The sequence below is a fragment of the Podarcis tiliguerta genome (assembly GCF_965153285.1).
Source record: "Podarcis tiliguerta genome assembly, chromosome: 6".
NCBI classification, from domain to species: Eukaryota; Metazoa; Chordata; class Lepidosauria; order Squamata; family Lacertidae; genus Podarcis; species Podarcis tiliguerta.
The window spans coordinates 26,663,814-27,720,039 of NC_139539.1; the positions used below are offsets into that span (position 1 = coordinate 26,663,814).

The 1,056,226-nt window shown below is 43.8% G+C and overlaps 11 protein-coding genes and 6 long non-coding RNA genes across 84 annotated transcripts; 5 read left to right on the forward strand and 12 right to left on the reverse strand.

The window, feature by feature from the left end:
• Window positions 1–70,356: 70,356 nt before the first annotated feature.
• On the forward strand, window positions 70,357–409,901 carry LOC310680353 (uncharacterized protein). Of its 9 annotated transcripts, XM_083446976.1 has the most exons (5): window positions 70,462–70,678; window positions 70,879–71,106; window positions 73,315–73,520; window positions 73,832–74,652; window positions 75,346–79,121. In XM_083446976.1, the coding sequence occupies exons 4-5, from the start codon at window positions 73,851–73,853 to the stop codon at window positions 75,954–75,956; spliced, it is 1,413 nt and encodes a 470-aa protein (XP_083303102.1). In that variant the 5' UTR covers window positions 70,462–70,678; window positions 70,879–71,106; window positions 73,315–73,520; window positions 73,832–73,850; the 3' UTR covers window positions 75,957–79,121. The 9 variants fall into 9 exon arrangements, 7 of the variants coding, with proteins under 7 accessions (XP_083303105.1, XP_083303104.1, XP_083303100.1 ...); XM_083446978.1 differs by lacking the exon at window positions 73,315–73,520 and having other exon boundaries at window positions 70,455–70,678; window positions 73,832–74,589; XM_083446974.1 differs by lacking the exon at window positions 73,315–73,520 and having other exon boundaries at window positions 70,461–70,678.
• On the reverse strand, window positions 90,623–113,748 carry MYBL2 (MYB proto-oncogene like 2). 2 transcript variants are annotated; one of them, XM_083446893.1, is made up of 14 exons: window positions 113,495–113,748; window positions 110,865–110,952; window positions 110,015–110,083; window positions 109,728–109,820; window positions 107,992–108,212; window positions 107,527–107,683; window positions 106,631–106,903; window positions 103,921–104,298; window positions 103,144–103,283; window positions 102,668–102,767; window positions 101,599–101,712; window positions 100,251–100,367; window positions 95,454–95,603; window positions 90,623–93,190 (listed from the first exon to the last, which is right to left on the reverse strand). In XM_083446893.1, exons 1-14 carry the CDS (start codon window positions 113,512–113,514, stop codon window positions 93,062–93,064), a joined length of 2,049 nt encoding a protein of 682 aa, XP_083303019.1. In that variant the 5' UTR covers window positions 113,515–113,748; the 3' UTR covers window positions 90,623–93,061. The 2 variants fall into 2 exon arrangements, with proteins under 2 accessions (XP_083303019.1, XP_083303020.1); XM_083446894.1 differs by having other exon boundaries at window positions 95,454–95,582; window positions 113,495–113,738.
• IFT52 (intraflagellar transport 52) lies at window positions 125,636–140,146 on the reverse strand. Of its 2 annotated transcripts, XM_083446165.1 has the most exons (14): window positions 139,938–140,146; window positions 138,088–138,212; window positions 137,235–137,322; window positions 136,031–136,160; window positions 134,962–135,037; window positions 134,781–134,852; window positions 133,819–133,945; window positions 132,524–132,610; window positions 131,682–131,750; window positions 130,710–130,864; window positions 129,413–129,500; window positions 127,325–127,433; window positions 126,701–126,846; window positions 125,636–125,963 (listed from the first exon to the last, which is right to left on the reverse strand). In XM_083446165.1, exons 1-14 carry the CDS (start codon window positions 139,953–139,955, stop codon window positions 125,916–125,918), a joined length of 1,338 nt encoding a protein of 445 aa, XP_083302291.1. In that variant the 5' UTR covers window positions 139,956–140,146; the 3' UTR covers window positions 125,636–125,915. The 2 variants fall into 2 exon arrangements, with proteins under 2 accessions (XP_083302291.1, XP_083302292.1); XM_083446166.1 differs by lacking the exon at window positions 133,819–133,945 and having other exon boundaries at window positions 139,938–140,023.
• On the reverse strand, window positions 142,525–176,456 carry SGK2 (serum/glucocorticoid regulated kinase 2). 15 transcript variants are annotated; one of them, XR_014512734.1, is made up of 16 exons: window positions 176,260–176,419; window positions 169,312–169,533; window positions 159,502–159,571; window positions 158,185–158,239; window positions 157,884–157,933; window positions 155,734–155,791; window positions 154,686–154,769; window positions 153,387–153,518; window positions 152,384–152,496; window positions 151,625–151,661; window positions 151,365–151,451; window positions 149,292–149,387; window positions 147,924–148,079; window positions 146,065–146,154; window positions 144,053–144,652; window positions 142,525–143,975 (listed from the first exon to the last, which is right to left on the reverse strand). XR_014512734.1 is itself a non-coding variant. In XM_083447021.1 (16 exons), exons 5-16 carry the CDS (start codon window positions 158,215–158,217, stop codon window positions 144,500–144,502), a joined length of 1,089 nt encoding a protein of 362 aa, XP_083303147.1. In that variant the 5' UTR covers window positions 158,218–158,239; window positions 159,502–159,571; window positions 166,489–166,528; window positions 169,312–169,533; window positions 176,260–176,414; the 3' UTR covers window positions 142,525–144,499. The 15 variants fall into 15 exon arrangements, 11 of the variants coding, with proteins under 11 accessions (XP_083303147.1, XP_083303151.1, XP_083303145.1 ...); XR_014512735.1 differs by having other exon boundaries at window positions 169,251–169,533; window positions 176,260–176,415; XM_083447021.1 differs by adding an exon at window positions 166,489–166,528 and having other exon boundaries at window positions 142,525–144,652; window positions 176,260–176,414.
• Window positions 186,561–228,067, reverse strand: L3MBTL1 (L3MBTL histone methyl-lysine binding protein 1). 6 transcript variants are annotated; one of them, XM_083446848.1, is made up of 23 exons: window positions 227,619–228,067; window positions 226,959–227,050; window positions 213,797–213,960; window positions 211,489–211,712; window positions 210,586–210,733; window positions 208,818–208,962; window positions 207,569–207,695; window positions 206,892–206,979; window positions 204,624–204,715; window positions 202,955–203,059; window positions 201,120–201,255; window positions 200,119–200,219; window positions 198,519–198,670; window positions 196,255–196,331; window positions 195,575–195,660; window positions 194,488–194,598; window positions 194,128–194,242; window positions 193,374–193,470; window positions 192,744–192,941; window positions 191,363–191,409; window positions 190,159–190,316; window positions 189,655–189,717; window positions 186,561–187,440 (listed from the first exon to the last, which is right to left on the reverse strand). In XM_083446848.1, the coding sequence occupies exons 3-23, from the start codon at window positions 213,930–213,932 to the stop codon at window positions 187,306–187,308; spliced, it is 2,541 nt and encodes an 846-aa protein (XP_083302974.1). In that variant the 5' UTR covers window positions 213,933–213,960; window positions 226,959–227,050; window positions 227,619–228,067; the 3' UTR covers window positions 186,561–187,305. The 6 variants fall into 6 exon arrangements, with proteins under 6 accessions (XP_083302974.1, XP_083302976.1, XP_083302975.1 ...); XM_083446850.1 differs by lacking the exon at window positions 226,959–227,050; XM_083446849.1 differs by lacking the exons at window positions 226,959–227,050; window positions 227,619–228,067 and adding an exon at window positions 226,036–226,182.
• SRSF6 (serine and arginine rich splicing factor 6) lies at window positions 252,420–258,518 on the reverse strand. Its single transcript, XM_083447060.1, has 6 exons — window positions 258,130–258,518; window positions 257,617–257,765; window positions 256,016–256,137; window positions 255,602–255,810; window positions 255,140–255,223; window positions 252,420–254,956 (listed from the first exon to the last, which is right to left on the reverse strand). Exons 1-6 carry the CDS (start codon window positions 258,234–258,236, stop codon window positions 254,593–254,595), a joined length of 1,035 nt encoding a protein of 344 aa, XP_083303186.1. The 5' UTR covers window positions 258,237–258,518; the 3' UTR covers window positions 252,420–254,592.
• Window positions 298,769–320,231, reverse strand: LOC310680447. The gene is made up of 3 exons (XR_014512767.1): window positions 320,171–320,231; window positions 301,835–301,970; window positions 298,769–299,385 (listed from the first exon to the last, which is right to left on the reverse strand). It is a non-coding gene; the product is annotated as an uncharacterized lncRNA (long non-coding RNA).
• LOC310680480 lies at window positions 360,041–368,293 on the reverse strand. Its single transcript, XR_014512807.1, has 2 exons — window positions 368,191–368,293; window positions 360,041–360,184 (listed from the first exon to the last, which is right to left on the reverse strand). It is a non-coding gene; the product is annotated as an uncharacterized lncRNA (long non-coding RNA).
• On the forward strand, window positions 368,602–536,402 carry EPB41L1 (erythrocyte membrane protein band 4.1 like 1). 16 transcript variants are annotated; one of them, XM_083446680.1, is made up of 26 exons: window positions 368,602–368,738; window positions 389,111–389,165; window positions 483,327–483,529; window positions 489,110–489,274; window positions 498,111–498,215; window positions 498,316–498,358; window positions 499,642–499,717; window positions 500,904–501,122; window positions 501,703–501,790; window positions 503,976–504,128; window positions 505,192–505,289; window positions 510,657–510,832; window positions 513,180–513,328; window positions 513,980–514,015; window positions 516,537–516,728; window positions 517,817–517,915; window positions 521,079–523,919; window positions 524,531–524,638; window positions 525,855–526,241; window positions 527,331–527,414; window positions 528,047–528,127; window positions 528,430–528,483; window positions 529,993–530,088; window positions 530,407–530,487; window positions 531,873–531,989; window positions 533,200–536,402. In XM_083446680.1, the coding sequence occupies exons 3-26, from the start codon at window positions 483,341–483,343 to the stop codon at window positions 533,206–533,208; spliced, it is 5,646 nt and encodes a 1,881-aa protein (XP_083302806.1). In that variant the 5' UTR covers window positions 368,602–368,738; window positions 389,111–389,165; window positions 483,327–483,340; the 3' UTR covers window positions 533,209–536,402. The 16 variants fall into 16 exon arrangements, with proteins under 16 accessions (XP_083302806.1, XP_083302816.1, XP_083302819.1 ...); XM_083446690.1 differs by having other exon boundaries at window positions 516,570–516,728; XM_083446688.1 differs by lacking the exon at window positions 368,602–368,738 and adding an exon at window positions 368,832–369,057.
• LOC310680429 lies at window positions 529,603–533,282 on the reverse strand. Its single transcript, XR_014512743.1, has 2 exons — window positions 533,156–533,282; window positions 529,603–532,015 (listed from the first exon to the last, which is right to left on the reverse strand). It is a non-coding gene; the product is annotated as an uncharacterized lncRNA (long non-coding RNA).
• A 6,677-nt stretch (window positions 536,403–543,079) lies between the features above and the next one.
• On the forward strand, window positions 543,080–557,376 carry AAR2 (AAR2 splicing factor). Of its 3 annotated transcripts, none has more exons than XM_083447045.1 (4): window positions 543,080–543,211; window positions 545,208–545,996; window positions 547,960–548,189; window positions 554,964–557,376. In XM_083447045.1, the coding sequence occupies exons 2-4, from the start codon at window positions 545,249–545,251 to the stop codon at window positions 555,129–555,131; spliced, it is 1,146 nt and encodes a 381-aa protein (XP_083303171.1). In that variant the 5' UTR covers window positions 543,080–543,211; window positions 545,208–545,248; the 3' UTR covers window positions 555,132–557,376. The 3 variants fall into 3 exon arrangements, with proteins under 3 accessions (XP_083303171.1, XP_083303173.1, XP_083303172.1); XM_083447047.1 differs by having other exon boundaries at window positions 543,109–543,218; window positions 545,220–545,996; XM_083447046.1 differs by lacking the exon at window positions 543,080–543,211 and adding an exon at window positions 543,236–543,470.
• A 105,504-nt stretch (window positions 557,377–662,880) lies between these two features.
• DLGAP4 (DLG associated protein 4) lies at window positions 662,881–993,325 on the forward strand. Of its 18 annotated transcripts, XM_083446808.1 has the most exons (14): window positions 662,881–663,365; window positions 733,178–733,359; window positions 861,427–861,517; window positions 885,666–886,715; window positions 910,186–910,403; window positions 918,151–918,265; window positions 923,035–923,085; window positions 924,714–924,960; window positions 981,604–981,965; window positions 985,311–985,402; window positions 985,869–986,278; window positions 987,306–987,397; window positions 988,016–988,168; window positions 989,092–993,325. In XM_083446808.1, exons 4-14 carry the CDS (start codon window positions 885,762–885,764, stop codon window positions 989,308–989,310), a joined length of 2,913 nt encoding a protein of 970 aa, XP_083302934.1. In that variant the 5' UTR covers window positions 662,881–663,365; window positions 733,178–733,359; window positions 861,427–861,517; window positions 885,666–885,761; the 3' UTR covers window positions 989,311–993,325. The 18 variants fall into 18 exon arrangements, with proteins under 18 accessions (XP_083302934.1, XP_083302924.1, XP_083302935.1 ...); XM_083446798.1 differs by lacking the exon at window positions 861,427–861,517 and having other exon boundaries at window positions 663,009–663,365; XM_083446809.1 differs by lacking the exon at window positions 861,427–861,517 and having other exon boundaries at window positions 663,243–663,365; window positions 733,187–733,359.
• Window positions 920,184–933,906, reverse strand: LOC310680445. The gene is made up of 3 exons (XR_014512765.1): window positions 933,729–933,906; window positions 923,140–925,913; window positions 920,184–921,451 (listed from the first exon to the last, which is right to left on the reverse strand). It is a non-coding gene; the product is annotated as an uncharacterized lncRNA (long non-coding RNA).
• LOC310680452 lies at window positions 950,330–956,209 on the reverse strand. Its single transcript, XR_014512774.1, has 2 exons — window positions 952,472–956,209; window positions 950,330–950,685 (listed from the first exon to the last, which is right to left on the reverse strand). It is a non-coding gene; the product is annotated as an uncharacterized lncRNA (long non-coding RNA).
• Window positions 981,972–984,945, forward strand: LOC310680435. Its single transcript, XR_014512752.1, has 2 exons — window positions 981,972–984,529; window positions 984,736–984,945. It is a non-coding gene; the product is annotated as an uncharacterized lncRNA (long non-coding RNA).
• A 2,317-nt stretch (window positions 993,326–995,642) lies between the features above and the next one.
• On the reverse strand, window positions 995,643–1,016,327 carry TGIF2 (TGFB induced factor homeobox 2). Of its 5 annotated transcripts, none has more exons than XM_083447093.1 (3): window positions 1,015,935–1,016,327; window positions 1,012,073–1,012,311; window positions 995,643–999,588 (listed from the first exon to the last, which is right to left on the reverse strand). In XM_083447093.1, exons 1-3 carry the CDS (start codon window positions 1,015,951–1,015,953, stop codon window positions 998,992–998,994), a joined length of 855 nt encoding a protein of 284 aa, XP_083303219.1. In that variant the 5' UTR covers window positions 1,015,954–1,016,327; the 3' UTR covers window positions 995,643–998,991. The 5 variants fall into 5 exon arrangements, with proteins under 5 accessions (XP_083303219.1, XP_083303218.1, XP_083303217.1 ...); XM_083447092.1 differs by lacking the exon at window positions 1,015,935–1,016,327 and adding an exon at window positions 1,015,636–1,015,692; XM_083447091.1 differs by lacking the exon at window positions 1,015,935–1,016,327 and adding an exon at window positions 1,015,403–1,015,494.
• A 19,686-nt stretch (window positions 1,016,328–1,036,013) lies between these two features.
• MYL9 (myosin light chain 9) lies at window positions 1,036,014–1,052,413 on the reverse strand. The gene is made up of 4 exons (XM_083447203.1): window positions 1,051,689–1,052,413; window positions 1,042,431–1,042,638; window positions 1,038,463–1,038,624; window positions 1,036,014–1,037,462 (listed from the first exon to the last, which is right to left on the reverse strand). Exons 2-4 carry the CDS (start codon window positions 1,042,612–1,042,614, stop codon window positions 1,037,290–1,037,292), a joined length of 519 nt encoding a protein of 172 aa, XP_083303329.1. The 5' UTR covers window positions 1,042,615–1,042,638; window positions 1,051,689–1,052,413; the 3' UTR covers window positions 1,036,014–1,037,289.
• Between the last annotated feature and the right edge of the window lie 3,813 nt (window positions 1,052,414–1,056,226).

Genomic DNA, 1,056,226 nt, shown 5'->3' on the forward strand with positions numbered 1-1,056,226 from the left:
TCATAGACTCAAAGTAAAGGTGAGACAATCCGCAGGATTGAACCTCATTAATGACCTCCCTTTCCCACGATGATTGGAAATCGTCCCTCAATATCAAGGGGGCAATACCCACTGGTTTAAAACAAAGCTTGAGCCATAGCCAGAGCTTCGTCTTCAAGGCCACGTACCGTAGAGCTTGCCAGCCGACCTCTAATCTCATAACCGCACCCGCTACTGAGGGGGGAATCCTAAGGATGGCTCTAAGGAATCGCGTCTGAATAGAATCTAGTTTCAAAAAATCCCTACGGGAGCCTAAAGAGATGCCCACCAAAAGAAGGGGGAGGACTTTCATTTGAAAGAGTCTCAGAGCTATCTTCACTGATTGAGCCTGATTCTTAGCATATAGAGATCTAATCTGGATGGCTGCTTTAGATGCATTAGTTGTTATATAGTCTCTATGGGCCAGAAAAGACCTATTTTAAAGGAGAACCTACTAAGTTTGCTCTTTCAGAAACAATATGACAACCAAAAATGCAGCTGTTCTTCAAAACATGGACATGTGCCTGGAAAGAGCAGGGCAAAAGGTATGTGTGGGATAATTCCTTAGATTTTGATTCAACCAAGAGATCAGATAGTCCAGTTAGCTGCATTATTTTATTCCTTTGCTTATTTTAGGATATAATCCCACAAGCTCCCAGCGCCTTGCAAAACATTATCATTGCAAAAAAATTATAACAGAAATATCAAAACATCATAATACAGTGGTACCTTGGGTTACAGATGCTTCAGGTTACAGATGCAAAGCAACATTAAAAATCAACATTGTGTTTTATCTAATCTAAACATTGTTTGCTTGAGCACTATGACTGCGCCAGCAAAATGGCTGGAGGGGTGCAATCCCAATGGAAATTCTCTCCCATTGCTGTTTGCCCCAGGAAGTAAATTGCTAGTGAACAGGACAAAATGGTGTTGCTTACTTCTGTGCCTTTGACCAAGATTTGCTGCAGAAGCCAGCAAGCTTTTTTGCAATATTGAGATAGTCTCCTACTACAGATGTAAGTAGACATCATTTTCTGTTCTGCTTTGTATTTGTTGCATGCAATACTGTTTCTGACTTCATTCACACAGCACTTTGTTCCTTTCCCCTAATGTTTCCCTAACAGTTAATTTCTGCATTATATTTAGGCTTTCACCCACCCAAAAAGCCACTTCTGGAAATCTAGTGGAATCTGGTGGAAGTTTAGGGCTAATTTCCATGTCAAACGGAAAAAAATCAGACTGGAATCCTATTAACCCAGAAAATGGTGAGAATAAATTGACAAAATTTCAAGTGGTATACCAGTATACAGTTCTTTCCTGCCATTTTCATGGGTTAAACATGTTGGGGGGGGGGAAGCATACATGTGTGGAAAGGGGGAAGAGTATAGCAACATTGTCCATTGATGTCCATTGTTGTGTCACACCACATACTGTTGTGAATGAAAATTAGCATGATATGCTGGCATATCCATCAAAAAGCCACCATTCCATAAAGCAAAGGATACTGTAGTATGAAAGGAACATTACGAAAAAGTATAGATGTGCCAGCATTGTCATCAGGAAGCCTAACACAATATTCCCCACATCTGAATGCACTTTTTATTTCACTGCAAGGCATTTTCCACCCAAAACTATGTTATTCGTTTTACTGTCCATTGTGGAGGAATTATGTAAAGAACTTCTGTGATGTATGTACCTAATTACATAAATTACATCAGTTATGTCATAATTATGTTATTCCATCCCATTCATTTCACTGCAAAGGAACTGTAAACAAATACAGAGTGGGGGAAATGTAATCCATTCCATGCTATTTGCCGGCGGAGAGCAACAGCAACAATTAATACAAATTGTATTAACTGGATTGATTTCCATGCCAGAGGAATAAGTGAACACTGGCCATTTCTGCTCCCATTTCTGTTCTCACCTGAATTATCCAATATCCCTATCACTTTCTAAGCCTGTGGATGACCAGAACCAGTGATCAGGACATTTGAGAACTTTGCACATGCCAAAGATACATGTGTGCCTCAGAGCTCCTCTTTAAAAAGGTAAACCTGGAACAGGTTGCAGGCTTCAAATACATGCCCGGTACAGGGGGACATATAAAACTGTAAAACAGAGCACTGTAAAACCTTATCTCCAAATCCCAGGCATTTGGGCGTTTGAGGGTGTTTATATTTTCATCTTAAAATTCCTAAAGTTTCTAGCACCATTTTTCTTCTTTTATAGCTACTTATGCTAGTAAGACTTGTTGTTGTTGTTTTTCTACCAAAAGTAATTGATCTATCTTTACAACTTTAACTCTGTTCCTAATAAAGCCATTTGTCTGGAAATAATAATTTATAGCATCAACAGATTGTTTCCAACTCTATCTCCAGATTATAAATGTTCTTCAACAGCTGGCTTTGATCTCAACTTGCTTCAGATTGCAACATATTAACATCAAACAACCGTGATGAAAAACCTATTTCTTCAACTACTTAAAGCCATGTTGAGAAAATGTATTGGTTGGTTACTCCATTAACCCTGAACAGACCAAGAGGAGTTCTCAGGTTCATGTCGCAGCACCAAGGCCGTGATAAGAAAAGGCAAATCCTCAAGTAGACACAGAAACTGGAGACAAAGGATTCTAGGCCCTTCAATGTATCAGAGTGAGGTCTCATCCACACATCTGCTTATGCCATGCCTGCCTAGAAAACATGTGTCTGAGTGCTTTTCCCCTTTCCCTACTCCTTTCTACTGGAAAACCTGCACTTTAGCAATAGATCAGAACAAATGGCAATTCGGTGAAAACCCAAATTGCTGTTTGCTCTGATTGAGCACTGCCACCCAATGAGTGTGCAGCATAAGTACCTCTGTATGCAAGAACAATGATTCACTTGTAGCATTCTATGAGTGTACAGTCTGTGTATACAATAGTTCAGGCTATACAAATCAACAGTTGTAAATTCTTTCACACAAACACTTGTACACATGTAGGGGCAACTTGTACCTGTGTTCAGTGTAACATATGAACAAGCCTATTATCTTCAATATTCCAGGAAACCATTCTTAAATGTTTGCTTCACAGTAAATCTTCATGTTTCCCCTTCACAACCAGAACCTTTACACAGATGTTACACACACATGCTTGTGCCTGCACACATGTGTACACACACACACACACACACACACACACACACACACACACACTTTCCAATCCTCCCTCAACCCCCTCCAGATATGCATTCTGAAAGCATCTCACTGAAGAGAAGCTGTCATGAATGGGATACCATAAATGGGCTATTATCTGGTTCTATTTCACATTCCATTTCCCCGCACAATGAAAAAACTGGTGGGACACCGCAATGGACTGAGCTCCTGTCTTTTTCTTGCTAACCCTTCCATTCCCTTCCTCTTTCCCCATCAGTTGCGTGTTGCACTTGCATTTAGAGCCACTCAGCTCTTTCCATCTCCTCTTTCCCAGCTCTCAGATATGTGAAACTTTCTGTCTGGATTTCCTGGAGTCTCAATCCTTAATATTGTTCAAGCCATTCCACCTCCTTGCCCTTGACTATAGGTTACACATAGGAAGACCACTCTGTCCACACTTACCTCCATGACCATGGTAGTCGGTGAACAGGTTTTCTGATGGACAGAGCAAAAACGTGGACCCACCAAGCTGGTACAGCCCATGAGGCATATACAGTACATAATGACCCACCAGGGTTAATCAAACTCTATGTTTTGCTGCCCACCAGGGCTTGAAAAAGGGATGGTTGTCAAGCTTCTGGCTGACCAGCATACATAGCTGCTGAGCTCTGTTTGATTAGGGATGGGGGAGAAATTTGGTTCACATCAGATTTTAATGGGAACCTACCTTACTTGTGGGTGGCGCTGTGGGTTAAACCACAGAGCCTAGGACTTGCCAATTAGAAGGTTGGCGGTTTGAATCCCCACAACGGGGTGAGCTCCCATTGCTCGGTCCCTGCTCCTGCTCACTCAGCACTTCAAACGCACATCAAAGTGCAAGTAGATAAATAGGCACCGCTCTGGTGGGAAGGTAAATGGCGTTTCCGTGTGCTGCTCTGGTTCGCCAGAAGTGGCTTAGTCATGCTGGCCATATGACCCGGATGCTGTACGCCAGCTCCCTCAGCCAATAAAGTGAGATGAGTACCGCAACCCCAGAGTCGGCCATGACTGGACCTAATGGTCAGGGGTCCCTTTACCTTTACCTTACTCACACATTCTGAAGCAACACACAAACTGAAACACAGTTTGGCTTTAACAGAAAAACTCACTGAGCAAGTACAGACAATAAGAAATCATGTGGAATAAAAACTTTTCTGTTAAATTTTGCTACCTGGGTCATTATGGAAAGACTCCTTAGGTTAAATTGAGGTTATTCACAAGGGAAAACTTTGGAAAACTTTGTATGCAAGAGTTCTTATTGCTCACTGGCTCTTCTTGTTGTTATGGGAATTTCTTTTAGACAACCATTCCTCCTTTCATATATCCTCCTTTTTTGCACAAAGTGGAAATAGCTCCTCCCAAACTTGCAATCTACCATGGGAAAATGTACAAGCAGCATCCTCAGGTGGTTGTTGTTGAAATCTCCATTCAGACAACAATTCCTGCTTTCAGGTGTCCTCCTAAATGTTGTCATCATGAGCAGACTGCTTCCCCTTGTTGTACAACAGGGTTGACTCCAGAAGCTTGTTCTCTCATAATACTGGATCCCATCCAACGAAGCAAAATGTGAGAAGGTGCAGGACAGATAGTACATAGCACACAGTTCAATTGTGGGGTTCATTCCCACAAAAGGCAGTGATTGCCACTAACTTGAATGCCTTTAAAAGAAGATTGCAGGTGAAGAAAGTGCTTTCAAGCTTCCCATGGGCATCTGGTTGGCCACTGTGAGAGCAGGACTTTGGACAGGACAAGCCTTTGGTCTGATGCAGCAGGACTTTTAGTTTGATTGCACGTTTTCATGTTTTTTGCAATGTACCCTCTCCCACATGGTTGCAACCAGATAGTGGCATTATAGATAGAAGCTCAACTTGCAAATTATCCTAAGAAGCTCAACTATCCAAATTACCTGAACAGAGAGGTCCTTTCTGTCTCATGCAAGCCCACCCTTCCAGCCAAATACCCAAGCCATGATAAGATTTCACCTTTAATTCAATTTATTCTATCTGATTTTAAAAAAAAAAAAATGTAATGAAACATGTGTAGTTGGAAAGGCCATTGCAGTAAAAGAGATATATAGAAAGGCAAGGGATCTGGAAAGTTACCTTGAGGCAGTTCCCCGCTGCTGCCGCCCCCCTCTGTTCTGTGTTAAAAAAAGAAAGGGAACAGAGCAATCTCTAGATGAAAACAAAATAATAAGCTACTTAGAGACATTGTCGGTGCTGCTAAGCAAAATGTCCCCATCTATCCTCATCACTGTCACTTATTGGGCAACCTTTAAAGGCTGGAAGCCTTTAAAAATAAGGCCTGATTTCAATGAGAATTTCTGCACATTGCAGAGGCTGCTGGATAGCTTCAATTATGGCCTGCTTGCCACTGCAGACAGCTATTAAAGGGCCAGATATAGAAACACGTTCACAAGAACTGGTGGGGCTTTGGGAAAGGGCACAAGGGAGTCGGCAAACAGGGAAAGCACATGGAGGGTCAGCATCAGAAAAGTCTGCATATTCCTTTGGGTACTTTGTCACAGAGGAGCAGCTTCCCGCAGGGTTTTGTTTTGTTTCTAATCAACAGCTAAGGGTTCTTTTTAAAGATCTAGTGCATTGGTTTTGAAAATGGCAAGGGAAGAAAAGCTGGAACCAGAAATAAGTCGTTACTTGGATGTTCCATCCATGGACATTAAATTACATAGAGGCGACGGTAGGGTGGCCAGACCCAATGCCTCCCACCTACACATTGGGGGAATGACTGTAAAGGGGAAACTGTATGATGGGCAATCAAGGATCCCAATCCCAGGATGAGTCACATGCAAGGAGCCTTTTCCAGGTATCCCCCACTCCAATGTGAAGCACCTTGAGATCTACGGATGAAGGGCTGTATACAAGTTAAATAAATAAATAAAAATTAAATACTAGAGGGAATGTATAAGCAGTGCCTGTGGTTGGCAATCCCAGTGAACCCAGACACTGAGAATGGTGTCTGCTCGCAACAGCACAGGATTCCACCCTGGATTCTGCTTCTTGGACTGTGGACATGCTAGATTAATTCATGACATGGTCCTTGGTCCATCTAGCCTGGTGCAGTCTATTCTGACTGGCAGCTGGATTGGGATGTCAAGAAAGGGGCTTTAGAGCTCTAAGTGGAACTCAAGGCTCCAACAATTTTCTGGAAATATTGTGTCCTTTTATGACTTCCCAATCTAGCAATCCATCAAGTTGGCATCCTCCGCATGGACAATTGCAGTTCAGTGAGAAAGCACATGGGTTCTCCTACCAGGGGGTTGGGTAGGAGACAGCATTGTTTTTGTTTTGTTATAAATATCTAGTGATGTATTAGCATGGAAGCTAACTTTTGTAAAGCTGAATAAAAACGTTCCAAAAGGAAATGAAAGGGGCTTCCCAACACCTGCTGTCCGAAATCCTTTTAACTATAGAAGCCAGGGATTAAAACTAAGACTTTCTGCAAACATGTGCATGTGCTTTAACCAATAAGGTCCCTCCTCGTTGTCAAGCAGAAAGGAGGAGAGAATACCAAATGCTACTAAATTATCCAGGCAGGCCTTAAAGTTAACATGCCTCCTCCCTCTTCCCTGCCACCCCACATCCTCCCCCCACCCCCCAAAAAAACAGGCATTTCCATTCAGCCATCAACCCTTCAATCTGCAAGAGATAAAGCTGCCTTTTGAATTGTAATTTGTTACTCTGTTACAGCCGTTTTCCATATCAGTTTTATATGGCATCAAAAAAGCCCTTTCATATGTTAAACCCTCCAATTCATATGCTAATATCTAATTTACAACAATGTAATTATTTTTAGTGGAATTTATTATTAGGCATCTTTGCAGAAGGGGAGCAGGGAGGGAGAGATGCAATGGCTAATTCTGCCCTGGGGAGGAATAGGAGCCAACCTGCCTGGATCTTTCCACTGCTTAGGTGTGAACATAAAGCGATTATGTTGCCAAGAAACACAAGGGGAAATGAGCAAGCCTCTGGCTGGCTAACCAGATATTTAACCTTTCCCCTCTTACTGTAACAGCCCTTGCCTTCAATCAATAAGCACACACATGCAATTTCTGGCTTTTATTTCAAGTAATGCTTCTGTTGTGGTGGAAGCAACTTCGGCAGCCCCTATCAGGGCCACAGATATGGGTGCAACACAACAAGAGATGTGTATGTTATGTATTCAGTGGTCTGTGTTTGTCTGAGTCCTGAGTCAGGACTAAGGATTCTGAGCCCCTGTGTTCTGATTTGATACATTATATCCAATCACAGAACATTTCAGGATTTGGGCCTCTGCCATTGGCCCTTAAACTCAGAGTCATGATTCGCAGCTTGGAAGTTTAGACAGCCAATCACGTTGGGAGTGGGAGTGGCCCAGGCCTTCAGGAATGTATATAAGCAGTTGCTTTGCCCCTGTTATCCAGAACTATCAATAAAGGTTCTTGCTGTTATCACGGTGTCTTGCCTCGTGGGAACCCACCTACACCAGTGTATGAGTGGAAATTGCCCACAGCTTTATTGACAAACAGGCATCGGTGGGGCAGGCAGGGCACTGGGTTATGGTCTCTTGATCTAAAGGATTTCCAGATCAATAATTACATGTTTCTCTTTTTAGACATGCTTGCCTGACCCTTATCTTGGTTATCTTTTAGGCATCAGGTAAATCCCATCCTCTTCTCCCATGTTTTTAATATAGTTTGCACATTTTACTTTGATTGTGTTGCATCCAATGCTAATCCTGCTCAAAGTAAACCCATTTAAATTAATGAATCTTAAGTTAATGGGCCTTCAATGGGCCTACTCTGAGTAGAACTAGCATCAGGTACCACCCTTTTTTGTTGTTGTTGTCGTGTTTAATTGTTTCTATTGGTTATTGCACATTGCCTTGAGATGCTTCCAAACAATCTCTTCAAGCCAAATAAAAAAGGGACATTAAAATGGCCAATGTAAGCATGGAAAATTTAAACTGATGCACATTCAGGCAAAATAAATAAATAAAAATAACAACAATAATAATCCTAACTTCACATTTACCCTAATGGGGCCAGACCTAGCGGTGCCTTAAAGGTGGGATATAAAGTAACAGGTGAGCTATAAATTCAATAAATAACAACAAAAAAGACACTTTTCTGGAATTATGTGTATCTTCTTTGACATAGATTGAAGCCCTAAATGCTCAGAGAGGCCACACCAATACAGCACGCTGTGTACATACTTGGATGACCTAAAATTAAGTTTTTTTATATCCTGGCTGATCTAATTAGCACCATTAGGCTGCACATCAGCCAGATGGCTGCTTTGTAAAAGGAAAGAGCTGGGAAACAGGAGAGAAAGGAGAATAGACTTAATATTGTTCAATTGTATTTGCTGTATAATGTTCATTGAAACAACGCTATTGTAATCCGAATCATTACGCCCATGTCACTATTACTGTCAAGCAGAGCAATTCAGAAGGAGTAGAGATGGAGGAAGGGGGGAGGCAGGAAAAAGAGAGAAAGAGAAAATAAAATAGTGAAATACAAAGCCCTGCCCAGTTCAAGTCACCAGGCTGAAAGGTACATTGGGAAGGGCAGTTTTTCAGGATGGGGCCAGTCCTCCAATGGCTACATATATAAATGTACACCCAATCCAGGGGGAAAGGGAGAACTAGGGATACAATGACTCTAAAGCCTCTCCTGATCCATCCCAGGTACACTCCTGGAGCACATTCTTTTTACCCTCTCTACCATTAAAACAGGGACGCGGGTGGCGCTGTGAGTTAAACCACAGAGCCTAGGACTTGCCAATCAGAAGGTTGGCGGTTCGAATCCCTGTGACGGGGTGAGCTCCCATTGTTCGGTCCCTGCTCCTGCCTACCTAGCAGTTCGAAAGCACGTCAAAGTGCAAGTAGATAAATAGGTACCGCTCCGGTGGGAAGGTAAACGGCATTTCTGCGCGCTGCTCTGGTTCGCCAGAAGCGGCTTAGTCATGCTGGCCACATGACCCGGACGTTGTACGCCGGCTCCCTCAGCCAATAAAGGGAGATGAGCGCTGCAACCCCAGAGTCGGTCACGACTGGACCTAATGGTCAGGGGTCCCTTTACCTTTACCTTTACCATTAAAACTCTAGTAGCAAAAAATGAAATACAGTGGTACCTCTGGTTACTAACTTAATTCTTTCTGCAGATCCATTCTTAAGCTGAAACCATTCTTATCTTGAGGCATGCTTTCGCTAATGGGGCCTCCTGCACACGATTTCCATTCACATCCTGGGACAAAGTTTGCAACCAGGAGCAGCTACTTCCAGGTTAGCAGAGTTCATAACCTGAAGCGTTCGTAACCAGAGGTACCACTGTAGCTGCAAATGTTTCTGCAGGTGCTTCCTGTCCACCTGCGGAAGGAGAGATCATCACTATTTTACAGCCCCTGTAGACCACGGGATTTCAATCTTAATCTCAGGTCACCTCCAGACTGTCAGTGTTTTGCAGGAGGGAGTCAAGCGCACACAAGAAATTAGGATTTGACAAATTGAAGCAGAATAAGATGCTCCGCTGTGTTGGCACAATAAGGCCACTTTTTAGAAATAGGCCTTTTGTGGTTAGGAAGGTTGTGGGGAAATGCATTTAAAAGTGTGGGATGGGTGAAAGATTAAGGGGAAGATGTATGGCCACTCTGCAAGAAAATCAGGATGAATGCTCATTGTCGTAGAACACAAATCAGGATGAATGCTCAATAAAGACGGACATAGTTTAACCTCCGCAAAAACTCTGCATAAGCAAATCAGGATGAATGGTCAATATACAGGTCATTTGACCTTAGTACTATTAAGCAATAAAAGCCCTTTCATTTTTATCATCAGTGTTTTAGTGTGAAGGAAATTGCAATGGGATTGGTTTTTTTAAAAAAAAAATATTATAATAATACAGTTACTATTTTTAAAAGGCCTATGTTGCAGCATTGGGTACATTATTAGAACAACTTTGGCTGCATATACAATATGTCTTTAAAGCACACTTGAAGCACTGTTTTGCCCTTGAAGAATTCTGGGCACTGTAGCCTGTTAAGGGTTTCTGGGAATTGGAACTTTTTGAGGAATAAACTACTCATGACCCAGTGCCCTTGCAGACAGTTCATAGTGGCAGGGAGATTACATGCACAATTTTACCCTCTTGCATGGGACATACCCTGTCCCACTCTGGAAGGGGGGCGGAGCGTTCCTGGTTGCAGAAACATAAAAGAGGTGAAAAATTGCAGTGCCCTCTTCTTCCAATTATCTCACTCCATGCACAACCACTCCAATTTTTCACACTTTTCAGCTTGTGTATTTTTGCTTCTTTTTCCAAGTTGTTAACTTGGTGCTTTATTATTTTCATGCTGAAGCTTCTGGGTGATTGAAAAGAATAGAATTAGTTTCTTGAGCTCTTTGCTTATTGGGAAAGTTTAACAGAATAAATGAAATCATGCAGCTGTCAACATCTAGCGGCCAAATTCTGGGCATCCAAGGCTCAGTCAGCTGCCTCCAGCTTATTAGTCTAAGACTCTAACAAAATGTTTGTTAACATGTGTAATAACAGTGCAAATCAGAAGGGTGCCCATGCAGCCAGGCTTGGAGACAAGTGTCAAAGGCATGATAGTGTCAGGGAGTGGGCGGGGCTGTGGTCTAAACCACTGATTCTCTTGGGCTTGCTGATCAGAAGTTGGCAGTTCAAGTCCAGGGTGAGCTCTGTCCCAGCTGCTGCCAACCTAGCAGTTTGAAAGCATACCAGCACAAATAGATGAATAGATAAATAAGTATCGCTGTGGCGGGAAGGTAAACGGCATTTCCATGCACTCTGGCACTCATCACAGTGTCCCATTGTGCCAGAAGCAGTTTAGTCATGCTTGCCACATGACCCGGAAATCTGTCTGTGGGCAAATGCCAGCTCCCTCAGCCTGAGACGAGACGAGCGACACACCTCATAGTCAAGTTTGCCTGGACTTGCAGGATCAGGTATCGGGTTCCCATTCCCCAACCCATGCAAATAAGAGACCAATGAGGCTGGTTTTGGGGTAAAAACAGGCCACAACTTTATTGAATACAGATGAAAGAGGTTTGGCTTGGGCATGAGGCAATCAAAATAATAATAATAATAATAATAATAACAATAACAATAATAATAATAAATTTTATTTATATCCCGCCCTCCCCAGCTGAAGCCGGGCACAGGGCGGCTAACAACAATAAAATAGTGCAACATTCTAAAAACATTTCATTATAAAAATTAATTAAAATCAAATGGATGGCAACCATTAAGCTTAAGTTCTGTAAAGATTGCCAAAGGAGGGAGTCAAGATGCACCCTGACCAAAGGCCTGGAGGAACAGCTCTATCTTGCAGGCCCTGCAGAAAGATGTCAAATCCTGCAAATACTACTGGCCTGCCCACCAGAAATGAAATGTGGTAAATCCAGACAGGGGTTCCTAAGACTTGCACCAAATAGGGTGACCCCCGCAGGGACTGCCGTCTGGGGGGAGTGTCTTTGGCCCTGGCCCCTGCCTGGGCACATGGACATGCCCCCCCTATATCCCTTTAACAGGATACCCCAGCATTTGGAGGAGCAGGCGGAGACTACAACCAAGCAGGAACCAAGTGAAGGAACAAATAGATAGTGCCCTAGGTGTGGGCTGCTTAAATGGGCAAGAGGTGGATCTGAGGGAAGCCTACCTGCTCCGTTGGTTCCGCCCTCAGCACAGCCCAAGTCCCCAGCCTGCATCCCCATTAGCCAAAGCTGGGTGCAGGTTAGGATCCAGTTCCTGATAGGCGGTGGGGGCTTAAACCCCTACTGCCTATCAGGAAGTGGCACCAAAAGGGATGAGCTGATTTAACTATCCTGGGGTTCTTTACCTAGTGTGAGTGTGTAACCTCTGCCTGTGTGGGTCCTATGGGGGCATAAGTGGAATAAAATTTGCAAAAAGTTGAAAGCAAACAGAAATACTTTAGCTGGGACAACAATTATATTAAATATTACAGCAGTTGCCTACGGAAAGCCAAACACATCACTAATGTGTTTAGCACACAAGCAATGCTCTGGTCCCTTTAGGTCCAAAGAGAAAATTATACTGGCAAGGTTTATAGTTAGCCAGCCCAAAGTTTTTTAAAAATTCACTAAGGCACTGATTTCCCCCCCCCCCACACACACACACAAAAAATAGTTCCTAAAGGACATGGCAACCACAGCGACAGGAAAATTAATCATTTGCAGCTTGAACAGCATAACACTGAGAGACGGCTGGAATGGGGAATATTGAGGAAGCAGGAGGAAGGGAAAGATAAGAAAGTTGAGATGCCTCCTGATTAAACCATTAGAAGCTGGTAGCTGTCCACAAACCCTCTCCTTATTGCCACATTACCCATACCCCTGCTGATACACAGGAGCAATTCTGCTGCCTGGAGGTTATAGTTGAAGCTCTGCCCTATCAGAACAGCCATACCTGGTCATTAACAAACAAATAAATACAAGTCCCTGCTACAGAATGTCAGGGGTGCCATGTGGTCTTTGGCCACAATAAGGGTGTAAAGTTGCATTAGCTATGGCAAGGACTAATTGGTTTTGCCCCTATGTTGCAGTCCAGCAGCTGCTTTGAGATAATATCCTGCTTCAGCCAACATTGGTCTTTCTTTCTTTGCAATGGCTCTGAGGTCCAGCTGCAAGGGCCGTCTGGCGGTTCCCTCACTGCGAGAAGTGAAGTTACAGGGACCCAGGCAGAGGGCCTTCTCGGTAGTGGCGCCCGCCCTGCGGAGCGCCCTCCCATCAGATGTCAGACAGATAAACAACTATATGACTTTTAGAAGACACCTGAAGGCAGCCCTGTTTAGGGAAGTTTTTAATGTTTGATGTTTTCATATTTTTCTGGAAGCTGCCCAGGGTGGCAGGGGCAACCCAGTCAAATGGGTGGCACATAAATAAAAAAATAAATTATTATTATTATTATTATTATTATTATTATTATTATTACCACTACTACACTTTATAACTCAGAGCAAAGCCAAACTATACATATAGTCCTGGGGCACATACAGAGTCCCAGCTGATCTGTACTTCTCAGTAACAAGTGCACACAGATCCTCCCTGCTTCTCTGCTTTATGAGGAAAGCAGCTGTCAGGCTTCTGAGACAGGTTTGTGTGCAGTGTGTAGTTAGGTCCAAAATGAGGCAGTCAGTAGCTATCGTCTCTAATATGCTGGGGTAAGACGAATGTCTTACAAGGGCCAGGCAGTCAAGTCACAGAGGATTTGGCAAGTCAGCTATCCCAATGGCTTTTGTGAACTGTAACTCTGCATCGTAGGGAAGAAAGGGATGCAGCAGTTGGATGAAAAATTTAACAGGCCCAGCGACACTGAGCAGCCCTACTTTGTTACTCACGATATTCAAAGCAAGCCTTCACGCTGGCATCAATCTTGGCTCAGAGATTCATTTATATTTCACTTCCAAAATGATTTATTGACGAAAAGGTGGATCAAGAGGAGCTTCGGAGACTATGCAAGAGAGGAGAAATGAGATCTTTAACACTTTAACTGGCAAGAGCCCGAATCAATTAAACAAGAGGGCTCCAGACACAGGTTACAAGAGCAAAGAATGAAGACAAATCCTTTGGCAGAGCATGGCCTATCTCTTCGCCAATCTCGAACACGCATACATGGAAAGAGCACCAAAAACTCTAACTAAAGCTTTCTCTGCAAAGCACAATGCTATTTCCTTCCTTCCTTTCTCATTTTCATTTTCATTTCTTACTAACGCAGCTTAACACTGTAATTTGAATCTGCTCTCCAAAACAGATTTCATGGATCCATGCTCCCTCTCTACAGGAGGCACAATAAATACCAGATTAGGGTCAAACCTGTATCTCAGTCAGTAAGCGCCACAATACACGCTGGACCAGAGAATGTGCTTGCATTGTGTATTTCCCAAAGCTGTAAATGGCAGGCCCAAATAGCGCTGCCCAATTAACAAAACTGAAGAAAGGAAAGAAGCACAAAACTCTCCTCCTGTGCCAACACTGTCAACCACACAGCATTTCTGCTGCACATTTCTGTGTAGAAATGGACGGCATGATCACAGCCATGTTCCTTCGCAGTTTCTTTATTATAGGAATACTCCCTCCCCTCTCTCTCACACACACACAATTCAGGTCCTATTGATCTTCAGAGTTCCAACATGTCTTATTTCCAGAGCCCACCTGGTGAGCCCCTCACTCTCTGAGCTCGGATGCTCTTGCCATCATAAGATTTTGTACCTATTTCACCTATTTTGCAATGTGTACGGTCCCTGCCTGCCTGTACCAATGCTCCTAGAGAGCCAGTGTGGTGTGGTGGTCAAGAGCAGTAGACTTGTAATCTGGTGAACCGGGTTCGCTTCCCCGCTCCTCCACATGCAGCTGCTGGATGACCTTGGGCTAGTCACGCTTCTTTGAATTCTCTCAGCCCCACTCACCTCACAGAGTGTTTGTTGTGGGGGAGGAAGGGAAAGGAGAATGTTAGCCGCTTTGAGACTCCTTCGGGTATGATAAAGCAGGATATCAAATCCAAACTACTACTACTACTACTACTACTACTACTACTATTCTTCTTCTTCCTCCTCCTCCTCCTCCTCCTCCTCTCCGTTCTCCTTTGCTCACCACTGGGGATTACCTGTATTATCTCTCAGACAGCTTGTCTCTTCCCAGTCTGGGATAAAGGCTTCCCATCTCCATTCCTTCATGTCTTCCTCTCTTCTTCTCCCTGTTCACTCCTTCCACATCTCTGCCTCTTGCATCACTGCTCAGCCTCCTCCAAACTCATTTCTCCTTTAGTTCTCTGCTTGTTGCTTCCACTCTACCCTGTTCAGGCCCTGTCTGGGATGTGAAGCCAGCCGCTGCTTTACCCACCAGCTATGCATGCAATCAGAAGCTTCACCTGCATTGTCCTACCTTGTCTGTCCAGCTCACCTTCCAGAATGGCTCAATGAGCATCCAGCTGCACCCCCCAGCCTCAAACAGCCACCTTTTGGGGCATAGCCTACATAAGGCAGTTTAACTATCTTAAATTCACAATCAGATTGAAAACAAAACTAGGCAATTTAAATGGCAGCAGCGAAAAATTATTTTAAAAATATAGGCCAGTCAAAAATAAACAAAAGAGCAGAATGGATTCCAGCAGTTTAAAAAGCTGTTAAATAGTATTCTAAATTAAACTTGTAAAAATAAAGGCCTAAATTAGGGGGGAAACAGGCTGAAATAAATAGGTATTTAAAACTTGCTGGAAGATTTCCAGAGCTGAGGTCATCCACACTTCCTTGGAAGGCGAGTTCCAGAATCTGGAGGCCTTGTCTCCCTTGTGCTTTTCCTTAAATAAGGTTCTTAACACCCATCCTAAACTCTTTGTGCAGAAATATGGGCTTTCCTTTTGACTGCTGTGCCAGTGGCAACTTGACACACATAATGGAAATGCACCTGGCATTGCCTTGAATGGGAAAGATGTTACACAGGTGGGTGCTTCATTTACAGTTGCTTGTTTAGGGCCCTGACTTTTTGGCAGATCTTTGTGAGTGGAACAGTTCTTAAAGCTCCTGTTTCAATTGTTTGCATTACATGTGGCCAGCAAAATGTACACTCTCCCTCCAGGACCCTAATCCAAGGGGAAGGGCTGTAGCTCAGTAGTAGGATGCATGTTTTGCATGCAAAAGGTCCCAAGTTCAGTCCCTGCAAGATCTGCACGGGGCTGGAAAAGTGTCTGGAGACTAGGAATGGGGAACCTTTACCAGCCTTTTCCCTCACAGGAAAGCTTCTGGGTGCTACATAATAGCCCATCCTGCAACACAGCACAGCCAAAATTCAGGACACCATCTTCCAGGTCCAAAATCCCAAGCGAGTCACGGACCCAGAAAAATCACCTTTTTTTGTAGGGTGCCCAAAAACGTGTGTTTTAGGCACCACACAAGATCACAGCTCCCCCCACCCCCAATGCTTTTTTCAAGGCAAGATCTTGACACAAAATTGTGCGTCTCATGGGAGAAAACAGGATGTTCTGGTTTTTCTAGGGCAGTTGGTGGGTATACATAATAGTGAAAGGTGGGGTGAAAGGGGATAAATTAAGTGTGACCAGAAGCAAAGACAGGAGTAGCAGAAGATGTGATTCTTATCATTGTACAGTAGATTACATTCCAGCCATGGAAAAATCATGCGTTTCTGAATTTTCACTCACTCACACATCTCCATCCTCCATTCAGGAAAGCAAGGGGCATTATTACAACTCTAAGCAGGTCTCTGCAGAGCTTGTCTGAGGCTTGGAGTGGGAATCCCTGCTCAGCTGGGATGCACAGGGCATTCTTGGCATGACAGCGTAAGTCCAGCAGGTGCCTGGGGTTGCCCCCGGCAGGCTTTGGTCTCTGAGGTCCTGGGCCTCTTCACGGGCCGTGTTCTAAGATATACTTGAAATGTAAGAATTGCAATGCTGGATCAAAACCAAATATCTAGCTGGTCTACCATTCATTCTTCACCACGGTTGAGTGAATGCCCCTGGAAAGCTCACACAAACATGGCACAATGAATCTTGTATCTGCTGGTAAGTGGCAGGGTTTGTTGTTTTTGCTAAAGACAATAGCCCTTGTTAGATCTGCCATCCAAGTCCATATGCCTCTTCTGAGCCCCTGTTAGAACAAAACTCTGAATCACCTTCTTCTGATATAGAAGTGGCATTATTCATTTCAGATCACACTGTGCTGTTCTGAAGGTCTCGCAACAGACATGCGAGAGAAATGGAAGGTGTGGGGGCAGAAGAGTAGGAAGTGAGAGCATATGCTAAACAGAAAAACATGATAGCGGTTTAGTCTTTACCATTTCTCTAACAGTCTATTTTCTGCTTGAAGAGTCAGGTGTTCTTTCTATCCTTCTAGCATCAAACAGCTGACAGGCTGTCGAAGGTGTGATGGCTCCCGGACATTTATATTGCCTTGGATTGCACATTCTTGACACATCTGATAATTATGCCAAATGAGCTCACCTCATCTTTAGACTTCTGAGCTACACATATTAAATTAAGTGAAAGTAGGTACCTGCGCTACAAAGGAAAGGCAGGGTGGAGGGAGACCCAAGCCACGCGTTGACAGGTGCCGGGAGCCAGGTACGCCTCTTGACATTCTGACATGCGGATTACAGTGACAAAAAGATTGATGGTCTGGAGAGGAAAATCTAAAGTGCTTTAATCTGTCATATAGGCCAGTGTCCTATCTACTTGCCAAGAATTTCCTACTGCTTGATGTCAGTGGTTTCTGCTAGCAACATGATCACGAAGGAAAGATTGCGTCGCACCCCTGTCTGAGAAGCCATCACAAGCATCTATGGATGTGCACTTTTTTACTTTTTTTTTTGCAACTACTCCAGTTCCCAGTGCATTTCAAGTGGAGTGCTCTTGTGATGGCCTGGGAATCTGATTCAGAGGCTGAACCTGAGGAATCCCAGCCTGCACAGGAGTCCCCGCCTCCAGGGCTGGCTGAGCTGTATCAGGGGCTTGAACCTGAAGAGCTCTCACCTGTGCCGGGTCCTCAGGAGCAGACACCAGCTGAATCCCCTCTGGCTCCAGAGGTGATCAAGGACCCATTGCCTGCAGGTGCTCCTCTCCCAGCCCTGTCAGGGGAAGGTGAGGATGCCTCTGGGTCCAGTAACCCTCCAGCCTCTCCTGAGCTGCAGAGGCTCAGGGCAGAGAGGCGGAGGGAACTAAGTTCTCGCAGGGGGAGTGCTCGCCTCCAGGCCAGGAGAGGTGAGTCACCTGTGGACCGGGGCCGCCCTATGCCTCAGAAGAGATAAAGGCCAGCCCGCCCAGTCCCAGGTTGCGGGAGCAACATCATTGGTTACCTGTTCCTGCCGGCACCCTGTCCTGCTTTCTGCCAGAGTTCCTGACCATGCCTGACTCCCCTGCCTTGTACCCTGCTTCAGCCTTGGACCGGACACGGGCAATGCCGCATGGTAACACCCCCCCCCCCCAGGACCAGCACAGCTCTTTCATGGGGGTTAAAGACTACCAACAAATTGCTAAAAGAAAGAAAAGGGGAGGGCTGTACTTAATATGAATTTCTATACTGTGGTACCTCGGGTTACATACGCTTCAGGTTACAGACGCTTCAGGTTACAGACTCCACTAACCCAGGAACCTTGGGTTAAGAACTTTGCTTCTGGATGAGAACAGAAATCATGCTCTGGTGGCACGGCAGCAGCTGGAGGCCCTATTAGCTAAAGTGGTGCTTCAGGTTAACAACAGTTTCAGGTTAAGAATGGACCTCCGGAATGAATTAAGTACTTAACCCGAGGTACCACTGTATTGCTGTGGGAAATCAGCAGTCCTCCAGATGTTGCTGGAGTACAACTCTCATCATCATCCCCAACAACTGGCCATGACGGCTGGCTGGGGCAAGTAGAAAGAGTCCAAAAACTTCTACAGGCCTGCTGATTTCCCACCTCAGCTGTACAAGGAAGGGTTCATGTACACCACCTGTGGAGGCTAAGGCCCATTGGGCCTCATTGGGTGAGGAGGAAGACAGAGTCCAGGTGAGGCCAGGATCACCAATGACAGGCAGAGCCAACTAAGAGTTTATCCACACCTCCAATTGCCCTGCTTCAATTTGGACTCATGGCTAGAAAGCATAGGACAAAACCACTTGGATCCTTGCTTTTCAGGCATGGGACTAGTGGAAGTGTAGGGGAGCCCTAATGGGATGGGTTTTGTTCCCATCCACTTCTCTGCTCAGTTCTGTAGGAAGCTGATAGGCAGTGCCACCCCTTGGACTAGATGCAAGTAAGAAGACAGACAGGTGAGAGCTGGTGGAGAGCAGATTGAGGTTAGTGGGGCAGCATCACATTTACCCTCATGGATCAGCCTCCACTGGACACAACGAATAGAACATTTTTGGCCACTGACCTGTGAGTTCAGGGGGTGTGCCTTCTTGCCCTTGTATCTTTTGCAAGATGGATTCAAGTGTGTACTTGCACAATTAAAGTGCCCTGTCACCCTAGCGCAACAAAACCATTTAAAAAAAAAAGAAATGGGCATTTTGCAGCTAGGAAAGTGACAGGGAAATGCATTGAAAAGTCTAGAACGAATGATTACTGGGAAGACGTATAAACACCCCACAAGCAAATCAGAATACATGCAGGATGAATGCTCACTATCATATACCCTCCCCACAAAACCAATCAAAATGCATGCTCAATAAAATCCAAGTAACCTTTCTGTAATAAATGTTCAATAAATGTAATAAATGTTCAAGTAACCTTTCTGTAATAAACGTTCAGGTCATCTGGAGGAACCCTTTGTTGCAATCTTCTCTAAAACATGCTCACATAAGAAGTAAGCAAGAGGTGCAACTGGAACCCCAAGCTCCGGTAGAGAAGTATTTTTGGAACACATCCACACCCTACCATATTGCAGTGGGTTCAAAATCTATGCCAGAAACAGAGTGCAAGGCAGACCTAGTACCACCTGGACACAAACCCAGTCTGTTTTATGCCTGCCTCAAATCCTTTGAGATCTCTGATTAATAATAATAATAATAATAATAATATACACCGCCCTATACCTGCAGGTCTCGTGGCAGTTCACAGATCAGTGCTGGCACTGCACCTTCATGTATTAAAGACCTCAAAGCATGCAAGAATAGACCTACTATAGTCTAAAGACATTCCATGGCCTTCCTAGATCCCATCCTGCATGCCAGAAGGCTTCTAAAGAAGTGAACCTTGCTCAATGTATTTGTCTACACCTTCTCTGCTATTACAAAGTTAAAACAGGTACTCTTCACACACCCTACTGTTTCTTGTTTCCCATAACATGTTCCCCATTTCCATGTTAAAGAAATTTAACAACCAAGTTTTTCTTAATATAATTGAGATCTTTTGCGCTTACAACAAAGCAGTGAAGCTGTAGGGGTGTGGAGGTGTTAGATATGCTTCAACTAGTCTTTGCTTTGTTGTTCTTTGATCACCAGTGGGTTTGGTCTTTCTGTGTGCATCATTGTGTGCATATGTTCACTGATCTCTGCATGTATCTTTTCATATCTGTTTCTGGCCAAGAATTATTTCATCTCTTCATTTGGTCCTTGACTGTGGCTAACAGCAGTGTTACCAGGTGATCTTTCACTCTGCGTCCTCATACTTGAAGGTCTTGGTTGCTTATTATTTATTCCACGGCTGTCTTGATTCTGCCTTCATCTTATTATTACATATACAAGCTATTCACATCATGGGCAATATTTATAGCACAAGTTTTCTTATTGGATTGCAAGCTTTCCCCTTTCTTGGGAAAATTTCACAAATCTTAAGTTGGTCTTGAACATCTCATAGCTATGGCTCACCATGTTTGACTTAACTGGGTGATAACCAACATCAGTCATTATTGGATTGGGTGCATTGGACTCAATAGACTCAAGTACTCTCAGTATGGCTTAGTAGGATATCACCCATTATTCCTAAAAGCTACGCAATAGTTTTATGTGACAAGAATGTAGACAGGTAGTAAGCATTTAATAACCTTGCAAGGAACAAGTGTTTGATGATACAATGACAGAACCAAGAATGCACCACGAATATAGAATACCATAAGTTCTTATGCTTGTTCCTTGCAAGATTATTTAAAAAGTAAAGAGTAAAGAGGCTGAACTATTATTATTATTTAATTCCTGTTCCAAGGTCATTGCTTTTCACAGATCAGGCAAAAGGGGAAGTACGATTATATGTATTGCTTCCAAGGTTAGACAACTGAACAAAATGGAAGATTTCACACCAATATGTGAATTAAAGACTCTAATTAAAGACTGTGCAAGGCCCCATATTAGTTCAGGGCAAGGATCTGGGTTGAGTCACCCCAGATCATCTTTGTATGGATCGAGGTAGGTATGCACGGCCCTAGTCCTCAAGGCAAAATTGGAGAGAAAAGGGTGGAACAAGGGCTGCAACTCCCCCTTGATATTGTCTGCCTGGAATATGTAACTGGGCTACCTCTAGTTCAGGCATATCCAGTGTGGTGCTTTCCAGATATTGTTGGATTCCAATGGTCAGGGATAATGGGAGTCATGCTGACATCCAACAGCATCTGGAAGACACCATGTGCTCATAACAAATGTATTTTATATTGCATTGAACACAGTTCAGTTTCCCCACCAGCTGAACTAGGGAGAGTCATTTCGTTTCGTTTCGTCTGTATCCTGCCTTTCTTCCATCACAGAATTCATACATAGGGTTCCAGAAGGTTCCCAATCCAGGCACTGACAAGACCCAGACTTGCTTAGTTTCAGAAAGGTTGCTGCTTTACGAGCCTTACACCATGCATGGAGACCTTTCTAACAGTTCTAACCTCCGGCTGTGGTTTACAGAGGGGATGCATGTGACACTGGACCATTTTTCCAAGCACAAAACAGAGTATGGCCAACTCGTGATGCAAGAATAGTCTGTGACCCTTTGCTGCAGGACCAGGAGAAGTGTCTCCTCTCGCTGCAACACTATGAGGGATGTGCACCACTGCTGGATATAATGGATTTCTTCCCCCATCTTACTTTTCTAATCAGTGTGTGCTTGTCACATTTATTCCAATGACATTAACAAACCAAAATGAAGCAGTAACTCCCTCTGGCTAAACTCTGCATTCATTCATTTTATAATCCTTAGATAAAAGCTCCGAAGCTAGAATATTCATTACCAAGCCAAGGCTCTCCGATCAGGCTGGGCAGTAATGGAATGGAGCCGATTTGACACGAGGGACGTTGCGACAGAAATTACCCTGTCATAAGATTACAGGGACTAAGTGTTATTGGGTGATAAGGTGTGATGTGTTAATACAAAATTATCTTGCCAGCAAAGGAAGAAAAAAAATGCAACTGATGAAATTCACGTTTATTAAAAGTCTGACTGTGATATTAAAAGATCTCAGATAAGCCAGTTTATTTCTGCTCCGCAGAGCAAATTGAAAGAGTTCTCCAGCAGGAATTTCTTTAAATGAAAGATTACAACAATAAAACAAAAAAGCTTTTCAAGAACGTTAGGTGGCATAAGAAGGCCGAAAAAGCCTCAAACCGCCCTCCCCAGAGGGGGTTAATTATTAACCCCTTGGCACTTTCCTTAGAGCATCAAAACAAGGATTAGCATTGAAAGCTTGAATGCCATAGGATATGCTGCACACACAAAATTCTCCCTATATGTATATATAAAAGGGGGATTAATTATGCCCATCTGTATGACATAAAGTATTAGCAAAGGTTTCTGCCTAAATTATAAACCACCAACATGAAGCTTAAGCGATTTGTCCATGTCACCAGGAGCACCTAGACAACAATAGAGCCCTATAAGGTCTGGTGTTTTTTAACGCTTTTTATTTGTCACCAGTCAGAAGGCTGCAAATAAAATTGACACCTAATGTGCATTTATTTCAAAACTGAGAGTTTACAATACATCATATCTGGGTTAATCCGCTTGGCTGTTGGAGCCAACACGGCAACAAGAAGGAGTGATGGGGTGACATTTCAGCGATGGGAGAATCAGAGTAAACATTACAAAATTGGAAGACTTATTGGCACGCAAAATGAAAAAGACAGGGGGGAGCATGGGCTCAAGCGATAAATCCCCGGGGAACATAGGAAGCTGTCGTGTACCAAAATAGGCCATTGGTCCTTCTGCCTTAGTGCCATCTTCACAGAGTGGCAGTAGCTCCCCAGGGTTTCAGACAGGAGTCTTCCCCATCCCTTGAGATGAACCAGGGACCTTTCGCATGCAGAACAATAGCTCTCCCACTTCTCCAAAAGAGGGAGAGAAGAAGCTGAATTTCTAGCAGCTTCATGGCTCTGGGATTCTTGGTTACTCTGCTTTGAAAACCTACCTGTTTCAGGGGGCTCATTTATGAGCTGCAGACAATGCTGAGGTAGATAGACCAACAGCCTAAGTCAGTGTCAGACTTCCTATGTGCCTATGGCTGTATCCAGAAAGGGACTTCCAGTAACTGAATGCTCTTCTCATCTTGAATATGGAAGTTAATCTATTCTGGGTGGGACTGCTTGAAAGAAATAGGTTCAGAGAATGCTTCGGGACCCATCCTTGCTACTGAATTCTGCAGCCCAGCATTCCTTTTATAATCTCCCTCTGAATCACCAGTCACATCCCTAAATTGGAGAATACCGTCGTGCTTTGCTTTGTTCAGTTCTTGGATTGATTCACTGAGTGCATTCTACATGTGATGGCCTTGAGTCTGTCTGGAAATTACAGCTCTTTGCAAAATTTATCCATCCATTTCCTGGTGCGATGCAGCAGGAAAGGCCATAGAATGCAGATTATCTGTAGTTTTCATGGTATGACTGGAGGTACTGGTTGTGGCCTCTTAACAGCCTGGGTCCCCAGTATATCTTTGGGAGTACTAGTTTTACCCATATGAATACTGCTATATGTTGAGATCTAAAGGGGATACCTAGTCTGATGTCCCCTCTATCCATCAACTGGCAGAATGCAGGATGGGAACTTCTCAGTTTGGTGCCTACCTCTATCTATCCCTCTCTAGAAATCTCTTCTTTTGAGGAGCTGATTTTCAGAACTGGGAGAATCCTAAGTTCACAGACTAAAGGTCATGCTTATTTTTTATTTTTATTTTTTTCTCACAAAAGCTGTTCACTTTGCATGGGCGAAACAAGGAAATGGTAGTCATGTGGCCCACCTTAGATCCAGCCACAGTACTATTTTGCTATTAAACGAGAAAAAAGAAATAATAATAATTGGAGAGAATCGTTAATTAAATCCCCTCAGGGAACAATGAGTAACTAAGACACAACTAAGAGCCTTTTTATCAGTACTACAGCTGCTGCCACATGGAACAGGAAGCAATCCAAGGAGCAGAAGCTTCAAGAAGGAAGCTAATAATTAACATTTGCTGAGCAGGACTTACTTCTGAGTTGACTTTACAGAGCAAACATGCATCACTGGATATTACAGCACCATATTAAGAGTCATATGGAACTTCCATTTTAATTCTACCTCTAGCGATTTGCAGAAAAGCAATGGCTCAGCAGCACTAAAAGGTTCTGATATGGATGAAACCTAGAATTCCCCTAAGGGCTGTGAAGTGATAAGTCATTGCTGTCAATTTCACTTTCTCTTGTTCTGTTGCTTTAAATTGTGCATCGTATTGTGCAGCATTGTACCACAGAAAGGGGGTTGATCCATTGGAAGCAAGTGAATGGAATGTGCAGAACAGCTGCTGCTCTGCAGCTCATGAAGCAGCCTTATTTCGGATCAACCTCTTGCGTGTCTCATTTCAAGTCGCAAAGCAGACAGGCGGCTTTACAAGCTCAGGCAGCCTTGCAAATGCCTTCAAATGAAAGATTTTGTGGCATGCCAATTTACAGATCCTGTGCTCCTTCAAGCCAGAGCAAGTGCCTTCAGGAGGTTGTATTTGGAGGGATATTTATTTCCAGCTCATATGGCTTCTGATGAAAAATAAAAGAAGCTATTAAATAAATGATGCAAATAAACAACTACAGAAAGAGAAGTCCAAAAAAGAAAATTGACTGGGGATACCTGGCATACCCCTCTGTGTTTATGTCTTGTATTTCATTCTGCAATAGGAGGAGGGGGCGTGTCGCTATCCTGCAAAGAAGAAAATTGAATGGGATGAAGAATCTGCATTTTATTTAATGAAAAAAATCCACACACTTACCTTTCATGCTTTGTTGGTTCATCACACAGATTTTTGTCTTTGTTTAACTACCACTGGACACCATTCTGAACCGACGTGGCAGACTTAACCTTTCATAACTGCACTGATTTTTTGGTTTCTTATCATTTCTGAGCAGCGAGGCTGCAAATTGTTTATAAAGTGGAATAAAAAATTGGCTAACCCTAACAATTTTCACATAAATGGATAAAATTTGCAGGCCAAGACATCCCTCCAATTAGTTAAATCTGCCTAATTTCAAGCAGATCCATCCACTCCTTTATTCCCTATAAATGTTTTCCTTTTGTATCTTTTAGATCATAGGTTTGCAAGAAAAGGCTGCCTTATTGGTTACTTGATCTTTTGTATGGCACTCTGGAAGCCTTCTCAGTGGCAGAGCAGGGTAAAAATGCTTTACCGTATTTTTTGCTCTATAAGACTCACTTTTTCCCTCCTAAAAAGTAAGGGGAAATGTGTGTGCGTCTTATGGAGCGAATGCAGGCTGCGCAGCTATCTCAGAAGCCAGAACAGCAAGAGGGATTGCTGCTTTCACTGCACAGCAATCCCTCTTGCTGTTCTGGCTTCTGAGATTCAGAATATTTTTTTTCTTGTTTTCCTCCTCCAAAAACTAGGTGCGTCTTGTGGTCTAGTGCGTCTTATAGAGCGAAAAATACGGTATATAAAATGAAGAAACCATCTAAAATGACTGTTACATGCCTGTGTATGAAACATACATCTTGCTGCTTACAGCAAATGTAGGCTTGCCATTTCTGCTCCTTGACTACCTCCTTATTCTCCCACTATTTATTATTCTCCCACCTGTCCCTACTTCCAACTCCTGTCTTGTACATCTGATGTAGACTGATACCAAGCAACCGTGCACTTCTGTGTTCTGGATAGCATCTTATGCAAAGTTGAGTCCAAATGTGCGTGTAGTAGCAGTTGAAGACAAATACTTTACAGGGCAATGCCATTTTAAACAGTCGTGTCTCCACTCAGAAAATATTTGACATGAACAATTGCAAGTGCGTGGTACCCACAACTGCCCTTTTACATCAGCTTTCCTTGCCCAAACCTCAATATTCTTTAATGTTCATAAGCAGATAAGATACAAAAATTCTATTGCTTATGGACCAGAGGCCAAGGAAGGCCTTTGCGAGATCCAGACTCACAGTGATTGAACATCACACAGAACAGAATCAGAAGCCGTACTGTGAAATGGGTTTGCAGACTCTGTATTATGAAACTGCCTGACCCTGAAGATGATCTATGGAGGCCCCTGCTTCATGTGCTTCCACTGCCACCGGAAGTACTACAGGCCAGCATGATGAGGTCCTTTTCTGTGACATCAAGGAGGCACCAAGCCCAGAGAAACTTTTCTCATCCCATTGCTGCTTGTCTTTCAGTGGATCATTAATACCTCCCTCACCCCCTGGCATGGTCATTTTTAGGTCCTACTGTTTTAGACTTTTTTAAAAAAACAACAACCAATGTTGCTCTTAAAAAAATAAATGGATGCTGCTTTCTGTTATGAACTGTATAGTAATTTGAACTTTATTGTAACTTGACAATTTGGGGTTTCACATTTTTGCTATAACTGTTAGCCAATTGTTATATTTTTATATACGTAGCTTAAAATATTGTAAATATAAATAAAATATTCATGGTTGGCCTAAGAAGGAGAAATTGCAAGAGAGAAGTTGGAACAGAACTTTTGGGACTCAATTGCTTTCTGCTGAATATGTTTCTTAGCATAGGCTGGGTGGAATAAGAACACCACAGTCTTTGGCAATGACTGTCTAAGCTGCTGTCACATTATCTGCCCTGTGCCCTGATCACACATTCCACCCCTGTCTCCAATCCACACTTTTACCGTATTATCCAAGGAGGTCAGTGGGAAATCTATTGCAAATGTTCCGATTATGTCTTAAGAGGAAGCGTCAGCTGACTCTCAGCATGTGTGACCCTGCAGATTTTATCGTCCATCAGATAAGTAATCCCTTTCCGCTGGAGCAGTAACTCTGTATATGAAGAAGAAGAGGAGGTTGGGAGCATCCTGGAAGCCTGATCATAATCTTTGCACTAACAGGCAGGGTTAGCGCCAGCTGCACCCTCCCTTCCCAACATGAGCTGTCAGCACAGCTTTTGTCTCTCCTGCTCAATGTGCTGCTGTTAAAGGATGGGAAAACCTGTGCTGATTTAGATCTTCAGCACCTTCCCAGCATGCTGGAAAAACCAATTTCCTTCCTTCCAGACTCAGTTCTGGGGTATATCTGGGAGAGCAGGATGCACAAGACAGAACCTAAGTAGGTGCAGCTTATCAACACCACTGGAAATATTGTCTTCTAGACCATTATTAAAGGTGCAGGGGACCATCCCTTTTTTTTACATGCTGCCCCACTTTCTCTCTGCAGCTGCATACACATTGTACATTTAAAAGCATGTGACTTCCCCTAAAGAATCCTGGGAAATGTAGTTTTGTTAAGAGTGCTGTCAACTCTAGCACTATCAGTGTTAAAGTGCAGTTCCCATGATTCTTTGGGGGGAGCCCTGTGCCTTAAATGTATGGTATGTAAGCACCCTGTATTTCTCTTCTTTCTTTCCTTTTTTAAAAACAACAACAACAACACAAAAACATTTATTTTGTGGAAATGCCACTGCTATGAGTCACTTTAGGTTGGGGCCTGACCAGCTGAAGACCAAACAAATTGGGTCAGTTTAAGCTTTTCGCTTTAAAACACTAGCGACAGGTCTGAAAACAAAATCTCTATGTCTCACTGGGAGTCCATCTACTCCCCACAGTGCCTTAGGACACAGAAGCACCTCCATAAAGCAAACAGTTCTCTGGATTCCTCCAGTAACCGGCACAAGCAGAAAAAAGAAATGAGTCTTCTGACAGTATCTTTTTTTTTTTTTAATTGTATTTTACTACCAATGGCATTGATTATTTCTGTAATCAACAGCTTGTTTCTAGAACTGAAAATCCTTTATTACAGGGTTTATATAAATAATTCTAGACCCAGAGGACAACAAAAATAAGCTGTAGGTGTAGAAATACTGGAAAGCTGTCCTGGTTTGGGTCTGTCTGTATCATGTTCACACAGTGCCATCTACAGGTAGGAACTGTATAAATGGAAATAAATCTCTCTCACCCCCCCCCCCCGCAAATGCTGATATTCATTAAGAAGCCAAAAAAAGGTGATCATTATATAAGCCTACTTCACATTCTGCATGGGTGATCATGGGTGGAGGGTATAACAGTGTGTATTGCCAGATCCAAAGATGGCACAAGCATATTTATGCCGCACGCTGTCCTGAAGTCAGAGGATCCCGACATAGAATCTAGGAGTAAAGCTGGAAGGGACCACGAGGGTCATCTAGCCCAACCCCCTTTAATGCAGGAATCTTTTGCCTAATGTGAGGCTCAAACCAATGACCCTGAGATTAAGACTCGCATTCTCTACCGAACTACCATATACAGTCGTACCTTGGTTTTCGAATAGTGTAGTTCTCGAATGTTTTGGCTTCCAAAAACCGCAAACCCGGAAGCAAGTGCTCCAGTTTGTGAACTATTTCTGGAAGCCGAACATCTGATGTGGCTTCTGCGGCTTCCAACTGGCTGCAGGAGCTTGGTTTCTGAACGTTTTGGAAGTCGAACAGACTTCCGGAACAGATTCTGTTCGAAAACCAAGGTATAACTGTACAGCAGGGGTCAACAAACTTTTTCATCAGGAAACCGGTCCATTGTCCCTAAGACCTTGTGGGGGGCTGGACTATATTTTGAAAAATATAAATACCCTTCAAGCCAGTCCCACAGCTGACCTCCGGAACTGGAGGAGGAATGCAGTGGCGTAGCGCGCAGGGGGGGCCAGCCGCACTGGGCGCAACATCGGGGGGGGCGCTCACACTCGCAGCTCTCTGCCCCTACTAAAATCCACGGGTTAGGGGGCGCAAATTACTTGCCTTGCCCCGGGTGCTGACAACCCACGCTACGCCACTGGAGGAATGTACTCTGCATGCGCTCAGGAGTGCATCTCGGCGGCGCCCGCTCACCGGCATTGTTGACGAGCAGCAGCCGCTCCATCGGCCCGTCCCCATGGAGCTCACAGGCAGCGTGCACCATGCACTGCGGCCTGTTGTCGGAGGCAAGGTCAGCAGGCAGGCCGCGCACGTGGAGCACTGGGCAGGCAGTGTGCAGCTCACTCTCCAGCTGCTCTAGCACGGCCAACGAGTGCGCCACCAGCAGCAGCGCCGAGCCAGGCGCGGGGGCCAGCAGGTGCACCAAGCTCCAGCTGAAGCGACGCACCCATCATGGTGCCCAGGACATGGCCCAGACATACACACCCCACCGGCCTCTCCATCCATGGCCACACCAGGTTTACCTCAGCTTGCAGACAGCGAGGCTTCAGATTGGCTGCAGGAACTTCCTGCAGCCAATCTGAAGCCACACCAGCGTCGCTGCCCACCCAGAGGAGTCCGCGGCTTCGGATTGGCAGCAGGAGCTTCCTGCAGCCAATCTGAAGCCATGCCAACGTCGCAGAAGTCAGTCCCCATGTGGCGAGGCGTCTGCGGTTTCAAGGAAACGCTGTGCCATGCCAGTTTAGCAGGGACTGACCAAGCAGGCGACAGTGTCTGCGAGATGGATTTATGAGCCTGGTGGGCCACATTCAGCCCCAAAGCCATAGTTTGCCGGCCCCTGCTGTACAGTATATGCACACATCACAGAACACATACACAATCTTTACACATAACAAAGTACACAGGTAGACACTTTCTCCCATGGCCAGAACTAGATTTGCATGTTATCCTCTGCCATACTCAGCATTGCAATGGATGACCCCAACTCCTGTCTCACCCTCCCCCCAATCAGCATCTACTACTGACAGAGCGACTGGTGGGCAAGACCTGCACGCAGCCGCTGGAGGTGGTGGCTGAAACTCCAGTAGCTTTTCCTCAAGCCAGAATTCCCATCTTTGTCACCCACTGACTTATGTATCTCATTCCCTGATCTTCTTCTTTTGACATAGTCAAAATTGCACAAACATTGTCTGTGGTTATACAAAGAGTCATTTTATCATAATCATTTCTCAGAATAACCTGCTTACAAATACCATGCAGAATGTAAGCTACATGGGATAAAAAACATTTCTCAAGTATCAAAATCATTCAACTCACAGGGGGCAAAAATGCCAAGGTTAACATTTGAAATATTTTTGGTACCATTAATTAACCGATAGCTTCTTCCCTTTGAATAAATTCATTGGCTTGCTCTCTTGCCCTCCCCTTGCTGAAACTAACTAAATGAATTAGTCAACCATAAGAAATGTATTCCAGGCTCTCTTAAGCCTGTCATCTATTAGAATTCCAGATCTATTTCATTTACTGGCAATTTCAGTTCTTGCCATAATAATTAGATTAGTCTGATCTGTGTCTATTCATTCTCTTGTGTAAGAACAGCCCTGCTTGGATGATGTAAACTACTGAAGGAGACAGGAATGCATGACCTATATTACAAGTTATTAGGTCATTCCTCATCCTTATACTGCAGGTTACAAGACGCTCTGCACCATCTAGATTAGGGATGGGGAACATGTGGCCCTCCAGATTTCATTGAACTACAACTCCCATCCTCCCTATCCCTTCCTCACACCTCTTTGCCCTCAGAAACAGCACATTCTGTCCTTGGTCTGCACTCTGTTATTCAGCAGCAACCATCCTCCACTTGTTGCCAGGGTTGGGGAATCTGTTTCTGAATTGCAACTTCCATCTTTCCTGACCACTAGCCAGTGTGGCTGGGAGTTGGAGTCCAACCATCTGGGGGGGGGGGGCACAAGCTCTGCAACTGCAACAGGGCACCATGGATTCTGAAGGAATCCTCACATTTTATCCAGAGAACATGCACCATCGCTGTAAATAGAACTTCATACGCAAAGCACACTGCTTTGCAGAATTCTGTGCGATGCTAAGAATTTAAGATCAAAAGCACCATCTTGCTGGACCAGATCAAAATCCATCTGCTCTAGCATTCTGTTCCTAAAGACAGTCATCCAGGTAGCTATGGAAGATAGGGAAGCAAGGCATGAGAATGATAGTGGTGGTCTACTGTATGGTAGACAAAAAACCTTGGGGCATTGCTATGGTCCTATGAAAACCAAGTGCAATCAGGACTGTTGATTCTGTCTTCCTTAACTGATGATCTTGCCAGCAGCCTGCAAGAGAGACAGCTGGACAACTGGAAGTTTGCTGCAAATAACCATCTCTCTGTCCAGGGCTGGTTGTTGTAAGAGAAAAAATTAGCACATCTAAACCCTGCAAATCACACATTTCCTGAGCCAAATCTATTCAGAACTGATGCATAACAAAAGGATATAGAGGACAAGCTAGGCAGCATCATATGCTTGAACAGAGGAGTGGTGTCACTACAAGGTTCTCCTATGTTTTATTATTAAGTAATACAAAATGTTGCAATGTGGAGCATTCCTGTTCCAAGGCTACAGCCCAGCCAGCCAGTCACAACCTCTTCCAAGGTACTCCATCCCATTCCTCCTCTCCTCTTCTCAGTTTTCAATTCACACAACAAGTTGGTCAGCATTCTATTCCCACTGAACATGAACTCAATAGGCTGGTCCCCTGCCCAAATATATTTTGTACTTCTTGTAAACCTTGGGGTTCCCTCGAGCCTGTTGATATCTCCTTCTTGTGGGTAGATGTTTTGGCTGCATTAGGACATGCACTCAGGGAAACAGTTCAGTATCAGTATATAATATTCCTGAGCCCGCTGTGAGAGAACAACCCATGTGGAATTTACCATTGTGGGTCCCTGCAGACATCTTTTTTTATTGTACATGCATGATGATTTGTGTCAATGAAGGTATTGTGGTTGTTATATTAGGCCCCACTTTCAATACTGTTTGTGGCTGCAAATGTTTTGCTGCGGACATAGTGGTTTGTTTCCAGTTGTTTCCTCTCCTGTAGCATTGAGCCGTAAGCCTCTAATGTTTTATACCACAAATGTTCCAGATTTTGTTTTTCTCTTTATCTGTTACATTTGTCAGTCACCCTATACAAAAGAAAAAAATCTCAAAGCAACGAAGCAGTATAAAATGCAGTAGATAAAAGCAACGTGAAACCGGAACAATGTAAAACAATGAACAATGCAAGAGACATTAAATGCTGATGCAATAACATATTAATGCTCATGCAATAACATTAATAAGCACAACTCCTATTTACCCCATTAAACGATGAGTAGCAAGGCTGGAGGCAAATTAATGACCTGAGTGAATAAAATGGTTTCAGCCTGGTGCCTAAAGACTGACAACGATGGTGCCGGGTGCAAACTGGTCCTGCTTTTTACAGTATAAAAGTGCCCCTTCAGATGGCAATAATGAGGTAACATTGGAGAAGAATCTCAAAACAACTAATAAAGTGGAAGTGACAGGAGGAAGGTACTGTATAAATGCACCGCTGATGCACTAATTATTATTTCAATGGCATGTTGCAAAATGCGCCACAAAGAAACCCACCAGCCTTGAAGGGCCCTATATCGAACCTGCCAAAGGAGTAGGAGTACTCACATGGCAATTTCTAGACAAGCAATCAAAGCATGTTCTGCAGCACATTACAAAAATATCTTTATTTGCCACACTCTAAATATTTGAAAGTGGGGTTTTTTGCTGGCAGAATATTCCCTGATGAGACATAGTAATGGAGACTGAGTGGATCAGACTGTCAGCTCACATACATCAGTATAATTCTGGAGAAATATCACAAAAAGACTTCTGCTGCCAATAAAATAAAATAAAAAGCCTATCACTTTTTATGAGCTGGAGAACGACATAATACATGCAGCAGAAGCATCAATTTCACAAAGTGGCAAAGGTCCTTTAAGTTCTGGTTTAAATCTCAAAGGTGAGGAAGATTTTGAGCACCAAAGACTCAGCCAAAATTCATTAGTTACAGGGTCACAATTCAATTGCGCATTTGATCTATACTTGATGCAACTTCCATAAAGACTTCCAAACAGGAGTGTGCTAGGCCATTGCTGAAAGTCATATTGTTTGAAGTTTTAGAATGCAGCAGTTGGGTTAGTGGTGGACTCACCCTATTCCCCTAGAAAACTGTATCGGCCTGTAAGATCATCTGGAAAAATTGTACTTGTGCTGTGACAACCTACAGAATATCTTAGGGCAGTGGCCTCAAAACAGGCATTTTCTGCTATTGTCCCTGTAGTATGGAATGCCCTTTGCCATAGGCAGTGGCGTAGCGTGGGTTGTCAGCACCCGGGGCAAGGCAAGTAATTTGCGCCCCCTAACCCGTGGATTTTAGCACTGATTTTAGCACTGTGAGTGCGAGTCCCCCCCCCCCCAGATGTTGCGCCCGGTGCGGCCGGCCCCCCCTGCACCCCCCACGCTACGCCACTGGCCATAGGTGACACAATAATCATCAGTTGCTTCTTTCTGTCCAAGCTTTCCCCGACACATGAGATCAGACCCTGATTTATGTGTTTGAATCCCCTCATTCCCATTCTGTTTTATATGTTTTTATACTGCTTGGGAGTTTCGTTGTTGTTATTTGGGGCTGCATTTATTTAATGACATTGGGGGGGGGTTAATACTGTACACCGAACAGAGATGTAAAAAATATTAAGCAGTTTAGAAATCCTTTTAAATAAATAAGGGGAAACAGTATGGTACAGGATTCCATGGTTTTATTGTTTTACCTTTTTGTAAACCACTGCGAGGTTTTGTACAGTCAAGTGGTGTGAGAAAATTTTATGAAATAAATGAAACAAAATGAAAACATCAACCCAGCAGTGAGAGGCACAGTCCTACTGATGGATAACAACTCAAGCAACTTTAAAATAGGATCAGACAAATTCATGTGGAAAATCCATGTGACAATTAGTCATCGTGGGTATCTACTGCCTCCAGTGCCTGTGAAAACCAATTGCTGTCATTTTGCACTTCCTGGTGCAGAAAGTATTGATCTGATGTGTAGAGATCTTTCCTATTCTAATTAATTCAAGACGGTTCTGGGAGTTTCTCTGTGTGAAAGAAACAAGCAGGAGGTTCGTGATGTTTGGGTTATTCCTTCAGAGAAGTTGAATACAGCTGGCTTAAACTGGTTCTCTTATCTCTTTCTGTCAAGGTCATGCTGACTATAAAAGTAAGGCCAGGAGGAGCCTGGTTTTCACTTTCTTTTTCTATATCTCTTCCTTCTGGTGTGGTGTTCTGTACATAGTATGGTTAGTGTTAAGGTTTTAGACTTATTATAAGTTACTGTAAGTTTAAGTTAAGTCTGCTGCAACTGGATTTCTTATGGACAGTGCCAATCCTGAATGTATTGGATTTGTGACCATTATGCTCATTTGCCTTCAGTAGCAGTAAAGCTCTGCTGGATGAAATATAATTGCTTCTGATCTATTTTTTGGGAATCCTGCAATGTTTAAGTTTTTACTCTGCTAACTATACATTGGAATCTGCTCTGGATCAATATTGAGTAGAATTTCCAATGGGCTCACGAGTGGAGAGAGTGCTGTTGCACTCATGTCCTGCCTGGGGGCTATTGGCAGCTCTGGTCGTCCGAACTGATAAGGCTCATCTTCCTCCAAGCCCTCCCAGCAGAGCATCAAAACAACAGAGCGGAAGGATGAGATAGGTATGAGCTACATTGCTATGCTTTATTACTAAGTTATGCAGAGAGCAAAGAAATATACATCTTCTCTCTATGAGAGATGAGAGCAACTGAACACAAATGAACAAAGGAAACAGGAAACCAGTAACGTCACATCCCGTCTCCCTTCCCGTGAGACTTCGAACAGTCTCTGGACTCTGTGGAATGTAAACACAGTCCTGTGACTGCAAGCAGCTGCACAGTGAGAAACAGAAACTAACAGGGGCTACCTGGGGGCATCCAATTGACCAGAGTGAGAATACTTAGTACAGTAGGATGGAGTGAACGACCTTCAGGTCTTCACTTCTAGCTCTAAGTTTTTATGTGATCATGACTTTGAGGTTCTCTCCTTCTCCAGATAGGAAGTGTGCTTGAATTATGATTGAAGAACCAAGCTTAAAATGTCTCCATAGGATTTGTGGTGGGGGCTTTTAGTAAAGGAAAAATAGGGATGTGATGAGATTGCATGGGTGGGCATGAACACCTAAAAGCAACCTACAATGTGATAAACATCAATAAGACCAATTAAACATTTATCAAGGACTATGACATGGCAAGAGAATCAATCACGTAAGCCTCAGATTCAAATGACAGCTTGAAGATTTTTCAAGCACTTCAGCAAAGAATCTATCATTTTTACTTCCAACAGATGTCACCTGTAAGTGAGGGAATCACCTCCAGTTCCTGTAAGATAACTAGTGAAACGTAGTATTGCAAAGTGCAGACTCTGGAAATTTTATCATAATTCTCCAATAGTTTATGTTTTCGTAATGCCTCAGGCATTAACTCCAGATGTTCAGGAATTTGATGACTCCATTGGGTCTGGGTTTTCTTTTCCCTCATGTTGTGAAGTTCCCATTTCCTTAACTACTACCGAAGTTGTGAAAATTTGCCACCTAAAATGAAAACTTTATAGCACAAAAGAAAAGAAAAACCTTCTGGGTGCCGTTTAACACCTGAACAATTGGAAAAGCACAGCATGGCTCTGAATGGAATTAACAGCACACACATTGAACACTAGGTACAATTATTTATTTTGGGGGGTTTGCTTTCCTATCACATCACCTGCGTATAGATTGAGTATCACCATTTTCGCTATATAAATCGGATGCTGTTTTACATACTAGCAGGTTGTATCAACTTTGCCACAACTGCCTGAAGGGCTTAAAATGGAATGCATGCAAAATACAAAAACCTGATCAGGCATACATCGCCACAGTGCTACTCATGGGATAAGAAAAAATTCTGTTTAAGCAAATCAGTTTGGCAGGTGATTAAAAGGCTACAAAATGGTGGTCCGTGATGTAGGTGATATGTATATGCTGTTTTGTTGCAGTTTTGCCTAAATGGAGCATGTTTTGACAGCGAATGGAGAAGGAGACCACAGAAAGATAAAGAAGTGCTCCACATGAGGCCTGGGGGCTGGAGCCTGGGAAATGTGGGCTGGAGGAAGAGAGTAAGCCTTCAGCATTTGTTAGAGCAAGATGCTCACTCTCTGTGACTCCTGCCTTGCCCCTGCAGGTACCTGATAAAAAGAGGTCAGAACAGATTGTTGATTAGAAGACCATATTCCTTCCTCATAAAGCCTAGTGATCCAGATGAACATCTATCTCCTCCTACCCAGCCAGCTCTGAAGGAGATCCCCATAATATTGAGAGAGCCTTTCCCTCAATTCTTCTAAATTGTTCTGAGTACAATGCACCCAGTCATTACTCAGAAGAAGAAACCTTACCACGCCTCACACAGAAGCAGCATCTCCATTCCTATCCTGGCCCCCAGCATGCAGTCTACTCATATTCTTTGAGAGAAAACTTAGATGGAGGGGAGTGGCTCATCCCTTGTGTTTAGCATTGATCCTGAGATCATGGCTGAAAGACTGTTTTAGCCTTTTAAGAATCCTGAATGCAGATTGGCCTCATGATTCTCATTTTTGGACAATAAGGTGATTAGGTTCTTTGGGAGGCTGACATTAAAGCATGAACTTGTGCAGTGGAAATTCCAGCTGCGTATTTTCTAAAACAAATTTATTGCCACCGTCTACCTTACATTTAAGTGCTGGTCCCAAGCTTGAGCCAAACCCAAGCAAATAAATCTGAACTATCATAGGAGAGCAGCCTGAGAATGCATTTGTAAAGTGTTCATTGAACTAAGAGCCAGAGTTGAAAGCATTTGTCAAAGCACATTAATGAGGCTTGTGTCACACCTGTGGCTCTGGGATGCAAGTGCACCTGCGGGGCTTTGTCTCAGCAGGAGCTCAACTTTTTTCTCCTCTTTGATATTTTGGTTCCTTGCATCTGGGTCATTTTCACTTAGTGAGCCTCCTGCTCATGATGGAAACTAGAGCACAAAGAAATGCTGTTTATCTTCCCGCCGCAGCGGTACCTATTTATCTACTTGCCCTGGCATGCTTTTGAACTGCTAGGTTGGCAGAAATTGGGACAGAGCAACGGGAGCTCACCCTGTTGTGGGGATTCGAACTGCTGACCTTGCTGTGTTTTTTTTTAAAAAATAGCTTTATTTTTAACAGCTGCATTTACTGTTTCATTGAGTATTTTTATTTTATTTTTCCTTTTATGGTGCTGTGATTTTTTAAAATAGCTTTATGCGAATCACCCCGGAAACATAGTTGAAAGGGGACCTAAACTCCTAATAATAATAGGTGGTATTGCTTTGTAGTGAATGAATATAAAACACATCCCAGTATCTTCCCCCACCACCAACTTTCTGCCTCATAGGCCTCTGAATTTGGCTCCCTAGAGAAAAGAAAATACTGTTACATGCAGTGTACATAGGCCCTGAAAAATGTGGCACATTACATATTAGAAGTGGGTTTTTGATGTGAAAAGTTTAGTGACTACTGCCAATGTGAGACAAATGTCAAAGTTTTAGAAATGAGTTAAATTAAGTTGTTAGGGTATAGAATAGCTGTTGCCCAGCTTGGTATATAAATTAACTCTGCATTTTATTGAGATGTTCAGATCTGTTTTCTAAGCAACCAGAGAGTGCCCTTGTGAATATCTGTTTGCATTATATACAGGGCTTTTTTTCAGCCGGAAATTGCCAGAACTCAGTTCTGGCACCTCTCAGGTGGGTGCCATTGCCATTCTAAGAGAATGAGGGAGGTGTTCCAGAACCTCTTTTTCTAGAAAAATAGCACTGATTATATGTATCACCTCAAAAGGTTCACCCCACTGAAGGTAGAGAAACCTACACACTGTCACCAAATGACATTTTTTTCTGCTCTCTTGCCAGCCATGTGGTCCTGTACTGAGCCACTCTCCATCTGATCTAGCTCCTGGATATATCAGAAAGGCATTTAATGATCCAGCAGGAAGGCAGTTCCTTATCTGGGCAAAGGTTAACAACACACACTTATTGATGCCAGATGGGCTAAGATAAAGCTCTGCCTTTCCCAGGTGAGTAATATGTGGGAAAGGAATGGGTGATCCTGTAATTGGCTGTGCTCTCCACCGTAATAGGCATCCACAACCCTGCTGAAGGGCCAACTGCCTTTTCTGCAAAACTTTTCCAGGCAGTAAGAAATCACCAAGGTCTAGGACTGAATAGCAAACAGGTCAGAAGGGCAGAAAAGGTGCAAGAAATCATGGCTAATACAAAGGGTAACAGACTAGTTACCCTTTCTAATAATGCAAGGCCCAGGGGCCATTGGGAGCCAAGGGGTGATGGGTGCAAAACTACCTGGAGCAATGCATTACCAGCGGCATGCCATGGTAGTCTTTTTGCTCAGAATTCCTTTGGACCACATAGCCTGGCATTTGTAGGATTTGCCAGTGAAGTTAACTCTCTTTAGTCAAAGAAACAAAGCAGACTAGTGACCACAGCAACTTTTCCCAGCAGGTCTTGCCCCATTGAGGTAGTTGTGAACACTGAAGGTCCCTAGCTTCCCTGAGGAAAGAAGGCTCAGAGCCATGGGAGTGGTGGTGGAACAATGATGAGTGGGTAGGAGGGAGCAGACTGGGAGGATAAGGTGTTGGAAGCTGAAGAGACAACAGGGTTTAGTGAGTAGGAAGAGGCTGGGGCAGACAGCAGTCCAGAATCAGAGGCAGAAGTGGAGACTGGAGAGGAGAGGGCCAAGAGGCAGAGATTATGCAGACTGGTAAGGAAGCCAAGCTGTCTCCCCCTCCTGTGATGGGCAGCTCCTCTCCCCCTGGTCTTCCATAACCTGAAGAGGTATGAAGAGGGCGGAACAAAGACAGGCAAGAAGACGATGGAGCCTGAGATTGCTTGAGAAGGAACCAGGGGAGGAGGAGACTTCCGTCCTCGCAACTACCTCATTGGGGCAAGACCTGCTGGAAAGGGTTGCTGTGATCACTAGACCTGAGCTGTTTTGGTGTCTGAATAAAGAGTAGTTCACTGGCACCAGGTGTTTTAATGCTGACCTGCTCTTGACTCCAGCTCCTGACACCTGAAGTTGCTGGGAAATGAATTTGGAACCTTCTGCATACAAGACAAATGCTTTACCACTAAACTACGACAGTCCTTCCATCCTCAGTTTCTGTGCACATAACTTCTCTAGATCAGATCAGACTTAATTTAGATAAATCATCAGCCTAAGGCATATTGGCTAACAAACTTACAATACATTTCTTTCTAAGTTGAATGCATATCATGGCACAGCACAATTTATAACAGCATGCATTTTCCACAGCTGGGGCTCCACAAATATATAAATGTTGCACAGTCGGATTTCTACAGCAATGCCCCTGCAGGTGCTGGGAAGAGATTGCTTGGTGTCTTAATCTCAATGAGGCTTTAGGAGGTATTAAATCATGGAGAAAGCTCTCGAGATACAAGGTAAATACTGTGCAAATGATGACATCTGTAAATACTAAATCTTTGAGAGATTCAGCCTGTTGTTCATATGCTTATGCACCTGAACCCAAGACCCAATTTGTTTTGAACATCAGTATGTTAGGGCCCCTCAAACCACCTGCACAAACCAAGGAACAATCCCTTCCTGGCTTCAAAATGCTACACAGTTCCATGTACTTGCATTTTATTTTTGTGGTGAGACTGTTCTGGACTCTTAATCATGTCCTGCTCCAAAAAACATTTCTTAGGTAGCATATTCTTTTTTAATCCAAGCACTTTAAAACTGTAGAAAAGCTGTCACAAGGATGTTTAATTTTATGGGCGTAAATCCCACTTCTCCTGTAATATATGTTGCTAGTGTTCCTGGTGGAGCACCTAACAAGGATCTTAACATTTTATTTTGTGGGATTTCCAGTGGCTCTCAGTTAAGCCCTAAACCCTTCACCTCATAAATCAGCTCATTATTCCACCTTATTTGATAGAAATATTGTATGCAGCTGCTAAGTGATATCCAGCACACCATCTGACCGGTAATTAGTAAGGTCAGTTTTGTTGCCTTATTAAAAGATTGCTGCTGTAGTGTTTATATCAGTAAGCAATTTGTCAGGATGTCCATCAATGAAGGATGTCCCCCCCAAAAAATCAAGGGAAGCATATTCTTACCCCACACTATAGTACTTCACTAAGGGGTAAGAAGTTCTGACTGAGCACCCAGGTCACCTGAGTCACTTCCAGGTGCATTAATCCTGATTTGTTTGCAGAAAGGTTATACAATGTCAGTTTATTAAGCATTTGTTCTGATCTGCTTGCGGGGAGGTAATACAATTTCCCCATCACTTTCCTTACTGCAAAACATCTTAATTTTTATTTTATTTTTTGTGGTGGAGAGAGCAGATTGGTTGTACATAAGCGACAAATCCGCTTGAATTGTGCAACCTGAATTTGTGAGTAGATGATCAAATCCTACCTACAAAACAGAAACTGCCTGGAAGTGCCCCTGCTCAACCTTCCCCACAACAGTGAGATGCTCTGTGGATGGTATTCAACTAATGTGTCCCAACAGCACAAAAATTTCCACTTGCAGAATGCTCCAGAGGGTTGCAGGAACCCCAAGAGCAGATTTAGGAGGTAGGCAGGTGAAAGATGCACCATGTGCAACCAGATAGCCATGCACTGATGGAACGCTCACACAGCACTATGCTGGACACAACCCTGTGTTTCTATTTACACCATGGGTGGGCAAACTAAGGCCCGGGGGCCAGATCCAGCCCATTGCCTTTTAAATCTGGCCTGCAGACGGTCCAGGAATCAGCGTGTTTTTACATGAGTAGAATCTGTCCTTTTATTTAAAATGCAGCTCTGGGTTATTTGTGGGGCATAGGAATTCATTCAATTTTTTTCTTCAAAATATAGTCTGGCCCCCCACAAGGTCTGAGGGACAATGGAAAGGCCCACTGCTGAAAAAGTTTGCTGACCCCTGATTTACACTATAGCCGTTATTTCTAAATTTACATCTATGCATGTAAACTGGCATTTGCTAATTTTATGTAACTCCGGTTCCTCTTTTGTCTTCATTTAGGAGCAATGCATTTCTCCCTTTTTTTGGCAATATGTTAAATAGCCACTCTGCAGGGACCCTACGGAAGATCCACAGCTCTAAACAAACTTCTCTTAATGGACCACTCTCTATCTATCTATCTTTCATTAAGAGACAATTAAATAGATTTTGCTGAGGCCTTCCAGCAGAGCTTCGAGCCAGACAAAAGCGGGGGGGGGGGGGGGAGAGAGAGTGAGACTGCAAACCCCAAGGATACATATAAAATCAATACAGCAGTCTAACTCAATAGAATGTTCCTGCAATCCATGCAAACCAGGGTCACAAATTCCTCAGGTTTAAAGATGGATTCTCATCAATCCACCAGCCAATGCTTCTGCAAGCAGCAGTTTGTTTCAGCGGTGGTGGGGATAAACAGAGAAGAGCATAGAAATACCAATGCTAGATGCAGATTCGAAGACTCTCCAAATTCAGGGGCCTGTGAGGCAGAAGGAGGGGGGGAGATATTGGGATGTGTTTTACATTCATTCACTACAAAGCAATGCCACCTATTATTATGAGGAGTTTAGGTCCCCTTTCAACCATGTTTCCAGGGTGATTCGCATAAAGCTATTTTAAAAAATCACAGCATCATAAAAGGAAAAAATATAAAGGTACTCAATGAAACAGTAAATGCAGCTGTTAAAACCATTAGAACTTTAGAAGCCTGAGAGATGAGGAAATGGCAGCAGCTCATCAGCAGAACATGTGCATTGTATGCAGAAGGTCCCAGGTTCAGATTCCAGTATCTCCAGGTAGGACTGAGAATGTGCCTGGTCTGAAAATCATGGAAAGCTGTTTCCAGCCAGTGTGGACAATACAGAGCTAGATAGGCCAATGGCCTGGCTCAGTATAAAAATGCCTCCTGTATTCCTCTGCTTATACAGAATCAAAAGTTCACTACTGCAGCCCATGTTTTGTTAGCCCTAAAATGGAAAATGAGCGAGGTTCCAACCAAAGTAGGTAAGGTAAAGGTACCCCTGCCCGTACGGGCCAGTCTTGACAGACTCTAGGGTTGTGCGCCCATCTCACTCAAGAGGCCGGGGGCCAGCGCTGTCCGAAGACACTTCCGGGTCACGTGGCCAGCATGACATCGCTGCTCTGGCGAGCCAGAGCCGCACACGGAAATGCCGTTTACCTTCCCGCTAGTAAGCGGTCCCTATTTATCTACTTGCACCCAAGAGTGCTTTCGAACTGCTAGGTTGGCAGGCGCTGGGACCGAACAACGGGAGCGCACCCCGCCACGGGGATTCGAACCGCCGACCTTTCGATCGGCAAGCCCTAGGTGCTGAGGCTTTTACCCACAGCGCCACCCGTGTCCCACCAAAGTAGAGTGGCAACTTAAATTGACAGAATACGTGCAGCTTGCAGATTTAGCATATAGAATAAGGGAACAAGAAGAGCCTACGTTTAGAGAATATTGGAAAACGTTTATTGAATATATGGGAAATAACTGTGTACAGCTGAAAACACAGGCGTCATTGAGATAAATTCAACAGTGTAAATAAGTTATGATGCATGTAATAACAGAATACTGAATGGTAGCTTCCGTAAAATATGCAGGGATTTATGATATGTAAAATGAACCATGGAAAGAGAAGATGAGAAGTCACTGATATTTTAAGGAGGTAATAATGAGTACTTTAAATTGTAAAACAGAAAAGTTAATAAAATATATATATATACAAAAAGACAAGTTCTCACCTAGCACCAAAATGTGAAACAATTTGGGTGCCAAGTTATATAGATACAGATATATAGTCTTATATAAATGCATTTTGCTTTCCATTGTTCAAGTAGTGAAGTCTACTTCTCTGCCAATCACTGGCGTAATTCCTAATCTTCTGAGAATTTTGTCTGCCAATTTGTCCATTTTTGTTATGCCCAGTGTTTTAAGTAACCATTGTCTGACTGGAGCTGTGTTGTCATTCTCACTGATAAAGGCCCCTTGAGACAAGCATACCTGTCTAAAGAGGAATTCTTGGACTGCTGACACAATTTGACACAGTGCAGACGCTAACAATGCTACTCTGATGGGTTGAGATTATTTGAGAGTCATATAAGGCACCATTCCAGGGTGGATAACCAGTTCCAGAATTCCTTATCTTACAGCTGGGAGTGGACAGAAGGTAGATTGGGATCTACTGACAGATCTCTTGTCATTTGCCACAGACTGGCAAAGATTTCTGACACCCAATTATTTAGCAAGAAAATGACTTTTTTTTCCTCCCACCTAATTTAGGCTGCCGAAATGAAGAAAGCTATCCAAGATTAGACTTTTGTGTGAAAGGATGTGAGCCGAATTCACTTCCAGTACTAGAGAAACACATTTCTAGGCTTTTTCATTTGATCTGTTACACTAAACCTCAAAGTAGATTCAACAAACCTCAAGTTTGCAAACCTATCTCAGCAATATATCAATACACCAGTAATGTTGATAATCCAATGTGGTGTCATTTATGGATTCATTTATCCCAAAGATATCCAATGAGGCTAACAAAGCTAGATTCTTTTTAACTGTAATGATAAACCAAGATATATATTTTTAAGCAATAAAAGATCAAATCTGTGACATTTCAAAAATATAAGATCCAGAAGTTGTGCTTTTTATTTTCATTTAATTGCCTATTTTTCCGAATATTGGGCTCTGGCATGCTGCTTTTTGTGGGTGAAGCAGAGTTCCAGAAGGAAGGAAAATCTCTGAGTAGGAGACCCCATAGCCTCATCAGAATGTCAATCATTAATATATAGACATGCAGCCCAGTCTCCGAGTGATGAGATGCCAGCACATACCTCAGGTTTGCTTTCCTTGGAAGGAAGGTCACTGGTGATGTTGGTGTCTGTACGATATGTAGAACATAGAAAGCTGCCTTATAGTACATCGGATGCATCAGTTCATCTAGCTCAGTACACTGTATGGCAGTGGATCCCCAGGGTTTCAGAGCAAGTATGTTTTCAGTCCTACCAGGAGATGCCGGGTATTGAGCCTGGGACCTCTTGCAGGGAAGGCAGATGCTTAACTAACACAGAGCTACAGACTTTCCCTGTGGTTTTATTTACACATATATACAGGATGAGCATAAGATGGAAGGGCTCATGGCATTAACACTCCCAACAGATCTCACTCCCCCACTAGGGCTGAATCTAGACATATAGTTTAAAAATGCTGTGAAAAATGCTTTTTTAAAAAAAAAAAAGTTTTAAAATATGTATTGAATTTGCCATTAGCTCACCATTGCCATCTAGTGTCAAATTTGTATAATGCACTTAAAAGGTTATATTTGCAGCTGTACAGCTGAGTCCTAGGTTTCCAGCAGCAAGGAATAACAAAACCGCAGCTCTGGATGCAGCACAGAAAGCAAATCGGGCCTCTGTGTTTTCTCAGCTCCAGCTATAGGACTAGGCTCTGGCTTATTGTTCTCCTGTACCCACTATTCATCAACTCCAGCCAGTAGAGTGAAAGAACACCTGCCCCCTTCTTCTGAAAGCATCTCTGGCTATTCATTTCTATGGCAACACACCTGGACCTGGCCAACTCTTTTGTTATGCAGAGAGATGCTTAACAGACTTGGCTGGGGCCAGTAATTTGGGAAAGAGATTGATCTATCCATTTCAGCAGTTCCTTCTTCTACAGAATCCCATCTTAAAGCCACAGGCTTGGAGAGGACCCACAGGTGTAGCTGGGACGGCATTGATCTTCTGTTTTCCAAAAGTTGTGCATCGCTGCTAGTACCAAGAGGAAAAGGCAAGGCATTGGGGAACCCTGCATAGGATTAGCTCCACTGCTGTGCTCACACCATGGACAGCTCCCCACTGACTTACCAATGCAGCCCCATTTGCTCTCTACCACTGGTCACTATGAAGTGCAAGAACCCCTAAAACTCAGTACTGAAGCTGCTCTCAAGCAGCACAAGCTAATCCTCAGCTCTCCCCCCCAGTGGGCCCACATCAAGTGTATTTTGCTTTCTGCACATCCTACTGACTTTTAGAGCACTGGTGTTCATCTGGTGGGCCAAACCCAACAAGTAGGTCATGCCTTGCCCTAAGATGGTTCACATCACATGAATGGCACAGTGTTTGCAGATGTTCAGAGTTTCTTCTTAAAGAGGATGGGAGAGGCAGTGAGAAAAGTGAATAGCAAATGGAATTATCTTCCTTCTCTTTATCTGCAAGAGAAGGAAGATAATTTTGGAAAGTCTATTGCCTCCCTGACAAGCTGTACCTGCAAAAATGCCCTCTTCTATGCAGCTAGGGTTGCCTCCAGACTATCAGCATTTTGTTGAAGGGGTTCAAGTGCTTTGGGTTCACATAGTTACAGTGAATTGAAGTGCTCTATGTCACAGATCCGCTTTTTAAATTAAAGAACCCCCAGTCTCTTTCTGATCAGGCAAGTGATTGGGAAATGCACTGAAAAGTGTGGAATGGGTGGATGATTCTTGGGAAGATGTCGGAAGTGTATCTTGATAAACATTTGTTGTTGTATAACTTCCCCACAAACAAATCAGAACACTTAATGAAGACCAGACATAGTGTGGCCTCCTTGTAAGCTTTGTGCAAGCAAATCTGAAGAGACCCTAGGAAAGTACAGGGGCCCTGCTTTCTGTAGCATATTATCACACTGAAGGGAGGGGGGAAGACACAGGGACATGGGAAATGAGAAGTGGGCCCCATGCTGCAGTTAAGGGTTAAAACTGGGTTCTGGTTCTGAAAAGGTTGAGAACTACTACCTTTGAAGATCGGCTGACCCTCAAGCTGCAAACCCCTTCCCTGCTTTTTCAAATTCAGATTAAACTTTTGTGTTCACTACAGCTATGCTCCCCCGTGTGTTTTGCACATAAAAGGCACACACTCCCTTTCCTCTCATAAAAGTAAAATCCGCACTATCACTTCAAATTTTATATCCCTCTCTTTTCAAAAGAGGTGAAATATAGGCCACAGTTTGCCTATTTCCAGCAGCTGCAAAGTGGTGTTCTGACCGTAATGACATCCTTCTGCCTCCCATGATATGTTTTTGCTTCAACAGCTCAGGGAGTTTGCAGCAGTGATAAAAACCCATCAGCCCTGCAATGGAACGCAACATTTCCGTTTATTGCCATTGTACTTATAGGGTAAAGATATGTTGAAGAGGGAGAATAAGTCACCACGTATTTACGCACTGTCACAGCAGGAGACTTTAAAATTCTCCCTATCTTCTGTTTACCGCCTTGATCTATTTGATTAAATTTATACATATGGTGCTTTTGCAATAGAAAAAGAGACACCCTTATGCTCAAAGAAAGATTTCAAAAGCAAGGTATGTTCCTGGAACATACAAGCTTTTATGCAAGCAAAAGGGTTTGTCACAGTGGGTCATATCTTAACTCATGAATTCTGCCTTCCTGCCTCCAGCAGTGGCCAGTAACTGATGCCTTAAAGAAATATTAGGGAAAGCCCATGATGCATTGAGGCATCTGAATTTTCTGCTATGCATAGGACTGGACAGAGCATCCTGGACTCTAATGAAGTGAGTTCTAAGCCTGGTGTGTGAGATTTAATCACCTTTTTCATAATACTGTACATAGTTCTTGGGTTACTATAAACTGTAAACTTCTTATATCCTTTTAAACTGGAATCCCATTGGGATTAGCTGCATTTAGTAGTTCCCAGTTGGAATATCTCAAGCACAGCTGACCTTTTGAAGAAAGTAGGACTTGCAGCTGGCACTGAATTCAAATTCAACCCCAACTGCAAGCCCTACTTTGGGCAGGGTTTTTCCTCTGCAGACTGAGAAAATTGTCTTTTGCAGGTGGAGTTTGAAGCCACGCCTTCAAAAGAAGAAAGGAAAGCATTTGGAGTACATTTAGAGTGCACTTCCAGTTCTTTCTTTTGAAGTTGGGTCATCTGATGTCATGGTGATATCAGATAACTGACAGGTGGAAGGCCCCACCCACCTGTTAAAATGGTCTGCGGGTTGAGGGACTTCCCAACTCATACTCTTAAAAGAAAAGTTTACCAAGCTTTGTAAGTTCTTTGCATCAGAGAAAAGACTGCTCTCCATATATAACTGGCTGCTAACTTATCCAAATTACTCTAGGAGCTCATCTCATGATGTAACACAAGCAGTTGAATTTTACATTGAAAAGTAAAAGAAGTCAAAAGGGTAGAGGCATTCAAAAGACACTGATTAGCAGATGAGTTCATGGTGTCCAGCTTGTTTTCTTTTGTTCGTGGTGTCACATATTTGTAATACAAAGGCATAGCCTAGAGTGCTTTTCTTGTCAGGAAGAACAAAAATCAAACCATTGAATGGTGCTCAATCGCATATGATAAACCAAGGAAGTGGGGATCATTTCCAGCCAGAAGGCTACATTCCAGTCTGGGCAACCTTCTAGGAACCTCAGACAAGGCCAGAGGCAAAAATGGGCATAGCAATGAATATAAATGTTACCTTCATAAGGTAGGCTAGCTTCTACACACACATCCCTTTCTATCTTCCAAACTAGGCAACCAAGAGTATAAGAACACATTTCAGACAGGCAGAAATGCTCAAGGAGGATAATGAAGCTAGGCTGTGCCTCAGAAAAGAGTTTGTGGCTGTGGAGAGTGTGTGGCTTGGAGAGAGGTCCAGGAGCCAGATTAGAGAGGCCTGGAAGAGGGTGCATTTGGCCGCTGACATTAGCTTCCCTATCCCTGCAATAAATCAAGATCCAGTCCGCACTTGAGTGTCTGAACATGGAGGAAGAGAATTTCTAGTCCTTTATAAAAAGTGGCAAACTAAACACTTGCCTACCCTCAAACTTCAGTTGTGATAGACTGAAGAATAAGCAAGAACAGACACGAGATGTCTGGTGCAAGGAGGGAAACCAGCTGTAATTTAGAGGATTGGACATGCCATTTCAGATCCTTCAGTCCTCCACCGTGTAGAGTGCTTTAGTCCACACAAATTCATCTGTGCTGATTTTTCACTGTGGCACACAGACGACAGTAATTGCCAAGTGCTGAGTAACCTAAATGGCTACTTTTCAACTGCAAGCATGAGTCTGTTCTAGGGGGGAAGGTACCTGCTTTTTCTTGGGGTGTTTACCCCGTTCTCACAGTACACTACAGCGCCAATGCAGGAACTTGGGAAGCATACCGTTGATTGACCTGAAGTCATTTAAGCGAGTTTGAGTCATTGCATCAACTGGGCATGCCATTATCCCAATAAAAGACATGCATGCAGCAGCAGAACCTAAGCCCAAGTGAGGTGAACCCAAATTAACCTGGCCATCCCCAGTTCCCCAGTACAAGTGAGTGAAGTTCTTCAGGGTTACCTAGATGTGCAATAGATGAAAAACTCTCCTCTTTACCTTCCTCATGATCTCACACTTCTGACCATTCCTTATGTCATGTGTTAACACATTTAAAATAAATGCAACATTAAAATGATCCACTGGTTGCCACTGAGCTTAAAACTAGTCAGGGCCTCTCCAGACCAGGGTGTTGCTGTTTTGATTTTTGTTATGGGTGTATATATTCTGCAATATGTCACTGATGTGATAATAGCGCATTAGCAGTAGATTTATACTCGACTGTCCAGACATCATTCTGCTTTATTAGCTGTTCTTCTGTTCTTCCCCAGCGTTCCTGTATTCTTGCTGTATGGAGGGGCACTCTTGCACTATAGCACGACAAAAGTGGGACAAAAAAATAAACCCAAACATTTGTGGTATAAAAAGTTACATGATTTACAGCAGGAAGTTACAGGACCTTCTCTGATTGGAAGCAAAGCAGTATGTCATCCATGAAACTTTTGTAGGCACAAACAGTATTGAAAGAGGGATTGTGTATAACTGCGTCAATACCATAATGAGCACAATCAAAATAAACAGGACTTTGGGGAAGGGGGCGGTCCCTAGGAGATGGAAAAAAAATACCAGGTTGAGCAGGGCTTTCAATGCCAGATCCTTCAGCTATATCTTTGTTTTGAACAGTATTTCTGGAAGCATTTCTTGGCTGTCTTTATGGGATGCTGATTCACTGATGCTTAGTGAAAGCTTTCTGTCATGACTCAGTTTCAGTCAATGGTGTGAAAATGCCTATGTCTTAATCAGATTGCTGAGCGGATTTCTGACATGCTAAACCAGCTCGAGTGCTTTTTATGTGTGCGTATGTGCCTTTCTAAATAATTTCACCAATGTTTTCTTCAAAGTAAGCAATGAGAGCAGCTTGATATAGTGTGGGCCTTTTCATCTGATCCTTTAAAAAAAGAAAGAAACAACCCTATTTTAAAAGATTAAAGGAATAGGAAATTGTGTGCCTTTTCTCCTTGTTGAAAGGATGCATTTATGAAGGGCCTTGTTTACATCAAACTAAATGCATCACAATGGACCACAATTGCTTTGTTTGTAAGGGTGTGTTGTGGTGCCCTCTGGTGGCTCAGTCCACACAAATGTAAAAAAAACAAAAATCCCAAACTGCAGAACAGGAACAGAGGAAGCTGCCTTATACAGAGTCCACGATTGTACAGAAAGGGGCTAAATGCAGTATTCTATATATATATATATATATATATATATATATATATATATATATTACATTTTTATTAATTTTAACATACAAATTATAAAACGTACCACCCAAATTATTACAAATACACTTTTTTTTCGACTTCCATCAGCACCTCCGATGATCTTCCGTCTTAACCTCTTTTTATGCATTACTTAATTTTATATTGTCTTTACCTCTCTTAACTTATCATCTCCCCTTTTCCATTTTTACAATATTTCCAACAATACTCCTCACAGAACTTCTTGCAAACCTGCAAACAACGTCTGATCATCACAAATACTTTTCATATAGTTCGTAAATTTACTCCAGTCTTCGGTAAATTTCTGGTCCCGCCGGTTTTGGATCCTTCCTGTTAATTTGTCTAATTCTGCATAGTCCATCAACTTCATCCTCCATTCTTCAATCGTAGGCAATTCTTCTTGCTTCCATTTCTGGGCTAATAGTATTCTAGCTGCTGTTACTGCATGCAGCATTCACTATAGCACACAATTCAAAACTGCATTTATACAGAGCCCGGCCATTCTAGCTTAGTATTGTCTACACGGACTAGCAACAGGGAACATTCCCAGCCTTACCTGAACTTTCTGGGGATTGAGAACCTGGGACAATCCGAATGCAGAGTAGATCCTTTTCCATTAACCATGGCCAGGCAAATGTCAAGTGTGCTCCACACACCCTAGCAAGTGTGGTTTTAAATGAGGCTCTCCTGTACCACAGTAATCCAGCAACATCAGTAAAACACCTGTTAAAAGCTTGTTCTTTTTAACTGGTGCCAAAGTTTTCCCCTTCTCCCTCCCCATCCTTTTTTCCTTTTGTACTCTGCTGCCTGGTCTCCTCTTCGGGGAAGGGCAGTAACTCTGCAGCACATGCATTGCATCCAATCTCTGGCATCCACTTGCAGGACTAGGAAAGGCCCCTGCCTGAAACCCAGGCAGATTCCTACTCTCCATTGTCAACAATGCTGGTTTTGATGCACCACAGGTCTCCCTTGGTATAAGGCTGCTTCCTATTTTCTCCTTGCCCTCCCTCCTTTGGAAGCCCACTTTGCAAAAGAAATTAATCCGGCAAACTGATAAAGTTTGGCCCGGCTAATTCAATTCCATCACCAAGGAGTGCAAGTAAGCATTAGGTGAATGGCCTGATGAAGGAAAGTTATTTAATTTATTTCAATCAGCAAAGAGCCAGAGATATGCAAAGGTTCCCCCTCCCCTCCTTTCCCCACGAGCTCCAATTTTCCAACAGCCTGTGCTTAATTGGACTTCAACTTTGAACTGCCTCGTGTTTAATAGGGCCTAATCTTCAAACTGAATATATTTAATAAGGCCTGATCTTCATAATGAATGTGTCTGAGGCTCTGAATTTCAAAGGAGCTCCTTCTTACTAGGGTTTGCTTGCAGAGTAGTGCTACTGTATAATCATAGGGCCGGGTTTTAGAGTGTTTTGTAGGATTTGATGTTTAAAGGGTGGGTGGCTAATAGGACCTAATCTATATACACTCTCTCGCCTCCCATCATCTCTTCATTTCCTTTTACTATTCTACATGATTGGGATGTCTTAGCACCTTTCTCTCCCAGCTGCCCATGATGGGCTGGTCCTGTTCTTACTGAAATTAGGGCTGTGCCTTTTTGGTTCCACTGAATTCACACTGAACAGCTGATGCTGCAAAGGAGATGGACAGATACACAAAAAGACAGAGGGGAAGGGACCAGGCTCATGCACCTTCAACTGCTATGGAGAAGCAGGGATTATCAGCAAGTGTAGCTTTCATGGCAAGCTGTAATTTCGTCTTCTAAACACCTGTCAAAGGTGCACAAGCCCTGCCCTTTTTCCACTTGGCCAATCGGGTTGCAGGTAGATTGGGAGGAATTTAACATAGTGCTCAGTTAATCAGCTTTGTAGGGTCATTTCCTTGCACATGTTTGCAGGTGTTGCATGTGGTTTAAGATCATACACAGCATATACACTGGATCCTAAAGGAGGACCAACCTTTTTCAAACTAAGGACCCATCACGACCAATCCTCTAGGAATGGGAGTGCAAACTGGGTGTGGGCAAAGTATGGCAAGAACAGGATTTCTCAATGTTGTCTTCCAAAAGAAGAGCTGTCAGTTAAATAATAAACTGATTTTTAAAAAATTGAATAGATATATTTGGAGTGGCCCTTGGAGGCCATGAGAGTACTTTTGACATCACAGTGGGGTACTCGTGGGAGCAGACATTAAAAAATAAAATATTTAATTATAAGTTTTTTAAGGGGAAAATTGAGAGGGCGGCTTGGGGGACCACAAAAAGCGCTTTAGCCTTCAAAGTACCATAGTGGGAGTAGCCAGTAATTTTCAAAATTGTATTTTCCACATACAAATGTATGTATTGTATTCTAATGGTCACTAAAGCTTACTTCTAAATCACGATCCATTAAAATTGCAGCTTTAATGTAATGTAGAACAAATATAAATATATATTTAAAATATTTATATGAGGTATTGTTTAAAGCTCTATAATATAAATGATTAATTAAGATCATTGATATGAATTCTGAAAGCAGTGGGAAAACTTAAATAGTTCTCTCTTTTTAAAGACAACCTTGGGGTAGCTGAGGGAGCACCTTTTGGCATAATGGCTACACATCAGGAGACCCACAGAACTAGTAAAAGAAAATGAAAAGCCCACCCAGCAGGGCCACAAGTTTCCCAGTCCTGCTTTAGGCATGTAGTTAATATATTTTTTTATTTGACCAGGCATTCTGGTTGTGTGAATGTTCCCCTTGCTGCTTTGGGATGAATTTAGCATTATTCTGCTTTTTTAGCTTTCTATTTCGCTATATTTCTATTGCATGCTTTGCATTTGTTTCTGTTACTCTGTAAGCTGTCTCCGGGGCTCCCATAACTGAAACGTGGGATATAAATTTCTAAAAAATAAAATTCCACAGAGCATTCAGAGCAGCTGTAGACATGCTAGCTGGGAAGCCACAAAATATAGTTGTTTTGAGTGCTGAGGAAATGCTTATTGCCAGAAAGGAAGCACTACCTTGACTAAAGAGAATCTGAATTCTGCAAAACAACAACCATGCCTTTGCTGTACAAAAAACAACAACACCTGGACAAACCTTCATCTTCATCTGCACAGTGTCTGCAAGCCCTTGCAGTTTTTTGAAGTTCCAGAAGGTGGACTCCAATAATCTATTCCCCCATACAAAGGCTGCTTGTAGGCTTTAGAAGAAGCATGGAGAAGCTACACCTTTGGGTCTACTTACTAGGCCCACCTGGCCTCCTCATTTGACCCACAAGGCCATTCAGCCAAGCCACATCCACTTGTCCTACACATGGCATGATGTCAGATGTGGAGCAGGTAAACCTATTTGACAGTTGTGGGCTTTGGCCTTTGCAAACATGACCATGATCACTGGCACTTGCAAAGGCAGAGAGCTTTGCAAGCTGTGACAACCAGCTGATCATCACCAGCACCTGCAATGCCCACTGCCTCTGCCAACACAGTCTGATGTCAACAGGTCACCTGAGGTCATCATGGTGCCCACTGACTGACAGCTGAGAAGCAGGACCAGCCCTATCATTAAGCAGTGTGGGGCATCCTGGAAGGGCAGCAAATGGTCAGCTATTTAATTTGTTATGATACTGTTTTTACTGCCAAGGGAGACAGGTGCTTGTTGGACTGTCTGCCTCAGGTGCCGAAATAACTTGGCTGGACTTGGGTATTATGTGCTTTGATTTGGGGACCAAACAAGGTTGCTTGCCGCTGTTCTGCCTCTGGCAGCAAAATATCTTGGGCCCCTCTGCTTTGCCCTGCTCCACCCTCAAATACAGTGTTCTTAACCTGAGGTACTACTTTAGCTAATGGGGCTTCCTGTTGCCACCACACCGCCGCCACATGATTTCTGTTCTCATCCTGAAGCAAAGTTCTTAACCCGAGGTACTATTTCTGGGTTAGCAGAGTCTGTAACCTGAAGCATCTGTAACCCCAGGTACCACTGTATGGCTATAACATACACATTTGTAACACTGTTATGATAACATGTAGAAGCCTAGCACATGCTCCATTGCAAAGGGGAGAGCATTAATATAGCTAGAAAGACACAGACTCACAGAACATGTACTTTGCAAAGCAGGGCCAGCCCTATTATTAGACAAAGTGAGGCAGCCACCTTGGTCAGCTGATTTGGGGGGTCATGAAAGGGCAGCAAATTGTTAAATTATTTAATTTGTCATTGTTCTATTTTTATCTCAGGGGTGGGGTCCATGCACATTCCAGTTCAGACTGAAGTTTCTCCGTCGCAGCCACCAAGGGGAGGAACCTGCAGCTCCACAGATGTTCTACTACAACAGCCATTATCCCTGACCATTGTTCTTGCTGGCTGGGGATGATGGGAATTGTAGTCCAACAGCATCTGGGGACCCAAAGCTGAAGAAGGCTGTCTTAGGTAAGATAAGCAGTAAATCTGAACACACACAAAAGTCTGCCAACTGGAAAAAGAAGAAATGAGAATCAAACTCTCAATATTCTAGGCGTCTATCTAAGAGATGCTGCAGCTCTTCATCTGTAGTAAAGTTTCCCTGCAGGCATGAAAGCAACCTTACACCCAACCGCCTCTTTAGTGTTCCCCATCAGTCAAGGTATGCTACTGAATTAATTCACCTTCTACTCACTTTTTATTTGCAACAGAATCAAACTCTGGTGCAGCCTTAAGATTTATGTCCCACACATGCCTTATTGACAGACAGACAGGTTAGAAGGGTGAAGCCGCAATATGACTCAAATTTGCATAAAACAAGGGCATTTTATAATTTAGCCGATGCTGATTCAGATAAGATGATACTTGCCGACCGTTTTATAATTAGGTGGATAATCATAAAGTAACCTTTGCTAGTCATCAAAAACCATTATGATACAAATGAATTCCAACTCAGCATCTTAACTTATTTTTCTCTTGTCCTTGGAGGCTGAAAGAAGGTGGGGTGCGGGGAGAGACACAGGAAATTCGCTGGCAGGCTTCACTCCCCAGCCAGCCTCGCGCTGTTACTGTATTTTATAGACCACAAATGTTTAATCGATAAGGCAGTATTTTCAGGCCCAATGCTCTTCCACAGCTCCCTCTGTGGCAAAAATTGATTGGCCAGCTGCTCACAAATCCTTGGACGGGAGCTGGCCATCTTGGATATACCCTTCGTTGAGCTTAAGGGCAAATTTGTCAGCTGAGCTTTGAAGAATAGAAAAGTTTATTGAGACAAAATCATCCCACTGCCTACGAGCAGCCAAAGAATACATGCTACCCTTGGGCTTGCTAACCAACTTGTCTGAGTAATGAATAGCTCCAGGAAACCATCAAATATGCACTGACTGGTAGCTTAGTGCTTCAGCAAATAAACACAAAAGCTGAACTCTTTCCCCTTAACATGCCAGCAACGGCCTGGCCCGCAAAACACAGTCTTCTGTCATAGCAAGCTGACTTTTCTTCCCTGCAGCGAGGCTAGAGGAGCTGAGACTCTGAAGCAAAGATGAAATTGCATTGCTGCAGTCCAACATAATTTAGCCACTCCTGAGCAGTCAAGCATCCTTGCTTACTGCTATCTGGCTGGCAATTGCAGCCCAGGCCTTTCGCACATGCGGCGCTCGAGGGAGATGGGAAGTGTGGGGTTTTGTTAATATGGCAGAGCTATTCAAGTTTAATTAGGAAAAGTCCCAAAAGCAACAGTCTTGCCCAGATCTGGTTTTTCAGTAACATTTAGGAGGATTCAGAATAAATCAGTGAGGATATGTCATGGATTATGAAAACCATTTTCCTCAAAGGCACCCACAGTAGACCAGTGGCAGCAGGGGAGCTTTGTATACATCATATATTTAAAGCATGTGGCTTCCCCCAAGGAATCCTGGGAACTATAGTTTACCCCCTCACCAGCACCCTTGACAAATTACGGTTCCCAGGATTCTTTGGGGAAGGTAATGTGCTTTTGATGTGTGGTGTCATCATAACTCTTCTACCTGCATGATGTGATATGTCCAATGCAGCATGTTAAGAAGGATGAGGCTGTTTGATAGAATCCACTCTTCCACTTTTGGGGAGAAATGTGCATATTTTTTTATCTTTGAATTTTAGGAAGACTAGCCTGGTAGATTTCCAGGGTAGTTTAGCCAGCTGCAAAGGTCCCCTATTTACTAGTGCTCATGATGTCATTGACACACATTCTCCCCATCAACCACCATTCACAAGAATAGCTTTGTGGTTTTCCTTTACATAAATTTATTCATCATGAAGGATAAAGAAGAAGAGGAGGAGGAGGAGCAGGAGTTTGGATTTGATAACCCGCTTTATCACTACCCGAAGGAGTCTCTAGGCGGCTAACATTCTCCTTTCCCTTCCTCCCCCACAACAACACTCTGTGAGTTGAGTGGGTCTGAGAGACTTCAAAGAAGTGTGACTGGCCCAAGGTCACCCAGCAGCTGCATGTGGAGGAGCGGAGACGCGAACCCGGTTCCCCAGATTACGAGTCTATCACTCTTAACCACTACACCACACTGCTCATATATATATATGAAAAACATCTATATGAATGAACATCAGGATGGCAGAATCACGCAACTGCACAATTCTTCTATCCCATGCTTTATGCAGCAATTATCATTGTTCCCACAGTAATCACCCAAAGTGTGATGGACAGGTGCATGCCCTTCAACATGCAGCTGCTGTCATTCCAAATTCCCTGGTGCATGCTCCTGCATGATTAGGGACCCAAATCTGTTAACATTTCCAGTGTTTACTGCAGAGAGCCCCAGTGAAACACCAGCGTTGCTGTTGCTAATACAACTGCTACAGGAAGTGCAATGTGACTCTCTCTCTCTCTCCCTCTCTCTCTCTCTCTCTCTCTCTCTCTCCTATGAAATATATTCCATTTGCTTATCTGTGTTGCTGCTCTTCTTGTGGTACAATATAATTGAGATGGGTTGATAAGTGAAGCCATACAGCAGGGGTTGGGAACCTCAGGCTTGGGGGCTGAATGCAGCACTCCAGGCCTCTCTGTTCAGCTCTCAGGACACCCTTAGGCTACACATGCCATCCCCAGACCATGCCTCTCTCTCTCTGCACCAGCCTTGAGTGCTTTTGCCTGGCTAGAATGTGTCCTTGTGCCGTGAGCGTGCCGCTTTTTGCATGGATGATGGATGAAAAGATGTGGAAGAATTAACACCTCTGCCTTTTGCATGGTGGGAATGTAGCCTACTGTACAAAGGTAGTGCTCATTTCCCTTGTTCTACCCACACTTTGCCTCTGGCCCTGTCAATCACCGGAAAGTTGTCCATGCAAGAATGCAGCCCTCAGGCTGAAAAAGATTCACCACCCATGCTGTACAGAATGATCAAAAATAGGGGGGTGTGGTATAAAGGGACTCTGGGGCATTCCACCTTTCTTTCTGTGTTTTTCCTAACCATTCTGCTTGCAGCCAGTGAAAAAACACTGTTGTTATTATATACGATATGATGTCCCTGTTAAGTCAAAATAACCAAAGTAAAGTTACTGTAGGTGGAAGTGGCCATCATATTCACTGTTACTCGTTCAAGGATACGCAACATGGTGCTCAACTTACTGCTTTCCTGCGCTGTTGCATTCAGTGGATCGCCAAAATCTTCAGCCCAGAGTCAAAATGCCCATCTCTTTTTCTGTTGAGAGAAAAAAGGAAACTTCCTTAGCAATACACCCTTGGGGTGCGGGGTGGGGGGTAGTAACCTAATTCATTCCCACATTATTTAATTTCCTCCTCTCATTAAGCCCACAAATTATCTTGAGCGAGTCAGACTTAATTTGTTGCACAAGTCTACTTAACAAAGTGCATTGACCATTCTTTGGATTTGCCACCTTAACAAATGTTGAATCAGCTCTAAACAGGCATGGTGTGGAAAAAGCAGATAGCAAGAATGTTTTTTCTCACTTTCTTATAATACTAGAACAGGGCCAATGAAGGCGGAAGGCGGAAGATTCAGGGATAGCAACACACAGTTAAACAATGGAATTCGTTCCCACACGATGTGACCACCAGCTTGGATGTCATTAAAAGGTAACTACTGTAAGAGTTAAAAGAGAGAGGCTTTTTGGAAAAAGAGTCAAAGTTTCAAAAAGAAATAGTGAGTAATGAAATTAAAAACCTGTCAAAAATGTATAAATTGTTGCTAGAATGGCATACTAAAGATGAAGAGGTAAAATCAGTAATGATTCAATGGGCCAGGGATTTGGAGTATAATATACAATTTGATGAGTGGAATAAATTATGGAATGAAAGGATAAAATTTACAGCCTGTACTGCACTGAAAGAAAATGTGATGAAGATGGTTTATAGATGGTATATCACTCCAATAAAACTAGCAAAAATGTATAAAGTAAGTAATAAATGTTGGAAATGTAAAGAAAAAGAAGGAATATTTTACCATATGTGGTGGGAGTGTAATAAGGTTAAAGTATTCTGGGAACAGATATATAATGAGTTGAAAAAGATGTTGAAATATACATTTGCTAAAAAACCAGAAGCTTTTTTTGTTAGGAATGGTTGGAAATGAAATAAATAGAAAAGATCAGAAATTATTTCTATATGCAGTGACGGCAGCAAGGATACTACTGGCCCAAAAATGGAAACAGGAGGAACTACCATCTATAGAAGAGTGGAGAATGAAATTAACAGACTACACAGAACTAGATAAATTAACAGGGAAAGTCTGAAACCAACGAGATCACAAGTTCACTGAGGACTGGAGTAAATTTGTGGATTATATGAAAAGCATATGTGATGAACAAATAACATTTGTGGGTTTACAGGAAGCTTTGTGAAGAAATATGTATAGAAACATTGTAAAAAAGGGAAGAGGGGGAGTAGGTGGATATTAAGATAAAAGACAATGACAAATTTTGAACTTGCAATATAAAGATGAGAACATGGAGGATTCACGGATAAACTGATGGAAGTCAAAAATATGTATTTGTGATTGTATTGAAAATGTATGACTAAAAATTCTTTTTTATTGGAAATTAATAAAAAATAATTCAAAAAAAGGTAACTACTGTAGTCAAATTCATGATAGATAAGGCTATTGTATCACCCATAATGCCTATGTTTTATCTCCACTGCCAGAGGCAGAATGCATACCAATGGTTGGGAATCACGATTGGAGAGAGTGTTGTTGCACTCAGGCCCTTATTGCAGGTTTCCCATAGGCATATGGTTTGCAACTATTTAAGGGAAAAGGATGCTGGACTAGATCCAGCAAGACACTTCTTCTTATAAAATGCTAGAGATGCAGTATTATGGACCAATGTGATGTTGGGGTTAAGCACAATAAAAGGTTCATACTTTCAAACTACACGTCTCTCCCACCATACCTGGGGTGTTTCATACCATACATGGGATGATACAAATTCATTCCCCATCTCTTCCTTGATCCCTTGGATTTCCAGAACTGAGGGCCATGGAGGAGTTGCTTCGCAAAGGTGATCAGCAGGCAGCAATGGCGAACATGTATTGCAGTAAGACATCAGGACCCTGGACAGAGCACAGCAACGTTGAAAATTAACAGTGCTGAAGACTTGCATCAGGCAAGTAATATAGCTCAAGCACTGATCAGAACCCTACTGTGGAATGCCCTCCCATCAGATGTCAAGGAAATAAACAACTATCTGACTTTTAGAAGACATCTGAAGGCAGTCCTGTTAAGGGAAGTTTTTGATGTTTGAAGTTTTATTCTGTTTTCAGTGTTCTGTTGGGAGCTGCCCAGAGTGACTGAGGAAACCCAGCCAGATGGACGGGGTATAAATAATAAAATTATTGTTATTATTATTATTACTGATGATAGCTTAAAATATTGTTGCAGGGACAGATGCTGTCTTGGCCACCCCTCACCAGAAATCAATTGTTGACATTTTCATTCTGAAGTATTGATATCTATCAAGAAGGACACTGACAAACTGACAAACTGGAACATATCCAGAGGAGGGCAACCAAAATGGTCAAAGGCCTGGAAACGATGCCTTATGAGGAACGGCTAAGGGAGCTGGGCATGTTTAGCCTGGAGAAGAGGAGGTTAAGGGGTGATATGATAGCCATGTTCAAATATATAAAAGGATGTCACATAGAGGAGGGAGAAAGGTTGTTTTCTGCTGCTCCAGAGAAGCAGACACGGAGCAATGGATCCAAACTACAAGAAAGAACATTCCACCTAAACATTAGGAAGAACTTCCTGACAGAGCTGTTCGACAGTGGAATTTGCTGCCAAGGAGTGTGGTGGAGTCTCCTTCTTTGGAGGTCTTTAAGCAGAGGCTTGACAACCATATGTCAGGAGTGCTCTGATGGTGTTTCCTGCTTGGCAGGGGGTTGGACTCGATGGCCCTTGTGGTCTCTTCCAACTCTATGATTCTATGATTCTATGATCTATCCTGATGGAGGACATGGTTGTTGGGTTTTCTTTCCCTCAACATCTGTAGAGATCCCTGCAGGAGAGGGTTACCTGTGGCTGCTTCCTGAGATAGTTCAGGGTCTCCACCAGACTGGGGCTCTCAGGAGGCCCTCTCCCAAGCAGAGGTTTCTGAGTCTAGCACCAAAGCTATAATATTGATGTTTTTACATTACAAGACAACAAATAGTCTACAAACAATATATCATACTGTATGTTCTAATATTAACTAATTTTATTGTTTGCTTCTAAATAATCACGGGTTTGATGTAATGTAGAATAAATGTAATACTTTCTTTAAAAATATACTACATATTATTCAAATGTTATAATATAAATAATTCATTAATGATGACAGAGGTGAAAAAGCTTTAAATAGATCTAATGGATGTTCTTGTTTCATGTAATAAATTCTCAAATTTTCGTTTTCTACGTCAAGAAGAATTTTCATCAATTTTGTTATTGTGGTAAGATACTAAATGTTACTAAACCATTATTGTTGTATCAGAACTATCAGAGAATTCCTTTTATCTGATATCAATATCTTTGCAGCAGTTCATGAAACACAGGCAGGAAATGTGGGTCCAAAATGGGCAGTTTCAGTGTTCTGGTCTCACCTGTTCTTTAAGATATCCCAGAAGAATTGTTAGAGGGTTGATATGAATGTGAAATCCAATTGTTTCTTGTAATCACACAATAACTTCATCCCAAAAGATAATTGAAACATGGTTCCAAAGCTGACATTTTGTCAGATGTACTATTACGGCAGGATGTGGAGGGCAATTGCCCCAAGCTTTGTTTCAAATGACATGCAATTATTTTCAGGAATAAGTATATCTGTGACCACATCACTGTTTCTGTGCTTTGGCCATTATTAAAAGCACAAACCTCTGTACTTTTACAAGGGGTGTGGGTGGGTAGGTGAAGTCCCTGTTTGAATAACTTCACTATAATGCAACCACAACAAACACTCTTAAAATAGACCTTTTTGCACTTGAACCTGCTGTGAATCTCACAATGATATTTTAGAAATTGCGTTTTAAATTCACCCTTCTTCCAAGGAACTCAAGGTTTTCCCAGCCCCATTTTCTTCTTGCAATAACCCTTCCCAACCCCATTTTCTTCTTGCAATAACCCTGTGTTCTAGGTTAAGTCGAGATGCAATGACTGGTCCAAGATTTCATGGACCACCTGTGGCCTCTAGATATTGTTGAACTACAACTCCCATCATTGGGAATTGGAGCCCAACAATATTTGGAGGACCACAGGTTCCTCACCTCTTCTTTAGCTGCTGCAACCCACTGATTCTCTTCCATTCTTTTCCCCACCCCAGTTAAAATACAGAATTGAGCCCCTGCATTTTGGCTTTCTGAAAGTCTGCAAACTCCATATTACACATTCACCCCTGCATTCTGTAGCTCAAACAAAAGTCGCTTTGCCCCAAGGTAACACAACTATTCATGTGAATAGTTTCTAGAGCTGAACCTCTCTATTTTTATATTACCCCAAACTGAGCCCCATTATTCAAAAATCTGCATTTTAATTTTTTTAAAAAACCACCCTCATGGGCTTTAAAAACCAAAGGGCACCTTAGCCATCAACTATTCTAGAAATGAAATATTAAAGCAGTATGAATAAAGGTCGCCACACTAGCACAGTTTGTACATCCATAACACAAATTGGAAAGTGTGAAAATCCCTATAACAACAGTCTCTCTGACCTCTCAGACATAGTTATCAAGATACCTAATTCTTCAGATCCTGAATTATAGAAAGGCAATTTTAAAAGGCTTAAAACACTGGAGTGATTGCATAAAGTATTCACACAGCTGTAACTGTGTCCCGTAAGCTATATAAACAAAGCTTTTCAAGGTCGATTGCTTGCACATCTCCTAAATGCACAATGCTTACATTTTAATTGTCCTGTCACAGAGAGAATAACCTGTTCTATATGTAATGACAATGTGCAACTGAGGCCTCACAAGGAAGACCATTTACCACCAGTAATAAGAGGGGGAAGGTCACTGGCATGGTATTCCCTACCCCTCAAAGGTTATGTAAACACAATCAGTGTTAATTTTTTCTTTTTCTTCAACTGATGGAAATTAGTGCGATGGAGTTATTGGGGTGAATTACCACCAGCGCGCTATTCCATTAAGTGCTAATAAAGAGGGCTTGCCTTGGGGGCTATTGCAACCTCAACACTCCACGAAAGAGAAAATTAGTGTGTCAGATTTCCTACCATTGTCACAGAAGGTGGCATCTGTGTGGTTTAAAAGTTCAAGGCACAGGGAAGGGCTCAGAATGTTGAAATCAATTTTTGAAATTAATCGATCGAGGTGGGTGGGGTTGCACAGAATGACCAAATTAGAACAGATTTATCTGCTGGTGAGAGAGAGTGTGTTGTAATTAGGGTTGAAGCTCTTGGGCTGAGTTTTCATTTCTTCAGATTTCATATCCCCGGAGTTCGTATCTCTCAAATTTCTTAAGCTACAGGTGAAACATGCAAGTTTTACATTGCCCCTTAACTAAAACTAATGCTGAGGAAATAGTTCCATTTTAATTCACTGCAAGCAATGATTATTTGTATTTATACAGTGCTAATCAGAGTTTCCAGAGCACTTCAAAAAAGTTGTCTTCACAACAATTCGGTATAGTAGATATGTATCATAATTTCTATATGTCCAATGGCAAAACAGATGGAAGATGGAAAAACTAGTGGCTTGGGTAGGGCCACGTTGTCAGTTCATGCCTGAGGTGAGATGCGAGCCAGGACTTCCCAGTCATAGTTTGCCTCTTGAAGTGGTGGAGTTTGGGCTCTCAAATTTCAGTGGCACCCCATGCAACGCTTAAATTCAGTGCCCCCCTCCCCCGCTCTGCTTTGGTGCCCCTTCCAGACTGACTCTCAGTGCGACCTCACCAGTCGTGCTACCCTCAAACCACCTCTGCTATACATTAAAGGTAAAGGTAAAGGTACCCCTGCCCGTACGGGCCAGTCTTGACAGACTCTAGGGTTGTGCGCCCATCTCACTTAAGAGGCCAGGGGCCAGCGCTGTCCGGAGACACTTCCGGGTCACGTGGCCAGCATGACATCGCTGCTCTGGCGAGCCAGAGCCGCACACGGAAACGCCGTTTACCTTCCCGCTAGTAAGCGGCCCCTATTTATCTACTTGCACCCGGGAGTGCTTTCAAACTGCTAGGTTGGCAGGCGCTGGGACCGAACAACGGGAGCGCACCCCGCCGCAGGGATTCGAACCGCCGACCTTTCGATCAGCAAGCCCTAGGCGCTGAGGCTTTTACCCACAGCGCCACCCGCGTCCCTCAAAATACTGGGAAAGTGCAACAGAATACAATATACTGGGAAAGTGCAACTGCTATACATTACACCAGTTCTAAAGCAATATGCTGGAATCGGCTCTTATTTTTAGTACATCTCAAAACACATCACCGTACGGTATGCTTTTAAAACTCCCTTTAGTCTCAAAAGCGATTTGCCATGCAGCATGGATGCCTACCGTTTGCGAAAGCCTAAAGGCCCTTTGGGATTGTGGAGTTAGTTTCACAGTTGTACATATTGCTGACCAGAATCTACTTTAAGCTGGAGTTTGATCAATCACAAAACTATTATTCGTCACAAAAAAAGTCATCTTCTCTTTCTCCTGTGAGATAAAGGAGAAGAATGGGGAGGGCACTAATGCAATATCCCTTGTCTCATTTTAATGCCTCTAAAGAATGAGATTTCTTGAGCAGTCTGCTCTGTCCTCTTCCTTGCGACAATACTCCCACTCAGTGGTAAGATTGGAAACTGTGCACAAACGAGATGGTATCATTTGCTAGAGAAAGTGGTCTCCTCTCATAGCAGTGCAAGACCAAACAAGACCCTCTTCAGGGATTTGAAAAGCACACCATGTTGTCACCATGGGCCTGCCCCCCCCCCCCCTATGACTCTGGCAGAGCAACAGCATTTCATTCAAAACATCTCTAGGTAATCCCATGTTATTTGAACTGGGTCTGAGTTGCTTAGGTCTTGAACTGTGGGGACTTACTGCCCAGCAGCCAGAAGTCTTCTTATTGTGGGACCATAGCTAGGAGGGAAGGGCTGTAGCTGATTGGCAGAGCATCTATCTGCTTTGCATGCAGAAGATTCAAAGTTCAATTCTTGGCAGTTCCAAGTAAGGCTGGAATGTCCCCTGTTTGAAATCCTGGGTAGCCACTGTGAGTCAGTGAGTTTGCCAACATAGTGCCTCTGGAAACCAAAAAGAGAACCAGTAAAGATTATCAATGCATGAGAGACTGTTTGATGTTTCTACAGAATTCCTGTTTGCACCTACATAGCCACATTTCATTGGATACCACAACTGGATGCATATCCTCCTTTTCTGAACAGAGGTTTTTAAAAATAACTTATCTTTGTGAGCAACAGTGTCTGGTGTAGGCCTTTTCCTCCCAAATAATGGGGTGGTCCATTTTGTGGCCCTCTTTTAGATATGACAGCCATTTTGTGTAATGTCACACACCCAACGGCAGCCATTTTGTGCTGGCTCCCACAATACTTTCCCCAAATTCCACATGTGCCCACTGTCTCAAAAGGGTTGGCAACAATACTGAACTGGATAAACCAATGGCCGGACTTGTTGTAAGGCAGCTTCCAATGTTCCTGTGGCTTTATTAGAAAGAATTTATACGCCAGAGGGAAAACAATAGAACCATTCATTTTGGGCTGTGAGGACAGAGAGATGGCAGGCTTAGAATTTATCTACTGCTGTTTGGGCTTAATTCAAAAACCAAATTGATAGAGTCTGGGAAACAGACAAAATGCTTCAGAGGAACTGAATTTATCTAGTCCTTTAGAAGAGCCCTGATGTGGAATTTGAGTATCCAGTACCTGATACATGATCAAATCACAGATTAAAATGCTTAGATTTACAATCCCTGGATTTTTAATACAGGACATTTTTATCGTAATTGTGTAATTTTGTCCTGTCAGTTACTGGAATGAGTGCATGTGGATCCCACACCATTGCCTGATCCAATAGCAACTAAATGCTTGTGCACAGCTGATCTTGCTGAACTGCTCTTTGCCAGGATCCGCAAAAGTGGCAGGCTTGTGCCACAGCCTTCCAGGAAGGAAGGGCTGAGATTGAGAGGACAGGCAGCAGGCCACCTTTCTGCCTTGGCCAAGGCTTTTGCCGATGGCTTCACCTCAGTGAGCACCTTTGCAGCAACCCTTCAGGCAGTTGAGGGCTGCTGAGGAAGAGGCAAGCATGAAAGTGACTGACTGGGAGCCCCGGGAAGAGCACAGAGAGAGGTCCCACCAGGCTGGGATTACAAAGAGGGGGTCAGGCATGGGGGGGGGGATACCTGAAGGTGACAGGAGATGTTAGCCAACTGTGTGGGACCCAGAGAGTACAAACCTTGTCTCTCCCCAGATCTCTGGGAGGAGATGGGTGGGGGAAAGGCTACCCCATCACAAGAACTACTGGAATGCTCCGAAGAGAAGGAGAAACAGGTGTGAGAGAGGACAAGAAGAGAAAGGGACAGATCTTTTAAAGGGCAGTCTGTGCCTTACTCTTCAACTCTTACTGATGAAACCAGCTGGAGCCAAGGGGAAAGTGGGGTGTCCCTGGCAACCCATCAGCTGAGGGTGAGCAGAGCAGTCAGGTGGGCTGCTGGGAAACAGACCTAGGAAGGAAGGAGCCCACTCCTGGCAGAACTTGGGGAAAGTAAGTGACGCACAAACTGCTGACGGAGACTTGCTTGTCTAAGGGTAGAGCAGCTCTCCTGGGATACCCTCTGCTCTGAAGAATGGTGCAGGAGCCACCACCACCCCATGAATTTAAATAAGTTGGGGAGCACAAAAGAAAACCATCATGTGATGTAACAGGTGGAAGAACAGAGTCTACAAAAGCATCACTAGCCAGTGCTTCTCCTGCGTCTTTGTGTGAGGTGTTTGGATCCAATGTTCTTTAACGTATCGCTTTCCCCTGGCTCAGTCACATGCAGGTAGAGAACCTGGGCTTCCTTTGCACACTGGGGATGTGAAGCAGCATCACCAAGAGCCCAGCACAGCTGCTCTGTTAAGCTTCAACTTGGAGTGGATAGTACTCCATTTTTTAATCACTATGTAAATGCTGTTTCATGCTTCCAGACACAAATGAAACAAACTGTGCCAGCTACATATACTTCAAGCCTCTTCCGAGCATTTGATATGTTATTTGACATTGGTGGCGTATGAGTTGAAGCTAATTAGCAATTCATATGGACTAAATTGTCTTAAACTGAGTTGGGTGGAATCTACACGCATATAAAAACCATTCTGAAAATGCTTTTTTAAAATTAAAAAAAGCATTTGTAAAAATATGTTGCATTTTCCATAAGGCTCACCACCGCCATCTAGTGTCACATTGTATATTGCACCTAAAACACACTTAAAACGTTTTATTTGCAGCTGTATAGCTGAAATTTGTGAAACTGGGAGGAAGAATTAAAAACTAAACAAAACATTTAGGTCTGAAGATAAAGCTATTGATGGCTACTATGTGTAGTGGCTATGTGCTCTTCCTCCAAAGATGAAGGCAGCAATGCTTCTGAATACCAGTTGCTGGAAACTGCAGAAAAGGAAAGTCCAGTGGTGCCTCGCAAGACGAAATTAATTCATTCCGCGAGTTTTTTCGTAGAGCGAGTTTTTTTGTCTTGTGAATCACCACGGCGGGGAGGGGTGGGGAGAAGCAGGGCAGCTGCCGCAGCCAGTCCTTGGACTCACCCGCGCCTTGTGGACAACGTGCGACGCGGCTGCTGGAGGGCGGCGGGGCTCAGGAGTGCGACTCCGGCTGCAGCGCTGGCTGCTGGCGGCAACGGCTCCTGAGGGGAGCACGCGAGGGCGGTGGGCAGCGGCGCAAGGCAGCCGGAAGGTCGGAAGGTCGGCCAGAAGGTGGGAGGGAGCCGGAGGAGCGGGGAAGCGAGCATGCGTGCGTGCAGTGACCGTTGCCATGACAGGAGAGGCAGGGCTGTTTCGTCTAGCAAAGCAAGCCCTTAGAAAAATCCATCTTGCGAAGCACCTCAGAAAACGAAAAACCCTTTCGTCTAGCGGGTTTTTCGTCTTCCGAGGCATTCGTCTTGCGGGGTACCACTGTACTCTTGCTTGCAGATTTCCCATAGGCATATCGTTGGCTACTGTAGGAAGCGGATGCTGGACTTAATGGACCATTGTCCTGATCCAGCAGACTCTCCTGATGTTCTTATGTTCAAAAATGGTCAAACCATCTTCTCTCCTGTGATAATATTTAGTTTTGCTCAATACTGGATGTTGTTCTTTCAGTGTCAGTCAGGGGTAACCATCTCCAGATGTTGCTGCTACATTTCCCATCATTCTTGACGATTAACCACATAGGCTGAGCCTGATAAGAGTTAGGAGTCCAGCAGCATTTGGAAAGCACCATATTGCCTTCCTTGGAGGTAAAGAGTTTATAAATAAAGTCATACCCTGGAAGTCAAACAGCTCAATTCCGGAACATTTTGGCTCCCAAACATTGCAAACCCAGAAGTGACAGTTCCGGTTTGCAAACTATTTTTGGAAGCCAAAGTCTGACGGGGCTTCTAATTGGCTGCAGGAGATTCCTGCAGCCAATCAGAAGCTGCACTTTGGTTTTCAAACGTTTTGGAAGTCAAATGGACTTCTGGAATGGATTCTGTTCGACTTCCAAGGTACGACTGTAACAGCGAAACTATGAGATCCCTGATTTGTTATTTGTGAGAATGAAGAGGTCTCGATTTGAAGTGAAATGTGGGTGGGGTGTGAGAACAGAACAGAGAGATGAATGAGGCCATTAGCAACACCACAAATTGCAAATTTCAAAAGATCATAAATCACGCCCTCAAGTAATCCTAAGACTGGATTGAAAAAAAATCAATAGTATTTTAAAAGTTATCGTAACAGTGAGAATACTTTGTATTTGGCTTCTGGCTTCTAAGGGCACCGTCACTTAATGCAGTCAGAATAAAAAACAGAAGCCACACCACAGTTATGTCTGAAAAGCTTTCATTCGTATTCATCTGCAGGATATCATTTCTGCAGATCTGTCATTTCGAAAGCAAACAGATCAAAACTACTTAACACAACACTCTCTGGTTTGAATTCTTTGTTGATCATAGGATTAACGTAAAACTCCAGGGTTGCAATCTTATAAACACTTACTTGGGAGTAAATTTCATTGAACTTAATAGATCTTCTAAGCGGGTATGTGTAGAATTGCACTCTAGGCTTGTTTAAGTTACAGGTTGACGTCATGCATCTTCAAGAATTAGACATTTAAGGACATGTTGTGAAAGTTGTGGGGAATAATTCTGAATTCATGAGATTACTAGCTTGCCATTGCTGTTTAAGATGTATGCAGTCAGAGCTTTATTTTTTTTATTTTTTTTTACAGCTGGAACTCAGTTCCAGCACCTCTCAGGTGGGAGACATTGCCATTATAGGGGAACAAGGGAGGCCTCTGTGGTGACTTTTGGCACCTCTTCTTCTAGAAAAACAGCACTGTATATGGTTTAGTACTTTTGGTGTTTTCCCCCAGTGAGGTTAAAATGCTTAAACTTCAGTGGGGGAGGTTGTTAACATGACAGTGATGAAAGAAGCCACTAGTTAAATACTATCCTTGAGGGCATAGCCAGGACTTCAGAGTGCTAACTTTCTACTGAGATGAGTGGGTGAGCAAAAAAATCTGACTATTGGTCAAGGCTCTTCCAGATGAAATTTGAAGAGCTGCTTTTAAGGAATATGGCATCTTGATTATAAAACTGGGGTAGTTATCCACCGCTTTGAAATTTGCCCATTAGAAAGCTTGACAATGAACCTTTCTGAATTCCCAGCATACTTAGAAGTGGGAAATGAGTAAGACGATACTAGATTGCAAAGGTTGCTTCAATTCACAAGGCCTGAGAATTACAGATACTCCTTTCGGGATGAAGAATCAACAGAGCATGGGCCCCTTGTACCAGGTATGTTGATTGGCCAACCTTTCCAGTGAAGAACACCACCATTTAGGGGATCATAGTAAAAGCCTTGCAGCAACAAAGTCATTGTGCACACAGATACATAATTGCACCTACAGGTACGTATTTCTCTAGGTGTTTCAGCACACACAAGTACAGGCAGCATGCAAGGTGATGGGGAAATAATGGAATGTCTTTCTATTCCATCAGATCTGGGTGGCATCCCTAAATGCTTGTCTGCAATCAGTGAAATACTACATTAAAGTGGGGGGGGGGGACAATTCAGTGCAAAAAAACAGAACTGATGTTACCTGAGGCTCAGTAGAACAGATGGCTGTGAAAATGCCTGTCCTGGGTGGTCAGTCTCTCTAAAAAAGGGATATCGAACCTGTAGCCCTCCAAATGCTGCTGAACTGCAACTCCCAGACAGCATGGCTAATGGCCAGGTATAATGGCAGCTATACTGCAGCAACATCTGGAGAGCTATAGGTTCCCCTTCTGTGAAGTATCAGGGCGATAACTTTGGTGAAACTTCTGGAACACAGATGGGGAGCCTGTAGCCTTCTGGATATTGCTCGATTGCAACTCCCATCACGCCTGACCACCGGCCATCCTGACTGGAGTCCAACAACACCTGGGAGGCCACAGGTTCCTCATCACTCTTCTAAGGCCCAGCTTTCCTTCTAGAATTCTCAGTAGCGGCATGTGACCCAAAAATGTTCCATGTCAGCTTTGGCTGATAAACAATGGATGTAAAGGAGAAGTTGGTCAACATCCTTTGGTTATCCATATTATTCCAAGGACATCAGCGTCTCAGCTGACCTGCATTCCAAGCAAACAGAATCCGGTTGTGTGCGTGCCCCCCTGGAGTCTCTTACTGCTCCTAGACTGGGGTGGCATCCAGTGGCGTAGCGTGGGTTGTCAGCACCCGGGGCAAGGCAAGTAATTTGCGCCCCCTAACCCGTGGAGCCAGGTAGGGGCAGAGAGCTGCGACTGCGAGCGCCCCCCCCAAATGTTGCGCCCGGCCCCCCCTGCACCCCCCACGCTACGCCACTGGTGGCATCTAACAGAATGTAGTTTGAGCAAGCCACTTCCTTGGTGGGGTGCATGGGGCGCCCTAAATTTCTGGAGAACTTTTGAAGACTTGCTTCAAAACGCACAGCACCATACCACCCTGGGAGGAAGCTCCATTGAATTCAATAGGGCGTCCGTCTGAGCAGACAAGGCTGCAATCCCGAGAGTAAATCGCCTCCGAATTCAACAAGGTGTTTTATTAAGAGTCGGGCATATTCTATGACTGCTTCCTTCCCGGGGGAAATGTTTGTGGATGAGAATATGCATTTGGTTTTTGCTTTGTTTTTTTGGCAAAGGCTGTTTGCAAAATACTGGGGGGGGGGGGGAGCTGAGCGCCCTCCCCGCCCTGGCAACCCGGAGCCGCCTATCGCCAGCAGAGCGAGCTCCGCCGAACAAAGCCACGACAAGGGGATTAACTTCCAAATGACCCTCGCCGCGCGGCCGAAAGCGCCGCCGGAGCCCCACCCCTCGGACGGCCGGAGGTCTGGCTGCTGATGGTCACATGGGCCTCTCTCAGCATGGTGGGAAGGGAAAGTTTATTTGAATTGCAAGCGCTGCCCGCCTGCCTGGGGACCATCAAACTTGTGCTGCTCCGCTTCCCGGCCAGCTCTGCTGCTGCTCCTCCTTGAAGTTTGCTGCGCCCTCCGCCCCGCCAGCCCGGCTCCAAATGCTTCACACAGTTTGCAAGGTGATTTTTAAAAAAATAATAATATTGTTTTATATCCATTTCAACCTCTGCTTTTGTTCATGCTCATCCATTTATTGCTTTTGCAACATTTGTGATCGCAGATCCCCTCCTTAACCAGCGTTAAATGCATTTGCTCCTATTTGCGGCTTCTCTTCTTTTGCAACTACTTTTTATTTCTATTTTTTCCTACACCCCCTTAGTTCCCTTTCCCCATTGTCCGCCCTCTGATTCGAGGCTCCGCACGTCAGTCACGGGCTTGACTCTTGCCCCTCCCCGCCTCCCCGATTGAGCGCTGGCTCCCCGCCTTCTTCCTCTGCTTCGTCCTGCCTCCCCAAGGCCGCGTCTGGTTGGGCGGGCGCCGCGCCCGTCACGCGGGGGAGCCAATCGCAGCCGGCCTGCATGCCCACGAGCGAGCCGGGAACTTGCAAGTAAGTGTGCGACTGTGGGTTAGGGGAGCGGCAGAGCTTTTGGGGGAAGGCGGCTGGGAGGGTCGGGATGCTTTGGGAAACCCCTGGCCGGCACCGAAACGCCGGAGAGCACCCCTGGGTGTCCCTGGAAGTGGATGAGGGAGGGGAGGTCTGTTGCTTGGAGGAGGGGCAGGATCAGACACCAGGAAGAGTTAAATGTTGCACCCCAGAGTTGTTGTTTTCCAGTACTTAAAAAAAAACCACAACTCCAGATTTCAAGTTCCCCATGAGATGCAAAATGATGCTCGTCTTCACATACCCTGTGAAAAGTCTGGTGTTCAGTTTGCTGGAGAATCTGCCATCTGCATCTGCTGCTCAGCTAAAAAGGGATTGTGGCTTTTGGAGGGATTCTTATAAATGGGGTTTTGGAGGAAGCCCCTTGGATTTATTCCTGCTTCTTGGAGTCTGGTGGTACTGATCTGCAAACCCAAAGACTCTGTTTCGCTCTGTTGTGTTAGAAATGCCAGAGCTGTGCTGCAGGGGTACCTTAGGAGTACTGCAGGTGGAAATAACTGCAGGCTGAACTTAATGTGGGAAACTGGTAGCATCTTTGCTGGCTAGACAGCTATCTAAGCCTGGTGGGGTTTTTATTTTGCAGAAGTGTTTCCGGAAAGCTGTAGATTCACCCTCAAGGTGTGAGTTCAAGAAGGGAGCTTTCCAGTAATTTTTGCATGCCCAACCTGTCATATATCAGCTGTCTGTACTGGAGACCTGTTCATTCCTGGGTCCTTCTAGCTATATAGGCCTAATTCTCTGTTACTATTATCTTACTAATATAGACAATCATTCAATTATGCAAGCCACCCCCTGTGGCTTCAAGTGGTACGGCTCAGATGCAGGTAAACCTGTGTCTGGGCTGTACCACCTCAAGATACAGATGGAGGCTGGCATAATTGAATGCCCATCCATAAAAGCGAAGTCTAGCTAAGCCTTCTTGCAACTAGTTTTCTATAGGCATGGAAGGTTTTTGAAGGAAGGAGCATTCCACCATGTGATTTTCCCTCCTGTTGTCTGTACATCCTAGATCCAGTTTGCCCACCCCTATAAGAACAGACCACTAGATGTGCCTTACTCTGTTATCCCTGCAGAGACTTTTGGCTAATAGTGAGGCTTATTTGTCATCTTCTTAAGTGTCTACATTAGCTAATGTCTTGCTTTTATGTTCTGCTGACATGGCTGAGTGAGCTCTGACCGGGAAATGAAACATTTGCATGCTTTTGTTTTGTGCTGAATTGCTTACTTGGAAGTACATCTCAATTGCCTGAATGGCACTTGCTTTCCAAATTTGTCTTTAAAATCACAACCTAAAGCTCAGAAAGTCTTTTGTGTGATGCAAATGTTTACTCCCAAATAAAGTGAGATGGTGTTGTTTCAACAAGGCCTGCATCACATGCAGGCTTGCTTCAAGTAAGTACCATTGGACCTGCTGAGATTTACTTCTGAGTAAAGCAACACAGAATGTGGCTTTAGACTTCGACGTCCATAAAATTAATCTAGGCTGCAAAAAATTATACTAGCCTGCTTTGAGTCTCCGTGCTGACCTATCAAGAGAGGAAGCCCTATCTTCCATCACCTGCATGGAAATGCAGGCTTGTGGCTTTTTGGCTGGCTAGTAAAAAAAAAAGATCTACCAAATAGACTGGCAGGGGAGTGATGGAGCAATCCACCCCTCCTTTGGCAGCTGTCTGTATTTCTGTGATAGTTGTAGAGAAAAGGGCATCCCTCTCTTTGTGACTTGCACAGAAAGGAAGTAGACTGTGAATAAATCCTTTCCTCTTCCACCAGCCCCCTTGTTTGCCTGCATGGAATTCCTGGTCACCTGTGGCTGCCACACAAGTTGCTAAAATACAAGCTAACTCCATGCAGTGGTGCAGCTGGAGCTGGACCTGCAGGCAGACTTTTTTGGTAGAGCAAAACCCAAATACGTCAGGTGTGCAGAAGAAAAAACATTAATTGCATTATTCATAAACCCCATGCTTCTCTAAATAGCCCTGTCTCCCAGATAAGTCCAGGATCTAAATTTGTGTGGCTGTTCCACTGACCCCATGTCAGTTCAAAAACCCAGGGACCCACTGGAGGTGTCTGTCCATGTGAGACAAATTAGAACATGAGAAAATCCCTGCTAGATCAAGCCAGAGGTTCATCTAGTCTTGCTTCCTATTTTCACAGTGGCTGACCAAATGTCTATGGAAAATTTACAAGCACTCCCTGCACTTCTGAGTCCTAGCAATTCAGAAGCATACTGCACCCATCTCTGGAAGTAGAGCATCGCCAACGGGGCTAGTAGCTATTGATGGCCTTCTCCATAAATGTTTGCAATCCTCTCTACGTGTTTGTTTGGAAACAAGCCTCACATACATAAATGATGTTTCCAAGTAAGTTGGTATAGTACTGTAGCCTACAATCATTTCCCAAAACACCTGTATTTCTCCTTAGGGAGGAGAACATACAAACAACAATACATATAAACAAACAGTTCAGCAATAGAGGTATGTACATCCTTCTAAAAGGGGCCTGTTGTAACTGGGAGAACGGCACGTTTGTGTTCCTAAGCTAAATTGATAGTTTACGTGATCGGGGCCACTTGCCAAATAACTCTCTGAAGGTCAGAAAACCAATTAAAGGGGAAAGAATAACCTCTGCTATGCCTGTGAGGTTTTAACTGGTGTGGGTTCTTTTTTGGCAGCAGAGGCAGAAAGAAAATAATGGCTGGTAATGACGAACTCTTAAAGAATCTACAGAACAACTTGCAAGAGCTGAACAATCTCCGCTCTAGGTATTACATATCAGCAAAACGTACCTTGTCTGCAGGGGCCAAGTCACTGCTTCGTGACCAGCAACAACTGCCAAGGGAGAATATGAACATCCAGCCGTTTGCTCCTAGAAAGAGCATCCGCCACCGTAACCCCTACTGGCCTGATGAAGAAATCCGGACCTTCATTGAGATCTGGGGCGACGACCAAGTCCAAGCCTCGCTGGCCACCAATTTTCGCAACGAGGCTCAGTATGAGTGGATCTCTGATCGGATGCGGGAATACGGCTATGACAGGGATATGAAGCAGTGCCGTTTGCGTGCCAAAGAGCTTCGGCGAGGGTACAAGGCCATTGTTTGTGGAAACAACTCCTCTGTGAGTGGCCAACGTGCCCTGCCATTCTATGATTCCTTGAATAGTTTCCTGTGCATGCACAAAGGGCTGGTGGTATCCAAAGTCTCCCTCTCCATAGATCGGAGGAATCGAGAGGCACAAAAGCTGGGGCTGGAGCAGGAGAAAAACGAAAAACTAAGCGTCGTCCTCGTTTCCGACGATGACGAAGCCTCCATCCCAGAGCCTGCTGATGACTCAAATGGCTATTTTCAAGACCCGCGGATGGATTCCGACCCCGTGAATGCCCAATCTCCAGATGATGAATGGGAGCAGCACGGAGAAGACGACATCCTGGCAGGTGATGAGGCTTTGCCCCATTTCCCCAGTGCTAGAGGAGAGAGCCATTCGGCTGTCAATTCAGGTGAATTTTGAGAATTCAACTCCTGTTTCAAAGATCATTGCTTTTGAGCAATGTCACCTAGGTGGGTTAAGTTAAGATGGTGGTTTGGGCTGAGCTTGATTTCTTTTTTTAAAAAAAAACCACCTCTGAGATGTGCTGGGAGGACTCCACTTATATACTAGAAGCCTGTCCCTGCAATCTAGGGATTGGGAACCTGTGGTCCTCCAGATGGCAAATTCTACAATGCCAATAACTCCCAGCCACCATAACCCAATAGTCATGGATAATGGGAGTTGTAATAATGTTATAATGACCTGTAATGATGACAGGTTCCCCATCCCTGTTGTAATCCCAAATGTATGAGGTTTGGCTATAGCTACTTAGTGAGGGGGCATGATCCACACAAATGTCAGAGGTTGTCTCCTTAGCATTGTTGGGCATGCTCCAGAGCTAAGCCCTAGTGAACACTGGCTGAAATTAAGAGAACCTAGAGCCATCCAGATGTTCCTGGGACTATAGCTCCCATCAGCCACAGCCAGCATGGTCAGTGATGATGGGTTTTGTAGGCCCAACAGCAGCTGCAAGGCCACAGGTTCCTCTCTGCTTTTAAGTGTAGGCTGCTGCTGCTGTTTTAACTTCTTTTGGCATCTGGTGTGCTGCTGGCCACCTGCAGAACGCCACCGTTTTGTTAACTCCTGCTGTCTTCCATTGCAGGCCCATCCAGCTCCTTCCCCAGGGGGCCTCTGGCCGACACTGACAGAGCGAGCAACCACTGGAGCAGGAAACAGAGGAAGCAACCCGACGCTGCCTCGGACCTCGTGGACGCCATATCGCAAGTGGGCGACAGGCTAGTGTGCGCCCTGTCCGATTTGCACTCGAGGCACAGGGAGACGTCTGAGCTTACGCAGGCCAGGGAGAGCAATGCCCGCAAGGAGGAGCTGAGCATCCTCGCAAGCCATGTGGGCCAGGCCACCAAAAACATGGACAAACTCATCACTCTTATGGAGACGTCGACCAGGCGGATCGCAGATGCCATGGACAGGCAAACAGCTGCCTTGGAGAACCTGGCACGGTTGTTTGCCACCAGGGCGCCACCTCCTCCAGTGCCCTCCACATCCCAAGGGCAGCCTCTGCATTCCTCCCCAAGCACCTCTGTACTGCTCCCATCATCATCATCATCGCCGCCACCGCTGGCGCTGCACCATGCTCCAAACGCTTTGGGGGCCCACCACGCCAGTGCTCCCAAAGCTCCAGAATCACCAGCTCCCAGCGAGGCTGAGGAATGCCAGCCAGAGAAAAAGAAAATAAAAACAGAAGGCAACTAGTGGAATCTCATCATTTGACAATCCCTCAAACATGCTTCTTTGCTCTCATTGGGTAGACACTCATCCTTTAAAAAAAAACAAAACCAACTCCTTTGAGGGGGAAAGTCAGGTTGGTGGAAGCTGTAACAAATCTCTCTTTTTTTTTAATGTAGCCAGAATTTCAGTTTGAAGGTATGTTTGCATAGAAGAGGGAAGGATGAGTTTTGCCTAGGATGACAAAACTGTAGAGTTCACTGGCATTCCACTGTTCTGTCCCTTGCTCCATATTCTGCTGCTTCGTTATGCAATTCGGACTGCAGTCCCGTGCACAGTTGCTAGGGAGTAAAGCCCCACTGAACTGTGTAAGTGTGGTTCAGATCTAGGCTTAGGCCACAGAGAAGGTTGGTTCAAAATCTCTGCAAGCCCTGAAGTTGGTTGGTGGCCTTTGTCAGCTGCTGTTTTTCCTCTCTCCAAATGCGCAATACAAATAATCTGCACTGCTTTGGTGGTTTTGAAGATGAGCAATTTAATGACTGTGAATCATTGTGCACAGCGAAACTGATATAAATGAGTAGAGAACATTCTTTGTTGATATATAACAAGTTGTTGTTAAAATCAGTGAAATGCACGGTGAGCGATGGGCTCTTTTCCCCCCTTGTCTCAATGAAACCATGTCTTTATTGGCAAACAAAAATAGTCTTCAAATACTAAAATAGAACATTTTTAATGTGGTTGCGGTAGCTGCTCTTGCAAGATCAAAGCCCAAGCTTGGTGGTTCTTTCCTTTGCAGGTTATAAGAATGGGGAACCTCTGGCCTTCCAGATGATGTTGAACTACAACTCCCTTCAGCCCTAGCAAGTATGACCAATGGCCAGGGATGATGGGCGTTGTAGTTGAACAACATCTGGAGGGCCAAAGCTCCCCACAGCTGGGCTACAGCTGGAGGAGGGATAGACCTGAGTGCACAGAGCAATGGTCTCCATTTTGTAGCTCATGCAGGACAACATGGGTTATTAAGAGAAGCAAAGCAAACCTTTGGCTTTCAAAGAACTCCTTGCACTTGATAGTTCTATGAAGCTCATCTCCTCCCAACCACTAACCTTGTAGAGGAGATCAAGGACTAAACATCAGGAAGAACTTTTATGACAGTAAGAGTTGTTTGACATTGGAACAGTCTCCCTCAGGACATTGTGGACTCTCCTTCATTGGAGGTTTTTGAGCAGAGGTTGGATGGCCCTTCTGTCATGGATGCTTGAGATTCCTGCATTGCAGGGGGTTGTACTAGATGGCTTTGGCAGATTCCTTCCAACTCTATGATTCTGTGTCTAAGTCAGGGGTGGAGAACCTCCGGGGTTAATCCTGCAGTGGTGGCACACAGCCTGCTCCCTGTCAAAATTGGCCCTTGAGGACAATCATGGAGTCAAAAAGGTTCCTCACCCCTGAACTCAGGATTTGTGTCTTTAGTGTTAGCCTGTCCGTTGTTTCTGGGCAGCACAGAAGGTGGGGGTATGAGTGGGACAGCCAAATCTTGCTTAACCCCAGCATCTGGCACTCAGAGAGCCAGTGTGGTGTAGTGGTTAAGAGCAGTAGTCTTGTAATCTGGGGAACTGGGTTTGCTTCCCCGCTCTTCCACGTGCAGCTGCTGGTTGACCTTGGGCTAGTCACACTTCTCTGAAGTCTCTCAGCCCCACTCATCTCACAGAGTGTTTGTTGTGGGGGAGGAAGGAGAATGTTAGCCGCTTTGAGACTCCTTCGGGTAGTGATAAAGCGGGATATCAAATCCAAACTCCTCCTCCTCTTCTTCAAAGCTTATGTTGTCCCTGACCATTGCTTGTGGAGAAATCAGACTCCATGAATTTGTCTTCAAAGCCTTCAAGCTGGGGGCCAGTACTATTGCTTGTGGTAGCGAGTTCCATAAGTTAATGTTGTGCAGAGTGAAAAGTACTTTTGCTCATAAGCCCCGAGATGTACCGACAATCAACTTTGATTATGATGCCAATGTCTAGATATTGGAAGAGTGAAACGCTCTCGTCTCCCTTCCTAGTTGCCCCTTCCTCTCTTATTCTTCAGGTGGGCAGCTATGACTGCACAGAAAAAAGATTATTAGCCTCACAAACCAATGCAGTTGGCCTGACAGGCTCACTGTGCAGGCTGGAATTTCTCCCGTTACAATTTCCTTTATGGGGAATGTAAATTGTATTAGTTCTCAGCTGCAACTGCAAATACCTGCCTGCAGTCGCTGTGTGGACGTGAGTGGGGAAAGGGATTGACAAGAGTCCCAGTCCCCATGATGGCAAACAGTTCCAACTGACCTAGGTGAGGCTGAGTGTCCTCATTCCTATACAGTGGTACCTCAGGTTACATACGCTTCAGGTTACAGACTCTAACCCAGAAATAGTGCTTCAGGATGAGAACAGAAATCGTGCTCCGGCGGCAGCAGGAGGCTCCATTAGCTAAAGTGGTGTTTCAGGTTAAGAACAGTTTCAGGTTAAGTACAGACCTCCGGAACGAATTAAGTACTTAACCTGAGGTACCACTGTATTTGAAAGCGCTGTGCACCACCACCCCAGGTGAAGGGCACATTGATTCCTAAACAAAGTATGTGGTCGTTTCAGACAAGCAACCCATTTTTTAAAAAATGTGTATTAGGGAACTAGAGGCCTGCATCCAAAGATTGGGCTGGTTATTTCAGCCTTGCAACTAAGGCCCCAATTATTACTAGCCTGTTAAGGGGCTAGCAGCTTCTGTTTCCACGACGGCTACAGAGAAGGAGCCCTACCTCCTCTTTGCATGCTGAGAGAGAGGGAAGAATGCCTTCTACGAAGCAGATTGTGCCAGCCTGCTACATTTTCAGGAAGGCCATGAAGGAAGGAACAAAGTAGACAGCATCAAAATGCCACATATCCTGTAGTGTGGGGCTCACGGAACTTGCGATTAAAAAGTGTGTGTGAGAGTATTGCCAATACATTCATATGCTATTGAAGAGGCACTGCTACTTTTCACTGAAAAGTGCAGAGTGCTCTTGTTTCTCAATGCCTAGTTGTAACTGGGATCTCTACTGTAGAAGATCAGGGTTATGCTTCACCTAAGTAATACTAATTTTGTTTTGTTTGTTTTTTTAAAAAAAGCTCTCGACATTTTTTACATGGCTACCCTACCAATAAAGTAGGATACTAAAAACTCAAAGTGGTGACCATTTATTAACATTTGGTATGTATGTCCAGCATATGGCCTGGCGTGCTCTGGTCCATGACGTCACGAAGAGTCGGACACGACTAAACAACAACAACATGTATGCATATATGTCCAGCAGTTCAGGTGAGGGGGGCGGCAGAGAGACTTAGTATCATTTGAAGTTCTTTTAAACTCAACTATCATTACATTTTAATAAATAGGCTTAGGTTCATTCTGTGAAATGAGTCGCTCAGGCATTTTAATGCAGGAAATAATAAAAAAATCATCTTAAAACAATTCCATCTTAGTGTAGCTATCTTTTGCATTTTGCCTACAGAAGAAATTGAAAATAGTCTAGGGATCTCTATTAAGCCTCACAAAACTACAGTTCCTCAGATGAAGTAATGGTATTTGAGCCAGTTTGTGCTTGGAGCACAGAGGTGATTTTAGATACCTATGATTCCAGTGACTGCAGTACAATTACTTGCATATAATAATCTACATTAAGGGGACACACATTGACACATTCTTAATAAGAGTTTAAATGCCGTTTCATAAGTGTTCATTGGGAAACTGAATCAATTTAATTTCCCATTAAGCAGGGGTATAATGAGGATGCAACGGGTTGAATGCCTAAGCATCTAATCTATGCTCATAGTAATGCAGCCCTTAAACATAATTCAACAGAGGAAATGTTCATCCCCACACACAGGCCCAATTTCGCTTAGTAGTCAGTTGTTTGCTTTGCCTTTTTCCCCCTCCCCAAGTGGTCTAACCTTATGTCAGGTTACAGCGTTATTTACTTATTCCGTTTGTAAATCACCGTGCTGCAAGGCACACCCATGGTGGTTTATAATATTAAAACACTAAAACAAATTAAATGGTACAAAACAAAGAGTGGGAAGCTTTTTCACCCTAGCACCACATTCCCTTATGAGGAAACCTTATGAGGGCCATACGCCAGGGGTGGCTGAGGCCAGAGATGAAAGTGGTCCAAACAATGAACCAGAAATTTAGCACTTCTGCAGTAGGGTAGCTTCTGTACACATTCACACACACCGCTCTCTCCTCCATCCAGACAAACGACATTATCAGAGGTCAAGGACATATTCTAGCAGGGTAATACTCTCAAGGAGAATGTGAAGAAAGGCCAGTGAGGGTGGGGCCTTGGAAGAAATTCAAGGGTTGTGTGATCTGGGGAGAATTCTGAGTCAGAAAGGGCTGAAGGGAGACAGAAATGGAGCAAGAGCTCTTGGGTTGAAAGCCTCTTCAGGAGACAATGAAACATGCTGCCTGGTCTGGGCTTCTCCACTTCTGTCACTAAACTGCTGCATGATGGGAAGAGCCAACATTCTTCATTCATTTCTCAAGCCACAGGCATCATAACACATGCTAACTCACCTCCCATCTCTCCAAACACACCCTTGATGGCCAAAACCGCTATGTGCCTCATGTATTTGTGCAGAGTACCCATGTTTCTGTGCTCATCAGAAATGCACAAGCTGTTGCTGCAGCACCGTAGACACAGGTTTGTGCAATTGGTAGGAGCTTATTCAGGGCATTTGCCCTCTTTTTATGTTGCCCCCTCCCCCTCCCCCCCCCCAAAAAAAATCTGTTCTGTGGCTTCCTCCCAACTCACCAGAGCAGATGAGGATGGTGCTCACAGGAATAAGAGGAAGTCCCATTGTGCAGACAGATAAAACCCTACATATTGTGATGGTATCACAGCAGAAAGGTTTCTCTTTCTTAATTGCTGATTCCAACATAAAGAGAAATATTAGTAGGAAAACCCGACCTTGAATCAATAGGATATTAAGCACTGGTTGAAATGAATATCCCAGTCATTAGCACGGTCGATTTACTTCAGATTTGAGGCTTTCACCTCATCCTGAGCATTGAGCAAATAATCGTATCCATGAAAAATAAAACCATCCATATTTTACACCTGCTGGGGAGTAATTCCGACAGAATGTACACCTTGTAAGTCGCATTGCAATTACTAGGATGTTTAAGCCTAAGATGCTTGCAATCCTGTGCACGTTGAATCAAAGAGTAAATTCTGTTAAATTCATTTGGTCTAACTTAAGTAAACACGTAGGGGCTTCCTTTACATGTAATTTCATTTGATGGAATTTCAACATTTGAGTAAAAGTTTTGAACAAACCTTGTTTCAGAAAGCCTTATGCAAATTATATTTAAAACTGTTTTGATTATCATTATTAAAAAAATTCCCCAGGTATGACTAAGAAATTGATACAGCTCAAAAGAACTGAGTTTAGAATACCAACAGGTCTAGATTCACTGCTTCAGAAAAATAAAATGCAAAGTTATCCCATTAATTCAGTTGCATTAATCTTTACTTAAAATCTCCCAGTGCCAGCTGTCAGTTAATTTCCGCTTAATGGTACCTGCCATTTTAACGTCAAGTGTTGATTGCAAATTATGGAGGAAATATATGCCAAAAGACATGCCCTGTGTACTGAGAAGGGCTTATAATACCCACAATGTCCAAGTTGGGTACTGCAAATTGTCCCATCTTTTTTAAAATTTAAAATTTTATTTTGATAAAGTAATATAAATGAATAAGAATAAAAATGTGCACCCCACCACTGAGACCATTCCATTGTAACTATCCAACCTCCCCAAATTTCAACACCTTTTGCAATGGTTTGACCCCTTTCCGTTTTAACAGTACAAATTCTACAAACACCTTCCTTATCTCCTCAGAATCATTTCTCCTGCATATTCCCTGTGTTACCTTAATGGCGCATGTTAATTTATCATTAATAGCTACGTCCCACACCTCTGTATACCATTCTTCCATTTTATATTCTGCTTGCCCCTTCCACTTCCTAGCTATAATAATTCGTGCAGCTGTCAAGAAATTTGTGAGCAAGTCCTTCATAGCCTGTGAACCTTCCACTGCATCATAAATGGATAATAATGCTACCTCTGGACTTTCAGTCAGCTTTAACCCAGTGCAATTTGTACATCTTACTCAGAATTCTCTACTCTTTTAGTGGTTCTCAGGCAGGAGTCTTTCCCACATCATCTCCCTGGTCTGGAGAGAATATCGCCGCTTGATCCTGCCAATACCAAGGATTAAACCTGGAAACTTCTTCATGTGCTTTCCCACTGATATACAGTCCCTCCCCATTGTTATGGTTGAACCCAGTTCAGTATCCAATATAACAGGCTGAACCAGCTCTTGTTTATTCATATCCCACCTTTCCTCCAAAGAACTCAAACTGGTGTGCATGATTCTCCTTCTCCTCCTTTAATCCCCACAGCAACTCTGAGGTTGGGGAGGCTGAGAGGCAGTGAGTGGCCCAAGGTCACCCAGTGAGCTTCATGGCGGAGTGGGGATTTGAACTCTGGTCTCCCAGGTCCTGGGCCAGCACTTTTAACCACTACACCACACTGGCTCTTGATGGCAGAAGCAGTGTGGAACCCATGCCATTTCTGCTCTGTCACAGTGGGGTCACCCTTTGCAACACCCATTGCCCTTTGTAAGCTCCCAACATCACAGTACCTAAAAATGTGGTTCCATACTAATTTCAGCAGGGCCATGATCTTTGCATGACGTATATTACTTGTGGAACCTTTTTCCAGGCTACATTTCCTTCTAGGGGCCATATGCACGGCGTAGCGTGGGGGGTGCAGGGGGGGCCGGCCGCACCAGGCGCAACATCTGGGGGGGGCACTCGCATTCGCAGCTCTCTGCCCCTACCTGGCTCCACGGGTTAGGGGGCGCAAATTACTTGCCTTGCCCCGGGTGCTGACAACCCACGCTACGCCACTGGCCATATGGCAAGAGCAGACAGGGCCAGAGGCAAAAGTGAACAGAAAAATGAATGTGTATTTTACATAAACCTCTCTGTGTTCTCCATCCAGGGCAGGAAGTGGTATCATTATCAGAGCATTCAAGGCAGGCAAAAACACTCAAAGGTGTGAAGCGGGGACACTGAAGGGTGTGACCTTAGGAGGGTCTTCAGGACCAGGCAGAGGGGGCTAGAGGGCTTCTGTCGTCCTCCAGGGCTGAGGTTCGCTACCTCTGTGTTTAAGCTGCTGCCAGACATCTTGCTGCAGTTTTGTTTATTTTCACCCAGGCAGGGAAATACAGTGTTCATACACGCAAGGAACTAGCATCTGCATCTGACAGGGAAAGACAGGAAGAACAATGAGGTTACGCAAAACAGATTCCTAATTGGTGCAAGCAAGCAGACAATTCTGCCCCGCTGGTTCCACAGAAGGGACAGACAGTGCAGTGGGAGAGATTTATGGCTTTTACATCAGGCTTACCTGAGCAGCTGTCCTGCATGGGGAAATGGAAATTAGCAAATGGTACCAGTTTTCTAAACAAGAGTAGCGAGAAGCCCTGGAACCAACAAAGCAAAAAGCCAAACAAGCAAACAACTCGAGTGTGCCTTTTCAGAGGACTACAATGGCAGCTCTGCTTGAACAACATCCCAAACACAAGCAACAAGACCAGCATGCTAATGTTATTTATACTGCTCAAGGACAGTATTACATCCTGCAAGAATAAAAAAGATGGTCCTGACTTTGGAACATACAGAACATTAAAGGAGTGGGAGCAGAAAGGGCTTAGCCAATAAAGGAGCACAGTGAAGTCCACTAACCTCTGACTCTCCACACCTATGACGAGGTGAGGGAGGAAGAGATGAGCTATGTGGCTGCAGGGGACAGAGGATTCAGCTCAGACTTTTTTACCGGTTCTGAGAAAGTATTGGTGGGAACTGGTAGGAAAGCATTCTTAGGACTAATCAGTGCTTTTTTCTGGGGTGCACAGGGGTACACATACCCCTAAACATTTTGTAAATCTTTGTACTTTTGTACATTTACTGTACAGTGGTACCTCGGGTTACAGACGCTTCAGTTTATAGACGCTTTAGGTTACGGACTCCGCTAACCCAGAAATAGTACCTCAGGTTAAGAACTTTGCCCCAGGATGAGAACAGAAATTACTGTATTTTTTACTCTATAAGACTCACTTTTTCCCTCCTAAAAAGTAAGGGGAAATGTGTGTGCATCTTATGGAGCGAATGCAGGCTGCACAGCTATCCCAGAAGCCAGAACAGCAGTAGGGATCGCTGCTTTCGCTGTGCAGTGATCCCTCTTGTTGTTCTAGCTTCTGAGATTCAGAATATATTTTTTTTCTTGTTTTCCTCCTCCAAAAACTAGGTGCGTCTTATGGTCTGGTGAGTCTTATAGAGCGAAAAATACGGTACGTGGTGGTGGTGCGGTGGCATAGTGGTACCTTAGGTTAAGAACAGTTTCAGGTTAAGAACGGACCTCCAGAACAAATTAAGTTCTTAACCCGAGGTACCACTGTATTTATTTTTCCCAATTTGAACTATAAAATGGTGATTTTCTTGAGTCAAAATGAGAGTACCCCTAAACATTTTTTTTTTAGAAAAAAAGCACTGGGACTGATACCCACCACTAGAGCATGCTCCTACAGAGCTAGCAAATCAAATAACTGGGTCTATACCATAGTAGTGTGCTACAAAGGGACACTCAGAAATCTAAGCAAACCAAGGTGATACTAGCACAGTGCTCCAAATGTTGTTGGACTACAGCTCCCATCATCCCCGACCACTGGCCATGCCAGGCTGGTGCTGATCGGAGCTGAAGTCCCAGTTGGCAATGACCCTGTGGTTCCCCAGTTGTGGAATGCCCTCCTAAATGTCTCCATCATTCTTAACTTTCAGGAAGAATCTGAAAATATTCCTGTTTATGCGGGCATTTGGTGGCTAATGAACAGCGTTTGTGACGATCTCACGATCATTGGATGGAAGAATCTTTTCAACTGTAATTGCTTCTAACTAAAACTGCTTTTAGAGGTTTTGAATTGTAATTGTGTTCAGAATATTTTCCCTGTTTTCGTTTATAATTTGTGTATCTGTTTGCTGCCCTGCGCTCCTTGCGGAGGAAGGGCAGAGTAAGAATTCGGTTTATAATGAGTAACAGCATCTGGAAGGCCACAGGCTTTGCACCCTTGGGCTGGAGTATCAAGTCTGAGATGTTGCAGATGAGGCTCAACACTTCCACCACAGTTAGGAAGGCCACTCGGAGGTGGGCTTGTACAAGCCAGTTTCTCAGCCCAATCTTATTTCACATGGGTTGCTGAGAGGATAATATTGAAGGGGAAACATGCAACAAAAAGTTGAGCAGTGCAACCTCAGAGGGTGCTTGTGGGATACAAGGTAGTGACAGCAGATAGCCCTGCTGCTTCGAAATACGAAGGGTTGGCGTGGCTTGACTTCATTTAAATAATTTTGAAAGGGGAAATTAGGAAATTACTGCAGCACACAGGAGAATAGTCACCGGTATCCTCAAAGCATGTGCATTAAGCTCAGGCCACCCTCACCCACCCTTCCTGTCCTTGGATTTATCACAGAGGGAGCAATGCCAGGCCTAAAGGTGTGGTTAGATCGGGATTATGGAGAACCACTTGCCTTGCATGGTACAAGTGCCAAACTGTAAGCCGTCAAGCAGGTATCATGTAACTCATATTTGTCTACTCTGAATGCGTCTTCTGCTTATTATTGGAGGATAACTCAGTTGATAAGAGCATGAAACTCTTAATCTCAAGGTCATGGGTTCAAGCACCACTTGCGAAGCACCACTGTGCATTGACGGTTTCCCATAGGAATGCATTGACGGTTTTTAAAAAAAGGCACAAGACGTTTTCGTCTTGCGAAGCAAGCCCATAGGGAAATTCGACTTGCGAAGCAACTCAAAAAATGAAAAACTCTTTCGTCCTGCGAGTTTTTCGTCTTGCGAGGTACCACTGTAAATAAAAGAAGGGCCACATACTGGCACTTAGATGCCATGGAATATTTTTTTCTTCCTTTTTTTATTAAAGATTTTCTTGGTTTACAAAAGTATGTGCAATGTCTCTCTATTTTTAAGTAACATTTTTTTACAGATCAGTTTCATTTGTGAAGACATTAAGAAGAAAAGGGGGAATGAGGTGGAGGGGGGAAAGGTGAGTGGGGGTGGGTGGCGATGTTTCTATTTTACTTAATATATGTGGGGTTTTGTGTCAGCGTCGCTTGTGCAGGTTCTCTGCTATTCACTTGTGTCTCTTTGGTGGTGAGAGAGGTTGGGCTTGGCCTAGGATGTGGTTATTCATTTGTGATTGGCTGTAGTGAACTTTGTTTTCATGTGTGAGTGGGGTGGGTGGGTGTTTTGGATCAGGTTAGCCATATTGATTTGTATGTTGTTGGTGGATATTAGTCATTGCCTTGTTGGGCTGTGTATGTGATAAAGGGCAGCCATACCGGGAGATGCCATGGAATTGAATTCTGCCTCACCACGTTGCACAAGCAAACCTCAGCGCTCTCTTCTCCCAAAATTTGCTCAAGGGTGTCTCTCAATCCACTGGGTGGAGAGTGGCAGGAAAAAGGAGGATGTTGAAGCCCTGTTACATACACAGAAGTCCACTCCACACAGCCACTCAACCTTATGGGCAGTATCCAACTAATGGACCCTGTCAGTGCAAAGTTTTACACTTAGGCAGCATAGTGTCTCCCCTCTCCTCCTCCCCACATGGCTCTTAAATCTCTTCTAAGTGTTCCCACTGATTTGGAGAGGTTGGAGGAAGTGCTGAAGAGAGATGGTAAAGCTCCATTGTGGAAGTGTAAATCCTTCTGCTGCTGGGATGTTCATTGGATGCTGCCCTGTATTTTTATTTTAAGAAACCTCTGGGGAGTTATAGATATGCATAGCATTTACCCATCCACTCCTACATCTATCGCACACACCTCAAATGCTCCTATGAATCCACCACGTTGTTCTGACTCTACCCACAGAGCAGCCAACTCCAGGAGGCCAGCTTTAATTCTGCCAGTGTGAATTATTTTAAGCCCCAGACTAAATAAAATGGAAGGGATGCAAGCTGGAAGCTGAGGTCACTGTGGCCTTTCAGAGCCACTCCTACCAGAAACACCTCGTTAATAACATTCAAGAATAACTTCACAATTTAGCTAAAGAAAAAGGCTTTGTAATACTTGAGAGCCGTTCTCTGATATTTTTGGTATCGAAGGCATTTTAAATGTATAACAAGATGTTCATCATGCATCCGAGGTGGGTGGAAGAGGGGAAATGAACTGAAACAGGCATAAATGTGCCAGCATTGGAGTGCCAGCTTTTGGCTTTGGCAACAGAATTATTCCTTTTTCAGTTCATTGAACTGAATCTACTATGAGCAAAGCTCTCGCCCTCCACCCCCCGCCACACATGTTTACAAGCTATTACTAGGTTATAATTCTGTATGTAGCACTTATTATATTGTCTGCCTTCAGCAGAGATGCTGGTGAGCTTTGCACCAATGCTACTACCCAAGGGAGTTTGAACATGGGTACAGTCAACCTGTTCTTAGTGGAGAACCTACAGTCCATGGGTCAAATTAGGGCCATGGGGTTGTGTTCCCCAAGCCTTATCCACCTGTCCTACAACTGATGTCATATATAATGTCAGGTACAGGACAGGTAAAGTCACGGCTACAAAGGAACAATCGGAAGCTCCTGGTTGTTCTTGACAAATCTGTATGTGGCAACTTTCACAAGCCCCACTAGCATGGTGTAGTAGAGTCAATCCCTGCTTAAAGCAGCATCAATCACATCCGATAGCACCGATCAATAGCACTTGTCAGTGATGACATCAAGTCCCACTATGATCAGCTGGACTCTTCCCTTTGCAGCAATTTGAACTCAATCCACTATGCAGAAGAAAAATGTGCCACGTGGTCATTGTGATGCCATGCAATTGGCAGGTGAGCAGCCGCAACCACTTGTCAAGTGGCCTGTCAAGGGTAGGGGAGCTCAGGATCTGGCTGTTCCCCATCCCTGGTATAGTTTGAACGCATATGCATGTGGGTCCTTGGAGCAAAACTCTTGGCTGCTTTACTCCTCCTCCACTACCTGAAGGTAAGCCATGGTTTAGCTTAGTATGAAATCAGAACTCTGGCTTATGGGTTGCCCCCCCCCCCCCTGAACTACAAGCAGTAATCCAGGAACAGACCTTGGCTACAGACCATGGTTTGTCTGAAGCAAGACAAACCAAAAGTTCATGGCTTAGCTCTGGGTAGCTGGAGGATCGGGGAAAGGAATGAAGTGCCACAATTTTTGCTATGAATACAAATATGCCTGCTTATGCCTGCTCACACTAAGCTATGGATTTAGCATTACTTCCAGTCCATGACACTGTATCAATCTTCCTCTCCTATCGACATGAATATGGATGAAAAGGAGCACATTCTTCTCCCCAAAAAGGATGGGAGATCAGTCTTCTCCCAGTCCGTGTCACGTTTGCATGTGATGTGTTCTGTTCTGTTCAGTTCAGTTCAGCATTCAATTGGGATGTTTAAAATTCTGCGTGAAAACTTGCATTTGTGGGCAGTTATTCTTCTTTCCTGTTTGATCAGCACAAGGATTACCACTAGTGCAAAAGCACTCCATCCCACCCCCAAATATGCTCCCTAGAATAGATTTAGAGAACATGCAAGGAGAGGAAGTTCCATTGCAAGCAGACGGAACTTACTTATTACTATGTTGAATACAATCCTATGTTTCAATATGTATTGCTAAATGCATTCTCTCACAACACAAAATTTGGTGTGTTTTTGAAGCTAAAAGCTCATCCGAACATTTAGGAAATGCAAAGGCGGGTATGAGTCATGGCAAATCTGCACATCAGTAGTGGAGGCCCAGATAAGGTGAGTTCGTATAAGAATTCACAAAGATTGAATTCCTTAATTATCCCTACTCCTAAGCCCAGCATTACCGTACTGCTGCTCGACTCTCTCCAAAACAGAAAGGGAAGTTGATCTGCATTCATCAGGATGTTCTGTAACTCCATATTAGAGCATTTGGTTTGCATGCAGAAGGTCCCAGTTTCCATCTCCTGGTAGGGCTGTCTGAAAAATCCTGGAGAGTCAGAGCTAGATAAACCAATCATGTGCTTTAGGATTTTTCTATAATCCTATGTTCTGCATTCTAGAATAGTAGCCCAGATACCTATTTTGAAGCATCATCTCTCTACTGGTTTCTGGCTAGGAAGAAATGTATCTTGCACCTAAAAGAAAATACAAGAGGCAAACACACATGCTTGTTGTACTAAGCTGAGGAGGGAGCACACGGCAGCCAGTAACAATCCTTTAAAAATGTAAGTAGTGCAGTGTCTTCTCGTTGCTTTTTCTTTTCTTAATGGGGACTGGATAAGAATCTGAGGCAGGATAGTCACAGGCAACATTGACAGAGCGGCTACTTTTAAAGATCACAAAATGGCTCCAGGAGGCAGAAGGGATTTGTCAATGAGCACCTGGGATATTTTGCCTGTGATGCTGAAAGGTGCAAGTGCCACACCCCTCACCACTTTATACAAAGCAAGCATTTTAACAAATAACTGTGCCAGGTGGGGGGCATTATCTTCCCCCAGGAACAAGATACAGCACAAACGATGCTGGGGAAACATCGCTGCAACGTTAGCATAACATGCAAGCTTAGAAAGTGGGACTTTGAGAAATATGTGTTTATTGGGAGAGAGGATTAAGGAAGACATCTATCCACACACACCCCTTTTGCAGGCCAAATGTAGTAGCTGAATGAGCCTAGATCATGGATAGGCAAACTAAGGCCTGGGGGCTGGATCCAGCCCAGTCGCCTTCTAAATCTGGCCCGCAGACGGTCCAGGAATCTGTGTGTTTTTACATGAGTAGAATGTGTGCTTTTATTTAAAATGCATCTTTGGGGTATTTGTGGGGCATAGGAATTCGTTCATTCCCCCCCCAAAAAAATATAGTTCTGCCCCCCACAAGGTCTGAGGGACAGTGGACTGGTCCCCTGCTGAAAAAGTTTGCTGACCCCACTTTAGATACACGCAAGAATCTTCACAACGAATGTATGTGGATGAAGGAGCTTCTTATTCTTCCAAGACAGACAATCTGCATTGCTAAGAATAGATTCCTTTCAGGCCATCTTTCTCCTCAGCAGGCTGTGCTGCCTATCAGTTTTCTCTTTTCATAGGCACACTGTTCCCCTTGCACCATGAGCCAACTTTACAGGTCACTCGGGCAGATTCCAGGATGCGATTTAATGTTCAAGTCCCACAGTTTCATTAGCCTGAACACACTTGATAAGCCTGTGATCTTTGACACCTCACAGAACAGGAATAATTTTACAGTACATCCACACCATTTTTTATTTTAACTCACGCCCAGAATACCACAAGGTATATACCAGCCTTCTTCTCTCAACTATTCCTGTGCAACAAGCTAAGAGCCTAGACTCACAATGATATAACCTATTCTACAGGTGTTAGGACTCGGGGATAACATGGCCAGGCATGTGTTTCAGACAGGAAATGTCTGAGCTTTCCAATTAAAAGTTAATTGTCTTTGTCATTAACAGGCTCCCTCTGTTCATTTCCCCTGAAATTTGCTCAGCACTAGATCTTCCTTAATAAGCAATAAACACATAGCAGGGCACGCTGGTAGAATCAGATTTATGGGATTAGAAATGGCTTTTAATACCTTCATCATAATCTTTTAATTTAGAGCGGACTCCAAATCAAATCGGCCTCACTTTCTACAATGAATGATAATTTATTTAGGGGTTTAGCCATGACAGTGGTTCTAAGAAAAATAAATTCTTACAGAAAAAATAATACTAATTATTCACCAAGAAAACCTCACCTGTTTTTTTCCAAACAGGCATTTACATCGGAACGAACTGTGACATCTTCCCACAAAATAGTCTTACTTTCATAACAGTTCCTTCCACAAAAAAATTCAGAGCCACGCTGTTTGTCTTACATCCATCCCATGAGGCAGGTTAGCTGAGAAATGGGGTCTTGCTTGCCCAGAGCGATCCAATAAGCTCTTCAGCACAGATTGACTTAAAGTGCTATTTCAAAGACTGAACGATGGAGAGATAAGAGAAGCATGCCACCCTCCATAAGCACATGTTGCAGAGGCATTGGTCAAATCCATTTTCTTTGTCCAAACATGTGCATTAAAGCACCCACCATAAGGTGCAGGATGTAGATGCACACTTAAAATCTCCAAGCACTTCTGACTGAGCTACAAATCCCATAGCTAAACTATGGGGTTCACCTCCACAAGATGCGAAGATGGCCACCAATTTAGACAACTTTAAAGGGGTTTTAGATCAATTCATGGGAGGTATCGATGGCTACTTATCACGATGGCTATGGTACCTACAAGATCAGAGAAACCATGCCTTTGACCCAGTTGCTCAGAAACAACTATCTTAATCATGGACTCCCCAGAGGCATCTGATTGGCCATTATGGGATACAGGATATTGGACCAGACCGGCCTTTGGTTTGGTCCAGCAGAGCTCTTCTTATACAACTAGACTTCCTACATCCAGATTGTCCTCTAAATCAATGCACTACACTGGTTGCAAGGATTATTTCACATATTATGCAAAGGCAAGCATTGGTTAGTCAATGGAGACCACAGCCAATCACCCCTTCCTGCCTAGTGTACCTGTTTGATGCAGGCATTTGCTAACTTATTTGTCATTCATCTATATAGCTGTAAAAACAAAACTTGTGTGAAGTGGCTGTTAGCATACATCGGATGATTGGGAAGCATGGAAATCTGTGGTATCGTCCACCAATTTGCAATTCATTTTAGGCATCTAGAACCGATTCAGTTAACAATGCAGTTTTCACATTGTCTCCTTCTGCAAGATTCATCTGACAACACAACTCATGATATACCCAGGAAGAATACAAAGCCCCAGACAATGAAGTGCTGTGGAGTATACAACACAGAACCACATTACTCTCTGGCCTCTCTTGTTTCAGCTCAGGCCTGGTTAGTGGAGGCCATTAAAAGGAAAAGGTTGATACACTGGGGAAGATGTGTTTGAATTGCTTTCCCAGGGATTACATCAAACTAATCTGAAGCAAAGTGTAAGAGTGCTTTGAAGAACCTATCTATAACATGACTGAAGACAAGTACTGCAAGACAGAGACGTATCTTATCTAGGACACGCTTTCTCTCAAGGGGTATGGGCCAGACTTTCACTCACATGTGATTTACACAGATCTCTGCAAAAGCTCCTTTTACCATAGCAGTTGTGAAGCGATAAAGCCGATTAACTCTCCCAGCACTGAGCAGACCAGCTCGCTTTAAGCAGCCTGCACCTTTCCTTATATCAGAGCTGGAGTGAAAAGATTGGCATCAGCACCATCTGGTGGACTTGGAAATATAAAATACTCAGAAGCAAATCGCAACATCATATGCAACCTAGCAAGCAATAGCAGATCAGGGTAAGAGGCAATGGTGTGCCTCTTTGGAGGCAGTGATTTTGATATTCTTAAGACTGCAATACATCCCAGTTCACAGAGTTTGTCCAATCTAAAGAGCATATTGCAGACATTTCCAACTGCTAGCAGTTCTTCTTCCTTCCATCTCAATCCCTTTGCCCGTTACCATCCAACAAAAGTTCCAAAAGAGCCAGGTGGAACGGGCAGGGACTTTAAACATAATTACACTTGAAGAAACTCAAAGAAGGCAAAACCAAATCCAGAAGTCCAGGGCTTTCTCTTCCCCATGAATTGATTCACTTCTCTTATGTCCCTCTTTGCAAACCAACTGATTCTTTTTTATCAAAATGAAAAGGGAGGTAGAGAAGGTTTCTCAAGGGAGGTGAGAATGTCTCAGGTTAATTAATGCAGGGCTGTTGCCAAACTTAAAAAAAAAAAATCTCTTCTGAACATTGTTCTCTATATCATGCTTAGAACCCAGAATTTAGAGCAATAAATCAAAACAAGGACATCTATGGTAAAGCTCAGGAGTCACAAAGAAGGAGCTGGTATGAGAATGCCATTCCAGGTTCGGTTCTCTTCCTCTCCCTCCCTCCACCCATGGCTACAAGAGTTTACAAGAGTTCTTCAAGATAAGATTAATGTCCGTGATGTGTGGTTCTGTTTCAACACGCCCAAGACCTGTCGAGCTTTGTCTTGCATGATCAGCTGGTCTTTGGAACCACCACAAGCCACTGTTTTCCAAGCACTGGACATCTAAGGAAGAGAAGAGAAGAGGAAGTAAGCACACTTTGGGGGAAAGCTTCTTGATGCAATTTTGTAAATTAGCCTCTCACTCAGGAGTCAGAATTGGCTCAGGTGAACCCATAGGGAAGCTTTTGTAAAAAGTTGAGAATGAGTCCCTGAACTTCTCATGACCATTGATGTGCTACAAAGAACTTAAATGCATAGAGGACTAGTAATTTTTTGGGGGGGATGGATTTACTTGAAAGGCTTCAGTGGGTTTAAGCCATGTAATGTATATTGTCCCAGGGCTGTATCCAGTTTTGTTAGAGCAGGGTTTCCCAAAGTTGGGTCTCCAGCTGTTGTTGGACTACAACTCCTATCATTCCTAACTACCAGGACCAGTAGTCAGGGATGATGGGAACTGTAGTCCAAAAACAGCCAGAGGCCCAACTTTGGGAAACGCTGCAAGGGCTTTTCATTGCACAATGGAGTTTCCCCTCCATCTCCTCTCCCCGCATGCCCCCTAAATCCTTTAAGAACATAAGAGCCTGCTGGATCAGGCCAGTGGCCCATCTAGTCCAGCATCCTGTTCCCACAGTGGCCAACCAGATGCCTGTGGGAAGCCTGTGAGCAAGGACACTCTGCCCACCTGTGATTTGCAGCAGGTAGCATTCAGAGGCATAGTGCCTCTGGCATCGGAGGCCGAACATAGCCATCAATAGACTTGACCTCTATGAATTTCTCTAATCCTCTTGTAAAGCCATACAATTCCATGGGTATCACTGCCTCCAGTGGGAAGCAATTCCATAGTTTTAACTGTTCTGGGAGTTCCAGCAACCTTGCAGAACAGATCAGGGTAGGACCCCAGGGATGCATAAGTTCTGCTGTGCAAACTGAAATTCTTACGTTAATGGAACTGCTTTGCTGGATACATTGCCCTGTATTGATAGCCCTAATTATGTGTTTCCTGGGAGCCCAAGTCCCAATAGGCACAGCCACATTCACTCGCCCACCCCATCCCCACCCCACCAAAGGCATGATTTTAGACGCCAGTGCTGTATCTCTTCCTTCGCTGTCTCCAAAGCAGGCTCTTTGTTGTTATTAGACTGCATACTTTACGCACACAAACACACACACAATCTGAATTCTGAAAAGCAATCCTGAATTCCGAACAAACTGGACGATTTCTTCAAAGAAGCAAGTTCACTCATTTTGGATCATATTTTCAGAGGCATAGCCTGTCAGGCAAGGAGTTGTACAGCTTACTCAAGTGTTGCACAGGGTGAGAGTTGGGATGGGGAAGCAGGAGGGGGCAAGCAGTGTTCAAGTGCATACTCTTAATAGGCTGAGGTCCCAAATTCAGCCCCAAACATCTCCAGCTAAAAAGGACCCTCAGATAACAGGGCTAAATGGATAAATGGATTGACCAAGTATAAGGTAACTTCCTACATTCCTAAGACCCATTCCCTGAACATTATGCATTAACTGCTGTAGCAATGCCAGGAAAGATTAATGACTGAAAATCTCAAGACCATTAAAAATAAGTCAGTCAGGTGACTGGGCAAAACCACCTTCACAGAATGACAACCACAATTGCAACTGGCAGTGGTCATCTGTGGTTAACCCCAGTGGCACCACTCCAAAAAGCAGGGAACCCAAAGACTCATACTGCTGGAGTCAGTGTCACAATTGGGGCCACAAGTTATCGATTTGCTGTGAAATTTCAGGTGCCTCACCACAAACTTTTAAGCAGCTTCTATGCCCATCAATTCAAGAAAACAACTTTTCAGCAAGGTTAGAAGAAGGCTCACACAAAATACCATGGTAAATAATATTGATGGAACCTGGGACTGGAAGATAATCTCTCTCTCTCTCTCTAACCCCACTTGATTCTTTATCAACAGAATTTTAAAAACTCGGCCCACTTATTTATAACCTAGATTCTGGGCTCAAATTTCAGTGAGTCTACTCTGAGTAAAGGTCCGTTGAACACCACCCTCCATAGGTGATTTTGTTTTAAGCTTGTACACAACGATATGGAAAATACTGACTAAGCAGACTCTAGTCAAATGATGGAAAAATTAACCATCACAACTCTTCATAAACTACAAAATGGACCTTAATTCATTTAAGAAATGCAAAATCATTAACAGGTGTACAACCATGTTGCCTGGCACTTGAGCAAGGCAGAACATTCACAAAGCTCATGGAGATGGCAGGTTCTGGTACTGCAAGTCTCTCAAATCCCCATAACTGTGGCACCTGCAAAGTTTCGCCAACGGACTGTGCTTACCAGAGGAGGTGGTCTGAATTTGCTTTGGATTCTCTTGGAAGACGGGGCCTTCTCTGCCTTCACATGTACAAACCCCCTGTTGAGCAAGCTGCTGTCATTCCTGCTGCTTGACAAAGAGAGGTTTAGGGACTGCGGAAGGAAGTTCACAGACTGCAATCAACCAAAGGGAAAAACGAAAGTTACAACCAATGGCATTGCTGAGATTAACCTGCTTCATTTCCCTCCCAAATCCTCTTTTTAGAAAAAGGAGGAGGCGGCAGCCAAAGAAGCAAATACCGTATTTTTTTGCTCTATAAGACTCATTTTTTCCCTCCTAAAAAGTAAGGGGAAATATGTGTACGTCTTATGGAGCGAATGCAGGCTGCACAGCTATCCCAGAAGCCAGAACAGCAAGAGGGATTGCTGCTTTCACTGCGCAGCAATCCCTCTTGCTGTTCTGGCTTCTGAGATTCAGAATATTTTTTTTTCTTGTTTTCCTCCTCCAAAAACTAGGTGCGACTTGTGGCCTGGTGCGTCTTATAGAGCGAAAAATACAGTATTTGATGTAATCAAATTTCTCTTATCTTTCTGTCACGGTGCAAGCTTCCTAGAGAAAAAGAGGACTTTGTAATCAATCACTGGGGCAGCGATCAGAACAATAAGCCTGATAGCCTAACGCTGTGCAGTCTAGCATCATATTCGGCAGTGGGTCTCCGTGACTAAGAAACTCCATAAGTATTACTGTGGAATAATGGAAAAACTCAGCTTTTGGCGTTACTCCGCAGTTAATTGTCATGGACACCTGCCGGCAAGGAGGTTAGGCAACACGGCTGATGGATAACAGTATCATGCGTATTGTTCCAATCGCTGCACAAATAACAAGGGCAGTTTCCCCCCAAAAAACCCCACAACCATTTACATCATGATGGAAGGGTAAGAGATAGGGTTGCCTGCTGGTCACAGAAACCAGTAGCTTCTACAGACTCCCAATGGTTTCAACTTTCTCGTCACAATGCGTGTGGAGAACATTTTCGGCAGGTTAGAAGCTGGGTATCTTAGCAAATTGTGCTGTCTGTGTTGACTGGACTTGAGCCTGGCTCTTATACAGCCCCTTAGTAAGTCCAGGAGAGGCAGTGTGAACCCTCACAGACTCCTCCCACACCATGTAGTGTGTCATGTGAACAGTGGTGTGAGTAGAAGAGAAATGGTGGCCATAGGAAACTGAAGCTCCAGGATGCTTTCAGAGCAGGAGCAACATCATCTGCCGGAGCACCAGGATAACGGACAAACCTTTCTTGCTCCAGCAAGCGAACAAGGCGAAAAACAAGGTTTTCAAGTTTTACAGTGGAAATCGGGAGGAAAATAATTGAGCAGAATGCTGTCCTTGGAAGGGGTTCCTGAAACGTGCTTGCAATTGAAATGCCAACACTTATTTGCAAGGTTGCTTCCATTTTAATTAAAAGCTAAAGGTTGCAATTCAGCAGGCTAAAGTGCTTTTGTTAAATCTCAGTGTTTTAAGAAGTTTAACTTGTACAATCAGGAGTACCGCGTTCGATGGAGCATATTCCCAGGTAACTCTGCACAGAGCTAAAGTCATGCAACTCCAACATGCTAACCACTACACCTGCCTTTTTCAGCTCACTATCCTATGACTGACAGCTGACCCTAATAAGCTGGGGGGGGGGTGTTTTGGTTTTTTTCAGTATCTCAGGATTCTGTTAACAGGCCTGCTGCCCAAGTCTACCCGGTGAATTCATGAACAAGCTGGAGCAGCCAGGTCTCCCATCCTTCAAGAATCATAAATGTGAAAGTCAACATTTGTGTAAATGTTACACAAATGAGAGGGTGGATTGCACTGTAACACTTCAGAGTTCATCTTATTTTGGGGTGGGGAGAGCCATATTTTTTAAAAAATTCTGACTCACCAACCTAGAAGTTATATGCGAAGTGTTTTCAATGACAAGGGAGCATTCAATATAAAATGTCCTACTTGGTCTTAAGTGGTACAAATCCAAAATTCCAATCCCTGCTTCTATGAAATGTGCAGTATGCTTCTGAAGATGTTTAAACTATAATGCTTAAGCACACAACCAGGATTAAATATAATGGACTCAATGGGATATGTATTTATGAGAAAACACGCATGTATACACAAATCAGAAGCACACAAAAAAAGTTCCACCTAAGGGCACAGTTGGGCAACAATGCATATGGATTCATCAGAGGTAGCCAACACGACACCCTGCAGATGTTGCTGGACTCCAGACTCCTATCAGCCCCAGCCAAAATGGCCAATGATCAGGAATAATGTGAATTGTAGTTCAAAAGACCTGGAAGGTATCGTATTTGTTGTTGTTGTTTAGTTGTGTCTGACTCTTTGTGACCCCATGGACCAGAGCACACCAGGCACTCCTGTCTTCCCCTGCCTCCCGCAGTTTGGTCAAACTCATGCTGGTAGCTTCGAGATCACTGTCTAACCATCTCGTCCTCTGTCGTCCCCTTCTCCTTGTGCCCTCCATCTTTCCCAACATCAGGGTCTTTTCCAGGGAGTCTTCTCTTCTCATGAGGTGGCCAAAGTATTGGAGCCTCAGCTTCACAGTCTGTCCTTCCAGTGAGCACTCAGGGCTGATTTCCTTCAGAATGGATCGGTTTGATCTTCTTGCAGTCCATGGGACTCTCAAGAGTCTCCTCCAGCACCATAAGTCATAAGCATCAATTCTTTGGCGGCATCATATTAGCTGCCCCTTACTATAGATGTTAACGTAATACAGTGGTACCTTGGTTCCCGAACCGCTTAGTTGTGGAACAAATCGGCTCCCAGACGCTGCAAACCCAGAAGTGTATATTCCAGTTTGTGAACGTTTTTCGGAAGCCGAACATCTGACACAGCTTCCGCCTGAGTGCAGGAAGCTCCTGCAACTAATCGGAAGCCGTGCCTTGGTTTTCAAATGGTTTCGGGAGTCGAACGGACACACGGAATGGATTAAGTTCAAGAACCAAGGTTCCACTATAAACATGTCACAAGGAAACGGGTTGGCTTTATCAACTTCCAAAGTGTTCTTTTTTTCAGCACCATTCCTAGACTTGCTTCATCTTATTTTCTCTCTCTCTTGCGTTTTCCCCTATTTCCCCACTTCTTATGCCCAGCAGATTTTTACCACCCTTTTTACCTGCAACAGCCTGAGCCTCTCATCAACAGACTGCCATGGAGCATGGTTGCTAAAAGCATGGGCCAAATGCAGCCTTGCTGTGACTCTACAGAGGTTAACCGCCTTACAACATGCATGAGAAAAGCCGTAGCCTGCAGGTTTGTACTGCTGCACAAGTGCACCCCGTTAGCAAGCAAAACATTGATTATTGTATCATAATTAATGAGGGTCAAACATTCAGCAATTGTTTTTAAAAGCCATATGGGATTTGTCTTGGTTAAGTACAAACCTAGAGTTCCAAGGTAATTCATTAGCGTGGACAGGCAAGTCACTAACATGCCACTTGCAGAAATGAGTGCCACCACGGGTTGCCACACAAGAAAACCATTTATTTAAATTCCCAGATTCTAGTACTGAAGGCACTTGCAATGCACTAAGCAAATATCTCTGAAATGAGTCAGCCTGGCTGCTTCCACCTCTCAGCAAAGTCAAAGCTGCGATTGATAAGCAAGTTGTTTGGTGGTAGAAATCCCTGGAGTCCTAATGAGCTGCTGTTTCCACCTCCCCTTTACTGTACTTTGCTTGCTGCTGGCTGATTTTTTTTAGTAATCATTGGAATCTCCAGTGTTTGCTCTTTCTTTTCCTCTAGCAAGCAGAATTCAGTGTTCCTGTGGTAGTGTCATCTGAGATCAGGTACTCCCTAGAACTTGTTTTCTGTGAATAAGTGTGGGCAAATCTATGTTGTGAAAACTCTGCCATAGACTGTGCAGAAGCTAAAGACCAGGCCCTCTTTAAGAATTCACTTTGGTTTAGGATTCGCATTAGAGAAAACAGGGTTCTTGTGCCTTTCACAATTGTACTCCTTATGCTGGTCTGTGACCGTAATAAAGTTCATTCATTCATTCATTCATTCATTCATTCATTCATTCACAGTTGTACTTTCCAGAATCCAGAAAAGGAGGAGCAATAATGACTGTACTCTCTTAATTCTGTGTTACGTCATGTCCCCAAGGCAGCCATTTTTTGGTTGGCACCCTCACTACTGTCTCGAAATTCAAACTGTGCCCACTGGTCCACACATCTGGGCAATCAAAGCCCAGTACGGCCTACTTTGACTTGAAGCAGCTCTTGAAAATCTCCAACAGATGTTTTTCCTCTGACCGACTGCAAGGAATTCAACTTAAGACATTTTGTATTCAAATGCACTACCACTGAGCTATGGCCTGCCTCAGTGCATATCCATTGCCACAAGAAAAATATGGAGGCATCCGAAAGCCAAACTAGACAAGACACAGCAAAAGTGCCTTGTCTAGTTTGTTCCTCACTGAAATACACCCGAAGGTGGGGGGCAGAATTGATTCAGGTAGCACTGGTGCAGAATGGGGAACTTAACCCTCTTTCCAATCAAAATGGCAATCTCGTATTTTGTGGGAAGGAAGCATCCACTTCTCTGATGAAATCTGCTGTCCACTGTGGTTACATTCTGGCAAAGGTAACACAAACGCCTGTGAGATATTTGTCCCAAGTCTCATAGTTTGGCCTGTTCCAAGCTTTTTTATTCAGAACAATGAGAACCAGATACTTGTGGTTTTTAAAAATGATCTTAAAGAGTTTCTAGTCACTAAATATACTCCCCACTATCACCACCACCGATCTGATTACGGCTCACCTGAGATCTTTTGAAGCAAACAGGTTTGGCCGTGGTGGAAACTGTGAGCTTCAAGTCTTCATCCACAATATCAAGGGCTAAAGATTTCCTGACCTTCTTAATGGGACTCCTGTGCATCTGGAAAGACAAGAAAAGAATATGTAAGTCCCAACAAAAAACAGTAGGCAACAATTTGGGGATGAAGTAGCATTGTATACTAATTTTAGAACAAAGGGAAAGCTTCATGGGGCACCAGTAAGTTATGGAGAACAAATTCATTTGAGCACACTTGACAGCTGTTAGGAAGACTCCATACTACTATCTCTGCAATTACATAGGAACAAAGGAATCTGCCTTCTATAAAGTCAGACAACTGGTTCATCTAATGTAGGACTATCTACACCAGGGGTGAGGAACCTGCCACCCTCCAGATGCTGCTGGACTACAACTCCCATCATCCCTGACTGTTGACCACGCTCATTGAGAATGATGGGAGTTGTAATCTGGCAACATCCGGAGGGCCACAGGTTCCCCAGCCCAGACTGAGTGGCGGTGGCTCTCCAGAGTTTCAGACAGGAGTCTCTTCACGCCTTACGTAGATATGTGAGTGATTAAACGTGGGCCCTTCTGCGTGAAAATCAGTGGTGCTCTACCACTGAGCTACAGCCTTTCACCATAATGATGTACAAACTGACAGACCGCATACATGCATTGGCTGTTATGACTGCAGCACTGGGGAAGTCCAGAGCTAGCTTCAAACCATACCCAATACCGCCAGTGCAAAGCTGGATTTGAGAGCTGCAATGTCTATGGACAAAATATCATGCTTGTGGACAAATACAAATTGAGAAAGAATTGCATCCTTTTAGAGCCTGGGAAAGAGAATCATGATGTGAATGTCTTATTACCAGTTTTTAAAGATGATGCAGCACACTGTATTTTGGGCGGGTGGGGGCAGCCAACACTGTTAGCAAATGCTCAGCATTCTGGATGCATCAAATTCCTGCAGAATCTTATTGGTCCCAATGACCTAGCCTGCTCTTACATACTTGAGCAGTTATCTCACTTATCCAGTACTGGTCCTCATGTAGTCAGAATGGCTCTATGCACACGCAAGAGGGAGCTCTCAGAAGGCTTGGAGCAACTCTGCAGTTTGCAGAAGTACCAAAAGTATTTAGAAACTATATAGTCCTTGAGAGGAACCCACCTACTCCCGGGAAAAACACCTCAATGAGGAGTTAGCCTGCTCAATGGGCACTGAATGCTGACTGAAGGTTTGATGAGCAGGGGATGAAATCCTAAAAGCAAAGCACTCCACGCTGCACCATTTTCCTGCAGATTATACTTGTACAATATACAAGATACTTACACCCTGTTTCCTCTTCTGTCTCTCTGGCTTCACATCATCTTCTATGATCAGCTCAATACCAGCCTCGCTCCGTAGTACTTCTTTCAAATCCTCTTCCAGGTTAGGCGTTTGAGGCTGGCGTTAGGGATGCAGGAGGAAGAGAAAAAGTTGTGCTTCCAGACTTTCCATCATGAACAATATATGCGACCAGTACATGTAGCACAGGCCAAGAACATAAAATTGTTTCGTAGCCACTGTGCAGATCTCCATCATAGATAAAGGCTCTTTCTGGTAGCACACAAAAGTCTGTGTCTCTAAACTGGCTCTTAGCTAACCCGACCTGGAAGGACTCACATGGCACACTTCTCTTAGGACTAATGTTTCCCCAAGAACACTTACATGCTCAAAGACAGCGGCAAAGCCCAGCATGCAGCTTTGAGGGAAGAGCTGTGCGTCTGGAAAACTGCAAGAGCCTTAGAACTATTGGAGCACAATAGCCTCCGGATATTTATCCTCCTTACGAAGAACCACAAAAAGGTGGCAAGATCAAGTCCCCGTAACCTTATTACACAGCTTGACTGATATGGAATCCATAGCCAGTTAGGGGAAAACACATCTAAAAATAAGGAAATCGCATGATTCCTTAATAGAGAAAAATACAATAAAATGCCAGCCTTAAAGTGCTTTTGCTTGCTGAGAGCCGTAATGAAACTGAAAGCTGCTGTTTTGGACCTACTTTGTTAACCTATTAAAAAAAAAAAATCAACATTGTTTAGAATATCAGAACACCATCTCACAGGCCAAAAAACCTGACAGGTTGAATCTAGCCTACAGTCTAGAAATCTGCTAATCTTTTAATTTTCATGTGAAGCATCATTCCATTCTATACTAATGTAAGAGTTTTTCTGCTGAATGCTGGCTTGGTGTTTTTGCTTAAGATGGGGGACTTGGTCCAGAATTACGAATAGCACTGCGGTCCCAGCAGTAGAAGCACAATGGAATGAAATACAGGTAGGACCCACGAAACAGCTATATAGCGCGCACACACACACACACACAGAGAGAGAGAGAGAGAGAGAGAGGGACATACCAAAGGCCTAATTGGTCCGTACTTCTCCAGAGCATTCTTGAAAGGTGTGGGTGTATGAGGTGTATTGTCCGTGATGTACTTCTGATCAGGTGTCACAAATCTGAAAGCACAGAAGAGGAGAGGTTTGCTGCAGGAATTTTTAGGTCTTACAGATTTCGTGACTTGTCGATTAACTGTTGTATTCTAATTCCTCCTTGATTGTAAGCTACCCAGACAACACTGTTACTGGGAAGCATACAAGCAATATAAAAAGATTCCCAAACAATTTAAAAATACCAGTTCACATGCTCTTCCTTGAAGGAAGGTCAGGGCATGGAACGCACAGTGGTCCCTCACGCCCAAGACCGCAACACTGTAGCTTCACTGGTGTCACTGTAGGATTAGGTCTCCCAACACTGAAGACTAGGTCTAGACATATCACAGTGAAGCCTACAGGATACATGCTGGAGTCAGAACGAGAGGAAGAAAATACTTACACTGAGTTTTTCTGAAGCAACGGTGTCTTGTCTCTGTGTAGCGGGGTAGTCACTATCACTTTCTGGCTGCACACAGGAGTGGAAGTTAAAGATGGGTTCTCAAGATCAAGAGTGTCTTGCTTGGTCCAAAAATTCAGGAACTGCCAAAGAAAGGAAATTAGAAGAGTCAACACACATCAGCTAAATTGAATTAATTAACAGATTGGTTTTCAAATCTATTTCAGCTTTGTGTGGCGATTCCTGAGCCCTGGATTTTACATTTTCGGTATAATATGACCAAGGACAGTTTTCCATGTTGTAAACATCTGGCCATAAGGAAGCATGGGAGGCTGTGCCTTCCTCCACCACAAGTGGCTGAATCTGTGGTCAAGTAGGTCCAAGACCTGTAAAATATGTCTGGAGAGTGAGGGTCTAAAGCAGTCTGTGTTATCTCTGACAAAATCATGCGACCAGGACACCCTGATCTTTCTTGGATAAAGGTCTTCCAAGCTGTATACTTAAATATGGAAGTGTAGGAAGAGTATCTAACATGACTTTAAAAAAAAATACTATAAGAAAGCAGGCTCTAAAGCAAATTTTATGTTTCTGTCTGGTTCCCATTGATTTTACCAACTCAAGTGAGCAATCTCCATATAAAAACCATGTGAGCTCCAGTGAACCATTAATAAATGGGAGGACATCACTCAAGAATAAAAGGGTGATTTGCAGAAGATAAAATGTCATGCATGAAGGCGGCCACTGACTCACTCTTGCTGCCCACTCTTTGCACCTCCATACCTGGGAGGGGGAGAATGGCAGCGTCTTGACAGGGGTGCTCTTAGGCGTCATGCTGTTGCAGGAGTCCTGGAAAGAGAGGTTGCCACTGGTCCACCCTTCTGGAACAGGCGAGAGTGCGACTTTCCTCTTCTTCTGCCGCTTCAGCACAGAAGGCGGTGTACCAAAGCTCATGTCTGTGCAAGGGGAGATGGGGATGAGCTCGCCTTTGCTGCCTTTGCTCAGGTCCGAAATGGTGTGGCCATCCAAACGGTACTCTGTCACGTTCTGCGAGGTGGAGGAGGGCTTGAGGGATGTTTGCCTCTCTGGGCTGCTGCTGTTACTTGTAGACAGGTAGTCAGGGAGGTCAAATTGAAACAGATCACACCAACCATCTGGGTCCTGCCAGAATAGGAAAGTTCAGAACGTTTGGGAGGATAAAACTGCAGACAAGAATGTGGCAGGGCAGAATGGGTGGCAGAATAACTTGGCACAAGTAGATTTGAGCAATTTCAATGCAAACCAAGTGCGCGAGCTATCTACTGGAACCTTAGGCCCTGGATATGGAGCATGTTATTTTCACAGAGACCCCATTCAAATCCATGTAGAAAAGCTAACTTAACATCAAACTTACCGTATTTTTGCTCTATTGGACGCACCAGACCATAGGAGGGGGAGAACAGGAAAAAAAAAAATTCTTGTTCTCCCCCTCTAAAACAAGGTGCGTTCTGTGCGTTCAAGGTGCGTTCACCCGAAGCCTCCAGAGCCCAGTGGGAATTCCCACTGGGCTCTGGAGGCTTTGGGTTCCTTTCGACCTGCTCTTTGGGGCTGGCGGGGGGGAGGGGGAGCACTGCTTGCAGATCCCAAGGCTTGCAGATCCCTGCCCGAAGCCCGGGGCGCGCTGCGCACCGACCCCTCTCGCTCTCCAGGCTTCAGCGAAAGCCTGTATTCACTCCATAGGACGCACACACATTTCCCCTTCATTTTTGGAGGGGGAAAAGTGCGCCCTATAGAGCAAAAAATACGGCAAGTCCTCTTGATTTGAAAGGGAACTAAGTGCAAAAAACCTGTGCCACAATCCTCTACAAACTTTGCTTGAAAAATCAATACCCAACACTGGGGGAAAAATGCAGCATAGCTGGGTTTCGTTTTACATATAATGGCAGGACAGTTTTAAATTGTCTCAGTCATAAATACTAAAAACCAATAGTAAACTGGAGGGAGGGAAAGTGCTTCCAATAACCATTCAGTTCCCCACAGTGGCTAATGGAAGGCTTATGGAAGGCCTGCACACAGGACATGAATGCAACACCAACCTCCTGCTCATGTTCCCCAGCCGCTTCTGAGACTGGAAGTAGCCACCATGACTAGTAGACATTGATAGACTTTATCCTCCATGAATTTGCTTAACCCGCCTCTATAGTGGCTATCGCCCCATGCCATGAAGAAAAACTCCATAGTTTAACTATGTGCTGTGTGAAGAAGCCCTCACTTTTGTCTGCCCTGAACCTGCCACCCCATTCAGCATCAATGGATGGCTCCACAATCATGAAAAAGGAAGAAAATTCTCTTTTGCTGCACCAAGCATAGTTTTTTCACACCTCAACTACGACTGCCCTTACTGTGCCAATTCCCTGCCGATAAGGTGGGGAGGGGATTGTTTGTGCTGCTGTTTGGATGCTTTGTATTTAATTGTTAGTCAATGTTGCAGTGATGATTAACTTGAGATGTTTGCTGGCCCTATTGATATTCGTGTTTAAATTGTGTTGTAGCTGTTAGAGCAGTGGTTCCCAATTGGGGGTCTGTGTAACCCACCCAGGGGTTTCACGGCACCATTCACGTAACAAAAACTACCACAGAGATATCAAAATTTTCAAAGTAGGGGTCCAAGGCTTGGCGTTTGCAAAAAAACAGCACTTCGATAATAGGGAACCACTGTTAGAGCATTATCTTGAAACGTTGTTATATTTTATTCTGCATGTTGCTGTGAGCTACTTTGAGCATGGCTTTACCAAGAAGAAGCAGCATACAGTGGTACCTCGGGTTACAAACACCTTGGTTTACAGACTCTGCTAACCCGGAAGTAGTACCTTGGGTTAAGAATTTTACCTCAGGACGAGAACAGAAATCACATGGCGGCGGCAGCAGGAGGCCTCATTAGCTAAAGTGGTGCTTCAGGTTAAGAACAGTTTCAGGTTAAGAACGGACCTCTGGAATGAATTAAGTTCGTAACCAGAGGTAAAGGTACCCCTGCCCGTAGGGGCCAGTCTTGACAGACTCTAGGGTTGTGCGCCCATCTCACTCAAAGAGGCCGGGGGCCAGCGCTGTCCGAAGACACTTCCGGGTCACGTGGCCAGTGTGACATCGCTGCTCTGGCGAGCCAGAGCCGCACACGGAAACGCCGTTTACCTTCCCGCTAATAAGCGGTCCCTATTTATCTACTTGCACCCGGGAGTGCTTTCGAACTGCTAGGTTGGCAGGCGCTGGGACCGAACAACGGGAGCGCACCCCGCCGCGGGGATTCGAACCGCCGACCTTTTGATCGGCAAGTCCTAGGCACTGAGGCTTTAACCCACAGCGCCACCCACGTCCCTGTAACCAGAGGTACCAGTGTACAAATAAACTTGATGGTGATTATGATCATAGCACAAAAGAGCCTATGATGAGCAAAGCCTACATGCAAACTCCTCATCCCTGACCCTACTACGGAAATAGACATCAATCCACTTCTTACAGATTCAATCATGTCCAGAGCTTCTGTAATAGCTGGGGCCGTAGAGGTGCACAAATAACTGCCTGCTTCGACCACCCATGTGTACTGAGATGAGCCTTCCTTCAGGTCACTGTCAGGTGCTGTGTTTTCTGATGCTCCCGCGATACTGTCGTCCGCCAGGCTTTCTGGGAGTTGCTCAGGAGGCAGCTTTGGCAGGCCAACAGATTCTTCATCCATGGCTACCTCCTGCTTTATTTCCAAGGCCTGAACAGGCCAGTCTGTCAACAAGGTTTGCTGTGGAAAGCAAATGAGGATTTGTGTGACTACTACACAACAACAATAAAAGCAAATCAAGTACGCGGCTGCACTCAAAGAGCATCAAGGCTGCAAAATCAGGTACTAAAATCATGAGCCAATGTCCAACACAGTATTCGGTAGTGCTAAATCACACCCTTCACAGTAAAAGCACAAAGTCATGAAACATTTCCGAAGCATCTAAATGAGGCTGCAGTCCTAACCGCATGGACTAGTTCTTGATATAGGAGGATTATGTTGTTAAAGATTTATTTTGAAGCTTCGGTGCCAACTCCTGTTGGATTACAAAATGCAAATGAGAAAAAATTGAGCAGTTATGATGCAAACAGTTCTGCCTTCATTGATTCCAAAACCAGCATCTTGGCTACCAAGAAAACTCCTGCTTTCATCTGCCGTTTGGATCCCTGAATAAAAAATGAGTGGATTTTGCAAGATGCTTTACAAATGTAAAACCAGAGTTTGCAACCTTATTCCAACGTACCAAAAAAAGGCAGATTAATTTAAGGCCGTATAGAATATTGTGACACTATCACCTGGAAGTTTGCCTAAATATATTCTCTGTTTAATAAAGTTTTCAGAGACGTAAAAATGCTTTGCAATACCTGGCTTTCGACTTCTAGTGCAGTTTGGCTTTCCTTTCCTTCCACCTCCACCAGGAGATAGAGGGGCTTAGAGTCTTTTGCTTCGCTAAGAAAGCCTCCTGTCTCCACCTTCCTTTTGATTGTGGAATTCCAGTGGTTTTTCACAGCATTGTCTGTCCTGTAAAGTAGAAAGCACAGACACATCATTGAAAAGTGAATCACAAGAGCAGAAGCATCCTAGAAACAGACGAAGCTGCCTGGGGCCAAGTCAGGCCATTGATTGATCCATCTAGCTTAATAACGTCTACACTGATTGGCAGTGACTCTCCAGAGTGCTAGACAGGGCTTTCTCCCAGCACCAGGGGTTGAACCTAGGATCTTCTGCATGCAAAGCAGATGGCCACCCACCGACCTCCTCCATTTTCTTGTTTGATAGATCCATCCCAGTACGAGACAGAAGAATGCAAAGGTCCGTAAGGAACCTACCTCCCAGGCAGCAACTTCGCAATTTCGGCCCAGCGGTTCCCCAGAACCTTGTGAGCCTCACAAATGATACGGTCTTCTTCCTCTGTCCACGATGACTTTTTCACCTCCGGGTTCAGGTGGTTGTGCCAGCGTTCTCTACACTGCTTGCCCAGCCGGCCTTTCAAGTGCTTGGCTATGAGCGTCCATTGCTTTGTGCCATACTTCTTCACTAATTCAGTGACCTCATAAGGGGGGAAAGGATGAATTGTTATTCATTGTGTGATCACGGTGGCAGACTCCATCCTCACTGCGCATTAAAGGGAAAAGGGAAAGGACCCCTGGATGGTTAAGTCCAGTCAAAGGCGACTATGGGGTTGTGGCGCTCATCTCACTTTCAGGCCGAGGGAGCTGGCATTTGTCCACAAACAATTTTCCAGGTCATGTGGCCAGCATGACTAAACCGCTTCTGGCACAACGAAACACTGTGACGGAAGCCAGTGCACACGGAAACTCCATTTACCTTCCCGCCACAGCGGTGTTGGTTTGCAAGCCCCATCCACAGAGGCTGGCCCCTTTCACTGTCCTCGGAGCTTGCATACCGGTAACCTCCTCTGGCTGACATCCAGATACACCAGGGAGATTTTGATAGGTGACATTTCCCCAAGCGTGGGTAAAATGCACACCCCTCCTCCTGCTTCCGCAGGGGAAAGAAAAGTAGCCAGAAATCTATTTTACATCCTTTTATTTCTGTCTACAGCACTAGAGAAAAACATGACCGTTCAGTTCAGTTCTTCTAGCAAGTCTGACAAACTTCCTGAACATGCGCAAACGGAAGGTTTCAAATTACACTCTTCACAGAGACTTTTCCAGCCTGTGAACTTCCTGGGAAATTCTTCTTTCCCACAGATAGCCGCATCATGTGATGTCAACAATCTGGGTGTCTGCAGCTGTGATGTTTCCATATACTGACAAGCGGTACTTATTTATCTACTTGCACTGGCGTGCTTTTGAACTGCTAGGTTGGCAGGAGCTGGGACAGAGCAACGGGAGCTCACCCCATCGTGGGGATTCGAACCACCAACCTTCTGATCAGCAAGCCCAAGAGGCTCAGTGGTTAAGAACACAGCACCACCTGCATCCCTCTTCACTGTGCATATTTTCAACTCTATCATTCTATGATTCTACCCAGAAGAAAAATTCTTCTGAGTTCAGTGCAAGCGTGTAGGATTTAACTGAATAGCTGTCGGGAGCCTGTACATGTACAAAGGGCTCTCTCAATAAACCTGGGTAGCTTGCAAAAGCAGAGCTCCCGACTGGGTTGAGAATATCCAATGTGTGTAGTTGTGTGTGTAGGCTCCATGCAGCTATTGAATTGCGGGAGGGGGGGTGTAGATCTCACCATCCCACACCGCAGCGCCGCTCAACAGAATTGCATTGAAACAATAATATGAGCTTCTGTGCTTGCTACCTTATTAATACATTGCTATTTCACAATTGCCCAACTTAACAGCCATTAGCGTTAGATAACTCATGTTAGATTTCTACCGAGCAACCTGAGTTACTTTACCCTAAGGACACTGCATGGAGTGTACGAACACACATTACCAAGTTACTAAAAGTGCAAGCCTATTTTGATGAAGAGTGGCAGCCAATACTGCAGGATCTTTCAAACACTGGGATTCTAGAGAGCGATTCTACCTGCAAGATGGAATTCCAATTTCTTCAACTATAAGACACACATGTTGAGAAATAGTTACCTTTTGATCTTCTTGTTTAGTCCAAGGACCTTTAACCAGGACAGGGTTTAGGACCCGAAGCCAGCGATATTGACACTGCTGCTCAGTGCGGTTCTATGAGCAAACGTAAATAAGTACATGCTAAAGTGAAGATTGATAAGGCAGGCATAAAGAGAAACCAAAAGTATCAGGCAGAGAGATATTTCTTTTAACTAGCAGCTTGATCTTTTGCAACCCTGCCATACCCCTCTCTGGTCCAAAACACGCCACCAGCAAAACCTTCCACTCTGTTGAAAAACTCCACTTACAGGAAACTGACTTGCTAGGAACTTCCAGTCATGTCCAAACTGTGTCACCAGTGAATTCAAGAGCTCATCCTGCAAAAAAGCAAAGCCATCAGCTTTGGCACACAAGTAACATATACAGTATGTTGTTTCATTACCTAAGTTATGTATTTCAGGAACAAAATAACATAATTTACCAAAACAGAAGTTGTGACACCATGACATCATGAGATATAGCATGGCAAGGAAAGGAACAGAGGTTTGACCTTCAACACAGCATTCCAGCTACTTCTATGTGCCACCCAGAAAACAGAGCTGCTAGCTAGAAACTAGGTCTTGTGTTGCATTTTGAAGCAGCAGGGTGCTATAGCGGAAAGCAGGATGAACTGGGTAGCTCCATCTTATTTGTCAGGGACAGAATGCCTATTTCGCAGTTGCTCCAGGAGCCTCTCCTCATAGCACAGTAGCTAAGATGGTGATAAAGGCCCAGTCTTTAACAAGATACACACACACACACACACACACACCCATTGGTTCATATTTTTCCCCACTCAGTTTGGCCAATTTGGGACAAGTACTGCTATATGTATTCCAACAATTTGACATGCAATACTTTAAGCACAGAACTTTGGCCTCCGGAGAATGCCTGGGCTTGTTTGCATTTAAAAGCAAGTTTCTAGTCCTCGTGAAAGTAGGGAAAGCAGCAGGAGAGAAGAAGGGAACATGGATGGAATAAGCAAATTATGCATTCCATTTCCCATTTTATTTCTTTATTGGATGCGTATACAAGGACTTCGGTAAGCGTTTTCCATTCAGCTAAGCTCCCCAAGGCCACACACCCTACTTTCCTCAACACAATCTACACATGACATACCTCTTCACGTGACCACTTGACTTTGCATCTGTTATCCCGCCGTTCAGATGCATCTGAATCTTGGTAAAGCATTTGATCTTGCTCTTCACTATTGCAAACAAAATTTAAAAGCAAATGGGAAAAGAGAGCATGTAAGTATCTTGCTTTACAGATTTTTTATTACCCCCCCCCCCAATATTCTACCACCGACTAGAATCTCCAGCCCATACCCACTGAAACAATACAAAGGAGAAAGATAGGTAGGTAGATAAAAACAAATACTTAAACTTCCTTCATTGTGAACACTGTATCTGCTGGTTTGCTACTGGGACAGGTTCAAGGCACTTGTGGTAATTCACAAAGTCCTAAACAACTTGGGGACAAAGTAGTTTAAGGACCGGACTCCTTATGCTCTACCTCGATCTCCAAGATCTTCTGCACCCATGAGGTTCAGCTGAACTTCACTGGGGCTGAGGCTTTAGTGTGGCAGGCCCTGCCCTATAGAACTTGCTACCAGCAGACTCATAGAACTATAGAATTGTAGAGTTGGTCCAACCCCTACAATGCAGGAATCTTTTTGCTCAACATGGGGCTCGAACCCAGTACCCTGAGATTGAGAGTCTGAGCTATCGATCCTTCAGCAGTAACCACCCAGGCCTGCTTTTAGGTGACTTCTGAAAACTGTACTATTGTTTGGACAGGCCACTGCAATATGAATTTCTCTTTTTACCCAATCAGTACTGATGTTTTTGACTGTTTTTACTGTAACTTTTATACCTTTATGGAAAGGACGGATTACAAACACTTCAATAAATTAAATAAAAATAAGTGGCCTTAAGCATGTGCCCTCATAAGACATTTAGTGGGACTTACTAGAAAGTAAGGAGAGTTCAGAATTGCAGCTTTAGATGGAAATAAAAGGTTAAGAAACAGAGAAGAACAAGCAGTGGGGGAGAAGGCTCCATATATACCGTAATTTCATATGTTATTTCAAAACCACTGATTCCATTTGCAAATCCGGCTGCTGTCCTCATCTTTGGAATTGTCTCCCTCTGGAGATTTACCAAAGCGCAAGACATTGTTATTCAATCATATTTTTGGTAGCCAGAGTTTTGGTAGAACAGTCATCGTATGACTCACCAAGTCACCATATGACTCGCCCAAAGTCCTCAAGATCAAGTGGGATATACACCCAACCAAATAAACTAAATTAAAACACCACTGCTAGGGCTAGGTAAAAACGTCATCCAATCTCTCAGCCAGCTGGAATATTCAAAAAGATCCCTGCACAAATATTCCTAGTGGGCAAAGCGGCTTAGGCCAGGGCTGGGAAGCCCAAGACCCTCAGATGTTGTTGGGCTACAACTCCCTCACTCCTGACCGTTGGCCTCGCTAGCTGGGAATTGGAGGCCAACCCATGTCCTTGGGCCACAGGTTCCACATCCCTAGTTTGGCCCAAAGGCAGGCATCTAGGCCACTAAGTGCGCAGTGCTTATTTAGAGTGTTAGACTAGACCAGGGTCCAAATTCCCCCTCAACCATGATGGTTGGTCTCCCAACCTAATGCACCTCACAGGTAACTTGCTGTGCGGCTCAACAGGGAAAGGGGAGACCCATGCACACCATTTTAAACACCTTGGGAAAAATGTGAGCTATAAACGCAACACCAAATAATATAAGTAATGCCATGCTGTCTTTCACACATCATTGTTGTTGTTGTTTAGTCGCGTCCGACTCTTCATGACTCCATGGACCAGAGCACGCCAGGCACTCCTGTCTTCCACTGCCTGCCGCAGTTTGGTCAAACTCACAGCAACCTAAATGGCCAGAACATTCCCAGCAGTCTCCTCACTGATACAGTGTGTCTACTCAGAAGTAAGCCCTATTGAATTCAGTGGGGCCTACCCCGCCCAGTAAAGTGAGTTTAGGATGCAGCCATAAGCCATGATTTTTCACAGCTTTCCCAACTCCCCCCACCTGGTAGCGGGACCTGGCAGTCCTCATAGAACAACCATTAGGTCCACCATCCAGGCAATCCCAATTCAAGTCTTTGCCAGCTCCTTATCAGTTCCTCTCCTTGCTTTAGGCCTCTAAACAAGATCTGGGGGGGGGGGGGGGGTCCCGCTCCAGACTGTGGCCCACGATCACTTTCATAACCGAACTGCTCTTCCTTGCGGAAGGATCAGCTTAATACTAATAATGAAAAAAATACTAATAATGAAAAATAATAAATAATAATGAAAAAAAGGACAAAATAGATCACCAGGGAAAGCAGAGTGACGCTCTTCCTTTCTCCCTCCCGCACCGCTTGGCGCAAAAAAGAGCTAAGTTCCTCTCCCCGCCCTTGCAAATTCACGCGGGCCATTTTAAGCACCTTTAAAGCAGCTTTAAGCAGCTTTCTCCCTTTCAGATCGCGGCAAATAAATCATCCGCGATATAATTTTACAGATCTATCCCTGTGCATGCTCCACTACCGTGGACGGTGGGTCAATCAGTTGGGGGGGGAAGGGCGGGGGGAGAGGAGAGAAAGGAAAGGAAAGGAAAACAGGCGGGGAACCGATTTCCCACCACCTTAACCAACCCATCCTAAACGATGCCTCCAAAACAGCTGCAATATTCTCTTTTCCCGCCCCCGCCTCAAATGCAACTCACCAGCGAGCCCTGCGAGACATCCTGCCTTTTCCCCCTCTGCGTTCAAATCATGCGATGGCCAAAATAATAATAAAATGAAACTTCCAAAAGAACAGAAAAGGCTACCAGAACTTGGAGTGGGGAGTGAGGGGACGGATGCCGCTAAAGGACCCCCTCTGAATAGCGCGCGCGCGCAAGCCAGGCTGCTGCTACTGCTGCAACTGCAGCTCCGTGGCTCGCGCCCGCCCGGGACTCCGAAAAGCACTTTCCTATCTCGCGCCAACTCCGCCCCAGCCAGCCACCTTTTCCGGCGGAGTGACGCTGCGCGCGCGCGAGGCTGACGACACACAGGGTATTCTTGGGAGGGAAAAAGAGGAGGCGGAGGAAGAAGAGGTAGGGAGGACAAAAAAACAAAAAAGTGGCGCGCGCGGGCAAGTTGCAGCTTTGTATATTACAGTACATATTACAGTATCTATCTATTAGCACCCACATAAAGTTTTTATTTTCCTTTTTAAAGGAGAAGTCCGCTCCAAATCTAAGAAAGTGAAATATGGTGTTGCGACACTGCAGCAAGCAATGAAGAAACAAAAGCCAACATGCTTACGTGGGAAATAAGATGGGAGCAATCGGTTTCTCCTTATCATCTCAATAGGCGAAATTATTATTATTATTATTATTATTATTATTATTATTAAGTGATACATTTCTTCAACAGACTGTATTTGTGGATTGCAGGTATTTATATAACCCGCCTGTTTATTTTGGGGTTTTTTTCTCCTATTAAGGAAAATATGTGTTGAGATTGAATGAGCAGCGTCCCTTTTTCCTTTCACTTTTAGAGTTCGCTAATTCGAACTGCTGAAATGTAACTTTTCCCATTAATGAATTCCGACGCGGGGGTGGTGGTTTCTTAGGGTTAGTGGACGGCGCTTCACGCTTTCCCGTTTAGTACTTTTATCCTGCCCTTCCTCCAAGAGGTTAGAGTGGAGGAGTTCGGAGTGTCGATGCTGCGCACAAACTCCGGGCCATTTTGTCCTCCTAACAACCCTTTGAGGTAGGCAAGGGGCTGAGAGAAAGTGACGGGACGCAGCAAAACCCCAGCGAGCTTGACGGAGGAGACTCTTAGGTCCAACAATTAACCCTACACAGCTTCCCTCTGTGCACCCCATATCATTGCGACCCTAGGATTGCAATCCTTGTTTCTAGCAGGGCATCTTCGTCTATCATTATTGCTGCCCAGCAGGCAGAAATTCAAGAGGCGGTGCCTTTTTCCATCCTCCACTAATTCAGTGCTGGGAAAGCTTCACTCATTGGATTTCTGCCATTGAAATGTTAAAAGATGAGAAAGCCCCTGCAAGAGATAAAAAGTGCCCGAAGGACTATTCTGCCTTAACAGGCAGGCGAACACAAAGTCAGTAAGGGGGTAGCAAGCTATCAATATCGAGTGCAGCCGCTATAGGCAGTGGAGTTGCAGTCCAGTCCAACAACATCTGCAGGCAGTGCCGGATTTACATATAGCTATAGCTTAGGGCTCCACTCTCCTGGGGGCCCCCAAAAAATTTAAAGGGGAAAAATTGGATGTACAGTTCCAAAATATAAGATAAAAAAACAAATAAAATAAAAACCTACATACAGCAACAGTGTTTTGTGTTGTGTAGGCTCCTATGATGTAAATCATTGGCCCCGCCTGCTAGCCTGCTCCCTAAAATATCACTGGTTTGCTCATTTCTATATATAGGGTGCCTACATTCTGCATGTGCAAATGGCTTTAGAGACCTATTAGGTCCATAAATTACCATATAGCATATATTCAACACAAAAACAGCAACAATTTGTTGTTGACGAAGGACACCTGGACATATCAAGGGCCCCATTACCTTCAGTAGCTCAGGGCCTCATCAAACCTAAATCCAGCCCTGTCTTCAGGGCAGCTTAGTTGCCTGTTCCTGTTATTTCTTTGCAAAGAACAAATGCTGATTGTATTACAATATCAGGTTTCCTTTTGTTTCATTATCACATGACACAGTTGCGCCATTAAATGTAGATATGTATCGCTTTTCCTCCCCCCTGCTTCCAGTAGGTGGTAGGAAGATAACTACCTCTCCCCATATGAACCAACCTGGACCCAGCAGTCATAATCTGAGGCCCTTCTTCATGTGCCTCTTCTGCGAGAGGTCCAGAGGGTGGCAACACAAGAACGGGCCTTTTCTGCGGTGGCTCCCCATTTGTGAAATCCTCTCCCCAAGGAGGTTTGCCTGGTGGCTAAGTTGCATATCTTTAGGCGCCAGGCAAAAAACATTCCTCTACTTCCAGGCCTTTGGCTAATTAAACAAGCTATGACCTTTTAAAAGTGTGTGTGTGTAATTGATTGTTATTAATTACAGGTAGGTAGCTGTGTTGGTCTGCCGTAGTCGAAACAAAATTAAAAAATTCCTTCCAGTAGCACCTTAGAGACCAACTAAGTTTGTTATTGGTAGGAGCTTTCGTGTACATGCACACTTCTTCAGATATCAATAACAAACTTAGTTGGTCTCCTAAAGTGCAACTTGAAGGATTTTTTTTTATTATTATTGTTACTAAGTTGTGCATTTTTGTGTTTTTATATTGCAAGCTGTCTTGTGATCCTCGGGTGAAGGGCAGTGTAGAAATTTAATAAATAACAAGTAATAATAAAGAATAATAATTTAATAAAAAATCAAGTCTTTTTTTTCCCTCAAAGCACGACTTCTTCACTGTACTAAATGTACAGGTCAGTTACTTGCTCCTGCGGTTGTTAAAAACAATAGCAAAGCTTTCGTTCACATCAGGTGGTTTCTCAAAAGAAAGCAAAACTCAGACATGATGTACTGTCAGTGGCGTAGCGTGGGGGGTGCAGGGGGGCCGGGCGCACCGGGCGCAACATCTGGAGGGGGCTCGCACTCGCAGCTCTCTGCCCCTACCTGGCTCACTCACTCTCTCTCACTGCAGTGCTGGCTGTGCGAATCCGATCCAAGCCGCCGCCCACTGTGGAGGGGGGGTGCCAAGTGTGCGGTGCGGTGCGGTGCAGAGAGAGAGCGAGGGACTATCTGGGTGAGGGACAGTGCAGCGGGGGGGGGGCAAATTACTTGCCTTGCCCCGGGTGCTGACAACCCACGCTACGCCACTGTGTACTGTGCTGAGCTTGTACCTGCTTAGCCTTGAACAAGTCATTTTTTCCCCAAGGACTGTTATGAAAATAAAAATAGGCTAATCTCCCTGCTGCATCCCACATATTTGTGGTGATGTCCAATAGGTGGGATCTTGTGGGTCCTTTTGCTGAGATGACTCCTCCTTGTCATGCCAAAGTCACCCAACCTAGGAGGGCGCCCTTGACATGGAAAGGAGTCGTGGTGGTTGCCTGAGACAGAGAATTCCTCTCATCCTAACAGATGTTCTTGGAACAGCATGTACCATGGTCGTAACAGGAAGAATAGCTTTTATCTGATTTACAACCAGAGTTGGTTACACCCACTCCCACCTGAATCTCAGACTCATTTGCACCATGCATGATAATGCAACACACCCAGTGGAGACTATTGGCCCTTTAATCCCTTTTTTGTTGTTTTTTAAAAAAATTCTAATGTTGGGAAGACCACTTTATGCATCTGATGAGGTGGACTCTAGCCCATGAAAGCTTCTCTCACAATATGTCTGTTAGTCTTTAAGGTGCCACTGAAGTTCTTCCTAAGGGTACAAACTATATTTGGGTATAGGTCTGATGTATTTCAGCAACTAGGGTGCTCCAATTGAAAGATTCTGTACCTGCAAAATGAAGGCAGGCACTAATCAGCAAAGTAAGGGATTTCCAGAAGTCTTATACTGTATCTGGAAATAAGTCCCATTGACCTCAATGGACTTTGCACTGTTAACCATTTTGTCAAGGTTAGACATTTGTTCTCACTGCCGGTAGATGGCGCTGATGTTTCTTATAAACTCAACAAATGAAACCGATTTCTAAAAAAATGTTACATAAAAAAAATACGAGAGAGACATTGCACATACCTTTGCAAATCAAGAAAATCTTTAAGCACCCTGGTTTATTTTAATGCGGCTCTGGTGATTTGAAAGGCAACACTCAGCTATCATATGCATTCTAGGTGCCACCACAAATGCAACTGCAGGATAGGCAATCCATGTGGTTTGTGCTTTCTTAGGAGTTGGGGGTAAGAAAGCATGTGTAAGTTGAAAGTAAGTCCCTTTGAGTTTAATGGGAATTTAGGCTGCAGTCCTTCCTAGGAAGTAAGACCTGTGAATTCAGCAGGCCTTAACAAAGGTGTTGGAGTAAACTGCATCTCAAAGTGCATGGAACAGCAGCCTAAGGCACTGAACTTTTGCGGGATTTACTTTTGAATAAAAATGCATCAGCTAGGGATTTGTAGCACTGTTTTTCAACACATCAACCAGAATGATACACCTTCAACAAGGTGATGGACAGGTTCCATGATTTTAAAAAAGGTAGCTTTATTTTTTTTTTAATGTATTTTTATTAAAGATTTTCTTGATTTACAAAGGTATGTGCAATGTCTCTTATTTTTTTTACATGTAACTTTTTTTACAATTTGGTTTCATTTGTTGAGACAGTAGGAAGAAAATGGGGAAAGAGGTGGAGTGGGGGACAGATGAGTGGGGGTGGGGTAGGGTGGTAATGTTTATATTTTACTTGATATATGTGGGGTTTTGTGTCAGCGTTGCTTGTGCAGGTTCTCTGCTGTTCACTTGTGTTCCTTTGGTGGTGAGAGAGGTTAGGCACAATCAAAAAACAATGGGAGGATGACATTGGCTATGAGATTAACCCCACTCAATGGACCAGAATGTCGTCTAAACCCTAAACCCCCCTTTAAACCCATATCAACAAAAAGAAAAGAACTCACTCTGAAAATCACCTACAGGTGGTACCTAACACCAAGAAAACTAGTGCTAATACGCCCAGGAACCTCACCAAAATGCTGGAGAGGGTGCACCTCCACAGGCACATACCTCCACATGTGGTGGGAGTGTCCCAAAATCCAACTATTCTGGACAACAGCCATACGAGAAATATGTAAAATAACCAAGCAAGTATTAGAAATCACCTCAGAATTGGCCCTACTAAACATCTTCCAAGACAACAATGCCCACTTACAACACAAAGAACTCGTAACCCACCTACTCTCAGCAGCCAGAAACATCAGAACCAGACACTGGAGAGACCTGTTAGTAGCTCACTCCTGTGGAGCACAGGTAGGTAGCCATGTTGGTCTGCCATAGTTGAAACAAAATTTAAAAAATTCCTTCCACACACAAAAGTTCATACCAATAACAAACTTAGTTGGTCTCTAAGCTGCTACTGGAAGGCATTTTTTTCCTTTTGAGCATTTATATAGAATCATCTTGTTTATGGCACCCGTCTTTCTCAGGAGACAATGGAGGAGTGTGCCTTTGGGGGTCAAGCTGTTGGACATGGAATCTCAGAATCATGGAGTTGGAAGGGACCCTGAGGGTTATATAGTCCAACCCCCTGGAATGCAGGATTTATTAGTTTATTAATCTGTCCCTTTGCTTCAGTGTGTGAGAAAGTGCCTATCTCTGTGTGTTGGTTCAGCGAACACTTTGAATACACATTTCACATTCACTTATTTTTTAAAAAATGCACATTGTTCTAATGGCCAGGGTATGCACCATGGCTGCTGTTTACTCAGATGTAAATCCCATTGAGTCCAATGGGTCTTACTCGCAAGCAAACGGGATTCTTCTGTATCACTGAAGCCCATTATGTTTCTCTGCACTGCATTCCTCTCATACTGAAATGCAAAATAGCTCAGAAGATGGAGAGAGCCACCACCTCCCCCGTTGCCTAGGCAACCAGATAAAGAAAGGTGCTAGCTTTCACATGTGCCTTCTGGCAAGTATTCTTTTAACACTCACTCCCTCCCCCCCTTCCAACCAGCAATACAGCAAGGAATTGTCTAGAGAAAACAGAACACGGTTCTATAGAGTCACAGAAACATTTCTACTCAAAGTAGGATCTCTGTTTTGCAAATTTTGGATAGAAACGCTTATTTCTCCCCAGCCTGAGTTTCAAGGCCATCTTTCACCAGCCAGCTGCCCGCCATATCTTTTGGACTGGAACTCCCATCAAGCCCCAGCCAGCACAGAGGGTGTCAGGTTGAGGAGGGCTCACCTAGGCTGTTTAACAGCTTCATAGCATACAACAGGTGTAGCAGTCATCTCATCAATACATCTCCATGCCAAGAGGAACTGCACCCACTGTATTACCGCCTGCTATGCAGCTGATAAAGAAGCAGGAGTAACAGCACTAATTTGACCAAAGGGTTCAATTGTGCCTTCACTAGCTGCAAAATGAATAATACTGGAGAAAATGATAGCTGAAAGCTTGTCACCGTTTTGTGACATCTTGCTTGGTCCTAATAAAAGTATTGCTTTTAAAATAGATTAAAATCCAGGGTTGTGTGTTTGTTTTGTTTGTTTTTTGTTTTGCTTATGGACCAACTCATTTCCCTTTGATTTTTGTGCCCTGGAGAATTTAACAAACCTAGCCATTCCCGGAGGGATCTACATACAGAGGAAGTTTTTATTTCTTTTCTGCCACGTTTTGAGGATTACATCCCCTTAAACCTACAGAATTTGTCTTCCATTGTCTCTTTTCACCCAAATTGATCTCCAGCTATGCTAATATAAAGGCAAACATGTTTCTCTCTACTTCTGCTTAACCAGAAACCTGTGCGTTTTACTCGCGGTGCAGATCTGGGTAACAGACAGGCTTTATGGTGATTTTAAATAGGGAGCCAACATGCCTTCTTTATCCCAAAATCTTTGGTATGTAATCTGATGTCTGTAGCATCTAAAGGAGGCTTTTCCAGACTACAACATCTAGCTTAACACTATTTTGAGCTGCACTATTTTATGACATTTCAGTTTGTCCTAATAAAAGTATTGCCCAGTGGTAGCCAATTCATACAATGGCACCTTACTCACTCATCAATATTATTACGGCATAAGCATTTGTGGACTAGATTGCACATGGTGATAAAGATTGAGCAGTTGTAAGCAGTGAGGCCAGAGAGAATAAAATGTAAGTACTGTAATAATATAATGACAGTTCAGTTACAGCTAAAATGCATGCACAGGGACTCTTGACAGCAGAGGTGAGAGGTGATAAAACAATCAACTTAGTAATGGCCAAATTAATTAACATCTATAGCAGGGAAAAGAATTATGGCTTCTATTCAGACCCAAATGAATAGAGCTGAACTTCTTGATCAATTGCAATTCAGTTGCTTCCGTCCTCAGGAAATAGTTGCAATTAATACTTTTAAGCTCTGCTGTTCAAAGATCCAGGTTATATTCTTAAGGGGAACAAAATTGTTGCAGGGTTGATGGCTAAAACAGTTTCAGGTGGTGTCTTCCAAACGCCCTTGCAAACTAGCTTAATTAGAAAATTAAGAAAGTGTGCCACAATCTGTCATGAGGATTTATAAGAATCAGCTGCAGTGGTGCTACTTAAGAAGATTGCTGTTTATGAGGGGGGAAAGTAAGTAAAACTCTTAGAAGTAGGTTTTGATAAGTAAAGAAACCTCCAGTGTTAAAAATAAGTAATTGCCTTTATTGGTTTCTGTTTAAAGTTTTTTTTTTGGGGGGGGGGTGGAATAAGTATAGCTTAGTAGTAAAGTATTGATATTAAATTAGGAAGCTATCACTTCAGACCTAGGCCAGCAGAACTTCAGTTTTCTAGTTATTAGCCAGATCTCTTCCCTTGACTCGTGAGTTCAGCTGTGAAACTATATTAGCTCTTTCTGAACTAATTTTGGGTTATGATCTTGGGCAGAAGAAATAACTGCTTTTCTTATTCTGGGGAGGTTGAAATATACCCTGTTAAGTTCTTGACTTCTTCTTTTTTTAAAATGTCTTTGTTCCCTTGTCAGCTTCCTCTACTCTAGGCTTTGCAGAGAAACTTGCCTTTGTAGAGGAGAATGCAGATTTCAGGCCAGTGGGGGGCAGTGTGAAGACTTGGCTTTTGGCTTTGCTGTGTTGCAGGGCCAACCCCCTAGCATTCAATGGAGTGAGGCAACTGCCGATAGGCAGTGGCAAGGTGTCGTAAGGCTAGGGCTCTGTGGGCGACACACAGCTTGTCATGCTCCTGTTAAACTAGTTTAGTATAATATTTTCTACATTAGTTGGCAGCGGCTCTCAGGGGTTTCAGACAATAGACTATTCCCAGCCTTACATGGAGGCCATAGGTGCCAACTCCCTGGGATCCTGGGTGCCCAAGCACCCACAAAATTCTCCATGAAGGGTTCAGGCACCCACAAATTTTGATGCCAAGGAGCATACATGCTGTATGGCACCCACAGCCCCTGGCACCTATGGTCGTGGGGCCAAGTTGGCACTCCTGGTGCAGGCAGCAGGGGGTTGAATTAGGAATCTTCCGTTTGCTCCACCTCTGAGCTCCGACTCCCCATTGCCAGTGTTAAAGCAAGATTCTGCTCCCAGTCCAGTAGTTCCCTGCCCACAGAACTGTGTGTGTATGTGTGTGTGTGTCTGTTTTGGGTGAATGCCATATTGTCTTTTATATCAGGCAGCAAAATGTTTTGGGCCATACCTGCAAGGTTGGAACAGCTCTGCCGCTGCCTACAAAAATGGCTGCCCAACATTGTTTCAGACAAGTATTGGAGCAAACTTGATTAATTTAAACCTAAGTCACAGGAGCCAGCTCCTAGGGGCCGACAATAAAATATTTGCTCCCACAATAAAATATTTGAGGGGGCTGCACCCCCAGGTTGATGGGCAGTGCCATTCAAATGGTGTGTGTGTGCCGTGTCATGTGATTATATGGGGCAGGGCTTATCTGCCTCCCCACCCCAATATTTTATTTAAATTGACACCCCTGACCTAAGTCCATTTTAGTGAATGCACATTGTTCCCTAGTGTTAAATTTTAGACTGGAGGCTCTTGATGGCAAAAACCTGCCCTCTTGGACTTTTAAGTGCTAGATACATAATACCTTCACTATACAGTGGTACCTCGGGTTAACTACTTAATTCGTTCCGGAGGTCTGTACTTAACCTGAAACTGTTCTTAACCTGAAGCACCACTTTAGCTAATGGGGCCTCCTGCTGCCGCGCCGCCGGAGCACGATTTCTGTTCTCAACCTGGAGCAAAGTTCTTAACCTGAAGCACTATTTCTGGGTTAGCGGAGTCTGTAACCTGAAGCGTATGTAACCTGAAGCGTATGTAACCCAAGGCACCACTGTAATCCTATACATGCACAAAGCAAAGCATAAATAAGCTTTGGATCACGCTGCATGATGAAATAAAATTATCTGGCATTAGTAGAGAAAAAGCAAGTGTCTAAATCTAGTTTGTAACTTGGGGTGATGGGTCACCGAATAAACAAAACTCCTTTGAATTCCATCTTCAGGTGCCCCTAGGATTCTGAAGACTGACCTCTTTTCCTTGGGAACCAAAAAATGTCTTCTCAAAACTGTTCTAGTTCTCTGTCACTGAAAGACGTATTCGAAAATGGATTTCTGATTGGTGCTTCTGGTTACAGTATCTCTCCGGGTAGCAGCTGTTTCCTAGAAATGAGCAGCATCCCCCAGCCCGATGCATGTGACAGTGCAAGCAAGATGCAGAATGTGACAAAGGGAAGCTCTCTGGCTCTAAAGGCAACAGACTCCTCCATCAGCAGCACAAAGGAGAACCTGCAGGCCTCATCGGATGCTCTTGCATCTTTCTGCAAGACTCCCATGCAGCCATGTGCCTTTGACTTGTCAAGCTCAAGCTCTGCAAATGACAGCAAAACCAATTACACCGAGGGTGTGTTCCACAATACCAAATCTTCTACTCCATGCCGGGAAGATAATCCCTCTAAACCGACAACTGAGAATATGTCGAAGAGCTCTGAAATAAATGATGTTGCAGTCTTCAAGAAGCCGCCACCGCCGCCACCAATATTGGAGATCTCTGGAATACAAGCCACTCTGGGCAATGTACTTTCTCCAGAAGCAAGCTTAGTAGAATTTGGGTCCCTGGGCTCTGTGAAGCTTGATACACCATCTCTGGAGATGTCAAACCTTGCCATGCCTCTGGGTGGTGGTAGTGCTGTGTCTGTTACTATTACAAGACACTAGACTCCTGCACTTTGATCTAATGTTTCACTGGTTGGGCAAAAGCTCCAGGTGGTTTGCACCATCCAGCCCTCTTGCTATGTTTCTTGCATTCTCTTTTCTAGCTAACAAGTGAAGCATAAATGCAAATTTATGGTCACATAAGGCACTTGTGCTATGTGGACAAAGGCACGAAACCATCCAATAAGGAAGCACCTGGACAACTCTGTCCTTTTCTTGCTGTGTGGTCAACCCTAACTGGTAGCTGAACAGCCATACTTCAGAGCTGAACAAGCTTTGGGGGGATGTTTTGCAAGCCCCAACAGCCAAGAGGCAACCGCCGCTCCCCCCTCCAGCTGGTGGTAAATGGTTGTTGCTCTGCTAATAACTTGGAAGTGAGACTTGTGTATGCTGTTCAGCTTGTTGCAAGATTAGGTATTTTATGTAAACAGGCAGTACCATTTCCCTGGACAACATTCATACTGTCTACTGTAAACAGAACGTCACTGATTTCCTAATTATCATGCCTAGTCTACTCTGGTCTAGTTGGTACAGTGCCACATGGTTTTTGATCACGTGTAGTGAGAACCGCATGACTGAAAGCTTATCTTTTTTCCAGTGAGCATTTTTTCACATTTTCATTTGTCATGGCTTCCCCATATAATAATCACTGTAGTACAGGGTAAAATGATTTTACACTTTTGCAGTTCTGCTTTGGGTGACTGCCATCTTAAATACAAAGTTAAGTTTACACATGCTGCAGTGGTTACTCTGTAAACAGAGGCCCGTTCCCACTAGAAGGAGAAGTTAAGAAACATATTGCAGCAGTTGTTCTAAAGCCCATTATTCCAATTGCATATTTTGGAGTGTGATGTCAAGAAATTGTACTCATCTAAAATGTGGGTTGCAACATACTTGCTCCCCCAGCCTACTTCAGCCTCGCTTCACCCTTCACATCTATTTACTAATTCTCAGGGGATTGTAATAATGGCAAGCAGATCATAACCTCTAGAATGAGTCTGTGAAGTGTTCTTCAAATTGGCCATACTCTCAAGATCATAGCCTTAGTAACAGAACACAATTCTTTTCATCTTTTATGTTGTAGGATTCACTACCGTTATATTTTCAATTATCCCTCCAAGCGAGGAGGGACTGAGGCCTGACTGACCAAAATTGCCAAAGCAAAATTCCACATTCAAAGCACCTTTTGAAAGAGGCTTCTTTTTTTTTTTTTAAGAGGATCAGAAATCACCCATACTGGTGAGATGCCATGTATGATTCAAATCTAAAAATGAGTGTTTATAGATGCAGTTTACAACTTTGTAGCTTTCCAAGTCTTAGTATTCGCCCTGCAAACTTATATCATTATGTTGCTAAAATGCAACAGTTGGAATGCGCATCTTTTGATTTCTTAAAATTGTATGCATTTCTCATGGCTTTTGACTGTTACTTTTAAGTATTCTAAACTCTTATAGTTTTGCCAGCTCAGCAATACATGGCAGATGAGTAACATTAATGATCTGAAAAGGAGCAAGTGCCCAGATGAGGTTGGAAAAACCACACACAGTGGGTGGGAAACATACACTTGCCTTTAGAATATACCAGGCATCCCCAACCTTCAGCTGTTTTGGACTACAATTCCCATCATCCCTGATCACTGGTCCTGTTAGCTAGGGATCATGGGAGTTGTAGGCCAAAACATCTGGAAGGCCGAAGGTTGGGGATGCCTGGAATATACTCTCCTAAACATCCACTCCAAGGCAATCCCTAACTTGCAAGAGGATTTACAGTACATGGTTGCAGCAGGGGAGCGACAGTAAAGACCAAACAAGGCCATTAGTCAGAGTGTGCAAAATCTTGAGTAAGAAGGAGCAAGCAAGCTTCTGACAACACCCACCCTACTTATAGGGATATGCTGCTTGTTGTATTGCCATGCTTTTACCTTCTAGAAGATTATCTGCCTCTTCCCCACTGTATATGCATACTGTATTAATCCACACACAGAGACACATTTAAGGGTGACAGCTAGAAACAAGAATTTTAGGTTGTACAAAATGTGATATTTATTTGTTTATAAATAGAAATATTAAATATGGAATGCTTCATACATAAGAAATTATCAAAATTATTGCTGCCTATAAGGCAATCCCTCATTTGGCTTCAGCGTTTTACACTATCTACATATTTGTAAGGTAACATAGGGTACAGAAAATGGCCGGAAGAAGCAAAGCAAGCCAGTTTATTGAAGAAAAAAAAATAAAAATGAGAGAAGCTATTCTATTATCCTTCCCTGTGACATCAAATTTCCTTTCAAATATTCAAAAGCCACCCTGGAATCCAGCTTCACTTGTATCAATATCGTGCTCCTTTAAAGAAAAGAAAAAGGGTATTTGTCAATACATACAAATGACTCTAGGCTCCTTTGCATTTTCAGGGTCCAAAATAAAATTTAAATGGTCTTGAAGGTTTTCAGCTCCTAGACTTTATAGCCCAGGGCCGATACAATGTTCCCAAACTCTTGCCCATGTTTAACAGATTAGGAGCACCCTGAAGGCTCACACACTCTTCTTCCCCACTCTTCTTATGTAAATTCCTCTTCCTATTTGCATAGCTGACTATCAATGTCCGTAAAAATGTTACCACTAACCAGTTTGTAGTCACAGCTAGAAATGGGATTGCAAACTCTGGGTTTAGACAGCCCTGGTTAGCATTAACATTGGTGCACATATAACACGCCTGAGGGTTGCCGCTAAAATGAAGGAGGGAATTTGGCAGTCAAGGAAGGAGGAAGCATAAAGTCTAATATGCTCAACTATCAACTAGGTATTTAATATTGCTTTCTCTAAGGAGCACACAGAATCACAAAAAAGCTAGAAAGCATTCTCTCCACCCATCTTTTTTTTTCTGAAAGAGGAAATAGAATACTCAACTTGAAAAGCAAATTAGATAAAGCTCAAGTCCTGTTTTATTATTAATTTTAATGTGGTGCCTCCTCTATAGATCACTGAGATCAGGGAGGAGTCTGCTTTCCCAGAAACCTGGCTTTCATATCTTTCCCAATGACCATTGGACAGGGCTTCAAGAAAAATGTCCATTAGTTTACCTGATTTAACTTCTTGAACTCCACTACTTGGAAGAAAATGTGCTCCAGGATATGTTTGGCATCTTGCTGCTCCTTTGGTAGTTTGTTAGTTACCCCTAGGATGTCCCCACATTTTCTGACATAGAATTCCAGATCATCTTCAGTGCCTAATAAGGACATAAAAGTAGCATAATACACACAAAATTTGCCAAACCATTTAAAGATATTATATGGGTTTCCACAAGCAGAGAAGGGATGCAGAGCCTATATGCAGCCACACATTACTAGACCACAGGATCCTTCATCCCTGACCACTGGGGCTGGGCTAATGGTAACTGGTGTCCAATAAGATCCAGAGGGCCACATATTATCTATGCTGATCTAGAGTACCTCCATTAGCATGGAGGAAACAGTTTTAAAAGATCTGGTTTTCTTAACAAAATGCAAAGCATTTGGAAAAAAATTAAGGTATGCATAATATGGAGGACTTCAGTAATTTTCAGCTTTCTAAAGTGTGCCCCGGAGATAAAAGTTTGAGAAGCTCTTCTGTAAAATGTTTTTTTAAAAGCATCTCATCTAGAAAGTTCCCCTGCCCATCCCACAAATAGTTTAACAACCCCAAGTTCAAATGTTTGCACTACTTACATTTGTTTGTTATTTGAGCAAGGCGAGCTTTCTCAGAAGAGAAAGTTTCATCCAAATCAAACAGGTCCAGGCTGGGAGGAGGCAGCTCTCTGAAGGCCGGTGGAAAAACCTAGTAAGAGATTAGGCAAAACTTAACATGCTGAGTCTGCCCATACTTGTTCCGAGAAAAAGAGCATTGCTGCAGGCTCTAATTAAACTATTTGCATGCTGTAATCTTGTTTATACTATGTAAGCCTCAGAAAGTAAACCCTTCAAAAACATATACAGGTTTGACATTTCCAATTTCTACTTTGGGAAAATCAGCGACATTCAGCTTAAGCATTTTGGTGAGAAGAAAGTAAGCACCAGATTACTTGTTTCCTAACCATTGGAGGTCAGGTCTTGGAAGGGTTAGAGTGTGTTCAGGGCATAGCCTGAATTGAGAGAAATATGATTAGCTGCAAGGACTGGTCACATAAAATAAGTTAGGCTGTCTATGTAGGGAATTTCTAGCTTTGAAGAATGACGGGCAGAACATAATGTCTGGGTTAAACTTTTCCTCATTTTTACTGCCTTCCTTTAAAAAACAAACTTTTGGTCACCTACAACAGTGTTTCCCAACCGGGGGCCATATGCCCCTTGGGCCCTCCCATTTCAGGCGTCAGGGAAATGGCTTCCTCCCCCCCCCCCCCCTTTGGCTGTGCATCAGAAGAACAAAGCAATTAGAGTCCCTTGCCAGTTTAAGAGTATTGATCACAGACAAAGAACAAAACAGCCATTCTCAAAGTTAAGGTGCTCCCAATTAAGTTTTCCTCCTATTTCCCCCCTGAGCCATACTCGTCACTTCCCCTTCTGGCACCCTGATCTTGCAACCACTGAGCCTTCTGTATTGTAACCTTATCAGCTTTCTTTGCCCTTGGAGAGAGAGGCTGGACAATTTCCAGCAAAGGGGAGTCAGTTATCTCTCTCTCTCTTCCTGTTCTGTTTCTCTGTTCCCCACTCAGCTCTGCCCAGCTTTTGTCTTCTGAACTATGTCCCTCTGCAAACCAATTCTCTAGATCTATACGGCTCTACTGTTCCTGGGCAGCTTCAGGATCCTGGTCAGGAACAGGAAGAGGGAGAGGTTCCCACCATTCCTCATCAGAGCTGTAATCCTCAGTCTGGTCTCTGACAACCCAGGATATTCCAAGGGGGGCACAGGTGAAAAATGCATAAATGGGACGCCATGGCACGAGACAAGGGAGCAACAGAGGGGAAGTGAAAAGTGAAGAAAATAGAAAAGTGACCAAGAAAAGAAAAAAGAAAACAAAGAAGTGAAGAAAATAGAAAACAGAGTAGAGGGAACAGAGAAGTGACCGTGATTCCCAATGGATGGAGTGCCACAGGCACTTTGCAGCGATGTCGCTTCCAGATCCTTCTCCCTCCCACTTCCGCACTCCACCACTGCATGCACTAAGCTGTCCACATGTCGTTTGTCACGCGCAAGATGCGTGGCTGCAGCAGTGTTAGTGTGTGGGGTGCTGTTTCTTCGTGCAAGTATTACTGTGAAAGGAGGCATGTTGCTGCATGCAATTGTTACTCAGCCTCACGCAGAATCGGCTCAACGTAATGGACAGAGGTGATCTTCAGTTATCCCTCGCAGTAAAAGAACCAGATATAAAAAAGCTTGTTTCTGGTCACCAAGCACAAGGGTCACATTGATCAAGAAATACTTAAAATATAATTTTTTATGTATTTTGTATAAATTAAATATATATATATATATATAACATGTTCTGTTTACAAACAAAACATCTGAATAGCTTTCTGCCAGTAGGACAGGGGGGCCACAGGAAGGAAACAAGGTCAGAAGGAGGCAATGGTAGGGAAAAGGTTGAGAAACACTGACCTACAATTCATAGACCTGCTTCAACACACATTGTGACTTTCAGTCATTCTGCCAAGATGACTTGCCTGATCCTCTCTTCCTACCCCGTAAGCCTTGAACTCTCCCTGCACTATATATTGTGTTGCCTCTTCTGTTTCTGAAATCACCCAAGACCCATCTGTCCACCCTACTCATAAATGCTTGTAACCTTATTTCCTTCCTCTCCCAGGACAGTTACTTACAGCTGGCTGAAGTGCAGGCAACGGAGTTTCAAACTGAGGCTGAATTAGTTGGAGCGGTTCGTATTTCACATTCAGCTGCTCGTAAGACCTGCAACGTATAACAGTGTGTAAAGTTTGGAGCACTGGCTAAAGGTTTTTTGCTTTGGAGTTTTGGCATGTGTTAACAACTTTTACTATCACCACGAGTCCAGGATAGATATTAATTTAACTATGCCAAAATTATAACTAGGATTAGAAGTGTACATGGGCAAAACCCCAAATTTAACCACCTTTCTGCTGGTGGTGCATAACATATTGAAATTCAAGTCAAAGTACGATACTGAACCAGACTTTTAGAAGACATCTGAAGGCAGCCCTGTTTAGGGAAGCTTTAAATGTTTGATGTATCACAGTATTTTAATATTCTTTTGGAAGCCGCCCAGAGTGGCTGGGGAAACCCAGCCAGATGGGTGGGGTATAAATAAATAATTATTATTATTATTATTATTATTATTATTATTATTATTATTATTATTATTATTTTATTATTATTAAAAATGCTGAACAGCTTGGGGCCATGTTATATGAAGGACTGCATCTGCCCATATGAACCTTGAAGACAACAGCATCAGAAGCTCTACCTCTGTGCCACCGTTAAGACTGTTAAGATTGGCGAACACCAAGGATAGGGTCTTTGCAGTAGTGGTCCCTGTTCTTTGTAACTCCCAAAGGATACACAGTGGCCCTTTCAGTCCTGGCATTCAAAAAGACTTTAAAAACCCTACCTGTTTCAAGTGGCTTTTACCTGATGCACATTGCTGCTGATTCTATTGCCTTGTTATATTGATGCCTACTGTTATATATTTTAAATTTTTAAGAAGTATTTAACAAAATGTATTTTTTTTGTAATTTAATGTTTGTGTTATTGTTCTCCACCTTGTTCTCCAGCTTGAGAGGACTCTGTCCTCAAAGAGCCTATAAACAATGAAAATAATGCAATGAATAGGCCCTAAAATCTATTAAACTAAAATGAAGAAGAAAAAGACACTGAGTTGGATCCAGACTTTGCTGTCTGCAAATGGAAGATCTCCTTTTGTACACAGGAAACTTTTGATCAGGTGTGTGTGTGTGTGTAGGTGTGTGTGTGCGTGTAATGTGACTTCTGCCGATTCTCCCAGCCCCCAATCCTCTGGAGCAGAGTTTCACAGGGTGCAAAGTGATGGAGAAAACTGGTAAAAGTTGCCTCCTCACTCCTGCTCCTGGCAGCAAAATCTGGATTCAACCCATTGTTTTGGGAAACATGAATGAGGTCACCAACTTGATGATTTTCGGAAGTGCAGTGGTATCCAGCTGGTAAATAGACATGTCAAAAAGTGTTGTGAAGTCTCGTGGATTTTCATCTCCCTCCTGCAGGCAAACTCGCAGTCGCTCTGACAGGGTTGCTATATCTGGAAGCATCGTATAATCAGATATCTGGAGGAAAAGCACACAGAAATTGTTGTGAACAAAGAGACAGCTCACACTAAAAATGGAACCTTTCCAGTGAGCTAAACAACTACATGAGAAAAGAAATGCATCTTGAATCATATATCCAAGAAACAATACACTTAAGAGTGTGGATTTTAATTTAGTTTGGCCAGTTTTCTAACAGTCATAGTTATGAGCACTTATATACATCTCTTGATATAGGAAACGGATTTTAAAAGCTTCTTCAACAGTTAAATAAGTTTGGTCGAAATAAATTTATCTTTTGTACGTACTTCTAAATTCACATATATTATGATACCTCTTTATTTTTCATGATAAAACCTATTTGTTGATGGCAGACATCATAGGAAAGAAAATTAGCTTTACTTTTTCATCTCAGTGTATTCTTCACAACATGACATTACTACAAACTGCTAAGTAATTTCAAAGTTTCGGATAATTGGAAAGTTGAAACAGTGATAGAACTGAATAAACTTTACAGAGCAAGTGTAAAAATCAACAACTCAACTTTTTGTCTTTAAGTTAAGAGTAGTCAATGGGGTCCACTCTAGATGTTATCAAACCCCCAACCCACATCAGGCCCAGCTCCCATGGCCAATGGTCAAGGATAATGGGAGTTGGAGACTGCATCTAGAGGGCACAGCACCAGCTACCCCTGCTTTCAGCTTATCAAGGCTTTCTTCTTGGCAGGGACAAAAAAAAAGTAAAAGAGGCAAAAACAGAAATTCAGCAAACTTGGCAGCTATGCTTTATGATATACAAATCTAATGTTACTAAATAATGTTAAATTAGTTCCCCTTACCTCAGGATCTTCTGCATCAATCTGGTTTAAATGGATGTCGCTTGTTGTAAGCCACTGGAACAGTACATCCTAAGAAACCAAAAAGCCCAGTTATAATTGTGGAATTCTTTGAATTATCAATATTATCAGTGCAAAAAAACCCCAAACCCAACAGAGGTTCCTTGGCATATTCAATCAATCACACTTAGGAGATGACACATATAGGTAAATTGTCTGGAAGCAGGAAACATTATTTAGAGTAAATGATTACAAGAGAGGTGGTGGCTGCATTCTGATGTTACACTAAACCAGTCCTGTCTTGCATCCCTTTCCTAGCCACCACTGGCAACCAGGAATTCTACAGTGAGTGCAGTGGAACTGCTTCCAGGTGAGTGAAAGCAAGAGAGTGCTCTGTTTTGCCAGCCCAATCATCTTCACTACTGGCTGCAGAAGTTTGTCACCTCCTCCATGGCCAGTATGGAATCTCATCTGGCTGATGAAGCAGAGTGCTCTGTTCCATTTCTCTAGCTTGACCAGCTCCTGCAACCAATTGGAAGCCGCGGAAACTCCGTCGTATGTTTGGCTTCCAAAAATAGTTCGCAAACCGGAACAGTTGCAGTGTTCAGGAGCCATAACATTTGAGAACTAGGCTGTTCGAAAACCAAGGTACGACTGTATTGCAAAAAAGACTACATACCATAGCGTCCAAAAGAATCAAGTAGCAAAAACTTCAACTTAATATGGTTGAAAAGACAGCTCACTCTGCTGAATAACTCCTAAGCCTCAAATAAACCTGCTCAACTGATCGTTAGAGGGCATACATTATTAAAGTATTACCAGTGAAGTTGACAACAGAGGCTCACCATAATCTTGCTGTTTTCTTCTTTTTCCAAATATTGGTCACTGAACATATGACAAGATCCTAGTACAGCTAACTTGCCACCTTGATTCTATCAAAGAAAAAATCAGTAGAACACATTCAATAACTTTTACTGTACATCAATGCTTTGTCTTACCAGGTGTACTTTTTATATTACACTCTTTAACATTCTGCATTACTTTATTGCAGGATTGGGGAATCTGGTATGACCAACAGGCCAGATCCCTCTGCCCACTACACCTCACGAGCCAGATGTGACAGGTGACCGTGCTATTTTCCTAGATTGGCTGTGTGGGATAGGTATTGGAGGCACAGTACTACAGTAGCTCTTTGAATTCCACCTCATGTGTCTTGAACATATTTTAGATTTTCCTTCTGATCATTTTCTCTGCCCTAACAGACATTCTACTATTTTCTTCAGAATCCTCTTGCACATGTTCCAAACTGCCAATATCCCTATTATACCACAGTCCCCAGAACTGGACACAGTACTCCTGATCGGGTCTGACCAAGGCAGAACAGAGCAAACTAATACTTCCCTGTATCTAGACAATATATTTCTGTTGACGCAGCCTAGAATTGGCTGGGACACTAAAAATTAATTTGTCCAATAAAAGTCTCAGTTTTGAGGACACCATACACTCATATTACATGTTTCTAAGAAGGCATTAAAAGCTCATACAGATTATGAATGCACAGACACTACTGGGGCAGAATAAAGAAAAGATTACAAGGCATACTTGTTTGGAATGCCTTTAATAACTGGGATAAACTATGTGTACAAATGTCAAGTTATCTTGTTTTTATCCATCTCAGTTGAATTTGTATGGATGCTTAACATGCTGTTCCCTTTTCCAAATATTTTGGGATAAGTTAAGAAAATAAGTAAGTAATTTCAAATGAACATATTTACCATACATTATTTAAAGTTAGTAAATTACACTAAAAATGAAGTAAAAGTATGATAATGTAAATTTACAACAGGGCCTATGTTTAGTTTTATTCACTTTTCAGCATTTTGTCTTAGAAGTGTTTTAGAAATGGTATAATTATTATTACTAATGATTGATAAAACTGGGGAGGAACTGCAATAACAGTTCAATGTGCTTCCCTACCCCTGTTATAGGTCAACTCTTTTCAAAGGTTCCAACATAAAGGAGCTTTTATCTGAATGCTTTCCTGCTAAAGTTGCACAAGATGTGCAAGTAACAGAAATTATGAACGAAGTTACAAAATATCATGTTTTACAAGTATTTGATGGCTCATGCAGTTATGTACCTTAAAGTGATAAAAAGCCAAGATGGGTCTATTAAGAGGAAAGCAGACAGATCCCGTGGACAGAACAGCCACTGCTGGTTTCATCACATTAAGTGTAGCACCAAATGGATACACAAAAGTGAGAGCCCTACAAAATAGTACAAAGACTGTCATAAGCATTTTCTATATTTCACAGAATTGCAATGCTGTCAAACACAATCAACCATTCTCTCTGTCCACACCCCTTCATGCTCTTCTGCTGGTAGGAGCTTTTTTTCTTTAAAAAAAGAAAAAAGATACCATGTCTTTGTAACACTCTAAAATTAATTGTGATGGCTTAGATCCAAAGAACCAAAAGTGGACGAAAAGTGCATTGGTACTGCTCAGCAACCATTCACAGAAGTCTTCTACTTCTCCCGGGGCAGTACCACAATTTAGCAGAGGTTACAATACTGTATAGGCAACAGACTGAATAAGGAAGGGAAAAGGCTGAAGTTTATAGACTCCAGGCCACAAGAAAGTCTTGAGAAGAAACCTGTGCTTCAAAAAGAGCTTGTGACAATGCAATAACTTCTTGGAATTTGGGTGTGTCTTTTTAAAAACAGTGCTCTTCCATTGCATTGTGAGTGGAAGAGGTCTTCCAATAGTGGATACAAATCAGTAATTAAAAGGACTATACTTTACGATGTATTAAAATCCTGTTTTTCTTGCTTTCTGTGGTGACATGTTTAAAGCATGTACAAAAAATGTCCATAAACAGTAAAAAAAAAAAAATCCAGAACACTGTGCAAAACTGTTCCCTTCCTTGGATTTTGTAGCATTACTCCACTTAAGGAGCATTTCAAGAGGCAAAATACAAAATCTTAGGCATTAATTAGAATATTCTACATATTTCAAGAGCACTTCCCACACAATACTTTATTATAACTTTTCAGAATGAACATTGATGGCATTTGTAACATGGCTGCAAAAAAGGTACTTACTGTGAATCATTTCCACTGTTGTCTTCATCTATTATCCCAGACACTGTTTTTCCAGCAGCTCTACTGATTTCCCTTATAGATGGAAACCCAAAAATAACTGATTTGTAGTTGCAAAATATAGCTAAGTTACGCAAGATAAAATGTGAATGCACCCACACACCATCCACTATCAAATACTTACCGATTTAAAACTCCATTGGAGACCAAAGCTTCTTTAGGATGGAAGTATTTATAATACACATTTCTCACCACAGAGTCTTAAGAGAAATGAAAAATAATATTTTTTTTCCAGTAAGATGCAGCGCTGCAAAGTATGGGCTATGGATTCTAGATCCTGGTTCTCTCTAATTGTATGAAGGCTGATGTTGCCAACAAAGCACCTTCTGACTTCATATGACCCGCCCCCCCACCCCACCCTACTAAAATTTGGCTTGAAAGAAGAATAGTAGCCAATTGATTGGCTGCAGTGTGTGCCTGGCTGAGGTGTGCATGTGATGCCCACAACAGTTTCTGTTTGCAAATGTGCCCATGGTCCTTAAAAAGCTGGCAAATCTCTCATATTTTCCTTGCGGCAGCCCATAAGAAGATGCAGATGTACAATCATAGCAAAAGTACAAATGGAACAGTCACAAAGAAAGATAAGAGGTGCAGTGGCTCTTTTGCTGTATCAGAAGCAATTCATCAAGCTATTCACTTTAGGCCAAGGCAGTTCTACATCGCACATGAATCCACCTTCCCCAAGCCCTTGCACTGCTCTGCTCTTGCAACCACTGAATGCAGTCCATGCATTGAGGCCACAAAGAGGAGGGGCTGCTGAATATTCGAATGTGCAGTGCACACAATGGTTTAAAGAAAAATGAAAATCACAGCACAACGGTACGCAGCAAGCAATACAGCAAGAGATGTTCACTTAGAGCCTAACAGCGAGAAACTCTGTGGACCTGGCTCTCTGCTCACACAGAGTTCAGGCCTGCCACCATACCAAATATCCCTCAGACTTGGATGTAATTTATCGTAGTACTGTTCACTTGCTTAGTATTTTCAAAATCAGCAAACATAGAAAAGGGAAGATGGCACAGCTACAATCATACTCTGTCACTAGCTCTTTTGGGACCTAGCAATATCAAATTAATAAAGCACACTCAAATTGCTGTAAATTGGGTCACTTGTTTGTGGTTTCTGACTATATGATATGCAAACATTCTCAAGACTGACCAAAGAAGAAAGCTTGTCCTTAGGTCAGTTATTACCATTATTGACCATGATCCCATATTCTTCCAATAAAAAGTTGATGTTGGTGTCATATCGAGATTCACCACCTTCTCCCAGCATCACCAGGATATCCCCACCACTTTCTAGATACTTCTTCAGAACCTCAAACTGTAAAGGAAAAAAGCAACAAAGTCTTGAGTGCCAGGATGAAAGGTTTTCCTGCTTTTACACAATTTAACCCTTGAAAATTAGAATAGCAACACAACACAGCTTGCACATCCTTACAAAATACTAAGTCCCCTTTGGTAGAGAAACCCCATCTTATTATTCTTACAAGACATAGGGGAAATTAACCTTAAAGATAGTTAAAGGTTAAGCAGTGCAAATAGGCATTTAAGCTAACAAACTACCTGCTGTTTGGCATACGGCAGAACAGGGATAACTTTAGTCTTTCATAGTCCACTTTCTTTTCTTTTCTGTTTTTCATCTGTGAGTCACCAATGTGTTTTAAATTTATCAAGTATAAGTGCATACTCAAGGTCTCTTTACAAGTTATGGCATAATTAATCTGCTCTAAGCAATTCTGAATAGGCATTCATGTTTAGTGCTTTAGTGGATTACATTTAGGCTGTAGTCCTAAAACTACTTACCTGAAAGTAAGTCCCATTGAATCCAACAGGACAGACTTCTGAGTAGAATGGTTAGAATTGTACAGTTAGGGCGGTGTTCAGCTAAATAATTTAGTGATTGTCCCTCTGCACGCTGTCTCCAGATTTGCTGCAGAGGACTGGGGGAATACGTAGAACAGATTTATGGGGTGCACAGGGGAGGAGAGGGGGAGAATGTTCCACTGCATAAAGAAAAATCCTTGCACTGACAGAACATGAACCTTAACGCTGCACTGAATTCTGCCCTATGTCTAGCACTCTTTGCAAAAATCCCAACAAGGCATTAGGTAATCCATTAGTAAACAGTGAACAGCCCACCTAACATACATACAGGGTACAGCACTGTGGCTCAGACACATTTGCAAGGCACCAATCCTGCTCCAGATCATACAAAACAGGACGGCCAGAGTGTGCATCATCCTGCTCCGCTTCTATGAATCCAAAAAGCCTATAAGATGTGATGCAAGAGAACCACTGAATCCTGAAGAAGTTCACAGGATCAAAATACTAGACAAGATCAGCAAGGCAAATAGATCTTTAAACAGTTATTGAGGTATTTAAGACAATTACATACTTCAGCAGCTGTGAACTTTTCCCTAGGTCCTGATGTAATCCAGAGTTTTACTCCGGTCAGCTTCTCTGAAGTTATTTCATCTTTTAAACTATGGACAAATTAATAGAAGACATGTTACCCAATAACGCATATCATTGGCAAACCACAATTCCAGGATTGGACATAACACAAAGACAGTGATTGTGTTTTGTTTTTTCTCAGCAGGGAGAAGGAAAAGAGCCATTTTAGCGGTGTTCAGGGTGAACTATGGCTTACTGTGACATGCATGCTGGGTCAATACCTCAATTGTCTAGGCAGATGTTGCATTATAATGTATTTTTAATTTTCTTCTCTACTTTGAAAATGACTACAAAAATAAGAAGGTATTCAACCCTAAAATAAAGACTGATGTCCTGAACAAGATTACCAAATCTCATTCTATTATCAAAATGTTCAAGGGAAATATATTACAAACCACGAAGACCTAATGCCAAATGCATATAGGTATATTAAGCTAAACGCCTCATTTCACTTGCACAATTATCCCCACAATGAGGTTGAAGGGCTGATAATTAAAGAACAGGGGCTTAGACCCATCTTGAAAAGCTGTGGTTGAGGTAAGGCTTGAATGAAAGACTATGAAACCCACACTCTGCCAATATCCTACACTAGCAAAATAAGCTTGTTTAAAATCTGCAATCAGATATACAGATATTGTACAAGATACGAGGAGAGCAAAAATTTAACTGTTATGGGGCAGCCATTGTCCTGGGTACTTTCAAGCAATTTTATGCCTTCATCAAACTTCAATGCTGGTCTAGAAACAAAAGCTAACACAGATAAGAAAAAAGAAACCAATACATACTCCACTCACCTCTGTATCTTCCAGTTGCTTCGAAGCTTTTTTTGTAGAATCCTATAACCATTGTTCATAGTAAAAATTTCCTTTTTAGAAGCGTTGAAGACGATTATATTACGAAGTTCTCCCTCCATAGTTACCTCAAAAATGAAAAAGCACAGGCAAATAAACAAAAAACAAAGCAAAATGAAAAAGTGCTATCATTATTCAGAAATTCTAAGAACCCTTCCCAGATTAATGTAGAATTAATGAATACCCACAATTAACCAAATAACATTATGTTTTATTGATTGATCTAGCACGGTGGAAAGAAAGAAAATCTGGGTTCTCTGCAAGGATTTTTGACTTCCAACTTTCCAAATGCCCGAACCTGCCAAAAAGAATGCGAGTGAAAATGAAGAAAGCTTGGGGTGACAAGTGTATTTTGGAGTGGTATGTCAGCTTTGTTTGGTTCTTAGCTATGACTTTTGTATCAGGCTACAGCTGGTGGATCTAAGAGTTCTAGAAAGCAAAGCCACCCTGTTCCAGCAATTGGGACAATAAAATAGTAGGCCAGAATCTCTTGTTCTTGAGCTATATTACTACACACTCTCTCCAAGGGCTAGTTCCCAGGACTCTTTTGGGAGAGCTATAGCAGTGAATAAGCTGGCATAAAATCATTACAAGCTTGCAGTGCTGAGATTTCCTAAACATTTGTAGTTCGAAAAATGAGGGTAATTCTATCAGTAAGTCTATGATTTGGCACTGAGGAACAGAAATACAGTAAGTAGATTTGGAAGCAAGTAGGAGTTGCATCTAGTAATTAAAAAAACAATCTGCCTGAAATTGCATTTTTACAAAAGTTTATCTTAATCCCATTATAGAATCTCCCTCTCCAGAGGCTGAAGCATGAAGAATCATGATGTAGCTGGTTTTTTCTGACACAGCCATGGCACAAAAACATGGATCTGAGGCATTGGGCAGATTTTTCACATAGGTTTTATACAGAATGCCACCAAAACCACTATGACGTCTGTTGTCACAGGCACCTCAAAACTCAGCGTAACCAGCACCTCAAAACTCACATTAACAGCATTAACCATTGGATCTAGGCCTAGGGGGCACAGATCCTTACAGATTCTTGAACAGGAGCCTCTCCCTCAAACCACCATCAAATCACATTACATCTGTATCCTCAGACCGTGCCACAATGTTTCTGGTGTTGGCTGACATGTTACAGATGTCATGTTTTTAATAGTAGTTTTTTTTGGGTGGGGGGGATCAGTATAAAAATATTGCAAGTTTGCTGCACCACAAAGTGTGGGATCTATTCCTGCACTGCAGGAGATTGGACTAGATGATCCTCAGGGTTGCTTACAACTCTACAATTCTCTGATTCTGTATAATTCAGTCTGTTAGGCGCAGATATGATCTGTGATTTGATGGTGGTTTCCATGTATCCTATTTTTTAAAAAATCAAATTCAAGAGGACTCTTGGACTGGGGTAATGTTTGTTTGAGGGGGCTTTTGTTGCTGCTACTGAATTTTTTTTGTACATTTGTTTTGGATCTTATTATGATTTATGTGGGAATTTTCCAATATGGTTGCATGCTTTTGGATGTGTTTTATTTACTGCTCCTGCCTGCTTTTGCTGTGTTTGTAATTATGCAATTCCCGCCCCGTCCCCCGTTTGTGAGCCGCCTTTCGGCATGGTTTTTCTGGCTACGGAAAGGCGGCAGGCAACTAAAATTTACCAGCTCGGACTTCTACAAGGTCCCAAGGTGAGGGGAGCCAGGGTCGTGCCTACAAAGTAACCCTCCGCCTCCATAAATGGTCCCGAGGGAGGGGGAAGCACCTCTCCACCGCCACCACAAAAGTTGACTTACCTGCGGGGTCGCCACCATCCTTTCCCCGTCCCCTCCAACCGCGGAGCAGCAGCAACGCGCGGTAACTAAGGGCCTTCTCCCTCCTTAGCAACGCGAGCCCTTTCCGTCTGCGCAGGCGCCCAAAGCGACTTCGCTGGCAAAAGCAGGAGGCGGGGGAGAGCAAGGGAAAGCCGCGTTGCGTCCGACGTGATGACGACACAGGCCCGCCTAGAGTCTCCTTGAGCTCCAGGGAAAAGGCTCATTCAGCGGTGGAATCTTCCATTCTCGATGGTGGAGGGGAGTCCGCCAACGTCGGCAGCGGCAGGAGCAGGGAAAATCTCTCTTGGCAACGTGTGTTGTTGTTTTTTGCTTTGGAACAGTTTTGGAAACAGCAGAGGGCACTGGATGTGGTGTAGTGTGACTTGAAGGGTTAGACCTAAATCCCAGAAATCTCATTCTCCCCCCCCCCACTTTCGTGCTGAGTAGCAGCACGTTCCTAACATTTACTGTTATGCTGTTGGTCATTTTGTCACTGTTTCTTGTGTTGTCGCTTCAGCTCTCTTGGGAACTCGTACCCGTTTATGTTTCATGTTTACTGGCAAGCAATTAATACATAAGCAACAAATAAATAAAAAGGAGTCTCCCTCCTACATAATGCAGCTAATTACATATTGCAAAAAAGAGGAAATGGATCACACCCACCCACCCACCAACACCCACAAAAGGGCAGACATTGGCACATGCTAATTACTATGTACTGTATAGGTACAAATTCAGGAATAGTTGCTGTGGTTAAAAAGAGAAATACAATATATCTCACTACCGTGGGGAGACGATAACCAGTGTTGCTTGGTCGTTCTGTTGTTCGGGTGCTGAAAGCTTTTGGCCCTTGCCCTCCTTCCTTAAAGCTCTTTTATCTTTAAACCGGACAGCTCTTCAAGCAGAGGACTGTCTTTAGTAAACTAGCACACATGGCCATTTTGAGTCCTCACTCTTCCCAACCCCTCCAACACACACACACACACACCCTACACCTGCTTATGTCATGCCTATGGTTTGTTCTTACGTGCTATGGAAGAGAACACTCCAAGAGAGTTTGCAATTGCTTGCAAGACAGAACCAAGGGATGAGAGGCTTTCAGGTCAATGTGCAGAATTGCAGCCCCTCTCTAATGTATTTCAATAATGACCATTTGAAGATGGGTGCATTACTTGGCTATACAGTGGTACCTCAGGTTAAGTACTTAATTCATTCTGGAGGTCCGTTCTTAACCTGAAACTGTTCTTAACCTGAAGCACCACTTTATCTAATAGGGCCTCCCGCTGCCGCCACACCGCCAGAGTACGATTTCTGTTCTCATCCTGAAGCAAAGTTCTTAACCCGAGGTACTATTTCTGGGTTAGCGGAGTCTGTAACCTGAAGCATCTGTAACCTGAAGTGTCTGTAACCCGAGGTACCACTGTATTGCAAAACATGTAGGCTAGGGAACTGAATCCCAACCCATTTCAATTATTCTCCAATACTACTCCAATACTACTATTCTCTCAAGACTACCTTGTTTTTTTTTCAGGTGAGGATAAGAAAAAGCATTGGGTCAGGCCTGTGGCCCATCTAGTCCAATATCCAGGTGCTTGTGGGAAAACTGTGATTTCCATTAACTGGTGTTCAGAAGCATACTGCCTCCACCACCGCTAGTAGACATTGTTAGACAGATTCATGGCGGTCTAATTGTATATGAAAGCCATTATAGCTCCATAGTTTAACTATGCACTGCATGAAATATTTTCTTTCAGCTGTCCTTAATCTCCCGACATTCAATTTCATTGGCTGTACACAATATTATGAAAGAGGAAGAAAAACCTTTCTGTATCCATGCCATGCATAAATTTCTATCATGCCACCTCTTCATTTTTTCTCTAAACTAAAAAGTCCCAAAGGCTGCAAACTTTCCATATAGGGGAGTTCTTCCACCCCCTTGATAATTTTGGTTGCCCTTTTTTGAAACTTTTTGAACTCCAGAATATCCTTTCTGAGGACAGCTTTAGTTTTCATTAGTTGCATTTTGCTGGTTAACGAACCTGTGAAAATGATTATCACTAGTAACAATTCTGCTTCCCTACTTGTATATTTATTTATTGGTAAGTTTGTCAGATGTGTGCTCCTAAGGGTTTCATCGGGTAGCATTAAGAGTGAAAGGGAAGCCATGTTTGCTTCCGTACAATGATGCAAATATTATTTTGCAGCTGTTAAAGAAAAAGCAGATACGTCACATTAGAAAGGCAAGACTATGCTTACTAAAACAAGCAATGTGTTTGTTTATTAAGTTTATTAAGTGCTTAGCTGAGACTCCCAGAAATATTAATTAAGTCTGTGAGCGGGGGTTGGAATTCCAGTGTAGGGAAAGGTAACTTAGCTAGGCTGATGTGTACACAGTTAAATGGTGAGTATTAAGGAACCTTGTTGTTCCCTTTACTGTCTGGTTTGCATTTAGTACTTAAGATCTTGGACAGATATTAAAAAGGACAGAAAAATATGGTTACTTTTTACACAGCCACCTAAACATTACCATAAAAAACACCCACTGTGTTTTTTATCAGTCATGCAACAGTTTGCTTTAAAATATATTATTTTATTTTTTAAACTCTTAAATATTCAACAAAATAAAAACTGGGGTTAGGAAGAGAACATAAGAGAAAATGCAAGGATCTTTCAACATGATTATGGAGTTATATCAGCATATCCACGACACTCAAAGAGGAGCAGTCATGCAAGCACTATTATATTTCCCCCCACCATAGCCTTGACAACAAACGCAAGCAAGCAAGCAAAAAGAAAATCCCACAGCAAGCTTGGACACTAGACACATTTCTTAACACATATCTAAACATCCATAGTGTCTAAAAATTAAAATGCACAGAGATGGTGGATGCTTTTCAAGCTAAACATGGACATAGTGTTTGTTTTTAGAGGCAGGTGTTTAAGAGGTACAAAGGCACCAAAACTGGCAGTTATTTCTGTAGTATATATTATCACTGTTGAATCCTCCACACCCCAAGTTTTCACCTTGATCCTTGTGCTGTTTTAAACAGCAAAATAAAAATTATCATTCTGCATTATTTCAGGTTGGCAATGACATTCACACTTGTGCTTATATGTATACTGGCATTCTAGTCACCTCAACACATCCCACCTTCATAATTCATCAGGGTGGATGTGTTTTACCTTTAGCTGGTAGCAGGGGAAATTTATTTCCAGAATCAGCCTGCTTTGTTACTTAATCCAATACCTTTATATCCATGTTTTGTAGGAAGATCCTTTACCAGCATAAGAAGAATATATAATTTTAAATGATTTTGACTAAGAGATCAATGATTAAAGGGTTCCATAGAAACATCCTGGGACAGGTAACAATTTTGTACAAAATGAGGGTAATGACACTACTCCCTGTGGCAGCTATAGTTGCACCAGCTCTCAGTTCTGTAAATAAAAGATCACACATTGGTACAATTCATCTCTGCTCAGGAGTTCTTAATAGGCAGGTCTTTTTTAAAAAAACAGACCTATATTTTTTCCTTACTTTATCTTCATAAAAAGAAAATCCATTGGCTGTTCTCTATCTATGCAGTAAAGAGGTAGTTATGACCAGATGCTTATCACTACACACCTTCCAGATAAAAGGAGGAAATAAATACAATTACTAAAAATGTAAGCAGTGTGCTATCAACATTTCCAAGTTAAAATCACAAATCACTATATCTAGCACAGGTGTGGTGCGATAGAGCTGCTCCCATCAGTGCCATTTAGCTGGAGAGCAATGCTTTCAGCTGTGAAAAGAAACACTCATGCAAATTGTAGGTGGCATCACCTGTGGTTCATAATACTGAAAGGGAAAAAAAGAAAGAAAGAAAGCTCCAGAGGCAATCAATTTGGAAATACACAGTTCTGTGCAAAAGCTGTAAAAGGACCAGCTACAAGGAATTGGGGAGGGGATTCCTGGATTCTCTGGATAGTTCCAAAGGTCTTTTCTAAGAATCCCCTGTAGCAGCCAATGTTGTTGGACTACAACTCCCATCATCCCCTGCTCGCATGTCCAAAGCTTGGGGATAATGGGAACTGTAGTCCAACAACATATGAACTACATTGGCTAAGAGTATGTAGCCAGAGTAAGAGTATGTAGCCAGAACATGGACCCAATTGAGGTGAACCACAAACTAAGATGACAAAATATCTGAACAGGTTGTGTGCCTACTATAAACCCACTGAGCCCAGAACAGCTGGTTATCCAGAATACCTTGGGTGGCAATTCAAACAGAGGTTAGCCTGCATTCTCATAAGAGGACATCAATTTTGGCACAAGATTGTATCATTAAATGTGTTCAAGTTTGTACAAATAAAATAATTCTAGCTAGAAATAATCAGCATTTTCTCCTTTAGAGGAGCATTCACATTATGAGGTCTTATATGTCATGGAAGGAAAGCTTGGTTCTGTTCCAGTTAGAAGATTAGTCAGAGGGTAGTGGCTTCTTCTCTGTTTAAATGGAGAGCAAAAACTGGGTTTCTCAAGCTTGTTGATATAGGTTGCTTTAATCTTCATCATTTGGTGCATAAGAAAATCCCAAAAAAGCATCTGTTGCACTGCAACTACTGGTAGCAAAGTCGGGGGTACGGATGATGGAGCTGGAGACCGCTTCCTGAGTAAATTCTGGGTCAAAATGCCGTAGATCAGCAGGACCAGCCTTGAAAAGGAACAGCAAGTTATTTTTTCTCTATTCTGCAAGCCTCAGCTTATGACAGCAATACTAATACTGTTTTTTATTATTACCAATGAGAGAGGAGATGGTAACATAGGAAGATCCCTGCTGGATCAGACCAAAGGCCTGTCAAGTCCAGCATTGTATTTTCCACTTTGGCCAACCAGATACCTGCTGAAAGCCCACAGACAGGACACGAGGGCAATTGTTATGTTATGTGAAGCCTGAACTATGGCTCTTCTAAACCAGAACTGGATACTATTTCCAACCCTGGTTGAGGGGCAAATGATATTATGCAACCCCAATGACCAACACGTGGCTATGATGCTTGGACTTGGCCAGCATATTGCAAGCTTAGCTCCGATTCCTGCATCACAACTGGTTGGACTAGATGGCCATCAGAATCCCCTCCAACTCTACAATCCTATGAAGTCAGGAAGCTCCCTGACCAGTTATATCAGGCATGAGGAACCTGTGGCATTCCAGATGTTGTTGCATGCCGGCTCCCCCTGGCCCCAATGAGCATGGCCAATGGACAAAGAGGGTGGGATTTATAGTCCAGCAACACCTGAAGGACCACAAGTTACCGTGCCTTGGATTGTATGATCTTGGGGAGAGGTTCTGCCCCAGAAATCCTAAAAGAAGATGGAGCAGGTGATCTCTTTAAGCATGCGGGTGGCGCTGTGGGTTAAACCACAGAGACTAGGACTTGCCGATCGGAAGGTCGGTGGTTCAAATCCCCGCGACGGGGTGAGCTCCCGTTGCTCGGTCCCTGCTCCTGCCAACCTAGCAGTTCGAAAGCACGTCAAAGTGCAAGTAGATAAATAGCTACCGCTCCAGCGGGAAGGTGAACGGCGTTTTCGTGCGCTGCTCTGGTTCGCCAGAAGCGGCTTAGTCATGCTGGCCACATGACCCGGAAGCTGTACGCCAGCTCCCTCGGTCAATAAAGCGAGATGAGTGCTGCAACCCCAGAGTCGGTCACGACTGGACCTAATGGTCAGGGGTCCCTTTACCTTTACCTTAATGTTCCATCAGGATCCTCCCCCAACTGCGGAATTCCATCAGGCTCTAGGAAAGGGGAAGATGGGACAACAAGGGCTCTCTATTGGCTCCACTGAAAATACTAGCAACTCTTGGCTCATCCTTGACCTAATTTGTTCCATTCCAGTTGGTTATTACAATAAGAAGCAGTGCCTGAACTTGCTACCTTCCCGCCCCATCCATTTTCCTCTTGTGTCTTTTTAGGCTGCAGGCTTGATGGCAAGGACTATCTTACCCCCTTGCTATCTGTAAGCTGCTCTAGAAGCCTTTTCTCCTGAAAAGTGGGATAAAACAGTTTAAATTAAATAATGCCCAGTCTCTATTCATCATCACGAAGTAGAAAACTTTCCACTTACCACTTTAGGGTCAAATGGAGGTGTGATCCTCTTACTGTACAAGTCGTCCCAGTTTATTGGACTGAAGAACACGTGGTTCTTTATCTCAAGCTGTGAAGAAAAGGAATGTCACTCCAGAGTAAGCCATAAATTCTTAGAACTTAGATGTTGGGCACATTCACTTGTATCTACTCACAAAAACCTGTACGTTTAAATTTCCATGCATCCCCCCTCCCCCCACCTCAAAAAAAAAAAAAAAAAAACAGCACCACCATGGCCATCTCTCAGCTCATCTGAGATCTCTTAAGCATTTCCCTTCTGCAGAGCTCAGGTGAACACAACTTTCTGTAAACACAGTCAGCAATATGTATTTGCATGCATATAATTTCCCAAAACAGTACATTAATCAAGAGAAAGCAGCAGCACCGACATACAAAATCAAGCTGCAATGTGGGCAAAGCAAGAAATGCATACGAAAATGTTGACATATTTTCAAGTACCATAGTATGCAAGGAAAGCGATCACTAGCAGCCAATTAAATACTGCTAACTATGAAAGTTAGCAGTAGCCCTCTGTACTGAATGTGTTGCCTACTCTGATCTTATCCCCATACTGCTTCTACTCGTCCTTGGGTTTCCCCAGACATCCTTTTTATGGTGCATTCATGATGATTTGTGCTCATGATGGTATCAGGGCAGTTATACGTGGTCCTGCTTTCAAAAGCTTTGGTGTGTACATACTGGGTGGTATTCAGCTATTTCAGTTTTTACTCAGAGTAAACCCATTGAAATTACTGGGCATAACTTAGCCATGTTCACTCATTTCAGTGAGTCTGCTGTAAGTAAAACTTAGTTGAATACCACTCATTGCTTCATTTTCAATCAGTGCATATCTCATAAATACCTGCTGTGGTATAAAATGTCCCCATGTTTTTGGTCCCACTTTTGTTGCCCCAAAGTGCAATAGTGCCCTTCCAGATAGCAATAATAGGGTAACATTGGAGGAACACTGCGAAACAACTAATATAGCGGAATGATATGTGAACGAGTCTGTATAAATCCACCACTAAAGTACTGTTATTGTGCCCATGGCATGTTGCAGAATACATCCACATTTTTAAAAAATACCAGTCTGGAGGAGTTATTATCCTTGGAGTTATTATCACTGCTGCTAACAGGAATGGGAAAAGGAATGGGAAAAGAATTTCAGTTCAGTTCACATTTAAAGGTGAACCTATTTCATTCACCCTTTCCAATGCACCCAAAGAATTCACACTTCTACAAAATTTGCAGTGCAGTTCTCCAGTCAAAGAATGTGTGCAAAATATGCATATACTAGGGCAAAGCGTGCATAAAAATGCATATATTAAGGAAAACAAGATGCAAAATGCATTTTGGTTTGCAAAAATATTAGGAGAAATTCCATACAAATGTGTTGGGAGAAATTCATGCTAAAATGCCAATTAATTTTCACAATGCCTTTTTTTAATGTAAACTGATGTGAAAGACTGAATTTAATGACGGAAAATGAGAAATTGAGAGAAACCGACAGATTCACCCAGTGCTAGCTGCTAATATGAAACATTGATTACACAGCCGCAGCAGAGTCTCTAGTCCCCTAAAACATAGAAATGACATGGTCACATCTTAGGGGTTTTGCAATCAATGCGAGGCAGAAGGACAAAAATGAAGGATGTGGAGACAACCTGACAAGAGAGCAGCAAAGATGACAGGGGACAGTGCAGATCAGCCAATAACTGACACAGAAAATGGGAGGCTGCAGGTGTTTCAACAGGTGTTAAAATATTGCTCTCTCGGGGAAGGATGAAATTCTTAGTGAAAACAAGGAATGAGTAATGGTGACTAGCGCTCTAAACGTACAAAGTCTGTCTTGGCTCCCAGTCTCTTCTTCTGATCTTTATGGAGAAGTCCTTGCAGGATATCGCAAGCTGCTATGGTCTTGGTTCCTTGAATCTGAAGTGGCTTGTGCAGAATATTATCATACATCTGAGACACATCCCGGCTGTAAAACGGAGGCTGATAGGAGAGAAGTGGGAGGGGAGAAGAAGAAGAAGGAGAAAAGTCAAGTTGCATAAGCATGCATTGCAATATTGCAGAGACATCAAATTCATGCTAGTTGTTTTTTTTCTACAGTTCAACAGGAGAGCTAGGAAATGGAGGGGATAGTGCTTCTTAAATTTTTGTTTCATACACTACTGTGGAATGTTTCAGATAAATCCTCAGTTGCTTAGCAATGACTAAGCATGCAGTCCACAGCTTGCTCTGTTTTATTAACGCAACCTCAGTCTAACCTACACTCAAGCAAAAGGTAGCAAACACAGCTGGGAATCATATAATTACGGTTCATATATGGTGCACCAATTTGTGACACTGTTTGCAACAGATTGCTACAAACACAAATCAACAGTCAGATACAGGGCAGTGTCAGCAGCTGCTGAATGGTCAACTTTTGTCCCCAGAACATAGCTATGCCTGGGCTAATTGAGCTAATTCCACTGGCACAGAGGAGTAAGGAGGAGCCAGGCTCGTGTCAATAGTGTAAGACTAGTGTGAGTTAGCATATGGCAAACTTCTGCTGGATCAAAGTCCAGTGTTCTGTTCCCACAAGTGCCTAAGGGAAGCTTGCAAGCATGACATGATTGCAATAGCCTCTCTCACGTGTGATTCCCAGCAACTGGTAGTTAGAGGCAGGGATATTGCACAAAGAGTCGGACACAACTAAACAACAACAACATATTGCATCTGATACTGGAGGCAATGTAGCCACCATAACCAGTAGCCATCAGAAGCCTGTGAATTTGTCTAAGTCCCTTTTCAAGCTGTCCAAGTTGGTGACCATCGCCACACCTTGTGGTAGCAAATTCCGTATTCAAACTTTGTTGTTTCTGTGCTTCCTGTGTCTCCCCAACATTCAGCTTCATTGAATGTCTCTGGATTATAGCATTATTAAAGAGGCCGGGGGTGGGGTGGAATGGGACTTCTTCCCAGAGAGCTGAAAGTGGCTTGAATGAGGGATCATTGTAAATGGGTATAAACACCTCTGCTTTTTGCATCTGGTTAAACAGGATGACAGCTTTTTCTGTTGCTCCAAAGCACCTGTAAAAGCCGTTTGTCCCACTGTTGCCTGTGGTCTAAATCGGCTTGCCCACAGCTTAGGATTCTCTTTCAAACCACTTTCAGCACTTGAACTGTTGCCTGCAAAAGCAACGACAGTTTTTGAAAGCTCACCAAACCAAACAACATTTCGTAGAGAACAGCTCCAAGGCACCACCAGTCTACAGTTCTGTCATAGGGCTGTTTCTTCAGCACTTCTGGAGCCAAATACTGTGAAAGGACAAGAAGATTTAAAAACAGAGCACACCACCACGAAGTATCCCAGTAACTTTCCAGAAGCCACATAGGTAAGGTGAAAAAGGTAGAGGACCCCTCGATGGTTAAGTTGAGTCAAAGGAGTCTATGGGGTTGCGGCGCTCATCTCGCTTTCAGACCAAAGGAGGCAGTGTTTATCCACAGACAGCTTTTCGGGTCAAGTGGCCAGCAGGACTAAACTGCTTCTGGTGCAATGGGACACCGTGACGGAAGCCAGAGCACACGGAAACGCCGTTTACCTTCCCGCCGCAGCAGTACCTATTTATCTACTTGCACTGAGGTGCTTTTGAACTGCTAAGTTGGCAGGAGCTGGGACAGAGCAACGGGAGCTCACCCCATCACAGGGATTTGAACCGCCGACCTTCCGATCAGCAAGCCCAAGAGGCTCAGTGGTTTAGACCACAGCGTCACATATGTATCCTTGATTGGTAGCCCAGCAACATCTGGAGGATTCAAGCTTCTTTATGTGACAGACTGTTGCCTTCTGTTTTCAAATGAAAACATACAACTCCCACCATCCCTGTCCATTGACCACGCTGGCTGGGTTTGATGGGAGGCCAACAAAATTTGTAGGGCCACAAGTTCCCTACCCCTGTTATAAAGATTAGTGCTTCTAAATTCTTACTGGAGTAGGGGGTCAGGAGGAAAAAGGATAGGAGAAATTCAACCCATCCAGTTTCAAGTTAAGCTGAACAACCCTTTTTTGTTTTTGCTGTGGCTTGTTAAAAGATTACCCAGCATGTTTTAAATGGGAGCATAGCCTCACACCTCCAATTCAGGCCTTAATTAATAGTTTTGACACTTTCAGCTCCTCCTAACAGAATTATAAGTTACTTCAGCTCATGATGTTCACTGTCCCTACAGAGTTCACACAACTGGCAGAGAAGAGAAGGGGACCAATTTGCAGCTTCAGATTCAGTACTTTGACTGTTGTTTGTTTTAGATTTAGAGCAGATGTCCTCTGTTAAGTTGTGGGTGAACAAATCAGACGACACAGCGATTCTTCAAACAGCTCTTGTTTATTCACAGGCCAGAACAGAACTAAACTGAAGGGTTCAGCCAGCCTGCTTATATAGAGCTCCACTACAACAACACAGTAACCACTTTCTGTAACTATCCAATCACTGAACGTCACTTTCAATCCCTTATTTGCATATGTGGACCTGAGTGAAAACTATCTACAGTATCCCCCTGCTGGCCCAGGGTGAAAACTTCAGTACATAACATCTTCAACTTTTGGGGGCCAGGTAGCACATTAAGAAATGTAAGTAAGTGTCATGGGCACCACAGAATACCCATTTCACATATGGAAAAAGGACAAACAATAAGCAAAACATCTACCCACACTCCAAAACAAACACATATTTTTTAAAAAAACAGGCAGCAACCCCCAAACAAAAAGCACCTTCCAACAAACAGCCAATCCCCGAAAAACCAAAGCAGACAAAACATCCTGCAACACCCCCCACAAAAAATCAGGCAAAACAAATGGGCAAGCAGAAAACAGGCAATGCATCTCCATATGGGTCCCATAAGAGCATGGGTATCTGGCTGTTCCTTGCATTTCATTTTCCATCAATCCTACTATCACTTATTCTAAGAAAGGAAAAAAGAACGAACACCTAACCTCAATTAAAAAAATAAATAAATCACAACTTGAGAGGGGCAGAGGGCTTTGGCAGGCACCAAGGGGTGTCTGATAGTACCACAATGCCCATGACCACTAGTTTCGTGATCCCAGATTTAGAGAATTGCATTGTGTGTCATGGCACAACAACATCAGTAGGGGCTACTCCGTGTAAGCCTACAGGACTAAAAAGCCTACTCAGCTGGCACAGTCCATTCTCAGTGGTGGTGCTCAGTTCCTTGGAAAAGTCAAAGCAGAGACAAAATCACCTATTGAAACACATAGACGTGTTTTCATAATCATACCTCTGGGGTGCCGCAGAAAGTAGATGTTGTTTCCTCTGGCTCCATTCCTTCTTTGCAAAGTCCAAAATCAGTCAGTACAACATGGCCCTAAAAGAAAAAGGAGAAATACTGAGCTCCTTAGGAAGCTGTATTCCATATTTTGCCACTTTTGCATTCCTATTTGACTTGGTTGTCCCAGTATAATTACAAAACTTTCCCTACCAACAAATAACAACTGAAGTAGATCACACAGTGATGTGCAAGAGTCCATAAATACATACCTGACAATCCAAGAGAATATTTTCAGGTTTCAAGTCCCTAAAGAAAGGAGGAAAGAGAATAAGGGAGGTGGGAATATGGTGATTAAAATCTGGTGCTTAGATGTATCTGTTAAAAGAATTACATCTTGCAGATTCCAAAAGTCTCCAGAGTTACCTTTCACATACCAATGAAATGGTTCTCTTATACACTTAACTTTATTTTCTGGCGTTCCTAGATCATCTGTTCATTGGCACAATGTTTGGTCATTATGCCACACTTTTTAGTGCAGACATCCTGCCACTTTTCTAACTTTGAAGGAGCTGATAAAAAAAAAGTGATGGAAAATTGCACTGCTGTGTAAGACTCCAGCTCCCATCAGCCCATGCCAACATGGCCAGTTGCCAGGAATAATGGGAGCTGTAGTCCAACAACAGGAGGGGTATAGGTTTCCCACCCCCCAGTTAAGTGGCTCTGGGGTGGGAAAGAAACACATTAGGACAAACAGGGAATGGTTAGTGATATGGAGGATTGCCTCTTGACCGCTACTAATCTAGTTCATCAACTCTTTAGCGGCCGGGGTGGGGGGGAGGTTGACATTCCAAACTCTATTTTTTTTAAAAAAAAGAAGAGTTAAATGTTTATCTTCTTTAAAGGCAACACTATTCTGAAACAAAACCACTCCAACCTGATGCATCAGCATCATTATCGAAATTGCTTCCGATGAAACATGTTAACATATCTTACTAAAGCTACCTGCTGTTATTGCAAAAATACTGTACCGGTAGATGATGTTCAGTGAATGGAGGTAGCCCACTGCACTGGCCATTTCAGCTGCATAGAATCGGGCTCGAGGTTCACAGAAGCAGCGTTCTCTTTGCAAGTGGAAGAAGAGCTATGAACCAAGATGGGGGAGAAAACTTACTCCGTAAGTACTTCTCTGCCTGAATCAAGAGACTTAACAGATTGCTTATAACAGGGTCATCTGGATTTGACACACTTTCCTCAGAAAACAGCTTCATTATTCCACATTCATGGAATACCGAGTATTCAGTATTCAACCCAATGCCCTATTCCTCAGCTATTTCAGGAACACAGCAACCTTGTGCCCTCCAGATCTTTTGAACCTCAACTCTTCCCATCAGAGATGCAGTACAAGACATCTGGATGCACTGGGCTGGGGAAATTACGTAGCTTATATAAATTATGTAATTAATTACATACATTATGTTGTCATTATGTTGTTCTACACCATTCATTTCAATGCAAATTGGGGGGGGGGGAGAGAAAGAATGCAACCAGTGATGTATCATTTGCAAGAACAACAATAAATATCGATCACATTCAGTAGACCAATTTCCATTCCTGATACGGGATGAATAAGTGACCACAAGCAATTTCTTCACCTGTTTCCATTTTCGATGGAATTCTCTAACATCCCTCCCTGTCCCTTTTCCCTTGTCTGTCATGTTTTGTTAAGATTGTAAGCCTGCCAGCAGGGACTGCCTTCTTTTGATTGTTTGTAAGATGCTTTGGGAGATATTTTGGCTGAAGAGTGGTGTACAAATGGTCTAAATGAATGAATAAGTAAGTAGTCCTAAGTTTGAAAAAGTTGAAGACCACAGGGGTACAGCGTATTAAATATGATAACTAGAACTGAACATATGCCGAATCATTCAGAAGACTTTTAATATCGCACCTATTCACGTTGAAGGTAAAGCCCAGAATGATAGCACTGACAGAACCCAATGCTCTGCGTGATGCAAAACACTGACACTCACTCACCTCTCCTCCATTTACATAGTCCAGTACAAAGTATAGTTTCTCTTTGGTCTGGAAGGAATAGTGGAGCCCCACAAGGAAAGGGTGTTTCACATTCTTCAGCAGCACATTGCGTTCTGCCATTATGTGATTTTGCTATGAAGAACCGAGACAGAGAGAGAGAGAAAGAGACAGGGAGGGAGGAAGGGCTAAGTTCACAGATCAAGTTTTGTTTCGTTTCAAAATTAAATTCACTACAGTCACACACATATACATAAATGTCTTTAGCAAAGCCTAACAGCAACTTCAAGGGAAGGAGGAATTTTAAATGGATCTCTGGCATGGGAGGAAATGGTTACCCCCCCTCCCCCCGAGCGAGAGCTGGGGTCCTAATTGGAGCCATGAATGGGATTTTCTGAAAACCTTGATGTTCAGCTTCTATACACCAATTTTATTTTTCTAATTCCCACCTTACTCTTTGATCTCAACAAGAAGAGAGGGGGTTGCTTTGCTGGCTCCAACAAAAATGCAAAATATTCTCGTATATTATTTGCATGATTATACATACATACAACAATGCATACAACTGTATGAAAATGCTTATTATTCTACAAGGGCTGACTCTCATGCATATTACTATAATGTATGTATAATTTTGCATATAATTAGTCAGGCTTTAAAAAGAAAAATAAATGCATGGGTGCTCAGACATAAGCGGAAGCTCAATGAAGCACAGTCAGGTTGTGACTGCCAAATTTCTGTGTATAAACCCATTTGAAATGGATTCTTTTTCCATCCCTGAGACCCCCCCAAGTGCAATTTATAGAGTAAAAGAAAGAAAGAAGAACAATTCACTCATCTACAAGGGACACATTTAGCATTGTGTGCAGTTTGGCCCTCAGACCAATGTGATGCAGTTTACCAATGGCAGACCATGCTTTTTGGTTAGGACAGAGGCTGGATCTAGACACAAGCAAAAAATGTTTCAGGGAAACGTATTGTAAACCTCGTAATGGGAAATAACGTTGCTGAAAGACAGAACTCCACAGCGCCATCTAGTGTCACAGTGTTATAATGCATTTTAAACACTTTTTTTTTTTAAGAATGTAGCTGACTCCAGGGAGATGGCAAGTATAAAATAGCTTTCAAAGCCCAGAAATTATTCACCTGAAGAGCTATTAAGAGTTCTGCTCCTGCAGATATAGACACAGATAGAATCTCTCATGCACACACAGAGAGGGGGGCACGATATACAGAGCAAAGGGAGACTTTCCAACAACTTTCATTTGTTGAAAGTGCAAGTAGATTCCTTTGAAATGATACCTCTTTTTTCTTGAGAATAGATTTCTTCTGCAGAACTTTCACAGCATAGAACCTCCCATCAGATTTGCGTTTTGCCAAAAGGACCTGAAGCGGGATTGAAAAACCGAGGGGGTAAAAGAAGTGTCCAGCTTTCATGTCCTTAACTAATTGGTCAGTGTTTTATGTTCACATTACAGTGGCATGCCAAGTTGGCAGCTGCACAATGTACAGGGCAGGGAGACTTTGCTTCCTCCATTGTGCCAATCAGTAGGCCCCATTCCTAGGAACAATTTGGTGTTGGGGTGAACCGATGCATAACTGAACATATTTTGGATTTCCAATAATCAAGAGCAGCAGCAGCTTATCACTAATTAATCCATTGCACACAGTAACTGCTCCCTACCTTACGCACAAAAGTAAAATTGAAAAGAGAATGGCATTGAAACTTCTTAATACGACTTTCATTATTAAAATGGGCCCTTTAAAGGTACCACTGAGATGCTGTGAGAGAGCATGTCAGGCTAAGACTTAGGGAGTTCTAGTTCAAATGCCTGCCAAGCCATAATGGTCACTTAACAAGATGGTTGAGAAGATAAAGATGGGGACTAGGTTCAGAACCCTGAGTCCCTTGAAGGACCTGTTCTCCAGATTGCATTCTAGCTCCTTACTTTAAGATGGCAAAAGGGAGCGGCAGACTAAAGAGCAGGAAGAGCACCCAAGAGATGACTGCTGACATCCTGACGAAACCCCTACCAAGAGAGAGTTTCCAGAATCTACGTGTCAAGCTGGGACTCTGGGTGGTTGAATAAAGTTGTTTATGTTTTGTATAATGTTGTATTGCCTGAGAAGGGGTATGTGGGATGTAAACACAGGAGCAGTCAATGACAACATTCAGGGGAAGAATCACATTGTGGGTACAAATGCTAGAATTTAGGGCACCAGTTCAAAAGCACCAGAAGCCATGCATATGAAAGCAAAGTGGGAAAAGAAATGGGATGATGGTTGCCACGTGTCATTGACACAGTAATAAAAGTAAATAAATAAAATTCTTGCAAACTAGGCCACTTACTTTTCCAAAGCTACCTTTGCCAATTATCTTTAGGAAGTCAAAATCTGTTGGCTTGGCACTGTTAGAAAAAGGAAACAGAGTAAAACACACAAAGCTCTTTTCTTCAGTCAGCTACATTCTCCCCACCGCAACCTTTCCTCAATTCTGTCACTCTGTCCTGGCAGATAAAGACACTGGATGGTAGTCAGCTAAGGTTTATTCAGAGTGGAGATTAATGGGTCCAATTTAGTCATGTTCATTAATTTCAATAGGTCTATTCTGAGTAAACATCAGCTGACTACCACTACTGTTCTTACAGACATTCACGTCTTCATAACCAGATAACCTGCTATTCTCTTGGGTGATTGCTTGGCTAAGAGTTCAACTAGTGCATTTTTGTGGCTTAAGGTACATATTCAGGAAAACCAAGCAGAAAATAGGAGCAAAAGGTTCAGATACAAACACAGTAAAATAATCTCTCACGTGGAAATGATAGAAAGGATATTTGGGTCAATGGCTATTGTATTAGGGATTATCTGTATACACAAACCTGAAGCTCTCTTTGCTTCCAAACTTGAGTACCAGGGTTGAGGAATCTGTGACCCTCCAGATGTGGTTGGACTCCAACTCGCATCAACCCTGAAAATTTGCCAAGCTGGCTAGCAGCTGGTGGGAGCTGGGAGCTAAACAACAGCTGAAGGGCTGCAGCTACCCCACCTCTGCTGGAAATGCTAATTATTAGGAGCAGATGAGCATGAGGGATCGTAACATGGATTCCAAAGCTGTCCTACTCCACACAAATCTGTTTCAGAGCTCCTAGAACTGTATCAACAACAACAACAACAACATTTCTATCTTGCTCTACCTTCCAAACAAATCCAAAACAACACCAGGGATGGGCAGAATATAGATCTCTGGGTGATCCATAGTAGATCACCAAATATTTTGGATTCCCAATTCTTTTAACAATAGGAGCTTTCCCCTAAATTAGCCCACTATAACAAAGAAATTTGAGGCTGGAGGGGATACCCAGAATGTGTGTGAAGGGCCCATCAGCTCAGCACTGCAAACAAATGTGTAGCCTAAAGTGCACCCAGATGTGCCCTCTTCCTCAATTCTATATGCATCTCTGTTCCTTGTCTCTCAGCCACTGTTTTGTACTTTGGTCCAGCTAGTGGATCTTGGGGTTCTAGGGAAAAAGCAAAGCAGATGTTCTCAAGCTTGATGCCCACCCACCTTTGTAGGAGACAACTGACAGCCAGAGAATGAAGGAGTGACTGGGGATCTCACAAACCCAGGTTTCCCAAAGTATTAAAGCTGACCCACAATCTCTGATCAAAAGTGTAGTTAGAGCTCTTCGTCTCTCCCCAGTAAAAGAAGATTGGCTTGTCTTGATGCTCAGGCTTTATATTTCATTGTTTGAGAGATGTGTATGCTGGGGTTACACAGCTTGTGGGGGTGGGCAACAGGAGGACAAATGCATTTTTAGGAGGATAAATAGATCACATAATTGTTGGGATAAGTGGGGATGTTTCCCTTGAGGCTGTGCTTTTGTTGCAGGAATGTCGTTGCAATAACCAACTGCGTTCGATTTTCTTCACAGAAACACAGATTTTTTCCCTTCACAGTTAGTACATCCCTTGCTGTTGTGTGACTGCCATATAGTATGTCCCAAGCACCTACTGAGATAAGGGTTGTGACAAGAATAGTGAGAACAAGCAACAGAGCTATACCCCATTCGATGCTGTTATGCAACCTTTATGAACAATATTGATTTGTTGCACACAATACAAATGTCTTAATTTGAGGAAGCACTTTTGTTTTAGTGACATTGCATTTTCCCAGCTCTCAAACCGCAATCTATCATTGCTGGAAATACTTGACCCCACCCCCCCACAGCTAACAGTGGCACAGCTACCTGGAGTGCTGGTAGGAGTGGGGTTGCATGTATTTTGACCATATACTGGCTAGTGTCTGTGACGTCACCAACATGGTACGATAAAACTCCCACCACTACCCTGGCTTGCCTACAATCCAACACTTCGCTTTTGCAAACAGAAGTTGTGTTCAGGAGCTCCAGACACCCCAGAAGAGCAAATTAAGGAAAGTGAAGTAGAGTTTCATTGCATTTCTTAACCTTGCAAAATGTGTTGACTTTTGCATGCACTTACTTGGGGTTAGCAGAAGGTCCAAGGTTGATGTTGTCCGTTGGCGATGAAGGCTGAAAAATGACAGAAGTACAGAGCTGATGTTAGCTAAGACCACCAGGGCTGAGCAACAGTGTGAGAGAAGGTGGAGCTTTCTGGTACAGTAAATGCATACCAGCAAAGCCTACTGCAATGGATGAGGCTTTCCAGTCCCCCTCCCCACAGACACCCTTGAACAGGTAAGGAACTGAGCTTCTTAAAATTCTCCACCTTCATATTTGAACCCATCTAAATACATTTAAGAAAGAAGGTACCAGGACCTTACCTGGCTGTCATCTTGGCTTTTGGAACGGTCCATTAAGGTGGCAACCCTTTCAGCACTGTGAAAAACAAGAAAACAGTCAGTTTCGGAGATGTGGAGAGCAGGGCAACTCTAGCCTCTGCCTCAACAGGGAGAGCCCTTAAGTTGCAGATGTTATTCTAACTTGGAGGAATAAGTTGTCAGCCATAGGTGGAAAAATAACACCTGAGGGAGCTGTTTATCAAGTGTGTATGCTATCAAGCCCATAACTGAGATTTTATTATTACTGAATACAGATGATGTAGCCCGCCCATCTGACTGGCAAGACAGTGTGCAGGCAGGTAGGGTCTCAGCCGGCGTACCAGATGGACACAGAATTAACCCCTCTCCTGTCTCCATGCAAGACAGTAAGAAACAAAACCCTCAGCAGCAAAATAGTTCTCTGTCCTCCTTCCTGCTTTTAGCACACAGTGGCTGGTACTGTAGATGCAATGTTTATGCATGCTGTGCTATTTCTGATGCCATATCCCCATTGTACGTGCCTTAATTAGGGGCCAAAGTCCACACAATGCCAGTGTCATTTTCAAAGTTTAAAAGCAGCCCCTGGGAGCTGGCAAAATTGAATCAAGGGGAAGGGTCCAACCCTTCTCCATCTGTAGCATTTTGCTGATCAAAGGCTACCTCCAAGTGGCAATTAGTCCCTCTTATTAGTTGGTGGGAGACAGACATTCATATTGTACATTCCTTTCCCCCCACCCCCAAATAAGGAATATCAGCCAACAAAACCAGGTGACACAAACTGTAGCACATGAATATAAACAAAGTGAATATTCATCCCCCTTACTGATATGCTGATAGGAAGAACACTCTTGCTATTAAAGCCCCAGGGGAAATCCCGACCATCAAGCTTCCCCTTCTACCTAGCAGGAAAGTTACAAGACAAAACCTTTTGACATTTAATACTCTCTCCACCCCTCTCCACAAGAGATTGCGAGGCAGCCCAAACCCCTTCCCTTATTTTGTAAGTCCTACAGTTCCACAGAAGCCCCTTATTTCAAAGCATGCCGTGAATAGACATCACCGCTCAAAAGGATCTCATTTTGAAACATCTCATTTAGCAGCGTTACTTACATCTGCATGAGTAAAAGCCTTCATCCGAAGCAGAGTTGAGCAACAAAGCCATACTGAGCAACAAGTCCCAGTTTGTGCAAGAGATGCTTCCCTCTGCAACACACCCCGTGCCAGCCAGCTCAATTCACTGCTTATTGCTTGTGGGAGATTATGATCAGGCTCAGCTTTAAAGCGACAGTGACCCCCTAATAGAAAGAGCCTTATACTCACTAGGAAGACAGTCTGGAACTGGAGGTCTTGATCGTCTGTTCTAACCTCTCTCGCCCGTGCTTTATGAGATCTACAGGAAAGGGAGGAGGAAAAAGTTAGCAAACTGTTCCACTGGCAGCAATCGCAAGAAATACACACAGAGATACATTTGTTCTGAAGTGACCTTGCCCTTCTCATGCATCCACCCACAAAACAAAATAAGCAAACTTTATTGGAGCTAGGGAAGAGACTCGGTTGCTGCAAAAGGAAGCGTCTAACCTTATTCGGACAGGAGTGCAGAAGCAAAATTCGGAAACCAACGAGTGATGTCCTGTAAACGACAGCCTCCCTTTCCAAAGATACTACCCGGGATTGTCCTGCCTTTCTGTGAGACACAGATCACAAGGCAGAGGAGCTGCCCCTTTGATACATCATACTTGGCACAAGCTCAGTCCCTCTCATTCAAAGCTTTCCAAGCATTTTACGAACATGCATTGCGCATCACAGCACAAGCACTATCCTCCTTTCTCAAAGGAGAATGCTGAAATGATTTGCCCAGGTCAGTGAGACATTCAGTAGACTTGCATAGATTTTGCTGCAATTGTTGTGGTTGTCTATTAAAAAGTGGTGAACAGAACTAGGCTGGATTGTTTCATTTTCGTGCATTAACACAACCTATTCACATTATAGCTGCAGTTATATTGACAATGCTGGATCAAGGCCAATGTCACAGAAGGAGGAAGAGAGAGAGAAAAACATAAAAGCAGGCTTTTAAAAATCCCTCCCCTCCCATGTGCAAATATGCAATGGACAATGAAGAACCTGAATGGTCACCAAACTGGATGACTTTAAAAGTGAATTAGACAAATTCGTGGAGAATAAAGCTACTATTACTGGCCACTAGTCATTTCTTCCAGTATCAAAGGAGCATGCCTCTGGATTCCAGCTGCTGATAAAAATGAGTGAATGAGTGCTACTGCCCTTCTTTATTTTATAAAGTCCTCCCATGTGATATTTGCCTGGTCTTCTATTTTGTCTCTCCCAATAAAAGGACAAACAGCACCTCAGAATATTTAACTAGTGAAACCTACTGTGGAATTTGTTTTGCCCACATTTTGTCATAATAAAGACAGCAATAAAATAAGACTGCTGGCCTGATGCCCTGAGAAAGGAGCATGAAAACAAACTTATTCAGAAGACAGTTTTGCTATGGGAAAAACACAAAGAAACCCATTGCACTTTGACTCAAGAGCTTGAAGAATTAAAAAAAAGGGTTCTTCTACTCCAGCATTCTGCTTGTAGCAATAACCAGCAACATGCCCTGGAACCTCAGGCAAGGCATGATATAGTACCACACTCCCAGCATCAGTACACTGCAGCTAACCATGGAGGTTCTATTTGTCATTGACCATATTCAAGGACAGAACTAGCTTGAACATGAAGTGCGAGAACTTGAAGATATGTCTCCCAACAAATGGAGATAGGGAAATATGACACCTTTAAAAACCTGGTATTGTGTGTGCATCAATTCTCTGATCAATGAAAACTTAAATGGCACACAATGTATTCATGTTCCCTATCCATATGTACAGGCTGAGCATAAGTGAAGACAGGGGTGCCAACTTGAATAAAATATTGGGAGGGGGGCAGGTAAGCCCTGCCATGCATAATCAATCACAAGATGTGGTGCACACACACCATTTGAATGGCAATGTCCATCAACTTGGGGGGTGATGGCCCCCTCAAATATTTTATTGGGGGCCTCAAAGGGACTTCGGCTCCTAGGAGTTGGCTAGGAGTTGCCTCCTATGGGTGAAAAAAGGTCCCTCATCAGATTTCTAGGGGAACTGCCAACACTAGCAAATTCCTTACAAAAAAGCACATACAATTCCCCCTTCTTTTTAATGCAGACTGACATGGAAATGCGAAAATCTGAACTTAAGATTGGTAAATGAGAAGCTGAGAGAAATAAAAACTGACCTATCCATACATCCCTACTTATTTGCAAGGAAGTATTTCAGTAGGAACAGAACATAATCAAGACCAGTTACTTTCGTAACTTTAGCTTTTCACTCTTCAGCTTAAAAATTCATGTTTTGGGCATGGAGCCTGGGATTGCCTCAACCACAACAGATCTACTCTTGAATTTCCACCAGCAAAACTGAAGTTCTATCTAAATCTCAAGCACAGCTCATACATAAGAAAGCAGCTGATCCATCTTCGTCTATTCAAGGCCAGGCTAACTCTACCACCGAGTACGTGCTGTAAATAATGAGCCTCCTCCTCTGCAAGGAAGTGCTGGGTCAAGTGCAGAGAGATTGTTTAGAGAATCAGGATGAGATGTTTTGGAGGTGAAGAGGACAGCTTGACCCAAAGCTGCATCAATCTCTTAAGTTTCCCTCCAGCTGCAACTTTACAGTGAATCATTTCACATGGAGTCCACTAAAGCCTCACTTTCCCAGACTGCTCTGCTCCACATCCATCTTTATTAGGATTCCACCCTGACTTGGATAAACTTCACATTCATCACCAACTGTCCTCCTACAATGTAGCTGGGATCCAGCCCAGGGACAGGCAAATTAGTCAATTTCAGTTTCTCTCAACATCTCATTTCTCTAATCTTAAACTGAGTTATGTACATTTCCACAGAAATTTGCCACGGTTAAAAGAAAATCACAAGAATGCCAACTTTTTTTTTTACTGTGAATCTCCCCTAATAAACACATTTTCACTAATATTAATGCATACTTTTCCATCTCGATCACTGAGATCCTCTGATGGGGAACTATTTGCATTTCCCCACTCTTAATATTGTGGAAAGAACCACAGGTGAGTAAGCAATAGGCAGGAATCATTCTTTAATTGTTTTAGACACCTCCAAAAAAATGCTGTCATTCAGTTGGGACTCTGCAATGAGAATTTCTTTTCGCCAACCAATATTTACTGATGTTTTTATTGCGCTTATTGCAATTTTGTAAGATGCGCACCACCTTGCTGTATCCTCTATCCAGGCAATCTGGAGGCATTATCAGAGTTCAAGGATACATTCCAGTTAGGGGGAAAACCACTCAAGAAGGGTGCATCTCAGGGCCCGTGTGAGAGCTGTGATTTGGGGAGAGTGGGAGTGAGTGAGGAGTGAGAAAGAAGAGTAGCCAAGGGTGAGTCTCCAGGGCAAAAGTGCACCTGTGGGATGTATTTAGCCCCTGGGCTCAAATCTCCCCACCCCTGTTCCCCACTGACTCTCACCATGGTTTGAGAGTTCTACCTGGAGATTCTAGGAACCTGGGATCATTTGCAAGCGACACATGTGCTCTACCCTGAACCACAGAGCCCTGCCTTAGTGATCACGTGGGGTCCCCCAAGCATTTTCAATTGGAAAATCTTCCTATGCAAATTACAGTAATCTGCACCGGAAAATTTACTGAGTGGTCTAATGTTGCAGGTTCGTTTCACGTGCATTCAGTAAACCAAGCTGACAACTTTGAAATTGCCAAGCTTGCCTAATGCAGTGGTACTTTGGGTTACAGATGCTTCAGGTTACAGACGCTTCAGGTTACAGACTCCGCTAACCCAGAAATAGTACCTCGGGTTAAGAATTTTGCTTCAGGGTGAGAACAGAAAATGTGCTCCGGCGGCAGCAGGAGCCTCAATTAGCTAAAGTGGTGCTTCAGGTTAAGAACAGTTTCAGGTTAAGAACGGACCTCCAGAACAAATTAAGTTCTTAACCCGAGGAGGCACTGTATTGCATTTGCAAATGGCATTTGTTCATTGTTCCAAAGAAGAGAAGAAGAGTTTGGATTTGATATCCCGCTTTTTCCAAAGGAGTCTCAAAGCGGCTAACATTCTCCTTTCCCTTCCTCCCCCACAATAAAATTGTTAATGAAATTATGAGACACAAACTTCATAGAATCATATTGGCAGAAAAAATAAACACTGGGGGGGGGGGGGGAGATTCCATTTGGGGGAAATGTCTGTGAGAAATGTTCTACCCCCAAATCCCTGAGCCTCCCTGTAAGTCAACTAAAGTGCCCCAACATTTTAGCTTTTGATCATACGGAAAGTGCTCCCACCTCTTGATGTTGTTTGTCTTTTTCAATTCTACAGCCAAATGCAGCCACCAGATATTTTTCTGCAGACATTACAATACTGGCTGCTTAATTTTTATTCCCCTCCTTACTCATCCCTAGCATGGAATGCATCTTTCCTTTGCTGCCAAACACCTTCTTGACATTTCCTTACTAACCATCATGATGACCCCAACAGCAAATTCCCCAGCAGTTACAGTTCAGATCCAATCAGTGTATACCTAAAGTTGGAAACACTGGTCCCAATAAGCATCACTTTGCAGTTGAAACACCCATGCCATTGTGCTGCCCTTTTCATTGACTGAAAAAAGGGAAGAAATCCCTCCAAGGAACAAGATACACCTTAATTTTTGTATATCAACATGCACAGATCCCATTTTAACAGCCAGTGTTTTCTCAAACCACACTTAAAAGCAGCCCATTGATTCCAAGCTTATAATAAATCAATTGAAAAAAGAATCGGTTTGCAATACAATTCCTACCTTACAAGAAAAAGGCAGCCTCAAAGTCTCATTCTGCAAGCTTCCCCGAACACCCACCCCTCTCTTGCCCGATTATCATCCGCCTTACTGCATCATCTAACCTAGATTGTAAACTTCAAACACAGATCTCATCTGCAGCTTACCCAAGAAGCACTAACTTTCACTTCAAGATGACAAGCACTGAGCTATTTTCTACTGCTACTCCAGAGGGAGAGCCGTGCCTAGTCTGTTACAGCACATGCAAAAGGGTCTCGCAAGTGTGAGCATTAATATATTTAAAAGTCAGAGTTAACTATTATGTCCAAAGCTCATGTTCTTGGAAAGGCATTTTTAAATATTAAGGGGTTGCCCACTGGCACCTAGATGCACACAACCAATGATATTGCTAGTGCTGTTGCCCAGTTTCCAGTAAGAGGATTCATAGCAGATTTTATTTTATTTTTTTACACCAAGGTCACCTTCATAACTTCTAGGCACATATGTAGCCCAATTTCACCCTGGACTTTGTCTTCCATAAACTAATACTGTACAGGCCTGCAGCTTAAGTGAGTCAGAATTGCCTGGTCTATAATAATAATAATAATAATAATAATAATAATAATAATAATAATAATAATTTATTTATTATTTATACCCTACTCATCTGGCTGGGTTTCCGCAGCCACTATGGGCGGCTCCCAACAGAATATTAAAAACATGATAAAACATTAAACATTAAAAACTTCCCTTCAGATGTCTTCTAAAAGTCAGAGAGTTGTTTATTTCCTTGACATCTGATGGGAGGGCGTTCCACAGGGCGGGCACCACTACTGAGAAAGCCCTCTGCCTGCTTCCTTACTACTTACCTTTGCATTAGTCAGGAGGAGGAGGAAGCAGCAGGTGTTGGAAAGAATTATTATTAAATTTGTGTATCACCCTTCATCCAAAGATGAGTGGTTCACAACAGAAAAATACAAAATGAGAAGACAAGCAGACCAAGGCAAGTCAGTACTAGAATTATCACACTTTTTTTCCAGCCATGGGCTCCCAATGCACTTAATAGTTAAAATCTACTGCAACACAATGTAATGTGTTTGTGGGTGCCAGACACCCTAAATTCCTGGGTTCCAGTAGTTGGTTAGAATTTAATTAAGCCAAAATTTAAAATAGAAGCCAAGACAGTTGGTGATGGGACATTAGGAAGACAAAGGTAATAAGCTGTTAGGAGAGCCAGATGGCAAGCAGGTGAGACCTTGGCTCAGATGTAGTGTTGAAGACAAAGCAGAGTTGGAAAGAGAGTTTTAGAGTTCACTGTGATATGACCTGGAGGGAAAAGGTTACACTCTGGTCAGAGCATAATGGCTGATGTCTTGTCTTGAATCCATGGCTGCAGCTATGGGAAAAGAAAGACCTTCTTGGATTGTTGTTGCTGTGAACACCTCCATCGTCGGTTGTACAGTGGTACCTCGGGTTAAGTACTTAATTCGTTCCAGAGGTCCGTTCTTAACCTGAAACTGTTCTTAACCTGAAGCACAGTTTCTGGGTTAGCGGAGTCTGTAACCTGAAGCGTATGTAACCCGAGGTACCACTGTATATAAATGTAAATGAACTATATATCATATATCACTGTGCCTTATTTACAAAAGGAAACACAGACCCTAGGTAAGCACCTAAAATCCCAGGGTCTTGTTTCTCCTGTAGCCACAGCCCTAGATTCAACAGAAGTTAACCATTGTGCTTTGACCCTCTCTGCAACTTGCTGTCGTTACCAGCCTGCAACCTCTTCTACCTCTAGGCCACATCACGGCCAGCTCTTAACTCTGCAACCACACCAACCTGCTCAACACCTGATGTCATATAGAATATGAGATCTGGGGCAGGTACAGTCAGCTGTAAAGAAACAATTGGAAGCTTAACGTATGCCCTAGATTGGTTTTTGAGGAGCAGGGTTTTCTGACAGAGCTGACAGTGAACACCTTTGAAGTTGTCCCTTTGCAGATATGGTTCAAATTTAAACCACACCTGCAAATGCACAAAGTGGGGCTAAAGACAGTTCTACACCCCTGCAGAAAATCATGAACCGTCTGTTTCTACACTCCAATATTTGACTCACTATTCGCCTTATCTTGAGCAAACTGGGATATAGTTAGAAATCCAGCAGTGGCATATTTCCTATCACAATTTCAGTGCCATGCCTTGTTTCACTTGTCGATGTTCCTTTACCACTTGAAGTAGTTCACAAGCACTCGCAGAAAGGTAGCAGCCTACTTATCCTCACCACAGAATTAAGCCTGTAGTGTGATCAGTAATATCTCCCACATCTCAATGCTTTCCTACATCACAGTCCTGCGGACCCTCCTGTCTGAATTATGGAAATAAATGGAATTAAATCTGTGCAGATGGAAACATTGCCAAATTGTAAATTAAATGTAAGAGTAAGGAACAGAGAAATAAGCACACACCTGTCAACCTGTCACAGCTTCTGTCAGGTGAGTGAACATTCTGGTTGAGTAAAGAAAACAAGCAAGTTGCTAGCTGCTTTCAAGTAACCTACAAGCCTTTCTCTGTCATGCTACCCAAAGCAGCTTTTCTAAAGCCACCAGTTGAAATTCCTGCATTGCAAGGGACTTGATGACCCTCAGGTGCTTTCCCAACACTACAATTCTATGAAATAATAAACAAGGGGGTTATTTCACTTCACTTTGATGTGTTTTATCCTCTGGAAGTTTATCTTTCAAGCTTTTCTCCTTAGCAACAAGGGTGTGAGATATGTTGAATATTCGTTTTGATGAAGTAAAATCAATGCAAATATTAATTTCCATTTTGCCTCACTGGAATTCTGCCTGGGCCTCAGCATGCTCAGAGAAACTTGCAGCCTGTGTTGTTCTGCACAGCTCAAGGTCATGGCCTGGGGTGGAGTGAGTGGCAGAACCTGATTAACAACTGCTTCCTGTATCCCCAGGTGTAGAACTCGGCACTCACATCCTCTCTAGTCCCACCACACTGTTTGGCACAGTTGTGTCCATGTTCTGCACAGCATGGGATATAAATCCAATACATGCTCCTTGAAACTACTGGGAGAAGGCAGAAAAGGATTTTCTCATTGCCAGATTTGTGCGCAAGCTAAGTAAGCTACGGCTTATTCAGATTATGAAGGGCCTCTAAATAATAATGGAAGGTGGCGAAATTTCAAGATTTCCACAAAAGAAAGTGTTTTCTGTTATGCGCAGAAAGTGTTTTCTGTTGTGATGCTACTGTGTTGAGGCAGAGGTGTATACCATACCCTCCAACACGATGACGCCCAAATCCAGGACAGCATCTCCCAGGTTTGAAATTCTGCACAAGTCATGTGACCTGCATGAGATTGTGGACCTGGAAAAAGTGCTTTTCCAAAATTCGATGTCCCAATTTTTCTGGGGCAGTTGATGGATGTGGTATACTAGAGGAAGGGATGGGTTTTTAAGATTTCTTTCTGTTCTTGTTTTTATTAGGTATTTTGTCTTCTCATTTTCTATTTCTATGTTGTGAACCGCCCTGTGATCTTCAGATGAAGAGCAGTATACAAATTTAATAAAAAAAATTAATAATAGAAAATAAGTATTCCCATCATTGTGAAACCATGTCTGTGTGGTACATAAAATCAGTTAAAAAGCAACTGCACTGGTTGCCAGCTTGCTTCTGGGCCCAATTCAAGGTACTCACATTAGGAAGCCCTAAACAACTTAGGTCCCAAATATCTGAAAGGCTACCTATGAACCCACACACATTACAATAATGACAAAGCTGAGCTGTGTCAGAAGTGGTAGAGTAGGAACTGATTTGTGGCTTCTTCTGATAATAGACAAAATTAGTAAGGTATTTGGGGAAATGGGCACTCCTATACAATGCAAGAAATTCCAGGGGGGGGGGGAGGGACAAGGCTCCACCACTAAGTAGCAGGAAGATGGGACACCTCAAACTAGGTCAATCATACAATATTTTTGTGTAACAAACTGAGAAAGTTATAGAGTGAGGGACACTGTGCAAATTGCTCCCTCTCTTTGCATGAATATGAGGAAAATTGCTTGTCTGGACCAACCTTATGTGCCTCCTTTCATATATTTTAAGAGCTGCTTGTATTGCACATTCTAGCACCAGTCACCCCCTCCCACTCAAGTCAAGAGTAAACACTGAGGTCCAGCCCCGAGGGCCTTCTGGCGGTTCCCTTTCTGCGAGATGTGAGGGTATAGGGAACCAGGCAGAGGGCCTTCTTGGTAGTGTCACCCACCCTGTGGAACACTGTCTCATCAGATGTCAAGGAAAGAAACAACTATCTGACTTTTAGATAGTTTTATTCTGTTCTTAATCTGTTGGGAGCCACCCAGAGTGGTTGGGGAAACCCAGCCAGATGGGCGGGGTACAAATAAATTATTATTATTATTATTATTATTATTAGCCTGTTATCTGAAATTACTGCACTCAGAGTGGCCTTGCATCAGACACAATAAAACAATTAAATTTGTTACATGAACCGTCAAAGCCAACAACCACAGATGAATACAATACTCAGTTTCTAACTATTATACCAGAACAACTAACACTACTATGATGACAGCATTCACTAGTGAGTTACAGATAGTTACCCAAGCAATTAAAAAAAAAAAACATTCAAGAGAATCCAGCAATAAAAATATAATTAAGCTGAGATAAAAACGTAACAGGTGCAAAGAGGGTATTAAAATAGACTGCAAAAAAACCAAACAAGCTCTAAAAACACACAGAGCAGACAGATATTTTTCAAATGAAAAGGGGTGTGGCAGAGAGGTTGGTTTAGGGCTGCTAACATTTTTAACAGCAGCACAATCTGAAAACATCAGCAGGTGATAATGCCCAACTCCATGCCATAAAAACCTTCTCCTACTGATTTCTTTAATGCTGTTAAAGGCAAAAGAGCTGGCCAGACTGGATTTCTTTTAGTCAGTTGGCAACCTCGCAGATGCCACACACAAACAACACGATTTGCATGCAATGATAATTACCACTCGAACCTCTAAATGTTTATTGCTGCTCCATTTCACCCATAAAAATGAGCTGGAATTGGTGGGAAGAAATCTATATATATATTTTACTACTTTGAAACCGTACTGGGCCAGTGCAATATTATTTAAAGGATGTTAAAAGGCAAGCAATCCATGTTAGTTCTATTAAGAGTACATGCTGTAAGTCTTAGAGTCCAAGAGTTTACCTGACATTAGAGATCAGCTCCTTCGTCTTTTCTGACAGGTGTGGAATAAGCTGGACTTTACCTTTTGCCTTTCCCAGTGTTTCAAAGACGGTTTCTATCCCAGGTGGGTGCATCAAGTCAGCCTGGAAATGTATATGCTGGGGTTTTTTTTTGAGAAATTCTGGGTCAGCTTTCTTGTCCAATTGACCTTATCCAAGCAGTCTAGGCAGCAAGGAATACAGAGAGGTAATTTGAAGGTCTCTGATCTTATGTCCTTCTCCTGCAAATGTTAAGGTCAGCTCTCCTACAGGTAGGAAGTAAAAAGCAAGACGTGATTATGCATTGGCTGGATGCCAGCAATTGAGCCTGAACACAGGTGGAAACTCATTATCATGCTAAGGCCACATTCACACCATACATTTAAAGCGGTATGATACCATTTTAAATAGTCATAGCTTTCCCACAAAGAATTATGGGTGCTGTAGTTTGTTAAGGGTGCTAAGAGTTGTTAGGAAACTCCTGCTCCCCTTGCATAGCTACAGTTTCCAGAGTCACTTAAGAATCCATTCCTCTTCACATGAAATTCTAGGCATCCGTGATTATTCCCATTTCACCTTCAGCAGCAGAACAGGATTCACTGCCCCTGTGGCAGAGGGACACCACCAAATCCAACCCCTCCCCAGCCAAGAAGAAGGGGGAAGAGGTTGGACTGCTCAGTTCTTCTCTTAATTTTTTTTCTGGAAGAGATCTCAAAGTCTCAAAACACAGCACCATTATGACCTCAACAGGTGCCTCTCCCCTTTGGCAGGGCAGCAGTGGTGATGGACCCAAACTTTTTGGCACTCCACCCATCTAACTTACTGGAGCATGTATAGGCACTACCATACAAATTCAGCAGTATTTTAAATGCTGAGAGATCAGAACCAGGGCAGCAAGGAACACAAAGTAAAATGAAATCAAATGAAATATGACAAGAGTGCTGGTCTGGATGCACCATGGCTTGGAATAATTCCCAAGATGCTGTTGACCCTTAGGCTAGTTTCCTGTTGGTCTCTCAAGCTTTCGGGAACAGCTGTTCCAAGAAGACTGCTGAAAATGACTTTGACAGCTCATTGGGGAATCCATAAAGCATCCTTTGAGACAACTAATTTTTTTTTATAAAAACAGAAAAATGGTACAGTTCAATATAATACACAGGAAATGCAACCCAATTGGAGCATGAGCTATTCAGAATTTCTCTTGACCCACAATGTGTCTCTGCTCGTCCTGCCTGGGATGGTGAATCCAAAGAGAGATGTGAGAGACAAATGCATTTCAGATAAGCCAAAGTCCTAGAGAGGTGCATAGTGATACTCGGTTGTGGCCAACACTACTGTTCTTCTTGTGCTGTGGATGTCTGCTTGCTCTCTTCTCCCCTGCAACCTCTATGTGCACCCTCAAAATCTGTTCCAGAAGATTGGGGGACTTTGCTTGCACAGCATTAGACCCAACCCAATAATCCACCCCCCCCCACCAACCACCAATGCTTGAACATATGTTTTGTGAAGGGTCCTGAACCCTGAGTGTATGTAGTCCAAAAAGGAAGCTTTTAAAAGATACAAACTTAACCAAAACATTACGTGGAATCTGCCCCATCTTCTGCCAACATAGGTCTCAAGAGGCTATGATATTATATACCAAAACCATATTTTTTTTTGGCAATAGTTTAAGAACTGCAGCCATATGGTGCACTGTGGAAAGTTTTCCACGCTTGGAGGTGCTCGCATGTCAGGAGCAAAGTCCTGTACTCAAGTAAAGTGTTACTGTATTATCGCGCTGTGTTATTAACTCTGACTAAGCAAAGGGGCATATCCAGTAGCAGAGCTTCTGCTTATCACATGTGGTTGCTGTTGTGCGTCACATGAAGTTACCATTCCCTGGATTTATTCCAGAAGGATACATACAAGCGGCTAAGTATAAACAGAACTGGTGCTGCTCTTCTTTGCCACCCATAGCATTTGGCCTTGAAACAATGAATGAATTGATTAACAGAGAATGGGAAACCTGTGGCCCTCCAGGTCTGCCTGGACTCCAATTCCCATCAGCCTCAGCCAGCAGGACCAACGGTCAAGAATGATGGTAGTTGTGGTGCAGCAACATCTGTTCCCTATTCCTGCTTTAAAAGGATTGGTTGACAAGCATAGCAAGAGCAGTATTTATGCATGCCTTGGATGTTCAACCTTGAAATCTTGTTGTGGTCTCGTTTTGTCTGAGTGTACAGTACTGTGAGCAATTCATAGCTAAGAGCTGCTGCTGCTGTGGGAACCAAAGCATCAGAAATCTTCAGCTAATTGCCGTCTTATGTTTGGACAAATGTCAGCCTTGTAAGCTCTGTTTTCTTCTTCTCCTTTTACTAAGAATCCCTGTGGTCCACTGATATGTCTTAAATGTGCAAAGTAAGGGTGCGCCTTCAGGATCCCTTAGCAGCTGAGGCGTAACTAAATGTGTTAAGTGACCTTGAGCATTCACTCTTGTGTAAGAACACAAGATGTGTCTTGCTGAATTAGACTATGGTTGGTCCTTCTAGTCCAACATTGTTTCCAGGAATCCTAGCAACTAGGAGGCTGTAGGAAGCCCAACAGAAATGGGTCACTGTTTCACCAGCCTACCTTTTGCCCCCCCCCCCAAATGGCAGAATGGAAGAGAAAAGAGGGGCAGGAGGGAACAGGAGGACAAACATGAGTCAACTAAAGAGAGCCGGTATGGTGTAGCACGGTGATCTTTCTTTCTTTCTTTCTTTCTTTCTTTCTTTCTTTCTTTTCCTTCCTTTGGCAGAGGGACATTGGTCTTGTTAGCGCAATAAAAGTTTATGAATGGTGAGTAACAACAGGCTTGAGGCAGTGGTGGTGGGAGAAAGAGCTGTGTTCAAATCCTAACTCAGCCATGAATCTGAAAGGTGACTTGGGTCAGTTTTTGTTTCTATATTTAGCATGTTGTTTGGCAGTGGAATGGACTGCCTTAGAAGGTGGTGGACTCTCTTTCATTGGAGATTTAGAGGTTGGGTGGCCATATGTCAGGGATTCTTTAGCTATGGTCCCTGCATTGCTGGGGGTTGGACTAGATGACCCTTAGGGTACTTTACAACTCTACAATCCTATGATTTTATGCTACAGGCATAGGGACCCAGCGTGGCTATTGAGGTACTCAACAAGTGTACAACCCACATACACAATAGCTGAGCTGTGCAAATCAGCAAATGCACATTATTTCATAAACACTTGGACACGTGTGGAGACAACTTGTACCTGCTTTCAGTGGAACTTGTGAACAAGCCTATTAAGCCCTGCTTTACCAAGGACAGTCATATATTTGAAGCACCATCTGTTCCCAGTTCAGTTCAGGGATAAAGAACCATAAGTAGACCACACACACAAATTATATTTCTAAAATAATTACAAGGATGGAGTCAGGGCAGTTGATGAAGAGGGAGACTAGGTTTGGCACGCTCTCTGCCCAGACAGCTCCTATTTGTTATTCTGATATCAAGACAGTTTTCAGGGTAGTAAAATGCTTAATCAACAGGCACAAGCTGTAAATTATCCTACCTGCACATTTTGTCCTCTGTGCTGATAAACCACAGCGCATGAGACGTGGCAGCAACTGTGGGAGTCCCCACTTGCCATGCCTTCTTCCCTCTTGAGACCAACTTCAAGTCAAAAGAAGAACTAGGCTGCTTAATAATTAAACGCAGAAATTAAATATTAAGCAGCCAAGATCGTTTCAATGCTGACGGAACTCCAGAGACAAAAGGCCAAAATTACAGCTTTGTATGCCTAATATAATTTGGCCCACCCTCAAAACTGATCTAAGGCCTGCTTGCACATTTTTATTTTATTGTTTTTAGATCCCACCTTTTCCTTTGAGGAGCTCAAGGTTCCTCATTTCATTCCCACAACAACCCTGTGAGGTAGGCTAGATTGAGAGGCAGTGACTGGCTCAAGGTCACCCAGTAAGCTTCATGTCTAAGTAAGGATTTGAACCCTGGTCTCCCAGGCCCTAGGGATGCGGGTGGCGCTGTGGGTTAAAGCCTCAGCACCTAGGACTTGCCGATCGAAAGGTCGGCGGTTCGAATCCCCGTGGCGGGGTGCGCTCCCGTCGTTCGGTCCCAGTGCCTGCCAACCTAGCAGTTCGAAAGCACCTTCAGGTGCAAGTAGATAAATAGGGACCGCTTACCAGCGGGAAGGTAAACGGTGTTCCGTGTGCTGCGCTGGCTCGCCAGATGCAGCTTGTCACGCTGGCCATGTGATCCGGAAGTGTCTTCGGACAGCGCTGGCCCCCGGCCTCTTAAGTGAGATGGGCGCACAACCCTAGAGTCTGGCAAGACTGGCCCGAATGGGCAGGGGTACCTTTACCTTTTTTACTCCCAGGCCCTAGTCCAATGCTCTAGCCATTGTACCACATTAGCATTAGGGGTGAGAACCCTGTGGGCGCCATGCTCTATCTATGTATCATTTACCAGCATTGGATATATTTTGACTGGACAACACCCCTAGATGTGTGTTGCTGAGAATGGATGAATAAATTTGGGCTGGGTCCAGTGGTTTGGAGAATGCCTCCTTTCAGTGCCCTTGGCTGCTGCCAGCACTGTTATCTATTATCATCATGTTTACTCTCTCTTTTTGTACATGAAAAGCGGGGAGATCAAATGGTGGCGTGCAATAAGCAACACAGGTCAGCAGCAGGGTAGGGGAACCTCATGCATCATCTGCACCATCAACGTACTTTGCAATCAGGATCAGATGCTTAGCCTGGAGGTCCAAATCAGTCACATCCAAACAAGGCCCACAGCTTAAACCATGCACATAGGCCACTGGTTCATACTTCTACACAAAGGGTAACGCATGGACTCTCACGGGCCCCTGAATAGAAATGCACGAGCTGTTAGCACTAAAAATGAATTGCCGTGCATGGGTTAATATATTTGGGTTCCTTGCAGTTTGGAGATACTGGATGCTGCCTCCTGTACCCGCCACTGTTAAGGATGGGTAGATGTGTCAATGTCACTTTCTCTCAAGTTTCTTATTTGTCTGCTCTTAAAGTTCCATTCTCCTCATTTCCACCTCAGTTTGCAATTTAAAAACAAAACAAGTCATTGTGAAAATTCAGCAGCATTTCAGAGTGCATGTCTTTAAAAAAAAAATCTCTGAAAGAAATTTTGCCTAGTATATGCATTTTTGCAACGCAATTTCCCCTTATATAATGGATTTCTGCATGCTATTTCCACTAATATATGCGTTTTCATACAAATGACTTGGCTGGAGAACTGCATTGCAAAATTCAGAGAATTTCAATGGACGGCTGTGTTTAAGTTGGTGTATTGTTTCAGAAAGTATGGATTAGGTAGGTTCCCCTTTAAATGCAAGCTAAATTGAATTTCGCCTTCATCCCTAACCTCAGTGCAACGATCTTCCTTGCAGTCGTCATGATTATCTATTGCCCTCATGTTTGCTTTTTTTGAACATGCAATGAGCAATAGGGGTCAGCATCAGGGAAGGATGTACAGAACACCATGCAGTTCTCCATCATCATATTCTATTCTATTCTATTCTATTCTATTCTATTCTATTCTATTCTATTCTATTCTATTCTATTATCAGCTTACTTTGTGATCAGATGTTGCTTCCAGACTGTCACTAATTTCAGGTAGGATTCAGTCGCAAAGCAGAAAATTCAAGTTTGTGCAGTTAAAGCTGATTTGGAGCTCTTGTGCAACAAACCTGCTTCCTGCCCAAAACTGGACTTATGCAATAGGAAAAGGGGTGGGGAAATGCACTGAAAAGTGTGGGATAGCATTTGCTTGACCCAACATCATCAAAACTTCCCACAAACAAATCAGAATGAATGCTCATTGAGCAGCTGACATCATCTAACCTAATGTTTGGGCAATAGAATGTACCTCAAATTAATGGAAAAATAACTGTAGGAGACTCTGCAGAGGCTAAACATTTTTCATTTTCATTTTCTGAGTAATTTTAAAAATTATTATGAAATGAACAGTTTCCTCCTTTTTCTTATTGATAGTTTTACTATGTGGCCCACTCCAGAGAAGCAATCTCTTCCTTTCCACAGTCTAGTTCCCAGAGAAATAACAATAAGTGAAGAGAGATTTCCTCAGTTCTCATGCCCCAGATGTTCTCAAACATGCTACTAAGGAAGCCTTTGCCCACCTAGTGATGTTCAGGTGTTCTGGACTACATCAGCCCCAGTAAGCACAGCGATCATTGGTCTGAATTACAATATGATCTGGAAGCCCTGTTTTGCTCTTGCATGGTCTGCCTATATCACTGACTACCTGAAACTATGGGGTCTGTTCTTTCTAATGATCCTGCAACTCCTCCTTCACACAACCACAAACACACACAGAGAAAAGTTGCACCCTTCATCTGTAATACCCAAGCAAGAGCTTTCAGGAGCATAGAATGGAGAAGCCTGTTGCCCACAAAACCTCAAACCCAGTGTGGAAGGATACAGTTGTCCTACTTCAACTGCCTATTAAGGCATAGCACTCTTTTTGAGCCAGGATTTATGCTTGCACGATGGATCCTGTCTCCCTTCTCCTCCCCTCATTCCTCTTAAATCTCTTATAGGACACCCCTCCCCCCGCAATCCCCCTGAGCAGATCTGGGGAGGACACAGGACACGTACAAACGGGGAGAAGAGGGGAGAGACCTGTTCCAGAATTATAAATCCTTGCACTGATGGGACAGTTATTTAACACTCTGTTGGATACAAGCCCAGGTCTTGGGGGCAGAAGTTCAGGGCTTCAGCTCAACAGAATGAGCAGCAGAGCCCCAAACACAGCAGAGCTGTCTTACCATTGCAAATGAAATCATATACAGGTTAGCATCTAAAGACAAGCGCCCCAGAAGACCATGACAGCTGGAGTTTAAAATTACCTAACTGTCCCACTGCCCACTGCCAGCTATATTCTGCATGATTTTAGGATCAGTTTATTCCCAAAAGCACTTCCTCGGTGAGTCTTCAGAAATACCTGAGTAAGTGTGCAGATCCAAAGTTTGCTTATTCGGGGATGGAATTTGAGAAGGCAGGGGTCTCAAGGCCTCCCAGGAAGCTGAAGAATGCCAACCTGTAACTACAGTAGTCCTGCTTGCAAGACTCCCTCTCCCCGGCTCTGACTGTTGTTTTCGTTTTTATGAATTAGTATGAAGGTCACAAGTATATTTTCGAGGAGTGGCTTATGCCGGGAAGTAAATTATTACCCTGCTATTGGCTTGGAGGGGTGGAAATGCTGCTGGTGGTGTTGGTGGAGGAGAGCAGCTTTCCTCACCGGAAGATTAGAGGCCAGCTCAGCCCCTCAGATGAAAATGAAAACTGCTTAAACAAAGTGCACTGTTGTCTGGAAGCGAGTCACATGCTGGGGCCAAACGGAGGTAATTAAAGCTTGCAGTTGCTTTTTAAATGCCGGCAGCAGTGACAGTTTGGGAACTGTGAGTGCTACTTCACCCTGAATACCTTTGACTGTGCCAGCCATGACTATGATCTCAGGAGTTCCACCATTAGCCACGCACCATAACCCGACCAGATTTTTATGTAGTGTGGCTCCTCTTTGTGTTCCATGCACCGTACAGCTCTCTTTTTGGTCACCTCCTGATGCTTCCATTTCCTCAGGCTTGTTTTTTACATTACACTGAGCACAGGGACAAGCCATTTCTGTGCCATGTACAAGCGTTTGGTTGAAGGAATGAGCATTTGTTGATTTGTGCAGCTCAGCTATTGTATATACTGACTGTGCACTTGTTGAACGTCGAGCACAAATAACTGTATGAGTGTGCAGCTGAACTATTGTGTGCACAAGTACACAGACTGTGCATTTGCTGAACGTAATGTATGAGCACCACTCTTGCTAAATGTACATCCTCTGTGAGCATCATATAACGGGTATTCTGCAGAAACTGGGCTACCACAATCCTCACAGTTTAGCTGCTATTAATGCTCTTTGACTTCAACCTTCCCATATGTGTGTTTGGTTATCTGGCCTCCTCCAGACAGCCTCCTCATTGAGCATTCATCCTGATCTGCTTACACAAAGCTGACCCAGAGGTTATATTATTTCTGATCTTTATTTGACCATTCATTTTAATGTGTTTGCAGAGAGGTTATACAACAATGAACATTCCTCCTGATATGCCACGCTTTTTTCAGAGCACTTCCTTGTAACTTTCCTAACAATAAGAAGTTAATTTCTTTTTAAAAACTGCCATAGAGCACTTCCATCCACTGGTATATGCTTGAATCTTTCCTGCAAAATACTGACAGTCATAGATCAGATAAATCAACAAGCAGTTTGATCAAACCGCTTGTTGATTTATCTGATCTATGACATCATGTGGATTTAGCAAAAAATAATTATTCCACAATGAACACCCACCCGGAAATATCCTTAGAAGCTTGCTCAGTGTCTCATTCATCCCATTTAGCCAGTCCTGCCTTTCCAATGCCATTAAACTGTGCCTATTTACTTGGAAGTAAGCCCCACTGTCTTCACGTAAATCCCTTTGTAGCAAGGGTATTTAGAATTGCAGCTTAAGCCTTTCGGAATCTCAATCCTGCATTGCCTAATTTCCTTCATGCTTAAAAGAAGGAAGGATTGGTCTACCAAAAAAATATTATAAGCCTGTCACACAAACCCAGTCCCCGTATCATTTGGGAGCCTGAGCTGTGGATTATGGCAAGCCTCTTGTCCAGAAGGAATTGCCATTGTTTTTGTTTTCTGTAAGTGGCTAACTGTAAGCCTGCCTGTCTTACCAGACAAGTCTGAGTATGTTGACTCAGAAGAAAGGCTGCAATCCTCACCACACTTTCCTGGGAGTACGTCCTAAAGTTGTGTTTTAATTTATAACTTTACTTCTTTAGAGTCTGGTGTTTAAAAAAGTGGCCAACATCAGCACCATTTACTTCCTCCTCCCCAGCCTTGTCTCCTAAACCGACCTTTCTTCAATTTCATTGGACACTATGCATTTCCTATTTAAGGATGTAAAGAGCTTATTATCTCCTGATGTTCTTTTTTAAAAAAATATTTTTCATAGGTACATCTATCCCCTTCTTTTATGTGTGGCAGGACATCACATGACTGACACCAGATTGCCATCAATGCAATAATTGGACTAATTAAAATAATAAAAGCAGTCCCCCCCAAAAAAAGTCTAGAAAGGCCAGTTAAAGAACAGCAGAGAACATTCACCACAAGAACACACATCTAGTCATCAAATCCAGCTCACTTTTCTCAATAAAAAAACAGCATACCTGGCCATTGCCTGTAGCCATGGGCACAAGCAGTTCCAAAATGGCGGCATATATTGTTAAACAACCCAGATTAGTCACTAGCCACAGATGCATGCAAGGGTTAACAAGTGGGATCTTCTATTATCTTGCTCTGTTGTCTTGCCTTAGTGAAAACAGAGACTGCCCTTTTTCTCATAGCTGCTACAAGTTCACATAAACAGTTCTTAATATCAGAAACAAAGAGAAGGGAGGTTTTCTTAAGACTAGCCAGAGCAGGCTATGTCTCACATAACTGGCGTGTGAAAACATGGTTTTGTGTTTAGGACAACAGCAAGGGGTATCAGCTCTTATGAGCAGAACCATCATCACTGCTTAATTACTATAATTACATCGGTATACCGACTTCCTTCCAAGAAGCTCGTGGTGGTGTCCATTTATCCCTCGGCACCTCCAATATCTTTGCAACCCCCCTGTGAGGTAGATTTGGCAGAGAGATGGTGGGGGACCCAAAAGAAGTTCGTGTTTGAGCAAAGCTCTGAATGTGGTTGAAGTCTAAGGTGCCATACTACATTGGCTCTAGAACATTAGTGACTAGAATTCTGGGTCAGTAAACTGAGTTCAGCATAATGATGCAGGCATTTCATGCTCTTTTTTTAACAGCTAGCTACAGATGACTGGAGGGATGCAGGTGGCGCTGTGTGTTAAACCACAGAGCCTAGGACTTGCCGATCAGAAGGTTGGCGGTTCGAATCCCCGCAACGAGGTGAGCTCCCATTGCTCCGTCCCTGCTCCTGCCAACCTAGCAGTTCCAAAGCACGTAAAAGTGCAAGTAGATAAGTAGGTACCCCTCTGGCGGGAAGGTAAATGGTGTTTCCGTGTGCTGCTCTGGTTCACCAGAAGCGGCTTAGTCATGCTGGCCACATGACCCGGAAGCTGTACGCGGCTCCCTCAGCCAATAAAGCGAGATGAGCGCCGCAACCTCAGAGTCGGCCATGACTGGACCTAATAGTCAGGGGTCTCTTTACCTTTACTGATGACTGGGGAGAATGTGCAAGGAACTGGAAAGAGGGACAAAGGAGTCATGTGAACTTGGTGGAGATCAGAAGAAGTTAGGTACTTTTACAGAAGAAAATGATGAGCCCAAGGTGTGCACAGAGAAAATATCCAGGTTGTGTGCATCCGCTATCTCTTTCAGAGGGTATTTCTGCTTGTAAAAAGATTACACCAGGCATAGGCAAACTCGGCCCTCCAGATGTTTTGGGACTACAACTCCCATCATCCCTAGCTAACAGGACCAGTGGTCAGGGATGATGGGAATTGTAGTCCCAAAAAACATCTGGAGGGCTGAGTTTGCCTATGCCTGGATTACATTAACAGTAGGCAGCAATTGCCTCCTGGTTCTTGCTTACATCTGTTCATACTTAGAGGAAAACATATTAGTCACACTCTATAGCATAGAAATGAGTGGTCAAGTATAGTGTAATCATAAGCTGACAGAACATATTAACACTTTGGGATTTCCACAGGCCTCCAAATGTTTCTAAGAGCAGGCGCAGAAGCATTTTCAAAGATTTCATGTGTGTATGTTTGGGGATCCATTACAAAAGGAGACACAGAGATTACCACAGCTGCTTTGGCAGTTAAAGTTCATCTCACAATATTTCCATCCCTAGGTGTAACCCATGCAATCTTCCAAGTGCCTCCATTGCAGATGTTACATTGCTCACACAAGTCCACTTGTGTGAATTCTGGTGATTCGATGGTGTTTATGTTTGTAGCTGTATGTTTAAAACATTCCCACCAACCAAACAGTGCAAAGAATAATAAAGGATAAAAAAACACAAGGGAGAAATATCAGACTGCATTAGTTTTACTCATGGGAAAATGCTTCAGCTTGCAGTTAGCTAAAAAGAATGTTTATTGAGATGCCTCCTGAGACTCCGAAGGGAAACTGAGGGACTGCCAACTTATGACTGTTACCGCTTCTTTCCCTGCCAGCTGGAAGGTAGAGGCACCCCCGAGGCTTCTCTTACCACCTCAACATTCAAGGGATTGGCCCACTGGTTATGACCCTAGAGTGTTCTAAGGAGAAGAAGTAGCAGAACCACTGGACATGTTACTTTCCTAGCCCCATAGCCTTGAGAAAGGGGTTACTGGGTTGCCATAGAAGCTGGGGAGACCCTGTTATCAACCAGCCCAGCACACTGGGATCAGACTGAATTGTAAGGCTTATGGCCAATGGAGCACCAAGTACCTGTCCCACCAGTGCAGGGATTTACACTTGTACAACAGGATTTTCCTGCTTCTCCCTCTCCACATGTGTGCCTGACACCCTCCCCCAAATCTTCTCTGGAGAGGTAAATCCCCAGAACAGATTTAGGGTTAAGAAAGGGGGAAAAGGTTTGTTGCATGAGGGTAAATCCTTGCACTAGTGGGAGGGTTACTTAGTGCTAAATTGGAAATATGCCTCTGGTGAAGACCCCAACATAGAGAAAGGCATGGTGGACATCATTAAGGACAGGCTATTACGCTTGTATTTTGTTGAGGTTCTGGCCTGTATTACTTGAAGGAAGTGAGTGTACTATGTGACAAAGTCTCAATAGAGTTACTACACTCAGGTTTATGTTGTCAGTAGTTTGGGCTCATGGTGGGCATATTCCCCCATTCAATGTGCCATTCCCCCATGATGAGCACTCTCACACACGCCTTTAAAAACACAATGAATTCCAGGTTTTGTTTACTTTGAATATTCATTTCAACTTTATTTTACATACATCATCATAACCATTATTAAATGATTCATAATAAAATCCCTGAAAACAACAAAAACATCAACTCTATATCATTTGTATAATTCCATAATTCACATTTATTGTTATTGTAAAACACTGACGAAACATATCACATCTTGCTTTTTTTATATATTAACCTTCTGTATACTCAGGACACAAAGTTCCAGAATAGCTGCACTGGATACAATTATAGTATTTCCATCATGAAAACACAAAGGTGCAAATATCAAAAGACAAATTAAACAAGTGCAAATGAATGAAAGTGCAAAAAAGCTTCGGTTCCATGAAAATGCTTCTTCTGAAAACTCCGCCTCTGCCCTCTGCGAAAGCTGGTCCCTAAAACAAAGGGCATTTGGGCAGGATTTGTCACACCTACCTGACTTTTCCCTCCCTCCCCATTTAGGGTGAACCCAGCAGTCCCACGGACCATGGGGAAAGGAAGAAGAAAAGATGGAGAGTGATCAAGGGTTTTTGAAGACTTCCTGTCTTCCATTGCACTCAAGCCCCAAATAAGCCCTAAACAGTAAACCTGCCTTATCATTTTGATTTGGACTTTTGCATTTCAAAAGTGCTTGAAGTTGATGTCGAAACTGGATTTCTGGGGTGGGAATAATAAAGGGTAATCAAGGGTGCAGAAGAAGGAATGCACATTCCTGTTCTGGCTGAGACTCAGCAACAGGAACATCCATCTTTGAGCAACATTGTGTCATTTCTGCAGCGCGAAAGGGATCCTTAGCTGGCCCACACATCTGCAATGAGTACTGGATCTCCTGATAAAGAGTTCCTAAAGGAGTATGAGTCTTGGGCTAGCAGTTAAGAAGGCCTTTTAAAGTGAAGAGTTTTCTAGGCAGTAAATTCACATTTGTTCCACGCAGCCTACCCAGATTTCAAGCTAACACAATGACATTTTCTGAGCAATCAAACCAAACTATTTTGTAGCGAAGAAGAAAATGCATCCTCCCCCCCAGATAATACACTCACTGCTAGAGGTCCTGATCCACTTAGGGAGAAATTCATGTGCAGCTCCACAAGGAACTGTGCAAGCAAAAGTTCTCTTGCTTTTGTTTGCTTGTTAGCCTGATACTGCAGTGAGGGCTACTCATGAATAAACCCAATCAGTAACTGAACTATAGCACCAACCAGCTCAGAGCAGTAGACATGGCACCTTTCAAATCCCATCATCCCTTATCACTGGCAATGCTGTCTGGGGTGATGGGAGTTGTAGTCCAACAACAGGTAACTATTTGCTGCATATATACATGACTGGATTGTGGCAATTGTGAGCAATGTGACTGCTTGTGACTAGGGATAGCTTGCATCTTAATTACAGATGAGTAACTACTCTCACACACCCCTCCTGCCATACACACTAGCCTTCACCATATTGTAAACTGATTCTTTATAATGTAAGGTGTTTTTAACAAAAATAAAAATGAAAAACCTTTAGAGGTTATGCGGTCCCTGCTCTATAACTCTCTACGATACAACTCAGCCATGATTCAGTGTGAGATTAGGTGTGCTTCAACCCATGGATTTTCACGGGTTAAGAAGCTAGTGTCCTCAACACAAGGATCCCTCTGCAAACAAGTAATTCTAATGTCTTTCTCCCAGATTTTCTGGCTTGATCTTTTATGAAATCTGATGTTCCATATCACAGAGTGATTCCAGAATTAATGTCAGGGTTTTACTGATTCGCATCAGTTCTTAACAAGAACAGGGATCTAAATCTCTTAATGGGCTACATAAATCATTCAAGCAGCAGCAATGCAAAGAATAATTAGAAGAGCTCTCTGTGCAGCACCCTTGTGAAGTCATTGTAACCTTTACTCTGTATAAGCATCACTCAGTATATTGCCATTAGCAAATCGGGAGGGGGGGGAGTGCTCTTCGGCCCTTGGGATTGGTGCCTGGCTGATTGTCTCGCTTGGTCTTAGAAGAAATGACCTCAAGCCTACTAAGGAGGAATTGACTAGGATACAAGTACAGAACCTGAGGACTGATGGGAGTATTCTGCTCAGGAGACATTTTAGCTGCCATTAGCTCCCCGCAAAAAGGAGCTATTATTTAGATGCTTGAGACAAAATAACTCCTATGGTGTTTCAGCTAATACATAATTCTACTGACAACAGTAGTGCCAGAGCAGGAAATGGCCTACTGAGGTGAAGTTCTGAGAACCAGTCTGGTGCTTCTCTTAGTTCTCCAGTATTCCTAAACATAAGGAAAACAACAGCGGTAAATGGAACTGGACATACAAGCAGTATAAAATGGGCTGCCTTATATACTGCAAGATCCATCTAGGGTTCTGCCATCTGTTCAGATTGGCAGAAGCTCTCTAGGGCCTCTGGCCGAGGTCTTCATCAGCCCTGCCACTTGGAGGTGCCAAAGGTTTCAAGACAGAATCCGATGAGGCCCAGGCTGCCTCCTCTCTCTCTGACACTCGCTGCCTTTCTGAGCAAATGTTTGGCAGCAACATGTGCAGAAATAGCAATGAGCAAACACAGGAAAGGTAGTTTCATTTTAACCCTCCCTCACATACATGTACACATATAAGATTGGGGTTTAACTTTGGTTTCTTTATACCAGGGGTAGCCAATATGATGCCCTCCAGATGTTCTGGGCTCCAGCTCCCATCTTCCCTGAAGGTTGGCCATGCTGTCTAGGACTGATGGTAGTTTGAGTCCAAAACATCTGGACGGCATCATATTGGCTATCCCTGCTTTACACCAAATATAAGGTTCCAACCATATTATAGCAGGAAATATCCCTTAGCCGTGTGTGCAATTGCCTTAGAAGGGCAAGAAGTATGAGGTTCCACACCTACGACAGTAAATGAATGGGAATGGGTTGGAGGGCTGGAGTTACTTAAAAGTGTGCATATTCCTAACAACTAAAATAATTGTTTCTGTCTCCCACACATACATACACAAAAACACAAGCACACAATATTAGATCATGCATTTTACACACTTCCAATTAAGGAGAACTGTCTTTTCTGGAGGAACTTGGGGTCAATGGGAGCAGTGCACTATCTAGACTCCATTCCTGGTGCAAATTGAGTTCAGCTTGCTCAGTAGCCAGTATGACAGAGTGGGGAAGAGAGATTCGGTGTGAAATCTAGGGCAGATTATGTGCCCAACTCCAAAAGCCTACATGAATAACCATTTGGCACCGAGGACCTCAAGAGGCCACCTGTTGCAGTTCAGCGTACAAGACCCATCAGAAAATTACATTTCACCTGAGCCAAACAACAGAGGCTCAAACCTTTGAAGAGGCAGAGAGGCAAACTGGCCCATCACTGTCTCAAAATGGCACAAAGGAAGCCATTTTCTTCATGGCTATAGTTCCAGTAGGACAATAGCAAAGATGGCCTCAACACCATTAAACACTTCCTGTTTCTTTCAGGTGGTGTTAACAGCACCTAAAGACCTCTGCTTAGCAGAGTATGTCCCAAACCAGCCATATTCCTCCTTATCCAGTTTTAAATTCAGAGACAAATGCCTTGCAACTCCCAGCAATCCATCCATTGAGTTGGCAAAGCCCCTGTCTCAAATACAAGAGGAATGTATACATAATTGGAGATTTAAAATTAATGTTAATAAGAACATTCATAATAAGAACGTTAATGATACAAAATCTTGCTTTGCAGGATTGGTTCCTACAAATATGCTGACTGATCTTTATATAAGCAGCTAAAAGAGCAAACTGGACATTTAAAAAAAAAGTGGGAAGTTTTCCTCTTAAAACCCGCCAAGAATCACCTGGGCATGTCAAGTGGTTCTTTCCTTCTTCATCTTTCCTGGTTGACTAAAAAGAGCATCTCTTTGGATATGGGGATAGTTTGGCACCATCCAGCAGCATCTGTTAGAAGGATTTGATTCAAAAATGAAAAATGTCCTTCTTCCCAGTAATCTGCCTTCTAACAAGTAAACAGAAGGGGGAGTCAAAGGAAAGATATTTCGCAATCAGCAGGAAACTTGCTAAAAAAAAGACATGCTTGCCATGACAGAGAGAGAGAGAGAGAGAGAGAGAGAGAGAGAGAGAGAAATCAGGATATAAATTTATCTTGGAACAGCAAGCTGCCAGCAGTAAAAAAAGAGACCTAAATAGTGACCAAGTATTCAATAATATCAGTCAAAATGCTGCATTTCCATGGGAAGCTTAGCATTAGTAGACTTCACAGACCACACTGCTATGAGACAGGTTGCTGGTGTATGTATGGTTAAGAAACTTTAGACTTTCCTTCACAGAATTAAGGGGGACAAAAAACAACAACTTTAAGTTGGTCTTATGGAGGTTCACATACTAAGAAATACACTTCGAATGCTTTGTAGCAAATGGGAAGAGGGTTGGATTTGGGTCTAAGAAACCTAGATCCAAATCAGTGCTTGCGTATGGAAGCCTTCGATCATAATTTATTACGTGGGACCACCGTCAAGCACGAGGACTGAAGGAGAATGGAGTGGAAAATGTCCAAAAATAAATCTAGGACTGCTGAAATTAGAAGGGATTCCCCAACTCTATAGGACCATTCCAAGATATTTTGGCACTGGAGGTGGAAAATTCATATGGCTCTCCAACCTCCATCAAACAAACAATAATACATTAACAGGATAGTAGTTGTCCTTTAACGGCATTCAGAAATCTGCCGCCTGAGGCCAGTTCCTCACTATCTAAGGGTAGAACTGATGTTGCAACCTGAGCCTTTTAGTCACATGGCTGCACTATAGGGAAAGTAGCTCATCAGAACAGCCTCTGTCATTGCTTCATTAGTCAACATCAAGAGGGCACAGGAAAAAACCCCATGTAGTCAACAGCAGAATTATTTTCAAAAGCTTGAAAGCTTAGGCTCACATTGTATCCATACAGTAAAAAACTTCTTTTTTTAAAGCCAGCTTCTCGTTTTCAAGGGACACTGTCAAGCAACTGAATGTAAACATTTGGCACACACTGAACGAAATATGGTTTGATGGGGCACAGCTGATGCGTCCAGAACAAAGAAATTAAGAATTGCTGCATTGTACAGAATCTGTTTTCTTTTTCTCATACAACACAGCACCTGCCAGGCCAGAACGACGTTAGCTGGCTATCCCTAAGAGCAGTCACTCCTCCCATGGATCAGAAGAATGCTTTTGCTTAAAATACTAATGTTGCTAGTTTGCTTGTTTTCTGTGACACTCTGCTCCACACATTTTTTTTATATTAAAAAGAAAAATTGCTTGAAGTGCGCTTTGCAGAAGGAACAGAAGTTAAACCAAGGAACATTATTACATGATCTTCTTTGTTTCTCTCATCCTCCATGAGTAGCATGGCAATATTACAAGTAAGTCTATAAATTCTGAGCACCTTTTTTTTTTTTTTGCAACAGCAGAAATGACTCCAGAATTGTTAGGATGGATTCCTTCATCAATAATGTACTTAGTCCTGTAGCCTGTCTTGGAAGGACCAACACTTACTTAGTGCTTCAGCCAGTCCCAGGATATATTGTAGATACTCTGCCCCTTGTGAAGTTCACGATTGAATCCCTGATTATTAAAGAGACTGACTTTTGCCCTGAAACATCAGAGGTGCTTCCCAGTGCGTGCTGCCATTTGGCGATCACGCCGGTGGTCCATTTGTAGATATTTTCCTCTTCTGCATCATGTGAATCCAGGCACGCTTTATAATGTAAGGACCTGGGCAGCTGAGTAAGTTAAATTCAAGGCAGGTTAAACCCGATAGCAAACCAAATCTCCAAATTCCTGTTGCATGTGCCTTTAAAACCATCAGGAGAACAGGGTCTGTGAAACTGGGCAGGTCAGTGCTGGAGCTCCACTGCTAGACAGGATCAGGGCAGTATTTGGAAAGGCTGGCTGAAGGAAGACAGACAGGGAATGGATTTGGCATGTAAACAAAGACGAAGACTCAAAAGAGAGAGCAAGTTGGCAGGATTTTACAGCTGCAGCAGCCGGGAAGGTCTCTACTCTGCCGAGACAGAGAGTTTGGCAGAAAAGTCAAAGGGTGGTTCACTTCAAGGTATCATCAGCGTTCTTGAACATGAGGATGGCGTTGTAGATTTTAAGCGCTGGTCCAAGTTTGACGCTCATGATCTTCACGATGTCAGTCTGAGTCAGTAGAAGGAATGCCTCACCATCAATCATCTGGGGAGGAAAAGAGAGATGGTTGAAGGTGCCTGTTTCTCTCTCATGCAAGCATACACAAAGCAAAAATGTTCTACAACAGTGTTTTCACTGCTGGATTTTGCCGAGTGATTTTATTGTACTGAACCTTTCAGAATTCTGTCGATATGCCAATAAAAGGTTTGAGATTGAGACTGCAAGCTATCTGCACTCAATGCTTCCTCTGGAATAAAATGCAGTTTTCGTAACAGTGCATCACATCCCAGCATCTGACCAGGCAGCTTCATCCCAATCTGATCCACCAGGCCATGAATACAGCTAATGACTCTAGGACTTGCCTCAGCTGTTTGATAGTTATGGCTGGCATCCAAAACTTGAGAAGGGAATATTGTGGGCAAAGTGTTATCTACTTTTCCAAGAACTGGCCAGTCTATGTTTGCATGCTGGATTTCCCAAAAAAGAGCAGATGTGTGCCAGGAGCCAATGGATACTTTTGAAGCACCAACACTGAGCTAAATTCAATGGGTACATTTGAAAATATTGTCAATGACCTTGAATGGGGAAGAAATTTGATTCAGCTCACATTTAAAGCAGATCCACCTAATCTGCACTTGCCAATACAATACACAGATGCCCTTCAAAATCTGCACCTCTCCAAATTTTGCAGTGCAGTTCTCCAACCACGTAACATGAACAGAAACACATATACTAGGGTAGAGTGTGCACAAAAATGCATATGTTCGTGAAAATAACATAAAAATGCACGATACTCAGGGAAAGTGCTTTGCAAAAATGCATACATGAGGCTGGAACTGTGGACAGTGGATTTTCACGAAGCTGCCTTTTTTAAAAGAAAAATATTGTGAACTGATGTGGGAATGTGTAATGAAAGATTAGAAAAAAATGAGAAAATGAAGCTAACAGATTCACCCATCGCTATTGATGGCCTTTCAGCATTTGAAAAGGTGACTCTGTAGACCTATGCATAATGTGGCTAAGCAACTGCTGATCCCCAATAACGAACCCCTCTTGCTGGGTTTTTGCCAGGTGTCAACCCAATGATGGTACCACTCTTTTTGAAAGCTGAGCCACAATTCCGTTGCCATTCAACCTCTTTTCCCCACTCAGCTAGTTGTACAATGTATAATGATACAGTGGAACCTTGAGTTGCGGAGGTAATCCGTGATGGAGGCACGTCCGCAGCGTTCGTAAGCTGCAGCGCCACATCTGCGCACACGCGTGACACGGTTTGGTGCTTCTGCGCATGCAAAAGCGGTGAAACCCAGAAGTAAACCTTTCCGGTACTTCCGGGTTTTCCACGGTATGCAACCTGAAAAAGCGTAACCCGAAGCGTCTGTAACCCGAGGTACCACTGTACTCTGGATCATGTAAAAATACTTTTATAAATAAGTTAACCCCTAGCAGTCAGAAATGGCCACATTTTCTTGCATGCAGCATCTTTTGCTCTCTAGTTCTAAAAGGCCAGTCATTTCTGTTTAGTTTGTTGTAAATTTACAAAGATCAGTAAGATCAATACGAATTAAATTCATAAAACTCATTGCTTTGTAGCTATACAGTCGTACCTTGTTTTGCGACTGGGATACATTCCGGAGCCCCGGCCACTAGCTGAAAAGAATGCAGGGCAAAACGCCATGTCTGCGCACGCATGGAGCAGTTTGCAAACCCGGAAGTAACCCATTCTGGTACTTCTGGGTTTACCGTGGACATTCACCGGAATGGATGCTAGACGAGGCGGATGTTCACGGAGGTTTTACTGTATAGTGGAAGGAGCCACTGGGCCTCCTGCTATCCTGTCTCTGGACCAGCTTTCCTCTCCTGCTTGCTGTGGGCCAAAACTAAATCACGTTTGATACGAAAGGTAGGGGAGCGGCCTTGTCTCCAGGAAGGTGGTTGCCATGTAACTCTCAGCCAGACCAACAGAAAAAGGCTCCTGGTGGTTTTGCCTGTTTGTACAACTCCTGAGTGTGATCTTCATGGTGCTATTATATACGTTTACACATGACAATATGGAATTCACTTCTCAGACATCAGATATTTAAAATGTTAGCTACACTGAATCAATCCCATCTCTTTTGGTTTTGTCTCTGAGGAAATAGAACAGAGAGGAAACTATAGACCAAACAGGATGCGGTGTTGCCAAGATGGGCTTCCAGGACCAGCCTACAATTGATGGTTCTACTACTGCATTGTTCTCCAAATACCAATGGAATTTACCTCGTCCTTGAAGAGTTTCGCTTGGTCCTCACAACCTGTCAGTGTCTGTACGAAGCTGAAGACCTTTGCAGAAAAGACAGAACATGAAATAACTGAGGGAATGGAAACAAGCACTTCCATTTCTCTGTCTCTCTGCCCCCACTGCCTTTCAGAGAAAACCTATGTATTATTATTACCATCTATTGAATTTGTTAGTCACTGTTTTTTGCCCAGGGCAACCCAGAACAACTTACAACCAAACCAACAGCAAACCCAAACTCCCAAATATTCCAGATGGTTTTATTTAATCTGGCCTTTGTATAAAATTCATGTTATTGTGTGTTCTGGTGATGCTTAAAATTCCTGTTCCGTTTTGTTTGTCTTTTTGGGGGGTGGGGCGCCTGCATTTTTTACTTTGCTTTGTACTACATACTGATGTGAAATAAGGCATCTTGTGTATGTTTTGTTTACAAAGTGGGGTCCAATCAATCAACAGTAATGATAACGACAAGAGGAATGGCTCACCTCATCAATGGTCCACTTGGCTACAGTAGATGCTGTGATCCCAGCCACTCCAGGCAGGAGCTTACAGTGCTGTTCCCAGCAGAGGGAGAGGGAACGGTCTGGGTGCGCTGACAAGGCTGACATAAAGAGAGACTGGTGCATATTGTCTGAAGAAATAGCTGGCAATGACATTCAAAGCATCAAGTCAGGCTAACGTGCAAAGAAAGAGGCTCCTTTTCTACTTCTCTTGGAGCTTAGGATAATAACGTCTGAATGATTTGTGAAGCCTGGAAGAGATTCAGGGCCAAGCAGGACCTAACAGCACAGCAGCAAACCCATGTGTTAAAAGCTAGGCTTGCTGCAAAATAAATCCATGGAAGCGGTGAATGAGTGAAGCTAAATCCTTCCAGTGCCTGTGCTCTGTGTCACAGAATCACTGCATCCCAGCTGGGCTTTCTTTCTTCTTATTTTCCTCCTGGTTCTCCTCCATCCATCCAGGCCGATTTGCAACCCGTCAGGTATCTGCATAGGCACTTATTTAAACTGCAACCTAAATGTGCATGTGGCTGGCTAGAAATGGTTTAACTTTTGCTCCCATAATTCCCAGCCAGTTCAGCTAATGGGCAGGGGTGAAGGAAGTCATCCACCATCATCTGAAGGGCCACAAGTTCCCCAACCCCGGCATAGACAATCATATGAAGTAGGACATAATGAACCTATCAGGAATCACCAGCTGGCTGTTGGGAGAAGCTTTCCTGGAAACTGCCCAGGTTCACAGCTTTTAGCGCTGAAAAGGATGCAGTGCAAAGGGCTAAGGGAGAGGTGGCTTGCAGACATGTGGGTGCAAGCTTCTGGCTTACAGAAGTCCAAGAAGTATCCCAATAGCATCTTAACCCTTCTCACATTCCATTTTAGGAAGATTTTAGTCACTGGTGATACGCACAGAAATCTAAACAGCATAAACATGCATTAATGCGGGAAGCATCTGTCCATATCTTAACAAAGATACTGCTAAAAATATAAAATAAAAATCATATTTAAAATGTATGTCTTAGGTGTGTTGTTTCTAATTTAAACTGCAATTTTTATATATAAAGTACATTTTGTCCATTTGTTTAGAATATAAAAAGAGCCCCTGTTGTATTGTCTGTCCACCTTTTAACACACACTTATAGGAGGAGCTCTTTCTTTGCTTGCTAGAGAAACACAGCCAGAGATAACTTACTTTGGAAGTCTTCCTGCTGGATTTTCCGGTATTTCGGAGGTCGTCCCCTGGAGAAATAAAACAAACTTCATCTTCAAAATCCACAGTGCATGGACTGAAAGATGACAAGTTATGGTAAATCCCATTTACTGAAACCTGGTTCACACATCTTTTTAAGGTCAGGGGAGAATTGTCTGAACCAGGTCTCTGTATGTCCAGGCCAGGCATAGCCAAACTCGGCCCTCCAGATGTTTTCTGGAGGGCCGAGTTTGCCTAAGCCTGGTCCAGGCATTTCCTTAACGCATCTTGTTCACATTGAGGATTATCACGGTAATGGAAGGGAATGGGGGCAAACTTGCTCCTTCAACATGAAAGGACAGTGCGTCTCGCTGCAGATATAGGGCTGGATTCAGTTCCATTAGCAGAAGCTAGTGCAATGGGGCTCCTCCCCATCTTTCCTCCCCAACACCTCCCCCAAATCCACTCTGAAGGGTTGAAAGAACCCACAGAACAGCATTGGGGGGGGGGGGAGAGAAATCTTGTGCTGATGGGAACAAGCCTTTTAGCACTATGTTGAGTTCCACCCTGAAGCAGGGCAGTAGGCTGGTTTCTACACACAATTGCACACCCATCTCTAGCCTCCCAAGAAGCAAGCAACAAGCGTTATAAGAGTTCAAGGACACATTCTACCTGGGGGGGGGGGGCAAGGAGGGTGTAAAACAGGGCTAGTAGGGGGCATGGCCTGGAGAACAACATGGTCCAGACAGAGAAGTGTGGAGTGGGGGCTTGCCTTCAGTTTGTGCACCAGAGGTTCCCCAAACTTGCTATAGATATGGAGGGGTAATATAAAACGGCTAAGCTCTATGGAGCATCCACAGAGCAAAGAAGAGAAAAACTGTAGGAGCACACTCCCCACCCGCAGGCAGCCTCAGCCTGCCTGCCTGCATGACCTTAGGGTGTGGGGCACACTCCCCCCCACAGACAAAGCCACAGCTGTCTGAACATCATGCCCTCTGTCTAACAATTTGCGGTCTCAGTAGTCTGCCGTGCCCTGTCTGTAACCTTTGTCTCTCGAGACCTTTTTGTCTCCTTCGTCATACACTATGCAAGGAGAAAATGACGCGGTGGAAACAGGTGCCAAAATAACTTTGTACCACCCCACGATCTCGGGACTGGAAGATGTATAAAGGTCACAGCCCAAAATGTACCTGCCTGGGTTTGCATATTTGTGTCAATAAAAGGAGGCTCCACAGGGCTGGCCGGCAGCTTGCTTGCAGCTCACCTGCATTATCAACTCCTGCATCATGTCCTTCACTTCAGAAAATGTTTCACTTGGGTGTGATAATATACTAATCTCAGTGTGGAAGTCCAAGTGTATCACCAGGGCCAGCTGCCTTCTTACCTTCCATGGTGCCGTGATTTCTTCCTCTGAGAAAAGCCGATCAAGTTCCTCTTTCGGACGGAGTTTTCTGTATCTGAGAGATCTGCCTTCATTCTTCCCTGGTTCTTCTCTGCCAGGGGGCACCCTGAGATGCAGTAATGTGCTGTAAATCTCCCAGTCACATGACCTGAGCCATCACAACCGGGGGTTGGACACTTCCTGGAGAACAGAGGAAGCAGAAAGGAGTGCTTAGTTCTGAGTATGACTGACAGCTGTCACATATAGGGGCAGATGCCACATAAGGCACAACTGCGTCCAACCTCTGATCTATCAAGCCAAATGCAACCCAACAACCATGTACTGTACCTTGCCAGGGCTTGATAGCCCCACATGCTTTTCCAATCTGTGACAGCCCAGCAACGACAGAAGTTTGTTGATCCACACATAGCTGGTGGATACAGTCTTGGTGAGCCACAAGTTGTGCAGGTACAGCACAATTAACTTACACTGACAACCCATATTCCAGGTAAGCTGCATGGGCCACCACAGTACTTGCTTCCTTGGTTATGGGCAGTGGGAACCTGGGGGAATGCAGCCTACAGCAGTAGACTCAGCAACAAGTTCCCTCTGTACCTTATGGCAAGAGCTCACCTGTGAAAGCTGTATTTGGAACTCTTGGTGGTGGGCAGGGTCTTACAGGCCAAAGTTGGGCAGCTCCCATTGGCAGAAGAGACAGGCTCCTTTGGCCCTGCACAAGAAGGGGAGGAAAATGATCCAGATTAAGATTTCTAGGGGAAGGACATGTGCTTTGCATTCAGAAAGGTCCCTGGTTCAATCCGCAGCATCTCCACATAGGATTAGGAATGCCCAGTCTGAAACCCTGGACAACCACCAAGACGTTCGTAGGCGTCCTTCAAGCACCACTTTAAACCATAGCTCAACTGTGGCTTAAAGGTGAATGCATGCTATGGATTGCATGAAAGAGGAAATGTGCAGTCCGAAAATTACCTCCCACTTTCCCTGCTCCTGACCCACTGCTGGAGCTAAACCATTGGTTTAGCATTATATTCAAAACTGGGTGCATGCTTTGCTTCTCTCCAAACCAAGAGCTATAACCATGGTCTGTTATCGGCTTACCACTCCTAGCTTGTTGGGAAGACACAAACCAAAAGTCTGCCTTTGGATGTAACGCTAAGCCAAACCATGGCTTAACTCCCAGCAGTGCGGCAGCAGTGAGACCAGAGGAGAAGTGCCCACTGTTTTTAACAGTGTGACCAACACACTTTAAACTGTGGTTTAAAATTGATGTGTGAACCAGGCCTTGGGGACCTGAGTTTGCTACTGCTGCTATATGCTAAACAGAGCTGCAGCGAACACTTGCACCATGCACAATATTTGTCCTTACTGAGCGGAGGCTGCAGTGGATGCCCCGTTTTTGAGCACCACCCCACTGGGTGAATGTCTGGGTGGTCCGAGTCTATCCAGAAATCGTAGATATGGCTCCAGCCATCAAAATGGATCTGTAGGGCACAAATCAACAGGTTGCCATTAGATTTAGAAATCCATCTCCTGAGCATTAAACTAGCATGGAGGAAGGCAACAAGCATGTTCTGAGACACACATGTATCCAGGGCTGCTTCTTCAATGTTATATCAGAAGATTTGCTCTTGCTTCCAATGTAGGCCAACCACCCCTATTAACAACTGGCCCTATATTTCAGTGATTCACTAATAAGGTATAAGCACTGAGCAAGAAAGAAACCCACCTTTACCCTGTAGTCTTCTACATCCTCCACACAGGCTGCTCGGATCAGGGAGGGAGTTCTTCGGTCCACTGCCTCCAACCTCATGTTGATCAGGAAGCCGTGGGGCTGCCTCTGGAGAGGGAAGAGAATGGGGTGGTTAGAACAGGTATCTATCCATCCATATCTGCAGAGTGATGGACTTGGAGAGTTTACTAGTTTGGCAAGAGTGTGAAGCCTTGCAGATTGCTAAAATTCAACCTGAATTCAACCCAGCTGGATTAGACTCCCACACTAGCCAATCAAATGCTTATTGGAAACTCACAGGCAAGACATGAGCCCAATAGCACTCTCCTGCTTGGGATCTTTAGCAACTGATATTGAGGCATACTGCTTCCAATACTGGAGGTAACAGACCCATCATGAGTCGTAGTCACTGATAGCCCTATCCTTCATGTAAAGTTGCATTGTGAGCATTTGCACGGGACATGCATCAAGGTCAGATTCCTTGCCTGTACCAATTCACCACCATTGCCACAACCCTTCCTGGAAATGTTTGCTTATACAGTGGTACCCCGCAAGACGAATGCCTCGGAAGACGAAAAACTCGCTAGACGAAAGGGTTTTTCGTTTTCTGAGGTGATTCGCAAGATGGATTTTCCTAAGGGCTTGCTTCGCTAGACAAAACAGCCCTGCCTCTCCTGTCATGGCGACGGTCACTGCATGCACGCACGCACACTCGCTTCCCCGCTCCTCCGGCTCCCTCCCACCTTCCGGCTGCCAGCCAACCTTCCGGCTGCCTCGCGCTGCTGCCCACCGCCCTCGCGCGCTCCTCTCAGAGAGCTGCCAGCAGCCAGCATTGCAGCCAGAGTCGCGCTCCTGAGCCCCGCCGCCCTCCAGCAGCCGCGTCGCGCAGTGGCCACAAGGCGCGGGTGAGTCCGAGCTACCGGCTGCGGCAGCTACCCTGCTTCTCCCCGCCCCTCCCCGCCGTTGTTAGTGTTTAACTGCAGTGGTGCTTCGCAAGACGAAAAAACTCGCTCAACGAAAGAACTCGCAGAACGAATTAATTTCGTCTTGCGAGGCACCACTGTATATGGTAGAGACTACTCACCACCTTAAAGGCCCAAGTTGGCACCGCAGAAGCACCTGTTTCCGCCAAGTATTTTTCCCAGCTGAAGTTCTCAGGATCAGGGTAGTCTGGAAATGAAAGGGTCTGCCAGATGACAGGCTTTTGCTAGAGAGAATCCTTCACTAGTTGCAATAAGCTCTCAGGAACTAAAGATGGTCAGTATCAGCTATGTGCAAATCACTGACCTATAAAGTGGATTCCCCCGCAATGTTTGTCCACCCCGTGACCTTCAGCCCATGCTATACAAAGGTAGGCTTTACAACTGATTTACGGAAGTTCTGCTCTATTTCTAAATGAAATTTTGAAAATAAGCAATACACTGATGGGAACGCAGGCACCAGCCCAAAGGCACCTGCTTCAAAATCTGCCATGAACTGACTAATCATAGGATTTTTGAGAGATTATTCTGACTCTGCTCCAGCAAATCCTGCACTGACATCCATTTCAACAAAGACTTTCAGCTGCTTCACTTTTTCTGATGTGGAGATCATGTCCACATGGATGTGTAGTTTGTGTGAATGCTACTGTGAGTTTCTAGGTGGTCAAAAACTAAAAACTTGCAATTGATAACAGTACCAAGCAATATGGCCCAATGGGCATGTCTTGTGTGGCGTGGAAGCAGCTGCAGTAAGAAGCAGAACAGACAACAATTGTGTATTCACCTTGTGGAGGAGTGAGGGGCTTCCCATGTTCCTGACACCAACCAACTGGGTGGATGTAGGGACTGCTGGGGTCACACCTGCAATACAAATAGTGGCAGGGGAGAAATTTGATTAAATCTGCATTTAAAGGCAAAGATACCAAATGTACTTTCCAAAAGAATATGCAAACTGAAACACAGTCATCCTTCAAAATGCACACTCTTCCAAATTTTGATATGCAGTTCTCAAGCCAAGTAGTGTGTACATAAATGTATCTACTAGGGTAGATGAATGAACTTTATTACGGTCACAGACCAGGATATCTCCTAGGGTAAAGCGTGCATATAAATGCCTATATTGGTGACAATAAGATACAAAAACACATTATAGTGGGGAAATCGCTTTGCAAAATTACACGTGTAATTACACATGTAAAAATACAGAAAAGAGTTGATTCAGAGAAATCTCACTGAAATGGCAGGGAATTTTCATTGTCTTTTTTAAAAAATTGCAAATTGATACAGAAATACGGAGAAATGAACTTAAGATGGGAAAAAGGAGAAAGCGAGAAAGCTGAGAATGACAGATCCATCCATCCAAAAATGCAAATAAGATTAGTTATTTAGCTTGAGCACAACATGCACTTGCTAAAATGGCAATATATTTGGAAAGATGGCAGCTGTTAAAAAAGAGGCCCAAAATATTGACCCTAAAGTGGAACTTTTTAAAAGCCCACTCCCTCACCACCTGCAACAAAACAAGCAAAGAGGATATATGTTAAAGGAGGTTTATTTGCTGATGTTGATTTAACTTGTACTCTTTATAACCTTTAATATATATTTTATTATACTTTCTAGTCATTGGCTGTGTGGCGGGGTGGAATCACAGATCTGCCCTCCCAACAATGGTGCAGCACTCATCTCACTTCAGACCAAGGGAGCTGGCGTTTGTCCACAGACAACTTTCCGGGTCATGTGGCCAGCATGACTAAACCGCTTCTGGCGCAACGGGACACCGTGATGAGTGCCAGGGTGCACAGAAACGCCATTTACCTTCCCATCGCAGCATTTATCTACTTGCACTGATATGCTTTAGAACTGCTAGGTTGGCAGAAGCAGAAGCTGGGACAGAGCAAATGGAGCTCATCCCACTGGGCAGATTCAAACCGCCAACCTTCAAATTGGCAAGCCCAAGAGGTTTAGTGGTTTAGACCACAACGCTGCTTAGGCAGGGTGGCAGTGAGTTTTGGACTATGCTGGTGCACTCATGGCACCCTGACCTCACCTCTATCCACCAAATCTACACGAAAGCTGGGGGCAGAGGGGTAGCTCCATGTCTCTGCGCCACAACCCAGGTTGCATGAATTTGACCAAACTGCGGGAGGCAGTGGAAGACAGGAGTGGCTGGCGTGCTGTGGTCCATGGGGTCACGAAGAGTCGGACACGACTAAACGATTAAACAACAACAGACCACCTCTTTTAAAAGAGTTCATCAGATGCTGCCAAACCATCTTTAATGGCTCCCTCTCTCCTTAATCAACTAATTAATGCCCAAATACCCTAACACAGGATCAATAATGTTTCGGACAGGGAAGTTGCACAGAAATTGAGTAAGTACAAAAAGAAAAAGTTACTGCAAACAGTAACTTTGTACAAGTTACCATGTAACAGCTGAGTATGGAAAAAATGTGACTAATCTTTGTAAATAATAATACTAATAAACTTGGTTCCATTTCTGAACTGTTACAACCAAGATTCCAGTAAAATACAAAATGGTGCTCCAAGACAGTAGACTTGATGGAACAGAGAGCGTGGCTCAATGAGAGGTGTGCAATTATAACTCTCATGACAATTTCATGTTAACGTTCCTTGAAATTTTGAAAGGCTTTTCTCAAGCAAGATACACCTACAGCTCAGCCTAAGACTGCTTTTTCTATGCAATCTTTCTACTCCTCTCTCTCTCTCTCTTTTTAAAAGATATTTATTAAAATTTCAACATATTACAAAAATAAGAAAAAGAATAAAAAGAAAAAGAAAATACAAAGTAAAAACAGTTAAAAACAGATCAGTCTTTCCATATCTTATCTTTCATTTGCTTGTTTCCCTGACCTCCTCACACCTCCCTTTCTTGTATTCCAGTTCAATTAGTTAATTCAGCAAATCCTTTCCCTCTTTGATTTTATCTTAATCTTTTATCTTAATATATTATAGCTTTAGATTATCACTTGTTAACAATCCATTTTTACATATTCCTTTATAACATCTTTCTACTCCTCTCCCACCTACCAGTAGTCATATGTGTCATCCCAGTTGTCAAAGTGCACCAAAAAGCGATTGTCCACCACATCTGTCACTGTGGCAACGCATATCAAAGAAGGATTCATGCGGTCCACTGCTTCAAGCTTCATACCCACTTGGAACCCTGTAGGAGCAGCGTTCTGAGGAAACAGAAGAAAGAAAGAAAATGGGCCCTTTTCATACATGCACCATGTGCTGCAATCCTGAGGTGTAGCGGTGATGTGTGAATCGCACGAACATGTGGGTGGAGCTGATGGTGCGCCTATCTTGCACTTCCTTTGGGGCATCAACTACAAAAACAACAAACAGCTATAATGCAGTATTGGTAATTTATTTAAATTCCATCAAGTAATCAATCTGTGGAAGGCCACAGTATTAATCCAATTCAATTCTTTATTCTGTTGACAGCCTTATTTTTACTATGGGCTCCTCCAGACAACCTGTTTACTGAGCAGTTCTTCTGGTTTCCTTACACAAAACTTTTGTGGAGATCAGATGATATCTAGTGTTTATTGAGTATTTGCTCTAATTTGTTTGTGGGATGCTTATAATGACGATGAGCATTCATCCTCCATTCATCCTGATCTGCATGAGGAGTGTTGACACGTCTTCCTGTTACCCATTCCTGCATTCCACACTTTTCAAGACATATCCCTGTCACTTTCCAAGTGCTGTTGTTTTAAAAGGAGAGGGGACTTGCTGCAATAGGGCCTTAATCTACTTTAACTGCAGAAACCTTAATTTCCAGTATGCTGAAAATACTGACAGTCTGGTGGGATCTTGCACGTGCATCAATACTAAACTTACTCCTCTGAACCTTTCCAATCCTGAGGCCACACTAATGGTGGAGGCTAGGTTCTTTTGTGTGTCGTTGTATGCAGAAATATTTCCCTTGCCACAATTTCCAGCGCACAGAGAATGGGGTTAGTTTGTAGGCGAAGGGTTCAGCTACTGTGATGGCATTGCCAGAGAATGGAGGAGGAGCAGGAACAGGCAGAGGGAGGTGGGCAGGAAGTGGCGATTGAGGAAGGAGGGGAGAACCAGGAGGCGGGACGGCTCTCAGATGTTGAACCAGAGCCTCAGCACCACACAGGAAGTTCTGGCACAGACAGTGAGACAATGCCTATTCCGTCTGCCAGGGAAAGGAGAGCGTTAAAGAGGAGGGGGGGGGAGAAGCATCACGTGAAACTTCCCTGCTTTTTCTGTTGGAGAAGAAGCCAGTGTAAGCCACTCCCAGAATCTGAGCTGGAGGATTCAGATACATGATTGTAATGCGCTGCTTGTACATATGTAAAATAAAGACTGTATATATATATCTCCCCTGGAAAAGACCCTGATGTTGGGAAAGATGGAGGGCACAAGGAGAAGGGGACATCAGAGGACGAGATGGTTGGATACTGTTCTCGAAGCTACCAGCATGAGTTTGACCAAACTGCGGGAGGCAGTGGAAAACAGGAGTGCCTGGCGTGCTCTGGTCCATGGGGTCACAAAGAGTCGGACACAACTAAACAACAATATATCTCTCTCTCTCTGAGTGAGCAGAGGTACTTCTTGCGAAGAGCATTCATAAGCCATCACAGCTACTCACACTGTCTGGAGTGAAAAAGAGGTGCTTTGGAGCAGCCTGAGCTTTGGTTATCCTCAGATAGTTGGCCCAGTTGAAATCTTCTTCCTTGTAACCTAGACACCCTAAAATTAAAAAACGAGGGGAAAAGAAGCATTTCAGTGGGCGGTCACACCTCCTTCTTTGACCTACAAAAACAAGTGAACAGAGGTGGTGCTTCTCAGCTTCCTCAAATGTCAGCTTCTTTTGGGGTGGCACTGAGATACTTTAAGGCCACATTCACACCATACATTTAAAGCGCTGTGGTAGCACTTTAAGCAGTCATGATTCCCACCCCCAAACAATTATGGGAGCTGTAGTTTATTGAGGGTGCCAAGGGTTGTTGGGAGACTCCACGTCACCTCCCAGAGCTACAATTCCCAGAGCATTTTAACAATCAATCCCTTTTCATTCTGCGAATTGTAGCTCTGTAGGGGAAACAGCACCCTTAACAAACTATAGTTCCCAGGATTTTTTAGGGGGAGCCATGCATGTTTAAATTTCTACCATGGTGCTTTAGACGCACAGTGTGAATGTTTCCTTAAGTCACTGATGGGGAACCTGTGGCCCCCCACACATTAATGGACTCTAATCCCCATCAGCCCCAGCCAGCACCATTAATGTTTAACTGGGGTTTTTTCCCCTATGTCTCCAGCTGTTGCTATTTTAGTTTTAAGCCACCTTGAGTCCCTATCAGGGAAAAAGGCTGGATAGAAAGAGCAACCACCATAGCATCTTGAAAGCCACGTTTTCCCCACCCGCACTTTGAAAGCTACTGAGGCCCCTCTCCCAATCCAATTTACCTATGGTGCAATTTACACAACTCGGTTATGCAAATAGGGCTGTGATTCAGGTTCCCACATGCTGGCAGCCACTCTTGCTTGGCTATCTTCACACTTGGGGAGATGCTAAGATTTCTCCTGCAGCAAGGATGGAAGCTCTCCTTGAAAGCTGTGCCTGCAGATGCACCACCCTAATTCACTCACCTTTTGGGGGCTGGAGTTTGTGTCCTGTTTTTTCAAACCAGCCGGCAGGATGAATGTTGGGGGAGTCAGCGTTCAGCCAGAAATCATGGCATTCAGAGTAGCCATCAAAATGAAGGCGCATCCTGTATCCACATACCTGCATGCAGGAAAAGCAACAGAAGGGGACATGCCATCTCAATGAATGAGTTTTCATTCTGCAACTCTTTCTGGATAGGATAAGCCAAACTTACTGGTTGATTCCATCCCTTACTGGGCTGGTGCTGACATGCTGGGTTCAGCAACCAGTTATTTTTCTACCTCCGGAGAGGTAGGAATCTGGCACAGGTAAATGATGCTTACATCATAGTTCATACATTTCCTAGTCTGCGTGTAAAATCTACAATAGTGTGAGCATTTACATTTGATTTCTAACTGGGTCATATCTGCTTTGTATCTCAAATTAACAATGTCTAATGAAATGGGTCCTGCAACATAGGGATGGATACGAAGTTCAGTGGGTCTAGTCTAACCCCTGGCAGGCAGCAATGGGGCTTAACAGAGAAGAGCATCCCAATATATGATTACAGCAGCAAGATTATTATATGCACAAAGATGGAAAGATACAGCCCTACCTACTATGATGGAACGGTTGATAACGTTATTGGACTTAGCCAAGATGGCAAAGTTAACGTGTTTAATTAGAGACAAATCATTACTGACATTTATTAAATATTGGAAACTTTTCCTGGACTTTTTGAGTAAAAGAGAAAATGAACTCGTAATGTCTGAATTCGAAGATTGAAAAAATATTTTATTTTATTTTCCATTTTATTTTCTCTCTCTTTTTTCTTTTCTTTTCCCTTTTCTCTTCTTTTTGCTCCTGTCTTTTCTTTTTTAGATTAGATTTTAAAAGTATATTTTTATTCCGGTGTATTATACAAAGATACTTTGTATTGGGCATGGACTTTTGTATAAGTATCAATAAAAATAGGTATGTCGAAATGAAAAACAGAGCAGAAGAGCTACTGTCACATTCAGAGCCCTGCCAGCTCCAGTTGGCAGGTGGGAATTAAACTCCAGTATTTTTTGCTATGCCAGCTCCAGGCAGGTGCAGCAGAGGTCAGGATCAGACCTGTTGCATCAACCTTCTGGTAGCTGGACCAGCTCAGAATACAGTGGATCCTTGGCTAGCCCAGCTTGAGCATGTTTCAAGGATATATTCCAAACGCCAGCAGCCAGAATACCACTGGCAGTAGCTTCTGCCTACCTGTGGTGGGTGCTCTTGGGAGATCCACAGTGGCCAAAGCCCCAACCAGCAGATCCCAATCCAGCCCAGCAGATTTGACGCAGGGCACCTCTGTCTCATCCAAACCCCCTACAGTACAGCGGTTTGGGGTTCTGAATTGCTCTGCAAGTTTGGCTTGAACCCAGAGCCTTGGAGTGCTCCATGAAGTGAGATTCTACAAGACCCTTTGCAAGGATCTGATAACTCCATTTCAGGGAGATCTGTGACTTATTTAAGCCTTGTACTTCAGCAAACACTCATAAAACAGATCTGATGGTGCTGTGCTCTGGTTGTATTTAGAATAGCCAGAAAGAAACCCAGAGGGAGGCAATGGGTGGTATCCTACTAACATGTCCTGTCAGCACAAGGATTTCAACATGCGCAATGCCCCCTGCCCCCCCCCCCTATGCAGGTCCTCCTAGAACAAATTTAGGGCATATGCAGGGGAAGGAGATGGGAGGGAAGTCCCATTACAGAAGTGGAAATCCATGTGCCGGTGGGTCGCATTACTCAATGCATGGCCTTCAGCAGTTCAGATGCAAGAGAACGCAAATGGACAGACCCATCTCACCTCGGCCACCGTCAGAATGAAGTACATAGAAGGGTGCTGAGGATCGATCCCCTCCAGTTTCATCCCCACCTTGAAACCGTTCTTGTGCTGGGGGGTCGACTGGTGCTAAAAGGAACGAACCACAGGAAAAGGTGAAAAAATGTTTTATTGCCATTGCTGGGCTGCTTGTCTTTTACACCGCTCACCCAATGGAATTCTGCATTATATTAAGGGGGAAACGGTTTGCAAATAAATGTGTGTATTGGGGAAAATAGCATACAAAAATGTGTCTATTAGGAGAACTTATCATTAAAATGCTGTTGGTTTTCATGAGAACTTAAAAACAACAACAAACTGCAAACTGATGAGGACATGTGGAGAACTGAACTTAAGAATGAAAAAATGAGGAACCGAGAGAAACCAAAATTGGCCTATCCATAATAAAGAATTGGCCAATCATGGTTTGTTGGAGTGAAACAAAGCATGAACCCTGGGTTTGGACACAGCACTAAGTCAAGGATCATAGTTAGTTTCCCCCTTGCAGGAATAAGAAGAAGAGTTTGGATTTGATATCTCGCTTTATCACTACCCTAAGGAGTCTCAAAGCGGCTAACATTCTCCTTTCCCTTCCTCCCCCACAACAAACACTCTGTGAGGTGAGTGGGGCTGAGAGACTTCAAAGAAGGGTGACTAGCCCAAGGTCACCCAGCAGCTGCATGTGGAGGAGCAGAGACTTGAACCCGGTTCACCAGATTACGAGTCTACTGCTCTTAACCACTACACCACACTGAGGCCCAAACCAGGCACACACTATTTGCCTAATGCTCCATGCTTTATGTATGAACACAGCCTTTATTAAAACATGTGCAAAGCAGCTCCAGAGAGGTGTATGCCTTGAGTGATGTCACAGGTACTAGTCAATAGACCCCTGCAGCAGCCATACACACAGCTTTTGTTCTCCATCTGGGAAGAGGAATCAGATTCTCTCAGGCTTAGCATGAAGTGTGCTGAAAATGTGGAAAACTGGTTTATCTAGAACACCCAGGAGGATGGGGAAAGTATGAAAATGGGGAGTAAGTGATGAAGCCTCTTCACTGATCCTAAAACACTGCCTACACGGTCAAGTCAGGTTAATCTCAAACAGAGTGCTTCCAATGGATACATTAAACTACTATGGATCACTTAAAAAACATGTAATACTTTGAAAAGAATACACTGTAGATTCATTTTATTCCCTCAACAACTTTTTAGAATTACTCTCCCATGTGATTTTCCACTGGCAGAAAAGCAAAAACTAACAAACAGAAAAACAACAACCTGAAAATAAATGGAAGTGAGAAGAATCACATGAAAGCATGATTAGACTTTTAAGGAAAATAAAGCAGAATCCATGATTAAATTGTTGAGTTGGAAACAATGACAAACGGGTGGAAGGCAGCAGAATATAGAAACTGACTCCTAATGGAATAAGAGGCTTCCTCATACTTGGCCATATTTACATTCCTAATTCACCCAATTTTTATATCAGTCTAACTGCTACAGATTCTCACAAAGGGTCCTGCAAACTGTGGTCAGTAGATGGTGTTAAGAATTCTTTGACAGAGATTCCTCTCATGGAACTGCAGTTCCTAGAATTTGCTGGGATTACGTACACCCACAGATGACAGAAACAGGGACACTGTTAACTCACTTCCTGGAACAGATTTAGAGGGGCAGCAATGGCTTTCTGTTCTTCAAGGTAAGATGCCCAGGTCCAACCTTCTGTCTTTTCCTCGCTGGAAACTGAGAACAGCAAGACACAGACCAAATTTAAATGGTCAAGGCAATAATAGCTTCATTGGCATTTAGACATTTTAGGGGCAAGGTTCAGAAAACAGGAAAATGAGTTCCCCTATCCTGTCCTCTCTTGGTGCTGCCCTCCTGCCACACATACAGTGGTACCTCAGGTTAAGAACTTAATTCATTCTGGAGGTCCTTTCTTAACCTGAAACTGTTCTTAACCTGAGGTACCACTAATGGGGCCTCCCACCGCTGCCCCACCGCTGCCGTGTGATTTCTGTTCTCATCCTGAAGCAAAGTTCTTAACCCGAGGTACTATTTCTGGGTTAGTGGAGTCTATAACCTGAAGCGTCTGTAACCTGAAGCATCTGTAACCCAAGGTACCACTGTATTGCCATTTATGACCCTCAACTACTTCCGCCTTTTGAAGACACAGTAATTGAGGGCAGGACAAGTGATGTATGTTACCCAAAAGCATGATGTTCTGACTTTGATTCAGCAGTTGCCCTCTTGCTGGTTACAGACACTGGGAATATAAGAAAAACAGCTGCTGGATTAGACCAAAGGCCCATCTAGTCCAGCGTCGTTCTTACCATAGGAAGCCCACAAGCAGGGCAAGTGATCTGTAATGTTCTCCCCACCATGTTTACCAATAGCTGTTATTCAGAGGCATACAAGTGGCCATTGATAGCCTTAACCTTCATGAATTTGTCTAGTCCCCTTTTAAAGCTGTCCATCTTGGTGACCATCACTAACTACATCTTGTGGTAGCAAATTTCATAATTAATAGTCATAATCATAATTTTATTATTTGTACCCCACCTGCCCCAGCCACTCTGGGCGGCTTCCAGCATATACAGAAACATAATAAAACATCAAACATTAACTTACTGCATAATTTAACCATGCACTGTGTGTAATTAAAAAAAACCCTTCCTTTTCTCTGCCTTGAATATCCCAGCATCCATCTTCACTGGATGACACCAGGATTCTAGCATTAGGAGAGATTGGAGGGGGGAGACTTCTATCTAGTTTTCCTCCACATTATGCATAATGTTACTCCATCATGTGACAACTCAGTTAATGGGATGTTGGCCAACCCTTTATAATCATGAGTGGATTGCATTTCTGATGCAGTATATAGGAAAAGCACTTCCTATATTGAGCTTCCCCTTTTCCCCAAGGCGGCAGACAGAGGGCAGATGGGTGGACCCCTCCTAGAACGTTTAGTTTTCATTACGTTAATTAAGACTTTGGTCCTCTCTCTACTGAAGCATCAGCAAAAGCACGCAGGCCGTATTCTCCCCACTTGTGCAGTATGAAGTAAACCTCTTCCTGCCTCCCAATGCGCTGGTCAATCAATGCAAAGGGACGGCTTAGGAGACTCAGCACTAACAATGTAACTGCATTACACTGTTGCTTTATTGAAACGATTCAATCGATTAAATAACTTTAAATGTAATAGACTTACCGTATTTTTTGCACCGTAACACTCACTTTTTTCCTCCTAAAAAGTAAGGGGAAATGTCTGTGCGTGTTATGGAGGGAATGCCTACGGGTGGCATGCCTACGGATTTTCCTCCTCTAAAAACTACGTGCGTGTTATGGTTGGGTGCGTGTTATAGAGCGAAAAATACGGTAAGTATTTCATTTCTGCTCTTTTACATTGACTTACAATAGCCTCCAACAGCATCACCACCATCTCTCCTCTGCACCCAAACTACTAATACTTTCTAGCTAAATGCCTCCCGCCTCCAGTTGTAAGCTAATCGCAGGGACTGCCATACAAAAATATTATATGAAGCAAAAAATCCAAGTTGTGTAGACAGATACACGCACTTGCCTGAATGGTTTAACTGCTAGATATAAATGTAGGAAATAAGAACAACGACTACTTCTAGTAATATCTATTCTATGGTTTCAGGTGTTTCTGTGTGTTTTGTAATCTCTGCAGCGTTCTGAAATGCACCACTGGATCATAAGACTCTAGAAGAACTCTTGATTGACTAGCCTAACAGGAACTTTTAAACCAAACCCACTCCATCCCAATACAGTTTAGCCTCCACCTTCCAGAGAACAGGAGTAAATAAGGAGTGCCACACTTTATTTATGCAAGGAATCATCTTAGTAAACAGAAAATCTGAATGGCTTGAGCAAGAGACCTATGGCATGAGCTTACCAGGCTGACTTGTGTTCCATTCTTCATGCCCCATGCTGCCAGCAGGAAGTTCTCCTCCAGAGCCATTTGTCTCCTCTTGCTTCACTTCCTACATCATACAAACAAAAATCAAACCTTCCTACTCTGAATTAATTTACTGCTAACTTCAGACTCCCCTATTTATCCAAGTGAAAGGGAAGTCCTAGGGTAGTTGCTGCATAAAGAAACAATACCGAAATTCTGCATCGTTTTTATGCTACCTGTGAGCTCCTCTAGACACCTTGTTTATTGACCATTCATCCTGATTTGTTTGCACTGAGCTTATACAGAGCTTAGACTATGTCTGGTCTTTATTGAGCATTCCTCCTGATTTGCTTGTGGGGCATTTATATGCCTTCTATTCAGCATTCATTCTCCCCACACTTTTCAGTGCATTTCCCCATCACTTTCCAAACTGCAAAAAACCCCAGCTATTGTCAAGAGTAGATTTGTTGCACTAGGACAGAAGAAAGCTCTAATCCACTTTAACAGTGCATGTACATTTGAATCCCTCACACAAGTTTTGACAATCAAAGTATTTTTAAAAAATCAGTTAGAAACAAGTCAGTCAGGTCAATGAAATGAGGAATTGTATGTATGAAAACAAAATGTTGCTTAGGGACCTCTTGCACATATATGGAAGAACACCCCAGCTGTACCATTTGCTCTGATTCTTCCTCTTCCTCCTCGGAGGGGCTTTGGTAATCTTTCCTCTTCCGCTTCTTCACTGGCTTGAGGATTTCAGTGGAGTTGGTGCTGCCAGCAGAATTCTCCACGATGACAGACCTACAAAGCAAAGCAAATCTTTGCAGACTCAGGACTCCTACCGCCAACCATATTTTCCAAGCAATGGGAACCGCTTGGCCTTGAGCACAAGAATCGGCTCCTGCAACAATATTGTGATCGCTGTAGAAACTGAACGGTGAAGGCAAAGCCTCACTTTGGAGGGGATCTACTTCTTAGGGAAGCAAGACCTATTTGTACCAACCAGATAATATTGCGTTGGGCTAAGAAGATGAGAAGTTCAAGTCCCTGTACAGCTGTGAAGCTGACAGGGAAGCCCATAGTATGTCAGCATATGCTCCGGCCTACCTCACTGGCCTGTTTTAAGGATAAAATGTGATACCCCAGCCCTGTCCCAACAGGCAGCCCTGTTTAGGGAAGCTTTTAATGTTTAATAGGTTATTGTATTTTAGTGTTCTGTTGGAAGCCGCCCAGAGTGGCTGGGGAAACCCAGCCAGATGGGCAGGGTATAAATAATAAATTATTATTATTATTATTATTATTATTATTATTATTATTATTACCACTCATGTAAGTCACTCTGGACTCCCTGGAAGCATGGTGAGACACAAATGCTATAAATATTGCTCTTACAACCCTCCTAGATGTGTTGCCTCACTTTCATCCTACAAATCAAGTCACCAGCAGTCTGTGCTCTGCCCACCTTCTCAGATGCCGACACTTCAGCTAAAAGCCAAGGGGAAGACATCATGAGGTAACTTGTCCCATGGGACCTTTTTCTGATGAGGAAGTGCAGACAGTCATGGAGGTGGCAGAGTGGTGGAGAAACGTTTAATGGAAAGAAGAAACATGCACACTACTCTTGGCCCATTTGTGAGTTCAAAATCCCCCTGAATTCTTGTGACTGAGGCAATAAAAATGGACGTCTCTTCTTCTTGAGAAACTGGGGCAGGGGAGCACATTTCAGCACAGGAGTAGGTTTAATATAACCCACCCAAAGGAAAGAGAGCTTCCAGTCCTGGCAGATACACAGCAGCATTTCTTTCTCTCCATTTCTTCTTTCTCCAAATCAGAAGAATTAGGAATATGCAGAGCTGCAAAATTCCTCCCCTCCTGCTGCCTATCATGCAAGGATTGCGTCTCCCCCCCCCTTCTTTTTTTTACCTTTCTTTGAATTGCCGGTGGCAGTTCTCACTGCAAAACCCTCTTCCTTCCTGGGCTGACCCTGAAACGTTTCTTCGGCCGCAGGTGCTGCAATGGCACAGGCTGTCCACGGTTGGCAGCTTGGGAGCCTCTGGGACATCCGAGTCTAGGGAAACCGAAAGAGAAGCAAAAACTCAAATGGGCCACATTGGTCACAAGCGAACTCAACAGCAGCAGGCCGGCCAGCCGGCCAAGATTCTGGCATGGTTGTCTGAGCACTCATGTCAGAAGCACAATGCTAAGAACCAGCTTTAGGTTGTCTGCACAGTGACACACAAGCTCAAAATTTTGCCTTGTAACAAAGCACTCAGAGACTAGATAGAAAATAAATTCAGGTAACCCGAATAACTAAGATTGCATAGATTAGTGGGTCCCAAACTTTTTCACCCCCACACGGACCACCTGAACATTGCTAGGGGTGAACAACTGAATGATTTTTCCGCCTCTTGCAGCTCCTGTAATGTACCGTGCTACAAGTATCATTTATATTTATATTTTTATTGCTTGTGTTATTTCTTATGAATTGGATTTGTACTGTATTGGAGTCACAGGGCAGTCAGTCCAAAATGTGCATTTTTTCACATGGCCCCTGCCTTTCCCTCTGCCATGCGTGATCTGCCACATTTTATTTCAGACATCATGTGAAGGCATACATATTTGTCCAGGTTTTCCCCAACCCATAAGATTGGATCCTTTCACCTCAGTTTTTATGTTGCTGGTTTAGTGTTTGTGCCCTGCTGAGAGATTTTAACCATTAAGCAATTTAGAAATGTTTTAAAATAAATAAATCAATGATCTTTCATACACACACCGCCGATTGTGCAATTTGACACAGACACCCAGTGCTCTCGAACAACAGTTAGGCCAAATTCACACCATACCTTTAAAGCACTTTAAACCGTCATGGCTTACCCCAAAGAATTCTGGGAGCCGTAGTTTACTTGCTAAGAGTTATTGAAAGACCCCCCTATTCCCCTTACAGAACTACAACATGCAGAGTAGTATAACAATGAATCTCTCTTCACAAGGAACTTGGAAAAGTAACTTTGTGAAGGGAATAAAGGGGGGGACCCCTGACCATTAGGTCCAGTCGTGACCGACTCTGGGGTTGCGGCGCTCATCTCCCTTTACTGGCCAAGGGAGCCGGTGTACAGCTTCTGGGTCATGTGGCCAGCATGACTAAGCCGCTTCTGGCGAACCAGAGCAGCGCACGGAAACGCTGTTTACCTTCCTGCCAGAGCGGTACCTATTTATCTACTTGCACTTTGAGGTGCTTTCGAACTGCTAGGTTGGCAGAAGCAGGGACCGAGCAACGGGAACTCACCCCGTCGCGGGGATTCGAACCGCCAACCTTCTGATCGGCAAGTCCTAGGCTTTGTGGTTTAACCCACAGCGCCACCCGCGTCATGAAGGGAATAGGGGTCTGCTAACAACTCCTTGCATCCTTAACAAATGATGTTTCCCAGGATTCCTTGGAGGAAGACATGCTGGTTTAAAGTGGTATCATAGTGCTTTAAATATCTGGTGTGAATGCGGACTTGCAACAGAAAAAAACATCTGAAGAACCTGTAATTATACATTTAAATTTTTCCACATGTGTGAAGCCAGAGAAGCATTAAGAGGTAGCAATATCACCCCAGCATTCTCATTATCACCATGGCCCAGCTGGTGCTTCTACAAGCGAAATTCCATGCAAAGTTTTGAACCCTCACTGAAGAGCAATCCTCACCTTGAGTGACGGTGGGATTATCCTTGCTGAGAGGTGCTGCTGCCTCATCTTCTCCCTCTCTTTCTGAGTGGCACTCCTTTAGGGGCTCTGTTGGCAAAAGCTTGTCAGCACTGACCACTTTCAGCGTCCCATATTCATTTATCCGAAACTACAGCAATGAGAGAGGGAAGGTTAACAAGTTATAGGAGAGAAAAAAACCAAGAGAAATCTAGGCACAATGGCTGTATTGTGCTGGAATGAAATCAAGGCGGTATCATCAATACACCTGCATCCTGCCTTTGCCCCAACGAGATTAGGGAAAATGAACATGGGACCACTCTATTTCATGCTCACAACAATCCTGTAAGGTAGGATAGATTGGAAAAATAGCTCAAGATCAAGCAGTGAGTTTCGTGCTGTCGCTGAAGATTCCAAAGGGGAAGTTTAAAGTGCCACATTCCAGCAAAAAAAAAACAAAACACAAAAGCTCAGAATGCAAGGACCTAGCCTTCCACTATGTATAACCCTTTGTGTAATGTTAAGAAGCCTCTGGTGCTACCATTATTGCTTTTAGTGTTGCAGCTCCATCCCTCTGGAATCAGTTACCAACTAAAATTAGACAAGCACCCAGTGCCTTACTATTTCAGCATCTATTAAAGATATTTTTGTTCAAGAAGGCGTTCCTGGAAGTGTGACCCCGTCATTTTATGGAATAATAAATCATACAATACTTTTATTATTTTTAAAGAGTTTGTAGTGTCTTTTCTTATTTTTTTCCTTTATTTTACTGTACACTGTTTGAGCAACGTTTGCTTCTAAAGCGATTTATGAATTTGAAACGAAGCAATAAATAAACCCAATGCTCCCTCAGAAAGCTGAGGAGAAAGGGATTTAGGAACAGCAAAGAGACTTTCTTCCGCTTACCCTCAGGTTGCTTCCGGGGAGAGTGGCCACTCCATCCTTCCATTCCAGAACCCGGATGGTGTTGCAGGTCTGAACTCCGCTGATCTGGGGGATGACTGTCGCTGTGATTGGCTCGCTTCCCAGGCCCTCTCTTTGCCTCTCAGACCCCACGCTTTTCTGGGGTTCCCGAGGGAATCGCTGGATTTCTAAGGTGCTTGTTGGAAGGTTTACAGTGGTTGTGTTTGCTTGTGAAGAGGGGAAGGAAAGCAGTTTGTCACCATCATCTACTGGCACATGCACGTGCAAAACATCTCCCACAGCAGAGACAGCCAGAAGATTTCGACACAAAGGAGGGACACAGCATTACAGTCTGGGCAGAGTAGAGGGCTGGAAGAGAACATGGGTAGGGGGGATATGCCCAAATCCTTTACTATAAGGCAGAGGTGGCTGGGGGACCTGTGGCCCTCCAGATGTTGCTGGAGTCCAACTCTAGTAAGCTGGGTCAGGGATGAAGGGAGATGTAGTGCAGCAGCAACATCTGGGGGCTGCAGAGTTCTCATCCCTGCTATACGTGTAGGTGATGTAAGATTAATGACTTCCAGAGGGATAGCTCAGTTGGTAGAGAATCAGACTCTTAATCTCAGGGGCATGGGTTTGAGCCCCACGTTGGGCAAAAGACTCCTGCATTGGATTAGATTGCCCTTGGATTAGGTTGGATTAGATTGCCCTTGGGGTCCCTTCCAACCGTACCACCCTATGAGTCTATGAAGCTTGCCAAGGCTTCCCACTCACTTTGCATAGTTCCACATTACCATTATTTGGTGAGAACAGCTTTAGGTCCCGGCAAAACAAAGACAAACTTGATAGTTAAGCCCACAAGCTTATATTGCTCTCCTTAGTCTCAACATGTTACAGTCTGGATGCATGAAGGAAAAGTTGCTTCTTCCTTTCCTACCCCAAGAATGCCGTGATCAATAGATACAGAGCAAATCCAAGTCCTAAAGGCACATGTCTACTGCAAGTTAGATCATTACATCTTGGTTCTTGTTGCTTTTCTTACAGCACTTATCTACGCCATTAGGTGTTTCTACAACTTTATCTGCTCTCATACCTGATCCGAGTTTTAAATGAATGGGCTGTATCCACAGCAGCACAGAGTAATGCTACTCGTCAGCGCAAGGATTTCTGCTTGCATAATGAGACTTCCCCCTGTTCCCGCCCTTTATTTGTTCTGGGGGTTCCCCCAACCCTCCAGAGATTTGATGGTGCAGGGTGTGTATGGCTGGAGGAGGGGGGGGGGATCATGTTGCACAAATGGAAATCCATGCATACAGTGGCACCTTGGTTCTCAGACTTAATCCGTTCCAGAAGTCCGTTCCGAAACCAAAGTGTCCCAAAACCAAGGTGAGCTCTCCCATAGAAAATAATGCAAAACGAATTAATCTGTTCCAGACTTTTAAAAACAACCCCTAAAACAGCAATTTAACATGAATTTTACTATCTATAGAGACCACTGATCCATAAAATGAAAGCAATAATCAATGTACTGTACTAGAAAATAAATAAGACAGTATTGTAGATGATAAAAATTAAAATTATTATTTTTTCTTACCTGAACTGATGATAGTCATTGTTTGGATGGGGGGCTTTTATCCATTTCCGCAGTCACACAATCAATCAATCAATCAATCAATGAGTAGCTGTACTGGGTTCCACACAGTCACAAAAACAAATTAACCGAAAAAGCCTCAAAAACAAAAACGCAAAACAAATAGCAAAAACAAAAGCGCCAAACTTAATTTGTTCTGGAAGTCTATTTGACTTCCGAAATGTTCGAAAACCAAGGTGCAGCTTCTGATTGGTGCAGGGCCCCTGGAAACAATAGCAGACAGCTGCATCAGACGTTCGGCTTCCGAAAAACGTTCGAAAACCGGAACACTTACTTCTGGGTTTTAGGCGTTTGAGAGCCAAGGGGTTTGAGAACCAAGGTACCACTGTAGATGGGATGTGTTAGCTGGACGCCGCCCTCTACTTTGCTCACAAGCTTCAGAGGTATGCCTGAGTACTTGGCAGGGGTCTGTGGGCGGGGGTGGGTCCTCATTCACCACTGCACACAGGCCAGCTTTGAATAACGTACCCTGAAAATACATTCAACTGCAAACTGAATGACCTAATGGACAGAGAACCCAATGGACAGAGCAGGTGGGTATTAGCTTTGCCTTTTGGGCCATAAACATAAGTTGTTGCCTTTTGGACCAGAAAGAATGGAAGCAATGGCAGCAGGAGACTCTGAAAATACAGCGAGATGCTTCAAGTTCCAAGTACCTACCTGGTATGATGAAGGCAGTTGCTGGTAGGTGGGCATTTTGCACAGTATTCTCATTGGCAACCAAATGGACACTGACTTCCCCTGTTGCGTTGCCTTTTGTGCTTCTTATCACTTCCATCTCTGCTCGTCCATCCATCACCTTGCCTAAGCCACACAGAACAGAACTGGAACACAACCAGGAAGAAGAGATCCCATTTAGCATTTGGGAGGAAGTGTAAGTGAATCACAGGCAACAGAGGCTGAACTTAAGATGTATCACCATTATTTTTCTTTAAAGGGACAGATATAGACAGCAGAGTCCCCTCTCATGCGAGATTTTGCATGCACATCTCTCATTTATTTTTGCACACATGGATGGGATATTGGATGATCAAATTAACTATCCATAATGGTTAATCAATGTCTGTTTTTAAACTTTTTATGGTTTTATTCTTGTAAACTGCTTTGTTATTTTTTATGATATAGCAATATGCAAATACTTTTATAAATAAATAAACTCCTGCGCCAAGGATAACTATGACCATGAAATAGATACTTGTCCTGTTCCTGATGGGGCTGTACTTTCCTAAAGGATCAGGCCCACAACAAAGGGGATGCTATTCGATCCGGCTCAATGAATGGATGCATAAAACAATGACCTCGGTTGCAGAAAGTGCCTTCAATCATCTTGTCCGGTGCACCAGCTGCAATCTTCCTGGAAAAACCCTTCCATCTTCTGATAACATACAGATTACATTACTGGAATGCATTTTGTGTAGCACTGCCTTTAAAGACTGTTTGGAAACTTCAGCTGCCTGCTTCCTGGTGCAGCTAGAAATGAACTTTTCTGATCAGTGCTAACAGAGCTTAATTTGCTGCCAGTTCTAGGCATGAAAGTGTTAATTTTTTATCTCCAAGGCCCTAATGCCTTGAGCCTTTGCATGTTTAAAGGTAAAGGTAAAGGTACCCCTGCCCGTACGGGCCAGTCGTGACCGACTCTGGGGTTGCGCGCCCATCTCGCTTAAGAGGCCGGGGGCCAGCGCTGTCCGGAGACACTTCCGGGTCACGTAGCCAGTGTGACGAAGCTGCTCTGGTGAGCCTGCACCAGCGCAGCACACGGAAACGCCGTTTACCTTCCCGCTATAAAGCGGTCCCTATTTATCTACTTGCACTTAAGAGTGCTTTCGAACTGCTAGGTGGGCAGGAGCTGGGACCGAACGATGGGAGCTCACCCCGCCGCGGGGATTCGAACTGCCGACCATACGATCGGCAAGTCCTAGGCGCTGAGGTTTTACCCACAGCGCCACCCACGTCCCTGTTTACTCCGAAACAAATGATGCTATGTTCAACAGCGCTCGCTCTCAGGTAAGTGTGTACAGGATTGCACCTCAACTATGCAATCCTACACATGTCTACTTGGAAGTTAGTTCCACTGATATGAGTAAGGGAGCTGAGGTTTACTGCTAGGTACAGGGATGAAGAGCTTTTTAGTCCTCAAATGACGTTCATCCCCCACGCACTGTCCTTCCCTTATAAATCACACTGGCCCAGTGCAGGGAGGGCAGCAACATTCAGCAGCGGTTGGAAATTTTGCAGGTGTGGGTGTGTGCAGTTTGGGTACCTGCACAGGCTTCAACGAAAACCCTTGATGGCTGAACACAGTACATAGGATTGCAGTCTCCCAATCCTGTGGTAAACAGGACTGCAGCCCAATCAGTCACCCACTTCTCTATGCGGCCCTTGGGGGCTAAAATGTTCTCCATTCCTGTTAGGTAAAGGTAAAGGGACCCTTGACCATTAGGTCCAGTCATGACCGACTCTGGGGTTGCAGCGCTCATCTCACTTTATTGGCCGAGGGAGCCGGCGTACAGCTTCCAGGTCACGTGGCCAGCATGACTAAGCCACTTCTGGTGAACCAGAGCAGCACACGGAAATGCCGTTTACCTTCCCGCTGGAGCGGTACCTATTTATCTACTTGCACTTTGACGTGCTTTCGAACTGCTAGGTTGGCAGGAGCAGGGACCGAGCAACGGGAGCTCACCCTGTCGCGGGGATTTGAACCGCTGACCTTCTGATCGGCAAGTCCTAGGCTCTGTGGTTTAACCCACAGCACCACCCGCGTCTCACCCATTCCTGTTACACACCCTCAGGTCTCTTACTGAAATCAATGGAACTTACACCTGAGTAGACATGTATAGGAATGCACATATTTGAAGGACCACCTTCTCCCAATACAAACCAGTCTGGTTATTGAGCACCTTCCCGGAGACCCAACTCAGGGCACTTTTACTTCTGCGGTGAGCGGACATCAGAGACAAGAACACATGTGGCACCACACCTGTTGTATGGAGTTTCTTCTCCTTACCACTTCACCTGACGCTGACATTTCGGCAGCAGATAAAAGTGACTGTGTTTTCCGCGGGGGGGGGGGGGTAGATGAATTTTATTTATTGAGTAATTGATCGTGATGAGTTCATGGCTGCTGGAAAACTCTGCTGTTTTATTTGGTAATGGCTGATTCTAAACCTAAGTTGTGAGCTGCCTTGAAAGTATTCAAATGTGGGATAAACATGTTTATATAAAACATAATGAAAGAGGAAAATACTCAAACACGAACTCTCCCAGGCTTCAATAGCACAAGGGAGTGCTGCCATAATTATAACTTTTTTAAAGTCACAAATGGCTTTAAAAATACCACAAATTGGTATGGAGAGGGTTGTGTCACTCATCAATGCTGGCATCATAGCAGTGTCCAATAAGTGCTTGTTCATGCAATCATATTTCACGCAACACTGGTAGGAGTGTGGAAAGCTGAGGAATTTCTGCAAGAAAAATGTAGCATGGAGCTCTGGATCCCCTGCAAAAAAAGGGGAAACAATGCTGCATTTATCATTGCTCCGGAAAGCCTCAAAATCCCTTTGGAAGCTTGGAGTCAAAAGCACAGCTGATCCTCAGTGTTCTTATGGCCACTGGAGGGCAACAGAAGAATACAAATAGATGGTTATCAACTCTGTGGAGTTAAGAGTGCACATGTGTTATCAGTATGTTCTGATGAACATCTGAGCAGAACAGAAAAGAATACCAGAAACTGGGGTGAGAGGGATGTTGTCAGGGATACTGGACCAAAGTAGCATAGGGCAGTCTGGCCTGGTTATAACTTATCTTATGAAACATTTTAAAGAGTGAATTTGTCTGCATCTTTGCTCACATGTCACTGATACTTGAAATTGAGTATGAGGTTTTCCTTTCCACATGAAAGGTGGGCTGTGTCCAAATTGAGAAAATTTGGACATAGCCCACCATGTTCCTCCAGCAAGTAAATGTTGGCATTATAAGCCTGCACATAATGTTTCGTTCGTTTGTTTTTTTATTTAATGTCTGGTACTCCATAATGGAGTACCATAATGTCTGATACTCCATGAGTCTGACCAAACTGCAGGAGGCAGTGGAAGACAGGAGTGCCTGGCGTGCTCTGGTCCATGGGGTCACAAAGAGTCGGACACGACTAAACAACAACAACTCCATAATTCTAATCTTATGGGAGTACAGGAGATCAGAAGAGAAATCTTCGGGTCTGCCTGAGCTAGGGTGAACCTGGTTCTTGTGATAAAAAATTTGTCTGCAGCTAATAGCTGCTGTTATAGGAAGTACTTTTGACTCAGCACCATTGTCTCTACCTGCCATGCCTCTCTTCTGAACTGAGTTTGCAAACTGACAGCTCTCACTGTATCAGATTTTAATGACACCCCTTTATAGATGCTGGCAGGAATTCCACTGAACAGGAATGACCCAGCGCCTACTCAGAGGGCTTAGTACTCCTGGGAAACAGGTTTCGTCTCAAGGTCTCAAACCAATTGCTTCTGGTAAAACAAAACAAAACTCACAACTCCTGAAATCTCTCCACAAATTTCTTTGCAGCTAGCCTAATAAAAGCAGCTGTTTTCATATAAACAAGCTTGTGCTACGTTTAAAACCCATCTGTCAGCAGCACGCAGAGCGTCAGTCTTCAAACCTTGTTCCCTCATCAAAATGCCTTGAAATCCACATACCAGCATTTGTCGGAAAGGCCTGAGAGACACCTCCAACAGCCACAGGCCTGGCTAGCCCCAAATATTATCTATTCAGACAGTCACAACGGGAGGCTACTTGGGGGGTGGGGAGACTTAAGTTCAATTTAACAAGGAGTTAGGTCTGTCACATCCCCACCAAGCCCTTTCTGCTGTACCTTTACGTCTTCCAAGGCTGAAAGAAATCAATTCAGTATTTCTTTCCCTATGGAGAGGATGCAGAGATCAGAGCTCCTTCTCCTTCACCACATGTTATATGTGTTTGCCGATTCTGGATTACACTTCACGTGCCGGATAAAAAGAACTGTGATCCACAATACATCTGCTCATCTCTGAGGTGCCACAAGACGACTCTTTGTTGGTTTTGCTACAATGGACCAACATGGCTACCCTTCTGGAAATTAGCTCCTAATAATACAGTGAGAACTGCCTTGATGAAGCAGAGCAAGGTCCCATATATACCAGCATTATTGTGCCTCCAGCAGCCAGTCAGATGCATTGCAGGACAATGATGGGCTAGCCTATCCCTTATTGTTTGTCCCTGCTATTGCACAGCACCATTCTATTTTGTGGTGCCGTTCTCAAGACACCAGATATAAAAGAAGCACACAGGCAATCATCACAGCCTTTCAGAAGAGAACGAAATAGTTATTCAGTTGCCCCAGTTACAGAAGACAATACTTTAAAAAAACCAAAACCCTATCTGATACAGTAGTTCAATTGTAGCTAAAATTGTGCAAGCACCAAGTTAGTAATTGTAGCATTTATATTCCAATCGCTGTGTAATAGATTTGGTAGCTTGCTACTTGGAGGATATGTTAGCTACTCTAAGAATAAACACGTTTGTGTTTGCGTTTTCTTTTACTTATTCATCAGGGGAGATGCATAGTGATGGAAGGGGGAATGAGTGTAAAGAACTTTTTTTGGGGGGAGCAAAATGTGTGTGAGGTGTGGCAGAGCACTGTCATGCTGGGAGGGCTGGTGTTTGCTGTTTTTAAGACTTATATCAGCCTTGTAAATAAGCCCACAAGAGTTACTAGCCTGAAAAATGGTTTACCAGCCTACTGGGAAGTAGAAGAGAGAGTCCATCCCTCTTGCAGCTTATTTACTGCATTTCTACACTGGGCACAGAGGAGAAACTAAAGAAGTTGTGTTAAACTAGATGCCATGAAACGGGGGGTCATATTACTGACTTATTTATTTACATATATTTAGCAATATTTATATATAATCGAATTGGTTTACATGACATAGTATGTAATGTTCATTCAAAAATGGTAAAAAAGCACACTTTTAAAACAGTCAACATAATAGCATTATCAAACTATAGATAAAATCAACAACTTTAAAAACCAATGCACATCACAAAATGTAAAATCTGAGCAGGCTTCCCTAAACAAACAAAAAACATGTTTGTCAGGCATCAAAAATAGTACAGCAAAGGCATCTCCCTTACAGGCTGTTCCACAGAGTGGCTGCTGACTTGAAATGTATTGGGCCAAATAATTGACTTTCAGTGCGGCTTTGAGGTCTTGCTACCTTTGTCTTCTTCCTAGAGTTGGCCTAATCTGCACACAGCTCAGGTTGCAACCTCAAACATGCTAGCTGAGAAATAAATTTGAACGGAATCACCAGGGCTCACTTTCTAGTGAGGACCAGGTTGTCAGTTTTGCTCCATGTCCAATTGTTTCTCTTTGCCAGAGGCTCAGATCTCTGTGGTTTCAGTGACTGGGAGGAGGAAATGTCACACTTTTGGTTCTAAAGATGCTCTATACATATCCCAAATTGCAGAACTCTCAGATCTAGATTATTTAGTTTTGCTTCTGACAGGAAATAAGCCTGTCTCCTGCTTCTGCTTTTTCTTCTTCAAAAAACAGAGCTGAACGCCATCCCTCCTCTGGCAAATCATTTGTTGTAATCAGTGCTTTTCTTCTAGAAAAAAGGTGCCGGGACTGTGTACCTTTCAGTAGCCCCAGGAAAAAAACCACTGATTGTAACACAAGGTACAAAGAAAGAAAAGTTGCCTTACACTCCACACGTACTGAGCTAAGCATTATGAGCATCGCCATTCTGCCATGGGGCACAGCACACAAAACACTTCATTACCTTGGCGCAAACTGCCGTGTGCACCAAGCATGGAATATACACTGACCACGGAGCCTACGCAAACGCTTGGACGTTATACACAAACGTGCACACACAATGCAGCAATTCTGCACGCACCCACCTGAAAAAAAGGCAAAAGAAGCTGCAGGTTTGCATAAAAAGTGCATAATGATTTACTCTAATTTGTGTTCAAATTGTAGCAAGGAGGTCTGTGAGTAGTGACCTGCTAAGTCTCCTGCCTGTTTGCTAAGTGCTGGTGAGCAGCTTCTGAAGAAGCAAAGCAGTTTTTCAGCTGATATACAAACTAACAAATGAAAGGGGGGTGGGCATTCATTCAATGGGGTTGGAAAGAGTTAAAGCCCTAGGGAGAAGAAAAAAAAACATTTCCTGCATTCCCCTCCCCTGTGGACTTTTGCATCTGAACTTCCCAGTTGTTTTGCCTTCAGCTTCCTGAGATCCCACACATTTGTCTAGCCCTTTTTAAGATCCTAAGAAAGCCCTGCTGAGTCAAGGCAGTGACCCATCCAGTCTACAGAGCATCCTGTTCTCACAGTGACAAGCAGACATGCCCCTATGGGAAGCCAGACGCAGGACCTGAATGCAACAGTATTCTCCCCAGCTGTGATTCACAGCAATACAGAGGCATACAGCCTCCAACAGGGAGGCAAAACAGAACCATGCTGGCTAGCGCCATTGAGAGCCTTGTCTTCCATAAATATTTTCAACAGATGGAGGAACTGATGTGTGGAGCAAGGGAGATGGGTGGTGGTGATGGCAGCTCCTGCCTCCAATTTAAATCCATTCATATCTAATGAAAAGACCCCACATGTGTGCCACTGTATGTCTGAAGTGTTCTTTCCCATAGCACAAGTATAAATTGTGGGTGGGTCCTGCAGCCACAATCCCAGTCCACAAACACATTTGCATGTTACACGCTCAGTTTCTCGGCATTGGATGCACGGAAGAAGCTTTCGTAGGAGGCTGAGCTCAGCTGTGGAAGCCTGCAATGGTGTTTTTTTTCGAGGGTTTTAGAAAAATCCACACACTCCGATTCAGGTTGTACAGGTTGTACATGCACCACACAATGCGTTCACAGTAAAGCAATCTCCTGTCATGTGCAATTTAGCAATCCTTCAAAGCACTGCTCAAATATAACTACAGTGGCCAGTAATAAGGAGACCTCAGGAGACCCAGACTACTTGGTTGCTGAAAAAGTGAGTATTCACATTATCTGAAATGGAATTAACAGAACTCGCTGTCAAGGCTGCAACACTTCCGATGAAAGATGGAGGTCTCAAACTGCCTATTCTTATTTGCAAAAGAGTGTGTGCCTGCTTTTTCCTTTTTTTCCTTTCAGAGATATAATCTGAAACGACACTTCTCTCCTTTTTCATATCTATTGTTTCCAATGGCCTGCATATATCCTTTCTCCCAATACCAAATCCTGATGTCTTCTATCCAGATCCATCCTGCTTAATTTCAAAAACAAGAGGTTCTTCAGTTCTCTTCTGATCATGAAAGCCCTCGTAATAATTCCAAATGTGTTGTTCTTGCTTATTTATTTATTTATTTATTTATTTATTTATTTATTTTTAAGGATTTTCTTGTTTTACAGAAGTAAGTGCAATGCCTCGTGTGTGTTTTTCCCCCATGTAACATTTTTACAAATCTGTTTCATTTGTTGAGGCATTAGGGGGAGAAGAAAAAAAAAGAAAAAAGAAAGGGGGGTGGAGAGAGGGAAGGTGGATGGGGGTGGGGTCAGGTGGCGGTGTTTCTATTATGTTTAATGTATGTAGAGTTTGGTGTCAGCGTTGCTTGTGTTGTTCACTTGTGTTCCTTTGGTGGTGAGAGAGGTTGGGGTTGGCCTTGGGTGTGATTGTTTGCTTATGTGTTGTTCTTGCTGATCAGTAGTAAGGCACTGGTATGCTACTCTGCACATGCTCAAACACTTTCTCATCTTGATTATCCCACTCCTCTCCCGGTATCCCAGTATGCCCAGGCAGGGACAGCTCTAGGTTTGAGGGGTTCCTGGACAACTTCACTCTTGTGGGTCCCTCACATATCTCTGGCGGGTTCAGGGGGACAGCAGCACTCCAACCAGTATGGGCACTTGGGCCTAACCACCACTTTAATTTCCCACAATACCTAAAAGGAACATCGGGACATTGCTGGAAATTAAAATGGAGGCTAGCTGGCCCTAGCAGCCAGGGGCTTCTTGGAGTGCAAGGCTAGAGGCAATTTAAGAAGGTAGGAATGAATGAATGAATGAATGAATGAATGAGGGGCAGCTACAGGGAGCAGGGGGTCCTGTTGAGGTGCTGGGGCCCTGACAACTGTCAAACAATGTCAGGTGCTGACATCAGCTCTGTACAAAGAATTTCCTAATGGTCTCTGGTCCGGTCAGTTTACAAAACCAGAACTGCAGCACAGTAGCATTGCATGCCTGTTTCAGACCACTCCTAGGAATGATACCAAGCACCAAACTGTGGCTCTGCTGAAATTCTTGCAATAAATTGCCACGACAGTTACCTTCTACCCTCTCCAGCCACTGAACAGCTACCAGGGATTCCTGCAAAGGATACTACTGTTTGCAGTCCATATACAGATACAGTGGTACCTCGGGTTACATACGCTTCAGGTTACATATGCTTCAGGTTACAGACTCCGCTAACCCAGAAATAGTACCTCAGGTTAAGAACTTTGCTTCAAGATGAGAACAGAAATCGTGCATCACCAGCGGGAGGCCCCATTAGCTAAAGTGGTGCTTCAGATTAAGAACAGTTTCAAGTTAAGAACGGACCTCCAGAATGAATTAAGTACTTAACCCGAGGTACCATTGTAACTTATAAAGTCCTGAATGACTTGGGACCTAAATGCCACTCGCTATATAATCCTGCTCAGCAATTAAGCTCTAACAGGTAGGGCCTCCTGAGCACCCCACCATTAAGGAGTGATAAATCTGGTGATGGTGCAAGGTCAAGCCTTCTTTGCATGGCATCCCGGCCCCCTAAGGAAGCTTTGGAACTCCCAGCCCCTTGAAATATAGCCGGTGCCCCCCCCCCCTTAGATACTTAAGCGCCAGATCAAGGCATGGGCTTTTAAGGTGGCTTTTGAAGGGCTGTTGTAAGATGGTACATACGTTGCAGTTTTTAAAAGCATTGTTCAGCTTACTGAAATGATGAAATATATTTACGAAGTTTTCACGACTCAGCCCGTTACCTATGATACAAGCATGTGATGGGAAAACAACACTATTAACCCACCACTGGACGCCATGTTATTTTCCAATCTTCACCACCCCATACAACCTGTGACCCATCAAAACAAAGGCAGCCCTCACAACAACAACAACAACAACAACAACAACAACAACAACAACAACAACACACCATGTACATATGCTGGTTTGTCAATAGCACAATAAGCTGAATGGTTTATGTTTGGTGCTCCCTCCCCCCCCCCCCTTTCTCCTGCAAAAGCCAGAGGGTGGGCACATGGACATCTCAGAGGCCTCAATACAAGCTGGTTGGTTATGTTCATTTTGATGGGTCGCAGGCATGTTAAAGGGCAAAGGCTTCTTTTTTCCTTCCTTCACCCACTCTTGCTCCCAAACAGCATAAACACACAAGACAATACACTACTGGAAAATGAACTACAGTGGTACCTCGGGTTACATACACTTCAGGTTACATACACTTCAGGTTACAGACTCCGCTAACCCAGAAATAGTGCTTCAGGTTAAGAACTTTGTTTCAGGATGAGAACAGAAATCGTGCTCCGGTGGCGCGGGAGCAGCAGGAGGCCCCATTAGCTAAAGTGCTGCTTCAGGTTAAGAACAGTTTCAGGTTAAGAACGGACCTCTGGAACAAATTAAGTACTTAATCTGAGCTACCACTGTAAAAGCAAAAATAAAAAATCATAAGCAAAAGATCTGACAGGGTGGAATTGTCAAGCTACCACCACTGGTTTTGTCAGAGAAAGTGGGAAAATGAGAAAAATGAACAGAAAGGGAAGAACAATCGTTTTCCCCACCTGCAAGGATGGAGCAGCTGGAATACAACTCCCATCATCCCTAAAAAACTGACTGAGGCCCTACTGATATGGAGTCGAACTATGTGTTAAGTGGTATAAAAGCATATTCATCTCCTGATTACCCCAGCTTCAGTTCCCTCCTCATCTTTCTGTTGTCTCCCCTGAGACAATTTTTAGATTGTAAACTCCAAAGGGCAAAGCCCTGTCCTTTTCTACTTTGCACCATGCTAAGTACAGTATACTGATGGCACAATGTCAGAAGAAAGAAAGAAAGAAAGAAAGAAAGAAAGAAAGAAAGAACTCTGTAAGCATAAAGTTGCATACAAAGTTAGAACAGGGACTGCTGTGATAGATTAAAATAGAAAGTGGTTCCCAGATCTATAATAGGGTGAGGGGAAAACCCACTATTTTACTCCACATTTCTACCGGCAGTCTGTAAAACATGGGCAAGGTTTTAGGTTATCAATTTCATACCCAGGTTCTGGACCATAAGCCTCTGTACAATGGAATTCTGTTTATATTGCACTACATGGTAATCCACCCTGAGCTGTTGGGCTATGATGGGCTATAAACTGAGATAAACAACCAGCAATTTAAAAGGAATTCAAACAAAAGGAATCAGTAAGCGTAGCTCAGTCTTCAGACATCACTGACTTAAGCCAAGGAAAGGAGATGGAGCACTGAAATCTCCCTTTACGAACATTGCAAAAGTTGAGGGGGAATAATACATCCTTGCATGTTTATTCAATGAGCAGCAACTCTGAACATCACCAGCCGCATAGATACACATCAAAGCTCTCCACGTGGGGGGAAAGCAAACAAAAACAAATCCAGATACCTCAAGAATATGTAGCGCTTGGAAATAGTTGTGCAATGCCCATTAATACTTGATTTTCCAAAGACACACCCCACGTTCGAGAATTAGTAGTAAAATAAAAATCCAATAAACGGGAAGAAGGGCATTTACGCCATTTCCCAAGACTGCCTGTAGTGTGTTGTGGGCACATAAAATGCCATTAAATGTCACTGCAATAAAATGGTCCAATCAGGCACTTTATCCACTGTTGTGATTGATGATGGTTTTATTATATAATTTGAAAACACAATTCCTAGCTATTAAACAATCATCACGGCCATTTCCATTTCTAGCTCTCTCCTTAACAGAGGACTCATAAGGAAACAGAAGAGAAAATACCATGATTTTGGAGCGAAAGCGGGAAAATCTTGTTATTTCTAGGTAATGGTCTTTTGTAATACCTAAACTGTGGCAGATCATGTGTTGCATAAGCCATAAACTGACTGCTACAAATGCCTGGCTCCTTATCACATCTATGACATTGCCATCAGAATTATTTTCAATGTTAAGCATTTTGAGTAAGTTTCAATAACAGGTGCTAATCTTACCTTATCATCTAGCTGCTCAGTTCTACAGCCACTGTGACTGTGATATCTATTAATAATATAAAGTTCTAACGTTAAGGATTAGCAATTAGCACTACACTATCATTAGTAGCATTCTGGAAGCGTGAGTGGTTAATTAAAAGGAAGCCTCGTCCAAGACCATTCAAACAAGCAACTGAAATCACCGATTCTACACAAAAGCACGCTTCTCCCCTCGACTTTTGCAAACAGCAAGATGATCACACCTCATTGCTATTTAACAAGCAGTTCATAAAAATGTTTCCAGTGTGATGTACTTCATACAAAACCCCAAACCACTTCCTTCAAGATCAAACCAATGGAGAGTAAAACATTGCAGAAGGGGGCAGGATAAGGGTGGGAGAAAGGGATGCAGAAATTCCTGGGACCCTTTATTTTTGTAAAGAGATGGGAGATGGAGTCAGGTGTGTTGAAACCCACACGTTTCAACTGGCAGGACAAAATGGGCCCATGTGCTGGAGGGAATATGGTAATAGCCCATGCACACTTCCAGAATTAAAACCACAAATGAAACACAGACAAAAACCAAAAAAACTTGGGCCAATACTTCCAAGGCAGCTCAGACCTCAAGGGAGATGCTATTGGTACTGCCTGTGTGCCCCCATAATAAAGTACCTGGGTTGCAGAAATTGTTCTCAGCAAATATTCACTTTCATGCATCAGAACCCCAATCTTCCAAGAGGTGAAAGGGTGGCTCCCCCCACCTTAAAATGAAAAGGAGAAAGACTTCGCTGCACACACAGGCAAAGCGTGAGTTGTGTCCCTCTCTCTGGTCTCCAGCAAAGGGCGGCTACTACAAACCCGTCAAAGTCTTTACTTTTAAAAAAACATCAAAATGGCGGAATTCTCCCTCTTTTTATTCTGTTGCACAGGCAGAGATCCCCTTTATTTGAAAGAGAGGCAAGGCATGAAATTATTCGAAGGAGAAAGTTTGTGAAAACGACCCCTTTTCTCTCCCTCCCTTGCAAAATCAGTGCCCACGTCTCATCTCCCCTCCCCTCGTCCCCCCCCCCCTTTCTGCATAGCTTCATCCTAACTCTTTTATATCGTATTTATGGGAGAGGGGCTTCAAATTATCATTCCCCGCGTGTAAAACATGGAAACTGCAATATGAAAAAAGCGCCCCAGAATTTTGTACAGCCCAATTTTGCAACAAACCCGGCTACTAAGTCTTGGGGTGCTTTTCCCCCTCTGTTCCCCCTCCCGCCTTCTCTCTCTCTGTCTCTGCCAATCTTGCAGATCCCCCCCCCCCTTTAGTTTTAACTACATTGTTCCTTGCAAAAAGCAAATGCAACTGAAATGAATTCGCGGTCCCCACTCGAGTGGGGTGGTGGGAGGAAGAAGGGGAGAAAATCAAAATGCTGGCATATCCACTTGCAAAAAAAATAAAAAATAGCAGGCAGGCACCACAATTTCGAATCGATGCATTGCATGCAAAGCGGAGCAAAAGGTCTGCAGAGCACGCGGCGGACCTTTACCGAGCTGCATTTTGATGATTTAAAGAGGTTTATAAATTACTTTCTTATCTGATTCCTTACCTACAATCATCAGCCTGTGGTCACTGAATGCTGAGCCTGCGGGAACCTCAGGCTGGCCGCGCCTGCGCGCACAGGGGGCGGGGCTGCCTTCCCTGCAGAAATGCACAGGGCGATGAAATTGACAAGCAAAGCATATTTAATATACAGAAAAAGAGAGACAGAGAGAGGGGGGGGAGAGTGGAGGGGGCGGGAGAGAAGGAGCCGAGCATTATCCACGCTGCAATCCCCATTTTCATAGAAATATAATATTAACCCAACTAGTAACCCGTCTTTCCCCCACCCTGTACAGCAAGCAGGCTTTCTACGCTGATGCGACCGTGCTGGGGAGGGTTTCCTCCGATGCACTTCCACATCCCCCCTTCGCTATATCTCAAATAAAATGCAAACACCGTTTTTCCTTTTTGAGTGTGTTTACGTGCTTGGTGGTTTTTTTTAAAAAAAGCATCCTGTCAACGCATCCAGATTTTAGTGTCATGCATGCACCAAATTATAGGTGTCTCTCTTTCTGCATTGGGGTCGGAGGGAGGCGAAGGGGTTTCTTTATTTATTTTAACGGTATCTAAATGATCCTGGCTTGTCTTCTCTCCCTCCTCCCCCGCGCCTTCCTAACGGAGCTTCCCAATTCCACCCTCCCTAGGTTGAAGATGGCCAGCTCCTTACGCTGCGCAAACGTCGCCTGGTTCCTGGAGGATCCCGGTGCCTTGGAGGTGCGCAAGGCACCCCTTCCTCCTCCGCTTTCAGGGCTCAGTCCCTCCGCTTTTTACCGCATCCTACCCCTGCCTGCCGCCGCCGCCGCCACCCCACCAAAATCCGGCCCCCCGGATTGTGTTTTAAGGGGTCGTCCGCCCCGGTTGCATCGCAGGAGGAGGCGCATTCTGGAAACCTGTCGAGAGCGAGGGGGTGGGCTGCTGTGGGAGGCGCGGAAGCAGCTAGATCCGTTTTCGAGGGCGCTGGTGTAAACGAGAGCGGAGCGAAACCCCTTCCATGGAGCCACGAGCCGGCTGCCCGCTCTGCGAGGAGGACCGTTTCCAGCACAGCAGAGAAACGCAGGGGCGTTTGGTTTTGGGTCCGTCCGCTGCGTCGGACAGAGGAGGAATTAAGGGAGCGCGGCTGCTGTGGCACGTCTCCGCCAACATGTATCGGATGAAAACAGGGACGTCCAACATTTCACTGATGAAAATAGGGACGCCCTATTTAACAACAACAACAATTTTGCTATTTACAGCCCACCCATCTGACTGGGTTGCTCCAGTCACTCTGGGTGGCTTCCGACAGATATAATAAAACAGTGGAAGTTATAAATATACAGGGCTGCCTTCTGATGGCTCAGAGATTGGATAAGTCCATACCCTCCAACGTTTCTCCAATGAAAGCTGTGGGTTAAACCACAGAGCCTAGGACTTGCCGATCAGAAGGTCGGCGGTTCAAATCCCTGTGACGGGGTAAGCGCCCGTTGCTTGGTCCCAGCTCCTGCCAACCTAGCAGTTCGAAAACACGTGAAAGTGCAAATAGATAAATAGGTACCGCTCCGGCAGGAAGGTAAACGAGTTTCCGTGCACTGCTCTGGTTCACAAGAAGTGGCTTAGTGATGCTAGCCACATGTACGCTGGCTCCCTCGGCCAGTAAAGCAAGATGAGCGCCGCAACCCCAGAGTTGGTCATGACTGGACCTAATTGTCAGGGGTCCCTTTACCTTTACTTTAAGGAAAAGCAGGAAATTCCAAGATCAAATCAGAAACCAGGACGGCTTCTCTCCCTGGAAAATAGGGACACTTGGAGGGTCTGTGGGCACTGCATCAGAGAACACCCCAACTATGGTTTAGAATGGAGTGTGAGAAACAAGTGGTGCACCGATTGTGGGTGTCACACAGGCACCACTGAAATTTGAGACACCTTTATACATGTACCACGTGTACATGTGTTGGGCTGTGAAGATTGGGCTTGAATGGCGAGCAGTTGTGAAAGGGTCCAGCCAGAAGCACCACTATGCACATGCTATACCATGGGTAAGCACGCTAAGGACCAGGGGCCGGATCCAGCCCAATTGCCTTCTCATTCTGGCCCGTGGACAGTCTGGGAATCAGCATGTTTTTACCTGAGTAGAATGTGTCCTTTTATTTAAAATGCATCTCTGGGTTATTTGTGTGGCATAGGAATTCGTTCATTCCCCCCCCCCCCCCAAAAAAAATAGTCCGGCCCACCACATGGTCTGAGGGACAGTGGACCGGCCTATGGCTGAAAAAGGTTACTGACCCCTGCGCTATACCTTTAAAGCCCATTTTCCCTGCTCAGAGAAGTCTGGGCCTTTTGGCTTGTTAAGGGTTGCTGGGATTCATAACTCTGTGAAGGGTAAACTACAGCACCCATAATTCTTTGAGGAAGAGAACGTGATTCGAATTGGCTTTAAGGGATTAGTAGTTTGTTTTACAATATTTATATACCACTTGATTTACAAAAGGAATCAAACAATATAATTGTCAATTAAAAAAGCAGAAAGAACCATTTAAAACATTCAAAAAATAATCGAAACCAACAATAAGCTAAAAATCAGGTTAAAATATGGCAATGTTCTACATGTCTGGTACAGTGGTATCTCGGGTTAAGTACTTAATTCGTTCTGGAGGTCCGTTCTTAACCTGAAACTGTTCTTAACCCGAGTTACCACTTTAGCTAATGGGGCCTCCCGCTGCACCGCTGGAGCACGATTTCTGTTCTCATCCTGAAGCAAAGTTCTTAACCTGAAGCACTATTTCTGGGTTAGCGGAGTCTGTAACCTGAAGCGTATGTAACCTGAAGCGTATGTAACCCAAGGTACCACTGTATAGGCTGCTTCTAGACAATCTATGTTTTTGAGGTTAGGATTCAATTACATGCCAGCAAATTAGGTTGGGCAATTAAAGTTGGTTTTGGAGGTCTTGCTCAACAAATCCACTTCTCCAAAAGATTGGACTTTTTGCAAGGAACATCTGATGTCATCTAATCTCTTTGCAAACAAAGCTCAATATATGGGTTATTCAGAAGCCACCAACAAAATTCAATTTGGGGGAGGGGGGAACCAGGCTTGTTGTGTCAATGAACTGTAAATGTGCAACCTGAATTTGCAGGTGTGTGACTGAATCCCACCCCAAAATAGTGACAGTCTAGAAACACCTGTTCTGATACTCCAAAATGATGGGAAGAAGTGTGGGGGGGGGGGGCATTTGCGGGATGCAACATTGTTCAACCTTGTTGCAAGCAAGTCAGAATGAATGCTCAACAACAGGGTTGCCATTATGTCCTTTTTCCCCCAGAACACAAATTACGCTCCTGTAGGGATGGGGTGTCAATTTTGTTTTTTTCTCAGTTTCTCATTTTGGATTTAAATACTTTTTAGCAAATATTTTAAAACTGCATTTAAATCCAATACAGTTGGATACATCAGCATTTTATTACGGATTTCTCCTGTTATGCACATTTTGTATGCAATTTCCCCTAAAATAATGCATTTTTGTATGTTATCCTCACATTTCACTCTAGCATATAGAGCATGGGTAGGCAAACAAAGGCCAGGGGGTCGGATCCGGCCCAATTGCCTTCTAAATCCAGGCCACGGACGGTCCGGGAATCAGCATGTTTTTACATGAGTAGAATGTGTCCTTTTATTTAAAATGCATCTCTGGGTTATTTGTGGGGCCCTCCTGGTGTTTTTACATGAGTAGAATGTGTGCTTTTATTTAAAATGCATCTCTGGGTTATTTGTGGGGCATAGGAATTCATTCATTATTTTTTTCAAAATATAGTCCGGCCCCCACAAGGTCTGAGGGACAGTGGACTGGCCCCCTAATGAAAAAGTTTGCTGACCCCTGATATAGAGAGCTGCATTGCAAAATTCAGAGAAATGTAAATTTGGAAGGATGTCTCTGTTCCAGTTCATGTATGGTTTCAGAAAGTGCAAATTAGAGAGGTTCACCTAAAATGCAAAATGAATCAAATCTCTCCCCCATCCCTGTTAACCAGACACCAAATCTGAAAGCAGCAGCCTAGCTCAGGGGTTCACAAAGCAGACCACGGGAGGCAGTGGCGTAGCGTGGGTTGTCAGCATCCGGGGCAAGGCAAGTAATTTGCGCCCCCTAACCCGTGGATTTGCGCCCCCTAACCCTAACCCCCAGATGTTGCGCCCGGTGCGGCCGGCCCCCCCTGCACCCCCCACGCTACGCCACTGACGGGAGGACACCAACACCTTGCCACCCTTCCAGCAATTGCTGCCTCAAGCAGTCACTTCATTCTGCCTAATGGTAGGGCCGGCACTGTGTAAGGCATCTACGTAGCATCGTCATCAGGCTGTTAACCTCGTGTGTTTTCTCCACACTTCTACTTTTTTACAAACTGCAGATACTCCAATTGTTGTTGTTTCTGACAGTGTGGAACTGAAGTGCAAGCTCCCCTTAATAGCCTTCATACTATTCTTCCATTTTTATTTTATTTTTAAAGATGTGTAATTTTTATGCGTGCAGTGACCTGTTTGGGGGACAAGAGTGGTGAGCCTGTTGTCATGAATCTATTTCACTGCTTTTTTTAAAAAAGAAAAATTATTGATTTTCCAACAAAATTATACAATTTTATCCAAATTTTTAACAAATTAAATCTTTATGGACTTCCTTCAGCTGCTCTGGTAATCATCCATAGTTATTCTTCAGTACACATTCCCTTCATTATATTGCCATTTGTCTTCCCTCCCTCTTCTATTTCTTTTTGACAATACATCTTAACTTTTACAGTGCTTCTTGAAACCCCACTAGCGTTGTTTGCACATCACACACATTTTTCAGATACTCTACAAACTTTTCCCAGTCTTCGGTAAACTTTTGGTTTCTCACATATCTAATTTTCCCAGTTAGTTTGTCCAGTTCCGCATAGTCTAAAATAATCTATTTCACTGCACCTTCACTATTATTTTTCCAAGTGGCACAATTTTATCAACATGGTTGTTTTCATTTGTGCTAAAATATATCCTCACACAATATAGTCACACACAATAAAATATAGTCACGCAATAGCACTAAAAGTGTTTTAGCCCAATTTTAAAACTGATAAAAAATAAGCATGCTGCCTTTTCAAGTCTCATCAGTTAGCATAATTTTAGCACCATGTTTATCCCCATATTCTGATTCTGATCTTCCTTAAACCCTTTTAAAAGCTTTAAGTCATAATGTAAAAATGATTAAATTAAAAGGGCACTTTGGCCAAAATGTTGTTTTTTAAAGGTGTATTCAGCAAAATTGTTCTTTCCCTGCCCACATATCAACACACATAAAAATGTGCATCTTGAGAGAAAATACTTTCAGAAATTCATATTCCCCCCCCAAAGGATTTAAATACTTTTAAGTAACTATATTAAAACTGCATTTAAATCAAAATTTTAAACCTTAAAAAAATATATAAATCAGATTAATGTGGAATTATGAGTGAACATATGGGAAAGTGACAAGGGCTGAGAATACAGTGATTTATCCATCTCTTTCTAAAACACACAAACAGCAGCAGCAAGAGCAAATAATCTTTAGGGCGCCAAATTTTGGCCTCGCACAGGGTACCATATTATGAAAGATTACTGAAGTCCACCCCTGCCTAAAATTGTCTGTTATTCTGCATAAATAGACTAACTGGAGGACAGACAGTTTGCTAATCTTGAGTGATTTTTGTTGTTGTTACACCTTCAAAAGAACAGCAGTCCCTATTTTTGATTTTTTAAGAGTCTCTTCTCCTTCCCCACCCCTGGATTTTTCAGCTTTAAATGTATGTATGTGTGCATGTGGAGTTTTAGCTGTCCCAGTTTCCATAACGACACAATATACTTTCAGGACTGCAGTGTCAATTTTTAATCATATCACATTATTTTGGAATTTGATTGCATTGGTGTGGAACTTGGGTTGCTATAACAACTGTGCAGTTAAAAATATATATACACAATTCTACGTTGTGGTAACATAGTCCTAACACCTAGATAGGTAACAGGTTTTGTGTTTATTTAAATTTGCAGTCTGCTTCATCTCCCAAGGCTTCAGGCAGGTGACTTCACAAACTCATAAATGCCTGTATTTTATTTTTAAACATATATGAAACTAATATGGGGTGGAGGAGGGAAGAGAGCAATCACAGGCATCACCCTTTTTTAAAAAAAAAAAACAAATTTTTATTCACTTTCTTTTCTATCATTACATACATCTCATATCAATAACATACATATTACACCTCTTCAGCCCTTCCATCCCGGGCTTCCCTCAGCTTCTTATTACATACTGCTGTTTCTTAAAATCCACTATATGGTTTCTTCATTATTTTAAATGTTTTCTATTAATAAATATGTGAGTGTTTATTTAAATCCTGCCATCAAGTCAATGTTCTTTATTTCTGCAAATATATTATAAAAGGTTCCAACTCTTTTTCAAAGGCACTGTGGTGCTTTCCCCGTAGTCTATCCATAAGTTTCGCCAGTTCTGCATAATTCATCAATTTCTCTTGCCGTTGTTCTTTTGTTGGAATTTCTCTAGTCTTCCAGTTTTGTGCTATCAGAATTCTTGCCGCCGTAGTAGCATATATATAAAATGTCCTATTCTCTTTCAGCAGATCTTGACCTAAAATACCTAACAGGAAAGCTTCTGGTTGTATAACAAATGTTATTTTCAACATTTTCTTCAATTCATTGTGTATCATTTCCCAATATATTTTTACATTTTTACAATCCCACCACATATGATAAAAAGTACCTTCACCCTCACACCTCCAACACTCCTTCTTTTCATTTTTATACATTTTTGCTAATTTGACTGGTGATATCTACCATCTCTAAATCATCTTCATGTAATTCTCTCTCAGCAATATACAGTCTGTAAATTTCAAATTTACTTTCCACAGTTTTGTCCAGTCTTCAAATCGTATATTGTGGCCTATATCTTGTGCCCATTTTATCATCACCGGCTTTACTTCTTCATCTTTAGTTTCCCATTCCAAAAGGATATTGTATGCCTTTTTTAATAATTTAGAATTTTCTTCTATCTCTTCCTTTTGGAATTTGGAAACCGAATATGAAAAACTTTTCTTATTATCCTCTTTGAAAATATCATTTAGCTGTTTATGGTGCAACCAACTTTGAAGATGTTCTTTTATTTCTTCATATTCTTTCAGTTTTAGTTTTCCCTCCTGTTCTACCAATAATTCTCTATATGTTGGCCATTCTCCATTTTTTTCCAATGTGTTAAGTGACAATGCCTCAATAGGTGATAGCCACCAAGGTGTATTAGATTCTAGTAATTCTTTATATTTTCCCCCAACTTTGAACAATGATCTCCTTATTATATGATTGTGGAACTCTTTATGTATTTTTGCCTTTCCATACCATAGATAAGCATCCCATCCAAATCTGTTGCCATGTCCTTCCAGTTCTGTTATTTCTCCTTATCTAACCACAGGCATCACCCTTGAGCAACTTGGAGGAAAAGGAATGGGGAAAGTGTTCCTCCGCTTCCTCCTTATCAGCCCTCCTCTGTACAGGCTCAGCCACTCAAAGTCAGCTCAAAAGCAAAGGTGTCTTGAAATGCTTCTAGAAGGTGCAGATGGTTCAGCTTTGGTGAATCTTCAGGAAGAGGGAACCTAGGATTCCTGCCTTTTCAAGTGGCAAATTATGATGTAGAACAGGGGTAGGCAACCTAAGGCCTGGGGGGGGCGGATCTGGCCCAATCGCCTTCTAAATCCGGCCTGCAGTGTGTTTTTACCTGAGTAGAGTGTGTCCTTTTATTTAAAATGCCTCTCTGGGTTATTTGTGGGGCATAGGAACTCGTTTATTTATTTATTTTTTCAAAACACAGCGGTACCTCGGGTTACATTCGCTTCAGGTTACATACGCTTCAGATTACAGACTCTGCTAACCTAGAAATAGTACCTCGGGTTAAGAACTTTGCTTCAGGATGAGAATAGAAATCACATGGCAGCAGCAGGAGGCCCCATTAGCTAAAGTGGTGCTTCAGGTTAAGAAGAGTTTCAGGTTAAGAACGGACCTCCGGAAAGAATTAAGTACATAACCAGAGGTACCACTGTATAGTTCGCCCCACCACATGGTCTGAGGGACGGTGGACTGGCCCACAGCTGAAAAAGGTTGTTGACCCCTGGTGTAGAAGGACTCCAGTTCTATATCCAATACCTCAAGGATTGCCTCTCTCCATATGAACCTACCAGGACTGCTGGGGCGGTCCCCCCCCCCCCCCGCTGCTACAAAACATGGAGGTTCCCCAGCCATAACTGACACTTGCTTATACAGCCATCATTACTCAGAGTTAGAATAATAGAATTATAGAGCTGGAAGCGACCACAACGGTAATCTATTCCAACCCCTGCAATGTGGAAATCTTTTGTCCTACTTGGGGCTGAACCAAAGTTAGTCCTACTCAGAGTAGACTGATTGAAATTCATTGATATGGACTAACTTGGTTCATTCATTTCTTTTCTTTTGTAAAAAATTTTTTGACAAAGTAATCATCAGAAATAAATAAGAATAAAAATGTTCACCCCACCACCGAGACCATTCCATTATAACTATCCAACCTCCCAAAATTTCAATGGTTTGACCCCTTTCCATTTTAACAGTACAAATTCTACAAACACCCTCCCTATCTCCTCACAATAATTTCTCCTGCATATTCCCTGTGTTTCCTTAATGGTGCATATTAATTCATCATTAATAGCTATGTCCCCCACCTCTTTATACCATTCTTCCATTTTATATTCTGCTTGCCCCTTCCACTTCCTAGCTATAATAATTCATGCAGCTGTCAATAAATTTGTGAGCAAGTCCTTCATAGCCTGTGAACCTCCACCTCATCGTAAATTGATAATAATGCTATCTCTGGTCTTTGGTCAGCTTTAACACAGTGATTTCTGTTATCTCCTTAAACACCCATTGCAGCTCAGGGGCCAAACGTGGCCCTCCAGGCCTCTCTACCTGGCCCTTGGAACTCTTTATTTTTTATTTTATTTTTTAAGTTCATGTACCACCCTTCATCTACAGATCACAGGGTGGCTTATAGTATAAAAACGCAGAATACATAACAAAATAACAAAAACAAGCCAATAAAAATAATATTCCCTCAGGGACCACACCTCTCATTCACCATGCTTCACACCTTAAACATTTTTACCGGACTTGAATGAGTCCTTGAACTCTTACAATGCCTTTTTCTTGTTTGGGAGGAATGTAGAAAGGGTTGTTGGTAGGTAGACTATGGTATGAAGGTAAAAACTACAATAATCACTCCACTCACTTTTGCTACTTGCCCTGTCTGTCACTGTGACCTATGACCCTCAGAAAGTAGCCCACAAAGAAATGCCGCTCTCAGGCTCAGAAAGATTCCTCACTCCCAACATATACAGTGAGGGCGAAAAGTATTTGATCCCCTGCTAAATTTGCCCGTTTGTCCTCTGACGAAGAAATGACCAGTCCATAATTTAAATGGTAGGTTTATTGTAGCTGTGAGAGATAGAGAATAACAACACCTCACATTATATTTCAATGCTATCAGTGTCATCCTCTAGATGTCAGGCTAACCATCTTGCTCACCGAATTTTGTGGCAACGTGGATCTTTCTTGCTGTCACTGCTCATTGCTTTGTTTTAACTGCTGTTTTATATTGGATCTTGGCCGCTGCGTCATTTTTTATTGTTGCCATTTGTTATCTAAGATTATCCACCTTTGTTTGTAGCAGTTTCCAGAGCAGTTAGGTCTGTTCATCAGTTGTAGCAGAAGAGCAAAGAGACTTGTGGTACCTTAAAGACTAATACTGTTATTGTAAGACTAAAACAGTATACAGTACACTTCTTTGGATGTGGGAAGTATTATTCTGAGTCACAGAAGTGTGTCTTTCTTTCTTTTTCTTTCTTTCTTTCTTTCTTTCTTTCTTTCTTTCTTTCTTTCTTTCTCTCTCTCTCTCTCTCTCTCTCACACACACACACACACACACAAAATCACTTACTTACCAGGGATTATGAACCAGTGAGGTCAGAGAGAAAGGAAATGTTTTCACTCTAACCTCACTGTTTATAATCCCTCTTTCAACAATTTGTGTGTGTGTATACTTACACCCAAGCGCTTGTTATACAAAAATTAACTTAACCAAACACAAGAAATGAGTATCCAAATCTTGATATACACACCACAGATTCAGATATCCAAACAGCCAGACCTGCTTCTAGTACTGTAAGCAAATAAGCAGCCTAAAACAAGGCTTACTTTTTTGTGCTTTGCTGGTCTACGGCAGCCATTTTGCCAGAAACCATGGTGGGATGGAGGGAGAAAGAGGGAGAGGTCAGACAAATAACTGATTGTCTTTTGCAAGGTTTCAGAGGTTTTCCCGGATTTTCCGTGTGTTCTTTTGTCATCCTGGGTTCAAAATTCTATGGTCAGGAATGCATTAGAAATTTCTCCATAGGAAAAAATGGAAATTGCCTCATTGTTATGCAAACGTTTGCCTAAAAAAAGATTTCCTGAAAACGCATTGTGTTCATATAGCAGGACCTGCACTTAATGTAGCTGATAAAGTGGACCATCACCCCCATTCTGAACCATAGTCATTAAGGTGCCGTCAGGCTCTTTGATGTTTCTCCAACAACAGACTAACATGGCTGCCTCTGTGGAAATTTACACAGTTCTGATGTTCTGTGAGATTGTGGTTAAAAAACACACCTTGTGGTCCCCTGGGATGGGCCCCCTCAACCTTAGAATCAATCCTGGCTGTGGGAGAGGATGCCTGGGAAATAGAGTGCTTCCACTTGGCAGCTTTCTTATTTCTTTCCAGGCACAATTCAAGGTGCTCATTTTGCTCTATGGGCGCTGCTTCCACATAACAGCTTATTGTGGACTCCTTGATGATCATCCACACAAGTTTTGCATTACTTCACCCTCATCAAAATTCCATACCATATCCCTGCTCTCCTTCTCACTTTAATTCAGATTTACTTTTCTTGTGAGCCTCTCCCCCCCCCCCCCATACTGGATTTTCCACAGAAGTGGTAAAGATGAATCAAATGGGAACATAATATAGGATGTCATTTTGATGAGGGTGTTGTCATGTGAAATGCTGCACAAAAGATGCATGCATGAGCAGCCCCAAGCCCACTACTGGCTGCCATGCGGAAGCAGCACTCACAGATCCAAAGTAGCCTGGAAGACAATAGGAAGCCCGTGGAGACCCTGGTTAAATGCACTTTTATTGGACTGCTGCTTCCTTCATCATTTGGAGCTTTTATATCAAGCACGTTACAATAACTACGCCCAATGTTTTGAAGTGTAATCTTGTTGAAATACAATTGTTAGTCTGAATCCTACAACAAAATCACAGCGTTCCCCACAAATGGATTTGAAAAGAGCTTCAAGTTGATAACCAACCACTTCAGATATTGCAGCGAGTGCAAAGACAACAGTGCTTCACACTTCCTCTCTCTGCATTTCTACGCTTCTCATCGAAAGGGAAAAGAAAGGCATCCACTCAGTTTCAGAAGAAAATATACACCTCACAGTGGGGAGCAACCATGTAATAATAATAATAATAATAATAATAATAATAATAATAATAATAATTTATTTGTACCCTGCCCATCTGGCTGGGTTTCCCCAGCCACTCTGGGCAGCTTCCAACAAAGATTAAAAATACATTAAAATGTCACACATTAAAAACTTCCCTGTATCATTCTCCCCCACCATCATTGGACTTCAGGAGATGGGAGAGAAACCATAAACCCACTCTCTTTCTCACTGTTTCTTTAGCACGCTCAAAGAGGCTCTGATATGAGTCTCAGGTATTATTGCAATGGATCCAGGAATATTTCAAATTTAAGAAGCCAGTACTCTGTCACTAACAGGAGTCGCTATTTTTCCCAGTTCAAAAGGGCTTCCTTTATTATTGTCCATATTCAGCATTAACTGGATCATCTGTACCCAGTCATTGGGTAGCTGGGTCCAAGCCTTGTTTTGGATAAAAAGGTATGATGAAGTTTTTAGTGCTATCAGAAAACACTAACACTGGACCCCTCCTTTTTTTTGCAGTGTTATCCAACAGTCAGATAATATACAGTCATAGTTTGGATCTCAAATGTCTTGGCTCCCAAACAAATCGACTCCCAAATGATCGAATCCTGGAAGTGAGTTTTCGAACGATTTTCAGAAGCTGAATGTCCGGCATGGCTTCCGCGGCTTCCAATTGGCTGCAGGAGCTTCTTACAGCCAATTGGAAGCTGTGTTTTGGTTTATGAATGTTTTTGAAGTCGAATGGACTTCTGGAACAGATTGTGTTTGACTTCCAAGGTACGACTGTACACTGAATTGTAGGGGGAATAAGATGGGGTCTTGCAGCACTCCACACTGATCCCAATGTAAAGGGAGGCAGGAAGAGAGCAATTTCTTGCTATCATCCTTTCCCTGCCAGGAATGACTGTAATCATTTGAGTCGTCCTGAAAAACACCCTACCAGGCCCTCTTCTCGTCATATACCCCCAGTCCTCATGATAGTATCAAATCATACCCAAAAGATCTACTATTATTGATGACATTCATAAAGCAAAGCAGGGTCCGGTATGGTTTCAAATTGGATGGGAGACCATGTGTTGAGATTCCTGCATTGCAGGGGTTTGGACTAGATGCCCCCAGAGTTCACTGCTAACTCTATAATTCTATGAGTCGATGACCTTAAGATTGTCAACCAAAGTGCATGACTCCTCCTCCCTTTTAACACAACACATTTGTAATGTGTTCCTAGTGTTCCCTGCTTTGGAATGCATCATTTCAGAATGAAATGGGCTATACAAAGTGAAAGGCTTGTATTTAAATCAACTGAACTTTCTAATTCACAAATGTGAGAAATTAAATACATATATTTAGCATCACCTGTGAAACTCCCTAGCATTACAGTGGTACCTTCGGTTAAGTACTTAATTCGTTCCGGAGGTCTGTTCTTAACCTGAAGCACCACTTTAGCTAATAGGGCCTCCTGTTGCCGCCGCACTGCTGGAGCACGATTTCTGTTCTCATCCTGAAGCAAAGTTCTTAACCTGAAGCACTATTTCTGGGTTAGTGGAGTCTGTAACCTGAAGCGTATGTAACCCGAGGTACCACTGTATATTTAATTTGAAATCAGGATTAACACATTTGATAGGAGGCTACAGAATGCTGAAGAAATGTTTACTGAAAATATATACACCACTCTCTGCTACTTTGCAATGAGGTGACACGAGAATGAGGCAGAAAACTGAGTGCCTCTTTAGCAGAGGAAGAGAACAGTCGAGAAATCAAAGAACAGATTTCAGCGCAGCACTATTCTGAAGCAGCTACTTGCTCCCCTCCACACACATCAGTGTCCATGTTCTTGATGCTTGGGCCAGTTAAAACTCGTGGGAGGTGGAAAGTTGTCACTTTGGACAGCACCTTGAAGTATTAAAAGAGGAAGAGAGTGACTTTCTTTCTTTCAGTCTTCTAAGTAATGTCCAGAGTCACTTCCAGACACAGCATTGAGAGTCCCAAGTTCTCACGTCCTTGAGATTCCACAGCAAGCAAGAGATGTGCAACTTTGTCTGCAAAATGGTGGACAAGCATAAACTTCATCAGGTTGTTCATCATCCCCGGAACCTTGACTAGGTTGGCTCTTTACAGATTTAAGGGCCACTACAGCTGCCACAAGGGACGCGGGTGGCACTGTGGGTTAAACCACAGAGCCTACGACTTGCCGAGCAGAAGGTCGGCGGTTCGAATCCCCGTGACGGGGTGAGCTCCCGTTGCTTGGTCCCTTCTTCTGCCAACCTAGCAGTTCGAAAGCATGTCAAAGTGCAAGTAGATAAATAGGTACCACTCTGGCGGGATGGTAAGCGGCGTTTCCGTGCTCTGGTTCGCCTGAAGCAGCTTAGTCATGCTAGCCACATGACTGTACGCCGGCTGTACGCCGGCTCCCTTGGCCAATAAAGTGAGATGAGCACCGCAACACCAGAGTCGGTCACGACTGCACCTAATGGTCAGGGGTCCCTTTACCTTTTTACAGCTGCCACAGCAGTCTATGTAAAGTTAACTCTGTGGTTGAGCCCTCCTGGCTCCATCTGCCTGAGAATGTCACTGTGATGGCCTGGGATTCCGATTCGGAGGATGAAACAGAGGAATCCCGGCCTGCACAGGAGTCCCCGCCTCCAGGGCCGGCTGAACTGGGGCCAGGCCTAGATGCTGAAGAGCCTGCACCTGTGGCAGTGCATCAGGAGCTGGCCCCAGGTGAAGCCCTTCTGGCCCCAGAGAGGCTTGACGACTCAGTGGCCACAGGTGAGCCTCCTCCAGGGCCCAGTAACCCTTCGGCCTCTCCTGATCTGCAGAGGTTCAGAGCAGAGAGGCGAAGGGAACTGGTTGCCCCCAGGAGGAGTGCTCGCCTTAAGGCCAGAGGAGGCGGGGCTCCTGGGGGCCGGGACCGCCCCTGGCCTTAGAAGAGGATAAAAGCCCAGTCAGCCCGGCCCCAGGTTGCGGGAGCAACGTCGTTGTTGGCTTCGGACCTTCCTGCGTTCTTGATCCCTGCTCGGCCTCCTGTTCCTGACTATCCGGTACTCCTGTTCCCTGCTCGGCCTCCTGTTCCCGACCATCCGGTGTACCTGTTCCCTGCACAGCCTCCTGTTCCAGCGTTCCTGTTCACCGCCCGGCACTCTGCCTCGGACCTTGCCCCTCTTCGTGTGGACTTTGCTACACCCAAGGTACCTTACCCCCGGGACCAGCACAGTTTGCTCCCGCCACCTCCCGCACTCCCCCTTCGTCGGGGTGCGTTCGGGAAGAGCCAGAGGCCATGGCTGAACAGGCGGCTGCACTGGTGGCTTTGGCCCAGGAGAACCAGGCCTTGTCTCACACCGTGCAGCAGCTCAGTGACGCGGTTGAGGCACTTCAGCAACGCTTGGAAGCCCTACCGGCTTCTGGGGCCGACGCCCCGGCTCCGGGCAAGTACCCAGTGGCTTTGCCTGAGAAATTTGATGGAGCCCCGGCCAGCTTTCCCATGTTCCTGGCCCAGGCCAAACTGTATATTCAGGGGCGAGCCCGGAACTTTCCTGACGACCGTACCAAGGTGCACTTTTTGATTAGCTTGTTAAAGGACCAGGCGGCCAAGTGGGCGTTGCCGCTACTCAGGCAAGACTCCCCCTTGCTGGCAGACTATACGGGGTTTTGCAATCGTTTGGAGGCCGCGTTCGGCAACCCCCAGAAAGAGAGTCAAGCCAACCGGGCGATTCGGCATTTGAAACAGGGCAAGTCCACGGTGGCCACATATACCACGGAGTTCCGGCTGTTGGCACAGGACTTGACCTGGAATGACTCGGCACTGCGGGACCAGTATCTCGAAGGGCTTTCGGACGAGGTACTGGACCAGTTGGCCACAATGGAACGCCCCACCACGCTGGACACTCTCATTCAACGGAGTCTACAAATAGGCGACCGGTTAGAGGATCGTCGTCAGGCCCGGGGTCGCCGACACTTCCAGTTCACGGCACCAGCTTTTTCCGGCAGCCCCACGGTCACAACTGATTTAACGGAGGAGCCTATGCAGCTCGGGGCAGTGCGGCCACGCCTTTCCCCCGCAGAGAAGGCGCGGCGTCGGGATGGAAATCTCTGTCTTTACTGTGGCGGAAGTGGACACTTCGCTCGGTCCTGCCCTGAGAAACGCCAGCCGCAGGGAAACCGCCAACCCCAGTAGCTGATGGCCCTAGCTACCGGGGGTCCCAAACCGTACAGAATGGGCCCGCACCAATGGACTTGCAACATCTTATGGTTTCGGTACGTTTATACCCTCCAGGTGGGCCCTGGATCCTCACCCATGCTTTGGTAGATTCAGGGGCAACCCGCTCCTATATGGACGCTGCTTTTGCCGCCCATCATCAGGTGCCACTTCGGAACAAGCCAGTACCGGTCCAGGTGGAAGCGATTGACGGACGACTTCTGCGTTCAGGTGCCGTTACTCAGGAGACCCAGCCTCTGGTCCTGTGTCTCCAGCAGCACCGGGAGTTGCGAACTTTGGACATTGCCTCTATGCCCCGCTTCCCCCTGGTGCTCGGGATGGACTGGCTGGAGGCCCACAACGTTCAGATTGACTGGGTCAAACGGACCGTGCACTTCCCAGACCCATGTTCCCATGCTCAATCCGGAACGCTGGCGGCCGCGCCCTCAGAGGAGGCAGCACCCACGCTCCCAGCCGTGTACCAGGACTACCAGGACGTGTTCGAGGAACGGGGGGCAGACCAGCTGCCGCCGCATCGGCCTTTTGACTGCGGCATAGACCTCCAACCCGGAGCGCCTTTACCAGTGAGTCGCTTATATTCCCTAACAGAGCCAGAGCGCGAGGCTTTGCAGGACTTCTTGCGCAAGAACCTGGAGCGTGGGTTCATTAGGCCTTCCACCTCGCCCACCGCGGCGCCGGTGCTTTTTGTTAAGAAGAAATGTGGGGAACTCCGCCCTTGCCATGATTACCGAGCCCTGAACAAAATTACCGTCCCAGACCGGTACCCCATGCCCCTTATCTCGGAGCTGCTGGAGCGGGTGCAAGGGGCACGGGTGTTCACCAAGCTGGACCTCCGGGGGGCCTACAACTTGATTCGGATCCGAGCCGGGGATGAGTGGAAGACAGCGTTTGGGACCCGGTACGGGCAGTTCGAATATTTGGTTATGCCTTTCGGTTTGTGCAACGCGCCTGCTGTGTTTCAACGCTACATCAACCACGTGTTTCAGGACCTGTTAGACAAGTACGTGGTGGTGTATTTGGATGACATACTGATTTACTCCCGTGACCCGGCTCGCCATGAGGGGCATGTCCGGACCGTGCTGCAGCGCTTGCGTGAGCACCGTTTGTACGCAAAGCTCAGCAAGTGCGAGTTCCATCAGCGGACTGTGGACTTCCTTGGTCACCGGCTCTCTCCAGATGGGGTGCAAATGGACCCGGGGAAGGTGACAGCGGTTCAAGAATGGGCGGCACCCCGGAACCGCAAGGACCTACAGCGTTTCCTGGGGTTCGCCAATTACTACCGGACCTTCATCGCTGATTATGCTCATCGCACCACCCCGTTGACCCGGCTACTGCGCCCAAAGACGCCGTTTTCCTGGGACAAGGAGGCAGAGGAGGCGTTTCAGGGGTTGAAGGCCTGTTTCCAGAGGGCACCAATCTTACAACATCCTGACCCCTCTCGACCCTTTGTGGTGGAGACCGACGCTTCCAGTACGGCTCTCGGTGCCGTCTTGTCTCAACAGATTGGTCCTGAAGCGCCACTCTTACCCTGTGCCTTCTATTCCCGCCAGCTCCTACCAGCGGAGCGTAACTATACTGTGTGGGAGCGGGAACTACTGGCCATCAAGGTAGCCTTTGAGGTCTGGCGCCACCATCTTGAGGGGGCACGACATCCGGTGGAGGTGAGAACCGACCACCGGAACCTGGAGTACCTCCAGACCACCCGCAAGCTGAACCAAAGACAGATCCGGTGGGCGTTGTTCTTTTCCCGGTTCCAGTTCCGGATCCGCTACATCCCTAGCTCTCAGAATCAGAAGGCGGATGCCCTGTCCCGGAAACCTGACGACAACGCAGACACGGTACAGCAAGCAGAACCCACCACGATCCTACCTCCGGCTGCATTCCTGGCCACCCAGGAGGCGCAGCCACTGCAGGTTCGGGTGCGGGAACAGCAGCGGGTCGACGCTTGGGCCCAGGAACGACTCCGGGAGCTGGCTGAAGGGTCCAGCCCACAGTATCCGGGGCTGGTCCTGCATCAGGGCCTTCTGCTGCACCACGGTCGTTTGTACATCCCGCCAGGGCCACTACGGCTGGAGGTTCTCCGGATGGCCCATGATGCCCCAGCAGCGGGGCACTTTGGACGGTATCGGACCACCCATCTGGTCAGTCGAGAGTTTTGGTGGCCCCGCCTGAAGGCTGACGTGGCTCGCTACGTTGCTGGTTGTGATGTCTGCCGGCGCGCCAAGGGACCTACCGGGCGACCCCCCGGCCTACTTCAGCCATTGCCAGTTCCACCGCACCCTTGGCACACGGTTTCGTTGGACTTTGTAGTGGACTTACCCTCGTCTCGTGGCTGTACCTGCCTTCTGGTTTTCTCCGACCATTTCACCAAGATGGTGCACTGCGCTCCCTGTCCATCTGTACCCACAGCCAAGGAAACTGCTCAGCTGTACCTTCAGCATGTCTTCCGCCTGCATGGCCTACCTGAGCGCGTGGTGTCCGACCGGGGCGTTCAGTTCACATCCCGGTTCTGGCAAGCACTACACCGGACCCTCGGGACGGAGGTCTGCCTCTCGTCAGCCTACCACCCACAGACCGATGGCCAGACGGAACGGGCGAACGCGGTGCTGGAGCAGTACCTCCGGTGTTACTGCAGCTACCAGCAGGATGACTGGGTCGACCACCTGGCATTGGCGGAGTTCGCCTACAATAACGCGGTGAATGCGTCCACCCAGCAGACCCCGTTCCAGGCCAGTTATGGTTATCATCCACGGCTGTTTCCAGAGGTGCTGCCGACATCCGCAGTCCCGGCGGTGACGGAGTGGCTTCAAGAGCTCCAGTCCCAGCAACAGCTTTTGGTGGAGCAACTGCACCAGGCCAAGGAAGCGTACAAGGCCCAGGCCGACCGCCACCGCCAGGTGGGGCCGGAACTTCGCGTCGGTGACCTGGTTTGGCTCTCCACTCGCCACCTCCACCCCTCTCGACCTTCGCGGAAGTTGGACGCCCGCTTCACCGGCCCGTTCCCTATCGTAGACCAAGTCTCTCCTGTGGCATTTCGTCTCCGGTTACCCGCAACCCTGAAGGTTCACCCGGTCTTCCACAGGTCCCTTTTGAGTCCGGTGGCCCCACCCGACGAGTTCCACCCGAACCGTCCCCGACCGCAGCCAGTGTTGGTTCGGGGAGAGCCTGAGTACGAGGTGGAACGCATCCTGGACTCCCGATACCGCAGGGGGAAGCTGCAGTATCTCATTGACTGGAAGGGGTACGGACCGGAGGACCGTTCCTGGGAACCAGCGGCCAACGTCCACGCACCTGCCTGCCTCCGAGAGTTCCATGCGACGTACCCCGGCAAGCCGGGTCCGGACCCTCGGTTGAGGGGGGGGCCTGGGAGGGGGGATGGTGTGATGGCCTGGGATTCCGATTCGGAGGATGAAACAGAGGAATCCCGGCCTGCACAGGAGTCCCCGCCTCCAGGGCCGGCTGAACTGGGGCCAGGCCTAGATGCTGAAGAGCCTGCACCTGTGGCAGTGCATCAGGAGCTGGCCCCAGGTGAAGCCCTTCTGGCCCCAGAGAGGCTTGACGACTCAGTGGCCACAGGTGAGCCTCCTCCAGGGCCCAGTAACCCTTCGGCCTCTCCTGATCTGCAGAGGTTCAGAGCAGAGAGGCGAAGGGAACTGGTTGCCCCCAGGAGGAGTGCTCGCCTTAAGGCCAGAGGAGGCGGGGCTCCTGGGGGCCGGGACCGCCCCTGGCCTTAGAAGAGGATAAAAGCCCAGTCAGCCCGGCCCCAGGTTGCGGGAGCAACGTCGTTGTTGGCTTCGGACCTTCCTGCGTTCTTGATCCCTGCTCGGCCTCCTGTTCCTGACTATCCGGTACTCCTGTTCCCTGCTCGGCCTCCTGTTCCCGACCATCCGGTGTACCTGTTCCCTGCACAGCCTCCTGTTCCAGCGTTCCTGTTCACCGCCCGGCACTCTGCCTCGGACCTTGCCCCTCTTCGTGTGGACTTTGCTACACCCAAGGTACCTTACCCCCGGGACCAGCACAGTCACTAAATCAGAAGTACTTGGACTGGGAAGCTGTGGGAGAACATACCTGAGAAAAGTACTGGCCATGGCCAACATATTGTTCCTCAGCTTTTGACATGGCAAGAATTTTAGATGCAAAGGGTGCAGGATGCCATCAGTATCAGGGGGTGGGAACTCCTCAGGGAATTCTGGAATCCATTTGACTCAAGGGTCAGACTAAACCAACCAGATATAAAATACCGGGATAGCTGGCTCATTGGTTTGACCTTGAAATGCTGTTGCTGCATTATGGAGAGGATGATAGCTATACATGATTGGTAAACAAAAATGCATACAATGGAACTCCCATCATCTAAAGTCTAAATATATTGCAGTGCTTTTTGTATTCCGTTCACTGTGTTTCCCCCATGCAGCTTTAGGGCAAAGTGAGCACCCTTCCCATTTATCTAAATCTCACTGGTAAATTACAGCAGATATTGCTGGATATGCATGCAAATAGCTTTAGATACAATAAAACTTAATTATTGCACTGTTGATAAAAACCATTAACATGCTTTGTCACTGATAATTGGAGTAATAATGGTTAACATCTCATCTTGTGCCATGCATTTACTGAAAAGCCAAATATGTGTACCACAGCCACAAAAGGAAAGGGGGCTGTGGGGAAAGATGACCAGAATGCAATCTCTTTGGGACAAAGGCAGAGTTTTCAGGTGTCACAGCTCTTTGGAAACACGCAGTGTGATCCACAGCGTTATTGGAGGAAAAAGCCATAATCTATACTTTTATAGGTTGCAGCACAACTGGATATTTATTTAATTAACTTGTATTAAAGAGCACATCAGTTAGGATATCTATGTGCCACCCTGGGCTCCTTTAAGAGAGTGAGACATAACATTTATTAATAAATAAAATGTGTGTGTGCGGGGGGGGGGGGGTATCTGTGCCTTGCCTAAATCAATTGCCTGAAGTGCAACCACAGAATTAAAACAGCACCAGATGCAGTGTAGGCTGGCCCATTAGGGCAAATGGAGCAAACGGGCAGCTGCCCAACCCTCTGCCAGCGTTATCTGCTTCCATCTTCCTTACAACTACTCAGGGTGTGGGTGTAACTGACTATCATTGTGTTGCACAGAGCACTGCTGAACTGCAACAACCCCAAGGTCTGCCAATGCTGGTGACACCAACCATAGGATGGAAACCAAATTGAGCAAACAAGACTTCCTTCCTTCCTTTCCTCCTTCTGCAGCTCCTGGCCTGCCGCCCCAATCTTCCAGAGCAGACTTTGGCAGATGTTACCGAGGGCTGCAAGGGGAAGGAGAGGAAGGGGACATTCAGCTCATGCACTGAATTCAGCCTGGCAGATTTCAGTTTGGTCGATGAATCAAAACATTTTAAGATTTGCTGCAGCCAAGGTTCAAATGTCTAAGCTTGGATGAATTCAAGATTGAATTGTTAAAAAACAGCAAGTGTATTCAATTTGCTACTAGGCCAGGTTCAAGGTTCCTGCATGAACATTGCTGCAAAGCACCTTCAGGACCATCTGTCTTGATCACGGAGATCCTCTGATGACTTGTGGTTCCTCACACCCCTGAAGGTTCGTTGGCCTATTAGAAACTGATCTCTGTTGCAGGTCCCGTCCTGTGGAACTGCTTGTAGAGATTCCACAGGAACCATTCATGTCTTCTTTTAGACATTTCCTAAAAATTGTGTTACTCAGATGACATGCATTTATTCTTTGCAATGCAAATTCATTTTTAGCAACCCAAATTTATTGATGTTTCTGTTGCTTTTATTGGAACATTTATGCTGTGTGCTGCCTTGCTGTGTTTTTATGCGATTGTGGTCTATAGGTTTTTCATAAATCGTAAGAGCATTTTGTGTTGGATTTTTGAAGAAAGAGGAGTCTTCAGAAATAGCCATTGCTGCCGCCGCCACATCTCCTGGGGCCAGTGTGCCATTGTGTGTCCCTGTGAGTGCAGGAACGGGGAGGGGATGGCAGTCCTACACCAGCCCATTCCCTTTGCCAGCTGCAGCTATCTTGTTAATGCAGTAGTGCCTCATTTACGCTGGCAGTCGCTGACCTCCCACAATCAGGCAGAGCTCACTGCTGCCAGAGGAAAGGAAGGACAGCTGCTTATAAAGATAGCCAGGCAAGTATGGAGAGAAAGACTGAGTTGGTGTGGTGTGGAAAGTACTGCTGAGAAGCATGGGGCAAGGAAATGCAATGTAATTCAGCTCTCTTCTCACTCCAGCACTGAACTTCTTTCACTGCTGGAGGAAGACAGGCTATTCCTTGGTTTTCCAAAAAGGTGGACAGGACACCAAGCCTCATGCTTCCTGGTTAGGACAGTTCGTGGACTGATCCTAAAGTTTACGAAGCCTGAAACAGAATCCCCTCCAATGCACTCTGAAGTGTCTTGAAGACTGCTAATTAAAGAGATTTCTAATTCTGAACCATAGTTCTGCTTGTCTCTCAAGACAGAGAGTAACACCATGGGTCGTAATGCAGAAATGTTGACTTTCTGCATTAATCAATTTGTTATTTTAATTCTGAATACCATTTTATTAACTTTACATTGATATAACAATCCAGCCTCAAGGGCATCCTTATTAAGCGTTCCTGAATTCTGTTCTTAATGGCAAGCCAAATTGCTATGCTTTTATCCTTTCCTCTTTTGATTTATAAAGCAAGCAGTAATTACATGTGCTGGATGTGATGCCAGCTCAATCACAACTGTTCTTCAGAGATGTGAAAGCAATGGGGGGGGGGAGTTTTTCCAAGTATTAGTCTCCCATTTGTAGAGTGGGACTGTTCATGCTACATGTGGACATCCTGTGTGCCAGAAGGGGCCAAGGAAGAGGAGAAAGACTGTGAACCCCCATGTTCTGCGGGGAAGTCCTGGATTTTGAGAAAGACCCTGAAAAGTATCAGAAGTGAGGAATGTATATGCACACAGCCAATGTGATACAGTGCTTAAACCTTCTGCAACCTGGTGCCCTCCAAATGTTTTGGCCTATAACTCCTCATTTAGATGAGTTGTCCAAAACATCTGAAAGAAACCAGGACTGGAAAACTGGGTTAGAAGACTAAGACCAGTAAGATCCAGTTTCCGATCAGCCCTCTTCCAACCGTGAAGCCATTGAGAGGGCTGGATGGATGCCAATCCTGCCTTTCTCCTCACAACAGGCACTTCCTAGGTGGAACAGCGAAAGCTGCAGCCATCTGCAGAACTAGTTCCAAACTTAGGGAGACCTTCAAACCTGTGAGCTGGGCAATTCTCAGTTCAAGAGATGCTGCAGCAGCTGAACAGCCTTGACCCAAGTAAACAGAACCAATGCAAAGGTGTGTTTGTATCACCCACTTGATGAGAAAATAAAGCAAATTGATGTACACCCAAATAAGCAGGATGCTCTCCAGCTGCTTTGCATACTGAATGCTGTACTGAAATCAATGCAGGTCAAATAACCTACACTGAGACTCTGATGCAGATTTAGATGCAACCCACAGTACTGCCCGATCTTAACTAAGCATTAGCAAGCTTGCCCATGTCCATTCTAAAACCAGCAGCAGCCACCTGACCGGGGTTTCCATGGGACTAGAAGGGTAAGAGGTAGTGTTGTGTGTCACTATCATCAAGTTCACACTTTATACCAAGCCTCTAGGAAATTGGTCTTCAACTTATGGGTTGGAGGACCCAATACCAGGTTAGATGGTATTACCATCTAAGATGAGTGGCAACAGCAGCAATGCCACTATGCAAATATAGGGTAAAAAAAGCAATGGATCCCCAAATGAATGTTTGGCTTAAAGCTGGGCCTCAGGTGGGAAAGTATTGAATACTGCTGATTTAGCAGACTTCCTCCAGTAGTTTCTTGTAGATGCTAAAAAGCATGAGGAACAACATGGAACCATGAGTCACTTCAAAGACCAGCAACTATGACGTGGAACAGAAGACTACTGGAATTGATTACAGCAAGTTATCTGTGGGTTCCACCTTTTTATCTGCTGAGCTCCCATAGAGGAGCTTCACTACTTTAAAACAATCCATTAGCTCACACTGTACAGGTGCAACATTGACAAAGTAGACAGATAAGGATCTGGTCCTCTGGCTGAGATTCCCCACCCATTTAGCACATTATTCTTTTGTTGGTTTGAAACCAACCAGGTCATGGGACAGCAGCGTTAAGAAATGGGTCTCCAAATGCATGTTTGGGTTAAAGGTTGCTCCCAGGTCTTGAAAAAGTTGAAGACTACTGGCAGTGTTGCATGCAAAGCAGGCCAGCATGTCCACAATAGGTAGCATTCACAAGAGGTGGTGATTGCCTGTTCTGGATTTTTAGACAGTATGTACAAATTGTATGATCATTAGGCCAATCAATGGCTATTAGCCACAACAGCAAAATTCACACCCCCATAATTCAGAGGTTTCCTGGTGTGGAGCAATGAGCCTAATCATGTCCTGCTTGTGATCTTCCAAGGTACTGGGGAATTATCTGAGGCAGCATAAGCAGTTTTATTCTGATATGTAGTTCTAGTATAGCTCCCATAATACTAGAACCCTGGGCCACCAATAAAGCCAAATGTTAGAAGATTCAATCGAGACAAAAGGCAATCCTTCACATAACCATCTATGGCATTTGTCCCCCAAGTGGTGATGGCCACCTTGCACATCTTTAAGAGAGGGTTAGACAAATTCACAAATGTGTCACAGCCTATCAACAGAACATGGTCTTGTTTCCATTAACACATGCCCAGGTTGCATCAATACTAGGACTGCTATAATGTGAGCGCTGCTCTGGTTCGCCAGAAGTGGCTTAGTCATGCTGGCCACATGACCCGGAAGCTGCACGCCGGCTCCCTTGGCCTATAGAGCGAGATGAGCACCGCAACCCCAGAGTCGGCCACGACTGGAACTAATGGTCAGGGGTCCCCTTTACCCTTTAATAATGTGATCAGAATGGGTTTGCCTTTAAATAGTATTTAGAAAGGGAGGTGGAACTAAGTCACCTGTAAGCCATCTTGGTTAATGAGTAGGGAAAAACATTTTAAGTAGGATGTAGTAGTACTGCCATTCACTTTTTCCTAAATGGAACAGGAACATGCAATTTGAAATACTGCATCTACACCCATATAGACCTGCTGATGCCTTCAGGTTGATTGGCTTCCAAAGCCTGCCTCAAGATTCATCAGACTAGCAGCCACTAATCACAGGTCCTTCTCAGTAGCAGTCACGTTCTTTGAAACTGTCATAAAAGGAGCATGCAGGGCTGTTTTTGCTAGTTTTCAAGCAGCCCTGAAAAACTTATTTGCTTAAATCTGGATTTTGTATTCATAATATTGTAATCTGGATTTTAATCAACTGCAGATTTTTTTTTTAAAAAAAACCTGTTTTGTTTGTATTTTAAAATTTGTTTCAATAGCCAGGAGGGCTTAGCCCTCAAAACATGGCCCCTTAATTCCACCAATTACCTGACAGACTTTATGCTGAAAAGTCTGCAATTTCCTAGATTCTCTGTGAGAATGAGATAAAAGCTTAATGAAATGGTAAATATTATACGAAATTCGAGTTTTAACTGTGATATATTCAGAGGTTGCCTGATTTGTTTAAAAGTGTATGAAATCTTTCAGTGACAGCCATGCTTTGCTCCAACCCCAGCAGAGTAAAATTAGGATGAACACAGGTAGCAAGCTGTGGAGAAAAAAGTATTTTATATGTGTATTTTTGCACTGGAGGTGAACAGATGAGAGCTTCGCCAATGCAAGCTTTTATTGCAACTCACATTTTAAGACTTCACAACTATGAATCTATGGCAGTTGTAAAGACATATCTGTAGCTATGATAAGGGTTATTTCCTTACAGGTGCTGATCAGAAAGTAATTCCTCTGACTGAAAACATTCAGATGTCCTGGCAAAATACATATAAACTGCTTGAATCTATTTGCTTTTATGTACCCAGTTTTGCTTTTCAGCAAGTAAGGTTTCCTATGTGACAATCCTAACATAGTTGTTGAACAATGATCCACACTAGTTAAAAGTCTATTTATTCTGAACAATTTCAGTCATGGTCTGCAATTGGCACCTTAAACTGAACCTATAAAAACTGGCAAAGAATAATCTGGAGTCCTAGCCACACACCTACCTCTGGGTGCAGCATTCTAGACCAACTGAATTATTGGGGCTATTAAGACCTTCTTCCACATTAATTCAAGAGAAGGAACAATTCTAGCTTATGGCCTAATTGGCCCCTTTTTTCCTGCTTCAAGCTTATGCTGAATACTGTATTTCAACAGGTATTTCGTTATGCCATCTAAATGGTATGCTGCATTGCTTCAGTTTCTAATTTTAGGGCTGCATTTTTGATGTATTGTATTCTTTGGCCATGTACACCACCTCTGAACATGCTTATTCCCCGCAAAATACAAAATAACTTCATAAGCAAAAAGAAAATCAACCTTATGGAGCTCTCATTATAGGTCAGAAAAATACAAATGATTCTAGAGAATAAGGTCCCTGAAAATGTATCAGCTTATCACTAGAGCTGAAGTAAAGAGGAGGGGCTGACCAGTTTCTTGCATGATTGTTAAGCATCATCAGGGGAGCTGTGGGGCTAGTGAAACTTGTACTAACCTGAACTATTTCAGTTTTCAGGGCTTGGATTGCTGCTAAATGGCAGCTAAAGAGCAGACATTGTTATGAGTTTACCAAAAAAAGCATAAAGTTTGATAAACAATCTAAGTAAAAAGAGGAATCTGTTTCCCATTTCAAATAGTATTAAATCATTTGTGATAACATTTGTAATAGACCAACATCACAGGCCATTTCCAATTTCCTTTACTCGCATACCAAAGCTAAGGTTAGACTACTCTATAACATCATCTAGCAAATAAAGCTATGCTACAAACACTGGAGTCAATGATTTAATTTTATACAAGTCAAACTACACATTGTATAAAGGTTACACGGCTGTGCTAATATTCTGTTATTGTTGCTAACTGGTTTGCTACAAACATTAGGGGAACTGATTTTATTTCTAATCCAGCTGCACAAATCATAATGGGAAATCTAGTTCTTGACTACCCATTAACACTAGAACTTAAGTTCAGTACAGGAAGTTTCATCAAGTGCCATCAATTTCATGGGAAGTTAGCAACCTCTTATAACTGAGATGCAGAATGTGGCAGCAGTTAAAACAACAAAACAACCAACCAAAGAACTTGGCAACTAAAAAGTAATGTGGTACCTTGAATTTCACTTGATGTTAGCTTTATTTTGTTAGGCAAAACTGCAGCATGCAAAGTTAGAGAGGATCATTTTTATTAGGTTGTCAATACTGCCTCAAGATGGTGACAAAGGAGCAAAGAAGTAACTTCTGGCAAGTTTGGGTACAACACAGAAGAAGTGTTCCAATTCAAACTCATAGTTGGCTTATCAGCTTTATAAGCATCTCTGACCTGTTCACTAAGGCTCTCATGCACTTTTAGAAGCAAGCCATAGCCTATTAATTCCAGTAATTTTAAATAACGGAAACATATATGAATAGTTACCTTTCCAAAAACCTTCTGCACTCAAAAGATTTTATATAAAACTCATTTTCCACTCCCCAGATTTCTGATGGGGCACTATTAAAAAATAATAATCAAGGATTTGCCCTAATTTCTACAAAAAGATAATTTTTCCTGCTCTTTGCCACTTTCATAAAAAGTTTTAGATATTTCAAACTTTTGCGCCTCGTTTATGTGGTTTTCAGACTGCTTCTTTCTGCAACTAAGCAGGCCAACTTCGCCAATACTAACATAAAAAACACCTCTGGCCTGGAATACAAATGTTCCATAATCATGTGAAAAGGGAAATGAGTTCCAGTATTAATCTTGTGAACTGGATCGTGAACGTGAGCGGGATTTTGAATGTGATCGTGACCGGGATCGCGATTCATTCCTCTTGGGTGGGGATTCTGACCGTGCCTTTGCTGGTTCATCCTGCATTGGCGAATTGGAACGAGATCTGCTCCTTGACCTTGATTTAGACTTTGCTTCTCCTTTACCATTTTCTTTTGGCGATCGAGACACAGACCTGGATCTGCTGCGAGACTTCTCAGACTTCTCTTTGGATCTGCTGCGGGATTGTGAACCCCTGTCAGATTTCATCTTAGACTTGCTCTTTGATCTCGACTTTCTACTTTTAGATCTGGACCGTGAACGATCTTTGCTTCGAGACCTAGATTTAGAGCTTTTCAAAAGAACAAAAGTTATTTACTTATTGCAAGTCTACACACAGAAGCCCATTTGTTTGGACGCATAGTAATTTAAATACCAATGCACAGTGTGAGCACTTAAGGCAGGAGAATATTTCTATCGGACACACCTCCTAATGCATTGTTGGCAAGACAGACAGATAAATTCAAATTCTCACCGAGATCGGCTTTTTGAGGCACTACGGGATCTACTGCGGCTGCTCCTACGACTTCTACTACGTGATCTCCTTCTGGAACGGGACCTAAAAAAGAAACACAGCAGCTATTTGGGCACCATGCACCACTGGCACAACAGGACTTCTTTTTCTTCTCTCTCTCTCCCCCCCCCCCCAATCTGCTGAGAAGGATGTGCTGGGGACAAAAGCGGAATTTAATTGCACATACAGAAGTCCCAATCCAGAGTTCAATATGTCCTGAAGTTTCCACAAATTTATATTCTTTTGCACATATTAGTACAGCCAGCTAACTTGAGTAATATAACATCTGAAGTGGGGACACCTGTTACCTAGCACTGCAAGGTGTATTCTTCTCTATTCAGGGAAATAACTGCTGCATATCCCCATTTACGGATTTAAGTCATACGCAGAAAATCTTACAAACCACACCAGCACCAAAGATACCTTGATCTACTGCCAGAATAAGATCGTCTATGGCTTGACCGTGGCTTGTCTTCAACCAGCCTGATCTTTCGTCCATTTATCTCTGTACCATCCAATTTGTCCAGAGCACGCTTCATGTCAGAGTAAGAACGGAATTCAATTACTCCTTCATTTGTGCGTTCTTTGTGAGCATCCGCATAGGTTACCTCACCAGCTTGCCTCATAAAATCCTGAAAGAGAAAAATTGAAGTATTAAGTCTCTCCACAAACATAGGAAGGACACTACACTAGCTTCAGAAAAAAATCTCAGCAAGTTCAGCAAATTCAATACACGTACTTTTCAAAGTGAACTGGCATTCTTCAAAGTTTATGGGATTCAAAGAGCTGTTTGATAACTTGCTTTTTAAAAAAATAATAATTATTGTGTCAACGTACTTTCAAATCCTGCCAACTACAGCGACTGGAAAGGTTTTCAACAATTAATCTGTATTCTGTGCGAACAGGTGGTCCATATTTATCTCTTCCTGATGCTCTTCGACTGCTATATCCTCCTCCACCTTTATCATACAAAGATACAAAGTTAGCAACCTTGTATAAAAGCAATGAAAAGTTAGTTTACTTTAGTTCACAAATTGCATTTACAGGAGTAGGACTTTATCTTTCTAATCCTGCAACAAAATTTTTAATTCGCCACATTTATTATATTAAGGGCAAATCAAAGACTAAAATCCTACAAGACTGTGCTCCTATACTCTGTTAGAGAGTGACTGCTCCTTATTAGATTTACCTTGCTAAGTTTTATTTTACAGAACATTGTAAAATATAAAACTTAACTGATTACATGCATTTCTACATTTTACAAAAACGATTACTAGATTACACTAAGTACTTACATCACAGTATGAGGTATTTGGTGGTGGTTTGGCCACAACACACGCAAGGTAACAGTCACCTAGTTCAGTTTAACCAGTTTTGTCTAACCCTTGGAATCCTCACCATCACCCTGCGTCTAATGGCAAAAGGCTGCTGTCGTCATGGCTTCCGGTAAGGTCAGCCAAAGGGTCATAGGGCAAGGGTCACACAATGTATGGAAAAGCCATGGCCAATCAGGAAAGGCAGTCATCTTAGCCTCAGTGGACACAGCCTCAGCCCCACTGGTCACTTTTAAATTGAAACATCAAGGACTTGTTAAAAAGTTTGAATTGAACATGCAACAACTTTAAAAACAAACATACATATTTGCAAGAAATCCCACCCCCACCAGCAACAACCCATTAGAAAAGATATTTGACTGCCTTACTGCTCTTAACCATTATATAAATAAGTCTGACACATCCCAGATCCTTTCCAGGAAAAGCTAAACAAAATGGGCTTTGCATCAGCATGTAGTCATTTTATTCCCAATTCGAAATAATCCGTTTCTGTGAAAGTCAGCTATCGCCACCCTCAAAAGTCCCAAGTTACTTATGCTCGGGAAAACGAAGCAAAGTGCTTCTGAAGACAATACTACTTAAAGAGGGCTGTGCCTGTTTTAGGTTAGCTCCTCCACAGCACAAACTTTCTCCGCAGAGTTGCAGTTTTTGCTATGCAATATCTGCACGGAATGCATTCTGATTAAGAGCAGTGAGTTCTTAATACAACCCCCCCCCACAAACGCCCCCCCCCCGCTCTGAGAAACCCCAGCCTAATAAATAAGGACCCTAAACTTTTTGAGTGCAGCTTGGCACTGCGGGTGCCTAACCCCCACCAGAAAACTCCCTAGGCTATGCACCCGAAGGGGAAGAAGTGCAGTAAAGCCCCTCCTAATAACCCTGCCCAATCCACCCCCCCAACCAGGGGGCTACGATCCCTTCCTCCCCAAGCCCCGCCGTGTCCCCTCCCTCCGCTTTCCCCACATCCCGAGGGGCCAGTCCGACCAAACCCCCCCCCTTCTCTCCCCGCCTAACCTCCCTCCCGCCTGATCCCTCCCCCTCCGCGTCCTCCCTTCCCGCCTCCGCGCGCCTGCCCGAAGTAGGCCGCGGCGGAGCAACACTCACTGCGGCTGCTGTAGCTGTAGCCGTCCCTGTCCCGGCGGGGGCCGCGGGCGTGCTCCACGATCACCCGCTCCCCGCACAGGTCCTTGCCGTTCAGCTCGTAAACGGCGTCCTCCGCGTCCCGGGAATCCTCGAATTCCACAAACCCATACCTGGGGGAAAGACGGGAAAGTTACCCTATAGGCGCGTCCCCGTGTCTATTCACAGGCATTCTTATAGGCATAATAAACACGAGCACGTCGGCGTCAGGCACGCGCGAACAACAACGGGCCCGGCCTGGTCGTCAGTCCCTGAGGCGCCGCTGTCAAAGCAGGGCCATTCCGTTCTCCCTCTCCGCTTCACTCGTTCCCTCCGCTGACGGGACAATGGGGGCTGCCGCCATTTTGAACGCGACGCCACGCGGCATGAGGGGAGGGGGAAGAAGCGGCGCCCCAAGCCCCCCACCTCCCGCCGCGCCTCGCTCCCTCCCTTCCCGCCTTACTCGAGGAAGAAACCCTCCCGCGCCCGCCGCCTCACCCGTTTTTCAAGTCGACCTCGAGCAAGCGGCCGTAGCCGCTGAAGAAGCGCTGCAGGTCCTTTTCCCGCACATGGTAGCTCAGGCGGCCGATATAGACGCGCGGCATCTCCCGCGACCTAGAAAGGGAGAAAAAAAAGGGGGAAAGAGAGGGAAGAAGGCGTGAGAGCCGAAAAGCAAGATCGGGCGCCGGCGGGACAAAAAGGCCTCGGGACACTCGCGGCTGCGGCCTGCTCCGCAGCACAATGGCGCCCCACCCCCGCGCGGGCTTTTATAGGGGTGGGCGGGGCCTGGGCCGGGTCAATAGCGTGCGAAGGCGTCACAAAAGGGAGCCGGTGGAACGAGGGAGAGAGAAGAACAAGAGGCGTTGGGGAGTGCGCGTGCGCGCAGCTCTCCGGACGCGTCCGTCGTGCCGTATCTTAAGTTTGTGCTCCACCTGGGGGGGGGGGGCATTCGAGCTGAAGATCAGGTGAGGTGGTAGTAGAATCGCTAGTTTGCGCATGCGCTTTGGCCCACGAGCCAAGAGCCGTTCGATTTGTACTACGTGCAGGCTTTGCTTTTAGAAAGCGATGGACGGGAAAAGGAGAAAACGCGGAGTGACGCCTAACCCCATTTACCCCGGAGTACGCCAACCGAATTGGACTTTTAGTATGTTGGCTTTTCCGTGCCCGCTGAAGACCTTCATTTTATTTTTTTTAAATAAATTTACTTTTAAGAATATTAGCTAGGTGCAGAATCGAAGAAATGGCTTCAGCGGTACAAGGCATTTGCCGTTTTGGGGCCAGTAACAGTTATTGCAAAGCAAGGTTGCTGAATGCAAGACACCAAGTAAACAATGGATCCAATAACTGCTCCCCCGCAAGACCCCGCCCCTCATAAAAGCTTAATTTGTTAGCAGTTCCCACGCAGCGCATCCTCCACAATAACGCTTCAGCAAAACTGAATCACAAACCGAATTACAAGTAGCAGACATAAACGATGAGGCCATGAAAACTATTTTACATGGCAATATATAAAAGGATAAAATGGTAATCGGTAAGAACAATGGACAAGATGGAAAAACATAAGTGCAGATGTTAAGCGGTCCATTTTTTTACATAGGATGCTGTGGATTGTCTTATTGACATAACTGATGAAAGCCTTTTAAGCTGAGAATTTTCCTAGTCTGCACCTTTACTGGAATTATTTTTAATTTTTTTTATCACTTCTTGTTGGTTTCCCAGGGTTTCGTTGGTGGGATATAAATTTAATAAATAGCAAATGTGTGTATGTTTGTTCTGTTAGAACACTGTCTAATGTGGCTATCCAGGAAACCTAGCTCTGGACCTGCCATTCAGCCCCATCATCTGCTGTCCTGTGGCCCTCAGCATCATTATTCTGAGGAAATGTGGCCCCCAGCAGAAGAATGGCTCCCCACCCCTGTTCTAGAACATGGTTTGAGTAGCTTGTTGAAGTTCCAGAGCATTGGTAGTGCTGAAGGGCCTAGTGTAAGACATAGCATACAAAAGGGCAGTGATGGTTGAGAGTTTGGGGGCAGCAGAATGTGGAAGACCCCTAACTTTAAAAAAATAATAATTCCAAAATCAAAACTAGTGATTTTGTAGTGATGGCAGAAGCAACTCGCTGAGTTGGGGGGGGGGCAGAGGGGGAAGGAATGAAGTTGGTGGAGAAATTAAGGGTAAAGGGGATCCCTGACCATTAGGCCCAGTCTTGACCGACTCTGGGGTTGCAGCACTCATCTTGCTTTATTGGCCCGAGGGAGCCGGCGTACAGCTTCTGGGTCATGTGGCCAGCATGACTAAGTCGCTTCTAGCGAACCAGAGCAGCGCATGGAAACGCCATTTACCTTCCCGCCGGAGTGGTACCTATTTATCTACTTGCACTTGGACGTGCTTTCGAACTGCTAGGTTGGCAGGAGCAGGGACCGAGCAACGGGAGCTCACCCCGTCGCGGGGATTTGAACCACCAACCTTGTGATCGGCAAGTCCTAGGCTCTGTGGTTTAACCCACACCGCCACCATGGGGCAAATACAATGGTGTAGCCAAACTGGTGTTCCTGCTTGTGTGTTAGCACTGCATCAACCTCCATGCCGCCTCTGGTAAGGAAAAGTGACCCACCTTCCAGGAAGCTTGCATAGCAACTTCATCCCACCTTCTGGGGGAGGGGATGAAAAAATTGTGGGTGTAGCCCCCTGGTGATTACTGGGTGGAGTGTTTGGCACTACATAATTTTTGATTTTGATGCCCCTGTGCTAGATAGAGCTTAAAGCTTTAGGCAGATCTCTCAAAGGCCCCCCCTTTAAATATTTAAACGTCTCTAATATTCATTACCTCATTAGTATTAAAATGCACTTGTCATTGCTGCTCTCAGACATGCTGCTTCATTTTGAAAATATACAGTTCCCTTGGGTTTCTCTGTTTGTGACATTCAACTCTTAAGGCCTTTCCCAGAAAACATTAAAAGATCCTACTTTTTAATACTCTTCAATTTGCAGGTTTCATCCTTATGTTTCATGGGCAAATCACCTATGTCTATTAACTTCACTAAGAAAACCCACCAGAGACTCCTACCTAAATCTCATAATGTGATTCCTGTCTCCTGGTTAATCACTAAGAGTCTAATTGCTGAGCTTTCTTGGAGGAGGGAAAAAATGTGATTGGTTTCTGTGATGAAAAATATGCTCATTTTCTGCCACACATTGTAGGAAATGAGCAATTTACTAGCCTCAAGAGGTTTTACCAATAATCTAGATTGGCTCTGTGTTGTGAATAAGCAACATTTTCATTTAAGATTTTGTATATTTGATGTTTTACTGCTTTTACTCACCTTTCTTTTTCTAAATATACATTTTTTATTAGTTTTTACATATATTTTCCAAACAGAACATCTCATCTCATCTTATACAACATTTTGGCTATTTTAGCCTGAGACTTCCATCAACCATGTTTAATGATTTTCAAACCTCATCTTTCTGTCTCATGCTGCCTTGGTGATGTCTATGCTGCCTTGGTCAAGTCCACAGAATGGGAGATGGTAGGCTCCCTAAGGGAGCTGGCTTCAGGCACCAGGCCCTTTGGCAGACCAACTCCATGTTACAAAGATGTCTGTAAACATGACACGAAGGATGGCAATATTAACCCCACTGTGTGGGAATCCTTTGTGGGTGACCACAGCGCCTAGAGATAGTTCATATATCTTCAGGAGTGACCAGAGGAAGAATAATTGCTGGGAGGAGCACCGAAAGAAGATATACTTGCATCAGTATAACTGGATGCCTTCATCTGCCCTAGCTGCAACAAAACTTGTCTCTCCTGTATTGGTGTCCACAGCAGTCACTGTAACTCTCAGTCTGACTTTACCCCACAAGGTGCCCTGTTCCATTGTTCCATTTTGTAGCTGTTGGGATTTAAAGTAAGAGATTTAAATAAGTATCTTTTGCATATTGGAGACAACAGGAGTTTGATTAACTGTATCTAAGTGTTTAATTGATTAAGTGTGTATTTCTGTACTTCAGTGACACTGGCTTAAGTTTTTGTGGAAACCCTACTGTTATGTACTAAGCTTGAATCCTAGAACATTAGGCAAGTAGGAGCCTAGATTGCAACAACTGACTGGCTTGCAGGATAAGACCAATCAGGCTCCAGGAAGAAGTTAATCAGCCTATTAGGCTGGTAGGATCGTAGACTGCAACAGCTGATTGGCCTGCAGGAAAAGACCAATCAGGCTCCAGGAGGGAAGCATTATCAGCCAATCAGATGGGACTCATTGTGTAAATAATGTACTGTATATAAAAGCCTGAGGTTTGGAGGGGCAATTCAATTGCTGTTTTACAAGTTGCAATAAAAAGCATGAAATCACTACAGGACTCCGAGTATATTTCACCTACCATGCTGGCAGAACATGAGATTAGCAGCTGGCATGAAAGAGACTCTAGGGTGGGATTTGCTGTGCCTACACAACTGTGCTAGTTGTGTAGCAGCCAAAGTGAGGTCGGACAGGGCAGAAGGAGATTTTGCACAAAATCCTCTACCCTGGGCTGAGGAACTTCCGGTTCACAGACCAATCTTTGCCGCCAGGGTGGTCCAATTGGCCACTGGGGCTAAAGGTTTTTAGGAGACTCCTATTCCCCTCCTAGGGCTATCATTTCCAGAGTAGATTAATAATCAATCCCTCTTTCTGGGGAACTCTGGGAATTGTAGCTCTGTGAGAAGAATAGTGATCTCCTAACAACTTTGGGCACCCATAACAAACCACAGATCCTTTTGAGGGAAGCCATGACTACTTGAGGGGACACGGGTGGCGCTGTGGGTTAAAGCCTCAGTGCCTAGGGCTTGCCGATCGAAAGGTCGGCGGTTCGAATCCCCGCGGCGGGGTGCGCTCCCGCCGTTCGGTCCCAGCGCCTGCCAACCTAGCAGTTCGAAAGCACTCCTGGGTGCAAGTAGATAAATAGGGACCGCTTACTAGCGGGAAGGTAAACGGCGTTTCCGTGTGCGGCTCTGGCTCGCCAGAGCAGCGATGTCACGCTGGCCACGTGACCCGGAAGTGTCTTCGGACAGTGCTGGCCCTTGGCCTCTTTGAGTGAGATGGGCGCACAACCCTAGAGTCTGTCAAGACTGGCCCATACGGGCAGGGGTACCTTTATCTTTACCTGTGACTACTTGAAGTGACTTGGCCCTGCGTTAAATGTACAGTGCAGATGGGGTCTGAGTTCTAGAGATCTGTCAGCCACTCACTAAATAACAACTTCTCATCTGCATAATTATGAATTGCAGATCTGCAGTACCGTGTGTCACACTACCGTGAGAGAGGAACTGAAAGCAGCAAGTATCTCACAGAATGGAAGCCTGTGGCGGGCGGGCAGGAGGGAGGGAAGGAGGGGGGTGGCAGTGCAAGTGCCGTAAAAAGAAAATCCAATCATTCTCTCCTTTCCTCCTGAAGGTAGAAGCAAAGCTCTGTCTGATACTCAGATACAAGGCTGTGGAAGTCAGCGATAAATCATAATCTGCTAGGCAGAAATCAGTGGTCTGGTAACCTTTATTGGACTCTTTATTGTCAAACCAATAAAAGATATCTCTTCCCCTAATTTGTCTGTTCTGCCAAGAGCTAATATTTGGCTATAGCTTATTGCTTATAATCTGTTGTCAAAGAAGGCTTCCTTGTAAAATTGATGGGATTTTTCCCCAGAACTGGCCAGCCGGGAAAATACCCATTCATATTAAGGAGATAGCATAAAATAACCGAATAGCCTTTATCTTCTAAACATCAGCTATTCAGCAACAGATTGCTTTGTCAAAGTATAGATTTTGAAATTCTTTCCACTTTGCGGTTAGAATTGTGAAATGGTATAAAATATGGTGGCTAGATTTTTGACTGAAATGAGCCTCAAGGAATAGCTTCATACTAATTTATTTTAAAAATGTCCTGTCCTGTTTGCCATTGTGAAACAATATCTGGGCAGACAGCAACGGACAGAAAATGAGCAGAAAATGAAATATAAAATTGCACAGCAAACTAAATGAAATTCAGTTTGTACCACCCTCTCCCTCTGAGCTCTTTACGCAAAGGCTTGATGGGAAAGTATTGTTTTCCCCTGGTGATGGTAGCTAGTTAATGCTAGCACTAGTGTAACCTCCGAGGGGAGGGTATTCCGGAATATTCCAGAACTGAGGTATTGCACATCCACACATTATTTCTTTTTTTGTCATGCTGTTTTCCAAGCATGATAGATGTACTCATTTATGACAGAAGTGAACCAACTGACTATTTAAATATAGTCTTGCAGATGCATTAATTTGGCAGGTGTAAGAGGAAGAGATCTTTCTAGAAGGAAAGAATATCCAGGATCTAGGTGCTCAATGCTAAGAAAACTTGATGCTCTTCAAAGCATCTCAGCCTGGAATTGCACACGCGAAACAATAATCTGACTGATGGGTAAAATATTATGTATTTCTATTAATTATTTGGAGAGTAACTGAAATTTTGAGGTAAAATATTAATAGCAAAGAAAATATAAAAACAACCTCTTCTGATTTAACCTTAAGTAGATTTAACCTTAAAAATGATAATGCTTGTCTCCATACAAATTCTGAGTTATGGCACAAGCATTTGTAACTTTTACACAAATTATCAATCACCTTTCCTTTGATCCCAGTAATTTCATACACATTTTGGATTTACTGTATTGGTAGATTAGGAGCTCACATTATTCTGCTGATTGACAATTTGCCAGCAGAGAGCGCTGCAGACAATACATTAAATCCCAAACATTACTTTTGGTTTTGTATTAGACTACAGTGGTACCTCGGGTTACATATGCTTCAGGTTACAAACTCCTCTAACCCAGAAATAGTACCTCGGGTTAAGAACTTTGCTTCAGGATGAGAACAGAAATTGTGCTCCGGCGGCGCGGCAGCAGGAGGCCCCATTAGCTAAAGTGGTGCTTCAGGTTAAGAACAGTTTCAGGTTAAGTACGGACCTCCGGAATGAATTAAGTACTTAACCCGAGGTACCACTGTAATGCTTTACTTAACCTATTAGTAGGTTATCAATATTTTTCAGTTACGATACTATGTGTGTTTTGGAGACACGGTACATGTTGTTAAAACACCTTTGACGTCATTCAAAATACCAATATTTGCACAGAAGCATTCAGGCTTAGATGTGAGGTAGGGACATTTATTTATTTGCTATCCCACATTTCCTCCAAGGAGTTCAATGTGACTTGCATGGTTTTCCCTCCATGTCATCATTGCAACTCTTGGCTCAAGGCCACCCAGTGAGCTTCATGGCCAAGTGGGGATTTGAACCCTTGTCTCACAGGTCTTAGTCCGACACTCTAACCAATACAGCATACCACATGGGTAGGCAAACTAAGGCCCGGGGGCCGGATCTGGCCCAATCGCCTTCTCAATCTGGCCCGTGGATGGTCCAGGAATCAGCGTATTTTTACATCAGTAGAATGTGTCCTTTTATTTTAAATGCACCTCTGGGTTATTTGTGGGGCATAGGAATTTGTTCTCTTTTTCTTTTCCAAAATATAGTCCAGCCCCCACAAGGTCTGAGGGACAATCTCCTGCTGAAAAAGTTTGCTGACCCCTGGCATACTGTCTCCCTTGTTTAGCTTTATCAAACCATTTCTTTAGCAGCTTTTCAGCCGTGACTCCCATAGTGGCTTACATATTTAAAAACTTTTAAAAATATATAGTGAAATCTAAGAAAGATGAGTTTGGCAGGCAGTTAGATGCCCTTAAAAATGTTTTTACTGGGAGCTGAAAAGAGACCAGAGGCAGCAGCAGACAGGAATGGCTTCCTGGGCTGGATTGGGAGGTCAGGAAATTAGATAGTCTGGTACTTACGCAATTTCAAGCTTTTGCCATCAGATGTCAGTATACTGAAATAAAAGTAGAATAAAATAAAATAAAAGCTCCTCTGCTCTTCAGATTTATTAAGGCAGTCGTCTTTTTCTAAGCAAAATTGCTTCCCAAACATTTTGTTTAGCAGCAATCAGTGAGAACACCTTGCTCTGTCTACCTTTCACTCTCGTTTCTCTTTTGTGCTGCCTCCATCCTTTTCTCCCTTTTGAAGCATTCGTTCCCTTGATTCTTCTCATCTGTTTCCCATCCACTGCTGCCCTCCCTTAGTAAAGCCATATATCTCTGTTGCCTGTAGATGCCCCTGACAGTCGCACATCCACATTCCACTGACTGTGTTCACACTGAGCAAGGTGGGTGACACACTTCCGTTGGCAACTAGTTTCTGCAGTTTGAGTACGGAGGAGGCTGTTAAAAAAAAGAAAAAAAGACATTATCCTCACCATACAAAAGGTCAGTTTTGAAGAAGGATCCCTGAATTATCTACAACCCAAGTTACAAATGAGCTGCACCCAGGTCCAGTAAATCCTTTCGGGATAAACCTGATAAAGTGGCCAACCAATTAGGGGTGAAGAATAAGGCTAAGCCCGTCTAATTTCCACTTCCTCAAACAATATGTGATCCAAAACACAGCTATCCTTTGAAATTTGCACTTATCCAAATATCGTAATGTAGTTCTCCAGCTTCAAAATGGGAATAAAAATATGTACAGTGGTACCTCAGGTTAAGGACTCAATTCGTTCTGGAGGTCCGTTCTTAACCTGAAACTGTTCTTAACCTGAAGCACCACTTTAGCTAATGGGGCCTCCTGCTGCTGCCGTGCCGCCGGAGCACGATTTCTGTTCTCATCCTGAAGCAAAGTTCTTAACCCGAAGCACTATTTCTGGGTTAGCGGAGACTGCAACCTGAAGCGCATGTAACCTGAAACGTATGAAACCCGAGGTACCACTGTACAACTCAGGGATAGGGGCCATAATAATCCCACCTGCTGGCTGCTGGGGAAATGCTGCACAATGGATGCTGACAGGTGGGCAGGACAACCCAGCTGTCAATCACCTGATGTAAAAGTTGTGCTGAGAAAACCCTCCAAGCATACATGTACTTTAAGGGGTTCTTTCAGACTTTGCCATGACCCAAAGCTTAGTTTGGAGTGCACAATCTCAGCTCCTTATTCATTTACAGTTTTTTTCTGTTTAATGTTGAATATATCTAAGACTCCAAGATATAATAATAATAATAATAATAATAATAATAATAATTTATTTATTTATACCCTGCCCATCTAGCAGGGTTTGCCCAGCCACTCTGGGCGACTCCCCAAAAAATATTAAAAACACTAAAGAACATCAAGCATTATGCTGTGATTCTTGTTCCACACCAGGCATAGGCAAACTCTGCCCTCCAGATGTTTTAAGACTACAATTCCCATCATCCCTGACCGCTGGTCCTGTTAGCTAGGGATGGTGGGAGTTGTAGTCCCAAAACAGCTGGAGGGCTGAGGTTGCCTATGCCTGTTACACACACACACACACACACACACACACACGTGGAGCTTGTAAGATCAATTCTGTCCACCTATTACTCCTTCTCAGGAGCTTGTTTTTTCCTTCCCAAGCAGGGAAACAAAATACCTACCTTTGATCCAACGGATGGTTAGGCCAAGGCAGCTGCCCAATCGCAACATTTTGATTGTGGAGCAAAAATTTATTTTCCCCCAATATCTCAAAATCAGCCCATAGCAAGCCTGACTTTTATGAGGGAGTAAATAAGGCACAGGCCAATTTTGTGGCATCTGGAAGTATCATTAAGGACCAGGCAAACTTGCTGTGGCATGTAATAACTTGCTGTCTCAAAGCCAACCTCAAGATAAGATGACACCTGATACAGGCCTGGATCAGCAAAAGAGAAAAAGAAAAAAGAGCAAATGTAATATCAGCCAGCAAAATATTAGCCTCGGTGAGATGAAAATGTAAATGTTTCTCCTCCTGCGTCGCTGGTGAGGCTGCAGAGTAACCTTTCTCAAGGCTGCGCTGTCGCTATCATTTATCATGGACCAAGTGTTAACAGCACCTTTTCCCCCTTCTCCTTTTAATAATGCTGGTGTCATCGGAGGAAGCAAATGGAAACCAGATAGTTTGAGACGATAAGGCGTCGTTTGTAAACAAGAAGCGTGCTCCCTGCTGAATTTTCCCGCGGGCATAGAAATGAAATTAGCCTGTCATGATTAAGATCTTTGTCGTCCCCTGTTGGAAGCAGAGTCGCTGTTGCCGTTGCTGCCTCTTGCACACTTTACAGTGTGAAACAGGGACATTACCAATATGGTGCTTGGAAAAGAGAGAGCTGCAGCCCTTTATATTCATGTATACTTAGAAGTAAAGCCTACTATGTTTAATTAGATTTACTTGTGGCATAAATATTGCAAGGGACTGCAGTCTTAGGCAGCATATGTTTAACTGGGACGTGGATGGTGCTGTGGTCTAAACCACTGAGCTTCTTGGGCTTTGCTGATCAGTAGGTTGGCAGTTCGAATCCCCACAATGGAGGGAAGCTCCCGTTGCTCTGTCCCAGCTCCTGCCAACCCAGCTGTTCAAAAGCATGCCAGTGCAAGTAGATAAATAGATACTGCTGCAGCGGGAAGGTAAACAATGTTTCCGTGCACTCTGGTTTCCATCACGGTGTCCCGTTGCTCCAGAAGTGGTTTAGTCATGTTGGCCACATGACCCGGAAGGCTGTCTGTGGACAAATGCCGGCTCCCTCGGCATGAAAGTGAGATGAGCGCCACAACCCCATAGTCACCTTTGACTGGACTTAACCATCCAGGGGTCCTTTACCTTTACCTTATATTTAACTGGGAAGAAGCATCCCTTACTTTTTAACTTTGTTTGTGGCATGATAGACATAGGTTCAAATTGTTGGGCACAATCCATTGGGTCTGCCCTCTACTGCAAGCCCCATTGAAATGAATGGTACTAGGACAAGAGTGGCTTGGGAAGTGACCCCTTCCATTCCAGCGGTGTTTGCTCAGGAGATATTTCTGTTGGCCTGTGATAGCCACAATGGTGTCCTTCAAATGTTGTTGAATAATAGCTTCCATGATTGGAGGTTACTACAATGGCTTCTTTTGTCCGTTCTTCTGGCATCGTGCAATAGTATCGTGGGATTTGACCTTGTGGCACAAGGTACATGTGTTACATCTGTTCATTTCATACTTTGTGATTCTGTGCACTTTCAAAAGTATGTAGGCTCAGTGACTAGAGGAGGGAAAAGAACCATGCCTGCTGTCCCTGGTGTCTGTGGGCACAGAAGAAGACATGAGTAGTGTCCACCACAACTACAGTTTTACCCAAGGCCAATCTTCTTGGTGATCAGGAAGCTTAATGGAAGATACGACTAGAACCCTCTGTGGATATATGACCATAAATTCCTCTACATGATCAGAAATCCTATTAAAGCCCAAGCAGACTAGCGCTTGCATTAGTACGGTTCTATGCAGGGCTCTGTTCGCACCTTCAGCTGAATGTAGGGAACAATGGTGTGGGATCTTTTTCAACCTAAGGGTTACATGTCTTCATGGGGAACCTTCTGGGATTCTGGGGTTGGTGGACCAGAGACAAAAGCAGACAGAGCAATTTTGTATGTAGGCTACATTCTGGCCACACAACGTTTACACCCACCTGCACACCTCTCTATCCTGGCAAGCAAGAGGCATTTTTATTGTTCAAGAAAATAGTCCATCCACCCAAAAGCATGCAAGAGGGGTGCAGAGCTGGGCTGGCGAGGACTGTAGCCTGCAGAAAAGGTATGTACTCTGTGGAAAGGGTGGGTGATCTGTGGAAAGTTGGCTGAAGGACTCCAAGGGGTCAGATAAGGATGCCGCACCTGCTGTTGAGGTAAGATGTGGGGACAGTGGGTGCAATCTCACTACTCCTCTCCATGCACTGAGTCTATCTATTTTTGGAGAGTAAACAGGGCTAAGAGGACCTTCATGTTCATGAGAAGGCAGCTTAAATGGAAATCCAGTGACTGGCGTCAGGTCTGCCAATGAGCTTCATTGCTCAGTGTGGCTTTGAACCCTAGTGTAATCCTTGAAGTCTTTTGTGAGTGATGTAAGATGAATGGCACATCCTTCTGCTCTGTGCAACAAATGCATTTACTTCCTGACCATTGGCTGGAAGCTCAGTTAATAAAGGGCTTTTGAGCCTGGGAGTCCTCTGGGGAGCAGCATTGACAGATGCTACATCCAAGGAGCTGTTTCCTCATGGTGTTATCAAGTTATTTATTTTAATAATGTCAGGAATGCCATATATTTGAATGATCTTCAAGTTTGGGAAGCTATAGCAACAACCCTCCGAACAAACAAAGTGATAAGATCAATAGCAGAAAGCAGAACAAAGCTGAGATGGAAAATGTGTCTCCCAAAAGGAAGTCCCATATGTTCTTAGAGATCTATTCCATGGGGATGCTTATTCCAGATTTTGCTTGCGACTCGTTTTGCCAGGCTATGCTTTGAATTGGGCAATCTCTCTTTTTATCATCTGTTATTTCACACACATTATTTTATTTTTTTCAGATCAAAGCTCTCATTATTCTCTTTCTCTCTTTGGGTGTTGAACTGTAAAATACTGCTTCTGGGATAAAAAAAAATCCCCATGAAAACTTGGCACTGTTGTAAAAAACAGAAAACTCAAGATTGTTGGACTGTAGTTTTGGCAGGGAAGGGGGAATCAGACACTTTTTCACACTGAAAGCAAAATATTTTGTTCCCAAAGGTCATTCCATCCCAGCTGCACGAAATACTTTTTTAAAAAAAAGTTCATCAACTTCTGCAAAGGACTTAGCAAACAGGCAACTATCCCTTTAGCTTTAAATAGTTTTAGTTTGAGCCTATTACAAAACAGCATCTGGTGTTCCTAGGGTCAGAATTGTGTAACACTCAACTGTTTTAATTCTAGTTCATAGCATGGCCTTATGGTGTAGCAAAACAGATACTATAACGTGGTTAAATGAATGGAAAGGAAGATGTTGACCTGTCAGTAGTTCTTTTTACCTTTTGGTGTTCTCCTGGGTATTCTGACACCTAAGAGGGGCTTATTCATTTCATGCCTTTTGCAGGGTGCACATGGTGTGTGCATCTAATTAACATTCCTCCTCACAAAAAAGTGGTACTATCAAGATTCTCTGCAAACACAGCCATGAACCAAAGCGAAATACGTATTACTTAATTAATCATAATGAGGCTTTTTTTCTTCTTCAAATACAGCTCAAGAGAGCTTTAACATTCAGACCCTCTTAGAGCCATATCAAATGCGACTTCTTAACATTTTGAATTGATAGTGGCAATCAGGACTTGACTTTTCAAACACCAATAGGGCAAGGAGGTTCCGTTTTAGATAAATACAGGGATTTGAAGTTTCTGGACAAATTATGCAGGACTGGATTAATCCTCAGGCTAATAAGCCTCAGGAGATGCCACCCCTTTTTTTAGGCTCTCAGTTTCCCAGCTCAGTCACAAAACTCGCTGGATGACCTTGGGCTGGTTAGTCTCTCTAGGCCTTGGGATGGGCGGGAAGGGGAATCTAAGTGCTTATGACTTTGCCACAGCTAAAGCCAGCAGAAAAACCCAAGCTAAACCAGAAACAGAATAAATCAGTGTAGTGAATGATTTAGGCTTGAAGATATTGTCAGTGGCGTAGGAAGGGGGGTGCAGGGTGCAACTGTCCCGGGTGTCATCACTGGGGGGTGGGGGTGGCAAAATGTCAAAAATATGTGTTTTTAAAATAAAATATGTGTGTGTGTTTTTTTAAAAAAATGGGGGGCTCATGACGCTTTTTTTGAAAATATAATATTATTTAAAATGAGTTTAATAACTTCGTCTGACAATTACTGTAATTAACCTCAACAATTCAACATATTTGTAACTTTTAGATGGTTTGTTTAGTGATTTTAGGATTGTTATTAGTGCTGTTTATTATAATTAATTGTACCTAGACCCTACATACAGGGACGCGGGTGGCGCTGTGGGTTAAACCACAGAGCCTAGGACTTGCCGATCAGAAGGTCGGCGGTTGGAATCCCCGCAACGGGGTGAGCTCCCGTTGCTCGGTCCCTGCTTGTGCCAACCTAGCAGTTTGAAAGCATGTCAAAGTGCAAGTAGATAAATAGGTACTGCTCTGGCGGGAAGGTAAACGGCGTTTCCGTGCGCTGCTCTGGTTCGCCAGAAGCGGCTTTGTCATGCTGGCCACATGACCCGGTAGCTGTACGCCGGCTCCCTCAGCCAATAAAGCGAGATGAGTGCCGCAACCCCAGAGTCGGTCACGACTGGACCTAATGGTCAGGGGTCCCTTTACCTTTACAGGCCCTTCATACCCTTAACCCAGGCCTGAAAATAGGAAGCTGATAAAGGTAATGGAGACTAAACTATTTTTCTAAGGGAAAATATGTGTGCATTTGAGCTATGAAGCCACCAGAATTCAGAGAGCAGATTTTCAGACTTGGTGGATGTGGTGGGGTCCTGACTCAACACTGCCCTCTGGGCTGCAGTGTCACTGTTGCTCATTGGGACTGATAAAGGGCAGAGCATGGGGGCAATAAGGGCAGGGGAAGTACCAGGTGAGAGGTGATGAGCACAGGTGTGTGTGTCCACTTCTGCCCCCAATCTACGGCTTTCTTCACTCACTGCTATCCTGCCATGCCTTACTCCAGTCCCAGTGAACGGCAGTGCAGACAGTTGTGCACTGCAGGCATGGCGCCCCTTGTCACATGCTGTGACTGCACATTTTATAACCAGAGCCACTTATTAACAGGGCATTACTATTCAATCAGCTTATATCTGTAGTGTATATATATATATATATATACCCATGGTCATTTTAAGCTCTGTCTCTTGTATCTGTCAGCATGAGCCTGGTGCAATAGTATAACTGTACTACAGAAATTCTTGGTGCCACAGAATTGAGCATATTTTCAGCTGAAGATGCAGCTGAAAATTAAAGAATGTTCATTCATTCATTCATTCGTTGTCCAATTTGGTATCAGCAGAACTGCAGTTTGCACCAAGAGTTACTGGAGATTGGTTGGTTGTATTTCTAGGGTTTCATTGTAGGAGGCGAGAAATGAGCTCATACAATCACAATATTGCTATCATTCTCATGTCAGGTTATGGAATCTGAAGCGGGATCCCTGTAATAGAATCCTTGGAAGAAAAAGCCATTGTTTGGGTGGAGTCGTAGGCAGCTGAGTTTGTGGAAGCTGCAGTGTAAGGTGAACAGAATACTGGAGAAAAATTACAAGAGGCTCAATACAGGGACAGATAATCAACCTGGCTCATTTCCACCAACGCAAGAGTCCATGGATTTGGAGCCCCAGGATTGCAAGGAAGATGGGGAGCTGCCTAGCTAGGAAGGAAGGCTAATGCTAGACTCAGGTGCCAGGGAAAGGACCCCATCCTTTCTGGACTCCAGGTCCATTGTAGGCGTCATAAAATACTCATTTCACAGAAGAAAAACTGGCAAAGCTTAGAACCCTCTTCCCAATGGCAAAATACACCCCATAACAAACACAGACAAAAATAGCAGGTTGTCTCTCCCACAAACCAACAGTCCTTCTTTTTTAAAAAATGGGAGGGGGCAATGGTGGACACCAAGTGGGATATCTGAGGGTGCCTGGGGGCCCATGGGCACTCCATCAGGGACCTCAATGCTTGGAGGATACAACTGCCAAGATCGCATGGGGGCTGGTGTCAGCATCATCCAGGCAGAAACTGTTAGTTCTTGAAGCAGACTTTACAGTTTCACCGTTCCTGGCCCACCTTCAGGCCATGATTCCACAAGCACTTTGGGTGGTTGTTTTCAACAATTGTACTTCCCAAGAAAAAAGGGAGCTCAAGGCAGCACCTAGTAGATAAATGGAACTATTTTAATGTCTCAGCAATAATAAACTGAAGCAAGTTCACTGACACCTTCTCCACAAAAGCAGAATGTCTTATGAACATTCTGCCTTCTAATGGAAACTTCTCTCTGGGCTCACCACCACCTTTACTTCTGGGATACCTGGGGTGATCAGGCTGATAGCGGTCTTATGACATAGGAGGAACTCAAGAACAAGACATTGGGCTGCATCTAAGGATCTGGCTTCAATGGCGTGCAAGGCTGGGGCATCCTTATCCTGCTGGCCTTGACTCCTCACTAGGGGGAATCTGCTCCTACTTAGTCCAGCATATGAACTCCCCCCCCCCCGCCAGAAGAGGTTCCATTCAACTCAGGCTCCTGGAGCTGGCAGGTCCCAACAGGTACTAGATAAGAAGTTCCATCTGGTTGACAGGCACAGAGAGAACCCGAGTCAAAGTCAAGAGTCCATCTAACAAGCAGATAGAAGGAAAGAAGAATTGGAAAGCCCAGGCTGAAAATGCAGAGTAGGTATTTGAGCTCAAGGCCTCGTGGACTGTTGTTCAGGCAAAGATCCATGCCTGGTGTGGAAGTATTTACAACTAAGCCAAGTGAGGGGAGGATTGTTGGGGTGTAGCTGTGCTGGAAACACAATACCACCCCCTTCGTGAGTGAATTGACCTAAGGACCAGTAAGCCACTGGTTCAACTAGCAGTTAGCAGTCTTTTCTAGACCCTAAAGCCTCCTGAATCCATGCCCAATTGAATAGATAAATTTAAGCCATTTCCCATTTCCTGCAAAATGTGTGTCATTAGCTTTTCGCACATCATGAGAACCTTGAAGATGCTCTGAGGCAAGACAAGGCAATTAATCATGTTGGAGTGTGCGTCAAAGCTTGATGGGTTGGTTGCGTCTTAGTCTTCTTTTTTTAAGCACACACACATGTGACTCACGGGACTGATGTTGGACTTTGTCAGAGCACCTATCAGGGTAAGTTTCTGAATATAACCTGTAAGAACACTTGCATACGTGCTACTGGGGATGGTTTAAAATAAGCCCACAGATTCGGAGAATTTTTGGAGGGTTGATAGTTTTTGCAATCCCTTCCTCCCAAAGTCTGTCTGTCTATCTCTATCTATATCTCTATCTATCTATCTATCTATCTGTATCTATCTATCATCTATCTATCTATCTATCTATCTATCTATCTATTATCATCTACCTACCTTTTGTGGATACCTGTATATCCCACTCTTCAGCAGAATTTCCAAGATGGCTAACAAAATTTGAATAAGCAATTTACAAATGCACAAAATGCAAAAGCATACTATACAACATTATACAGAATGCTCCTAGAATCAATTACCATCAAGGGCTGGCTGATCTGGTAATTATATCAGAACAAGGAAAGGATCCTCATCGCAGGATCCATTGCTTTTTGTGCTCCACTTCCCAGGTTCTTTTGCTTCATGCAGAACCTTGTGCCTTGTTAAATGGATCCAAAGTGTTGCATGAGCTGGACGGGTATTTTACAAAGGTCCTTTCCCCAAAATTATTCTGCTTTTGTTTAGGCTTAAAAAAAATAAAAGCAACGTGAAAGAACTGCTAGCTTTGGATACAGTATCAGACAGACACAATTTTTTTCAATCTTTTTGGCCCATGTTAGAAGGCAGGTTGGAAAAGGAAAGCCCTCTAAGTGGATCTTTTTATCCCAATTGGTATCTATAGGCCATGTTTTTTATATATGCAATTGTGTTGATTGTGTTATATATACAATTGTTTTATAATAGTTTTGTAAAAATTACTTTTTGAAATTAGGAAGATAATCATAAACAAACACTGTTGACAATGTAACAACAAGTGCATAATTGGAAATGAATGCTAACGTTAAGTTTCCTTTTCATCAAATATAATGACATATAGTGTGGCCTGCAAGGTAGTGTATCTTTCTGTTTGAGCCCTACTGATTGATCAGGGAACTAATTTAAATCTTCAATTACGGCTTTTGTTGATTAATCTACTGATTAAATTAATTAAATCTTGCAACCCAGGTTTCAACAGAGTTGGTGTCATTGTGGTTATTAATCTAATTTGCATTTCATTTCATTACTGTGGAAACTGTCAAACCATGACTTACGGGCAACTTCGTTCAGTGATATTCACATTATGAAAGCTGTTGGCTCAAAATGTGCCTTTGTTTTGCCCACTTAAGTGTCTTGAATCAGCACAGAAAACAGATTTGGGCTCCCCTCTATTTGCCTCCTTATTTCTGGACCTTTGGCACCTATTGTCATCAGTACCAGCATCAGCATCCTTGGATTTGTCCCCTTCTCCCTGTGCTTAGTAGGCTGGATGTATGAGCTGCGTGCCATTTTATGTTATTTTATTATTATTATTTTATTTTATTACATTTGATTTCCTGCTTTCCTCCAGTGAGCACAAAGCAGTGTACTTGGTTCACCTTCTTCTCATTTTGTCCTTGCAATGATGTTGTGAGGTTGGTTAGTCTGAGAAATAGCGTTAAGTATAATTTTGGTTTAATTGACACTGAAATAGGGAATGCCTGTGTATTGGTGAAAAGATTTAACATGGGACTGTAAGCTCCTAAATGGGTTAATGTTTCCCTGTTGATTGCTTTCTGATACAGTGGTACATTGGTTCTCGAACTTAATCCGTTCCGGGAGTCTGTTCGACTCCTGAAACTGTTCAAATTGGAAAATCAAGGCGCAGCTTCCGATTGGCTGCAGGAGCTTCCTGCACTCAAGCGGAAGCTGCATCGGATGTTCGGCTTCCAAAAAACGTTCACAAACCGGAACACTTACTTCCAGATTTGCTGCTTTCGATAGCCGATTTGTTCAGGAGCCAAGCCGTTTGAGAACCAAGGTACCACTGTACTCTAAACTGAATGTAACATTTGATCATGTAGTGAGGCTACTGAGTTGCAAATCTGCCATCTTGAAAGGGTGGTAGATGAGTCTTCTGTCTCAAGACTCTGTGGAGTAAAGATGTAAATGAAGCTCTCTAGGAAAATAACTTTAGGCAAAATGCATGCTGAAGGAGAGAGACATTTTCTTATAGGTCTGTCTGGATTATTTCATATTTTCTAAGATGCTGAGCCTGTGCAGGACACCACAAGATATTGTATGGATATTTCTGATATTTTAATTCTGCTTTCAAGAAAGTTCTGCAAGTAAAAATTTGAATAATATTTTTATGGGTCTGGACAATGATATCTTCCAGAAAAAGTAAGTTCTTATGCTTCCAGTTGCTTCAAACTGAACAATATTAGTTTCTACAATAGATAGTAATTGGCCCAAGAAGACCCAGTGTTGTTCATGGTTAGGTGATAATTCAAACTTTGGCCTCCCCAGTCCTAGCCCAGCACTCTAACACTGGGAATCATAAACAACTGAATGTCTCATAGCTGCCTGCCACAGCCACTGACAACAGGGGCAGAAAAGCTTGCTTGGGAGCACAGATGTATAAAGGGAACACCACAGGCAATTTGTAATGTGGGAGTGGGGCGTGGCTGAAACTGGGAACTGGCTCTGACTGCCATTAAGGTTTCAATCATACCTGCAGCCATGAGGTCTAGAAACATATAAAAAGAAGTGAATGGGAAATCTCAGGATTCTCAGTGATGAGTGACCATACACATAAAAAGTAAATAATTGGATAGATCATCATGTCTTATCGATTAAACTATGAACTGCTTCTATTGTGTTTAAGACAATGTTATGAAGTTCTGCCTTAATGTTTGATCTGTGATGCCTTCATTAAATGCCTCAGGTGGCAGAAAAGAGGAAAGGGTGAGAGGGCAGTGGATATAAATTGTACGTTACCCTTTTTGAAGGTGCTGTGCATTATACCACCAAACAACAAAGGACTATTCAATCATTCATAAATTCCCAGAGATGTTGGTATTGATTCTGCTAGTGGGTAGCCACCAAACTCCAAGCGTAACAAGGAGTAATAGAGGTGTTGCACTCATTATCTCAGGTAGTGTGATAAATTTGCACAGCTCGCTGGGAAGCAGGGGAGAAGCAAAAGAAAAGGCTTAGCCCAGCCACCTGACACATCCATCTCCCACAGCCACCCTCTTCCCCGCATTGTTTTATCAGCACATTATAATGCAGAAGGAGTCCAGATTGCTACCTGATGTCGCGAACAACTTTGCATGTTAATTCCTTTACTTCCTGCCTGATGGATCACTTGAGAATTCAGCCTTGTTTGGAACTGAACCAGAAATAGGCTCCTTTCCCAGGGGACTTGGCTTTTTCAATCCAGGATGATTAGGAGGGTTTTCTGGTCCTGGTCATGGCATGGACTGGATCTGAGTGTAGGTGATTATTTACAACTATACCGTTGTACATGATCACCTGAAAAGGGCTGATATTTTGGAATTAGCATGTGCCTGGACATAATGCTGTCAGTTGGGGATTACTTCACTAGTGTCATTTTCCACAATCAGTCCTGAAAAGCAGGCATGGGTGGGATGTTAATTTTAAATTTTTAAATTTTAGTCCCTCTTGTTACATCTTCGGATGTATATATGTGGCCATCTCTATCTCCCTCTCCCTCGAGAAGTGTGTGTACATGTGTATAAATGCATTAGTGTTGCAGCAGGTGTGATCTGAAAGGGACAAACAGAGCTGTTCTTTGTTTGAGAAAGATCATGTCAATTCCCACATTTCTGAAACAGCAGGAGCAAAATGAAGATAGACTTGATGTTCTCAACAGCTGGCTCCTCATCTGTGGTATGAATTCGATATCACCCCTTGCCTTTCAGATGCAAATATGTGTAAGGCCACATTCATGCCATACATTTAAAGCACCATGATACTGCTTTAAGCATTCATGGCTTCCCCCAAGGCAGTGGTTTCCAACCTTTTTGAGTCCATGACTCCCTTGACGAACTACATTTTTTTCTGTGGCATCCCTGTGGGGAAACATGCTCCAAGCCTCAGAAGTCCAGTTATGTCACCCTTTGCCTGCAAAGCCAGCAGCCCCTCACCCCTTTTCGAACACCCTCCCTTGTGGAGTGTTCCCTCAGCCTCCCCTCCTCTCCTTTCTCCTGGCCAGACCCAGAGGCACCATTCGCCTGGGGAGCTTGTAGCCAGGGCTGCTGCAACAAACAGCCACGCAAGCTTTAGGGAGGCAGAAACATGAGAGGGCATCAAAGGAGGGAGGGAAGAAAAGAGGGACAGAGGCCAGTGTTGCCTGCGGCACCCATGGCCATCATTCAAAGCACCCCAGGGTGCCACAGCACACTGGTTGGAAACCACTGCCCCAAGAAATTATGGGAGCTGTAGGGTGCTGACAGTTGTTAAGAGAAGAAGAAGAAGAGTTTGGATTTGATATCCCGCTTTATCACTACCCGAAAGAGTCTCAAAGCGGCTAACATTCTCCTTTCCCTTCCTCCCCCACAACAAACACTCTGTGAGGTGAGTGGGGCTGAGAGACTTCAAAGAAGTGTGACTAGCCCAAGGTCACCCAGCAGCTGCATGGGGAGGAGCGGAGACGCGAACCCGGTTCCCCAGATTACGAGACTACCACTCTTAACCACTACGCCACACCGGCTCCTTCCCAGAGCTACAATTCCCCGAGCGTCTTAACAATCAATCCCTCTTCTCAGGAAATTGCAGATCTGTAAGGGAACAGTGGTCTCCTAACAACTCTCAGCATCCTGAACAAACTACAGCTCAAAACTACACTCAAAATTAGAAGTGGCATTGTATTGCTTTTAATGTATGGTGTGAATGTGACTTATGCCAGCTGTTGAATCAGCCCTGGGTCTGGCACCAGCACACACAATCATTGTACAGCAGTTGGAGCTCTGAGGGTGCCTGGTCCCACCAGGTCCCAGGCCCTGTTTGGCCAAATGGTTGGATCTGGAAGTAGTTCACAATCGACACTTTCCACAATGCCCTGATGTAGCATTGCTCTGGTGCATTGCTGAAAATCGGAACAGCAGCTCCAAACTGTTTGGTACTTAGGGAACTTATGGCACCACACTTGAAGCCTGGAATATTCCATACCGCTGACCTCACTCCTGTACTTGTGGCTCCCCCTCCCCGAGCATATTTAGACCCCTCTCACACACTTATATTTCATGGCTGTCTTCACCAGGGATGGGGAGCCAGTGACCCTCCAGAGGTGATTGGACTACAACTCCCATCATCCTTGACCACTCGACATGCTAGCTGGGCTGATGGGAGTTGGAATCCAACAACACCTGAAGAACACCATGTTGGCCACCCCTGGTCTTTATCCTAAACTGGAGAATACAACAGTACATTCATTTCTTTTAAATAAAGTAAACACTTGTTCCTTGCTAACATTTGATCATACTGATGAAAGGGTCAAACTTCACATCAGAGTCTCTGACACCCATTCTTGACTAATTTTTGAACAGAAATTGATCCCTCCTCCCCCTTAACTGGGAGATGGAATAGATCAGACATTATGCTTTGGGTAGAAACTATATTATTTTCACTACACAATTATTTGGTACTAGAGGTTTTGATTCCATTTAATAGATTGCATGTTATGCGATGAATTAACTAAGAGAAAGGTGCAATCTGCAAATGGACTTATTTGTGCCTTGGTGTATGTCACTAATAACGGTCTCCATGGCAACTAATGCATTTCATCAGGGGGGAATATGAAGACACAAATAATTTTAAAAGGCAGGACCCATAAGATTCAGAGCAAATAAACAAACTAATGTATGATACAGTGTGCTCTCTGTAGCAGATATACTATTTTCATTGCTCAGGGAAATGGATTCAAGGTTAATTCAGTAGGATGCCTATTGCATTTACAAGGCTAGAGGGATTGTGAAGAAGTGGTGTGTGAAAAGAAGCCTAACTGGTAGAGGCTCTGGAGGATAATTCAGAACAAATGTATACAAAAGTAGTGTATAGTGATAAAGAAATATGGAACTGCAGTGCTGGAAGAAATCTGAAAAATCATGCTGTCCACTAATGCAGTCCCTATTTCCACCTATTCCCAACACATTATTCAATGAATAGATCAGCAATGGCAGAAATATTGCTTATAATTTTTTCAGTGCCTTTAAACAACATGCTGTATAGTGCATATAAGATTAATAATGAGAAACCCCCCTCGCCCTTTTACTCTTCTGAGCAAATAGGTGTATGAGAGAAAAGCAAAGAAGAAAGAATAAGGAAAGACAATGAGGAAGGGAGACATTGTTAATGCTAAACTATGGTTTAGTAATATGTGACTGAGCCACAGGCTTCTCTGTCCCCCTTCTTGCTCCTCCTCTGGCATGGCATTGAAGAGATCAGAAACCTTTTCCTGCCGTTTTTATCTAACCATACTTCAGTAATGGGCCAAAACCCAGACAAACTGTGATTAGGCTTAACTACAGTTTGCTGAAGCAAGCTCACATCAAACCACGGTTTATGAAGTTGATTTGTTTGAATAAACCAAAGTTAAGATTGGGATTCAGATGTAATGTTAAACTGCTTAACTGAAAACTGAACTGAAAGTTTCTGATCTATCTTCTCTTCACAGCTGCACCAGAGGAGGAGAGAGGAGTAAATAAGCCCGTACACCTAGTGCTAACCATTGTTTACTGTTACATCCAAATCAGGCCACTTAGTTAAAGTCCTACCAACTTAGAGGAGGACTAGGAAAAGAGATAGCCAAGCTTCCATGGAAAGATAGCTTGCCCATCACCACCTAACATCCCCAGCAAGCAGTGGGTGCTTTATGGAATGCACTCTCAGCACATGGAGGGAACTGGTGCTGCTGAAAAGCCAGTGTTCCATGTGAACTGAGTAGAATATGTGCTCCTACAAGGAAAGGTTATATGACTGAAACATGTTGGTTATGAAAAAGGCTGTGCAAGAGATAGACATACTAGACGTTTATATAACAATGCATGCTGTGGAGAAAGTGCCTGCAGATCTTTTAAATAGAAATCCAACTTTACTGATACTGGAACTCAGCATCAACTTTCAAACAGGAGCCTCCAGCATTTCCTTTTGAGGCATGCCAGAATCATGAAATGCAATCACCCCTTGAAAAATACGGCAGTAGAGTGCTCTACTCTTCAATTCAAGCAGTTGTGTTAGTCTGGACAGATCTTACCAAAGCAGTCTTGGGAACAAACAACAACCTTCCAACTCTGTGCTTCATATGGATGCAACAGATTGATTATGGAAAAAATAAGGATGGCCTGGAAGCAAAAGCACCAGCACCATCACTAACAGATGTAGTGAGTAGCTGGATGATTTTGGTGGCACATGGAAATAAAAATACAGAATGGATACTGAAAATATGGAAAGAAAACATGCTACTCTGTATGGCCAAAATTCAGGCACTTTGCTTCTGGCTGAATTTGTGGCAAAAGGGTCTGCTGAGTTTTTCATTTTTCAATGGTCCATCTAAGGACCACTTTGCATGCTATACAACATATTAAAGGCAGTAATTATGTGTAGGAAAATGCAAGCAGCACACGTGTCTATTGTATCCATGGGTATTTTATTGCATGCATGGTCAGCCTGTATAGCTCAGTTGGTTAGCGCATGGGACAGCTGCATATTCCTGCATTGCAGGAGGTTGAACCAGATGATCCTCAGGGTTCCTTGCAGCTCTAAAATTATATGATTCCATGCAGGAACTACATTTGCATGCTTCTCACACACAACAACCTACATAGGCACCTGTCCACACAAAACTGGCTTCCATGTGGGACATGAATGAAGTACAGTAAGTCCTAGGAGAGTCTATACTTTTCAAATTTCAATTAAATACCTGAGTACAAAACCCTACTAATGAAACTATCCAGAAAACTGGTGCTGACTGTGACTTGAACTAAATCATGTGAGATGCATTGTATCAGGAAAGATGCCCCCTTGCTTGGAGGTCTCATTTGTATATAACGTCATTGCTCCTGACCTGCTTCCATTTTTGTGACTTCCATATTCTAAACAGCTCTGTTTAGGCTTTGACCTCTCTCTGGATTCAGACTCACATCTTATCGCTCTGCAGGTTTTCCACAGGATCGATAATCTTTGTCACAGAGATCCTGGACTTCATTCGTGTTTGTCTCCTGATTCTCCTCAGTGTCCCCTGCTAATTTTGGCCTCTCAGTCTATTCTGTTTCCTCCTTGCCAGTGTGCCCTCATAACCTTGAGTTTGCCCACCATGCCCTCAACTTTCCACTGTCTCACTGTTTTGGAATGTGAATAAAAACTCACTGGGCCTTGAATTGGGGACATTATCTTTACTCCATAGGTGGCTTACTGTAGATTTAGTAAGGGGGAAACAATATTATATCGGTTCACTCACAACCATTAAAGCACAGATTGCTGATGTGGGGGCTGGGGGGGCAGTGTTCCTGCCAGCACCTCCTATGGTGCCCATGAAAGGTCTCAGTAAATACTCCCTCAAAAATTCACAATACACAAAAGGCTATTTGCTCTTCCTTCTTAGCTTCTGTTTCCATTGACTCAGCCTCTCCTCCATTAAAGCCATTCCCCTGCAGCAGCCATTTTGTATTACGCCATGCCACAACAACAGCCATTTTGTGACTGGTGCCCACAGCACTTTCCAAAAGCACTGGTCCCAAAAGGTTGATGGCTCCTGTATTAAAGGCTCCAAAGCAATCAACTGTCCTCCACAGATATTTTGGAGCTTGTTCTTCAAGTCAAAGCAATCTCTGGGTATCTACAAAGGCTGAACCAGAGCTCCAATGTAGGGTGGGTAGTTTTCTTATCCGGAAGAGAGGAAGATGTTGTCTCACTACCGCACCCAGCTCTCAGCATAGGCAACCTTTTGCCATCACGCAGAACCTTAATCCACCCTGAATATCCAGGTTAAAGTAGGATTAACAATCTGTCCAAAGGGGTAGAGTCAGCAGGTTTGCTGTTTATAAGGCAAACCATGAAACTTTTGTTTACTTACTGTAGATCAGCAAGGGCTCTTGTTTGGTCCTTTCTGTGAAGTATGTTCACTTCCATTATGGACCGGATGCAATAGATCTTGTTTTACAATCTGTGTTTTCTGTGACAACATGGGTAACATCCCACTAGTACATCAAGTTTACAAAGCTTCCCAATTCCTCTCCAGGGTATTGACTTCTGAATATTTGCTGAGGAGCAGATAGTGTTTGGGCACCTATGGACTGGGCTGGCGTCAGTCTGTAATTGCCATCAGACAATGTGCAACATCAGGGATTCATTCCCCTCTTTTGAAGGGCCTCGTCTTTCCCCCCCTGTGCTGCTTGAAGCTACATTTCCACTTAAGTGCCCAGAATGATAAAGAAGCATTGACAAAAACAGGTGCTGAAAGACCTTTGTTTGTTTCCTATCCTCTCTTTCCGTGGCACTTCATCTGATACAGATTTGACAGCTTCTTCCACACTTCCCCACCCCCAAAATGCAGCTGGGTTGTCATACTGATGACCCCCAGCGGATGTCACCAGATTGTCTCAGCTTTTTGTCATGAACCCATCTCATTACCATTTTCTTTAATTCATCCAGGGAGATGCTTTCTCCCTTCCCCCTGATAAACAAGAGAAATGAAATATTGATTTCCATAGCATGTTTGTAACATTTCTTAGGGGATATTCTTCTCTCTCTCTCTCTCTCTCTCTCTCTCTCCCCTCCCTCACACTCTCCCCCCCCCCCATTCTTTTCAGCTAGCAGAAATAGTCAGCCTTAACTAGCATGACAGACAACATGCATCTGGTTTAAGGTTTGGACTGAGCAAAACAGTAATTTAGACCATATTACACTTTTCCAAATCAAGTTTTCCAGAGAGAAACCTGTGGCTGGTGTTCTCAAAAGGCTCCTTGGCCGTCTGGACCAAGAGTCTCCATGCTAAATTATTCCACCGGGCCCTGAGGAAAATGAACGGAAAGATGTCAAGGTCAGGTAATCTGTCAGAAGTCACACAGGAAGCAATGTTAAATATTCTTATTCTACTTCAGGGGCCTAAATAATAAAAATATGCAATAGCATTGCCTGCTGGAATCTGAGCTTTCACTCACAAACCATATAACTAAAAATAAACAACAGAAAGATGTATATTCACTGACTCTCATGTGCCTTAAGATTGGTGGAAGTCTAGGGTGTCAGGATGAGAGGTTGCAGCCTAAGCTTATCTCTGAAGGGCTAGCTTTCTACATGCAATGAGTTTTCTACTCAGTTATGCCTTGAGCAAGAGATGGCCTAGATGAGCTCCAGGTTCCCTTCCAACAACTCTAAACTTCTACAATTCTATGTGACTGCCTCCCCACCTTGCTTTGTGCAGTGCTATAAAGTCATCCGAGAGCTGTACCATGTGATCTTTTTGAATGTACAGTTTGGCTCTTAGCCTGACAGAATCCAGACAAGCTTATTCATTATCTCCATCCTTTTGATTCCATCTTGTTGAGCTTTTATATTCAAGCATGCCCTCAGATCTCTGCCGGAAAGAGCCCCTGCTCTGCTTTTAATTTGCTGGTGTGATTATTTGTAATTCCTGCTAAATTCTCTTCATTCCTGCAGTGTAATTAGGCAGAGGAGCAGTCTTTGTTCTGCATTTGAAAAGCAATTAGTCATGCTTTTTGCTTCCTAGTTTGTTCCTCTTTTTTTTTTTAATTAGAGCTTTGTTTTTTGGGTTTTTTGTCCTTAAAACAGACTAGAGAATATAATATGTATCACCTGCAGCCATGATGGGCTTCTTAAGAAAGGAAGCAAAAACTCCACTCTGCCTCACCGACATGGGTGGAAATGGAGCACCCAAACCAAGCCTACAGAGATGCTGCATGATGAATGCATGATGAACTCAAAGCAATAACTAGTTAGTGGATACAGCTTAACAGAAGGCAGACTAGGCTTGGGGAAGGGCTGTGGCAAAGCACATGCTTCGAGTTGCACCCAACATAGTACAATGTGAAGGTTCCATCAGCACAAAGACTTCTGCTTACACAACAGAATGTTCCACCTCCCTGCCCCCACGCACCCCCTAAGTCAGGCCAAGGGGTTCCCACAACCCTCTAGAGCAGATTTGGCCAAGGCACAAGGAGAAGAGACGGGGGCAGTTCAACAGTGCATGTAGAAAGCTTTGTTCTTACAGGACAGAGCAGTCATATCAGCACAAAGATTTCTACTTTCCCCTTCTCCTCCCAGCACAATCACCCCACACCCTCCCCAAATTTGCTCCAGAAGACTGGGGGAGAACCCAGAACAGATGGGGGGGCATGTAAGGGAGAAAAGAAGGAGGAATGTCCTATTGCTCAAGCAGAAATGCTTGCATCGATGGGATTGTTGCTTTGACAGGGCCTTTCCAGTGGTGGTTCCACATTTGTTGAATGTTGAATGACCTGCTTGCTGAGCTGCATCTGTCTCCATCATTATTAGCTTTCAGGAGGAATTTGAAAACATTCCTATTTACTCAGGTATTTGTTGGCTAAAGAACATTGCAGCTGGTAACACTGGGATCCCTGGATGAAATAATGTTTTTAACTGGAACTATTTTGAGATTTTATTTTAACTGAAACTGTTTTTAAATTTCTTTTAACTGTAACTGTTTTTATAATGTTTCAACTGTTTTAGAATGTTGCTTTTTTAAAAAAATGTGGGTGTGTTTGATGTCATGGGCTCCTCTGAAAAGGAAAATAGGATATCTACATAGAGATATATGTTACCGTATTTTTCGCTCTATAAGACGCACCAGACCACAAGACGCACCTAGTTTTTGGAGGAGGAAAACAAGAAAAAAAATATTCTGAATCTCAGAAGCCAGAACAGCAAGAGAGATTGCTGCGCAGTGAAAGCAGCAATCTCTCTGGCTTCTGGGATAGTTGTGCAGCCTGCATTCGCTCCATAAGACACACACACATTTCCCCTTACTTTTTAGGAGGGAAAAAGTGAGCCTTATAGAGCAAAAAATACGGTATTTTGTTTGTTTCTTTGCGGCTCTTGTTGGACGCTGCTCTGATATTGGGGGAGGACATCTATAAATAATTTTAGAAATAAGTAAATGACTGTGATGACAAAGCATAGTTCTATGCGCCTAGGCACTTTTTAAACACTCTTTTACATGCACAGATATGCTAATTTAAATATAAGAATAAATAGATTGCATGCTAGAGAGAGAGAGAGAGAGAGAGAGAGAGAGAACGTCTCTTCTCTGATCCTCTCCTGAACTTCACCTGCCTTTTTTTAAAGTCAGATTTCACAGCCAATGTCATGCATCTGGGAAACAGTCAGCAGAGGAATCAATTTGTGACATTTTCATCCTTTTCAAATCACTGGATTTTGTATGCATTAGCTGAAGCTCAAGCCCATCTCGCCCATACTTAGCAGGAGGATTCGCACCCCCACCACTAATGACAGCCCAGCCATCTTTTTTCAGAGTAAAAATGGGGGGGAGATTGGTACAGATGGATTAGTGGTTCTATAGCCCTGCCCCCTCATCCATAAAATTAGGACAAATCCCATCTCCCCAAAGTGCCTCAAGATTAATTTACTAATGCTCAGAAAGCTTCTGGAAGATGAAAATTATTGGTTTAATAGGTAAAATTGCGTCATTACATTCTACCTACCAAATAGGTAGAATATCACCGGCATTATGGTCAAAGACTTGGGTGCTGCATTAATGGAAACTTTGTGTTTAGGGAAGTAAGATTTCACATTGGCTTTGAGCTGCAGATTTAAGAATCCTTCCCCCCCCCCCATGTGAATATATACTTGCAACCACAGCATGCAACAAGGCCTGTTGTGGATGAAAGATCGCAGATCACTGGAACTCACCTTGCCTGCGGCAGAGGCTTGAACTACACTTTTTGAGAGAGCAGTCTTGTGTCTCTCCAGTAATGTGATGTGATTCATCTAACTCAAAGGTTTCCTTACTCCCTCACAAGTGCCAAGTGACAGAAGGTGTGGACTAATGGTGACAATGAGGTCCTCAGAATGTATATAGAATGGGCCTATCACCCCTTTTCATTACATCTGAATTTTCTTGGATGTGCTCCTATGTTAGATATCTTTCCTAGACAAAGGATTTTGCTATATGTTGAAATGCAGGGAAACAGGTCTTTCCAAAACCTGAAAATAACCGATAGTTGATTTTATACAATCCCAGAAATATGCTTCCCAGAAATAAATAAAGGAAGGAAGGAAGGAAGGAAGGAAGGAAGGATGGATGCTTTGGGAACTAAAAAGCACCAAGGCTTTTCCCTATTCTCCAATTTTCTCTAGCTATAATTCATCCAATATATACAAGGATCCAAAGCCATCCAGTTTGAAGACACTGTTTATAGATGCTTAAGGACGCCTATGGACTATGGGCTAGTGCTTATTTAGGGCAGGGGGTATTCTGCAACATGTTATTGACACAATAATAGTGCATTAGTGGAAGACTAGAACATGGGGGAGCAGTGGGTTCTTAACCATTTCCCATTGCTCTATTTTCCTGTGGAAAATTGCTCTCTCCAAAGCTGCTTTTTGTTGCACAATATAAACATACAGGCCTATTACAGATACCTGCATCTCCTTTTCAGCTTCAGTATGGTAGAATTCAGACTAGGAAAATAGTTGAGCGGTGCAAGGGGAAGAGTTACCCACTAAATGAAGTTATAGTTCCACCAGCCAGCTAGATGATTTTCCTGACCTGCATAGAATAAAGGTGTGTTTTAGAAAAGGAAGCTGTTTTTCCATGAACTCTGAAAAATGTTTTGCTTTATATTGATTTTTAAAAACACTGTTAGAGGCTTAGTGGTCCCCTACTGAACCACTCAAGCATAGAAGCACTCTTGCAGACCTTTACTTGTTTTTCTAAAGTGGCATACACCTACAAGGCTTGGCTGGCTCCTCTTGGAGAAAGAGTGTGCCATTTCATGAATCTTTCACTTCATTTTTTTTTTTTAAAAAAGACTGTTCTTTATTTGCAGACTCCCTGCACTCTACCTGTCCAGTGATGTCATGTATAGCTGCCCCCTTTCAAAAAAGAAGTGGCAAAATACACGTTTATCCAAGTGCTAGATATAAGATTTGCAGTGCAAGATGGTCATGACCCCCAAACCAGAAACCCCATCTTCAGGAGATGAGGTTCAGAGTGGGAGCACACATTGCCCTCAAGAGACCTAGAAGCACCTAACCAACTGGAAGCAATTTCACATGAAGAGTCTGTGGTCAGGGGCAACGCAAGGGGGGGTGGGTGGTCCACCCCGGGTGTCATGCCTGTGTGTGCGACAAAATCCCCCCAGGCAGATCGGCATGGCAGTGTTCGCACCCCCGACGGGCAGATTTTCGCGATTGCCGCCTTGAAAATACGCCCGCTGATTGCGCAAATATGCCCAGCGACCAGCCTGGCACCCCCTGGTGGGCAGTGTTCACACACCCCTGGCAGGCGGCACTCGCATCCCCGGCAGGTGGTTTTATGCAATCAGCGGTCAGATTTTCACAATCGGCGGGCGGCACTGGCACCCCTGGCAGGCAGTGCTCGCACTCCCAGCTGGCGGTGCTGACATGGTCTTTAAGGGATCATAGGTCAGATTACAGCATCTTAAAAAGCAGAGACATCACCTTGCCAACAAAGGTCCATATAGTAAACGCTATGGTTTTCCCAGTAGTGATGTATGGAAGTGAGAACTGGACCATAAAGAAGGCTGATCGCCGAAGAATTGATGCTTTTGAATTATGGTGCTGGAGGAGACTCTTGAGAGTCCCATGGACTGCAAGAAGATCAAACGTATCCATTCTTAAGGAAATCAGCCCTGAGTGCTCACTGGAAGGACAGATCGTGAAGCTGAAGCTCCAATACTTTGGCCACCTCATGAGAAGAGAAGACTCCCTGCAAAAGACCCTGATGTTGGGAAAGATGGAGGGCACAAGGAGAAGGGGACGACAGGGGATGAGATGGTTGGATAGTATTGTCGAAGCTACCAGCATGAGTTTGACCAAACTGCAGGAGGCAGTGGAAGACAGGAGTGCCTGGCGTGCTCTGGTCCATGGGGTCACAAAGAGTCGGACACGACTAAACGAGTAAACAACAACAAGGTCAGATTTGCACAATTTGCGGGCGTATCTGTTTTGTGGCCAATCATCCCTTTAAAAAGCTCAACCGCTCTGGGCAACGTTCCCAAAAATTGCAATGTGGGGGAGTGACAAAAATTTTCCACACTGGGCACCACCTGCTCTTGCTATGCCTCTTTCTGTGGTGTCGGTGCCCCTCTGCACCAAGAATGCCCCACCCTCCTCTGACTCAGAGGCCTCCAGCTCAGAAGCCTGCCTGCCCCTTTGTCGGAGTCGACAACTGCTAAAGTGAGGACAACTTTAAAGGAAGAGGCTTCTCTCAGTGAAAGCAGAGCTAGCTACTCGGACAGTGCTGCAGTTCCTGTTGAAAGCTCAGTCTGAGGATGCCTGCTGCTGAAGCAACATCTGAGCTCTGCTCCCATGAAATCATCAGCCAGAACACTGCACGGAGCTGTCCAGAGTAGTCTCACCTCTGCTGAAGTCAGCGCTAGCAGCAGAACACAATGAGTTGGGGTCTACACGTGCATCAGAATGAGGTAGTAGAATTTTTAGAGTGGATTATACCACTGCAGGCTGCAGGTGGGAAATGCAATTTTTGAATGCTCCTCCACAATAATAATAATTTTAAAAACCCATTAAATGTAAAATGTGGCACATAAGGGAGAAAGCTTCTAGTGCACCCCACTTCCTCCTATTTTTTACCTATGAGGATATGGTTATTGCTGCTGTTTCACACAAGGCTGCAGAACAAATTTTTGAATCCTCCCCCTGCAACCTGAAGTGGCGCAGTCTATCCTGCCATTTCAGAAGTCTATTCCTTGGGCCATATTCACATCATACAGTCAAATCACGATGATACCATGGCTTCCCCCAAAGGATTATGGGACTTGAAGTTTGTTAAGGGTATTGATAGTTGTTAGGAGACCTCTATCCCCCATCCCCAAGAGCTAAATTCCCCCAGGCAGCTTAACAGTCAGTACCTCTTCCCAGGGAAGTTGGGAAACTGTAGTTCTGTAAGGGGAGCCATAACTGTTCAAAGTGGCATCATGTGAATGTGGTCTTTGTGTTGCTGCATGTGTACACCAGAAGCCTAAGTGCACATTCAGAAGCCAATCCCGGATGCTCCAGTCCATGAAAGTCCATTTGTCATTAAAGTATGTTGATTGTTAAAGTGCTATACGATACTTTGTTGCTTCTGCAGCAGCAGACTTAACATAGCTATCCCTCTGGAAATTCTTACATAGAAAGCGCATTTATCATGGCTGAAACAGAGATTTTGCAATCTAATGCCTTCCTTTCCCCTTTCACCCAATCATTTTCATAGTGGTTGACAGTGCCTCTGGTTCCACAATCAAGTTGTCATGGGGAAGCTTGCACGTTGGAAAGTAATGCATTTTAAAAAAACAAAAAATCACCACCTGGCATAATCAGCGATAACAAGGTGCAAGACCAGGGTTCTTTTCAGTGCCTCTGCAATTTCAGCAGATTTCTTTCTCTCTAGTCATCATAAGCCAGTGAGGTGATGATTATCCTGATGCTTGTCAGTCTGGTAGGGTCTGACTTGTGACATTCATGTCTTTTTATTCCATACCTAAATGGTATGAAATATTCATCGAGGATGAGAGAGAGAGAGAGAGAGAGAGTTTTAGAAGCAAATATATGGCTTAAAAGGTGTTAAGACTTGTTGATGGCTTTCCTGATGGTCAGCCAGTCTTTGTTTGCTTAACGACTTCCATTATTGGGCTCTGCTGGACATGGGAAGCTGAGTCCAACTATTAAGAGTGTGCCCCCCAGTTTAACTCTCCAAGCATTGATTACATTCTAACACTTACTAAACCTAGAAATTATGGGTGCCTGACACTCAAATACTCTGGTACCCAAAACTCATTACAGTACATTAGGGCTGGAAAGCAGCTCTACACTCTTCAGTCATTGGTGACTGAAGTGGGAAGACATGGTCTCTGGGAAATTTGTACAGTGGTACCTCGGGTTAAGAACTTAATTCGTTCTGGAGGTCCATTCTTAACCTGAAACTGTTCTTAACCTGAGGTACCACTTTAGCTAATGGGGCCTCCCACTGCCACCGCCGTGCAATTTCTGTTCTCATCCTGAAGCAAAGTTCTTAACCCAAGGTACTATTTCTGGGTTAGTGGAGTCTGTAACCTGAAGCGTCTGTAACCTGAAGCATCTGTAACCCAAGGTACCACTGTATATCAGGTCTAACAACCCATCTGTTGTTGTTTTCTCAGTGCCCAAATGATGTCTTTCCATCTGAAGCCTTCAATTCTTCCCTGGCTCCTGCCACCCACTCCAGCCCTTGATTAAAATTGTGCTGCTGTGACTTGATTTCACAGATCTCTCTCTCTCTCTCTCTCTCTCTCTCTCTCTCTCTCTCTCTCACACACACACACACACACACACACACACACTCAGCATTTCCCAATCAGGAAACTGGATAACAACAGTGGGCTACAATACAGGGTTGTCAGATTCTACTTTAATTTTCCCCTCCCGCATCCCAAATAAGTTTAACAACACTGTACTGCTTTTTAGGGCTGGTATAACTCACCCTATTTCAGCCACAGACATGCCCCCTGTAATATGGGCATAATAGTGAGGGGCTATCTACACTGGCAGGATATCTTTTTTAACGTTGACAAACTTGGGGGGGGGGGATTTCTTGGCATGAAATAAGACTTGAATTTTTAAAATATTTATCATGAATCTCTGTCTTTGCTGCTACTTTTTGCATATGCACCATTTTATATAAACATCATGCACTTGTACACAATTGTGCTTTCTCTTGGATGATTTCCCTTTGTGCTTTTGTGTTGCTTTCACTAATCTAAGAGTCATTCAGATTTAAAGCCACCCCTCATCTGTGAAATTGTATCATACTTTTATCCAGGTCCCATTCCCCCGCCCTGCCATGGTTTGCATCAAGAACTGAGGCTGTCATGTGTACCACAATCAATGAAATTGTCATACTAATTCAAATTCACTTGTCTGAAAACTGGATTAGCCTATATATCTGCCTATAAGGGGAAAGTGTCAGAGCTGCTAGGCAGATCTAAAAATAGGAGACGTCACGGTCCGTATTGATCTGTTTGCAGAGAGCAGCGTTCCAAGTCAGGTGTTTCATAGGCTAGGTTATGTTTGGAGATGCAAAAATAATGACATGTTTAGAATCCTTTATGGGAAAGAGCTTAAATATGAGACAGCTGTCAAGGTAGGTCAAAATACAGGGCAAACAATCATAGCTAGGGCCCTTTAATTGCTAGCTTGGGATGTGCAGCTGACAGCTTCAGAATATTAGTGGCAATTTAGAACTGCTCAAAACTGCTTTGTAGCTTTTCAAAGGTGTGTGTCTCTTGAAACAGCTGTCTTGGTTACATGGCATTTTAAAAAGTGCACCTTTTCACAGTTACATGAGATCAGATGTGAGTTTCAGGTCCACCACGGCAGAAATACTTAACACAATGCTGTGTTCTGATGGAGTAACCCACGAGTCTTGTTGCTGTGCTCTCTCCATTTGTTCTGGTAGAATCTTGCAACCCATAATAGAAAAGAATGCCGACTGGAGACTGCACTGCAGAAATACTAGGTGAAATGTTCACTGTTGCTACTCAAGCATTGTGGGTAACATAGAAACCCTTGCAATTATAAAAATGTCAGCTAGAATAATAGAGGTTATTAGGGAAAGTGATGGGAAAATATTGGAAAACTCTAATAATATTCCCACATAAATCAATGTTCTTGGACACCTCATTTTGAAAGGAATATCACATAGCTGAAGTGGGTAGGAGGCAGCATGATTCTGAATTCCAGTTGTTGGAAACTGCAGGAGAGAGTTGTTGTGTCCAGTTTCATGAAAATTGGCCTTCTATGCTCACTTGTATTTGAAGTAGTGGCTATTAAGGGGAAATCAAAGGTAAAGTCAAACATTTTTTCTATGTGGAATCCACTTCCATCTATGGAAAATGATATGCTGCATGAGTGGAAGCAAAAAAATAAGCCTCCCCTCCCCTATAATTAGGCAGCTCCATACCTATAACTGGTTCCTGGAAAATGAGATATGTAGCTGCCTGCTATGTATTATTAGGTGCACATTGAGTTTGACCCCCCTGTGTCTGAAGGCTTATTTTGAATTGAAGGAACACAGGTGGCGCTGTGGGTTAAACCACAGAGCCTAGGTCTTGCCGATCAGAAGGTCGGCGGTTTGAATCCCCGCAACAGGGTGAACTCCCGTTGCTCGGTCCCTGCTCCTGCCAACCTAGCAGTTCGAAAGCACCTCAAAGTGCATGTAGATAAATAGGTACCGCTTCGGCGGGAAGGTAAACAGTGTTTCCGTGCACTGCTCTGGTTCACCAGAAGCGGCTTAGTCATGCTGGCCACATGACCCGGAAGCTGTACGCCGGCTCCCTCAGCCAATAAAGCGAGATGAGCGCTGCAACCCCAGAGTCGGTCATGACTGGAACAAATGGTCAGGGGTCCCTTTACCTTTAGTTCACAGCTCAGGCTTTTAACCACTACATGAGTTTTTAAAAGACCACCAAAACCTAAATTCTGTCTTGGCCTAAGAAAAAACAGCAGCTTTGCATAAATCTCGGATGGAAATTATATTACTGCTGCCTCCTTTTCAGCAGCATTTAATCACAGTAAAAGTTTGATTAACTGAGAGGAGCTACTGAAAGGAAGTCTAACCCATCCTATTTATTTTGCTGCTGATTGATGCCAGCTGCAAGGCTGAGTGGGTTGGATATTTAAAAGGTATAATAATAATTTTAATAATTTTGAATGGTGGAGATGGAACCCTATCTGCGTCCCATTTGTAAGCAGTGAATCATGTCAAGGTAGCAAACCTTTCCTCAGTCCCGAACAATGAGGAACAGAGGTAGTACGATTGAAAATGTCAGGTTGTGGGAGGGATCCTGATAATTGCTCAGCCAGAGTACTGCTGTGTTGCTGAGAAGCTATTTGGAGACAGGCCAGCCAAAAACATAGCTTGGAAATAATATGCCAGAGATTTTTATTGTGCTGTAAGGATTTCGTTTGCTTTTTAAATTGTATCTGAATGCCAATGGCTCCCAGGGAGCAGTTACTTCACCAAGCTCTACCGGTACAAGAAAGGTAAAACTTTGACATGATGCATTGTATGTCAGATTCACATTGCCATACATCAAGAATTTCAGCGTGATAACAACCAACGAATTACAATGCAACAGGGGTGTCAATGCTATCAACTTGTGGACTGAACTGAGACAAAGGATGTTTAGCACATTATCTGTGTTAATTGGCTTATCAATGTCAGGTTGTCTGTGTCATCAAAAGCTGTTTTTTGAATTAAATGCGTAATTATCACTGCCTGTACTTTTCTGCATCTCATTTCCTTCTGACCTCAATTTCTACAACCCCACTCACCCAACACATGCCTGTGTGCGCGCACACACACACACACACGTACATGCAGCTCTGCATAACACTTCATGCATCTGATGAAGTAAAATCCAAGAAAGCCACAGTACATTTGTTAGTCTTTATGGTGCCTCAAGACTCTTAGTTGTTTTTCCGTCAAACAAATAAGAAACCTACTTCTTGGGAAATGATAAATTATCTGGTCTCTGTGGATGCTTCCAGATGGGGACGTCATGCTATAAGTGGATCATTAAGATATTTCAAAGGTAAAAAAGGTAAAGGACCCCTGGACGGTTAAGTCCAGTCAAAGGTGACTATGGGGTTGTGGTGCTCATCTTGCTTTTCAGGTTGAGGGAGCGGGCGTTTGTCCACAGACAGCTTTCTGGGTCATGTGGCCAGCAGGACTAAACAGCTTCCTGCCACAGTGGTACTTGTTTATCTACTTGCACTGGTGTGCTTTCGAACTGCTAGGTTGGCAGGAGCTGGGACAGAGCAATGGGAACTCATTCCATTGCGTAGATTTGAACTGCCAACCTTCTGATCAGCAAGCCCAAGAGGCTCAGTGGTTTAGGCAATGGGTTATTTTAAATGATAACATTTCCCCGAAAGAAGGAAATAGAGAGGCATCGTCTTGTGGAACAGAGAAGGGGTATTTTTTGTGCTGCTGCCATTAGGATCATAGAGTTGGAGGTGGATTGGGGAAGCTCTCTAGGTCATCTGGTCTGGCTTGCTCTGTTTTGTACAGTAAATCCCTAAGTTGAGTATTTTTGGAGAAAGGCTGTAGATGGTAGAGCATCTATCTTGTATGAAGAAGGTCCCAGGTTCAATTCTTGGAACCTCCAGGTAGGGCTGTGAATGTCCCCCATCTGAAACCCTGGTGACCAACTGGCAGTCAGAGTAGGCTAGCTGGACCAACTTAATGGCATCTGCAGTCAAGAGTGTGCCATCTAGTGGGCTTCAGCCTGTGCCTGGCCATGCCAGTCTCTGGTGCATGCCAGCCTGGGTGCATGCAAGTGTTCCCAATCAGATCCCAACCTTTCATGAAGACTTGGTTTTTCCTGGAAAATTGTGTCTAACCTTTATAGACTTGGTTAATTACTGTTTGGTACTCAACTCCAGCAGCAGCCCTCCCCTTTCAATTAATTCCTTCATTAACTCCTTTCCGGTCTCTGATGAGGGTGGGGTGGGGTAGAATGGTGTTTTTCCTTTTGCTTTGAGACACGGGGGGGGGGGGGGATTTGTAAAGTGTTTCGCTTTTGCATACAAAACGGTATTGAACTTGCTGTATGACAGGTGCAAAAAGACACAAGCTTGCTGTTCAATGGGGGGGTGTAAGGTTCCCAACTGGGTTTTGGCAGCAGCGATGGTCACAGAACAGCTCTTCTCTTCTAAGCCTGGTCGCAGGCAGCCAATGGAATTAAGCACCCCGAGCAAAGAGCCGTTTAAAATTCTCTGAGCATCTTAGCAACAACACGGAGTCCTGAAACAGGGTCACCCCGATTGACAGGCACATGGACATTTGCCTGTTTCCCACAATGCTTTTTCCCACACTATTGTATACTTGTGCTACTGCTAGGGGGCAACTGAGGTGAATCACGGAATTCCTCCTCCTTCGTGTGCCTAAAACCATAAGTTCCCCCAAATCACGAACAATTACAGAGGCAAAAAGCTTCTCTCCCACACAAGGTGTTCTGCCAGGCATTTTACTACAGCAATAAGTCAGTGAGGAGAATACTGCCTGCTGTAATTTGTAAGTATCCTCACTTGAAACTCTGTGCTACTTCATCTGTTACAGAACACGATGTGCGTGTAACCATGTTAAATTAAAATGGAAGGTTTTGTCTGTTTAGATCAGAGCTCCCTGGCCTTCTTGAGGGCACCTTTGGAAGTTAAGAAACATGCATACCACAGAAATATGTATTTACACAGAAAACAACCAACACCCCCCAAAAAACCTTAATTTAAAAATAGGGAGGGGCAGGGAACCTTGGTGGATACCAAGAGGTGTGTCTTGGTAGCTACAGACACTATGTTGGAGACATGAGCTTTAGATTTTCACTACACACACTCACACTCCATAAAGATGTGGGGGGAAATTACATGTAGTTTTGGGTCTAAGGAGGTGGCTGATGTTTGTTGCTCATGCAATGTTATTTGTTGGAAGTTCAAGTTGGAAGTTCCGCCGCACAACCAGAAGTCCTTGCACTGCTGGGAAGTTAGTTGTATATCACCCAAACAGATGCATTACATACAATGTGATGTTGCAATTAACATCACATATCATGCATAAAACATAGTGTGGAGGAGAGGCCTATCAATGGCCACCGGACATTACGCCTATGCTCTGCTTCCACAGTTGGAGGCAGCAATGTTTATGAGTACCAGTTGCTGGAAGCCACAGACGGGGAGAGTGCTCTTGTGCTTGGGTGTTGCTTGAGGTTTCCCCACAGACACCTGGTTTTTATTTTATTTATTTATTTGTTGAATTTATATACCGCCTTATACCTGGGACGCGGGTGGCGCTGTGGGTTAAAGCCTCAGCGCCTAGGACTTGCTGATCGAAAGGTCGGCGGTTTGAATCCCCGTGGCGGGGTGCACTCCCATCGTTCGGTCCCAGCGCCTGCCAACCTAGCAGTTCGAAAGCACCTTCAGGTGCAAGTAGATAAATAGGGACCGCTTACCAGCGGGAAGGTAAACGGCGTTCCGTGTGTGGCGCTGGCTCGCCAGATGCAGCTTGTCACGCTGGCCACGTGACCCGGAAGTGTCTGCGGACAGCGCTGGCTCCCGGCATATAGAGTGAGATGAGCGCACAACCCTAGAGTCTGGCAAGACTGGCCCGTATGGGCAGGGGTACCTTTACCTTTATACCTGGAGGCCTCAGGGCAGTTCGCAGAACAAAATCAAAATATAAAACCACAATACAGTGGCACCTCGGGTTAAGAACTTAATTTGTTCTGGAGGTCTGTTCTTATCCTGAAACTGTTATTAACCTGAGGTACCACTTTAGCTAATGGGGCCTCTCACTGCCACCGCACAATTTTTATTCTCATCCTGAGGCAAAGTTCTTAACCCAAGGTACTATTCTAGGTTAGCGGAGTCTGTAACCTGAAGCGTCTGTAACCCGAGGTACCACTGTATATATAATCAAAATAAAAACAACAACCCAATAACACCCCCCCAAAAGAATCACATTTTAAAAGGGCATAGGACATAGGTCGTCTACTGTGGACATAGGATTCTGGATTAGATGGGGCATTAGCCTGATCCACCATGTTATTCTTATGTTCTATGGTTTGGCCTCACACATAAAGTAGCATGTATTCATCTTTTCCACAGGCAGCTGCTGGCTGAGCTCCAAAGAGAATATGGACTATCCAGAGATGTGGGTTGTCAGTTCTTTCTTGCCTCTTTTATTTTGTCTCTCCCTCTCATTAGTGATGTGGTAGCTTAAGTTAATCCCACCTCTGAGCGGAGCAGGCTAGGCATGGACCCTGACAAAGTGGGAGTTGTGAAATCCACCTGCCTGCCACTGGAGAGATTTGGGCAGATGAGCTGAAAATTACTGTTAAGGTGACATGATGGCTGTTGACAACACAAGTGTACTGGAGGCAGTTGCTTCTGAACAGACTCCCGTTTAGTGGTAATACGCTTCTGCTGGGCAACAGGGACTCAGTGGAACACTTAGATTAATGGATGTTGCCTGAGAAAAGTGAATAAGCAAGGCAGCTGAGTCTTGCCAATGTAATAAGGCCTGTCGAGTTTCCCCAGTGCCTTGCAAAGTTTTCTTTCCCAGTCCACAGAAACAGCATTTGGAGAATGGAGGGCTGTCTCTCTCTTAGACTCCCAGGACTATTGTTAGCATGCAAAAAAAGAGAGGGGGGTGCAATTTGTCTTCCTAAGTTGCAAAGGCACGCTCTAAACAGCAGTTTGAGCGTTTCCAAAAGGCAAATAGGCTTACAGAATTCTTCCACCGATTCTATGTAATCATGTTAAATTTCACATTAGTCCATGAGCTGCGATGCTGCCTCCTCTCCCTGACTCATGACTGCGGTGATAATTAGGGGTGGGTGGGGGTTTCAAAAGGGATTTTGCATCTAGGGGGTCCCATGCTTTGAATGCTTTATGCCCAATATTGCAATGGGAGACATGTTAATCCTCCTGGTGGTTTCAGTGGAGTTTGGTTCCAGGCTAAATTAGTGAAGAGACCTGCTCGACTGCTGATAGGTGCCATTACTTGCCCCACTCCAAGGAACCAGCAAAGGCAATGCTACCATTATTTATCTGTCAGGGCAGAGGCTGGCTTGGCTGCCTCCTTCGCCTCCTGATGAGGGCAGCAGCAGAATACCACTTCAAGGCAGTGCAAAATTCTCACCACAGCATCTTCTGTTCTTGCATGTTCCCGTCGTTACATATCAGGTGTCCATATGCCATTCACTTGCATGCATGGGGCCAGGATTGCCTAGATAACCTGCCCCAGCACATTTATAGTGGGCTTGGATTAGTTGTGGACCTACCTTTGAACCTATGTCTTTGAGGACAGGTTTGAATTGCATTTAGCTAGTAGGGGGTGGGACTGCTTAAAGATTCACTGCTGCAAAAGAATAAAATACACTGAACTGTGGTGGACCAAATTTTATGTCATGAAGATTTCTGGGGAGAAATTCATAGCGGGAGAAAAGCCTCATTCCTCTGTGCCAATCTGCAAGGATTTTTTTTTTGGGGGGGGGTGGCGGATTGTGGCTTCAACCTTCTCCTCCTTCACCATATTATTTTAGCATCTCAGGTGTTGCTTCCTGGAGTGATGCAAAAAGGGAAGGAGTAGCTATTCCCTCTTTTGCCACACAGGCATTTTAGGGTGGAATCATGCCATGAACTTCAGCAAAATGGAGGATAGGAATGCTGGAACTTAGATGAAAGTTTGCCGAGACTGGAAGCTTGCTCCTTAAAACAATGGGAGATTTCAGAGGCTGTCCACCTATGATTGAGAAGTGGTTAAAGACATTATTCCACCCACACATGCATGGAGAAAAACAAGATGTGAGTCAGCTAAGGATTGTGAGTGATTGTTTACAGTCTGATATGTGCTGCTTGATGTGATGGAGCTAATAAATGTTGGAGCTGTAGGTGATTTTCATGTTATGGAAGCAGCTGTGGGCAATTTCTAGGGAATGAAGTGACTACAAAAGGGCAACAGGTGGCAATTAACTCTTAGACCACCCTCTGGAGTAGGGATGGGGGAAGAAATTCAATTCAGTTTGTATTTAAAGGTAACTCTATCAAATTTCTGAAACAACACGAGAATGAAAACAAGCCATTCTTCAAAATTTGCACTTATCTGAATGTTTTGATGCAGTTCTCTAACCAACCAGTGTTTACAAAAATGCACATATATTAAAGAAAAGTGTGCACAGATGAATATAATAGTGAAAATAACATGTAAAAATGCATATTAGGGGAACTGTTGGCAAAAATGTATACATTTACTTATTATTTTAATTAATTACCTGCCCTTCACCCTTACGTGCCAGGGTGGGTTGTAGCAAATAACCCACAAAGTTAAAAACAACATAAAGTGACTTTCGATTGCAAAAATAGGGTGGGTCGTAAATATATGCACCTCAGGTGTCAAAAGCCAGGGTAAAGCAGTGTGTAGTTAAAACTACATACAAAAAAATGTTTTTATTAGGGGAAAGTCACTGAAATGCTGTCAAATTTTCATGAGATTGTCTTTTTTAAAAAAAATGCAAATTAATTGCTGCACAGATGTGGAGAACTGAATTTAAGTTTGGAAAAACGAGAAACTGAGAGACCTGATATTGACAGATACTTCTATCCTTACTCTGGAGTGTAAACTCAACCCTGTCCATGACAATCTTCATAAAGTATGGTCCACTGTAGCTTTGGTCAAGCTAGATGGAATCATTCTTGAGCAAAGTTTGAAATCCCTTCTTCTTATAGGTAACTTTATTAAATGTATCGTGGCCAAAGCAATCCAAAGTGGGAGGAGGAAGGAAAACCCAAAGTTGAGGCACCACAAAACCCAAATCCCTGCTGGGCTTGTGGTGGAAGCAAGGGGCATTTCACAATTTGTTTTCCCTTATTTATTCCTAAATATGTCAGGGACACGGGTGGCGCTGTGGGTTAAACCACAGAGCCTAGGACTTGCCGATCAGAAGGTCAGCGGTTCGAATCCCCGCGATGGGGTGAGCTCCTGTTGCTCGGTCCCTGCTCCTGCCAACCTAGCAGTTCGAAAGCACGGCAAAGTGCAAGTAGATAAATAGGTGTGAAGGTAAACTGTGTTTCCGTGTGCTGCTCTGGTCGCCAGAAGCGGCTTCATCATGCTGGCCACATGACCTGGAAGCTGTACACCGGCTCCCTCTGTCAGTAAAGCGAGATGAGCGCCACTACCCCAGTCGGCCACGACTGGACCTAATGGTCAGGGGTCCCTTTACCTTTATGTCAGGAACTATTAATTTAGCCTTCCTGCGGGGATAGTCCTGATACACAGTATTGTAATTCCACATTTCACAATAGTCCCTTGATACCTGAGTGGGATGCTGGATCGGACAATGTTGGCACTTCTGCAGCCCAGAAAACCCCAGGATGTCTTAAGTCCTTTTGAAGTCTGCCTCTTCAAAATGGATGCTGTTGAGTCCCTGTATATATTGATTGAACTGTAGCTGGAGAAAATGGGGGAGTAGGGGAAGGCCCATTGCTGTTTTTTGAGTTTCCAAAGCTGATCTCTTTTTCTTTTCTTTTCTTTTCCCAGGCCATCCTTTCCATCTCCCCGCCACCCTTTTAATTTTCTTTGCCTGTTATTTCCTTGTAAGTAACAGCACCACAATCTTTGCCTGCCTTTCCTTTCAGTGCAGTCAGTCCCAGGCAATTAGCTGCTACAATCCCACCAGAGGGCTTGCAGATATCAGCACTCTCAAAGGCGAGGCGGATGCTTTTCAAAGCCGCTGTCGTCGTCAGAGGGGAAGAAAACAGGAGTGAAATTTCTGGCCTACTTGCCTGACAAGTAGAAATATGAAACAAACCTGAATCTTAACAACCTCGTAACTTTTTTTCATCTCTCCTTCGATGTCGGGATGTCAAAGACGACCACGAGGGTCCTGTTAATTGGCGCAGGCTTCACCAGCTGAACCTCCTCCTCTTCCTTCCTAGTTATTAGTGCTGCAGAAAGAAAAATTGCAGTCTTCAATTGCCTCAACCACATAATCCAAACCTGGTTGTGAAATATGAGGCGTTCGAAATCTGTCTTTGCTGTAAGGGCACATGATTTCCATATTAAGATGCCCTCTGTATATTTTAACATCCATCCATAAGGCCATCCTGACAGACAGTTCTGCAAACAATCCCGGGGACATTGGCTAATTGTACTAATCCGATTAAAATGAGCTTCTTTCTTTCCCACTTACCTCAGTGTGTTTCATCTACTTTTTAATTGGGTCACTGTTAAGTTGGCAACTTCAGACAAATTCTTCTGACAGACTTGCAGTCCATGTGAGTTTTCCCCATCACGTTGGATCAAAGACATCGTCCCTGGAAAAGGGCTGGGGTTTTCTAACCAAGAGGCACTCATTTTGCTTGCCTGCACTGCCTAGCTTCCTGATATATGCTCCGCCACTTAGACTGCAATCTCACATGGATTTACTTGGGAGTGAACTCAATGGGAACATTTCTGATCAGGCAAGCATAGGGTTGCACTGTTGGTGCAGAGATAGGGCGAAGCTGTTTTATTAATGCTTTAGGCTGCAGTCCTAACCTTGGTGGCTCCTTGGCAGGGCTAGACAGGTGAGTCTGCTGCCTCATCCACAGCATGCAAAGTGGCCAGGGCAGAAGGTGGTGGTGGCACAGTGATCAGAGCCAGCTCTGCCAGTCTCTCTCTTCCCCATTAAAACATCCCATTTCCATTGCCCCAGCCAGTGGTATAAAACATCTGGAGGGCACGGGGCTAGGGAAGACTGACCTAGCTGGATTCAAGCAATCTTAAGTTTTTCCTGTGCCCATTTGGTGTTTACATCTGAAATGCTTAGGACCCCAAACTAATTTCCTTTAGGAACTTACTGGCACCAAGCAGCAATATTAGCAAAGGGTAGCAATGGAGCTATTACAAATTTGCTAGTTAGGCTTTTCCCTTCATTAGGGAGAGAGGCTTATTGAGGCTGCTGGTCTTTAGCAAAGATGCCTGGCATTTCCAGAAGGGGAATGCTCAGCTTTTGTGCGCAATTTGCATGAGACAATACAGAATGCAATTTGTGTGAGACAAATCAGGGGACAGAATAAAAACTAGAAATGAATACAAGCAGCTTTCGGTTGCAGGTTTTTCTGGGCACCTGCAATGTGTGTGCTAGCGAAGCAAGAGAAGCAACCAACTTAGCTAACAGTCCCTAAGAAAAACTCCTGCGCTGGGCACTATGCACTTGATGTTTAGATAGGAGAATGCAAATGGAATGCAAATTCCAGAATTTGTCGTGACCTGGCAGCAGTCCTTACATCGAGCTGCAGCAGAGAAGGGCCATCATCCACTGCTAAGAAACTAGGCTCCTTTATCCACCTGCTCTAACCTGGCCAAGCATCCATTATTACATCAGGCTGCAGAAGTGAAGAGATGGAATGCAGGGCAGCTCCACTGGTGCATCTTAGAACCATAGAATTGTAGAGTTGGAAGCCCCCTGAGGGTCATCTAGTCCAACCCCCTGCAATGCAGGAATCCCAGCTAAAGCATCCATGACAGATGGCCATCCAACCTCTGCTTAAAAACCTCCAATAAAGGAGGTTTTGACCTTTCCCATCCCAGCTGCCAATGCCATTCAAATAACTTTTAACTAAGAAATTGAGCCTGTGTTTTCTTATTTCCTCCTTCATCGCAACTTATTTTCCTTTTATGTTGTGGCTTTTTATACTGTAATCCTGAGGACAAGGACTATCCTCTCTCTTTTATTAGTGATTTGTAAGTTGCTCTGGGAGTCTCTTTTTGGATAACAAGCAGGAAACACACACATACACACAATTTAGTTGGTGACTTTTCAGTTAATAGACATTAGCTTATCTAGCAATTCAATTGTGTTCTTTCTCCCTTTCTGCAGAGACATTAATGATGATAGAAGGGGCTTAGGATATATAAATCTAGGTTTAAAGAATATAGCTTTGCAGCTAAGGTATTAGTGATGGCTTCAAAAAAACTTCTTTTTCTCTCTCTCTCTCCCCTCCCCCCCTTTCAATTTTACCACAGGCTCTCAGAGTATTTTCACATGATTGAAGTTGTCCTCAAATTGACGCCACATGGAGACACTCTGGGATTGATTTTGTGCAGTGTATATTCAGTAAACACACTGCAAATGAACAGGAAAATATTGGTTGGATAGTGGGCGAGTGGCAAAGTCTACTCCATAAAAATTGAATTTCAACCGTGTGCAAATACCCCCCTGTGACCACACACAAATTGCAGCTGCAGGCAGCATCTGTCGATGTAAGGAATGGACAAGCAAAAAAACCACAAAATAAAGCTGTTTCAGTTCACAAAACTTTCAATGTCTCATCATTTCCCCATTTCCTTTGAGAACTGTTTGAGTTTATGTCTGGTCTGATTAAAATTTTTTTAGTATGCTTTCTGCATGATCTATTAGAGAAGGGTTGAGGAACCTGCAAGCCTCCAGATGTTGCTAGATTAAAACTCCCACCATCCCTGAGCCTTGGCAATGCTGGCTGGGGCTGATGGGAGTTGGAATCTGAGAGCATCTGGAGGTCCACAGGTTCATCATTCCTGCGCTAAATGTGGAGGTATCCTAGGATATCACACGGCAAAACAGAGTTAACCAAATGCAATTTCCCACCCTCCCCCATGTATAACTGACCATTGTTAGACCATTGTTAGACTAGAAACTATTTGTGACAATGGCTTAATACATGAACTCATCATAGAATCATAGAATTGTAGAGTTAGAAGGGACCCAGAGGGTCATTAGCCCAGCAGGTATCTCAACTAAAGCATCCATGACAGATGGCCATCCAACCTCTAATTAAAAACACCAAGGAAGGAGAGCCCACCACCTCTTGAGGGAATCCATTCCACTCTCTAACAGCTCTTACTGTCAGAAAGTTCTTACTGTTGTTTTAATAATGTTTGCTTCAACTCACTTGTGGAAACAACTCAGAGGTTATTAAGAAGAAAAACGATAACAACAAGAAGATTGGAAGATGGGACTTGTGAACATCAAAGCAGCAGAAATATGAGATGATTGGACCCTTTCTGAGCTCGAAGCATGGGTACCCCCAACAAAAATTCAGCAAGATATTTGGATTTTATGATTTTATGATATGTATTGGTATAATTCGGATTAATTAATGTGATATGATTGGATTGTTAAATGGAAAACTTAATAAAAATTATTTTTAAAAAAGAAAGTTCTTACTGTTGTTTATTTGGAATATCCTTTCTTATACCTTGAATCCATTGGATCCTACCCTCCACAGCAGGAGAAAACAAGCTTGCTCCATCTTCCATGTGACAACCAGACCCATTTTCATTTCCCCACTTTTATGTAGTTATTGTTCCAGAACAGGGGTGGTAAACCCCCTAGATATTTGTTGGACGACACTACTCATTAGGCCAAGCCACCATGAGCAAGGACGTTGGGATCTATGGTCCTGAAACACTGGAAAGTCTACAGTTTCCTCAACTAGAATCATTGATTTCAAGGGTTGTGCTCTGAGTAAAACTGGAATGCCACCTGTCATATTGGGGGAAAGAACTCTGTCAAATCATACAAAAGAGGATCCCTTTTAATTCTACTGGATCTGACTTTTACCCAGGCCCCACAAAAAGCAGAGTGTGTAAGTGAATACACATGTGTGTTTGTGAATGTGTGCTTTCTCTCTCCATGTGTCAGGCAGAGTGACCCAGGGGAGGGGAAGGGAAGCAGCCAGAGGTGTGGGCCCATTGCACTCTTTCAAAATTCTCAACATGCCCATGGGACTGTAAAGATTAGCAATGTAGATAGTCCCTTTTTTGGTCAAGGCTCTTAGACAAATTTCTATCCCGGATTTGCCTTTGAACAAATCAGAGGTTACTGAAAGTTCACGTGTTGCCATCCCAAGTTAAATAGGCCCGAGCAAGGTTTCAACCTCTAAATCTGTCATATTGGTCAGGTGAACAGCTTTCTCTTCCTATTGTACCCACAACCATTTAATTTAAAGAGTAGATCCTGTTGCTTTTGGAAGGGCGTCATCCTGATTAGAATGTGCTCTCAGTTCTGTGTTCAGCTCACAGCTGTTATGCAAACTACACTCCCTCTCTGTTCTTGATTAGGATTCCTAGATTGGGGGGCACTCGCATATTGCCAGATAAAGAAATGCATCACTCCAGAGAAATAGGATGGGTGGGAAGAAGGAGGATACATATTTGTGTGAAATATGCATGTGCTGAACAATATTTATAAATGGTCCCTGGGATTTATATAGAAATACAGCACATTTCATCATAGTGGGGAAGTCTGGGACCACATCACCTGTGTGCCTGCTCAATCTGCTGCCCAGGGGCTAATGATGGTTGGGCCGTTTCCACATCTTATGATTCTTCTTTAAACCAGACCTGGGCTGGACAGCCCTTCAAATGGAGGACTACTTCAAACAGAGGACTGCCTTCTGTAATGTAGGGTGCATGGCACCCTAGCTTAGATTTCCGTTGTCCCGTTTTGAAAAGGCCTCACCAAGAACAAATGCACCCAGAAAAAAATGCAGGAAATGGGTCTTTTTTTGCTCCACAAAACTCTTGACACAATTGTCATTCCTCATGTGCATGCAGGAAGTACCCGTGACGTTGATTGGTTGAGTGTGTCAAAACCGTTCCTAATAGGCGTAATTAGCAAGCAACTCGTGATCCTTAATTTAGATTGATGGGGTGCTGTCATGGAATATTAGGATTACAATTGACCTACCTTGACAAGCTGTCCCTTTAACACTGTGCTCACCTGAAAGATTTACTGAACATTTGATTAACAGTTGAATCTTGACATACTTGTTCAGGTAAGCACACCAGAGTCTTTATCTCATCTTCTGTGTAAGGTGGATTTGATTCACAAAAAGGGTCCTCCTATCATGGTGATTTCCCCCCACTATTATATCTCATGGTAGAGCTCTTGCTTACTGGTTTTCAGTACCCATGAGTCTTGTGCTCCCTGTACTTCTAGACTGAGCCCCTTATTGCTCTCAGCTCTCAACCAAACCCTCTTTGCTGAGTCAGCCCAAATTTACTCTCTAGTCTGAACTCCCTGTGGACTCACTAGCATCTACAAGCAAAGCGGAGTGCAAAGCAGAGGTCTCGGTGCCTAACCTCTCTTGTAATTTAATGGCTTTTAGGAAACCATGCAGTTGGGATGGAGAGACAAAAAAATAAATAAATAAAAATCTGAATCATCATCTTCTACTCTGCTGTTTTCCCTCTTATATGGTAGCTTCCTATGTCTCTGGCTGGTGGACTGCAAGTCTAAGGACATAGGAAACTGCATTGCACTGAGTCAGATCACTGGGTTCATCTAGCTGAGTATTGTCTACACTGAGTGGTAGCACAATGTCCAGGATTACAGACAGAGGTCTCTCCCAGTCCTCCTTGGAGATGCCATGAATTGAACCTGAGACCTTCTACCTGCAATGCAGATGTTTTACCACCGAGCTATAGCCCTTCATCCATCACCTGAGAAGAACAAGTTACTTAAACCAAGGAAGCAGCCAAGAATAACCTATTGGCTTCTTGCACCACATGGTCCCAGCTTTTCTTGTAGCTGCAACAATACCCTTGACCTTCTGCAATGTAAGTTCTGAGGCACAGCAGAGAGCAAACAACTAGCTCTATTCTCTGGTCAAGCTATCATGGCAGTGCAGAGAATACAGCCCCTGAATCCTACTGTTTGAGTTCCTAGACCTAGACTGATCCATGCAGCTTTACACAAAGAGCAGAAGCTCCTTTTTTATCACCTCTTCCCAATATGGCAAAAGATAGCACCCCTCCTCCCATGGAGTGGGAAGGGAATACAACCTTGGAAGAACTTGGGTGTAAAGCCAGGAATAATTAAAAATCATAGCATGGAAGCTAAAATCACTGGAATCTTCCACCAAAATATCTGTGGACAACTTGGCTTATGTATCCTTATGCTAACTATCTACCCATATAGAGAAGAAGAAGAAGAAGAGTTTGGATTTGATATCCCGCCTTTCACTCCCCTTCAGGAGTCTCAAAGCGGCTAGCATTCTCCTTTCCCTTCCTCCCCCACAACAAACACTCTGTGAGGTGAGTGGGGCTGAGAGACTTCAGAGAAGTGTGACTAGCCCAAGGTCACCCAGCAGCTGCATGTGGAGGAGCAGAGACGCGAACCTGGTTCACCAGATTACGAGTCTACCGCTCTTAACCACTACACCACACTGGCTCTCAGTGGCATTACTACTGTCCTGGCTCCTGCCAGATGAAGATCAACCCCTAAACAGGATGCACAAAGGTGGTCTGTTATTGATTCTGCCCCACTTTCTCACAGATGCTTTGTAGGTGCCATTAACCAGAGCAGGATCTGGGGCTCTTCCCTTCCATTCTACAACCAACAACCAACAAACACACCTTTCATTCACTAGACCCAGCTGTAAAAGACCTCAAGCCCTGGCATGAGTGAATGAACTCCGAAAGATATGGGAAGCCAGCAGATCAGCTTGTGAGTACAAATTAGTTCAGTGTTTATTATTAAATAGCATGTTGTGTAGCTGATGTCTGGGGGTCCCAGTTACTCTCTTATTCTCTTGCCACTTGTCTTTTTAAACCGCACACTTCCTTTTCTAAGTGCCATCTCTAAAAACCACCAGGATGCAGCAGATGATGCCAGAAATAGTCATGCTTTTGTAAATCCAGCAAACCAAGAGGTGATTTTCTTTTTTAAAAAAATACTGGCTTTACTGAGTACATTACACAAGCCCTAGCAAAAACTGGCCTCTCTTCTAATGGCTCCATCATTTGTATTCCTTACCCAGCTCCAAATCCTCATCAGCGTTGCTACAGATTCTGGTAGGAGCCTATTTATTTCCTTGCAATAATCGTAAAATGGTTTAACCCCCTCATGACTATCCCAAAAGCAATCCCTGAAAGCATTTGCATAGGAAGAGTGTATATCAGACTGACTTCTTCCAGAGATTCTTCTTACTGCTATTCCTTCATAGCCAGATTGTCATCTTGACAGTTTTCCCTTCACCATCTGCATGCCTGTCTTTCACTCCTCTTGTCCCTCTGGTCACATAATCCCCCATCCCGCCAGTGAATGATGGATGAGACAGGTTCGAGCTCAACTCCAGGCTGCCAGAAGCCTTGAAGTGAAGAAGGAAAAACTATGAAAATGCCTTCCTCAGTCAGAGCCAATGTGCACCTTACATGATAAACCCAAGTGATGTGCTGGCAAACACTGCCGAGTGTGAACAGGAGAGGCCTGTCTTTAGACATAGTAGTGGAACATTCAATGCTAATGTTCTGGGGAGCTGCAATTAGGGTTGGGTAGTGTAATGGTTCTAGGGGTTGCTCGTGCGTAAGCTGGTGCAAACACCTGGCTGGATTGCCTGAGTGAACCTTTTCTGTCCGGACAGCCACTCACCCGTGGCTGTCTCAATCGCTGGCAGAATCCGTCAGTGGGCGTTTCTTAAACTTCTTCCAGCAAAGAAGCTCTTTGACGCCTAGTCTTCTCCTACTCTCTCTGCGTGAAAGCCTTCTGCGCAAGGAGGGCGTAGGCAGCGGAGGACCTCTACTCTCCCCGCTGGTCCCCGGCAAGGAGTCATGGGACCGCCTCGCCGCTTCCCCCATCTGCCCCCCTTCTCCACTGGTGCTACGCTGATTCTCTTCCCCAGAAGATGGGCTGCCTCTCCCAATCCCGGGACGCTCTCCGGAATCCCTCTGGATTTTGCTCTCTCCCTCCGGCACTGATGGCAGTTCCCTGACAGGTAGATTTGACAGTTCATGTTTCTCCCCATTTTTGTATTTTTCCATCGTGAAAATTCAAATTTCTCCTAATATGCACAATTTTGTATGCAATTTTGCTAACATGCATGGTTTTGCAAAGTATTTTTCTCCAATATATTTCCATGAATATATGCATTTTATGCACATTTTACTGGGGTGTATTTCTGTACACATTACTTCGCTGGAGTGCTGCACCACAAAATTCAGAGAAGTGTGGATTTCAAAGGACATGTGTTTCAGTTTGCAAAGTGATTTTTTTAAAAAAATTGCTCATTAGGTACTTTTGCATTTAAAAGCAAACTGGGGGCTTATCTACAATTACATTTTGCCCCACTTTTTCGAGGCACAGATCTGTGTCCAAGTGCCTCCCCGTTTTTGTCCTGAAGCTTTCCCTGCAAAAACCCACTCTTTGAAGTACAACAAAGAACTCTGTTCCTTTGAATGATGAGTGTCACCTACAGGGAGCCAACTGTGCATTCCTGGTCTCCCATTTTCTCCATGTTCGAACACCATGTTTTACTGATTTCCCTTTTCTTTTCTTTTAAAAAACATTTTAAAGGTTTTCCTCCATGGCAATGCCTGTGGATTTAAACCATTTATCCCTACGCATGCTCAGATGTTCTGTTGTACTCACACGACCAGCTAGCAAGTATCTTCCATCTTCCTGAAAAGCCTAAAAATGTTTGGGATAGGTATCTGATCATAACTACCATGTTTGCACATTTTTTTAGTATTTTAAGCAAAAATGGCTGGACAGTACAGGAGGTTAATAGAAAACTATGCTTGAAACCCCCTAAATTCTGTGCCCCTGAAGGGCCAGGTGCACAGCCTGGGAGTCATTTTGGACTCACGGCTGTCCATGGAGGCACAGGTCAATTCTGTGTCCAGGGCAGATGTTTATCAGCTCCATCTGGTACGCAGGCTGAGACCCTATCTGCCCGCGGACTGTCTCGCCAGAGTGGTGCATGCTCTGGTTATCTCCCACTTGGACTACAGCAATGTGTTCTACGTGGGGCTACCTTTGAAGGTGACCTGGAAACTACAACTAATCCAGAATGTGGCAGCTAGACTGGTGACTGGGAGTGGCCACTGAGACCATATAACAGTGGTCCTGAAAGACCTACATTGGCTCCCAGTATGTTTCCAAGCACAATTCAAAGTGTTGGTGTTGACCTTTAAAGCCCTAAATGGCCTCAGCCCAGTATACCTGAAGGAGCGTCTCCACACCCATCGTTCTGCCCGGACACTGAGGTCCAGCGCCAAGGGCCTTCTGGTGGTTCCCTCACTGCGAGAAGCAATGCTACAGGGAACCAGGCCGAGGGCTTTCTTGGCAGTGGCACCGGCCCTGTGGAACGCCCTCCCATCAGATGTCAAAGAGATAAACAACTACCTGACATTTAGAAGACATCTGAAGGCAGCCCTGTTCAGGGAAGTTTTTAATGTGTGACATTTTAATGCATTTTTAATATTTTGTTGGAAGCTGCCCAGAGTGGCTGGGGAAGCCCAGCCAGATGGGTGGGGTATTAGTAATAATAATAATAATAATAATAATAATAATAATAATAATAATAAATTCCTGCACAACTGTATCTTCTGCATCTGTTTATCCTAGTCTTTCTCCATTGTTTCTATTGGAGCCAAAGCATACATACCATCATAACATGCGATAAAATTGCTCTCCCAAAGACCATTAACCAGCAGCTCTCCAGAATTTCACACAGAGATTTTGACCGGTCCTATCTGGAGGTTTAACCTGTCAGGGATTTAACCTGGGACCTTCTGAATGCTCTACAGCCCTTTTCAATACATGCTTTTTTCCTCACAGAAGACAGAGTGCAACCTGGAGGAAGACGGAACAATTCATCCATGGGCACTTGGTGCTGAAACACAGATAACAAGGATGGGTGTCCGTTCCATGTCACTCCCTACTCCACAGGTTCAAACTCAGTTCCCCACAATCCAGCTACTGCAGAGGTAATTAGTGTTGGAACTGGGCAAAAGGCTAGTAAAGCAGAGGCTGGGAAGGGCAAATGGGCAGAATAAATCAGCTCATTGCCCTCGAGGAAAGCTAAAGATCACTCTCACACTGGATGCAGAATGTTGGCTGTCATTTACGTTGTAAATATATGGAAATGTGTGAAAATCTACTGTTTGATCTGAAAACATGCCCTTTTAACAAATGCATCCCTTGCAGAGAGAAAACAAGTAGTGCTGTTTCGGATAGCACTGTAATAACGACAACACATATACTAATAAGACGCCCACACATCCAAGCACACACATCCCCAAAATGTGCAGATGCTTTTATGACACTTACCAAGCTCTGACGCACTTGGTTTCTCTAAGGTTTGAAGATTTAGAATTCACAGATTTGCAGAAGTATTACACCATGGCCAGAAATGGGAGATGGTGCCATGTTAGGAAACATCATGGGATTGGACAAGACAGATACAACCTTTGTATTTTGTAACTGGTTTAACCAGCCTCCTTGGTCAGAGTGGTGTAATATCTAAAGTGGTCCTTTTGATTTTAAATTTAAACCATCTGTTTATGTTAAGGGTGCTGTTGATCAGGATCAATTCATATTTTTGTTGTAAATATTATCTATGAGTGAACCTCCAGTGAAAGAGAAAAGAAGGGTAGATTGTCACACATCTTTTCCCTTGAATGACATTTGGGACAGAGGAAGGGTGTGGTCACGGATACAGGCTGTGATCACATTCTCAGTTTTCTGGTTGATACTTCAATTCCTTACCTAATTCACACACACAAAAATTCAAAACTTAAAACATTGTAGTACAGTCATACCTCGTGTTGCGTTAGGTTCATGTTGTGTCTTTTTGTCTTGCGAATGCAGCAAACATGGAAGTGTATACTTCAGGGTTTCACCACATGCGTGTGTGCAGTAGTGTTATGCGCACTTCACGCATGCACAGAAGTGTTCTGTGTGCTTTGCACATGTGCAGAACCGCTCTAACCCACTGTGCACATGCGCAGAAGCAGTGCTCTAGTTACGGACTTTTCGAGGTGCAAATGGCACCCCAGAACGGATTGAGTCCGTAACTAGAGGTACCACTGTACTGTCAAGGAGTTGTTCAAGGCAGCCCTGGTTCATGCTTGATTGCATTGGGTCCACAAGTTGGAGTGGTCCAAGGCTATCAAAAAAAAGAGCAGTCCAATGGTGAGGAGAGGAAGAATTAGGCTCCTGCATCTCCTACTTCCCCCACCATGTATAATCAGGGATTGAACCCTAATTAAACATTGTATAAAACCCCTGATTTGGATTAAGGCCTGGATCCAGGTCAGATTGAGTCAGTCTCAAATTATCTTAGGTTGAATTGGGGCTGTTCTGAAGAACTGGATTGGGCCCTGAATCAGACTGCAAGGGGCATGTAGAGCCCTTTTATTTAGTATTACAGTGGTACCTCAGGTTACAGATGCTTCAGGTTACAGATGCTTCAGGTTACAGACTCTGCTAACCCAGAAATAGTACCTTGGGTTAACAACTTTGCTTCAGGATGAGAACAGAAATCGTGCTCTGGCAGCGCGGCAGCAGCAGGAGGCCCTATTAGCTAAAGTGGTGCTTCAGGTTAAGAACAGTTTCAGGTTAAGAACAGACCTCCGGAATGAATTAAGTACTTAACCCGAATGCTTTAAATGTGCATTTTATATTCGACTTCTTTTACGTTTTCTTTTGAAAATTTTAATATTTTTTAAAACTTTGCTGTGTCAAACATGCATTCTGTAGTTGACCTCCTTCATAATGTTTTTATTTTGAAATCTTTAAGATAATAGTTTCCTGTTAATTATGTTGCTTTGAATGTATACTTTATATTTGACTTTCTTCAGTAATGTTTTATTCTAGATGTTTTTATCTGATGTTTTAATGTAGGTTACTTTGAGTTTTTTTCTTAAAAATATATAGTGGTATAGAAATGAAATGAATAATAATATAAGTAGGAGTGGTGAGTGTTAAAACCAGGCATTTCCTTTCGCCATTTCAGAAACCCTCTCTGCTGGCTAATTCAGGACCATTGAAGTCAAGTGAAAAGCAAATAAATGAAAATCTGTCTCCCTTCAAAAGCAGCCCTGTGTCTGAATGGTGGTAATTGGTCCAAATGTCACCATTGCACAGGCCTAAGGTGACGTGATGTCTCCTGGTTCCATTGTGAGTATGAAAGGCAACACATTATTTCTAGGTAAATGAACAGCTGCATTTATCCATTCACAAAATGGCAGTTCCTCTCCTTTTACCTCCTACTGCTGCCATTTCTAGAGACCTATAGACCAGGGCAATCAGTTGCTGTCATGGACCAGCTGGATGCAGGGGAGAGTTGAGAAGCACTAGCTGAGGAACTCCTAAGGGAACTCAAAGAGAAGAAGGCTCAGAGCCAGGGGAGTCGTGGTGGAGTGATGATGGATAGTCAGAGGGAGAAGAGGAAGCAGACTGGGAGGAGGAGGTGTTGGAAGCTGAAGAGGTAACAGGGTTTAGTGAGCAGAAAGAGGCTGTGGCAGAGAGCAGTCCAGAATCAGAGAGAGAAGTGGAGGCTGGAGAGGAGGGGGCCAAGAGGCAGCAATGAGTCAGGCTGGTGAGGAAACAAGGCATACTCCCCCTTCTGCTGAGACCAGCTCTCCTCCCTGCTGGTCTCCCAGGATCAGAAGAGGGCAGAGCAAAAAGACAGGCAAGACGAAGGAGCCTCAGATTGCTTGGGAAGGAACCGGGGGAGGAGGAGACTTAGGGAGCCATGGGAAGGCGGGGAATCTTCAGTCCTCGCAGCTGCCTCATTGGGGCAAGAACTATGCAAACGAGTTGTTGTGCTCAATAGGCCTGGTTTCCTGAGCCGGAGCCCTGTGACTTATTGCTAACCTGCTCCTGGCACCTACTCCTGGCAGTTGGTTTTTTTTATTAAAAAAAATGCATTAAAAATTGCATTCTATGCATTCCCCCCTAAAATACACCTTTTTGTACGCATTATACCCAATAAATTCTCATTGCAGAACTGCAGAGATGGTCTTATTGCTTTTAGCTTACCGAGTCCATCACGTTTTGTATTTTCTTCCATTTTTATCTCATGGTACGCTGCTTTGGTAGCTGATGGCTGTGAAGCAGTTTACAACTCTGCACAATAAATAAATACCTACAAAGACTGCCTCCAAAAAAACTTAGAGAAGTGTGAAATCTGGTGGATAACTGCATTCTGGCCTAGGAATTAGTCTCAAAGTTGCAAATCAGGTCAGCTCACTTGAAAGTGCGGACTGAACAAAAATTTCCGACACTATTTCCAACAAAGGCATCATTTCTTTTCAGGCACCAGAGGCTGGTGCTAGTAGTAGCTGAGCAAAGTGCAAAGGATTCACAGCCGAAGAGCTACTCCTCTGAATAAGCTGATGATCCATCACTGGGTTTGCAAAATAAATAGCTATCTCTTTGTAATTTCCTGTATAAATGCCAGCAGCTGTGGGAATGCTGAACTTTCCTGAGCCCTTTAATCACATTTCCTTTTTAGTCACTGGCGCTGATGTGTGTAGGTGCCATGAATATATTCCCCGCTGTCAGCATGGAGACAGAGCAGAAAGACCCCTTGTTTGTTTGTCCAGATATTCATATGCATCTGAGCCAATGTATGATCTAATTGACAGATCTTTGGTTGAGGGGGCCGGAGGTGGATCACCCCCAACGGCATCTGCGCTACTCTTTCTTTCCGAGAAGGAGAGGCATCAAGAAGCTGTGTTGGGTTTGGTGGGTCACAGTTGTGCAGGCAGTGCTACCATCAAGCTTTAAGCATCCCTGGATATTGTTCCAGTGCAGTAATTGTAGAGAGCCTTTTTCAGTCTAAGAGCCACATTCCCTTTGGGCAACCATGGGGTGGGGGGGTGGGGAGCCGAGCAACAGCCAGTGTGCAGGAACGTCTCCCCCCTTTTGCTAAACATGGTAGGAGCCAGGGTGCTCCTCCAAGTGTTGCTACTCACTAGGCTTTTCTCCCTCTCAGTGGTGAAAGCAGTGCACTTCTGCAACCTGAGGTGGGTGCTTCACCTCTTCTTTTGCAAGCCAGTACTAATTTCCCCTTCTTTCTTTCTTTCTTTCTTTCTTTCTTTCTTTCCTTCCTTCCTTCCTTCCTTCCTTCCTTCCTTCCGCTTCCCCTTCCTTCCCTTTTATTCCAGATTTTTGTCCTCCTTTCCAGTGGAACTGTCCACATCTACCCCATTTAATTGTTTCCCAGGGAATATCAGTAAATTCACTACACACACACCAGCAAGCACACACCACCACAGCAAAGTATCTATGTGTTGTGTGCTGTTAATATTTGAGCTGGGTGGTTTTATTTCTATATTTTCATTGTCTGGAAAGGCTGTAATTTGGAAACACACATATGATCTTTTGTGGGCGTGGTCCCATGAATGCCTACTCATATACAAAAAAGAAGGTGGTTGAAGATATCAAAATATTTCCTTCTATAGCTATTCCTATGTTATATAATGGGTGTGTGTGTTGTTTTTTTCACTCGAGTATGAATTTCTCCATCGGGAATAACATTAGAATGAGGATGGTATATATATAAGCAGCCTGCTGCTCTGTAATCAGAATTGAGCAAACAAAGGGGGGGGGGAGAGAAAAGATGTTAGCTTAATGTGTGTCTTGCCACATTTTTACAGAAAAGTGGTCTTTCATATCCCTTGGAATGAGGCAGCATAAAAACATAAACAAAAACACATTTTCTCTCTCCTTTTGTTTCCTCTTGCTCCTTTCCTCCAGCCTCCTTACTACTGCCCGTCTAGCATCTCTTTGATTGTGCTCAGCTTCACTCATATTTCTCTATCTTGCCTCCTTTGCTATAGGGAGAGGCATTTATTCTGTTCATGCATTTTTCAGCTGCTTTATTACCATCAGTTCAGCGACAGGATCACCTTTCTTCTCCTCCTCCTCCTCCTTCCACCACACTGCCCTCGCCCCCCCAGTTCTGGGTTCGTTAGTCACATGAGTGGCACTGGCAATTACGACAAGCCCACTCAGTATTCTGCTGGCCACTTTGCTCCTTGCCCGCTCCCACTGGTCACCCCTTCCGTGCCTGCTTTGCGTTTGCGGAGCAATCGTTACATTAGAAAACGAAGCCCTGCCTGCCAGTTCCTATTCCTGGAAAGCAAGAGTGACAGCTTGGTTTGGAGGCAGAGCGGTGAAACACGGTCCCTCTTTCCCCTTGGTGCTACAGCAGATGCGCCAGCTGTCATGTCAGAAATGTCCCGGGTCCTGAGCTGCAAGGTGCATGCTGGGATTCTACATTGCTGAGCATTTAGAAGCGCTGAAGAGGGTCACTAGAGAACTTTGCTGAGTGGGCCCCCTCCGTTTCATTAAATCCCAAGCATTCTTGAAAATGTACCGCTTTGACGTATTCATAAATGTAGGATCCAAATGATGAGCTTCTGCTGCTGTGCCGTGCGTGCGAACACAGCCAGGTATTGTGGCTTGGTGAATGCAGTCCCAGGTCCCCGCTGAAAGTATTTTGTGGGAGGGATTCAAGAGCAAGCCATAACTTTAGCTTTGCACAATTAAAGTGGATTAGGGCTCTCTGTCACCTTGGTACAACAAATTAAGGTTTGCTTGTTTGCTTGTTTTGTCAAATCTTTTTTATTAAGTTTTACGTTGCAAATTTAAATTCAATCATTAAACATCAACATCATCATTTATTATTCCCTGAAACCTTCGACTCCCCTCTGCTCTTCCATGGTTACCACTATCAATCTTTCTTCAACTGCTTCTCTTATTTTCTCTATTTTTCTTAAATAATCTATTTTTACCATAATTTTTAGTACATTGCAAGCGTTACTCAATGCTTGTTTGTTTATTTTGAAATGGCTTTTTGAAGTCAGGAAAGCGATGGGAGAAAGTACTGAAAAGTGTGAGGTAAATGAATAATGGGGCAGGGAAACTGTGTAAACAACATGGAAGCAAATCAGGATGAACGTTCATTATCATATAATCTCCCCACAAACAAAGAACAGATATAGCCTAACCTCCCTATAAACTTTGTCCAAGCAGATTATGATGAATTCTCAGTTAAATAGGCTGTCTGGAGGAGTTAACAGGAAGAAGGCCATGGCTATAGGTTTATCAAACCATTAAATGTGCAGCCAAATCCTGAATAATGAGCTCTGCTCACATTAGTGGATCATGCTGTGGTCAGGCCTATGCTAAAAAAAAATGTATGCATGTGTGTGTATGTGTGTGTGTGTGTGTATATATATATATATATACACATATAATTGGAATGTATTACTAAGCTTTAAGCTGGTTTTGCACCTCACTAGCCTTTGAATTATAAATGAATAAATAAATAACAGATTCAGGTAGGTAGCTGTGTTGGTCTCACACAGTCGAAATAAATAAATAAATAAATAAATAAATAATAATAAAAAATTGTCCAGTAGCACCTTAGAGACCAACTAAGTTTGTTCTAGGTATAAGCTTTCGTATCTGAAGAAGTGTGCATGCACACGAAAGCTTATACCCCGAACAAACTTAGTTGGTCTCTAAGGTGCTACTGGACAATTTTTTTATTTAAATAAATAACATTAACACTCAGCTACTGGAGACATAATTCTGATCAAGCACATATTTCTTGGCACAATCATATTCACAGGTTATACCAGGGGATGGGGAGATGAGCCACCGCTATGCTGGAACAATGCTTCCTATACGCAATGTATACCGTGCCCAGGAGGGGAGCACATATAGCATAGAAAATCCACAACCAATGAAGAATGATAGAACTCTGCCAATGTCTTTGGAAACACTGTCAGAAATCACCAAAGAGGGACCATGCTCCTTTTCTGAAAATCTTCCTATTACTTTGCACGCTAGAAACAGAAAGCTGCTGCCTGAGTCTCCTATATCCACCACTGTCTCTTCCTCCTGCTCATTGGGATTCTCAGCTTCATGTGGTTCTCTGAATCTCGCCCTTACAGTCTATTAGTCGTCCCCCCCCCGCCCCCTGGCCTAATTATGATTTATTACCTGCACTGTGCGACACAGGCAAGGAAAACAACTTCCAGGCTGACACGATGCTCCGTTTTTTTCCACCCCATATCCCTGCGTTCAGTTATTAATTCTGAGTAATTTATTTTGATGAAACCAAGAGTGACTCCCCCCGTCTTTAACCTTTGGTATAAGACACCTCCATGAGAACACAATTGGGGGGAAGTATAAGTGGGGCCTGCAAGAAACTAGCAAGTGGGTCCTCACCTCCTAGGAAGCGTGTTCCTATTCAGGGGTCCAGGCAGACAGTCCTGCCCTGCTCCAGAATATTATGTGCTGAAAGGCGCTCACACCAATGGTGGAGGAACGGGGGGGGGGCAGTGGCGTAGCGTGGGGGGTGCAGGGGGGCCCGGCCGCACCAGGCGCAACATCTGGGGGTTAGGGTTAGGGGGCGCAAATCCACAGGTTAGGGGGCGCAAATCCACGGGTTAGGGGGCACAAATTACTTGCCTTGCCCCGGGTGCTGACAACCCACACTACGCCACTGATGGGGGGGAGGCGAGGGGAGCGCACCACCCCCAGCACCATTGGGGAGGGGGGTACCATCGCGGCCGCCCCCCCAGGACACTCGCCGTGCACCCCCACTGCGCCGGACACTATGCCCCCAAGACACACGCCACACCCCCGTGGCAGCATGCCACACCCCCGGAATGCACGCCATGCCCCGGGGCGCATGCCAGCCATGCCCCCGCCTGCTCTCCGCCCCCCAGTGCTGGAGCATGCAGCTTCGTCACTGGCTCACACAGACCATTTTACTCCCCTCACTCCCAGGTTATGTTCACATTAGCAGTAAGGCAATTCCCTCCATCGTGTTGCCAAGTCACTTTTCGCTGTCACTGTTCACTCCAGAGCTGGGGCAGAGATGGCTTCACCCAGAGAGTTCTTTTCCTCAGAGCCGTAGCTAGGTGATCTTGCGCCCCTGGCAGAACTGTCCAGATTGTGCCCGTTAGCCACAGACAAATTAACTTTCTTTCCGCCTCTCCTCCAACACTCCCCTCCTCCATCCATTCAATTCACCCTCTATTAAAAACCATTTCTTAGGAGGCAATAATCAATATTTATATTTATGGACATATATTTTAGCCCATTTTGTGCCCCCCCAATCGCCTGCACCCCTGGTGGGGGCCCACCTTACCACCCCCTAGCTATGACCCTGCTTTTCCTGTGCCAAACTTCAATTCAGTTATGCTTTTGTTTGTAAATGCGCTGACGTCTGCTGAGGGACAGTGAGCCCAGTATTAGAGAGAGTGATTATTACACGATTGTGGCGTTTGCCCGTTATTTTGAAAATGCCTGTACAGGGGGAGAGAAAGAGTTAATAGGTAGACCAATAGAAAAGCCAGAGGTGGAGCCTACCTGTTTATAAAAGGGCTTAGCCTGAGATTTAGTTAGCTAGTTGCTTGGTTGGTTGGTTGGTAAAAGGCAGTTGGGAAAGCAGTTGGCAGACAAATGGAAATAGAGAGACAGGAGACAGTTAGTGCAGTTGGTTCTTTTGTGAGGGGAGGTAAAAGAGTTAGACAGAATAAAATAAGACTAAGAGGGTAGAGGGTAACAGTGTTTCGGATGCATTTAAAGTTTGCAATAAACTACAATCTTCATTGTTAACTTAAGAACCTGACTGAGACTAAGTGATTTACCGGGGAGGACCTGGTTGGTGGCAGCGGATTAGTGGTGTACGGGTCAATAGTCTGTGAAATGACCAGGGGCTCCGTATGAGCGCCACAACGATCTACAGCCATGTGTCTATGCAGTGTCTACTGACTCGAGAGAGAAGCAGCAATTGGTCTTGCCAGTGGGGCAAGCTTGGGCCACATCCACACCAGACCTTTAAGGCATATTGCTTCCCTCTGCCACCCCCATCCTGGGAATGGTGGTTTGTTAAGGGTACTGGGAATTGCAGCTCTCTGAGGGGCAAATTACACTTCCCAGGGGTGGAATTCAAAGTACAAAATAGTAAAAGACCCCTGGACAGGTAAGTCCAGCCAAAGGCGACTATGGGATTGCAGCGCTCATCTCGCTTTCAGGCCAAGGGAGCCGGCGTTTGTCCACAGAAAGCTTTCCAGGTCATGTGGCTAGCATGACGAAACTGCTTCTGGAGGAACAGAACACCGTGATGGAAACCAGAGCGCACGGAAACACCATTTAGCTTTCCGTTGCAGTGGTACCTATTTATTTACTTGCACTGGCGTGCTTTTGAACTGCCAGGTTGGCAGGAGCTGGGACAGTGCAGCGGGAGCTCACCCCGTCGCAGGGATACAAACCGCCAACCTTCTGAAGGGCAAGCCCAAGAGACTTGGTGGATGATTATTATTATTTTAAATATTTTTTATTAATTTTCACAATTAAACATTATTATCTCATAAGTATAAAAGAATAAACCACACAAAATAGAAAATAGAAAATAGAAAATAGAAAATAAAACATTTTCTCACCATAATAAATTCATATTTTGGGATTACTTAGATCCCTTGACTTCCTCCCACTCCCTCCCCCTGGTTCTTTTGTATTATCTTAATTTATACATGTCAATAATTTCCTTATCTTTAATTGTTTCTGAATTTAAACATTCTCCTTAATATTACAAGTGGTTTTTTAAAAACCTGTTACTGTATTAACTTCCTTACAATGTTTTTGTAAATATACAATAAACATTTCCCATTCTTCTTTATACAGTGGTACCTTGGGTTACAGATGCTTCAGGTTACAGACTCTGCTAACCCAGAAATAGTACCTCAGGTTAAGAACTTTGCTTCAGGATGAGAACAAAAATTGCACAGCAGCGGCGCGGCAGCCTCAGGAGGCCCCATTAGCTAAAGTGGTACCTCAGGTTAATAACAGTTTCAGGTTTAGAACAGACCTCCAGTTTTTAACCCGAGGTACCACTGTATTTGTTGTCATCTTGATTTCTAAGTTCCAGTTAATTTGGCCATTTCGGCATATCCCATTAATTTAAGTTGCCAATCTTCTTTAGTTGGGACTTGTTCTTCTTTCCAGTATTGAGCTAACAATATCCGTGCTGCCGTTGTTGCATACATAAACAAGTTCTTGTAGTCTGAGCCCGGCCTTGGCTGGGGAGGGCGGGGTATAAATAAAAAATTATTATTATTATTATTATTATTATTATTATTATTATTATTAGTCTTCCTTTCTCCTTTTTCCTTTTTTGAAAATCTTTTTTGAACATATTTCACAGATTTATACATCAATATACTATATTACAATTGATATCCCATCCCATACACAAATAAAATAAAAATACCAGAAAGTTAAAAAGTTTTTGTATTCTTTCAGTACATCCATGTGGATTAGACCGCAGCGCCACCCACACTAAGATGATTGATCTTTCTGTGCCAGCATACCTGCTTGCCTGATGGAACAAGCTCCCCTCTACATGCAACCACACAAGCAGGGTTCATTGCACTGGCAAGCGCAATCATTTAATTTAATCCAGCCTAAGGATTCTTTGGGGGAAGCCATGTGCTTTAAATCTATGACGTGGGTGAGCCCACAGTAATTTGCAGGAGTAATTTGGTCCAAGGCTGAGATTTGAGTTTTCCCCTCGTTAATGATACGGCTGCTGAAATTTTATTTCTATAATAAGCTTAATAACTGTAGTTAATAATGCAGAGCACTGAGACTGTGAAGAGGGCTGTCTAATAAAGGGCACCTGAGTCATCGCACGCAGAGGTGGGAGCTCTGCATGGTGGGGAAACTGTGACTGAAATTTACAATGGATTTGTCAAGCGAAATAGTACATCCCCTCATATTAAGAAAGACACTCGGATGGAGCTCTCAAGCTTTGCCAGTGCTCGTCTTCTTTTAACCTTAAGCATAACTGAGGCCTCAGAAACAAGACTGTATACATGGGTGGAAAATTAGTTGAATGTTGGCATTTCAATGTTTGGAGCAATGCCTGGATTGTGGTTCACCACGTTCTCAAACAACAAGTGATCCAAGTTCAGTTGTCATGAGCCATAATTAGGACACACACCAAAGCTTTCATAAAACCTTTTTAACACATTAAAATCAGCTAAGAAGATGGTTTTGCGTAGCTTTCAAATTCAATATAGTTGTGTGGGAATGGTTGCGTGTGAAGTTGTTGGAAGTGCAACAGCAGGGATCATTCAATTTGTAACTTAAGTGTTAATTATGTTTGTATTAAAGTCAACCAGCCAAGACAGGGGTGCTTAGCAAACAAGCGGAGTAGTATGATATTTACTGAGGTAGCACGTGCCCTGACTTGCTGTATAGTTTTGAGGGAGTTTATTCTGTGTGTTTTCTTGAATGTCTCCTGCTTTGCACAAAGACTTGGAGTAAGGAAGACAACATTTCTGTTTGTTTCAACTCAAATTATACACTGTTGTTGTTCAGTTTGCCCAGTGGGCAAACTTCATTCTGATTAATGGTAGGTGGTCCCTGGGAAGAAGAGTAGAACGATGGGAGGCATAGCTGTCAAACCTGAAAACCAGGAAGACATGCTGTCGAAAGAAGAGACAGTCACAGTCAGGGATGAAGGACCTCGAAGGATACAGTGATGCGGCTGTCGTACTAGAAGGGAGAATGTCTTGCTGCTGCACAAGGAGCTGAGGTCTGGAGACAGAATATCTCAGCAATTGAAGGCAGCATAAGTTTCTGACTGCGGGTGCTGCTTCTCCCTATTGTTGTGTCAAAGTGGGGAACAAAGGACCTTTCACTTTCTCCTGATTGCCACAATGCTCTCCAGCAGCTGCAGGGCACATTTGGAAGAATTCTGGCAGATTCAGGTGCAAAGTGATGGGAATCAAGGGCTTTAACAAGGGTGAAAAGGAGAAAAGGAGCAGCTGTATAAAAATAGACTTGAATCAACAGGTGGTCCTTAAAACCAGGAATAAGTGGGAGGCAGACAGAGGGAGAATTGGTGGTGTTACCTATGCAGCAAAAGGGATGGTTAGTAGCGTGTTACTCAATCTTATTAAAAACATCTCCCTTGTACATTTACTGTACAGTAGTACCTCGGGTTGTACAGTAGTACCTTGGGACGCGGGTGGCGCTGTGGGTAAAACCTCAGTGCCTAGGGCTTGCCGATCACATGGTCGGCGGTTCGAATCCCCGCGGCGGGGTGAGCTCCCGTCTTTCGGTCCCAGCTTCTGCCCACCTAGCAGTTCGAAAGCACGCTTAAGTGCAAGTAGATAAATAGGTACCACTTTATAGCGGGAAGGTAACCGGCGTTTCCGTGTGCGGAGCTGGTGCTGGCTCGCCAGAGCAGCTTCGTCACACTAGCCACGTGACCCGGAAGTGTCTCCGGACAGCGCTGGCCCCCGGCCTCTTAAGTGAGATGGGCGCACAACCCTAGAGTCGGACACGACTGGCCCGTACGGGCAGGGGTACCTTTACCTTTACCTTTAGTACCTCGGGTTAAGAACTTTTACTTGGGTTAAGAACATTTAGTGTACAGTAGTACCTCGGGTTAAGAACTTAATTCGTTCTGGAGGTCCGTTCTTAACCTGAAACTGTTCTTAACCTGAGGTACCACTTTAGCTAATGGGGCCTCCCACTGCCGCCACACCACCACCATGCGATTTCTGTTCTCATCCTGAAGCAAAGTTCTTAACCTCAGGTACTATTTCTGGGTTAGTGGAGTCTGTAACCTGAAGCATCTGTAACCTGAAGCATCTGTAACCCGAGGTACCACTGTACTCCAGAGCGTCAACACTCCTGCTTGTCTTTCCTCCACAGAGCTAAGCCAATGAAGATGTCAGGAGAGCGCTCCGAGAATCTGGTTGCTCCCAAGTCCTTGGCTGGGGGATGCTTATCCACTCTGACTCTTCTCCTGCTGTTTTTCGCTGGGGGAAAGCATTCTTTATCACTCAATCAGAGGAGCACTCTTGGAAAGGAGTGGGACAAGGGGACCCATGCCTAGAAAGTGTGTATCAAGCAGAACACCCTTTGGACTAATGCTTTCCAGTGTGGTGTAGTGGTTAAGAGCGGTAGACTTGTAATTTGGTGAACCAGGTTCACTTCTCCGCTCCTCCACATGCAGCTGCTGGGTGACCTTGGGCTAGTCACACTTCTCTGAAGTCTCTCAGCCTCACTCACCTCGCAGAGTGTTTGTTGTGGGGGAGGAAGGGAAAGGAGAACGTTTGCCGCTTTGAGACTCCTTCGGGTAGTGATAAAGCTGGATATCAAATCCAAACTCTTCTTCCTCTTCTAGGCACAAGCAGATGTGCAGATGCATCCTTACTCTTCTGAACAGTGATGTCTCACCAAAGTGAAAAACTGTCTTAAAAAACCAAAAACCAACCAATCATGAAAAGAAGGGACTTGGGGGGCCTCCAGACTTCCATTGTTTGGTCGGATTCAGGTGCATGCTGGAGATTTAGATGTGTGTATTTAAGGGAAATAAAGGGCTCTGTCATCCTAACACAGTACTGGCACCTTCACCGCATATCCCTAGACACCTGGCAATTCCCCCCCCCCCCAACCTATATAACCAGGCCTTTGGCTGGTTAAACATTCTATGGCCTTTTAAATGTGTCTGTGGGAAGGGGGTTATTGGCTTGTTTTGTTTGTTTTTATTATATACGTTGTGTTTCCAGTTTGTATTTCATGTTGTGAACAGCCCTGTGGTTTTCAGATGAAGGGCAATATACAAATTTAATAAATAAAAATAAATAAACGGTAAACACAAGAAATCCACTTTAAACATTTTTTCCCCTCTTTTGGATAGCTCAGTTGGTTAGAGCATGGTGCTGGTAATGGCAAGGTTGCAGGTGTGATCCCCGTAAGTGAAAGCTGCATCTTCTGGCATTGCAGTGGATTGGACTAGATGATCCTGAAGGTTCCTTCCAACTCTATGATTCTATGTCTTTTTGCAGTTAGGAAAGTGACAGAGAAATGCACCAGATGAATGAATAATTAACAGAAAGATGTATAAACATCCTACAAGCATATCAGGTCAATAAAGACAGGGTGTAGGTCGCATCCACACTGTACATGTAAAGCACTATTGTGACATTTTAACAGCCATAGAGAATCCTGAGAACTCTAGTTCATTAAGGGTGCTGGAAACTTCACAATGCTCTGTGAGGTCAGCCCCCTTAACAAACTACAGTCCCTAGGATTCTCCATGACTGTTAAAGAGATAGAATAGGGCTTTAAATGGTGTGGATGTGACCATAGTCTAACCTCCGTGTGAGCTTTGTGCAAGCAAATCAGGATGGATGCTCAATAACCCGGCTGCCTGGAAGGGTCCTCATTGTATCTTATGAAAACAGAGGCCTGCCTTACAGTACAGCATTGAACCAGAGGAACTCTGGAGTCCAGTGTGGTTTTAAAGCACTGTCTCTCAAAAGCAGAAGCAACCCTAAACTGAGATTTACCAAGCAAATTAGCATGGCATTTGAAATGCTGAGATTGGCCAGATCGATGGGTTTTATGTACTGTGTTCAGTGGCGGCACAAATGTAGAAAGCAACGCCCAGTTTATTGCCAGGATGTGAATGTGGAGAATTATTACTTCCCCATTTCTCGGTAAGAAGTAATGCTTGTCTAAACCCAGAATGCCTCTTAGATGTGTTTCTCGAGGTCCTGTCATTTGTTATGAAAGCCTCATTTGCTTTTCTCTGCACATGCCCTTTGCATGCCACTAACATTTGTTGCTACTTGAGCTGCAGCTATAAAAGCCATTTCCCAGTTTGTTTAAAGTAGCCTTGCCAGAAAAATGAAAAAGGGTTGGGGGGCGGGGAGAGAATCTTCTTCTCCAGCCATTTGTCTGAAGTAAGATCGGTGATTTCATTTGCCAAGTACGTTAAAATGGGGGGAATGATATAGCTGCTAAACACTGGTTGCAACCATTTGGGTAAGATTGGTTGACTATGGATTTCTGGCTAATGCCTGTTTCTCATGACTTGGAACAAGTCTGCAGGGTTAAGGATGCAACTGGAGTAACTGGCATTCATTTGCTTTATTTGCATTGTCAAGGCTAAATTAGAAAATGTGTGCTAGTCCCGTGGGTTAACCATGAGGTGAGGTCCGAGTCCAGTCCAAGGTCGAGGGTGCAGTATGGAGGCAGTCCGTCAAGGCTGAAGCTGGGTCCAAGGCAGGGAGTTGGGTGAGGTCAGGCACTCTGGCAGGACAGGGTGCAGGCAGGAACTGGCTACCAACAATGTTGCTCCCGCAACTTGGGACTGGGGCTGGCTGGCTTTTATCTGCCCCGAGGCATAGGGCGGCCCCAGTCCACAGGTGACTCGTCTCTCCTGGCCTGGAGGCGAGCACTCCTCCTGCGGGAACTTAGTTCCCTCCGCCTCTCTGCCCTGAGCCTCTGCAGCTCAGGAGAAACTGGAGGGTTACTGGACCCAGAGGCAACCTCAGCTTCCCCTGACAGGGCTGAGAGCGGAGCACCTGCAGGCAATGGGTCCTCCACCCCCTCAGGAGCCAGAGCAGACTCAGCTGGTGCCTGCACCTGAGGATCCAACACAGGTGAGGACCCTTCAGGCTCAAGCCCCAGCCCCGGCTCACCTGGTTCTGGAGGCGCGGAATCCTGTGCAGGCTGGGATTCCTCAGGTTCAGCCTCCGAGTCCGAATCCCAGGCCATCACAAAATGTTTCAAATGGGATCAGGGCTTTATAATAGCTCATCGATATTATCATCTTAGGACCCATTACCTTAACAATTTTCTGAGCTCCCCATGCCACCCCAATACAAGCCAATATTTAGTGTTTTTGCATAATTTGAACAGGAAGCCAGTTGCCCAGGCTGGCCATTATATTGCTGTCTTGCATGCCCTGGGAAAATACACATTTTTTGTTGCACTGCTGGGTTTTCCCAGTTTGATGTGGAGTGAGATGAGACTCTTCCCAGCAGGCAGAGGAAGTGGTTCAGCAAAGTAATGGTGCATTAGGTAAAATCCTGCTTACCATACATATCCTGTGCCTGCTTTGGTGGTGGCCAGTGCCAACTGGAACACCATCAGAACATATCACTGATACCAGATGAATCAGCTGGAGGTGCATTGTGTATAATTTGAGAAGGGAACAGAGGGGTTTTGCCTTTCTTACTTTGGGCTTGTACTTGGCAAAGAGCCATTCAACCAAACAAACAGAATAAAACTCCCTCAGAACTAGGCAGCCTATCAGGTCACCCCATTCTTGGTTAGCTGACTTACTGGGGAGGAAATTAACTCATAAGTTACTAACTGAATGATCCCTGTTGTTGCACTTCAAACAAGCATTATAGGTCAGTTAGAGTCATATTTCCAGTGCAGGAATCGCAAAACTTTATGGCTAGTTACATCCTAAGAATCGAAATGCTGCCTGGAGGGTAAACATTTGGATCGCCTACACTGAATTAGCCGCAGCTGTGTTCATTGTTCTTATAATGAACATCTGAAAAAGGCCTTTGGGGTATATTGAAACTGCAAAGTTATACTTGCTTTACAGTTGCCTTAGCTTCATCCGAAGAATCCTGGGATCTGTAGTTTGGTGAAGGTGCTTTGTCTAGCCATCTCTACATATCTGTCAACATTTCCCCCCTTTTTAAGGGAAATTCCCTTATTCCGAATAGCATTCCTTGCAAGAAAAGGGAAAAGTTGACAGCTATGCATCTCTAGCTCCACTCAAAGAACTACAGTTGCCAGAGTTCTCAGGCGAGAGGTACTGGTTACAAAGCCAACTGAAGTCTGTAGTGCAGACACGTTGGGTGTGTTTTTTTTTTGCAGGTTGTATAGCTCAGATAGATGAGCTTTTTAAAGACAGTCATGACACAATATTTCTGCTTTGTGAAGGCCTGTATTTCCAACAAGGCAGTAGTGCTGCTGCCTTGCTACTGCCCTTGGTAGGATTTTGCAGAGGCCACCACCAGCTCCACAGCAAGAGGCTTTCAGATAATTGTCTCGAGTGAGTTCAACAGAGGCCCAGTGACCTCCATGTCAGAGTTTGTCCGTTACATGCCACCGCTGGCGCCATTGTGTATACAGAGTAATTGCATGCGTGGTCACAAGTAATCACGTTAATGGTCCAAAAAAATAAAAATAAAATTGCCAGGCATGGTCCATTGACAGAATAAATAACACATATTTGCATTTCAGATGGATGGCAAAAGAACCTGATTGCTGGGGTGCAGCTCTCATCTGCATATCTGAAGTGAAGGGGGGGTGATGGGCTCTCCAGTCTGCCCTGGTGTTTTTCAGATTGCAGCACACTGCTGACATCACTGCCCTTGACATTAACATGGCTTGCGGGCTTATTTTCTGCATCCCCAGCCATTAACCTTTCCCCTCTGCCCAAATAGATTAACACTGCCTGCTGGGCCTCAGAGAAGCAGAAAATATACCGTTGTTGACTTGACCAGGAGTGGGGCTAGGGGGCACAACCCCAAAGACTATTGTTCTGAATTATCTCCTCCTCCACCCCCCACACACCCCAGAAGATGCTAGCAATTTGTTAGGCAAGAGGTTCACTGGGGGCTTAAATTTAGAGGCCTGTGTTCTGTCTCCAGGATAGCAAGCCTGTGTATTGTGCCCCTTTCAGGGAGGTGAAACCCAAGCTCTGTCTAAATAGCCTCTTTATTGCTGCAGAGAAACTGAAAGTCATGTGGAAAGCACAAGAACACTAATTGAGGCAATTTCACCGGCATTTGCCAGTGCGGACCTAACCTGCATGGTTCTGTTCCCTGATTCACCAGCCTCCCTAAGGACGTGTTGTCTTCCTGAAGGAAGGCACTGTCATATTTTGACAAAGATGAGTGGAGCTGAGCTTTCTGATACAAGCTGGCATGTTCTTCTTCCTTGGGTTTCTCGGAATACAGAACTTTTGGATTCCCAGGGGAGCAAGGCGGGGAGAGAGGATTATTTATTTATTTGCAAAATGTCTTGGGGCAAAGGCAGACATGGTGACACGTTCTCAGTCAATGCAGTAGGAAGCTGCTTGAGCAGACTTTGCCCAGAAAGATAAGGTGTCTTGAAATGCTCACTTTAGCCACACTGCAAAATGTATGAATAATCATAATAATTTATTTGTACCCCACCCTCCTTGGCCGGAGCTGGGCTCAGAGCAGCCAACATCATATAAATAATACAATATGCATAAAAACAATCAATCAATCAATTAAAATGCATCCCAAAATTAATTCAAATAAATTCAAATTCAAACTGGACAAATGACAATCCTCAGGTTAAAATTGAAAGCGGTTAATATTCGCCATGCGTCTTTGCTCTTGCTTGCCTTTCCTAAAAATAGCCTAAGTTGATTTTAATTAGCCATTATGATGAAAAGTGTTGTTGTTGTTTTGATTTTAATTATGGGTGGTGATTGCTATCAATCTCTATGCATGAAGAGATCTCCGGGGTGCCAGCGTATACCTTGGTTTGTGTCTTCTTGGACCAAAGGTCACTCTCAGCAGATGGTGTTTTCTGTAGTCTAGGGTTTACACTGATATACAGGCTGAGCATAAGAAGGAAATTCACAGCATTAACAATCCCACGGATCCTGCCCTCTGATGAGGTTTCTGACTCCCCCTTGTTCTTCTTTTACCTTCACAACTTTGTGAAGGAGGTTAGGCCGAGAGATGACTAGCCCAAGATCAACTGGTGAGCTCCATGGTTGAGTGGGGATTGGAACCCCAGTCTCCCAAGTCCAGCACTCTAACCGCTACACCACACCGGTCATGAATATGCCGCCGTCATACAGGAGGGATGGGACTGTAATCTGGGTTTGCCAATCCTGAAGTCTCTTGCCAGTGAGTTACCCACACAAATTCTTCATCGCTTGGGTAGCCAGTGCAATCATGCCAGGAATGGTGTGACTTTTTCAGACTGTCTTGCAATTCTGCTGAATTCTGCACCAGCATTTCTGTGACATTTCATGGGTCTTTACTTATGATGTGCCTTCTTCAAACTTGAGTGAGTTCAAGAAATGGCCAACAGAGGGGGACAGAGAACCATTCTGTGGGATAAGATTTCACATAGGCAACTAATTTTTTTGTTCTGGAAACATCCCCTGAAAAGATGTATCTAACTGCAGCAGCTGCTGGCTTTCCTCAGCCTCAGGCTATAGCAATTGCCAAATATATGTGTCTCCCGATGAATGTTGTGACAACAGCCAAGTCCCGCAGTCCTAGAGCATTCCATAAGTTCCAGTTTTCATCTTTTCTCATTAGCTAGCACCAGATTTAGAAAGTGAGCTCATTCAGGCCTGAATCCTCAAGCACATTTGGAGAAGATGAGTTAGTAATAATATTTATAATAAAGGGAGGGCTGGAGCAAATGATTAAGTCATAGCAGCTTTGCCTCCAAGAAGAAAGTTAACCAGTCACCTTAGTGATGAATGGAGATGTGAAACACAGATGGGCTCTTTTCATGACCCCCTAACCCTAGTTCTGAAACTTGTGTTGTGTGTGGCTGAGGATTTCCTAGCTAGGCTTTCATAGCCAGGAAAGAGCTTTGAAACTATGAAAAGCAACATGGCCCAAATTTGCCAAATCGTTTGACAAATTGGGGAATTGTTTTGCAGTTGGGTTTAACTTTAGTGTTGCATCTTGAATTAAAACTACAGTGGTATCTCGGTTTTTGAATGTCTCCATTTGACGAACATTTCAGTTTTCAAACACCGTAAACCCAGAAGTAAATGCTTCGGTTTTCGAACTCATCTCGGAAGTCGAACATGCCATGCGGCTTCCGCATCAGGTTTTCCATATCGAGTTTTCCGTTTTGAGGCTTCCGTACTGAGTTTTCAGTTTTCGAACATTTAGGAACTCGAGCGGTTTTCTGAAACCGATTGTGTTCGAAAACCGAGGCGCCACTGTAATTATATTATTTTGGAAAACCTATTTGTCTGATTGGTCACACAGTCAAGAAGGCATTATGTGTGTGTGTTGAACGTTTCCCATATTTTTGAAGCTCCTGGAAGAAAATAGAAATAGTGCATGTATGGTTTGAAATAACTTTCATAGACTTTATTCTCATGCTTCAACAGCCATTGATAAAATAAGCCATATTAACTAGACATTGGAGAGAAATACTTCCTTCCTCTTCTCAGGTTGCGGAAAGCATTGAAAAGGAGGGAAACATTTCTGCCTAGCAGGGCGGAATGATACCTGCCACTACCCTTTCTTACAATGCAAAGTTTAATTATTTGTATTGCATTTATATCCTGCTGTTCCTCCAAGGACCTCAGGGTGAAATAAATAGTTCTCCCTGCATTCTTATCTCACAGCAACCCTGCAAGGTAGGATAGGCTGATGGATAGTGAGCATCATGGCTGAGTGGGGATTTGAAACCTTTACCTTCCCGGTCCTAATCTAATACTCTAACCACTAAACCACAGTGGCTCTGTAAATGATGGCACTGGTATGGGCCAGGCGTACTATTGAAAGTGAGAACCATGCCAAACAGTCTTGTGCAATGTGGAGTGGACAAGGACTTGAAAGCGATGAGGCTGCCTTGCAGCCCCCAAAGGTCAGTGCTGGGACAAGTCAGAGGGTGGATTTGAAATGAGTTGCTATGTCCTAACTCTTGGCAGAAGAAAGAAAAGCCTTGAAAGGAAGAAAACGATTGCCAGATCCTTAAAAAAAACAACAACAGAGAGAAGGCACTGTAGCTTTGCAGGGTCTGTTTTAAGGAATTCAATTGGATGCATGCAGAAATATGGGGAGGGAAATCCCCTTTGTATTTTTATGAGGTTCTAGTTGTGTGGCTACCTTAAAATTGCCAGAATAAGAGAAAACTCAGTAGTGTACCCTAACTGATGAGCCAAATACTTAGGGAGATGAAGGCATCTTCTTCCTCTATTCTTTGTTAGTGGGTAGAAAATACACATATTCTGTCTTGTGTCATTTGAAAATGGCGGGTGTACATTGCAATTGTCTGCTTTTACAGGAAAGCCCATAGAAACTGGGGCACAGTGCTTTCCTGGTGACCATTTATACAGATCTCACCTCCAGACACAGGGATTCAAACAGGCATATGCCATTCTCAGCTGATATGAGGAGCTGGTATTTTGCATGGCTGTGGACCCCTGAACACAACATGTAAGGCAGGCATAGGCAATCTCTGGCCCTCCAGATGTTTGGGACTACAATTCCCATCATCCCTGACCACTGGTCCTGTTAGCTAGGGATGATGGGAATTTAGTCCCAAACATCTGGAGGGCCGGAGTTTGCCTATGCCTGGTGTAAGGTGAGAAGTGATCTTAAGTTCCACATGTCTCTGAGACCCAGGCTTGAAATGATGCTAAATAATACACATCTGCCACCAGTGAGGATGGGAGAGAATTTTGATTCCGCTTTAATCAGAAGTCATCTCAGATGCACTTCTCCAACCCTCATATAAACTGAAATACCATAATCTTTCAAAATTCACACTTCTCTGAATTTTGCAATGCAGGTTTCCAACCAAATATACAAAAGTACATATAGTTGCATACCAACCCAATCTCCAAGTGGCGCAAGATTCCAGGATTCATGTTTCCTTTTGGAAGTGAGGCACAGTGAAGACTGTGGTGTCTTTATGATATATGGTTTCTTTACCTGTATATACAACATGAGCCTATGATGGAGGAGTTCAGAGCATGAACAGCCCCGAAAGGTCTTCTTTCTCCCATAGCCACAGCCTTGGATTCAAACAGGCATCAAACATTGCTCTCTGACTCACTCTCCAGCTTGCTGCTTTAATAATAATAATAATAATAATAATTTATTATTTATACCCTGCCCATCTGGCTGGGCTTTCCCAGCCACTCTGGGCTGCTTCCAAAAAAATATTAAAATACTGTAATACATCAAACATTAAAAGCTTCCCTAAACACCGCTGCCTTCAGATGTCTCCTAAAAGTCTGGTAGTTGTTGTTCTCTTTGACATCTGGTTGGAGGGCGTTCCACAGGGAGGGCATCACTACCAAGAAGGCCCTCTGCCTCGTTCCCTGTAACTTAGCTTCTCGTAGTGAGGGAACCGCCAGAAGGCCCTCGGTGCTGGACCTCAGTGTCTGGGTAGAACGATGGGGGTGGAGACGCTCCTTCAGCTTTAGCTCTAGGTCACATCCCTGCTGACTCTCCACTTTAAACTCTCTAGTCTACACTCTGACTTTTGTTCTTCTTACTATCCGTGAGTTGAGGAAGGGGCCACACCCATTTGCCATCTCCCACAGAGCCCCTTACTTAATGGCTCATCACCCAGACTACCACCTCTCAGAAAGCTATCTTGGCTCGATTAGATTTTTAAAAATTGATAGATCCAAGGATTAGAAGGGTCTGGCACCTGCAATCTCATATGGGGAATCTCTCTTAAAAATAAAACTAACAGAAAAATGTGTAATTTAAAATAAATTCACTCTAAAATGCTGCTGAATTTTCATGAGGGTTTTAAAATTATTATTTCAACACTCTGGAAATACGGAGAGCTAAATTTAAGACTGGAAAAATAATCTGAAATTGAAATGAACAGATTCATCTAGCCACCGCCACCACAAAAAAAGCAGCTACATTTCTGCTTTCCATATCTACTGACATACTTACCTATGATGTGAAGTCACATCTTGTTTACCTTTCCTTACCCCTCATTGGCTGCTGCTCGTGAGCAGCAATATAGAGCGCTGTGACATCACATCATGGCCAAGGATTATGAGATGTTATGGAGTGAGGGGAACAACATAGAGAGTAGCTGCTTTCATCAATAGGCACACAAGTGGTATCTTGTCTAGCAGAGTCTTGCAGTTTGAGGTTTGTTTAATGCCTGGCTGGATTTATTTTAGTCTTTTCTTTTCCAGATACTTTCTACTGCTCTGCGTGGGATGGAAATAATGATGTGGAATCCTCCTTTCCCTAAGCTGCCAGGACCCCTGGGCTGAGCAAATTGGGAGAAGCATAATTTTTTATTTTCCTTTTCTGAAAGCATCTTGTACGAAGAGCAAGATTTCTGTCTCCGCGTTCTCTGCTGCCTTGGATGCTTGTCTTGCTGTGAGGTCATGTGAGCTGCCGCGGCTGATTCAGGGAGTATAATAAGCGCCAGGGGAGGGGGAAGAGAAGACAAAGTAGGATTTGTTTGCAAAACCCACTCCCTTCCCGCAATGTCTTCTAGTTAATTCCCTTGTGTTTGTGCTTGGTCAGAGCCCTCCATTCCATTGCCAAGAACATCGTAGCAGTTGCTGCTCCCCCCCTTTATTTTTTCTTTAATGAGGGCAAGTGTGCTGGTCCCGGGGGTAAGGTACCTTGGGTGTAGCAAAGTCCACACGAAGAGGGGCAAGGTCCGAGGCAGAGTGCCGGGCGGTGAACAGGAACGCTGGAACAGGAGGCTGTGCAGGGAACAGGAACACCGGATGGTCGGGAACAGGAGGCCGAGCAGGGAACAGGAGTACCGGATAGTCAGGAACAGGAGGCCGAGCAGGGATCAAGAACGCAGGAAGGTCCGAAGCCAGCAACGACGTTGCTCCCGCAACCTGGGGCCGGGCTGACTGGGCTTTTATCCTCTTCTAAGGCCAGGGGCGGTCCCGGCCCCCAGGAGCCCCGCCTCCTCTGGCCTTAAGGCGAGCACTCCTCCTGGGGGCAACCAGTTCCCTTCGCCTCTCTGCTCTAAACCTCTGCAGATCAGGAGAGGCCGAAGGGTTACTGGGCCCTGGAGGAGGCTCACCTGTGGCCACTGAGTCGTCAAGCCTCTCTGGGGCCAGAAGGGCTTCACCTGGGGCCAGCTCCTGATGCACTGCCACAGGTGCAGGCTCTTCAGCATCTAGGCCTGGCCCCAGTTCAGCCGGCCCTGGAGGCGGGGACTCCTGTGCAGGCCGGGATTCCTCTGTTTCATCCTCCGAATCGGAATCCCAGGCCATCACACCATCCCCCCTCCCAGGCCCCCCCCTCAACCGAGGGTCCGGACCCGGCTTGCCGGGGTACGTCGCATGGAACTCTCGGAGGCAGGCAGGTGCGTGGACGTTGGCCGCTGGTTCCCAGGAACGGTCCTCCGGTCCGTACCCCTTCCAGTCAATGAGATACTGCAGCTTCCCCCTGCGGTATCGGGAGTCCAGGATGCGTTCCACCTCGTACTCAGGCTCTCCCCGAACCAACACTGGCTGCGGTCGGGGACGGTTCGGGTGGAACTCGTCGGGTGGGGCCACCGGACTCAAAAGGGACCTGTGGAAGACCGGGTGAACCTTCAGGGTTGCGGGTAACCGGAGACGAAATGCCACAGGAGAGACTTGGTCTACGATAGGGAACGGGCCGGTGAAGCGGGCGTCCAACTTCCGCGAAGGTCGAGAGGGGTGGAGGTGGCGAGTGGAGAGCCAAACCAGGTCACCGACGCGAAGTTCCGGCCCCACCTGGCGGTGGCGGTCGGCCTGGGCCTTGTACGCTTCCTTGGCCTGGTGCAGTTGCTCCACCAAAAGCTGTTGCTGGGACTGGAGCTCTTGAAGCCACTCCGTCACCGCCGGGACTGCGGATGTCGGCAGCACCTCTGGAAACAGCCGTGGATGATAACCATAACTGGCCTGGAACGGGGTCTGCTGGGTGGACGCATTCACCGCGTTATTGTAGGCGAACTCCGCCAATGCCAGGTGGTCGACCCAGTCATCCTGCTGGTAGCTGCAGTAACACCGGAGGTACTGCTCCAGCACCGCGTTCGCCCGTTCCGTCTGGCCATCGGTCTGTGGGTGGTAGGCTGACGAGAGGCAGACCTCCGTCCCGAGGGTCCGGTGTAGTGCTTGCCAGAACCGGGATGTGAACTGAACGCCCCGGTCGGACACCACGCGCTCAGGTAGGCCATGCAGGCGGAAGACATGCTGAAGGTACAGCTGAGCAGTTTCCTTGGCTGTGGGTACAGATGGACAGGGAGCGCAGTGCACCATCTTGGTGAAATGGTCGGAGAAAACCAGAAGGCAGGTACAGCCACGAGACGAGGGTAAGTCCACTACAAAGTCCAACGAAACTGTGTGCCAAGGGTGCGGTGGAACTGGCAATGGCTGAAGTAGGCCGGGGGGTCGCCCGGTAGGTCCCTTGGCGCGCCGGCAGACATCACAACCAGCAACGTAGCGAGCCACGTCAGCCTTCAGGCGGGGCCACCAAAACTCTCGACTGACCAGATGGGTGGTCCGATACCGTCCAAAGTGCCCCGCTGCTGGGGCATCATGGGCCATCCGGAGAACCTCCAGCCGTAGTGGCCCTGGCGGGATGTACAAACGACCGTGGTGCAGCAGAAGGCCCTGATGCAGGACCAGCCCCGGATACTGTGGGCTGGACCCTTCAGCCAGCTCCCGGAGTCGTTCCTGGGCCCAAGCGTCGACCCGCTGCTGTTCCCGCACCCGAACCTGCAGTGGCTGCGCCTCCTGGGTGGCCAGGAATGCAGCCGGAGGTAGGATCGTGGTGGGTTCTGCTTGCTGTACCGTGTCTGCGTTGTCGTCAGGTTTCCGGGACAGGGCATCCGCCTTCTGATTCTGAGAGCTAGGGATGTAGCGGATCCGGAACTGGAACCGGGAAAAGAACAACGCCCACCGGATCTGTCTTTGGTTCAGCTTGCGGGTGGTCTGGAGGTACTCCAGGTTCCGGTGGTCGGTTCTCACCTCCACCGGATGTCGTGCCCCCTCAAGATGGTGGCGCCAGACCTCAAAGGCTACCTTGATGGCCAGTAGTTCCCGCTCCCACACAGTATAGTTACGCTCCGCTGGTAGGAGCTGGCGGGAATAGAAGGCACAGGGTAAGAGTGGCGCTTCAGGACCAATCTGTTGAGACAAGACGGCACCGAGAGCCGTACTGGAAGCGTCGGTCTCCACCACAAAGGGTCGAGAGGGGTCAGGATGTTGTAAGATTGGTGCCCTCTGGAAACAGGCCTTCAACCCCTGAAACGCCTCCTCTGCCTCCTTGTCCCAGGAAAACGGCGTCTTTGGGCGCAGTAGCCGGGTCAACGGGGTGGTGCGATGAGCATAATCAGCGATGAAGGTCCGGTAGTAATTGGCGAACCCCAGGAAACGCTGTAGGTCCTTGCGGTTCCGGGGTGCCGCCCATTCTTGAACCGCTGTCACCTTCCCCGGGTCCATTTGCACCCCATCTGGAGAGAGCCGGTGACCAAGGAAGTCCACAGTCCGCTGATGGAACTCGCACTTGCTGAGCTTTGCGTACAAACGGTGCTCACGCAAGCGCTGCAGCACGGTCCGGACATGTCCCTCATGGCGAGCCGGGTCACGGGAGTAAATCAGTATGTCATCCAAATACACCACCACGTACTTGTCTAACAGGTCCTGAAACACGTGGTTGATGTAGCGTTGAAACACAGCAGGCGCGTTGCACAAACCGAAAGGCATAACCAAATATTCGAACTGCCCGTACCGGGTCCCAAACGCTGTCTTCCACTCATCCCCGGCTCGGATCCGAATCAAGTTGTAGGCCCCCCGGAGGTCCAGCTTGGTGAACACCTGTGCCCCTTGCACCCGCTCCAGCAGCTCCGAGATAAGGGGCAAGGGGTACCGGTCTGGGACGGTAATTTTGTTCAGGGCTCGGTAATCATGGCAAGGGCGGAGTTCCCCACATTTCTTCTTAACAAAAAGCACCGGCGCCGCGGTGGGCGAGGTGGAAGGCCTAATGAACCCACGCTCCAGGTTCTTGCGCAAGAAGTCCTGCAAAGCCTCGCGCTCTGGCTCTGTTAGGGAATATAAGCGACTCACTGGTAAAGGCGCTCCGGGTTGGAGGTCTATGCCGCAGTCAAAAGGCCGATGCGGCGGCAGCTGGTCTGCCCCCCGTTCCTCGAACACGTCCTGGTAGTCCTGGTACACGGCTGGGAGCGTGGGTGCTGCCTCCTCTGAGGGCGCGGCCGCCAGCGTTCCGGATTGAGCATGGGAACATGGGTCTGGGAAGTGCACGGTCCGTTTGACCCAGTCAATCTGAACGTTGTGGGCCTCCAGCCAGTCCATCCCGAGCACCAGGGGGAAGCGGGGCATAGAGGCAATGTCCAAAGTTCGCAACTCCCGGTGCTGCTGGAGACACAGGACCAGAGGCTGGGTCTCCTGAGTAACGGCACCTGAACGCAGAAGTCGTCCGTCAATCGCTTCCACCTGGACCGGTACTGGCTTGTTCCGAAGTGGCACCTGATGATGGGCGGCAAAAGCAGCGTCCATATAGGAGCGGGTTGCCCCTGAATCTACCAAAGCATGGGTGAGGATCCAGGGCCCACCTGGAGGGTATAAACGTACCGAAACCATAAGATGTTGCAAGTCCATTGGTGCGGGCCCATTCTGTACGGTTTGGGACCCCCGGTAGCTAGGGCCATCAGCTACTGGGGTTGGCGGTTTCCCTGCGGCTGGCGTTTCTCAGGGCAGGACCGAGCGAAGTGTCCACTTCCGCCACAGTAAAGACAGAGATTTCCATCCCGACGCCGCGCCTTCTCTGCGGGGGAAAGGCGTGGCCGCACTGCCCCGAGCTGCATAGGCTCCTCCGTTAAATCAGTTGTGACCGTGGGGCTGCCGGAAAAAGCTGGTGCCGTGAACTGGAAGTGTCGGCGACCCCGGGCCTGACGACGATCCTCCAACCGGTCGCCTATTTGTAGACTCCGTTGAATGAGAGTGTCCAGCGTGGTGGGGCGTTCCATTGTGGCCAACTGGTCCAGTACCTCGTCCGAAAGCCCTTCGAGATACTGGTCCCGCAGTGCCGAGTCATTCCAGGTCAAGTCCTGTGCCAACAGCCGGAACTCCGTGGTATATGTGGCCACCGTGGACTTGCCCTGTTTCAAATGCCGAATCGCCCGGTTGGCTTGACTCTCTTTCTGGGGGTTGCCGAACGCGGCCTCCAAACGATTGCAAAACCCCGTATAGTCTGCCAGCAAGGGGGAGTCTTGCCTGAGTAGCGGCAACGCCCACTTGGCCGCCTGGTCCTTTAACAAGCTAATCAAAAAGTGCACCTTGGTACGGTCGTCAGGAAAGTTCCGGGCTCGCCCCTGAATATACAGTTTGGCCTGGGCCAGGAACATGGGAAAGCTGGCCGGGGCTCCATCAAATTTCTCAGGCAAAGCCACTGGGTACTTGCCCGGAGCCGGGGCGTCGGCCCCAGAAGCCGGTAGGGCTTCCAAGCGTTGCTGAAGTGCCTCAACCGCGTCACTGAGCTGCTGCACGGTGTGAGACAAGGCCTGGTTCTCCTGGGCCAAAGCCACCAGTGCAGCCGCCTGTTCAGCCATGGCCTCTGGCTCTTCCCGAACGCACCCCGACGAAGGGGGAGTGCGGGAGGGGGCGGGAGCAAACTGTGCTGGTCCCGGGGGTAAGGTACCTTGGGTGTAGCAAAGTCCACACGAAGAGGGGCAAGGTCCGAGGCAGAGTGCCGGGCGGTGAACAGGAACGCTGGAACAGGAGGCTGTGCAGGGAACAGGAACACCGGATGGTCGGGAACAGGAGGCCGAGCAGGGAACAGGAGTACCGGATAGTCAGGAACAGGAGGCCGAGCAGGGATCAAGAACGCAGGAAGGTCCGAAGCCAGCAACGACGTTGCTCCCGCAACCTGGGGCCGGGCTGACTGGGCTTTTATCCTCTTCTAAGGCCAGGGGCGGTCCCGGCCCCCAGGAGCCCCGCCTCCTCTGGCCTTAAGGCGAGCACTCCTCCTGGGGGCAACCAGTTCCCTTCGCCTCTCTGCTCTAAACCTCTGCAGATCAGGAGAGGCCGAAGGGTTACTGGGCCCTGGAGGAGGCTCACCTGTGGCCACTGAGTCGTCAAGCCTCTCTGGGGCCAGAAGGGCTTCACCTGGGGCCAGCTCCTGATGCACTGCCACAGGTGCAGGCTCTTCAGCATCTAGGCCTGGCCCCAGTTCAGCCGGCCCTGGAGGCGGGGACTCCTGTGCAGGCCGGGATTCCTCTGTTTCATCCTCCGAATCGGAATCCCAGGCCATCACAGCAAGGATGCAAATCTGACCCACAATAAATGAGTGGTGAAGAAATGGAGAGAAGGGACAGTGCATTTCTAAAATACAACTTTCCTAACATCCCACTTCTGAGTGGGAAGAGATGTTTCAGGGGTGCAGTGCTCACTCAGGTTTCGCTTTCCTTTAGGATGAGGTACTGCAGGCTTATCTCATTTTTTATGATATAATCATAGGTAGGTAAACCAAGTCTCCAGAAGAAGTTTATTTATCTCATGAAGACCTGTGGTTATATTCTTTGGTTTGCAATATTCTCCAGCTGCAAGAGAGCATTCTCTCTGCTCATTTAGGAGCTAGGAGAAACTCCTGAGGTGGATTTTTGTGACTCTTTCAAATGGACTGCTGCTCAGCTCTCTTCCTGCTCCCCTGGAGACATCCCTCTCAGGCTTCAGCATGGTTCTAATTGCCAGTAAAGATGATAGTCCTGTCACTGGGGGTTTAATTCTAATCCCCCACTGGCCCAGCACTAGAGACAGCCATAATCTCATGGTATTGTCTAAGACTTTTCTTATTAACTTCTTCCTAGATTCTGCTAGCAGATGTTAGTAACATGTTCAAAGCTAAAGGAGAGATAGATCTTTGAAGAAAACTTCATATGAACTTGCACTTGGTTAACCTGAATTCTTGTTTGGGGAAGGAGCACTTGAGGAGAAGAAATTAGATGAGGGTTTTAGTTTGTTTGGGTGCATGGTTTTTAAAGAGGTTTTGGGTGGCACTTCCTGAGAAGGACTTTTTTGTGGAAGCCTGTCTTTCACCGCAAAGATTGGGGTCATCAGTGACACCCATAGGTGCAACGGCCCCCTTGAAGTCTTCTCCTAGCACCCACAAAGCCTCTGAGCTCCTCACTCATTGCCCACTTCTTCATGAGGTGATGAGGGTGGTTACTTTTCTTCCTCCCTTGAAAAGTACATAGAGCGGAAGGAGGAAGCTGGAAGACTGACTCCTGTAGCACTTGTTCAAAAATCCAAATTTGCCCACAGTCCTAAGAAGGTTGCCCACCCCCTGCTCCCAAGAATTCCAGGTGCTTCCCAATTGGTGTCTATTGTGGGAGTGGTGATACTCATGTGTATATATATAAAAAATAGCTTTGTGCAAAATTGGATTTAAATTATATTTTAGCTCCTGGAGATTTGGAGCTCCTTGCTTGTGTCACAAAGGGCTAACCAATGTGCCTCTCCCTGGTTAGGTCACCACTCCCGTCCAGAATGCAATAATAAGCTCATTATTGTCTGAAATTGCTACAGCCACTACCTCATCTGCCTGGGTTCTCTGTTCCTAGTTAAGTCATCCCGTGTTCCTGTGGGGTGTTCCCTCTCATCAAGCCTATGGTAGTTGGACCCAAGGTCTACAAAAACAAGGTGTTTTCAATGAATAATATCCAATGTTAGTCATACTCAGAGTAGACCTATTGAAATGAATGAACACGACTAATTTAGACCCATTAATCCCAGTAAATGTACTCTGAGCAGTACTTATGCTGCATACACACTACACCTTTAAAGCTCATACATAGCACATGATTTCCCTCAAATACTTCTGGGGGCTGTAATGTGTTAGAAGGTTTGCTGGGAATTGTAACTCTGTCCAGAATTCTGTGAGGGAAATCATGTGCTTTAAAGGTATTGCATGTGTACAGCTTTAGTTGGATACAACCCTTTGTGCCTAAAGAAGAAGGCACCACACGGTATCATTTTTGAAATGATGCTGTCCATAGGCTAACAATCTAACAATAGATAAACCAAGAAGGAAGGAAGGAAGGAAGGAAGGAAGGAAGGAAGGAAGGAAGGGGGAAATGATGGAGGAGGAATGGTGGTGATTGTTGGCAGGCAGCAGCAGCAGGGGATGAAAAAATAACAATGAACCAAGGCAAAAGGAAGCAAAATGAAACATGCATCATTGATCAGAAGAACAAAATCAATACTCAAATATAATACTGCTTTGTTGTAATAACAAAAAAGAGCAATTCAGAGCAATGGAGTAACATGTCGAACCAGCCATAAAATATTCATCATGTTTCAATATGCACATGGCTTGGGGTTTTGATGTGCTTACTTTTGCATTAGGGTTGTGAGCATCCCAGACCCTGAGATTTCAGAGTCCAAACCTAAGACTGGGCCCCAATGAAACATTAAGCATGACACATTAGAAGATATCAACTGCAGCCGCTGAGAGAACATCATTCATTCAAATTAAAAAATATGAAGCCTAACAAATGAGCTAATGGATATTATGACACAAACCTTAGCTAAAGGGGTTGTTCCTATGTAGGCCTGTTGTCTACTGCTCCTGCCCACCTGGAGAGTCAAGCTCTCTGCCTGTTCTTTGGAGGGCAACAGGCAAACCTGGAAACTCCAAGTCAGGCCTGGAGATCTGGCAACCCTATGTGTGAGCATCCTTCCTTTCATTCTACACAGCACCTCTCCATTGGTCTGCACACTGCTGCCCAGTCTTCAATGAAATCTCAGGGGGAGCCATCAGGAGGTAACATTCCCCATATGGCTCTCTCAGATCAGGAAGTGGGGGCAACCAAAGAGGCTGCAGAGTGCTCAAGGAACATTTACTGGAAAGGAAACACACACAAACACATCCTCAACCACATTGCAACAACAAGGTCAAAACCCCATCACCACCAGCATTCAAAAGAAATGGCAAAACATCCTGAGTGAGGCAAGGCAATTGACCAAATGCAGAAGACAGAGTGCCTTTAATACCTGTGGAGGAGAAGGGATTTTGGCAAACCAGCCTTGCTGAGAGTCCCTCCTCTACACAAGTATTAAAAGTGCAAGAGCCCTGTCCTCTTTTTGCATCTGGCCATGTTACCAAAAACTCCACTCCTTTAAATCACTAGCTGTCATCTCTTCATAGGTGAAAGCAATATTGCTCTTTTGTTTTATCCGTCTTGCTGCTTTTTGTTCATTTCCTTTTCTCAGTCTGCATCCTGTCTGTGTCTACTTCCTTGCATTTTCACATGAAACAGCGCTCTTGAAAACGAGGAGCCATTTTGCCTCTCCTAGGCCACATTCGCACCATACATTTGAAGCACTATGACACTGCTTTAAATAGTCGTGGCTTTCCCCCAAAGAATTATGGGAGCTGTAGTTTGTTAAGGGTCCTGGCAGATGTTAGGAGAACCTCATTCCCTTCCCAGAGTTCCCTGTGAAGAGAGACTGATTGCTAAACCACTGAGAAATTTGTGTACAGGCCCCTACATTTACACAGTGAAATGGCTTTCTCTAATGTAATCCTATCATTCTAATCTCCCTATCCCTCATCCCTCTGACCTGCTCAACACACTAGTCCTAATCTTCTTATTTTTCTATCCTGTAAAAGACGGTGCTTTGTTGTGGCTGCACTACGGGGACCTGATGTTGGAAAAATCATGGAACTCATTGGGGCATTATTTGGCCATTTGAAACACATTTTAGCTAGGTTCGCTACTCAGCGAGGATGTGCTGTGGACTGATCCTCACACCATTCAGTGGGCAGGAGTGATGCTCACAGCAAACCCCAAGCTTCTGTTCTACTCTCTAGTTTGCAGAGAGGTGATGGGAGTTGCAGCCCAGCAAAGATGCCGTGGTGCTGTTAATGACTGAGTAGCATTCTTCATCATCATCTTCCACATTTGTTACCTGCCCTTCCCTGTTAGTTTATTAAGGCAGGAGTAGTCAGGTGTTTGAACTGGGATCACCTCAGAAACCATGTGTGATTGCCTATGAAGACAAGTACTTTGCCCCTTCTTTGCTAGCAATGTTAGGTGCTTATATGGTACAATCCTCTTGTGTGACTCTACCACCTCAAAGCAAACATGATGAATTTATAGAACTGCCTTATATTGAGTCAAACCATTCATCCACCTTCTATGTGCCGAAACTAGAATGATCACTTACATGTTGCCCAAAAAGAAAACAAAAGGGAAACATGTTGCTTAGAAGTTGCCTATGTTAATTTATATGTATAAAGGCAAATTTAGGAATATTTTAATCTCAGAATGCTCTCTCCAGGGAAATTCAATGCACTGCCTACCCCCTCCTGCCCTTGTCTCTTCCTCATGACTTTTTAAGTGGGGATGCTAGGGATTCTCTTGGCAATTTGCAATTAGTTCTCCACTACTGTTGGAGGTTGCATGTCTCTGAACAGAAGTTGCTGGGAAGCACAAGTAGGGAGCCTACTGTTGCACTCAGGTGTAGCTTGCTGGCATCCCATAGGCACCTGGTTGGCCATTGTGATGATGATGATGATGATGATGATAATATACTATTTGTACCCCACCCATCTGGTTGGGTTTCCCCAGCCACTCTGGGCAGCTTCCACAGAGACCAAAAATACACTAAAATGTCACACATAAAAAACTTCCCTGAACAGGGCTGCCTTAAGATGTCTTCTGGATGTCAAGTAGTTGTTTATCACTTTGACATCTGATGGAAGGGCGTTCCACAGGGCGGGGGCCACTACCGAGAAGGCCCTCTGCCTAGTTCCCTGTAGCTTTGCTTCTCGCAATGAGGGAACCGCCAGAAGGCCCTCGGTGCTGGACCTCAGGGTCCGGGCAGAACGATGGGGGTGGAGATGCTCCTTCAGGTAGACTGGGCCGAGAACAGGATGCTAGACGAGATGGGCGATTGGTTCGATCCTGAGGGGCTCTTCTTTTGTTCCCTGTTGGGTTGCTAAGTAATGGCACAGAATCAGGCAAGAGAAAATAATAATACAATGGTCAGGACAATGGTCTTTAACACTACAGTGGTACCTCGGGTTAATAACTTAATTCGTTCTGGAGGTCCATTTTTAACCTGAAACTGTTCTTAACCTAAGGTACCACTTTAGCTAATGGGGCCTCCCGCTGCCACTGCACCACCGTCGCACAATTTCTGTTCTCATCCTGAAGCACAGTTCTTAACCCGAGGTACTGTTTCTGGGTTAGCGGAGTCTGTAATCTGAAGGTACCACTGTAAACTGTTAATTGCATGGAAACCAAAACAAGACAGGGGTCAACCCTGATGTGAATTATGGGAATAGTTAAAATACTAAGGGCATAATCCTGCACACACTTAACCTGCATAAGATCCTGCATAAGATTATTCTGTAGGGCTGCAAGCCTATCCACACACATTTGAGTAAACATGCTTGAGATTATGCTGTAAGGTTGTTAGTACTCTGTTCAGTTTACCTGAGGGTAACTCTAATTGAAGTCTGTGGGATTTGCTGCCAAGTCAAAATGCATCAGCGTCATGACAGTTGCATGAAGACCAGAATAATTTTAACTCTTGATATTACAGCAGATTCATATTCAGTGCCCCTGTTTACCAGAGATAATCCCTGTTTTACAGTCCCTGGCAAATCACTGTCTCTATTTTGTCCATATTTTTACCTCTAGGGAGGCCTTGTTAAAATTTTGTCCAAGTTGCTAGATTTGCTATTCTTCAGGTTCCAACTCCCTGCTCGAGGACTCAAGTAATTAAATCTCTGAGCTGGGAGATGGATGAATCTTGTGTTTTATGCACATACAGGAATGTTAAGGCTCTATATAGTCCACAACCTGTTGCCCTCCAGATATTTTGGACTGTATTAGCTCCTACCAGCACAGCTGTGCTCACCTGAGCTGATAAGAGTGCTAACCCAAAATATCAGGGGGGTACCAGGTTGAGCAAGGATGATGGAGTGCATTGCCTGCAATTTCATGCGCTGAATGAATTTGTTTTATTTAATAATTATCATTCATTTACAGTATTTATAGCCCACTCTTCAAAGAATGCTTTCAATCCAAGAGTAAGACAAATTAAACAGAGAAAAGCAATATACAAAGAATACAAAATCATATAAAAAGGTTCCAATAAACAACAGCTTAGCAATTCTGTCATGAGGTAAATGAGAAAAACTATAATAACAAATATTAATAATTCCAATTTAACCAAATGCCTAGGTAAAAACAAGCAAGGCATTCAAATGGATTGAAATGAATTAAACAAACAATGGTCTTAGCAACAGTTCCCGCTGGGCCTGTTCACATATAACAGCCCTGTTTCAATAACAGATGATGATTCCTTCTCACCCGCCACAGCAGCACATCTTTAACAATCAAAAGCCTTGTTGTCTTTGAAATGTGTAGAAGATGGGCTGTTACAGAGGAAATGAGCACACCATATGGATTTCAGCCTTCAGCAGTGTATAATGGAGATTCGAGGTCTCAGGCAGCCCTCTTTAGAAAGGGAGCAGGGATACTACAAGCGTATTCCCTGTTGTCAGCTGTAACAAGAGGATATGCAGATTCAAAGCATGAGGTTAGTGCAAGGGGGGCTCTCCAGATGTTGTGTGACTTCAACACCCATCTCATCAACCACAGCCAGCCTGGCCAATGGTCAGGGATGAGGGAGGTTTTAATCCAGAAACACCTGAAGGGCCACAGGCTCCCCAACCCAACAAGGGCAGGGGGATTTCTTCTGAATGACAGTGAGTATGCAGAAAGGAGAGGAGGTGGTGATTTTGAGGAGGTCAAAGAGGTGAGAGGAAGTTCTGGAATATACGTACAGTACCATAAGGCCCTCCTAGCTCCTAACACTAGACACTGGCACAGAAGCTAAAAACATAAGGCGCTTAGAAACATCATGGGGCTGTTCAAGCTATCAGTGCCTGATACTGGTCATATCAAGACATGCAGTTCAAAAGCTTAGATTATTTTGCATATGGAAAGAAACACCATTATTTTAATTCAATAGGTTCCTGCAAAGAATACAACCTACATAGCAAGGCTATTTATTGCATGGGACCCAAAGACTGGCAGGCATCTCCTGCCTTCTTTGAAACCGCCATGCCCTACAACTGTACTGGCAGCAGCTCACTGTGAAGATTATTAACAATTATACATTATTATTATTATTATTATTATTATTTCAGCTACTAGTATTATGAGTTCTGTTTGTTTGCCTTACAGATCTGGCATTCCTTTTGGAGTAGTTGCTCCCAATATCAAACTTTCTATGGAATCCTTATGTCTTCTATTGTGTCCATTCTGCATCCACTTGTGGAACGTAAGATGATCCTGGTGGGTCAGGCAAGTGCTCATCTAGCCCAGCATCCTGTTCTCACAGTGGTCACCCTGATGTCCATGGGAAACCCACAAGCAGGACCCAAGTATAAGAGCACTCTCCCCTCCTGTGGTTCCCAGCAAATGATAATCAGAAGCAAACCTCCGAATCTGGATAGCTCGGTTGGTTTGAGCATGGTGCTGATGATGCCAAGGTTGCAAGTTTGATTCCAGTATGGGACAGCAAATTTCTGCCTTGCAGGGGGTTCGCCTAGATGTTCCTCAGAGTCCCTTCCAACTCTACAATTCTATGACTGTGGAATCAGAACATAGTCATCATGGCAAGTAGCCGTGGATAGCCTTCTCCTTGATGGATTTGTCCAGTGCTCTTTTAAAGCCACCCAAGGTTGTCCCCACCCACCCCCACACTGTAAATAAACAAATAAATGAAACAGCCTTATTTAAAATTGCAATGCATTGTTGCTGCTCCTCGCCCTAGTCATCCGTATCTCATGGACGCCAGATATGGTGCTACTAAAATGTTAAGAGGCTTGCAAGAAAACTGTGCAAAAAAGGCTTGCAGAGGGCACATTTTGCAGGATCATGCAAATAAGCCTTAAGAACCAAAACTCTTCTAGGTCTTTGGGCCAGTCTTCAGCAGTTCTGGCTCTCTGAGCAACTTCTGAGGCTAGAGCCCTGCTGCAAAGCACGGATAATACGTCCACACCAAGCGCCAGTGCAGTCATTCAGTGAGCGCCTCTCTTCTCCCTATTGGCAACCTACTGGAGAAGTGGAACAAAGGGTCTTTTCATACCCTGTGTAAACAACATGAAGCAAAGAGAGGCTGTTATTGCATTGCATCATATCTTGAACTAGCAAAGCCAAGGGTTCTCAAAATAAGCAGCTGCCACAGACGGACATGAAATCACCCAATGTGGGGTTGTTGTTTTTTTAGGTAGCCCAGAAGTGAGGTGCAGCAAGGAAAGAGAGAGACTTTAGCAGGACTCTTTGTTGGACTCTTGTGACTGTGTCTCTGAATAGGGTAGGATTAAATCGTTCCACTCCTTTCAATGCAGAGACACAGCAGAGTGATCCACACACAGAGGAGTCCGTCCTCCAGACTAGGAAAAGATGAGTCTAGAACATCTCTGAGAACAGGCAACTCTGTCAAGTTAGTTGAATGAGTCAAGTACAACCACCCAAAGGCAGGAAAGAATGATCCATCCACAGCAGAGGGTGTTTGAAAGGTGGAAAGTACCCAGAGCAATGATTCATGCAGAAATCCTAGGTATTTGGATGCTTTGAACTCACAATGTAACATTTCCTTCTGGGGGACCCACTTGTAAACCCCCAATTCAAAAACTGTGTGTCATGAAGGAACTGTAAGAATGTCATGGGAAATAAACAAATCAAATAACTAACAATCTAATAAAATCATTCAAGATTCCTGTATCGGTAACCCCAAGTGCTCCTGTTCATGTTTTTACCCAGTCTGGAAAATGAACTGTGTATGTTGCTGGTACTTGCAGATGAGTTTATTTATTTCTTCCCCACCCTCCTGAAATCTTCCTCTTGCCTGTTAAAGAAGGACTATCTAACCCTTTGGCCCTCCAAGCAAACTTTTCTGCCCCTCTTGACCCCATATTGACAGTGGAAGCAGAACAACATGCAAGTTGATACCCACACCAGCATGGTAACAAACAAAAACCCCCACTCAGCCCAAATTGATGATGGGGATGCAAACTGGTCCTTCCCAGGTAATGAGATACAGTGGTACCTTGGTTCTCAAACTTAACCCATTCCGGAAGTCCATTCCAAAACCAAAGTGTTCCAAAATCACGGCACGCTTTCCCATAGAAAGTAATGCAAAATGGATTAATCTGTTCTAGACTTTTTAAAACAACCCCTAAAACAAAGAATGCAAGACATTACTTAATATGCCTTTATTCTATTTGCTCTTGCACATTTATAGGAATATATAACTTAAAAGTGTCTACTATTTCTTTTAAAAAAAGATTGGTTCTTTTTACAAGCAGCACACTGTTATTTTAGGTGTGTATGTGTGACTACAGCAAGGATCTGCCTGGGAAGCTGAAACTTCCTCTAGTCTAGTGAGAAAGATACCTTGCAATCACAATCAAGTCTGAGTTCAATGGACTTGCAGCTAAATTCTAGCTTGCTGCTTTGCTGCTGGAGTCTCTCTTTGAAGCCTTCTTGCAAAGCAGGATGACTTTGAGGTTAACTGTAGAGTGTCCTGCGAGCCTGAAGTATTCTCCCACTCATTTCTGAATGTTGTCCCTTTAATGTCAGATTTATGTCCATTTAGTCTCTTGAGTAGAGACTGACCTGTTTGTCCTAGATAAACAACAGAAGGGCATTGTTGACAGGTGGTGCTATATATCACTTTGGAGGGTGTTCAGGTGAATGATCCATTGGCAGCGGCATGGCTGATGTTATCCAGTCCTGTAGTAATGTTGCCTGAATAAATCTGGTGACAGAGTTAGCCCTGGAGTTTTTTGTAGGGCCTGCTATCTGGGCTGCCATAGAAGGGTGTCAATATGCATCTAGTAGGCATAGGCATAACATTGCACTTGAGTCCTAAATATCATGGACTGGCTGGATGCAGAGGATTGGTAGGAGGCAGCAGCTGTGGAACCCTCAAGGGAACCCCCAGGAGAAGAAGGCTCTGATTGGTGGTGGAATGATGATGTGTGTTCAGAGTGAGAAGAGGGAGCAGAAGTGCCGGGTGCAGAAGAGGCAACAGGGTTTAGTGAGCAGGAAGATGCTGCGGCAGAGGGCAATCCAGACTCAAAGGCAGGAGAGGAGAGGCAGGGCAGGAGAAAGAAGTGAGACAGGCTGCTGAAGAATCCAGGGAGTCTCTCTCTCCTGCTGCAACCAGCTCCCCTTCACCCTGGTCTCCCAGAACATGCAGAAAAATAAAGTGGAGCAATGAGAGACAAGAGAACAGAGCCTTAAGTTGCTGGGGAAAGAATCATAGGAGGAGACTTAGAGAGCAGTGGGAAGACTTCCCACTGCTTCCCACTGCACATCTTCAGTCCTTGAAACCTCCTGCTCCTCCTTTTTTCTACCTATTTTTATGTGTTTTAAAAAATTAGTTTGGCTTTTATTGTATTCTATATTGAAAGCTTTCAATGAAAAAATTGATTAGAAAAACACTTTTGTAAAGCTGAACTGCTGGCAGGGCGAGGTGGGGAGTATCTGTTGCATGCATGTGTATGGCTGTGGCATGTGTGTGTGTGTGTGTGTGTGTGTGTGTGTGCTCTTACATGCTGTGCTCACAAGCTTATGCAGTTTGCAAATACACCCACAGGCACAAAAGGTCGGTGGCCCCCTATTCTATATGTGAAGCATATGTTCTGCTTTCTTTCAACTCTGGAGGGTATGTAGACATTCCACATGAAGGATCCATAGAAGTCTCCCTGGCTCAGCCAGTAGAGCATGAGACTCTTAATCTCAAGGTTGTGTTTGAGCCCAATGTTGGGCAAAAGATTCCTGCATTGCAGGGGGTTGTACTAGATAAAAAACATGGTCTCTTTCAACTCTACAATTCTGTGATTCTATTACCGCATTTTCTTGTTTGGATGAATGTTCTGTAAGCAGAAGGTGCCTAAAAAATCACCTCACCCCTAATATACCAGGTTCAGATACATAAGGAGGTCCATTCTGCACAATGTAGGAATTTGCTGTTTAGTATGGTAAAGGTAAAGGGACCCCTAACCATTAAGTCCAGTCGTGACTGATTCTGGGGTTGCGGTGCTCATCTCGCTTTACTGGCTGAGGGAGCCGGCATACAGCTTCCGGGTCATGTGGCCAGCATGACTAAGCCGCTTCTGGCGAAACAGAGCAGCGCACAGAAAAGCCGTTTACCTTCCTGCCAGAGCGGTACCTATTTATCTACTTGCACTTTGACGTGCTTTCAAACTGCTAGGTTGGCAAGAGCAGGGACTGAGCAATGGGAGCTCACCGCCGACCTTCGGCAAGTCCTAGGCTCTGTGGTTTAACCCACAGCGCCACCCACGTCCCAACCATTTAGTATGGTAGCACCACCCTTTTAGAATGTCCTCCCATAATACATCAGACAGGTGCCATCCTTATTGTCTTTTCCATGCCTGTTGAAGACTTTCCTTTCTCAACAAGGCTTTTAAATGTAGATCTCTATCCCAGATTGTGCCTGTATGGGATTAGAAATTGTTATTACATATGGAATTGTTTTTATTGCGGAATTGCTTCAAGATGTCTTATGGGAAGTGATTCATAAGTGGAATCACATAAATACATTTAAAAAAAAAACCCTCAGTGAATGTGTGGCTCAGCCCTGCAGTAGTTTCTGTGTATATATGGTGGATCTTTGTGTATGTGCAAATGCACTGCTTTCAGTGCACGAATCCTTAGGGAGAAGCTGTGTGATAAATTTGTATTGCATTGAATCCTCTCTCTCTCTTTTGGCTTAGGTCTCCTTGTACTAACAACACTTACACTTAGGTAAAAATGAGTGGAGAGATTGCTTTTTCAGAGTTCTTTGAATTAACAGAGGAGTCAGACAACATTGATTTGTTAACTCGCTTTTATGCATTCTCTGTATTGAAGTTAATGACTGTGGCTGCGATTCCAAATACAGCCATGCGTACTTAAGCCTTATTGATTTCAATGGGCGTGAAGTCTAGAAGAAATTGTGAACAGGGTTGTCGTGACTTGGTTTAAAAGAATGTCCAACTTTAAAGATGGCCCTGTCAGAAACACATTGGTACATTTCTCCACATTATTTCCAATTGGGGTAGTCAGCCAGCAGCAGCTTTTGGGGAGGTGGTGTTCCTAGAAATTAATTGAACAACAAAACAAGAATTGATACAAATCCATTCATTAGCATTACTGGGGAGATGGCATGGGCAAAATGGATATGCTTTGGATAAAGAACTGATTCAATATTTACTGTCAGCTGCCAGGCCAGTTATGGCAAGACAGTGGAACTATTTGGAGAGATTAAATAAGGATTTATGGCATAAGCAAATCTGGACCATAGCTACTGCTGAAAAATTAACTCAGAAATTGAGGTACTCTAGAGGACAGACAAGGAAAGAATGATTTTAAACAATGTGGCAAAAAAATATGTTACATATCAGTGATAACAATGTTCAAATGCCTCCTGTGAAATATGATACAATTTGAAATTCTTAGTATTCAGCTTTAAGCAAAAATATCATAAGGATACAAGGACAATATCCTGATGTTAATAAATAAAACAAATCTCTCTTTTTTAAAAATGTTACTATAGCCTAACGCCAATAATAATAATCCCCCCACAGGGAATGTGAATGAAACAACACACATCTACACTTTGTGTGTGCATAAATTTAATTCAGCTGTATTGTTATCCTTTGTATTCTGTGTTATTGAAGTATATGTTCTTGTTTAAATAAATATTCTTTTAATATCTTTAGTTGATTAATTGGTTGGAGCCAGTTCTAATTTTTGAACTATGCGGATGACCACTGAGCCTTCGTCCATGTTGGTTTTTTTATTGTGAAGCATTACTGTAAGAAATCACTTTTCTTCTAACGGTGAATGCTAGCTTTTCCTTAAATGATAAATTACCTTGCACTTCAATGTATGAAAAAAGGAGCCATTCTCGAGAGTTCGGCAACATACAAAATTGCAGTGCTTTTTTTCTGGGGGTAATACCCCTAATATGCATACCCCTAAACATTTTGTTAATCTAAGTTTTGGCCTCATTGAGGGGCAGTATTTCAATATGTGTAGGAAAAGAAGGGTACCCCTAAACTTTTTTTTTTTAAGGGAAAAAAAACTGCAAAATTGTTGCTTTAAATCTGACTGGCAGACATCACATAGGTAATCTGGTAATACTTTAGCCAAGGTGCCCATCATATATGTTACATTCAATGTGCAATAACGAACCCTTCATAAGGCTTTTTTTAAAATGGAATTGTCGCCTGAGAAATGCTTCCCCCTCCCTTTAAGGCTTATTGCCTTTGTAAATCTTTTCCTAGAGTGCTTGGCATGCCTGTCTGAGATTCATTTTAGACCACAGGCAAAAAATATCTGGCCATCATTCTCAGGGGCCTAGGAAAGGCCCAAAGCATATATAATGTATGAGACTGTAATGGCTATACTCGGAAAGGCTGCACTTGTCGCTTAGGCCGAGAAACCTGGAGTGGGCGGGTGCAAAGGAAGGAGGCTGAAAATTGGAGAGAGTTTGGAATACAAGAGAGAGAGAAGGACAGGGAGTCAGTTGTTGGAGCTGGGAACAAGCAGGGAATATTCTTCTTCTTCTTTGGAGATCACTTGTAGCCGAGTAAGATCGTCTTCTCAGTGGTGTAGCGTGGGGGGTCCAGGGGGGGCCGGCCGCCCCGGGCGCAACATCTGGGGGTTAGGGTTAGGGGGCGCAAATCCACGGGTTAGGGGGCGCAAATTACTTGCCTTGCCCCGGGTGCTGACAACCCACGCTACGCCACTGCGTCTTCTTCCACATTTGTTACCTGCCCTTCCCCCTAAGGTCCCATGGTGAGTTATAATTTAAAATACGCCATTAAAAAAACCAAATTAAAATACTACAAAGAATACAGTCACAAAAAACAAGGTGGGTCCTAAAAATACATCTGCTTCTTCTTTGGTGATCACTCGTAGCCAAGTAAGATTGTTTTCCATCAACACGGTTTTAACAGTGAGTCCATAAGAGACTGTGGAGGCCAGTTCTGGATCCACAGTGGGGACATTGGTTTCCGTGCGGGAGTTGATCACAGTAAGGGTTTGCCAAGCGTGTCTTCCTCTTAGCATGCGTCTCCCTTTTGTCCTGAGTTTGAGCGTCTTCAAAGCCCATGACACCTTTTGTAAAGGCTGTTCTCCAACTGGAGCGCTCACAGGTCAGTGTTTCCCAGTTGTCGGTGTTTATACTACATTTTTTAAGATTTGCCTTGAGAGAGTCTTTAAACCTCTTTTGTTGACCACCAGCATTACGCTTTCCATTTTAAAGTTTGGAATAGAGTAGTTGCTCTGGAAGACGCACAGTATGACCAGTCCAATGAAGTTGATGTTGAAGAATCACTGCTTCGTTACTGGTGATCTTTGCTTCTTCCAGTACACTGGCATTAGTTCAGCTGTCTTCCCAAGTGATGTGTAGTTTTTTTCGGACACCGTTGATGGAATCTTTCAACGAGTTGGAGATGGTGATTATAAGTGGTCCATGTTTCACCACTTATGGACAAGCAGAGAACAGAAGAATCATGGAGCTGGAAGAGACCAGGTGGACCACCTAGTCCAAGCCCTGGAAACCCAGGGCCAGTGCATCCCCTTAAGATGAATGTCCAGTCTCTGCTTGAAGGCCTCAAGTGAGCAAGAACAAGTATTAAAGCCTGGCACCTCTTTCCCAAAGCCAGGAAAGCTTCTGCCCAGCTTAGGGAGGGAGGCGTAATGCTCACATGCGGGACGCTAGGACATCACGTCTGCAATGTCCCCCCCCCCCCATTGAACTTGCAAGCTGGTGCCTCTGGCCCTCACTGTTCCCCTATGAAAAAATTCACCACACACAACTGATTCAAAGAGTGTTGTCGTGTCCCCAGCTTGCCCAACCCCGTCGTCTTTTCTCCAGGTTAAACACACTGTTTAAACTTTCCTCATAGGACTTGTTTTCTGTAACCCTTACCATCTTTGTTGCTTTCTCCTGAACACATTCCAATTTATCTACATCCTTCTTAAAGTGCTGCGTCCAAAACTGGAGATAGAACTCCAGATAGTAAGAAGGATACAGGGACGGCAGGTCCATAACTCAGTGGCAGAGAACATGCTCCGCATGTGTAAGTTCCCAGCATAGCTTGTTACAAGAATATGAGGTAGCTGCAATGAGATTGGGATAGATTCTTTCTCTGAAACTCTGGAGAGTTTCTGCCAGTCATTGTAGACAACATTGAGCTAGGCCAATGGTCTGACTCAGTATAAGGTGTACATTGAGTTGAAAGTCATTGCAACCACAGGTTGATACAGTCAGCGAAGAAGCTGGTAGACACAAAGCAGAGTATCTTTTGTGCAGAGACAGGGTGCGAGATCCCAGCATCTAGAGAATGCCACAGTTTTGGAGAAACATGCTTTGTGGTTTCTCAAGAGCTGGTTTTCTGATGGCCACTAATGCATTGCCCAAAGAGGAGCTATGAGCCAAGAAAAAAAGTGGACAAAAGAGGGTGTGGATCTGTGTGAAATCTAGAAGTGATGGGTTGTATTCAACTAACTTTTACTCTGAGAAGACCCACTGAAATTAATTACCATGACTGACCTAGGTCCATTTATTTCAGTGGGTCTAGTAAAAGTTAGTTGAATACAACCTGATTACTGCAATTTAAGTAGAAATACTGTATGATTTTAATTAGGAAGTCCCTGCGGACTGTGGTCAATGGGCAGTCTAGAAATGGTGTCCATGAATTATGAATCACAGAATTGCATACATAGTGAAGCCTGACTATATGACCTATGTGCCTGCTGTCCAGGTTCTAACAGTTGATGTCCCTGCTCTCTTGTCTTAGAGTTCTTTATCATTAAATTGGACTTGGACCAGACAACTGTTCAAACAGGGGACACCTTCAAAAAGTCCTCTCTAAAGCAGGACACATGACTACCATATTTGTGTTCTTCCATTTGTTTTGCTTTCCTAGATCTTAATTGTTTGGATTCTTGACTCGTCTGGTTTAGGATTGCAAAATGCCAATGCTTAAGCTTTCCTTGCAATCCGGAACATGATTGATTCTCTGCCACTCTTCACATTCAGTACAATTTATGCTGCAATCCTGTACCTGTCTACTCAGAGGTAAGCCCCCTCGAGTTCATTTTGACTTCTCTCAGATGCATCTCTACTGCTTTGCACCATTGAAGACCTGAGTTAATTGCATGAGCTTCTGTATTTCAGGGCAGGATCATGTGCACTTTCCCCCCTTGTGTACATTGTACACTAGTCTGTCTATAGATTAGCATGGCACAAGGAAAAGGCAAAACTGGGCAAGGTATACTATGCAAAAATATTTATCAACATGTAAATCGAATTACAAATTATAGTTCGGTAGCCTAAAATCTTGTCAACCTTTACATGAGTTAACTCAAGATTTGGATTCCCATTTGGAAACCTAATAAATCAACAGTAAACTCAACTTTCCAAGACTAAGGTTTTTTAAAAATAAAAAAACAAAAACAGATTTTGAGTTTGAACATTAGCTGGAGAATCTGTCATACCCTCTTGGGAGGCCCTTGGCAAAGCTTCAGTAGATATAAAGGGACTGACTTGTCAAAGGCAATCTGCTCACATTTTACAGAAGTAGAAAACATGTGTGATAATCTTATGCAATTTTATCAGAAATATTGGACTACAAAGATTGATCCTGCCCTGAATAGTACTGTACCTCACAACCACTGGATGGTATTGACCATTAAAAATAAAAATAGAAGATAATCCAGGCTATGGCTACACATGCCTGACTTGCAAATATGCAGGGATTATATATTGTTAATTCTCAACATGTATGATCTAGTTGAGATACCTGCATTGCAGGGGGGTGGACTAGATGACTCTTGAAGTCCAGCTCTACAATTCTATAATTTAACATATTTTTCATTCAAGCTATTTTTATCCTAAATTTGTATACTATTCTTCTGCTTATGGTTTTCTGTGTTATCTTGAACTATGTGGCCGGTTGTTGCAGTGAAAAGCTAAGGGCTGTTGTAGCCAATGCTAGTTGTACTCAAAGTAGACTCACTGACGTTAATCATAGAATTGTAGAGTTGGAAGGGGTCCCGAGAGTCATCTAGTCCAACCCCTGCGATGAAGGAATCTCAACTAAAGCATCCATAGCAGGTGACCATCCAACCTTTGCTCAAAAACCTCCAAGGAGACATAGTGCACAACCTCCCAAGAGAGTCTATTCCACTGCTGAACAGCTCTTGGACATGACTAAGGGGGTCTACTCTAAAACTTAGCTGGATACCATCCTAAGCTTCTGATATTTCAATCTTCTCTACTGCAGTGGTGAGGCTATGGCACTTAGGCTGTGTCATAACGGCCCTGATGTCACTGTTAAGAGACAACTCATCCATAGTGCAGAGCCAGAGCCATTATACCAGCTAAGGGGCAGAAACTATGCTTGCAGTCTAGTGTAGATGTGCTCCATCCCTTACTGTTGTATACTGTGTTGCATAATGCCTCTTGCAATGGGGTAGTTTTCCTATATGCTATCTTTGCCATGCAATAATGGAGACTGCTGCAAATGTACACGAGTCATACCTGGGGTGTACTATCCTATTAAGAAGAGTGCCAGGGAACTTGCCCTTCCTCGCCAGCCATAGAATCCACAGGAAAAGGTAAAGGTACCCCTGCCCATCAGGGCCAGTCGTGACCGACTCTAGGGTTGCGCGCTCATCTCGCGCTGTCCGAAGACACTTCCGGGTCACGTGGCCAGCGTGACGAAGCTGCATCTGGCGAGCCAGCACCAGCGCCGCACACGGAAACGCCGTTTAACTTCCCGCTAGAAAACGGTCCCTATTTATCTACTTGCACTTAAGGGTGCTTTCGAACTGCTAGGTGGGCAGGAGCTGGGACCGAACGACAGGAGCTCACCCCGCCGCGGGGATTCGAACCACCAACCTTTCGATCAGCAAGTCCTAGGCTCTGTGGTTTAACCCACAGCACCACTCGCATCCACAGGACCAGGCAGCAAATGTGGTTTTCTGTTAACTCGCTGCCATGTTTGTACCTGTGTATATCCATCTCAGTGGGAACTGGCAGAGAAAAAAATCAACACCCACACTTTGCCCCATCTTCACACTAGGTCAGATCGTAGTCTTTGAAGAAACCAGTTTGTTAAAACCCCGTCTGGAAGAAGGCAAGTGCTAAGCTCAGCATTATGACAGCTTAATTGAAAGGTACACATAGATGATGAGAGGAGAAATTTTTAAAAAGCTCTGTAGATCTCAAGGAGACAAAAATTATCTTCTCATCTCTTCTAAATCACTAGTCTGAACAGCATTTGTAGGGTGGTTACATCTTGTAGGAGAGGAAGGTATAAACATTAACATACACCCTTCCCAAATGCATACTTTTCTTAATTGGCATAGAGAATTTGCGGGTCCTTGGAGAGGGGAAAGGTCTTTTGACTATTATTAAATAATCAACAGCATGTGGCTGGGTGTAATTTCTAAATCATGTGCTAGCAGTGAGAGTTAGGAACACATTCTGTTCCCACATTTCTTTAGGCACATGAGGGTGGGATATTTTTGCATGTCACTTCAGAAGCAGTCATAATCTTCCTTCTCTTCTGCTAATGGCAACAAAATCTCCTGCAGATTCTTTCCTACATGAGATTGGGCTAGCTCAGTAGATAGAGCATGAGACCCAGAGTCATGAATTCGAGCCCCATGTTGGACAAAAGATTCCTGCACTGCAGGGGTTGGACTAGATGACCCTTGTGGCCCCTTCCAATTCTACATTGACAGGGTTGGGCCTGCACTGCCTACAACCTGTTTTCAGACATTGGATTACCCCATGTAAACAACATTGAACACATTTTAAATAGTGGGTTATGATTTTGTGCACAGTGCGAATGTGCTATTGAATTCCATTATAATAGGCACTCTGGTACATACTTAGCTTAATGTAGCTGGCCCAGTCCTGGAACTGTGATTGATGTCATCTAAGAAGCAAAAACAACCTTTGTAAGTAACCATTGACATGGTCAGAAGGAAGGAAATCATAGTCCATGTTCTGAAACCTAGCTTACTTAGGCATTCCTAGAACCCTCATGCACACATTCATACTCATGCCATACAGGAAGTATAGTGTCCCGATTAAGGGAAGTAATATTCTCACTCTATTCTGCCATGGTCAGACCACCCCCAGAGTACTGTGTCCAGTTCTGGGCACCACAATTAAAAAAAAAGTATTGATAAGCTGGAATGTGTGACCAAGATGAACAAGTGTTTAGAAACCAAGCCTAATGAGGAACAGTTGAGGGAATTGAGTATTTTTAGCCTGGCAAAGGGGAGTCTGGAGGAGGTAAGATGGCCATCTTCAAATATCTAATGGGCAGCCACATGGAAGATGGAGCAAACTTGTTTTCTCCTGCTCTGAAGCACAGGACCCAAATCTATGGATTCAAGTTACAAGAAAGCAGATTCCGACTAAATATCAGGAAGAACTTTCTTCCTGTTTGAGCTGTTTGACAGTGCAACAAACTGCTATGAGCAGTGGTGGACTCTTCTTCCTTGGAGGTTTTTAAGCAGAGGTTGGATGGTCGCCCATCATATAATTGAGATTCCTGCATTGCATGGTGGTCCCTTCCAACTCTACAGTTCTATGATTCTCTGTTTCTATGAATTATGTTGCCATCAGAGAATGTGGTCATTCTCCACTTGAGTCAGGCTACTAGCAAATTACATTTATCCACTGAGTATGAAGCAACTGTTATCCTCAGAGAGAAATGACCACCATTTTCTGATCTATGAGGAATGCTAAAGAGAGAGAGAGAGAGATGAAAGCTGTGTTAAATCAATTAATCAGAAGGAGGGCTATTATATTCTTTGACATACTCTATGTTTAATCCAGCCCCAAGTTGTGAGGACAGTTTAAGGGTAAGGACTTATGCTAATACAGCCATATTGTGTATGTTGTGCAACAGAAATCTGCAATATCCTTCATGAAGTCCTTTCCCAATTTAGCCAAGCACAACTTCATTCAATGCTTTTGGATGGCACATGTGGCATGTTTATAGCGCACAGCAATACTGTGCAAGGCTTTTTAGCTCAAAGAGAATAATAACTTATTGAAACTGCAGGGGGAGTTCATGATACTAGTTAACATCTATCGGTTTCCTCCTTAATGCTCTGCCCTAAAGCACAACTTGATTTTTATATGGTGATTCCTGTTATCTTTCCATTTTTGCCATTATGCTTTATTGCCTGTCATAGTAGCAAAGTGACTTGCAAGAGTTTATCCATGGAGCTGATGACTTAGTGAGGAAACTGAATCTCCTTAGCCACCCCATCTAGTCCACATCTCTGACTTAAGGCTCATTACATGACACCAGAAAGCATCCATCACAGATGCCTTGCAGCCTACCCTTTTATTTCCAGGATTCTCCGTGTGTGCGTGAGCAGGGGCACAGATGAAACTTGGACCTCCCTTAGAGAGAGCCTGTCCACGTACATTTAATGGGTGGTACCGAACAAGGGACACAGGTGGCCACAGAGCCTAGGACTTGCCGATCAGATGGTCGGCGGTTCGAATCCCTGCAACGGGGTGAGCTCCCATTGCTCGGTCCCCACTCCTGCCAACCTAGTAGTTCGAAAGCACGTCAAAGTGCAAGTAGATAAATAGGTATCTGGCGGGAAGGTAAACGGAGTCTCTGTATGCTGCTCTGGTTCACCAGAAGCGGCTTAGTTATGCTGGCCACATGACCCGGAAGCTGTACGCTGGCTCCCTTGGCCAATAAAGCGAGATGAGCCCCGCAACCCCAGGGTCAGCCACGCCTGGACCTAATGGTCAGGGGTCCCTTTACCTTTTTTGAACAAAGTATTTATGCTAACACAAGAAATTATGCTTATGTTACAGAGCTTCCCCTGCCTCTTCTCTCCCAATGCACACCCCAAAGCAGTTCTATAGAACAGGTTTAGGGGATACATGGGGAGAAAAGAGGGAGGGGAAGCCTGCCTGGCTCCCTGCCTCTTATCTGGCACAATACTTTTCTCTCTTCCCCGCACTCTGCCCTCTCTGACTCCCAGGAGCTGCAGCAGCGGAGGAGGAGGAGGAGGAGGAGGAGGCAGCCTCAGTTAGCAACCCTCTCTTTCCCCTGCTTCCCCCAACATGACGCCATTTCTGGTTAGTGTACCTCAACAAAAATAGGCATTCGGGACTCTGTGTGACAAATTGAAAAGCCGTGATGGCTTAAGAGTTTTCACAATGGTCCCGAAAGGTGAAGCCATTTTTCACAACATGGTCCTCTATGCTGAACAATCTCATATAATTAAGTCTTTTTCTAGCTACTCTTGAACTATTGACGGACAAAGGGATTCCATATTATTGTGTTTACTAAAAGGAACTGAAGTGCATCCCATATATTTCAAACATGCAGATGTGTTGATATGATTCTGAAAGCAGAATCTAAGGCTATTTTCTGTACACAAATAAACACCCCCCCCCAGTGTTTTATTTTAGGAAAATGATCATGATCTTAGCTGGTTTGGAGGCCAACCAGATTTAAACCATAGACATATGCATGTGAAATTTGCACAGCACTGCTGACTTATCACACTAATTAATCTATTAATCAACTAATTAATGACAGATTTAGAATGCGAATTTTTAAATTGGATTTTAATCAGTGCTGTCCTCTGTGAAAAGACGTTCAGTGGTGCAGCATTGCCTTTTACTCAGGCAAGGGTTGGGATCCAGGCAGAGCTAGTCAAAATTTAGTCCTGCTGAAATCAATGAGTCAAGAAATGAATTGAGCCCATTTTTGTCACATGATGGCAGCAGAGGTGGTTCAGGGCCCAGTGAATCCTGTGCTGGCTCCACCCCCCCCTCCACTCCTAGAATTACCCATTTCAGAGATTTCCATTGGCTAACACCACTGGTAGCTTCCACTTGGCTTCTATTTGGGTCGGTACATTGGTGTGCGCCTTGCCAGCAGAGCTTCCCCGCTGACTTCTGCTATATATCAGATTGAAAATAAGCATTGTGCCCATGCTCTCCCTCCTTCCCTTCCGTCTTCCTTCCTTTGTTTACCTTAACACAAAACTCCTGGGGTTTATTAAACCACAGTTCCCCTTTTCCTACAAACTTGGGAAACTGTGGTTAAGTCCAACGCTGGCTTGCAAATCGGACAGACCAATGGTTTGCTATATTGAAGATCTGCCTGCTGATGGAATCATTTCACAGCCCTAACAAAAAGCACATCAAAATCTTAATATATACCTGGAAGCTTGTATCAAAACAAGGTATGAAATTCAGTCTCACACCATCCACTTTTTTGGGGGGGGGGCTGTTGCCCCTTTAAAGGTTGTCAAGTCACAATGCTGCAACGACAGATGGCACACAACCTGCACAATTCCTTTGTTATGGTCTAAATTCTAGACTGGAAACCTTATCTCTCCTCCCACACCCATTACATAGTAAGCTTTCTAAAAATGCTTGCATCCTATTGCTAACACAATATGCCATCTAAGAAGTGGCATTGACTTAGCAACACCTGTTACCATCTTGGCAGTTAGTCAGGAGCCTGAGGCCAAAGGCAAAATAGAGACATCAAATTTGCATATCAATTGACAAACATATTACACGCAATGGATGCTGAATTTGCAGGACCATCTCCATTGTTAGCACTCATTCTCCATATCTAGGGAGCTCACAGTCCTGGAATGTTTGCCTGCGCACATTTAAAAATGCATGACTTTATGTTATTTAACTAATGCAAATTATTTCTGTGCAAATATACAGTGGAATTCTATGCCACTGATGGGCTGTAACATGCACACACGCCACGCCAAGGATGGTTCACATTGAAGGCATTGTTCTTTCGGACATCAAAACATACCAGCAGGACAGCAAAATAAAATAAGCCCCCAAAGGTCAGCAAACAAGGAGGTTGTGGGCAGAAACAAACCCATCTGGTAAAAGCACAAAACAGCATGGATACCCGCCACAGTCACCAGGGTCACTGGCCCCATGTCGTACGAGGTACTAACGGATGGGGGGCAATGCTGGCGCCACCACTGCGACCAGATACGGCGACGATTCCCGGGAGAAAACCAGGAGGAGGCGGACAGGTCAGAGGAGTCCCAAGGGAACAGTGGGGCAGTGAGGCCCATAGAGCAGGAGGGGCCAGCAGGAGAGGCAGAATCAGTAAATACAGAGAGGACCAGCGAGACCGAAAGGACACCGGAACCAGAACCGCGACTGAGCGAGCCGGTTGCGCCAGACCAAACAGCCCCATCACAGCCAGCATCCTTGGAACACAAGCCAGAACCTGAACCTCAGACCAGGGAATACCCCAGGCCGCAACGCACACATAGGCCGCCGGCGTACCTCAAGGACTATGAATGCGACCTCCCGGGCAGGACTGGAACTTAGAGGGGAGGGGTGTTATGTACTGAGTTGAATAGGATCCAAACTGCAACAGTCTGATTGGTCCTAGAACAATAGGATCCAAAATGCAGCAGTCTGATTGGTCCTAGAACAATGCAGCAGTATGATTGGTTGGCAGGAACCGCCCAATCATGCTCCAGATATAAGTGAATCCACAACCTGATTGGCTTACAGTAGAATTCCAGAATTAGCCAATCATGTGCAGCCCATTGTGTAAATAATGTATATAAAGCAGATACTTTGAGGGGACATTCATTCATTCCTCCTCACCACTCTGAGCTGAATAAAGAGCATGAAATCACTTTGCGACTCTGAGTATATTTCACACTGTAACTTGGAAGCCTGAACAGTAACACCTGGTGGAAGTACCAAGAGGCTAATTGCCAAGCCTTTTATTTCTTTATGCAATTAATAACATTATAGATAAGGAAACAACCAAAGGCCCATTTAGTCCAGCATCCTCTTTTCCAGAGTGGTCAACCAAATGCCTATGGGAAGCCCACAAGCAGGCATGAGTGGAATACTCCTCGCCTGCTGTCCCCCCCCCCCACTAGTATTGTTTTTTAATATAATAATTTTTATTAATTTTAACATACTGATTATCAATCATACAACAGAACTTCACTTCTTATACAATCTTTTTGGACTTCCATCAGCACCTCTGCTGATCCTCCATTCTTATCACTTCTGCATTTCTTAAATTAATATTGCCTTTAATTATCTTAACTAACAGTTCTCCTCTTTACCTCTTTTGCAATATTTCAAACAGTTCGCCTTACAAAACTTCTTGCAAACCTACAAGCGTAATCTGATCGTCACAATTACTTTTCAAGTAGTCCGTAAATTTACACCAGTCTTCTGTGAATCTCTGGTCCCGCAGGTTTCGAATTCTTCCTGTTAATTTATCTAATTCTGCATAGTCCATCAGTTTCATCCTCCATTCTTCTTTTGACGGTATTTCTTCTTGCCTCCACTTTTGTGCCAATAATATTCTTGCATACAAAAATAATTTGCAATCCTTTCTATTTATATCATCTCCTACAATGCCAAGTAAAAATGCTTCTGGTTTCTTAATAAATGTATATTTCAACATTTTTTTCATCTCATTATATATCATTTCCCAGAAGTTTTTCACTTTTTTACATTCCCACCACATATAATAAAATGTTCCTTCTTTTTCTTTACATTTCCAACATTTATTACTCACTTTGTACATTTTAGCTAATTTAACAGGTGTAATATACCATCTATACATCATTTTCATCACATTTTAAGGCATTGCATGCAGTAAATTTTAAACCTTCTTTCCATAGTTTTCCCCAATCATTTAACTGTATGTTATACCCAAAATCTTTAGCCCAATGTATCATAACCGACTTTACCTCCTCATCTTTCAGATGCCATTCAAGCAGCAATTTGTACATTTTAGACAAAATTTTATATTTATTGCTTAATATCTCTACTTCAAACTTTGATTTATTTTCACCAAATCCTTTCCCCTTAAAATCCTGTTTAAACATTTCATTGACTTGGCGATAGTGCAGCTTTAACTTCTTCATATGGCTTCATCTTCCATTTACTCCCTTCCTTTTGTATTAATTTTCCGTAAGTTGCCCAATTCCCACTAATATTTATCTTTTTCAACCCTAACCCTAACCCCCCCGGACTAGTATTAGTATATAGTGATAACATCCCTAGGTGTAAATTTCTGGTTTAAAATTTGAGTTTTACATTTATTAGCTTTTTAGGATGCAAATCTGTACTGGAGCACTGCTGGCTGAGGGGTTCATCAGAGGTCCTGCTCTGTTGGCAGAATGCCAGTCTCACCATTGCCACAAGATGCGAGTTTCCTCCTTCCCCTCCTCTCTTGGGCTGAGGAACCTCCCACATTTGGATCTAAATAGGTCCACCATTTGGCCTGTGAACCCATTCTGGCCAGGCCCACCTGCCCTACACCCCAGGCACACCTAGGAGTTGGTCAGTTTGGCTCCTGCCAAAGACACAGGCCCAGGAACACGTGAAAAGCTGGCCTCTCTGCTCTGTCTCACCAGCATGCTCCACATGCTGCTGCTCTGGGCAGCTAAATATCCTTGCCGAGGGTGCAAAGGAGCACAGGTACGCCTCTGCCTACACCTGATGTCATATATGGACCAAGTATAGACATGCCTCAGCTGAAAGGTTGCCAACAAAGGTCCGTATAGTAAAAGCTATGGTTTTCCCAGTAGTGATGTATGGAAGTGAGAGCTGGACCATAAAGAAGGCTGATCGCCGAAGAATTGACGCTTTTGAATTATGGTGCTGGAGGAGACTCTTGAGAGTCCCATGGACTGCAAGAAGATCAAACGCATCCATTCTTAAGGAAATCAGCCCTGAGTGCTCACTGGAAGGACAGATCGTGAAGCTGAGGCTCCAATACTTTGGCCACCTCATGAGAAGAGAAGACTCCCTGGAAAAGACCCTGATGTTGGGAAAGATGGAGGGCACAAGGAGAAGGGGACGACAGAGGATGAGATGGTTAGACAGCGTTCTCGAAGCTACAAACATGAATCTGACCAAACTGCAGGTGGCAGTGGAAGACAGAAGTGCCTGGCGTGCTCTGGTCCATGGGGTCACGAAGAGTCGGACACGACTGAACGACTAAACAACAACAACAGCTGAAAGGAAGTTTACTGCAAAGCTGTGTGCAAAAGCCCTGTGCTGCCTGGTTTTATACCTTTCCTCAATGTAGGTGGGTGGGGAGGAAGAAAACATCCCAAATGTGTCTGCCATTGTTCTAACAGAGAGCACCACAGGGCGGCCTTGGCTGTACACTTGGTGTTGTGGTCTAAACCACTGAGCCTCTTGGGCTTGCCGATCAGGTCGGTGGTTCAAATCCCCGTGATGGAGTGAGCTCCCATTGCTCTGTCCGGGCTCCTGCCAACCTAGCAGTTCGAAAGCACACCAGTGCAAGTAGATAAATAAGTACCGCTGCAGCAGGAAGGTAAACAGTGTTTCCATGCACTCTGGTTTCCGTCATGGTGTCACGTTGTGCCAGAAGTGGTTTAGTCATGCTGGCCATGTGACCCAGAAAGCTGTCTGTGGACAAACGCTGGCTCCCTTGGCCTGACACAAGATGAGCAACCCCATAGTCACCTTTGACTGGACTTAACCGTGCAGGGGTCCTTTACCTTACCTTCACCTTACACTTGCTTTACCCCATGGTCCTTGAGTATTGGGGGCATGGCAGTGTGATAGACACACCCCTGGCTTGGCCTGTGCAGGTTTGCTCTGGGTCTGGGCTTCTACGCTGACCACAATCCCTAAACGGTGGACTGTGGCGATATCCAGGGTTGCTTTGGGCGTGTCTGCCATTTTTACATTGCTTCTGCATTCCCCAGGCTTTATGGTTGTGACCTCTCATACCAGGCAGAATATGCATTAGCTATGTTGCTATTATACCTGTGGAATGGAGTTATATGAGTATAGGATTATGCAGCCCATCACGAAAGGTGGAATCACGTAGTAATTGATATTTTAGTGTCCCCAGTTTTGCAATTTGTCTTCATGTATGCCAGCTAGTATCGCCTGCACACAATACTCTACACATGGGTGTGGCTGGGCCATACAACCGCAGACACAATAGAAGAGGTGGAAAAGACTGCAGTTGAAAATCCACAAAGCTCACTGGGTGGCCCAGGATTGAGATTTATAAAAAATGCATTTCAACTTGTTTTGATTTCGTTCTTATGAGCCACCTTGGAATGGCAGCATGGTTATATTAGAAATATAACCACTGCTTTCGCCTTAACTTGCTGTAGGTTTCCACACTTAAAAGCTGCTTATTTGGAGGTAAATATTGATGCAAGCAGATGTTTCAAACTGGGATGCCAATTTTCATGCTGGCCAAGGTTTCAAACTGGGATGCAAATTGTTCAGACCCTGCAAGGTACTTTATGCACACAGAAGTACCGTGAAGGAAAATAGAGTGTTTTTAATATATAGTTATACCGCAGCACATCGCCACAGGTAAGGTAGCACATTACAAAACCCACAGATCCATGAGCTCTGGCCTCCTTCCCCGGATATACGGCGGTGACCTTAACAGTAACTGAGCCGTGTGTGATTTTTGGGCGTGGTGTGCTTACCTTGGTTTACGGAACAATGAGAAGGGAGTTGCGAGGAGGTGGGGTTAGCTGATTTGCATCTCTCTGACTGGCAGAGAAGAGGGAGCCTGGGAGCAGACCGGGCGGGGAGGCGGGGGGAGCGCGTGCTTAGCCCGGAATTGGCTTGCAGCAACCCGATCGAACCTTGCATTTTTCACACTCGGGACGCGCCAAAGGACTGGAGTGGGTGGGCCGCCCCGGATGCATCCGCACAGGTGCGGAGGGCCACCTACCTGCTCCGAAATCCGATTGCATCTTCCGCGAGCGCCTCGCCGCCGCTTTGAAAGACTGGGGAAACGCGAAAGGACTCGGGCTGCAGGCAGCGCAGCCCGTGCAAAGGCTGTTTGGTTGCATAGATGATCTTTCGCTCCCCCCCCCCTTCCCTCGGAGGCTGGTTCAGTTGCTCATGACGTGCCTCTCTCGCTGAGCTGCCAGCCCTCCTGCTCACTCGCTCCTGCCTCCCGCTGCAGCTGCCTTGCATTATTAGCCCCCCCCCCCGCCTCCCTCGCCGCCGCTTTGCAAGCCAGCCTGATTCATTTTTCTTGCCGCTCTTGGAGGAAGAAAGCAGCAGGGAGGGGGAAGAGAGAGAGAGAGAAGCGGCTGCTTTTTAAAACCCCAACCCCCCGCATTACTCTTCGGAATCTGCATTTTTTGTCCCTTTAATTAATTGCAAGGAGGCTCGGGAGCCTGCGATTCTCCTCGCCAGATGAACGTTTCCTTGGATCCTTGGACGTCTTGACTCCGGATTACTCGGGGGAAAGGAAAAAAAGAAAAGAAAAAGGTTAGCCATGGCGACGATTCCCCACCCCCCATCTTTCCCCTCGCCTTTACCCCGATGCCACCGCTTGCCTTCGCCCCCTCGCCCCGCCTGCTGGAGCCACTCGGGGCAACAGGGGCGACCGACGCCCCGGCGGTGTGGCTGGAGCTCTGCGGAGCCGGGCGGGCAGCGGGATCACGTGGAGGTCTCCGGGGAGGCGGCGGTGGTAGTAGTAGTAGGAGTGGGAGGAGGGAGCGACCTGGTCACGCGTGTGCGTTTTCTCACGATACTACAAACTCGCTTCCTTCTTTCCCACCGCGTCTTCGGTAGCGACCGTGTCCAGGTGATATTCCTTCCCCTTCCTTCTCAACTCCCCCCCCCCCCGCTCGTTTGCATCCCTCGGGATCATCTCCATCCCCCCCCCATGCCTTTTCGCTTGTGCAGCGCCCCCATCTTCCTTTCCTCCGAGAGGGGCAGAGGGGTGTGTTCCTTTCTTTCCTCTCGACGGCGAATCAGCGCCTCCCCCGCCGCCCTTGGCTGCTTTGCCTGCTGGAAACGGAGGTGGCCGAGTTGGGGGGGGGGGCGGAGAGAGAGAAAAGCCCGGCCAGAGACGTTCAGGTGTGCTTGCGCCCTGTTGATCCTCTCCGTGTAAAGGGAAGCAATCCGTCTTTAACTGCCCCCGCCCCTTTGGAAATGTCTCCTTCACGGGACTGAGCGCCCTCCCTTCTTTTTTAATACATGCATGCCTTGCTCGCTTCCGAGGACGGGCAAGCGAATTGGACATTTATGAAAGGGCGATATGGGGGGCGCGTGCGTGGGGGGGGGGGCGCTGCTCGATTGCTCCCTTGCTCGGCTCCCCCACGCTCGCTCGCAAAGTCGATCAAAGGGCGAATCTCGGATTGCTGTTACTCTGCAGGCGTGTGTGTGTGTGTGTGTGTGTATTCCCCCCTCTACGGAGAGGGCGGAGCTGCGTACAGGTTGCTTTTTTAAAAAATAAATAAATAAAATGCTGCCGTCTGTTGTGAAAGACAAGCCTGGTAACTAATCCGCGCGGCGAACTCGGAACTGGCAGAAATGTGTTGCCCAGCGTCGATATCAAAGAGTTCGCTTACTCCAGAGGCGCCTTCCTAGATCCAACTCTGGTTCCCTTTCAGTCGAAGGAAAAGGGGCGTTTGTGGGTAGCCTTGGCGGAGAGGGAGCGCTTTCTTGGAAGGGCGTTGCTCTTCCCTTTCCTTATATTTATTTTATTTCAGTCTTACCCCCCTTAGGCAGGTGTTCTACCGCTAGGGCATCCCCCGCCCCCGCCAAGGTCAGATGGCACCGGGAACAAATTCCTCTTTTCAGGGGGGACTCGGCTTGGGGGCCACACCCAAATGCCTACTCCAGTCCTAGGTGCGGCCGGAGCCTTGAAGCCCATGCAGGCAGAGTTCCAAAAACACATTCAAGATTAACATTGTGTTTGGGGAAACATATTTACTACTTTTTTACGTCCCCACCCCCCTTATATGTGTTTGGCTTGAAGGCTTAATAACTTCTCCTGATGAAGTCCTAAGAAATCTTAGGAACTCTTACGGCTTCGCTGAGTGTTTGTTCAGAACAGTAATGATGCTGTTCTAACAGTAGCACCTGTAGTAGATGTGTGTCTGAAACTGTCAACAGTCTTGAAGGAGTTGCTAGTGGTTTGTAAGGGTTTGTGAGAGAAACCGCTGGCCTGGGTAAATCGAGTGCCTGGTTTCAAAGTCCTTACTCGGTTGTAAGTCTCCACTGAGCACAGTGGAGCTTCCTGTCGAATTAATAGGCAACCTAGTTCTAGACATGCTGATATGTCAGTGAAAATGATTAAATACAGTGGGATTTAAATCTGAATTAATATGCATAGGATATGAGTACAAGTTGGTTAGGCTCCCCCCCAAAAAAAACCCCCATAAAATAGATATGCAATGCTTGGGAAGGCTCTAGTCATATTTATAATGAGATATTATCATTTTGGTTATGTTCTGTTTGTAGTTCAAGGTAAAGTTAGTGACTTTAAAACTTCTCGGTGGGGAGCAGGAAAAGTGGCAGTTTGTGCTATTCACCATTCATTGAAGACGGAAATCGCTGACTCCTGTGCTTCAGATACCGTTCAGTGGTGATGAGACACTGTTTGAATTGTTGCCATATGCTGATCAATGCTCCATAGCTAACTGATAGCTAATCACGAATGCCAACATGTAACATGTCAAGGAATCCATAGCACTGTCGGAAGTTTGCCAGAGGAGAGGTTGTAAGTTTACTTGGCAAATTGCAATTTGTGATCCCCGCCTCCTGTTGCATTTTGTCATTTGGAACACCAGGGCCTCCATCTTGTATCTCTGAGCTCATTGAACATTTTTGCCACGGACTTGGGAGGGATCTGCATTTATTTTCTTCAGCAGATTGAGGCTGCATGCCTCATGTGCAGGAACTGGGTCTCTCTAATGTAGAGTTTCTCCCCTGTAAATGTTTAATTAGTTAGTTGCAGATGATCTGCAAAATAATCCTTAAGAGTATCTCCTCCTGCAATGCTCCTGATTCTCATACTGAGGGATGCCTGAGAATTAAGGCTACATATCAGTGAAGGAGTTAAAGGCTGGCATTTGCTGTCTTGCTATATCATTCAAAGTGGCCGTGTGGAGAATGCCTGTGAATCTTGGATCCTGTGCTGCAGACACACTGAAGGAGTGGCCCAGTTAAATAATAGAGATTGGTGTAGAGACCAACCATTGATACTCACATAGAACTGTAGTTGTTCTCCTGCCCTTCATAAACAGTAATAGATCTGTTGATTTCAGGAAGGTAATTTACATTGAAACATGTAATGCTGAAACATGAAACAAGCATGTACAGGAGGATAAGGATGGGTCCTTGCATATTTCTATTTCTTGAATATAATAATATTCAGCATGAAATACAGTCATATGGCAAGAAGTGAACCAGTCATTTTCCTAATTGAGTCATTGGCAATTGATTGATGTGGGTAATAGACATTGAGGTATTTTACTTTTTGCTGTTTGTGCTGTAATCCATTCTGTGTATTGTGGCTTTCGTTGTGGCATTATTTAAGGCAGGCACATCCAGTTCCCCCCCATGATGACCATACCTTTAGTTTTCTGAGCCACACCCCCTCTTTTGTTCTAGACCTCTTACTGGCATGTTTTCCCAAAACTTGCATGATAGCAGGAGTATCTTTACTCTTGCTGCCAAGAATGTTTGCTCAGTTGTATCTTGCTTTTTTCTTTCACTTTCTGCTGCAACAATCTAGTGGTTTTAATTTTTGTTCTGTTAGAAGAGAGGCAGAATAATTCAGCATTCCATCACTGGACCACTTTAAGAGCTAAGTCTAGCAAATTAAAGGTTTCCCTGCCTTCCATTTTGTTGCAGCTGACTACCATAATATTGTTGGCTTTATGTAGGCTTCAAGCCTCCCATGGTTTCTGTGGCCACCATTCTTTCTGACAAGCAAATTTACCAAAACAGAGCCATGAAGTAGTTGGACCCAATGAAACAATGGAAGCTCTATGGTAGAACCCATGCTTTGCATTTAGAAAAGTCCCTGGCATCTCCTGGGAGAATTGAGAATGACTCTTGTAGAAAATCTTGGAGAACTGTTGCCTCCAGTTTGCAATACTGAGCTAGATGGGTCAATGGCCTGATTCTGTATAAGGCAGCTTATTGTGTTCCACCATGTGTGGAAGCTTGCCTAGTTGAATTCATTCTGCATTGCATGTTCTGTGTTGTGCAGTCCTATGTATGATCACTTGGATATGAGCCTCATTAAGTTCAGTGGGACTTTGTCATCGATTAGTGTGCAGAGAATAGCAGCCTAAATGAGTTAAGATAGTATTCTGTATCCGTCATGCCTTGATTTTTCCTGTCATCTACTTGAGACACACAACAGTTTGAAGCTGCACAACTCCTCTTTGTGTTCATTATGATTGACTGAATCCATTGATGATATTTTGGGTGTGATATGATGTCTTTGTTTCTCATCCTCCCTTTGTGGCTGTTAACTAACTTTGAGTATCAGGAGAAGCTTTTGTAGAGAAAAGGAGAACTGAACAGAAAATAACCTGTTAATGACCATGTGCTCAATTTTAAATATGCAGGCACATTTTGAAGCTGAATAGGATACTGATAGTACTATAGAGATTCAGCACATGGCTTTTCCTCACATCTCCTTTGTGTTTTGTTTCTCTAAAATCTGCTGAAACGCTCTTTGCCTGTCAAGGATTTTGCTATTTTTTCTCCTGCTGCGGGGGTGCGAGGTGCAATTCTGCAAGCAAGGATTTACTCTTAACAGGCTTTGTGGCGTTCCTTTGTGTTGTATTCAGCAAGGTAAGTTTTAAGCAACTTGAGCAGAAAAGAAAAAGCTGGATATTGAGTGTCTGTGTGGAATCTTCAAAAGTTGGCCTCTTGCAGTCTTCCCCTCCTGCCACTGGTGGCCCAGAGCCAGTTTGTTTACACAGACAATTATTTGATAGGAGCGCCAGCTCTTAGATGGTTTATGCTTTTCAGGTTGAACAACACTCTGGACCCTTTGGTAATATGCTTCTGGATTTCAAAGGCTGGTGTAAGAAGGATTGATGGTGCTCCCTCCTTGAATTTGGACAGTCTGCACCCATCAATTTCTATTGTGAAGGGAAAAAATGGAACCCAGGATAGGTCTGTACAGCTGGCATGCAGTTTAATTTAGAATGACCTGGACCACTGGGAGAGTGGCGCCTCTGATCCAGTGGTACACTGGTGCAGTGAGGACAAAACCTGCTTTCCTTCTTGGTGCTGGTGTGCTCTGCTGGAAGGGGTTATAATAAGTTTTTTCCCTTGCATGCAAAGTGCAAGTGGGATGTACTGCAGGTATACACCCTCACTTCCCCACCCTGCCCACCAGCATGGCAGGTGTTGTGGCAGTAAATATAAGTGTACACACGGAGCAAATCTTTTGCCCGGTACAGTATAGCTTTTTTTCAGCCTCAGAGCGGAATGAGCGTGTTAAGCCTTACTGATGCTTCCTCTCTCTCCTGCCCATTTATCTTTGTGCCCAGTGTGTACCTCCCTTGTGCCCACCATTGATGGCAGTGAAAAATGTCCCCATTCTGTTTGCAATCACTGGGTTGCGTTTATTGCTTTAACAGCAACTTTGGATGCTAGCAGAGGCATTAAATCAGGCATTTTCCATAAATAGGGATGAAGCATTTGTGATCCCCGCTGCAATGGGAGCACATATACATCTTGAGGAAGGTGCAGTTTGACTGCTCTCCTGTGCTGCAGAAATAGGTGGTTGATTAACTCGTGGCTCTGGGAGATGAGAACCAGTGTGTTTTGTTTCCAAACAACAGTGATGTTTGTACATCTCTTCCTCCAAGTATTTTGATGAGGGGAGTTGCATTCCAAGGGGTTTCCCTAATGAAAGAGGTGGGTTTTTGCAGCACTGATTTCATTGGGAATGAATTTGCACTCTTAAAACTAAAATTTGCAAACCATTTTCCATTTTGATCCATTGGCAAGACACGTTTTGTTTTTCTTTTGAACTATGGAGATCAGTTGGAGACCTGATCCCAGTTGCTACTTTTGGAAAACTTCCCATGATGTGTTACATTTCTCAGGGAACTGGAAGGTCTGATGCAGAAGGTATTGGCTTGAGAGATTTCACTTTCTTTCTCATAGTGTTTGTGGAAACTCACTGGCAAGCTGCATGATTTTGCTTTGACATTTTGCAAAAGGGGAGAAGTGGAATGCAATGTTAATATTTTGTTACCTGGGGAATCATGTCATTGCCTCATAGGGAAGTGTGTGTTTGAATGTAAAACACACTCCTTGGTGTGTTGTAATTTTTACAGGACAGGTTTGGCAGCTCTGTATCTGTTAGGCATCATTTCAGCATTTCTCACCCCTTTTTTGAGATTCCTTTCTAACGCAGTAGTGTTGTCCTAAATCCAGAGCCCCCTATGCACTCTGAAGCACCCATGTGGACTTCTCCATTCACTTCAATAAAGGAGTCAAGTTTTTGTACACCCACTAGTGCCCCTTTCATTGAAGTGATTGGGTCATTCCCTGCAAGATGAAAAGCTGTGTTTTGGCACTAGAGGCCTTACACACAAATACACACACACACACGTCTCTCTTCCAGAGTGATGGTTTGCTGGGAGTAGTGAACAGAATAAAGCAGAGAGAACCCCCCCCCCCCTGAATTGCATTGTTCAAAACGTATGGCACGCATGCACACCTACATACATGTGTAAATTTTGCTGGCTCGAAAATTGTATGAAAGTTCCTGTGCACAGTGCATCTGACAGATGTAGCTGAGCAGCCCATTGTTCTCACTGGAGCAGTCAGATGCCTCTGAATCAGCAGGTTCCCGCTGTATTTTGCAGAATGAAAGAAAATTGCCACCAAAAACATTGCAAGGATTAGTGCAACAATCTAAATAAATGCTTGCTTGCAGGAGCTGGCTGATAGCTATTGAAAGTTATGACAGTTGTGTCAGGGCGCCCTGGCAATAAACATCAGGATGTTTATTATGTTAGCCATGCTCTTGTGTTAAAGGCAATGGTGAAAGATGGCAGGTTCCATCCTTTGGTGCAAACACTTCCACACTGGTGCTAACATGACTCCCTTGAGTTTTTTCTTGCTAGGAAAGCTCTGATTCCTCCTTATCCAACATGGTGCCCCCCAGCTGCTCTGGACTATAGTTCCCATTGTCCCTATCCATTGGCCATGCTGGCTGATGCTGATGGCACTTGCGGTTCCAAACACCTGGAGGGCACCTGTTGGGCAAGGCTGCTTTGCAGATTATGTAATCCAGACCTGGATTCCTAGGTGCAAAGGGTTGGTTCGCTTTTTCTTTGTGTATTTCCACGTGGCTTTGAGCAAGAGCTCCATTTGACCACCTGTAATTCTTTTTGCAGGCAACTTTCTATTTTCACAATAGCTCAGGCAGTTGAAAATGTCGACCAGCTTGGATTAAGCACCACAGCAAGAATGTTTCTAGTTTTGATAATAATAACAGCTGTGATGCAAAGAATTAAATGTAGCGATAAGCTGCTATGCACTTCATTCTATTCCACCAAGGGTATTTATTTGACTTCTGCAACTCTAATTCAGATATTCCAGGGCAGAGGAACCTTGGGCTAAGCCTTCTTAGGTAGCCTTTGGGATTCCACCTAAGACATGCTGTATTTCCAGCCACACCCATAAATGGCCCTACTTCCACCCTTCTTGTGTGCTTTTTGCCTGACTGGAGTGTATCCTTGAATTCTGATTAATGCATTTTTGCTTACCTGGGTGGAGGATAGAGATAGGGGTGTAACTGCATGTAGACACTAGCCTGTTGTCTAGGTAAGGTTCACACAAGCTGTTCTGCCCACTTTTGTCTCCGACCCCATCTGCCACCACTGGCATGTGGCCCCCAGAAGGTTGACAATAGGAGAATGTGGCCCTTGGAGTGAAGAACAGGTTCCTCTCTCTTGAATTTTTCGGAAAGCCTCTACTGTTGCCTCTCCTTGCAATTCATATTTGAAAAAAGAGACCCTTGTTTGTTAAACAGACCCCAAAGTGCTCTGCAGATTCAAATGGGCTCTTAACTCTTTAATCTCATCTCTTTATTGCTGAACATTCTTCCATTCCTCCAATGTATTCAAAGCTGGGGAGACCTGGGATGTATTCTGTAGTGGTATTTACCGTGCATCAGATCTGAATGCAAATGCACAGGGTGGAGCAGTCTCCTTCTGCACAAAGGAAATGTTGTTTTCTTTCTGTCTGTCTTCTCTCTCCCCCCCCTTTCCCCTAAAATTTGTATAAATGGGGGAGAGATCAAAGGCTGTTTGAAGCTGTGTTAGGGGCTCATAATAAATTCATGGCCCTCCCTATCCCTATGCCTGTCTCTGTAGTGTGGCACCTTTCAGTGGATATTTTTAGCTTTGATTTCTTCCTTGGTGCAGGATCTTGACGGGAACTGCAACTGCGTTTTGGTGGAAAGAGAGTCATTTCATTGCGTGTGTGTGTGTGTGTGTGTGGAGGGGGGAGGAGGGATGGAGACTTGTAAGAAGAAGGCCCAGCAAAACCCCACTGTGCATTATAATGACACCTCTTTTTTTGTAATGGACTAATCTTGTTTGTTGCCATTAGTGCTGCTGGAAAGCATGATTGGCTGGGGGCAGCCAGGTATGAGTGCCTGTCAGGGCTGCTTTTTGTAGTGAGGCAGGTGAAGTTGGAGCGATGTCAAGCGTTTGAAGGCAGAGGAGGCAACAGACTGCCGGTTTCAACCGCCCCCCCCTCCACCATTTCTCCCATCAGAGGTCTGGAATCTGGAAAGTGGCTTTCTCGTATTAATGCAAATGTTGAAGAGGCAGAGAGGAGGAGGATGAAAGAGGCGTTGTTGGATATTTCTGGAACTACAGTGCGGGGATGATGGATCCGAATGAACAATGGAAGCAATTAAAGTGCTCTAATTAGATGCACTATTGATCTGGCGCCGTTTCTGCTGGCAGGAGTTTCTGTTGATATTGGGTAACATGGCACACACTGCTGGGCAGTCCAGGTGTCTGCGGTTTCTCTCTCCTTCTCTGCCCACCTGGGCCTTGGTACCTTGCAAAAAAAGGGGAGAGCTGGTATCTCTTTATTAAAAAGGGGCTTGGCCATATTATATTGGCAGAAATACTGATATTTGCGTGCAAAGTGCATGCTCTACCACTAAGCTATATCCCTTCCTCTGTGAAGTCCCTCTTTTTAGGAATATTAAAAAATAATCTTTCTTAGGTCAGAGCAGTGGTGGCTGTTGCCCACTGAGACTTGTAGCTTTCTCCCCGCCCTCTTGAATTCTACAAGGGCAACACTGAGGCTGAGGAGGAGGAAGGTGACAGACTGCACTACTCCCTGGACTGAAGCCAGGCAGGTGCAGGATGCCTGAGGGCAGGATGAGGCTGGTTGGGCAGTGCTACATTTGTTCTAACACAGGGGTTTCCAAAGTGGGTGATACCACCCCTTGGGGGGATTACCTAGTGGGTGCTAAGAGGCAAGTGGGTGGCATGGGGGTGCCGGAGGTGTCAATGACTATGTGATTTTGAAATGCTGATATCACTGGCTCAAGTTCATCAGTTTTGTTGACTTAATTAAACTAAATCGTTTTAATTGGATATTGAATAAATGTGCAATTAATTGTTACGGTTCTGAATTCTATTGTGTTATAAACTTTCTTTGTGGGTCGTGTGAACCACTATCCTGAATATAACTCTTTATAGGGTAGAGGGCACTGGGATGAGTTTATGGAACAAAGGCGGAGGAGGCCTACAAAAGTTTGGGAACCACTGGTGTAAGGGACTGGCATCTATTGGATTGGGCAACGTTGGTTCCTTTTCCTGTGATGTTTTAATTATTATTATTAATATTACTTAAATTTAAATACCTTCATCCGAGGACCACAGAGCAGTTTGCAGTACCTTGGTACCTCGGGTTACAGATGCTTCAGGTTACAGATGCTTCAGGTTACAGACTCTGCTAACCCAGAAATAGTACCTCGGGTTAAGAACTTTGCTTCAGGATGATAACAGAAATCGTGCTTTGGCGGCACGGCAGCAGCGGGAGGCCCCATTAGCTAAAGTGGTACCTCAGGTTAAGAACAGTTTCAGGTTAAGAACAGACCTCCAGAACGAATTAAGTTCTTAACCTGAGGTACCACTGTATTAAAAAAACACAAAATACATAGCAAAGCAACAAACAGCAAATGCATGTGCGCACACCCAGCTTCTATTTATATATGCCGGCCAAATACATTTTGCTGCCTGAGGCAGACAAGATGGCATTCCCCACCCAATTCCATGTGGAGAACCTGAGCAGTTGCAGTGGTGATGGAACAATGTCCCTCACTGTACCTGAGGGCAGAACAGGAGGCTAGTTTAAGAGACCCTGGGGAAATGATGAGGGCTGTTTTCTATAGCAGCCATCGCCTGAGGCACCTGCCTCTTTCTGCCTCATGATAGGGCAAGTCCTATCTATGAGCTACCTTAGTTAAATTCTGAACAAGACAGGAACAAATCTTTTAAATAAATTATGGTCCGATAAATTATGGCTGCAAGGATGAAGTTGGGCAAGCCATGTCTAGAGGGCATATGTTTATTTTATGCTCTACCTCCACGCCCCACCAGCACCACCCAGGAGCTGGTGGTGGCATACATGGTGCTCCCTTACTGCATTGTACTCTTGTAACAATTCTCTGTAGTAGGTTAAGTTGAGAGACAGTGACTGGCTCAAGGTCACTAAGTGTCTTCCCGGTCCCAGTCCAAGACTTTAACCACTACAACCCACTGGCTGTAATGAACACATGCCTACCAATTAGGCTCCAAACACAGTTAAGGTATGAGGAACAGGGTATAGACTGGCCTACTTATTAAAAGGCCATATGCTAAAGTATTCCAAATGATCTCATATGTACCAGGGCTGGTCAGGAAATTAGTTTGGTGCTTTCCCCAAGAGGGAGACAAAAAATAATAATGTTCCATCAGCATTTCCACTATGGGCAGGATTCACCTAATGAACCCTGTCAGCAGAAGCACTGCCCAAGGGCTTTGACTTGTGCAATGAAGCTTTCTCCCTGCTTCACACCCCACACCCCCAGAAATTGGCTCAAGGGGGGTCAGAAGAACAGCATGCAGGTGGAGGAGAGGGAGGCCATTCTGCCTGGCAAGCTGATACTCTTGCACAGAAGAAATGTTTGTTATAGTGCAATGTTGAATTCCACCTGATGCCTGCAAACTTCTCATTGTGGCCGAGGCATCAGTGCAGCAGAGCTAAACACAGTCATTACTTTGATTGTCCAGACAAATAAAACCTCGGATTTTATGGAACTGCATTCCCCTTCTGATCTGAATGCTTTGATTTCCCACCCTGTCAATTGACACCGTGGTCAAAATGGGCAACTGCTGTGAGTGAAGCAAAAACGGAAAGGGCAACTTGTCTTTGGTGACCTGTTGTTCCTGATGTGGCTGTGTCTTCTTCTGCCTTTTAATCTTCTTGTTCACTTTCTCTATCTCCGTGCTCCAAAAGTTATTTGATCCTCTACTGTGTCCCTTCAGAAATTGCATGTGAGGGAAGGGAGATTCAAGCTGGACAATTAAATACCTGGTTAGCCCTTTGGTGTTTCCCAAGTGAGGCGATAACATTGTGAAGGAGCAGTCACTAAAGGGAGATGCCTGTTGAACACAGTAGCGTTGGAAGCTATCAGGTGTATTGTTAATTGCAGGTGGATATGTGCAGAAACTGTAGCAAATTCACCTACTCTAATGAGATGGCAAAGGGTGATAGGAAGAGCCTTTAATCTCCTTCACAAACTCCCATGAGCTTTTATAGGTGTTGGTATATTGTAGGAGTATGCCTGAAGGAAAGATGGAGGCCTCCTTTCCACTCGGAGCTATTTAACATATAATATTAAGCTTGCATAGAGTGAAAAGATGCATAAATTTCCCCAACACAGGTCTGTGCGCACTCTTTATTAGATATGTGCTTGCTTGCCCCATACAAATATGTAGGTGTGGTCACATACCTAAACTAGCCATAAGTGTAGGTCAAAGAAAATGCTGACCCTTGCACATGTCTGGAGTTGGTATCTCGTTACTGTAATTGGTTGCCAACCTTTTTGGGCCAGTGGGCACATTCTGTGTTTTGAAAGATTGCTTAGGGTGCCATGTCACAAAAGGGCTGCCCTGGTGAATAGGCATAATGGCTGCCATATCTAAAAGCGCAGAAGAGAAGGGGCCACAAAACATGGGCATTCTCTCTCTCCTCAGCCCACCATTGGCTGGCAGGCATTCTGACACTACAGGGGCCTTGTTGGCAACACCAAAAGCATCACTTGGTGATGTGTATGTCGTTTAAATGGCATATCTGGCAGGATATCCCATGTTCTCCTGTAGGGGAGAATTGGGATCCATCATGTGGGTTGTCTCCGCCTCTCTTACCACTGGCAGGAAGTTAAGATTTTGAGGAATACATCAGGAGGCAAGGCAGCCCCCTAACTATTTCCTGCTTTCGCTACTGGTAGGAGGTTTCTTGCCTGTTCTAGGCATGGCAAAAGAAAAAGGCAGGGACGCCTTTCCTTTTGTTTTCTTCCTTTGTCTTTGTTTCCTGCATCCTCTTTCAGCTCTCTCCCGCCATCCGTACCAGGTTTTCATTCTCATATACAGTGGTACCTCGGGTTAAGTACTTAATTCGATCTGGAGGTCCGTTCTTAACCTGAAACTGTTCTTAACCGGAAGCACCACTTTAGCTAATGGGGCCTCCTCCTGCTGCCGCACCGCCAGAGCACGATTTCTGATCTCATCCTGAAGCAAAGTTCTTAACCCAAGGTACTATTTCTGGGTTAGCGGAGTCTGTAACCTGAAGTGTCTGTAACCCAAGGAACCACTGTATTCATAAATAATTTTATTTGTATGCTGCCTCTCCATAGTCCAAACCATCCTCTAGGCAGCTTACAACATGGAAAAAACACATAGACACAACATAACAAAAGTTGCCATAAATAAAACCTCAAAAATACACAATCAAACTGAACAATTTCCACATAAATCATAAGATCTAAAATAAAGCTACAAAAAAATCATATCAATAGCGGCAACAGCCCCTCCCCAACAAAATCCCCTAAACAACACCCAAGAGTTTGATCAGCAGCCTCAGCTTTTGTAGCTGGAGTCAGTCAGGACCCTCCCTTCCAGACCTGGTGGAAAATGCCTGGAAGGCAAGGAGCAGGTCTTCCAGGACTCATAGCCAAGATGGTCTCCAACAATCTAACAGTCTGTTCAGAGCCTTCTTTTTCTAGATCAGAACCATGCATCTTGCGGCAACATTTCCTTTGATGTGCCACCTGCCCTTCCTGAGAGGGAAGGCTGGTCTTTCTATTCCCCAACCCACATAGTTTTGAATATAATAGATGCCTCTGCAGACGTCTGTATGTCAAGGTCAGCTGCAGGGCTAATTCTAGCTTGTGGAGAAATTCTACCAATAGAAACCATGTGATCTAGTGCATTTTCCTTCCTTAATAGAAAAGTATTTCAAGGTATTTTTCCAGCCAGGAATGGGGAAGCTGTGGCCCTCCATGGAAACTGCTGGCAGAGGTTGGTGGGAGACATACCTACAACATATAGGGGGCTACAGGTTCTCCATCTCTGTCTAAACTTAACTCGCTCCCACTGAGCTTTGTACTTTGCCCTGTTACCAGTTAGGCAGGTGGATTCAAGAGCGGAAAAGCAGGAATAGCAGGATTTCGAAGCAGTTCAGTGCAATTTCTAGGAGATCACACCTGTGCAGCTGAGCTGCTTACCCATGTGGCTTCATGGAGACTTGTTTTATCTTTTCCTTAATTCTAAAATAGAATTGAACTGCAGAATCCTTTTTTTCCACCTTTGTGGGGTGAATATATCTCATATAGCTTACACTGGATCAAGACTCTGTCTCCTTTTCTACTAGCTACAAAAGCACTCCTCTACTAGCTACACTTTAAACACTGACTCATGTTGGATAAGGTATCTCTTTCAACACAATTGCTTTCCAGTGGGCTGCTTCATGTTTTATGGGTGCAAGATTGCAAGGCTGTGAACCCACTTGAGCACAGCAAATGCACCCACGAGGACTCGGTTCTCTTCAGTAAATTCACAAACAGGGCAATGCTTTGGAAAAGGGCTTTCATGGCTCTTCCAAGTAAACTGCCAACTCTGGACAAAGCAGATTAATTAGTTTGGGATGATAAAATCTCAGTGGAAACAGGTGATATTAAACTTGGGTCATGCATGCCAGTGTGGTGTACTGGTTAAGAGCGGTAGTCTCGTAATCTGGTGAACTGGATTCGTGTCTCCGCTCCTCCACATGCAGCTGCTGGGTGACCTTGAGCCAGTCACACTTCTTTGAAGTCTCTCAGCCCCACTCTCCTCACAGAGTGTTTGTTGTGGGGGAGGAAGGGAAAGGAGAATGTTAGCCGCTTTGAGACTCCTTATGGTAGTTATAAGGCGGGATATCAAATCCAAACTCTTCTTCTCCTCCTCCTCCTCCTCCCCCTCCTCCTCCTCCCTGGAATGAAGCCAAAAATGACACCAGGACTGTTTCTTTGGGTTGTCTCCTTTTCTTAATGGTGACATGGACCATTCATAATGTAAGAATATTCTTCACAACTGTGAGCAAGGAAGTGGGGTGGGGTAAGTGAAGACAAGCTGTAAGAGTTAGCTATAGCGTTGTTTGCCACTTTTGCTCAGGTTGCCCAGCAAAAGCACTTTGCTTCCTGAAATTCATTGATTGTGTGGATGAAATGCAACTGATAGAATTCGGCAGGGTGTCGTATTACTGTGTGAATACAGTCCAGATCCAATGATCCCCAGGCACACACCTCCAGATGGTGGAGATGTCGGGTGCAAAAGGCACCTGGCTGATTTTGAACAGGGAGTGTCTGTTCATTTATATCCCGCTTTTCTCAAAAGCGGTTAACATTAACATTAAAAAACCCCCCTCAAAAGTACAAACAGCAACAAAACCACATTAAAACCAAAGCAGCAATCAAACACAACCCACATTGAGTGCCACATCGCAATCAAAGCATACCCCACCACACAGTACAAAAACCCCTGCCTGAAGTTGCCTTGTACAGTGGTACCTTGGGTTAAGTACTTAATTCATTCTGGAGGTCTGTTCTTAACCTGAAACTGTTCTTAACCTGAAGCACCACTTTAGCTAATGGGGCCTCCTGCTGCTGGAGCACGATTTCTGTTCTCATCCTGAAGCAAAGTTCTTAACCTGAGGTACTACTTCTGGGTTAGCGGAGTCTGTAACCTGAAGCGTATGTAACCTGAAGCTTATGTAACCCCCGAGGTACCACTGTATTGCTTCTTAGCCAATGACAAAACTTTAACAGTGTTGGGGCTAAGCAAGCCTCTCTCAGGAGGTCGTTCCAGAGCAGTGGTGCTGGAAATGACAAGGTCCTGTCATCATCAGGGCATCACATTGGCGACTCTTGAGCTAGGCTGTTGTATATGGAACACAAAGAATTACCTCGACGAGTGGTTTCATTAATATTACTGTGTATATTTGAGTTTCACTGTATGAGTGCTAGTACAACTTCGCTGGAGGCAGTGTTGTTCAAGGTCTTCATTAGCAGAATACCGTGATGTAATTTTGCCATGTGCCTTTCGCCCCATCCCCCTTTCTTGTTAAGAGGCTTGTTGAAACTGAGATGCTCATGAGGAATAAGGAGTCAAAAAGGGTCAGGTGGAAGGTGACACGCTGGCTGAATTGTAGTCGTTTGTATGGCAAGGGTTCTTGTTTTTGCCTGTGCGTAAAACTGCTGGCCACAATTACAACCAAGACTTGATCGTGTGGATTTCCACTTGGAGGCCATTTATTGCGAGTTAAATAAAAAATGTCACAATAAACATATAATAGGATTCAAGATGCCACAGTAAAATGAGAACAGCAACAAAGCAAAACCAAACCCCAGAAAGAGGTTTCACAAGAAGGAACGTGTTTTCTCCAAGATACCACCTGTTTAAGTTGCCATTGCCGCTTCCTGAACTTTTATTAAGGTCCTATAGATGGACTGCTGTGTCTGCGGCACTGCATTAATCATTCTTCTGCAGCTGCTGTTGTGTTAAAGAAATGTTGTTACAAGTGTATTTTGAGGATTTGTCCTTGCAGTGTATGTTGCTATGTTTATTTAGAAAACAGTTGGCAGGCTTTGCTTCCAGGGGTGAAGAACTGGAATATCAAGAATGGCTGGCTTTGCCATTGATCAGATAGTTACTTGCACTGCCCCTGCCCCTTTTGCTCTTGTCTGTTCTTGGCTTTGTTTGTTATTTCTTTCTCTGTTGCTTGCTGTTTTAACCAACTGGCATTTATAGGTGGGGTGGAGTTTTAAGAGTCTGTGCACATGCAGAATTTGGTGCATTCTGAGAATCGTTTTAGGTTCAAGCATGGGAGTAGCCAGGGGGATGGAGGGGGGCAGGTGCCCTCCTAAAACAAGCAAATAAATAAAAATATTTAACTGACCAATTGTGTTCTGCCCCCCCAAGCATAATGCTTGCCCCACCCAACATAATGCCTGCCCCCCTCCAAATAAATCCTGGCTATGCCCATGGTTTAAAGCAAATTTCTAGCTTTTATGGCAGGTGTAGGGAACCTTTGGCCCTCTGAAGGTTGCTTCAGTTCCCATAATCCTTGGTCATGCTTGCTGAGGGTGATGGGAGTTGTAGTTCAGCAACATCTGCGGGGCCGCAGTTTGCCATATTTGCTCTATGGCTACAAAATAAACTTCAGTGTGTGCAGGCAAAGGCTAGTGAAATTTCAGAAGCCCAAGGTGAGACGGAATAAGATTTCCAGTGCCAAAGTGTTGGGAACATAAATATTTTGGGCCGTTTTTTTTTTAAGATTAGCAAAAGTAGAATAAATTATGCAGAGCAAATGAATATATGTGGAAGGGTTGCAGAATGAATTTTGCAGATTTTTGTGTTACTGTAGTGCAGGATTTTGACTTGTTTAGGGCTCAGACTACACTGCACTGCCTTTTGTAATTCAAAAGTGTCTCTAATTGACTGGAAAGATGTAGCCACTTGAATTAAATATCATGCTAATAAGGTATTGTGTAGTAGCCAGCAGATAATAAGGTTAGTTATGTATTTATTCTCCTGCGGGCGTGTACGGTTTATAAAATAGGTGCAGATACAGTATACTGGTACAGCACCTACGACAGAATTCTTGATTCATAGCTAACCTCAGATCAGGGACCTCATCCAGCCCCCAAGCAAATGTTTCTGGTCTTCCAGAGATACACTGACTCTGGCAGCAGCAAACCTATCACTTCAGTAGTTGGAAAAGAGTAAGCTCGTCTGCCCTGCCCAGTAGCCTGACAGGGATGCAAATTGCCCCCACCCTGGTCATGAGCTTGATCATTTGATGAGTGAAGAGAGAATGATAGCTACCATTCTCAACATGGATCAGCTGAGGGGGGAGGAAGGTTGTGCGACTGTGCAGTGTAGTAGAGCGAGGGGTGGCTACACCCACTGCCGGCATGTGCCCACAGGAGTGTCGGCCAAGGGTGAATACAGCCTTCGGGCTGAAACAGGTTAGTCATCCCTGACAGAGAAGATGCCACCCAAAGAACTGCAATTCTGTCCTGTGTGGCATTTTGGAAGCAGTAGCCTGAGGCTACACTCCCTCTGAAGGAGCAAGTACATAGCTTGGGGTATTTCTGGAACCTCAGTGGCACAGAGAGGCTTCCATCAACTTGGGTTAGTGGTCCAGCCACTATCTAGAGAGGGGTAGCCTAACTTCTTTTGTTTACACTTTGGTAATCTCTAGACTAGCTTACTTCAATGCGACGCAGCCCAACTGCACCTGGTACCAATTTGGTTACAGGCCCAATTCACAGTCCTGGTTTTGAACCAGTGTGGTGTAGTGGTTAAGAGCGGTACAGTCATACCTCATGTTACGTCCGCTTCATGCTACGTTCTTTCAGGTTACGTCCCGCGGCGACCCGGAAGTACCGGAAAGGGTTACTTCTGGGTTTCACCACTCACGCATGCACAGAAGCGCAAAATGATGTCACGCGCATGTGCAGAAACGGCGAATTGCAACCCCCGTGTGCGCAGACGCACCACTGTGGGTTGCTCTTTTCATGTTGCGAATGGGCCTCCGGAATGCAACCAGAGGTACCACTGTAGTAATGCAGCTGCTGGGTGACCTTGGGCTAGTCACACTTCTTGGAAATCTCTCAGCCTCACTTACAGAGTGTTTGTTGTGGGGGAGGAAGGGAAAGGAGAATGTTAGCCGCTTTGAGACTCCTTAGGGTAGTGATAAAGCAGGATATCAAATCCAGACTCCCTCTTCTCTTTAATGTGGCTCAGGATGCCAATACCCCCAAAGACATCCTCTCCCTAAATGAACTGACCCAGGATTTTGTGATAGTAATCTGAGGCCGTTTTTTGTGTGCCTCCCTCCAAGGGGGATCTGGTGGGTGGGCGCACAAGAACAGGCCTTTTCTGTGGTGGTTCCCTCATTCCTTTTTTTTATCAGGCCTTTGGCTTTTGAATATCTTTAGCCTTTTTGCATGAGTGGGATGTTTTAATGTATGCTGTTCATTTTAAAATAGGATTGCCTTTTAGATTTTTTTAATGCTGATTTTAATGTAAGCTTGCTTAAAGCATTGTATGTCACTTTGAGTTGGAGTGGCAAATGAAGACTAATAAATTCAATCAATTAATAATTGTTCCTCTTAGTTTGGTTTAATACCAAAACCTTTCCTTCATTTGGGTGGGCCACAGAAATCCAGAGCTCAGCTTAAATAGCCTTGGATTCCACAGCTAGAACAAAAACACACTCTTTTGACCCAAATAGGGTTCTTATTAGCTTTGCATGAATTTGCACTGATTAAATGATTCCCTGTGAATGGGAGGAGATATGCAGGAAATATGCAGAGAAAGGTGTACAGGTCATGGTTGCACTTGGGAAGGATGAAAAGATGAAAGGAAGCTTTTCTCCTTTAACAAAGCATTATATCCAAGGGGTCATATCAAATTAACCTTTAAGGCTGAAGATTTCTTGGTGGAAAATCTACACTGCCCTGGTTGTTTGTAAAAACAGTAACCCACAATTTGTGCACATTTAACTAGGGTGCATTCAGCTTGATGCACTTGACAAAATTAAAAAGGGAGCAGGTGTTCAGGAAAAAAACGCTTTGGCAATCCCACCCGCCATTGCACCTGATGTGTTTTGACTAGACATGATATTGCCAATCCCTGGAATGTAACCCCCCACGTAAGTTGCAGGCTTAGAACAGTGGCTCTTTTAGAGCTGTATGTACCATCGAGTCTTTGCACAGACAGAATGAAGATGTGCAGCCTGGCTAAAGGGGGCAGTTTTTCTTCCTTGCCCTTGTTCAAATGCTCTTCTTTCCTTCTGCAAGAAGCTCACTAATGTGAGATGCAGGCCAGTGTAGGATGCTATTTACATTGTTTCAATCAAGTTGCTGTTAAACTTACACAGGCTGCAGACGGAAGGGTTGACTTCTAAGCTATCCTTCAAGGTCCAAGACCAAACCTTTGTTGCTTTCACATCTGGGTCTGTAATGAACTCCGCAGGCCAAATGTTGCCTTCCAGAACTTTGGTGTCTCTGCTGGAGCAGCAGTGGTGAAGTTAATGTATATAATGAGAAGATAATGGCACACAGAACAGATGGCTCTAAAATTAGAATGTGTTTAATAATTCCTTGTGCAGGCCAGAAAAGTATCCATTTCATTTCCTGAGCGGTGGATTGTTTTCCCAAGATTGGATCTAGTAAATACATACTTCTATTACTTTCATAAATAAGTTTGAATGCACAGTAGTTGGCTGACTGAAGGAAATGCTGCTGTTTCATTCATTTTTGTCAGTGAAAAGATGCATATTTATACCCCACAAGGGAATTTGCTTGGTTGTAGTAAATACACAATTGTTCAGGACATAGTTATAGCATTATTGTGGGTATACTAGTTTCATCAGTGTTTCATGTAACAAATGTCTGAAGGGTGAATGACAGGTGTACTTCCTTAAGTAATTATGTGCTTGGGAGATGAGATTGGCTCAGGGCTTTCCAATGTTATGTACCTGGATGTTTGATATATTTATTATTCAGACTCTTCAGGTTTACTACCAGGAATTCAGGGGTCTCTATGGTAAATACATAATTGCCACATATTGCATAGAGCTACTTACAGTTTGCAGCAGGGGTAGGGAACTGGCTCTGGCCATTGGACCAGATCCTTGTCTCCCCCATCACCTGTGAGTGAGGCTGCCTTCCTGTCAATCACCTGATGCCACAATGATGTCAGATGACTTGCTTCAAAGGCTGCACTTGGCTCCATGCAAACCCTGGCCATCAGCTGATGGTCATTGTTTGCACGGAGTCCTGCTTGTTGCTCTGAAGTCCTGATGATAGAGCTTTCCTAGAGCTGCAAGGGCATTTGGAAGCCTGAAAGGTTGGGGCTTCGAAGTGCCACACACAGCTATATGCAAGGCCTGGGTTTTATGCAGGCTTTGCAGGGTTTCTGATTAGCCTGAAAACCTTTTCGACCTGGCCAGAAACCTCTTTCACTTGTTGCACACCTGATATCATATATGATGTCAGGTGTGACTTGGCCAAAATGACCTCATGGGCCAAACGGAGAGAAACCTAGAGGGGCTAATTAAGCCTACAGACCAGAGTTTTCCCATCACTGCTTTGCAATGTTCAGATAACAGAGGTAATCCCAGATTTTATGAAGAAATGAGAAGCATATTAACAGTGACAACTTTTGCAGGAGACATAATTCTGTTCTTTGCAAAGGCAGCATTACATTTTCTCCTCCCATTTCTGACTCTCATTTTCCTCCTTCTAGTGTCTGAACAGTGCTTGAACGGAGATAAAATAGTCCAACAGCAGCTGGAGACTGGGTGAGTTTTCTATAACCATTTAATTGTCTTTCATCAAACCCTTCACGTTTGCTTCTTTAAATGGAAGATTGCCAATACAAAAAAGTGACTGTGGTCTTTCTATCATTTTTTTCAAATACTCTTTTAAAAGTACCATCTTGTAGTTTACTTGTTGCTTCCTCTGCTAGTGCTTAAAAGGTGTTTGCTTTCAAAAACCACAAAGAATCTACCCTGGTTGGCTCACCTGCAAGCAGCTTCAAGCTCTACTGGATCTCCAAACTGAGTTGCTTGCAGTTTGGCATCTTAGATAAGTTAAGAGATACATGTGGGAAGAGGCCAAATGCAACCAGGGTGGATCACAGTGGTACCTATTTACTGGTACTTGCACTGACATACTTTCAAACTGTAGGGACATGGGTGGTGCTGTGGTCTAAACCACTGAGCCTCTTGGGCTTGCTGATTGGAAGGTCGGCAGTTCAAATCCCCGCAACGGCATGAGCTCTGTTGCTCTGTCCTAGCTCTGGCCAACCTAGCAGTTCAAAAGCACGCCAGTGCAAGTAGATAAATAGGTACCGCTGCGACGGGAAGGTAAATGGCATTTCAATGTGCTCTGACACTCGTCACGGTTCTCTGTGTGCCAGTAGCGGTTTAGTCATGCTGGCCACATGACCCGGAAAACTGTCTGTGGACAAACACCGGTTCTCTTGGTCTGAAAGCGAGATGAGCGCCGGAACCCCAGAGTCGCCTTTGACTGGACTTAACCATCCAGGGTCCTTTTACCTTTCTGCCACAGTAGTGTGTGTCTGTTGATGACACATCATAGTGTTCTTCCATATTAGTAGCTGCTGGAGCTGTTTTCTACAATTGATTGTAGTAAACAAATTTTTGACGCATACAGAATAGAGTGAAGGTAGATCAGGATATATTGTAATAATTAAGAACGACGTTTTGAGGTGATAACAATCAAGCAAACAGATGTGTACAAGTTCATGCACTCAGACAGATGTGCACAGAAAGCATTTCCAAGATAAACTAGTTGAAGAAATGATTTCTCACCCCTTACCAGCACACATTTCCAGCCACTGGTGCTTTGAAGAGTTTTCCATGCTTTTTATGTTTACTGTAAATAATTTGACACCATAATAGCACTTGCTTACATACGGCAAATAGCTTTATAATGTGTGGAATCATGCTAGTGTGTTCTGTGACTAATGTGTATGAATGACGGGGGTTAGATTACTGCAATATGTTAAACATAGGGTTGCTGGAGCAGAATTTGGCAGAAAGGATGCTCACCAGGACAAAATAGTTTGAGCATATTACACTGATCCTGACTTGACTGTCCTGGCTGCCAATTAGTTTCGAGGCCCAATTCAAAGCGCTGGTTTTGACCTATAAAGCCTTAAATGGCTGCGGACCACAATACCTCAATAACCAACACTCCCTTTATGAACTGACCCAGAACCTGCAGTCATGATCTAAAGCCCTTCTTTGTGTGCCTCCCCCATGAGTAGTCCGGAGGGTGGTAGCACGAGAACGGGCCTTTACTGCAGTAGCTCCCTGTTTGTAGGGTGTTCTCCCTAGCGAGGTTCATCTGGTTACCTTCATTACATATCTTTAAGTGCCAGGCAAAAACATTTCTCTATAACCGGGCCTTTGACTGATTAACACTCTGTGCCCTTTTAAATGTGTTTGCGGGTTGGTTTTTTATTGGTTGGTTTATGTTTTTATTATGTATTTTGGGTTCTCATTTTGTATTTTTATGTTGTGAACCGCCCTGTGATCTTCAAATGAAGGGCAGTATACAATTATTTTAAAATATAACAGAGTAAAAATAAATGCACATATCCACCTGCTTGGTGAGTATGTTGCATAGAACACAAGGACTGTGTAAAGTATGGAGCTTCTTATTGGTACAACTTTTACTCTGTGGATAAACTAGAGGATAGTCCTTAAACATGGGCCCTTTCCATTTTGGATCTGCAGATCCTTGTCAGATCTGCCTCGGTTCTGACACTTTGATCCTGTGTTGGGAATGCTCATCTGAGGATGCTATTGTGCATCCATAGTTGCATCTCAGATGAAATTTGACCTGGGAAAACACTCTTGTTTTTGAACGGGGTCCAGAGCAGGAGGCAGGTTCCTACTCTCTCTTTCTCTATCTCTCTGTGTAGCAGTAACTGCAGTCTTGTCAGGGAAAATAAATATCACACTAGTAGCATAAGGGAAATCCATGTCTTTGAGGAGAGCTGTAAATGGGTCAGTGGCATGGATGAAGATAAAATGCATGCACATGCCTCAGGGGCGATAGATTTCTCTCTCTCGAGTGTGTGGCTTGTAAATTTTTATGGGCAATTTCTACTCTGTAATGCCAAGTGCCTTACATTTTATTATTGCAAGAGTTGGGTCAGGGGCATGCCTTAGTTCACATCTTTCCCTCCGCCCACCCCCAGCTCCCTGTTCTGGATAATGATTGTGATCATTTTTTTCCTGGCGGGGGAAAGGAATACATAACTAAGACAATACTATAATCTTCCTCCTTTTTAAAAAACTTGTGTCTCTGGGTTGGAACATGATCACTGCAATTCCCAGTCAAACCTTTTCTTGGGATTACGTATTCAGATATTTGGTTGTGGATATTTAGCTCTAAATGCGCTTGGAACAGGATATACTTCCAACTGAGCAAGAATAAGAAAGATGAAAGGTAAACCCCGAGATTATTCCCTTCCCTTCATGAAAGAGAGAGAAAAAGTCAGAAAAGAATAGGTACTCTTTCTTAATATTTTCTACATTATTGGTGGCTTATTATTATTATTTTACCTAAGGGGAGAGGATTACCATATTTTTCGCTCTATAAGACGCACCAGACCACAAGACGCACCTAGTTTTGGGAGGAGGAAAACAAGAAAAAAAAATATTCTGAATCTCAGAAGCCAGAACAGCAAGAGGGATTGCTGCGCAGTGAAAGCAGTAATCCCTCTTGCTGTTCTGGCTTCTGGGATAGCTGCGCAGCCTGCATTCGCTCCATAAGACGCACACACATTTCCCCTTACTTTTTAGGAGGGAAAAAGTGAGTCTTATAGAGCAAAAAATATGGTATTTGCAATCCCTATCAGGGTGCTGGGTTGATGGAGAGGTTTAAATCTCTCTGCTGAACCCAGTGATACTGCCCACTTCACCTTTTATTGTCCCACTGCCAAAAGGGGTTTTGAGTGGAATTTAAATTAGCGCTGGGGGGCATTATCTGACCCCTGAGCCTAGGGGTTGGCCACCCCTATTCTCTGCTCTGTATTGCTTCAAACAGAAGCCTGCCTTTGCAAAGGGAGATACTTTATCTCACTAGAGATGGGCCACAAACTCTTTCCCTTCTCTTTTATTACCTCTTTCCAATCTATGCTAGCCCACACTAATTTTTTTACCTGTTCTGTTTTGTTTTCTAAGCATTTGGCACTTAGCAATGTCTTACAAGGATAATCAACACACACACACACACACGGAAAACAAACAAGGGAAGAGAGACAGACCAGGTCTTAGACAGTCATAGCTCACAGTCAATCTCACATGTTTAAAACCCAGTAACTGCATTTTGTTTTGCTTCTGAACTGTTGCCAGACCTGTTCTACCAAAGGTTAAGAGGGAGATGCAGCACTCTGTGCACCAGTGATCCTACTGAGACAATGATAAATACCGAACTATTGTAGTGGAAGCCCATTTTAATTCATACTTCATATTTCACCTTCACCTCTTGGGTAGTTCAGCATTCCTTCTAGTGCCATGAACCTTATTTTCCTGCTGAACATCTGTTTGCAACATTTCTGGAAAAGGTGAAGGTCAAAATGCCTGTATAGTTTGAAATCTATTGTAGCCCACTAGGCAAAACAGTACACAAAGCATTGGCAATCTGAGGATTGCGCTGTGAAAATCTCCTTTTCTCTAAGCCTTGCCTTAATTTCCCCCACACCTGACACTAAATATAGTGGACAGGTGGGTCTGACTTGGCCAAAAAAGCCTAAGAAATTCTCATGGGGACTTGATACACTGACTTTTAACAGGAGCAGTTATTTTCTATCCACCGTGGTGATTTCAAACTAGCCAGGCACAGTTCCGATATCAGAGAAAAATCACCTTGGGGAACAGGTTTCAGGAAGGTAAACCACAGGTGGAGGAGAGTTCTGCTATTCTTGCCCTCATGCCCTCTGTTTCTCATAAAACTAGACCCACATAGCTTCTTTATCTGTGCTATCATGACCACTCTGTCCTCATAGAATTTCTGTTTGTTTGCTTGCTTATAATCTACCCTTTTGTGAAAGTACAAGGTGGTGTGTACAAACACAAATTGCAACAATAAAAACATCAATTTTTGGGTAAAAGAAAATGCACATTTCAAAGCGCCTCTAAATAAGCGACATTTCAAAGCGCCTCTAAATAAGCGACGTTTCTAAGCGACGTCTAAAAGAAGGCACTGATGCTTGCTGCCCCATCACAGGATCTCAGTGATCCTGGTGGAACATTAGGGTTCAGGTGGTCCTTAGAGTGCTTTAAAGTCTAAGTTGTTTAGGGCTTGTGAATGAACGCATGAACCATGAACCTTGCCCAGTAGCAAATGGTGTAGACCATTGTATTCTGTCCATGATGGTTCGGGAATGGTTGTTGCTGGTGTACCAGCCAGAGCTGGTGGAACCCACTCCTAGCTACAGTGGTCGCTTGGTCCTCTAGAGATAGATTAATGATCACTCCTAGACCTGCTCCTTCAGAGGGAGTGTAACCCCGTCCAGAACAGATGACTGATCCATGGCTGAGACTTTGGGACCAACCACCCATAAGGCCTTTGTCTTCCCAGGATTCAAGCTCTGCTGGTTCTATACATGCCTATAGTATTGGCTTATTTGCAAGTTGAGTCCTGCTAGTGATAAAGGTATTTCAGTTATAATGTGCTTATTTAGAAAAAGCTCCTCTTTTGTTCAGAGTTTGATTCTGCATTAACTAATGTCCCTTTGAGTCTGGCTTTAACGTTCAGCATTTCTCTGTTTCCCGGATTCCAGCATCTTTTCTTCTTGGTATGGCAGAGAGTAGCAATTTATTAGCAGACCATGTGAAGTTGGTGGAAGAGAAGGGAGGGAGGAGGCCGCCTCTGTCTTCAGGATCTTTGAATAAACCAACAGTGCAGCAAGCCTGAAGAATAGAAACCGAGCCTGTCAGATCTCCTATAATTTGAGCCTGACTACAAGTCCTATGATTGAAGTCCTTTGTTGTTTTTTAGGTTTCCCAATTTGTACAGTACACTTAGTTTCACCTCCAAGGTGTTAGCGTGTCAGCAAGGGAAAGAAAAAGTGCAGCTACAAAGGAACTAATTTGACAGTCGCCCTGTCAGCCTGGGGGAACTCCCAGGAAGTCTGCGCCGAATGTACAGCTGTTGCAGGAGAGATGAAGAAACCCAAGGAGCCTGAACTCTGATCTGAGAAGACAGATTTACTTGTGTGCTTGATTTCCATTGGGGTACCTTTGCCGTGGTGAGATGTGTGCATGCTCAAGCAGGTGTTTTGCTTTGGTACGTCCTGCCATTGTGGAGAATGATGCCATGCCCCCTCATGCTCATTTCTTTTTCTTTTCTATTTTTTTCACCTAGCCAATGGATTGCTTGGGAGCAGTACCCTGGTTGAGGCATTTTTATCATGCAACATGGGAGAGAGGGAGAATACAGTAGCATTACATCCCTGTTCCTCAGCCCCAGCAAACTTCCACATGTTGGAGGGCAAGCGCCTGTAACAGGGAACCTGATGTACTTGTGGAGGCTCACCATGTGACTTAGAACCCTGCATGATTGGGGTTTTGAATTGCCTGGGGAACGTCCATGGGTACAGCAAGTTCCCTACTGCAGATGCATGGATGCTGGTGGAGTGCGGTGATGGGGACATGTGAGGCTGCTAACGGGGACAAAGAGTGTGAATTGAACATTCCGTTCCACTATTTTAAGAAGAGATGGACAACACATTCTTATAGCTGCCGTGGAACTGCTATTCTGACAACAAAGGATGTGTTATTCATTTAAGTACCTTGCTCAGATTCTATTTAGGGAGCAGGGTTGGGGGGAGGACCATCAATACAGTAGTAGTCAGGACTGTAACGGTATTAGCTCACTATAGCCAGTAACAGAAACTCTATGGTTGAGCTTCATTTTCTTATAGAGCTCCAGTAACCTCCTTTCCAGTTCCATCCCCCAGGATCTCATATCAAAGTCTTTTATTGCTTATTTTTGTCCTTCATTTGCACACAAACTGAAATAGGTACCGCACACTAGAGGTTTGCAGCCAAATGACACACTCAGAAATATTGCTGGACAGTTGAACTGATATTGCGTTGCAGCCCTTCAGGCTGCTGGCAGTAATAGCATTTAAAAAACCCCCAAACCCACAATCCCTTACATCAAAACTCCCTCTTAGTGGAAAATGGATCTGCCAGGTAGAAAGGTTCTGGCTGAGTTTTCTCTGATATGGTAGATTTCTACATGTCTCTCCCCCCCTTCACTCCAAAATGATACACAGTCCAAGAAAGGCTTTAGTGCATGTTTCTGAACATGTATTTCCTTTGCCGTGATCCCATGGCCCACTACATAGTGGGGGACTTGTAAGTATGAGGTTCAGATGGCTTCCTTGGATAGCAACCCATTAGTCGCTTATTTGGTGCCCTCCCAGTCAGAGTACAGTCCTGCCACCATCATCTGACTTAGAGGCACTGCAATAATCTTATGCTCCATCTTCTCAGCCTTGCAGCAGTCAAAGACTACAAAGTGAAGTGAGGACTTTTAAACCATGCAGCCAGTTCCTTCATAGAGGTGGGGCTTATCATGGTTCAGTTCCTGCTGAGACAACATGCTCCCATAGCTGCCTTATGAGGAGAGAGCTTCAGCTAGCTGGGCCCCCTTGGAGCTATCCAAGGTCCTGTTCTTGTCTGCCCCCTATTCCGACTAGTCTTTCACCTGCTGACTTCCTGGACACTGCCTGCTTCCTTGGTTAGTCTCAGGAACACATGGAACTGGGCATTCTCAAGCAAGAGAACATGCAAGAGATAAAATTTGCACTGTCTTCGTACTGTATTATTTCTACACCGCTCTTAAACATGTGCAGTTATAAAAAAATTAGAGATCCTTTAATGCCAAAAAAGTATTACACGTTCACTGAGCTATTAGTTGCAACAAATGTACATAATTGCTTGAATCTAAATCAGCCTTAACTTCGGTGTGAGAATATAGGGTGAAAAATCTCTGCTGTCTATATGACTGCTTGTTTTCAGTCTTGATTTTGTTGCAGCCCCCTGATCTAAGGTACTATCTGGTTGATGATTATTCTAAGAAAGCATTTCAAGATCCATGCAAGGAGTGGGGTGATACGCTTATCATTGTGCATATGAATCCGTTATCTCTCTCAGGCTTCATTCTACAGCTCAAGGACTGCTGGTATATTAATCTGTCTTATGACTATCATGTAGAGCTTGTGACTGTGTCTGTATATCAAGCAGGAAAGAGATAAAGGAAAGGCCTGGTCTCTTTGGTGTACTTTTCCCTACGATTGTGTCTTTTTCATGCAAGCTGTTGCTAGTACACATACAGATTATGCATTTTTAATCTTGGAGAGAAATGATAGCACTGCAGGCCTTTGACTTTCCCAACAAGATAGTTGGTAAGATGGTTTGACACACAACAGTTGCAAGTCTGAAGTTGGTGATGTGTCAAGTTTGTTGGGTTGGTTAAGAAGCCTCTCTATAAAAAAAGTTTTAAAGGGACTCTACTTTTCAAGCCGCTTTACACTTAAGTACAGATTCAACAGAGCTTCCTTGGTCTGTGGCCTCTAACCTTAAATACCAGAGTGAGATTGGAAAACCCTATTTGGATATGATTTTGATTTGGCCAGATGAAATTTCCACATGACTTTCAGATGCCCAGTGAATAGCCTGACCTATTAAACTTCCAAGACACAACCAATGTCTTGTTTTGAAATGTTCCATGTTTCCTGGAACTCTCATTCCCTTTCTCCCCAACTGACAGACAGACTTAAATATATACAAACTGGCACTAAATACATCTTATATAGGCCCTGTTTCCTGAGCTCTATTTGCAGGAGCCATTAGCATTTTCCCAGCACTTCCATCCGGTCTATTACTGCAGTGTTTCCCAACCGGGGGCCATATGGCCCCTTGTGGGCCCCCAAGATATTCCAAGGGGGCCACAGGATAAGGCTAGGGGGCCACAGAGGGAAGTGAGAAGTGAAGAAAAAAGTTGTTTTTTTAAAAAAAATCCTGATTGGCTATCCGCTTGGCCAATCACAAGGGGGCAAGGGGGTAGCACATCAGGGCCTAGTGCTCCTTTTTGCCACGTGTGTTTTCTTGGAGCAGTCTTGGTTTGTTTTCAGTAGGAGAGGGTGATCTCTGAGGCTTCCATTTTGACCATTAGAGCCCACAATCCAGAACCCCCAGGTTAAGTAAATGTGGTGTTCGGGTGACAATGGGTAGGGCTGGATGAGCTGGAGCTGCTTGTTGCTGCCACCAGTGTCTACTCAGTAGAAAATCTTACTGAGTTCAGTGGGTCTTACTCCCAGGTAAGGGTGTGGTCAAGGAAATAAGCAGCTATCTTATTTTTAAAAGACATCTGAAGGCAGCCCTGTTTAGGAAAGTTTTTAATACTTAGAATCATAGAATCATAGAGTTGGAAGAGACCACAAGGGTCATCGAGTCCAACCCCCTGCCAAGCAGGAAACACCATCAGAGCTGTATTGTATCTCTGAGTGATCTCTGAGGCTTCCATTTTGACCATTAGAGCCCACAATCCAGAACCCCCAGGTTAAGTAAATGTGGTGTTTGGGTGACAATGTACTGTATTGTTTTTAACACTTGATTGGGAGCCGCCCAGAGTGGCTGGGGAAACTCAGCCAGATGGGCGGGAAATAAATAAATAAATAAAATAAATTATTATTATTATTATTATTATTATTACTATTATTATTACATTTATCTTGACAGCAAGGGCTCCTCAAGATGACAATATCTTTTTGCATCGGGGGGCAGGGCACAGGAAGGAAACTAGGATGGGGGGAAAAGGTTGGGAAGCACTGTGTTACTGTACCAAACACTGGTTCAGGACAGCCACAAGACCATATGCCTGTCTCTCCCCCCCCCCCCAAGTATTGAATAAGAAGCCAACATCTCAGATTGTTGAGGAGCTAGTCTCTGTAGTTCTGCACATGGCATTTTAATCTATACCTTTGCTTTGGGCTAATAAATGTCGCCAACTGGTTTGTCTGCCCTGCTAAACAAATGGTTTATGAAGCCATATGGTTTATGAAGCCATGGAATTCAGGTTCTGTCATGGTAGACCCAAAGCAGGGTGAACTTCTGGTTCTGGTAGGGCAACACAAAGGTTTTAGGAAGACAAAGGAAAGTTTGTTTCAGTTAGTACCTTGGATAGTTCCACATGGACTTTAGCTGGAGACTCGTATAAGTAGGTTAAAATGTTGCCTCAGCAACCAACAACCCCAAACTTAGACCTAAATAGGATTTCAGCTCAGTGGTTGGTTAACCCGGTCACTACTGTTACAAGCCTCTTCTGGTTAAAATTAAGGAGCCTTGTCTTTTTAAAGGGACTCTGAGTCCAAAAGGTGCAGAGGAGACGGTGGCTCCTGTGATGGAGTCCTCAAACTTGGGTGGCATTATGTAATCTCAGGCTGCAGAGGTGGTGGCAAAATGGGCTCCTGATATGTTGTATTTAGGGAACTCCGGTCATTTTTGGGTCAGAGTTGAGTGCAACTCCCTTTCCACTTCAACACCACCACCTCTTGGGTCCATGGCTGTATCCATGGAGTATGATTCTGGGGTCACAATGCCTATCTGTTTTGCGTTTGTATTTTGCCACTGGCTTTAACATGGCTAATAGCTGGTTAGTTTCTTCTAATGGAATATTCCAGGTTCACAAGGCATTCGGGGAAGATGTTTGCTAATGTCAGCACAGTCAGATTGGAATAACATGGTTTTTGATCCACAACAGCATGGCTAAATTTGGTTTTGGTCCTTAAAAAAATATCTGTACTGTGTTTACCATTTTATCTGCCAAATATTTATACAGTGGTACCTTGGTTTACGAACTTAATCCTTTCCGGAAGTCTGTTTTTAAACCAAAACCGTTCTTAAAACTGTGGTGCGCTTTCCCTAATGAGTCCTCCCGCCACCGGTGCCCTTCCACTGTTCAGATTCTGTTCTTAGACCGAGGTAAAGTTCTCAAACCAAGACACTATTTCCGGTTTTGTGGAGTTTGTAAACCAAATCGTTCTTAAACCAGACTGTATTTAAACCGAGGTACCACTGTCGTGTGTATGTAGCCTTCACTTCATCTCCCCACACTCCTCATTTTTCATAAACATTGTGGATGCAAAATAGTTAAATGTTGTTTGAATTGCAGTAGTACTCCCTCCTCTGCAATCAGCTGGTACTTCTACTTTTGTTTTCCTCATATTTTCACCAGATAATATTTGCATCACCTTAAGGAGTCCTCTGTTGTTTGTTTCTGATTTCTTTCTTTCCCTTTTCTTGAATTGTTTGCAGAGATTCCACTGCCTTCACTTTCGGTGTTTGACTTCTTGACTGTCTTGGGCTATTTCATTTGTTCTGCATGTTGCCAAGTCAAATAAATCCCCCCCACAACCACTCTAGATCATCATATGTCCTGAATCCCACAGTGTCTGGTCCCTTATCAGTGAATCTTCAATATCTCTAAAATTGCAACTGACTGATAGTGTCTTTAAGCTGATGCAGTTCTCAATCAATACTGTCTCCTGTTCCTTGATTTTGGATGGAAAAAGTATTTATCTCATCTCTTCCATTATTTCTGGGTTGCAGTGAACGTCAAACAGACCATTATCAAAGTCAGGCTACACTGAATGTGTGGGATGTCTGTACACAGTATTCTACTTATCCTTCTCCAGTTTAATTTTCACTGCTTCCTCTTTATCTGCTTTTTCAATCTCCACATACAAATTAAATTCCTCTTTCTAATTCTTCCATGCCAGGACTACATTTTTGGATTGCAGGTTTAACATCCCTGGCAGCTCCAACTGTACCATTTCCCCCCTGTTCTTCCACATCCTCTGCCTCTTCTACTGTAAAATCAGTTTTGTGGGTTCATCATTCTGTGGTGGACTTAGTCACTAGTCCCACTATATTTGAAAAATTGGTGGAATGGCCTGAAATTCTTAAAATGCCACATGTGCTTTGCACTTTTCAAAGCAACTTGTAAGCTTTGCAGGTTCTACAGAACTTCTTCCACCTGTTGCCCCTCTTAAGCCAGACAAACTTCATGTCACTCTTAGCTGATTAATCCCAGAAACCCAGATGATCCGGTAGAACTGCCCAGATACCCAAACTTGGGACTGTATTTTGTTTATTAGTTTCATTAATGCCATACTTCCCTTCCTCAAATCCGTGCACATGGACTTCCTCCCATACTATCCTCATAACAACCTTGAGATGTAGGTCAGGTTCAGAGATAGTGACAGCCCAGTAAAAAATAAAGGGGGAAATGGAGCCCAAATGCAGGTGTGTTTTCCTCCCAGCTCCATTCCCATAATGATTCAACTGCCATTTTGTTTGTGTAGGCAAATGACACAAGAACCTGCACAGCATTCAGGTGCCGTTTTATGCTTTAATATGATCCTCATATTTATAGATGCACTGTCTACATCCTGGGACTTTGAGCTTTTCTGAAAATGTTCAGATTTTCAAAAGTGAAATAAATGTGGACTCTCTTAAAGCCTACTAAGTTTGTAATACACATCATTGCTGCATTGATTGCTGTATGCAACCAACTGAGTAAAAAAAAAGATCTTGAAGCCCTTACTGGAAATGCATCCTGCCTATAAGTAATCTTTGCCTGCTGGCATGGCATTTGAAAAAAAAATGAATTTGTAGGCTTCCAGCATCACATCTATTCCTCAGATACTTCTACAAAGGAGCCGACTTCTCCAGAACTGGCTGCTGAAGGGCAGTGTCAAAAATACTAACTGTTTGGGATGGCGAGAAGTTGCTGAGAAGTTGGCATTATTGCCTAGAGGGAAAGGTGAATGGCAGTGTGTTCCTTGTTTAATGAGTTAAAGGTTTGCTTAATAATTTGAGGGTGGAGAGGTGTAGCATAATGAAAGTTCTGGCTGCATACTCTAAACTTTTGCATGTAAAACATCCTGACTTCTTGGGCACAAAGCTATATTTTTTATATTGAATTATGAAGGGAATGTAACTGTGAACTTGTCTATTGCTAGTGGGCAGGCAAAAGGAATTCACTTGAAAAACATGGTTACGGTTAATTAGAAAAAGTAAGAACGATCTTAGTTCTTTAAAGCCCTCCATCACTGCTGATTCTTGTCCCCCGCCAAAGTCTTCAGTTCTAGCACATTCTAGATGCTACTTTTTGTGGTGTTTGTATTCTCCACAGTGGTTTCCTGATGAGAGCCCGCTCCTTACGATGTGGTTCCCTCCAGGACAAAATTAGATAAACTGGTGGTTAGGAGTAATACACACCTGTCAGGCAGGTATGTGTATATTAAATATTCATTTCTGAACTTCTCTGTTACTCACTTTGAGGATATTTCTTTCACAGGAGGTGTAGCACACAGTTGTCATTTGAGTGCTGGGAAAAGGCTTTAACTTCTTGGTCCAACGGATTCTGAGTATTAATTAATTTGGGCTTTTTTTAAAAGTCCCCTTATAGCTGCAGTTGATACGTATATATTTTTATTGATGAAGAACTGCTATATGCTGTTCCTTGGAGTTATATTTCCCTTTTCCTCTGAAGTGTGTAAAATCACTCATAGAGATTTATGTAAAGGGTACTGTCAGTCATGTTCTCAGAGCCAAACTAGATGAGACATTGGAGAGCCTTAACCAGATATTCTGTCTGTCTTAATTTCTTTCAGAAGAGAGTGTGTGCACTGGATTGGAACCATGGTGTTGTGGGGAAAGCAGATTTAACTGTTTTCCTGATCTGATCTCCCACCTGCTATCTGCCTCTTCAATGAAAAAAATATAGATGCATGTTTTCCAAATGGACAAAAATCGGTGGGCGGGTGGGGCTGCTAGATCAGGAGAGCAATGCAGGGGAAAACATTTTGCTTTCCCCACTCATGGCTCTATGGGTGCCCTTCCCTCTCCCCACAGCACCTTTAAAATAAATTAGTGCTCTGATGACAGACCTCCAACTCATCCTGTCAAATTTGATGTAGGAGTAGGAAAGGGCAGAGAGTTCCTGTTAACTACCAGCACCACTCTCTGCCTGCGCATGAGAAAATAATTGAGGTGGAGGCAAAATCCTTCACCTACCCTAGACTCTAGGCTCAATAGCTAGAACTCCCTGCTATCCTGTCTTTAATTCCAGACAACCTATTTTCTCCCTTGGAAAGTCTGTGGTCCCTCATTGAGTTACAGTGGTACTCTGGTTGTGAACTTAATTCGTTCCGGAGGTCCGTTCTTAACCTGAAACCGTTCTTAACCTGAGGTACCACTTTAGCTAATGGGGCCTCCTGCTGCTGCACGCGATTTCTGTTCTCATCCTGAGGTACTAATTCCGGTTTAGCAGAGTCTGTAACCTGAAGTGTTTGTAACCCTAGGTACCACTGTATATGGAGCAAATGGCAAAACCTTTGCAGCGTAGACAAAGTGTGCATCTTCCCTCTGTGGGAATGTTCAGGGAGGCAGGAGAGGATATATTGTTTAATATCCTTTCTAACTTGCGTTAGCAAGTCCCTTTACTTAGCAGAGTACATTCCTCTTTTAAACACACAGCGGTTAGTTTGTTGCAAGCTTGTTTAAGCTTCTCTATATAGGATTTCTGGTAATCCCCTTATCTCCCCCTTGAAAAGAATAGACACAGCACAATCTTGTGTAAAATGTATAAAAGAAGTTTACTCACACATGCAGTTCACAGATGCATCCCTGAAGGCAGTTTAGGTTACAAAGTATATACATGTGGAACTACCCATAAGGGAGTTAGTGCCAGTGACTGCAGACTGGCAGTCACTGCTGCACACACACCGAAAGCAAGATGGAGAAGCGAGTGTGTGTGCTGCCTGTCTCGCCCTTTTGTTACCTGGGCAGGTAAGGTCACGCCCACCTCTAGTCACATGCAGAGGAAGTTTGTCCCAGCTCAGGAGGAAACAGGAAGTTCCGACTGGCTGGAGCAAACATCCCCTTAAATGCCCACTCTGGGAATGTTGTATTTGACTGCTATTTATGTGTCACACCCTCACCATCATCAGTATCTGGGGTGGTGGGGCAAGTATTGCTTCCTTCTCCCTGGTTTCATTGTTTGATGGTTTGCAACCTCTTTCCTTGATTTCATAGAAGTCAGTGGAAGATGTTCACGTTTTGTTGGTTTTTTTTGACAAGCTACAAGGGGTTTGTGATGAGGAACTACAATTCCTCCAGTGAGGACTGTGCTTTGACTTCATGCAAATCCAGGATTCTGATGTGGCACTACAGATCCTCCACTGGGGGCTGCGTGATGACATTCCTACATTTTTATTATATTTAAGAAGACGTATAGACAGTCATGCTGATGACCCTGTCCCTCATGAATGTGTAATTCTTTTCTTCTTAATTTCCTGTTTTTCTGGGTCCTTGATAAGGCAGAAGTGCTGGTAGACACCAACCTCATTATTACGAGAAATTCTAACCCTCCATTTAAGACTGTCTTAATCAGCTGAAAAGTTTCCTTAGTTCCGCTTCACACTGCTTTTCATTTAGACTGTGGGCATGCAAGGACATTCTCAAAACAGAGGGACTACATATCAAGACTTCACTGTAAAACTCTGGCAGCAGCCACTCTAACCACTTAAACTGTTTGAACAGCTAAATACAAAAGCACAGTGGTTTCCATAGTCCTTTTTATTCATTTCTTTTCAGACCCTGCTTTGCTTAGCACACACGTGTGGACATAACACACCCCTATTTTACAATTATGTGACATGTTAGTGATGAATATGACCCAAGTCATACTTAAATGGTTTTTGGTGCTCCCTCTTCAGAATTTAAGCTCTTGCTTTGTGCCTGCAGGATGCTAAAATCTGGTCCTCTGTTCTGCTTGAAGTTCCTAGCTGATAGTCTCTAAAGACATTTCTCTGTACTTCTTTTTATTAGGATCCCAACTTTGGGCTTATCCAGACTGCCTTTTGTGGCATTTTTCTAGGCAAAGATCCAGGCTTTAAAACTCTGTGTCCAGGCAGTGTTGGCACCTGTGGGTGCAATGATGACCTTGAAGGTTTCATGGTGCCCAAGACATTTCAAAGTCGCTCAATGCTTCCTTGGTTATGGTGATGGTGGTGATTACTCTTTTCTCCCTTGGATAACATAAAGAGCTGGAATAGGGAGTTGGAAGAATAATAGTCTTTCCCACTTCCTCTTTTAGTGTGATGTGCTTTTCTAGACTCAGATTAATTTTGCTGGATCCAGCGCTTAGAAAACCAAAAACTGTGTTCACATACTTTCTTTCCTCCTCTGCGTTGGAGGGTGGGTTGAACTGGGGGAGTAGAAAGAGCAGTGACCAAATGGTGTGGTGCCCACAGCACTCACTCAAAAATGCAGATGTGTTCATTGGCCTTCAAAGGCTGGTGATGCCAGGATTTAAGGCAATAAAATACCCTAAGAACTGAGGCTAAAAAATAGCAGGGATGTAACCCAAACCCAAAATTAATTGTGTTGCCATGGTGAGCACGCCCTATCTTTATCTTATCATGTGCTTCTCTGCTGAATTTTGCATAGAACCACAGAATCTGTGTACTCCAAATGCCTGGGGGTTCATACCAATTCACTCTTGGTGACTTTTTTTTTTACCAATATCTGGAGCGACTTGAGGAATGAGGGGAAGATGCATGATTTTCAATGCTGATAAGAGAGCTTTCTATACGGAAGCTAGAGCTGCTTCTGCACAACATCTCTTCTCTGGCTGTTTGTGTGTCCTTTTTGCACTTTTGGCTGAACAATTCTGGTGGCCAATCAACACTTCTGGCCCACATTGCTCAAAGGAGCCAGAATACATCCAAGGCAATCACTTGAGCAATGGAGTCCTCCTTGGTTTAGATGCATGAGTTAACACTGCAGCTGTTTCTTCTGCTTCCTTCATATTGGAAAAATAAGTGAGAGTGCAGGTACATGTGATTGTGCAGAGAGGAAAATAACCCATTCAGTAGCAGTGGGGAATGAATAGGAATGTTGCAGAAATTGGAATCTAAAATGAAGAGCAGGGCTTTAGCTTTGCAGGCACATTTCTGTTCTTTTTGCCTGCTAACTACCTTGGACATATGCTATGTGTGTGTCCCCATGCCTGCCTCGTTCAGTTCTGTCTATGCATCTCATTCCTCATTTTGTATCCGTTCCTGCTGCTTTTACTCTGCCTTGAGCTACTGCTCTGGCCATGTACTTCCAGTTTCCCTTAGAATAGAACCTGCTGTTTTTGTCCTCTCAAATAAGCAGCAGCAAACTGTGTGATGATGGTCTGAGATGCAAGGGCACGAAGGAGGATAAGGTGCTAATAAATTGCAGCCGTATTTGAGTACATGACTGCCTGGAGACAGGCTGCATGTTTGTCCTTCTAACCTGAATTTCATTCTCCCTGAGGCACTTTAATCTCCTCCTTGCCCTCTAGATATACCAGCCTGATGCCCATGGAGGCTGGCGCACTGAGGTTATTTTTTTAGCTAATGTCAAAAATGCAACTCCTGAGCATTATAGATATTCATTATCTGTCTTCCTCTGTGTGTAATGACTACAGACTTCATAGAAGGTGCAGATGTTTCTGCAGCTGGCCAAGTCCTGCAAGTAATGATCCCCACGTGGCCTACTTGTGTGACTGTTGAAAGCACAAAATTGCAGTTGTGGCTTTTCAAAATCCCCCCTCTTGTTCGTAGAAGGAGGGGTAATCTTTGCATGAGTTCACTCTTCTGCCATTACACGGCTGATATAAACAGAACATACATGAGTAGTTACTCACTCTTGGCTGCAGTACCATTTCTTCCTGGTCTTATGGTGCACTTCCACATAGTATCAGCATTACTATGCATACCCCGTCAGAAAGGCACATCACTAAAACCTGTAGAAAGCATGCATGTTGGACTTTTTTCATTTTTGCATCAAGCAAAATTCTGCACATGGCATGAAGGAATGTGCACAGACAGGCTACCTTATCTCTCCACAGCTGAAGCGCTGGTGCTTCTTTTCACTGTTGTACGTGTTGGAGATAAGAGTTGGTAAGTCTCTTCACACATAATGGATTTCTTGAGTTACGGTCAGAAGCAACCAGGGCTCTTACAGTTCCCAGGATTTTCTGAGGGGCTAGGAAAGAGAATGTGTTTTAAATGTAATATGTGCATGCAATCTGTTTCTCTTTTTTGTCTTTTTCCTCTTCTCTGTTTAGCACACCTTTAGCAGTTTTTTACATAAAAAAAAGAAAAGAAAAGAAATTGTGTGTATCAGAGAGCAGAGATTTCTCCTTCCCCATTAACTGAGAAACATTGCTGTGGCATCCTTTTTGTTAGCTGTGCCTCAAACTGAAGTTCTATACAGAGAAAGGGACACACGAAATTTAGATATTAAGAAAAGTAGCACTGTTTGGCTGTCCATTGTTATCGGGTCCCAGTGCTAAAGAACTGCCACACCTCACAATCTTCAGTGAATTTTAATTGAACTCCACACCCCTGTGAAGGAGGGGAAGTGCCATTTTGCTTCATAATCGAGGAACACAGCTGTAGAAAAATAACAATTTGTAGCAGAATATGTTGCAAGCCTGAGCCAGTGGGGCCACGCCCCTCATCCTTTTTAAATATCCACAGCAAGTTTGCATTTTGGTCTGCAGACTGGAGGGCCAATTCACCCAAACAGTTGTTGCTCCTGCATACCTAAAATAGCTCCTAGTAGCAATGTCCCCAAAATGTCTAGCTATATATACATTATTTACACAATGGGCCCCACGTGATTGGTTAATTCTGAGCTGCTCCTGTAGGCCAACCAGGTTGCAGATTCACTTCCACCTGGAGCTGGATTGGGTGGCTCCTGTGGACCAATCAGACTGCTGCATTCTGGATCCTATTGTTCTAGGATTCAGCTCAGTACATAACAATACCCAACCTTCCTTGAGGATGTTCTTGCATGGTGTCCACCCAGTTCACTCTGGTTATTTAAGAGATTAGTAATATTACCCACCACTGGGAAAGCAGCTCAGAGCTAATTTGGTAGTTCATGTGAATTTTGGTAGTTCATGCGAATACTGAACCAAGATTTTCTACTCTATTCCCCTACTCTTTCTTTTCAGAATATTTAGAACTAGATCAGGAAATGGGGAACTAGCTGGAAAAGCACAACTGAGGGAAGAAGCCATGACTGCTGCCTATGGAATGCACAAAGCCTATAGAAAAGTACTTGTGGAATCCCACCATCTTGCCTTAATTTGGTGGGTATTCGGGCCTCCTTTGTGTTCAGGTCCTTCCATAAGTGGCTCACTCCACACCTTTATAAAACCTTTTAGAACTTTTTTTAAAAAGCCAACAACACACACAACAGGTTGCTTTTGTGCGTTCTCTATTTCCTCACCTCTTGTTAAAATGCTGTTTAATTGGGTTTGTAATGTGACTTCATTGCCTTTTGTTGTGTTACATAAGCAGTCACGATTGTCTGGGGTGCCAGTTTGTGAAGATGCTCTTTGCATGAAATGGCAGTAAGCAGACTATAATTACTTGTTGATGCGTTTTTAAGAGACCTGTGCCAGAAATAGAGTAGCCATGTGCCCTCTTTTAGAGGACTGTCTTCTGTTTGAAGGGCTGTCAGAGCTATTGTAAGGCAAAATTGGCACTGCCAATGTAGGCTGCCATCCCCTAGAGGGATGCGGGTGGAGTACTGTGTCCAGTTCTGGGCACCACAGTTCAAGAAGGACATTGACAAACTGGAACGTGTCCAGAGGAGGGCAACCAAAATGGTCAAAGGCCTGGAAACGATGCCTTATGAGGAACGGCTAAGGGAGCTGGGCATGTTTAGTCTGGAGAAGAGGAGGTTAAGGGGTGATATGATAGCCATGTTCAAATATATAAAAGGATGTCACATAGAGGAGGGAGAAAGGTTGTTTTCTGCTGCTCCAGAGAAGCGGACACGGAGCAATGGATCCAAACTACAAGAAAGAAGATTCCACCTAAACATTAGGAAGAACTTCCTGACAGTAAGAGCTGTTCGACAGTGGAATTTGCTGCCAAGGAGTGTGGTGGAGTCTCCTTCTTTGGAGGTCTTTAAGCAGAGGCTTGACAACCATATGTCAGGAATGCTCTGATGGTGTTTCCTGCTTGGCAGGGGGTTGGACTCGATGGCCCTTGTGGTCTCTTCCAGCTCTATGATTCTATGATTCTATGTCCAGATTTCCCCGGATGCTGCTGACAAATGCGGTATTCCGGATATGTCCAGGAAATGGACGTATTGCAACCCTACCTTTACATTAAGGAGTCCTTTGTTTGAAGAGCTGCTGGGTCCAAGTCCAGTTTAAAGATAAAGAACCACCAGAATGGAGGGCAGAAGAGGCCTTGAAGTTGTCCATCAGCTGTTCACACTGACTTAGCAGGCAGGTAGGTCACCTGACCAACCTTCCCTGCTGTGGAGAAATGTATTTCTGTTGAAATTATCCATCTCCTTTCTAAATTTGCATAGATACATATAAATTTGCATAGATACATATTAGAATGTGCAATTTTTATGCAAATTTGTGCCCTTGTCCTTTTTCTTTTTTTAGGAATCCTCTTCCTCTCTCTTTTTTTGATCATGAGTAAGTGGCTTCCCTAGAGGGATGCGGGTGGTGCTGTGGGTAAAACCTCAGTGCCTAGGACTTGCTGATCGTATGGTCGGCGGTTCGAATCCCCGCGGCGGGGTGAGCTCCCGTCTTTCGGTCCCAGGTCCTGCCCACCTAGCAGTTCGTAAGCACCCCTAAGTGCAAGTAGATAAATAGGTACGTTTCCATGTGCTGCACTGGTGCAGGCTCGCCAGAGCAGCTTCATCATGCTGGCCACGTGACCCGGAAGTGTCTCCAGACAGCACTGGCCCCCGGCCTCTTAAGTGAGATGGGCACACAACCCTAGAGTCGGACACAACTGGCCCGTACGGGCAGGGGTACCTTTACCTTTTAAGTGGCTTTCCTAGTCAGAAAACCCCCCTGTGTAGGGCTGTTAGAATAAGATAGTGAAATAAGGCTGTTTAAATAACCCTGGTAGTTGTTGTAGCTGAGCGCATACTCACTGGTTCTGTGATCTCACACAAACAGGTTGTTGTTGGTTTCCCAGACAAGTAGGCGTGAATAGAGAGGGTCAACTCAAAACTCAAGTGGTGTGTTAAAATTGCCAAGGATTTGCATCAGATCCTCCAGGAACTTTCATTTGCAAACAATCTCTTGGTCTAAAAAATAATAATTAATTAATTAGTTTGTTTGTCTGGCAGGCTCTCATGTGGGCAAGACTACCATGGCATTACTAAGCTTCAAGACAAGTTCAGGAAAACCCAACATACAGTGGTACCTTGGGTTACATACGCTTCAGGTTACAGACTCCGCTAACCCAGAAATAGTGCTTCAGGTTAAGAACTTTGCTTCAGGATGAGAACAGAAATCGTGCTGCGGTGGCGCGGCGGCAGCAGGAGGCCCCATTAGCTAAAGTGGTGCTTCAGGTTAAGAACAGTTTCAGGTTAAGAACGGACCTCCAGAACGAATTAAGTACTTAACCTGAGATACCACTGTAATTTCCCTCCCACCTTCAATTTGGGATGTGGAAAAGCCCCACCCCTCTGCAAAGGATTATATATTAATCATGGAATTCGGATGAAAAGGAGAAGAAGGAGTAGAGAAAGGAAGGGACTGCTGTAATCCTATTATGGATTCAGTGCCGCTTATTCTGCACAAGATCATTTTGCTGCTGCTAATAAGGGACCGTTGTGTGAGTTGCCAAGGTAACCAAGGCTTTGGGTCTATTAGGAATCACTACTGGCTTTGCAGTTTATCTCCCCCCCCCCTTCTCTCTCTCTCCCTCTCTCTCTCTCTTAAAAATGAATTAACCCCCCTCTGCTCTGTTTTTGCCAGCATGTGGCGTTAAGTAATGGAATGATCCCTGTTATTGTCACCAGCAGACAATGCGAGTTTTGTAATGATGTGTCCATGACTTGCACGTCCAAAGCATCTTTCAGCATGGACCTCTAAAGAGGACTAGTACATCCCTTTGTCACCCTGTTTAGCCGTAGCATATATTTCCATTACTTTCACACCAGTGCTCAACAGCCAGGAATCACAAAAGTTGCTCAGGCAAGCAGTTGACGGGAGAGCAAACTGCAGCACTGGCTTTTTATTTGGGATTTTAGAAAGTGAGGCTATCATGCGCAACCCAAAAAGCATTTTTGAGGCCTTTGGTGCTTTTCCTTAGCCACTTATGAGCGGAGATTGCTTTTCAAAGTTGTATGTACCATGTAGACCAGACATCCCCAAACTTGGCCCTCCAGATGTTTTGGGACTACAGTTCCCATCATTCCTGACCACTGGTCCTGTTAGCTAGGGATGATGGGAATTGTAATCCCAAAACATCTGGAGGGCCGAGTTTGGGGGTGCCTGATGTAGACATAGGTGACTAGCCTTTCGCTTGCCCCAAAATCATTTGCAGCCTTCTAGAGTTCAAAGTGAATGCTTGGAAAGGTGTGTGTGTGTGTGTGTGTGTGTGTATTTTCACTCTCCAGATGTTCAACTTCATGCTCAAGCATCACCTAGAGATCGAGAATCCTAGTAGGCTGCCCATCTGCTGGCAAGTGAGTCACAGTGCCCTTTCCTGTTGCAGAATCATGATTCCCTGGCAGGAAATAAAAATGTTCAAGACCCTGCAGTCTTGATTGGGGCCCTCTGCTGGTTGCTACCCTAGCTGCCTTTCCCAATGTGATTTTCATTTGTCTTTAGGATAAGAGATCATAGTAGCAGCGGGAGAAAGGCTAGGTGTGTGAGCAGAATTGAGGCAAGGAGCTTACATCTTAAAAAATATTGACCTAGTGTCTGGCAGGTGAGCAAAAAGCAAATTCCATGTTAGGGATCATTAGGAAAGGGATTGAAAATACAGCTGCCAGTATAATAATGTCTGCCGTGGCCCCAGCGGTCAGCCAGGTTGGGTGCTGGCGAAGGGTTCAAGCCCTTACTGGCCTGACCTGCTGCCTATTTGCTCGCAGAGTTGTTCTTTATTATCCAGCTGAAGCATCATCCAAACACTGTACAAACATTTCTGGAAACCTAAAATGAGCTATCAGTTCTGAGATGGCCTCTTCACGCTTAGAGCAATGTCAATGTCCAAGAATGGCTTGTGAGTTTAACAAATGATAAAATCCAGACAAATGCATGGTCTTCTGCTTTTTAAAGTATTACCTTCTGTACATGGTAGGTTATTCATTTGATGCTGGCATTTCCTCGTTGTTTTGGTGACAATACATACATAATGAATTTTATTTGTCTACTTCCTTTCCATGGCTCAAACTATGCTCAAGGCGGCTTACAACATGAAAAGAATACATAACTAAAACATAGCAAAAGAAGTCATAAACAATAAATAAAACATTAAACCATACGCAACCAAACTGAACAGTTTCCATATACTGTACATCACAAGATACATAATAAAGATACAAAAAGAAAACAGCAACAACTCCCACCAAGCATGAACAAAACCACAAGTATATTGCAGTTTCTTTTTCACTTTGTGTGAAAGGCAAATCACCTGCTCACCCTTGTGAAAAACCTGCATATCCCAGGTACAATACGAATCTTCTTCGCATTCATTTTGGGGCCAAGAGAGTTACAGACGTATCAATCTGTAACTGGTTTTAAAATAGAGCCAAAGGTGAACTTTTAACTTGATCTTCAGCCCACGCTTCAGCTTATCAGCTAAACATTACAACCTGAGCCTGAAACTTTCACTGAATGCTAAGCCTGCAATAGTTGAGTTGAGGCTGACCTCTCCACTTTCTCAATCTGCACTATTGTGAAATACTCTCTTTTTTGTGTTTTATTTACCCTCATTAGGTTTCTCTTATTTATTTGGGTAAAAAAATGTACCCTACTCTTCCTTAAAAAATAATATTCTTGGAGCAGGCTACAGTGTAAATATAAACACACAATACACAAAAAGTCTCATTAAACCAATAAAACATATAATGGGCATCAATTGGAACAGTTCAGATGTTAATGAAGGCCAGCTGCCTAGCTTCACAAATAATTTAGCCAATGGCCTGGGTAAGTAAATGTGTTTTTAACTGGTGCTGAAAAACCCATCAGGGCTGCCAGTAAAATTGTGAGAGTAAGGCACTCCACAGTTGGAGTGGAAGTGGATATTGAGAATGCTCCCTCATTTGTTGCGGCATAGTGCATATTCAGCAAATGCAGCATTATTAAGAAAGCATACTCACCTGATCGTACATCCAGGCAGGTACATCTTATTATGCAAAATGCTTTGCAATTTTTATCTTGCTCATTCTTGTAGCAATCGCATGCAAGAAGTTGTTAAAGGTCATCCAGAGAGTTTCATGACTAAATAGCGATCTTCTATGCCAGGGGTCAGCAAACTTTATCAGCAGGGGGCCGGTCCACTGTCCCGCAGACCTTGTGGGGGGCCGGACTATATTGGGGGGGGGGGGGAAATGAATGAATTCCTATGCCCCACAAATAACCCAGAGATGCATTTTAAATAAAAGGACACATTCTACTCATGTAAAAACACGCTGATTCCCAGACCGTCTGCGGGCCAGATTTAGAAGGCGATTGGGCCAGATCCGGCTCCCGGGCCTTAGTTTGCCTACCCATGTTCTATGCTGTAGTTGCAGCCTTTTCAAGTTCCGAGTCAGGCATTCCAGCCCCAAAAGTTGCCCTGAGAGGCCTGGTGTTCAGGTTGACCTTGGCTTCTGATTGGGTGGTTATTTTCACTCCCACAGCCTCTTGTTTTAACACAAATACCTTGTACCTTTTAACAAGATTGACAGCCTTTCTGATGCTTTCTGAAAGTTTGCTTTGTAAATGGTAGTGTCCTTTCATACCCATCAACAACCATTCATTCCTGAGAGGCAGCTGCCTGACCCGTGTAGCGTGAATTTGGGGGCTTTGAAGAAAAACATTTAAAGCTCTCTTCCCCCTCCTCCACCCACTGGTGTTAAGTTGTGTAATGGCATCAAGCACTGTACAGATTTGTTCACCTTCCTGTCTTGAATCTTTTTCATTCCTCTATCTTTGCCTGCATGAGATTTCATTAACAGTGCAAGGTCATTTGGGCTACGGCCACCTGCCCTACCCCTGATGTTATCATATATGATGTCAGGTGTGGAAAAGGTAAAGACCTAGCTCGGCCAAAAGGTGATGATTTAAGACTGTGGAGGCAAAGGGCTGTTGGGGAGATAGCGACCTGGTCCACCAGCCATACTCCGTTCTTCACATCTGCTTTAGCCTTAGGATCACATAGGGACTAGAAGGGTCATTGCCGATGGCCCAGTCTTGTGCTTTTTAAATCCAAAATGGGCAATCACAAAATCAGATAGATGAGGAAAGAGATCAGAAGAATCAGGCAAGTCAAGGGCACAGCAAGAATGAGACTTGGCAAGCTATGCGTGGAGCCTGTTAAGAGCCTGGGGGATGATGTCTTTTAGTGGCTTTTCACACCTTGGTACTAGTCAGCTGGTAGGCAACAATTTTACTGGATAGTGCATTAAAATATGGGCTACTTTTTATTGCATCAGAAGCAGGGTTGCCAAAGTAGGATGGTCCATGCCTGCAGATAACCTGCATGGACAAATGAATCTATTGGGTTTGGGTGCAAGGGCCACTTTGCTAATGCAGTGCAGTGTTACTTTGGCATTCAGTCAAGCCAGTGCTGGATGCCAAATGTTTTAGGCTGTCACTGTGGTGCAATGCTGTTGCAACAGCTATTACAAAGCCCTGATGTGGCACAGAAGTAGGTAAAGGGTGTGTGAAGTGGGGGTGGAATTGGCGATGACTCATAAGCTGAGTATAGCCGTTGAACGGTGTGTGTGTGTGTGTGTGTGTGTGTGTGTGTGTGTGTCTATCTGCATTTCTAATTTCAGTCCCAGATATATGCATTGGGTGTGATCCTCAGGGTATATATTCAAATGCACATTTTAAAATACTAAATTGCTTGGATATGCATTTCTGTGGCCAAGTTTTGCACTGATTTATTTACTTCTGTGCTTTTGGCACACTATGGTTCTTTTCAGAAATTATTGGCCTTCCACCCCTTTCCACACGGAGCACTGGGAAGCTATTGCAGAGAAATAGGAGTCCCAACACAGCAAACCAACTGATGTTAGTGTCCAAACCAACTTCCAAATGGTGGAATGGAAGCCGTGTGTGGCATCTTCCAGCATGAAGTTGAATGATTTCAGGTGACTCCAGATATTAGCAGTAAACTCTGCAGACATAGTCACTGCTGTTCGCATGTAAACTGCACTATAAATTATTTCCCGACAAGGCTATGTATATTACCATTTTCTGTTTCTTTTTACCCAGCCTGCCTCATATTCTCTAGAAATATTAACACCCTCATCATCTTCCCTAGAATCATATGAAACTATTCTTCAGAGTGCATTTATTGTGGCGATTCATTCAACGGTGATGATGGAAAGGAGATTGATGATTTCTGGTTTTCATATTTCTGGTTCTTCTTTTCCTTTTATAAAATGCATTCCTTTAAAAAGGAACTCCAGATTATTTCCAGTGATTTGGAAAGATGAGCATCACTTAAATTTAGTGTTATATGTATAGTATATGTTAATATACTGAAGAGGGATATTTTGCCGTGGATAATCTATGCAGTTCAAGATAATTCTTTATGTATTCCTCAAGTGTCTTTTCAAAAGATCTGTGGTGTATTTCAGAAGTTTATTCGGGATAATTCTCCACTTCTCAAGAGAATACAAGTCATAGATTTTAGTGCATGTAAATGATGGACAAGTTTCTTTTTCTATAAATATTTCTATGGGTAATTTTAGAAATTATTTAGCACCCCTTCTAGGATGGGTTGCTTGTGGTCTCAATATATATATAAAAAGGAAAGGACCTATACCATCTATAATTTTCTATCCTGGGATTTAAATATAATTTACCGGTGAGTGCTGAATGGCAGTATCTTCAGTTGCAGCACCTATTGGTATCTATTTATGGGCCATCTGCTTTTGAGTGCTTTGGCATATCCTAAATTGTTGGAGGGAATTATTGGATCTTCTCAGAAACCTAAATTCATGGTTGTGGTTTATAAAATAATTGTTGGAGCTGTTCAGGAATTTAGCCCACAACGGGGTGAGCTCCCATTGCTCGGTCCCTGCTCCTGCCAACCTAGCAGTTCGAAAGCATGTCAAAGTGCAAGTAGATAAATAGGTACTGCTCCGGTGGGAAGTTTCCTTTTTAACCAGGCCTTCGGTTGATCTGATTGATATCCTATGCCCTTTCAAAATGTGGGGTTATTATTGGGGGAGGGTGTTATTGGGCTGTTTTTTTATTATATCTTTTGTGGTTTTATATTTTGATTTTGTTCTGTGAACCACCCTGAGATCTCTGGGTATGGGGTGGTATATAAATTCCAACAACAACAATAATAATAATAATAATAATAATTTATAAAATTGTGGCTTGTATACTGCTAGGTAACAGACCAGGGATTTCTGGCTGAGACTATTCTGCAACTATTCTGACAAGCTACAACTCTCAAGATTCCTTAGAGGAGTATTGCTATAAAACCAATGCAGTACGATTGTATCTCATGAGGGGAGGGTTCGGTTCCAAGAGCTCATGTATATGCAAAAACATGTATACTTGAACCCTTGGAACTGCCCCTACCTGAGCACCTCAGGTCTTCTGGAGCTGGTGTGCTGAAAGGATCTTGCCTCTCTCCCCCACACCAAGCAAGGCAGAGAGCTCAAAAACTCTTTTTGCACATAATATGCGATCATTTCTTAAATCTCAGAAAAATAATGACCGCTCTCCTTTTTTCTGTATAAAATAAGGTGCCTGCTATTGTTGAGGAGAGTGATGGAAAGGTGGTCTAGCTCAGTTATCTAGTCAGCTAGTCTGTCTTACATTCCAGTAATACACCATTCACGTTACAATCTCTGGCTCTTTGCAGAAACTCAGTCTAATAAAACAAAGTTAAGCTTTGTGTGAACAGCCTCGAGGGGTACGGATTTCATTGTTTGTTAAAGGAAATCAATCTGCCAACATTTTATTTGCAATTTTGAAAAGCCCTGTTTGGTCCAGCTCTTACAAAACATGGAGCGGTAGAAGTCGGCGGTTCATCAAGAATGGAAGGCTGCAGAGAGGCTGAAACAAAGGCTGTTGTTTTTTTTAAAAAAAGATGAAGAGGACAGATATCAGCTCATTGTTGGTATCATTTTAGTGCTTTTCTTAAAGGAATATGCAGCTGGCGAGTTGGATTATGTTATTTTATAATTGAAATATATTCTTCAAAATGGCACCTAGTAAAAAAAATACGGCCCTGATCCAGCGGTTCCAATTTACATTCGGGGCAATGATGTGTGCTCAGATGGTAAGAAGGGACTATTTCATTCACTTGGACACTGGCTTGGGTTCAGGATACCTATAGGACAATCTGAGTGCTGTTATGCTCAGGTTCTGCTGCTGGGCTTCCCACAGACATCTGATTGGCCAATGCAAGAACAGAGTTCTGGATTTAATAGGTCTCTGGCTTGATTGAGTAGATTCTCTTGCACAGCCTGTCCACTGCCTAAGAATTAGTGGAGAGCCTTCTCTGTGACCCACCTGTGGTGGGAACACTGTTGACTGGTGAGAGTTACACATTTCTCAATGGCTGCAGCACTCAGATTTTGGAATAGCTTCCCCATGAAACTTAGATGAAACCTGTCTTTATCCACCTTTTACTAACTAGTAGAGATATTTGTATTTCAACAGGCTTTTGTTCTGTGCAGGAGATGTTTTTACTGAAGTGTGTGTTTTTATTCATTTTGGCCTGGCTCCACTGTATTTTGTTTGCTATTAAGGCTTTATGGTGATACTGTGATTTTAATTGTTGCAACTGCTCTAAGAGATACATTTAGAAAGTTGGCATTAGAAATGCGTACAGAAAAATAAGTATTTGCCTATTGACATCCGTCTTGTTTCTTATATTGAAATGTGCAGCATATAAAACTTGGTCTGTGTGAACTGAGATCTGGACATAAGTCAAGAAGACATATATGCTTGTGTGCAATTTGTAATCAGAATATTTTGGTTCAAAATGATCTCATTCACGCTTCCTGAACCAATGACTGAACAGAGAAACACAGCTTTTCTTTGAAATTTGCACTTTGTTGAATTTTGTGATGTAGTTCTGTGAGCAAAAACTACACACAGAAAAGCTTATATTAGGAGAAAGTGCACATGAAAATGATTATACTGCACAAATTAGGATATTTTCCTGCAAAAATGGATATGCGCAAGTTTGTGTAGAAACTAGCCTACTGTACAAAGGTAGTATTTCCATTCCTTCATACACCCAGTTTTTACTCTGGCTCTCCTGAAAGGTTGTCCAAAAGGGAATTGGGCTCTCAGACTTTAAAACGTTTCCCCAGTATATATATACATATAAATTAGCATATGCATTTTTTTCTGCCATTCTGAGTCCTTGTTTATCTTCTTTCGGATATGCATTTCTGCTTTTTAAGCAATAAGTAGCTAGGCTACTTAAAACACAGCAGTTTATTCACAATTCCTTAGTTGCATGTTTTTCTACAGGGCACTTATTAACATGGCGGTGATGATCTTGCCAGTTAAAGGTCAGATAATTTATTTTTATAGACTAGTGTAGTGGTAAAATCGTGTTGTACTCTCATTTTTTACTAGTTTTTTGTTCAAATGATATGTCAGCGCTCTCTTGTTTTTGTCTCTTGAATCAAACACAGCAGATTTTATTTTCCAGTTTTTGGTTTGCTGTGATTAGTGTACCACTTTTTAAAAACTCTCCCCAGCCAGTGAATTAATCTTATTTCTGAGGCGAACTGAAATGATGCAGAAACCTAAATTGTGTTTTGAACACCTACACTGCTTCCTTTTGGATACTGGAAAGCCGGGAAAGGTGCGGAAGAAAAGAACCCAAATGAAACTGGTGCTGGAGCAATTTCCCTGTGAGGAAACTTTATTATATCTGGGGCTTTTTAGTTTAAGGAAAAAGTGAGTAAGGAGGGAGACATTATAGAGATGCATAAAACTATTCATGATACTGAAAAATTGGGTAGAGAACTTACCTCCCTCAGCTCCGCGAAATAGTAGGATTCTAGGATCATCCAGTGAAGCTGAATGGTGAGAGGCAGACAAAATGAAGTTCTTCAGAAAGAACATAGTGAAGCTGTGGAATTATCTACCACCAGATGGCCACCAATTTTAGATGGCTTTAAAAGGGGGTCTAGGCAAATCCATGGAGGTTAAGGCTATTGATGGCTACTAGGGATGATGCCTAGATGCTACCTCCAAGATAGCAGAGGGACTATACCTTTGACCAGGGGTTGGCAAAAAATTTTAGGTCCACTGTCCCTCAGGCCTTGTGGCGCGCCAGAGAAGTGGCACTGGGTGGGGGGCTGGAAGAAGAGGCAAGGGGGGCAACTAGTCCTCCTCCCCAGCCCCAGCCAATGCGCTTACCTTCCCTGGGGCTGCCACTGTTGTTTCTCATGGGTAAGCAGAGTGAGCTCGTCTGTTCCGCTCTGGCCCACAGGAGCACCAGGGCGCGGTGACGATGGTGGGAAGATGAGCGTCATGAAAGGGCTGGCTCTGGAGTGGGGCTGCTTAAAATGGCGCTCAGCCATCTCAGCCCAGCCCCCTTTCTCCTCTAGGCAGGGCAGGGAGAAGCCAGGAGGAGGGAGGGAGGAGGCGTTGCCACGGTGTATGTGATGGGGGGGTGGAATGGTGCAGGGGGGGAAATAATGAAGCCCCAATGAACAAAATCCCCACACTGATCTACGGTCACATCCTGAAGGCAATTGGGTCTGATCCGGCCCGTGCACCTTAGTTTGCCAACCCCTGCCTTTGACTATCAGCTGCTGGGGAAACAACAGCAGGAGACAGCTGATGAGCTCTTGGCTGGTTTGGGGGCTTCCTATCAACATTGGATCCGCCATGGAAGAAAACAGGATGCTAGACTTAGGTAGGCCTTCGGTCTGTTCTGGCAGGGCTCTTCTTAGGTTCTTAATTTATTGATGAACCCCAACCTCCTAACCCATTACCACAGTATTTGCATTTGCATTTCCCTTCCTCTCTGGGAAGAGTGCCTGGCAAGAGTGCCTCACTGGCTTGTGGAAAGAGAAAACAGCCTGAAGATATTTGGAGACTTGATGATGACTTTGGAGAGCTTTTGTGTTTTTAGTGGAAAAGCTCTTGGTGTTCTCTATTGAAAAGGCACACCAGGAAAATTGTCACTAAATGTGAAAATGGATTTTATTTTTTTTGTACCACTGGGGGCCTTTGTAGTTGAAACCTGACTGGGACTTTTGGGGGAGAGCCCGGGAGTCCCTATTTGTCACAGGAACATAGGAAGCTGCCTAATGCCAGACTAGATTCCTTGCCTGCCCATCTTAGTAGTACTAACAGAGGTCTTTCCCATCACCTGCTGCATGGTGCTCCTTTATATTTAACCACAGGCAGCGGAGGCTGACCCTAGACCTTCAGCAAGCAAAGCATATTCTCTGCTGTTGTTCTGCGTCCCCATGCTGAGCTTGTCGTGCTGCAGCGTAGGGTCGGTAGAAGCTGCATGGTGGATAGACTTGAAAACAATTGTTGTACAATGTGCAGGTGAATGAAGACATACCCTCCAACAGTTCAAATAAAAATAAGAGACAGCTGAGCATTTGTAGCAGCCTCACACCAAAAATTGCCACCATTACATACTGTTAGCTTGTCTGCTGTGCGTTCTGTTTGTTTTACTGTGCAATAGCCTGCCCTGGCTTCTGAAGCAGGATGTGTTAAATAAAATGACCATGATTCTTTCCGTTTTAAAAACCCAGAAACAGCATGTTTCCATATTCTGTTAATCTAGTTATATTTATTACAGAATGGGTATGGTTGTATTCATCATAGAACAGTAGTGATTTTTACTCACTCAGCTGCATTTATCATCTGCAAAGGCAGTTATGGGAGTTCTGAGGGGAGAGGAAGGAAAAGAATCAGTGCACTGTCATTTTGCATCCTTGGGTGTGCATTTATTATTTAAAACTCATAAAAAACATTTTCATTGGCGCTTTTCCAAGCTGTCCAGGTTGGATGCAAGTAAATAAAAATAACTTTCAGGTTAAAAATGCATGCTTTAAAACAATAAAAAAGGAAAACAGCAGTACAAAAACTGCTAACGATATCCGTCATAATTAATTGGTCTAATAATCACACAGCCCCAGCTATTAACTAAAAGCCTTGTGGAACAAGCAGGCTTTGCATTCTTCTAGCAGCAGAGAAGGAAAATGCACATCTTCTGGGAGATCATTAGATGACCTTGGGGCTTACTGTAGGGAGGGAACTGGAGCAGGGGCTTAGAAGTTATTGGTGGTTGGGGGCTCGTGGGGAGGGGGGGAGAGAGAGAGAGAGAGAGAGAGAGAGAAAGAAAGAGAGAGAGAGAGAGAGAGAGAGAGAGAGAGAGAGAGAGGGGCTTTCTGGAGTATCTTCAACCTGGGGATATGAGTGGCATTAAATGTCAAAAACTACTGCTTTAAATTTAGCCTGGAAGCTGGCAGCCAGTACAGTTGACTCAATATTGTTGGTTAAATGTTTGTTGTTATATGTCTTACACTAGACAGGAAGTAGGTAGGGGCATTCTGCTGCAACCTACTTTTCTGGGAGAATTTATCAGAAGTCTTATTTTACATGGGCAAGGCTCACACCTAAATCACAGGTTGACAGTACTCTGCAGATTATCCCTAATCTCCTCACTGATATCACCTTCAGTTTCAGTTTGTTAAGCATCATTCTCCTTATCACATCCCTTAGTCATTGTTTCATGACGGCACAATTATGGTTCCCAGCTGTTTAGCTGAGAAAACCTAGAGCTGGCTGTCACCAGGCTGTCACCCTCCTCCAAATGATTGCTCCAAATAACTTAATATTTTTATCTAAAACATTTACGCCACCCAAGGACATCAAAATAATAAATAAAAGCATAACTAAGATACTGCAAGAAGACAGGAGTGCCCTGCGTGCTCTGGTGCATGGGGTCACGAAGAGTTGGACATGACTAAATAACAACAACAAGATACTACAAACACTAAACAATTGAATTTTAAAATGAAAACAATGTTAAATAATAATGGTGACAAAATAGTGAATATTAACCCTTCAAACCACACAGCAGAGGAGGCATTATTGATGGCAAGCTTCTGGGACTGCACCATTTTTAAAAAGAAGAGTGCAGCTGCTGTCCGGAAGAAGCCTCATTCCTCCTCCTGATGTTAAGCATGCTGCAATAATACTCCACCTTCTATGCAGCCTAACCCAACCTGGTGCCCATTATTCATTGGCCCTACAAAGTCAAAGACCGCAGAGAGCTAAGAGACTAATCAGAGATGGTAAATTTCCAAATGAAGCTCACCCACCAGAATCAGGAAAGTTGTCTGCCCCCTAAATAGGCAGTGGAAGCCATATTTAGCAGTGAGGAAAGACACATTATCTAGGTGTCTCTGCGACTGTTCCGCCACATGTTTTAATTACTGTTATTTATATATAAAATGTATTTTGCTCATCTGGACTGAATGAAACTAGAAACCGACTGGATCTGTTTTTAAGGCATCCTAGGGAGAAGGACTGGGCGGTGTTCCAGTGAGCTAAGATGCAGCTTACTGTATGTCAGGGGAATGAAAGCTGGGGAAGGTACAAGGGTTGAGGTAAATATCCTGGGGGAAGGATGGTTGCTAAGCAACCAGTGAAGGTAGAGATTGCTTGTTGTCAGAGGCAGTAGCCTCTCAACTGCTGTTTGGATACCCAGAGTATTGTGTCTGTCTGGTTTGCAAATGACCTTAATTCAGCTGATTCACTACTAAGCTAGGTGTGGTTTTCCTTTTCTGGCCCTTGGGGTGTGATAATTGTGGCTGCCTGATATTGGTAAGTTAAAGGTTGAGAGCTATATTTCATTTCTAACTTAAGGAATACAGGGTCTTTCTCAAATGCTTGTCATTCACGAGCATCACACAAAGCTGCCAGAATTGCATTGGGATGTTGCACAAATGCTGATAGTGTGAACATGGAATTTCCTGAACAGAGAATCCATCTGACTAAATAAGGCCCCATCTGCAATATACATTTAATGCAGTATCATCCCACTTTAAACAGTCAGGACTTCCACCAAGCAATCCAAGGAACTGTAGTTTGTTAAAGGTGTTGAGAGTTGTTAGGTGACTGTGATTCCCCTCACAGCTATTTTTCTCAAGAGTTCCCTAGGAAGAGGCATTGACTGTTAAAACCATTCTGAGAAACGTAGCTATTTTTCACTATGTGTTAACTATTCTCTCTGTTTTCCCTCCCCACTTCTAAAATGGAAGTCCTTTTTACAAGCTTTGTGCTTGTAAACTGTTAAGATGCCCTTTGGGTGAGAGCACAGAAGTATTCCAGAAAATGAAATGCACAAAGTTAACTTTGCTGATGGTGATTTATGGCCAGATACTTCCAAGACTTGCAGGAGAACTCTGAAGTTCACAGTTCTTCTAGAAATTATACAGTTCCTGAACTACTTCCTGCTACTAAAAGTAGAATTGTTGACAGGTCTTGGCAGTTCTGTGAACCTGGGGATTCATGCCAGGATATGATCAATACCGTTGGCATGGCCCCGGGGTACTTACTGAGAAAGAGCTGGGCACTGAAGCTTTCTCAGTTGTGTTGTGACACTCTTAAGGCTGCAAGCTGAATCTTAAGCAAACATTTGAGTGTTCCCAGGGTCGGCGGCAAAAACTTACTCTGTTCCCTGATACGTGCCCTGACTGTTGTTGGAGAAGTTGTTAGGTGATGTGAGAACCATGGATCAGAAACCCTTTAGACAATTTCATGCACTCTTCCGCTGGTGAAATCATCCCTCTTCACAGGGTGTGCATCCTGGTGCGCCTAATGTTGTTGTTGTTTAGTCATTTAGTCGTGTCCGACTCTTTGTGACCCCATGGACCAGAGCATGCTAGGCACTCCTGTCTTCCACTGCCTCCCGCAGTTTGGTCAAACTCATGTTGGTAGCTTCGAGAACACTGTTCAACCATCTCGTCCTCTGTTGTCCCCTCCCCCTTGTGCCGTCAATCTTTCCCAACATCAGGGTCTTTTCCAGGGAGTCTTCTCTTCCCATGAGGTGGCCAAAGTATTGGAGCCTCAGCTTCACGATCTGTCCTTCCAGTGAGCACTAAGGGCTGATTTCCTTCAGAATGGATAGGCTTGATCTTCTGACAGTCCATGAGACTCTTGAGAGAAGTTGCCAGTACCAGAACTTGCTTTTTGTATGTGTGCAGTTCAGAAGTATGAGGAATGAAGGTCTTGAAAACTGAGAGAACAATGAGTGGTGGTGATAATTTTTGTATTATTTTAGGAATGGTGTTTCTAAAATAGAGATTGGAGGGAAGCAGCAGACTAGATTCTATTCTTCGCTCCTCTGGAAGTCCAGTGTATTACAGGCATACCATCTCTATTTTATATGCCTTGTATTTTGCATAGATTGTGTGCTTCAGGAAGACTTGACTCATTCCCTTACCAGTAGTGAGTGAGACATTCACTCCCCTGGGAATAAAAGCCTTGTTCCTCACCATCATCAGAATGCAGGCTGTCATTTCAGCTAAGAAAATAGAAAAGTATTTGAGGCCCTTGCTTATATGTGTAATAAATCATAAGGTAAGGAGGATCCTGTTGATGCCCAAAGCCAGAATATGGTATTGTGGAGTTTAGACAGGCAGTAGATGCAGAGACAGGCAGAACACATTTATTAATTTAATGACTTCATCCTGCAGTAGTCTATTCCAGTGTTGCTGCATGAGATGTTACTTTCTAGTCCAGGGATAGGGAGCCTGTGGCCCTCCAAAGGTAACTGGGCTACAACTCTCATTCCCCATGTCTATTGGTCATGCTCGTTGGGGCTGTTGGGAGTTGTAGTCCAAAAGCATCTAGAGCAGGCATGGGCAAACTCGGCCCTCCAGATGTTTTGGGACTACAACTTCCATCATCCCTAGCTAACAGGACCAGTGGTCAGGGATGATGGGAATTGTAGTCCCAAAACATCTGGAGGGCTGAGTTTGCCTATGCCTGATCTAGAGAACCTATAAGGCTCCCCATCCCTGCTCTAGTCAATGTGATTGTATGATTCTTATCTTTGTGAAATCTCCTAGCTATAACAATACTGTATTACGATGAAGCTACTTATTTGTGGGGGCACTGGAATGTAAACACAGTAGTAACAGTACATTGCTGCACAATACGTGGGCATGGGGAACTCTAACCCAAGTTTAAACTGCTGTACCCAGTGCTACACAAATTATTTCAGGCCTGCTGTAGTATTTCCACATTCAGGCTACCTCCATGCTCACCCTCCACAGACAAATGCCACTCAGGAATGTTATGCCTAAATGTGAAATACTGTAGGTGTGAATTCTGCAGGAAAGGAACACACATGAGAAACTTGACTCATAAGAATTCTAGATGGTATTATTATTATTATTATTAAGCAAATGCTTCCCTCTAGATTCCTTTGTGGAAAAAGACTTGCATTGCAATTGGCCTCTCACTCCCATTAGTGCATCTTCACACATTGTCTTGTTCATTCTGGATTTCACCAGTGACATGATTTTTGAACAAATCTTTCTCATCCTGACACTGCTTAGGATTCTTACAGTGCAACCCTATAAGTAATGAGACTTACTTCTAAGTCTCATTAGGTCAATGGCGTTTTATTAACCCCGGATAATTTTGTGCAAGTTTTAAGCCTCATTTTCTTTGTGCCCATATAAGGCAAGCTGTGGACCATCCTTTTTGCAGGAAGTGTTGCGGGTACATAGTGCATACTGCAGGGTCATATATCTAACGGCCTCATTTGTGAATGATGAGAAGCAGATGTCCAGGCTGCAGGAAACTGCTGACATGTTACAAATGCATAGCTCTCCAAAAACACATACAACACGTGTTAATGAACTGTTAGCTTATTAGTCTTGAACAGCTTTGCATGTCCATTCAAGCAAGTAAAGAGTCCTGTGGTTTCTGCATGTAGTTGCCTGTTCTTTGGCTCCAAGTTGTACATGATAGTAGAGTATTATTGTATTGTATTCTGGTATTTTTTCCACTGCCAAGTAGTAGGTTAGTTGATTCAGTAAGGTTGGGAGACCACATAGCTATAGCTTTGCTCCTGGTAATGATGGAACTTTGGCCACACACATGGATGGGAGGTGGTAGAACTGATTTTTACTTAGGTTAGCCTAACAAGGCTGCCAAGTTAATCTCAAGTGTTCTTAATATAATTAGTTTCCCCTCTCCCTCTTCTGTGTTTTGCTTCTGATGCTCCCCTGGTGCTCCCTGGTATTTAACAGGTTTGAGTTTGTGATGTCATAGGTGAGCACCATTTCCTTATCCTACCTTTCTGTAAACTAAGACAAGACAATGCATTCTGCGTGATTGTCTTCTATCACTGTAGTCCCCAAGCAGACTAGAAAAGTGTTAAGTTGTGGGTGAAAATATCAGAAGACACAGCGATTCTTCAAACAGCTCTTGTTTATTCACAGGCCAGAACAGAACTGAACTGAAGGGTTCAGCCAGCCTGCTTATATAGAGCTCCACTAGAACGCAACAGGAACCATTTTCTGTAACTATCCAATCACTGAATGTCACTTTCGATCCCTTATGTGCATATGCATATGTGGACCTGAACTATCAGTATCCCCCTGCTGGCCCAGGGTGAGAACTTCAGTACATAACAAAAAGTGTGTAGGGTGGTGGTAGGGAGACCCACTTGTAGGCCATTCCCCACCCCTCTGCAATTTCATCCTCCTAGTTAGTCAGATTACTGCATTGCCAATAAACGCAACACCAAAATAAATGAACACCAACTGCGGGACAGGGGAGTAGGACTTCATTTACTTAGTTATTTTCTGTTTATATGAATGGGTGGCATCTGGCCAACAACCCATTAAATGAATTCTGGACCTCCATCAATGCCCAACTAACATTGCCAATGTGAGAGAATGCTATTCTACTATAGCAAGTAGATAGTTATGCAGGATGCTGAGCAACTGAAGTAATTGAACCATGGGCATTTCCAAGTTGTAGCGCTTCCCACAGCAAACATAATTCAACTCCATTTCCTCGCTGTAATGGTCTCTGCACCAATTCAGAGCACTGCAGTTGTGATGGAGAGAAGAGTTGCGGGAGCTGTGGGAGCAATGGCTTTTGATTTCTTCCCTGGCTTTTATTTGCATCTGACTGCTCTGTCACAGCACCTCATTAATTTTTTTTTTTTATACTTCTGTGCTGAGCATCATGTTGGTTCTTATACTAATCCAAAGGGAAAAGGCAGATGCCCATGTAGGCTGTGGATTTTTGTCCAAGTAGAGGACAAAGGACCAAAGCCACAGTGGAAGAACCAAAGTGCGTCCTGCAAAGTGGCTTTGAACTACACTTTGCTTGCCAATTCGTGACTGCAAATGCCTAGCTGCAATTTCGCTGATGAGATGTAATAGGCAGGAGGAGGGTTGTAAAGCAAAGATAGCCAACTTCGTGCCCTCCAAATGTGTTGGACCCCAGCTTCCATTGGACATGCTGGCTAGAGCTGATGTGAGTTGAGTCCAACAACATTCTGAGAGCTTTGTATTGGCTATTCCTGCTTTAATCTTTCCCCTACAATCCCTCTCCTGGGAGTTGTTGAGACCCTTGTTTCCATCTCACTGTGTGAGAAAACAGGCAATGAGAGAGGAGATTGTGTCTGGGCTGTTAATGTTCTGTGCCGAGCAAACTCAAATTCTGTGATTGGCTTTTTGTGTGTTCGAAATAAGAGCTGCCTGCTTTAGGCTACAGTTGTGCACATAACCTATTTGGGAGTAAGGCCCACTGCTTTTGATTAGGCATATTGTGAATGTAACACTCAGTGTATAGGGTGGTTCTTTTGTTTTGTTTTTGCATAATTAGTGATTTGGGGGCAGGGCACATTTATGTGACAGCAGGACTGAGGAACAGCATGGCGGTTTGTTTTATTTTAAAATATTTCTATACCACCCTTCATCATTAATGGGAATTTGCAGCTATAAAATACGCAGGCACAATAAAACAGCAGATTAAAATAGCATAACCACAACAAAACCCCTCAGAGTTTCACTCACAGTTGGCAGGTGAATTGTGACTATAGCTCTGAATTAACAAGCATTGAATGTCTGGGTGAACAAATGAATCTTGAGCAAATGTGTTGCACGCAGACAGTCCCGGGTTCAATCCACAGCCTTTCATGGTAGGGCTGGGAATGCCCCCTGCCTGAAATAACACCACTCATTGCGGACAATACTGAGCTACATAGGCCACAGTAGCTTCCTATACCATAAAGGCCACCTCAGAGAGTCTCACCATGTGAGCAGGCCATTATAAACCTCCCACCACCTCTGTATTTTTAATTGATTTGAAATGTATAACGATCAAGGCAATGGTGAGCTGCTTGGCTGGGCTGTGAGATGGCACTTCCTCAGGCAATCGCCATTTGGTATGTTTACCCACTTAGGGCTAAAGCTAAGTGCTCTACCATTGGAGCATAAATGACCCATAAGCAGTTGACTTTAGTTCCTTTCCCGATGTAAATCCAGTTAATTAGGAACTTTCTGATGGTAAGAGCTGTGGAACAGGCTCCCTCGGAAGGTGATGAGCTCTCCTTCATTGGAGGTTTTTAAACAGAGGTTGGATGGCCATCTGTCAGGCCAAGCCAGATATGACATTAAATATGTCTCTGCATTTAATGTGCACATTCTTAAAATGCAAGAATGTGCAGCTGTTGGGGAGTGTAATAATTACTGAGATCACAGCAGGCAGGGAGGGGAGTTTAAACATTTCCTCCTAGGCTTGCAGCCCTGATGAAAACCGCTTTTCTGAGGCTGCTATTTATATTGTTAGGAAAGCTTCCAAGTAGCAGCTATGAATGAGTGATTTTTTTTTTTTGGTCAGAACTACGGCAGGGAGAAGAAATAGTTAAACATTAAAACTTTCCCCTGCTTGCCAGCTGTGATTCTGATAATTATCATCCCCTGGATTTTTTTTTAAAGCATACACCAGTCTAGTTTAGCCCTGCGCTAGGTGCAGAATAGATTCCAGATTGCATCAAGAGCTATTGGATTTTTCCCCCCTTTGAAAATATAAAAGCCGGCTCAGTATTACTGGTATAGAAAAAAAGAAACTTTTATCTCTGCGCAGATGATACTTTACCCTGCTATTGTCAGAGGGCTTAAGCTGCAAAGAAGAGGGGAAACAGAGCTGACTTGACTAAACAGTCTCAAAATATTGGGCAATGACATTTTTGTTTCTAGGCTTGCGGTGATAGTATTTGCCTTGGTTCCCAGATTCTCTGTTCCTGGACTGCATGCAAATTTGGGCTTTGTTGCAAGGGGAGGGGAGCAGCAGCCAATTCAGACTTAATGAAAAGCGAGAGAAGTTCTGCTTTCAATCTGTAGGAGGTGGAACAGAACACATTTGCAGCAGTAGCCCAGTTTGGTCCATGCCAGCCAGCTACATGGCAATTGCTTCTTCATTGGAGCCAGGGAAAATGGTGGAGCCCTGCATTTCCTACTGTGTGTGAGAGAAAGAGAGAAACTGGCTTGGGTAGCTATGCTGTGTGTTCATATCATTTCCTTACCATTTGTTGGGGCTTTCCGTTGTTTGCTGCTTCTGCAGCAGGTGAGTGCTGATAACCACAGAGACCCACGCTACACATTCATCTATACACCCATGCACATTCATAGACATATGCATGCAATGGGAAACAGCTAGAAGACAAATAACTTGGCAAAGCAGGGAGGGCCATTGGAATTTCAATAAGCTGAAGAATGCTGGGCTCAACACAGCTGAGATCAGGGAGGTTCTCCCATTTCTTCAGAAACAATGAACTATCCAAACAGTGGAAGAAAGAGAGCCCCCATGTTTTAATCTTAACTTGGTACTCGGCAAGGGTTTCTTCCTTAATGGTGCTTTTTTTTTAGCACTGAGGCAGTGCTTTTCAGCATTTAGCTGGAAGTGGAATTAAAACAGAGGTTCCACACCAGCTGGGTGGTGGAGCACAACACACTGCCATTTTCTGTTGTCCAATATCCTGCTATAAAGCTAGCTTGCCCTTCAGCAAAATGTACTTATTTACGCATTAGCACAATGTATGTTTTGCCTTTCCACTGAAAAAAAAAAAAACAGACGTCGAAATGCCTAACGATAAATTCGTCATAGCCATTAAGCTGCAATAAAGCAACATTTTTATGATATAAAAAGAAGCTGCCCTGGAACATTAATTAAAATATCCTCCCTTCTAGATTTAGCCTGGATTATTGCTTCTTAATGAGTGTGGGCTGGGGATTAGTGATGGATAGCCTCTTCATTGCCCCGTCAGTAGCCTCTCTTCATTGCCCCAGTGCCAATTTCTGCTACTGGAGGGGGCAAAAGGAGCATTTCCTTACTGATTGTCCCTCAATTTTGTCCCCTCCCATGTTAAAATAGAAAAGCGGTGGTGTTTCCTATACAAAAATGAAAAGGGAAAAAGTATGAGAGTAAATCAGTAACAAAAATCTCTTCTTCCTGACATCAGAGTTGCTTAAGAGACAGAAATATTGCCACAAATTACCTGTATTTTTCACTCTATAAGACGCACCAGACCACAAGACACACCTAGTTTTTGGAGGAGGAAAACAAGAAAAAAAATATTCTGAATCTCAGAAGCCAGAACAACAAGAGGGATCGCTGTGCAGTGAAAGCAGCAATCCCTCTTGCTGTTCTGACTTCTGTGTTAGCTGCGCAGCCTGCATTCACGCCATAAGATGCACACACATTTCCTCTTACTTTTTAAGAGGGAAAAAGTGAGTCTTATAGAGCAAAAAATACGGTAGTTGTTTCCATGCATACCCTTTTCTCTTAAACTGCCTTTTTACTTTCTTACTTTTTAACAGAAAATCTAGATTACAGATTGGTTTGCACATCGCATTAAGCCAAACTATGGCTTGGTACAACCACATGAGAGTCCAGAGAGGAGTTTGAAGCTGCTTTGTTCTTCCCAGGCATTCTGCTGCTGTGCTGTGTTAAACCATGATTTTGACAAACCATGAGCTGTTGGCTACAGCTCGTCGTGGAGGAAGCAAATTCATGCTCCTGGCATCAGATTATACGCTAAGCGAAACCCTGCCTTAACTCAGCAGAGCAGCAGAATGACCAGGGAGGGACAAAGGAGCCGTTACCTCTTCCTGGAGCTACAGCAAGTCATAGTTTGGTTTAGCATCACATGTGAACCAGGCCTACTTCACTGTCTGAAAGGCTGTTGTTTTGCATCACTTTTTAGTGTTTTTAAAAACTTTAAAGTGACCTCACAGTGGTTTAAATGTGTGGATATGGAATGGACCAGACCCAGGGCATATACTGACCAGTTTCAAAAAAAAATATGGGGAGGGGGCAGGAGAGGGAGGGTCAGAGCCTAAGATTTGGATGAGGAAGGAGATTGTGATTTACGTTTCACTTCCCTGGCTTCTCTTTCTTTACCTTGCCGCATCTGCTCTTTTTTAGCACTGTGTTTTTAGCGTAAAGTGTACCAGCAGATGGATCCAAAGGCAGGCAGTATGACTGTTGCATCCCTGGTGATAGGAAGCACTGGGCTGTCTGCCAAACCAGAAGGGTGAGGTGCACACCTGTGAAATGTTTTGTTGGCCAGCTGTGCTCCTGGAAGCACAAAGCCTGGTGGGAGAGAGGGTCAAGATGCCTGGGGTAGGAAGGACCTGCATATCTGCAACAGGCATTCCACTCCTTCTCTCTCGGCTAAATATCAAATGATTATGGAATCAAAGCTCCAAAAGCAGAGATGAATTTGAGACTTCGCATGCTGTCAGAGCTGGCTCCGGGTCCCAGCTCACCAAGGACCAACGCTAGCCGGTAGTACAGTATCAAAGTCTTTATTGAAGAATAGTCTCCATTTACAAGTCTCAGCGTCCCAGCTCTACGTCTGCGCTTTAGACCGGCGAAGCTCTATCTGGATCTCCGCCCCCTGTGCACCAGCTTAAAACTCTAATCTTACTCCACCTCCTCCTTCTCTCTCTCTTCCTCTGGGTCTTACTACCCCCCGGGGTCTCTTCCCTCCTGGACTCTTCTGACGCAGAGCTGGACCCCTCTGACTCCTCCCCCTCTCTTCGGCGTGCTTTAGGACCTGGCTCCTTACCCGGGCTGCCCACCTTGCCGCCCTCCTGTACATTTGAACTTGGCGCGCGCGCGCGTTTAACTTTCCTGATGACCGTTTCCTCGCTCCCTGACGAGGGTGTGGCCACTCCTGCCTCACGCTCTCCCTCTGCCTGCGCGCTCCTTGATCCCGATGCCTTGGACTCCTCCCCCCTACTGCACTCTGGGGGGGAAGCTGGTCCGGATTTCCAGCTGTTACTCTCTGAGTCCCCTCTGGCCCCTTCTTCCCGAGGTGTCCCCCTTGCCCTGACCATGGGGGCCCCTTTCTGTGAATCCTCCGAGTCACTGGAGAGACTCAGAGACCTCGGACTACTGTTGTCGCTGACATTTCCTTCCGACTCCTCCCCCTCGCTCTCCGTTTCCTGCCTCTCCTGTGACTCTTCTCCTGAACCCCTGACACATGCTATCATAATGGGCATAATTTTCTGCTTTAGGGGGAAAAAACCCCAAACACGTCAATGTTCACTCTGTGTGTATGTGTGTGTGTGTTTGTTTTCTTCCTAGTTGGTTTGTATAGCACTGTATGTTTGCTCAAGCGTTTTCGATCATTTTGCTCCAGGCAGCCCAAACAGAAGAATGCTGGGAAAAGCCACTGAATCATAGCTACCGTGGTTACATATTAAGGCTGGCTCCAGGCCAGACTTTAAAGCAACAGAGCTTTTTCCTCCCCCCCCTCCCATTTTGGTAACACCCCCTCTGGTAGGATCTCAGTTTTGGATTCTTAGCACCCTCCTAGATGTAATACAGTTCCATCCACAGCATACAGACTTAAACAGGGCAGTAGCAAAAGTAGCGCTAAGGAAACAAACACCCTTTCTCTCTTCTTTTTCCACTTGTAAAAACCTTTTCTTAAAGCTCTGGCCCAATTTCTGCAGTCCCATTTAGGCCAAGCCCGCTGCAATCCTCACTTTAGTTTCTAAGTGGGGTCTCTCATTCAGCAAGGTCATGTCTAACTGCATACTTGACCTACACAATTTAGATCCAGTGAAGCCAAATGCACCCCACTAGCGATCTAGTGTCCTGCCAGGTGCTTGATAACTCTCTCTCTCTCTTTTTGCAATCCTGGACAGATTTGTCTTGCCCAGAGGCCACTGGTGAGGGATAGTGGGAGCTGCAGTCCAACGACATCTGTAGAACACTCCTGATATAGCACTTTGGAGGTTGATTTGCATAGCTTGTGGGTTGCATTTTGCTGGGCGAGTCCCAAGTTTATGCAGGTCAGCCATATGCAAAACACCCCAGAAATTTGGCAGAGCACTGATGAGGAGCCACATTAAGCATCCCAAGTGCTTCCTTATGACTGTAGCTCCCTTCATGCATTAATCAAACTCCATGCATTGCAGGGCTTCAGTGCTGCTCCAGCTTTCCTGGCTGTGCTACCAGTGTCTGTGCATTGAGCGGGGAAGCCTGCACATGCAGAGATCTACACATGTGGGCTTCCTTGCTGTAGACATCCATGCTCCAATGTGCTGGTATCAAGGGAAGAGCTGGGGCAGGCCAGTTGCATTGCCTCACTGACCCTCAAAATCCCCAGAGGTCCCTTCATGGAATTAACATGTGATACTGTCCAATTAAATGAGTTAACCTAGTGATTCTGAAAATGAATGCCACAGTGGTGTGCCATTAGAGGGCTAAAGTATACTTGAGAAATGAAGCCATTGTGCTGAGATGCATCCATGAATCTCTCCTGTTGGTGCAGAGAAATCTCATGCAGCCTTGATTTCCCCCCCTTCCCCCGCTTTCTGTGCTAGAAAGAGGAAATGTCATAATCATAAAGGAGGAAGTCAGGATGGATTGGGAGGTCCTGACATTGCTAAGCACTACAGGTGACATGTGCAGAGGAATCCCAGAAGCATCAGCAATGCCCAGAAATCTTGGCGATATTCCTGAGCTTAGGTTGGGGGGAAAGGAAGAACAGGACACCAGGATGTAATATTATCCAAAGTATCCCAAAGTTGGAAAGATTACGCTAGAACTGATTACATTTAGGTTTTCATGTACTTCGCATTGAAGAGTGGCAGAGTCCTTTAAATTGTCGGTTCAGGCCCGACAGCGATGTACTAGGTAGTCTGCAGTCGGTTGATTGAAGCCTGCCCCTGCTGGGGTCTCAGGAGCTCTGACTACAGGATTTTAAATGTAAACTGAAATTCTATTTCAGCCAAGGCTTCTCCCAAGAATTTTGATATTGCGATGTGTTCCGATTAGGCCAGGAGGGAGCTGCCGCCTTTGCTACAGAGCTTCTGAGTCATCCAAAAGCGCTGCCGCTTGCCACAGAGAATACAAATGATGGGCTCCTGCATAGGTTACCGATTGCAAGGACACAGCAAAATTTATTTTGCCCTTCAACCATATCAGCATGGCCAGGGAAGCTTGCGTGTTCATTTCCAGCGGTGTGAAAAGAACGCTTCTTGTGTGGGCGTCGCCTCCCGTGGAGCTGCTCTTAGTCGAGGCAAGTTCTGAAGTCGCTCCATTCCTTAACCCGCTAGTACAATCCATGTGGGGTCTCTCATTGGACAGCAGCACTAATTTGAGAAAGGGCCATTCAAGGATAAAATCAGAGAGATTTCATGGTTAGGAGCATTTCAATGCCTGCATTTAATATGATGGCTGAGGAGAGAGAATCCACGTATCCTTGCTCAAAGATCCCATGGAGATGAACCAATCCAGTTAAGTGTGACATTTGTTTGGAATGTGGGTGAGCGGAGCCCAACTGCTGGGCAATGTCAGAAGTACTTCTTGGTATACTAATATCTATACTAATACATACCGACCACAAGGACCAACTGTGGCTGCCTCACTTTAATGGCATCTGAAGAACAGGCTTGATTTTCTGACAGCCTAGCATGGCACAAGGTTTTGCCAAACTGATCTGGGTGGTAGAACAGAGTCTGCTTACCAGGAGACCTTGCTAAGGCAACAGATTGCCTTTGTACGAAGCAAATCTGTAGGCCTTTTGGAAGGCAGATGATGTGCGTGGTTAGCATGATAATTGCTGCTACTGTTCTCTGTCCTTTTTTTATGGAGTGCTTTGAATCTGAATTTGCAAGATTCTTTGCCATCTATATTGTGTTCGCCCTCCAGACAGCTCCAGGAGGCAGGACGCTGCTATCTCTGTTTCACAGATGGGGAAGCCGGGAACGATTCTGTTCAAAGGCCAACAGAGCGCATGGCATCAGGGGCATGCTGGCGGGACTCTTCCCCCAGAGCTGTGGGCTGGAAGTAGCCCTAGGAATGGAGCACACGGCAAATCATCTCAGTCTTGGTAGAACTTGAGCTCTGGAGCACCAAGCCAATACCAGACAATATTCCAGGCAACAATCAGATGGTAAGAGCAGCCTGGAAGCATTGAACCAGCAGCCACACCACCTGAGAGGCTGGGATTTCTGCTCTGAAACCTGTCTGGATTTCCCAGGAGACTTGCTGAATAATCCCAGCAACCAATCAGGGTGCAAATGCCCACAAGCACCAGGTGTGGCTAAAGCCCTAAAGGAAACAGATCCAGAATTTTGGGCTTCTAGTCAAATATTCTGACAACTGAACCAGGCTAGCTTTAATTTCCCACCTCCTGTTTCCCATAATACATTTTGCTCTCTTGCTTCCCAGCTGCACAAACAACCACAGCCCACTGAGTCTGCTTTGGTTCCTTTTGGTGTCTCGCAGGCATCAGCAACCAGCTACGTTGACACCCGGCCCAACTTGGCTCATCTCATCGGCACCCATTTGGGGACACAGGAGTTGACTCTGAGCAAGAAGGAGCCTGTAATGATCACTCCCAAGTTTGACATAGGATAATGCACCAAATAACAGACAAGAGTTTGCTTCTTTCTGTTTGGAAAATACCAATTCTCCCCTGAGCCTTCTGACTCTCAGCAGCCGTCAAGAGGTCAGACAGCTCTGGCCTGAGAAAGAAGGGGGAAAAATTGCATCTGTCGGAATGTATTTCTTCCCAGACAGCTTGTTTGTGATGGGTCTAGTAGATTGCCTAGTCATTGGGAGCAGCCTGACTCAGCTACTGCTGCTATTATCCTCTTTGGATGCTGGTTTTGTAATTAGAGCCATTAGTAAACAAGCCTAGCCTTCCTACCCCCTAATGTGCTTCCGAGTGACCTTGACATCTCTCTTCTCCATCTGGCCTCTTTCCCCACATTCCCAGAGTACATCATTTCCTATATTCTTCCTCTTGCAGATTTTCTGGTTCTATTTTGCCCCATTAGTTCCGTGCAGGTTGCACTGCTTTCTCTTGCAGCTGGTGATTCTCTTCCGTATTATTTTCTTCTTCTTCTTCTTTTTATGTTATTATATATTTAGCTTCAGGTTATTTCTACACACGCCCATCTTGTTAGGCCTGCTATATCCTTTTCTCACAATCTACTGCCAATGTGAAGTTTCAAGGAGAAGGATTGATTTCCTTCAACCCCAAAGGCATGCTATCAAAGTTCAGATTTATCTGATTTGCTCCTGAGTAATATATTTGGGAGCTAACAGGGTCTCCTGGTGTTCTTTTATTAAATATTTATATATATACACACACCGTATTTTTTGCTCTATAAGATGCACTTTTTCCCTCCTAAAAAGTAAGGGGAAATAAGGGTGCATCTTATGAAGGAAATGCAGGCTGCGTGGCTATCCCAGAAGCCGGAACAGCGAGAGGGAGTGCTGCGCAGCCCTGCGGAGGCTTCGTGCGGCTAAGCCAGACCCCGCTTACTTTCCTGGCTTCTGGCTTAACTGTATGCAGCCTCTTCTGGGCAGGGGGAGCCTTCAACCCGCTGCCCAGGAGAGGCTTCGCGCGGCTATCCCAGAAGCCAGATCCCTCTTGCTGTTCTAGCTTCTGTGATTCAGAATATTTTTTTTCTTGTTTTACTCCTCCAAAAACTAGGCGCGTCTTATGGTCTGGTGCGTCTTATAGAGTGAAAAATACTATCTACCTACCTACCTACCTACCTACCTATCTATATAGATATATGGTCTTGCAACCCAGCTAGTTTTAAAATGACCAGGTTTCTCTTTTTTTGGGGGGGGGGGTGATTCTTGGTTTTTTTAAGCACCCACCCACACCTTTATATAATTCACTTTTACAGTTTCCTCATGCCATGTTTGCATATGATAATTTAATAACATGCCTGTATATTTCAAGACACTTGTGGCTATTTACCATCCCTCCCCCCTCCCCTGCATGCTTACGTAGGTCACCCAACCTGTCCATGGGCAATTTTGATAGATTGGCAGAGCCACCCACCAGTCGGTCACCTAACATCACCATGTCAGGTGACACACTTTCCTTTGTCCTTATGGTTTGAAATAAAACCACCTGGGCAAAAGTACAGGGCTTTGCACGTGCCAACAATCAGCCGATTGGTGATCCCTGCTAACCCCATTTTCAGTAGGGAGCCATCCATGGCTTTTTACCTGCTCCACATCTTCAGGTGTTTAGAGCAGGTGGGCATGGCTTGGGGGAAATGGCCTTGCAACTAAATTAGGACCCTTGTCAGGCTTAAATAGGCTTGTGTGGATTGGAGGTTCTCCAAAACTGCTGTGGAGAATCTCCCTTCTTCTGGTGTTCCTCTTTAGACAGGCACATACCATGCAGCAAGGGAAGCCAACTGCTTTGGGTGGTACCAAGAGGCAGGGTGGAATAGATGAAGGCAGAGCCTGGGGCAAGACTTTATTATTATTATTATTGCCGTAGCTGGGTGTAGGGGTGGGGAGTGAGGGATTGGGGTTCTGCTTTAGGCAGCAGAATGTCTTGGGCTAGCACTGGAAGGACAGCTATCAATACCTGAATGCTCAGTTCAACAAGTAAAGGCATCTCTAGAAATTGCTTGGAGGCTGAGTAAGGGAGGTGCCACAGCCATGGTATCTGGGCCCCATTGACTTTGTAATCTTATCTAACAGGACAGAAGGGACTTTTTAAAAAAGACTCTTAATTTACCATGCATTGTTAGAACTTACCCAGGTTTTTCCTTGCATTTAGAGTGCAAGAGTTTGAATTTTAATTGAAGTCCCCCCACCCCCTGTGACAGATGGCAGTGCTGTGAATAAACGACATGCCTCTGGGTCTCAGGCAGTGCTTTTAAAAAAGAAAAATTTCCAAGTACTAAATGCATTCTGTCAGGGCTCACTTGAGAGAAAATATTAATATAATACATAATCAGAAGTATCACCAAAACCTCACTTGTAATTCGATAGTGTAATCTTTATTTTGACAATAAATTGACAAGCACTTGGATTTCGGAAACTGCTGTGTGGTTTTGACAGCTCTGTAAAAAGGCCTTAAAGTGCAACAGGTTTTGCTTGCTGCATCAAGAGTATTTCTGCACCACTTGCAACCCGCTAAGCCAAATTCCACTCGCTAACCATATATGGTGGCACAGCATGTGCTCTGTGAACCTCCTGGTTTATGCCACTTTCCAGGGACTGCATAATTAGAGGTGCAGGTGGTAGTATCATAGAACTGTAGAGTTGGAAAGGGACCCTGAGGATCATTGAGTTCAACCTCCTGCAAAGCAGGAATGTGCAGTTGTCCCATGGGGATTGAGCCTGTGACCTTCGTGTTATCAGCACCATGCTCTAACCAACTGAACTGTTCCACTGAGGCCAACTGGTGGTTGTTGTCAGTAATTGGAAAAGAAGAAAATATGGATAGTGGTTTTTTCCCCCCTGCTTGGAGGGGTCACACATTGTGCAAGTCCGACTTAGAGTGTTAAAATGGATTGTGGTCCTTCAGATATCTCTGGGTGCCAGCTCCTATCATACCTGACCACTGAACATGCTGGCTGGGGTCGGTGGGAGTCACAGTCTGACAGCACCTGGAGGGCCACAGGCCCTTCACCCCTGAAATAGAAGGTGCTTGTCTTGGCAACCACATTTTTAGCACTGTATTTTCTCTGCTTAATGAACAGAGTTGTTCCTTCTTAAAACTTTCCCCAGGGTGCCACTTACGCTTCACCAAAACACAAGATATGCATCACCAAAAAATAGAACAAAAGGAGACACAAATTTGCATAAAGCTCATATATGCCAATTTATATGCGTAGATGCAAAATCAGAAATAGTTGCAAAGGTACTCAAGGAAGCTAACAACCCTGAACATTCTGCCTGCAAGTATTGTAAAATTCCAGCAATGTATCAACATTCAAAGTAGATAGAAAATACAAAACGACTTCACCAAATTGGATATATTAAGAGCACCAGTAAAGTAAAAACAAACACAAAAATAGATTTACAGCCGGCTGCAAGTATGAGAGGGACCTAATATTTGGGGATATAAAATGCTGCAATTCACAATTTGCACACATGTCAAAGCTGAACTTTTCAATTAAGCCGACTGCCTGTGTGAAAAGCCTTACACAAACTCTAGTGCTGATGTATTAGATCACAGGTAATAGGAACTTAGCACTGATTTGCATCAAAAGAGTGGATATCAGAGGAGGGGCGCGGAGGCAGACCTAGCTTTTGTTATAGCGAAAGCCACCTTTCACCTATCTTCCAGGCATCTCCCTGCTTCTGCTGCCAATCTCAATAGAGTTTCATGTGTTTAAGCTATTAGCAAAGGCATTAAGCACAGATGCACCTGTGTGGCATCACAAAGTGCATGTGTGACCTTAGAAGACTCAGTATTTGCCTCGTGCCTGCCTTTCTCCCACCTGGAGCTGGAGCTGTGCGGGGGATGAGGGATGGGTACCACTTTGCAGCGGAGGTGCGGAATGCGGAACAAGAAAGGTGGGGAGACACAAGCAGTGTTGTTGACACAAAGCTTGTTTTCTGCTGCTCCAGAGAAGCGGACACGGAGCAATGGATCCAAACTACAAGAAAAAAGATTCCACCTAAACATTAGGAAGAATTTCCTGATAGTAAGAGCTGTTCGACAGTGGAATTTTCTGCCAAGGAGTGTGGTGGAGTCTCCTCCTTTGGAGGTCTTTAAGCAGAGGCTTGACAACCATATGTCAGGAGTGCTCTGATGGTGTTTCCTGCTTGGCAGGGGGTTGGACTCGATGGCCCTTGTGGTCTCTTCCCCAATGATTCCCCAATGATCTGCTGCTTGAGTAATGAACAGGCTTGTTAAGTTAAAGACAAAACTACCACCTACTGGACACTTTCCAATATTGGACAAAACTCAAAAAAGATGATACCCAGGCAGACATTGCTGGAAGAAATGCTAGGCTTTCTGGGATAAGAAAGGACAGCTGTCCACCTCACTTGCCCCTGTTGCCCTTTAATTTAAAGAAATCAGGGGCAAATTTAATAGCTAAATAATAGCTGAACTTCAGCAGTTCAGATTTCAGTACCTATAGAGGTGAGACAGATGGTTACTAAAGAGAGGCCCTTTTGGAGGTGTCACCCTGGTTAAGAAATGGTCACACCAATGAAGCTTACATTCAGATCCTATTGGCACCAAAGTCCTTTTAGGACCACATTTATTTATTTATTGCTCTAGGAACAGATTATTTCTGCTGGCTTGTTTAGGCAGGAAATGGGATTGATTGGGTTTTTTTTTTAGAAATATTTTTAGTTCGATTTTAGTCTTGTTGATTGGGTGGCCAGCACGTGTTTTAAATGAATAAAGTTCAGAAACCAACGAAGACTGTTTTTGGTGGCAGCCCTGAGGGCAGCACCCAGGAATTCCTTTCCATAATACCAGCAGCTCTCCTTTTCTAGATTGTGACTGACACTTTCTTGATTGCTAATGCGGTGAGTGAAGCAGCACCTGCCAGCGTTGAGATGAATCATTCCCACAGTGCTCTTGGAGAGGAGGTAGAACTGTGCAAGTAAGGCGAAGAGGGAGATTTTCTTTGATTGAAGAAAGGGCAAAGTAAAAAAAAAAAAAGCATCCTGGGAATGATTAATCTGACTTGCTCGCCTGGTCATGCCATGCAGCTTGACTTTCATTGGGACAGCAGTTCCATGCTTCCTTGAGCTGTTCAGTGCTTAGTATGCTCCTGGGGTATAACAGCCCAGACTTGACTGACTATGCAGTGGCCATTTGCCTCTTGAGTTAGGCATATTTAAGCCACGCTCCTATCAATGGGACTTAAGTGTGTCTAGCGGTGCAGTGGATTGTGGCCAGTATTTATATTGTCATCTGGGTAGCAGTGACCATTTCAGTCCACTTGCCATGTGACTTCCATATGTATAAATTAAGAATCACATTGATCTAGTACTTTAAAGAGTGCCATATTTGTTATCTGTGTCATCCAAAGTTATGAAAGTAAGGGGCTTCACATCCATTTAGCTGAGTTTCAGAAGTAGTTAGAACTGGACCGAATTAAGGTGATGCGTTCTTTTTTTTCCCCGCAGATCAGTATCTCCCTGAGACCTTTCATTTCATTGAACTAATTCAATAAAGCTAATAATCCCATTTCAAAGTATGCCAGTTGATTTCATCTAAACACGATTTGTGCTCTCACCACCCTTGCTCAATCCCACTTAGAACGTTTAAAGGATTTGCATCAATCATTCTCTGAGGAAGGGGCTGTAGCTCAGTAGCAGAGCATCTCCTTTGAATGCAGGAGGTCCCAGTTTCCATCCCTGGCATCTCCAGGTAGGGAGAAACCACTTCTAGTCAATGTAGATGAAAGTGAGCTTGATGGACCAATGGTCAGACTCAGTATATGGCAGCTTTCTATGTTCTGTGAATGTTCTGCTTGATGATCTCATAGAATAATAGAATCAAAGAGTTGGAAGCGTCATCTAGTCCAGCCCCCTGCAATGCAGGAATCTCAACTAAAGCATTCATGGCAGATGGCCACCCAACCTCTGCCAGCGTGGTGTAGTGGTTAAGGGCGGTGGACTCATACTCTGGTGAACTGGGTTTGCTTCCCCGCTCCTCCATATGCAGCTGCTGGGTGACCTTGGGCTAGTCACACTTCTCTGAAGTCTCTCATCCTCACTCACCTCACAGAGTGTTTGTTGTGGGGGAGGAAGGGAAAAGGAGATTGTTAGCCGCTTTGAGACTCCTTAGGGTAGTGATAAAGCGGGATATCAAATCCAAACTCCTCCTCCTCCTCTTCTGCTTCTGCTTCTTCTTCAAAACCTCCAAGGAAGGATAGCCCACAACATCCAGAGGAAGTCTGATTCACTGTCGAACAGCTGTCAGAAAGTTTTTCCTGATGTTTAGTTGGAATCTCATTTCTTGTAACTTGAAGCTATTGGTTCACCCTCCAGAGCAAGAGAATACAAGCTTGCTCCATCTTCCATGCAACAGCTCTATTGATTCCCATTGATCAGGCTATTGACCCCAAGGAACAGAAGACACAAAGTGTTTTATTCAAACAAAATTAAGCGTTGTTGTCTTATTGGAGAGATTTAAGCACGACTTAAATTGCTTATTTCAATAATTAAGATATAAAAGTACAGTGGTGCCCCGCAAGACGAAAGGGTTTTCCGTTTTGGAGGTGCTTCGCAAAACGAATTTGCTATGGGCTTGCTTCGCAAGACGAAAATGTCTTGCGATTCCTGGGGTTTTTTCCCTCCCCCCCCCTTTCCCCAAGCCCCTAAGCCGTTTAACAGCTGTTCACTAAGCCGCTTAACAGCTGATCGCTAAGCCGCTTAACAGCTGATCTAAGCCGCTTATCAGCTGATCTAAGCCGTAATAGCCTTTTAGCAGCTAATCCGCTAATCCCTTAAACCTTTAATAGCCGCTAATAGCCTTTTAGCAGCTAATCCGCTAATCCCTTAAGCCTTTAATAGCCGCTAATAGCTGCTAAACCGCTAATAGCGCTAATAGCGCTAATCCGCTAATGGGCTTGCTTCGCAAGACGAAAAAAACCGCAAGACGAAGAGACACGTGGAACAGATTCTTTTCGTCTTGCGAGGCATCACTGTACTTTTATATCTTTTGCTGGGTTGGGTTGGGGTTAGAAGTATGTAAACCCGTGTTTCCTAGATGTTTAGTGGTTCTGATGAATAAGTCCGCGAAACATAAAATTCTTCACTTACTCTTGACCAAATTCTATGCTTGTTTAGTAAAAGATAGCAGCCTGTATACTAATAGCCATCTCATTCCCCAAGTGTTGACATTTATGTAGCCAAACTGACACAATCCATAAGCAAGAATGAAATATAAACAGGCTTGGATGAGCCCCAAGGTCTGCAGAAGTACAAAATATGTTTAGGATAAAAAATCCACAAGGCGGTACAGTGTGTGTTTGTGGAATCCCTAAACCAGGGGTAGGCAACCTAAGGCCCATGGGCCGGATGCGGCCCAATTGCCTTCTCAATCCAGCCCATGGACAGTCCGGGAATCAGCGTGTTTTTACATGAATAGAATGTGTCCTTTTATTTAAAATGCATCTCTGGGTTACATGTGGGGCATAGGAATTGGTTCATTTCCCTCACCCCCCAAAAAATATAGTCTGGCCCACCACAAGGTCTGAGGGACGGTGGACCAGCTCATGGCTGAAAAAGGTTGCTGACCCCTGCCCTAAACAGACCAAGGAGACTGGGCATGTTGTAGCCTCAGAATGGTAACTGACTGATGGAAGGTGTGGGAATGAAATGGAGTACAGTGGTACCTCTGGTTACGTACTTAATTCGTTCCGGAGGTCCGTTCTTAACCTGAAACTGTTCTTAACCTGAAGCACCACTTTATCTAATGGGGCCTCCCGCTGCCGCCACGCTACCAAAGCATGATTTCTGTTCTCATCCTGAAGCAAAGTTCTTAACCCGAGGTACTATTTCTGGGTTAGCGGAGTCTGTAACCTGAAGCATCTGTAACACGAGGTACCACTGTATTCCTACAGAGAATATGGCAGGCTGGCTGGACCCCTGAACATTTTACTGCAGAGTTCGCTTGTTCTGACATTGCAGCATCTCGGTGAATTTAGCAGAATACATTACTCTTTGCTTTTCCTTGTTTGAGCAACGACAGCAGTGGCTTCATTTCAATACTCCGTGATGTTATTTCTGCTATGTATATGAATCTGTAGATCCTTTGGGATTAATGTCTTGATGTAAATATAAAGCTGTCAGACATAATCTCCTGGCAGCATCCCAAACTGCAACGTGCAGCATCTCATCTGCAAGAATGAAACTTGTCCACTGTCAGCATTATGCGTGCGGTATAAATGAACAGTGTCTCTACTCAGCACAACACCAGCCACAAGGCAATAATGAACACCAGAGCTTTACTAGCAACGCATTGAATGGCTCTCTTTGTGCCCAGGGAACACAGTCACTTCTGACCACAAAGCAAGCCTCGCAAAGGGATTGTTTCTGCCTTACCCTCTCTAGTTTGTTCTGCACTGAATTAGTGAGGGGAGCTCATAGAAACCTCATGTAGGAAAATCAATGCAAAATATGTAGCCATTTTGCTAAGCTGCTCTGGAAACATGGATGCAAAATTCTGCTGAGGAGAAAGAGAGAGATTCCGCTGATGGAAATTCATTTCCTTTTCCAGGGGGGTAGATTAATCATGCACTACATGTGGGTTACAGATTTTGTTTTACATAGTATGCATATATTTTTGTTGTTCTTATCGAACACTTAAACACACTTATAGATCGGTTTGTAGAAATTAATATGCTGTGCGTATTTGTATGGCCTCTCAAGTCCATGCAGGAAAGAAATGAGTAATTTTTTTTATTTTTATTTTGCTTCCCTTCTATGATTTTAAATAATTCCTCTGCCCACAAATCTGTCTGTCCAGGACTATTTTTAACTTCCATCCTCATGCTGTTAACATTTCCAAGAGTTGGTCAGTGATGTGTAGTTTCTGATGACTACACCATTCATTTTATTGTGTGTGTCTATATCTGTGCAGCATCTGTAGGCGATGGGTAATAGCTGTGAAATATTTATAGGCATTTTCAGTTTTGTATCTACAAACTTAGTTATGGACCCTGACTTAGACTTTATATAATGTATCATATAAACGTTTACAACAAATCTCATGACAAAAGCACTGGGAGGAAGATTTCATGGCTTGGTAGACTCTAGGTCAGGAGCGGAGAAGCTGTAGCCCTCCATATTTTGTTGGATTCCAACTCACATTGGTCATTGGTCATGCTACCAGTCAGTCCAACACCATCTAGAGGGCCAGAAGTCCCCCAGTGCATCATAACTGGGTACATACACAAATGGTAAATTGTTTTAAGCAGGCCAGCCATCAGATCATGCCTAAAGAGTTTCAAGGAGCTTTGGGGAAATCAGAGTTTCAATAAGATTAGTGAACTCATGAGGAGGAGGGACAATGACGACGACCTTTGTGGTAGCTTCTTCCATGGTTGGTTTAGCGATGCAGCTCTAATTGGTGGCAGGGACAGCATCCCACATGAACAAGCAAGATGGCCATCCATGCCCATTCTGTTGCCATTATTTCTGCTCTTTGGCCTTAGGGCTATGAGATAAATCGCCATACCAGTATTGAAATAACAGTGATAAGTGTTTCAACAAGGCAATATATCGGTGAACAAATGTGGAGACTTAACAGTTCCCCAGGGGTTAGGTCCCCTGAACCAATACTTTACAGATACTTTGCAGGCACCTTGTCTCATGCTGGGAGGTACATCAAGACCCTCTGCCACCAGGCGAAGGCATGGCAAAGCCCTCTGCTGCTGCGGGGAGGTATGGTGGGACCCTCTGTCTCTGCGAGGAGGCCTAGCAAGGCCCTCTGCTGGCGCAAATATATATTGTGATATATTGTGATATCTTGATATTTAGCTGCTGATGTGTTGTGATGTTGAAAACCAGATATTGCCCAGCTCTATTCAGCATAGCAGTTGGACTTGGTGCAGTCCTGTCTGGTTGATTAGAGTTCACTTTAATACCCTACACTTAAAGCACTCTTATACCACTTTTAACAGTCATGGCTTCCTCCAAAGAATCTTGGGATCAGTAGTTTGTTAAAGGTCCTGAGAGTTTTTAGGAGACCCTTAACAAACCATAATTCCCAGGATTCTTTGAAAAAATCTATGACTTAGAATTGTGTTAGAGTTCTTTACATGTATGGTGTGGATGTGACTCTATTCATGTGGGATCTAAATCATAAAGACCCATGACTGCATCACTGATACAACCAAGGATGGATCAGATTTTCAGCTGGCTGAGTTTCCGGTGATATCCGTAGTACTGTCCTGAGTGAATTTTTCAGGTGACTTGTTGCAGTCCCGGGTACTAAACTTCTGCAGTTTGGTATGGGCAGCTTAAATAAACTCCTCTTGCTTAGATATGTCTGGGTGTCTCCTTGGTTGAAGAAACTGACCAAAACATAGTCAGTAAAGCAGTGCATAGATCTGTGCTTCCTGCTTTATTCTCAGTGGCTAAAAAGTGTGGTTTCCTACCCTTGAAAAAACCTCAAGGGTCATGAGCTTCTCACAGTATTCTTCAGGTAAAAGCTTTTAGTATCAACTTGCACAATCACGGTTGTTTTTCCCTGTGTCATATAGCCATATTGCCAAGTCCTTCACAAAGCAGCCATTCAACTGACTGTGCAAAAATAAAAGGTTGATCAGTGTATAACTCTGCACTTTTTGTTGACCATTAGTACTATTACAATTAGTCCTGGGGGAAGTTGACTCTTTTAAATATTAAGAGATGTATCCATTAGGTCAATGAATGGTGTATTTTATCTTACCTGCGGTAGGAACCCAGACTCAGATCTCTTTGTGTGTGTGACATGGTTGAAGATAGCAGCTAACTTGGCTAACCCTAACTGGCAAGCTATTGGTGGAGGATCTGGGTTAAAAATTCTACAGGGAGCCCCCCCACACACTTGCGGGTTCCTCACTGCAAGTTGTTCTTGCAGGACATGAGAGGTGCATGGATCAGGTGATGGGGATGTGAGAGAGGGAGCAGGACCAGGAAGCCCAGCTGTGCCCCTCAGCTCCTTGCACAATCATAATTGTGTCAGGTGGGATGGGGGATGCCTGAAGTAGGACTAAACAAACAGGGAGCAAACCTCAGTCCCATCCTGCTGTTCTTGGACGTTCTGTATTGCATTGAGTTCTCAGCACATTCTCATGCTGCCCCACTAAAGGAGTCATTATTTATGTACTAATAACTACTTGGTAATGGAAGAATAGCCTCATCGTCATGTTTATGGGGTTACTTACAAGCCACGGTGTTTGCAGCAATGTCACATGTGACTTATTTGAGGGGACTGCCTAATGGCCACTCGTATTCCTTGCTACTTCGTAACTGTCTAGCTAATTGAATGTTGAAAGGGCATCCAGGTAATATTTGGTGGGGCAGCAGAGGGAGAGGGCAGAACCTCTTCCTTGTGTTTTGCCTGGCAACGAACAGATGGAAGGCACATCTGCTGGAAAGATCAGTTGACTGGCAGAAGTTGATTTCTACAATGGAAGTTGTTTTTGTTTTTGTTTACTTATTTACTGCAGTGTGTGTAACACATGCGCACACACATCTCCCTGTCTTAATTATATATGATACATGCACGTTCTGCCTGTTGCCTTCCCCTGAAGCAGTGGCAGACAGCATTGTACGGTGGAGGTGTTTATCCAACCTCCCAATAGGTCAATCACTGCTACTTACTTGCAGGGGCAGAGGAGGAGCAGCAGAGTGGGTGCCATGGTGCAAATACACCAGCAGGAGCACCGGGTTAGTTCAGCCGGTGAATTGACACTTTCCCACTGCCACCTCATCTCTCCCTCTCTTGATAAGCAACAACAATTCATCTGGGAGGTCAGCTCCCATCAGTTGAAGTCTCAGAGTAATTTCCAAGGGCAGCACCTTGTCTTGAAGTAGTCAAGTCTGCTTATTATTAGGGCAGAGGTAAAACTGGCAAAGCTACAAGATAGTACTGTTTCCAAGCCTCCACTATTTTGAGCACTCATGTTGACTACAAGGAATATAATATTTTGGGATTTCTTTATCTGTGAGCGTAATCCTTCTTCAAAATCCCATGTGAACTAGATCTCTATTTTAGCAACTGCTTTGAAATTTTCTGTCAGCTACTATAGATGAACTAATGGTGCTTGCTGAGAATTACAGTTGATGTGCTCCTTTAACCACACCATTCCCCTTAATGACATTACTGCTGAACATTCTTGCCATTTATTGCTGCTGTTCTACCAGCAAAAATATGTTTTTCTTAAACCTTCAGTGTCTTGGAATTATGCAGCACATTGGAAGATCATGAAATAAAGACCACCAAATATGGTCCGAACAACTTTTAAGAGGCAGTGAAGCATGACAGGATAGACCGCACAACTAAAATTCAGAACTGATGAATTACAAAACATCAAGAGTTTCAGTACTGTCACTTGTGGACTGAACCAAGACAAATAATTTGTAGTACATTACATGCGTTAATTGGCTTACCAATGCCAGGATGTATGTGCCATTAAAAAAATTGATTTGTGAATTACCACTGTTAAGTACTTTTCTCCATTTCATTTTCCTCTAATTTCACTTTTTACAATTCCAACTCCCCATGCCCAAATCATCTCAGGATGGCAATTCATGTCCCCCAGGCTAAAAAGGGTTCTTTTCGCCTAATTTATGGCATAATAGTCTGTCGCAGCAAAGGCCATTTTCAACAGCTGTCCCTCCGTTGCATGTTGTCTCCCTTGCTTCCAAAATGTCCTCCCTTGCCTTGGTGCCATTCCACGGGTGGTAGCGATTGAATAGCCATTTTGTTTGGCTTTTAGTTCCAGTATATATCTGGGCAAAATGTAATGGCAGCATCTGAGAGGTATGGCTCTGACATCCAAAAATTATTTTATTAATTTTTCAATGCAATTTAATATGAGTGTGAAGACTTGAAACCAGTGGAGATACGTGGACCCATTTGAAGCCTAGAAAAGGAATGCTCTGGCTCCTTTCCCCTCTTTGCTTTTTGCAGCAGCAAGGTGTGATACCAGGAGGATAGCAAGCAGCGATTTGTTCCCTGAAATCAGCCAGATGTTTACAGCTAAGGGAGACGGAAGGCAGTGGCGGGGGCGCAGAGGGAAGAGGCGGCGGCTCAGTGAACACCGCTGGGTGCCTAACAAGCATTTCTGCTATTAGTCTAAAGCCATCTGCTAGATTTGTGTTAAAAGAGGGAAATCCCATGGGGGGGGGAGGCAGAGGGGGGGGGGGAGAAACATGGAGAGAGGCAGCGCCGTCACTGAGGCTCTGGCCTGGCAATGTGGGAGGGGATCCCAGACTCTTCTCTTCCTCCCCACCCCCCAGCTGTGGACTGTGAGGTTTGCAGCGACTGCAGTATGCATCAATCAATGTGTGGGGGTGTTAAAGTTAGAAGAGGTTGCTCTGCGGAAAGGAGTGTGTTGTGCACACAGCAGCAGCCCAGTGGAGAGCAGCAGCGCAGCAGAGATGGGGAGCCTTTCAAAGGTAGGACCGGCTCAGCTGGGGAGGGAGGTTTTAGAGAAGGGGACTACAAGAGTCTCTCTCTCTCTTTCTCTCTGTCATTTTTTTTGTAACGTAGGCTTTCTCCAGAGGCTTCTTAGCCCCGTTGTTTCTTTTCAGGCCAGCCTGCCTCCTCGACTAAACAGTTGTACACATCTGGGCTTGGAGTTCTTGAGTTGCCCCCCGCACCATGGTAACCTTGAGCCTGTGCAATGCAGCTCCTCAAGCCCTTGCAGCAAAAAAGGGATGGAGAAAGGCTGGGTTGGTTTTCTGTTTCTTGCATTCAGGATCTTTAGAAGTGTATGCTAGAGGCTGTCTCTGCTCCCAATGGCTCCTAGCATAATATGCTGTATTCTGGAAATGCTCTGAGAGCTAGGAGTGTAGAAATCTGCCTTAGACTGCACCAGACCATTCCTCCATCTAGCTGAGTATTGTCTACCCTGACTGACAGAGGTTCTTCAGGATTTCTGGCAGGAAGTCTCTTCCAGCCCTACTTGGAGATGCCGGGGATTGAACCTGGAACTTTCTGCAGGCAAAACAGATTGTCTTCCATTGAGCTACGCCCTTTCCCCTATTTCCAGTTGCCCTCCCAAACTTGCAGGATGGGGGGGAGGGTTTTGTTTCTCTCCCCTGCCCACTTTGCTAGTGCTTTTAGGAGGCTAAAGGGGGGCATGATTTGGCTAAAAGCAGGAGGAGTCCGGGTGTGAGGTTTATGGGTTCTAGTAAAGAACTTCTACATTTTCTTCCATAATTAGGGCACTGCCCTTCCCTTTATGAAATGTTCCCTTGAAAAGCCTAGATTGACTATGGTGCTGCATGTAAAGCTGTAAAGTAGTGCTGGGGCCACTGCTGTGTTGTAAGCACCTGAAGGTGCATCTGTGAGGAGATGGCCTCTTCCAAGGCTGCACTCCTTTGAAGCCCCCAGGTTTCAAATATAGAATTCTGTCAGTGCCTAGTCTGGAAAGGAGCTCCTGTGCTTTTAATAGCTGCATGGCAGGAAGTGGGTGGGGGGCTGGATGATGGCTTTTGGTGGTTCCTCTCATTTTTGGAGCATTGTTGCAGGAGTGATCTCACACTTGCCATCCTTTCAAACACACACAAAAGCCTCACTCGGGACTTGTTGGCCTTTGCAACCTGAGCAGGATGACCAAACACTATGTGAAAAATCATGGGATAAGTAAGGCAAGGCGAGAGTGGGGGAAAGTGGGCCACACCTGCAATTTGCTGCTTTCCCCTTCCCTCTGTGGCGTCATAGTAAAAAATGAGGTTGTGAGCAAGGAGCAGAGGCCTCAGTACCAAATGGGTGCCCTCTAAGGACTGCAACAGGCCATGGGCTAGAGATTCCCCATCCCTGATTTAAAGGGACAGCCCCTCAGCTATGACGGAGGATAGAGATGTAGCTTTTCCTAGCCTGCTTCTCCCTTAGTCCTTTCACTCATCTTCCTCTCCCTAGTTGCAAGAGTAAACAGAACTCCTTCGTTGCCCCACAGCTGGGGGGAATGGAGGGCAGGCAAAGAGTGGAGCAGGGAGCAGCAGCAGATTAGTCCTCCCTCTCTTCTATTGTGACATCCCTGACACTGGTGAGACAGTGTTGATCCATAGTAGATTTTTCAAAGGGGAGTTTGCATGAGTTACAGTATTTGCGGCAACTTCATCCCATACCTCTTTGCACAACACATCATCAAACACTGAAACTCGCTCTCACAAGATATAGTGGTGGCCACCAACTTAAAGCAGAATTAGACAAATTCATGGAGGTTAAGGCAGTCACTGGCTACTAGCCAGAATGGCTATGTTCTACTGCCATTTGCAATCCCAGTTGCTGGGAACTGCAAGTGAGGAGTGTGCAGTTGCACTGAGATCCTACTTAAGAGCTTTTTAGAGACCTCTGGTTGGCCACCTTGTTAGACTAGATGAGCCGCTGACATGCTCCAGCAGGGCTCTTTTATGCTCTTACTAACAGAAGAAGTTATGTGGTAATAGTTTCAAAGGGGATTAGTATTTACTGAGCTGGAAGAAAGCATCTTGAGTTGAAACATGAAAATATGCTCCTTTCACCAGTGACCCACATACTACAAGGAAGGGAGTCAGCCTGTGGTTAAAGGCTAAGGAACAGTTAAACAGGAGTCAAGTTCAACACATTAGGACCTCTGTAATGTTGTCTGAGCATTGTTCACCAAGATGTTTGGAGGAAGTCCTTTTTGTTGGGCTGCAACCTGCACAACTCTGTATTGGAGCAATGTAGAAGCAGGCCTTTTCGGAGGTGGCACCTACTCTTTGGAATGAGCTCTTTGCCGTAAGTCAGTGGTGGTCTGTTTCTGTCATGCACTAAAAACCCACTGTTTTTGCACAGGCATTTCCAGACCATCAGTGCCAGCTTTCAACCACTCTAGTTTTAGAATTGTGGTGTTGTATTTGTATGCTTAATTTTGTTGTTGTTTTATGGTTGCTAATCACCTTGGGATTTGTTTTTTAAATGAAAAGTAGTAAAGAAATTATTCTAATCAGTCAGTCAGTAAATAAATAAAATGTGGATGTTAGCCTACAAAAATTAAGCGCTCCCTTAACCTTCCGGGGGAAAGTGCAGTTTTCCTTCATTTCGAAACATCATTCATATCAGAGAGTGCAGTAAGTTTGCTTTCTGTTGAACAAAGTTCAGAACTGCTGTGTGGCTGATGCCATCCCTGAATTTGCAGATGGATGGGCCTGTTATACTGACAACCAAAAACAGAGTGGAGTGTGGTGCTTGGAATTTATGGGTGCAGTTCAGCATTGTGTTCTTCCCATTGTCCTGTCTGTGCAGGCATTCCAGCTTGCCAGACGGAATGATGCTTCCTTTCCCCACAAACTGGTCGGAGGGTTCTCCTGACCCACTCCCAAACCAATTTTGCAGGAGGTGTGGTGGAAGCGAGGAAACCCTATTGTTCAGGGCTTCCAGTGATGGGGCTGGTTAGGTGTATCCAGGGCCAAAACTAGGCTTTATTTCACCCGGGTCAAATACCCAGTTTGATACCTCCCTCACACGCATTTGTACACACACACAGGCCTCCATTGAGGCTTCACCCAGGGCTAGCCCCCCCACCCCCCAGCTACAGCACTGGGTGCATCGAGCCCTGAATGTTTCAGCAGGTGCAAGTTTTACATTCATTCACAGCATCCAATTTGTGTCCTATTATGGGTTTAAAAGGAAGTTTTCTGGACCTTCGGAACTGGCTCAGTAACTAAACTGGGTGAATATCCTGCAGTTACTATATCTGAACCTTTTCCCTCCCCCCCCCCCCGTGTTCACAATGAATAAATGTTATAAATGTCATAATATATTTGTGTCGTCTTCTTAAGGTGCCACAAGGCTGTCTGTTGTTTTTGCTGCAGTGCAAGCTAATACTTCCCCTTGCCAATAATTGCTTGTTTTGTTTGTTTCGCTGGGCTGTGCTGCAGGTTAGCTGTCTGTCTAAAGAGATCCCTAAATGAAATGGTGTTCAGCCAGGATGTCTTCAGGCTTCCAGAAGACAAATTGGATGATGTGAAGGAAAATCTATGATTGGATCTCCATATATATATATATATATATATGCACATGCTAAAGTGGCAGGTGACAGGCTAATCTGGATGATGCCCATGAGAGGGGGATGGGATTAATCCTTTCTTTCATTCACCCCTTCCCCAGTTGAAATCCCTGCCAGCTGTAATTTGCCCAACAGGGTAAAACATACAAGTACCTTCTTTTCTCCCTTCCATTAAAAAATATCATGAGAGGACAATCACAAATATTTTACTTGCCTTACCAAGTTTGGCCTTTATTCCGCAATGGGAGACCCTTCATCTGACTTTCTTCATTGCAGCTGTGGAGTTGTATGGAATATGGATCAGAGGATGGCCATAGTCAGCTTCCAGTCCTTTGGAGCTGACCTGATTTCACACCTAACAATGGCAGAGGCCTGGTTGTGAGTGCTAAAAGTATCCAAGGCCAAACCTCTCACACCAACCTTGGGTGCTATATATAGCAGCATTCTGGTTCAGGACTTGATGGTACAGACTGCTTTGCAAACACCAGTTCTTCTCAGGAGCCCTACACAAACCCTAACACATCTCCTTATTTTTTTATAGTACTATTGTGCTTAGGTTGGGGGCTGGCACTTGCAGCAATCGGCAGTTAAATTCTCTCCATGCTCCAAACTCTTTAAGTTAAGGGAGCAGCCCACCTTCCACTCCATCCTACAGCCCTCCCTGTGGAACGCCCTCCATCACATGTCAAGGAGATAAAGAACTACCCAACTTCTAGAAGGCAGACGTGTTTCGGCAAGGTTTAATGTTTGACGTTTTACTGTGTTTTTATATTCACTGTAAGCTGCCCTGAGTGGCTGGGGAAACCCAGCCAGATGGGCAGGGTATAAATAAATCATTATTATTATTATTATTATCATCATCATCATCATCATCATCATCATCATTTCCACCATGCCCAGTGATTTCAGAGGAGAATGAAGTCTGAACCCCACCCTACCAGCTGCCACGGTGATATGAACCCAGCATAGTTGGCAAAACTGCTGTGAATATTCCCCCGTTAATAAAAATGGTGGCTTGTCTGCTAGGGAGAGTAAGCCTGAACCACACAGATGGATTCCATAGGGCCTTTTGACCATCATTTTCTTTTTTATATTATCTTATTCTTTTTCCCATATAGAAAGTTTCATTTGTTACTCAACAGTTATATTCCAGTTCAACAAAACTAGCAACTTCCCGCTCATCTAGTATCGATGTTTATAACCCAAATTACATACAATTGTGTTTTAAGTTTCTGTCTTATCTAATTTCATTCTCTCTGTTTTTAAAATATATTCTGATGTTTTCTTACGTTTGACATATGGGTAATATTTTTTTATATATAGACCAGAAAGGGTTTCCAGTCTTTTTTAAAGGATTCTAGATTTGTATTTTTTATCAGTGCTGTCTGTTTTGCCATCTCTGTATATTCCAAGATTTTCATCAGCCATTCTTCCTTTGAGGGTGTTCTCTCCTCCTTCTGTTTCTGTGCACAGGGAATCCTTGCCACTGTAGTCTCCCTGGCAGACAAGCCACCATTTTTATTAACTGGAGAATGTTCACAGCAGTTTTGCCAACAGACATCTCCATCTATGTAGGCCTGTCTAAAGTGATGCTGACGCCTGCAGCAGGTTCTTTGTACTGAAAGCGTGACCTCGTAGCCTTATATGGCACATGCCCTGGGCTGAGGCTGCAGCAGGAGAAAGGGACAGTGCCCTGTTGATTGCCTGCAACAGGATTGGCTGCTGGTTCAGTTGGGCAGCCTCTGTCAGCCTGAATGCAACCTTTGTCAATGGGCATTGGTATATGCCTAGACTAGTGTTGGTCCTAAGCAGTATTTGCCACTACTCAGTGCTGTTTTGCAAAGCTGGCTAAGCCCAGTCTGCATCTGTCTGGCTCAGCTGGATGATGCAGGGAGAACATGGACTTTGGGCTTCTTGTTAGCATGCATGGCTTACAGTTTGAGCCAGTCTCCCCACTCCTTTTGGCTTCTCTTTTCCTGCTGGCGCTGGCTGTCTCATTTATTTTTCCGAATCTGTTTAAGCCTGACCCGCCTCCAGAAAGCTCCTCTCTAAGAGACACAAGACAGCTGGTTGCATGTGCCTTGGAACTTCATAGCGCCTATGTGGGACGAGCCATAGGGCAGACTGCCGTGAGAATAATCAGTTAGTGGCATGCTTGCTGTTGGTGAATTGGCAGCCCATGCTGTTCCCATGGCCCTTGCAATAATCAAGGAGGGGCATTTTGGGTCATCTCAGCATGTTGTCTTCCTGCATCTCACTGGGTTGGGGAAGAAGAAGCAAGCATGTAATGGTTTAGATTGGAAGGCCAAGTGAATACTTTTGTGTTGGCCAGCTCTCCTAGGACCCAGTGTTCCGCTTGTTAATGCATGCTGGACAATGACTGTAGAGCTATAAATTTACTTAGGGCAGAAAACTCAAGGCAAATTTGGCCAGCACATAGGCAAGGTGAGAATTTGAATGCAAGGTCCCCATTTTATGTCTGAAAGAACATGTGGCTGTGCTTCTGGTGGTGTGCTGAAATAACAGCAGAAATGGTCTGGGGCTCTCCTGAGATTAGCTACTGATTGTGCATCAATTTAAAAACTCCTTGCAAAGATCTGAGGCATTATTATTATTATTATTATTATTATTATTATTATTATTCTGGTGCAATCCTACATATATTGGTTTGAGAGTATCCCTCCTTGAAAACAATGGGACTTGCTTCAAGAAACATGCCTTTTCTTCTCAACTTCTTTCTCTCTCTCTTTTCCTATGCTTGTTGAGCCAAGCTCAGAATTCTTGTGTCTCTGAAATGATGATGCAGCAATTTACTGCTGCCTGAAAGCTACGTGTGTATGTATGACCTGAATCCAAGTGCTGCAAACACTGCAGTAAAACTGCTGGAACGTAATAACAGCACCTGTATAAGGCATGCTGCCATAAAGCAGGACTTACTGGTGAATAGTGTAGTTTTATAGAACAGGTGTCATTTCATCTGCAGCAGTAGGTGCACATTTGTACTGAAGTAGTGTGATAGATACTGAAGGGTATTGTGTAGTGACTAAAAAGTATGAGCTGTGATATTTTTAACTTTAGGACTCTGGTATGCATAAAGAATCAGAGGTGTAAAATGGGTAAGATTATACCTTTTTATTGGACTGACTTCTTTGGAATGGCAACATAAGTTCAGGAGGCACCAAGAATGCTTCCTAAACCAGAGTTATAGGTAACTAGTCTCATTCATTCATTCATTCATTCATTCATTCATTATTTTGGTGTTTGTCACTTGGTTGCTGCCTGAGGTGGACGCTGAGCAGATTGAAGAAGGAGTTGCTTTGCTCTTGCTGTCTTCAGGGTTGTGATCATATTTGACAGTACAATTCTGTGTCCCACACTGTCCAGGTGAATGTATTTAGATCTTCAACCCAGCTTTTTCTTACAGCTTTTTTATTCAGTGCATGAATCACGAGTGATGGCCTTAGAGGTGCCACCTGGCTGGTTGCAATCTGGCCTGAACTAAATTCAGGCAGTTAATCAGTGTGCTTGACTTTAAAGTGGGGGTGGGGAACTTGTGGCGCTTTGGATGCTGTTGGACGCCACCTCCCATCAGCTCCAGCCAGCATGGCCAGTGGTCAGGGATGATGGGATTTGGAGTCAAACACCATTTGGAAGGCCGTAGGATCACCACTCCTCATCCAACCCCTTTTAAAAAGTGTAAATTGTTTGAAACACAAGTACTTACAGAAACCATGGGTGGCAAATGACACCTTAGAAGAGAAATTTCTCCTCTCGAAAACAAGAAGTCTTCCTTTTCCACAGTGGTGCCTGCTATATGTGCATCATCTAAATCAACTCCCATCATCCGTGGCTACGGATTGTGCTGGTTTGGGGCTGATAGGAGTTGTAGTCTGCAATGACTAGAAAGCATCATCTAAATCAGGGGTCAGCAAACTTTTTCAGCAGGGGGCCGGTCCACTGTCCCTCAGACCTTTTGGGGGCTGGACTATTATTATTATTATTATTATTATTATTATTATTATTATTATGAATAAATTCCTATGCCCCACAAATAACCCAGAGATGTATTTTAAATAAAAGCACACATTTTACTCATGCCAAAACACCAGGCAGGCCCCACAAATAACCCAGAGATGCATTTTAAATAAAAGGACACATTCTACTCATGTAAAAACACGCTGATTCCTGGACCATCTGCGGGCCACATTGAGAAGGCGGTTGGGCTGGATCTGGCCCCCGAGCCTTAGTTTGCCTAACCATGATCTAAATGGTACACATATCACCTAAAACCACAAAAACCTTTTTCCTCCTCCTCCTCCTCCTCCAGAACTGTAGCTTTATTCATGTGCTATGTTATGCAAATTCAGTTGCGGAACCAATTAAAACTCATGACTGACTGAGTTCTTTAATCAGACCTATTAATAGTAATTGAAGAGAGAGGTGTCGGGATCTTCATTTGGATAGGGTTCTGCTTCAGCAGCAGCAGATCACACTTCTCCTGAGAGATTTCTGACTCACAGGTTGGGGCCATCTATCTCATAGACATAAGCCACACAAATCCATAAATCCAGCCATGGTGATTTATTTTCACCCAGTTTACAGACTGATTTGGCTGTCCATCCAAGGAGAGCAACTATTTTGCTTCCTCTTTCTTGCTTGGCTAAAAGAATGTGAAAGTACCCTGATGACAGGTTCTCTGAAGCAGTATCTGCATCCTGCTTTATACTTGCTTACAGAGTCTTGTGCAATTGCATTGTGAGGTGGCCCAGACAAGTGAAGAAGCATAAGAAGTGCTGTCACCACACACACACACACACACAGAGAGAGAGAGAGAGACAGACAGACAGAGACAGACAGAGACAGAGACAGAGACAGGCAGGCAGGCAGACACGTGCAATGGGATGCATTGGTATTAACTCCAGAAACAGCCACAGAAAAAACTCTGGCATCAGAAGTGTCTTTCACTCAGAATGAAGAGGAGAGGGGCAGTTGATCCTGAGAGGCTCAGGACCGAATCAAAGTGACAAAGAATCTTGTGGCATCTTAAGTACGTTTCCAAGCACAATTCGAATTCTTGGTGCTGGCCTTTAAAGGCCTGAACGGCCTCAACCCAGTATACCTGAAGGAGCATCACAACCCCCACCATTCAGCCCAGACACTGAGGTCCAGCTCCAAGGGCCTTCTGGCGGTTCTCTCACTGCAAGAAGTGAGGTTACAGGGAAACAGGCAGAAGGCCTTCTCAGTAGTGGCGCCCTCCCTGTGGAACGCCCTCCCATCAGATGTCAAGGAAATAAGCAACTGTCTGACATCTGAAGGCAGCCATGTTTAGGGAAGTTTTTAATGTTTGATGTTTGACCGTGTTTTTAATATTCGGTTGGGAGTCTCCCAGAGTGGCTGGGGAAACCCAGCCAGATGGGCGGGGTATAAATAATAAATTGTTGTTGTTGTTGTTTGTTTGTTTGTTGTAAGCCAACAAACTGTTTTTGGCATAACCTTCCACAGGCTAGAGCAGTGTTCTTGGGCGCCCAGGTGTTTGTCGGGACTAAAGCTTCTATCCACTTAATCCACTTAATCAAAAGTGTTTTATTGTGGGCATATGTCTGTTTCAAGAGGCAAAAGGTTGTGCCTCTGGGGGTGAAGTCAAACGGCTGCATTAGCAGCACCAAAATGATATGCCTGGGATGCAAGCCTGGGCAGTATGCATCACACACACCAGATTCTGCCAAGGTTGGGGAGGGGGCCTGGCATGCGCATGTAACACTATGCGGCATGAGGAGACCCAGTGTGGCCTATCGTAGAAGGCCTGGCAGGGCCCACTGCAGGCCATGGAATATTGAGGGGGCCTGGCATGTGCCTCCTTGAAAATTTTTTTTTGGGGGGGGGATTCGGTCCTGGGCGATCAGAAGAAAGAAAGAAAAAACTCTCTCTGCCTCACTGATGTGGTCAAAAGGAAAGCAGACCAATACATTTGGCACCAGCTTGGCTGCAGGAGTTGCTAAAAGGAGGCATACAAGGGACCATCCTTCGGGACTCTACTCCAGATTTGTGTAGAGTTTACTCCTCAGCCCTTTCTTCTCCCAAAGATATCCAACAAGGCAGTGGAGGTTTGGACCCTCCAGTTTTTAGTGATTGTTGAGGATGGGCCCTGCTCATTTTAAACCTTCCAGGCAAGTTCATGTGCAGCAGGCTGTGAGATAGCATAAAACTACCATAGATTCCGGCGTATTAGGCAACTGGGCATATAAGACCCCCCAAATTGGCAGCTGCCAATTTGGGGGGTCGACTTATACGCCCAGTCTTATACATGGCTTAGCATTGCTGGGCAGCTTCCTTCCGGCACGGAGCCTGCCGCCCACTGCCGCTGCCCAGCGAACCCATACCCAGCGTATAAGATGACCCCTGACTTTTTAGAGGATTTCCCAGGGTTAAAAAGTTGTCTTATATGCCAGAATCTATGTTACTAAGCTCATGTGCCGTGTTCAGCTGTTGCTATGACATGCTGTTTACTGATAGCACTGTTACTGTTGTTATGTGTGGCAATATGGCGTGCAAATGTGAACACAGTTTCTCAGGGATGTCAAATCTCGACAGAGATTTGAAAATGTTAAAGCCGCACTGTTCTGCTTTGAAACACTGAATATGCAACAGTGTCATTTACGTTGGCTCCTCATATTGCCATAGGGCTAGCCGAGAGCATGATGCAGAAAGCATTTTGATACCACCCAGCCATTAATAAAGTTATCTGAGAAGTTTATTATTATTTTAACCCCAATATGGACAGTGTCAGAATGAAAACAGCAAAGTGCCAAAGAACTGAAGCATGTTCTTTAAGCTAGAAAGCCTGGAAAAATAAAAACCACTGCATATAGGTTTCAAATGAGTTTCTCTGGGGAGAGTATTTCACAACCAGGGTACCACCACAGAAAAGTCCCCAAAAAAGTATTAGAGTCAAACGAATACAATAAGTCGAGGTACTATAGAAACGTCATGTATTTCTGTGATATAGTATGACAAGATTTGAAAATTTTGTAAAGTAAAGAATTCATTGATGCGATATTATAGACTGTCTGCATTTCAGTGTTGTGAAACCAGCTTAGGCCGTTTGGTTATCATTGTATACTCTGTGAGCCAAAAGCCATAGACTGAATGTCTGTAAAGTTTTAAAACCTTTTCATATCTGTTTCTTTACTACGTTGACTTTATTTATGATTTGATGTGTTGAGAGAGTACAAGATGGCAGGTTTATAGTAAACTCTGCCTTTTAGAGCAAAGCAGATCAAGAGAGGCAAGGAAATCCTGGCCAATCCGAATAATGGCAATGTAACAATGATACCATGTTTTCCAAGTGGGCTATCCAGTAGCTGTGCAGACTTTGATTTGTAGCTTAGAAGACAGTGTATGGGTCATTCGGTATTCTTTGCAGTCTGTACTGATTTCTCTGTTTGCCTGACGACAGTGTGGGTTAGTGGTAACATGGCAAAATGTTTGAGATGTCTAGAATTTCTGGAATTCTGTTAACTGGGTTTCACACTTAAATGGCAGATTGTGCGTTCCTCTTTTTCATCGAGAAGGGTATCCATGTTAGTAACATAAGTAGAGTTTTGTGGCTGCAAAAAGAGAGAGAAACTAACAAAAATTAAGAGCCTCTGAAAGCTCACGCCACAATAAATTTCTTGTTTGAGGGTGGCTTGCTTATTGTGGCAGAAGCATCCATAGATGTCTCAAGACTCCTCTGGGTTTTTTGTTTTTGTTTTTAATCTCCTGTTTATTTTGCATAGAGAGGCTTCATCTGCAATTTAGGCAGATGGTATCATTATAATAATGCACTTTTTAAAGAAAAGGACATAAAGAACCAACCAAGCTCTTCTTAGCTGGGACTGTAACCCTGCTCTGTGTGTGCAGAGAGCTGTGAGGAGAGTTGTTTGTCCGTGTTTTGCGGTTCCTTGTCTCGCCAGGACCTGCCAGCTGCCAATGCCTGGCTCCCTTTTAGTGTATTATGGGCTAAGCCTGGGGCGAGCGGAGCTGATAAAAACCAGACACTCATTATTAATGAAAGAAGTTGATCATGGTGATGGCTGGAGGGAGAAGTAGAGGGAGCCTAAGCACTGCAGGCTGGGCTCGGTATGTGGGGACTTGGGACCGATAGAAAGAGCTGAAAGCATCTTGGTGGTGCCTAGGCAAACCAGATGGGGTGAGCGGGAGAGACATAGGCTATTCTTTCTCATTCAAGGGAGGGGCACTTCATCTGGGAGGGAAATTAAACCCCTATTTGTTTACTGTTCTTGCTTTCCTTGAAAATAAATACAAACCCCACTCCTACTACATTGTGTGGGGCAAATTCTTCCTGTCACTGGAATGAATCTCTCATCTTTGCTTTCTCATTTTTTTCCAGGCTGAAGTTCAGTTCTCCACATTTCTGCACCGGGTTGTGATCCCCCCCCCTTTCTTTCTTTTAAAAAAGCCCTTGTGAAAATTCATCAGCCTAATATCAGTATAATACTGATACTCGCATGTTTGTGTGCAGTTTGGTCTGATCTGCACATTTTTTTGCCAGAAATTGTCCCTAAATATAATGCCTTTTTAATGTTACATTCACTAATATTTGAATTTTAATGCACACTTTTCCCTGATAATCCACATTTTGTACACTTTATGGCCAGAAAACTACATTGTGGCACGTGGAGAAGTGTGGATTTTAAAGGATAGCTGTGTTTAGATTCACATATTTTTTTGGAAAGCGTGCCTTAGGTAGGTTTCAATTAACATTTGAACCATATTTCTCTATCATCTCTTCTCACCGTAATTCTCCCATTACACCTCAAGAAATGCAAGTTCTGTCTGGCTATAAGGCCTTGCTCTCAGCAAGAAGCTTCACGGCTGCATCAGATTGTCCAAGCACTGCCATCATATTTTCCTCTCCTTGCTGTTGCCCCGATAGCTTTCTTTACTGCTTGGAGTGGCAGCAAGTGCCTCCATTCTAAATGCTGTGTTTCTTTACAATACCTCCCTTGCAGGTTGTCATAAGCAGACATGTCAGCCAGGATAGAACAGAAATAATACAAAGCAATTGTATGGCCTGTGGGCCTTACTACTGCATACTGTGTTTGGAGATGAATGTGCAATCTGGATCTTGTGGACTGATAGGTGCTTGATTGGTTTTTCCTTTTGGCCACGGGGCTGGGTCAGACCACTGGGGCTCCCTGTTGATTTCTGTGGATGTGGGCAGAGCTGCTTGAGGTGAGGTGATCATTCAGAAAGGAGGGCAAGTGAAGGCATGCTCAGGAGATGAGGCAATGCAGAGCTGCCCTTTGATCATGGAATTGGAAGAGACCCCAGTGTTTCCCAAACTTGGGTCTCCAACTGATTTCAGACTACAATTCCCATCATCCTTGGCCACTGGTCTTGCTAGCTAAGGATGATTGGAGTTGTAGTCCAGCTAGAGACCCAAGTTTGGGAAAAACTTAATCTAGTCCAACCCCCTGCAATGCAGGAATCTCAACTAAAGCATCCATGGCAGATGGCCATCCAACCTCTGCTTAAAAACCTCCAAGGAAGCAGAGTCCACCATCTCCCAAGGGAGATGGTTCCACTGTCAAACAGCTCGTACTGACAGAATGTTCATCCTGATGTTTAGTTGGAATCTCCTTTCTTGTAACTTGAAGCCATTGGTTCAGGTCCTACCCTCCAGAGCAGGAGAAAACAAGCTTGCTCCACCTTCCATGCGGCAGTCCTTTAGATATGTACAGCGTTCTAACTGGGAAGCACCAGAAAAGTAGAACTCTTAGCCCAGAGAGTGAAGCTGCAGCACTTCCCCAGATACGATGTCAATAATTTCTGTGCCCAAAATTATATGCCAGGGAAATAAGAACAGAGTAGTTTATGGAAATTCCTCTGTATTTGCTTAATGTGTATAAGCCTATTATCTGGAACATAATATTTGGGTTTCCAAAGAATTTAGAGTATTTTCCCAAGGGCTGCAGGAGCAGTTCATCTGTCATGGGTGGCAAGGTGTGTGGGTTTAGTAACTGGAAGGGCTCGCAACTGTGGGGAGGGGCTTTTCATGATGCATAGTGTGGAGTTGCTGGAACCGCTCCTGACCTTTTGCATTTGTTTTCTCTGCCTGCAACCACGAGGGTTCGAAAAACGTAAATTCAAAGTCTCAAAACAGTCAAGTCCTGGGCACAAGCCCAGATTGAATTTAGAGGACTTGGAGCGGGATTGTCACAGCTCTGTGATCGCATTTTATTTGCTACATTAAACACACACCCCAGATCATAGGCAGAATATCGTAACTGTCTTGCTCCCAGGATTCTGTTTGTGCTTCCTTGAGGGGTTTATGTGTGCAGTTGGACTGGACCAAGAGGGAAGGAATGAAACAGGGTAAAACTAGGCAGGTGAGTGAGTGAAAGGAGTGTGTGTGGGGGGGGAAGCATCTGTTTTGCTTTGCTCAGAAATAATTTTGCTTCTTGCTATTTCTGTACCGTCTTGCCAAGCCTCCCTTCTTTGGAATGAATAATTCCATTATCTGGACTCCTGTAAGTCAGGGTGTATATATGAGAAGCACCAAGATTCCCTTTAGGGGCCGATCAGTCTCTGAAGAAAATGGTTTTTCTTTGTCATGGAAAATATGCAAATATTCTTTCAGCCCTGTAAATCAAAAGGTGTTGGCCAAATATGTGTGTGTGTGTGTGTGTGTGTGAGAGAGAGAGAGAGAGAGAGAGAGAGATGGGGGGGGGGGACTGACACTGAATTCAGTACTTGCTAATCCTAACAAAAAAAACCTTGCTCACTAGCAGCTATCAGAATTAGAATCTACAATCTAAACAGTGAGCTGGCTGTGTTTAAATTTGGAAGAAGACAGTTGCTCTCTGCACAAGTGCCTGTTGGAAATGATGCTGGGCTGCTGTGGCTCAAGTTACTGCTACTGCAGGCTCACTCTTTCTGCCCTCTGTAGGGGTTACTGGACACATGTCCTTTCCTTCGGTGCCAGAACCAGAGACAGCGCTAGGAAGAGTTCAGGGGTTCTGGCTGTGGTTGGTTGGAATGTCCAGTGGCAAGACCCAAACTTCAGTAGTGGGGGCTTGGGGGCTTCAAGGAATGGTTAGGACCAGCTGTTCCAAAACATTTCATGATGGGGGACACTAAATAGAAGGTCACTTAGCATGGAGGAGCTTCCTATTGGCCTCACCCCATGCACCGGAAGAGATTTCTCTCTCATCCTAATTACTCTTGAGAATTGTGTCCCACACAGTCACATTGGGAGGCTGGTAATACTCAAGTCTGTCAGAATTTCTTTTGATGTACCCCACCCAACTGTTTGGGAATCTGCAGTTAGGTGTGCAAATATGGGGGGGGGGATTCCTGGTGTTTCAGCCTTCTTGATGGACAAGTGTTTTTATGGTGTGGGTACAGAGCTGAGAGGTATAATTGTCACAATATTAAAATATCCCAATATTTATTGCAGTTAACCTTTGGCTAGACTTCATACACGAATGATTCCTGTGTGCCTGCATTTTGTGACATCCACGTAACACACAATGCATGCAGAGCATCATTTATGTGTGGGCGCATCTGTGTAAATTGTGGCTGTTGCCTGCAATAGGCTTGCAGGGTGTGATCACGGCCCCTCCCTCCCAAATTAGTGTACACAATAAAAAATTCCTTCCAGTGGCACCTTAGAGACCATCTAAGTTTGTTATTGGTATGAGCTGTCGTGTGCATGCCAATGGTATCTGAAGAAGTGTGCATGCACACAAAAGCTCATACCAATAACAAACTTAGTTGGTCTCTAAGGTGCTACTGGAAGGAATTTTTAAATTTTGTTTTGACTATGGCAGACCAACATGGCTACCTACCTCTAACTAAAATTAGTGTACGTTTTTCAAGGTGAAGCTATGATTCCACATGTGTTGGGTATTGTTACATGGGCATTGATCATCATGAGCTAAATGTTAACACATGGAATAGCTCAGAACTCTTATTTACAAGGCCTATAGCCTGGGTTAGATTTTGTAGAGCCTCATACGAGGGAGACTGTTGGAAGCCCAAGCTGAAAAAGCTGCCCTCTCTTCCGGAGAAGCTGCTTGTGCGTTTGTGATAGACAGATTGAAATGGACTGATGTTGTTTGTGATGGCTGAAACCAAGTCACAGAGGTGTCAAGATGTGCTCCAGTCAGGAAATGGTCTTTCTCTTCTGCTGCCAGGGGGCTACAGTGTCCACATCGCAGAATATCAGCCATGACAACTCTATTAAATGAATTCTCTTTCTTTTGAACTTTTGTGATTAAAGCTCTCAAGCAGTTCCTGCCTTTGAGCTGTGAGTAACGGGGTTGGGGAGATGGAAGTGAGAAACATGTGCAAGACAGAGAGTCAGGGATACAGACAGGAAGAGATGGAGGCAGGGAGGGACAGCATTGGGAAAACAGGGCAAAGGAGCAGGAGGGGAATGGAGGGGTGTCAGTGAGAGACAGGCTGATGCAGAGGGACAAAGGATAATGATAGGCTGAAGGGAACCGGGAGCTGTGAATTTGTGTAGCTGGGAGTTTTCCAGCATCCACGGACAATTTCAGGGCACAGAGGAAGAATAAAGAACAAGGAAAAAGAGGAGAGGCAATACTGAAGCCACAGCCATCTAAAGCACCACTTTTTTGTGGTCTCCCTTCTGCAGTTTTATTTAGTGGAATTACCAATATTTCATCTGCATGTGAATACATATTATTGCCCCCTTCCCCACATCACATCCATCCTCCCCACCCCCCTGCATCTATACACCCACCAACATCACACTATAGGGTTATTAACAATGGCATCACGTTGCTCAAAAGAAGTGATAATTTTAATACAATTTTTCTTCAACAGGCTGAATTAGTGCATTATATCCAAAATGTAAATAGGGGAAAAAAAAATATTAATGCAGAGTTGGTATACCCAAAGCCCAATGCAAACTTAGGTGGGTGCAAGGCTAGTTGGTATATGTGATTAAAGAGATACTGATTGGTTATATGTTGAAAACAAGAATACAAAATACAGAAGAAAATCCACTTTTAACAGTCATGGCTTCCTTCTCAAAATTGTGTGAACTGCAGTTTGCTAATGGGTGCTCTGTGGGCGGTAAGCTGAAGTTCCCAGGATTCTTTGGGGGAAGCCAAAGTTTATACCTAATATAAAGTATCTTTTTATTGTATACCAGAATAAAAGAAATATTTTTAACATCTAATCTAAAAAGAAACAGGAGCAAAGGGAAGGGAAAAGAAACAGAAGAAAGGGAAGGAGGGAAGAAAAATTGAAAAACAAAAAGATGAAAAGACTTCTGATTCTCTTTCTGTCAGCCAAATATAGTAACTTGTTCAAAGTATTCACTCAAATTGGCATCCAACTATTTTGTTTTCTAGAAACCAATATTTTTTGAATCTTTAAATCCAGATGTTACAAGTTATGCAAAAAGTCCATAAGAAGTTTCCAATACTTAATAAATGTCAATACTTATTTTTCTTAGAGTAAACACATTTCTTCCTTTGCCTCAGGAGGGCTCTTGGGCTCGCTCTGGCTTTTGTCACTTTCTGAAGTAGCCAGTGTCTCCCTTAGAGTACTCTTCCCCAACGCTGCTAACCTTCTGCATCCTCACATATAATATTCCCAACATCCTTTTATCCTTAACAGCACGTTGGACTCCTGTAGCAGGTTTGCAGCTTCTGTGTGCATGTGTGAATGGCCTTTTATGCTACAGCTTCCCAGCTGCCCTGATTCCTCTCAGTCCCCGGCATAAAAGGGGTAGACCAAGACCACACAGTGCGTCCAGGGCTGAGCTGGGATTTGGAGCCCAGCTTCTCCTGGTCCGAGTCCAGTTTTCTATTCCCTGGAACCACACTGGTTCAAACAAGGTGGCTGCTGTTTTTGGACAGTGTTTTCCTGGTCCTGGCAGTTAGTCTGAGAGCTTCTGGCGGGTGAGCGACATCGTCAAGAACTTGAAGGGACTGGATTTATAAGTGAGTTCGCCCCTTCAGAATAGACCATTGAGACTGGGAGCCTCAAATTGCAAAGCCGACCATGTTTGCTTGGCAGGTTGGCCTTGGCCATTCTGGCAGCTTTGCCGGTAGGAGGTATGTAACCTGCCACTTTTCCTTGGCCAAAGGCTGGAAGTTCACAGGAGGATACTTCTGAAGTAATGTTTTCTTCCATGGGAGTGATTTTGAAATGTGTGTGTGGAGGAATCCATGTTGGAACCAGAAGTGGAACAAATTGGGTGCTCACCTTGCTCCCTACCCCCCGGAAAATCAGTTCATAGGAGTTGGCAAAAATATGTCATATCTTCCTTTGAGATCTTAGAATCCACTTGGATGACCACTTCTGCTTTAATCCTTTGAACACATATGTTTAAAAAGCAACAAAGTGATCCAAACTAGGGAGATTGTAAGATTTCCTGCCTTAAATGAGAGATAATCTACATGTGGAACTACCTGGACCGCAAACTCTGGTTATCTTCCCTGTTACTGGTGTCTTGCTGGTACCTGACTTCTCTCTCTTTCAGCAAGCTTTGAACTCTCTTGTTGTTTGGGTATATTGACTGTCTTGAAATCATCGTTTGCGGCTTTTAGTTTCTCATTGTGCTATATATTACAGTGGTACCTCGGGTTAAGAACTTAATTCGTTCTGGAGGTCCATTCTTAACCTGAAACTGTTCTTAACCTGAGGTACCACTTTAGCTAATGGGGCCTCCCACTGCTGCTGCACTGCTGCTGCGTGATTTCTGTTCTCATCGTGAAGCAAAGTTCTTAACCCAAGGTACTATTTCTGGGTTAGTCGAGTCTGTAACCTGAAGCGTCTGTAACCCGAGGTACCACTGTACATGGTTTTAATGATGTGGATTCCTGTTGCTTTTTAATTCTGATGTTGATTCCAGGGTTTTGTGCCTCTGACAGGCAGAAAAAGTAAAAAATTCAGTTTTAAATAAGACATTATAAACACCTCATGGTGCCTTCCAAATCTATGATTCTACCTCTTTGGGGCTTCAGTGAAGTTGTGGATCTGATATGTGATACCATTTTTTTATCTTGGATGTGGTGAAGGCCACACACTCTCATGGGGAAACTTGGGGGGGGGGGACATGTTAGTGGTGCACCAAAGTGGGTAGGGTGACTCTTACTTTTGATACATGATACTCCATTGAAGCCCCACACAAATCAGAGGCTTACTCACATACACAACACCTTCCATCCAGTTCAAGGACCAATTTCAGCCAGGCAAAAGCACTTGAGGGTGAGGGGTGTGGCTTGTAGTGAGCATGGGGAGGTCTATGCAGCGGGGCTAGGCATTAAGCCTCCAGGCTGAGGTCCACCCATCCACCCCCAATTTATCTAGCTCTGCACTGATAGTGAGACTTTGGAGAGTTACTTCCAGGCAGATGTCTTTTATGGCTCTGAGTTCCGAAACCTGGAGGCTGAACCTCAGCCCCTTCTTTGTTTGCAAAGCACATACTCTGCCACTGAGCTCTGAGTTATTTTAGATCTTAGAAATTGGGTGGCTCAGTTCAGTGTTAAGAGGATAGAAGTGCAGCTGTGCCAGTTCAGAATGTGGAGTTCCCTCTTTGTGTCACCAGATATTTTCAGAAGCTTACCGTCTGACTTGAGCCAGCCTGTCCTCTTTCTGAGCGGCATCCTGTCCACCCAGCCCCAATATCTAGTGTGCTTCCTCATATTCCTATATATGACTTCCCCAACCATCAGCACCTTGCCCGTTAAATTAAAAAAGCATCTTACAGCCATGTATCACACACTTTCCACGGCAAGCTTTCTCTGTCACTGCTGCCGACCGAAGACTCTCTTTGAAGTGAGGGGGTTAAAGGCATGAGTGTAGCTTTATTATGATTTTAAATTATTAAGAGGTTTTGGTTTCTTCCCTTTGGGGAATAGCCCTTCAAGGGCTGTCTTTGCAATTACTCCTTTAGAGTTCAGTGCTTGGCAGATCTGTGAGAACCACAGGTTGAGACACAGACTATGCTCAAAGGGAGCAATCAGCTAAGAGGTTAAGGGTGCAAACTGGAGACCTGCCCAAGGCAGCAGATGCACAAACTCTTGGAGAACAGGGGCTAAATGGCATTGGTGACACATTTCTGATGGCTAGGTGACTGGGCAGTAGGATAGCAGATGTGTGTATTTAGAAGCACATTGTAAATGGCGGTGGGGTGGAGCTCTAATTCTTCACGTTGCAGTTGGGGCCTAAATCAGCTGAAAGCACTCAAGAAAGACTGCAACATCTCACTGGCGATTTCTGAGTTCCGGGGTGTCAGGGAGTCAACTGAGAGGGATGAGACTGGAGTACTACAATATATCCAAAACAATGGGAGAAATTGGAAGGATCTCAAAAGAGAAGGCAGACAGGGATTGGAAAGTGTTTAAAAGATACTTGCAAAACTATATCGAAAAATCAGAACTCCTATTAGAATAAACAAATTTCATTTCAAATATTGGAATACTAAATAAGATGGATAACAATGTGTAATAGAAAAAGAAGTATGAAATTAGGTTAAAGGTGTGTGAAAGAAAGTAATAGAAGTGGAAAGAAATTGCAATTGAATAGATTGGAAGTCTAACACAAAGGGTGAGGGGTGGTGGATGGTGATGGGAAATATCTGTGGGATTGAGTGTAGGTATGTTGTAGGTATGTTGTATGTATGTATGTATGTTGTATGAAATGTATGTTTGTATGCTTGTATGTGTATTAATGTTGAATTATTTTAACAATAAAAATTTATTTTAAAAAAAAAGTGACTGAGGAGGAATAGTCGAGACCGCCACCCCTCCTGACCTTCCCAGAGAAGAGGAAGGCAGTATTGACTTACAGCAGTGGTTTGAGGAAGGTCACAGCTCAGAGACAGGTGAACAGAGGCGCTGGGAGGTGTTGGGAGAAGAGAAGGGGGAGACAGAGACCGAACAACCAGCTGACATTGGAGAGCATTCCTGACCCCACTTCTCCCAGAACCCGACGTGCATTGAAAGTGGAAGAGCAAAAGACTCAGAGACAACTAGCCCCTGGTGGCCACTGTAAGGGAAAGTGCTGTTGCTAGGAAGGGAGGCGGGAGGAGCTCAGTTGGAGCAACGCCATTTTTAGGAAGGCTGCATTCTTTTGTTGTTCTTTGTGAACAAATGACTTGGTAAGAACTCTTACCGTTTCTCTGATTCTGGGCTGCCCTGTGGGAGGGAGCTGTTTTCCCCAAAGCCTGACACGGGGCTATGGAGCGGGGGGGGGGGGGAGCAAATCCAGAGCTGGCAATAATTTAGTGATAGATGTCCATGCATCTTCAGCCCAACAACATTCAGGGTGCTCTGTGCAGTTCTCCATGTTCTACTTCACAATATATATATTGTAGAGACAAAACAGGGGCAGGAAAGAGTAGCCATGGCTGCATGCATACTATGCATTTAAAGCATGTGGCTCCCTTAATATTCGGTTGGATGCTGCTCAGAGTGGCTGGGGAAACCCAGCCAGATGGGTGGGGTGTAAATAATAAATTATTATTATTATTAAGAATCCTGGGAACCAGTTTGTTAAGGTTGCTAGAAATTGTAGCTCTGCGAGAAGTCAACTATCATTCCCAGGATTCTTCAAGAGAAGTCATGTGCTTTAAGTGTGTGGCATTTGCATAGCCTAAAGCTGGCTGGAGGCAGGGATGAGATGGAGGAAGAAAGGCATCAGCTGTTGGAGTTCTGAGAGAAGGCAAGGACAGAAGATGTGTTTCCACTGTGTCCACCATGTGTTGTACTATGAGCTCCGCTTTGTTTGAAGGAGTCACACAGGAGACACAAAGCAGGGATGTATGATTTGATCCGGATCCCTGGCATGTGTTCATCACACACTTGATGACATTTCTCTCCCTTTCACTGTCACAGCACTCACCATTTACCACCATGTGGCTTACACAGTAGAAGCATATCTACAGCCCAAAACTTGAAGCGCTCCTAAGAGGAACGATGCTAGAAGTTTATAAAGATCTGCACTCTTTGGGGAGAGAATAAACATAATAGAGAAATTATTCGTTGCCTCTCAAAACACTAGAACCTGAGGTCATCCAGTTAAATTAATTGGCAGTAGGTTCAGGACAGACAAAGGGAAGTGCCATTTTAAGCAATGCATAATTAACATGGAGATTGTCGTGGGATGTTGGGAGGCATGGACGTGAGCATAAATGGCTTTTAAAAGGGGTTAAAAATTCATGAAGGGATAGGCTTGTTAATGGCTATTAGGCATAATAGCTAATTGGCAGCTCCATGTTCAGAATATCAGATACTGGAAGCAAACAGCAGAGAATGACTCCTTGCTATCCAATTTTGTGACCTTCCCGGGAGCTAATAATAATAATAATAATAATAATAATATATTATTTATACTCCGCCCATCTGGCTGGGTTTCCCCAGCCACTCTGGGCGGCTTCCAAAAGAATATTAAAATACTGTGATACATCAAACATTAAAAGCTTCCCTCAACAGGGCTGCCTTCAGATGTCTTCTAAAAGTCTGGTAGTTGTTGTTCTCTTTGACATCTGGTGGGAGGGCATTCCACAGGGAGGGTGCCACTACCGAGAAGGCCCTCTGCCTGGTTCCCTGTAACTTGGCTTCTCGCAGTGAGGGAACTGCCAGAAGGCCCTCGGTGCTGGACCTCAGTGTCCGGGTAGAACGATGGGGGTGGAGACGCTTCTTCAGGTAGACTGGACCGAGGCCGTTTAGGGCTTTAAAGGTCAGCACCAACACTTTGAATTGTGCTCGGAAACGTACTGGGAGCCAATGTAGGTCTTTCAAGACCGGTGTTATATGGTCTCAGCGGCCGCTCCCAGTCACCAGTCTGGCTGCTGCGTTCTGGATTAGTTGTAGTACCTTCAAAGGTAGCCCCACGTAGAGCGCATTGCAGTAGTCCAAGCGGGAGATAACCAGAGCATGCACCACTCTGGTGAGGCAGTCCGCAGGCAGATAGGGTCTCAGCCTGCGTACCAGATGGAGCTGGTACACAGCTGCCCTGGACATGGATTTAACCTGTGCCTCCATGGACAGCTGTGAGTCCAAAATGACTCCCAGGCTGCGCACCTGGTCCTTCAGGGGCACAGTTACCCCATTCAGGACCAGGGAATCCTCCACACCTGCCCGCCTCCTGTCCCCCAGAAACAGTACTTCTGTCTTGTCAGGATTCAATCTCAATCTGTTAGCCACCATCCATCCTCCAACCGCCTGCAGACACTCACACAGGACCGTCACCGCCTTCACTGGTTCTGATTTGAAAGAGAGGTAGAGCTGGGTATCATCCGCATACTGATGAACACCCAGCCCAAACCCCCTGATGATCTCTCCCAGTGGCTGCATGTAGATGTTGAAAAGCATGGGGGAGAGGACAGAACCTTGAGGCACCCCACAAGTTAGAGCCCAGGGGTCTGAACACTCATCCCCCACCACCACTTTCTGAACACGGCCCAGGAGGAAGGAGCGGAACCACTGTATGACAGTGCCCCCAGCTCCCAGCCCCTCAAGACAGTCCAGAAGGATGTTATGGTCGATGGCATCAAACACTGCTGAGAGATCCAGCAGAACTAGGAAACAGCTCTCACCTTTGTCCCTAGCCCGCCGGAGATCATCAACCAGTGCGACCAAGGCAGTTTCAGTCCCGTGATGGGGCCTGAATCCCGACTGGAAGGGATCCAAATGGTCCGCTTCTTCCAGGCGTGCCTGGAGTTGTTCAGCAACCACTTGCTCAATCACCTTGCCCAAGAATGGAAGGTTTGAGACTGGGCGATAGTTGGCCATCGTGGCCGCATCTAAAGATGGTTTTTTAAGAAGCGGTTTAATAACCGCCTCTTTCAACGGGTCTGGGAAGGCTCCCTCACGGAGGGAAGCATTCACCACCCCACGAAGCCCATCGCCCAGCCCTTCCCGGCTAGCTTTTATAAGCCAGGATGGGCAAGGATCAAGGAGACAGGTGGTTGGTTTCACTCGTCCAAGCAGCCTGTCCACATCCTTGGAGGTAACAGATTGGAATTGATCCCACGCAATTTGACTAGACAGAACTCTAGCACTCTCCCGCCCCGGCCCTGCTCCCACAGTGGCATCTACCTCTTCCCGAATCTGAGCGACTTTGCAAAATCATTGCAGGAGATCATGTGGCCCAGTTGGCCACTGCTGCAAACAAGCCAGGCTACATGGACTTTTGTCCTGGTCTAGCAAGTCATTTCTTAAGTTACCAATTGATTGAAGATGATCTCCTTAATTGGATATTAATTCTCAAGCTTCACGTTTTGCACATGTACCCTTAAATATGCACCAAACAACATATCTAGCTTTCCTGCATTAAGGAAAGGGAAATCTCCCTTTAGCCAGTTCAGCTCTCGGAGAGAAAGGCTACTTAACTTTAAGCTGGTTAAGGATTCTAAGCTGGTAGCTGTGAGCCTTGACTATCTGTTGCAGTTGACCTCAAATAGCTAAAGTAGATTCTCAACCTCTCTCCCCATCAATGCAATAGGTTAAAGTGGCAGTCTTAGCCCCGGTTGTTAGAGAGTAAATCCCACTTTGCTCTCTGGGTCCCACTACTGAAATAAACATGAACGATGGAATATTTTCCTCTTAATTTAGAAAACTGTTTCGCAGTAAGAGAAGAGCTGTCCTTTCAAAAGCTGTAACTTTAGTTGCTTAATGTCCCATTTATGAGAAAAACCAGGAAGCTGCTGCTCCATATCCCTTTCTCCCTCTTCCTTATAACATCTAAGTAGGCACAATTTGTGACATGGTGCCATCATGCTGTGCATTGCTCCATTGGTTGGCAACTGGTTTTGCAGCATTGCACAGTCCATATGACATCACAGCACACATTTTATTTACCTAGATCAGGGGTGGGGAAACCCTTTTCAGTCTGAGGGCTGCATTTCCTTCTGTGCAACCTCGTGGGGGCAGCATATCAATAGGCAGAGCACATCATGCAAATTTTACCCTTTCTACAGTAGGCTAGTTCATCCACACAGTCATGCATCCCTCTATCCTTTATCTAGGCAAGTAAATGGCATCATCAGAATTCAAGAACACCAGGCAAAAGCACTCAAGGGGTGCATGAAATTGGGCTGGGAAGGGAATGTTGCCAGATAGAGAGACTTGGAGAGCTGCATTGCCCCCCCCCCCCCAGCAACCAGACCCAGATGTTGCAAGGAAGAAGGGGTAGGAGACACAGGGCAGCAGCAGCTCTGTGCTTCTCACAAGGACTTTCAGCCTTTAATTCTTGCTCTCGAAGTTGGCTAGGGGACACTATACCTAGAAAGAAAAAGAAACACAATAATTATATAAACATAAAGTGGTACTCTGCTGTCACTTGCCTGATACTCAAGGAGCATGTATATTCTGGCTGGCAGATCAAAACCTGCCTATCTTGCTTCTAGATAAGGGATCATTGGGAGAGGGGTATTACCCCCTTCACTTCCACACAACTACTAACAGTGCACTTCTGCATGTGACAGCTGCATTGAGTTCAATGTGACTTACTCCTGGTTGAGTGTGTATAGTCTTCCCCTTAGTAGACACCCTGCTATATTTTCTCCAGGCACTGATGGCATATATGTGGTAGGTGTCAGCTGCTCTCCTTCACGCGTGGCAGAAATGCAGTATTCACTGGAGAAACTGCAGTTGTCTGTACATGATACGTTTATTAGAACTATGTTATTTTAGATGGGTGCATTTATCACAGCAGACAGGAAGACAATGAGTTATGAACAATGGTTCCCAATGCTGATCTGTTCCGTTGTTTGCCATTTTCTTTGACTGTATACACCCAAATGCTGCCTCCTTGGTTTGACACGAGCAGTGTGTTGGAACCTGCCAAATAAGATACAAAACGTTTTTTAAAAAAAGTGTTCCCTGTAAAAACATTGATTCTGTTGCAGTGGGTCAGATCTGCATGAACTGTACAGAACTTAGAATTTTACCATGTAAGGCTATTTCTAGCCATGGGTGTTTCAATGTGGGCTTTCTGTGGGCATATGATGATACATGTTCCCAAACTACCAGAATAAATTGTGTAGATGTGTGTGCCAGTGAGAAGAATCTCTTCTATTAAAGGTATGTGCAGATCCAGCCTTACTGTGACAACAGGATGTTTTTGCATTTAGGGCACAACTGTACATGATTGCCCATCACTGCCCATCACTCCTAACGCAGGATGCTTGAAAAGACAAGGCAGAAGGCAAAATCAACCTCACTCCCTACTTTACAGGTTTGTGTCGGCAACCTGTGTTTCGAAGATGGCCTTCCGCTATCATGTGTAGTTCTGTCCTAAAATCTTCCACTTGTGCCTATAAAAGCCTGCTTTGCATGTTTTGATTGCTAGGAAAAGCAACTGTATTTTTTATTTTTATTTTTTTGCAGCCAACGGATAGGGTGATATCAAATACTTTTACCACTTAGAGTAGACCCACTGAAATTAATTGACATGATTAACAATTCCATCAATTTCAGTGGGCTTAAGTCTTGAGTAGGACTAGCACTGGGTATTACCTACTAAGTGTGGGTCTAATACACAGAAGTAACAGTTTATTCAGGTGCCCTGGTCAAATCAGGGTTTCCAGGCACATACTTTAGGACAAATATTACATATTCACTTTACATGCTTGCTGCAAAAAGAACTCCACCCCAAAACAAAACTCTGGTGTCTCACCTGAGGGTTTTTTTAACAGTAACTGTAATATGTACATCTGCCAGAAGCCTATAATTTTCACTCCTTTGGGATGTTCATTCTTTGGCCCCTTAAACAACTCCTTCAAAATGAAGCAAGGCAGGTTTGTGTGCCTCTAATATGCGGAGGGAACCACTCGAGGCCCACGCCAGGGACTTTTCAAAGCGATAGTTACAAAGACCTGAATGCAGGTGCTTTATCCTTCAACAGGCAGAAAGACTTTGCACAGGGTGTGAACTCACAATGGAATTATGTGCTGCAGGAGCTTTTTGAGGAGAAAAGTGAACTCTCGATTTTAAAATGAGGAGAGGGAAGGGCTGGGTAATATGAGCCTGGCTGACATGTGTAGCCACACAAGTAAAGATAAGTATTTGCTTAATCAAATGCCATGCCCCAGGGCACAGGCTGATGGCGTGGGCAGGGTTTGTCAACACCATGCATTGTGTTCAGTGCCCAACCAGGCGCATGCTCTGAGCAAAGGGAAGTTAGGTTGGAAGCACTGGGCAAAGGTGGGGAAAACACAGAACTCACACCCTGCTCTCTTGAGGTGAATTCTAGGTTATTGGTATGCTGCCCATCCTCATTAGGAAGCTCAGCATGATTTAGTAAAATGGCATGGGTGGATAGTAGCGAAGGCTGCTGTTCTGTGGCATGAACAGTTTCTGGTACTTCGGCAGTTTACTCCCACGATAAATCTGCATTGCTACAGCATCATTTTACACATGCAGAATAGATGAAGCTTTGGGGAAGGGCTGTTGCTCGGTAGTAGAGCGTGTGCTTTGTATGCAAAAGATCCCAAATTCAATCCCTGCCATCTCCGGGTTGGGGTGGGGAAAGGCTGTTTGAAACCCTGGAAAGCGACTGTCAGCCAATGTTGACGATACTTAGCTAGATGGGCTAATGGCCTGATGTGGTATAAAGCAGATTCCTATGCTGGCAGCTGATAGAGGAACCCCATAATTAGGACCCAGCATCTTTCCTTTGGGAATCTGAGTAGAAGACATTTTGTACTTCTTCACATGTTGGTAGTCTTTGGGGGAAGGTGGTGGTTGTTTTTGCTCCAGCACTTCAAATCAACTTTAAGTGTGCAAACTGCATTTCCCGGTATGTGGCTCAATCCTATCAGAAAAGAGCTGCAGTCTGGAAGTTCCAGAAGCCTTGCATGTTATACCTGGATGTTGCTGCTGCTCCATAAAATCTCTACTCCTAATCTACCTGCAGAAAAGTGGGCACAGATTTACCGTATTTTTCGCTCTATAACACGCACCCAACCATAACACGCACGTAGTTTTTAGGGGAGGAAAATCCATAGGCATGCCACCCGTAGGCATACCACCCGTAACACGCACAGACATTTCCCCTTACTTTCTAGGAGGAAAAAAGTGAGTGTTATGGTGCAAAAAATACGGTATTTATTTTTTTTTAAAAAAAGAGAATCTGGGGCAAAGAGAAACAAGCAAGAAACTCCATAGTCTCCCAGTTCAGTAGCAGATAGAGAGTCTCCAGACCGCAGCCTCGCAAACCTAGAGGGTGGACAGGCTTTTTTCTTCAGAGAGCAGAAATTTTCACAGTGCTGCTTTGAAGTGTGAAGGCAAAACCTTATGTGGGATCATCCAAAAGCTCATTTTAGGTGAGCGTAGCACATGCTGTGTGTGAACCCTGCTGTGGTAAGAGGACACAGCATGGCAGTTTTAGTGTGTGAAAATCTCACTGCAAAAAAAGGTATTTTGGGATAAGCAAGGGCACCTCCGTGTGGGTCACCAGCCCAAATAGGGAAAAAACAAAACAGAGTTCTCCTCCAGAAACTGACACTGTTGCTCTTCTTCTCCCTGTGTCTGTGATTTCCAGCCACTTGCTAATAGGCCACCTACCTCTTAGCCTTTCCAGCTGAACCAGGTGGCATGAAAGGGAACTCGCCTCACCATGGATTCCCTTCCTCCTTTTCTTCGTGTACCCTTTGCAGGACATATAAAGCAAGGCTGAGGTGTTTGGTGTGGTTTTTTTGGGGTAAATGGACAACTTTTGTCTTGGGCTTCATCCCATGTCCTGTCCAAAATACTAAAGTCCATCCACAGGCTCAGTAAAACCATGTGAGCTCCACCTTTGGCTCCAATCCTTTGGCTCCAATCCTGGGTTCATTTCAAGAGTTAGTAACCAAACTACCTCTGCACCACAGATATCTGGATGGTTATCTCACATCCCATCCCAGTTGCAGAAGGTAAGAGTAGACAGCATCTCCTGTTCTTTCAGCTCAGTGGCCCTTGAGAGATGTTAATGAACTCCTATCAGTATTGACCATGCTGACTGAGGCTGGTGGGAGATGGGAGGCCGAGATGGGAGTCCAACAACATTGTTGTTGTTGTTGTTGTTTAGTCGTTCAGTCGTGTCCGACTCTTCGTGACCCCATGGACCAGAGCACGCCAGGCACTCCTGTCTTCCACTGCCTCCCGCAATTTGGTCAGACTCATGTTTGTAGCTTTGAGAACACTGTCTAACCATCTCGTCCTTTGTCGTCCCCTTCTCCTTGTGCCCTCCATCTTTCCCAGCATCAGGGTCTTTTCCAGGGAGTCTTCTCTTCTCATGAGGTGGCCAAAGTATTGGAGCCTCAGCTTCAGGATCTGTCCTTCCAGTGAGCACTCAGGGCTGATTTCCTTAAGAATGTATGCGTTTGATCTTCTTGCAGTCCATGGGACTCTCAAGAGTCTCCTCCAGCACCATAATTCAAAAGCGTCAATTCTTCGGCGATCAGCCTTCTTTATGGTCCAACAACATTGGGAAGGCTAAAGGTTCTCCATCTTTGCTTTAACAGATGACTGCACCTTCTGGTTATATAGCAGTGGATTTGTTCAGCTTTTGCTTTCCTGCATTTTTAATAGGATGTGTGTATTCATTGGTGTGGGGGGTATATATGCATACAGTGTGAGTACACATACACAGGCACATATATTGAACAAGAGTAGAAATTCTGTGCAGAAACCCAGCTGGCATGATTGACAGCTCAGTTCTAACCATGTATACTCAAATGTTTTGTTGGAATCAGTGGGGCTTCTGCCCAGGGATGTGGGACTAGGATTGCAGCCTTGTACAAAATCTTGGTAGCTTTGCAGCTAAAACATCATTAGCTTTTTACCTTGAAAATGGGATTCGTCAATGTCAAAGGTGCACTTAAGGAAATGTTGTCCTCTCTTTTTTATGGGTTGTCAGTAAGAGAAGTTAAAAGTATGTCGCTTCGAAGTGGCATTTTGAAATGGAAAAAAGTGTCATTTTGACATGTGCAAACATGCCATTCCCTCAATAATACCAACTTTATTCATATCAACATTTCAGGCTTGGAAATGTATTGTTCCTTTTGACATCTCTCCCACCTCCCATGTAGTACTGAAACGAATTTGGAGGTGGCCAAGTTGCAGGGAGCTTGGATGCTTGTCTCCTGGTCATCTCGAAATATATTTCTCTTCCTTTCAGCCTTGATAGTAACATAAGATCGTAAGTAATTACCCATAGATAAATTAGGATAGGAGGTGGTAACTCAACCAAGGCTTTCCAGTGAGCAACAGTGATTTGACATCTAAACCCAATGCTCTGCACAGCAAGCACTCATCCTGATGGGTCAATTAGATAAGGTGCTGCCTTATATAGAGTCAGGTCTCTGATATGTTTAACATCATTCTTCTCAGAGAACCACTTCCACATTTGCCTTTCTAGAGATAGGGGAAATCTCTTAGCCCCTCCTCCCCCAAAAAGCCGATACACAGTTTGGCAAAGTAAGTTATTTTCCTAACAAATAGGGCAGGGCTTGCCAACGTTTGTGGTCTCATGGGTACATTTGTAAACTGGTAATTCTGTCATGAGCAACAAGCACACACACCACAACCTATTCTACTGGTTACAACAGAATGCTTCTTTCAAACCTAATTTTGGCAGGGGAGGAGATGGGCATCACATTGGTGACCTCTGCTATATTACATTACCCAAATGAACAGTAATCTAACAGTTTAGCAACAACCCTGACTTTAAGAGACTGGGGACTAGATCAATATGGGAGTATTAATTATGGAATACCGAAATGTAGGTTTGAAGTGTTTAGCTATTGCTATTATTGTTATTGTTGTTAATGAAATGTCTATACTGCCCTTCATTTGACGATCACAGGGAAGTCTACAACATAAAAACACAAAAATACACACCATAACAACAAAAACAACAACACCCTGAAGATCACCTGTAGTTCTGAGAAACTATTTTTGGTTAGCACTCCATTGGTAGTGAAAGCAGAATTTGTTGTTCCAGCAAGAAAGACAACATGGCGCAGTGATGGATTTACCCTATTTATTTCAAGCCTAGTAAGGACAACAACTACTGCTGCTATTTTTGTTATTATCATTATTTCAAATTGTATGCTACTTTTCCACAAAAACGTGCCCCAGAGCACTACAGCAGAAATCCACATGAATGGGCACTGGGCACCAATAAGTTTGCAGAAGGGTCAGATCCTTCCTCCACTTTCTCATGAGCTGTAATCACCACCACTCTATCCTTCCCATCCACTTATCTGGAGTCTGCTATGGTGGCAGCTAGCAAGATGGAGATATTTGTCCTCTCCTCCTCCTTCTCGGGCTGTGTTAGGCCAACAGCTCTGGCAGTTGCAATTTTCTCCATCCCCTTCCAATATCAGCAGCCCTTGGAAAGCAGCATTTCACAGAGTGGCTGGCATATGGGTCACTGCTCTAGCTGCACTCCAGGTGCGGGAAGAGGGAATGAAGGAAAGAGCTCCTTCCTGCCCACCAGAACAGCCAGTTAAAGAGATAAGGGGGTTTGGAGGCTGGGTGTTTAGGAGGGGCAGGAGGAAAGAGTTGAGTTGTTATTTGTCTTGGATTAAATTCAATACAGAGAAGAACTCGGGGAGTTGCAATGTAACACTCACCTTCATTAATGCTCACCTTCTGTTTAAGGTGAGCGTTTCAGATCACCAGGGTTCATATTCTGAGCCAAGGAAATGTAAACTTCAGCACGATCTGTGTGTTTGTCTTCCAAGGAATCTCTGCTTATAAAACCCTGTGTGGTTCCAAGGCATGTTTTAGAGGGCACAACCTCAATTTATGTGGGGGCTGAGCAGGCCTTTGCCCCTCATTCTCACCTCATCTGGGCTGTCAGTGTGCTAAAAGGCATCCAACACTAGCTGCATGTTGGAGGGAAAGATCTGTGGCGGTGAACAAGTTGTCTTTCAGGGAAGTGTGTCTACTGTTGTTGTCCTTCAAGTTGAAGTTTATGGTTCTGTAAACCTCTTGCCCTCTCTCTGACCTCCAATACCGTTTAGCAGGAGATACATAGAGACATAGAAGACTTCTTTATACTGACCATCGGTCTGTCTAGTTCTGTACTGTCTACACTGACTGGCAGTGGCTTTCCAGGGTTCCAGGCATGGAGTCTCACGCAGTCCTACCTGGAGATGCTGCGGTTTGAAATGGGGACCTTCTGCTTGGAAAGCAGATTCTCTGCCCCTGATCTGCAGCTCTTCCCTGAAAGGCAGAGATTACAAAGTATATCTTACACAGTAAGATCTGTGCTGTGCTGTTGAATATCTGTTGCTGTCGCCTAGCTCTAGTCTGATGACCTCTAGCTTGCTACATCCTAGTTCACATCAGATATTCATGAAATCCCCCAAAGAGGCATGTTGGTACCTTGATGTATTTTTCTCCCTCTCTCTGAAAAGATCAAGCCTTGCTGTCCTGTACCAAGTCAGACCACTGGTGTATCTAGTTCAGTAGTAGCGGTACTGTTATCTGGACATTATACTTTGTTGATGCAGCCTAGAATAGCGTTAGCTTTTTTTGGTGATGCATCACACTGTTAATTCCTGTTCAGCATTTGGTCTACTAAAAGCTTGTTTTTCAAGATCCTTTGTCAACTGTGAGACCTGCTGTGCTGACTGTACTGTCCCTGGGATGGAACCTTAGTGCTGGCCACTGATCAACGATACTAGTCATTTGGAGAGATGTTGCTGGCTTGGCACAGACACCAGCGCATTAATCTATGGCCTTATGTGCAGCTACGTCTGCCATCTCGTTAAGCCCAGATGACAATGTACGGGATAGGGTCAGCCCAACGGCTATGACTCAGGGCTTTAGCAACCAGCAAGTCCTTGCTTTTGAATTCTAATATCCTTGAGGATTGCATTTCTCCCAAACAAGGGAGTGGAAAGATTTGATGCTGTGAGCTTTGACACTGGCTAGATATAAGGCATCAAGTGAGGCTGCGATTCCTTAACCTTCAGAGAAAATGATCTAGCTTTGAGTTCTGCACTGAAATTTTGTTGATACCCTTCCTGCTGCGCTTGAGCCTCAACTGGAAGTTATAAGCATTTGTGGCTGGGCAAGAATTCAGCAGTTCCAGATCAACCTAACCGCAGATGGGGTTAGCAAGCATCCAGGCACACCATGTCTAATTGTTTTAAATTTGTGTGTCGGTGGGCCATGCGCATCAGTATACAGGCACTGCAGAAGTAAGATTGCTGGTGATCTGAAGCATGGGCTGTGGAAGACTTGCTTTGTTTGGTCCTACCAGTAAACACCATCTCTGAAAATGCCACCTACTGTTACCCACTGAAATTTAGCACAGGTCGCCTGAAAAACATTCACCTGTTACCTACAAAATGTAAGCTCAGTTTGACTTTCTATAGTATTGCATCTATAGTATTGCCATAAATACATGTGATATTTTGCTAAGCTGTGTCCTTCAGGAGCATAAGCAAGAAGCTACACTTTTTAAATAAGTGTTCACGGGGAGAGAGCATCTTTGGCTTCCTCTTCATCTCTTGAGCTCTTCAAAATGCAACTTTGAATATGATTGTTGATTGCCTTCCTTTTTATAGAAGAGTTTTTCTGTGTAGCAGGGATGGCTAATCCCCAGTTTGGGAGCCTCACTGTCCCTCAAGCAATTTTTTTCTGGACCTCCAAAATCCCATCCATTAAAGTAGACATGGTGATGGGGAGAATGAAGCTCAGTGCTCTGGTAAATCACCTCTGTCCCCAGGCACCACATGGATAATGTTATGAGCAGAGAGGGGAAGATCACCCACCCCCATCAGCATGGATCAGCAGATGAAGGAGGGAGTCTGCTTCTGTGTGCACCCCCCTCCATGTGAGAATGTGTGGTCCTGCTGCCCCCTGAAGGTGAATACAACCTCCCTTGCTGCATAGAACAGGGGTCAGCAAACTTTTTCAGCAGGGGGCCAGTACACTGTCCCTCAGACCTTGGGGGTGGTGGACTATATTGGGAGGAGGATGAACAAATTCCTATGGCCCACAAATAACCCAGAGATGCATTTTAAATAAAAGGGCACATTCTCCTCATGTAAAAACACGCTGATTCCCGGACCGTCCACTGGCCAGATTTAGAAGGCGATTGGGCTGGATCTGGCCCCCAGGCCTTAGTCTGCCTACCCATGGTATAGAAGATAGTTTTGCAATCCTTAAGGTTGATTATTTTTAGAGTAGGTCTAAAGGCCACCCAGGGGGAGTTCCCTCACCTAGGAGTGCTAGATCAAGCTTTGAAACATAAGGGGCACCCTGGAGCTGAGTTGCCTGTTCTCCGGATCTCCATGACGCTCGGTCATTTTGAAAGGAGTACTCACTGGGTTCTGTGGGGCCCTGATTTTCTGCATGGATGTCCAGGGTTGAGAAACTTTGACCCTCCCGATGTTGTTGTCCTATATTTCCCACTATCCCCGACTATTGGCCATGGTGGCTCAGGTTGATGGGTGTTGGAGTCTAATGACAACTTAGAGAGCTGGTGGTTCCTTCACCTTGGCTTAACCTGAAAGAATACCGATTTAGCAGCCCCGCCTTTGAGTTCCAAAGCAATAATAAGTGTAGATATAATCTCATTCCGTCAGGAGATCTTTACTGCAAAGATATCCCATCCTCCAATGCAGCATCTCAGCAGGGTGGGGTGTCTGAGATTGGCCTGCAGTGTCCAAGTGGCAGACTCAATGATTGTGCAGATTTGATTTGGAAGCCTCTTTTTCAGGGATGCTGCTGTGCAATTTCCTGGTTCTGAGACATCACCAGGATGGCACGTGCGTCCCTACAGATTCAGAAAGCAATTGTTTTGATAGCCAGGATTGCACATTTTAATCCCTTCCTTGTTCTTCTCATCTTACCTTTGCAAATGCAGAATAATTAGTAACCATGACGACAGAGACGGGACCAGATTCGGAGGTGAAGAATGCCCAAGAGGAAACTCCGCAGCAGCCTCCAGAGGAGGCAGCAAGTGGGCCGAACGCAGTGACCGGTGGCTCCACACCCACGGCAAACAGCCAGGAAGCCGAGGCGAATGAGAAGCCCGGTGCCCACAGCGACTCGAAGCATGCAGAGCGGGTGAGTTGAGATGGCTGCTGAGAGTGCTGAGCCCGGGCCTAGACAGTGTTTTCAGTGCCTAGCTCAGCCCTTGTCCTTCTCAAGCAATAAAGAAGAGAGTGTCTTTGAGCAACAAGAAGACTCATTCATATGCAGAAATTTTGCACGTGCCAATTTGATAGGGACGTGGGTGGTGCTGTGGGTTAAACCACAGAGCCTAGGACTTGCCGATCAGAAGGTCGGCGGTTTGAATCCCCGTGACGGGGTGAGCTCCCGTTGCTCGGTCCCTGCTCCTGCCAACCTAGCAGTTCGAAAGCACATCAAAGTGCAAGTAGATAAATAGGTACCGCTCTGGCGGGAAGGTAAACGGCGTTTCCGTGCGCTGCTGTGGTTCGCCAGAAACGGCTTAGTCATGCTGGCCACATGACCCGGAAGCTGTACGCTGGCACCCTTGGCCAATAAAGCGAGATTAGCGCCGCAACCCCAGAGTTGGCCACGACTGGACCTAGTGGTCAGGGGTCTATTTACCTTTAATTTGTATGTATAGATGCAACTTTAGAAGTCACTGCTGTAATTTAAATAGGTGACTTGTCTGCCTGCCCAATTTGCTGTCCAGGCACTATTAATGGTCAACGTAACGGCCCCTTCTTTCTCTTTTTATGGTTTTTCATCTTTAAACTAGACTTAGGCTTGACAGTCCTTCAAGTCAAGGAGAATCCTCTGTAAAGTAGGACACCCTAGTTTGAGTCCATTGCAGCTGCAGCTTTGAGATGAGCCTGGATTGGCTTTCTTCACTCAGTTCCAACTTCAGCATGTCAAGCAGTTGCAGCTGAGTGTCAGAAGCCAATTTGGGTTTAAGCTCAGGGTGTGGAAGGCAGCAGATTTATGCCCAACCTGGTACATAGCAACAAAGATGGAGGTCAGCACAGGACCAAAACCTGCCCTGGGCTCAAACTGCTGCAAGGGCCCTTGTTTTCACTCACTGCTGAATGCCAGTGGTCAGTCTGTGCTCTGCTGTGTAAGAGAGGAACTCCCATGTTGGAGAGAATAGATTCTAGGCAGGCTTAGATCTGGTATATTTTGTAAAGGGGGTTGGGGTGGGCTATGCATCCTCCCTGTCTAATAAAACGTTCCAGGCAGCTAATGGTATAAAAAACTAAAATGCAATAAAGAGCAATAAATAACCGTATAAAATAGGAGGCATGAACTGCTGATAAAACAATTTAGAAGTTTGAATATTAAAGTGTCTGGGAAATTGATTATGATGATATATAACTGTAGACAAGTCTCTGTCTCTCCCCCCACCTCCCCTAGCGATGCCAGAATTTAAGCCTGTCTAAAATCTATTCTTCACCTGGGAATAGTATATTGTGGGGGCGGGCGGGGGATGCACTATTCTTCCATCTTGGAGCATGGCAGGGGCTCTTGCCTAAGAGTTCTTTTATGACTTCCCCATCCAACATGACTTCTTGCTCCTTGTTTGCTGGTTGAACTACATGTGCAAAGATTTCTGCCCACGTTGTTCCTCTTACGCTGTGTTTAGCAGACCATTTTATTCTGGCAGGCTTTTGTTGTATGTGGCAGATAAATTTTTTTCCCTGCTTGGTTTTAACTGCTGTTCCTGTCTCTCATGGGCGGGTTGCTTTATATTGTTTCTCTTATTAAACTGCAGTTTTAAATGTTGTAATTCACCCTGAGTTGTGCATTTGTACCAGAAGGGTGGGGGATAAAAATGTTTTAATAAACAAATTAAATGCCAGGGTGCCCTTTGCCACCTGGTTGATATTTCTTCCCTACTCTCAGCCCCATCCCCCGTTTTCCCTCAGCCTGTTACTGCATGGAGAATGCAAGAAAACACCACCTACATCTATGGTTTCTTTTTAGTCATCATCCCTTTTCTTTACTCAATTTCCTGTAAAGATGCCTTGCTCCTTAATGGTGTCCCAGAGTTTCTCAACCCTGCAGGGGAGGAGCTGTAACTGAGTGGTAGAGCACAGGTTTTACATTAAAATGGTCCCAGATTCAATCGTTGGCTTCTCCACGTAGGGCTGGGGAAATATTCCTGTGTGAAAACATAGTGATTCCTTTTGTCACTGTTGACAGTACAGTGGTACCTCGCAAGACAAATGCCTCGCAAGACGAAAAACTCGCAAGACGAAAGACTTTTTGGTTTTTCAGTTACTTCGCAAGATGAATTTCCCTATGGGCTTGCTTCACAAGCTGAAAACGTCTTGCGCCTTTTTCTTAAAACAGTCAATGCATTCCTATGGGAAACCGTCAATGCATTTCCTATGGGAAACCGTGCTTCGCAAGACGAAAAAACTCGCAGAACGAATTAATTTCGTCTTGCGAGGCACCACTGTACTGAGCTAGACGGACCAACAGTGTAAAATAAACTGTTGGCTGCGGTTCATTAGTTGGATGAAAATTCCAGGTATGACTGCTCCCAGGTTTGCTTCAGAAAATACCTGTGAAGGAATTGCACCTGGCGCTGTGGGTTAAACCACAGAGCCTAGGACTTGCCAATCAGAAGGTCGGCGGTTTGAATCCCCACCACGGGGTGAGCTCCCATTGTTCGGTCCCTGCTCCTGCCAACCTAGCAAATCGAAAGCACGTCAAAGTGCAAGTAGATAAATAGGTACTGCTCCGGCAGGAAGGTAAACAGCGTTTCCGTGTGCTGCTCTGGTTTGCCAGAAGCGGCTTAGTCATGCTGGCCACATGACCCGGAAGCTGTATGCCGGCTCCCTCGGCCAATAAATGAGATGAGCGCAGCAACCCCAGAGTCGGCCACGACTAAACCTAATGGTCAGGGGTCCCTTTACCTTTACCTTACACCCAGAGACCAGAAGCTAAATGGCCTGATGGAGCAGTTGCTCTGACGTTTTCTGGACAGTGATGAAAGGGCCCATTGCATGACCCAGAGTTGGCACTGAGTTGCTTGGAATGCCTTTTTTGAGGTATAATAATGAAAAGTGCTATGGCCTTCATCCTCTGGTAAACCAAGGACCTTTGTGAAAGCAAAAGAGGCACCTTATCATCTCCCAGATTAATCTCCAAACCAGGATTTTCCTCATCAGTGCAGTGGGAAGGTCGTGGTCTGTTTTCCATTACAGATGAGTGAGCAGCCTGTGGCACTGTCTTGTTGCTGCATACAAAGATACATGAGACGGCATGGAAGTCTTATAGTGATGGAGAATCCATATGGATTTTATTCTATCAAGGTCGTATGTTTGACCTTGCCCATCTGCCAGATAGATATTTAATTCTCCCTTAAACTTAATTTATATACAGGGGCCCTGTTTCGCCCCTGAAATATAATGAAGCAAGGAGTGTAGCTGAGTAGCATAATATTCAGATGTTGTTCCAACCCTAAAAGCCATTATAAATCCCTTTACAAAAAAATATTCTTGGTTGGGGAGGGCACACTCGCTGCTCATTCAGTATGCCATGCTTGGTGGAGGGGAAAGCCAGAAAGCAGAATCAAAGTGGACAGATCATATAAATGGATTGGCAAATAAACATTGGGTCCTTTTCTTCAGGGATGAAAAATAATAATTTAAGCCCTTGGCGTGGGATGCAGTGGCTGGGATAATATTAACACCCCCCCCCCCCCCAGTTCTTCAAAATACCCTCAAAGCCCTAATTTCTAAAACGTGAGGATTGAGTAGGGAAAAATCTGCCCCTCTCAGATGCTGCATCATCTGCCAAAAGTCCACTCCATCTGATATGCATGGAAATTATCTGGAATGATTTTGGGCCACCTGAGAGCACTTTGCATTTGATAAACACAGAGCAGCTACTTGCTTGGTTTGGAATATGCACTCAAAGCTACTTGTAGTTGTCCAGAACTGATTTGAACATCTGTTGTTGGTCAAAGGTTGTTTCTGTTTAAATCACCTTAAGCTACAGTTCTAAGCGTGCTTCCATGGAAATCAGTTCCAATGAACTCAGTTAAATTTACTTCGAAGTAAACATTTCTTCAGCTACTAGTTAGGAAATCGGCCACTCTGAAGATCTGCTTGGGGGCACTCGAGTGCTCATGTGTTAGAAAACCACAAAATGAGAGACAATAGTTCTTCTGTATGTTGATTCAGAAGACTCTTTTTGCCAGGGGCATCAAATGAAGAGATGGATGAGTGAATGTTGTACTTCTTTTATAGAGGGCAGTGAGCACTGCCCAGCAAGAAGGCTGCATTGCCAGTGTGTAAGCTTCTCTCTCTAGGTATTTTTGTCCCAGGCTAGAGATTGTCAGCTAAAACTAACCTTCCGCCAGTCCCCTTTTCCCCCTGGGGTTCATCTTGGTTGAATGTGTCTCTGTAATTGTGAAGGATTGGAATTGCAAGAGAACGCAGCTCTGATCTTTCCACCAAGGGTTGGATTGATGTCCAGTTCGCCACCAATGGGAAATGCCTCTCCTTCATAACTGCTGTGTGGGCTGAAGCTTATTTTTTGACAGAAAGTTGCCTTTTCCACCCAGAGATATCACAGCAATTAACTCTGGGAGAGTGCTAAGCCAGTGGCAATTTGCAGTGTTCTGATTCTGAATCTTTTTAAAAATTTTAAATTTAATTTTACATATATTTTCCAAAAATCATGAAACATATATTTTTATCTTATACAAGAAGAAATTTGCCCACTTGGGACTTCACCTATTGCTTTTTGGTTTTCTTATTTCCCTCCCACTGTGGGAGCATTCAGATAAGACATTGCTGGGCAGCACCATAAAACCACTACCAGAAAGAAGTGAGATCACAGCACTTGTTGAAGGGGTGTGTGTTCAGGGGAGAGCATGTTATGCTGAAGAAAGCTAAAGGATGTGGCTTGTACATGTGATGCAAATCTTATACATTTGCCTGTGTTGTTTTGCATTTCCCCCCTTTTCTGCTAGCCGTGCTATATAGCTAGTGCTGCTGTATAGGACAGTGAAGTCCTTTGGCCCTGAATACTGGAATGATTGCATAGATCCCTCCATCACGTAATAGGTATTGACAGTATAACAACAAAGACAGGCCCTGCCACAGGCTTGCAAAAGGAAAGACAAGAGAATTGGGGGAGCTGGGGATAGATGCAAAGGGAAGATGAGCAGAGAATCATCCCTAATCATCCTGGTTGCCCAGTTAAGGAAAGGAGCTATAGGCCACCTCCAGTTTCTGGGCATAGTGAAATTATTCTTTATTTCAGGAGTCTGGGCATGCTGTTTCAGTGGATTCAGTCACCTGCCCACACACCGGCTGAGTAATTGAGACCCACCTGGTTAGTCTACCACCACACATGGTTTGCATAAACTAGCACAGACTACATGCCCTGCATGACTTCTTGCAAGAAGAGAAGTCTCGCAGGGATGAGTTTTCTCATAAGAAGAGTTGTGGTGTTCTGTGGGGAGGGGAAATAATTGCTATTCAGGTGATTCAAGTTTCACTCTTGGTGGTGCTCGCAGTGCAGTGGGGAGCTTCAGGTTGGGCACCCCCCGACCCCAGTGTGGGGAAACAACGTCCTGTTTCCCCATTAGAATGAGGATGCTTAGTTCATAATTCAAAGGGCCCAAACATGAGCAAAGAATAACAATACTGTACCTGCTTCGCATCTCTTCCCCCATCCCAGGCTGTGGACATGGATGAAAAAGACTACAGTGAAGCAGATGGAATATCTGAGAAAACCACTCCCAGCAAGACCCAGAAATCCCCTCAGAAAGTCACCAAGAAGCTCAAGAGTGCCATCTGCAGAGTGACCCTACTTGATGCCTCAGAGTATGAATGTGAAGTGGAGGTAAGCAAGGGGACTAGATTGCTTGACCTTTTAAGCTACTAGTGGGGAATCTACAGGCCAAAGGCCTGGTTAGATCCACCAAGCCTCCTCCTTTGGCAAATGCATGCCCTCCTACCCTCCACCTGATGTATTGTCAGGTGTGGGGCAAGTAAACCCCTGGCTAAACTAAATGGGGGAGTTGAAAGTACTGCAGATCAGCTGATTGGTGGTGCCTGCAAGGCGGTGCTTTCAAAGGGGTTTCTAACAACCCAACAATCATCTTTCAAAGCGATGCACAAGACAACACTTTGCAAGGGTCACCTGATGTCATTGTGATGTCAGGTGATTGACTGGTGGGTGGCATCGCTCACCTTCCAAACTTGGCCTGCAAGGGCTGGAGATGACAAACTGGCTGACTGCCGAGATCCAGTTCTCTCTTAAGTGTATCCTGCAAAGTTTATGTGGCCTGAGTTCCCTTCCTCTGGGAATGGCACCCAATAAAAAGCACCTTTTATAAAAGAATAAGTCCGTAATCAGTGTTTTGCAACAATTAATGCTTTCAACTCTGCCAAAGACACGTGTGCGTGCGCATTTAACTCCCCATAGAGATGCACATGGAAGACAGGTGTGAGTGACTCATCCATTTCTGAGCGTAGGCTACTTGCTATTTGTGTATTTTGGTGAAAATGAAGTGTAGGCAATGTGTGTGCATGAAAGAGAGAGAGCTTGTGTAACTGTTAACCTGACTGGGATCCCTCGAGAAGAAGGTTATTATTAATAGCATGCAAGGGAGAAGCTTAGGCATTATAAAAAGCCTATTGCACAACCTCATTTGTATGATATCCCTCGCTTCATTTCCACGGACATTTATTCCTCTGTGCAGGATGGAATGATATCCCAAATAGTGACATGTATCGCTGTGGAGACAAAAATCCTTGCTCTGTATCAAGTGAATGGAGAGCAATCCATTCTTTACTTGATCGCTGAAGAAAAAGGGTTTCATTTTTGAACATCTTGGATGGGAGAGGAAACGACGTTTGCCCTTCACTGAAGAACATGAACACAAGAATGTCTGTAATGCAAAGTCTTTTTGCTCCTCATTAAGCGTTCAGGCCTTTGTTCTTCAACTTTGGGTTCCCAGATGTTGTTGGACTACAATTCTCATTATTCCTGACCATTGGCTAGGCTGGTGGGATGATGGAAGTTGTAGTCCAGCAGCATGTGGGGATCCAAAGTTGAAGAACCCTGGAATAAACGACACTTTGGGAAGCATTAATGGTGCGGGGAGTGGGGATCCTCTTGCTCCCTGCTGCACATTCTCTTGGCCCCAGAACCTACAGTATCCCCTATCAAGTGTTTACTTTCATCTCTTTGCACCTGCAAGTGAACACTGAACTTCTCTGTGGCATCCATGCATGTTTGCAGCTGGGTTCCTGGGATGTTGCTCCTATCATCACTTGTGGCTACTAGCCTCTCCATATTACTCTTTTAAAAAATGGGTTTGTACTTCAGTGCAACAAGGAGATGCATTTTATTATAGAATTTGTATTTAACGTATGTAGAACCCTTCATCACTTTTCACAGAAAATCTGTGGCTTTTGTATTTCTGTATCTTCTACAAGGACAACTCTTCTGGTGTTCCTGTCTTTCACCTGGGGTGGACTGTGGTAATCTTTCATACTACGGTGCCCTGCGCAAAGCCAACATTTGGCACCCTCAAATGAATCTTCTCAATTATGGGTCTTCTCAATTTTGCACCCCCTCAGATCAGCACCCTCTGTGGGGAGACCACCCAAACCGCCCTAAATCTGGTGCTGCTTTCACCATCAGCAAGTCCATACTATCAAAATGAAGGCTCAATACCCATGCAGTTTAGAGCAGGAGAAGGCCAGTCTGTACCATGTGATTGCTGTTCCAGTGGGAACAAATAAATTTAAGACTTTTCTGTTGGCCCAGAGCAGCAACAGTGTGGTGTGATTGTTGTTCTCCCACAATCTATAGCGGGCATTCACACCATATGAACCACAGAGCTAGAAGTAGGCACATGCAAGTGACTTCTTTGAACGCCAGTAGCTGGGAATCACAAGTGGGGAGAGTGTTATGATTTCAGGAGCATCACAAATGGGATATTTTAAATACTTCCTAATTATGCAGTATTCATGGATGCTAGGATTGCCAGTGACTACTATCCATGTTGGCTATGTGCTACCTCCAGTGACACTAGCAGTCTGCCTCCGGATTCCAGCTGCTGGGAGTCACAGGTGAGGTGAGCAGTGTTCTACTCTGGTCCTGCTCGAGGGCTTCCCATAGGCATCTGGTTGGCGTCTGTGAGAAGAGGAAGCCGTATTAGGTGGGATCCAGCTGTGCTGTGGTTACGATGCGTTAAAATTGCCTCAAGTGGTTTTGCCTGCAGTGAACCAAGTGAGAGCATGTGCTTCTGAGATCATGCAGGAACCTCTGGGGGCACGTTCTCACTTCATCTCTGCCTTTGGCCAAATGCATCCAGACCCCAGTTGTCTATAATGTGATCACCGTAAAAATTAGGTTTGCCATACAGAGTTGGAAGCCCGAAGACATACTGGTTCAAAAACTGGTAGGAGGTGGAGCAGGAGGGAACAGCTGGTAAACAGTCAGCAAACAGTCAAAGCTAAGGGTTCCGTTTCCTACTGGTATTGCTATAAAAAGGAAGAGTTGGGACAGTCCATGGAATCTGGAGAGCCTAGCTGGCTTTAGTTGGATGGAAGTGGCAGTGGAGAAGAGCACGCACAGAAGGCAGAGGGGGAAATGTGTGTGCAAAAGAGAGAGAGAGGTGGAGGATGAAGGAACACAAGGGATGTAGAAGCTGGGCAGGTGCATCTAGTACAGTTTCAAAACTTAGTGTTATGGAAGATCAGTCCCTTTGCATTTTTAAAGAGAAATTTGTAGACCCACTACTTTTGTACGGCTTTTAGTGCTGGAGGTAGATTGGGTTGTGATACGTCCATATTTTGAGTCCCCAGTGTGGTGCCCATGGGCACTATGGCATCCACAGGTATCTCCTTGGTACTCACTAAGGACCTCTGCCTCTCCCAATGTTGGGGGGTTGGTTGGGAAAGGTTGCCTCTCTTTTTGGAAGGTTCCTGGTTTTGTTTGTCTGCACTGTATTTGAGAGTGCAAGCATTTCTTGGGGCGTGGGGGAGGACTCTGAACATAGGCAGTTACTCTTCTGTGAAATGGATATTTTATGTTGCCAATTTGTTTCTTAGATTTCCCAATGTACCCTGAGGTCCAAAAAGGTTGGTGACCCCTGGTTCATAGTATATTTGTGCTGAGTTGTCATTTTGTGCTGGTCTTTTTAGGGGGAATCAAGAACTGAATGTTTTTCTTTCCACTTTGTGTGCAGATGAGTTGGGTTTTTTCCTCCACAACAATGCAATCTGGGGAGCGTGTGCACATACAGACAAAATTAGCTATATGCATTGTGCATAGAAATGGGTTACTTAACAGCTGCCACATGGAGCTATTTAAGGCAGCCCTGTGCTGCTGCTATAATGTATGCAGGCTTCTACAAACAAGGGGGGACCTCTAGCCAGCCAAAGTTGGCCAAGACCCTCCCAGATTGATGGGAGAGGACACCACACAGCTTTTACCTTGACTAGTTCCAGCCTTTGTGCCATGCAATCCTCTCTGCAGGAGACCATAAGAAGTGCCTGGTGGATCAGGCCAATGGGCCCATCTTGTCCAGCTTCCTGTTTTCACAGTGGCCAATCAGATGCCTGCAGGGAACCCATAATGAGGACCAAAGTGCATTAAATGCATGGGATTGTGGCATCTCTCTCTCTCTCTCTGGCAAGGGGACAGTTCCTGTTCCTTTCTTTTACAAAATCTTGGGAGATGCAATCTTCATTATAATCTGGCTAATAGGCAGGTGGCTTGCTGGAGACTAAATAAAGTAGACTTTGATTGGTGGTGGCATTTACTGAGTGGCTAGTAAACTTGGGATTAAGCCTTGTTTGTACTTCCATACCCTATTCTTTGTGCTAGCTATGACTTTTAAATCTCTAAGCAGGCTGGGCACTGTATGTATTGGCAGACTCTCTTCCTGAGTTGCAATGGGCTACTGTGACTGCATAACCCTGACCAGTTGCCCTCTCCCATAGTCTGATGGATTCAAGTGTGTGTGTGTGTGTACGTGAAGTTGGGTGCCTGGGACAGAACAGGGATTCTGTTGGCTTTACTGCCCATCACACTCCTTAACAGTCTCCCTGAGCTAGGTGGGGTGGTCTTGTGTTTGGTGCAGGAGTCCCTCGGCTTGTTTTGCTGGTGGGGGAATTTAGCATTCACTCTGAGGATCCCCTGTCACAGACATGGCTCAGAAGTTCATGTCCACCACGACAATCATGGGTCTGTCTCAGGATACCTGGCCCTTCCCATGCTGCAGGGCACACTCTGGGTGGTAGTGATATTAGAGTGGAAGAATAGTTCATTTGTCATGTTGGGTCACTGGAACTCAGAGCCATTGCAGGGATGAGGAGTTGATTAGGATGGTCTTCCCAGGAGTAGGATGGAGCTGGGTGGTTTCCTGATGGCTCTTGGGGAGTTTCCTGTCACCTTGGCAAGTGATTCTGTCTAAATCCTGGAGGATCTCTGGAATAGAGACAACTGACAGGGACATACCAAGGGCATTTTCAGTAATGGGCCCTGCATTCTAAAACTTCCCCCCTGATGAGACTCATCAGAATTCATTGTTACCTGGTGTTCAGAAGATGGTGTTAAATCCTTTTGCCCACATTTGGCTTTGGCCCTGGATGCTTCCCCCTGACATGTTACCCCCGAGTGTACAGTATAAGGCCCTCAACCAGCGGGGCCTGGAAAGTTTCATGCCCCTGGTTTAAACAGACCAATATAATGATGAAACTGGTTTTGTTCCTAGACGTTATGATCTATTGATTGTTTTCATCAATCATTTCTCTAATGCACCTTGGAAGCTGGTCTGAATAATTTGGGAGTGTGGGGAAGCCGAGTGAGGGATGGGCTAAATAAATAAAGTGAAATAAAGGACTGAGAGGAGGTGAAAAGGATCAGAGACGGTCTGTTGCTTTGATCTCTAGCACTCCTGCAGCCCAGCTCTTTAGCTGACAACTCCCAACAGTGAGATTCAAGAGTGAGTTTTTACTGAGTGCAAAGCGACTGATTGTTACAGAGATGAAAGTTCTCCTAAGCAGCCAAAAATGGGGAGGGGGAGGGGGTGGTGGATGAAAATAGATTATCCTAAGAACTTTCAAAGCTAAAAAGGTGGGCTTTTTCAAAGGCATAAAAGGACTCATGGAATTAGTCATCCTGTGAAGACTGTGGCTGTTATTTGTCCATAGAAGAACATGCAGAAATCTCTGTCATTCTGTTTTTCCTAGTTTACTAACTCAGGACCCCAAATAAATGCACACCCTTGACATTCCTTAGGAATTAGTAAAGCAAAAGCTTTGCAAACCGGAGGTTCTAGGTTCAGTCCTTGGCTAGGGATGAGCAAATCTGTCAATTTTGGTGCTCTCAGTTTTTCATTTTTTCCCTATCTTACATTCAGTACTCCACATTTCTGCAGTGATTTGTGAATTTTGTAGTATTAATAAAATCCTCATGAAAGACTTGCTCACATTTTTTATTATTATTATTGTTTTACTTGCTCACATTTTAGTGTGCATTTCTTCCAATAAATATATATATTTTGTATGCAGAATTGACAAATGCACACATTTTTCCAAGCAGTTTTCTCTAAAAGAATTCATCTTTGTACACATTATTTGGGTTAAATCACTGCATTGTGAAATTTGGATAAGTGTGAATTTCAAAGAATAGCTGTGTTTCTGTTCATGTATTGGTTAGAGGCGTGTGAATTAGGTAGTTTCTCATTAAAATGTAAACAAAAGTGCATTTCTTGCCCATCCCTATCCCTGCCATCTCCAGGTAAATCTGGGGAAGGCCCCAGTTAGATGGGCCATTAATAACAGGCAGCTTGCTGTATTCCCATACAGTTTATTGTCTATGTTAGGTGAGTGTGATTTTTATTAGGGTTAGAGTTAGGCATCGGGAATGTGTCATCTGATGAGAGTTTCAAAAGACAATGGAGAATCAGGCAAGGTGAGGCTCAGATGGTTTAGATTTAGAAGAAGCTTTGTTGGGGAAATTAACATGGAAATTAGTAGAAATGTGGGTAGTGGTGGGTATTCTAGCATAGGGTGCATACAAACAGAGACTGAAAGGAGAAGAAATGAACAACAGCAGGAAGGAATATAAGCAGCAGTGAGGAAGTTATATGGTATGCGGTTGACTGGCAGAGAGCTTTTAATCTAAGGACTAGAATCTTGAGATGGATCCGAAGCATGATGGAAGGACCAGTTCTGGGGCTGAAGGAAACGGCGGACATAATCATAGCAACAGGAGAGAAAGATTAGTTTAGTAGAGAGGCTTTCTGATCTGACAGCAAATAAGTATGAAAAATCTGGCAGTTTCTTGATCAATGTTCTTCCTCCTGCAAGCAGCTTAGAAACCAGCATTTTATTATCTTCTACCAAACACATTATTGGTACCTCCCCCATTCATTGTTGTTTAGTTGTACAGTGCAGGCTGTCACTCAGGAAAGCTGATCTCCTGAACCTGCTTTCAATTAAAATAAGAAGACTGGGAAAAGCCCATGTTAAATGCCTATATTGATTCACTGCCTTTTGCTGTGCCAGGTTAATGAGGAGTCTCTCCATACAATGAAGTGATTTTGTGGGGAAGAAAGTTAATTGCTTAATTTAAAAAGGTTTCTGTTGGCATTTATTGCCTCTTGCTTGTATAGCTGTTGCTCCTCATTTTACAAATCTAAGTGCTGGCATATCAAGTCTTAGGATCTGGCTCTTAAGTTGTGATGCTATTGTCACTATTATCAAGAGTATTTTCATCTCCATGTCATTGGGAAGACTCTGGAGAAGTCTTCGTGAGGATAACAGGCCTATCATTTATTATTCTTTATTTTTGAAAGCAGAGGGCTGTATCCAAAGTTCTCTGTCCTCTGGTATGAGGACTCTTGCACTAACAGATAGGTGAGTTTAAATACAGTGATAGCTCGGGTTAAGTACTTAATTCGTTCCAGAGGTCCGTTCTTAACCTGAAGCACCACTTTAGCCAATGGGGCCTCCTGCTGCCACCACGCCTCCAGAGCACGATTTCTGTTCTCATCCTGAAGCAAAGTTCCTAACCTGAAGCACTATTTCTGGGATAGCGGAGTCTGTAACCTGAAGCGTATGTAACCTGAGGTACCACTGTATTGTGCAACTGAAGAATCCAATGCAACAATTGAAAAAACTTGTTGCAAAACCGATCACACATCCTACTGTGCAACAAAATTACCAGCACCTGCTTATTTTGGATACAACTCAGATGAGAGTGAGTGTGAAAACACACACACACACACACACACACACACGAGTGGCCATGCAATTGGAGGAAGAAGGGAGGCACACTGAGAGGGGGTAAGTGGGTGATTAAAACTATGGCAAAAGTTTGAGTAAAGTCGGGATGAAAGGAACTGAGAAGGAAATGGCAATTTTAAACAACAGCGGAAGTTGTGAGTAAAGGATGGATGGATACTAAGAGGGGGAAAGTGGCCATTTTAAACAACGACAAAAGTTTGAATATCCTTGTAATACTTTTTTGTTTGGTGCATCCCAAAGGTTTCGCAAAGCCAGGGTGTAAATAGACACAAGATAGTTCGCAAGAGTATTCATATTACTTGTTTAGTAGTAGTGTTAATTTCCCCTAGAAATTTGCTGCACAAGGGCATTCCCACATGTTCCCTGGCGTGCTCTGCAATGTCAGCAAATTGGAGACAGGTTCTTACTGATGCAAGAGTATAATGTCAACAAGATACTGTTTTTAACTCAATTTCCTTTACTTGGGCAGAGGTCATTGTTAACTGCTTCCTCCCCCAAACTTCATTCCACTCTGAGTCTTTGATCTTCTGGATGTCTTGTTCCCAAATTTTCCTCAAAACTTGCAACTCTCCGATATCTTTTCCCAATAACGTTTGCTCTACCGGGACCTTTATGTCCACTTGTCGCATCAGGACCAGCTGTTTGAATGTTGCAAGCCCCATAGCAACTCTTTTCAACTTGATAAGAAGTTACCTTGGCGTATTATTAACCTCCACCCCTCCCAGTTATAAGGGCTAGAAAATAACAGTATTTTGCTCTGACAACTGCATGTGCTGTCTTTTTCCGTTTGTGCAGTTGCCATGTTGCTGCTTGGGTCTTTCCCTTGGTCAGGAAGTATATTGTGTTGTTTACTTTCATTTTTGTAACCTAGGGAAAATGCTACATCTAACTACTTACCTGTAACAAATGTTGCATACTCACTTACCCACACCCATGCACACACACCAGTGAGTAAATGGCCCCTCTCAGTTCAGTGTAACTTACTCCCTAGCAACTGTGTTTAGGGTTGCAGCTTAAATATAATTCTGGCCTTCCTTAAATCATTTCCTTGCATCAGTGGTGGTGGTGGGGAGCTTGTTGGCCTCCAGTTTTTGGATTCCAACTCCTTTCAGCCCTAGCCAGCATTGCTGATGATCAAGGATCGTGGGAGTTGTAGTCCAACAGCACCTGAAGATGCCTAACATTCAACCCTGCCGCTCATAGTTTTGTGGGTTTAGCAGCATCCACAAGATCAGAAAGTGCTTCTTACATGTCCACAAAGAAGGAATGATTGTGTTTGACTGCATAAACAAGGAAAGAAGCCACAATTTTGCTTCTGTCCTACCTGGCAGGCATTGGAAAGAAGACAATAGCTTCTAGGTGTGCTCTTAGTTCTTACTTAGTTTCTATATTTATTTGTCTTGCAGAAACATGCCCGGGGGCAGGTGCTCTTTGACCTAGTCTGTGAGCACCTCAACCTCCTGGAGAAGGATTATTTTGGACTTACATTCTGCGACTCGGATAGTCAGAAGGTATGTTTTGGGTGGCCCTGATAAAGGCCTGCACTGTGTCTATTCAAGAAGCTGTGATTAAATAAGACTTCCTCTTATGTGCTCTCTCTTTCCATTTCAGAACTGGTTGGATCCATCCAAGGAAATAAAGAAACAGATTCGCAGTGAGTAATGTAGCTGGAAGCCCGTGTACTCAAAGGCTTCCCACGTTTTCTAACTGGGCCTCTATGGTAACCTCCTTACATAGATGGGCGGGAATTCTCCCCTTGTCCATAAGATGCCATTAGCAAGCAACTCGATTGTTGTATTCAAAATATTTTCCAAACATGAAAAGGAACTGACTTGAGAAGAATATAGGCTTGAGGGAGAATAAGGCCTTAAGGACAGTGGAGTAGCATGGGTTGTCAGCACCCGGGGCAAGGCAAGTAATTTGCGCCCCCTAACCCGTGGATTTGCGCCCCCTAACCCTACCCCCCAGATGTTGCGCCCGGTGCGGCCGGCCCCCCCTGCACCCCCACGCTACACCACTGCTTAAGGATCTAACATTCTCCAGTGTTCCAGTTGCCACTGACGCCTGTATGAAGTGTTATACTATGCCTAGAGTGTTGTGTGCTTATACCAATACAGTAGTATTGTTACCGACCATGACACCCTCTTTTTGTCACTCTTTGCAGAGTGGAAATAATAGTAACTGCAAACTATCATTGAAAGAAAGGAGTGCAGTGAAGAACCTCATGATTGTATAAAACACATTATATGATAGGAGCACCAAGCAGTGGGGGACATTCACTTTAGTAACCTGGTTCCTTTTCGACTGCAACTCCCACCAGCCCCAGCCATCATGGCCATGGCGGGGGGTTGGGGGTAGGCTGAGGTAAAGCAAGCGGCACACTCTGCCCTGATGTAGAAAGGCAGGAGAGCGTGGTGATTGGACATAGGCCCTTGGTCATATCGGCTCCCATGCTCCTTTCATTTTACGGGGAGGAGAAAGCCCTCCGTTGGGAGTTGGCTTCTTGAGTAGCAAGCTATTGGGTAGTCTTGCTGCACAAGCGGTTTGCACGGATACCGCAGGAGGTCTTTCCCAAACAGCAGGCCCTCTGGGAGACAGGAGCCTGTTTCCATGGCAACAGCAAGTTGTAGCCTCTCTTGTGTGGCGAAGGCTGTTCTGCTGGGTCGCAGGTCTTAGCAGGCAAGCGCACCCTGCCATGTGCCTCAGCCGTGTACATCCAGTCAAGCAGAGATCCCTGCTGATTCTGAGGAGTTTGTCTTTTTTGAGGCACATTAATAGTTTCCTTGCATAGCAAGCGGGAGGCAGTGTGAGGCGGTCGGAGTCACGGAAGCGGGAATCAGAGATGAGTGCAAGTGTGAGAGACAAAGGAAAGGATACCTCAGCTGAGTATGTCTACTCCATCATATTTTCCCCTTTCTCCATCTCTCCTTTATATAGGTGGCCCCTGGAACTTTGCCTTCACCGTCAAGTTTTACCCACCAGACCCTGCCCAGCTCACAGAGGACATCACGAGGTGAGTCAAAGCTACATATTCCCCTCTTAAGCAATGGAATGTGTTGAGCTGAAAACACACACACACCAAGCCTCAACCACCCACCGCTGCCACTCATTTTGACATCAAGCTGACTTCCGCTGATGATGACTGAGAGAGGTGATCGCTACTGGAGAATGGTCCTATATAACGACAACAACAACAGCAGCATGCATAAATAAATAAATAAATAAATAAATAAATATTATTTATATCCCCACCCATCTGGCTGGGTTTCTCCAGCCATTCTGGGCGGCTCCCAACAGAATATTAAAAGCACAATAAAACATCAAACATTAAAAACCGCCCTAAGCAGGGCTGCCTTCAGATGTCTTCTAAAAGTCAGGCAGTTGTTTATTTCCTTGACATCTGATGGGAGGGCCTTCTACAGGGCGAGTGCCACTACCAAGAAAGCCCTCTGCCTGGTTCCCTGTAGCTTCACTTCTCGCAGTGAGGGAACTGCCAGAAGGCCCTCAGAGCTGGACCTCAGTGTTCTGGCTGAATGGTGGGGGTGGAGACACCCCTTCAGGTATACTGGACCGAGGCCGTTTAGGGCTTTAAAGGTCCTAGGACTTGCCTCCAAAATCAAAAGCAACAGAATAGCACAAGCGTTCCTCAGCTTCCATCCCCACTGCTTATACTGGCCATTGGAAGGATGCAACCTAATATCTTCTTCCGGAAGGAATGAATTGATTTTAGGCAGCCTTCCCCAAGCTGGTGCCCTCCAGATGTTTTGGATTACTAATAAACTGGATGTTCATCAAGCTGTGCATGGCTTGGTGGGCCAGATACCTCTTTTGCACCTAGAAGTTTTCCAGGTATTAAATGCCTTCAGATTAAAAAATATGACTGCAATCCCAGACAGCAACCAAATTATGAGGTCTGAAAATGCTCTAGTGCAGGGACCGCTAACTCTCAGCATTCCTCGCTGCTGCCAGTGTTGGCAGGGGGCCAATGGGAGTTGTAGCTCAGTGATACCTGGAGGGCTTCAGGTTAGCCACCCTTGCCCCAATGGCGGGCTGTGTTTGGCTTGGTGACTAACAAATGGCTTGCTGTATTAAGAAGTAAACACGGCTCACCCCTTATTAAATGACTGCAGGGAAGTTCCTGATTTCCTGCTTGCTTTTCTCACGGCTGTCCCAACTGCTTGACTCCCTCCCCACCCTAGATACTACCTGTGCCTGCAGCTCCGAGCAGACATCATCAGTGGGCGCCTCCCATGTTCCTTCGTTACGCATGCATTACTGGGCTCCTATGCTGTACAAGCTGAACTGGGAGATTATGACGTCGAGGAGCACGTGGGCAATTACGTTGGTGAGCTTCGTTTTGCTCCAAACCAAACTAGGGAGCTGGAAGAGCGTATCATGGAGCTGCATAAGACTTACCGGTGAGTATGTTTCTGTCCTTCTGTCCTGAGAACAAGCAAGACCTGGGAAATGGGTTCTCTGACAGTTGTTTGAGAGCAGATAAAGGTAAAGGTAAAGGTACCCCTGCCCGTACGGGCCAGTCTTGCCAGACTCTAGGGTTGTGCGCTCATCTCACTCTATAGGCCGGGAGCCAGCGCTGTCCGCAGACACTTCCGGGTCACATTGCCAGCGTGACAAGCTGCATCTGGCGAGCCAGCACAGCACACGGAACGCCTTTTACCTTCCCGCTAGTAAGCGGTCCCTATTTATCTACTTGCACCCGGGGGTGCTTTCGAACTGCTAGGTTGGCAGGCGCTGGGACCGAAGGATGGGAGCGCACCCCGCCACGGGGATTCGAACCGCCGACCATGTGATCGGCAAGTCCTAGGCGCTGAGGTTTTACCCACAGCGCCACCCGCGTCCCTTGAGAGCAGATAGCACTGTGCAATCTGTTTCTTTCTGCCCCTGTCTTGTAAAAGCCCAGTGAAGGAAATACCAACATTTTGCCCAGCTGTCAGGAGCTGATGGTTTACACTGCCATTTCTCCCTTTCCTTTCAAAGGGGCATGACACCTGGAGAGGCAGAAATTCACTTCCTGGAGAATGCCAAGAAGCTTTCCATGTATGGAGTTGACCTGCATCATGCCAAGGTACGGCAGACCTGTAGTGTGTGAAGATGCCCTCAGAATGGGTTGGGTTGCATGCCCTGAAGAAATTGCCACATCATCTCTTCACCCCTGGCCAAACTCTGCACCAGCGCACAGGATGCATCAGTTTAGTGGTGCGAATTTTCCTAGGACTCATCTAATAATAAGATGAGGCACTGCCATCATTTTTTTTCCTGTCAGAAAACATTACATCTTTGTGGCGCAGATTAATACAAACTGTCAAATGTTTAAGATTGGAGCTGTCTAAAAAAAAAACCCAACAACAACTTTAAGGTACCATGCGGCCATATTGTGGGATCTTTTCTGTAACAAGTGGAAGGTGGAGATTTTATTCCATGAAAGATGATTACTCCATAGTTTTTGCTGGTTGTGTGTGTGGTTTTTTTAAGGAAAAGCACACAACAAGATTCTTCGTGTGTGTGTGTGTGTGTGTGTGTATATATATATATATATATATATATACCTATTCAGTGGTCATCTACCTGTAGTTTCTTACATGTTTTCTCCTTTCTCCTAACACAGTTAAAATTCCATCCATTTTTTCTGTTCTCCTGTCTCTGTTTCTTATATTTCTTACCTTCACAACTTTTCTCCTCTTCCATATCCATGCATGATCTGGCTGCTAGGACTGCAAGTTTTGGTCTCTCTAGCTAGAACAGCTTCATGCTTTACAAGCAGCAACCCAATTTGATGCGGTGAAGTTAATCCCTTAAAAGCCAAAGCTAATGGAACGCAGCAAAATCTCACCTGCCTGCTCTCTAGCAAACTTCCTGGTGTGCTCAAAGAGGCAGAGGAGCCTCGAGAAGACAGAGGGCACTGAATTTCGGGCCACATATCTGATCCCTCTGATTACAACAGCTCTCTAAATCATGACCCACAACTCTGGGAGCCTGCTGGTTTCCTGGTAGCAAGCTGAACAGCACTCTGCTGTCCCCTAGCGTCAAAATTGTCTATGGGTTAGAGTACATGGGAGGATGCTTCCAACACCCCCACCCCCTTTGTAATAAATAGATGTTGCAAGCAAATGCTGTTGGCAGGCTTGTGCTGCTGGCCAGGACTTTTCCCAAGATCAGGAAGCTCATTTTATGAGATTAGTGCAATATCCTCCCCCAAGAATCCCCTAATGGGGAATACACCTTTAAACCTTGGCCGTGGTGCCTCAGTCACTGCAGTCCTTTTCACCAGTGAAGCATCCCCTGCTGTTGTGTCTTAAATACTTAGGCAGTCAACTTTTGCCTGCTTGGGGAACATTAGCTTGGGGAAAAGAAGTATCCACGCTATGCTGCAGCCTGTTTTTGCAAGCATAGAGAATCACAGAAGGCGTGCAGTGCCATGCACTCTTAGTGTGCCTGCTTTCCTAAAGCAAAATTCCTGATGGTCTTTCCAAGAAGAACGGCATTCCATGATGCTCCGCCTAGTAACGCCCTGTTCTCAGGCCTAAACTAGGAAGATTTCCTTTGTCTGGAGTTGGAACTGGAGGTGTGGCTCACCAGTAGATACCATATTCCTAAAGTTGTGGCTGGTCAGATGATCTCTTTCAAGTTCTGAAATTGTTTCTATATGAGTTAAAGGTAAAGGGACCCCTGACCATTAGGTCCCGTCGCTGACGACTCTGGGGTTGCGGCGCTCATCTTGCTTTATTGGCCAAGGGAGCTGGTGTATAGCTTCCGGGTCATGTGGCCAGCCTGACTAAGCCGCTTCTGGCGAACCAGTGCAGCGCATGGAAATACCATTTACCGTCCCGCTGGAGCGGTACCTATTTATCTACTTGCACTTTGACATGCTTTTGAACTACTAGGTTGGCAGGAGCAGGGACCGAGCAAGGGAGCTCACCCCATTGCGGGGATTCGAACCGCCGACCTTCTGATTGGCAAGCCCTAGGCTCTGTGGTTTAGACCACAGCGCCACCCATGTCCCGTCTATATGAGTTAGATGGGGAGAAAGGCAGACAAGTGACCCACTTGGAATTTAGGAGGGTGGTGTGTTAACCTGCCCTTGCTCCTTCCCTGCTTTTACATCCTTGACCGGTTTAAAATAATACCTTGGCACTTACCAGCAGTGTTTGAGGATTTGCTCTGAATACCTGACTTTGCACTGATGGGTTTTCGTATGTGCTAATACCTCTCTTTCTTTCTGTCTCTTGTTTTCTGCTTTGGCTCTTGTGCAGGATTCAGAAGGCATTGACATCATGCTAGGTGTTTGTGCCAACGGCCTTCTCATTTATAGGGACAGGCTGAGGATAAACCGTTTTGCCTGGCCCAAGATCCTCAAGATTTCATACAAGAGGAGTAATTTCTACATCAAAATTCGACCTGGTGAGGTAAGTGTGCAAAGTGCCCCCTGTCCGAAAGAAAGAAAAAAGTTCACTCTTTAGCAGACAGTCAATTCCTGGGGAGAAGCTGAATATTAGAAACACGAGTTTCCTCATCTGGGTAATGAGTGTTCAGCAGGTCCATAGATTTGGCATTGCCATAATGGCCAACAATTATTTCTGGTTGCCACTGATTTGTCCCCTCTCTTGAGTCCTCTACCCAAGAAGGGATATATATTTCACTTTGAAACAAACTTTGGAGAAGCAGGAGAATGAGAAGGATGCTCACCATTTCTGTTTTATTTGAAGCCCAGTGCCAGATGAGAAGATTTTGTCTCTCAGTTTCTTTGCTCACATTTGCCCGAATATGTGAACACTGGGTCTGTGGATGGGAAGCAGAGTTGGCCATGCAAACTGTGCCCCAGAGCCCATTTCCACATGCACTCTATGTCTCCAGTCTTAGCCCATGTTGAATAGGAAAAGTTCGCTGGGCATTTTTAAACACATGCCCTTGGAATGTTGTTAGAACATCTTGTGCAATCAGGGACCTTTCTTTGTCTCTCATGCCTGGCGCAGTGAAAAACTCCAACCACCCATCCTTTGAGTTTTCTGCGGTTTGCAGAGAACCCAGAGAAAGGAAAGGGATCTTTTTGCTGGGTGTCCATAGCAGGAGCAACCAGGGGATGGGATGGGAAGGGCAGTAACACTCACAACTGAGTTTGTGGATTCTGGAGTTGGAAAGATCTGTTTTACGAACATGAGAAAAGTCCTATTGAATCAGACCAAAGGCCCAGCATCCTGTTCTTAGAGTGGCCAAAATACACCAAGAACCACATGTTCAAAAACTGATCCCAACCACCAGCCTCACTGGAGCAGAAGCTGATGGTTGATGTAACTTGACCCTGGTGGGAAAACAGGAGACTGACTGTTCAACTGGAGCAGACCTTCATTTCATCTTTGCTGGCACCTACCTTCCTCCTGCCCTCTCTCTCCATCATTCCCTCAGGGGGGTTGGTAAGGGCTGACTTGATTCTTGGTCATAATGTCTGTTCTTTGTTCCCTGCAATTTCAGTATGAGCAGTTTGAGAGTACTATTGGCTTCAAGCTGCCCAACCACCGCTCGGCCAAGAGACTCTGGAAAGTTTGCATTGAGCACCACACGTTCTTCAGGTGAGACTGGGGTGGAGGGTGGGGATCATGAAGGCTTTGTCCTCTATAAGGAGGTGCTACAGATAAGATTGAAAGGTTTAGGGATCCTTTCTCACTCAGTCTAGCCTGTTTCACAAGGTTGTTGTGAAAATAAATTCAGATAAGGATATATTGCCACCCACCTGGAAATCTAAATATGTTTTTGAGCAGGAAGCAACCTGTAGAACAGAGTCCCTGCCAGATATGATCTTTACTGTGGAGTGATAATTTGAGGATTCCCAGATATGAATCTCTGGTTTCTTAGAAAAGAAAACCTCAGCCTTGCAGCTTACAGCATGGTTGGTGTTGCCTTATTACAGTGATCTTGTTTCCAGCTGTAGAATATGAGGCATACTGGTAGCTGAGACAGTTTACAGGGTAGGGCAAGATAGAGGGAGAAATGAGCTTTGTGTGTTCTGTGTTCTGTAAGATTTCAACTAGGTTTAGAATTCTCCTGAAGGCAAAAATCGTTTTCCTGACTTGGTGTTGCTAGTTCCCAGATTATAGTTCCACCCAGGCCCTCTGAGTTTGCATGCATTTTTATTCTAGCCCTAGCTATGAATCAAGAAGGGAGAGGTCATGAATTTTACCTGTCCAATGAGACACTGTTCATCTGTATCTTTTCAGTAAATATTCAAAGAGTCAATTCATATGTCACGTTCTGCTGCTGCTATGAGCTTTTAACAGCTCATAGGAGTGCATTGTGCTTCATTTGTGTGTGAAGGAGAGATGCATGCAGTATCTCCGGTCATAAATTCCCACTCACGGGAATGGGTTTCATGTGCTGCTTGTGGAAATTGATATATAGCATGGCTTGCATTCCTTTCTCCAGTATTAACGCAGCTCAGATAAGTAGATCACTACAATCTGAGCTGTTGAATGTTCACATCATGGGCAGAATTGGGTATCAGGTGCTCAATTCAGCATCTTGATAATCTCAACACCCACGGTTAAAGGAAGACTTTCAGAGTTCTGCTCAGTAGGATGATCTGGGAAACGAGTAAGCTGTGCCAGGCATGGGCCAACCAGGATATTTAGTAGGCAGGAGTGTGTTTCAGGGCCCTGACAGTTACTTATCGAGAGCCAGTGTGGTGTAGTTGTTAAGAGCGCTAGTCTCGTAATCTGGGTAACCGGGTTCGCGTCCCCGCTCCTCCACATGCAGCTGCTGGGTGACCTTGGGCCAGTCACACTTCTTTGAAGTCTCTCAGCCCCACTCACCTCACAGAGTGTTTGTTGTGGGGGAGGAAGGGAAAGGAGAATGTTAGCCGCTTTGAGACTCCTTAAAGGGAATGAAAGGCGGGATATCAAATCCAAACTCCTCTTCTTCTTCTTCTCATTGGCAAAAGAAAATGTATGCAGATCTGCCTTTACAGAACTGGTTATGACTCTGTAAGCTACTGTTTCTTAGGCAGCTGTCCATACACATCCTTTACTCCATCTCCAGTGGATGGAACATTTGCCAGGGGCATTTGAGCTCTATTAAAGGAGCAAAGGCTTTGAGGCAACCTTTCCCCGCTCCTGGTCACACACTTTGCTGGTTTTCTACTTGTCTGCCTCTGAAACATTTCCTATCCTGACAGACCAATGTTTTATACATCAAGACATAGTCCCAGATCGTTTACCCTGTACATTTCCTGTGACATCCTTTTCCCCTTTAACATTCACTGCAGAGCAGCTGGCAGAACATCCCTAGATGCATTTAGAAGGTTTGTTTGTTCAGATGACAACAAAAAGCAAGTAGGGCTGACTGTGGGTTTCTTTGTCACATTGTGTGGCTTCCACGTAATGCAAGGAAGCCGTCAATTGCATACGGTGCTCCTCACAATCTTCCGAAATTGGGCACATCCACAAAGCCAAAACTTCCTCTTCTTTCAAGGTGGGGTGGGAGAGCACATGAGAAAGAGCACTGGAGAGCTTCAGGGGATAAACTGTCCATGCAGCTAGCTGATAACAAAGCAATACAGGGAAGTGACACCGTGTCGGTATTCAGCTTACGCTAGGATTTGGCAAAGATGCAAGTGCAGGGCTTCAGTCTGCAGCTGGCAAGAGCCATTAATCCAAGCCACAATCAAGAGGCAGAGTCATAAAGTCAACTAGAATCAATAAGACCATTGGGCAAAACTCAAGACAGGAGAAATGGGAACTGGGGACATGATAAGGGATCTGGAGTGTGACTGGGGAAAAACCTTGAGCATTAATGAAGAGCAGTCTAATGACACCCTGACTTGAGACGTCGCTGTATGCAGATGGCTTTCTGTTTCCAGTCTTATGAGATGGACTCTATTGAAGGGGGACTTAAGTGAACCCAGTTGGGTGTGCCTTCCAGGCCTTGAACACGATAGGTTTGTTTCTTCTCTTCCAGGCAAGGGCTGGGGCAATTGGACAAAGGTTTGAAGTGGAGAACCATCACACACACACAAAATACACACTTAAGCTTTTCTGTGTTTGCAGAGCAGGGGTAGGCATGTTCTTTTCTGCACTGATGTTGTCTCTGTATCCCCGCCTCTGCTGCACGTGGGCCTGCCATAGTCACAGTCATAGAATCGAGGTGGAAGGGATCCAAGGGTCATCTAGTCAAACCCCCTGCAGTGCAGGGTGGTTTTAAAGTTCTTAAAACTACCCCCAAATAAATAAATAAATAAATAATCATTGAGGTCTTCCTACCAATCCTTTATTCACACTAATAGAATAACAGATGTTTGGAAGCAGATGTTGTCATAATAACATAGCCTAGTAACTGGATATATTTACCGCAGTGTAAATACATCTTTCCCCAAAGAACTGCGTCAGCAGATGGCTGCACACTAAACCAACACATGTTCCAGCATAAGACCTGTGGCCTTTGCTCCTTGCCTGAGTTATGACTTTGCTCTCCCTGCCCCTCCTCTGGCACTCCAGCCATTAACATCCCAGGGAAGCCCTTGGGGAACCCATGGAAGAGAGAGTTGGCTCGGAAGCTCTTCTTCGTCACGGGTTAACTTTCTACAGATTGCACTGATTTAGTTAATCCTAAATGATGGGGGACATCTTAGGCATTGGCAGGCAAAATGTTTTAAAAATTTAGTTAAGGTTAGAAAAACCAAGTGCCCCAGAGAGCTGCATGCAGTGCTCTTCAACTGGCTCGTTCACCAAAGCAGAAGAATTGTGACATTCAGGTAGGCTAGAAAGGTGATAATGGATTATTTGATTCATATGCCATATACATAACCATTTTATATAAAAAAAGGCAGTGTAGGGCTGGATCATCATTTATACTCCGCCCATCCGATTGAGTTTTCCCAGCCACTCTGGATAGCTCCCAACAAATTAAAAATTGAATAGAACATCACACATTAAAAACCTGCCTTCAGATGTCTTCTAAAAGTCAGATAGTTGTTTATTTCCTTGACATCTGATGGGAGGGCGTTTCACAGGGTGGGTGCCACTACTGAGAAGGCCCTCTGCCTGGTTCCCTGTAACCTCACTTCTCGCAGTGAGGAAACTGCCAGAAGACCCTTGGAGGGGGATCTCAGTGCCCAGGCTGAACCATGGGGGTGGAGACGCTCCTTCAGTTATAGTGGGCCGAGGCCGTTTAGGGCTTTAAAGGCACCAACACTTTGAGTTGTGCTTGGAAACGTTCTGGGAGCCAGTGTAGGTCTTTTGGGACCAGTGTTATATGGTCTTGGCAGCTACTCCTAGTCTAGCTGCCTCATTCTGGATTAGTTGTAGTTTCCGGGTCACCTTCAAAGGTAGCCCCACATAGAGCTACCTGGTTACAAGCTCTCTGGTTTGCAGAGGTTGGATGCCCATCTATCATGGATGCTTTAACTGAGTTTTCTGCGTTGCATGGATTTGGATTGGATGTCCCTTGAGGTACCTTACAGCCCTACAATTCTATGATTGACCTTCAGACCAGTTAACAACACCCAGCCTAACCTACCTCACAGGGTTGTTGTGGGGAGGAAATGGGATATCCCTCAGTATTGTGAACTCCTTCAAGGAGGGGTGAGATTCAGATGCAATTACTAAATGAAACATCATATTAAAATAAGACCCGGATGTTTGGCTTGCTACAGGCACATTTTGCAGGAATATGCTAGCGTTTGTTCCAAAATGTAGTCACATTTCTTTTTCAATAGGCATTTTTTTTTCTTTTTTTAATGTTACTTTCCCCGTAAACACATTTGCATGCATATCAAGGGTGATCCCATTGCAGGGTGATGGAGATGCCCAACATTTGTGTTTTGTAGTGCCATGAAAAGGTTGCAAATCCAAATAACTCTTTTATGTATAGGTGTGTGTGTGTGTGTGTGTCAGCAAGTGAACATTGCAAACAGTTTCTGTGGGGTGGAAGGTACAAGAGATGCTTCAGGTGGGGAAGCACATAGTTTCAAATGAGTAGTGGAGATCTAGGAAACTGAGATAGCATAGCTGCCTTGCCTTGAGACGTAAGAGCCATTCTACACTTTAAACAGAAGGACTTGTCAATCTAATGGGGTAGAATTCTGGACTGTAGCAGTTCCAACTGCAGGAAAGGGAACTTCCAAGAGAAACGTTTAATGTTGCATACTCTCAAACCTGTTGGTTTATTATAAAATAGGGAGCCTTTGACATGCAGGACATTAAATAAATGCCACCTTTCCCTGTATTGTGGAGCACAGTCCAGAAATCTATCACTCGACTCTGCTTAATGTGGAGAATAAATCAAACTGTTTAGCAAGCCAGCACAGAACCCAGATACATCAAAGTTTCAGATTGTCACAGTCAAGGGACCTTCAGATCAATCTCACTTGCTGCATCACCAGGGCAAGTAAAATGTTCTTTCTTCAAAATTAGGGCATCAAAGTCCGATTAAACTGTGGTTTGAAGGAGCACATAGCTACATTAATAACTTGCAGAAGGTTGTTCTGGCAAGTAAGAATCGCTGTTTATTGATGAACGGTAATCTGTTGAGTGGATGAGAACCTTGAAAATTTTTGGTGGGGTGTGCATGCATGATGTCTGCACATGAAGCCACAAATTTCATCTAATGGTACTTCTCTTGGAAAGAGTGATTAAGTAAACAATTACTTGACATTAGATTTCCATGCTCGTAATCCTGTATGACAATGCAACTCACAACCTTGAGGTTGATTGTAAGCTACTTGGCTAAACATATTTGATCAAGTTTTCATTTATATTTATTGAATTTGTATACCTCCCTTCATCCAATGATCTCGGGGCAGTTCACAGCATAAAATCTGCAAACTTTGAGATGTTGCCACTGCTGCCTGCTTTCCCTTTGTAGCAGAGCTGGTACTTTGCATCCTATTGCTGAGTGGGCTGCTAATCTATTACAATGTTTTCCCTCCTCCCCCTCCCCTTCTGCAGGTTAGTGTCCCCGGAGCCTCCCCCAAAGGGCTTCCTAGTCATGGGCTCTAAGTTCCGCTACAGTGGGCGAACACAGGCTCAAACGCGACAGGCCAGCGCCCTGATCGATCGTCCTGCCCCCTACTTCGAGCGCTCCTCCAGCAAACGGTACACCATGTCTCGCAGCCTCGATGGAGGTATGCCCCAAATTGGGGAGGGGGAGGGAGATTGGTTCACTGGTGGGCATGGGAAGGCTAATGTTCAAAGGATGGGGCCATCAACTGGGGTGATGGGTGGTTGTGGGCTAGCGGAGCAAGTTTATTATCCCTTGCTGTGTTGGGCTCAAGAGCATTTTTTTCCAACAATGGTTCGTAGGAGTCCCTTGGGTGGGTTGCCAGGCTTCCCAAAATGGAGCAGGGATTTTGGCTCCCATGGAGGAGATTATGCTTATCAGTGGCATCCAAACAAGGAGAAAAATATTGGTGGCCCTTAGTCTGGGGACCATTGCTTTTAAGGAAAATTTTCTTTCAAATGTACAAAAGGCTGTTGGTTATAGCAGAAAAAAAATACTCATATGTACATATAGATGCACACACATGCACGACAGCATGACTCATAGGGCTGTATCACGTTATGAACTTAAGAAGGTAGGTAAAGGGAGCGGGTGGCTCTGTGGTCTAAACCACCGAGCTCATTTGCTCTGGAGGGCTGAATTTCCCTACTTTAGCACTTGTTTAACATAGGGATTCAGCAATGAAGAAGCAGATGATTCCATTAGTCCTTTCAGTTTACCTGAGCTGCCTCCTGCAACTTCTGGACATGAGATATTGGGGTTTTTTTATGAATGCTGGAGAGGTTTTTCTTCCTTTGTTAGAAATACTATGTTCCCCAAGGCAACTCAGCTTCTCTTCTTAAAGAAACAGAGAAGCAGAGAGCAGAAGTGAAAAACTGCCCTAGAAAGGGAATTCTGTGCCATAGAGGGTGAGGAACTACAACAATGGAGTGGTCTTGTTCACCACATTTCTGCCATGTTGAGTTGTCCCCCTACACTATTGTAAACCTAGAAGTTACTAAAAAAAGTGGGTGACAGGAGCTCCATTTAAGATTTTGGGAGGTTGGTAGCAAGATTTGAAGAACAGCTCTTGGATGTATTAAGATTAGAATGCAAAAAGCAGCACTTTTCAACTGTGCTTACTGCATTTGCTTTTGTATATATTTTATAGTAACTATAGCAAAGTGATCAACATTGGTTAAGCAGTTGCCCCATTAATTTTAAGCAAAGGGGTTAGCAATGCATTCTTACTTCATGGGGGTAATATATAATAAGTCACTATGTAGAAACAGACCAGAGATAGATGCATTCCTGAGGAATAGATCCACAATATGGGGGAGCAGGTGATATACCTCCTCTTCTGCCTTCCTTATATAGCACCCTCTACGAAAAACCAAAGGATATACAATTTGCGAAGAGTAAATAAATTTCTTACAACACAACTTCTATTATGACTTCCAGTCACACCATCGAGGGTCCCAGGTTTATTTTATGTAACACACTTTTCAATATCATTCCTATCTTTCCCCAAATCTCTATTTTTATAAGATTTTCTATGTTTCTACAGGGGTCATTCTAAGCCTGCCAGAGAATTCACATTTTTACAATTCTCTTTTAGATATTTTATGTAAATACCCCACTCTCTAATAAACGTTTGGTCTGTATTATTTCTAATTCTTCCTGTCATCTTTGATAATTCTGCAAATTCTAATAATTTTGTCTGCCAATCCACTTTGGTTGGGATGGAATCTCCTTTCCAATTTTTGGCTACTAAAATTCTTGCTGCCACAGTTGTATATAGGAAAATCTTTCTCATATTTTGGGGAATGTCCATACCTGTTATACCCAGTAGAAAGGCTTCAGGGTTTTTTTTTTCAAAAGAGATTTTAAACATCTTTTTGAGCTCATTATATATTATGCCCCCAAATTCCCTTATTTTCCTACAGTTCCACCACATGTGTATCATCGTACCCTCTGCCTCTCTACATCTCCAACAAATGCTTGACCTTGTTCTGTACATTTTTGCCAACTTTGATGGAGTTAGATACCAACAGTAAAGCATTTTCATGAAGTTCTCTTTCAGGGTGTAACATGCTGTAAACTTTAGGTGGATAGTTCTTCTTTAGATGTAGCATAAAGTAAGCCACTTATTATACAGTGTGCTAAGCAAGAGATGATCAGCCCTGATGCAGATGAGTGGTGATGTTTTTGGGTTGCCAAGGACTTGACCCAAGGAATCTCAGGAAAACAAAGATCAAAATAAGACTTGAATCCCAGAACTGATTTTATGGCAGTGTTGGATCATGGGCCTGTGGGGTGTCCTCCACCAAGGGAAAGGGGAGCTCTGCACCTTTTTTAAATATTGAGATTACATTGTTTCTAGTATTAAAAAGCAGGTACAGTAGCCCGTGCAGAAAAAATCTGCTCTTGCTTTTGGCTGGACTCAATGGGACAAAATAGGGCTCCTCCGTTTCTCTCTCTTTTCTGCACAGAATTCTCCCGCCCAGCTTCAGTCAGCGAGAATCACGATGGAGGAACAGAGTCAGACAGGAGAGACGAAGACAGCAGGTATGGAGGAAGAACGCGGTCCGAGACCGAGGATGAAGAGGTGACCACCCCAACAAAAATCAAGGAGCTAAAGGTACAAAATCTACATCTGCCCCTGAAGGGAGGTTTCTGCCCTATCTGCCCCCCTGGCCCCTACTCTTTGAATTAAGGGATGAATTAAGTGAGGAGCAAACTCCCTTCATCTCAATTCAGAATCGGGCTTTTCAAGTCAAGCTGTTCCCCACCCCATGAATGGATGGAGCGTAAACGTCCTTTTCTATCTCTAGTGAGCCCTCCCAGCTCCATACCCCTTTCACAAGGGTAGCTTTGCTTGGCACGGATAGTGGAAGCAAGGAAGGCTGGCTAATGGCAACAGCTGACATATTTTTAACCTTGAATTCTCAGGGGTTTGGGGCTCAGCTCATAATATATGAAATGGGATTTAATTCATTATTTAACAAATAATAATCTGCCCTTGTGATTTCCTCTGACCTTCTCCATTTCCCAAATTTTATTCAGTAGATTTTTATGGCACACACCATTCCTGGTTTCCTCATTTGCAGAGAAAAAGGCTACACGATAGAGAGCCCTTTCCAATGCTGACAACTCCATGCTGAAACCACATGGCATTACAGATGATATTTTTCTTGGTTCCTGAGTTATAACCTCAGTATAATGTGTGTTCTATGAGTTCCCTTGACTGACTCTGCTAGTTCCTTCCCTCCCCCTTTCTTTTTGCTGCCAGCCGGAACAAGAAACCACCCCAAGGCACAAGCAGGAGGTATTCTTTTTCTGGAATGTCTTAACGCCTCATCAGTGCATCCTAGTCCTCATCCTCTTTTAAACATGCCAACCACACTGATTGTGCCCCTGTTTACTGGGATACAAGATGTATTCAGACTGGAAGCATCTTTTATTCCACAAGTAGCCCTCCTTGCAAGCAGTAGCCAGGTCACTTCAGCTACTTGCTTCCTAGGAAATCATCCATATTTTAATACCCAACTGACACTTTCCTGTGTTTTCTTAGTATCCCATTGTCTCTCTTTCCATTTTCCGGCCCTGATGTCCTCAGGTAGGAAACAGGTATTTCAGAGGCAGAAATAGTTATGACAAGAATGTACACCACTCAGTGGCAGGTCAGAAGATCTGCATCGTTGAAGTTTGTGCGGGTTAGGGTAGGACTGAAATTGGAGCTTTCACTTAGTCACCTTGCTAAGCTGCCAATCAGTAGAAAGCAACGTAACCAAGTTGCCTTCAGTTTTTTCTTTGGATGATGAACTTGAGTGACATTTGATAGGTGAATTAAAAATAAGAGTAAAGCCCTATCCCAAGCCAGGCTGTTAAAGTATCTTGCACAGGCTGTGAAGAAGAAGGTTAAGGCTCTTTCTTTCCACACAGCTTATTATTTGCAGATCTCTCCTACTATGCAGAGCTGTTCCTCAACCTTTTCCCCCTTCAGAGAAGAACTATAGGGTTTCCATTCTAATTAGCCTGAATCCCATGATGATGGTTTTGGTTGATTTATTTTTAGCAGGCTTGAATCAGGCTCTAGAATCAAAACTGGAAAGCAAACCACAGTCAGAATGAAATGCTGTCACTGCATACAAATGTTGTCATGCTACAGTTTTAGTTTCCCAAGACAGCCAAGGTGTATCAGCTACTGACTTCCTGCCTGGCTGTCCATCCATCCACACAGACACACAAATTCTCCAAGCACCTGATCTTCAGTGCCGGCTATTGTTCCCTTTGTGTTGTTTTGCCATCCATTACTTCTGCATGCTCCATATTGCAACCCTTTTATGGTCCTTATTTACAACCTCACCGGTACATGAATGGGGCAAGGGGCAAACTGATTCAGAGATGCTCACACTTCCAGTTCTTAGTTTCTCAGCCTCTGGGGCAGTCATTCCCCAAATATGTTCTTTAGCATGGCAGAAGAGTACTGCTAGTCTGGCGCAGGATACCAATTAAAGGGTCCTTTTAATTGCCCACTCACAAAGGAGACTGCATGCCTAGCTATTATTGCCTTGCCTTTTTAAAAACACAAGATGAGCCCTGCTGGATCAAGTCTAAGGACCTAAGCATTGGAGATGGTTTAATCATTCAATCTCTCCTAGTTCATAGACAGCAGAATTACTCATCCTCAAAAGTTGCATCTCTTCAGCTGCAACTCTTTGCACGCTTATCTGGGAGCAAGTGCCACTGAAATCATTAGGGCTTCCTTCCGAGTAGAAATGCATAGGATTTCACTGAATATAAATCACTGTTCTTGGCGTGCTTCTTTGTAGTTGGGAGTGACACCCAGAACAGAGACTCAAACAGAAGCACAAGAAGTGCACTCCCAGTTATTTTTAGTCTTAAGACAGAACAGAAAACTTTCAGTGTGACTCCAATTTTATTTCTGAAGAAAAATGTCCTTTGATTGTAAAAAGTTTGGGAAATGCTGCTCTGCTTTGAAGGGACTTAAGAGCTGATGACTGGTTTTTGTGGCATCTCTGTGGAATCTGGAAATACAGGGAGGGGAGACTTTCATCAGAGAAGAATATCACAGGTAGGGAACAGGACCTAAATTCTTATTTGAGTTGGGCACACATATTTATGGTCTTCCTCTCTTTGAAACAGTTTGCACAATCCAACAGGGTGGAACTTCACTTAACCACAGTAAAAACTTTCTAAAAAGGGGATGACTTAATCGTATAATTCTGGCCCTGAACCCAATTGATTTTATACCAAACTTAGAGCCCTGTTTTCATCCTTTTTTACTATTTGAAATAGCCTATATCTGGCTCCTGGTTCAGATTTTAAATCTTCAGCTTTTTCAGTTGCAGACTTGATGCTCCCGAGGATATCGATCGAAATTACCATACAAGATTGGAAACACTGGACAGAAACATATCTGTCTCTTGGCTCCTTAAGCTGTTGACCCTAGAATGACTAACATTCCAATAAAATATAATCTAGGCCTGTGGGAGTCAAGAAAGAGAATTCTGCTATAGATTACTATAAAGTTTACACCAAAAGGGAATCTCTTTGACCACGGTGACTTTTCTTCAAGGAAAACAGGACCACTCTTGATTAAGTTCAGTGGCAGGGCCAGTCTTTTAGCCCTAACTGTCATCCTAAGCTGTGGTTTCATGAAAATTAAAGTCTCCATTGTACTGGAGATTTCACTTTACAGAAGTTACAGCCTCTGAGGTTCTAAACTCAGTGAAGCTTCCACCTTGGAAAAGATCACTCGTCCCACTCATGTTCCTTCCTCTAATCCTCACCTCAGTAGTTACCTTCCCCTCTCCCTCCAAAAGTTTTTAGACAAACCGGAAGATGTTTTGCTAAAGCACCAGGCCAGCATCAATGAGTTGAAGAGGACCCTGAAGGAACCTAACAGCAAACTCGTGCACAGGGACCGGGATAGGAGGCTGCCTTCCTCGCCTGCCTCTTCCTCGCCCAAACATGAGGATGAGACACCAAGGGGAACCCCAGAGAAGGCCAACGAGGTTTGTTTTGCTCTAATTTTATGAAGGTTTTGTCTGTCGCATATCAGTGCTGTGCAGCTGTTCTGTGTGGCTTCGTTCTTGAGACTTTATCTGCTCACATCGTAACAGAATCAGTCTGATCAGGGACCATGTGGCATCCATCTCTACTGCATTTGAATTCTCTCCAGCCTTTATGGTTAGGACATGGATCACCCACCACTATGTGGTTTGAGTGTTAGTGTGGTGTGCATTCTGCTTCTTGGTACTTTAAAACAGTGGTTTCTGGGCAAAGGTACAAGCAAATGGAGGCTGAAAGCGGTAGGACCAAATTGATGGAGGCAGCCAGGTTTGTCATTATATGTCTGTCCTGTTTGCACATAAGGTGGGATGGAGGTCTTGCTTCTACATCAAAACAGGGGCGTAGATGAGGAGAACTGAGTCCTTCCCCACTTACTTCTCCACACTCCATTGCTCAGAACAATTTTGCTCACAACTCAGCTCCAATAAAAGGAATGTAAAGCAGCCTAGAAACAAAGGTGTCTGAAGCAAAGGCATGTGAGGAGGAGGAGGAAGGCTGAACTCTTCTTACTGCATGCCACTTTTGATAGTAAAATTGGACACCCCATCTGTTCTGCCTGTGAATGTAGTAGACACAGAATAAACAACCATGAGTGCACCCATCACATCTAGTTAGGCTCATAGTTTGCCGAATATTCCTAGATCAAAGGTTGTGCATTGAGCAAGATCTGTCTGGAACTGAGCTGAAACCTTTATGATGGAAGCAAGGTGGATCTCTTTGTCTTCAGGCGTTATAGGAGATAGAAGTAGCGTTCATTAGGTCGTTGTTATTGTCATTGACACGGAAATGATGGAAGGTGAAGGATACGGTGTTTTCATGCTAGAAAAGTTGTCAGGTAAAAGTGGAAGATGAAAGTGAAAGCTCTAGGAATGGAGTGTATTCTCCATACTTTATTTACTGTCTCTCTGTCTCTCATTATCTCTTCTTCTACTACTTATTTCTCTCTTTCTCACTCTTTCTCTTTCTCTCCCTCTTTCTTTCTCTGCCTCTTTCTCTGCCTTGGGGTCTTGGGTTTCCCCTGCTGAAATAGATGTCAGAAGAGGATTCTCCAGAGGATCTGTCATCTGAGCATGGAGCTGCCTTAATCATGGAGTCTTTTACACAGAAAAGCCTTGTTTCTTCTCCTGAGGTTATCACCACCCTTCCTTTTTCTCTCTTTCTGTATCTGCTTCTCTTTTTTGTTTCCATTTGCAGTAAGAAAGGTTTAGGCTGCAATCTTTTATACATGCTTACCTACTGTATTCAGTGGGATATGCTTCTGAATAGGCATGTATAAGATCACACTGTTAATTACAGTTGATCAGCCATATTTAGCAATGGTCAGTAAATTGGGGATTCATTTGAAATGTTATAAAGTTATTCCAGCCAACCTAGTAATTCTTGGTGTGTTAAGGGCAGATATGTGGTTGATTTTGAATATTGTCCTGACAGTGGTATATGTAGACTCTTCAACTGACTATTGGGGTAAAGTTTGTTGAAAGCGTGTCTGAACTAGCTGGTACTTGAATAGGATAAGTCTATGAAAATCAGCTGCAGTGGAAAGTAATATTGATATTGTATTCAGCTTGCAGTTAATGGAGGCGCATGCATACACAGCTTGTAACTTGAGCAATGGTTGTGGCATTTCACAACCAACAATAAACAACCCAATAGTTGTTCGCACAGGCACCATAGTTGTCAAACCCATTCACTCTGAAAGCTAGTTCCTATCTTAGGATGGATAGCATGCACAGTTTGTGCCAGTTCTGAATGTGGTTTCTGGCATAGCTCTCAAGATTACGAAAGTTAGTTTGGGCCTTAACTGTATCAGTATGGCCCAGGACCAAGTTACAGAGAAGTGCCTTCTTGTGGACAGTGGGAGAGAAGATAGTTAGAGAAACTGTATTATGGAGAGACAATCAATCAAACTTGAGTGTGGGTGCTTAGTTGTCCTCAGGGCATGGCAATAAAGGCAGATGCCATGCAGCATAATAGTTGGTTTCCAAGAGGGGGGACACCTCTTCAGCCCAAGGGGCTGCATTTTCTTTTTGGCAGCCTTCCTGAATGGTGAGGCCAGAAACAAAGGCAGGCAGAACAATGAATGTGAGTTTTCCCTTTGTACGGCAGAGTACAGTAGATTGTATGAATGAAGTGTCTGAAGCACTGTGCATATAATGTATGTCATCAGATTCACTACAAGATCTCTAATGGGTTAGGGTCACCCATGTGACCACTCCAGGAAGGATTGCCTTCACTCTGAACCCATTTTTGTTTCTCCCTTTTGACATAAGCACATAGGCAAATCTAATAGTTCACAAGGTGTTGGTGTGATCCCTGATTTGCTAGGATCACTCTAGGAAAGAAAAGGAAGCCCTAACCAAGTTGCAATGTCCCTAAAAAGCATAGAGGAAACAATGCCAGCTTCAAAAAAAGATGACCATGTGCACATTTAAGACTTTTAAAAGACATGCTTCTGATTGCTTTGAAAATACTACTTCAATGTTGAAATGAGTGAACATTTGTCACGGCACTAGTTATTAGGAGACTCAGCAACAATAGAAATGGAAATGATGTTTTGTGGATTCTTACATTTGAGTTTTCTTGAAGATATATTTAATGGGACAAGGCAAATAGAGTTACATGTTGTTTTTATTCCCATCAGTGCAGTTGACACAAGTTTTTCTATAGCAAGGTTTGAGCATACAGCTGTAAATGATTGGTACTTCATTCTGTGCATACATTCAGACCTGCACAATTGTTTGCTCCATAGTTGCCTTCCAGTATTGAAGAGTACTGTGGTGTAATTAGCCTCTCAGACTGACTCGTGGCACTGTACCACAATGTAGTGCATGGCACTGGAGCAAATCACAGCTGCCTCCACCAGATCAGAAACCTTTGTGAGGCTGCAGGAAAAATCTCTCTGTTGCAATGCATTCTTTCAATCTTTGGGGAAATCACCAGTAGCATCTCCAACCACAATTAAGATATTTAACTGGCCAATAATGGTCCAGGGCTTAACATTATTATTATTATTATTATTATTATTATTATTATTTATAAAAGACCCCAGCACATAATTCCAGGGACTCAACCTAACTCTTTGTCCCACCCCTCCTACCACCATTTCATCAATGTGTGCTCTGTCTTCCTGCTTTCTTCTACAGTGATGACTGAACGCTCAATGGGTGATGGATAACACACATGACATAAAAAGCAAATCACTACATATTAATACACAACATCATACACAGTGTTTAAGTAGTTTGATACTGCTGTGCTACGTGATGCACTAAATACTAGGTTTTCTTTTCCCTGCCTCCCACACTTTGCTGTACTGCCTTTTAAAGCAGTTTGCATAACAGTTTCTGCCTTTTACTTTCTTAGCAGTGCCTTCCTAGTTCTTGCCCTCTGATCTGCCTTTTTTAAAATGGAATTGGTCTTGGGTTCGTATTAACTGGGGCACTGGACCAAAATTGTTGCCTCTACTCAAGTTTGTCCAGAGCAGTGTAATACTATGTGAAGGAACAAAAGTGTCTCAACCATTTCACTTGCTTTCTCAGTGCGGAGAACCTGTGGATGCTGCTGGAGCCTAGAAAAATAGGGTGCAACAGGATCTTCAGTCTGTAGTCTTGCTCTTGACTATAGGGTAAAAGGGTTTCCTCCCATTCCCATCATGAAAGATGTTTATCACTCTTGCACACAGACATACTGAGATATGAAAGATCTGGATAAATTTCACTGTGGAAATTTAGGCACCAAAGAGAAAGTCTCATTACAGTAAGAATGAGTCATTACTTGACTTCCCAACTTACAAAGTGATTTAGTTAGATGTGGATATAACTCTGCACTATGGATGAGTTTGTTGCTTAGGTATGCAGATAATTAACATGTGGTTAATTTAAATCAATGTTTGAATATTGTTTTAAAGCTTACATTAGAATTCTGATTTGATCACGAGACCTTGAATTTCCAAATCATCTATCCAACAGTCAGAATCACACATAGCTGATTATGTAGCTCATGATTTGTATAAACCTTTGGCACCAGACTTTTGCAAACGGGAAGGGAGAAATACTGTCTGTTAAAATCTAGCTCTCAGCCCCAGTCTCAGAACTGTGCTTTTGAGATTTCATCATGCATTCAGTCAATAACCAACACCTCCTTAAAGGCATGTACCTCCAGGTTGTTTCTTTAGTAGTAATACAGTTTAGAGATTACAAGGATGTTGGCAAGGCTCTTGCTGCATGTTAATAATGAGGTGTTCAGGAAAATTATGTTTAATGCTAACTCTTCTTGCTCCAATTGCAATGCAGGGTTCAGAGCATTGGGTATTTATAGAAAGAGAAACCTCTGGGCTGGAAGAGCTAGCACTAAAACAAATAGTTGAGACCCAGAAAGAAGAGGCGCATGCAGGTCCTTCCGAGAAGCATCCAGATTTGGATTTAACAAAAGTGACCACTGCAGTGAGGGAACTCAAAGCAGCAGCAGCAAAGCAAGAAGAGAAAGCAAGCGAGGAAGCCAGAGCACATATTCGGAAAAAAGCCAAGATGATAGCCAGCCCAGAAGATTTTGAATCGTTATGGGATGATGATGTGTACGAGAGAGATAGCAGGAAACACTCTTCTGAGACAGATGGACAGTCTGCTGAGGAGAGAGACGAGCAGAAAGATAAAATGGAGACGGTCATGGTAGCCTCCACTCATCCTGAGGAGGCAGAACAGAAAGGCCAAAGAGAGGCAGTGATGGTAGCTTCCACTAAACTTGAGGAGGAAGGGGAACAGAAAGACAAAATGGAAGCAGCAGTGGTGGCTTCTACCACTCTTGAGCAACCAGCTCACCACCCCGAAGGACCAGCAGAAAAGAGTACCATACCTGAAGGTTTCCAAGTTGAAGAAGAACAAATACATGCCTCAGAATCTCCAAACAAACAAAGCAGAACTATAATACAAGAACACAGGACTACTTTGACTCTGTCAGACAAAGAAGTGTTCAAAACTACCTCAGATTCTGAGACTGTTAGAACTAAGGTGAAGATGGTATCTTCTGCTGCAGAAAGGATAATCTATTTGGGGTCTGAAGAAACTGATGAAAAAGATGGTGATAAGATCAATACAGTACCTGCCAGAGAAAAGCCCGGCTCATCTGAAGACAGGCAGGACAACCAAACAGAGTCATTAGATGAAAAAGAGAAGAGCCCCAGTTTTGCAACAGAGATCAAGGAAGATGATGAGTTCCAATCCAGGTCGTCCACTTATGGGGGAGGACAATCGGAGCTCAGTAAACCACTTATAAAATCAGATTTGCCTGACAAAGTTACAGAGGATGGTAAAAAGATACATACCGTAGAGTCATGTGCTTATGAGAAAGAAGAGCATTCATCAACTCCAGAGAAAAAAGCTTCGGTGGAACCAACTGATTATGGAACAAAAGTTTACAGCGAATCCAATGCACATCATTCTACAGAAGAATTCAGCCAAAGAGTTTTACATTTATCGATGCCACAGCCAAAATCTGGATCCCCAACAAAAGAAACAGCAGCTTATCTCTCCTGTGGGCAAGAACAGGGAGCAGATGAAACTCACAGTATTCTCCAAGAAGGTGGAGAAGAATCTGACAAGAAGGAAGTTGATACTGCCATGGAAAAAGTAGGTTTGACATTCAGAACTTCAGAAACTCAAAGAGAAATTAATAAATTAGAAGAAACTGAAACTTCTCAAATATTCCTTCAAATGGAAGCCATAGAGATTACGAAATCCACCCTGGGTTTCTCACTACAGCAGCTTTCCTGTACTACAGAAATTTCAGATGAAGAGCAGAGTAAACCACAGGATGCAAAACCAGGAGAATTGCCCCAGGATGAAACCCTTGATTCAAGCCAGCCTCCCCATGACAAATACTCTGAAGTTCAAAGTAAACGTGCCACATCAGAAATCTCTTCCAAGGACAAACACCCTGAATTGGAAGAGTTGGCTAAAGTGGATAACCATGAATTGGTAGTTGTAGATAAACAGAGACTCCAAGAACTGGAAGATGCAGCCAATGCCAACCATACTGAAGTGGAGCAGATGATGAAAGATAAGCCTACTCTGTCTGAAGAGTCAACTAAAGATGAACCATCAGCTTTGGATAATCTCTCAGAATTGAAAGAGACAACTCAGGGTGCTCCCTCTGAGGCTGAAGAGTTAGGCAGAGATGTATTGGATAAGTTGGCTAAAGATAAAGAATTGGATAGGCACGTAAAAGCAGAAGGGGTGAGTAAGGATAAAATCGAAGACTTGAAAGGCTCAGCTTTGGATGGACGCTATGAAATGGAAGAGGTAGCCAAAGATCATCTCAAAGAAACAGAGGGTGCAACTCTAGACTTAGAAGAGCTGACTGGGGATAAATTCTCCAACTTGAAACAGCCATCCAGGGGTGACATTTTATCCCAGGCTGGCCCTCCTGATTCTAAACCTCCAGAATCAAGAGAGACATTCCAGGAGCAATCTTCTTCGGAAGACGGAACTGAGGCCACCCATACTGTCTCTCCTAATATTGGGCCAGCAAAAAGGAGCAAAGAATGTCTGCATCCTTATCGTGCCGTAGCACAGGAAAGGGAAGAACTGCACACTGTTATCAAGGAAGGGAAGCCAGGTCTAGAGCCACTGAATCACATGGCATTTAGCAGAGATAGAACTACTCCACTTCAAAAACATCAGGATATAGCAGCACCTGTAGAGAACCACGGGGGTTTATTTGAGTATAGAAATGAGATGGACCAAGAAGTCTCCGTAGCTTCTAAAATCCGGATGTTTGAACAAGGTGAAGTATATAGCCCACTTTGTGGTGAGCAACATGCAACTCCAAAGGGGTTGTACGAGAGTTGCACTGGCAATGAGACACTAAAGGATCTATCAAGGATGCAGATAGAGCTACAAACAGGTATATTTTTAGAGAACAGCTGTGCAGATGTTGAGTTGACCGCAGGCACTTTGGATGGCAAAGCCCTGGATGTGAACTACCTAGCTGTTGTACAAGGAACAAGTGAGGGAGAACCATCCCAGTCTTCATCTTGGAAGGAAGATATTTCTGTCGGATCAGAGCAAGAACCGGAAGGGGATGTTGAGCTGGCTTCTCCCGATTCTGGCTGTGAAATCACTTTGGCAGAAGCTGTGGTAACCTCTCAAATGAACTGTCCCACTGGAAAGTTCATAAAGCATGTTGTGTGACTTGCCTTTATGCACCATGTGCCATGGCTTCAAACATGGCCGTTGACCAAGAGCCGCTGCTTGCATCCCCTGTCCTTTGTGTGTGTGTGTGTGACCTGGCTCAGTTGCTGAATGCAAACTTGCTGGCCCAGGCAGTTCATCAGCTTTTGGATTGTTCTCTCTGTGTGTGTATGTGCGTGAGAGAGAACTCCTGGAGGTTTGGCTAACTTGGAGAGTGCCAGCTGCTAACTCAAATCCAAGTAAAATGAGTTTTGTGAATGGAATTGTGCAGTGGCAGGGTGGGAAAGGATGACGCGCTGAGAGCTTTGTATCTCTCCCATACCTCCACGCACACACCTAGCAGCAACATTCTCACGCTTCCAGCTTCTTCCTTCTTGCATCTCTTAATTTTGATATCCCTTCTTTTGCTTGGCTTGTGAGCCCCTCCTCTCCCCCCCCCCTCCTGCCTTTGGCAAGCTAGTGGCTGGCTGACAGAAATAGCTTCCCACTGCTCCAACCAAGGCACTAGCTGAGTTCCTTTCCGCTCTTTTAAGACTAACCCCTTTTCTCTAATCTAGAGCAAATTTCAAGAACCAGCTTGGGAAGAAAAGGATTTGTCAGGCCCATCAGTAAAAGCCTCCCCGAAAGAAGAGAGTTTAATGGCTGCTCCTCCAGTGGCCCCTCAGGTCTCAATGATGTTTTACTAACTGCTTGCTTTTGTGGTGTAAAACCTCACCCTAGAGAGCCGTGTGCCACCACCTCCTTCCCCAGCTTACTGAGCTACTATATATCTTTATATATGTATACACACACACATATATATATGCTCCTCTTTTGTTTGTTTTAATTATCTTTTCTCATACCTCTCAACATACCAGAAACCTGGACAAAACCAGGCATTAAGAAGTAGGACATCATAGCATCTAAATTAAAGAATAGCATTTACTTCCTGGGGGACAGTCCAAACCCCACTGGTGCCATGAGGAGAATCTCCATTGACCATAGTAACTTTTGGCTCAATCCTTAACAAGTGGCAATTCTTTGTGAATGAATAATATAAAGTGTTTCGATATGGTGCAGGAATATAGGCCAGTTTGGGGGTGGAATTTCCACATTGATGCAGTTGAGAGGTATGTGTAGCTTTTGGGGGAGCTAGGAGAACGATGTACTTTTGTTCTGATTTTTTTCTTGTCAATTACACTGATTAAAAATCTACCCTGGAAAAGTTCATACTTTTAACAGGTTTCCTCTGGTGGCATACTCAGTCCAGAGATGCGAGTTCTCACAACACACGCCCTTTCACAAACACTGTGATATTTCAGGATACCACCGAATCGTTCCTTGCGCGCTTTTTAAAAGGAGCCTTACAAAGCGAAGTGAGGTATATACAGTGGCGGAAAATAACAAATGACCTCATCTCAGTGAAATTGACAAATGTTCTTGCTTCTCCTGCAATATGTGCAGCCGATTTGCCTTAACCTTTTGTCTTTTTCCCCACACCCAAACTTTTCTACTCTCTGCCTCCACTTTTCTGTCCTCCTGCTTCCCCAATGGTCAGTGAGAGTCCGAACTTCTTTATTAATGTCTTAACAACATCTCCTCTTTTTGCACACACCTGCTTTTGCCACAAGTACCACTCATCTATTTGGGATTAATATTTCCAAGGTCATTGTTTTATTTCCTCCTTGCAGTTTTGCAGGTAAAATCAGAAACCCTTTTCCCTTCTCCCTGCAGAGTTTTTGCTGTGAGAAGTTTTGGTTTTCATGCTTGGGATGTGCTTGATACCCTTTCGATGATGCTTCCTCTCTCCCCCTCCACCCCAAACCAACGGGGCCTGATGGCTGTAACCTGTCATTCGGCACTTACAGCCATAGCTTCTTTCCTCCCTTTTGTCTCATTCAGAGAGCGGGATTGAGGGAGGGCACAGAGGAGAAATCTAAGCCACCTCGGCACAGGGCCCCCGAAAGTGACACTGGGGACGAGGAGCAAGACCAGGAGAGAGACTCTGTCTTCCTTAAAGACAACCACCTGGCCATCGAGCGCAAGTGCTCAAGCATCACGGTCAGCTCAACTTCCAGCCTTGAGGCTGAGGTGGACTTCACAGTCATTGGCGACTACCACAGCGCCGCCTTCGAAGACTTCTCACGGAGTTTGCCTGAGCTTGACAAGGAAAAGAGCGAGGGAGAAGCAGAGGGCGTGATTTCTTCTGAGGAATCGGACAAGCCAGCTCCCGTGCAGGAAGATGTTGCCAAGGAAGGGGATAAGGTTCCCCAAGTAATCCCAGAAGAGGTACAAAAGGAAGCCACGGTGCACGGCTGTATCTTAGTGTCCTCATTTGCCGTGTTGTCTGTTTTTGACATTTGCATTGCTCGATGGACTGTCTGTCTCACACCTGTTTGGAGAAGCACGTCTATTTCCAAACAGTGTCTTTTCGTTTTTTTAAAAAAACTAGAATATTTTATCTACCTTCATGAATGTTGCTGTCATGTTTGCATGTCTTTGACACCCAAGTGCATGTGTGTTTTGTTAAGTGTGTCCTTTTGTATCTCCTAACCCATGAAGTTACCATCATACCTTTAACCCCCCCCACTGTATTTACCTGGCTCTTCCACCATAGCAAGTTTCTATGTTGCATGAATCAACAAATAACATTTGTATTGAAGACATTTAATTTATGTATAGTGATGTGAACATTGATGAGATGAATAGTTTGTAGGAAGGTAGCTGAGGTAAATAACTATAGTTTATTCTACTTCTGTTTAAGTCAGATCCGGTGCAGTGGTGAAATGGTTATAGCAAGAATAGTTAAAGTAACTTTCTCCAGACTGACTGAAAAAAATAGAAGTGAAAACAAAACAGAGCAAATGCTGGGGAAAGCAATACTGTCTGTAGGAATATACAGTTAAGCCAAATGTCCTATAAATTTGCTTCACCAAGTGTCCTATATTTGCAAGACAGTTTGTATTTATGTGCATCTACTCCTTCCAATGGAATTGTTTGTTTGTTCTGCAGAGATTTGCATTAAAATGCAAAGTTCTAAATTCATCTCCCCTCCCCCTTTACTGTAAGTTACTGCAGTTATCATCTTACTTTGCCAGTTTGAATTTTAATTCCATTCTCTTACCTTTACTGGAGGCCTCTACGTCCTTGAGCTTCATATTTTCAGTCAGTTCTCTCTGCTGTTTGAAAACTGCACTTGCTCTTTGCAATAGAAGGACGCTTGAACTCAAGCTAAACAAGTTCTGTGCAATTAAAATAACTTCATCTATGACAGCCTACAAAGTGCAAGGTGGAGCGAGGGAATTGTGCACAAACCAGCAATTTTGTTCAGTTAAATGCAGGCTGGATTGTTGCTAAATTCTTTTGTTCCTTTGGTAGTCCTCCATGAAAACGGAAACTGTGAAAAAAGCAGAATCGGAAACCTCTGTGCAGCATAGAATCACTGCAACAGAAATTACGCAGGTAACATTTATATTTTATTTTGTTTTATTGCAGTTGTTTATCTTGCAGCACAGCACCTTGGTCAAAGCACATGAAACATGGGCCCACTGCATATCTCTAGTGGCAACACATCATATGAAGATCACATCTGCACTGCATTTGTTTAAATGTAAGGGTTGCTGTGCTGTTCAGATGAGTTGCATTGGAAGGTTATCAAACAAGAATGGTTCATTTATATGCCTGTAGCATGCCTGCATTTTCAGAAGAGTGTCATCTTTTCTGATACTTCCAGTGCAGTAATACCCAAGTTATTAGTCCAAGTAGGTGGGATGAGTCTAGACCAGGCATAGGCAACCTCGGCCCACCAGATGTTTTGGGACTACAACTCCCATGATGCCTAGCTAACAGGACTAGTGGTCAGGGATGATGGGAATCGTAGTCCCAAAACATCTGGTGGGCCGAGGTTGCCTATGCCTGGTCTAGACGGATGTAAATTCATGTATTTTACTTTAACTGGGTGAAGAATTTCACTAAAGCTCTTCATTAGCATGTGAATCAGGGCAAGTGTTTTCTTTTTAATCTTCTTAGAGACTGCTGCTTGTGCTTAGTCTGTAAACTTTATTGACTTACCGTATTTCCCTTTTCATGTTTAGGTTGATGGTACCACCACAGGCGGAAAGGAGACAATAACCACTTCCCACATTGTCAGCACAGAAACCATATCAACAACCTCAGTAAGTACCCCTTACTGGGGTTGAAGGTTCTATTGCATCCCTCAAAACCACATCTGGCAACAATGTAAGCCTTATTTCACACATTGCTTGTGTGTAGGGCATAATTGTGTTGACTCTAGAGTGAGGTGCAGCTTTAGTCATGCCCTCAGTGTCATGTTGTCTGCTTCCAACAACTGCATGTGGCCCAAGATCATAAAGAAACCCCAATGTGCAAACTTTTGTTCGTGTGTAGGGGGATCTGTGCGAATAGGACACCTCACTTCTCTCTTTAGTTATATCCGTACCCACCTTGTGTTTTTCAGGATCACAGCACCAAGGCTGGGAAGGGAACAACAGAACTTCGCTCCATCTCTCCAGTGAGTGATTTTACATTCCTGGGCCTTTGAGGTATAGCTACGTTAGAGCACGATAGACCAGCGATGCCAAATCTGTAGCTCTACAGATGTTCTTTGATTCCAACTTCCATCTGCCCCAGCCAGCATGCTTACTGGTCAGAGATAATTGGTGTTTTGGTCCAGAACACATTCCCCATCCCTCCTGTAGCCATATAATGACCCCCAAATCCTGCATAACCACACACACATATCTACTATTTCTTAAGGCTACCCCTCCCATCTTCTTTCTAGCATCAGTAGCGGAAGAACAAGGTTCAGGGCGATTTTGTAAAACAGAAGCAATAGGAATAGTAGACCATCTTCAGCATGCCTAATGTAAGCCCACTGAGGTGAACTGTGAGGTCATTGGTACTGCACAAAATGATTAAAACACATATGGCAGACCAATAAACCCACTATTCTATCATTCTTGGCAGCCATCAACCTCCAGAGACACATACAGTGACTGCAAGCAAGCAGACTACTGACTCTCTGCCCTTATAATCTAATTCATGCACTTGTTTCTTAGCAGCTACTCATATGAGAATATAATGGCATGTGTCTGACAGTGCTGATAGGTGCTCTGATCCTCCTGTGACACTTGTGAGTGAATATCCTGTCAGTCAGAAAGTTTAGGGGTTGGGTTTTACTAGTATGGTTCCTTCCGTGTTTTACTTCCTTTTTCAGAAAACAATGATGAAGTAGAAAGCCAACATAATATGTAAAGGTTATCTGATACTTCTGTAGTTGTACAAGTAAATTATAGTGTGTTTCCTACTCATTAAGGCCCGCTGCGGCCCCTTTTATTTTCAAGTGTTGAAACCTGTTAGGAGATAATACAGAGCTTTCTCTGTTGCAATTCCACTTTACCTGGAAATGTCTGCTAGAGCCTGTCCTTGTGAGCCTGTTAGAATGCTGCTGAGATGTTCTTCAGATAGTCTACTCGATGTATCTGAATTCTGACTGTGTCTAGCTTGGCATTATTGTTTCAGGCTGCAGTCCTGTATACACTTAACCTGAGTGTGAACCCCACTGAACGCAATGGGGCTTTCTTCTAAGCACGCATGCATAAGATTGCACTGTTAACAAAATAGGCACTAGTAGACAACAGTTAGCTGATTTATTTAAATAAGCAATAACCAAATGAATGCAATACTAGAATACAATGAAGATACCAGGGTTGCTGTATACAATGTCATATCAGCTTATTTAGCACCCAGTAGTACTGTGTGATTTAGACTGGTATAGTGGTTTGCAAAGAGAACTTTTCAAAAGCGACGCCCAAGAGTGAACCTGAGACTTTCTGTGTGCAAAACATCTTCTCTCTCTGAACTATGACCTTCGTTAATAACAAACAGATCCCACCACTCCCCCCTAAAAATAGAAAATCAGAGCCCAGACACTTTTACATGATAAACCTTCGCCCCAGTATGCATGTTTAATAAAAAACGCAGTCTGCTGATGTGGATGGTGCTTTGCATGTTTTTGCAGATCACCAGCAGTGCTGTTGGGAAAGAAGCCTTCTCCAGTCTTTTTGGTGCCACAGCAGAAACCCTCTCCACCTCCACAACCACTCATGTTACCAAGGTAAGGCTGGAGCAGGAGTACCAGAATAGCAGCGTGTGTGCCAAGTAAGACCACTCAACTTGAGACACTGCAAAATTAAGAGCCATGTGGAAGCTATTCAAGAAGACATTAGAAGACATTATTATTATTATTATTATTATTATTATTATTATTATTATTATTATTTCTTATTCCCAACTCTGTATCTATGAAATAGGAAATAATGCGATAGCCTTCATAGAATTGCAGTGGCTGAGTGAGAGAAAAGGTAACTTACAAAACATTTTAAATATTGGAAGTGCTGTATAAACACTCAATGTGTTGTTTTCCTTATTTCAGACTGTGAAAGGAGGATTTTCTGAAACCAGAATAGAAAAGCGAATCATCATAACAGGAGATGAAGATGTGGACCAAGACCAGGTGTGAAGGAAATCTGAATGAGGCTGTCAGTAATGTTAGAAATAAGCTTTCCATAAATACAAGGATGGAAAGCTTAAGGAGGCCCGAATCCCCAGATCCATCCTTCCCTATACATAGAAAGCTAGTGGTAGAAATAAGAGTCTCACCTATTTTTACTGGTATATAGCAAATCGCAGTACTGATCACCCTGTGACAGGTAGGCTTACTGTCACAATAACACAAAAGAAATCCAGAGGTATGCCTTTTATTTACTTACTAGCATTTAAATACCACTTGATTGTACTAAAACCTAATTATGAACTAAATAAAATCAACAATAAGCTAAGTAAAACCATTGTAGGCTTCCTTCATAGTAAATAATTATAAAACAGCAACAACTAAAAAGCCAGGATAAATTGAAATGAGTGCCACCATAAGCCTCTGGAAGATGTAGTAGTAAGAATAATAATCAAATGCACTCTTCTAAAGTTTCATATTATTATTACTTTTAATTATATTTACTCAAAATTTGTAAATTATAAGAGATGGAAACAAAAGAAAAATAACAAAAAAGCACTAAAATCACATACATCATAATATCCGGCAAGAAAAGATAAAACAATTGCAATATTTCATATTAGAACAGGGATGCTCCAGCCTACACTAGAACTTCTATACTTTTGGTAGCCACATAGAAGAGGAAATTTCAACTTTCTAAACTCCAGCAGCACTGTTCTGTAACATGTTGACCATTTAGAGTAATCACTGTTACAAGGGAAGCAGATCTGTAAGTGTAGGTTAGGGGGTGCAACTGCAATTTCAGTCCAGTCATACTGCAATACACTAGAGGTAAGCTGGGATTGCAAACATACAGTAACAGAGGGCTACAACTGCAGATGAATTTTCTTAAGGACATAGTTTTCCTCCAAACTGTGAACGGAGATTGCCCACTCCTTCCTTTCTGTGATGCCTCTTTTGAAAAGCATGAAACGGGGCTTTGGGCTGACAGAGGAAATAATAATGGTCCAAAATTGGGCACCAGTGAAGTTAAGTGTATGCGAAATTCCTCTGCTGAATTTTGGCTGGTGACCCCTTCCTCCACCAGCGTCCATCCTAGGCTACTCAAGAGAGTCTCCCTGCAGCCCTCTGCGGGGAATTCAGGGGGAGGATGGAACGCTAAAGCCACCTCCTAGGAACTTATTTTCATTTGTGGTTCCAAAGATCCAAGCCACAAGTTTGAATGGGAAATCTACAACAAGAATGTTAAGATTTCTTGAACCATGAATAGAGTTCTATGCATCCTCAGTAACATACCTTTTCCTCGTTTCCACATGATCTTCAGTTGCTACCTCCTTACAGCAAGTCACGTGAGCCGCCATTTAACATTCAGCGTTTTGTTTCCATAGGCTTTGGCTTTGGCAATCAAGGAGGCAAAACTGCAGCATCCTGACATGCTGGTAACCAAAGCCGTAGTATATAGAGAAACAGAACCATCTCCAGAGGAAAGGGACAAGAAGCCTCAGGTATGAAAAGATGTGGGAAGATGGCCCTATAAGATGTAACATCTAGCTGACTATAGAGGCAACATAGGAGAATAAAAGAATGATACATGAATTGGATATGTTGCAGTTGTCAAAACAGGCAGACCTCTACTGAGAAACAGTAAAAAGGAAAGGTAAAGGTACCCCTGCCTGTACGGGCCAGTTGTGTCCAACTCTAGGGTTGTGCGCTCATCTCACTTAAGAGGCCGGGAGCCAGCGCTGTCCGCAGACACTTCCGGGTCACGTGGCCAGCGTGACGAAGCTGCTCTGGCGAGCCAGCACCAGCGCAGCACACGGAAACGCTGCTTACCTTCCCGCTATAAAGCGGTACCGATTTATCTACTTGCACTTAGGGGTGCTTTCGAACTGCTAGGTGGGCAGGAGCTGGGACCGAAAGACAGGAGCTCACCCCGCCGCGGGGATTCGAACCACCGACCATACGATCGGCAAGTCCTAGGTGCTGAGGTTTTACCCACAGCGCCACCCGCGTCCCTCTGAGAAACAGTGCTTCCCCTCAAAAGACATCAGCCCTCCAAACTTCAGCTACACCAATATGTGCTTGGCTAGATGGTTATCATGGCCATGGCAAAGTGGTGAGCTTGCAGCGTAAAGCTTTATCTTTTATTTAGCTTTGTTACTAAAGGGCAAACCTTTGCAACTGGATGACCAGTAATTTTCAGTGGGAACCCTGAGGTTCCTTGAATGGTTAGAAGAGGTGCCTCCTTGGGAAGTTAGCTCCCAGAACCAAGCTTCCCAGCAGACAGCTTGCTCATCATTATTGCACTTTCTCTGTGATGTGCAGCTGCAGAAAAATGTTGGGCCTTTTCTACAGCACGTGACACAGTGCAACAGCTAGGCCTGGCTGAAAGTCTGTGCTGACTGAGGATATACCCCAGAACATACTCTAGAATCCTCTGCAACATGCAGAAATTCCACAGCTGATGTGCAACAAGTTCCCTGTTGAGTGAATTTACATGCAAAGAGTTTTCTTGCAGGTGGGAAGTCTAAAAATTCAGTGCCCTTAGATTTAACCTCTCTACAACAGGTTCCAAAATGACAGCGCCCCATTGCATCATTATAGCAAAAGGTGTCCCAGAAAACCAAACTGCTAGAGACAGTCTTGCTTATTGTCTTGATAAAATGCTTACATTGGGCTTACTATTGCTTCCTCCTTCCTTTCATTCTGGTACAGGAATCTTGACCTTCGTGTTTCTAAAAGTTGGCATCTCTATTTTAACTTTGGAGAAAAAGAAGGGGCCTTTATGCTGGATTCCTCAATGAGACATAGAACGTCCTGGCTGCAAGAATAATGTTGAGAGACAAAAAATAAAAATAAAAAAGGAATAGCAAATATATTATATATTATATATACAGGAAACAAAATGCATCCTTGCACTGCTGCTATATGCTGGAGATGAATTACAGACAGCAACATCAGCAACAAACAAAAACCAACCACCTCTTCAAATAAATTGAAGAATTGACTGGACTGATCTAAAAGAAAGAAAAAAAAGTCACGATGGTAATAATATTATTATTAACAATACAATAAACCACCATTCTGCATGTTACATTTAAAGGATACATAACTCATTTGTTGCACACTGAATGGAAAAGCAAGAATGCTTTGCAACAAAGCAAGAAATCAACAAGCAAAACAAGCAGAAATACAAAATAATTCCCTGCATAGGAATGAATCAAAAACCATTCACTTGTATAATTCTTGTTTAATTATTTTCTGATTTGGGATGTGTGGTGATCACCCTCTCTCTCCACTTCCATGCCACTTCTGTTGCTTCATCTTTGGTTCTGTTATTTCCCCAAACTGCCCTTCCTTTCTCAACCTTTCGTCCCCCCACATCCGGTTCTTTGTTCTTCTGAAGATCATTAAGACTGGATTTCACTTAAAACAAATCAAAATATGTATATGATTTCTATATTTGATCAAAATGCAGCCTGTAGAGGTTTCATATGGATGTGCTTTTAAGTTATGTATATTATATATAACTGGGGAGGGTGGGGAACGATATTAAAACAAATTAAACAGTGCTGATAAGTATGACAATGGCATTTTTACATTATAATTATTTGATTGACCGTGGTTGATGTATTATAAGACTCTTAGATCATGCCAATATCCCATGAAAACAGAGTAGGAAGAAAACAAACACTAATGATCTCTGCTGGCCATATTTGTCTGTCACTCACCTGCTCTGTGCTCTTGCTAAAGACATAGTGACACAGTAGTGTTTGTAATTGGTTGGTTGGTGATAAGGCACCATTCAGCAACCTGGAGAGGGAGTCGAGGAAGACAGAATGGATCAGTGTTACTGCAGCCCAGTTAGTCACTTAAGCGTGCCAAGGTCTCCCTCCTCCCCTGGGCCCAGGAGACTGAGGTCACCTTGGGGACATGAGGTCAGGTTGCTTCATTCACAGCCTTTCAGTATCTAGTAGGCTTTGATCTCTTGGACCTAAATATTTACCTGTAGCAAAGATGCCCTGTGTGTCAGTTTAAGTGGTTCCTCCAGACCTATATCTGCAATGGATCTTGATAGCCCACCAAAGGGAGTGTCCAGGTCAAACAAGGAGGCATCCCCATCCTGCTTGCTGTATGCTGCATGGCTGTGTTTGGCCAGGGTGACACTAGCTTCTGCAGAGAGTATCCGGCAGGTGGGGAACCAGTGTGAAACATCATGGCTTCCTTCTAAGCACTGTCAACCTAGAACCAGAGGACAAGTGAAGCACTGGCTCTTTGAAAGTACATCCATTCAGTTACAGTAAGGGGACAACCAGTGCACAACATAAGGGCAGGCGCTGCTCGTGGATGAGGAAGGCATCAAATGTAACTTGCTCTGCTACAAATGGAACCTGGTACTTGGAAGGTTTCCTTCTCTGCTTTCCACTTATTGCCTTCATCCATTGTTTGAGGGAGGAAAGACAGCAGATGCATAATGTTAAGGGGGACAAACCAAAATGAACCAGTTTCCAAGTGAAGCAGCCGGTGGCTCCAGGCATTAGAGAAAGACCAACAGATATTGCACCATGCTTGCCTTTTTACATCTTCCCTCCTCAACACACATGATAGCTAGAGAAGGACATTTAATTAGTGTCTGTGATTGGGATCTAGAGATCTTAGGGTAAAGGGGCTCCTTGAATATAGTCAAGTGGATGTTTCCCATACAGTAAACTGCTACAACAGAAAGCATTGGGTCGTTGGTCTTTACAGTTCCCTAAAACTGGATCTGCTTCTGGCATGTAGACATGTCCTACGTAAAGCACTGAGAACATAATCGGACTTCTTTCTTTGATGTAGAAGTCATTGCCACTTCTGTATCCAACTATATGCTTCTCTCCCTGAGTTTTATTTCAGGACTGTTATTAATTTGTTCACTTCCTGTTGCTGATAGGGATCATGTAATACCCCAGAACTGAAAAGCAAAGAAATAGCACATATGGATGTGAAATACATAGAACTCTAAATTGATCTTAACAGAACACAAAAAAGCTTGTGCTCTTAATTTTAAAAATAACCAAGACACAGGGGGATCCTGGTGACATTGTTACAGGGAATTTGGGGGTAGAGGTAACCCTCCCTTCTCAAACTTTGCATTTTGATTTTGACTTTCAAAAAAAGAAAATAACGTCAGCTCAAAAGTCACTGTTGAGTAGCTAGATGGAAAGCACAATCCCGCTTACACTGGTATACATTGGGATAAGTGAGTCAGCCACTCAAATCTGTGGAGGTAAACAGCATCAAGCCCAACATGCTCAAGATCAAAATCCAACTGGGCAATCAGAGGAAAGCTAAAATAGACTTGTTCCTTCGGATTCTTCCCGCAGCTTGTCCGATGGGTAGCCATTAACAAAAAAATAGGGTTTTTTGGTTCACCTAGCAGGATGTGGCTTATATATAGACATCTATATAAATATATATAAATATATATAATATTTATTATCTGTGGTAGTGTTGAAGCCATGCATAATTTTTAAAGTTATGGCTTCCTCTTACCTTAGTCTTCACTACTGCTTCCATCAGACGCAGCTGACCACTCTTTTTTCTTTTCTTTGGGCATTTCCCTCTGAAGGGCGTGGGAGACGAAACTGATTGTTTGCGCCAAACCCCTTAAGTTGATTCCGAAACTGCCCTGCAATTGCATGAATAATATTACTAATTATATTCTTTCTTTCTTTTTAATTTGAGAAGCACTTTACCAACCAACTGCAACGCTCTGTCATTCCTTCCTCACTAATTCCTCTGGCCATCTTGCACCCCATTCCTCTTTTTGTCCCCCCCCCCCTTTCAATCATATCCTCTTTCAGTGCTTGGTGGTGTATGCGTGTGTGCTCACTGTTCTTGTATTCAATAAAAGTGAAATAAATGTGTTTGATGCTCAACCACTTTGTGGCTTGCACTTTACTCCTAAGTAGAAGGGCACTGGAGAGACTCAAGGGGGTTAGCTTGGGAATTCAGGACCCTACGTTCTGGCACGAACTGTTGTCCCAGTGATTTTGAGAGATGGTTCGGACATTCTTCAGAAGGGTGCAGACTTAAATGGGAAGAGCTGCTTGGACGACAATGACGACAGAGCACCAGATTGTGAGGACACCGTTAAGATAGTCTTGCCCTATATGTCTGCACTCTTGCACTAAGTCTCCAGTTTTCCAGCTCCCATTTCTGAGCTCACCTCTTCCCCATGCCTATTCTTTGTCCTCAGTTGCTCATGCTCAATTCTGCTGCTATTATTCCCATTTGTCTGTCATATTTCTAAGGGATACGTTATTCCAGTTTTCCTGTGGTGGGAAGGTTATGCTGTATGTATTGTATGGGCTTTTCAGTATGAACTATTTCATCAGGACTGCATCTGAAACCAACAACAAAATCTAGGGTGCATACATAGGTACATAAAAACGAGACAGTATGGGGGGGGCGAGGGGTTGTTTCACCCTGTATATTGATCCTGACTTCACTCTTCAAATAACACATGCCTGTACAGCAAATGCCAATTTCAGGCTGGCAGAGGTGGTCTATTTTTTTTTTTAAAAGCATGGGTGGGGGATCTGTTGGTCAGGGATGATGGGGCTTGTAATTTAGCAAAATCTAAAAGGTTACATGTTCCCCATCCTTGGCTTAAAGCACTGTTTGTTCAGTGACACATCTGAACAAGAATGCACCCCTAATCTCCTTTTGTTTGTTTAAGAAAATTTGCTGTAAGATGAAAAACTGCTCTGGGGAGAGTACTTTGTGACATCACAGGTACCCAGCCAATCATTGCTCAGCACAGCCTCTTCTGCTTCAAACTCTCACAACTGGTTCTCCTTGAGTTTGTTCCATGAGTGAAGCTTCTATGAGTGACACAACAAAGTGTACTGTCTAACAAGGGGTGACTCCTGTTTTCTGCCCCCCACCCCGGGGGGGGTAGCTGTGTTAAATCTATTGCAGCAAGAGCAACAGAGTCTTGTGACACCTTTAGCTTACAACTTCACCGTCACTAGCTAAGGTTAGGAAGGGTCAAATATGAACAATTTAAATTAAATAATTAACAGGATAAGAGATTACTGTTGCCACAACAACAAATGTATACAGAGTGCTTTTGGGGGGGAAGGGGCGCAGGGGTACGCATACCCCTAAACATTTTGTGAATCAAAGTTTGGACTCGTTGAGGGGCAGTATTTCAATATGAGTAGGAAAATGAAAGTACCCCTAAACATTTTTTTAGAAAAAAAGCACTGTTTATACGCAACATATACATGTTATTTCATCTTGCTTCATATAAGGAAGTAACAGGGCACATCTGTTAGAAACATTTCCTTCAGTCTGTCGATTTATTCTTTTCATGCTATTGCTGGATGTGTGTATATGCACCTAGGCTTTGATCCCAAATGCATTTACTTTGCCATAAGGTCTACTGCAATAAGAGAGATATGCAATCCATGTTTAGGAGAGTGGTGTTCGACAAAGAAACCCTCCCTAACCTGATGACTATGGTATCCTGCGCATGTTTTTTTTCTTCAAATAATCTGACCTACTTCACAGAGTTGCTGCGAGAATAAAATGGAGGGAAATGTTTACCCTTCTTCCTGAGCTCATTGGAGGGCCAAAACAAACAAGATGAATTTTTACAGGGAGAAATGTAAAGTATTGCACTTGGGCAAAAAAAATGAGAGGCACAAATACAAGATGGGTGACACCTGGCTTGAGAGCAGTACATGTGAAAAGGATCTAGGAGTCTTGGTTGACCACAAACTTGACATGAGCCAACAGTGTGACGCGGCAGCTAAAAAAGCCAATGCAATTTTGGGCTGCATCAATAGGAGTATAGCATCTAGATCAAGGGAAGTAATAGTGCCACTGTATTCTGCTCTGGTCAGACCTCACCTGGAGTACTGTGTCCAGTTCTGGGCACCACAGTTCAAGAAGGACACTGACAAACTGGAACGTGTCCAGAGGAGGGCAACCAAAATGGTCAAAAGCCTGGAAACGATGCCTTATGAGGAACAGCTAAGGGAGCTGGGAATGTTTAGCCTGGAGAAGAGGAGGTTAAGGGGTGATATGATAGCCATGTTCAAATATATAAAAGGATGTCACATAGAGGAGGGAGAAAGGTTGTTTTCTGCTGCTCCAGAGAAGCGGACACAGAGCAATGGATCCAAACTACAAGAAAGAAGATTCCACCTAAACATTAGGAAGAACTTCCTGACAGTAAGAGCTGTTTGACAGTGGAATTTGCTGCCAAGGAGTGTGGTGGAGTCTCCTTCTTTGGAGGTCTTTAAGCAGAGGCTTGACAACCATATGTCAGGAGTGCTCTGATGGTGTTTCCTGCTTGGCAGGGGGTTGGACTCGATGGCCCTTGTGGTCTCTTCCAACTCTATGATTCTATGATTCTAAGTACAGAATAAAAAGACAATAAGTAACTCAAGAAAATACTTCCCCCCTACCTCCTTGAAATTTATCCAAGCCAGAGATAGCCAGTGTAGTGTCTCCAGGTGTGAGGCTTCAACTCGCAATATCCCCATCCAGGATGGTCAGAGGTCAGAGCTCACGGGAGCTGTAGCTCTGGAGGACCACATGGGCTACCCCTGAATTAAGCACTATCTCTAGGTTCCCCAGTGGCTGCACTGAGCAAGACCGGAAGCAGTAGACAAATTTACTTGTCATCATTTATCTCATCAAGGAATCCCACATGAGCTTAACCCCCATAAACTGGAAAACAGCCGTCTGTGGTAAAGAGGATAGAGCAAGAATTCGTTATGTGAGGATGGAAACAACCAGGTGTCTCACAGGCATCAAATATTCTCACACTGGATGAATTAATCCATAATAGGACCTTCCAAATCCTAGTTGCAGTTACAGCCATTAAAACAGAATGGGATTGGAATTTCAATTCAGTCAATAAGCAGGCACTGAAAGTGAAATAACAACCACACCCTTTTTAGACCCCTTGATAGTAGATTATAAAAGTGCAGCAAGTGTTAATTAAGCATAACTACATGTTCTACAGGGACAGTAGTTTACTATTCTGGAAGCTCAATTGCCACAGGACATATACTTGATTTTCTTGTGTGAGATGAAAAAAACTGGGCAAGGACTAAGTATTTAATTCTACTCGAGTAAAATCCTACCTGACGACTTCTTTTAAGGCCATCTTGTAAAGCAATGAGTTTGGCTTTCCTGCTGCTCAGGCATGCCCAGTAAGGGCCACAAATTTACCCAGGCTGAGCCTACACATCCAGCTTTAAAACCTAAAGGTCATTCCACATCAAATCAATGCAAAAAACAAGGGTTTTGCCACCCACCATCTCGGATTTTGATGAAACCTGGTGTACACCCTTCCCTTATGGTTGAAAGAAACCCCCTTTAATTTTTCCCTCTATCACAGTTTTGATTTTATAGCACTTCAGAGTTTCATGAAATCTGTGTTTCTGTCCCTCCTGAGATCCTTGGCCTTGTGTACGTTTCTTTCTCTCCATAATCAATGATCAGATCTCTTTGAAATTTTACACAAAGCTCAATAACATGATGAGGATTTCAGGAAAAAATACACCAGCACTCAAAAGATTTCATAAATGCCTTAAAAAATGTATAAATGTAGTTTTTGGGTGGAAAGCTAGAAAACCTTAATTTTCAGCATGTGGGCACGATGGAATCTAAAGTTTTGGATGGTGAAAATTATTGCGAAGACATGCTCTTTCTCAACAAAGAATAAAATTTAATGGTCTCTTATGTCTTGTAACAAAATTTTACATTTTTTGGACATCATGGGGGGGGGGGAATGACTACTGGGTACAACTTTCCTACAATCCATAGCTGTAATAGAAAAAATTAATGAAATAAAGTTGTTCCTCTTAAAATCTAAAATAATATTGGTTATTACAGGTGTCCCCCCCCAAAAAAAAGTATATTTCAACCATAAGGGAAAGGTGTACACCAGGTTTCATCAAAATCCAAGACGGTGGGTGGCATAACCGCGTTGAAATGACGTGGAATGACCCCTAAGATACCACCATGGGATTAGGGATCCAAACTGTACAGAGTTCTATTCATGTAGAGGAAGCTGCACCTGTATAGCTGTACACATGTAGGGTCCCTTGTCCAGATTTTGCACCAACCACATGGTGGTGAAATAAGTGGGTACACTCATGCTGGGGACAGGACCAGCAGGCATGGCTCCACTCCTCTTCCATGTATTAATGAATGAATGAATGAATGGGAAACTTGTGGAAAGGGCTTTAGCTAAAAGTGAGATGAAATGAAAAATTAGTTTAATTTGCACACCACCTTTCTATATTACTATACACAAGGCAGCTTACAATCCAAAGAAACAACAAAATATACAGCAAAGATCACACACCTAATAACAATTTGAATCAATACAGAAAAGTCACAATAAAAACATAACTTTAAAATAAACAACTTATATAAAATAAAGAATTATCCAATAATGCATTAGAATAGTAAAAAGTAAAATTAAATACAGTGGTACCTCAGGTTACATACGCTTCAGGTTACATATGCTTCAGGTTACAGACTCCACTAACCCAGAAATAGTGCTTCAGGTTAAGAACTTTGCTTCAGGATAAGAACAAAAATTGGGCTCCGGCGGTGCGGTGGCAGCGGGAGGCCCCATTAGCTAAAGTGGTGCTTCAGGTTAAGAACAGTTTCAGGTTAAGAACGGACCTCCGGAACAAATTAAGTACTTAACCCGAGGTACCACTGTATAACCCACACCTTTAAAATTGGGGGGGGGGGAGAAAAAAACAACAAAAACCCCCGAATATAAACCACTCCATTCCTCGCTGCTCCTGGCTGCATGGGGGGGGGGGGGGCGCTGCATTGTTGGCGGCCTTTCCCCTTCCCAGCCTTGGGGAAGAGGACACCACTTTGCTGTGCTCCTAGAGCTGTTTGCCCCATGCTCCTGGCTACATACCGCAAGGTTGCGAATATAAGCCACACTTTAACTTTTCACGGTCAGAATTTGGGGGGGGGGGGGAATGAGGCTTATATTCAGGCTGATACGGTAAATACAGTAAAGAATTACTAAACTACAATCAATAAAAATATCAGCAAGACACAATGCATAAAATACCACAAAAAATACAAATACCACAAAACATGAAAAACGATGAAAAAGGATTAAACTGAGAAACAAGGACTCACAACTTACGAAATTATTTTTTAAAAAATATTCCTGAACTCCTCTCTTCCCAGATGCTTCTGCTGTTCTCAAAGTCATGGTCTGGGAAAGGCTTCTAGGCCTGGAGGGTGGGGCAAGGCAGGTGGGAAAAGCCATTGCCTGATGGCCATCACAGTGTCTCTCCCTTAACTTTAATTAAAAGAAGCTTGCATATCAGGGCTGGGAAACAACCTTGCCCAAGTCCTTGGAAGGAAAACTTCTGAGCAGTCAACTGAGCTTTTATGAAGGGGGCAGAGGACCTTGCTTGGAGCCTAAAGTAAGAGTTCTCTATCACTTTAAAAGACTTCATGTTTTTATTGTTTGGTGTTTGCTACGCAGATGTATCTGACCCTCTTAAAAACCTATAACTTCAAGACCTTATAGCAGGAGCAGGAAACCTGTGGCCCTTGAGAAAATTACAACATCCACCATTGCACAACAGTACTCTTCCTTCCTACTGTTTCCAGCTGCTGGTATTTTACTTTTTTATTATTATTCAGAAGCACACTGCTTGCAACAGTGGAGGCAGAACGTAGCCATTAGGGTTAGTAGTCCCCAATAGCCTTTATGAATTCTTGTTTAAAATAAGGTTACCAGATTTTTTTCAATGAATCTGGGGGCACTTTTCAACTTCAGTAGGAATGATAGAATTTTGTATGGGGACTGCTTTGTAAATCCAGGGACATCTGGTAACCTTAGTTTAAAACCTTCAAACTGGTGTCAGATAGATATGGTTTCACACTAGAAAAAACCCTAAGATCTTCCAACCAGAGCCAGGTGCAAAAAACAAAAGTTTGAATTAAACAAGGCGCCTCTGACCGAGCACAATCTGGACCTAGGAAAGGGGTTCCAGGACCAGAACTGAACAAGGCGCAAAGCCATTTCACACAAGAGACCATACCTGGTTATCCCATGCTTTCTAAACCCCAGCTGCCTAAACTGATGGGAGGATGTTGCTATTCTAAAACCACCGGGGAGTCAGAAACGCTTTGTTGCTCTAGTCCATGGCGAGTAACCCAGAGATCGGCCAGTAGATCCCTTATGCTCTGTTTGACTGATTATCTTCTCTCGCGGAAACCGTCCTCTCCGCCCGCAGGTGTGCAGGGACACTTCATCGCATAGCCGGAGAAACCTGCACAGGAGTCACCGCGTTTTCTTTGGTGCAGCTGCTGGCACAGTGCCGAGCCTCTCGGTACGGAGAAAGGACGGAGGATTAAACATCCTCAATCCCGCCAACTTTCCAAGCAAGCAAGCAAACACGTCGCGCCGCCGCCTCTTACCCAACTTGTCTCTCAACCGGCAAAGGCTACTTTTCAGCATCCAGAGCGGAACGTCTTGAGGCGCTGCCGCGGGACCTACCCGGACTGCTTTTTGAGAGGGACCGGACGTCGTTCGCTTTCCCCTGTCTCTAGGGTCGCCGGATATCCAACGCCGTTGCCGGAAGTTGCCGACAAGTGTTTCCAGGGGCTTGCTGGGGCGAGAGTTCCTCGAGTTTGGCGGCTGCGCTTCCCTTCCTCGGGGCGCGGAAGGGAGGTGAGAAGTGGGCGAAGGCTGCGTCGGGCGGGCGTGGCATCCCCTGCCCTTCGCCTTTCCCTCTTCGCGGCCACACGGTGGGCCCGGGCTAAACTTCCCCAGTATCTTCTCTTGAGGCTGCTCTTCTCTATTCCCTCCCACCCGGGCAGGGCCTCTGCTCTCATTTTAACAGAGCTGCGCGAGGAGTCTAGAAGCCCGCGGGTGCAGCAATAAAGCGTCACCTGTGGAACTTGTGCTCCTTGGGCAGCCGGAGTTCAAGGTACAGGAGTTGCGGTCGGAGAGAAGGGTCATAGAAGTGAATTGAGAGACATGATCTGGAAAGGGCCACGAGGGCCATCTATTCCAACCCTTTGTAACTCAGGGATCTTTTCCCCAACGTGGGGCGTGAGCCCACGACTCTGAGATGGAGAGTCTCATGCGACTAAATTCCTGTTGCCAGAAACTCTTCTACCACTATTCCTTTTCATTCCTCTTTTGTTTCCCCCCCCCCCCTTGTTGGCCGCAGAGGCAGGTACAGTGGTACCTCGGGTTACAGACGCTTCAGGTTACAGACTCCGCTAACCCAGAAATAGTTAAGAACTTTGCTTCAGGATGAGAACAGAAATTGGGCTGCAGCAGCAGCCGGAGGCCCCATTAGCTAAAGTGGTACCTCAGGTTAAGAACAGTTTCAGGTTAAGAACGGACCTCCAGAACGAATTAAGTTCTTAACCCAAGGTACCACTGTATGTAGTTCTGGAGCACGTGCTTTGCATGCGGAAGGTCCCATGTTCAACTCATAGCATCTCCCCACGTATAGCTGGGAGAGGCTCCTCCTGCTTGTGTGAATGTCATGGACTGGCTGGATGCATAGGAGTGGTGGGAGGCACTAGCTGAGGAATCCCCCAAGGAACCCTAGGGGAAGAAGACTCGGAGTTAGGGTGGTGGTGGAGTGGTCAGAGGTAGATGCCTGGGAGGTGGTGGTGTCAGAAGCAGAAGAGGTAACGGTTTAGTGAGCAGGAAGAGGCTGTGGCAGAGACTGAAGCAGATGCTAGAGAGGAGGTTGGCTAAGAGAGAGAGTTGAGGCAGGCTGCTGAAGAATCCAGGGAGTAGCCCCCTCCCGCTGTGACCACCCCAGCCCCCACCTCCAGACTCGTAGAAAAACACACAGGAGGAAAGGAAAAGAGCAAAGAGCAGAGCAGAGATTGATTGTGGGCTGATGCCGTTTTCAGCTGCTTGGGAAAGACCCTGGAGAGAAGGAGCTTTAGAGAGCAGGGGGAAAGTGAGGACCTCCAGTCCTTGCAGTTGCCTCATTGGAGCAAGACCTACTGGGAAGAGTTGCTGGGATCACTAGGCCTGTACTGTTTTGGTTTCTGGAATACAGTGGTACCTCAGGTTAAGTACTTAATTCGTTCCAGAGGTCCGTACTTAACCTGAAACTGTTCTTAACCAGAAGCACCACTTTAGGTAATGGGGCCTCCTGCTGCCACTGCGCCGCCAGAGCACGATTTCTGTTCTCATCTTGAAGCAAAGTTCTTAACCTGAAGCACTATTTCTGGGTTAGCGGAGTCTGTAACCTGAAGTGTATGTAACCTGAAGCATATGTAACCTGAGGTACCACTGTAATGAGTTAACTTCACTGTGTTTTTTATTGGTGACCTATGCCTGACACAGTCTCCTTGCAACACTGAGCTAGCTGGACCAATGGTCTGACTCATTATAATGCAGCTTCCTAGTTTCTCTTCAAGCCTACATTAGTCAGAAAGCCTGTACACATAAGTTGTTTAAATCCTATTTACTTTGGGACTTGAATCTTGTTTCCTGATGGAGGTAGTTGTGACTTCTGTCCCATGGACAGTGAAGATAAATTCAGTTGGAAAATTATTTTGCCTGGCTTCTATAGAATGAGTCAGGAATGTGGCCCATCAAGCTTGGCACTGACTAGTCTAGCAAGAGCCTAGTCATATATGTATCATGCTTGTAAAGTGTATTCTGATGAGATTTGTTTGCTCTCTTCTAGATTTCTCATAAGGTTGTAGTGTGACCAAGGGAGAAGCAGAAATGCAGATAGATCAAGACCTGGCAAAGCGGCTCTTTTTTGAGGGCGCTACAGTCCTCATTTTGAATGTGCCAGAAGGAACAGAGTTTGGCATTGACTACAACACTTGGCAAGTGGGCCCCAAGTTCCGTGGAGTCAAGATGATACCCCCTGGAATTCATTTCCTTCACTACAGCTCTGTTGATAAGAACAATCGCAAAGAGAGTGGCCCTCGCACCGGCTTCTTCATGAACTTGCAGCCGCGTGATCTGCAAGTGCTACACTGGGACCCCGTCAGGGAAGAAGTAGACCTTACCCCAGCTTCTGAAAATGAGACTGAAGCAATGAGGACTAACCTCCAGGAGATGGACCAATTTCTGGGTCCATACCCATATGACACTCTTAAAAAATGGATTTCCCTCACTAATTTCATTAATGAATTTGTGATGCAAAAACTACAGCCAGAAAGTGGACAGATATGTGCCTTTTCAGAAGTGCTTCCTATTTTGCCTGGGAGGTTTACTAAAGATCGAGTTGAACAGAACCTGCCCCGGTATGACACAGAGTGCAAAAGCTATGCAGAGGGGTTGGCCCGGCTGCCCAAAATGCAGCTGAAAGCTGGCACTGAGATCAGGTTTACAGAAATACCTAAGCAAATGTACCCTGAAGGTGCTACCCCTGAAGAAGTTACTAGGCATAGCATAGACCTTAGCTATGCCCTGGAGACGGTGATCAGTAAACAGTATGCCAGCAATTCCCAGGATGTGCTTGGTGAGTTAACCTGCTTTTACAGAAATTGCTTTTCTTGTTGCTATCAAAGTATCTCTCAGGTGCCATTTGCATGCCAAAATGTGTCTGGAAACAAAATTTCTGAACCGTAATGCATACTTCTGTTTTGAAGAGGTATGTAGGGCTTTTTTCAGTGCTTGCATCTGTCATCAATATAACAGTTCAGTTCCACTCATGAATGCTTCTATGCTGTTCAGAAGTAACCCGAAAAGTAGCCTTTTGTGATAACAAATCTGACTTCACTTATAACATTTATATCTGGTTAAGTGATAAATTTGGGTAGGGTGCAGTCTCCCTCACCCCCTTCTCACTAAACAACCATGTTTGCATAGAAAAGACAGTAGGTTAATTGAGAAACCAAAAACTTCATGTGTGATATTGGTGACCTCTAGTGGTAAAGCTAGGGTTCTGCTTTGACAGATTGCAGAAGTAAGGCATTTGTTATTTAATTACTTATTAGAGACAATTGGCTGCTGCCTCTCAGTAGTGGTACCTTAATTATCAGCTCTCACCCTTGGAACAAAGGAAAGCTGTGGACGTGTGCTACCCTAGGGAGCGTGTTCTTGAATAAATCCTATAGATATCATGGGGAGAGAACCATGAGAGCTGACAGTAGCCTTCTCAAGATTAGTTTAGTAATTATAATAAAATCCTCTGTTTAGATCTAATTTTCACAGAATATAACATTTGGTATTGAAACTATCCACAGGAACGCAATTTAACCACTTCTGCAAATAATTAAGATTTTCATGCATTGCAAGGTTTAAGTTTTTCCTTCATTACTGATTTATCTGCATTACATGTTGGCATCTACAAATCCACTTGCAGAGCTTAAGTGGCCCTGACCCTTTAGTGATAAAAGTGACCACAGTTCCTGACATCTCAAAGCTAAGAAGCCTCTTCTGCTCTTTCTTACCTTCTCCATTCATCTCAGCAGAAGTGGGAGAAATCCCTGTCCCTCAAGCATTCTGCACATGCTGGAGGCCTTAGAGAGGCAAGGGGTTGAGTACAAACAGCAGCTAAGCAATATTTGTGGACCTATGTTTAAATGCTGGAACTCATTCTGAGCTCTGGACCAGTAATTGCCAATAATAGAAATTATGCAGAGCATTGGAGTATAAGTATGCAAGCCATTAAGCCGTATAGAAACTTAATCAGGCAATGCCGTTACATGAGGAAGGGTAGGTAAACAGTGATGGCTAATCTTTTTGCCAAATGTGGCTCATGTCAAATCCAAACCATGAGAGAACTCTGCTCTAGTGCCTAGTTCAGTAGCTATATAGCCCCCTGTACCTTAACGTGGTTTCATCACAAGCTTTCTCTGCCAGGGAGGAGGCAGGCAGAATACCACGGTGAAGCTTACTTGTGGGCATGCCAAATATATAGCTCTCTTTTTCTTTGAAGTTCTAGGCATGCACCCAAAGCAGGTTTATGGAGGCCCTAGTGGGCCACCTTACATTGCTGTTGGGCTGTGTTCACAAGTTATGCAGATCTGCTTTATATTATAGCCAAGGCTTTCATGTAAAGATCTTAATTAGAGAGGCTCTAATGCCCTTGCTGTTGGGTGGCTGGCTGTAGAGAGAAACTTCATGGTGGTGGTATCCCGGTTGTGAAATTCTCTTTTCAGAGATATTTGCTGGCACCTACCTTATTGTCCTTTTGATGCCTGAAAACAAAGTATTTCCTGGTATTTTTTAGAAACCATTTCAATCCTGCTGACTCCTTCATGCTGCTTTTACGATATTGTGGCTTTTAGTTTATTATGGGGTTTTTTTGTATTTACTTTTTAACTATATTGTGTTTGTAAATTTTCCTTGGAAGTATGAATGGTGTTATAAAAATAGTTAAAAAAATAATAAAAGCAGTGTACCCTTTTGTTATGCTACCAGAATTGAAGCTAAACAAACACCTTCTTGTTTTTTTCTTGTGTGTGTGACCTTTTCAGGGGAATTGCAGTTTGCCTTCATCTGCTTCTTGATTGGGAATGTATATGATGCCTTTGAGCACTGGAAGAAACTCCTGAATCTCTTATGCAGGTCAGAGGATGCCATAGTGAAGCATCAGGCCCTGTTCGTTAACCTCATTTCGGTCCTGTACCATCAGCTCAGTGAAATCCCAGCAGACTTCTTTGTGGACATTGTTTCCCAGGACAACTTTTTAACCAACACCTTGCAGGTAAGGGAGCTGGTTTTGGTACTGTAGAGGTTGGGAAGCAGTAGTGGGGAGAATTTCCCCAAGAACTGCATGCATATGCAAAATGCAGCGTCATAATGAGAGGCAGTTCTCACAATCTGAAATTGAATGGTTTTTGCTTGAATGTTGATACCATTTAAAATTTTAAAAAGTAAGAAAGCTCCCCAGCTAATCAAACTAAAATCCAGTTTGTGTCTTGAGACGAAACTACTATGGCAAGCTATCATGAGGTTTCCCTCCCCATATTGAAAACCTATGTTACAATCCTTTCTCTTCCCATAATGTGCTGTTAAAATGTCTGATGTAACATTGTTACATGTATTTTTCTGACCCTGTTCCTTTTCTTTAAATAATGACAATTTTATTTTATTTTGAAATGGAGTTAAAAATACTGGCCACAGAACATGCATACACTCTCACATACAACTTAGTTTTTATTGTTGTATTTATATACTACTTTATATGTGAATCTTACAAAAAGTTTCACAAAAAACATTGCAGCAGTAAGCATAATTTAGGGAAGGAACCAGGCAGAGGGCCTTCTCAGTAGTGGCGCCCACCCTGTGGAATGCCCTCCCGTCAGATGTCAAGGAAATAAACAACTATCCGAATTTTAGAAGACATCTGAAGGCAGCCCTGTTTAGGGAAGTTTTTAATGTTTGAAGTTTTATTCTGTTTTGAATGTTCCATTGAAAGCCGCCCAGAGTGTCTGAGGAAACCCAGCCAGATGGGCGGGGCAGAAATAATAATAAATTATCATCATTTTTTAAATAAGAGTTAAAGCAAAAGAGAGAGAAAACTGCTTGTTTAGAGAGAATTAGAACTTTCCCCGCTTCCATCAGAGCAAGATGGTTTTTCCAAAAGATGTATGGTAGCAGTTGGGAGAGAGAGGGGCCACCCCTGAGAGCTAGGTGGTGGCAGGTCACCAGGATATTTCTCTGGTGTTATCTGAGAAGTTTGGAGGACTTCCACATAGGAAATAAGCAGAAACCATGATATCATAATACCTTTTTGAAGGATTTTGCTGAGTAAGTTTGTATATAAGCATAGTTTCTCGATTTTAATTATCCCAGAGTGGGTGGGGCACAATTATTGTTGTTATCCCAAGCTGTATACAATTGCTTAAGAAAGTCTTTGTGCTGGAATCTATGGTAGTTCATTCAAAATGATGATGGAGGATAGATTTCGGAGATAGCTGTGGTTTAGTGTGCGGTAAACAGCAACCACGTCCCAAAAGTCCTGCACTATTGGGCGTTCCCACTAAAGGTGAAAACATTCAGCAACGTGAGTACATCCCTTCCAACAATGCTGACATGTTTGAATAGGAAGCCTTACAGGGATAATATACCACTTTCTGAGAACTTTTTCTTCATCTTTCTTTATATTGGTATTAATTGCTAAATTTGCAAAAGGGCTACAGAATCTCCTGAAAAGGTGTTGGGGGGGAGGAGAGTCTTGTTGCTTAAGTAGACCCTGTTCTGCTCATGCATACCCTGCTCTGTGTTGAATTCTACCCACTCTGTCAATCACTTTCTTCCAAAGAAAGTGTCTCTCCCATGGCCATGCATAGGATAGATTGGCCTTTGGAGGATGTTATAGGTAGATGAAGTCATCTCTCTAGCCAAAGATGTAGTAGCTTCTGTGATAGATTCAAACAAAGTGAGTGGGTACTTGTTTGGTGAATCTGACTGAGAAAGTGATGTAATTGTACGGATACAGAAACTGTATGGTTGATTCAGGGTTCCTTTTCGAGATACTTAAATAAGAGAGAGATTTTCCTTTTTTCAATAGATCAAACTAAACTTTTGCTGCTATCCCAGAATTAAAGCCACAGATTATGAATGATACAATACTGAAATTAGTGGAGACCTAGAATCATAGTATTGTAGAGTTGGAAGGGACTCTGAGGGTTATCTAGTCAACCCCCCTGCAATGCAGGAACAGCAGCTAAATAATTCCTGACAGATGGACATCGAACCTCTGTTTATAAACCACCAAGGAAGGAGAGTCCACCACCTCTTGTGTGAGTCTGTTCCACTGTCAAACAACTCTTAATGTTAGAAAATTCTTACTGATGTTTAGTTGGAATCTCCTTTCTTGTAACTTGAATCCATTGGTTTGGATCCTAGCCTCTGGAGTTTGCTCCATCCTCCAAGTATATTTGAAGATGCTACTGCTCCTCCCTGTTTGAGCTGTTCCTTCTTTAGTAGGTTGTACCCCACAATTTCTACCTTCCAGTCATGAGTCACACCCCACCAGGTTTCAGTAATGCATATTAGGTTATATTTGCCATCCTGCATTAAGAGCTCAAGTTCTTCTTGTTTTCCCATACTCTGTACATTTGTATTGCTCATGAAGTGGTGATTTTGCCAGCTACTTTGAATATAATGCAAAGGAACGATCTAACCCTAAGAAAGAAAGAAAACCCCATGCCCAAGGCATCCGTTTCAGGTGCCTCTCTAGCCTTTGCCTGAGCATCTCCAGTGAAGGAGATACCACAGCTTTTTCTGATTTCTGCCTTTCTGGCTTTGTCCCGGCAGACTCCTTTTAGACTTTGTTCTGGCAAATTTACCCAGAACAGAAATAAAATAAAGCAAGATGGGCTATGCGAGTGAGTGCTGCATTTGTTCCAGAGGACCAGGATGCCAAAGTACATGCACAATTCCTCTCTATGTGATCATAGAAGGGTGGCAGTCACCCTTCTCATCTATCAGCATCCCTCCATGTCTCAACCACTGCTACTGCAGAAGGCTTGTAGGCATTCGGGATCAGCTTTTTGTGCAGGGGAGGAGGCACTGCAAAGAGAGCTGAAAGCCTGCATCTGTGCATGAAAGATTGAGCGTGGCCTCTTGGATCCCGGCCATAGAATTTAGCTGTTGTGTGTCATTCATTCTGGAGGACTGACAACACTCTTGTCAACAAATTGAAATTCAATCAGGCTGTATAATAATGATAATTGTTTCTTTCCAGCTTTGAAGCCGAACAGAAGCAGTACATTTTTTAAAAAAAACACACACACGAGGCAGCTGGAGGAAGCATCTCCTAGTTGCTTTATGATGGTTGTAAACAAGAGTTGTTGACAGCAGGTGGCAGTTCCCGATATTCAAGTAACCCATTAGCTAATTTGTGTATATGTTTGTCTGCAAGACCTAAGAAAATTACATTGTGCTGCTGCTTCCTGATGAAAGCTTGCTTTGAGGGCCTCCAGGGAAGCTAACCTTGCAGAAGACAGTTTGAGTTTTCATGTCATCATTTTGCTATCTATGTCTAGAACAGTAGGCTGCATTGGACATCAGAGGTGCTATTCAACTAAGCTGACTAAGTCAATTTATTCAGTGAGTCTTCTGTGAGTAAAACGTAGCTCAATACCACCCTAAGGCTTCAGATCCTTGCCCAGCTATAAAGCTCCCTGGGTCACCCTGGTCATTCACCATTTCTTGGTCTAACATATGTTGCAGGAGTATTGTCTGAATATGATGGATAACTCTGAAATCACCAGGGAAAGGTATATAGGCAATAAAATTCCAAGGTGGGAAGGATTTCTGTGTGCTTATTTGCAAGCAAGAAGTGTGACGCTGTTCTTGTACTGTTTTGTATGCACATTGTTCCCACACAACTAGCGAGGCTTTAATTTACTTCCTCCTCCTTATGGGGACATATGTACAATTTTACTTTGGCTGCAATGTCAGATACAGGAATTATTTGTAGAGCATTCCCATGACTTAGAACGCAGCTGTGCAATATGCATTTACTCATTTATCTCAGGCTTTCAGTGCTCACTGATGGTTGGGAGGTGTTACATTCATAAATGTTAATAGCAATTTTTTCTCAAACTGAATTCTGGCAGAACCATTTCCTTATTTTAGTGACATGTATGCTGTGCTTCCCTCTTATCACTTTTATGGCTGGCCCAAACATACAGCTTCCTGGATGTCAGAGAACTTGTTGAAAGCATGAATGTCAAGTAACAATGTCAGGTTTTGTGTCTTTTCACCTTGTTAGGCAAGCCTTTTCCACCCTTGTTATTATAACTGGGAAATAGATCATCTTGTACCTCTGAGCTTTAGGTGCAGCATTCTTCTTAATAATAGTGCTTTAGTTTGGGCTGAAATTAGAAATTCTGGCCAAAGTAGGTAATGCCAGTTGAGACTGAATACTGTGTTACTAAACTGGAAATGCATTAACATTGGCTTAAAAAAAAATGGAAATGCATTAATATTGGCTTTTTAAAAAAAGAAATTCTTACATGAACGACAGATAAAGAAAAAGACTTTATGTCTTGTGTGAGGCCATATAAATTAGAAGGGCAAGAGAGGGGAAGATAAGCACTTGAGGCACTGTGGGGTTCTTTGTGCGGGACAGAACCTGTTTAGCTTTGTGGAAGAGGAGCATGTCAAATGGGGCCTTTGAACATTGGAATCTGGAACTGTCTTAAGTATTTTTAAACATGTCTTCACAGTCATGTGGGCTAGAAATTTTGATTTATTATAGACAGATAGATAGTTGGATAGATAGATTCTGTGCCACAAGCCAAACCCTTCTTCACATGCAAAAAATAACCTGTCGGCACTGCCTAGCAGACAGAAAGATTATTGCTTAATCATTAAATAAGCTGAACTGAGTAGCAGCAGGTTCCTGCTTTGTTTCTCCTTCTCAAGAGGCCACAAGGCAACTTGATTCCTGCCCAGCATAGCACATAAAAGGGGGGGGGGGCTCATTTAAATACCTGCTACCTCACGAAGCGCAAGTAGATAAATAGGTACCGCTCCGGCGAGAAGGTAAACGGAGTTTCTGGGCGCTGCTCTGGTTTGCCAGAAGCGGCTTAGTCACGCCGGCTCCGTCAGCCAATAAAGCAAGATGAGCGCCACAACCCCAGAGTCGTCTGCGACTGGACCTAACTGTCAGGGGTCCTTTACCTTTACCTCCCAAACCAGGTGCAGTACCTGGCTGGTTTTTTTCAAAATGCAGTGACTGGACGTTTCATTTTTCGTGTGGATGTTTCTGTGCTGGTGAAGGGAGTAAAACAAAACAAAAATAAGGGTTTTTGTTTTCTAATGCCTGGATTACTTTGTAATTAGTTTAGTAGGAGAAGGCACTTCACACTATGACAAACAAGGTGCGAAATGACACAAAGCAATGAACCACACCTTGATCTTTTTGTGCTTTTTCCTGCTTTCTGTAGGTCTTTTTTTAATTTTTAAAAAAGCAGCAACAACAGCACAAGCTTTCCTCCTGCATTACAAAGTTTCTCCTTTGCGTGTTCCTGCAATGGAAATGTCTTTGCTTTTGGCTATCAGTCGGTTGCCTTGGAAATGAATTATGTGTAACAAATTTAGCACAGAGGCAGAAGAGATGAGCTTAGAGATGAGATTTCTAATTGAACACACATGTGATGGGTCAAAAGTATCAGGAAATATCCCCTTGTGTGTGAAAAGTTAAGAGATTTAAATTTGAGAGAGTGTGGCCCTTTCAAAATTATGGTTAATTCTAAGGCTCAAGTTATTCATAAATAGAATGAATCCTATTACCTGATTATAAAACCTTTTGAATACTTCTATTTTTAAAAGAAAATTGTCTTTGGAAGTAACGGTTACTTTCTTAAAAATCGTGGGCAGCAGGTGTTAGAGGCATTCCTCCTCCCATTTTCCATAACAGGGAAGCTCAGTTGGAGACTCTTAATCTCAGGGTTGTGGGAATCAGCCCCATTCTGGGCAAAAGATTCCTGCATTGCAGGGGGCTGGACTAGATGACCCTCGTCCCTTCCAACTGTACAATTCCATGATTCTATGAATGTGGCTTTTAAGATTGTGCCTGTTGTGGCATATGGGCAACCTCATATTTGCCTATTTGGCATAGGTGACACAAGGGAGACGGATCAGGGTGGCAGAGGAGGGATGGATTGCTCTATCACGTTTCCAGCCTGCTTGATTTCCTTCTTCCCGTGGAGGAAGGGTCTAGCTCAGACCCACCTGCACATTCACACCCTGTTTGAGAGAAAGTAGAGTTTGCTTTTGCTTTTAAAAAAACTAATCTGCACTTCTATGCTGGCCATAGAGAGGGCCAATATGAAATAACATTACTCACCTTGTAGCAGCCTAGCAACGTTTGTGGGCTTCTTTACAAGGCTGCATGTGTGCACGATCTAAAGCATTTCCCCCTTCAGAAATGTTTTCATATACAGATTTTTGGAGGCTTAATTGATCACCAGTAAAGTGGGTAAATCTGAAATGATTAATGGACTAAGGTTTCTCGTATCCTGTAACAGTTCCCATTTATCCAGGAATTGCTATAATTGACATGCTTTGAGATCTTTTTTCCTGTACAAGAATGTCAGAATTCTGTTTCTTCCCAACATCCAAAACAGAGTATTATGGATAACTGAGCATGGCTTGACTCCATTGCTTCTCTAAGTCACAACTCTAAACCTTTCAAGTGAATTGTGCTTAGGTTTGTATCAGGTTTTTGTGTGTGCCTCTATGATGCAGGAGCATAATTAGGTTGGGATTTGACCTTTGACGTTTTTTCCTTAAAATTATTATTATAGTATTAGTATTATATGTATGCAGTCCAGTCGGGTTTCTCCTCTCTCTGTGCCCAATGGTGTTTTACTGAGAGTAGGCCCATTGAAATTAATGGACCCTAGTTAGTCATGTTCATTAACTTTGGTGAGTCTACTCTGGGTAGGACTAGCATTGAATACAACCCAGTGTGTCTTCTATACTATTCTACTAACGGACTGTACTGTGTTTTTTCTAGGTCTTCTTTTCCTATACCTGCAGCCCAACTGTTGACAGGACTCTGAGAAAGAAGGCAGAGAGGTTTAAAGTCCACCTAACCAAGAAGTTCAAGTGGGACTTTGAGGCTGAGCCAGAAGACGATGCCCCCGTAGTAGTTGAGCTTCCAGAAGGGGCACTTGTGGACTGAATGGCAATTTCCCTTTTCCTGTTTTGTTTTTAGAGCAGTATTTTGAATTGTTGTACCATACTTGATTCTGTGTTCTACACTTCTATTTTTTCCTCCCTTCACGGAGGCAGAACTGTGAAATCCAGAAAGTCTACCAACTTCCTTCCTGCTGGAAATAAAAATTCTGGGAGATACAGACTAGATTACGTCTAGATTCTACGCCGGATTGAATCATTTTGACCTCCAACGCTTGCTGTGACTCAGTTCTTTTGTCACTAACTATCTCGTACTCTTACCTGGAAGTAAGCTCCATTGAATACAATGGAGTGTACTTCTTTGTTAACCTGTGCAGGATTGCACTGTTTGATTGTTGATGAACACACTTTCCTTTGTTGAAGAACCACATGTGACATAGTGGTATTTAAGTCTTGACTTGTTTATTCTTTAGTTCCATGCTGCTTTAGTTCCATAACTGGTAAGCCAGATGGCCGTGTTCAGGAGACTTTGTGCATCATCTTCTAATACATGCCAGAACTGAACAATGCTGAGGAGAGATATTTCGTAAACACTGCAAATGGAGTTAGCCTACACAACTTGGGTTGTCATTCATTGTAAATCTCCAAACTTTTGCTTTTACTGTGGCATTACTAGAATTATTCCTATCGGTTTTTTTTCATTCCATCACTTTTATACTCTGTCCCTACCTTTCTTTAGCCTGCCGGAGGATTTCCTTACCACTTTCCAGAGCAATAGAAGTGTCCAGGGGGAGCAAATGTGAAATGAAAGAGAAATTTCATATTTAATCAATGGCACTTTCCTGTCTGAGCCTTTACTAAAAAGCTCCATGGAATGTTCTTATTTCTTTTTACTTATGTCCTCTCTCAGGACAGACAAGCACTTCCTGTTGTTACTTCAGAGCAATGAAAATGCTATAAAACAGCCTGCAGCAAGCATGCTGCCTGTTATCTTTTAATGCTTTCTCTGAGGTGCAGGATGTTGGTACATTTTTCAAATAAGAATCCCTACTGTGTCAGGCTCCATCAAGAGTTGGTGTGTGTATCTGACAAGATAACCTGTGTGTTAGCGTTCAGCACACAATAAATGTTCCTGCGTTAGGTATTTCTACAAAATGTCCCTAAAGTCTTCTCTGCGTGAAATATTTTAGCAAAGGTGTGCTCTGGGTGGTTGCTGACATGGGTGCAATGGCGATGAAATGTTCTTTATCTTGCTTACCACCTTGTCTGTTTCATACCCAAGTGTAGCTAGTTTTCAAGTGCTATGCTTTAGTATTAATATAAGTTAACATTCATGGTCTGCAAAGCCCTGAGTTTCTGTCCCTTCATATGTATAAAAGTAGTCACAGAAATCGGATATAAGAAGGCAAGTCTAACTTAATCCAGGATGACTCACCTCTATAATTACACATAACAGCCTTGTTCAGATGTAAACCTGAGGCTTAGATTTTAAGCCATAATTTCTCATTAAATACCCATGACTGCTCTCCTGCACGGCTGGGCGGAAAAGCTTTACCTAACTCCACCACTGTTGGGTGGGTTTTGTCATCTGGGGTGGCATGTAACACCCCAACTATAATTTGTTTTTGTGTCTGACCCAGGGCAAACTTGCTAGCAGTACCTACGGTTTGTGTGAACAAGTCAACTTCAAACCACAGTTTAAAATCCTGGCTTGTTTGGATAAACCATAGTTAAGGCACATGTCACAGTTTAGCCTCGGTGACAAAAGTAGGACTAAATGCTTCCATTTTAGACTCTGGGCTTGATGGTTCTATGAGGGGGTCCTCTGGCTCACTCCACAGAGTGGGCCCATGTGCTAGCATTCTGATCTGATGGCACCGCTGCCACCAAGATACGGCAAAGGCTTGGCTGCATGCATGTATGTATGCAGAGTGTCTGTTTGCATGCTCTTGCTGCACATCCTTCAGTGGCTCAGCAGTTCCTGCTTGTGTAGTATTTCCAGTCCTAATCCTTGCACAGGCACTGAACAACCAAGAAGTCAGAAGGAGGATCCAGCCATTCCCAATGTCCTACAGCCAGTGAGCAGGGGCTTGACAAAGTAAAACGCCTTAAGACCTGCTATCACTATGAAAAAGGGTTTTTCCCATAGTGTGTGATCACAGTTGGGACTTTTTGTAGAAAAATAATTCTGAGACATCTTGACTTAAAAAAAAAATGTTTAACAGAAAGTGGAGAAGATGTATGTATGTATGTATGGACTAAAGGTTTTTAATAAACTTTTTTTAATGTAACTGGCAGATGGAAAATAGGAAGTTCTTTTGTATCTTTTGCTAATTGGTTTTTTTATTATTCTTTCTCTTTCCTTTATTTCTATCGCCCTTTTCTTCCTTGCTTCAGTTCGTATCTTTGGTAGTTGTAATCTTATTGTATTATGGGAAACATTTAATAATAAAAGATCTTAAAGCCCAAAGAAAAGGGGATTTTTCAATAGTTTAGGGGCTAGAGAACCTTTTGGATATGAGTAACTCTTTGTCTTGTCTTACAGATATGATTCATGATGCCTCTTATGGACACTTTTATTATCAGTCTCATTTGTATTCTTCCTTCTGCCAAAATAACAATAATTATAATCACCACAATCATAATATAAAACATCAGGGTGGCGCCCAAACCTGCCTTCTCCTGAGTGACAGGACTCAAAAAGGCATGCGTGTAGAGTTCAATCAGTGGTGGGATTGAAGCTGTTTCAGGTGCCTGAAGTGGTCTGCTGAATGACCAGCGCTGATCTTTGAGATCCATATTGAAAAGGGGAGCTCAAGGACCGCAATATCTGAGAGTGGGCAGGTAATGCAGCAGCCCTATACATGCCTGTGAGTAAGCATCAGCTGTGGTCCAAAACTGAAGGCAGCAGCCTGGGGAAGATTGATATAGCTAATGCCTAGATGGAATTGTTTTATTATAAATAAATACCCTGCCCATCTGGCTGGGTTTCCCCAGCCACTCTGGGTGGCTCCCAACACAACACTAAAAACAGTATAAAACTTCAAACATCACAAACTTCCCTAAACAGGGCTGCCTAGAAACTGTATACAGCACATAAGAGTTCTAGGATGCAAGCTAAGCGGCGAGCACAGATGGCGTAAACAATCCCATCGTAAAGGGACCCTAATATGGGACAATTTTCTTCATACATTTTTGTTGCTGCAGGAGTAGAAATACGTTATTTCTGTCAATTTACCAAAATGGTTTGACATGTTAATCTTGCATTTTTTATTAAAAAGGAAAACTGCTTTTCACCTCACGATCCTGCCAATGTAAAGATAAAAGTCAGGTGGGTTTAGGGTCCCCCCCCCTAATGAAAATGCCTCTCTGTCACAGTGATGTGATGACATCTCACAGTTAGGGAAGTGTGAAGAAGCGGAGAACGGGGGCGGGGGGGAATTCATTTCTATTTTCCCTGTCAGATTTTGAATCTATCAACTTTTGTCAGACATGCAATTGGACAGAAATGTAAATTGCTAATTTTGCTGCCTCTTGCATGAAGCCTTCCGAGTGATTTACAGCTTCAACCACCAGACAAAGTCTTATTTCTCCATCTGGCTTTTCCTTAACAATTTATTCCTGTTTTGCTCTGAGAGCATAAGAAGAGTACTGGATCAGGCCAAGTCCACCATCCTATTCTCACAGTGGCCAACCAGAGATGCCTGTGGGAAACCCACAAACAGAATCTGAACACTGTTTTCCCCTGTGAGCCATAGTGTGTCATTTGAATTATGCTAACTAGATGAGTTGGCAGAACTCTGATCAAATATTCTATTTTTTTTAATAATATAATTTTATTGAGTACAAATTAGAAAAAAAATACAAATATTCAAAAAAGGAAAGTACATGTAACCAAGAGAAAATTAGAAAACATTTTACCTCTTCTCATTTTTACAATTATTTACACCTCTACAAAACAATATTCACAATAAAGAAAAGAAATGAAAGGTATAATATAAGAGAACAAGAAGAAGATAAAGAAAAGGAAGAAATAAGATCAAGAATGAGAATTTTAAAAGTAGATATGTATTCACTATACACAGCCATTTCCAATCTGTATTTATGTTCAATTGTGTATTTTCATCATATCCTTATCTAAATTAAAATATTTTTAAAAGACTTCCACTGTTTGCCTCACGCGTTTTTGGTAGTCCATTCGTCAAAACCTGTTCTTCATATTTTTCCTTTGAGTCTCAAATATTCTATTTTTTAATGCAGTTGTTTTATTTGCTTGCTTGCCAAAACAGCTGCTACGGATTTTTTTTAATGAACATTTTTGCAAGTGGTGGTTGTGGCAAGGAGGTGTAATTTAGGTTTGGGCTGTTCTCTCGAATTTTTTTTTTTTTTTTAATTGCCCCTTCCTGTCAAAACTGCTATTAGGCCCATTAGAAGATACTTATATGTACACAATGTCTATCTTTCTTGGCTTGATGTGACAGCTAGAAATGGGGTGAGGGTGATCAGGAAATAGCCCAAGAGGAAAGAGTTAAGCACCTATTCCCCCAGAGCCATGAGATTCCTGCTTTGCATGGGGTTAGACGAGATGACCCTTGGGATCCCTTCCAATTTTACAATTCTATGATGCTATGATTCTGTTACCTTGTGCAGACAGCCCCCCACCCTTCAACACACACACAACCAGAGATGGAAGATGGGATTACGGGTCTCCTTTGCCTCATCTGGTAAGGTCCTGAGTCCATCTATTCAGCACTTAGGTATACTTTACTTGGAACTATATTCCACTGAATTCTAACAGTAGGGGTACGAGAGCTGGACCATAAAGAAGGCTGATCGCCGGAGAATTGATGCTTTTGAATTATGGTGCTGGAGGAGATTCCTGAGAGTCCCATGGACTGCAAGAAGATCAAACCTATCCATTCTTAAGGAAATCAGCCCTGAGTGCTCACTTGAAGGACAGATCATGAAGCTGAGGCTCCAATACTTCGGCCACCTCATGAGAAGAGAAGACTCCCTGGAAAAGACCCTGGTGCAGGGAAAGATTGAGGGCACAAGGAGAAGGGGATGACAGAGGATGAGATGGTTGGACAGTGTTCTCAAAGCTACCAACATGAGTTTGACCAAACTGCAGGAGGCAGTGGAAGACAGGAGTGCCTGGCATGCTCTGGTCCATGGGGTCATGAAGAGTTGGACACGACTAAACAACAACAAACCATTTTCCTGTCCATTGTTACCATTTCCAGGTACATTCTCTGACGCCTTATTTTCTCAGTGTATTCAGTAACAGCCAATCCAAATGTACTATTCAAATCCTGAAAAATTGTACAATCTTAAAAAGAAGCAGTTGTGGAGTAGCAAATACAGTGGTACCTCAGGTTAAGAACTTAATTCGTTCTGGAGATCCGTTCTTAACCTGAACCTGTTCTTAACCTGAGGTACCACTTTAGCTAATGGGGCCTCCTGCTGCCGCCACCACACAATTTCTGTTCTCATTTCATCCTGAAGCAAAGTTCTTAACCCGAGGTACTATTTCTGAGTTAGCGGAGTCTGTAACCTGAAGCATCTGTAACCCGAGGTACCACCTGAAACCGTCAAAATATGCATTTAAAAGCCCATTTAAAATAGGCCCTTTGCATTAAAGCCTTCTCTAATTTTAATTTCGGGTGTAAGCATTTTACCTTGGCTCTCGTTGATCCTTGTTCTTTTTCTCTTTTATTGATAATTAACATTAGCCCTTTGCAGCCTTTAGGACGATTAAAGCTAGCCTTTGCTCTTTCCGACAGATATGGGTTTTGTTTTGTTTTTTTTACTAGGAAATTAGTTAACAGAGCATGCCTGGGGGATCTTCCACCCAAACTCATCCTATGACATAATTAGCATGTTGTTGACCACAGAGACCTCATTAAGAATTGGTAAAGGAGTCACGCGGCAGTTACCTAGAGTATTTCTAAACGGGATAGCTTGGTCAATATGGGAAGCTGATATATGTTCAAATTCCCAAAACGATAGTTTTGGATTTCTCTGCTGCGTGCTCCTTCTCCTTGTCCCTGCAGGGGGACTGACTGATTAATTTGCATGGACGGTTTTGCATAAATATGAGCTGCAAAGACTGGCAGCGGGGCTCAGGAGCTTGCAGAAATAGGTCGCCCCACCGAGGCATTGCTATTCAGGTGCCAGGGCTGAGCATGCTGGCTTCCCAGTGGAGCTTATCTCCAGCTTCCAGTGGCGTTCATCAACTTCAGCTTGAAGGGCTTTGTGGCCCCCTGGGGCTTGGGAACAAAGAGCCTGCACTCGCTTGTGTCACCGAATCCTCCCAAGTTGAATGGGCGACTGACATCTCTGAAATTTCTCTAGGCAAGGGGGAAAGAAGGAACAGAGGTGCCTCGGATGGAGGGTTAATTTATAGCAGCCGAGGACGCTCATCTGAATGTGACAGCTGTTTCAATAGGCCAATTTAAGCACACAAAAATTAAAAGGTACTTTCCCAGCAATTATTTTAAAGGCTGAATGAGCTGGCAGTCCCTGTCTCAAACGTGGGGAAAGCTTTTTGTGTTGTTTTTTTATGAAACCAGCCTTCCAGATACCTTAACATCCTTGGAGATCTGTTTAAACATTTAATATTTCCACACAATAAAGTGTGCTCAAGTCTTCAAAGCGCCCGCATGCTGCATAATACGGAGAAGAGGTCGGGCATCGAAACAGCTAATGACCACTAGAGCCAACTTATTTTGGTTTTGTCCCCTCTCAAGTTCTGGGAGGGCAGGACTGAGATGAAGCTGACAGTGCCACCCCTTGGAGTGGCTTTAAATAAGAAGGTAGAAACATGGGGGGTGGCTAAGGACCAGTTGAGATTGGTGGCCCAGTGGCCCATTTGCCTTAATAGACCAGCTTCCACTCACTCTAACACAGTCTAAAGGCAAACACTTTGGGGGGCAGGAGTAAAACGTTTGAATTCAGTGTACCAAGTTCACACCCCGTTCATAGTAGACCTCACCTCCCACCTATGTGTGTTCCTGATTTGAAGGTCAGAACAGAACCTATGGGTTAGGGATCACCAATCCAATGCTTACAGGTTCTTGGTGCTCATTGGTGCCCAGATTGGGGGCCCTGCCTCTAGCCCAGGCATAGGCAAACTCTGGCCCTTCAGATGTTTTGAGACTACAATTCCCATCATCCCTGATCATTGGTCCTGTAAGCTATGGATGATGGGAATTGTAGTTCCAAAACATCTGGAGGGCCGGAGTTTGCCTATGCCTGCTCTAGCCTTTTGGTGCTGCTTCCTCCACTCTGTAGATACTCTCCTCCAGCACTGCCCCACTATGATCTGGAGGGCTCTCCAACCCATATTTAGGGGGAGGGGAGAAGAACCACCTGCTCTGGGAGTGTCCTCAGCCTTCCAGAGCAGGTTTAGGGCATGCGGGGAGCATCCAGGAAAGGAGAATGGGAGGTCCCATTGTATGAGAGGACCTTGTTTGTTGCTCACAACCACTTAGCCGACTCCTGCACAAAATGTCTCAATAGGCTAGCTGAGATAGATAGATAGATGATAGAAGATAGATAGATAGATAGATAGATAGATAGATAGATAGATGATAGATAGATAGATAGATGATAGATAGATAGATAGATAGATGATAGATAGATAGATGATAGAATTATCATTGATTTACCACAGCAATTCATCACAGAAGCTGTTCTGCCAGAGGGAATGGAGTGATTTGGTGATGGGCTCCCCTATTGCTCATTGCAGTGTCGGTCTTTCACTACCAGTAAACTTTTCAGCCACCTTCCTTCTAAGCATTAATTGCAAGAAGTCTGTCTTTTCAACAATTGTTTCCTTGCTGGTGCCAGAATGGCCTTATGAAGGATCCAGCAACAGGAAATTGCTTGTTACCATGGTGACAGGCACAAATTGGGGTGTGTGTGTGTGTGTGTGTGGTCAAAGTCATGGACACAATAATAGCTAAAGTAGTACCTCTTCCACTTTCTGTGTCTAAAAGGTTGAAAGTCTGTATTTATTGGAATATGTGTGTCTCTTTCAGATGCAAGTTAAGGAGGCAGATGACAGCTAAGCCCATTTGTTTTTGCTCTCCCCCCCCCCTTTAAAAGCAAAAGCTTGCGGTAGGTAGGGATGTAGATGGAAACAAATTTGATTAAATGGGGAGGAAGAAAAGGGAATGAAGCTATTTATCTCATGTTCGACATTTTGAAGACAACGGGTCAAGGGCAAGGTGCTGTTTTCATCGAAAGAGCAAAATATGACAATATGTTTTGCGGAATAGTTGCGAACAGCTTTTGCCTGATTGAGTGACACCTTTTCCCATCCATATGCCCTTAAGGGGGTTTAACCCAACTCTGAAGTAACATTCTGTCATTTTGTGTTCTTCATAAAGAAGCTCTGCACATTTAAAAGTAGCGGGTCAGAAGCACTAATGAACAAAAGGTACATTTGGTTTTGAAACGACCGTCTCCAGTAATGTGTAAGTGCTTGTGAATTGGGTGATGCTACGGCATACATTTCTAAAACAGATGTGCTGATAAAACATTGTTTTTTTGAATCGCTGCTCCTGAGAGTATTTTTAACCAGTCCATGGCAAATGAGCTGGCCTGTTCCTTGGCTGCTGAGTTAAAAGGCATAATTCTTTTTCCTTCCCTTTTTGCATTTCTGATACAGTGGTACCTTGGGATGCGAACGGGATCTGTTCCGGAGCCCTGTTCGCATCCTGAACAGAACGTAAGACACGACTGCACGTCTGCATGTGCGTGGGTCGCATTTTGCAGCTTCCGCGCATGCGCCTGATGTCATTTTGACCGTCTGCTCATGCGCGAGCGGCGAAACCCGGAAGTAACGCACTCTGTTACTTCCGAGTTGCCGCGGAGTGCAACCCAAAAATACTTATCCTGAAGCGTATTTATCCCGAGGTATGACTGTACATTTCAACACAAGAAAAACAAAAACAAAAAACCCCTGAAAGTAATAGGAAATAGGAAAAAGAAAATTACAAAATTATTTTCCTTCTCTGGAATTGCCACGAGACAGGTTTTTAACTAACTTACTCAAGGAGAAAGTCCTGGGTTAAATCTCTAAATTGGACTGCTAAAACACATCCATCTGAAACCCTAGAGGATTGCAGCCAGTGGGAAACAGACCCTCCAAGTGTCCCTATTTTCCAGGGGAAAGTCTCAGATTTACAGAATCCATCCCGGTTTCTGCTTTGATCCTGGAATGTCCCGCTTTTCCTTAGGATGTCTCAATATTTTCATCAGAGCAATGTTGGAGGGAATGAGACAATACTGAGCTAGATAGACCAATGGCTTGACTTTGTGTAAGGGAGCCTCCTATGATCCAATTTTTCTCCTTCTCCTCTTTCTCATTGCTAGCCAAATCAGCATTTCAAATCGGCATATATTTAAAGGAGGACATAAGGCTAATGGGGAGTCACCTTTTTCTTTCCTCTAGGACAGGTGGTAAGGCAACTCTCTTTCCCTCTAGCAGCAAACAGAGCAGTTTTGGACATTAATGAGAGTCTGGCTTAGCCTCGCTTCTCACTTTTCTGTGGGAATTGATGTGACTAGCAAAGACCCAGTATGCGCCCATACAGGGAGAAACTGAGCTTGGCTCTGAAAAATGGGTTCTAAATTCAGACTATATTAATTTGCTGCAGTGAACATATTGATAGTGATTAAAGAGCCAGAACCACAACAAAAAAGAGTACATTTAAAATGTATTTAAAAAATAACAACTGACAAATGATGAAAAATCATAAATATTCATTTACGCAACAAACAGTAAATGATGCAGAAGTGCTAAAACAGTAAATTTTATAAGAAATGATTACACGAATAAATGAAGCAGTTACAATGAGGCTACTACAAGCACCATGTGGAAGAAATATAGAGCTATTTGCATTAGCTGCTAAAAGGTATAACAAGAAATTATAAGTGAAAAATGAAGTCTAAGAAAGCAATTATTTTCCTAGTGCCCTCCTTCCAATCCAGCTAATGTAAAAAGCAAAGAAGGTTTTTGCTGTATTAGGAAGGCATCGTAAAACAATATAGGAAAAATAGGATTTTAAAGTATGAGATAGAACTGGGGCTTTGTGAGTCAAAGGGTCCATATTGTTGCACTTTGCCCCAGTCCTCAAGTCGTGTGAAATTCCAGGGATTCCAAGCGTTTACCCAGGATTCATGTTTTGGAATGAGGTACAACAGACTGAAGGTGTAAATATGTGAATAAATCATATTTCTTAAAGCTACGACAGTCTCCACCGCATCTTCAATTCTCCAAAGAAGCCCAACGCCTGGCTTAGTGCCTGGAGTCTTGCTTCTGCTTGGCAGAGTGGGGGTGGCGCTCAACTTTTGTAACCGTATAAAGCAGCTTTCTGCATTCCAGATCTGAAAAAAATATTGAGCTACTATCCTCTGCATAGTTTCTTCGTTGGTTCACAAAGTGATTTATTTTTTAATTTTAATTTTTGCACAAAATGTTGTAGTCCCCATTTTAAATTTGAACCAGCGCTTTAAAAATTATAGATGGATTGTGAAAGCTGCTCGGTGTCCATGTTACTGACATTTAAAACACTTTCTATTTGCAATCCAACGGGGACCTCTTAAACACAAATCCCCCTTTGGTGTACTCTCAGCTCTGACTTTTAATAGCTTTATTTCATTCCTGCGTGGCCCAACGTGCATCACATTAAGGGGAAGATGCTCTTGCTAAACAGATTTATTCATTTATCCAGTTCATTTTCTTAAGTTTAGTTACTATTATGGCATGTTTCCCAAGAGGCTTTAATTCACTTTACCTAACAAGGAGGCTGTGTGTGTGTGTGTAAGTAAATGTAATGAGGAGTCTGCTGTATTGCGGCAATTGTCCAAGAGGCTGTGCCAGTTTTTCTCTTCCCTTTCTAAGATATTCTCTATGGGGTGGATCATGTAAACAGCAAGACACTGAGAGAAGTCCCCATGTAAACAAAAATACTTCCATCGAGAGCTAACGTTACAGGAAGAGGACGTGAATGAAATAGCAAATGCAGAGATAGCTTTATGAAATGGCCATAAATGTTTTCATCTCCTCAAAGTAGGGGTGGGAAACTTGTTGACCTCCTGATATTGGTATGCTAGAACTCCTGTCATTCTTGGTCACTGGCCATGCTGGCTGGGACTGATGGGAGAGTTGGAACGCAACAACTTCTGGAAGTCCCTTTTGCCACTGTCGTGATATTATAAGCAGTGGAGGCTGCTGCTCACTGGGGCTGTTAGAAGGGAAGGCAAGGAGGCCAGAAGCAGTGAGACAAGAGCCAGGACCGGCCCACCCATGAGGTGGGATGAAGCATCAGCCTTGGGTGCCAGAATCCCACAAAGTGGTGCCCTCATGGGTGCGCCCTGCCCACCCCTGCCAGGGTTGTGCAGCAGCTTCTTCCAGTGAGATCTTGTGAGCTCTTGTGGAGCTTGTGGGAGTTCTGCAGGATCTTGCGAGAGTTATATGAAGCTGAGCTTACCACCGCTGCACAGCCCCCATAAGCAAGGCTTCCGCCAGGGCAGGGGCACTGGTGTAGTGGTTAAGAGTAGTGGACTCATAATCTGGTGAACTGGGTTCGCGTCCCCGCTCCTCCACATGCAGCTGCTGGGTGACCTTGGGCTAGTCAAACTTCTCTGAAGTCTCTCAGCCTCACTCACCTCACAGAGTGTTTGTTGTGGGGGAGGAAGGGAAAGGAGATTGTGAGCCGCTTTGAGACTCCTTAGGGTAGTGATAAAGGGGGATATCAAATCCAAACTCTTCTTCTTCTTCTTCTCTTCTTTCACCTCAGGTGATGAAACAGCCCATGGAGCCAATGATAAGTAGAGCCAACTAATTCTGCTTTTGTCCCTGTCCTCCTCCCTGCTGAATCAAAAGCAACACTAAGGAGAAGGCAGGCAGGAAGCTGGCAGCCAGTAGCACCCATTAGTCTGTTTGTAAGTAACGAAACAAGCAGGTGGGGTCTGGCTGAGGGCACACGGAGCTTAGTGGGCAGTGCTCCATTTGCCCCAATGGACCACTAATTATATGTGAGGTTCTGCTGCCCCGGTAAATAAATAAACCTGATCTACATTATTTAAGTGTAAATGCAGGCTGAGCCAATTACAGGATGGAATTTCAAAGGATGACCTATAAAATATCTTCCAGCCTGATCCATCAAACTGAAAGGCTATTAACTGACTCTGTGAAAAAATGTGTTTCACAGACATCCTGTGAGAAACAGTGGCTGTATATAAGATTTCTAGATATCCAGACAAGAGAGAAGTACTTCCATATCCCTGGGAAAGGGAAGTAGTCCGTTTCAAATAGGGTTGCACCAGGTTCAACAGGAAACGCATTTCAAAGTATAAGGAAAGGTTGTAGCATTTGGGACTTTTAAAGAAGAGTAAGAGGCGACATGATAGACGTTTCTATAAAGCCATTTCCGAACTTGAGAGGAGAGGGGGTTGCGGGCCACCCCCTCCCACACACACGAGGGGGCTGGCCTTCTGCCCCCGCAAGAACAAGGGAATCCCCGGGCGTGCCTGCGACCCTGCCCGCCAATCGGTGGGTGGGGGAGGCGTGGCCTAGCCCATTTAAGGCCAGGCGCGCCCGGGGACCGCCCTCTTTGCTCCACTGTCACTTGGTACAGGTCAAACCAAATGGTCTTCACCTCCTCAATCCTACTTGTGCCACTCTCAGCATCTGATCCCTGAGTCAGTTGCCACACTCTGCCTAATAGTGTGGCCAGGCCTAGAGAAGTTCTCAAGCTACGGTACTTTGTCCTGCTTTTGAACTATCCTGCAATCTAGGAAGGATTGTAATCCACAGGCTGCCTGGACTGCTCATATATTTCTGGAATCTCACCCAGGGCCATAGCTAGGGGGTGGTGAGGTGGGCCCCCACTAGGGGTGCAGGCAATTGGGGAGTGCAAAATCGGCTAAAAATATGTCCATAATTATAAGGGAGGGCCTTCTCGGTAGTGGCGCCCTCCCTGTGGAACGCCCTCTCAAAGAGAACAACAACTACCAGACTTTTAGAAGACATCTGAAGGCAGCCCTGTTCAGGGAAGCTTTTAATGTTTGATGTATTAGAGTATTTTAATATTTTTTTTTGGAAGTCGCCCAGAGTGGCTGGGGAAGCCCAGCCAGATGGGCGGGGTACAAATAAATTATTATTATTATTATTATTATTATTATTATTATTATTATTATTATTAAATATCGATTATTGCCCCCTAAGAAATAGAAGGTGAATTGAATGGGTGGAGGGGGGGGGAGTTGGAGGAGATGCGGAAAGAAGAGCTAATTTGTCCGTGGCTAGGGGGTGCAATCTGGACGGTTCTGCCAGGGGTGCAAGATCACCTCGCTATGGCTTTGATCTCACCTACCTTGAAATATTGGGACAGCTCTACTGCCATCTCAAGGTACCAGCTGCAGCATTCAGAAGTGTGGGGAACCCAGCAGAAGGCATGGGATGAGCACACTCTCCCCGTATCAGAGCTTCTCGATGATTACACAGCAACTGCTCCCCACCACACATTTTCCTGGAGCTCCACACTGTTTCATAAACTAATATCGCCCTCTCTAAAAAGGCACGCGCAGCTTTTCATTCCTAGCCCTGTATTCAATGATACAAGGCCACATTCTCCTTCATGGGCAGGGGAGGGACACAAAGAAAAAGACTGATGTTGATTCTATCTCTTCAAGTCTGAATCATTCTGATTTATTGATCCAATAAGGAGGAAGCTGGGAGATCTTTGCTGCTGTTGTCTACCTCTCTGCCCTCCCCCTGTGTCTTAATCTGCTCCATAAATGAATGAGATAGTGAATGAATCTAGGAGTAGATGGATGATGGCCTGGGGTGCCTTCAGTTTATCAAGGCAGTGCAGCACCTTCACGCCTTACCCATGAATTGGCTGGGGCTAGTTATCAATAAGAGCTTATTGTCAATTATTTCTTCCATTGTAGCCCTTACACATCGCCATTAAAGAGCAAATGGAGGCTCTAGAAAGGACAAAAGACCTAAATTTGTATAGATGCACATTTAGAAATAAGTACTGTGGACAGAATTCAACTAAGCTGTTGTGTAAGGGGAATGAGCTTCACTCATGCAATGGAGGGTGGGTGGAGGGCCCAGAACAGGTTTTGGGGGATTGCAGGGGGCACACAGGGTGCAGAGTACGGCCATGCTGGTGGACCTTGCTCCACTCCTGCATGCCCCCCTTTGGGCTATATTGAATCCCACCCTACAATTTAAATATAAAATTATTTAAATAAAAAGCTTTTATGTATCACTGAATATTTTCAAAATATCTAAGAAATGCAAGACGTCTCACTACAACAGTAAAGGCCATGACTACAGAAGATGTCTGCTCACTCTGCTGCCAGGTGCTAAGTGTAGATGGCACTGGTGGCTGGTATCCACAGTCAAGATGAAGGGTGTAAGGCAAGGGAGACCCACAGTCGGTGGTGTGAGAGCCAATGACAGAATGCGCTGAATACTTGTATGTAGGAAGGCGAGCAAGTGGTGGATGGTTGAGCTCAGACTAGTGGGGCACTGCTGCATTTGCTTTAATGCTGGCTTGGGGAGCATTTGGTCCTCCAGATATTGCTGTACTACAACTCCTGCCATCCCTCCAGCCATGCTTGTCAGGGCTGGTGGGAGTTGTAGCAACTTCTGGAGGGCTAAAGGTTCCCCACCCCTCTCTTAATCGATCAGCTTCCACTGACTGAAGGGACTCCAGGAATCATCTAGTCCAGGGATGTCCAACGGGTCAATCACAATCTACTGGTAGATCCCCGTGAGGTTTTGGTAGATCGCAGTCAATCTCTGGCTCCCTTTCCTTAGCGCCCTGCCCCACCCCCTCGCTCTGCCCTCCATTGTTGTTTGATCTCTGGGAGGGAAGAGGGAGCTTTCTCTGTGCTGCTGTTTTCATCCATAGCAATCTTTTTGTGAGTGACTTTACCCCTTTGTCCCTTGCCTTTAACCCCTCCAAAAACGGCAGTTCCCCCCAAAACAGCTCAACAACTTTGAGCTGAATCCCCCCAAAATGGGGGTAGATCACTGCCAGCTTTTAATAAGTAGATCGCAGTCTCTTGAGAGTTGGCCACCGCTGATCTAGTCCAAGCCCCTGCAATGCAGGAATCACAGCTAAAGAACAGGTAGCCATCCAACCTGTTGTTTGAAAACTTCCAGTGAAGGAGAGTCCATAACCTGAACAGCTCTTACCATCAGAATTACTTCCTAAAATTTAGCCAGGCTCTCCTTCCTTTGGTCAGTGTCTTATCTTCTGGAGCAACAGAAAACAAGCTAGCTCCATCTTCCATGTGGCAGCCCTTCAGATATTTGAAAAGGCCTAGCATGTCACCTCTTAGTCTCCTCTTCTCCAGGCCAAACATACCCAGATCCCTCCACCGTTCCTCATAATAAGGCTTGGTTTCCAGGCCCTTTGTCAAGCCCCCGCTCTCTCTTCTGGTGGTTCTTTATTTTTACACCAGACCTAGATCAGGTGAACCTTCAAACGGGGTGCATACCTTCAAGCACACACTGTCTCCTCTGAAAGGTAGCCCACAATCCACCCTACCATTGCTCTCTGACTTTTGTGGAGAATCTCAAGCTGCCATCCTCCATCAGATTTCTGCCTTTGCTCTCTTCCATGCATTGACAAAGAAATGTAAGCAGGTGGCAGCACATCCCTCTGCTTCCGCTGTTCTCTGGTGCCCACTTGGAAGCCTGTGGGCTTGACTTAATATGCTTTTCTGGAAAACTCATCACCCCGTCTCCGCGCAGTGTTGTTATCACACCAAGGGTGGCGAGTTTTGCCTTCCATCGACGTGACACCCTTCATTATTTAATGTCATTAATAGTAGGCCCTTGCTAAAACACCCTTCCTGGGCAGAGGGAGTGGAAGGGTAACTGTTTATCGGAAATTCAGATGTGCGAAATAAATACAAAATGAGTTTGCTGGAAGTGATTTTACTCCTGTCAGTTTCCATTTTCATGCTGCATGTCCCAGCTTGGATCCAGCCGCACTCAGCTGAAGTGGGCTGTAAATTCACTTGGGAAGGAACTAACTCGTAATAACAAATAAATATAGAAGGCAGAACACTGAAAGTGATTGGGTAATACCCTTGCTGTTGCAAGGCTGAGGAGGGAAACATATGCCAAACTCCGGCAAAAGGTCTATTTATAGCCAGGGGCTCCAGCCTAGGTTCTCTTCTTGCACCTGGGAGAGTCTCTGAGAAATGAAAGAAAATTCCTAATGCATTAACCTGATATATTAGATAGAGTTGTCCTAAATAAGTGCTTATGTTGTTAGGGAGCACAGTAAACTGTATACCAGGAAAGGGGAATTTACAGCTAATTACACTAGGCACTGGCCCAAATTTTGCACTTGATGCCATTTTCCTGTGCTGCTTCACACCTCATGTCATATCGGTTGTCAGGTGTAGGACAGGTAAGGATGTGCTTACAGTAGAACAATCAGAGGTTTAAAGTGAGCTCCTGGTTTTTCATTGGCAAGCCCTGATATAGTGCACCTTGCTGTCAGTGCCAGTCATTTGTCAAAAACGAGCCTTGTTTTGCCCTTTGGCAGGCACAGTTTGAATCCAAGCTGCATTTTAAAAAATGGACTTTGAAGGGACTTGCTGTAATGAATGTCTTTGAATTTTGATAGGTGGGTGGGGCTGTCCAGCAGATGGGGAAATTAAGGATCAGGCCCTCTACTCAGATCCAGTTCCGCACCCCTTCTGTATTCTCTGCTAATACTAAGGATCACTAATATCATCTGTTTTAGACCCAAACTTTTGCCACAGTAAACCATAACAAGGATCAGAAGCATGGGTGCTGAAGATATTGCAGATCTTAATATTGCGCAGCTTGAAGCATAAAAACTGACTCCTTTTGGAATACAACATTGTTCAGGTCCATAAGTTTGATTCAAGGCTTTACTTGCAGAACTTTCTTTAAAACAAAGAAAAAACAGTAAATGATGCATCCAAACAGTTCCATAACATCATGTGCGTGTTTAGCACAGGCTCAGCTTCTTAGAAATAAAATAACTTATAATCACGGCTGACAAACATAGCTCTCTCTTTCATAGGTTCCATTAGCCTGCATTTCAGCCCCAAGAATGTCGAGTCAATGTATAAGGGCTTATGCATGCAGAGAAAAAGGAGAAGAAAGGTTTAAGTTGGTTCTGCTGTTTATTTTGGGTGTGTTTTGTCCTGCACCTGCAGCTAGTTAACCATGTGTGAATGAGTCAGCAAGCATGTGAAAGCGATTCAGCACAATCTACAGTATAAATACTGTTGTGTTTAAGTCAAGTTTGCTACTTGCCCCTGCCCTTGGCAGGAACATAATCTGTATGACGTAAGGAGACTGTATCTACAACTGGGTATAACTGAAAACTGCATTATTGTCAGTAAAGCAACTGACACCTCCTAGAACTAGTGTTTCTTTTGGCACACTCTGCTGGCATTAGGATGGGTGCATCTCCCAACAATTTACACATCCTTCCACTGGCGGAGGAAGAGGCATGCAGGGGGAGTGGCACACCACGCCCCCAGGCCGCTCTAGGCCTTGTGGGGTTTCCGGGGGCCGCCAGGCCTGGCACAGCCTTCCAGAGATCTTACACTGCCTCCGTCTGGAGAAGCAGCATCTCGTGAGCAGGAGGCTGAAGACAGCAAAGGTAAGAGGGAGGAAACAAGGAGGACACAAGGAAGAGATCAGCAGCAGGGAGGGGTGAACAACAGAGATTATTATTTTATTATGTTTTGAATTCATATACTGCCCTATACCTGGAGGTCTCAGGGCGGTTCACAGATGTGGGCATAGCTGTCAACTTCTAGATTCGAAAATAAGGGATCAGCAGCCTCACCTGTTCCGGGGACAGTCTATGGGATATCTAACAATCAGGGATAGCAGGGGGAAGCAGCGGGAAAGGGCGCTGGAATAAGGGAATTTCCTGCAAAAAAAGGGAAGGTTGACAGCTATGGATGCGGGACAAACTCACAATATGTTAAGAGGGTATGGCATTTTATTTTTTAATTACAGTGGTACCTCAGGTTACATACGCTTCAGGTTACAGACTCCGCTAACCCAGAAATAGTGCTTCAGGTTAAGAACTTTGCTTCAGGATGAGAACAGAAATCGTGCTCCTGCGGGCGCGGCGGCAACAGGAGGCCCCATTAGCTAAAGTGGTGCTTCAGGTTAAGAACAGTTTCAGGTTAAGAACGGACCTCCGGAACAAATTAAGTACTTAACCCGAGGTACCACTGTACCATTATTCAATATTTTGCACTATTACTAACATTTTTCTTCCTCTCTGCCCCTGCCCCCCCTTACAAATGTGTCCTCTTTTTTTTTGCCTTTCGGAATATGGCAACCCTAAAAGAAGGCGATCTGTGTCTGAGGATGCTACAACTTTATTCCCTTGTCCTGGTGAGATAACTTCCTGTTCGGATTTAATTTTCCAGTGGCTTCTCCGCCCCCCCCCCTTCTCTAAGGGTAGGGGATCCATCAAGAGGGTCTACCTGATGGACTGCATTGAATTTAAAGAAAACCACCGTGGTAAAAGCCTTCTTGTATGTGTCACACATGTGACACAGCCTATGAAGGTCTCAGATGCGCAGTGATGTCTGATGAGCTTCATTGCCCTCTGTGCTGGTAACAAAAGCATCACCTCTCTGTAAATGAGTGACGGGATGCCTGTGAGAGGTTAGCTCAAGTCAGGTAGCTGTCTATATGTGCTCTAAATGTCACTTCCTCTGGGAACAATGGAAAGTTTATTGTGATGAGTGACTGCTTTATATAGTGATTCACTGACGGAGATAATTGTGTGACTTATTGGAGAACAGGGAGGGGAGAGCTTTCCGGGGAATATGCAAGGAACGGAAGGAATGAGAGTCAGGTGCGTTTCCTTCTGATTCTGAAGTAACAAAGAAATTGATGCTGCTGCTGCTGCTGCTGAAAACAGAGTAGGAAATATGGATGTATTGAGATGCAGCGGTTCCATCAGCCCTAAGCAAGCCAACAAGCAAACAAATGGGTTCAGATTTGGTGGTGTGCATTATTTACAATGCAATTCTGTGCATATATACCCCAAAGCGATTCTTGCTGTGTTCAAAGGGTCTTAGAATAGAATAGAATCATAGAGTTGGAAGAGACCACAAGGGCCATCGAGTCCAACCCCCTGCCAAGCAGGAAACACCATCAGAGCACTCCTGACATATGGTTGTCAAGCCTCTGCTTAAAGACCTCCAAAGAAGGAGACTCCACCACACTCCTTGGCAGCAAATTCCACTGTTGAACAGCTCTTACTGTCAGGAAGTTCTTCCTAATGTTTAAGTGGAATCTTCTTTCTTGTAGTTTGGATCCATTGCTCCGTGTCCTCTTCTCTGGAGCAGCAGAAAACAACCTTTCTCCTTCCTCTATGTGACATCCTTTTATATATTTGAACATGGCTATCATATCACCCCTTAACCTCCTCTTCTCCAGGCTAAACATGCCCAGCTCCCTTAGCCGTTCCTCATAAGGCATCGTTTCCAGGCCTTTGACCATTTTGGTTGCCCTCCTCTGGACACGTTCCAGTTTGTCAGTGTCCTTCTTGAACTGTGGTGCCCAGAACTGGACACAGTACTCCAGGTGAGGTCTGACCAGAGCAGAATACAGTGGCACTATAACTTCCCTTGATCTAGATGCTATACTGCTATTACTCCATAGTAAGTATATTTAGGACTGCATTCTTAATTGATCTGAATCATAGTCCTGGGGCTCCCTATTAACTTTTCGTCTATACCCAGATAATGGCTGGATGTCTGCACAATGGCAGTTGCTCCTTGCTGATACAGTATCTTGCTCTGTAACATGCCTTGAGGGCATGGGCTATAGCCTACACCAGCCACCCACAGATTCGTTGGACCACATCTTCTCAAGCCGGGGAATGGTCAAGGATGATGGGAGCTGCAGTCCAAGACATTTGAAGGAAACAAGATTGGGCAATGCTGGGCAGTGAGAGTGAGGGGAGGTAACCAAATCAAGCCCCCCCCCCCCGTTAATTTCACTGCTCTCTCCACATGCCTATCTTTATTTTTCTTGGGTTGCCTAGACTAAACAGCCCAATCCACTTGCAATGATGGGTTGAGTATAGGACACAGGCAAGTGGTTAATTGCAATGGCCCAGAAACCCCCCCTCCAACCCCCCCCCCCATGCTCTTACTTAAGGCTTTGTAAGGCAACAAGTTAAACAGTTTCTGACAAAAAGATTTTAAGAAAAAGTGAACAATTTGAATAATTAATAACCCCTAGCAGCAGAGGGCCAGGTAGAGAGGTCTGGAGGGCCACATTCATCACCTTAGGCCTGAGGTTCCTTATCACTGCTGTATTCCTATCAAGTAATGTGTTTTGAAGTCATGCTTTTCTCATTTTATGTCGAAGAGTAACACTGACCTTGTGTTATCCTTGTGGAAATTCCTGTGTTTCCTGTAATCACTGATGGGAATGCTTTATTTCCTCATTTCCATCATGGAACAAAAGGCAGTGTATATGTGGTTCTTAGGCAGTCACCCATCCAAGCACTGACCTGCTCAGCTTAAGCAAGTTGGTAGCCTCACATACCCTCAGGCCACACCCTGAGACCTTTATGTTTAACTTTATGTTGAAAAAATAATGTTGTATAAGCCACCCTGGATCTGTGGGAGAAAAGAAATTACATAAATAAGTCAAGGTGCTCTTCAAATCCAAGCATTCTAGCCTTTTTGCACCTCGCTGTCCTATCGATCTTCCCGTTTGCTCTATAAATGTTACCTGCACCACAATTTTATGCATTCGTTTAAAAACTGGGGATAGGTTTCCAAAGGCAGAAATAGCTCCTGGGCAGCTGGTGCCAACTGAAAAAACAAACGAGACTCTGAATGTCATCTCTGTCTCTGCCTAACTGTCCTTCTGCTGCTCCCCATCCACTGGAGGTATCAAAGCAACCCTTAAATACAGCTGTCTTGAGCGGTCCTGGCCCACCTCAGGGAGAACGTGGTTACATTTTGCACTCGACGTACAGATGATGGATGATCCTCCCTGAGAAGGTGAACTTCAGGTTGAGGTCAAGCCTCTGACAATTGACGAGTCTGCCAAGTGTCAGCTCTCTCAATTGCAATATAATGATCTGTCTTCCTTGGTGCAGGCAGGACTTCAATAGCAAAGCAGCATCTGAAGTGCTGGAGTTTAGCAGCATCTGTGAAGTAGTATAGTGGGTAAAACCTCTTAGTCTAGTATTACGCACTTCTCTGAAAATCAGCCTGACCTTTAAGCATGGGGCAACTGGACAAAGGAGTCAGCTTGGCAACGATGAGACATGTGATTTTCTTAGGCTGTCCAGCCTACTGTGTGGGTGTTTCTCCTGGCTATGCCCACACTCTGGGAGAATAGAAAACCAAATTATTAGTTCTAATAAATTCAAACACAACAGATAAAAATACACATTTTTCTCTGATGGCAGAGTATGCTCCAGGAGTTCATTGATCATTTTAAGTATTGTGGCTCTTTCTATCCCTTTCATTGCCTCTTTTGCTGCTTGTTGTGCTTGTTTTACAGTAGTCTTAGTTTTATGTTGACTATAATATGTCTTAAGGGTCTCCTTTGAATGGGAAAGGCAAAGTATAAATATTAAGGTTGCAGCCTTTAATTAGGGATGCTTTAATTAGGAATGGCACAATCACACACAAGTATACTCAAAAGTTTCATCGAGTTCAATGGGACTTACTCCAAGATAAGCATGTAAAACACTGTTTTCAGAGTCATTTGTGTAGAACCTGTGGGCCTGATGGTGTTGTTGAACTACAGCTCCCATCATCCCTGATTGTTGGCCAAGTTGTCTGGAGCTGATGGGAATCATAGTCCAACAGCATAGGGAGGGCCACAGGTTCCTCATCTCAGGTGCAGCGAGCATATTTGTGTTAGGAAGAGAGGGAAAGTTGCATATATATGATCTAAACAGTGTTGCATTCAGTTAGCATCTGCAATCTGCATCCTAGCATGAGCCAGTCACTTACTGCTCCCTCCCACACAATACATGTAAATAAGTGACTGACATAACAGAAGTGGGCTTCAGATGATGAAATTCAACAAAGCCAAATGTTAAGTCCTACTTTTTGGTACAAAGAATCAACAGCACAAGTTAAGAATGGGGGAGACCTATCTTGGCAGCAGTACTTGAGAACAGGACCCCACTCTTAGTTGGTCTGAAGAAGAATACTAGCCAGCAATGTGATGCAGCTGCTAAGAAAGCTAAAGCAATCTTCAGCTGCATAAATAGAAGCATTATGCCCAGATTGCAAGTAACAAATTCACTCTATTCCAAGCATAGGCAAACTTGGCCCTCCAGATGTTTTGAGACTACAATTTCCATCATCCCTGACCACTGATCCTGTTAGCTAGGGATGATGGGAGTTGTAGTCCCAAAACATCTGAAGGGCCGAGTTTGCCTGTGCCTGCTCTATTCTGTGCTCAGCAGACTGTGGATCTGGGCAGCACATTTCAAGAGGAACTCTTGACAAACTGGAGCACCAGTCCAGACTCCAGAGGTGGGTGATCAGGATGCTGAGGAGCTACCCTGTGGTTCAAAGAGCTGGGCATATTAACTTGGGAGTAGCAGTGTAGTGGTAAATTCTGAAGTGTAGGCCCTCATCATGACAATCACCATAGCCGCACATGCATCTAAGCAGCCTATACAACACTGCCAAAGTCTTGACCAATGCAGACATTATAGCTTCAATACCAAGACAGTTTTTTTTTCTTAACCTCCTACTTTGCTGAGCATCTAACCTGATGAGCTCTGGTGGACTCATACATTTGCTCACTGTTTTGTGACACTTTGCCTGGTAATCACAGAAGGGCTTTGGTATTTTAAAGAATAACCATTCATGCTAAGGTAACCTGCCTTATTTGGTATGCAAAGTATTTGCAACTAGTGTGTCAGGAGATGGCATTGTTGTTGTCCTTGCTGAGAAATGTAGCAGCACTTAATCCCTGCCTCTCCCTGCTCCACTACACAACTGGTTGGGAGACATGAAGATTCAGGAGAGACAGGATAGTTGTCCTGAAATATCTGAAGAAGAAGAGTTTGGACTTGATATCCCGCCTTTCACTCCCCTTAAGGAGTCTCAAAGCGGCTCACAATCTCCTTTCCCTTTCTGCCCCACAACAAACACTCTGTGAAGTGAGTGAAGCTGAGAGACTTCAGAGAAGTGTGACTAGCCCAAGGTCACCCAGCAGCTGCATGTGGAGGAGTGGGGATGCGAACCTGGTTCATCGGATTACGAGTCCACCACTCTTAACCACTACACCACACTGGCTCTCAGTGAAGAGTTGAAGAACTGTCATGCAAAAGATGGAACAAATGGAGCAGGATTGTTCTACGTGACTTAAGAGGACAGGAGTAGAACCTACATATGGGAATCGGAGGGTAGCTGTTTTTGGATGAACATCAGGAGGGACTTCTGAATGGTAAAAGCTTTTCGACAGCGGAGCACACTGATTTGGGAGGCGGTAGGCTTTTCTTACTGGAAGTATTTATGTAGAGGCTGGTCATCTGACAAGGCAGCTGTGGCTGCAACCTGCATTAAACAGAACTTTGGACAAGATGACCTCCAAAGTCTCTTCCAACTGTCTGATTACTCAGTTAAATTTTTCAGCTTCCAGCTTTGTCAGAAACGCTGTTGGATTTCCAACCCGAGATCTACCACCATTTGGGAGCGAACATCATTTGAAAGCAAGATTTGGCCTATTATTGAAGGAATTGACTCCTGCACTTTATTTAGCCCTGATTCATATGCTGCTGATGCAGTATGTGTTAGGGGGAGGATTTCTGTTTCAAAAATAGTTTCTCCTATTGCTCTAAGTCCTATTTTTTTCTGATAGTAAATGCATCAAAGCCGCCCACTGCCTCCTTATTCTTAAAATGTGCATAGCAAGTTAATTTCAGAAGGTTATCTTGCAAAAAGCGAAGACACACATGGCATTTTCCAGCTGGCCTGACTTCATAAGCAAGGTGAGGCAGCAGGTTCAGGCAGCAGGGGGTGGGGGGAAGGATTCTGATGGAGTTTTTTTTGTACATACACGTTTACCAGGAATTTTAACTGAAATGGCTGGCAGAAGTGGGAGAGAGGACTGTGTTCTTCCTATATGCAGTTGATAACCTTGCATGCTGCTCATTTTGTAACATTGCAAACTATAGCCAGAAAATGTCAGAAGGAACATTTGGCCATAGCTCAGTGGTAGAGCATGCAGAAGGTCTTGAGTTCAATCCCCGGCATCTCCAGGTGTGACAGGAAGAAAATCCTACCTGGAACTCCTGGAGTCTCACTACCAGGCAGTTTAAACAATACTGAGCTGGATGGACCAATAGTCTCACTCCACATAAGGCAGTTTCCTATGTTCCTATGTCAATTGGACCAGGAGAAGCCAGTGCCATTGGGGAGAGAGGGGTTGGGCAGCAATATTGGATGGCTAGACTCTGCTTCCATGGTCAGATGCAGTTCAGACATAATTTAATATCATGGTTCATAGAATCATAGAATCATAGAGTTGGAAGAGACCACAAGGGCCATCGAGTCCAACCCCCTGCCAAGCAGGAAACACCATCAGAGCACTCCTGACATATGGTTGTCAAGCCTCTGCTTAAAGACCTCCAAAGAAGGAGACTCCACCACACTCCTTGGCAGCAAATTCCACTGTCGAACAGCTCTTACTGTCAGGAAGTTCTTCCTAATGTTTAGGTGGAATCTTCTTTCTTGTCGTTTGGATCCATTGCTCCGTGTCCGCTTCTCTGGAGCAGCAGAAAACAACCTTTCTCCCTCCTCTATGTGACATCCTTTTATATATTTGAACATGGCTATCATATCACCCCTTAACCTCCTCTTCTCCAGGCTAACCATGCCCAGCTCCCTTAGCCGTTCCTCATAAGGCATCGTTTCCATCGTTTACAACCTCACTCGTTGTTGTGTGCTTACCCTCAGACCTTGGTGAAGACCTTGATGACTCATTTACAGGCTATGATGCTAGGTGGATGCTGGCTCTTTCTCAGTGACCAGTGAGGCCTCAGGAGCATCCTGCCCCAGATCTTCCCAGCCAATATCTGGGTGAAGGGTTTGTGAAATGCAGGGAGAGTCATCGTGGTGCCCTCAAGGGCTACAAATCCAACCATGCCCAACCAACATGGTAAATGACTGGCGCTGTATTCCAGCAACAGCTGGAGGACACCATATTGGCTGCCATGGTGGAATTCATTTTTATCTTGCAGTATTTGAACCAGTGGCCCTGGGAGCATATATGCATTTGTACATGTGTCTCCATAATTGTACAGACCACTTGTTTCTCAGCAAGCAGTGGCTCCCAGGAAAGGGTGGGGGGAGAAATTTATTTTATTCATTAACTGTAATAAAGCCTCAAAGCAGTTTACAAAAAAAGCAACGGAACTGTCAGTGAAAACAGTTTAAAACAACTATTAAAAAGATCCAGAAAATACATAAAATCAATGATCATCTTAAACCCAGATTAAAACACATGTCAACATTCTGCGTGTCTGAATATGCTTGCCTAAACAAGATGTTTTTAGCAGCCACCAAAAAGAGGACCGTGAATGTGCTTAGAATCATAGAATCATAGAGTTGGAAGAGACCACAAGGGCCATTGAGTCCAACCCCCTGCCAAGCAGGAAACACCATCAGAGCACTCCTGACATATGGTTGTCAAGCCTCTGCTTAAAGACCTCCAAAGAAGGAGACTCCACCACACACCTTGGCAGCAAATTCCACTGTCGAACAGCTCTTACTGTCAGGAAGTTCTTCCTAATGTTTAGGTGGAATCTTCTTTCTTGTAGTTAGGATCCATTGCTCCGTGTCCGCTTCTCTGGAGCAGCAGAAAACAACCTTTCTCCCTCCTCTATGTGACATCCTTTTATATATTTGAACATGGCTATCATATCACCCCTTAACCTCCGCTTCTCCTTGTCTGATGTCAATAGTCAGGGAGTTCCAAAGTTTGTGTGCTGCCACACTAAAGGATCCATCTCTTACAAATGCAGAACAAGTATTATGTGGCACCTCTAGCAGTGGCAGTTCTGTAGATCGAAATGGTCAAGTGGGAAATTCTGAGGTAAGGCGATCTTGAAAGTAAACTGGTCCCAAGCTGTTAAGGGCTTTATATTCTGCTACCTTGAACCTGGCTCAGAAACAAACTGGAACCAGTACAGGGACTCGGCTAGACTGGTAAAGAGCAATCTTTACCACGATTGTTGTATATACGATATAACACTGTGACACCAGATCTTGCTGTGGAGTCCCATCTTTCCCTACCAGATTTCCCTGTATGAGTTTACAACGCGTTTACCTGAATCGCTTCTTTGACGTGTCTAGATCCAGCCTGGGTCTCTTAGGGGAGGTGTTATATGCTCATTCCTGTGAGCAATTGTGCCACCACACTCTGCACTAACTGGATCAAGTGCAAAGAGTGCCAGAAATTGGTGCTTTGTGGGCGCACCTGGATACATAATGCAATGTGGCTCAAATAACATGCCACTGAAAAGCAGGTACGAGGCTCTAGTGTATTATGTGTAAAGCTAAGCATGCTGGTAGAAATAACTGCTTTGAATATGCATGTGAATTGTGGGGAGTATCATGCCTGTGGACTTCACTGTAGAAAGCACAGCTGGAACACAGCCCTGTCACTTGGACCTTATCTCCACTGAGGCATCTGATTAGGGCTTCTGCTGGGGAGACAAGCCCATTTTCCTCATCTGAGACAACGGCAGGGGTGAGGGAAAAGAGGGATTACAGAGGCATTAATTCTCACACTTTAAAAAGGAAGAAATACTTCTGTAAAGAACAGACTCTCCTGTAGAAGAAAAAAAACCCCTGCTGTATTGTTCCACCTACGCATCCTACATAAATAGCTTTCTTCCCGGCATACTCATTCTCCTTCCCTTCCATGGGCCATGGAAAAGGACCATCTGCACATGCGGATGGAGGATTGTAAATCCCTCCAGTTCACTTTTGGTGAAAGGAAATGAGCAATTAGATGTGGAATGACATTATCCTGCTCAGAGCTGCTTAAGAGGGCAGCAGTTGTCATCTTCATTTCTCTCCCTGCATCCCATTCCCCCCACCAGCCTGACTCTCTTGCTTGCCGCCTGAAGAACAGCCATAACTGGCGTTCTCCATCATTGCTTGTCTCTCATCTTCTTGCTACATCGCTATGCGCTACATCTTCATTTCGCCTCCTCTTGGCATTTCAGATCCCTCCACTGGCAGATCAGCTCCGTTACTTAATATGTGACTAAAACGGGTTTTGTGTCTCATCCTAGATTCTGCTCTTGGATTCACATGCTCAACTCCAGCAGAAGGAACAGCAGCTGGTACACGATGAGCAGGTTTTGGCCCACTGACAGTTATTAACAAAACATTTTAATTGTTCATTTTTGGGGGGGATAGGGGACAGTTTTGAAAGAGAGTAATTGCTAGGAGACCACATAGGTAAAATCATGTCCTTCCATACTTTGATGACCCTATGCCATCCTCAGCTGCAATTAACCTTAAGACCATGGAACTTGGAAAAAAGATTCAAACAGCTGAACTATCAGCATTAAAAAGTCTTGAAGAGATGCTTTAAAGTTAGCAGTGAGGATGCCAACTGAATCTCAGAGTATTCCACACCATGGGACGGGCAGCACTAAATGTCCAGCTTCTTGCTGAAACCTGGTGGGCATCTGAGACATGGACAGCTCATGTCACTTCTCTGGATGATCTTAGTGACTGAGCTGGGATATAAGGGCCCAGGTGGTCCTTAAGGTATCCTGAACCCAAGTTGTTCAGGGCTTTGTATATGAATATGAGTAGCTTGAACCTGGCCTGGTAACACATGGGCAGATGTTTTGGCACATACAGCCAGCCATCTGGCCACACCAGCAGTCTCCCCTGTGTCCCGAGGAAAGAGATGGGAAATCTGAGGACCTCCAGATCCATTGGACTCCAAAGCCCATTATTCCTGATCATTTGCCATCATTTTGGGTTGTGCTGTGTTGTGGTCCTTCTCCCCTTTCACAAGGAAGCAGTCAGCCACCAATTCATCACCTGCGATTTGAAGTCCAGGAGCAGATTCACCTGTTCATTGACTATTTAAGAACATAAGAATGTTCTGAATGTTCCAAGATTCATCTTCAATGGATGTCCGTGAGATCTAGTCATGAAAGAGGGAGAAAAAGTATTCTTTCTCCATCCTATGCGTGATTTTATAGACTTCTATCGTGTTCATTTTGGTTGCCTTTTTCTGAACCTTTTCCAACTCTACAATATACTTTTTGGAGGGGTGAGGCAACCATAACCAGACATAGAAGTCCAAATGCAGTAGCACCATATATTTGTCTTTGCATTATGATAACAGCAATTTTATTTTAAGTTCTTTTCCTAATGATCCCTGGCATGAAATTTGTCTTTTTCACAGCAGCCACACTCTGCCTCTCAATTTTCTTTTGCTATGCTACTGGTCAATGGCTACTTTGATGCTATACGCAAAGCTGAGGCATGTCCAAATGCCTGACGGTCAAACAAAAAATATATGAGAGTGTTCATTTGGAATGGTGGCAATCAATTACTACAATCTTGGTGTGTGCCCCCCCCCCATTTTAAATATATTGTGGGAAATGTGGCTAGTACTTTGGTAGAAACATCTATTAGACTGAGTCTAAGGCCCCATCTGGATTTGTATGCCTAAATGAACATTACAGATTTCAATTGTCTACAAGTGTCATTTTGAGCCTTACAGAAGAAAGCTGAGGAACTCCGAGAAGGTTAAAAGATATGCATAATGGTCTGGAACTAATGTGAACAAAATGTAGATGTTTTTAACATGAATGCAAGAAGACTACAAAATAAGATGGGTATAATTATAGGTAGTTCAGAAGCTTCATGAAATGATAGGTTTCATCGGGACTACTGTAATATATAGCGGAAATGATTGGCGTAGTTCTGGACACTGAGGATGCGTACACACTAAACCTTTAAAGCACATTCGAAACACGTTCTCTCCCTCAAAGAATTCTGGGTACTGTGGCTTGTTAAGGGTTGCTGGGAATTCTCACTCTGTGGGAGGTAAATTAAAGTGCGCAGAATTATTTGAGGGAAAGAAGTATTTCCAAATCTGCTTTAAAGGTATAGTGTATATACCGCCTGAGATACAAACAGGTTACATAGTACTGGATTGAACATAACATGATTTATTTCTGAGCGATTAGAGTGTGAGCGAGACACAAAGGCCTTATTTACAAAAATGCAAGAGGCAACGTGATAGAAGTTTCTAAAATCATTCATGGCATGGAGAAAGTGGCCAGAGAAAATTTCTTCTTTTACTCTGATAACACTGAAACTTGTGGACAACCAGGAAAGCTGAATGTTAGAAGATTCGGGACAGATAAAAAGAAATCACTTCTTCTCACTTCTTCACCCAGTGTGGTGTGGTGGTTAAGAGCAGTGGACTCGTAATCTGGTGAACCAGGTTCGCTTCTCCGCTCCTCCACATGCAGCTGCTGGGTGACCTTGGGCTAGTCACACTTCTCTGAAGTCTCTCAGCCTCACTCACCTCACAGAGTGTTTGTTGTGGGGGAAGAAGGGAAAGGAGAACGTTAGCCGCTTTGAGAGTCCTTTGGGTAGTGATAAAGCAGGATATCAAATCTAAACTACTCCTCCTCCTCCTCCTCCTCCTCCTCCTCCTCCTCCTCCTCCTCTTCTCAGTGCATCGTTACATTACAGAACTCTCTCCCACGGGAGGCAGCAATGGCCACCAAGCTAGATGGCTTTTAAAAAAGGATTGGACAAGCTCATGGAGGAGAGGGCAATTGATGGCTATTAGCAAGGATGGCTCGGCTCTGCTGCCACAGTTGGAGGCAACATTGCTTGTGAACACCAGTTGCTGGAATTCATATGAAGGGACAGTGCTTCTGTGCTCGGATCCTGCTTGCAGGTTTCCCACAGGCATCTGTTTGGCCACTGTGAGAACAGGATGCTGGACTAGATGGGCCACTGACAGGCTCTCCATATGTTCTTGTGAGAAAGGGTTGATTAAAAGAGGCTTATTCTTAAGAAATCAGATGGCTTGGAATTCAAAGACAAAAGTAATTCTACTCTGTCCAATAAAAAAAAGGGAGGAGCACTTGTAGGCTCGATTCGGATGTCACCTTCCAGTGCTTCAGACTATGAGTTGGAAGGTTGGGAAAGTGATGCAAGCTGGAGAGTGGAGGAAGGAGGGAGGGAGGGGGAAAGAGAGAGAGAGAATAGACTGTCAGTCACAAAGCTGAAAGCAATACCTAAGCAGGCAGCTGTGCATTTGTGAGCCCACCTCAGATGATGGATAGAGCGATTACATTATGCTGCTCACTGTAATAAAATTTGTCTGAGTTCCAACAAACCAAGTGCTGAGCTACCTCTTGATGAGGACACAGTGTTCCAGAAAATCAGGTGCAGGTTTGAGAATCATCTGATGATACAGCTTTATCAAGGAGGAAGCATGGGCTATGTGATGCAAGGGCATAAGGGAGGTGTTGCTCTTTAAGCTAGCAAGACTGAGAGAACATGATTAAATATTGTCTCAGTGAAGCAGTAAGGTGGATTAGGGGCAACAACTGGTCTCCTATGGGACTGAGGTAGAAAGCAGATGTGATGCATTTGGGATTTTGATCGACCTGACATTTATTTTTGCTTTCTTTGGTGCTCCTTAGTGAAGTTTCTGTCACCAAAACGGGTTGACATTTTCATACATGTGAGTGAGATATGGGGGGGGGGGGGAGAGCAGGCTTTTTTCTTCTTGGAGAAGTGGGAGCCACAAAAAGAAAATGAACAGGAGAGGCCTTTATCACCTTGGTGGGATGGGGGTAAGGTGGGGTTTTGGCACAATAATGGTGTGGAGATGGCTTGTCTTAGAAACAGGTCTTCAATTTATGAGTTGGAAGAAAATGAGATTATTATTTAATACTGAAAAGGAGCAAGTGATTTATGATACAGTGTAAATTCAATAACACCACACTCTTGAGGACTAACAGCATGCACATTTGGAGAGGTGCAGAAGTATTTGATCCTCCCTATTCTCCATAAACAATGGAGTGACATGGAGTTCCAACCCGGGTGACTTAGTTTGTCCCACCCACTGGTCAAATAGGTATGTCAGCGGTGGGGAAAGATCTGGCCTGCCAAGTCAAAAATGTTCCCCACCCCTTCTATAGAGCAGCAACCAGGATGTCCACCTCAAGGTTCAGATGCTCTCCACCACAATGTTTCCCTTTCCTACCCAAAAATATGAAGAGAGAGACCCCAAATTATAGCTCTTGCCATACCTGTGGAGAAGGTTGACGATACTGAATTCCAATTGTACATTTTTTCCCCGTTATCCAGAAAGCACCATACTTTCCTTTTCGTCTTGCTACACAGCATCTCACTCTCAAGATATTAGAGAGCCTAAGGTCTTGTAATGTGGCACTACAGTATTATTCCTTTGTTAGGCAGGATTCTGTATGGTTGGCTGATAAGAGTTAATGGCTAGATATGATAGCTCTGAATCTCTCTATGTTTGAATGAGATGTCCATCAGAGCTTAGAGAAAGTGACACCCTCCAGCTAAGGGGAGGAAGCAAATAGAGCTCTTCCCCCCCCCCCCGTGTTTGTGTGTGTGTGTGTGTGTGTGTGTGTGTGTGTGTGTAGAAATAGCAGTTTGGGAGAGACACACACCTGACAACTGTCTGAAAGCATCCTGGGCTGTTGAGTGTGTCTCTCTCTGTGATTCTGATGCAGGTTTTAAGCAGCCTGGCCTTTGAATATCCTCCTTCCTACATCAGTGGACCTCTCTGGTGGACTTACCTGCTAGTGGAGGTGAGGCTGGGCAGTACAGCAGCAGCACTGCAGTTTGCGGTCAGCAGCTGTGGCACAATGCCTCTGATATAGTCCTGGGGCATTGTTGGAAATTCAAACAGTGGGCAGCTTGCAGACTCAGACACTTGATGCAAAGGTCCCAGGACCAGTAGTAGCTCCTGCTGAACCTTTGCAGGTGCCTGAGGATGCTGGCTGCTGCGGCTGCTGACTATGGTATGATGTGAAGTAGCGGATCTACCACTTTGCAGGAGTATCTGTGGCTTGCTTTGCTTATGTTGCCCTTGTACATTTGCAAGTAAAGCTTTATTTTTATTTTTTAAAGACACTCTCATCTAAAGGAAACCAAACCCATGTAGCACTGCCCCTTGAAACTTCTCATCATGTGTAGAAATGGGAAATGTGCAACACTGGAGGTATAAAATTGCACAGTGCAATTTCTTTTATGTTTGAGGAGAAAATGGTGGCTTGATGAGGGAACTGGCTTTCAGTTTTAGCTGAAACCGGGAGGCAATGTATACCTTATCACCTTAATGATGCACGCACCCTGTTTCTTCAATCACAACACTTTTCCTTCCTCTTGCTGCAAAGTACCATATATGCTCAAGTATAAGCTGACCCAAATATAAGTTGAGGCACCTAATTTTACCACAAAAAAACTGGGAAAACTTATTGACTCGGGTATAAACTGGTTCACCACACCACAAACCTCCTGGTGGGACGGAGTGTGTGTGTGTGCGCGTGCGCGCATGCGCACACGGCAGAGGGGGCTTCTCTCCCCCCAGCCCCTCCCGCCCCCCCCCCCGCCTACCTAGGGTGCTGCCAAGAGACAGAGGCTAGTGGTGGCAGCAGCGGAGGAAGAACAAACAGCCCGAAAGGGCTGCTCATTCCTCCACCGCCACCAGCGAGGGGCTGCTGGAAATGTGCTTGGGTGGGACCCTCACAGTGGTGTAGCGTGGGGGGTGCAGGGGGGGCCGGCCGCACCGGGTGCAACATCTGGGGGTTAGGGTTAGGGGGCGCAAATCCATGGGTTAGGGGGCGTAAATCCATGGGTTAGGGGGCGTAAATCCATGGGTTAGGGGGTGCAAATTACTTGCCTTGCCCCGGGTGCTGACAACCCACGCTACGCCACTGGACCCTCACTCGAGTATAAGCCGAGGCGGGGCTTTTTCAGCTTAAAAAATGTGGTGAAAAAGTCGGTTTATACACGAGAATATACAGTATCTCTCACCAGCTGCAGAGACAAATCTACCAGCAGTATGATCTGCTTTGGTGGCTGAACTCCAGAACTGCCCGCTGCTGATACGTGGAATGCAATGCCTATATCCTGCCTTCATTCCCCATTCTTCAGCTCCTGCGTTGTTCACATTCATGGGGGAGGGGGGGAGAGAGAGAGGACCCACTCTCCCACCCGCAAGATGTTGTTTGTATTTTGGCTTTGGGTTTGTTTTCTTAACAAGATGGAACATTTAGACATATGGCCATCGATCGTGTGAGAAAGGGAGAAGACGGATGAGAGTAACAATACTGCGCACTGCTCTGCTGCGTGCACAAGCCATGCGGTGCTGAGGGAAGCAGACTTCATCACTCACAGGGCATTTATATTAATGGCTAACCCAGCCCTAACCCTTTGCAAAAGAATGAGGAATGGAACCACTTCACTGAGCATTGTCAAAGCCTTTTGTTAGTCAAAAGCAGGTTGGAATATTCCTGGTGTTGTATGCTCTTACTACATTTACTGTTGCAAACTCAGCAAATGAAACCTTGTGCCTAGGGGATTTTGCTTGCTGTGATTTCTGCAATGGTAGAGCCCCACCACAACAACCTCCCAGGAGCCACTGGAGTTGGAACTGGGGCTGTGAACAGCTGCCCTGTGTGGTGAGCAGCAAGGATGACAGTATGGACTGTCCTCCTGGGCAGTAAGGTGTTTTCAGGCTGCACGAATGCCATACATTGAAAGCACACAACTTCTCTAAAAGAATCCTGGGAACTACAGCTGAAGGGTTCTAGGAATTGTAGCTGTGTTGGGGGTAAACTGCAGTTCCCAAGATTGGGGTGGGGTGGGGAGTCATGTGCTTTAAATGTATGTTGTGTCTGCAGCTTCAGGTTCTGGACTGATCTTGTCAACCTGCACCAGCCATTGGGCCTTCTTAGGCAAAGAGAGCTACAAAAGGCTTCCTATTTGGGCTGGGTCTTTTACTGTATTTTTAATATTTTGTTGGAACCCACCCAGAGTGTCTGGGGAAACCAAGCAGGGTATAAATAAATTATTATTATTATTATTATTATTATTATTATTATTATTATTATTTATTAATTAATTAATTTCTAGGCATCAGTGGTCCTCCTGGTTCTCCTGCATCTACATTTTGCATGAAAGCATGCAGACTTTTCTTTAGAATTGGTCCTTCATACATGTAACTCTTATGGTCTGGAGTGGATCCTATGGAACTATCCTGCATCAACTCATGGAATTGTCAAGTTATGGGACGGACCAAACCCAAATGTAAGCATTGCACACAGATGCTCTTGCAATTCCAAATGCCAGTTTTATTTAACCTCTCATTTCTCAAAACCCCGAAGTCTTTCAAAGGAAGCTATCAGAGGTGATGCGAAGCAATGGCCTGGCATGTTACAGACAGATGCAGCCAATCTGGTTTTCCTCTGAGATTGTAAAATGGCCAGTCTGACCTTTCCAACAAAGAGTGAGCAAATGGCCAGCTCAAAATATGATTCTGTGTATGAATGCATGAAGGAAGCAATCAATTCATGTTCATTCATCTATGTCGCCTTTGGACAGGATACCTTCTTGCATTCCTCTGTACCCAGTTTGCTCTTTACCAAGTAAAGAGCTGAAAGCAACACAGAGCCATTTGTTCAATGTACTGTGGGTGTGGTGCTTGCATGGTTATGCATGGGGGGAAGTTTTGAATAAAGGAGATGTGGGCAACGGGCCTGCTGCTTATTGCATTTGCTTTCACTATTCAGTTTCTTTCAACAAATATTCTGATGGAATGTAAACCTCAGAATGCCTTAGCAGATGTTGACTTGACTTCTCATAATTGCTGACTTTGTAATCTGCAATTAAAAACTCATTGGTGACTGGGAATCTAATTCTGCTGTGGCAAAATGTGCTGATGCAGCATGTAGGATCTAGCTAAGCTGTCTGGGTGAGATTTGTACAAACATGCCAGATAAGCTGATCCCACACCACTAAAGGGCACCAAGTAGGAAAGGATGTTTGTGAGGTTAGAGGCTGAGAAGGAGATATTGCCTCACTGGATTTTTCAACTGCTCTGTAGCAATGTCATTAAGACTGTTTAAGGGACTGTAGATGTAAAAAGCTCCAATCTGTAGTTTTCTTGTGTCTTATTCTTTATATCATGAAATGCTGGGAAGATCTTGAAACATACTCCTCACTTTTGCTTTATATCTCTTGGGTGAGAACCAAGCCATTGCTTTCTGTTTATTCTTGTGCTGCTGTGATTTGTTAAATTATCAGGTTGTTGTTGTTCATGGAATCATAGAGTTGGAAGAGACCACAAGGGCCTTCGAGTCCAACCCCCTGCCAAGCAGGAAACGCCATCAGAGCACTCCTGACATATGGTTGTCAAGCCTCTGCTTAAAGACCTCCAAAGAAGGAGACTCCACCACACTCCTTGGCAGCAAATTCCACAGTTGAACAGCTCTTACTGTCAGGAAGTTCTTCCTAATGTTTAGGTGGAATCTTCTTTCTTGTAGTTTGGATCCATTGCTCCGTGTCCGCTTCTCTGGAGCAGCAGAAAACAACCTTTCTCCCTCCTCTATGTGACATCCTTTTATATATTTGAACATGGCTATCATATCACCCCTTAACCTCCTCTTCTCCAGGCTAAACATGCCCAGCTCCCTTAGCCGTTCCTCATAAGGCATCGTTTCCAGGCCTTTGACCATTTTGGTTGCCCTCCTCTGGACACGTTCCAGTTTGTCAGTGTCCTTCTTGAACTGTGGTGCCCAGAACTGGACACAGTACTCCAGGTGAGGTCTGACCAGAGCAGAATACAGTGGCACTATAACTTCCCTTGATCTAGATGCTATACTCCTATTGATGCAGCCCAGAATTGCATTGGCTTTTTTAGCTGCCGCGTCACACTGTTGGCTCATGTCAAGTTTGTGGTCAACCAAGACTCCTAGATCCTTTTCACATGTACTTCTCTCAAGCCAGGTGTCCCCCATCTTGTATTTGTGCCTCTCATTTTTTTTGCCCAAGTGCAATACTTTACATTTCTCCCTGTTAAAATTCATCTTGTTTGTTTTGGCCCAGTTCTCTAATCTGTCAAGGTCGTTTTGAAGTGTGATCCTGTCCTCTGGGGTGTTAGCCACCCCTCCCAGTTTGGTGTCATCTGCAAATTTGATCAGGATGCCCTTGAGTCCATCATCCAAGTCGTTGATAAAGATGTTGAATAAGACCGGGCCCAAGACAGAACCCTGTGGCACCCCACTAGTCACTCTTCTCCAGGATGAAGAGGAACCATTGATGAGCACCCTTTGGGTTCAGTAAGTCAGCCAGTTACAAATCCACTGAGTGGTAGCATAGTCAAGACCGCATTTTACCAGCTTCTTTACAAGAATATCATGGGGCACCTTGTCAAATGCCTTGCTGAAATCAAGGTAGGCTACATCCACTGTGTTCCCTTCATCTACTAGGCTTGTAATTCTGTCAAAAAACGAGATCAGGTTAGTCTGACATGACTTATTTTTCAGAAATCCATGTTGACTATTGGTGATCACAGCATTCCTTTCTAGGTGCTCACAGACTGTTTGCTTAATGATCTGCTCCAGAATCTTCCCTGGTATTGATGTCAGACTGACTGGGCGGTAATTATTTGGGTCCTCTCTTTTCCCCTTTTTGAAAATAGGGACAACATTTGCCCTCCTCCAGTCTGCCGGGACTTCGCCTGTTCTCCAGGAATTCTCAAAGATGACTGCCAATGGTTCTGAGATCACATCTGCCAGTTCTTTTAATACTCTTGGATGCAGTTCATCTGGCCCTGGAGACTTGAATACATCTAGACTAGCCAAGTATTCTTGTACTATCTCCTTAGTTATTCTGGGCTGTGTTTCCTCTGCTGAATCTTTTGCTCCAAATTCTTCAGGTCGGGCATTGTTTTCTTTATCGGAGAAGACTGAGGCAAAGAAGGCATTGAGGAGTTCAGCCCTTTCTGTGTCCCCTGTTTGCATTTCACCATCTTCTCCTCTGAGTGATCCCACTGTTTCTTTGTTCTTCCTTTTGCTACGGACATACCCATAAAAGCCTTTTTTTTTTGTTTTTAACCTCTCTAGAAAGCCTGAGTTCATTCTGTGCTTTAGCTTTTCTGACTTTGTGTCTACACATGATGGCTATTTGTTTGAATTCCTCTTTGGTGGTTTCCCCCCTTTTCCATTTTTTGTACACATCCTTTTTTAATCTTAACTCAGTTAAAAGTTCTTTAGATAGCCACCCTGGCTTCTTTAGGCACCTTCCATGTTTCCGTCTCATTGTTGTTGTTGTTAGATAACATGTTATGGATTTTTCCAAAAATAACAAAAATAAAAACAATAATACCATACCATACCAAAACACAACACAACACAACAAAATGAGTTCCCTCTAGTCCCTTCCTTGGTTCTATTATTTATCAACTTGCTGTATGTCCATTATTAAATTTAAAACTTATTTAAATTGCCTATTATTCATTCATAACAAAATTACAAGTAACCTTAAACCCTGCTAATGTATTAACCTGTGTACAATGCTTCTGTATATATGCAATAAACATCTTCCATTCTTCATTAAATTTGTTGTTGTATCTTCCTCTTAATTTCATTGCCAATTTTGCCATTTCAGCATATTCCATTAATTTGACTTGCTAATCTTTAGCTGGTACGCCACCTTCTTTCCAATGTTGTGCTAGTAAAGTCCATGCGGCCGTAGTTGCATGCATTAATAATTTATTTTGTAGTTTTGTAGTCCACTCCTGTGATGCCTAGTAGGAAAGCTTCTGGTTTTTTGACAAAGGTTATTTTAAACATCCTCTTCATTTCATTATAAATCATTTCCCAATACAGTGGTGCCTCGCAAGACGAAAAGAATCCGTTCCGCGAGTCTCTTCGTCTTGCGGTTTTTTCCGTCTTGCGAAGCAAGCCCATTAGCGGCTTAGTGGCTTAGCGCTATTAGCGGTTTAGCGGCTATTAGCGGCTATTAAAGGCTTAAGGGATTAGCAGATTAGCTGCTAAAAGGCTATTAGCGCCTTAGCGGGCTTAGTGGATCAGCTGTTAAGCGGCTTAGCGATCAGCTGTTAAGCGGCTTAGCGATCAGCTGTTAAGCGGCTTAGCGGCTTGGGGAAAAGGGGGGGAGGGGAAAAAACCCCGCAGGAACTCGCAAGACATTTTCGTCTTGCAAAGCAAGCCCATAGCAAATTTGTTTTGCGAAGCACCTCCAAAACGGAAAACCCTTTCGTCTAGCGGGTTTTCCGTCTTGCGAGGCATTCGTCTTGCGGGGCACCACTGTATTCCTTTATAATTTTACACTCCCACCACATATGGAAAAATGTCCCTTCTGTTATTTTACATTTCCAACACTTGCTTTCCTTAGTTTTATACATTCTTGCTTGTAGAGTGGGTTTTCTGGATCCCTGTGTATGCCTAAAACGGGATTCTTTCCCCCCCCCTTAGATGGTCTGTGTCTGTCTGTTCCCTTGCATATCTCAGAGACACTGCGTAAGTGAAAAGTGCCTCACTTTGTGCCTTCTGTGTCCGGCCCCTGGCACGGAAAGATCCCTAAGCTTAGCTGATGTCATGACCCCCTAATCTAACTATAAACTTCCCATGTTTATTACCACAGACTAGAAGAATGTTAAGTGCACTCTGTATAATCCCTGCGTAAGACATCCCTATCTATCTTAGGTCGTTATCTCAGGTTGTGATGTTCTGTGCTCTCTCTCTCTGATGCGTATGTTCTATGTATGTAATATGTGCAACGCTTGAACGTTACCCACGTTGCTCGCTGCATCCAATCAGCAGCCACCATTTATGGGGCAATTGAGCCCAATATACAATAAAAGGGACACTCTTAGCCTCCGGCTTCGAGACGCCTCCCAGATGCCACTCACTACTCGTCTGTCGTTTATTCAACCCAACATCTGGTGACCCCGACGTGATCCAGCGACCCCCACCTCCTCACTCGACTGGAGAAAAGTCTTGAAGCGCGCTAACAACTCGTGAGTAGAATGGGGAAGAATTTGACAAAGTTGCAGAGAGAGCATGCCAAGGAACTGCATTACTTAGTCAGGCAGAGAGTGGTGGGTGTTCATATTAGTTTGAAAGATGTTGAAAAATTAATATGTGAAGTATCCTGCAGATGTCCCTGGTTGGCAGAGGCTGGATCTCTGGAACCAGCGACATGGCAGAAGATCGGGTCCTCCCTTTTTAAAGAACCCAGGGCTCCGATTCATTGTTTGCTCACTTGGAAGAAATGCGTGGAAGCTGTCTCCGATCTGGGTTTAGACCTGGATCAGGACTGTCAGGCGTCTCCGACAGCCCCTGCCATTTCGACCGCAGCAGACAATCCCCCCCCTTATCCAAACTGCTTACCTCCCTCCCTTCCACCCCCCCCGGCCGGCAAAAAACCCCAGCAAACTCAATTCCAACCCCCCCCTCTACCTCCGCAAAAATTCATTGCCGCCCACTTTACTAAGTGGCAACAACAACAACAGTAGCTCTTGGAAGTAAATAGGAGCAAACTTATTTTGGGCATGCGTCGGCAAACCACGTATCCCGAAATATTTTTGTTTTTCCTATCTTACCTCCACTAGTGAAACAAATGCCTTCTATATAATAAAAGAAAGGGGGAGATGTAGAGTGGGTTTTCTGGATCCCTGTGTATGCCTAAAACGGGATTCTTTCCCCCCCCCTTAGATGGTCTGTGTCTGTCTGTTCCCTTGCATATCTCAGAGACACTGCGTAAGTGAAAAGTGCCTCACTTTGTGCCTTCTGTGTCCGGCCCCTGGCACGGAAAGATCCCTAAGCTTAGCTGATGTCATGACCCCCTAATCTAACTATAAACTTCCCATGTTTATTACCACAGACTAGAACAGGGGTGTCAAACTCAAATTCATCGGGGGCCGCATCAGCAGTTTGGTCACCCTCAAAGGGCCGGTTGTAGGACTATGTGTCCACTCTTTATTATCATAAATTATTGTCACTGCATTCAATTATTGATAATAATAAACAGCATCATGAAGCAAAAATATTTCCTGTTTGAAAACAAATATATTTACATCACTAAATTCTGAGCACATTAATTCTACATGATATGTTGTCAAATTATTATAATGGCCACAGATCTTCAAATTCTAAAAACAAAACTTTGATCCCATGCAAGAAAACAAGGTTAGGCAACTTTAAAACAATATCCAGTCGTTAAAAATATAGCAAAACAGGGAGGGGATGCACAAAACTAATAATTAAAATGGGGGGAGGGAATGGAAAACCTTAGCATCAAGGGTGTAGCCAAGGGGGGCAGAGGGGTAGCTGCCCCTCTCTAAATCAATAAAAATCATTCCCTCGCTTTCCTCCGTCATGAATATGGAGAACTTCGTGGCCAGCGAGAGGCTCGTGAACGCAGCCTACATGCTTCAGGGGTCGCAGGGGCGCCGCGCGCACGAGCTCCGCTTGCGGGCCTTACTGGAGCAGATAAAAAGCTGGGCTCATCGTTTCTTTCCCCGCTGAGGGAAAGCGGGAGCGGGGGCGTGGCCTCGTCTTCGGAGGCTCCGCCCACCCGCCTGCCTGCTTTTCAGGCCGCGCATGCGCTGAAGAGGCGGCTTTCTTGTGTCAAAAAAAAAAAAAAAAAGCGAGAATAAAAGGTGAAGGCTGGCGGCCGGCAGCGGCTACACGGGCCACATGATGAGGTCTGGCGGGCCGGATTCGGCCCGCGGGCCTTGTGTTTGACACCCGTGGACTAGAAGAATGTTAAGTGCACTCTGTATAATCCCTGCGTAAGACATCCCTATCTATCTTAGGTCGTTATCTCAGGTTGTGATGTTCTGTGCTCTCTCTCTCTGATGCGTATGTTCTATGTATGTAATATGTGCAACGCTTGAACGTTACCCACGTTGCTCGCTGCATCCAATCAGCAGCCACCATATATGGGGCAATTGAGCCCAATATACAATAAAAGGGACACTCTTAGCCTCCGGCTTCGAGACGCCTCCCAGATGCCACTCACTACTCGTCTGTCGTTTATTCAACCCAACACTTGCTAATTTAACTGGTTTTAGATACCATCTATGCATCATTTTCATATAATTTTCTTTAATCGCCGCACATGTCAGGTTATTATTTTTAATTGGTATTGGCAGTTTTTGGAGGGAGGGAATTGTATTTTATTGTTTTTATTCCTGTTTTTAAGCCACCTGGAATCTTTTTGGAAAATATGTGTGTGGGGAATAGAACATTTAAAAATAAATAAAAAGGAGCAGAAGACCACCCACTTGTGGTGTTTTTCGTGTCCTAAGACAGGGTTTAACTGCTTTCTTCGTAGACAATAAATATGCCCACAAACATGCTCTTGTAAATTCAATTGTCTGCTGAGTCACTAGGGCTTATTCCTAGGGCTGCAGTTATATCCTTCAGTCCTTCTTATTATGAGAAAAAAATAGCATTCCTATATCAACTGATTCATTCACACCTCAGCCCTTGAGTAGCTATTTCCAGATTGCCACAGGCTTAATAGGAATGTTAAACACAAATGTCAGACTGAAAAGTGCCACACTTTTCCCAGGGTAAAAAAATCAGATTAGATAAAGTTATTATTAAGGACATGCAAGCCTGAGATTTACCTGAGCCTTTCTGTGGATCACTTCTGACATTGACTGCCAAGTTCCATAGCTATTAAAATCATGCTTTTTCAGTTTTCAGAGCCTCTATTGTTTTGTGATTTGTCGGAGCGCCAAATCTCCATTCCAGAATAAAATGGAATGTGAAAAATAACATTTTTTGGGAAAAGTCCAAGCTTTGCTGTCATCTTCTAAAAAGAAAAATAACAATGATGTCAATGGCCATTATAATACAAAATGTGTTGTGTTGACAATATTGATCCAATGAGAGCAAGTGTGGTGCAGTGGCTTGGGTTCAAATTCCCATGCAACCGTGAAGCAGGCTAGGTAGTCTTGAGTGATTCACTAACTTGCCTCCCAAAGTTATTGTCCAGCTAAAAGGAGGAGAAGCCAACTCTCCTGAATGGCTTGCAAGCAGGTTGGGTTATACATGCAATTGATAGGTAAACATCATACAGAAAAGGAAACTTTGACAAATCCTCAAGTTTATGTTAAGGGCCTTCATTTTGTAGACCCAGAGCCTGATTCCAGGCTCATCTCTGAAACACAGAAAGTAATTACAATGAAAACTGTGCCTTTACTTAAGACTGTAAGAATAGCCTTGCCAGTTCAGACCAAAGGCTCATCTACTGTAGCATTCCTTTGCTCAGAATTTAGTTTTGACTTGAAATGTGTCATTGAATGGGACTTTAAAAACACAGAGTCTCCTTCCTTCCCTCAGAATATCAGAAGAGACTGCAAGATCAGGCCAGTGTCTCATTTAGCAAGAAGGGAAAGAGCGTTGTCTCCTTATCAAAGAGAAAACAGAGTTAAGGATAAAATGCCCAAAGGGGCGCTGCAAACATACAAATAGATACTTAATATTCCATAAAAGAAATTATTACAATCCATTTTAACAAAGCATTCCTATACTCATTTGGCCAAGCCGGTGTGAGAGAGCCTGTGCCTATAAAAGGGTCCCACCAGCCTCACACGCATGCTTGGTAGGGATGAAGGAGATGACCCGCTCATTGGTTGATCCCAGACTTTGGAACTTCCTCCCTAGAGAAGCTAGACTGGCTTCCTCCTTGTTGTCCTTCCACTGGCAGGTGAAGACCTTCCTTTTGGAAAGTGGCTGCTTTTAATCAGGAAGCTGGTGCCGTGTTGTTTTTGTTGTGGTTGTATGTTTTCAATAGATTTTGAAGCATTAATTCTATAAATGCTATTTTTAAATTATTGTCCTCCACCAATGTTTTCAGTGGTTATTATTTTATCTGTAAGACACATTTAGTCCCTGTCAGGGAAAAAGACAGGATATAAATATAACAACAGCAGCTAAAGGTGTACATGTGTACAGGACCAGATTTAGGTTTGATGAGGCCCTAAGCTACTGAAGGTAATGGGGCCCTTTATATAGCAGGCGCGGCCCATTACTTACATCATAGGAGCCTACACAACACAAAACACTGTTGCTGTATGCAGGTTTTATTTTATTTGTCTTTTATCTTATATTTTGGAAATGTACATTCAGTTTTATTTTTCTTTTAATTTTTTTGGGGGGCCCCTGAGAGAGTGGGGCCCTAAGCTATAGCTTGTTTAGCTTATATGTAAATCTGGCACTGCATATGTAGGATCTATATAAACAATTTTACCTGCTCTGAACATAACTTGTGAAGAGACCTGCTGTGTTTTAAAAATTAAATAATTGGGGGGGGGGATTTTGGTTTCACTTTGTAACTGAAAATGTAGCAGATTTGTTTTACAGTTTAAAAAGTTCACCCTAACAATCCCAGTTTAGTTTATTATAAAAAAAAGTCTCCCCCCAGTTGGAAGCATTTTGACCACCATACAATCGAAATCCTTTGTTTCAGCTGCCAACATGTTAACTGCAGGATCTGTATTGTTTCTTACAACTTTGTGCCACAGGAGAGAAAATGCAGGCAGATGAATCACAAATCATTCTCTGAAAATCGCAGTGGTAGATGGTGCAATGGCATAAGTTTAAATGGAGTTCTACCACTGATGACTTTGTCATCCCATGGAATCAAAGCACATGCTGGCTAATCATCATTTCAGAAAATGTTGTCTAAGCTTCAAGCACACTATCAGGTGCCAGCAAGTGATATTTAATAAGCATTTGTGGCCAAGAAAGCAATGTGTGGTTTTGGAGATGAGGATCAAACCCTGCATGTTCCCCTAAGATTGGGTAGGAGATGAACAAATGAACTCCAGCACTGTACAAGCTAACTTCTCATTTGTATGTGCAAAACAATTAGCTGGCTAAAGAGGAACTCAATTGACTTATGTGACAATGAAATGCTACATTTTCATACGGCTGCTCTCCCGCTACAGAGGGTGGTGTTGCCATCTCTTCTGAATAAATAGAGCCCTGTCAGGCCTTAATGTGAAGCATCCACAAGTTCAAATGGTCCCTGGACAAGAAACCTTCAATCATCCTCTTTGATCCATAAGGCAAAGAGCAGGTGTCCAACATGCACACTGAAGAGCCATTCCAGCACCTTCTACCAAGATGCATGCAAGCAAGTCAAGCCACGTGCTGATGTGATATTCTTTTCTTGGTGCTTATCATACCATGGCATGTTCTGAAGGCACATGATTCAGTAACCACTGAAGCTAAGCAGGTCTGGATCTGGATGGGAGACTGCCTGGGAACTCTTAGGTATGCTGTTTTGAGTTCCATGGAAGAAAGATAATCAATGTGAGTGTTTGAGAACTAGGACATTTGCAGGGAAACCAAAATGCTTGTTTACAAAGCTATTGTACTACCAACTTTACTATATGCTTGTGAAACATGGACCACTTATAAACACCATCTCCAACTCCTCGAAAGATTCCATCAACGGTGTCTCTGAAAAAATTTACACATCACTTGGGAAGTCAGGTGAAGTCAGTGTACTGAAAAAAGCCAAGATCACCAGTGTTGAAGAAATGATTCTTCAACATCGACTTCATTGGACTGGTCATGTTGTGTGGATGCCTGATGATCGTCTTCCAAAGCAACTATTCTATTCCGAACTTTAAAATGGAAAGCGTAATGCTGGTGGTCAACAAAAGAGGTTTAAAGACTGTCAAATCTTAAGGCAAATCTGAAAAAATGTAGTATAAACACCAACCATTGAGAAACACCTGCCTGCGAGCACCCCAATTGGGGAACAGCATTTACCAAAGGTGTCATGGGCTTTGAAGATACTCGAACTCAGGATGCAAGGGAGAAACATGCTAGGAGGAAGGCACGCTTGGCAAATCCACACTGTGATCAACTCCCGCCCGGAAACCAATGTCCCCACTGTGGAAGGATGTGTGGATCCAGAATTGGCCTCCACAGTCACTTATGGACTCATTGCCTTCCATAAACATGGTTTTAACCATCTTACTCGGCTACAAGTGATTGCCGAAGAAAGAAGAAGATATAAAATATGCAGGATTTCAACATATGTTCTTTTAATTCAGGGTTGAGGAAATTCAGGCCTGGGGTGGAAGATTGGGTACAGGCATCCCAAGTCTCTCTCTTACCTGAGCGCAGGGTCTTCATAGTTCCGACATGTTCATTGACTCTGTCTCCTGGGTCTTGCCTTTGACTTGGTTCCTGCCATGTTTTTGAGAGCATGATACAAAGACACACTCTTCTTGAATAATATGTAGTGAAGCTTCCTCAGACCTCCTCAGTAGGTCAACTGATGACAACAAGGACCTGTGAACAACCTCTGAAGCTGGTCGCACAGGCAGCTCCTTTATTAAGCTTACCAAATTGAATTGGGTATCTTGACTGTAAAAGGCAGCACTGTGCAAATCCCAAGAGATGATACTTTTCTATCAGACTCCTTGTATGCCTTGTTCCTACCATTTCAGGACTGCAGGGCTCCACCAGGCCACCTGTTTGGTTGTTCAAATGCACCTTTTTCAGGCCGTGCTTTGTCTAGCTACACTCAATGCACTTGAAAAAAATTACTAAACCTCTCAGCATGTTGTTAGATGAGACTGAACCTTGCAAGTACAATGAACGAATACAACTGTTTTCACAGGAACCCCTAAGATTCTGGTATAAGGTATTAAATTAGCATAGATGGATTCTTCAGGGCTCTTCTCTACAATCCAAATATAAAAAGCAAGAAGACATTCCAGAAACTTCATCCTTTTCTCCAGTCAGCCCATTCATTTCTACAGAGACATTGTGATACACTAAGCCTTTTGCTCTGGAGTTGCTCTCCAGTCTTCTATTCTTTCAGGGCCAATGACTCAGGTTGTGAGATTTATAGGTTCATTTGTTGCATTTTTTTGTGACTTGTGTAATTATCCCAAGCTGTGACAGGAACCCAGCCACCTTTCCCTCTGCAGAGATAAGTCTGTTCAATTGTGTTTTCATGATGAAAGGATCCATTCATTCCCTTGACAACACATAGAGGCGGACCTCGTTAATTCCCATCCCTTAGGAATCAACAATGTTACCAGTCCCCTTGATCTTTGGGTTAGTCCCAGACAGGGCAAGTATCCCAGTTGTGAAGGCATGGGGAATTATGTGGCAGAAATGGTTTTTCTTTCGTGCTTTGTAGCTTGGTCATTTCAGATAGTGACATCTTTGGCTTTCATCATTTCCCTTGAAGTAACAATCACTGTTCCTGGGTTACCCAGTAACATCTGTAGCCATAAGTTCATGCTATTGGCTGACATTTGTAGAAAGACTTGCGTAATGAGAACATAATAACTGCTTTCAAACCAAAGTCCAGTTCCAACTTCTGTTCTACCAAAGCTGTCAAGTTTTACTAGTGCTCAGGCCTGGGACCTGATTCTCAAGTTCGTCTATGCTCTGGTTCCCAACTTGATCTATCTAAAATGTCTTAAGAAGACAATTTATTTTAATATATTTTAAAGTCTGTATAAACAAGAGGAACAAAAGAAACAGAAAAGGCAAACAAAAAGGAGGTGAATGTTACTATGGAAGTTTCCAACACAGACAGGAACCCCAAGAGTCATCACCCACTTCCCAGCTAGACCCCACCCTCCCAAAACTGACCCCTTCATTATCTCAGGAGTGTCAGAAACAATAGGCCCACATCAAAACTCAAATCTGGTGCAGCAAGTTCTGTTTTGAAGCTTAATATTCCCTCTTCATCTAGCCTATTTGGAGGGGGAGGCAATCCTCATTTGTGTGCTAAATCAGAGCCCTGAAAGTAACAGAGCCACCAGGCTCACAATGAAACCAACCTCTAGACACTAAGTGCTGGTGCAATAGCTCTGTTGGGAAATGATTTGTATAGCTTTGCAGGCTTAGCTCCACCTGCTTTGATTCTGCTGGAATCTTGCCGGACCAGGCTTCCTAAGTAACATTATGCTCTTGCTGGACAGTTTCGTGGCTGGTTCAAGCTCCCTGCTTAGTACTTCCTCCTGCAGCTTGTGATCTCCTGTATCTGAGGACTGGGATGTTGATACCAGCCTGAGGTGAGCCAGGAGTCAGGAATCAGGAGACAGTAGTCAGGGCCAATGAGCAAGGCAAGACCGAAGGACAAAACAGGAGAGAAGGTTGAGGACCAAGCCAGGAGTTAGATGAAGAACCAGACAGCAAGTCAGGGCCAAACCAGGAAAGAAGACTGAATAACAAATCAGAATTGGAGATGAAACCAGGATGCAGGACTGAAGAACAAGTCAGGAGTCGGGACCAATGAACAACCAAGAACACAGGAACACACCAAAGCCTAGGAAGACATTGTTGTTCAAGCAAGGCTTGGCTGGAAAAGGAAACCCTTTACACTCTTTCCTACCCAGACAAATCTAGAAGTGAGCCTGGAGAAGTAGAGCCAGTCCAGAAGGTTCTTTGCCATCATTAAGACGAATGCAATCTACAGTTCAGTACTTTGCAACACAAGACAGCCACATGCATATTCCAGAGCTCTGGTGGAAAGGGGCACACATGTTAATGATGATGATTATTCTCTGTTTGTCTCCAACATCTAATAAAGGCATGTCCCTGACTATGGAGTTCTCATTTAGCAATCTTCGCTATTCTGCCTTGTGCCTGTTAGTTACTGTATTTGCAGGGACGCGGGTGGTGCTGTGGTCTAAACCACGGAGCCTCTTGGGCTTGCCGATTGGAAGGCCGGTGGTTCAAATCCTCGCAACAGAGTGAGGTCCCGTTGTTCTCTCCCAGCTCCTGCCAACCTAGCAGTTTGAAAGCAGGCCAGTGCAAGTACATAAATAGGTACTGCTGTGGCAGGAAGCTAAACGGTGTTTCTGTGTGCTCTGGTTTCTGTCACAGTGTCTCATTGTGCCAGAAGCAGTTTAATCATGCTGGCCACATGACCTAGAAAGCTGTCTGCAGACAAACACTGGCTCCCTTGGCCTGAAAGCGAGATGAGTGCCGCAACCCCATAGTCGCCTTTGACTGGACTTAACCGTCCAGGTGTCCTTTACCTTTTACCTTACTGTATTTGCGTTAAAGGGACGTAGGTGGTGCTGTGGGTAAAACCTCAGCACCTAGGACTTGCCGATCGCATGGTCAGCGGTTCGAATCCCCGCGGCGGGGTGCGCTCCCGTCGTTCGGTCCCAGCGCCTGCCAACCTAGCAGTTCAAAAGCAGCTCCGGGTGCAAGTAGATAAATAGGGACCGCTTACCAGCGGGAAGGTAAACGGTGTTCCGTGTGCTGCACTGGCTCGCCAGATGCAGCTTGTCACGCTGGCCACATGACCCGGAAGTGTCTGCGGACAGAGCTGGCTCCCGGCCTCTTGAGTGAGATGAGCTCACAACCCTAGAGTCTGGCAAGACTGGCCCGTACGGGCAGGGGTACCTTTACCTTTACCTTTACTATTTGCATTAAAAGAAATGGGACAGTTTAGTCATGACTTCACTTAAGTTCCATTTATATGAATAGCATTAGTTGATAGAGCACTAGCTCCTATGTACTCTGGATCCAACTCAGTGTTTGTGGAAGAGATGACAGGCAGTAGCAAGCACAGCTGTTAAGTTATGTAGTGCTATTTTAAAGAGCCAAGAAAGGTGCACTCCATTGTTTCTTGAGACAGATGGATACCAACAATATATGTTGAATTAAACTTTAAAGGAAAGCACATAGGAAGGAAGCAGTGTTAGAAACTGAGATATGAAAGCTAGGAGCTAAATGGCACCTTAAACCTAGGTTATGGGCGCTGCAACGAAGTGTCTAGGCGCACTTTTTAATAACAAGAATACAAAGCTGAAAATGAGTGAATTGCAGCTCAAACCGTATATTCATTTTTCACATGGTCTAGTCTTCATCTGAAGACTGCAAAAAACAAAGCCATACTTCCCCTGCCTGTCCCCTAATATTCTTATGAGAGTCCCTTCTCCAGGCCTAAGAGACTGGTTGGAAGTGGGGAGGCAGAAAAAGGTCCTCCTTTCATTCCACTCTGCAGCTTTAACCTGACATCTTAGGCTCAGTACTGCTCCCAGAGCTCAGAAACTGCTTGCATTAATGAAATTCCCAGTCGCAAAACACACCTAGAACAATGGGAGTTTTGAACGCTGGAAGGAAGCTGCTTTATACTGAGTCGGACTATGGGTTAATCTTGCTCAGTCCTGTGTACATTGACTTGCAGCAGCTGTCCAGGGTTTCAGACAGGGTATTTCTCCCAGTTCTACATGGAGATCCTGGGGGCTGAACCTAGCACCTCTTGCATACAAAGCACAGGAAGCTACAACTCTTCCCTGTTGTTAAGCTATGGCCCTTTATACCTTGTCTCAGGCAGCAACTCTCATTCACCAGTCACTTAAGAATACAGTGGTACCTCGGGTTACATACACTTCAGGTTACAGACTCCGCTAACCCAGAAATAGTGCTTCAGGTTAAGAATTTTGCTTCAGGATGAGAACAGAAATCGTGCTCCGGCGGCATGGCAGCAGCGGGAGGCCCCATTAGCTAAAGTGGTGCTTCAGGTTAAGAACAGTTTCAGGTTAATTATGGACCTCCGGAACGAATTAAGTTCTTAACCTGAGGTACCACTGTTATCTAAGATCATGGTGGAGCACTGACTTCCTCGCCACATGGCTACTTGCAGCATGCAAAGTGATTCACTGGATGCTGAAGGTCCTATTTTCCATTGCAGGAACTGATCCCGAGAAGCTGAATTAAAACATGCAGTGATTTGAAGGCCAGTTCAAACAGAAATGATTCAATAAACCGGTTGTCACAAGAAATGCTTTATGACTCAATTGTTTGAAGTGTTGCTATACTCACAGGCTTGGGCAGGAGGTCTCCTTTGCTGGCAAATTGACAGAACAAGAAATAAATTCATACATTAAATGCTCACCGAAGCACAGGAGACCCCATCAGAGCTCCACTGAGCTGCAGTGAGGCACTACCCAATGGTCAAATGCTGCAGGGGGTGGAATAGTTTAAGACCCAAGACATTGTTTGGCCTATGTGAAACCAAGCAGGCCTAGATCTGGTAAGTGCCTATATGGGAGATTGCCTGAGAGCTCCATGCATGCCTTCATGATGGAAGAAGTGTGAGGTGTCATCAACAGAAATCAAAACAAACATCTTCTGAAGCAACTGAGTGACCTGGGGGTGAGAATCCTTTGTTCAGATGGTTCCTGTTGATTTTGGGTTTTGTTGTTGTAATGTTCCTGTAGGAGTGGATTGCTTGGCAAGCAAGGAAAGAAGAGCTGAGCAGCTCTGGCCTGCTTTCCAGGCATTGAAAATGCCTTTTTGCTCCAGCAGCTCAAAGCACCATTAACTCTGCTGCAACTAAAGCTCTCAGATGCTTATGAATCCTCAGCTCATCAGTTGTTGACAATGGCTTCCCTAGCAGGCAAATTTTGGGACTTCTGAATGGATGTGAAATGTTCCTTTTCTCAAAGAAGCACGTGGCAGCTTTAATTCTGACAAGTGACAAACCTACGTTGGAAATTGTAGCACTGTAAGAGCTATTTGAAGCAGGCTGCTTGGAGAGGTGGTGGGCTCTCCATCACTGATAGCACTGAATCAGAGGTTGGGTGGCCATCTTTTGAGGATGCTGTAGCTGCATCCTGCCTTGCAGGTCCTGCACTGAGCAGGGTGCTACACTAAGTCACCTCCAAGGTTATTTCCATCTCAAAAATTCTATTATTTTGATACAGCGTTCATTTTAGTAGTAGTCCACTGGCTGATAAATGGCCAAATCCATAAAGCATGCACAGACTGGCAGTAGAACTAAAGAGAGCCCTGCTGGTGCTGGGTCAGACCACAAGCCCATCTGGTTTAGCATTACGGCCTAGGTGTGAGTGAAAATCACTCTGAGGTTAGAGCAGTGAATAGGCTTATAAGATGATAGAGGCAATAACTCTAGTAAAAAGAGAGAGAGGCAGTACTCCTGAGTGTTTCTCCAGTCAGCAAAGGTGTTGATTGAGAAAGGAATTGCTAAGTAGAGATAAATGGAAATGAGCCAGAAAGGATTTCTCAAAATAGAGGAGACAGCAGGCAGTACTCCTGCTAAATTGTCTTGGTCTTCTTTTGCTTCTCCTGGTATTAATGAGCTCCCAGGGAAAAAATCGTAATTAACATATTTCAGTTTCCCCCTTTGCAAACTTGCACTTAAGAGAAAGAATAGGTTGTTAAAAATATCAGGTGTTGTGACACTTCAGAGATACTATGTCTCTTGAGGAAATGCAAAGTGATGGTAGTAGGAATGGTTAGTGCAATGGGTTAATATTTGAAATCTGAAAATTTGGCATCAAGTTAACAAACGTTTGCACTCAGCAAACCTTTGTTTGGTGCAAGGTCCACCAGGTGATGGTCATTAGGTTCTCCCCCGCTCCATTGTATTAGGATAACCTGAGATAAGTTTGCATGGAAAAAGGGGGGAAAACATGAACAGAGCAGATATGGACAGATAAAATGCAGATGGGATGCATCCATGCACATATATATCTGCCAACATATACACTCATGCACACATACACACCTGCAAACATATACATAGGAGCTTTCTGCACCTACCATTTCTAATTGTACAGTTGCTAGGTTTGGGGTGTTGGGAGGGCATGCTGCTATTATTCAGCCACGATTCTGAAATAATGTACTCAAAAGCCTGCTTTTTCTTCTACAGCAAAATCCCAACTTCAATTTTTTCATTTGCGTTGCATATGAAGCATTGTTCCAGTTTCTGTGAGGAGGGGTGGTTGGTAGGAGGTGGTTTGGGAGGCTATTTCACCCCACTTCCCTCTGAAGCAGTCAATCTGCAAACTCAGTTCATAGGAGAGATATGGCAGAGAGGAACAATGGTACTGAGTCAAAGTACTACCCATGAGAGCCACCATCAGGTGCAGACGAAATCTTGATCACAATAACCAGGTTTGCCATGGGTCAGATAATAGTATAGTTCCTCTTCTAATCTGCTACCCTTCTAAAAGATTAGAATCCCAGAACATCAGGCGTTAAGATCCGGTGTAATGTAGTGGTTAGAATGTTGGACTAGGACTGGGAGACCAGCTTTCCAATCTCCACTTGGCCATGAAGCTCACTGGGTGACCTTGGCCTTGCCTCTCAGGCTAATGTAGGATTGTTGTGGGAATTGCAGAGGGGAAGAGCCATGTGCTCTATCTTGAGCTCCTTGGAGAAAAAGATGGTATATACATGCAATAATAAATAAATCCCTACCACCATTCCAAAGCCATGAAAATGCTATCCATGTTTATGAGGATATTCAAGGGGCGTGGTGGCTACAGCCAAGGCACATTTCTCAACGTGGGCTCAAGTCGCAGATTCAGGAGAGTGAAAAGAATGTACTTCACAAAGTGCATAGTTAAACTATCACACTTGCTTCCACAGGTGAACCACCAACTTGGATGGCTTTAAAAGAGAATTAGACAAATTCATGGAGGATAAGTCTGTCAATGGCTATTAGTGTTATGTACTGAGGTTCTCACCCTGGGCCAGCAGGGGGATACTGTAGATAGTTTTCACTTAGGTCCACATATGCAAATAAGAGATCGTAAGTGATGTTCAGTGATTGGATAGTTACAGAAAATGGTTACTGTTGCGTTCTAGTGGAGCTCTATATAAGCAGGCTGGCTGAACCCTTCAGTTCGGTTCTGTTCTAGCCTGTGAATAAACAAGAGCTGTTTGAAGAATCGCTGCTGTGTCTGATATGTCCACCAACAACTTAACAATTAGCCACTACTAGCTTCTGGTTGGCCTCTGTGAGTACAGGTCGCTGGACTAGATGGGCCAGTCCTGATCCACCAGGCTCTTATGTTCTTATGTGTATGATACTGCATTTTAATACACTGTGAGGTCATTTGGGAATAGTGCACCATGGAAAAGTGGTACGTAACATATTATTTAAAAAAATATTCTTTGAACCTGCCCTGGTCAGACAGCAAATGTTCAGGGTCACAGACAACTTACTGTGGGGCTGGAATGAAGATGAGGCCATCTTGCCATTTAAAGTGACTGCTGCATTTTTGGGAAATGCCATAAGCTACAGCAGGAAGGGAGTGGAGAGAGAGGTGGGTGGATCTTTCATGTTGACATATAAATCTAGGCATTTTTTCCCTTCCAGGGCACTCCACAGTGATTTAGGGGAGGAATGTTGTAGTGATGCTTGTTTTCCATTAGGTTCATCATCTTCTGTGAGGTCTGCCTAGGAAAGGCAGTGGACAATTGGTATCCTCCCCAATCATTTTCTGTTTCCTAACAAATTAAAAATCAATATTTCAACTAATTTGTTCTCTCTCTGCTTGCTTGCATGTTTTTCTTTGCCCTCACTTTGTGCTGGTTTGGTTGTTTTATTTTGCAAACTTTTAGGAGATCCTGGTACAGGTTTCTTCCTTCTACTTTCCCTGTCCCTCACTTCAGTTTGTAGTGCTTCTTGTAGGATTTCTCTCTTTATTTCATTTATGCTCACTCATTTTGATGTTCTCCTTTTTGCTTTGCTAACTGACCAACTTAATATGCTTAATACTGCTTAATGAATGTTTCTGTCTCTGTGGAATCAGAGAAACAGAATCTGTGGATCATGTTCTTTTATATTGTAGTTGGGAGGAACCTTGAGGGAGGCTGATTTTTCATTTCTCAAGAACTCTACTTGGAAAACCCTCTGAAATTCTGATACTCTTTAAGTGATTACTCTTCTTACATTAGCAAGCAGGTAACTTTTTTTTCCTTTTTGTCCTCAATACAAATTAGGAAGCAGATGGTAAAGTATGAAATTCCCTTTGGCTCCTCTGTGAAATGTATCTGTTATTTTACTACACTAATTAATTTCCTGTGTGTATCTGCTTTTATTAGTCTATGGCCAGAATAAAATCTATCTTGGTTTAGATTTATTATACATCACTTTGATAATTTTGTCAAGATGGGATTAACAAATATAATAAGGACCACTTACTGTTTTTGTGGCATGGAAAGGAGTTTTTAACCACTACCACCTGGATGAAAGTAGGACACCCTGGTAAAAGGGTCCAAGGGAAAGGATTATGTCTGTATGCCCAGATGGGGGCTGATGGGCCATAGAATCCCCAAATTGCATCCTGGGCGGGTGACTCGTATTTATGTGTGTCATATGGTATCCTTAACCCAAGATTGGCCCTGATGAAGTAATCAGCCAGCAATTGTGTTGGTTGTTTCGAGTTACATACCTTATGCCAAAGCCTACTGACATCCATGATCAACAAAGTTGTGGCCATTTCAATCCCCAAATGTTGTCATGTCATTTATTACTTCCTGTCCCCATCCCCCGGCAACCTGACTGCATCCACAAATATTGCATGATTGCATGAACAAGGTTGCAGACAGCAGATTTGAGTCTCGAGTAGGGTGGACATAAGTTGTTTCCATATTCTACATTTATTATTCAACGACCGCTGCCACTATAAACATTTCATCTAGATTATCATTTGTTGGGTATTATCCAGCACTCCTGTTCCACTAGCGGAAGAGATTTGCTCTAGCAGAATGGAACTTTTCCCTCCTCCTTCCTGATGTCCACAGTGCACACTCAAAATCAGTTGTGGGGAGGGTGGGAGACCCTCCTGAGAAAATTTTTAGGGGCTGGGGGAAAGAGAGGTAGCATAAGTGCTGGTACACCAGTGGAACTCTGCTGACGCTGCTTTGGATACAACCCAAAAGTTACTTGTTGCTTTTCTTCCAGGATTTCAATCATATGATGATCCCTTTGCCCATTTTATTCACACAACAACCTTTCTTCCCCTCTCCTCAAATATAGAGTCTGAATATCCATACAAAAACAGCACTGAAGTGCCAGTGGTTTTGTGAAACAAAATACAGTAGTTATATCTGTTGTCCTTTATAGGGTTGCCACCGTTTTCCTGGCTCCTGCTTCCTATACTTTTTATTTTTATTTTTTTATTATTAAAGATTTTCTTGTTTTACAGAAGTATGTGTAATGTCTCTTGTATTTTTTCCATGTAACATTTTTACAAATCAGTTTCATTTGTTGAAATATACTCAGAGTTGCAAAGTGATTTCATGCTCTTTATTCAGCTCATAGTGGTGAGGAGGAATGAATGAAAGTCCCCTCAAAGTATCTGCTTTATATACATTATTTACACAATGGGCTGCACATGATTGGCTAATTGTGGAATTCTACTGTAAGCCAATCAGGTTGTGGATTCACTTATATCTGGAGCATGATTGGGTGGTTCCTGCCAACCAATCATACTGCTGCATTGTTCTAGGACCAATCAGACTGCTGCAGTTTGAATCCTATTCAACTCAGTACATAACATTTGTTGAGACATTAGTGGGGGGGGAAGGGGTGGAGGGGGGAAGATGGGTGGGGGTGGGGTCGGGTGGCGATGTTTCTGTTTTGCTTAATGTATGTAGGGTTTCGTGTCAGCGTCGCTTGTGCCGGTTCTCTGCTGTTCATTTGTGTTTCTTTGGTGGTGAGAGAGGTTGGGGTTGGCCTAGGGTGTGGTTGTTTGTTTGTGATTGGCTGTGGTGATCTTTGTTTTTGTGTAGAACGCATAACCCACCTACTTTCAGCAGCCAGAAACACCATAAACAGCACTGGAGAGACCTGTCAGGAGTAAGCATGGACCAATGGTACCAAACAGTATGGGAGACAGCCTTAGCAGAAAAATTAACCAATAAACTGAAACTGACACGGGGACAAACAGAAGAAGACGCCTTTATCCCGGTGTGACTCCCCTTTATCACATACACAGCCCAACAAGACAATGACAATAACCCACAAACAGCATACAAATCAATATGGCTAACCTGATCCAAAACACCCACCCACCCCTCTTTCTATACTTTTTAAATAGCCACTTAGTTTGCTGTTTCATGGCATGGGGATTCCACCTGCAACTGACTGCAGATCATACTGTTCTTCGATGCACAAGAATAAGGCCTAATAAAAATGTTGGCCATCCTACCCACCACAATCCAGCAAATAACTGTGGCACACTGAAGATACATTTTTGGAGAATCACTTTACACTTTTGATCCCAACCTGTAGGTGGGGATTTTTTCCTTTCAAGTTGTGTGAGTATGATCTGAATCTCTTCATAGTTCATCTAACAATATGCTCCTGGCATATCTCCCATGTGAATTAATAATACAGGGTAGAAATAAAAACTGTTAGACTAACGGTGTTGATGTGTTGATAAAGTACAGCTAGGAACAAATGTATATAAAGAAACCACATTTCCTACAACATTAAAAAAAACTTCAGTAAAGAGAAGCTAGAACCTCTATCCTACCACATCTGATCTCAGTCCTTGCGGGTGTATTCAACAAATATCAGACTTTGGTCACAGTTGTACAAATCTGGGCTCCAAGACATCATGAGTAGAGGTTTATCTTCTGAATAAATTTGTCCTTGCCTCAACACAAGATCATATTTCCTTTGCTCATTATAACCTTTTTCATACTATTAGATCTTCAATATATCTGTTATCTCAAAGGCGTTTGCCATCTCTTAAAAAAATTTAAAAGATAGTGTTTCCATAGAAACCATACTGAGATCTAAGATCCAGTGTTCCTCATCATTCCTTCTACGGAAGGAACTTTATTTTAGTGTGGTGTACACTGTTAGGTTTGTCTAAACCTAGCTGTCTCTGTACTGTGTGTTCTTAATTCCTTGTTCTCTTATGCATTAAACCTGCAGCTTAATTTTACCATCACTGTACTGTAATCATATTTAGCTGAAAGCAATCTGCTTTGCCGCTTTTGAATATTTATTAGAGGTCTCGTTCGTTCATTCATTGAATCCATTTCCTGCTTAAAACTGGTGGCTATCCAAAGTGAAATTCTCATTAGTGATGGCTGCATGCATGAAGATTCTACACACGCTGGGGCTGCTGATTCACGAGTAAACCTACTTGGTTGGAGGAGAGGGAGAGGGAGATTTAGACCTTACTTGCAGTCAGCAATGAAGGAGTGAAGCCATTTCCTTGTCCACTGATGATTTGTTAATTATTCTATATTATTCTATAATATTATGTTCTATCATGTTATTTGTTATTTGTAAGCTGCTTTGGGATTCATCAATGAAAAGCAGCATAGAATAATAGTAGGGTCTACTCTAAGTATGACTCAGGTTGCATTTCTAAACCCCACCCCCTCTCCTGGGAGTACACTCTACTGAATTCAATGGGACATACTTCTGATAATTTGATTCATTCTTAAGGAAATGTTGAAGTAGTGAGGTATTGTGTAGGAACTGAGCTATCTGGAATGAATTTTAAAAACCCCCCAGATATTAATAAATAATTTTAATCAACTCGTGGCTTGGATGAAGGAATAGTTAGATGATGCAAAACATGTAGTTTGGCAAGCACAATTTTTCAAAAATGGTTTTCCGTCTCTCCAAATTTTATATGCTGGTGCTCAGCATAAGCTTGTGCAAATACTTGGTGAATAACTAAGATAAACATTCAAATCAAATCAAATATTTATTGCATTTTTGGATTCTTATTTGCTAATTCAGGTCCAGAATCTACATTCAGCTTCTAGGCTTGGGAGATGATGTTAGCAAAGGGATTGTTTTCATTAATGAATTAATGAATATTGAATGAATAAACTGATAATTCGACGTTTTATATTTGTTCTTCTGATGAACACATACTGGTTAATGTGAGATTAGCTTATCCAATAGTTGTTGTAACTCACCTTTGGTAGTTGCATAGCGCAGTGTATGGATGAGTGAACATTAATGATTTAAGTTAGACTACCTGGGGTTAGTTTATTTCTAGAAGTAATTAAAACTAATGAAGACTCGCTTTGTATCTGTCACAGAAATGTAGTTCATTTGAGACAAGATTACTCTTAGAATCTGAGCAAACAAGCTGTTGGCAAAGAAAACTCTATACAACAAACTTCTTGCTTTATTTTTGGCCTTTCCTGGATAGATTATTCAAATTGAGAATAAACAGTCGCAGCTGAGATTCGACCTGCTTGTGCTGCTTTATTCCAATCTATTAGTATATGCAGATAGCTAAGAAGCAATATTCATCAACAAATATGCAGCAAATCTGCTAAGGCTATAAAAACGTAGACACGCACCTGCATTCATATTTTTGTTCTGATGCTAGGAGGGGATTGTTGCAAACAAATTAGAAAAGGGAAATGTTTGACCTTGATAGCCTCTTGGTGGGATTAGAGGCAGGATTCCAATAGAGAAAGAGATGAAATAGTTTAGCAAACTTAGTTTATGCCATGCATATAAAATTACCCTGCTTTGCTTCTGCAAAGGTGTCAGAATGAGAAAGCCTCAGCATGTTGAAAATGTGACACACTGGCTTTTCTTTCTTTCTTTCTTTCTTTCTTTCTTTCTTTCTTTCTTTCTTTCTTTTTTTAAATAGCCTTTTCTTACAAAGAAGACATTTGTCTATATTGACATGGTGACAATCTGAATAAAACCTTTTAAAGCAGTACTTTAATTATGAACACACATGAGTTTACAGGAAAACCTGAACTGTTTAGATCATTTGTCTATAATGAGCTTACAGCCCTTGACTAAAAAACCAATCTTGGAATACATTGGTCCAGCAAATCATTACTGAGGATGGGGCATAAAAGAGATGAATTGTTGCATCTTCACAAAATCTGATGATTCTTTCGTTTGGTAGCAGGGCTGTTTCATTTGGTTTCTAAGAGGTAATGCTAGAAGCTGCCCAGAGTGTCTGGGGAAACCCAGCCAGATGGGTGGGGTACAAATAATAAATCATTATTATTATTTGATGGTGGTAGGGAGATCTTCCACATGTGGATGCTCAGAAAAAAAGCATTTTTTTCTGGTACACCAACTGCACCTATTTTTGGGGAGGCTGAACCCAGCCACCATGGGCGAAGCTAAATCAATAAAAATGCATAGCTAACTGAGGTTCTCCCCCCCCCCCACAAGAGACCTGCCCCCCAACAAAAATCCTGGCTATGCCCATGCTAGCCACAGTTACAAATGCCTCTGTTACATCAGTTGGTCCAGAATGAATCAACAAAGATTTTCACAGAAACGTGGTTGAATGAATAAGCCTATTAGACCTATTTCAGAACATGTGTACTGGTTACCAAAATGATTCTGGGCCCAGGGTTTGGTTATTACCTATAAAGCCCTCAATGACTTGAGTACAGGGTACCTGCGAGACTGCGTCATCTCATATCACCTACCCACACCTTAAGATCTGAACCCTGACCTGGTGGATGTTAGTTTAGTGGGGCTATGGAACTGTCTTCCACAAGAAGTACATTGACACTCCCTCTTTTTAAAAGCTTTTTTCTGCCAAGTGGAAATAATTTTGTATAGGTGGCTTTTTATTATTAATGTTTGTTATTTCAGCCAACTCCACTGCTTCAATGATCTGCTCTTTCTGTTGTTGTTTTTAAAAGTTTTAATGATAGAAATACTTTATTGTCACTGTACAACTTGTTTACAGTGAGATTAAACAAGCTCCCCCCCCCCAATCTCTCAGTCCTTGTTACACTCTGTGTCCTGTCGTACGACCACCAACCCCAAAATTCAGCTGCAGTGTTGCTGTCTTCCATTCAGCATTCAGCTTTAGCTGCCTCTAGCACTACTCGGGAAAGTGGGAAGGTGGGGTCTACATATTTCTAACAATTCTCTGTTGGGAAATTGATAGTACTCTTACAGTAAAAATTACTATGAAATGCAACACCTTTAAATACATATAATATACAGTGGTACCTCGGGTTAAGAACTTAATTCATTCTGGAGGTCCGTTCTTAACCTGAAACTGTTCTTAACCTGAAGCATCACTTTAGCTAATGGGGCCTCCTGCTGCCGCCGTGCCGCCGCCTGTTCTCATCCTGAAGCAAAGTTCTTAACCAGAGGTAATATTACTGGGTTAGCGGAGTCTGTAACCTGAACCATCTGTAACCTGAAGCGTCTGTAACCCAAGGTACCACTGTAGTTCTTTTTTATTTATTGTCTTGTAACAAACCATAATATACTTGTATTTCACAGAATATGTATCAGAGGTGATGTGATTGAAGATTTGTCTATTTCTTTATAGATGAAGGGCTACTTTGGGTTTCATCTTCTGTATCATTCTATAGATTCTTTGTGTTGTATTTTGGGGGGAACTCTGCAAAAAGAGGCTGGGTTGCCCTCTAAAAATAGCCTTGATCACAGAACTCCTATATTAATCTCTGAGGTGTTGAGTTCAAAGAGATATTAGTTCAAAGGCCCAACATTTAGAAGGTATTTGTCCTTCAGAGTATTTTGCTTTTAGCTTATTCAGTTCTGAGTCACTTCAACATCCCCAGGGTATCTTTATATTATTGCAGCATTCAGTATTACACTACCCTAAAAAGTTGTGGTCTTTGGGGCATAATTGAGCAAGGTGAGTAATAGAAAGTCATTCACCCCCATATAGCTGTAGGTGGGTTTTTATAGGGTTGCTCCAAAACATTTTGCTGTCTGGGGTGAAGGAAAAGATGGTGCTTCCTCACCATTCCACATGCATAATCTGAGTGGACCGGTGGTTGAATATTCTTTCAATTCTGTCCGTGGGATTGCATCACCTGCACCTCAGTTCTACAACAGAGGGGAATGGCCAGCAGTGCTATTTTTCTAGAAAAAGAGGTGCCATAACTCACCACGAAACCTCCCTTGTTCTCTTATAATGACAATGGCACTCACGTGAGAGGTGCTGGAACTGAGTTCCAGCGAGTTCTGGCTAACTAAAAGCCCCAATGGCCCGGCAGCTCAAAAAGAACAGCCCAGAGCTTCTGCCACTGCCTTCAAACATCTGCCACCTGAGCTTAAAGGTAAGGCTGGCTTTAGGTTTCTAGATGGCACCCTTACTGTTATTAGCCAGGAACGGGTAGAGCAGAGAACCACAAATCCTATTTGAAAACTATTTTGGTAAACAGAATCTGCTGCTTCCTCTCTTTGCCAGATCACTTTTGGCCTATGTGATGAAAATCTTGCGCTTTCCAGATGTGGAAGATCTCCCTACCACCATCAAATAATAATAATGATTTATTATTTGTACCCCGCCCATCTGGCTGGGTTTCCCCAGACACTCTGGGCAGCTTCTAACAAAGATGAAAAATACATTAAATGGACACGACTAAACGACTAAACAACAACAACAAAATGTCACATATTAAAAATTTCCCTGAACAGGTCTGCCTTCAGATGTCTTCTAAATGTCAGGTAGTTGTTTATCTGTTTGACATCGGATGGGAGGGCATTCCACAGGGCGGGCGCCACTACCAAGAAGGCCCTCTGCCTGCTTCCCTGTGGCTTTGCTTCTCATAGTGAGGGAACTGCCAGAAGGCCCTCAGCACTGGACCTCAGCGTCTGGACAGAACACTACATCACTAGATTGCATTGTAAGAATCTCTGATCTGATGCTTTCCAGCATGAGAAACACCTTAATCCCTGCCTCCCTCTGGTCTCTGTTTTCATCTTGATCACAGCTTTCTGCTCAGCTGGCCAGTGTGTGCCTTGCAAAGCACATAGAACTGAAAGAGGAAGTGGGAAACAATGCCATTCTTCCAACTTCCTGCTTCTGCTCCAAGTGCTTCCCCACCCCAGGAAGAAGCAGGCATGAGTGTCTGAGTGCTCACAGGTGTCAAAGGCACCAGGTAAAGTCTCAAGAGCACATAGCACATGCAGGTGCCATGCTGGTGATTCCAGAGTTAAGAATTCATTGTATGAGGAAGTATTTCCTTTTCTCAGTCCTGCACAAATTCATAAGGTGACCTTGAGTAACAGTACTATAAGAGAGAGGGGGAAGGTTCCCTCTCCCCTCTCTCTTGACACCATTCAAGATTCACTAGCACATGCAAATGACGGCTCATCCTTGCAGTTCCAATTTCCCTATGCACAATAGTCTGCTCATCCCCTATTACCTTATTCTACCGCACAAAGCTATTACCGTATGTGTATTTTCTCCTACGCCAGAAGTCAGTTTGGCTTCGGTACCCAGGTGGTGCTCCCTGGGCTGAATCGCTAGGCTGGTTCGTATCAATTCTTCTCTGTAGCTGTCACTGGTCCCATCATATCCCAAGCTACTATGCAAAGCAAGTACAAATTACCTTTTAGAATCAAATGGGGTCAGAGACTAAGCTCTATAAATACAGCTTTTGGTACAAAAGATTTTGGAGATGGGCTAAAGGTTGCTTTGCTCATCAAGGAATTTAGTTTAGTCAGGTGTTGCTGATCACAATAATTTTTTATTTAATGTCTTTTTTTCTCTGTTTTTTGTGGATATGTTTTGTTTTGGTGTTATGTTGTTGGAAAATCTCAATAAATATTATTAAAAAAAAAAAAAAGACCTCTAGGTTGATCCATCTTCTGTAGCCCTTAACTGTGCAAACTCCTCTTCCCTGATCCCATCCAGAACACACACACACACACCCCAATTCCTAGCATGAGACACAAGGGGCTTCTCTCTAATGAAGGAGTTCAAGACAGACAAGAATAGCTCGCTGAGCTCCATGTGGCAATTGCAGCCTCAGTGTCAAGATCAATAATTTAAAAGGAGGTGGAATGAGATGACACTTTGCATAGAGGTAAATGAGTTTTAAGAGGGAGAGAGAGAGAGAACAGTTTGCAGAGTGAATGGATGCACTGAACTGGAAGTGCTGCATCCTAGATTTCGTTGGAACAGGCAACAGTCTTTAATTAATACCCATTGTATTGAGAAGAAAAATGCACTAACGTATTGGGGGGAGGAGAGATTTTCCTAAGTTGTGCATTTCAATATTGCCTTTCTTCCTTATTTCTGTTTCTATCATTTAATTGCTGATCAACTTCAGTAAAACAAAGCTAGTTAAACCTTATAGCTGTGTTTGTCTTCCTTGGAATAAGACAAACAGCTCACTCTGCAACAGATTCACCCCAGATTTGTTTTCTGTCCATTCACCCTTCTCCCATATATGTAGACATGCATTTTAATAGGCAATTTTCTATATATCTATCTTCTGATTTTATGTATACTTGGAATTCCCCTCCTCTGTCAACTTGTTTTTAACTTTTGACTTTTATTGATAATTTTAATGTATATTTAAAGTTCAATGTAAACCACTTAGAGGCTTTGATAATTAAGTGGTATACATTTTTTAAAAAAGTAAATGAAATTATTATCAAAAACGGCAGGGCACGAGATACCATAATCTTTGCATTTTGTTTTGTTGCTGTTGAAACCATTCAGGGGTGGAGGTTTTCTTTCCTGTTCATGGATGCAACTCCTAGTAAAATACAACAATGTGCTGCTAAAGTTAGCATTCTGGAATAGGGGCTGTTTGTATCTTCTGCTCCTGACGATACACGCAGGCTTGGCTACTGAGCTTATGAGTTAGGGTGTGTTTGCTCAACATGCATTTCTGATGTGAAAGTTACTTCTGGGTAAGTAGCTTTCCAACTCCTGCAAATCAACTGTCATGCTTGTTTACTTTCCCCCAGCTGTTTTGCAGTGACATCTCACCATGTGTGTGCTCAGTGCAATAGAGTATACATTCATCACAAACTCTAGATGGGATTCAAGATGGTTTCTACAGATTTCTGTGTAGGACAGCTGCTGGAATCCACAGGAAGGGAGAGTGTTCTTCTGCTCTGATCCTGCTTGTCAGGATTGACATTCCATCTTGGGAGATGTGGACCTGAGAATGACCTTTGGCGTGGACATGCCATAAAATATAATTTGGGCTGGTTTATTAACTATTTTAAAAGATACTCAGCTTAAATCATTGCACAAGGAACTTATCCCTTTTCTTCTTGTAGCAGCACAATTGCTCATAGCAAAAAAATGGGAAAGAACTTGATCATCAACATATCACGCAATAGAAACAGGAAGTATGGACAATTGCCTTATCTGAGAAACTAAGAGTGCACACCCTGAAGGATACAACGGATATGGACAATTTTGCTAAAATATAGTATCCCTTTATAAAGTATTCAAATGAACACCCCGATGACTGATACCCACCAACTACACCTATAGATCTATGGGAAAATTTGCTGTATTAGTCTTCTGTTCTGGGGGAGGGGTGGAAGGGAGGAAACCAATTGTTTGGATAATGTTATGCTTATGCTTATATCTGGCTTCTTGAAAAATGATTTTAAAAAATGATTTGGGCCATGGAAGGAAAAAGGTGTAAGTCCAGATAGGACAAGTAGCTAACCAAGAAACGGCTACTGTTGCCAGTTTTGCTTTGTGGCTATGCAATTTCTGTTCTCTTTTTAAAAGTGGAAAGTAAACTCATGTTTCTCTTCAGAGCTACATTTCTGTGGCATTTGCTTTCATGCACACCTACCCATCCATGGTGTCTTCAAAAAAACACATACATTTAAATGTCTCATAAATGCACACATCTGAGACTGGGGGTTCTTTCTGGTGGGGTTATTCAGATCCTCTTTTCTTTTTGTCTCTTTTCTTTCTTTTTCTTTTTTTTTTTTTTTTTTTTGCATGTTCACAATAAATCTCATTCTTTTGTCATGGATATTAATCGCTGTCCATGCCACTGGGTGGAATTTGCTGGAATGATTTTGAAGGTGGTTTTTTTTGGCGTGGTCCTTCTCCTGAGTCATTTCCTGTCAGCACATCACTGCCTTTTCCCATTCCGGGCATATATACCCAGGTGTTTCTGCATCTCCATTCTAAAACTTCAATGAACAATTCCCAGATTTAAAACAACAAAAAGTAAACAGGACACACAGATATGGCCATCATTCTTGGTGCAAGAATGCTTTAATTGTTAAAGCTACATTGCATTGCTGGTGCTGAATTCAGCAAGCGAGAGTATGACAATGACAATAAAATCTGCTTTTAAAAAATAATCAGGACAAAATCTGGAAAGGCCCTAAGGAAATATTTCATGATATATAGATCAGCTTTCCTGCAGTCAGTGCAACATGAACCTACATTTTCTAGTTATTCCCTTATTAGTCCCTGTAAGCATATATTATTTTCCTCGTGACTTCCTTTTAAAATATATGTAGCCTACAGAGCAATCGATCATGTCCTTCCTTAATCTTCTGTTCCTTAAGGTAAACATGCTCTTTTCTGTCTTTACTCATATTCCGTTTGTAATGCTGTCTCTAAGTGTGTGTGGCTTTTACAGTGAAAATACACATTCTCCCTGATACAGAGAAAACCAGAGGTGATGCTAGGCACTACTTATAGGGGAAGAAACACAATAAATGGAAGCACCGTTTGATAATTAAGGTATAATTAAGTTTGTGCTGAAGACCGGAGACACCGTTATAATTAAAACACTAGCTGCAGCAAAAACAGTGATTACTTGTTCAAATGCTGTATGGTTTTCATTTGATCTCAGAGACCCATTCTCCAAATTTTTGGACATTCTCATTTCGGCATTTGGGTGTCCTAATCTGTGCATAATACTCAGGTCAACTGGCCCAGTGTACATTAATTCCAATTCCAGATAAGACCAGCACATTGCCTTTTTTGACATTTGATCGTAGTGGCACAGAGAGATGTGGGGCTTTTCAAGACATCCTTTTTATTGTGCTTTCATAATTTTTTGCAATAGGGGTCATCACATACAATTCCACTTTCAGTATTGCTTGTGCCTGCAACAGTTTGGGGATGGTCGGCCAGCTTCATTGCCAATCACTGCACATCTCATAACTTCCTGCTGCAATTCTTATACCACAAATGTTTTTGTTTATTTATTGTTCCACTTTCGTTGTGCTATAGTCCCCAGGGCAGCAATAATGTGACAGTATTGGGGAAGCATTGCAGAACTAACTAAAGCAAAACAAATCTACCACTGGGCATTATTGTGTCAAGAACATGCTGCAGAATACGTCCACAATAAAATGTGAGTCTGGAGGGGCCCCAGTCAGAATTCCCTATACCTTTCCGCATTCAAAAAAAGAGTAAATGTGTGAAGATACCACACTGAGTTAGGCACTGTTTCGTCCAACAATTTTAATCAGCTGAAGTGCACCAAATTCAGCACTGCGTTGTGGATGAAAACGCTTAAAAATGCCCATGGCAGGAGAGCTAGAGAACAGAGTTGACTGCCTTGGTTCAGAGAAAATCAGCTGAAATCAGTCACCCATTGAAATCAAACACATTAGTTGTATTGCAGAGTTCGGTTTTGAAGGTTTCCTGCAAAAATTATTGGAAACAAACTAGGAAAATGGGAAGCAACCTACAAGGAACAGAAGAGATGTCCAAACTAATGACATATCTGAGCAGGCTTCAGCATGCTTACTTGTAAGTAATTCCTATTGAACTTGGTGGGACTTACTTTTGCATAAATAAATTCAGCATTGGACTCTAAAAGAGCAAAGATGAAGAATGCATCCTTTTTCATCAACATCATGTGAACCATAGGTTTTGAAATGGGGGGAGCGGGGAAGGGTAAAAAATCATGTTGATCTCCTGTGCTGAATTCTCCTATAATTAAAGGCTTTGCTGGAAAAAAGCAGTTTTGAAAATTGAAACGCTTCAGTTTGATATATAATCCTGAAACTGTTGTTTAGCCACTTTTGAGCTTTGTGATATATATAAACTTAATCCATACCAAACAAAACCCACAGTAACTTTGCAAAATAATAATAATACTAGAAGCAACTATGAGAAGCAGCCAATTTTTTATACATGAGTTTTCATCACTTATTCAAGGCCAAATACTCTCAGTGTTTCCCATTAGGTCTGTTGCTGCTGCTGAGTTAGTAGCAATATGCTGTGTTTTATGGGGCCGCTCAATTTGCATTATTCCTGCTTGAGCTGTGTGTTGAATTGCCAGGCTTCGAAGAACAGGCTAGGTTTGCCCTGTGGCTCTTTGCCTGTCTCTAAGCTTCCCTGAATGAGGCTGGCTGTTCAATTAATGAACTAGAGGGACTGCATAGACATGTTCCTTGAGCTAACTGTGTGTGAGGTTTCCTTTGGCCATCTGTTGGCCTTGTTTTGCTTGAGTTAGTCAAATGCTAAGTTTATACAATCAGACAGAATTGTAGATGGTGGGCGGCGAAGACAGAAAGTTTGGGTGGCTTAAAGAATCTCTAGCTTTTCTAACACTTTGCCATCCCTGTCTGAGACACAAGCTTTAACTGGCAGATTTAGTACCAAGTAAAAATGCCCTTTTGGAATACACCCCCATCATTAGATTGCGAGAATCTCCAGAGTTGTCTTTGTCCATGGAGTTTTCTTGGCAGGGATACTGGAGTGGCTTGCCAGTTCCTGCTCCAGGTGGATCACATTTGGTCAAAACTCTCCACTTTGACCTGTCCATCTTGGGTGGCCTTGCACGCCATAGCTCATAGCCCCCTGAGTTATTCAAGCCCCTTCGCCATGGAAAGAGCAGAGACATCAGCTTGCCAACAAAGGTCCGTATAGTTAAAGCTATGGTTTTCCCAGTAGTGATGTATGGAAGTGAAAGCTGGACCATAAAGAAGGCTGATCGCCGAAGAATTGATGCTTTTGAATTATGGTGCTGGAGGAAACTCTTGAGAGTCCCATGGACTGCAAGAAGATCAAACCCATCCATTCTTAAGGAAATCAGCCCTGAGTGCTCACTGGAAGGGCAGATCCTGAAGCTGAGGCTCTAATACTTTGGCCACCTCATAAGAAGAAAAGACTCCCTGGAAAAGATCCTGATGTGAAAGATGGAGGGCACAAGGAGAAGGGGACGACAGAGGACGAGATGGCTGGACAGTGTTCTCGAAGCTACCAGCATGAGTTTGACCAAACTAAGGGAGGGAGTGGAAGACAGGAGTGCCTGGCGTGCTCTGGTCCATGGGGTCACGAAGAGACGGACACGACTAAATGACCAAACAACAACATCATCTCCAGAGTTAGGGTCCACTTTGTTGATAGTTTGTCAGCTTGCTAAGACAGATCAAAAGTTAGATTGGTGTATACAAAACGTGGATAGGTAGTGGAAGTAATTTGATGGTTTGCATTTCTTTTTAAAGAATTTTTGCATCCCACACTTTGAGTGTTACTGCTTCTGCAATACCTTCCAATGGTATTAAAACAAATGAAACACACAATGAAAATATACATTTCAGAGCAACAAATGAAAACATTAGCACAGGCACTGGCGGAGGAAAAGGAGTGTGGGGGGAGGGCACCGCCCCTGGCAGTGCGATCCCAGTGGGGTGCCATAGTGGCTGTCCCTCCACCCGTTCTGGGCACAACGCCCCCGCAGGTGGTGCACCCCGCCCCCAGGACATGCACCAGCCCTGCCCCTGCCTGCTCTCTGCCCCCCGGTGCATGAAGCTCTGTCACTGAGCACAGGAGAACAGAGAGGTCAGTAATTAACCAGGCAATCCTAGAGATGGGAGACCTCTGACTCTGAGCTTCTCCCCTGGCTCTGAGTTCCCACCCCCTGGCCTGACACTGTTAGCTCCTCAGCATTCAAGCATCCCCAGCTTGGGTGGGGTAGAGGAAAACAGGAATTGTGTGGTGGGAGGAAAGAGCTCTGTTTTACCCTGTTAGTGCCTGTTGGAGTAAATGAGAGGGGAACTACTTACACTGGGTCCTGTCCTGGAATAGGTGCCTGTTGTATTCAAGTATGAGGGGGTGTTAAGAATGTAGACATGTTCTTCCTCCATGCTGCCATTTACAGGAATAGGATTGCCTCCTAAGTAAGCCTAGTGACCCCCTTCCCCAAAGATGATATTATTATTAAGTTTATTTTTTTATTTCTTGTACCCCGCCCATCTGACCGGGTTGCCTCAGCCACTCTGGGTAGCTTGCAACAAACTATAAAAGAATACAACCAAACATCAAACATTAAAGAGTTGGTGCGTTCACATTCTATCTTGGAATACTGCAAGTGACGTGAGTTGTTTTGTGGAATGAAATTGCATTGGTTACTACAGTGGTACCTCTGTATACGAGCTTAATTCATTCTAGGGGTCTGTTCTTACCCCGAAACATTCGTATCCAGAGGCACGCTGTTCTGGGTAGGTGTGGGTGGCGGAAACCTTTCCTTTGCTTCCGGGTTTGCCGCGTGCGTAGCCCGAAGCATTTGCAAGGGGGGGCGGTTCATATCCAGAGGTACCACTGTATAAGAATGGGATACCTTTTTGGAAGTCCATCAACTAAGGCTACCATGATGCTAAATTAATCCTTTGATTTCTAACATCACAAATAGTGTATGGGAAAATGGTTTCTACTCTGTAATATACTTTATATGATACTACATTAAAGGCTTGCAATAGTCTTGATGTGATGGGCCTATGACTTCCCCTGGTGCATACAAAGTAGATGTATGAATTACTTCATTGGTAAGTCGCAAGACCATTGAAGAAACCATTCCAACAGATTTTTTTTAACCCTGGAACTGGCAGGTTCCCATATATACAAAATATTTCAGTTATTGAAAGCATTCAGGTAAAACTCTAACCAGCTGTAATATTAGCATCATTATTTCAATTCCAAATGAATATAGCTAAACTAATAGCTATAGATCTCTTAGTATAATTTTATTTTTATTGTACCAAATATGTTACTAGCAGATTTGAGAATTGGCCTATGACAAATACTGTTTTTATGAGCAGGCAAGTCAGGTTTTTCTACTACAGATCACATATTCACTCTCCTGTATTTGATAAGTAAATCCTTCAGCATTCATAGTCATTCCTTCAGAATACCATTCAGTATTTGACGTTCCAGAAGCTGATGTCCACATGGGCAGCAGGACCTAGAAACTAAATCTTTCACGTTCATCCAAAGTTTTCAGCACACGCTGCAGTTTCCTTTGAGCCTTTCCCATTCTCTGCAAATAAGCTATCAAACTCTCCTTAAACCGTTCAGGCTCTCGCTATTCCGTTCTGCCTTGGGATGCTATGCAGAAATAAAGTAATATTCCTTTAATTGCTTGAAACCCTTGTGTCAAGCAACCTACATTTCAAAACGGATGCAAATGTGTAAAGGAAGGCACTGGAAGCTGTTAAGCAAACATTGTAATTGGCTCCCACTGTGTCTGGGCAGTCTGCTCAATATTATCCATTTATGTAAACAGAAAAATATAGCAGCATCCATCTACTGCTACCTGACCTGCACATCCCTCCCTCCTTTCCAAGTTTTATTCAAGTGTGCAGGTTTCCCTGAGCAATTATTTTCATCGCATGTTGTGAAATAGCTCTTTTGATACTGACAAACATTTATTGTTTGGAATGGCTTCATTACCTCAAATTCATTTCACTTCTCTGACCTCGTGTCATATAGGCCTGCATCCTGCCCTGCAGGGAGGAAGGAAACAGGAGCTATTAAGCTGTTATATCACCAAGTTCTAGAAACATTTTGCTGAAGGGGGCCTCTAAAATCTGTTTTGAGCCAAACACCAGAGTAAGTGCATGGCATAAAGAAGTATGTCCACTTTGTCTCTCTTTTGGTCCAGCACTTCCCATTTTATACGAGTGGGTTGTTTTTTTAAATCTTCATTGTGTTAAAATTTATGTTAAATGCTCCCTTGAGCAAATAATCTAATACCTCAATCGCAGATCCTCCAAGTGTCCCTATTTTCCAGGGACAGTCCCAGATTTATAGAAGCCATCCCGGTTTCAGATTTGATCCCAGAATGACCCACTTTTCTTTAGGACATCACTATTTTCATCAGATAAATGTTGGAGGGTATGGTAGTATTTCCCTATTTTCACTGGAGAATAGTTGGAGGGTATGGAGTTATGCGACCCCCGAGAAAAGGAGATAAGTAACCATACAATCTTTAGAAGAAGGCATTTGAGGGCAGCCCTGTATACTGAGGTTTTAAAATGCTTAATGGGTGACATTATTATTATTATTATTAATTTATTTTGGATGTCCCTATTTTCAATGGAGAAATGCTGGAGGGTATGAAATCAGATTCTTGGCACACTTCCCTTCATGAGCATTTCACTAAGGGGAGGCTTTGTATACATTTCTTATATACATAATGCAGTGGTTAAACACCTAACAGCAAAATGCAGCAATTTAGGCATGGTCAAGTTTGGAGATCCAGTGCAGATGTACAGTTGAGTATTTCTATGTTCTTCTCCCAGTGGTAAAAATTGCAGGTTGGGGGAGCAGTTTTAAGTTTGGAAAACATGGAAGTACAATATTATACTATTTAAATTTTTAACATCCCTTCCCCAGTGTTGCAGTCCCAATCCAAGTCAGAATGCTTCCCTCCTGCTTTCCCGTTCTAGGGACATTTATCAACTACAGTACACCCAGGGGTCACTCCTGAATCCCAACCTAATGCTGGCTAATACGTCTTTCCCTGTGTTTGTATGTTTTTGTTTTAGTAGATCATTGGCATATGCTGTTGTAGGTGGCAATCAATAATTTGGGAATATATATATATATATATATATATTAGTAATGGCAGGTCAGTAAAACATTTCTATGGAAAGGAAATCACTTAACATCTTCATTTACCAGATCGACCTCTGATCTGTGAACAGTGGAGAGATGTTAACAACAGTAACAACGAAGTCACAATCAGATATTTGACTGCAAAATTGGTACTGTACATGCCTTTTTCTGTTCTTGACGTGTTACCTTTATTCCAGTGTACTGATGGCAAAGCTTATTTATGGCTGTCATTACTGTGTGAGGAAGAACTACACTCTGTTCTATTATGCCTTGCACATCCCCCTCAAGCTGCTAGAATATTTGCCGTGGGTGGTACTGTTTGGAGCGGGGGGAGAAGCATGCGTTCCTTGTCAGGTCTCAGGGAGAAATGCAGGTCAGGCAGTGAAGAAGGCCATGCCCTGTCTGAGCACGTTACCAAGATGATCATTTCGCTGCACATTAAAGGCACAGTTTTTACTCAGTTGTTGCAGATCATGCACTGATTTTCCCTCCAAGGTAGTGCTGTTTGTTTCCCATAGTGGCTGCCGCCACCGCAGCAACAACAACAATTATTGCTTGGGAGAAGGTAGATTTTCATGTCAACTAACACATCAGTTGCAATAATGGTTGCTTCCAGACTTTTGGTATTTTGCAGGCGTGATCGGCTCACATTTAAGCTGGGATCACATTCAGGTTGCACCTTTAAAGTGACCATGACACTCTTAGACTCTTGCAAAACAAATTGCTCAGACTTGAGGAATGCAGGGGGGAAATGCACTGGGAAGTATGGGGTAACAATTGCTTGATGAATGTTGCAATTTAATCAGAATGAATGACCCTTTGGAAACAGCCAATGTTGTTTCACCACCCTTCAAAGGTTGTGCAAACAAATCAGGGTGAATATTTGGCTTCTGATTTGATTCCAGAAGGTTCCTATTTCCCCTATCAGTGCAACTGATGCTGAGCCCAGGGAGGATGAGCTGGTACTAGTCCTGAATGACTAGAAGCACACTATCGCCTCTCCACCACCATCGCTGCCAGCCTCCTCCTTTGGGACTCGCCCTGCTTCTGAAACGAAATGCTTTGCAGGGCAAGGCAGGGGGGCAGACAAAAAAATGGGGATTGAGGAGGGTCATTTGGTGGTGGGGAGTGATAAATGTCCCTATTTTCAGCTGAGGATGGTTGGAGGGTATGTACTCCTACTGCTGTAGCTTAGGAACACAGGAGGCTGCCTTATTCTGAGATAGAGCACTAGTCCATTATTGTCTGCATTGACTAGCAATGGCTGTCTAGGGCAGGCATAGGCAAACCTGGCCCTCCAGATGTTTTGGGACTACAACTCCCATCATCCCTAGCTAACAGGACCAGTGGTCAGGGATGATGGGAGTTGTAGTCCCAAAACATCTGGAGGGCTGAGTTTGCCTATGCCTGGTCTTGGGTTTCAGGCCAGAGTTTTTGCCACCCTTACCTGGAGGTGTGAGGAATTGAACCTGAGGCCTTCTGCATGCACAGCAGCTGCTCTACTACATGCAGCCCTTCAAAAAGAGATTACAAGGTTAACATCAAAGGGATATGCTCCCCACAAGGCAATAATTTGTCATTTCATGACCTTTCTTTGTCTCTTTGAATCCTGAGTGCTTTCTCACATGCTGAGTGGGATTTACCAGCCAAATCTTGGGCTGCCAGCCTCTGGTTATTTTTTTATGTGTGCACCTACAAATGTAAGATGTTTATGTGAAGTCTTTGGAAATGCCTTTCCTGTGCTGGCTGGCATTGATGATAGAGAAGCAGGTGAAGAAGACACTTCCTCCAGCTGCAAGGTCTTCCACCCTCTGCATGGCAATCTATGACCAACTGTCCTGCAGGAAAGAAGTGAGAAAAGCTCCCTTATCCAAGAGGTATTTTGTCAAGTGAAGCTTACAAGTACAAGTACAATGGGTATAATTCCCTTGGTCCCAAGACCATGCTGTAGTTACTTAATTTTAAACAGTGTGGAGGCTGATTGAGACAATGAGATTTAAGAGCGTTCCAAAAGCTTTATTGGCTTGAGCGATGGCAAATCCAAGATGCGTGAAATCAAACGCTGAAGTATTAAAGCAGAAACAGCATAAAATGAGATTACACTCAGAGATAAAGCACAAAGTGAAACTATGCATTTAACATAAACGGCAGTGAATGCTGAGAACTATGAACATCACATACGAGTACAACGTAAATGTGCTGGAAAACCAAATAGAAGCAGAGACTCAGAATGTGAAATACAAGGTACTAGCATATTACAATGCAGAATTAAAGGTGTTATAGATGTCAGTTTAATTTGGTCACAGGGCAACAAAACAGTGGAAACAAAATGTAACAAAATTCCATGCTGTTCAGATCAGATAGGAAGAAGGGATTCTGGGTTTGAGTTCATATAGTCATTCATTTTCTACAGCAAATTGTCACCAATGTGTAGGAGATCTTCAACCCAAAGAACAACCCTTTTATTTATTTAGCATTCAATTGTACAATTTTACAGAAAACTATTCAAAAGTTACTCCCATTTAATCCCAAGGGGCTTCTTCACAGGAAATTTGGCATAGGGTTGCAGTCTTAGTCTACTCCAAGGATTTAGCACTGATAGCAGTACTGAATAAGTTGTTTAAAATACTTTTCTCTTTTAAGATTTAGCTCAAAATCTGTTAGACATGTTGGGGTGTTTTATACCCTAATATTATAGATACATACATACATATATATATATATATATATATATATATATATATATTTGTTGTTTAGTCATTTAGTCGTGTCCGACTCTTCATGACCCCATGGACCACAGCAAGCCAGGCACTCCTGTCTTCCATTGCCTCCCGCAGTTTAGTCAAACTCATGCTGGTAGCTTCGAGAACACTATCCAGCCATCTCGTCCTCTGTCGTCCCCATTCTCCTTGTGCCCTCCATCTTTCCCAACATCGGGGTCTTTTCCAGGGAGTCTTCTCTTCTCATGATGTGGCCAAAGTATTGGAGTCTCAGTTTCAGGATCTGTCCTTCCAGTTAGCACTCAGGGCTGATTTCCTTCAGAATGGATAGGTTTGATCTTCTTGCAGTCCATGGGACTCTCAAGAGTCTCCTCCAGCACCATAATTCAAAAGCATCAATTCTTCGGCGATCAGCCTTCTTTATGGTCCAGCTTTCACTTCCATACATCACTACTGGGAAAACCATAGCTTTAACTATATGGACCTTTGTTGGCAAGGTGATGTCTCTACTTTTTAAGATGCTGTCTAGGTTTGTCATTGCTTTTCTCCCAAGAAGCAGGCGTCTTTTAATTTCGTGGCTGCTGTCACTATCTGCAGTGATCATGGAGCCCAAGAAAGTAAAATCTCTCACTGCCTCCATTTCTTCCCCTACTATTTGCCAGGAGATGATATAGATATTTAAAATACCTGATCTTTTAATTTTGAAGATGAAGGAAAACTGCTATAACTGTAGAAATTTCAGTTTGTCCTAGACAATGTAGATTCAGTGTCATTACTAGCCGTTGTGTCTTGGATACCACAATGTGGATAAAAAGCAAATGGCTTCCTTGTGGAAGCACCACCATGCCTATGCTTATTTCCCATCTGTTTCTCCCCTGCTACTTCCTGCTAATGAAATACTGCTAGCTAGATTCTGTTAGTTCCTGTGTTTTGAGTTCTATATATTAATTTGATTTAGTTCCTGGGGAAATTCATCCTATGACGCATCTGAATTGGATCAACATTGGTTCAGAAAACTGAATGTTTTGCGAAGTACCCAGCTTCTCATAAGCATGAACAGCCTTTGAAGGCTGCATGAGAGAGATTAGCTAAGTGGAAGGAGGGATGCTGGTAGAAATTGTCCTAGGAATTTATGTATCTTTTGCTTAATGCTCAAGGAATGGATTTATAAGTAATCTTGGAAACATCAGCTATATAACCCTTGCAGCTAAGATTACCATCTGGGTGAGTTAAGAATGGGGAGCTAATGTAAATATGGTTTTTCATCATTTCCTCCCTTTTATGCTACAATTAAGTTTGCTAGAAACTCTGAGCATATCTGTTGTTAAACTAATATGGGTTTCTGAAAGTAGCACTGTGCACAAATGACCTCTTGGGCATCGCCACGAAAGAAGAAATTTTCCAATAGTTTCTCGGGTGTAGGGCTCATGCATAGGTACAGACATGCAAGTTGATTGACATTTTAGTGCGATACAGTGAGAAAGAGATAACAAAGAGATTAAAGAGTTGAGAGAGTAAGGAAAAGGAAAATGAATTCCACAGCATAATTAAAAACTCCTGAAGTTGAGTTTCAGTTAAAAATAAGAAGTGCCTCATTTCCATAAGGTATGCGGGCTTATGTCCAGCATGCATTACTCTAGAGGAAGACTAATATGGGTAGAACCTACCTTAGGCTGAACTAGATTGAATTTCAGCTCAACAATGCATTTCTATTATATGGGCACCCATAGACCCTTTTCAGGTCTATGACTTGGCAAATAAGTAGTCTGGTTTGCCCATCCTTAGATCTTCATATATCCCTTTCCATTCTTGATGCTACTGAATAGTATGGCCTGCCCATGCAGCAGATTTTAGCTGTTGGTGACTCATTTGTCTGGAAGGCATGGAAGGTGTTACACTTGCAGAATACAGTAAGCTTGGCTTTGAGTGGCATTTGCTGCTTTGACTTTTCACTAGGACTTCAGCAAAGTGACCTTTCCCCCCACCAGGTTCGTTCTTGTGTCTCTGCACATGCAATGTGGATTGCCTGTCTTCCAGATCCTCATGCTATTTGGGTACATCCCTTCTGCCCCCCTTGAGGTTTGAATCCAAGCAGCACAGGCCTGGATTGTACAGCAGCTGTTTGGACAAAATGCCTCCAAATGGATCCAAATTAGACAATGCATCATGGGAGGCAACAAATTAGGATAGAGCACAGAATTGCTCCCTGACTGTTCCCAGTGCTTAACTGCTAGATGTTTCTACATACCGTCCATTTCTACATAAGCTTGATAGCAAGCCAAGGAAGTGATGAATAATGGAACAGTGTGTTTTTAGCCCTTAGTACAGTTTCTCTCCCACTCAATCTCCTACATACATTAGAGAAACCACATGTTAGCTGATGGGCAAGTGGCAATAACACAAATGTCTGGGTAAATTGACAGAAAGTCATATCATTACTTAGGCAGATATAGTGCCAGTACTGACAGGCACCTGATACAGAGCTACAAGCTCTGCTAGGATTGATCAGTACAAAAGCTAAAAGGTAGGCGGAAAAAACACCAGGGATCTTTTCATGTCTCATCTGCAGCTAAAGCAAAAGTGGATTTCACCAAGAGGGAAATGAGTTTCTCCCTTTGTTGGCTCTGGAACATGAATGATGGATCTTTGGAAGAGTGCACTCCGAGTGCAACCCTTCATTAATAAAGCCACTACATTTTATCTCTTGATCTTGGCCATTATAAATGGAGATAGTATCACAGGCACAGAAAGAAAGGAAGCTCCATGGAGCTGAGGGTATAGTTATCATGAGCTTGTAAACATTTCTTTCCAACCATTTTGCCCAGCCTTTTGAATGTTTGAAATTCTGACTTTATCATGACATTTAGCAGAGAGCAAATTGTCATATGGCAAGTAATTGCATGGCTTTTTTATGCATATCCTGGAATTTTACTGAACATCTGTTGAACTTCCATAGTCCTACTTTTCCTGTGTGGTGTGGTGTGGTGTGGTGTGGTGTGGAGAGGCAGTGTGGTGTAGTGGTTAAGAGCAGTAGACTCATAATCTGGTGAACCGGGTTCGCTTCCCCGCTCCTCCACATGCAGCTGCTGGGTGACCTTGGGCTAGTCACACTTCTTTGAAGTCTCTCAGCCCCACTCACCTCACAGAGTGTTTGTTGTGGGGGAGGAAGGGAAAGGAGAATGTTAGCCGCTTTGAGACTCCTTTGGGTAGTGATAAAGCGGGATATCAAATCCAAACTCTTCTTCTATTCTTCTTCTGTTACCAGGCTGTTTGACATTGCCATTTAATTCTTTATGGGACTTAATGTTGGAGACATTAGAAAAAATGGCTGGATCAACCTCCTGGATCATGGCAAAGGGAAACGATGCTTTTGTGAGAAAATGGTCCATCCCAAACCATACATCACCTACAATATTTCTCCCTCCAAACAACCAAGCTATTGGTACAGTAAAATGTACATACTGATATATATATATATGAAGCAGTAGGCTAAGACCTGAAAGAGCTACCATTCCTAACCAACATGGGTAGCCAATGGGGTACCCTGCAGATGTTACTGGAGTCCAGTTCCCAGTAGCCTCAGTCAGCATGAGCAGTGGTCATGGATTATGAGAGTTGTAGTCCACTATTGGCTATGACCTTGTCCATAAATACCAGTGGAGCTGTTTCTACTCAGACACATGAATTTACTGGCACTTATTTCTGAGTAGATTGTGCTGCTCATGAGTTTGTGATACTTGTGACCTCCCAAGTCCAATGCTTCTATATCTAACACAGATTCTGAACATCCTCTTCAAAATTCAGAGTCTGCATCCCACTTAAGTGCTCTTGGCCATAATTTCCATAGGTTTTTGTTCCAACAAAGCTTTTCAGTGCCACAGTCTGTTTCCTCATAATGTAAAGAATATTCACAATCAGAACAAGTCAAGTGAGAGCTATAGAAATGCAAGCCAGCCTAGGTGTATCAGGGGAGGTTTGTAGATGCCAAATCTGATCATATGAATTTGTAAATTATACTGTCATTTGTCAAGGGCATTTGCCTCTACAAATCAAAAGCCGCTGGAAAAAAGCCATGGCTACCTTGGGTTATGTTTGCTGAGAAACTCTCCTAGGATGCTCAAGGATTGTTAGATTCAAGGAATTAGATTTTATGGCTTACTTTCCAACCAAAAAGTGTTTATAATAGTGAGGCGATGTGGAAGAAATCTTTGATTCTCAGTACAGGTGCACTCCAGTAAAGGTGAAGAGGTTTTGTGATTGCTTCAGATGCTGAACATCTTCGATATAAATAAATTATGGAATGAATGATCAGATCACTGCACACACTAGATTTGTTTATTACCATGAAGAAAAATGGTAGGTTCTAAAATTATATTAATATAACATGCTGAAAACCATCCCTGTGGGGAATATAGTTATTAAAAGAAATAGATACTGATGATGGAAACAGTGCCCAGATGTCATGCCTAAGCCTCACTCTGCTTGAAATCCTCTCATGCTCCTGAGAACATCTAAACACTTGAAGTAGGATGCAATAGCTGAAGTCTGAAGCTTTACCAAGGATAGGCATTCCAGGTGTTGTTGGATTCCCAACTCTCATCAGCCCAAGCCAGCATGGTCAGTGCTCAGGGATGCTGGGAGTTGTAGTCCAACAAGATCTGGAGGGCCTCAGATTCACCACCCCTACTTTAGAGACATGTTCTCAGTAACTTTAGCTCTGTTCTTCTTTAGCATACATATAGGAAGATTCCACTGGCACAGAATCTATTAGCTTCTTTGTACTTAACCTAACATGACTAATAATAGGCACTTACTGTTCTCCCTAAGCTTCCAAGCACAGCAGGGTGTTGAAGATAATGTTGAAGTCATCTCTCCAAGCATGTGTTCCATGTGTCTCTGCCCTGGATGCACGAGGCCTCCTTCATGTGTGAGCAGCTGGAAGACTGGCAGGGGTTTGGGCATGGCATTGTCTTTGTCATTTGTCTAGCAAAGTAGGTAACAACACACACATGCTGCTGTGAGTTGTCAGCATCATGTACTTGCTCCCAGGCCTTTTGTCCCACTGCCAAGTGGCATTTGGCCTTCAGTACTGTATTGTTTCATCAACAGCGTTTACAGACATTGGACCATTCCAAAGCACTTTACTTTTGCAGCTGCCCATAATGTTCCCCGACTGCTAGATGTCACTGTGCCAGATTGTCGTGCTGGTAGGGACCCAAAATCACATTGGTTTTATAGCTCACTCTTTTTAAAATTCTTGTTCACATCATCTTGCACACAGATTTGTTATGACCACAGCTGCCTCTACACAGGAGAGATAGTGATCTAGGATTTCTGCCACTGGGAGCATATTCATAGTCAGTGTTGGCCTCTAGAAATTGAAGGATCTGTCCATTTCAGTTCTCTCACTTCCTCATTTTTCCAGTCTTAAATTTAATTCTCCACATTTTGCTGCAATTCATAGTTTGCTTGTTTTTTAAATCACCATAAAACCTTCTTAGCATTTTAGTGTGACTTTCTCCAACTAAACCCATTTTTATATGCAGTTTTGACTAATGCATGCATTCTTGCAAACAGTTTCCTCTAATATATGCATTTTTGTAAACATAGTTTGATTGGGAAAGTGCATTGCAAAACTTGGATAAGTGTAAATTTCAAATGTGAGCTGTGTTTTGCTTTGCATATTGCTTTGGAAAGTGCAGATTTGATAGTTCTGGCTTCAAATGCATCCTGAATTGAATTTCTCCCAATCCCTACTTGCCACAGATACGCTGTCCCAACTAAAACTTGCCCAAGCCTGTGTAAAAAATTTTAGGTGCTGTAAAATGTATTGGTTTGGATTTTGTTTGAGCTGATAGGTCTTGGGTGAAATAGTAAAGGAAGATAAAGTTTATATCCACATGTTTGTCCTCCTCAGTTGGAGGCAGTATGCCTCTGAATGCCAGAGGGGATAGTGCCCTTGTGCCCATGGCGTTCTTTAAGTCTTCCCTTAGGCATTTGGTTGCCACCTGGATAGGGCAGTTTACTGAACAAAATAAACAGTTGACCATTCTAGCAGTCCTCTTTTTCAGCCCCGGCCCAAGTACATAAATGTTGTTTGGTCTACATGTTTTTAATTTCTTATTTTTCATTGGTAATTTTAATATATAGATATTATATTATATAAACTGCTTAAGGGACGCGGGTGGCACTGTGGGTTAAACTACAGAGTCTAGGACTTGCCGATCAGAAGGTCGGCGGTTAGAATCCCCGCGACGGGGTGAGCTCCCGTTGCTCGGTCCCTGCTCCTGCCAACCTAGAGTTTGAAAGCACACCAAAGTTCAAGTAGATAAATAGGTACCACTCCAGCGGGAAGGTAAACGGTGTTTCCGTGCACTGCTCTGGTTCACCAGAAGTGGCTTAGTCATGCTGGCCGCATGACCCGGAAGCTGTACGCCGGCTCCCTTGGCCAATAAAGCGAGATGAGCGCCGCGACCCCAGAGTCGGTCACAACTGGACCTAATGGTCAGGGGTCCCTTTACCTTTACTTTTTTAAACTGCTTAGTGGTGGGGTTTTGTTACAATTAACTGGTATGCAAATTATTTAGAATACGTTCTTAACCTGAAACTGTTCTTAACTAGAGGTGTGCTTTCACTAATGGGGCCCTTGCTGCCACTGGGCCGCCGGCACACGATTTCCGTTCTCATCCTGGGGCAAAGTTCTCAACTCGAGGTAACGCTTCCAGGTTAGCGGAGTTTGTAACCTGAAGCGTTTGTAACTTGAGGTGTTTGTAACTCGAGGTACTACTGTATATTTCTTTAAACAAAAAACTGGACCTGTTCTTTGGTACTGATATGCCTGTTGTAAAAGAATTCAGCTTAATGTGTGCTGTGAACCTGTGTGGGGAGGAGTAATGGAAGAACGAACATGGTTCATGAGGAACCATGTTCCTCAGCTTTATTCAGAGCTTAGAAAAAATGAACTGATGCACAGACATGCATCTTTTACAATGCAGTCTGTAGATAATCTAATATCTTGTTAAACTCATGTCTTCACGCTTAATGTGCCAGCTTAATAGTATTGGTTTTCTCATTATGTGTGCTGTATCTGCCTTATTTACCAAAGCAGGCTGGTGGGCTGCTTTATTATTTGGGAACTCTGGGAACTGAGATCTATTTGAAACATATTTTGCAACCACCAGCTTTTTTTGATGGAGTGATTTAGAGCTCCTTTTTTTTTAGAAGAAGAAGAAAACAAAAAGAAAGTGTGTTTTAGCAACCAGGACTGACTCTCAATGGTTAAAAAGTGTATATGAGAATCATGGGCTGTAGAGTTGGAAGGGACCCTCAGGATCATCTAGAAGTCCAACCGCTTGCAATGCAGGAATATGCAGCTGTCCCATATGAAGACCAAACCTTGACATTATCAGCACCACACTCTAACCAACTGAGTTATCCTTTTTTTTTTTTGAATTTGCATTTTATTTATTTGTTAACATTCTTATATTACATCGGTAAACGTTGTCATATTACAATACAGCACTTACTATAATATAATTTCCAACATGTATAGAAAAATTATATACAATTTTTATATACCTATCAAGAAAATGAAACAAAAAAAGAAAAAAACAAAGAGAAAAAACAAAAACAATTCCCCCCCCCCAAAATCATATACATACCAACACACTAGACATCCTGTCTATCCCATTGTATATATTTTTTTTACAAATGAATGTACTCTTATTATTGTATATTTCTTTATATTTTATCAAAACATTCCTATATCAATATGTGCTCTTAGTCTTATTTCTCAACTCAGTCTCACTCCAACGTCAATCAAATGCTAGCATAGATAGCGAACCTTTACTGTGTTTTTGAACATATGTTTTATATCTATCCCACTTTTCCATAATTTTTTGTTTTGAATTGCCTCTCAGGGTATTTGTTAACTGCGCCATTTCAGCAAATTCCTGTAGCTTGTAATGCCAACTGACTTATCCAAGCCTTTGCTTAAATAGAGAATAGTATTCAATTTACTATTTAATATAGTATTAAAAGAAATTGTTCTTGATGATGAAAAATAGCTACTGGGGTGGGGTGGGGAGTTTGCTCCTGGTGAAGCCTCCAGAGGGGCACCACTGGGGCTCCCAGCCTGTGTGTGTGTATGTACGCAAATGCGCGTAGCGGTGGTGCCAAACTGGGTCTTCGACCCGGATGAAATAAAGCCTAGTTTTGCCCCTGCCCTAGACTTCACTATAAGGAAGTGAAGGCAGCAATTTCCATGTCAACCAGTCTTGGTCACAATCACTACTGTTTCCATACTGCTGCAGTCCAGTTCCCACCAAATGTTACATTATTTGTTTTGCTATCTGCTATCTAACATAATTTACATCATAGGTTACTTAATTTACAAAAGTTATGAATTAAAATTAATTAATGGTGTGATTATTTCCACACCATTCAATTTAATTTACAAGAAACAGCAAACGAAGGTTAAAAACGCCCATAATTAATTATGTACCAGTTTAGGTCTTCAAAACAAAAAACCAAAAATGGTGTGAGTGAATACTGATAATATTTGCTGGATGGATTTACAGTGATGAAAATGTGAATAGAGGCAATTTCTGCTTCTGTTTCCAAAGGAATTGGAAGTCCCAGCTACATACAGTATTCCTAAATCCCTTTCTAGCATGTTGATTGAGGCTATATTTTTCTTCATATCTCATCTTCAACAGCTGAAGTCTCACATGGTACCTCTAGGCAAAATCTTTCTGGTATGGAAGGGCCTTCAAAGAGCTATGGGGAACTTCTAAGTACATAAAGGATTCAGAGGGGGGCCATGTCACTCCATTTCAGCCAAAATAAAAAGCATCAAAACAAGCAAAAAGCCTTGAGCACCGTAAAGATTAAAAAATCTCTCTCTCTCTCTCTCTCTCTCTCCCTCTCTCCCTCTCTCTCTCTCTCTCTCTCTCTCTCTCTCATCTATCTGCATAGCTGGACCAGCCATATTCTAGCATGTAGCCCAGGTGTATGTGGATAAAAGGAAAATCTTTATAGAGCTAAAATACCCAACACAGAAAGGGCATATTCTTTCCACATCCTAGCAATGATTCTTAAACTGTGGGAGGAGGCCGTGTGAAGTTTTCAGAGATGATAACATGGTGGAACAGGTGGCAACTCCCCAGCCCTATCAATATTCGGACAGAGTGAACATCCCCTGATGGTGGTCCCTCTCTGATCCACCTTGTGAAACAACTGCATCCTTAACGTCCCATTATCCCAACGTGATTTGGGAAGAATGGGATATGGCATAGGCTACTACTTTATTCTGATGCTTCCTTTTTGGTGGCTTTAGGTGGTGATTAAAGTGATTCCTTTTTTCTAATGGAGCACATTGTCTGCATTAGACTACATTCAAAGAAAACATTCAGCTTTGGAACACATGATTGCTATCTGGTTGCGTTGACTTAGTAAGTTCAGGGGTTGGGGGCAAATTCAAAAAAGTTTGAAACACACTGCCATAAAGGGGGGATACATGGGCTGCTGTATGCTGTGGGATATTGATAATTATGTCTTTATTCTCCAAGGCACTGTGGAGAATTTTGGTAGGTGTCCTTCCCCCCCAACTCCTCCACATTACTATGTTGCAGATACCCCTTCTTTCCTACAGCAAAGGTTCTGTACTATCCATTTCTCTCCCTACTGAGTGATGCCCAGACAGCTGAGCTGCCACCAAGATGAAGATCTTGCTAGAGGGTTACATGCCTGGCTCCCTATAGAGCACTCTGTAGCGTAGATACAAGAACCTTCACTTCATGACAAGGATGGAGGCTGGAGGGAAGTGTGCCATTTCCTGTTCAGCTGGCTTTCTCATATATATGCTAAGCAGACAATGCCTGGCTGAAATGCATAGGCCATTCATCTTACCTCGTGGCTGGATAGCAATCTATCCCCTTCTATTGTTCGCATGCGACGGTGCCAATGCTTTCGGTCTATGTCTGGAACTATGAAGTGCTGATATGCTAAAATCCATCAGAACTGCACTATAAATACGTGTAGCAATTAAAACATGGACGCACAACAAACAGACCTCTGTTTCATAAATAGTCCGCTGCCAATCCAGCATAATGTATAGTAGCCATCAGGCATATCACACATCTTCACTGTAACACCATACAGTGTCATCCTACAGGCTTCATAAAGGATAATACGTGTAAGTATATGAATGCTGGAGGGACGCGGGTGGTGCTGTGGGTTAAACCACAGAGCCTAGGACTTGCCGATCAGAAGGTCAGCGGTTCGAATCCCCGCGATGGGGTGAGCTCCCATCGTTCGGTCCCTGCTCCTGCCAACCTAGCAGTTTGAAAGCACATCAAAGTGCAAGTAGATAAATAGGCACCGCTCCGACGGGAAGGTAAACGGCGTTTCCGTGCGCTGCTCTGGTTCGCCAGAAGTGGCTTAGTCATGCTGGCCACATGACCTGGAAGCTGTACGCTGGCTCCCTCGGCCAATAAAGCAAGATGAGCGCTGCAACCCCAGAGTCGGTCACGACTGGACCTAATGGTCAGGGGTCCCTTTACCTTTACCTTTATAAGAATGCTGCATTATCAGTACCCATGTTAAAGATACACCTGTAACTATATAACACAGTAATACTTCTTTTTTACTTGTGTGAATCAGAAATGACCACTAATTGACCTTGCAGAGCTGCTGTGAGTGTAAATGCAAAAAGAATCAACAAGTACTCTATATAATTAAAAAAACACACAGAGAGAACAGGGTGTGTGAAGTTCACCTTTATCAATCCCTACTTAAGGCAAGACTACCAAAGCACCTGCCTACATTTATACCTTAAAACTCCCCACCATACTGTGCATTGTACTGTGCAATAAATAAATTGGTTGTGCCAACTCTTAGACTTTGGCCACGCCCACTTTGACAAGCATTCGCTGGAGGGTGGACTATGCCATTGTGACTCCTGTCCCCTCAAAAGGTTAGCTGCCCTTTTTTACAAATTAAGCTTTACTGGTGTCCAAAACAAAACAAAGCATCTCAACTTGTTTGCCTGGAAGTTAGCTTTCTCCGATCAAGTGATACTACTAAGTCTGCAAATTTTGTCCATTTTTGAAAAAAATAAAATAATTCTGTTTGTTTTTAACAAACAAAAAAGTTTTCTGTTTGTTTGTTTTTTAAAAATCTCCATAATACTGAATGGGGAGACATTAAGCTTCGTTTTCCTGAATTGGGCTTTGGTTTCAGACTCCGAGGAGAATAAAATAGCCTCTGAACCAATTTGGACCAAACTAGGCTCTTTTACAAAGCACCAAATTAGGGTACAAATCTGGTCATGTGGTTGGTGCCATTAGACCTTGCATGGTTCAAGGAATTATTTAGTAACAGAATTCAGATTGTTGAAACAGCATAGAGCAAAACCTCATTTACTGGGTTTTGTGAACTGAAACATTTCCTGGCTGCCAAGCTTGAATTTGCTTCAATCTCTCATGTACCTGAGGAAAGGGAAACACCATAAGGACTTTATGGGGAACATAGGTGCCAATTCGCTGGGGCCCTGGGTGCCTGATCACCCACAAAATTCCCCATGAAGGAGCTGGGCACCCACAAATTCCAGTGCCAGGTCCATGCACACTGCATGCACCCAGAGCCCTGGGCACTCATGGTCATGGAGCCAAGTTGGTACTCCTGATGGGGAGAATCTTTTTCACCTTCTTCTCTTTGCTCTTGCATGATTAGAATAAAAAAGGGAATACAGCTTAAGCACTGCTGAAGTCTCTAAGCTCCATTAGCTTTATAGTTTGGGCCCAAATATGTTGGTACTGTGATACTTATAGAAAGGAGTAAATGGGATACTGGTATGCAAAATTATGGCAGACTGCCTTAAATGAATATATTTCCTTATTAAAAAGAAATAACACACAAGCAGTTTCATTGCAGACTGTGACAACTTTACTATATGCTAGGGTTGCCATTTAAAAATTTTTGCCCACCTCTAAAAAATGCTATTTTGAGCTATTTTTTGGGAAAATCTGCAAACGGACGTATGGCAACCCTACTGTGTGCACAAACAAGTCAAGTAGCAACAAGAAGGTTCAGGAAGCAGATAAAAGGATTTGGACTTCATTACGGCAAAAGGACAATTTTGACAGAACTCAGTATTGTAATATTCCCATCTCTGTTATACTTCTCTGGAAGACTGAAAAAAGAAGATATACAATACATCAACAAGGCCACAATTCTGTATGTGACTATGCTTTCATTTTTGAAGTTCTGAAAATTTTAATAAAGAATAAATACAAAAAAGAAAAAGATGGGTGAGATGTGTTTCAATACAGACATTTTATGGGTATTTTTTATATTCTTTAGAGTTGCCATTATGGATATCATAAAAAAGAAGATTTTATAGATATGTACTGGAGCTGTACACCTCACTGTTGCCTTGGCTACACTATAGATATAACATCTTCTTCCTGAACCTTGATTTGATACAGCATTTCTAGAAGTCAATTTGATTTCCCCAATTTTGCTGTTAGTACGGCTCTTAAATTTGATATTATGTCCGCTAAATGCAATCATAAGCACACTTTGCAATTTGGTCCATTGATGTGAGACTTTATCTAAATAAATGTATTTGTGATCAGTATATCCCTTAGCTGGCTACCATTAAATCCAGTTAATTCAATTAACTGGCCAGGTCTCGCACACTATCCCAGAGGTGGTTTTCACCTGAGGCAACATGTGAATTAGAATTAATGTCATCTTGCTCTGTTATTTAAATACCAAGGCTGGCCTTACTAAAAAGGTTTTGATGGAACTGGAGGCTAATGACTGGTGTTCTGCCAGAGCCTAGGAGGCGGAAAACACACCTGTGAGGCGGTGCTCTTTTTTGACATATGTCACATAGAGAAAAGCTTAAACTCTAATCAAGTGAAAGCTCACTAGCAGGCTATAAATATCAGTTTGGGACAACAATGTATACCTCCCAGTTCAATTTTTCTGAGAATGTCATTCTCTAGTTCTCACACTTTCATTTTACGGCAACCTGGAAACTCTTTCTCTCTGTAGCCTTGAAGCAAAGATATCCGACAACATAAATCAGTCACTTTGGGTGGCAAATTGTGGAATAGGCATTATTTTTGCTACCCGCAACCTCTTTTGGAATCTGCTACTTAACAAATATGAATGGGGCATTTGCACTGACATGTGTTTCATTCTGACTCTTTTGCTTCAGGTGTAAAAATGTTTAAGGCCTGTATTGCCCCATCTCATTCCTTGCTGTGGTCATGTTCATTTAAAATAAGAGCACCTCATCTTCTGGAAACTTGGCATCTTTGGGTAATTTGATATGATTTCAGTTTGATTGCTTTGTGATATTTATTTCTTCAGATAATTCCTGAACCAGCTTTCATAAATTTGATTGCAGGGTGCAATATAGTAATTTTTAAAAATACAATTTATAAAACAACACAATAGTCTTCACATAAGCAATCAGACAAAATAAAATTACAAAACTTTATAGGCTTTATAGGTCAAAACCAGCACTTTGAATTGGGTCTGGAAACTAATTGGCAGCCTGTGTAGTTGGGCCAGGATTGGTGTGACATGCTCAAACTGCCTTTCTGGTGAGCAATCTGGCTACTGGATTCTAAACCTGGTCATTTTTGTCCTACATAGAAGTTGGTTCTGCATAAAAAAGAAAGAGTGTCACATAAAAAAATGCCCAGCACAATCTGAACAATGTGCTAACCTACCTGATCTAATGATGGATGTATTGATTTTTTTCCATCTTGCCTGCCTTACCATCTGTTTTCAACAGTGTCAAATATTTCCTTATGATAGACCCTTAGATCAGGGTGGGGAACCTCAGTCTGGAGGGCAAATGTGGCTCTCCAGGTCTCTTTGTAGCCTTTGGGGCTCTCCCCAGCCTGACCTGTAGACTTCACCCTTCATTGGCTCTGCTCTGCATCCTCCTTGAGTGGTTTGGCCTGGCTGGAATATGCCCTTGAACTTTGACCATGCCTGGATGGAGGATATGCATGTGGGTATGGGTATTCAGACACCTCTGGATTTTGCAGCCATACCTGGCGGCTCCTTTGTTAAAGCAGCACATGACAGCAGGGATTTAAACTGCTGTTTTGAAAAATAAGCAACATTTCAGATCTAGTTCAAACTGACATTGGTGCTGTCCTTTCGCTGCATGCCATGTTCTCCAGAATCCACCCTGGCAGCAGACTCTAATTAATTTATGGCTCTCAAGGCACCCTTCTCTGAGACCATTTACCAAAATAGCTTCTAATGTTTCCTGAGTTTCCTCCACACTGATGTTAAGCTAATTGCTCTGTGATGGCTCAGTGATCCCAGGCACGGTTGTGTTTACTGCTTTACCATTCTGAGGAAGCCCACCTCATTTGGGATCTTGTAAAAAGATCCTCTATTTCATACTTTTCTTGTCTAACCGTCGCAGGATGAAGGAAACAACCGTGTGTCTTATTTTGCAGCCCCATGATGAAAGGTTTGTGGCCCCTTTTCCTGGAAATTGGCAACACAGCCTAATTGGTAGTCAAGACTCTGGCATTTTTAAGACATAAGAACCTGCTGGATCAGGCCAGTGGCCCAAATAGCACAGCATCACAGTGGCCAACCGATGCTTGTGGAAAGCCTATAATAATAATAATAATAATAATAATAATAATAATAATAATAATATAATATAATTTATACCCCGCCCATCTGGCTGGGCTTCCCCAGCCACTCTGGGTGGCTTCCAACAAAATATTAAAATACAGTAATGCATCAAACATTAAAAGCTTCCCTAAGCAGGGCTGCCTTCAGCTGGTGGGAGGGCATTCCACAGGGCGGGCGCCACTACCGAAAAGGCCCTCTGCCTGGTTCCCTGTAACTTGGCTTCTCGCAGTGAGGGAACCGCCAGAAGGCCCTCGGCGCTGGACCCCAATGTCCGGGCAGAACGATGGAGGTGGAGACGCTCCTTCAGGTATACTGGACTGAGGCTGATGGAGGATGTACTGGGAGCCAATGTAGCTCTTTCAAGACCAGTATTATGTGGTCTCGGCGGTTGCTCCCAGTCACCAGTCTAGCTGCCGCATTCTGGATTAGTTGTAGTTTCCGGGTCACCTGGAAGCAGGACATGAGTGCAACAGCACTCTACCCACCCGCGATTCCCAGCAGTTGCTATTGTTGCATGGCATCCCCATCTCCAAGCAGTGCTCCACACGCTAACCCAGGGTTCAGTTTCCTTGGAATGAGACAACAACAGAGACTGTGGTGGGTCATTAACTCACCAAGATGCTGGCTTGGCTACTCCAACAATTGATTCCTTCCTTGGATTTTAACCCTTGCTGGACCCAGAAATTAGAAGGGGCTCAGGCATACAGCCTACCCCCCACCCCACCCTCAATGCACAACGGTATTTAGAGGCATAGTCCCTTAAAAGGAAAGAAAATCCGGAGAGAAAAAGAAGAGATTAATAGCTGCCATCCATGCATATTCTCCATTTGTTGAAGTACAAAATGAGGTTCAATCCTGGAGACCTCTTCCTGTATTGTTCAGAGAATTCTTTAATTGTCTACAAGTGCTGCAGTGGCTGGAAAAATGGAGTGTGGTTCACATAACAGCCTCTGTTGATTATTGGCCTTGACTTGTATATGTTCGTATTTATGTAATTCTTAATAGGGTTCCCATGACTTCTTGTTACTTCTATTGAAGACTGCCCCCGCCTCTGTTTTCTGCATTATCTGATAACTTCTAGCAATCAGTATTGGTAATTCTGATGTAGTCTGTTTGCAGTTTGCCTTTGTTACTCTCAAACAACAAAGCAAATGTTGTCCTTGAGTTGAATTACATTATTGTCCCAGTTTCCTTATAAAAGTTTTTTTAAAAAAATTAATAAACAGCAAGATGGTGTGAGGAGAGGCTGCTTGACCCATCTTCTGTTCATAGCTGTCAGTGTTTCCCTTTTTTTAAGGGAAATTCCCTTATTCCGAATAGGATTCCTCGCAAGAAAGGGGAAAAGTTGACAGCTATGCTTCTGTGACTACTTTTCAGCCAAAAATCCACCTCCTGTTGTGTTTTCACTTGTGGGGGGGGGGGGAAGATGCTGGTCAACATAGAGTTACCGAACAGAACCAAAACTTCCTTACAGATCATCATAGCTTAATCTTATAGTCGGAAGTCATAACAGGAAGTTGTTGGCTTACCAATGCATTCAAATTACAGGAGAGAACAGTGGCGTAGCGTGGGTTGTCAGCACCCGGGGCAAGGCAAGTAATTTGCGCCCCCTAACCCGGGGCAAGGCAAGTAATTTGCGCCCCCCCCCGCTGCACTGTCCCTCCCCCACATAGTCCCTCGCTCTCTCTCCGCACCGTACCGCACGCCTGGCACCCTCCCCTCCACAGTGGGCGGCGACCTGGCGGCTCGGATTGGATTCGCACAGCCAGCACTGCAGTGAGAGAGAGTGAGTGAGCCAGGTAGGGGCAGAGAGCTGCGAGTGCGAGCGCCCCCCCCCCAGATGTTGCGCCCCCCCTGCACCCCCCACGCTACGCCACTGGGAGAGAAGATTCTGACTAAATATCAGGAAGAACTTTCTGACAGTAAGAGCTGTTGACCGTGGAATGGACTCCTTCAGAAAGTGGTGGTCTCTCCTTGCTTGGAGGCTTTTAAGCAGAGGTGGATGGCCATCTGCTTTAGTGTTTTATTCTGTTTTTAATCTATTTAGGAGCCGTCCAGAGTGGTTGGGGAAACCCAGCCAGATAGGCGGGGTATAAATAACAAATGATTATTATGTTATTATAATTATTAGTTGAGATTCCTGCATTGCAGTGGGTTGGCCCTCAGAGTTCTTTCTAACTCTACATTTCTATGATTCTATGATTCTGATGTTGATTTTGTGCTGTTTCAGCAGTTTGGGGTGTTATAGCCCACAGGTGGTATTCAGTTTAAGAGTCTCATCAGCATATGCTCACTTAAGGATTTCCACTTGCAAAATTGGGCTTTCCTCCTTTCCTGCACCGCATGCCCCCATCCCCCCAGATTGACTTGCCCGGGGGGGGGGGGGTTCAAGAGAACCCACACAACAGCATGTGGAGGGGGGAGAAGAAATGCTTGCCCAGATGCAACGATCGACATGGTACAATGTTGAATTCCTCCCAGGGGTCCTCACTTTTCTGGTCCTGGGGCTCATTTGGAAAACGAAGAAACTGATAGAACCACCAAGTGCCAATTTCACAGTAGAAAAACTAGTGGTGCCCAGAACTGCCTCACCCACAAAACAACAGTCAACATTTGGAGGAGGTGGTTTGGTCTTGGGAGAGTCCTAAGATAGAGACCCCTGGAACTGAGTTTCCCCACCTTTACTTCCTTAATGAAAATGGCCTATGCTCATTGCCCTGAGAGAGATGTTTGTTACAGCCATTTCTTTTATAGCACATACTGTATGTTCAGTTTCTTATCTACTCTTTTACATTTTATTCTTAATCACAACCCCTTCAGGAGGCGGGGGAAGCAGCTGCTGGGAAACCTCACTTTTCCTGAAGCAACAGAGAACTCTAATTCAAAATAAAAAGGCTTTTAAAAGTACCAATTGATATTCCTAAGCCCCTTATTGACTGTCAAAGCTTGATATTTCTAGAAAGTGACATCATTTGGGGCCATTAGCTACTGTTCTCCATCCTGTTTTATTACTGATTTTAAAGGCAGCCAGGAGGAGGATTTTACTGTTTATTATAGTAAGGCTCTTCTGGGTGATGGGATGTCATTAAAATGGGATTTGAACTCATCTACATAGTCTCTGAATCTTTGCTTTGCCTCAAAAAAGCAGGAGAGAAACCAGGAAAGGAAATTCACAAGGGAAAACAGCAGTGACATAGCAGTAAATTCCAAAATGCTGCATCTGTCCATGACAGCCATCTCAGGTGGGCCCTCAAGATGCTATGTTGATCCATGGAGTTTGTCTGGAGGGATCTGAGTTCACATTCCTTATTAGCTAGAAAGTTCACTGGACCAGTTCGCTGGACCAATCACAGGCTGCATTCAGACAGCACCTTTTTCTGTAATCCTAACATTACCTTACCTGTTAGTTTTCCGGTTTTATGCAATTTTTCATATAATGTAAAAGCTGCTTTTGGAAACCTAGTGGAATCTAGCAGATGTTTAGCACTCATTTTAATTAATTCTTAATTTGAAACATTTGTACCCTACTCTTCAGACCCTGTATTCTAACCCCCATCCCCACTTGGCACTGGTAAGTATAGCTCCTGAAGATTATCCTATCCATCCTACTGTGAAAAAAGCACCAGAAATGCACGCTCCCAATAAGACACTGGAAAACAACACTCCAAATTATATCTGGTGACTGGAGTGCTCAGTTTACACATCTCCACTAAAAGAGGGCAGATTTGCATAAACTTTGTGTGTGCTAATTTACATGTGTAGATACATATTTAGGGATAATCACCCTGATTTAAATAGTATAAATACATCTCACTTTGGTGGAGAACACTGTGATCAGGTGACCTTTGTGTCTACTCAGCCCTGGTGCTAACTGTTGACGGACAGCTTCAAGGCCCCTGATGACCCTTCCAACGGATTCTTTACCATTAAATCAGACTTGGACCAGACAACCCTTCAAATAGAGGATTATCCGTGGTAAATAGGACACATGGCCATGCTACTAGAGAAGGGCCATAACTCAATGGCTATCTGCACTGCAGATAGAAGATCCCAGGCTAGGAAAGATTCCCATCTCAGACCCTGGAAACCTGTGACATCAGTGGAATAATGGTCTGACATGTTCCTATGTGCTAATGACAGTGTTGGCTGCCATATTATTAGCATCTGTTTTCTGTGGATGCTAAAAAGGAGGAGGGACCTAGTGATTCCTCCTGGACAGTGGTCTATAAGTGCCCTGATTAAAGAGGCGTAATGCCTTCCCCTATCAGCTTACTTCATCTCCTTTTTGTATGTGTGTTACTTTATCTCATGTTTGTTTTCAGTGATTTTATTGGGGGAAAAGCAGAAGGGATACCTTGGAAACAAAGCAATCAGGAAAAAACACATGCAGGATTCACACTGGGTAAAGCAACACAGAAACATAAGAGCCCCCAGTGGATAACACCAGAACACATATCTAGTTCAGGGGTCGGCAAAAAAATTTAGCCGCAGGCTGTTCCACCGTCTTTCAGACCTTGCGGTGGCCCAGAGAATTGGCACTGGGGAACAGGAGCTGGAAGAAGAGGCAAGGAGGGAAAGTTGTATTCCTCCCCAGTCCCAGCCCTAGCCACTGAGCTTTCCTTCCCAGGGGCTGCTGCTGCCACCACCGCTGCTTCTCGTGGGTAGGCTGAGCAAGCTCGTCTGCTCTCTGGCCCACAGGAGCACCAGGGTGGGGGCAGTGGCGGCGGAGGGAAGATGAGCAGCACAAAAGGGCTGGCTTCGGAGAGGGGCTGCTTAAAATGGCGTTCAGCCAGCTCAGCCCAGGCCCCTTCCTCCTCTAGGCAGGGCGGGGAGAAGCCAGGAGGAGGGAGGGAGGAGGCACCGCTGTGGTGTGTGAGGGAGAGGGGGGGATGGAATGGCGCAGGGAAAGAAATGGCGCAGCCGGAAAGAACAGAATCCCCACGCCGATCCACGGACAGTCTGCGGTCCAAATCCTGAAGGCAATTGGACCTGATCCGGCCTGCAGACCTTAGTTTGCCGACCCCTGATCTAGTTCAACATACTTTCCCATCAGTGTTTCACAGAAACCTACAAGCCGTGTATGCGAACAATAGCTCTGTGCCATTATGTGCCCCCCTCTCTGGCAACCTTGTTCTCTTATAATGGCAATGGTGCCCACCTGAGAGGTTCCAGAACTAACTTCTGTTGAGTTCCGACTGACAAAAAGGCCTGGATAATGCCTTTGCTAACCTGGAGGGAGGATGAAGAAGCGTGTGTGTTGAACCCCCTGACTTTTGTGTAGGTGAAATGCTGCCTCTTGTAGAAAGGTATGAATCACATCTGTTGCTCTTCTTCAACCAGGCCTTGGGCTGATTAATATTCTACAGCCTTTTAAATGTGTTGGGGGCTATTATTTTTTGTTTCTGTTTCAACTATTTATTTGTGCTTTTATCTCATGTTTTTATCTTGTGAACCACCCTGAGATCTTTTGAGGAAGGGCGATATATACATCTAAAAAATAAAATTAAATAATTTAAAAGCTGCTAATTGATTCTGCATTAATTTTACTGTAATTTGCCTGAATTCATTTCACTGTTTATCTCCCTCTGTTTATAGATTTGGCATTTCAGGGGATCCCCAAAGGACTTAAGCACTGAAATCCCATTGAATTGTAATGTGAACCTGGAAAAGTTAATTCCATTGGTTGGAATTGGAAGTTGACTCGGAAGCCCTGATCTTCTGGAGCGGGTGAGTATTGTTTAACTTTCTGAAATATGTTGCATGGGGTGGGAGGAATAATCAAAGCCTCAGGGGTTTACTTTGTACTGTACTCTGATCCTAACCCATCAAAGTGTCAAGAGTCTTTATCAGTAAAGTGCTCTTCAAATCCCATCTAAGATAAATCATGGCAGATTTACAGAGCCATGCTAGTTTCTCTGACCATTTTTTCTTCTTGTATAATGCTATGGATAAACTAAATGTCAGTAGCTCCCATTATACTCTTCATGTCCTCATATTGAGGCAAGGGGGGGGTGAAGATTCAATTCAATTCACATTGTAAAGCCAAATATGTCAAATTTGCAATATGAGAACTGAAACACAGCTAGCCTCCAAAATTCACACTTACCTGAATTTTGCGATGCAGTTCTCCAGCCAAGCAGTGTTTACAAAAATGTGTATATTAGGAGGAAATGTGTGTAAAAATGAATATATCGGTGAAATCAACATACAAAAATGTATTATATTGGGAGAAATTGCTTGCAAAAATGTGTACATTAGTCAAAACTGCATACAAACATGTTTTTATTTGAAGACATTCACATTAAAATGCAGAATAATTTTAATGGCAATTTTTAAAAATGGTGAATTACTATAGAAATGTGCAGAACTGAATTTAAGATTGAAAAATTGAGAAACTAAGAAAAATGAAATTGGGAGTTTCTTCCATCCCTATGTTATGCATAGATGTTATTCTAGATTCCTCCCCCCCCACCTTAGTATTAGTCTCCTTTGCTTTCTACAGCTTAGCCACAGTATAATTATATAACTGTCCTCCCTTCATACAGTAATGCGCTTAAGGCTGTTTTATACCAGTGTGAAATTTTCTACATGGAAGTAATACTTTATACCAGGGAAGGGAGTCATGTGACCCTCCAAAAGTTGCCAGATTCCTGTTCATATCAGCCTCAGCTATCATGGTCAATGGTAAGGGATGAAGGATGATGGGATTTGTAGTCCAGTAACAGCTGGAAGGCCACAGGTTCGCCGTCCCTGCCTTATGCATGGTTAAACTATGGGATTCACTGCAACAAGCTGTACTAATTGCCACCAATATGGATGTCTTTAAAAGGGGGCAAGAAAATCAGTGGAGAAGACTATCAATGGCTACAGACTATGATGGCTGTGTACATTACCTCCAGTATCAGAGGCATACAGAGCAGGGAGAATGTAGTTGTGCTCATGTCCTTCTTACCGGCTTCTGGTCAGGTTTCTGGACTGTATAGGACTTTGGTCTGGCCCAGGTGGTTTCTTCGTAAGTGTGTGAGCAGGACACTTTCTGTACTGTGAAATATATACACCAGTGTGGTGTAGTGATTGAGAGCGGTAGTCTCATAATCTGGGGAACCGGGTTCGCGTCTCCGCTCCTCCACATGCAGCTGCTGGATGACCTTGGGCCAGTCACGCTTCTTTGAAGTCTCTCAACCCCACTCACCTCACAGAGTGTTTGATGTGGGGGAGGGAGGGAAATGAGAATGTTAGCCGCTTTGAGACTCCTTAAAGGGAGTGAAAGGCGGGATATCAAATCCAAACTCTTCTTCTTCTTCTTCCTGTGCCAACAAACTTCAAGAAAAAGAAAGGAGAGAGGGGCATTGCTGGTATTTACTTTAAATATTTATATGTTGCCTTCATGCCTGGCAATATATTTCAAAGGCAGGTGGCAGTGTAATAAAGTTAAAACGTAATAAAACATAAGATTTGTGAGTGTGTGCAGCACTGCCTGGTGAATGCATGGGATTATGCAAAATAAGGATGGGGAATTTGTGGCCCTTTGGAAGATGCTGGACTTAAGCTCTCATCATCCTAGACCATTGGCCATGCAGGTTTGGACTGATGGGACATGTAGTCCAACAATGCATAAAGAGTTCCCTTTTCCTGATTTAAAATGCCAACTCTCTAATTCTTTGATGTTGCTGCTCTGGTTGCTGGTCTCTTGGGATGCCTTATCCTTATGCCAATCCAACAAGTCTCCCAGTGCTGTGTTTTGCCTTAGCTGATTCCTGCCAATTCTGTACAAATCCCTAGTAATCCTTTATTTTGTGTGTGTGAATCTTACTAAGGTATTATGTGTTAACCTCTTACGCCACCTCCTTCCAGTGCCCATAATCATTTGAAATGGCTGTAGATTGTGGTAACGACCCCACCTCATCTTGTCAGTTGTTCCCGCTGCCTCAGCACAATGCAAATGTGAGGCTCGTCGTGCTGCCCAATTTATTTATTCCACTCAATTATTTCATCCAGTTCTTTTAAGCTTCCCTATTTTCACTTGGATCCTTTCCAGGCCCTGGTGACTTTGTAAAACAAGAGCATCCAAGAAAGATTAAAATTAAACTGTGTGTCCAATTGCGTTTCTTATGTAATTTGCACATATGTTGCCCCAGGCTGTATGTTGAGCCTTGGGTACCTGGTCACAAGTACGTCGGTAGAAAATCAAATTGCAAAATTCCAGGTCCCTGAATCCAGGCAGCCTAATCTGCATTTATGCAAATCAGATAGATGAGTCCTGCGTATTCTACCAACTATTTGTCTGAATCCTGAATGGCCAGCTGGGAACTGCATTTAGGAACTGTGCCTCCCTTGCAAGGGAATCAGTGGAATGATCTGTCTTATTGTATGCCGGAGGTTCTGCAGTTGTAACAACTTTGTTGTTGTTGATAGTTAAAGGCCAAAGGCCTGGTTATAGAGGAAAGTTTTTTCCTGATGCCTAAAGATATATAATGAAGGCGAGTCTCCTAGGGGAAGCATTCCACAAGCAGGCAGCCATCTCAAATGGTTGCAGGGTCTGGGTTGGTTCATATGAGGAGAGAGGGTCCTTGAGGTATGAGCATGTATGTGTACTTGCATATTCAACTGACACATGTAATTTTTATTACTACATTTTAATTTTATCACTACATTTATATCCCAACTTTTCTCAAAGGAGCTCAAGGTAGTGTACACCCCCCCCCCCTCCATTTTATACTTGCAAACCCTGGATTTGAACCCTGGCCTCCCAGGTCCTAATTCAGTACTCTAACCACTACTCCACACCGATTCTCATGAGATATTTTGCTCAGTGTCACAGTGTGTCATTGGAGGATTATACCTTACACTATCATTATTTAATTTATATACCGCTTAATGCCAAAATAGGCTTCTAAGTGCTTTGTTGGAAGCTGCCCAGAGTTATTATTATTATGAAAAATTTACATACCACCTTTTATTTGGAAAAGAAACATACCGACATCCATAATTAAAATATGCAATATAACAATCACATTAAAACTACTCCGCATTTATAAAAGGAAACACAAGTCAACTATATACAGCAGAAGTAAAGGGGTTGCTAACCTTTTGGGGCAAATGAATACATTTGAAATGTGGAGAGAGTGCCGTGGGTTCTAATCACAAATTGGCTGCTGTGGGGTGTACCATTTTGCGGTCCTGTCTCTTTTTGTATCAGGAAGGGAATAGCCAGGGGTGATGGGAGTTGTTATTTAGAAACATCTGGAGAGCCACAGGGATTGTTAAAGTAGCCAGTGGCCCATCTAGTCCAGCATCCTGTTCTCACAGTGGCTGATCAGATGCCCATGGAAAGCCAGCAAGCAGAATCTGAGCACAAGAACACTCTCCCCTCCTGCTGTTCTCAGCAACTGGTATTCAGAAGTATTACCACCTTAGACCATGGGAGGCAGAGTATGGCCATCATGGCTACTAGCCTGATAGCCTTATCCTCTATGAATTTGCCAATCCTCTTTTAAAACTAGCTACTTTCTTTGCACTGTGCATAATTTTATGCACCTCCAACATGTCCCTCTTATTTGACCCCCCCAAACTTAAAAACTCCAAATGTTTTCTGTAACTTTTCCTTGTATGGAAGTTGGTTCACCCCTTGATCATTATGATTCCCATTTTTTGCACCTTTTCCAGCTCTCTAGTTTCCTTTTCAAGGTGTGTCATGAACTGGCAGGAGGAAGGGGAGGAGGAAGAGGATTCCGGTGAGGGGTGTAGCCAGGAAAAGACTGGGACACATCGTGACAAGCAGGGAATGGGGAAGGAAAGCTTTCTTCTTCTTCTTTGGTGATCACTCGTCACCGAATAAGATTGCTTTCCATGAACACGGTCTTAACTGTGTGTCTGTAGGTGACTGTGGAGGCCAATTCTGGATCCACACGTCCTTCCACAGTGGGGACATAGGTTTCCAGGTGGGAGTTGATCATGGTGAGGGTTTGCCAAATGTGCCTTCCTCTTAGCTTGTTTCTCCCTTTCGTCCTGAGTTTGAGGGTCTTCAAAGTCCATGACACCTTTGGTAAAGGCTGTTCTCCAATTCGAGCACTCACAAGCCATTGTTTCCCAATTGTCGGTGTTCATACTACATTTTTTTTAGATTTGTCTTGAGAGTCTTACTCATGGGGTGATGGAGGATGGCAAAGGGATGGGGCGTCAGTGCACAGGAACCACAGCAGCAGGACCCAGAGCCAGAGGGACTCTGACTCCACAAACACAGCAGATTCTGAAGCAGAGGGAGCAGTGGGAGGGGCATTCTAGGAGGCTGAGGCAGGCAAGGGCCCAAAGCCCAGCTCCCTAGTTGACCAGGTGGGACTCACTAGCTCTGAGAGAAGGTGTGTGATTCCTCAGCTGGAGTAGGCTTGGAACAGGTGAGGGTCATATGCCTCATCAAGCCCAGAGTGCAAAGTACAAAAGGGAAGCAGATCTGAGGTACTGTGTCTGCTGAAATGCCCGTGTTGATGGACTTTGGCTTGGATGCTCCTGGATCTCTGTAGGACTGTGCTTTGGGTTTGACTCTGGACTGTATCCTGACTGCTGAACGTCAAACTTGGCTGCTTTGTTTGACCCTGAACTGTGTTCCCTGACCTTTGGACCTTGCTTGTGTGGATTGACTTTGAACTTTGGACTTTGCATGCTGCATTACTGCCAGGTAAGCCAGGGGCTCAGGACAAGGTGTGAGATAATCTTGCTATACTGTCACCTCAAGATTCCAAGTTGCTGGTTTTTCTACTGGTACAGCCACCCTGCCTCCTACTTCCTTTCCTGCTCCTATCATTTTTGTATGGCAGTTTCCAAGGCTGTGTGTGCACTAGCTGTTCTTGTCTGAGTGATAGCACCCAGGTGTGGTGCATGTTAAGTAGAGTGTCTGGGTTGACTATGCATTATCATCGCTCTGATATACACCCCCTTTCAGATCTGCACAGGCCTGCCTCTACCCCCTAAATGTTACTAAATGGCTCACAAGGTTTTGTGTGAAAGCGAGGAACACATTAATCCTGTGCTAAACAATAGCAAGTATACCGCTGTAATGATGAAGTTGCTTAAGAAACCTCTCCTGTGTTACCTACCACGATTTCTATGTAGGTAGAAATAACCATTCTCATTGATCCGGAATGATTTCTTAGTATGAATGGATGCTTCTGAGGATTTCTGTGAAGGTTGCTAAGCTACTGGTTGGATACAGAAAAATGCTGTGTCAAATGTAACTGGATTGTGAATGGCAACTAGCAAGAGGAAAATTACTTCTGAAAGGTGTCACGAGCATTTGAGCACATCCTTTTATGTGGAGCCTAAAATCTCCTCCCTTGGAGTACACCACAGAGGCAAAGAGCGGCCATCAAACCCCCTAAATGGCTGTTTTGTCCTTGGAATTATTGCTAAGGATTGTGGGTAGAAAATCTATTACCCCTATTATCTTTTACTGTCTGCAGGTGTGGTCTTTCCAGGGCAGATCCACACCATACATTTAAAGCACAGGGAACCATTGTTTCCTACTTAGAGCTATGAATCCCTCTCCTTAAAGTACAGTTCCCAGGATTGTTTGGGGAAAATCACATGTTTTAAATGTGCATTGGATGTGTTTTAAATTTATGGTGTGGGTCTGCCCAGTCTCATCCAGCCCAGTATCCAATTCTATTTTATGTAGTGACATAAGAGTCTAAGGAAGTGAGTTTGTATTGAACTTGCAGAGTTATGCAACACAAGAACAGTTTACCAATAGAAACCCTTTTTTGTTGTTGAACACAGAGGATTGCATCCAGGCTTAGAGTAGATGCTTGAAATCACTAGGTCTGTTCTAAGCCTGAATCCAACCCAGAGAGAAAAGGGAAATTTATCAAATAAAATAACAGAATATATTCTAACTTCTTTGCTTTCATTTTGAAGGTACTTTAGAAAATTGCTTAGCCGCGTCTCAGTTCATACCCTCTTAACAGTGTTGAAGCCATGGTGGACGGCATATTCCCTAGAGGAATACTTTCTGATCTATCCCCAAAGATGGAAAAACTTGTAGCGCAAACAAACAAAAACATCTTGAGGCAGAGATTGATTTTTGGCATTTTGCCTGTTGAAGCTGGGTCCGGTGGGTTTGGCTTTGGCTTTGTCACTTGTGAATTCAGGAGCTGACAAAAAGGAAGTGAGCTTTAAGACTGTGAGTAAAGCCCTGCTGGATTAGAGCAAAGGCCCTTCTGGTCTACCAGTCTGTTCCCACATTGGCCATGCAGATTCCTGTGTGAAGCCCTTAAGCAGGGCTTGTGTACAATAGCACTTTATCAACTGTGCCCCCAGCAACTGGTTATTCATAGTATAATTCCTCTCAGACTGGAGATAATATATAGCCATCATGACCTATAGACATTGATGGCTTTGTCCTCCATGATTTTTTGTTTGGTTTTTTTATTTTGTAATTCCTTTTTAAATGCATCCAAGTTGGTGGCTACCACTACTGTCTGTCTGTCTGTCTGGAAGGTCACATGTTGTGACTGGGATGTGAGAAAGCAGCCTTCCCACCTTGGAACAAGTGTGCCAGTTCAGACATCACATGGACACATGGAAACCTTGGGTTCCATTTGCATAATTGGGTATCAAAATGTATTTAGAAAGCAGTTCATCACAGTTCTCCATCACATATTTAGTGGCAAGTATTACATGGACGCGGGTGGTGCTGTGGGATAAACCACAGAGCCTAGGACTTGCGGATCAGAAGGTCGGCGGTGCGAATCCCTGCGACGGGGTGAGCTCCTGTTGCTCGGTCCCTGCTCCTGCCAACCTAGCAGTTTGAAAGCACGTCAAAGTGCAAGTAGATAAATAGGTACCGCTCCAGCGGGAAGGTAAACAGCGTTTCCATGTGCTGCTCTGGTTTGCTTAGTCATGCTGGCCACATGACCCGGAAGCTGTATGCCGGCTCCCTCGGCCAATAAAGCGAGATGAGTGCCGCAGCCCCAGAGTCGGTCACGACTGGACCTAATGGTCAGGGGTCCCTTTACGTTCACCTTTATTACATGGACAGATTGTTTGTGATCTGTGCTTGTCTGATAGGATATTGGTGAGTATGGAATACTTGTGCCACATCTTAAGAGAGACATTTGAGGTGGCTAATATACACCACACTTCAAACCCTGTTCACAATGGAAGCACATCTTAAGATTCTTGATGGTGTTTACTTCATTGCAAGTTTTCCAATCTACGCTTTAGGATTGCAGCAAAAGGCAGCTGATTCATTCCAGACTTGCCAAACTGATATGGCTCCCAAAAGATGAGCGAGGAGCTGCCTCAGATGTGTTTCCAAAGGATGAGCACAATGAGTTCAGCTCAGCTTGGATATGCTGCTTGGTGCTTCTTCCTGCATGTTATGAACTGAGTGTTGGTGCAACCTCTAGATCAGCAGGAAATCTCTGCCCCTTTACTGCTTGCTTATCCCTCTTATAGCATAACATAACAGGTTTAAGTGGAGCTTTGTTATGGCTCCTTGCTGGGCAGCCAGCTTCGCAGCTTCCGTGTGAGAGTCATATCTGGCATTATCAGTAGATGCATCTTGCTTTGGCAGACCTCCCAGTCAATATCTAGGTAATTAAAAAGCCCTTGTGATTAAAGCACCAGCTTTCTCATGTCCCTCTAATTTCTAATCTATGCTGTATAAATGCCCTAAGGTATATAATGCCAGTCAAGAGCCACCTGAGCCCCTGAACTGTCCTTATCTGCACTGTTCACTGGGCTCATTGAGAGTTTACCTGCTGCTTTTAGCCGCCTCAAGTACCTTAAATTTGCAGCAATTGACATGTCCAAGCATTTGATATTTTTGCATTGCTTCTTCAACATAATTGTCTTGGCTGTGAGTCCTGGAAGACCCACTCCCTGCCTTTCAGGCTTTTCCCCACCTGGCCTGGGAGGGCGAGGCCCTGTCTGACTCCAGCTACAAAAGCTGAGGGTGCTGCTCTTGAGCTGGGGTATTGTTTGGGTTTTTTTGTTGGCAGGGTTGTTGCTGTTCTCTCTCTCTCTCTCTCTCTCTCTCTCTCTCTCTCTCTCTCTCTCACACCCACACACACACACCCCTTGTGATCCGGTACATGTGGAAATTGCTCAGTAGAATTGATGTATTTGCCCATCCCAATCATGATGAAACTGCTCCCAAAGTCTTTGCCTTGGCAGCTACTCTGTTCTCTCATCATCTACTTGGTAAGGGGTCTGAGACTCCGGGAGCAGTTGCCTCATGATTGGGCCTAGGAGAAAGCAACTCTCTGGAAGAAGAGGTAACTTCTTAAAGGAAGTCAGAAATGCCCAGAACAAAGTGTCAGCAAAATGGACAATGACCGTTCTCCCCTCTCGTCCCCCCGCCAGTTTATCATAAAGACACTAAAACTGAAGTGCCTTCCTGTAACAAAAGCCATTTTCACAAGTGTGGAGCTCAGACTGTGGCATTTCTATGTTCTTTTTCTGTCTGGTCTTTTGCTCTGCTGCTCCTGCTGTCTTTCCATTTAACAGCTATTTGAAGCCTACTTGTATTTCTGACCCGAGGGATATCGGCATCATCATTTTAAACAACACCAATACCTATTTATTAACCGTCTTATAACCACTGCCCCAAGGCAATTTACACATAAAACAACTAAAAATAGTTAAAAGCGTAAAAACAACAAATGCATTTGAAATGAGACTAAAATCCTAACAAGCAGACATTGGTGGTAAAGGCCAATTTATCCACCTGAGAATGCCTGTCTAATATGCAGCTAGGCAGCAGCACTGGGCTTCTTCTGCCTATAAGTGCCAGGGTCACATGTGGAAGGCCCAGCAGGTTCTTCTTCAGCCTGGCAGGCAGGTTCAAAATATACCTAGTGAATGGTATTATCTTCATATCCCCACACCTATTTGCGAATAACACATCAAACCTCAGAAGAATCTTATGAATAGAAAACCCAGCTCTGCAGAATCTATAAAGTCCTCTCAGCTGCTGTTGGGCCAGAAAGTTAGAATTCTGCCTGTAGCATTTTGCCAAGGCATTAATGTACCTTGCAGCCATGCTGGCAGTTAGCTTTGGAAGAAATCCATTAAATCGGATTTGCCTTTGCCCACTATGCCTCAAGGCCCCAACCTTGGTTACTGACAAAAAACCTGCAAATTTCAGCCTAAAAACAAAAGCTACTTTAGATATAACAGGCCTTGTAACTGTTGTGGCAGCATTTCTTCTTTATGATTCTGCAAAAAGACTTCAGCCATTCCACAGATCTAGTGTTGCCATCAGTTCACAGCTGTATCAAACTGCTTATATTTTAGGAACTCTGTCCATAATAGGGAGGGAGGGTATTGTTACTGAGTGGTGGGAAGTGCCAGGGGCAGAGCCACAGGTTTAGCATCCTTTGGATAAGAGGGCACTGCAAACTTAAGATGTCTTTGACGCTTTGGGGGAAGGGCCATAGTTCAGTGGTAGAACATTTGCCCTGTATGAAGAAAACCCAGTCCCCAGCATCTCCAGAACGGGCTTGGGGTGTGGGGAACCCCATCCAAAATCCTGGAGAGCTGCTGTCAGTCAGTGTAGATTATATTGAGCTAGACGGAACAATGATTTGCCTCAGTATATGGCAGCTTCCTTTGTTCCTTATTCACAGATATATGAGCAGAGCACAGTGAATGCAAGTCCCACTCCTATAAGTGGACCACACAGCCTTAAGCATCTCCCCTCACAGAATATCACTGAGGGTATCATGGTTGCAGTAAGCCCTGTGACATCCAACTCATTTGCTCTACTTAAGCAGCAAATTACCTGGCTGTCCATAATTCGCTGGGTTAAAAGATAAAAACTTCATCACAAAACTGGGAGTAGGGAGGGAGTTTCCTTCTTGAAATGGTTACTTATAATATGGATATGGAGCTTTATTTGTTGTCTCTCTCCAGCTTTGCTGCCCCATTGCAAATGGCTATCTGTTTAGATCAGACGTGTCTGACTTGTGGCCTTCCAGATATTGCTGAACTAGCTCAGTTGGTTAGAGTGTGGTGCCAAGGTTGCAAGTTCGATCCCTGCATAGGACACTTGCATATTCCTGCATTGCAGGGGGGGGGGTTGGAATAGATGATCCTCAGGGTCCCTCCCAACTGTACAATTCTATGATTCTGCATCATTGTTGGCTGCCACTGAAGGAGAGCCACAAGTTAGCCACCCCTGTTTCAGATATTAGTTCTGCAAATGTACCTGCACTTTTCTGGAATCAAACTTGTATGTGCAATAGAAAGGCAAACAGCAGTCTGTTTCCATTTTTTTCTCTGAGACTGAAGCCTTTTCCAAAATCATTGAAACAGTGTACATATGAGTCAATACTGATGAGGATGCTGGAGTAATTGGCAAACTTTAACTGGGTTGAATTATAAAAGTTACCCAGTTAATAGGTGTGATTAGTTTATTATATCATTAATCACAGATTAGCTGCATCTTAATTGGAGCAGTCGCTGAAAGGCTGTTCGGCACTGATTTTGTGGTAACCTGTCTGTGGTCTCAATACAGATGTTGTCATGTGTAAGAAGGTGTCAGGTGGCATGTGACAACAAACAATAATGCATGTTTCCTTCTACATTGTGGGTGGGGTTTGCCATGGATGCCTCACATATGCTCCAAATCAGGCATCCTGAATCTAGCAGTGGTCTGGACACTGAATCAGAGGCTGCTGCAGTATCAGATGGGTCAGGTTCAGAGCTCAGAGCTGCAGGCTCTATAAGGGGGGACCTGCAGGCTCTATAAGGCCAGAGCTCAGATCCTCACAGGAACCTTCCCTTCAGTGCCTCTCACTGTGCATCACCAACCTGCAGAATGCTGGAAGAGTGCCCATCCTTAGACCTGAGGGCTGGTCCTTTGAAGTTCTGAAGTTCTCTGCAAGGGGGTGGAATCTGGACAAAGTAATCTGAAAATGAGGCTTAAAAAGCTGCAGTCTGCTCCCATCCTTTGTCAGAGTCTGTTGCTCACATGGAGCTATCCATGGCCTAGGAACTTTCTTCATGGGATCTAGCATTAGGCTAGGCCACAATTGTCCCCACTCCAAAAGAGAAAACAGATATAATGTTATTATTGTATTAGTTTGAAAGAGAAGTGTTAAAATGACAGAGTTGATTTCTAGGGAGGTGAGATGGACCACAGAGCAGGAAATGGCTAGAATGCAATCTATAAAATGGTGAATAAATCAATACAGGCCAAAATGTAGTCTGACTGGAATAGCTCTCAAAAATGTGTATTAAAAGCTTCTTTTCACAGGTTATTCTAAATTTAGCCTCTACTTTTGCTTTATCAGTGCTTCCAGACAACCTGTTCACTGAACATTCGTCCTGATTTATTTATTTTTTTGCAGGGAAGCAGGATGTTGCTGTCTGTTTAATGTTTGATCTGTCTGTGAAGAGGTTAGATGACACTGTGTCAAGTGTTATCCCACACTTTTCAAGGCATTTTCCTTATCACAAGAAATCTGATCTTTCAGGGAAGCAGGTGTGTTGCAAAACACCTCCCAAACAACTATAATTGAATTTGCCGATTGAGCCTGACACGAAATCAGCAGAAGTTAGGATGTGCCTCAATCTCCATATCAACAACAGCATACATATATACATACATACATACATACATACATACATAAATATTGTACACTTCTCAGAAAGCTCTTTGATTAAGCAGTGTATAAATCTTATAAATAAATACAGTATTGATGAAAGCAATGGATTAGAAAGTATGTTTAAATCCCATTTATGCCAGTGATGTGCCACGAGAAGTAGTTGAACCAATCAATAGCTCACGTTGCAACTTGCTTTTTGAGAGCTTTGGATCTATTTTACTATTGTTTCAGCTCAAAAACTAGGGCAAGTTAGTGACTGACCTAAAATACCGACCTAGAACTGCCACTCTGAATGGGCAATGGAAGAATGAGAGGGGCTGGGCTGGGCTGGCCAGCCCTTATTTTCTAACTGTTTGTCTGCATGTCTGAACTTGACTTATGAACATTTTGATTGTACAACATATGCCTTTACTATCTGCAGCCTTGGTTGTATGCAAATGAAATTCCGATTGCTTATAAACTTCTGGATGAAAACACAGTGGGCATGGGGGTCATGGTGGACTACAGTATATGCTGCACCTTGGAGCACATGTAAAATTAAGTGGGTTGGCAAAATAGCACAACCCCCTCCAACCTCCCAAAACACACCTTTTCACTGCTGCTAACAGTGGAATTTTATATGACATTGTCCATAAGCAGACCATGCCATGCCATGACTCAGTCGCCATCTACTGCAAAATCCCATAGCCTTCAATGAAGCTCCTCAGAAACAAAAAAAACCTTGAGGACTGTGCCTCTAATTGCCCTTTTCTGCTGTGCAGCTTGCAAACAGAAGGGCTGGGAAATGCAAGGAGTTATTGTCATGGTCATTATTGCTAATTTGTCAGGCTGTCATTCTCTGGCCTGTGGAACAGTCACAACAATAGCAAGCGGCTCCCCACCCTCCTGTTCTTTTTTAAAATACATGCCTCAAATGAAAGGAAACAGCAATTGCTTGTGGATTGGCTTTTTATTATTACTATCGTGCCGGATTTCACCTGCTGCTGAGCTGTGGCTATTTCATTCCAGCTGGGGAGCTCTACCCATCTCTAAAAATCAAGGCGTGCTGTGAAAGCACTGACTAAGCCTCCAACCAAGCAGGGTCTGTCTGTCGCCTGCCTCTTTATATTGCCTGCATCTTCTTGCTAATAACTTATTGAGTGCCTCAGATTTTCTGGTGTGTTGACCTTATGCATGATTCAGGTTGCCAGAGGCACAATAATACGATGTGCAGCGGCAGCTTTGGCCCAGCTCTTTTCCTGCCCTAGTTTCCATTATATCTGTGTGTGTGTGTGTGTGTGTGTGTGTGTGTGTGTGTGTGTGTTTGTAGTATTCCAGGCTCCTACAAATCCAGATCTGGTTTTGGGGCCTGCCTTCTTCTTCTTCTTTCTCTCTCTCTCTCTTGCATCTCTGCCTTTTTCTCCCTCTCTCTCTCTCTCTCCCTCCCAACCTCTCTTCACTGTACTCTCAGGGGGATCTCACTCAGCACTGCTGCAGCATCACTAACAACCTCAATCCAGGAGACCAGGAAAGAGAGGCGGAAGGGGGAGGAAAAGCTGAATGAATGGGCATCGCATCAGTGATCATTATGGGGAGAACGGTGGCTGCTGCATAAAGAGGATTTTCTTTCCTTTTTTATTTTAAAGGAGGAGGGTGGGTGGGAAAGGGAAGAAGACAAGGGAAAGAAGAAAGACCTGCTACAGCAATTAAGCCAGGCTTCATCGCAAAGCTTTCTTTGGACAAGTACTCCATGGCAAGGGGGAGCGTCTGCCAGGGCATCAGCTGTTGTCCCTTCCATTGACACCCAGGTGAGTCCAGCATTGTGCCGGTGGAAGAAAAAGCAGCTGTATAGGGCCTTAACCAATGGCACGAGTGCCTTGGGGAGTGTTGGCTTTCAACAATGAAGTATGAAATGGGGAGACGCTACAGTTATTTACTGTACTCACTATTTCAAGGGAGATGGATAGGATGTTTGTTTGTGTTTTGTGTTTGTATGTGTGTGTATGCAGAGGAAGTAGTCTTCCGTCTTATTTACCTCTTTTGTGCAACACCCCCAAATGCCAGCGATTGTTTTGCTTCTGTCAATACAGAGCCCCAGCCAGCCTTGGCAATTCTCTTGGTTACTCCACAGTTCTTAAGACCTTGAAATGTACCTGCTCGTGCTTTTGGTACCTGGTACCTGGTTCCTGATACGAGGGCTGGGGGAAGAGAATGTTAATTGCCATCAACAGTGTGTCTCTCTCTGTGTGTTTTTGTAGTGATTACATATAGTGTTGAGGAAAAGGGAGCCATTGAATGTGATTGTGCTTGGCAGCAGGATTTGAGTGTTCTGTGTTGCTATTGATTTTATGCGTCACGGAGTCAGATACCATGGTGATGGGCAGCAGCGAGGTGGGTGGGTGGTTAATATTTGGGCCCACTAAGTTAACCCCCGGTAACATCCCAAAAAGATAGGCAGGCATGACTGGGGACAACTGGTTTCATTCTGCTGTCGGGAGGTGGTAGAGAGTGTCTGAATAGCCCGAGCTGTGTTTTGACATCATAAGGAATAGGGTGGGAGAGAGTCCTTTTGGAGGAGACCTAATGATGGATTTATAGGTTTGTTGAAGAGATTTATATCCTGCATTGCTGTGAAGGTGTCCAAGGTGGTTAACAATGATGTGAAATCCAACCAAACATGATAACGAGGAACAAAGGCTGAGGGTGAAATCACTTAAAACTAACCATTTCTAGACAAAAATGAATAAAAAGCCAGGTCAATTACCTGCCTGAATGTAGAAGCATTTGTTTCTGGGGGTTGGGAGGCGATGTGCTGCGTAGCTGGAGAAAACTTAGGATATTTGCCAACTCACATGGCTGAGACTCATGTTCGAAGCCTTGTTCCGATTTCCTCGGTTGTACTCTGCAGTCTTCCTGAAGCACACTCCAGGAAGACGCTGTGCTCTTAAGCACTGTATATCAGTGTTTTGCATAAACTATTGAGCATATATCTGTGTTATGTGTCTAAAAACAAACATTGAGGGGTGTGTGTGCATGCAAACATGATGGTGGCACTTGACATCTGTGACATGTAATATTCCTGGAAGCATGTCTATGTGTGTGTGTCTACATGATGACTAGCTGAGCATGTGGTGGCTTACTCGTGTGCTGAAATGTGATGAGCAATGCTGCATGTTCTATGCGTGCGCGTTTTTGTGTGCGCACAGGAGTTGCAGTGGGGGAGTGTGCCACCTGTGTCGAGCAGACCTTTGTCAGCCGGCGGCAGTTCCACACCTTGTAGCAGTGTGGAGTGGGAGGGTATAAAGCCGGGCTGTGGAATAATGGTAGATGGCGGTTCTCATCAATACGTTTCACAAATGTTTCCTTTAAATTTAGCACGCAGGTGGGAAGGTGGGGAAGGGAGGGCTGCTTTCCCAAAGGAGGAAGGAAATGCTACTGTTTTACTAACTCCCACTTCAGGTGTTCTGCTGGTAAAAGTAGACATTGATAATAAATTGGGAAAGATCGGAGGGGGTGGGTGCATCCCTGTGCTTCCATTCTAGCTGTGACCTTGGAAGCACATGCCAATCATGCAGCCTTAAGTGGGGCTTCATGAGGTGGTGTGGAAGGCAAGTGTGGGGCTGGAAAGGCAGAGCAGGGCAGAAGTGTAAATTCACTAAGGGAAGGAGCTTCCTTCAAGGGTTAACAGAGAGGGGGTCCAGGTCAGATTTGAGGCAATTAACTGTGAAGTTTCTCTGTTGACATTCCCTTTTCCGGATCTCTCTGTTTTTCTCCCATACTACGGGGCTCATGTTTCAGTACAGATTGCAGCCTTCTCTCTGCACTGCAAAATGATGTGTGGTCATGGTACTTGTTGCCTGCAGAGTCCCAGTTTGCATGCTGAAGCAACTAACAGGGACAGCATTATACCACTCATCTATTTCCCCCTTTTATTTTTTTGGATTACGTTTCCGGTTAGAGCTTCCATTGGATTTTCTCTGAGAATCTGCAGCAACAGGGAATGCATGCTGGGGCGCTAGGAGATCAGCAGGGGGTGCTGTGGGGTAAAGTGCTAATCTCATCAAAAAGAGATCGAAAGTATTCTGATGACTGAGAGACATAGAGTGTCTTGTAGATGTGGGTAGATGTGAGCATAAATCTATGTTGGATAATCTCTTAGCATCTTGGTCCACATAAATCTACGGTTCCTGTTCTTTGTTATCTCTCTGTTTTCTTGTATTACTGTACAAGCAGGTGGGTGGTATCTCTGTAAGAAAAGACAGGTGATCCCTTTGCTGGTGAACAAAGATCATACCTTGACAAAAAGCCAAACTCAACCAATATGGAAACATTGCAAATTTGTGGGAAATGTGTATTTAAAATGGTGCCTCTATTACTTCATTCTGGAGCAGGGTTGGAGAACATTTGGTCCTCCAGATGCTGCTGAACTACAACTCCCATCAGCCACAACAAAGTTGACTAATGGCCAAGGATGATGGGAGTTGTAGTTCAGCAACATCTGGAAGGCCACAGGTTCCCTTCTCATGTCCTCCATGGGGGCGGGGGGCAAAAGATGCACAGGGGAGAACAGAGAAGCAATTTATCCAAGGTTACACTGAGTCAGTTCATACAACTATTGTAAACATGTGGCCTGAATGAAGTATGTGGCCTGGATTTGGCACACGGTGAAGGAAGGAGCCCCCATTCACTGCCTTTCAACAATGGCTTTTTCATTATTTTGTTACAAACTCCTTTCACCAGCACTCGGTAGCAGTTTACAACAACCTTGGGGCTTAGGTTAGGCTGATTGAGTTGTTCGTGGTGACCCAGTGAGATTCAGAGCTGAGTGGGGACTTGAACTTGGCTTCCAACATCTAAATCCCACACTCTGTCCACTGTACCACACTGGCATTCTGGTCCAGAAATGGGTTTGAGCTTGACAAAAATAATGATCCCCAGTATAAATTATGACAAAAATAATGATCCCAGTATAATAATCATGACAAAAATAATGATCCCAGTATAATAACTGATTAAGGAAAACTTGGCAAACTATCTTAATGATAAAACTTACACATGACGGAAACACATACTAAATAATCTAGGAAATAATCTTATGGAGAGGTTGGCCTTGTTTTTTTCCATTTCATGGAATGACAAAGTAAATGACAATATTTTTCCTTTAAATTTTATTGGTATTATTGTAGGGGGGTTGTTATGTTGCCTTTCTTCCCTCTTCAAATGCCATTTCCTTTTCTCTCTTTTATTTCATTTGTTTTCTCCTTTTTTGTATGAGAAGCCAGGGTATTTGATGTATAATTGTTTTTGCTACATATTGTCACAACATAATATTAATACAATTTATTTATTTAATTTGTTTTATTTTAAAAAAATGTGTCAGACCATTGGTCCATCTAATTCACTATGATCTATGCTGATTTTTACAGCTTTTCAGGGATTCAGGTCGGAGTTACTCCTAGACCTACCTGGATACAGCAGGGATTGAACCATAGCTGTCAACGTTTCCTTTTTTTTAAGGGAAATCCCCTTATTCCAAATAGGATTCCTTGCAAGAAAAGGGAAAAGTTGACAGCTATGGATTGAACCCTGGACCTTCTGCAAGTAAAGCAGATGTTCTACATTGTTCTACATTGAGCTACAACTCTTCCTCTTATAGTCAAATAGTAATATCATATCCAACTTATCAGTAGGCCTGCACATGAGTAACATGGGTCCGAAGTGTGCTACAATAGAACACCTAATTTACCCCACCCACATATGACTCACTCCCCATGTCTGATTTCATATTCCACATATAATTAGGTCCTGCAGTTCATTGGGTGAATTCTCCACCACCACCCTGGGATTAAAAATCAAGACTCATCCAGCCACAAACAAAAACCTTTCAATTGATTTTTTTTTTTTTTTACAAAAATATGTAGTTAGCATATAGTATCATAATGCAAATCTCAATATGCATACATGCAAGTGAAGGCAATAGGTTTATCTTTACTCCAGTTGCCACTCTGGATTATTTACTTATCACCGGTACTTTGCCAGGCACTACAGAGAAAATGTAGGAATGAGATTGCAATAGTTCAGAAGGCAGTCTCTCTCTCTCTCTCTCTCTCTCTCTCTCTCTCTCTCTCTCTTTTTTTTTTTTTTTTTCCTGAACCATCCCTTACCAAGTATTTATTTATTCTCTTTTTTAAGGGAGTTTTATATACCACCCTTCGTAAAACACGATCTTAGGGGGATGAACTGCATGTATTTGCAGATCCCTTTGAAAACGGATAAAGCAAAATGTATGGCACCCTGTGTGTGTGAGAGAGAAAGAGATACTTCAAATGATAATGGTTGGCAGTTTGGGAACAGAGTGCCTCCTGTGTTGGTCTCCTTGATAATGATCCGGACTGTGTGAAGCATGAGATCTTTTCCACATCTGGAACCAGCTGCTGTAAATTAGCAACGTTCCATTAACTTCAGGGGATTTATGCAGGTATACAAAAGATAGATCATTTGTCCTCTAACTCCACGGGTACATTTTGTGCGGAACATACCAAGCCCTTCATGTCTCTGAAATGTAGTCTTTAAAATGAACAAATTGGCAGAGGAGCTTTAAGCGAAACTCGTTTCTTGCGCAGAGTGCCTTGTGTTGCAAGCCTTGTGTGCCTCTGCGGGGGTCAGGGTGCCAGAACGGCATTTCAGAAATGAGGGATGCTGTGGCACTTTGCTGTCTGTCCTTTTTTCCTTCTATGGCCTTGTAATGATCTAAAAATAAAGGGGTGAAACCTGTTTAAAATAAGAGGCACCTCTCCAAAATAGGGAGTGTTTGGCAAGCTGTACAGAGTGAAGAAGCAAAAAGAGAACCTGCATATCAAAAGCATTTGCCTGATGGATCAAGCTCAAATCTAAGACACACACAAAAATAACCAGGAACCATAAAAATCCAGCAAATTTTACTCAATTGGTTTATCATACATAAAACATATAAAAATGCAGTATACAAAACATATGAAATCTTCCAACACACTAATAAAATACATATGCTTGTTATAAGCCGGAGAATGATTTAACTAGCCAGCCACAGCTTCAGCAGATTACAATTCAGACTGCCAAATGTGTTTTGACTGTTTGGTCTTCTTCAGTGACAAATCATAACACTTGAGGCTCCTCTTGAATGGGTTCTGATTGAATTTTATTTCAGGTTTGTTTACATCGGGGTTCATGTTCTTAAAAATGAAAATATTCAATGATTGCATATATTAAGTTTTGCTTACCTTCTCCTCTTATAAACATTTTCCAGGTAAGAGGAGTGCATGATGACTCAACAGTTGCTTTTTCGAAATACTAATGATGATAAATCTCCCAGTCATTAGACAATTACGGGTTGGACAAGAAATTATTTAGCTTTAATCCCAGATATCTACTGCAAAATGTAGACTAAAGTAAAGGTAAAGGGACCCCTGACCATTAGGTCCAGTCGTGACCAACTCTGGGGTTGCAGCGCTCATCTTGCTTTACTGGCTGAGGGAGCCGGCGTACAGCTTCCAGGTCATGTGGCCAGCATGACTAAGCCACTTCTGGCGAACCAGAGCAGTGTACAGAAACACCGTTTACCTTCCTGCCGAAGCGGTACCTATTTATCTACTTGCACTTTGATGTGCTTTCGAACTGCTAGGTTGGCAGGAGCAGGGACAGCAACGGGAGCTCACCCCATCGTGGGGATTCGAACCACCAACCTTCTGATCGGAAAGTCCTAGGCTCTGTGGTTTAACCCACAGCGCCACTCATGTCCCAGACTACATTAACCCATATTATTTCATTATTTTACCTTCTCTGTCCAGGCTCAAGCCCCAGTATTACAAATGTACTCTAGCTATGGTAGGATACTTGGTGTTGACAGAGATGTAACTAAAGTGGCATCTTACCTGAGGCAAGTTGGCCTGGTCCATCTCATCCTGTCTCATTGCATGTCTGCTGCCATTGGGTAGAAAACTATTTCAGTTCTTCCTTAAAATGTTAGGCACATGGTGTTTGAAAAGCATGGAGGAAGGCAGGGGTTCCATTTAGGATTTTGGCTGTAGGATGCGAGACACACAAAAGATTTCAGTGCAGAGGAGGGAAAGATGTCTCAAGGCCCTTGGATGCAAGGTTAAATGGAGGCAGGTTTAAATAGCACAAGGGAGACTTGCAACAAAAAGTTGCCAGTTGCCACTGGAGTTTGCTATTGGAGGGAATAATATGTTCATTTTTTAAAAGCAGCACATTCCAGTCTGAAAGCATGTAATGCAGTGACTTTGCTGGGTATGTTGAGTCTTAATGGAAGACACCTGGGTCTTCTATGTAAGCTCCCTTGATAGATAAAAAAATGTTTTGGGTGCTATCCAGTGGTTAAGACAGTGCAACATTTTTTTAATCTGTGTAACGTAACTCCCCTGCCCTTTCCACACTTCATACATTGCCCTATATCTGTTCTCCAGGCTTGGGGGAACCCCTGGAGCAGATTTAGAGGATTTGCAGTGGGGTTAGAGGTCTTGGGAGAGGAGAGGATGAACTTAGACTATGCAGCTCAAAGTCATTGTGCTCATCTCACTGTTTAGTTAGGTACCACCCTTACACAAATAATTAAAATAATTTTAAAATCTCATAATAGCTAGTACAGGGCAATCAGCACAGGGCAAAAAGGTCACCATTTTCTTAAAAAGCAAATAGATCTGTATCTCTTGCCTGCTCATCTGGTATCTGGGTCCAGTTAATTGTTTGTAACACATTCACTTTACTTGTAGTACCAATGTGATGGCCAGATACTGGAGCTTCTGAGTAACAGTTGTGTGCGGTTTTAAGCAGGAGGGTTGAGGTATGTGTCTGCTTGCTGATCTTCTGAAATGGAATGTGGGTGTCTCATTTCTATCTCTTTCCCTATTACATAACCTCTTCAACTCACTTTGCGCCTTACAGTTGCTTTGTGCATTATCGCCATGCCACACCTGGTGAGAATGGCTGCTCCAGTAATGGGCTCCTCGCTGTGCATGTACACAATGTTTTGAGGATGTAGCCTTAGCAATGGGCAGTCCACCTCCACAAGTCATTCCGTAACCTCATCAGTCCATCCGTAGAAGTGCACCAGGTGGGAGGCCACAGATCTCAGGGAGGCCACAGGTCTCAGGAGAAGTGCCTGACTTCAGGGGTTGACCCATAGAAAATCGAGTTTTTCAGAACCTGGTAGAGCCTTGCGGAGGTGGGCAAGAAACAGAGGCTTTAGAAGCCTCAGATCGCTTTCAACTGGGAACTCTCCATGGTGCTGCAACAACCAACCTGCCTTGCCGCCTTGTCCTTTGGCCTCTGCAAGACCAGAACAGGACATTCCACTTAGCATCTGTTCAAGCATTTTATGGGACAGTGCTAGCAGCTGCTCTCCCTCCGCTTATTCTGCTTTGGATTCATTCCATTACTCTGGGCATGAAGCCGCCATTATGATCCATCCCAATTCCTTATTATCAGTCGGTGTAGTGATTCATAAAATCAGAGTAGCCTTGCTGTTTGAAAAATGTTTAGCCCAATAAGCAGCAGCAGTGATGGTTTTTTCTTTTTCTTTTAAGGACTGTCCAAACAAAACCCTAGTCTGATCATTCTGATGGATGTTAGCAAAAGTTAATTCTTCTTATATCTTGGCATATTCTTCCAGATACCAAGAACAATAAAATTGTTTTATTTTTCAGTCAAAGACAATTGTGCGGCAGGTTTAGAAGTAAGCACTCTATGTACTCTGTAAATTGCCTGCAATCAGGCATCTACTGAGCACTGATTTTTAGCTTGTTTTTCTCAAGGACAAATAGCCAAAGTTCAGTTTGTGTGCATGTGTGTTGTTTTGCTGTCTCAACATGCATGAAATGATATTGAGGTGGAATTGCTGGAGCACTTTCCTAATCCAGTAAGGAACCAGTGGAAAGCAGGTCATCCTTGGTATCTATGTGCACTTAACTCAGAAGTCCTTTATTGCAGGCAATATAGCATGATAGTTCTCTTAAAATTGTGCTCACATTTACTTTTTGGATCCAATTCAAAGTGCTGCCTTTTATCTACCTTGTATGGATTCTGTTCTTGCTGGCTTTGAGTAAATTCTTCACTGTAGTTGTAGTCAGCAGAGGCCATTCCATCCACTTTCCCTAGATAAAAATACCAAGGTGTTGGAGGGACACAATGTTCCCTATAGCGTGCATTTAATTCTGGACTTATGACAGACTTGTGGAAAAGGGACCTTTGTTCACTGAAAGTCAAAGTGAGGAATCTTACTTTCTAGAACAGAATCCAATGTCTTCTAGAGAATCACTGATAATGTTGTTTTTAAAGAGCAAGGTTAAGAACGTAGGAAGTTGCCTTATACCAAGTTAAAGCATTGGTCCATCCAACACTGTATCATCTATACCAGGCTCTCCCAACCTGGAGCCCCCCTGTTTTGAACTAGGGCTGATGAGACTTGTAGTTTAAAACTTCTGAAGCGCAGCATGTTGGGGAAAGATGATCTAAAAGGACTCAGGGAAAGTCTCCAGGACAGGAGTCTTTCACAGTCATACCTGGAAATACCAGAGATTATCGTTATTGATTTATATAACAGTATTTCTCAAACTTGGGTCTCTCTCCATCTGTTTTTGGACTACAATGCCCAGCATCCCTAGCTAGCCGGAAAAATGGTCGGGGATTATGGGAGTTATAGTCCAAGTTTGAAAAACACTGATATTCCACTTATATGTCGTAATGACTTCTGTTTGCAAGCTTAAACTCAATTATAAAACCCATGCATAATTAAAACACACAATAAAGCAATGCCATCAAAACATTAAAAGCATCCATATTTAAAATATGCAATAAAATAAGCTTATTAAAAAGCATAACAATTAACTAGTTTTAAAAGCAAATAAAACAACTGGATCACAAGTGCAAGTTCAAGTGGAGGGAGTCGGTCTTCAAGAGCCAGCAGAATGCCAATAGTGATGGTGCGACTCATATTTCAGCAGGGAGCACATTCCACAACATTGGTGCCACCACCATGTTACTACACACCAATAATCATCAAGCCATGGCAAAACTGGCCAGGTTCCATTTGCTGATCATAATGCCCTTGCTGGGCAGTGGAAGGGAACCTTATGCATTCACAGTGTGTGCTTTCCCACTAAACTATGGCTCTCTCTCAGGTTTCTGGGGTGGACCTTAACACAGAAAATATGAAATAGAATGGGTCAGCAGCAACTAAAGGCATTCAGAAATAACGTAGAATGTGTTAGATACACATATTCAATGTGCCTGATAACAAAATCTTCTGCCTGGAAACAGCCTAACATTCTGATCCTATTTCTGCTTACAGAGAAATCCCACTGATATCTGTATAACGCTAAGTATAGTTGCAGTTAGAGAAGTAAGGAGACATCTTTCTTCATTCCATCCCATATTTGCCACATGCAGCACAGTTTCCATTCTGCTGCAGTTTGGCTTCCATCAAAAACTACAATAATTGTCTAGCTGTTGACTATGTAGGAATTTTATGTGCTTAAAGACACAGTTAATTGTGTTGTTACATTATTCCACGGCATTTTAAATATTTCATTTATATGCCACCTCTCCAATGAATTCCAGGTGGCATATATACATCTCCTGCTCTCTGTTTTATTCTCACAACAACCCTGTGAGGTAGGTTAGGCTGAGAGTGAGTGACTGGTCCAAAGTCACCCAGCAAACTTTGTGGCTGTGTGGGGATTCAATCCCTTGTCTCCTGGGTCCTAGTCCAGCACTCTAACTGCTACACCACACTGGCTCCATTCATTTCAATCTAAAGGAAACACTTTCCAATGACTGGAAACAATTTCCAATGCAATTAGGGGGAAATGTCATCAATTACATATTTGTGAACTGAAAACAGTTCTAGACATGAAATAAGCAAACACCAGCAATTTACACTCCTGTTTCCCTTTTTATCAGAAGTCAACAGCATTCCTGCACTGCAATCCATGACTTGATCATGGATGGAGGATTTGACCTGGCATGTGTAACAGAGACTTGGTTGGATGAAGCAGATGGGCCTGTTCTTGCCGCTGCTTGTCCACCAGGTTTCTCTTACGCACAGCAACCCAGGCCTTGTGGGCGGGGAGGGGGGGTTGCAGTGATTTTTAGGAAGTCATTAGTTTGCACCAGGCGTCCTATTGGGAAGACCCAGTTTTCTGAGTGCATGTTCTGGAAGTTGGGCAATAGGGGCAGTACAGGATTCCTTCTGGTGTACCGACCTCCCCGCTGCACCAAGGATTCCCTGCCCGAGCTGCTTCAGGTCGTGGCGGATGTCCTCCTGGAGACACCTAGTTTGGTTGTCCTAGGGGATTTTAATATCCATGCCGACACGACCTTACAAGGGGCCGCTCGGGACTTCGTGGAAAGCATGGCCTCCATGGGGCTGTCCCTGAATAAGTTTGGCCCAACCCATAGCCGCGGACATGCCTTGGACCTGGTGTTTACCTCCATGGATGTTGGTGATCTGACACTAAGTAAAAGCAAAACAAAAGAAGTGCCATGGTCAGACCACTTCCTGGTGCAACTTGACTTCTCCGCAACCCTTCCCCTCTGCAGGGAGGTGGGACCGATTCGGATGGTCCGCCCCCGCCACTTAATGGATCCAAATGGTTTCCAGAGAGTGGTAGGGGATGCTTTATCCCATGTTGATGGCCTTTCAGCTGATTCCCTGGTGGCCCGCTGGAATGTGGAGTTAACCAGGGCTATTGACTGTTTGGCTCCGAAGCGCCCTCTCCGATTGCATGGAGCCCGGACAGCCCCGTGGTTTTCCACGGATCTGAGGGCAATGAAACAATCGTTGAGACGGCTAGAGCGCCGGTGGCGGAGGACCCATTCTGAAGCTGACCGGACACAGGTTAGAGCTCAATGTCGAGCCTACCAAGTGGCAGTAGCGACGGCGAAGAAGACTTTCTTCACCGCCTCTATTGCATCTGCAGAAAACAGCAGCAGGAGACTTTTTCAGGTGGTCCGCAATCTAGCGGAACCACCTGCTACATCGGGGCCCAGTACGGGCCACATGATCTCCTGCAATGATTTTGCAAAGTTTTTTGCAGATAAAGTCGCTCAGATTCGGGAAGAGGTCGATGCCACCGTGGGAGCAGGGCCGGGGCGGGAGAGTGCTAGAGTCCTGTCTAGTCAAATTGCATGGGATCAATTCCAATCTGTTACCTCCGAGGATGTGGACAGGCTGCTTGGACGAGTGAAACCAACCACCTGTCTCCTTGATCCTTGCCCATCCTGGCTTATAAAAGCTAGCTGGGAAGGGCTGGGCAATGGGCTTCGTGGGGTGGTGAATGCTTCCCTCCGTGAGGGAGTCTTCCCAGACCCGCTGAAAGAGGCGGTTATTAAACCGCTTCTTAAAAAACCATCTTTAGATGTGGCCACGATGGCCAACTATCGCCCAGTCTCAAATCTTCCATTCTTGGGCAAGGTGATTGAGCGAGTGGTGGCTGAACAACTCCAGGCACGCCTGGAAGAAGCGGACCATTTGGATCCCTTCCAGTCGGGATTCAGGCCTCATCACGGGACTGAAACTGCCTTGGTCGCACTGGTTGATGATCTCCGGCGGGCTAGGGACAAAGGTGAGAGCTGTTTCCTAGTTCTGCTGGATCTCTCAGCGGCGTTTGATACCATCGACCATAACATCCTTCTGGACCGTCTTGAGGGGCTGGGAGCTGGGGGTACTGTCATACAGTGGTTCCGCTCCTTCCTCCTGGGCCGTGTTCAGAAAGTTGTGGTGGGGGATGAGTGTTCAGACCCCTGGGCTCTCACTTGTGGGGTGCCTCAGGGTTCTGTCCTCTCCCCCATGCTTTTTAACATCTATATGCAGCCGCTGGGAGAGATCATCAGGAGGTTTGGGCTGGGTGTTCATCAGTATGCAGATGATACCCAGCTCTACCTCTCTTTCAAATCAGAACCAGTGAAGGCGGTGACGGTCCTGTGTGAGTGTCTGGAGGCGGTTGGAGGATGGATGGCGGCAAACAGATTGAGATTGAATCCTGACAAGACAGAAGTACTGTTTCTGGGGGACAGGAGGCGGGCAGGTGTGGAGGATTCCCTGGTCCTGAATGGGGTAACTGTGCCCCTGAAGGACCAGGTGCGCAGCCTGGGAGTCATTTTGGACTCACAGCTGTCCATGGAGGCACAGGTTAAATCCGTGTCCAGGGCAGCTGTGTACCAGCTCCATCTGGTACGTAGGCTGAGACCCTATCTGCCCGCGGACTGCCTTGCCAGAGTGGTGCATGCTCTGGTTATCTCCCGCTTGGACTACTGCAATGCGCTCTACGTGGGGCTACCTTTGAAGGTGACCCGGAAACTACAACTAATCCAGAATGCAGCGGCCAGACTGGTGACTGGGAGCAGCCGCCGAGACCATATAACACCGGTCTTGAAAGACCTACATTGGCTCCCAGTACGTTTCCGAGCACAATTCAAAGTGTTGGTGTTGACCTTTAAAGCCCTAAACGGCCTCGGTCCAGTATACCTGAAGGAGCGTCTCCACCCCCATCACTCTACCCGGACACTGAGGTCCAGCGCCGAGGGCCTTCTGGCGGTTCCCTCACTGCGAGAAGCCAAGTTACAGGGAACCAGGCAGAGGGCCTTCTCGGTAGTGGCGCCCTCCCTGTGGAACGCCCTCCCACCAGATGTCAAAGAGAACAACATCTACCAGACTTTTAGAAGACATCTGAAGGCAGCCCTGTTTAGGGAAGCTTTTAATGTTTGATGTATCACAGTATTTTAATATTCTTTTGGAAGCCGCCCAGAGTGGCTGGGGAAACCCAGCCAGATGGGCGGGGTATAAATAATAAATTATTATTATTATTATTATTATTATTATATTCCTAGTTGCGACCTAATACTCCCATAGTGTTCAATTTTACCATTTCATCCTCTGATACTACCAACACCTATAATCCTGGATTTGTACTTAAATGCAAATTTTGCAATGGCCCATTAATATAAAATTCACATTTGGCTGGTTGTTTCTAGGAATTCAGTCCCTCCTGCAACTAAATGTTGTCATTTTGCAGCGTGTTATTTGCATTTTATGCTTCGTAACTGCTGTTTCAGAGTTTTATTTTTTAACTCAGCTGGATGCCTCCACAGATAACGTCTCTTCTTGCTGGAACTGAAAGGATATGTGCAAAGTCTCATGAATGTCATGTCTAGGTTTGCACAGTGCATCAAAGAAAACAATTAGAGGGTCCAAGTTCCAAACCTTATAGAGGAAGAGCTCAGAGTAGACCAAAAGTTATGTTTCTTATTGAGTTCTTACTTAGGCAAGCTCCTCTCAGCTTGGGGAAAGTTGGATTAAGTTTAGTAGCTCATCCATTTTTGTGAAAAGACTTAAACATGCGTAGGCAAACTAAAGCCCGGGGGCCGGATCTGGCCCAATCACCTTCTAAATCTGGCCCACAGACAGTCCAGCAATCAGCGTGTTTTTACATAAGTAGAATGTGTGCTTTTATTAAAAATGCATCTCTGGGTTATTTGTGGGGCATAGGAATCCGTTCAAACCCCCCCCAATATAGTCTGCCCCCCCCCCAAGGTCTGAGGGACAGTGGACCGGGCCCCTGATGAAAATTTTTGCTGACCCCTGGAGTTGAACAATTAGCATTATTGTGTGTGCATCTTCTGAGGAACTCAGGGTGACTTACATGATGCAGACTCTCCCAGTATCCCTGTTTTCTAGGAACAGCCCTGGAATTACAAAACCCATCCTAGCTTCTGATTTGATCCCAGAATTTCCGTATTTCCCCCACCAGTGCTGCCACTGCTGAGCTCAGGAAGAAGGATGAGCCAGCACTTACACCAAGTGACGGTGGTGGCAGGAGCAGCAGCAGTGGCAGCTATGAGAGAGCATCCTGTTGCCTCTCCATGGCTGCTGCTACTAGCCTCCTCCCTTGGGCAGCTGATAGCGGCTGCTGGAGGACAGTCGAGGAGGAGGAGAAGCTTCCCCCACCAAGGCCAAGTCCCATGTGATGCTCCAGCTCTGATTCAGCAGTAAAGAGAGGGTTTTCATGGTGAAAGCTCCAGAGCAAAAAGCAAAGAAAGGAGGACTAGAACTCTTATTCAGATACTGGAGCATGAGTCAGACCATTGGTCCTTCTAGCAAACGGTTGCTTTCACTAACTGGTCTGTAGGATTTCAACTGCTCTCTAGGATTTCAGAGAGGTCTCTCCCAGCCCTACCAGGAGATGCCAGGGATGGAACCTAGGACCTTCTGCATGCAACGCAGATGCTCTACCACTGAACCATGACTGGTCTGTATTGACCAGTTCAAGACTTGCTTAGCATCTATTAATACTGCAACAAATACTGTCTTATGCTTTATCTCCTATCACCGTGTTGCAAATATTGAATAATATTGGAAGCAACTCTAGTTATGCATATTGTGCAATTTCATATTCTTAGCTCAGAGACATGTTGATGAAACAATATTTATGGATAGAATCTCTTATCTGCCTTATTACCAATTTCTTCCAATAACCTCTATGTTTGAAATAATTAAGGATCTAGTTGCGATCAACTTCCAGCACCAGGGCAAATCTCTGGCATACTGGATTAGTATCCAGGTCATATCTGTACTCCTCTTCCGGTGACGAAGCTATAGCCCAGGAGTTCAAAGCAATTACATTTATATTCCCAAATGTGATAATGTTGCCTTGACATTTATGTTGAGCGGAATGAATGCAATGAATTACACCCCTCTGGGGTATGGTGAACAGAAGGATGTGTATGAATTCTATACCTCTGTAGTCTGTATTGAGAAGGACAAAGTGTACAGAACAGTTGTTGTATGGCATTACCAACCTGAGCAACTAGACAAAATAACAGAGCAGCATCAGTGCTAATCTCTTTACTTTTTTCAGTAGTATGTGTGGAACATGGATGTCTTTGATCTGAGTACAATTGAAAGCTAATCATAAATATAATGATTCATAATTATATCACCTTATGAGAAGGCCTGTCCACCCCACACCTCAGCAATAAGGTTCAGGATTACTAACTCTAGCTAGCTGTCAAATGGAAAATGTTGGTGTAAAGTCATAACTTCAGCTGCTTCATTTAGTAGTGCTTGTCCATGAACCTTGTAATGTACAACTAAAAGTCCAGGATACCAAATAAGATTATTGATGTAATATAAATTCTGTAGGTCCATATCAATTTAAAAGGCTCACCCTTCCTTAAAAAGAGAGGGAGAGAGAGAGAGAGAGAGAGACCGCATAAATGGATTCAGAGTGAGATGAGGTGGGACATGGTGAAAATGATGAGAAAACTGGAATTCTGCAATGCTGAACTCTCACAAGCACCCTCCGTATATATGGAGAATAGCTAATTGTTTTGAGCAAATGGAAGGGACTAGCAGAAGGGAAACTTTGACTTGATCCAGGGGCATGATGCGGGTGTCATTGTGGCCTCAAGTAGCTGTCTGCAAGAACTTTCCAAAATAGTGTAGGCCTTAGTAACATCAAAGCCAAAAACGGGACTTGGCAACCCTTTGAACTTGCTGTGACAAATCTCCCAGGCATTTTGAGCATAAAACCACTCATCTCAGTGGCCACTTAAGTGCTTCTGTTTTGACCGGCCTGGCTGAAATGTCCAGTCTGTTCTGATTTTTGTAGGATCATTTTTGTTTTTTTCCACTACAGTCATCTAGTGAGACCCTCCTGGTGGTGCCACAGGTAATAAAAGTTCAACTGGCAGTCACTAGGGGTGAGCATTTTTGGTTGTGGCGCCTTTTTTATGGAACCAAAACTTAGTTAGGTATCATCCTTGATAGCTTTCTGCCACCTTCCTAAAAAATTTTTTAGTCAGTTATCTGATTGCAGCTGTGCTTTATTATATGTATGTGTGAGTGTTGTATTTATCTAATCTATCTATGTATCATGTACAGCACCTCATTTCAGTGAGAGATAATATTTAAATGTTTTTCAGAAATAAATGCTCTTCTTGTTAATTCAGGGGTAGCCAATGAGGTGCTTTCCAGAAGTTGTTGGGCAATGATTTCCAACATCCCTGACCATTGGCCATGATGTCTGAGGATGATGGGAGTTGTAGTCCAGCAACATCTGTGGAGGGATGTACCATGTTGTCTACCTAAGGGCTAGTTGTTGTTGTTTTCTGTCTCAGCAGAGTTGAAAAGGCGTGGTTGGTTGACTTAATGGCTCCTCCCAACATGGCTGTGCCAGTTCTTAGAATCAGCCATCATGATGACTGACCATTCAAATTTCCCAGGTTCCATCCCTTATATGCTCCATTGATAACTATAGACTCAGCTGCACTTGTGGCAGTGGTTGTTGTTGGACCAACCTGCTACACTAGCAGGCATCACCCTTCCTGGATTTATTGTCCAGCAGAGCAGCATTAGCAAGAAACAAAGCAGCACCCTGGGAGATATTTATAGCCTCCATAATGTTATTCCCTTGCCAAGCTATTACGGAAATAGGCTATAAGTATATCATAGGAGAAGAGATTTTAATGGCAATGTGTTGTTGTTGCTTTTGGCTTCTTGTTTTTAACCATAAGATTTGGAAGCTACATTTCCTTGCTAATGAGTTGCTTCATCCAATTAATATTTTGACCAAGCTGGCACCAGAAATGAGACTTAGGCTGGAATTACGTGTTTGGCAGTGAACCAAACCAAATGAGACTTAGGCTGGAACTTTGTGTTTGACAGATTTCCGACCCTGTCTTCGCTTTGCAGCAAGTGTGGGCAAATGTGTGAGCCTAACCCTTGCCCCACCCACCACTTATTTTCCTTTGCAACACCTCCCTCCAATTATTCCCCCACAAATGCTTTCGTGAAAAGAAGTCAGAAGAGAGTAGGCTGAAGGATCTACCAGAAGGACTGTTTGGGGAATTTGAAGGATAACAGTGGAGCTGAGTCCGAGTGTGTGTGTGGAGGGTGAACTGCAATAAAGGAGTCTCAAACCATTTTGAGCATGTGAAATGCCTGAGAGCCTTGTCTTTCAATGCAGCCACAATGCATTGATGCAGCAATGATGTTCCCTGTACCTTATTCGGGGACCTGGCCAGATCAGAGTTTAAATTTAGCTAGCAGATAGTCATACAGTGCCCAGGAATAAGAGAAAATTATGAATCTTTTCAAACGGGCTTGCAAATAAGCTCACACAGCTTGCTAGCCTGCAGGGTAAAGATAAAGGTAACCCTGACCATTAAGTCCAGTCGCGGACGACTCTGGGGTTGCGGCGCTCATCTCGCTCTATAGGCCAAGGGAGCCGGCATTTGTCCGCAGACGGCTTCCAGGTCATGTGGCCAGCATGACTAAACCGCTTCTGGCGAACCAGAGCAGCGCACGGAAACACCGTTTACCTTCCCGCTGGAGTGGTACCTATTTATCTACTAATAGTTAACATGGAAATGCAGACTACTAGAGTCTTAGCAGGCTAGTAATATATGAAGGGATGGAGCAATCTGTTGTTCCACTAACAGCCTGTTTGGTTTCAGTGCTGGTGACAAAGGAAGGGGCTCCTCTTCCTTGAGAGCTAGCATGAACACCAAGGGACCAGAAGAGAAGCAGATTGATTCCAGGCTGCAAGACTACTTTACTTAAGGGGGTGGGGGATTGGTTTTTTTAATGCAATTGTAATAGAGAGAAAGAAAAGGCTGCTGTATTCTTAAATCTTGTTTATCAGTGCTTAACTACCTCTCCTTCAGGTTTGTCATCTCTGTTTTATTTGGATTGTAAGCCTTGAAGACATGGGCATTATTACTTCTGTGCTCTTTATAGCCCCATGTGCACTCTTAGTGGCATTTAATAAATATGGAATAGTAAAAGGAAGAAGAGATGATTGGGGATGGGGGCAACTGCAACTGAAAAAGTCTGAGCTACTATAGTGTAATGGCTAAGAAAACTTGTTGCTGGAAGAGAAATCTTATGTATCCGAGTGAAAATGTTTGGTGAGAACTCTCATAATGAGCTCTGTTAAGACTACAGAGGCGGTGGTTGGTTTGGTGGGAGTATCCCTGCAGTTGAAATCCCCTTGGGGTTGACACTTCAGTGGTCACCAGCACTACCCTGGTTTTGGCCCTGCAACCTGGTTGGATGCATAGTAGGAGAGTACGGAAAGAAGGCTACCTTGTGGGAAGAAAGTCCATGATAATAGCAGGCATAAGGCCACTGTAGGTCACATCACAGCAAACTCTGCCCTCAAACTCAGGCTTTGTCCATCTAACTTTTTGAGAGCATGAGGAGGGGTCCCACTCATTTGTCATCTGGCACAGAGCCCCCTTTCCTTGGTTTTCTTAGTGTCCCATCACCTTTCCTTTGTTCTTTTAATGGCCCGTCAACCTTATCAAGAAGCTAACTTAATTAGCTTTTCACACTTGCTAGGATTATAGGTGTCTGGCACCCACAAATTCCTAACAGTATGCTGATAATGTGTGAGGGAATGTGGATCAGAATCTGAATTCTGTTTTTGCCAAGTTGGGTTTACATTCATGATTTAAGCCTCTTATATGAGAACTTCCTTAGTTGGAAATGTGTTCCATTTCCTGCCCTTTTCTGAGCACCATCCCACACCTTTATGTAATGCAAAGGTCACTGCATCCCATAAGGTGATGAAACAACAGAACACTTGGCATTCTCAATCTTCCCCTTTTGTCATCATAGCTCTGCCCCTTCAGTTGGTTTGGTGGGGGCTAACCTGCACATGCTGTGTGCGTGACAGATCCCGCTGACACCTCATATTTTGACTGCTCCATTTTATTGTTCCTGTTGCTAAGAGATGCTGAAAGGCCATCCTCCTCCTTTTTTTTCTGAGAAAGCAATGCCTTATTACGGTACTTGCTTTGGATATTTAATCTGTCTTGTTGTGATGAGTCAGCCTTCTTTGGGTACATAGACATGCACTCCCTCCTCCCAGTTGACCGCTGTTGGCTTAATCCCCTCTCTCTGCATCCAGGTCATAGAGCAAGCATGGGGAACTGTGGCCCTATAATCGTTTTTAGACTCCCATCAATTTCAGCCAGCAAAGCAAACGGTCAGGGATGATGGGATTTGTAGTCCAGCAATATCTAGAGAACTACAGCTTCCATACCTCTCTCTTAGATGGTCTAATTCAGACAATGGAACCTCTTAGTTACAATCTTTCTATATGTTGCAATGCCCATAAATGTAGTTTATGAATATTGGGTACTTCAGTTACCCTCACTTTGACTGAGTGCATGTTCGAATTGCAGCAAACAGGAAAAAATACATAACATAGTAAATGAGTGTACCTGAGAACAGTTGTGCAAAGAACCAACTAGAGGTGAGGCAACCCTGGACGTAATCCTTAATCCAGCCTGGGAACTGTTGAGAGGTGTAAGTGTTGTTGACTTGGTGGGGAATATTGACCACATCTATCAGAGTCACCAGATATGTAAACGGAATGCTGCCTAGCAACACAGAAACAGTTAATTTCAAATGATTCTCAAAATTGAGGAGATTAGGTAAAGGAGATTAGATGAAAGGAAGAGTCAAGAGGGTAAAATCTCTTCAAGATGCTTGGAGGTTATTTAAAGACATGATGAGATAATAGAAGCTCAGCTAGAATGTATGTCACAAACTTGGGAAAGGACAGAGAGAGAACGAACTTCCAAGAGGATGCTAGCATGGTCAACAGGAGCATAACCAAAGGCCCATCTATTCCTACATTCTCAGAATGTCCAACTCTCCAGCAAGTGGTGTTTAGAGGTAAACCACCTCTGATACTTGATAGCTTTATCCTCCATGAATCTGTCCAACTCCTTTTTGAAGCTATCGCATGTTGGTGGTCATCACTACATCTTGTGGGAGAGTATTCAGTTAGTACTTAAGAATATAAGAGCCTTCTGGATCAAAATTATTCCTCCTAAAGCTTTGATTCCCAACCCTTGATCATTTTAGTCACCCTCCTGTGCACACATTTCAGCTTATCAATATCCTTCTTAAATTGTGGTGCCCAGAATTGGACACAGTATTCCAGGTGTGGAGTGACCAGGGCAGAAGGTAACAAGAAATGAAATTCTAACAGGGGTCCTCAAACTATGGTTCTGGATCTGGCCCGCCTGCCAGTTGCAGAACCCACTGCTGACTCCCTCCCTCAAAGTCTGAGGAAGGGCAATGAATTGGGCAGGTGATTTCGGTGCCGCTTACTGAGCACGCTCAGCTGGACCCGCACATGCTCAGCATCCCTTGGCCAGGGAGGAGAGCAGACCAGTGCCCCTCCAAGTTGCAACTCCAGCTGACACCAGGCACTTCCTCTCCGGCCTTGGTGTCAATGGAGGCCCCACCCCAGCCACTCTTGGCTCCCTGGAGCACTGGGGCAGAGCTGCAAGGAGCAGCAGCAGCCACGCAACGCCTGGGCCTGAGTCAGCATCAGCTGGGGACGAAGCGTGGTGGCAGATAAACTGGGGGCCAGACGGAAAGCCCCGTGCTCTGCCTTTCTCCCTCCCTGCTCAGAAAGCCTGCAAAGAACATTCTGGTGGGGGGGGGGGAGAAAGTTTGCAGGGGTGAAGTGGCAAGGAGGTCTCTCCTCCCTTATGATGGCAGCTGCCTCACGTGGCATGGAGGGAGGCATCAGTCAGCCTAGCAGACCAGACCTCCTCCTTCCACCTTCCTGAGGAGGAGGAGGATCTGGGCCCTGGCTCTGCCTCTCTGCAGCTCTCACCACGGCACATTCATTCGCTTCTGTGCAGCCAGGAACCTTGGAGGAGCGTAGCCAGGGGGAAGGGAGGTTGCTTTGCTGGGCTCGGTGCTGCCGCTGGGTGGTCCAGCCTGCTCCTGGGCTGCGAGTGCAAGAGAGCCTTCCCTCCCTCCTTCCCTCCAAGCTCCCCGCCTTGCAAGGGCCAGATACCCCCACCAGCACTCTCTACCCCTACATTCTTCCCATCCCCGGATCTGGACACATGGAACTACTGTGCGTGGAGGGGGTGATCTAGGCCAAGCGGGATCCACAGCTGCTTAGGGACCGCTGGGTCCTACAGAACCTCCTGAGTCGGAAAGAGTGCTATAGCCCCCGGGTCTCCTATTTCCAGTGCGTGCAGAAGGAGATCCAGCCCTACATGTGGAAGATGTTGGCTTTTTGGATGTTGGAGGTCTGTGCCAGGATCCTGTTCCTCCCCCCTCCTGCTCATGCCCTGCCTTATCCCTTTCACTCGCAGGATCAGATCCCGGCTTGCTCAACACCCTGTCTCCCCTCCCCCCTCCTCTTGCTCTTTTCCCCACGGCCTGAGAGCCCCTTCCCTATTTTTCCATCCCGTGTTTCTTCTCTCTCTCCTCCTCCCTCTCTCATTTCTTCCTCCCTCTTTCCCATCCTTTGCTTATTCAGGTCTGCTTTCTGTCTGGCTTTTCCCTCCTGTCGCTGACACTGTTCATGTGGGAACCCTGATTTACTTTTGTTAGATAAAGCTTGGAATACGACTTAAATATGAACAGCAACATAGGCTTTAGTTTGGGGAAGTTGTTAACAGGCACAGCACTTTGCAGGATCACCTCCCACAAACACGCATTAAAAGTAACCTCCAAAAGCATACACTAGCCTGCTCTTTATTTATGTACATTACAAATGTTTTGTAAATATTTTTTCTACACACACACACAATGTTTGTGCATATGTATGTGTCATTAATGAACATAAACTTATAAGTTTATGTTGATTAAAATTGTTCTTCATTTTAAATATTGTATTGTTTTTCCTGTTTTTTGTGCACTACAAATAAAATATGTGCAGTGTGCACAGGAATTCGTTCATATTTTTTCCAAACTATATAGTCTGGCCCCCAACAGTGTCTGAGGGACAGTGAACCAGCCCCCTGTTTAAAAAGTTTGAGGACCCCTGTTCTAGTACTAACTGACAAAGCAACAGCTCAGCAGAACAGAATGCTATGTGAGAGCTCTTAAATGGCCAACAATTTCACAGTTGAATTATTTGAACAAAAGAATGCACCTTACTAAAACTCCATAACACCTCCATGTCAGGGATGGGAAAGGAGCCAATCTGACATGAATCTGTAAAATGGGTCATCACTGAAAAAAAAGATATTTATTTATGTACTTGATATATTATAAACCACAGCTCAAAGCAAGTAACAATGCATTACATAAACAATACATAAATAAAAGGAAACAACCCCATTAAAATTCTATTAAAAAGCTATCAACTGAACAAATGACTGAATCAAATAATCATAGGCAACTTTTGTGAAAACTATCCAAGATAGTCTTCAGATGGGGTATTCTAGAGTTTTGTTAGCTCAATTTCTTTCCCAGGTATCTTGATTGAATGCATTGCTAAAGATAGAATTAAGCAAAAACATTAGTGCTGGATCGTGCCAAAGGTCCATCTAGCTCTGGTCCTGCATCAGCTGTAGCCACCATGTTCAATGACCAGGAATGGTTGGAGTTGTATTCCAACATATTCCCCATTTATAATAGTCCAATATGGTGCTTCCCATAATGGCCAGCGCTGTGCCTCAGGGAAGCCATCAAGCAGAGATTCAAGACCACCAACTACTCCCACTGATGCATCCCAGCAAATACAAAGCTAACCTTGCTCAAGAATGATCAGCATAGCATCTGAAAACTTGAAGTCCTGTCTTGCAAACCCTTTAGAATTCTATGGGAATGTCAAAGATAAAGATAGAGATGATCTAGTACAGGCTTCCTCAACCTCAGCCCTCCAGATGTTTTGGGCCTACCACTCCCATGATCCCTAGCTAGCAGGACCAGTGGTCAAGGATGATGGGAACTGTAGTCTCAAAACATCTGGAGGGCCAAGGTTGAGGAAGCCTGATCTAGTAGATGCTATATACTTGGACTTCAGGAACCCTTCAACAGATTTCCTCACCAAAGACCTCTGAGTATACTTGGCCGTTATTCCATTAGTGGGAGAAGTCATCTTATGGGCTGGTAACTGATCAAAAGCCAGGAAGTAGAAATAAACAAGACAGTTTTCACAGAAGAGGGGAGCAAGTAGTGGAGTCCACCAGGGAAACAATGCTACTGAATTTATTAAATTTTATAGAACTGTGATGAACAATGTAGTAGTCATAAGGTTAGTCATGAACAATTGTGGGTTACATTGAATTGTTCATGGTGAAAAACCAACTGAAGCAGACCATAACAAGTTCCAGGAAGGACCTTTCCCAGCTGGTTGAATGGGCAACCAAACAGCAAAAGAACTTTGACGTAAGTTTAAAGTGACATCTCCCAATTTCAGACCTACGTTGATGGGTTGTGAACTGACTATGGCTGTCCTAGAACGAGAACTTGAGATTGCAGCAAATAACTTGATGTTAGACTAAATGTATCCATTCATATACTGCATTTATATAGCCACTCCCTAACAGGAATTCTCTGGGTAGCTCACAAAGGACATTGGTCTGAACCAGCAAGGATCTTAAGTTCTTAGTTTTAAGTAGCTCAGGACAAAAAAATGGAAAACCATGCTAAAGAAAAATGTTCTTCCCACATAGTCCTGGCCTGCCTTCTCACATCCAGCAGCACATGCATTTCAGAAAATATGTACTGGCATTTTAGACATTGCTAGGAGGAAAAAAATGGAATCCAGATGGTTCCAAGTGATAACAGAAGGTGGTTGTAGAACCAATGGTGAAAGTTTGGACTGGTCCAGATGGTCCAGAGCCTTCAGTTGCAGAGACTCCCTAATATATTTATAGTGCAAACAGCATTTTAATAGGAAAGTGGTGTCATGGAGATGTCCTTCGTAGATCTGCAGGCTCAGCTGCTTATCCAGGACATGATCACAGAACAGCTTGCTACCAAAGATATGATTTCACTGATTAACAAGATACCCTTTTCAGTCCCAGTCACAGGTTTTCTGTTGTCACATTACAGACAGTTTACACATGGTAGAATTCAGAACCATCTCAGATTGCAAGAGGGGGCATTGCGTTTTTGAATATTCTTTCATATAATAACACTGGCTCCATGTAGTAAACTGGCACATGGGTGGAAACTGTTCAGTGTAGTCCTCTCCTATGTCTGCTAATTTATTTCATGCCAAGGTAAGTCAATGCAGTGTTGCATCATCATTTTATTTGTATGCCGCCTTCCCATAGAAACTATGCTCAAGGCGGCATACAACATGACAAGATTTACATAATTACTAACATAACAAAAGTCATAAACAATAAATAAAGCACATCAAAAGGTACACAACCAAATGGAAAACAATTTCCACATAAATCATAAAATCTAAAACTAAAAAATACAACATTAATATCAATAACAATTTAAAATGACAGATAAAAAATAAAAACAATTTTTTAAAAAGGAGCCATCTCCGTCAAGCTGCAGCAGCAGCAGTCCTTTATGGAGCCCTCCAGGCCCTGCCCCAAGCCAGGTGGAAAGAGGCAGACAGGACCCTTCAGGCTCAGCAGGCAGTCCTGATACTTCCAGGGTGCTGCTCCACCATATTCAGTCTGTCACCAGCCAGTTCCCACTTCCTGCCTTATTGCTTGCAACCAGTCCAGGGGAAGACATTCCCTGTCAGCTTCCTCCTAGTATTACCTTTGTAAAGCTGAGAGAAGGATGGGAACAAAATTAGGATTAGTTGGCCTGCCTCTCATTGGCTCTGGCTTCACCCGCTGTTGGGTCTCTGTCAGGAGTCCAAGTTCCCAGGTTTTTTCCTTTAAAAGGGGGATTTCTTACAAAAACAAACAGATAGCTCCGGACGGCTCTAACAAAGCCTCTGGCATAATCACTCAAGATGACCCTTCTGAAGATCTCTTCCGGCATGGCCAGAAGCAATTGAACTTATGAACCCTTACGTCTCTTGTTTTGCTTCCTTTCTTGCAACCCTCCCATTTGCTGACTCCCCAGACTGAGTGGATTAGCCCCCACCTCTTCCTTTTCTGAGAGGCTATCTCTGAATTCTTTCACACCTGATTGTGCTTCCAGCAAGCTTTGACTGCATTCTAGCCCACTCTCAGCTACTGCCTTATCAGCTTCCCCGCCAAGGTCAGGAAGAGCGGAATTCTGCAGCTGCCAGCTCCCCCCTTCCTGACTATCATCAAAGCCTCTCTGTTCCTGGCTGCTTTCTGCAGTTGGCTGCAAACCTTCTCTTGGAGCTGGCTCATTCCTGACAGTCTCCCTGCCTTCCCTCTTACCATTCTCAATGGGCACCATCCACTTCTGAACCCCTCACCTGTGTTCTTAATTGGAACAGTCCAGAATTCTAATTCTTGAGTCCACAATGGCCTGGTCTACACATGGAGCAAAATTACTAGTCCCTAGAAACTGTGGGAGGAAGAGTGCCCTTGTGTTCCCATCCTGCTTGTGTTTTCCTCACAGGTCAGTCACAGGATGGTGAACTAGATGGGCCATTGGCCTGATCCAGTAGGCTCTTCTTCTTAGGTCTGTGCTATTGCAGAGGATGATTGCATTTTTGAATGCTCTCCTACATTAATAACTTTTTGCAGATGGAAATCCAGAACAGCTATCAAAGGCCTGTGATAGCACCTTCCTCCTTAATGTGATCATTTTCTATTTGCAGGTGTTGGGGTTAGTTTTAAATGTTGAGGAGCTTCAAAATTAGAACTCCTCCCCACCTCCAGTCTAAAGTGATGCAATCTGTTCTACCACATCTTGTTCATATGTATGTGTAGACCCCTGTAATGTCTAAAATGGCTTCTAGTTGCTAGTCTATGAGAGGTGAGGGAAAAGTTGTAATGGACGCCAACAGACAACTCTATGGAGGTGGAACTTATATGATGGAGTTGTGGAGGGGGGTCCCTGAATACTAGAATTAATACTCAGGGCACATTGACAATAAAAATGTTTTAACCAGGATGAACGTGCTTTTAAAAATTAACTATTAATAATTACAGAATTTGAATTGACATTCACCCAAAAACAGAACATCTCTACAAAGGTCATCAAAAACATAAGCTTAGCACCCAAACCATTGAAAAACTTTATATACAACTTAAGTGTCAAACAACCATAAACCATTTATAGTTCTCAGTGGTGGTGCCTATATTACGGGAGAATCTTCCCAGAGATCTGGAAGCATCTTTGGTAGTATCCTTTTGCCAGCAATTAAAAACATTTATCACTCAAGCATTTACTGGATTCTAATTTCTTTTTCTGCTCAGTGGTCCCCCTTTGCTGTTTAATTATATTTTTAGTTGAATTTTAATATAGTTGACCTTTTGTTGTGCACCACTCTGATATCTGTGTGAAAGGGTAGAGTATATACATTTTTTTTATTTTAAAAAGAACATTTGCTTTTTCTCCTATCTCTGTTTGATTCCTAATGCAGCTGCCTATACTTCAAATAGTATATTACAGAATTTTAAAAACTATCCCCGGAGAAGTCCCAATCAACCTGCCCCTCCTCCCAACCTTTCTCTGTGGTGGCTTTGAGTTTATTGCACCCTTAACTGGGAGTAAAACCCATTGAGCTCTAAAAGGTTTATTTGTCAGTTGATATTCATGCACTTGCACACCTAAGAAAGTTTGCTGTCTGAGGGGGATGTATGCAATGTCACTCACATATTTAATAGCTGACACCTCATCTGAGTTTCCTTTCCGTATGACAAGTTTGTGCATAAAACTCCTGGGTGAACAGCAGTTAAAGTCAGGCTATTGTATTTTTTAACTTAATTTTGTCCCTTGGGGGGGCAGGAAGGTGAATAATGGCTTTGGCTATATGTGTATCCCTTCAGGGCCTCAGAACATAAACTATTTTAAAGTTTCAAAGCAGAGATAGGTCACCTGCTTTTTAATAAAGTGACTAGAATCATAGAATCATAGAGTTGGAAGAGACCACAAGGGCCATCGAGTCCAACCCCCTGCCAAGCAGGAAACACCATCAGAGCACTCCTGACATATGGTTGTCAAGCCTCTGCTTAAAGACCTCCAAAGAAGGTGACTCCAGCACACTCCTTGGCAGCAAATTCCACTGACGAACAGCTCTTACTGTCAGGAAGTTCTTCCTAATGTTTAGGTGGAATCTTCTTTCTTGTAGTTTGGATCCATTGCTCCGTGTCCGCTTCTCTGGAGCAGCAGAAAACAACCTTTCTCCCTCCTCTATGTGACATCCTTTTATATATTTGAACATGGCTATCATATCACCCCTTAACCTCCTCTTCTCCAGGCTAAACATGCCCAGCTCCCTTAGCCGTTCCTCATAAGGCATCGTTTCCAGGCCTTTGACCATTTTGGTTGCCCTCCTCTGGACATGTTCCAGTTTGTCAGTGTCCTTCTTGAACTGTGGTGCCCAGAACTGGACACAGTACTCCAGGTGAGGTCTGACCAGAGCAGAATACAGTGGCACTATTACTTCCCTTGATCTAGATGCTATACTCCTATTGATGCAGCCCAGAATTGCATTGGCTTTTTTAGCTGCCGCGTCACACTGTTGGCTCATGTCAAGTTTGTGGTCAACCAAGACTCCTAGATCCTTGGTCAACCAAGTCTCCTAGACTAAACATCATAACAGCTGGACTAAAAGAAGACAGAGGAACTAAAGCCACAAAGAAATGTAACTCATTTTCCAAAGCTTATTCTTTCAAACCTTTAAAGACCAGAAACAAACAGTACTAAAACTATCGTATTAAACAGAAGCTCCTTAAATACTTTACTCTGAATAAATGCCAAAGGCTATTTCTCTCCCTGTTTCAGCCACTGCTACCCAATAAAGACTCAGACAGGAATTCCTGAGGGATGGAGTGTAACAAGTGTTGCAACTTGTAAATGCTTGAAACTAAGCAATGCCATGGATGTAAACTACTTTCATCCAGGTTTAACTGTCATGTGGTCCAACCAAAAACCGCTGAGAATGGTAGTTGTTTGACAAGGGGAGAGGTCATAAGGGATACACACTTCTTCTTTGGCGATCACTTGTAGTCGAGTAAGATTATCTTCCATAAACACGGTTTTAACAATGAGTCCATAAGTGACTGTGGAGGCCAATTCTGGATCCACACATCCTTTCACACTTGGGGACATTGGTTTCTGAGTGGGAGTTGATCACGGTGTGGATTTGCCAAGCATGCCTTCCTCTTAGCACATTTCTCCCTTGCTTCCTGAGTTCGAGTGTCTTCAAAGCCCATGACATCTTTGGTACAGGCTGTTCTCCAACTGGAGCGATCGCAGGCCAGTGTTTCCCAGTTGTCAGTGTTTAGACTACATTTTTTTTTCAATTTGCCTTGAGACAGTCTTTAAACCTCTTTTGTTGACCACCAGCATTACGCTTTCCATTTTTAAGTTCGGAATAGAGTAGTTGCTTTGGAAGACGATCATCAGGCATCCGCACAACATGACCAGTCCAACAAAGTTGATGTTGAAGAATCATTGCTTCAACACTGGTGATCTTTGCATCTTCCAGTACACTGATATTAGTTCGCCTGTCTTCCCAAGTGATGTGTAACATTTTTCGGAGACACTGTTGATGGAATCTTTCAAGGAGTTGGAGATGGCGTTTATAAGTGGTCCATGTTTCACAAGCATATAGTGAGGTTGGCAGTACAATAGCTTTGTAAACAAGCATTTTGGTTTCTCTGCGAATGTCCCGGTCCTCAAACACTCTGCACTTCAATTGGGAGAACGCCACACTCACCAACCACTCTCTCGCAAAACATCACCATAAGAACGTCAGCACAGCAGCATAAGAAAAATGACTGGGTGTGTGTGTAGGGTTTACGTTTGTAGTGTATGGTGTATATGTTTTCTTCTTCTTTTGGTTGATTTTGTATCAGTGTTTGTTTATTTTACTTTTATTTTCTGTATCATTTATCAAGAAATAAATAAAATTTAATCAAAAAATAAAATGACTGGATGACCATTAGGATTGCTAATCGATCTGCCCATCCTTTTAAAATAGGGATCCCCAAACATTTTGGACTGGGGGCATATTTGGAAATATTAGAAACTGTCATGGGTTTATAAAACCCTTGTTTATATTTTCAGACTATTTCTGTTCTTGTGTTACTGTAACAGGGCATAAAAACACATTAAAATGTCATTTTTAACAATGAACGATACCTACACTTTAATGAACAACTGTTGCCTTAACGCATCTCAAAATGATACTTATCCTGACCTTTAATAATCAAATTTATTTCAAATAAATTTAATTATTAATTCTTTGTTTTAAATGCCATCAGTCTACTAATAGAACTTCTTGGGTTAAAATCTTCAGCACATTTACTACTAAGGAGTAAGTCCCATTTTAATCAGTAAAATTTTCTGAGTAAAATTAATAGAATTGTGATATTATATATCTATAACCACGGTCCATTGTTTGCAGGAAGCCCGTGGTGGAATAAATTGAATAAATCAAGAGACAGAACTTGAACAGGAGGGCAGTGCTTAAATGAGACTAGATATGAATGAGTAGCCAGATAACATGAAGCCCCCAAGTTAGACTGAATGCTCAGTCTTAATCAGCTTCCCTGAACATCTGAATTTGCTGTATACCAGGGGTTCATCTCAGACAATCCCATCAAACTTTTTGGTCTGAATTTTTTTTGTGCCTAGTAACAGAAGGATCTCCTTTTTCGCAAGGGGAATAACTCAGTGCTTTGGGAATATTGAGAGTTTACTACTCTCAGGGGTAAACTGAGTGTTAATTGGGTGGTGTTAATTGCATGGCATTAATTGCAACTAGCATGTAGATTTTTTTGAAATGTCAATAACTGATGGGGGGGGGAGTTGGATCAGGACTGTAGGGGCAGAGAGGGGGAATGTAACCCTCCCTTCCTGCCACAGCCCATCAAAAATCACACACACACACACACACACACACACTGCTATTTGCATCTAGAGTAAAGATTTCACTGGTGCCAGAGGAGGGTTTCTGCCTGATAGCAATAGCAGCGTTGAATTGCTTCTTCTGGAGGCATCTCTAAGTCTGAACTCAAAGCTCCTTTTGTTTGTAATGTCATTATGTATCATTATAATTTGACTTACTCATATTGTTATTCTATGGCAGGGGTCAGCAGACTTTTTCAGCAGGGGGCCGGTCCACTGTCCCTCAGACCTTGTGGGGGGACGGACTATATTTTTTTTGGGGGGGGAATGAACAAATTCCTATGCCCCACAAATAACCCAGAGATGCATTTTAAATAAAAGCACACATTCTACTCAGGTAAAAACACCAGGCAGGCCCCACAAATAAGCCAGAGATGCATTTTATATAAAAGGACACATTCTACTCAGGTAAAAACACGTTGATTCCTGGAACATTTGCGGGCTGGATTGAGAAGGTGACTGGGTTGTGTCCGGCCCCCGGGCCTTAGTTTGCCTACCTATGTTCTATGGGATTATCATGGTTTTTTGCATCTTGTGCAGTTATGGGGGGCTATATATTTTTTGAGAGAACTATCAGAGGTGCAGTTTTATGATGCAATTCTTCTACATAGCCGACTGTCACATCTCTCAGAATGAAACATTGCGAAGTTTATTCTAACCTAGTTCAGCCCTTGATGTTCTTTAATTTTCTCTGAGAGGAGATGCTGCTGCTGATGATAACAACAACCTTGTCTTGCCTTGCATAGGGCAAAGAAAATGCTCGGCAGGCTTGTGCCTAGATTTTGGCATTTTTTGCATCTGTGCCAGGCTGTTTAGAAAACTCTCGTACACATACACAGCGCAACTGCTGATTGCTAATGTGTGAATTGATTAATGGCCACATAGTAATCCATTCATAAATCTAGGCACTAAGTGACAGCCTATCGATTTCTTCCCAAAACCTTTCTGTGTACCCTGAAGTGCTTGCATTTTCACATTGGGCTTCTTTTGTGTTTTGTTCCATGTTTATGGGCTTTTTCCACACTGAACTTCTAGTTAATTTGCTTCAGAAAAGAAAGGGTGATGTGGGGAGGAGCGCTCACACTCAACATTTTCCAAAGGCCAAAATCCATCTTGTCGTCTTTCCAAAAAGCCTGTTCAAAACAATACGTTCTCCTTTTACTCCACATTAGAGCCTCCACTGCTTCTGGAAAAGCATACCATGGAAAGTTAACCAGGCATTCATAGACATAACTGGCAACCATTCCCATGACTTATGGTGTCAATGTTTTCCAGCTGCTCCAATTATGAGAATTCCTGTCAGCCATATCCGTGATAGCCTGGTTCATGGATTGCAAACCAGTGAGGTCTCTAATTAACAGAGAGTTAGGCTTGGAGAGGGTTCATATCCAGCCGCAGCCATGAATGGGCTGATCACTTTCTGTCGGTCTACACTCCCTCACAGGGTTGTTATGCGAATAAAAAAATGGGACAATTTGCAGGGCGTGATACAGATGTGACAGATTTATCCAAGCAAGTGCTTGCCCAAGGAGGTTTGGAACCGATTAGGTGCCAAAACTAAACGCTTACTTGGGAAACGATTACAGTTACACAGAAAAAGATGCTCCCCTCTTTGCTACTCCTGTGCGTCTCATAACCTATCCTTTAGGTAATTTGATTCCCCTCCTGAAGAGAGGATTCTCTGGTGCCAGGAAGGGCAGCCCCTGGGCTTGCTCCAAGCAAGCTCTGTTCCAAATCACTTATATTGTATCCTTCAGGGTCAGTGCTTTATCCTGCAAGCTGCCTGAGTGAGGCCTAACATGCCATTTATTTAGCTGCATCTCTCTCCTTTTGATCCCTGCTTGATGCCTTCCAGCTTCCTCAGCTCCCACCTTTGCTTTCTGCAGAAATTCAGATATTTCTGTTTACAGGAAGATTTGCTTTGCTGATAAGTGATACGGTTCTTCGCATTCCATGCTGTGTGCGTTGTTTTCAGATACTCCAGATTATTATTATAGTATATTTAGCTATACCCCACCTTTTCCCCTGATGGGACTCAAGGCAGCTTACAGTTAAAATCAAGAATTTTGTAGGGACCCTTACAAAATGCAAGGAAATTATAGCAGTTAAGGACCATGCTGTTAACAGGCATTTTTTTAAAAGGCAATATTGATATGACAGGATGTGCTATCCTATGGTTAGGTCCATTTTCAACACTACCTTGGAGCTGGATGGCTGTTAATGACAGAGTGGTGGGCCTAAGTCCCATATTTGTTTCTTAATTTGAATAGATGCATGGAAACTATGCAAATGATGCTGTCATTCCACATTGCAAGTGCACAACTGGCAACCAATACCAATACCACCCATACAAAATGACAGAGTGGGATGAGATCATGTTTTGAGAAGGCTATGCCAACCACTCTCTCATCAGGTGAACTTGAAATTGAAAACGAGACACTGGGTGGAAAACTCAGTGGGAGAGATGAGGAGCAGGGCTCATTGCATCAGGGTCAGCTTCATCAGGCCTCCTCTCCCTCAATAGTCACATTGTAGCATCTGTTCCAGCAAGTGCCTTCAGTGGGAGAGATGGGAAGCAAGGCTTACTGTATTCCATCAGCTCTGTTTAAAGACCAGCTCTGGGAGGCATCACCTGCCCCTTAACTGTTTCCAGCTGGTCATTGTAAGAACTACTATGTAATTTTAAGAATTAGTTCCCAAGTTTGTTTCCCCACCCCGTCTTCCCTCCCTGGCCCCTGGGTTCTTGTGTGTTAATGCATTTTGTATTGCAAGCCTTCCCAAATGATGCAATACATGTGGATACGTCACCCAAAACCACCCCAGCAAAGGAAGAAAATTGCACATCACCTGTCAACTTCTCAAAGTCACCCGTCCAATGTTTAACTCATTCAAAACAAGCCATTTTTTACCCTTTCTAATCCAAATTTGGCATGGGCCGTCCTCAAACCTACCTCTCCTACACTGCCAAGTTTCAGTCCATTGAATCACTTTCTAAGTACAAACTGTATAACCCCCTCCCCTCAATTTCTCATTATAATGGCAGACTCACCCTTAACTTAGAGCCACAATTGTGGCCCTATAATTATCCCAGTGGAACAGATCAGAAATTAGTATGTTTCCTTCCAATACTTCTGCTACATCAGGAATGACTAGCTTGTGGCCCTCCAGAAGTGGTTAGACTACGGCTCCTATGATCTGTGACCACCATCCATGCTGTCTGGGGCTGATGGGAGCTGGTGTTTAGCAACATATGGAGGACAACATTTTGGCTACCTCGATCTATGTGCTCATCAAGGTCACAGTGTGGTGTAGTGGTTAAGAGTGGTAGTCTCGTAATCTGGTGAACTGGGTTCGTGTCTCTGCTCCTCCACATGCAGCTGCTGGGTGACCTTGGGCTAGTCACACTTCTCTGAAGTCTCTCAGCCCCACTCACCTCACAGTGTGTTTGTTGTGGGGGAGGAAGGGAAAGGAGAATGTTAGCTGCTTTGAGACTCCTTCGGGTAGTGATAAAGCAGGATATCAAATCCAAACTCTTCTTCTTCTTCTTCTTCTTCTTCTTCTTCTTCTTCTTCTTCTTCTTCTTCACATGCTAAAGTCCTTCTTGGATTATACCACCAGAGGTTCAGGGAGGAGATACTTTTTAATGTGGTAGCATTAAAAATGGTAGTATCTTGGCTTCAGGAAGTTTTTGGTTGAAGAGTAAGATAAAAGTAAAAACAAAAACAAAACACAACAACCCTCAAGTCATGGTATCTAGACCATGTGCAACAAATGTCTAGTAACTGTGCATTTATTGCACCATAAATTGATCATCTAGAAAGATCCACAGAGTGCAGGTGAGAGTAGACGGCATTGTAACATCTAGCCAGTCTAGCTGTTTAAAGAATAATTGGAGGCACGAGACTCAGTCTAGCATTCAAGCAGCATTTGCTATGGCTTTCAATCATGTTGCTAATCAAGGTGGGGATGAAGAAAACCTGTAAGTATATTCAAGGGTCAGCTGCAGTGGCAAAGCGTTGTTAATGCAGACAACAACTGCAAGCACTCTTTCTATCTTACGTGATGTTAATACCAAGTGGACAAGGGTCTTGCAATCAGTAGACTCCTGGCCTGACTCCAGAGCTGCCTGACCAATAAACTACTACCAAGCATGCAGTGTACTGCCCAGAAAGCAAACATCCTCTTTGTGTACAAATTTGGAAGATGCAGCCTCATTTTGCAGACCTATTAAGTGTGAAAGGAAGCAGACTGTTGTTAGGCTTACAGAGGACAGAACACCTTTCTGTAGGTTGGAGTAAAGCCAGCAAGTGGGGGGGGGGGGTTTAGAAATTGCATTCCTACTGTAGAGGGGATAAAAATGTGATCATGACTGATCACTGCAGAATAAAAAAGAAAAACTCATACGTTGCAGCAGCGGGGAGGGGGGACCTTCAGACCTTTCTATTACAAATTAGATAATAAAGAGAGATGCAGTGTTTAACCAATGACTGGAAGATCTGCAATGGCTTGAAGCTGTGTGCAGTTTAACCGATTGAAGAGATTAAGGAGTCTATACAACAGGAAGAAAATTGTCCAATAGAAACACCACAGTTAAAAAATAGCAAATGAAGACACCTGGATCCTAGAGTCTGGCAGTGGCTTAGCATAGATAGAAGGTACCAGATGGCTGCCTCTGTTTTTGGCACCAGATGTTACATCACTGGCTGGCAGAAGTATTTTATAAGATGGGCACTCTGTCTTTTCTTTTTTCTCTTTTTGTAAACAGGACTAGTAAATAGTTTACAGTTCAATCCTCAACATGTTTGCTTGGAAATAAATCCCACAGTGTTTAATAGGACTTGTTTCTTAGTAAACAGGTTTAAGACTGAAACCTTAATGCACAGGTGGCTAACCTCTGCTTCTACAGATGTTTCTGGGCTACTGTTCTTATCATCCCTGTTGGCTATGCTGGCTGGGGCTGATGGGAGTTGTAATGCAGCAACATCTGTTAGGGACACAGGTTAGCCACCTCCTTAATGTGAATGTGTTGAGATTCTTTTAATGCAGTTGGGTAGTACCAATAGAAATCTAGGGTTTCCAAAACCTTTATTCAGTCCTTATATCTCATGAGACCCATAACAGCTGAATAACAAACGTTTAGAAACCCCAAAATAAAGGTAACATATTGGCCTATAAGAAAAACTTCAGAATCATTATATTACAAATCCTTTGGTAGGTATAGCAAAATGCCATAAAATGGTGTGCAAGCCTTTTGAGTTCTCCAGAACTCTTCATCTGGCTAGATGGTTTTTTAAAAAAAGTAAACTAGGGAGAGAGAAAAAAATTTTAAAACTATCTGTGTCTATATCTGGTAATCTGGTCTATATCAAATGAAACGCTTTCAGGTGCTTTGGAGGTTTCAGGTTTTATCCAGGTCTCCTGGGAAGGAGAAACTCATACTGGACCATCCTCTAATTCTATGGATACAGCAACCAGCTGTTACTCAGTTCTGCTTCCATTCCTGAGTGAAACACAGAATTTCCTTCAGCAGGCAGAGAACAGGACTAAAGAGTAACCAGGCAGCCCTTATATAAGGAGAGGCAGAGTTTAATTTTAGGTTTAGGGTTTTAGGTTATGTACTAGGTTAAGATCGTGAAGCTGAGGCTCCAATACTTTGGCCACCTCGTGAAAAGAGAAGACTCCCTGGAAAAGACCCTGATGTTGGGAAAGATGGAGGGCACAAGGAGAAGGGGACAACAGAGGACGAGATGGTTGGATAGTGTTCTCGAAGCTACCAGCATGAGTTTGACCAAATTGCGGAAGGCAGTGGAAGACAGGAGTGCCTGGCGTGCTCTGGTCCATGGGGTCACGAAGAATCGGACACGACTAAATGACTAAACAACAACAACTAGGTTAAGAAAGGGGGTGGTGGTAATAGAAGCCAAACAGAACATTCCCTATAACTGCTAGGTAAATATAGCCAATTTTACTTCTAAAGAAGTTTGGCTAAACTTTAAAACTTGGGGTGAAACAAAATATTTGGATAAACCACCTACTACTGAAAATGACAACTATGTCCTTTCCCCAACCAAATCCTCTTCATAACACCTTCTACAACATACCTGCATCCTGATGCCTTATATTTTGCTGTTTCTGCCCTGCTCACAATCCATTTGTGTCTCCCATGAGAAACAGGTGATCTTATTAATACATGGAAAATGCCAAAATTATTTTATATTGTTCACATAATCAGGTTTCACTTTCATGCTTCTTCAGAAATTGCAGTTCTGATAGACTCTGTGACATGGGTATCTTGGGAAATTACAGTATACATAGCAAACAGTTAAGAAGGGCCAAAAATGGGAAATGGAGAAGGAAGCAAGTCCTTTAAAATGCAAGTTACTGGGAGGTTTTGTTTTATGCCACGGAAGGATGGTGATGGGTTCTCAAAGATGGCCATTTGCTCATCTTTATTACTGGAGGACTTGTCCTTCAAAGAAGGGAGGAAAGTTTGGAGAAAACCCCTCTCACTCTAACATGTCATTTTCTTCTACAGGAACTTCAGTGCCAAAGGAGCTTGGTAGGGAAAGCATTGGACTACTAATAATCAAAGCAATATTGCTCTTTCCATGCAGGCAAGGATGTTGCAGATGAGCTTTGACTTTGATGCTGGCTGTCACAAAGGTGACTATTTCGGTCTCTCCCTCATTGAGCAAGAGAAGATAAGATCTAACTCTATTTTCTTCACATCAAACTATACGAAAGCAGGTCCCTGACTTGTGGTTCATCCTGTTCTGCTCAATTATGAGGAGCTTCTTTGATCTCCAATAACTTTTCAGATCACATTAATGTTTCTCCTCCCCACCTTTTCTGTGGTTTGAGTGAGATGAACCTATTCCTTTGCCCCTCTTAAAATGGATTTGAAGCCTTGCTGCAAAGTGACATTTGCAGATATACAGTACTCACTGGATTTTCATCCTCCTCCAGTCTAAGGCACTTGAAGGAAATAGATTCAGAAGGCCTACTCAGGAGTAAGGAGCTGGCATTGCCCAGTGATTGGAATATGGATCTTGAAGCTAGAATTCCATTGTTCTCTTCCCCAGGCTTACCTTCAGCTCTTGGGTGGTACTTTATGGCAGGGATAGCTAAACTTTTACAGCCCAAAGGCCACATTGACAGTAAGCTACCTGTTTGATGGCCACATAATAATAATAATAATAATAATAATAATAATAATAATTTATTATTTATACCCCGCCCATCTGGCTGGGTTTCCCCAGCCACTCTGGGTGGCTTCCAACAAAACACTAAAATACAATAACCTATTAAACATTAAAAGCTTCCCTAAATATGTCAGTCATGAGCATAGCCAAAGTATAAACTCATTTATAAACAGTTAATTTCATATTTACTGGCTGCTGCTCTTTTAGTGATTTCCCAAGGATGGCCGGTGTGTCATGTTTTTCATTTGATTCAAGAAAGTTGTGTTTATTGCCATCTCTGAAATATTGACTCACAACCTGCATGCTGTCAAAGGGCAATGCTTGACCCTTTGGACTTTGCACCCATTTGTTGGCTGTTTGCGACTTACTTACAATCTCATGAATGGCACATTCCTTCTAAGTATGATTTTACTTGGCAACATTTGCGAGTGTTATATGTTTAGTTTCATTGGTAAAATTTCCCATTATGGAAAATATTTTGTTTTTGTTTTTTGTCTGTAGACTTTATCTCTTCCTTCCGTTCCCCTTAACACTGCAGATGTGATACTATGATGCTTTGTTTTGTTTTGTTTCTGTCCTTCATTTGTTGTGTTTTGCTTAATTTCATTCAATCAAGTTCCAAACTTTTTTGGGGGGTGGGGAGGGAGATTCAAGCTGCTTTGTTTAAGCCTGGACTGCTTTGTTTAAGCCTTCTACTCCCACGAACTGGAGGAAAAGCTACAGTGTCGAGTTGCTTCCATCACCCTTGGCCTATGAGGTTCTGATCTCCCTCCTGCTAAAATGCAAAGAGAGACTTATCGTCTTTAGAAGGAAATGTTTTAGATCTGTTTTATTGTCATTACACATTTTTACATCTAGACCTCTCAAGTGGAAATATTTCTCAAAGCTGCTAATGTGAAAAGTCTATTTTTTAAAAAGTGTTTTAAAAAAGACCAAACTGCTAGATAGTGTTTTCTAGAAACCATGATATGAAGGTAACACTAAGCAAAGAAATGGCTGCTAAATCTCTTTCCCTTCTCCTAGCTGTTACATTTTCCAAGAATTTCTACCTGCGGCACTCATCACTGTGGAGATGAGTATGTGTCTAGCTAGTCCAATCATTCCTGCTTCCCCTATTGCTCCACACCCCATGCAGATTTAGGAACATAGGAATTGCCTTATACTGAGTCAGACCTGGTTCATCTAGCTCAGGATCACCTCTGTTGACTGGTAGAGAGTATGCAGGATTTCATACCTGGAGATGCTAGGGATTGAATATGGGACCTTCTGCATGCAAAGCAGTTGCTCTGTCACTGAGCTACGGCCCTTTACAAACTAATAGAAAGTACACATCATGAAAGTGAGCCAGTGGGGGTAGGAAAGGCATAGGTTCAAATACCCACTCAGCTACGAAGTTTAGCTTGGGTGAGTTACTATCTTTCAGCCTAATTTCTGAGGGTTGTGATGGGGTTCAAATAAGACAACCCCCTTGTATGATTCCCAAGCCCATTTGAGAAAGGAGGTGGTTGATGTGTCATCATGCCTCCATGACTATTGTTCATTCGAAAAGCAAACTGAAGTGGCTGTGTCCTTGTTGGTTTGAGAGTCGTGTTTTTGTAACTTTTCCAATGCTGTGGAGCATCGGGGTTTAAGATACTCTTGTCAACCATGCGGTCCCTTAATTCTTTGTCTCGGCGACATCCTGTGGAAATGAGTTCCGCAATCTAATTACACATAACCAAGTGTTTGATCTGACCGCTGCGGAAGGCATTGGGGAGAATCTGTAATTGTGCAATTAGATAAATACTGTAAAGCAGGGGATGGCGCCTTTCCAACTCCCCTTGTGGGAGGATCATGTGGCTGGTTACAGGCAAACATCTTATCTGTCTCGGTACAATATTTCCTCACTCTGGAAGCAGCATGAAGATTCAATTTGTCTCTTGCGCCTCAGATTGCCCGGCTAAGCAGTTTTTAATTTTGTTAAATAAATATAATGTAACAGCAGCAGAGATGGGAGCCAAGATGCCTCTCGGCATCCTAGGAGAACACTCAGCTCAGTAGACACGGCAAACTTCTCTGCAAATGCTCCACAGACACACACACCCCTCCAAATAAACTATACATTTGAATAGGCTCAGGACTGAAAACTAACGCTGGGGTACTGGGGCAAATGGGGAGCCTTGTGTGTTCACAGCTCATCTTGTCTCAAGAAGCATATGAACAGCCACACCACTGTGTGCTAAATATCTAAATCACTTCTGAGTGATTTCTGAATGGCTGTTAGCAGTTGCTGTCAAAAGATGCTCTAGTCTCCTGCTCCTAATTAGTGGATCAGACAGTAATTTGTAATCCCCTGGAATAGGAATATTTCAATGTCTACTGTTGTAAATTGCTCTGGATGTGAACTGTGCAGGTGTAGAAGCATTGGCTGTTCTCATGGGCACCAGTTCCTGAGGGAGTGAATCATAGGGCATGAAAAGGACATGCAAGACACAGCTTTTTTTTTTTCTAGAGAGAAGAGGGTGGCACTTGGCATCATTGCAGTTTCTCTTGCTCTTTCTGAGTAAACTGTATCCACCATTGTGCTTTTAAAAATATATATACCCCACTTTGATACAATTAGGGTTCACTTTCCCTAAGCGTGCAGTCATATTTGCCATGGGTGAGAACACTTACAGAAAGGTTGAAAATGGACATCTTCAGGATTAAACAACAGCAGCAACAGCAACGCTCTATTCATACAGCGGAGTCAATGGACTTTGGCCGATTAAATCCTACTCATTGTAAATCCACTGAAAATAACAGAACTACCTCATGTCTATTAATTGGAATGTGTCTACTCTGAGCAGGAATCGCATTGGATACAAATAGTTGCAAGCATTTCATACAGCCACTGCCCAGCATTTTGTCTACACACTGTAGAGAGAGAGGGACAGCACCCCATCTTTGTCCCATATTCATTCTTTAAATCATCTCTCTGGCACTCTGCACTAGGTGCCTACACTTCCTGTAAACTGCAAGCCATGCTTGTCTGGAGTTTCTTGTAAATGCAAAATGTAGCTGTGCTGCCTGCTACGTGCCTGACCAGTGCTCATTGTTTTGTTTTGTTTTAAGTGAACTTTTTTAGTTGGAAATAAATCTGCAGTATCATTTTTTTTTTTTTTTAAAGTAAAAGTAGGTGAGTGCACTGCTCAGGTGTCTAACAGCTTTCTTCCATACTTCATGGACCCTTTGAAAGACATCATGGGCCATCAGCCTTTTTGAGACTGGGAAGCACAGGCAGATGGATAGGCTGCAGAGTGCTGAAGAAGTTTGTAATAGGAAGAAAAATGACACACACCACCCGCAGCCACCTTGCAGTGGTAAAGAAAGCCCAGTCCTACATTCAACAAAATTCTAAAGTACCTTGGGAAAGAGGCAGAAAATCCAGAGCCTCTTTTGCAGGTGGAGAAAACTGGCAAGAACAGATTTTAGGCACGGCACTGGTCCATACATTTGAAACATGCAGCAGCATTGCAAACACACTGACAGCAGCACCAGACTGATTCCACTGTTGGGCTTGTACCATGTTGATCTCACCACCAGCTTGCCCCTCCCCATCCCTTGTCCATCCTGGTATGCAGCAGCGATTCAGGGGGAGGGAGGTTAGGTAAGCAACACAGCCCCACTGTGGTGTCTGCTACTGGGACAATGTCTGAAAAGGAAGCCTCTGTTTGTCACTAGGCACAACACCCACATCCCCATGTCTCTGTTTTCCTCTCCACACCTAGACTAAATGTGTGAAGTCAACTATGCAAAGGCTCTTTTGTTGTTGTAATATTTTGTACTTAATAATAAGCAGAAGTATATTATTCTGAAGAATAGTAATGTGGCCTGAACATGTTGTGTGTGTGTGACTGTGACTTCATTTCCAGCCCAGCCCACAGTTGATGATACCTGTAGCATGACTGTCTGAAAGGTGGAAAGTGAGAAATGCGTGTTTATGTCTGACATTAAAGGCATTTATTCTCTTTGGGGAAGATGGATGGAATTAGGTAATTGTGTGCTACAAGGTGATATCTAGATTGTATTTCATCCACTGCATGAGTTTTATTCTGTTACTTAAATTGATAGTTGTAAACTGGGATTTTTCTAGTTTTTAAAAAAATCGTCATTTGATCTTTATCTTTCATTAAGATAGCTTGCAAATGAGTTAGGTTTCTCTCTCCCACTCAAATATAAGTGATATGTGAATTGTCTAAATAAATAGAATAAGACAGATACTGAAATGTTTCCTTTCTGTGATTCCAGATGCACGTGGGAGAGGAAGGTCCAATGTAGTCCTGTTACTGTCTATAATAATTTGTAGGGGGAAATTGCCTGCTATATATTTGTAGGCTCCCCAAGTGATTTAGAATCCTGTGTGACCTCCCAGCTTCAGACCTCTGAACGCCAATGTATGGAAGGTGGAGACAAGAATGCAACAGAAGGGGTGGGAGCAGCAAGTGCAGTCCCATGCTCTGGCTTGCTCAGCAAGATAACCACGCCAGTAGTCTCCTGACAGCAGGATTGCTGCCACACACCAGGAAGGAGAGTGAGGAAGCAGCAGTGTGGTTGAGCCTATGTGGACACACCCACAAAGTCAATCCAACACTCTTGTCGGTGCATCCTCATAGCCCTAATTGTTCTCACCTTATCCTTCCCCCTCTCAGTATGCAATAGTGATGCTGCTGTCAGAAGACTGTTGGTGCAACTCTGCCCCACTGAGTGAGCTGCTCCTGAATAGAGCTATGGTAGAATGGCAAAGAGAATTAAAACAAAGCCAGCGCAGAAAGAATGGATTGCCCATTGTCTTCCAGAACAATTACGATTGTGATAAAAGCCCGAACAGGTCTGATGAACAGCAGATTAAAGCACACACATGGTTTACACATTGCGTGCTCATAGGCTGTTTTGTGCCTTTTTCAGAGAGAATACCATGTAAGATGTTCAATATCCAGTATACAACTACATTAAACTGATTTCTTCACTGTGGTATTTTTTGCCATCTAAAGAGCAAATTCTTTAGTGGAGGACCAGAAAAAGAGAGAAAATTAAGCATATTAAATTGAGAATAAATGCACTGAAGTCAGTTCCCTATTGTTTATAAATGAGCACATTATCTTGGTTGCTGTCTAATTGATGCACAGTGGACAAGCCTGAAATCTAACTGACCATTGCCAAATGAAGCTGTAACAATCTATGTATTACTGTGTAAGAGATGGAGCCCTGAGACTTACAAGATAACATGGTTGCTCAATCTTTTCTTTTTAAGAGTGGTGAAGCAAAAAGAGAGAAAAGATTAAAAGTCTTGTTTTAAAATAAAGGGCATTGCAGTTAGCATTCACTTGTCAAGGATCCTTCCCCTAACACCCTAAGAATTCTCTATTCAACTTCAGATAGCCAGAGAATTCTGACAATGGAAAAGGAAGTGGAAATTGCTGCAGTTTGTGCATTCTTCTACAGTCAGGAATGGAAATCAGTGAAGCAAATATGACTGGTATTTGTTCACATAATTGTTTGTAAGCCCACAATTAATGACTTTTTAATATTGTTTTGATGCTTCCTTTACACTGAAATGAATGTAAGTTATGTAATCAATTACATCAATTGTGTAACTTAATATTAAGCAGTCGACAAGGAGATGAATAGCATAGTACTTGGTGGAAGTAAAACTGCAGTAGGACAGAAACAGTGCAGATTGTGGCAAATGCAGGTCAGAATGGAAATAGCTGCTTTAACAGTCTCCCAGACAGAATTGCAGTTCCCAATGTTCTCTTGGGTGAGGGACTGGCTATTAAAGTAGTTTAAGCCTAGATTGTCAATATGCCTAATCAGGCCAGATTTTGTGTACCGTATCAGATTTCTGACTGTTGTATGGGAAGGGATTGAATTATGATGTCACTGCATTGCTCTGAGTGGGTTGTGGGACAAATTAACTGCATGGATTTAACCGGCTAGGTTACTTTCAAAGAGAGGCAATGCATGAGAAGAGAGGGGATGCAACTTCTTTCTTTTTTGGCGATCACTCGTAGTCAAGTAAGATTGTCTTCCATAAACACAGTTTTAACAATGAGTCCGTAAGTGACTGTGGAGGCCAATTCTGGATCCAAACATCCTTTCACACTTGGAGACATTGGTTTCTGAGTGGGGTTGATCACGGTGTGGATTTCCCAAGCATGCCTTCCTCTTAGCACGTTTTTCCCTTGCATCCTGAGTTCAAGTGTCTTCAAAGCCCATGACACCCTTGGTAAAGGCTGTTTTCTAACTGGAGCGCTTGCAGGCCAGTGTTTCCCAGTTGTCAGTGTTTATACTACATTTTTTTAGATTTGCCTTGAGACAGTCTTTAAACCTCTTTTGTTGACCACCAGCATTATGCTTTCCATTTTTAGGTTCGGAATAGAGTAGTTGCTTTGGAAGACGATCATCAGGCATCCGCACAACATGACCAGTCCAACGAAGTTGATGTTGAAGAATCATTGCTTCAACACTGGTGATCTTTGCATCTTCCAGTACACTGATATTAGTTTGCCTGTCTTCCCAAGTGATGTGTAAAACTTTTCGGAGACACCGTTGATGGAATCTTTCAAAGAGTTGGAGATGGCGTTTATAAGTGGTCCATGTTTCACAAGCGTATAGTGAGGTTGGCAGTACAATAGCTTTGTAAACAAGCATTTTGGTTTCCCTGTGAATGTCCCAGTCCTCAAACACTCTGCACTGCAATCAGGAGAAAGCCGCACTTGCAGAGCTCAGGCAATGCTGGATTTTGGCATCAATGTTGGTCCTTGTGGAAAGATAACTGCCTAGGTAGGAGAAGTGATTGATGTTTTCCAACTTACACCATTGAGTTTTGATTTCTGGTGCTGCAGAGGGATTATTTTGTACTTCTTGGTGCAGCACTTTGGTTTTTTGGATGTTGAGTGATAGGACAAGCTTTTCGTAAGCTTCTGCAAAGATGTTTAGGATGGTTTGGAGGACATCCTCTGCGCGTGCGCACACTACATTGTCATCAGCATGCTGAAGCTCTATGACGGAAGTTACGGTAACCTTACTCTTTGCTTTCAGCCTGCTCAGATTGAAGAGCTTTCCATCTGTTCAATATATGATTTCTACTCTGGTGGGGAGTTTCCCTTTGACAAAATGTAGGATCATGGCAATGAAAATAATGATTAGAGTTGGGGCAATAACACAACCCTGTTTAACACCTGATCCCACTGTGAATGGTTCACTTTGAGATCCATTGTTATCTGCAATTGTTGCTGTCATATTATCATGGAGGAGCCAAATGATGTTTACAAACTTATTTGGGCAGCCAATTTTCAGAAGGACAGTCCACAGGGCATTACAATTTACAGTGTCAAAAGCCTTAGGCAGGTCAATAAATGCCATATACAGGGGTTAGTTTTGCTCTCTGCATTTTTCTTGAAGCTGTCAAGCAGTGAAAATCATGTCCACTGTTCACAGGCTGCAATAATGGATGTTTATAGCTTTGTCCAGTGTTCCTCAATATTATCAGGGAATTCTGAAAGCGGGAAGCAATCCCGCTTAATGGGATCTTGAAGGGCTTGAGTGTTCATTTTGCGCCTTGGTTTCCTTCCTTGAAGCCTGCGTGGAGGTATAATCTTGATAGCCATCGTGGAGCGTATTAGTCAGTGATCTGTCCAGCAGTCGTCAGGCTCGTCATAGCTCTGGTAAGGAGCACATCACGACGATCTTTAGCACGGACAATAACATAGTCTAAGAGGTGCCAGTGGTTTCACCGAGGATGCCTCCATGAAGTTTTTAATTTATTTTTCTGTTGAAAGAGTGTGTTGGTAGTAACAAGGGTGTGCTCTGCACATATCGTCAAAAGTAAGATTTGTTCTGGTTGCTGCTGCCAACTCCTTCTTTTCCAGTAGTCCCAGGCCACAGATCGAAATCTCACCCAACTCTTGCATTAAAATCACCCAGGAGGATAATTTTATCTTCCTTAGGTGTCTCTGATAGGACGGTATCCAGCTGAGAGTAAAATTTTTCTTTAATGTCTTCATTGGCATCCAGTGTTGGTGCATAAGCACTTATAATAGTAGCCTGTTGGTTTTTGGTGAGCTTTATTCGAAGAGTTGAGAGTCGCTCATTAATGCCAGTAGGGACTTCTGACAGGAGCTTCACAAGGTTGTTTTTGATAGGGCAGCCTACCCCATGTATTTGATGTTCTTGTTCAGATAGACCTTTCCAGAAGAATGTGTAGCCTCCTGTTTCTTCCTTCAGTTGTTCCTTGCCTGCTCTTTGAGTCTCTTGAAGCGCTGCAATATCAATATTAAAACGTTGCAGCTCTCTTGCAATGATGGCAGTTCTGCGTTCAGGATGCTCACTGTCTGTGTTATCTGACAAAGTTCGTATTTTCCATGTTCCAAAGTTCATTTGTCTTTCACGGCCGCTAGGTGGTGACCCCACTGGGCGGTAATCCAGTCAGGGAAAAGGGGAGGCAGACTATGTTTAGGGCACCTTTTCTAGCCCCCCCACCTTTTCGGGGTGAGCAGAGTGGATCCTAAAAAGGGCTGCTCAGTCATGGATATAGCTGCCAAGCTGCTCAACTGCCTTGTTCCTTGAGTCAGAACGACTGAATCTGTATCCATCGCCCATGTGCTGGTTCATGATCCTGCCCCCGTTACGAATTGCCGATTGCCATGGGACTTTTGGGGTTTGGGTGGGGTTTTTGGAAGATGCCTGTGTGTGAATTTGTTTTATGTGTGTAGATCAGTACACGCTGACCAACGCACAGTCTTCACAGTAGGGCTCTGTTCCGATGGCATGAAGTAGTCACATCAAACCAGTAGATTCTTTTCTGCTGCAGCCTTCATCCACCTTCACAGCTGTTGTAACATACCACTTGTTATCATCCACCTGCTCTGCCACTGAGGACTTCTTGGATCATTATTTGTCTAACTCCTTCCCTTTGACCTTACCACCTTGGGTGACCCTGCTGGGAGTGCGAGATTCCTAATGGCTTTGCTCACAAGGGTCATAGGAACATGCAAGCCCACTCACCACAACAGGGTGATGATCCAGGTGTCATGCGTTAGGTCATCTGATGCTTCCCAGACTGTTGTGCCAGTGAGGCATTGTTCAAAGTCCAGATGAGGTTCCTCATAGACACTGTGATTGTGTTCTGTATTGATGTTTATAGTCATTTCGCCTTTTACAACTTAGTTTCCAGTTGTATTATGAATACCCGGGGGTAATTTACAAGAATCCATTTTTCTTCTTAATCCACTTTATTTCCATGTGCCCTTTCTTTTGTGTCTTGTAATTGCTGTAAGTGCTGGCTTTATTATGTCCTTCCTATCTCAGTTCCTTTCAGAAAGTATCGCTTGTCATGCCTCCTGAGGATGCACTGCAAACACCAGCCCAGGGGCACTTCAGAGTCTTTTTCCTGATAATGAGACCATAGAAGAGAGCCCATCTGAAGTGGGCCAAGAGCGCTCAAGGGAAATGCTTTATTTTTAAATTTAAGAGACAGTGGAGAATTTGTACTGCAGTGGACAACTGTGTGTAATTCAGTAGCTCGGGAGATGACGCATAGCTCTGCTGTTATATCTCTGGTCTAGAGCAGGGGTGTGTGTGGTATGGTGTGTAAAGGGTTAGAATCATTGGATTTTAGAGGTGGAAAGGAATCCGAGGGTCGGGAATCTAAATTAAAGCATGCATGACAAACTCTTTTTGCTTCCTTTTAAGCAAAGGGATTTGTGCTTTTAAAGTGCACAACTAGTACGTAATCCCAGGTAAATGTGTTTAGCCGTCCCCTCCCCTGTACTTTGTAAGTAGGATCCATGAAAAATCACTGCCTTGATGGCAACGGAATTGTTGTGAAATTCTTTATGGGTTTTACATTCTGAGCATATGAGGTTTTTGGTTTGACTGGGATAATGTTTTAAGTGGTGGGTCAGAACTCTCTGCACAGAAATGACCAGCTCTTTCCTAACCTTTCAACCAAGTACTTTTAGCAGATGTGGTTGTGGTTGCTATTGGGTTCTTAAGCTGCCGTGAATATTCAAAAATGATTGTCTGCTTCAGCAGGGAGGAAAATACCATATCAGTGGCTGCAAATATCAACCCAGTCCTTTCCTTTCCTTCCAGTGCATTACACTTTTTTGTGCACAGCTGCACAGAAAATGCAGACAAGCCCAGCAGAGTCACTTTTCTCAATTAACCAAGGCAAACAACCAGCCAGCAGAAGCATAAAACCAACAGCCAGGAAGCAGTGACTGTCTCCAGTGTTGATTATTGGATTATGTGAGAATTGTAGTGCTTGGAAAGGACAAAATTGTCCTGCGTGTCCATGCAAGAAACTTACGCAGAAGGCACACAGAACAGTCACATGTTCTGTGAGGACCCATAGCGACTTTTAATTTCCTATTTAAATAAGGCAGGGCTCTCTGCAGCAGTCTCTGCTCAAGCAAAAAATGAAACTGACTTGGAAGGGACTCTCAAAGCCCTTTGCAGACATTGAATTCTATTCTCAGTCAGCGATTTGTCTACCAGGGGTTTTACATTTGTGGGTTTGGGAATGAGCTGTTGTAACAGGAATAGTTACAAAGGCTCAGGGATAGAACAGAAGGGTATTTTGAAATATTTCCTATGCAATGAGGCATTTCCTTAAACTAAGGAATTATTGTACGGACTTGTCAAATGAAAAAAATATTGAAATTGTTTTGTCTTTTGCTAGATTTTGTGTTCCATACAGTTTTAGTGCTTTTGTTGTTGTTGTTTGCTTGCAAACATAAAAGCCTGCTGGATCCAGCCTGTGGCCCATCTAGACCAGCATCCTGTTCTCACAGTGGCTGACCAGATACCTCTGGGAAAGTAGGATTTGAGTTCTCTCTCCTGTAATTTGCAGCAACTGGTATTCATAAGCATTGTTGCCTCCAACCGTGGAGGCAGAGCACAGCCATTGTGTGGAGTTTTTTTGTCTCCTGTTGTAATTTGCAATTTTTTTAAAAAAGGAGAATAATAGGAAAAAGAAGGGGAAAGGGGTGATTTTGGTAGAAAGACACAACCATTTTGCTCCACAATTTACCACATTTGTACCTGATGTGTTGTAAAACTCTTGTGGCATCTTGGCGGGATGATAAGTGTTGTACCAGATCCTAACCCTTGGCACAGTGAGGTAAATGGTGAAATAACCTTATATCCACAAGTGCATTCAGTGCATGGAACGGGGAGCAGGGGTGTGCTCACCAGCCCTTCCCATAACACTGTGCACTCTGCTGCCCTCCTCCTGGTGTCCATATGACATATTAAAGAGGAACTATGCACACATAGTTGCATAGGGGATGCGGGTGGCGCTGTGAGTTAAACCACAGAGCCTAGGACTTGCCGATCAGAAGGTCAGCGGTTCGAATCCCCACAACGGGGGTGAGCTCCCGTTGCTCTGTCCCTGCTCCTGCCAACCTAGCAGTTCAAAAGCACGTCAAAGTGCAAGTAGATAAATAGGTACCGCTCTGGCGGGAAGGTAAACGGCGTTTCCATGCGCTGCTCTGGTTCGCCAGAAGCAGCTTAGTCATGCTGGCCACATGACCCAGAAGCTGTACGCCGGCTCCCTTGGCCAATAAAGCAAGATGAGCACCGCAACCCCAGAGTCGGTCACGACTGGACCTAATGGTCAGGGGTCCCTTTACCTTTACCTTTATGCACACATAGGTTCTTCACTCAGTTGGGAATCCCAGATGCAGAAGTGTTGCAAGCTTTCCTTTCAAACACTATGACAAATCAATGGGTATTGGAGAATGGGACACAGTCAGGAACCCTGTGCAACTGAGGTCCTGCCAACAGAGACTATGTGTGCATACACACACACGCGCGCGCGTAATTAATAATAAATAGATAAATAAAGCAGCAACATCATAGCAAATACGACAACATACAAAACCACAACATTTCAGTGCTCCATATATAACAAGATTTGCATTAACAACATTACATTTCCTGGCAGTAGCCAGGATACACCCCTCCTATGAAGTTGCTCACAGACCTAATGCAGGATCAGCTGCGACACACATATTAAATGCATATCTAATTTTAACCTTATTCAATGCATCTCTTTTAAGCCTAGTTACTTACTGAAGCCAATCCAGGTTGTGCTAGCTGAACAATATGGGAAAATTCCCCCCTCCATAGGGCATAACCTTCACCTCCCACCCCCTTTATTCATGTGCTCCATCACAATTTCAGTCATGTCTATGACAGACTTCAGCTTAATAATTAGATGGAGATTAGGCTGCAATATTTTGTAGCACAGCATGTTCAGAAAGCAAAACTACTAGTGCAAAAAAACTTCCCATGGATTTAGCAGCATGACTAAACCAAAAGGAAATGAGTTGGGGACAAGATCAGTAACTATAAATTGCCTTTCAAGAGCTGGAGATGTTTCTCTGAGAAGAACAAAATACTTTCAAGTGTTGTTTCTATGGCAATCCTGTAGGAGGCTGAGCTGAATCAAACCTTAATCACATAACAAGGTGGAAATTCCCCAGCATTCAACTTTTCCTCAGACCCTCAAACTCCTCTCATGTTTGTGCACTGAGCATGACACAATAAAAAATCCCAAGGCTACTGTCAGTAGTAAACAAATGCATTGCTATGGCCACAGGAATAGAGGTCAAATTGTTTCATTGTGGCTAAGTGCTTTTCATTGAAGGACATCACCTCTCAGAAGGCCTTCATTTGAACCAGAACTGAGTTTTCCCAAGGTTGCCCACACCTCCTCCTTTACAGTCATCTCCTGCAATGGCTGTCAGGAGGCATGCCTCAGTTTAAAATTTTTATTACTATTATTATTATTATTATGGCAGCTGTGGGCCTCAAAAGTTGGAAGTGGTCTAGACCTCTCTGAACCTCTGAGAGGGCCTGGACCAGAGGTAGCCACTAATGAATAGTGAGGCCACACATTTTGTTTTGTTGCCCGTTTTATGCACAAATATATGATAAGTATTTGGCCCACTTATTGAAGGAGGGGATTTAATGCACTGACTCTTCCTGCTGAACAATTGTAGTACAGTGGACCCTCTAGTTATGTACCGCTCTGGATATGTAACTTTCGGGTTACCAGGGTGGCAAACCCGGAAGTGTATACTTCCAAGTTTTGCCACACGTGCATGCGCAGAAGTGCTCAATTGCACCATGTGCATGCACAGAAGCGGCGCCTCTGCCTACGGACTTTTTGGGTTGCGGGCGGACCCCCGGAACGAATTTAATGCATATCCGGAGGGTCCACTGTAATGACGTTATGGCGAATGTGGCAAGATTTTTTAGTGATGCCATGAAATTATGTCACCAAAGGTCCTAAGAGCCATTTTTGTACCTCATGATGTCGGAACCGTTTTATCCTAAAGTATCTCCTACTATGTTTTGTTAAGTGTGTTCTGTTCTGATCCATGTATACAATGCACTTTTTCTATGCCAATAAAGCAGATTTGTTCATTCATTCATTGAATAGTGAGGGATTTTTTGCCAGTTTCCCCTCTCCCTGCACCCCTTAGTGCATCCTAAAGAGCTTCTCCAATTGAGGAACCCTCCAGAAATGGAGGCTGTTGGAAGAGGGGGGGCTGGCAAAATCACCCACCCTTCTGTTAGGGGGCACCTTGGCTGGATTGCAAGCCCTTCCCATAGAAGTGAATCACTGCCTCCCAGAGTGGTTTTGCTTTAAGATAACTTATTCCGGATTCACCAGCTCAGTATGGAGCAAAACCCATGGCATCTATATTCTGACATGGCTATATTTAGTCCGCATCTGCTGGAGTTCACCCACTTGCTTTTTTAAAACATTTTTTTTTTAATCATCACAGAAATGAATGCAGATGCCCTAGTTCTTTTTTATTTATTTCCGTAGATGGAAAGCATTTATGTATTTATATCTGAATCAATAGGGCAGTGTTCTGCAAAGAAAGATCCCACAAAGCTCCTTATCCTTAAATAAATTAAAAGAAAAAAATAAACAATTTAAAGAAATCAGTTTGCTGTGATATAACTCGAAAAGGATTGAAATTGCAGCAGGTCTTCCTTCCTTCCTTCCTTCCTTCCTTCCTTCCTTCCTTCCTTCCTTGAAACTTCAATAAGCCTGGCAAGAGATGTGAGTTCTCATCAATCTTTAAAAATTTTGATGGTGCTGAGCCTAGGGAGGGAGATCCCAGAAACAGGTGTCTCTACAGACTAAGCCCTATCTTCTACATCACTCCATCATTGAAGGCAGTGGAGTCCCACATGTCTCATAGAGGGTTGTAAAAAGGTAAAGGTAAAGGTACCCCTGCCCATACGGGCCAGTCGTGTCCGACTCTAGGGTTGTGCACCCATCTCACTTAAGAAGCCGGGGGCCAGCGCTGTCCGGAGACACTTCCGGGTCACTTGGCCAGCGTGACGAAGCTGCTCTGGCGAGCCAGCACCAGCGCAGCACACGGAAATGCCGTTTACCTTCCCGCTATAAAGCGGTACCTATTTATCTACTTGCACTTAAGGGTGCTTTCGAACTGCTAGGTGGGCAGGAGCTGGGACCGAAGGACGGGAGCTCACCCCGCCGCGGGGATTCGAACCGCCGACCATACGATCGGCAGTCCTAGGCACTGAGGTTTTACCCACAGCGCCACCCACGTCCATAGAGGGTTGTAGTACATACCAAATAAGGCATTTGCTAATGTACCCCAGACTTTAGGGTTTTGCAAATAAAAAAACCCCAAGTATCTTGAACTTAACCTGGACACAAATATGTAACCCATAATTCTCAAAAGAAAAAAAGGGGGGGGGACTGGCATTATGTAGCTGTGCTACCTCTCTCTTCAATGGGTGGGTCGGGTCCCACAAATAGGCCACAGCTTGATCTAAAGTGGGTCACAATAGCAGCACTACCACCTAACAAATACATAATTTTAAAAAATCAATAAATTTAAATTAAAGAGGCCCTGGTTCTGAAAAGGTTGAAGGTGATTTTTCCAGATCTCCTGCATCTTTTATTTTCAGGGCTGGCATGCTTGGGCAACTGGCAGTCTGCCAAAGGGACCACCACTGATGCCTGCAATGCCCTCTGCTCCAAATAAATAAACTGAGTGCCTTGGGCAGCTGTATGTGACCACCATCTTAATTTCTCACAATGTGACATAGGAGCAATCCAGGACACCGATAAGTTTAAATGGTGGCGAAACCATTCAGTGCTACTGGTAGTGCACTGTCAAGGCCCATCCATGGAGGAGATCAAAGGACACCTTTCCCAGGGCCACCTCAAGTCTGGAGCCTGCCTTTGGCAGTCGTACATACTATACTTTATAGTAACCAGCTGGAGATTATTAGGCCTTGTCAGTCAGTGATCGGCAGGTCCTAATTTTCCCGAAAAAAACCACAGTTTTCAGCTAAAGCTGAAAAGAAAATTCATCCCTGGCCGCAGCTATTGCCTGGAGATTCAGGGACAATGCTGGGTCCAGGATCACTCATAAGCTGCAGACCTGGTGCTTATCGGGAGATGTATCCAGAACAAGATGTGCATCCAGAACAAGCATTTTCTCTGTATCAGAATTCTCTTGCGAACAAGCCCTGATTTGTCTCTTCATCCATCTAGCCCAACTGCTTTAAGCTGCTTGCAGATTTCATGAGCTCTCATAAATTATGAATTACTCCTGCAAATTTAATGGAAGGGAAAAAGGTAAAAAATGGAAAAGCAGTCTACAGTAATGACACACTCCTTGGACTAAATCTCCTTGTTGCAGTCTATAAAGAGATGGTTTCTCTTTATCACCTAACTTGAAGCATGGATTGCTGTTGGCATTGGGGTTGTTAAGCGTTTGAACCCACGTATTCTCAACTAAATATCATTGTTGTGAAGAAACAGCAGGAAACTTGCCTTCCTGAAGCAACATAACAAGGCTGATGGGGAGAACTTCAGTGTTAATGTGCATATGGAAGGTAGCAAGCCAATTTGATCCTTGCATGGACTCTCTTGCAGGGCATTTTGCCATTCCTTAGATACTAATGCTCATAGGAGACATTCACATTCCAAAGGTGGCATAGCAGAAATGAAATATTATTCATTGTTGAATTTATACCCCACCTACTTCCTCCCAAAGGAGCCCACAATGGCAAACAGATCCACATTCTAAAACAAGTTACAGATCCATTCATCTCAGAGTTGCCAGGAATAATATTCTTCATCCACCCAATGATTGGGTAAGCAGGAATGTTTTCAAATTCGCTTTGAACGTTAATAATGATGGAGACAGGCACACCTTCCTAGTGAAACCACAGCTGCAATATTCATAGAATTGTCACCTCAAGGATGACTGCGTGCCCTGGCTCTCTGAGGGCTTTTTAAAACATATGTTTAGTACTCAGCAACTACTCCCTGTGCACAAAGTGCAAGTATATCACATCAGTTGTGACAAAGGACACAAAAGCAGGGTCCCTGATCCTTTTCTATTTTCAATTTCACATATATTATGAAAGGCAAATGACAAGCTAAGCGTGCTTTGTTTTTGTTTCATATCAGGGAAAAGCAGGGCAAGATCAAAATGCATGGTCTACACCAGGGAACCTGGCCTCTTCTAAATGCTGGGAGTTGGGAGACCCTTCCATTGGTCCCGACCATGATCTGGATGACCATTGTAAGAAGAAGTTATGGACACAGGCTAATACATGCTTGTAGAATCCTCCCCCACTTGCCTTTTAACACAATTATAGTGTCCAAACCATGGTGGTTCTCCCCTTCTTCTTAAATTTATTTTTCAATTTCTAAAAATACACATAACAAATGATCCGCATATACCCCCTCTCCAAGAAACCTTCAATTCATAAACAATGTAAATAATATGGCCAGTTATTAAGTAAGTTTGCAAATAGTATAGAACCTGATTACATCACTTAGGTGTATTCTACTCTCCATCTTAATAGATTGTCCCAGACATGTACAACATAGTTTCAAAGTCATCTTTGTTCCTGAGCGCTCTGATATGCTTTGTTAGTTTTCTATAAGGTCTACATCCCACAGTCTATCCCATCATGCTTCGAGAGTTACGTTAGTAGCTGTTTTCCAGTACTGTGGTGTTCTATTTCTGGTTGCAGACATGAAAAGTTCATAAACTATAAATTCTTATGGTTATCTATAAACAGATTTAATAAAGTTAGCCTCAAATCCAGTTGCACCGCCGCTCCTGCAGCAGAAGAAACTTCTTCAAAGACTATTTTCTGAAACGATTGTACAGGTTGTATCCCCATGATGGTTGAACAGATCTGAAGCTCCTTTAACTTTTTAATACGGACATGCACTTATTTTCTCCTTGCCCACTGGGGATCGAAATACATCGGCAGGCCGTTATAGAGTCTTCTCTTGCCCTTCTCCTCTTGCCCTCACCTGGGAACCTGAAATTGCAGAAATATGTAGCCACTGCTACTGTTACCAACTCCCCTGCTGTATCAGCTGCTCTAATGCAAGCAGCACGTTCCTCTAACAGGCTGTTCACTCTTTGGTGGCTGCAGACCAAATGGACCATTCAGCCGAAGAAGCAGCTGAGTGGCTGCCAGCAAGATGAGCTGTCAGCAGGGAGCTCCCAGTGACCATTGTCCTGGCAACTGTCACTGGGGCAACCCCCCCACCCCAGAGTCACAGGCAGGATCCAAACCATGGCAGGATGCAGAGCTGAAGGGCCATGAGAGCCCAAAACACAAACAGACCATGTTGTGAAAATATAGTAAAAAGGTAAATATTATCTTAGCATCCTGCATATTCAAGATTGAGGCAATGCCACCGGCATATCTCATTTCATTAGCGGCAGGAAGAACCAGCAGCTGAAGCTCAGTTCTTGCCTTACCTGCCTTTCCCATCTGTTTCATTTTATGCATGGATGGAGGTTTGTTTGTTCTTTTTTAAAAAAACAACAACAACCCAACAGATTCACATCAATTAATGCTGATCATTAAAATATTTCCGCTTATGTCCCTCATTCATTGGAGCCTGTTGCAGCAATAACATGCACTTGATACAGCCAATAAAAATGTATGGCCTTTCCTGCATAATACACATATGGAAACTCCCCCAACCCCTACCCCCACATTTTAGAAGCAATGCCCTACATGTTGGCACATAACTTTTGGGCTGGGCTTACCATGTGACTGCCCAGCTGTGTAAATGTCTACACACATCAGCACCAAACATCCCTGGCAGAGGCAGGTAGTGATGTGGAGATACTATTGAATGGCTTATGCATTAAGCCCCTAACAAATATGATGTCCCACCACAGGACATTCTTGGTGGTGGCACCTCAGCTGTGGAACTTCCTCCCAGGGGAAATCAGGCAGTTGCTCACCTTTACTTGCATTCAGAAAGCATGTGAAGGCTTTTCTAACCTATCCTTAGGAACACAGGAACCTGCTTTTTCTCAACTGTGTTACAGGATGTCATACCATTAGTTCAATATTGTCTGTACTCACTGGCAGTGGCTCTCTCAACTCTGCCTGGAGATGCCAGTGAATAAGCCTGGCATCTCTAGAGCTATGGGAATATTGTGCTCCTCAAGCAACCCAGTCTGTCTGTCTTGCAAGCATGATTTCACCAGCCAATCTTTATGGAAACTTATTTGGGATATCCAGGCTCCAGCCTGTTTAGGGACAGGCCCCCAAACTTTTTGTGCCCATGTGCACATTTGGAAATCCATTAGACTATCATGGGCACTACAAGATACCTCATTTCACAGAAGAAAAGCTAGCAATGCTCAGAGTACCCCCCCCCAAAAAAAACACCAATTACACAATACAGTGGTACCTCGGGTTAAGTACTTAATTCATTCTGGATGTCCGTTCCTAACCTGAAACTGTTCTTAACCTGAAGCACCACTTTAGCTAATGGGTCCTCCTGCTGCCGCTGCACCGCCAGAACACAATTTCTGTTCTCATCCTGAAGCAAAGTTCTTAACCTGAAGCACTATTTCTGGGTTAGTGGAGTCTGTAACCTGAAGCGTATGTAACCTGAAGCATATGTAACCTGAGGTACCGCTGTACCAAAAAGAAAATAAACACAACATAGACCCCCCAAAAGCCACCAATGTTCCCAAACAACAGGCAATCCCTCCTAACCCTCCTAAAACACACCATTCATTGAAAAACCTGGGAATGGCAGGGCATCTCAGAAGGTGTTAAAAGGTGTCTGATGGCACCATGTTGGGGACCCCAGGTTTAGAGCTTTAGAAAGAGAAATCACACCCTGAATTGAATTTGGAAACAAACTGGTAAACAGGTTCCCTCCCTCATCTTATCAGCTTGCTTTGTGCATGGTATGGTAGAAGGGAATCTGCAATTCATCTTAGATTTCTCGTGTACACTAAAGCTAGTTAAGACAAATGCAAACTGTTTTGTCAGCACTGAGTCACCAGAAATTATTCTGATTCACCACCTTCCCCAACACATGCAAAATCCTGCTGCTTGATGAAAGTTTTCTCCTGCTGCAGTTTTGTGCAAAATAGGATATATAGCAATGCAGTATGACCAGGTCATACCGTCGGTCCCCCTTTCTCAGTATTAACTGTACTGACTGGTGGAAACTCTCCAGGGTTTCAAATGGGTCTGTTGAGCCCAACCTGGAGGTGCTGAGGATTGGACCTGGGTTCTTCTTCATGCAAAGCAGATGCTCTACTACTGAACTACAGCCCTTCAGTGAAGGATGCAAAGAAATATTAATGTATGATTTCTCGAAGTAGACAGGCACAAACCCCTTCCCTCACCCCACCCCACCCCCAGGTTGCATGCAGCACCAACTCAGAAGAAGTGCAAATAATGTTGTATGTCTTATTGTTCAGGCCTATTTCTAGCCAATGCTCAGGATTTCTGGCCATTATTCCTCTGGGTTAGCTGGAATAAATGAACATTCCCTTACTGCTAGTCCCTTATTGCCATCAGTCTGGTCCATCAATCATCCTGGACTCTGGAGATGAAGTGGCGAGGGAAGAGGGTATGTACAGAAATCAAACAAGTGGGAAGAAACAGAGCAGGAGGGCAAAGTCTTGCTGTTTGATAAATTCTGGATAAAGACTGCATGTTCTATATAGCCAGATGCTTGACAGACATCATGGAGGACGTGTTATGAAGAAAGCGTCCTTCTGAGTAGTACAGGCAGAGTAAAATATGAGGACTGCAAAGAGAAGGGATCGGGTGGGCCAGGCAGTGACTAGGTCAAGTGAGGTCATGTGAAAAGAAGGCTAATCAAGGGCAAGCAAAGATGTTACCTATTATCACTAAAGCAATGCTGTTCCAGCATCCCTTGTCACACATTGTCACAATGTTGCTACCCTCTTCCTCTCCCTAATGGGTGACATGCCTCATCAACAACCGCTTAGCACAAGGCAAGTTTCCTTTTTGGTGTTTGCTTTTATTGTTGTGGTGCTCCCTTTTGGCATCCCTGAGGAAGCTGCAAATCTCCAATAGGTTTTCGGTCGGCCCCCCTCCCCCCCAAAAGCCCTCTTCTCGTTTATCATTCCCAACTCCTTTTGTTGCACAGATTGTGTTTGTTTCAGCCCAGTGCTCCCATTAGTTTTAAATGGAAGAGTTGATTTGAACAAACTTGGAAGTACAAAAATAAACTTGCCAGGTTCACCAGATGGAGCAAACAGCCTGGTGCAGCATCCGGATAATGGCAGGCACCCACAGCCGGCACCCTGAACAGCTGCTTGGCAGCTTCTGATTCCAAGTCCAGTTCTTCCTCCTCTCCTGAGCTGCTTGTCCAACCTCAGCATTCTGAGCATGTAAACGGCCAAACTCCCATCTGGATGATTAGCAATTGTCGCCAGCTCGGCCGTGCACTATTAGAAAAAGCAATTTGTGCAGTAGAGGCAAGGTGCGCTTTCAGATTTGCTGATAGACCCTGTCGACATTACCTGCCAGTCTTGTACAGAAAATCTAGGTCAGGGCTTGCTGGACTGCCTAGAATGTTGTATTAATTCAATTAATATAAAACTCTTTGGCTTTTTTATGAGGCCCTTCTGTATGGGACATTCTTCTGCGACACCAGGGCAGAGCAGGAAATGATGGCTAGATCTGCTCTTGATGTAACAAGGGACTTTAGAATGAGGACTGTACTTGAACCAAGTGGAAGGCTACAGCACTTTACTGGGAAGCTAATGTGGATAGTGGACTTGATTCGAAGAAGGGGGTCAGGTTAGACTTTTACTGGTGTAAGGTGACAGGTTCCCTTTTAACTTGCCTTCCTTCTCATAGCATAACTCTCTGCCTCAGGCAAGCAGAGGATTGCTAGAATATGTGTGCTTACTACACTTGTTATGCAGGAGGCATCAGACTGGCACACCCAGATGTTACATAGCCTGTAGTATTGCTCCTGAACAAGACTGGTGCTGGGGACTTCCTGGTATGGAGCACTAGGAGGTTGCCTTATACCAAGTCAAACCATCAAGCTCAATTTTGGGGTGAGGAGTCTTCTGATGACTGCATGCCAGCAGAGATTGGGGCCAGAGCCGGCAGTGAGAATGGCCATCCTGCACACTCACACACATAAGCACAAACATGCTCAGCTTCTCAGGAACAGCTCAGCAGCCTAGTGGTAGAACACATAGCTCATATGTCTCAGATTGAGTCCCCGCATCTCCTGGTATGGCTGGGGAAGACCCCTGCCTGAAATCCTGGTGAGCTGCTGCCAGTCAGTTTTCAAAATACTGATATATATGAACCAGTCATCTCAGTTTAAGGCAGCTTCAATATAACGTAGTTGCAGCAGAGAAAGAAGCAAAGCAACACCCTGCTGCTGTTCCTAGGAAAATCCCTTTGTCTCAGAGCATCGTGAGATGCTGTGCTTTCTGGATGATGTTCTTCCACTGCATAGGAAGCATTGCAATTGTAATTTGCGTACTTCCACTCCCTGCAGTTATTTAGCAACTGTCTCCATGTGAATGTGTTCGAAGAAGGAACTCAGATATTGCTAGTTATCATGATTTAAGTTGTTGTTCAGTTTTTGCTTTTTTTTAAAAAAAAAAGAATGTGGACAATCAACTATTATTTACACATATTTTACTTTTGTCAGATTGGAGAGGAATAAATTGTACTGAAGGGTATGATCTGTGTGTCTGAAACTGAGTAGGTGGAGTAATGTGCCATTAAAATAAATGCGCTTTCCACCACTCTAGATGGGACCATTTAATGCTGGGCTCCTTCCGTGTTATTAGAAGGTGAAGGTCATATAGCAGATGCAACTGGAGCAACAATTTATGTTGGGTTTGCTTACAGTAAGCCCTGTATTTGACCCAGGACCTTGATCTCACATAAGTGAGATGCTAAAAATACACTTGTGCCTCTGGGAGTATAATGAGCTAACTTGGCCCTGGGTTTGTGAAATATTGAACTTCATTATCTCCTATTAAGTCCAGCGAAAGAAGAGACACTTTAGCACCTTCTGGATCAATGTATGTAATAGCTGTTTGCTTGAGCAGTCCTTAGGATTGCCCTGTTCTGTGGGAAAGTGCTAAAACCAGGAGGCAAAAAGAATAATGAGCTGGGGTCAGGAGTGCCAGCTTGGCCCCGTGGCTGTGGGTGCCCTGGGGCTGTGGGCGTCATGCAGCATGCATGGCCCTGGCCCTGGAATTAGTGCATCCCTGGCCCCTTCATGGGGAATTTTGTGGGTGCTCAGGCACCCAGGGCGTTGGCATCTGTGACTGGGGTTGGTAGTTTCTCAACATCAGAAGATTCTTCTCTCCCCCCCCGGTCTTTGAGAGGCATCTGTGCCAGTTGTCAGCATATTTCATTGTGCGTTTCTTCCTGGTTGTCCGAGGACCTGTATACATCACTTGTGATTTTTCCTTTTGATTGGTGTGTGTGTGTGTGTTTATCACTGTCATCATCATCTTATCATCATCATCACCATCATGTTAGTTAATTAATCAGTTGGATTTCTTACTTGCCCTTTGCCTTGAGGTTTCCAGAGCATGTTAAAACCATTTAAAAATAAAATATTAAAATCAGTTTTAAAAACAAAATGTTAACCTGTGTGGGGTTGCACTTTTCTAACCTCAATATTTGTACCACAAGTGGTTTGTGTGCAACCTTGACTGTATTTATTTATTTCTCTCTCCCCTTTCTTCCAAAATGCAGCTCATGGGTGGGTGTGCATGGGGTACCCAAGCAGACTCTTAACAAGGCATTGCCCAGGTCCAGGCCTTCTTAGCTTCAGCAGCATGGCCGTAGCATTTGACCCCAGATGATGTATCTGAGTTTCAGGATAGGATAGGAGATGCCTGGTTTTATTTCTGCTGAAAAGAAATTGGCAGGGAAAGTTATCACGGTGTCTGGGTGAAGAGGTTCATGGATGCAATGGTAACTATTGGCCAGAAATAGGGACTGTATGAACAGTGAGAAGGAGGTTTGTACCACTTTAACCAGGCAGGAGCTTTCATCGGAGAAAACCAGGAAGGGGAATCTAAATGGGAGCAAAGGGATACAGGCAATGGAATGTGGCAGAGACTGGGACATATGTTTGCCTGATTTTCTGTAGCAAATTGTGTGAAAATATTTCACTTGTCTCTCATCCTTTGCAATGTGAGAGAGCACGTATCAGGCTGATATGCAGAAATCAGACCTGTGAGGCTGGAATGAAAAACAAACATACACCTAGCTTTTAGCAGTGAGATTCTGTGATTTGTTGTTGTTAAAATTTGATGCCACCCTTCATCTGAGGATAACAAGATATTTTACAATATAAAAACAAAAAATACACAACACAGTAATAAATAAAAACAATACCCCCACCCCCACAGATTAAAAGGTGATCAATTGTTTAATAGGTCAAAGAGGAATGTTTTTGCCTGGTGCCTAAAGATATGCAACAAAGGCACCAGGTGAGCCTCCCTGACTTAGAATCTAACTTGCAATAGCATCTGGGCAATAAATACAACCTAAAATCAAAGAGCTTGCAAAGAACCAAACTGAGTCTCCTTAACCATTATTTTCTGAGCAACTGGTTTTTGATGACGTTTGTCAACTTTCCCCCTTTTTCTTGAGCAGCGCTCTCTGAAGCCCTTCCTAAAGCCCTTTCCCCTGTAGCATGGATGGCAAACCTATGGGCATCTAAATGTTGTCTCTGTTCCCCAGTCATCTCCATGTGACAGAGAGGGCTTTTCTGTCTGGAAGGCAGCTCATGGATTCAGGATGTTCCTTATTTTAATGCTGCTTCTGAAACGCTCCAGAAACTCCATACAGATACAGAGAAATAAATTTGGGGAAACATTGTCAAGTATGATCTACAATTTAGCCTCAATTGCCACATCCACACCATAGTAAAGGTAAAAGGACCCCTGACCATTAGGTCCAGTCATGGCCGACTCTGGGATTGCGGTGCTCATTTCGCTTTTATTGGCCGAGGGAGCCGGCGTACAGCTTCCGGGTCATGTGGCCAGCATGACTAAGCTACTTCTGGCGAACCACAGCAGTACATGGAAACTCCGTTTACCTTCCCGCCGGAGCAGTACCTATTTATCTACTAGCACTTTGACGTGCTTTCGAACTGCTAGGTTGGCAGGAGCTGGGACCAAGCAATGGGAGCTCACCCCGTCGTGGGGATTTGAACTGCCGACCTTCTGATCGGCAAGTCCTAGGCTCTGTGGTTTAACCCACAGCGCCACCCACATCCCTACATAAGCACTATTATACCACTCTGCCATAGCTTTCCCCAAAGAATTCCAGTAACTCTGGTTTTTTGAGGGTGCTGGTTTTAAGGGTCCAGTAACACAGAGCTACAATCCCTGGAGTTCCCTAAGAAGAGGCAATGACTGTTAAACCACTCTGGGAATTCTAGCTTAGGAGGGAGGGAGGAAGAGGGGTAGGGGGTCTCCTAACAGCTCTCAGCACCCTTAACAAATGACACCTCCCAGGATTCTTTGGAGGAAGCCATGACAGTGTTATAATAGTACTTTAAATGTGTGGTGCATATTTTGCCCTTGTTTATGGCTAGGGGCCTGCAACTAAGGCTGAAATTCTGGACTTCCATGCCCAGATAAAGTATCCTCCTCTTGCTGGCCTGGGCCCTCTCTGGCATTTTTATTTGTGCACTGGCTCTAATAAAAATCTTACTGAATCCCCTCCCCTCCCTCTATCTGAAATAAATCCTCTGGAGTCCATTGTAGTTCTTCCCAGGTAAGGGCAGCCTTAATTTCCCTGAAGGTATATGAGGTCATCATAGTCAATCCCTATTATAAGTAGAGCTCAAACCATTTGCTTGCATCCTTTGCTCAGCTGAACTGAAACTTTGACATTTCGTTAGTTTTCAAAGCGTTCCAAGAACTCCATGAAATGTTTAGCACCTTGGAGCTAAAAGAGAAATTGCAGTGGTTGTGAAGATGACCAAGAAAGAAAGGAACAGAAATTGCCTTTTTTTCAAACAAAATGTTTCTGTTCTTTTTAGCTGTTTCTTAGCTCCTGTTTCATCTTAAATCTATTTGCCTTGCCCCTCCACTTCATGCTAACAGAGCACATCCTGCTTGTCAATGTTTGCTTTGGGGCTTTGATCATTTCTCTTAATTACGTATTGTAGGGAGTTGTGGGAACCATAAAAGTGAATGAAGCCAGTAGCTGAAAAGTGACAAAAATCTACCTGGAGCTAAGAAAAACTCTGGGCCTTCAAAATTTCACTGATATACTAGTAGCAGTCTCAGTCAAGGTGGAGCAGTCTGTGAGTGTCAATATTCCAGCAACACAATTCTAAATGTACCTAAGAACCTCACTGCAACACCTTACATTTCCTACTTGCTTGAATGCAGAATCAGGGCCAAATTCCACAGAGGATGTTTAGCGACTCAGATAGCAAACCGCTGGAGTTAGATGCAGCTGTGGTGATGTTGAAAATGCTTAAGGTTCTTCCATGAAAGGAGATGTGTAGGAAGGGAGATAAGTAGCACAAGAGGAATGCACTATGTCCCCTATTGAGCCAGAGACAAAACATCCGCAGGAGCAGCCTGGGTGCCCCATCAGCTGCAGGCCTCAGGTAAAGAAAGGAGCTATCCTGAAGAGGGTAAGCACAGGCAAGGAAGCACACCTCATTCAGTGAACTATTTTCCCTTAAAGTTTGCTTACCTGGAAATAGTTGGGAGTTTGGGGGCACCTCAGCTTGCAGAAGAGGGGCTTGTAGGGGGTTAAGACAGAGATTTCCAGTCTATCCCAGGAACTTTAACCTCTTGGCTTACTTCCCTCTCTCTATGTTGTTTGGACTGCTGTGTCTTAGGTTGTATTCTGTTCACAGCTCTCTTCCCACTTCTTTCTAAGCCTTGAGAGATTGCCTTGGATCTATTCTCTGAGAGAATGAAGGAGCAAGTGTAGCTGCCTTGTTCCACTCTAGATTAGTTGGATAAAAAATGTTTCTAATTCTATTCTAAGTCATGTATTGCCCACAAGCACATCTCTGTGGGTAACGGGTGGGGTCTTCTCTCAAGCAAGCCTGATGTTACTTTCTCTGTATACTAAAGGACTTCAATAGGTATTTGGACCAGTTATCCCAACAGAAGGTGAAAGCAAATGTACAGATAGGGTTTGTCTCATCAGACTTCCCTACTAAAGACCATCAAATGGTGCAAATACCTTTACTATATTTTTACCCACATAAGCTCTCATTGCACAGTTGCTCCCTCCCATCTTTTATCCTTCCATCTCCCTGATTCTAGTCTTGCTATCAATGGTGGTCATTAATCAGTGCAAACAACAACTTGCACATTCAGGTGCTCCAGCATGCTGTGTAAGCAAAGTGGAAGGCACAATCAAACAATCTGAAGCAATTATCAGCATCTTGTTGCAGAGTAAGCGCAAAATGCCTCTCCTCAAGCTCCCACTGCTGTATTAGGAAACAACCTGTATTCTGCGACATAATTCCAGAGCTGCCATCTCTGATCAAGATCTTTACTTGAAATTATTCTCTCTTTCCTATTTTCACCAATATCCAGATAAAATCTGTTCTGATAGGTTCTCTGGGTCTTGAGTCACACAGACCTAAGAAGCTATTGAAAAGTGATCTGTAGGTTGTGCGATAAAAGTAGCTGGTGGGTTTCCTGTTTTATTTCAAAGTGAAGTCTTTTGTTTATATCACCTTGTGCATGTTCTTTAAAAGTTAATTATTTTGTTTTTAACAATGGCAACAAAAAATGCTCTGGGTCACACCAAAGTCTTCATAACTCATTGCATGTTGATGCTTTCCCTTGCCACTGCAAAGTCTTCAAAGAAATGACCAGTGATGCCTTGGTAAAAGTTCCAGCCAGAAAGGACATCTTGCCAATGGCTGTTTCCAATGGTTTTACTCACCAGTTCTGGCAGCAGAGAAGGAAGGGAGGCAGTTTTCTCTTATAGGACTTCCCAGTCCTGCACCCTCCTCAACCTGCAATAGGGCCCTTTCCCCACAACCCTCTTGAACAGTTTTAGAGAGGATGTTGGGAGCTGCAGGGAAGAAAGAACATCACTGAGGTTTGCTTCCCTCCACATTCTGCTGATTTAAGTCTTACCACCAGCTGAGCAACACTGTTGGATACCTTCCCCTAGAGTTCAGTCACCTTCCCAAAGACAAGAACATTTATGCACTCATCAGTTGATGCAAAGCATATCACAGGGTGGCACAGCAGAAAGCAGGTGCACTGCAGAAAGACATCTGCAGATCAAATGCCTTCAGGTGAGTCAGCAAATTAAGCGAGCCACATGGTGGCAGAAAGGGATGTGTATGCAAGGCAACCACACCGTCTCTTCACTGCATGCTGAACCACAGCGCATGTGGCATTAACCCACACTTTCAAGGTTGCATGAGCAAAGGCTTTGGTGGAAGTAGGCACAGAGTTGGCCTTGAAGCATTGCTCCATGGGGGGGGGGGGGAGTTGCATTGTGCTGGGATAATGAGATGTATCCAAATAAATCTGCTATCACAAGGATTTCTGCTTGCACAATTGAACTACCCCTCTCTCACCTTGTGTGTCCCCTGGGCCATTCCCAGTTCTGCTCAGGAGGATTGAGGGACCCCTCAGAACAGATTTAGGGGGTCTTGATGAGGAGGGAATAGCAGGAGAAGATCCTCTGTGCAACCAAAAGGCCTTGAGCTAGCAGATATATTCAGCTGGATACCACCCATTGTTTGTGATGAGGGTATGATCTGAAGATACATGAAACATGGATGTGGATGGAAAGAAGCTGCTCTGGGTGTGGTCAGTGCCTGGATCGGAGACCACCTGGAAATCTTAGGTATATTAACCATGATGAAAGAAAGGCAGCAACTGAGCTGAGAGACCACTCAGCCATTGGCACAGAGCCAACTTCTGTTAGTCCTGGAATATGCAAGCTTTGGGGTTAACATGGACCTCTTTTATTAGAGGAAAGATGCAGTACACTTTCACTCTTCTATTTCCCCCCCCCCAATAAAATAGTCTACCCTCTCTGTTTGGTGTCAATAATGAAAGGCCAGCAGGACATCTTTTGTAAAAAATACTTTATGCAAGACTTGCAGGTGATAAGGCAAGATTTCCTACAGGATTGATGGTTACAGTTCCCCTTTCTTGCTCTCACTTTTTTTGCGGAGGAGTATGTGTGCACTGCTAATCAGCTCCTTTTCTTCTTGGTGCTTTCACTTGCTCCAAGTTGTGCCCTTGACGTGCTGCCTTGTCAAGCCCTGCCTGGCTCTTTCCTTTGCCGCCTTTCCCCTTAGTTGACTTTACTCGCATTTGATCTCGGCTATCCTTGAATTATCTCTATAGGGGAGCTCTTCTCCCTCCTTCCAGGAAGAAGAAAGGGCTGCAGTTTGTGCTTTCCCATCCATCACAAACAATTCTCTTTTCATCTGCTTCTTTGCCTTCACCTTTCTAATCCAGCTGTCTCTTGCTTTACAAATTACTTACATAAACTGTGCAGGCTTTATTCCATTCACTGTCAGAGAGTGATAGCGGGTCTAAAGCTGCACACTCAAGCACGTGATGATTAAAAGCAAATAAAACCATGCCCAGGAGGTTTTCCCTGCTTTCTCCCCCTTTCTCTGGCTCAGAAAGCAACCAGCTTTTTGCCTCTTCCTGAATGTGCAACAGAATCTTCTTATGGCTGCAACGTTATTCTCAGGAACAGTAGCCCGTAGCCAGTCTTCAGGCCAGTATAGGCATGGGTGAATCTGTTAATTTTTATTTAACACAGTTTCTCATCCCACCCCCATTCTGCAACATTAGTTTGTGATTTTTAAAAAATCCCCATGGAAATTTTGCATTTTGCTGCAAAATTCTCTTAATATTCACATCTTCATATGCCATTTTGCCTAATATACACATCTTTGCAAATCTGTTTTCCATAATTTATTGCCTTTTTGTATGCTATTTTCACCAATACATGCATTTTTATGCACATTATACCCTAGTGTATGTATTTTTGTACACATTACTTGTCTATAGAACTGCACTGCAGTATTTGAAGAAGTGCAAATTTCAATGGACGGCTGTTTCAGAACTTATATTTTATCATTTTGCCTTTAAATGTGAACTGCATCTAATTTCTCCCCTCATCCCTCAACATCCACTCCTGCAGAGGAGGTCAAATTTGTCCAAGCCTAACTTGGAGGTGGCCAGATAACTTTAAGCAAATGGATACAGTGAGAACTTGTGGTGGGTATTTTGCAGTAAAATCCCACCCACACCATACATTTAAAGTACTCTTATGCAGCAAAATTCACAACAGGTTATATGCTCAGAATTTTTTTGCTGCACCGATGGGTTCCTGAGGCAGAGCAGAGTGCTGAGGAGGTCCAGCTATGCAATTCCAGAGTGGTCTATTTTTGGTAATCCTGCAACGTGTCTATGTTTTTACTCTGCTAACTATATGTAGGAATCTGCTCTGGATCAATATGAGCAGAATTCATTACATATACCAGTCATGCTGCACCTCCAATGAATTAAGGGAACTGCTGTTTAAGGGTGGTGAGAGTTGTTAGAACACCCCACACGGTGCTACAATTCCAAGGTTGGTTTAAGTGTATGGGGTGGGGGTGAATTAAGACAGAAAACATGGGGAAGGGAGTTATGAAGGGAAGAACTGTAACTCCATGGCAGATCACATTCATGGTTTGCAAAAGAGTGCTGGGTTCAAAGATCTGCCAAAGATCTTGCAGGCACCCTTGTCCAAAATCCTGGAGAGCTACTACCAGTCAGTGAAGTCAGTACTGAGTTAGATGGAGAAAAGTTCCAGTTGGTTTAAGCCAGCTTCCTATGCCTCCCTTGCCTTGATTATTTTATTTATTTGAACTATTTATATACTACTAAATTGCCAGGATTTTCTAAGCCATGTACATCATTCTTTTTTTAAAAGCACACAACGGCTAAAGTCAATAAAAATTTATCCCCTCCAACATACAATGGCTAAAACCAAATACAATTAATCACAAAAACAGGATAGCTCCCTTAAAACACCTGCTGAGGATGAAAAGTCTTTGTTAAGCCCCTAGAGTTCCACAGGAAGGAGAGCTGTCCAATCTCAGCTAAGAGGGCATTCCTTAGAAGTGGATCCATAACACTGAAAGATATGGTCTGTGTGTGTGTGTGTGTGTGTGTGTGTGTGTGTGTGTGTAAACCCATCAAGAATTCTTCAATAGAACAGAAAAAAACCTGTGCTTGTAAATAGCCCACAACTATTTCAATTGATTTGACTGCAGACTTGATAGTTTTTCTGCAGAGTTGACGGCATCATTGCTCATGGTGTGTACATTCATCCCACTATTATCTTTTGCTCACAGGTTCCAGGTACTTTGCCAGTGCTTCAAAATCATCCTTGACCAGAGATTAGAACAAAATAGATGTATTTACCCTATGGGCACTGATGCATCTATCTTGCTGCTTCCCTCTTTTAAAAAAATGTATTGTGTATCTTCACATTTAGAGCAGAACTATACATTGCACGGAGATGAGTACTACAAAAATGTAAAAAAAAAAAAACGAGAAAAGGCAGATTTTGAGCGGAGAAAGGGGCAAGGGGGTAGTGCTTAATTCTTCTTCCATATCAGAGATCTGCTCTAAATTGATTCCCCTATCTGCTTTTGCCCTATGGAGTGCCAAGCATATTGTTGCATGCTACCCCAATCTCTGAGCGGTGTGAGATTCCGGGGGTTCCAGGAACCCAGTTTGTGGATTGTGGAGTCTGTATAATACATGGTTTATTTGCACATATATACAATCCAAGCTTACGATGGAGAAGCATTAACACCCCTAGAAGGTCTTCCTTCTCCCATATCCACAGCCTTGTATTTCAGGCACGGTTTTGTCTCCCAACCACCCAGCCTGCAGCCTTGCTTCTACATTTCTAACTCAACTCTGGCCTCTGTCTTTCTCCCTACCAGCAAGTTGAGGGAGGGTAGCCCACCCATTTTCAGTCTGGCACAGAGCTACTTCCTTTGTTACCTTAATAGCCCTAACTTCCAGGAGTTGAATCTGTGCTGGATCAAGGAAGTTGAAGTGGGCTCAGGCATAAAGCTTACCACCCCCAAACTCATAACACTAGGTTTGGAGAGTGAAATGTGTGTTTGGAATTCGGGGGGGGGGGTGTGATGTTGGGACATGATTTGTAATGGACTGGTCGATGTGGAAAGAGTTAAGCATCTCTACAACCACTTCTTTGCTCCTAATCTTTCTCCAAAAACTGCACATAGGTCTGCATGAAATTTGCAGTTAGTTTCTTATCTCCAGCAACTTTCAGAGCTGATTCTCTTGACAGCTTTTTGAGACCTGTTTTCCATTTTTGGCATAGCCATTTCCTGAACATGCCACAAAGGATCCATGTGCCAATTTAACACATCAGTACAAACTCATAATCATCGGTGATGAAGCACTTAATCAACACCTGGGCTCTCAGTGGAGCACTCAGACAATTGCTTTGCTAACTTCCCAGTCTGACAGAAAGTCACCACAGATGGAATATAGGCTCAAAGGTGGTGGTGCATATTGGCCTTGAAAGTTATCAAACATGTAGCTAGAAGAATTGCTAACTGCTCAACAGCACAGTCTTATCTCTTCCAGTGTGGTGTGGTTAAGAGCGGTTTCCATTCCCCACTCCTCCACATGCAGCTGCTGGGTGACCTTGGGCCAGTCACACTTCTCTGAAGTCTCTCAGCCCCACTCACCTCACAGAGTAGGAAGGGAAAGGAGAATGTTAGCCGCTTTGAGACTCCTTCGGGTAGTGATAAAGCAGGATATCAAATCCAAACTCTTCTTCTTCTTCTTCTTCCCTATTTGTGGCATTTTATCTTCAGGGCTCACGGCAGATTAAGTCCAGCAGTTTGCTTTCATTTCCATTTTCTTTAGGTACAGTGTGCCCTTTCTAATCTTGTTACTGGGTAAACTGGCCTTTAAATGCATAGAAAAACTGCCCTTCGTCCACATTGTGAGCTCTCTGGGTTTGTGGTGTGGGATGAGCCACACACCCTAATCCATTATGGTATCCTGAGATTACTGCTGCCATCTTTCAACACTGGTGGCCTGCTTCATATCCCTTTTTACCCACCTTCAGTCACGTACACAAAATGGAAGGTGGCAAGGATTTGCTCTATGGGGAGCTAGGCCTGTTGGCAGACCAACTCTGTGCTACGAAGATGAAGTTTTCTAACCTGTGTTTTTCATTTCTTCTCCAGACCGAAGAGTCCATTCAGCCGGCTCTTGTGTGGCCATCATCAACAAACCACAACCGTCTCCTCCTTTTATCCAACCAAGTCTCCACACAGCAAGCAGTTGCATGTGCAGAACCGACGGGGTTCCTGTTACAAGCAGGATTGTACCTGAAGAAAAACTGAATCCCTGGATGACCATTCTTATGGTGAGTACCGTACAATGGTATGTGTTTTTTCATAGGGGTATATAACATTGTTCAACTTTTGTACTGGTACGTACCATCATTATGATCTGGATAAATTGGATAATTACGTATTTAAGTAACTCTGCAGTGCATTTTTATTAGCCTAAAAATATATATTAGAAGAGTGTAAACAAAGGGGGGAAATGTTCTTTCTCCTTAATGTACCCTAGAAACAGGAATAACACAAGGAAAAATAGTTATGTGGAATTGAATTTTTGTGGTTTGATTTGAGAAGTTAGGATGGTCGCTATGATGATCTCTGATTCAATGAGCTATTATAATTACACAAATGAGGGCATTTGTCTGTTCTGTATTCCATGGTTGACTTGTTTCCACTTAGAGCAATGTGAAGCAAGGTTTTCTATGAAGAAGTGGCAAAACCTTCTGTCTTTTGTTTCTGTTTAATATTGCATTCTGGTGATCCAGATGGTAATAACCCATTGCAGAGGAAACCTCTGACCATAATGAGGGAAGGCTTAGGCTGTGTACGCCATATGGAAGTACATGGCAGGTGTATGGGTGGGTGGGTGGGTGGGTGGGTGTGGGTGAGTGAGTGAGTGAGTGAGAGAGCATGCACAAACGCACGCACACACACATGCACACAGAGGTGGTGTGAGTGGCAGAATCCCACCATGCAATTTGCTAGTGGACATACAATGTGCTTCCTTGGTGCTCAGGTACTGACCAGACCTAGATCTGCTTAGGCAGTGGCCTCATGTGCCTACAGACCACACACATGTTGATGCTGTATAGAAGAGCCAATAAACACAGGGAGGTTGGTGGTGGTGCCTACTGCTGTATATTCATTCCTGCCTCCCAATGCATTCAATATCTTATGTTCGGCCCACATGGACAGGGCTAGTAAGTCTGGTGTTAGTGTGAGCTTCAGGTGCCTTCTAGTGGAACTGGAGAAACTGCATTCACATGGTACAAAATAATGGTTGGAATCACTGGATTTGCAATGCTGCTAATGGCTGGGTACTCCTAGGTCATGTCTACATTGAAATATAAACTTGGCTGATAGCCCTGAGGATGGAGGTTGCTTCCTGTTTTGTTGATAGCATCCTGGCTGTTCAAAGTTTGCAGGGAGGTTAGACAATGTCAGAAGTTTATTGTGCACTCATCCTGGTCTGTTTGCAGGGAGGTTAGCTGACACTGCATCTAGGAAGTCCCGTCCCACACTTTTGGAGGAAAGGGAGTGGGAGATAGTAGCACAAGTAAATCAATTTTGCTTGCCCAATCTGAAGTGTTTTGCTGTTTTGTTTTACTTCTTTACTTGTTTATTTTTGTATTTTATTCTGTGAACCTCCCTAAGATCTTATGATGAAGGGTGGTATATAAATCTAAATAATAATAATAATAATAATAATAATAATAATAATAATAATATAAATTTGCTGGTATGTAATTGAGTCCCACCTGACAACAGTGACAGCCCAGAAGCATTCCAAATCCAAAGTGGGTACCTTGCTTTGATTTCTTGGCAGATGGCATGATGGAAGCCTCTATGCACCTGTAATGAGTGCAGGGCACTAAGTATTCTCAATGTTACAGAAAAGCGGCCCGTTTTGAAAGTTCTTGTCTCATTACCCTCAGATCAATAGAGCAATTCTGTGTACAGCAAAGTTTCAAGAAGCACACATGAAATCTCAATAACAAAATATAATGTCTCGAAGATTCTGAGAGCCATACAGAGGTCTCTTGTCATTTTATGGATCAATAGACCCACAAGATAAGGAGCTGGAATGTTGGTGAGCATGGTTCAGCCACACTCCTTAAAGGCTGATGAAAGGAGAAGAAAAGAGTATTAAAGAAGCAAGCTTCTAGAAAGAGGGGAAATGGCTGTATCAGAATTCCTCCTTGGCTGCCTGTTATAGCGATATGCTCAATTGCTTTTTGGTGAGACTCTTTTAAATTGATATCCCTTGCAGCACAGAGTCTTTTTCGAAAGCTGTAACATCCAGTAATATTTTTCCCCCATGCTATCACTTCGGGGTGCAGCAGCTTTTCTTTGTTTTTATCACTTTCATTGCCTGGAAATCTGATGCTGTAGATACAAAAAAAATTTTTTTAAAGAAAACATGTGTTTTCAGGAAACATGTTACTAGTATTCAGAGACAGGTTTCCTTCCTTGCTTTCTTTGTAAAATTCCTCTCTAGCAGTGGCAGGTGGTGCTCATTGGATCAGTAGGGTGGGAGGCTGGGAGGCCAACAGTAGGTGGAGCCAGAGACACCAATAGGCCAAGCCTATTCCAGCTTCCTCCCTACTGAGTTCTACGAGTTTGAATCTGTCACTAATGAGGAGGAAGCTGAGAGCCAGTGCCCTCCCTCTAAATTGTTGATAAGGAGGGAGGTAGATAAATGGGACCCAGCTTAGGGTGGACTGAGCTTGATGGAGCGGTTCCCCATTCTCCCTAATGGATCAGCCTCCACTAACTTCCGGAGTTAAAAGTATGAGAGAGATTTACTTAACCAGAGTGATGATAGGAATAGGGGGCACAACCCATTGTATAAGCCCTCTTTTTTCCGCAGCTCCTGTTTCACTTTTTTGTAGGGCTAAATGTAAGAATGTTTAAGTCCCACCCTTGAGAGTCATCTCATAGGCTCTCCTTCATGTAAAATCCCTTTTCCATGCTCATATGTTGTTTAGTCGTTTAGTCATGTCCGACTCTTCATGACCCCATGGACTAGAGCACTCCAGGCACTTCTGTCTTCCACTGCCTCCAGCAGTTTAGTCAAGCTCATGCTGGTAGCTTCGAGAACACTATCCAACCATCTCATCCCCTTCTCCTTGTGCCCTCCATCTTTCCCAACATCAGGGTCTTTTCCAGGGAGTCTTCTCTTCTCATGAGGTGGCCAAAGTATTGGAGCCTCAGCTTCACGATCTGTCCTTCCAGTGAGCACTCAGGGCTGATTTCCTTCAGAATGGATAGGTTTGATCTTCTTGCAGGCCATGGGACTCTCAAGAGTCTTCTCCAGCAACATAATTCAAAAGCATCAATTCTTTGGCGATCAGCCTTTTTTATGGTCCAGCTCTCACTTCCATACATCACTACTGGGAAAACCATAACTTTAACTATACGGACCTTTAGTTTCCTCTTTTAAGCACCTTCAGGGGGTGGGGAGACTCCATCCATGTTTGGTGCATTTGTTTCATTGTCTAAACTTTCTTACAGCTTGGAGGAGTTCCCTCCAATCCTAAATCTGTTCTCCAAAAACTGATTACTCAGCTTCTTAAGCATCTTTGAATGGCACTGACAAAAGTTCCTTTTCCTTTTCCTGTCCACCTCCAGGAGATTTAACATTTGCTGGCATGCCTTTGCCCATTTGTCTAGTCTTGCCATGCTTTCAACCTTGCACGGTACATTATTCATTTCAAACCCTTTATCGTTGCTCATGTTCTCTTTAACCTTGCCTTGCCTTGCCACAAAAAAGAAAGTGGTGACAAAAAAAAAATACTTTTGATGCTGTTTGGTTTATATTTATTTCCTTTATTAACCCTCACCCCGGGGGAACCTAAATCCCCTGTAATGCATACATCTTTGGGGCTTGGTTATTTAACTTAATATGCTGTATTATTTTCTGTCTTATACATGTCATGCCTGAATTTTGCTTTTTACCTGATGATGAATACCCATTACAGTGGTACCTCAGGTTACATACGTTTCAGGTTACATACGCTTCAGGTTACAGACTCCGCTAACCCAGAAATAGTGCTTCAGGATGAGAACAGAAATTGTGCTCCGGTGGCACGGTGGCAGTGGGAGGCCCCATTAGCTAAAGTGGTGCTTCAGGTTAAGAACAGTTTCAGGTTAAGAACGGACCTCCGGAACGAATTAAGTACTTAACCCGAGGTACCACTGTATTTGTTGTTTGTATTGATTTATGCTGTTGCTAATAAAAATATATATTATAAAAATCCCTGCATGCAGTACTAGAATTGAGTCCTACGGCACCTTAAAGACAAACAAAATGTTTTCAGATATAGTTTCTTGAACTAGAATGCGATCTACCAGATAGTTGCATAATGTAGATGTGTGCACACACACACAGAAACACACATACATATGTTCATGCTAGCTCACAAAGGTAGCGCTGCAATCCAAGCAAATGCCCAATATGTCTTGCATTCCGCAGAAAGTGCTGAGGTACGTGCTTCTTGAACAGCAAACCCCCCTGGCACTCTGATATTGTCTCCATTGGCCATTTGCAAGCTACTCTGGGAGCCTTTTCCACTTGAAGAGTAGGTTAAGCTGCTTTGGCTAGACTGCCCCCTCTCTCACTACATTTGTGATATCGCTGGGCAGAACTTATCATGGGATGAAAGGTCAGCACAAAGGTTGTGTGCGTGTAGAGTTCAATATCAAAGAAGGCTACTAAGTCTGATGCACACCTATCTTCACTGTTGGCAGCAGCAAGCATCAGAATATGTTGCTGGAAACCGCCGGAGAAGAGGCTGTTGTTGCACTTAGGTCCTGTTTGTGAGCTTCCCAAAGGTTTCTGGATGGCCACTGTGAAAAGAGGCTGCTGGACTAGGTGGACTTTGGCCTTATGCTGCAGGGCTTCATCTTAAACTGTATTCTAAGGAGTAAAAATGTCTCTCTTTTTTCATCTTTTGGGGTGTTGGGGGAATATCATCGCAGGGGAAATTTACTGGAGTTCTTTAAAACTTTTTTGAGCTGGTGGCTGCACTTTTAAATTTCCTAGATGGAAATGGAATGGCAGCCATCACAAGAAAGTGGTGGCGAACATTTCTTCTTCCTCTCTCCCTCTCTCACATACACACATATCCCCTGAGACTAGAACAGTCTGAAAAAATAAAAAAAATTGCAGCTGCCAGCTTGACAAAGCTATAAAGAACCCCTCTAACTTTTTCAGGCACACTTAAACATTGCCCCACTTCCTCCACATACAATTCAAAAATCCCGCCAGCTTGCCAGCTCCTTGGGCACATGTAAAGTAATTCTTTGGCTTCTGATCAATAAATTTGTCCAATTTTTAAAGTGCTGGAGTACTCCATTGGGTTTGCTCCAAGAGATATTAACACAGCTACCCTTTTGAAATATATTCAATTCATGTTGAGTAGAGGGGGGCTGTTAATACAGAGTAGGAATTTCTTCCTTGAGTAAGGAATAACAAAATTAATTTCTTTAAAACTATTTAAATTAATGGAAAATAACAGTTATGTTCCTTTCATTCACCATCTATTTTTCAGAACCATTTATTGTTATTTTAACTACAGTGGTACCTCGGGTTACATACGCTTCAGGTTACATACGCTTCAGGTTACAGACTCCACTAACCCAGAAATAGTACCTCAGGTTAAGAACTTTGCTTCAGGATGAGAACAGAAATTGTGCTCCGGTGGCACGGTGGCAGCGGGAGGCCCCATTAGCTAAAGTGGTGCTTCAGGTTAAGAACAGTTTCAGGTTAAGAACAAACCTCCAGAACGAATTAAGTACTTAAACCGAGGTACCACTGTATAACAAGGCAAAGAAAACCTTGTGAATCAGCAAAACAAGGGGATTCTCGGATCACCTTGTGATTCATGTGAGCTGTATTGCAGTATTAAAAATACTATGAGTTTTACAGCTGTGGAGGAAACACAACATGAAATGAATGATATCTGGGCATGTACACTCAGCATAGAAGACAGTTTTTCATTTTTATGATGAGTTGTTTAGAAGATGGACATTCATCACAGTCAAGGGCGGGACTAGGAACAAAAGAGAGTGAAATAAGAGTATGTCATGGAAACAAAATATGGAGAATCAAGTGTCTGATTTGTCGCCTGGATTATTCTATCTAGCATGTTGCATTCGGCTCCTTTGCTGCTTCTGCATGCCATTATAGATGGGAACAAAATATGTAGGTGTTGTATTACACATCCTCCTCTGTGCCTGATTCATAGAGTAAATGTGGGTCTGTCACAGCTCATAGCTGCAGTCTCTGTCTCTTAAGTGGAAGAAATATAGGGATTTGTTGCATTCTGTCTGAGAGGTTGTCTGAGAGGTTTTCATTGTATTGATCAAGGGTACAACATGTCAGGAGAGCTATCTAAGGTAATGGCCATTGCCACATCTTGTGGTGTTGAATAATATAAGTTAACTCTGTCTTGAATGAAGGACAACTTCATTTTCCTCTATCTTGAATTATGCAGATGGTGGATTTATACACGTTAGTATTTGCATAATCTTCTGTCATGCTCTTCCATCTTCAGAAGGACCAACTGGAAAAGTGGGCACTGCCTATGAAGCATTAGTCCAGGCATAGGCAAATTCAGCCCTCCAGTTGTTTTGGGACTACAACTCCCATGATCCTCAGCCAACAGGACCAGTGGTCAGGGATGATGGGAATTGTAGTCCAAAAATCTGAAGGGGCTGAGTTTGCCTATGCCTGCATTAGTCCAACTTCTAACCCAAAGATACTGTGAGGGCCTGCTACAATCCTTACCCAGGTATGACATATGAGATGGAATATAAACTTGCAGTAAACAAACAGATAACTTGCATCACCCCAACTGACACTATATCAGAGCAAATTTGCAATTGGTGTTTCTGACAATCAACAAGTTGGGAATTGACACATGCCCCTTCTGGTAAGTGGTATGCTTCATCCTGTTTTTGGCAACCAAGAGTCCTAAGATTATTGTCCCTAATCAACAGGGAAATTGCAAGTCAGTACCTCTTTAATTAAATAGCACTGTTCATAAAATGAACCAAGTGAGGCCCATTCTCATGATCCTCTCTACATGTGGCAGCTAGGGTTTTTGAGTCAATATTTGTTGACTTAAGTTCTGGGCCACAAACTACATGTGTGGGAAGAGGCCGTTGTGTGAATGTCACTGGGGCCTGCAGAAATCAGTGAGTTTGGGATGTTTTGCATACTGCTGGGCTGATTCACCAAGAAGCTGCTCTACAGCAGGATACAAGAAGCCAATGTGTCTTGAGTTCTGCATGCATTGTTTGCATGAGTGAGACATCCTAAATCAGGGGTCAGCAAACTTACCGTGCCTCAGGCTGGTGTCTCCAGCGGAGGGCGGGGGAGCACGTGCCCATACGCGTGCGCACACACTATTTCGGGCGCACTTCCGGGTTGGAGGAGCACTGGAAATTATGCTTGCGCATGTGCAAATAACACTAGTGCATGTACACAAGCTATTTCTGGTGCTCCTCCGACCCAGAAGTGGGCAGCTGCACAGCGTAGTGCCGGTAAGAGCGGGGAATGGCAGCGGGCAGCGGGGGTCACCGTGGGCTGGATAAACAAGTCCCTCAAGCCTTATCCGGCCCACGGGCCTTAGTTTGGGGACCCCTGTCTTAAATGAATGGCTGCCATAGCTGGAAGTTGGCAAATAATTGATTTGAAACCACTGCTGCCACACACAAAAATGGTTCTCTGTGTGTGAGAGAAAGAGAGAGGACAGGCCCAGATACCATGCCTGTTACTGAGACCAGCCACTCCTCAAACTGCTAGATGCCAGCTTTTGTGCTGAGCATACCTTCTGCAGATGTGTCTGACTCCTGAGTGTTTATTTCCCAAACACAACAGAGTTCTGCTTATGTATTCAGGCACATTTTACACCTTGAACCCTCTCAAGGCCATTTTTTACATTGCAAAGGGGGAAAACCTAAGTTTATAATGAGTACACTCAACAGCAAGCTACAACGAGCCGCATTTCCCTGACATGTTACCATATGATCTGCATATTTGCAAACACTAGCCTTTCAACATTGATTTATCTGTCTGTTTTCATGCTTGGAACACTTGAGCCAGAAGTCACATTCTCTGTCTCTCTCCCTTCCCTGACTCCAGTGCTTCCTTTGCATTTTTACCCTTCCTAATATTAAATAACTGTTAATCCTCAGCCCAGACCCAAGAGAGACTTTTCCTCTCGTCCACTCCAATCATGGTCTGCCTGGATAAAAGGAGATTCTCTGAGGGTGGTGTTTTTTGAAAAAAATCTCTGGTGCATGAAGAATATAATTATCAGGCACCCTAAATAACAGCAGACTAGTTGGGATTTTTAATAGACCTTGTTAACAATGTTAAGCACCTGCAACTAATGCACATGTCTGTTTGTGTGTATTTCGAAGCTGATGCAAAGAGATCAAACTGAATATAGCTCTGTGTACCACTATAAATATAGCATTTCAAAAGTAGCAAGTGCTTGCAACTTATGTAAGACCCATTTAAAATAACTCTGCATGTAAATGAATTACGTTTCTGTACAGATAAAATTTAGAAAGTATTGTTCTTCCTTTTTGCTTTTAATAGTCACACATAACACCGCCTCTCTCTTTCTTCACTTGTTGGGATGTGTGTTTTGCTTAAAAGAAAATCAAAAGGGCTGATTGGAAATTGCTAAATACGCTAGAGGTGCCACATGCCATCTTGTTTCATGCTCTGAATGAAATTGCTCCTCATTTTCAAGGCTGGGGTTTTGATAGGTGTTGCTGTAGCTCCTGATTGCAGTTATCATTGTAATGGTTCCTTGATTAGTACTGGGGTGTTCCCCAGCAAGAAGGAACCTCGTTCCTCAAACCATTCCTCCTTCCTAGGGACCTCAGATGCCTTTTAAAATAATTACACGTGTATATTTTCCTCTTAATTACAATTGCTTGATTTGTTTTTCTGTGTTCTCTCTCTCTCTCTCTCTCTGACGGTTTCTCTATTATTATTTAGGTGGCACATTTTTTTGTTCTAAGCACTTAATTATCCTCCCGAGATGCATTTCATTTATTCATTAACGCAGATCCTGGAGCCGTTGGTTTGCTTTATTTCTCCATGCTTTCGCATTAAAAAATAATATCAAAACTAATGATCCCAACCTGTTAAGATCTGCCAACCTGCTCCTCCTGAGTTGTAGCTTCTGTTATTGTTTGTCCGCTTGGATGCTCTGGTGCCACACTGAAAAAAGGTTGCAGGGTATTGTTAGGGTTCATTTGTTTGGCAGACAGAAGCTCCTTGAAAATTGGAAGGTAAATTGTGTCACTGGTTTGAGCCAAGTGTGTGCGCTGCTGACTTGAGAACAGAAAGCCACGTGGAATCCTCAAGGCAGGTGCCAAGTCCTCTGGCACAAGGCTTGCAGAATCCTGCTGTTTCTCGTGGATGGAGCTGGCAAATCCCGTTCTGTCCCACCTTCATCCTGTTCGAGGAAGGGCAGCTGTGCCACATGCCTGAACGACAGCAGGTAGCCCACAAAAAGCAGGGAGAGCAGTCCTCATGCTGCTTTGTCACCTTATGTTCCATTGTGTGACTCAACTGGCAACTGAGAGTGGGAGAGCCAGAGAGGAGGAGGGAAATGGGCAGGGGAAAAGTCAGGAATTAGGCAAATTCAGGCCTGGATTGGGATTTCTCTGGATTCATCAGTCTGCATTTATCTCTCCCCTGTTCTCAACCCCAGCTGCAGTCAGGAGAATCAAGTGATAATACTTCTCTGTGGATTGGTGAATATTGAGCAAAGTTGCATACAAGCATGCATGTGAAGAGAAATTTCCGCTAAGATGCTGATGAATTTTCATGTGGACTACTACTTCTTCTTTTTTTAAGTGGAGAACTGAACTTGAGGAAATAGGAAAAAATGAGAAACAGAGAGGAAGTAAAATTCCTAAGTTGGGCTCACCTTTGGCACAAGGTGTTGATACATGGGACATGGTGTGTCCAGCATACATCCAGATAGTCCTTTGGCATCTTCCAACAATCCAGGAAGGTAGAATGGGGAGTGGGAGTGGGGAGATATTCCCATCCACTCTTGGTAGAAAGGACTGCCAGGGGGAGGGGAGAACTTCTAGCCTGTATAAGCACGGGGGATGTTTGAAATATGTTGGATAGGTTGCTATATAATGGGGAATTATGGAATTGTAGAGTTGGAAAAGACCCTGAGAGTAATATTGTGGCATTCATACAGAGCCCCCAGTCATTTCACAGACTATTGACCTGTACACTACTGCTTTATTCTTCTGCTGCCACCAACCAGGCTTCTTCTGGTGAAATACTGAGTCTCAGTCAGGTTGTAAAATCAACAAAGAAGATTAAAGTTTATTGAAGAACAAACAAGTTTTAAATATGTTCAGAACGGTTTTTCAAATGCGCGCCCTTAACTAGATGTGGTACTATCTCACACTGTCGCACTCTTCTCTCTCAGTTCTATCCCTGTCTCTCTCTCTAACTGTCACAACCACTATGTTCGACTTTTTCTGCCTTTGTCTGACCTTCACTCCTCTAACTCCCAATGGTAAACCCCTGGGCTGAGCCAGTGTGGTGTAGTGGTTAAGAGCGGTGGACTCATAATCTGGTGAACTGGGTTCGCTTCCCCACTCCTCCACATGCAGCTGCTGGGTGACCTTGGGCTAGTCACACTTCTTTGAAGTCTCTCAGCCCCACTCACCTCACAGAGTGTTTGTTGTGGGGGAGGAAGGGAAAGGAGAATGTTAGCCACTTTGAGACTCCTTAGGGTAGTGATAAAGCGGGATACCAAATGCAAACTCTTCTTCTTCTTCTTCAAAACCAGGTAGGCTCCGCCTCTGAGCATTCTCATTGGTCAACCTACATTAACCATTTCCATCCCTCGTGTACAAACATAATCACAAGGAATGGGCAAACGCCACATCTATATTCCAACTCCCTGCGATGCAGAAATATGCAGCTGTCCCATATGGGGATTGAACTTGCAACCTTGGCGTTATCAACTCCACGCTCTAACCAACTGAGCTAGGCCATTGTTTCCAATACACTATGTTTATTTTTCAAAGCAGCCTAGCAGCTGCAGATGTTGTTTGTGTACTGTCCCCACCCACCATGGCCAGTGGTCAGGGAAGATGGGGCTCTGGGACTGAGGAAGTTTTAGAAACAGGCATTTTATTCTACAGCCCTTCTCCACAATCATAGATGCCAACTCCCTGGGGCCTTGGGGACCCAAGCACCTACAAAATTCCCCATGAAGGGGCCAGGCACCCACAAAATTTCAGTGCCAGGGTCATGCACGCTGCGTTGCACCCACGGGCACCCATGGTCGTGGGGCCAAGTTGGCACTCCTGTCCACAATGATAGTTTGCTAATTTCCAAGCAACCTCCCATAGGATCCAGGTGAAGGCCCCATCTAACACCAGCGCTGCACCATTTTGGCTCCTTTGCTGCAGCTCACATTTCCCAGCAATGCCTGGTATACATCTCTTCTATCCCTCCTCCCTTTTCCAGAGCTCACAAATATCATCCCTTGATCTGTGACAGAAATCAAAGCAAATGCTTGCAGCAGCTTTTAAAGTTGATTATTCAGCAAGAATAAATGGAAAGGATTGGGAGCCCTGGGCAAGCATTTAGATCAGTTTGGGAGTGAATTATCTACCGAATCCCCGGGAGGCGTTTACATTTATCAGAGACTTGAGGGTGCCTTTCCCTGCCACGTTGTATTTCTTCCCCTCCCTCTTTCTCCCTGTGGCACTCCTGCTACAGAATCAGAAATGCTGCCATTTACCTCTGCACCAATAGCTTCCATGTCTTTTTAGTCTGTTTCTTTGCTGCAAGATGGGGGCGGAGGATGCCAGCTAGCATGCCCTGTCATCTGAAGCAGCTCAATTCAGCCCATATGGATGGAGAGGTCTGACACTGAGCGTCCTTCATCTCAAACTAAATCATCATTCTGGAAAAGTGCAGGCAGTTAAGTACATGTCAAGGCAGTTAAATGGTGGTGAGAATTCCATTCAGTAATGGGAGGGTTGAAGTCTGCTATTGAAATGTCTCACTGAGTGGGCTTATGCCAGGAATTGGAAATGTGTGGTCCTCCAGCTGTTGTTGGAGTGCAACGTCCATCGTCCCTGAGTTGGTGAACTCTCCAGCCAGCATGGCCATGAAAGGGGATCCAAGGCTGGGCAGTGTTGGCAGAGTAGCTAAATTGCCGCTAGGAAACCAAATCATGTGCAGTACTGACTTTTTTCTTGAAATTAAAACTTGTTAAAATATTCAAAAGCTTTTACTTGCAGAACATATAGCCAAAGAAGAATATATGCAAAGTATTTGCATTCAGGTGCTTATCCAAGCATAAGCTTAGTTTTTCTTAGTTGAATATTTCTGCTTCTTCCTTAAACATTCAAACAAACTGTGTCTTTCTCTCTTTCCAGTACTTGCACCCAGTCTTCTGTACATTTCCCAGCTAGGCCATGCAATTCCTTCTGAGGGGCTTCCATTTTCTCCTTCCAGCAGATTCCTCCTTATTGCTTCTTTGGGAGAACATCAGCTTCTGTACTACTTTCCGTCACATACATTCACACAGAAACATCAGCACTCTTCTATTGTGCTTAGAGAGAGCATTATCTAACACCGTCTCTTCTTCAGTGTTCATGGAGATGCAGCCATTACAATCAAGTCACTCACACACAAAGCAAAATTGAGAATGTAAGAAGATACCTCCCATGTGACCAGAGTTAACCAATCACACAAGAGTTACTGGGGAACATTCCAGAATTAAACACACAGTAATACATTTAAGCATTTCCAATTTTAGTAAATTAAATCTCTCTGCTTAACAGGCAGGGCTGATGAGAGTCACAGTCCAACAATATTTGGATGGTCACATTATCTCTGGCCTATACCCAGAGCTCCTTGAAACACTCCAAGAGCACGCAGTTGACTCTCCTGACACAAACTTATTCTTACTTTGTCCCATATACTAAATAATGGAACATTCAGCATATTGAACAAAGCAGGTGTTCCTTTCACATTTCACTCTCACTTTTTCGGTTAGGGACCCTACTCTGTAGCATACTGGCCAAAGTGCTTAATCCATCCTTGCAATAGATCTCTTGTGCATGTGTGTGTGTGTGAATTGAATGTATGCCCAAGGAATTGTCACAAAAGGGAGATCCCGCTGGGGAAATTGTTTCTGTGGTTTCATAATGGTGCTTCTGTCTCTCAGTGTCAATTGATTTTGGGGAAGGGGGGCATGACTTGAATTAATTGAATGGATAAGGGTGGCTGGCAAGCATGAAGCAATAGAAATCTCTGCCCATCTCATCACTTTTGTTGCAGACCCTGCCTCTGTAGCATGCTGCGTTCAGGGACAGTCACTGATAATTGCATAAGCTAAGCCATATTAGTTTGGAGATAAATAAAAGTGAGACTTGTCTTGAATGGGATAGGAGTTAAAAGAACAGGAGACACAAACGATGACATGTCTTTCCAGTAGAGTCAGAAAGATGCCTTGGAGGTGTGAATCGCCAACAATTTATAAGGCTTTTGTAAGTAAATGGACTGAATCATGCTGATTCAAGTACCAAAATAACTTGAAAAGATACAACTGAGAATTCTACCAAAAACACTAATGGGGTTCTTTTCATTTCTCTAAGGCAGGGTGTTTTGTTTTGTTTTGTTTTGGTTTGGTTTTGTTTGGTTTTGTTAAGGTTTTTGTATTTGAGTTTATATAGCTAGATTTTCAAATGATAGCAAACTTGGTTAAAAAAACCAAAAATAAAACCAAAGGCTTAGCACCCAAAATGGGAGCTCTACATTTGGCAGCACTGAGAACCCAGCAGTTCCCACTGTATGGCAATAACATATGAGTATGCCGAGTGTGAAATGAGTGCCTAAAAATACAGCTTTTCTTAAGACTGGCCAATAGCCATTCATCCTGTTTTGGCCCTTCTTCCACCAGCAAAACTACTTCACCAGAAGAGTCTTCCATTCCAGGTGTACTGGTGAAAAATGAGTCCATCCAGTATAAGATGATTTCTGTGAGCTGCCATTGCTCTCTATTGACAAAAGGTGAAAGGAAGTCATATTTAAAACTAACAGATCCTCTTAAGCAGGTATCTCCGTAACTGTGGTGGCAATAGTAGTGGAGTCTGGAACATAGTTGCTTAATCCTGCACATGAACTGCCTTCTTAACATGTAAAACATTTTTGGGTTTGTGGGTAGGATCTGGATTTGAGCCTTGGATTGGCTCTTCATGCTGTACATCATGCCTACTTACAAGCAAATTCTGTTCAACAGAGGTCCCCGTAATATTAATTAAAAGTTTTCTGTTTGCAGGTCCCTTCATTTTATTGCTTCCTGTTCAATATGGCTGATGAGTGGTGAATTGCACCTTATTTATTCAGCTTCTGTTCTCCACAAGAGGCTATAATTACTGATTTCTTTGCATTTTCCCTTTTCTTTCTTATGCAGTGCAATAGCACTGTTTTGCTATAAAAGAAGGAAGGAAGGCAATGCCAGGAAACTAGTTTCCTTGTAGCGAACAGAAGCTAAATAATTAAAGGGGAATTTATCACTAATTCCCCAGCCAGTACATAACAGAAAGCAATAAAATGGGCAGAACCTGCAAACAGGAAACATTTAATGGTAACCGTAGCCCTTAAAGTCTGAATAGCTGTTTGCCAGTCCACACTGAGCTGGTTATACAATTGACTTTTACTACAAAACAAAAAAACCAAAAACCAAAAACCTACAAATCAGGTTTTTATTAAAAAATACAGGGGGTGTACAACACAGGGAGAACAACACAGAAAACAAAGGAATGCAGCAATATTGTTTAGATATTTTTATGTCTTCAATATTATTTATATTTGTTTGTATCTAAAAATCTCCATATGCATTAATAACAGCCTCTGAATCAGGCATAGCCAACTTCTACCATTGGCCATGCTTGCTGTGGCAGATGGGATCTGTAGTTTGAAACAACTCGAGGACACTATGTTGGCTACCCTTATCTCTAAACTGTGGGCTAGCCTACTCCAAGCTCTCTATTTAACCTTTCAACCTGAATTGAATGCTTGACCACAGAGGCCCGATCTTCTAATTACATTCCAGTGTCCCCACCACACCTTGAAACTCAATTCACCTGTATCCACTAGAGCTAATTCACACAGTATTCAAGGGCAAACCTGGATATGACACCAGGCCAGGGGTACACTTAAATAGGTAACTTCAGCCAATTGTGACTCTTTGGTGGCTGTACTTCTGTGATGGATATTTGAAAACTTAGGTTTGTTCCATTCACGTTTTGGTTTCTGGTGTACGCTTTAGATTTTTAAGGGAACATCTAAAATATTTAACATGTGTATTTTCCCCAATTCTGTCCTATGTCCTGGGGTTGCCAAGCCTTATTTGCACTTAAGCTAACTTGGGGACATCTTTTTCAATATATTGCATTCACTGTGTGATGACAGGTGTAAGAAAAGAATGTCGCCTCATAGGAATGGGGAAAACTGCAGTGCAATAAAAGTTTACACATCTGTATGCTAAGTCTGAACTCTGGGGCGAAAAAAAACCCTCTGCTATATTTCAATCCTCCCAGCAGTTTTGTTAGGACTGAGCACATAACTCCTTTACTTATTTAGGAAACAATGTTATTGATCATGTCTGTAGCACAGATAAAGTACGCTAAGTTCTTTGAACTTTTAATTACATTCATTCTCATAGCAACCCTGCGAGGCAAGTTATTAATGCTCCTTCCTTTCTAGTGATTGGGGATTAAAGCTGAGACACACAGCAACTTGCTCAAGGCTACTTTGTATGCAGCATGTACTTGAACTTAGGATGTGTCCACACCAGAGTAAAATGTGGACCACAATTGCCTGCCTCCCCATTAACATAAGTGTGGGCTACATGATGTCCTCATCACCACAGTGTCATCCTGGCCCCCACTCTTAAATGTGTTTGTTATCCTTTCTGTTTCATACTTTCCATACATTGGAAAAACCCTGCATTTAAAGGGGGAAAGTCTGAGACAACACTGGGATGGGGAGGATGTCATGTGGATGCCCCTAGCTTAATGAGGAGACAAGCATGTGTGAACCCACATTTTGTTCTGTTGTGGACAAGGCCTAAGGCTCTAAAGCCTAAACTTGCATTGCTACACTGTTCCTGAAGGTGTAACTAGAGATAGGTATAGCCTTAAGGTCCTGTTGTAAGTGAAATTTGGCAGATCGGCTTCTGCCATACTTCTGGAATCCATGCTGTGATCCATTTAGTAATTTTGGGTGCCAGCTTCAGGAGGCCCCAAAGCACCATCATTTCTGAAGGCCTTACTAACCTTGTGTAGAGGCCTACTATGACAGTAGGGTGTCTACAAGTTACTGAAGAGAGAGAGAAAATGTATCGCCAAAAAGACATTGATTTGAATACAATTAGCATATGCTAATTTATATGTATAGATTTGAATTTATAAGTAATTCTTTAATGTCAATAGAAATACAGCACATTTCAGCATGGTGAGGAATACAGTGACCAAATGACCTTTTCCCAAACACATTCAGTCTGCTGTCCAGGTACTACTGTCGGCAGGCAGCTTCAAGACCCCCTGCTCTTCCTTCTTAAACTGGACTTGGACTAGACAAGCCTTCAAATAGTTTAGTGTAAAGTATGGCTTGTGGCCATGCTATATGAGAACAATGCCTTTGTAATTACAATGAAACTTGCTGGATTTCATTAACCTACCATTTCAGTCCTGGAGTAGTGAATTCAGGAGTTGGGGAAGATGTTTAGACCTGGCCCAGTGTCCCATGTTCTTTGTTGTTCCTGAAAGACACATAAAGCTCCAGTAGCCTAGGCGTTAGCAGTATTGATTCACAGTAACTGCTGCTTTATGCAGAAATGATGAGAAAGAGATGTCCCAGGAACTGAAATCTAAAGAAATCTATATATGAGCTGGGTGGTAGATAGCAGTGAAACCAATGAGGCTGAGTGGGGTAGGGACCTGCAGTGTTACGTTTCTGTTTATTTGGGATTGTCCTTTTGAAAGGATAAAGATTCTGGCCTAATTCCTTTCTAACTTGAATGTAAATCAGGCGTAACTCTCTTGACAGCACTGGAGTCACAGTTATTATTAATATTATACAGCAGCACTGAGGAGCACCAACTGAGATCAAAGCTGTATCATTTCTCAATTAGACTTTCCACCAGGGATAACTTGTCACATCTCCTGCCACTGCTGCTGTCTATGAAATCCTATTAAGCCCTTGGTCTCAATGATATCTCGAGGCCACCATTTCCACAGGTTAATTATGTGTTCATTGCAAAAGAAAAGATGGAAAAAGAAACTCTGTTTCCAGTTTGAAGGAAAGTTGTTTTTGGCAGAGTGCAATTTAACTTTTGGGAGTCTGTGTAGGTTACTATGAGATATTTCCTACATGAGAGGAAGGCGTGGTTAGGTGGCTCACAGTCTGGCTGTTTTTTAATTCACAGCTAATAAGCTAAAAGAGCAATAATCGACAAAAAATGTTTTCAGAGAGGTGTAAAATGTTATGTCCAGATATATTGCTCCCCAAGATATCCAGCATTTTACCAGTGACATATCACTGTTCACATGTCCCTGTTGTCTTATTCTTATGGGGTTGTGTGCCTCCCTTTTTTTGGTGTGGGTGGGTGTACAATCACATCCATGAAATTTAGAGCATTGGGCAGTATCTAATGCACTCAATCCATTAGCCTAAGGATTTATACTTCCACAACAGAACTGTGCCCCTCTCCTCTCCTTCCCTCTCCCCCCAAATCTGCTCTGAAGGGTTGAGGGAACTCAGAAAAGAATAGGGGAGCATGGAAGGAGAAGTAGAAAGTTCCATTAAGCAAGGAGAAATCCTTGGGATGATGGAATAGGTCACTTAGTGTTACTCTTTGGATACAGCCCATTATATTTACTGTGTGTGTGTGTGTGTGTAAAATCCTGTGTGCAGAAGGTGAACAAAGACATGCAAGCAAACGTATGTCATTAACTGTGCTAAGGATGTCACATGCAATGAATCAGCCATTCCAAAACTGCTGAAAAGCTGGGATAGGCATCACTTACTGTAAATTCCACTGGTTTGTGTTTCTCTGTGCCCACACAGATTTAGGCTGCAATCCTGCACATAGCTAAGACACTGAAATCCCATTGAAATATATTGCTGTCAATAGAATTTAAGTAGCTTGTATGCAAATGGCTTCTCAAAGCTATGAACATGAGTTTGACCAAACTGCGGGAGGCAGTGGAAGACAGGAGTGCCTGGCGTGCTCTGGTCCATGGGGTCACAAAGAGTCGGACATAACTAAATGACTAAACAACAACAATGGAAAGGGCAGCTCTATGATTCTTCCAAAAGGTCCTTCCTCCAGCAACCATCACACTAGTTTTTGATTTGAGTTCCTACTGAAATGAGGCTGCATTTTAATGTTGTATTTTAATCTTGTTTTTAAGTTGTATTTCAGTCAATTGTTTTTATACCTGGTGTTAGCTGCCCTGAGCCCAGTTTTGGCTGGGGAGGGCAGGGTATAACATTATTATTATTATTATTATTATTATTATTATTACTACTACTACTACTAAACAAGAAGTGATGGGAAGGTACCTGTACCAAAATGTGGTGTCAACGTGAACTAGTTTTAGTGCTACACTTGCTGATTTGAGATGTTGCACCAACACTATAATGTCTTGGAACTCACAGCATCCAACACAGGAGCAATCAGTCCCCACATAACTTGTCAGTACCGGGCTTGTTAGCGTGACTAGCAGTCACAAGTCCTTAATCTAGAAGCAGATTTTTTACATGGCTCATCATTATTCAGAACGCTCAGCAATGTTGATGCCCACCAGTTTTCAAAAGAGCAAAAGCAGACCTCTTAAAATTACTGTACATGTACACAGCCAGCCAAGTAAAAACAAACTTCTTGTTAAATGTTGATGTTTCTGCCTGCCTCCATAGAACTTTAGGCACTGGATTAACATGGTCCTGTTTACAAGATACAGCTAACAGCAAATGATTGCATTTTGAACAAGCTGAAGTTTCCAAACAGTCCTGAATGTAGCCCTATGTATAATTAATACATTGCAGCAATCTACGCTTGACAATAGCAGAGCAGAGCTGCCAGATCCAGTTTTTAACAGATCCGGTTTTCTTAGGAAAAGGCAATGTTGTCATAACATTGGAACCTAATAAAAGGCACTTCAGGCCAAGAATCCAATGATTGTGCATAGATGAATCTATTTGGTGAAGAGGCTATAATAAAAGCAATCCAGTCTCTTGTTCCACATATACATAAACATTTGAAAGATCTCTGTTGGCTGTGTCATTACATCACAGATGTATTTCTGTCTAAAAGATAGGTGAGAATGTCATTTGACCTTGCATCATATTCTACTAAGGTGGGTTATCTTAGCAGCACAGAACTGAAAAGCAGGCAAACCTGCATGCCTTAACCACACCAGTCAATGGACCATATGTGTGTTGAGCTAATGCTATTATCGGCTGCCTCAACAGAAGTATAGTGTCCATATGAAGGTAAGTATTAGTCCCTCTCTATTCTGCCTTGGTCAGTTCACACCTGGAGTGCTGTGCCCAGTTCTGGGTGCCAAAATTTAAAAAAGATATTGACAAGCTAGAATGTGTGCAGAGGAGGGTGACCAAGATGATCAAGGGTCTGGAAACCAAACCTTATGAGGAACGGTTGAGGGAGTTGGGTATGTTTAGGTGAAAAAGAGGAGACTAAGAGGAGATAGGATAGCCATCTTCAAATATCTCAAGGGCAGTCACATGGAAGATGGAGCAAGTTTGCTTTCTTCTGCTCCAAAGGGTAGGACCTGAACCAGTGGCTTCAAATTACAAGAAAGGAGATTCCAACTAAATGTCAGAAAAAAACTTTTTGACAAATCAGACTTATATTAAAGCCAATAATAAGAACATGCTTGGCAATGTGCAGCCTGTTACATCTCCAGTTATGTTGGAATCCAGTGTCATAGCATATTCTTATTCCTGTGAAGAATCTCAGATCCCAATAAAAAAAATCTGAGCTGATCGATGGGTTCATTCCCTAGTTGCTTGCTATTCTTTGTGATAAATAATGATCTAGACAGGTGGAAAGATTTGAACTGCATATAAAGGACTTGATGGATGGATGTTTTCAACCCCAAATGAAATGGGCACGATAGATTCTGATAAATATAGAGATGGATGGGTGCGGTGGGGTGGAGGAGATAGAGTTGGAGGAATTTCAAGATAGATTTTATAGAAAAGGTGTACATTCTGGCTGGCTCAGATGAGGCAAAATGGATCAAATATATTCTTTGTAACGTGGAAGGCCATGCCTGTCATCACCTCAGCCAGAGTCAAAATCAGAAAACAATGTTACTAGACCTGGCTAGTGATCCACAGTCATACCTGAGGTCTTTGGATCTTACAGGATCTGAAGCAGCAACTGGAGATTTGCACAGAAGAACTCTGGTGGACCCTGGAACATCCAGCCTAGCCAGATGGCCCTCCAAAGACCTATCCTTCCCCACCTGATATTATCAAGAGGTCTACTAAGAGAATACAGATTGTCAAATGAATGCTAGACTCCAAAGCAGTGTGCGCTTCATTCTTTGCTGACAGGGCTTTAGGCCAGGGGTAGGCAACCTAAGGCCCATGGGCCACAAACGGCCCACAGGGGTCGTTTAACTGGCCCACGAGCTGCCCCCAAATTGAGCCGCCTGCTCGGAGAGCAGCGCAGTGTGGCGACTCGCTTCTGTGGTGCCAGAAATCGCATCTGCGCATGCTCAGGTGCCGGAAATCGCATCTGCGCATGCTCAGGTGCCGGAAATCACATCTGCACAGATGCAGACGCTGGAAATCGCGGTCACTGAGAGCCAGTGGGGTGTAGTGGTTAAGAGCAGTGGACTCGTAATCTGGGGAACTGGGTTCACTTCCCCGCTCCGCCACATGCAGCTGCTGGGTGACCTTGGGCCAGTCACACTTCTTCGAAGTCTCTCAGCCCCACTCACCTCACAGAGTGTTTGTTGTGGGGGAGGAAGGGAAAGGAGAATGTTAGCCGCTTTGAGACTCCTTCGCGTAGTGATAAAGCTGGATATCAAATCCAAACTCTTCTTCTTCTTCTTCTTCTTCTTCTTCTTCTTCTTCTTCTTCTTCCTCTTCTTCATATGTGCGAGTGATCCGGCCCACAGAGGGATCTCTGCTGGAGTGAACCGACCCAGGCGAGGTAAACCTTGCTGACCCCTTCTTTAGGCTCTCTCCAGAGCCTGCTGGAATGTATAGGATTCAGTTCATTGAAATAAGTTCTCTGCCTGGGAGCTGTCCAAGTTCTGCAGACCTTGGGTCTGGCTGACTGCCTTACCTTGCATTGCTTTGTGCAGCCTGGTTTCACCATGCCAGCTCCGGAACAGATGTTTCCCTACCCTGATTGCTGCTTGTTGCCTCCTTCCTTGCCTCTGTATGGCTCTATGCCTTGTCCTGTGCTTATCCTGCCAAGACAGGCCAATACCAAGCTTCTGGCGAGAGCATCTGTTGGGAAGAAAAGCTGCATTAAAACCAGGTGTGTTTATTAGTGCCACTCTCTAATTGACAATGAAGGAATACACCATTAGCACAGATCTGGGAGGGGGGGAATGTTGCCCTTTCATACGCTACATTTGTTTTCCACATGGTAGTCATGATGTTCTTGGCTTAGAATCTTCTGGCAATGACATAAGCAAAGTCTCACCTTCATAACTCAGCACAGTTGGCTTGGTGTACTTTCCATCCAAAGACTGAGAGACAACAGGAAATCAGATCTGGAATCTACAAAGCCTGAGTTATCCTCATTCCTGAGATCCTTTTCTTGTGAATCATCAGACCAGGTTGTCTTATGATTTCCATTTGTATAAGTTTCATGCCTTGGTCATGATCCTTTGTACTTCAAGGAAGAGGAATGATCATAGCTCAGTGATAGCACATTTGTTTTGAATGCAGAAGGTCGCATCCATCCCATACATTTTAAAGCACCCTTATGGCACTTTTAAGGTCATGGCTTCCTTCAAAGAATTATGTGAACTGCCGTTTCTTAAGGAGGATGGTAACAGGGGTTTTTTGTGAGGCGTAAACAACACTTCCCAGAATTCTTTGGTGGGGGGAGCCATGAGTGTTAAAGTAGCATAAATGTGCTATAAAGGTATGCTGTGGATGTGATCCTATGTTCAATCCTTGGCAGTTCTAAATAAGGCTGGAATTGTCTCCAGTCTGAAAACCCTGGAGAGCCATGGCCAGTCTGAGCTAGATGGACCAATGGTTTGGCTCAGTATAAGACAACTTTTTATCTTCCTATGGTAAGCAGCATTTGTGTGGATCATGTTGTCAGCTTCCAGTACTGCTCTGCATTTAGTGTGCTCAGTGCCATTTTTCTAGAAAAAGAGGTGCTGGAACTCACCATGAACACCTCCCTTGTTCTCTTAGAATGGCAATGGCTCCCACCTGAGAGGTTCCCGAACTGAGTTTTAGAGAGTTCTGGCTGAAAAAAAGCCTTGAGTGTGCTGCTGGTACGGCAGAGATTACATATGCCCAGCTAAAAGCATTCTAAAGCTTCAATCTGAGTCACACTTGCTTAGAGAATATGTTCTAGGACTTACTTTGGAGTAAACATGCATAGGATGACACTGCATGTGAGCACTGAAAAAATCAAAAGCTAAGTACAACCCTCCCCCCTCAATGCTTCTGTGCTGCATGGAGAGTGTGATCACTCCTCCAACTGAGACCAATCACATCTGGCCAAACAGGCAGCCATCAAAAGGCAAAAACTTTCCCTCTTCCACTGTCTTGTCCTTGGCTTTCCTAGGTCATATCCCTATTTGGTGTTATCAGCTCCCATCTTCCACAACATGGGAGTATTGCTGCATCAAGTAGCCCATGCCCCCATTAGTGTATGCCTCTACCCTGATAACTGCACATGCAGCATGAATGTAGGTGGGGAGGGGGCTCCATGCATATAGTTGAGCACATGAAGGCTTTTCCAGAATCTGGAACCTTGATTATTTAGGATTCCAGATTCTGAGGAAACATTTAAGCATTCAACTGCACGCACAAAGCCTCCCTTCCTTTAAATATATTTGTAAGCCACCTCAATAGGTTTGGCTGGTAGTGTGTAGCTACACCAGAATAAATAAATATGGAAGCCAGTGAGAAAGCTATAGGATAGTTTTGCAGCACTCCATAACATCTGCACAGTAACAGTAAATCAGTGTGTCCTGATTTTTGGCTAGTTCAGAGGATCTACTCTGCATTCAGAGGATCCACTCTGCAATGATACAAAAAGCCAGGAGGAGTCAGAACAATGTAAAAAACCTCACAATCCAAGCCTAAGCTTCTCTGTAATACCTTTTCTCCCACTGCATAGAATTCTGTGCTGCATTTCTTTCTTTCTGTGTGTACATTGCTTCTCAAAATAGTAATATCAGATCAAATAAAAAGAGATTTATTGCTATGGAGAAGTAGCTTTCCTACAATGGAACAGGGAACCAAAGCCCAACTGGCACTTTCTCTGATCCCTTAAAAAAATGCATTGTGCCCAGTTTAATGTCTTCATATCACAGTGTGTCTGCCATGGGTAAATTTCATTTATTTATCTAAGTATAACCTGCCTATCCAGAGATGTGGGTTACAAAAAACCCCACAAAATATTAAAAATTAGGAAATATGACACAATAATGATGCATGCCATTAAATCTTAGGGGAATAGATTCTCTCCCTCTCCCTCTTTCCCTCTCCCTGATTCTAAAAGAAGCTTGAACTCTGGTAAGGCTCAGGAGGGAGAAAATTGAAGGATCACTAATAATGGCTTGTTGTTCAGACTTGCAGATGGGATCCTGTGGCCCTCCAGATGTTGTTGGACTTCACCAGCCCCAGCCACCATGGTGAATGTGAAGTCTGGGGAAGTCTCTTAGAATCATAGAGTTATAAAATCATAGAGTTGGAAGGACCCAAAGGATCATCTAGCGTAACCCCCTAAATGCCGGAGGTGGCTCACACATTCATATACATCACTTTGTCTCTTAGCACTGGCTGCCGTGTGGCCGAAGTAAGCATATTTCAATTGACACTGGGCAATATTAATGAAGGGCAGGCCCTCACTACCATTCAACATCAGAAATGATTCCAGATTACACTGCAAAACATCCTCCAAATGTCTGGCAACATAATCCTCACTTACCTCAATGCAGTAGCAGTGTGGGTGGTTTATCGTAAGTGCCAAAGGAGGGGCTCTGTTTGGCCCTCAGTTCTGCTATGAACATACACTGCACTAGGAACTATGGGAATTATAATTCTCATGGTTCCTGATATCCTGAGGCATCGCTGTGCCCACCCATTGTTGCAGGAACATCTAGGGATGTTAGGAACCATGGAGATTATATTTGCTGTGGTTCCACTGGCCCATGATTTTGCTTCTTACATTTGCAGAAGCACCTACAGCCTGATGGAACTGTTTCTGAAGCCACCTCTACTGCTGCGCCCTGCCTTGAATTGGTTGAAGAGCAAGGTACTGGGGATGGCTCCAGGGTTGTCAGGACGGAATCCAAACCTCTAAAAGATTTTGAGCCTGAACCTAGATAGAACCCAGGGATGGACTCATAAAATTCAGTGGCTCTGCCCTGCTACTAAATGATATGAAAGTTCTGCCTGTGGTGATTCATGATTCGGGTAAGCAAGAACGATATGGCCACCTAAAGTGCAGGGAAATATGCACGCTTAACATAGGTAAAAGTGTTTCAATAAATGGGCTGTTTTAACTTCCTACTTTTTGAGCCTGTCCAGGACCCTGCCATTACCCTGTCCTCTCAATTTTTTCAAGGCAGGTTTACAGCTGAAGGATGGTCTGGTCAGTGCTCAGGAATGTAATGTAGTCAGTAACCATGGCAACGAGAAGGGATTTGTCTCTGCTGCAAAACTTTGTCTTCCTTTAAATACTTCGACATGCTAGTTCCCATTATTCTGGTAGATTATCTTTATGTACTTGTGGAGGTACTTATGTGTATTGCTAGGATCTGTGGTGTGTGCACATGTTTCTGCATTCTTGCACATATAGAGTTAGGGTGGATCTAACACTAAACCACAGTTTAATGTCATGATAATGAGCCTAGACAACAAAAATGAGCTAGGAGCAATTCCCCTAAAAGGATAGGGTTGTGGCTACTTGGTTTATCAATTACCGTATTTTTTGCTCTATAAGACTCACTTTTTCCCTCCTAAAAAGTAAGGGGAAATGTGTGTGCGTCTTATGGAGTGAATGCAGGCTGCACATCTATCCCAGAAGCCAGAACAGCAAAAGGGATTGCTGCTTTCACTGCGCAGCTATCCCTCTTGCTGTTCTGACTTCTGAGATTCAGATATTTTTTTTCTTGTTTTCCTCCTCCAAAAACTAGGTGCGTCTTGTGGTCTGGTGTGTCTTATAGAGCAAAAAATATGGTAAATGAGAGCAAAGTGGGTGTCACAGTGGTATATGCAATTACACGTGGAGAAAGTGGAAAGTGTTTCCTCGCTCTTTCATAATACTAGAGCTCAGTGTCATCTAATGAAGCTGAATGGTGAGAGATTCAGGACAGAATAAAGGAAGTCTTCACACAGCAGACAGTTAAAGTATGGAATTTGCTTCCATAAGAAGTGGTGACAACCACCAACTTAGATGGCTTGAAAAGGGGATTAGACATATTTATTGAGGATAAGGCTATCAATGACTATTAGCCATTATGGCTATATACTGCCTCTGAATACCAGTTGCTCAGAACAGTAACAAGAGGAAAGGGATATTGCCTTCATGATTCCTGCCTGAAGGCTTCTCATAGGTATCTGGTTTGGCCTCAGTGGGATACAGGATGTTGGACCAGATGAGCCCTTTGCCCGGAACTGACAAACTGCGGTTAATCTTAACTATGGTATGTGAAAACAATTCAGCTTCAAACCATAGCCAAACTGTAGTTTCGTAAACTGTAGTTTCAGACAACTCCACTCAAGGAAACTCTGAACTTAGAAACTCAGGAGAGAGTTTTAGCTTCATACAGGAAATCTGGCAGCAAGAAGCTAATGTCATCTTCTTTCCATATGTTTTGATTCTATGGAATCTTTTTTGCTCCAACCTCTGAGCTGACATTTCCAAAGAGAAGGATGAATAAACTCTTAGAAATAGATTTTGGAAATAAATTCGTCATGGGCTCTTGATTCTTGAGAGACTGAATATAATACCTCCCTTTAAGTGGTGTGTTTTTGATGTTTCGACATAAGACTATCAGGTGCATTTTCCTAATTCTAAATGCAATATGGCAGGTATCAATAAATCTATTAGGTACAAGAGGAACTGTTTGTATGTGTGTTGCATTAGCCAAACTATTTTTTAAAACAATATTTTTCATTTACACTAGAGAAATAGCAGTAGAACAATATCCAGTAAAAAAATATATATACATAAATACAAAAATACAAAATAAGGTTTGAGTTGCATGTAGTTTCTGGACTGGGGGTTGCCCACCTGTATCATTATGGGTTGGGGCTTGGTAAATCCCAGCTGGGAGGGCATTTCACAGGGCCAGTGCCACCACCCAAAAGGTCTTACTACTTTCTTAAGGGACTACTTCTTACCAGGAACCATGGCTGAGGAATCCAGAACAGGGCATACGATGAGGAAAGGACCATGCAGAGCAGAAGAAATGGAAGAATACAGTCATTAAGGTATCCTGATCCCAAGTCATTTGGATATTTAAACGTTAAAACTAGCATCTTTAATTGGATTGAGAAAGAAACAAAATGTATACAATCTATTTTGGTGGCCTTTTTCCAGTCAGTACTCTGACAGAATGCATTTTGCATTAGGTGCAGTTTCTGAACACTCTACCAGGGCAGTCCCATGTAAACAAATCGAAAGAAAGAAAGAAAGAAAGAAAGAAAGAAAGAAAGAAAGAAAGAAAGATGATAATCATATGTGCAAACCTAATAGAGGATACTTTGCCTTCTGTTTTTGTACATAAAAGCAAAGCAGTTTTGCTTTCTGTGGATTAGAAAAAAAATATATTTCTACTTTTTTGAGAGAGACTTGTATTGGTTGTGGTGGAAGAAGATTCAGGTGAGGTTAAACATAAATATGAAAGCTCCCTTGTTTGACGTGTGTGTGAGAGAGGGGGGGCCTGCTGCCATGTGCCATCTGCAGCCATGCACAAATTAGCTCTGCCTGCTGGCACATTTTCTTGCCACTGATTATTTTATATCCCAGTAAACTTAAGTGGAAGGCAGAAAACAACAGAGCGGTGAGGGGAAAGATTCATATGGAGAGAAGCGAAAAAGGCAGCATCAGTCTGCAGAATTCCCTGCCTTGGGAAGATTCAGAAGCAGCCCCTGGAGCTGTTTACTGAGAGCAGTTTATTTTATGAATATATTAGAGCTGAAATTATAATATGGAATTGGGAGAGGAAGAGTAACATTTTACACATCACACTGTGAGCCGGAGAAAAGATCCTGTATCTACTTCCTGTATTTTTGCCTCTGTGTTGATTTTTTAGGCAGGGTCATTAATGAGAGGATGAAGTTGTAGGGTATTGGCAGCCATTGTGGTGTCCTCCTGATGTTGCTGGACTACAGCTCCCATCATCCCTGACCATTGTCCATAATGGCTGGGGTTGATGGACGTTGGAGACCAACATTTGGAGGGCATCACTTGGCTACTCCTGTTGCAAGGTGATGTCACATGCCTTGGGGAACGCAGCTCCTTGCCATGCATTGACTAGCCTTGATTAAAGGCATTCCATCCATTTGTCATTCTAGAATTAAATGGGATAATGGTGGCATAGAGGAATTGGACAGTTTAAGAAATTGAAGTCAGTTTATGCATTTACATCAATGGATAGGGTAGTTAGTTAAATCTGCAAACATTTGTAAAGGTAAAAGGTAAAGGTACCCCTGCCCGTACGGGCCAGTCTTGACAGACTCTAGGGTTGTGTGCCCATCTCATTCAAAGAGGCCGAGGGCCAGCGCTGTCCGAAGACACTTCCAGGTCACGTGGCCAGCGTGACATCACTGCTCTGGCGAGCCAGAGCTGCACACGGAAACGCCATTTACCTTCCCGCTAGTAAGCGGTCCCTATTTATCTACTTGCACCCGAGAGTGCTTTCGAACTGCTAGGTTGGCAGGCGCTGGGACCAAACAACGGGAGCGCACCCCGCCGCGGGGATTCGAACCGCCGACCTCTTGATCGGCAAGCCCTAGGTGCTGAGGCTTTAACCCACAGCGCCACCCGCGTCCCTGCAAACATTTGTAGATGTGTACAAATAGTAGAGGGGGGGGGAAGAACATTTTCATATGATTTGTGGACATGTGACTGCAGCCACCGTCTTAGAAGAGGCACTCTCTCCTGTGGGGAAAAGAAGAGCGGAATACCTCTTTCAGAAAGTGGATTTCAGTTTATGCAAGTAAATGTATTAAAAAATGGTTTGCCTGACCAATTGGGAGCATATTTGCAGTTGCTCAAAAGGTTTTTGACTGAAAAATCTCATTAAGCATCTAAATATTGCTTGCAACTCCAAAGTAGGGCAAGTATGTATTTTTGGAGCCACCTTCACAATAATACACCCGTTTCCACAAGTTTACTAGGAAAGGGGTGCATCCTACCTAAACTTCTTATGCTTCCGAAACCTTCATCACTCTATTAGCCTCTCTCTGTTAAAGTATCTTTATTACCTCACCATTTTCGCCAAATTAGCAAAGCTCATTGTAAAATCTTAAGAAGATTCCTGCTATCTAGTTCTGACTGGAGAATCCAGTGGAGTCTCCAGATGTTGTTGGCGCTGCAATATCCTGACCATTGGCCATTGCTGCCTGGAACTGTTGGGAGTTGGACAACATATCACAGGTCACCTACCTCTGATCTAGTCCATCATCTCTAGCTATCCCAACTTTATGCCTCCAGGAAGCCTACAAGCAAAGCATAAAGGCCACAGCCTTCCCCATCTGACAATTCATCAAATTAATATTGGCATTGTTTGAGCACGCAACTTTAATTAAATGGAGTTTGCTATGGATATTGAGAATGGATCTCAGACCTCTATTCTAAATTTCAATTCATATTTTTTCCTGACTGTCTCTTCCAGAGATTTGGGGAGCTTGCTGTAACCTGGGAAGTTTGCCAGTAATTTGTTTTTAAGCTGCAGACATTTTAAATGGAGTGCTGCCCACCATGCTGTTTCTACTTTAGAGCATGAATTTGTAAAAACTGCATGATTCCCATAGTACTGAATGACTGGGAATAAGCTACTGGTATGAGAATAGAAGCTCTGCTTTGAGGAAGAGCTGTAGTACCATGGCAGAGTGCATACTTTGCATGTAAAAAGAATTAGGTTCAATCCCCAGCATTTCCAGGTACAGCTGGGGAAAGACTCCTGTCTAAAATTCTGGGGACTTGTTCAGTGCAAATAATCCTGAACTGGATGGACCAGCATCCTGACAGCATGATGCAACTTTCCAATATTTGCAAGTGGGAAGACGCAATGCCATAGACCAGGCAGTCTCTACAACATCAGGGCATATACTTTGTATATGTGAAGGCAAAGACATTATTACAGATGGATAGGCTTTCATGCTCACTGATGGTATCGGACATTAGCATCACATTCTCCCATACCCATACAGGTGAGCCATTGCTGTAGTTGCCTTGCCAATACACTTGTCCAGCTCAGATTGAGGAAGCGTTGGCTGGTTGTGGTGGAACCCAGGTAGACAAAATTGTCTACCACCTCAAGCGTGTGTTCACCAATGCTGATGCATGTAGTGCTGGCGACATCTTGACCCAAGATGTTTGTCTTCTGCAGGCTGGTGGTAAGGCCGAACTCCCTGCAGGCTTGGGCAAAATGGTTGATGAGTCTCTGTAGAGCTTCTTCGGAGTATGCTGTCAAGGCTGTGTCATCTGCAAACATCTCTCTGATAAGAGAGCGTATCCACCACACTTTAGTCTTGGCACAGAGATGTGCCTATGACTTTCCATTGAAGTCACTTCAAGTAGTGTTTTCATGATACAGGATTCTCCTTTCTTTCTTTCTTTCTTTTTTTGTATTGGCCTAGTAGAGCATAGCAATGAATAGGACACATCTAGGCTGCTTCCCCTAATCCTGTACTGGTTGTTTACATAGTCAATGCAAACCTGATTTAACAGAAGGGAAAGGTAAATATGGGTGTTGTGTAGTGAAATAGCTGGGAGGCTAACAAGCCTCTGTTTGAACATTTAATTAGATCAGAGTAAACTTTCTGAATAACAAAGTTACAGCAGCATTTTCCCCTGGAGACCCTGGATCTTGTCAGGGATTGCCGCTTGATTCCTATCTACATAATTCTCAATAATCCTTAAAACTGACTCCAGCAAGGAGGTTCATTCCACAACTCACTGGATTTAATCCATCACTTTCGGTTATCTAACAAAGCAAATGGCACAGACAGCACAAGAACACATGTAAAGCTGGAAGGCAGAAATAAAATGCTAATCCTACCATATGCTTTCAAGCCATTTTTAAATGCTCAGCTTGATGTCTCTTAAGAGTGAAGGAACATGGTTTTTCAAGAAATGGACCAAAAAAATCTGATCCATTCCGTGTGTGTGTGTGTGAGAGAGAGAGAGAGAGAGAGAGAGAGAGAGAGCGCTACAACATTCATAAGTAAAGCTTAGAATACCACATTAAGACCACCTGAATCTCCAAGTACATGGAATGCCCCCTACCCTGCCCCCCAGTCAACAGAGTTGTGCTTGTTTACAGGACTACACATGTTGTAGACCCACTTCAGAGAAAGTGATGGGGAATAAGAAGGTGCAGGTGATCAGTTTGCCAAGACTGTGGATGGTGATACAGATTCCCATGTGCACTGCAAAATCATTGAGAAAGCATATTTGCATCAATAGAATGGGTGTGGGTCACATTGGACGGCTAGCCTCTGGCTCTCCATTGCAATGCAGGTGCTCATCAGATCTGTGCATGGATCTCCCGTGCTGTAAAAGACTCCACATGGCAGAGAAAGAACAATTAAGAGTGCTAATAGGTTGTGGCATGGCATGGCACATGGCGCAACAGATTAATTGACTGCTTCTGATCTGATTACCACCCAGATGAGAAATGGCCTGGGGATCCCATTGTATGGGTTTCACTGAAGAAACTTGGGATATAAATGTAATAAAACAGTGTTTGCCCCCAAACTGTTTGGGCATCTAAGTTAGTGATTCAGCTCTATAGGAAACACATTTTCCTCATTTTAAGGGGGCATGGGGCTACACACTTGGGGGGCCTTAGTTTGGGCACTACTGAAAGAGAATCCATAAAACTTTGAGTGCTTAGTATCCCCAACTTCGTTTCCAAATCATTGTGCAAGATAACAAAAGAAGCTGTTGCCTTTCCCTGTTCTGCCTGACAATTTGTTTTAGCAAATGTTCTTCAGGGTGCTATATTATAGCTATTTTGGCATTTGCTCTGGAGGAATATCTTTCTGAAGTATGGATTTTGTGTATTATACATAATGGTTTGTAATTTCCATATCAGAGCATTGGCTTCTCTTCTAAAAGAGTTAAATGCAGTTGAGTTTAGTCACAGGAAGAAAGCAACAGCAGCAGGAGCTGCCAAGGACATTAAAGCCAAACTTAAGCAGCATTCCATTTTGAAGACTAACTGATTTTAGCTCTCTGTGTGTGACAACAGTGTATGACCAGTACTTGCAGAGTTCCATAGGACAAGGTCTCTTTTTTGATACTGTAGTTATTCTCTTGTTACTGTTAAAAAATGCAACATGTAATTTCCAGTAATGCAACATATACTGCCTGATACTGCTATGTTTGCATTACTGAATATTCCAGTTCTAAAGACAATCATTTCCCAACATCCCCATCCACAAGAAAGAATCTGACAGTCTGTCTTCTTTATAACAATGCAACATGGAATTGCAGCAGACACGTTGCCATGATAATAAAAACTACTAAGGGAGTACTTATAAAAACAATACATTGGCAAAGTACTTAAGAGTATTATTGCCATGCATTATTTATGTAGCACCATCAATGTGCAAAGTACCTTACAGAACGACATCATAATTGCCATGTGTAGGTAACTGCTGAACTATCCTTCATTACTATGGATAATGATCTATAAAAGGACAGCTTGCAATCATTGGTTATAGATGGCAATGGGATCATGGGGACAACAACAAGAACCTGCCATTGTCTAGGTGTGCATAAACTCTCTGGCATAAATGAGGTGCCAACTTTGCTCTATATAATGAATGCCCAGGGTAAAGTGTTTTTGCTCTTCAACCAAATACTTACAGATATAAAGCAATGGTTAGTCCTAGGCTAACCACTTCTGCAGTCCTCCCCAAAAAGGAAATGCATCACCTAGAAAAGAGGGGACATATTTGCATATACTGATTTATATATAGATGCAAATAAGTAGAATAGTGTATAGTAGAAACACCATATACCTAGCCATCATAGGGAATACTGTGACCAGTGACCTGGGTGCCTGCTCAGTCTTCTGTCCAGGTACTAACTGCTGGTGGACAACTTCAAGACCCCTGCTCTTCCTTCAGATGCTTCTTTAACTTTAAACTAGAGTTGGACCAGACACTATTTCAAATAGGACTCACCTTCAAATACAGATCTCTCTTCTGTAAAGTGGTGCAGATGGTCACCCTAGTTGACCCTGGTGGAGTGACTGGTGAATCCATCACACCAAGGAGCAGAGAATGTTCACAGTGCAGAAACAACTCAATTAAACACTGATTGGGGATATATAACAAACCACGCTTTCCTTTCTGACATTTCATTTTACTATATCTATTGAATTTTTCATTAAGCTGCTTGTCTTTAGAATCTAATTTTAAAGAGCAGGCTTCAGAAGAGAGCGAACGATAGATCCAATCATAGGCACAATTCATCTCCAAGGACAGAATGCACCTGTGTTAAAATTTTGGCAAAAACACTTTGGCAGTGCCACTCGACTATGATAATTCCAAGACCAAAGGCTATCCTCAGAATGTGGCAGGCAGAGGGAAACTCTGTAAGAAGCCAGTAGACTATAAGGGATGTTGATTTAACCTGCCCACACTTGGAAAAACTACTTCACTAATCTGGTAGACCCCCTGTTCACAAATAAATAATAATTGAGATGTATTTTTCAATATGTATGCAACATCTTGATTATAATGCAGGGGTACAGCAGTGCAGAGGTGGTATCTGTAATGTCCTTAACACAATTCAAAACTACCTAGATGTGTGAACAACACACTAATACTCAAAGGTTACCACCTCCATGTGCTACCTCATCAGAAGTCTGGCCAGGGTGATTCATGCATTGCTAACCTCAAGACTCAGTCATTGCATTGTGCTCTTTTGCCTTGGGCATGGTATGAAGGCTCCAACTGTTTCAAGATGCTGTGGCTTGACTGTTGATGGGGACAGACTATTGCCAGCACATGTCTCTGGTGCTCAAAAGCTTGCACTGGCTGCCTGTATGCTACTGGGCCAGGTAGAAAGTTCTTCAATGAATGTACAAGGCTCTTAACAACTTGGGTGCAAGATGCCTCAGGTTACTGCTCCATTACATCTCTTCTCAATCATTACTGTCTTTGGGAAAGTGAATTGCTAGTGGTCCTGCATGCTCCCCAGTTCTGATTTGCTTGTGAAGCATTTATGCCTTTCCAATTATGACTTGTTCATCTCACACTTCTCAGTCCATTTCCCCATCATGTTCCTAACTACAAACAGTCTGTTGTTTTTTAAAGTGCCTTTGTTGTGCTAAGGCGACCGAGAGCTTTAATCCACTGTAAGTATTTCTGGTATGTGCTTGAATCCCATTCCCACAAAATTGTGATTGTCTGGAGGCAATCCGAGTACAGTGGTACCTCAGGTTATATACGCTTCAGGTTACATACGCTTCAGGTTACACACTCCGCTAACCCAGAAACAGTGCTTCAGGTTAAGAACTTTGCTTCAGGATAAGAACAGAATTGGGGCTCTGGCGGCACGGCAGCAGCAGGAGGCCCCATTAGCTAAAGTGGTGCTTCAGGTTAAGAACAGTTTCAGGTTAAGAAGAGACCTCCGGAACGAATTAAGTACTTAACCTGAGGTACCACTGTAGTAGTATTGCTCCTGGAATGTCTCACTGCTTGGGTCATTGAGGAGCACATAACAATATTTTCATAGGCTCTACACATCTAGGAAGGTGGAAAAAACACATGTCCTCATTATGTTGTGTTTATGAGTAGTGTACCTAGGTTGCAACCTAGATATTCATGGCAAATCTTTACAGTTCTTGATTATTAATGAGCAGGAGATGAGGTCACTGGGACTTCCATTGCCCATTCCACCTCAGGACCTTTCACCCATCTCTTCTACTGGACTCTAGCTGTAGTAAAAGATGGGTAAGAATGGGGTAGATTAAAAAGACTGGAGGTAGAATGGACTGGAAAGGAACAAGAAGGAGAAACTGTGGCTGTACTTCATTGGCAATTTAAAGGGAATAGCATGAATTTTGAGTTTTGATTTGACAAACTTATTCAAGGGGACCTGGAGTAAGTGGCTAGCATTTGTGTGTAGTTTCTTTAAAAATATGATTCCATTCAATTTCCATTCATTTCAGGTACTGCATAAACTAATTGGGAGTAAAGAGTGATGGAAATTGTACCATGAATGGTCAAGGTCTCCATCACTAGTGTGAATACAACTGTAAAGGGGCTTCATAACTTCCGTTACTATTTTAGGAGCTGGAAAATAAGGTTAAGTAGAAATCATTGCCGGTTTTCAAACCCCTGATGTCTGAGTAGAGTTCAAGGAAATAAGCTGGGGGTCCTTGTTTATTCACCACTTGGCTACTATAGATCTATTGAGATTAACTAAAGAGAGAGACTTTCCAGGGACCTTTTTTGACACCATAGTTCTTTTGCGTGCTGGACTATAATTGCTTCTGCTGTTCAGCAGTGGGTGAGGGGGTCTCCTTTTGGCTCTGGCCCTGAAGTGTAGCTGTCAAAGGCTGCTGTGGAAAGAAATGAATATTTTGCATTTAAACAGTGCCCCTCATCTCCTATTCAGACACTTCAGAAGGCTTCATAAATACGAAGCTTCAATAGCCTTTGGTGTCAGCTTCTAATGTGATCATCCTTATTTTGCCAGGGCAGAGGCATTGAGGGAGATCTCCCCATGGATACAGAAGCAGACAGCACAGTGATGTTTGAAGTAGTGGGTCTTACAGGAGAAAGGTTGTTGTTGTTTAGTCGTTTAGTCGTGTCCGACTCTTCTTGATCCCATGGGCCAGAGCACGCCAGGCACTCCTGTCTTCCACTGCCTCCCGTAGTTTGGTCAAACTCATGCTGGTAGCTTCGAGAACACTAGCCAACCATCTCGTCCTCTGTCATCCCCTTCTCCTTGTGCCCTCAATCTTTCCCAGCATCAGGGTCTTTTCCAGGGAGTCTTCTTTTCTCATGAGGTGGCCAAAGTATTGGAGCCTCAGCTTCATGATCTGTCCTTCCAGTGAGCACTCAGGGCTGATTTCCTTAAGAATGGATAGGTTTGATCTTCTTGCAGTCCGTAGGACTCTCAAGAGTCTCCTCCAGCACCATAATTCAAAAGCATCAATTCTTCGGCGATCAGCCTTCTTTATGGTCCAGCTCTCACTTCCATACATCACTACTGGGAAAACCATAGCTTTTACTATACGGGCCTTTGTTGGCAAGGTGGTGTCTCTGCTTTTTAACAGTGAGATGGGTAGCTGCTACCAAACTCTTCAGCACCACTTCTCCTCCTCCAAAACTTGATGATGATGATGTTGTTGTTGTTGTTAGTTGAATGTATATCCCACCCTTCCTCCCAAATGAGCTTAGGGCAACACACACATCAACATTTCAAAAACAACAAAAATCATAGGTGCATCACACATCTCACATTAATAGATGTTACAAGGGAGAAACAAGATGCAGAGTTGTTGTTTTTGACTGAAGCTACACATCTGCAATAATAAGTAGTTTTGCCTTGATTTGAGAACTGATTCCAGTAGGATCAGATCCCTTTCCCTTGCTCTTTTGATGCATCTTGTTTAGTTGCATTGTAAGCCACCACTGTTGGATCACTACCACTTTGCTTTGTGACATGTGGCACACATTCAACCACTTTCAGTAGAAAGATCTAAAAAGGACCTCCATGTGTTAAACTTCCCTTCATCTATCATTATTTTCACTGCCGTTATTATTTCCATTATTTGGAAAATTCAGCTGCCTGCTACAGCATCCAGCTGCTTTGCAGTCAAAGAACGTGGATGCCAGAAAATCGTATCACACCATTTTTCTGCAGTCTGCATTGATTTCCAGTTTGATGCCTGGAGCAATTCAAGAGGTTGAGTTTAATTGCTAAAGAGCTGTGATGTTTGGGACCAGGTTTCGAAGTCACCTCTCCCACTGTGTCCATCAGAGGGTTCATCGGTCAGAATGGAAGGGCTGTTGCTGAGTGGAACAGTGCGCCCAACTTTTATTCCTGCCACCTCCAGGTCAGGCTGAGAAAGAACTTTGCTTTAAAAACCCTGGAGAGCCACTGCCAACTTTTGTTGATAATACTGAACTAGATATACCAACGGCCTGTCTGACATGGTGTAAGGCAACTTCCTGATAGTCTTGGGGTGGTCATTCAGAATGGTCCAGAAATTATGTCTTCAGAGCAGGGGTGGGAAAATGGTTGTCCTCCAAATGTTGCTGGACTACCCATCATCTCTGACCATTGGCCGTGTTTGCTGAGGCTGATTGGAGCTTGAGTCCAATGACATCTGAAAGATCAACTGTATCCTACTCCTGCATTAGAAGATGCTTAGTAGGGTTGATTAGAGAAATAATAATAATAATAATAATAATAATAATAATAATAATAATAATAATAATTTATTTATACCCCGCCCATCTGGCTGGGCTTCCCCAGCCACTCTGGGTGGCTCCCAATTGAATATTAAAAAACACAATACAATTAAACATTAAAAACTTCCCTAAACAGGGCTGCCTTCTGATGTCTTTTAAAAGTAGGATAGTTGTTTATCTTTTTTAGAAAGGCAATGCATTTACTTGCCCATGGCTGCCATATTCCTGATTTATAAACCCATCAGGAAGAGGTATGTTTGTCTTGGAAGGGGATGAGTAATTTAAAAGTTTTAAAAATATATACAGTTTTTATGTTATGTGGATGCACACCGTATTAGTTTATTTAATATTACTCCTATTCATTTTTTCAGGAGAGAAACTGTCAGGGAAGCGGAGTTGACTCTTGTTTATTTTCTTACTAATATAATTAGGCTACACTCCCACATGTATGAGATCCTTCATATTTACTGGGAAATGTAGGGTCCAAAGAGCAGTTTGATAGCTTCTTATAGACCTTGGTATATCATAGTTTATTGAGAGTAACTCATGGTCCACAAACTGTATCTGTCCTCTTAAAGAATTTTTGAGGGGGGGGGTCCAAGACCCCATTCCACCCCAAAATAAATTGCTTAAAAAAATAGTTTAGGTCCAAGATTCTAATGCTGGCTGCTCCTCCTCCACCACTTCTTCTTCTTCTTCTTCTTCTTCTTCTTCTTCTTCTTCTTCTTCTTCTTCTTCTTCTTGTCTCATTAACTTTCATGGGCTCAGCACCAGTTTTCCCTGCTTGGAAACTTAATCTTTCACCCTGACAGTGCTATTATGAATCATGTAAATTCCCTGAAATTAAGAATTACAGTAGGTTTGGTATTTTGTGAGTGTTCAGGTCTTTCAACAATATCAGGATGAATGTGAGTGTGTCTGTGTGTGTGTGTGTGTGAGAGAGAGAGAGAGAGAGAGAGAGAGAGATGAGATGAAGGAAGGAAGGAAGGAAGGAAGGAAGGAAGGAAGGGGAGAGCATAAAATCTTTGGGTGATGAAGGAATAATCCTTGATCAGCAGGATTTTTGAGTTATTGAAGACAGGGGGGGGGACGACGACTGCACAGTTGTGTTCTCATCTATTCCAATATGAGGTCCAAAGCATTTTAATTGACTCCACTACAAATGAGGGCAGAATGAGTGTATTTGGGGAAAAGTCTTCCCCTAAGAGGTTTAAGAATAAATTGCTTTCCTGCTTTTTGTGTGGTTTTTTTACTTAAAGCAGCAAGTAACTTTCCTAGATTATCCAAGTCATCATCACCCCAGACAAGGCTGTCGTACAGTGAAGTGAATGGATGTTTCAGTTCAGTATCCAATAGATAGCCAAGCAAAGGTTCAAGGTGTGGGTCAAACTTAATACATGAGTTTGCAATGTGGGTTTGAGTTCTGCTTTACCCCAGCTGGAGAGGCTCATCGGGAAGATTATTAACTTTCCCTGCATAATAGAAATTGGGGACGGAGATAGGCCGGCGGGAGGGGGATGACTAAATCCAGGACAAACACACACACACACACAGGGAAAAGAAAAGCTCCTCCAGCCTTGGTTAATTTTAAAAGGCTCTGAAAAAAATGGGTGACAGATGTAACGTCTCCATGACAACCCCCACAGCTGGCTAGGAAGGAATTAAAGGGCAACACACTTCAATGAAGTGTCAGTGCTCTTGCATTAATCTAGCACTTGTAACATGGGTAATTACAGGAGTAAAGAAAAATGTTCCATTCTAGACACATTCCATTTTTAAGCCCTGCAGATAATGCAGGCATCATTTAGTCAGAAGGCTTCAGCGCTGCGCCAAATGTTGGATTCCCTTGAAACAACCAGCATGGGCATGCCTTTTCCATTGATGCTCAGGATTTCAAAAGACAACCCCAGCTATTGTGGTTGTTCTGCTGAAGTGCTATGCAGTGGGAGGACAGCTTAACATGTCTGCACTTGTTTCCTTTCCAAGTGCTACCTAGTAAACTGATTGGTTGCAAAGAACATACCGGGTACTGTACCAAACAAATTAGCATTGTGAAGTATAGAACAATCAAAGGTGGTTGTGTAGCAACTTAACTACAGAGGTCAAGACCCAGAGTTATGGAACAACAGTGGTGAATGACAGATTAGTTAGAACCCTAGACAGGTCCCAGGGAGAAGATTTGTTCTGACAAGAGCTTGGTGCTCATGAGGCTCTTATATTATCCCTCTGCCTGATTACCTGTTCCATGTTCTTCCCTGTTGCTGGAGAATGGAGATCTCAAAGGCACAGCCCCCTGGCCTGAAACCTGGCACTTCGTTGCCTCTTTGCTGAGTTCCATTAGACACATTGCCTGTGGTCAAATGCAGACTCAGACAAGATGCTCTTGGAATCAAGCATACTGTCCCCTCAGTCTAGCTCAGAGGTTACATTCGGGGGGGGTGTCTGGTTTGGGAGGCTTAAGGCTCTTGATTGTCGGAGTCAAAGCTCAGTGGGTCATGATCCAGCACCTCTGGGTTGTGCTACCAACATCCTGATTCAACTGGCCCCTCTCCTGCTGAGTCACTGGCCAAGATGCTGCTGAGTGTCTAGATCATGACAGTTTTTGGAACAAGTTTGCTTACACTGAAGACATCTATGTTTACACAGAGTCTGTACTCACAAATAGTTTTTTGAGATGAGTAAGGCACCCGTAACATTCTATAGCACATATTCTGTGGAGAAAAGGAAGGATATCTGCTCATCTTGCAGAAGAACGAAGTACGCCTAATCTGTAACTATTTTGTGTGTATGTAAGAACATAATTACAACAGCAGGATTCACTGTAGCCCTTCCCATAGTATTCCGCCTTCCAGCATAATGATTACTTATCTCAGAAGCAGCTTTCTGTTATAGCTCTTTCAACTGTAGTGTATTATGTATGTTGAAGATTTTTTTAAAAAAATAATGTTTTAAACTGCCCAGAGGTCTGATTTAATGGATGGTATATTAATTTAATATCTAAATAAATGATATTCATGAACCTCTTGCAAGGAATAATATTCATGAAGTTGCTTGCAAGGAATTGTGGAGGAATCCAGAGTAATGCTTTCTGGGATATCACTCACAAAATAAGCCAATTGCAATGAATGGTAAGCTCCCCAAACATCTGAGTAGTGTCTTTATCAAGGGAAAATATTCCTCTGTCAAAATAACTAGAATATATAAATAAAGCATAGCATGCATATTATAATTTACATGCAAATAGCCTTACATCCTAAACGAGCTACAGAAAAATCCACATGAATAATTATTCTCAAGCCAACTCAGTGTGCTTTAAAATGTGCAATAAATTCATCCAAAACTCATTAGAAAATAACCCCACTAAAAATTTTTTATCATAATAAAAAAGTAATATTTTTCATAAACTAGAAAAATAGACCCTCCTCCATAGAATCCATGGAGAACCCATGTAAAGTTCACCAGAAACTAAAATGACATTTCTCCTTCATGACAATGTTTTCTTATCAAGTTAAGCCATTTGATTGATCTTCTAATATGTATCTAATGTTTTCTTGTCTATCCTGATTGTTTTCATGCATGGATATTTTCCCTTGATAAAAATATGGCTGAAATGAGTTGGAAACTTACCAATTCTTGCAGTTGCCTTTTGTATATGTTCTTCTGCAGTGTTTTACAGCTGTTTTTGATCTCCTCCTTTTTGCTTGTTTGTTTCTGGGATTTCCTCATATCACTGTGATTGATCCTTCTTGTGGGGTATATATGAATTATACAGATTGCACTGGTAAACTGCACTGTGTCACTTCATGCTATTACTGGACAGCTACATCTTTGAGTGCTATCTCATGAAAAGTTAACTCTTTGTAGGTACAAAGGTGACATTCTAATTTTGTATGTGTGGGCCCTATTCCCTATGCCATGGGGGGTTTTGTATTATTATTATTTTTAGTGGAGAAGCATTCAGACATGCAGTCTTCCACCAGCAGGTTAAAATGTTCCAGCCCCCTATAGTGCAGTCCTAACCATGGGCCTTTCTGCACTTGACATGTATACCAAAAGCTATTGGTTTATTTCAGGGGTGAGCAGGGTTTGGAATGCTGCTATACAATGTCATCATTAAGGTAAAGGTAAAGGGACCCCTGACCATTAGGTCCAGTCGTGACCGACTCTGGGGTTGTGCACTCATCTCGCTCTATAGGCCGAGGGAGCCGGCGTTTGTCCGCAGACAGCTTCTGGGTCATGTGGCCAGCATGACTAAGCCACTTCTGCCGAACCAGAGCAGCACACAGAAACACCATTGACCTTCCCGCCGGAGCGGTACCTGTTTATCTACTTGCACTTTGATGTGCTTTCGAACTGCTAGGTTGGCAGGAGCAGGGACCGAGCAACGGGAGCTCACCCCATCGTGGGGATTCGAACCGCCGACCTTCTGATCGACAAGTCCTAGGCTCTGTGGTTTAACCCACAGTGCCACCCACGTTCCTTGCGCCACCCGCGTAATAATGTCATCATTATTGAGCCAGTATTCCGGAATCATTTACTTTAAAAACTACACTGCAAAAAGTCCGACCTTTGTGAAAGATCCAGAATGCATCCTCAATATTTTCATATGTGTGGCATATGTATAAGCATTGTCCTGGTTTCTGTGTGGAGGAGTTGGGGTTAGTGGCTGTGGTTTTGGAGACATCTGTCTTGTACTACTTCCCTCTGGCTGCTGCCAGCTGTGAGTTTGCAGAGAAGATATTTGGTAGGCAGAGGTGATGATACTGAGTCAAAGTACTGCCCATGACAGCAATCATTATCTGCAGACATAATTTCATCATGATAACTGGGTTTGCCAAAGCTTAGGCAGACACGTAGATGCTATTCTAGTCTGCTGTGTTCCCACAAGATTAAGATTCCAGAATAACAGGCATTAAATAATAATAAAAACCACTTGTGAAATGGCTGTCTCCATGCTCATACTCATAACTCTGACATTTATGGGCTGGAGGAACACAGGGGTATGTAAGCTGTGTCACTACAGCCTTTGAACTAGTTCTCTCCTTTTTTTAATTCAAAATTATAACAAGACATATTATCCAAAAACATATCCTCCTTGTTTTCCCCCCCCCCCATTTTTCCTTCCCCCCAAAAAACCTACCCACCCCCCGACTTCCCTCAGTTCCAGTCTTTGGTTTCTCTAAGAATGCTATTTTCTGCATGTTACAAAGTTGTATAGATCCTCAAACTATTTAACTGATTGTTATCAATAAAAGTTAGTGAATGTTTATTCAAAACTTGCCAAGGGGTCCAGGTCGCTTTGTTGCATCTACAGATACTTTGTAAAGGGTTCCCATTCATCCTTAAAGTCACAGTTATCCTTGTCCCGTAGCTTGTATGTCAGTTTTGCCAGGAACCTTTTCTCAATTTGGGCACAGTTCACCATTAGCATGGAAAGGAAAATCTCACATGCACTCACTTTCTAGTAATAGTGGCATGTGACCAAAGATGCAGACAATCAGCTACAAAATCATTCTTTAAAATGTTGGATCAAACAACAATGTCACTATAAATAGAAAGTGTGGAAAGGGGTCATGTCTACTCAGAAGCAAGTCCCATTGAATTAAATCAAGTTTATTTGACAGGCAACTAGATTTCGGACTGCAGCCTTTCCGTGTGTGTTCTTCAGCAGTGTTTTTACAGCTGTTTATGATCCCTTCCAAATGTGCCTAATATTGATTTTGCTTTCAAGACACATCCCTCAATCTGCAAATGAATGTTGGAATAAGGAAATATTCTCTTGGCTTGTCCAAATATAATTTCTCTTGGCTTTCTAGACCATCACTGGCTTGCCTTGTACCCCAAGAGAAATTGTGCAGGTGTTCTGTTGTGTAAAAAAAAAGTTTGATTTTCTGAGCTGGGGTGACGGGCCGATACCAGAAGCAGACTAGGGAAAACATGGGTGAAACGTATTTTGATCACTGCACCATGCAGATATTCCGTAAAAAGTAAGCAGGCAAAGCATGGCAAATCCACAATAAATGTCTGGGGTGTGTTCATTCTTACTTCAGAAACATTCATAGAATCATAGAATTGGAAGGGATCCTGAGGACCATCTAGTCCACCCCCCTGCAATGCAGGAATACACAGCTGTCCCATACAGGAGTCGAACTTGCAAGCTTGGCAGTATCAGCACCATGCTCTAACCAACTGAGCTATCCATGTCCCAATATGTTCACTGCTATTCTGAGGCTCCTACCATCCAGCCCACTTCATGGGCTGCCACTGGTTAAATGTAACAATGTGTTTTTTGCCTGCCACCACAAGCATCCATACTGTTTATGATACATTTGCTCAATAGTTTAGCTGTTAATGGTTAGTGGCCAATCAACGTATTTGTACTAAAATATATTAATGCCCCTAGTTCCCTCTTAGAGCATGTATGAAATTACTGCTGCTGTGGGGTACATTTTATTTACCACAATAAAAAGCCTCCCACAGAGAAGAAATTGATACATTGAATGATTAAATTTTGGTTTATTGATATTTGTCTTATAAAATTAAACCCTGGCTTATGTTCTGCATGGCTTTTTTTCCCCACTGCAAAAATATAAGGCCAACAAAAGATTCATATTAATAGGATCTTTCTCTGTGATTCTGCAGGCTTGGGAAGCAGGGGGCAGATAGCTCTAAAAACAAATATGTTGCCCCTGGCTAGACTGATGCATTTTCTACTAAATATGTCTCTGAGGAAAGAGCTGAGCTCTGGAATTTGCAATTCATAGAGGTTTGCTACAAAAGAAAAAGAAGTTCTTTGATACAGAAGCATTTGTGCAGTCCATTTTCTTACATTGTGATGAATTTGATATCTCAACACTAGGCTGGAATAAGTTTTCTCGGTAAACATTTTCTGCTCATATCTGCACACCAGCTCACCCAGGGAGAAATGTGCAGCTGGCATGGAGAGATGGGAACAAAAGGGTAGGAGAGGAGAGACAGAGAGAAGAGAATAATAGGCACAAAGCAGCACAGAAATCCAGGGGGAAATAGTCAAAACAGGAACCACCGGAGTACAGAGCTCAAAGAGGGAAACTATTATATGAGTTTGCCCTCCCATTTTGATTGGGTAATGGTATTTGATGGTACATTATTTGATGAACTTTTTCAAAAAAATAAAGAGGGAAAACACAACTCAATTTAAATTGGACCCACTCACAGTCTGGATGTTGCTGATGCAAAAATGATCTGTCTACCTCCAGGTTTCTCTTGGTGCAGATCCAGAGGAACATTAAATGGAACCCATGGACCAAGGGGGATTCAACATGCCCCCTTCCCCGCTATCCCACACCCCTCCATATCTGAACGGCAGCTATTTCACTTAGAAAATTGCCTTACATAGAATCACACCGTACATAGAATCAAACCTAGACAGCATCTTAAAAAGCAGAGACATCACCTTGCCAACAAAGGTCCGTATAGTTAAAGCTATGGTTTTCCCAGTAGTGATGTAAGGAAATGAGAGCTGGACCATAAAGAAGGCTGATCGCTGAAGAACTGATGCTTTTGAATTATGGTGCTGGAGGAGACTCTTGAAAGTCCCATGGACTGCAAGAAGACCAAACCTATCTGTTCTTAAGGAAATCAGCCCTGAGTGCTCACTGGAAGGACAGATCCTGAAGCTGAGGCTCCAGTACTTTGGCCATCTCATGAGAAGAGAAGACTCCCTGAAAAAGACCCTAATGTTGGAAAAGATGGAGGGCACAAGGAGAAGGGGACGACAGAGGATGAGATGGTTGGACAGTGCTCTCGAAGCTACCAGCATGAGTTTGACCAAACTGCAGGAGGCAGTGGAAGACAGGAGTGCCTGGCGTGCTCTGGTCCATGGGGTCATGAAGAGTCGGACACGACTAAACGACTAAACAACAACAACAGAATCACACCATTAGTGATTTAGCTCAGCATTGTCTACACACTAATTGTTGGTGGCTTTCCAGGTTTTCAGACTTTCCCAGTGCTGCCTGGAGATGCCAATGATTGAACATGGGACCTTTCGTAAGCCAAACTAAGCTATGACCTTTCTACCGACTCTCCAAATCAGAGGCTGTTTTGTTACGTGAAAGGGATCTTTAGAGACTGGTTCACACAACCGTGCTGATCACATGATAATGACAAAATATGTGCAGAGAGTGTGTGGGCAGTTGATGAGTTTGCAACTTATCTCCAAAGAAATAGCAAACCCAGGTCCCATTGCAACAGGAAAAAAGTACTTTCAGCACCTCCTATTCACCTTCACCTTCTGCTCCCAGAATTTCCTTTCCCATTCGCTTACATTAGATCTGTGTAATGTCATGCACTCAAGAGTTGTCTGGTAAATTGCTCTCTCCTTTCATGACTGGCACCTGCATACATTTCATTTCACAAAGCCTGATATCAAAAGACATCTCACCAAGCATGACAGAGGGTTACAGAAGACAAGATAATAATACGATGTACTTGCAACATTCCCTTCAAGAATGCGGTTGCTTTTTTCCTAAGCATGTGTGGTTCTGTAGTGACACAAATAGATTGTTTCCTTTGATGTGTGTTTTCCAGGGGGGACCAAATGGTTAATTAAGTGCAAATTAATTAAAACACTCCCATGTAGCTCCCAGGCTTATCTTTTAGAGATCCTCATGCTTGAAATTCACATAAGTAGAATTTTTTTAATAGATCCAGTCTTGTCTTTTATTATTATTTATTTCATTCATTAATAACTTTATCTTGCCCAAAGCAACTTACAGCCAAAATGCTGCCCTTTGCAATTGTTTTGTCGTTTTATTTTTATTTTTATTTGTAGTCTTTTAGAAATATTTGCTCATGTTGACAAAGTGGTCCATGCTATGATCAAATGGTGGGTAGGTTGCCATATTAAGCCATTTAACTGGGGTGGGAGAGCTGAACCGGTCCAATTGCTCGTATCTCGGTCATGTCTTTGCTCCATTCCCCCCCCCCCAATATTGTATCTTATGAATCAGATCCAAGAGCTTAACAGAGATCTAACGTTTAAAAGCAGATAATTTCAGTTGCAGGAAGAGCTTTCTGAACCTCCTCCCTACATCTACTAGTCATTTGGTCAGATTTAATTTGACATACTGTCCTGATGTCTTTTGTTATTCAATTACTTGGAGAAGTTTTGGACTGCTGGAAAACAAAGAGTTGTCTCTTTGATGTTTACTGAAATCTCCAAGGCAGAATGAAAATAAAAGAGATTCATCATAAAGCAAAACCGGTCAGTTTTTATTGACAAGATTGGATGAAAAAGGAAATCTGTGAAGCCTCAGGAACCCAGCTGTTGAGGGAGGCAGCAGCCCATTCCATAGGCTTTGGAAGAACTTGGTAGGATAACACATACATAGGTGTTTATTTGACAGCTGTTCAGCTTCTCTTAGAGAATAAGGAGATATTTCTGTTCGCCCAACAATGCTCACAGGCAGAAATGCACATTCTGAGATCAACTGGGTTGAAGGTCAACAAAGCTCAGTCCCTCTCTGTATTCTACACTGACAAACTGAGAATAATGTCTAGCCCCAGACTTTCTGCCAAGGACTTTCTGACAAATACACCGTCAGCAAATACCGTGCCTGAAGGACCAAAACACAACAATTGCTTTTCTGGAGGTTAGAATGGCACCATTGCCCATAACTTCCAGTTTATTCAGACCTCAGGGAATCCATGAAAGAAGGATAATGCATACTCTTAAATGAGAAGGTGGAAAGATGTGGTTTTCTGTAAGTAGAGATTAGGGAGAAATTCAGTTTGCGTTTTAACGCAACCCTACCTCATTCGCACTCCCTGAAACAATGAACAAACTGAAGTGTAGCTATCTGAAATTTGTGCTTCTCCCTCCAAGTAACTAATGTGTACAAAAAATGTGTACATTAAAAGAAAGTGCACATAAAAATGCATGTATTTGTTAAAATAACATAAAAATATGCATTATGTCAGGGGAAAGTGGTTGGAATAATGTGTGTAGGCAAAATTGCATAGAAAATGAATGCATTAGGAAAAATGCACACTAAAATGCTGATGAAGTCTCAGGAGGACTTTAGATAAGCAGTTCAAAAACAAATGTGGAAATGTGTGGAATTGAACTTAAAATGGGAAATATAAGAAACCAACATTGATTGACTCATCTATCCCTATCTGTAGCACTGGCACAAAATAATTAGGAACCTAGTTTCTATAACCAGTATTCCTCAATACTGCCTGCTCTTTGAACAATTACAGATTTTTTGAATGTTCCAGTCTCAACGTGTGTATACACCATGTCTGCACCTCTTAATTTGTGTACTTGTGGATGGGTGGTAAGAAAGAGGCTGTGCTTGGATTAATTAAGGAAGGGAAGGCCCAGTTATACAAGGAGTGAGACAGACAGATGAGATGATGAAGGTGTTTTCACTCTTCATTCTTGTGATGTCTCTCTGTTGGAAACTTTTGAACTATGTACTTGAAGAAGAAACAGCTGTTAGAGACCAGGTGTACACTCCACAAAGAGGTTCTCCTGCACAATCCCTCTTGAAATGAATGAGGGCTATTCTGCTCTTACATTGCTCCCAGTCAGAGATTCTGCTTTGCATGCAGAAGATCCCTGGCATCTTCAGGCACACCTGGGAGAGATGTCTCCCTGAAACCGTGGAGAGCCTCTGCCATTCAGCAAAGACCAGCTTTTGCCAACCTGGTGTCCTCCAAATACTTTGAACTACAATTCCCCCAGTGTTTAGAGATGATGGGAATTGTGGTCCAAAATATATGGAGGGTACCAGAACGCTAACCTAGGATAAGCTGTATCTAATGTTTTTGGAAGAGGTGTTGTATATGGGTCTGTAGAAATCCATTATCTGAGCCAACAGCAAAGGATGTGTCAGAGGAGCTCTGTTATCTGACATACACCTAAAATCAAATCTGGAGTCTACTGGAATTACTATCCATTCTCCATACTTCATAACATCCAAACACATGTAGGAACTGATTAGAATCAGGCAGGTAATAAGGTTGTGATTAGTAGAAATTGCCCTCTTTCTATTCCTACTGGGCCTTGTGAAGTATTAAGTGTCTTTTGAGTGAGGAAGATAATGGGCACTTTTACTAAAGAGCTACACAGCTGGTTTCTATCAGGAAAACAATATAATGTGAAATATAATGTTAGCAGCACCTACAACTGGGCAGCCTCACAGATTCACAGGGCAGGATAACTTCTAATTCCAGTTGTTTTCCTAACCAACTGTAATTAATGGTGATAATTAAATAAATAGTATTTCTGCTCTCAGAGTCAGTCTGCCTCTGAATATCAGGTGTTGGGCTCATTAGCAAGGGCATGGGTATCAATTTAGGCAACACAGGAGGCTGTCATATGCAAAGTTGCTCAGCAGTAATGGACGGGAAGTCTCCAATGTTTCAGGCAAGAACCTTTTCCAGCCCTACCTGGAGATGCTGAGGATTGAAGCTGGAAACGTATGTGTCATGAACTGGCAGGACGATGGAGAGGATGAAGAGGATCCTGGCAAGGGGTTTAAGCTGGGGCTGTGACATGCCAGGGCAAGCAGCGGATGGGGAAGGAAGTACTCACAGGTTGATGGAGGGTGGTGAGGGGATGGAGGTCAATGCACAGGAACCAGAGCAGCAGGACCCATCATCAGAGCCAGAGGGGCCCCTGTCCCCACAAACACAGAGGGCATAAGGAGCAGCAGGAGGGGTGCTCTAGGGGACTGAAGCAGGCAAGGGCCCATAGCCCAACTCCCTAGCTGGCCAGGTGGGGTGTGCTAGCTCTGGGAAGAGGGGTATGATTCTTCAGCTGGAGTTGCCTTGGAACATTTGAGGGTCACATGCCTCGTCAAGCCCAGATTCTGCAATCAGCATGCAAAGTACAAAAGGGAAGCAGAGCTGAAGAGCTGTCTGTTCAACTGTCCATGTTGATGGACCTTGGACCTCTATGGGACTGTTCTTTGGGTTTGACTCTGGACTGTATCCTGACTGCAAGACCTCAGACTTGGCTACTTGGATTGACCCTGGACTCCATGTTCTGGCCTTTGGAATTTGCTTTTTACTTGTGTGGCTTGACCACCAGACTTTGGACTTGACATTCTGACTTGCTGCCAGGTAGGCCAGGGGTTCAGGACACCCTTCATGCACCCTTCATGCACCCTATTGCTGAGCTAGATCTGCTTATGGGCTCCCAGGGGCATCTGGCTGGTTGACGCTGGAAACATGCTGGTAGATGAAGGCATTTTTATTTATTTTTTGCAGTTTCATGATAAATTGCTCCTTTTCCAACTTGGCCAATTGATATCATAGAATCATAGAAACATAGAAACATAGAGTTGGAAGAGACCACAAGGGCCATCGAGTCCAACCCCCTGCCAAGCAGGAAACACCATCAGAGCACTCCTGACATATGGTTGTCAAGCCTCTGCTTAAAGACCTCCAAAGAAGGAGACTCCACCACACTCCTTGGCAGCAAATTCCACTGTTGAACAGCTCTTACTGTCAGGAAGTTCTTCCTAATGTTTAGGTGGAATCTTCTTTCTTGTAGTTTGGATCCATTGCTCCGTGTCCGCTTCTCTGGAGCAGCAGAAAACAACCTTTCTCCCTCCTCTATGTGACATCCTTTTATATATTTGAACATGGCTATCATATCACCCCTTAACCTCCTCTTCTCCAGGCTAAACATGCCCAGCTCCCTTAGCCATTCCTCATAAGGCATCGTTTCCAGGTATGGTGTAGCTTGCCTCTTGGTGCTTTTGCATTCCTACATATAATTTCAGTTATATATATTTTCAGGTGATATTCTCTGTGTGTTTTTTACCATTATTTTGATACTGAGCTTGGTTGACATTTACTTGCCTATGGAAGCTGTCTGAATCATTCTGAGCCCTGTATATGAGAGGAGAACAAATAGAGAGGCCTCTTTTTTTTTTCCCTCACAGAGGTATTGTCTGTCAGTGTGCCTGCATTGTACCACTTCAAGCTGCAGGCAGGCGATGAATGCTCCTCTGTTCAATAACAAAATCCCCTTCACTATGAAAAGGAGATGTGCAGGAGAATGGTTCTAGTATTGCTTAGCCCATGGCATTCTTGAAGTGCAGTATATTTTTCCAAAAATTCATTCATGTGTGCCTCTGTCTGGGGCCTGAGGTGGTACAGCCCAGACACAGCTTTAATGAAGCAGGAGTAGCCTGCTCATACATAGACATTTAAGATTAATTAGGAATGGGCAATATGCTTTCTGTCAAGGGCTACATTCTCTGAGGTATTCTGTTTGGGGGAATTCTTGCTGGTAGCGGGTGAGGCTGGAGCCAAAGGGAGTTTGGCCACACACACACACACACACACACACACCTCTCTCTCTCTTTCTAATACCTCTCTTTGACATCCTCTTTCAGATAACATTTTCTCTCTCTCTCTCTCTCTCTCTCTCTGTGTGTGTGTGTGTGTGTGTGTGTGTGTGCGCCTTTCTTTCTGCCCCCCTTTCACTCCCTTATACTCCCAACACAGCTCCAACAGATTGCTCTTGCCAGAGTTATAAACTTAAGAGTGCTTAAATGGAGTTATTTGGAGCAGAATTGGGTCCATTCATGCAGCGGGACTTTCCCTCATACCTAAACATATTCTTGGAGTTCCTTCAATTCTCCAGAGGAGATTTAGGAACTTTGGGGTCATGTAGGAGGGAGTGGGGGAAGTTCTTATTTTGTTTGTGCAACAACTTATTTGGATCCCACCCATTATGTCCAAAGCCACTATATTAACTTATTGTTCTGACTTATTCTGGAAGATCTTCCAACAATAGTTGGGAGAGAGCAAAGAATAATATTTAAAAGTCCACCTAGTCAGCCTTTGATCTGTGGGCTATATATGTTGTCATACACAGCCACAGCAGGGCTTGAACCAGAACATTTAATATCCCTGATTGTATTGGCTAGTAAATTATTTTTTCCTTCACAGATGCAAATGACATGCTGAAACCAGTTAAATTTTACAGCCATCTAACAATTTAATTCATCTTTAATGTCCTTTGCAAAAATCATAGGTCTCATAAATATTTTATTTCTCAGCCAGGCTAGTGATGGTTTGGAATAAATTAAGGAGAACAGCGACCTTCGTTCGTTTCATTCAAACATATGCAAGTGCAGTTCTGGCTCTTTCTCTTACATTAGCCCTGCTAGCAAGACCACAAAACCAGACAGCAGCTTTCTCTCTTCAATGTGCCTTTTTGTGCAATTTGTCAAAACTGCTTCCATGTACAGGGAAAGAGCTTTATTGGGTGCTGACATGTTTGAAGGGGAGAAACATGGATGAGAAGGTCATGGTTGTTCTTTTTAAAAACTCTGTCTCCACAGATCAAAACAGCTCCTACTTTATCTGGTCATTTTGCAAATGTGTTTGTACCATTGATGGCCCACTGTGCAGAGTCTGCTTTGTTGACAACTTCTCTTCTGCTCTGCTCAGAGTTTAAACTTTAGAAAGCTTATTTCCAAAACCTCATGCTGATCACTGCATAGCAACATAGCAGACAGTGGCAGTTAGAAGTTTAATTTGTGGAAATTAGAATTGGAAGGAGAAATATTTTAGCTTATTAAGCCCAGGTTCGCACCTCAGCACTAAACAGAAGCTCTGTGTCAGGAATAGTCAGTGTAGTGCCCTCCAGGCAACATGGACAAAAGTTGGGAATGAGGGAAGTTATAGTTCAGTAACCTCTGGAATGTCAGAAGCCTCCAGGTGACAGTAGCATCTATTAGGCAGCTGCTACAGCCACTCAAGGGACGCGGGTGGCGCTGTGGGTTAAAGCCTCAGTGCCTAGGGCTTGCCAATCGAAAGGTCGGCGGTTCGAATCCCCGCGGCGGGGTGCGCTCCCGCTGTTCGGTCCCAGCGCCTGCCAACCTAGCAGTTCGAAAGCACTCCTGGGTGCAAGTAGATAAATAGGGACCGCTTACTAGCGGGAAGGTAAACGGCGTTTCCGTGTGCGGCTCTGGCTCGCCAGAGCAGCGATGTCACGCTGGCCACGTGACCCGGAAGTGTCTTCGGACAGCGCTGGCCCTTGGCCTCTTTGAGTGAGATGGGCGCACAACCCTAGAGTCTGTCAAGACTGGCCCGTACGGGCAGGGGTACCTTTACCTTTACCTTTACCTTACAGCCACTCACCTTGCATCCCCTTTTCATCCCTCACCTGTTTGTTCATTCACTTGTCCTCTGACAATGCTGCTGCTTTGAAAAGCAGCAGCAGAATTAGCAACTACTTGCCATTCTCCACAACTTCCATGTTTGCTGCTGCTCCTAGGAGAGCTGCATGGGTGCCTGTAGCAGCCATAAGAAGCAACACAACAACCTATTTCCCAAAAGAGAAAACATTCTGGGGAAAGCATCCCAGCAAAGCCCAGAGTGCTTGTGCGCACAACTTGTCAACCTTTTAATTGTTCTACCCCAAATGCAGCATGGACCATTATACATTGAACCCTTTTCTAACTATAAGCCATAGAGCCTACTCTCCCACCCCCAGATTTCTCTGTATAATAATGGGGTGCAATTCAGCCAATTCACCTTAAATGGAGGACCACCACTGTGATCTTACCCCCTTTCCAAGGGAGCATGTACTTGGATGCAGTTGCCAAGACTCTGACAGCACTGGATGAATAACTATTAAGGAATAATTAGATGTGTGTCATCTTAACAAGATGTTTACATGACATTTTGTGTTTGTATTCTGTGTGTACACACATTCATTTGTGTCAAGAGAATGACATCAAATTCATTATGGGAAAGTATGTGGTGCTGTCTGAAATGGATGCCGTTCTCAAGCTGAGAGGAACACGTTTGGGTAGATTGAAAAGCAATCTTTGAAGAATGGCACATTACGTCAAATTAGTCAACTCAGTGTTGGCAGGATCATTATATAATATTACAATACTTAGCTGGACAAGTTCTGCTCAGGAATGAGATGGAGAGGGAGTGCTGTTGTTTTCATCAATGTGAAAGATGGCAAGAGGAAGAGAGGAAAGGAGCCAAATACTGTTTGTCTCTCAATGTGAAAAATTTATCAAATGGGGATCATTTCACTAGCTAATGTACTTTTGAAATGAGTCATGTGCATCTCACCACTGTATCCAAAAAGTTAATTGAAAGTTCTGGTGTCTGTTGTCGTAAGTGGGGAACCATATGCTGCGAAAAGACATAAATTGTTTTTTTATAGTTTCAAAAGGATTAGAACAGCATAAAATTCCAACTGTTCCAGAGCTGCCATCAGACAGCATAAATAAATCAAAAACATTGCTACAGTAATTTGGGGGTGGGTGGTGGCTGGCTGATAACAAAAACATGTAGATTGTATCTATATTCTACCATTATGGCTGTGGAAACTGCTACCTACTGATCTGGTTAACACAGAGAGGCTTTTTCTTTTCTTTCTCTCTCTCTTTTTCATTGGAATTCATTTTAGCCATTAACCGTTTCTAAAACACAAATAGCCCTGGCAATCCTGACTGCTTGGCCCTTCATCTCTCAAATAGAAATCTCATTTCACCACCACTCTCCATTTATTTCTCTTATTAGTATTTACAAAGCTGTCTCCCTGCTGGAAAAGTAAGCATATTTAATTACGCATTAGGAAATAGACTAGCTATTCTAGGCTCATTCTTCCTGACCAGTGCACACACAGCTTAGCTACCAGACTTGCATAGACAGTGTTATTTTGTACAGAGTGGGGTATGGGGACAACTTTTTTCTTTTTTTGGCCCAAGGGCCACATTCACCCTAGACCAAGTTGCATGTTAGCAAAGCTACTTAAATAACACCATAGGAGCCAACTCCTAGGGACCAAGGTCCCTTCAGTCGTCTCAATAAAATATTTGTGGGGACCACCTGCCCTAGGATGAGCACTGCCATTCGAATGGCGTGTGTGTTTTCTGCATGTGTAACGTGTTCTACCACTGAGCTATGGATCCTCTCTACCCATTGGAAAACAAGCTTTGCGGAGTCTGCAGAGGACTGCTTGACTTGTCAAGAGTACTTTTGCAAAATGATCTTTTTGCTATCAAGACATCTCCAAGGACACTGGTTTCCGCAGAGCTTATGTAACTTTGATGTTAAATCTGTACCCTCCTGACAGCAAACATTGGCACACTTAAGCAGAGGGTGGGTTGCTTCCCAACCCCTCCTCTTTTGGAAGAATATGAAATTAAGAGTTTCTTGGAAATTGAAAAATCCTAGCAGTGATCGCTGTTGGGTATAGTAATTCAACTGTGCAAAAGAAGAAACACAAGAATGATTTGGAAGCTGAGGAAGAATGCCTTGCCATGAGAGTCTTAGGCAAATCAGCTGGTTTAGCTGATCAAAAGGAGGTGAAGAGGTTAAGACTTGATTACCACACAGAAGTACTAAAGGGCTTTTGATTCTAACAAGACAGTCATAATGGGAACCAGGGACTCATATTCAAATAGAGAGAAAAGAGAGAGAACTTGGGGGATGATGTGTATGGGAAATGGCATCAAGGTATGCTGAGGAGCTTGTGGGGAAGCTTTCATCCGTGGCCTGCAAAAAATGCATAAACCCACTGGTTAAATGGAAATTGGAGCAGAGTATTTCAAATCTCCAATGGTAGTCTAAGCAAAGTGTTTCAAGCTTTAAATGATTAAAATGAATGTAAGGTTTCTGGTTCAGCTGCGAAAGCCTGGAGGAACACTTCACCCACCCCTCAAAGATAAACAGATCCATCTGCATTAGCAGCACGGAATTACTTCATACTGAAAGGATGTTATAAGTGGCCTACCAGGCTGGAGCATATGCGAGGACACAGAGATTATTTGAGAAGCACTCTTTCTGGGATCTGATGAGCAGAAAAGGCCTAAATGGTAAACTTTGGTTTTTTAAAAAATACGGAAGTTATTTCCTGTTTTCAGTTATCGGAGCTGAGTGCCATTGCTGATACAGCACGTGTGCACGCACACAGCAGGTTTGGCGAAAACAACAACATTTGCAAAATTAGACAAAAAATATTGTGGTGGGACTCCAAACAGTTCATTGAGGGACTACAGAATGCTGACTGCTAATGCAAGAGAATGGAAAACTCAGTGGGAAGGGGAACAGACTGAAGTTTGCTGGAGAACATTGTGGCTGACTGACCAAAAGCATTTCACACTGCAATGTTTTATAGAAGGTCCCCCTTGCTCTCTTTCTGTCACTCAAATCATTACCTTTTAAAAGCAACAGTTTAAGAGTTCATTTCAGAGGCTGTGGTTGTGCAAGAGCTAAGCTTCTTCAGTTCTCAAATGAAACAGTTGGGAACAAGGAGGGGCATTGGCTTTTTTTTTGAGGGTATTAAGTAGATGAGGTCCTGACCTGATCCAAGTCAATTTCTGCAGTCAAATTGAATTCTGACTCTCAGTTGTTGCCGTGATTCAGGAAGCTGCCACAGAGTCCTTTGAAATGCTGGCTTCCATTAACACCCGTAATCATAGTGACTGCTACCAGCAGATGTAAACTCTCACACTGTTGACAAGGCATGGATACCAAGAACTTCCTTCCTTGAAAAGAATTAGACATGGCACCTCACCTTGGCAAACTTTGCATGGGGCTACATTTCAGGGCAGCATGGAAGCAGAACCTGATGCAGAGTGCCACAGTCCAACAGAGTGAAAATGGAAAGGCTTGGTAGTAGTAGTAAATTTATTACACATCCAGCAGGACTCAGGGCAGGTTACAACAATAAAAAAATTAAAAGCAGTTAAAGCAAATCACAATCACAGGAATAGGGTGGACCCTGAAAATATGCCTCTCAGGTGTCAAAGGTATAGACATGTCTTCAGCATTCATTTGAAGCGGCATAGTGAAGAAGCAAGACACACCTCTGTGGGGAGGGGATCCCACAGCTGCCACGAAGTTCTTGTTGTTGATATAAGGGCTCATCCACACTTCTGCTTGTCCCGTTCCAAGAAATCACGGGTCTGAGTGATTTCCCTTTTGCCCTGCTCCTTTCCCTGGGAAAACTCACTTTTTAGCTCTAAATCAGAGCAGACGTCAACCTGGAGAAAACCTGAATTGCCATTTGCTCCAAATGCACACTAAAGAATGGTTTTCCCCAAGGGAAAACAGCTGTACGAGAGGAAGTGTGGATAAGCCCTTAGTAGCTGCAGTTTTTATCATTTAACTTTGATCATCTCCCCGCTTGTTTCAGGCATTTGTTGCTGTGAGCCGCTTTGATGGTAGGGAGGTAGCAGGATACAAATTAATGTTTTAAATAAAATACAGAAGACATTACATCTAGTTGATAGTAAGACTGCAACATATATCTACAGAATGGCATCAGTACTTGGAGTATTTCATTGCCACACTAGTGAAGTGCCTGATTCCTAAACCAGTGGTGTATCTGATATGCATGCCATTCTCAGAAACTATTGTTGGGCTTAGGATCTATGGTGTGTTGTCTTATACATGGGTAGTGCATAGGGACGTTTGATTGCTTGCTGCTGCAGCTGTCAGTGGCTATTGTGTGTGTTATTGGTTGCTGCGTCAATGGGTGGTGTTGATTGGCTGATGCTGCAGCCACAGGACGGGTGATTGGCAGCTTCAGCCAGCAAGGGAACAGACAGGAGGCGGATTTCGGGACACGTGCTGGTGAGTGATTTTTGTCATCCCCCCCTAAAAAAAAACCTCAACAACCCCCAGTAATCCCCCCCCCCAAGCTCAACAACTCTGGGCAATCCTCCCCCAAAAAAGCTCAACAACTTTTTGCCATCTCCCCCCATTTTCTGAAATTTCAGTCCCCCAAAATAGACAGAAAAAGTCTTATAGACAGAAAAGTATGGTATGTCTCTTCAAATACTTACACACCATTTGCATCTCAAGTACTGAAGCCTTATCTCTCACCTGATACAGCAATATTATTCAAATGGAAGAGTATTCCCAAACAATGCAATGATGGATGGGGTTGGCTGGCTTGACGCTAGAGGAAAATGTTAAATAGCAGCTATTATAGTTATTATAGTAAGCTGTTAGATCATCAGCATAATAATCCACAGGACAATAACATTTTTAATACATGGTCATTAGTTACTTATACATTCTCACGGAGGAGGATATTCTTCCATTTCTGGACGCCTATGGCTTAATCAAATTCTCGGGGAGGGAGATTTTGGATAATCTGGGTTCAGCCTTATTGCTTCTTTCTTAAAATAAAAGTTGTCTAAATGCTGACTGCATGCACCGTGCATGAATGCTAATTGTCAGGACATTCTGTTTGAACAGAATTTATTTAAGTTAATAGTGTAAAAGTCAAATTATACCAAAAGCATCAGACACTTGGCATAAATATACTCAGGACAGTTCCACACTTTCTGTGGCAGACATGACTGCAGCAAGTGCACCATTTCTTGAATCAAATGCATAAAGTCATAATTGTGTCTTTAAACACCTGTGTACATGAGCCTGAAACCCTAATTGGACTAGGAATCCCCAGAATGACTATACAGGTGTTTGAAAAGGCAGGCTTCTCATCCACATTTCCCTATTTGCTGACAGAAACACCAGTGTAACATCTGTGTTGCTAGAATTTGGGGTGCATAGCATGTATTTATTTATTTTTATTTACACACGCAGAAGTTTATTGTGGTCCATAGACCCAAAATACGCAATATATTTTTTTAAATTTACATTGTCGCTGTTGTTTTAATGTCATTTTTGTATTATTTCTTTGTATTTATGGGTGCATATTTTTACTTACCCTCACACTGATTTGAAGTCACTTTGTGTCCTTCCTAAAAGAGGCTCCTGGGAGGCCAGAGCAACTCTTGGGTTGGGGCAACTGGCTAAAATGTTTTTAAATGTTTTAAACAGTTCTAATTTTGTTTCCTCTGTTTTGTTTTTGTCGGGTTCGTGTTGGTTAAATGTTTAGTTGGGGTTGGCAGTTGTTTTAATTTGAGTATAACTGCAAAATACTTATTACAGTGGTACCTCGGGTTAAGTACTTAATTCATTCCGAAGGTCCGTACTTAACCTGAAACTGTTCTTAACCTGAAGCACCACTCTAGTTAATGGGGCCTCCCGCTGCCACCGCGCCGCCAGAGCACGATTTCTGTTCTCATCCTGAAGCAAAGTACTTAACCTGAAGCACTATTTCTGGGTTAGCAGAGTTTGTAACCTGAAGCATATGTAACCTGAAGCGTATGTAACCCGAGGTACCACTGTATTACTGTCATTATTATTGGTTTCTATTGATTTATTGGTTTGTTGCTCATATAGGATATTTTGTTTTTTAATGTTTGGTGCTTTTTGTGTTTTTATATATGTTGTAAGCCACCCAGAGTGGCTGGGGAATCTCAGCAAGATGGGTGGGATATAAATATAAAATAATAATAATAATAATAATAATAATAATAATAATAATAATTTATTTAATTAATTAGTACCTATGTACTGAGAGCAGTAATGGATAAAGGGCGGTACCATCCTCATATAGAGATACAATTTCAAACAACTGTGTTTACATGAATTTGTTTGGGAGGTTTGCCTTTTTTTGTTTGTTTGCGTGTCTCCTGCTATAGGGAGGAGTGTCTTTGTTCTATTGAGCTTTAGATGGTTTGCCATCTCTTTCTCAAGCTCATCCCCATGGAAACCAATTCATTTATCCCATTGGTTTCCATACTGCTTAGTAATAAGGTTCCAGTTCTCCCATAGCTTGCCACCTTTATTTAATTTAATATTGATTTATTTAAGAGATTTATTAGCCATTCACAATACAATCTTCCCATGGCAGCTTACAATATTCAAACAATTTAAAACTATATAAAAGATAATATGAAATTACAATAATGGCATTTCCAATCCTCCTATAGAAGAAGAAGAGAAGAGTTTGGATTTGATATCCCGCCTTTCACTCCCTTTAAGGAGTCTCAAAGTGGCTAACATTGTCTTTTCCCTTCCTCCCCCACAACAAACACTCTGTGAGGTGAGTGGGGCTGAGAGACTTCAAAGAAGTGTGACTAGCCCAAGGTCACCCAGCAGCTGCATGTGGAGGAGCGGAGACGCGAACCCGGTTCCCCAGATTACGAGACTACCACTCTCAATCACTACACCACACTGGCTATGAAATGAAACTATTTCACTCCGTAAAAAAAAAAAAAGAACCAGGAGAAATTCTTATTACAACATTAGTTTCTAGCAGAAAGTTTAATACTTTGACCTGGTCACTAATTTACGGTACATCTGAAGTTGAGTGCCTGTTTTTCAGCACTTTGGACAGGTCTCAGTGCATTGTTAAAGGACTGCAAATATTTGAGCCTACTTTTCAATGCAGAATGATAGATGCTTTTATATATTTGTCTTCATCATAAATGCAAATACTTCTCAGGATTTGTTATGCAAATAGTTGCTGATAAGTGAACAGAACAGGTGAGACACAATGAGAATAGTTCAAGAATTCATCACATTGCTTCCTCATTTTGTCATTTACACATTATGATTTTGGTATTTAAGTATATGTAAACTGAATGCAGGGTCACTGGCCAAGCCTCTGAATGCTGACTCAAAAGAAAAATAAAGCAAATTTCATTATTCTTAATTATATATTTATATAGGTTGTAATTCAACAAGGTGCTCTTCCAGTCATTCGGTCTATGCAAGTATTCCTGTTTGCCAGACTGTACAACCCCCCTCCCTTCTGGGGGCTCTCCTAACCCCCAAGTCCATTTCGTAGGCACGGGGTGGGGGTGGTGGAAAGCTCCATAGTGTATGCAGAAGTCCTTATGCAAGGCTTCTGCTCATGGGACTGCTTAGGTGAACCCCATCCAATATATAATTATATAAAGCATTCCTAAGTATAAGTGGAGCCCAGCAGTATTTAGAGAGCTTTTCAGCTTTTCTATCCCACCTGTCTTTGTAGAGCAAAAAGGCAATATGGCATCTTAATGTCTGATCTGTTTTCATTTTAATGCAGTTCATAGCATTAAGTATACTGTTGTGTAAGTTCTAGAGCCATAATAAATGCACACATATAGTTTTCATGGCCCTCTTACCTCCCCCACAATGCACACATTTTCTCCTGGTTCCCCCCCCCAAATCATTCTCCATCGCTGAATGAGGAAAAAACTACATTTGAAAACGTTACAGAAATTACGGGGGGGGGGGGAGAGGCACAACTTTAAAGTTGTTAAATGTTACAAATATTATCCCTGAATGAATCCTTTCAGCTTGACAGCTCAGGGAAGTTACCTAGCTTTAAAAATAATGTAAAATCAACTCTTTTGCTAGTTTCCTCCATTCCAAAGCTATTTTCCCCTTGAAAGGGGACTCCAGGAAGTTCCCAGAGGTGACAATTGCTGAGCTGATTGTTGGCCAAGAAAAGCCTAATCCCATCACCAAACTTGCCAAGCGGCCCAGACATGCAAAGGAAGCTCTATTGTACTTTGGGTGTTGGGACTTCAGAGGTGTTTGCTTATGCTAAGCTTATACCTGGGTCTTGCCCTGACATGTACCAAGGACTTGTCTGGACATGTTTGCCAAGGTTTAACTAGTGTAACCCCCGTCTACCCCTCCCCTTTTGTGACATGTCAGTGATATAGCAATGATGCATCAATGATGCTGTACAAACTGTATTCTGGGATATGGTGGGAAAGTTTTAAAAGTCATGGTCACCCCATCCTCTGGGTTCAAAATTCCTCTTTGAACCTGTTGCGGAATAAACTTTGGTCTACAGCTATTTGGTGGCTGGACTCCTTCCTTTATTCCGCAGGGACCTACGGGCTCTGCCCGACGAGCTGGGTGACCAAGCGGCCTCACACCTAACAGAAAATGATCAAAGTTGAGAGAAACAGTTGGTGAGATTCTTATGAGTGGGGGATAAGGGGGTTTATCTTGCTTTCCTTACTCTTGAGATGCATGCCCTTTCACTTCTGTGACAAATCATCTCATCAGTGATCTGTACTCTGCAGCCTTCCTGGGTGCCCACACTTCAATGGAAGTTCAGTCAAGGGCATCATGAGGTGATCTCCTCTTATGGGATTTTTTTCATATCAGGAAGCCTGGGTAGTCAGGAAGGATGCAGATTTCTGGAGAAATGTTTGTTGGAAAGTAATATAGGCATGGAAAGAAGGAAAGAGGGAAGGGAACGGAAGGGAGGAGAGGAAAGGAAGACCCACACCCCCTTGGCTACCTCATGAGCTCTAAATTTCCACTGAAATTCTAAAGTACCCTGAGAATGAAGCAGAAAATGATGAAGTCTCTTTTGCAGAGGGGAAAGCTTTTGAGAAATTGGAGGACAGGGTTCAGGCACAATCACTACTGAAAACACAGTAGACATGGTATGTGCAAACTGATTATTGCTGAACATTTTCATTTGTTTAATGAAGGTGCAAGTAATTTTTGAGCAGCAATTAAACTTATTGGGCTGTCATGGATAAGACGACATTTCTCAGTTGACCTGCTGCACAGGATTGTTATTAAGGTAACTGTGATAAGAACAGCAAGGCACTTTCACCCCAATCCAGAGAAAATTAGTCATGCTAAAAATAGTCAAGCAACTTAGTCAAGCAGAAATTCTTTTCTATGGGTTGCAATCTTTTGTTTATAGGAATGATAACTTATTACAACAGTAACATCCTAAAAATAATGAATGCCATGTGAAATTTGGATTTCAGGCTCAGAGCTTGGGTTTAGAGGCTATGAAACCTGAGTTTTTATGCATAAAACCTATAAAAACCCATATTTAATAACAGCATGTTGATTTCCTAATTAATTTTTATTTCACTGGTGCAGTACCTATTAATTTGTTCTTTAAATACTCCTGTTCCAGGATTCATACGCACACACCCAGAATTCTCAGATATAGGTTATTGTCAAAGCACTGTGTAATATACAGTGTAAGGTTACAGAGTTAAAACGTACTTCAAACACCTATTCAGCCATTTTATGTTTTTCCCAATTTTCACTGTTTTGCTAATGTTTGTGTCTATAGTGTAGAATTACAGTCAGCCTCTCAAGAACTATCTGATAACAAAGGCATGGCCAAGGTCATATTTTATGGAATTTTGCTTGCTCCTTACACTCCGCAATATTTCACTCAGCAGCCTGGAAATAATGTTGTATTTTTGCTGCTTCTCTTCTTTGGAAAGCTAATAAAGAGTGCCTAATCAGTGCTATGAGGAGGAAAAGAACCAACTAAACATGAGATCCTGGTAGACGCAAAGAGAAGAGGGGCATATTCTGAATCACAGGAGAGTTATTAGCTGTGAAATATAGGATTATTTAGAAACGTACAGCAATGACACACATCATTTATTCTAATACTGTACAATATTGTGAAATGCCCTGCTGCCACTGCTAGCAGCCATGTTAAATACAGAAGATCTCACATTAACCTTAACACCTCCATTGATGGTAGAATGGTACGTTGCTATCCTGCTGTGATGATATTTACATCTTGTTAAAGGTACAGGCCATAACTGAAAGCTTCGTGGATCTATAATAATAATAATAATTAATAAACCCAAGTTCTGTTTGAACAAAGATTACCCATCTCTCTTCACCATTAGGCAATGCTCTGTGCATGCAATCCCATTAGTTCTGTGGCACATATCATCAGTGTGACATGGCTGTGGCATTATTGTTTATGGGGGGGGGAGATATTGAATGTGATATTTACATCATACATACAGTATATTCAAGGTTAATATCCTACATCAAGATTTATAAAATATTTAGGGTGGTTTTGAGAAGTCATCTATGTGGCTATATGAAAGACAGTTAGTAAGTAGATATTATACAACCCTAGGGCTACATTCTGCTTTGCACAGAAGTGAGCCAGTAATTAGGCAGCAAAAAAACTTGCATATTTGAATGTAGGTTTTATAAGAACTGGATTTCATGGTCCTAATTCAATTAAAAGGATGTTTGATTTCTGATTGTGGTGTGTACTGCAACTAAGTCATGCTCAGGGTAGAACCACTGAAGATTTATAAATTGCTCAGAAAGTAGATAGCTAAATACAATTGTTCCAGGAGATCATTTTAACCAGTTTCAAACAAAAAAGTACATGAAGTTATGGGGTCAGTCTCACAAGCCTGCTGGAATGCTTTTTGCTAGAGGGTTGTCATGGCACTGTCAGGCAAGGAATGTCCACAGCGAGGAATTAATTCTTTATTTTCAAAACCACACTTACATCTCTCAGCTACTCCTGGGTGTGCACCTGATGAGGCTGTTGCAGCAACAGAGCCCCCACTCCCAATCTCATCTTATGCATCTCCTCCCACCCGAGCAGCGCACAAGCAAGTGAAGACTCTGCCGGCATGTAATGTGTTTCTGCTCCTCCCACTTGGTCATGGGAGACAGTGAAGCAGAAGAGGGGGGACAGGAGGAGAAAGTGTGAAAGCCCTTGACCCTGTACTAAAGGTAAAGGTAAAGGTACCCCTGCCCGTACGGGCCAGTCTTGCCAGACTCTAGGGTTGTGCGCTCATCTCACTCTAAAGGCCGGGAGCCAGCGCAGTCCGCAGACACTTCCGGGTCACGTGGCCAGCGTGACAAGCTGCATCTGGCGAGCCAGCGCAGCACACGGAACGCCGTTTACCTTCCCGCTGGTAAGCAGTCCCTATTTATCTACTTGCATCCGAGGGTGCTTTCGAACTGCTAGGTTGGCAGGCGCTGGGACCGAATGACGGGAGCGCACCCCGCCACGAGGATTCGAACCGCCGACCTTTTGATCAGCAAGTCCTAGGTGCTGAGGCTTTAACCCACAGCGCCACCCGCGTCCCATTGACCCTGTACTAGCCTGACCTATCTTTCCCCCCTCCTGCATGTGTTCTTCACTCTCAAATCCTGCCACTTCTCCTGATTCTTCCTCTCATCTCATGACTGGTTCAGGCTTCCCCAGATCACTGATCCCCTCTTACAAGTCAGTATCCATACCCGCTTCTCCCAGTGCCCACTCATCAGTATCCAGCCACAACTCTTCAGTGTCCAGCCAGTCCCTGACAAAGGTTATATGTATTGATAAGAATGAAACAATGACTTTAAGTACCATTGGAAGAGACAGGGCAATAGTAAAGGCCATGTTCAGTCATAACAGACATAAAGTAATTGAAAAGGTGGAGTAATTGAGCAAGGTGCTTGCTCCTCAAATGATTCCTTTAGCGTTGAGGAAGAAATAGTTCAGGCGTTGGGAACCCAAAAGCTGGAAAATAAGTACAGAAATGCTTGTGGAAAGTTAATATTAGAGTGAATAAAAATGAACATTTTAATAGAGTGAACCGTGGGGCACATACCCATTAGCGTTATCTTTACAGTGGTACACGGAGAGAGAGTGCAATAGATTTCTAAGTCTCTGAACCAGAATTTGGTTTCAGACATAGTAAATAACTCTTCCTATGGCTTCTTTCCAAAATGTGGTTGCACTGAACATGATACCCAGTGATGTACTCACTTGACATACATAATAACCAGCATTCACATGATGGAACAACTGAGAAGCTGAAAAAGCATGTTGTACATGAGCAATCTCTCAATCTATTATTAGAGTGTAAATAAAATCTATTGAAATATTTTCATCATAGCTGAAATTGGCCGTATATTAACCCAACACAAGGCTTGTCCTGTCTCAGTATCTACTGCCCAGTTTCCATTTTCAATTTATTACATGGATGGAGAAGATTGACCACATATGTCATATGCTTTGATGCATTCCAGGGCTGGTTTTGCCTCATTAAACCTATTACTACTGAGGCTATTTCCAGATCAAACTTCCAACATGTGAGAGCAAACCACTAGAAGCCATAGCATGCAGCCAGAATAACAATGACTCTAGGATGGGGTCTGTGGTGATCTGCTACAATGTTCATTATTTCTATTTCTCTGTTGTACAACATAATCATAACTAAATCACTTTTAATAGATTCTGGGATGCTTAAAAAAAAAACACAGCTGGAATAAATATATAAAATATTCCTATTTCCATGGGTACCAAAATAAGCCAACACCACCAAACCATCAAAGCATGCTCTGCATTCTGTCTCCAGCTTTCTTAGAATTTTATATAGCAGCAGTGAAACTAGCTTAAAAGTGCACAAAGATATCCTACAGAGCTTCTGTCCTGGCACTGATGGGTGTGTTTGTTTGTTTGTTTTGAGAGCTTCACGTCATTAAAGCAGTTTCCCAGACATAAAAGATAAAGTAGAACAGAGTGTATCTGTGAACCCAGGAATGATTATTCTAGGTAGACGATTGAACAATAGTCTTGAATTTCAATGACTCTGAAACAGACTGTAAAAAGTTGGCTGGATTAAGGTAGGAGAAATGGAGGGGCAGAGAAATGTTATTAAAGAACTCAATTTTTGCAATGAACCATAATGGTTATAAAACATGCCAGCATTTCTGTAGCATGTGGCAAAGATACCCCAGAGTGATCATCAACCCAAACCTGTACTATGTTACCTTTTAGAGAGGTGAATTCACCACTCAGCTTCCCCTATTGTGTGGTATCAGTTGTAGTATCAGTTGTTGATACAGAAAGAAAGGCCAGCCACACAAGGTGGAATTAAAACATTATTAGTGCTTGGTACTGACATTAATGCAAATAGCACTTCTCATCTATCCCCCTCATAAGTTTGGTGGACAGTAGAATATCAAGTCTTCAGTGAGACTTGCTGAGACCACTGAAGGCAAGAGTGGACAACTGGTTCAGCACCCAGGACAGTGCTGCAAACATTCCCCATATGCTTGATTGCTGTATCTGATGTGCATAATCTGATTGTGCCTTGCATGCCATTTGCATTAGCATTGTGGATGGCCAGATCACAGCTGGTGGACATGCTGCAATCATTCTGACATTTTTTTCCCAGGCACTGTTAAGACAAAAAGTGAAAAATGTAAAACCCAGGCACTCAAAAGGATAATGAAGTGGTTTTTTAAGTGACTAGATTTAAAAGCAAACATTGTCATGAGCCCCTTGGAGATGTCTTGCCAGGGCTAGTCAGAAGGTGAGCAGGAATGAGTCTGGAGAATTGGATTCGTACCTGCACCCCATCCTGGCTGATAACTGGTTGGGCTATTTATGAGTGCAGTCATCTAGCACAGGCATAGGCAAACTCGGCCCTCCAGATGTTTTGGGACTACAACTCCCATCATCCCTAGCTAACAGGACCAGTGGTCAGGGATGATGGGAGTTGTAGTCCCAAAACATCTGGAGGGCCGAGTTTGCCTATGCCTGATCTAGAAGATCTTTCTCCTCCTAGGCAAGTGAGAAGCATGAACAGAGTTGAAGGACACTCAAGGAGGGTGTGATTTTGGGCTGGTGAAGGGTGTGACTGGTGAGGATGGAGGGGGGGACATATTTGGCTATAGGCCTGAAGTTCCCCATCCCTGCACTAAATGAAATATCCTTTAGGACTTCATCTTCATTTCAAACAAACTATGAAGCCCACTGTACAGATTTCACAGCCAGGTGCAGATCCCTGTCTAACATCTAAGGTAGGGGGAAGCCTAGGAAGAGGACACTACTGCTTTACAGGTATACAACAGGGTTTGGGAAATTCAACAGATATACTTTTAAACCCTGTCAAGGTCCTCTATGTGGGTCTTCTCCTAAGTGTTCGTTTTCTTTTCTTGCCCTTCCTTGGGTTTAGAAGATTGTCCTCTGAATGTTTCCTGTTGTCTAATGTTAAAACATCTCTTTATATGCAAATAGTATCCAAATGTCCTTTGCACCCTGTACACCTTTTAGACGTAAAGTGAAGTCCTAGCATCCAAAGGAAATGACTCAATTATATGCTTTCTAAGCTTGCCTGGGCAATTTTTTAATGTTTGGGGCCCAGGTTTGTAGCATGTTGCAGTGGAGTAACACAAATGATGTTGATGGAAGTGCCTGTAACCAACACCAGTGGGCAGAATATGACCTACATATTCAGCCCAGGCTGCCCTTCTTTGTTAATTTCAAGGTCTGTGTGTCTAGGCACAATGCTGCTGAGTTCAGATATAGAAACCTCCATGAATGTGCTATTAAAGCCAAATCACTTCATTAGGGTTGGCGATGCCACCATGCGTGCACAATGAATTGTTTACAGAACTAAAGGGTCTCTTAAGAATCTCCTTCCTTAAACTTGGATGCTTCTTTTCCTAAGGGAGCTGTCACACCACTGTGTGCTCAGCTGCCTATTCAGTGTGAAGCTGGAGCATATTTTTGTCCCACTGCTATTAGGCTGAAAAAAGATTTGGGACTCCTGCCCAAAGGAGTAGACCCCTGTCTTCTCCTCTCTCCAATGTATATATACATGTAACAACTCTACATCTGCTGTAACATCTACTTCCAGCTGCTGCTTCTTCTCTTAATGTCTGCACCAATGCTTGCTCATCTGTCTGTCTGATATTCTATCTATCTATATCTATATCCATCTATCATCTATCTATCTATCTATCTATCTATCATCTATCTATCTATCATCTATCTATCATCATCTTCCAATCCCTCCCTCTCAGTGGTTATTGAAATATATTGACTGAAAGCCAAAAGGCCTCAATCAGAACTGCAGAAATGACACCTTTTCTATGCTACTGAACAGATGGGGAGAAAAAGTTGATAGGGTGAGATTACAAACCTGCAGCTATTGATCTTTTTTCCCCTCCTCCCAAGCTGCACATGAAATGATGGTGCTCGAAAATAATATCGCATCATCACAGCAAATTCCAACTTCAGATTTAATATATTTCTCCCATAGCATTTCATCAAAACCATCTGACTTGGTGCCTATCCTCGCATCTTGTAGTAATTAAATGAGGTGGTAATATTGGAGAGACCACATGATGTCCATCTGTACACACAGTTCAGTTACCCATGTGATGCATTTTAAAGCAACAGTGAAATGATTACTGGCCATCTGCTTGCATCCTTACTATTAGAAGTGATTGTGAATTCTCTCACTGCTTTACACTTTTCCATATCACAACAAGCTTTTGAAAAAAGTACTTGCTATACCCAGAATTGTAATCAGTGTGCTTTTGTCAGAGCTAAATTCAGATGAGTCAGAAACCAGGATTTGTGCCAGGGAATCAGAGCTGAATTATGAAACCAGAGGTTAGGACTGGACAAGTTGCACCAATGGATTAAGCTACAACGAAAGAACACACCAAAAGCTCCAGAAGTCTGTGTTATTCAGGCAGGGCTTAACTGGAACAGGAAAACCTTTTGTAGTCCTTGTTCAGGTGTAACCAATGGACAACCTGGCTGGGTGGAGTCAGTGTAGGGCCCAAGGATACTTCACTGCCCAAACAGATGCTGCAAATTTGGTGATTTACCACATGGGGCAGATGCACACAAATCCAATGAGTACCTTGGACCTTTGCTCTTCTGTGGTGTTACCAGGGATGAACTTGTACCAATTTTCATCTGGTATCTTGCCTGGAACTTACCTTAAGTGTCTGGGTTCAATTCTGCAGTAAGTGAAATGATGACATGCAACTGAGAGTCAGCGCCTCCAGGTATGAGCAGAGTATCTTTCTCTTAAAACTATAGAGCTTCCAGAACTAAGAATGTTTCCGCTAGGAAGGATTGAGCCCCATGACTACTTATTTGAGAACTGAATTCTGCTTTTTGTGTCACTTCTGAAACATAGTTCACTTTCTTGAATGGCCTGAGCAATCCTCATTTATACTGATAGCAAACTCGGCTCTCTGAGTGCGACTCCTTATGTCTCCAAAAGGCACCATTCATAAGGTACGAGGAGAATCAGGGGGACCCAAAGTTTTATAGAGATACTTAAAAATAAAAATAAAAAGCCCTTAGGAAGAGAACCACTAAAACTACCCAGTGATGCCTATGCATTTTCAGAACACTGACTGACTGGAGGGGGTGGGAAGAGAAAACTTGGTGGAGGGGGAATAAAAAGAAGGCACAGCTTACTGGCTGGCTTAAACCGTGAACAAGAGGGCACCATGTTGCAGATCCCACTGGTTTTAACTGTTTTCTTAACCTATAGATAAACCAACTATTAGATCCCAGTCCCTGCCCTCTCTGTTTGTGATGCATCCAGATCTGGGAAGTAAGCTAAGCTTTCCCCCCCCCCCCCCCAGGTGAAGAGTCTTCCCAGGAAGTTGTGGTCATAATGTGACTGAATGTACCATAAGCAACTGTGAAAACTGTGCATTTGACTTGAACTGCATCTGTGCTTCAGGGTTACCATTCGGTCTAAAGAGCTGTTCCAGCTGTGCCCTATTGATTAGTTAGCAGATGGTTTTCAAAAAGGTCCATTAAGCTTGACTGACAAAAAAAAAATGAGCTTAGACATTTGAGCGTAATGGGACCCTTACTTGTGTTGGGGAGGTTTTTGTGGCTTTTTTCTTTAATCATTTTTTCAATACAAACAGCAACCACAAAAAACACATACAACAAAAACCACAACAACACTAATAACACAATTTAACAATTCAGATTTGAGTACTGATATACCTATAACTACACCTTTTTAACAATGTTTCCCCACCTCTCCTCCCCCTACTTCCCACCACTTTCCGCCTTATCGCTTAAGTATTCCTTCTAGATTTCTTCATATATATCCATTCTTAATTTGCGTCGATATGCAATTTATTTGTGTGTTACTAGTCTGTCCATATTGTCAATCCATGTGCTCAATGGGATCTTTTTGCAGCTCTTCCAATTCATCAAATCAAGTTTTTTTGCTTCTAATATGGCACGGAACATTTTTTTTTTACCCCTTGTAATCTCCCACTTTTCCGGTATATAATTTAGAATTAAATTCAAATCCCCTAAATAACAATTTCTTTTTATTACTCTTGCTATATATATCCTCACCTCGCACCAAAATGACCTTATCATCGGGCAGTTAATCATCATATGTACTAAGTTTGCATTTTTACTTCCACATCTCCAGCAGTTGTCTGCATTTGTTATTTTCTTCTAGTAAAGTTGTGCTGGAGCCCAATGGACTCTGAATATTATTTTCTGCTGAATAAGTCTTAGATCCATAGAAGCTATTTCTGTTGGTTTTATACTTGACTCCCATATATCATTTGTTATCTGTACCCCTAACTCTTCACTCCATTTTTGTCTATCATATTCTAAATCATACTTCTTTCTGTTGAGTAGGGTTTTATATAGTGGAAGTGGGGACCCTTACTTGTGTTGTGACACTTTTAAGGCACATCGCATACACCATTAAATTTTATAAAGCCATTGTCATGCTGGCAGGTGTAAGAAGGGCCTAACAGTTTAGGCCAGGTTCTGCCTGATAACATAATAACAAAAGGGGGGGTGTATTGGAGGTGCTGGGTGCAATTTACCTTCCTCTTCCTCCATCCACTAGCTGGGAAAGCTAACCTTTAAATGTCAGCTGTTGGTGTTGCTTTGCAGAGACATACAGTACCAAATGCCAGCCTGGGTCTGTGGGCAGCTTGCTTATTTTCTTGATGAAGATAAATGAACACTGTTACGTCAAAGCTGTAACAGCAACATCTGCACCCGAGCACTAATGAAAAGTCAGGTAGATGATAATGTTATCACAGTCTGGATTTGTCAACAGCAAATTACAGAATGGTTAGACTGTCCACTTTTCTTTCTTCCTTCCACAGGTCAGGAAGCAGTGGGACTCCACAGTGTTGCAACCTGTTTCTTTTTTTATATATATAATATTTTATTAGGATTTTCACAAAATAACAGAAAAAAGAAAAAAAAGAAAAAATACAGAAAATAAAAAACAATTAAAAACAGTTCAATCTTTCAAAACATATCTTACATTTGCTTGTTTCTCGGACTTCCCCTATACTAGTATTCAGAAGAGTAAATCAGGCAAAAATGAAGTTATAAGAAAGTGAGCTGCTATCTATTTATTTTTTTTTATAAATAATTTTTATTCACTTTCCGATAAACATTTTTTCCAGATTTAACATTTGTTTTGACATAAACATCTTTTTTGACTTCCATCAGCCTGTCTGAGAATTCTCCATACTCTCACTACGTCTCACATTTCTTACATTTATATTGCACATTATATCTCTTAATCTTAACCTTTCTTTTTAAACAACATTTCTATCAGTCTTTTTCACAAAGCTTCTTGAAAGCCAACAAGCGTTAGTTGCTCCTCACATTCAGTTTTGATATATTCTGTAAATTTACTCCAGTCCTCGGAAAATCACGTTGGTTCCTTATTTTTCCAGTCAATTTGTCCATCTCTGCATACTCCATCAATTTCATTCTCCATTCTTCCTTGGTCGGCATTTCTTCCTGCTTCCATTTCTGGGCCATCAAAATTCTTGCTGCTGTCACTGCATATCTAAACAGTTTCACATCTTTCTTACTAATTTCGTTCCCTACTATCCCAAGTAGAAATGCTTCTGGTTTCTTGATAAATGTATATTTCAACATTTTCTTCATCTCATTATAAATCATTTCCCAAAAGCATTTCACTTTTTTACATTCCCACCACATGTGGTAAACTGTTCCCTCTTTTTCTTTACATTTCCAACATTTGTTACAGATTTTATACATCTTACCAAGTTTCACTGGTGTTACGTACCATCTATACATCATTTTCATTACGTTTTCCTTTATTGTAGTACATGCAGTGAATTTCATTCCCTCCTCCCACAATTTTATCCATTGATCGAACTGAATATTATATCCGAAATCTTTGGCCCACTGGATCATAACCGACTTCACTTCCTCATCTTTCGTATGCCACTAGAGCAATAATTTATACATTTTTGACAGAACTTTAACATCATTATTCAAAATTTCCTGCTGAAACCTCGATTGCTTTTCTTGGAAACCTCTTTCCCACAATGTCTTTTTAAACATCGCATTTATCTGGTGGTAATGCAGCCAATCATATACATTTTCCTTAACTTCTTCATATGGTTTTAGTTTCCATTTATTACCTTCTTTCACCATCAAATTCTCATATGTAATCCAATTCCCTGACATATTGACCTTTCTTACACTCATAATTTCCAATGGTGATAACCAGTATGGTGTTTTGAATTCTAAAAGGTTTTTATACCTATTCCAAACCTCATTCAGCGGTCCTCTAAAGATGTGGTTTTCAAAACCTTTATGCACTCTATGCTTTTCACACCATAAATATGCGTGCCACCCGAATCTATTGTCATACCCTTCTAAATCCAACAATTGTGTGTTTTCTAATTTTATCCATTCCTTTATCCAGCAAAGACACGAAGCTTCATAGTACAGCTTTAAGTCTGGCAGGGCAAAGCCTCCTCTTTCTTTCACATCTGTCAGTATCTTAAATTTTATTCTTGGCCGCTTGCCCTGCCATATATATCTTGATACTGTTCTTTGCCATTCCTTAAATATTGTCACACCCCTAATTATTGGAATTGTCTGAAACAAAAACAACAGTTTCGGTAGCACGCTCATCTTTATCGTTGCAATTCTTCCCCAGAATGATAATTTCATTCTTCCCCACACCTCCAGGTCCCTTTTGATTTTATTCCATTCTGGTACGTAATTGTTCTGATACAGGTCAATATTCCTGGGTGTTAACATAATCCCTAGATATTTTACTTTTTTAACCACATTCATCTCAGTTTGTTGCTGTATTCTTTCAATTATTTCTTGGTCGATGTTTTTAGCCATTATTTTGGTCTTTTTCCTATTTAATTTGAAACCAGATACCTTACCAAACTGTTCTATCTCTTCCAACACCTCTTTTATACTTTGCTCAGGATCCTCAATAGTTAAAACCAAGTCATCAGCAAAGGCTTTTACCTTGTATTCATTACATCCTATTGTTACACCTTTTACATTTCCATTGTCTCTTATTGATCTCAAAAACACTTCCAGAACCGAGATGAACAATAACGGAGACAAAGGACACCCTTGTCTTGTACCCTTAGTTATGGCAATATTTTCAGTAATAACGTTATTCACAATCAGCTTCACTCTTTGATCTGAATATATTGCCTTTATACCATTCAGAAATGCTTGACCTGTATCCATATATTCTAAATTCTTTAGCATAAATTCCCAAGAAATATTATCAAAGGCCTTCTCTGCATCCACAAATATTAACATTGCTTGTTTGTCCTTCCCGCTTGACAGATATTCTATTATATTAATTACATTCCTTATGTTATCTTTCATCTGTCTTCCGGGAAGGAAACCTGTTTGGTCATTGTGGATCATTTCCTTGAAAGTGAGCTGCTATCTAAATTTCTTCCTGTATGTGTGTCTGTATCTTCTTCCCCCACCAAAATTTGTTGGATGGAGGATGTTTGAGATGTATCCTATCCACCCCCCTTGGTCCCCTCAAAAAGAGATACAGGTGTGGTTGCCCCCCCCCCCCCGTTGGAAAATGCCACCATATGATATCCCCCCCCCCCCGATAACTTGTAGTCCTAGTGGTTGTGAGCCTAGTCCTATTTGATGCTGTACAAATTTATCTTGTATCAAATCACTATAGAAATTATTACTATGGTTTTTGCCTGACTAGCCTAATAGGTGGTTGGAGGCTGGAAAAAAGGAACTGTATGGCCCTTAATGGCCTGGAGCCAGTCTTTGAATGTGGCATTCCTCAGGGTCTGAAGAAAGAATAGAAGAACTGAAATAATAGTTGTGGCTGCAGTTTTAATTGGACAGAGGCACAAAAGGTGTGAGCTGGGAGTTTTTAGCTGGAGTCGACTAAGGCCACATTCACACCATCCTTTTAAAGCATTATGATACTGCTTTAGGCATCCATGGCTTCCCCCAAAGAATTCTGGGAAATGTGGTTTGTTAAAAGTGCTGAGAATTATTAGGAGACTCCATTCCTTTCCAGAGCAACAATTCTCAACCAATCCTTCACAGGGAGCTCTGGTATACTGACAACTCTCAGCCCCCTTAACAAACTACGGCACCCATAATACTTGGAGGAAGCCATGACTGTTTAAAGTAGTATCATAGTGTTTCAAATATGTGGTGAGCATGTGACATATGCTGCATTTTTTAGCCCCTAAAGCAGCATTAGTGGTTGTGCTTTTGGTGTTTGTTTCCGGTTTGCCATGCTTGTATATGTGTAAATAGAAGGCACTACAAAAGTATTTCAGATTTCTAGTGTTTCTCTCTCTTCTAAATGAAACTAACTCTTCTAGTACTGCCCCTGGATGTTTTTACCAATTGCAGAAGGGAGGAGCTTGTAAACACGGTATCCTGGCAGAGACACTGAGCAATTTTATGCAGAGAACCATGAGATTACATCTCCAAGCGGGGCAAGTGATGTCAACATGGTTCAGCACATCAGAGGGCTTAGGGCAGAACTCCCATTGCACTCCCACTGCTGGCTTGTGTACCCATGGCGTTAGCTACAATCCACATCTATTCTGAAGTTCCTTGAGCAATAATGTGTTTTGATGTATTCCTCCCCTGCACACAAATCAACTTCGGTCAGATAGCAATACATAAGCCCTGTGAAGACATCCATGCCCACTTGCATGGTCAGACAGTGGGAGATTTGGAAACATACCCAACTGGACTAATTTGTACAATGACTTGCAAATGTGATTTGAAGCACAGCGGACAATATGTCCTTCCTGCTTTTGAAACTGGTAACGTGTGCACAGCCTAGATATTGTAGCAGACATGCGACTGCAGCCAACAACAACAGTATCTACACAGCTGCTTTTCCACCTGTCTCCTCCGTAACATCCAGTGATACAAAATGTGACATGATTGTGCTGCAAGTTTTCCTCGCTCTGCCCCACTTCATTGGCTGCTGTTTGTGGGTGAAGACAAACTCACAGAGCAATAGCATTAAACCACGTGTTTTGTATCCCTAGGTGTTACCAGCAAGAGGGGGAGAAAGAGGCATGAGGCTGCTGTTTTTTCCAGCAGCCCTGGGCCTGCCATTTTGTCTATTTTCTGACCCCAGCCACTGCCTTCAGTTCTCGACCTCCCTTTGCCTTTCCCCTATCTGGATGTCAAATCAGATCCGTTTAGGGAATTTGTCTCTGCTGCTTTCTGCACTGTTGTTTATAAAGATGTGCATATATACAGATCCCATTGATTTGGAGATGCACTCAGTCTGGGGGCAGGGGGGTGGAGGAAAGGTGCCTTTGTGTTGGTACTTTGTCTTTGTACAGAAATTGTTGGAGAGGCAAAATACGAGGTAGTTAGGGAGAAGATGCTGTGCTATCTCTTTCTCTGTATAACATGCATATTCATTCTTTTCTTGCATTTCTGGTTCTGGCATTTGGATACATTAGCAGACTTTTATAAGCACAGATGCATAAGAATACAATCCAGCCAGCTGACTCCACAACTCAGTATGGATAGGATCCTCTCAGCCTTTCCTTACCCATTCTATAGCCACAAGGCCCAGAATCTGGTTGGGTATGAAAATGGAAGAAGATCCCCTTCTGGGCTTACAACCGAGATGGATAGAGATAAGTAACCAGGGCAGAAAAAGTCATGGAGACAAGGACACACTTTTAATTCTCTGCTTTCCTTAAATGTTTGGGATAGGAAATGACCACCCATAACATAAAGCACCCAGAATGAACAGTGTTGTTTCAAAGTTGCAATGGTGAATACATTACTAGCTGGGATAAATTTGAAATTGACATTCCTTAGATGCCATCTTAACAGTTCAGATGTAAATGTAAAGCCCTCTAGGCCATGAAGCTGCATGTTATTATTCATGGAATTTGCGATGAAGATGCAGCAGGAAATGCTTTTGAAGACTGAGTAGGTCACCCTGCTTTCCTATGGATTAGTATGTCAGGTTTGGAGCAGGGTTGCTAGCTTAGGATGTGTGATCCTGATCTCCTTTTCTGAAGCTAAGCCAATATAGGAGGTGAAATTTGCTTTTAAAATAGGGTTTTTTAAAAATGCCCCCTTCAAAAATATATAAATTGCTTTCTATGAATCATACACATTTTGGCTGTTTTTTAAGCCAGCCTGAGAAATGGGACAAACAATGCTCATTCATTCAAAGTGAGGTCAGGAAGTGCATCTGATTCACTATGTGGCATTGTCAAGGAAGTCTATTTTAACTATAGTGCAGCTGATAATGACTTCCCCAAGATCCTCTAGAAGCTTCATCGGTGAGTGGTAAATAGAACCTAAGTCTAACCACTTCATAACACTAGCTCTATGTGTATCTTTTGCTTCCTGCAGTTCTGATAGATGATGTCAATAAACAAGCTGTATTTATTGTCATGGTTTTTTGTTTTCATGTATACCTCCACAGCGGAGCTGAATACTATGGAACTATACAGTAGATAGAGCTCGTTCTCCTCCTTTTTTCTTCTTCTTCTGTAACCCTTAGATGTAAGTGAAAGAGATGCTGAAACTGCCCATCTTTACAAATCTTTAGAGGCTCAAATACTCCCCCCGCTCCATTGACTTAGATCAGCTCACTGTAACAAAGTTTGAGAAGCCCTGAATGCATCTGTCTAGACATGACATCATGAGCAAACTGATGCTCACTGGCCAACAATGATCTGGTCTCACCTCTCCTCAATGTAGCTTTCCCAGAACTGACTTGACCTGGACCTCGTCCTTTTCTTCCTCCCTCCTTTCTGTGCCCTTTGAGCAAACATCTGCCTGTATATCGGATTTCACTTGCACACTCTGGGCAGCTAACAGATGAAAGCTCACAGGCACAGATGCCCAGAAAAATTGCCAAGAACTGATGCAGAAACTCATTCCCAAGCTGGACTGACAGCCCGCCCCTTCCACTCTGTTGGTCTTTCTAATCAGCACTAAACAAGCTCTAGTGTCTTAATGGAAGCCTGTTCTGAAACAGCTCTGTGACATTGGCAGGGATGGCTCATGGTAAGGAAGCTTCCTCTCAGTCAACCACAATCTGTTCTAGTGCAGACATGGGGAACCGTTGGCCCACTAGCTGTGGTTGAACTAAAACTCCCATCAGCCCCAGAAAGCATGGCCAAGGATGAGCAGCAACATCTGGGGGGCCAAATGGAAAGGCCTGGGAGGGTAGGAGAAGTTGGGGGAACTGGTCTTGGTGTTGTGCTGGCAACACTCAGTTTTTGAATCCAATCAGCTTGAGTGTTCCACATCTGGTTAATGAACCTGCTATTCAGAATGAGAGGGGAGGTTTACAGACCAAGAATGCAATCCTAATCCCAGCCACTTCCCAGTAGGGCTTAATGGAGCAGCAGAACCACCACCGCATCCACAGCCCTGCCAAATATGCTAGCCAGTGTGGATGTAGGGACCAGGCAGAGCTGGTACAGCAATCAAGCCTGGATGGAGACCACTGTTGCCTTGAGTTGGTAGTGGGGTAAGTCCGGGATCTCCATGAATCTCAGACCAGTTGAGCCCCACTCCTACAATAGCCCATGTCATGGCTTTTGGCTGGCGGTCATTAGGAAAGAACCTACTTTCAGCACTTCTGCTGTCAAGTTCAGTGGGCAGAAGGAACATCTCCATGCCAGTTAAATAATGCTGATGAAGAATGGCAGGGCTGGGTGGAGAGACACCTCTTCCCAATCTGATATCCCTCACAGCCCAGCAAAAAGGGAGGTTGGGTTGCTCTGCTAGCCTCCAAACTACACTGTATCCAAAGATGAGGAATCCAATGGAAAGAACAGATAGTGTCTGCAGTTATTGCTTGATCAGCCATCACATAATTTTTGCAACAATTCAGTGTGCTGTCCAAATGGAAGGGACAGAAATGGTTTTTAATGTACATCTCTACCTTTCCCCCTTCTCTCTGCCATGCAAGGCAAACACTTTTTGTTTGTTTGTAGAAATTAGAAACTATCTGTTCTAATGTTGTGATGAATAGTTCTCCTGTGTTCTTTTACTTTGCTTTTACTGTTCTCCATCAAAAGAAATTGCATTCAAAAAATATTAAAGGGGAGAGAAAATGTCAGTGAAATTATCATGGGTGGAGTACAGGGTTTTTGTCATCGCTACTTTATTTTTGCAGTATTTATTTAGCAGTATCTTTTATTTCATTCTGCAAACCATCTCGCCAGTGGTCTGCAACTCATGGAAAATGACAGTTGGGGAGCCTCCCATACTTGTGGAGACACCTATTAATGTGTTTTAGAACCCCAATTATGCAGGCTTCTCCCTGGTTATGAAAGTCTCCCTACTTCAAATTCTCACTTTCCATGAGTTGGAAGGCAGCAGAAATGGCAGCAGAACAAGGTGATGTCTGCATGCTTGTCCCCTCCCCATGCAAACACATGTTTACTTTCCCAGCTTTCTAATGCCTGAAGATGGCTAATGAGTATTTAATTCACCATAATGACTCAGCAAGGGACACGGGTGGCGCTGTGGATAAAAGCCTCAGTGCCTAGGGCTTGCCGATCGAAAGGTCGGCGGTTCGAATCCCCACGGCGGGGTGCGCTCCCGCTGTTCGGTCCCAGCGCCTGCCAGCCTAGCAGTTCGAAAGCACCCCCGGATGCAAGTAGATAAATAGGGACCGCTTACTAGCGGGAAGGTAAACGGTGTTTCCGTGTGCGGCTCTGGCTCGCCAGAGCAGCGATGTCACGCTGGCCACGTGACCTGGAAGTGTCTTCGGACAGCGCTGGCCCCCGGCCTCTTTGAGTGAGATGGGCGCACAACCCTAGAGTCTGTCAAGACTGGCCCGTACGGGCAGGGGTACCTTTACCTTTACTTTAATGACTCAGTAGTGCTCTCTCTTTCTGTTAGAAAGGCCTCTCTCCTTTCAAACAAGGGCTTTACTCTATCTTTAAAGCATCAAAAGTTGCCACAGGAAGCACAGAGATAATCTAGGCATGTGCCAGAAATATTCTGTTTCGATGCTTAAGATCTAAGTACTCACGCCGCTGAGAATCAGGAAGGAAGACCTCTCCAGGTTAAGGTATCTGTCAATTTTGATTTCTCCTGCACTCAGTCTTCCCTGTAATATTAATATTTTCCTCAAGATAATTCTGATGGGATGTTTACACCTCTCTCCTTCTTGTTAGTTTACAAAGCTCATCTAGATAATATTAGCTAATGTGTTAGGGAGACACACAAGGAAAAATCTATTTCAGTACTAGGCTAAAACCTCTAACCCTTTTGACATTCTGTGACCAGGCAAATATAAGAAATGCATTGTATAGCAGTTGCAATGCTTGCTTTTTTGATGTCCTTTGCTCTCTAATAATATGGCCCAAGAGCCTCTTGGCTGTTAAAGACAACTTGTCCCCAGCACAAGTTGCCTTAATAAGTTACGATTATTATTTTTTTAAAGCAACAACCCAGGGCTAGGTGAGGAAAGATTGATGATCATCACTATGTTAAGCCCATTAACATATAACATCAGGCGCCAAAATCTGCTTTCCTGGCAATGTTTCCTGGGCCATCCTGCCAGAGCTGTAACTTGGCTTCAACTTTTACTACTGAGCTTTATTGCAATATTCATTTGTGTGGGTAGATAAATGGGCCTGTAGTAGTTTCACCTTGGCAGATTCCCGAGGATGCTACAAATGTCCCTGGTTGAAACAAATGCCCCTGGCAGTTTCGTGCTGGTTTTGTAAATACTTGCGTACATGGGAAATTTTACTGACAGAATTTCTGTCCCTGGATGATTTTGTGCAGTACCTATATGAGCGAACAAAGAGGAGTGCATATGGCTTTATTAAAGTTTGGCTTTGAAGCCTTGTTTGACACAGAGCTTTTTAGCTAGCATGCCCTTTTACTTCTCACTGTTTGCTTGGCCATTGTGACTCCATTTTGGATTTCTAACGCACCAAAGTAGCATAGGAGGTACCTTTGCAAAAGCAAAAAATAAAAATCATTTTATAAAATCCTGGCCTGATCAGATGCTATACTCCTTAGAAGAGGAAACTTGTTCCTTTTCCCAAGAGAGAAGGATTGCCATTCTTTAACTGAGGAGCTGCCCAAAGAACATGGACCTACTGACATAGTGACCACAGATTTGAAGTTTCACCTACTTTTAGTTATCCAGTTATCTCTGAGTAACTGAGAGAACTGTGTTGATGTGTAGACAATAATGCCTCCCAGAGCCAATCACAACAGTGGCTCAGTTCAGAGTGTTGCTAGCTATTGAAAAGCTTCAGAGCTCTGCCATAATTAAAGTGATGGCAAAAAGACAAATAATGGCCAGCAGAGTCTTAAGCTGGGAACCAGCGGGAGGTGGGGAGGTCAAGCAAAATATAACTTTTGCTTCATCCCTGAGCTCAGGATGGCCAAAGAGCAGGTACATTTCAAGAATACAAGCCAGACATTTAGGATCCATCAGTAGGTCATGTGAGAAGTCCAATTCCACTAATTCCCAAAGGCAAACAATTAATTCAGATCAAAAGACACCTCTTCCACACAATGCCGGCTGCAGGGCCTCTGTATGGTTAACTGCTGTTGTAAGTCTCCAATGAGTCTCTGCATCAGATGTGACTCCACTTTCAGTCAATCTCAATGCAATTATACTGCACCACCTCTGATGAGGCTGCCTATTGTAATTCTGCATGATATACTGCTCTGCTCTTCCCCTTCCAAATAGCCTCTGCTGGCAGGTGGGTAATTCTGTAGTGTCTCCAAATCAGGTGTGATTGCATCGTTCCAACACTCCAGGTGCAAATACACCGTAATATTACCTGCTCTCAGAGGGATGTGCCCAATGTGTTTCCAATCAAGGTTGCTCAAAACAGTCACCTATGCAGAAGCACTAGCCACGGGCTCCCCCTGGCAGCAGGCAATTTTTACTTTTCCACAATCTAAAAGTAAATGTGAAAGGAAAGTATGCCTCCAATTTTAATTTAAGGAAGATAAAACAACAGGTGTGCAACAGCTACCAGAAATTTGGGGGTCACTGTCAGTCCTCTGAGAACTTGCAGGCCAGTTTTGGTTCTTCGCTGCACATCCAAGGGACTGCATCTCAATTGTTCCCTTTAGACCTGCCACCCACCTACAATTGGCCTTTTCTCTTATTTTTGTTCATGGAGCCAGAGCAGCCATATAGGAAAGCTTTTACCAAATTTATCCATAGTGGCTGTGAATTGAGGCACACATAAGGAGGGTCTTTTGAATTGCCTACATCTGATGGACTCCCTGAGAAAACGATGGGATTATGTTGTGAGCGGGACGTAGCTTTGCCAGCATTTCCCATCATTTTGAATGTTGTGAAGAGTGCTGAAACATAGCTGCCTTACACCAAGCCTTAGATTGGTCCATGTAGCTTGGTACAGTGGAACCTCAGGTTGCAAACGTGATCTGTGTGGGAGTCACGTTCGCAACCCACAGCGCCACATCTGCGCATGTGTAAAGTGCAATTTAGCGCTTCTGCACATGCGTGAGTGCTGAAACCCGGAAGTAACCCATTCTGATACTTCCAGGTTTCAGCACATCCCTAACCTGAAAACACATAAGCCGAAGCGTCTGTAACCTGAGGTACCACTGTGTTGTCTTTACTAGCCTTTCTCAACCTTGGGTTCTCAGATGTTGGTTTCCCAGATGTTGCCCCTGCTGGTTTGGATTACCTCGGTTTAAGTACTCTGGAAGTGCGTTCTTAACCTGAAACTGTTCTTAACCTGAAGCACTGCTTTAGCTAATGGGGCCTCCTGCTGCTGCCGCACCGCCGGAGCACAATTTCTGTTCTCATCCTGAAGCAAAGTTCTTAACCCGAGGTACTATTTCTGGGTTAGCGGAGTCTGTAACCTGAAGCGTATGTAACCTGAAGTGTATGTAACCCGAGGTACCACTGTATAGGGGTTGTAGTCCAACAACATCTGGGGACCCAAGGTTGAGAAAAGCTGGTCTACACTGACTGACAGCAGGCATCCATGGCTTCAGGCAGGAATCATTCTCAGTCCTGCCTGGAGTAGTGCTCATCACAACCTTAGTATTACCATTATTGTTGTTATTGATACTATTGCCATTCTATCACTTACTTATGCAAGCATGGCGAGGGAGTTGGGTGACGTTTGCTATTGTGATCTTGCATGCACTATCCAATGTTCGTCCATTACACCGGCGCAGCTGCAGTCCACGCAACTGCACAGCAAGTAAAGGATGTGCTACCAGTTATAAGGATCACATTTTTCTAGCAAGCGAATGCTGGGTTTTACATGCTGTGAAAATGCAATATCCCTGTCACTGGAGTGCTATCTGAAAGGGAAAGTGCTAAATAGGTTTACGAAGTCGGGGAGAAATAGGATGGATATATTGTATTTCTATAATCTTCTTATGCTATAATCTTGGAGTTTACTGCCTTGGGTTTGTTTTAACAGAATCTAATGTTTGCCTTAACAGACTCTAAGGTCTCTTGTTCTCATAGAATTTAGCCTTGCTTGCGATAATCCCCCTTTTATTGCTGTATTTCCTTTGCTGTATGCGATTGTTTGGCTTTATTCCTATCTAGAAATACAAAATACTATAATTTTAAAACAGTTCTCAGATTTGGCTGGAGGATTCTGTTATTCATCCGGCTGCTTCTCCAGTCAGACCTCCAGGTGGATGCTTATGGTCTCTTCCCTGCCCTTCAATATCATGAAATATTGCAGATTCTTAAAAACATGTTGGCCATCTTCGCATCTACATAGCTGCATACATGAGGCTGTCCCATTTTATCAGCACAACAACCCTTTGAGGTAGGTTGAGCTGAGAGAGTGGTGAGTGACTAACTCACTGTCACCCATGGAAGTTGCTGGGTCTTGAACCAGGACATATATCCTGTGTCATAGCTGTTCATTTAAGAGCATAAGAACAAAGCAACAGCCCTGCAGGATGAGGCCCATCTGGTCCTGCATCTCACAGTCACCAACCAGATGCCCATGGGAAGCTAGCAAGCAGAATCTGACTGTAACAGCACTTCCCCCTCCTGTAGGTTCCAGCAACTGGTATGTGGAGGTAGAATATGACCATAATGGTTAATAGGCATTGATAACCTTCTTAATAATAATAATTTTTATTTATTTATACCCCGGCCTTCCCGGTTCAAAAACTGGGCTCAGGGTGGCTAACAACAAATTTAAAACACTTTAAAACACTTAATTTTAAAAGCAGCATAAAATACAGTATAAAAACATGAATAACAATAAAAATCAAAAATCAATTAGATAATCCCCAGGGTCTAGTTGGCTGAATTGGTCCTACTTGGGCCAGCGAGGAGGCCAGGGGAGAATTAGCTGTGGGGTCTCAGAGCGGGTGATCTTCATAAAAGGGGAGGGAAGAGAAGGGAAATAAAAGATCAGGCTGAATTCAAATTAAAGGCCAGGCAGAATAGCTCTGTCTTATGCTAGAATCTTGAAGTTTACTGCCTGGGGTTTGTTTTAGCAGGACCTTTGCTTTGCTTTAATATCCCTTGTTCTCTGCAAGTATATACTGGTAGATTTATCCCTATTCTTCAAAAGTGCTATCCAGGCTGCAGTACCAGCCAGCCTTGGCACTCATCCAGCTGCTCCTAAGGGCCAATCCCGGCTCAGCAGACCCTATAAAGCTCTGGCCTCAGTGCTCCCCTCTCTGAGCAGCATCTCATGGGAACAGGAACTGCCTGATTAAGCTCTTGCGCTGCTCGGTCAAGTTGCTCTTCTGGAATTCGGTTGTTGTTTCGTTTGGCAACACACCTCCTTCTGGCCCAGTTGGAATGGCCTCCAGCTTCCCTGACTCCCAGGTCCTAGTATGCAGAGTGAGACTCTTGTCTAAGCAAGGATTGGAACTCAGGTTTTTTCTAGTCCATGTACAACACTCTGTTGACTACAGTTCAGTGGCTCCCTGACCCCAAATAGTGTTCTTCAGCACCTAAGAGCCATTCCCTCCACTGAGGTCAATGGAAATTCTGCTGTAGGAATCAACAGAAGCATAGACAGTGCCAAGTGCTATCAGCCCCCCTGTAGACGTGCCACCCAATCTGAGCTTGACGACATAGTGCAGGCTGAGGATATGAAAAAGGTTAAAGGAAGCAACATTTAAGGCTTGGCAAAAATGTCTTAGGAAAATGATTTGAGCAAGGAGAGGAATGAGACACTTGTCAAGAGGGGGTCGCTTTCCCGAGTCCTCCCTCTAAGCTGCTAATCAATCACATGCAGGCACCAAATGGGTTACCAGGCTTTATGGGCTTCTTTTCTGGCACCTGCTACAGAACATCAACGCGGCATGTTCTCTCTCTCTCTCCCCTGGCAGGTTAACTCACAGATTTATACAAGTTGGGGGATGCTGGCAACCAGCCAGACTCATCACACGCTCCCACTTTGGGAGACTACAGTGGTACCTCGGGTTAAGTACTTAATTCGTTCCGGAGTTCCGTTCTTAACCTGAAACTGTTCTTAACCTGAAGCACCACTTTAGCTAATGGGGCCTCCTGCTGCCGTCGCGCTTCCAGAACACGAGTTCTGTTCTCATCCTGAAGCAAAGTTCTTAACCTGAAGCACTATATCTGGGTTAGCGGAGTCTGTAACCTGAAGCGTATGTAACCTGAAGTGTATGTAACCCAAGGTACCACTGTAATTGCTACCACCAGCCTAGGGGCCCTACCCAGCAGTACTTGCTCACAGGATCACTACTTCATGACAACACTAACTCAAACATCAGCTCTCAGGTGATGAGGAACACTGTTAGCAGGTGAGACTGAAGCCTCTTCATGAACTCTCCTGGTATGCGCCTAAGAGCTGGTCTACATATCATATTTATCTTTGGAAATACCTTCTAGGAGCTGACTTACCCCAGGGTGGCCATATAATGCATAGTACAAGTCTCCATTTCCTATTTGCTCATTGGTGTGCAGATGATCCACACAACACACCAATGAGAGAGGCTACCAATGTCTTGGGGATGCTCCTTTGTGATAGAAAATATAAGACTGAGAGGGAAGTCACATACAAATCCTTACACTGACAAGATGAGTTAGTTGGATAGTGTCCTGTATTTCTATTGCATGACATTGTGACTTTGGATTGTTTCAGTCCACTATATGTAGAGATGTTAGGAGCCCCATATTCCCCTCCCAGGGCCCCCTGTGGATGGGAATTAATTGTTAAACCGCTCTGGGAATTGTAGCTCTGGGAGAGGAATACCAGTCTCCTAACAACTCTTGGAACTCTTAACAAACTACAGTTCCCACAATTCTTTAGGGGAAGCCATGACTGTTTAAAGTGGTATCATAGTTCTTTTAATGTATGGCATGGATGTGGACTTGCTTTCTTTGCACATTACTTTTTTCCTCCATAGAAATAATCTCAGATGTGCTGGGACTGCATAGGTTTGAAAGTGCGCAGCTTCCAAGCACGTAATTATTGCAAAATAAACATTTGCCTCCTTTTCAAATTTGACACTTTCCAGAAGTACACACGCATCTTTATACAAGACAAAAAACCATTGCATTGTAGCTTTCAGAATGCTAAGAATCAACAAGGCTGACCATCAATTCTTCTCCCAAAGCCATTCATGTCTTTGCACTCTCTTTCGGTCCTAGGTCCACCCTGCTACACCATCCCTTTTCTCCAACTGAAATCTCTGTTTGCCTTGCATTTAGGAAGACTTGAACAGTCACATTGGATCATTCATTGTTTTGGAGCGCTGCTGTCCCACATAGTTAAAATCTAAGTATTGAAAAGTTGGAACCAGGAGTTCTGGCAAGAAGATGTCTCACAGGCATCTCAGAGTTGGGTTGTGGAGGGTCACATGGCGCTTAACCCTTCCTATGCTGAGCTATGGGGCCTTAGGCGTATGAAATGGCACTTCTCTTGGAAGAATCTTATGGCTGCAAAATTTGCTGGGCTCCCGCAAGGTGTCCAAAGGGCATGGGAAGAGCAGAGCAGATGCCCTTTTCTCCTACATCGTGTCTTAGCAATGAGAGAGAAAAATAAATGCCTGGGAATGAGTTTTCCAGACTGAAGGCTATTGAATGTGTCTTTTCTATCCAGGCCTTATGAACAACTGGGGGGAGGATGAGAGATGTAGGCTGAAGTGACAGGTCATCCCCTTCAGAAGCTGCTCTAACCACATGCAGAGAAAAGGGCACAGTCAGCAAGATATGCCTGGCTCTTCTCTGAGGGGATCTCTGTCCTAAAATGGCCTAGAGACAATTCTGCTTTGTTTACACCCCTGCTGCCCAAGTAGCTGCACCAATTTAGGACTAGGCATCGACCAGTGAGTTTGGCCCTGAATAATGGATAGGAGAGTGCTGGTAGCGGCTTGAATTCACACAGTTCAAAAGGTCATCGGGGAAAAATAAGATGAGCTCACAAACTAATGTTGCTCACATGTATTTCCAGTAAATAAAATGCATAATAAGATTTGAGTACAGCGACTTGTATAATGTCCATGTAAGTGATTATAATTTTATGCATCTGCACAGAGAGGGAATATTCAGGACATAATTAATCATTGCTATAGACGTCTACAAAAAGAATTTTGCTAACAGTTGGAGGAGGGTAACAAATGTAACAAATTTTCACTTTCTCTTCTGCTGAAGCTCTTTGACATACTATTAGGCATGGTCACTCAAAGAGAAGCCATGGCCTCATCTGTTGAGTGGAGATGTTTTAACAGGAGCAGACATTTATGAAAGCCCTTTTTGGAATCCCAAAATAGAATGGGGGAGTTCATGTAATGTTCAGTTCTGCTCTCTTGGTTCACTCTGAATCTCAAGGCTTGTGTTTATGATTCTATTAATTGTTCCCACCTCTGTATAACACTGCTTTTCCCCTATAGCTGTAGGTTCATTCCCTAGCACCATCAATTAAAGCAGGGGTTGCTAACTTCTGGGGTTATGGGGCACGTTCACCCATGACCAACCCTCTGGCATCTGCATGTCCCACAGCTGCATACACATCCTTGCATGCACACGCACGCGCGCGCGCACACACACACACACACAGAGAGAGAGAGAAAATCCATCTGTGGCTGATCTGTGTAGATCAGCTAAGGAGTGGGGCTGTCACTCTGCTCATCAAAATGATCATTCTGGTGATTTGCATCTCCATCAGGGCATTGGGCTCTGCCCACCACAGTGCTGCGGTAACTTGCTTTTTTAGTCGCCACTTTCAAAATTGGTGAGCTCAGGGAGTCAGATCAGGCCCTCTACCTGGTGTTAGCAACCTCTAAATTAAAGAATTGCAAGGCTGTTGTGACTTGGAGGGTGAGATAGTTCAATGTGCGAGAGCGAGGGGAGTACTTGACCCCCTCCTGCACCTACCAATTATCTTCTATAAATGTCCTCCTGAATGACTTCTGGTTTGTGATCTAGCTTGGGGGACGATTCAGAACTACCTGTGGGGAACGTTGCAGAGGAGAATCAGAAGTTGGAGAAAGGGTTAAGCACTCTCTCCTACCCATAAGATCCCTGCAGCAAAATACATTCTCATTGCCACCCCACACTGGTATGACAAGAGAAATGCAGGGTTGGGATCCTGATGTTTCCTTTGCGACATCTCGTTTGACAAGAAATACCTCTGCTTGTGGATTAAGAGCACTACTTACAGACCATGGGTCTGTAAAGCAGTTTCTTAGGGCTATGGATAGTAAAGAGTCTAATGTTGCAGATGTTTACTGTGTGAATGTTTTGATTCTATAGCATTTTATAACTACAGTGTGTGACTATAGCCCTATACTTGCATTCTGTATCCAGGGTATGTACTGTATAGAGTCCCTTAAGAATGCAGTGGCAAGCCCTTTCCCTGAGATGCACAATCGGCATAGTCGAGCCTTGAGAACCCCATTGGCACCATACACATGCATGCATTGAATGAAAGGTTGATAAATAAACCCACTGTTGGAAGGACACCTGCATGCACATCAGATCCAACCATGTGGTTAGTCAAGCCCAAATCCTTCTCAATGAACTCTGGTTACATTTCCAGGGGAACTTTGGATGACCTTGCTTTGCTGAGTCAAGAGAAATATAAAAATTCTTTTGCAGTGCTGCTCATTACTGCAGCTACCCATCACCTGCTGGGTGTGCATCTTTTCATTTATTCATTTCTCAATGGGAGGTGCCATCACGCTGCAGTTACTGAAATAAATGGTGGCTGGGCAGCAGTCTTCTACGGCCTGGAGTTTGATGGTTTCACTCTGTCTGGGTGGGCAGCTTGTCTGCCAATCAGTCAGGCGACTCTGAGCCTCTGTTTTCTGGAACCTCACATTCTCTGGGAGCATGGAGGTGAAGGGAGTCCCCTTTCGTATTTGAGATCACTCTGGATTCTCTATTTGTACATGCTGGATCTAGCATCTCATCACCTGGCAACAGTCCTTTCCTAGCAACAGAAGAAAGAAGCAAGGGGGGTAGAGAGAGAACAAGAGAAAGAGAGAGAGAGTAGGAGGTTGTCACTGAAGGCATCGCTATGGATCCCAAGGTATGTCTGACTTGCTGCTAACGCTGCATACATTTGTGTTCCTCTGCTGGGCTTAGTTAAATAAATGCTAAACAATGCTTATTGCAGAAAAAAATAGCTGTCTGCTACATGAGGATGCCCTTTCCCCAGGTTGTGAAGGAATTTACTTCTAACACGGGGCAGGCTTTTAATTCCACCTATGGAACTTGCCTCACGTTTACCTTTATGATTCATTGCTCAAGACCAACTAAGGATGTGCTCAGTAGAACGTTCTCTGGCGTGCAGAATATATGCTGTCCAGCTGAAAATCTTGCAGAGATAGGGGGATGAATCAGAGCGGGAGGTGCTCAACTTTTGAAACAGACACTTCAGAGAGTGAAAGAGCCAATGCCTTCAAGAACCAGAGCTATAAATCGAAAGGGTAGTTCTGGTGGCGTCGGATGCTAAATAGAGTTGACAGGGAAATACAATTTCCTATTCATTGCAGAGCTAACTTCTGTGATGTTCCGTGAGAAAAAGAGAAAATTGAGTTGTTTCTTTCCCTCAAGTGATCCAGCCACAGAAAGTAAACTAGAGATGAGGGCAAAAAAAGCCCCACTGGAAACTTACTTGCTGCCAAAGAAGGGCAAGCTAAAAAACAGAGGGAGGAGCTGTGTCCTGACAACAAATGGTTTTGCCAAAGCACAGGCTGAACAGAAAACTGCAGTGGTGATGAAGTGTTTGAATCAGTGCAATGACAGAGCAAGAGATAGCATGGTATCTACCACTGAACCTCAATGTAGGCAGGGGACATTGCCCAGCAGGAATGCAGAATTCTGCCAGAGTGGCTTGTTGCAACAGCCCAACATGAAATGAGAAGAAGTCAGAGCAAAAAATGAAGCCACTTTGATTTTGGAGCCCAAAACATAGCTGGGGAAATAGGGTGGGAGTTTATTTCCTCCAAATCTCTTAATGTTCATATTCTCTTATTTGTGAGCCTGTTTTGTTGCTGTTTGTTTTGCCCTCTCTTCCTCTGCTTTAGTGCCCTTTTTTGCCTGATAAGGGCTTCTCTCTCCTTCCTGGTGTGATCAGAGAGAATGAAAGACCACATAGTGAATTCCATGACATTACAGTGTCACGTAGCCAATCAGATGTGACTGTGTGGTGGACAAACAAATCCAACTGAAAGTGAGGGCAATTAATCCTGGACTGGTGATCCAAGATAATTGGATAATTTGTCTTCTGTCTCTGCATGGACAAATGCTTTTTCTCACTTTCACCCAAATAAAGGAATGCTTTTTGCCACTGACAAATTGGTGGGCAAAGAGTGCCCTCCTTCCTTTTGTCTTGGCCTCAGTCAGTGCTCAGTTTTGCTGGCATGTTTGTGTATTTCTTAGGCAGAAGGTGTCATATCTCCTGCCTCAGGGTCCCAATATTGGCCCTGATTCAGGTGAAGCACCAGTTACCTTACTGAAGGGGGCCCCCTCAGCACCCCTTTGTACGCTGCTCTGGTCTGAGAATGTGGCTCTTCCATTATCTTCAGAGTCTCCCCTCCAGTCTCTCCTGCTCCACTACCACACAGAAATATGCAGCTGTAGAATTTACAATAGAAGATTCATCTCATAGAATCATGGAGTTAGAAGGGGTCTTGAGGATCATCTAGTCCAACCCCCAGAATTGCAGGAGATCAATTCTTAAGGGGATCAAACCTGCAACCTATAGGTTGGGATGTCAGAGAATTTCCATGAAAACAGAAACTGGAGAAAAATTGCCAATGTTCACTTATTCATCCTGTGACCTGAATGGGGAAATGATTTAGGAGAATCTGGTCAGTATTCACTGTTACTGCTTTCAGTCTGCAAACAGTACATAATCTGTTACATCCCTCGCCCATGTGCATTTCCTTTCCATTTTGGGGTGGAATAATATTATGACAATGTAACTTATGCAATTTACATAATTTATATGATAATTATATAGAATTATATAGAATTTGTATAGTGGGGACCATGAGGGTCATCAAGTCCAACCCCCTGCAATGCAGGAATATTATTGGATATCACCCATAGTGTCAGTAAGTAAATGCATAATAAAAAAGGATCTCTCTGTGCAGCTTCATATAAAATAAATAGACCCAATCCAACAGCTTGAAATAAACAAGACTGGGAATGAAGCCTAGCGGGAGAAACAACAAATAGGTTTCATACAAGGCCAAGTATGACCACTTCACAAAGGCAACATCACTTTCTCCACAATTAATCTACACACATGGGGTGGCAGCCACACATCTCTCACTGGCGGCAGCTTCGCTCCCAAATGCAACTTTTCAAGTATCTCTTGGGTCAGTCCTTTGCCAATATCTCACCTGGTAAAGATTATTTCATGTTCCACATGCATGCAATGCAAATGCTTCTCACAGACACTTATTTCTGTGCTTATTACAATCCTTAAAAAGTACCCCCCTAAAAAAAACAAAAACCCAATGGTCTGAACAACAACAACAAAACATGCACTGCTTTTTGACAATTTCTAAGAACAGGCCTCTGAGCCTTCTTTGACTCTTGTTCTTCTCTTCTGCTATCTCAGCACCACAGAAGTCTGAAACACCTTTTCATGGTACCTCAGGGAACATTCCCAAGTGCAGCAACCGTCCCATTTGAAGTAGCTTAAAGTGTGTGAGGCTCCAGGTCCCCAAATGGGGGACTCCTTTGTCATGAGATGTGGTGCTTTTGATTCAGAGTTCATGCAGGGGGCTGCCGATAATGATTAGATATTTCTGCAGCTATCAGCAGAAGCTGCAGCTACACTTGCTACTAGAATGAAAATTAAAAGGCTTATTAATCCTCATGCTTCAGGTCATAAGACGATAACCAGCTGCGCCAGGAAGAAATCTGCTCCATGCACACAGCTTGGGGCTCTGCGGTTAGGTGATTACAGGAGCTTTATGCCTTCCTCGGAAGCAGGAGGCATTGGCCACAGCCAGAGCCAGAGAGCAGGATGCTGAGGTGAAATGGACCACTGATCTGCTCTTGTGCAGCCAGCCCATAGTCGGAAGGGGTGTGCCCCAGTTTGCGAGGCTCAAGAGGCCGTGTTAGCTTATTGCAGCATGAATCTTGTCAGTGACATTGCAATTGTGATAGTGCCGTAATAAATTGGAGTAATAATGAGATGTAATTACAGTTATGATTATTGCTTTATAATTATAATGTTTGTTATAAAATGGCAGTGGGGACGGGCTGCTAATAGTGCTGGTGGATTAATTCCCAGAGTCTTTGTGCTTTGTTCTGAAATGAAGTTCAGGCAAAAGGAGCCTGTGTAAATGCTGTAGCTCCATGGGAGATCGTCTGCATGGTAGGCCTGGGAATGTCCCTTGCCTGAAATCATGGAAAGCCACTGCCAGTCAGTGTAGACAGTACTGAACCAGATGGGCAGTGGTCTGACTTGGTATAAGCCTGTTTCCTGTGATCTAGGTACAAATATGGGATTGCAGAGGGAAAGGCCACCTCAGCTTTACCTGGGATGCTTTTGGGCCCCTCAGGATTCTGATCATCTTTGGTTTATTAACCTTGCAACAGCCAAACTCTAGCAGGATCACCACCACCTGACTACTCTGTTTCCTGTAAGGTAAAGGTAAAGGGACCCCTGACCATTAGGTCCAGTCGTGGCCGGCTCTGGGGTTGCGGCACTCATCTCGCTTTACTGGCCGAGGGACCCAGCGTACAGCTTCCGGGTCATGTGGCCAGCATGACTAAGCCACTTCTGGTGAACCAGAGCAGCACACAGAAACACTGTTTACCTTCCCGCTGGAGCAGTACCTATTTATCTACTTGCACTTTGACATGCTTTCGGTTGGCAGGAGCAGGGACCGAGCAATGGGAACTCACCCTGTCTCAGGGATTCGAACTGCCAACCTTCTGATCAGCAAGTCCTAGGCTCTGTGGTTTAACCCACAGCGCCACCCGCGTCCCTTCTGTTTCCTGTACTTTCAGCTATTTCAAGAAGGGTGTGTTCATGTGTGCCTTTGTTTAGCAATATTAGCATGCAAGGCACTTTCCAAAGTATAAGAGGATAGGCTCCTGTCTCAAGGAACCCAAATTCAGCTCAAGGAAGATAACAGAAGACATGCAGGCAAAAGTAGCCTGGGGGAAAATAGCCACCTTGGGCATTGCAGGTGGAAAGGTGTATAGAATTGCAACCATAGGCTTAGATACAGGCTTAGTTACAGTAAGCAAGGGATAGCCAATTCCCATTAGTCCCATCCAGCACAGCAAATGATCAGGGATGATGGAAGTTCTAGTCTGCCGCTGGAGGGTCCATGCTAGCTACCTCTGCTGTCAGGTACAGGAAGTGGAGGGTTGTACAAGGATGGAGAACAGATTTTCAGGAGGGGTTCAAAGGAAGTAAAAGAGACTGCTTAATTGGTTAGGTCAGAGGTTTTCAATCTTTTTGAGTCCAAGTCTCCCTTGACCAACTGCATTTTTTCTGCGGCACCCCTGTGGGGCTCAGGAGCCCAGTAATGTCATCCCTTGCCTGCAAAGCTGGCAGCCTCTCACCCTTTTTTGAACACCCTCCCTTGTAGATAGTTCCCTCAGCCTCCTCTTCTCTCCCCTCTCCTTTGGGGGGTCCTCTAGCCAGCTGCTGCTGCTGCCCTTGGTCTCTAAGCTGTCCCACCCCACCCCAAAGAGAGGTGCCTCCTCACACTGCCCCACAGGGGCCTGGGAAGCACCCCCTGGCCAGTCCCAGAGGCACCATTTGCCTGAGGAGCTTGTAGCCAGGGCCACTGGAACAAACAGGTGTGCAAGCCTTTGGGAGGCAGAGACGCATGAAGGCATCAGAGGAGAGAGGGAAGGAAAGAGGGACAGAGGCCAGTGTTGCCCACAGCACCCCTGACTATCATTCAAGGCACCCCAGGGTGCCACGGCACACAGGTTGAAAACCACTGGGTTAGGTTAATCCTTGAAAATGATTTTTATTTATGAAAAAATGTGCCCCTGATCAATCAGCTAACATGTGTTATTTATTTCCTTACTGGTAGCAATGGGAGGTTTTTTCTCCTTAATACTAATTGCTGTGAAGGAGCATTCTCATCAGGATTGTGGCCGAGGAAGGAAAGGTTAAAACTCCCCCACAAGATGCAGTCCTTATAGAAATCCAGAGAGAGTTAAATTTTGACATCCCCTGCTAACGGCAAAATAAAAAAGGTCTGGTCTAATTTTCCCCAGGGAGCTCTCCACGGTTCTGATTCTCCTGTGCAGGGTACTCTTCTTCCCCTTTATACACAGGATCCAGCCAGCAACAGGAAGACATAAGCAAAGAACACATTATACCAGGGGTCAGCAACATTTTTCAGCAGGGGGCCGGTCCACTGTCCCTCAGACCTTGTGGGGGGCCGGACTATATTTTGAAGGGAAAAAATGAACGAATTCCTATGCCCCACAAATAACCCAGAGATGCATTTTAAATAAAAGGACACATTCTACTCGTGTAAAAATACTCTGGATTGGATCCGTGGGCCGGATTGAGAAGGTGATTGGGCCGCATCTGGCCCCCGGGCCTTAGGTTGCCTACCCCTGCATAATACAGTCATACCTCGGGTTGAAGTTGCTTCAGGTTGAGCACTTTCGGGTTGCGCTCCACGGCGACCCGGAAGTAACGAAACATGTTACTTCCGGGTTTCAACATTCGCACATGCGCAGATGGTCAAAATGACGTCACACGCATGCACGGAAGTGGTGAATCACGAGCTGTGCACGCACAAACATGGGATGCGTTCGCTTCAGGATACGAACGGGGCTTTAAAGGTATAGCATGTATGCAGCATAAACTGGACCTTTCTTGGTGCAGAGTTTAAGATTACTTGCTTATTAAGCATGCACATGGGGTAGGAACAGCAGGCCTTTACCCACCACATGCTCCTAAAGTATTGTACTATATGGGTGCTCTATAAGGGGGGGGGCTAAAACCCAGGTGTTCCATTCATGTAATTCTTCATTTTCCCCAACTGTCCTCAATGGCTTTTATATTTTTATTTGTCTAGTATAACCACCCTTAATAGGAACTTAATGGTATGCCTGGTATATCAAACGTCTTGTCAGCCAAGGTCATTGTCAGCCACTTGGAGGCTTTTTCTTCATTTACTGCTTGGCTTGCAAGGTCAGCAAATGGCCACTGGCCATTCCTCTCCTCCTATCTTGCTGCACAACAAATATCATTCTGGCATCTTAGCGCCTCGCAGGTTACTCAAGTGAACACAAGAAGAAGTGGAGGTTCTGCCGGCATTCTGCCAGAAGGAGCTTGCTAACTGCAGCACTCAGTTCATGGTAAACTATGTGGGTTTATTTATATATTGATGAGGTGGTGCTGGTTGCTGTGTGCTCTGGCCTGATATATTTAACATGCAGGGTTTTTTTTTTAACCCTAATCATACAATTTGGAGAAACAAAGTATGACATGCCCTAGTATTGCAGATTCTCTTTCAGTCTGGTGGTAAAGCCATAGAAATTTCCAAAATTAAGAGGATTCCTGGTGTTTAACAAAGTAGAAAAGAAACCATTGCTGGAGTGAGGGGAAACTACTCTTACCCTAGTAGTGTGAAGGAAAATTACTCATGCACCAGCCCTTTCCTTAAAAACAGTCAGTTTCCAAAAGCCAGTTGGAACAAGAAAGTATTCACCTGTAGGCAGAAGTACAAAACAATGTGTGGTGTAGTAGTTAGTGTGTCAGACTAGGACCTGGGATACCAGGGTTCAAATCCCTGCTCATTTATGAAGCTCACTGGGTAGCCTTGGGCCAGTCACTGCCCCTGAGACTCATCTACCTCACAGGGTTATTATGGGGATTAAATGAAGACGAGGGAGTACCATGCACACCACCTAGTGCACCTTAGAGAAAAAGGTGGGATAGAAATGCAATAAATAAATGGATAATCTAGGGAGGGGGTTTCAAAGTCTGGGAACAACCACTGAGAAGACCCTCTCCCACCTACCAAGCATGCCTGTGAGGGTGACAAGACCAAGACATAGACACACAAACACCCCCAAAGATCTCAGAGCCTGTTTGTATGAGGGAATCCAGTCTTAAGCCTAATACAACTTTATAGGTCATAGCCAACACTTTGAATTGTGCCTGGAAATAGATTGGCAGCCAGTGGAGCTGTTGTAAAAAGTCAGTTGTATGCTCCCTATAACCAGTCCTAGTCAACCATCTGGCTGCAGCTCTTCAAAGTTTATGAGCACTTTTCAAAGGCAAGTCCCACACAGAGCACATTATAGTAATCCAAACGGGATGTAGCTATGGCATGTGTCACTGTGGTCAAATCAAATATCTCAAGGAATTGGCACAGCTGGTGCACTAGCTTTAGGGAAGCTTTTAATGTTTAACAGACTATTGTATTTTAATATTTTGTTGGAAGCCACCTAGAGTGGCTGGGGAAACCCAGCCAGATGGACTGGGTATAAATAAATTGTTGTTGTTGTTGTTGTTTAACTCTACAACTGCTACTGCAGAGACCTGAGCATCTGGACTCAGGGCTGAGTCCAGGAGCACCCCCCCCAGCTGTTCTTAAAGTATGTGCACATGGCAAAAATTGCCACAGGTTGGCTGTCACCATCCCATGCACTATGCTTCAGGAAGCTCCCCCCACCCCAACACTCATGACATGCCCACACACAGCTCAAGAAGTCAACCTTTTAGACCTCATAGCCAGCAATAATCTCTTAGAGCTGTATGACCCAGCATGTGAACAACCGCAGGGCAAACGCTCTGTATATTTGGATTGTGGCTACTGAAAACACTAAAAAGCAATCCCTAAAATTAGGATCATCTGAATGTACATGAAAAATGCTTGTATAGACTCACAGTAGGTACCATCTGATGGGAACAACCACCTTGATATCCCTAATATTGGGCAAACATTTAGCAAAATTTTGGAACTTATTGAATAAAGTGTTGGGTAATGAGCTTCTGTAGTGATCCCCATTTTACCAGCCCCATTTGATGGGAAGTGACTGTTTCCAACTGCTTTCTGAGATCTACTATTCAATAGGATCATAACCTTCATTCATTTCATCTAATACGCTTTATTGCAACTGTATAGTGCTAATTTCTCCTGTACAATGTGATGTGCTACAGGCATTTAATTCTATTTAACTCCCCCAGCAAAAGCTGCATGGAAGGGCTGGCCCACCCCAACAAAAGGGGGCATTCACTGGGAAGTGTTTTCATTTCCTTTGTGCTGCTCGGGTGGAAAAATGTAGAACTTCAAACAATTCCACGACTAGCTCAGTCTTGAATCAAGACTGTAAGTAATGTACTCCAGGGGGTGTTTAGATTTACTGGGGATCAACATGCAGGAAGTAGATATAGAGAATCAGTCATATAGCATGCACTCTCTTCTTGGGCATGTACCTACATATGCATAGAAAACTGTTAATAATTTTATACCTTCTGTCCTACTAATCATCCATAGCCTGCAAAATGAGTGTTGCAAATCTGAAGGAGTACAGCAGCAAAAAAAATTACTGTTGTGACAACTGGGAATTGAGCCATTGCTTCCCTGTCATGTGGCTTAGGCCACATTCACACCATGTATTTAAAGCACAATGACACCACTTTAAACGGTCATGGCTTCCCCCAAAGAATTCCCAGAGTTCCTTTGGAAAAGGGATCAACTGTTTCACCACTCTGGCAACTGTAGCTCTGGGAGGAGGCAAGGGGTCTCCTAACAACTTCCAGCACCCTTAACAAACCACAGTTCCTAAAATTCTTTGGGGGAAGCTACAACAATTTAAAGTGGTATCTTAATGCTTTAAATGTATAGATGTGGCCTTCATTTCCTAGCTCAAGCTGTCTGGAGCAAATTGCTCTGAACATACGGTTTTTCCTGGTGCATTTGCCCCATCTTTGCAACCCACAGATATCAGGACTGTGTAGAGTGGTTCTATGCTGAGCTAAAATGCGTATTCACAAATATTCAAAATTCCCCGAATTTTCCGAGTCAGACCTTCACATCCCCACCACCACCACCGGAAGAATTTTGAAGCAAAGTGTGATTTAAGTTTTAGATTCTAGTATTCATGGTGAGGCTATTCTTCTACCAACTACTACCACGCATTTATTCAGCACCATTTGTTCTAGGTGTTTGTATAGAGCACAGAAGAAACAGTTCCAGTGAGCTTACAAGCTACTCCAGATGGGCAAGACAGATGGGGGATAGGTCAGAAATGGATGGAGAGAGATTTTCATCCTCAGGGAGTAGATGTATCCACAAACATATATCAGTGAATAATTTCTACCCTTGAATCTCAGAACAACAGCATTGTGTGCTGATGCTCCCACATTACACATGCATATTTTTAACACCTGGCAGAGATCCACAAAAGTGCTTTTAATATGAAAAACAGCTCAGAGACACCAAATTAAAACTCATCTTGCGCTACCTCACTTAAGTGTCGTTTTTAATAATGCTACTTATTAGTCATATGCGGCCTGATGACTGTTCTAGGGATTGTATGGGATGGCTAGAATAAAATTGCAAAATTTTTAATTTAGAAACCACTATAAATGGAAATAAATAACAGCAGACATGTGTTGTTTGAGGCAGCTTTTACAGTGTTGGTGAAAACCTTCCAGTATCAAGGCCTGAAGAAAAGCAATAATCTTTCCTCTTCTTATAGGCAATCATCACTTATAGGCAAGCCTTTCTTATTTGTAAGGAGCATAAATTGCAAGTGGCAAATTTGCTTCTCTTGTACGGAAGTAATGAATTAGCTAATGTCCGCACACTGCTTTGAAGATACATTATAAGCATGAGCATTATTGTACTGCAAAGTGAGCACTGGCTTTCTGCTGCCATTTCTTTCCTTCATTCTAATGGCTGGAAAATGTGCACACAGGCACACACAAATGCATGCACACATGCACATAGTTAATAGATTCATAGAATTGTAGAGTTGGAAGGGAACCCAGGGCTCATCTAGTCCAGCCCCCTGCAATGCAGGAATCCTGCCCATGCTCGTCCCTGGGTGGGCTTGAACCACCAACCTTCTGGTTAAGAGCCAGATGCACCGACCCATTGTGCCACTGGAGTACTTTAGGAGTACTTTCAGTGTTATCCTCTGAGAGTTTCTAACGGTGAAACCCTGACTATTGTATCTATCCCATATCAAATAGTAGCAGGTGAGCTACATGGGAGTACCCAGTTTTGAATAAACAGGGATGCTCTCCCAGAACTTGATATACTGACTGCCTGATTGATATAGACACATCAGTGCACCCGGGTGGATCAGAAAGCCAGATTAAATAGAAACTCAGTTTGAGTCTAAATTCATGGATGGAGTGAGCAGAGAATAAAACACGACAGGGTGTGAGGGTGCACTGAGGTTATACAGAGATGAGCTTGCTTCTGGGCTATTTTATAACGCCTATAATCTATGTGTCTTCAATTCAGGATAAATGCTTATAGCTCCAAAGGAATGGATGCTTCATAGCAGAATTTTATAGTCAAGCTTCTATTGGGCCCATTATGCTAGTCAATATTACCCTGTTGCACTTACACTAGCAATCATCTGGCCATTCTGAGCAACTGCATGTGTTGGAATACACACACACCCTAGTCTTCAGTCTTAAAAGAAATCGCTGTGGTTTCACCCAGGGGAATGAATCCTACCTGTTGAATTGGATCTTATCAGATGTGCGGAAAATCTAGAGATGAACTGTGTGAGATCACAGAGCCCAAAATACATGCTTTTTTCAGGGCCGTGCTCTTGAGGCACCGTTTTCTTGCAGGGGAAAGCAGGACGTCCCGGTTTTCCCGGGACACTTGCAGGGTATGCATGTTGTATTTTTCTCTTCCTTTTAGTTAGTGCTAAACTGTGTGTGCAACTGTTCTTGTGCTGCTGTACATTGAACATTTCTATATAGGCTAAGCAAGAAATCAAAATATTTTCAAGATATTTCATATGCAAATATATTTATTGCAAGATAAATGTTCTAGTTAGATTATTTTTCAGTTGCATGCTCCCTTATGTACTGCAGTATATATGCAAATATAAAACTTTATTATTCCTGATTTCATTATCCTTTCTGTTAGAATAATACACTTTTGGGGTAATTCTATGGGTAATCCTTTTTAACTTGGCATGGGTTAGTTCCTCAGTATGTCTTAATTACCCCCCCCCCCCGCACTAAGCATTTAAAGCAGTGTTGTACCACTTTTAATAGTGGTGACTTCCTCCAAATAATCATGGAGAGTGTAGTTTGTTAAGGGTGGTGAGAGTTGTTAGAAGGCCCTTATACCAAACTGCAGTTCTCAGAGTGGATGAACAATCAATCCTCCTTCTCGGGGAACTTTGGAGAATTGGGAAGGGGTGGTGAGTGAACCCAGACTTTTAAAACCATCTTAAAATATCTTCTATTTGACTCCGGACAAACTGAGCTTCTGCCATTATACAGGAGATCAGAAAAAAATCTAGCTATGAATGGGTTAAGAATGTTTTTGCTCCACTCTTCCAAAGGAGAGAATCAATGCTAGCTGAGTCCTCGCCCCATTGGGGTGAAGGAATACATGTATCATTCCTAGCAATATTAATTAAGGACTAATCAGGTTGACAGAGATTTATCCACAGTTGGTTTCCTTAAAACTGGCTTAACACAGTTGGGAAATTGGAAATTGACCTCCTTGTTCACACACAGCTCCGAAATGATCATTAATTACTGTACCAACCTGCTTTAATGACCTGGCAAGAGCTCTGTGCCGGACTTCACCTTAGATTACATGGAAGGCTTAGCCCATAATGCCCTCTTGGAACAGGTGTTTTTCTCCACACATTCCTGTATGATGGGGATCCAGTTGTTCACATGTTGGGAATGAACGTAATGATTAAGACTGCAATCCTAACTCCACTTACCTGGGAGTGAGCCCTACTGAATTCAATAGGGCTTTTGAGTAAACATGGGTGGGATTGCACTGGTAACCTGATCTGAAGACTTAAAACCAATGAGAGGCAAGATGATAAAAGAAATTAAAGCTGCACTCCAATACCCATTTAGCTGAGAATAAGCCCCATTTTATAGAACTCATCTTATTTCTGATTGGATATGGGATATTGGGATTTCTTTCAGTTAACCTGTGGCTGCAGGGGGCTGTTCCACAGTCTAGTTCCTAGTTCACTACCATTCTTTGAAACAAAAGTATTATTCTTGACATAACTAAGCCAACTGATCTATTGATTGATTGATTGATTGATTGATTGTAGATCAGTGGGATATAAAAGTGCTCATTGTGCCCTCAAGACACACACACTCATTGTTCTCCAAGGCCACTCACAAGTTTAATTTTTTTAATGACAGATTTGAGTTTGTTTGGTTTCCTTTGTTTGGTTTGGGTGTTGCCTGTTTTGTGAGGGGATGTCTGCTGTTTGTCAGTGTTTTATTCGTTTTGGTCATTTCTGTAGATGTTTTAGCTGTTTAGAGGAGGATACCGAGCAACACCAGTTTTCCTTCTGTGAAATGGGTATTTTGTGCTCCCCACAATAGTTTCTTAAATTTCCAAATGGGAGTTTCAGGTTAAGGGGGGAAGGGGGGAAGGAAGAGAGTGACTGCCTTAAGGTAATATTGTGAGTTCCATTACAGAACAGGGATGTGGACCCAGGTTTCCTTGGCTTCTGTCTCTATCTACACTGTTCTCAGGCATGTATCTCAGTTTACATTTCCGAGCACAATTCAAAGTGTTGGTGCTGACCTTTAACAGCCTCAGTCCAGTATACCTGAAGGAGCGTCTCCACCCCCATTGTTGAGCCCAGACACTGAGGTCCAGCACCGAGGGCCTTCTGGCGGTTCCCTCCCTGCAAGAAGTGAGGTTACAGGGAACCAGGCAGAGGGCCTTCTCGGTAGTGGCGCCTGCCCTGTGGAACACCCTCCCATCAGATGTCAAGGAAATAAACAACTATCTGACTTTTAGAAGACATCTGAAGGCAGCCCTGTTTAGGGAAGTTTTTAATGTTTGAAGTTTTATTCTGTTTTTAGTGTTCTGTTGGGAGCCGCCCAATTAGCTTAGAAAGGTCATTTCTGCTCTTTTCCAGCAGAGATGAAAATCCAACCTTTCCTGCTTTCCTTTGTGGGAATGGGCACGAGTCCTCTTTTATTCTTTCCCATTATCCTGTATCAACCTAGTCTCCTATGTATTTCTCCTTTTCTGTTTCCACAATGGACACTTTTCTGTACATCACTGGTTCTTGTCCAAAAGACAGGACAAGATTCCATCATCATCTTAGCCCCCCTGCATCACTTTTCTCTGCATCAGGGCTGTGCTTGCAGTCTGCAGCAGGTCAGTAGCTAGGAAGTGCAAGCCCAGGACCAAAAACAAATCATGATTACTGTAGAGGGCAAACCAGGTGGTAGCACCAAAGAACAAAACCATAAGGCACACCAGTACTAAAGTAGACCTTGTTGTTCAAATGAAGCACCATGAGCACAGGAAGTCCTCTTAACACCCATTCCTGCATAGGAGATGCAGATGGCCAGCTACTGGACAGGCAATAGCAGATAGAATGGTAGGGCAGCAGTACTCACCTGATCTCTCAATAGCTGAGTAGCTGTTGCTTACTGGGAGGGAGACAGAGAGGTATGTGTGGTACAAACACCCTGGCAGAGCCAGTCTGGAACTCCTGCAGGTCCATTTGCACCATGCCAACAATGTTGCCTCCTTGCCTCTCTCCCTGGTAAAGCCAGAGGAGGTCTGGAGAGTGTTCTTCCCCAGGAGGCTGCACTCATGTGCTCCTCCACATGGAGCGGAGATAAGCAGTTCCTGATAAAGGGCTGAGCCTCCCACTTACAGGGAACTGGCATATTCCTCTTCATTGGAGAAAATCATAAAATGATTCCATTTTTCTAGCCTGATAGCAGCAGTTGTATAAGTATTAGAAGGACACTCTTGGTAATGGCTTGACGTTTTAAATGTCCAATTCAAGATTACATAACAAACTACAGTTCTACACTAATACAGCAAGCTGAACATCGATAAAACAGATAGAGGTGAACAAAGAACCCAAATCAGAAGGCCTTCAGCTCTGAAAACCTTTCTAGGAAAACTGGCTATAATGCAAATAAAAATGAAAAGTTTCCCTCTTCAATTAAAAACCAAATTGTGCCAACTGAAGAATTGCACAAAACACATGGGCTGAAATTACTATTATTAATTTCCTTGTTAGCTACCTACAGTTGGCACCTTTTTCTTTGAGAAATTATGGACAGTGGGGCAAAATTGTCAAGGGGCTTATGGGGACTTTGGTGTAATTGTGGTGCACAGCCTTGATTATTAAATACAGGGTTAGAAAAGAGGCCACTAATGGCCTGCAGTTAGCATACTTTGGCCACCCAACCACTCTAGGTCACACAGGAATTGAACTTGCTCAGTGCTGCCTGCCTCTTTTCTTTAAACCAGTGCCTTGCACAAGAGCTCTTTGGAAAAACATGTTCCACATGTACATGTGCAGAGTAAGAAAGGAATCAGAACCACACTCTCTGTCTCCACCTCTCTTATGGACAATTCTCTCCCACATTTAATATGGACAGAACTCGTGAAATATGGAAATGCACAAAAATGATGAATAGGTGACAACAATGTGTTATAGGAGTGCAGGGGGATAAGCCATGTTCTTCCTTCTTTCTTGATTCACTGTTTCTCTCTGTTTTTCTGACCTACATTCCTTTCATCCACCTGGCACCAAATATATAACTTTCAGTAGCTTTTGGACAATTTCCCTATCCTATGCATAATCGACTCATAAAGCTAATTCAAGTGAGCTGTCTCTCTCTTTCAGATAGCTATTTTCCAAGACTACAGGTCATCTAAGCAGTGGTACCAACCACGCTGTTGTGAGCTCTGGACTAACCACTGCCCCCTTGCCCCCTTTGTCCTCCATGATCCAAATCATAGGAAGAGTGAGGCAAACAAGTTATGCAAAAAAGAAGGGAGAGGAGCTGAGCCTCAGCTAGAATCAGCAGCTGTTTGGGAGAGGACCGGGGGAATTTACACAATGTCTGGCCTAGCACGGAGAGCTACACTCTCCATCTGCTCCTGAATTCAGCAAGCTGACTTGGACTGCGGCATTGCTGATGCTTCCAGGCTGGATGCAGAGCAAGGAATGGAACCAGGAGCGTTTCTGCTTTGTTGGAGGGTGTTAACCCTTTGCTGCCCAGCTCCCTTTGCAAGCCATCATCTCAGAGGTGCTCTGGTGGAAAGTGACTGTCTTGTTCCAGGAAAAGGAAAAGCCCACCACTGTAAAAGTACACAGTGCTCCTGTTTGTATGCCTAGATTAGCTATACACAGGGCTTTGTGAAGAACTTTGATGCCCTCATTTAGTGCCTCCAATCCTCACTAATCCCACACAAGAGCCCACACTTGCATTCATGGCATAAGTGGACTACAGCAATGCCATGGTTAGTCATACACTGGTGAATAGTCATAGTTCAGTGCTAGAGCATCAACTCTGCATGCAGAAGGTCCTCAGTTCAATCCCTGGTATCTCTAGGTGGGGCTGGGGGGGAAATCCTGTATCCTGAAGAGCTGCTGCCAGTCATGTAGACAAACTGAGAGCTAGATCGACCAGTAGTATGACTCAGTAAAAGGCAGCTTCCTATGTCCCCATGTATACCTACTACAAGATCCATGTTGTGATGTCGCCAAGCTTGGGAGGAAGCATTTCCTGAATTTCCATTTTGGTGCTGAAACACTGAGCTGGGAAGAGGGTATGTTTTCATGCTGGTGCACTCAGATAATTTTCACAGTTATCCATACATATCAGAAGAACCTATGTTGACTGCAATGTCCCACAGGCAATAGTCCTTCTTTGTTGTTTGCCTCCAACAATTGGTATTCAGCTCCAGATGGCTGGATCCAAAAGGGGGCTTACAATCCTATACCCAACAGGAGCAAGCCTAATTGAAAACATTTGGGTTTGCTTCTGATTGGGTGTATATATGAGCACACTGCATATTAGATGGATGCTGGTTCCATTGAAATCCATGGGACTATTTTGTCTTGACTTAAGTCCCACTGATTTCACTAGGAATAAAGTTCAGCTAACTCCATCTAGATCCTACCCATTGTGGCTCTGAACATGAAGGCTTTATTTGCTGTTATAATGACTTGCCATTGATAGGCCTACATAAAGTTGTCTAATCCTCCATTAAAGTCAGGCAAATGGTCATAATCACATCATCACCACAGATTATGTGTTGTTTGAAGAAGTACTTTCTTTTGTTTTTCTGATTCTGTTGTTCATCCTTTTCATTTGGTTATGCATTCTTGTATTTTGAAGAAAGGAGGGAAAACATTCTATCAACTATATCTACACCATTCATACTTGGATAAACCTCTCTCACAGGGATGGGAAACCTGTGGCCCTCTAAATGTTATTGGTCGACATCCTCTATTATCCCTGACCATTGGCCATGCTGGCTGGGGACCTGGAGTCCAACAACATCTGGAGGACCACAGGTTCCCCATCTCCAATTGGTCATGTCCCTTTTTGGACATCTGTTTTCTAAACTGATTAAGTCTCAGCACTTGTACAGAATGTTTGATAACCCTGGGAGATTTTAAGCTCATACACGAGAAGAGAGATTAGTTCCAAATGTGTCAAAAGAAATGGACATCACAGAGCAAAAGTAAACGCCCACACTTCATTGTACTCGAATGGTTAGCCCAGAAATCTCCAGCCAGGTGCCCTCCTGATGGGAATTGTAGTCCAAAACATCTAGAGATCACCAAGTTGGAAGAGGCTAAGCTAGACAAATGTGACTTTTAAAACTAGTGAAATGTTGAAGGTAACTAAGTTTCAGTTTGTCCAAACATGATCATCATATACTGACGCAGGAGATTAGCTTGTGGGTTTGATGTCCGCAGTGACCAACAAACTGCAGATCCCAAGTAGCATACAGGGCTTGTCAGTTTCAAGACCAAGATCTGAAGCAGAGCAAAAAGGAAGATGGAAGCAAAATTGTCCTCCTTCCTCCAAAGCTGCTCATTAAAATGGGGTGCCTCTTGGAATGTAAGTGAGCAACACTGGCAGCAACCTTCTCCTTAACAGGAGAATGGGCTATGGAGAAGGCTGGAAAGAGATTCTTCAGTTAAAGGTGCTTGTAGCAGCTGTCAAAATGTATCACTGTTACAGGTATATGGTGGCTTTGTACATATGGTGCCTCATTTAGAGACTAAAGTGTGAGTCGAACTTTTCTCCCAAGTAAATGTTTTTGTATCTGCATGTTAGAGAGATACCAGTTTAAAGACATTCCACCCAGAACGTTCTGCTACAATGCTTAGTAACCAAACAAGCTGCGAACCAATCAGCTCACTATTTCTCAAAGCTTGAATGAACAATCTAAAGAGAAAGGCTAAACTGGATCAAAAATGTGATGAATGGTATGAACAGTTAACGCCTGCACAAAATCAGCATGCTGAATAGAAGTAACAGGAAGGATATTTGCAAAGAGAACAATTTGATTACATAGCTTATTTGCTTTTTCCTCATGTGGATGAAGACGGTAGCAGGGATTTGCATAGGTCAGCTGCCTGATCCTTTGGAAAGCACGTAGCTATGGTTCTGATCAGACATCCAAAATTGGCAATAGTGTAAGAGAGATCAATAGCTGGATGTCTTGGGCTAGTGGATAAAAGGAGTCCGCTCTGGCACACCAAGATTCTCTCGTGTGAATTTCAGCCAGCAGTGGAGCTCACAAGAACAAGAACAGATTTAAACTAGTAATGATGCTTCTGTGGATAATTTCTCTGGCTATGATTTAGCTAATGCCCTGGAAAGAAGCAACATATTTAGCAGCATTGCCACTCCAAGCAGTTCTCTTTCCTAGGTGACACTGAGGCTATCATTATGCTGGATGTTCCTTTGGGAGAGCATCTGCCTTGCATTTGGAAAGTCCCAGGTTCAATCCCTGGCATCTCCCGTTGGGGTTGGGAAGGACTCCTGCCTGAAACCCTGGAGAGCTAGTTCCATTCAGTGAATGCAACACTGAGCTAGATGGACCAATGGTCTGACTCAATAATCACAGTTATTATGTGCTGTAGTTCTACTGAAGCTCTATCCCAGGTGTGGGGAACCTTCCAACCTTCAAATGTTGCTGAACCACAACTCCCATCATCTCTGGCCATTGCCATGCTTACTAGGGTCATGGGAGTTGCAGTCAACAACATCTGACTACCCAAAGGTTTCCCACACATATCCTAGTTCAGTCATTTAACATCATGTGAGGGAGAGAGAATAAAATCATTGCCTCTGCTCTTTCCTGCACATCCCCATCAAACTTCCTGAACCCCCTCCCCTCCTTGTGTTGGAGGCTGAATGTCTGTAGCAGGAAGCTTTATTTAATGGAGTGGGTTTTGCGTGTGATTTAGAATCCTTGATGTTCTGCCCCAAACATGTGGCTGCAGGGACAGAGACAGAGATGTTTGGTGGAGGACAAAGGGCGCATAGGGCTGGTCTAGGACATTTTGCTGCTTCAGCAAGACAGAAAATGCCACCACCACACTGCCACTGCCTCTTCCGCACCTGCCTGCCGCTGCTGCTTCTACATCCAGCTGCCACTGTGGCCACCTCCTCCATGCCCAGCTGTCTCATGTGCTGCCTCTACCTACCCACCCACCATGCCCACCTCCTCCATGCCCATCTGTGGAAGAGGCATCCACGGCAGCAGGCAAGCACAGTGAAGGAGGTGGATGGGGGCATGGAGTAGAGGGTAGAGGAGACAGGCGCAGCGGGAAGTGGTGGCAGAGGAGGGTCGATCTGCCACCTGAGACTACCACTTCATCTCATGGACAGGCATGTCCTGTAAACACCCACTTTGAACTGTGGTGAATGGGGTGGCTATGGTTTTCCCAGTAGTGATGTATGGAAGTGAGAGCTGGACCATAAAGAAGGCTGATCGCCGAAGAATTGATGCTTTTGAATTATGGTGCTGGAGGAGACTCTTGAGAGTCCCATGGACTGCAGGAAGATCAAATCTATCCATTCTGAAGGAAATCAGCCCTGAGTGCTGACTGGAAGGACAGATCGTGAAGCTGGGGCTCCAATACTTTGGCCACCTCATGAGAAGAGAAGACTCCCTGGAAAAGACCCTGATGTTGGGAAAGATGGAGGGCACAAGGAGAAGGGGACGACAGAGGACAAGATGGTTGGACAGTGTTCTCGAAGCTACGAACATGAGTTTGACCAAACTGTGGGAGGCAGTGGAAGACAGAAGTGCCTGGCTTGCTCTGGTCCATGGAGTCATGAAGAGTCAGACATGACCAAATGACTAAACAACAACAATTGGGGTGGCAGAGAGAAAGACTGGATAGGGTTCTGGTCATAGCTGCTAAAGCTTTTTCCTTTCCTTTCTTTTTTAAAATGAATTTATCTACAAAGTGAAAAGAATACAAAAGATCAGCATAAATTCATGAAGAGATCACATCCACCAGATACAAGCACATCATATTCTCAAATAGATGAAGGTTATCATGTAGACTAAACAGTAAGCACATAAAAATGAGTTTAGCCAACTGTGTCTTTTCAGAAAGATTAATGGACCAAGCGGAGTCTAGGAAGAGAATGTTTCTTATGAATATGTGATATAAAGGGATACTAGACAACACAGAAGGTGTCAGTTTTTACCAAGCCTCTCAAAAAATGAACCTGATGAGCCCATTTATGTAGTGTGGCCAAACCGGTTGCACTACCCCAAAACCGCCTCCGCTCTCTCTAACTTTTCTCTTGCAGAATCATGGCCCCCAAAGTAAGGGCTCAGCAGGCTGCCTCATATGCCTCAATTGAAGTGTATGTCTTCAGCAATTTCCTGGTATCCCACAAAGCCCACCTCAGTATATGCCTGTTAAGAAAGTGAAAGCAAAATCTGCAGGACACCTGTTTTCATTCCATAACAGCAAAAGCAGTATAAAGTCCTCCTTGAAAGAGTGATTCTCTAAAGAAGACAATTGTTACACTAATGAAAAGAGGCTGGCTAAAGGAGTGAAAGGGTATTACTCATCTTGTTAAACATAGATACCTGGAGAGATCTATTGCTGCAAGACAGAGGGCTTCCCATACAACTGTACCAGCTCAGCAGAATAAAAATCCAGTGCAAATACAATATAGAAATAATTGTGGTTCAGTGCAATCAGTGCAACTCATCACATCACACCAATACAAACAACACAATGCAGAATTAACACAATATAATAGTGGGAGTTAAGAGGCAACCGCACACTATCAGTCCAAAAGTCAATACAGTGCAGATCATTATGAGTTCCCAAGGTCGCTTCCTCACCCTTTTCGCAGCATTTCTCTGCAAAAGAAAAACAAAACAGATTTAGATGGAGGATCCTCACTGCACTGTTTATTACAATGATTCATGTTCCATCTTTCAGGATACAAATCCTTCCTTACATAGTGCAATTCTTTTCTCCGGTGCCAAGATCCTGACAACTAATTCCCACTGATTAAAGGTTCCCCCAAGGGTTATCTAATGTGTTGTTGTTTTTTAACGAAATGTTTTAGTTACTATTATACAGTACATACATACAAAAAAATCCAACCAATCAATCATTGTATCCCTTAATCAAAAAAATGTATAGCATATAATAAAGTTCATATTGTACATGGACTCTACAACAAGAACAATACAGGTCAGATTTATATCAATGAAAAAATAAATTTATTAATTGATTCAATATTATCTTGGGATTTCATATTCTAGTGACTTATATTAAAAAAACATACTTTTCCATAAAGAAGAGGTGATCATCCTTCTTTAAATCTCTTATAATGTATAAGTTTTGTTTTATTACATTCATAACTTCTTGCCAGAATGCTTTGAGAAGACCCAAAATACATGCATTAAATCTGCCCATTGTGCTTGACACCACCAATACTTATCCTTCTATAATTTAGCATTATTGTTGCATTTTATGAAAGTTTTATTTGAGGTTGGCTGATATAACATTTGTTACATTCTCATTCATTTAAGGTCACTGTGTTGCAGAGATTCAAATCAATTTCCCATTTAGCTTTAAAGTTAAATTTACCTATTTCTAATGTTTGTAATATCTGATGCCGCTTGCTCAACAAAACCCTTGAATTCAGTAGCAGCTGAAAACTGACAGGTCTCTATTTAATGAATTAGCATATTTCTGTCCTGCTTTTTATTATTACTTGTTAGGTACCAAGTTGAATAGGATCCAAAATGCAGCAGTCTGATTGCTTGTAGAACAATAGGATTCAGAATGCAGCAGTCTGATTGGTCCTAGAACAATAGGATTCAGAATGCAGCAGTTTGATTGGTCCTAGAACAATAGGATCCAGAATGCAGCAGTCTGATTGGTCCTAGAACAATAGGATCCAGAATGCAGCAGTCTGATTGGTCCGCAGGAGCCACCCAATCCAACTCCGGGTGGAAGTGAAGCCACAACCTGATTGGCCTACAGGAGAATCTCAGAATTAGCCAATCACGTGGGGCCTATTGTGTAAATAATGTATATAAAACAGACATTTTGGGGGAACTTCCATTCCTCACTACTCTGAGGTGAATAAAGAGCATTAAATCCACACTCGACTCTGAGTATATTTCATCACTACTCCCAGGGTATCTGCCCATCAGATGAAAAGAATGGATGGTTGTGGTGTCTCCCTTGCATGATGGACTTCTGCTTGTGTGTGGGGGGGGGACTTGGCCTTCCTCTCTTTCCTTCTGCAGGCCCCCTCTGACCATGTGTCCCCAAAGTCTGATCTGGAAAGTTGCAGAATCCTCCAGAGCGTAGTGAGAGCATGGTGGAATGAGTCCACTGCTGCACTATTGGATCTCGCCCATTAAAATCACATATAAACAATAGAACAATAAACAGTAGCAAGCAACACTATGAAAACAGATAAAAGCAGTAATTAAAAAGGATTGGAGTGGCAATTAGAACAGTGTCACTGGTGGTTAGAAATGAAAAGCCAGGGAAAATGAAAAGCTTCTTTACCTGGCACTAGAAAGACATGCAAGTTGGTGCCTGCTGAACCCACTTTGGGAAAATATTCCATAAATAGCACACCACAACCTTAGGAGGTCCTCTATCCAGCTGCCACTCAGCTCACCTTAGGCAGCAGGGAAACTTAGAGGGGGTGCCTCCAAACATGACAAGAATGGCAGGGTTGTGACAGAGTAAGAGATCCTTCACGTTCTATATTTGATTCCAGCTTCACACTGATAGCCTTGAATGGCCATCTGCCTCGAGGTTAATTGTAGTCTGCTTGATAGGACTGAAGCTGCTAATCCTTTCATAAGATCAACAACTGGACAAGTTGTTGTTTAGTCGTTTAGTCGTGTCTGACTCTTCGTGACCCCCTGGACCAGAGCACGCCAGGCACTCCTGTCTTCCACTGCCTCCCGCAGTTTGGTCAAACTCATGCTGGTAGCTTTGCGAACACTATCCAACCATCTCGTCCTCTGTTGTCCCCTTCTCCTTGTGCCCTCCATCTTTCCCAACATCAGGGTCTTTTCCAGGGAGTCTTCTCTTCTCATGAGGTGGCCAAAGTATTGGAGCCTCAGCTTCAGGATCTGCCCTTCCAATGAGCACTCAGGGCTGATTTCCTTCAGAATGGATAGGTTTGATCTTCTTGCAGTCCATGGCACTCTCAAGAGTCTCCTCCAGCACCATAATTCAAAAGCATCAATTCTTCGGCGATCAGCCTTCTTTATAGTCCAGCTTTCACTTCCATACATCACTACTGGGAAAACCATAGCTTTTACTATACGGACCTTTGTTGGCAAGGTGATGTCTCTACTTTTTAAGATGCTCTCCGTCCAAAAAGATGTTTCAAAGCATCAGCTATATTCCCAAATGCAAACATCTCTTTTATTTGAGATGAAGGGATTATGCTGTATTTCACTCAGGTTTCTGAAAGCTCCATAGCTTCCTTCACAGACTATTGAGCTACTTTTCCTTTTAACCGTACAAAATGTCCCAGCAAAAGACAAGAAGAAATAGCAAGAACATGCAACTCTTCTTAGGAGAATTGCTGGGTTTTGATTATTGTTTCCTAAGATGCCCCAATTCTTAGGGAACTGTTGTTCCTTGGGGCTATAAGAGAGGAAGGTGAGGAAGTTCAATGTGAATGAATGTAGCTCAGAGGCCTATGTTATTACTTGCAATGTGTAATAATAATAATAATAATAATAATAATTGATTTTTGGGAATACAAAAATGTTGAGTATGTGGGCACTGGTAGAAAACGCATATATCAGTCCTCTGTTTAAAATATGGTGCCCCAAATTAATATTGCTACAAATATTAACAACATACTTTTCTCTGGCACATTTTACACAGGCAAAAAAACCATTCCTCCTTTCCTAGCTCTTTGCTAATTAAATAATCTATGAACTTTTAAACTGGAAGGGAACATTGCTTTGTTTGTCATTATGTTATGTATTTTTGTGTTTTTATACTGGAAACCGCCTTGTGATCCTCGGATTAAGAGTGGTATATAAATACTAATGCTAATACTAATAATAATTAATAAAGCATGTGCTTTGCCACAGAGCTTAGGCCCTTCCCTATAAACTGGAACTGGACCAAGCTCCTGATGCCTAAGGTGGTAGTCAGGACCTGAAGCCATTGGTTCATAGCCTCCTGCACTACCATGTCTACCTGGGTGCTCTAGGCCACATAAGGGCAAAGAACGGCTCATCTTCAGGCAAGCAAGTTTGCACAGCTGTCAACTTACAGATTTGAAAATAAGGGACCAGCAGCCTCGAAAATAAGGAATCAGCAGCCAAAATAAGAGATCAACAATTACTTTGATAAAATACACATTTTGTTGCATGCAAATGGCTTTAGATACCTATTAGGTCCATAAATTACCATATAGCATATATTCAACACACAAAAACAGCAACAATTTGTTGTTGACAAAGGACAGCTGGACATAGAAAGGGCCCCATTACCTTCAGTAGCTTATTTAAGGGATATCATCAATAAGGGACAGCAGCGGAACTTGGCTCTGGGATAAGGGACTGTCACGCCAAATAAGGGACGCTTGACAGCTATGAGTTTGCCTTATGAGATCCATGTTCTTCAGCTATGGGTTGTAACTTAGAAGGGGTTTAGCGGAGGAGGGGCCTCAATTTACCTCAAACCTTTATCAAAACTAGTTGCTTACCCTCACTGTTTTGCCTTGCTGATACTGGCTATGGGCAGATTAGTAGAAACAGTTTAGTTACGAAAGGTTAGCCATACACACATCCCAATCAAGATGGCACAGTTTTAATCTTTGGCAGGCTTAATATGGCATAGTATGGCTGCACATAAGTCAGGAAGGATATTAAACATGACTCCCCAGAATCTATCATGTCTCTGGTCCTACAGTCGCCTTCTCTTTGTCTGGCCTGGGAGTACAGATGTTTTTGTTTTGCTTTTGTTTGTAGCTGTGGAACCCTGTGAATGATTTTTCTGTAAATGAATCCAATCGTGTCTTTGGATGCTGTGATTCTGGAATGCCTCCTGGAAGGTGTAGCCAAGAAACAGAGGGGTCTTCACTATTCACTATTAATTGGGAATCGTGATCCTGTCCTCGCAGAGAAGAGAACAATTATGGTTTCAGAACCCCTGAAGGACTTGGCTGTTTCTCCTCCCTCTGTAAGGCAGAGAGAGAGAGGCGTCTGGCTGTACTGATCTGTGTAGTTCAGTGTTCCAGGAAGAATCCTATAATTCAATATTGGCCTGAACTTGGATTTTATCAGCATTGTTTTGTTAGTACAGGCCTCCAAAGCTGTCCCTGGTGACCTCCTTGTGATGCAACTCATAGGCAAGGAACACTGGAGGAAGCAAATGCCAGTTTTTCACAGCTTGGGCACAGAAGTGCTGCCTTATATCTGTGCTTTATTCTTTTTCCTTTCGTGATCAATAGTGAAGTCATTCTAGAGGGGACAATATTTGTTTTATAGCAGATTTAGTAAATGGTGCTACACTTTATCGCTCTAATGACTCCCTGTGGGAGAGCCAAGGACAGGATCAGTGGCGACCTTTCTGCAATGACAACTTCGGCAGCCTGCCCTGTTGTGATTCCTCCAAGGAGATGCTGGGATGGAAGGCAGCCTTTTTAGATCTTACTTGTCTTCTCTACAGCAGAATTCCTGTTTGACCACCACTAAAGCCATGTTCACACAACCAACAGGGTACACAGAAAAGTGAAGGAGCATGTGAACATGAAAACATGAGAAGAAGCTGCTGGATCAGGCTAATGGCTCATCTAGTCCAGCATCTTGTTTTCACAATGGACAACCAGGTGCCTATGGGAAACCTGCAAACAGTTTTTGAGCATGGTAGCAATCTTCCCTCCTGTGGTCTCCAGAAACTGGTATTCAAAAGCATTACTGAATCCATTTGTGGAGGCAGAGAATTGCCATCTTGGTAGCAGCCTTCAGTAGCCCTTTCCTCCATTTATTTGTCTAAGCCTCTTTTAAAGCCATCTAGCTTGGTGACCGTGGGACGCAGGTGGCGCTGTGGGTTAAACCACAGAGCCTAGGACTTGCCGATCAGAAGGTCGGCGGTTCGAATCCCCGCGGCAGGGTGAGCTCCCATCGCTCGGCCCCTGCTCCTGCCAACCTAGCAGTTCAAAAGCACATCAAAGTGCAAGTAGATAAATAGATACCGCTCCGGCGGGAAGGTAAACGGCGTTTCCGTGCGCTGCTCTGGTTTGCCAGAAGCTGCTTAGTCATGCTGGCCACATGACCCAGAAGCTGTATGCCAGCTCCCTCAGCCAATAAAGCGAGATGAGCGCCGCAACCCCAGAGTCGTCGGCGACTGGACCTAATGGTCAGGGGTCCCTTTACCCTTTTAGCTTGGTGACCATCACTGCCTCCTGTGGGAATATGCTCCAGAGTTTAACTATGTGCTGCATGAAGTACTTCCTGTTATCTGTCCTGAGCCTTCCATCATTCAACTTCATTGGGTGTCCACAAGTTCTAGTGCTATTATATAGAGATATTTCCCTCCCCTTATCCTCTTCTTCCATGCAATGCATAATTTTTATAAACTTCTATTCACCTTTTCTCTAAACTAAAATGTCCCAAGCACTGCATCCTTTCTTCACAGAGTCCCCTTGATTATTTTGGTTGCCCTTTTCCAAACCTTTTCTTGTTCTAAAATATGCTATTTGAGGTGAGGCGAGCCGAACTGTACACGGTATTCCAAATGTGTTTGCACCATAGATTTGTATAACAGCATGATGATATCAGCAGCTTTATTTCCAGTGAGACTGAAGTGGCAGGCACCATCCCTGCTTCAGTGTTTTCCTTGCCTCTTCTGCACAGAAACCTTAACCATTTTGCTCATAAATGTAAGGCAATGCAGGACTTACTGCCACTGCCCCATCCCTTAGGCTAGCCTTCTCCAACTTTGAATAGCCAGATGTTGCTGGCCTACATCATCCCCAGCATGGCCAGGAGTCAGGGATGATAGAGAATGTGGTCCAACAGCATTTGGAGACCCAAGGCTGGGTAAAGCTATCCTATGCATTTCAGTGTACCCAGCTGGTGATGTGAACAGGGCTTCTGATTCTTGCCTTCATTAGATCATAGATAGATAGATAGATAGATAGATAGATAGATAGATAGATAGATAGATGGATATCTCACATGTTCAGTTTTTCTGGAATTCTGCTTGTGTTTGTGGCTTTCCAGTAGGGCAGCAGCCTTTAATCAGTTGCTCAATCAACTAATCTTTTAAAATAAAAAATTCAGCAGCAAAGCACATTTTCAGCCAGTGGGGAACACCCATTCATAGTTTTAGGCAATTTTGGTTCCAAACATAAGCCTCATGTCCCTTCAGCTTTTCTCCTGTAACAGCACGGCTAGATAAGTCCATTCATGAGTGCATGGCTGTTGGGTGGTGAGGGGGTGGAAGTCGTGGTGGGTGCTTTAAGTAATCCTGACCTTAGAATTTGTCTCCCAAATTCCTTAACAGTCACAAGGACCAAGCATCCTACAACCTAGGCTTGTACATTGTCTTCATAGGAGGGATGCAGGAACCTTTGTCTGCTCCCTTTGCCTCCAGACTTTGCCCAGATCTTCTCAGCTGGTAACAATGAACTGACACCAGGCCTCCATACAATTATGCTGGTAACACTTAGCATTTAAAGGTTGCATCTCATGACTAACTTATGTCCATTAATTTCAGTGGGTCTGCTATGAGTATGATTTAGACAGATGCAACCTCAAGTGTTTAAGCAGCATTTAAGAATTTAAACATTTATGTGGTTATTTATACTTAAATGAACATGACTGGTGTATTTAAACATTTATATGGTGCTTTCAGAGCATTTCACAGACATTATCACCTAACCCTTAGAACAGCCCTGTAAAGTTTTACGCCTGTATTGTAGATGAAGGGCTTGCCTAAGACCACCTGGTGTGTTCATGGCTGAGGCAAGGAACCCTCCCTGGATTCAGAAAATCTTAGTAACTACCAGCCAGTTGCCAATCTCCCCTTCTTGGGCAAGGTTCTTGAGATGGAAGAAGGTCTTGGAGGAAACTAGATCCATTTCAATTGGAGTTTAGGCTCAGTTTTGTCACAAAAACTGCTTTGGTCACCCAGTATGATGACCTGTGCCCAGGAATGTATTAATTATATTCAACCTCTCAGTGGCTTTTGATATCTTGGACCATGGTATCCCTCTGAAACAGCTGTCTGAGTTAGAAGTGGGAGGTACTGCTTTGCTGTGGTTCTGGTCCTACTTGAATGGTCATTTTCAGACGTTGATGCTTTGGGTGTGCTCTTCAGCCCCATGAAGTCTTCAATGTGGGGTTCCTCAGGGTTCAGTTTTATCCGCTATTCTGTTTAGTATCTACATCAGGCTTCCTCAAACTTGACCTTCCAGATGTTTTTGGCCTACAACTCCCATGATCCCTAGCCAGCAGGACCAGTGGTCAGGGATGATGGGAACTGTAGTCTCAAAACATCTGGAGGGCCAAGTTTGAGGAAGCCTGATCTACATGAAACCACTGAGTGGGGTTATCTGGAGTTATGGAGTACATTGTCAGCAATATGCGGATTACACACAGCTCTATTTTTCCATTGCATCTGCAGGTGTGGCGGTGGATGTGCAGGACTGTTGTCTTGCCTTGGTAATGGACTGGATGAGATCCAATAAACTGAAGCTCAATCCAAACTGAGGTTCTGTTAGTGGGTAGTTCCCTAGACCAGATGAATGGGAGGGGACCTGCTCTTGATGGGGATAATTGGTGGGTATGTAGCTTAGGGGTACTTCTGGGTCATTTGCTGTTACTTGAGGCTCAGGTGGCCTCAGTGGTGCAGAGTGCCTTCCATCAGCTTTGGCTTGTGGCCCAGCTGCCCTATTAACTGGACTGGGATAGCCTAACCTCTGTTATCTGTGCTCTGGTACCCTGTATGTAAGATTATTGCAACACATTATATGTAGGGCTGCCTCTGAAGATGGTTTGGAAACTTCAGCTGGTGCAAGCATTCAGTTGCAAGGTTGCTCACTGGAGCAAGACATTTGAGCATATTACACCAATCCTAGCCTGACTGCACTGGCTGCCAATTGGTGCTGGTTTTTACCCATAAAGCTTTAAATGGCTCAGGACCGCTGTACTTCAAGGACCGCCTCTCCCCATATGAACTGACTCAGACCTTGCAATCATCATCTGAAGCCCTTCTTCATGTGCCTCCTCCTCAAGAGGTCCAGAAGGTGACAACATGAGAACAGACCTTTTCTTCAGTGGCTCCTTTTGGGGGAATGCTCTTCCCAAGGAAGCTTACCTGGTGCCTTCATTACATAGCTTTAGCTGCCAGGCAAAAACATGTCTCTTTAGCCAGGCCTTAACATTCTATGTTTGGGGGGAAGGGGATTATTGATTTGTTTTTGTTTTATTATGTATTCTGTGTTCTCATTTTGTTTTTTTATGTTTTGAAGCGCCCTGTGATCTTCAGATGAAGGATTGTCTACAAATTCAATTAATTAATTAATTAATTAATTAATTAATTAATTAACAGCAACCCCTTGGATCACAGTGCAGCTTCTTAGCCATTACATTACAGCAGGTCATCAGATCAAATCGTTCCAATCAGCCATTTATCTTCCAATGCAGAATCAGCAGAGTTTCACGCCTCTGGGTGGTAGGACTGTGTGTCAGATGGGGAAAAACTTGTCTCTATATAACAGCGTTTTGTCAGCCAACTTTTTTGACAATCGTGCCACAGGTCAAGTCCAAAGTATTAGGTAGTGCAGCTGTAGTGTGCAGTGTAGCACATCTGAAGCCTTCTGTGCCTTTGTGTGGATTTTCTTCTTGCCTACTGAACCAAGGAGCAGGCAGCAGCTGTGCCAGCGGCAGTCAGGAGCCCTGCATGACTCCTGCTCCAGTCCAGTAGTGCATAAATCCCTGTGGCTTGTGTTATTTATAGTACCCATGCCATGGGATATAAAGCAGCCTTCTCCAACCTGGTGCTCTCCAAATATTTTGGACTGCAACTCCCATCAACCCCAGAAGGCTGGGATAAATATTCCTCATTTCTATGGATGATGTGTGTCCAAGCAACTGTGTTACAAATGGGGAGTGGGGAATAGTATGTAAGCACGCAAGCTGTTGGGTTGCTGGCTATATTTTTTTGTATAGTACAACTGTGTGGCTCTAGCCAGACTCAATGCTTTTGTTTAAAAACAACAAAGAGTCTTGTGGAAACTTAAAAGACTAGCAAATTTAAAAACATAAGAAGGCCCCATTTAGTCCAGCATCCTGAATTCACGGTGGCCAACCGTATGCCCACGAGAAGCTCACAAACAGAACCTGAGCACAACAGCACTCTCCCACTTTTGATTCCCAGCAACTGAGACACTTGTTATGGTATAAGCCAAACTGGTCCATGGACCACCAATGGTCCATGAACTTCATTCAGGTAGTCTGCAGTATGCCTGTAAAAATACAATTTGGAATAATACAGAATCTAGCACAGCACTTTACAATTTCTATAGCATTGAGTGGTCCAACAAGACTCTCATAAATATTGAAGTGATCCATGGGCAAAAAGGTTTGGGAAGTGCTGGCATAAGCCATAATATTATTATGATGCAATCCACTTCATCAGGTGCATGATGAAGTGGACAGTGGCTCACAAATGCTAACACTATAATCATGGTGTTAGCTTTTTAGATGCCATAAGGCTAACCGGCTTTTCTCCCACAGTACTCCATCCTAAAAATCACAGCACTCTTGAGCTGGTGCTACTCAGGCATGCCACAGTTTAATATTGGGATGTCTTGGTTCAGGTAATACAGATGCTTTCTCCCTAATTTATTTCCTGCCATGGCCAGCTAGAGCGGTTCTAATTGTGAAATATTGAAGAAGAGCAGGTCGATTTGTTTGCAGTCCTACAGTCAAATGAGCCATCTAAGAGGAGCGGAGACAAAAAGAAGTTGTGAGCACCCTTTTGAAAGGCCAGGATTTTCTAACAATGGGGTCACCCACATTGCACCCATGAGTGCGATGGCATCTTTGAGGTCTTCTCCTGGTGCCCACAAAACCTCAGAAGAGCACACGCATACCCCATTCACTGCTCCCTTTGTCATGAGGCAGTAAGGATGTTTACTTTTTTGACCCTTTAAGGTACATAGAACTAAGAGAGGAAATTGGAAGAGTGGCACGCTTTCCCATTTCCTTTTTCAACTCTGTGGGTTTTCCAAAGCTCAGGTTAGTTCTGCTGGATCTGACTTTTACTCGGGCCTCTTAGAAAAGCAAAATGTAGGAAGATGTTTAGGCGGTTGGCCAAGATTGATGTGAATATCTTGTAGTCTTGGTTTATTAATGAGATTGGGCGGTATGATTCTACTTTGAGGCTGTCTTTTAGTGGTTTTGGGATGGAGACTATTTTGGAGTGGGTCCAGGTTTTGGGGATGGGGCCCCTTTTTATTATGTCATTGAATAGGCGGGTCATGTAGTGCATCAAGTGTTCTTTGAATTTCCTATAGAATTCTGCTGTGAAGCCTTCTGGTCCTGGGGCTTTGTGTGGTTTCAGGTTTTTGAGGACTGCATCTATTTCCTCTGGGGTGATAGGGCTGTCCATGAATTCCTGTTCCTCATCAGTTAGGGTAGGCATGGTGGTCAGTCCTGCTAGAAATTTTCTGATTTCCTTTTCTAGTGGGTTATGGGAGGTGTATAGGTTGGAGTAGCATTCTGCAAATTCTGCCTGTGTGCTTTCTCCCTTTCTGTCTCAGGGCAGGGTGAGGTGACTGATCTGGGGAAGTGGGGAGAGGTGTAGCACCCATGGCACTTGCTGAGAAATCCAAATGTGCCCATGGTGACCAATTAAAGTGTTTGTCAACTGCAAGTCTTTAGTCCAGGGCTGCTGTTGTTGTTGTTTGTGTGTTATTTCCTCTGGATTCCCTGAATTGAAATGAGCCTTCTGGGTCATTAAAGTTTCATGATACTTTCACCAGCTTACTTGTTTAATTTCCAAATGTTTGACACTTAAGAGAGTGTAGAGGAAGAATCAGCTTTCTTCACTAGAGTCATATTAAAGAGGGGGCACAAGGCAGCAAACATAGGACTAGTTTGGAAGCTCTTCAGAAAAACTAATCATTTATTTTCATTCCATACATTGATGTTTGTGTGAATAATCTGAACATTCCTGGCATTCCCCCCTCCCTAATAATGAGTGGGTGCAGATTTATTAATTTATTGTATTCTTTATTTAAACCATTGATATCCCACCTTTCTGCAAAAGTTTCAAATGCAATGAGCAAACATTCACAATTTAACAATAAACATTAGATTAAAGCAGAGTGGCTTTAATCTTGCAGGATCTATTTTGGTTTTTCCCCTCCTGGAACCCAGATACCTAGGGCAAAACTTAGGCTTAGGAGCAAATGCGCACTTAGAATTGTGAAACGAGGCATCTGAGTGTATCTCAGCTCAAGAATTTGATTTTTCAGTACCAGAACTGAGCTTACCGTCCTGTTAAACAAACATCCATTCCTGCTTTTCTTCCAAGCCTTCCTTGCTTTCTTTCAGCAATCAATTTTGGATGGATGTTGCAATTGTGAAACAATTGGAAGTCAGAAATCCTTCCAATTGTTTAACAATTGTGACTCATTCAGAGATCTATGAGTAGATCCTGATCTATCTTCTGCCTACTGTTGGATTGAAGCAATAAAGGCTGTGTGTATGTAACACTAGTAAAAGCACTTATAAAGCTGAGAAATCACAAAAATTAACATCTCAGAATAATGCTTTCCTCTGGTATCTAAAAGCTATTAAAATAGGCAGTAGCTTAGTGTAAGTGAGAACAGTATTCTACAGCCAGGAGGCCATCACTAAAAATACCCTGCCTCCAGTCACTCTAGACCTTGTATCTGAAAGGGGCAGTACCCAGAATAAGATCTCTGCTGTAGCTCTTAAAGAGCCAGTAGGCTCATATGGGAGCAAGAAGTCATCCAGATACAGAGGCATACCTAGGGTCCCTGCACCCTTGGCAAGGAGCTGTATGGAGGGGGAGGGCTCACCAGAAAAAAATCTGATAAGCAGGTGAGGTTGTCTGGACAGGAGGATCACACCTTGTGGGGCACCCACAGAGCTCTCTGCCTGGAAGCCACTTTGAATATCCCTTTCCATCCTGCTGATTCCTTCTGCAGGCAAAGCAGATAACTGGAGTGCTTAGCCAGGGGGGCTCCAGGTATTGTAGGAGGCCTCCTCCCTTGGCAGGGGCTGGTTTCATCAATGACAATGTTCAGATACCAAGGTGTAACAGAGCTTTAAATGTCAAGACCAGCAGCTTGTATCGTGCCTAGAAATAAACTGGAAGCTGGTAGAGATATTTCTCTACCAGCAATATGTGCTTCAATGTAATTTGGCCTGTTCTAGCCAGTGATTGGGGGACGCGGGTGGCGCTGTGGGTTAAACCACAGAGCCTAGGACTTGCTGATCAGAAGGTCGGCGGTTCGAATCCCCTCGACGGGGTGAGCTCCCGTTGTTCAGTCCCTGCTCCTGCCAACCTAGCAGTTCGAAAGCACGTCAAAGTGCAAGTAGATAAATAGGTACCGCTCCAGCGGGAAGGTACACGGCGTTTCCATGCACTGCTCTGGTTCGCCAGAAGCAGCTTAGTCATGCTGGCCACATGACCCTGAAGCTGTCTGCGGACAAACGCCAGCTCCCTCGGCCAATAAAGCCAGATGAGTGCCGCAACCCCAGAGTCGGTCACGACTGGACCTAATGGTCAGGGGTCCCTTTACCTTTACCTTAGCCATATTCTGAACTATCTGAAGCCAATACAGTTCACACAGATTTTCATTTACCAAGTGGTTAACGTATCCCAATGTGCACAGCTACATGGTAAGTCAGTTATCCATAGTGCCCTGTCAAGGAGGATCTTGTCACACCTCCACCTTACCAGCAACCAAGCCCATACAGACAAGCATTTTGCCACACCTGATGTCTTGGGAAATCACCACACAACTTTGCAGTATGATACAGACAATGAATCTATCATGGGATGATAAAGTTCCCCCTGCAACTGTTTGGCAGCTTGTATGTGCTCATTCATCCAGAAAAGCAGCAAAATGTTAGGAGTTGACTCCCTGCTTTAGAGGGCGACAGTGGCGTAGCGTGGGGGGTGCCAGGGGTGCGAGCCGCACCGGGCGCAACATTTGGGGGGGCGCAAGTCCAGAGGGAAGGGACAAGCAATCGAGGCTTGGTTGGGGTGGGGGGTTGTCGTCTCCGTTTGGCCGGCCCCCCTCGAGGAAGCGGGAACCTCTCCAAGGCGCAGCACGCCGTCGGTGGAGGGAAAAGAGCCACGCAGCAGCACTCTGTGCAAGCTCAGAAAACCCACGCTATGCCACTACGCGCTCGCACTCACAGCTCTCTGCCCCTACCTGGCTCGCTCACTCTCTCTCACTGCAGTGCTGGCTGTGCGAATCCGATCCGAGCCACCGGGTTGCTGCCCACTGTGGAGGGGAGGGTGCCAGGCGTGCGGTGCAGAGAGAGAGCGAGGGACTATCTGGGGGAGGGACAGTGCAGCGGGGGGGGGCGCAAATTACTTGCCTTGCCCCGGGTGCTGACAACCCACGCTACGCCACTGGAGGGCGGCACAAGTTACTGGCTTACCAAGTAGTTACACATGCACCATGCCAACTTCCCACTTAGGAAATGGTTTTCTGTGATGACCCCAAGTTTTCTTCCCTAATTTATACAGCATATGCTATTAATCACATTTTATTGCATTCATTAATGGGTCTAAAGGCTGGTGACAATTAATAAAGCTTCAAAAATATATTTTTTCCCCAGCTAATCCAAAACATCAGCATCTAGAGTCTTTGGTAACAAATCATTCTGTAATTGACACATCTGCCTTGTTTTTCTGTCAGTTGTTGTGGGCATTCCTTGCTCTAATGGAAGTATTTTGTGTCATTAGTTTCTGAACACTAAATGGACTCATCAAGCCAAGAAACACATTCTCCCCATCAAACTTCTGTTAGTGGATATTATCCAGGGGAAGGATCCAGCTACTTAAATACCCTCCTGGTTATACTTACTGCATCCTGTGCTTCAGGGCCTCACAATTTAGCTGTTCCAACTGCGGAACTGAAGGATTTGAAGTGAAGGGAGGGGACCTCCACAATATCAAAGTCCCAAGGAGGGAGGAGACTGAAATAGAGAGAAAAGGAGGGGAATCTTCAAGCAAAGCAAAGGTTTGGGTTATTCAGAGGCCACAAGCATCCTTGGCCCTTGGATTGTTCAGAGGAGAGCAGTGCACTTCCCTTCCTACCTTGGGCTGTGCTAAATGTTGCCACGCAGTCACAGTGAGGTGACTTTTGCAAAGCAGCGCCTTATGCTGCTACCTGCATATGAAGGTGTATATGAGTGGGCAGTTGTCAGTCATGTCAAATGAAGAAAGGGAGTAAGGCAAGGACTAGTGATGTGCATGGGCTGTATGGGTAGGTGGTATCTTGGGCTTTTGGTCAGCTACTAGGTGAATCCTAGTTTCCCCATGTGGCTGAAGGTGCTGACACATTCAGAGTTCTTTTATAACTCCTCAATCTTTCTTTCAGATGCTACTGTCCAGGTTCACTTTGCTTTACCTTCATGTCTCTTCCCCACCATCATGGAAAGTGTGGCACAATGTGTAGCACATACCCACAAGAACAAGTTGCTGTCAGGGGTATCTGGTTGGACACTGTGAGATTGGGATGCTGTGCTAGATGGGCCATTGGCCTGATCCAGCAGGCTGTTCTTATGGGAAGATGTTAAGAAGATGTTCTTAACTGGGAAGATGTTAGGTCCAATCCTGGCTGAATGCATATAGGTGTATGTGTGAATGCTTTTTGGTCCAAACCCCCTCCACATATGCATTCGGCATAAATTCAGAAAGATTCTGTACACCAGGCCCGGCCCACCCATGAGGTGAGGCTAAGCAGTATGGTGGGGGCAGCACTTCCTGTCTCATCTCAAGCGGTGAAACAGGACGTATTGCACATAAAGACTGCACATGCATAGGCTATGCGCACATGGTCTGTGGTCATTTTGCAAGTGCATAAGTTCTTCAGAGTTCTCCCTGTGCATCAGGAGGTGGCTCAGCTTGTGACTGAAGCAGGTTTGCTGCTGTTCTCCCTGTATAAGTCCATTCAAGCCAACAGTGGATGTAATGTCTGGGCAGCCCTCCAAACTCCTTTGATTCTCTTGGAATAGGGTGGGGGTTAGGTTTCTGTCAGAGCTGGCTCCAGGTCCCAGCTCACAGAGGACCAACGCTAGCCGGTAGTAATGTACAAAAGTCTTTATTGAAGTACAGTTTCCATTTTCAAGCCGTAGCGCCCCAGCTCTACGTCTAGGGGTTAGACCAGCGAAGCTCCATCTGAATCTCCGCCCCCTGTACACCAGTTTAAGATTCTAGCCTTACTCCACCTCTTCCGTCTCTCCTTTCTCCTCTGGGTCCTGCTACCCCCCGGGGTTCCTTCCTTCCTGGATTCTTCTGAGGCTGACGTTGACCCCCCTGACTCCTCCCGCTCTCTTCGGCGGGCTTTAGGACCTGGCTCCCTATCCGGGCTGCCAACTGCTGCACCCTCCTGTACATTTGAACTTGGCGCGCGCGCCCAGCCTTCAACCTTCCTCTCGACCGTTTCCTCGCTCTCCGATGGAGGCGTGCCCAATCCTGGCTCATGTCCTTCCGCTGGCAGTGCGCTGCCTGATCCCGATGCCTGGGACTCCTCCCCCCTACTGCACTCTGGTGTGGACGCTGGTCCTGATTTCCAACTGCTGCTCTCTGAGTCCCCTCTGGCCCCTTCTTCCTGGGGTGTCCCCCTAGGCACCCCCCTTGCCCTGACCATGGGAGCCCCTTTCTGTGAATCTTCCGATTCGCTGGAAAGACTCGGAGACCTCGGACCACTGTCATCGCTAACATTTCCTTCGGACTCCTCCCCCTCGCTCTCTATTTCCTCCCTCTCCTGTGCCTCTGCTTCTGAACCCCTGACAGTTTCAAACAGCCATTTAAATAACATTTGGAAGCAAACTAATAATACAGTGGTACCTTGCGTTAAGAACTTAATTCATTCTAGAGGTCCATTCTTAAACTGAAACTGTTCTTAACCTGAGGTACCATTTTAGCTAATGGGGCCTCCCGCTGCCATGCCGCCACCGCACAATTTCTGTTCTCATCCTGAAGCAAAGTTCTTAACCCGAGGTACTATTTCTGGGTTAGTGGAGTCTGTAACCTGAAGCATCTGTAACCTGAGGTACCCCTGTAATGATTGCTGGTCACATGACAGGTATCTTTTCCTCAACAAATTTTGTCATTAAATGAATACTGTTGTTTATGGTCCATGGGCAGTAAGGAGGCCACCACCTTGCTGAGGCTATGGAGGCCTGGGTGTGGTTAGTGCCTGGGTGGGTGGCTGCCTGAGACTCATATATATACTGCATTGGGTTCTGTGATAGAGTTAATTAATACTAGTTTCTGGAAACCACAGTTGCAGGAAAGCACATGATAAAAGTGCTGTTGTGCTCAGGTCTTGCTTGTGGGCTTCTCATAAGCTTCTGGTTGGCCACTGTAGGAACAGGATCCTAGACTCAGTAGGCTCTTCTTATGGTCTTATAGATAGAAGAAAGGTGGGGTATAAATGTTAGAAAATTAATGTACACTAACAATGTCTTCCTGGTACATTTCAGGCATTGTAAAGGACATTGCACTCATTGTAAAGGACATTGCACTCATTGTAAAGGACATTGCACTAACCTGACTGTCTGTGTGAAGAGGCCAGCTCTCTTAGATGGTATCAGTGTTATTCACTGGGCATTTACATGGCACTCATGAGCCTAGGGAGTCTAGAGATGCACAGCACTCTTTTTCATTCCGTTGGTGCAAATTCTTCCAGCCAAGGCTAATCTGACACCTGTAACATCATACTTACCATTGTTGTCTTCATCACATGCCAGCTGAATCCATGCAACTGGGTGAGCCTACGCAGAAATCTAACTTCCCAAGGAGTGGAGTTAAGGGAAACAATGCCATTTAGCAGTCAGCGTAACCCAGACACAATTGCTCGTATGCACTGCCTTGATGATTATTAATTAAAGTTAATTATAGCACAGCTATATTTGAGCTGCTGTAGCATGCATAGACAAAAGCAGAATTACAAACAATAGGCTTGTTCCTCCACTGTCTCAGTGGGGCATTTTAAATTAAGAAAGCTCCAAGGTGAGTAGAAGGATGGAGCCTCAGGCTCTCCCTCTTTAGAAGGAAGCTGAGTTCTGCCAACAGCATCCACATGGGATGCTGTTGCTGACAGGATGCTGGAGGGCATTGGCAACATCTTCTAACTGTGCTGGCAATTGATGCTGGTGGCCTTATTGATGGATGCCAGCAGTATCAGTGATGGATATGGGTGGCACAAGAGATAGATGCTAATGGCAGTATTGATGGATGTTGGTGACATGTGTTGCTGGCACTGATAAAAGATGCTGCAGTATTAGTGAGTACTGGTATTGAGGGAAGATGGGGAAAGAACAGTGATAGATGGCCATGGCTCTGCTAATGGAAGTGGGTAATGTTAATGATGAATGCCAGTGCTGTTGATAAACAATGTTGGTAGCCTTGGTGAGGGTCAATGGTTGTGTTGCTAATAGATGGTGAGTAACAGCATTACTGATGAGTGCCAGAACTGTGGCTGATGGATGCTGGTAGTATGAATGAAAGTACCCATGAATACTTAATGGCAACAGTGACAAATCTGAGGAGTAATGTTAAAGGATGCTGATAGCATTGGCCAAGGATACATTCTGACATGATTAGCAATGGATGTTGGGGTTCTGTTCTAAAAAGCTGGGAGCTTTAGAAGGAGCAAGTGATGCTTTTGCAGACTGTGACTAGGAGCACTAGTGATCAATGTCAAGGATTAATATTCTTCCATTCCTATAACAAAAGACCATTATCTTTGCACTACTTTTGCATCTGCAGTGAGTCACCTTTTGGCTAACTTCACACATTATAGTTTGCTACACAGAAGAAATGTCTACATAGGTTTTCAGTAATGGGTGAAGCCAGGCCCAAGTATATTTCACTACATAAAAACTACTGAACTGTTGGGGGAAATGTGCACTAGACGTCACAAATTGATAAGGTAACAGAGGACCACTTGACTGTGTGGGTTGGGGGGTTGGGGGGAGGAGAGAGCAAAAGGTGGGAAATAAATCTTCTAAAATAACAGAGTAAATAAATCATAAACTGGAGCCAGAGTGATGCCAAAAACAAAGAGAAAGCTGTAACCAGTAGCAGAGCAAAGTGCAGAAAAAAGCTGGAAAAAGAAGTAACATTATACATGAAAATCAATAGAACAACTTCTCAGGCACTTGCTGTTTTCTGTTTATTCCTTATGTAATCCAAGGGAGTCAATGGGGAAGGAAGACACTACAGACTGGACTCTCCTATTGCAGCCTCTGAGCATATGGATGTGTGCCAATACATTCAAGCCAAATCTTGATAAGACAGAGGTGTTATGTGTTCTGAATTCTTGGATCCAAGAGGTGGGGAGATGGCCTGCTCTGGGCAGGCTTGCTATGCCCTGGAAGAAGCAGGTTCATAGCTTAGGGGATACTTCTGGATCCAACATTGTCACTGGAGGCTCAGGTGACCTCAGTGGCCCTTTTAGACAGAGATGACTTGGCTACAGTACTCCATGCTCTGGTGACTTCTTCTTTGGATCCACAAAATGGGGGTGTCAAGAAGTAGAATTCCAAATCCCCACCAATTGCCTTGACGGGTTGCCAATCCCTCCCCCAATGTATTAGAATTAAAGCTTTTGTTTCTGGATACTTCTTTGTCCAATAAAATCAACCAGCATGGTATTTATTTCATATATTACCTATACGACTTTTCAGGCAAACCTCACAAAGAGATTTACACAAAATTATTAAACCAATATAAGGAAGTAGCAAAAAACAAGCTGCAAAGAAGGGGAACTTCTGGAAAGCCAGATCTCTCCTCTTCTCAGGGCAAGATGGCTCTGGAGTACGAGCTCAATGGCAGCAGCTTTGGGAGGGAGATAAGACATCTCAGCTGGAATATGAGGAGCTACATGGTGGGCATTCCACCAGGCTGTTCCACCTTCTCTCTCTTCCCCCCTGAGGGCAAGATGTAGGTTGGTCAGGTAACAGATAAGAGAACATGGGCAAAAAGTGCAGTGACTTAGCAGAAATAATACAGCTGATGTCAGCAGGACATTGTTTTCCCTTAAGGAATAATGTGCATAGAACCAGACAGCAAATAAGTTTGCATATAAGGAAAAATTCAAAGCCCTGCAACTTGGAGTTCAGCACAATAATTAAGCCCTGCAACAAACTTTCGCCAAAGAATTCTGCAGTGTCCCTAAGAAGAAGAAAAAGTGGGGGGGGGGGAGCTTCAATCCTTCTGTGACTTGTGCAAATTTGCTAAGAAACAAAGAAGTCGTCAAGGTGCCCTCCAGATCTGGTGTACTACAGCCCCTACCCTATCATCCTTAACTATTGGCTAAATTTGTGAGGGCTGGTAGGAGTTTTAGTCTGCAACATCTAGAGAACACTTTGTTGGATAGCTCTGTAACTCAACTCAGGTTTTCCAGTTGGACCACAGTTTTCCATCAACACATAAAACTTCCTCTTCCCTCTCTCCCTCTCTCACCCCCCCCCCCAATTATCAGGCTAAAAAGAGAATAAGATAATTTAAACCCTTTTTTCATCTTGAAATTCTAGATCTTCATGAGGACCAAGCCTGGAATTCAGAGGGACAGAAATGACTCAGCCCTGAGCTACAGGGAGGCATGAGAGATACAGCATGGCCCAGGTCTGCATTTTCAGCTGTTCTTTCTGCAACTGCACAGTTGTGAGCGAGGAGTGTAGCTCAGTGGTAGAGGACACAATTTGGATGCAGAAGGTTCCAAGTAGGGATGAGTTGATCGGTTAATGTTGGTTCTCTCTATTTCTTCTTTTTTAGTCTAACGTCCAGTTCTCATTCCTGCAGCAATTTGTAATTGAAAAAATATCCTCATGAAAATTCATTAGCATTTTAGCACAAATTTATCCTAGTGTAGACCTTTTCGTATGCAATTTTTGCAAGAGATCTCCTCTAATATGACACATCTTTGTATGTTGTTCTTACAAATTTTACACACACACACACACACACACACACACACATTTTACCCTACTATTTACTGGGCAGGGGGGTTTCACCCATAACTTGGCTGCAAATTTGGGTGCAAATTTTGAAGGGTGCCTGTGTCTCGATTTGCGCATTCTTTTGAAAAGTCTGGATTTGGTAGGTTTGCCTTTAAATGCAAACTTTTGCCAAATTTCTACCCTATCCCTAGTTCCAAATAATTGAATACCTGGAATTTCCAGAAATGTGAACAAAAAAACCACAAGTGATGCTTAAGATCTCTATCTGGGGCCCTGCAGTTCTTGTCAGCTCCTGGGCTAGCTAGACAAATATTCTGTGTGAAATTAGGACAAAGGTGAGGAGTGGGTGTTGTGCTAATGGTGCACATTTGTTCTCTGTTCTCATGGTACAAAGGAAAGCAGGCCAAGGAACAACTGAAGAAGATGCCATGTTAAATTTGGGCTAAAGCTGATCTTCAAAGGACAGGATAACAGCCTTCACTGTAGCCTACAATCCATGTAAATTGCAAGAGGGGGGGAGTGAGAATGATAAAATAGTATGAAAATTACTATAGCAACATCTCGTCTATGACTGACCTAGTTTGGGACAAAGGAAGGGTCCCTTAATACCTAAATGCATTGTAGACTGAAATCTTTCATAGCTGTCCAGAGGCAATTTTTTGCTTTGTTTACAGTGATTTAGTTTGATTAGCTAGGGAGGGAAGAAAATGCTTTCCAGGTTTTGTCACCCGGAGCTTTATCCTCAGAGGGGCTTTCACGATACTGTGATGGGTTAATCTCAGTAGCAAGCAGATCTATCACAGGTCTTTGGAAAAGCAGCCTCCTGCCCTGTTTTATGCTAAGCTGATATAGTTTTCCACTGTTCTTGTGGATGGCTTATTTATTCTGGTCTAGCCTTGTGTGTGTGTGTGTGTGTGTGTGTGTGTGTGTGAGAGAGAGAGAGAGAGAGAGAGAGAGAGAGAGAATGGATTTGTTCAGTGCATTTTTTCAGCCAGAGTGTGCCTATGGGCTGTCATACACTATAGAGCAGAGATGGGGAATTCCAGCCCATGGAACTAATTAGATCTGCCAAACCTCCCCCACTTGGCTATTTGAGCCAACATATACCCACCTGTCTATTCCCTAATGCCATATGACACCACAGGAGCAGAACAGAGAAGTCACCGCTTCAGACAGCACTGAATTCGAGCAGCTGACCTGAAGGAAAGCATGACTCAGTACTTTTGTTATTTTAGATTGGGGTGCGACGCTTGGGAGCTTGCTGGACTGCAACTCCCTCATCCCCAGCCGGCATGGCTAATGATCAGAGATAATGGGAGCTGAAGACCAGCAACATCTGGAGGGCCACCGCGTTCTCCACCTCTGCTTTAGATTAAAAGTTTCATTGTAGAAAATGGGGGGGGGGGAGTTGGATAAAGCACCCTGCTGCATTGTAGCAGGTGCGCTCAGCCCATCAGAAAACCAGAAGGCACATCACATGACAACGACGGTAGAGCCAATCCCAATGAGAAAGCCAAATTGCTACAAAATCGTCACGTGACATTGCCAAGGACATCCTGACAGTGCAAATGAAGAAAATCACACCAGCTGTCCTGAACAGTTTGCTGGTGTAAGAACTGTCCTTCAGAACAATGCCACTGAGACAAGCACAGACACCAAGTGTTCTTAATCTTACAATCTGTTCTGTACTGCTCCTGTGTCTGGCTATGAAGAAAATGCTGAGAGACTTGAGCCCTCTCGCCTGATCCAATGGAAGGCCTCCATTAAAGAAAGGCCTTGGCCACATTCACAACGTACATTTAAAGTGGTGCTGTGGTACTGCTTTAAACAGTCATGGCTTTCCCCTAAAGAATGCTGGGAGCTGTAATTTGAGAGCATTGTTAGGAGATGCCCATTCCCCTCAGAGAGTGACAACTCCCAGAGATTTCTTTGAAGGGGGATTGATTGTTAAACCGCTCTGGGAATTAGAGCTCTTGGAGCAAAACTACTAACAACTCTTGGCACTCTTAACAAACTACAGCTCCCAGGATTCTTTGGGGGAAGCTGTGACTGTTTAAAGTGGTATGGTAGTGCTTTTGGTGTGTGAATGTGGCCCTTGCCTACTTGAGACTAACCACAGCATGCATTGCTTTTGTCAGGAGCCCTTTCTCCTTCTCTACTATAACAATTGTATGCATAGGTCGTAGCTCCACCTCCCTTCTCACTGCAAAGCCAAAAAGCTGTAAACCTTCCCTGGGTCCTCTAATTACAGAATGTGCTGGAAGTGGGAATGATTCTGTTCAGTTACTACCACTGCTGTTTTTCTAGAAAAAGAGATGCCAGAACTCACCGTGAACACCTCCCTCATTCTCTTAGAATGGCAATGGCACCCACCTGAGAGGTGCCAGAATTGAGTTCTGGCGAGTTCTGGCTTTAAAAAAAAACACCTGGTTACTACCCATTTAAACAGGCTAGCCTTAATATTATGAAACATGTCGATTTACGCCCATCACGCCAGACAAAAGCACCTCATTCCACTCAAATATTTACCTGTTCCCTCAGCCATTTCCATTGTTTATGAGCGCCTATGCAGATTTGTAAGTGAAATGTTAATATTTCATGCGGTTCTTTGTGAGCTCCCCACCCTGCCATCTTTGAGCTTAGTGTTTCCCTGTTTTTCACATGGTGTGTATGTGTTCTGATTTGACCTACTTTGCATGTGAGCGTTCTCTTTACTGAACAGATGACATCTCTTGGATAACTTTGGCAGCAGCGGGGTGGGAGAGAAGGGAGAGAATATATCTATTTAGGGACAATCAAATAGATTGTGCAGCTTCTGCAGATTCCGAAGGGTTTTTTTTGTTCCCACAGTATTTCGTTTTATTCCCGGAGACATTTGCATTAAAATAGGTTCTTCTCTCTTTCGGAAGGGTTCATCTGCTTCTGCAGCTTACTCAACACCTGAAGTCAAAAAGCCTCTGTCACATTTCAACCACTTACCCCCCCCCCCAACCCAGCAGCCAGCTGCACATACACAAAAGGGCTTGATGGCATCTGGCAGGTGATAAGCATCACAAACAGATATACAGAAACAAATTAAAGAATTGGGAGGCTCTTTCCTCCTCCTTCCCCACTTCACCTGAGAAAACTTTGTGGAGAAATTGAATTCAAAAGCATTTGTTATGCGTCAGTTACTACAGATGACCGGGATATGACCTAGCCGAAAGCTGCTTCACACTTTAAACAGCAATCTTGTCTCCAGTTTAAGGTCATATCTGCATGTCCTACAGTAAATATGTAGAGTGTGAAGGGCAGTCACAGGATTCTAAGCCAGCTTCCTCCAAGTTCTGAACTACAATTCCCATGCACCCTAGCTGTGCAAGCTGGGGTAGATGGGTGCTGTACTCAAAAACATGTGGGGAGCTCCAGGTTGGTAAGACTGCCCTAAACACTTGGCAGCACATGCTAGTCAGTTGCAGCCCTTAGACCCTTGCCCACTTCGTGCTTAGGGGCACATGTTGAGATGTCCGCATTGCAGGAGGTTGGACTAGATCAGGCATAGGCAAACTCGGCCCTCCAGATGTTTTGGGACTACATCATCTCTAGCTAACAGGACCAGTGGTAAGGGATGATGGGAACTGTAGTCTCAAAACATCTGGAGGGCCGAGTTTGCCTATGCGTGGACTAGATGACCTGTAGGATCCCTTCCAACTCTGCAATTCTACAATTCTTTGAGCACGCATTCCGTGTGCAGAAGCCAAACAGACTTGCAGCTGAATCTGAATTCAGCACTGGCAATAGGACAGCACCCAAGGCCAAAACACTCTGTGGGGGTGCAAGGCTGGCTGCACAGCACAAACACCTACAAGGAAAAGTTGTGGCTCAGTGGCCGAACATCTGCTTTGCATGCTGAAGTCCCAGTTTTAATCCCTGACATTGCCAGGTAGGGCTGGGGAAAGACTCCCTGAAATCCTAGAGAGCATCTGCCGGACACTGTAGACAATAGTAATGGGCCAATGGTCTGACTCAATATAAAGCAGCTTCATATATTCCTCCAATGCTTTGCTGCTTCTTTGTGGTCCCAAGCATCTGTTGTCTGAATGGTTGCCTCACTTTGCCCAATCAGTTCTGCTGTTGAGAATTTCACTAACACAAGAGGTAAAGGGGGGAGAAGAAGGACAGATACAATGTCGGGGGGAGGGTGAGAGAAAGGCCTTGACTCCTTAGAAGCACCCGGCAAAGGCAAAACAAATCCTACATTGTAGTTTATTTCTATGCTGCCTTCTGGCCAAAAAGGCCTTCAAAGCAGCTCACAAAGGTTAACACACGAAGTCAACGTTCTTTCAAACAAAATACAACTTAGCCCAAATATAAATCAGCAGGATCTCAACAACAACATTAGCACAAGGAACCTAAACACAAAAACATCCTTTCCCATGCCTGAAAGTAGAAACTAGTCTGCCCATTCCCCAGCAAAATGGCAAAACAGAGCACAAAAATCTTCCCAAAGGGTTACTGTACCTGAGGCAGACACTCATGAGCAGCCGCTTTCCAGACAGCAGCTCATTACAAGGGTCCCAGGCAAAGCAGAGCAGGTTCATCCCAATGTTTTCAAGCACAGTCTCTCCCCAAAGGCTGATGGAGACGGAACCTGCAATGTGTAGGACAGTGATGGCAAACAAATACACACAAAGTGTGTAACACGGTGTTGCAAACATACACAGAAACTCAGAAAATTAAAGGTGGTTAAGTTTTTGCACAATTAAGTGATGCTTAATTGGGGGGTTTTAAGGACCATATTCTTTTGTTCACCACTACATTGCACCTGTAGGACACAGTTCTCCCATCTAGAAATATACGTCTATATCCCTCTGCCTGAATATTCTTTCTGGTGCCACCACTGATTGCAAGGGAAGCTGCAGCTATTCTGCCATCCTCAATAAGGGACATAGACATGCCCTGCCATTTTTCTCCTGGGGGGGGGGGGGAGTAGCAAGTCTCAACAGGTGGGGAGGATGGAAGGGGGACGTTGTTGGACCATTGCAGCCAGAAAAGGAATGCAACAGGCTCCCTAATCCATCTTGAGTTCTTCCTTCTTCCTCCACATGTCCATCAACTCAGTACTGTCTGCTTTGACTGGCAGCAGCTCTCTGAGCTTACATATAGGAGTCTGGAAGACGCCAGGGATTGAGCCTGGTATCTTCTGCATGCAAAGCGTATGCTGTACCCCTGAGCTTTGCTTTATATATACATATATATGGGGGGATTCTGGTGCCAGCTACAGTGGGCCTTCTGGAGCCCAGAACTCCCAGGATTTGCCCAACCATGCCAACAATGGGCCTATGCAAAACACCAAAGAGCATAAGAAGGGCCTACTGGATCAGGCCAGTAGTCCATCTAGTCCAGCATCCTGTTCTTACGGTAGCCAAACAGGTGCCCATGAAAAAATTGCAAGTAGGACCTGAGCACAAGAGCACATTAGAGCTACACTGCACCAAGCCTGAAACCACCCAGAAAGAGAAATGAAATGAGATCACAGAGCAGCAGTATCAACAGCAATCCCTGAAATGAGGAGGGGATAGAGAAACCCCAGAAGACTGATGTCTTCCTTTGCAATCAAGAGAAAATACCCCTGATGCTGAGAGGAACTGCACAGGGAGATAATGAGAAAGCTGGAGGAAGACCTGTTGTACAATGAATTGTTATAAGTAGAGGTTTTTTTTCTATTTTTATCCCTGTGATTAGATTCTGAACTCTTTGAATCATCATTAATGTAACACCCTAGAAGCAAGCTACAGCCTCAGCTGAATGCTGCATTAAGTGTTCCTGGCTAATTTGGGGAGTATTTGAAATCATGTGTGTAGGCAGACCTACGTCAGACATGCCACGGTTGTAATTCTTTTTTAACTTCTGAAATGAGAAGAATTGCCCGTTTTGTTATCAACGCATCCTTTGCTCCTTATCTGACAATTTATTAATATATTGCAATGTTGACTGATCTAGCTAATCTTAGCTGACTATTATGTATTTATAGATACGGATATATTTGTATCAAACCCGGCACAATCCAAAAACTTACATCAGGACTAAATCCCCATTGGCACTACATTTAAAGCCGCATCAAACCATTTTAAGCAGTCATGGCTCTACCCCCCCCCCCAAAAAAAAAAAAAAATCTGGAAAGTATAGTTTGTTAAGGGCATTGACAGTTGATAGGAGATCCCTGTTCCCACCACAGAGCTGCAATTCTCAGAGGTCACTGGAAAGAGGGATACACTTTTCAGCCACTCTGGGAATTGTAGCTCTGTGAGGGGAGTGGGGTTAACAATTCTCAGCATCCTAATAAACTACAATGCCCAGAATTCTTTGGGGGAAGCCATGCCTGTTTCAAATATCACCACGGTGCTTTAAATGTACAATGCAGATGGGCCTGAGAACTGGTCTATGCATGACTTGGAACAAGGTGGTAAAATTCTGGACTATGCTACTTAAGTCTGCAAGTGGGGGATGGTGATATTTCTGAATGCTCCTCATGTGAAAGAACTCACTGCACTAAAACCATGTCAGATAGAGAACTCTGCCAAACCTTTCTCCTGGTGTGCTAACTTACTGAATAGTCACAAGGTTGTTGTTTTTAATGGGGAAGATCATTCAGAGATATCACCTGCCCCTACTTGAGTCTGAACTGAATTCTGCCATCTTGTTCTGCCTTGTATATCAGCAGGTCTGTATAAATCCTATTAAAATCAATTGAAATCTAAGTTCCATTCTGTTCCATTCCATTCACCTGGACAGAGCAGCTATGGACTAGCTTTTTGTAGGATCACTGGGCAGTGTTTAGCACTGAAGTTTTGGTTTTGGTGGGGGTTTTGTTGTTGTTGTTGTTGTTGTTTGAAGTTACCAGGGCAGAAGCAAACTAGAATAGCCAGTTTGGTGCTTAAGTTCTAAGAATGTAACATTGCTTACCACTTCTCACTAAAGCCACTTTCTAAACTTAACAGTATTTATAAAGCTTTGTCATTCTGCAGTCAGAGGAGGTGGTGGGTGTTGCTCTCAGGAAGCACAACAGAACCGGGCTGCATCTTGTAGTGGCTCTTTCATACTGTTACATTGCACATGCACACATTTGTCCAGGCCACCAGATGGAGATGTTGGAGTCTTAGAAATGATTAAAGATTGCTGTGCTCCTGGGATTTTTCTCTCTCAATATGCGCAGGCAACTTTCATGTTTGACTTGGCTCCTTAGATATTTGCAGTTGCCTGGGTCTTTATTCTTCTTTTACATTAGGCAGCAATGGGCACGGAATAAAAGATTCAGGATGGGGCAGGACTTAACTCAAATGCCCTATGGACTCCTTGTCCTCTTAAGGCAAGAGGGCAAGACAAGACATTTTGCTGCCTGAGATTGAACAGCAGTGACTCCTCTCTGCCAAATCAAGCTGCATAGTACCCAAGGATGGTCAATTTATCTGGGCACCTAAAACAGAAAATCCCAAAAAAGCACCATCCCCTGGAAGTAAATATACAACAATAATAAATCAAATTTGCTGCTCTCTCGTGGCACACAAAATCAGCTGCCTTACTCTGTCTAACGGTGCAGCTGCAAAATGTATTCTGTAGGGTGGAATGTGTTCCACTTTACAGGATTTGAAAGGCTGCAGTGGACGGTCTCTGTTTGAAGGGATGCTTGGGGAAGGTCAGATTTAAAGATAAAGAGCCTTTAAAAAGGACAGCCTGGAAGCTGTCCATCATCAGCACCTGGACAGCAGTCTGAACAGACACAATGGTCACTTAGTCACCATGGCCTTCCTCACCATGATGAGATGCATTTTTTAAATACTGTGTGTAATTTTTTTATGTTAACATATCAAGAACAAAAATTCCAACGAATAACATTACAACAAATTAAAAGCCTTACAATAAATCGAAGACAGCATATGGTTGTACATTGTCATTGTACGTGTTAGATCAGAAAAAAACATCCATCTCTCCATAAACTTATGGGGCTGATTTACATGTGTTTGCTTATGGGAGGTTAAGGTTGATCAGCATCACAATGGACCAGATATTTTGTAATTCAGTGTATTATGTTTCTCTTTAAACTAAAGCAATTGTTTCTGAATTTGCATCTATACATATTAATTATGTGCAAATTGTACGCAGATCTCTACCAACCTTTGTTCTCTTTTTGCTGATGCATTAACTCTTTTTTGGTACTGCATAGCATAGAAACATAAGAAGCCGCCTTATGTTGAGTCAGATCATTGGTCTCTCTGCCAAATCAAATTTTGGAGGGCCGAATCGCCCATACTACACCCTAACTTCCTGCTCTTTCGCTTCTTTTAAAACAGTCATCCACATCTGTGTCAGGAATCTTCTTTTCGTATTGTGTAATGGGAATGGTTTGTGTATTCTCTCCTTTTCTCATTTCTCTGTTATTTTGGTTCCTCAGAATCACAGGAAGAAAGGAAAGAAGAGAAAGGAGACCAGTGGTATGCATGGGCTGCTATATTAGGGAACGTGCCTTCCAGATGTTTTGGACTCCAGTTCCGATCACCACTGGTGACAGGCTGTGCTGGCAATGGGAACTGGAGTCCACAACATCTAGAGGACAGGGAGCAAAGGACACAGAGGCCAGTTTGTCTACTAGGAAAGGAACACAACATGCCGCAGGCGGAGGCTGCAAAAACAGCAAAGCCTACTGTAATCAGATTATCCACATCTTGAATTCTCAAGGCAGCTGATTTGGAGAGTGCAATGAGGTGTTGCGGTAAGGGAATATCATGCCAGTTCAGTGGATCAGTCTGTGACTATCACCTGAGCTAATTTGCATGTTGTGTTTAGGATTTGCACATAGTATATATCCTACTGTGTCCCTCTTTCTGTCAGGATTCAAAACACTGTGCTTTTTTGGCACAGCTGGAGTGTCTGGTGTAGAAACTTGTGAGGTTCAGTGGTGACTGGTGCCCCCTGGCGGTGGGGGGAAGCAGAAAGACCAACGGTAGGTGGAGCCAGAGCCAATGACAGGCAGAGCCAGCTGCAGTGCAGATCTGTACAATCACCAACTCAGAGGTAAACCCCATTGCATTTATTGGAAGTTGTAAGTACAAGTATATAGAAGAGCACCCTTGGGGACTCTTTACTATAAAAGACTCTCTCATATGTAATAAAGCTAGGAACATACGCTTTTCCTTTCTCAAGAAACGTACTGTCTTCCAAAGCCTTTCTGTTGCAAATTAAATAGCTGCTTTCATGCAGTATGTTGAAAGTATGCTGAGAGTTAAGTTTCGCTGCTGGTCCCTGCCCCATCCTTTTTTATTTGCCCTGCTCTTTGAAAGAGCTCACACTGACATTCTGCAGCCTTGTTTGAAAATGAGCCGAGTTTAGCTTGCAAAAGAGCCATTTTATCTGTGACCAATTCTGGTGGGGTATCTGTGTTAGTCCACGGCAGTGAAAGCAACAAAGAGTCTTGTAAAAGCACAACAGATTTATTATGTTACAAGCTTTCATGGGTCAGAGCCTTCTTCATCAAATTCAGAAAATGGTCACCAACGTGGATAAGCAATAACACGCTGCATTTAGAGAAAAGATGTGTTTTTTATGTTGTTGTTTTTTAAAAGCAGAGGCAAAACTTCTGCTAGGACAGGGGGAGGGCACCTGTGGCCCTACAGGTGTTGTTGGACTCCAGTTCCCATCAGCCTCAGCCAGCATGGTCAATAGTCAGGGATGATGGGAGTTTGAGTCCAACATCTGGAGAGTCACAGGTTCCCTATGTCTGTCCTTGGAGAGTTTTCATCCTGAAATTGGGGGTGGCGGGTGTGTAGAAGTTGAATGTAGAATGTATTATAGCCCATAATTCCAAATGGCATTTTAAATGGAAATGAGTGTTAGCAGGGCTGAACCAGACAGAGACTGGGACTATAACACAGGCAGATACTGGGCAGAACAACCCAATGTGGGGTGGGAATCCATACTGGAGAACCCACACTTCCACAACTCTGCTGGGTTTGTTGGTTTGTTTTTTCTATTTTTCTATTTTTCCTAACAGATTCTATTACACTGTAAAACAAAGCTATAAACGAGGAGCTTTCTCTGTTATAACTACCGTACATCAAGTGTTATTTTAACTAGAACTACATTACCTCTGAAAATGGCTGGTCCAGGGTTGAACCTGTCTAGAGAATATGTGAGCTTTAGACTGTCTTGACACACACACCCCAAAACACCCTTTTTTGTTCTAGCATCTCTCAGAACACTGAGGATCAGCAGCAATGGTGGAGCTTTCTTATCCATGCCAGGGAGACCTCTGACTTCACCTGCAGCCAGGGACATCATTCTCCAGCCATGGAGATGAAGGTCTACAGTATCCAAAGGGATAGATCCCAGTTGTCCTTCCTGTGATAATGCCAGATACCTACCTCTCAGGAGCAAAATTAAGAAGGCAAAAGGAAGGACTAAGATGTACATAAATTGAAAGACTTCAGGGCTTATTTCAACAGTTTTCTTCTTCATCAGGGGAGAAATTGGCACCCAGTACGATTGAAATTAAACACACACAAAGCCCTTTTATCAGAAATAACCAGTGTGTGACTTAAACCTTCGCTCACAAACCTTGATGAATTTGCAAGCTGTAGGGATCATGGATTTGAGAAAATTAATTTTATGCTTTTCATCCTCCCAATTTTTTTTTAAAAAAGAAAATGGAAGAAAATGATTTTTCTCCTTTGTGCCTCTCTGGAATGCATCATAGATTGCAAAACGGAATTGAAATGTAATGAAAACAACATAATCTGTCTCGGGGGGGGGTCTGCTTTGTGAAAAGCGTGCTTCCCCTTCTGCCCTACTGGGGTGGCTGCCAAAAGGGTAGGGAAAGGACAAGGAGAAGACAGCCAAGACTTCCAGACTCCATCCCATTAAGCAAGAGGCTAGATGGTCTTGACTATCTGAATGCAAACAGTCCCCAAGTACTTAATTCAAGTAGTTGCCCCACTGCATCAGTCACTGCACATCAACAGCCACCTGCCGACATGCCCCAAATACTGGGATCCAGTGGCGTAGCGTGGGGGGTGCAGGGGGGGCCGGCCGCACCGGGCGCAACATCTGGGGGGGCGCACTCGCACTCGCAGCTCTCTGCCCCCTGCTAAAATCCACGGGTTAGGGGGCGCAAATTACTTGCCTTGCCCCGGGTGCTGACAACCCACGCTACGCCACTGCTGGGATCTAGAAATATTTCAGGATTTATGATCCAAGTGTGTGGAGTCAATGTTTAATTTCTAAAGTAAAAGATGACAGCTTATTTGGAAGAATAGCCATGCCCCTTTTTATGATACCTTTTAATACTTCTAAACCACCACTGTCACTGAGCTCTGTTACTAGAAACCTGGCACCCCTGATTTCTAGAGGAGTGACATGCCTGTGTCTGTATTTATGTGTATAGACACACACATATACATACACAGAGATACATGCACATGTGGGATCTGCGATGTATCCCCCTCACCTCCAAATAGTAATTCAAGCCTGCCTTGCTCTCCTCCAGGAAACTCCATTCCATTTCCTCTTCCCCATATTTATTTTCCAATAGTCAACATTGCAGGGCTGCCAGGCATGGTCAGTCATCACTAGACTGTTCGGATGAGGGAGTTTGCCCTCTTTGGTTTTGTTTTTAAAATATGTTTCGTACTTCTCTAGGGCATGCATGGAGAACCATGGGAGTTTTAGCTCAGCAGCATTCGGAGGGTCAAAGGTTCCCCAATTCCGATTGAGGGTTCTCTCAAGCATGATGATACCTCCCTCTTGTTTCTGAGTGACCCTGTTTTTGGTTCAAATCCTAATAGCACAGTTTATAAAAGGCCATGGATTGCTTAATTAGTGGAAGGCCTAGGAGAAGGGGAATGTTTTTGCCTAGCACCTAGAGTTATGTAACAAGGCACCAGGTGAACTTCCCTGAGGAGAGCATTCCATAAGTGGGGAGCCACTGCAGAAAAGGCCCTTTCTTGTGTTGCCACCCTCTGGATGTCTCCTGAAGGAAGCACATGAAGAAGGGCCTCAGATGGTGATCACAGAGTCTGGGTTGGTTCATAAAGGGAAAGGCTTGTTAACAGTACGTTTCCGAGAACAATTCAAAGTGTTGGTTCTGACCTTTAAAGCCCTAGACGGCCTCGGCCCAGCATACCTGAAGGAGCGTCTCCACCCCCATTGTTCTGCCCAGACACTGAGGTTCAGTGCCAAGGGCCTTCTGGCGGTTTCCTTGCTGCGAGAAGCTAAGTTACGGGCAACCAGGCAGAGGGCCTTCTCGGTAGTGGCACCCGCCCCGTGGAACGCCCTCCCACCAGACGTCAAAGAGAAAAACAACTACCAGACTTTTAGAAGACATCTGAAGGCAGCCCTGTTTAGGGAAGCCTCCCAGAGTGGCTGGGGAAACCCAGCCAGTTGGGCGGGGTATAAATAATAAATTAATATTATTAATATATTATTATAGTTCTGAGAGTTATTAGGAGACAAACCCCCCACCCCATTCCCTTCACAGAGCTACAGTTTCCAGAGTGGTTTAACAGTCAATCCGAGGCCTTAGATATGGTTAATGAATGTGCTGTGGAGCCTGCCATAGATAGTGTAATGACTAATACATTAAAAGCTGTATTTCTCTTCTGGCTTAAAAGGATGGGTTCCTGGTGGCATAACTTTAGGAAGCCCCACACATAACCTGCATTCATGCGAACAATTTCATTTCCTGATGGATCCACCACTGGAAATGTCCTTATTTCATTGCCAGTCAAAGATCCGGCAGCAATTTCGAGCAGCATCCTAGAGAAAACATCTTTCAAATGACAGAAAGTCATTTGAAAGAGTACTTATTGAATTGATCCCTGTTTCAAATGCAGCATCTTCTGTAATCCTTTATTAGCAGCTAGGGGATATACAGTGGTACCTCGGGTTACATACGCTTCAGGTTACATACGCTTCAGGTTACAGACTCCGCTAACCTAGAAATAGTGCTTCAGGTTAAGAACTTTGCTTCAGGATGAGAACAGAAATTGTGCTCTGGCGGCACGGCGGCAGCAGGAGGCCCCATTAGCTAAAGTGGTGCTTCAGGTTAAGAACAGTTTCAGGTTAAGTACAGACCTCTGGAATGAATGAAGTACTTAACCTGAGGTACCACTGTATGTGATAAGCACACATGTATTGTTGGGTGATTGAACCAAAGAATGGAGAAACAAAACTAAATTGCCACAAAGCTTCAGACGTTTACAGACGTTGTGTTTAATACTGAAACAGGACAAGGAGGAGATCCCACCTGCCCACAAACTGCATAAAACATACAAGTACCTTTTTGGCGCAAGGTTTAGTGAATCTGGAGGTGGTGGTGTTCTGTAACAAAGAGATGAGATTTGCTTGCAAAGATTAGAATAGATTTTGGTAGAGTTATTTTTAGCCTTGGAGTGTTCCAAAACACTTACACCCCACCCAAGAGCCAAAATGAAAGGTGATGTAAGCCCATCTTTGCTCCCCAGTGGCAAGACTCCTTCTTCACACTCATTGTGTGAGGGTGTTGGAGAAGCCAAAACATGCATGCTGGGAAACCAGGAGAAAGTGAAAATTGAATGGGAGAGAGTATTTTAGCTCACAGCTTAACACTTTCCTGTAGGCTACTTCTCTTGATATGCTCCTGTTGCCTGGGTCATCGGTATACCAGTGAAGGCAATTTTAACTTGTTTCGCTGTCCTTCACCCTCTGTGACAAAGGGACTGCACAGGATCCAGAGGTGATGTGCAAAAGTGTGTGCAGACAATGTGCTAGGTCTGTCTCAGCTCAAGTTAAAACGTTCTGCAGAAACCAATAGGAAATATTTTCCTTGGCTGTACCACTACAAGCTGTAGAAGTGGGAAACTGCATGTCTCAAGCCAACAACAACAACAGAGTACAGGTCCACCTTCCTGCACAAAGAAAAATCATGAGAATACTTATCTTTGATGGGGTAGTTTTCTACATACTCTGACTACTGGCCATGTTGGCTAGGGCTGATGGGATATGTAGTCCAATAACACCTGGAGAGCAACATATTAGCCACCACCGACCTGCTGCCTGAAGTGGTGCAGTCCAACAAAGTTTCACCACTTAGCATATAAATAGGCCCAGAGATTAGAAACTAGTCAGTAAACATTGAATGGCTGAAGACAGGTGTAGGTGCTCATGCAGACCAACGGCTAACACTGGTTTTACTTGATTGTGGTAAGCCAGGAGCAGTGAAGGGAAACATCTTTGATTCAGTTCCCTTTTAAGGCAAATCCACCTGATTGGCACTTTACAAAACAATGTGCAAACTAAAACACAACCGTCCTTAGGAATCCCCACTTCTTGAATTTTGCAATGCAGTTCTCCAACCAAGTATTATGTACAAAAATGCATATAATAGGGGAAAGTGTGCATAAAAATACATGTTAGTGAAAACAACATACAAAAAAGGAAATATTAAAGGATTTCGCTTTGCAGAAATAGGCACGTTGGGCAAAATTGCATACAAAAATGTACATATAAGCACAAATCTGTACAAAAGTGCTGATGAGTTTTCACGATGACTGTTTTTTTAAAAAAAAATCACAAACTGATGTGGAAATATGGAGAATTAGTAAATATTGGGAGAATGAGAAACCGAGGAAATAAAACTGACAGACTTGCCCGTCAGTAGCCAGGAGTAGCTAAGCAGTGGCCTTGCCTGGACTATTTCAGATTAATCAGTAGTCCTCCAATATGTTCTTGGACTCCAATTCCCATCAGCCCCAGTTTGCATGATCAATGGCCAAGTATGATGGGTGTTGTAGCCCAATAACACCTAGAACCACCCCATGTTAAGCATTCTTGCACTTATTGCTATTATATCAATGAAGAAAATAAAGGTTTTTCTGAATGACCTCTTCTCTGAAATTGGAAAGCTGTTCTTGTGAATTATAAATGACTTTCCCAGTGAAATGTGGAAAGACATACAAGAGCATTAAATAAAAACCCACAATTTCCCAGATTATTAAATGCTTTAACTGGGCATTTATCCTCTGTTTTGTTTTTGGTTTTTTTGCCATTCTCAATCAATTACCGTATTTTTCGCCCTATAGGACGCACTTTTCCCCCTCCAAAAATGAAGGGGAAATGTGTGTGCGTCCTATGGGGCGAATGCAGGCTTTCGCGGAAGCCTGGAGAGTGAGAGGCGTCGGTGCGCACCGACACCTCTTGCTCTCCAGGCTCCAGGAAGCTATCCGCAATCCTTGCGCACCTGGGGGGAGTTCCCCTGGGCGCGCAAGGCTTGCGGGCGGCAGCCTGCAGCGCGGAACACGGGGCGCCCTTCGGAGGACGCCCCGTGCTTCACGCAAGTGCCAGCAAGCCTCGCGCACCGGGGGAGAACTCCCCCCCGGCGCGCAAGGCTTGCGGGCGGCAGCCTGCAGCGCGGAACACGGGGCGCCCTTCGGAGGACGCCCCGTGCTTCGCGCAAGTGCCAGCAAGCCTCGCGCACCGGGGGAGAATTCCCCCCCGGCGCGCAAGGCTTGCGGGCGGCAGCCTGCAGCGCGGAACACGGGGCGCCCTTCGGAGGACGCCCCGTGCTTCGCGCAAGTGCCGGCAAGCCTCGCGCACCGGGGGAGAACTCCCCCCGGCGCGCAAGGCTTGCGGGCGGCAGCCTGCAGCGCGGAACACGGGGCGCCCTTCGGAGGACGCCCCGTGCTTCGCGCAAGTGCCGGCAAGCCTCGCGCACCGGGGGAGAACTCCCCCCCGGCGCGCAAGGCTTGCGGGCGGCAGCCTGCAGCGCGGAACACGGGGCGCCCTTCGGAGGACGCCCCGTGCTTCGCGCAAGTGCCGGCAAGCCTCGCGCACCGGGGGAGAACTCCCCCCCGGCGCGCAAGGCTTGCGGGCGGCAGCCTGCAGCGCGGAACACGGGGCGCCCTTCGGAGGACGCCCCGTGCTTCGCGCAAGTGCCAGCAAGCCTCGCGCACCGGGGGAGAACTCCCCCCCGGCGCGCAAGGCTTGCGGCGGCAGCCTGCAGCGCGGAACACGGGGCGCGCTTCGGAGGACGCCCCGTGCTTTGCGCAAGTGCCAGCAAGCCTCGCGCACCGGGGGAGAACTCCCCCCCCGGCGCGCAAGGCTTGCGGGCGGCAGCCTGCAGCGCGGAACACGGGGCGCCCTTCGGAGGACGCCCCGTGCTTCGCGCAAGTGCCGGCAAGCCTCGCGCACCGGGGGAGAACTCCCCCCCGGCGCGCAAGGCTTGCGGGCGGCAGCCTGCAGCGCGGAACACGGGGCGCCCTTCGGAGGACGCCCCGTGCTTCGCGCAAGTGCCGGCAAGCCTCGCGCACCGGGGGAGAACTCCCCCCCGGCGCGCAAGGCTTGCGGGCGGCAGCCTGCAGCGCGGAACACGGGGCGCCCTTCGGAGGACGCCCCGTGCTTCGCGCAAGTGCCAGCAAGCCTCGCGCACCGGGGGAGAACTCCCCCCCGGCGCGCAAGGCTTGCGGCGGCAGCCTGCAGCGCGGAACACGGGGCGCCCTTCGGAGGACGCCCCGTGCTTCGCGCAAGTGCCGGCAAGCCTCGCGCACCGGGGGAGAACTCCCCCCCGGCGCGCAAGGCTTGCGGGCGGCAGCCTGCAGCCCGGCGCATGGGGCGCCTTGCAGCAGAGCGCCCTGGCGCCAGGCAGACATCGGCCAGCCCCACAAGGTCGGGGGACAGCGGGGAGGCGCAGCGCCGCCATCCCACTGTTCCCCGACCTGGTTTTGGGGGGGAAATAAAGGGAAAATTTTTTTTCCTTTATTTCCCCCCCAAAAAAGTAGGTGCGTCCTATGGGACGGAGCGTCCTATGGGACGAAAAATACGGTACTTAGAACAGAAATTGTGTTATGCAAAAAGTCCTGGGTTAATCTGTGCCTTCTCCATTTTAAAACAAACAACAACCTTAAGTATCCAGATTGGAAAAGATAATCTGCCAAAGATCTCAAGGTCCTAACCCTTCACCCCCACCCTGGGAATGTTATAAAACACTGTCATTTGCAAGTGATGCTATACCGCTTAAGAAAGAAAAAACTGAAGGGCTTTTGGACATGTATGCTCAAATAAACCTAAGAGGCTTGTAATTGCTAGCCAGAACTTTGACTGCAGTAGTGTAGCACTCAAGAGCTGAAAGGGGGCTGTGAAAAGGAAGATATGGAACCTGAATTTGCCAAGTCATAAGAAACTCCATCCAGCATTGGGGAACCTCCAGCCCATGGGCCAAATGTAGCCCACCAGCATTGGGCCTGTGAGACCATTCCCCCCAAACCATGCCCACCTACCCCAGGTTCAATTCCCCAGCATCTCCAGGTATAGCAGAGAGGGGGCCCTGTTTGAAATGCCCAACCCTATAATCTAGGGAGAGTTGCAGTCACTTCATGTAGACAATAGTGAGCTAGATGGACCAATGATATGACTCAGTATAAGGCAGCTTCCTGTGTAAGCAGCAATAAATGAGTTAATTGCTGCTGTGCCAAGGCACTTTTTTATTTTCAAACTATAAAAGGACAAGAACAGGAAGATACAGCTCATTTTGCACGCAGAGAACAGCTTCTTATGTTACAGAGAGGCTATGAGAACTACTCCTCCCCTTGTGCGCATCTTTGTAGTGTCTGAGATATTCCCTGCCCCTGCACATTTCACCACATTGGGCAGGGAGAGGCAGGGGGTGTGTGAGGTCCAATTTGGACATACATTAAGAAAAAGCAAGGCAAAACACAAGTTGTTTGAGCTTCTGTCCTACGTTGAAGCAGGGTGTCTGCTAGCACCTTTTTCACTGCTGCAGAATTGAGGCTGCCATGCGTTGATGCACATTTGTTGCTTCCCGAAACAGCGGAAGAATATGCAGCGCAGCGCTCCCCAAAGTACTGTAATATCCTGCTACATAAGACAAGCTCGTACGCTGGCCATCTCAATGATCCGTCCAGCTCAGCATTCTGTCTACCCACACAGACCACATTAGGTGGCTGATGTCTCAAGGAAGTTTGCAAGCAGTGCAATGGAGCAGTGTTGACCCCCTGTTGCTAACGCTCAGCATCTAGCAGTCAGAAGTAATGGCTCTGAAAATGGATGATTTCACTAATAGATTTGCCCTCCATGTAGTTATCAAAGCCAGTAGTCCAACTATTTCACACCCAGGTTTCAACTGTAAGCCTGCAGCATGGAAACTACTTCAATATTTCACTTTTACTATCTATGTCCGTATTTCCTCTTTTTAATAATCCCTCTCTTCTTCCCTCCCCATTCTTAATTTTCAAAAGCTTTTTTTAATAGAAAACAGCACAGCACTCCTCAGGACAGGATATATTCTATTGTGGGATATTATCTGCCAGTTGAACACTAAAGATTTACACTTTTAAAACTGAAAGCAAAAGTTATTTATGCTAGTTGGGAAACAACATGACCAGTAACAATTCCAGAACTGCGCTGCTGTTGCTCTCTACAAAGACTTAATTTTGTGTGCATTTGTGTGTGTGTGTGTAATACCGCCTATCCTCCAAGGAGCTCAAGGGAGTATTCATAGTTCTCTCGTTCTCCAGTGTATCCTCACAACAACCCAGTGAGGTACTGAGAAATAGTGATTGGCCCAAGGTCACCCAGTGAACTTTATGTGTGTACAGTGGTACCTCTGGTTGCGAACGGGATCCGTTCTGGAGCCCCGTTCTCAACATGAGCAGAACGCAGCCCACGTCTGCGCACACACTGGTTGCGATTAGCCACTTCTTCGTATGCGTGTGACATCATTTTGCGCGTCTGCACATGTCCCAGTGGCAAAACTCGGAAGTAACCCTTTCCGGTACTTCCGGGTCACTGCGGGACGTATCCTGAAAGAATGTAACATGAAGCGGACGTAACAAGAGGTATGACTGTATGGGGATTTGAACCCTAGCCTCCTGGGTCTTTTAAGATGCCATCATTGTACCCTCTGATTCTGATCTTAAGGATGGCCTGTTACACATCACCAAAAGAGAGGAAATGAGCCACCAAAAAAGAGTCTGCAGATCTACGTAACATTTTCATATGCCGGTTAATACATATATAGAAAGATGCAAATTTGTAATTAATTACTGTACTTCAGTCGGCAGTGCAATACATTGTGGAGAAGACTGTAACCAAGTGACCTCTGTGCCCGCTCCCAGGTTAAGTATTGGAGGACTCTCTTGCTTTCCCTTCCAATGGTTCTTTTATCTTTAAACTGGATCTGGACTGGACAGCCCTGGAAACCAAGCATGCCTTCAAGCAGAGGACTGTCCTCTGTAAATCAGGACACATGGCCACCTTGCTGGTGCTCAGGCTTTGAGTGTCATCACTTGTGTGGCTGTAACAAGACCACCCACCCAACAGGGAAGTATCAACACAGAAGGCTGGGGCAGGGGAGAACAGGAAGCCCAGCACAGCCCAGCGAGGACCGAGGTACTCAGTGAGGATGGCTAATTGTTGGGGAAGTGAGGGAGGTAGGAATGGCATGGCTGGAATCCGGCAGCAGCACTTCCAGCACTGCAACGTTTTCTTGCTGGTCCTACTTGCTCCCGATAAAAGGAAAACAACAAGCCCCAAGCCCTCTATTTCAAAGCTTACAGCCTGACATTTCTGTTGCATTCCTGACGCAGCAGCTCTTGAGTACTGGACTTGGCTGCTTAAGACTGTGTACTTCACCTCATGCTGATCAAAGTTTCTGCTTCTGTTTATTATAGATTTCTGGTGTGTGTGTGTACATGTTTTCCCCCGCCCTCTCCATCGCCCTTTCCTCAAGTGTGTGTGTGTGATTCATGGCTTTGGGGAAGCTCAATTCAGAGGCAGCTGCTGCTTCTCAGTGGGGCTCCTGTTTCCACCCAGCCATGCGGCTCAGTTTGACAGGCACCCACAGATCTCAAGCCTTTGGCCAAGGTCAAGTCACCTACTGAGCCAAGGACTCAAGAATAGACAAGATGCCAGCTAAAGATCCCCCAATCTGCAGCATACTACTGGCTCTCTGCCAGCTCTGTCTCATTAGCCCCACTTTAATGGCTGCTTGCTTAGTTTGCAGAGTTCTTTGCCTGCTCCGTGAGGAAAACACTTGGTCGATTTTGGAAGCATGATATGGCTGAAAGGAGAGAAATAGGCGAAGTGCTTTTCCTATGAGTTTTGCCTTCCCACCCCAAAACATCCCCCCAACAGAGAGCTGGACTGCTTGACAGTCTAGCTGAACTATACTTTTGCAAAGAGGAAAACATTAGCCAAGTGCCCTATATTATTATTATTATTATTATTATTATTATTATTATTATTATTATTATATTTAATTTTCACCTTTTACATGTATAAAATGTCATAAAAACAGCTAGAAATAGTCGGTACAAAAAAGAACTGAAGCTAAATTTAGAAACCAATGCACAATGAACGTCTAAGGCAGAGACCTTTCCATCTAGCAGAAAGTCTTTCCAAAACAAAAATGGCTTGAGTTGTTTCTGGAAAATACAGAGAATGTGTAGCTATTGTAACTCAACATATAGGCCTATTTATGTGTAAACTAACGCATAAACGCGTAAAGGTACCCCTGCCCGTATGGGCCAGTCTTGACAGACTCTAGGGTTGTGCGCCCATCTCACTCAAGAGGCCAGGGGCCAGCGCTGTCCGAAGACACTTCCGGGTCACGTGGCCAGCGTGACATTGCTGCTCTGGCGAGCCAGAGCCGCACACGGAAACGCCGTTTACCTTCCCGCTAGTAAGCGGTCCCTATTTATCTACTTGCACCCGGGAGTGCTTTCAAACTGCTAGGTTGGCAGGCGCTGGGACCGAACAACGGGAGCGCACCCCGCCACGGGGATTCGAACCGCCGACCTTTCGATCGGCAAGCCCTAGGCGCTGAGGCTTTTACCCCCCGGGCCACCCGCGTCCCTAACGCTTATAATAATTAACCCCTATTGAGATTTCCCCAGATTAATCCCAGGTGATGTGGGGGGTGGGGAGAGAGAGACAGAGCCACAGCAGCAGTCCCTGTCTCCAACTGGGAATCCCACTACCATTAACTTGAAGGTCTGTCTAGAGCAAGAATGACCAATATGATGGTTTCCAGGTGTCACTGGACTACAGCTCCCATTATCCCTGTTGATTGGTCATGCTGGCTGGGACTGATGGGAGTTGTAGTCCAACAACATTGAGACAGCAGCCTAGTATAGAGCCTCTTCGCGTACAGCTTCACATGCATAGACTTTATGGAGAACTTCAAATGTATGTATGTATGTCAGGGCAGGGGTGTAGCATGGGGGGCTTCTGGGGCTATTGCCCTGAGTGCATTGGGAGGGGGCACGCTGCTCATGCTGCCCTCCCTGCTGATCAGATCAGATCCCAGCCTCGCAAAGCGGTTTGGGGAGGGCGGCATGAGAAGGCTGGGATCCAGGGCCCATGGCTGTTGTGTTCTTCTCATGCACCCTCACCGAGCTGCTTTGGGAGGAGTGTTTCCATGGCATGGCTCAAATCTTTCAAATGACAGCTCTTAAAAGGAATAGCGCTGATCTACCACCTGAAATAGTGACCACCTCCAGTTGCAAGCCTTAGACGGGGTTACAAGTTGTGTGGACCTGATGTCTAGAACCAGGCAAATGTTTTGTAAGCTATGCTATGCTTATAAAACATCACAGGCCATCACAAGCGAAAGCCTAGTCCCCATGAGCGATGACCTGGCCTGACAGCAGCCAAAAGATTCCATCAGCAAAGCAGAATGAGGCATCTTGTCACTCTTTTCAGGTGAGGAGGGGTCGCTAAAGAAGGCAAGCAGTGAATCTGGTCACAATCTGCTTGGACGTTCTTCTACCCAGCAAGCTCCACGGAAAGGAACACAATGCTTTTGCACATCTGTTATTTCTCCTAATGAGGCTTGTTGAGGAAAGGAACATCCTGGTTAATTGTGCCTTCTATCAGGTAGTGGGAGGGATGGAATGGCTTTCGATACTGTGTGAAGAATAGGCTTTCCACCTGTGGCATGTAGAGGAGTGCATAAAGCATATGCCTTATCCTACATCGCGACATTAAAACTTGAGATCCTGTAAGCCAGCCAAGCCTGACCAGATGGCCCATCAATATCATTTCCCACTTCTAATGATGGTGGCCCAAATACCTAGCAATTCTAAAGAAAGCAGGCATGAAAATGCAATAATGCACCTGCCTACCCCAGCTATTTCTGCAAGGATGAAAGCATCTCTTTGCTCTGGGGTAGGAGCTAATTGCTTGCAGCAATCAGGAAGGAAGATTTGATGGCTATTATCTTAGCATGAATAGCTGCAAATGCTCTTACTAATGTGGGATTGTGTGCAGAGGACTCTGTGTTCCTCCTCTCCCATATACATATTTATGGGCAGATCCATATGGATGTTCCAGAGCACAGAAGCATGACTGATGCTCCTGAATTGTCCTTGACCTTTCTGCTTGTCCAATTAGCTTTGCTGAGGGGGTGGGGGGAGACGGAATCATGGCCCATTGCTATGCTGCCCCAAGTGCCTACACCCTTCGAGTCGCTTGCCTCTTCTCTCGGCGACTTCCTCATTCACGGCCTTATCATTGCCATCGCAGGGAGCTGGAGAGTGCCTCGCAGCTGCTTGCTTCTAAACTCTGGAGTGCCTAATGCACAATAGCATGATGAGGAATGGAAAAGGAGCCAAGCCAAAGCCCTTGGCAAGCCGGGATTTGTAAGGGAGGAAAAGAATAAAAGAATAACGTTGCCTTTCATATATTTCCTCAAGCACTTATCAAGTCATAGCTCTTTCATGCTCCAGTAGTTCCGACTGTGATATGAGGCTAGATCCATCCTCATAAAACTCATAGGCAACATTATCAGGAACAAATTCATAAGGGAAGGGAAGAAAGTTACTTGATCCCTTTATACATGTTTTTCTTACAGTTTGATTCTGGGATCTAAGCTTGTTTAGTCCCATTGATTTCAGTTAGATTAAATAAGCTTAAATCTAAGTGCTTCTGGTTTAATTGGGTATGAATCAGGCTACTGAAATCCTTCTTGCACCTCTAACCCAAACTGGCTCTTAATATTGATCACCCAGGTTTCCTTTAAAGAATGATTAATCTATGGGTTTTCCAGGTGATTCTAGAGCTCTCTCCCATTTATAAAGTTGGGGGTAAAGTGACTGAATGAAGAGTGCATAGATTTTTCACTCATTTGGATCTATGACTTCATATGCCCTCAAGCAAGCGGCAAGATATTTTGAAATTCCCAGCTAATTAGAATGAGTTGGTGCTAGATGAGAACAACTGGAAACATATTTCATGGGAGTCAGCTTAATAGGCTGGGAGATCTACAGATTCATCTATGAAACCGAGCAGATTTTCTTCTCAGATTGTGAGGGGAGGGGAATAGTCAAAAGAGAGCAATTTAAACCTATTCTGCTTTGACTGTCCCAGTTTATATGTATCCTGGATACCATAATGTCCATTTGATCTGCCAGTGGTGTTTATGTTTACAACTGGGACCTGGTAAACAATGCTGCAACATGAAGTACACCTTCTTCAGGATCCCAGCCATTCTGCCCCCCTCCAGCCATGGTTTCCTGCCTGACACCCCCTCAAACAGCCAATAGGTATTCTATAGGCACTGAGCATGCTCAGTGTTGTTGTTTTAAGTTCTCCCCCCACCTTATCCTTTTTCTGTTTATTTATTTTTAACTTCTGCAAAGCTTGGGGTTCCTCTCAAGCCTACAGGTGCCTGTCTCTTGTACGCTGGTGCACGTTTTGGCTGCATAAACAAGAACACTTCTGCCTAAAGATTGGAAAGAAAGCATGTTCTATCCGTTACAACCTGTCTGTTTGTCTTTCTTTGACTCTAGGGCAATCTCCCAAAGGAGAGAGCGTGACCAAGGAACAGAGTTGAACTATCCACAACACCATCCTCCAGAAGCAATGCTCTAGGAAACCTTTGCACCATGAAGGGGTTAGGAGATAACAGAAGCCGCCATCTCTCTGATAACCTGGACTCCCCTCAAGACTCTCTTTATGCCACCCAAGACAGGAATCCCTATCTCCTCAGCCCCACAGACTCCTACACAATGGACCCTCGATTCCCCACGCCCAACTCTCTCCACAGCGATTGCCTCCTTCCACTCAACAACCAGATTTCCAACAGCAGCACATTTCCACGGATCCATTACAACTCTCACTTTGAAGTGCCCGATGAGAATCCCTTTCCAAGCCATGCCCAAGCCACCAAGATCAACAGGCTCCCTGCCAACCTCCTGGACCAGTTTGAGAAGCAGCTGCCTGTCCACAGAGATGGCTTCAGCACCCTCCAGTTCCAGAGAACCTCTGATGCCAAACACCGGAGCGAGAGCCCCGGGAGGATCCGGCACTTGGTTCACTCGGTCCAAAAGCTTTTTGCCAAGTCCCAATCCCTGGAAGGTGCGTCCAAAGGGAGCATGAATGGCAAGAAAGGCACTGAGGACTCAAAGCAGAACCGCAGGAGCAAAAGTAAGGACCGGGCAAAAACCACCGAGACGAAACGCAGGACCAGATCCAACATATCGGGCTGGTGGAGCTCAGATGACAATCTAGACAGCGACACCTGCAACTATCGCAACCCTATGGGCCTCATGACCCTAGGCAGACAGCCTGATCACAGCCAGCCTAGGTACTTCATGCATGCTTACAACACCATCAGCGAACATATGCTGAAATCCTCCAAGAGCAATAATGACCTCAAGGTCACCCCCTGTGCCAACATCCCCATCAGCAGCGAGTCCAACTACATCAAGAGAGGCTCCTGGTCCACGCTCACACTCAGCCATGCACGGGAAATGTGCCAAAAGGCTTCCGCTACCATCGATAGAGCTTTGCTGAAATCCAAGTCCTGCCATCAAGATTTAGCCTATCAGTACTTGCAGGTGGGTGCTGTGCTCATTGCATGAATGTTTCATAAAGGGCACTCTGATTCACTGTGGCCAGCGGTCTTGTTTGCAGGGAAGTAGCAGGGTTGCAGCAAAATAAATAATTCATTCTGTGTTCCCATCCATTCAAGCCATCCTACCCAATTTTTGCATGGTCACAAATAGAGCTTGATGGGGATTTTACAATGGAGGCTTTCCTATTCAGGTTAGACTCGTGAAGAAATATTCTAGTCTGAACTCCCCAGTTATGACAAAAGTAATAACTCAGGGTCCCTTCAGACTGTCAGTATCTTGCAAGACAGATTCAAGTGCATACTAGAAACTTAGATTTGCACATTTAAAGTGTGCACCATAAAGGACTACACTAGGTGGATAACTATTTAGGTAATGTAGAGATATGCCTGGACAAGATCTAAACAGCTTGCTCTCCTTAGGTGGGGAAAAGCATCCCATTAAGACTTTTGCTCACCACTTATAAAGCCCACTATCAGCTATTCTCCCTTACATAAGGGACTCCACTAAACTCATCCAATCATTTTGACCATTTTAGCATTCTTACAGTCAGAGTCACTGAAGGGTTAGATGCAATCCTGTGAACTCATTTGGACGAACACCGTAAGAGTATAAAATACAGAAGTTTAAAATCAAGCAAGGGACCATGTTAACCTTGGCTGCTCTCAGACATTTCACTGATTAGAAAGGGGCAAGTTTTCTAAGGGGCAGGTACGTAGGAACTGTGCTTGATCTGAAGAAGAAAAGGTTCTGTGTCTTTACCCTATCAAATTTGTGTCCTCTTAAGGGAGGCCTATTTCTCAGTCTAAGAGACAATGAACCTGTGGCAACTGGAAATAACTCCCTAGAACATCTCCATTAACTTTGTCTGTCAGTGTGATTTTATTGGAGTGTTTCAGTGTCTGAAACTGTGTTAAATAACAAGATAGAAGTAGATGACAGGGAGAAAACATTTAACAAGCCTCTGAAGCCTTTTTCTACCAAAGATATTAGAGCAGTTATTTGTACCTATGGAATCCCTTAAGGACCTTTGACACGAGGCACACAAAGTTTCTTATCAAGCTACATGCATGTTACTTGACATTTTTTTCCTCCCAATTCCAATGAAAATTTATTTATTAAAAATCAAAAGGCCATGATTCATGATGAGAGTGTCCTCACTCGCATACACATACAGTGTTACCTCAGGTTACATACGCTTCAGGTTACATATGCATCAGGTAACAGACTCCGCTAACCCAGAAGTAGTGCTTCAGGTTAAGAACTTTGCTTCAGGATGGGAAAAGAAATTGTGCTGCAGCGGCGCGGCGGCAGCAGGAGGCCCCATTAGCTAAAGTGGTGCTTCAGGTTAAGTACAGTTTCAGGTTAAGTACGGACCTCCGGAATGAATTAAGTACTTAACCTGAGGTATCACTGTAGTTGGAAATGTTTTTGTTTTTTTTTTACTTATCAGGGATCAGTTGTGGGAAAGGAATAAAAGGAATCATCTTTATGAACACAAAAGCATTATTTGAATAAAGTACTAGGTGGCATAAGATACACACCTATAGAGTTCGGGCAACTCCCCGTTTCCGAGGGGCTTGCTTTCCAGGTCAAAGCATGTTTTGGCAAAGCACTCATAAGCCCACCCAACACCATCACACCCTGCCCCCATTACACCCATTCCGCCCCCGTTCTTCCCTCTTCTGGATACAAAAGGATCTGTGCAGCAGTGGTCATGCATCAAGTGGACTCTCCTAAAATGGTTGCCATCTGTAATACAAAAATGTTGACTGAATGTTGTCCTTGAGACCTAAAAGCACATTATTGACAGTATAATGTAAAAAGCTGCCCTGGACATAAGTTAACCCAGCTTTTGTTCCTAAATGGTTGAGTTGAGTTCCGCCTCCTGCGGTTCTTGCAAATAAAAATTAGGGAGAGAATTTACTCAATTGAAGACCTACTTAGAAAAGTACCATCATTTGTATTTTCTATTCCATTTGTGTCAAAACATTACAATTATAGGCAAGCGCAGAAAACTCCCAACTGATTGACATTAAATGAAGGATATAAGCAGGATATCAAAGCTGCTTAAAAATGATTCAACAGAAGCCCTGTGAACCTCCTCACTCTGCCCTGCTACTGACATCAATTGGCATCCTTGAAGTGTGAAATAAGTTCCTTATTCCTCAATGGCCCTTGTTTCCTTTCCTGTGAGACGTGCTTGAATAACATACCGTAATTGGATCTTGCATATGAGTATGTCTTGGAAGAAAGGGCTTCTGATCCCAATGCATTGATGTTAAATTGGATAATTCCGGGTGTGATTCCAGTTTCTGCAGATCCTGAGTCCCCTCTCCGCACCCAAAAAGCCCCCACTATACTTTGTTATGTTATATTGGGCATCAGTATAAAGCAGCTCAAGATCCAGTCTCATTCTCCAACACAGTTAAGTCATACAAGACACAAAGCTAAGTGCAATTAACAGTCACTGTTTAAATGACAGCAGAGCATGGGTAAGGAGAGGAGAGGTTTAACTCGTTCTCTCCATTTTCCAAACCTACCATTGCTTTTCAAGGGAAACTCACAAATCACACTAGTGGAGTCTTCTGAATTGCATATAGCAGCTTCAGAGTGGAATTTTTTGTTAGGATTGTGCCAGGGAGGGAAAGAGTTAAGCTTCCTCTCCTCATCCCCCACAATCCAGAGGCAGCTCAGGCTTTCCCTCTGCTGCTATTTACATAACAAAGTCCATGTTCCTCTTAATTGCATTGAAGCAATACATATGATGTATAGTTAGGAAATTAATGGTGGCACTGTGGGTTAAACCACAGAGCCTAGGACTTGCCGATCAGAAGGTTGGCAGCTCAAATCCCCATGACGGGGTGAGCTCCCGTTGTCCGGTCCCTGCTCCTGCCAACCTAGCAGCTCGAAAGCACGTCAAAGTGCAAGTAGATAAATAGGTACCACTCTGGTGGGAAGGTAAACAGCATTTCTGTGTGCTGCTCTGGTTCACCAGAAGCGGCTTAGTCATGCTGGCCACATGACCCGGAAGCTGTACGCCGGCTCCCTTGGCCAATAAAGCGAGATGAGTGCTGCAACCCCAGAGTCGGTCACGACTGGACCTGATGGTCAGGGGTCCCTTTACCTTTACCTTTACTTAGCCCGACAATCCCTGTTTCATACAGTATAGGAGAGTTTCATGCATCCCTAAACCCCAAACAGCATCTGCTTCAATACAGGCAGACATAGAGGCAGCTATGGATGTTGCCTCTATTTATTGCTGTGATGGTTGCTGCTGCTGTTTGCAATGGAAATCGGATCTGCCATAAGATACAGTAACTTCAATTCACCACTGCACAACGGGTCTCCCTAAAATACGCCCCCCCCAAAAAAAAAAAAATCAGTGGCTTTTTTTAGTTTGATGTGAGTTTGACACACTGTTAAGGTATTGGGTGGAAGTATTTGTGATAAGGCAGAGGGTGGCAGGTGGTGTTATTCTGCCTTCCCCAAGCCACAAGAAGTGCAAAGAAGCCTTTGCAGAATTGGTTTCCTTTAAAAGAGACTCCGGGCATGTTTACAGTGGTGCCCCGCAAGACGAATGCCTCGCAAGACGGAAAACCCGCTAGACGAAAGGGTTTTCCGTTTTGGAGGTGCTTCGCAGGACGAATTTCTCTATGGGCTTGCTTCATAGAATCATAGAATCATAGAGTTGGAAGAGACCACAAGGGTCATCGAGTCCAACCCCCTGCCAAGCAGGAAACACCATCAGAGCACTCCTGACATATGGTTGTCAAGCCTCTGCTTAAAGACCTCCAAAGAAGGAGACTCCACCACACTCCTTGGCAGCAAATTCCACTGTCGAACAGCTCTTACTGTCAGGAAGTTCTTCCTAATGTTTAGGTGGAATCTTCTTTCTTGTAGTTTGGATCCATTGCTCCGTGTCCGCTTCTCTGGAGCAGCAGAAAACAACCTTTCTCCCTCCTCTATGTGACATCCTTTGATATATTTGAACATGGCTATCATATCACCCCTTAACCTCCTCTTCTCCAGGCTAAACATGCCCAGCTCCCTTAGCCGTTCCTCATAAGGCATCGTTTCCAGGCCTTTGACCATTTTGGTTGCCCTCCTCTGGACACGTTCCAGTTTGTCAATGTCCTTCTTGAACTGTGGTGCCCAGAACTGGACACAGTACTCCAGGTGAGGTCTGACCAGAGCAGAATACAGTGGCACTATAACTTCCCTTGATCTAGACGCTATACTCCTATTGATGCAGCCCAGAATTGCATTGGCTTTTTTAGCTGCCGCGTCACACTGTTGACTCATGTCAAGTTTGTGGTCAACCAAGACTCCTAGATCCTTTTCACATGTACTGTTCTCAAGCCAGGTGTCACCCATCTTGTATTTGTGCCTCTCATTTTTTTTGCACAAGTGCAATACTTTACATTTCTCCCTGTTAAAATTCATCTTGTTTGTTTTGGCCCAGTTCTCTAATCTGTCAAGGTCGTTTTGAAGTGTGATCCTGTCCTCTGGGGTGTTAGCCACCTCTCCCAGTTTGGTGTCATCTGCAAATTTGATCAGGATGCCCTTGAGTCCATCATCCAAGTCGTTGATAAAGATGTTGAATAAGACCGGGCCCAAGACAGAACCCTGTGGCACCCCACTAGTCACTCTTCTCCAGGATGAAGAGGAACCATTGATGAGCACCCTTTGCGTCCGGTCAGTCAGCCAGTTACAAATCCACTGAGTGGTAGCATAGTCAAGACCGCATTTTACCAGCTTCTTTACAAGAATATCATGGGGCACCTTGTCAAATGCCTTGCTGAAATCAAGGTAGACTACATCCACTGCGTTCCCTTCATCTACCAGGCTTGTAATTCTGTCAAAAAATGAGATCAGGTTAGTCTGACATGACTTATTTTTCAGAAATCCATGCTGACTATTGGTGATCACAGCATTCCTTTCTAGGTGCTCACAGATTGTTTGCTTAATGATCTGCTCCAGAATCTTCCCTGGTATTGATGTCAGACTGACTGGGCGGTAATTATTTGGGTCCTCTCTTTTCCCCTTTTTGAAAATAGGGACAACATTTGCCCTCCTCCAGTCTGCCGGGACTTCACCTGTTCTCCAGGAATTCTCAAAGATGATTGCCAGTGGTTCTGAGATCACATCTGCCAGTTCTTTTAATACTCTTGGATGCAGTTCATCTGGCCCTGGAGACTTGAATACATCTAAACTAGCCAAGTATTCTTGTACTATCTCCTTAGTTATTCTGGGCTGTGTTTTCTCTGCTGAATCATTTGCTCCAAATTCTTCAGGTCGGGCATTGTTTTCTTTATCGGAGAAGACTGAGGCAAAGAAGGCATTGAGGAGTTCAGCCCTTTCTGTGTCCCCTGTTTGCATTTCACCATCTTCTCCTCTGAGTGACCCCACTGTTTCTTTGTTCTTCCTTTTGCTACGAACATACCCATAAAAGCCTTTTTTGTTGTTTTTAACCTCTCTAGCAAGCCTGAGTTCATTCTGTGCTTTAGCTTTTCTGACTTTGTGTCTACAAGTGCTGGCTATTTGTTTGAATTCCTCTTTGGTGGTTTCCCCCCTTTTCCATTTTTTGTACACATCCTTTTTTAATCTTAACTCAGTTAAAAGTTCTTTAGATAGCCACCCTGGCTTCTTTAGGCACCTTCCATGTTTCCGTCTCATTGGTATTGCCTGAAGTTGTGCTTTTACTATCTCCCCCTTAACAAACTCCCAGCCATCACAAACTCCCTTTCCTTTTAGTATTACTGTCCATGGGATCTCACCCAGCACTTCCCTAAGTTTTATGAAGTCGGCTTTCTTAAAGTCAAGAACTTGAGTCCTAGTATGCTTGGCTGCTCCTTTCCGCTGTATAGTAAACTTCAGAAGAGCATGATCACTTGCGCCTAATGATCCTTCCACTTCTACCCCATTAACCAGGTCATCGACATTGGTTAGGACCAGATCTAAAATGGCTGTTCCTCTTGTTGCTTCTCCCACTTTCTGGACAATAAAGTTGTCTGCAAGGCCAGTGAGGAATCTCTTTGACCTTATGCTCTTGGCTGAGTTTGACATCCAACAAATATCTGGGTAATTGAAGTCCCCCATTACTACTATCTCCCTTCCTTTTGCATGCTTGGCCATCTGTTCCATGAAGGCATCATCTATGTCCTCTGTTTGGCTTGGGGATCTATAGTAAACTCCCACAATGAGGTCACTGTTATTCTTCTCTCCCTTAATTTTGACCCAGATGCTCTCACTTTGGCTTTGAGGTTCTAAATCTTGGATCTCTTCACAGGTATACACATCCCTGACATATAACGCCACTCCTCCTCCTTTCTTGTCTGGTCTGTTTCAAAAATGTCTTGCGATTCCTGGGGGTTTTTTTTCCGCTCCCCACCCCCTTTTTCTAAGGCACTAAGCTGCTAATAGCCTTTTAGCAGCTAATCCGCTAATCCCTTAAGCCTTTAATAGCCGCTAATAGCCGCTAAACCGCTAATAGCGCTAATCCGCTAATGGGCTTGCTTCGCAAGACGAAAAAACCGCTAGACGAAGAGACTCACGGAACGGATTCTTTTCGTCTTGCGAGGCACCACTGTATAACAATTTGTGAACCACCTTACATGTGCGTTAAGAAGCTGTTTTAGGGCACAAGATCCCAGGTGTCTGGAGCCAAGGATCTGGGCATCAAGAGGTCTACCCTCCTTATTCCCTGATGTACAAGATCAGTGGCTTGCAAGCAGAGGGAGTCTACTGCTGGCCTGATCTCTGCTGTTCTCCAGCACCACCACTGAAGATGGCCAGAGAGTATACTGCAGTTTCATTTGAGCAGGAGCTCATGACCAGAGGAGCTAATAGGATACCATTGGCTTGTTTGGGCCTGCCTCCTTAGTCTTGGCTGCTTATAGTAGCTTTGCTACTATTACTAGGCTTCAAAGTACTATGAGCTGTAAGTACACAAGCCTAAATTCACACACACACACACACACACACACACACACACACACCCCTTCACTGCAAATATATTCTTTTTTCCAAGACACTTATCTAAAGCTTTTGTCCTTTAAGAAAAACCTTTGAATTCCAATCATCCGAGCAGATCCTTGATTACAGTGAATTGGCCTATTCGTATGAATGATTCTTCTCAACCCATCTTGCTCCAGGGAGATGTTATTGCTTACAAACATAACTTGATCATTACCATATATTTCCCAAGCCCTCCAGCTTTGTTGCCTCACCAGGTTTTGTGATTTTTGCACTTTGCTGAACTCTTCCAGACGTTTGACACATAAGAATCTTAGCTTTTGTACTGAGAGGCACATTTCTATCTTCCATGGGTTTATCTTTGGGTTAGTCAGCACAATCCTTTAAAATATGACTGAGCTATCATTTTCCTTTGCATTGCCCTTATGGGAATCCTTCATAGCACGATAAGCAGTCCCCGTGGAATGGATTGTGGGTGGGGTAATGTCTTGCTGGGGTACATTATCCATTTCGGAGACATGAAAATAAGAATGCACATCCTTTATATTGGGAGGGGATGTGTGCACAGCCTTCAGAAAATTAGGCAGGTTTTTAAAAAATGGAATAATTTAATGTGATTCCTCCACCTATAATCTAAATTGGCACAGTCCCAGGAATACTGTACCATGTTATTACCATGTGGTTTTTGAGGGGCATTTGTTTTATGCAGAGCTGCATTTTTATAGAACCCATATAGAAAGTCACATCTAGCAAATCTAGATGGTAAAGCTGATAAAGCCTTGAAACAATAGTGATGAGAAGACTATTATTAGTAGTAGTATTAGTATTATTAATCACATCCCATGAAATTACCTCAAAGCGATTAATGATTTTAAAAGCCCCAGATTCAACTAACCCATCGTGCTAGCAGAAGCCAACACTAGAGCTCGCACTACTGCAATGGGTCCCCCCCCCCCATGTCCCCTGTTCCTCCCCCAAATTCTCTTTGAAAGGTCAAGTGATCCCACCACCCCACAGAACAATGCACAGGCAGAGAAGAGGAAGAATCATTCTGTCTGGAAAGCATAACAGAAGCATCAGAAGAGTGCAGGATTGAACTCCTCCCATTAAGAATTAAAATGACTTAAGAAGATAAGAGCCCTGAAGGATCAGACCCAATGCCTATCTAGTCCAGCATCCTCTTTCCAGTAGTGCTCCAAGGGAAGGCTACTAGCAGGAGAAGCATGCAACGTCTGTAATTTACTATTGTTCCCCAGTAACTGGTAATTCACAGCACAGTTGTCTACGTTTCTATGCGGAGATAAGCTCCCTTGAGTCCAGAAGGATTTCCTCCCAGGGAACTGAAGCTTCTAAGCCTGGACATCCTCCAAGTTTGGATACTGTGGGATAAAATGGGCACAGAGAAAGGTCATGCCCTCTGTTGACTAATCATCTCTACCAAGGACATGCACAAAAACAAAGTAGGCGCATTGACTTTGTGTCTGTTCTTACATTTTATGTTGCTTTTAAATTTGTTTCCAGTGCCGCACACACCACTCTAGAAGCTGGGGAAACAGTGCAATGACTGAAATGACCTAACCTTGCCTCACAAGAGACTTCTGTGCCCTGAGCAGTCAGCTGGAAACCACTAGACAGGAGCGCAGTGCCACAGTTGTGCATTTCAGGGTTATTGATTAAAACTAGAAATGGATATGATGAGGAGCATTGCTGAGATCAAGGCTTAGAACTCGGCCTCCCCATTCCAGAGGTCAATGGGGTTTTAAGTTTTGCAAACATAATAGGTTCAAAACTATGCACCGGGTCTTGCAAGCTTATTGCAGCGGTATGAAAAATTCAAGATAAAAATATCCAAATCTCTACTTGCCCCCTATTTGCCTTGGGTGGATAAGCTTCTTCTACCTTTCCCCGTGCAGTCATATAGAATAGAAACTTTCAAAGCGGAAGCTGTGTGTGTGTGTTTTAAGTATATTTGCAGCTGGGAAAATAATCATGGAACAATGGTCTCTGTGGGAAATGTGGGATTTGCTTCAATTCAATATAGAAAAAGAGAACTGAGGATTTATGAAAATCTTCATTTGACTATTTCTAGGCTTAGCTTGAAGTGCTAGGTTTCAAAGAGCTGTGCAGAAACTGCCATTGGATGTGAACTGGACTGGGAGAAGGTGGCAGCACGTGGGCAGGGAGGAGAAAGGGACCAACACTCCACAGGAAGAGGAAAGACTCAGTGTCCTTTGGCTGCACACCTGTTCATAAAATTATTCAAGGAAGGATTATGGCTCAGTGGTAGAGCATTCACTTTGCATGCAGAAATTCCCAGGATCCATCCCTGGCATTCCAAGTGGGACTGGGAGAGAATGCTGAAGATCTGTTACTGGACTAGATGGCCCACTGGTCTGTTGTTCCTAAGTACAGAGAAGAGGTTTAATTGAAGCATTTATTCAACTTTTAAACAGCCCTTCATTCAATCATCTAGGGCAATTTCCAAAATACTGGTGGAGGCTGGTCTCTTATTAGAGCAAATGGGGCGCTTGCCTGCCTTCTTATGTGCCTCTGATCCAGGCACTGGCTGCCAGCTTCCCCATCCTTAGTCTCAGCAAGGAGGAGGATGGGAGCAAGGACTAGTATGAATTGGCTCTGTCTCTCATTGGCTCTGGCGCCACCTACTGTTGCCTTCCACCCTACCAATCCCCCTGAGCACCAAGTGCCACTGTAAAATACTATTTAAAACACTGCCAATAAAAACCATTTAAACGGTTTTAATAAAATCATTCTTGAGTTTCAAACCACTTTAGTATCAACAAGTACCTACAGTGACGCCTTCCAGACTCTCTCATGGCTGCCTAAGCAGTCCTTTCGATGGCTGTGGTTGTGCTTGTTTCTGGCTCTGGCTCCACCTAGTGTTGGCCTCCTGCCTTACACTGCATCAGTTCCAATGGGTACCAGCCACCACTGGTGGCTTTTGCGGGGAGGCTATAGACTGGTGGACCATCCCAGGATGCATAACAACAGCCTGTCTATCCAGCAGCTCTTTATCATGGCTGAGGGAAAGCGACACACAGACCCAGCTCACAAGCATTTTGTGTGCTAGGTTAGTGAGGGATGTGGGAAATAAGTCAAAAGCCCAGAAGCTTTATTGCAACCAGAGGTGTCAGGTGCTATTACTTTGTCAAACAAGCACAAAATATTTCATACAAGAACTGCAACGAGCAGACAACGGGTTTTCACTGTGGGGTTTGGGTGATGCAGAAGTGCTGGTTGATTAGCAAGTGTCCACATCTCTCTGTGTCCTCTGGGGACAAGACAGCAGTGACAGGGACTGGCAAAAATCTGTGAGCTCTCAAGCCAATGAGAACTCCCAGCCAGCACTTGTTTTATTTATGAACTCTCCAAGGCTTGATATTAAACAGAAGTGAGATGTTATCAAAACACTGTTTTATCTCATTCGGAGCCTCTAACCGTACAGGTACCATGGGCAGAAGGAGGGAGGTGTTAGACCGCCTGTCTCTTCTGCCCGGTAACTGAATCTGCAGGGAGATTCCCACAAAGTGATCCAGGCAGCCTCTTTCAGCCTGGCATGATCCCCTTAGAAGGCTTATAACTGGGCGAGATGAGTCCCTTTTCCTTATGACTCTCTTCCATGGTCAGACTGCCAATCTAAAAAAGAAATGATCACATTTAGAGTGTAGGGTAGGCTTCTGCATGGATGCTGCATTGGTCACATAAGGAGTAGAAACAGCATTGTGTTTTCCAGATGTTTTGGACCAGAACTCCCAGCAGCCCCCGTCAGCAAGGGAACTGTAGTCCAAACCATCTGGAGGACACTGGACTGAGGAAGGTTGGAGCGGAATCTTTCCTCCAACATCTACCAGTAAAAACACAGCAGGATTGGGCCACCTGTCAGCTGCTGAGAGGCCACACCCTCCAACATCCCAGTGAGGCAAATTAGAACATGACCTTTATGGAGGCCATGCCTCTCTCATGCAGGCCATACCCCCTTTCACCCAGGCCACGCCCCTTCCCTCGGCTCCCTCATTCCTTTGAGGGTGGCAGTATCAGCACCTGTTCCATTTGCTATGACTTCCAAATGGCTGATTTGTGGCCTGTTTGAAAAAAAGAATGAATCTGAAACTGGGCATCATCCAGAATTGGCTGGAAAGTAACATCGGGGCTCAAGGCATTAGCAATAAAGATGGCCCCTCGGCAATGCACCTGCATGGTAACAACAGATCTCTTACATTCTCCATGGCTGCCATCTTGTCTCTTGTTTCAACTCTTGATTTTGCCCAGGCCACAGTTATAATGCTCTGCGGAGCCATCTTGTGAAATGGGCCAGCCAGAGAGCTGTCTGTCAGATTCTTTTCATTCCTTCCCTTGCCTTCACTTCTTTCATGGAGGCAGCCATTTCCTTGCTTAACAACAGGGCTTCATTAACCATATTGCTAAGCACACCACAGAGCAGGGACCCAGCCCAATTAGGGCCCCCGCTGCTGTGGTTTAATTATTTAGGGTTCCCCAATGTGAAAAGCATGTTCATTTTGCTCCCAGCACCAGGTTTCTTTCAAATTCCTTGCAGCTGAGAATGCACTGCTGTTCTTTCATCATAAAGCAGGGCAGCATTAAGCATCTCCCCAGCTTGAGGTAAATGTAAACCAACAGTAGCCTGACCGCCATGGCGAGTAGAGGATTCTCTGTCGTGCAAAATACTACTTTGCAGGACAGGGAAGAATACATGGAGCAGAACTTTTTGGGCTTCTGCATGTGATCATATGTGTGATGGACAATGTATACAATTGCCTGGGTTTTTATGAGCAAATGGTGGTAGATGAGAGGCTGCATGTTTCAAGGTGGAAGATGGGATCCAATTGGATTCCATTTGAAGCTCTTGTGCTCACAGCTGGGAGAGGGCCTTAGCTCAATGTTAAAGTACATACTTTGCATGCAAAAGGTCTCAGATTCCATTCCCAGAATATCCCGGTAGGGCAAGGAGAGAAACTCTGGATAGCAACTGCCATTAAGTGCATGCAGTCTGAGCTAGATAGACCAGTGGCCTGTGTTTCTATTGATCCAGTGGAGGTGTCCGCTAATGGAGGGGAAAGGAGGGGATTTTTTGCTAAAACCTCCTTACAACTATAGAAAGCATACACACACCCAGCGCTGTCTTCCATCCTGTTCTGGAGAGTCCGCCAACTCTCTGAAATGGATTTTTGTGGGTCCTGGGGACTATAGGAGGGGTTGCATTGCATCTTCCATTAATGGACAACCCTCCTGGAAAAAACCCTTCTGCAGTTGCAAAAGCAGCAACTGGATTCCACCCAAAGAGCCTCAGGAAAGGACTTGGTAAATTCCTTCCTCTGTGCTTCTTAATCTGTCACTGTCTGACCACATACTTTCTCTGGAAAGTTCATTTCACTCTTTTCATATAACCTCGCATATAAGAGCCGCAGTTGTTCTGCAGTCACTATACATTCTCATATCAATGTCCTCAAATGCATGCAAGATTCAAGTATAGACCGAAGGGTACATCAATCACAGCTACTTATAAGAGATTAATACTCCTGTATACAGTGAATATGCTTTAACCTATTTGCATTCACATACTGGTAAGAGAGATAATTTTCTTGTGCTCTCAGAAGTGCACATTAGTGTATTTCAGAATCCTTAGGCATTCTTTTTTTGAATGAAGTCCCAGTTGTTGCCTTATGGGACAGAAACGTGAGCTTATGCAATGAAATGGAACCTTTCTGGACAGTGAAAGTCCAAGAACCTAAGTTGCGTGAGACCTTATCTGAGGTTTTCAGAATTCTGTTGGAGAACCTAGATCCTTCACATCAGGGGTAGAGAACTAGTGGTGTGCAGGTGTTGCTGGACTACAACTCCCATCATCCCTGACCACTGGCCATGATGTCTGGGGCTGATGAGAGTTGAAGTCCAACAACATCCTGAGAGCCTTATAAAACTACAGCTTCTAATGCTTCCTGGAAAGAGGGGATGACTGATCATCCAGGTTGAAGTCTATAGTGTGGACTGTGGATATGGCTTTAGACTACAGCAGTGGTTCTGACTTTTTAAACTAGGGCCTGCTTGAGACAGCTGAAAATTACTGAAGCTCACCAGTTACAGAATGGTGGTGCAGGGACGGAGCCAGTCTCAAAATGGAAGCAGATGGAGGCAGAGTTTGGCATAATCAGTTGGCAATTGCTGACATCACTTTCTACTGATACCTATTTCTTCTTTGGAAACTGCTAAATTCTTTGACCCAGTGTTTTCCATGCACCAAGGAGTTCCATAGTTTGGCTTTTCTCATACTAAGTACAGGCATTTGCTCCTTTACTCAGCATGCAAGGAGTTGCTGCTACTGGCATTGACCCAATTAGAAGCCTAGGGCGCAGCTAGGGGACAAGGTAGGCAGGTTGTGGGGCACTGAGCAGGCTGTGGCTCTGAGCACTACCTGAAAGTGACCCAAGGCACAAACTAGCTTTTAATATTGTCTTTTTCCAAGAGACAGTTCCCATTTTAAGGGATCGTCTTTAGTCAGTGTCATAAGAACTCTAGTGGGCATTCCAATTAACTATGAGGCACTGGTATTCCAGAGACGCAACATCACAGCTCCAGGTCCCAGGTTTTGACATTTTGCAATGCCAGTGCTGTTAGCTATTCAGCCTTGCCTTTAGCAAGATTTCCTCCCCTTTTCATCTTGATGCTGATCTTCATCTGAAGGAATATATGTATGTTGGGCCTGGTGTATTGGGAGCCTAGGAAATAAGAGGTTTGATGTTTAAGGGACAGAACATCCCAGAATCAAATGTCTGGGGTTTCATACATGCATACAGGGGGGGAAACCCACCTGAGATCATCTGAAATGCCTTCTGTCCTGTCAATCCAGAATAAAGCCTGAGATGGACAAGTAGCAGTTTAATATTTTTCTGCCAATTTGCAATCTCGATCTGTGGCTGCTTCAGCTCCCATTGTTTTATCTGTGAAAGGCTTCTCTCTTGTGTGATACCAACCGACCAGGGATCACCTCATCAACATAGTGATTGACATCATATAGTCAACCAATGCAGCTACATGGCAATATCATTGAGGGGGAAAACAAATCCTTCACTGAATTTAGAACCTGAAGCAATCTGAGTTATTGCTTGCTTTCTTTTTTAACTGAGACAGTTTGTCTGCTCACTCTCACTGTCACTGTCAAATTACAACTAAGAGGTTTGTGGCACCTTTAAGACTAACAAATTTATTATGGCATAAGCTTTCTTTGGACCACAGTCCACTACATCAGATGCATGAAGCATATTGCAGGTATATAGGTTGGGGGAGGTTATAGCACTAAATGTGCTAATGACTAAATGTCTGTGTTGTCATTTTGTGAATGACCATTGTTCAAAACATAATTATTACCTTCTATACTTTTCTAAATTTCCTTTCCTTCTGACCCCACAAGAGTGCATACTTCTGAACAAGAGATAGGGGAGAAATGTATTCCTTGGAGATTATGCATACTAAATTGAGAATGTCCATATTGCCAGGAGAATGTACCAAGTGCAGTTGTTGTTTAGTCATTTAGTCGTGTTCAACTCTTCGTGACCCCATGGACCAGAGCACGCCAGGCACTCCTGTCTTCCACTGCCTCCTGCGGTTTGGTCAACCTCATGTTTGTAGCTTTGAGAACACTGTCCAACCATCTCATCCTCTGTCGTCCCCTTCTCCTTGTGCCCTCCATCTTTCCCAACATCAGGGTCTTTTCCAGGGAGTCTTCTCTTCTCATGAGGTGGCCAAAGTATTGGAGCCTCAGCTTCAGGATCTGTCCTTCCAGTGAGCACTCAGGGCTGATTTTCCTCAGACTGGATAGGTTTGATCTTCTTGCAGTCCATGGGACTCTCAAGAGTCTCCTCCAGCACCATAATTCAAAAGCATCAATTCTTCGGCGATCGACCTTCTTTATGGTCCAGCTCTCACTTCCATACATCACTACTGGGAAAACCATAGCTTTGACATATGCTCATCCCCCCCCAAGATCCGTTGGAGTTTATGCATATTAGCCTGATATTGTACAAAATTCAACTGAGATGTTCACATCCACCAAAGCCTATTGGGAACTCTGCATAATTTCCAAGTGTCTGGAGAATGTGCACAATTTCCTCTTCATGGATAGATTATATACACATTCTCCATGAGGTCTGGTGAATGTGCATAATGGCTGGTTGTTATGCAAATTAAACACTTAACTTATATTCTCCATAACATGTATTTGTGGGAATCCAGATACATGTTCTTTGTATAATACACAGAGAATCCTATCCTTAAATTTTCTTCACTAGCTGACTCCAGAGAGTCTCTCTGCTGCAAAAGCCCTCAGATTGGAAGGTGGATTTTCCACTCAGCTGCTTCTCTCTTTCTGTTTACGCTCTGTTTCTTTGGGTGATCAGGGATGCTCCTGGCACATTTGAGGCAATGGGAGATTCGCTGCAGTGCTCGAAGCTTCCTCTTCTCTCCCCCCCCCCCCCTTTTCTCCAACCCACTCATTATCCTAGGATAGAAATAATAGGTAATTAATAACTTCTCGAGAAGCATACATTTCCTGAGCATAATAATCCTCTTGGTGCTGAGCTTCCACAGAGGTCAGTCAGGCATGCGCTGAAGGCATAGCATCCTTAGTGCACCAAGAAGGGTTTTGGAAGGGGAGGGGAGCAAAGTATACAGTAGAAAACTCAGTTGGCATACTTAGGTTCAAAAACTTGGGCATGTCAACAACAACATTTCTTTCCTTCTCCTAGGATGTAGCCACAAAACTAAATTGGAACAAAATATCTGCAGTAAAGTTCATAACTTCTCATAAAGTTCAACTGAATGGCTTCATAAGCAAGTCACAGTGGGTCACTGTCAGTTCCTCCACCTCTTTTGGGCCAAAGTATAAAAGGCCCTGTACTACCCAGAAAAGCTCCCCTGGATGGCATAGTGAGGATACAATGGAGGCATCAAAGTACTCTATTTTTGGTTGTATTTTGGGTTTTTTGGTTGATTCACCTGGAGTTTTTCTCCACTTGCATTCAAGCCATCCCCCCACTTGTCTACTTCCCAGTAACATGATAGAGCCATGTTGTGGAACAAAATGTACTGGGTGAACTCTGCAGTTCTTGCTGCCTTGCCTTTTTGTGTTGCCATTCTGTGCCTTGTGTTCTTCCTTGAGTCTTCTCACTGTTTCCCCATTGAACCTCCCTCTCTTTGAGAGTGCTGGCGCATGCCCAGCTGACTAGCAACTCTACTAATCATATTCCTGGATTGGGACTGCACTTGTTGGGGCAGGTTCCCGATTTCCATGGATTCACCTTCCCAATGAAGCTTTCTTTGACTGTAAGCAAAAGGTTCCATAGGAGTTTAATGAATGACGAATCAAGAAAAAGTATTAATCGATCAGCTAAAATGAATGCATGCCTATTTTATATGCAAATTCTGTTCAGCTGAAAGATCCATTGTATGATGTCACACACCATCATTCATATTCCCAGGTAAACAATCAAGGCAGGGTTGTTGTTTTTTAATATAGATGTTTTCCAGGGAGAGATGAATAGAAATCTGAAAATTAGTCACAAACTGAAAATCTCAAAGGGATTAACTAGGTGGCTGTTGTTTATAAGTTGAAAAAAGCCTTTATTTTCAAGCTTAAAAAATTCTGATTTATGTGAAAGAGAATGGGCTGGCTCTTTAAGAAACATGGCCCTTATTCATAAAACTATTCATAAATCTAGATTATGCCCACCTTGAAACTCAATGGAATTCCCTTCCATCATTTGTGTTGTTAATCTAGGCCAAGGATGTGCAACCTGTGGCCCACTATCAAAAGGCCTCTACAAGCAATTGCTTCACACTTCTGGCAAGGGTGACCTATTCCTCCACTAGCAGCCCATGGGGAAATAGGGGAGGGGAGAAGAAGGTATCAAAAAGACAGAAGAGATAAGGAATAGTGGATGGCAGCACTAGCAGGCAGTGAGACAGCAGTACTCACTTGATCTCCTGTCACCAGCGTCACTACAACTTACCAGGAGGAAGGGGGGAAAGGGCAAGTTGGTGGTGAGGTCAGTGCAGTGGAAACATGCCAATGTGTTTGCACCACGCTGACCTCACTACCATATTGCCATTTTCCCTCCCAGTAAGCCACAGTAATGCCAGGTGATAGGAGGTCATGTAAGCACCATCATTCCACTGGCTGCTGCTAGGTACCAGAGATTAGGGAAATGTGAGAAAATGGTAACTTCATGCACTTATGGTTCTGGCCCAGTGATTGCGGGCTTCGGTTTTGCCCACAATCAGTACGTGACCCAAAAAAACTACTGCAGGTAGAATGTGGTCCTCAATGCGGGGTAGGGGAGAGTTGTCTACCCCATGCTTTTTGTTGTTGTTGTTAGAACGTTTATTAATTTTCCAATAAAAGACATCCAATTAACATATCAAATCATAATCCAGTAAAAATCGACGGACGAAAGGTTATCTGATTTCTGACATGATTGAGGATCGCAGACCCAGAGACAAAGAAGTTTGGAGAGATAAAATCAAGATATGGAAATATGGAAATATTGATGAGAGGCAGGACTGAGATATAAATATGCTTCAAGGTTCAGACTGTGGGAAATTGTAAAATCAAAATTACAATTCAGAAGTTAATTTGACTTTTTTATTTTTGTTTTTTATTTTCACACCATTCTTGACAGTAGAATGGCAGGATTTGAGAGCATTTATGAATGACCCTAACAGCGCTTCCAGCATGGAGTGGTAGCCCTGTTTTCAATTATCATAGCCAACTACATCATGATAGCTAAGCCAGTGCCATGGGCAGAATGACTCAAGCCTTTGCAGTAGGGTGAGCAGCTGCAAGAGAGGGTCGAGTTTTTGCAGTAGTTTAGAAGAAGGAATTTCATCAGAGGCAGCTTTTTAGAGCGTTGTGCTACCAGAGTGAAAGAAGCTATAGCTGGGGAAATCTCTCTTCGGTGTAATATTAAAAAGGCAGGAGCCCTGTTTGCTGATTGCATCTAATCATTCTGTGGCACATTTCAAAGAGTCTGTCTCTGCCTATAGGTTTCTGCATTTCTGTGTGAATGCTAGCAGGGCAGAGTGCGTGAATTAAGAGAAGTGTGCAGGGATGTTTTTGAGAAGCTCCAGAATATATGCTCTGATGTGAAGCCTGAGTGCATTTAAGATCATTGGAACTATTCTTTGCACTGTGAAAAGAGAAGTTGTCAAAAGTGTAAAAATAAATTTAAAAATTACAACAGAGGTGCATATCCTCAGCAACAGAATCCTCTTCCCTCTCCTTTGTCCATGTTACAGCTGGTTTCAAGGCAGCCTTGTAAATAATGTTGTTTCCAGACAACCTCCTTATGGAGCGTTCGTCCTGATTTATTTGCAGGGAGATCAGACGGCATTGGGTATTGATTGAACATTCATTATGATTTGATTGCTGGGAGATGATGTTGCATCAAACAAATGTTATCCCACACTTTGCAGTGCATTTTCCCATCACTTTCCTTATTGCAAAAAAAAAATAAAAAAAAAATCTGATTTGGGGATTGTGGGTGGCTTTGTTGCTCAATATCTAAATCAACGTTGATTGCACAACTTGCATTTGCCAGCATGTGATTGAACCTCACCCCAAAACAGCAACCGTCTGAAATTGCTCTGAAACCCTGAAAGGCACTAGTCAGCAAAATGTACAGATAAATAAAATACTACCCGGCTGGCAGCTGGAAAAGGAGGGGTGGAGAGATTTGTCCTTCCTCCAACAGCCCACTGCCTTTTTTTAGCTGGATGTGGGGGACTGGCCTTTTCTTTTCTCTTTTTGAATTTATTTTATGGGGGGGGGTATTTTTAAAAAAATACAATTTAAATCGATACAGAACAAAACTGGCAGAGCCCACTGGGTATGTCCTTCATGTAAATGGTTCCAAGTATGGATCCCCAATCCCTGAGTGTTCATTCTCTTTGTGCCACCTGCTGAAGATAGCAATTTCAAATGGGAGGGGCTTTTCCCTCTCTGGTAGCCTGCTTGGTTTCTATACCAGGCATAAAGGAGGATCAGAGCCCTTCTCTGTCAGCCTGTACACTCACCAGCATGAAATTCTGACATTTACCTGCCTGCCTGCCTTCAGTCCCTTCTCACCTATGACTGCAAGGCTTGTCCTTAAATACAAGGCTGCATAACATTAAGGTATCTATAGCAGTGTGGTTCTCTGCAGTGTGCAGAATCCCAGATGTTGAAAATCAAAACTGAGGTCAGTGTTCTATGCACCAGTCCCACTAAATGAGACTCACTTCCCTTGCTGAGAATAGAGACCCAAACTGTGCTCCTGGGAGATCCCACTGGCTCTCTGTGTCACAGTCTTCAGCAAACTGCACCATTTGCTCCCTTCCATCTGCATGGAGTTGATCTAGCTTCTAGTAGAAGAGCTTTCTGACCTTGATATGCCCATGCTGGTCTCCCATCTCTCCTTTTTTCACCCACTTCCTTGCTGCCGCACACTCAAAATATATTTGGTCCTTTTCCAGCTCAGTTTCCTCCCTCTTGATCCATCAGGAACTGTGCCTAATTGGTAGAGAACATCAGAGAGTACTGTGAGAAAGGAATGGCTGTTGAATTTTTCTCCCCCTGATAGCAATGACAAAGCTTATGATTTAATTTTGCTCTTTCAGAGAGTCTGCAAAGTCTATGCACACGTGCACACACACTTAAATATATGTACATACATATATGTTACATGCATTCCTAGAAAGCAAAGTCACACATTCAGTTCAGGAAAGCCCTTCAGAAACATGGTTTGGAAGAATGGAAGAGCACTTATGATGGTTATACACACATCACCAACAAAGAGGAAATGCATCACTGGGGGTGGGGGGGAGGAGACAGATTAGCACATGCTAATTTATATCTACAGGTGCAAGTTTAGAAAGAATTACCAAGACTGAAGCAGAAATACATCTCACCATAGTGGGAAAGACTAGTGCCCCAGTTCAAGAGCTCTGCTCACCTTTCCTTTTTATTATTTATTTATATATACTGAAATAGAGGGACGCGGGTGGCGCTGTGGGTTAAACCACAGAGCCTAGGGCTTGCCGATCAGAAGGTCGGCGGTTCGAATCCCCGCGACGGGGTGAGCTCCCGTTGCTCAGTCCCTGCTCCTGCCAACCTAGCAGTTCAAAAGCACGTCAAAGTGCAAGTAGATATATAGGTACCGCTCTGGCGGGAAGGTAAACGGTGTTTCCGTGACTGGTTCACCAGAAGCTGCTTAGTCATGCTAGCCACATGTATGCCGGCTCCCTCGGCCAATAAAGCGAGATGAGTGCCACAACCCCAGAGTCGGTCACGACTGGGCCTAATGGTCAGGGGTCCCTTTACCTTTACCTTAGCCGGTGATCTGGCTGCCGTATTCTGAACTATCTGAAGCCAATACAGTTCACACAGATTATCATTTACCAAGTGGTTAACATATCCCAGTTTGCACAGCCACATGGTAAGTCTGTTATCCATAGTGCCCTGTCAAATGGTGAGGAGAATCTTGTCACACCTCCACAGGGTAAAATTAGACATGAAAAAGTGAGGAGGAAAAAGGGAAAGAAAGAAAGAAAGAAAGAAAGAAAGAAAGAAAGAAAGAAAGAAAGAAGGAAGAAAGGGAAGAAAGGGAAGAAAGGAAGGAAGGAAGGAAGGAAGGAAGGAAGGAAGGAAGGAAGGAAGGAAGGAAACACCCATATGCTCTCCTTTCCTAATGTTTGGTCAAAATGTCTTTCTGATGTTGAGAGCTGTTTGACAATGGAGCATCCTGCTTACTCTGCATCCAGTGCAGTCCTGCCACTACTTTGAAAAACAGCATCCACACAATGTTCACCACAATCCATCATGTATTCATCCTGTTGTTTCCTATGAATTGCCAGATTTTGATGCATTTCCCCCTCGAACCAGCTTTGATTCTAATGGAGAGAAAAAACACAACCTTGCTGCTTTTTCATCCGGTAATGTGTACACAGCCTAAGACGGTTACCCCTCTGGGAAGAAATGCACGTGTTTCTTAAACATGGGGCTCTCTCCTTCACACTTGACGCTTATTTGTTTCAGATTTGGGAAGTGTTCACTTAAACGTGTAATATGAGAAGCAGCTTCCAACTCGACTGCGAGCAGCTGGCAAAAGAGATTCCTCGGTTTCCTTCTGCCTGCTTCTCTCTGGTCTCGGATGTTTCCTGATTACACCTGACGGCGCTTTCCCTCCCCCAGCCTTACATTGGTCATGCAGCAGTGCGTACTGCCACTTGGGAGAGCTGCTTTTCATCTCCAGGCAGGCAGTTCTTCTTCTTTTTTTTCCCTCCCGGTGTGAAATTAACAAGTTGAAGCAAAGGCAGGTCGGAAATCTCCGCCCCCCCCCCCCCAAATGGTCTAATCTCCAGTCAGACGTGACTCCAAGGCAGCTAGTGGTAAAGTGCTTTCAGAAGGCTTGTGTCTCCTTCATTAGGAAAGGTCAAAGCCAATCACCCCAGCGGTAGTTTGAGGAGAACAAGATACAGGAGTCTTATTAGGGCGATCTGTCACTGGAGCCTTTTTGCTTTCTACAAGAACAGGCAGAAGAATGCAACATCCACAAGCCCATCATGGACTTCTTTTGCTGCCACTTTCCCATCCTCTGTAGAGGCAGGTGGTTGGTGGCCCTGGAGGATGCACAAGAAATGAATGCAAATAGGCAACCTTGTGATATTTTCTGTGTGCTGAGACTACACAGATCTCATATGTCAAGAATGAGGAGCCTGGGGCCCTTTGGATGCTGTTAATCGCCAGCTCCCATCAATCTTAGCCAACATGGTGAGGAAGGATAGTTGTCATCAAACAACCTCTGTAGGACCACGTGTTCTCCATCCGTATCATATAAGAATAAGACTTTCATCTGTGATCAGGATGGGCATGTGCCTTGCAATAGATTTTAAAGAATCATATTTATGTTTCTTTGAACTTTTTAAAAATAAATGTCAATGTTTTATGTGTGTGTCCTGATTTATAGTGGACATCCTTTTAATTTGAGGGCAGTGTTGCAGCTGTGCCACTTACTGGAACAGGGTAGGAGTAGGGTATGGAGGCAGTGAGGTTAGAATTGTGCAGGTTCATCACACCAGCCACGCCTGTGACCTGGGCTAGTTGGACAAAGAGTGTGCATTGAAATGTGGGGAATATTATGTTAGGGTTGTTTTTTTTTTTCTGATTATAAAGCTAGTGCTTCTGTTCCATTTTCTAAAGTTCCTTTCATACTGCAGTACCAGTTGTGTTACGGAACTGTGGCATGTCATGCTAAATTTCATTCACACCATTGGGTAATGTCATTGCTCCCCTACTCTTTCTGCACCTGTGTACAGTATTTCTGTTCCCCCATCATTAACACACGACAACAACATGAAAGAACTGTATGTGGGTATACTGCCCCAAATTCCATCACTTTACTCCAGTGATTTTCCAGGTTAAAGGAGATGCAAATGGAATTTTGCTGGAATAATAATAATAATAATAAATCTGAAATGAGCACTAAACATGTACTAATTTCCATTAATTTTCTGGAAGTCCATTTTATGTCATATGAAAGCTCAAATATAATGTGGAAATTAACAGTTTAGGGAAATGTTGGGTGGATGTGAATGCAGCCATAAAAAGCTGGCAGGGCAGCTTTCTGCATTTCTAACATACTACATGAGATGGATGCTTAGTCCAATCCAGCACAACTCTTCTTAATCTGTTTAAAAGGGTGGGGGACAAGGTCATTATTATGCACTGGAACAACATTAGAAAAGGAGAATTCATTTGGACACTTACAGCACAATGCTTTACATGTCTACTCAGACATAAGTCCTGCTAAGTTCAATATTTTTTGTTTCCAGGTAAATGGACGGAAAACTGCAACCCCTCAAACAATGCATTGTCCTTCTCTTTGCTTTTGTCTCATATCAGCCTTTGGTCAGGTCAGCAGGGAGTTCCCCGACTACATATAGCAAGGATGGCATTTGCTAGCTAGCACATAGTGGGAAAATAAAACTCCTTTTCTCCCCCATGACCATGTGCTAGGATCAGTAAAAACAAAAACACTAAATGCTTCGCTTCAAGTACTTCGTGCCAAGGCTAAGGATTAACTAACTAACAGCTGGCATTATAAAGGTTAAGACAGATAATATAGGCTAAGAGGTGACTAAAAGTCAGGCTTCACAGCCTAAGCTGACCAAGAAGGAATTGCTTTGTGCTTACTCCATTAAGCATTAGTAGTAACATGCATGTTGTTTACGAAGGCTTCCCTACCTGCATCAATCTGCCTCACCAGGAACCTGTCACTGTTAAATAGGTACAGGAGGCTGGACTGGATTAGTTGATGTCCTGCTCTTTTGTAGGTCTCCAAATGGTCCCTCCATCTCCTGCTTTTTTCCTTTCCTTACCAAATGCTATCTCTGTGTTCTGTTGCTTTTGCAGGTGCCTCAGGGAGACTGGAATAATACCTTGACTAGGGACAAGGACAATGAAATCCCATGCCGGCGTATGCGGAGTGGGAGTTATATCAAAGCCATGGGGGACGATGACAGCGAAGACTCGGAAACCAGCCCCAAGCCATCCCCCAAAACTGCAGCACGGAGGCAGAGTTACCTCAAGGCCACTCAACAGTCACTGAGCGAGCAAAGCACCACACACAGGTACTGCCTTCTCATTTCAGCCCTACCTGGTACTCTGTGAATACCTGCATCTTTGGTGGTAATGGCTCAGGTGCCTCAAAAACTGACATGTATTGTGGCATTCCTAGATTTCACTGTTCAGTTTGTCCTGGGTTATAGGCACATAGTGGAGGGTAGAACTGAGATTAAATAGTGGGCTCAGAGGGAAAAGAAATGCAGAAGGGACAGAGAGGGTAATAATTGCATCATTAATGGTGTTCATTCACAAAAACAGTTGTTGATAGTACAGAAATCCTGGCATTGGTGAGTCAGTTAACATATGTAATGAGTTTGATTAGTTTTTGGTTTTTTATATATATAAAAAGGTTTATCACAATTTAATCCAGATCAATGAAATATAGTATGAGCTATATCCATCTTATTCCTTCTCAGGGATGCTTAAAGGGCTGTAGGGAAGATGGAGACCATATGACCATTTGAAACCGGTGGGTGATAGAATGGCATTGTCACATGAATAGTATTCTGAAGCTGACCTAGAATTGTGACTCCTTTGTTCACAACCCTAAGGACCAAGCTTTTCGCATTATATATTGTTCCATTCACATATTTAGTACCTGATAGTGGGTCCTGCAGAACATTTGATTAAAGTGCATTTGTACACTTAAGCTAGGGCTGAGATGAGCACCATTTCACAGCTGATTTTCCTGGTTATGGTTAGAAGGATGAGGGTGCAAAAGATGTTGAGGTGGAACTTCCACAAAATTATTAGAAAAAGGTGTTGAGGTGTGCTTACTCCCTGCTAGGCATAGCTGTCAACTTTTCCCTTTTCTTGTGAGGAATCCTATTCGGAATAAGGGAATTTCCCTTTAAAAAAGGGAAAAGTTGACAGCTATGCTGCTAGGACAGAGGGATTGCAAGACCTCAGACAAAAATAAACAAACTGAGAGCCAGTCTATAAGTTATATTCACCACATGGGAGGTCCTGGAAATAGCCTCCACGCGGCTGGTGATTCCCAGCACAGCTGTAATGTGTAAAATGACATCATAAAAACATAAGAAGAACCTGCTAGATCAAGCCAGATGCCCATGGAAAGGTGGCAAACAGGACCCAGGCACAAGAGCACTCTCCCTTCCTTTGGTTTCCAACAACCAGTATATATAGAATTCTACAAGTTTCCATGCCCTGCAGTCAGCATGGAGACTAGTATAAAAAACATTTAAGACAGCTTTATTGCCCTCCCTATTTCCAATAGCATCCTTGTGAACATGCAAAGTGGCCCTTGAGAGTTTCCTGCCCATTGAGGGTTGGACTGGAAGGTGACTTCGACTGCACTTTATTCTCCATGTAGATTAATAGAAGAGATGAATAATAATAATAATAATAATAATAATAATAATAATAATAATTCATTATTTGTACCCCGCCCATCTGGCTGGGCTTCCCCAGCCACTCTGGGCGGCTTCCAACAAAGATTAAAAATACATTAAAATGTCACACATTAAAAACTTCCCTGAACAGGGCTGCCTTCAGATCTCTTCTAAAAGTCAGATAGTTGTTTATTTCCTTGACATCTGGTGGGAGGGCATTCCACAGGGCGGGTGCCACTACCAAGATGGCCCTCTGCCTGGTTCCCTGCAGCTTTGCTTTTCGCAGTGAGAGAACCACCAGAAGGCCCTCGGCGCTGGACCTCAGTGTCTGGGCAGAATGATGGGGGGTGGAGACTCTCCTTCAGGTATACTGGACCGAGGTTGTTTAGGGCTTTAAAGGTCAACACCAACACTTTGAATTGTGCTCGGAAATGTACTGGGAGCCAATGTAGGTCTTTCAGGACCTGTGTTATATGGTCTCAGAGGCTGCCCCCAGTCACCAGTGTAGGTGCCGCATTCTGGATTAGTTGTAGTTTCCGGGTCACCTTCAAAGGTAGCCCCACTTAGAGCACATTGCAGTAGTGCAAGCGGGAGATAACCAGAGCATGGACCACTCTGGTGAGACAGTCCGCGGGCAGGTCTAAGGTCCTACACTTTCCTTCCCAACCTTCTCCTGTCTGTACCCTACTCATTCACCCCTGAGAGGGCAGAGGGGATCTAAGTTCAAAAAGAACCCGCATACGCGCAATGTAGTAGCCAAGGCTCCAGCAGAATTCTTGATAGCTTTAGTAAATGGCCAATAAAGGAAGTCACTTGTCTTGCTAGTTTGTAAAAATGCAAGGCTTAGTGCCATCTGCTGGCCACAGAGAAATAAAGGTTGCTTCTGTGTTTTAAGTACAGTACTGGTTTTGTGAAGTCCAGTTCAAGCTGCCAAGATACCAGCACAAAGAGGATGTAGAACCAGGATGTTGTAGGAATGGGTGTTTATAAAATTACAAATACATTAACTAAACTGAGAGAAGTACCGTATTTTTCGCCCTATAGGACGCACCGTCCCATAAGGTGCACCTAGTTTTTTGGGGGGGAAATAAAGGGAAAAAATTATTTTCCCCCCCAGGTGCGGGGTTGGGGAAGCTCAAGCTTCCCTCGACCCCAGCCCCCAAACAGGCAGCTCTCTGCAAGCCGTGGGAGCCCAGCGCTGGCTCCCGCTGCTTGCGGAGAGGTCCGCGAAGCCTGGGCGCGCTGAGCTCAGCGCGCGCAGGCTTCAGCATGCAGGCAGCTCTCCGCAAGCAGCGGGAGCGCTCCCGCTGCTTGCGGAGAGGTCCGCGAAGCCTGGACGCGCTGAGCTCAGCGCGCGCAGGCTTCAGCATGCAGGCAGCTCTCCGCAAGCAGCGGGAGCGCTCCCGCTGCTTGCGGAGAGGTCCGCGAAGCCTGCATTCGCCCCATAGGACGCACACGCATTTCCCCTTCATTTTTGGAGGGGAAAAAGTGCGTCCTATAGGGCGAAAAATACGGTACTTAAGGTTCTATGTACACAGACTGACGGGCTTGGATAGATGCAACTTTGAGGGCATAAGAACATAAAAAGAAGCTGCTGGGTCAGGGGAAAGGACCACTCTCACAGTGCCCAGCCAGATGCCTCTGGGAAGCCTGAAAGCAGGACCTGAACACAGCAGCACTCTCCCCACTTCTGATTCCTAGCAGTTGGTATTCAGAGGCATGCTTCCTTTGACAGAGGAGATAGACTATAACCATTGTTGTTAGTAGCCATTGATAGTCTTCTCCTCCATTCATTTGTCTAATCCTCAGTGGCCATCACTACATCTTGGGGGAATGAGTTCCATAGCATCACTGTGTGGTACATGGAGAAGTACTTTATTTTATCTGTCCTGAATCTTCCAGCATTCAGATGTCCATATGTTCCCAGGTTAGGAAAGAAGAAAAACTTTTCTCCACCCACTTTGCCATGCTGTGTATTATTTGATAAACCTCTATCCAGATCCGTCTTTCGCATTGGGTTTACTGGTGTGTTGCGCCAGGGCACCGGCCTCTCAGGGGTGCCCCAGCGAGTGGGGGAGCTGTGCAGCTTTGCCAGCGGCCTCCCCTTTCCCTCCTGCACACCTGCCAGCTGTGGCCTGTCAACCATATGGCTGGCGGACATGCAGCTTCCTTCCCAAGCCCCCGCGGGAGGAGAGCGATCGCCTCAGAGGCTTGGGAAAAGGTCAACAACTCTGGGAAACGGGGGTTGGGGCGCCAGAGGGATCTTTGCACCACGGCGCCAGATATGCTTAAGACAGCCCTGCTTCTATCATGTCACCTCAAAGGCTCATCCAGATTCTGTTTGTGCCGTGATTACCAGGCACAAGTTTGAGTGGTTTTTATTTTGTCCCTCCGCTTTCCCCGGGAACAAGCCACTGTTTACTGCTGAATCGGAATGAACGGCAGGTGGGTTTTCAGCGGATTCATGTTTGTTCAGATTCAGCGGAAAACAGTGGGTTTTCCAAGGGAAAGTGGCGGGGACTAAAGAAGAACCACTCAGACCTGTGCCTGGAAATCACAGCACCAAGGGAAGTCTGGATGAGCCCTTGCCTCTTCTCCAATCCAAAACATCCCAGATGCTGCAAACTTTAGTCACTCCATCCCCATATTTGTTTTGGTTGCCCTTTCCTAAAACTTTTCCGGCTACTTTGACTAACGGTACTGTAGGTATAAAGGTATCAATTCTGTAGGTATCAATTCTAAACTGATAGTGCAACACCTGCATGTATGGAGGTCTGTGTGCACATAAGCGTCCTGCCATTTACAAAAAAAGCCAATAATTTTGGCCATGCAATCCTTTTTTTCTTTTGGTTCCAAAAGCCTAAGGAGTCAAAAAGCTTCCTTGAAAAGAGCAATGGTGGATTGACTGAGTTAGATCTGCCAATGACAGAAGTCACATACAATGTGTTTACAGTTGCAATCCAATGCACAAGTACCTAGGCATAAGCAAAAACCTTTATGTTCACCCTGGCTTTTTTAAACACTGTAATTTTATTTTATTTTTTAATTTCTTAAATCTCATATTATTAGCTTAGTCTCTGCTTTGACCATGGCATTCTATTTTTGTCCCATGAGATTATTCTCTCTCTCTCTCTCTCTCTCTCTCTCTGTGTGTGTGTGTGTGTGTTCTTCCAATTTAATACTTTATTGGATTGCTTGATTTGTGTCGTATATCACCTATAGGATTGGGCAAATAGGCCAATACTAAATAAATAAAATACTTCTGAATAAACATGTTTAGGATCACACTAATAATAATAGGTAAAGGTAAAGGACCCCTGGATGGTTAAGTCCAGTCAAAGTCAACTATGGGGTTGCGGCGCTCATCTCGCTTTCAGGCCAAGGGAGCCAGCGTTTGTCCACAGACAGCTTTCCAGGTCATGTGGCCAGCATGACTAAACTGCTTCTGTGAAACTGCTTCTGGCGCAACAGAACACCATGATGGAAGCCAGAGCATACAGAAACGTTGTTTACCTTCCTGCCACAGCGGTAACTATTTATTTACTTGCACTGGTATGCTTTCGAACTGCTAGGTTGACAGAAGCTGGGACAGAACAACAGGAGCAAACCCCATCACATGGGTTAGAACCACCAACCTTCTGATCGGCAAACCCAAGAGGCTCAGTGGTTTTAGACCACAGTGTCACATGTGTTTAGGATCACACTAATAATAATAACATTAATAATGTAAACACTTCAGTCCTAAGCACACTTATTAGTAAACAATTCTCATAAATTGGCCTTGCAAAGAGATGGGCCATTGGTCTAGATATCCCAGTATCCCCTTCCCCGACCTGATGCCTTTGGAATGTTCTGAACTCCTGTCATCTCTGACTCTTGGCCCTGCTATAATCCAAAATATCAGGAGAGCACTAGGTTGGGGAACAATGGGCAGTGACTAGCAGCACTCTCCAGAACTTCAGATAGGAGTCTTTCCCACACCTGCATGGAAAGACTCAGGACAGAAGCTGAGACTGTCTGCAATCGGATCATGAACTGCACCACCAAGCTACGGCCCTGCCATTATTTGCTCAGCTATCAGTTTTCTAGCAACGACAATGAGTTTTGTTTTAAACGCAGCCTGTTGGAATCTTGGAGATGTGCTTAGCAAAATGAGTTTGAGAGAGCAAGAGCTCCCCTGCAGCTTCATTCTTCAGCATGACAAGTACAAGCTATTATGTGATGTGCTCTGGCTGTATGTGGAGCGTGGCTGTCACCCAGTGGCCATTTTGTGCTTCTTCTTTTGCCTAGTTTGTGTGTCTGTTCTTGTAAGCCTTTCCTTGTGACAACTAAGGGCCAAACAAGATGCAGTGTTAAATGTGTATTTAGCAACGACTGGTGGCCATGGGTACTGATGGGTACTGGAGCCAGAGCCAATGGCAGGCTGTAAGAAAGCAAGCAGGAAGGTGGAGACTGGCCATGGGCAGGCTGAAAGTGGTGGGATAGTGCCCCCATTTGCCTTAATACACCAGCCTCCTTTAAAAAAATACCAGTAGCAGCCACTGGAGTTGCAGCAGATGAGGAGGGGGAGATTAACCATTGTCTCTCATGCTGCAGTCCTGATCAAAATTGCCCCTTTGACACTGCTGTTTGCTTCGGAAGAAAATCCACCTACTGTTTCCATAAGTACATTTTATCCATTGTGTGATTTATTTCCATAACCAAGATTTTAGGTGACAGTAGCACAATATGCAGGGGACGCGGGTGGCGCTGTGGGTAAAACCTCAGTGCCTAGGACTCGCCGATCGCATGGTCGGCGGTTCGAATCCCCGCAGCGGGGTGAGCTCCCACCTTTCGGTCCGAGCTCCTGCCCACCTAGCAGTTCGAAAGCACCCCTAAGTGCAAGTAGATAAATAGGTACCGCTTTATAGCGGGAAGGTAAACAGCATTTCCGTGTGCTGCGCTGGTGCTGGCTCGCCAGAGCAGCTTCGTCACACTGGCCACGTGACCCGGAAGTGTCTCCGGACAGCGCTGGCCCCCGGCCTCTTAAGTGAGATGGGCGCACAACCCTAGAGTCGGACACAACTGGCCCGTACGGGCAGGGGTACCTGGGTACCTTTAGCACAATATGCACAATATGCGGGTGGCGCTGTGAATTAAACCAGAGTCTAGGACTTGCCAATCAGAAGGTCGGCGGTTCGAATCCCCGCGACGGGGTGAGCTCCCGTTGCCCAGTCCCATCTCCTGCCAACCTAGCAGTTCGAAAACATGTCAAAGTGCAAGTAGATAAATAGGTACCACTCCAGGGGGAAGGTAAACGGCATTTCCATGCACTGCTCTGGCGAGCCAGAAGCAGCTTAGTCATGCTGGCCACACGACCCAGAAGCTGTACCCCGGCTCCCTCGGCCAAGAAAGTGAGATGAGTGCCGCAACCCCAGAGTCAGTCATGACTGGACCTAATGGTCAGGGGTCCCTTTACCTTTTGTTGTTGTTGTTTAGTCGTTTAGTCATGCCCAACTCTTCGTGACCCCATGGACCAGAGCGCACCAGGCACTCCTGTCTTCCACTGCCTCCTGCAGTTTGGTCAGACTCATGTTGGTAGCTTCGAGAACACTGTCCAACCATCTCGTCCTCTGTCATCCCCTTCTCCTTGTGCCCTCCATCTTTCCCAACATCAGGGTCTTTTCCAGGGACCTAGCACAATATGCTGTTGGTACATCCTGGAAGGGATAGCCTTGCTTCTGGCAAATTGGCCATGCTGCTGTTTGTTCCCCTTTAAACATCTGACAACTTGCTTGTTCTTGCACAAGGGCAGGACAATGAAAAAAGAGCAGATCTGAGGGGAAATGGTAAATAAAGCAAAACTATTAACCAACAACATCCATATGTTGAAAGAGGAGGAGCTGATTACTAATTACAACCTCTAATAGACCTGCACAACTGTATTCTACATAGTGATTTACTGTCCTGGGAAAGTATAGCAGTTTCCCTAGGTACAAAATATTGTACTCTGGGTGCTTGGACACTACAATAACCAAGAAAAAAGAGGGGGACTATCTGCTTGCAGACTGTCTGCAACAAATGTGTATTTATAGCACCAAAAATGGTCATGCCGGAAGGCCCTAGATGGCTGATTTGGGAGGGTGCCTTCCTAATGTCACATGGCTGAAGTGTATTGATTAATCTTTAAATGCTCTATTTGTTTTTGCTTCCATGTCTTCTAAAACAGCCTAGTGTTAAGTAGAGCAGAGGATGATTTGTGTTAGGCAAGGCTTGAGATGCATTAGTTGATAACTCTGACAAATCTGCAGTGTGCAGGGAGCTCTGGCAATACTTGATTGTCACCGAGACCCACAACTGATTTTGTCTCTCCTGTTGTTCATGTGATCATCATCTCAGACTCTCTGTCCTCATTCCACAGGAGTCTGGACCGACTTGATTCGGTGGAGATCCTTTTGCCTCCAAAATTCCCAAGCTGGGAGGAAGAATACAACCAGATCGCAGACAACCTTAATGAGTCCAGTTGCATCAACCAGGTAAGAGCCAGCAGTTTACAGCACCAAGGAGGACCAGCCTGAGAGTGGGGAAGGAACAGTAAGGTGGGGGGAGGTAGCTTTATATAATACATAGCTGTCAAGTGTCCCTTATTTGAAGGGACAGACCCTTATTCCAGCGCCATGTCCTGCTGCTGTCCCTTATTGATGGATGTCCCTTAAATGTCCCTTAAATGATGTCCCTAAAATTTCAAAGGAAGCAGCTCCTCTCCCTCCCTCCCTGCCAGCCAGGGAGGAGGGAGGCTCCAACTGTGTTGCTTAGCTGTGTTGCCCACCCAATAAGAAGTCTAAGAAAGAGTAGGGGTGGAGCTTGCATGCCTTGTGTGTGGCTAGTTAATGGAAGCTGAGAGGTTTTTTGAATGCTGGACACCATTTTGTTGCACGTGCTGCTGCAAACTTTGCAGTGCAAAGCCAGGCCGTGGAGCCATCTTAAGTTGAGGCTGCATAGGCCTTGTGGTGCATGTGATTCAGATTCTATTCAGTTGAACCTCCGTATACAAAGTTGGTTGGACAGTGTTCTCGAAGCTACCAGCATGAGTTTGACCAGACTGCAGGAGGACAGGAAGACTGGAGTGCCTGGAACAGGTGAGGCTGCAGGTCCCTTATTTTGGCTGCTGGTCCCTTATTTTCAAGGCTGCTGGTCCCTTATTTTCAAATTTGTAAGTTGACAGCTATGTATAATATCATTTGCTCACTTTGCAGCTCAAAACAAATTTTGCATTTCCCACATTTGTACTTCAACTATGAACCCACCTTGGCTAGAATGTGAAGTCAATCTCTTCTGCTTCCAGTAGCTGTAAATACAGTACTTGAGCACAAATATCTCAGAAGAGGTTCAAAGGCAATATGTGTTGTTTATATTATTATTATTATTATTATTATTATTATTATTATTATTATACTGACTCTATCCTCCCCAATAAATACTCAGCATTCTGTGGCCACTGAGCATTCTCAGTCCTCATTGGGTAGTTTTGGGGTCCTTCACTTCTCTTTAGGCTTCCCCCTGCTTCTTCTGCAAACCTTGATATTTGTGTGTGTGTGTGTGTGTGTGTGTGTGTGTGGATGGTGCTGTTTGGCCTGCATAAGGGTTAGCACAGAGAGAATCAGTTCACTACTAGTATATAGGATGATAAGATGAAACTTGCTGGATCAGAATAAAGCTCCATCTAATCCAGTGTCTAGGGTCAGACAAATGGACAAGTTGATGCCTCCAGGAAACCAGCAAGGTATGGAGGTGACAACCTTCCCCTTCTGTTTGCTTGTCCCCCGGCAACTGGCCCCTGAAGCTGGAGGTTCCCTGTAGCTAACAGCCACTGATTGACTTAACTTCCTGAATTTGTCCGTGTGGGAACAAACTAAAGTGGGTGAGGTCAAAGCTGGCAGTGGATGGAGCTACCCCACACTCCCTCACACACTTGTATGAACACTACACCCACATCTCTCTCACACATGCATACATGCCGCACATCTTTCTTTCACACACTGTGTATATCTCTCACAGACACTCTTGCAAAGGGCTACCCCACACACTCTTTAGCTGTTCTAGAATCATTGGCACCAAGGGCTGGATCTTGTGGCATGGTGATTAGCCTTACACTACTTGAACACATGTTGAAAGAGTGACTGAGGCAATTAAGTGAAAAAGAGGGGCCTACACCTTTCATAGTTGTGTAGAGGGGGGGGGGGCGTCCCAGCAGGTACTGGGGAGGAGCAGATATTCCTCTTCTAGCCAGCTCTTCAAAGCACAGGAGCCTTGTCTTCTTCTGTGTCTGATGTGTGTGTATGTATGTGAAGTCTTTGAAAAGTGGGTTTAGCCGGCTGGTGAAAACCTTCACAGGACCAAGAATGACATAAAAATCCTGTGTTCATGTATACTGAGTAAACTCATCACCAAGCAGAAGTTATTAATACATTTTACTGGAAGACCAGCATTGACTCTGTACCACAAGGGATGGATCACATGTGAGATTCAAATACAGGCACAATATTTGCTTTTGTGATATTTGTCCATACCTTCCATTTGTCTGGTGTCTCCCCCTTTATAAAAAAAATACTTTGTGAAGCTGTTTGAGATCCTCAGGAAAGAGGCTATATTTGTCCAATAAGAAACAATCAGCAACCGTGTCTTGGATGTTGCAAATCAAGCACATCAAACTCATTTTGCTAAATTACTACTTCCCTTAATCACTCCTTTAAGAGTAAGTAAAAGGTAAAGGTACCCCTGCCTGTACGGGCCAGTCGTGTCTGACTCTAGGGTTGTGCACCCATCACACTTAAGAGGCCGTGGGCCAGCGCTGTCCGGAGACACTTCCGGGTCATGTGGCCAGCGTGACGAAGCTGCTCTGGCGAACCAGCACCAGCGCAGCACACGGAAATGCCGTTTACCTTCCCGCTATAAAGCAGTACCTATTTATCTACTTGCACTTAGGGGTGCTTTCGAACTGCTAGGTGGGCAGGAGCTGGGACCGAAAGACGGGAGCTCACCCCGCCGCAGGGATTCGAACTGCCGACCATGCAATCGGCAAGCCCTAGGTGCTGAGGTTTTACCCACAGCGCCACCCGCGTCCCTTCTCCTTTAAGAGTAGCAAGCACATTATTCTTCTAAGGCTCAGGTAGCAGAAAGGTCTGGGTTTGTTACATTTCTGTATCACTTCCCAACACACACACACACACACAAAGCAATTTACAGCCAGAGCAAAAATAGCGTAATGAAAATGCACAAACTAATCGAAAGCATAGGGTAGCATTCAGTGGTAATCCTACTCATAGTAAACCCACTGAAGTTAACAAACATAACTAATTTACGGTTCATTGATTTCAATGGGTCTACTCTAAGCAGTTGAATACCATCCATAGGCCCACCCTCTCCTCAAACTCGGAGCCAGCCCTGATTCACAATTGTAGTAGTGTTTTGGGGGGGGGGGTGAAATCTGCCAGCGTTGTTGAAAGGAGATCACTATGACATGATTCTCTATGGATACAATTGACCACTGAGCCAGTCTACCAGTAATCCAAGAGCCCAGCCCTCAAATTTTGCTCATGGTCATGTGCTTCTGCTGTAGTTGAAACATTGTGAATTTTATTCTTGCTGTGAGGCAATCTGTGAGATTTTATTTCTTCAGGGCTTTCCATAAAGAAGCTGCATCCTAGAGATACTGCTAATGCCTGAAGAGAAAGAAGGAAATACAATTACTCATGAGCCATTTAAACCCAAATTACATGAAAATTGATATGCATAGGATAGGAGATAGGCATCTATAGAAAATAACAACATTAACCTTTGCCATTTTAAGCAAGAAGGTTCTTAGATTGTCGTTTTAAACCAAATGTTAATTTTTGAATTTTCAAAAGGTTTTCATTTCCTACCATATGCACAAACCTGCTTTCATTTCTGAACAGTATTATCTCTCTAGCAAGCACTTAGAAATGGCTTATGTGGCCTTTTTTTCCGCAACAAGAAAAAATGAGAATGGGTGTATTTTCCTATCCAAATCTGATTAATTTAGCACCAAGAAAATTGCAAAGGAACTTCCTTTGTTCCGAATACATTTCTCAATGGCTCAGTTTGAATTATCTTTCCTAGATTTTTTCCAGCATGAGGGAAACAAGAAGTTCTGGAATCTACTTCATCAATTTCATTTTAATGAAGAGTAACTACCACATGCACCTAGTCTTAAGAGTTCTCAAATTGGACCAGGTGGGATGTACAACCCCATCTAAGGCTCCAACCCTACGCAAACTGCTTTGGGTTGTAGTAGTGTTCCTCCAAAGTAAATATAGACAGGCTCAGTCGTTTTATTAAGAATTCTGAATCCAAGCTCTTCTACTTAGATTATGCTTTACTAGCAGAATCATTCTCCATAGACTTGTAGGTTAACTCTGCACAGTTATGAATGGCCAGTAGAATGGAAAGGAAAAGAATGAGAGAAATGCAATGTGTTGGCAGCAACCAGTCTGTTGGGAAGTGTGCTCCTTGCTGAGACAAATAACTCAGGTGAGGAGCCCTGTTTATCATTAAACAGGGTATCATAGCTATGATAAAGGAGCAACTTGCCTACAATGGGTTCAGGTGTTTTGCTGTTTTTTGACTAGATCTTCATAATGTGGTGGTAAGGGTCTGACAAAGCAATCAATATAATACCTGCACTATGTGTATCCTAGTAGATTAAATTGAAAATACTAGTATCCGTGGTAGCTTGATGAGGACCAGTCTATTGGTGGTGAGAAGAACTAATCAATATACAAACACAGCTGTTCTGGGTGTAGGACTTGTGCTCATGATTTTTGAATGATCTTGTTAGAAGAGCATCTAGAATGCTAAGATCTGTAAAGATTCAGATTGGGCAACAGAAACTACATACCAATATTGTGGAGCTCTGTACTTCTTTTCCAGTTCCCAGACAATTCCTATTATTTGGACTTCAAGATTTTGTATTATTCATGGAAGTTGGGGAGTAGGCTTTTGCTGCAAACTGTGAAAGGTTGGCTGATCACCCTTGTATTAAAATTAGTTTTTGTCAAAGTGTTCACTGTAACCAGGGGCTGATCTTTTTGTCTGTTTTGTTTGTGTTGATTTTTGTTTCACTGTGCTTGGTTAGCTTCCTCATGAGCCTTTGGCTTGGACGTCATGGACCAAAACTGTTACATGGTCACCACTGTCACTCTTTGATTCCTGTAGAGTGCTTCTGTACAGAAGCAGTGAAATCCCCATCCCTCACGCATTAATCTTCTCCAACTCTTTCTTCCAGATGTTTGGACAACCCTCATTTATCCCACAGATATTTACACAAGGAGAGCAGGTACCGTCATCTGACAAATCTTCTACTGCCCCTTACATGCACAAAGGAAGTTACCTTATACATCCAGGCCACTGATCCACCTATCTAAGCACTGGCTGCAGTGGCTGGTATCAGCTCTCCAAAGTCCCGGGCAGGATTCTCTCCCAGCACTTTAATGTGCTTACTGGGTATCAAACTTTCTGAATAGTTGTGCTGCCTTTTAGAGACCATTGCCCAATATTTGAGGCTGGGCTGCCTGTTGAGAGGAGGTAAGAGAAACTGGGATGAGCTGAGTGAAGCAGCAGAGAGGCCGCATCTTATTCCAAGGTGGATTGGTGGTGGCAGATGTTCCCTGTTGCCCTTCAGTGCTGGAGTGAGGCACTGAATCTTCCTGTGAGAAGGTCTGACCTGGCTCAAAATCAGTAGATATGAAGGATACCTTTGGAAATCAGAGAAGGAACCCATCTTAAAGATTTAGGCCCTGTATGGAGGGATCAGGAAAAAGGACAAAAAATAAACTGGGTTAGGTTAAGAAAACAAGTGGCCCTTACTGCTTCAGTTTAAATTGTTGTTTATTATGCATTGATTCCCTACAAAGGTTTAAATATATGGATATCTTGTTCAATTGGTCTCAGCCACACCAAGGTTAGTAGCGAAAACTGGGCTTTATTAACAAACATGAGAAAGCATCAGCATCATATTGAAAGGGCTTTAGGACAAATGCTATGTAGGAACAGCTGGAATAGGATGGAAAACATTAGCCCCTGCTGTGTTCCTCTGCATAATCTGAGAAGAATCTTTTAGCCGAGAACTGGATGTAAATATGATAGGCTTTGGTGAAATGAATAGAATTAATTCTTTCCAATTATAAACATGACCCAGGAATAGATTATTAGATTTGGGGACATATGCGGAAGCTTAAGAGTTGCTGAGCATCACAGAGTGATTAATGTGCTTTTGGGTTCTTTCTCCCTGAGCTTACCTGGGCATTGTAACATCTTCATTCACAGAAATTCCATGTCCCCATCCTTTGAGGATCTCAAATAACTTTATATCACTATTGAACTAGTCTCACAGCATCCTTGCCCAGCTTGTGATGCACCAACCTTGAGTACAACCCAGAAGCAATGTATGGTGGTGACCCAACAGAGGCTTGGTGAACCTCCTGGCTCTTCTGCGGCCTGATTGGCAGTGCCAAAGCACAGGTACAGACAGGCACCTCACAAACAAGAATGCAGCAGAGCTGGTGGCCTGCGTCGCTATCTCAGCTACAAGTTGTGCTTCTTCTGCTTTGAAGTCAAGAAAAAATGGACCTGTGTCAAAAGCCAACAGTACATTATTTAAGGCAGGAATGGGGAACCTGTGGCTCTCCAGATCTTATTGGACAATAACTCCCACTGGCTCCTGCTGGCAGGGCCCAATGGCCAGGGATAGTGGAAGCTGTCATCCACCAACATCTAGAGGGCCATATGTTCCCCATTTCTGATTTGAAGAGAAGAGCCTTCAACCACTTCATTCCACATACTCACTTATAAATTCATACATTTTACCAACACAATAAATGCATTCAAGCAAAAAGGGAGGGGAACCCATGAGATCATATCTGGGAAGTTCTTTTGGCAGGAGAATGACCAGCTTTGTTCTTGCAGGCAAGAGAACCAGAGCTGAACGACCAATATGAGGGGATGTGCGAATCAGCCTACAGCGAAGCAGAATCGGCCACTGTAGAAGTCCTGGACCTGCCTCTTCCCAGTTACTTTCGCTCCCGGAGCCACAGCTACCTCCGAGCAATCCAGGCAGGCTGCTCCCAAGAGGAGGACACCATCTCGGTGCGGTCTCTCTCTCCACCCCCAGCCAACAGCATCAGTGGCAGTCGGACGCTTCCCAGCAACAGCAGTAAGTCTGACCTTATGGGGCTGGAGTGGAGAGGGAGGGGGAACTGGAGGGGGTAGCCAGACATGGCTTGGCTAGAGTGTGATGAACATTGTAAAGAGAGTTTTGAGCACAACATAAATTTCCAGGTCGGTGTTGCTTCAAAGAAGCAGTGACTGGGTTTTTCCATATGCACTGAATGAGAGATTTGGATCTGGTTTCAGTTAATGTAAGCATTTAGAAGTTGACCTATCTATCTATCCATCTATCTATCATCTTTCTAAATCTTATATTATATTTCTGTATCAGCACTGCAGAGAATGATTTGACTCAAAGATCATAGAGTGCAATCCAGCCAAAGTTCAGTATTATGGAGGAGTCTTTCTGCTCTACAGTGGTACCTCGTGTTATGTACCGTCCCCCTTATGAATGCTTCAGGTTATGCGCTCCACTAACCCGGAAGTAGATGCCCTTTGTTGTGAACTTTGCCCCAGGATGTGAGCGGAAGTCGCACTCCGGCGGTGCGGCAGCAGCAAGAGGCCCCATTAGCAAAAGCACACCTCATGTTACAAGCCATTTCCAGTTATGAACGGACCTCCGGAACGGATTAAGTTCATAACCGGAGGTACCACTGTATTCCCTTCATGCCACATTGCTAGGCACTTTCTGTTTCAGTGTGGCATAGAAATGCTTCTTTTCCATACCCTAGTATGAATATATCTAAATGGGATTGTTTGATTGTAGTGATATCCTAAAGGAGTATATATAATAACTCATCCTCGTGTACTTGAGAGAATCATAGAATTGTGGAGTTGGAGGGGACCCTGAGGATCATCTAATTTGACCCCTTGCAATGCAGGAATATGCACTGCTCCATTGAACCTGTGACCTTGGCATTATGAGCACCACGCTTGGTGTTAAGATCCAGCCAGCAGTGGTTTCAAATCTTATCTTGTCCACCATCAAGGGCTGGTTTCCTAGGCATGACAAGTTTAAAACAATCTTGGAAACTGACTTGCTGTTAATACAGGGTCTGCCGATGATTTTAATCACCACTTATTGGATGCTGATGAAACTTTGTCACGTAGCTAAGCTAGCAAGGGCACGTGACTTTAAATGTTCGTGAAACAGCTGGTCAAGTACTATATGATGCCAAGAGGTCTCTCTTTCCACCCGTAATCCTCTTACTCACAGCAAAGGATTCTTTTCTTCCCCCACAGATGGGGTGGGGCCACACACACAGCAAACTAAGAGCCCAGTCCTTGCTTCATTTTGTCTCTCCAGACAATAGTTGGGTTGGGTGGGTGTGCTTTTCCACTGATTTCATTTGGAACATCACCGAGAAGTCAGTGCTAATGGACTTCTCTCAACAATCCACCTTAGATGTCTAGAAAGAGACTTAGCTGTGAGTGTGAATCTGTCTCACTTAGCAAAATGTCAAAACATGGCCAAGATGTGTCATAAGGAGGGACTGTTACAAACAATTTCTTTAAAGACGATGACATTTTGAGGCCTCTTTGCATTAAACACTGTTTGTAAGTGAAAGAAAGCAGACTGGTACTTTGCTGACATTAAATATACAGTATACGGTATATACACAGAGGAGCCCATATTATTAGTCTGTAATTAGCCTTCCCCAACCTGGTGCCCTGAACTCCCATGAGCCACAGACAGCATGGCCAGTGGTCAAGGATAATGGGAGTTATAGTCCAAAACATTTTGGTGGGCACAAGGCTGTGGAAGGCTGGTCTAAATGCTTTATCAGAATTACAGTCTTATCTCTAGTCTTGTTTATCTGGTTCATTCTGTCCTGTGGGAAATATTCAGAGGACTCCAGGCAAATGCTGCAATCTTACACACATTTACTTTGGAATTAGCTCTGGCGAAGAACTTCTGTGTAAAAATGCAAAAGGATCAAGCTGTTAATTACATATTTCCTGTTCAGCACCCACTCTGCCCAGTACAGTCCATGTAAATGACACTAGATTGGTCCAAGGATTCTATTATATGAGTGTTCCTCAAATCTAGTTTTCCTGAACTCAAAGGTGTGTTTAGCCTTTCAAATACTTTGACAGGATGGCATCCTTCCTACGTCTCCCTGCTGTTCTTCAGAAGACAGCTTAACCTGAAATATTTTTCTTCCTGCATATGTAATACGACGGTTGCAATTGTCACTGTGCTTGCGTGTTTGGGCGACTGCATTAAAATTGTAGAGCATATAATTTGTGATGTTGTGCACTGAAAAGAAAGCTGCTCAGGCTGCAATCAGCATGGGATTTGTGGCTTTTGGGGATTTATGGCTTGTCTCGTGAAAAATAAATTGCACTTGGCAGTGAGATATAAATTCTGATGCTGTTAAGACACTGTTCTGCTCTTTCCTTTTGACGGAATAGGAAAAGGATTTAAATTCCTGTTGGCTGAAGACATCAGCCTCATGTGCCCCCGACATCTGAATAGACTCTCTTGGCGTATATTAAACGTTGGGCTGCGTTAACGAGCTTGCAGATTGCGCTACAATTACACTTTCAGCATTTTTTTTAAAAAAAAGCTACAATGACAGCTTTTTGTAGGCTGAGATTTCTGTCTTTGCAGGCAAAGCCTCTGGCCTTTGAGAGCTGCATAACAGGCAAAGTTCAGCTAAAGGGTTAACCTTTCTAAAAGTCTGCTGGAAAGCTTTATATTATACCTAAAGGGGATTGACACATGATTACACCTATCCCAGTGCTTCTCAGGCAGTGGGTCACGACCCACCAGTGGGCCTGGGGGTACTTCCAGATGGGCCTTAGCACCACAGATTCCTCCTCCCCACCCCAACCCCCCACTGTTATCCCTGTGCCTTAACAGTTTGTTTAGATGCACCAGCAAATCCTTACATGCTGAGTAAAGGGGGCCAAGAGATAAGTTCAGGTAGGGGGAAGAGGGAAGGAAAGTTTCCCTCCTCTGCAGTAGAGAAGCCAGAGGACATGTGGAAGGAAATTAGAAAGTGAGAAACGAGATCACCATTCGTTATTGTTGCTGATGTTGTTAAATAAATAAAATGGGAATAGAAAAGGAGGAGATAAGTGGAAAGCGATTATAAGAGGGACAAGTGACTATAAAAGAACCAGGGAGAAGGAAAGAAAGTTAAGGTTAAGGATATAAGAAGCACCTGCTGGATCAGGCCAAAGGCCCATCTAGTCCAGTATCCTGCTCTCACAGCGGCCAACCAGATACCCGTGGGAAGCCTCCAAGCAGGATCTGAACACAACAGCACTCTTCCCTCCTGCATTTTCCAGCAACTGGTATTCAGAAGCATATTGCTTCTGACAGTGGAGGTAGAACATGGCTACTATGGCTAGTACAGTGATACCTTGGTTGTCAAACGGCTTGGCTCCCGAACAAATCGGCTCCTGAACGTCACAAACCCGGAAGTAAGTGTTCCGGTTTGCAAACGTTTTTTGGAAGCCGAACGTCTCACTCAGCTTCCGTGGCCTCCTATTGAGTGCAGGAAGCTCCTGCAGCCAATCAGAAGCCGCATCTTGGTTTTTGAACGGTTCCAGGAGTCTAATAGAATGGATTAAGTTCAACAACCAAGGTACCACTGTAGTCATGGATAAGGGGTTGGAGTGGGGGAGAACATAAGGTACAAGCAGTGAGAAGGGGAGAAGAAATTACAGGATATGGGTAAAAATACTTTGAGAGGCATGCGGAAGGGAAAGGTCATTTATCTCCGTGTTGAGGCCCTGAATCAGCAAATTCTGCCTAAAATGGGGAGGCTGAGTCTCAACATCTCCAGAGCAAATGTCGGTACTTAGCATGATGAAAGCTGAGCTATGGAATTCCTTGCCACAAGGAAGGAACTTTAGCAATTTCCAAAGATGGATTAGATATCAGTAGAAGCTGTTATCAGTAATTGCCAGCTGATTATGCCAGTCTCTGCCTCCATCTTGTCATTGGCTTAGCCCTTGAATCACCACTTTGTGACTGGCGGGCCTTAAGTAATTTTCAGCCATTTCAAATGGATCTTGTGCGTAGAGAATTTGAGAACCACTGATCACTAAAATAGAACCATTTGGGGGGGGGGTACTAATCAAGGTGGCTTTTGCATTCCAACAACAAATGCTAGAATTCTTCACTCCTGCTGTGACTTCTGTTCTTGCTGAATTTCACATTGGTTCATTTGAGTTTCTCTGTTGGTCTGTCTCCCCTGACTTAGCATCTTTCTTTTGAGGACTGTGCCTCCTGTTTGCTGTGAACTAAGATATGTGTGTGTGCACTGAAAGGGCGGAATCTGACAGCAATCATGATAAGGAGCCCAATATTCTAGTTCTTTCTGCAAATTCAAGCTTGGGTTACATATTACATGAAAGTTAGCCCCAGGATTGACAGCTGCAGAGATTACTGCCTGCCCTGGATAGTGCCTTAAACAAAGCCTTTGTACCTTGGCAAATTGGGGTGGGGGTGGGGGACTGGGAAGGGGAATACAGCCAGTCAAATCTACTCATCTACTTGGCAGGCATTCTGCTGTCAGCCTATTTGAATCTCCAGCTTTAATAAAGACATCCAGAGTTCTCTGCACTTCTGCATTTCGGAGTGGGGGAATGAAGAATAGTTTGATTTTCTTTCCTCAGGACAAATAGATGTATGTGGTGGGATTTGGGGGGTCCTATCAAAATAGCCTGGGCAGAAGATGTGGATCCCACATAACTGGATGCAAGGCATCCATCCGGCCTCAGTACTTGGACTGAGATAGTTCTTATAAGTTGCCATTCTGTACATGAATTCCCACCCCCCACCGGTGGGGGTTTCTTTGGCTTGATTTATTTATTATAAATTATAATGTAACTGCATGGACAAAGAATAACCTGCCACTGACAGAGCACAGCTCAGTGGTTATCCATGAGATGCTAAAGTTCAACAGAGAGGCCCATTACTAATCATATCAACCAGCTCTGACCCCACATCACCTTCCGTGTCTGTAATAATTATTTTTCCCCTGTAAGACTTTCTACTTCTTTTGCCCTAGATTCCATCTCCAGAAATAGATTTCTCTGGAAGTAGGCAGGGGATTGTGCAGTTGGCATGTGTGGTTTGTGGGTAGGTGAGCACTCATTTGCAAGGCGACCTTTTTGATTAATTCTGTCTCCAGTATTTGTGTGGGAGAAAGGGAGGCAGGGAGTGTTAACACAGAGTGTATATTGGTATAGATAAAGAAGAGCTGGTTCTATTATAGCTATGTACCTGTGAGAGCAAGATGTATATTCCGCCCATGTTCTCTACATGCATCAAATTTATTTCTCCGGACCAAGGGGTTTATTGTATAATGTACAGGCAAGTTTCCCCACATCCGGGTCGATAAACAGAGGCAAGCTGTGATTTGTTAGTGAGTGAAGGCTGCAAATCAGTAGGCCCTGTCTAGGAATGCTTCTCCTGTAATGTAGCCTAAATATTTCTATGCTTTGGCAATGCCTTATCTGTGTACCATTTAAAGTACACAGAACCCTTTAGGAAAGGAGTGGGGAACCTCAGGACCAAATGTGCCCCTCCAGGCTTCTTTACACAGCCTTCAGCCTTCTCCCCTGGCCACTAGGCTCAACAGCCCTGCTCTTCACCCTCCTCGAGTGCTTTTGCATGGCTGGAATGTGAACGATGGTAATGTCTCTTGCTTGCGCAGATGGAGGAGGATGGTGCATTGGCTTGTGTGTGTACAAACTTCTGGCTTTTGCATGGCTGGAAGTTAGCTTAGTCTACAGTGTTAATAAGGGTCACACCCTTTGCTCTGGCCATTCCCATTTTGTCTCTAGCCCTGCCCATCACTGGCACGCAGACACCAGAAGGTGACCCCGTGTGCTGAAACAGGTTTCCTACTGTGCCTTATGAAAACAGTAATTTACAGACAACAGTATCTATTGTGCTCATAGGACTAGTTCGAACCAATGGAAACCTCCAGCTTTGGCAAGGATTGTAAAGCATTTTGTGCAAATCTAAATACCTGCATAAATGATGAAATGATGATGATGATGTCTTATTGTTCTGGGATGAAGCCTGCCTGATTGTGGTTGATATAGTGGCCAATAATTCTACTAAGGTGGGAGGTGAGGACCACAGTGTGGGAAATTGTGTCCTGGTTCAAAAGAGCAGGTTCTTATGGTTGGCTGGTTTTTGTTTTAATCACTGTGACCCTTGCTTCCATCCACACATAAGGCAGGGGCTTCTACTGTAAAATAGCATTAGCTAGGACACATGGGCATATCCAGGACTTTTGTTGGGGTGGGGGCAGGCTTTTGTTACGAGGGTAGAACCTCAGATTTGTATTGGTTTTTAATTTATTTAGGAGGGCAGTTGCCCGTCCCCCATTGGCCACACCCTTGATAGACACCTAAGTTAGGCAAGACTTGTTTGTTATACAATAAATAAAGCAATAAAATTCCCATATGAATGTGGGAAAGCAGATGTACCCAGAGGCTTTGTAGAGCACTTCATGCATGTGCCAGTTCTGGCATTCAAAATCTATGTGCCAGATCTCCAAAATTCTGAGACGGAGTTAAAAACCCAACACTCCAAAAATGTTTTGTGTTGTCAGGGGTGGGTTTTGTTTTTGTTTGTTTTTTGTTGTTGTTTGTTTTTTAGAGTAATGTATGGGTTCCACAAGCACAAGGGTTGCGCAGACACTTAATATTGACTTGTGTTGACTTATTCTAATTTTGGCACATGTCAGCTGTGTCTTAGCAGTCGCTTTGGCATGCATCTTCTGTTTTGCTGTGAAATTATCTCATATGCATTCCAATCTCTTGTCTCCAGCCTGCACTGCCTTCTGACCATCTGGTTGCCTAATGTTACTCAACTGGTCTGTTACGTTACCCTTGTGGTGCCAAATGTCTTTGAAGTAACTAGAAATCTCCCAACCCGTATAGAAAAGAACTAGGAGCTGGTGTTGTGGGGTCTGAGAATCACATGCATCTGGGTATTTGCTGTTACATTTAAAGCATTAAAGTTGTGATCCTGGGTGTAAGTCTCATAGAACCTGATGTTACTCGCTTCTGAGCAGACCTGCATAGCATTGTAGTGTAAGGTTTTCTTTTGTTTTTAAAGAGCGACTCAGTGCTCTCTTCTGTACACAGCAAATTGAGATTTCCTTCATCTGCCTGATATTTGGAAAGGTGGGAGCAGAAATATCCTAAGAAATACTGGCAAGACTGGCAGCCCTTTCTAAAGATGCCTGTATTAATTTTGTGTTTAAAATGATGCCTTGGGGTATAGTGCAACTTAAATGTAAATTGTATGTCCCAGATTTGTATTCAGTTTGTTCTGAGATTTTTTTTTTAATTAACAATATATCTTGGATTAAAGTCAGGTGAGACTTTTCTTACATCAATTCATTCTTTTGTGAAGGTGGGAAATGAAATGATGACATGTATCGATGGAATTATATGATGATCTTGCTACAGCAACTGAAGTCTTGCTATATCTGCTAAAGGGCGAGAATCACCTAACCAGCCCCCTTAGTGGAAACCCTGCACAAGGACTTCCACTTGCACAAAAGGGCTTCTCCCTCTCTCCTTTCCCTATGCACCCCCTGGAATTGGTTTAGGGAAGGGGGTCTGGAGGACCCCCAGAACAGCGTGTAGAGGAGTCATTCTACCTGGCAGGCTGCAGTGCTTTCACAGATGGAATGTTTGGAAGAGCGCAACATTGAGTTCTGCCCAAAGCTTTTAACATAAGAAGAGCCTGTTGGATCAGGCCAAAAAGGCTCATCTGGCCCAGCATCCTGTTCTCACAGTGGCCAACCTATAGGAAGCCAATAAAAAAAGCAGGACATGAGTGAAACAGCCCTCTCTCCAAAAGCAATTCCCAGCAACTGTTACTCAGAGGCATACTGCCTATGACAGCGGAGGTAGAATGTAGCAATCTTGGCTAGTAGTGGCTAGGAATTTGTCCAATCCTCTTTGAAAGCTATCCAGTCTTGTGGGAACCAATTCCATAGTTTAACTATGTGCCGTGTGAACACATAGTTCAGAAGAAGTGCTATTTTTCGAGAAAAAGAGGTGCCGGAACTCACCATGAATGCCTCCATCGTTCTCTTATAATGGCAATGGCACCCAAATGAAAAATGCCAGAACTAAGTTCTAATGAGTTCCGGCTGGGGGGAAAACCCTGGCTACTGCTACAGAAGAGGAGGCTTCTATCAAGGACACCTTGATCAAGGATGCCCCCCCCCCAACATGGCCAGCTGGCCCATGAGCTGGGGTGAGGTAGTCACCTCAGGCAGCAGAGGCCCAGGAAGTGGAGTGCCCACAGACAACCCATCTGCCCTACCACTGGTGGGGTAGCAGCAGCAGCAGCAATAGCACTGGCTTCCAGCAAAAGATCTTGCCAGAACCCACCACCACTGCTTCACAGGCACTGCCATGTAACCCAGGTAAGGGAGGTGGAGGCAGTAGCACCTCAGACGGCAAAACAGGATGCGCTACCCCTGCCTCCCCAAGCCCTGGAGTCAGCACTAGAGATAGTGGTTGCTGTGCTGATCCCAAAGAATAAGGGTTTAACTGTACTCTTGAGTTCCACATAACTCTTCAATGGACAGAAGCACTGGTGATAAAACTCGGTCTGGAAAGTTCTATGATCCATGAAAGCACTCACACTCCTATTCAATTTGAGTTTCCCTGTTAAATATAACTTTCTCTAACTTGGATCGATGTATTTCAGCCTACTCTTATTATGAGTCATGATCACAGAGTGTCTTACACCGTACAACTGACTATATTGATCACAGAATGGTGTCACCCACGGAAGCACAACAGAGATGTTCTTACCTTCACCCCAACTCATCTTCAGATCCTTTCCCACATTGTGCTGTAAAAAGTGAGCAGTGATTCACCACAGATGCTCGGACAGCAAAATCTAGAACATGCGTGCTTTGTCTTCGGGGCATGCAAGGATATTGCACTGCAATAAAAGCATGAAAAGTGTCTCTGATATACTTCCAAGCATGTGGGCCAAACCTAAAACTGATCACACAAGGCAAGAAATAAAATGTTGAACAACCATTATCTTCCATACTGGCATGAAGGAGGGGGGATGTATATTTTCAGAGATAATACTGGCATAACAGCAATGGGAGAGGCAGTATATGTTTATCTAGTACGGAGTCAGGGGAAATGGTTATGCTTAAAAGTACTCATAAACCAAGAGGATGGAATTTGAGATAAAAATATTTTAACCAACAGGAATTCCCCTGTTGGTTAAAATATTTATTATTGATTTTTGTTGATTACTTATTGTTAGGGTACAAGAGCAGGCAGAAGCCTTGCATAGCAAATGGAGCTGATACGTAAAAGCGCATGCTGCAAAGAGCAGGCTAGATCTACACTCTGAACCTGGTTTGATGGAGAAATCATAACCCTAGCAAATCCCATGAAAGTCTGTCCTCATCAAGACCGATATTCTACTAGCATCATTTCTGATGTGTCCTGGTTGGACAATACATGTTCTGAAAGTTGCATCCTGCTTATCACCACCAAGTGTTACCTTTTTGCATTTCCACCATCTTTCTGTTTGCTCTAGCTATCAAAGCTGGTGAGCTCTATCCTGTTTGAAAGGGGTCATGTCTCAAGAATGGCAAAGCTATTTGGCAGTGACCTTGGATACCTTAAACTGGTGGCATTTGCACAGTTAGCCAAAGAACATGGAATCATGAAATTGTAGAGTTGGAAGTGACCTGAGTGTCAAATAGTCCAACCCCTGCAATGCAGGAATCCAGCCCAGAGCCATCCCTGGATGGGCTCGAACCACCAATCTTCTGGTTAACAACCAGACACACTGACCTATTGCACTACATGTGAGGAAAGGAAGCAGGAGACTGTGTGGATAGGACTCGGTTGACTGTAACTGACTAAGCCATACTCTGAGTAGACCCAGTGTAATCGATGGACTTAAGTTAGTCAAGCCCATTGATCTCAATGGATGTACCCTGAATATGACTTTGTCAGCTACGTCCTCATGTGAATTGGCCAGCACAATGGCATGCAAGTCGTAGGGAACAAGCTGCCCACTCTATGCTCAGAATAGTTACAATAACCCACACAGTCTGTAAAGAAGAACATGATTATTCTGAGCATTTAGGAATTTGGGAAGCTGCCTTTTGCAGAGTTAAGACCATTGGTCCTTGAGCACAATATTGTTGTCATTGACTGACCCTAGGTCCCCATAGTTTGAGAGAGGGACATTCCTGGCCATAGCTGGAGATGCTGGGCATGGAACCTGGAATCTTCTGCATGCAAGGCAGACAAACTGTTACTGACCTACAGCCCTTCCATAAAGAATTAGTTTACACAAAAGATATCAACAAGAATCACTGATACTATCCTTCTCTAAATGCGTTCCCCTTTAAATATCTGTACAATAGGTGTTTGTACAGCTCCTGAGATTATTAATCATTTTTTCATTGGCAGAAAAGAATGGAATTCATGTTTTTTCATTTTCTTCAGAGGCTCAAAGGACAGTATAATCATTCTAGATGGCTCAGCCCATGCTCCAAACTGATATATTCTCATCCATAACAATAATAGGATTATTGGATCCCAACCAAGAATTTATATCTTGCTATTTAATTTTTCAACATGAGGTCAGATTGATTAATGTATATTAGACGCACGGATGGAATCTTGAGACAGTCCAAGGAACAAATTCTGAGTGCTTGTCTTGAAAGAGACTCGATAGTCTCTCCACTGTGTGCTGATCTCCTTCCCTTTAAAAGTCAGCTCTCACACATCTCTGCAGAGCAGTAGTGCATCAGTGAATCATAAATAAATTACAGAACTAACTAGCTATTTTTTAAGAGCATGCAGTTTAGGTAATGCATATGCTTCCTCCCTAATCCAGCTGAAGGAACGAGATTGATTGTCAAGCCCACTTGACAGCATCTGGAAAAACCATCTTCATTGGTCATGTTTCTGTCTGAGATGTTCAGTTCTGCTCCATCAGCCGTTTGAAGAAGGCATTTGGTATATGCTTGATTACGAGGTCATTTCACCCATTGGATCCCTCCCTAAGTTTCATCAGAAGGTTAGATGTGACTTCCAAGCTCAGCAAGGTCATGTGCCAGCTCATGGATTAAATAAATGTAGTAGAAACCACAAGAATGGCAAGAGTATTTATGAGAGGTGCACATTTGCTCTGTGTGCACTCTGAATTACAAGGCAAATGGGCTGATCGGATGACATTTCCACCTGCCTGAGTCAAAGTGTGCCTTTCAGCAAGATGCCTCAAGTCAGTTCAGGGACTCTCTCAAGTTGTTCTGTGGTCTCAGGCGTCCAAAAAATCCTGAATTTTGTCACTTAGAATAAAGCTGCATGTTTTTTTAAAGCAAAACCAAGCTGGTGAATGAAATGCTGAGCTTGAGTGGAGAGATCTTTTGTTTTGATGGACAGCTCTAGGTTTTCATTGCAGTGAATTGTTTCCCCGTGGCATACCAATTACTGTGATTTGGGAAATAGATGTTCTGCCTGGGAAAAGCAGGGCGTGCAGAAGAGCAGTGGACTATTGGCATCCTTCTCAAAATCACTTTCCCCCCTAACAATTAAAATCAGTAGTTCACCTTGTTTTTACACTGCTTATATTTTCTCCCCCATTTGTGTTAATCTGGTTCTTAGTCTGCAGACTTTTAGGAGAGATCAGCATAGGGTCACTCCACTTTCCCTCTCCCTCAGTTCAGTTGTAGAGCTTTTTGTGTAACTAGTTTCTTTTTATTCTAATCTCTTTCTGTTTTCCAACAAACACCTACTTCATTTTTCATGCCATTTGTTTTCTCTTATTTTTCCTTAGGTTTGTTGTGCAAACTTCTCGCGAGTCCCCACATCTCTTTGTGTGCATGTGTTTTTCTTTCCACCCTCACCCCCAGTTACTTGCTCAAAGTTTTATACTCCTCTCTTCATTTTAGGGTACCTGTAATTTCGCTGTGTTGCATTATTGCTGTCCGGTATTAATATTTTTTTATTAAAGTTTTCTCCCGCTTTTAAGTTTGGTGCTCTTTCCCCACTTAAGTAAGCCTGCTTGTCCCTTAAAGTAAGCTCCCATTTGCATTGCTCATTGCCAGCCTATTATTGCCCATAAAACGCATGGGGAGGTTAAGTGGTTTCTATTTTATCCACCCCAAAATAGAAAAGTCTTGTCCTTGCAGGAGAACCACTCCACCTATAACATGCTTCATCTCTTGAAATAAAAATTTAAAAGACATTGAAATACACTCACAACAGTGGACTAATTTATGTAAAATATATTGCAGCCATAGTGAAAAATGTATGCTTATCTGATTTAAACAAGAAGACATAGCTGAAACAGATAATCTAAAAGCAGAACATTATCGGGATATGTTGCATTTTATTTCTGCAGCACAATATAAAGTATGCTTTATACTGCAAGCAGCTCTAAATTTATCTTAATGGGCCTTTTAGTTATACATATAAAACCACCTATCATTTTACTTGCATATAGAGTACTTTACTTGAAACCTACAGTGCAAACCAATTGCTGACAGTTCAATGACCACTTGCCACATTTCTCTTATATAACTCTTTCCATTTTGACAACATGCCCACTATTTTAAATTTATTATTGTAATGTTTCCTCCATGGAGATCTTCTTGATACTCAAGAGCTTTTGGAAAACAACCCCTCCCCTTTTCCAAAGTCAAGGAGTCTGTGCTTTCAAAGCAAGCATGGAATCCTACTTGGACACAAGGCCCACTGAAAACTGTAGGACTTGCTTCTGAGTAAACATGCGTAAGATCAAGCTGTACCAGAGAGCTGAAGAAATATCCAGTCTAGAAACATGTGTTTGATTCTGCTTTCAGTGTGCCTGTTCTGGATGCTAAGGCACTACGGTTCCATTGAAAAATAAGTCAGCTTTTGTGAATGTTCTATAGTTCACTGTGCAAGCACGGAATTTTGGATCAGACTATAAACTGCTTATATGTAGGACCTTATAAAAGGCCATTATTCTTTCCAAGTTTTTGTTGTTATGGTTACAAAGACAGGGAAAATGCGGGCAGAATTCTCATGATAGCTAAGTGCCTTTCTAAGCCTTGAAAGAGGAACCTCCACATACAGAGGCAGTATAGGTATATCTGAATGTCACATGCAGAAACAAACAACAGAGGCTGGGCTCAATTTGAAAGCATCCAGAGCCATTGGGTTGACTTCAGCTGGAAACAAAACACTGTACTTGGTGGTCCTTGGACAGAGCAAGGCAATTTGTATTTTCTTCCTCTTATTGCCTTGCTTATTTGGAGAGTCACCTAGAAAAGCATTTTTGTTTCCAGCTGAAACTAACTCAGTGCCTCTGGATGCTCATTAAGTGAACCGCTGTAGGTTTTCAGGGTCTGGCTTACTCCCCACTCCCCTCAATCCTTCCTTTCCTTAGCAGAGAGATGGCTAACCTGTGGCCCTCCCAGCTGTTGTCCATCATCCTTGGCCACAGGCTATGCTGACTAGAGCTGATGGGAGCTGAAAATTCAGTGGGTCAGCCTCCCCAGCCCTACTATGGTATGTATCCAGCATGTTTACTCACGAACTGTCTGAAGAGATGCCTGGCATTGTTAAGGCAGCAGGGACTGAAGGTTTCTTGTTCATTCATTCTATTTTTAACACTCTCTTTCTCCCCGGAGGTCAAGGTGCCTGTGTGGCTTCCCTTAACTCACTGTAATAGCCTTGTGCAGTAGATGTTGACTTGCCCAAGGTCATACTGAATGCTCTGACGTTTTAGAGGCCAGATTTGTATACCTGCCCCCACAATATTTCATTTCTTAAAATGTATACATGGCTTGACTTGGTTTGTGGTTTTTTGTTTTTGTTTTTTAAAAAAGAGCCCTCAAAGCAGTTTGCAAAAAGAATCCAGCAGTAATCTTCTGCCTTGTTGGTAAAACAGGGGTTGCCAAGGTGGCGGCCAGATGTTGATGGACTACAACTTCCATCCTCTCTAACCACTGGCCTTGCTGGCCGAGGCTGATGGAAGTGGGAGTCTCATCAAGTGAGGAGCACTCTATTGCACTCCCATTCCTTCTTCATGGTTTCCTATAAGTAACTTGCTCACCAAGGTGAGAATAAGATGCTGGCCCACATGGGCCTTTGGCCTGATCCAGCAGGGCTTTGGGGTCCAATGATCTGGAGGGTCACAGGCTCCCTACTCCTGCCATAAACTCCAGAGATAAACTGCTAGTATAAAAGTATTTAAATAATGATAGCCTCAAGCTATACCAAGGAAGGGGCAACCACAGGGCACAAAACTGTGCCTGAAATTTAATCCACGCAGAGCTGAGGCCAATTAGACTCACCGGCATTGGGGACAATGAAGCTGGCACCATCCTCTGCCCTTGGTTTTGATGGAAAACAGGGGTGCCAACTTGAATAAAATATTGGGGGGGGGCAGATAAGCCCCACTCTGTATGATCAATCACAAAATGTGGTGTGCACACACCATTTTAATGGCAATACCAGGTGGCGCTGTGGGTTAAACCACAGAGCCTGGGACTTGCCGATCAGAAGGTTGGCGGTTCAAATCCCTGCGACGGGGTGAGCTCCCGTTGCTCGGTCCCTGCTCCTGCCAACCTAGCAGTCCAAAAGCACGTCAAAGTGCAAGTAGATAAATAGGTAGATAAATACCTCTCTCTGGCGGGAAGGTAAATGGCGTTTCCGTGCGCTGCTCTGGTTCGCCAGAAGCGGCTTAGTCATGCTGGCCACATGACCCAGAAGCTGTACGCCGGCTCCCTAGGCCAATAAAGCGAGATGAGCGCCGCAACCCCAGAGTCGGTCACGACTGGACCTAATGGTCAGGGGTCCCTTTACCTTTACCCATAAACTCGGGGTGGGGGGGCTGGCCCCTCAAATACTTTATGGGAAGGGTCAGTGGGATCTCAGCTCCCACGAGTTGGCTCCTAGGATGGAAACAAATGGCGTGGGAGCTGCAGGTGGGAAGGAGGGAGCCTGCTCTCGGCGACTAAAGATGGAAAGCATCCCTCGGCGAGATCCGGAGCTATTTCAGGGCTGCTTCGGAGCCGCGCGTGGTTCTTCCCTCCGCCCCGATTCTTCCCGCCATCGGCATCTTCGCCGCGCTGCCAGGAAGCGCCCCCTCCCTTCCCCTCCCCGGGGGCGCGCGCGCAGACACACCTGTCGTCCATCTGCTCGTCCTTCCCGCCCATCCCCGCCCCCGCGGGAAGGAAGCCTCGCGAAGCTCGCGCGTGTGTAGCGGGGCGCCGCTGGGTGCCCACCCGGGCGCCACACCTACCGCGGCGGCGGGGGAAGGAGCCTCTCGCGAGGCCCCCACCTCCTTCACGCGCTCTCCAAATCTCTCTCCCCCCCCCCGCAACACACACATACTCCTCCCCGCAAAAAAAAAGGGGGGGGGACAGGCAGCGCGCGAATGGGCGCCTTGTGAGCATGTGCGGAATACTAGCTGGAACTGGTTTCGCGGAGGGCGCTTGTGAGCTGCAAGGAGCGGCTGGCTCGTCCTGCGCGCCTCGCCACAGCCGACGAGGCTCCGGGCGGCGCAGCAGCGCCCTCCCCTCTCCTGCCATTGGCAGCCCCGGCCAGGCTTCCTTCCCCCGCCGTCGGGAGCGGCTGGGTGTTCTCCTCTTCCTCCTCCTCCTCCAGCCCGGCCTCCTCGGTCTTCTCAGCCCTTGCGCCGCGCCGCCCGCAGCCCTTGGCCGCCTTCGGGGCCTGCCTCCTCCGATCTCCGGGCGCGGCCCGGCGAAGGTGGGCGTGGCGAACCCGGGGCTTTCGCAGCCCCCCGACGCTCCTCCCCTTGGAAGTACATAACGGGAGCGGATGGGGCTGGCTGAGTGAGGGAGGAGGGTGAGTGTGCGCGGCCAAAGCTCGCTTGCGCGGCTCGGTTACTTTGTGTCTTTTTCCAGCGCCGGTTCCATCGTCGCCCAGCAGCCGCTGCCCGGATCTCCGCAGGGCAGGCCCGGCCCGGCTCTGGTCTCTCGCCCGTCGTCCACTCCTCCTTCTTCGCCCGGGAGCTGCTCGCTGCTGCTGTTGTTGTTGTCGTGTGTTTTTTCTCAATGAACAGGGCGAAACCCGGCTCTGCCCTTCTGCCGTAGTGCGATTCCTTCTCTTCGCTTTCAAGGCGAAAGGAAGAACAGTCTTCTCTCCTCTTTTCTCTTTTCTTCTCTCTCTCTCTCTTTCCCTTCTTTCTCAGCCCCCCCCCCCCCCATCTTGTGTCATGGCTTTGTGTCTGGAGCTATTTAAACAATGTGAGTGTACCGAATTGTGTGTGGGCTTTTTTCCATTATGGCATGCAAATCTCGGGAAGGCTTTGCAAGCGGCCGCTCAAGGTTGTGCTTCGTACATATATATATATACTGTATTGTTTTCAGTTTGTCGGGCTGTCATTTTGAATGCATCCGTTCTGTGCATATATCGCATAATGCTCTAGCTGGTAGACCTTTAAATGCAAAAAAAGGGGGGGAAATCATTCCCATTTCCTGTTGTGAGCGAATTGCTTTCGGATACAGAAGTGCTCCGAGTAAGTGGGCGAGTGCTGAGGGTAGCCTGCTTGGATGTGGGAAAGGCTTGGTTTTTTCAATGGCTTACCCGCTTCCCTTTTTTCCTGCCTATCCGGTTGCATTTTCAGCTAAATCCTGAGCTTGAGTGGCTTGTATTAATGGGGGGGGGGGGGAGGCGAGGTTGATGGCACATATGCCCGGTTCTCCCCACTGCATGGCTCTGTGCTTGATCAGAAATTGTTGTCACTTTTGCTGAGATATATTTAGTCTACTCGTGGCATTCCAGATCATGACAGGATATGAAATCACTTTCCTATATTTATGCCATCCCAGACTAAACGTGAGCCATATGCGCATTTGTGTCTGCTTGAGTAATGAAAAGACACAGATTGGGGGTTAATCATCTAGTTTTTCCTTAATAGCACTGCTGTTAGTTGAGCATTTGTGTTATCTTATTAATATTTTAAAAATGGTACTGAAAGTTCTAATATTTTCCATGTGTGTGACATAAAAATTGTCTGGGCACAAACTGTGCAAACCTGTACAGTTGTGATTGAGATGTATCCTGTCACAGATTGCTGCTGAAGGCTGCTAGGAAACAGGGTGTTCTTAATGGGTTGGGGGAAAACTGCTGATTTAAGACTTCTTCACATCACATATTGCCTAAAGCCACAAAGTAGTAGGAAAGGTGACATGAAAGGACACCCTCTTTCCCTTGTAGAACTGAAAGAACTTACAAGAAATGAACTCATTAGGGATTTCTTAAGGGGCCCTAAGCAAATATAATGATATATTACAGATAATAATAATAATAAAATAATAATTTATTATTTGTACCCCGCCCATCTGGCTGGGTTTCCCCAGCCACTCTGGGCGGCTTCCATAGAAACAAAAAATACAGTAAAATATTACAGATTAAAAACTTCCCTGAACAGGGCTGCCTTAAGATGTCTTCTAATTGTCAGGTAATTATTTATCGCTTTGACATCTGATGGGAGGACGTTCCACAGGGCGGGCGCCACTGCCGAGAAGGCCCTCTGTCTGGTTCCCTGTAGCTTTGCTTCTCGCAATGAGGGAACCGCCAGAAGGCCCTCATCGCTGAACCTCAGCGTCCGGGCAGAACGATGGGGGTGGAGACGCTCCTTCAGGTATACTGGGCCGAGGCCGTTTAGGGCTTTAAAGGTCAACACCAGCACTTTGAATTGTGCTCAGAAACGTACTGGGAGCCAATGTAGGTCTTTCAAGACCAGTGTTATGTGGTCTCAGCGGCCGCCCCCAGTCACCACTCTAGCTGCTGCATTAGTTGTAGTTTCCAAGTCACCTTCAAAGGTAGCCCCACGTAGAGTGCATTGCCGTAGTCCAAGCAGGAGATAACTAGAGCATGCACCACTCTGGCAAGACAGTCCGCGGGCAGGTAGGGTCTCAGCCTGCGTACCAGGTGGAGTTGGTAGACAGCTGCCCTGGATACAGAATTGACCTGCGCCTCCATGGACAGCTGAGAGTCCAAAATGACTCCCAGGCTGCGCACCTGGTCCTTCAGGGGCACAGTTACCCTATTCAGGACCAGGGAGTCCTCCACACCAGCCCGCCCCCTGTCCCCCAAAAACAGTACTTCTGTCTTGTCAGAATTCAGCTTCAATCCATTAGCCGCCATCCATCCTCCAACCGCCTCCAGGCACTCACACAGGACCTTCACCGGCTTCACTGGTTCTGATTTGAAAGAGAGGTAGAGCTGGGTATCATCTGCATATTGATGGACCCCCAGTCCAAACCCCGTGATGATCTCTCCCAGTGGCTTCATATAGATGTTAAAAAGCATGTGGGAGAGGACGGAACTCTGAGGCACCCCACAAGTGAGGGCCCAGTGCCTGATAAAACAAGAAATTTTCCATTGAGATGCCCAGTTATCTGAAAGTGTGTGATTTTGCCCTTAAGCATGTGGCTCAGGCACTGCAAAATTAGAGAGTACTTAAAAAAAAAAAGCTTTAAATGATGATAATATGACAGAATTAATGAATGCATGTAGACTTGTGGGTAGATATGAGAGTAAAGTTTTTACAGCCCTAACTCACCTTGGAATTCAGTTTCCAAATATGGTTTGCTTATTTTTCCTCTCCGATCTTGAACACATCTTCCACCCTGCCAGATCTTTATTCATTATGAAACAAATTCCTGGGTACATAAAGTGATGCTAAAATTAAACTGCTTGTCCTGTCATCAGTATACAGCTGCATAGAGGGACATAAAAAGGTCTGGAGCCTCTTCTCTCTTTCTCTCCTTAGAGAACTATTTTCTCCCTTTTACTGAAGGGAAACCTGTCCTTTCTTTGCAGTCAGCCCTTTCCATCCCCGGGGCTTGCCTATGTGAACTGGTTCCCAAAAGAAAATAGCCTCTTGACAACGGCAGCAGAAGGTGTTGCAATGACATACTGTGTTTATAGAGGAAAGTATGCCTGGAGTGCTGCTTATTTTGAACTAATGAGTCCTTAATTGGCCAGAATACTTTATTGCTTGGTAATCCCTGGCCTGGCTTTTCTTCATGAGATGCTCACCGGAGGTAGAGAATTGCTAAAGCGACGCTGGGCTTGCAGAATGGTTTTATTGTTGTGTATGAATGCAAAGCAAAGTAATTCAAGGACCTGAGTGTGTTCTTACTGTAAGGAAGCCAGGTGGTGTGCCTGAATAGGCAAATAATCCTTGTGGCATAATTGCCATGTGTAATGGACTGGATGTCCCTTATGTCAGTAGAGGCAATTTCAGAAAGTCCCTTATATCATAAATGTTAAGTGTGACAAAAGCTGCAGTCGTCTTTGCCCCGACACCTTATGTGCAAGAGAATACCTGAGGACCAGGAAAAATTAGCAGAAAGAGCGTATGTAGCATGAGACTCTTAATTTCAGGGTCATGAGTTTGAGTGTCACATTGGGCAAAAGATTCCTGCATTGCAGGGGGTTGGATTTGGTGACCCTTGTGGTCCCTTCTAGCTTGACAATTCTGTGATTCCATGCTGGGGCCCTCATTTTACCCCTGCTTTTCAAGCCTCTTGGGTGTTCGTACAGCCTCAGTGCACTCTCCACATCTCTGGAGAGTTGGGTAACCCTCTGGAGCAAATTTCAGAAGGCAGAAGGGCTGTAAAGAGGAGGAGAGGAAGTCTGCTCACCCATGGTTGACTAGTCATCCCTTGTTGAGAATCTGAACACTTGGTAGAAATACTATAGAAATGGTACAATTGAAGCTAAACTTTGTCAGCCTTGTAAACTAAGTGGAGTCAAGCGAGGTCAGCATTTGAATGGGGGTTAGTAGTTATCTCATTGCTGCTGTACATTGTATTTTATTGCATCATGTGTTGAGATATAATGGGCAGAGTTCGCCAAAGAAGCTCTGTCTGACTTCAGCTTTTGCAGCGGGGCTTTCCGCACTCTCCTACCCTGCAATTGGATTTGAGGGGAGTTGAGAGAATCCTCAGAACAGCATGCAGGAGGGAAAGGGGGGGGGGATAATTCCATGCACAGACAAAATGGTTGGAAGAGCATGATATTGAATTCCACACTATGTTGGAAACTGCCTGGTGATTCCTAAGCAATAGAAGGCTGATTTATATATTTTGGTAAATAGATACTTTGAGGAGACTGTTGCAGAGTCATAAAGTGATATTGGTGTGTTTTGCCACTCTGCAGGTAGAGTTACTACTTTTGCCTGAAACTCAATTGGTGACATTGAGTGATAAGTTTATCCAGAAGTTCAGGATACTTAAAGTATTCAAGTTTTACTCAGAGTGGATCCATTGAAATTAATGAACCAAAGTCATGTTCATTCATTTCATTGAGTCAGTTTTGAGTAAAACTAAGTTCTGGCTAGCATATGTAATACATATTATTTCAAAAAACCTACTCATGGTCTCATGCATTGTATTCCATTCCTCTTCTAAATTTTGGTGTTGGTATTCTTCAGCTGGTGGCGTCCTGCAACTTTTCCTGGCTGAGAGAAATTTGGTAAAGTTGGGGAAGGACACAACAGTGAACTCCTGGGAAAACTGATGCAATGTTGCTCTAACTTGTGTTGTGTGGCTAGAGCAGCAATGGGAGGGGAGGCTTTTACGAGAGCTCTTTGCTTATACAGTACAGAAGTCTGTACCCATGTTCATTTTAGCAAATTGTCTTCATGCGGGGCAACAGAGAAGGCAAGAAGGCTTGTTGTAGATTTTCAAAGGCTGTTTCATCTTGCTATGTGAACTGTTTTCTAATGTAGCTTACCAATTCTGTATTAGTTGTTACCCATATAAACATTTCTCTTTTTAAAGCCCATGAACCATTTAAATTGGCTTACAAAATTTAAAATCACAGTGCAATAAAAAATGTAACACAGCAATAAAAATACACAAATTACACATTTAAACACGTTTAAAAGGCAGCCATGTTAGAGATCACAGGTAAAAATGACAGTCACAAACAACACTACATTCCAATATGAAAAAATGTCTGTGGCTTTTGGTGGCTGGTAGAGGAACCCATCTGCACTTCGCAAAGCATGGTATTCCACAATACTGGTGCAGCCAATTAATTTTCAATAAATAATTTCTGTCTTTAGCAAATACAGTATTCATTTCTGGTAGGAAATCTTAGCCAGCTCACCCCCTCAAACTAATACAATAAAAAATGAATTTTGTTAGAAACCACTTTACATGTGGCTACATAAAACACACTGCAGATTTGAGGCATTAATGTTGAAACCAGATAGGAATACAATTTGGAGCTCTCTTTTCCTAATTCAACTAACAGACAAGATGCAAGAGTTAATGGACTCTTCTTCTCTCTCTCCCTCACCCACACACTTTATTTTTGCTAGGGTGATTACCAACAAGTTTAGTGCAATATACTGTATATCTTATGTCTGAGCAGAATTTTGTTCAAAAAGGTTCAGAATTACCTGTCCCCCTCCCCCCACAAAAAGCCGCACAACTTGTGGCAAATAAGATACAGGCATGACCAGATAAAAGCTACATGAAGCTGGAAAGAGGTCTCTGAACATGCTGTCAGATTACCTTTAAAAACCCTGAAATAAAATATCAATATTGCTATCCTAGTCACATTAGTTACGGACTCTGCAACTATGTTCTTGGTTCTACTGTACTTTGAAAGGGCTTGTTGTAACAGTAAAAGGTACACTGGTTCACTTTACACAAGGGATGGGAAACTTGTGGCTCTCCAAATACTGCAGGACTGTGCTTCTCATCATCTCTGACCATTGACCGTGGGACTGATGAGAGTCAACCAGTGAGAGCTACAGGTTCCTCACCTGTTTCGTGCTAAAAGATGAGAAGGTGAAAAGCGTTGTAAAGAGGGGTCTGCTTGATTCCTCGTTTAAAAACTCACTTTATCTAATAAACCTATGGATATCCTTAGGCACACCACGTTTTTAGCATAAGCCACTTATTCCATTATGTAGAAATATAAATGCTGGCTTATTTCCCAAGCCCGTTGAAAAATTTGCTTAGAGAGTATGTGAAGTGCTTTGATTACTCTAAAGTGTTGTTGTTTGTTTGCATTGAGGCCAGGAGATGGCAGCTTGTTTGATACTGTGGACAATGTTGTAAACTTTTGCTATCACACCTTCAAACATCCCTAAAGCCTAGGAATTTGCTTTAAAAGTTACCAAGGCCCTGATTCATGCATAGAAGAGGGTCTGTTTTATATGGTTGCCCAAAGGCAGAGTTGTCTAGTGGTAATGAATCATATCTGAAAGCCCCCCCCCCCCCCGTTTTTGTGGCCCTTCGGTGGATATCAGTGGGCATGACTACTATATGTTTAGCCATATCACAGCCAAGCTATATAAGTGAAAGGGAAAACCATTTGAGGGTAATGTCTCTACAGAGCAAATCATGATTTGCAAGGTGGAAATGGGGCTTGGTTCTCCCAGTCAAAATCATAAGCTTGTGCTGGGCTGATTTTAAAAATATATCCCTGCATGTTAAAAGCCATGTTAGGGGAGAATTTAAGATTATATCCCTTCTCCCTCTTGTGTATGTGTTAAGGAAAGAATCCATTTGTACTGAGGAGCACTGATTTATTTATATTCTGCCTTTCATCATAAGAGCTTGGAGCAAGGCACAATAAGAATTATTACAGATCAAACAAAATTTGCAAGCAGGTAAAATAAATGTGAAATTGCCAAGCCCAGCTATAAAAATTCCAAGATGGACATAGCCATTTCCAAAGGCTTGGGTAAACAGCCATGTTTTGAGTCGCCACCTGCCGCCTGATGTGGTACAGCCGACACAGGGTTCCCAGCAGCACTGGCTTCTCTACTTGTGAGAATTCAGCCTGCGGAAAGTCTGTTTATAGGGATCGGCTTGTGGATAAATGGGTGAGGCCTCTGAGTAAACTGCAGTTCCTTGACTCAGTCATGAAAGAACTTGCAGCTGTCCTCAGTTTGCTAGTACACCTGTTCCTCTCCTTATACTGTCTTTCACTCCTGCTCAAATACTTCATAATGTGCAAGGACATAAACTACCTGACTGTGTGCACTAGCAGTTTAACTCATTGTCTCTAATGAGAGACTCTAAGCAATGCCATTTCCCCCCATTGGCATCTATTGCAGCCAAGCCTTTGGGCTGAGATTTCACTGCTGTTGTTATGAGGCATTTACAGATGAACCTTTTTAAAAAAGGGGGGGGGGAGAGAACTTATGTTTGTGCTTATATTCACCAAGCCACCGTTAGTAAAAAAGGGAGGCATTCCATGTGGCTGTGACATAGTGCTGAATAAATCTTTTAATGACGGTTCACACATTCCTGTCTCCAGAGGCAACATTTTTGAACCAAACTGCAGAAAGACTTCTTCTGGTTGTTGTCCCTCCCACTTCTGTTCTTTATGTCTTCATAGTAGCAGCTTAGCATTTATTTTTTTGCTTCCATGGGCTGAAGCAGCATAATTGGATTCAGTGCGGTGCAAATCGCTGCAAATATGTGAGCTGAAAGGATGAAGTTTAGACAGTGTGTGGCCTTGTTTCATAAGTCCACATTTGGTCATGAAGATATTTGGTGAATTTGCCTACAAAAGCAATTTCTAAGAAGCAGAAAAGAAAAAAGAAAACCTTGCTGGAATCTTTCTCTGAAAACAGACTTGCTGTCTGGAAAGTGGACGAAGCAAAGATAGTTATTCAAGGCACAATGATTGGGGTCTCCAACTTCGATCAGCTGCATAAAAACCTTTCTAGCTGGAGTACTGGAGGGTTTACCTAAAAATTGCGGATTGTGCGGATATTGACACCACTGCTATGTGGCAGAAAACATTATGTGCCATTAATTTCCGTTTGTTTAAATGTGTTCTTAAACAGTGTTTGTAAATGTGCTGGTTTAACGAGGAGACTGGGAATTTTGCCTGATCCACTAGTCATGCATTTTTAATGAATGATGGGCACTTTGTCTCTGATGAGCAGCATATTAAATCAATCTGCAGTCCTATTTAAATGGGAGTGTAGGGTGTGCAACAGTAGTCTCTCTTGGGGAGGAAGGACAGCAGATCCTGCAAACTAGAATTGCTTGGGATACAAAGTTGGAGGTGTGTTTTGATTGAGTTAGTAATATTGGGCAGGGCCCCAGTATGACGGCAGCAGAGAAAATGGGACGAGGAAGCCTTTCAAAAGTCATAACCAGCCTTGTTGCAAGACTACTGGTCGTGATGAAAGCCAATAACATGGGGCTAACTATTATGTACTGTATTGCTAGATTTGCAACATTTTTTAAAGAAAAAATGGAAAATAAACTTTAAAATAGCAGCACCATTTACAATAATCTTGGGAAAATTTGGATTCTAGGGTGGTGATGCCAGATTATCCTTTGTTTAAAAGACTAATCCAGACTTCAAATGTATCCTGAAAGGGACAGAATCCCTGTGAAACCATGCAGGGCAGGGCAAATAACCCAACTCCTAACTACTTACTTTAACGCATATGGATCACATGAATATTCCCGGGGGGGGGGGGGATATGCCAGTGTCGGATGGGTCCAAGGGCTAAAGTAGTGATTTTGAACACTAGCTACTTTCCATCTAAGGAAACATTATCAGAGTTTAAAGACATATTGCAGTCAGGCAAAACCCTTAAGGAAGGTGCGACTGGAAAGAGAGTAACGTGCAAACGTGCACTCTTCTTGGATTCTGTCATGCTTAAGTTACAGGGTGGGTGGGTGGGGAGTTATTGCCCTACAGTCTTGTAGTTAGGCCGCTCCACTCTCTCTGGGTGATTGACCCCCCCAAAATACTAGAAGTATGTAATGCCACTGACAATGCAGTCTGAAGAATGCAACTGTATTAAGTACTCCCTACTTTCCCTCAAGGTAAAAAAAAGTGAGTGTTGAAGCCATGAGTAGGTTTGGTTGCCTGGGATAAGTGCTTCTGAAACTGCCTTGATCTTTCATACTGCAGCTCTGTTTCTTAATTTTTCCATAATGCATGCTAAATAATTCAGTGTCTTTTATCAGGAGGGATAACCTGAGAGAACTTCTGTTCTCCTGCAAGCTAGCTTTCAAGTTTGCCCTCTGATGTGCTGCAGCAATGAAGCCGTAATGGGCTTTGATTTGTGGAGTCTTGCCGTGGTCCGTGCTGTGAAGCAGGAGGAGGGATTGCTGTACCTATGTCAGTCAAAGTGCCTTGGCCTGCCCTGTTGCCGTTTCTTCATATCAAGCAGTGCATACAAGAACAGTTACACTTATAACCCTGCTGGCACACTCTGGGCTAAGCCTGTCAGTTCCCTTTATGTCACTAGAAAGATAGCAAAAGAAGTCACTCCAGACAGATTGATTTTGGTTGGGGGGAAAGAGGAGTGAACAAGGGACAGAAAGAGCAGACTTTCTCAGCCTGCGCAGGAAAACAAACCCAACAACTTCATACTATATGATGAGTGGATTGCAAAATGAAACTAAAAACAAGCCACAATTTATTTCATGCTTCAGATTGTAAAATTAGCATGCTTCCTAAACATATATGCCTACATTGGTCGAGGTAACGATTAAAATATAATTTACAGCTAAATAGAGCAGGCATAGGTAACCGCAGTTCTGCGGCCTGATCTGCCCCCAAGCAAATTATTCTCCCCCAAACTAATTTTAATAGCTGCAGAAAGAGAAAAATATTGAAGTGTGCTGGAGAAGGTATAGCCCACTGTCCTGAGGAGGATACATCCTGCCCCCTCATATCTGATGAGCAGAGAGCATATGATGACTTCCCTTCTCTGGTGGCTGCATATACCAGCTGAGGAGGGGTCAGAATTGTTGGCCTGTGTGAGAAAGTGCGAGTTGATCACACCCATCACTGGTATGCAAAAACTACCTGTTATGCAAAAGCTTTGATAATGCAGCCTATATGCCTTTAATATTATAGTTATACCTGTTTCTTTGTAGCAAAGGGAGGCAACCATGTAGCTGATTTCTGCTTGGAAGGCTGTACATTGCAAAAACAGTGCTCCTGCTCCCTGAGCCACAGCATAATGCTCCATGGGAGGAGTCCACACTGGCTCTTCTCCACACCAGCGTTTATTGTCTAAAAGCTGTGCTAATGCTGGCATTGGGAAGAGCTTCGGCATGTAGTCCAGAAGTGCTTGCACTATCCTGCTGACACAGGAAGGAACAGCACTCCTGCCACTCCCATGCTGCCAAGGTGACTTAACCCTATCAAACAGCATTGAACTTGACAGAAATGATAGAAAGTTATTGGGCAGAACAGTGTTTTCTTTATAATAGGGCTGGTGATCGTATGGCCTTCCAGATGTTCTTAGATTCCCATTAGCATGGTCAGGGAGGATAGCAGTTGTAGTTCCAATTACACCTGCGTGGCCAAAGGTTCCCCAGCCTTGCTCTAGAAGATTACTGTTAATAAGCACATTTATTTTTAAAGTCACAAATATTCAGAAACGCAGAACTGGATGCATTGCTAGGATATTTAGAGGTCATTAAATGAATATACCATTTACTCAGGTGGGGCTAGCAGAAGACTCTGGGGTGATGCTGGATGGAGTCTCATAGATCCTAGTGCCCATGTTTGGCCAGTCCCTGGTTCTAGTAGGGAGCCCACAATAAGTGCATGATTTGTTATATCCTTTATTAAGGACCTTGAAAAGTCAGATTTCTCTTTCTTCTCTTACACACACAAAAGTCAGGCATTAACTCAGTTTGTAGGATATAGCTATAGCTCAGTTAGTTGAGCATAGGACTCACTCTCAGGGTTGTGGATTCAACATTGGCCAAAATATTCCTGAATTGCAGGGGTTGGACTAGATGACCCACATAGTCCCTTTCAACTCTACAATTCTATGACTGTGTGAAAAGGGTCATGGTTTCGGTTTAAGATTATAAATTTTGGGCTTTAGCTTGTTTTTAATACATTTGGATCTTGTTGTTAGCCAGATTTCCCCCCGATTTGCTATATAATGGAAATGTAATAAAAATCAGATTCCATTTTTAAAAAACATCAGGCACCCTGCTTTAGAGTTTCAAAAGAGTAAATAGTATGAATGTAATTGTGGTCACTTCTGTGCCTCGGAAGCACACTCCATTGTCTCTCAAAACAGACAGATGTCAACAACAACAACGTCATCTGCCAAATGTCAGACAAAGGCATCACTCTTATCTCCTTACCTGGGAGTAAGCCCCAGTGAAATCAAGGGAACTTACTATTAAACATGTATAGGTAGGATTGTGCTGTAGAAGACTTGTCTACAATGACTACTACTGCTTGTTGCATCAGCAAATACAAACATAGTACAGTAAGCAAGTAGAGTGGACGAGGACCTTTATGGCACTGGATTCTACTTTAGCTGGAAACCTAGACCTGGAACATGGAAATTAATCATTTCATTCATTATTTCCACAGCTAATAGTAGGTATAATGTACTATAGAATGCTTATTGATGCTGTGCCAATATGCTTACTAGAAACTCAAGTGCTGGAAAATATTCCCGATTTGCTAAAAGCCTTTTGTTGCAGCCTCTGCTTACAACCCAACCATTGTACAGTAGGTGTCACTCTGGTTCTCTTAACTATGAATGGGCTGTTAAAATTGCTTACCTTCAAAACAAGCTTTTATACACTGCCCCAGCATTCCACTATGTGGCAGGTGCCATATTCACAGTGGTGGTATAAATTTCCTCCATTCTGCATGAACAATGTGCTTGAACATCAAAAGCACTCGTGTCCAGAAACAAGTGGAGCACAGCTTAAGTACTTAGTTTGCTGTAGGTCACAATTAGGCCTGGGCAGTATATCAATATACCACCCAGGACTGGTGTGAGGAGCAGACCGCGATGTTGACTTCACTCAGCAGTATATCGCTGATGAAACAGCCACGCTCCTGTGTCCCTCAGCTAGCAGCGTAACTTCGTCCAGGGGTTGCTGCTAGCAGAGAGACTTGGAAGTGCAGCTGTTTCACCAGCGATACACTGCTGAGTGAAACTGGCATTGCGGTCTGCCCGCATACAGCACAGAGGGAGAAACAAGCTGCATTCGTGAGGTGCCTATACAGCTTGTTCCTCCCTCCACATCTTTAAACTGCTTGGCCGAGGGGCACCCGGTTGCCACTCCCCTCAGCCAAGCATTTAACGGTGCCCCCTGTCCAGTGCTGGCTTGCCCAAGTTGGCAGCAGGGTGGAGGCTCTGTGAAACTGGCGACCCCCGACACCTCAGCAGCATTGGATCGCTAGGGTGGGGGGGAGGCTTCTTCTATGCCCCAGCTGCACAAAGCCCAATGCTGCTGCGGTGTTGGATCGCTCAGATGCAGAGTGGAAGAAGCCTCCCATCCGAGTGATCCGATGCTGCAGATGGGATTGGGGAAGGCTTCTACATCACAGCTGAGCAAACCCCAGTGCTGCTGAGGCATCAGGATTCGCTCAGCTGGGGTGGGGGGAGCCCTCCCGACCCCCAGGTGAGCAGTGGCCTAGGCCAGCTGCACTGGCCCTCCTGCAAGGCATTAAGGTGAAAGGGTTCCAGCTCCGGCGTCAAGAGCTGTGGCAATTTCACCCTGCCTCTGGCTGGCTGGGGCCAATGGATTTTGTTTCACCATCGTGGTATATCGCCAAACTGCAATGTCTAGCTGGTGATACATCACGATGTTGAAAATCTAACATTGCCCAGCCCTAGTTACAATATGGTCTGACTGAGATAATGAAGTAGGTTTCAGGTTTGTTTGTGTAGAAGACACCTGTCCAATTTGCCCTAAAATGTGACACACCTAAAAAGTGCTGCACTTAAAACCTTGTCTCTTATTTTCCCACCTGTTCTTTCTGGATATAATGAATTTTCGGGGTCTCATTATTTATAACAATACAAAATACGGTAGTCAAGCAATGGTGTTGGGAAGGGCTATGGGGGGGGGGCTGGGCCCTGGATCTTTTGCAGTAGACCCTAGATCTGGTGTCCATCCATCCCCCTGTCTCCCCTTTATTTCATATTTGAATTTACTTACAGGGCAGCTTTCCCTCTGAGTCAGCCTAATTTGCACTATACATTTGCATTAACAAACTTGTATGTAAATGTGTGTCATGGTCCTGCCTCAAGTCCTTTTAAGGCTGTAGGAACATCCCTGTAGTCAAAATTTAACACCCTGTTTTGATTTATTACTAGCTTGTTTAAAATCCTTATGAAACAAGTGCTTTTTAAAGATTCTAGGTTTCCATAAGGTGCCCTAATGACATCAGTGAACAAGAATGTAGCAGCTGTGCTTCTGCTTGTCAACCTATTCTCTCAAATACTTTCAAAATTGAGGCTTGCAAATGCCTTACTACTTACTTTTGGAATTAAAAATACCAGCTTGTTTGGATTGCATAGCAGCACTACAAAGGATTAACCATGGCCTACTTGGCCTATTCAGTTCATTGGGGAATCTGTATGGATTATTTTGGACTTGGACCAAGATATCTGAGAAAAGTGTCTTCTCTTGGGTGGCTTTGAGTAACTGACTGGTATTTGAAAGGACAAGTGACATAAGGCAGGGCTTCTTTAGTGGTGGCCCTTCACCTCTGAAATTCCCTCCCAAATGGCATTTGATATTCAGCCACTGCAAAAAAAAAAAAAAAAAAAAAAAGAAGTAAAAAGAGTTGAACTTGTCCAGGCATTCAGATGTTGAAGTAGTATTTGTGGTGAGGTTCTACAGTTTTATCACATGTTCCTTGTTTTTATTTGAGTATTTTCTTTTGATTATGGTATTTTATTATTGCTGTAAGCTACCTATGCTCCATTTTAGAGAAAGGGGACAATAGAAATCTATCAAATAAATAACGCCTTCCTTGCAGATGATGATAAAATGGAATGAGTACCTTGAAGGAAAGGCAGGGTACACATGTGCTAAAGCAAACTTAAAATACTAAAAGTGTCAAAATTCAAGTAGGGGTGAGGTTCAGGATATTGTCAGTGGTGAAGGAATAGTAGCTATATATTCTATATTTTTGTCACTGTATCTTATGACAGGAGTGGGTTGACATGTACCATCCACTTAAAACTAAAACTCTTGCACCACCAGTTACATGATAAACTTAGGGTACAGTCCAAACTCCTGATCTGCTGCACTGGGAGGTGGGTGCTGGATGGTGTGGAGACCAGAAAAGCTGGTGTCAGTCTCCTGACTTGTGTCAGTCTGCTGGCCTGGAGCACTCCGTTCTGCCTACTAAAAGTGCAGAAGATCACCTGGAAAGCTCTAAAATAGGGTGCTGTGGCAGCAGGGAAGGACTGAACAGACTACAATCCACTGGAGCCATTCCAACTGGCATAATCTGATGGCATCAGGTGTGATCACTCTGCCTGTCTTTCCACCTTCTGCCCCAGCAGGTGTAAGCAATGAACAAGGCTGCAGTTGTAGTGGTGATTGCTGCTTCATCACACCCTGCCTTTGCCCAGATGGGGTTTGAATTGGTCTGCCAGAAAGCAATAGGACTTAGTTGGAATCGCTTGCTTGTTGCAGCATAATTAATCTGTGCTAAATTATCCTGTGTATGCTTTCTTGCTTGGTCTTGGTCTCCAGTGCAGCACACAACCTGTGCTAAGAGCTTTCTGAGATAGAACTAACATGGTGAGAAGTGGGTGAGACTACAGTCCATTCTCCCTGATATGCTAGCTTGAGTTGGTGGATTTGTGTTTTTTGCATCAGAGTGTTCAAAAGCCTGTGGTGGCCTTCTAATTTAACATCTCATTCTGCATGTGTAGATTAGGTTTTAAACATGTAAGGCATAGTATTGTTATTATTTTATATCCCACCCTTCCTCCCAAAGAAGTCCAGGGTAGCAAACAATGAACATTAAAGCAGTAAATGCATCTTAAATGAAGGATCAACCAAGGTCCACCTGGCTCAGGATTTTTGGGAAATCCCAGAAACCACTAGGAGGAGGTCTGCCAGAAATGGGCTACTGCAGCAGGGCCTACCCCCTAACCCAGGGGTGTATGAAGGTGGGATCAACACCCCCCCTCCCCTTGCCACCTTGAGGCCAGTCAGCTGGAAACAAGGTCAAAACCACCAAGGACTTTTTGAACATAAACATTTCGGCCTAGGAATTCATTTTCTGAAGCAAAACGCCATTCCTGGTGCCCTCCTCCCCCGCAAGCTTTCTTCATTCTGGCAGCCTATTTGGAGGGCAAAAACAGTAAAAAAAAAAAAAATGGAAGTCAGAAAACCTTGATGATCTTAACTGCAGATTGCCCAGAGTCCTTCTTGACCCCTTCTTTCTCACCAGCAGATTCTGCTGGGACAGAATCCTTAAATTTCCATACTAGCCTTCCTCTGAGGATCACAGGGCGGTAGACAAGATAATTAAACGAAAATGCAAACCGTGGCAACAAACAAAAACAGTAACCGCCCTCCCCTACACAGTTTTAAAGGCCATAGATTGGGTAATTAAAGGCCTGAATGGCAGCGTTCCCACCGCACTCCGAAGAGGCGGCCGGGGGGGGGGACCCTGCGTGGAGTCCCTGAACGCTTCCCCACCCACTCGTGGGTCGGAAGCGTGAAGCTGCTCTCCGGGCTGGGCCCCAACCGCGAGGCGCCTCGAACCCGCGTTTCGCCATCACAGGCCTCGCCCCGGATCCCGGCCGCCCCGGACTCGGAGGGGCTGAGGGGCGGCTTTACAGCAAGGCCGCGAAGCAGCGGCGGCGAGGTAGGCGCTTGTGTCCCGCGGAGAAACGGGGCTTCCCGCCTTGGCAACGCAGGGCTCGCAGCCGGCCCCGGTGCCGCTTCCAGCCAGGCCAGGCCGGCGAGGAAGAAGCCTCTCCTCCCCGGCGTAGTAGCGCCTCGGCGCCCTCTGAGGGAGGCAGGGCCCGGGCGGGGCGCGTCGGGGAAGCGAGCGTGGAGGCCGGCGGAGGTGAATGGGGGGAGGAAGGGCTCTTGTGAGCAGCGCCTCCCTCTGTCCCTCCTTGGGGTGAGGCGGCGCGTCTGACTCAACAGAGGAGGGCGAAGGAAAGTTTCTCCCCAGCCTCTGGCGGTGCGGTGCCTGCCCTGCCTCTCTTCGCCACCCGTGGGCCGGCGGGCAGCCAGGCAAGGCCACCCTGCCCTCCTCTCCTCTCTCGCTCTCCATGGAAACTTCTCAGCCGGAAAGCACCACTCTGGGCCTCAATCCCACGAGGGTAAGAAGCAGCACGCGGGTTGTGAGAGGAATTTGGGAGTGGGGCCTTTTAAATTCCGCCACCCGGTAGTTGGAAGTCGCCGCTGTAGTTGCATCTGGACTGATTTGGGCTGCCTTTGTGGAAGGGGAAATGAGGTCGTTTGGGTATGTTGGGGCTTGTTTTCTCTCTCTCTCTCTCTCTCTCTCTCTCTATCTCTTACTTTTGATTTTTAATTAGGTTTAATTTTGGTGATCGGCTCCCAAGGGATGTGTATTGATGGGAGCGTATATAATTATAATTAATAAAAACAAACTTCCGGGGTAGACCACAGGAGAGTAATGGCATTTCTTGGTCGCTGCTGCTGTTACTAGGATACCTTTAAACTGTAGCCACAGCCCCTACAAGATGGGGGGGGGGGGAGAGATCTTATTTTACGATATAGGACTGCCTTTTTTGTGAAAATATTTCAGAATTGCCAGTTTTGACATGTCATTTTAAGCCTTAAATGATTGCATGTAGAATTCTGTTTTCATTCTTCAGAAACCTGTAAAGTCACTTTCCTAGTTTGCCATTTTCAGGCTTTTAATGTTTTGGAGAGGGTGTGTTTTAATGGTGTCTCTGTGTTGCAATGTAATTACCGGTGAGCTAACCGTGTGTTCTTAATAAGTGTGGTAGCTTAGGAGGAGTGAAAGGAGCTTGACTCCCAAGGGTTGTGACTATGTCAAAAACTGAAAGCAAAAAAGTGAAAGCAATCATCTGCTTCATCTCTAGAGTATTAGTAGTGTGTGTGCTGGCTGGGGTTAATGGGAGTTGTAGTCTAAAACATCTGAAGGATACTAGGTTAGCAAAAACTGGGCTAAAATCACACTCCATCCCTCTAGCATACTCCTTCATCATTTCCAGTCTTATGATACTGAGACAATTTAAAGGGAAAGTTGACTCATGCTACTGGATAGTGATTACCTGCCAAACATATGTTGCATGTACATTATGAGTCAAACTTCAACCTACGGTAGCTCTATATTATTTCAAGAAGATTTTTGTGTTCTTTGATCCTGTGTCCCCATCTTTAAACTAGCTGCTTCAAGCGGTCTTGGCAACTTGGTATTTAGGTAAGTGTCAGTATTCTAGCAGCTTCTGAGTTGTATCCCATCTAAGTTTGCCTTTTACATGAGCTCCCCCCCCCCCCCCCGCCCTGCAGTTTGTAAATACAGAATTTACTTACATAAATATATAGCTTTTCTTTTGTATAGGTGGCAGTGGAAAGTGGCATTGGCAGGCATTTCAGTTGCATATAACTATGCAACAGTATTTTACTCATTCCAACACTTTGTGTTTGCTCCTGTGTTCAGTGGGGTGCACTTTCAATTAAGTGTACTTCAGATTGCAGCCCTGTCTTACCTCCTTTGGTATACATGGCACTTGACAGCAAGTCAGAGGGCAGGTCTCTGCCCCTGGAGCTAGATCTAACATTTGACATGGGGAAGCAAAAGCAGGGGTGAGCAAGGAAGAATACGTGGCTATTTCAGTTATATTTGCTTAGGTTCCGTTACAGGATGCATTACAGAATAGGATGTTATGTGCTTCTTGAATTCATCATGTAGAGCATGGGGATAAAACTCCTTTGAACTCAGTTCATCATGGGTGTTTACTGACCACAGTGCTGTCAGTTGTTAATATACTTTGTATTTAATGCCTACTGAATTTCATGTTATCTCAAATGTGGTTCAAACTGTCTTGTTCTTTATACTGAAGTCATGATTTCTAGTGAAATAACTGCATGCAGTAGTGTCTCATTATTCATTAGCACAAGCTTTGAGGTATATTTTTGAGTCCAAAGACAGAACTGGGCTAGTCCTTTATGACGGCTGAGTTTGCTTTTAAGTAATTTTTGTCAATCTCAGGTATGGAGGCTGCTTTCTTCTGCAGTTTCTATTTCTAGCTACACTCACTTTGATTGAGTGTCTGTGAACAGATCATTAAATAAGGTAAGTGTTTCTGTATTCCTTTAGTTCTTTCTACCTTCTCATCATTGGATAGGACAAAAAAGTCATAGGCTCATAAAAGGAGCATTAACACTGTACCTTTTGCATTAATTCGCTGCAGCTTTTCTTCTGTTACTTTTATACACTGCCTTAACTGCTCCCCCTTGCACTGTGAAATTTCTGGACTACAGGATGTTGTCTCCAAAGTTTAGGTTGTGATAACTAAAAATAAATTTCCTATGTAGACCAACACCATTCCTAATGGGATTTCTCATACCCATAACCCTTTCCTGCAGATACTTTCAGGTATGTTTGATGCTGTTGAAATAAGTCTGCCTTGTAGTCCAGAGCTCTTGAGAACTGAACAAGTTAGAGCCTACAGTTATGTGAGCTAAACTTCCAGACAATCTGAAATTAGCGTTGTATGAACTTGAATTTTAGCTTCAAAGTATGTCCTTTATAGCCAATACATGAAATGGGTTTTTTCCTTGCCCAACCCTGTGCAGCGCCACTTAATTTTGCAACTGCAAAGTTGCTACTCCACCCTGCGGTCTTAAGATCCTAATTACTTGTTGTGAGGTATAGCTTTTGGCTAGAGCTACTAAAACTAAACAGGAGCATAGTCCTGTTTCTGTCTTTTCTCTACTGGATCTTGGGTTCTTGAGGGTGAACTCTCTCATTCAATACACACTCTTATTATAATATAAGATTTGTGTGGTGTTTCTCAGCTTTAGAGGGCCTTAGCATTTTATCAGAAGCCTTCATCGGTGACACTTTTGAGGTGCTGCAGTACTATTGAAGTCTGTTGTGTTGTTGCTTTTAAGGACATTTCCATCCCCAAAAACGCTTTGCTCACCTGCATGTGTCCATGGAACACAGAGTAGTTTAAGCAATCTCATCTACTAAAGACAGAGCAATACAGAGTTTGTGGATTTGAGGAGAGTCAGTGTGGTATAAGTTATGATAGTGCAGCCCATTGGTTCAGTCTACCTCTTTATTCTGCCTTCCCCAAAACTATTTCAGTAGTATATCTTGGGGATGTGTGTATTCTTGTTGGGTATTTTATTATGGGTTGATTTTTGTTGTGGTTCCCCAGGTTCTTAAGCTTAAGAGGTGCATATCAGAATCCAGATTTAGGGGCCTATGCCTGGCTCATCATCAGCTCACCTGAGCAGCACATTCGTCTTCTCCCATTCAGCCCTTCTCCAATCCTGTGGAGCATCCTACTGTTCTACTGCTGTGGCCTTTTCTCTGGCTTGTAGGTCCCAGCCTGTAGCTGTAAAGAGGACACTGTGGCAGGCAACTCGTGCGCACAAGAAAATACTACTTTAATTTCTATTCTCATGCTTTGAAATGCTTGGACCTGCTATTTGCTCACTTGGCATAGAACAGTACTGATTAATATATTGGCATTGTCCCCTTCCCTCCTCACCCCCAAAACCCCAAGGAAACGATTTTAGGAAGTATGTAGTTTTTAATTTAAAAAAATTCTTTGAAATCAGAATTCAGAGAAAAGGAGGTTGTTTCTTGCTCTCCTGGCCAGGGGATTTTCCCCCACAAAGACTATAGAGATTTCCATGTATTCTGTGTATTATTTTTGTGTGTGTGTGTGTGTGTACACACAGAGAGAGAGCGTTTACAGGAACTAGTAATGTATTTTAAAGCTTTTACCATTTCCATTATGGAACACTGTTTTTGTTTTGCTTTTTAAGATACAGTTGGGCAGATCTAAATATAGCAGGCATTCCTGAAACCCATTAGATTGAGCTCATTAAGTTATTTGTACGTTCTATAATTTGCTTTCCTATTTTTGTCAGTTACAAAGTCTTTGTGTGCCCATAAAGCCTGTTCTACTGCTCTCTAATTGGCCACCTCCTGTTTGACTGATTCATTTCTGTCGGAAACAGTTGCTACAGAAACAGTTAGTGATGTCATGTCACAAACTTGTGGTATCATTGAATGTGTAGAACAGGAGGTGTCTGGTTCTGCATCTAAGCTTTTTCTCATTTTAGACTGGTTTTGCAAAATTGCAGAAATGGTTCAGTGGGTTCAATGGAATTAAATATGGTATCTAGCCAAGATGCAGTTCTCTTCCCAAACTCTGGAATTTGTGCTGGGTGGAGGCACTTATACACTTTTGGGCTGGGTGGAGGCCTTACACACTTTGGCAAATATTAAATGTCCTCTATTTTTGTGGCTATGCTTACTGAAGGTGGCAGAAGCTCAAAAACCTTCAGCTGCTGTTTATTGACTGAAGCTCTGTTAACAAACATTTGTTTGTGCACTGTCTTAAATTTCTGTTAGGCTGAGTTCCAGTGGTAGCATTTGATACATGATTGACTTTGGCCTCTGTACAGACTAGTAGCAGACTTGCTGAGCTCTTCCAAGTTTTCATTTTCACTTGTTGAAGAGCGTAGGACACGGTAGAAGCACTTCCGATTCACTTCCTTTCAACAGTCCTTGTATAAGTATCTCAGAGTCTGCAGCCGTCATGTTTACTCACATGATGAATTGGACTCTCTGCCAAGACCTGTGTAATGTGATGAGGTCACAGACGCTAATGTGATTTGACTTGCTGCATGTCGTAAAGGATGAGCTAGTGTGGTTGTAAAAACTGGCTTATGCGTTTTTTCAGTCCTGGGTAACGAAGCTAGAAAAGTGAGTTATAGGGAATAATTGGCCTATTAATACCCTTTTATTAGAGAGCTAGAAGGAATTTAAATAAACTGCATCCGTGTTTGTCTTAGGGGTCTGTGACACTGGTGCAGTGCATCAAATCTATGCACTCTACATGTACCAGATTCTTCAGCCTATGCTGGTTTTCTTCTTATCCATATAGGTCACAGAAGGGTTGGAAGATGTCATGGGTTGTGTAACATCCACAGCTGGCTTCCCTGGGTCCCTGCAGGAGTGTCTTGGGAGTTAAAGTCCCTGATCTGACCAGGTGTCTTCCTGTACTTCTGGATGTGTGTGGGGGAATCTGATGAAGAGCCCAAGAAGCTGACATCAGGACATTCCCCATTTTTTGATCTTGCATCCATTAATCTATTTGCATACCACATATCATAAAAACATCTCATGGCAGCTTACAATAAAATCCATTAAAATACAATAACAGCAAAATAAACTTAACAGCTTTGGTAGGAAGTTCAAAATATAACATAAAAGTTATGACAAATGACTGCTGTCAATAGCCAGCAAAGCCTTCAGTAAAGACATATAGTTTCAGCATGCACTGTCAATGCACAGAAAAAGGCCTCTTCCTGGTTGCTGCAAGATGAGCTTCCACATAACCATGAAGACCTCAGCAGATGGCCCTAATGACCAGGAAGGTCTGTACAGGAGAAGGTGTTCCTTTGGATTCCTAGTCCCAAATTATTTAGGGCTTTGTAGGTTGATACCAAACCTGGCCCATTAGCAAATTGGAAGCCAGTGTAGCTCTTTTAATGGTATTGTATATTCCACTTGACAACCTAGTAGCTACATTCTGTACTAACAGCAGCTCCTAGACTAAGCTTAAGGGCAGTCTCACATAAAATGCATTATAGTAATCAAGTCTTGAGGTTGTGTATGCATAGTTCACTAAGCTGGTAAAAGATGCTTTTATCCACTACAGCCACTTGGGCTTTCCAAGTCAAAAATGGTTCCAGGAGCACCCGCAGACTACATACCTACTCCTTCAGAACCCTTGCCAGTATTCAGCGTCAGCTTATTGACCCTTATCTAGCCTTATTGCTGTGCCCAAACACCAATCCACATCCAGACACTGATCCAGAACTTGTATGGCCATGCCTGATTCAGATGGAGAAATCAAGCTGAGTATTATCACTATAATGATGTTGTTGTGCTTCAGATCCTCTAATGACGGCTTCTAGCAGTTTCATATGGATGCTAAACAGCACTGAATATGATATGGCACTCTGTTTTACTGCATAACCGACCTGTCAAGGTACAATCATCCAGTGCTACTCTGATACCAACCCTACAAGTAGGAGCAGAACCACTGTAACACAGTGTTTCCTACTTCCAACCCACTGAGCAAGTCCAGCATGATACAGTGACTACGTTATCAAAAGCTACTGAGAGCTCAAGCAAAATGCCAGGGTTGCACCACCATGTCCCTGTCAGGGTAACCAATGCTGATTAACTTCCAAAACACGTCCAAGTACTTGGGTTGGGTTGCCACTGCCCTCTCAGTCACTATCTCCCAAAAGGGTGTATCGGCAACCAGCCAGTAGCTGTCAAATACCCTGGGTCCAGGGTGTTACTTTACCTCCTCAAGAATAACAGGTATTGTGCCTTAGCAAAGTGATGCATATATCACACCACTCTGTTTCCCCCCCCTCTCAGCTAGTTTGAACTCGAATTTGGCACATTTTGGCTGGGAACCAACTTCAAAAACAATCTAGCATAGTTGGGGCGCATGCATATATAGGAGCTTAGAGCAATTTTACTTTGATGCTGTCATCACTTTACCTTCTTGTTATTCCAGTCTAACATGGAAAACTCCACATTCCAAATTGTGTGACGTGGTCATATGTTCAAAAGATTATTAAATAATACTGGTTCATATCATTTTCAATAAGATGAAAAGGCGTTGCAAAGACCAAACTACACAAGGCAGTGGGAGATCCACGATCAGACTTCCTCTGTGCTTCCCTCCACAAACACATTTATTGTATTTTCTAAACACAAATTATAAATAGAAAAAAAGGAGTTACAATAACAAACAGTATCCACATACTAGGAAAATTAAGAGATAGTATAGTTGCCATTTATCAACAACTTCTCCTGTGATTTGAGTTAAAATGCAGCCATGGGGATGCCCCCATCACCATTGGATTGAGGCTGTAGTACTGGCAAGGTGCCCGCTCCCATGCTAGTATTTGCCTGGGGTGGGGCGAGGAACATGTGCCTTTGCTTCCAGAGGGAGAGCATGTTAGATAAGGAAAATGGCACAGGAGAGAAGGGTTTTTAAAAAGCCTGCACCATGTGGTCTTGATCTAATCTGGGGTTCCCAACCTCTTAGCACTTCTCACATACAAGGATCAGAGGTGAGTCAGGAAGCAAGCCCCAAACAAAAGGAAATTGCTTTTGATGGGCTTCCCTAATAATAACATGAAGAAACTCCTGCTTATTCTTTTTATTTTTAAAAGAATGCTGTTTCTAAAAACCATCCAGAGTGGGAACTGATTAAAAAGCCCTTTACATGAATCATGCCAACCTCTGCCTTCCCACACTATGAAAGAATCCATAGTTCAAGACTCTTCAATTCTAACTTGTATTCCCTTGGATGAGATTGTATTTTTAATTTGTTTGCATTCTCAAAATGAACAAATGCTACGTAAAAATAGCGGACAAATGGGTTTCGTTTTCATTCTCAAGGACCTTGCAATGCTATTTCTCTGGCAAAGCTCTTTGATGTGTTTCTCTTGGATGAAGAACTCTCATAAGTATTACTTCCAGTTGAATATATTTTGAAAATCTGCTGAATGTCATTCAGTGTGAAAGTAGGATTAGTTGCATCGCAAGTAAGTGTACAGTTTTTTCCTATTGCTTGATGCTTAAAAGGTAAGACATACCTCTTTCTGCAATTTCAGGCTCTAAATCCATTGGGCACTTGACTGGCGCTTAGTCGTAAGCACTGTCCATTAGAAATAATACTATCATTTTCAGGCTAGGCATAGACTATCTCTACACTTTTTCTATATTTGGAAACTTTGGGTTGTATCCAGTGTAGTTCCAAATAACTTGTTTCCATTAGTTTTACGCTTCTGTAATGGACATTGTGTGTCCACCAGCATTTGCTGTGGTCAGTATGTAAAATGTAGAAGGGAGACATGCACCTCCAAACATGCAGTGGGCATACACTAGGTTGTTGGAGAAAGGGAACAATGATTGCACTGAAGGCTGGACAGAGACCCACTAAATGCACCAAGCAGCAATATTAATTTTTCAATATTTGCTCTAAAAGCAGAAGACTACTAAGCACTTTTGGAGTTCTTCTTATTGATTACATCTACAATCTAATGCATTATATACCTGGAGGTAACTCCTATTTAAATTCAATGAGGCTTACTCCCATGTAACTGTGGGTAGCGTTGTCGCCAAAAGTTAACTTTCATGAGAACTTTAGTTGGTAAGGAAACTGCATGAAGGCATCCAAGATCAAATTGCAGTGTTTTCCTTTCTCTTCTCGCTGTGCGTCTTAAATCTGTAAACCTGGTTTCCTAGTATTCAGTTGTGTTATCCTCAGTAGTGTAATGGGACATGGAAACTTGACACGTAATTCTAAGTATGGGGTGCTTCATTGGACACCAATGCAAAAAATTCAGATGCTGCTGTTGATGAACTGAGGGTATTTTATGCAAATAAAGGTTTTTGAACAAATACTGAGTAACTTGGTTTAAAGACCCATTATGGAAATAATTGTTAAGATAATTTTAAAGGTATTAACCCTGTATCTCATATGTATGACAGAAAATAAAAGGAATTCTAGGGTTTTTGATTTAACCAAGTAATACTATGGGTGAGTAAATACACTGAATCAGTCCTGTCTGGTGTTTGTCTATGAACTGTGTCCAGTACTCTATGCTGTTGCCCTTTTGTGCTCAGAAAGCATATATGTTACCACCTCTATGAAGGAGGCTCTAGTCAAAGTCCTGTTGTCTATCTTTCATCCTGCATCCGCATGCATTAGAGGATCAGTCTGGAATGGAATGAAAAAAAAGTTGTTTTCAACACTGTTGTCCTTCATTGGATATCAAACATTTCACAGTTAAGTTGCACTGAAAATTGTAAATATCATATATGATGCAAGCTAGCAAATCTTGATGCCAAATAATCCTAGGAGCGCTTTGTCTTCCGAGTCTCCTCATGGTGATGCTCCCATATTTTGAAAACATTTTGATCATCAGTGCTTATAGCTCCAGGCAAACATGTTGCTATTTTGGTTTTTTGTTTGGATGAATAATGCGTTGTTACAGGCAAATTCTATCACACACTTTCCACACTCTGGAGTGTTTAATAGATGTTGGTGGCAACATTGTTCCATTTTGCTTTGTAGGATGAAATAAGATGCATGTCCAAGCTTTAAAACCATTTTGAGGTCAGATGGAGTCCTTTTTTTTAACTTGCTGTATTCATATTCTGTAGCTCTAACTGAAATCCTTGTCTCAGCTTGTAGCTGAGTATGAGAAATCTTCCCAGACAGGACTACGTAGCAGTTTCAGGAGGCAGCTGTCTAATGAGAATGCAAGGAACCTGTTCCCTGAGCAACTAAGCATGTGGGCTGCTGCTAAGCAACAGCCATCTGGAACCCAGTTTGTATTTCTTGGAATGTACCAACCATTTGGTTGGCCAAGAGATAGCATATAGTTGTAGCTGGGAACAAAGACACTTCAAGGGATTTCAGCAGTTTTATGTCATTCTGAAACCCCCAAGAATTGGAAAGCCCAAGTGAAATGGTGCTCATTCCACCAGCCCTAAAATGACATTTTTCCTCTTGTCTTTTGAATTCCAAATATCCTGTGTTTCCAAAAGTATGCTTGGCAGTATTTTGTCTTTCAATCGCTTTTCACAAGCTGCTTAGTGACTTTATCATGTTACATTCCTCTGTGTTTAATTCTTTAGGTGACTACAGGGAAGAGTCTAGAAAACTGTTCAAAGTGCATGTCTGTAATGTGCAGTTACATGCCCATTAAAACAAATTTGATGTATGTTTTTCCTAATGCATCTTTCAAACTCTCCTGGAGATACAGGTTTTAGTTGACAAGATGTATCTCTCTACTTCACCCATCTCCTGTTCACTTCCTTATATTTATTAAGTACACATATACTGAAAAGTAGTATTTTGGAAAAAGGAATGATCCAGTCAGTAACTGTTTAGATTTGTATACAGTATTTAAGGGTGTCTCCATAAAAAGTATCTCTCATTTGCATTTAATAAGCGCCATTCTTAACCATTGTGAAAACTGACAATATTTTAGTGCCTCTAACCACCCCCACCCCCATTATATCCATAAACAGAGGGAGAGATTCCTGTATGGAAGCAATTGGTATCTCCCAGAAGCTTTTTGTACTGAATGTTTAAAAGTCAAGTTATTTGGGATGTTGGTTCTCTGCAAGCATAGCTTGCATATAACATTCTTGTCTAAACTATTAATAGAATCTTCAAGTGATCTATGAATTGTGCCAGAAACGGAATGTTTGGGCTCTGACTACTGTGCCATGGTATGACCAGGCTCAGAGTTTGATTCCTGCACAACATTTTGTATCTTAATCTGTTAGCATTCAGATCAGTCTTTGCCAACCTGGTGCCCTCCATGTGTTTTGCACTACAACTCTTATCAGCCCAGCTGTGCTGTAAGAGTTGTAGTTCAAAGCATATGGCAGGCACCAGGTTAGCGAAACCACATTTAGATAGTGTTGTGTCACACAGAACATAAGGTGGCACTTAAATGGGTGGAGGGGAAGGTATGATGAGCACATAGTAGGTAATGTCTGTCTGCTTTCTCCTTATCTATTGCCTTGGAGGAACAGCTCTTGGCATAAGAGCCACGGCTTGCAAACCATTGTGATATGCTGTTGCCTGGCTGAAAAAGCATTTGGCAACAAATCTTTAAAATGGTTGATATGATATTAAGTAAAGCCATTTGGAAATGAACCACTCTGCTCCTATGTATAGCTAAGTGTGATAACTTGTTTCAAAAGAAACATTCATGTACTTTTCTTTGTGGAAGGTGCTGGATGAAGTACAATTCCTATTTCTGATTTTGGGGTGGTGGTGTCTACATTTATTTCTGTAGCTAGGTGACTGCAAGATAATTTCAGTGGGGTGGGAAGAGGAAGGGAAGTCACGGGCAAGAAGCAAATAGCCATCTCCTTTCTTCTTCTTCTTTTTAGAAAGAAAATAAAGGATACATCACAGCTGTTGGTCACTGTAGTCTCATTATTATGTTGCTGATGGTCTCCTTGGAGATAGCAATGTAGCTGTTTATAGGGCTGAGGTTTTCTGTTGCTTTCTTGCTAGTTTCTCATCCCGAGTGACACTGGTAAGTTCCAAGTTTAGGTGAGCCTACATTTTCAATCGCTACAGCTTTGTGGTGCTATGTTCAGAGTTTCTTAACGATCCATGTATCAAGCTGAGTCTTGAGGCAGACCTATCCTATACATTGCCTCTTTTCGTTTTGCTTTGTGTTGTGTGCCTGTATGTTCAGGTTAAGAAAAAATCTTCTTTTGTGTTTTATTTTGGAGTACAAGAGCAAGGTTTGATAGCTTTGTGTGGAAATGCACAGACATTTAGATAGATGTCTTGATAGTTTATAGTACCAAAAGGAAAGCTACAGTGGTGGAGGATAAATAAATCACCAGACTAGCATTCTGAAAGCTGTTGAGCTCCCTTTGGGTCCCTTGCAATACTACAATTCTGTGATTCTATGAATATTGAAAATAAACCTGTTTTGTCTGAGTTTTCTTAACTAAATGAGAAAAGAGGGAGCTACTCTCAAAAATTTTAACATTTACACGTGAAGAAACAGGTCGTGTTGGCTTTCAAAATGGTTTGCAGCAAGTTCTTTGTTCATTCTGAAGTTAACTGCAATGCTTTGTTCTTTTTTGCTATGTATATGTCTCTGTAAACAAGATTTGTGAATAACTGTAGGCACTAGTTTAGCCTTTCTGACTTAATGTTTGAGAATGTTTGAGGCAGTGGTATTGCTTGATTCACTCTGGATTTAAAAGCTCCTTTTATGTTGAAGGTTAAATGGCGGTGGTGGCAAAACTTCTTAGAAGCTACTTGCTCTTTATGAAAGTCTAAAAAATTAGTAACTCAAGGAACAGACTCCAAATTCATAATGGCAGGATGAAAGCCCATTACCAGAAAAGGAAGGGGGGAGGATCTGACTCGACCATTGGAATGAAAAAAGTAGACACATAATAGTCTCAGGAATGTCACATTGAGGAAATGACCTTTCAGTCTAATTTCCTACTTAGCTGGATCCCCTAAATTGACTGAGGCAGTAGAAACATTTGTTAGCATTTGCTTACTGCCAGCCTTTTGCTGTTTAGTGTTATATCTTCAAAAACAGCTGTAGCTCAGGCTTGTGCAGTGTGCAAATGGAGTTTGTTGCTTTGATTGGGGGTGCACTAAACATGTTTGAGCATCTTCCATAGGCACATATGTAAAGCATTTCTAATTACTTGGCTGAACGTCAGTAAGATTCTCCTGTCTGAAACTTGGAAGCAGAGAGTCTTAATGTTTTGAATCTAGGGAAACGTTTTGTACTCGTCACATGTAAAGGAGAAATTGGGCTGTAAAAAGATTTGGCTTGTTGCCATTTGGGATATAGTCATAGTCTTAGGTATGCTTGGGAAAGGCTTTTATCTGATGCTTGTCTTTTGTTAGTTGAAACTTGGATTGTACATTAAACCTTGTTATTTAAAAAATATATGAAAACTTTTCCTGGGGCACAAATAAAACACTCAAAAAAATACCTCTCTTTCATGTTCTGTTGTCCAGTGTAGAATGCTTAGAATAATGCTGGGTAGTGGAAAAATGTGTCTCTGCAGTCAGAATCTGACATTCATATTTCCTACCCAGATATGTGTTGCTTTAAACTGCACCTTTCTAATATGTCTGGCTCACATAGTACCGTAATTTTTTGCCGGAGATTGCTCAACTTACAAAGCTTTCAGTATCTTTGTGTCATTGGGAATGGAGTAGGGGGCATTTACTGCAAAACAATGCTGGTCTATGACTGTTTCAAAACATTCTATAGTATTAGAAGGTTTCTTTCTGCATGTCTGAAGCAAGGATAATTATTATTTATTGTATTAGTTGCTTTATACAAAAAGATGCCTTAAAGCAAATCAGCAACTACATAAAATGAAAAAAGCTAAAATCAGAAATAAATAACCAAGAGAATAATAAAGTTCCTAAAAGTGCTCATCCAACAATACTTTAAAAATAACAAATTCTGCCCCTCCCCACCAAAACATGAGCATCACAATAAAGATCAAAATCGTAGCAAAAGGAAATTTCATCATAACTCCCAATGAAAACTGTTAATGCTGATTTCTTAAAGAATGCAAAAGTCAGTATTTTTTTTCTTGCAGAGGAAGAAGTTCCCTTGCTGATCTCTCTATAAATTGTAATATCTATCAACTGAGAGTATATGGAATGCAGGGATCTAAAACTTCTCTACTTTCTCCCCAATTATAGGGAAGCAATGGCTAATTAAATTTAATGTGGTTTCCTAGAAACTGACTCGTGCTTTCCTGCTGTTGACTGGACCCATCTGTCTGTAGTTTTCCTTTCTGGAGATTAGGGAAAGGAAGCTCTGGCCTTGATACAAAATTCTTCACCCTTGATAGTTTTTCATGAGCAAAAGCCACATCGGATACAATTACACTCCTTGGTTCTGAACAGGGCATATAATGGGTGATCACTCAAACTGTGGCAAGCAAGGGAAACTTTGCATTTAATTTAACAAAGGCAATGCTGAGTCAGCTCCTTTGGTATTTGCAACATCCGCTCCTGCTGTTTCATGTGAAATGCTAACTTAAACTCTTAAACTAGGATTCCAAGTGAGAACCACAGTCTTCAGAACAGCTTGCAGATTGTAAACCTGCTCTAAATTAATAGGGTGGTTGCAAAAGGGCTTCCAATATTAGAAAAATAAAATTTTGTGTTTGTTCTTTGAATAACTGTGTTCCAGGTGATGGCTTGGTAGCTTGGATGTCGAAATAGTTTCTTATTAATTGTGACACTCCTTCCCAAGGAGAAAATTGTCCTAGCATAGTCATTCTTTGGGTTCCTTATTGAGCAGAGTTTAAACACTTAGTCCAGAACGAAGAAGCAAGCCCCTGAAGGTTAATGGCATATAATTTAAGAATTTTATCTGCTCTCTTCTGCCAAAATTGTTCACTTGCTATCTTAATATGCTGGTGGCATGATTTTTCAGCTGTGGTCTATAATGTTTCCACTCTATGCAATGTTTGTTCAGAGTGTTGATTCAGAGAGCATTTATTCCTATGATTATATAACATTACCCAATAACACTTTTTTCTTTCCTTAGCTCACAATTCAAATGATAAAATACTGTAAACACAAAGTATTAAAATCAACAGTCTGCAGCATAAACATTTTCCAATAGAGAGGATAATAGAAACAGTTAACCACTGTGTATGTGCTGTACATTTTTAGTTAAACACTTTAAAATTGGATTTTAAACCCTGGGAGAAAAGTCTTCACCTGCATGCACTTAAAGAAGATGCCAGATGAGCTTCTGTGGGAAGGGTGTTATAGAACAGGAATCTTAGCACAAAAAGGCCCACTGCTTGACAGCCACCTGGAGCAGATCTTGAGGTTTCAGTTGCCCAACACTTTAAACTGCGTCTGGACAGACTTGGCAATTGGGGCTGCTAATGAAGCACTAGCATAATATGGTCTAATTGTCCAGTTAACAATCATACAGGCCTATTTTGGATCAAGTGCAGTTTCCAAATTATTTTCAAAAGCAGCCCCTTGTATACAACAGAAGCAGCCATTTGTACAACTCACTGCAATATAGATGGGTTGTCAGTGCATGGTTAATTGTAACTACATTATCTCAATTTACATATGGTAATAGCTGATAAAAGATATTCCAGGCAACAGAGGCCACTCAGGACTCTAATGGCAATGCTGGATGAATGAGCACATATAAACTGTGTATCTGATATTCTTTAGCGCGCAGTACAGCCCCCTTCAGAATAGGTCTAAAAGCCATTCACCCAGGTGATGAATCACCCACCAACATTATCTCAATTGTGTCTGGATTGAGTTTCAGTTCATTTGCCTTCATACAGTCCATTACCATGCCCAGGCACTGGTTTAGGACACCAGGAGCTGCACCTGAATTTGAGAAAGCTGAGTGTCATTTGCATATCTCTGGATAACCTCTCTCAGCAGTTTTATGTAGGTGTTGAACAGCAAGGAGTAGAGAACAGAACCCTGCAGGACACCAAAGTAAACCTGCCAAGGGGTCAATAAACGCTCCTCTAGCACTACCCTCTGGCATCAATTATCCAAATAGGAATGGGACCTGCCACTAAGTGGTGCTTCCAACGCTCAACTTAGATAGCCTTCCCAGAAAGGTACTGTGGCCAATGCATCAAAAGCCACTTGGAGTCCAAGGAAATCAACAGTGTTTCATTCCTGCTTTCTCCTTCCTAGAGTGATCAAGGCAGTTTCTATCCCAAAATCAAACCTGAAGCCTTAACTGAGATGGTTGAAGAAAATCAGTTTCGTCCAAAAGTGACAAGCTTGTTAGTGACAACTTTCCTGGGCACCTTACCTAGGAAGGGGATGCTAGCCACTGACCTAGGAGCCAATGTGGTGTAGTGGTTAGAGTGTTGGGAAACCAGGGCTCAAATCCTCACTCAAGTTTACGAAGCACATTGGGTGACCTTGAGCCACTCACAGCTTTCAAATTTGACTAGGTGATCAGCATACTTCGGGCGGGGGGGGGGGAGTTGTGGTGTCATTACTCTGCATAGCTCTTAACTTCTACTAGTTAGGACCAAAAAAATTTTTTTTAATATTTATTTCAAATTTCTATATTGGCCTTCCATCAGAAAAGACTTCTTTTCCCAGGTCAGTGTGCATAAAAGGAAAATACAGGAACAATTAAAATGCTGGTAAAGCAAATTGGGACAATCTTTGTTGGCGTACGTCTTACCTGGGAGACTATGGAAGAGTGCACCTTTGCGGGTAAACTCAAACATTTGAAGAGTTTCAGCACCTGCTGTGGTTGTAGAGACAGATATAGAAGAGACATATTTTACTGCAGTTGGAGCAGATAAAGGCTTCTGGTTTTGCTGCTACAGGTTCCAACACCACCACACACCTGTATTCACATGGGGTTTTTTTTGGGGGGGGGAGTGTCAATACAAAATGTACACTGTCCTGATTGAAATGGTCTTTGGCTGGTGGGTCATAGCCTGATCCAAGGTGGGTCACAACAGTGGTACTAACTACCATGCAAATATATGGTAAAATATAAAGAAATAGGTTCCCAAATGTATGTTTGGGTTAAAAGTGGGCCATGAGTCGTAAATGGTCGAAGATACCTGCTGTAGAGGACATTGAAATCAGCTGAGTAGAGTTCATCGAGCGAATTATGATATCCTGTAAGTAACTGCTCAAAACATCAGCTCCCTCCAGCAGCTTTTCTTTTCCTTTCCGGGCATCCAAGTGAAGCTTCTTTCATCCTGTGTTTAGAGTGACTCATGGTTGGGACAGAGCCAGCTCACTGCTATTATGCATTAAAAGATCACATTGGTGTGTGTTAGCACTGATGGAGGAAGAGCTAGATCAGCAGTGGGGAACAGGATTTGGCCAGTGAGCCAGAAGAGCTCCCCCACCCCTGTGGCTATTTTGACAAGTGGGTGGCACCATCCACCTGTCAGTCGCATGACATCACCATGATATCAGGTTACCCAACTTAAAATGAAAGAATCAAGAGCACACTCTTAAGCGAGTTCCCAGTTCTTTCCTTTCTTCTTTTCCAGCCCATTTTACTGTAGGTGGACAGTATTTTACTTAATTACATTTTTATGCTGCCTTTACTCTAAAGAGCTCAAGGTATAGTATGCAGCCTTTTCTTCTTCTCCCCACCTCCTACTCTATGTTGTTTTCCCAGCCTGACCAACCTCCAAGGAATGTTATGGAGAACAGCTGGTCCAAAAGGCACCCAGTGAACTTCATGGTTGAGAGAGGATTTGAATCTGGGTCTCCTCACTCCTAGTCCCACTTGTTAAATACTACGCCACACTGGTTTTCTTTACATGCATCCCTCTTCCTACAGAAATTACACTTGCACCGCCCACCATCTACTCCAAGGTATAACCTCCATCTCCAAATAATACTGATATGGCATTTATTCCAAAGTGATGAAAATAGGTGTGTTGATAATAGAAACAAATATTTACTATGAATATTCCTTAGCTTGCGGCCAACTTCTTTGGGAATAATTCATAAATGCTGGCTTGTTTCGCTTTTCTTAAACAATGACAAATAGATATTCCAGAAAAAGAAATCAAGGTAGCTGAAATAAGAGTTAGCTGTTAAGAAACCTGATATATAGGCCCTAGCAACGGGAGAGGCAGAATGTAGGTCAGTTCCTTTTGTAAGCTGATGAAATTATTGTGGGAGCTCCCAGAGGAAAATAAAATATGTTGCCTGTAAAGCTAGAAGAGGAGAAACTTTTATAAGTATTAGAATTTATTGATCTTCTGTTCCAAAAATGAGGAGATGTTGCTAATTGCCTTAAGGTGAAACGTAGCCATTAGCCAACATTAGTTAGTGTAGCAAAATGGAAAAAAATAGATTTAAAGAAACTGACTTGTATTCTTAGTAGCAGCTTCTGCTTGGGATTGTTGAATCTTCTCATCCATTTGGAATTTATGAGATGGTAGGCTGCAGTGGGGGAAGTATAAGGTTATATAGCAGAATGGATCCAAAGCTGCCCTTTCATTCACAGGACTCCTTCCATGACTGGTATTTGATCCAGTGGAGGATCAACTAATGGAAGGTGCTAGGTGCTATTTCTCACTGATTTTATCAACACCACCCCTTGAACACACACCCATCTGCTTTGAAAGGTTGGTGGACCCTCCAGCACAGCTTAAGAGGTGAATGGTGGGGCTGTAATGGAGGGGGTGAATTGTCAGTATAATGCCTCCTTTCCATTTGCATTACAGACACCAGTGGTGCCTTTTACATCCAACCCAGTATTTCATCTATATGTTCCCAGTTTCTTTGCTTCTCACAGAATCTTGTTAGCTATGCTCTGTGCTGTCATCACAATTTCTAGAGCTACTGTCATCACTAATTGGGAATAGAGGTGTCTCGGGCTACATACTGATTACTATTCCTCCTTTGATGTTGTAGCAACAGAAGCAAACAATTTTTGCAGCTTTGCCCTGTACAAAGGCAAACGTCACCAGTTCTGCATCTCATTTATGTGCTTTGGGGAACAGTTTTTTTTTTTAAGGTGCTGCATATTGCAGATAATTAATGAATTTAAAATATATTTAAAGACTTTTCAGCCAGTATTCTCAGTAGAGGCTCAGACATTCAAAGGCTGAACAAGCAGAGATCTTTTCATCACTGAAAAAATATGGATTATTCTAAAATGGAATTGATTATCTTAGTCCCCTGTCTAAATTTAGAAAGCTGCAATCATTCCTGTGTTTCATAGTGAGCAATAAAATTCTATTTTGAGAGAGTAGCTATTGCCATAGAAACATTTATTTAAATCTAAACCCAATTTTGTGTGTGCCTTCCAAAATAGTTTTTAGAAATCATTTTTGATTAATGAATTGTTGTTCTCTAGTACAGATGTACCATACTTGCATTGGGTGTTTCATGGGCAAGGCTCAAATGAATGTTTCTGCCTCTCTTCTGCCATGGTGCATGGAAGAACATGGAAAGAGAAACTCAGTGTACATTCAATATAACACTAGCTTGTTTAGACCACACAACAAACCAGCGCACCTTTTAAGCACTTGCCACCTTGTATCCATCTCTGTGGGTGGTTGCTACAAGGAACACACTGTATTATAAAGAGGACCTTTGCATTTTAATGTTCTATTAAGTCTCTCAGCCTCTGTACCAGTTGCCTAACAATCCACTTCACAGAAAGATGAATGGAATCAAGAATGCTTAGGGTGCACCCTGTTTGTTTGACTTGCAGGCAGAGCCAAATCTTTGAATAATCTGCATCTGATTAAAGGGGTACCAAGCCATTGCAGCAAAAAATAGTAAAGTGCCTGCAAGGTGGCATGGGGTTAAAAGGTACATGGGTTTGTTCCAAGCTCAAGCAAGCATTTGGATTCCCTGAAATCAGTCCCATCAGAATGAAGGCTATCATTTTCCTTGAATATGAGCAAATTATCCATGTGAAATGTGACATTCTTAATAGTCTCTCATTACTTGCACATTATGTTATCTTAACTTGTAAAAGCAGGTTTAGCAAAGGGCAGCTCATCACTGGAAATCAAATACCTTATACCAGATTTGTCACTGGTTTGCACACCTGTCAGAAGCAAATCTTGATGGAATTTATTGTCAAGTAGCTGTGTTTAGGATCACAGCCTTAGTGAAACACTGTACAACTCTACAGACGAGGGCATTAAGAGGCAAACATTGCAAAATGGCTTAATATTACCTGTATGAGTACTGAGGGGATTGCCATTATGGTAGTAATTTGCTTGAAATCCATTGTGCAGCATACTTTGCAGTGTTTTTGCTGTGTCTAATGGAGAGCAGACATACCAGTAATTCTTAGGGTGGAACAGATGAAACACTGTATAAAAGACACCTAAGCCCTTCAAATGGAAAAGTCTAAATTTCGTATTTTTGCAAATACAAATAGGTCAGTGGGTTTCACATTGTTAAATCTGAATATGCCCAAGGGCTACTTTTAACTTGTTAAATAGACTTTTGCCAATTCAATCATGTGTGGACCATTTTGTAGAATTAAGTTGGAAGTCCAGCCCTAAAACTCACAACATCCTTCTTGAATATGTCAGATTTTGATATGAACCCAATACAAAAAGTTATTTTGCAGCCAATGTGTTCCCTGAGAAATTATTCTGGAATGTCATACATCCTGAATTTTACATTTTCGCCTTTTGAAGTACCATATAACCCAAATGTATTAGAGTTTATTTTGTAGCTGTGTTTGTTCTTGTATCTACGATCGTCTTTAAACTAGAAAGTTTGTTTCCTTTCGGTGTAGCTTTTTGGGGAGAAGTGAGTGGGTCCTCTGTAAAATAGTGTAAAATAGTACATGGCTTTGTAAACTATGCACATGTGGAGACAGAATGTCTTGAAATTCTTGTGTCTCAAGTGTAATGCAAGGTACAGAGTTCATTATCAAACTGCAATACCCTTTAGGATTTTGAGGGATTTTACAAAGTCAACTGCATGTGATCAAACTGCTGTTAGGAGATATCAGTAAATTAGCTTTTGCAAGATGTCCATGTTATCATTCCACATACTACACAGGAGAAATGAGTAGCTTGTGCTTTCTTGGTTTGCATTTTGTGTGTGGTGGTGACTGCTTAAGATTAAAGCATTAATCTATCCCTATGATTATTTGGATTGCTCTTTTTGAATTCCTCTTTCCCCCATTTGCAACATGTATCTGTCCCTCCTTTATAAAGGATGAGAGTCTAGACACTACCTAGTGAACTCAACTGGTATCATAATTAATCCAGTAATGCTGGAATAGTCAACCATATATTGATTTTGTCCTACTTCCACCATGGGACTAGACTGGTTTAAATCGCAGGTATTCTGCTTTTTAATATATTGGTGATCCACCATTACAAACTCAAAGGGTTTGTGATACTGGGTAGAACAGAATAATGCAAGTCAGCAATTGTTTTGAAACAATTATGGTTCCTTATTTGTTCATTCATTGCACTAAGCATCACACATAACTGTGTCTGTCTTCCTGGATTGTGAGTGACTGAGTTCTTGCCCAAGTAAACAAATGTTCCTCAATAAGCTGACTGATGCTCTTGGCTCCAGATAAAAAGCCCATTTCTTTCTCTGCAGCATTGTTCTTGCCATGCTTTGCAACAAACAAGTCTTTTAGATTTAAAGTCAAGTTCTACTGCCAGTTTGTTCTCTGCTACAGTAAAACACTTCAAAAAATAAGAACTGTGCAAATATAACTTTGGTTATGGTTGTTGTTGTTGTTTAAAAAAGGTGTGTGGTACATACATACTAGTTCTGCATTCTTGTGCTGACTTGTTTAATATGAAGTCGCTGCTATTTAAAGATTAAACCATTTTTTTAACATCTTCACACACAAATTCAAATAATCTTGGCCAGCTGCCAGCAATCTTTTGAATGTTGGCCAAGACTGGAGGCAACCAAGAATGCCTAGAAATAATTAATCGAAATAGATGGTACCAACTTCTGAAATGCTATTTTCTGAAAATAGCTGTTGCCAGAAAAATGACAGATAGTTAAGCAGCATATATATCAAAAGTAAGCAACCTGTTTATATAGGTTTAAAAGAAATTTCATTTGACTGGAATAAGTCTAGTGTTGTGCTTATCTAAACTTAAGAGAAAGTAAGAATTCAGAATTACTAATTCTTCATGTCTGTTGCTTCTGACATTATGGCCCCAAGTGCTTATAAAGGAAATCTGTGAGTTTTAATGTAATGTAATGTTTCACCCAGTTCTTGCCAGCTAAAAGTACACTTCATATTGCAGAATAGATCACCTGCTTTGCATGCAAAATATCCCAGGTTTGATGCTGCAGCTCCAGCTCCTGGATATTGGGTAGGAAGACTCCACATGACCTTTACCTAAGAAGTTGGAACGCCGCTGCCCAAAAGAAAGCTAGATGGACTATTACTGCATGCAGTAGACCAAAGGTTTACTCAGTAACTGACTTCTTGTGGTGATACCTTCTGGAAGTTAGAGATGAAATAGAGGATAAGACAGGTGCTCCTCTGAGCTACTAAATGCTAGAGAATAGCTAACAAATAAAACTATTTTGATTAGCCATTATTTGTTCATACAAACTGTATGTATGTATGTACAAACTGTAGGGGTGATTATTTCCGAGGTTTCAGTTTGAACACCATATTTTACCAGACTCTTGTGTATTGAGCTAAACACTTGCTAGGCATTAATGTTTTGATGAAAAGTTTGAGATGCTTTTCTTGCTGTTCTGTCACAGGTTTGTGGCCTCATGTCCTCTGGGGCTCTGAAGCAGATTATTCTGAGGAAAGATAGATGGCTCTGTGAGGAGAGGAAGGACAATCACTGCTGGCTTCCTAATTTTAGTATTTTTCCTCTTTAGGTGCTCGTTTGGGGCTTAAAGAGCAGGAATGATTAGGAGGCTATTTATGTTAACATCCCAGGAAGGAGAAATATTTCCAATGCAGATGAGTGGTGTATGCTTTACATCCATAACAAAACTATCAAAAGCCATTTTCCAATGTGAGAATTCCCTTAGTCTTTTGAGGTGTATTTCCCTCCTCCTCTTCTAGTTTATATTCAATACCATCCACAAACAGTATTTATTCAGAGTTAATTGTGAGGAGGAAAATCAGTACTCATTATGTAATCTGCCTGGGAAAGTCCTTGTAATAAGTGCCCTTTGAGTAATGCAAGGTCGCTTTTTAATGAATGCTGAAAACAGACCAGGGAAAAGATGAGGGCTTCAAGTAGGTGTGGCTTGCAACAAAATATTGCAGTGTGTGTTCTTCTCACAGGTGTGTCGTATTCAGAATTCCTTCTAGGCAACCATGGCTGCACCTAGCAAATAATTCTGTTCTTTCCTTTCCACCTTTGCTTTTACAACGGACACGCAACATTCTGTGGCTACCGAGCATGCTCATTGGCCTGGCTTTGGGTGGGGGCAGAATTGGTCAATAAATTCAATGTATGTCTTGGGGTTCCCCCAGGTATACAGTTTACTCCCTCTTGTTTCTCTGTAGTTCTGTTTTGACTCTGTTTCTGTCAGCACTGACTGCTTTAGTTAACTGTTAAGAGGGAGAATCAGGATGCAATGCACATGCAATGTACATATTTCAGTGGACTGAAGCACAGAGTGTACAACTGCCTACACTCAAACCATTCTTACAAACAATATCAAGTATGTTCTCCATTTATTCATCTTTGTCTTCTGGTACTACTTCAGAGAGAAACAACTTTGGGGCTAGTATTTCATATCAACTGGGTTAGGAGGTTGTGTTTGGACATAATGATAAATTATGGGCTATTGTTGAAAAGGCAAGGCTTGTGCTTGAATGATCCGCCTCTCCTATTTTTTCTCCAGTGTAGCCAAAGAAGGAAACTGTTTTCATCTAACCATAGTTTAGCCTTATGTCTGAACCTGGAAAAACTATGGTTAATCTTAACTGTGGCTTATTGAAACAAGTCAGCAACAACAAAAAACATAGATTAGCTGCCTTCGGACATAATTATACATAATGAGTTGGCCACTGAGTGGTTGAAGAGTTGTGAAGTAAACAAGCAAAACAGTAGCTTATCCTACATTTTTCTATATAAAATGTTTGAGCTGACTTACAAAGTAAGATTAAAATAATTTCAGATACACATAGCCTGTTTAAAATATACAAAATACATATTTGAAACCATAAAATATTAAAATCAAAGAAGCTGGTTCACAATAAAAACAGGTTTTCATGCTTAATATATATAGGTAATTTTAATATAGTCCCTAGATAGGAGTAAAGACTTTTATTGTTAGGTTAACTTTATATGCGAACTATTCTGTAGCTGTTGCCAAAGGAAGTTGGAATCCACCTTATAAGCTCTTGCAGCGACACCCACCTACAAGTATGCACTAAGCTCTCAAATTTTAGCACGTGTGCATCACTTTTCAGTTAGCTTAGATCCAGGTCCATGTAAAACTGGTAGAATATGGATGTGTTGGTGGCATTATGTATTTATTTATTTAAATCCATCTTATTTGTGAGATCACTTTCTGACAGGAGCTGCCTTTTTATAGAAAAAAAAATGAATTATTGTGACACCTTCAGACTAGGAATTTTATTAAAGTATAAACTTTCAAGAACTATAATTCCACTTCATCAGATGTCTATACTAGAGATTCTGTAGTTACTGCTAAAGAAAGCTGGCACCTGACGAAGTTGACTCTAGCCCATGAAAGCTTGGGCCTCATCAAAATGGATTCAAGTTGTATTCATTGTAGCTCTGTGGTGAGCTTTCCATCACTGAAAGGGTTTCTCCTTGCATAATGGAAGCTTCACCTCCTCTCTTCACCCATGTGCCCCCTAAATCTGTTTTAGAGGTTCCCTCAACCCTCTGGAGCAAATTTGAGGAGGTCATGGGGCACGCAGGAGGGAGGAGAGGGAGGAAAGTCCCATTGAGTAAATGGAAGTCATTCCGCTCACACAATTAGGCTCTTTTGTCTTTAAGCTACTACAAAATGCTTTGTTATTTACTGAAACTATATAGCAAGTTTATTATATGAAGTTTAGGTTCCACATCAAGAAAGTTGTGGAATGCCCCGTTGTTCTAGCTCCAGAATTTGCGTGGCTATTAGTAAGCCTGGAGCTTTATTTCTCAAAAATATTGTTTTTCAACAAAAGTGAGCATGGCTGGTGTCTCACAGCATCTTTCTGTGGCATTTCTCATTTTCTAGGTCCAAGTGCCAGGTTGGTCAAGATACTGAAACTTTCCACTGATGTGTTCAAACACCAAGAGGTGGTTTTATCAGGACCTTCTATATAAAGCAAAATTGCAGGCTTCCACCCCACTACTGTGTAGCCCCTTTCAAGTGTGGCTTGCTTTATAGCTTTTTGGAGGGTTCTTCCTCACTTTTTCCATTATCTTCCAGTCTGTGTTATGGTGTTCCTCTTGAATTTCACAGCAGGGTAGTGCTGGCTATTTAATGTGCTTTGGGCTGCTCCGTGCATAGGCTGACCTATTCTGCATCTATGCTTGTTAGCTTCTCTAAACATTGTGACCAATTTGCCTTTCCTCTCAACTCACTGGGTTTTTGCTGCTTTCTCTTCCATCTTCTGCTTCCCTTCTCTCCCTCCACACTTTCTCGCTGCCGCTGTCGCAGGTTCGGCATGCCTAGTGGGCTATAAAAAGACACCGCCACCAGTCCCACCTCGGACCACCTCCAAGCCGTTCATCTCTGTCACCGTGCAGAGCAGCACCGAATCGGCACAAGACAACTACCTGGACAACCAGGACCACAAGAGCGAGGTCAACAGCCAGTCGGGACTGAGCAATTCCTCGGATAGCTTAGACAGCACCAGACCACCCAGCGTGACAAGAGGGAGCATTGTGCCTCCGGCCAGGGAGCCTCCTGAGTTACCCCAGAAAAATGCAACCTTGAAGAGCGACAAGGGGACCCTGACAAGTGAGGAGCCAAAGGTGGAGAATATCCCCAAAAGGAAGCTGTCATCTATAGGAATACAAGTATGGAATTGTTTGTTCTCATTAGCACTAGAAGATGTTCTTAATGTAACCATTTTTACATGTGCATCCTTGTTTCACTGCTCTGGCATCTGTGCCCGCTTGGTGTGCCTCTGCTGAACTTTGACTTTATAAAAGTCCAGGGGCACTTGAGAAGAAATTAATTAAGGCATATATAGCGAACAGGCCTGTAGGAAAATTCTTCTTTGATAACCCCCATGTATTGGTAGCACCACGAGTCCACTTGTTGAAGCCCATAAGAGAGAGGTGTTTACAGGGCAAACATGCTAAAGAATCACAGGGTTCAGCCCTATCCTAAGATGTGCATTGTGCAATTAAATCAACCCAGTTCTAAATCAAGAGAAGTTTACCTTATTAAGAAAAATCAATTTCCTATATGCCACACACAGTGTAGTAAACCTTGGCTGTTATTCAGTAAGATTTCGACTTTTGCATGGCAAATGTTCTGATTGCAGAATTCTGCAAAAACACATGCAAGTTCAAATATTGTGGAAGTGGCAGACTAAGTACTTAAACATACAGTTTCATTGGCTTTCTGTCAAATAATGATTCTTTGGTTCCTGGATTTCCTGTAAATTCACAGGGAATCTAATGGCATTGTTAAAGGTCAGGAATGCATGCACTGCTGTACATGATGCAGAAAAGAAAGCTACTTTGGGGAACATTTAAAAAATAAGTAATGTTCTGCCTTCTGTTGTCAGATTTCCAGAACAGCTATGCATTCCTTCCTTACTGGAAGCTTTGCAGTTGCTTCCCATGCTGATCCAAAGACTTGTGCTCACCCAAGTAAGAAAGTACCTGAGTGCAAATCCAATTGTTGTTAGCAGGAACAGATTAACTTCGACAAATACATGTTCTTTACTGCACAAACCCTTTTGTGTGTTGGTCTTCGAACAATGAGTATTTCTAGGTTACCCAACTTATTTATTTATTCAGAATATTTATCAACTGCTTCATTAAAAAAACCCCAACTATAGCAGTGTACAACAAGATACAAATACGAAATCTTACACAGCAAAAAATACAAATAAAACAGATCTGGCAGAATTACACAGTGGCCAGCGACATGCTAGAAACGTCCGGGATAAATGGAAACGTTATAAGCAGAGGCTGAAAACACAGTTTGTTCGTGTCTCATTACAGGAGGAAAGAGTATTCTTCTTTTTAAAATATTGTTTTCCATAGAGTAGATGCTTCTTAAAGCAGAGAAAGCATACAGTTATTCACTTGTTACAAAGGATCCAGGCACATTACCTCCAGGGTTGTTTATTCATGAGATAATTTGTACCCTGCTTCATCCACCTAAAAGGAGCCTTCAAGAGCAGGTTAACAATAGTATTAAAATAAAAAAGCAAATATTAAAATGCAAGTATGAAACAACAGTGAATGAAAACACAGGTTCAGTCCCTGTACGGGACAGCTGCATATTGCTGCATTGCAGAGGGTTAGGCTAGATGATCCACAGGGGCCCTTCCAACTCCACAAATCGATGAAATCTCGCCAAATCTAGCAGCAGAACGACAAGTTAGTGCTTCTGTTGTGAAGATACTGAGATGATGATTGTGAAGATACTGGTATCACAGGCACCCATTGGATAATGCCTGTGACATAATAGAACTGTCCTATGTCCCCACTCCATTTTATGTTAACACTTAGTTGGCTTTTTAAAGAATAATTTAAATAGCTTATGTAATAGTACAATTGCTGTATCACAACTGCAGAAGCACTTGTGTAGCTCTTTACAACAGGGCACTAGCAAAGCTGCTTCTTTCCCACACTCTGTAAAACACTCCACCATTATTATTAGTTACCTGCACCTTTTCTTCACATTTCACGTTGGAAGCTTGAAACTGTGTACTTCCTCTATCCTGCATCAGTCACATCCCTCTGAGACATGCTGTACCAATTCTCCTTTCCTCTCTATCCTGCCCTCTGCCTATTTACAGTACACATGGGAATACAGTTTTGAGCTCCTAGAAGTGCACTGGCACAAATACAAGCACTAAAGGGAAACTGTGTTGGGTTTAGATAGCCAAAGGTTATGCAAATTAATATTGGCTAAAGCTGCTGGCATCTTTGAAGCTAGGAAGTTATCTCCGCCTACAAGGCATAACACCAGTCTGTGCTATACTGTCTTTTTCACACTTTATTTGCATTGCTTTGCCTGCTGGGAGCTTTGATGCAGTCACTTCGCCTTCACCAAAAGTCTTTAAATGGAGCTATAAATTGTTGCATTGCTGAGGTCTACATCAGTTCTGAGTACTACCTTGACACTGATTCTTCCATATGCAAGCAATAACTTGTGTTCCCTCTGGGTTGTTTGTTTTTCCCCATCCCATTCCCAAATATTTGGTGAATAGATGGGGAATTACAGAGAAATGCCATCTTTAAAATGTCCTTTTAAGAGCAGCTGTAAGTATAATATCAAAATATTAAAACCTTTCCTTATACCAACTTATACTCCAACCACTTAAAACAGTCTAAATAATATGCAGCAGAAGGATAGGATAAATATGGCATCTTTGTGCCTTCTTCCTAATACAGTGGTACTTCTGGATGCGAACGGGATCCGTTCCGGAGCCCTGTTTGCATCCTGAAGCGAACACAACCCGCATGCGCGTGACATCATTTTGACCGTCTGTGCATGCACAAGCAGCGAAACCCAGAAGTAACGCACTCCGGGTCGCTGCAGCGTGCAACCCGAAAATACTCACCCCAAAGCTACTTCAACCCGAGGTATGACTGTAGCAAGTTCACCTGGCATCTATACAAGAACAATAGTGGTTCTTGTTTTTATCCATAAGCTGCCTTGAGTCCCATCAGGGAAGAAGGCAGGGTATGAATAAACAAATAACTGTGTAATAAAGCCAATATTCCTATTCAGAGTTCTGTTTTGCCTCATCCCAGTGCTTCTAAAGTTCCCTCTAGGATCATCTCACCTAGAAAGTATAAGAATTTTATATTCCAAAGGTAAAGATAAAAGCAGTTTAAAATTTCACATCACAGATGCATAAACTATCCAGTTAAAAATCCCTGACTAAACAAAAATCTACTGCAAATGGCAACAGCCTTGAAATTAGCTTTAGATAGGATGGCATTGGCCTGGTTTATGGTGCCAGCAGCCTCGTTTCCCTCCCTCCCTCTCTCCCCATCTCCATGGCTAAAAAGGAAGAAAAGAAAATGTGCTGCCTTTTGATGTGTGGTGTCTGCATGACCAGTGCATGTGTGTGTGTTTGTGTGCGTGCATGCCTCCTTCCTTCAAATGTGAATTCTAGCAGCAAGTTTTTGTGTTTTTGTTTTTTTTGTTTGTATCTTTTTGTTAATAAGGTTGACTGCCTTCAGCCAGTGGCAAAAGAGGAGCCCCCTCCATCAGCCACCAAATTCCAGTCCATCGGGGTACAGGTAGAGGACGAGTGGCGGTAAGTGGAAGACGCAGGCTTTTTTGAAAAAAAACCTCGTCCAGCTGCAGTTTCCCATTTTATAGTTTAGTTCCCTCTTTCTTTTTTCCTGCCTCAAATCACTGAGCATTGATGGGTTGCAGAACCTCTCCCAGTAGTAGCATGTTGGCTTAGTAATGTAGGTGAATCATTGGAAACCTGGAATAAAAAAATAAAATAAAAATAGAACTGGAAATGTAATTATAGATGTGTGCCAGTCTTTTTGTTTGGATGGCCTATTGCAGTGAGCAGGCAACCTTATAATTTTGTCTGTCTGCATGTGTGCGTGTGTGTCTGTGTGCAGAGAGGAACGGGGCAAGGAAACGCAGCTCAGCTGCAGGTGCCCCGAACAGATGCAGATCGTTGTGTCTGTGTGCCAAGTAACGAATCGGCCCTCCTCAAGGGCTGCTTCCTCTGATTCTCTCTCTTTCCCTCCTTCTCTTTGTAGCAACAGCCACTCTCACAGCATGTCAGCCAAGCAGGATACAGATTCTGATTCACAAGAACCGAACAACTCTACCTGTAAATCACCTGAGAGAAGCCTTGCTGATTGCCCCCCATGCAACAACTCCAACAGCCTTGATGCCAGTACGAGGCAAACAGCCATGCCCTCCCAGATCAAGAGAAACCTCTCCTATGGAGATAGCAATGACCCAGCCCTAGAGCCTTCCTCTCTTCCTCCTCCGGACCCCTGGCTTGAAACATCCACCAACACTCCATCAGAACCAACACAGCCGGGAGCTTGCCGAAGGGACGGGTATTGGTTTCAGAAGCTGCTGCAGGCGGAGACTGAAAGGTTAGAAGGATGGTGTCGTCAGATGGACCAAGAGACCAAAGAGAATAATCTCTCTGAAGAAGGTTGGTATGGATAATAAACTGACTCTGGTGGTAAAGGAGATTTCAGTCTGAAATGATGAAATCTTTTCCTGGCACAGTGTTCATGAATGAGTGTGAGGCTGGGCCCAAATAGCAACTTACTGAAAGGAACACTTTGTATTTTTTTACTGGGGATCTTGTAGAGAAAGGAAGTGGAGAGCCTTGTTCAAATTATTTTTTTCTTCAATATTGTAGGGGCAGTAGCAGCAATCCGTAGTTTCTTCAGATGTGTTTTCCAAATTCATTGTTTTCAGTGCTACTATGGAGAGAATCTGCTATCTAATTTTCCTTGAGATCACGTTTAGCTATGTCACTCCATTCCATAGTCTGAGGAAATTAAAGTGTAAATGGAGCCTGAATGAGAGTGCTCTCTTGAGACCTTTAAATGTGGCTGCAGAGTGGGTAGACAGAGGACTTCAGCGTCATTTTTTTGGAACACATCAGGGATGTATTCAAAAACTCCACGTTTTTATGTGTGACTTAAAAAAAACAACTAAAACACTGCACCTGGTAAAACTGAAATGAAGTCAGTGTTGGGTGGAGATAGACTAGCAAATAGAAAGCTGTTGCTCACAAATCTGTGATGAGGGTAAATTGCGCTCAGAGATCTTGGGCTCTTTGATGGCGTTGTGTCCTCAAATGCTATGGAGGGGCCTTTGGGAGAATATTAAATAAGGCTTCTCGCTATCCCTGCTAGACTTCACTAGCACTGTATTACAAACAAAGAAACTGGCAGCAGTATGGCTGTCTGCCATTCCTGATGGTGGCTGCTGTACAGGGTATTGCTGTTGGCAGTAGAACAAGGGCTAACAAAACATGCCCTCACAAAGGAGCCATGAGTCATTTCTAATGGCTTGTCATTAATGGCTCCGAATGAAAAACACTTTGGTTACTGAAGGGAAAGGAAGATAAATCTGAAGGACAAAGGGAGCCACTCTCACCTCAAATATCCTTATATGTTCTGTTTTTCAAAGCACTTCCTCTTCTAAAATATACCTTTCTAATTCAGTCTTAGGCAAAGTCCTCAGTGCAGTGGGCAGTGCACAATTACTAATGTCACAGAAGTTCCAGCAATTCCGTGGCCTCTGTGACCAAAACTTGGTGAGTGTGGAAATCTCTGTAATTGCTATGAACTGTGTCTAAGCGGGAGGACTATTTGGTCACTTATCAGGCTTTTGCCTAGGAAGTAAAAAATGTGGCAGTGTGCCTACAGCACTCTTCTGCCAAGTACCTCAGTGCAGTTTTTTAACTCAGCCATGTTCCCATCCCAGAGAGACCCCTGGATGAGTTGTCTCTTCCCCAGTACCAATCCACATACAACCATAGTGTTAAATGGGATTTTAAAAAAAACAAAAACCTTAAAACCATATGGTAATGTAGATCAAGGAGGATATGTGAGGACATTGCTGTGATTGAGGCAGCCACAGATTTGACCAAGTAAACCAGGAGAAACAAATTATGTTAAATTGTACTTGAAAAGTATATGGATCTGTAGCAGGCAATTAAGAGTTTCCAATGTTGCAGTGCAGCGGGGGGAGAGAGAAGATAAGTTTCCGGCTTTAGTGCTATGTTGAATGCAGCCAGGAGATTCAGACGTTTCCACGTGAACTTAAAAACGACCTTCAAGTCTCAGCTTCAACATTAACTCTGAATTGCTGTGTAAGTGTACAGTAGAAGTTACAATGCTGTGGTTTTTCATTCACATTCTCTTTCTGTCAGAACCCCAATTCCAATCCCAGGCCCACAGCACAAGACCTTGCTGGTTTTTGGGATCTCTTACAATTGTCCATCGAAGACATCAGCATGAAATTTGATGAGCTGTACCACCTAAAGGCTAATGGCTGGCAGTTAACGGAGCCACCGGAGAAGAAGGTGAGCATGGAGCATTATAAAGAAACGGTGCTTAGCAGCACAAGTTCAGGTGGAGCATTTGAAAAGAAAAGAAAAGTGGCTTGGCAATGTAATGTCTCTGGTCTGTGCTAGGTAGCTTAATTTACAGCATAATCCTAAGAGGTTTCATGGAAGTTAAACCTGCTGCTCTAACCAATGGGATTTGCTTCCAGTAAATGTGCCTGATCAGTTTTTGTTTTATTTATTATTTGATTTTCAAAATTCACACACACACACTCACATATTGCACATGCTTCCAAGGCAGTTTAGAAGAAAAGAGACCAAATACAAAAAATAATAATGTTGCGTATATTGGGGTCCTCAGGCATCTTGCAAAATTTAGAGGTGGTTGTAGAAAGTTTTGATATATTCCCTGTTTGCTGTTAAAAACACAGACTGCAGGAGTCTGTGTTTTCCCCCTGACAAGGGGAAAAAATAGTAGAAAGTGTTTAGACCATTCTGAAATAGTATAAGAAAATTGGTGTAAAAATGCTAGATTAAAAGTCAGATCCTCCTGTCCAAATCTCCCTCCCCATGTTTCCCATCTCAGTTCTGACCTGTGCTCCTATAGGGTGCACAAGGCATAATTGTAGCACTAGTGAATGATGTAAATTGATGCTACTTTACTGCAAATAGTCTATTTAAGCCCCAACTGTATTTTCTCACAGTTGTGAGTCAAGGGAACCTTACTTTGTGAATTCCAGTGAATACTTTGTGAATACCAATACTGAATGCGTTCACATTACTTGCCACCTTTTAAAAAAAACAAAAAAACCCAAAGCCTATGTGCTGAATAACAGCCTAAATTTTTGGCGCAGAACTTTGATTGCAGACAAAACTGTTGAGGAAGAGAACAGATCTGCCTGCAGTTCCTTTTAACGTTTTGCTGTTCTTTTTTCCTGAAGGAAGAGAAGAAGCCGCCCCCTCCTGTGCCAAAGAAGCCAGCCAAACCTAAATCCCAGCTGAACCGGGACAAGGCCTCTGACTCGGTGGATAAACAGCGCCAGGAAGCCCGCAAGCGCCTCATGGCAGCCAAGCGCGCTGCCTCAGTCCGGCAGAACTCTGCCACCGAGAGCGCGGACAGCATTGAAATCTACGTTCCCGAGGCACAGACCCGTCTTTGAGCAAGGGGAAGAGGAAGAAAACACACTCTTTTTCATGCCATTAAAAAGGAAAAATAAGGTTCACTAAATTTAGTGCGATTTATTTGGTCTAGAGACACAGAGCCAATCGTACAAAGGGCTCCCAATTTGGCTATCTCTCTGTCTGTCTCTCTCTTCTTCTTTTTTTCCCCTCTCCAGCTTTAAGTAATGAAAATTTTGAAGGAGAATCCCTTCCTGGTTCTGTGGTTTGGGTTTTTCTCTCTCTATCCCACCCTGTTTCACACTGGCTGTGGTGTGGTGGAACAGACTCTTGGAAACACAGCCCTTCAGACTTGGAACTGCAACCTTTTTACTTGTTCTATCTAAGGAGAATTATTAGCTTGTTTACATGAAATGGACAAAAATTGAAACAAAGCCTTGGGCACTTGCCATGCTGCGCTTTTTTCTCCTCACTGTATTCTTTCTGTCTTCCCCTCCACAAAGTCTTTCTTTTCCCCCTCTCTGCTCTCGTTCTGCTCCTAGTTTTTCTCCTGTTCTATAGTTCTTAGCTCCCCTTTCTTTGTCATCCTTTTTCTGCATGGTGTCGTTTACTGTGTTAGAAGTAAAATCTTCCACAGAGCTCCAGAAGAAAACACCCTGTTCAGTGTGTGCTGTTGTTGCACTCTGCTAGCGAGCAGCCTTTTGATTTTATTATGTATTGTTTTCCCTTAGAGGTGGGTTTGGGAGTAGGTGGCCCGGGGTGGGGTGGGTGGCAGTGGGGCTTTGATTTAATTATGTAAAGCGAGGGTGAGATCTGTGGGATGTAAATGGAGTGGGATGTTAACACAGCCTGGAAGTAAAACAAGTGCAATAAGATAGTTGTTGTGGCCTGTGCACACTCCCTTGAATGGTGCTGCAACAGAAAGATTTCCCGCACAGGGTGCTCAGTCAGAAATACAGCATGGATTCATAGATTCCCCCCCACATTCTTCTGTTCTCTTTCCTACTATCCCTCCCCTGCAATTTTTATGTGTGTTTTTTTGTGTGTGCAAAGATCTGTGTATAAGAAAGCAGCTGCTACACAAGGGGAGGGATTTGTATCAAAGGGGTGTGTAATATTCTCCAGTGGAGGACAATGGCTTTTGTACAGAATATCAAAGAGGAGGTAGCTGATGGAGACTTGGCAGTTTGCCTGCCCACCTGTATGTATGTGTACATATGCACATATACACTTAGTAGGATCTGTATATTTAACTCGTACACACACACACGCACACACATGCGTACCCATTCACACATGCACGCATTCAGAGGGTGTCTTTAAAAAGCACCTCGGTGAGGGTGGGTGTATGTATAGCATATATTTTTACATGTACTATAGCTAGATGTGTGTAAAAGTGTGTGCAGAAATATATACCCTGCATATTTTCAGGTTCCTCTTGCCCATCCCACCCCTCTGTGTCCCATCTTATTTGGGGATGCTGTCATCAACCTTCAGTTTGACCCTCCTCTCTTTCTCCTCTCCCATTTTGGCCTCATTTTGTGGAGCCAGGAGTCAAATAGCCAATTCCAACTTTCTCCTCTGCCCACCACCTTGTGCCCCCTCCTCCTCCCCCCCCCCCCACAAAAAAGTGTGCATTTGTCTGAAAGCTGTGCACTACCATTGTGGAAGATGATAGAAGTTGTTCAGGTGGTCAAAACTCCAAAGGAATTTTATTCTGGTGCATTAGTAATTTAAGGAGGTGATGATAAAACGCTACAACTTAAATCATGTCAGTGAATGCTGTGTACAGTGTCTATGCATAGAGAGTGTTACAGATTTCTCCAGCTGCCCACATAATGTGCATTTTTGTAACCTGTGGAAGCTTGGCCATATAGACCGTGGCTTCAAATCAAGCTTGATTTATTCCCCTCTTTTCCCTTCCCCTACCTCAAATGTCTTTATAACAATGGTAGACAGTCCTTGACTGACTTTTGAAACAAATGGCTGACTTTCACAGTTCTTTGTATTAAAATTTGAAATGTGTTGAATGCTACTTGTTTTACTCACGTTTCCAAAGGCAGCAATCTTGGGAATTAGGCAGGTAATTGCTTGATGGACTCAGTTGCTGGTGAGTGTCTTTTAGCTTGGAGATTCCCGCTTGAAGTCAATGGGATTAAACGTTAAATCTATGTACATCCACCTTAATTGGTTTTTATGGACGGCAGCCTAAACGACCTTTCACTTCCCCTGCCTCAGTGCTGCTGCTTCTAATTATGTAGCAGCAAACAAATGTTTCCCCCCACATGTATACATAGAAGAGAACACGACTGATTCCCTGTTCTCTGGCATGTCTACCCACACAACCCATGTATTTACCACATTTGTCCTTTTTATATCTTAGGTGTATTCAAAAAGTGTTTTATGTGTACACCTAAAAAAGGTGTGTGAAGTGGCTTCAGTCTGTCGCAATAAGAATAGAAGTGGTACTGGATTCAAAAGACACTGTGAAGGAAGCTTGAGTCATGAACAGAGATCTCTCCGGAGGTCTTCAGCTTTGCTAACCATAGGTAGGAAATAGGTGTGGGCTTTCATCTAGTTGGTGGGGTGAAATCAAAGCAAAAGCAGTTGGCTGGTTTTACAAGTGACTGGATTTCAATAAACCTTCACCTCATTTTATAGCTCTGAGCATTCTTTCTTCTGTGTTTTTTTTTTTAAGTAGTGTAATTAGTAGTCACTGCTTCTTGAGCTGCAAGACAGCACCGAAAGATGGATATCACTTGCATGAAATGACATAGAAGCATAAAAATTATTGCAGTGGCTGGATCAATTGTCCTTTGCTTTGATAGACCTCCCACCTCTGCAGGAGACTTCTTCACCCAGTCTGAGGAAAGTGCTTTATGTACAAATTAGTTTTACCTAATAGAGTGACAAGGTAGCCAATGACCTACGTTTGGTAGTTCATTAATACTACCCTCTTCGTGACAGAAACCTTTGCATCCAGGGATGAAACAATTGTCTTTCCAGACACCCAGATCTCTACAGTATCTGCAGGGGACAGAAAGCAGGGGGCCCAGTAGGTGGGAGAGGGAGAAAAACAGCAACCTTGCTTCTGGAACACAAACTTCCAAACCTGTTAAATTTTATTTGTGCCTCTGTGCGCCATGAAAGTTAGCAGCTTGGTTAAATGGAGCTTTTAAGACTACTGCATGGGTGTAATGAAGATGCAGCCAGTGCCTGCCCTCAATCAGGTGAGGCCTGTTAAGTAGATTGCAAAATTCATTTGATTCAGCTTTCCTTATATTGGTCCAGTCTTCTCTTCCCGCACCATGCAAAGAAAGGAACAGGTTTGGTCCCAGTAACAAGGCTAGGAAGATTGTTGTGACATACTCATCCCTTGTAGCAATAGTTCTGGAGAAAGATTATGGGTCAGTGGGGAGTTTTCCCCCCAAGAAACAACCCAAAAAGAACCATCACTGAGATGCCCGTGTTTGGTGAAACTGCTCCAAAAATGCTTTTATAGTTCTGATTATCCAATAATTCTGAGGATGTAAAAACCAATGTCCATAGTGCTTTGATCGATAACATGATTTTGTTTTTCCAACTATGAAAGCAAAAAAGGTGACCCTCCCCCCACCCCAAAGTGATTTCACCTGCTTCCCTTAGTTTTATAGCCGGGGGGGGGGGGGGCGGAAACAGGAAGAAAGAATTGATTAGCCCCTTAGTGGCTAACTTTGTGGCAATATTTTTTAAACAAAAAACATTGTATCTAGACCCAGCGGCCCAACGTCTTGTAATGGGAACCTTGCTGCCATTGTAAACGACAGTAAAACAAAGAAAGGTGCCTCTTTTGTGCCCTTACGCCTCAGTCTCTTGCAGTTTGTGATCTTTACTCTCTGAACTCCATTCTAGAGCAGGCAACCAGATACAACAAGTAAAGTGGGGGTGGGGAAATCATGTTTCTAAAACAACCAAGGGTTTTAGTTAGATTAGGGAATGTTTTTTGTCACCCGTGAGGGCATGACCAAATCAATCATTAATAATAAAATAAAAATAAAAATAACCTTGGTCAGAGCATTTTATAAACTCATGTTTATTGACTTGCATGGTAATCTAACACAGCTGGGTGTTCTTTTTCTCCTTTTTTCCTATGGATATTGTAATACCAGAGTGTAAACTCAGTTTGGTTCTGCTTATTACCCACTTGAAACACAGGAAGCCAGGTAAGAAGTGCTGCTGCAATCTTCTCAAATGTAATTATATCTTTTTCCCTACTCTGACTTTGAGATCATTTTATTGGCTGAATGTAGCATTTCCAACTGTCTCAGAACACTCTCAGAAGAGCTGCTTAGTTCACAAAGGATGGCGACTTAGCTTGTTGCTCTTCTTCAAAGAGCGGTGATCTTTAAGATCAAATGTAAGAGGAATAGGAAGTAATGGGAGACCCTGAGTGATAGTCCTGAGATTGCAGAGCAGAATTATGTTTTGATTTCTGCAAAAGTTCATATTGGCCACCTACGATTAACTATTGTCTGATGTGTGGAATGAGGATGCTCAGATTAATTTTTGATGCAGGCTTTTTCCAGCATGCTTCTGGAATAAGGGTTGCCAACCTTACCAGCCCATGGGCTTGTTTAGAGTGTTAGGAATCATCTCCGGTTTCTTCTCTCCCCCTTTCCCCGAATCACCTCTCCCCAAAGGACAGGGAGAACACACACACATACAGATGCTTTGTTTTTACCAAGGAGTTAAGATACAATACAGTGAAAATAGATCCTCTTGAATGTGCATGATTTTGCATAGATTTCCCCCAGCCTGAAAAAAACACCCATCCAAGTTTGCCTTTGAGAGAACCTAGAATTATTTTAATCATCATTTTTGCAGACATGATTTGGGAACTTTTATCTCCTGCCTAATACAGAACAAATGTTTCCCAACACTTTGGTTTTTTGAGACAAACTAGACCACATTCTCAGAGGGACATGGGTGGCGCTGTGGGTTAAACCACAGAGCCTAGGGCTTGCCGATCAGGTTCGAATCCCCACGACGGGGTGAGCTCCCGTTGCTCGGTCCCTTCTCCTGCCAACCTAGCAGTTCGAAAGCACGTCAGAGTGCAAGTAGATAAATAGGTACCACTCCGGTGGGAAGGTAAACGGCGTTTCCATGCGCTGCTCTGGTTCGCCAGAAGCGGCTTAGTCATGCTGGCCACATGACTTGGAAGCTGTACGCTGGCTCCCTCGGCCAAAAAAGCAAGATGAGCGCTGCAACCCAAGTTGGCCACGACTGAACCTAATGGTCAGGGGTCCCTTTACCTTTACCTTTACCTAGACCACATTCCCACAATCGGTGCTGGTAAGTACCTTTTCCAGGGCAGCCTTCCAACATCAAGTGGCTGCTCAGTCCAGTCTAACTGGGCTGTGAATCCAGGAGTCTAGGAAAACTCTTCTTATGAGAGACTGGGGTCAATGGTCCAGATTTCACCCAATTTAGCTGGGTCCAGGGGTTGCACCCAGGTCCCTCTCCAGCACCCTTCAGACCATCAGAGGAGGAAACTTACTCCTAAAGGCTGGCAGTGACTAACCTCCTCTGCTTTGGTCTATGAAATAGCCAGCCTTTGCAGGTCCAGCTTGCATACCACCATGATGGTTTCCACCACTTTTTCATTTTGACAGGCCTTTAGCCTGCCACCAGGTGGTTTGTTTTTATACCCAGAGAAGTAATCTGCAAATGTTCTCACAGTGGCCATAAGCCTGTGGGAAACTGGGAAGCAGGATCTGAGCACAGGAGTCCTCCTGTTCTTCCCACTCCTGTGATTTCCAGCAACTGGTCGTAATTGTGAACATGGAGGAAGAATTAGTAGCCATGGATGCAGGGAAGGCAGAGCTCTCTCTAGCAGTGCAGCATTTGCCTGCCTGCCCTTTTCCTAATACGTATATTATGCTTAAAAAAAAAAAACCAACCCCCTCTGCCCAAAGTAGGGGGCACAACCCTCTTGCCACTGATTTGTTCAGGAAGCAGGGGACCAAGTGCCAATGTGACTTTTTTTAAAAAAAGAGGGCACTGAAAAGATAAAGTATTTTGTACAAAAACCGTATGTGGCCTACTTTAGAAATGATTGTTGCTCTGATTCTGTCAGTGAAAGCTCCCCTTTTCAATATGCTAGCACACCTGCCGCTAAGAAGAAATGACTAAGTTGTGTTCTGTATGTGCCAAACTCCTTCACCAATCAAGCTTCTACATTACAGAATTCTGCTGTCTGCTTTCATGACCCTCTGCATAGGGTAAGGGCAGTCACTGTGTGCACCTGTACGTACATTCACACAACACTGGATGCAAAGAGCCAGAGAGGAAGGTCAGAGTTCTTACGCACAGAGACCATACAAACTAGGTGTGGTGTGTTTTTAAAAAAACTTTATTGATTAAAAAAATCCAAAACAGTTATTTACAGTAGTTTTTTGCTTCATAAACATCAGACAAAAGAATATTCTCTTTTTTCGTCCTTTTTTAACTTCCCATCCCATCAAAAACAAGGTCTCCATATCGTTTGGACAAATAAGATACAGCAAGAACAGCCAGTGCATTGTAGGAACTGAAACATTGCTCTTGTTACCTTGTGCAGCAATTTCAGATCTGCTTAGGTTTCCTGCAGTGCCAGGAAAGAAGGTTCAAACTGCTTCATTTAATGGAGGCACAATTCTAATCAAACGGCTGCCAATCCAGCCCAAGTCAAGGGGGCCTAATTGAGGGTAGAGGAGGGAAAACAACATTTTTAATTAAGAGTGAACATGACTAAGTATCTTCAGTTGGACTTGGGATGCTGCTGCTTAAAAGTATCTTGCCAATTTCAGTGACACTTTGAAGGGATACATAATTCTTGAAAGCCTATAAAAAGCAAGGTCAATTTTGGAAAACTGTTATAATAATATAGACTGAAATTCAGCCAGGGGGATTCGAGGAAGTCACTTAAAAATGTTACTAAGATTGGATTAAGTACAGTTAAGATTTATGTTTGTTTGTCTATCTAAAATTTTTTGGAAAATCAATAAAAAAATTTGGAGGGGGGGAAAAGCAAGGTCAAGTTTTGCTTCCACAATCCAGAAAACAAGGTAGGAACCAACCTTGAGAAGGAGATGGAAGGAGCCACCTTCCAGAGATTCAATGCAAATAGTCAAATTAATCCACAAGATTTTAGAATTAAGCAAACAAACAAAAAACCAAGTATGTTACACGGCAGCTCTTCAGGCTTTTCAAAACAGAAAGCAGCACAATTTGGCAATGTATTTGCTTTTTCAAATTTCTGGATCAATATGTGAAAACGGCAGCTCTCTAGACAGAGTTAAGCTATACTCTGCTGATTGATAAAGGATCACCGAAGATCAAAAAGTACCAACAAAAGGAACGCAGGCAATTATTTGTGCAGCAGCAATTACAGGTTGTACCAATCTTAGCCCCAAATCTGTAATTTGCAAAAGGGGGGAGGCACACCACAATGTTCCATTAAGCCCATAACAATTCCCACCCTATTAGTTCCAGTTCTCCAATGCACTCACTGCTGTCCTTGTCGTTTTTCGACACCAGGTTTGCACACCTAGTTTGAGAACAAAAATGTGAAAAGTTGCATCCTGCTGGGCTTTTTAGCTTTACTATTCATGCAACGTAAAAATTAGGCTAACACCTTCTAAAAATTAGTGTTTTTCAAGATATATAGGTGTATATAATAGATCACTATTTAACTTACATTTACAGTGAAACAGCACTATTAAAATAAAAAAGGTGGATGTTCATATCACCCAGGGCACTCTGTGTTTTGCAAGTTCCTGGTCTCAGGCCAAAGGGGGGGGGGCGTAACTCAATGAAAAATATATGCATGTCTCAGCAGTTCAATCTTGCAAACCCCCAGCTTCCCACCCCCTTAAATCCAGGGCATGGACCACAGATGAAGAATATATGGCCCTGCGTATGCCGATGGGGCTCCCAACTCCCTCCCATCCAAACCAGCATGCCCCCCCAGCTACTGGTCAGGGGTGATGGGAGTTGGAACTCCAGGAACATCTGGTGGGGCCACGGGCTTCCACACACCCTCTCTCTTGGGCAGCGTTTCCCAAACGTAGGTCTCTAGCTGTTTTGGGGCTACAACTCCCATCATCTCTAGCTAGCTGGATCAGGTCAGGGATAATGGGAGTTGTAGTTCAAAAACAGCTAGAGACCCAAGTTTGGAAAACACTTCTCAAAGGGGATCAGATACTATCAGGTGGGTCTAAATTTCTGCCAAGGCTGCCAAGTACATGGGGACACATCAAATCATATAGGGAGGCAATTTCAGGGTCACACACAGCTTGTAGTCTGCAGGAGAGGTTGTGATTCACTATGGAAGACCCTACTCTGGTCAACCTCCCTTCCTGGCCACAAGAGGGCACCTGTGCTCCATCAGCAAAAGAGAAACTACATTCAGCGTGATGAGAGCAAGGATCCAAAACAAAGTCAGGAGGTTGGTTGTCGTCCCCCCCCCCCATAGGTAGTTTTGTCAGCACATCCATAAAGACACCTTAGATTTCCCGAGTTACAGTCCACGACCAACAAAATTCAAAATGAAAAACGAAGAAGAAAGGGTTGTTTAAAGCAACTTCACAGTCAAAGAGTCTTGTTCCGGATCCTATCCCTCTTCCCCACCTCTGAAATGCCCCTTTGCTGCTTCTCAGCCAGCAGAGCATCCTTCCCTGCCACTCTGATCACATCGGTGCATCTCCAAACATGACATGGGGGGAAACACAGGGAGAGGAATGGATGAAGTCACAAAAAGCCAGCACCTAAAATAATAATAAAATTGCTCAAACAGCACCATACTTTTTTTTTAACTGGCACCAGTATTCGAAGGGTGGTCGTTGATTGTTCCCCCTCTCCACCTCCCAGTGGAAAGAGAGAGGGATGCCACAAACATTAACATTTCCAGTTAAATCTGCTCATGCCAGGGACTCCGGTTAGGCAACATGCAGGGGCCAGCCACTCATGCGCACCAGACCAAGAGTATGTCAAAGACGTTATGCTACAGAAACAGCAAAACAGAAACAACCCCTGCCTGCCCGCCCCCAAAAAGGACACGCGTTAGGATTCTCTGGGCAGAGGTGAAATCATTCATTTCGCCTCCCCGCCATAATTCGTATTTTTAAGGTACTTGGTTTTTTTATTTTTTAATTCTCTCCTCCGTTACATGTTGGACCCTTTTCCTGTTCTCTTCCACGTCAGCAGGCTTCAAAAAAAAGTGGGAGAAGAGAAGGACCTCTGCACAAGGATGCTCCACAGCAAAAAAATAAAACACACAGTCACAGTAACAGAACAACAGCCATGTTCTCTCAGAGCACGTTAAGGCCTCTCGGTCCTTTCAAGAGCAGGTTGTGCGTGGTTCAGGCACCCCCCTAGTCAGACAGTGTCCTCCACGCGGCTTCAACGGGAGGAAAGGATGCTGGCAAGGTCCAGAAAAAGTGAAACGCTAGCCAAAGGATGTGTTGTCCTCCTGCCTTGCGGCGGAGGCAGTGTTTCGTTCTAGAAGCCGAGGTGAGCTGGCAGCACAGCGTCAAAACGACCAAGGAAGCCTCAGCTTGTTTTGCTCCTGGTTGAGGGGTAGCCATATCACAGCGTTAACATCTGGCAGGGAGGACCCTCAGTGCAGAGGCCAACAGAAAAACTCGGGAGAAGGAGCAGGGGAGCCCCCAAAGCCTCCAAAAGGAGCTAGTGGCTGGAGAAAGCTACTTGGTTTTTCTGGAGAGGGTTGGCGCAGCGGCCTCTCTTTGCAGTGATGGAGGCAGCTGCCCGCTCAGCTTCTGCGAGTCAAGCTCAGCTGCCCTTTGCAAGGCCACTTCCACCAGCAACTGGAAACTGCTGAAGTCCTCTCCGAAGAGCTCGGGCGGAGTGGGCGGCGGCGTGTTGAAGAGTCCGCTGGTGGGACTGGCGGCATCTGCCCTGGTCAGGAGAGCCAGAGTGCTGCCCGTCGCGCTCAGCTGCGGCTGCTTGGGGTGAGGCTCGAGCTTGACCTGCTGGAAGGTGGGGCGAGGGCTCTCCTGCTCACTCGTCACCACAGTCAAGCTGCCGGCCAGGGGCCGGGCAGGGTGGCAGGTCATGGGCGAGCAGACCGACATGGAGAGCACCTTGGAGGAGGCGGAGGAGGCAGGAGGCACCATCAGGAGTCCGGACCCTGTGGCGGCGGCTGCGGCTGCATGGGTCAGCGTCACATCAGCAGATTTGGCACCGCGGCGAGATATGGTGAACTGGTTGGGATCCTTGCCGTCCTTAAGCAGCATGTCAGGGAGGAGCCTGCGCCTGGCGTTGATGAACCAGTTGCAGATCTAAGGGAGAAATGCACAGGGCTCGGTTAGATGCCAAGGAACAAGGACTTGGGGGGATGCGCAGCAGCTATGGTGCTAGACTTAAGGCCCTCGGGGAAGAGCAGAGTTGAGGCTGCCCACCTGTAACGTGGGAGACAACAGAGAAGGTGCAAAAGGAAAAGGAAAGCTTTTGCTACACTGGAAGTTGAGGGGCACATTTTTCTAAGAAGAGGTGAGTGAGCAAGAGAGGCTTCAATAGCCAGTTGTATTTTTTCATGACTGATAAGGTTGTCCGTGACTACCAGCCGGAACAGCAATGTTCTGCTTCCACTGTTGGAAGCAATATGCCAAGTGCTAGGAATCATAACTAGGGCAAGTGCTGTTGGTTTTGCTTGCTGGCTTCCCAGAGGCAGCTGGTTGGCCGCTGTGGGCTAGATGGGCTGCTGGCAAGAAGAACAAGACTCCTCTTCTGTTCTTATACAGCCATTTCTCCAAGGGCATGCAAAATAGTTAAAAGAGTACTGGGAATATATAATAAAGGGGGGAAAGTCATCTAAATGGATATATAAGAATATGCAGGAATGGTGAGGAAATTAAAGCAATCAGGGAAGGGAAGAAGGGAAATCGGTGGAAATGTATATCTGAATGTGATTCTGGAAATGGTTATAATGAAAATTATTAAAAAAAAAAAAAAGCATTTGTGGCTCTTTCCTTTCTCCTTTTATTCTCACAAACCCCCTAAGACTGAACCTGAGACTTCTCCGTGCAAACTAGGTGCTTTGCCGCTGAGTTACATGTAGCCCTTTTTTTATAGGAAATATGTTTAACAGCATCATGGTTGCAAATCAAACATTACTGCACTTCCCACAGGTTTTTTAAAAGGTTGGGGAGGGGCAATGGCTCATTCTCTGCCTCCAGCATCCTATCATTGCCACCTGTTGTACTTTGAGAAGCCAGGAGAAGGCAGCTATTCGCTTGCCACCTGAATTTCTGTTTCACAGTGTTACAAGCTTGGATCTGCCCAACCAGTGTAGGATAAAGCACAGACCATTTATTCCAAGATTCCTGGCATGCCTTTTCTCCTGCCAGATCTGTCCAGGAGTGAACAGAAAGTATGTAGGATGTTTCCTTTATACAGGGCAATCTAGGGCTTAAGAATTAAAAATCCAATATAGAGAAATGTGCACCTCTCTCAAGTTCCACTCCAGGTCCGGACAGTTATAATTCAGCAACTATTTTTATTCTCATGAATACAGTACCCAAAGACTGAATTATTTGTACCAGAGCATTTCCTGTCCCTTATGCTCAGAAGTACGAGGAGTTGAGGTTTAAGACCAAAAAGTATTAATGGGACAATACTTAACAAACTGGTAGGCAAACTTTCCAGTTTCCCAAAACTCTTCTCCGAGCTGGATGTCAAAGGTAAAAACTGAAAGAGCAACCAGCCCTGGTTCTGTGAAACCGAGAGGGAGGGAAAGAGGAAGAGAAGAGACTGGATATGAAGACAGAGCCCACAGCAGCCTTTCCCAACCTAGTGCCCTCCAGCTGTGGGCTGATGGGGGCTGTAGTCCAAGCCATCTGGAGAGCAGCAGGCTGAGAAAGTCTGGTCTACACTTTGTAACAAGTCTAAGATCTGGCACAGAAAGTCTCATGGAGATGGGCAGAGCAACCTGACAGAGGTTGGGGAGGGGTGCGGTTGAGGGAGAAGGAACTGCCTCTTCCTAAACCCAAGTCAAGCCCATGCTAGCCAAGACAGAAATTATCCAAGGCATTGGTTTCAAAGCCAATGGGTGGAGAACTATGCCAGCTCCAGGGGCTGCTAGGGGAGTGGGAAGTTGTTGGGTCCTGAGGATCCAAAGGCTCCCCCAACACACCAATTTTTGCCCCTGCTGACAGAGCACCATCTGCAAAGGCACACTGGTGGCAGAGCTTGCCACTGCAGCTAAGAGGCTTTTGGGGGTGAAGCTCCCACTCTGCCTGCAGAGAAGCAAATCTGCTGGACCCACAGGTCGATCCCTCAGCCACGTTTCACAGGAGCTTGGGATTGGCTCCCTTCATCATTACATCAGAGCTTGCATGGGGCAACACTGACGCCAGGGGCTACAAAGAAACAGCAATGGCTGTACCCCCCAATCCTTTTTCCAAAAAAAATATGTATAGTTTGATTAGGCGTATAACTAGAGAAAACCAATCACATACATGCACATGTACATGGTAATCAAGAGTGAAAAACTCTTCTATAGATAAGAAGCTTGATCCAGCAAAATCCCCAGGAAACAGAGTAGATCCCCTACTAAAATAAGTGCAATTGTTTTCTGTTAAACACAGAATACAACAAGTTGCCTAGGTTGGCACAGAAAGAGCAGCCTGCTGATTTAAATGAAATTTCCCCATTTCACAGATTTGTGAACAAATGTGCATACCAATCGGCTATGATCAAAACAGTTCGCAAATTAATTGGCAACTTATTTCAAAAACTTCTCAGCGGTGCAGTCTACATTCCTTTCACACTACAGAATTGCATCTGGTTAAACACAAGGGGGCAAGGAAAACCAGAAAATTATTGGGTATCTGGTTGGGCCTCTGCTAAGACACATTGCAAGGTATGCGAGCAAGTTCACGTAATTTTAAAGCAAGTCCAAAACTTTCCAGAAGCGAAGGCTGGTACTTACTGGGCAGAACACCAACTCTCCATGAAATGGAAACTGAAGTTTCCAAGCTGGTTGGTGGAGTCATAAATATTCATAATTTGAGACATGGAAATATTTTGCAGAGGTTATGTAGATTAGAGGACTTACAATAATAATAGCAACAACAGCATGACCACCAAGAAGGGCATACAAGAAGAGCTTGCCTAGAGGACAACGTCTCTACTGTCTTTATACCTGCCATGACTTCTTAGTACCTGGGTGCAGTAAGATGCTCACAATAAATAAATACAGGACAGGGACGCACACTGGCCCCTTCCATTGGCCTGCAGCCAGAGAGGGAATATGGCCTCCGACTGAAAAATGTTCCCCATCCCTGGCTGTTGGGTCAGTTGCTACACCTCCTTCCAAGGAAGACCACTGGGAAGTGGAGATCAGTCTGGCCCCAGCAGGTTCTTATACTTTTTTTAAAATCTGCACTGGGTTACCAGCTGCTTTCATCCCTTTATTTTAAAGTTGCTGTAAAGACTGATGTGGGAGACTGTGTAGAAATGTTTCAAGAAAGTAAACTGGATATTAAATTCCTGTTTACAATTCACCCACTGTACTCCGTCTAGCACTGTCCAACCTCTTTCCCTTCTCTGCCTTTTTCTCTCTACCCTTCTTGCCGCATGGACCTCATCTTTTAATATTGAATGAGTTTTCTATGAGGATCACAGAAGGGGAAAACATACTTGTGATAAAGCTGAGATTTCATTGAAAGCCATTATAGACTGGACTTTACAGTCCAGGGGTCCTTTACCTACCTAAGCTCAATTATAGCAGACAATGAACTCACTATTTAAAGGAATAACAACGTTTATCCATCCTATTTCCCACTTAGGAAGGGCTTCACTCCAGCAGAAATGTATTGTGCAATTCTGGACCATTCTGTAGACTAAGTCTCTCAGGTCTCGAGGGCTGTCATTATTATTAGCCTTTTTCCATCCTCTACCTGCAACAGCATTATGCAACTGCTCATAAAGCAGCCACACTGCACTGTAGCACAGTGCTTGGTTACAGCTGTAGAGCACCAAATTAGGATATTATAGCAGCCTTTGCCAGCCTAGTACTCTCCAGTTGTTTTGGACTACAAATCCCATCAGCACCAGCCAGCGTGGCCATGCTGATTACCGCTGCAGTCTCGAACAGCTGGAGGGCACCAGCTTGGATTGCACAGTACGAACATGTGCAACTGCCCTCTTTGGAAGAGAGAGGGACAATCACGTTTCCATTTGGCGAACTAGCAAAGTTCTGGATGCATTGCCAAAGAAGCCCGCTAGGAATCTTAGCGCAACGCCATGAGGAGCTGGTTACAAGACCTTGGGAAGCACAGCTGCTGCCTGTGCAATTTGTTTCACGTCACACACAAGGGTGTAGAACAATTTTTCCTTCTTGAAAGCCAAACCAAAATGAAAGAGTGCTTCAAAGAGAACAATTATGGAAAAATAAATCAAGTAGACTGATGTATCTTTTGCAAATCAGCAGCTCTGTAAAATATTTTCCCTGGGGATACGTGTTAACACAAACTCAATAATTTCCCTGTTTTTAATCCCCTCCCCACCCCCCGCCTCAAGAAAACAATCACCATGTTTCCAAAGCCTCAAACTGGTCTCCTTTCACAAGCATACATATTTTTTTCCATACGTGTGGAGCAAGAAGTTGGGGGTTTCGTTGCACATGGCTTACAAGACTTAAAAACAGAAGCTGGCAGCTCAACACAGCTTACATTTAAAACACTTCTAGGTTGAACACATCTGCAGGCATATTCACAATGTGGACCTCCCCCGTCTTGCCCTGGTAAGAGCACAGAACCACCAAGGAGAGCCATCTGCCCTCTTCTATGCCTGAATAAGTGTGAAGACTCTCCATGACAGAAGAAAAGTAGGGTCTTCCCCCCAATGTTGTACAATGCCTCAGAGGTAGGAACAGAAGAAGCACCTGCTAGATCAGTCTAAATGTCTCTCTCATCCAACATCCTGGTCTCACAGTGGCCAAACCTGGGAAACCTGCAAGCAGGATAACGCACTCTCCTCCTGCGATTTTCAGTAACTGGTATTCAGAAGCATATTGCCTCTGACCACAGAGGCAGAGCATTGCCATCATGGGTAGAAGAGATACTCTGAAAGTCTTGACACTATTCTTGCTGCTTAACACCATGGAAACTACCCAGCTCTCAACCCTACCATAGTCTCACTGCTAAAAGAACAAATTTAAAAGCTCCTTAAGCAAGGAGAAAAGGGGTCCTTCCAGTTACTGATTAGAAGACTCCAGGTTCAATGAGCTGTACACCTTTTATGCCCCATACGTAGAGAGAAACTGAGGCACCGCTGCACACAAATTCTAACTGCATAAAACAAGCAACCAATCATTAAGTCCCAGTAAACATTTGCATGCAGAAATTTCACAGCCACTTTTATGTTCAGCTACATTTGTGCACAAGTACACTGTACCAGAAAAAGGTGCAATTTATGTTGCTTTTAGAAATACAAAAGGTGACCTTGAATATCTAGATGGTCTTCAGCAAGCCAACTCCTTCTCTGCATACAAGCAAGAGCTGCAACTTGTTATCGGAATATTTGTGCTCACAGCAAGCCAAGCAGAACAGACTAAGCATTCTTGTGCAGTCAGATCCCAGCTAAGAGCACCAAGCTTGGTCAGGAGAGAGAGATGGGAACTATCAAAGGAAGCTCAGAACTTTGCAAGGAATGCTACTAGCTGTTCAGTGAGTCAGGCACCCAAGTGACCTTAGTTATGTGGGGACAGTTCTCTGCTACAGAGAAAGAGAGGCCAAAATGCACTGATCACGAATAGTCAGTTCTAAAAAGAACTTTTGTCCTTTTCACAAGGCTAAGCAGCATCGATCAAACAATCTGAATATTTTGGATCAACCACAACACTCCTTAGGTTTACATGTCCTTCTATTACATCCAAAGCCATGTTTGTTTATTCCCCCCCCCCTTCGACACACACAATGAACTATGCCAGCCCTAATGACACAAACAACTGGTCACCCCCAGAACAAATCTGGGTGCCACCATGCAGACCTCCCAAACCCAAAGTGATACTTGCTTGGCAACAAGCTGGTTTGGGAGGCTTACCCCCATGCAATATTGTCAGTGGGGTTCACCAGCAAAACTAGCTGAGCTCCACGGATCCAGACAGCCCAACCAGAAAATCTATCTATCATATTATATTTCTATTTGGGCTGTTTGGATCCGTGCAGCACCGCTCAGCTAGTTTTGCTGAAGTTACATTTGCTTGCTTAGCAAATGTAAGTGTTGTAGCTGGAGAATTTTCATATTCAGACATCAAGTGTGCATTCTAGGTAGGCTGAGCAGCTGGTTAAGACTGCAATTTCAGTAACAAGTAAGGACAATGGATAATTTCTTGTCAGCATGAGAAAAGGTGGTATGCTCACCTCATTTTTGAGAGCTTAAACAGCATTTGTGTGAATGGCAACAAACCTGAGGACTGGTTTTCTCCTCTGTTGCCAGTACCAAAGGCCACAACATGTACGCAACTGGGCTTAAGGCCACCTGCTCCAAGCTAGAAGGGTGAGAGGGGGAAGCCACAGGTCAGGGCTATAGCCCTGATAGTGGGCTTCCTGTAAGATTCATTTAAATCATGACACCTAGAGGTATTTCCTTAGAAACAGGAAGACTTTGAGCTGTTATGAGCTCCTTTAAGAGAGTCCAGCTGGGACAGGCTCTCCCCTGTCTTCCCAGTGACCAATAATAATAATAATAATAATAATAATAATAATAATTTTTATTTATATCCTGCCCTCCCCAGCCGAAGCCGGGCTCAGGGCGGCTAACAACAATAAAACAGTACAAAAGTACATCACAAACAACACTCTAAAATCATTCATTATAAAATTAATTAATTCAAGCCACTGGCAACCATTGGGCCAGAGCTATGCGAAGATTGCGAGGGAGGGAGTCAGGCTGTGCCCTGGCCAAAGGCCTGGTGGAATAGCTCTGTCTTGCAGGCCCTGTGGAAAGATGTCAAGTCCCGCAGGGCCCTGGTCTCTTGTGACAGAGTGTTCCACCAGATCGGAGCCACGGCCGAAAAAGCCCTGGCTCTAGTTGAGGCCAGTCTAACCTCTCTGTGGCCTGGGACCTTCAAGATGTTTTTATTTGAAGACCGTAAGTTTCTCTGTGGGGCATACCAGGAGAGGCGGTCCCATAGGTACGAGGGTCCTAGGCCGTATAGGGCTTTAAAGGTTAAAAACAGCACCTTAAACCTGATCCTGTACTCCACCGGTAGCCAGTTCAGCTGGTATAGCACCGGATGAATGTGATCTCGCAGCGAAGACCCCGTAAGGAGTCTCGCTGCAGCATTCTGCACCCGCTGGAGTTTCTGGGTCAGTCTCAAGGGCAGCCCCACGTAGAGCGAGTTACAATAATCCAGTCTGGAGGTGACTGTCGCGTGGATCACAGTGGCTAGGTCAGGGCGCGAGAGGTAAGGAGCCAACTGCTTAGCTTGGCGGAGATGGAAAAATGCCACCTTTGTTGTAGCTGCAATCTGCGCCTCCATGGAAAGGGAGGTGTCGAAGATTACACCCAAACTCTTAACGGACAGTGCTGGCACTAATTGCGCCCCCGCAAGAGATGGGGGTTGCCCCCCCAATCCCATATCGTCCTGTCCCAGCCACAGGACCTCTGTCTTCGAAGGATTTAGCTTCAACCGGCTCCCACGTAACCATCCAGCCACAGCTTCCAAACATCTGGTCAGTGTGTCTGGGGCCGAGTCAGGATGGCCATCCATCAACAGATAGAGTTGGGTGTCATCAGCATGCTGATGGCAGCCCAGCCCAAAACTCTGGACAAGCTGGGCGAGGGGGCGCATAAAGATGTTGAGCAGGGAAAGCAAAAGAGAAACCCAAAAGGCCGGAACTCATGCCAGAGGCTCTTAAAGAAACCACCAACAGCCCCCCTTTCATCCTTTTTCTTCCTCTCATTTTTGTATTTAAATTGTAAACAAATGCAATTTGTGGGGAGGCAAACCACATAAAGAAAGATTTTGCAAAACACAACAGAACGGATAAAGGCCACTGCATAACAGTCCACTTCACCGTTTACTTGCTCCTGGCCCACCTACAGATTTCCAGGCCCCAGCAAGGTTGTTTACCGGGAAGTAGCCTACGTATGAGAGGCCCTTCTTCCCCACAATCACAACATACCCCCTTCAAGTGAAGGGAACTAACATGGCATCGCCCTAGCAGTCTGAATTTTGTTTTCGTTTCTTTGCTGAACCCATAAGGTCGTTCGCTACTATACCTACCTGTTAGAAACAACCAAACAAACAAACATGTATTTGAGCATCGCTAAGCTTTCAGGATGTAAAGTGCATACAGCTAACATTTCGGCCATTTCACTTTGTACAACGTGCACAGTTTAATCTCTTACTTCATGCAATCACAATTTGAATGTTTAACCAAATTAAACCCAATCCACTGGAATGTGGTATGCACTGATAGAACAGTGTTACAGTAAGGAAGGTCTAATGTCTTTTTAAAAATACAAGATAGATTTTCTCACCTGAAAGAAACTGGTTTTTACTTCAGAACACTACTTTTTAAGAAGCTTCCTTTTACATGAAGCAACCAAGATCAAATTCCCCAGTTTTCAATATGCATGCCCTGGAGGTGTTTCTCACGGAACTCCTAAGAAGCCTGACAGGGCCGGTCCTACCATTAGACACAGTAAGGTGGCTGCCTCAGGTGGCAGATGTTGAGGGAAAGGTAGTGGGGGGTGATATGTTGGAAAACAGAGCTGCATGTGCCACACAGGCCTTGCCCTGCACCATCTAAGCTAGCCTACTGCCCTCATATATGGCGGGGGAAGCCATCTAACAATATTTTCAATTGATTCCCCCACCAATACACACACACACACACACATACATCACCCAAGAATTCCTATGGTATATTAAACCAGGTTGCATGAGAAGCTCTTTCTATAAACCATTCTGAGTCCTAAACTATCTTAACACTGAACCCTGTCAACAGAAGTCCTATGCAAGGGCTTTCCCCCTCTCCATCCCCAGTGCCCCCCTAAAGCTGGCTCAGAGGGGAGTCAGCAGAACCCCCAAAACAGTGTATGGGGCGGGGAGATCAGACATAACTGTTCCACAAATGCAACACTGGATTCCACCCATTGTTTTTAAGGTACATGTCAAGCACAGCAAGCCCTGGTTTCACACCATGGAACAGGCCAATGGTTTTCAATATTAGGGCAAGACCCTTACTCCCAAAGCAGACCCAGAAAATAAAAATTATCCAGGCACCTGGTGACAAGCACCTAACACTGGCATAGAAACATCTCTGCAGGGCACAGGTAGAAATCTGATGCTTGCTCTTTGAAAACAGATGCTGTTTTCCAAAAACAAACTCTGTAGCCAAGGATGAATCAGGGCAGGGGAAACCCCACTCTTGGCCTCAGCCACACCTCTATTCCTTTCCTAGCTCCTGCATCCCTTGCCAGGTGAAGCAGAAGTCTCGTTACCCTCCTGACACTAGACTGACCCAGCAGAATATCTTATATTTATTTAGTTATTTCCGAAAGTCCTGGCCTCTCCTTCAAATCCTTGGAAAGGATTTGACAGATAGGGAAGCTAGGTGTGTTTCACAAGCCTTCAAGGGCAAGCACACCTTGCCAAAAGTTGAGGCCAACAACCAAGTACACACAGAAAGGAACCCCTCAGCTGTACTTGATTCCATGCAAATAGTAAATGGCTAAATTCACATCAGGTGTTGAGTGGGTGGCACAGAACACAGTTCAGCTAAAACTGTTAAGGACTGGGTTAGATTTGTTTAGCATTTTCTCTCTTAATTTCTAAATTATGCTTCCTTCCCCCTCCCCCAGTACAACCACAGACAAAAAGCATTTGTGAGGAGGAAAGAGACGGGAACACCTTTGGGGCAGTTGGGTATTTTGTTCCCAAAACCAAGTCAACTGTTCATTTAGGCTCATATCCTGCTTTTCACTCCCCCTCAAGGCACACACACTTGCCAAGAAATGCCTTAAAGTGGAGTTGAAGGATGAGGAAGTGAAAAGCAAAGCCCAGACACTTAATGGAGAAATCTTACCCTTCTATTAATACTACTTAATCCTAGGGAACTCACTGAGGATTATACAGGCTTCGCTTAAACCTCTAATTTCTAATACATATTTAGCTACTACTATATATTTTAATTACCAAATAGCTTTATTTTTATCATTGGCTTTGTTTTTTGTTATTTTGCTGCTGGTTTTTGTTTGTGAACCACCTTGGTATTTCTTTTTGAAATGAAAGCAGTAGATAAACAACAGTAATAACAACAGTATTAATATCGGTTCCCAAAGGGCTAGCTGCCCAATATTCCTTGAGACCTTGCAAGGATCTGCTGGTCATAAACAGATTCCCTGGGCAGTGTTGCAGTATACTGGGGTCCTTAGAAAATCTGTACACTTATAAGGCAAGCACGAAATGGATAAATTTAAAATGTTTTGATTCCATCAATACAGACGGATTGCAGTCCAATTCTTCAACCCTCAGTGCCTTCTGCCCTACTAATCCAGTAGAAGACCAGGGATGGACCATCCAAGAATGGAGGTCCTCTGGAATCCTGACTAGAACCATATAGGCCCCATTAACATGCCGTGTTAAACCATAGTTTAGCATGAAATAAACTATGGATTTACATGAGTGAACAACGTCCTGGTGCACACTGCTCACAAGACAATGCTTCACACTTTTCTTCAACATGCCAGAGAGGAAACGAACTGTTACATGAGAGCCACCACTTGCATTTCTTTTGTGTCCTAACAAGCCACAGTGGTAAGCCAAGGTGGGTTATTGACTTACCACAGTAGTTTGTGAGGAGACAAACAAGCCACAAGTGCTACCTTGCATGTAACAACAAACCAATCTCTGGTTTGTAGTCTTTATTCCCCTAGGAGAAACACACATGTTCATTTTAAACCATCGTTTATTTTAAATGATGGTTTACAGCAAGCCAGACTAGAAACTCATCTTAAGAGTCCACATAAGGGGCATTTATAGGCCCTCCAAAAAGATTAGCCATCATTTTTAAGAGTCATGCACACCCTAATACCCCCACAGTAATAATTTATTCCAGATTGACAAATCACTAAATAGTTTATTGTCTCGCTTTCCCATACAAATTATCTGCTGTTGCAGAATGTAACTTAATTTTGTGCTGTTAAGGAGAGCTATGCATGGTTACCACTTTTAATAAGCTACCTGGAGAGACCAGCCCATAGAAAAGGGCAGATTTGTTCTCCACTGCCCCAGAGGGCAGGACTAGGTCTAACAGTTTAGGTTACCAGATGGCCTACAATACATTCTCCCAACTCTGATTCTACCCAATACATGCAAAAGACTGGAATTAATTCAAGTAGTGACATTACTACAACAGAATAGGATTGCAAATCAGCCTAGAGTATTTTGACACCCCAATTCTACTTGCAAGTTAAGCACTACTTATTTCAGTGGATTCACATGCACATATATTATAAAATGTGCTCCAGATTACACACCAAACAAAATCAACCCAATAGAAAGAAATGGCTATAGAACTTGGCCCATAAGGCATTCTTAAATTCGTAACTTATTGCAGATCTGCCCAGTCCTTCAGACTTCTTTGGTGCAAAATCATTTAGTGTATCTGCTTATGTACTAATTAAATTCAGCTAACTTGTGAAAGCAGGTTTAAGATTACTGATCTTTAACACAGGTGAAAAGGGACACCCAACTTGTTTCTTTGTAAAAGGAGGTGAGAAGTTACGATTCCTGTTACATTTATTAAGATCATTAAGAACATCTAACTCAAATTCAGAGCAAAAGGTGGAGCTGAACATTAGCTACACAATGCAACCGATAACCTTATTAGGATAAACTAAAATGCCAAAGGAAAGCAAGTAAGCTTTCGATGTCCTGAGAATTCTTCTTCAGGGTGGATATTAGACAAAACAAAGAGGGAGGAAAAGGGCAGATGAATGATGGAAAATCTTCAAAATCTGCATTATCCAACAACCTTAAGATGAAGTACATGAGGCATTCTTCAGACTTAATTAGTTAACATGCTGGGAATAAAACAGATTCCAAGATGCAGCTACAGGGACACACAATGATTTTGTCCCCCCCCCCCCTTTCAAGGTATGAAAAGTAGCAATTACCTGCATCTGCTCCCATCACTAAGCAGAATGTGCATGTCCCTTGGAAGGCAGAGAACAGAAGTAAAGAAAAACAAGACAGTCCTTACGTTAACAATGCTGGAGATTAATTTTTGTGCACTGGGTGGGAGAGAGTCAAGAGAGGCTGAATTGGATAGTATTACCTAGTGGTTGGAGGGCAGAGGCCAACACAAGATTAAGACCCTGAGACTTTTCCCCATCATGCCCAGCTTCTCCTTCCTTTTGTGTTGGGGGGTGAAGAGATTTAATTGGCCTGAAGAAGAGCTCCGAGGAACAGGAAAGCTTGCTAATTACCTTGACATTTTAGTTGAGCCTAATAAAAGCTGGTTTGTTTTTACTTTTTGGATTTATTTTTGCTAACAGGTTTTTTAAATTAAAAAAAAAATCTGCAACTTCTTATACATAGGCACAAGAGGTGACGGCTCCAGTACCCTTTAACAGCAATGGAGCAGAAGGAATTTCAGCTTTCAACCTACACCTGCCAAAATCCCTTCCTCTGCAGTGCTATTAAAGGTACCAAAGCCTTCTCCTCTTTTGCACCTGGCAACCCTGTGTATGCAAGAAATCATAACTGGGCAACGTGCTAGGAAAGGATTATACAGAAGTTCATACCTGAAGAACAGAGAGGCTTGTTTGCCCCGAAAGGCTGAGTTTCTCTTGCTCAGACGGATATGCATTGAACCTGTGCTCGTAGAGCCACTCCCGGAGAATCTTCACAGACTCCTTAGGAAGGTTGCCCCTTCGTTTTCTCTTGCCAGGCTGCAACGGATCCTGAGATACGCTCCCATCATCCTCCCCAAAGTCACTATCCGACATGGTGGAACTGCTGGCAGATCTGTCTTGGTTCAAGCCTGAGATGTGGGAAACAATGCAAGACATAATGGGTCACAGGTGGAATTACACAGGTGTGAAAGAGCTGCAAGAAGGAAGGTTGTGTTCAACAGTCCCTGCAGGTGTACCTAACAAGGTGGAAAGTCCTTTACTAATTGCATCTTGCTCATCTTCCTTTTCACAATTGTGTAGCACACAAAAGGAGAAGTGAAGCTGCCCTTTTGCACATGGGTAACTTGAGGCAGAAGATGGTCAACTGTGCAAAGGCCAACGTCAACAGAAGGGATGGGGAACATTTGACTCTCCAAAGGATGCAGGGTTCCAACTCTTGTCACTCCTGACCACTGACTACTCAAGTTACAAGAAAGGAGATTCCGACTAAACAGACAGTGGAAGAGTCTCCCTAGGGAGCTTGTGGACTCTCCTTCCTTGGAGGTTTTTAAGCAGATGTTAGATGGCCATCTGTCATTGATGCCTTAGCAGAGATTCCTGCATTGCAGAAGGTTGGACTAGATGAACCTTGGGGTCCCTTCCAACTCTACAATTCTATGATTGTTTGACTACACAGCCTGGGGTGATGGGGTAATCAAACCACAACAACTGGAGGTTCACAGGTTCCTCATCCGTACTCTGCACTATGGTCAAATTCAAAGCAGTGCTTGGCATTCAGCTCTACAGAGTTGTGTTCTACATACTCTAAAGATCTACAAGTTATGAAGCTGTACCATAAGCTCTATAAGAAGGAGACTGCTGGTATTAAAATCACAGAACTATAGAGTTCTTGTAAAGAACATTAATGACGCTGTGTTTTCATTAGAAACCCCAGAAGTATTTTTTCCTAATATGGCTCCTTTCTTTACTGTGAAACTCCTGACACTTCTAACAGTTTTGCCCTGTTCAGACAAAGAGGTATTTTTATGGCTTCCCCTTCCAAACGAAAAAAAATTGTTTTGGACCTCGATCCCCCGACCCACACCAGAATGCTTGTATTTAAAAAACAACAACTAAAATCCATTCATTAATATGTTTTTGAGCCAAGTCCATTGCAAAAGTGCATTGCACAAAATGTTAGGAAATTAAGATGCATTTTACTTTGCAGGGGGATCAGACTGAAAAAGCAAGTGTCCACTATTAACAAAGTCTCCCAGGGGGCTGCAGCCTTACAGCTCTTAAAAGTTTCCTCTCTCCAAAGCCCTTTACATGTAGAGACTTTTTTTCTACATTCCCCCCAAAAAGGGGTGGGGGGGGGGAGGGAGGACGACAGAGGTAACTTATATATAAAACTGGTGGGCCAAGCAGTCGTCAAGACTTTCCAAGTTTGCTTAAGGTTAGCTCAATGCCCTTTTCCAGACATGCGGTCGAGTTTGTTTGGAGGGAGGCACTCGGAGATCAACACGTCCGCATCCACCCCCAGCAAGCGCGCACACGCAGAAAAACCCCAGGCAAATTCAAGTGCATTGAAATGGAAGCGTGCATTCGCTTCTCCAGTACGCGCACCCCCACCCACCCACCCGCGAGGAAGAGAAAAGGGCAAAACTTTGTGCCTATTAAAAAAAAAAAAAAGCTGCAAAAGCAAATGGATCCTCGTCCTCCTATTCCTCCAGGCAACGCCGAGTGCAGAAGGGCTCGCGGGGGGAGCTGTTGGCTATGTGAGGGAGTCTCTCTCTCCTGTTTCAAGTCTGCATCTCATCAGGGATGGAGGAGGAGGAGCAGCAATTTTTTTGCTTTTTTTTTTTGCTGCCGTTTCCTCCTGGCCCTGAACTGCCCACACCGCCAGCTGCACATGGGAACGACAAAATCCAGCCCAGAGCGAAATAATAATTTAAAAAAATTAAAATGCAAACAGTTCAGGAAGGTCGGTGGAGAGTGAGGCTAAAAGCACGGGTTGCTTTTGCTTTGCTTGGGGGGGGGGGTTGGTCAGCTACGTTTGCCCCCGCGTATCGTCCACTTTATCAAAACACCCACCCACCCCAAACCTCAAAATGCAAGCAAAAGGAAGTTAAAATAGCAACAAGCTGCCTCCTCGGCCGTGTCCATTCCTACACAAAGAGAATGCAATTGGAAATAGATCCGAACCGGGGCGGAAAAGGGGGAGGGAGGAGAAAAGGCAGATCAAACATTTCATTTTCTTCCGTTTGAATTCAAGCGAGACAAATCACGTGTCAGAAGTTTGCTACTTAGTAAAGGAGCAATTAAAATACATATACACACACACGAAAATACCTCGCGGATTACTCCCACCGGCGCTGGTTTGATAATGAACTCAGGTCTGGAGTTTCAAAAGGAAAAGTAACGTGGGAGAGCGAAGCTAACCTCGCGTCAACCCCCACCCCCGGCCAACCTCTTTCTTTAAATCCCTTCCATCCCACTTCACACAAAACAAGCCTGGACTCCATGTTTTCTGCCAGTTGCATCGCCGCTCTCACCCCCAAAACCGCCTCCTCCAAATCCCTTCCATGGGGGGGAACCAAGAGGCAAGGTCGAAATAAGCAGAGACCACCTCTCCTCCCCACCCCCCGAAAAAATGAGGGGTCCCCAGCACCCAAGGGCCGAAAGCAATCGGAAGACGAGAAACGCTCTCGCAAAAAAAGTTTCTCTTGTGTCTCTTTCCCTGAGTGACAGATGCCTAGACAGAGTTCTCTTTGTTCCAAAAGAAACAGGAACTCGCGCCCCCCCCATAGCACGCGTTACCCCGGCTTTGCTCCAAACAAATCCACCCCCTCCCCCCAAAAGCTGTCATTTTACAAGCACTTGAAATCAGGTTTTGCTTTTGTTTGTTTTTAACAGAAACCTAAATTTGCAGAGTCCAAAATCGCCAGGGGTTTGTTTCTTTGCGGGGGGGGGAGGCAGATGTGGGGAGGAGTTTGCAAAAGAAAAAAAATTGGGAAAGTTGCCATTTTGGGATCAAGAGGGAACAGAAGCATGTAAAAGTAAAAGAAAGCAGCTTCGGGAGGAGAAACCTTCGAAATCTTTTTTTTTTTTAAAGGTTTGTGTTTGTTTCCTTTAAAGAAAGCCGGGCGGGGGGGGGGGGGGCAACAGAAGACCCTCCATTCAGAGAGAAAAGGCAGGAAAGAAGTTGGATCTCTCTCGCAATGTTGCATTGAACGTTACCGAACAAAAGATCCTCTTCCCCGACTCCCTCGCCTCTCGCTCGCTTTTGCATAGCTGAGTGCCTGGAAGGCATTTCTCGTTCGTCCGTCCCCCCTCTCGCTCCTCGTTCCTCGTGGTGCTTTTTTTGTCCCTCTTCTCTCCCACCCACTAGACTTTCTCTTTTTTTTTTTTTGCAAAGTTTAAGAGTTTTTGCAAACGCCGATCGGATACTCTCCGGGCGCGCGCGCGCGCGCACACACCACCCGGTTCTCCACGAGGGCGCTCCATTCTCTGGACGCCCACGAAAACTCTTTCCTCCTCCTCCTCCACCGCCCCCCTCTCCTGCCTGCGGTTTGCCTTTGAGAAAACAGACAGCGGTTTTGCAAAAGGGAAAAACCAACCCCCCCCCGAGCCCCCTTTGCAAGTGCTTCCAGTCTTCAGAATGCCCCACGCGCTTTTGCAAAAAAGAAAAATGAGAACTCCAAAGTTTTGCCGAGCAAAAAGAAACTAGGGGGGGGGGGGATATGCAGCCCGAGCAACTTCCCAGACTTACTTTTCCCGGTCGGTTTCATTTTCTTCCTCTCGCAGCGTCTCCCACCCGCCCCTTTCAAGCTCCTGGCTCCGCTCCCGGCGGTGTTTCAATCCACGCCTTGGCAAGAAAAGGGAGCGTTGACGCAGCTGGTGGTGGATCCTTGCCGGACGCAGCGATGGGCACTTCTCTTTGTGTGCGCGCGCGGCGGCCGCTCAAGAGGAGGGGTCTCGGCGCTGCTCAAAGTGCCTTTAATACCTAACCTGCCACACGGTCTGACAGCTCGCGAGGGAAACTACCTCTGCGCTGACGTCAGATCCCCGCTCCCAGGGTCCGCTCCTCCGCTCTGCTCATCCATCCAGCCCAGTCCGCCCTTAAAGGAAGGCTCTGCACTCGCCCCCCTCCCTCCCTCCCCCACCCACCCACCAAGATAATTTGAAAAGGTGGGGGAGGGGGCACAGGCGGAAGGTGGGTGGTACCAGCCGGGACGAAAACAAAACAAAATTACAACTCCCGGAAAAAAGGGGCAACTTGCAGACCCGAGAAACTTCTGTTTTCAAATAAAACTCCAGTGAAACTTTTAAAGGACTTTCCCGAAAAGATAAGAAAAAGCACACGCTTGCATGCCACTGTTTGCTTTTATTAACATTCTTTGGGGAGGGGGAGTTCTGATCAAAGACCTATAACAAAACCAGCATTTTCTTCATTAAATGAACAAGAAAATCTAATCTCGTTTACGGTGTTCAGTTGCTGACATTGGGGGGAAAAGTTATGGTTGCAACATTTAATTTTTAAAGTTGCCATCCCTTAGTTCCAAGGCTGCAATCCTGCATAACAGAGACTCTTGGCACCTTAATCCTATACACGCTTACCTATGAGTAAAGCCCACTGAAATCAATGGGGCTTACTTCTGAGTAGGCATTCGTAGGCTCACACAGTGCAGATGGAATCCTCTGCACGTTTACCTGGGAGTAAGCCCCATTTAAAACAATTGGATTTAATTCTGAGTAGACATGCATAGGACTGCACTGTTCATTCCTGATTTTTCTTTTTTTTTTTATAAATTTTTTTATTGCGTTTCTTTCCACAATTTTATAGGTTTATAAACAAATAAAGTAGTTACAAGAAACAAATTTTCTCTTTTTTTAACAACAAAAACAAAAAAAAAAAAAAACTTGGACTTCCCCACCCCTTCCGATTCTGCGTTCTTTGCATTAACAATGTCAGCATTTTGTTACCTTATTTCATACCTTATTGTAACTTTCGAATGTTATGTATCCAAATACAATATATTATATCTCAATTTCAATACCTTTAAAATAAACATAACATATTCAATTTAAATTGTCTCCTTTTCTCTTTTGTCACTAATTTTACCATTTACTTAATCATATTCGCAGAAGCTTAACGTTTCCTAATCATGCACTTTCTTAGGATTCATACAGCTTATAATATTTTTTCAGATAATCTTTAAATTTTCCCCAGTCCTCCTCAATTGTTTCTTTATCCAAATCTCGGATTCTGCCGGTCAGTTCAGCTATCTCCATGTAGTCCATCAACTGCGTCTGCCAGTCCTCCAGCGTGGGCAAATCTTGTGTCTTCCAACTCTTTGCAATGAGTATTCTTGCTGCTGTGCTAGCGTACATAAACAAAGTTCTATCTTTCTTTGACATTTTCTGGTCCACCATGCCCAACAGGAAGGCCTCAGGTTTCTTAGGAAAGGTATACCTAAATACCTTTTTCAATTCATTATAAATCATTTCCCAAAAGGCCTTCACTTTTGGGCAGGTCCACCAGAGATGGAAGAAAGTCCCCTCTGCTTCCTTACACTTCCAACATTTGTTGTCAGACAGGTGATGCATCTTGGCTAGCCTGACTGGGGTCATGTACCACCGGTATATCATTTTCATAATGTTTTCCTTCAAGGCAGTAGATGCCGTGAATTTCATTCCGGTGTTCCATAACCTTTCCCAGTCTTCAAACATAATATTATGTCCAACATCCTGTGCCCATTTTATCATAGCAGATTTAACTGTCTCATCCTGTGTGTTCCACATAAGCAGCAAGTTATACATTCTAGATAAAATCTTGGTCTTTGGTTCTAACAATTCTGTCTCTAGTTTCGATTTCCCCTCCTGGAAACCAACCTTTTTATCCATTTTAAAAACCTCTTGAATTTGAGCATAATGTAACCAATCTCGCACCTTGTTTTTTAATTTGTCCTGGCTCTGCAACTTCCAACCGTCTCCAATTTTTTCAATTAATTCCCAATATTTCGGCCAATAGGCCTCCATATTGGTTCTTTTTCGAGCTTTGGCCTCCACCGGTGATAGCCACCTCGGTGTTTTACTCTCTAATAAGTCTTTATATTTCATCCAGACTGCAAAAATCGCTTTTCTGACAATATGGCTTTTAAACAATTTGTGAACTTTAACCTTGTCATACCATAAATATGCATGCCGTTCATTCCTGATTTTTCTTCCAGTTACTAGGTAAGACAGGCTCTGTCTGATTTAGCAACAACAAAAAGCAATACTAGAATGCTTCTGCGGAAACAGCATTACCTACCTCACAGGGTTGTTGTGGGGATTAAACGAAGGCGGAGGGAGAAGCATTGTATGCCACCTTGCACTCTTTGGTGAAAAAAGTGGGATATAAATGCAATAAATAAATAATAATCAATTTTTAAAAAAAATAATTGCATTCATAAACAACAGCAACTAAACAAAAGGACAAATTTTAAAAGGGAAATAATTATGGCCCCAGCTGCTAAGACGTATCATAGCTACAATCTAGTGCACAGTGATGCTGACCCCTTGAAATGTTTACTGTGCCACAAAATTCCAAAGGACTTCCTAGGATGTAAGTAGACTTGGGACTGTAGCCTTAAGTTCAATTGAAAGCAATGGGGCTTAAAAAACATATCTAATTCTGCAATACATCATAGAGCCTGTGTGTGAAATATTAGCAGGTGCCAAAAGTGGTTAAGTTCACCTGCTTCAAACCTCCTCCTGCCAAAATTGTTTTCCATTGTTGTTTATTAAATGCATTTTGAGGTTTTGTTTTAACTAGGTTTTTTTAATCAATGGTATTTAGGCCTTCACTGTCATCTATCTATAGCTATAGATCTGCTTGCATTTGTATCCTACCTTCCTCCAAGGAGATCAGAGTGGTCAAACTTCACAATTGTTGTGATAGGTCAGATTGCAAATGAGTGAAACCAGCATGGGATGGTCATCCACCAATCAGAATGCAGTCCCCAGCCAAGGAAATGTAACAAGCAAATAGAAAAAGAACCTATCTAGTTGACAAACAACACATGCACACTATAAGAAAGAAAATAAGTTTTCACCCCCCCTCCTCTCCCCGCCTTTTTTCCATTTCTTTCCTGCCCTTATACTGTACTCAACACTAATCTCTCACAACAAATGTAACCGATCTGTACATTTGTATCGGTTATTAGAATTAAAAATCAGGCTAGAAATCTTTTGGAGAAAAAGGGACTCAGGTTCTGAAAAAGGTTCCTATGTGTCTTAAAAGCTTGCACCCTGCTTTTTGAAAAGACATGCAGATTCAGTTTATACTTGTTTACCCAGAAGTAAGCCTGACTGAGTTTAGTGGTCCTTATTCCCAGCTCAGAGTTCAGCGTCTCATGTGCGATCTCATGCATGCTCACTTGCTGTAATGTGTGTGTGTGTGCATATGAATTCTAGTTACTTGCCACCATGCAGAATTTTGAATTTTCCATAAAAAGAACAGAGAAGTATGGAAATAAGATCTTAATCCTAAATGCATTTACTTAGGAGGAAGTTCCATTAATTTAATTTCCAACACACACAGGTAGCTTTCTTGTCAGTGATGGCAGATATCACAAATCAGTCTTGCTCCTTTATTATGGAGAGGCCCTGTGTCTCTGAGATAGGGATAGGGATGTGGCCCTCCAGATGTTTTTAGGCTACAAGGGCTATTGTTGGCCTGTTGGCTGGGGCTGATGGGAGCTGGTACAACATCTGGATGGCTATGGGTTCCCCATCCCTGATTTAAAGTTGCATATTGGGCAGAAATTGACAAGTGAAGCCATCTCTGTGAATAAGCACAGTTGCTTGCTTATGATAAATGATAAATTTATCCTTATGATAAATGAGCTGCTTCTTATGAGCAGCATTTATCATACTCTCCATGAGCTACAGAGGCTTGTCCTCCAAGAAATGGGGTTGGAGACAGAGATCTGGTGCTTGTCCCCATAGTCCCTCCTTACATGGTTACTTAGCAGTAGTGGTTAAGAGTGGTAGACTCCTAATCTGGTGAACTGAGTTTGCTTCCCTGCTCCTCCACATGCAGCTGCTGGGTGACCTTGGGCTAGTCACCCTTCTTTGAAGTCTCTCAGCCCCACTCACCTCACAGAGTGTTTGTTGTGTGGGAGGAAGGGAAAGGAGAATGTTAGCCGCTTTGAGACCCCTTCGGGTAGTGATAAAGCGGGATATCAAATCCAATCTCCTCCTCCTCCACCTGAAGTGAGCTTTCTAGTCCATTGTTTTGGTGATCAAAAATGCATGATTACATTTATATCCCACTTGAAGGAGATCAGAGTGACACTATGGGGTTCTCCTCCCTATTTTTATCATTGTAATGACCTTGTGAAGTAGGTGAGCCTGAGGCTCTATGAATAGCCCAAGGTCAACCCACAAATATCTCCCACTTCAGACCTATGTAAATTGTGCTGTTGATCTAGTTCTGACACTAAACATATATATATATGTGTGTGTGTGTGTGTGTGTGTGTGGAGGATGGTGTGCAATTAGCTAGAAGCTAGAGGCTACCAAAGGATTGAACGAAGAGGAATACAGAAGAGAAGACCCCCCCCTTCCTTGCAACCCCTCCTTTCTTTCTGGTAAGGAGAACTGAACTGAATAGAAGGGACAATGCATAGCAGAGGTGAAGTAGGTCTCAGGCACTATGCCTTTTCACAAACAAGTGACCTAAAGAGATTCAAGAGCCCCAGACAGAAATAAATGTGCTAATTAGAAATGTAGCTGTGGCACCATTCTATCGCCAGCAGTCCCTGAAACTGGGTGGCTGGTGCGCAGCACTGATCCTGCATATGTTTGCTGCACTGAAAGGCTCTGGTATTCCCTCAACAGGTCACAATGCCATGCACAGAACTAGGCTGCAAAACTCTTGTTTCTTGAGCCCCCACCCACAAGTTCTATTATCTTGGTTCTAAAAACAGCTGTTCTATCCCCCAAAGGGACAGAAAAGGGTGGAGATAATTCAATCCCACGAACATTAACAAGCAAAAACGTTTCAACATCTTTTCTGAGATGAAGTAGAGAATCAGGGGACCCTGACATGCACAAATTTGTTGACTAACATTATTGAGCTAATTCAGCCACAAATAGAGGGCTACAAGGCAAAATGTAGGTATGGCTAGGCCTGAAATATCTGTGGAGCATTGGAGCCAGTGTGGTATGGGGGTTAGAGTGTCCATCTAGGACCTGGGAGACCAGGGTTCGAATTCCCACTTGGCACTGAAGCTCACTAGGTCACCTTGGGCCAGTCACTCACTCCTAACTACCGCATTTTTTGCTCTATAAGGCTCACTTTTTCCCTCCTAAAAAGTAAGGGGAAATGTGTGTGCGTCTTATGGAGCGAATGCAGGCTGCACAGCTATCCCAGAAGCCAGAACAGCAAGAGGGATTGCTGCTTTCACTGCGCAGCGATCCCTCTTGCTGTTCTGGCTTCTGAGATTCAGAATAATTTTTTCTTGTTTTCCTCCTCCAAAAACTAGGTGCATCTTGTGGTCTGGTGCGTCTTACAGAGCGAAAAATACGGTACCTCACAGGGTTCTTGTGGGGATAAAATGGGGAGGAGATGACCTATGTACACCACATTGAGCTCCTTGGAGAAAAGCTGGGATGTACATGTCATAAATAAATGGCTCGGAGACCCACGCTTTGACATTAAAAAAAAAAAAATTGCCCAGGATTTTAACTGATTTTATATCTACTGCTTTTTGTATTTTTACTTTTGCGACGATAATTGCTTTTCTTTCTGATGTTTTAGATCTGTTTTATATTTGTTTTATGCCTCTCTTTTGTAGGCTGTCTTGGAAATCTAGATTAATAACATTAAGTAAAAATAAATAAATAAATGGCACTGTTGCCAAACCTCAGTCGGCCTTCCTTTCCTCATCACGGCAATTATTCCCATTTCCTGATGGAGATTCAATAGCATATTTTCAGTCATTAAGGTATTTAATAGCGTCAGGTTAACCTACCAGATCTACAACTTCAGTGGCAGGAGTCTTTACACAGAGCTTCTAGCCTCCCTTTTAGTGCAGTGCGGTAATTTAGAGTCAAGTTGTGGATAATTTGCCATGTAGATCAGTTCAACTTTGGTGCTGTAGAATCTGGCTTTGTTATGCTCAGAGCAATCGTCTGAAAGATTTGCTGCAAATAATTTCCTTTTCACATAAAGATGAAGGAACCCCTGACTGTTAGGTTCAGTCGCGGACGCCTCTGGGGTTGCGGTGCTCATCTCACTTTATTGGCCGAGGGAGCCGGCATACAGCTTCCGGGTCATGTGGCCAGCATGACTAAGCCGCTTCTGGTGAAACCAGAGTAGTGAACAGAAACGCTGTTTACCATCCTGCCAAAGAGGTACCTATTTATCTACTTGCACTTTGACATGTTTTCGAACTGCTAGGTTGGCAGGAGCAGGGACCGAGCAACGGGAGCTCACCCCGTCGCGGGGATTCGAACCGCCGACCTTCTGATCAGCAAGCCCTAGGCTCAGTGGTTTAGAACACAGCGCCACCCCCGTCCCATCCTTTTCACATAGTGTGTAGTTAAACAGTGGAACTCACTCCCACACAAGGCAGTAATGGCCACCAGCTTGGATGGTTTCAAAGGATTAATAATAATAATAATAATAATAATAATTTATTATTTATACCCCACCCATCTAGCTGGGTTTCCCCAGCCACTCTGGGCGGCTTTCAACAAAACACTAAAATACAATAACCTATTAAATATTAAAAGCTTCCCTCAACAGGGCTGCCTTCAGATGTCTTCTAAAAGTTTGGTAATTATTTTTCTCTTTGACATCTGGTGGGAGGGCGTTCCACAGGGCGGGTGCCACTACCGAGAAGGCCCTCTGCCTGGTTCCCTGTAACTTGGCTTCTCGCAGTGAGGGAACTGCCAGAAGGCCCTCGGCGCTGGACCTCAGTGTCCGGGCAGAACAATGGAGGTGGAGACGCTCCTTCAGGTATACTGGACTGAGGCCAATGGAGGATGTGGTTGTCAATGTCTCCTAGCTATGCTTCTAGATTGAGGTAGGTAGCCGTGTTGGTCTGGTGCAGTCAATATATATATATAATTGTCCATTAGCACCTTAGAGACCAACTAAGTTTGTTCTTGGTATAAGCTTTCATGTGCATGCACACTTTTTCAGATACCTAGCTATGCTGTCTACATATGTTCTACCCCCACTGTCAGAGGCATCTGAATACTAGTTGCTGGGAATCACAACTGGGAAGAATTCTATTGCACTCAGGACCTGCTTTCGGGCTTCCCATAAGCACCTGGTTAGCTACCATGAGAACAGGATGCTGGACTAGATGGGCCATTTGCTTGATGGAGCTAGCTGTTCCTAACAATGACTTGTCAAATGCACAGCAAGTCCATGCAAACAGAACTACTGCATTTTAAAAATGGCTCTGCAGTACATGGCTTTGCCAGTGATCAGTGTTTGGGATGAACCATTCAGCCAACTGCTTTACAATAGCTACCATGCTTAAGATGACTGTGTGATCTTCCAGATCTTGTGTAACTCTAACCTCCCATCATCCATGCCCATTGATCACGCTGACTTAAACTGATGGGAGTTGGAGTCCAATAACATTTGGAGAACCAGAGATTCCTGCTTGGATACTTTCCTCACTGGCTGACTCTTTATTAGGAGAAGGGCCCAGAATTCACATTCTAGTTCAATCCCTGTATCTCCAGCCAATTTTTCTTTTTAAAAAATCTTAGAGCTGAACCCGGAAAGATGGTCCACCCAGAGGCCTGTTAAAGGGGCTACTGTGTTAGATGGGATGGGCCAATGATTTGAGTCATCAGAAAACAGCTTCAGGGGCCCATCCTATGCAGTAAAACTTATCTAACTAGCACTGAACTACAAAGCACTAATTAGTCCTCAAAAATAAGCCCCTTTTAGTAACATTACATCAATTTAAAATAGATTTTTTAAAAAAATATTCATGCAAATTCCACAAAAACACAAAGGGGCAGAAATGTAAAACAAAAAAACCCAACCCTAGCCTCTTTCCTAGTGTGCTTCTTGCAACCACAACTATGGAAGAAAACTTTGTTATAGAAGCTTCACCTTGAAAGAGGAGGAAATTGCATGGAAAACAAATTTGCCAGCTCCAGTGATGTGCCTGTTTCTTTCAGGAGTTTTGAAACTATTAATGCCTGTGGCTGTCTAAAGAGAATTGCCTCTGGCTACATGAGAACACCTTCCACACCCGTTTTCCAGGAGCTGTTTGAGCTCATTACAGTATAACACAGCCTCCATTCAAATGCTAACAATTGGACTCCAGTTTGAACTTAAGGAACAATACAGCAGAGAAAATGTAATCAAGGGATGGTGAGGTGCTCATAAGTGATTATATGTAATGTGGCCTCTCTATTCTGCTTATTGGCAAATAGACTCAGGCTGCATACACACTATACATTTAGAGCACACTGTGTGTCCCACCCCCAAAAAAATATATATTATGGGAACTGTATTTTACCCCCCATTGAGCTACAATTCCCAGCAGCCTTAACAAGCTCCTCATTTTCATAAAACAATAGTCTGGTATTGTAAACAGTATTGCAATCCATTATTGTTAATGAGGTACAGCCCTCCCAATAGTGTATCAAGCCATAAAATAAAATAAAAGTCCCCCCCCCCCCGCCACCAAATCACACACACACACACACACACACACACACACACAATCTTTCCTGCCCCCGCCCCCAATTTTGTACTTGCATGAACTTGCATTGGCTTGAGGAGGCATTTCTGCCAATCTCCTATTCTCTGGCCAATCAGCTCTTTGCACCACTCAGAGAATCCTTGAACTTACAAATGCTTGTGGAGGCGTTTCTGTCAATCAGCACTCTGAATCACTCAGCCAGTCCTAAACCAAAACTATGGCCTTCCCATGTATCTTTGGGCAGGCGGAAAAAATGTGACTGGGACCATTCAGCCCATGCTGAGCAGGCTCCCACTGTGCTGTGAGAAAGGCTAGCCACCAGCCATTACGGTATATCAAATTAGGGAGGACTGCTTGAAAGCCTTGGAGCTTATCCCTGCATCATACAGTAGCCTATCAGACTCCCTAATCTGTTCTGAGCATGCTCTGAGCATGCTGTTTCTTGAAGGCCGTATCTCCTCATAGCTTTTGGCCAGTTCTGGTAACCAGAGAAGCAGCAAAGAGTGTTTCATGCTTTGAGGAGCTTTTATTTGGTTTTGGTATTTTCTTTGTAAAACTTTTTTGTGTGTGTCTGTGTGTGTGTGAGAGAGAGAGAGAGCGCACAAGCAACAGTGGGCAAAGTGTATGTCTCTTTCTACAGTAAATATCTATTTAGCTACTTATTCATTTTGTATTTATTTTTGTGAACTGGATTGTTGAGGAGAAATATTGGATGACTTGGTATGTATTGCAACACATCCTGTATTAACTTTTTCCTGCATACACTCATTAAAAGCTGCAGTACCTACTGAGTGGTAACAGGGTGACTGATTCTAAGCCATGTGCAATTCCGGAATATTTTTTAGAGTATTTCCACAAAATGTGTGTGGTTCTGCTTCCAACAAACCCCTCCTCTTGCCTAACTTCAGAATACATTGAATGCAAAATGAAGGGAAATGGTGTTACTATTTAGAATCATACAATTGTAAAGTTGAGAGGAACTCCAAGGGTCATCTAATCCAACCCCCTGCAATTTGATGAGTTTTTTCAGTGAATTTCTAAAAGGAAAAATTTGGGGTCTAGCCCTGCCTGAGTATCACACTGACAGACTCCATATCCTCCCCCAAAGCTGGAAGATATTCACCCTACTCCAGTGGCGTAGCGTGGGTTGTCAGCACCAGGGGCAAGGCAAGAAATGTGCGCCCCCTAACCCGTGGATTTGTGCCCCCTAACCTGTGGATTTGTGCCCCCTAACCCGTGGATTTGCGCCCCCTAACCCGTGGATTTGTGCCCCCTAACCCTAACCCCCAGATGTTGCGCCCGGTGTGGCTGGCCCCCCCTGCACCCCCCACGCTACGCCACTGCCCTACTCTCAGACTTAAAAGGCTGATAGCTACTTGACATTTTTAGGACTGAGCCATGCATTTCCACTATATTGTGATGTGCTTTCATGTGCCCTGGCTCAAATCAAACAATCATTTAAAAAAAATAAATGATGCTTTTAATTTAGAGGAAAAATGTGTTTTGGATAAGGAAAAATTACAATGTTGTTTTTTGAGGGAAGGAAAACTGCATGCAACTGGAAGCAAGTGCTGCTCACATTTAAAAAACCATTTGTGTTTTTGTGATGAGGTTTGGCAATGGATATGTAAGAGTAGTCAATACATGAATACAGAATCTTATGTCATGTGGTATGACTTAATTTCTAAATAATGAGCAATGGAGTTAAATCTTGTCTGAAAATCACACTTGGGTCCTCTTAAATGGAGACTCTTCCCCTGACCATAGATTTTCAGAGAATATTGGGGGGGGGGGGTTAGTGAGGGGACAGTGGCACTTTACACACCTGTGATGACACACTTTCATAAATAAGTGCTGTACAAGTCCTATGGTGCTGAAAACAGCAAGGTTAAACGATTGCAACCCTATCGAGTCAAAATTCTACCAGCCAGCACTGATAATAACTTTTCTTATTTACTTTAAAATCTGTGGATCTAATTTAAATAGATATCTACATAGCAATAACATGAGGGGCGACACCATATGTATCCCACATTGGGCACAGTTATGGTTACTTGTGACACTGCTATTCACAGAGCAATGGTGGCTCCACCACCATCTTGTGTTTGCTCATTTGGTTTTTTGTCTCCAGTCAAGCTGGTAGAGAAATCATTCCCTGCTTGCTTTCTGACCTCTTGGGGCTGAGGGGATACTGGGTGACAGAGATAGCAGAGTTACCGGTTAATCAGTGACTCTGGGCTGAAGATGGAAGGGCAAGCGGTAAAAGAGAAAGGGTGGACTGATGAAGATTTCACCCAAGCCAGGCAGAGATCCCATGATGCCTCAGTATACATGCAGAGAGAGGCTGAATGGAGTAATTATTTTTAAGAGGAAATCTAATGAATGGGAAAATGAAGACATAGGCTTGGGATCTATCAAAGCACATCTGAAGCAAGTTGATATTAAGAAGTGGCAGCATAACAAGAAAAGCCCTGCCTGCTGGATCAAATCAAAGGCTCAGCATCCTTCTCTCACAACCACCTGCAAAATGGACGTCCACGAGAATCACATGAGCACAGTGGCACTCTCTTGATCGATTTCCACATTCAGGGTCGTTACTGCCTCCAGTGCTGGAGGTAGTGCACAGCCACCATGGTTAATAATAACCTTATCCATCATGAATTTGTCTAATTCCCTTTTAAATCCATCCGAGTTGTTGACCAATCAGCAGTAGCAAAATCCATACTTTCACTGTGTCCTTTTCTCCAGCATAAATACTTCAGCATTCAGCTTAATTTAGGAAGCTCTACAGAGTCTCATCAACTGTCTTGCCCAAGTCTGCAGGGAGTTTGACCTTACCACCAATCTGACAAAGACCAACATCCTGGGTCAAGATGTCACCAGCGCTCTACGCATCAGCACTGGTGACCACATTTGTGAAGTGGTAGAAGATTTTGTCAACCTGGGCTCCACTATAACCCACAACCCCTCCATCAATGCTGAGCTGGGCAAGTGTATTTGCAAGGCAGCTGTGGCTCACCTCTCCAAAAGGGTAATAATAATAATAATAATAATAATAATAATAATAATAATAATATATTATTTATATGGGAGAATGTGATGGTATTGCTAACAAGAAATACCAGGATGAAGATCTCCTGGGCTTGCATGTTGAGCACACCACCTTATGCTAAATAAATCTGGTGGACTTTGGGCCTTGTCTAGCAGAACCTTTCTTATGTATGTTTTGAAATATTTTTTTAAAAAACAATTTCTTTCTTACATTTTTATCCATTTACTCTCAAAGAACAGAAGATGTCATAAAATGGGGGAAGAGGAGAATCAACACAACAACCCTGTGAGGTAGGTTAGGTGGAGCAATGGTAACAGGTTTATCATCACCCTGAGAGTTTCGTGGCTGAATAGGGATTTGAACCTCAGCCTCAATTGTCCTAATCCAGCAAAAGCCACTATGTCACACTGGCTCACAGTCTAATCCTATGCATGTTTACTCAGATGGAAGCTCTGTTTAGTTTAAGGGGAGCAGGGGTTACATGTATGTACATGAAGGATTGCAGCCTTAAAATGAAACAGATATAAAAGTTTAAAATAAGATTTATTTTGTCAAAGTGATATAAAACCAGGCAGAGGGCCTTCTCAGTAGTGGCGCCCACCCAGTGGAATGCCCTCCCGCCAGATGTCAAGGAAATAAACAACTATCTGATTTTAGAAGACATCAGAAGGCAGCCTGTTTAGGGAAGTTTTTAATGTTTGATGTTTTATTGTGTTCTCAATATCCTGTTGGCAGCCGCCCAGAGTGGCTGGGGAGGCCCGGCCAGATGGGCAGGGTATGATATATAACAACAAAATAAAATTTTGATACATCACAGTTTTTCAGCATCTTCTCAATGCAGAATCAGAATAAATCTTGAATAAAATTAGTAACAAAAAAACCCTCCTTTTGATGCATCTTCCCATTATCATAGCCAATGTCTTGAACAAAGATGATAGGAAGGTAAATCCAGCAAGAATGAAGTATTCAAGATCAGAAATGAAATAATTGGTTAGCAATGTTTGCTTAAACTACAGTCATACCTCGGGCTACAGATGCTTCAGGTTGCGTTTCTTCGGGTTACAGACCGCCAAAACCCAGAAGTACTGGAACAGGTTACTTCCAGGTTTCAGCGGTCGCACATGCGCAGAAGCGCCGAATCACACGGATCACGTTCGCAACCCGAGCGTCCACTATATAGCAAAGGCTGTGTACATACCATACCTTTAAAGCACATTTCCCACCCCCAAAAGAACCTCTGAATTTTAGATTGTTAAGAATTGCTGGGAATTGTACCCTTGTGAGGATTCTTTGTGGGGTACTTTAAGGTTATGGTGTGAACAGCAACCAAAACGGTGGCAATATAAATTGTTTAGAGAGACTATGAATGGATTTGAGAAGACCATGCTAAGGCTACCTGATATTTCGAAGCAGTTAATTTTAAACAACCTTTGAAGGAGATAACAAGAAATGACGTCTCAGTTTGATTCAGAAGATGGTGCTTGCATGTGATGGTTGCATGAATAAAAATATAAAGACTCTGAAGGCAGGTAAATGCGGTCAGGACTCTGCATAAAGTTCTGCAATTCAATTGGCAGTTAACAGATAGGGTTAGTGTGGCATAGTTTCTTGGACAAGGGAGACCCAAACAGAAAGCTTCCTGATTGATTGGGGGCAAGTGCCTTAGTTCGGTACTAAACCATCTGCTTTGCATGCAAAAGATCCCAGGTTGAATCCCTTACATCATCAGATAAGGCTAAAAAAGACCTCCTATCTGAAACCTTGAAGAGCTGCTGCCAGTATACAACCCTGAGTAAGGTGGACCAATGGTCTGACTTGGTACAAGGCAGCTTCCTGTCTTCCTGTGTTCCTCACAGGATTGTTGCAAGGATAAAATGGGGGAAGGCGTGTGCCACCCTAGGTTCTTTGGAGGGAGAGCAGCAGTAAAAGTAAATTAATGGGACTGATCTTCAGCAGCAGCAGTGGAGAACCTACAGCCCTCTAGACGTTGCTGAAGTGCAACTCCCATCATCCCTGACTATTGTCCCTACCAGCGGGAGCTGATGGGCGTTGGGGGTCCAACAACATCAGGAGGGCAATATAAGAATACAACTTTGGACCTTCTAGACATCACTGAAACCACCAAGAATGGCCGATGGCCAGTGGTGATGGGGATTGCAGTCCAGCAACACCAGGAGGGCCAAATATTACCCACACCTGCCCTACTTTATTTGAATCTGTAAAATAAGGCAGGGCAGATGCATAGCTGTCAACTTTGAAAATAAGGGATCAGCAGACACGAAAATAAGGGATCAGCAGACACGAAAATAAGGGATCAGCAGCCTCACCTGTCCCAGGGACTGTCTACGGGATATCTAACGATCAGGGATAGCAGCGGGAAGCAGTGGGAAACGGTGCTGGAATAAGGGAATTTTCCACAAAAAAAGGGAAAGTTGACAGCTATGGGCAGATGTGGGTAACCTTTAGCCTTCCAAGACCTCATTTATTCTTATAATATCTTTTGGTAGAGCAAGGCATCAAGACATCATGTATTTCAGAGTGTTTAAGGTAGTTTGCTGTAATTTCAACAACCCACTGTTGCCTACACGTTTTTTTCATTGTATACATAACTTATCCAATCAGATGATAAAGGAACAAAATGTGTGTACCTTCATCACAGGTAGTGATGCTGCTGTCAAACCATTTTCAGCGTCCTTAAAAGTTTTCTGTAGCCCCAGGTAATCACCATAACTTGCCCCAAAAGAATAGGGAGTGTCGCTGTCACTTTAAAACCTTGACAGATTTAATTGCAGCATAAAGCTTTGCTGAATCACCTCATCAGATGCATGAAGCAATTATCTCCAGGTAACAAGTATAGAGGGTGGGAAATGAGGCCAAATGTGAATGAAAGGAAAAAGAATAATAGCCTGTGACATTTCTGAAGATAAGCCAAGTGACCACTCACAACAGTGGTAAATGGTAAACACAATCAGTTTTGCTGTCTTTACTCAATATAAGAATACAAACATAACATTCCAAACACACTGGAAATGTTTCTAACACTCCTTGATTTCCTTTGAGCAAGCTTTAAAAACTTTTCTCTTTTGCCTCAACACACCCATTTTAATTCAATGAATTTGAACAGTCTTCGAATTCCTTATCTCAAATTCCTAGTCACCTGAGCTGCTTCAATAGATAGCTTCTTTTGTTAATCTTTGCATAGAGGACATGAGTGGATTTACATCTGGATTCAATTGATTTTAGCTCCCTTTAGCAAATTAGCTATTCAGATTTAAGCTGCAGTGGATAAAACCAGGTAGAAATGAAAACACTCACTCATGGGACTCAATGATTGCATTAAGTTAATGCTTCATTTGCTGTTGTCATAACAGTATTTCATGCACAAAGGAACATTTGAAAACTAATGCAGAAGTGGTGTGGTGCTCCAGGAGTTTTATAGAGATTTCTTAAATGAATTTACATACCACCTGAGGCAGTTTACAATAAAATCCATTAAAACACAGCAACAACAAAATAAATCCAGCAGCAATAAAAGCAGATCCAAAATTTTGCTATCCAAAATTTTGTAATATGGCAAGACTTCACCATTTGAATTTATGAAGTTTCAGTTTTGCTTCTGAATAATAAATTGAGAAATACCTTTCTAAAATTAAGTCTTAAATCTCATACAGGGGAATTTTTTATTGCAAGTATCAGCAGCTTGCCACATGTAAACAATACTTCTAAATCTAACTGCCTCCAATGGTTAGAATGTTCAGAATAAAATTCATTTAGGAAAAAAGCAAACTTTTTACAAGCAAGGGGGGGGGGAATCACTTCAAATTAACACCATTCCTATAAATAAATAACTCATTGAACTCAAGTTACCAGGCTTTCCCCGCCCCCCCCCCCAACAAGCAACACAATTTTCAAAGTTCAAAAGTAGAGAAGTAGTTCTGAAACTATCAATTGCTTACCTTGACTTCCTCTTGTTTTTCTTCATACATTCATGGTCAATGAACTCTGAGGGTGTTAAAATCTAAATGCATTGCTGTAAAAAATCTCTCAGTTCTATAAGTTCCTGGCCAAATCTTCTTAACCAGCAAAGAAGGTGATCCTCAGTATATATTCTAGATAGCAGCTAAGGCTCCTTCAGGAGGCATAGTTCCCTTTAATACATATTGGATTGAGCATTCAGGATTTAAACATGAACTAGAAAATCTCTGAATTAATGCAAAAAAAAATCCATGCAGCACAATTAAGACACATCCTTGGCTTTCTACACCACAAATCCCTTTCAAAAATTCCCCTCAGGCACAGTTCTCTTCCCATCCCCCTACGCTATGGGGGATAAGTCAGTAGTTTCAGTTAAGCCCATTGTTCTTCAGTGTAACTCAAGTTAGTAGGATGTTTGCTCTAACGTCTAGCCCTTCTCTGTACTCCCAGGAGAAAACTCTGACTTCATGACAGTCAGAAATCCAAGAGATCCGTCTTTTACTCTGGCGGAAAATGAGGGAAAGGTGCAGCTGTTGTGTTTCTGCCTGTCACTCAGCTGCTAAAGGTACAGGACATCTGCCAGGACAATGAAGGTGGCAACCCTTTGTTTTTCTTTCTTTCCCCTTTGCACCTTCTGGCATGAAACTCCCCACAAACAGAACAGCCACCCTCTCTCTGCTTGTCAAAGCATCTCCCTGTACTTCAGGAGGGTGGTAGAAATCTTTCGCAGCCCGAAGGCCTCATCCCCGTCTAGGCAACATTCCAAGGGCCACAGAGCAATTAATGTAAAAAATTATCTTTGTACAGTAAGCTCACCCACCCACCCACCTCTGTCTTCCATTCAGACAAGCAAGAGGCATCATCAGAGTTTAAGGACACATTAAAGTAAAAGGTAAAGGTACCCCTGCCCGTACGGGCCAGTCTTGCCAGACTCTAGGGTTGTGCGCTCATCTCACTCTAAAGGCCAGCGCTGTCCGAAGACACTTCCGGGTCACGTGCCCAGCGTGACAAGCTGCATCTGGCGAGCCAGCGCAGCACACGGAACACCGTTTACCTTCCCGCTGGTAAGCGGTCCCTATTTATCTACTTGCACCCGAGGATGCTTTCGAACTGCTAGGTTGGCAGGCGCTGGGACCGAACGACAGGAGCGCACCCCGCCGCAGGGATTCGAACCGCCGACCTTTCGATCGGCAAGTCCTAGGTGCTGAGGCTTTAACCCACAGCGCCACCCGTGTCCCTAAGGACACAGTACAGATAGGCAAACACAGGGCCAGTGAGGGGTGTGGCCTAGGATGGGTGGGGTAAGAAGACGTTGTTCTGAAGGCCACATTGAGAGGCATGGAGGGCCACCTTCAGCCCTTGTGCCTGAATATTCTACCCCACCCTCACACTAAATAAAAATAGTGAGTAAATTATTGCTGCCCTTTTAGGACCCTCAAAATCAGCTGCCTAAGGTGGCCACCTCACTCTGTCTAATGGTAGGGCCAGCCCTGTCTATAGCTTCTAATCCAGCCTCGTTTAAAAGATAGGGATGCATCCTTGCGGGAATGCATACTTGTGGGGGTGGAGATCACTTTGTACATATTGCCATATTCAGAACATCAGCACTTCACAAATGAGATGCTTGAAACCCAAAACAGCCAGGGTGGGGGGGTGGGGAAGAGAGAACAATGTACACTACTATAAGCTCCTTTTGAGGAACAGTGGGAAAGAAATATAATACAGTAAATAAATAGGAGGAAATTATATAGGTTTCACTCCACACCGTGTGGTGAAGCATTTCATTTTGATTGCCCTGACTCTCTCTCCATTCAGCTTCATCGGATGACGCTGAGTTCTAGTGTTATGAAAGTGGGAGGAAAAGCATCTCCTCACCGCTTTCTCCACATAAATTTATAAACTTCCTTCATGTCCCCACCTCAACCTTTTCTTCCAAGACAAAATGCCTGCAATGTTGTAACCTTTCCTCATGGCAGGGTTGAGTGCCATGTAAATTGAATTCTATGGCATTTCAGTATTGGCTGCAGGAGACTCAGGAGCGATGCCCCACTTGTGTATTGTACATTTGAGTGGTGTTGAAGTTTCTGCAGCCTGAAAATGCCTGGACTATTTATTGTGTAGTTCGCATTTGACCAGAAGTAGCTGAAGGTGCATGAGGGACGTGGGTGGCGCTGTAGGTTAAACCACAGAGCCTAGGGCTTGCCAATCAGAAGGTCAGCGGTTCGAATTCCCATGACGGGGTGAGCTCCTGTTGCTCGGTCCCTGCTCCTGCCAACCTAGCAGTTTGAAAGCACACAGTGCAAGTAGATATATAGGTACCGCTCTGGCAGGAAGGTAAACGGCATTTCCGTGTGCTGCTCTGGTTCACCAGAAGCGGCTTTAGTCATGCTGGCCACATGACCCGGAAGCTGTACGCCGGCTCCCTTGGCCAATAAAGCGAGATGAGCACCACAACCCCAGAGTCGGCCACGACTGGACCTAGTGGTCAGGGGTCCCTTTACCTATTTTAGCTGAAGGTGCAGACTGAATGGGTGGAAAATGACACCCCTTCTATCCTCAAATAGATGGCTAGTTCACCTTTTGTAGAGAGCCTCCTCCATAATCTTCATGGATGAGGAACCATTATTTTCAACCCAAAGTTCACATTCCTTCATGGACTACCTTCTTAAGGTGTTGTACCACAGATGGGCAGGGTCAGAGACAAAAAAACTGAGTGGAGCAATGGATGTGGACTTGACATCATAGGCTACATTCCTGTCAGACAAAAGCTAGAGATTCTCTTCCACCAAATTAAAAAAAAACACCCAAACTGTTCTGCACACATTATGGCAAACTCCAGCTAAGTTGGTTAGAGCATGGTGCTGATAAGGCCAAGGTTGCCAGTTTAATCCTCATATGGGACAACTACATATTCCTGCATTGCAGGGGTTTGGACTAGATGATCCTCAGGGTACCTATGAAGTCTACAATTCTATGATTCTACATATATTATGTCATCTCTAATATATGTGGGCAGGGTTCAAGGTGTCTGTTGTTGTTAGTGTGGTAAAATACACTGGACACTGGAGTAAGAAGATGGAGAGAGGAACCTCTGTATGCTTAGCATGCTATTGAGTTGCTAGGTGACAGAACACAGCCATAAAGGGGGAAATTGGGGAAACAGGGATAGGCAACTAGCAGCCCGAGAGTCCCACCTGCCCACCCTCCTTGAAATCCCTGTCCTAAGGATTCTCCCCTTATTATACCAGTCACTTACTCTCACCCCTGTAAGAGTCAAGGCACTGGCCTAAAGGAGGTGCTACATTGCATAAGGAGGTGGGTTCAAGGATGTAACAGATAGAACCTTTGCTGCAGTTCACACTGCTAGCAGGAATTCCATAATCCTTTTCTGTTATGAATGCCTAGTAGGTGCATAAGCCTCTGCTGGCATTCACAATAAGAAGGACTGGGTTAACAAGCTTTTTTTGCCAATATTCTAGCTCCAACGAGAGCCAGTCGATAGGCAGAGCTGAGAGCGCCATGAGGCCCTTCGACCTTTGCTCTAATGCAAAATATGTTTAAAAGTTTAGTTATTGACCTAACTGTTGTAGACAGCTTTCTGCTTTTCACAGAAAATGTTAGACTTACCTCCTGATCCTAAAGACATTGACCATGATTAGAGAAAGCTGGGTGTACCATCAAAGCCAATGGTGTTTAAGTGTTTGCGGTTCACGGTGGCCTGCAGTTCTGTGCACACTTACCTGAGCAAAGCACTATTGAATTCAAATGTGATCTCCTCCTGAATATGCATATATAGGTTTGAGGTTTTAGTCCTACTAATTTTAGCAAATTAGTAGGTGTGGGTGTCTGCACAGTCTGAGTTTCCTTGAGTTAGATGATCATGCAAATATGTGCACAACCATCCAATGATATTGGCTTCTCGTTTTAGGCTACCGTATATTCAGTTCATGTATGTAAACTGAAGGCTGTATGAAAGGCTAAAAGGAGTTATTCTTCCATTCTTTAGATATAATAAGTGTATATAATTAATACATCTGTTTTCAAACACATCCCATCCAGTAAAGAAGAAAACCAAATAATGAGCCAGAACATATTCATATTATACTCTTTATAGGCAATTTCCTTTTCCCCCTTCAGTTTCAAAATCTTTGGTCTGATTGTCAACAAACAACTGTACAGGCTACATCCTTATTTTATGGACTGGGAAGTTAGCCAGGATGGGTTATAGATGGTCTTCTGCTATATTCAAAAAATTATACTTTTTCATAAAGGAAGGGACTAACGATAGCAAGTTCTTCCAAAATCAAGGTAGATGTAGAGTGGATAGGTGAGCTTTTAATTTTTGTGCTCTGCTCTTCCTGCTCAACTTTTCCAGGTAGCTGGCAAGAAATCACAAAATGCTGGATTTGAGACCAAAGAGAGGATGACTTGGTGAAGCAGTCATTTTAATTTTAACCAGTGCCACAACCCAACAGGCAACACAAATTTGGGATGAAATGGAAAACAAAGGGAAAGTCAAGTGAATCTCTGTTCCACAGGTGTGGGGTGTGTGGAATGTGCTCTGCCAATCTTCAAATGAAAAGGTGTTAGTTGTGCACAAAGTATCACAAGGGCAAAACAGACCAAGCCATCTAAATCAGGATAGACAACAACCCCAAGGCTGGATTGATTCCCAGTGGGTTTTGAATGGGTGCAACATAACCAGCGAGGAAGGCTGATATGGTCTAGCATAATAAAGTTCGATTTAGAATCTGGAAGAGCTGGGTTCAAGTCTCACCTCTGTAGGTATTGTGTGCGGCTCTGGGTACATGTCTGCCTGAGCTGGGAATAACAGTGTCTTACACCACAGAGTTGTGGTGGTAGATGGGAAGTCACTCTGCAAGTTTAAAGTGCTGTATAAATGATAAATAGTGGTAAGAATAGAAGCATCCGTTTTCTAGGTAAAGACTCAAAGGGCAATTTAATCAGGCCTCCTTAACTTATATTAGATCCAGTGTTGGGTGGGTTCCCCCCCCCAAACAGATGTGCTGAACATGGCCAGACAGGTAGCTGCATCTTCAGAGTCCCTTCTACCTTCCTCTTCAAAAATGTTTCCAATTAGACTCCTTTGAAAAGACAAATTTCACAAGTACCTTACTCAATGAGACCTCCAAATTGAGAAGTCGCTTCATAAAGGATCAACACTGGGGTGTGTGGGAGTGCGGGTGTACATGCAAAAATCTTATTCTTTATTTAGAGGTAGGGCTAATTCTGTTGAAATATTTCAGGGTTAGCCCATGACACTTGACCATGGCAGCAGGGAATCTTTGAGGCAGAGTAAGGGGAATGGGACTTAAACAGGGGCAACTGCATATCGGAATCTCTTAGTTTTAATCATCTTTGTCTTTGGCTCCATGCTTCAGGATACGGGTGAACTCCACATAGTTGAAGTTGCCTTTCTTGTCAATGGGGGCCTCTCGATACATCTCATCCACTTCTTCGTCCGTGAACCGGTCACCCATGGTGGTGAGAAGTTCCCGCAGGTGGTCTTCATGAATGAAACCTGTATGAATGGCGGAGACGATTGGGTGGGGGTGGAGAACCAAATGTGAGATTAGTGGAAGGTCACTTCTGAGGTGGCCCTCTAAGATAAATAATGTTTTGGCTTTGGCTGCTACTGAGTGTTTCTCAAGGGTTTGTGGGCCTATGTCCCACTGGGCAGACAAATTTTATTTGAAATAAAATAATCCACACCAGGCCATAGCTATTTCCTGCCTAATATTTAGGGTTTATTTTATTTAATTCATTTCCAAGCAAAGGGAGGCCAGTAAGCTTCTATCTCATTACAGCCTCCCTTCCAATAAGCATAAAGGTAAAGGTAAAGGTACCCCTGCCCGTATGGGCCAGTCTTGACAGACTCTAGGGTTGTGCGCTCATCTCACTCTAGAGGCCGGGAGCCAGTGCTGTCCGCAGACACTTCCAGGTCACGTGGCCAGCGTGACGAAACTGCTCTGGCGAACCGGCACCAAAGCAGCACACGGAAACGCCGTTTACCTTCCCGCCGGAGCGGTCCCTATTTATCTCCTTGCACTTAAGGGTGCTTTCGAACTGCTAGGTGGGCAGGAGCTGGGACCGAACGACGGGAGCTCACCCCGCCACGGGGGTTCGAACCGCCAACCATGCGATCGGCAAGTCCTAGGCGCTGAAGTTTTACCCACAGTGCCACCCGCGTCCCATTCCAATAAGCATACCTCCCCACTTATTAAGGGTTGAATCACTATTGTTATTTTGCTGGCAACAACAGTGTACATAGTGCTTCACCGGGTAGTACAATCCAAAGGCACAGATCCCAGCCTCCAGGAGTTTACAGTCTGAGCTGATTGTGGAGGAGGCAAGTGAGTAGAATGAAAGAAGGGAAAGCCAGCTGTATCCTTCCTTGGCCTCAGATATGTGTGAAGATTTCTGCTGCCACACAGCAGCATGTCTGTTTGGCTCTAACTGCCGCCACAACCTATCTTAGAATATCCAGTTTGCAATGGAGAGGTGGTCTGCGTGGAACATACCTGTGGCTTCCTCATCAAAGCATGCAAAAGCATTGCGGATGACGTCTTCCGGATCAGTTCCATTCAGCTTCTCTCCAAACATGGTGAGGAACATGGTGAAGTTGATGGGCCCAGGTGCCTCACTCATCATGCCCTCCAGGTACTCATCCGTAGGATTCTTTCCTGAAAGGTACAAGTCAGACGAGAGATTAGTCCACGTTTGAAAGGCCCTGGCCCAGCAGAGCAATTCAAGCTCATTGCTTGAGCCCCACAAGATGTGGCCACTGCATTGCCTTCTCTGTCTGTGACCAGAGGAGAGAAAAATTGAGGGATTGGAACTGGATTCACCTAGCAAAGCAGCAGCAACAACAACAAGGAGGAGGAGAATGTAAATATATTGGAATCCTCCATCCTTGCACTTGTCTCTTCAAGATTCATTCTCGTTCTGGCTGTAGCACAACAATGCTTTTTGGTAAGCATTTGTCTTTACACCAGGGATGGGGAACCTCTTGCCACCCAGATGTTGTTGGACTGCTATTTCCCTCAGGCCCAGGGGTCAGGGATGATAGGAGCTGCAGTCCAACAAAATCTGGAGTTCCTCATCCCTGCCCTAACAGTGCAATCCTAGTCATGTCTATTCAAAAGTATGTTCCACTGAGTTCAATGGGACTTGCTGTTAGGTAAGTGGGCACAGGATTGCAACCTCAGTTTGTACTCATTTACAAGATGTGGATGATAGAAGGAATCATAACAATAGGAAGTGACCAAAAGTGTTAATAGTATGCTCAGTCAGGTCAGCTGCCTTGGCTGTATCCTAGCAGTGTGAAGTTTGCTCCTTCTCTGCAAGGGATTCGTAACAGAAACCTGAATATAAACATTTCTTAGTGGCCTGACTAAACCAGGGCAATAAAACGCCCCAGTGACCTTATCCTCAAAGGTGAAAGGGCCCTTTGCTCACGAAGAAGACAAGTTTCCTAGGAGCTTCCCTGGAAATGGCCTATAAAACCAGGTCCTGGGGTTATGGCTTAGTTAGGAGACAAGCCTGGTGAGTCAAAATGCAAGGCAGCAAATCAGGAACGGCTGTCTGAAAAGGGAAAAATACCTTGGGAGGAGGGAAATACTGCCAAGTCAGGATGACTTAGTACTCCTGAATTGCTCATCAGTCTCTACATTAAACAAGATGTACTTTTATCTACCTAAGTGCCCTCTAGTGGTCATCTGTACAAATACAATGCTTTTAAAAACGACTACTTCCTGATTCCTCTCCATGCATTCAGGTGTTTTCTCAACCATTTCATTTCCTTGATTTATAGTCTCCACAACCTCTCTACTCAGGATGAATTTACTGGCCTTGAAATGGGCTTGACAATGGTTCAGTGAGTATCCAGAATGCAGGCTGGCCTTTGTAATCTGGATATTCATAGAGGACCCTTTCATCCCACAACTGTCACCACACTGAGACTGAGTCTGCCTGGGGTGACTACAAGCCTGTCTGCCAGAAGCTGAATCTGTTCTTGTTTGTCCCAAAATCCACAATTTGGACAATCCCTTCTTTAGGACCAACCAGAAAGTCACAAAATAGTGACCATAATTTTTAGTTCTTCCTAATTCTTTCACAGGCTGGGTTATGCAAAGCAGGGGTTAAAGAGGAGAACAAAATGAATAAACAACATGGCACCCATAAGATCGCAACTAGACTCAGGCTGTGTACATACTATACATTTAAAGCACATCCCCACCCCACAAAAAGACAGTTTAAGCCTCATACAGCAACAGTTTCCAGCAGCCTTAGCAAACTATTGTTCCCATGATTCTTTGAGGAAAAGTCATATATTTTAAATGTGCTTTAAATGGATGGTGTGCGTACAACATTAATTTGAATATGGATTGGATTGGATTAGTGTCTGCTAAATGCTGCTGGCCTCAGGTTGCACCTAGGATTCTGGGATGAAGAAGCAATGGCTGACCCCTATTTTGCAAAACACGAAGTCCAACGGCTACCCAGAACTGTCTGAAGCCTTGAGCAAGGAGGAATGAGGGTCCTGTGGTTCCCCAAATGTTGTTAGGCTGCAGCTCGCATCATCTCTCACCCTTGGCCATTTGAGCAAGTTTTTGCTCTGCAGTTGGTCAAGGGCTTCAGGCTTCCGAGTGACATTTGAGGTCAGCCCTGCCCTGCCTGATTTAGCCAACTGACCTGGGTTTCTGAGGCAGGGGGAGTTTCTGGGAATAAGAGGCTAGGCCTGGCCATCAGACTTCTTTCGGCTTGTTAAAATGAACACCAAGTTCTCCCACCCCATGCTGTTTCTTCCTAGTTTCAAGATGTGGATCACTGCCTCTTGTGGGATTAGATTTCATAGTTTAACTACGTGCGAATAACTTTCTTTTGTCGATGCTGAATAATCCAACTTTCCCTCATGGCTTATTGCAAGCAGGGATGTTCTTTGATCTTTCACATTTCAGCAGCACCCTGTGTGAGGCCAAAATTTGGTGGCCCTCCCCCTGCCCCACCTCTCACCTTCCTTTCTGTGTGTGCATTACGTCAGAGTTGCAATGCCCTGCAGCACCCCCCTCGGCTCAATGCCCAGTGTGGGTGAACCGGTCACGCTGCCCTAAATCTGCCTCTGCTGCAAAGCTCCCACCCTACCTCCTGATTCACTGTGTAGCAGCCATGGCTCCTTCTCTCTCTCTCTTTCTCTCCCCCTCTCTCACACACAATGGAGGAGGTGAAGCAATTCCCAGAGGGATTGTCTATCAGTGCTGGCCATTGGCGAAAAGCAGTAGGTGGAGCTACGGCCAATAACCAACAGAGCCAAGTAACTCTAGTTTTGTCTCCATCCTCCACCCTGTTAATCAGGGGCAGACTTTGGTTTTTCAAATTTCAGCTACACCCTGTGCGAGCCCCAAATCTGGTGCGTGCCACCGCCTCTCACCTTCCATTCTGCTCATTTCACTATGTCAGTGTTATGTACTGAGTTGAATAGGATCCCAAATGCAGCAGTCTGATTGGTCCTAGAACAATAGGATTCAGAATGCAGCAGTCTGATTGGTCCTAGAACAATGCAGCAGTATGATTGGTCCACTGGAGCCACCCAATCCAGCTCCAGGTGGAAGTGAATCCGCAACCTGATTGGCCTACAGGAGAATCCCGGAATCAGCCAATCACGTGTGGCCCATTGTATAAATAATGTATATAAAGCAGATATTGTGGGGGAACTTTCATTCCTCGCTACTATGAGCTGAATAAAGAGCATGAAATCCACACTCGACTCCGAGTATATTTCAGTCATAGTTATGACGCCCTGTGGCTCCTCCTAGGCTCAGCACCCAGTGGAATAGAACTGGTTGCACTGCGCTAAATCCGTCTCTGTGTTACGTTCCACAAGGGCACGTAAAATGACAGACAGTGCCTGGAAAGGCTGAAAGGAAGAAGGCAAGCAAGTGCAGGCTATCTGGGGGCAGAATGGAGTTGGTAGGAATAGACCTTCTTCTACTGTGATCCAGAGAGCAAGAATGCCTCTAGGGCAACATGAGATTAAAGAAGGGGCCACAGGAGCCTCATGGCTAATGTAAAGGTATTGGCACCATCATTACAAGATGAGGAACCAACATCTCTAGTTGCTTTGAGCAGAGATGGCCGGAAGGCAGGTGAGGATTTCTGGTAGATCTCTGGCTGCTTTGCAGTAGCTTGGCAAACCCAGTTGTTTTAGCAACAGCAACAGTAAAACCACTTCATTTTAAATGTAGGCATAATAAAACAATCAAACTAACTATTTAAGCAGCCTGGTCAATGGTTGGGAATCATGGGAGCTGTAGTGCAGTAGCCTCTGGAGAGACAGAGGTTCCCCATCCCTGCCTTAAGACTATCTACTAAGTTCTTGACTGAGGTGAGATTGAAAGGGAGGCCTTTCTGGTTCACAGCTCACACTCATAGCCCCGGAGCCCCGCCAGCTCACAACGAAATTGCATTTGACTCAATGCTGCTTTGTTACCGAGAGATGCCAGCATGTCATGCAGATCTTCCTTGTCTATGAATCCGTCACGGTTTTGGTCAATCATATTGAAAGCCTCCTTGAACTCCTGGATCTGCGACTGGTCAAACATGGCGAAGACATTGGAAGTCGCACGCTGAGGGCGCTTCTTGGTAGTCTTCGCCTTGGCCCGTTTGCTCGACATCTTGGTGGAGTTTTTGGAGGGGGACTAGGAAAAACAAAACAGACTGTTTGCTTACAATACTTCTTCTTTTAGCCTTTTTAAATATACAAAGTTTACAGACTATGGATGACATAATACATATTACAGCTGAATGTTCGCTAATTTACTACCAGATCGTCCTACATTAAATTTGTATCTTCACTATTATATAGCACAAATATAGATAATATGTTCTTTAAAATACTATTACCTCATTTTAGAAATATTATATCATTTCTATCTTTTAAGTAAGTAATCAGATAATTACTTTTGATAGCAGTGAAAAGGCTTTCAATAATTCTAACACGTTCTGATTTCATGTACTAAATAAGGTAGATTGCCAATTCTCAAATCACTCACTTTTGTGCCTACTTTCCTTTAAACATTAATTTTGTTATTTTAATAAACCATTTTCAGTTCATTGGAATTATTGGAGCACACGTTTAGAAGCAATTAATATTTTAGCAGCAGTTAACAAAACCCTGACTAAATTCTGATGTTCTGGTCTTGCATCTTAAAAAAAATAATCATGAAGAATTGTCAGTGGGTTCATTTGTACAACCAATTCTTTATTGTGTGCACTCAATAACATTACCCCCAAAGAGTCCATCGAAACCTTAGCCATGCATATTAATGGCACCTGTCTCTTCCTCTGCTTGACTTTTCTAGTGGGTTTCTCTCTGGAGGAAAAACACCCTAATTTCTTGGCACGCAGAGGATAATAATAATAATTAACAATAATAATTTATTATTTATACCCCACCCACCTGGCTGGGTTTCCCCAGCTACTCTGGGCGGCTTCCAACAGAATATTAAAATACAAGAATCTATTAAACATTAAAAGCTTCCCTAAACAGGGCTGCCTTCAGTTGTCTTCTAAAAGTCTCTTTGACATCTGGTGGGAGGGTGTTCTACAGGGTGGGTGCCACTACTGAGAAGGCCTGGTTCCCTGTAACTTGGCTTCTCGCAGTGAGGGAACCACCAGAAGGCCCTCAGCACTGGACCTCAGTGTCCGGGTGGAACAATGGGGGTGGAAACGCTCCTTCAGATATACTGAACCAAGGCAGTTTAGGGCTTTAAAGGTCAGCACCAACACTTTGAATTGTGCTCAGAAACATACTGGGAGCCACAGAGTGCCCCAAGAGATGCCACCATTGTCCTGGCTGTGTAATCAGTGAGGGTGCTTCATCCCTGTTCCAATACACCACTCCTTCTGTATTGATGATAGAAGCCCTGTCCTCCTTTCCATCTGGTTGCCCTAATGTTTAATCATTTCACATTTTGGAGATGTTATCTGAAGGATTTAAGATCTGATGCCACAATACTCCTCCCTCCCCCCTGCCTTCAGCAAATGCTGCATTCTGAACCTCCTGACTAAAACAACCATCTTCAAATGGCATCTTGAAGAGTTTTAGTAATCTATTCAAATCTTTGTATTGCGGATACCATCCAAGGCAAGCTGGGAATCCATTTCTGAGCTTCTGCAATAATAATAATAATAATAATTTATTTATACCCCGCCATCTGGCTGGGTTTCCCCAGCCACTCTGGGCGGCTCCCAACCAAATATTAAAAACACAATACAGCATTAAATATAAAAAACTTCCCTCAACAGGGCTGCCTTCGGTGGGATGGGGAGGTTTGCATCATGACGACACATTTGAGACATTTGAAAGCAACAGAAAAAGCATGCCTGCACACAAATGGTGGCCCATTGCAATCACCAGCGTAAACTGTGTCCAGCCTTGCAACAAACCTGTGAGGAAGACCACTTTCCATTCTTCAGACAGCTCACTGCACCAGAACTCGCCATTGCTAGAGTGAGGAGAGCTACCCTGGGCATGCATATACATTGTTCCCATCTAGCCGAATGCCTGAGAGTCACCCAGGAAATTCAACATTTGCAGCTATAGGGGAGAGTGAAAGCCTTTGCTATTCAATAGCTGCCTGACAATCAGCTGATACACAAACCCAGATACACAAACCCATATTTTTTTTTTGGGGGGGGGGGGAGAGGCAGACAAGGGAGAGAGAAATGGCAATGCTACCTGCTACTCATTTAGATTCCAGTCCTAGTATACACATCTACCTGGGAGTAAGTCCCATTGAACTCAGTGGGACTTCTAAGCAGATGTGTAGAGCATTACACTGCTGGTGTCTGGTTTCTTAGGGAGACAGAAGCAATACCTTCAGAAACTTGGGGCAATTTCCACGAGGAGATCCTTCCCTCTAAAAGACCAACCCGTAGCTAAATTGTCTTTCTTTGATTCTCTTTTCATAAGGACAGGCTTGCAAGTAAGATGCAGGCGCTGGGCCTATTCCGGAATAAGCAGGAAATTATCTGTTCCCAGCAGATTCTTAGCATTCCATTCCCCACCCCACTGTCTAGCCCGGCAGAGTGTGGCATGTGGATCTGTGCTCTTTCCTACAGCTAGAGCTTGTTAATAAGGATTAGAGGCTCCCTCCCAGTTCATCAGAAGAAGAACGGGCAGGAATTTTAAAATATCTATATCTGTATTGTATATATGTACGTATGCCCATGTTTCACACACACACACACACATACTTTAGACCTCACAGGAACATAGGCAGACCACTTACCAAGGCAGACCACTGGCAACATTTAACTCAGTATTGTCTTACACTGACTTGCAATGGCTATCCAGGGTTTCAGGCAGGTAACATTCCTAACCTTAGCTGAAGCTACAAGGATTGAACCTGGTGGAAAGCGATGCTTGGTCAGAGTCTTAGTACAGGCCTGATGCTCCTTTCTATGCAATGCAGTCCTTTGTGGAAAACTCTCTCTCTCTCTCTCTCTCTCTCTCTCTCTCTCTGTGTGTGTGTGTACCTGCTAAAGAGGTACACACATTCAAGGACTAAAAATGCCCAGCTCCTTGTTCATCTCTAACTCCAGCAAATTAATTTTTTTAATAAAACAACAACAGCACGCATTTAGGTAGGTGATAAGAGCATGCCCAGCAGTTACGCTGGGAGTGAGTGAGTTGCTGTTTAGCAACCCTGAGAAGGGTAGATGAAGGGAGAGCGGGAGAGCAGCCCTGCCCCCAGACAATGATTGCCGAGCTCAAAGGCTAGCTTGTTAGCGCAGACTAGGAGAGGAGCTCTTTTCTGCCAACCCCAGGAAGACAAGGGGGGCAAGATGATTAGTTCAAGGCTTCGATACACCTCCCACTACAAAGAGGATAAAAGCCTTTTTGTCCTCCTGCCTGGAGTGGGACTTTACCCAACATTACATTTGTCACCAGCTGCCTCCTTTCCATTAGCCGTATCACAGAGGAACTTGCAGGGAGCAGAAGCCAAGAGCCAATAAGCGATGCGAACCCTTCCTGCATTCCTTAGGGGGGGACCTGGGTTTGGGGGACCTGCATTACTGCAGTCCCTCTTGAGAAGCAGGTTCCTCCTTCAGAAACACACTCAGGCAGAGGTTCCATAGGCACAAACAGGTGCCGTGGCGGCAGCTGTTCAGAGTGCATCTGGGATCACGCGCAGACATCTTTCTCCCATCAGTCACAGAGGGAACTCAGGGTGCAGCCAGACTGGGTGTCAGTTGTGGGATTGGTGGTCCCCCTCAGGCATGGAATTAAAAAAAAAATACTGCAGCATCAAAATGCCACCCCGTATTCCTCCCTCCCACTTTTAATCTGGATTTCACCCATTCCAGGAAAAATCCATTTAAGTTGCCAACAACCAGTTTGCAACGTCTGAATGGTTCATTTACTGTACAGTACTCGGGTTAAGTACTTAATTTGTTCCGGAGGTCCCGTCTTAACCTCAACTGTTCTTAACCTGAAGCACCACTTTAGCTAATGGGGCCTCCCACTGCTGCCGCGCCGCCGCACGATTTCTGTTCTCATCCTGAAGCAAAGTTCTTAACCCGAGGTACTATTTCTGGGTTAGCGGAGTCTGTAACCTGAAGCATATGTAACCCGAGGTCACACTGTACTGTATTAAGCTTCTGTCTGGGAAGCACCCAGAAACACATTTTGTTTTTGTGTCACTACCTTGGTTTGTCTCCAGGTCTCCAGTATCCCTGGATATTTCCTACTGAGTCGCAGGTGACACAGATCCCATCCAGCAGGCTGGGGTGATGGGAGCTATTATCCAACCATATCCAGAGGCCCGCATGTTCCCCTATCTATCCTTGGATCAAAACGAGTTTGTGCTAAAGATGAGATTCTAATCAGGTCTCCACTAGCTCTCAATACTTTGTGTGCATAACGTTCAAAATAAAGTAAGACGTTTCCAAAAAATAAAATAAGACCTTTCGTCAATACTCCATATAAGCAGGTATCTCAACTCAGCTTGACCTATTCTAAAGGACCTGCTCCTGGCTACAGGACAAGTATTTTCTTCTGTCAAATGGAGAATATAAATGGTACATCTCCCTGATAAAAAAAACTGGCTGCATGAGAGCAGCAGCATAGCTAGCCGCTCGGGTGCCTGGGGCGGCACGCGCGCCCTGCAACCGGGGGCAGCACAAACCGCATATGGGGGCGGAGTGAGCCAGGGCAGGGTGCGCTGCGTGGAGCCTCTCTGCAGCCTCCCCCTCAGCTGTAGGGCGGCTGAGGTGGTGGGCAGACGCAAGCCCCGAGCTGCTTGAAAAAGCAGCGTAGAGCTTGCAGGCAGTCCACCTGCCGCCTCCCCAAGCAGGAGAGACGTGTGGCTCAGGCATGCTGCAGGCCCTGCGGTGTGACGCCCAGTGCCCCCCACCTCACCTAGCTACACCTCTGAATTAGGCAAATGCATGGAGGAGAGGGCTGTCGAAGGCTACTAGCCATAAAGGCTCTGCTCTGCCTTCAAAGTTGGAGGCACCAATGCTTCTGGTTTCTGGAAATCACTCGAGGGGAGAGTGCTCCTGCAGTGGTGTAGGAAGGGGCGTGTGGTGGGTGCGGGAGTTATTTTTTCAAAACACATATTTTTGCCATTTTGTCATCCCCCTCAGTGATGACACCCGGGGCGGTCCACACCCACCGCACCTCCCTTCCTATGCTACTGAGAGTCCTCATTTGCTTTTACCAATCGAGAAGACCTGGACCAGCCTTGGCATGCAGTAGGGTGAATTTACAGACAATAGCTGAGATGGAGGAGGGATAGATGAAGGCAGGAATTGGTGCCTGAATAGTGCATCAATAGTGATTGCAGCAGGGCAGGCGGCCCCATTAGGACTTGGCTTCAGGGAGTAAAATGTCCTGTGCTGGCACCCAAAAGAACTTGCATGGCCCTGACGGTATCAGTGTACTGGGCTCTCCCCGCCCCCCCAGGTTAGATGCTGATTTTGCAGTGGTGTTGCAAGCCACTGTTTTGTTCTGCCTTTGTTGGACTGAAGTCATAGGCCTGGGATGTTAGGAATTTGACCTGTTGCTTTTGCAGCTGAGACAAAAATAAATCCACTGTGAGCTGAATTAAGGCCAAAGAATATTATTTTGCAGCAGGATTTTGGTATACCCACACTAGCAGGTCAAGAGCACCATGTGAGGTTGCAAACTCAAAATGGCACTGAATTGGCCATTCAGCTGCTGCGGCCACTCTCTTCCCTTCCCTTCCTTTCCTTTCCCTTCCCTTCCCTTGACCCATCTGTACACTTCACTCCGTGACAGAGCACATTTTCTGCATGCAGGCAGTCCCAGCTTCAATTGCCAGCATCTCCAGGCTGCGAGAGAGCCCCGTCTGAAATCCCAGAGACCTGTGGCCAGTGTACACATCACTGGGCTGAATCAACCAATGGTGTCACTCAGCAAAAGGCAGTTTCCCACATTCCTATTTTGGGGGTGACAGGGGAGGGATAGTGAACTTGTGGTGGGCAGCAGAGAGGTCTGCATGGGCTGCATATAGCCTTTGGGCTGTGAGCTGCCCTCCCGTGTCCTAGAGTGTTGAACCTCCATCAGACATGCTGTTCACCACACCATCTCTCCAGATATATACTGTACAGCAAAGTACATTATGAAGAGAGACTCTGTCTGTGTGGACAACCCTGTGTCGAGGACCTTGCCATTCTTTATTGCAGCGCCTGTTATATATAGACCCAAGAGACCGATTTATAAAACCCTTGTTTATGAATGGAACACATTTGAATAGGGTGGAAAGGGTGAAATGGCTGCTGAGCGACACCGGCGACTTTGTTACTTATAAAGTAGCACTCGATGCGCTGGCAGCTAAGCAGGTCAGGAGGAAGGAACTAGACAAAATAGCGGTCAACTGCAAAGGGCATTCAGATATTTAATTTGGCACATCTTACCTGAGAATCTTCTGCTCTTCTATTCTATTTAATGCAACAAATAATTTTAGTAGCCGTGACCATGGTTTTATTGTATGTCTGTGCCCAATTATTTTTAAGTTATTGTTCTTTTTTCTTTCTCCTTCTGAATGATGTCATGGCCTATGGCTAATGCAATAAAAAGTTTAATTGGAAATTGTTTAAAAACCTGCTTTTGTGGAGTTAGGACACTTCATCCCCACCCCTGGGTATCTCATTGCACACCAGGCTATTATTATTATTATTATTATTGGTAACATCCCATGTTTGCTGTATGCATTCATTCAGTAAATGCCCCCTTCCCTGCTACCTGCCCAGATAAAGTACCCCTGACCATTAGGTCCAGTCGTGACCGACTCTGGGGTTACGGTGCTCATCTTGCTTTATTGGCTGAGGGAGCCGGCTTACAGCTTCCGGGTCATGTGGCCAGCATGACTAAGCTGCTTCTGGCGAACCAGAGCAGCACACGGAAATGCCGTTTACCTTCCCACCTATTTATCTACTTGCACTTTGAGGTGCTTTCAAACTGCTAGGTTGGCAGGAGCAGGGACCGAGCAACGGGAGCTCACCCCATCGCGGCAATTCGAACCGCTGACCTTCTGATCGGCAAGCCCTAGGCTCTGTGGTTTAACCCACAGAGCCACCCGTGTTCTTACCTGCCCAGATAGGAAGTGCCTTATTCTGAGTCATACCATTGGTCCATCTAGCTCAATACTGACTCGCAGCAAGCCTGCAGGGTTTCAGACAAGGAGTCATAGAATCACAGAGTTTGACAAGACCCCAAGGGTCATTGAGCCCAACCCCCAGAAAGGCAGGAGATGCCAGGGATTGAACATGGAACCTTGTGCATGCAGAGCAGATGTTCTGCCACTGAGCTATGGCCCTTCCCCTCTGATAATGGACAGAGAAAACCTCATAGTATGGCAGTGGTGTGTCATAATTCTTCAGATCAATGTCTTTCCTTGCTTTTCGTTTGGCCTGCAATGGGAGGATGGGGCAGAGGCCAGAAGAGAGCCATTTCATTTCTGCTCCAGACCCACAAAGCCAGCTGTGTGGACTGCACAGATCACTGTCAACAGAGCTCAGTTGCTTCCTGGGATCAGCCCTGAAACTGCTTTTCAGTGTTTCTCTCGACTTTCGAACATGCAAAGTAGTAATAAAAAGGGCCCTTCTGAGCATGTGCAGAGTGCATGAGTAAGCAGACACCCCTCACAGCCAGCCAGGATTCTACACTTGGGGGAGGACTAGTGACAAGGTCTTCCAGGGGTGTACCTGAGGACTGTACTGACTGCTGACTTGCAGCAGAGCTACACTGACTGACATTCCCAGCCCTGCACTGGAGCTGCTGGGAACTGAACCTGAAACCTTCTGCAGACCAAGCAGTTGCTCTGTCACTGACCTGTGAGGCCTCCTGCTGCTAGGCTGGATGACAGATTCTGGAGACGAGCAAATGGGTCGCTGTGCAAACCCAGTGAGCTTGACCCTCACTTGTTCCTGTATCAGTTGGCATTTCTTTCTCTGAAAGACATTTTTCCTTGTTGGGGTACAGGGCTGTCGCTTGCAGAGGATGGGGAGCTACCGTATTTTTTGCTCTATAAGACTCACTTTTTCCCTCCTAAAAAGTAAGGGGAAATGTGTGCGCGTCTTATGGAGCAAATGCAGGCTGCACAGCTATCCCAGAAGCCAGAACAGCAAAAGGGATTGCTGCTTTCACTGCGCAGCGATCCCTCTTGCTGTTCTGCCTTCTGAGATTCAGAATATTTTTTTCCTTGTTTTCCTCCTCCAAAAACTAGGTGCGTGTTGTGGTCTGGTGCGTCTTATAGAGCGAAAAATACGGTATGTTTTGGGTATGCTATAACTCTGGATTTCTTGTATTGAGAAGGTGAACAGATGGACTACAAGACATTACCCTGCTCTCCTGCCCAGGGTGGGGGGTATGCTGGAAGTTAGGGAAACCTTTCAAAAAATCAAGAGATGGTCACATCACATCCCACAGCTTGTGCACTTCTTGGGTAAACTTCAACAGTCTTCCCAGACTTCTAGTTGTTTGGAGTTGAAAGAATTGTAGTCCAAAACATCAGGAGGGCTCTGCATTGGGGGACAACGCTGCTATGCTCAAGGCAAGGTGCTTAAAGAGTGGCAAAAGTGGATCCCACCCCACCACTAAGAGACAGTGAGGTGCAGTGGTTAAAGTGTTGAACCTGCGCTGCAGAAACTCAAGATCAAATCCCCGCTCAGCCATGATGCACGCTGTGTGGCTGAGGACCAGTTTCTCCTCCCATCTCCTCTCTCTTTTCCAGCTTAACCCAACTGACTGGATTGTTGCAGTGGTGTAATGGAGGGCGAGGACCGTGTATGCTGGCTTGAACAATAAGGAAATTGAACTTCCTCAGTCTGGAGCACTGCTGATGCATTGGGCCACAACTCCCATGGAAGTACGGCAACAGGGCTGCTGGGAGTTGTAGTTCAAAACATCTCCAGGGGGGCACCAGCTTGGGGAAGGCTGAAATAAATAACCAGAAACCTTCCTTTCCTAGAGCCATTCCTAATACACCTCATGCGTCTTGAAACCAGTAGGCAGTAAATTTCCAGGAGAGGCCAGCTAGTTTCTTACAGCGAAAAACAACAGGGACTAGTTACTTTTGCCGCAGCAAAGACAACAGGGACTAGTTACTTCGGATTAATGAGTGCCTGGGTCATATGCAGCAAGTTATCCCGCATTCTCGCCCCTACCCTGGTCTTGACCACCCACCAGCCCCGTCCTCACGGAACAAAGGGCGCTTACCTGTCACACAGAAACTTGTCCCAAGCCGGCAGAGAAAAGCGCTTCCCCCCGCGATCCCCGCAGAGAAGATGCGACTTCTAGCTGTGTTGTTTTCAATCGCCCTGGTCTGGAAAGAGCGGGATCGAGCGGACGAGGCGGCCAATGGAGCCGAGACTTTCCCCAAACGGTTCCCTCCCACCCCAAAGGATTTGGCCATACAAGGCGAAAGAATGCCGAGCTGTGCGGGTGGCAGCAGCCCAGCCGGGGGACGCGGGGCTGGGGACGGAGGGAAGAGGACGGCAAGCGAGGATTCTGCCTTATATAGATGAAATGATGTCCGGGCTGGGGAGGAGGGGAACCGGGAGAAGCAACAGAGGCTTCGCGGTGCCGGGAGCAGCCGATGGAGAGGATGGAGACGCAGCTTCCTTTATAAGGCTGCAAGCGCCGCCAAGGACGCCCTTCCGTGCTGGTTGGGTGCAGGAGTTTAAACAAAGCTATTACAGAAACTTTTAAAAGCCAGGAACTTCCTGGGCGCAGGGATCACTGGCATTTTTTCCTTTCCCCAACGCAGAGCTTTTGCCTGCGCAGAATGCCAGCATTCCTGCTTTTTCCTCGTACGAAATAAAAACATAGACACATGAAAATCTCCCCCACTTTTCTTTTAATTTTGAGAGATGTTTCCTCTTCCACTCTATCCCCCCACTCTGTAGTTAAAGCAAACACCAGTCTCGGCCCCGCCCCCTTGTGGCGCAGGCTGATATCGCAGCCGCGGTGACCTCGGGCTGCCTCCGCCCAGTCGAGGGACGCTGAACTTTTATTTTATTTTTTTGGTTGGGGGGATTCACTTGCTAATCAACCATGCAGGAGCTCCGAAGAGGAGAATTGTATGAGGGCTGATATTTTGCAGCACGCTTCTTGTTGCGGTACTTCCATCCATTCGGTACTTTTAAATTTTGAAATTAGAGGCTGCCTTACCCTCCATTAAGAATTAGATTAAGAAGTCCCCCCTGGATCAAGTTCAAGGTCCGTCTAGCGCAGCATCCTGTTCTCACAGCGGCCGACAAGATGAGTGTAACATCGCTCTTCTTGCTTGTGATTTTCAGCAACTGGAATTCAAGAGGCAGAGGCATGCCGCCTTCAGTCCTGGAGATGGAACCTGTTATTTTAGACCCTGTCCAGAGCAACCAAAAACAAATGTGCTTCATCAGCCATAAGGCAGCCCTTCAAATAGCTGAAAATGGCTTTTCGCATATTGCTTACTTTTCCAGGTTAAAAATCATCTGCAACTCCTTCAGCTTTTCTTCATAGGATTGGATATTCAGGTTCTTCACCGCCTTTGCAGGCTTCCAATGCAAAGGGCACTTTGTCCAGGCAGCTATTCTGTAACACTTTACACTGGGATCAAATCCCACTGAACTCAGCGGTCTTTACTTCTGCATGGACACGCAGAGGAATGCACTGCAAGTAATAGGCCTGTCATGCTGTAGTGAGCAAGTTTGATGAAATACAATGCAAAGTGTTTTGGAAACAATAACTTCAAATCATTACATTTCCATAAAACCCAGACAGAACACCTTTGCACTGAAATATTATCATTTCTACACATGTATGTCACGCTTTGTCAAATTGCCTTGAAATATGTTCAAAGCTGAAAGGCAAGACTTACTATTATTATTTTTTTATAACAAATAAATGGTAATTGCTTCCTAACCATTTCCTCAGGAATATATATTTGCAGGACTTCAAAATTCAGTAACCATTGTAACGGTGTGAGATCATAATTATAGTTTTAACATTTATAGAACTGTCTACAGCAGAGCTGAGCAAATATTGATTGGGATCTCCTGGCAGATTGCTAGATTATTTGTTGTAGATTGATGAAGGGTTCTGAATAGCAATTGTTTACAATAGCAGTAATAAGAGGATTTCCTGTTTTAGAATACCTGACTCGGATGTAGACTTGTATGTCCATTTACAGGTCAGTGTATGGCTCTTGCGGTAGATAACTGACTTTGCCCCCAAAGCAGCTTTTCCAGTCTGTCACCACCCACTGCCAATATTTTGCACCCAGTTTGTTTTGTGAATCTCAGGGTTCCAGTAAAAAGCAAAACAGATTGCCCAAGCCTGAAATCTGCTCACACTTGCTTTGGAATATCCCCATCACCACATACATTATCTACTCAATCTTCGCACCAACTCTGCACAGTAGGTTGGCATTATTAGCTTCCTATTACAGAGAGGGAGCTGAGTCGGACAGGCTTGCACCACTTACAGTGCAATTGTATGCACTTATATGGAGACGTAAGCCTCACTTAGTTCAGTGGAACTTACTCCCAGTTAAACGTGTATAGGATTGCAGCCTTAGGGAGTTTATGACTAATCAAATTTTAGTGATTATAGCTTTACCACTCACCCACTTAACTAGGGCTGCAGCATTTAGGTTGCATACTAGCCTGGAGTGGGCATACTAGCCCACTGCATATGAGTGAGTTTTACTTTTGGACAAGCACACATGCTAGACAATTTATTAGTTAGTTACTTGATTGGGGGAAATGATTGATCTATTTATTTATTTAAAGAGCTTATATATGTACTGCTTAAATACAATAGTCTCTAAGTGGTTTACAAGAATACAATGCAAAAAGGAAAAACCAGTTATTATTTACTCCTGGATGAATGGGGTTAGGATTGCAGCCTAATATTTCTTTACTTGGGTGGCAGTCCCACTACACTAGTCCTGCTCTCTGAACCAGTGTGGCATAGTGGTTAGATTGTCAAGCTAAGACCTTGGGGACCAGAGTTTAAATCCCTGCTCATCCATTAAGTTCACTGGATGGCCTTGGGCCAGTTACCATGTCTCAACCCAACCCCTACCTTACAGGTTGTTGTGAGGGTAAAATGGAGAGTGGGAAGAACTCCTTGAGCTCCTTGGAAAAAAGAGGGGATAGAAACATAATAATAATAATAATAATAATAATAATAATAATAATAATAATAATTCAATTCCTGAATTAAGCCAGCAAAGCATTTTGCAATCAGAACTATGTTCTTGGCCATTATCCTAAACATATTCACGAAACACGCTTGAGATTGCACTGGTGGTAATGCAGTGGTACCTCGGGTTACAGACACTTTAGGTTATAGACGCTTCAGGTTACAGACTCCTCTAACCCAGAAATAGTACCTCGGGTTAAGAACTTTGCTTCAGGATGAGAACAGAAATCGTGTTCCGGCGGTGTGGTGGCAGCGAGAGGCCCCATTAGCCAAAGTGGTGCTTCAGGTTAAGAACAGTTTCAGGTTAAGAACAGACCTCCAGAACGAATTAAGTACGGTACTTAACCCAAGGTACCACTGTAGTGTAAATTCCCAAGTGCCTTTTATCTTTCACGGCTATATTTGTGATCCCATGGGAAAGAAGATCACAGGTCAAGGCAGAATCATAATAGGCTGTTGTGAAAGCTGTGGAAGACAATAACTTTCTGCCACCTTGCGGCCAATGAACATAGTATTCGAAAGCAATCTTGCATCTTGAGCCAGAAAGGGAAATCCACCCAAGTGAGAAGGCAGCCTACTTACTGCACATGGTAGGTATAGATGCAAACACATATATGCACTGAGGCCCTGCTGAATTGGGTGGTTTCACCTTTCGATGCACAAGGCACATGCATTTACCTTGTCTACTTATGTATAACTAGAGCTGGAGTAGGGCTTCCCTTTCCCAGAGGGCCATTTCACTTGTTACATGAGCAATATTACATGACCATTTCACATATCACATGGGTTGAGTGTACACTCAAAAAGATCCTGTAGCCTTTCTGCAACAAGTGTACCTGTACGATACATTGTTTCAAAACACCTGTTTGTGTCACTTTCAGCCTTGATAATTTGGGGTGTCTTCTTTAAAATTGTTAAAGAATCAAATGTGTATGAAGAGGTTAGAACTGCTCAGCCTTCGTAACTCCTTTTTTATATAAAAAAATTGAAACAGAATACTGTATTGGAGACTTGGCACAATCCCATGTATATTTTGATCCTGGGGAAGACCTCTCCCCAGCTTTGAGCTCTTTAGGTAGATGTTTAATCCTGTGACAGTGTTACAGTGCTTTTATGATGTTTTGGCTTTTAACTTATTTTAGTTTTTTGTATTTATATTTTATTTTTGGTGGGGTTTTTTTGCTTTTGTTTTTTGTAAAATGCGATTTCTTGGGCAGACAAGCATAGGATTGTTCTACGTATTAAGTTACTATTTTGCAAACATTTCATACTTCAGACCCAGTTCCAGTTCCCTTCTTTCGTACTACCTGAGACCAGTGTGTGCGTATTATCAAACATAAACCAGAACATTTGTGCTATAAAAAAGCTGCAGGATTTTACTACGAAGTTATGGGAGATGCACTGCTGGGAAGCAAAGCTGTGTGGGCTCTTTTCAACTGCAAAGAGCACCGAAAGCAGGAATGCCCTATGGCGAGCCTGCATGGCATCAGCAGTGCAAGTCATCATGAATGCAGAGTTTTTATTTAATTTTTAAAAAGATGTCCAACGCTTGGAAGATTTTGTTC

Coding starts and splice junctions, on each gene's coding strand:
- SGK2 (XM_083447025.1), bottom strand. CDS start 169,363: ATGCACCCACCTGGGATAGAAACCGTCTTTGAAACACTGGGAAAGGCA. Junction 157,934..158,184: donor AAAGCCAAGATGACAGCCAG/GTAAGGTCCTGG, acceptor GTCATTTTTCAG/CCTTCATCGCCAACGGACAA. Junction 144,653..146,064: donor CTCCATTTGACCCTAAAGTG/GTAAGTGGAAAG, acceptor TTCCTTTTCAAG/GCTGGTCCTGCTGATCTACG.
- DLGAP4 (XM_083446808.1), top strand. CDS start 885,762: ATGAAGGGGTTAGGAGATAACAGAAGCCGCCATCTCTCTGATAACCTG. Junction 886,716..910,185: donor TAGCCTATCAGTACTTGCAG/GTGGGTGCTGTG, acceptor TTGCTTTTGCAG/GTGCCTCAGGGAGACTGGAA. Junction 981,966..985,310: donor TGTCATCTATAGGAATACAA/GTATGGAATTGT, acceptor TTTGTTAATAAG/GTTGACTGCCTTCAGCCAGT.
- MYBL2 (XM_083446893.1), bottom strand. CDS start 113,514: ATGTCTCGCAGGGCTCGCTG. Junction 102,768..103,143: donor TTGCTTCAGAAAAACTCAGT/GTAAGTATTTTC, acceptor CTGTGCTTTCAG/ATTTGTGACACCTGATCAGA. Junction 100,368..101,598: donor GACAGAAGAGGAAACAGGGT/GTAAGTATCTTG, acceptor TTGTCTTTCCAG/ATGCACAGGAGTCCCATTAA.
- MYL9 (XM_083447203.1), bottom strand. CDS start 1,042,614: ATGTCGAGCAAACGGGCCAAGGCGAAGACTACCAAGAAGCGCCCTCAG. Junction 1,038,625..1,042,430: donor TGACATGCTGGCATCTCTCG/GTAACAAAGCAG, acceptor TGTACCTTTCAG/GAAAGAATCCTACGGATGAG. Junction 1,037,463..1,038,462: donor CTTTGATGAGGAAGCCACAG/GTATGTTCCACG, acceptor CCATTCATACAG/GTTTCATTCATGAAGACCAC.
- EPB41L1 (XM_083446680.1), top strand. CDS start 483,341: ATGACGACAGAGACGGGACCAGATTCGGAGGTGAAGAATGCCCAAGAG. Junction 498,359..499,641: donor AATAAAGAAACAGATTCGCA/GTGAGTAATGTA, acceptor TCCTTTATATAG/GTGGCCCCTGGAACTTTGCC. Junction 530,089..530,406: donor CAACCACTCATGTTACCAAG/GTAAGGCTGGAG, acceptor TCCTTATTTCAG/ACTGTGAAAGGAGGATTTTC.
- IFT52 (XM_083446165.1), bottom strand. Junction 136,161..137,234: donor AAAAGTTCACAGCTGCTGAA/GTATGTAATTGT, acceptor TTTCCTTTACAG/TTTGAGGTTCTGAAGAAGTA. Junction 134,853..134,961: donor TCCAATGGAGTTTTAAATCG/GTAAGTATTTGA, acceptor TCCATCTATAAG/GGAAATCAGTAGAGCTGCTG.
- SRSF6 (XM_083447060.1), bottom strand. CDS start 258,236: ATGCCGCGCGTCTATATCGGCCGCCTGAGCTACCATGTGCGGGAAAAG. Junction 256,138..257,616: donor CTACAGCTACAGCAGCCGCA/GTGAGTGTTGCT, acceptor TGTATGATAAAG/GTGGAGGAGGATATAGCAGT. Junction 254,957..255,139: donor GCCTCAAAAAGCCGATCTCG/GTGAGAATTTGA, acceptor TCTTTTGAAAAG/CTCTAAATCTAGGTCTCGAA.
- L3MBTL1 (XM_083446847.1), bottom strand. Junction 211,713..213,796: donor AACTGCCTTCATCATACCAG/GTAGGTACTTGG, acceptor CCTCTTCACAAG/CAAACACAACCACTGTAAAC. Junction 207,696..208,817: donor CACCGGCAATTCAAAGAAAG/GTAAAAAAAAGA, acceptor TTTGCTTTGTAG/GTCTGTCATCGTGGAGAATT.
- TGIF2 (XM_083447091.1), bottom strand. CDS start 1,015,475: ATGCCTTCCAGGCACTCAGCTATGCAAAAGCGAGCGAGAGGCGAGGGA. Junction 1,012,312..1,015,402: donor GGAAGAGGATCTTTTGTTCG/GTAACGTTCAAT, acceptor CCCACATCTCAG/GCTTGAACCAAGACAGATCT. Junction 999,589..1,012,072: donor CAAGCCTCTCTGTTCTTCAG/GTATGAACTTCT, acceptor TTTCTCCCTTAG/ATCTGCAACTGGTTCATCAA.
- AAR2 (XM_083447045.1), top strand. CDS start 545,249: ATGCAGATAGATCAAGACCTGGCAAAGCGGCTCTTTTTTGAGGGCGCT. Junction 545,997..547,959: donor CAATTCCCAGGATGTGCTTG/GTGAGTTAACCT, acceptor TGACCTTTTCAG/GGGAATTGCAGTTTGCCTTC. Junction 548,190..554,963: donor TTTTAACCAACACCTTGCAG/GTAAGGGAGCTG, acceptor TGTTTTTTCTAG/GTCTTCTTTTCCTATACCTG.
- LOC310680353 (XM_083446973.1), top strand. CDS start 72,506: ATGGTGTTGTTTCAACAAGGCCTGCATCACATGCAGGCTTGCTTCAA. Junction 72,553..73,831: donor CACATGCAGGCTTGCTTCAA/GTAAGTACCATT, acceptor CTTTTTTGGCAG/CAGAGGCAGAAAGAAAATAA. Junction 74,653..75,345: donor CCATTCGGCTGTCAATTCAG/GTGAATTTTGAG, acceptor CTTCCATTGCAG/GCCCATCCAGCTCCTTCCCC.